Source organism: Carcharhinus amblyrhynchos, chromosome 1 (genome assembly GCF_965287045.1).
Source record: "Carcharhinus amblyrhynchos chromosome 1, sCarAmb.v2.hapA, whole genome shotgun sequence".
NCBI classification, from domain to species: Eukaryota; Metazoa; Chordata; class Chondrichthyes; order Carcharhiniformes; family Carcharhinidae; genus Carcharhinus; species Carcharhinus amblyrhynchos.
In genome coordinates, this window is record NC_137324.1 from 97,242,344 (window position 1) to 98,361,564 (window position 1,119,221).

The 1,119,221-nt window shown below is 41.9% G+C and overlaps 3 protein-coding genes, 1 long non-coding RNA gene and 1 pseudogene across 10 annotated transcripts; 2 read left to right on the top strand and 3 right to left on the bottom strand.

Moving 5' to 3' along the window:
- Positions 1-3,908: 3,908 nt before the first annotated feature.
- Positions 3,909-5,292, bottom strand: LOC145349905 (extracellular superoxide dismutase [Cu-Zn]-like). Its single transcript, XM_080198546.1, has one exon. It carries the CDS (start codon positions 5,290-5,292, stop codon positions 4,618-4,620), a length of 675 nt encoding a protein of 224 aa, XP_080054672.1. The 3' UTR covers positions 3,909-4,617.
- Positions 5,293-23,667: 18,375 nt separating this feature from the next.
- LOC145343308 (uncharacterized) lies at positions 23,668-35,957 on the bottom strand. The gene is made up of 3 exons (XR_013886695.1): positions 35,894-35,957; positions 29,867-29,998; positions 23,668-27,490 (listed from the first exon to the last, which is right to left on the bottom strand). It is a non-coding gene; the product is annotated as an uncharacterized LOC145343308 (long non-coding RNA).
- Positions 35,958-36,146: 189 nt separating this feature from the next.
- Positions 36,147-166,726, top strand: dhx15 (DEAH (Asp-Glu-Ala-His) box helicase 15). Of its 2 annotated transcripts, none has more exons than XM_080189459.1 (14): positions 36,147-36,357; positions 79,173-79,524; positions 84,404-84,597; positions 89,683-89,842; positions 92,563-92,781; positions 118,485-118,652; positions 138,723-138,809; positions 140,342-140,491; positions 143,432-143,540; positions 144,792-144,983; positions 146,275-146,397; positions 154,181-154,371; positions 159,473-159,642; positions 166,054-166,726. In XM_080189459.1, the coding sequence occupies exons 1-14, from the start codon at positions 36,287-36,289 to the stop codon at positions 166,169-166,171; spliced, it is 2,304 nt and encodes a 767-aa protein (XP_080045585.1). In that variant the 5' UTR covers positions 36,147-36,286; the 3' UTR covers positions 166,172-166,726. The 2 variants fall into 2 exon arrangements, with proteins under 2 accessions (XP_080045585.1, XP_080045594.1); XM_080189468.1 differs by lacking the exon at positions 36,147-36,357 and adding an exon at positions 36,557-36,842.
- Positions 166,727-256,980: 90,254 nt separating this feature from the next.
- ppargc1a (peroxisome proliferator-activated receptor gamma, coactivator 1 alpha) lies at positions 256,981-872,570 on the top strand. Of its 6 annotated transcripts, none has more exons than XM_080189518.1 (13): positions 256,981-257,203; positions 732,737-732,916; positions 788,927-789,121; positions 791,601-791,723; positions 796,034-796,247; positions 800,035-800,080; positions 800,193-800,266; positions 837,663-838,617; positions 845,706-845,819; positions 849,255-849,375; positions 849,473-849,594; positions 851,798-851,949; positions 868,299-869,499. In XM_080189518.1, exons 1-13 carry the CDS (start codon positions 257,117-257,119, stop codon positions 868,325-868,327), a joined length of 2,412 nt encoding a protein of 803 aa, XP_080045644.1. In that variant the 5' UTR covers positions 256,981-257,116; the 3' UTR covers positions 868,328-869,499. The 6 variants fall into 6 exon arrangements, with proteins under 6 accessions (XP_080045644.1, XP_080045618.1, XP_080045663.1 ...); XM_080189492.1 differs by lacking the exon at positions 868,299-869,499 and adding an exon at positions 870,468-872,570 and having other exon boundaries at positions 256,982-257,203; XM_080189537.1 differs by lacking the exons at positions 256,981-257,203; positions 868,299-869,499 and adding exons at positions 418,514-418,535; positions 870,468-872,570.
- On the bottom strand, positions 751,158-751,387 carry LOC145351280 (U2 spliceosomal RNA; annotated as a pseudogene).
- Positions 872,571-1,119,221: the final 246,651 nt, after the last annotated feature.

Sequence of the window (1,119,221 nt, forward strand, 5' to 3'; positions counted from 1 at the left end):
TCCTCAATTCCAGTCAATAGAACATGGAAGGTTGCAGTGACTTTGATGAGGGGACTGGACACAATCACCTCAGGCAATCCTTTGGAACTTCTATCTGAGTGGGCATGCACAGTAAGAAGTCTCACAACACCAGGTTAAAGTCCAACAGGTTTATTTGGTAGTAAACGCCATTAGCTTTGGAACACTATTCCTTCGTCAGGTGTTAACTCACTCACCTGACGAAGGAACAGCGTTCCAAAAGCTAGTGGCGTTTACTATGAAATAAGCCTGTTGGGCTTTAACCTTGTGTTGTGAGACTTCTTACTGTGTTTACCCCAGTCAAATACCGGTGTCTCCACATCATGAGTGGGCACGGCCAGAGGCTGCATCAGTAGCTGTTTCTGTAATATGTCTCATTTGGTTTGTTGGCGCAAGGTGAGTTTGTTTGATGAGGGAACTGGCGGGATCTCATGTCAAGACAGGCAATCTGCTTCCCTTTGCAACTTCACTCAATCCCAATAATCTGCTGGACTGCAGGAAGTCTCTGAAGTGACTATTTATACAGTTTCCCAGGCAGACCAGGACCGAGGAGATGATGGAGCCCATAGCTTGTAATGCTCCTTATGAATATTAATAAAAATGCATGCCATGGCTTGTTCTAGAAATTCCTGTATGGAGGGGAAGTTGCAGCATCCATTCAACAAACCACTTACCCCATTCATGACTGCAGGATGTCATGTATGCCTTGTGACACAACACTGCTCATATTGGATGAGAGTGCCACCTAACTAGCTGCAGAAGCTCTCTGGTAGACAATCCATGATACTCTGAACTTTCTGCAAGCACACCAGACATCGTCACTGATGTCTTTATGTTCATTTCCTGCTGCAGAAGATGCAAGTTTGTCCAACAGGAAGTTTCTCCTTAGCCATTCTCTCTGCCCACAACAATTTCTGCTTATGGATAGCAACCAATGAAAATGGCCACAGTTTTCTTCTTTCCCAATGCTTCCTTATTATGGTATATGGTGGTTCAACATTTCTTCCGCTGTAACACATTCAACTGAACCATCTACTTAATCCATTTTTTCAGGGAGCATATGACTTCTAAAATGGATATGTTCAAGCAGAGTGCCAATGGCTTGATGGGAGCTTAGAAATTGGAGGGATGGTGTTGTCCTCCCTTCGATGTAATCCTTAGCACTCCTGCCAGCCAATGCTCCATGCTGACAGGAGAAATTTGGTAAATTACTGTTCATTATCAAAGGAGAAGCAGTAAATTGTGTTGTTGAAATTGGTAAAGACAGTGTAAAAATAACTACATCATTGTGCTCCATTTACAGGGAACTTTTTTGTTTTTTTCCAGAATATAATTTCTAAACAAATATCACATGTTGACTCCACGGGTATTTTGATCTAATTAAGCATCTATTAATAAACTATTGCATTGAACATGCTGTAAATGCAGTTGCCAGTTCACAACATCAATATCTGTAAAGTCTGTATAGCTTGTGAGATCAGTTCATCAGTACAAAGGTCCACATAACTGAATACCACAGTTAAATTTGTACAAATTTAGAGTACACTGACTTTGTACAGGCAGCTCTGTTTTGTCTGTTAAGTCTTGATTATACTAAACTTGAATGTAAAACACAAAGTTAGTTTTAACGTACTGCTAATTATTCCCAATATGCACAGATCCCGTTGGCAGAACCAACGGGATGAATGAGTACACTATCAAGGGCAGGAGTCTTGGTAGTGTTGAGGAGCAGAAGGATCTTGGGGTCCGGGTCCACAGGACTCTTAAATCGGCCTCGCAGGTGGAAGAGGTGGTCAAGAAGGCGTATGGTGTACTGGCCTTCATAAATCGAGGGATTGAGTTTAGGAGTCGGGAGGTAATGCTGCAACTTTATAAGACCCTTGTCAGGCCTCATTTGGAGTACTGTGCGCAGTTCTGGTCGCCTCACTATAGGAAAGACGTAGAAGCTATTGAAAGGGTACAGGGGAGATTTACAAGGATGTTGCCTGGACTGGGAGGCATGCCTTATGAAGTTAGGTTGAGGGAACTGGGTCTCTTTTCCCTGGAGAGACGTAGGTTGAGAGGCGACCTGATAGAGGTTTATAAAATGTTGAGAGGAATAGATAGGGTGGATTCTCAGAGGCTATTTCCCCGGGTTGAAATGGTCGCTACGAGAGGACACAGATTTAAGGTGCGGGGAGGTTTTCACTCAGAGGGTGGTGAGTGAATGGAATCGGCTGCCGTCAGTGGTGGTGGAGGCGAACTCGCTGGGGTCTTTTAAAAGACTTCTGGATGAGTATATGGGGTTTTATGGGATTGGGGGTTATAGATGGGTGTTGATGTGATCGGCGCAACTCGTGGGCCGAAGGGCCTGTTTGTGCTGTAGTGTTCTATGTTCTATATCAAAAAGTAGCCTCTGATGGTTGCTGATTCAATAATAAAAATTTCCGGTACATTGCTGTTACTTTTGGTTTTTAGTATTGAAGCAGTCAAAGTGTGTAATAAAGTGGGCAGAACAGTCTGTAATCTTGGTTATGTCCTTGGATTAGAAATTTCAACTCTTTTTGATGTTGAGTGGCCAGATTTATGATTGTTTAAGCACATCGTGAATCACTGTATCTTTCAATATACATATATATAGGACTTTAGGACTGAATTGTGTACTTCTGCTCCTAAATCCTATGTTCCTATGTCGTGGATTTTATGCTTAATATCTGTGTTGGTGCTGTTCTTTCAAGGAATATCCTTGCCCCGTCTAATTTTCACTTGCAGTCTTTCATAAATATGTCCAACAGTAGGCTGTTACATAATGATATTCCCATTGAAATGAGCATAATTATTCATGTACAGAACTTGACAAAAATTGGAAGGCCAATCTAGTGATCCTGTTTTTTCAACTGGCAATCACACACACAGACTTCTACACAAGATCATAGTGATCAAGAAAAGGGACTGTTGGGAACATTGTGATGAAATTTACCATCCTTGCTGTTACCCAATGTGAGATTAGTCAGCACACAAGAAATGACCAAGTTTAGACAGTAATGGGACTTAAATACCAATTAACACTGATTAACGTAAAAGATTTATTTAATGATTTTTATGGTGGCATTGATGTTATTTCTGTATTATTCAGTTATCATTTCAGCTTATTAAGTCATAATACTTCAGTTTTTAGAAAGTATGCCAAATCCATAAGATGACAGCTACTTTTACATCCTTGGGATACCCCAAGACCACGTTAAAACTAGCTTTGAGTGTAGTTGCTATTTTTCGGTCTGCAAGCAAGCGTGCCAATCAATTTGCACAAAGTCCCACAGCCAGCAATGAAATAAATACCTTCATCCAAAAGTAAACTAAGTTTCCAGCTCCTCTATAAATTGTGCATCCGGATGAACATGTTGACCGCGTCTCCCTCAGTTGAACAACTCAGATGAAAGGTAACCTCTCTGACAATGTAACGTTCCTTCAGGACTTCACCCGAGCTATCTGCATCTCACTTGTGTATGGCTTCATTGCATTATCATCCAACCCCACACACTTACACTACTAATGGCGCTTAAACCATCAATTTATAAGTTTACATCTGTCACAGAAACTGGGGTGGATGGAAGTTCAATTCAATAATAGAAAATAAATCCGTAAAGCAAGCACAGCAAAAGCTCCATAGAACAGGTTACCTCTCCCAGATCTTACCTCCTCAGTAATGTAAAATCTCTCATTGCTAAAGACGCACTCCCTAAAATAGTTTGAATTACCCAATGAGATAAAGGTAAAAACTCACTCCTATATTTGCACAAATCTGAGTTCAGTTTTGAATGATTCTGTTACAATTCTGTGACTTTTTTTGCTGAAATTAAGTGAAAGAGGCAAAATGAAGCAAAAGATGATTAATTTATTAAAATTGTCATATGCAAGTTCCAGTGCAAACCATTAGAGCGTTTAGGAAAATTATTCTCAGAATTAAAGAGCTGTGAAATACGTGGCTGTGAGGAATCAGAATTAAACTTTTTGATAAACACACAGATGTCAATCAGGCGTCGAGACACAAACATATAACAACTGAAAGCGGCTGAAGGTCATCTTGAAACTTGATTGTGGACAGTCCTGGCTGATAAAGGAGGCTCGATAAACATATTCAGTCTCAACTCATCCCTTTTCAGGGTTCCGGTTGCTCTCCACTAGATTCTGCCTGAAACAACTCTGAAAAATTACGAAAAGACCAAATAGACAATCCTACAGAAACATAGGAGAATAAATCATAACTAATGATAATTGGCGATTAGATAACTCAACATAGCAAGTCGTTCAAAGGCTTGACTTGCTGACTCTAATTGAATACACCGGCTATAGGACAGATAACAAAAAGAAGTAACGCCACCGGATAGATAAAAGTTCAAATCAATCAGTTAGACAGTAAGATTAAATGGGAAATAACATTGCGGTGCTTGCAGCGGGGAGATGGAAGCTGTATGATTGGGCTGTGTGGGCTGATTAAATTACCATGAGACACCAGGAATATTGATGTAAACTGAGCGGATTGGACACTCTGCTCTCCCCGATGTTGCCATGCTGGTGTGGGGGCCCTGCAGCTGGCGATGGGCTCTCAGATCTTCTTGTTCAGGCGTTGAGCACGGTTTTCTTCCAAAGGTCCCCATTGCTCAGCTCGATGGTGCAGCAAGCCAGTCTCGGGCCGGAGTTGCCATTCTGGAGACTGGCGAGGTTGCCTCCCAGTCCCATGTCATCTTCGTGGGCATGGAGAACCACCCCGCGGCCCAGGATGCTTTTTGTCCCGTACAGGGTGGCCCTCAGCCCGGTCAGGTGCGCCAGGATCTTGCCGTCCCTCACCTGGAAGTTGTTGAAGTCCCCGGGGTGGTGGGGATGGTTGACTCTGTCGGGGTTGTAATGGGGACCGGTGGAGGTGCAGCCGCCGCTCAGGTCGCCGAATTGGTGGACGTGGATGGCCCGGAGCGGTTGATCGGGGTCTTGAGGGAAGCCGCTGAGCTGAAAGTAAGCCTGGAGTTTTTCCGCGGGTCTCCTCTGGTAGAACAGGATGTAGCCGGTCACAGAGGGCTGCCCCGCTGCCAGGTCCAGGCTGGGCTGCATGTGGCACACGGCGCACAGCTCAGAGATCCGCCGTCTGGTGGCTCGGGGTCTCAGCTTTGACAACACATCCTTAAAGCCACCAGTCACCCCCTTAATGGTCTCGCTGTTCGAAAACCCCATGACGTGGGCTTGGGTCTCCAGGCTCAGGATCCCACTCAGCAACAGCAAATGCATGGCTGAAATGTACATGTTTGCAACCGCACTGATATTCGGAGACTGGAATGTCCCCGGACTTGCCTGACCCTCAGTGCATGGGGCCATGCTTTGCTGTCTTGCAACGTGTGCAGCTTGTTGGGCTTTGCACTGTCAGCAAAACCACAACAATAACTCCCGGGATTGGGTGCCCCAGGTCACATAGGCAGAGGCTTCACAACATGTTACCACCTCCTGAGCTGGAGCAGTTCTCCCTGACTGTGTCCCAGCCTCTGCACACTTTTTGTAAATCATCCAAATAAACCTGTTGGACTTTAACCTGGTGTTGTGAGACTGTGCCCACCCCAGTCCAATATCTCCACCTCTTTGTAAATCAACACCTGCATACATGTGTTCCAGGTAAAAGTGGAACCACTTTATTTTCAGAGACAAAAGCGCTCTGTTGATACTAGTCCAACACTAAATTTGCCAAAGTTGGAAGCAGATCGGCCAGCGAGAATTGACAGGTTAAGGATCTAATTCCTGCAGAAATGGACAAACACTCGACCCCTCATTCACGAAGAAGAGAATCAAATTAAAAAATTCAAACAGTGAAATGCAGAACCAATCAAATGATGTTTTTTATGGAAATGTGTGTCCACATTAGAGGATTTGTGTACGCCGATGAACTGGAATTGTGATCACTCTCTAATCTGATATGGATCAGGAGGGCACAAATCTCACCAATCAAGATAAAATCAACAAAAATACTAATTTTAAAGGTGCACAAACAACAAACTGCAAAAGATAAATAAACGTTAGATAATCAAATCGGTATTGTATTCTGTGTTGATAATGCAGCCTTGTTGGTGAAATAGTTTAGACCCTTTACTCTTGGCCCGTAGGTTGGTGCAGCAGAACGTGTCTGATTTTGTAACAATGCAAATAAAATGGGATAGTAAGTTGCAACAAAGAAATAAGCAATTTACAATTGGATGCGGATAGGTTAGGTGAGTGGGCCAAAAATTAGCAGATTAATGTGGATAAGTGTGAGGTCACCTATTTTGGTTGGAAAAATAGAAAGGCAACTGATTATCTAAAAGGAGAGAAACTTCAGATTGCTTCAGTGCAGTGCAGTGTCCTCGCAGAAACCGAATATGCAGGTATAGTAGGTAATAAGGAAGGCAATTGAAATCTTGGCATTTATTGCTAAAGGAATAGAGTATAAAAGTAGTGAAATGTTGCTGCAACTGAACATGACAGCCACTAAGTATTGTGCACTGTTTTCTTCTCCTTCCTGAGGAGGGATGTAGTTGCTTTGGAGGAGGTTCAGAGGCGGTTCACTGGATTGATGCCAGAGATAAGGGGTTTGGTTTATGAAAAGAGGTTGGGTAATTCTCAAGAATTGAGAAGAATGAGGGGAGATCTACGTAAAGTGCAAAAGGGGGTTGACAAAGTAGATACAAGAAGATGGGCAGAATTTTACTGCCCTGCCCACCATGCGAACTGGAACTGGCAGGACATGCACCATGCAAAGGTCCAATAACCAAGGGCAGGATTTTCCAACTTTGCGGCGAGTGCAGCCGGAAAATCCCACCAATGTGGGGCAATCTAGGTCATAGTTTTAGGATAAGGGGTAGCAGATTTAAAACAGACATGAGGGAGGAATAAGGGCTGTGAGTATGGTGGATGCTGGGGCAGTGAGTAAATTTAAGGAGGAGATAGACTTTAAATTAGTAATGAGTTTAAGGGTTTGGAGAAGAGGCAGGAAAGTGGGATTGAGGCTAAAGATCAGCCACGATCTTCTTGAATGGCGAGCAGGCTGGAAAGGCTGAATTGCTACTCCTGTTCCTAGTTCTTACATTCTTAAAAGACAACATTGAAATAAAAATAGAAAACGCTGGAAAGACTCAGCAGGCCTAGCAGCATCAGGGGAGAGAAAAACAAAGTTAACATTTGGAATCGATATGACTCTTCGGAACATTCTGAACAAGTCTCCAAAAGTTAATTCTGATTCTGTAGATCGCCTGTCCCGCCTCATTCCTCTTGCTGTCAGTCCGATGTTGGGAAATATCAATCCCGCAGCTGCATACTCACGACCCGGCGTTCATACAAAAGTGACAACGCCTGTCTTCCAACATCTTCATCAACTGCAGCAGCAGGAGAGCCATATGGATTAAATATGTATATGTATACATGGACATGCTTTTTAAATGCATTTTATATATTTATTGTACACATTTTAATCCAGAAATCGAGGACAGCGGACGATCAGAATAATATGTGGTAAGGGCATCAACGATGACATGTAGGAAGGTATTATTGAGGATAAATATCAGCGGGAGGTCTAGGACTGACACATGCAAGGGCTTCTGCACAGTTGTGGAGAGATTATAATATTATTTATAATTTTAAAGGCAATAGGTTTCTAAAATAAATCCCGAGATTAGTACGCGTTTGAAATAGATTTTTCTGCTCTTCAGTGTTTAATAGCCCTGATTCACTCAGAGATGAGAGTTAGATTTGCCAGCCATGATGTGAAGAATATTTAACAGAGGAAACCGCCGCCACAGCATCATCTACAGGCAGAAGAGGTACTGCAAATAACCACCCGCACTTCCAGAATGGATTTTCTCAGATGCCTTAGGTGTTTTCAGTGCATTTGGAATAAATGGTGATCCACATATGAATGTTAATATATGATAGATAATCCATTGGCTAAGTATTTACTTTTTATGCATCACCCTTCTTTTAAAGTTAAAGGTACACTGCAAGCTGATACATCTATAGCCGTTTATAGTTGGACTCTTGGGGTTTAGCAGCAATCGGGAAGCTCTGGAGTATTGTGGAGGACCTGGTATTTGGCGATCGTGGTGAATAAGTGTTTTATCATCATTGTGGATGAACAAGTCGGATTCATCTTACTGGCCGATTCTTGCGGGTTGTTAACATTGAGAAAGGGAAGCATTGGGAGGGGAGGGGGAGCTGAAGGCTGGTGGGATTTAACATTTTTAATAAAACCCCATAAACATTGTAGTTGAATGGTGTTTGGAAGATTATTGCTTTCCTTGGATAAATAAATAGGTTCCATTCTCTGTTGTGCAGTACCTTTAAGGATATGAATATATGTCTGTTTCCATCATTAGAAGGGAAATGCTATAATTTACAATGGGATTCAGTCTTAGTCTCACTCTTTGCAGCGAGCAGGCAACAGCTCAGAATGTTTCTACAACAATGTAAGGCTCTTAGCCACTGCCTTGTTCTTAATAAACGTGCCTCCAAATAACGTATTAACCAGTCCCTTATATTGTCTTCCTTGGTGCCTTGATGTTGATGGAAAATTTTAAAACCTTTAAGGTTTTGAATTTGAACTCATAGAGCATTCAGAATGAAATCAATGAGTTAACAGTGCAAATATAGACAAATAAATACAATTTAGTGGTGATTAGGGAGATGCAGGGAAACCAGGTTTGGGAATTAAATGTGCAGGATACTCAGTATTTTGGAAAGTTAAGTAGGAAGGAAAACAAAGGTGGTGTAGTTTTGATAGTTAAGGGAGTGATCAGCCCTGTCGTGGGAACTGATATAGACACCGGATTCCAAAATGCAGAAACAATCTGGTAGAAATAATAGTAAAGAAAATAAGTTCTTCATGGGAGTAATCTATAGGTCCCCAAACAGTAGTTCCATGGTGGCATACAGTATAAACCAATAAATAGTCAATAGGCAATAATCATGGATGATTTTAACATGCCTATTGACTAGAATAATCAAATTAAAAGAGCAGGCATGAGGGGGGAGTTAACTGAATGCATGAGAGATTGTTTCTTGGAGCAATATGTTGTGGAGCCATGCTACTCTAGATTGGGCATTATGGAATGAGGTAGGACTAATAAATTATCTCATAGTTAAGGATCTTGTAGGGAAAAAGGATCAATTCAGTTTAAAGGTGAGAAACTGAAGTCCTACACTAGCATTTTGGAGTTAAACAAAGCTAATTGCATAGGCATGAAGACAGGTTTGGCCCACGTGGACTGGGCATGAAGACTGAAAGTTAGATGCATTGCCTATGCTAAATTCTCCCTCAATGTACCTGAACAGGCACCGGAGTGTGGCAACCAGGGGATTTTCACAGTGATTTCATTGCAGTGTTAACGTAATGCCATATTTGAGCTTTGTGGGCTGATTAAGTTACCTTGGAACAATAGGAATATTGGTATAAGGTGGGCAGATTGGACACTCAGTTCTCTCCGATGTTGTAATGCTGGTGTTGGTGCCGTAGAGCTGTGATGGACACAGATCCTCTTGTTCAGGTGTTGGGCACGGTTTTGTTTGAAAGGTCCCCATTGCTCAGACCAATGGCGAAGCAAGCCAGCCTTGGGCCACCATTCGCAGTCTGGAGACTGGCCAGGTTACTGCCCAGTCCCAGGTCATCATTGTGGGCATGAACAACTACCCCATGACTCAGGATGTTGCCTGCCCCATACAGAGTGGGCTTCAGCTTGGTCAGGTGCTCCAGGATCTTGCTATCCCTCATCTGGAAGTTATTGAAGTCCCCGGTTGGGGAGGTTGACTCCATAGGGGTTGTAATGGGTTCTGGCGCAGCAAATGTCACTCAGGTTGCTGAATTGGTGGATATGGATGGCCTTGAAAGACTGATTGAGGTCTTGCAGGAAGCCGCTGAACTGGAAGTAAGCCTGGAGTTTGTCCGTAGGGGTCTTCTGTTCTTTGCTTGAAAAAAAGTGCAGAAAACATTATTAAAAATACATATCTTAAAGGCACAGTCTCATCACCCTTAAGAACAAAAATGAACCATCAATATTCAAAGATGGCTTCATTTTTCAAAACATTTCAGTTTCACACCATTAGTACTCTACAATATATACATACATTTTATAAAATCAAAACAAGCAAACTTAACAGTAATATAGTCCATTTCAGTCTTTATCTTCCACCATCAAACACTTTATTTCCTTTCCTTTCTTGATCCGCTGCTTCCTCTCCACAATTCTTCTTCAGCCCTTAATCCTGCATTTATTCCAAATCTGAGCTCACTTTTGTTGTTACAGTGATAAATTATCTCTGGTAATGTCCTCAGAGAATGAGGCAGGATCAGGAGGATAAAACTTTGAATGTGTATAGTCAGGGCCATTCAGAAAGGTCACTTCATCTCTGTCCCTTTCTTTCAATTGGCCATAGCTCCTCCTCAAGCAGTCCGAGACTGTTGTTTGTTCAAGATCTGCACTATCAATTTCTGCACATTCTTTGGCAAAAACACACAGTAGATTGTCTTCCTTGGTGTCAGAACCCATTGCAATCACGGTTACAAAGATCACTGTGACAGTTACGCTGCAGTAAAAACCACCATAATTCTTTTGAACACCAGCTGTGTACAGCGCTGTTTCACTGGGCACCACATCTGTGCAGACTGTTCAGAATCATTAGGCCAGCTGTCTACAGTAGTATGATACTTCTGCTCCTCAATCTTCTTTTTGAGAGCACACATGGCTGTTGATTGATCTACACTTCTCTTTGCATAAATGATAAGCTGTTTTTGGCAGTCCTGTAATGTCAATTGCAACATTTTTGCCAATTCCAAAAGCTTTATTTTAGTTACCTTTTGGTTAGACCACATTTGGAGTACTGCGTCCAGTTCTGGTCACCTTACTACCGGAAGGACGTGGAGTCTCTGGAAAGGGTGCAGAGGAGGTTTACCAGGATGTTGCCTGGCATGGAGGGGCTGGGTTACGAGGAAAGTTTAGAGAAACTGGGACTTTTCTCCTTGGAAAGATGGAGATTGAGGGGGGACATGATAGAGGTATATAAGATACTGAAGGGAATAGATAGAGTTAATAGTGAGAGACTGCTCCCTAGACTGGGTACAAACACGAGAGGTCATGATTTGAGGGTGAGGGGGGAGAGGTATAATTTGGAAGTGAGAGGAAGGTCCTTTACGCAGAGAGTTGTGGGCGTATGGAACGTGCTACCGAGTAGGGTGGTGGAGGCAGGAACGTTGGACTCGTTTAAGGTTCAGTTAGATAGACACATGAGTGAAACGAGGATGGAGGGTTATGGTAGGGGCTATTAAATAAGGTTAGAACCTCGGGAGACACAGGAAAAGCAGGCTTGTAAGATTAACGTTTTTGTCTTTTTATTCCGCAGGTGGAGGTCCACCTCGTGTCAAACGAGGGGCATGCACACGGTGGGTCGTGCATGGGCTGCTCTTGGAAGTTCCGGGAGTGGCCTAGTACTTCGTGTCGGTGTGTGTGCTTGATCCTGGACCGGTAGACGGGCGCCGCAACAGCTTGGTGACTAGCACTACTAACTGTGCAGATACATGGATTTGGGCCTGTGTCTGTGGAAGTTTGCGCATTCTCCCTGTGGTTGCGTGGGTTTCCTCCGGGCGCTCCGGTTTCCTCCCACACCCCAAAGATGTGCTCTTAGGCTGATTGGTTTTACCAAATTGACACTATTCTCCCCTGAATCTGGCTAAGTTAGGGGTTCCATTCGTAGACATGCAGGGTAGAATAGGTGTAGGGTGATGCGGCGGCGTGGGCTCGTTGGGCCGAAGGGCCTGTTTCCCGTGCTGGGTTGTTCTTTGTTCTTTGTAAAACATCCTGAGTGACTTCTTCCACTCTCAAGAACATTTTAACCTCTGAATAAGCCTAGTATATTTGTGGGGGTTGTTGATTTGGGACAGTATATATTTCTGTTAAAGTTTATACAATATCATGGTTGTTTTTATTTTGTAATTGGTAAAAATTATGCTGAATTTCTTGTATGTTAACTGTGTTCTTAAATAAAGTTTGTTTGGTAACAGCTCCCTAGTGGATCATTTGAATCATACCTGCCGTGAAACATCTTGTGTTCATCCATGCCAAATTCATAGTGCAAAACTTATGGTCTAGGCTGACTTCATAAAACACATGAGTTTCCGATCTATGTTATAATAATTGGGGGATTGTCCAGGATTAAAATCTATATTCCTTGTTTGGTTTGGGATTATTGAACTTGAAGGCAGCGAGTGATGAACATATTTGTGTTTTCTTTTCAGGTGTTGTATTTGGGTTTAAATAGGGAGTGCCTTGTGGAATAATGCTTTCAGTCTGTAGTTCAAACAGATTCTTCTCAAACTGAAACTAAATCCTTATATTTCCCTGTGGGGAAGAAAACTGTCTAAAGGCACCTGACTTGTCAATCATTCTTTACCCAACAATTCCAAAAGGGTCATAAAACTCCAGGACACTAAAAATAAACTTTGCTTCAATTATCCTGCTTCAACAACAATAAAAGCTATCAGTACAGACATCATGGCAACAATAACGAAGGGTGCCTGGCCTGCTTGAAAAAACTGCAGAGAATATGACTAAAATACATTTTTAAAGGCACAATATTGTCATAGAGACAACTCAGTGGCTTGCTAGGCCATTCAACATGGCAGTTAAGAGCCAACCACATTGTTTGGGTTTGGAATCACATGTCGACCAGATCTGATAAGGATGGAAGATTTCCTTTCCTAAAAAACATTGATGAACCAGATGCTGTCCCCAGTAATCCTTTTTTCTTCATTATTAAATTCTATTTCCTCTTACCGAAATAGCATTTCAGCCTGAACCAGGACTGCGGAAGAGGGGCACATTAGTATTAATAGGGAATAGGAAATAGGAGGAGGCCATTTAGCCACTCCAGCCTCTTCCTCCATTCAACTGCATCAAGGCTGACATTCTACCTCTACATCATTTTCCAACTATTCCATATGCTTCTTTATCTTTAATATTGAGAGACATATCAATCTTGGTCTTGAATACACTCAATGATTTAGCTTCCACAGTCCTCTGGGATAGAAATTCATAGAATCATACAGTATAGAAGAGGCCCATCGAGTCCGCACCGACACATTAGAAACATCTGAATTCCCACCTAATCCCAAATGCCAGCACTTGGTCCATAGCCTTGAATGTTATGATATGCCAAGTGCTCATCCAGATACTTTTTAAAGGATGTGAGGCAACCCACGTCCACCACCATCCCAGACAGCACATTCCAGACTGTCACCACCCTCTGGGTAAAAAGGTTTTTCCTCCCATCTCCCTAAACCTCCTGTCCCTCACCTTGAGCCTATGTTCCCCCTTGACTGACCCTTCAATTAAGTGGAATAGCTGCTCCTTGTCCACTTTGTCCCTCATAACCTTGTATAACTCAGTCAGGTCACCCTTCAGTCTTCCCTGTTCCAACAAAAACAATCCAAGCCTACCCAACCTCTCTTCATAACTTAAATGTTCAATCCCAAGCATCCCCGTGAATCTCCTCTGCTATTCCTCCAGTGCAATCACATCCTTTCTATGATGTGGTAGCCAGAACTGCACACAGTACTCATCAAAGTTCTATACAACACCAACATGACTTCCCTGCTTGTGTGATCTATGCTTTGATTGATAAAGGCAAGTGCCTCATTTGCCTTTTTCATCAGCCTACTAATGTGCCCATCCACCTTTGGTGACTTGAGGACAAATACACCAAGATCCCTTTGTTTCACAGAACTTCCGAGTGTCCTACCATTCATTGAGCACTTTCTAGTCAAATTACTCCTTCCAAAGTGTCACACTTTTCAGTGTTAAATTCCATCTGCCATTTATCTGCTCATTTGACCATCCTGTCTATATCTTTTTGTAGCCCAAGACACTCAGCTTCGTTGTTAACCACCCAGCCAATCTTTGTGTCATCTGCAAATTTACTAATACTAACCTTCACATAGTCATCTATGTCATTTATACAAACGACCCAACACAAATCCCTGTGGTATGTCACTGGACACTGGCTTCCAGTCACTAAAGCAGCCTTCTGTCATCTCAACCCAATGCACCAGGCCCTTCTGGTGTTGCAGCCCCCTCTGCTGCTCCTGAACCAACCCCCTGGACATCTCATATGGCACCTCGTAGGGGGGCCCTGAAGAATCCTCCATGAACAGCACCAGTGAAACGGCACAGACATCAACCACACAATCCAGAGACTATCACAATGGTGGGTCATGTTAGTGCTGAAGCTTCGGGATCACTTGCTCTTTAGTACACTACAGCTGCTGATGCACATCGGATGGAGGTGGGCACATCCAAGTGCTTGGGCTTATTAAGTCTGTCGGAGGCAAGGATTCAGCTGGTTCCAAGTCAGATGCTGGGCCTCAGGGTTCATTCATCCTGAAGCTGGTGGCAATCCATCAATAAATCCGGGGAGTTGTGGATGGGCTGTCAGCAACCATTCTGCAACCGTGAGGCTGTTTAGACGAGTCAAACAGAATGCTGTCACAGGAGATGGTGCCGATATAGTGTATTAACCAGGCCAACATTGCATGGGTGGCATCTGCAGTGGGAAGTCTGGCACATTACAGTATAATGAGATGGGAATCATTGCCAATCTGGCTGTACAAGATCTCTTGAGGATGAGTGTCCGTAACATGGTAGAATTTTTTTTATCAAGCTAGAGAGTGAAGTAGTTGATTTGAAGACCAAGGTACTGAATCTTAATAAAGGATATGAGGTGTGTTGGTCTTAATAGATTGATTGGGGAGAGTTACTTAAAGAAATGAAGTGAATAGGCAATGACAAACATTTAAGGAACTCGAAGCTTTCAAGTGTATGTTGATGGGGATTCAGGACCGGCACATTCCTATAAAGATGAAGGATAAATATGGCAAGTTTTGGGAACCTTGGATAACGAGAGATATTGTGAGCCTAGTCAAAGAGAAAAAGGAAGCATTTGTCAAAGCTAGGAGGCTGGGAACATATGAAGCAAGTGTGGAATACAAGGGAAGTAGAAGGAAACTTAAGCAAGGAGTAAAAAGGGCTAAAAGGGGTCATGAAAAAACATTGGCCAGCAGGATTAAGGAAAATCCCAAGGCTTCTTATACATATATAAAGAGCAAGAGGGTAGCTATGGAGAGGGTTGGCCCACTCAAGGACAAGGGAGGGAATCTATGTGTGGAGCCAGAGGAAATGGGTGAGGTATTAAATGGGTACTTTGTGACAGTATTCACCAAAGAGAAGGATAAGTCTGGGAAAGGATGTGTAGATAGTTTGAGTCATGTTGAGATCAAAAAGGAGGTATTGGGGTTCTTGAGAAACATTAAGGTAGACAAGTCCCCAGGGCCTGATGAGATATACCCCAGAATATTGAGTAGGCAAGGAGGAAATTGCTGGGGCCTTGAGAGAATTCTTTGTATCTTCACTGGCTACAGGGAAAATTCCAGAGGATTGGAGAATAGCCAATGTTGTTCCTTTGTTTAAGAAGGGTAGCAAGAATAATCCAGGTAATTACAGGCCGGTGAGCCTTACATCAGTGGTAGGGAAATATTGGAGAGGATTATTCGAGACAGGATTTATTCCCACTTGGAAATTAGTGGACATATTAGTGAGAGGCAACACGATTTTGTGAAGGGGACGTTGTGTCTCACGAACATGATTTTTTCGAGGAAGTGATGAAGATGATTGATGAGGGTAGGATTGTTGTCTACATGGACTTCAGTAAGACCTTTGACAAGATTCCTCATGGCAGACTGGTGCAGAAGGTGAAGTTGCATGGGATCAGAGGTGAGCTAGCAAGGTGGATACAAAACTGGCTCGGTCAAAGAAGGCAGAGGATAACAGTGGAAGGATGTGTTTCTGAATGGAGGGCTGTGACAAGTGGTGTTCCTCAGGGATCAATGCTGGGACCGTTGCTGTTTGCAATATATGTAAATGATTTGGAGAAAAATGTAACTGGATTGATAAGCAAGTTTGCGGACGACATAAAGGTTGGTGGATTTGCGGACAGCAATGAGGACCATCAGAGGATACAACAGGATATAGATCAGTTGGAGCCTTGGGCTGAGAGATGGTAAATGGAGTTTAATTCAGACAAATGTGAGGTAAGGCATTTTGGAAGGTCTAATACAGAAAGGAAATGTACAGTAAATGGCAGAACCCTTAAGAGTATTGATAGGCAAAGGGATCTGGGTGAACAGGTACACAGGTCACTGAAAGTGGCAATGCAGGTGGAGAAGGTAGTCAAGAATACATACGGCATGCTCGCCTTCATCGGCCGGGGCACTGAGTTTAAAAATTGGCAAGTCATGTTGCAACTTTATAGAACCTTAGTTAGGCTGCACTTGGAAAATGTTCAATTCTGGTTGCCACATTACCAGAAGGATGTGGAGGCTTTGGACAGGGCACAGGGAAGGTTTACCAGGATGCTGCCTGTTATGAAAGGCATGAGCTAGGAGGAGAGATTGGAGAAACTTGGTTTGTTTTCACTGGAGCAACGGAGGTTGTGGGGAGATCTGATAGAAGTCTACGAGATTATGAGAGGCATGGACAGAGTGAATAATCAGAAGCTTTTTCCCAGGTGGAAGAGTCAATTACAAGGGGGCATAGGTTTAAGGTGCGAGGGGCAAGGTTTAAAGGAGATGTACGAGGCAGATTTTTTACACAGAGAGTAGTGGGTGCCTAGAACTCATTGCCAGGGGAGGTAGTGGAAGTGGATATGGTTGTGATTTTTAAGGGACATCTTGACAATTATATGAATAGGATGGGAATAGAAGGATATGATCCCCGGAAGGATAGGGGGTTTTAGTTAAGTTCTGCAGGCTTGGAGGGCCGAAGAGCTGTTCCTGTGCTGTAATTTTCTTTGTTCTTTGCATGGGGGAACTGCAGCAACTGTTCATTCGTCTGGCACAAAAGCTAAATGGGCAAGAGGGCCAATCCATGGCTTACAAAGGAAATTAGAGTATCTGAGCCCAGGAAGAAGTGTACAAATTGGACAAGAAAAATAGTAGGTCTGAAGATTGGGAGCAGTTTAGAATTCAGCAAAAAAAGGTTAAGGGATTGATTAAGAAGGGGAAAATACAGTATGAATGTAAGATTACAGGGAACACAAAGACTGATACTAAGAGTTTCTATAGCTACATGAAGACAAAGAGATTGGTGAAGATAAATGTAGGTCCCCTACAGACAGAAATGGGGTAATATATAATACGGGCAAAGAAATGGCTGAGCAACTGAATACATACTTTCATTCTGTCTTCACAAAAGACACAAATCAGATGCCAGAAATGTAGAATGCAAGATTTAGTGAGGGGGAAAAATTGAGGGAGATCAATATTAGTAGAGAAAAAATGCTGGGAAAATTGATGGGATTGAAGGCAGATAAATCCCCAGGGCCTGATAATCTAGATCTCAGAGTACTTAAGAAAGTGGTTCTCAAAATAGTGGATACATTGATAGTTATCTTCCAGGATTCAAGACTTGGGGACAGTTCCTGCCGATTAGAGGGCAGCTAAAAGGGAGGTAGAGAGAAAACAGGGAGCTATAGACCAGTAAGCTTAACATCGTATTGGGGAAATTTCTCAAATCCATTAATAAGGACTTTATAGTGGAGCTTTTAGAAAGTAGTGGCAGGATCAGACAGAATCAGCATGAATTTATGAAGGGGAAATCATGCTTGACAAATCTGTTGGAAGTCTTTGAAGATGTAACTAAGTTGAGAGTTGACAAAGGGGAGCCAGTTAATGTAGTATATTTAGACTTTCAGAAAGCATTTGACAAAGTCCTGCATAAGAGATTATCATGCAAAATTAAAGCGTGTGGTATGGGGGGGAGGGGGGGAGTGTATCGAGATGGGTGGAAAACTGATTGGCAGAGAGTAAATAAAGAATAGGAATTAATGAATGCTTTTCAAATTGGCAGGCACTTTCTAGTGGGATGCCACAGGGATTGATGCTGGGACCACAGCTATTCACAATATATATTAATATACTTGGATAAGGGAACAAAATGTAATATCTCAAAGTTTGCAGATAATGTCAAGTTGGGTGGGAGGGTGAACTGTGACAAGGATGCAGAGATCCTTCGGAATGATCTGGGCTTATCAATAATGGTGCGATATAATTTGGATAAATGTGAGATTATTCACTTTGAAAGCAAAAACAAGAAGGCAGATTACTACCTGAATAGCTGTAAATTGGGAGGGGGAATGTGCAGCGGGACCTGGGTGACCTTGTGCACTATTCACTGAAGGTAAGCATGCATATGCAGCAGACAGGAAAGATGGCAAATGGTATATTGGCCTTCATTGTGAGAGATTGAGTACAGGAGTTGGGATGTGTAGTTGCAATTATACAGGAATTTGGTGAGGCCACACTTGAGTATTGCATGCAGTTTTGGTCTTCTTTTCTGAGGAAGGATGTTGTTGCTCTTGAGGGAGTGCAGTGAAGGCTTACCAGGCTGATTCTAGGGATGGTGGGACTAATGTATGAGGAGAGTCATAGAGACTTAAAGTCAGAGAGGTTTACAGCATGGAAACAGGCCCTTCGGCCCAACATGTCCGTGCTGCCTTGTTTTTTTAAAAACCCCTAAGCTAATCCCAATTGCTCCCATATGGCCCATATCCCTCTTACCCATCATACCCATGTAACTATCTAAATGATTTTTAAAAGATAAAATTGTAGCCGCCTCTACTATTAGTTCTGTCTATTCCAGACACTCACCACCCTCTGTGTGAAAAAATTGCCCATCTGGACACTTTTGTATCTTTTTCCTCTCACCTTAAACCTATGTCCTCTAGCTTTAGACTCTCCTACCTTCAGGAAAAGATATTGACTATCTACTTGTCTATGCCCCTCATTATTTTATAGACCTCTATATAAGGTCACCCTCAGTGTCCTATGCTCCAGAGAGAAAAGTCCCAGTCTATTCAGCCTCTCCTTATAACTCAATCCATCAAGTCCCGATAAATCATTTTTGCACTCTTTCTAGTTTATTAATATCCTTTCTGTAATAGGGTGATCAGAATTGCACACAGTATTCCAAGTGTGCCTTACCAATGTCTTGTACAACATCAACAAAATGGTCCAACTCCTGCGTTCAATGTTCTGACCGATGAAACCAAGCATGCTGAATGTCTTCTTCACCACTCTGTCTACCTGTGAATCCACTTTCAAGGAGCTATGAACGTGTACCCTAGATCTCTTTGTTCTGTAACTCTCCCCAGTGCTCTACCATTAACTGAGTAAGTCCTGCCCTGGTTCAATCTACTAAAATGCATTACCTTGTATTTGTCTACGTTAAACTCCATCTGCCATTTGTCAGCCCACTGGCCCAATTGATCAAGATCCCGCTGCAATTGGAGATAACCTTCTTCACTGTCCACTATGCTATTTGCAAACTTAATAAGCATGCCCCCTATATTCTCAACCAAATCATTAATATAAATGACAAATAACAGTACGCCTAGCACTGATCCCTGAGGCACACCGCTGGTCACAGGCTCCAGTTTGAAAAACAATCCTCTATAACCACCCTCTGGCTTCTGTTAAGAAGCCAATTTTGTATCCACTTAGATACCTCATCCTGGATCCAATGAGATTTAACTTTATGCAACAACCTACCATGTGGTACCTTGTCAAAGGCCTTGCTAAAGTCCATGTAGACAACATCAACTGCACTGCCCTCATCTATCTTCTTGGTTACCCCTTCAAAAAACTCAATCAAATTTGTGAGACATGATTTTCTACTCACAAAGCTATGCTGACTGTCCATAATCAGTCTTTGCATTTCTAAATGCCTGTAGATCCCGTCTCTCAAAATACCTTCCAATGATTTACCCACCACAGATGTGAGGCTAACTGGCCTGTAGTTCCCAGGCTTTTCCCTGTGGCCCTTTTTAAACAACATTTGCCACTCTCCAAGTTTCAGGCACCTCACCCATGACTATCGATGATTCAAGTATCTCAGCTAGGGGACCATAACTTCCTCCCTAGCTTCCCACGTCCTGGGATATACCTCATCAGGTCCCGCAGATTTATGTACCTTGATGCACCTCTTTCTCTATAATATGTATACTCCTCAAGACATCAATATTTAATTCCCCAAGTTCCCTAACATCAATGCTTTTCTCAACAGTAAATACTGATGAGAAATATTCATTTAGGATCCCTTGTATTGTGGATCCGCACATAGATTACCTTGTTGATTCTTAAGAAGCCCTACTCTCTCCCTTCTTGTCTTTGCCCTTTATGAATTTGTAGAAGCTCTTTGGATTTTCCTTTACCTTATCTGCCAAATAGTTTCATGTTTCTTTTTTGCCCTCCTGATTTCTCTCTTAACTCTATTCCTACACCCTCTATACTCTTCAAGAGATTCACTTGATCCCAGCTGCCTATGCACGTCATGTGCCTCTTTCTTCTTCTTGCCCAGGGCCTCAAAATCCCGAGTCATCCAGGGTTCCTGACTCCTGCCAGCCTTGCCCTTCACTCTGAGAGGAATGTGTTTACCCTGAGCCCTGGTTAACACACTTTTGAAAGTATGCCATTTACCAGACATCCCTTTTCCTTCCCACAGACCCCCCCAGTTAATTTTTGAAAGTTCCTACCTGATACCATCAAAATTGGCTTTGCCCCAATTTAGAATATTAATTTGGGACAGACCTATCATTCTCCATAGCTATCCTAAAACTAATAGAATTATAGTCGCTGGTCCCAAGTGATCCCTCATTAACACTTACGTCATTTGCCCTTTTTTATTTCCCAAGAGGAGGTCAAGTTTTGCCCCCTCTCTAGTCGGGTCATCCACATACTGAATGAGAAATTCCTCCTGAATACACTCAACAAACTTCTCTCCATCCAACCCTCTAATACTATGGCTGTCCCAGTCAATGCTGGGAAAATTAAAATCTCCAACTATTACCACCCTATTTTTCTTGGAGCTATCTGTAATCTCCTTACATATTTGCTCCTCAATTTCCCACTAATTGGGGACTTACAACCCTATCAAAATGATTTGCCCCTACTTATTTCTCAGTTCTATCCATATGGACTCAGTGGCCGAACCCTCAGATATATCCCTTCTCAGTCCAACTGTGATGCTTTCCCTAATCAAAAGTGCAACTCCCACTCCTCTTACCTGCTGTTCTATCTTTCCTTTAGCATATATACCCTGGAACATTGAGTTGCCAGTCCTGTCCCTCCCTTAGCCATATTTCTGTAATATCCCAGTCCCATGTACCCATCAATGTCCTGAGTTCATCTGCCTTGCCCGTCACGCCTCTTGCATTGAAATAAATGCAGTTTAATGTGCACTTCCCTTGCTCTCTGTCTTGCTTATGTCTGATCTGTCTGGTACTAGGTTTACTGACACTGCCTTTACTAATTAATGTGCTCTCTTTAAATTCCATGCTGTCCTCAAACTTCTCTTCTGTCTCCCTACTGCTCTGGATCCCATCTCCCTGCCAAACTAGTTTAAACCCTCCCAAGTGGCTCTTGCAAATCTCCCTGCCAGGATGTTGGTCCCCCTCCAGTTCAAATGTAACTCATCCTTCTTGAACAGATCAGATTGATCACAGAGAGATTGACTAGGTTAAGATTCAGATGAGAGGAAATCTCAGACTTATGAAATTCTAACAGGGCTAGACAGGATAGATGCAGGAAGGATGTTTCCCATGGTAGGGGAATGCAGAACAAGGGGTCACAGACTGAGGGGTCAATGTAGACCATTTAGGACGGAGCTGAGGAGACATTTCTTCACCCAAAGAGAGGTGAGCCTGTGGAATTCATTACCACAGGAATATGTTGATGTGAAAACATTGAACATTGAAAGCATTCAAAAGGCGGCTAGTCACACACCACCCCCTGGCATCACATCCCCCCACACACCCTGGTTGAACCTCCAACACATTGTCCCACATGCTTGCATTCCTAAATCTTACTGCTACATGCACACAGGTGCCAGTGTGCAGTCAGAGAACAGCAAGGAGTCAGACTTGAGTAGCACCATGGATAGGATCCGAGTGCCTTATAATCAGTTGTCATCATCCTCCAGCCTTCACCAAAGACTTGTTACCAGTTGTGATGTTTCTCGGGATTGGGGTGGTGGGATAAGAGAGGGTAGGGAAGGGTGGGGAGACAATGGAATGGGAGAGGGTGGGGAAGAGTCATGTGGTTTGAGGGACCAACTTTTGGGTTGTTAGGGGAGTGACTGCAGTGACTCCTAGGAGGTTGCCATTGGGTGCCTGAAATGGCCCTCTTGCGTAGAAGTTAAGTACCACCATCATCTTAATTTCTACTGGGAGTGGATGGCCTCCCCTCCCCTGAGGTGCCAGGTGTACGAGAACCTCACAAGTGCTGGACCGTGTCCTTACATAGGTGGAGGCGGCAATGGCACATGGCTTCCAATAGGCGTTCAAATGACCTCCTGGTCCAGTATTGCCTTTGCTCTGCATCCTCCTTTTCAAGATTCTGCTCTCCAACCTCATGGGCATCATCACTGGCAGTGCCCCTGCCCACCTTCCTGAGGGTCTGCCACTGGCTGCTCCTGCAGTAGCTGTGCTACTCCCTCCTGAGCTGCTTCCTCCTACTCAGCCACCACCACGATGGCCAGCTCTAGATCAATAAGACCGAAATCCATTCTGCATGGTGGGAGTTAGAGAGAGATTGATAGACACATGTCATTGCTTGCAACTACCACAGTATACCACACCACCCCCATCCCTTACTGCAACCAGTACTCCTGTTTGAGGATGCTGGTAACTCAATATAATCTGTGGCGCTATGCATCACCTGATTAGGTTGACTGCCATTGGCACCATGAACACAACTGGCAGGGAGAGTATACAGGTTGATGTGCAAATCAGCCACTGCTAATGTTTCCCAGACTGCTGTACTAAGAACTGCCACCATGATTTGGTTTAAAGATAAAGTTCTTGTGTCTATCAATTAATTGGAGCAAGGGTTTCAGTTAACACTTCAATATCCTAGCCCAGAGCAAGTCTTGCTCACTTATGACTCTGTGCATGATAAGTTACTTTGACTCCAAGTCCACCAATGCTTCAGAATTAAAATTCCTATCTTTGTGTTTCTGTTGCATGTTCACCTCACCCCATCTTATCTCTGCTTCTATAACATCCAACCTCCAGAACATTCACTTCCTCTGACTGACATCCTCTTTCCTTTACAATTGTATGCCTTCTGTAGCCTGTGTCCCATTCTATGAATTCTCTACCCTCCGTATTTCCCCTGCCTTAAAACTTCAGCTTGGAAGCTCATTGAAAGCACATTGCAAACAGAATATCACCGATCTGAAATGAAGGGAAACAATGACAACATATAAAGGATCTACAAACATGAGGCAGGAGGAGATGACATCAATGAGAACGTGAAATGGAAGAGAAAAACATACTGACAGCAAATTTCGTAAGTAAGAATACAGTTAATACAGCCCATAAAACTGTCCTTACCAATTTTTAAAGAAGGGAATGATATAGATTGGTTCATGATGGCTTTTCAATTAATTGTAAATCATTTTAATTGCAACAAAAAGTTTTAGCTTGAAAACTCGCAATACCACTGAGTGGTAAAATGGTTGCTACATTCTCTTATGTGAATCAAATAGACCATGTGGACTATTAAGTTGTAAAAGAAAAATTCTCGCTTTTTTAATTTGATACTTGATACATACAAAGGTTTAACAAGCTGTAGAAAAATCCTTATCATAAAGAGAAAGCTCTTTATGATATTTAAAGAACCACAGTAGTAGGATAGATATTTGAAAATTATGGCTAGATGGGGAGGACATTACAGATTCTAAGGATCAGCATCAATACTAAAGGATACAGAGGAGGAATTAATCACATCACCAGAGTAGTAGTAGACAAATTAATGGAGCTAAAGGCAAGTAAGGCCTCTAGCCCTGATGGCTTATATTCTAGGATCTTAAAAGAAGTGGCTACGGAGATAGTGGATGCATTGGTTGTAATTTTCAAAAATCCCTGGATTCTGAAAAAGTACTGGAGTATTGGAAAACTGCCAATGTAGCACCTCAACTCAATAAGAGAGGGAGGCAAAAGGCAGGAAATATTAGCCAATTGGCCTAGCATATTTATTTTTATTAATTTATGGGACAAGGACATTGCTGGCTGGTCAGCACTTATTGCCTATCCTTAGTTGCCCTTGGAGGGCAGTTGTGAGTCAACTACATTGCTGGAGTCGCATGTAGCCAGACTAGGTAAGGATAGCAGATTTCCTTCCTTAAATAATGAGTGAATCAGATGTGTTTTTCCAACAATTGACAATGGTCTCATGATCATCAGTGGATTTGCAAATCCAAACCTTTTTAATTGAATTCAAATTTCACCAGCTGCCAAGGCAGAATTCGAACTGGGTGCCCAGGACATTAGTTGAGTTTCTGGATTGGAAGTCTAGTGATAATGCCACTAGGCCATTTCCTCTTATTTTTGTGTCATCTGCAAATTTGGCTACAATACATTTGCTTCCTTCTTACAACTCATTAATATATGTTGTAAATAGTTGCGGTCCCAGCACTGACTCCTGTGGAGTTTAGGAGTGACAGGGTATCTCACAGAAACTTTTAAAATTCTAACAGGATTAGACAGGGTAAATTCATAAAGAATGTTTCCAATGGTTAGGGGAGGGGGATGGGAGGGAGGGTCCACAACGTGGGGGTCGGAGTTTGAGGATAAGTGGTAAACCCATTTAGGACGGAGGTGAGGAGAATTCTTTTCACCCAGAGAATGGTGACTCTGTGGAATTCACTACCTCAGAATGTAGTTGAAGCCAAAACATTTCAAAAAGACATTAAATATAGCTTTGGGGGCTAAAGGGATGTGGGGGAAAAGCAGGATCAGAATATTGATTTTGATGATCAGCTATGATCAAATTGAGCAGGCTTGAAGGGCTGAAATGGCTATTCCTGCTTTTATTTTCTATGTTGGCACCATGGCCTCAAAGCCCTCAGCCAGGGTCCTCAGAGACTGAGCCGTGCCTTGGAGTCCGGCAATCATGATTCTGATGTCTTGCTTTCCACTGCAGTCACCATCCTTGCAGTGTTAGCTTAGGAGTCATGAATGTTGACAACATCTCCCGCAGGTGAAGGCTTTGGGACCCTTCCACTTGGCCTTGCAGTCACAGGAATTATCGAACACCCTCTCCTGGTATTCCCAGCTGTCTTTGCATCTTTAGCAGCTGAGGGATGACCATCTCTTGAGGCACCTGGGTGGGCCACAGTTGTGCTGGGGGAATCTAGCAGACCTCCGACTGCCCAATCCTTGGGACGTTCTTGTCTCTTCCTGATATTCATCAGAAGCAGTATAGTGCCCACTAGATAAGAACACAAGAACTAGGAGCAGCAGTAGGCCATCTGGCTCCTCAAGCCTGCTCCGCCATTCAATATGATCATGGCTGATCTTTCTGTGGACTCAGCTCCACTTACCTGCCCACTCACCATGACTCTTAATTCCTTTACTGTTCAAAAATCTATTGAACTTTGCCTTAAAATCATTCAATGAGGTAGCCTCAACTGCTTCATTAGGCAGGGAATTCCACAGATTCACGACCCTTTGAGTGAAGAAGTTCCTCCTCAACTCAGTCCTAAAATCTGCTCCCCCTTATTTTGAGGGTATGCTCCATAGTTCTTGTTTCACTCACCAGTAGAAACAACATCCTTGCTTCTATCTTGTCTATTCCCTTCATAATTTTATATATTTCTATAAGATCTCCCCTCATTCTTCTAAATTCCAGTAAGTGTAGCCCCTGTCTGCTCAGTCTCTCTTAAGCCACCCTCTCAATTCCTGGATCAATCTAGTAAATCTCCTCTTCACCCCTTCCAGTGCCAGTTTATTCTTTCTCAATTAAGGAGACCAAAACTGTACACAGTACTCCAGGTGTGGCCTCACCAGCATCTTATACAGCTGTAACATAATCTCTTATTTTTAAACTCCATCCCTCTAATAATGAAGGACAAACTTCCTGTTGCCTTAATTACCTGCTGCACATGCAAACCAACTTTTTGTGATTCATGCACAAGGACACCCAGATCCCTCTGCATAGTAGCCTTCTGCATTTTACCATTTAAATAGTAGTCCATTTTGCGGTTATTCATACCAAAATACCTCACATTTATCAACATTGTACTCCATCTGCCAGACTTTGCCCACTCACTTGAACTATCTATATCCCTTTGCATACGTTGTGTCCTCTGCACTTCGCTCTCTCACTCACCTTAGTGTCATCTGCGAACTTTGGCACACTACGCTTGATCCCGAACTCCAAGTCATCGATGTAAATTGCAAATACTTAAAGTCCCAACATTGATCCCTGAGGTACACCACTAGTCACTGATCACCAACCAGAAAAACATCCATTTATCCCCACTCTTCACTTTCTGTTAGTTAACCAATCCTTTGTCCATGCTAATACATTACCTGTAACATCATGCACTGTTATGTTATGCAGCAGCCTTTTGTACGGCATTTTATCAAATGCCTTCTCGAAATCCAGATACACACATCCATGGGTTCCCCATTGTCCACTGTGCTCATAATGTCCTCAAAGAATTCCACCAAATTAGTTAAACATGACTTGCTTTTCATGAAACTATGCTGTGTCTTCCCAATGGGCTAATTTTTATCCAGATGTCTATTTCTTCCTTGATGATAGATTCAAGCATTTTCCCCAGTACAGAAGCTAACTGGTCAATAGATAACTGCCTGTAGTGACCCAAATGTCTGTCTGCTAAGTTGGCCCACCGAGGTGATTGTCTCTGTTGATGCTGGATGGTGCATGTGACAGCTGTGATACATTTTTGTTTTTCTCATTAGAGATCTCAGAGATTAGGAGGCATGGTGGCAGGGTGGTTAACTGTTGTCCCACAGCACCAGAACCTGGATTCGATTCCAGCCTTGGGTGACTGTCGACATGAAATTTGCACACTGTCCCACAACTGTGTGGGTTTCCTCTGGGTGCTCCAGTTTCCTCCAGTCCAAAGGTGTGCAGGTTTTGTGGATTAGCCAAATTAGCATTACAGGGACAAAGGGAAGAGCCAGGGTGAGTTGCTCTTTTGGAAAGCTTGTGCTGATTTGATCAGTTAACTGGCCATTTTCTGCATGGATTCTATGATTCCATATCCTCTGACATGGTGTCAAGGTGGAAATTGGGGTTCTGCTCATTGATGACTGAGGCTCATTGGTTGATAAGTTCTGCAAGACAAGGGATATAGTTTTAGTACATGGTCTGATCAAGGGTTTGGATAATACATCATTCAATTGAGATTGGTCATGTGAATGAAGATGCAGTGGCTCCTCAGTTCTGTCGCAGGCAACCTCGCTGTAGTGCTGGCGGATTCCTGGTCCTTCCCTCTGAGCTCCTTTCCATAAATGGTGTCAGGATCACTAACTCAGGTATAACCTCTCTCTTGCACTCGTCATGGACTATCCTCCCCTGCAGGAACATAAAAGGGGATATTTTGAGCCAGACACCGGGTGGGTCAGAGATCAAAGACAATTGGCATATGTGGGCTAAGCTCCTAGGCAGAAAGGAGTTCTGATGAAGCATGTCACAGTGGTTTCAGGATGATGCTGGAAGATTGGGTGCTGGGATCAAGTGGGGTGATGATTTGTAGCTTCAAGATGATATTCCAGCGGTGACAGAAGTGTTGAATGCCAAGGGGAGCACTTACCCTTGTAAATCATAGAAGGTCATTCAGCCTTTTCTGATACTGAACTCCCATCCTTTTTGTTATGCTGCTGGCACTGACCACTGAGACACCACATCACGGTGGGATTTATCACATTGGAAGTGACACTTTGCCATTTTTGTGGAAAATTCTGCCCCATATCTCTGCAATATCTTCCAGCTGGTCACCTTCTGAAATATCTATGCTTCTCCAATTCATATTTTAGCTGTTCTACCACTGGGAACCATGCCTTCAGAAGGTCCCAAGATCTGGAAATTTTCTCCTTGAATTTTTCAGCTTCACTTTTATTCTTTAGGACCTTACTTAAAACCTACTTTGCTCTAATTTCTCTTGTAGCTCAGTTTCAAACTGTTTGATAATTATCTTGTGGAGCAAGTTGGGCATTTTACCACATAAAGGCACTATATAAATATAAGCTTTTGTTCCCCCCAAAAAATGTGGAGGAGATACTTAAAAGCTTGATGCTTGTCCTCAAAATATAAAAGTCATCTGGTCCAGATTTGATGTACTGTAGGTTACCAAGGGAAACAAGAGTGCAATTTATGGAGACTCTGGCCACAATCTTTAATCTTCTTTTGGAGGTTAGGGTCAGAGGACTATAAATGGCACAGTCCTGTTTACAAATAAATAGGACAGAGGTAAACTTGGTAAATATGAAGTCCCTGTTCAAAAAAGGGGAGAAGAATAAACCTGGTTATTACAGGCCAGTCATCCTAACCTTGGGAGAAACTTGTAGAGATAATAATCCAGCATAAAATGAACTAGCATTTGGAAATTTAAGGGCAAATAAGTGACCGTAAGAGAGAATTCATTCGAGAAAAAACATGTTTGACTAAGTTAATCAAATTATATGACAAAGCTATGGAGGTGGTTGATGCATATATGGATTTTCAAAAAGGCATTTGACATACATATTTTTGATATACATACCCTGTATACACAAGCCAGGGTATCATTTCAAAATTTGCAGATAATATGAAAAATGGAATGTGCAAACAATGAGGAGGATAGTTACAGACTTTGAGGATATAGCCAGGCGAAAGGGGCAGACTCACGACAGTTGAAATTTAATGCCAAGGAGTGGCATTAAATGATACATTTTGATAGGAATAATGATGAAGTTCTAATGAACTAAATTATACAATTTTTAAAAGGGTGCAGGAACAGAAACACCCAGCAATGTATGTGCACAAACCTTTAATTTTGCACAGCAAGTTAAGAAGGCTGTCAAAAAGTATGTGGGATTCTCCATTTTATTAATAGGAACACTCAGAGTACAAAAACAAGGAAGTCATGCTAAACCTGTACGGTATGTTGCTTAGACCGTACGTTGTTCAATCTGAGCACCACAATGTTACGATTGATGTCGGCCAGAGTGGAAGTGAGATTTAATAGAATGGAAGCATAGATAAGAGAGACTTCAGTTATGGGGGGACATTGGAGAAGCTGGGCTTGTTCTCCTAGAGCAAAGAAGGTTAAGAGGAGGTGAATAGATGATCAAAATCATTAATGGTTTTGATCGAGTAAGGAAAGAGAAAGTATTTCTCGTGACAGAAGGGGTAATCAGAGGACACTGATTTAAGGTATTTGGGTAAATGAACCATGGGTTACATGGCAGGCAATGCTGGAAGCAAATTCAATAGAATATTATGAAGAAAATTGGATAAAAACTTGGATTTTAAAAATTACAGGGCTTTGGGGCATGAATGGGACTAATTGAATAGCTCTTTCAAGGATCCAGTACAGGCATGATATTGTGGTGTCTGATTGTATGATATTGACAGATATCATAGAATATTTTATCATAGAAGTTTCAAGTCATTTCACCTCTTCATGCCAAATAACAGCACAATAGTAAATTAGTTAATGAGACTTGTATGAATACAGATTATTATATCCCATGACTGTGATATTCTATATACTTAGTGATATTAAACATATTAAACACTATATAGTTTTTAAAGTTTACCAAATAGCTTTACTTTGTTTGTGCAATGAAATGTTAATATCTAAATCAGGAATGATCGTATACTATCTTCCCTTTAATTTAGACTCTTCCCTTTAATAATTCTATCCCTGCAGTATTCTGTCATGAAATTTGAAATAAAAACAGAAATTACTGGAAAAACTTAGTGGATCCAGCAGCATGTGAAGACTGGAAGACAGGTGGTGTGGTGATAATGTCACCAGAGTGATGATCCAGAGGCACAGGCAAATTCCTCAGGACAGGAGTTCAAATCCTACAATGGCAACTGGTGAAATTTGATTCAATTAATAAAATCTGGAATTAAAAGTTGGTATCAGCAATAATAGAACATAGAACAGTACAGCACAGGAACAGGTCCTTTGGCCCACAATTTTATGATGCCAGATTAAACTCACCTCTTCTGCCTGCCCTTGGTCCATATCCCTCTATTCCTTGCATATTCATCTAAAAGCCCCTTAAACACTCCTATCGTATTTACCTGCACCACTACATTTGGCAATGTGTTCTTGACACCTACCACCTTCTGTGTAAAAAGCTTGCCTCTCACATCTCCTTTGAACTTTCCCCCTCTCACCTTAAGTGCATGCTCCCTACTATTAGGCATTGCAACTCTTGGGAATACATTCTGAATGTCAGTCCTATCAATGCCTTTCATAATTTTATACACTCCTGTCAGGCCTTTCTTCAGTCTCCGCTGCTCCAGAGAAAATAATCCAAGTTTATCCAGCCTCTACTTATTGCTCATGCTAATTCAGGCAGCATCTGGGTAAACCTCATCTGCACCCTCTCCAAAGCCTCCACATCCTTCCTGAAATGTGGCAATCAGAACTGAATGCAATACTCTTATGTGCGGTCTAACCAAAGTTTTATAATGCTGCAACATGACAGCCTGACTCTCGTGCTCAATGCCCTGACCAATAAGCACAAGCATAAGAACACAAGAAGTAGGAGCAGGAGTAGGCCATGTAGCCCTTCGAGCCTGCCCGCCATTCAATAAGATCATGGCTGATCTGAAGTGGATCAGTTCCACTTTCCCGCTTCCTCCCCATAACCCTTAATTCCCTTGCCTACCAAAAACCTATCTACCCGTGACTTAAATATATTTAGCGAGGCAGCCTCCACCACTTCAACGGGCAGAGAGTTCCAGAGATTCACCACCCTTTGAGTGAAGAAGTTCCTCCTCAACTCTGTTCTAAACTGCGCCCCCCCCACTTATCTTGAGGCTGTGCCCTCTAGTCCTGCTGTCCTTTCTGAGCGGGAAGAATCTCTCCACCTCCACCCTACCCATCCCCTTCATTATCTTATGCATCTCTATAAGATCCTCCCTCATCTTTCTAAACTCCAACCAGTACAGACCCAGTCTATTTAGTCTCTCTTCATAGTCCAACCCCCTCATCGCCGGTATCAGCCTAGTGAACTTCCTCTGCACTCCCTCCAAGGCCAAAGTATCCTTGCACAAGTGCGGTGACCAAAACTGCACACAGTACTCCAGCTGCGGCCTCACCAGTGCCCTGTACAGTTGCAGCAAGATCTCCCTGCTTTTATATTCTATCCCCCTTGCTATAAAGGCCAGCATCCCATTCGCCTTCTTGATCACCTGCTGCACCTGCAGACTGGGTTTTTGAGACTCATGCACAAGGACCCCCAGGTCCCTCTGCACCGTAGCATGCTGCAGCTTTTCGCCCTTTAAATAGTAATCCCTCCTACTATTATTCCTGCCAAAGTGGATAACCTCACACTTGCTAACATTGTACTCCATCTGCCAGGTCCTCACCCATTTGCTCAGCCTATCTAGATCCCTCTGCAGACTTTCCACACCATCCGCACAATTTGCTTTTCCACTCATCTTTGTGTCATCAGCAAATTTTGACACCCTACACTCAACCCCCTCCTCCAGATCATCTATATAAATGGTAAATGGCTGAGGCCCCAGCACCGATCCCTGCGGCACTCCACTAGTCACCAACCGCCAATCAGAATAGCACCCATTGATACCAACACTCTGCCTCCTATTAGACAGCCAATCCTCTATCCACGCTAACACCTTACCCCCAACTCTATGCCCCCTAACCTTCTGAAGCAACCTTTTGTGTGGCACCTTATCAAACGCCTTCTGAAAATCGAGAAACACCACATCCACCGGTTCCCCTCTGTCTACTGCACTAGTCACATCCTCATAGAATTCCAATAAATTTGTCAAACACAACTTCCCCTTAACGAATCCGTGCTGCGTCTGTTCTATCAAACAATTCTTCTCTAGGTGCCTCACTATTTCTTCTTTGATGACGGATTCAAGTATTTTTCCAACAACAGACGTTAAACTACCCGGCCTATAATTCCCTGCCTTTTGCCTGCTACCTTTTTTAAACAGCGGCGTAACATTAGCCGTTTTCCAATCTTCCGGCACTTCCCGGAATCCAGCGAAGTTTGGTACATAATCACTAAGGCGTCTACCATCACCTCCGCCATTTCCTTCAGAACCCTGGGATGCATTTCATCCAGTCCTGGGGACTTGTCCACCATCAGTCCCGTTAGTCTATCAAGCACTACCTCTCTAGTGACAGTAATCGCATTCAGGCCCTCAACTCCTACCATCCTTCTATCTTTAATTTCCGGCAAACTATTTGCGTCCTCCTCCGTGAAGACCGAGGCAAAAAACTTATTTAAGGCCTCAGCCATTTCCTCACCTCCCACCACTAAATCCCCCCTCTCATCCTCTAAGGGTCCAACATTCACTCTAGCCAGCCTCCTCCTCTTTATATATTTGTAAAAACTCTTACTGTCCTTTTTTATATTTAGTGCTAGTTTAGCTTCATGGTCTATCCTTCCTTTCTTTATCAACTGCGTAGTCATTCTTTGTTGATTTTTAAACCTCTCCCAATCTTCTACTCGCCCACTACTTTTAGCCACTCTAAACGCATCAGCTTTTAATTTAATACTCTCCTTTATTTCCTTCGATAACCACGGCTGATTATCCCTTCTCCTACGTTCCTTCTTTACCATCAGAATATATTTCTGCTGAGCACCGAAAAAGATGTCCTTAAAGATCCTCTACTGTTCCTCAGCAGTCCTACTGACCAATCTGCGCCCCCAATCTACATTTGCCAATTCCGATCTCATCCTATCGTACTCCCCTTTGTTCAAACAAAGGACACAGGTCTGGGACCCTACTTTCTCATCCTCCATCTGCATCAAAAACTCAACCATGCAATGATCGCTCGTCCTATGGCAAGCATGTCATTTCTTATTTTTAAATCACACTGTCTACCTGTGTGGCCACTTTCAGGAAACTATAGACTTGAACCCCAAGATCCCACTGTACATTAATGCTATTCAAAGTCCTGCCATTAACTGTATTTCAACACTTGAGTTCCCAAAGTGCAGCACTTCACATTTATCCAGATTAAACTCCAACTGCCATTTCTCCACACATATCTATATCCCACTATGTACTTTGATAACATTTTACACTATCCACAACTCCACCTATAATGACCACAAAATTGTTCTGAACACTTAGATAACAAAAAAAGCTACGTCAGACTCCTATTTATTAACTACAGCTCAGCCTACAACACCATTATTTCTATGAAACTCATCTCCAAATTCTGTGCCCGGGCCTCAGCTCCTCCCTCTGCAACTGGATCTGAACTTCTTAAACCACAGACTACTATCAGTAAGGAGAGGCAACGACACTTCCTCCATGGTCATCCTCAACACTGGTGTCCCATAAGGCTGTCTTCTCAGCCCACTAGTATACTTCTTTTACATCCCTGACTGTGTGGCCAAATTCCCTTCCAACTCAATTTTCAAGTTTGCTGATGACACCACAGTTGGATTTCAAACAATACAAGACAGAGTACAGGAATGAGATAGAGAATCTGGTGAACTGATGCGGTGACAATAATCTCTCTCCCAATGTCAACAAAACAAAAGAGGTTGTCATCTACTTCAGGAAATGCAGAGGAGAACATGCCCCTGTCTACATCAACTGGGACAAAGCAGAAAGGTCAAGAGCTTCAAGTTTTAGGTGTCTAGATCATCAGCAACCTGTCTTGGATCCCCCCATGCTGACACTATAGTTAAGAAAGCCCACCAACGCCTCTACTTTCACAGAAGACAAAGGAAATTTGGCATGTTAGCTACAACTCTCATCAACTTTTACAGATGCACCATAGAAAGCATTCTTTCTGGTTGCATCACAGCTTGGTACGGCTCCTGCTCTGTCCAAGGCCACAAGAAACTACAAAGAGATGTGAATGTAGGCCAATCCATCACACAAACCAGGCTCCCTTTCATTGACTCTGTATACACTCCCTGTCGTCTCGGCAAAGCAGCCAACATAATTAAGGACCTTATGTATCCCGGATATTCTCTCATCCACTTTCTTCCATCAGGAAAAAGATACAAAAGTCTGAGGTCACGTACCAACCAACTCAAGAACAGATTCTTCCCTGCTGCCGTCAGACTTTTGAATGGACTTGCATTAAGTTGATCCTTCTCTACACCCTAGCTATGATTGTAGCACTACATTCTGCACTTTCTTGTTTCTTTCTCATGGAGCCATAGAGGTTTACAGCATGGAAACAGGTGCTTCAGCCCAACTTGTCCATGCTGCCCTTTTTTTAAAGCCACTTGGCTTGGCCCAGTTGCTGTGTTTGGCCCATATCCCTCTGTACCCATCTTACCCATATAACTGTCTAAATACTTCTTAAAAGTTAAAATTGTACCCGCCTCCACCATTACCTCTGGCAGCTGTTCCAGACACTCACCACCATGTGTGAAAAAATTGCCCCTCTGGATCCTTTTGTATCTCTCCTCTTAAACCTATACCCTCTTGTTTAAGACTCTCCTATCTTTGGGAAAAAATATTGACTATCTAGCTGATCTATGCCCCTTATTACTTTTATAGACCTCTATTAAGATCATTCCTAAGCCTCCTATGCTCCAGGGAAAAAAGTCCCAGTCTACCCAGCCTTTCTTTCTAACTCAAACCATCAAATCACATCAAGCATCAAGTTCTCTATGAATGGTTTGCTGTCTGTGTAGCACGCAAGAAACCATACTTTTCACTGTGTGCTAATACATGTGACAATAATAAATCAAATCAAAGTCAAATCGTGTTTAAAAACTCATCTGGTTCACTAATGCCCTTTCTTTGCCTTACCTGATCTAATCTACATGTGAATCCAAACTTAACAGTGTGCTCGATTGCCTGAGGTAATGGTGGAGGCAGGTACAATTTTGTCTTTTAAAAAGTATTTAGACAGTTACATGGGTAAGATGGGTACAGAGGAATATGGGCCAAACACAGCAATTGAGACTAGCTAAGTGGCTTAAAAAAGGGCAGCATAGACAAGTTGGGCTGAAGTGCCTGTTTCCATGCTGTAAATCTCTATGGCTCCATGAGAAGGAAACGAGAAAGTGCAGAATGTAGTGCTAGTCATAGCTAGGGTGTAGAGAAAGACCAACTTAATGCAAGTCCATTCAAAAGTCTGACGGCAGCAGAGAAGAATCTGTTCTCGAGTTGGTTGACCTCAGACTTTTGTATCTTTTTCCTGATGGAAGAAAGTGGAAGAGAGAATATCCGGGATGCATGAGGCCTCGGGAACCACTCAGTTCAAGGGCAATCAGGGATGGTCAACAAACACCGTTTGTCAGTGAAGGCCACATCCCACAAAATATAAAACATGTTTGGAGTCCAATGTGACTCTTGTTCAGAATACAACTGGAATGCTGAAAATGATTTAAAAGAAACTTTCCCCCCAAATTACGAATATTGAATAAAAACGACCACACTTCAGTTGAAGGTTGTGACCAGGGTTTTTGCATTGCTGTTTGTTGCATTGCTAAATCTGTAGGTGGGTGAAAAAAAAGTAGTTTTTTTTAGAAAAAGTTATAATTTATCCTGTAGCTCGTTTTAAGTCGGATCCAGTCATTATTGAAAGGGGAAAATAACCGTGTTTGGGGGTGGGGGGGGAAGGCAGGAATTGAGGCCGATTTCATAACCTTGCACCCAGAAACGCTGGATTTTTGTCCACTTTATATTGACCCACGCCGGTTTAAAGTGTGTAATAACCGGGTAACGGGGGGGGGGGGGGGCATCTGGATCACCGGGGAAAGGCGTGGGGGGGGAACATAATGAAATTTGAAAGCATACAACACATATCCCCCCTCCTCTCTCTCTGCTGCCAGGGCCATTCGAGAAACAGAACCGCCATCTTGTGGAAAGGAAAAAAAGATTGGGGGGGGAGGGAGAGATCGCACGTTGGGCCTGTGGTTGGAGGGAGGAGAGAGAGAGGGGGGGTGGGGGGGGCAGGTGGTGGTGCTGGTTATTTTAGATACAGGAAGCGCCAGACAGAGAAAAGACCGGCAGGTCCCGGGCGGAGGGAGGGAAAAGCAGCAGCAGCGGCGGCAGCAGCAAGTGCGGGAGGTGCTGGAGACAGGCGCCGCCCGGGGCACGAGGAGCCGGGGCCGGAACCCGGAACAGAGAGAGGGGGGGGGCAGAGTCGGGAAGGCGCCCGGAGCGTGTGCGGCAAACGCGGCGGGGGACATGTCGAAGCGGCATCGCGTCGACCTGGGGGACGATTACTCGTCCAGTAAGAAGCGCGTCACCTCGGACGGGTAGGTTTAATCCGCAAGCGTAGCGGGGGCGCCGGAGGGAGGCAGACAGACAGACAGGCTGCAGCCCAGCCGCTCTGTGTGTGTGTGTGTGTGTCAGGCTCGGGCCTCCTCCTCCTCCTCTCCTCCCCGTCCCCCCCCCCTCCTCCCTCACTGTATTGCCGGCGACAGCGGCCTTCTCGGTGGAGAGGGAGAAGAGAAGCGGTAAATCTTCCAGCTGAGCGAGGAGAAGGAGTAGGAGGAGGAGGAGGGGGGTAGTTGAGCCGAGCGGAAGGGGGCGGCTGTGGGCTGTTCCGTTTCTGCTTCCCCCCTTCTCTCTCTTTTTCCGCGTTAATCGCCCAAAGAGCGGCGGAGCCGAGCGAGTGGAGGAGGACGAGGCCCGAGGCCCGCGAAACCCTTCCCCCTCCCCCCACACCACCACCTCGGTCACCTCTCTCTCTCTCTCTCTCCGGCTGCCATCGGCCTTTCCTACTCATGTCCCGTCTCAGGTAACCATCTCCGCCGTGTCTTGCAGCAGGGCTTCCCGCTGCTCTCTTAGCGCCTATCGCTCGGTTGTGTAAGATAAGGAGCCTCGGGAAGACACAGGCGCTGCTCTGTGTGTGTGTGCGCGCCTCTCTCTGCACATGGCTGGGCCACGTTTCCGAGGCCACACCAGGCTGGGATTTTTTTTTGGGGGGGGGAGATTTCTGCATGGTAACTGGGAGGATAGTGGGGTAGGAATGCGGCGTCGAAGCCCCCCCCCCCCCCATTCGCAACGCCAGGCGGGGAGTAAAGGTTTCGACACATTTACTAACTGTTTCTTTTCGAAGTTATCTCTCCTGTGTAGGTGCGTCCCGAATGTCTCTAGAAGAGCCACAGAATGGCTGTCACTCCTCCTCGCTTTTCAGAGACTTTAAGGTTTGGGCACAAGTGGGGAGTTGGGATGATGAGAGATAAAGTGCAGTTAGTGTTTTTTTTATATATTTATTTCGTTTGTGAAAAGATGTGTTTGACCCCCCCCTCCCCCAAGAAAAGCCACGTGATTGCTGGCTAGGCCTTTCCTGACAGTCTAACTCTTACCAAAGTGCCTCAGATCAGTATCCTGAACCAGTTGGATTGAAATAATTTTCCAGAATCTGTCATTTTTATTGCAGTTTTCTCTCCTCTTTTTCCAAAGGTGTTGACTTTTGCAGTGTAACTCCAAGAAAATCTCTCTCCTCGTGTTTTTTCCCCCCCGGATACCATTTATCACTGACTGATAGCTGGCTGTTAACAGACTCAGCTACGGTTGTAGATAATCACAATTGTTATAACGTAAGGGGAGGCTATTTGGTCCATCATAACCATGTCAGCATTCTGAGAGCAATTCACCTGGCCCTGCTTTTCTGCCTTTATCCCATAGCCCTGCAAATCTTTTCTCTTAATACAACTGTCCAGTTTGCCCCCACAACATTCTCAGGCATGGCATTGCATTCCCCATCCCAGCCAGTTGCTGCTTTAAAAGATTTTTGCATATATCTTCTGGGTTTTTTTGTCAATCATTTTAGATCCTCTGCGTGCCCCCTGACAGTGGGAACATCTTTTTCCCCCATCTATTCTGTTCAGATTGTTCATGATTCTGAACACCTCTCAACCCTCTCTTCTCAGAACAGCCCTATCTTCTCCAATTTATCCACTTAATTTAAGTCCTTTACCCTGAAGCAGTTCTTGTAAATCTTTTCTGTGCCCAATCCAATGCTTTTATCTTTTTCCTAAAGTTTGCTGCCCAGACTTGGACACACTGCTCCAGTTGAAGCCAAACCAGTGTTCTAAAGGTTTACCTTACTTTTGTATTTTATGCCTCTTTAGTGGCATTGCATTGAGGATGTTGGACTTGTAATCCTGAGGTCCAATCTCTAGGAGCATGGGTTCAAATCCTACAAGCGTAGATAGTGGAATTTTAATTTTAAAAAATCATTTGGAATATAAAGCTAGCCTCATTAATGGTGAATATGAAAGTATTTTCAGATTGACTACTGTCTTTTATGGAAAGAAATCTGCCACTGTTTATCTGGCCACATGTGAATCCAGATCCCAAAGCAATGTGGTTGACTTATTAATTGCTCTCTGAAATGGCTAAGCTAGCCATTTGGCTCAAGAGCAAAAAGAAATAAGAAACAAATGGTGGCCTTGCTGGTGACCCTCGCTTCCTGTAACATAATAGAGAAAATCAAGTTTCTGCCATCTGCAGATTTTAAAGTTGTGCTCTGTACACCCAAGTTTAGATTATTATAGATTTTTTAAAGAAGTAGTTGTAATAACTTCTTGGTAATCCCAGTTTTTCTCCAATTTGAGAAACAAGTGTTCATCACTAGCCTGTTTCCTCGTGCTCTACGAACTTCGTATCCATGCTGCAACTATCTCTCATTCCATGGCATTCAACTTTGCTGGCAAGTCTGGCACTATGTCAAATAGCATTAGGAGGTCTGTGTTCACCGCTTCACCCACATTACCTTCATTAACCCTCTCTGTTACCTCATCAGAAAACTCGAATCAAGTTGAACAGTATTTGCTCTCAACAAATCAGTGCTGTCTTACCTTAATCTACATTTGTCCAAGTAACTTGATTCTTGTCTTGGGTTATTATTTCTAAAAACCTTCCAGCTACCATGGTTAGCTTAACTGATCTGTAGTTAGTCACAGGGCTTATTACATCTTTTTTGAACAAGAGTGTAAATTTGCAAATCTCCAGTCCTTTGGCACCATCCCCATTTCTAAGGAGGTTTGGAAGTTTTAGGTCAGAGCCTCCACAGCTTCCAACCTTTTTTCCAAGGCTCGCGGAGATGTTGAAACTGATCTGAATGAGGCATGTAAAACAAATCTGTAGGTCACTGTACAGTTCAGGTCACTGTATTCTAGAAAGGATATTATTGAACTGGAAAGATTGCAGAAAAGATTTACTAGGATATTACCTGGACTTGATAGTTTGAGTTGTAAGGAGAGGCTGGGACTTTTTTCCCTGGAGCGTAGATTTGTGGGTGACGTCTATAAAAAAATTTTGATTTATTACTGTCACATATATTAGCATACAGTGAAAAGTATTGTTTCTTGCGTGCTATACAATCAAAACATACCATTCCTAGAGAAAGAAACGAGAGAGTGCAGAATGTAGGATTACAGTCATAGCTGGGGTGTCAAAAGTCTGATAGCAACAGGGAAGAAGAAAATAATGAAGCACGTAGATCAGCTAGATAGTCAACATCTTTTCCCAAAGGTAGGGAAGTCTAAAACTAAGGGCATAGGTTTAAGGTGAGAAGGGAGAGATACAAAAGGGTTCAGAGGAGCAATTTTTCAGAGGGTGGTCAGTGTCTGCAACAAGCTGCCAGAGGTAGTAGTAGAGATGGGTACAATTTTGTCGTCTTAAAAGCATCTACAGTTACATGGGTAAGAAGGGTATAGAGGGATATGGGCTAAATTTGGGCAATTGGCACTAGCTTAGTGGTTTTTTTAAAAAAGGGGAGCAGCATGGACAAGTTAGGCTGAAGAGCCTGTTTCCATGCTGTAATCATCCATGCCACTTAGTTACTGAATTAATAGAACATACTTTCAAGTTGTGTGTTCAATTTTTATCATTAACATGAAAAGGAACATCCAAGCCTTCAAAGAGTCATAGATGGCTTGATCTTCAGTGTCAAAACACTTCATTTCTGAAGAAAGGTTAGAAAAATTTGGACTTTATCAATTAATGAGATGGGATGAATGGGAAAGTTGAAATTGGCATTAGATTAAAGTTGGATCATGATTGCAGGGCAAGGGTGATGTAAATGCAAACTGGTGAAATGTAATTCAAAGACAAATGTCAATATTATTCAAGCAAATAGATTAAAAACATCTTAAGTTGCTTCTCAGGAAAGGTGCTGGTCACAGTTTGGCACTGAACTGCAGAAGGAGCTATTTATGACATGACCAAAAACTAGAACTAAGTTTTAAGGAGCTTTTGGAGCAGAAAGAGATGGTGCGATTTGGGGAGGGAATTCTAGAGCGAAAGGTCTTGGCGTAGGAGCAAGGAGAGACTACTTCGTCTGTTCTGCCATTCATTTAGGTCATTGTTCCACATGCCCATCCTTGCTCCATATCCTGTCAAGATCAGATTTAAAATGAACAATTAATGTTGCATCAGTTATCATTTGTGGATGAGACATCTACCCTTAGTTTATATAAGTATTTCCCAGTTCAGCTCATGAAAGTATGAAAATCAGTGTCAGAACTATCTTCCCTAATCCTAGATCTTCTGGCCAGCAGACATTGTTACTAATCACTTTGCCTGTCCCCCTACTACCTTGAAAACTTACTAGATTAACCTCTTTGCATTCCAGGGAATGCAAAGAGGTTAATGTTTGTGTAATCTGCTTTTTCGACTTCAGAGGTTAAATCGCAGCAGTCATTCCAGTGAATTTACATTGCAGTCTTCAAAATGTAGCATATTGAACTTGACCAGTTGTGGGTGAATTGGCAGGGTGGGAAATTAGATAAGAGGTTTGGCAGTAGATGAAGAAAGGAAGTAAATGTGAAAGCAAGTTTATGTCTCTTTGAGGCTGGAACAGGAGAAATAATGATGGGGAATTTAAAAAATGGCAGAGATGCCAAATGATATCAGGTATTTTATATTGGCCATTAAGGTAGAAGGCAGCCAGCCTGCTTATCTAAATCTATGAATACTAAAAAAAACACAAGCCCTCTCTCGTTTTGCTGTATATTTGTCTAATTTCCACATTTTTACAACCTGCCACCTTACAGTGGTTATCAACTTTGTTCGCAATTCTCTCTGTATCTCTAAGTCATTTTGTATTCCTTAAATCTGCCCATAAAGCCTACACTACCTGTTTTCATCATCATATATCCTCTTTTGTAATTGAAGTTACTCTTCTCCACATTCTTTTCCTTTATCTTTCCGATAGCCCCTCAGTCTGGTACATTTAATTCCCAGTCCTGTTTTGAAGCCATTTCTCAGGGATGGCTACCGTGTCATACCCTCCAAGTTGAATTTGTGCCTGTAGTTAATTTTGTTTGGTCCGTCTATTTAAAGCATTAGTGTAAGGAACATATCTTTGGGCTACACACTAACCTTTCCTGTTATAATATTTCTTAATTCTTTCTCCTGGTTTAATTATATGACTTCTTTTGGTTTTTCTTTTACCTGTAGTATCTAAAGCACAAATTCTGAATGTTCCCTTCTCTCTGTACTTACTTTTGAAGTATTATTTATGCTACCATTTCCTCCTGAGCTGCGTCCCTCTAGGATCTTCCCCTTATCTCCAGTATATTTTTGAGTCAGTTTACAATGTCTGCCAGATACCATGTCAGTCTTGCTTATGAAAAATGGGATTCAATTGTCACGTTAGATTTATCCTCCTCTTCCATTCCTTTGGACAGTCTCCTGTTCCAAGGTGCTTTGTGTTCCATGTGCTCTCTTCCAACAGTATTTATCCTTACATTAGCAACTTAATTATACCCATTTGATAGGATCAGTTTCTGAAGAGTCTTGTTCTCTATTTCATTTGGGTTTCTTTTACTATGTGCACTATTGGCCAGACCAACCCTGTTCTGAACCTGCACCTCTACAAGTTGCAACTGAGGTACTCTTCCTTCTCTTTCCGGCATTGTATAGTCTCCATTTTGCATGCCAGCTCAATGACTTTGAGATGGAGATATTGGAGAATGAGATACTGACTGCAGATGTGTTTTTTTTCTCCCCTCCAGGTAATCTCATTGCCCACTATCCCAATAGCTTAGTCAAGCTTATTTATATCTTTTTGAGTTTTTTTTCTCTTTTTCTACATACTAACCTGCACTAAGCCTGAAATTTTAAATGTTTACTGCCCAAAGTGTATGTAAACCACAACCAATACTGGAGATATAAATCCACAACTCCTTGCCACTCTGTTTAACACAGGTGCTGTACTTGTAGTTACAATTTGAGATAGTGAACTGAAAACATATTTACATAATACATTGTACAATATTCAAACAAATTAACTTGTTTAACTGATATAGCATCTTTCACAATGTCAGGGCATCACAAAAGGCAAGTGTAGTTCCTGTTGTAATGGGGGGAGGTAAGGCAGTCTTTTTTTTAATTTTAAACTTTATTCCAATCCAATTCAGAGTCCCAACAAGTTGGGACATTCCTGATCCAAGCTGACAAGACAGGGCTCTCGCCACCTGTCTTGGGCTTGATTTACATGATCCAAGCTGATCGGAGTAGGTGTAGCTCCTCCTCCAAGGCTTGATCTTATTTGCATCTTAGCCAAAAGGCCGAGATGCTGCTTTTAAAAAATTGCTTCAAATGAAGCTGAAATGTAACCTAATGACTTCAAGTGCAGCATGTCGATACTACACTTGATCTTAGCCAAAAGGCCGAGCAGTCAGTTCATGCACATCAAAGTCCCACAAATAGGTATAATGTTGATTTGAGGTCTAAATATTGATTAGACACGCCAACACCTCTCTCTCTCTAGTGTGCTTTGCAATCTTTTATGTCCACATGAGAGCACTCGGTGACGTAGTTTAACATGATCTTTGGCCACAAATCGCAGAACTGTCCACTTAAAACTCAGTGACATTTACTTTGGTTACTGAACCTTCGTCTATGCGTTTGCTATCACTGGACTTCACTCTTTCAAAATCACCCAAGTCAGCCTTCTGTCTTCATCTTCTGCATTTCAGTTTGTCCCTAACCTCAGTGTGTATCTTGAGACACATCAATTCAACTTCACCCAACGTCCCTATGCTCGTTTGGTTCCCAGTGCAACAGCATCTCATTTAAACTTCTTGTCCGTGTGTTCAAATTCTTGTGGCCTTACATCTTCGGATCACGTTTTGTCCGATTACATTCCCATGAAGCATCTTGGTACTTTTCAGCAAGGACGTGGTGCAGCGTAAATAGAAAATATCTAACCTGAAGGACGGAACCTTGGAAAGTGCAACAGTCCTGAATTCTGCACTGAAGGTAGCCGAGGTTGCATAGTTCATGTTGCTGGAGTCCGATACCTGACATCGCTCAGATGCGAGCTATATGTTGAGTCAAGGCTCCAAGCTTTATTGCCAGTTTTAAAAAAGGAGCTAAATATAAATATCTCATTAAAAGTTCAACAACTGTGGGACTGTAATAAGTGCTGAAGTGTTGTCACAGGTTTTTTTGTGTTCTTGAAGCTCAGTACAGTAAAAGGTTTCTATCATACACTTGAATGGCTTAGCAAGAGCAGTGCTTTCAGTGAATTGTTGCATCAGTGCAATAAATCATTTTAATTCTTATTGTTGCAGCTATTAAATGTTAGAATTGGTTATTAAAGTTTAATTTATTTGTGTTCTGCATCTCATTTGTGTACACAGCCTGTAGCTTCAAAGAAGAAACCAATTGTTACTTCTTTCGCTGATATGCCTATGTTCATTTGAATCTAAATCGGGTCTTTTCAAAGCTGCAGTATTGGAACTTGGTTCCAATGAAAGGCTTTGAAGTTTGGATTTTGTCCATTGAATAGAATAGATTCATTAAGTTGTCATCAACATGTTGAGTTGGACATGATTTAAACATTTTAAAAATCTGTGTTATGCTGGCACTATAAACATAAAGAATTTTGTGGAGGATTTAAAAGTCAAGGGACCAGACTGATGTCAGTGGGTTAGATTGACCATTAAACATTCATTTAAAGTAAAGTTGTTTTTGAGGGGAAATAACTGGTAGAATTCTAGAATTGTGGCAGAATCACTTTTGCTTTTGACTTCTGGTAATGTGAAAAATACATCACTTATATTTATAGATTCTTATTTTGTGTTGTGGTTATTTTCTTCAGTTGATGGTTTGAAGAACTGAGCATATATTGTAGACTGTATAACTTCGCTAACATGTTCCTGATAAATTAATGTGTTTGGGAATTTCCTTGAGGACATTATTGTATGGGATTGCGACCCATTGCAAAGATAAACATAGCTGTGGGAAAGGCCAATTTGAAAAGGCTAGGAAAAGTGGATATGAATGGAGATGCAGTGGTTGAACTAGACCTCCCAAAAGACCATTTTTAAAAACCTGTAGATTATTGGAGGAAGTGAACATTTAGAAAGCAAACAAGTTTGATATGAGGCCTTGGAAGAAAATGATTTTAGAATAATATACCGTGCTTATGAGTCATAATTTCAACACGATGCAGGTAGCAGTGTTTTGAGCCACACATTTGAAACAATTCCCTTGTTAAAATTGAATCTGAGTAAGGAGTACGTCATTGATCCCTCTAATCTGCTCTGCCATTTAATAAGACCATGGTTGATCTGATTGTAATCTCAAATCTGTATTTTGCCAATGCTGATAACCTATTATCCCTTTTTTTTATCAAGAATTTGTCCAACTTTGCCTTAAAAATATTCAAATATTTGGCTTCTGCCATTTTTTCAGGAAGAGAGCGAAAACATTTCACCTCATCCCTGTTTTAAATGGGTGACCCCTTGTTTTTAAACAATGGTCTTTAGTTCTAAATTTTCTGACAAGAGGAAACATCCTCTGTGTCCACCTTGTCAAGACCTCTCAGGATCTTTTTTATCAAGTTGTCCCTTACTCTTCTAAACTCCAGTGGGCCTGATAAAACCTTTCCCAGAAGACAACTCTCCCATTCCAGGTATTATTCTGATAAATTTTTTTCTGAACTGCTTTCAACGCAGTTGCATTTTCCCTTAAATAAGGAGACCAGTAATGTACACAGTCTTCCAAATGTGGTCGCACTAAGTTCCCTGTACAATGGGAGTACTTTTGTATTCCATTGCCGTTGTAATAAATTAAAACACTCTACGAGCTTTGTTAATTACTTGCTGTCTCTGCAAACTAGTCTTTAGTAATTTATGCACTAGGACTGCACCTCAGCTCTCCAATCTCTCACCATTTAAATAATATGCTGCTTTATTCTTCCTACTAAAATGGAAATTTCGCATTTCCTCACATTATATTCCACTTGCCAAATCTTTGCCCACTTGCTTAACTTACCTACATCTTTGTAGCCTCCTTATGTCCTCATCGCAATTTACTTTCCCTTCTATTGTTGTATCATCCCTTTTTGACAACCATCTCTTCAATCCCTTTATCCAAGTCAATTAAATAGGTTATAAATAGTTGAGGCCCCAGCACTGATGCCTGTGGTACACCACTTGTTATGTCTTGTCAACCTGAAAAAGACCCATTTAGGCTTACTCTTAGCCAGCCAATCTTCTATCAATGACAATATGTTACCCCTTATACCTTTTTTTTCCTCAACTACTGTTGATGTGGCACTTCTTTACAATAGCTGGAGCCTCAATATCCGCTTGTGATAAAACATGCCATTTTCCATTAACTTTTTATTAAAACATATAATAAAACTAATAAGAACATAACATAAGAAGTAGGAGCAGGAGTAGGCCATCTAGCCCTTCCGTGACTTAAATATATTTAGCGAGGTAGCCTCCACCACTTCAATGGGCAGAGAATTCCAGAGATTCGCCACCCTTTGAGTGAAGAAGTTCCACCTCAACTCTGTTCTAAACTGCACCCCCGCACCTTATCTTGAGGCTGTGCCCTCTAGGCCTGCTGTCCTTTCTGAGCGGGAAGAATCTCTCTACCTCTACCCTATCCATCCCTTTCATTATCTTATACGTCTCTATAAGATGCCCCCCACATCCTTCTAAACTCCAGTGAGTACAGACCCAGTCTATTTAGTCTCTCTTCATAGTCCAACCCCCTCATCTTCAGTATCAGCCTAGTGAACCTCCTCTGCACTCCCTCCAAGGCCAAAATATCCTTGCGCAAGTGCAGTGACCAAAACTGCACACAGTACTCCAGCTGCTGCCTCACCAGTGCCCTGTACAGTTGCAGCAAGACCTCCCTGCTTTTATATTCTATCCCCCTCGCTATAATGGCCAGCATCCCATTCGCTTCTTGATCACCTGCTGCACCTGCAGACTGGGTTTTTGCGACTCATGCACAAGGACCCCCAGGTCCCTCTGCAGCTTTTTGCCCTTTAAATAGTAATCCCTCCTACTATTATTCCTGCCAAAGTGGATAACCTCACACTTGCTAACATTGTACTCCATCTGCCAGGTCCTTGCCCACTCGCTCAGCCTATCCAGATCCCTCTGCAGACTTCCCACATCCTCCGCACGATTTGCCTTTCCACTCATGTTGGTGTCATCAGCAAATTTTGACATCCTACACTCAGCCCCCTCCTCCAGATCATCTATATAAATGGTAAATAGCTGAGGCCCCAGCACCGATCCCTACAGCACTCCACTAGTCACCAACCGCCAATCAGAATAGCACCCACTGATACCAACACTCTGCCTCCTATTAGACAGCCAATCCTCTATCCACACTAACACCTTACCCCCAACTCCATGCCCCCTAACCTTCTGAAGCAACCTTTTGTGCGGCAAAATCGAGGAAACACCACATTCACCGGCTCCCCTTTGTCTACTGCACTAGTCACATCCTCACAGAATTCCAATAAATTTGTCAAACACAACTTCCCCTTAACGAATCCGTGCTGCGTCTGTTCTATCAAACAGTTCTTCTCTAAGTGCCTCGCTATTTCTTCTTTGATGACGGATTCAAGCATTTTTCCAACAACAGACATTAAACTAACCGGCCTATAATTCCCTGCCTTTTGCCTGCTACCTTTTTTGAACAGCGGCGTAACATTAGCCATTTTCCAATCTTCTAGCACTTCCCCGGAATCCACCGAAGTTTGGTACATAATCACTAAGGCGTCTACTATCACCTCTGCCATTTCCTTCAGAACCCTGGGATGCATTTCATCCAGTCCTGGGGACTTGTCCACCATCAGTCCCGCTAGTCGATCAAGCACTACCTCTTTAGTGACAGTAATCGCATTCAGGCCATCAACTCCTATCATCCTTCTATCTTTAATATCCGGCAAACTATTTGCGTCCTCCGTGAAGACCAAGGCAAAAAACTTATTTAAGGCCTCAGCCATTTTCTCATCTCCCACCACTAAATCCCCCCCTCTCATCCTCTAAGGGTCCAACATTCCTCCTCTTTATAAATTTGTAAAAACTCTTACTGTCCTTTTTGATATTTAGTGCTAGATTAGCTTCATAGTCTATCCTTCCTTTCTTTGTCAACTTCTTAGTCATTCTTTGTTGATTTTTAAACCTCGCCCACTACTTTTAGTCACTCTAAACGCATCAGGTTTTAATTTAATACTCCTTTATTTCCTCCGATAACCATGGCTGGTTATCCCTTCTCCTACCTTCCTTCTTTACCATCGGAATATATTTCTGCTGAGCACCGAGAAAGATCTTAAAGATCCTCCACTGTTCCTCAGCAGTCCTACCGATCAGTCTGCGCCCCCAATCTACATTTGCCAATTTCGCTCTCATCCTATCGTACTCCCCTCCGTTCAAACAAAGGACGCGGGTCTGGGACCCTACTTTCTCATCCTCCATCTGCATCAAAAACTCAACCATACAATGATCGCTCGTCCCAAGAGGATCCCTCACAACAAGATCCCTAATTCTATCTGCCTTGTTACATAACACCAGATCTAAGATAGCTCGCTCCCTCGTTGGTTCCGTCACACGCTGTTCAAGGAAACTATCCCGGCAGCATTCCATGAACTCTTCCTCAAGCCCACCGAATTTGACATGGGTCAACCAGTCAATATGTAGATTGAAATCCCTCATAATTATTGCCGTTCAATTCTTGCACGCATCATTTATTTGCTTGTTTATAGCCCACCCCACCTCCAAGTTATTATTTGGGGGCCTGTAGACCACACCCACCAGCGTCTTCCTCCCCTTGCTGTTCCTTATCTCCACCCACAACGATTCCATGTTCTGCTCTTTGGAGCCTATATCTTCCCTTACTACCGCCCTGATATTGTCCTTAATCAGCAGAACTACCCCACCCCTTTTTTCTTCCGTTCTATCCTTCCTAAACACTTCATACCCCTGGACATTCCGCTCCCAATCCCTGTCACCCTGCAGCCATATTTCTGTAATGGCCACCAGATCATATCCATTTGTGCTGATCTGCGCCACCAGCTCATTCACTTTGTTCCGAATGCTTCGTGCATTCAGGTAAAGTGTCTTCGTCCCAGCCTTTATCTGGACCCTATTTGAAGGAATTCTACCAACCTTACTCACGCCCCCTACTTCCTTTATTATTGGGACATCCTCAACATTTTCCTGTGCCTGTACCCTCTCTTTTACTTTAGACATCGTCCTCGTCCTCAATTTGTTTAAAGCCCGCCAGGACTCTGGTCCCAGCACGGTTCAGACCAACACCATCCCATCTGAACAGGTCCCACCTGCCCCAATACTGGTGCCAATGCCCCATAAATTCAAACCCATTCCTCCCACACCAATCCCTGAGCCACCCATTCATCTCTTTAATCCTATCTACCCTACGCCCATCTGCACGCGGTTCAGGTAGTAATCCAGAGATAACCGCCTTGTCGGTTCTGCTTTTTAATTTAATTCCCAGCATTTCATACTCTCTGCAGATCTTTAGTTCCCATTTTGCCTATATCGTTGGCACCCACATGTACCACAACAACCGGATTCTCACCCTCCCACTCCAGGTTCCTCTGCAGCCCAGATGAGACATCCTGGACCTGAGCACCAGGCAGACAACACACCCTTCTATATTCTTTATCATTGTGACAAAAGACAGTGTCTACACCCCAAACCACACTATCCCCAATTACCACTACATTCTTCTTTACTTCTTCCTCTTTGTCCTGTGTCTGCACCACTGTACCGTGGGCAGTTTGCTCATCGACCTTACAGCCCTCGTCCTTGTCCACACTGGGAGCAAGAACCTCAAACCTGTTGTGCAGATTGAGAGGCTGAGGCCTTTGGCTCCCCCCTTCCTCCCTCCCCACTCCCCCGCCCTCCCTCCCCACTCCCCCGCCAGCAGCACCCTGTTGTTCCTGAACCTTAGAGTTAGCGGGTGTGGATCTCTCTTGTACCCCATTATCCAGGTTACATTCCCTCTCCCTGATGAGCCTCAGTGTCTGAAGCTCGGAGTTCAGCTCATCTACTTTGAGCTGGAGCTTTTCAAGAATCCACCACTTACTGCAGACGTGGTCACTGGGATGGACCTTGGGGGTCCACCAGCTCCCACATCATACAAAAACAGCACATCACATGCCCCTCCATCACAGTCTCCTAGTAATTACTAAACACGGTTAAGAATTTAAATTTACCTGGCCCTTTTCTGTCAAGTGCTGTTATTGAAAGCCCTTACTGCTCACTCTGCTTCCCTCTCACTCCGCTGCTCGCTCCCAATGCTGCCTGCTGTCTACAGCAAGCCTCCTTTTAAACTTTGCGCGGTAAAAAATCCCTTCCCACAAAGCCCCGCGGCCCACTTCCTGTCTAGTTTTTAAAGCAGAAAAACCGTTACAAAGCCCGTGAAAATCTTTACAAAGGTAATCGCTTACCTTTACTCCATGAGACCTTCACTCCGCCCGCTCCAGTGAACTAATTTATGATTTGAGCAGATGTGTAGAGGATAAAAGCCCATAGTCCAGTTGGATTATGTTGCACATTAAGGAGTAGATGTTAGAGACACTTACAGATACATCTACCCGTTATCTGAGAAGTTTGGTGCCAAACGTGTCAGAAATGGGGATTTTCTGGTTTTCGGGACCTTCTGAATTTTTTAGGACACAGGATAATAATTCCTTGGAAAAGGGACCTACAGCAAAAGGACTGGCTGAAAGTAATGTGATGTAAAACAAGTCCAGAGATCAGTAAACTGGTGTAGGAAAAGGATGGAATCCTTAAAGATATAATTTTTTTAAAAAATGTTGGAAATATGTCTTTTTAGATGAGAGGAGACTGCTGAAAAATGTTTAACACTGCAAAATAATGCATATAACGTTCAGTGATCTTGTGCATTGTCACCTGTAAATCATACATAACCATGCTTTGAACACTTGGGGATGCTTAAGGCCAGGCAGGTGTCCAGTTCCTAGCAGTTACAGGATCTGGCTTCTCCATCTTGTAAGTTCCGGCTTTTTGACGAAAATGGTTGACTCAGCACGTCGGATTTGATTAAATGTTCCTATACTGTGATAGATTATTAACTAGAAGTGATGATAATATGACTGAATTCAGTATTGGATTTGAGAAGAAATGTAACACAGCTGCTCATCCATTCATGTGTGCTGTGCCTGAAGACTGTTCGTCTGCTAATGCTTCACCTTAACCCTTTTTTCTCAGTGGTGGTTTACTATTGCCTCAGAGGTGTTGGTATTGAGTTGAAGGAGGCAAGTCCCAAGTCTGCCTCGGAATTGAACCCACACTTGTTGGTTTTATTCTGTACCACGCTGAAGCCATCTAGCCAACTGAGTTAACTGGCTACCAAAATAAATGCTAAGATTTAATATTTTGGTAGGGTTATCAGGATGAGGCAGAGACAGTCTCGTGACAGCACTAAATACTGTCAAATCCCTAGGACTGATGGTTTCCCTTCTGAGGTTTTACAGGAAGTCGGTGAAAAATTTGCAGATGCTTCAATCCTCTCAAGGGTGCACAATTTATAAATTGTCTCTTTCATTTGGAAAATTACAGATGTAAGTCTTTTGTCCAAGAAATATGAGAGAGAGGGACGAAGAAAGTATAGACCTATTGGTCCAAAACCTGTCATGGAGAAAATATTGAGATCTATAAAGTAAGGTCATAGTCATAGGAATGTTTGGATCATGTTAATGTTAACAGCATTGCAATGCTATTCTGTCACTTGGGAAATTTTATGAAGTGAATAAACCCATAAAACCCAAGCAAACCCCAGTCCAATTTCATTCTTCCAATAAAGCTCTTCCCATTTTGGTGGTAAAATGTGACAGTATGGCACATTTTAAAGTTTTTTTTGGGGGCTCCTTCAAGTTCCCTAAGAATGACATGGCCTGCTCCTCTTCTGCTGTCACCTTCCCCAAACCACCTGTTCCCAAACAAACCCAGTCTTGTCCATTCTGAAAGGACATACTACCTTAAATATGTTGATGAGGGAGAATTTAACTGATTAGAGAGAACCAACATGGAATTGCCCTTTAGCCCTATTCTGTCTTTCAGTAAAATCTTGGCTTATCTGCATCAGAAGTCCATCCACTTGCTTTGGCTGCATAACCTTTTATTAGCAGTAGCTAGTAAGAATCAGCACGTCAGATTAAAAGTTCTGAATTAAGCTAGCACCTGCTGCTTTTTGTGAAAAAATAGTTTAGCTACTCTTTGAGAGGAAATGTTCCCTAACATCCGCCCTGAATGGTCTTGCCTTTAAGATTATTTTTCTTTAAGATAGACACTTCCAACAGTGGAGAATGTGTCTGTCTTTCAATTTAATGTCAAATGTTGGAAGCAGAAATTAACGCCAATCGCAAAGAGTTTCCAAAGACCCATCCGCACCTTCACTTCTGTAAGCAGTTTGGATTGGCCATTCTGTGTCCTGTATAATCTTGTGTAAATGGCCACGTTAAGCATACAATTAAAAGCAGTTGAGTTGCATTGATAAATGGGCAATAGGAACAACTCACACTTGGGCCACATACTTTTGGACATTGAAGCAGTGATGATCTTATGATGGAATAGAAATAAATAGATTGAATCCTTGCCCTTAATGGGCAGGGCAGCAACTATTTTCTTGCACTCACTCTGCTGATTATGACAGTCACAGTTGCTTGCCCCCATTTATAGTAGTAGTGATTGAAGATCTGGCTGGAGTGTATTTGGATCGTTTTAGAATTCGGCCTTGGAAACGTTCTGTGTTTGAATGAACTTGTATATTATTTATGAGGTTGAAGTCCTAAAAGCGTAGATTGCCTGAATGCTTCATGGACGTAACCTTGATTTTCAGTAGCATTGAGATCATGCAGCTGGTGTTACACCAATAATGCTGAGTACAAATTAGAGATTCTTATGTTTTTACTGCAAATTATTTGCTATTGTAGATGTAAACTGGGAGAAGAGTATATTGGTTGGCATTTGAATGGATATTGTGTTGGCAGCATGATTGTCAGAATTGATGGTTAAGGCAGCCTTAACCAATGTCATGTTGTTCCTCAAACTTTAAAAAATTCATTAGTTCATGAGTGCAGGCATCACTGGCTACACCAATAGCGCAGTGGTTAGCACCTCTCAGCTCCAGGGACCTGGGTTCAATTTCAGTCTCCCGGTCACTGTCTGTGTGAAGTTTGCACCCTGTGTCTGCGTGAGTTTCCCTCTCCAGTCCAAAGATGTGCAAGTTAGGCAGTTTGGCCATGATAAATCCCCTCTTAATGAGGGGATTAGTAGGGTAAATTCATTAGGTTATGAGATAGGGTGTGGGTGGGATTGTTGGTGCAGGCTCAATGGGCTAAGTGGCCTCCCTCTGCACTTGAGCTATTCCATGATTTATTTTGCATCCCAATTGACCCAGCAAAGGTAATGGTGAGATGCCATTACCTTAAACCATTACTTCCATGTTATATGGATATACCCACAGTGCTGTTCGGGAGTTCCAGGATTTGGAGGTGGGGCCCTTTGTTTCATGGGTTTGGTAGGACATTTACTGCACAAATAAGGCATGTTCAACATGTCCACTATTTTTAATTTATTGGAACAAGATCAAATAGCAAGTTCAATTTAAAATCAGCCTTTTACTGATCTTTTTCATCTGGAGGTTTCAATAGATCTAACAGCTCAAACTGGACACCCATGAGCTGCTGTGGACCATCAGCAGAATTCCATACAACCACAATTTGTAACCTAGGGGCCTAGCATATCTCCCACTTCAAATATTACCATCAAGCTGGGAGTCCATCTTTGCTTAGGATGGCACAGTGAATATCTCTGCCTCAGTGCCAGGGACCCAGGTTTGATTCCCGCTTGGGTCACCGTCTGTGGAGTTTGCACTTTGTCCAGGTGTCTGTGTGGGTTTCCTCTAGGTGCTCTGGCTTCGTCCCACAATCTGAAAGACATGTCGGTTAGGTGCATTGACCTGAACAGGTGCCGGAATGTGGTGACTAGGGGAATTTCACAGGAACTTCATTGCAGTGTTAATGTAAGCCTCACTGTGACTAAGTGCAGGAGAGCATGCCAGGAGCAAAACCCAGGCATACCTAAAAATGAGGTGTCAATCTGTGAAGCTACAATACAAGAATAGTTATGTGCCAAGCAGCAAGTAATGGACAGAGCCAAGGATTTCACAACCCCACCAACAGATCAGATCCAAGCTCTCCAGCAATCCTGTCACATCCGGTTGTGAATGCTGGTGGCTAATGAAACAACTCACTGGAGGGGGAGGCTCCATAAACATCCCCATCCTCAATGATGGAGGAGCCCAGCCTATCAGAGCAAAAGATAAGGCTGATCTTCAGATGGAAGTGTTGAGTGGATGATCTATCTCTGCCTCCTCCTGATGGTTGCCACCGTCTCTGGTTCCAGTCTTTAGACAATTTGATTCACTCCATGTGATCTCAAGAAATAGCTGAAGGCACTGGATACTGCAAAGATTTATTCTTTAGAACCTGTCACACCCCTAGCCAAACTGTTCCAGTACAACTACAACACTGGCATCTGCCCAGCAATGTGGAAAGCTTCCCATGTGCGTCCTGTCCACAAAAAGCAGGACAAATCCAACTCGGTCAATTGCCACCTGTCAGTCTGCAGTTGGTCATCAGCAAAGTAATGGAAGATGTTGTCAACAGTGCTATCAAGTTGCATTTATTCAGCAGTAAGATGCTCGATTTGGATTCCACCAAGGCCACTCAGATCTCATTCGAGCCTTGGTTCAAGCATGGAAAAAAGATCTGACCTAGAGATAAATTGGGTACCAATTGGACCAGCCATATAAATACTGCTGCTAATTCTGTGGTGAGGAACTTCCCTCTGATTCCTGAAAGCCTGTCCACATCGTCAAGGCACAAGTTAGAAATGTGATGGAATACTGTCCTTGGATGAGCGCAGCTCCATCAACATTGTGGCTTGATACCATCCAAGACAAGTAGCTCACTTGATTTGCACCCAGTTGAATATTTGTTCCATCCAGCATTGACCCTTGGTGGCAGCGGTGTGTGCCATTTACAAGATGCGCTGCAACAATAATCAAGACTTCAAGGGCACTTTCCAAACCTTGCTCTCAACCACCTAGAACAGCAGCCAATGCTGTTTCCCTCCAAGTCACGCTGCATTCCAACTTAGAACTATATCGCCGTTCCTTCACTGCTGCTGAGTCAAAATCCTGGAAGTCCCTCCTGAACAGCACTGTGGGCATACCTACATCATGTGGATAGCTGTGATTCAAGAAGGCAGCTCACTGCCACCACCTTGAGGGCAATTGGGGATCATCAATAAAAATGCTGGCTGAGCTAGCGATGCCTGTATTCTGATAAGAATATAATCTTGATGAGGCTAAAGAAAGTGACCCACTGCATATATTGCCTATAAGTTGACCCAACATCCTCTTGAGGAATAAAAGAAAAGAACTCCCTGGTTAGGATTGGTTTCAGTAAGAGGCTGGAATTTCTGTCTTCTCATTGTACTTGTGGGAGTGATTTATGCCAGTAATTCCATTAGAGATTCAGTAAAGGCAGATTGTGGGTTTAAGGAATTTTCATATTCTGTTCTTTATTTGAAAATATTCAATAATTCATTGTGTTTTCAGTTCAAATTTTGATTTTTGAGCTAGATAGCTTTGGCTTCCAGAACAGGATTCAGCACTGATCATGGCATTGAAACGAATTTGAGATTATCACTCGGTGTGTTTGTGCAACAGTAGCATTATGGGCGTGTGGCCCTTTTGTCCCTCTCTGGCTAGGCATATTTGTTCCCAGTACCCTAATGCTAGTGCAAGGTTTAAGTAAAGATGGTGTGCAGGTATGCTGGTGGAGATATTACGGTTTGTTGCTCTGCTGCTTTTTGTAGAAGTCCAAAATGAGAAGGTGTAGTCTTGTGATTTCTCCTGTACAGTTAGAACAAGCCTGATCACCAGATGGCCTATTATGTTCTGCTCCCAATTCAGCGGGTAGCCTAGCTACCTGCTCGAACCTGTTTGAAATGTTACAGGAGGCGGGGAAATGATGCCCATTCTAGTGCCTTCTGAGCTCCCTAAGTGACTAACTAATGGCCATTTAGGGCATCATGCTGCCAGTATATTAAAAACACTCCTCCTCCTCCTCCTTCTCCTCCTCCTCCTCCTCCCCCCCCCCCCCACGCACGCCTTCACCTTTTAGCTGATGGGGATGGGTAGGGGTCATGGGAACTGTAGTACTAATACACTGTAAAATCCAGCCCATGTCCTTGTTTTTGTTCGTGTAAGGAAGTTAATCAGTGGTTGATGTTGATTTGAATGTGTTTTTTGTTGGAATTTTTTTTGCTTTTTCACACTTGGGGGAAAAAATTTTGTTAGTGCAGTGTAAACTCAAGCGAACGCCAGTAAATAGCTTAATAACACTGACTTGGAAATTGTTTAAGCAGTTTAGAGACCCGAGTTCCTAAACAAACCTCACTAAGGTCGATTCAATCCTCGTAGTTTGCCCCAGCAGAAGTGGAACTGTTTAACTTTCAGTGGCCCTTTTTCATTTGAGCTGTATATCAGGGCTATACTGGGTCAGTCCACATCTGGCATATGGGAGTCTTTTAAGGCTCAGTTGATCAGAGTGCAGGATAGGCATGTGCCTGTGAAAAAGGACGAGAAAGGCGGGATTCGGGAACTGTGGAAGACCAGGGAAATTGTGAGTCTAATTGAAAAGATAAAGGGTGCATACATAAGCTCTGGGCAAGAAAAATAGATGAAGCACTAGAAGAATACAGGGAAAGGAGAAAAGAACTCAAACGGGGAGTTTAGAAGGCAAAAAGCAGTCACAAAATGTCCTTGGTAAGCAGGATCAAGGAGAATCCCCAAGGTATTTTATACGTGTTAGGAAAAAGCGAGTAGCTAGAGAAAGAGTTGGTCCGCTTGAGGACAAACGAGGGAAGTTGTGTAGACCCAAAGGAAACAGGTGAGATCCTTAATCAGTACATTGCATCGATATTCACAAAGAAGAGCAACACCTTGATATTTTGGTGGGGTATGCAAACCCTCTAAAGCAAGTCGCCATTACGAGGGAGGAAGTATTAAGTGTATTAAAAAGCGTTAAGTAGACAAATCCCCAGAGCCAGATGGCATGTATCCCACACTACTGAGGGAGACGAGAGGAAATTGCTGGACCTCTAACAGAAATCTTTGTTTCTTTATTGACCACAGGATTGGAGAATGGCCAATGTTAGCCCATTATTTAAGAAGGGTAGCAAGGATAACCTGAGTAATTATAGGCCAGTGAGTTTAATGTCAGTCATAGTGACATTGTTGGAGAAGATTCTTGGGGATAGGATCTATATTTGGGACTGATTTGTCTTATTAGCGACAGACAGCAAGGGAAGGATGGTGTCAGACCTGACTTGACCATAGAAGACAGAGGGTAGCAGTGGAGCATGTTTTTCTGAATGGAGGTCTGTAACTAGTGGCGTTCTGCAGGGATCACTGCTGGGACCTCTGTTCTTTGTAATTATATAGAAATGATGTGGAAGAAAACGTAGCTGGTCTGATTAGCAAATTTGCGGATGATATTAAGATTGAAGTTGTGGATAATCATGAACATCTGTCAGAGAAGAAAGCAGGATATAAATAGGCTGAAAACTTGGGCAGAGAAATGGTAGATGGAATCTAATGTATTTTGGTAGATCCAATTCAAGTGGGAGCTATAAAGTAAATGGCAGAACCACCAGTAGCGTAGACACATCTGGGAATAAAGGTCCACAAATCCTTAAGTGGCAGCATAGATGGAAATTGTGAAGAAAGCATATGGCATGCTTGCCTTCATTGGCTGGGGCACCGAATATAAAAGTTGGTAAATTATGTTAGTTATATAAAACGTTGGTTAGGCCACATTTGGAATACTATCCAATTTTGGTCGCCACATTACCAGGATGTAGAGGCTTTGTAGGGAATCCAGAAAACGTTTACCAGGATGTTGGCTGGTATGGAGGGTATTTGCTATGAGGAGAGATGAATGAATTGGGATTGTTCTCCCTGGAAAGACAGAGGCTGAGGGGCGACCTGATAGAAGTTTATAAAATTGAGGGGCATAGATAAGGTGAACAGTGGAAGCTGTTTCCCAGGGCAGAAATGACAATTACAAGGGGGCACAAATTCAAGATAAGGTGGGGTGGGGGAGTTCAGTAGAGATATGCAGGAGGAAGTATTTTTACAGAGGGTGGTGGGCCCTGGAATGTACTTCCAAGTGAGGTGGATGAGACAGCCATGTTCATGACATTTAAGACTTACCTGGATAGACACACGAACAGACAGGGAATAGAGGGATATAAGCTGTTGGTCTCGATAGGACAATGTGATCGGCACAAGCTTGGTGGGCCGAATGGCCTGTTCCTATGCTGTACTGTTCTTTTTAAGTAACTAGTGCAATGTTTGGGAAATCATGTTCACACTTACTGTGTCCCAATTAATTTTACACGACATTTTCATGGATTGAAGAACACCCAACTGGTTGTGACATTGACTATATAGTCAATGCCACAGCATGTATAATACAGTGAATACACTGTTAAATAAGCGTGTGAACTTGAGTCGTCTTAATTTTGCTGGAAGAAATAAGCCAGAGCAGTGACTTGTTCAGCTGTCAAGTAAACCCAACTGCAAGACAGTGTGGGCTGAAAGAGGATTGATGTGGAGATGGCATGGTGCCAGATTTGGCTACTGATAGGCCTCACAGTAGGGAGAAAGGAAGATGGCTAGAGTTTCAGTTTGTAAGCCTTGGAAAAGAAGGAATTAGAGGGGGATATACTGCCATGTGGTTTGATTTCCAGATAGTGTGAATATACTGAGTGTTTTCAGATGTAACATTTGGAATTAAGCAGGAACAGAAGAAGCATTGGGAGAGGCAATGTCCATTCTGTTGTGAAGTCAGGTGTATTTATTATAACCTCACCAATGTGATACAGGAAGATACTTCACTTGTGTCTAGAATTTCCTTGAACTTCTGGTTCATTTTTTTTCAACCAAAACTTTGATTGGGCCACAGCTGGAGTATTGTGTGCAATTCTGATTGCCTCACTATAAGATGGATGTGATTGCAGTAGAGAAGGTCCAGAGGAGATTCATTGGATTCCTACTGGACGGAGCATTTGAACTATGAAGAAAGGCTGGACAGACTCGTGCTGTTTTCTTTGGAGCTGAGAAGGCTGCGGGAGGACTTGATTGAGATGTATTAAATTGAGGGAATGGACAAGGAAGCAGCTATTCCCCCAATTGAAGAGTCAGCTAAAGGGGGCATGATTTTGATGTGAAGGGCAAGAGATTTCGAGAGGATCTGAGGAAAACTTTCTTCACCTAGAGGATGGTGGCAGTCTGGAATGCACATTACCTTGTAGGGTCGTGAAATCTGGAGACCTCACACACTTTTAAAAAGTACATAGACGAACACCTGAAATGTTATAACAGTTGAGACTATGGGGCAAGTGCTGGAAGTTGGGATTAGTGTAGATTTAGTGTAGTGTTATTGGTGCAGACAATGGACCAAAAGGCCTCTTCTGTATAGTTTGATTCTGACATCCAGTTTTCCCCTTATCCCCTCTGATAGTTTTCTCAATTTAATTGTACTTTGTTATTTCACTACTGACTGAGGATCTATAAGCATATTGCAGTCAGCATTGTCAGAATTCTTGGACATATTAAGTAACATCCAGGAAATGTGCCGTGCTCAGTTGCTGCATGTAAGAATTCAGAATTAACCTCAATGAATTTCACTCATATTGTATCTGTACATTCTCTGTTCGGTTTCAGTTAGCTCTAACAGTTTCACCTTTTGTTGTAAACACTTCTGTTCTTTGAACTTCTTTATCTAATTCAGCCTCCTGCTCCAGTGCAGACAGCCATAGTTTGCTTCACCTTTGCCTATTTATATGCCTTATTCATATGCCTATTTATAATTGTATCATACCCAGATTGGATTGATGCTTTGTTATAATTTTGATCTTTTTCTCCTTTTGATCTTTGGCTTCCTTCCAAGCTATTGTCATCTTAAATTTCTTGGACTGTATATCGATGTTTATCCTACTATCTCCTAATGTGTCCTCAATGTCCCTCTTCAGTAAAGATAACTGGACCTGTTGTTTTATTTGTAAGATACAACAACGTGCACTTACACAATGCCCTTTTAACATAGTAAACCATCCAGGACACTACAACTGGACAAAATTTTACACTGAAACACATGAAGTGATCAAAAACTTGCCTGAAGAGGCAGGTTTTGAGGACCATCTCGAGTTGAGAAAGAGGTGAAGTCTATGGAAGGAATTCCACAGCTTGGGAGTGGAAAACTGAAGGCATGGCTGCTGGCTATAGGGTGAAGGAAGTGGAGGATACACAAGACACTAGGATTGGTGGAATGCAGAGTTCCTGGAACAGTCAGTAGCATCCAGAACCTTTGGCCATTGGTAGTCTCAGAAAGAAGTCTCTCAGCACCAGGTTAAAGTCCACCCGGTTTGTTTGGTAGCATGAACTTTCAGAGCGCTGCCCCTTCATCAGGTGAGTGACTTGCCTGAAGATGGGGCAGCAGTCCGAAAGCTCCTGCTACTAAATAAACCTGGTGGACTTTAACCAGGTGTTGTGAGACTACTTGAATGCCTACCCCAGTCCACAGCTGGCGACTCCACATCATTGATACCCAGAAATCTAGTTTCGGGAAAAACACATTCTCAGCCCTGTGACAAAATTCTGCAGCTGTATTAATGTTGTTTGTCCATTGTCCTCGATGAGGACCTCGACACCATTAGTCATTTTGAGGCTGGTTGTGGTGTGCCCGAAGATGACTGATCAGGCCAATTCGGGCACGGAATGTCCTGGCACATATTGGACAGACTTGTGTAGACACTGTAGTTGTTGCGCTTGTGGCTCTGGACTTGCGCAGCTCGCGCTTAAGTTGTGCTTCAGCAATATACCATGCTTCGTGAGCCTGACAGCCTTTGTGAATGAGGCAGTGCCAGGTAGGGTGGTTTGTGTCAGCATTTCCCAGGTGGTTGTGTCAATGTCAAGTGACTTCAGGGAGGCTTTGAGTGTGTCTTTGAAATGTTTCTTCTGCCCTCTATGCGAGCGTCTTCCAGCAGAGAGTTCCCCAAAAAGGAGCTCCTTGTGTATGCGCTGTTCTGACATACGGATGACATGACCTGCCCACTGGGTCTGCGCGCTCATCAGCAGTATGTGGACTGATGGTAGACTTGCTGTAGAGAGAACTTCAATGTCTGGTACTTTGTCTTGTCATCTGATGCGTAATATTCTGCAAAGACTAGTCAAGTGGAAATGATTGAGCTGTCTTGCATGCCTTGGATACACAGTCCACATTTCACAGGCATACAGGAGGGTAGTGAGTACCACAGTGCTGTGGACCTTCAGTTTTGTTGCTGGGCTGATTCCTCGACATTCCCATACAGTGGAGCACAGTCTACCAAAAGCAGAACTTGCCTTTGCTATTCTGCAGTTAACTTCTGCATCAATAGTCACTGCTTGGGAGAGGGTGCTGCCAAGATATGTGAACTAGTCCACTGCCTGTAGTTTCTGCCCTTTGATTGTGATTATGGGTGCTGTGTACAGTGCATGAGGAGCAGGCTGGCGCATGACTTTGGTCTTTTTAATGTTGATGGTGCGTCCAAAGTTGTCACAAGCCGTGGAAAATTTGTCCATACTGACTTGCATCTCTGGCTATGAGCCAGCATACAGGGCATAGTCATCGGCAAAGAGGAAATCTCTCAGAAGTCTCTTTCACTTTGGTAATAGCCTGAGGTCTCCTCAGGTTGAAAAGCTTTCCATCCACTCTGTACTTGAGTCTGATTCCAGCAACACTGCCCTGGAAGGCATCATTCAGCATGGCAGTAAACATCATGCTGAACAGTGTGGGTGCGAGCACACAGCCCTGTTTGATGCCATTGGTGACTGGGAATGCCTCAGAGGATTCTCTGCCATCCAGTACTCTGGCCATCATGTCATCATGGAACTGGCGTACCATCTGAATGAATTTGGGGGAGCAGCCGAACTTTGACATGATCCTCCACAAACCTTGTCGGCTTACAGTATCGAAGGCTTTCGCGAGGTCAACAAAGGTTGTGTAGAGCTCGTGATTCTGCTTCTGACAGTTTTCCTGAAGTTGGCACACAGCAAAAATCATGTCAGTAGTCCCACGATCTCTGTGGAAGCCACACTGTGACTCTGGAAGCAGGCCCAGCTCCAGATGAGTGACCAGACGATTTAGCAGGACTCTCGCGAGGGTTCTTCCTATGATGGAGAGCAGCAAGGTTCCTTGGTGGTTGTTGCATACTTGCCGACTGCCCTTCCTCTTGCAGAGATGTACGATGGAAGCATCTTTAGGTTCGAGGAATGGATCCTTGCTTCCAAAAGGACTGGAACAACTCAGTGAGCTTCTCGATAAGTACAGGACCAGCAGTGTTAGAAATCTCTGTGGGTATGGCATCTGCCCCTGGGGCTTTGCCACTGGATAGTTGGCTGACAGCTTTCGTGACTTCTACCACTGGTGGGTCATCCATGGCACTGTTGATATCAACCTGGGGAATCCTGTTTATTGCCTCATCATTAATAGATGACGGTAGGGTGAGGACTGCTTCAAAGTGTTCAGCCCATCTCTGCAGGGTCTGAGCCTTCTCTGTAATGAGAGCTGTACTATCTGTACTCAGGACAGGGGATCTCCTGAGAGATTGAGGTCCGTAGAGAGTGTTGAGGGCTTCATAGAATCATTTCAAGTCGTTTCTGTCAGCATATTCCCTGTATTTCATCTGCCTTGGTGCTCAGCCAGGCATCCTGCATATTATGCAGTTTATTCTGGACTGTCCTGCGAGCACTAGTAAAAGCATTTTTCTTGGCAGCTGAAGATGGGTCATTCTGACAGGCCCGATGAAGATGGTGCTTTTCAATAAGTAGAGCCTGTATCTCCTCATCAAACCAATCAAGCTGCTTGCGGGTGGAGGGCCCGAGCGTCTTCAGCGCAGACGTATGGATAGCGTCCCTGAAGCATTCCCAGTTGTTCTCAGTGCTGCCTGAGAGGTGCAGGTCAGCAAGTTTTATTTCGAAGCTTCAGCAGTGGCTGAAGACTGTGCTGGGGTTCTTTAGCTTGGCCACATTGATTCTTTTCAAAGCGTTGCTTCCTTGTGGTCGCCTCTTGGGTCTGATGCAGAGCCTCATTTTGGAGACAATGAGCCTGTGATCTGTCCAGCAGTCAGCACCACACGTGGCCTTCGTTACTCTGACATCCTGCCTGTTTTTTCTCCTGACAATGACATAGTCGATAAGATGCCGATGCTTAGAGCGGGGGTGCATCAGGAGGTCTTGTTACGGGTAGACAGACGGAAGGCTGTGTTGGTGATGAGGAGGTCATATGCTGCACAGGTCTTCAGTAAGAGTAGGCCATTACTGTTACAATTGCCCACTCTGTGCCTCCCAATGACTCCCTGGCAGATTGCAGAGTCACACCCTACTCTTGCACTGAAATTGCCAAGGAAGATGAGCTTGTTGGTACTGCTCACTGCTGTTAGTAGGGTGTCTAGTTCTTCGTAGAACTTGTCTTCCATCTCATCTGGGTTGTTCATTGTGGGGGCATAGGCGCTGATCAGGGTGGCTTGACTTCTGTAGCGGAAGCTGTAATGTCATAGGCTGGTCGTTCACACCTTTGGGTAGATTATCAGGTTTCCGAACAAGGGGACTCCTGATGGCGAATCCAAGTCCAGCATCATGACGCTCATCGCTGCCACGACCGCTCCGAAAAAAAGTGTGTCCACCTCCAGTTTCAGTCAACTGACCTACTTTGGCAAGACGAGTTTCGCTTAGGGCTGCAATGTCAATGTTGTATCTTGCAAGCTGTCTGGCAACTAAGGCTGTTGCTTCTGGTCTGTCTGTTGTAGGGTTGTCCAAAACCGTGCGCACGTTCCAAGTGCCAATGGTGAGTGGTGTCACCTTGTGTTTTATTTTGTGTGTTCCACTGCAAGATGGGATCCCTGCCAGCCGTGGTAAACTGGCCAGGGTGTATTGAAGCAGGCAATGTTTAGGGCACCTTTTCTAGCCCCTTCCTCATTCTACGGAGGTGAGCAGTGCGTTCCTGAAGAGGACTGCTCAGTCGCCCAGGTAGACACTGAGTTCCACTGCTGCTTCGGTCAGCGGAACGTGACCATTAGACCTGAGCCGCCTGTGTGCAGGTCCGTGACTACGGCTCCCAGTGTATCCACACCTGCTGCTTCGCTGCTCGCCCAACGCCACAGGACTTCAAGAACAAGACACACGATGATGGTGTTGAAACTAGCGCTTGATTTGGATTAAAGTGAGGGAGAGTTGTGCAGCATCAGCCTCGCTCTCTCTTCCCAATTCCCATCTAGATCCAGTGGCAAGACAAGAGTCAAGACGGCTGGAGGTGGGACTAGACACAGTGGATGACCAGGACGTCTTCTGTGTCTTGCCCTGCTCTTCGTGTTTCACGTCGCTTGCAGAGACCACCTTCTTGACTGGACCTTCCATTGGTCTCTTCCGCTCAATCCGCTGGACTCTGTCTTCGCATGCTGGGATACAAATCTCCCTATCTCACCCAGGGTTGAGACCCGTCAGCTACCCTCACCTGGTTTAGCCGGCTTGTCGAGGCTGTTGCCTGGGGTGTGGCCGCTGTCGCATGCAAACAGCTACGAGGAGCCACAGGTGGGGACAATGGATGGACAAACTACCCTGAAAGGACACGACAGGTTCCCCCACCAAAGTATTACCCCCTCTCTGACACCCCGTACACGCTCAGCTCTGTTAATATTTATGACCAAACGGAGTGCTATTGAAGTTCAAAATATTATAACTAAGAAAACAGAAAATGATGGAAATAAACAAGCAGGTCAGTTAATGTCTGAAATAAAAAAAACCATGATTTAAATCATCTCCATTTAGATGCTAATTCCATCATTTTTGGTGTTTGTTTCAGAGACCTGACATTTGTGTGTGGAACATTTAAGGCATCCGTTTTGTCATGTTCTCATTCTTAAACTCATAAGAATATATTAACTACACGTACACCGATTTCAGTTAACTCCTACTTTGTAATTAATGTACTTTATTTTCTTGCTAGCTTTTTTCACTTTCTAGGTCTGAGTTTGATCCTACGTTAGTTTGAATCCTCAGCTATTTTTATTTATCCTTCATCAAGAACATGATCAGTGGTAGGATATAGTGGAGTCCTTTCCATTTGTAGAGCCTTTTCCTAGCCCTCACAACATCCCAGGGAGCTTCTCAATGCCTTGATTTTTATTCCTTTTGCTCTTTCGAACCCTTTTTTGTTCCACACTGCCATTGTTGTGGTGTGGGAGAAGAAATATTTCTGGCAAACTTCCAAAACCATTCTGACATCAGCTGGATTGAAACATATCGTAATGTTTTTATTTTAGTTCTTTCACGGGATATGTGCATTGCTGGCAAGACCAGCATTTATTGCTCATCTCTAATTGCTCTTGCACAGGTAGTGGTGAACCACAGATGAGCTGCTGCAGTCTATGTGGTGTAGATACACCCACAGTGCTGTTAGGGAGGGAGTTCCAGGATTTTGACCCAGCCCCAATGAAGGCATGGTGAATGGCTTAAGAACATAAGAAATAGGAGCAGGAGTAGGCCATCTAGCCCTTTTGAGCCTGCCCCGCCATTCAGTAAGATCATGGCTGATCTGAAGTGGCTCAGTTCCACTTTTCCGCTTTCTCCCCATAACCCTTAATCCCCTTGCCTACCAAAAACCTATCTACCCGCGTCTTAAATATATTTAGCGAGGTAGCCTCCACTACTTCAATGGGCAGAGAATTCCAGAGATTCACCACCCTTCGAGTGAAGAAGTTTCTCCTCAACTGTGTCCTAAACTGCCCCCCCCCCCCACACACACACACACACACACACACACACACACCCCGGGGCCGTATCTTGCGGCTGTGCCCTCTAGTCCTGCTGCCCTTTCTGAGCAGGAAGAACCTCTCCACCTCTACCCTATCCATCCCTTTCATCATCTTATATGTCTCTATACGATGCCCCCCCTCATCCTCCTAAACTCCTGAGTACAAGCCCAATCTATTCAGCCTCTCTTCATAGCTCAACCCCCTCAACTCCTTGGTGGGGAGCTTCCAGGTGGTGGCATTCCTCTGTCTGCTGCCCTTGTTCTAGATGATCAAGAGTTTGAAAAGTGCTGTGTAAGGAACCTTGGTGAGTTGTTGCAGTGCGTCTTGTAGGTTGTGACTGCTGCTACTGTGCATTAGTGGTGGAGAGAGTGGGTGTTGAATGTGGTGGATGGGATGCTAGTATAGTGAACTGCTTTGCCCTGAATGGTGTTGAGCTTCTTGTGTTGTTGGAACTGCATTTATCCAGGCATGCACCTTGTAATGGTGGACAGGCCTCGGGAGTAAGAAAGTGAGTTACTTGCCACAGAATTTACAATCTCTGACCTGTTTTTGTAGCCATGATATGACTTCTGGTAACCTCCAGGATGTTTGATGGGAGATCTGGCAAGGTTAATGGCTGATTCTCCCTTGTTGGAGATCGTCTTGCCTGGCACTTGTGGCGCGCATGTTACCAGTTCAAGCTTGAATCATGTCCGGGTCTTGCTGCATTCAGACATGGACTGCTTCAGTATCTGAAAAGTCAAGAATGGTGGTGAACATTGTGCAATCATCTCAAACATTCCATTCCTTATGATGGAAGGAAGATCATTGGTGAAGGTGGTTGGGCTTAGGATATTCCTTCCTGTCTTGCTCTGAATAGCTACATAACTATCTGCTCCATTGCTGTCTCCTCTAGCAATTCTTCCATGTTTAATCACCTCACTGTCCTTCCAGATCCTTGTTGACCATCATTCGAAACTATTGAATGACCTCCCGGAGAAAGATTTTGCCCCTGCTCTTCACTCAGCTTCTGCACATAGGGTGGGACTCCTTGATTACTGGCAACTATATTTGACCCACTTGCCTCTTGATTTATTCATCCTCCTGTTCAATATTATAAATAGAAAAATCTCATCACATCCTCAACCAATCATTTAACATTGGTTAAAATACCTAGACTCTGAGCAATCAAACTATCTTCATCTCCTTCATTCTGCTGTTGGCATGATTAACAATCAGCTTGTTCTCCTGAGGAATGAACCAGGCTCTCTGAGTACGGACGCTTGTATATCTTTTTCCTCAGTGCAGACGATGTACTCTGGTGTTTTTGTGACTTGGGGAAATGTGTTTTGCTGTTTCTCTCCGTGATTTATTGTGACATGGTTCAGACGAATTGTGGAGAACTGAGGAGAGTAGATGTTTTGGTCTTAACTCTGAGAGCTGATCAGATCATAGCAAGGATATTCAGATCTGCCTTCTGTTCCTGATCTCCTATTAGCCTTCCTATACCCTTCTCTATTTAATATTATTTGGATCACTGCACTTGAGCATTTGTGGTTTCTGCATGTGTAAACCATGCTATCCAGTGTCTATCTCTGCTTCATCTAATTTCAGAGCTTTGAAAGAGGGAGTGGGCACAAAGTTTACCATTGAAATTGACCCTGAATTTGTGCTCTTGCTGTTTGGAAATTAAACTAATGTAAAATGTTCTGTGACATAAAGGCATTTATATGATGCTGAAGTATTCCGTTTTGCACATGTAGAGAAAGTTAACACCAATGTTAAAGATTTTGAATTTAGAGTTTAACATTGAAGTCTGTAATTATAGTTTAAGATACAAATTTGAAAGATTTGTTGGGGGCAAAATGACTGAGATTGGATTACAGGAAAATCTTGTATTGTTTGAACTTGGGCATTAAATAGAATTAATTTTGCATAATGCGATCTTATGGTTGAGAGTGGCACGGTAGCACAGTGGTTAGTACCTCAGTGCCAGGGACCTGGGTTCGATTCTCCACTTGGGTCATTGTCTGTGTCGAATCTGCATGGGTTTCCTCCAGTTTCCTCCCATAGTCCAAAAATGTACCGGTTAGGTTGATTGGCCATGGTAAGTTATCCCTTAGTATCAGGTGGTTTAGCAGTGCAAATACGTGGGGCTATGGGGATAGGGCCTCGGTGGGATTGTTGTCAGTACAGACTCAATGGGCCGAATAGCCGTCTTGCTCTGTAGGGGTCTATGATTAGTTGTTAAGCTTTTGTCATGAAAGTTATATGAAATTACAATATGGTCATTGTTAGTCTACTGACATGTATTACCTCTGTTTGCAGTACCTACAAATTAAGTTAACAACAAGGATATGGAAGGAAAAATAGCATTTTGGACTCATCTACAAAGCATTAACAGAGAAAAAAGGAACTATACAATTACAATTATTATCTAATGCATTCTGAGAGATGCTATTCATTTGTAGAATGAAAGAGTTTGCCAGTTTGATATTGATTGTGAAAATGCTGCTCACTGCCCTAGCATAAAATAACATTTTTAGTTCCCTTTGTTCCTAGTATAAATCTGATTAACTTAAATCAGAGGACAGTAATGTTTGTAAAATTTTATGGTTTTGCAATATTTAAGTTTTAGGAGTTGGAAAGTTACAAGCACACTTGGACTCTTCCAAGGTTTTGTTTTGAGCCAATTCTAATGTACTTTATAGATTACTTTTTGAAGAGTACCCTTAATGTACCACAGAAACTCATTGAGTTTGTCTGCACAGCAAGGGCTCATATATCAATGGTACAGATGACCAGACAATTGTTTGGTTGCAAAATAATCTTTGGTCTAGCCTCTTAAGATTTCCATACTCTTCTTTACGTGTTCTTGTGTATGCATTGTGTATGTAATGTTTGTGGCAGGCAAAAGGCAGGGAATTATAGGCCGGTTAGTTTAACGTCTGTTGTAGGTAAAATGTTAGAATCCGTCATCAAGGAGGAAATAGCGAGGCATCTTGAGGGGAATTGCTTGATAGAGCAGACGCAGCACGGTTTCGTTAAGGGGAAGTCGTGTCTGACAAATTTATTGGAGTTCTATGAGGATGTGTCTAGGGCGGTGGATAGAGGAGAGCTGGTGGATGTGGTCTTTCTTGATTTTCAGAAGGCGTTTGACAAGGTACCTCACAAGAGGTTATTGCAGAAGGTAAGGGGGCATGGAGTTGGGGGTAGGGTGTTAGCGTGGATAGAGGATTGGTTGTCAAATAGGAGGCAGAGAGTGGGGGTTAATGGGTGCTATTCGGATTGGCGGTTGGTGACTAGTGGAGTGCCCCAGGGGTCGGTGCTGGGGCCTCAGCTATTTACCATTTATATAGATGATCTGGAGGAGGGAACCGAGTGTATGGTGTTGAAATTTGCTGATGACACCAAGATTGGTGGAATGGCAAATTGCGTGGAGGGTGTGGAGAGCCTGCAGAAGGATCTAGATAGGCTGGGCGAATGGGCCAGGAACTGGCAAATGGAATTTAATGTTGGCAAGTGCGAGGTGGTCCACTTTGGTAGGAATAATGGTCGGAAGGACTATTACTTACGTGGTGAAAAACTGCAGCAGGCGACGGTGCAGAGGGACCTTGGGGTCCTTGTGCATGAGTCGCAAAAACCCAGCCTGCAGGTGCAGCAGGTGGTCAGGAAGGCTAATGGGATGCTGGCCTTCATAGCGAGGGGGATTGAATATAAAAGTAGGGAGGTCTTGCTGCAGCTGTTTAGGGCATTGGTGAGGCCGCAGCTGGAGTACTGTGTGCAGTTTTGGTTGCCACACTTACGCGAGGATATTTTGGCCTTGGAGGGTGTGCAGAGGAGGTTTACTAGGCTGATACTGGAGTTGAGGGGGTTGAGCTATGAGGAGAATGAACTAGGCTTGTACTCGTTAGAGTTTAGAAGAATGAGGGGAGATCTCATTGAGACATATAAGATGATGAATGGGATGGATAGGATAGAGGTGGAGAGACTCTTCCCACTCTAAGGACAGTAGGACTAGGGGGCACAGCCTCAAGATAAAGGGGGGGCGGTTTAGAACGGAGTTGAGGAGGAACTTCTTCACTCAAAGGGTGGTGAATCTCTGGAATTCTCTGCCCGTTGAGGTGGTGGAGGCTGCCTCGCTAAATATTTCTAAGACGCGGGTTGATGGGTTTTTGATAAGAGAGGGGATTAAGGGTTATGGGAAGAGGGCGGGAATATGGAACTGAGCCACGACAGATCAGCCATGATCTTATTGAATGGCGGGGCAGGCTCGAAGGGCTAGATGGCCTACTCCTGCCCCTATTTCTTATGTTCTTATGTATTGAGAGATCTGGAACACTGGGATCAGTAAACTCATAAAGCTTAAAGAACAAATCCTTCATCCCGTCGTTTTAATTTCATATCTGTTCACGCCTGAAAGTACTAAATGTCCTAAATTTGTCTCAGTTGTGTCAGCTATTCCAAATTATATTCGCATTTAAATGCTGCCCTACCTCAAACTTAGTTGAGTGAGTTAACCCCTTCTTGCTCAAGTTTTCAGGGTGAAAGGCCAGTAAATATTTATTTACGTTCATTGTTCACACTTTAATTATTAAAGATCCAATAACAAGTCCGGGTGTAATTAGTTGATGAAATTAATAAACTTGAGGTTACAGGGTTCGCATGCATCACAGGTATGAGCTGGACTTGACTGATTACATTGATGGTATACTCAAGCCCAAGTTGACAGGCATGAAGGATAGTTTAGATTAGAGTCTATGTATAACAGATCTAACTAGCCAGCTGCTCTGATGTATTGAAGTCTAGTTAGTTCACCGTATTCTTGATGAGCTAGCAGCTTTAGCAAAGACTCCAGAAGGTTATAAAACCCCTTATTCTCCTGAGTCGGCATAGTGGCATTGATCTCTTGTTCCTCCTGGGAAGATTGTGCTCGTCTCTGGAACTTGAATGCAATGAATCTCCATCTGTTGCCATAGTAGTTCTTCCATAAAGTTGTTGGTAGTACAGAACTTGAATATTGCTGAAAAGAGAGACACGATGCTTAAGCATTTTGCTTGGCACTCATCAGGACAAACATGAGAATGCAAAATTTCAAACAATCTCAATTTATGCTAAAACTTTGCACAACTTGCCAACTTTTGTACTCTATTCCCTTTGCGATAAGCAGCAACATTCCAGTTGCCTTTCTAATTACTTGCTATTTTTTGGATACTAAAACACCAGATCCCCCTCCACCTCAGTTCTGCATTCTTTTTAAAAAATAATAAATTGCCTTTCTGTTCCTGCCAAAGTGCACAAGTTCACACTTTCCCACGTTGTACCCAATCTGCCAAATGTATGCCTACTCACTTCACCTATTTGTATCCTTTTGCAGACTCCTTATGTCCTCTTCACAACTAGGTTGCCTACCTATCCTTGTCATCAGCAAATTTAGCAACTGTACGTTCTGTCCTTTCATCTAAGTCATTGGTATTGATTGTAAATAGCTGAGGTCCTAGCACTGATATACCTGTGGTACTCCCCTGGTTACAGTTTATTAACCTGGAAAAGGCCAATTTAACTCTACCGTTTCCTGTTAACTAACCAATCTTCTATCCATGCTAACATATTACCTCCTGGACCATGAGCTCTTACTTTGTGCAGTAGCTTTTGAGGTCGTAACTTGTCAAATGACTTCTGGAAATCTAAGTGCAGATTTCATTCATGTTGCTTGTTACTTCCTCAAAGCGCTCTAAATTAGTCAAACATGATTTCCCTTCCATAAAACCATGATGATTCTACCTGATTGCATTAAGATTTGAGTGCCCTGCTATAATCTCTTTAATAATAGATTCCAGCATTTTCCCTTTGGCAGATGTTAAGATAATTTGTCTGTAGTTTCCTGCTTTTAGCAAATAGTTTGCCTATATGTATCTTGTAGAATTCTTAAACTTAAGCTCTCTCCAAATCCATGTTATCTCTCTCTTAGTCATAACATTTCTGTTCTGAGTTTTCTGCCGTGTTTTTTTTTTAGTTATAAGTGCCATCTTTTGATTCCCAAAATAAACTCCTTTGATACTATTTTAACCAGATCATGCGTTTTGTTCACTCTTTAGTGACTATATCTTCAGGAGACATGCTAGTATCAGCAAATATTTTAATTTCTTGAGAAAAGCCAGATCTGCTCACTTATTGCCATTTTTTAAAAATTTGTTTGTAAATAAGTGGCAAGACAAACCAGATAAGGAAAAATGGTTTAACTGTGGATGACGAGAGGAGATAAAATAGTATTAGTTCAAAGGAAGAAGCTTATAAAGTTGCCAAAAAGTGTCGTAAGGGAATTGGGAACATTTTCAAATTCATCAGGTGAGAAGCAAGAAATTGATGAGGGAAGAGAATGAGAGCAGACAAGCAAGAGACAAAAAGAACAGGTTGTAGATATTTCTATAGCTATGTAACTAGAAAAAGATTAGTGAAAGTAAACATGAATCCATTGGAGACTAGGCAAGTGAAATTATAATGAGAAATAAGGAAATGGAAGAGACTTTATTTAACATATTTGTCTGGCTTCATGACAGACACAAAACATTTTCCAGAAATAATAGGGAACCAAAGGTTTAGTGAGAATGAGTAAAGAAATAATCTTGGAGAAATTATTGGCACTTAAGTGTAGGGTGACCAGATTTTCAGAAGTCAAAATTGGATCACCTTGCAAAGTCTTGGAAGGTGGGACTCGGTGATGACTCTCATATTGGACAACCAAAGACGAGCCTGGGACAAGGCAGTTGAAGATAGAAGATCATATGGTGGCAGAGGCATAAACACTAGATAGTCATGTAGTCATGAGTTAGCTTGTGACCAAGCTGGCTTAATTGTTCCTGCTTGCAATGCTTTTTGCTGATTTTGGGTATTATAATTTTAGGGTACAGTTTATGTCTTGAGACTGGGATTGAAGTAATGCCATGTAAAGGGGATGGGGAATCAGTGAAGGAAAGAGCAGTCCTGCCCAGGCCTTTGTTACAATTTCTGGCAATGGCTAGTACTCCCCATACTGACGTTGTCTCGCTCGGTGCTGCTGCTGGCTTTGGCATGTTGCTGGAAGTCAGTAAGGATTCCCTCTTGAGCAGTGGCCTTCTGTTCATTTTCTGTGGTAGTTGGACTTGGCTCATGGTGCCAAAGTATGTATGAACTGTTGTGCATAGTCAGCAGTGGCTCCCAGTCACTGACTACACCCCTGAGTTTGAAACCACTGCAGCTTGTGTATTCTTTTAAGGGAAATGTTTTCAAAAGACTTTTTTTATGCTTGCTGTAAATGAGAAGACAATCTCCAGTGCATATTAAAATTCATCTTTTTGGTTTGTACCCTGGTCAATATTCAGAGCACCTCACAGGAGTATGGTAATCTAGGTGTTAAAATCAAAAACTGATCTTATGATGTACCTGCCTGGCCTCATTTCTGCACTAACTAATGGTTCAGAACTTTGTACCTCATTCTAGCCTCTGCTCACACAATCCAACTGACCTTTCAGTGCAATTCTGAGGGAGAGGCTCTGTTTTGCAACAGGGATCCTAATATTTATGAAAAGGTGTGGGGGAGTTGGATTTGCAGGAAGGGAAACCCAGAAATGCTCTGCTGAATTTAATGGCAGAGGACTTTTCTTGTTTTTAAAGAACCTCCATTTCCCCCTCTCAGCAGCCAGCCAAAGGCTGCCAAAATTGGAGGAACAAAACCTCATTTAAATCTTACAATTGTGCTGGTGCTTTCATGTTGCATTGAGGTTAGGTACTGATTCCGAGAGTGTAGCTCATGGAAATTTTTTTTGTTGGGGGAGAGGGGGGTTTGCTGACAGTACATTTGAATGTAAGGGGTGGGTTAAAAGTGGTTGGGGGGGTGGAGGTGGTGTCATCAGCACCACTAATAACCCAGACATTTGAATGATCTGGAACATTGAGTGAAAAAACCCAGTTGTCCCAGCTTAAACTCGGACATCTCACCACCTTTCCTTAACTAAGTGATAACAAATCATCCTGAAAATGCATCTTGGGCTTTTAAAAGCTGTGGCAACAGAGATAGTGGATGCATTCGTCTTGATCTTCCAGCATTCCTTAGATTTCATAACATTTATCAATGATTGGAAGGTAGCAAACATAACTGATATGTAAGGAAGGTAGCAGAAGGAAAATTAGATGATTGGCCAATTAGTCTACAATCGGTTGCTGAAAGTACTGGAATCTATTTGGGCAAGAGGGAAATAACATTTGGCAAATCAATTTTGAGACTGTAATTAGTAAGAGGAATAAGGGGGAACCAGTGCATGTGGTTTTATTTGGATTTTCAAAAACACTCTGAGGTGCCACACAAACAGTTATTACACAAAATTAGGGTAGTTATGTATTAACATCCATTGAGGAATGGTTAATGGAAAGTGAATAGCAGGAATTAACAGGACATTCTCAGGTTGGCAGGCTGTAACTAATGAGGTACCACAAGGATCAGTGCTTGAGCCATAACTATTTATATGGCTCAAAGGTATCCAAATTCACTGACCATACAAAGCTACATGTGAAAATAAGTGCTGAGGAGAATGCAAAGAGGCTTTGAGGGATATAAACTGGTTGGGTAAGTGAGCAAGAACAAGGTAGATGATGAAGTATGAAGTTATTCACTTTGGTACAAAAATAAGAAATGGAATAAAAGAGACTACAAAATGCTGGCACTTGAGGGACCCACATGCTCTACATGAATCGCAGAAAATTAGCATGCTGATACAGCAAATAATCGGGAAAGCCGTATGCATGTTATTTCTCGTTGCAAAGTGACTGGAATATAAGTAAATCCTCACTGCAGTCATACAGGGCATTGCTGTGGCCAATTCTGGAGCATTGCATACAGTTTTGGTCTCCTTACCCAAGGAAGCATATACTTGCCCTAGAGGGAGCGCAACAGAAGTTCATTAGATGATTCCTAGGATGAGGAATAGAATAGACGAGGCCTGTATTCCCTAGAGCTCAAAAGGATGAGAAGTGATCTAATTGAAACTGCCATGATCTTGAGGGAGACCAGGAACTTTTAAAAATAAACTTGAACTCCCAGTTCTTCACCGAGAATCACGTTGGAAGATTTTTTTACTGCAGATGAATTAAAGCAAGTGCTTGTAAATTAGCACTATTTTGTAAACGCTTATTATTCAAACCTAAGATCTCAACAGATCACATACAGTTTTTTGTTTTTAATTCCAACAAGATTTCCCCTATGTATTACAGGCTCTTGGAGCAGGTATCACCCCTCCTTGATCAAACCAGAGTACAGCACAGCTCTCAGGAATTGATTTTGAGTCCGCCTCAGCTTCCCAGTCTGCCATTTCTCTTCTCTTTCCCTCCTCCCTCGGATGCTCAAAATGAAGAAGTGTTGGATCCAGTGGATTTTGAAGAGATTGACAGAAATCCACAGAGCAAAATGAGAGTTTCTTTGCTCTTTATTTCTGATTTGGAGTGCATTCCTGAGGACTACCAGAGCACCCTTTGCAAAGATTCCACTCCTGATCTCTTCCAACAGGCAGTCCTGACATTGCTAAATTCTCTTGCACTTGGTCTTTTCATTCCAAGCATGAGGGCAATTCTACTCTCAATTCCTGCTTATTGACTCCATACGAGGAGCACCCCTGATTCCAAATGGCCTCTGTGCCATGATTTGGTAGATACACCACTGCTTCTCTCTCAGCCTTCCAAGCAGAATAATTCTGCGGGGAAAATCACACAGATAAACCCCACACAAATGACTGCGTCCTTGCAAACTATCGCCACAGCAATGTGGCTTGCCTGGAATGTCCCAGATAGAGATTTCAGTTAACTTCTATTCTGAACTTGTCCTTTTTGACCTGAAAAAAATGCGGCTATTTTAAGATTTTCCTTATTTCCTCTTTGCTTTGAAATCTTCCTTTTGATCTGGGATTTGGATGAAAAATTTTCTTCTCTTGTGAAGACAATTCTAGACATCCCATCCCCATTATGACTCAAAGGGATTAGCATTTATCCAAGGTTGATCAATTGTGACTGAAATGAGAAATTTCTTCACACAAAGTGTTTGTGAATCTTTGGAATTCTCTGCTTCAGAGACCTGTGGATGTTCCAACGTTGAGAATATTCAAGACTTAAGTTGATAGGAATTTGGATACTAAAAGAACTGAGGAATGTGAGGCTTTTGCAGGAAAGTGGAATTGAGTTAGAAGACAAGCCATCATATTGAATGGTGGAGTAGGCTTGCGGGGTCTTATGATTTAATCAGACTCGGTATTGGTTGTGAAAGCCTCTTTATTTAGTCTGGTCTTAAATATCAGCACAGTAGAGCACAAGATGAGCATGGCTCTCGAGACATTCTGAACATTCTATAGAGTTACGATCCTAGCCGGTGTTAGGACTGGAATCAGGGTGCAATCTGGCTTGATTATCCTACAATTTTTCTGTTTAGAGATATGGAGGGTAATACAAAATGTGAAGAGGAGTCTGCTGTTGACTTTCACAAAGACTGAAACACTTAATAGACAAAATGCTGATACATGGACAAATTGGTTGGAAAGGTTGAGAAATAGAAACATAGAACAGTACAGGCCCTTTGGCCCTCAGTGTTGCGCCAAGCTATGTCTAAACCCAAAATCAAGCTATCCCACTCCCTATAATTCTGGTGTGCTCCATGTACCTATCCAATAACTGCTTGAAAGTTCCTGAAGTGTCCGACTCCATAGTCACAGCAGGCAGTGTATTCCACACCCCAACCACTGAGTGAAGAACATCCCTCGTATATCTCCCACCATGAACCTTATAGTTATGCCTCCTACTAACAGCTACATCCACCTGAGGAAATAGTCTCTGCACATCCACTCTATCTATCCCCCTCATCATCTTATAAACTCTACCAAGTCGCCTCTCATCCTTTTCCGCTCTAAAGAGAAAAGCCCCAGCTCCCTCAACCTTTCCTCATAAGACCTACTCTCCAAAGCAGGCAGCATCCTGGTAAATCTCCTCTGCACTCTCTCTCCAATGCTTCCACATCCTTCTTACAGTGAGGTGACCAGAACTGAACACAATGTTCCAAATGTGGTCTCACCAATGTCTGGTATAGTTGCAGCATAACCCCACGGCTCTTAAACTCAAACCCCCTGTTAATGAACGCTAATGCACTAATAAGCCGCCTTCGTGGTTCTATCCATTTGAGTGGATAGAGATCTGAGAGTGATGAACCCCAAGATCTCTGTTCCTCCACATTCCTCAGAACTCTACCGTTGACCCTGTAATTCATGTTCAAGTTTTTCCCTATCAAAATGAATCACCTTGCACTTACCAGTGTTAAACTCCATCTGCCATTTTTCGGCCCAGCTCTGCATCCTATCGATGTCTCTTTGCAGCCTACAAGAGCCCTCCACCTCATCCACCACTCCACCAATCTTGGTGTCATCAGCAAATTTAATAACCCACCCTTCAGCCCTCTCCTCCAAGTCATTGATAAAATGAGTCAGATCATACTACTGCTTTACCTCAGCTACAACTTTATAGCTTCATGCAAATGTGTAATGATAGCACAAATTGCAATATCTACCTTAAACTCTAATATTCATGGTAAGTATACAGTACATGTAAATTGATAGCCAACTGTGGTCAGACACACCATAGTTTAAAAATCACGTGACAGATGCCGCCTGAAGTCAATATTATGGATTTCTTATCAATTCCCCATATACTTGTTACACTAAGTCAACCTGTCTCACTGAAATCCTGTCTTTCTCATGAGGGTGTTCAATTCCACTTGCAAAATTCACTTTGGAATTCTTTTCCAAGTGATGTTTTCTCTTGGATGTCTTCAGTGAGAATCCACTTCCAGGGTTTCAAGCTCTCTTTCTGATGTTCCTTCCCATAGATATCTTCATGCATCCAAGCTTCACCTTGTACATGCACTGCAGTGCCAAGCAGAACACCATTACTCCAAAAGCCCATAGTCCCTGAACTTCGGCTGCCTCCTTGGATCTTTTGACGTCTCTTGAAAAGTTTTTTTCTTTCTGGATCTCTGTCTCTTTAATTCAGAGTCTTCTATTCTGCTTCATACTTTCAATTTTGCTAAATGGGACCTGTTTCACATTCTTGTTCTTATTCCTTGACCTTTGTTTTTTTTTTGTCCCATCCCCTGGTTTGGGGATTTCCTTTCTGTTTTGGGACCTGTTCTTGTTCTTATCCCTCTCATGTGTCTCGTTTCTTTGAGCATATTTTTCTGAATGGCATTCTCTTCTCAGTCATCTGACGTTTTTTGTGCTGTTTTGCTTTGTTCCATTTCTCTTATGTGCAGGCTCCCGGAATCTTAGCTTTGAAAAAAGAGACAAGCCATGCATGTGCGCAGGGCTGCTGACGAGCTTGCAGATGTTAACATGAATGTGTCTAACTGAGCACGTGTAGCTGTTATACAGCCAATGCATGCACAGAAGCCAAAGATCTTTTTTTTAAAAAAGAACAATCTGTGCATGTGCAGTCTTTTTGTTTTCAAAGATTTTTTTTCCCCTGTGTGGGCTTCACCAGAGTAGGTGGCATAGCCTTCTATTCAGCCTTGAATGTCTGTTGGAATTAAACTCCTTCCCATGCTGTTCATCGTTCTGAGCATTGACGTTTCCTTTTTTTTCCCCCCAAAGTTCAGCAACATTGTCTCAAATGACATTTTTGGACCCTTCACAAATTAAAACTGCATTTTACTGAAGTGGTAACCAGGATTCTGTGATATGTTGTAGAGTTTCAACCTACCAATTTCTGATTGAGAGAAGAGAGCATTACCTGTGCACCAAGGCTGACAGCAATCTTCCACATTTTGTTCTTGGAGGCCTTCAGTATGAATGGACTTGCAAGAATCATGATGTGACATGGTTCATGACTTGCCCAATTATTTGTATCAAAATTAGATCAACAGGCAAGGCACTCATTCAGTTCTTGGAGGCAATTCACCGTAATCTGATCCTGAGCATTTTTTTTCAAAATTCCTATTTGTTTATGGCATGAAAGTGAAATCAATCTTCACTCCATTCTGCCTTGTCCACCTAGGACACATCTTGCAGCTTCTTCCCTACTCAAGGACTGATCTGTTTATTGACGATTCCAGAGCTTTATTCCAGTACTTCTGCCCATGTCCATTCCATATGTTAACACTAACAGCTTAGTGGCATAATCAATTTTTTATTGGCTAGTTTGGCACCTTTCCCCCAATATCTTGGTTTAATTTGAAAGTGTTCTGGACTCAACTTTTTAGATCACTTGCCATCTTTGCACCTTTTCCTTTTGTGGCTACCAGAACCCAGGTGTTTCCAGTGATTTTTTTTTCCCTTATGACTGATGCTAGGGATCAACTTTATGGTATTTCCTTGAATTGCCCCGAAGGTTTGAATGTGCCTGTTTTATGTTGATCAAAGCCACAGTATTCAAAGCGCAGTGTTTATTTGAGCTGCAGTCTGTCCTGAGTATTTTACAATTTTAGCATGCCTGCCTCTGACTTTCGCGCTCCTGTGTAGTTCAGCTTTGTTTGATACTCTTGCAGTGATTGAGCATGTTGACTCCTTTGATCTCTCAACTTGCCTGTTTTGCCATACAAAACTTAAAGGAATGTTTTGTTCTAAAGTCTAATCGAAAATGGCATGAGCAAGGCATCCAGCTTTTTTTTTGTTGGATTGAAGTGTGATTTTAAATAGTTGATATTTGGTCAATATTTGTCACATTTTACAACATTGTTATGTCAAATAATAACTTGCTAATACACAAATTATAATCTTTGAAATATTGTATTCATTATTTGTCCTTGCTCTTCTAGTGCATTGGTGCTGATTTTAAGAACATAAGTACCTGACAATTTAATTTTTCATTATGTTAATTCAAACTTTTATTTCTATCAGGAGGAAAGACAGAGACCGAGACCGTGATAAAGATTATGATCGTTCAAAGGATCGAGATCGGGATCGAGACAGAGACCGAGACCGTGATAGGGATCGAGACAAAGATTCAAGGAACTCGTCCAATCCAGCTTTAACTACGGGAGGTGGTATGCCTCTCATTACAACCCCGGCACTTCACCAACAGGCTATCAACCCATTTACCAACTTGCCCCACACGCCACGCTATTACGAGATCCTGAAGAAGAGACTTCAGCTGCCTGTGTGGGATTACAAGGAAAGGTTCACTGAAATCCTGACCAAGCACCAGTCCTTTGTTCTCGTTGGTGAGACTGGCTCTGGAAAGACAACACAGGTTGGTGATCTTTAGCTGGTGTGAAATTAATTATGCGAAAAAATACAAGCATCTGTATGAGGAGCAGTAGTAGGGTGCTCAATCTAGTCTTATATACAGGTTCCAGGGTAATGTTCAATGATGTATGAATTAATTGACTTGAATTTGAGTAGATAGTACTTAACTGATTTGCTAATGACTCAATAATCTAACATGGAATACAGCTGAAATCTTGGGAGAAGGAATTGGATTGAATTCTGTCTAATAGCATGGTTTGGTTGTAATGCAGTATTCGAGTGGTGATAGGCTAGTGAAGGCCTTTTAATCAACAAACCCATTGAGCCATGGACCACATTGTAGTTTCTTGAAGTACTTCAGCATACATGTTGCATAGACATTAAGTTTTAATCTGCTTGACCTCGATGGTGGGTGATATGTATGAATCATTAAAGAACTAAATTTGAGAAACTGGGTGTGTATAATAATGGAGTTGGGGCCTGTTTCCTCCCAACGCACATTTAATGATGGGAAAGGATGGACAGGTAACTTGCCATACTGACAGCTGGCCAGAATTCTAATGCCAGTTAGAAGTGTGAACATGTGATAATAAATAAACTTTAACAAGAGGTGGTCCACTTTGGTAGGAAGAATGGTAGGAAGGACTATTACTTACGTGGCGAAAAACTGCAGCAGGCGACGGTGCAGAGGGACCTCGGGGTCCTTGTGCATGAGTCGCAAAAACCCAGCTTGCAGGTGCAGCAGGTGGTCAGGAAGGCGAATGGGATGCTGGCCTTCATAGCGAGGGGGATTGAATATAAAAGTAGGGAGGTCTTGCTGCAGCTGTATAGGGCATTGGTGAGGCCGCAGCTGGAGTACTGTGTGCAGTTTTGGGCGTCGCACCTGCGCAAGGATATTTTGGCCCTGGAGGGAGTGCAGAGGAGGTTTACTAGGCTGATACCGGAGTTGAGGGGATTGAGCTATGAGGAGAGGCTGAATAAACTAGGCTTGTACTCGTTAGAGTTTAGAAGAATGAGGGGAGATCTCATTGAGACGTATAAGATGATGAATGGGATGGATAGGATAGAGGTGGAGAGACTCTTCCCGCTCAAAAAAGACAGTAGGACTAGGGGGCACAGCCTCAAGATAAAGGGGAGGCGGTTTAGAACGGAGTTGAGGAGGAACTTCTTCACTCAAAGGGTGGTGAATCTCTGGAATTCTCTGCCCGTTGAAGTGGTGGAGGCTGCCTCGCTAAATATTTTTAAGAAGCGGGTTGATGGGTTCTTGATAAGAGAGGGGATTAAGGGTTATGGGGAGAGGGCGGGAAAGTGGAACTGAGCCACAACAGATCAGCCATGATCTTATTGAATGGCGGGGCAGGCTCGAAGGGCTAGATGGCCTACTCCTGCTCCTATTTCTTATGTTCTTATGTTCTTATTAACACCGCAATTAAGTTACTGTGAAATTTCAGCCCCTGTTCGGGTCAGTGCACCTAACCAGCACATCTTTCAGACTGTGGGAGAAAACCAGAGCACCCGGAGGAAACTCATGCAGACACGGGGAGAATGTGCTAACTCCTCACAGACAGTGACCCAAGCCGGGAATGGAACATGGGTCCCTGGTGCTGAGAGGCAGCAGTGCTAGCCACTGTGCCACCGTACTGCCTCTTGTACTACTCCAGTAGTGCATGCAGGCAATAATGTTGGATTCAAGATAGTAAAGACTAAGGCTGGCATTTGGCCTGTGTTAATTCACTCAGTAAAAAGTCTGACAACACCAGGTTTTAGTCCAACCTATTTATTTGATAATATTCTCACTAGCTTTCGAGGGGACAGCCTCTTCGTCAGGTGAATGGAGAGTTCTGGCCTCAGACAGAGCATATAAAGCACAGACAGTTTAGAGATTAATCTCTAAACTGTCTGTGCTTTATATGCTCTGTCTGAGGCCAGAACTCTCCATTCACCTGACGAAGAGGCTGTCCCCTCGAAAGCTAGTGAGAATATTATCAAATAAATAGGTTGGACTAAAACCTGGTGTTGTCAGACTTTTTACTGTGTTTACGCCAGTCCAACGCCGGCATACCCACATCATTAATTCACTCATCCAGTGATGCTCTACAGATCTCTTCCTTCCCCATATCATCCCCAACTGTTGAGTTATTTAACTGACTCCAGTTTGGCAACTGCTGCAAGTTAACAGTACATGTGCTGTTTCTCCCTGTGTCTGTGTCTCTTCACCTTTTTTGTTTTGCTTGTTCTCTTTCAGCTTTTCTTCCTCGACTCATTTTATAAATGCGTCAAGTAGGAGACTTTGGTTTGTCTCAGTGTCATCAAACCAAAATTACATTACAGGTGTCTTCTTGAAATTGAGATACTTGAATTGTAGGAAGAGATGAATAATTGAGGCCTAACAGCTGACTTTCTTATTACTGATGTGCCTGTGGCACCTTTGGAGCACCGTTAGAGCCACAAACCATTTTATACCTACAAGTGGATGCAGCTTAGAAACAGCTGTTGTTTTATCTGGTACTGAGTGTTTTTGTCCCAATTGAAAACTGCTGAATATTGTGTTTGTATTTCTTTTTTGTAAAATGCCATCTGCATTTCAAATTATTGCAATTTGCTGTAATCTTAGCTTAGAATTTTACTACCACCTGTGCCTTGAAAGACAGCTATGAAAGAAGGAAAGGAAAAAAAATTAAAAGCCAACTGCACTGTTTGATCTCATTCCCTGTTTATGCTGCTTTGCTGATGCAGGACTGAATCTATTGAGGATTATCCTTGGTAAATGTGGACCAACGAATAGATTTCAGGTTACTGTGAATGTTCCATGCTGATCCAGCCAGTGTGCAGCTGATGGGCAAGTTTTCAGCTACAAAAAGAGAAAAATGCTGGAAAATTTCAGCAGGTCTGACCGCATCTGTGGGGAGAGAATAGAGTCAACATTTCGAGTCTAGATGACCCTTTGTCAGAGCTGAGAGGAAAGAGAATCAGCAGAGACTTACACTGCTGATAGGGAGGGGTGGTGAAATTGGACAAAGGGAATGTAAATGAGCATGTAGAGGGCTGAGAAGGTGTTGAAAGTGTCCATTAACTGATGAGAATGCGTGAATAGCAAAACAAAGGTACAGTTTGGCAAAAGATTGCTTAAGGAATGTGCAGTTGGCCTGAAGAATGGTTTGGGGGCAGGGGGATTGGAGGGAAGGGAGGGTGGCACTGCTTTTTCAGCTGTGGGTCTAATGGTTGTCCTGATTTTTTAAAAACTCTTGATGCTTGCATTGAATTTAGTATCTCGCAGATTTTGCCTGAGAAAGTACAAAGCTCTTAAGTTTTTTTTGAGGATCTTGTTTAATTTACTGATATAGCAACCTCAGCTTCCTTGATTTAATAGAATGGCTGTTAGGACCTCTAATTACTTTGCCTTTTGAGTCTCCCTGTCATATTCAGCTTCCCAGTTTGTGATAAGAAAGGGTCAGCCCTCTGCTGATAACTCCCCATTGCTCCCGTAACCATGTGAATTCCTGGATTTTTTTCGTGCCTAGTAATAAATGCTTCCTGTATCTACCTGCCCTGAAGGAAGTCCAAACTTGTGTTTCCACTGGGCCACCTACTGAATGGAACAAATCCTAGCATCTAAACCTCAGCTCCAGCTGTCAAGCTATCGATTTGCCATCGCTGTGGAGCACGGCATATAGGCAACACGGTAGTAGAGATTAGCACTGCTCCTTCACAGTGTCAGGGACCCAAGTTCAATTCTGCCCTCGGTTGACGGTTCAGAGACTGCACATTCTCCCCAAGTCTGTGTGGGTTTCCTCCAGGTGCTCCAGTTTTCTCCCGCAGTTCAAAGTTGTGCGGGTGAGGTTGATTGGCCAGGATAAATTGCCCCTTGGTGTCAGGGAGACTAGCAGGATAAATAAGTGGTGTTACAGAGTAGGGCCTGGGTGTCAGGGTGGCACGGTAGCAGAGTGGTTAGCACTGCTGCTTCACAGCTCCAGGGACCTGGGCTCGGTTCCCAGCTTGGGTCACTGTCTGTGTGGAGCTTGCACATTCTCCTTGTGTCTGCATGAGTTTCCTCCAGGTGCTCCAGTTTCCTCCCACAGTCCAAAGATGTGTGGGTTAGGTTGATTGGCCATGCTAAATTTGCCCTTAGTTTCCTGAGATGCTTAGGTTAGAGGGATTAGTGGGTAAATATGTAGGAATATGAGGGTGTGGTCTGGGTGGGATTGTGGTTGGTGCAGACTCGATGGGCCAAATGGACTCTTTCTGTACTGAAGGGTTTCTATGATTCTGCACTGTAGATTCTGTGATTCTACGGAGAATAGTTTTTAACCAGCTTTTGCTTAGTGAAACCACCCATTAAAGGCACTAATTTTTTTTCCTGAAAAATTGCATACTTCTGGAGCATAAAAAACTTAGTTGACAAATGAGAGATAACTGGAATTGAATGAACTGTAAATCAATCTATGATTTTCTATTCTGCATTCTCTACCTCCTCAGTGTATGTTATTTAGGTTCAGTTGCTTGCAGCCAGAGTTTGATGGTTTACAAAAAAATAAAACAAATGCTGCTGGCTACATTTTTATGTAAGCCTTGGCAGCAATGACTCCACTTATTTGTTTAGCATACAGGAAGCATACTTGTTAACACCACATCAGTGGGATGGGGGGTTGTTCTGTTTTTAGAGAAGAAAAGTACTTCAGGCAGCGCAGTAGAGACATAAAATGCCAACTCAATGGTGCTTGGGTTTAATCCTCTCCATGGAGTTGCTGGTTTCTACTGCCTTGATAAGTGGAATCACGAGGTTCAAGAGTAATGTATTTGGGAAAGTCCAATATGTGTAATGCTTGTGTTGTAGTTGATGTTGAAGATTCAAGCCAATGATTTGTGATTGAATGCATTTACAGATCCCTCAATGGTGCGTTGATTATGTGCGGGCAGTGGTGGGACCCAAGCGTGGTGTGGCCTGTACCCAACCCAGGAGGGTGGCTGCTATGAGCGTGGCTCAGCGAGTAGCTGATGAAATGGATGTGATGCTAGGCCAAGAGGTTGGCTACTCCATTAGATTTGAAGACTGCAGCAGTGCAAAAACATGTCTGAAGTAAGTGAACTTTCGGAGTTTTTCTTTTGCGTTAATCAGCAAGTTTTGTTGAAGTGTCCATTGTATAAAAACAACTTGAGCCTTGTTTATTCAATACATTTTCATTGTTTCTTGTTGAAAAGATTGAGTAGCTTTGATGGTAATTCTTCAATCTCCTATCCATACCACACACTCTTGCTGCTTGAATTTCCCTGACCTCTGGAATAAGTTTATTCCTGACTCCTCTGCAGTGAATAGAGAGTTCATCAGAGTGCCATAGGTTCAGTTATTAAGATTCAAGCCCTAGAATTCTGGTACTGATTTTTGCAGGGTAGGCGGAAGCCATTGCTCCGTCAGTAGAACTAAGTGGATGCATTTAAGATGCACTCCTTAAAATTGGCAGGTGATCTTAAGCCAGATTAACTTTTGTTTGCATAAAGTCTGTTGAAAGTAGGCGCGCAGATGCAGCAGGCAGTAAAGAAGGCAAATGGTATGTTGACCTTCCTAGCAAGAGGATTTGAGTTTAGGGTTAAGGATGTTTTGCTGCAATTGTGTAGGGCATTGATGAAGCCACACCTGGAGTATTGTGTGCAGTTTTGGTGTCCTTATCTGAGGAAAGATGTCCTTGGTCTAGAAGGAGTACAGCAAAGGTTTACCAGGCTGATTTCTGGGATGGCTGGCCTGGCAAATGAGGAGAGACTAATCTGGTTAGGATTATATTCACTGGAGTTCAGAAGAGTGAGAAGGGATCGTGTAAAAAAATTATAAAATTCTAATAGGGTTAGACAGGGTAGATTGAGGAAAAAACATTCCCAGTGGTGGGGGAATCCAGAACTACGGGTCATAGTTTGAGGAAAAAGGGTAAACCTTTTAAAACTAAGGTGAGGAGAAATTTCTTCACCCAGAGGGTGGTAAATGTGTGGAATTCACGACCATAGAATGTTTGGGCCTCAACTACATTGTCTAATTTCAAGGAAAAATTAGATACAGCTCTTGGGGCTAAAGGGATCGAGGATATGGGGAAGAAGGGGGGATCAAGATATTGAATTTGATCAGTTATGATCAAAATGAATGGTGGAGCAGGCTCAAAGGGCTGAATAGCCTACTCCTGTTTCTAGTTTCTGTGTAACTAATTTGATCTGAATCTTAAAATGCTGAACTAAAGTTGGCAAAGGAAAACTTGAGCTTAAAATTACTAAACGTAAAAAAGGCTTAAAATGTTTTCTTTGAATTTCAGCAGCTGTGGAGAGACCACTGTGTAGTCCATGAGCACCGTTGATTTTTTTTTAAAAAAAATTACACGAGGACTAACTTGCATTGAAGTAGCCATTATGAATTCTGAGACTTTAAAGTGGATAGCAATTGTGCCACACAACTTATAATTTGGGTAATAAGCTGGTAATCTGTTTTCTGTGACGCAAACAGTTTTTAAAACAAAATTAGTGTACATATTCTTAGATGTACGCATGATAAAGATGCAAAATAGTTCAACTCAGGTACAGTATGGGTTGAAGCAGCACCAGCAACGAGACTGAGATCGATTTTGCTAAAACGCCACACGACAAGAATTGTGAAACTCGGGTTTCCTCTCAGGAATAAGAAAAATGAGTTTTAATGGTTGTTGTTGATGTGAAAATAAATGTTGTACGGAATGTACCCAACCAGTAAGTGAGGCCATATGGCAAAACTTAGTCATCTATTTGGTTTTGTTGTGTAATTTAATAGAAGTTTAATGGTGATCATAGACTATATGGCAGCCTCGTCAGAGCTACTGAAATTTAAAGAAAACCATTTAAGTTTGTTGAGTATTTGTTGTCGAGTTTAGTTCCTCGTTTTTAGATTTAGACCAAGTTAGTCCTTGCAACCAAATTTAGCTGCCTGAATTGCCTAAATATTCAATTGCTATTGTTGTTTCATATGGATGACTTGTGGCAGCTCTGATGAAAGGTCATCCAGACTTGAAATGTTAGCTCTGTTCTCTCCAAGATGCTGTCAGAGCTGCTGAGATTTTCCAACATTTTCTGTTTTTGTTTCAGATTCTAGCATCCGCTTTTGACTTGTTGCTGATTTGGTGTTTTGGTCCTTGGAATAGCGCTTAGTGGGAATTTTAAATTGCATCCCAAAAAAATTATTGGTCCTATTGGTTTCAAGTTGTACTGGGCACCATGATGGCCTCAGTGCCAGGGACCTGGGTTCAATTCCTGGCTTGGGTCACTATCTGTGTGAAGTTTGCACATTCTTTCCGTGTCTGTGTGTTTCCTCCGGGTGCTCTGGTTTCCTCCCGCGGTCCAAAGATGTGCAGGTTAGGTTGACTGGCTGTGCTGTCATGGGATTAGCAGGGTAAATATGTGGAGTTACAGGAATAGGGCCTACTTGGGATTGTGGTCAGTACAGGCTCAGTGGGCCAAATGGCCACTCTCTGCACTGTTGGGATTCTATGTTGAAAGTACATCTGTGGTATGTCATGGCTGTGAAACTTCGAACAGTTCCCCTCTTTGACAAGTGGGAGGCTTTTAAGGGCAAACTGAAAATGTTGCAAGAAAGGCATGTTCCAGTTAAGCGGAAGGATGGGAAAGGTAGGATTAGAGAGCCGTGGATTACAGGGGGTATCGAAGACTTGGTTAGGAAGAAGAGGGAGGCGTATGTTAGGTCAAAACAACTGGGTACGGAGAGTGCGCTGGAGGAATATAGAGAGAGTAGGAGGGAGCTAAAAAAGGGGAGTTAGAAGGGCGAAGGGAGGGCATGAAATGGCTTTGGCTGATAAGGTTAAGGAAAATCCAAAGGCATTTTACTCCTATATTAGGAGCAAGAGAGTAGTTAGAGGGAAAATTGGTCCTCTTAGGGACAAAGGAGGGGAGTTATGTATGGAGTCAGAGGGAATGGGGGAAGATCCTGAATGAATACTTTGCGTCGGTATTCACGAAGGAGAGGGGTTCGGTGTCGTGCAGTGTCTTGGAGGGAGCTGTAGATCAGTGGCAGGAAATATCCATTACGAGGGAGGAAGTGCTAAGGCTTTTAGGTAGCGTAAAGACGGATAAAGCTCCGGGGCCTGATGGTATTTATCCCAGGCTGCTTAGGGAGGTGAAAGATGAAATTGGGCCTCTGGCGCAAATCTTTGTCTCTTCTTTGGACACAGGTGAGGTTCCAGAAGACTGGAGGGTAGCAAATGTTGTACCGCTGTTTAAAAAAGGTAGTAGGGATAACCCTGGAAATTATAGACCAGTGAGTTTGACATCGGTGGTAGGGAAATTAATGGAAAAAATACTTAGGAGTAGGATGTATGAGCATTTGGAGCGTTGTGATCTGATTAGGGATACGCAACATGGCTTTGTTAGGGATTCGCCTTACGAATCTGGTAGAATTCTTTGAGGAGGTGACAAAAACGGTTGACGATGGGCGAGCCATTGATGTCATCTATATGGATTTCAGTAAGGCGTTTGACAAAGTCCCTCATGGTAGGCTGGTAGAAAAGGTTAAGGCACATGGGATACGAGGCCAGGTAGCTAGGTGGATTGAGAACTGGCTGGGCAATAGGAGACAGAAGGTAGTTGTTGAGGGGACCTTTTCGGGCTGGAGGCCAGTGACCAGTGATGTGCCGCAGGGCTCAGTACTGGGACCTCTCCTCTTTGTAGTATACATAAACGACTTGGAAGAGAGCATACGTGGTGTGATCAGCGAGTTTGCGGATGACACCAAGATGGCAGGATTGGCGGATACTGAGGTGGAATGTCAGGTGATACAGCAGGATATAGATAGGTTGGTACATTGGGCAGATAGGTGGCAGATGGAATTTAATCCTGACAAATACGAGGTGATGCATTTTGGAAGGAATAATGCAGAGAGGAGCTACGTGATAAAAGGTAGACCGATTAGGAGTATAGAAATACAGAGGGACCTGGGAGTGCAGGTTCACAAGTCTATGAAGGTTGCGACACAGGTAGAGAAGGTTGTGAGGAAAGCTTATGGAATGCTAGCCTTTATAGGAAGGGGTATAGAGTGTAGGAGCTGCCTTCTAACGCTTCAGTTGTACAGAACGTTGGTTAGACTGCATTTGGAGTACTGTGTCCAGTTCTGGTCACCTTACTACCGGAAGGACGTGGAGACTCTGGAGAGGGTGCAGAGGAGGTTTACCAGGATGTTGCCTGGCATGGAAGGACTGAGTTACGAGGAAAGGTTGGAGAAACTGGGACTTTTCTCCTTGGAAAGACAGAGATTAAGGGGAGACATGATAGAGGTATATAAGATACTGAAGGGAATAGATAGAGTCAATAGTGATAGGCTGCTCCCTAGATTGGGTACAATTACGAGAGGTCATGATCTAAGGGTGAGGGGGGAGAAGTATAATTTGGATATGAGAGGAAGGTTCTTCATGCAGAGGGTCGTGGGGGTATGGAACGCGCTACCGAGTAGGGTGGTGGAGGCAGGCACGTTGGACTTGTTTAAGGTTTACTTAGACACATGAGCGAAACAAGGATGGAGGGTTATAGTAGGGGGTATTAAATAGGGTCAGAGCCTCGGGAGACACCGGAAATGCAGACTTACATGTTAACGTTTTTGTCTTTTTATTCCGCAGGTGGCAGTCCACCTCGTTGTCAAACAAGGGGCATGCACACGGTGGGTCGTGCGTGGGCTGCTCTTGGAGGTTCCGGGAGTGGCCTAGTACTTCGTGTCGGTGTGTGTGCTTGATCCTGGACCGGTAGACAGGTGCCGCAACAGCTCGGTGACTAGCACTGCTGGCTGTGCAGATACATGGATTTGGGCCTGTGTCTGTGGGAGTTTGCGCATTCTCCCTGTGGTTGCGTGGGTTTCCTCCGGGCGCTCCGGTTTCCTCCCACACCCCAAAGATGTGCTCTTAGGCTGATTGGTATACCAAATTGACACTATTCTCCCCTGAATCTGGCTAAGTTAGGGGTTCCACTCGCATACACGCAGGGCAGGGTAGGTGTAGGAGGATGCGGTGGCGCAGGCACGTTGGGCCGAAGGGCCTGTTTCCCGTGCTGGGTTGTTCTTTGTTCTTTGGGTGATGCCCACTAGAAATCTCCTTTTTTATGTGTAGATCAAGTGAACAATAAGCTGTTTTACTCTTACTCTTTTTTTTGTTTCCAGGTATATGACTGATGGTATGTTGCTTCGGGAAGCTATGAATGACCCTCTACTAGAACGATATGGCGTAATCATTCTTGACGAGGCCCATGAACGTACACTAGCAACTGATATTCTTATGGGTGTACTAAAAGAAGTTGTGAAGCAAAGATCAGATTTGAAGGTAAAGATTTTAGATGAAGAAAACTGTGGTTCTGCTCGTTGCAACTTTTTTTCCAGGAGCCTGTAAGTTCAGACCAATGTTGAGTAGTGGTCATTTGTCAGTCATGAGAATGTTCCAGCCTGAAGAATAAGGAAAGGAGTTTTCTTTCCTGAATGTTGAACACCCCAAAGCACATTTACTGGATTAGGTTTTTTTAAGTGATGTTCACTGAGGGACAAATATTTAAGTCAGCTGCATTTCTTTGGTGCCACAGAGTCTTTTGTGTCCACCAGAGAGTACAAAGCAGGCCTTGATTTAACGTTTGGAAATACAGCAGCTCCATTACTGAACAGGAGTTAGGCCTTTTGCACCCTGAAGGTTGTTCCATCATTCAAGGAGATCGTGGCTGATCTGTGACTTAACTTCCTACTCATTTGCCCCATATCCCTGAAGAGTTCCATCTTCAGCGACCCTCTGCATGAAGAAATGTTTCTAATGACACTCTGAAAATAGGGCCAGTTTGATCAGTGCATGTTGCTCAGTAACATTACAGCAAGCGTTTACTCCCCATATTGACTGTGTTACTTGGAGCCAGCCTTTTATTTACAGCATTATGATAACATGGCATAATTGAACCATGATTTAGCAACCCTTGGGCAATTAGGATGTGACATGAGGAGAGAGAAAGATGTGCCTCTAATTTTTATACCCTTCCCAATGACGACCTCACCCCAGCCAGAAAAGATTTTCTGTCTCCCTATCCATCCTGCTTAGGTTCTTAAACTTTGATCAAATCAGCCCTGAAACTTGTAAATTCTAGGAAATCTTTTGATATGTAATCTCTTCTCGTAAATTAATCCTTGCAGTAGTTATCGTTCTGTAAACAGTTCTTGCACTCCCTCAGCACATCTTTCCTAAGATGTGATGTCCGATACTGCTCACGATATTCCAGGTGTGATCCAACCAGGATTTTATACAACTCAGACATGACTTCCACACTTGTATTCTAATCCTTTGGAAATAAATAAAAGACGACATTTCTTTTTGATTATTTTGTGGACATGCACATGGCTCCGCCCTCTGCCATTTTGACATCTGTTCCATCCCTTTTAGGTCTACAATGGATGTCCTTATGTTTGTCTACATCGAAATCCATTTGCCACAGATTAGCCCATTCGCTTAACCTACCAATGTAATACATAAGAAATAGGAGCAGGAGTAGGCCATCTAGCCCTTCGAGCCTGCCCCGCCATTCAGTAAGATCATGGCTGATCTGTCGTGGCTCAGTTCCACATTCCCGCCCTCTCCCCATAACCCTTAATCCCCTCTCTTATCAAAAACCCATCAACCCGCGTCTTAAATCTATCTAGCGAGGTAGCCTCCACCACTTCAACGGGCAGAGAATTCCAGAGATTCACCACCCTTTGAGTGAAGAAGTTCTTCCTCAACTCCGTTCTAAACCGCCCCCCCTTTATCTTGAGGCTGTGCCCTCTAGTCCTACTGTCCTTTCTGAGCGGGAAGAGTGTCTCCACCTCTATCCTATCCATCCCATTCATCATCTTATATGTCTCAATGAGATCTCCCCTCATTCTTCTAAACTCTAACGAGTACAAGCCTAGTTTATTCAGCCTCTCCGCATAGCTCAACCCCCTCAACTCCAGTATCAGCCGAGTAAACCTCCTCTGCACTCCCTCCAAGGCCAAAATATCCTTGCGTAAGTACCTCCTAGTAATTTTAGCTTCTGCCTACTGCGTATAATATCACCGATTTTTTTTTGTCATTGCCAAATTTAGATGTGTGACTGCCTGCCCCATCATCAAAGTCATTAGTGAATAGGGTGAATAGTTAAGGCCCCAGTTGGAGGACCTGCCTATTATCCCTACACTAATTTCCTCAACAGATGAATAATTAGCCTTCAGTCCAATCAGTGCACCTTTCCCTCTGTGCTATACCAGATTGTTTGCCTGGATTGCATGTCTCTGGAGTGGGACTTGAACTGTATCCTCTGTCTCTGAGGCATGAGTGTTACCATGGAGCTAACTTTGTTAATAGATCTCCATCATTTAACTTGGGCTTTTGAATGTATCAGTATGGAAAATTTTAATCATGCGTGGAAACAACTCTAAAAGAAGCACAGGTGGTTCAGTTGGTGGCTCTCCTGCCCCTTTCTCAGTGCTATCACAAGGTTTAACATTCACAAAACTAAATTCAAGAAACATGGAATTGAAATCCGGGTGGTTTGCAACAGGATGGGTTCAAATGCATCCTTAAAGAAATATTGCTATCCATTCTGACCAATAGACACAATTTCTTTGTAGTGTTGCAAATTACATGATATGAGGGAAAAAGACATACATTAAATAAATGTTGCTTTTTGGGATTACAGATTCAATCTCTGTTTAATTACATCCTCTTGGGTTCCTGAAGAATTTTTATTTAGCAGCTCTTTATGATTTAACAAATAGCCAGTTCATTTTGCTATTTGGTTAGCAAAACCTGCATATTAGATGCATCGTCATGCTTCATACTGTGTGGTTAGCTTGTTCTGTTCTGCAGGTAGTAGAAACTGAGAAACCTGAAGGTTTACTTTGATGTTCAGTGATAATGATTAATTTCACAGTTTTACAATTTCTTGGTAATTGCCTCATGGAAGAAAATGAAATCAATTATATATTTTGCCAGTTTTACGGGTGGTCTTTTGTAATGCGAATTGAGACTAAAGTTCACACTTTTTTTTTCAGATTATCATCATGAGTGCCACACTTGATGCAGGCAAGTTTCAGGTCTACTTTGATAGCTGCCCACTGCTTACCATTCCTGGCCGTACGCATCCTGTAGAAATATTCTATACACCAGAACCGGAGAGGGATTACCTAGAGTCAGCGATTCGAACAGTAATTCAGATTCATATGTGTGAAGAGGAGGAGGGAGATGTTCTGCTTTTCCTCACGGGTCAAGAGGTAAGGATTGAGATTCATTAGCAGCTCAAAATTGATTTCTGTCACTAGTGCAGCCATGTACTTTCGTCCTTGCAATAATGATGGGCTGTAATGAAGCTGATTCCTGAAGGTTTCCGACTGATGTGGACCAAGTAAAAAGTCAAGAAGCTGAAAAATTGACATGGAACGATTAACATAACAAAGCCCAGAATTGTGCTTGGATACCCATGGTCCTGAGTAGAGACAATCTTTTTCTAAAATCATTTTGTGAAGATTATAGATGCTAAACTAATGCAAATCTAGGTTAAAGGCAGGCAAATAAATCTGCTTTAATGTGATTACTTTTGCTTGAAGGTTGAATTTAAAGGTACTGTGATATTTTCTGCCTTGCCATAATTATCAGTAATAGCCAAATCACCGCTCTTTCTACCCTTGGCTCAACCCAGACAGTGGCCAGGGGACGTGATAAAATCCCTGATGAGATGCAGAATTTGTGGTGGAAACAGAAGAGGGTGGCTTCAGTTTTCCCATCATTTAATTGAAGAAAATTACAGCTCATCCAAGACTATGTCTACAGCAATGAAGGTGGAGAAGGAAAGATCAATAAGCGAGGAGGGCAGAGCATTTGGGGTTGCTACTCAGTGGGGCAGCCATGGTGCCTCAATGAACTTTTTAAACAGTGCTATGAGGTAAAGAGAGCAGCTGGCAAGCTGATCTGAGGGGAATCCAAACCCAGAAGACAGGAAAGTAAAGGTAGTTTGGCGTCAGGCTAAGGAAGTGATTTTAAAAGATGACACACACGGATGAGAGCAAGGGGAGGAGACAGACGAGGAGGACCTGAGAGAGGCCAAGATAGCAAAAGAGAAATGTAAGTAGTGACAGTCAGAGAAGAGGTTACCACAAGTATAATAGAGATTAAAGAGTCACACAAACCAAGACTTATTGCGAGTGGAATTTTTCCACCTCACCCGCCACGGGAATCGTATCAGGCAGAACATAGACCTTGCAAAGGTCTGTTGACCTCAGGCAGGATTTTCCAGCCTTGGGGCGAGTGTGGCTGGAAAATCCACCCCCCCCCCCCCCACCAGAGTTCAAAGTTAAATGTTCAGTGCTTGCGTGAGATTGTCATGTAGACCAGGTGGATTCAGCTGTGAAGATTGACAAACTCAGGTCCAAGTCCAGGTTCAGAGACTGTTTTGGACAATGAATGAATCCAGTTTTTTGAGGAGAAAAGTGTCTGAGATTTGGTATACCAATGTGGAGTAAAGAGCAGTGAGACTGAAACCAGTGGAACTGGAACAGTGAAACACGGAGAGAAAGGTCAGGTTGAGAATAGGGAGGTGGTCCAAGGAGTAACCGTTTGGAGGTGAGGAGCAGGAGTAATACTGATATTGCCCAGTCCCTGGAGGGGTGACTTGAAAATTTCTGATAGTTGAGTGGAGTCGATGGCTACAGGGAGCAACCAGAAAGTTGCAAGATTAGTGGCAAGGCAGCAGGATCCAGACCTGGATGGCAACCAGCAGGAACAGATGGAAGCTTGCTGCAGAGTGAGAAGTTCCTAGCTGATACAGGAAACAGACCAGCTGTTGAAATAGAAGTAGGCCGGTGAGAATAGCTTTCATTGTCAATGGTGGAGATTACATTCAAGAGGAGAAACTACTGAAGAAATGGATTCCAGCCCATGGCTCCAATGAACATGACTGTCTCTTTAGGGTCCAAGGCTACAGAGTAAAGGCAACAGTGCAAAACCTTAATATGTGAAATGTAAAACATTCTAAAAGGGGCTTCACGGACACTGAAGTTCTTTCACCTTTTTGTCAAGTCTAAAACCAGGATTCAATCGCAGGGTAAAGGGTTGATTATTTGCAAGTTAGATGAGGAACAATTTCTTCACTCAGAGTTGTGGATGCTTAGTTTTTGAGTATTTTCGGGGTTGAGATTGGTATTTAAGGGGATTGAGGGAAATGGGTTTTGGGCAGGTAAGAAGAGTTGAGGTCAAAGATCAGCCATGATCTTACTGAATGTCAGAGCAGACACCAGTGGCAGGATGACCCATTTTGGCTTCTATTTCATATATTTTTAACTTCCATTTGCAGTCGTTATATTCATCTTAATTGAATAAAAAATAGACACTACTGTCTGCACATCTGTTTTCTTTTTAATTAAACAGCAACTTGCATTTCTAAACTCCTTCCTTAATGTAGTAAAACGTGTCCAGGCATTTTAGGGGAACATTAGCAAACAAGGTTTAAGCCTGATTTTAATCTTGCAAATGAGGCAGTGGACTGTGATAACATTAGAACTTTGCAGTTTTGTTCACTTGGAAAATAAGACCATCTGTGATTTTCTTTTTAAAAAGACACTTTTTTTATTGTCTTCCTTAATTTCCCTTTTTCCCCCTTATTTTATTCCCCCCTTTGCTTCTCCTTTCCCTCTACTCAATTTTGCCTCTCCCACTCATCTCCCTCCCCCCCACATCTTCATCTGTCACAACTTACCCTCTGATTTCAACTTCTCTGCTGAATTGGCTATTTACACCTTCTATTCTTGCTATGAGCTGCCATTAGCAGCCTTTCCAATTGTTTTGTAGCTCTGACTCATCTTTCATTCTCTCACCTACAGTATAAATATCTTTTAACTTTGACAAAAGGTCACCTGGACTCAAAATGTTAGCTCTTTTCTCTCCTTACAGATGCTGCTAGAGCTGCTGAGATTTTCCAGTAATTTCTCTTCTGGTCCCATTTCCAATCTCCCTTTTTTTTTGTTTCAAATGCTGAATGGAACACACCCCCTCCCAAATTCATGCCCATCTTCCCTAGGACTCCATGTATGAATCGCTCTCTAAGCAGGTTTCAGCTCTGACCACAGTAACAAAAAAATGTTGTTTGTGACTTTGAGATGTGACAGTGATGAATCTCTCTGCAGCTTTTTGATGTGGTTGACCACATTATCCTTCCCTCTCCACACACCACCACCACCACCACCACCCCCCCCCCCCCCACCACCACCACCACCACCACCACCACCACCACCACCACCATCATCATCATCATCATCATCCAACTGGGTTACCTCTTTGTAGTCTAAGATATCTAAGCCTAGCCAGAGAATCTCCATCAATGGAATTTTTTTTCCCCTGCATTCCCACAGTTATCTCTGGTATCCCCTGGGTTCTAGCCTCAGAGCCCTCGTCCAGATATTGCGTCTTGGTGATTTCATCTGAAAACACACTCAGTTTTTACCCATAGACTGAAAACATCCCATTCAACCTCCTCACACCTGTCCCAACCCTCTGTCTTTAAACCTGGAGACTTATCCAGCACCCAGAGCAAGATGAGATGGGCGGAGATGTACTCCAATTAAATATTGAGAGGACTGATAATATTGCTTTTAGTAGCCACCACAACCTTCACTGATTGCATCCTCCTAGCAACTCTGTCATATTTGATAAACAAAACAAACTTTTAACCCATGTACCCTTATTGACACCAAGACCAGCTATTTCTCTCTCCAGCCTTCTCCTGTGCCATTCATATCTCAGTTGCTGAAATCCTCATTAATGTTCTTTGTTACCTCTGGACTTGATTGTTCTAGCACATTCCTGACTGACCTCCTCCAAACCCAGCAGCCCATTTCCTAATTCACAACAGATTATCCCTGCCCTCATTGACCTATCCTGGCTCTTGGCCCTGATTTTAAAGTTTGCATCGTTGTTTCCAAATCCACTGCGTCCAGCTCCTTTCTACCTCTGAAATCTCACCAGCCGTAAAACCGTTCTGATAACTGCAATCCCCTCATTCTGGCCTTAAGCCTCCCTAATTCTAATAGCCCCTCCATTGGTGACTGCCTTCAGCTGCTTAAGCTTGAAGCCCAGGAATTTCCTCCCCCAACTCTCCCCACCTCATTTCCTCCTTTTTAAGACACTTTTAAAACCTATCTCTTGACCTGGTTTTTGGTCAATTGCCTTATTATCATCATATGTTGTGCAATGTTATATTTCCTCTGTAGTGCCTTGGGTGCTTTATGTTAAAGGCACTATATAAGTACAAGATGTAATAAAAATCATAGCATTACTGCCATGGGAATTTGACTGGAGTGAAATAGATTAGCTGTTTCCTCAGGAGGTGGCAATAATACACGACAGATGTTCCATTCACACTTCGTACCTTGTGTTTACCAAGAATGGAACAATCAGTTCTGAAATGTAATGCTAAGGAAAGTTCTGCAAGGAGGATGCTGTATCCTTTTAGATGTTATGCATCTTGTCAGAACTGTTAAGTTTAGAGTTTGAGTCACAAGCAGGTTTGCATCAACACTGCATTGAAGTTACTGTGAAAATCTAGTTGCCACACTCCACGCCTGTTCGGATACTCTGAGGGAGATTCACCTAACCAGCACGTGTTTCACAGCATAGATTGTCTAGAGTGTATTCATTGTGTTTAAACAAAAGCCCATTGGTTGCTTATTGATGTCCAAGTGAACTTCAGGGGTGTAGATTTACCCATACTTAATATTTTAGACATTTGCGCATTTTTAAAAATCAACATGCTGTAAATTTGTACCCTTAATCTGTCTTTCCTTGGAATCAACATGAGGCTTTCTGTATCAGATGTGTTTTTTTTTTGCAGTGTATGGTAAATTTGCATAACTTTAGTTCTGACTTATAATCCTCCTTCCCTTATAAGTAGCACTCCTAGATCTATTGCGCAACATCTTTTTCAGGCTTTTGTAATGATTATGCTGCTCTGACCAGGAGGTGGTGTATGAAAGCTGCCCTTGACTCTCTGAAGATTAGGAAGTTGTGAGAGTAAATTTGACAAACCTGAATCGTGTTACTTAAGGAACAGCATGCCCAAGACAATATCAAACTGGGGTGAGATGACCTAGATAGTGTCGAGGAAAGCGGCAGCTGCCTTCAATTTTTGACCCTTCATTTATAAGCTAGAATGCTGGTGTTTTATTATTGAGTTGCATCAGATGAGCAAGTCTCTGCTTGTTTCATTGTTTTCAGCTTGGCATCTTGCTAACTAGGATGGATGTTCCGTCAGGCAATTGCAGTGGGGTGATTTAATTCACTGTATTAAGATTTATATTTTATATTTAATTGTGTCAATAATCAATATTCTATTAACAAAAGTTATTGCTTCATTTAGTCCGCATGTTAATTTCCTAAGAGTAACTTTGACATACTGCTGCAAGATCTAACAAAAGGAATGTGATTTCCTATTTTTGGTACCAGAGAGATTAAGGTAGAGTGTGAGCTGACTCCATTAATTGTAGCCTGTCAGATTGAAGATAACTTTCATCTGGAGCATCACTGCAGCTATGATTGTCATTCTGTCCTAATTAAGCTTCAAATATTAATCATTTTCAGGAAAGACCTTCTCTCAAGGGAGAGGAATTTCTGAAGAAAACTGGAAGTTTTATAGTTTCCTCATTCTGGTTACTGCAGTGTTAAAGAATTGTATTTCACAAAACTACTTTGGGATTTGCAATAACTAAGTCTTCAGGTCATAGGAAAAGCCTGATGTTCTGGGTGAATTGCTGTGAAATGTATTTTTAACCACCCTTGGGCCAAGCACTTCCTGATTTTCAACTCTGAGTTTTATTAAGTGCGACTGGATTAATTGAAAGTGACTTAATCTTTCTTTCATCAGTGTGAATTATTATTTCCTGATGCTCTCCCGAGTACGTGGTAATAATTGCACCTTAGCCTTGGGTGTTTGTGGGACTAACTTGGGTGTTGAAACTTGATGTGCTCCCAATAAAGGAAGACATTTTTTACTTGTAGCTGTCTTCTGCTTTTCTCTTCCAATTATCAGCCCTCAGTGCAGTGTTATGGACTTCATCCAAATCAGGTATCCTGTGCACTCGCTTGCTCCTGCTTTACCCTCATTGTTTCCACCTCTATAGTGCAAACCTAATTAGCACACTGGTACAGAAAAGACAGTATCGATAATTGGATGGTTACAGAATTATGTTTATTAAGTGGAAACTGGATATTGCACTATTTCTGGCATTGGCAGTGGTCACATGGTAACACTTTTTTGTCCCTGTTAGTCAGAAGATTGTGAATTAGAGTACCACCCCGCAAATTTGAATGAAAAGCGTAGGCTAACATTCCAGTGCAGTACCGAGTTACTGGCTTTCATATGAGATGTTAGGCTATATCACTATCACTAAGAAAAACATGGGAGTCCTCACCAATATTTATTCCTCAATCAACATGATTGAGATAGATTTTCTGGTCATTATTGTGTTGCTGATTGTGCTTTGTGTGCACTGTCTGCTGTGTTGTCTGCAGTCAGCAAGGCTGCATTTCAAGACAGTTACCTAATGAGAAACAGTTGAACAGGTTTGGCCTATACTCTGGAGTTTAGGAGAATGAGAGGTGATCTTATTGAAACACTAAACTATGAGAGGGCTTGACTTGTGAAATGTTTCCCCTTGTGGGAGTGTGTAGAACTAGGAGACCTAGTTTAAAAATTAGGAGTCTGTCCTTTTAAGACTGAGATGACAATTCTTTTTCTCTTGAGGGGCATCAGTAAATGAAATTTTTTTTCTGCAGAGAGTCGTGGAGTCTGGGTCACTGAATATGTTACAAGTCTGGATTTAGATTTTTGGTTGACAAGGGAGCTGAGGGTTATGGGAAATATACAGGAGAATGGAGTTAAAACTGCAGTGAAATCAGCCATGATCTAGAAATTTGACACCGTCTGGGGGCCAAATTGATTGGATTCTGTACACAACATTGATTCCCTCTTCCACCAGACCACAGTAGCAGCAGTACATATAAGATGCACTGCAGCAAGTCCCCACTGTTTCTTTCACAGCATCTACCAAACCTGTGACTGTATGCGTCTCATCACCTGCAAGTTCCCTTCCATCAGACAGAATCTGGATTTGGGAATCTATCACTGTTACTGGATGAAAATCCTGGAACTCCTTTAACAGCATGGCAGATTTACCTAAATCTGAAAAACAGCAGCAGTTCAAGAGGCAGCTCACCAACTTCTTACAGGCATTAGTGGACAGTATATAAAGAAAAGGGATGACTTGCATTTATGGAGTGCCTTTTATGCCTTGGATGTTTAAAAGCACATTACAGCCAATGAAGTACTGGGTTTAATTGTAGTCCTAAAAATGTAGGCAGTACAGTGGCCAATTTGCACGTATCAGCATCCCACAAATAGTAATGTGGTAATGACAAGCTAATCTGTTTCTGTGATGCTGATTTAAGGGATGGAAGTAGGCCTGGGCACCAATGATAATGTTCCTGACTTTTTTTGAAATAGTGCCGTGGAATCTTGTACATCCACTTAGGAGGAAAGACTGGGCTTTAGTTTAACATTTCATTCAAACCATGATATCTCTGACAGTGTAGCATTCCTTCAGAACTGCCTTGGAGTGTAGCTGAGCCAGGACTAATGCACTTCGGTCCTTGCCAACGATGCGCACTTCTTACAAACAATTTATTTTTTAAGAAAAGGCCAGCAGCACACCTTGATTGTCTTTGCTCATTGTCCTTAAGTGTGCCGTTACATCCAGATGCCTGGGCTAACAATTTTGAACTGAAGCGTAATTTATATTCCACTTTCATACCCTCAGCAATGTTTAAGCAGAAGTTTGGAATCGTTGCATTATACCACAAAATCAGATGCAGGTTGGCCGTTAATCAGAAGATGATCATTGCCAAAAGGTGCAAAACCTGAAAATGCAGTACAAGATCAATCAAATAAACAGCAAAGATTTATTGTTGCTAGAAAAGTGTAACCTTTGTTGCTGTAGCCATTTTGATCAAGGCTTGGGGGTAATTGAATAATTCAAATTGCATTTTATTATATAAGATTCTAGGCCTCTTACAGGTGTCTTGGGAATCACATTCTGCAATTCTCTATTTCAGAGTGAACACTGCAAATCAATGGTTTCTAGTGGCTAATGCCTATCGATTTTACTAATACTTTGTGCTGAAGTTTGAATTTGGTTGAGTGCTTTGTCGTATAGCTGCTGCTTTTCTTATTATTGTATTTTGATGGAAGGAGATCAACTTGTAGTATTTCTGTAAAATTGGAAGAAGCGTTCGTAAAGGTAGAAAGGAATTTTCAGTTGGAACTGATCAAAAATTACACTGAGTCAGAATGTAGTCTTTTCAGTCAAAGGGATCAGCTATTCATATGCAGTTACAGGGATAGTGAAGGATGCTTATGCAGTTGTGTATGTATATATAGAGTTTCAAAACTGTTGTTAAGTTGGTAGAGATCAGTAACATGTTCATAATTTTAGAATCCAAAAGTCAGGAATTTGCTGAAAGAAGGGGTGGTAGTTATAGGACGGATGTCAGAGGTAGGTTCTTTACCCAGAGGGTGGTGAGGGATTGGAATGCCCTGCCTGCTGCAGTTGTAAATGCGCCTAGTTTGGGGGCGTTTAAGAGATCCGTGGATAGGTTTATGGATGGAAAGGGATTGGTTTAGGTTAGAGGGTCATTGCTTTTTAATTGGTCGGCGCAACATCGTGGGCCGAAGGGCCTGTTCTGCGCTATAATGTTCTATGGGCGCCGTACTTACGCAAGGATCTTTTGGCCTTGGAGGGAGTGCAGAGGAGGTTTACTAGGCTGATACCGGAGTTGAGGGGGTTGAGCTATGAGGAGAGGCTGAATAAACTAGGCTTGTACTCGTTAGAGTTTAGAAGAATGAGGGGAGATCTCATTGAGACGTATAAGATGATGAATGGGATGGATAGGATAGAGGTGGAGAGACTCTTCCCGCTCAGAAAGGATAATAGGACTAGGGGGCACAGCCTCAAGATAAAGCGGGGGGGCGGTTTAGAACGGAGTTGAGGAGGAACTTCTTCACTCAGAGTGGTGAATCTCTGGAATTCTCTGCCCATTGAAGTGGTGGAGGCTACCTCGCTAAATATTTTTAAGACACGGGTTGATGGGTTTTTGATAAGCGAGGGGATTAAGGGTTATGGGGAGAGGGCGGGAATGTGGAACTGAGCCAAGACAGATCAGCCATGATCTTATTGAATGACGGGGCAGGCTCGAAGGGCCAGATGGCCTACTCCTGCTCCTATTTCTTATGTTCTATGTTCTAGAATGAATTCACAAGGTTCACGGTTTAAAACAAAAGAATCTTGCGAATCAAAAAAATCAATATGAATAAATCTATTATCTTAAATAGTCAGTTACATTAAAGATTTATTAGATTTGATTTATTGTCACATGTATTGGGATACAGTGTAAAGTATTGTTTCTTGCGCGCTATACAGAAATCATACCACCCATAGGGTACATAGGGCAGAATGAAAGGAGAGGAGTGTGCGGAATGAAGAGTTACAGTCATCCAAACCTCAAAGATTGAATTAGTACATTGTTAGAGAGTTTGCAAGAATTAGAGTAGAGTTTTAGTAGCATAGACCGAAAGTGGAAGATAAAATTAGAGGGTATGCCGGGCAGGGCTCATAAGAAGTTGCCATGCTCCACCAACACAGTTACCTGTACTCTGAACCAAACTTATCTAAAATTTCCTTCATCCATTTGACTTGCACCTCCAATAACTCAAGTCTGACTTGTATCAGAAATTGGAAGATGAACTGCTTGGTCTGAACACCTTTTAAGATTTCATAAAAGGATTGAGATTTCTTGAGCTTTGTGCTCGCTCCACTTGTGCCTCGATTATTGACTCTCCATTCAACAAAGGTATAATTAACTTCTTAATCATAGCCAACTCAACATGTTCAACTCTGACATCTAAAACTCTCGCTGTCCCACCCCCTTTCCCCTGGTCTCACTCAGTTTGGTTATCCCTAGAAAATCAACTTACTATTAGGACTCCATCTGTTACTTGAAGATGGAAGTTGATCTGAACACTGCTTGAATGAGATGCTTCTTGTCATGCAGGCAGATTGTTCTAAATACCAACTAAACCTATCTGCAATGGAAACACACCCAGGAGCCTACACATCCCTTTAATTAACTGGTTGACTCATTGTTATTTATTTCCCAGCCAGTCTGATCATATGATGCTTTTCTGGGAGTCAGCTGATTTTTACCAGAAATCTTTGAGAGAGGGTGGCACCATGGTTAGTACTGCTGCCTCATAGCTCCAGGAACCTGGGTTCGATTCCTGGCTTGAGTCACTGTCTGTGTGGAGTTTGCATGTTCTCCCCATGTCTGTCTGTGTGGGTTTCCTCCAGGTGCTCCAGTTTCCTCCCACAGTCCAAAGATGTGCAGGTTGGGTTGATTGGCCATGCTAAATTGCCTGTTAGTGCCCCGGGATGCGTAGCTTAGGGGGATCAGCAGGGTAAATATGTGGGGTTCCGGGGATAGGGCCTGGGCAGGATTGTTGTCAGTGCAGACTCAATGGGCTGAATGGCCGCCTCCTACACTGAAGGGATTCAGTGTTCTATGAGAAAACAAGTCCTTCAAGGGATTCTCGCCTCCAACATAAAATATAGCAGTTTTACCCCAACAATACAAGGGTCGTAGACTGGGTCAGCTGAATTAAAACTCAGTTTATTCAATGGATAATTGCAGAGTAGACATGAAATAGGCAGAAAGTATGATGAAGGATGATTTTCAGGCAAGAAGTAAGTAATGTAGTCATGTGCTAAGACCACTGCTATTGGTAGTGTACATATGTTAGTGACCTGAACTTTTAGAATGCGGGATACATTTTCAAAGTTTGAACATGGCCTAAAACTGGGAAGTATAGTAAAGAATGAATAGAATATAGACTGCAGATACAGACAAATTAAACTTCATGCTTCTTTTCATTAAGTGATTTAGTTTGGCAGGGAGAGCGAGGCAAGACCTCACTCTCCCTGCCAAATAAAAACATAGATATCATTTTAAAATGGTGCAGGAATCTAGAGGTGTATGCATACCAATCTTTGAAGGTGGCAGGGCAGAGAGAAAATGCTACAGAATCAATTGAGATCTTTTGCTTTGTAAAGGGGCATAGACAATAAAACCAAAAATTAAGCTAAATATGTTGAAATTCTGGTTCGGCCTCAGATGGAATATTGTGTTCAGTTTTGGGCACCGCACTTCATGAAGGGGTGGAAGAGATTTATGAGAATGAAACCAATGACGAATGCTTGAGTTTCATGGAGAGACTTGAGAAGCTATGGTTGCTATCCTTAAAGCAAGAGAAGATTCGGAAGAGATGATGGAAGTGTTTAAAATAGTGGTTTTGATAGTTTTAAATGCAGTAAGTTGTCTTCCAAGACCAGGTTAAAGTCCAGCAGATTTATGTGTAGCACAAGCTTTCAGAGCACTGCCCCTTCATGAAGGGGCAGTGCTGTGAAAGCTCGTGCTACCCAGTAAACCTGTTGGACTTTAATCTGGTGTTGTGAGACTATTAACTCTGCTTATCCCAGTCCAACGCCAGCAGCTCCACATCATAATTTAAATAGGAATAGGTGCATTTACCCGAACAAGCGCCAGAGTGTGTTGACTTGGGGATTTTCACAGTAACTTCATTGCAATGTTAATGTAAGCGTCACTTGTGACTAATAAATAAACTTCTCTTAAAATAAAAGAGATTTTAGTGGTGGAAGGATTGGTAATCCGGAAATACAAATTTAAGCAGATTGAACTGGAGGCAATGTGAGGAAAGATTTCTTTACGTGACAACCTGTATTCTACTGTGCCCTATTTGAAAAGGTGTTGGAAACAGTTTCAGTAACAACTTTCGAAGAAGGAATTGGACAAATAATTGGAGGAAAAATTTTACAAGGTTTTGGGGAAAGTATAGTGGAATGAGATGAAATGGATAGCTCTATCCAGAACATAGGCACAATGGACTGAATGTCCATCTGTGCTGCGTCATATACAATATTCATTGAATGCAGTTTACATATGAGAAGGACTAGATCATTTTAGCCCCTCAAGCTTATTCAACCATTCAGTGATCATGACTGATCTGTGACTACCACTTTGCAGTTGCTACCAAGGGACCTATAGACAATTCCCATCACAGCCTTGAATCCTTTTCTGTTTTTTAATTCTACCTGAGAACTCCCCACTGTCTGCTTAGCTCTGGTTGTATTTTTTTTTATCATTGAAGGGCTGTCAGCTATAATCATTAATGCTAATACTTTCCCCATCTTTCCTCCAGGTCTTCATAACTTGGTATATTAGTTCCCAGCCCTGCTGTCTTGTACCATGTCGCAGTCTTGTTACTATGTCATGCCTTCCAAGTTGAATTTATGTTTCTTATACACACAGTGCATTTGTATGTAGAATCTTCATTTAGGTCAAACTCCCTAACCTATCCCGTTCTAATGTTTTGCTCTCGTGTTTCACGGAACCCCGGTTCAAGTTTTACCGAAAGTGCCCTTAACTTTGACCTTTCCATTACTCTCCTGGTGTTCATTTTATTTTTGAACTCAGTTAACTATCTTCTCTACCTGAGCCCTCCTCTCAATTCCACCTGCAAATGTTTCTTAATTCATACAGCCTACTTTCCTACTTTGAGAATAGATTACAAGTATGCTTTTTGAGGTAGGCAACTATGTGAACTAATTGGGCTAATTTGCATATATACATTCTAACACCAAAAATGGACACAACTATTTTTGTATGCCTGAAGTTGTCATGAAATAAAGGTTAACTATAGGGCTTTAAGCTAATGTGTTGGGTGGGGCGGAGGGGGGGGGGAACAGGGCAAAATAGCAATTTGGGCAAAGTAGCAATTTGGGCAAAGTAGCAATTTGGGCAAAATAGCGCATATTGTGTCAGGAAAGAACAGTATGTTGAATCAGATAAAATGTTAGTGATGAAGGAAACCTCTGGGAAAGTAATAAATTGCTAAAATTAAAAGTGCAATGTCTGAACGCACAAAGCATTTGGAACAAAACAGTCAAGTCAATGGCGCAAACAGCAATGAGTAGGTTTGATTCAGTAGCCATCAAAGAGTTGGTTCTGAGATGAACAACGTTGTGAGCTAGAATAATTGATTTTTGGAAAAGGCGTCACTGATGGTGAGGGATGAGATAATGATGGGGTAAAGGGATCTTGACGCAGAAAAACAGGATGTGAAATCAGTCTGAAGAAATGACAAAAGGCAAAAAAATCACTGGTGGGAATAGTTTATATGCCTCACCACCCTGACCATAATAGTGTTAGACCCAATAAAAGTTCAAAAGTTACAGCTGTACATAACAAGGGCAATGCAATAATTAATAGGCTTTAAATGTGTATACTCAAGGCAAACCAAATTGGCTGAGTAGCCTTGGACAGGAGTTTGTGCCTGATGCCATGCAGTTAAACATTTGATATTGAGGGCAGTCACTCTCACTTAACCTCTGGCATTCAGCTGTTATATCCATGCTGGAACTAAGGCTGCATTGAGGTATTGAGCTGACTGGCCCCAGTGGAATCCAAACTGAGTATTGGTGAGTTGAGTAATCACTGCTTGATACAACATCGCATCACCTGACTGATCGAGACTAGAGAGGTAATTGGCCAGTTCGGATTTGTTCGGTCTAATGGACATAACCTGGGCAGTTTTCTACATTGTTGGATAGTTGCCAATGCTGCATCTGTACAGAGAGAGATCTGTACTGCTAGGAATGTGGCTGGTTCTGGAGCACAAGTCTTCAGTATGATTGCCAAGATGTTGTCAGGCCCATAGTCTTTGTAGTATCCAGTGCTTTTGGCCATTTCTTGGAATCTTGTGGAGTGAATCAAATTAGCTGAAGACTCATTTGTGATGATGGGGATCCCAGAAGAAGGCTGAAGTGGATCTCCACCTATCATCTCTAGTTAAAAATGGTTTCAAGTACTTCAGTTGTGGTTTTAGCACTGTGAGCTGGGCTCCCCCATTAATGAGGATGGGGATATTAGTGGAATGCCTTTCTCTGGTTAATGCTAACTGCCATTCTTGACTGGATTTGGCAAGACTGCAGTGCTTTGATCTGATCACTTAGTTCTACCGAATGCTGTTTGGGATGCAAGTAATCCTTTATTGTAGCTTATCCAGGTTAGTCCCTCATCTTCAGCTATGCCTGGTACTGGTCCCAGCATGCTCACCTGCACTTTTCATTGAACCAGGGCCTTGGCTTTGTCTAAATTTACTTTTAAGGGATGAGGGGTGGATTGGGATGTGAAAGGTGATTCCTAGAGGACTTGACAAGCTAGACGTTTGGATGTTTGCCCTGGACAAGGTGTTGACCATTAAGACTGAAATGAGAAATTTCTACATGCAGGTCTGTCGATCTTTGGAGTTCTTGACCTCTGTTCACGCATTGAGTATATTCAATGCAGAGATCAGTAGATTGTTGGTCGGGAAGTGAATTGAAGAATACTTGGGGGAAAGTGGAGTTAACATGGTTGAGCTATGATCTTATTGGATGTGATGCAGGTTTGAGGGGGCATATGGCCTGCTTCTACCCCTATTTCTTACCACCTCTATTAATTAAATTGGAACTGAATTGTATGGCAAATCCATATTTATTTTATGAATCCTGGAACATCATTAACAGCCTACTGTTAACACATGTACGTGTAAAACTCTGCATTATAAACAAACTTTCTTAGATTAATTTATTATTTATTTTAATTTTTGTGCCATCAGTTTAATTCAGTAGTAAAGAGAGAATATTATTTTGATGTATGTTTGCTGTTTTCTTAAAAAGCAAAACTAATTTCCAAGATGGTTGACTACCTGATTCTGTATCTTCTAAATCTGACAAGCTGCAGCACCGTATCTGAGAATGGAGCCGAAATCCAGTGTATTTTTGCATCCATCTTGTATGAGGTTAAATTTAATTTGCCTGAATTTGTGTGGTTGAACATACCTAGCCTTTTTGTGCTGAGTGATTTGTGAAGTTGCTATTTGTGCATTTATTTATGAAAGTGGTTAATTGCCTGAAGTGTTTTGAAACAAGGTCGGCATAATAAGATGCCATATAAATACGTGCTATTTTAAATAAATCCTCCTTGAAGGAGACCGACTGGGAGGAAAAGAACAGCAATGTTGCACCTTTTGAAAATGTTGCTTTGTGTTGAATCTTTAGCCTGATTTGGGGGCTGAAACTTTAATATCCTGTGGGCGCCTTTCCAAAAGTAACATCTTCCTGAGATTTTCTCCCTTACTTGTGATCTTTGAAATACAAGATTTGTTTTTCTTCTGAAGGTTTGAGGCTGTTTGCTAGAAAATGGCCACAAATTCCGCACCCTGGTTTTGGCCATTCTTCTTTGCCACGTTTGATGTAATTGTTGTCTTTTTTTTCTTAACAAGCAACTTTCCCAAACCATCTAGCTCTTTGACTTGGGTTTTTTGCACTTGGGATCTGGCGAAACACCAGCTGATTTTCCTGTGTTTTTATCTTTCTCACCTTCAGCCATTTGTGCACGAAGGAGCGTAAAACAGTTCAAATTTTTTTAAAAAATACACTGAACACAAACAGCATTTACTCACATCTCACCAGAGCAAAACAGGTGACCAAGTTCAAAACTGAAGGACTGTTCTGCTGCTACATTGACTGCAATGACCTTGGCTTTGGGCTTCGAGGCACGAAAAAATTTTCTGTTAGAGTGTATTCGCTCATTTGGTGCATGCAAAACCAACAGCTGCTTCTGGATAACAAAAATAAAAGCTAAGTGGCTGAGTTGTGCCGGCTGTGCTTCTGCAATTATGTTCAATTAGTTACTTACTTACACGTATGTCAAATTAGTTGTCCGTAATGTTCATCAATTCCTTCCTACTTGTGAAAAATGGGCCAAATTGATGTTTTCTGGTAAATATGGTGTTTTGGCATGCACGCACTTTTGCTTCTACCATTGTGGAATTTTTTCCCAAGAACCCTCTGAGAATCCCAGTTTGGAAACACTGGCCTAATTTCATAACCATTCATTCACTAGACATTCTCGATATGCTGGACAGTGTGTGTCCTGGATTCCGTTTTAAATTTGAATCGATTAATAGAAATCCCTTCCCCTGCCAGTTTTCTTCCTTTTTTATTTTCTTGCCGAACAGTGATTCATGGTGATGTACAGGGCTGTGGGCACAGTTAGTCCTCTTGTTCCTCACCTGAATGAGCATTCTTTGTGTATGAGCTTCAATAGGGAATTTTGACTGTTTGCAGCTGAACCTGAATGTTTTCTTAACATCTGTGCACTTGCATTTTCCAGCAAGTGTTGCTATATAGTGACTGGGTGTGGATGCTGTTCATTTTCTCCTTCATAGCCTGGGGTAATGAAATCTATTGCAATATCTTCATAGCTGTGTTTTCTGATGAAAGTCAATATTGGTACCTTTCTGGAGTCTGCTGTTCAGTGTTTTGTCCTCTATTCTGGGAATTGGAGAATCCAGTTATTGTGATCCATGTAGGTACCAATGACTTGGGTAGGGTAGAAATAAGAAGAGGTTCAGCCAGAAAATAAAGAACAGCAAAGAATGACTAAAAGGTTAATCAGGAGCAAGAAATAAGAGTATGAGAGGATGCCGGCTAGAAATGTAAAAACGCGTAACCAAGAGTTCCTACAGGAATTTAAAAAGGGAAAGAGTAAAATAAAGTGAGTGTTGGTCCTCCAGAATCACAAAACTGTTAGGGTACAGACAAAAGCCATTTGGCCCATTGTGCCTGTCTCTCATGTCTTTCATTCTTGATCCTTTTAGTGAGTGGGAGCAGTTTCTCTCTATCTACCTTGAACAGTCCCCTCACGATAGAGATTTTGAACACCTCTATCAAATCTCCTTACCTTTCTTCTCGCTAAGGAGCAGTCCCGACTTCTCCAATCTATCCTCATAACTTTTATTTTTGTGAACTTCTCCCACGCTTTCCCCAGTGCGTTCACTTCCTTCCTATAGTGTTAGCACCCAGAACTGTATACAGTTTCCCAGATGAGGTCTAACTGATGTTTTGAATATAATCAGTATAACCTCCTTGTTCTTGTACTCTATGCCGCTGATAATAAAGCCCAGAATACTGTATGCTTTACTAACTGCTCTCTCCAATTCTTCTGTCATCTTCAATGATTATGCGTATGTACACCCAGGTCCCTCTATTTCTGCACCCCTTTTGGAATTTTATCCTTTAATTTGTATTGTCACTCCATGTTCCTCTTCCAAAATGCATCACCTCATACCTGTTTGCATTGAACTTCATTTGCCACCTATTTGTTGTTTTTGTTAACTTGTGTATTTCCTTTTTGAAGTTCTAGTAAGTGGCAATGGGGAATTAATAGTAGATAATGAGGAAATGGCAAATGAAATGAACAAATATTTTGCTTCTGTCTTCACTGTAGATGGTACTAGAATGTGTTTTGTAAAAGCTGTAAATCAGGAGGTGGGAGGGAGAGAGAAACTTGGTGAAATTACAAACGCTAGGGAAGCGGGGTACTGAGCAAACTGACGGAGCTGTGGACTGACAAGTCTGAGTCCACGTAGATTTCTTCCCAGGGTCTTGAGAGTTGGCTAATGAGGTACAAAGAACAACCCAGCACGGGAAACAGGCCCTTCAGCCCAACGAACCCGCGCCGCCACTTTAACAAAGCATTTTCCTACACCTACCTCATTCCGTCTGTATGCGAATGGTACCCATATTGTAGCCAGATTCAGGGGAGAATAGTGTAGGATTAGTTTGGTACACCAACCAGCCGAAGAGCACATCTTTGGGGCGTGGGAGGAAACCAGTGCACCCGGAGGAAACCCACGCAACCACAGGGAGAAAGCGCAAACTCCCACAGACACTGGCCCAAATCCATGTATCTGCACAGCTAGCAGTGATAGTCACCTGAGCTGTTGCGGTGCCCATCTGCTGGTCCAGGTTTAAGCGCACACAACGACGCGAAGTACTAGGCCACGCTCAACATCCAAGAGCAGCCCACGCACGACCCACCGTGTGCATGCCCCTCGTTTGACAACAAGGTGGACCGACACACCTGTGGATTAAAAGAGACAAAACATTAACATGTAGTATTACATTTCCAGTATCATCCAAGGCTCTGACCCTTTTTTAAAACCGTCTCCTATAACCCTCTATCCCTGTTTCACTCATGTGCCTATCTAAGTAAACCTTAAACAAGTCCAGCGTGCCTGCCTCCACCACCTTACTTGATAGCGCATTCCATACCCCCACGACCCTCTGTGTGAAAAACCTTCCTCTAGTATCCAAATTATACTTTTCCCCCCTCACCCTTAGCTCGTGACCTCTCGTGACAGTTGTCTCCAATCTAGGGAAAAGCCTGCCACTGTTGACTCTATCTATATCCTTCATTATTTTATACACCTCTATCAGATTCCCCCCCCTTAATCTTAGTCTTTCTAAGGAAAAGAGTCCCAGTTTACCCAATCTTTCCTCATAACCCAGTCCTTCCATACCAGGCAGAATCCTGGTAAATCTCCTCTGCACTCTCTCCAGGGTCTCCACGTCCTTCCGGTAGTAAGGTGACCAGAACTGGACGCAGTACTCCAAATGCGGTCTAACCAAAGTTCTGTACAACTGAAGCATTAGACGACAGCTCTTATACTCTATACCCCTTCCTATAAAGGCTAGCATTCCACAAGCTTTCTTTGCAACCTTCTCCACCCGTGTTGCCACCTTCAGACACTTGTGCACTTGCACTCGCAGGTCCCTCTGCATTTCTATACTCTTAATTGGTCTACCTTTTATCATGTAACTCCTCCCTGCATTATTCCTTCCAAAATGCATCACCTTGCATTTGTCAGGATTAAATTCCATCTGCCCAATATACCAACCTATCTATATCCTGCTGTGTCACTTGACAGTCTTCCTCACTATCTGCCAATCCTGCCATCTTGGTGTCATCTGCAAACTTGCTGATCACACCACGTACGCCCTCTTCCAAGTCGTTTATATATATATATTACGAAGAGAAGAGGTCCCAGTACTGAGCCCTGTGGCACACCACTGGTGACAGACCTCCAGCCAGAAAAGGACCCTTCCACTACTACTCTGTTTCCTGTTGCCTAGCCAGTTTTCAATTCATCTAGCTACCTGTCCCTGTATCCCATGTGCCTTAACTTTTTCTACCAGCCTACCGTGAGGGACTTTGTCAAACGCCTTGCTAAAATCCATATAGATGACATTAACGGCTCACCCATCGTCAACCGTTTTTGTCACCACCTCAAAAAATTCTACCAGTTTCATAAGGCAAGACCTCCCCTGAACAAAGCCACGTTGCGTATCCCTAATCAGATCGCAACGCTCCAAATGCTTATACGTCCTATCACTAAGAATTTTTTCCAACAACTTTCCTACCACCGATGTCAAACTCACTGGTCTATAATTACCAGGGTTATCCCTACTGCCCTTTTTAAAACAGCGGTACCACATTAGCTATCCTCCAGTCCTCTGGGACCTCACCTGTGTCCAAAGAAGAGAAAAAGATTTGCATCAGAGGCCCAGCAATTTCATCTTTCACCTCCCTAAGCAGCCTGGGATAAATACCATCAGGCCCCGGAGCTTTATCAGTTTTTATGCTACTTAAAAACCCTAACGCTTCCTCCCTCGTAATGGATATTTCCTTCAACTGATCTACAGCTCCCTTTAAGACATTACAAGACACCAAGCCCCTCTCCTTTGTGAATACCGACACAAAGTATTCATTCAGGATCTCCCCCATTCCCTCAGACTCGATGCATAGCTCCCCTCCTTTGCCCCTAAGAGGACCAATTTTCCCTCTAACCACTCTCTTGTTCCTAATATAAGAGTAAAATGCCTTTGGATTTTCCTTAATCCTATCAGTCAAAGCCATTTCATGCCCCCTTTTCGCCCTTCTAACTCCCCTTTTAAGCTCCCTCCTGCTCTCTCCGTTCCCAGTTGTTTAGACCTAACATATGCCGCTCTCTTCTTCCTGACCAAGTCCTCAATATCCCCTGTAATCGCTGGCTCTCTAATCCTGCCTTTCCCATCCTTCCTCTTTACCGGCACATGCCTTTCCTTCAACGTTATCAGTTTGCTCTTGAAAGCCTCCCACTTGCCAACTGTGGACTTGCCCGCAAACAACCCCTCCCAATCAGTGTCCTTCAGCTCCTTCCTAATCCGGCTATAACTCGCCTTCCCCCAGTTCGGCACCCTCCCCTTCGGACGGCACTCATCCTTTTCCATTTTTATCCTAAAGTAGACAGACTTGTGGTCACTGTTGGCCACATGTTCGCCTACTGCAACCTCAACCACCTGCCCCGGCTCATTACCCAACACTAAATCCAGTATAGCCCCCTCCCTAGTCGGGCTAGTTACGTACTGCTCCAAGGACCCTTCCAGCACACATGTTACAAATTCCTCCCCATCCGTACCCCCAGCTCTAGGCACCTTCCAATCCAGTCCAGGAAGATTAAAGTCACCCACTACAACCACCCTATTCTTTCTGCACCTATCTAAAATGTCTCTACAAATGTCTTCCTCCACTGCCCTTGGGCTGTTGGGTGGCCTATAGTATACCCCTAGCATCATAATCGCTCCCTTTCTATTCCTCAGTTCCACCCACAGCGACTCAATCCCTAACTCCTCCATATTGTCCTCCCTCTACATTGCTGTGATATGCTCCTTAACTAACAACGCCACCCCACCACCTCTCTTCAACCCTCCTCTGTCACACCTAAAGCACTTATACCCAGGAATATTCAGCTGCCAGTCCTGCCCTTCCCTTAACCACGTCTCCGTCACTGCCACCACATCTAAATTCCTCACAAACATCTAGGCCCTAAGCTCATCTGTTTTACCCGTTACACTCCTCGCATTAAAATAGACGCAATCCAACCCTCCAGGCCCACTCGGATCCTCATTTTCCCCTGATAATTTTCCTTTCAACCAAACCTACCCTGTCACCCAACTCGCTCCCGATCCCAGTTCCTAATGAGCTATCAGTCTCATCCCCACCCCCCCATTAGTTTAAACCCTGCCTAAACACTCCAGCTAACCTCCCAGCTAAGACATTTGTCCCCCTGTCATTCAAATTTTCCTCATCCCTCCTGTACAGGTGCCCTTCTCTCTCAAATACTTCCCAGTGATCGACAAAAGTAAAGCCCTCTACCTTGCACCAATCCCTCAGCCACGCATTCAGCTGCATGATCCCATTACTCCTAGCCCTGCTGTTACTAGCCCAGAGAGTGCCACCCTGGAGGCCCTGCTCTTCAGCTTGGCCCCCAACTCCCTAAATTGCCTACATACATCCCCCCCCCACTCTGCCTTCCTACGTCCTTTTCTCCCATGTGTATTATTACTTCAGCCTGGGTCCCCTCACCCTTCAAAATTCCCTCTATCCTCTCTGATACGTCCTGTACCCCTGCTCCAGGGAGGCAGACTACCATCCTTGAATCACCCTTTTGCCCACAGAACCGCCTATCAATTCCTTTGACCCTCCCATCCCCCACCACTATCTCATTGCCAGCCCCCTTCCTTCCCTCTGAGTCATTCTGGCCCTCCTGTCTTTCCTTTTGTACCCCTGTCGATGCCTTTTGGGGGGCCACTGGGGTGGCCTTTGGACCAGGACTATTCTTCTTTTTCCTTTTCCTCCTCCTAACAATTACCCACCCATCCTGTCCCCCAAGTCCTGGGACCTCCACTTGTCCATGGTTCATAGCCATTATCTCCTCGTTCTCCCTAACCAGAAATGCATCCTCTAAACACGGCTCTAGTTGCCTGACCCGGGCCCTCAAACGCTGCAGCTCTAAACACTTGACGCAGATGTGGGCCTTCGGGAGAAGTGATGCCTCCAAGAACTCCCACATGTGACACCTAACACAGCTAAAGTGTCTCCCCATAGCCCCTGCCATGTCCTGATCACCCTTGGAATTATATGTACCGAAATGCAACACGGGAAAGATGGACCCAGCAACTCGCCTTGCCTAAGCCTGCTCTCGGCTAAGCCCAGCGAGCCAAAGCCCTTATAGCTCTCGCTCTGCTCCCACCCACTCCGCTGCCCGCTGTCTATTACTGCCGCCTTTTTATACCCCCTGCTCTCCCTTCCTAACTAGCCCCTCGCCTGACTTCCGCTATGGAATTAAAAAGTACTCACAAAAACCCCGCAAACCGGAAATGCAGTCAAACACTCACCACAGCCACCAGGTACACTGCTCTGGAGAACAATGAGCAAGATGCATAGGTAGTAGATGCATTATTAATTTTGCAAAATTCACTAGATTCTGGAAAGTCAGACTGGAAAGTATTGCCCCCATTCAGGGAGGGAGGCACAAAACAAGAAACTATAGTCAGATAGCTTGACATCTGTCATGAGGAAGGTGTTAGAATTGACTATTAAAAAGGCTGGACATGTGGAAAAACTCAAGGCAAGCATCAGAATGGTTTTGTGAAAGGGAAATCATATTAAACCAATTCACCAGAGTTATTTTAACAAGTAACTTGTGCTGTGGATAAAGGAGGACCTGGAGTTGTACTAGATTGCCAAAAAGCATCTGATAAGGTGCCACATCAAAGGTTATTGCAGAAAATAAGAGCTAATGGTGTGCAAGGGGAAAAAGATTGGCTGGCAGAAAACAGAATATGCATAAATGGATCTCTTCTGATTATAAGGATGTAACACATGGAACCCTATCAGGGGTCTGCTGAGCCCTAAACTTTTAACAATTTACATCAAAAGACTTGGATGGATGAGGGAAGTGAAGGCGTGGTCACTGAATTTGTAGACAACACAAAGATAGGAAAGTATGTTGAGTTTGCAAATGTATATTGATAGGTTGGATTGATGGGCAAACTACTTGGCAGATGAAATATAATGTGGAAATTGTGAAGTTGTTCACTTTGGCAGTAAGAATTAAAAAAAAAGTATTAAACAGAGATTTCTGAGATGCAGAGAGATCTAGATATTCTTCATTGAAGGCTGATATTTCCTCTCTCGCGGAAGGATTGTGTCCTTTCTCTGCACTGGTTTGAAGCTTAGGTATTGGGTCCATACATTGCCTTGATATCACTGAAGAAGCCATGGTGTTGTGCTTGTTAGCAAGAAGTTACAGCTCCTTGGCTTTCTCAATCAACCACTGGTTCTTGATCTCCCTAGTTCTGCTTTGTACTTCTCTTTGCTGTTGGATGAATTCTCTTCGCATTGTTGTTTTGCCAGGCGCAGAGGGCTTTCTTCATCGATGACCACAACATCCAAGACCTCATTCTCGTTGAACCAGTCTTGGTGCTTCCTAGTCTTGTAGCCAGTAGTTTCTTCTCAGCTCAATGATGGCTGTCTTTGGCACTTTCCAGTTTTTATCCACTCCCATTAGAATAGATACTTTGGAGATTTTGGTAAAGACATTGTTGAAAGTTCACTCGCAATGCTTGACTCTTAAATCACTCCATTGATCTTTTTCTGAGCTGGTGATCTGTCCAGCAGTCATATGCACTGGTCATTGCTTTGGTAATGCAGTCATCCTTTTGGTCTTGGGATCGAATAATGTAGTCGATCGTTTGCCAGTGCTTTGATTGTGGATGTCTCCAGCAAGTCTTGAACTTGTATTTCAGTGGAACGATGTGGTAGTGATAAGCTGGTGTTCCGTACATTTGGCGAGCAATTCCCAACTCCTTCCTTTCAAATGGTTCTGCTCCAGAGTTGGAAGTCTTTTCCAACCCTGGCACTGAAGTCCCCAAGGAGGATGACCTTATCTTCCTTAGGAATGTTGGAGAGTGTGATGTCCAAGGTGGAATATAAGTCGTCTTCGAACTTGTCATCAACATCGAGGGTTGGGGTGTAGGCACTCACTACCATTGCTTGCTAACTCTTGGCAAGTTGTGGACGGAGGGTCATGAGGCATTCATTAATGTAGGTAGAGATCTGAGTCGGTTGAGTTTTTTGTTCTTGATGGTGAACCCAATTCCATGTGTCCGGAGCTGATCCTTGGACTTCCCCCTCCAGAAAAGGTGTAATCACTGCCGCCTTCCCTCAGTTGCTCTTCGCATGCCCTTCATGACTCTTGCAGGGCAGCAATGTGAATACTGAGTTCACAGGCATCAAGGACAGTTCTCCATTCTGGTCATCTGCTCTGCTCGTTATCCATGAGGATTTATACGTTCCAGGTTCTGAGATTGAGTTTAGCATTGATTTTCTGACCGCAGGTAGACGAGTCTGCTGGATGCGGTTTTCTAACCAGGTTGAAAATGGAACAGACTTTTTTTAGGGCACCTTTTTTAGCCCCTTCCTTCTGAGGGTGAACAGAGTGGATCCTGAAGAGAGCTGCTCCGTTGTGAAGAAAGCTGCTGAAAATTATTGGAGAATTATTGTGTGTACCGTGCATCTTTTATTTGTGAGACTGCAGGTTACTATGAAAAGAAAACTAGTCTTGGTAAAATGTTGTAAATCTGCCTCTGCTATGGAGTTATTAGATTGTTGGCACTGTTGACGTTCGGATGAGATGTTTATCTGGGGTTTCATCTACTTGTTAAGGGAAATAAGAATTTTTCAAAGAGAACCAGGAGAATTCTTCCTTTGTCCTGGGTAGCATTTCTTTTCAAAAGTATTTATTCCTGTGCTACCTTAGAAAGGAGCTTTATTAGGTGTAGATTTGAGGTAAAATTGCCTGTGGAACAGAGGTGACACTTTGTAATTTATTGGCTGTAAAGAGCTTTGGAATGTCCTGAGGATGTGAAAGCTGCTGTATAAAATGTAGATTTATTTTTCATAGTCCTGTTTGTGAGACCTGAATGCTATTTGCTGGCGACCTTTTGACCATGTTTGGAAATTACAATTATTATTCAAGATGGGCAAGTTTTATTCCAAACTCAATACAAATGTCTAATGTGTATTCACTTCCCGTTCAACAGGTTAAAGATTAATGTAAACCTATTCAATTTGTCAAATAGGTTGTAGATGTAGTGATCCTTTTTTATCGTATTTAAAGTATGTAAACATAAATGTCAATATTAAAGGTTTATAAGATTCCTTGGCATGTTTACACCACTTTAATATCTGCAGTGATTGGCTCAGAATACAGAACTGTGTAATATACCATCAAAGATGTTTTAGATGAATTTTTTTATTATTCATTTGTGGAACATGAGTGTCGCTGGCTGGCCAGTATTTATTGCCCTTCCCTAGTTGCCCTTGGAAGGCAGTTGATAGTCAACCACAATGCTGTGGCTCTAGAGCCACATGTAGGCCAGACGAGGTAACGACGGCTGATTTCCTTCCCTAAAGGACATTAGTGAACAGATGGGCTTTTCTATCAATTAACGACAGATTCATGGTCATTAGTAGATTCTTAATTCCAGATACTTGTAATTGAATTCAATTCCACCATCTACCATAGTGGATTCCGAACCCAGGTCTCCAGAACATATGCTGAGTTTCTGGATTAATAATCTAGTGATAATACTACTAGGCCATTGCCTTGTTTTTCTAGTAGGAAATGGTATTTTCAGCAGAGTGGTGGAAGGAGCCAGCTATTTATAATTTGATAGAGGGTGATGAAGATGATTTATTGCCAATGTGGTTATCTACAGATTAGAAGAAACATTTTTTCACTTTATCCTATTAATTTAAAACCTTTCTGACAGGCAAAAAAATTTCAAACTACTCAGTGATTCGCATTAAACAAAACAGTGCTTAATATTCCGAAATAAATTAAACTGTGACTTGGAATTAGACTGGCATTCATGTCTGGGTTCTTTACTTTGTACGGTTTTTCAAAAAAAATCAGATCGTCTCGATTTTATTGAGGTCTCATTTGAAAAATGGATTTTGTTAAGAAGTAGTTCTGTCAGAGTTAATTACTGCTCAGCGTATAATGTTTGAATTTGTGTCATTGTGACAGGAAATTGATGAAGCCTGCAAGCGGATAAAACGCGAAATTGATGACCTAGGTCCTGAAGTTGGAGATATCAAAATCATTCCACTTTATTCCACACTGCCACCTCAACAACAGCAGAGGATATTTGAGCCTCCGCCTCCTAAAAAACCAAATGGAGCCATAGGAAGAAAGGTACAGTAAAATACGGAATGCTAGTGATCCTGGTGCATTGTGTCTGGAAGCACTGGAATGCATTGTTTCGTACTGAACATTGTGCTGCATCAATTAGAGTGGTTCTTGGGGAATGAGATGGAAGAGAGTGCACATGTGGTTTTCAAACTGGTTTTGTCATGTTTTGTGTTACAACGTTCCTGTGAAGGGTCTTGAGATGTTTTGTTATGTTGAAGACTTTCTATAAATATAAAAGTTTTCATTTCTGATTAGTAGACACATTTTGTTCTTTCTAGATGTTACTTCCTTCCTTTCTACCCTTAAAGCAATTATTCCTGTTGTGCTATGGTTACATGTGGCGATCACTCTCTGGTACCTGATCCAAGTGACCACACTTCAACAGTCAATCTTTGAGTGTTGATAGGCTGGTTAACAGTGCTAAGTATCACAACTGAACCCCCATAAATACACACCCACCATCTGCATATAGTGATAAGGAGCAGGAATCCTGGCTGATGAAATGTTTTTCTCTTAGAGCTTAGTTGTTGTAGCCAGTTTTCACACCCATTCCGCTGCTTGACCAGTATCAGCTAACTCAGCACAGTCCATAACTCAAACCTGGGGTATCTCTTCCTCCTTATGGCTCAACATCTGAGACTTCTTATTTCAGCTGTTGACAAGTTCTTAATTTTGTTTCTCGAAATAGATCTCAGACCTATTCATTCTTCATACACCCTACTGCTTATTAAAAGAAGCTTGTTTTCTCCCCATCTTTCTCCATGCACTGTCATTGCCCGCGCATGAGAGAGTAGAAATTCCTTCTGCTAATTGCAGCCTGAAATTACTGAACAATTGCCTAGGGAATGAAACTTGGAATTTTTTTCCTCATATCCAGTTTGGGAAAAAGCACCTTTTTTGTGCTTCAGTAGAGTAATGAATAATGGTTACACAGCATCTGTCTTGGGTCCTATTTCCTCTTGAACTCCTTCCAGTGTTAACCCACCACCCAGCCCAAACTTTTTTGTTCCTACACTCTCTGCCAAATATTTCTGTGAGTTCTCCTTTTACACATGAGGGTGACAAAGTCATTGGTGCAATATTGAACTCATTGGAAAGCTACCTCCCATCATTGCCCCGCTAGTTTCCAACTAGATGTTGTGGCACAGTGCAGCACCTGGGGAAGAAAGGTCACAGCACTACATTTACATGGTATAGTGAGCTACCACTGCTTGATTTCCTCCTTGTCTTTAACTCTGAATATCAGACATGAACAAGTCTAAAGATTTATAAGTTGTTGGGTCCTCTGATTAACGCCCAATTGTATACCGTGCATTCACTGTGACCTCCTCTTCTTTAACATGTAAATTTGCAATATCTTTGCATTATCAAATCTTTATTCTGTCCATCTGCGATTTTTTTTTTCCCACCAGTTGCCATTCAGCTCTCACTGAATTCCTTTATAAATTCTGTCTCTTGCACCTTCCACATCAACTTTTGGTCCAAAGTATGTGCACAACCAGCTAACTCTGATCTCCTTTTTTATTCATATTAACTGACTGTGTGTGGAGTTGCTTTACTCTGAGTTGCACAAGGGTAAAAACTCTTCCCTTCCCCTCTTAGCTCTTAATGTAATCTGAAGACTCCATCTCTAGAATTTTTTTCACTTTCTGAATCTAGCAATTCTAAAATGGTTGTAACTTTTGGCTTTAGGCTTGCAGTAAATTACATGGAATGTATAGTACAGAGACTTATCATTCAACCCAACTTGTTTGTGGCTATTTGTAATTCAGAGCTCCTCCCATTCCATTTACCTTATTTCAGCTTTTTGGAATACACCATGTATTCACGTTCACGTGTCTCAGAAACATGGACATTAAATAAAGATTATTAAATAAGATTTGTAGAAGAAAATAGGCCCTAGAATGGTGGATACTAAGACTTGTGCTAAAAATTCCACACTTGGCCCAATAGACACATGAAGCAGTGCTTGAAATTGAGAGCAGAACCAACTCTTTAGTGACATCCAGAAAAATAAAATGTCAGTATTGTGATTGATCAGAGTTGAAAAGCTGCTATGATCTTTACCAGACGGATAGGTGAAGGGCAGCAGAAAGAGGGGTCAACTCGGTGTAGTTGGATGACGGATGACACTCAGTGATTGCAGGTGGGCTAAAGTGGATGTCAGGATGGTGCGGAACAGAGGAGTGTGAAGTGCCGTGACAGTAGATCTCCTGATAGAAGAAGCTATAAGTAGCAATAACAGCAACTCATCAGGTTTCCTGTTTAAAGCTTCCAAGTTCCAAATTATATCCACTCTAGGAGTAAACAAATTTCTCCTTGTTTTCCTATTAGATATATTAATTTATTTATGAACCCTAATTTTGGATTCGTGGACACAAGTCCAGGAGCTTAAGGTGCTGAAAGCTAGTGCTGCCAAACAACTGGTTGGACTTTAACCTGGTGTTGTGAGACTTCTTACTCTGCTTACCTCAGTCCAACACCAGCATCTCCATATCATAATTTTAAAGACCCCAGCAAGAGTGTATCTTTTCCAACAAAATGAGTTCTTCAGTCTTTCCTGATGGAGGTACAATGTCTCAGTTATGGAATAACCTTGTAATTTTTTTCACATTTTCTGTGTGCCTCTGCATCCTTTTTAATATTAGGATGGCCAGAACTGTGCACAGTACTTCACATGTAACCTGACGATGGCTTATATGCAAGTTTAACTTGAATTCACCACTCCTGTTTGCTATTCCCACTAGAAATAAATCTGTTTTAGCCTTTTTAATTGCTTTGTTGACCTGAAATGTTGGTTTTAATGATTTGTTCATCTGTCTATCTATTTCTTTTTGCTCTTCTACACTCAGTTTCTTTCCATGGTGCAGGTGATGTTTCCGTTTTTCCCCTTTACCTCACGTTTATCCATATTAAAGCCCCATTTGCCAGTTAATTGTGCATACTTCAGTTACTCCCATTTTGATTTATTTTTCCTCCTTTTGATATTGGAAATAGCTGCTACATCTGCTTCTATTCTGTGTGGCAGTTGACTTAAAACTCTAAGTGATAACCTGATCCTGTTTTGTTGGGGGAGGAGATTAGTTACTTAACCCGTGGCACGAGAATAGATCATTTGGTCTCATTCAGTGTTGTGGTGGGATAGCTGCTACTCAATCTGTGTGCACCAGGTTTGGCCTGGTCTGATTTGTTGGGCTGACCTTCCTTTTTTCTTTGCCACCTGTGGAATTCCACATCTTCTGGGGCCTGGACACAAACCCACTTTATTTCCTTTTCTGTATTGAGTTTTTGGATGGACTTTTGTTTCATTGCTTCAGGATAGAACCATTGAAAATTTACAGCTCAGAAACGGGCCTTTTTTGCCTAGTCCCACTGACCTGCACTTAGACCATATCCCTCCACACCCCTCTCATCCATGTACCTGTCCAAGTTTTTCTTAGAATCAAATGACAGCTTCACAGGAGGGCGAGAGGCATTTTGGCCCATAGTAATTGCTAACTCTCAAAAATCTTTGTTTTTCAAACGTTTATTTGCTCCCTTTTTGAATGGTATAGAATTTGTCTACACCGTGTCCAAAAAATTGTGGAAAGCTGCAACGCAAAGGATCTTGGGAGCATTTGTGCATGAAAACACAAAGCACACAGGTGCAACAGGTAATCAGGAAGGCTAATGGAATGTTGGTCCTTATTTCAAAGGGGTTTGGAGTATAGAAGTAGGCAAGTCTTGCAAGTTGCAAGTGAGACCACACCTGGAGGTCTGAGAGCAGTTTTGATCCCCTTTTTAAGGAAAGATATTATTTCATTAAAGGCAGTTCAAAAAAAGGTTCAGCCTGAAAGAATTGTCTTATGAGAACAGGTTAAACAGGTTGGGACTGTGCTCATTGGAATTTAGAAGAAAGGGAGGTGATCTCATTGAAGTATATAGGATCCTTAAGGGGCCTGAGGGTCGATGCTGAGAGGATGTTTCCCCTGGTGGGAAAATTGAGAACCAGAGGGCATCCTCAGAATAAAGGGGCACCAATTTAAGACTGAGATAAGGAGGAATTTCTTCTGAGGGTTGAGGGCCTTTGGAATTCCTTGCCATAGAGAGCTGTGGGACAGAGTCCTTGTGTGTATTTAAAGCTGAGATGGATAGATTTATTTGATTGGTAAGGAAATCGAAGGTTAAGAGAATAGGGCAGGAAAGTAGACGTGAGGAATGTTGATTTGGCCTTGATTTTATTGAATGACAGAACAGCTTGAGGGACTGAAGGCCTACTCCTGTTCCTATTTCTTATGGTATTAGAGGTGACCTGTAAATTTTCTAAATTCCACAGAATATATAAGTTTAAAAGGCTGAGTATATTCTTTGGAGTTTAGAAGGATGAGGTATGATTTAAGATAACGAAGGAGGCTTGACAGATTAAGTACGGGGATATTGTTCTAAAAGAAGGGGGCACAGTTTCAGGATTAAATTTGAAAGAGATGAGAAATATCTTCAACCAAAGGGTTGTAAACCTTTGAAATTCTCTGCCCCAGAGAGTTGTAGATGTTCCACCATCAATATTTAAGGTTGGGATCAATAAGGAGTTTTGATGAGGATAATCAAGGATATGTGGAGCAAGCGGGAATGTGGATTTGACACGCAAGTTCAGCCACGACCTTATTGGATGGAGGTGCAGGCTCAATCATCCATATGGTCTGCTCCTACTTCTATTTCTTTTCGTGTGTCCCTTTTATGTCTGCTGGTTACTGACTCTCAACTGAAAATAGCGTTTCTTGGTTGATGCATTAAAACTTCAGGTTGATTGAATGTTTGAAGATTGAGGGTTGTGTGGATGAGCTTGTGGAAGTTAGTGTGAAAGAGCGTGTTACCGAGGTGGTTCTGAGTAGAATATAGTTGAATGCAATGCAAATTGTGATAAAAGCTCCCTGAAAATAGTTTGAAGGCATGACTTCCAAACATCTTCACATTAGTGGGCTGTGTATATTGGATGGGGTTTAAAAATTTGTTCTTTGGGTGTACATGACACTGTCACACCTGCAGCTGAGACTCAGATTCCCTGAGTAGGTGATGATGGGTCCACTCCTTGAACCACTGCAGTTTTTATGCTGGATGAAGAATGGCAATCTGTGCAAGTCAGCATAGTGGGTGATTGAAAGCTATGACCTTCCCATGTTATTCCTGCTCTTGCCTTTCTTGAAAGAAGGTTGCAGGGTTAGAAAGATACTGTTGGAATTTTTTCCCGTACATTCTGTAGAAGGATTGTATTGGAGTAGCTGGACCACTGATCAAGTGAACTGCTTTATCTGGCTTGGTGTCACAGCTGTTTCAATTGCAGCTCCTTACCTGATGTGAGCCCTGTAAATGATGCAGGTGACTTAATGTGCCATGTTGTAGCATTGTGTTGATCTGGCTGGTCTAGATCACTGGTAACTTATGTTGAACGGGCAAACTGTAAATGTGTTGCTGACAAGTATGGTGGCACAGTTGCACCTCAGTGCCAGAGAGCTGGGTTCAATTCTGGCCTTGAGTGAATATGTGAAGTTTGCACGTTCTCCTTGTGCCCACATGGGTTTCCTCCAGGCACTCTGGTTTCATCCCACAGTCCAAAGATATGCAAGGTTATTGACCATGTCAAATTGCCTCTTGGTGTCAAAATATGTAGGGTAAGTGGATTAGCCATGGTAAATGCATGGGGTTATGGGGATAGAGTGGGGGCCTGGGTGGGATGCTCTTTCAGAGTATTGGTGCAGAACCGATGGATTGAATGTCACCTTTCTGCACTGTAGGGATCCTATGGTTTTATGTTTTGAGGCTAGTTTGGACCTTAGAGAGATTCATTGTTCAGCGCTTGGTGAAAATGTTACCCATCATTTTAGGAAACGCTTCTAGATGCAGAGGGTGGGAGAAGTTTTGAATGAACTCGGGTAAACTGGTGCTATATCTGGTGCTATGTAATGAGGCGGGTAGAATTAGGGACCTTGCGGTGAAGGATCCTCTTGGAGAGAGTGATCGTTGTATGGTGGAGTTTCTGTTGCAGATGGAGGAGGAGAAAGTGGGTTCCCGGACACGTGTCCTTTGTTTGAATAGAGGGGAGTATGGTAGGATGAGAGAAGAATTGGCGAATGTGGACTGGGGGAGCGTGTTGGAAGGTAGGTCTGCTGAGGAGCAGTGGAGGATCTTTAAAGAGATCTTTCTTGGTGCTCAGCAGAAATTTATTCCGATGGTCAAAAAGGACCGTAGGGGGAGAGGTAATAAGCCATGGATAACGAAGGAGGTGAAGGAAAGTGTTAAATTAAAAGCGGAGGAATTTAGAGTAGCTAAGAGCAGTGGGCGAGAAGAGGATTGGGAAAGGTTTAAATGTCAACAAAGATTGACAAAGAAGTTGATAAAGGAGGGTAAGAGAAACTATGAAGCTGGGCTAGCACTTAATATTAAAAAGGATAGCAAGAGTTTTTATAAATATATAAAAAGGAAGAGGCTGGCTAGGGTGAACGTTGGTCCTTTAGAGGATGAGAAAGGGGACCTAGTGGTAGGGGATGGGGATATGGCTAAGGTCTTGAATAACTTTTTTGTTTCTGTCTTCACGGAGGAGGATGTGAATAATTTGCCGGGTGTTAGCGATGGAAAGGTGGCAGGACTGGAGGGTCTTAATGACATTACTGTTACTAGAGAGGTGGTGTTGGACAGACTGGAGGGGCTGATTGTGGACAAGTCCCCAGGACCGGATGGAATGCATCCGAGGGATCTGAAAGAAATGGCAGAGGTTATAGTGGATGCCTTGGTGATTATTTTCCAGACGTCGCTGGATTCCGGGGAAGTGCCGGAAGATTGGAAAACGGCTAATGTTACGCCGTTGTTTAAGAAGGGTGCCAGGCAAAAGGCGGGGAATTATAGGCCGGTTAGTTTAACGTCTGTGGTAGGTAAAATGTTAGAATCCGTCATTAAGGAGGAAATTGCGAGGCATCTTGAAGGGAATTGCTTGACAGAGCAGACGCAACACGGTTTCATTAAAGGGAAGTCGTGTCTGACAAATTTACTGGAGTTCTATGAGGATGTGTCTAGGGCAGTGGATAGAGGAGAGCCGGTGGATGTGGTCTTTCTGGATTTTCAGAAGGCGTTTGACAAGGTACCTCACAAGAGGTTATTGCAGAAGGTCAGGGGACATGGAGTTGGGGGTAGGGTGTTAGCGTGGATAGAGGATTGGTTGTCAAATAGGAGGCAGAGAGTGGGGGTTAATGGGTGCTATTCGGATTGGCGGTTGGTGACTAGTGGAGTGCCCCAGGGGTCGGTGCTGGGGCCTCAGCTATTTACCATTTATATAGATGATCTGCAGGAGGGAACCAAGTGTAGGGTGTCGAAATTTGCTGATGACACCAAGATTGGGGGAACGGCAAATTGTGCAGAGGGTGTGGAGAGTCTGCAGAAGGATCTAGATAGGCTGGGCGAATGGGCCAGGAAATGGCAAATGGAATTTAATGTTGGCAAGTGTGAGGTGGTCCACTTTGGTAGGAAGAATGGTAGGAAGGACTATTACTTACGTGGCGAAAAACTGCAGCAGGCGACGGTGCAGAGGGACCTCGGGGTCCTTGTGCATGAGTCGCAAAAACCCAGCTTGCAGGTGCAGCAGGTGGTCAGGAAGGCGAATGGGATGCTGGCCTTCATAGCGAGGGGGATTGAATATAAAAGTAGGGAGGTCTTGCTGCAGCTGTATAGGGCATTGGTGCGGCCGCAGCTGGAGTACTGTGTGCAGTTTTGGGCGCTGCACCTGCGCAAAGATATTTTGGCCTTGGAGGGAGTGCAGAGGAGGTTTACTAGGCTGATACCGGAGTTGAGGGGGTTGAGCTATGAGGAGAGGCTGAATAAACTAGGCTTGTACTCGTTGGAGTTTAGAAGAATGAGGGGAGATCTCATTGAGACGTATAAGATGATGAATGGGATGGATAGGATAGAGGTGGAGAGACTCTGCCCGCTCAAAAAAGACAGTAGGACTAGAGGGCACAGCCTCAAGATAAAGGGGGGGCAGTTTAGAACGGAGTTGAGGAGGAACTTCTTCACTCAAAGGGTGGTGAATCTCTGGAATTCTCTGCCCGTTGAAGTGGCGGAGGCTGCCTCGCTAAATATTTTTAAGAAGCGGGTTGATGGGTTTTTGATAAGCGAGGGGATTAAGGGTTATGGGGAGAGGGCGGGAAAGTGGAACTGAGCCACTTCAGATCAGCCATGATCTTATTGAATGGCGGGGCAGGCTCGAAGGGCTAGATGGCCTACTCCTGCTCCTATTTCTTATGTTCTTATGTTCTTAAACTGTAGATTTCAAATCTAAGATTTTTATTATCTGAAGTTGTTTATGGATGTGGGTCAAAGATGGGGAAAAGAGTTGGGTAGATCAGCCATGATCTCGTTAAAGACTTGAGGTAGACTAAATGGCCTACTGCTGTTCCTGTGATCCTGTTTGATTCCCTGGATATTATGTGCTGCTGTGTATAATTATCAGAAGAAATAAACGGAGCTGAATTCTACAATTGTCAGTGAACCATTCCACTGCTAAGCTAATGCTAACCATAGTCATGGCTGAGACAGTAGGAGCTGTTTGGATAAGCTGCTTTCTGAAGTGTTGTGTTCTGATGGACCTCAGATAATCAACATTGTCTTCCTGTGTACAATATTACTCCAGCAAAAGGAGAATCTTCAGAATGACACCCATTAATATCCATTTTGTTAGAGCTCCTTGGTGCCATACCTGATTAGGTTGAGCTTCTATCATGAAGGGAATTACTCTCATCACGTATTGATTCTTGTATCCATATTTGGATCAAGTTGCAACAAAATCTGGTGCTAAGTGGTTATGTCAAAGCCAAAACTGAGCACCGTAAAGATGTGAGTAGACAATACCTACTAGGTATTGTTCTAATGTTGGCTGCTTTATTTGCTGTGCTCAGTTGACAGAAGACCACTGAATTACAGGGTTCCAGATTCAAGTTATAATCCAGGGCTGGAGACCCAAAAATCAAGGCGGACACTTGGTACAGGAGCACAGCACTGTTTGGACATGATGTTAAATAAAAGTCCCATCTGCCTCTTTGGATGGTTGTAAAAATTCCCATGGTGCTTCTTTAAATAAGAGCAGGGTAGCTATCCCCCAATATCTTGCTTAATATTCCTCAATCAACATAAAAGCAGATTATCTGGTCATTATCACATTGCTGTTTCGTGGAGTTCGCTGTGCACAAATTGGCTGCTATGTTTCCTACATTACAACAGTGACAACACATCAGAAATACTTCATTGGCTGTGAAGAGCTTTGAGCTGCTTGGTAGCCTTGAAAAGCGCTCTTTAAATGCGTGTTTTTGTTGGCTGATTGGGTGAAGGTGAATCAAGCAAGAATTGGTCAGTTGGTTACACTTTTCCTGCATTTCTAGGGCGAGGCACACATGGACAATTTTCCCCATTGTCCTGGTAGGTGTCAGCGTCATAACTGCACTGAAATAGCTAGGTCATTTAGACTGTGTGCAGAGGTGATCTTTGACTCTACATCTGGTATATTATCAGAGCCAACAGCTTTTGTTGTTTTCATTGCACCAACTGCCTCCTAACTTAATTGGCCAAGTCGTGCTGTCATCCGATGCCCAAATTGCTGCTGACTGGTCTGCGTGATGTTTCACTTCAATTTCTGTCACAGTGGTTTTACAGCTTGTTGGCCTACTTTGGGGCATTAAGAGCCAGCCACCTAATGTGGGAATGGAATCAAGTGTAGGTCAGGCTGGGTGAGGGTAGCAAGTTCTCTTTATTTGGAGAATAATTAGCACTGTGCAAAAGAGGAAATGGGTATTCTGTCAACTGTCAAAATGATTGAAGGTTTCACTACAGGTTGCCTTTTAAGTGCTACCTTCTACTAAATAGATAATGTGGATTTAGAAAATATAGGTAGGCTTTTAAGCATTGGGAATATTTTCTCTGAAGACAACAGCAAGTCTCATGTTGGGTTGAATAATAGCGAATGTTAAGGAGCTTGCATGTTTTCCAAAGGATTAAACAGCCAACTGGTGGTGATACTTGATTACTTGTCTGCAATCTTGCATAACTCTGAAACATCAAATACTCAGCAGTGTCCGCTGCTTGCTTAAACTGCAGCAAAGTAAGTATTTTTTGTTTAAGTCAAAAATGTTGATAATTTAAAGAGTGCAGAATTGCAACAGGTTAAATTCTTAATGCAGATAGTTGTTAATTTCACACACAGATTTAAACTTCATTGCAGACTAAGCATTCTCTTTTATGCCAGAGGTTTCTCATCAATTTTGAAGTAAATGTTAGAACTTTATCAAATGGATGTGCAAGCACTTTTAGAGAGGGAAAGGAAGGGAATGAATACAAAATAACTGGCTTACATTGTTGATAGTGGGGTTCCAGAGATTAGTCCCATGTGTAAAAGGCACATGACTGAATATTTTAAAGTTTAATCAGAGCGCAGCTGAGTCATGTATCTAAATCTCTCGGCGCTTTCACTAGAGAGTCGAGTGGTATTTATGGAAAATTCACGTGATTATTGACGTAAGGACACTTTGGGTTAATCTTCCAAGTATGGATATCTGTTCATTGACAAAACTGCATTTACCATCAACTTATAATTAAAATGAGAAGTATTTTTAGTTTAGAAACCTCCATCTATAAAATATATATGTGCAAACTATTTAGTAACTCTTTATTTAACCAACCCAGCAGCATGCAATGTTTATAACTGATTTCAAAATATTTATATGCCTTGAAGGGAAATACTGTTTCTATTTGGTCGTGCTTAAAGTTCATGAATAACTAGAAATAGAAAGTAAAGAGGAGTATGTACATCTGCAGTTTGGATTTGGAAAGGGGTGAAAATAATTTTCTTAAAAAATTGAAGGGCTGGGACTAAAAGAGAAAATTGGGGGGAAAGAGAATGTCGTCAGTATTCTTGGCAAAATCACTGATTATACTGCAGATCATGGATATGCTAATTAAATATTTTCGATTTTCAAATGTGCCTTTCTTCTGGCCATTTTACTCCTATGGTAATGTTTGCCATACTGGGTATGGTTTTAAAGGCACTTGCTTGCCAGCCCCTAGGACTTGGCTAAAATAGACATTATGGAGTATTAATCAGTCAGCAGGATATTTCCCATGGGGAGGAGGGTGTTACCTTTGATGTTCAACCAAACGAGAGACACTTCACAAAAAAAAAATTCTAGTACTTGTTCCTTCTCTTCCTGCACCTTGGTGATGCACAAGGCAGACTTTCATCTGTTCCATAGCTAGTTTTCCCTGGAATGGGTTGCTAGCCTGTCACTAGAGGCTTATAGTTTGGAAGCACCATTCTGCAACAAGCATGGCTGATCAGGAGTCTCTCCTACTCTTACTACATGTGTGTCCCTCTGCACGGTGCAGAGGGACCTTGGGGTCCTTGTGCATGAGTTGCAAAAACCCAGCCTGCAGGTGCAGCAGGTGGTCAGGAAGGCAAATGGGATGCTGGCCTTCATAGCGAGGGGGATTGAATATAAAAGTAGGGAGGTCTTGCTGCAACTGTACAGGGCACTAGTGAGGCTGCAGCTGGAGTACTGTGTGCAGTTTTGGTCGCCGCACTTACGCAAGGATATTTTGGCCTTGGAGGGAGTGCAGAGGAGGTTCACTAGGCTGATACCGGAGTTGAGGGGGTTGAGCTATGAGGAGAGGCTGAATAAACTAGGCTTGTACTCATTAAAGTTTAGAAGGATGAGGGGAGATCTCATTGAGACGTACAAGATGATGAATGGGATGGATAGGATAGAGGTGGAGAGGCTCTTCCCGCTCAAAGGACAGTAGGACTAGAGGGCACAGCCTCAAGATGGGGGGGGGGGGGCGGGGTGGGGGGGCAGTTTAGAACAGAGTTGAGGAGCAACTTCTTCACTCAAAGGGTGGTGAATCTCTGGAGTTCTCAGCCCGTTGAAGTGGTGGAAGCTGCCTCGCTAAATATATTTAAGACGCGGGTAGATAGGTTTTTGATGGGCAGGGGGATTAAGGGTTATGGGGAGAAGGTGGGAAAGTGGAACTGAGCCACTTCAGATCAGCCATGATCTTATTGAATGGCGGGGCAGGCTTGAAGGGCTAGATGGTGTTCTTCTAGTGTTTGCAGGTTGATACTGAACCTGTTATCCAACTGGCTCAGAATCCTATATTAGTCATGTAATCTGGGGGCTTCCTAGCCTGCGAAGCTGAACTGCTGATTGAAGAAACTGTGCTGTTGGGTACTGCAGATTTAGGGTTTATCCCTGTGTATTTCTTGCTTTTATTTTCCTGCACTTTTCTGTAATTTGTTAGTGTAATCTCCTACTTGGCAACACTGTCATTGATTGTTCTCATACCTCTCGTCAGTCACCCAGTCTTGGACAAGGAGAAATTTTCTCCCAACTAAACATCAGGAAAGCCAAAGCCATTGCCTTTGGTCCCTCCCTCAAATTCCATTCTCTCAACGCCTGCACTGGAAACCTCCCTGTTCACTAACTGAGGCTGAACCAGATGATTCATAATTCTAACATCCTATTTGACCTTGATGGGCTTCCGACCACACATCTGCTCCACTTCTCATAAATTCAAGCTTATCAAAAACTCAGCTGCCCTTATTTGATATCGCACCAAGTCCTTTTCATCCTTTGCTTGCTGATCCACGATGGTCAAGTCCATCAATGCCTCAATTTTAAGGCTCTCACCATTCCCTTTCTCCGTTACTTTCTCAGCTCCATAATTCTCTAAGATCCCTGCACCCCCTCCGGTTCTGGCCCCTTGTGTGTCATCAGTTTTAATTGCTGCATTATTGGCCATGCCTTCAGCTGCCTGGATCCTATATTCTGGACTTTGCACCCTCAACCTCTTGGTGTCTCTACTTCTCTCCTTGAAGATGCTCCTTAAGCTCATATCTTTAACCAGGTTTTTGGTCACCAGTGTCAATAATGCCATAATGTGGTCTGATGATAGCTTGATGTTTGGTAGCTTTGTTGTGAAGTGCCTGATTGTGGGGCAAGCAAAATTGAGACACGTGGGAAATATTAATATATTAAAGGTGCTATATAATTGTTCTATTTGGAATTTGTGGAAACAAGATTTGACAGTGGCACTGAGATTCATCAAGTCAAAAACTTCTTGAAGATTCTTTTGTCCTTTCTTGAAAACCTAAGTACTTTTTAAACATGATTTGAATTTGTTTTACTTTTGTCATTAGGCTTGCTGAAGAGAGTTGTGTAACCACATCTGTGATCATTGTTGCAAGAACAGCTGTTGCCTCAAAGTGGGATCTGCTGTCCTATTCAGCTGAAAGTCTAAAATTACAATCCTTCAATATATTTGATAGAAGAATTTAAGAAAATATTGCAGAAAATATTTGAAGTCTTGATTTGCAAGCAAGTGTTCCCTAGATCTTTGTTTAAGAGGGGTAATTAGGACTCTATTCCCCAGTATTGGAATGGTCCTCATCGGCAGGAACTCTTTGTATTCAGCAATGTAGATGTGGTTTTCTCTTGCTCCCCTCTTATTCCTGGCAAACTGTATATGTTCTTGCATCCCCATGCATTCACTCTCACTTTTTTATTCTCTCTCTGTCTCTCTCGCGCGCACTCTCTTTCTCGCTCGTCCTCGCCTTCTCTCTCGCACGCGTGCACTCTTTTTCTTGCTTTCTTTCTTGCTTTCTTTCTCTCTTTCTTTCTCTTCTTTCTCTCTTTCTTTCTCTCTCTCTCTTTTTCTCTCTCTCTCTCTTTTTCTCTCTCTCTCTCTCTTTTCTCTCTCTCTCTCTTTTTCTCTCTCTCTCTCTTTTTCTCTCTCTCTCTCTTTTTCTCTCTCTCTCTCTTTCTCTCTCTCTCTTTTTCTCTCTCTCTCTCTTTTTCTCTCTCTCTCTCTTTTTCTCTCTCTCTCTCTCTTTTTCTCTCTCTCTCTCTCTTTTTCTCTCTCTCTCTCTCTTTTTCTCTCTCTCTCCTTTTTCTCTCTCTCTCTCTCTTTTTCTCTCTCTCTCTCTTTTTCTCTCTCTCTCTCTTTTTCTCTCTCTCTCTTTTTCTCTCTCTCTCTTTTTCTCTCTCTCTCTTTCTCTCTCTTTCTCTCTCTTTCTCTCTCTTTCTCTCTCTTTCTCTCTCTTTCTCTCTCTTTCTCTCTCTTTTTCTCTCTTTTTCTCTCTTTTTCTCTCTTTTTCTCTCTTTTTCTCTCTTTCTCTCTCTTTTTCTTTCTCTCTCTTTTTCTCTCTCTCTCTCTCTTTTTCTCTCTCTCTCACGCACACGCACAGTTTTGCGCCTTCACTGGAATGCTTGTTATGTATAAGGCAAACAAGTTGCTGGAATGACTTCTTGTTTTTAAAACATTGAAAATGAGGTATTTGTATGCTAAAGGATGCTTGTTGTATTTATGGACTGTATCATTAATTTGAAGCTTTATTTTGACTGTGATAGTGTGTTTGAGCTCATTAACTGATGAGGCCACTTGTATACTGCAGCCTGAGATACTGGTATAACACTAATAAAATGGTTATCGTATGAAACAGAAAGTATTTTCTTATGAATGTCATAACTTAGTGAATCAATGTGTGTGCCTTGGCTGAATCTGCTGCACAGTAATTGCTGTTTCTTAGCAAGCTGCCATGTATGCAGAATTGATGAGAACATCAAGAGCTGTGAGTGTGCAATGAACGTCTCCTCGGGATATTTCATGAAACATCACCGGCTTTTTACTAACCTGTGGTCAATACTACTTGTAGATCATTTGTAGTTTTTGCTGTCTCCGTTGGGTCAAATCAGAAAATCGTAATTCCATCAGCACAGTCCACATTGTTTTGCTCTGTCCGTTGTCACTGGGGCAGGTTTGTTTCTTCTAGGAGTTGGTTACACTTATTTTTATATTTAGCGCTGGATCTTTCAAGCCATATTGTTGCCAACATTTATAGAAATGTGTCATGATGTAATTACACTCCCATGTCAGTGGTAGCGATGCGCTGGACAATTGGATGTCAAATTCAAGCTCCAGATTCTGGGAGAAGCTGAGGCTTTCAAGCAAAAAGCAAGTCTACCTCTCAGATTGGGCCAACATTTTACTATTTAATATAAAATTGATATTTATTGTCTATTAACAATGTTTGAATGATTTGAGGATTCCAAAGGTATCATTCCTGAAGGTGATGGAATGTAATATGTGGGCTTTGACAAAGGGTCATCTGGACCAGGTCAGCTCTTTTGTCTCTTTACAGATGCTGCCAGACCTGCTGGGATTTTCCAGCATTTTCTCTTTTGGTAATAATATGTGATGCCTTGAATATATTGCAGAGGGGTCTAAATGTTTACATAACTATCAATCACCTCTATCTGACCTCATGATGCAGCTTCTTGTACTTACCACCAGATGGTAGTAAAACCAACTTATTTACTGGAGCGTGCCAGCCATCTTTGTGAAGGTTAATTAAATTGGTCCAAACTAACGGCCCAGACATCAGATATATTGTTTACTATCTTGGAATAAACTGCGTGGCTTTGCCGAAAGAAAGCGAGTCCACATATTCCATGAATGTCAGGAATCTCTCTGAAGCATCAAGCTGAAATAAAACCAGAAAATCAATTGGAATGAACGAAAAGATTTTGAGTCAGCAAGTAACCTGAACTCCCATTCATAACTTGCTTACCCACCTGCATTGACTCAAATGCACATTCATTCACTGTTGTCTAGAACTTTTCTCCCAACCCAGATACTGACTTCCAGTCCCTTCCCCAAACCATCTACTGGCTGCATTTCACCCTTGCAGCCCTGCTCCAAATATTTACCTGGTTTCCTGTTTTAAAAGAGAAAACAATGGCTGTTTCCTCAGCCTCTCGGTGTAGCAAAGCATTATATTCTTCCAGTGACCCTTTTCAACAACAACACCCTCAATGTATTAAAGTACTCCAAGGTATCTCAGAGGCATTACAGATGTACCACTGAGCCTAATGTGGAGATCCTAAGTCAGGTGACTAAAATCTTAGGTTAATGAGGTAGAGAAGAGAGAGAGGGTTGTTTAGGGAGGAATTCCAGAACTTGGGACCTGGCAGCTATAGGCACAACCACCACTGGTGGAGCGATTTAAAACCACCAGATGTGTGAGCATTTCATGTTAGGTTTGTAGGACTGGAGGAGATTAGAGATAGGGAGGGGCAAGGATTCAAAATCATTGAGAACATTAAAACTTAAAACGAGGCATTTCTCTCCCGTCTGCCAATCTGGCTGATCTTTGCTCCTTGCTATTTGTGAAAGCCTCTAATTTGATCATCCTGACCCTTTATAGCACCCACAATGTCATGTCTGCTCTGAGTAGTTGTACACCCCTGGAGCCTCAGCAGATGACCACACTAAACTCTGAGGTGGAGCCCCAATTCACTGCTAGGGGCATTGCTCATAAACCTCCAAACTCTCAAAATGCTACTTCCAGCTTTGCCCTGAGTGCTGTGTATCCAGGTTAAAGATTGAATGCACAGAGGGAAGAGTCAAGGTGATTGATTTAGATTTCAGAGTATGCAAAGCCCAACGTTTTAGTCACAATGCCATGTATTTAAAAGAAAAAGATTTGTTGAAGCCATTGTAATGACTACGTGCCATGTATCTTTACTTAGAGTGGTTGGGGTGTGGAATGCACTGCTTGCTGTGATAGTGGAGTCGGACACTTTAGGAACTTTAAAGCAGTTGTTGAATAGGCACATGGAGCACACCAGAATGATAGGGAGTGGGACAGCTTGATCTTGGGTTCAGACATAGCTTGGCATAACATTAGGGGCCAAAGGTCCTGTACTGTGCTGTACAGTTCTATGTTCGTCACATAGCATGGGCGGCACAGCGCTTAGCACTGCTGCCTTTCAGCTCCAGGGACCTGGGTTCGATTCCCGGCTTGAGTCACTGTGTCATTCTCCCTGTGCCTGTAGGGTTTTCTCTGGGTGCTCCAGTTCCTCCCAGTCTCAAGATGTATGGATTAGGTGGATTGGCCATGTTAAAATTGCCCCTTAGTGTCCCGGAATGCATAGGTTAGAGGGCTTAGTGGGCTAAAATGTGGGTTATGGGGATAGGGCCTGGGGGGATTGTTTCATTGCAGACTTGATGGGCCAAATAGCCACCACCTGCACTGTGGGGATTCTGTGAAGCATAACATGAGTTATAGTTGGGTTTCTGTTGCTGATTTTGAAGACTGATTTTCTGAATGTGTTCAGATTTTTATTTTTGCGATCAATTTAGTGGAATATATGTTGGGGAAGTTACCAAACGGTAATTCAGAGCTTTGAAAAAAAAGGTTTAAGTCAGTAAGCCTGTTGCAATTTTGAATACCACAAAACCTTAAAGTGAGCATGAGACTAACAAAGTACCATTCGGTCAAAATGATAGCCAGTACAATTCCATTAACGTCTGTGGTAATTCCAAAGCTTTTGCCAAGCATATTCTCCCAGGATTTGTTCAGAGTTAGAGACTTTTTTTTAAGAGCTGTGGTATTGGATCACTTGACATTTTCTGTTCAATCTTCTCACCCTAACTGAGTTTCCAATCATTAGGTCAGGTTTCCTTACACAGCTTTACTGGTTATTGGATTTTCCCACTATGTTCCCAACATATGGCAGTACCTTTCACGTTTAATGATTTGCCAATGGGTTTGTCTGGATGTGACCAATCCCACGTGAAAAAGTCTAAAGAAAACATCTACCCTCAATAAATAATGTCACCCAGCCTTGATTTTCATGGGGTGAGACCATTGACTATAATTGTGAAGTTAATGCTTGGTTGCAGCCAGCTGGCTGGCCATCGGCTGCAGCCATGACTGTTTTTAAACCTGTGTAGTTTGTGGTAGGCGCGGTTCACAATGACCGACTCATTCCCAAATCCTATCCCTGAAGAAAACAAATTATCTAAGATTCTAAAGTGCCATGAAGCCACTGATCCAGTTCCAATGCTGCCTTCCTCACTGTGAGCTCCCTGGACTGCTAGGCAACACTAATAAATCAGTGCAGTACCATTTAGAAAAGATCATGTGTACTGATTCAAATCAACAGAGAACTGAAATGGACGGCAACTTTATCCTGTTTCCAGAAGGTTGATGGAGAATAGTGTACTTACTACTGAATTGCCATGAATGATTCTCCACTCCATAAATCTATCAGGTGCAACACGTTAATAAGCTCAACAAATGAGTTTGGACCAGATCGCTGCTGATGCTAGCAGTACGATAATCATGGTGTAAGCTGGCACAAATTAATCTGTTGGGCATGAGTTGTGTACAAAACCACAGTGGAGTTGGTTCAGTCTGACTCATTGCTTAGGTGAAGAACTATGGTTTTGGGATCATATCCTCAGGGTCTTGGTTTCAGAGAATGTATCAATCTACACCACTGACTGCTAACTTTTCAGAATTTTCCAGTTCCCTGGTGTGCTGTTGATGTCATTGGGCATAAGGTTTATTTCAGGAGAATCCCTCTTCCTGCAGAATTGGCCAGATGTTGTTCGCTGGTGATCCATCATCCCAAAAAAATCAGGGAAACTATTGGAGAAAGTTGATTTGAAAGACCTATGTGCAGTGCTACTGTGTAGGATTCTCTATTTGAATCATATTAAGGATACTAGGACTTGACATTAGTTCATACTTGGATCCTTAAATCAGTGCACTTAACATCTTTTCATCATCGTAGAATCCCTACAGTGTAGGAGGTCATTTGACCCATCGAGTATGGACTGACCATAATCCCACCCATGCCCCATCCCCGATCTCATGTACTTGCCTTACTAATCCCCTGACACTAAGGGGCAATTGCTAAATACCAAAAAAAAAAGAATTTCTGCATGATTATTATGTTACTACATGAAGTGTGGGCATTTGGTTTTTTTTGCGGGAAGGTGCAAGTTAGGATAAGAGGCAGAACAAATTGAGGAGAAATTTAACTTTTCTAAGCGTTACTGGGTGTTTGAAGGGTTGGGTTGATAGGTTGTTTGTGTGCTTTCTGTGATGCCGTGACTTCATCTCTAGACGTTCCTAATTAAAAGTTCTCGGTGTTGGGTAGTTCCTTAAATGAGCCTCCTCCATTTGATCAGTCACAAGCGGAGATGTTTGTGATTTATTCAGGGAAGCTTTGAGGAATAAACATTGGCAGTGTTGAATAAGTCCCAGTGTTTGGACCATGGGTGTTGAGGGCTTCTGCTTGTCTTGCTGGTGAAACAGAGTGTTGGCTATGACAAGGTTGTGGTCTTGCCGGTTGAGAGGAGAAGGATACTGTGAGTTTGCCTTTCATACCACTTTGCCCATCATAGCCTTTCAGAGATTCTTACCTTTCCTGACTCTGGTATTGAAATCTCCAAAGAGGATTGGTTTGTGAGTTCACTGCACCTGAAGGAGAATCCAGTGTGTGTATATTTCTTCAGCCCGCCCTTAAACTTCGGCGTTCAAGGTTGAATGGTTGGAAATAGAGAGGTCGGGAAGGGGATTGTAATCCGACAAGGTACTAGGGGTATTTTTAACAGCCATGCCAGCTCAGAAAAGCTCCATGAGTATAAAAATAATATTTAATAAGGTATCAGAGCAGAGTGGTCTGATTTATCTCAACATTTTTAATGATTTTATCAGACTGGAATAGTAGCAAAATGTAAATGGACATGGTGGGCGTAACTTGGCACTGGTTTTCTGCCTGAGGCGCACCCTTTGTAAGTCTGGAGTGGGCCATGATTTAAATAGCTAGCTCTCCTGCTGATTTCAGCAGAAGTTTCATGCATGTATTTGAAATGAATCTTGTGATTTAGTGCAATTTTGGGCTGCGCTATACACTAAGATTCCAATGTAGAACATTTATTAAGATTATTTATTAAGATTCCCCCTTTTTTCCTGTTTGCCTTTGTTGTCCTTTTGTTTGTAAATATCATGTACTTATTGTTGCAAGCAAATAATGAACATATCAGATAAATAAAAACATCTATTATGGATCAGTTTTGTTTTGGGTAGGTTTTGATTGGTTGACATTTCATTTTGACAGCCTAAAGCAAAACATTTATTTGAACAGTCTGAAAGATGCCAGTTTTGTTCAAACTTTGCTATGAATTTTCATTGTTTATTTTTCTACCTTTTAGGTTGTTGTGTCCACTAATATTGCTGAAACTTCACTCACTATTGACGGTGTTGTGTTTGTGATTGATCCTGGCTTTGCTAAACAGAAGGCAAGTATTTAAATCTGGCCTATTCCATATTGAACAAATGTTTGCACCCCTTCACCTGCCACTACTTGGTAATTTTGACAAATGTCTCATGATATTTCTGCCCTTAAACCTTTGCATTTCTGCACTCCAGATTCATTAATGGTGTATGTTTCAATGCACTCTGTTTGCTTTGCGACCCTTTCCCCTTATAGAATTCTTACAGCGCAGAAAAAGGCCATTTGGCCCATCCAGCCTGCACTGACCACAATTCCACCCAGGCCCTGTTCACATAACCCCATACATTTACCCTGTTAATCCCCAGATGAGGGCCAATTTAGTATCACCAACCCCTCTATTGAAGGAGGCAGACTTCTCTTGCTTAGTCTACTAGTGTTGGCAACCCTCCATATCTGTGCATAATTGAATGGCCGTTATTGAATCCGTCAAAAAAAGTGAGATTGAATTGATCACAGATGATATCAGTACCAATAATGAACTTGTATTCTCTCTGGTGAGTAAGCAACATTTCTAACTAGGATCACTGAATAGTACATTCTTTTGAATTTTCTTTCATATTTAATATTGACTCAGATACATTTTAGACTTTGGGGCCATATTTGCACTTAACTGGAATGACAACGATGAGCAGCAGATCATGTAGAGTAACCCTTAGAGCTGGATGTTACACTGATCATGAGAAAATCTTGGCTATAGGGATCGTGCACTCCTTTTTTCTGAAGCAATGAGTCATTATAATTTTACTCTTCAGACTTTGCTATTGCTGTTTGTCACAGGGTCTTGCCACTTTTCAATTTAAAATAGAAATATTTTGCATCCCTACCTGTGCCCCCACTGGATGCCATTAGAAAGAAACACCTGCCAAGTGATGATTTCTCCCAGCAGAGTTTGTAATGACAATCTATTATCATCTTAAAGATAACTTCATGGTTTTTCAATCCATGTAGCAGGCATGCTGGGTTCCGTAGAAGCTGTTTTAGCCCCTTAAACCTGTTCTGCCTTTTTATTAAATCATAGTTTATTGTGACCGAGCTTCGTTTTTCAGCAACTTAGAATACTACTTGCCCTGTTTAATAATCTATGTTGATCATTTGAACCCAAATCTATTTAAAGCTCAATCTTGTTTGATGTGTCATTTCTTTTTAGCCTTTTGTTCCCCACTGTTCTCAAACATAGAAAAAATATAGCTAGGGTTGAGGTGAATATTGGAGATGGTTAATTTGAGAAAAGAGTAAAGAAGCCAAAACCATCTGAAAATGATGATGGACACAGAATTCTATGCCAACACATATCTATTTCACTTTTACTGTTGAAATTGATGGACCAGGAAATTGATTTTTTTTTAAAAAAGTGATCCTCACTGTCCTGTTGTTATGGATTATTGTTATGTTGCACTTTAAAGAACCAATGCTTTCTCGGCATTTGACTTAATTGAGGAGAAAATATTTTCTTGTCCTGTGAACTTCTGATCCGACTGGTACTTGGGTTTCGGAGTTCAATACAACTTGTGTTTATCGTTTTTTCGTGATTCACAGGTATATAATCCACGTATCAGAGTCGAATCGTTATTGGTGACGGCTATCAGTAAAGCATCTGCACAGCAAAGAGCTGGCCGAGCTGGTCGTACTAGACCAGGAAAGTGCTTCAGACTCTATACTGAAAAGGCCTATAAAACTGAAATGCAGGCAAGTTTTGTATATCCCTTTACAATCAGTTTCTCCTTTTTATATTATAGAGAATTTGAATGATATTTGTCTGGAACTAGAAAATTGTGATATTTATCTAGAACCACCCAATAGACGGTTAATTGATTTTGTTTCACCATCTGAAGGAGTTTCCAAACTTTTAATCCTTTGACCTAGAAACATGAGTCTAGATTGGTTGGTCTACCATACAGCCTTAGAACATCACTGAAATTGTACCGACTGTCGTTCCCTTCAGTGTAATTTTGGTCGTGAGTTTGCAGCTTTGTCGATTCCCATTTCAGGTTATTATAGAATCCCTACAGTGCAGAACAAGGTTATTCCACCCACTCTGAGTACCTAGTATCCTATCCAGGGCCTCTCCTCTGCTCTATCCCCCAACTCCACAAATTTACCATGGCTAATTATTCTAATCTACGCATTTTAGGAACCAAGGGGCAATTTAACATGGCCAATCTACCTAACATGCGCATCTTTGGACTGTGGGAGGAAACCAGAGGAGGAAGCCCACGTAGACACGGGAAGAATGTGCAAACTCCATAGACAGTGACCCAAGGCCACAAATGAACTTGGGTCGCTGGTGCTGTGAGGCAGCAGTATTAACCATTGTGCTGCTGTGTTGCCCTCTATCTTCCACAATGCTGGAAAATGCATGAGTGTGAATGCCGAATAAGGATGGCATCAGTTGCATTTGTGTTTTGTACATTCCCACCCTGTTCTGGATATTTGCTGTTTACCAAACGGGTGAAGTACAAAGAAAAGTTTGTGGATTCATCATTATTCTTTGACTTGAAGAAACCTCCGCATTTTCCACTTATCTAGCTTCTGAACCCCTTTCATTGCCCCTTTTTGGGTTTGATAGTTTCATTTGAGAAAAGCGTTGCTGTTGGCTGTGTTTGGGCTGGTTGTGTGTGATATCAGCAAAGGAAGTATCAGGTAAGGTTACCACATCATGAAGAGGTTGTTGAGGGAAATCGACTTTCATGGTGTACAGGGCAATCTTGATTCTCTCTTGCAAAGGCGGCCTCTCACAGATAAGTAATTTTCATGAATAATCCAGTATTAGTTGCTATTTCCTAAGCATGACATGAAATGCAATGCCAGTATTTTTAGTTAGTTGGTCGGTGCTGGGGCCTCAGCTATTTACCATTTATATAGATGATCTGGAGGAGGGAACCGAGTGCAGGGTGTCGAAATTTGCTGATGACACCAAGATTGGGGGAAAGGCAAATTGTGCGGAGGGTGTGGAGAGTCTGCAGAAGGATCTAGATAGGCTGGGCGAATGGGCCAGGAAATGGCAAATGGAATTTAATGTTGGCAAGTGTGAGGTGGTCCACTTTGGTAGGAAGAATGGTAGGAAGGACTATTACTTACGTGGCGAAAAACTGCAGCAGGCGACGGTGCAGAGGGACCTCGGGGTCCTTGTGCATGAGTCGCAAAAACCCAGCTTGCAGGTGCAGCAGGTGGTCAGGAAGGCGAATGGGATGCTGGCCTTCATAGCGAGGGGGATTGAATATAAAAGTAGGGAGGTCTTGCTGCAGCTGTATAGGGCATTGGTGAGGCCGCAGCTGGAGTACTGTGTGCAGTTTTGGGCGCCGCACCTGCGCAAGGATATTTTGGCCCTGGAGGGAGTGCAGAGGAGGTTTACTAGGCTGATACCGGAGTTGAGGGGATTGAGCTATGAGGAGAGGCTGAATAAACTAGGCTTGTACTCGTTAGAGTTTAGAAGAAAGAGGGGAGATCTCATTGAGACGTATAAGATGATGAATGGGATGGATAGGATCGAGGTGGAGAGACTCTTCCCGCTCAAAAAAGACAGTAGGACTAGGGGGCACAGCCTCAAGATAAAGGGGAGGCGGTTTAGAACGGAGTTGAGGAGGAACTTCTTCACTCAAAGGGTGGTGAATCTCTGGAATTCTCTGCCCGTTGAAGTGGTGGAGGCTGCCTCGCTAAATATTTTCAAGAAGCGGGTTGATGGGTTCTTGATAAGAGAGGGGATTAAGGGTTATGGGGAGAGGGCCGGAAAGTGGAACTGAGCCACAACAGATCAGCCATGATCTTATTGAATGGCGGGGCAGGCTCGAAGGGCTAGATGGCCTACTCCTGCTCCTATTTCTTATGTTCTTATGTTCTTATCTACATAATATGGTATGGTAATCGTCTTGGTGTACTAAAACTAAATTTGAGGATGAAGTTTTGACCAGACTATTCACAACCTTGGTGTCATAACTGATCCAGATTTAGCTTTTTGACCACATAATCGTGCCATCACCAAAACCCCCTATTCCCAACATTATAGTTTTGCCTGACTCTGTCCCTGCCTCGGCTCATCCACTGCTCAAACCCTTATCTGTGTTACTTCCAGACTTGTCTATTCCAATATGTTGCTGACTGCTGTCCCATATTTCACCCTCTGTAAACTTGATCATCCAAAATTATGCTGCCCGCATCTGAATTTGCACCAAGTCCTGTCCTCGTTGATCTCAGTTGGCTCCCGGTTAAGCAGCATTTTTTTTTAAATCACCTCTTTCATTTCAAGTCCCTCCCTATCTCTGCAGTCTTCTCTAGCCTTCTGAGGTAGGCATGCTCCTCCAATTCTGGCCTCATGAGAATCTGTGGTTTTAATTGCCCCACCATTACCTTTAATTGCATTGGCTTGAAGCTCTTGAAACCACTGTGTCCGCTTTTAAGATGGTCTTTAAAACCTATCACTTTAACCAAGTTTTTGGGTCAACTGTGCTAATACCTCTTTGATGTGGTTTGGTGTCAAATTGTGTTTTCAACTGCTCATGTGACATACAGTGGGATGTATTATTATGTTAAACACGTTCCAAAAATACGAGTTTTCCATTTTGTTTATGCAGTGGGAGATTATTAACCTTGACATTATTTGAACTTCTGTTTACTGTTTTAAATTTTTAGGATAATACTTACCCTGAAATTTTGAGATCTAACCTGGGTTCTGTAGTTCTTCAGCTGAAGAAACTTGGCATTGATGATTTGGTACATTTTGACTTCATGGATCCACCAGGTATGGGGCTGGCCAAACATTGTTTTCAGAGATATTGCAAGTATGTTTATGCTCTCTATTTATTGAATCAGTGTTTAGATCCATTTTACAAAATTTTAAAATGATGTCATTTAAATCTGTCTTGTCCCAGCTTAAGATTGTTGTTATGTCTACAAAAGGTTGATGCTCCTCAGGTTGTTCCAGGGCTTGTGTAATTTACATTCTTCAGTTAGCCTGTTCTAATCTACCATTTGCGATATTATAAAAGGATTGCTATATTTGGTCATTTTCTGTTGGAAATCTCTAGGTTATGAAATGCCGTGATAAGACAGGATCTGAGTTTTCTGTGCTTGACATCTAAGAGCAGACAGATTTTCCTTCAGTCGTGCCCTGCGATATTTTACATTGACACGAACAGGCATTTGGGACCATGCTTTAATGTTGCATGTGAAAGTCAGCAACTCTTACAGTGCAAGGTTCACTTAGTGCGGCAGTGAAGTATCAGCCCAGTTAAGGTGTTGCATCTTTTGAAGTGGGCCAAACTGACTGTTTTAACCTGAATTGAGAGTACCGCCATTGAGCCCTGTGGACACTTCAGGTTAATAACACCAGCAGAATACTGAGAAAAGAAGGTTGAATAAAACGGCAGCATTTACTGGAAATTGGCAGTTAGTTTATTTTTCAGTTTGCTAAAGCTGGAAGTAACTTCTGTGGCCAGTTAAATTTTCAACCCTGAAGTCATAACATGCTCTACATGTAGAGCAAAAGGTTTCCAAAAATCTAGGCACGTGTTTGTATTTTGTAAAAGTGAGTCTGATGCATGGACAGGAAAGTACCAATGATTGATGCTATACATTGCTCTCTTACTTGTTGGCAGAATATATCGCTGTTAAAGTAAAAGCTCCCTTATCAATTTTTTTACATTCTTTTCCCCTGTTCTATTTGATCCTTGATGTGATTATTTGTTCTTAGGTCTTGAAAATTATTTGGACAGCAGCAGACATTGCTGAAAGGATATTATTCACTTCATGTCAGTTAAATTACATTGTTTGTGTTGGCATGAATGGTTTTGGGTTCAGATTGGCAAAAGGCGATGTAGTCTAATTTAGATGTCAAGTTGCCTAAATTGAATTCAGGAGAAAGATGAGACCACATTGTAAAGGTGTACGTCTAAATATTTACCTATGTTAGGGATACTAAATAGCACATCAGCTGAGTGGTTTTATTTCATCAAAGATCATGTCGCTAATAATTGTATGTTTTATGTTTCAGCTCCTGAGACGCTGATGAGAGCCTTGGAGCTTTTGAATTATCTCGCTGCACTGAATGATGATGGAGACCTGACGGAACTTGGGTCCATGATGGCAGAATTCCCATTAGATCCACAGTTGGCCAAGATGGTTATTGCCAGCTGTGAACACAACTGTTCAAATGAGATTCTCTCCATCACTGCAATGTTGTCAGGTAATAAGCGGGGACGCAATTGTCGAAACATCACTTGCGTTAGACAAAACAAATTATTGAACAGGTTTTGTGGTAGAGTTGATCTATTCCAAGAATATGCTTTGTTTGGATGCCCAGTAAATGCAATATATTAATGTTATATTTGAATGGTTATGGAAAATAGTGAAGTTTTGAGAACATTTTGAACTGAAGAATGTACAAGCTCAAGCAATTAATTCTGATTACAATTTTCCAGGTTTGATGCTTAATTTCAGGTATTTTTTAACCATTTTCAACATTTTATTCTGCCCGTAAATCACTTCTGTTCAAGCAGATATCTAGTAAAGGAGGAAAGTTTTTAATGAAGGGGAGATGTTGATGAATATCAAGACTGCTCAGCATTGTTAGGTTTACGTTCTGTGCACAAGAAACTAATTTTCACCCTAGTCTTAGAATTTCATTGTAGAGAAATAACTTTGCACTCCTACTCCCCAGGATCCAGACAGACAAAATATTTTGAATTTCCTAATAGGCTAAAAGATAATGAAGACTTGTGTTAAATCTTAAAGTATTTGTGTAATTTAGCTACTAAAAGTAACATGGTTTGGCAGTTTACGTTATTTTACTGTATCCCTTTGGCAGAGATGGGCGACACTAATGTTCGTTGTAACCCGAATATTGGTCATTAATTTAGGTAACTTGTGGTTTTGTATTTCATTAATAATCCTGATTCTACCCTGTATAATGCCTATACAAAACCATTAATGGGCTAATTACATTTTTGTAAGTAATGTTTAGCGAGGCGACAGACTTGAACTCTGTGTCAGTACAGTACTATAGATTAAATCAGATTCAGAGCAGCTGGGCAGGGCAGAGTTTCACCCTTGCTTCCTTTTTGTTCTTCCTGGGTTTTTAAACCTGTTTGCAAGGGTGAGATTCAAGTCATCTATTGTACGTTTCAAATACTAAACGTTTTACAGTTACATATATCTTCAGGTTAGGAAAATGCTTGCAGAAGGCATTCAGTTAATACATGATAATAGTTCTGTATTGCCCTATGCACCGCCTTTTTCACTAAAATTTGGTAATTGTGTAGCTTCTGAAACACTCTTGTCTTGCAGATGTGAGTAGGTGTTGATGTTTGGTACCAAGCCAAGGTAGTAGACAGTCCAAGATGCAGTTGGTGACCATGTCCCATCATGCCCTGCCCAATGCTCTCTGAACTGACCTAGCTAGGCCTTGTTCCTGTGTCTGTGAATGAGTGACTCATCCATATGGGCGTCTGTGTTGGGCCCATACCAACATTGTTTAGTCCCACAGTGTTTTGTTCGCCCAACGGAAGCTAAGAAAGCAGCCGACGAAGCCAAGATGCGGTTCGCACATATAGATGGAGATCACCTGACTCTGCTCAACGTTTACCATGCATTCAAGCAAAGTAAGTAATTTTCTGACTCCCCATTTATCAAGGGCAGATTTTCAGATGGGCTTGTTTTGTGGATATACACAACATTGTACAAGCTCCTGAATATTGAGCTTCAGCATACTCATCTGAGAATTGTTCACCAAGGATTTGCTATGCAGCTGTTCCTGTGCACGTTTTTATTATTTAAAGAGGTCTTCATATGAGCATAGCTGTAAGTCAAAGCTAAATGCTGGCCCAAATTTATATTGACATTTTGGTTTTAAATTACTGATCATACAGGATTGTCGACAGTCAATCCTTATTGTCTTAATAATATGCTCTACCCTCTAAGACTAGCTTGTAAATGTATTTTGTGGCTTTTTCATGATGTATTTTATGCTATTAAAGACAGTCACAGTGGACTAAGCTGCAACAGATTCAGAGGGAACAGTCGAAAGTGGTATTGCAACATCCAAGCTTATGTGTTCATTTGCCTGAAAAACATTAATGTGATATTTCCACCATTTAAGAATTTGCAACAATTTTAGTATCAAAATGTCAAACTCTAGAAAGCACAGTCACTAAATTACAGCATTTGTTTTCATTATTTGGGAGGAGAAATCCTGCAGAGGGAGGATATCACTTGTAAACAATTTAATATAAATTCAAAAATCAATAAGTTCTTTATATCTATCTGCTTCAATCTTTAAACTCTGTGCAGGAGGAGATGCAGGTAATTCTAGGACAGCAGAGATGGGTCTTTGTTTCCCAATTATAATTATACTCTTCAGATTTGTTATCAGTTTTCTTTCAGTATGTAACCTTTGAATTCTCATTAAACAGCCAGAAAGGAACAAGTAGCTGAATAGCTATACTTCCTGCATTCTAATTTGTAAAGGGAATAGTGTCTGAAGCTATAGCTAGGACATTCATAATGGGGTGAATGAGGAATGTTTTTCTTAGGCTTATGTGCTGCATAAGGATATGCAATTAATAGTTAGAAACCACTAGCTGGATTTTGGGCTCTTAACTGGGTGGTACTCCTACTTGGACAGTTAGGTGGCTTATTGGTCGGAACTTTAGATATCATGCATTGGGGTGAGTTCTACACAAGCCTGGATTCACAGTTGCATGCACCTATGAGAGGAACACTTGAAGGGCATGAGAATTAGAAAATTTTAAATCCATGTTGCCCAATCTTTAGTACATTCAAATAATTGGATACAAGTCTGTGGATCTGTGATAAACTCCGATCAAAATGGCTTATTAACTGAGCAACAGCCTGCACATTTGCACAGCACCTTTTTACTGTGCACATCATTCTGACGCTCTACTAACATGTCACATAAAATTTAGACAGTAAACCAAAGGATGAAACATAATAGTCTTTAAAATGGAGGGGAAAGGAGGTGATATTACTGAGAAAATTCTAGGGTGTGTAATGTCAGATAAACAATTCAACAGCACAGAGGCAGCAGGAGGGTGGAGGTGAGTTGGAGAGGGGGAGAACCGGGTGTCGTTGGTGTACACGTACAAGTTTTGTCCTCAATGTGTTATCCTGGCACAGTTCACAGCTGAGGAAACGGAGGATATCAAGGATATTGATTTGACTGAGGGAGATGGAAGGGCTAGTTGTGCTTGCAAAGGTACTAATTTGGGAACTGAGACATGGCCAATGGTACAGTAGCTGTGATTTAATAGGTAGGAGTGGAAGAAAGAGCAAGGATATTAGTATTGAAATTGTGCAACAATCTTCTTAATTTGAATTGCGGTTAATTTAAAATTTGTTATTTGATTCAAATATATTTTAGAGATGGCTACTTTTCCTCATGCTAATTCTTACAAAGCTTTAGGATCCCAAAATGATCGGGTTAGAAAGTTCATTTCATTCCACCAAATGGATTCCCCACATCCCCTCCCCATGAAATTCCCAATTATTGCTTCCAGTCTTAATTTCAACTCGATTCATTGTCATAGAATTCCGACAGTGCAGAAGGAGACCCATTGAGCCATCGAGCCTGTACTGACAACAATCCTACCCTATCTCCATTGTGCAGTTCTCGTTGTCCAGATTGTCACTATGATTCCAAATGGCTTTAGAACATATTGTTTTTTGAAGTCCATTCAGAAAACTGAATGCTGCAACTTGGGGCAAACAGAAACTACTCATTAGGTCAGTCGACATCTGAAAGAAAGATGGATGAATTTATGCAAAGTATTCCAGAAAGATTCCACCCAGAATATTTCCTTTTTAGAGGTATCCATCACCTGGTATCCATATCCAGTACTTTTTTTTTATTCTGTAAGCACGTCACTTCGTTCACCTCCTTTAGGTCTAGATTACTGTTATGAATTTTAAATTGACTATTCATTGCTGTTTGAATGACTTGGATGGTTTAATTATAAAAAACCCCAACGTTACACAGTGAAACAGTGCAAGTAACTAAATAGAGTCACATTTCCTTTTTAGCAAACAAAACATTTGAATGGCAGCTTGGCCCATTGGCAGCACACACACTGAATCCGAAGGTTATTCAAATTCTACTCCAGGGGCTTGTGAAAGTAATCAAGGTTAATATTTTACAGCAGTAGTGAGTGAATGTTGCATTGTCAGAAATTTCTTTTTTTTGAATGAGATGTTTAATCAAGAATGTCTGGTTGCAGAGGAGGGAAGGGAATTATTTGTTAAAATCCTACAGAACTAGCAAGAAAAGCTATGTTCTTTGCTGTCCTGATCAGCATTTAATGTTCAGTCTGTTTTGTAGTAATGTCCTTGGCTAGTTGAATGCACTCTCTTCTCAAGAATCGGAATGTCAAGAGAGTAATCCATACTGTGGATATGAGCAGCAAAATCTAGGTTACATTATTGTGAGTGTGGTACACTATTGGGCATGCTGAAAAGCTATTTCCCTAGCCAGCAGTTGTTGCCCTAGCCACTGTTCATCCCTCTGCCAACACCACCAAAATAAGAACTCTCAACTTCAGGTTAAAGTCTAACAGGTTTATTTGGCAGCACTAGCTTTCAGAGTCTCAAGCTCTGAAAGCTAGTGCTACCAAATTAATCTATTGGACTTAACCTGATGTTGTGAGACTTCTTGCTGTGCTTACCCAGTCCAATGCCAGCATCTCCACATCATGAACACCACCAAAAACAGATTACCTAGTAATTTATTTCCAATGTGGTTTAACTGGGGCACTGTAAATGACTTCTACCTCTTTGTACTCTAATCATCTAGAGATAAATGGCAGCAGTACAGTGGCTTTTTTCAGTTATTTTTTGGACCTGTCTGTAACATCTTAATCGTAGAATCTTGCAGTGCAGAAGGAGGCCATTCGGGTAGGATTGTTGTCAGTACAGGCTCGATAGCTGAATGGATCTCCTCCTGCACTGTCGGAATTCTGTGACTAAATGAATCGAGTTGAAATTAAGATTGGAAGCAATAATGGGAATTTCATGGGGAGGGGATGTGGGGAATCCATTCGGTGAAATGAAATGAACCTTCTAACCTGATCATTTTGGGATCAAGTCTGCACCGACCACAATCCCACCCAAGCCCTATCCCCATAACCTCATACATTTACCATAGCTAGCTCCCCAACACTAGGGGGCAATTTAGCATGGCCAATTCACCTAACTCACATATCTTTGGGCTGTGGAAGGAAACCAGAGCATCCGAAGGAAACCCACACAGACAGTGACCCAAGCTGAGATTTAAACCTGGGGCCCTGACACTGTGAGTCAGCAGTGCTAACCACTCTGTCAATGTGCCGCCCTAATGACCTACGTATCTGGACGGTCAAGTCTTTTTGGACCGTTATTTCTAGTTTTTCATCATTTGGAAAGTATTGACATTTTTTCTTTGTAGATCTAAATGTGACCTGACTCTCTTGCCTACATGAAATCCATTCATTGCCAGTTTGTCCATTTGCTTAATCTATTAATATCACATTGTAATTTTATGCTTTCTTCTACCTTTTGTGTCATTTGCAAACTTGATAATGTGACTCCATATCCTACTATCTAAGTCGTTAAGAAATACAATGAATAGTGGTTGAGGCCCCAACATACAATCTATAAGTCATATTGCAATTTAAATTTTTGATTTGACTTGAAACTTAAATATTATGATTTACATTTATTGTAACAAGTGCAAATCAAAAAGTTTCAATTGATTCATAGCACTGATCTTTTGAACAATTGCCAACATCTTTGTTACAGGAACTAGAAGCAGGAGAGGTCATCCAGTCCTTCAAGCCTGTTCCGCTGCATTCTTTGTAATCATGGCTGATGATCAAATTCAGTGTCCTGATCTCTTCCCCAACCCCCCTCCTCGCCCTCATTGTTTGATTTCTTTTGCCTCGTGCTATATCTAATTTCTTCTTGAAATCGGACAGTATTTTGGTCTCGACTACTTTGGTAGTGAATTCCACAGTGTCTCCGCTCTCTGGGTGCATTTTATTCATTTCACGTTGGCCATCTAGCACGAACTTAGCCTGGATTGATGAGTTCTGAAGACACTATGTGCTGATAATGCACTGTGTTTTGATGTTGTAGATTAATGGTGCTACTGTGGTCTTTGCCACTGAGACCTAGGAGCTATACCATTCTGCCAGTCCATTGTTTACCTTGATGGTTTAATGGTTACATTGGACCTTGAACACAGCAAAAAGTTTAGGACCAGTTCTTCAGCCTCTAAAGAAGGCATTAGGTAGTCTCAGAATGTTGACCATTTGATCTTTCTAGCTCGTCAATGATTTTTATGCTTTTTAGTTGCCGTATTCCCCAGTGGTGTTAATGCTGGGCATCAAAACAGGCTGTCATTTTCCAGAGATATGTCAAAATAGGTAGAAAAAGCCCATCCTTTTATTCACAAGGTAGTATCATCATCCGATCATTTATTCCCTAAGCAGTGATATAAGGAAGAAAGAGCAGATTGAAATAAATGGGATTGTAAATGTAAAAGGAATAAAACAAATTTTAAATTTAGCTCTCTGGGTCCTAGGCCTTTGTTATACAGTATATCCTTTGGCACCGTCCCAGATGATACATTACAGGCATCAAAAACAAATCTAGCACTTTCCTGGCTATATTCTTTAAATACATCGGAAAAATTCACACTCGTTGCAGATGATCATCATATAAGTGTTGCACCACGTTTCCTACAACATTTGGAACAAAATAGATGAGCTTAGAAAGCTGAAGAATTCAACAACACCCAGTCTGTCGGGTGATGGCTTCTGGGTTCAGGAGTTGGGTATTTCATTGCATTTGTGGAGGCATTTTGTTTTTCAGTGGTGACAGTTGAAGTGGTAGATAATTTAAAAGTTACGCTTTTGATTGGAAGCAAATAATTGCTTGTTACCTTCTTATGTAAATACCCACAAATGAAGCTGAGAACAAAAGAGGAAAGTGTTGATTTCTCATGACTTTCTGTATATTCTGGGGCATTCAGCATGCCATCTGTTAATTAGACCCCAGTTCTGTTAATTAGACTCCAGTTCCTTTCAGCATTATGCTGTGTTTGCTTGCTTTTCGTGGACCATTAGAGTTTGAATTGTTTCAGGATTATCAGTTTTTAACAGTGTTTGGAAGTTGCACTGTCAGGCTTTCATGGGTTCCTCATTGAGAACCTTTTAGATTTTTGAAGTTTATGCTGTGAAACATGTACACGGGAAGAACAAAATAAGCAACACAGACTCTACGAGTAGGGAGGAAGAAACTAAGACAGATGAGGCTATATAGATGGAGCTTGAAATAAAGAAGGGGCAATTACTTTGGGATTTTGCTACAAGCCTCCCAAAAGTAGAGGAGCAGATATGTTGGCAATCTACATTTGGAAAGTGGGGAGTCTTTCGAAAGTGAAGTACTGAGAGTTCAGGGCCAATATGTTTCTCCGAGAGCGAAGGGCAAGTCCAGGAACCCAGGATGTTAAGTGATATTGAGGGTTTGATAAAGAAAAGGGGATGAAGCACTAAAAACAGGGAGGGCCTTTCAGTTGTATTGAGAAGAAAAAGAAATTAGGTAGATAAGATTAAGGAAAACACCAAGGCATTTTATGAAGTATATTAAGAGTAAGAGGATGACCAGGGCAAGTGTGGGGCCCGTTAGAGACCAAAGGGGCAATCAGTCTGTGTGTGGAGCCAAAATACATGGCTGAGGTCTTAAATTAATATTTTTTTATCTGTATTCATTAAGGAAAAGACATTGTAGACGGAGATTTCAGTTGGGATGATGAAGTTCTAGATCATGTAAAGATTAATAAGCAGGAGTTAGAACCATAGAAAATTTACAGCTCAAACGGGCGCTCCAGGGAATAAAGTCCTAACCTATCCAAACTCTCTCCGTAACTCAGCTTCTCAAGTCCCGGCAACGTCTTTGTGAACCTTCTCTGCACTCTTTCAATCTTTTTTTACATCCTTCCTGTAATTAGGTGACCAAAACTGTACACAATACTCTAAATTTGGCCTCACCAATGCCTTATATAATCTTACCATAACACTCCAACTTTTATACTCGATACTTCGATTTGTAAAGGCCAATGTACCAAAAGCACTCTTTACGACCCTATGCACCTGTGACGTCACTTTTAGGGAATTCTGTACCTGTATTCCCAGATCCCTCTGTTCATCCCTCAGTTATTAGATGTTTTAGCAGATTTAAAGATTTACATGAGATGTACCCCAGGCTGCTTTGGGAGGTGAGAGACGAGATTGCAGGGGCCCTAGAGATATTTAAATCTTTGCTGTCCGCAGGTGAAGTGCCAAATGACTGGAACACAGCCAGTGTGGTACTTTTGTTCAGGAAGGGCAGCAGAGATAAGCCAGAGAATTATAGATGTAGAACATGTAAAAAGATATGGCAGTGTGGATTGGCATCTTTGAGAGGTGGCAGGCATGTGTAGGGAAAAGAAATGATCAGAATATTTGTTTCATGGACAGAAAATTTTCTTTTTTTGTAGCCCAAGTATCCTTTAACAGTTTTCGTGCTGCCTCCGTGTTTTGGCCATTTTATGGTGATTCCCAGAAAATCTGGTTGCTTTTGGGTTTGTGATCCTTTCCCTTGAAATGATTAACTCTGAGAATTTGTGATTTAACATTCATTACAATCCCCATAGTGTTATTTTAGAGTTGAGAGTGTAGTCATTAACTTGTGAGCGAGGGTACTGCTGCTGCTGCCAATTTGGGCATTAGTCTTTTTATTCTAATTGAATGATGTGGAAAAGACCCAAGTCCACCACGATCAACATGATGATAAATCACCCCACACACCCAAATCGATTACTGGAACATTTTCACCACAAATATTGTAGTCTTATTCTACAAATAAAAATTTCCATTAGTTCAAATTAAGCAAGTAAATAATCCGACAAAATGGAAATTTTTAAGTGACTGAATTCAAAGTACCATTATATTATTTCATTGAATTTACCAAATTTTCTACAAGGTAGAATGTCTGTATCTCAAACTAAATGCAGTAGTCAGATTGTTTTCCCCACTCCTGACTGAGTGATCTGCCTTTGGTAATGACACCTTTGGAAAGTTGACATTTAAAAGAAAAGCTTGAAGACACTCGAAGCGAATCCTTATGATTCTTCCCTTGTGCCTGTGGCAAAGCACATGGCCTGCTTCTGGCACTTGCTCACAACAGAATGAATTGTCTTCAGGATTCAGATTTGGATTGGGTATTTGCATGTTTATGACCTTGATGGGGACATTTCATGACATTTTACGCTGCAGTGACTTTTTAATTGCCTTATAAAGCCATAATTTAATTGCAGTATTTTTATTAATCACAATGCACTGTTTTTATTTTTAGACCATGAGTCGGTTCAGTGGTGCTATGACAACTTTATTAACTACAGATCCTTGATGTCTGCTGACAATGTACGTCAACAGCTGTCACGAATCATGGACAGATTCAACTTGCCTCGGAGGAGTACAGAATTCACAAGTCGAGACTATTACATAAACATTAGAAAGGCGCTGGTTTCTGGCTACTTTATGCAGGTATAGTAAAGATTGTTGTTACTTCTCATTTAACGAAATGTACAATAATTCAACATTTGGAGATTCTTTCATTTGTAACTTTAAATCTCTGGTTGTAATATCAAGCGTTGTGCTACATGTGTCAGTTGTGTGTGTTTGCACAGTGTGGTAGAAACGAGCTGTTAATAGGAACAGATTTTTTTAATATAAAGAAGAAATCACTTCAAAAATTGCGAATAAAGAAGAAAATGAGGAAAACGTAGGAATGAAAACTTGTGGTCAAAGTGAAGTGCATGTCAAAGATAAATCGAACCATGAAATTTAAAATAAAAAAAAGTAGTCATAGAAGTTGAATATAAAGAAGAGCTCAGGGTGTGGGGAGCTTAAGACTGGGCAGCGCGGTGGCACAGTAGTTGGTACTGCTGCCTCTCAGCACCAGGAACCTGGGTTCGATTTCCAGCTTGGGTCACTGTCTGTGCAGAGTCCACACGTTCTCGTGTCTGTGTGGGTTTCCTCCGGGTGCTTTGGTTTCTTCCCGCAGTCCAACAGGCGTGCTGGTTAGGTGCATTGGCCATGTTAAATTCTCCCTCAGTGTACACGAACAGGAGCTAGAATGTGGTGACTCGGGGATTTTCACAGTAATTTCATTGCAGTGTTAATGTAAGCCTATTTGTGACACTAATAAATAAACTTTAAATAAAAAAACTTGAACTGTGGAGTAACAAAGTCAACTCGATAGCTGCCTATTGGAGTATGCTTGCTGGATGAAAACAGGTTCAACATCAGCTGCGGTGAGCGGCCTGAGCTCGCTATACTGACGGGTGACTGTAGTCTTTGGAGCCTTATGTTAGCAAGTTGAACCTTCAGTTTAGACATTGGGACAGTCTCAGAATCAGACTTGGATCATTCAGTCCCTCCAACCTATTCCACCATTTAACTATATGAAACTGATCTGTACCTTGAACTCCATCAGATGGGATTATTACAAACCTTTTACAAATCTATGTTATGATTTTCTACAACATTCCCAGTTATTTTTAATGGCAAGAGAATTTATTAATCATGTTTCTAGCTTGATCATTTCCAAATTCATGGCAGCTGAATGTTTAAAATGGTAAAATAAATGGAAACTGTGAATGGGCTTGCATTTCATAATTAAAATTGATTAGGGTTTTTGTGATCTGAGTGTGCTACCGCTCTTGGATCCATGAGTGGCACGGTAGCACAGTGGTTAACACTGCTGCTTCACAGCTCCAGCGACCTGGGTTCAATTCCCAGCTTGGGTCATTGTCTGTGTGGAGTTTGCATACTCTCCTTGTGCCTGTGAGCGTTTCCTCCGGGTGCTCCGGTTTCTTCCCGTGGTCCAAAAATGTGCAGGTTAGGTTGATTGGCCTTGCTAAAAATTGCCCCTTAGAGTCCTGAGATGTGCAGGTTAGAGGGATTAGTGGGTAAGTATGTAGTAGGGATATAGGGGTAGGGTCAGAGTGGGATTGTGGTTGGTGCAGACTCAGTGGGCCAAATGGCTTCTTTCTGCACTGTAGGATTTCTGTGATTGTGAGTGAAATTTAAGTTGTGTAGTGAAAATTCATAACATTGGTCTGTAGTTTGAAATGTACTTCCAACTTTTTTATTCATGCGGCGTTCTCTCCCTTTCCTTTGTTTGAAACGTCTCTCTTTGCTATTTTGGAGTTTTGCTATTGATCTTCATATCACTTAATAGTGAGGTGAGATTTCCTAACGAAACAAGATATGGGTTTGTGGATTGTTGAAAAATAACGTGCTCTGTTTTTACTGTGACATTACTGTACAGTGGTAATATTAAATGTGCTGATTAATGCATAAAACATTATAACTCAAAACTTCAGAAGGCCACAGGTTACTTAACCTCGATTTAAAAATGATCATTTTGCTTATTGTTGCCTTGGATGTTTTAGTCAGATTGACAGCTTGCTGTTCTTGTAGTATGGGTGTTTTTTTAGCACCCAAAGAAATTAAGAGAACTACTGATGTAAATTGTGCACTGCAGTCACTAGGACTTGAGGCAAGCTAGCTGTGTAATTTTTTTTAATTGCATTATGAAAAGATTTCTGTCGTATAATTGGAGATAATTGTATCTCCTATGGCATTGCATGCAGTTAGAGAATATGACTGTTTTCTTGTCCCTTACCCTTATGTTTTGCTGTTCTAATTTTTCTCCTCTCTGCTTCTCTGTATTTATTTATTTATACTACACTGCACCTTACGCCTGCTTTCTATTCTCCCCTCCGTGTCTTCTCATTTTCCAACCCTGCTCTTGCAAACTCATACTCTCTGTTTCTGTGTTTAGCAATAAATTCTCTCTGATGTTTGCAATCTTATAACAGTGCCATCCAGAAGGGTAGAAGAGGTCATGGCATTTGTGTCCCATAAACCTAATTCAATACATAGTGTATGGATAGAATGAGTCGAAGTTGGATTATACCGAGGGAATGCTTTGAGGCATATGTTGCATCTTCTGTAGATTTAGAGGTGGTGATAAATTAAGGATTCTGTCCAGTGTCAATGTCCCGTTGGTGAAAGGTGTAATTCTTTCGATTTAAATATTGTTACTAATATATTGCAAGAAACAGCATTGGCGTTTGTCTATTCCTTGGTTTTTATGTTTGAAGAATTGGTTTTAGCAATGGTTGTGGTTTTTCCCTCACTGGGTCTTTAATTGTGATTTGAAAATTCATGAAGAACTTGTCCTTGGTACTAACAGGAATAGATTATGTGTGGTTGTAAATGATAAATAACCTTGCTTGTCAAAACCATAACTACAGCACATATAATAGCTTTTGAATTCTCCAGGCTTGAATAGATCACTTTTAATGCCATTCTGAAAAACAAATTAGTTTGTAACCAACAGTTGGAGTTTGGGGGGTGGGGTGCAGTCGTTGATGGTGAAAGGGTTATTGGTTAACTAATCATACATTTGTGCCTAACAGTACAAGAGTTCTCTGTATCGTATCTAAGGACTTGTTGAGTGACTGAGCAGATTAAAACAGGACTGATATAATCAAACAGGTTGTTACTGTCTGTGAAGATTAAAAAAAATTGTTTTATCTCAAATATAATCAAAAAGAAACGGGTTCTTTGACCTTCAACATAAATGGAAACTGTCAAGTTTGCATCAGATGATTGTATTGTTAAAGGGGCTGTTTATTTATCAGTCATTTTAAGCGCATGTCTCAGTGCTGTGGGTGTGCTGAAATACAAACGGTAGGCATGTGATAGAATGAGTGATGGGAGAAAATTGAGTAGTGGATGGCATCAAATTTAAAAAACCTACCATCAGAATCAAAAAGCCTGGAAATAGATGTGGGTTATTACAAATGGTATGACTCATGCTCTTCAGGGGAATGGTAGATATTGATAATTTAATGGGATGCTGGGGCTTGACAGTGAAATAATAAGTGCATTTCTGGCACTGCAATGAAATGTGGTGTATATGAAACTCTTGGCAGAGAAGTGCTGTTTTTCTGAATGCAACTAACTTTAGTTTTTTTGTCAAACTATTTAAAGATTTGTGGCAGGTACATATTTAGGTAAATTATATATTTCTAGTATTATGAAACCTTTTGAAAGATGGACAGTCAATTATATGAAGTAGTGAGATTTAAACTTTGACGTTAAACATGACCAGTTTAAGGCAATAGCGAATGTATCTACTATATAGTAAAGCATTAGTTGTTGGATGATCTTTGAACTGGAACCTCCAATGCTGCATTAAAAAGAAAAAGCATGTTTTCCTGGTACTTATTTGTGTTCAAGACTTCTTAATATGTCTAAGACATTCCCCTTGTGATTAGAAAAGCACAGTGACACATGAACTGCAACAAACTTGATGATAGTTCCTCATGGAAGTCGCTTTTATTTCAAGCACTAAACAAATTTAATTTCTGGTATTTTAATTACCTTTACATTCGTTCTCTACTTTGGACAGAATCGTACTTATCCCAGAGGGTATACCTAAGATATTTATTCTCCCTATATTTTTAAAAGAATGTTGGTACACAACATCAAATAAATGTTCTGAAGGAGATGTGTTCTTTGTAAACCTGAGGAGATTTAAATACATCCACATGACTAAATATCACAGATACTTGACTTTTTCCTTTGAATACTGGTTTAATTGACTCTTCAGTTTATAATATGTAATATCTTACATTAAGAATATTCAAAAGAATAGTAGATTTTTCCTTTTCTCTCCACTCCTACTGCTGTCTCCCCAGATATCTGTAAGAAGTCTCAACACCAGGTTAAAGTCCAACCAATTTATTTGATAGTAAACTCACAAGCTTTCGGGGTTTGCCCCTTTGTCAGGTGAATGGAGAGTTCTGGCCTTGGACCAGAACACCACAACCTGGTGTTGCGAAACTTCTTACTGTGTTTACCCCAGTCCAATGCTGGCATCTCCACATCATCCCCAGAAATCTACCAGAATTTCATTGACAAAGGTATGGAATATAACGATAAGGATATAATGTTGGAATTATATAAAACACTGAGGCCACAACTGGAAAGCTGTGAACAGTTCTGGTTACCATATTACAGGAAGGACATAATTACTCTGGAGCTAGTTCAGGGGAGGTTTGCAAGAATGTTGCCAGGGCTAGAAAAACGTAGCTTTGACGAGAGGTTGGATAGGTTAGGGTTATTTTCCTTGGAATCAAGAAGGTTGAGGAGTGACTTATAGAGGTGTACAAAATTGAGGGGAAGACAAAGTGGACAGGATAAAAGTTTCCCTTGGTGGAGAATTCTACAAGGTGGGGACATAGACTCAAGATAAGTGGCAACAGATGTAGCGGGGACATGAACTTCACACACAGGATGGTGGCTGTCTGGAATTCACTGCACAAGTTGGTGGTGGAGACAGAGACCCTAAACCTTTTTTAATGTACCTGGATCTGCACCTTAAGTGTTGTAAGCTACAGGGATGTTGGCCCGGTATACAAAGGTTGGATGTCCTCCAAGCTGAGTGTCCTCAGGCTGACAGACAAGCTGGGTCAAATGGCCTCCTTCTGTGCTTTGTAGCCTTTCTATGGTTCAAATGCTTTGTGTGATGACTAATAGCTATTTTCTGTCTATGTTTTTGTTCCAGGTGGCTCACTTGGAACGCACAGGCCATTATTTGACAGTGAAAGACAACCAGGTTGTGCAGCTTCATCCTTCGACTGTCCTGGACCACAAACCCGAGTGGGTGCTCTACAATGAATTTGTACTTACCACTAAAAATTACATCCGCACCTGTACAGACATCAAACCTGAATGGTAATGTCCTGTGATTTTGTAACATTCTGTATTCATCGCAAGCTCCCTCATTAGTTAAATTTTTAATTTTGAACGTTCAGTCCTGAGTCATGAAACTAAGATTTCCAACATCAATTAAAATAGTTTGAACCAGGCTCAAACATAATTACTTTAATTAAATAATAAATGTTGACCCCTCCCTTTATTCAGGAGTTGTATCTAAACTGAAAAAAATGTCAGCAACAAATTTTAATATGGCAAAAAAGGGTTAAATAATCAACAACTAAGCCTAATTGACTTGGTCATGTTGATGCACATTTCCTTCAAAATTTTTGCACTTGCCATTTCACTGATGCAAAAGCTAAATAGCTGTTTGGGATAAAATTGTACAACTGAAGCGTCTCCTATGTGTTATATAATGCTTAGAGAAGCATTGATTACCATTCCTGAAGCATTCTTGTAATAGTCATTAAAACTATCCACTTGTGATACTTAGTCACTACCAAATATCTATAATCAGGCTGCAGACAGTGTGATCAATCATATTTAAATGACTTAGACTGTGTAATTTAATGGCATTTGTATGTTCAATTTACGTGAAGCTGTAGTGGTGGCTGACTATCATGTTCTGGCTCAACTCAAATGAGATTGCAGGGATCAGAAAATGTAAGTTTGTATATGGTGATCTAGTTTTTCTGCAAGCATGGGCTTTGCTTAGATGAGAAAACCATACATTTATAAATAAAATCCATATCATCATGCTGTTTGAAAATGCAACGGAAAAAAAAACTGATTTTGGACTATTCGTGAATGCATTGCCACGTGAAGCTAATAATAAAACTTTGTGTTGGAAAATTGTGTAGAGGATGATGTTTAGTCAGCATTAATATCCAGACTCCTGTTTCATTAGCACAGAAAAGTTAATTACCACCGTCTTGTTGTATTTCAGGCAGAAATTGCTCTAGTAGAAAGCACTCAAACCAGTTAAAGATGGGAGTAAATGGTACAAGTGGATATATGGTAATCTGAATGTAAGAAACAAAAAGGGATAAGAACAACTGTTGAGAGTTTTAAAAAGAATAGTGACAATATACACTGATCTGTAAAGGTTACAGGAAATAATAGTAAAATACCTGTTAACAAAGAAGGAGTGAAAGTAAGGAATGATCTGCATAGCAATTTATACAGTGTTAGTGACTATAAATGTGAGGAGGAAAAGATGATCCAGCATGGATAGTGTGAGGACAAGAACAAAGGAGCAGGAGTTTGCTACATAACCCTTCATTATCTGTTTTGCTGTTTAGTGATATCAAGGCTGATATGTTAGATGACACAAACAAGAGTTCTGTAGTCCTATGCGTAAATGCTAAATGTTCCAGGCTATATGAACTTAGGGATTGAAGATTTATTGGAGACAGTATTTTTCAACCCCCTGTCCCTATTTCCATCACTCTACCCTCCAACAGCTAGCCTCTGAAGCTCATTATTAAGAAAATAATGACGTCCGTTTAGATGCTTCCTTCCCCAAGCCCACCACAACAGATGTCAACTAATGTTCCCCCCCCCCCGCCCCAGAAACTTGCTAAACTTTTTTTCTCCAACTTTTCCTCCATCTCCTTGGATGCTCTCTCTGAACCCATGTTGTCCATGGGACTCTCCACCTTATCCATCGATCTATTTCCCCCTAAGCTACTGGCCATCCAATTTCCAGTCCTGATCCCCATGTTAGCTGATATTGTTAATCATCATCTCTTGGATTCTGTTACCTCTTTCAAATCTGCTGTCATCACCATTCTTTTTTTTTAAAAGAGGAAAATGACCGTTAGCCCATTTATCCTTGTCAACTCAGCTTCATCTTGAATGCCCCTTTCCTTGCTAAGCCCTTGAATGTGGTGTTGTCTCCCAAATTCATGTCCATTTTTCTTGGAACTCAACATCTGAATTCCTGCAGTCAGCTGTCAGCCTGGACTTTTATCAAAATATCCCTTGTCTCTCCTTGCCCTTCTTGACCATTTGACCACGCCATCCTCCACCATTGGCTTTCCACCTTGGTCCAGCTGGCTAGGCTAGCTCTCCCCTAGTTCCATTCTTGTCTGTCTGAAAAACACACAAAGCAACGGCTTTATTTCCTATTTCTGCGCAATTACCACTGGTGTAGCCCAAGATCTATTCTTGACCCCCTTCTATTTCGCACCAACAAGCTATCCATCAGTAATATCCTAAAACACGATTTCGTGCTGTGCTGATGAAATACTTCTTTATTTCATTGACAGTGCTGCATGTGCACTGCAGCCTTGTTTGGTCTTAAAGATGGAGCTGCGCAATAAAATAGTATATACCGTGCATTGAAATAAAAAGCACTGGCCAAGCACAAGAAACTTTCTTGGAAACATTGACCTTATTCAACTCCTCCATTGTCTCTTAAGTTATTAAATTGTTTGTTAACATCAAGTACAGAATGAGCAGATGTTTCCTCCAGCTAAATATTCAGTTCCTGCCGCACACGCTATTTCATGTCTCTTCTGGCAACTGTTGGAGGCTGAACCAGACAGTTGGTAATCTTAGTGTCATGTTTGACCCTGAGGTAAGCTTCCAACTGTTTATCCACATCATTAAGAGTACCTGTTTCCATTACACTGCCCCACCTTGTCTACTGCTATAATTCTTTCTTATGCTTTTGTTGGTTATGCCAATGCACTGGGCACATTCTATCCTCTCTCAATTTGGAGTACTCCGAAACATTTATATCCATGTTCTAACTCGCACCAAGCCCCATTCACCCACCATCCCTGTACCTGCTCATCTACAACAGTCAAGGAACCTTCTCCCAGCTCTGTTCCAGCGTACAACTCTTAGATCTTTGTTCACCTCTAATCTGGCCTTTTGAGCATTTTAGATTTTAATCATTTTGCCACTGGTGGCTGTGTCTTCTGTTGTCTTAGCCCAAATTCCCTCCCAAAACCCCTCTGTGCCAGCCCCATGTCTCACACTTCTGTAGCTCCTTACAACCTATCTCTTTGAGACTAAGCCTTTAGTCACCTTCCTTCGTTCTTATGTGGCTCTACATCAAATTCTGTTTGATAACACTTCTGTGACAGACCTTGGGATGTTTTGTTACATTTATGGTGCGATATTTTTATTTGAAGTGGAAAATTGCAAATGTGATTCAGGGAGGGGGTGGTGTGGGTAGAGAGCACCAACAAACTATAAACCTGTTAGTTTGATAGCTGTAGAGAAGTTACAGGAATCTTATGAACAGAGTGACCAAATGTTGCTTTCACTTGCTAGGACTTCAGCCTTTCACCATTATATATCAATAACTTAACATTTTAAAGTTTCTTTATTAGTCACAAGTAGGCTTACATTCACACTGCATTGAAGTCACTGTGAAAATCCCCTAGTTGTCACACTCCGGTGCATGTTTGGGTACACTGAGGGAGAATGTAGTATGGCCAATGCACCTAACTTGGCTGAAGAAGCACAAAGTAATATTTTTTTAAAAGTTTGTAAGGAAATGCAGTGACTCATGTAGAAGGAGCAGAAAGATAGAAAGCAACATAGTCAGTCTAAGTCAGTTGAAACTAGCAGATGGGCTTAATGCACAGAAGTAAGGTTATCCAACCTCAAGGAAAGCCAGTGAGAATATTTTCTTAATGCTGAGAAACATGAATTGGAGTAGTAGAGAGGTTGGACTATCTGTGTCCACAAATCTCTACATAATAGTACACATATAAAAAAAAATCAAAAAAGCTAATGGAATATTGCTCTTTATCTTGAGAAAGTTGGAAATGAGGATTGAGAGGAGAATTATTCTTCAGCTGTCAATCGTTCTGAAGTACTACCCTTTTGGGCACCACACTTCAAGAAGTATATATTGGCTTTGGAAGAGATGCAGTGCGGATTGACCAGAATGATACCAGGATTTAAAGGGCAGGTTATAACTTGGCTTGTATTTTCTTGAGGCTAGTATTAAGCAGTGAACCGATTTAGCTGCATAAAATAATAGTTTCTGCCCTATCCAATAACTATTTCTTCTGGTGGATAAAGGGAAAAGATTTGCATTTATATAGTGACTTTCACAACTATCAGATATCTCAGTGAATTAAGGACTTTTGAAGTTGCAGGCAATTCATAAATGGAATTAAATGGCGAGCGTGGTGTTCAGCATTGGGGCAAATCCCAGTTGAAATTCTTCACCACGCCCGGATATAATCTGGGTGCCCATCCAGTGAGGGCAGGAACTAGATTAGTATATTTAAATAGGCATTTTAACTATGCGATGTCTGTTTCAAGCCAGGTTTTCCCTACAGGATTCTCCAATCCTCGGGCACAGCGGGAACCTGGTGAGAATCATTACTGTTTCCAACAAATGGACGTCAGGTGTGATGGCCATGCCGGGGGCAGGCTCGGTGGCCATTGAAGGTTGGGGATGTGGCTGGGCAATGCCAGTTGGGCATTGCAAATGACACTGCCGGGGCAGTGCCAAAGGGATGGGTGCTAGGGGGCGAGTCATGAGGGCGGTGAAGATTGCTGGTGTGTTTAGGCTCCACTCCTCTCCTCAGAACTGGTACAAAACTCACTCCTCCCAAAAATGACAGCATGAGAAGACTGTGACCTGATTCACGTTAGACATGTCAGCATGAATCACGTGTTTTCTCACCCAAAATGACACTTTTTTTGGGAATTAACTGATTTGCTTGGAACTTCAGTTTGATTTGCGTGCTCCAGTAATTGAAGATAGTAAATGATTACAGAGTTACTAGTTATAGTAATTGAGCATGCCAGACCAGTGAGTTTGGGGGATTTTTAGGAGTTGTCTTTTGTCACTTAGGACATTTTTCTGCAGGAAAATACAAAGCCATGGTCTTGAAAACAGCCAATATTTCAGTGCCTTTTTACCCTGTGTCCTTCTGAACCTAGCTACCCAAGAATTGCCTAACAACACCCCTATCTCTCCACCCAAACTAGGAGGAGTGCAATGATGAACCATTGAGGTATAGGAACAGTGTGAGGTAAAGGTCAGTAAAAGGCTTAGTAATGTACGTTCTTGGTAGGTGGGATAAGTTCTTTTCACTTTGGCAATATTAATCATTCTATACTGCAAGGCCACTTCCTTCCATTGCCCCTATGGCCCAGTAGCAGTTTGTGCAGACAAGTCTCCCTCCTCTTCCTTGCTTCCTGCATCAATATTTCTATCTGGCAGCAGTTAGTCTAAACAGGCATAAGTTACACATTGACTTGCATCTGATCAGCTTAGCACTTGATAGGAAATCTAGGCCCTTTTTATGTTGAAGTGTGATTGGGGATTAAGTGATTTTAATTTTGGGAATTAACTGATAAGCTTGGGACTTCAGTTTGATTTGCCTGTGTGCTCCAGTAAATGAAGATTAGGAGTATGAGAGGAGGTTAGGAGGCAAGTTTTGGATTAACTGTGCAGAAAAATTGAATTTTTGAGTGTCCTCCTAAAACTAGCAGAACTTCCTGAGTTGATTTTTAGACTTCTGCCTAAAATTTGAATAGACTCCGTGTGTGTGTGTGTAAAACATGTGTTGGGGATCATGGTTGCATTCCGGTTGGCTCTAAGTCTTTTAAGGAGCATTAGCTGGAATTGCTCTGTTGCAATGGAACAACAGTAATAATCATGCATGTTGAGGATGATATAGCTTCTGAATGTTAATAATTGTTCATTGGATGTATTGATATGGAAAGGTGATCAAAGGAGGCTGGTACTAAAGTGCTGCCAACCGCAAAACCCCTGCTTCATACTGAATAGTGAATTGATAAACTGGTGAATTGCAGTCTACCAGGTCTTCCTTGGCTCCAGAGATTTTCCTAGAGTTGCTTTGCCAACCAACTGTTGCTAGTCGATAGAAATGACTTGCTGATCCTTCTGGTCTTTGGGGAAGTATTGAAATCTCAGCCTGCTCTGCCTGCTTGTCTTCCAGGTAACTCACTGGAGGCTAAGCTTCTATGTGAGAAATTACGACTAAACCATTCTGTATTAAATTTCCTTTACAGCAGCAATGTGTTGCATTCAACTTCTGGCTAGCTTTTGATTTCCATTGTTTGTCAAACTAACCATTGTTCAGTTTTTCAATGACTTTATACTGTAGCTATCTGGATAGTTAAGTGCACAGGTTGAAGATGTCTTCGCACTGTTCTAATTCTATTGTGACCACATTAAAACAAAAATGATTAAAATACTGCAGATGCTGGAATCTGAAACAAAAACGCAAGATGCTGAAAAATTTCAGCAGATCTGACAGCATCTGTAGAGAGAGAATAGAACCAACATTTTGAGTCAGGCTGACCCTTTGTCAAAGTTGAAAACAAAAATTATGTTTGAGCTCTACCTGAGCTTATTGATGCTTGTAACTTTTCCATTGTGTAAATTTTGCAGAAATAGTAAAATATACTTTTGTTTTAAAATAGGTTAGTGAAGATCGCTCCTCAGTACTACGAAATGGGCAACTTTCCCCAGTGCGAGGCCAAAAGACAACTGGAACGCATTATTGGCAAACTTCAGTCCAAGGAATATTCTCAATACTGAAGCAATTCTGAAGTAGGAGGCCAGGCAAATGCAGATTTCATATTGAAGAAATATGGACTTCAGATTCTGCCCAATAAAACAAATTTAATTTGTCTAAAAAGGAAAACCTATGGATGTTTTCTTTCAAATGGCTGGACAATTCCTCACTTAATTTTTTAACAAACCTTGTTTATGACAGGTTGTGTAACACTGTGTTGAGCAACATAGTATGTTGCTGGTGTTATGTGGCTTTTTTATTGTTATGTTGACTTTTGTCACAAACCCTGTTGGGTTTTATGGGGCTGGGGTGGGCAAAGGTTTCAGAATAATGCTGTAACTGTTAATTTTTAAAGAGTTTCACCATTATTACAATCCTGTCTGAATTTCTTGTAGTGATTCAGAGTTGGCAATTAAAGTATGTATTTCTCAGCCACATACTGCATGATCCTGCCCATGTTGACATTCTTTACTAGAAAGTTGTAGAGATTCAAAGAACTTGGAAAATTTATATGTAGGCACCTCTGAATTTTCCCAACACCAATTTTTGACTTAAATAAAGGTATAGTGACAAGTTAAGTTGTTGTGTATGCAGTGTCTTATTGGAAAGGAAGAGGTAGTTTGAAATAAAACTTCATCGATTCTGTCTACATTCTACATCTAAGCCTAGCCATGTTTGGAAGGACCGCAGATCATATTTGCCTTCAAGAGATTTTATTTTTGCACAGTGCATGTACCTTCTGTGGCGGTACTGGTGTGGCTATTTTTTCTTTGGTATCCAAACTATTTGTACTGTTACCATAAGTGGCAGCTTTATTTCTGACAGCATTCTTTGTTTTGTGGCTAATCCACTGGTCATTTTAAATTTGTATATGTATTTTGCTACTTGCTGAATTTAGCTTTTAAAGATCTTTACCGATTACAGGAAGTGCAGCTCTGCCAGAGCTGAAGATGTCCTCTTGGCAATGTTATTGCAAAAGTTAGAGTACTTTTAGAGGCCAGCAGAGAGAGAAAAACTTTTTGGATGGGACAGCCAATGGCTTGAAAAAGCTTCTTGAATTAAGAATAGCTTAAACAATATCTTCCTGCCATAACACTACCCAATCCATATACAATAGTGCTACCTAATCCATATGCAAGACCATAGTCAGGAGCAGTATTCTGATTTTGTGCATCTGCTAAAATCATACGACTGAAGGTTATGAGTAGTTTTTTTGTACCGTAGAGAACTACGAGAAATCATTTGGCTCAATGTGCCTGTGCTGCCTCTTGAAAATAGCTGTTCCATTTAATACTACATCCCAACTTTTTCCCAATAACCTAGAAACTAGTTCTCTTCGGGTATACATCCAGTTGCCTTTTGTAGTTTCTTATTCTTCTTCCACCATTTTTTTTCCCAGGTTGGACATTTGACATCCCAACAACCTTCTGTGGAAAAATGTTGTCTAATTTTCTCTACTACTACTGCTGTCAATTATTTTAAATCCAATACTAGTTACTGACACAAATCAAAGGAAAGAGTTTCTCCTTAATTGTTCTGTTAAAGCCACTCGATTCTGAATAACTCTATTGGGTCTCTACTTAACCTTCTTAAAATGCAATCTCAGCTTCTCCAATCTTTCCATATAACTGAAGCCTAGTATCTTCACCTGCCCTCTCCAAGACTCTTTTACATATTTTCTAAAATGTAGCATAAGAACATAAGAAATAGGAGCAGGAGTAGGCCATCCAGCCCTTCGAGCCTGCCCCGCCATTCAATAAGATCATGGCTGATCTGTCGCTGCTCAGTTCCACTTTCCCGCCCTCTCCCCATAACCCTTAATCCCCTCTCTCATCAAAAACCCATCAACCCGCTTCTTAAAAATATTTAGCGAGGCAGCCTCCACCACTTCATGCAGAATGGTACACATTACTTCAGCTAAGGCTTGACTAATGACTTATAAATGTTCAGCATCTTTTTTTATATTTGATGGCCCTATTTGTAAAGTTAAGTACCCCATGTGCTTTCATAATTGCCCTGCAAAAATATTGTGAATATGCACCCCTCCCTGGCGTTTCTATTCTCATGGCTCTCTCCCTCAAAATAATGGTGTTTAGATTGTATTGTTTCTCTATTATGTTCTCCCTAAGTGCATCACATCACACATAACTGCATTAAATTGCATCTGCCATCTCTGCCAATTTCACCAGTCTGTTTGTATTTCTGAAACCTGCTATTATCCTTCTCACTATTTACTACATTGAAGATTGTAACAAAACTTGCCAAAGTTTGAAATTGTACATCCTGTAACCAAGTCTTGTAAATATAGCAGAAAAGGCAATACTCCTGTTCCTGACACCTGGGCAGACCTTACTGCACAATGCTCTCCAGTAAGAAAAATATATTTGCCACTGCACGCTGTCACCTATCACTTGGCTGATTATGTACCCATGTTGCCAATTCACTTTAATCCCACATACTTCTCTTTTCCAAATGTCTATTGTGTGGTATTTCAATACCTTTAGAAAGTCCATGTATACGACTGCTGCACGACCTTCATTCAGTATCATCAAAGAACTTAATCCCACTAATTAGTCATATTATTTGTCTTTAACAGTTCAGTGCTGGCTGTTTTTTTTATTACAGTAAGAAGTCTCACAATACCAGGTTAAAGTCCAACAGGTTTATTTGGTAGTAGATGCCACTAGCTTTCGGAACACTGTTCCTTCGTCAAGTGAGTGGGAGTTCTGATCACAAACAGGGCATATAAATGCATGCACAGAAACACACAGGGCATATAAAGGCGCACACAAAAACAAATGTTTTTTATTAACCCATGCTTCTTCAAAGAAGAATTCATTTTATCCTTGACAACAGTCTAGTATTTTTCACAAGATTAAATTCGACCTGTAGTTATCAGGTGTCTCTGTCTTTTTTTGAGCAGAAGTGTAATATTTGCAATCCATCAGTCTGGGACCACTTCCATTCCCGAGGAGAATTGAAATATGGTCAGAGTTTCCACTATCTCCATCCTTGCATTTCTCACAACATAAGAGACATCCCATCTGGAATGGTCATCTTTAGTGATACTAACCTTTTTAGCACCTCCTTTCTATCAATTTTTATCCGATCCAATAGCTACTCTTTTTGTGAATACTGATGCGAAATACTCTGCCCTTTGGCCTCCACATTAATATTTTCTTCTTTGTCCCCTTTAGCCCTACCATTCATTTAAACTACCCTTTTGCTGTCTACAAACTTGTTGGATTCTCTTTTTGTTAATATGCCAATTTTCTCTCATACTTCCTCTTTGTCCTTTATCTTTTCAATTTTCCCTGTATCCTGTACCTGACATGCCATAAACCATTTTTTCTGTTCCATTGAATCATAGAATACCTGCAGTGAAGAAAGAAGCCATTTGGCCCACCGAGTCTGCACTGATGACAATATCTTATTCAGACCCTATTCCCATAGCCCCAGATATTTAGTCCATCAACTCCTCTAATCTACATGTTTTAGGACATAAGGGACAATTTAGCATGGCCAATTCACCTAACTTGCACAGCTTTGAACTGTTATCATCATTGTCTTTATTAGCTTTGAATAGTCTATCATTTTTAGTAGAGGAAAGATTATTGGATTCTTGTTTTTAAAAATAAATGAGTTTTCCTGATTTGTTGCTGATGTTTAAATGTCTCAGGTAAGCTTTTTAAATTGTGATAGTTAGGGGCTAATGGTTGTGCCCTTGGCCATATTCATCATTGCAGCCAGCTATTGTCATATTTATATTTTTGTCTCATTCCTTTTCAGGAGAGAAGGTAAGTAAAATACAAGGAGCATTTTCCATTATAGAATGGACAGGTGTGTACAGGATGAAATGCTTCATTACTAGTGAATCATTTAAACTGCAAATGTTGTGATATCCTGAATTGAATTGATGGATTTCCTGCACCCCATGAACAAGGCATATTTGCAATAGGAAAGTATTGTATGTTTTCTGATCAAATTGTGTACTGTCAGATTGGCCAGTTATGAAAGTGATTGCAAGGCACAGTTTTTCTCCCTATAATTGAAGAGTTGCACTATTTGCAGTATTTTGTAAGAAACGTAAGCCTTGTTTAATGAAAAAAAGTGCTCCTCCACCAGTGTGCTTGGCTGTAAATCAAGGTCATTGCGGACATCTATATTATGACTATAAAATTGCTGTTTCTTTGTTCTCACTGATTAATTTATTTGTTCTCTTGCTGATTAATTGACTGCGCTGTCCAACTGAAAGAGCTTCGGATGCTGATTGCTTTTTGCTCTCGATCCACAATCACCAAACATCCTTGGTCCTTTCCAGAGGCAAAATGTGCCCGTGGAATGAAACATGATCAGGGAGCTTATTCTGACAGTCCATGCTTGATGTCAACCACTGTGGACTTAAACCAACTTGCTTAAACTTCTGGGGAAAATTATAACTTATCAGTGGTCTGAAATTTGATTTGTTAAAAGATAATTAGGAAAATTGCATGAAACATTTATATTTTTTCCCGATTCACATTTTAAAATATTGAGGTTTGCTGTAAAATTGATTTTTTTCACTTGATTTGCTTTTGTGCTGTCTGTTCAGCTGCACATGGTGATATAATCTATATGTCCTGTAGCACTTCCTTTCAACTTCAATACACATTCAAAAGATAATTATCACGTGACAATTATATTTTCATTTTCATCAGTTCTTTACCTCATCCCTCACCACCACTGCAATTTCAGGGTTATATTTGTCTTTGTATATCAATATTTCCTGGTCTCTACCATTCCACCCACCCACCCACCCACACACACACACACAGTTTTTCCATCCCTCTTGTATCCCTTTGTACAGTTCTGTTCCAACCTTACAGAATCTACCACGATATATATGGGCCAGAGTGCACAGCATTTGGGAGCCTGAGGCATTATTGCAGACCTGCCTCTTTCACTGTGCAATCCAAAGTAGGCCACAACAGCCAGCTGGTGCAGTGCTTTCCTGGATTTGTATCTATAATATATTACTTAAACTAGCGTCTCTTTTTAATCCTAACTACATACTTCGTGACTATATAGAAGATTATGCTGAAAGTTTAATGGCAACTATTTCACCTTCATAAAACTTAACATGGTATTCTATTGGTTTAGAAAATTTCATTGCTGACTTCAAGATTCATTTAGCAATTTTTATAATAAAAATTTGTTGTTTGGTAGTACAGCACTGAGTATTACTTGAAAAATGCATTTTGTTGAAGCTTTTTGTCTTACATTGATGAGGGCAATTGCAAAAATACCACAGTTGGGAAACAGCAACTTAAACTGAATGAGAAGGAGGTGCTGATTAATTGGCAAGTGGATTCCAGTTAGTAGCGATATTGCCATTGAAAACACCCAAGTTTTGTTTGAAAGTTTAAACTGGGCAGTTTAACTCTGATTAAGCAAGTCATTGCCCTGAGGAATGGATCAGTGAATGGCTATCATTTATTTTGTTCAGCTGAAACAAATGCAATGTATGTGCATGTCCTTTCTGTCTGCAAAAAAAAAGGGCCCTGTGTGTTTAGTTTTGTGGCTTCCAGTATACACACGCCACACTGTAAACCTGGCTGACAATCTTAAATTTGTTGTCAGCATAACATTTAGTACACTGAGGATTAATTAGTAAATGTCCAATGTTGGACACTTTATCAAGCAGAGGCTGGATGGGTACGATCTGCTCCTATTGCAAACAGCAAAATGCTGTCATCAAGCCAAAAAGACGTTTTGCCTATCACATAAGAGTAATGTGGTGTATGAATTTCAGTGCCAGGGTCATGCAAGGCATGTAGGCCACACATCCCAAAGATTGATAGTCTACCAATCAGTATGTCCCTGTTACTGTTTGGACAAGTTACAGACCATATGCAACCACTAATTTGAAAACTCTCAGGAAACCTATGAACAGGAAAGGTCAATCAGCCAAACAAATTAATCCATCCAGAAAAATCTTGGAATAGTTTTTAGAATTTTTACCTGTAAACTGCAAGTTCTAAAAATACCTCTAATTTGAACCTGTGTCCCCATGTCCTACGCTTGCAATTTAATTTGAAATGCTTGAATTTACTTCTTTCATCCAAAAGATGACTCTTCTGCCTATTTTCTAGGCTGAAAAGGCCAACTTACTATCTTTTCTCAACCCCATGCCTTTGATGTGAGGGATCAGTCTTATAGTTTTTCTCTGCACTGCCTCCAACATTTGAACACCTCTCATGTGTTTTGATGACAGGAACTGAATACATATTTTTAAAGTGCAATTTTAGTGGCATTAATAGATTACACGAGTAAAATTTGTTCCAGTCAGCCCAACTCTACTACAATAGAAAAGTTTTGGACACCAGTGTCCTGGTGGCTATTAACTTAAATTTGCCTTCTGACCGCAGCAAATATCTTTTAATGATACTAGAAAACCACCGGCATATATTTTGAGCAACTCAAAATACAAGCCAACTACGTGGCATTATCTGCATATTTTAACCACGCATTGTGAGTGAGGCCTATTATTTCCCAGTTTGTGCAGATGGCTTTCACTTCCTTAGTGAGCTCTCCTTTGGGAGACATTGCAGAATACAATCGATGTCTTAACTACCTGCATTGAATATAATACCTTGTTAATTGACTTGTGATACTAGCATTTTTATTAGGAGAAAGCAAAGTACTAAAGTAATCTGAAGTACATTCTTTTGTCAAACCAATAATTTTCAATGCCTTTTATTTATACTGAATGGGAAAAGCTATTGTGATTTTGGTGCAAACCCCAAGATTTGCCCTTTGTAGGAAATAATTGGAATGTCTCTGGAGTGGAATTTCATTTGAGAAAATGACATGCCTGCTTTCCAGTTGTGTTATGTGTTATGTTGCAAACAATACTATCATTTTAGGAATTACAATAACTACAGCAAAAAATGAACAGTTATATTTGTTGAGCATGCTTCAAACTTTAATGGGTATAATATAGAATGTTTAACCATAGGTGGCTTTTTAAAGGAATTAATAAACATACTGAAGTTAGAGTTATGGGATTAGATTTGATAATGCCAATGGGAGAACTAGCAAAACCAAAGCGGGCTAAAAGCCTCCTGAACTCATTTTGATGATTTAATCGGCATAAGTTCAGCACGAAGATAAGATCACTTCCCAAATCTGACCCTCCTCCCAAATCCTACCATGTGATATCTTAATTCCATCTGGCTTGGAATGGAGCATCATTGTTTTTCTCTGTTCTTTGAGCAAGTGAAAAAGAATGCTAATGTTTGAAACAGAATGGTGCTGAGAGAAATAGGTACAGTCAATAAGTGTCAAAAAATCCATTCAACCTTTTCTATGTAAGACAAACTTGGCACCAAATGTGGTTCATTAGTCAGGACTGAATTGTACATTTTTACTAACTGGCAGGAAATTATCCTGCAGGTAAGATCAAGCAATATTTTGCAAAGACAGATTGGCATCCTTCCAGGACCTCTATCAAAGTATTTGGAGTATGAAAACCTTAGATATTACGGAGTGCTGCTGAATCTAATCACTTCCTCTGAAGCAACTTTGAGTGTAAAGCTACAGTGCTTGGTCTCAACGTGGGTTGGACAGGAGTTAGAAAACAAGAGTAACTATGAAATTTCCAGAATCTTCAGGCAGAAGGAAGTAACTTGTATATGTGTGTTTTTAGTTGAAGGTTTCATTGTTGGAGAACAAAGGTTTTATGTTCTGTAAAGAAGAATAGGATGAAGTATAACAGCTTCCTCTGCTTTCTCTAATTACGCACTTTATCTGTAACCCCTAAAATTCCCTATTCTGCAAGTGTTTTTTGTTTGGTATCAACTATTCAAAAGATCATAACATTTTTTACAGAAGTAAACAGTTTTGTGCTGTTGCCCCACATTCACTAGGAACTTTGATGAGACTACAATAAGTTATTTGAAGCCAAGAGCAAGAGATTTTCTAGCAGGTTTATACTGAATCTTGGCCAAGTCTTTTACTCTTAAAGTACTTTGTCCAACCAGATACAGTGACATGCCTGATAATTAAGTTGTTATTGACAAAACATTTATCTTAACACTTGAAAGAACCATACAGAGTTACTCTCAGTAGCTTCACATCCACTGATATTGATGAGGAATCATAAAGAAGGGTTCTCCATATCATGCTGCAGGAACAAGAGGTCTCTTTCTTACCAAGTAACAACATGGCATCTCTATATGGTTTTCTTCCCGCTGGATGTAGTACTGTTTAATGTTTTATGACCAGAGTTCCTAAAACAGATTGACAAAGAGATGAGATGCTCATGCTACTTGAACAATACTATTACTGTCATTGATTTTCCCAAGCCGTGCATGGCTTTGTAGTAGCCCCTTGCTGTGATGAAAAGCCTGCTTTTCAAAAGCTTATGTTATCAGTATCACTGAAGAGAGGAAAAAAGAAACAAGCTTTTTGAGAGCAAAATTTAAACGAAACCTGTCAATGTTACTGTTTTGTCTTTGTTAGAAACAAAAGTAATGGAAAAATATAAATATTTTTACACCAGATATAAATTCTGCTCGCAAACATAATACCCACTGTGCCCATAAATAATACTCTAGGTGTATTGTGTTGGAATGATACTTAAGGATAAGTCTCTTTTAATATTTCTCTAACTCGCCGTCCCAGCTTGTGTTACATTGGTTAAAACAACGGTATTTCCATCCTGAGTTGATATCTAAATCTACCTGTTTTACTACATTCACTAGTTCATTGGTATGAGTGTTAGTTTGGGCTTAGCACACTCATCTCTGAGAGAAGATTGGAGATTCAAGTCCACGACTAGATTGACACATCAGTGCAGTGCTGGTACCACCTTTTGAATGCAATGATAATCTGAAGCCCTGAATGACCCCTTATTTGAATGTAAATAATCTCATGGCACTATTTGGAAGAAGTGCAGAGGAGTCATTCCAAGTGCTCTAGTCCTTATTCAACATCACAAAAACAGATTATCTGTTTGAGAGATGCTGCATTTCTGACATTGTAACAGTACTTTCAAAAGTAGTTAATTGGCTTTCAGACATCCTGTAGTCATAAACACGTGTTTATTTTATAATATCTATTTGTATTCATGGATACCCAAATTAGTAGAATATAAATAATGAAAACAGCAGAAGCTATAAAATTACACTCTAATTTCATCTCTTGCACAATTTAGAGTCATGGGTTTCACACCATACAGAAGCCTGCAGCCATTAAACACCTATCCTAATCCTATTTTTCTGCACTTTTTCCGTAGTCTTAGTTAAGTAAACATTGAGGGTTTCTGCCTTTATCATTCTTTCAGACAGCGAATTCCACCACCCTCTGGGTGAAACGATTTTTCCTCAAATCCCCTCTCAATCTCTTGCCCCTTTTAATCTATGCCCTCTGGTTATTGACCCCTTTGCCAAGGGGAAAAGTTTCCTCCTATCTACCCTTTCTATATCCTTCGTAATTTTTACACCTCAATCAGTGCCCCTGCCCCTCCCGCCCAGCCTGGCCGCCTTTGCTCTAAGGAGAACTCAGAACTGCACACAGTACTCGAGCTGTGGCCTAGCGAGTGTTTTATACAGCTCCATCATAACCTCCCTGCTCTTCTGTGTCTAAGCTAATAGCCAGTATCCCAAATGCAGCCTTAACCACCTTACCTATTTTTCCTGCTGCCTTCAGAGATTTTGGACGTGTGTCCCAAAGTCCCCCGGTCTCTGTGCTTCCTAGCATCCTGCTGTTCATTGTGTTTTTCCTTGCCTCGTTTGTTCTCCGAAAATGTATCACCCCATGCTTTTCAGGCTTAAATTTCATTTGCCACTGTTCTGACCAGCTGATCCATATCATCCAATAATATTGGGCTTTCCTCCTTACTTTTTTACTTGTTGATCATACCCCCATATCCATGTTTGGATTATTAATGTACATTACAGATAGCAAAGAAACCAGCGCAAATCCCTGCAATACGCTGCTGGACACAAGCTTCCAGTCACAAAAACAATCTTTGACCATAACCCTTTACCTCTTGCTACTAAGTCAATTTTGGATCCAATTTACCAAATTTCCCTGGGTCCCAGAGGCTTTAACCTTCTCAATCAGAGTCTCGTGTGATTTTGTCAAAAGCCTTACTGAAATCCATGTAGATTACATCATCTGAACTGCCCTCATCTACACCTAGTCACCTCCTCAAAAAATTCAATCAAATTTGTTGGACATGATCTCCTCCTGACAAAGCCATGTTGACAGTCCTTGATTCACCCTTGCCTCCAAGTTGAGATTAATCCTGCTCCTCAGAACTTTTTTGAATAATTTCCCTACCACTGATGTTAGACTTACTGAACTGTAATTACCTGGGTTTTTTTCCCTTCTTCCTGCCTGAACAATGGACCACATTAGTTGTCCTCCAATTCTCTGGCACCTCACCCATGATGTGGGTATGCCGGCGTTGGACTGGCGTAAACACAGTAAAAAGTCTGACAACACCAGGTTTTAGTCCAACCTATTTATTTGATAATATTCTCACTAGCTTTCGAGGGGACAGCCTCTTCGTCAGGTGAATGACGAAGAGGCTGTCCCCTCGAAAGCTAGTGAGAATATTATCAAATAAATAGGTTGGACTAAAACCTGGTGTTGTCAGACTTTTTACTGACCTCACCCATGGTCAGAGGATTTAAAAGTGAAAAATGACCAAGATGGTAGTCAATGTACCTTAAAGTAAATTTCTCCTGAACCTACTTCTCAAGGAAAAAAAATTCATTCCCTATATATTTCTACGAAGCTGTTCATCAGCAAATGTATATTTGCCAAGTCTGCCAACCCTTCAGAGTTTGTTGTGAGCTATATTACAACTGTAAATTTTCATATAGATAGAATTGTGAACAAATGTGGTGAATTGTAATGCCAGTAAGTATTATCCAAAAGCAGAAACAAACCTTGTTTTTTGTTAGGGAGGAGAATGTTGCTGTAATACTTGTCATGAAATAACCTGGTGGCCATTTCCCTATTGGAATAGCCAAATTTAAATTCAGCAAAACAATCTTGAGAAAGATAGCTACCTCTTACTGCCATGAGGTACCACTCGCTGCACAGGGGAAATGTGGTAATGACCAAACTCGTTTTACTGTGAAATAAATAGAATGTGAATGACAACATCCTGATTACTGGTGGTAAGTAGTGAAGCTGCACTTCACTGAACTTTGCTTGATTAAATCTTTTGTAGAGCTGGTTCTCTTACCTGTGAAAGTTATTACATTGTTTTAAATTAAAATGGCAAGTTTCTTCAATTAAATCAATGATTCAATGCTAAACAAATAGCTGGCACAAAATAACATTACAATGTTTAATCCATTTCATTTCAGAGTCAATAAGATGCAAAGTTTGCTGAATTAAATTCAATTATTTTGTTTTTCTGCTGTTCGCCCACCAGCATCTATCTCAATCACCATGATGTTTCTATTGAACATCAGGGGAACAGAAAGTTGTATAAATTGCATAATAGAATTTATGTCCTGCATCTTTGTTAATGTCTGAAATAAAATAGTTAATTGATGCATTTAAGGGGATGCTAGATAAACAAATTTGAGCAGGATTAGGGGGCATGAACACCAAGAAAGAGAAAGAATTATAATGTTAGACAAAGTGAAAATGGGAGACTCTTACAAGCCACTGAAGAGGAAAGTGCAAGAATGTGAGGCATGGAGAAATCTGCCCTTAGGCAGATCACCCCTACTGTTAAGCATATAATGGGAGAAAAGAACAGAAGGATAGGCTGATAGGTTAGATGGAGAGAGGTGGGAGGAAACCTTTTCAGTGCATTAATATCAGCATAGAACAATTAGATTGAATTCACAGTTCAGAAATAGGCCAATGTCATATAGAATTGTGAAGGTTTTTATTTTGAGAAGAAAAAACTTGCTTGAAAAATAGGTTTGGATTTTTTGCCCCAATGTTTATTTATAATGATGGTTATTATACAGCATAATGAGTTTTACTGCAAGATAATTCTATACAGTGATCATACGATTAACTAAATAATCAATCTATTCTCCTTGTTCCTCAATGCACACACATTCCTTTTTTCCTGTACTTCCGGTTCTCGGGGCTTGTGAGTGTAGTTTACTTCCGTACCGGAAGTTAGGCGAGGGGATTGTCGTTAAGGGGGAGCGGGGGGTATTTAAAAAAAAAGGGGGTAGCAGCGTACAGCGGGCAGCGGAGTGAGTGGGAACTGAGTGAGAAGGGCTTTGGCTCGCTGGGCTTAGGCGAGAGTAGGCTTAGAGAAGGTGAGTGACATATTTCTACCTTTTGCCACATACAGGAGGTTGGGACATGGCAGGGAATATAGGGAGGAATATAAGTTGTGTCAGGTGCCACATGTGGGAGTTCTTGGTGGTGTCACGTGTCCCCAAGGTCCACATCTGCAGTAAATGTTTAGAACTGCAGCGATTGAGGGCCCGGGTCAGGCAACTCGAGGGGCGTTTGGAGGATGCGTTTCTAGTCAGGGAAAACGAGGAGTTGATGGCTAGGAACCACGAGCAGGAAGAGGTCCCAAGGGCTGAAGAGCAGGAAGGATGGATGACGGTTAGGAGGAGAAAGAGGAAGAAGAAGAGTAGTCAGGGTCCCCCAGCCTCCCTGGAGGCCCCCCAAGGTTCGTCGACAGGGGCACAGAAAGATGGGAAGGAAGGGGAGACTGACTTAGAGGGACAGAAGGGGGCTGGCAAGGTGATAGTGGTAGGGGATGGGAGGGTCCGAGGTATTGATATGAGGTTCTGTGGACAGAGGCGCGACTCCAGGATGGTGGTCTGCCTCCCTGGAGCAGGGGTAAAGGATGTAATGGAAAGGGTAGAGGGAATTTTAAAAGGGGAGGGGACCCAGGCAGAGGTCATAGTACACGTAGGGGTGGGGGACATAGGAAGGAGGAGTAGGGTAGAGATCTGTAGGCAATTTAGGGAGTTGGGGTCCAAACTAAAGAGCAGGACCTCCAGGGTGGCACTCTCTGGATTGCTGCCCAGTACTAGAAGGGCAAAGAATGACGAGATCATGCAGTTGAATGCATGGTTGAGGGATTGGTGTAGGGTAGAGGGCTTTACTTTTGTGGATCACTGGGAGGTGTTTAGGAGAGAAGGGCAACTGTACAGGAGGGGTGAGGAGAATTTGAACGGGAGGGGAACTAGTGTCTTAGCGGGGAGGTTAGCTGGGGTGTTCAGGAATGGTTTAAACTAATAGGGAGGGGGGGTGGGGAGGTGGCTGGGAAAGAGTCGGGTGAAAGGAAAATTATCAGGGAGAAGGAGGTTCCGAGGGACACTCGTGGGTTGAACTGTGTCTGTTTCAATGCTAGGAGTGTGACAGGAAAAACGGATGAGCTTAGGGCATGATGTTTGTGAGGCAGTTAGATGTGGTGGCAGTAACGGAGACGTGGTTACGGGAAGGGCAGGACTGGCAGCTGAATGTTCCTGGGTATAAGCGTTTTAGGTGTGACAGAGGAGGGTTAAAGAGAGGTGGAGGGATGGCACTGTTAGTAAAGGAGAACATCACAGTAGTGCAGAGGGAGGACAATATAGAAGAGACAAGGATTGAGTCACTGTGGGTGGAGTTGAGGAATAAAAAGGGAGAGATCACATTGCTAGGGGTGTACTATAGGCCACCCAACAGCCCGAGGTCGGTGGAGGAAGGCATTTGCAGGAGCATTTTGGACAGGTGCAGGAAGAATAGAGTGGTTGTAGTGGGCGACTTTAATCTTCCAGGAGTGAATTGGAGGGGGCCTAGAGCTGGGGGTACGGAGGGAGAGGAGTTTGTGAAATGTGTTTTGGAAGGGTCCCTAGAGCAGTTTGTAACTAGCCCGACTAGGGAAGGGGCTATACTTGATTTAGTGTTGGGTAATGAGCCGGGGCAGGTGGGTGAGGTTGAGGTAGGCGAACATGTGGCTAACAGCGACCACAAGTCCGTCTACTTTAGGATAAAAATGGAAAGGGACGAGTGCCGGCCGAACGGGAGTGTGCTGAACTGGGGAAAGGCGAGCTATAGCAGGATTAGGAGGGAGCTGCAGGACACTGATTGGGAGGAACTGTTAGCTGGAAAGTCCACGGTTTGCAAGTGGGAAGCTTTTAAGGGAAAAATGAAATGGTTGCAGGGGAGGTATGTTCCGGTTAAGCGGAAGGATGGGAAAGGTAGGATTAGAGAGCCGTGGATTACAGGGCGTATTGAAGACTTGGTCAGGAAGAAGAGGGAGGCGTATGTTAGGTCGAAACGACTGGGTACGGAGAGTGCGCTGGAGGAATATAGAGAGAGTAGGAGGGAGCTAAAAAGGGGAGTTAGAAGGGCGAAGGGAGGGCATGAAATGGCTTTGGCTGATAGGATTAAGGAAAATCCAAAGGCATTTTATTCCTATATTAGGAGCAAGAGAGTAGTTAGAGGGAAAATTGGTCCTCTTAGAGACAAGAGTGGAGAGTTATGTATTGAGTCGGAGGGAATGGGGGAGCTCCTGAATGAATACTTTGTGTCGGTATTCACGAAGGAGAGGGGTTCGGAATCGTGCGGTCTCTTGGAGGGAGCTGAGGATCAGTTGCAGGAGATATCTATTACGAGGGAGGAAGTGCTAGGGCTTTTAGGTAGCGTAAGGACGGATAAAGCTCCGGGGCCTGATGGTATTTACCCCAGGCTGCTTAGGGAGGTGAAAGATGAAATTGTTGGGCCTCTGGCGCAAATCTTTGTCTCTTCTTTGGACACAGGTGAGGTCCCAGAGGACTGGAGGGTAGCAAATGTAGTACCGCTGTTCAAAAAAGGTAGTAGGGATAACCCTGGAAATTATAGACCAGTGAGTTTGACATCGGTGGTAGGGAAATTAATGGAAAAAATACTTAGGGGTAGGATGTATGAGCATTTGGAGCGTTGCGATCTGATTAGGGATACGCAACATGGCTTTGTTAGAGGGAGGTCTTGCCTTACGAATCTGGTGGAATTCTTTGAGGAGGTGACAAAAACGGTTGACGATGGGAGAGCCGTTGATGTCATCTATGTGGATTTCAGTAAGGCGTTTGACAAAGTCCCTCATGGTAGGCTGGTAGAAAAGATTAAGGCACATGGGATACGGGGTCAGGTAGCTAGGTGGATTGAGAACTGGCTGGGTAATAGGAGACAGAGGGTAGTTGTGGAGGGGACCTTGTCGGGCTGGAGGCCAGTGACCAGTGACCAGTGGTGTGCCGCAGGGCTCAGTACTGGGATCTCTCCTCTTTGTAGTATACATAAATGACTTGGAAGAGAGCGTAGGTGGTGTGATCAGCAAGTTTGCTGATGACACCAAGATGGCAGGGTTGGCGGGTACTGAACTGGATTGTCAGGTGATACAACAGGATATAGATAGGTTGGTGCATTGGGCAGATAGGTGGCAGATGGAATTTAATCCTGACAAATGCGAGGTGATGCATTTTGGAAGGAATATTGCAGAGAGGAGCTATGTGATAAAAGGTAGACAGATTAGGAGTATAGACATACAGAGGGACCTGGGAGTGCAGGTTCACAAATCCATGAAGGTTGCGTCACAAGTGGAGAAGGTTGTTAGGAAGGCGTATGGAATGTTAGCCTTTATAGGAAGGGGTATAGAGTATAAAAGCTGCCGTCTAATGCTTCAGTTGTACAGAACGTTGGTTAGACCGCATTTGGAGTACTGCGTCCAGTTCTGGTCACCTTACTACCAGAAGGACGTGGAGTCTCTGGAAAGGGTGCAGAGGAGGTTTACTAGGATGTTGCCTGGCATGGAGGGCCTGGATTACGAGGAAAGGTTGGAGAAACTGGGACTTTTCTCCTTGGAAAGACGGAGATTGAGGGGGGACATGATAGAGGTATATAAGATACTGAAGGGAATAGATAGAGTTAATAGTGAGAGGCTGCTCCCTAGACTGGGTACAAACACGAGAGGTCATGATTTAAGGGTGAGGGGGGAGAGGTATAATTTGGAAGTGAGAGGAAGGTCCTTTACGCAGAGAGTTGTGGGGGTATGGAACGCGCTACCGAGTGGGGTGGTGGAGGCAGGAACGTTGGACTCGTTTAAGGTTCAGTTAGATAGACACATGAGTGAAACGAGGATGGAGGGTTATGGTAGGGGCTATTAAATAAGGTTAGAACCTCGGGAGACACCGGAAAAGCAGGCTTGTAAGATTAACGTTTTTGTCTTTTTATTCTGCAGGTGGAGGTCCACCTCGTGTCAAGCGAGGGGCATGCACACGGTGGGTCATGCATGGGCTGCTCTTGGAAGTTCCGGGAGTGGCCTAGTACTTCGTGTCGGTGTGTGTGCTTGATCCTGGACCGATAGACGGGCGCCGCAACAGCTTGGTGACTAGCACTGCTAGCTGTGCAGATACATGGATTTGGGCCTGTGTCTCTGGGAGTTTGTGCATTCTCCCTGTGGTTGCGTGGGTTTCCTCCGGGCGCTCCGGTTTCCTCCCACACCCCAAAGATGTGCTCTTAGGCTGATTGGTTTTACCAAATTGACACTATTCTCCCCTGAATCTGGCTAAGTTAGGGGTTCCATTCATAGACATGCAGGGTAGAATAGGTGTAGGGTGATGCGGCGGCGCGGGCTTGTTGGGCCGAAGGACCTGTTTCCCGTGCTGGGTTGTTCTTTGTTTTGTACATTCCATTGTTAATTTAAAGCTCACCTAAACCTGAAGGCATGGTCTCTTGCTGATAGCGTGGAGTAATGTAGTTCTTTGCTACCTCCACATTCTGACACCTTCTGTCACAACTGTCTGTAATGCTTTTCTGCCACATTTAAACTTATCCCTTACTGATAACAACTAAGTGACTAACTTGATCTCTCCCTTTACCTAAGCGGGGTGGGTTAGCTCAGTTGGCTGGACGACTAGTTTGTGATATGGTGCAACACCAATAGCATGGGTTCAATTCCTGTACTAGCTGAGATTACTCATGAATCTCAATCTTACTATTCTCCTGAAGTCTACACCAGCTTCCAAAATTAAGCTTTCTCTTTGCCTATGCACCACGTTGCTTCTTCATTCCTGGTAATGTCAATTTGCAGACTCTGTGAGCCCCTTTTCTCTGAGCAAGATTAGGACAGAGATATCCATCTTCTCCACTTAAGTGCTTCCCATTCATGGCAATCATGACCTTTTCAACTGTTATTTGTTATGAGCACTCATTGAGAAGATGTAATATATTCGAACAAGTTCGTCTCCTCTACCCTGAAGAAGATGTAAGTTTAGCTGTACTTCCATCCCCTGTAAAGTGGGAGATCTGTGTCTCAGTTTTCCTTCAAATCATAAAATAAGTGTGTACTTAATACTGGAAATACTCTGCTTGACTTACCTTCTCTTGTGTTAAACAGTAGATGGAGTCCTCATAGAAAGAAACTTTCCCAGATGACATTTGGTGATGAGTGTTTGAAACCTATCCAATGGCTGAGGTAACTTCTATAATCCTGTAACTGAACCATATAGGTCCACAGCACTTAAACAGCTGATTATTGACCAGATATTAACTACTAAAAACCAAGAGGGCTACAGCTGTCACCAGGAGCTGGCCATTCTTCCCATATGCCTCCAGAGCTACAAGCCTGATGCAATGGGGAGGATAGCACAAGCTGGACAAACAGTGGCTAGATTGCCAGTGCCCTCTATTGATTAATTGTGTGGTTCTAAACTGCAGTTCAAGCTCTCTGAACTTTAATAAATAAGTGAGTTCAAACGTTTTGTATCAAACAATCAGAAATTTGACACGTAGCTATATCTATTTAGAGACTCTTCGTGATGAATTTCTGCCTATTTCAAATATCTTGCTAATCAGAAAAAGGTCACAAAAGTACTTTGCTAGTACTATCTGTTCCTGACTGGGGAGTATGTGCTGGAAACAGTGAATCTGCTTTAAAAAATAAATCTGTAAACTTCTATTCAGTGAAAACTGTTGATCTATTGATTCTATAATTCCAAACATATTATAGATAGTCTGAAAATAATTGCTACAATGTATTCTAATCATGGTTTTAAAATAATTTTTATTTCAAAGATGAAGGAAAGGCACAGAACTAAAGAAGAGTCTGTCAAAATCATGACTTGCTGATTGATGAACGTCTGTAGTTTTGTGACTTCTATCCAGCAACAACAACAACAGCTGCCTTTGCTGAAATTATGCCTAAACCCAAGAAAAAGGCACAAACTAATTTCTCTAAGCATTCTGGAGCAAAACACTTTGAAGCCATGGGCAAGTTAGAGTGTTTGAGACAAAGGTAAAAATAAAATTGACTAAATTAACAGTCATTACACAAATCACTTTTAAGGTGACATTTAAAATGCCTGGGAAACGCAATAGAAGCTTTTACACTGAGTAGCTGGGCAGTTTTATTTTGAAAGAAAATAATTTAATTGTTTATTGTTAGTGAACTTTGTATTCTGATTTTAATTTCTAGGGCTAGCCCTGTTTCTGCAAGATGTGGGAGCTGGTGGACCCCAGGGTCCTTCCCAGTGACCATGTCTACAGTAAGTGCAGGTTGCTGGAGGAGTTCCAGCTCAAGGTAGATGAGCTGGCCTCTGAGCCACAGACACTGAGGCTCATCAGGGGGAGAAAGGGTGCCATTGTCAATGGGGTGCAAGTGACATCCACCCCCCCCTAGCTAACTCTAACGGTCAGGAACAAGAGGGGGCTGCTGAGAGGAGGAAGGGGGGTGGGGAGCGGAGGAAGGTGGGTGGGGAGCGGATGCCTCAGCCTCTCAATCTGCATAACAGGTTTGAGGTTCTTGCTTCCAGTCTGGACGAGAACAAGGGAGGTGAGGTTGGTGAGCAAACTGCACACGGTACAGTGATGCAGCAGGACATAGGCAAAGAGAAGGGGAAAAGGAACGTAGTAGTAATTGGGGATAGTGGGATTAAGGGTATTGACACTGTCCTTTGTCACAATGACAAAGTGCACAGAAGGGTGTGTTGTCTGCCTGGTGCTCGGGTCCGGGATGTCACATCTGGGCTGCAGAGGAACCTGGAGTGGGAAGGTGAGAATCCGGTCGTTGTGGTACATGTGGGTGCCAACGACGTAGGCAAAATGTGAACTGAGGATCTGGGGAGGGAGTATGAAAAGCTGGGAATGGAATTAAAAAGTAGAAGCGACAAGGTGGTTATCTCTGGGCTACTGCCTGAACTGAGTGCAGACGGGCGTAAGGTTGATAAGATTAAGGAAGTGAATGGGTGGCTCAGGGATTGGTGTGGGAGGAATGGGTTTGAATTTATGGGGCATTGGCATCAGTATTGGGGTAGGTGGGACCTGTTTGGGTGGGATGGGGTTGGTCTGAACCGTGCTGGGACCAGAATGCTGGCGAATCGTGTAAATAGGACGGTAGACAGGGCTTTAAACTAATTGGGGGGGGGGGGTTGCGAGGGTAGGTGATGTTATGAGGCCTAAAGTTAAGGAGAGGTTACAGGTAAGGGAAGAGGCCGAGGATGTCCCAATAATAAAGGGAGTAGGGGGAGTGAGTATGGTTGGTGGCGTTCTGGCAAATAGTTTCCAGGTGAAGGCTGGGATGAAGGTGCTTTATCTGAATGCACGAAGCATTCGGAATAAAGTGGATGAGCTGGTGGCGCAGATCAGCACAAATGGATATGATCTGGTGGCCATTACAGAGACGTGGCTGCAGGGTGACAGGGACTGGGAGCTGAATGTCCAGGGGTATCAAGTGTTTAGGAAGGATAGGCGGGAGGAAAAAGGGGGGCGTAGCTCTGCTGATTAAGGATAGCATCAGGGTGGTAGCAAGGGATGATATAGGAACCAAAGAGCAGAACGTGGAATCGTTGTGGGTGGAGATTAGGAACAGCAAAGGGAGGAAGACGCTGGTGGGTGTCGTCTATAGGCCCCCGAATAATGATCTGGAGGTGGGGCGGGCTGTTAACGCGCAAATAAGTGCAGCGTGCAGGAATGGGACGGCAGTAGTTATGGGGGATTTCAATCTACATATTGATTGGTCCACCCATGTTGGACGCAGTGGGCTCGAGGAAGAGTTCTTGGAATGCTGCCGAGATAGTTTCCTTGAACAGTGTGTGTTGGAGCCGACGAGGGAGCGAGCTATCTTGGATCTGGTGTTATGTAATGAGGCGGGTAGAATTAGGGACCTTGCAGTGAAGGATCATCTTGGGGAGAGTGATCATTGTATGGTGGAGTTTCTGGTGCAGATGGAGGAGGAGAAAGTGGGTTCCTGGACACGCGTCCTTTGTTTGAACAGAGGGGAGTACGGTAGGATGAGAGAGGAATTGGCGAATGTTGACTGGGGGAGCACGTTGGAAGGTAGGTCTGCTGAGGAGCAGTGGAGGATCTTTAAGGAGATCTTTCTTGGAGCTCAGCAGAAATTTATTCCGATGGTTAAAAGGACCATAGGAGGAGAGGTAATAAGCCGTGAATAACGAAGGAGGTGAAGGGAAGTGTTAAATTAAAAACGGAGGCGTTTAGAGTAGCTAAGAGTAGTGGGCGAGAAGAGGATTGGGAGAGGTTTAAATGTCAACAAAGATTGACAAAGAAGTTGATAAAGAAGGGTAGGAGAAACTATGAAGCTGGGCTAGCGCTTAATATAAAAAAGGATAGCAAGAGTTTTTATAAATATATAAAAAGGAAGAGACTGGCTAGGGTGAACGTTGGACCCTTAGAGGATGAGAGGGGGGACTTAGTGGTAGGGGATGGGGAAATGGCTGAGGCCTTGAATAACTTTTTTGTTTCGGTCTTCACGGAGGAAGACGTGAATAATTTACCGGGTGTTAGCAATGGAAAGGTGGTAGGACTGGAGGGTCTCAATGACATTATTGTTACTAGAGAGGCGGTGCTCGACAGACTGGAGGGACTGATTGTGGACAAGTCCCCAGGACCGGATGGAATGCATCCGAGGGTTCTGAAAGAAATGGCGGAGGTGATAGCGGATGCCTTGGTGGTTATTTTCCAAACGTCGCTGGATTCTGGGGAAGTGCCGGAAGATTGGAAAGCGGCTAATGTTACGCCGTTGCTTAAGAAGGGTGGCAGGAAAAAGGCAGGGAATTATAGGCCGGTTAGTTTAACGTCTGTTGTAGGTAAAATGTTAGAATCTGTCATCAAGGAGGAAATAGCGAGGCATCTTGAGGGGAATTGCTTGATAGAGCAGACGCAACATGGTTTTGTTAAGGGGACGTCGTGTCTGACGAACTTATTGGAGTTCTATGAGGATGTGTCTAGGGCGGTGGATAGAGGAGAGCCGGTGGATGTGGTCTTTCTTGATTTTCAGAAGGCGTTTGACAAGGTACCTCACAAGAGGTTATTACAGAAGGTAAGGTGGCATGGAGTTGGGGGTAGGGTGTTAGCGTGGATAGAGGATTGGTTGTCAAATAGGAGGCAGAGAGTGGGGGTTAATGGGTGCTATTCGGATTGGCAGTTGGTGACTAGTGGAGTGCCCCAGGGGTCGGTGCTGGGGCCTCAGCTATTTACCATTTATATAGATGATCTGGAGGAGGGAACCGAGTGTATGGTGTCGAAATTTGCTGATGACACCAAGATTGGTGGAACGGCAAATTATGCGGAGGGTGTGGAGAGTCTGCAGAAGGATCTAGATAGGCTGGGCGAATGGGCCAGGAAATGGCAAATGGAATTTAATGTTGGTAAGTGCAAGGTGGTCCACTTTGGTAGGAAGGACTATTACTTATGTGGAGAAAAACTGCAGCAGGCGACGGTGCAGAGGGACCTCGGGGTCCTTGTGTGTGAGTCGCAAAAACCCAGCCTGCAGGTGCAGCAGGTGGTCAGGAAGGCGAATGGGATGCTGGCCTTCATAGCGAGGGGGATTGAATATAAAAGTAGGGAGGTCTTGCTGCAGCTGTATAGGGCACTGGTGAGGCCGCAGCTGGAGTACTGTGTGCAGTTTTGGTCGCTGCACTTATGCAAGGATATTTTGGCCTTGGAGGGAGTGCAGAGGAGGTTTACTAGGCTGATGCCGGAGTTGAGGGGGTTGAGCTATGAGGAGAGGCTGAATAAACTAGGCTTGTACTTGTTTGAGTTTAGAAGAATGAGGGGAGATCTCATTGAGACGTATAAGATGATGAATGGGATGGATAGGATAGAGGTGGAGAGACTCTTCCCGCTCAGAAAGGACAGTAGGACTAGGGGGCACAGCCTCAAGATAAAGCGGGGGGCGGTTTAGAACGGAGTTGAGGAGGAACTTCTTCACTCAAAGGGTGGTGAATCTCTGGAATTCTCTGCCCGTTGAGGTGGTGGAGGCTGCCTCGCTAAATATTTTTAAGACACGGGTTGATGGGTTTTTGATAAGCGAGGGGATTAAGGGTTATGGGGAGAGGGCGGGAAAGTGGAACTGAGCCAAGACAGATCAGCCATGATCTTATTGAATGGCGGGGCAGGCTCGAAGGGCTAGATGGCCTACTCCTGCTCCTATTTCTTATGTTCTTATGTCCTGGAGCTGAGATGACTGATCCTCCACAACCGCAACTATCTTCCTATGTACCAGATATGATTCCAGCCAGTGGAGAATTTGCCCCCAATACTCATTCATTCCAGTTTTGTTAAGGCTCCTTAATGCCACACTCAATTGAACGTGGCCTTGATGTCCAGGGCCGTCACTTTCACTTCACCTCTGGAATTCAGCTCATTTGTCAACCAAGTCTGTAATGTGGTCAGGTGTTGAGTGAATCTGGTGAAACCCAAATTGGGTGTCACTGGGCAGGTTGTTTTTGAGAGGTGCTGCTTGATAGCACTGTTAAGCACCGATTCATCACTTTACTGATGATCGAGAGCAGACTGGGTGGTAATTGGTTGGGTTGGAATTATCCTGGGCAAATTTTCCACATTGTCGGACAGAACAAAGAACAGTACAACACAGGAAAAGGCTCTTCGGCCCACTAAGTCTGTGCCAACGCAGATGCCTCTCTATTCTTTTGCTTCTACACGGTCCATATCCCTCTATTCACTGCCTATTCATATATCTATCCAGATGCCTCATGAACCTTGTTACGAAATCTGCTTCCACCACCACCTGCAGCAGCATGTTCCAGACATTCACCATACTTTGTGTAAAAGAATTTGCCCATTACATCCCTTTTAAACTTCCCCCATTTTCAAGCTATGTCCCAAGTAACTGATTCTTCAACCCTGGGGGAAAAACTCTGACTATCCCCTCTATCCAAGTCTGTCATGAACTTGTAAACCTCTATCAGGTCCCCCCTCATCCTCTGAAGCTCCAGTGAAAACAGTCCAAGTTTGTTCAACCTTTCTTCATACTCTATATCCTCCAAACTAGGCAATCCTGATAAATCTCATCTGTACCCTTTCCAATGTATCAACATCCTTCCAGCTGTGTGGCGACTAGAACTGTACACAGTACTCCAAAAGCAGCCTAACCAAAGTCTTATACAGATGCGACATGATTCTCCAATTCCTATACTCAACTGCCCTGACTGATGAAGGCTGACATGCCATATGCCTTCTTGTCCACCTGAGTTGCCACCTTCAGGGAACTGTGGATCTGCATGCCTAGATACCCTCTGTATGCTAATATCTCTAAGGGCTCTACCATTTACTGTTTACTTTCCTTCTGCAGTCGATCTTCCAAATGTCATCACCTCACATTTGTCTGGATAAATTTCATCTGCCATCTTTTGGCCCAGGTCTCCAGCCGATTTTATATCCTGCTCTATCCTCTGACAATCCTCCTCACCATCCGCTTACTTCCCCAATTTTTGTATCATTTGCAAATTTACTAATCAGACCACCTACATCTTCCTCACATATCTTACAAACAACAGAGGCCCCAGCACTGATCCTGTGGAACACCATTTGTCACAGACCTCCAGTTAGAAAAGTACCCTTCCACTGCTATTCTCTGCTTTCTATGCCAAGCCAGTCTTGCATCCATCTTGCCAGCTCACCTTGGATCCCATGTGGAGTGAATTGAGTTGGCTGGAGATTGGCATCTGAGATGCTGGGGACCACTGAGGAGGCCGAGATGGATCATCCACTTGGCACTTCCGGCTAATGATTGCTGCAAATGCTTCAGCCTAATTTTTTTAGGTTTTGGTTGTGCTGGCAAGTCTGCCATTTTTGTTTGCCATCACTTTCCTTCATTATTTGTGATTAATGCTCGTATGTAAGTCACACTGAACAAATACACTGTGAGATTTAGATAAGGAGAGAGTTCATGAAGGTCAATAAATTCAATACAATGATAAATGAATCATTCGCTCACACTGCACACCAGCCTTGGATGTGTGCTTCTAGATCCTACTAAAACCTACCTTGAATTGTCAAAGATTCATCTTCCCTGCCACTGCTTCACAAGATTGACTCTGGAACAGCACCTCCAATTGGAAGATATCTGCTGACAGCTTCTGTAACAGGGATAGCCGTTCCTGCAGAGGGAAAGCGAATCCAGCTGTCATAACAATATATCTTTCTCATGCCTGTAACCTCAGATACTTTTATCAAATAAGTGCCAAACACTGTTTGCAAGTGGCATCACAAGATACTTTTTGCAGAAAAACTTTCAGCTGCTCAAGATGCACAGTTTTCGTTTGGTGGCAGAAGTCTTTTGAGTTTAGGGTGCTATAAACAGCACCAATATGGAAAGGAGACATCTTCATATCAACCCTTTAGCTTTTAAGAAATGTGATGTTTCAGTAATTGAGTGGTTTCTGACCTCAGATCATTATGCAAGAAGCTACATCAATGTATCACAATGTTTGAGGCAGAAACAATGTTAATATTCAAAAGCAGTTTGGATACATGAATGAAGAAGAAAGGGTTTTTGGGATGTGAGAACAGGGTGGATCAATGTGTTGAGAATTTGATATGATATCAATAAATTTCCTTTAATTGGAAGAAACAGTAGAAAATGCTTAAAATTTCATTTTTTATGTTAGATTGCTGGTTGAAACAGTACGCCTTTGAATGTTCTAGCATTGGCTCCTACTCCGCTGAAGAGAATTTTGAACATAAATTGGAAGTTCTTCCAGTCCCAATGGCAAAATTTTGAATTAACACAAGAAACCTGAAAAAATAAGAAACTCTGTTATTCACGCTGGGGAAACAGTGCTACAAAATGCTTTGCACTCTGGACCTTACTGAGCCCCCTACTAATGTTAGTCACAATACAGAGGAAATTCATCAAAATCAGTCCTTGTTGGCATGCAAGCAGTCTTGATTACACTAATCCACTATGTTCTCATACCCTTAAAAACCTCTTCATTCATGTATCCAAACTAGTTTTAATATTGATAGTTTCTGCCTTAAACAATAAAATATAACACCTTCATTATGCAGTATTGTATTTATGTTACTCAATAGAGAAGAAATATAGGGTGGATGTCTCTTAGATCCAGAGACTAGCCATGTTCTCCTATCATTGCTGCTCTCAGCAAAAGATCTAAATAACTAAACAGTACCTCAGACTGTTGTTTGCAGAAGTGCTTTTAGGAACTGTGGCTTGCCGTTGGCTTACCATTAGTTTGTCATTGTCATTAGACCTCTGATTTCATCCTTTACATATAAAAGCTTGAGGCCAGAAATGATTTGATGCACCATTTGGAACATGCGGCAGGCTTTTATGGCCTAGCTTATCCCAAAACTGTAAAATCCCGCCCAAGGTCAATGGACCTTCCTACTGTCTGTCCCTCACCTGCTCCGATTCCCGTGGCAGGTGGAGTGGTAAAATTCTGGCCATGGTGTCAGGAATGTGCAGCTGAAATTGAGTGGATTTTGATAATTGGAAGAGATCTAGCTGCTGTAAAAAAAAACAGAATAATTAACAATTTAATCTGCAAAATTGTACAGGACACTGACTTTCAGTTGAAATGGTATGGATTTGAATGTTTCAATTGGCTCCTATGAAGATGAAGGCAATATTGAATGTAAATTGGAAATTCTTCCAGTCTCAATGACAGAACTTTGAATTAGCACAGGAAACTTGAATAAATAAGAATAGCAATTCTGTTAGCAATGCTGCTGGAAACTGCTTTGCATCCTAGCCCTCGCTAAGAAGCAGAAAATGAGTCTTGTGAAATTTTGGACGGATTGAAGACCCACTTCTCTCAGTACCATTGGATGCACCACCTCTGGTCCTGGTAGCCTCTCAATTTTAAGTAGAGATAACCTTTCTAAAACTCCTCCTTGATTGTGAATTTTTGTAGCGTATGAATTATCGCCTCTATCATCACAATGTTGGTAGCATCTTCCTTTGTAATGACAGGTGCAAAGTCCTTGTTTAATATCTCCGCTATTTGTCCTGCCTCCACGTGTAAGTCCCCCTTTTTTTAATCCCTAATCGCCTCTATTCTTTTACCACCTTTTAATTGTATGTGTACCAAAGACCTTGGGATTCCATTTTATGTTAACTAACAGTCTCTTGCTCTCTCCTTGCTTTTTTATTAGTTTTTTCACTTCCCCTCTGGTCCTTCTATATTCAGCCTGATTTTCTATTTTATTTTCTGCTTGACATCTGTCATTCGCACATTGCTTCCTTTTCATCTTCACTTTCTCATCATCCAGGGCACTCTGGTTTTATTTGTCCTACCTTGACATTGGCTGCAGTACTTTTTCTTTGAAGGTGGTCCATTGTTCAGCCATCATCTTTTCTTCCAATATCTGATTCCAACTCACTGGACTCTGATGCATTCTCACCCCAACAAGGTTAGCTTTTCCCAATTAATTGTTTGTTGTCCTTTTACATGGCCAACCTAAACCTTATGATACAATGATGCCCTCTGAATGCCCTCCCACTGATATTTGATCCATTGAACCAACTTATTGCCCAGAACTAGGTCTTTACAGTATTTGCCGCCTTGTTTTACCAGAGACATACTGCTGCAGAAAATTATCTCGAATTATGTATCTCTTGCACTATTCCTATCTCAGTCTACATTTGGATAATTGAAGTCCCCCATTATAATTACTCTATAATTGTTGTACCTCTCTGTACTTTCTTTGTAAATGTGTTTCTCTATATCACTTCCACTAGTACATGGTTGACACACTACACTGATCAATGTTTTTGCATCTTTTTCATTCCTTATTTCGAGTCAGAGAAATTCTGTCCTTGACCTCTCACGAACATCCTCTCTCTCCAATAGTGAGTGTTATCTTTAATCACTGCTGCCACATCCTCTTCTTCCCTCCCTGTACCTCCTGAACAGGAATCCTACTCAGGAATACATAATGCCCAGTCTTGCCCTCCTTCATGCCAGGTCTCTGTTAAAGCAATAATATGTTAATTCCATTTGTCAATCTGTGTCTGTAGTTCACCAATCTCATTAACAACACTCTACACTCGCATACATGCACATTAACCCTGATTTAGGCCTGTTTTACTTTCTCACTTATTGTGACCCCATCTAATGACTTATTGTTGCCTATTCCAATTCTATCAATGTACAAATATATAAATTAGGAGCAGGAGTAGACCACTCAGCTCCTTGCCACTGCTCTGCCATGCAACATTAGGGCTGTTCTGATTGTAACCTCAACTCCACATTCCTGTCTACTTTCGATAAACTTGTATCCCTCTCCCCGCCCCCCCCCCCCCGCCCCCTTATTAATGAAGAATCTTATCAATCTCTGCTTTAAGATTATTCAAAGACTGTTTCCACTGCCTGGTAGGGAACAGAGTTTCAAAGACTCATGACCTTCTGAGAGAAGAAAAGCCTAATCTCCGACTTAAAAGTGAGCCCTTATATTTAAGCAGTGACCATGAGTTCTGGATTCTGCTACAAGAGGAAAAATCCTCTTCACATCCACTGTCCAAGTATTCTATTTACTTGAAAACTATTCTCTTATCAGTGAATACTTCTCTACTTCCAACTGCCAGTTTTTCACTTCTCCACTCTGAATTTCCTCTTGGGTTCCCATCCCCCTTCCAATCTACTTTAAACCCTCCCCAACAGCACTAGCAAACCTCCCCACGAGGACATTATTATCAGTCCTGTTCAGGATGACTTCCTGGTGAATATCATCTTAAAGTGGATGAGAGTGCAAGACCAACCCAATAGTTGTCAAGGAGAGTTCCAGCTGCTTTTAAGTCCAGCCTGAAAAACAGGTAGGGAAATTTGTAAAGATTGTAAAGTGACAACACCTACAGACTGGAATTGAAGCACACTAGCAGTGAAAAAATCTGGAAAATTGAGTGTGCATAGATCCAAAGAACCTCCATAAAGTTTCAAAGAGATCTCACTACTCCATGCTAACCACTGAAGGAATATTGCCTCATCTTACCAAGACAAAGGTCTTTACTGTCAATGTCTTAAGTACATTGTTCAAGTTTGGTGGCAGGTGCAGCAGGTGGTCAGGAAGGCGAATGGGATGCTGGCCTTCATAGCGAGGGGGATTGAATATAAAAGTAGGGAGGTCTTGCTGCAGCTGTATAGGGCATTGGTGAGGCCGCAGCTGGAGTACTGTGTGCAGTTTTGGGCGCCGCACCTGCGCAAGGATATTTTGGCCCTGGAGGGAGTGCAGAGGAGGTTTACTAGGCTGATACCGGAGTTGAGGGGATTGAGCTATGAGGAGAGGCTGAATAAACTAGGCTTGTACTCGTTAGAGTTTAGAAGAATGAGGGGAGATCTCATTGAGACGTATAAGATGATGAATGGGATGGATAGGATAGAGGTGGAGAGACTCTTCCCGCTCAAAAAAGACAGTAGGACTAGGGGGCACAGCCTCAAGATAAAGGGGAGGCGGTTTAGAACGGAGTTGAGGAGGAACTTCTTCACTCAAAGGGTGGTGAATCTCTGGAATTCTCTGCCCGTTGAAGTGGTGGAGGCTGCCTCGCTAAATATTTTTAAGAAGCGGGTTGATGGGTTTTTGATAAGAGAAGGGATTAAGGGTTATGGGGAGAGGGCGGGAAAGTGGAACTGAGCCACGACAGATCAGCCATGATCTTATTGAATGGCGGGGCAGGCTCGAAGGGCTAGATGGCCTACTCCTGCTCCTATTTCTTATGTTCTTATGTTCAATTACATTGTTAAACAGGTGATGGTTTTTTTGCACACTAATAAATGAGGATAGCTGGAACATGATGTGGTGGGGAGACGAGGTGGGAAATTAGAATAGTGTTGATTGTGAACAAAGTTAATAAACCCATTCCAGCAAAGAAAGCATCTATGCCTTAGTTTTAACTTCACCGACCAGTATAGATCCAATTAACATTTATCACCCTAGATGCAAAGGATGGATACTGCCAAGTGATGTTGGATGAAAGCTGCCTTTTCCTGACTACAATCTGGATGCTACCTGGGACGTATAAATGGTTGTGCACGATGTTTGGTGTTCTACTGCTCTGGAAGAGTTTCGACAGGCAGCATGAGATAATCAATGATCTTCCAGGAACAAAAGTGATTGTAGATGATGTGATAGTCTATGGATGTGGAAATACGATGGAAGAGCCATTGCAGACCACGATCAGAATCTCAGAAGACTGCGAGAGAGCTTGCAGATGAATCTGAAGCTGAATAAGAAGAAACTGCAACTGAAGATGACTGAAGTCAAGTTCATTTGCTGACAGTGAAGGGAGTTCATCCTGATCTTGATAAGGTGAGAATAGTAGCAAAGGTAAAGCAACCAACTGGTGTGAAAGTGGTGCAATGATTTGTTGGATTTGTAAACTTAACAAAGTTTTTGCCCAATTTGTCAACAGTATGTGAAACTCTACGCAAGCTCACTGCAAAGGATATATTCAATGGTGCTGGTACACAGAGTATGAAGCAACTTTCTCTCATATCAAACAACAAGTGACAACAAGTGCTATAATGTTAATGATGAAATCACTTTCCAGTGTCATGCCATGCCAACAAGACAGGACTTGGAGTAACTCTTGTACAGCAAGGGTAACCAGTTGCATTTGCATTCAAAGAGTTGACCCAAACTGAATAATGCTATGCACAGGTTGAGAAAGATTGTCTGCCAATTGTCCTTATTTGTGATCATTTTAATGTATATGGTTGAGAGAGACAAAGTGACAGTAGAGTCTGACCACAAGCCACTTTAAAGCATCTTTCACAAACCACTTCTATCTGCTCCAAAGCGTCTGTACAGGATGTTATTTTGTTTACATATGTACAAGCAGGGGGAATGGCTGTATGTCACTGACAGGCTGTCAACAGTTGCACTTCCTTTGAAGAATGTTGACGGTGTGAAAGATTCCAAATTGAGCAAGAAGCAATAGCACAACATACAGTAGAAGTAATCAACCCAGCAGGGATATTGAATCTGACCAACAAGCATCTTGCTTAGATCAAGCAAACTGTGCAACAAGATGCAGCTCTCCAAGCACTGCAGGAAGTAATGAGAGGATGGCCTGAAATTTTCAAGGGCACACCTATTACCATAAGAGAGTAATGGGCCTATAGGAATGAAGTGATTGCCCAAGGTGTCATTTTGTATAAAGGAACTAAAGTTATTATCCTGAAGGAGATGAGAAAAGAGAAGCATGCAAATCATCACAGGGGAAGTGCTCTGCTGGCCAAACATGAGCAGTAAGATCAAGAACCATATCAGCTAGTACAGTGCTTTTATTGAGTGTCAAGCTATGGATCCACTCAAGACATCTCAGGCAGACCTTGAAACTTGGAGTACACTTCTTCACATTCTTTGAAACTGATTATCTTGTCACCATTAACCACGATTCAGACTACTGGAAATTAAACGAGCTGACCTCAATTACTACCAGTCAAATGGTAGAATGCCTAAAGCACATTTCAATTTTTATGGCATTCCTGCTATTGTAATGAGTGATACTGTTCCTCTTTACACAAGTGAAGCATTTTGGTGCTTCATAAATGATTGAGAAATTCAGCACTATCTCCACACTAGGCTGAGGCAGCAGTGAAATTTACCAAAGGGATCACCATAGATTTGTGTAAGACAATCCTAGAGTGGAGAAACATATCTACTAAAGACATGAAAAAATGTCATGCTGCACCTGAACTATTCTTCCAACAATTAAAATACTATTGAAGCCAGTAACAGTAATAGGAGTGAGTGACAAAATCAAAGTGAAATGTCACAAAGCCAAACTTCACTTTAATAAAGTTACCAAATCATTGCCAGAGCATAGATTTGGAAAGCCAATCAGAGTGCAAACATAGAGTGCTCTCAACCAAAGTCAGCCCACTGGGCAAATGAGATCTGTTTCATGATGTTTTCACCTCAATTGTATACAGTTAAAATGAATATATTGTTGCAACTGCAGACATATACATGCAACTGCAGAAGGTACACTTTCACAACCAATGGCTAGTGAAGAAAATGTGAATTCACCAACTGCTCGCAGAACTGATCAAGTCCCAGAGGTCAATTGTTCCCCAACAAAAGCAACAGATCAGCAGCAACAATTGCCACAGTAACAACACTCTGTGACAATGACATTCCCCAGAGATGCAACATCATTCTGGAATGAGCAGACACCAAAACAGCTAATAACAATCTGTACGTGTATAATTGGAAGACTTGAACACCTTAGAAATACAATGCATGTATAGAGATAGGCAAATGTGGGACAGATTAGAATAAACAAGTAGTTTTCTGTACGTCTTGATTTTCATATTGCTGTTCCCTGGCTGCCACTTCACGTTCCATAAAGTGTGAATGCATTTCTGCTACATTGAAACAAAAGATGAATGATTGTGTACAATGCTACGAAGGATACTTCCTCGTTTGGAGTCAGGCTGACCAGACCAAGTTGATAGAACCCAGGAAAGGTATGTTGATCTGTGGTGGATGAGTGGAATACACTGCTGATTCGCGAGAATGTTGCCAGCGCTTAAAGGTCAAATTCTGATGACAACTTGTGAAATTTAGTTTTTATATCCTTAGATTTGTACGGTTGAAGAATGAGTTAATCAATGTCTGTAAAATGGTAAGGGATTTGATAGGATACGTGGAGAGGAATTATTTTCTTCCATGGGAGAATCCAATCTTAAAATTAGAGCTAGACATTAAAAAAGTAAATTAGAAGGACTTTTTACCCCATCAGCCCCATCTGAAAGGCAGCAGATTTTGAGGCAATTTAATTTTTATCAGACTGAGGTTGAGAGATTTTTATTGGGTAATGATTTCAAGGGATATGAAGTAAAACGTAAATGGAGTTGAAAACAGATGAGTCACAATCTGAATATGACACAGGATTGAAGACTAAATGATTCATACCTATTGTCCTGAATTAGTGACTTTCCCTATAGCCTTCTTTGGCACAGAAGGACCTCCAACCTTTCAGCATCAAAATGTTATCCACAGGTTTACAGCACCATTGGGAATATTTAGTCAACATTTCTATTTCTGTCAATTACACCATTTCCTAGTTAATGGCAAACAGCTGCCTTACAGATTTTACGCTCCCCAAGCATGTGTGCTCCAGCCAAGGTTTTTATGCACAATTTGTATATTGAAATTATGGGGGTGGATTCACAGAAAATGTGTGGCCTGCCTGTCCCTCAAGCTGCCAGTGAACAGGACCATGACACTGGGCAAGTTGGTTCTCACTTTGGCATTGTTGGAAAGTGAATGTTTAGATGCAATTCCATCACATTATACCTTTCTCAATCTCACCCCCAACAAAGCTCCCCACCAACTCACATCCACCATTAAACAACAGCCTGATGTCATCACAAAATAGGTGGAAAGTATAGCAAAATAACCACCCATGTTATTCCATTTAACAGTTCAGAATGAATAGCATTTTGGTTGCTATGCTGTCTCATTTTCATGCATATGGTGCTTCCAGGATAGGATGCCATATAACAGCACAAAATTCATCAGACATTTAGCTCAAGCTTTTCCAGTGGGCTTTGGGACCCCAGTGTTGAGAAAAGTGAGGCCTTCAAGCCCACACTTGCTGGGAGCAAGACTAGTGGAACTATTTTTCCAGAGGCGGTCTTCTAATTGTTTGTTTCTGCACTTTATGTCCTTGTAAGCAGGCTGCGTGGGCCAACAATGCAGCCACTCTAAATCAGAGGGCTAGCAGCTCCAAGCCTCGGCAGCCAGCTGGGAATAATGAACACTACCAAGGCATGAATGAAAATGTGAAGGGGCCGCAAAATAGACGTGTTCTTGAAGACACAAATTTAACTTTAAAAATTCAGAGGACCAAGCAGGCAAGACTTGTGAAGCTAAGGGGACACCCCCCACCCCCTCTCCCACCACAACTCACCCCCCACCACCAGCATTTGGGGCCACAATTGTGATCTTTGCTGTCAGTAGCTCCACTTTTAGCTCTGAAACATGGCCAGTTTGCTATAGAGAAGCCACTTCCACAGACCTCTGCATGCAGTAGGGAAAAGCTTTGCTATCGGCCAAATACTGGTGAGTAGCCTAAAGATAAGGGCTCATAGATTTGGGAGTAATGTATTAGCGTAGCTAGAGGATTGCTTAATGGACAAGAGGAAAGGAGTGGGCATAAGCAAGACAATTTCAAGTTGACAGGCTGTGATGAGTGGAGTGCTGCAAGGATCAGTGTTATGCCTCAGCTATTTATGCCTTAGCTGAAGAGACAGAGAATGTATCTAAGTTTCTGATGGTACAAAGCTAGTTTGAAAGATCAGCTGTGGGGAGGACACAAAGAGATAGGTTAAATGAGTAGGCAACAAGATCACCAATGGAATGCAATGAGGCAAATTGTAAGGTCAAAATAGAAAATCAGAATATTCTGTTAAAGATGTAAAACTTGGTAATGTTGATGAGCAGACAGATTTTGGGTGTGCTTGTACACGGAAGTAGAAAGTTAGCATACAGGTACAAGCAGTTAGGAAGGCAAATGTCACGTTGACCATTATTATAAGGGGATTGGAGTACAGGGATAAAGTCTTGCCACAATTGTATGGGGCATTTGGATTACTGTGTGTTGTTTTGGTCTCCATATTCAAGGAAGAATATACTTGCTTTGGAGATGGTACAAGAAGATTCATGAAATTGGACTCTGAGTTAAAGGGGGTGAGAAAGGCTGAGAAAGTTGGATCTATATGGTCAGAAGTTTAAAAGAATGAGAGTGATATCATTAAAATACACATGATTCTGAGGGGGCTTGATGGAGTAGAAACTGAGATTTCTTCTGCTAGTTGAGGAATCTAAAACATGGCAGCACAGTCTCAGGATAAGAGGTCAAACATTTAGATCTGAAATGCATAGAAAGTAAGGATTGCGAAGCTTTAGAATTCTCTATCCCAAAGGGTCATGAATACTCTATCACTGAATACATTTAAGGCTGAGTTGGACAGGTTTTTGGTCTGTTAGGGAATTGAAGGATATGGAGAATATGTATGAAAGGGGGGTTGAAGCCCAAGATCAACCATGATTATATTGAAAGGTGGAGCAGGCACAATGAGCTGTTTGGTCTCCTCCTCCAATTTCTATTGTCCTTGGGTTGTGTTCATGGTTGTGTATCAAGTCTAATATCTATCCCATTAAACCAAATTATCTCTTTTCAGTATATTGATGGTTTGAGTTATAAGGAGAGGCTGAATAGACTGGGACTTTTTTCTCTGGAACATAGGCTGAGGGGTGATCTTATAGAGGTCTATAAAATGAGCATAGATCAGCTAGATAGTCAATATCTTTTCCCAAAGGTAGGGGAGTCTAAAACTAGAGGGCATAGGTTCAAGGTGAAAGGGGAGAGATACAAAAGAGTCCAGAGGGGCAATTTTTTCACACACAGGATGGTGAATGTCTGGAACAAGCTGCCAGAGGTAGTACAATTTTTTTCTTTTAAAAAGCTTTTAGGCAGTTACATGGGTAAGATTGGTATAGAGACATTTGGGCCAAATGCAGACAATTGGGACTAGCTTAGGGGTTTAAAAAAAAGGTGACATGGACAAGTCGAGCTGAAGGGCCTGTTTCCATGCTGTAAACCTCTGACTATTTTTCATTCATATTAGGGTGATTTTATAAATGCAGCAGACAACCAGAATCTTCAGCATGGATAGATTATGAGCGTGGCAAACCATTTCAACCTTAGTAGCTCTAAAGTTCAATTTAGTTAGTAGCCTCTAGATTGAGACTGTTTATAATCAATCCCAAGCTCTTTGACGGTATCTTTCAACATAGTAATTTCTGCCACCAAGATGAACAAAGGTAGTTGACTATGTGAGTACCACTACCTGCAATTCCCACTCTTCTCCCACACTGACCCCTCCCCCCCCACCCCTCACCTCTCCCTAAGAACACCCTACCCTAGTACTGTGGACATATCTATAAAACGCACAACACAGTGATTCAAGAAGATGGCTCATCAGCAGATTCTCAGAGGCACTTGGGGACGGACAATAAATGCTGGCCTTGTCAGCAATTCCATGATCAAATAAAACAAAAATAAATTATTTAATATTGAGGAAATGGTTGTGATTGTTAGAAACATTTTGGACTTTCGTAAGCATCTATGATTTCAAATTCCTATTTTATGGATCCTGGATTGAGATAATACAACTAAGAGTCCGAATGTACGGTTGTATTGAGAGAGAATCTAATTTTGTAGATATTACCAGGCAAAATTAATCCATGACAGTATTATGTTTTTGATGCTACACTGTATCTTTTTGTGACCAAGTACTGCTGAATCGTGTACAGTTACTTCTGTGTTCACTAAATCCTTCAGGGACAGTGATTGTTATGACATTAGATTTAGGTTGGGAATGGAAAAGACAAAGAATAATCCAGATAATCCAAAGTAAGAATAATTAACTGGGGGAAAACCAACTTCAATGGGGGTAAAAATGGATCTGGGCTGAATAAATTGGAATCAAAAGTTGGCAGGCAAATACAGTGGCTTGAACAACTTGAAGAGGAGAGAGTTTGGGCACAGTCAAGGTATATTCCCACAAAGGGGAAAGGCAGAGCGAATAAATCCAGAACTTCCTAGGTGACAAAAGTGATAGCGATTGAGATGAAGAAGAAAAAGTGTGCTTATGACAGATGTAAAATACAATGAGGAACCAGGCTGAAGAGGAAAGGTTCAGATGGGAAGTGAAAAAGCAAATAAGAGAAGCAGAGACCATGAAGAGACGAGCAGCTATCACAAAAGGAAATCCCAAACTCTTCTATAGGCATATAAATAGTAATGGGGTGGTGAATCCATCTGGTTCACTATAGTTATTTAGGGATGGAAACCTGGTGTCCTTACCTGGTCTGGTGTACATGTGATCCAGCAATTCGGTTGACTGAAAACTGCCATGTGAAATGGCCTAGCAAGCCACTGGGTTCAAGGGCAATTAGGGATGGGTAACAAATCCGATGCCCACATCCCATGAAATAATTTTTTAAAGGGCTATTTTTGGACAAAAAGAGGATTTTTGCATGGAAGCAGGGGGCATAGCTGAGATATTAAATATTTTTCATTTGTCATTTCCAAGGAAGAAGATGCTGCCCAGATCATGGTGAAAGAAGTAATTAATGCACTGAAAGGATTTAAAATTGATAAAACTGAATTGATAAGATACCAGGGCCAAATGCAATCCATCCAAGGATGCTGACAGAAGTGAAAGTAGAGATTGCAAAAACACTCTGATCATAATTTTCCAGTCTTTGTTAGGTTTGATGATGCTCTAAGAAGAACGTTTTGATAATCCCAGCAACTACAGGCCAGTCAATTAAATTTCAGTGATTTTGAAGCTTTTAGAAACAATAATTCAGGACAAAATTGATTGTGACATGGACAAAGGAAATTACATAGTCATGGGGACAGGTCTGGCCCGAATAGAGTGGGCAGGAAGGTTAAAAGGTAGGACAGCGGATGAGCAGTGACAGTTGTTTAAGGAGATCTTAAGTCCTCACGACTGAAAAATATCCCAGTGAGGAAGAAAGATGGTAATGGGGAGGAGGGTAAAAAACATCCATGACTAAACAAGGAGGTCAAGTACAATATAAAGACAAAAACTAAGGTATACCATATTTCAAAGGCCAGTGGCAGGCTGGAAGATCAGGAAACTTTCAAACACAAACAAAGGGATACTAAAAAAAATGAGCTACGGTAAATTACAAAAGAAAACTAGTGCAAAATATCAAGAAGGATAGCAAAAGCTTCTATAGGTATATAATGGGGAAGAGAGCCGCTAGGGTAAACATTGGTCTCTTGAAAGATGAAAGCGGAGAGTAAATAGTGGGGAACACAAATGGCAGAGATGCTAAATCAGTACTTTGCCTCAGTTTTCACTAGTGGAGGACACTAGTACTATTTCTATAGGAACAGGGAAATCAGAGGTAAGAAAGGGTAGAACTTGGAACAATCAACATCAATAGGGGAAAAGGTATTTAGCAAACTATTGGGATTGAGGGTAGGTATGTCCCTTGGGCCTGATGGCCTACATCCTAGGGTATTAAAAGAAGTGGCGGCAGAGATAGTAGAGATATTGGTTATAATATTCCAAAATTCCCTGGACACAGGAAAGGTTCCAATGGATTGGAAAAATGCTAATGTGTTTCCTAATCTTCCTTATTCAAAAAGGGAGGGAGGCAGTCAATTATCAAGGAAGTAATATTAGTACATTTGGAAAGTCAAAACACTATCCATCAGAATCAGCATGGTTCTATGAAAGGCAAATCATGTTTGACTAATTTGCAAGAGTTATTTGAGGATGTAACAAGCAAAGTGGATAATGGGGATCCTGTATGTGTAGTATATCTGGACTTCTGGAAGGCATTTGATAAGGTGCCACACAAAAGGTTAATTCACAAGGTTAGATCACATGGGATGAGGGATAATTTATTAGTTTAGATAGGTGGCTGGCTGATGGACAGAAGACAGAGTTGGGGTAATTGGGTACTTTTCTAGATGGCAAGAAGTAACTAATGGGGTGCCACAGGGTTCGGTTCTTAAACCCCAGCTATTTAGAATCTATATTAATGACTTGGATACAGGGATAGAAGGCTCAATAGCCAAATTTGCAGATGACACAAAAATAGGTGGGACAGTAAGTTGCAATGAGGAAATAACCTTAAAAATGGATATAGATAGGTTAGGAGAGTGGGGTAAAATGTGACAGATGGAGTTTAACATGGATAAGTGTGTGATTTTTTTTAGTCTCAAAAATGGGAAGGCGACTTCTCTAAATGGGGAGAGACTTTGGGGTGCTCCGGTTCAGAGGGATCTGGATATCCTCATTCATGAGTCACAGAAAAATAGCTTGTGGGTACAGCAGATAATAAAGAAAGTAAATGGAATGTTGGCATTTATAGCTAAAGGAATAGAATATAAAGGTAAGGAAGTATTGTTGCAGCTGCACAAGGCATTGGTGAGATTGCACTTGGATTATTGTGCACAGTTTTGGTCCCTGTATTTGAGGAAAAATGTAGTGGCATGGAGGCAGTTCAGAGGAGGTTCACTAGATTGATTCCAGAGATGAGGGGTTTGTCGTATGAAGAGAGATTGAGCAGTTTAGGCCTATATTCTGGAATTTAGAAGAACGAGTGGAGATCAAATTGAGGTATTCAAGATGATAAAAGGTATGGATAAAGTAGACGTGGAGTGGATGCTTCTGCTGGTGGGGCATTCAAGTTCAAGAAGCCTTAGTCTTAGGATAAGGGGTAGCAAATTTAAAACAGTTGAGGAGAAACCACTTCTCCCGAAAGGTTGTGAATCTGTAGCATTCGCTGCCCCAAAGTGCGGTGGATGCTGGAAAGTGAGTGAATTTAAAGAGAAGTTTGCCAATTAAAAATCTATGGGTTGAAGGGTTATGGGGGGGAAAGCAGGAAAATGAGGATGTGAAGCATATCAGCCATGATTGAATGATGGAGTGGCCTCGATAGACCGAATGACCTAATTCTGCTCTTTTATCTTATGAACTTACAAACTAAATGCAAATTAATTGAGGAAAATTGGTGCAGATTTGTTAAGAAGATATGCCACATTTTAACTAGCTTGCTGCAGTTTTTTGATGAGGAAACAGAGAAGGCTGATGAGAGCAATACTGTTCACATGATGTACATGGTCTTCCAAAAGGCATTTGATACAGTGTCACACAACAGACTTATGAGTAAAGTTGTGACTCATGCAGTACAAGGGACAGTAGCAATATAAATATAGAATTGGCTTTCTGTCAGGAAACAGAGAGCATAAGTTAATGGATGTTTTTCAGGCTGGAGGAAGGGTGAAAGTGGAATCCCCCAGGGATCAATGTTGGGACCCTTGCTCTTTTTAATATGTGAATGACCCAGATCTTGGTGTAAAGGGTACAAACTTAAAAAATTGTGGATGATACAAAACTTACAAACATTGTAAACTATGAGGCAAATAGCATAGAACTTTAAAAGGACATTGACATGTTAACAGAATGGGCAAAGAAATGGCATTTGAAGTTCAGTGCGGAGAAATGAGAGGTGATTCCTTTGGTAGGAAGAACATGGAGAGACAATATATATTAAAGGGTACAATTTGAAAGGGAGTGCAGGAACAGAGAGACCAGAGTATTGTGCCAGCTGAAACCGAATGGCAAAATAATTGCATATCTCTGTCACTTGGACTATGTAAATATTCTCATTTTCATTTTTTCAATGGACAAAGGCTAGCCATGACTCATAGCAGAAGACTTAAAGACTTACAAAACTATCAGAGACTCAGTATCTGTAAGGAAGTGCTAATGTCCGCTGTTACTGCTGACAATCGAAATCCCAGAAAAATACATCAACCCTTTTGTATTTTTAAATCAGAATTCCTGCACCAGAGATCAAGGGCAAGTTTCTCCAGCCTCCCAGTGGCATGTTTCCCACTGGCAGGGCGTGTCACATTGTTTGCTCACAGCGAGATACTCTGATCCCGCTGCTTTCAATGGGAATTCCCATGTTGGAAAGAAACGCTATGCTGGCAGGAAACCCACGGGCAGGGGTGCATTGCCAGTGGGATGGGCGAATCCAGCTAATGTGAAAGGCTGATGTATCTGTTCTAACCAGTCTCAGACAAATGCAATCATTGTTTGACCTCTGAAGAGAACAGCAGCAGCTGTCTGCCACCTTACTTGAGAAAGGATATACTGATGCTGGAGGGGCTGCAGAAGAGATTCACTAGATTGATTCCAGAGTTAAGAGTGTTGGCTTGAGGACAGACTGAGTGGACTGAGGCTATACTCATTGGAATTCAGAAGAATGAGGGGAGATCTTATAGAAACATATTACGAAGGGAATAGATAAGATAGAAGCAGGGAAGTTGTTTCCACTGGCGGATGAAACTATAATTGGGGGGCATAGCCTCAAAATAAGGTGAAGCAGATTTAGGATTGAGTTAAGGAGGAATCCCTTCACACAAAGGGTTGTGAATCTGTGGAATTCCTGCCCAGTGAAGCAGTTGAGGTTACCTCACTAAATGTTTTTAAGGCAAGGATAGATAAAGTTTTGAACAGTGAAGGAATTAAGGGTTATGGCAAGCGGGCAGGTAAGTGGAGCTGAGTCCACAAAAAGATCAGCCACCTAAAAGGCAGGCTCGAGGGGCTAGATGGCCTACTCCTGCTCCTATTTCTCATGTTCTTATGTATACAGTTATCAGCAAAGAGAAAGTCTCTCAGAACAGTCTCCTTCACTTTGGTAATAGCTTGAAGTCTCCTCAGGTTGAAAAGCTTCCCATCCACTCTGTACTTGAGTCTGATTCCAGCAACACTGTCCTGGAAGGCATCATTCAGCATGGCAGTAAACATCATGCTGAACAGTGTGGGTGTGAGCACACAGCCCTGTTTGATGCCATTGGTGAAGGTGAATGCCCCAGAGGATTCTCCACCATCCAGTACTCTGGCCATCATGGAACTGGCGTACCATTTGAATTAATCTGGGGGGGCAGCCAAACTTTCACACGATCCTCCACAAGCCTTGTCGGCTGACAGTGTCAAAGGCTTTCGTGAGGTCAACAAAGGTTGTGTAGAGCTCACGATTCTGCTCCTGACATTTCTCCTGAAGTTGGCACGCAGCAAAAATCATGTCAATAGTCCCGTGATCTTTGTGGAAGCCACACTGTGACTCTGGAAGCAGGCCCAGCTCCAGATGAGTGACCAGACGATTTAGCAGGACTCTTGCGAGAGTTTTTCCTGTGATGGTCAAGTAATATAACATTTATCAACAGGCAATTGTATAAAACAAACTGATGTCTTACTTTTATTTCAATTAAAATGCAAGATTTTATTCTCTTAGTGGGAGAGTGAAGAAATGATCCTAAATGCTTCTCTGATATTTTGATAGGGAATTGCAGAAGCAATGTTCGATGGTTTGAATATTTACCAGGTTTCAACTATCAAGATATATTCAAAAAAATTTCAGCCCTTCAAAAGTACCACCGAGTGGTTCAAGCAAAATCAAACTCCACGAATCTCAAAATGGTTTATATTGAATTGGCCACGTCTACAACTAAATTAACAACTCTATTTTTTGTGAAACAGCATTTTATGTCTTTCTCTCAGCCTAGGCAATAGCATTTCTGCACAGAAGTAAGGCTATATTCCCCATTTTTGGAAGTTAAGAGTGACCATATCTGTTCAACTAGCTACCCAGCCAAGTTCATTTGATCTGAAGAAAATCACCAGTGGGTATTGTTTTAAAAAAAAAATCAGTTGCTTTGCACGTTAATCAGTGGAGCTCTGGATGCAGATTTTATGGTACTATTAAACCAGAATAGAAAAAATTCCAACTGAAAAAGGCACTCAATTTGGATAGTTTTCTAATTCCCATGCAGATTCTACCGGAGCCTTTAATAGCATATGATTAATGGTAGCCTTCCAATATTTTCCAATTGGTTTCCCTGGATAACAGGCACAAAAGGGAAAATTGTCCCAACCATAATCAGATAGCCTGAGTAGAGCCAGTGGCCAAGTCTGCTAACAAATTGTGTATCTCCTCACCATCAGCTGCTGGTTCATCAAGTTGATTGAATGCTTGCCTGCTGCGGGAGAGATAACATAGAGGTCACTGCCATCTTACTTATAAATCATGTATTAGGTACATGAAGATTGAATGAGGGTAGAATCTGATAGAGGCACTCATTTTGTGGCAGAATTAATTCAAAATCTAGGTTGTACTGTGAGTAAAAAGAAATCAAGTTGCAACTTTGCATCAGCAATCTTCAGGGTAAGTAGCGTGTACCTGATGTGTCGTGGCAAATATATGTCTTTATTGAAAGGATTGGGATGGCAAATCATCCCTTAAACGTCTGTAAATTTATTGCTTGTAAATCTACTGGAGAACTTCTTTACTTTAGATATAGAAAAAATTTTGTATAGTTCAGGACACGACTGTGGGCACAGAGCAAGAAAGTGAAACTAATTGGATGTTCTTTCAAAGCCATAGACATGATGGACTAAATTGTGTTCTCCTTCGAGATTTGATAAAGGTCTGTAAGCACTTTCAAGATAGAGCTTTAGTTAGCCCAAAACAAAACCGTGAAACTTATAATTTAGGAAGGGTTATTTCAGATTACATGGAGGGTACAATTGGCATTCTTAAACATATCTTGCATTGATCCAAAATGCACAGGGTTAAGACATTTCTAAAGATAGGCAGATGGCATGAGATCTGAAGCCTTCAAGTTGTCACCAAACATGATCTAAACCCAGAAAAGTATTTATTTCAGAATTTGGATGTGAGAGACAGCCAAGGTTATCCTTAAGCTCTGTCCAAGAAAGCTATTAAAAATGTCTACCTGCCGAAAAATAAAGGTCCACCATAATCTTTACAGCATAGAAGGAGGCCATTCAGCCCAATGTGTCTGCACCAACTCCTCAAATAAGCAGTCTTTCGAAGGCCATTGTCATGCTTTTTCCTCATAACTCTGCACATTCACCCTTTACAGAAAATCATTTAATTTCCTTCTGAATGCTTCAATTGAATTGCCTTCACCATACTCGCCAGACAGTATATTCCAGACCTTAACCACTTGCTGCATGAAAAAGTTTATCTTCGTGTCACCTCTTTTGCCATTACTTTAAATCTGTGCTCTCTCATTCTTGATCCTTTCGCGAGAGGAACAGTTTATCTCTATCTCTTTTGAGTAACTTGCACAGCAAACCCAAGATAGAGGGGTTGATTTATTTCTCACACACAACACGCGAAAAGGAGTTTAGCCACATTTGCTCCTTTCTCACTCATGCAATGAAATAGAATAAGGGAAAGAAAAGCATACAAGGACAGACCACTATAAGGACACAACTTTTGGTCATACATGAGGCTAGAATTCACAATCAAAAGTGTAATGGAAGGTTTCTTCAGAGGGAAGGTTGGGGGAGGGGAGGCACTGTCACCGGGTGAATTGTCTTTCCAGAAGTGTATCTTTCACAAGGGGAAAAGGTATATGAAGTTGAATTAGGCTTTAAGGCGCTAGTTTCAATGTTCTAGTAGTTCACAGTGTAGATGAGGGTCAGGCAATTGTACCTGTACAGAGCTCTTTTTGCTGCCATGTGTTTCCGAGTAAGATAAGAACATAAGAACTAGGAGCAGGAGCAGGCCATCTGATAGTGGTTCAGTTCCACTTACCCACCTGCTCCCCATAACCCTTTAATTCCCTTATTGGTCAAAAATCTATCTACCTGTGACTTAAACACATTTAACGAGGTAGCCGCCACTGCTTCAATGGGCAGAGAATTCCAAAGATTCACTACCCTCTGGGAGAAAAAGTTCCTCCTCAACTCTGTTCTAAATTGACTTCCCCTTATTTTGAGGCTGTGCCCTCTAGTTCTTGTTTCCATTCTAAGTGGAAATAATCTCTCTGCTTCTACCCTGTCCAGCCCCTTCATTATCTTGTATGTCTCTATAAGATCTCCCCTCAGCCTTCTAAACTCCAACGAATACAGGCCCAATCTACTTGATCTTTCCTCATAAGCTAACCCCCTCATCTCCGGAATCAACCTGGTGATCCTTCTTTGCACTCCCTCCAAAACTAATTTATCCTTTCTTAAATAAGGAGACCAAAACCATACATAGTACTCTAGTTGCGGCCTCACAAGTACCTTGTACAATTGCGGCAAGACCCCCTGTTTTTATACTCCATCCCTCTCACGATAAAGGCCAACATTCCATTTGCCTTCTTGATCACCTGCTGTACCTGCAAACTGAGTTTTTGTGATTCATGCACAAGGACCCCATATCCCTCTGCACAGTAGCATGTTGTAATTTTTCACCATTTAAATAATAGTCCATTTTACTATTATTCCTTCCAAAGTGGATAACCTCACACTTGCCAACGTTATACTCCATCTGCCATATCCTTGCCCGCTCATTTAATCTATCCAAATCTCTCTGCAGACTTTGTGTCCTCCATGCAATTTGCTTTCCCACTCATCTTTGTGTCATCTGCAAACTTTGTTACCCTACACTGGGTCCCCTCCTCCAGATCGTCTATGTATATGGTAAACAGTTGAGGCCCCAGCACCGAACCCTGTGGCACGCCACTAGTCACCAACTGCCAACCAGAACAACACCCATTTATTCCAACTCTCTGCTTTCTGTTAGATAGCCAATCCTCAATCCATGCTAACACTTTACCCCCAAATCTGTGTACCTTAATCTTATGCAGCAACCTTTTGTGAGGCACCTTATCCTTCTGGAAATCTAAATACACCCCATCCACCGGTTCCCCTCTGTCAACTGCCCTCATTACATCTTCATAAAAATCCAGTAAATTCGACAAACACAACTTTCCCTTTATGAATCCATGCTGCGCCTGCTTGATTGAACCGTTCTTTTCCAGGTGTCTTGCTATTTCTTCCTTAATGATAGATTCCAGCATTTTCCCAACTACGGATGTTAAACTAACCAGCCTGTAGTTACCGCCTTTTCTCTACCTCCCTTTTTAAACAGTGGCGTTACATTAGCTGTTTTCCAATCAGCTGGCACCTCTCCAGAGTCCAGCGAACTTTGATAAATTACAACTAATGCATCTGCTATTACTTCTGCCGCTTCTTTTAGTACCCTGGGATGCATTCAATCCGGACCTGGGGACTTATCTACCTTTAGTCCCATTAACCTACCCAGCACTACCTCTTTAGTAACAGTGATCATTTTTAAGGTTCTCAACCCCCACAGTCCCATGACTGTCAATAATCGGTATGCTATTTGTGTCTTCCACCGTGAAGACCGACACAACAAACTTGTTTAAGGCCTCGGCCATTTCATCGTTTCCCATTATTAAATCCCCCTTCTCATCTTCTAAGGGTCCAACATTTACTTTAGTCACTCTTTTCCGTTTTATATATTTGTAAAAACTTTTACTATCCGTTTTTATATTTTGTGCTAGCTTACTTTCATAATCAATCTTTCCTCTCTATTGCTTTCTTAGTAGTTCTTTGTTTTTTTTAAAGCTTTCCCAATCTTCTCATTCCCCACTAATTTTGGCCATTCTGTATGCACTGGTTTTTAATTTGATATTCTCCTCTATTTCCTTAGTTATCCACAGCTGGTTATCCCTCTTCTTGCATTCCTCCTTTTTCACTGGAATATATTTTTGCTGAGTACTGAGAAAAATCTCCTTAAAAATCCTCCACTGTTCCTCAGCTGTCCCACCAACTAGTCTGCACTCCCAGTCTACATTAGCCAACTCCACTCTCATCCCATTGTACTACCCCTTGCTCAAGCAGAGCACACTGGTTTGTGACCCTACTTTCTCACCCTCTATCTGTATTAGAAATTCAGCCATATTGTGATCACTCATTCCAAGAGGATCCCTCACAAGGAGATCATTAATTTTACCTGTTTCATTATACAGGACCAGATCCAAGATAGCTTGCCCCCTCGTAGGTTCAGCTTGCCCCCTCGTAGGTTTAAACTTGCTCCTTGTCAGTTCCTACCTCGTAGGTACTAGCTCAGAGCCAGAGATATAAGTCAAATTTTGGACAAATTTTTCATGGCTTGTGATAACTTTGGACTCGCCATCAACATTAAAAAGACCAAAGTCATGCACTAGCCTGCTCCTTGTGCACCATACACAGAACCCATAATCACAATCAAAGGACAGAAACTACAGGCAGTGGACCAGTTCACTTATCTTGGCAGTACCCTATCCCAAGCAGTGACTATGGATACAGAAGTTAACTGCAGAATAGCAAAGGCAAGTTCTGCTTTCAGTAGACTGCACTCCACTGTATGGGAAAGTTGAAGAATCAGCCCAACAACAAAACTGAAGGTCTACAGTGCCATAGTACTCAGTACCCTCCTGTATGCCTGTGAAACATGGACTGTGTATCAAAGGCATGCAGGACAGTTCAATCATTTTCACATGACTTGTCTTCGCAGAATATTACACATCAGATGGCAAGACAAAGTACCAGACACTGAAGTTCTCTCTAGAGCAAGTCTACCGTCAGTCCCCACACTACTAATGAGAGTGAAGACTCGGTGGGCAGGTCATATCATCTGTATGCCAGACGAGTGCATACCCAAGCAGCTCCTTTTTGGGGAACTCTCTGCTGGAAGACGCTCGCACGGAGGGCAGAAGAAACATTACAAAGACACACTCAAGGCCTACCTGAAGTCACTTGACATTGACACGACTACCTGGGAAACGCTGGCACAACACTGCCCTACCTGGCACTGCCTCATCCACAAAGGCTGTCAAGCTTACGAAGCAAGGTGTATTGCTGAAGGACAACTTAAGCGCAAGCTGCGTAAGTCCAGAGCCACCAGTGCAACAACTACAGTGCCTACACAAGTCTGTCCAAAATGTGCCAGGACACTCTGTGCCCGAAATGGCTTGCTCAGTCATCTTCGGAACACACAACAAGCCTCAAAATGACTAATGGTGTCAAGGTCCTCATTGACGACGATGGATGAATGACATTACTTGTCACAAGTTAATTACTATTTTTCCCGTAGTATGAATTACAATTTGGTTCAAGGATGCTGAAATTTTAGCAAAAGCAGATACTGAAAATTAGAAATAAAAACAGAAAATGCTGGATACTCAGCAGACCAGACAGCATATGTGTGGTGTAAAACAGAATTACTGTTTCAGGCCTATGACTTTTAATCTGAACTGAGAAAGGCTAGAAATTCAATAGTTTTTGAACATGTGAAAGGGGAGAACAAAAAGATGGAATAAGGTGGAGGGCAGGAGAGATTAAATGACAAAAGGTTTCGTGGTGCAATGATAATGGTTAAAGTAAAGAAACAAAAGATGTGTACAACAACCAGCTGAATGCAAAATAAAGGGATTAAGAAAGCTACGAGATAAAAACTGGACCAGCAAGAAAAAACAAATCAAGGTGGTGACAGAGGTTATGATCTAAAACTGTTGAACTCAATGTTGATTCCAGATGACTATAGAATGCCAAGTCAAGCAATGAGGTGCTGTCCTAGAGCTTCCATTGAGCTTCATTGGAAAACTGTAGCAAGTCAAGAATAGATATGTCAGATTGGGATCAAGGTGGCAAATTGAAATGACAACAGCACCAGGAAGCTCAGGGCCATGCTTGTAAACTGAATGCAAGTGTTTCTGCATTTGATCTCCCCAGTGCAGAGGAGACTACACTCTGAGCAAAGAATACAACATACTAAACCAAAAGAAGTACAAATAAATTGTTGCTTTACTTGGAAGGAATGTTTGGGGCTTTGGATCTCGCAGTTGATTGAAAAATGCTGTGAGAAAGGGACAGATATGGAGGTGAATCAGGAGTGGATCAGGTATTGCAGAAGGAATGGTCTTTTTGGAATATTGAAAGAGGAGGATAGGGTAAGATGATTTTGGCGGTGGCATCCTCCTGGGGATATTAGAAATGGCAGAGGATGATCTGCTGAATACAGAGACCTGTGGATAGAAGAGGAGGACAAGTGAAACCTTATCATGGTTCTGAGAGGAAGGGGAAGAGCTGAGGGCAAAATATGTGAAATAGATTAGGCACGATGGAAGACCCTTTCAACCACAGTGGGAGGGAAGCCTCAAGAAATCAGAAGTGCTAGTATGGAAGGTTGCATTATTTGAATAGATGTGATGAAGATGGAGAAATTGGGAGAATGGAATTGAGTCCTCAAAAAAACAGGAAATGTAGTTAAGATAGGTGTGGGAGTTCACATGCATGTCATGGACATTAGTTGATATCCTATCCCCAGAAATGGAAACAGAGAAGAGAAGAAAGGGAAGAATCGGAAATGGATTAAGTGAAAGTGAGATAAAGATGGAAATTGGAAACAAAATCAATGAATGATTTCAGTTGAGGAAAATAGCAGGAGAAGGTAGCAATACAGTCATCAATGTACTAGAATAGAAAATGAGGAATGGACCTGAAAAGATCTAAACCTAAGAATGTTCCACAGAACAAGCCAAGCCCGAAGCCAAGCTATTCCAGTATAACAGCACTGGCATTATGGTGTTCTAAAATTCAACTCAATGAGAATCATGGGAAAACTCTCCACTGGTTGCAGTCAGACCCAGCAGAAAGAAAGATGGTTGTGGTTAATAAGAACATAAGAACATAAGAAATAGGAGCAGGAGTAGGCCATCTAGCCCTTCGAGCCTGCCCCGCCATTCAATAAGATCATGGCTGATCTGTCACTGCTCAGTTCCACTTTCCCGCCCTCTCCCCATAACCCTTAATCCCCTCTCCTATCAAAAACCCATCAACCCGCGTCTTAAAAATATTTAGCGAGGCAGCCTCCACCACTTCAACGGGCAGAGAATTCCAGAGATTCACCACCCTTTGAGTGAAGAAGTTCCTCCTCAACTCCGTTCTAAACCGCCCCCCTTTTATCTTGAGGCTGTGCCCCCTAGTCCTATTGTCTTTTTTGAGCGGGAAGAGTCTTTCCACCTCTATCCTACCCATCCCATTCATCATCTTATACGTCTCAATGAGATCTCTCATTCTTCTAAACTCTAACGAGTACAAGCCCAGTTTATTCAGCCTCTCCTCATAGCTCAACCCCCTCAACTCCGGTATCAGCCTAGTAAACCTCCTCTGCACTCCCTCCAGGGCCGAAATATCTTTGCGCAGGTGCGGCGCCCAAAAATGCACACAGTACTCCAGTTGCGGCCTCACCAATGCCCTATACAGCTGCAGCAAGACCTCCCTACTTTTATATTCAATCCCCTTCGCTATGAAGGCCAGCATCCCATTCGCCTTCCTGACCACCTGCTGCACCTGCAAGCTGGGTTTTTGCGACTCATGCACAAGGACCCCGAGGTCCCTCTGCACCGTCGCCTGCTGCAGTTTTTCGCCCCGTAAGTAATAGTCCTTCCTACCATTCTTCCTACCAAAGTGGACCACCTCACACTTGCCAACATTAAATTCCATTTGCCATTTCCTGGCCCATTCGCCCAGCCTATCTAGATCCTTCTGCAGACTCTCCACACCCTCCGCACAATTTGCCGTTCCCCCAATCTTGGTGTCATCAGCAAATTTCGACACTCTACACTCGGTTCCCTCCTCCAGATCATCTATATAAATGGTAAATAGCTGAGGCCCCAGCACCGACCCCTGGGGCACTCCACTAGTCACCATCCGCCAATCCGAATAGCACCTGTTGACCCCCACTCTCTGCCTCCTATTTGACAACCAATCCTCTATCCACGCTAACACCCTACCCCCAACTCCATGTCCCTCGACCTTCTGCAATAACCTCTTGTGAGGCACTTTGTCAAACGCCTTCTGAAAATCCAGAAAGACCACATCCACCGGCTCTCCTCTATCCACCGCCCTAGACACATTCTCATAGAACTCCAGTAAATTTGTCAGACACGACTTCCCTTTAATGAAACCGTGCTGCGTCTGCTCTATCAAGCAATTCCCTTCAAGATGCCTCGCAATTTCCTCCTTAATGACAGATTCTAACATTTTACCTTGTATGATGTTAATCATCACAGCTGAGGGCATTGTTGCAAGAATTCCTCAGATTAGTGTCCTCGGCCCAACCAGCATCTGTTGTTTCATTAACAACTTCCCATCGATCATAACGTCAAAAGTGGGGGTTCAATGATTAATGTTCAATTTCATTCACAGCTGCTCAGATATTCAACTAATCCTTTTCTGCAACAAGACCTGGGCCAACATTCAGACCTGGGCTGATGCATGGCAAGTAACATTCATACCATACAAGTGCCAGGCAATACATATCTCTAACAAGAGTGAATCTACCCACCTCTCGATGATGATCCACAGCATTACCATCACAGAATCCACTACCATCAGTATCCTGGGAGTTATCACTGACCAGAAATTTAATTGAACTAGCCTTGTAAATAATATGAGAGCAGGTCAGAGGATGGGAACTTTGCACTAACTAACTCACTTTCTGATTTCCTAAGGCTTGTGCACCATTGACATGGCACAGGTCAGGAATGTGATGAAATACTCTCCACTTGCCTGAATAAGTGCGACTCCAAGGAATTGAATATCATCTATGAGAAAGCAACTCACTTGGGTGGCTCTCCCTCCACCACCTTAAACATTCACTCCCTCCATCACAGGGGCACAATGGCAGCAATGTTTACCATGCACTGTGTATGGGATGTACTGCAGCAACTTACTAAAGCTTCTTTGACAACACCTTCCAAACCTGTTAAGCAGCGAGTGGTAATGACCTGGAGCTTGCCACCCATGAGGGTGATGGTGGCAGAAACATTTAATAATTTTAGAAGAAAGGGGTGGGCCCTTGAAGGAAATGAATTTCAAGTTCTGCAAGGATCAAGCTGGAGAAGAGTGACAAATTGGATTGCTCCATGGGGGATGTCATCTCCCTCTCTGCCGTAAATGATTTTGGCAACTCAAAAGGACAAGGACAGCAGGACTATAAGAATACTAGCACCGAAGAGAAGATTGTGGCATTGTCCCTGGATTAATAATACTCTGAGGACTCTGGTTTGAACTACCTACTCCTTCCAAACCCATGACTGCTAGCATACAGAAGGACAAGGGCAGCAGGAACATGAATTGCCAGATCTCTCTGTTCCTGTACATTCTTTATAAATTGGCTTTATAACTTTCCTTCCCTATGTCTCTTCTGACAAAGTGCATCACCTAATTTTTCTGTTTTAAATTCCATCTGCCTATTCTGATAGTCTGTCTATGTCCTGCTGCAATTGTTTGGTATTGTTCCCAAAGTTTGCCACATTTCTAAGTTTGGTATCATAGGCACATTTTAAATTTTTACTCTGTATTCCAATATTCAAAACTTTTATATCTATCAGTTAAGCAGTAGTCTTAACACTAATCCTTGGGGGTCACCACTCTCTACCGGCCTCCAGTTTGACAAACAACCATTACCATGACATTCTTTTCTCTCTCTAAGTCAATGTTTTATCAAAGTTGACACTGACACTTGCGTTCCATGAGCATCAATTTTGTTAACCAACTGTTTGTGGTATTTTGTCAAACACTTATTTTAAAATGCTAACATCCATTGCATTTCCTTAATTAACTTTGTTTATTTCATTTAAAAAAATGTATGTTGCACACAAAGTTCAGGTGTTGCCTTTCATTTTGCTTGTGATCAATATATTTTTGTGGGTATGTGTATTTTTTTAACCCTCAAAGTGATGAACTCAATTTTAAATAGTCCAGCAGCAAGCTTTAAAAATTAGGGTTATTTTCTTTCTCTCATGTTTGGCCCAGAACTTAACAAAACTATGATGTTTTGCTTACTCGATTCACCCACGCAATCTCATACACACACAAAATTAGAGACAGGTCAAGATGAAACAGTAATTATAATAATGCAATTTAACTCTGTCTTAATTTCACTGTAGGCCTGAAGTTTCTTCAGTGAGTTGATACTTTTGTTGAAGTGAAGATCTTGTGAAAGCATGAATTTCTCAGTAGTTGTGAATGTTCATGTAATTGATCTGTCTGAAGGTGGATGTTTCTGCTGGACTTCAAGGTGGAACAAGTAATAAGGGGATTCTGTCTTTTTCACACTATTGCTATAATGACTATAATGATCCAATGGCTATTTATGGTATTTTGTGAACTCTCTGAAGAATTCTGCTCTGAATTCAGTTTGCGTTCTGCTACTTTTTTTTAAGCTAGGAACAAAGAGCCTTATCCTGTGACCTCATATGAAGTACAGCACCATTGTCCAAATAAGTATTTTGGTAATTCAATAAACAGAGGAGGTTTTTGTTATCTTTTTTCTGATAAGTATTGAGTCAATATCAGAAGGATTCTCCTCTATGTTCACTCTGGAGACAAGAAAGTTTCTTAATCCACAAAAGAAGTCTGGTGACCCATAGAAGCCACCTTGATTTTCAGTCTTTCAAAATGTTGTATTAGCTTTAAAGATTTGTAACAGCTTCATACAAGTCTAGGGTGTGACAATTAGATTAGTCAAGCACGATCTGCCTTTTACAAATCGTGCCAGCTCTCCTTAATTAACTCAAACCTCTGCCAATTTATTTTTCTCTGATTATTGTCTCTAAAACCTTGCCCATCATTGATGTTAAACTGACGAGCCTGTAGTCTGTGTTTGGCATATCTTGCTGTCTAGCCTGCTTTTGAAGGAAATAATTAAAGAGGCTGGCATCAATGAGAGGAATCATGTTGAAACAGTTCATTTATAACGCATGTGTGTTTGAGATCTATTGCTTCTTGTTTTTGTCAATATCTGTTAAACGTGCAAGAATTGCCTTATTTAAGGTAATAATGACTGACTTCTATAATAAGCAACTGAACTTTCTTTATTCATAAAGTGAAAGTTACAGTGTAATGACGCCACATCTTCTATCAATTGCCCAGCCTCAGAAAAGCTCATGATGATCTACAACAACTTTTAGAAATCTGGGGTGGAATTCTAAGTGCTGAATTTGTGTAAAAACTGGAGTCAAATTAGAGTAAAACTGCTTTTTCAGCCAGATTTTCAAAATTAATCTCCCACACTCTGTGCATCACAAATACCCTAGCATGAATCACGATGAAAAGCTGGGGATGGGCCTATTCCAACTGAAGAGGCTAGGAGCATAGCACTGAGTGGGCCGCTGCACATGGGCTGATCTACCAGCGCTGAGATCAGCGCATGCCCACTAACCCGCATTGCTGGCCAGCGATTGAGCTGGCCAGCACAGCGACCCCCTATCGCTCTCCTCTGAACCCCCACAATGCCCCAATCACTGGCCTCCTGGATTGGCTGAGCCAGCCATAAGCAGAGAGCTGTTGTAAACCCCGTTGGAGTGAAACACTTCCGGCGAGGGGAAGGGTGTGAGGCTGGGGGGCCGGAGATTTCAGTCCTAGGCCCACTAATGGCATTAAAACTAGATTTTAAATATTCAAATTGGCTCCATGACAATTTCTGGCGCAGAGCTGACAACGCCAGAAATCCAGCGGCCAGAGACATGCGGAGATCCACTACATGGTCTCCGCTTATGTCTCCCAGCCTGTTGCACTGCTCTAGTCACCTCCGTTCTTAGGTGTGTGCAAAAGCCACATTTATTGCTCAACACTGGTTACTTGAAGGCACTAAGGGTCAACAATGTTTGTGTGTATGGAATCACATAAAGGCTTGATCTTTTAGAAGTGGTTGGTTCCTTCCCTGAAGGGCATTAATGACTTACTTGGGTTTTTATGACAATCCAACAGTTGTCATGTTTATTTTATCTGGTGCCCTCAAACAAATTCCAGGATTTATTGAATTCAATTTCCCCAATGGCCAGGCTGGGATTTGAGCTCACAATATCGAGATTACCAGTACAATACCATGACCACTCAGTTATTGTCTACATTAAACAGAAATGGAATTCTTCACTGATAACCAAAATATAATTTCATTTAATTTAACAGTTCATCATACAGTATTTCTCATCAATACGTTCTAGTCATTTCACGCTCAGAGATAATAACCATATAATACAAACCTCTTTTGACATATCTTACATTTGAAGAAAGATTCAGCTTCCCAAAATGTTAAATTTAAAATCTATATGTATGTAATGTATATATTTTTAGGAGCTCTACAAAATCCATATTAAAATATTGGGAGCTATTATCTTTTTAAATTGATTCTCCACTGATTAAATCATAGTATATTAGAAAATTGGATAAAGGCGCCTGCTGCAACTTCATTTTTTATTATCAATTAGAGTTCATTTTTACAAAATATATTTCTAGATGTGAATGATTAGGTTTTGCAGCAATTATCAGTAGATACTGCAACATCGTAAAGAATGGGAGACTTTTCCTTCTCTAATCGTGTTGACATTCAGTCCTATTAAAACGCTCTGTGATTATTTAATTTAATATTTGTATGGAAATCAGGTTCCTAAAGTATCCCTTCTGACTAAACCTGACCTGTGACTTGGGGGCCTGGCATTTACATTAGGTCTTGTGGGTAATATTTTAATGTGCTGTTAATATTTCACAGGGTAGTTCCAGCAAAAAAAATTACTTGAGGGAAAGAAAGCATGCTTCAAATTAATGAAAATGTGTATACATATTTATTGAGACAAATTGCAGTTTCTCTGGATAACTTCTTCACTCAACCAGGGTAAGTGAACCAACCTTAGTCACCCCGCCATACACCTCTCATACCCCCAACCCTTTCTCGCACTCAACCACTTTGGTCTTTGCCAACACTAGGCATCAGGTTTCCATTCCCTCCCACAATCATCATGTTCCCCCAGTAGCTGCTATGCTCCTTACACTCCAGCTCCCACCCAAGCCCCATGCCTGCCACACCTCATCACCATCTTAAATGTCAATACTCTCACCTACACTCTCCCTTTCTGTGTCACTGCAGGACAAACTCAACCACAACAGGCATGAGTGAGCACTGTTAGTTGGAGTCATAGAACCCTGGCTTGGCCATACAAAACAGAGAGTAGCAGTGGAAGGGTACTTTTCTAACTGGAGGTCTGTGACAAGTGGTGTTCCACAAGGATCAGTGCTGGGGCCTCTGTTGTTAGTAATATAAATAAATGATTTGGAGGAAAATGTAGGTGGTCTGATTAGTAAATTTGCAGATGATACAAATATTGGGTGAGTGGCGGATAGTAAGGAGGATTGTCTTGAGGATACAGCCGGATATAAATCAGCTGGAGACCTGGGCCAAAAGACGGCAGATGGAATTTAACCCAGACAAATGTGAGGTAATGCAATTTGGAAGGTCGACTGCAGAAGGAAAGTATACAGTAAATGGTAGAGCCCTCAGAAATATTTAGCATACAGAGGGATCTAGGGGGCATATCCATACTTCCCTGAAGGTGGCAACTCAGATGGGCAAGGTGGCCAAAAAGTGCATGGCATGCTGGTCTTCATCAGTTTGGACGTTGAGCATAGGTATTGGAAAATCATGTGGCAGCTGTATAAGATTTTGGTTAGGCCACACTACTGGAAGGATGTTGATGCATCGGAAAGGATGCAGAGGAGATTTACCAGGCTGTTGCCAGATTTTGAGGATATGGACTATGAACAACTTGGATTGTTTTCATTGGTGTGTCAGAGGATGAGGGGGGACCTGATAGAGGTTTACAAGATTATGACAGACTTGGATAGAGTGGATAGTCAGAATCTTTTTCGAGGGTCAAATACTTGGGGGCATAGGTTGAAAGTGAGAGGGGGTAAAGTTTAAAAAAGATATAAGGGGCAAGCTTTTCACACAGGGTGATGAATGCTTAGAATGCAGTGCTGGAGGAAGTGGTGGAAGCAGATTCTATAATAACATTCAAAAGGCGTCTGGATAGACACATGAATTGGCAGGAAATAGAGGGATATAGACCACGTAGAGGCAAGAAATTATTAGATTAGAGAGGTATCTGTGTTAGCACAGACTTGGTGAGCCAAAGGGCCTGTTTCTATCGTGTACTGTTCTTTGTTCTTTGTTCATGCCTGAGCTGAGAATGCTCACATTTTGAAGAACGAGCTCTTGACCTGGCTGGGGACAAGTCCTTTAAAACTTTCAAAATTATCTGTGCAACAAAATTATATATTGGTGGTTTATGCTATCAATATTCATACAATAAAATATAATTTTGTCAGGAAGTTCATATAAATTTACAAAGTATATGTGACATTAATATAAATCTGGTGGTATTGACTGTTTGTGCCTTTTTAAAATTCTTTCATTGGATGTAAGTGTCGCTGGCTGGGCCAGCATTTATTGCCTATCCCAATTGCTCTTGAACTGTGGACCTAGAGTCACACGTAGGTCAGATCGGACAACGACAGCAGATTCCTTTCCCTAAAGGACATGAGTGACCCAGATAGGTTTTTACGACAATCAATGGTTTCATGGTTCTTATCAGACTTTCCACCATCTACTGTCAAAACCTAGATCTCCAGATCTTGCTCTGAGTCTTTGGATTACTGGTCCAGTGACAAGCATTTTTACTATATTGGCTTGACAGTGAGGCAGCCATGTGTCTGAGTCCCACAGTAAGAAGTCTCACAACACCAGGTTAAAATCCAACAGGTTTATTTGGTAGCACAAGAAACTAGCTTTCGGAGCACTGCCCCTTCATCAGGTGGTGGTGTGAGATTTCTTACTGTGTTTACCCCAGTCCAATGCCGGAATCTCCACACTGAGTCCCACACCAGAGACTTGAGCATCTGAGCAGACTCTTCAATGCAGTACAATTGTCACTTCTCACACCATTTCCATTTATCCTGGACAGCCTACCATATTGTGCAAATAGTGCTAACTATTTCTGTTATTATTAGCATCAGTTACAAAAGCACTGTTTAAACTTATTAAGTGGGCCTCTATTCTGGGCTGCTAAACTGTGATATGTCCCTTGTTGAAGTTCAATAATCTAGCATTGTAGCCTTCAGAACTCCTGCCACTATTACAAAGCTTTTTTGCTGACTTGCTGAGCTGCACACCTTTTGGTTCCATTAAAAATTAATATGACAGCCTGACTGATTCTTGAATTAATTCAAGCTTTGATCTATTTGTACTTAATTTTGAGATATAGCTGACTTTTATTGTCCCATACATTCCTCAAATTGTAGAACCTAAAAATGTCTCATTATTCTGTAGTTGGAGAGCCTCCTGCTTCACTAAGTTAAAGCAGAGCATCCAGCAAAGTCACACAACAAGATGGCCTGTGAATAATCATGTAGCAGTTATGACAATCATAGCATACTACGAGCAGCACCATGGCACAGTGGTTAACATTGCTGCTTCACAGTGCCAGTGATCCGGGTTCGATTCCCAGCTTGGGTCTCTGTCTGTGTAGAGTTTGCATGTTCTCCCCATGTCTGCAGGAGTTTCCTCTGGGTGCTCCTGTTTCCTTCCGCAGTCCAAAAATATGCAGGTTAGGTGGATCAGCCATGCTAAATTGCTCCTTAGTGTCAGGGGGACTAGCTACGGTAAATGTATGGGGTTATAGGGATAGGGCCTGGGTGTGATTGTGGTCGGTGCAGACTCGATGGGCCAAATGGCCTCCCCTTGTACTCTAGGATTCTATAGCTGAGGAACAGATAATGAGGAAATGTAACAGACAATGGAATCAACATATAGCAAATTAAAGGAATTGTACTGAGTCCCTAGATACTGTATTGACTGGTTCAGTCATATTATGAAGAATGGGCATTGCCTGTTTTAAAGCATGCTTTAAAGTTTTGAAAGCATTTCATAATTGCATGCTGTAAGGAGTTGTAACCGTTGAAGCAATTACTGCCAAGTTTCTTCAGCACACTCACTGCTGTTCTGCTAGTGCTTGTGTATTGAACAGTTTCTGCGGACCTGTTTGAAGGGGAAGCATGTATTTTGTTTTATTTTTCAGAATTGACCATATGAAAGGAAGTAATTTTATATGCTATACCAGCCATTGTGTATGTCAGGTTAATTGTATTCATTCCAGTGTCCAGGTCAGCAGTTAGTTATAAGTGATCACTAAAACAGACGATATAATAATTTATTTCATTGCGTTTTGTGGAACATTGTTAAGTAAGAGCTGGCTGCTGTATTTTCCTATCTTACAGCTTTGACTGTACTTCAAAGGTAATTGCATGTCTATACAGCACTTTGGGGTGTCCCAAGGTTATGAAAAGCACAATGTTGAAGCACTACATTACAAATGGGATGTTGCTTAAGATGCTTATATTTTGGACTTTTTTTTAGTTAAAGATAAATAGGATGCCCTGGAAAAACAGATTGGTGTGAAATTGTATTGGACCCTGCTTGTCAACAGGCCAGATAATAGTTACCACAGTGGCAAAAGGCCCGGGGGTAAAGACTTACTGTAAGCTAGGTGCCATATTTCATGTCTGAACACAAAGGAGGCAGCTGTTCTCGTTTTGTGCAGACCTGCGGACTCTGAGGCAATCTAATTTTAAGAGCCCTGGACAGGAGAGAGGTGAGATAGAATCCCAGAGAGAGAGATGGACACATCAGCTGCTACAGTCAGAAGAGGGAACTGTTTGATTTTATCTGTCAATTTCCAGACAGATTGGGAGTGGGAAGATATACTTTGTTCAAAGAAATGGAACCTGTGGAAATTTAAGGATTAAAGATTTGTCTTGGTGTGGCTGGAGGAAGGAATTGCTGGAGTTCATTTTGCTGCTAGAGATTGGTTTTGTGATTTCTCAGAAAACTTGAGGGAAGGGACTTTTAATGGTCACTCAATATTACAACTCAATTAAATGGGGAGAAGTGAGCCAGTTGGAAGCTGGGAATAACTTTGGACTGTTTTCAGTAAAAATTCTGCAGAGAACATGCTGTAAGATATAAATATGGCATGAGTTTTCAAGACCATTAAAATGCCAATAAGGGATGTCTTCTATAACTTTTTGTCACTGTTTCCTTTAGTTTGTTTATTACAGTAAAGTTTTACAACTTGGAATCTTGTTGTGCAGTTTCTTTAAGTTAGTTTCTGCGAATTTCTTTTTAAATAAATGTTATCAGTTTTGATGGAGACTGTAACAAATATATAATTGAGATTTTATTTTCTCAATGTATTGAAATGGTTTGGTTTTGAATGTGAAGCGGAATTGGTGACATATCAATTTCTTTGCAACATAAAATTGTAGCCACATTCTACAACTGCGGTGTAGTAGATTTGGATGCTCTCCCCTCACTTCCTAAACCACCCGTCCCCGCCCCCACACACAACGCAAACACATATACAAACACTATTCCTTGACAGATGGGATGATAATCCCATTCTGATATGAGTTCCAGCTACAACGGGTTTCAGCATTCCCAATTCAATCCCTAATGGATCCTAATATGGACACTAAATTAGCAATTGCATTCAGATAAGCTGAAAGCATTATTGATTTGGGAAATGGAAAGGTCCCACTGGTGCAATAGAATTTGTTATTCTGAGATTGAATTTAACGCACATTGTTGCATGAATGTGGATGAAGTAAATATATTTATGTAGAGCAGGAGGTTACCAAAACAGATGTATTAGTATCTTACTTGGAATTAGGAAAACTATGTTGACAACTGTAACAAACATGGGAAACAGCTTTCTAGACCTACTAAACTCAATCTGTTCCTAGTTAAAATCCTTCAGTTTCAAAGTAAGGTGAGAGTGATTGCCGTTGACATCAAGGCAGCGTTTGACTGAGTATGGAATCAAAGAGCACTAGCAAAACGAGTCAACGGGAATCAGGCAGAAAACTTTCTGCTGGTTGGAGTCATCCCCAGCATTAAGAACATAAGAACATAAGAAATAGGAGCAGGAGTAGGCCATCCAGCCCTTCGAGCCTGCCCCGCCATTCAATAAGATCATGGCTGATCTGTTGTGGCTCAGTTCCACTTTCCCACCCTCTCCCCATAACCCTTAATCCCCTCTCTTATCAAGAACCCATCAACCCGCTTCTAAAAAATATTTAGCGAGGCAGCCTCCACCACTTCAACGGGCAGAGAATTCCAGAGATTCACCACCCTTTGAGTGAAGAAGTTCCTCCTCAACTCCGTTCTAAACCGCGCCCCCTTTATCTTGAGGCTGTGCCCCCTAGTCCTACTGTCTTTTTTGAGCGGGAAGAGTCTCTCCACCTCTATCCTATCCATCCCATTCATCATCTTATACGTCTCAATGAGATCTCCCCTCATTCTTCTAAACTCTAACGAGTACAAGCCTAGTTTATTCAGCCTCTCCTCATAGCTCAATCCCCTCAACTCCGGTATCAGCCTAGTAAACCTCCTCTGCACTCCCTCCAGGGCCAAAATATCCTTGCGCAGGTGCGGCGCCCAAAACTGCACACAGTACTCCAGCTGCGGCCTCACCAATGCCCTATACAGCTGCAGCAAGACCTCCCTACTTTTATATTCAATCCCCCTCGCTATGAAGGCCAGCATCCCATTCGCCTTCCTGACCACCTGCTGCACCTGCAAACTGGGTTTTTGCGACTCATGCACAAGGACCCCGAGGTTCCTCTGCACCGTCGCCTGCTGCAGTTTTTCGCCACGTAAGTAATAGTCCTTCCTACCATTCTTCCAAAGTGGACCACCTCACACTTGCCAACATTAAATTCCATTTGCCATTTCCTGGCCCATTCGCCCAGCCTATCTAGATCCTTCTGCAGACTCTCCACACCCTCCGCACAATTTGCCTTTCCCCCAATCTTGGTGTCATCAGCAAATTTCGACACCCTGCACTCGGTTCCCTCCTCCAGATCATCTATATAAATGGTAAAAAGCTGAGGCCCCAGCACCGACCCCTGGGGCACCCCACTAGTCACCAACCGCCAATCCGAATAGCACCCATTGACCCCCACTCTCTGCCTCCTATTTGACAACCAATCCTCTATCCACGCTAACACCCTACCCCCAACTCCATGTCCCCTGACCTTCTGCAATAACCTCTTGTGAGGTACCTTGTCAAACGCCTTCTGAAAATCCAGAAAGACCACATCCACCGGCTCTCCTCTATCCACCGCCCTAGACACATCCTCATAGAACTCCAGTAAATTTGTCAGACACGACTTCCCTTTAATGAAACCGTGTTGCGTCCGCCCTATCAAGCAATTCCCTTCAAGATGCCTCGCAATTTCCTCCTTAATGACGGATTCTAACATTTTACCTACCACAGACGTTAAACTGGTTGTGGTTTTTGGAGGCCCACCATCGCATTCCAGGACATTAATTGGGAAGTTCCTTAGGGTAGTGTCCTAGGCCCAACCACCTTCAGCTGTGATCTCCCTTCCGTCATAAGATCAAAAGTGGAGATGTTCGTTGCAATGTTTAGCACCATTCGTGACTTCTCATACACTGAAGTAGCCCTTCTTCAAATGCATCAAGACCTCGACAATATCCAGGCTTGGGCTGACAAGTAGTAAGTAACATTCGTGCCACACAAGTGCCAGGCAATTACCATGAAGACACTTATATCCAACAAAAGAGAATTTTTCCATCACTCCTTGACATTCAATGGTATTACCATTTCTGAAACCCTCACTATCAACATCCTGTGGGTTATCCTTTGCAAGAAATTGAATTGGACTTGCCATATAAATATTATGAGTATAAGAGCAGGTCAGAGACTAGAGATGCTGAGGCAGGTAACTCACCTCTTGACTTCCCCAAAGCCTGACCACCATCAAGGAACAAGTCAGGAGTTTGATGGAATACTATTACGAATCCAGTTGTTGTTACTACCTGGACAGGAAGATTCCAGAATGGAATCGTAGCTCAAAAGATCTGAACCTTTACTTTCTTTTTTTAGAAAATGTGGAGCAACAAAGTCACAGGACTGCTAATCAGTTTTATCAAAAAAAGCATTTATTAAATATGAAAAATTTGGTTATTCCCTCCTTAGCTTCACAAATGTATACAATTTTCAAAGCTAAATCCCATTCTGAGACCTGACGGCCGATGCCACTCAGCCAATTTTCCATGGATTTCTCTTCAAATTCCCCCCCCAGCTGATTGTCACATGTGTTCTTCCAAACTCCACTCCCAAAAAGACACACTTTAAAATCTTGTTTTAAACAATGCTTTCAGCTAGCAGTTTGCATTAAGAATCCATTCTGTTCCACTTTTAATAAGGAACCCAGCATTAGGTTTTCCAACTTTCCTTTCAGCCTTCCTTTATCTTGAATTGCAACATGCATCCAAAATTCTACACAAACGCAGCCACTCAGTCCCCAACAGAATTTTATCGCTTCAAACACTGAAAGTAAGGACACCAACCCTTACGACTGCTTCAGAAATGTGGCTTGACTTTAAGTCTGTCTTTGTTTCCATGAACTGTATCCTGTTCTCAAAGCAGTTCCTATTAGATCCTTTTTACTTCAATATTCCTGGAGCTTCTTTTCCATTCCCTAGTTTCTAAAATGAACTGTGCTTTAGTTCCCCAGGAGCTTGCTTTCGTGCGCATTACTCCATTGCGTGGCTTTTCTGCTTCTGGCAAAGCTGAAAGCTGTTCACTTCGTAGCCCTGCTGCAATGAATTCAATTAAAATTAAACTCAAAAAGCAATCCTACCCTAAATGTGCCCCTGGTTACAAAGCAGTGACTTTGTTTCTGCCAGCTTGTTTACTTTTCATGCCATAACCCCCTCTAAGCACAATAGCACAATTTGAACTGAGCAAAACCCCCACATATACATATATCTTTGTCTAGTATGAATCTAAGTATACGGTTATTCTTTCTTTCACAAAAAAACAAAATTAAACCACTTAAATTTATACCCTTTTTCTAATATTTAACAAATATAGATCGCTTAAAACTACCTCTATTTTCCTGACAATACTCTCCATTTGCCTGGATGAGTGCAGTTCCACCAACACGCAAGATGCATGATACCATCCAAGTCACAGCAGGCTGCTTGATTTCACCCTATCCACCATATTAAACATCCATTCCCTTGACCACGAATGCACAGTGTTTCAAGTGCATTGTAGAAACTCAGGCAGCATTTCCAAACCCACTACCATCTATGAAGACGAGCGCAGCAGATGCATGGGAACATTACCACCCGGAAGTTTCCCTCAAGTCACTCACTATCCTGACTTGGAATTATAATGCCGTTCCTTTACTGTCACTGGGGCAAAATGCTGAAATTCTCTCCCAACACTGCACTGACTGCAGCAATTCAAGATTTGGTTTGATTTGATTTACTATTGTCACATGTATTAACATACAGTGAAAAGTATTGTTTCTTGCGCGCTATACAATCAAATCATACTCTTTATAGAGAAGAAAACAAGAAAGTGCAGAATGTAGTGTTACAGTCATAGCTAGGTGTAGAGAAAGATCAACTTAATGCAGGGTAAGTCTATCCAAAACAGAGAACGAGCTGTTCTTGAATTGCTTGGTAAATGACCCCAGACTTCTGTATCTTTTTCCCAAAGGAAGAGCTGGAAGAGAGAATGTCCAGGGTGTGTGGGGTCCTTAATTATGCTGGCTGTTTTGCTAAGGCAGGGGGAAGTGTGGACAGAGTCAATGGATGGAAGGTTGGTTTGTATGATGAACTGGGCTACATTCACGACGTTTGAGTTTTGTGGGAATAATGGTGTTGAAGGCTGAGCTGGAGTCAATAAATAGGAACCTAACATAAGTGTCCTTGTTATCTAGATATTCCAGAGTTGAGTGCAGGGCCAGGGAAATGACATCTGCTGTGGAACTGTAGTGGATCAGGTTGTCCGGGAGGTTGGAACTGATTCGTGCCATGACTAACCTTTCAAAGCACTTCATAATGATGAATATCAGAGCCACTGGCCAATAGTCATTAATGCACACTGCTTGGTTTTTCTTAGGTACCAGGATAATGGTCATCTTCTTGAAGCAGATAGGGACCTTAGGTTGTTGTAAAAAGAGGTTGAAGATATCTGTGAATACCTCTGCCAGCTGATCTGCATAGGATCTGAGTGCACGTCCATGTACCCCTTCTAGGCCAGTTGCTTTTTATGGGTTGACCTTCAAGAAAGTTGCTCTGACATCTGCAGTGGTGACCCCAGATACAGGTTCACCCAGGGCTTCCAGGGTGGAAGGCACGCTCTTGCTGGCCTCTTGCTCAAAATGGGCGTAGAATGCATTTAGCTCATCAGAGAGGGGTGCGTTTGAGCTGGTGATTTTTACATGCCTTCATCTGGTAGCCTGTTATGTCTCACAGACCTTGCCATAGTTGGCGGGGCTCAGTGTGGCTGGCCTGGGACTCTAGCTTGGTCCGGTATTGTCTTTTGGCATCTTTGGTAGACCTTCTTAGATCATATCTAGTTTTCTTGTATAGGTCAGCGTCACCTGACTTGAATGCCTCAGACCTGGACTTTAACAAGCAGTGGATATCCCTGCTCATCCATGGTTTCTGGTTGGGGAAGACATGGATTTGCTTCTTTGACACACAGTCTTCTGCACACTTACTAATGAAATCAGTTACTGTACTGGTGTACTTATTCAGGCTTGTTGCAGATTTTTAAATACTGACCAATTCACTGACTCCAAGCAGCCCTGTAGCAGATCATCCGATTTGTCAGAAGGCAGCTCACCACCACCTCCTCGAGGGTAATTAGGGAAGCGCAATAAATGCTAGCCTCATCATGACACTAACATCTCATGAATGAATAGTAAAAAAAAACTACTGAAGGCTAATATGCTACTCTAGAGTGCGAAGACACAAATAATGCCCAAAAAAATTAAGAAGTTATGATCTTTTCTAACAGGCCAGTAAAACACTATTAAACAGCTTCAAAAATAACCTAATAATCATGACCAGCTTTTGTAAACTGATCTATTGTTTGGGAACACAGCATAGTGGGTAAAGATTTTAAAAACACATCAGCTCCATAAGCCATCCTGCAGAAAAAAATTACAAAATGGTTCATCTGGACTTCAAAACCTACCATTGAGGAAGACGTACTGCAAATAATTAGTTTGTTGTGTAAGTATAAACACTAAAAATCATTGTATGCATCTTCAGTAATAATCACCAGTATTTTCATACTGTAATTGAAACCTGGGACTGAGTGGGACAATGAAATTATCTTTTCACCCATAGAAACTGTGATCAAATCAAATTCAAAACTGGCTAATTAAAATCTCCACTTTAAATAGGTTGTAGTCCCAAGTTGACAAAAAAAGGCAAATGGAGTACAATATGATCAAATGTGAAAATGCCCATTTTGGCAGGAAGAATAAAAAAGAAGCATTTTATCAAGTGGTGTGAGATTCTCAGGGATCTGGGTGTTCAGGATCACAAAAGACTTGAATGTAGATATAGCAAATAATCAGGAGCGAATGGAATTCTATCATTTATTAAGGGGAATTGAACACAAAAGTAGAGAGGGGCTTGTACAGGTGAAACTACATCTGGAGTACTGTGCACACTTTTGGTGTCCTTATTTAAAAAATAATGTAGATGTGTTGGAAACAGTTCAGGGATGATTTGTTGTACTAATACCAGAAAAAGGGAGTTGTGGGGGGAGGTGAAGAGGTGGTGGGCTATCATGGGCTTGAACCCACCAGAGTTTAGAAGAATAATGACTTGATGGAAATCTTTTAGATCCTGAAGGATCTTGTCAGGGTGGTGGCAAGGATGTTTCCTCTTGTGGGAGAATCTAGAACTAGGGATCAATGTTTAAAAATAAGGGGTCACTCATTTTTAAAACTGATCAGAAGTTCTTCTCTCAGAATATAGAGTCTTTGGAACATTCATTCTCAAAAGGCAATGGAAGCAGAGTCTTTGAATATTGTTAAGATAAAACTAGATAAACAAGGGGTGAAAGGTTAATGGGTTAGGCAGAAATATTACAATGAAGTTACAATCAAATCAACCATTATCTTATTGAAGGCAGAGGAAGCTGGAAGGGCCAAGTGGTCTATTCCTGCTCCTAATTCATATGCTTGTATGTAAAGGAAATAAAGTTGAATGGTCCCTAGTGCCTAAGAATAATCATAGCATTAATTGGTGCAACATTGGCAAATCTACTCAGAAGTATTACAGGTTGAATACTGCAGAATTTGAAGAGGAAATTACACCAGCACAATAAATGATGCTTTTTGAATTGATACTTGAGAGCATTGTTAGACTCGATAATGATTTAAAAATATTTTATTGTAATACACCCTGTAAATATTGATGCACTGCTGGAGATCTCCAATTTGTAAAGGAAACCGAAAACACCTTGAAATTCTTATCTGCATTCAAAATGCCAATTGATTCAGGCTGTTGTTTAAAAGATAACATTGCTATTCCTGTGGAAAATATTTTGAACAGACTAGTGGATCTTTCATGATGTTGCTCACGTAAATTAGAGGTCAACTGCAAAGTGGAAACATTGCCATGTAGAAGTGAAAGATCTATGCACAATTTTGTTTGGAAAGAATGGAGAGAGAAAAAATGAATTATAAGCCAATTAGCCTGACATTGGTAGTAGAAGAATGCTAGAATCTGTCATTGGGGACATGGAATGAGGCACTTATAAAATCATAACATGCTTTTATGGAAGAGAAGTCATGTTTGTCAGATCTGTTATAGGTTTTTGAAGGTGTATCAAACAATATATGAAAGGGGTAACTGGTAATGCTAGATTTTCAAAAGGATTTGCTAATTTGTGACATGAAATTAGGCTCACGGGATTTGGGGTGAGATAACAACATGGATTGAGGATTGCAGATTGTTTAAAAGACAAAAAATGGAGAGCAGGAATCAATAGGATATTTTTGGTTTGGAATGTGAAAACAAGTAGGGGGCAGCAGGAATCACTGCTTGGGTTTTAGCCATTTACAGTTTACATCAATGACTTGAATGAAAGGGCCAAACATCTTGTATCCATTTTGCCAATGTTACAAAATTGAGTGGGAACTGTAAGTTGTGAGGAGGATGCTGAGATGTTACAAAGGAATATAGACAGCCCAAGTGTGTGAACAAGAAGATGACAAATGGAATATATTGTTTAGAAATATTTCAGAGGTTAGTAGGGTAAATAAGTAGGGGTGGGATTGTGGTTGTTGCAGACTCGATGGGCCGAATTGTCTCCTTCCGCACTGTAGGGATTCTATGATTCTTTGAATGTGTAATTCTTTACCTTGTTAGAAAACATGGAAAAGCAGATTTTTTAAAAAAATGTTATAACCAGTAACTGTTGATATTCCAGATTTTCTCTAATGCTCACCCCTACTCCAGCCCAGAACTTGTGTTGTTCTCTTGTTTTTCTCCTGTCATGTCCTCTCCAAGCTGCTGCTTGCTTCCTCAACCCTATTCCCACTAAGCTGCTGCCAATCCAATTTCTCCTTGTCCTCGTGTTAACCAATTTTATTTAAGGGTATTCTTCCTCTCTGCTCTAAAACCACCATCATCATCATCCCTCTCCTCAAATAAACCAACCTTAGCAAACTACCATTCCATCTCCAACCTCCTTGTTCTCACCAAAGTCCTTGAATGTGTTGTCATCTCCCAAATTCATATCTATCTTTCGCAGAACTCCATGTTTGAATGCTTCCAATCAGATTTTCTCTCCTGCCACAGTACCAAAACAATATCAAAGTTACAAATAATATCCAATGTGATGGAAATAAAAGTAAATCAACCTTCCTCATCTTTCTTGATTATCTGCAGTCTTTGGCATGATTAACCATATCATTATCCAATGCCTCTCCCCTGCTATCCAACTAGATCGGACTGCTCCCACCTGGTTTCATTCTTTTCTCCATAACTGTATCCAGACTATCACTTGCAATGACTTCTCTTCTTGCTTCTGCCTGTTATGTCTGTTGCCCCCAGAATGTATCCTTATCCCCTCCTATTTCTCATCTATGTGCTGCCCTTTGATGATATCATCAAAATAATGGTGTTAGTGTTGGTCTGTTGTCAGTTTACCGGGAGAGAGGAGATCACATTGAGTAGCTTCAGTGGGCAGCCGGTTTTCTCCAGAAGCTTAAATATATTGCCTCTACTTACATGATTGAATGTCTTGATGAAGGCAATATAGTGGTCTCTTTCATTCATGGCATTTCTCTTGCAGCTGAACTGGATAAGTCATGATAAATGTAGATCTTCCAGTTTTGACACCAGCTAGGGATTGGGGTAGATGCATTCAACCAAGATCTGCAGTCTGTCGAAGGCAACACGTATACACAATTTTCCAATGATTCTCAGCAATATGATGCCTCAAATAGACTTTGCAAGCACTGTGGACTTTATTGTTCTTGTTCAGAGTCAGAACTTTTGCATCGTAGAGGTTTACAGCATGGCAACAGGCCCTTCAGCCCAACTTGGCCATGCCACCCAGTTTTTACCATTAAGTTAGTCCCAATTGCCTGCATTTGGCCCAAATCCCTCTATACTAATCTTACCTGTGTAACTGTCTAATTGTTTTTTAAAAGACAAAATTGTAGCCTTGTCTACTACTATTTCTGGCAGCTGGTTCCAGGCACTCTCCACCCTCAGTGTGAAAAAATCGCCCCTCAGGACCTTTTTGTATCTCTCCCCGCTCACCTTAAACCTATGTCTTCTAGTTTTAGACTCCTCTGCCTTTGAGAAAAGATATTGGCTATCTACCTTATCTATGCCCCTCATTTTTATAGACTTTTATAAGATCACCCCTAGCCTTCTATGCTCCAGGGAAAAAAAATCCCAGTCTTTCCAGCCTCTCCTTATAACTCAAACCATCAAGTTTCGGTAGCGTCCTAGTAAATCTTTTCTGCACACTTTATAGTTTACTCTAATAACATGCAGCATCACATCCTAGGACACTGCACCTTCCAGCAGCAGAAATAAAGAAATTTGTATGGATGCTAAAAAGAGCACTGATTTCCAGTGCTTGATGAATTCAGCACCTGGAGCTTTGCACATGGCAAGACAGTCAATAGCTAAGCTCCTCCACTTGCGTTCGATATCCAGGTCTTCCATGATATACAGGTTCTCTATGGTATCTAGACCTTTCTTGGTAATTGTGTTCTCCCTAGAGTATAACTCAAATTACTTTTCCACCATCTCTCCAGCTGGTTATTTCAGTTGGTGATGACTTCCGCAGTCTATGTTTTCAATGGAGCTGTTTTTTGCTAATGAGCATGTTGCCTTTTTGATCCTATCATACAAACCCCTGGTGTTCCCCATGTTGAAGGACATCTGGAAATTCTGTAACCAGTAGATGTTGGTGCACAGCTGAGCAATCTGTTGGACTCCACTGGCATAAAAAGCTGCTAAAAGTAGAGTCCTCTTCCTTAGACCTCTCTGTGATTAATGAGAGTGGTTGCAAAGCTTCAATGGCAGGTTCCACGACAGTGATGTTAGCCTTAAACTAGTCAGCATTTTCAACTCTTGCTTGTCATTTGCTGAAGGTGTATCAAAATATGTTTAATTTAACTTCTGCACATTGGATGGAAATGCTGGAGAGTGCATGTTGTATTGAGTTGACAAACTGTTAGTTTTCATCTGGGTTGGAAGTATAACTGACAATGATAGAAGGATAACATTTCTACTTTTAATCATATAAACTTCAAGCGTTGCTACCTAACCTTGGTGCACAACAGGGAGTGATCTGTATCACAGTGAGCGCTGTGGTAGCTGCGTGTGTTAAGAATGCTGTTGAGTCATGTCTGGTGATGACCAGGTCCAGCTGGTGCCAATGCCCTAATCTTGGATGTCTCCAGGACACCTTGTGACATGGTTTGTTCCAAAAGGGAATTTAGTAAAAGAAATTGTGTGGTAACAGCAATGCTCAAATAGTCTCTGTCTGTTCTCATTTGTCTTTTCCAAGTCATGATGTCAAAGGCTGGAGAATCTTGCCTCATTGTATGCACACATTTTAGTTTTGAAATGTCCCAGTAGATAAAAATGTTCTGACTTAGAGATTCTACTGATAGCATTGTCAATTGCCTCATAAAACTGGCATTTTGCTTCTGGATGGAACACAGAGTTAGAAGCTGGTACTGATGAAATTAATAGAACAGCAGATAGAGAGAACAGGTTTTGAAACATTTACAGTGCGGGTTCTATCATTAAAAGTAGCAAGTAGCAAAGCATACATCCTGCTCATGGATTTACTACAAACTTTTCCCCTGCTAGTGTATGGTTTTCTTTCAATGGTCCACCCTCTGTGATGTTTTGTCTGTTGTAGGGAAGTTATATCAATATTCAGGCAAGCAAGTTCCATGTCATAGAATCCCTACAGTGTAGAAGGAGACCATTTGGCCCAGTGAATTTGCCCCAGTTCTCTGCAAGAGCAGTCAACTAGTGTCACTCCCCTGTCCTATCCCTGTAACCTCGATTACCATGGAAAATCCACCTAACCTACATATCTTTGAACTGTGGGAGGAAACCGAAGCATCCAGAAAAATCGCATGCAGATATGGAGAAAACATGCAAACTCCACACAGTCACCCAAGGCTGGAATTGAACCTGGGTCTCTGGCGCTGTGAGACAGCAGCGCTAACCACTGTCGATCACAGCCATTTTATGTGCTTCGTTGACAGCTGACATAACATAGGTGGTCAGTGACCAGTGGAAAATGATGGTTCCTCCTATCATCAGAGACAGTGTGTATCATTTGTTTTCTATGCCACTTAGGTTGGCTTTATCATTCGTAACTACTGTCTTTCATGTAGTTATAATGCTCTGCAGCAAAACTGGAGTGCTCCCTTTAGGGTGCAAGCCTAGGAAAAATTTATGCAGACCCTAGGTTGCACAAATGCCCTTCTCAACTTCCCTGGTTGGATCCAAATAAAAGTAAAGCACTACTTTTGGCACCGGCTTGCTTGCAGGAGTTGTTGGAAAGAAGACACATTGAGACATCAGTCTGTTTTTGGGCTACGCATCATACTTTTCATCAGAGCTTGGTCTGTAACCTTCAATTCTCGCAACAGATCCACAAGGCAGTGGAGCAATTTATGCAAAGCTGGGAGTTTGATTCACGAGTGTCAGGCATACCAGTGAGCTTCTGAATTGCTCTGAAGTTTTAGCCTGGGACAATGAGGAATCTACTTTAGGTGTATTGCCATGAGACAGCACAACAAAAGACTTGCCGATGAAAGGGCTGTGAACTGACAGGGAGAGACTTGCATGTGTAGCTCTGCTTTTTAGTGCTGGACAGTAGTTTAGGGCTGAAAATGGAAAGCAAACTAGCACACACAAGCAGAAAACATACTTTCTTCACCCACACACTAGATTGTTCATGTTGACCTATGGTTGCTCAGTCAATGAATATGTTCAAGGTTGAGATTAATAGATTTTTCATAGAAAAGTGGAGTTGAAGCTGAGGATCAACGAATTTTTTTAAAATGGTAGCAAAGGCTCAGAGGAGTCTTCTCCGAGTTCTATTTCTCCTGTTCTTCCAGCAGGATTTAAAAGACTGCAGCAATTAAAGTTGCAGGATGCTGGAGGAAATATTGTTTCCTTCAGGTTCTTCAGCTTATTGAGCAAAAGTGATTTTTACTTCGAAGTCTTTTTAGGATGGGAGAGCTTTCTGGAGCTAGAACATTTTTTTGTGGCATTGAGAAGGCATAAAGGTAGAGTGAATTTTTTTCTGATCCAGAATTTATGGAGCTTCTTGAACAAATTAGGAAATCAAATGACGAATTGCTGGCTTTGCACATGAAAAAAGTATTTAAGGAAGTAGCCAAATCTCTGTGGATGGAGGTGGCAGTGGCAACACTTTTTTTTATTCCCAGAATAGTAGTCCAGTGTTGGAAACTTTGAAATGATCTGACAAGGACATCATGGTGGCACAGTGGTTAGCACTGCTGCCTCAATGACAGGGAACTAGGTCCAATTCTGGCCTTGGGTAACTGTGTGGAGTTTGCCCGCTCTCCCTGTGTCTTCATGGGTTTCTTCTGGGTGCTCCGATTTCCTCCCACATTCCAAAGATGTGCGAGTTAGGTTGATTGGCCATGCTAGGTTTCCCTGTAGTGTCAGGGGAATTAGGGCAATTATGGGGGATCATGGCCTCGATGGGATTGTTGTTGATGCAGACTTGATGGCTCAAATGGGGGCCTCTTGCACTGTAGGGTTTCTGATTCTAAGGTAAGGCAAGATAAGAGGACTGCCACTTCCCCTTTTCATTTTGGGATATTCTCTACTGATTATCCTCACTTCTTAAACGCAACGCCAAATCATCATGCACCAGTGCATCCTGGTTGAATGTCTGTCTAACTCTACACTTAAAAGTTATGTTTGAAAATCTCCTTACAATCTTCACTTGTGCACAATCTCATGTTACAAGGCCGTTCTAGATCCTGTTGTTCCTGTTACAGGACTTGTGTGTTTCCACCTGGATTTTTTTCCAGGACAACCCGGCTCATAATGCTCAGGACAGGTGACTGAGGTGACATCCTGGATAAATATGAGGTAACCCATAAAGAAGTGGCATGCTGTTCCCTGGCATGTGTCCATGAGCATTAGTGCTGGATATTGGCGATGCTGGGTGATGATTAGTGTTGGGTGCAGGTGACTAGATGTAAAAACTATGCTGGCATTTGCAGATTTTTAAAGAACCTACCTCCACATATGTCCAGAGTTGATTCCATCTAATCAATCTGATTGCTGAATTATTAGATCTCAGTTTTCTGCAGATCTTTCACAGCCAATGTGGAAAACCAATTAGATTTTGACTTGGATGAAGATGATGATGACACAGAGCCTTATACTGCTAATTATTCCGATGACTAATCAATTTCATTGCTTCTGTTACTTAACTCTGTTTTTTACTCACTAGCTTGGAGACTTTCCATTCGGTAATGTCAATATAGAGGAGATGGATTTTCCATTATAATAGCATGATACAAGAAATTATAACATTGGGTCAGAACTTACAGTCAAAATAATGTTGAAGCTAATGGTGCTCACTATTGTTTATGTATACGTGCATAAAGTTACTTCAGGTGAGTGCACCTGAGCAGTTAAAGAATCATAGATATTTACAGTATGGAAGCAGGCCCTTCAGCCCAACTTATCTATGCCATTCTTTTTTTTAAAACCCCTAAGCTCATCCCAATTGCCTGCATTTGGCCCATATCCCTCTATACCCATCGTATTCATGTAACTATCTAAATGCTTTTTAAAAGACAAAATTGTACCTGCCTCTACCACCACCTCTGGCAGCTTGTTCCAGACTCTCACCACCCTCTGTGTGAAAAAATTGCCCCTCTGGACACTTTTGTATCTCTCCTCTCTCACGTTAAACCTATGCCCTCTAGTTTTAGACTCCCCTACCTCTGTGAAAAGATAATGACTATTTATCTGATCTATGCCCCTCATTATTTTATAGACCTCTAAAAGATTACCTCTCAGCCTCCTACACTTTAGACAAAAATGTCCCAGTATATCCAATCTCTCTATATAACTCAATCCATCAAGTCCTGGTAGCATCCTAGTAAATCTTTTCTGTACTCTTTCCAGTTTAATAATATTCTTTCTATAATAGGGTGATGAGAATTGCATACAGTATTCCAAGTGTGGCCTTACCAATGTCTTGTACAACTTCAACAAGACATTCCAGCTCTTGTATTCAATGTGCTGACCGATGAAACCAAGCATGTCGAGTGCCTTCTTCACCACTCTGTCCACCTGTGTCTTCACTTTCAAGGAGCTATGAACATGTACCCCTAGATCTCTTTGTTCTGTAACTCTCCCTAAGTTAAACACAAGTGTGGAAACTGCTGTCCAAGATGCCACCTAGCTACTTCTGCTAGCTTGTCAGAAATGGCATATCGCTGTGTAACTCCCCATTCAAATGTATGAACTGGACTCAGATGGTATTCTTGAACTAAACTTGCAGCAGAAAGTTAGTCTTTGTGTATTTCAGTCTGAGTATTTTTTTTTAATGACATGATAAGTCTGAATCACAAACAAACAGCCAGTCTCTCTGGCATCAAAATAAACTAAACTATTACTGGCGAAAAGAATGCTTTTTAACTTTCTCTTTGGATTATAAAAGAGAGAAAAAGAAAATGTTTATTTTCATCTCTTCACTTTATACACCAGCTTTCAGTTTCAGACTTAGCAATCATCCTTTTTAAATTCTGATCGGTTAAGGGGATACACAATTGTTATTTGCCCTGTTTCCACAAATTTTACAAACCCTGTAGTGGGTATCATGCCATTCAATTCAATTTCACTTTATTATTCAAACCATAATTAATTGGGACATTCCTTTCAGGTACTATTGTTCATTAATTTTAAATATATAAATGACTAATAACAATAAAAGAAAATTACTCCGTCACAGAAATCCAACTTAAATCAAATATGTAACAAAAAACTATTCCAATGCATTAAAATGATCAGTCAGTGAGTCCCACCCCGAGTGCATATCCTCCTCACCCATACACCAAGCTGTTAAAGATTCTTATAGGCATGGCACAAATGAGTTCAGGAACTGATTCATCCTGCACCTGAGGGAATGTAGCCTTTTCTCTTGATGCAACCAGCAGCAATAGTGAAACAAGAGGTGATTCTCATTGTTCGTGACACTTCACTTGCGTCAAAATTCTTTAAGAGCAGATTTCATCAAGAACGATCTACTCATCAAATACCCTTCCTGCCTGATTTAATAATCTCCGTACCCTCCAACAGTCTGTTTTCCTAAGACAAGAGTGCCAGGCAAAATATCCAAAAAGGATAACACACTCAATAGAAGCCATGTAAAAGAGTTTCATGAACGTAGAGTTCCAGATTCTCACCACCCTCTGGGTGAAAATATTTTTCCTCACGTCTCCAATAGACCCTTTAACTTAAATATATTCCCCCTAGTTATTGACTCCTCTGCTAAGCAGAAAAGCTCTCTTCTATTCACCCTCTCTAAGCCCTTCATGATTTTGTACACTTCAATCATGTTCTCTGCTCTAAAGAAAACAATGCCAGTCTATTCTGTCTCTCTTGATAGTTGAAGCGCTCCAACTCAAGCAACATTCCTGGTGAATCTCCTCTGCACCTTCTCTAGTGCCAACACTTCCTTTCTGTAGTATGATGAACAGAACTGAACACTGTATTCCAGCTGTGGCCTAACCGGCATTTTACACAGCTTTATCATATCATATCACAGGTCCTGTGCTTAACCCTCTCTCCACTCACATTGTCTGCACCCATAAAGATTTGTTTACCTGTTAAGACTCGCATTCCAACCATTATCTTGCAATTGAGTTTGTGTCTATATATGCCCTGTTCGTGAAACAAATCCTGAACTTACCTGATGAAGGAGCAGCGCTCCGAAAGCTCATGCTCCCAAATGAGCTCTGTTGGGACTTTAACCTGGTGTTGTGAGATTACTTACTGATCTGCTGTCTTCAAAGATTTATGGACATGCACATCAAGGTCCCTCTGATCCTCTGTACTTCCGAGAGTCTAACCATGCATTGTATATTCCTCATCTTATTAGTCTTCCCAAAATACATTACATCACATTTTTCAGGGTTAAATTCCATTTGCCACTTTTCTGTCCATCTAACTTATATTGTAATCTAAGGATTTGCTCCTCACTATTTACCACACCACCAATTTTTGTGTCATCTGCAAACTTACTTATCACACCACCTACATTCACATCCAGAACATTAATGTACATTACAAACAAAAGGTTCAGAACCAATCCTTGCGGGGGAACACCACTGGACAAATCATCCTTCTCCATAGTGAACACGGATGCAAAGTGCTCATTTAAAACCTCATCTCTATAACCCTAACAGACATCTTTTGGCTGCACACACAAATTGCTATGTTGGTCACTAATGGGCCCTACTATTTCCCTGGTCATCCTCCTGTCCTTAATATACTTATAAAGCACCTTTGGATTTTCCTTCCTTTTACCTGTCAGTATTTTATAATGCCTCTGTTTGCTCTCCTAATTTATTTTTTAAGTAACCCTTCTGCACATTCTATACTTCTCTCAGGCTGCCGTTGTTTTAAACCCTTGATATCTGCTATAAGCCACCCTTTTTCCCCTTATCCAACACTGGATATCCCTTTACATCAAGGGTTCTCTGAACTTGTTGTTTGCACCCTTCAGTTTCACAGGAACATGTTGGCCTTGCACTCTCTCTCTTTCCTTTCTAAATTAATCTCACTGCTCTGATGTAGATTTTCCTATAAGCAGCTGCACCTAGTTAACTTTGGTCAGATCCTATCTTACCCTATTAAAATTGGTTCTCCCCTAATTCAGAATTTTTATTTCTGCTCTATTTTTGTCCCTTTCCATAACTACCTTAAATCCTACTAAGTTATGGTCAGTGTCACCAAAATGCTCACTCACCTACCACTTGTCCAGCTTCATTTCCTAAAATTTAGGTCCAGCACCTTGTAGGACATTCTATGTATTGGCATAAGAAACTCTCCGGGATGCATTTTAAGAATTACGCCTCTTCTAGCCTTTTGTATTTGGATTATCCCAGTTAATGTCGGAGAAGTTGAAATCTACTACTATTATTTCTCTATTATTATTACTATTCTCTGAAATTTGCCAACATATCTGGCCTTCTATCTCTGACTGTTTGGGTGCAAATAGTACACCCAGCAATGTTGTTATCCCCTTTTTGTTTCTAAGTTCAACCTGTATAGTTTCATTTGAGGAACCTTCTAAGATATCATCCCTTAATGCAGTAATTGACTCCTTGATCAATACCACTTCTTCTTCTACATGTCTCACCTGAAGATTCTATACCTCGTGGAATGGAATGTTGGCCTTTATTTCAAAGGGAATGGAGCATAAAAATAGGGAAGTCTTGCTAAAACTATACAAGGCATTAATTAGACTACACCTGGAATACTGTGAACAGTTTTAGTCCCCTTATCTAAGGAAAGTATACTGGCATTGGAGATAGTTCAGAGAAGGTTCTCTAAGTTGATCCTGGCTATGAAGAGATTTTCTTCTGAGGAAAGATTGAGTAGGTTGAGCCTGTAGTCATTGGAATTTATAAGAAAGAGAGATTACCTTGTTGAGACTTGTAGGATTCTCAGGGGGCTGGACAGCATAGATGCTGAGAAGTTGTTTCTCCTTGTGGGAGTCTAAGACCAACCGGCATAATCTTAGAGTAAGGAGTCACCCATTTAAGATAGAGATATGGATGAATTTCTTCTCTGAGGGTAGTGCATCTGTGGAATTCTTTACCATGGAAGCCTGTAGAGGCTGGGTTGACAAGTATGCTCAAAGCTAAGTAGACAGGGTTTTAATCAGTAAGGGAATCCAGGGTTATGGAGATAAGGACGGAAAGTGGAGTTGAAGATTATCATATCAGATCAGTCACGATTTCATTGAATGGTGGAGCAGACTTGATGGATCGAAGAGCCTGTTTCTGCTTAGGTCTTATGGTCTAATAATGACTTCAAAAGGATGTGAAGAGGCTGGCAGAAAGAATAGACAGACACATAGCAATTCAATTTTCTGTAGAGAAGTGTGAAGTGATACATTTTGATCAGAAAAATGAGGAGAGGTGACATAAAAAAGGGTATAATTCGAAAAGAAATGCATGAGCAGAGGAACCTACAAGTATATAGGCATAATCGTTAATGGTGGCAGGGCAGGTTGAGAAAGCAGTTAATAAATTCTACTGAATCCAGTGTTTCATAAATCAGGGCACAGATACAAAATCAGAACCATCAGAAAATGTTGGTTTGGACTCAGAGGAAAAGATGTAAAGATTTCAGAAAGGCTGCAGAAAAAATTTACAATAATGGTTCTGGGGATGTGGACAGATTGGCAAAACTGGGGCTGTAGTTCTTAGAGAAGAGGAGGTTGAGAGGGGATTTGGTATAAGTGTTCAAAACCGTAAGGGCTCTGGATAGGATAAATGGGAGAAACTATTCCCATTGGCAGAAAGCTGAGAACCTTAAGTTGCTAACAAAAGAACTAGAGGGAACATGAAGAAAAACTGTTTTATGCAATAAAAATTTGGATTTGGGATGCACTGTCTTGAGTGTGTGGTGGTGAAGATACAGTTGCAGTTTTCAAAAGAAAAAATTTGAAGAGAGGAAAAATTTACAGTGTTACAGGGTTAGCTGAGTTGCTGTTGCTGAGAACTGACATAGATAATTGCTAAATGGCTGTCTCGTATTGTAACCATTCTATGATTCTAGTGTAGATACATTCAGGAACTTGACAAGCCGGTGAAGAAGAAAGAAACCAAAAGTTACTTTGATAATTTGACCAAGAAGGGTGGGAGGAAGCTTGTGTGGAACATAAACACCAACGTAGTGTGGTGGGTCAAATGGCCTGTTTTTTTGCTGTAAATTCCATGTAAAGCTGCAAATACAAATAGTACTGCAGTTCAAATATGTAATATGTTTCATATCCTTAGGCCATCACAGCCAAGAATTTGATATGCATCACATACTCCTCCTCCAAACACTCTCCCTCCCCCAACTCTCTTGTTCTCCTGACACTTTTCCACCCCTCACCCCTCTTGCTCTCCTTCTCCAAATTTTCTCTCCCATTCACTCGACCCTCTCTCTGTCTCCCATACAGTCTCACCCCCTCCCTCACTCCTCACGCTCAATCTCCCCCGGCACCCTTACCACCTCACACTGCTCAGGTTGCCATACGCTCCAGACTCTGCAGCTTGGGCTGCCTTGCACTCCAGGACCCTCTGCCAGGGATGTCTTATGCTTCCAGGCCCCATAGCACGGGCTGCCTCATGTTCCAGGGTTTGATGATTTGGGCTGCCTGATGATCCAAACCCTGGAACTTGGCCTCAAATTCATTTTTTCACTTTTGCTGCTGCTCCTCCAGTCACAGGTTGGTTTCTCTCTAATTTCTGCTGATAGACTCACTGCATGGACGAACCAGCTTGTGATTGGATGAGCAGCTTTATACAATTTTTCAAATATCGATCACTTATGGAACGTACCAGGGTGGGGCTCCGGCAGCACCATGCCATTGGTTGCAACACTTAAACAAGTACTCAGCATTGGACATTGCTGGGAATAATGACAACTTGGAAGAGTTCAGTTGAGATCATGGCATTAATGGGGCAAAGGAATTTTTAGGAAGGAATAATGAAGTGTAGAAATGCAATTGTAGGAGATTCCACAGTTAAGAGGAAGGGCTCCAAGAGACATTTCTGTAACCATCTTTGTGAGTTCCTCATATTGTAATACTGCCCTGGTATCAGAGCAAAGTATATTATGGAGAAGGTGCAGAATATTCTGAAGAGGGTAAGGAGAGAACCAGAGACTGTGGTACACGTTTGTGCCAACAACATAGACAGCACATGCATTGAGTTCTTAAAGCCAAATTTTCAGGAGCTGAGGAGGAATGTTAAAAATAGGACCCTGAACGTAGTAATCTAAGGATTATTCCCAGTGCTATATGCTAACAAGACTAAAAATAGGAAGATAGAGTGGAGCAATGTGTAGCTTGCAACATGGTACAGCAAGGAGGGCTTCAGATTCTTGGGAAATTGGGATAAGTTTTGAGGCAGGGGTACCTATTCAAAGGGATAGGTTGTATCTCAACAGCTGTGAGATAAACGTCCTTGGGGGGAGGTTAGTAGTGTAGTTGAGTGGGTTTAAACTAAATTGAGAGGAAGATGGGCAGCAGCACACGTAAAGTGAGTAGGAACTCAATTCCAAATTAGGAATTCCAAATTAGAAAGGACGGGACAAAGTAGGACTATGAGGAATACAAAGTCAGGTTTACAATTCAAGTAAGTAAATTCACAAAGTGATGAATGAAGTTGGTGAGCTACAAAGACCAAAAACTGTGGGAATATGATATAGTGGCAAGAACAGAAAGGTGGCTTAAAAATGGTGAGGACTGTGTCCTTAATATTCAATGATATTAAAGTTTTCAAAAAAGATGTGGAAGGAAACAAGGGAGATGGAGTGACATTATTGATTAGAGAAGACGCTGTAGACGGGGGATCAAGGATAGAATCCATTCGGTCAGGCATGAGAGGCTAAAAGGGTACAATCATGTATTCTATAAATCTCCAAACAGTGAGAGAGAAATAGGAAAGTAAATCTGCAGGAAATCACAGAGACGTACAAGAACTGTAGAGTGGTATTATGAGGGTACTTTTAATGATCCAAATATTGATTGGGAGAGTGTTAGAATTGAGAATGGAGAAATTTATGAAAAGTGTTAGAAAGAAAATATTGCTAGATCTGGTGTAGGGGAATGAGATGTGCCAAGTGGACCAAGTGTCTATGGTGGACCACGTGTGTAAGAGTCATTATCTTAAGGTTTATGGTAGTAATGCAAAAGAGTAAGGAACGATTTAAAGTCAACGTTTGAAACTGGAAGATCTTTTATTTTAATGGGATGAGAAGAAATCTGACCAGGATGAATTGGAAACAAAGACTGACAGGAAAACTGCAATGCAACAACGTTTCAGAAAGTGATGCTTCATGTATAGACTAGGTTTATTGCAACAAGGGCAAAAGATAAAAAAAATCCAAATAAGAGACCCTTGGTTGATGAGGGAGATTTAGAATATGATTAAACAAAAAAGATGAATTCTTCAAGCAACAGCCTGGTCAAATATCTGATAGGGAGACAAAGTGAAGAGGAAAACTGACCTTAGTTTTCCAAAATGTGTAGGTTAGATGGATTAGCCAGGGTAAATGCATGAGGTTACAGAGGTAGGGTAGCATGGTGGACCTGGGTAAGGTACTCTGTCAGAGAGTTAGTGTAGACTCAATGGGCTGTAGGGATTCTATGATTTAATAAGACTGGCAAGAAAGGAATATAAGAATGGAATGGTAGTCTACATAAGAGGGAATCCCAAAGTCTTCCACTGGCATGTGAATACTAAGTATGTGGTAAGAGCTGGTAAGGTGGATCCAAAACTGGGATAAAGAGGGTGATGTATGCTGGGTAAAAATGAGAACAGTTAAAGAATACTTAATGAGTTTTTTGTATTGATGTTTACTAGGGAAGAGGCATTTGATGAAATATAGAAGAAAGATAGGATGAAAATCGAAATGCAACGGATACTGGGGATAAGATGCCTGGTCTGGATGGTTGCTAAAGGAAGGGGTGGCTCGAGATGGCCGAAGGGCTTCCCATGATAATCTAATCTTTCCTATATGCAGGGAGATGCCAGAGGATTGGAGAGTGGGCAAATTTGACACATCATTCAAGAAAGGATGTAAGGCAATCCTAGCAGTCCTAGCAACTACAAGACAGTTAGCTCAACATCAGTTTTGGGTAAGGGATTTTAGAGTCCATTATTAAAGATGAGATTGCAGGGTACTTGGAAGTGCATGATAAAGTAGGACTGAATCAGCACGGCTTTGTCAAGGGGAAGTCATGTCTGAGAAATCTGTTAAGAGTTCTTTGAGGAGATAACAAGGAAGTTAGATAAAGGAGAACCAGTGGACTTGATTTACTTAGATTTCCAGAAGGCCTTTGACAAGGCGCTGCATAGGAGACTGTTAAATTATTTAAGTGCTCATGGTGTTAAGGGTAAGATCCTGACATGGCTAGAGGATTGACTGACTGGCAGAAGGCAGAAAGGAGGGATAAACGGATCTTTTTCAGGATGGCAGCTGGTAGGCTTTAATTATCAGGTGCTCACACGGTGAAGCCTTCTATTGTTTGCTGGAGCAGACGAGTGAAGGAGCAGAGAGACAGATAAGAAATTACCTGTTAAAAACCTGTTTTAATAAGTTTAAAGCACTTTCGTAGTAAGAACTTGCCTTGTAGAACTGTTTAAATCATTTAAAAGCATTTTTGTGGGCTTTTTGTATTTACCGAATTCTAAGGGAGTGGATAGCAGGGAGTTGTGGGGGAGCAGGCTTTAAAACAGCTCCAGGTTTAAAAGGAGGCCTGGTGTAGACAGCGGGCAGCGGAGTGAGTGGGAAGCAGAGTGAGCTATTAGGGCTTAGGATCGAAAGGGCTTGGGAGAAAAAGGGCCATGTAAGTTCGTGCTGAAATTTTCAATATTACTACAGTGAATAAATGGAGGGGCATGTGATGTGTTGTTTCTGTATGATGTGGGAGCTGGTGGACCCCAGGGTCCTTCCCAGTGACCATGTCTGCAGTAAGTGCAGGTTGCTGGAGGAGCTCCAGCTCAAGGTAGATGAGCTGGCCTCTGAGCTACAGACACTGAGGCTCATCAGGGGGAGAGAGGGTGCCATTGTCAATGGAGTGCAAGTGACATCCACCCCCCCTAGACTGGCTAACTCTAAGGGTCAGGAACAAGAGGGGGCTGCTGAGAAGAGGAAGGAGGGTGGGGAGCGGAGGAAGGGGGGTGGGGAGCAGAGGAAGTGGGGTGGGGAGCGGAGGAACGGGGGTGGGGAGCAGAGGAAGGGGGGTGGGGAGCGGATGCCTCAGCCTCTCAATCTGCATAACAGGTTTGAGGTTCTTGCTTCCAGTCTGGACGAGAACGAGGGAGGTGAGGTTGGTGAGCAAACTGCACACAGTACAGTGATGCAGCAGGACATAGGCAAAGAGAAGGTGAAAAGGAACGTAGTAGTAATTGGGGATAGTGGGGTTAAGGGTATTGACACTGTCCTTTGTCACAATGACAAAGTGCACAGAAGGGTGTGTTGTCTGCCTGGTGCTCGGGTACGGGATGTCACATCTGGGCTGCAGAGGAACCTGGAGTGGGAGGGTGAGAATCCGGTCGTTGTGGTACATGTGGGTGCCAACGACGTAGGCAAAATGCAAACTGAGGATCTGCGGAGGGAGTATGAAAAGCTGGGAAGGGAATTAAAAAGTAGAAGCGACAAGGTGGTTATCTCTGGGCTACTGCCTGAACCGAGTGCAGACGGGCGTAAGGTTGATAAGATTAAGGAAGTGAATGGGTGGCTCAGGGATTGGTGTGGGAGGAATGGGTTTGAATTTATGGGGCATTGGCATCAGTATTGGGGTAGGTGGGACCTATTCGAGCGCGATGGGGTTGGTCTGAACCATGCTGGGACCAGAGTCCTGGTGAATCGTGTAAATAGGGCTGTAGACAGGGCTTTAAACTAATTGGGGAGGGGGGGAGGGTGCGAGGGTAGGTGACATTATGGGGTCTAAAGTTAAGGAGAGGTTACAGGTAAGGGAAGAGGCCGAGGATGTCCCAATAATAAAGGGAGTAGGGGGCGTGAGTATGGTTGGTGGCGTTCTGGCAAATAGGGTCCAGGTGAAGGCTGGGATGAAGGCACTTTATCTGAATGCACGAAGCATTCGGAATAAAGTGGATGAGCTGGTGGCGCAGATCAGCACAAATGGATATGATCTGGTGGCGATTACAGAGATGTGGCTGCAAGGTGACAGGGACTGGGAGCTGAATGTCCAGGGGTATCAAGTGTTTAGGAAGGATAGGCGGGAGGAAAAAGGGGGGCGTAGCTCTGCTGATTAAGGATAGCATCAGGGTGTTAGCAAGGGATGATATAGGAACCAAAGAGCAGAAAGTAGAATCGTTGTGGGTGGAGATTAGGAACAGCAAAGGGAGGAAGACGCTGGTGGGTGTCGTCTGTAGGCCCCCGAATAATGATCTGGAGGTGGGGCGGGCTGTTAACGCGCAAATAAGTGCGGCGTGCAGGAATGGAACAGCCATAATTATGGGAGATTTCAATCTACATATTGATTGGTCGACTCATGTTGGATGCGGTGGGCTCGAGGAGGAGTTCTTGGAATGCTGCCGGGATAGTTTCCTTGAACAGTGTGTGTTGGAGCTGACGAGGGAGCGAGCTATCTTGGATCTGGTGTTATGTAATGAGGCAGGTAGAATTAGGGACCTTGCGGTGAAGGATCCTCTTGGGGAGAGTGATCATTGTATGGTGGAGTTTCTAGTGCAGATGGAGGAGGAGAAAGTGGGTTCCCGGACACGCGTCCTTTGTTTGAACAGACGGGAGTACGGTAGGATGAGAGAAGAATTGGCGAATGTTGACTGGGGGAGCACGTTGGAAGGTAGGTCTGCTGAGGAGCAGTGGAGGATCTTTAAGGAGATCTTTCTTGGTGCTCAGCAGAAATTTATTCCGATGGTTAAAAAGGACCGTAGGAGGAGAGGTAATAAGCCGTGGATAACGAAGGAGGTGAAGGAAAGTAAATTAAAAGCGGAGGCGTTTAGAGTAGCTAAGAGTAGTGGGTGAGAAGAGGATTGGGAGAGGTTTAAATGTCAACAAAGATTGACAAAGAAGTTGATAAAGAAGGGTAGGAGAAACTATGAAGCTGGGCTAGCACTTAATATAAAAAAGGATAGCAAGAGTTTTTATAAATATATAAAAAGGAAGAGGCTGGTTAGGGTGAACGTTGGACCCTTAGAGGATGAGAGGGGGGACTTAGTGGTAGGGGATGGGAAAATGGCTGAGGTCTTGAATAACTTTTTTGTTTCAGTCTTCATGGAGGAAGGCGTGAATAATTTGCCGGGTGTTAGCGATGGAAAGGTGGTAGGACAGGAGGGTCTCAATGACATTATTGTTACTAGAGAGGCGGTGCTCGACAGACTGGAGGGACTGATTGTGGACAAGTCCCCAGGACCGGATGGAATGCATCCGAGGGTTCTGAAAGAAATGGCGGAGGTGATAGTGAATGCCTTGGTGGTTATTTTCCAAACGTCGCTGGATTCCGGGGAAGTGCCGGAAGATTGGAAAGCAGCTAATGTTACGCCGTTGTTTAAGAAGGGTGCCAGGCAAAAGGCAGGGAATTATAGGCTGGTTAGTTTAACGTCTGTTGTAGGTAAAATGTTAGAATCCGTCATCAAGGAGGAAATAGCGAGGCATCTTGAGGGGAATTGCTTGACAGAGCAGACGCAGCACGGTTTCATTAAGGGGAAGTCGTGTCTGACGAACTTATTGGAGTTCTATGAGGATGTGTCTAGGGCGGTGGATAGAGGAGAGCCAGTGGATGTGGTCTTTCTTGATTTTCAGAAGGCGTTTGACAAGGTACTTCACAAGAGGTTATTACAGAAGGTAAGGGGGCATGGAGTTGGGGGTAGGGTGTTAGCGTGGATAGAGGATTGGTTGTCAAATAGGAGGCAGAGAGTGGGGGTTAATGGGTGCTATTCGGATTGGTGGTTGGTGACTAGTGGAGTGCCCCAGGGGTCGGTGCTGGGGCCTCAGCTATTTACCATTTATATAGATGATCTGGAGGAGGGAACCGAGTGTATGGTGTCGAAATTTGCTGATGACACCAAGATTGGTGGAACGGCAAATTGTGCGGAGGGTGTGGAGAGTCTGCAGAAGGATCTAGATAGGCTGGGCGAATGGGCCAGGAACTGGCAAATGGAATTTAATGTTGGCAAGTGCGAGGTGGTCCACTTTGGTAGAAATAATGGTAGGAAGGACTATTACTTACGTGGCGAAAAACTGCAGCAGGCGATGGTGCAGAGGGACCTCGGGGTCCTTGTGCATGAGTCGCAAAAACCCAGCCTGCAGGTGCAGCAGGTGGTCAGGAAGGCGAATGGGATGCTGGCCTTCATAGCGAGGGGGATTGAATATAAAAGTAGGGAGGTCTTGCTGCGGCTGTATAGGGCATTGGTGAGGCTGCAGCTGGAGTACTGTGTGCAGTTTTGGTCGCCGCACTTATGCAAGGATATTTTGGCCTTGGAGGGAGTGCAGAGGAGGTTTACTAGGCTGATACTGGAGTTGAGGGGGTTGAGCTATGAGGAGAGGCTGCATAAACTAGGCTTGTACTCGTTAGAGTTTAGAAGAATGAGGGGAGATCTCATTGAGACATATAAGATGATGAATGGGATGGATAGGATAGAGGTGGAGAGACTCCTCCCGCTCAGAAAGGACAGTAGGACTAGGGGGCACAGCCTCAAGATAAAGGGGGGGCGGTTTAGAATGGAATTGAGGAGGAACTTCTTCACTCAAAGGGTGGTGAATCTCTGGAATTCTCTGCCCGTTGAGGTGGTGGAGGCTGCCTCACTAAATATTTTTAAGATGCGGGTTGATGGGTTTTTGATAAGCGATGGGATTAAGGGTTATGGGGAGAGGGCGGGAATGTGGAACTGAGCCACGACAGCTCAGCCATGATCTTATTGAATGGCGGGGCAGGCTCGAAGGGCTAGATGGCCTACTCCTGCTCCTATTTCTTATGTTCTTATGTGACTAGTGGTGTGCTTCAGGAGTCATTGCTGAGACCACAACTTTTCACAATATACATTAACGATTTAAAGGAAGGAACTAAAGACACTGTTGCTACATTTGCAGAGGAGACAAAGATATATAGAGAGACAGATTGCATTGAGGGGGCTGCAGAAAGACTTGGACAGGTTAGGAGAGTGGGCAAAGAAATGGCAGATGGAATACAATGCGAAAGACTGAGAGGTTTTGCACTTTGGAAGGAGGAATGAAGGCATAGACTATTTTCTAAATGGGAAAATGCTTAGAAAATCAGAAACACAAAGGGAATTGACCATAGAACATTACAGCACAGAAACAGGCCTTTTGGCCCTTCTTGGCTGTGCCGAACCATTTTTCTGCCTCGTCCCACTGACCTGCACCTGGACCATATCCCTCCATACCCCTCTCATCCATGTACCTGTCCAAGTTTTTCTTAAATGTTAAAAGTGAGCCTGCATTTACCACTTCATCTGCTCATCCCACCCTCCCACCACCCCCTAATATTCCCTTTAAACTTTTTCCCCTTCACCCTTAACACATGTCCTCTAGTTTTTTTTTCCCCTAGCCTCAGTGGAAAAAGCCTGCTTCCATTCACTCTATCTATATCCATCATAATTTTATACGCCTCTATCAAATCTCCCCTCGTTCTTCTATGCTCCAGGGAATAAAGTCCTAACCTATTCAGCCTTTCTCTGTAACTCGGTTTCTCAAGTCCCAGTAACATCCTTGTGGGAGTCATTGTTCAAGATTCTCTTAAGAGTAACATGCAGGTTATTCAGCAGTTAGGAAGGCAAATGCAATGTTAGCATTCACGGTGAGAGGGCAGAATACGAGAGCAGGGATGTACTTCTGAGGCGATATAAAGTTTTGGTCAGACCTCATTTGGAGTATTGTGAACAATTTTGGACTCCATATCTAAGGAAGGATGTGCTGGCCTTGGAAAGGGTCCAGAGGAGGTTCACAAGAATGATCCTTGGAATGAAGAACTTGTTGTATGAGGAACAGTTGAGAGCTCTGGGTCTGAATTCATTGGAATCTAGAAGGATGAGGGGATCTTATTGAAACTTAGAAGACACTGTGAGGCCAGGATAGAGTGGATGTGGAGAGGGTGTTTCCACTCTTAGGAAAAACTAGAACCAGAGGGGACAACCTCAGACTAAAGAGATGATCCTTTAAAACAGAGATGAGGAATTTCTTCAGCCAGAGTGGTGAATCTGTGGAACTCTTTGCCACAGAAGGATGTGGTGGCCAGGTCACTGAGTGTCTTTAAGATAGAGATATATAGGTTCTTGATTAATTAGGGGATCAAGGGTTATGGGGAAAAGACAGGAGAAGGGAGATGAGAACAACATCAGCCATGATTGAATGGTGGAGAAGACTCGATGGGCTGAGAGGTCTAATTCTGCTTCTATGTCTTATGGTTTATGTGACTCCATATCTGCAGCAATGTGGTTGATTCTTAAGTGCCCTCTGAAATAGTTAGTAAGGGCAATTAAGAATGGGCAACAAATGCCTTGCTGATGATACCCACATCCCATGAAAGAATAAAAAGCAATATAAGACTTTTTGCCACAATTCTAAAGGGTATGCAGGAACAGAAAGGCCTAGAAGTGTATAGGCATCTTTGAAGGTGACAATGTATTGAGAATGTAGTTGTCAGATCATATGGGATCTTGAGCTTCATAGAGGGACTGAGCACAAAAGCATAAATGTTAAGCCTTTATAAAGAAAACTGAGTCTTTATAAAAAAACATGCTTAAGCTCCAACTGGAGCATTGCAGCCAGTTAAAGTCACCACACTTCCTGGCTCCTTGAGAGGTTGCAAAAAAACATTGACCAGAATGGTTCCAGGGATGGTGGAGTTGAGCCAGAAATTTAGGTTGGAGAAACTGGGATTATTTGCCTTGGAGCAAAGGAAATTGAGGACAGATTTGATAGAGGTATATAAGATTACGTGGTAGACAAGTCGTCCTTGTTTTAAAAAATGCGATTTTACTTTAACCCAAATTATGAATCTTACAGTTTTAAGTAGTGAAACTAAAGGCTTGCTAAAATCTCTCTCGCTCTCTCTAATACGTACTTCAGCCATATTCCCCATTGCGCCTTCCACGGCCCAGTTGTGTTAGGACAGCACTCCCGCGTGAAATGCAAATGTAAATTTCAATGGGTATGTGCTGTTTAACTTATTCTTTTTTTATAAAGAGGTTGTATAACGAGGTTATATTAAATTATTGTGAGGTGTGTGTTCACCAGACTCCATCACTATTCCCCCCCCCCCCCCCCATATGCATCAAGGCACGCTGCCGAGGATTCAGAAATTCCCCCGTGCATTTTCCATTGCTGATGAAGAATTCAAATGAGACTCAGAAACCGCTATGCCGGAATTTTCCAGAACATAATGGTAGAATATATAACAAGAGAAAACAACGCGAGTTTTGCAAAACATATCAACCTGTTAAAAGTAGGGGTGTTGCTATGTGACTGTATCCTATCATGTGAAAATTACGTTATAAACTGTAGTTTTTGGATTTCTGTTTTACTTTGTGAAATCGAGCAAATTCTGTAATCCAAACGGAAGAAGTCTGTGTCTTTTTCGATCCTCGGTTTGCGGAATCAAAAAGATTGGTATATGCCGGAGATCCAGATTTCACTTTGAAACCGGTTTAGTGCAGTCAAACTTGCATGGTTAATGCTGTAGGACGGGGAGAAAGCAGTATCAGTCATATGGCAACGAGTCCCTACAGCGTATCCAATTAATATCAAAAGGAAGTGCCAAATAGACAAGTATCGCAGCTCCGGACCCAACCTGCAGGCCTCTTTCTGCACAAAATATAAACCATTTGTGGAATGGTTTTCATGTGATCAACATACTCGATTGTGCGCTATTAAATTTGGTAAAAGTTGATGATTTTCCAGTCACGCGCCGGGCTTCCAAATGGTGTCAACAGCTATTCCCATCTATTGAACTGAAGCCAAACATACACACTAAATTCACATTTGACACACAACGCAAGTAACGTTAAAACGGTTGAGTAAACTTAAGACGCAAATTTGTTTTCTATATGGTTTTAGTGATATATTTTTGTCCCTGAGCGCGTACGTAGCATAATGCTTATGCAAGTGTTGCTAAATTGGTGCGCGGATTTCTACTGCTGCTGTGACACTTTGCTTTTCAGCGGTAGCAAAGCAATACTGTCTGCAGCTAACTCAGTAATAGCAATCCTGTCTTTTCTCACGATACGCTGTGTTATATTTGGGAGAGAATTCTGGTGCACGGCGTGTTTATTCCTTGCACGAGTAAGTGAACCTAAACTTTACTTCCTCTTAAAAATGAGCCAGCTTGCCCAATTACACTGCTGATCGTTTTTTGCTGGGTTCTCTAGAGTGGGCTGACGGCCGTCTCAAGCGTTCTGTTTTTTTTTTAAGTGTTGGCTTTTTATTTGCTGCAGTAATGAAAATTTTCTGAGTAAGATCGCGACTGAATCTCTGCGTGCAGTAGTAGGCTGTACTATATTGTTGTGGAGTATAGGTCGATAGCAACAGAACTCTCCAAGGTTCCAGACGTTTTCCATTACGTATTCAGCACCTGCATAGACACTCCAGCTCATCATCCTCACATGACCTGGAAACACGCTTTTTATATTAACCTGGGCAGTCAGAAGGAAATATCGTGGTGGCTGTTAAATTAGAGCTAGACGTAACGAACGTTTCTATAGTCTTGTCTACTCTGTTCAGACTATCTGTCGAGCTGATTTTCTCCCTTGGAAATAAGGTTGTCGGCCGTGGAAAGGGCTGCGAGGTTCTTTACGTACATACATTACTATCTCTGATTCTGATCTGAAGACTGGTCGGAATAACTATCTTTTCTGCGAATTAGGTGAGCAAAGTGGGATTGTGATATTCACTGCTCTGCAACCGACTGGGAGCTCCTGTGCTATTAACTAACTGGTCTCTGATAATTAAGGAAAACACCAGCCCAAGATCTCGAGTTAGAGTGGCGAAACAGAGACATTCCACATCAAGGGGGTGTGGGAGGAAAAAAAAAGCCAGTGACCGTGGTTAAAAGTGTGCAGCTTTTCGTAGCTGAAGTTCAGTGCGAATTCAGGGTCCACAGTGTATAACATCTTTGGTGCCGGTGGAAATTGGACTCCGATTAAAAGGGGTTGATCTTCCTCAGGAAATGTTGCAGTAACTGGTGTCAAAGCACCGATTGTTCAGCCAGCTCTGCGTGTTAACAACCGTTCCGTATCCACACCGGTGTGACTAGACTCGTGTGAAGACTGTGAAAACAGTTCCGCAGAGACTAAGTGATCATCTTGAAACACGGTATAAACATGGCCCCTGGCGGGAATTGATTAATTTAATCATATTGCATTCCTTGTAGAATCTGGTCCGGTAATAGCGCTGAAAAGTGCCGATTGATGGACGGAGTCTCCCGGGACGGAAAGTGAAAGTTAAAAGGACAAGTGAAATTTCAGGTGCTGACTGCACTGAACAGCTGGGTTAACCCCATAAAAACCACTCATTTGACTTCATTGCGCGGTTTGGATAGGTGACCAAGACGAAGGCTGGACAAAAAAAATAAATCAAGAAATCAAATCGGTACTGTTCCTCTCTCTCCCTCCCCCTTTGCATTACCACTCGGAATATCTGACAGGAGTAAGGTGACAGTCTACCTGTCATTCCCAGCCCCCTCTGCTGGACTTGTCAGGAAGCTGGGACGGCGCACGTGATACTTTTGCCTTATTTCCCAGGAGTAGAAATTACGGGAGAGAAAGTCTCTCGGACTGTATTGCAATTTGCCGACGTTAACTCCTGTGGCGTTTCTGAGCACCGTTGGAAAGCTCTTTTACTCCCCTTGTGAGCCGGACTTGACTGCATTTGGTTTCCCTGCTCCAGCACCGCAGCAAGCAGCCTCTCCCTCCAGCCCTCTGCCTGTGACTTTTCCTCTCCCTGGGACCTGTGCTCGCGCCAGCAGCAGCAAGGGGGGAGTAAAGGGAGGCGGTGAGCGCACGTGACAGATTGAGAAGCTGAAGCTGTTCGCAGACTGAGCAGCTCGAACCACTGCTGCTGGAGGAGACACCGCTACAGGTGGTTCCAGGCGGTGCTGAGGAGGAGGAGGAGGCGGCGGCAGCGGTGCGCGGGCTGGAATCTGGAATCCCGACCCAGGAGCACGCGCTCGCTCACGTGACTGCGGCTCGGCCACCCTCCCAACTGCCGGCGCTCGCGCCCGCCCGCCGCTCAGCCCCATCCATCATCCCACCTCCATCCATCCATCCATCCATCCCCTACTGATGATGGCGGGCTGTGGACTAAATGAAGACCTCCCCTTCTCCTCGTTTGTCTTCAGCTACATCAAGGAGAACCCGTTCACTCAGCAGGTAAGGTAACCACATCAATCAAACAGGCGATTTGTCGGATGGGGGGGGGGGGAGGAGAGGCTTGTTTAAAATGAATTAAAAACACTGCCAGCTGTACTGTTTGTTCATTCCCAGGAACCGAAAACGAAGAAAATTTCAACATTACTTTTTTTTTAAGAAAAGGGTATCCAGTTCGCCGGCATCTGTTGTGATTGGGGGCAGCGAAACTTGTCTGTGCAAACGTTCAACGATCTGTGCAATCAATCGGCATCATACAGACAATTTTCCCCCCCGACTGTGCTGACAATGTGTCCCGGTGCAGGATGTTCCTGGGGCAGTGTGTGTGTTACTGTAACTATGTAACCAAGAACTGTGTGAAAGTGCAGCGCGGGAGGTTGGCAGGTGACAGTTTTATTTTGTCAGCGGCGAGTCGAGTTCCATTTGGAGTAATTTCATTTTCAAGTATCTGGCCATGTCAATGTGCTTTATCTCCCCCCAAGAAGTGGCTGGATTTATAGTTTACCGGGTAATCCAAGCAGACACCCCGCGTGATAAAAGTGCTGCTGATCTAATGGAAAAGGCGAGGGAGTCCAGAGCCACCGTCTCTAGGAGACTGGAGACCAAACTTCCCGTTGCCAGTGTAATGTTACTGATCAGAGCCCGATCGAGCAACAACGCGAGTTAATAATACATTAATACAGTAAACACAAGAGGCGGGAGGCGCCAGGAGCAAATGCCATTCGACTCAGCCTTGTATTGGCTCCGTGTAGCATTTGCTGTATCTGCTCAACGTGACCAAGAAATTACACCCCAGCAGAGCTAATACATCAAATTACTGTACTTTGTCAGTCTTGCTGTCTGTACGTTTTTAAAAAATACGAGTAAATAAATATTCTTCATCTTTGAGGTTTAACTAAAGGTTGAAACGATTATGCAAAGTTCCCACCAAGCACGTTACTTGGCCACGCTCGGGCGAACCACAGAATCATGTAACGAGGAAGTTTGTGTCCCTGTGGAAGATTATCATCCCAATGACACCGCGAGGGATCTAATGTAGGGATAAATCTGGTGATTTTCCATCCAGGATCAGCACTTTGACACGGCGGACGGGGCTAGTTTTAAACAACCGCTTCATGACTTTTGAAGTATTTTGTGCACACAACAGTTTATCTGAAACCGTAGGGATGTCATTAATTCTGGATCTCTTCCGCAGCGTCTAGTAATTAAGAGATTGGTTTCTCACACACGGTCAGTCGAGCTTTGATAAACTCAGCAACCAAGGTTAACAACTTAGCCTGAAGGGCTTAGCTATCTAATCATTTTCACGTTTCTAGATAATGATCAAAAGTTGCCTCGGTTGGATTGAAATAGTATTGTTTAAATGTTTGGTGTGCGCAGGAATTGAGGGAGAGAAAACCGTATAGACGGTAAAATGTCAAGTGGGATTGAAAGAACTTTGCCGATAAAGAATGAAGATAACATTTTAGTGTAATTGAGAGGAGATGGCGGGTATACGATTAGGGTGAGGGTCATCAGCCCCAAGCACATCAAAGCTTCGAGACTTTGAGGAAGAGGCTTGCACCGTTTTACTATTGCAAAAGGGAAGATATGTGGACTGACATTGGGAACAATATTTCGGAAGGCCAGACACTGAATATCTTACAACCTTAGCATAGTTAATGGTAAAACAATCTAATTAATAATAAAAACTTATAGACTGACATAAACTAGTAAAGCAGAACTGGTAAAATATTGGACGATCATTATGTTATTAGTGTCGTCTGTTTAAGGTCGTTTAGGTTAGATGGTTCAATAAATTTTAACTAAAAATAATATCCAGAAAATGAGACACTTAAAGGATACACACAGATGTGTAGATTGCACCATTTGCCTGTTCTCCCTGTAAAACATTTCTTTAAATTGTAACATTTTTTAATTTTCTAAAAGTATGTCAATAGAATTTACAGACTTTCTAAGAAGAATATCATCCAATACACACACATAAGGCCCGTCACTTTTTAGATTGCCATACTCCTACCCAAGTACTCACACTTGGGTGTGAGTAAATCTGGCTCTGAGAAAGGGGACCTGTGTATTCTTGGTATTTTCCAAAATGCTTGTACAGGTTCTACATTACTTTCTCTGACAGGCAGATGTCTCACATGTACAAGAGTTATTCTCGCCAAGCAAGCTTATTCTTTGCAAGGCTGTAGTGAAGTTGAGAGCTATTTGTTGATTTCTTTTGAAAGCAACAGTGAGGTCAGTCATAGGACATGTCAATTTGACTGTTATATTTAGTATTTTCTGTGCATGCAAAGATCTGTTAAATGATATAACAGAAGTGTTTTGCATACATTTTTCATTCATTAGGTGAGAGCCTTGGCTCAATGGTTAGCTTTTTTTTGCATTCTGATCATGGGGTTTAAGCCAATGCAGAATTTGAGCACAAAAATCTTGGTTGACATGTCTGACCAAGTATTGTTCTCTTGCCAATGTAGTCTTATGAATGATTGATTAAACTGAGTTCCCATCTGCCCTTTCAGGTGGGCATACAAATCGTGAGACACTCTTCGCAGGAGAGTTCTGATTATCCTTATCAATATTTCTCCTTCACCTCTAACAGGTTAATTGTTCATTTATTACATTGTTTTTGTGGGGCCTAGATGTGCACAGATTTTCTACTGCATTGCCTTATATGGTCTACACCAATTTCTACGTTCCTACGTTTACTACATTGAGCCCACTTCAATAGTATTTAATCAGCTGTGAAGTATTGTGGGACGTTCTGATGTTGTGAAAGACACTAAGTTCCTTTCTTTCTATTTATGCCAAGTGATGTTAGAGCTGTATTATATCATTTGGATCATAATCCATATTTACATTTAATTCCCAGATAACACTTGGTTACATTTAAAGGGAGGCCATGATGTTTTTGCATGTTAAAATAATTTTAAATGGGATTTTTTCTTATACAATTCCCTTACTCTAACTTTCTAAGCACCTTGTGATGTTTATTAAAATGGCATTCTTGCCATTTTAAAGGTTAACTCATGACCTCCAAACCATTGTAAAGAAACAGAAAATCACAGCTTTTTTTGTAATTTCCCTCACAATTATTATTTAAAAAATATTTCTTGTCCACAGCTTCTAATTATCAGTTTGTACTGTCAGTTTTTCAAATCAGTAAAATAATTGGAGGCAGGTGACATTATTTGCCATAAAGTTGTAGGACATGATAAATAACAATAATTCCCTGAGATTGTATTGACTGGAGGTCATCATTTCATCACAGAGGGGCAGAAATTTTAAAATGAGAGGTAATTCAAATCCTTTTGTGCATTTCCTAATGTCTAGTTACAAATCAGCATTGGCACAGACTTATTGCTGGTTGCAAGCCCAGTTTCACAGCTGGAGGTGATGTGCAGCTAGAGAGATCTGAGTGAAAGTGAAAATAAGTAGATAATGTAAATGATTGCCTTGAGATGTTGTGACGTCAGAAAATATAATGTTTAGATTGACTCCTTAAATGCTATAGAGTCTAGCAAGTTCTGGTAGCAATCTTCTGAGATAGCAGTGTTTCCTTTTTCAATTTCCTGCCACCCTCTTCAAGATGCTGAATGGTTGAGCATTCCCAGGGGTGTTATATGGTAGAAACTTCCCAACTTGGAACATTTTCAGCTATCAGGATTATATCTGGGTTCTAACTCTACTGGTGTCATCTGACTGCACAGTGTCACAATCCTGTGCGAGGTGGCCAGATAATGTGGCTGCCTCTGCTTTCTCCAGACAGTGGAAGGATGGTGGTTGAAATCCCATGATGAGAGTTACAATAAATTGACTTGAAGCTTTGGGCAGCCAGTTGCTCCAGCAGGAGAACGCAAGGGTGCCTCAGAATGGAGATGCTTTTTGAAGCCTTCAGAAAATGTAAAAAAATAATGATCACAGCTGTCAATCCATCCCTCCAACAAGATGGCTTGTGCTTGTAACCTTCTCATCCCAGCAGTTCAGTGATGGAGGTGGGTGTTCTATTTGAGAGAATTAAAGCATCATTGGTCCCTTGCTCTGCCATTGGGAGGTGCCTCCAGGCATTGGGGATTTGCCTGTGTTTTGTTCCTTTTTTAATTGATACTGCTGCTGTGTTGAGCTTGTCTCCAGCAAGATTGTCCAAAGGCAAGAATGCATGAGGGAACTGACCCAGTGTGTTACTTTAATTTCTGCTTCCTGATCCAATCTTGCCCCTGTGGGGTTAATGAGTTTGTACCCATGATCTACCCCACTTCTATTCCCTAACCACATGTAATAACATAAACTCATGAGTGATGGGAATTGGAATATATAAGGGCTTATTATACCAAATGTTCAAGAGTCAGGGGGCAGAGGTGAGTGTGGTGATTACTAAGGAGAAGGTGTGAGTGAAGGTGGATAAATCACCTGGACCAGATGGACTACACCCCAGAGCTCTGAAGGAAATGGCTGAAGAGATTGTGGAGGCATGAGTGGTGATCTTTCAGGAATCACTAGAGTCAAAGAGGGTCCAAGAGCTCTGGAAAATCACTAATGTAACACCCTTGTTTAAGAATGGAGGGAGGCAAAATATGGGAAATTACAGGCCAGTTGGCCTGACCTTGGTTGTTGGTAAGATTTTAGAGTCCATTATAAGGATGAGATTTTGGAGTACTTGTAAGTGCATGATAGAATAGGACAAAGTCAGCATGGCTTTGTCAAGAGGGGGTAATTCCTGACAGGTTTGTTAGAATTCTTTTGAGAAGGTAATGAGCAAGTTTGACAAAGGAGAACCAGTGGATATCATCTACTTGGATTTTGAGAAGGTGCTGCACAGGTTGCTGCTGAGTAAGAGCCATGGTATTAGAGGCAAGATACTAGCATGGATAGAAGATTGGCTGACTAGCAGAAGGCAGCGTATGGGGATAAAAGGGTCCTTTTTAGGATGGCAGTTGGTAACAAGTGGAGTTCTGCAGGGGTCAGTGTTGGGTCCATAACTTTCCACTTTATACATCAATGATTTTGATGAAGGATTGAGGGCATTGTGGCTAAGTTTGCAAATGATACAAACATTACTTCTCTGCTTTTGTATTTTTTCATATAAAAATAACACCCAGTACTTTTGTATTCTCACTTTGGTGTTTGATATTTTCAACAGTTTTTATGTATGTATATTCCCAGATCTCTTTGGACCCCTACCTTATCTTTCAAGGAAAATAATCATCTCTTTACTCCACCTCCTAAAATGAATCAGCTGGCATTTCGTTATATTGGGTAGGCAGGAATAAAATATACTTCTATGTTCAATTGGTGGTATAAACCCTTAATGTGGACCAAACATCAGAGCGCACTTGTCCAAGAGCAAACTTGTTTTATACTTTATATTCAGAATTAATTATTCAAAAATTTCCAAAAGGTAATTCTTGTAAGTTTAATCGCAAGTACTTTTCATGTTCCCACATTTTTCCAATTAGTAGTTGTACTGTTCCCAGGACTTTTTATCCATCCAGTGGAATGGCAGAAATGGAGAATTGTTTTTGCAGATGATTTTACCCAATTCACAATTTTCCTATATCCCCAGCTTACCCATCCCATGGAATGGCAGAGATGGAGAATTGGTTTTGGAGATTGTTTCACCTGAATCACAATGCTCCTATATCCCTGGCTTTGAGTTAATGTGTTAAGTTCCATATGTACTATCTTGCTTTTCCTGAGTACTCCTACTAAATCTACAATTTCACAATTCTTTTGCACAGCACTTCTATAAAAGTTACAGGGTCATTCCTGCACTGTTAACCTCATGTCCCCAACTCTACCACTACCACCAAGTCAAGGGATCATGGACATCACTATGGTTAGTACTGCTAACTCTCAGCTCCAGGGACCTGGCTTGGGTCACTGCCTGTGTGGAGTTTGCACATTCTCCCCATGTCTGCGTGGGTTTCTTCTGAGTGCTCCAGTTTCCTCAGTCCACAGTACAAAAATGTGCAGGTTGGCCATGTTAAATTGCCCCTTAATGTCTCGGGATAAGGTGATTTGAGTGAGAAGCAGGGTAAATATGTGCGATTATGGGAATATGGCCTAGATGGGATTATTGTTGGTGCAGACTCGATGGGCCTTTTGTAGGGATTATATGATCAATGCTGTTCAATGAAGAGTGCAGGAGGCCATGTCAGGATAGTACCAGTCATATCTGAAAATGACATGTCAACCTGGTGAAGCTACAATATAAGACTACTTGTGTCCCAACCATCATAATACTCCTATATCCCTGGCTTTGAGTTAATGTGTGAGCTCCATATGTAATACCTTGCTTTTTTTGGTAAGTTTGCTGATGACACGAAGGTTGGTGGTGTTGTGGATAGTCTGGAGGGATGTCAGAAGTTGCAGTGAGACATAGATAGGATGCAAGGCTGGGCAGAGAAGTGGCAGGTGGACTTCAACGCGGATAAATGTGTAGTGGTCCATTTTGGCAGGTCCAATGGGATGAAGGAGTACAACATCAAGGCTAGGGCTCTTAGAGGAGCAGAAGGACCTTGGAGTCCGGGTAAATAGGACTCTTAAATTGGCCTTACAGGTGGAGGATGTGGTCAAGAAGGCGTATGGTCTGCTAGCCTTCATTAACCAAGGGATTGAGTTTAGGAATTGGGAGATAATGCTGCAACTTTATAAGACCCTTGTCAGACCCCACTTGGAGTACTGTGCGCAGTTCTGGTTGCCTCACTACAAGAAGGATGCGGAAGCTATTGAGAGGGTGCAGAGGAGATTTACAAGGATGTTGCCTGGATTGGGTGGCATGCCTTATGAGGATAGGTTGAGGGAGCTAGGTCTTTTCTCCCTGGAGAGACGAAGGATGAGAGATGACCTGATAGAGGTTTATAAGACGTTGAGAGGTATAGATAGGGTGGATTCTCGGAGGCTATTTCCCAGGGCTGAAATGCTCGCTACAAGAGGACACAGGTGCTGGGGAGCAGGTACAGAGGAGACGTCAGGGGTAAGTTTTTCACTCGGGGTGGTGAGGTGAGTGGAATCGGCTGCCGTCAGTGGTGGTAGAGCAAACTCGCTGGGGTCTTTAAGAGACTTCTGGATGAGTACATGGAACTTAATGGGATTGAGGGTTATAGATAGGCCTGGTAGGTAGGGATATGATTGGCTCAACTTGTGGGCCGAAGGGCCTGTTTGTGCTGTAGTGTTCCATGTTCTATGTAAGCAGCAAATGATAAACAGAGCTAGGTGATTCCACTGCCAATAGATCAGATCTAAACTCTGCAGTCCTATCACATCCAGTTGTGAATAATCTCTCCCTCCATGTGAACAAAACAAAGGAGATAGACAGACTTCACGAAGTGTCTGTCTACATCAATGGTGATAAAGTAGAAATGGGCGAGAGCTTAAAATTTTTAGATATCCGGATCACCAACACCCTGTCCTGGTCCCTCATGCCAACAGTATAGTTAAGAAAACCCACCAATGCCTCTACTTTCTCAGAAGGTTAAGGAAATATGGCATGTCCCTTACGACTCCTCTTTTACAGAGGCACCATAGACAGTATTCTTTCTGGTTGTAACACAGCTTGGTATGGCTCCTGCCCTGTTCAAGACTGCAAGAAACTACAAAGGGTTGTGAACAAAGCCGAGTCCATCACTCAAACTAGCCTCCCACCCATTGACACTATTTACATTTCCCGTTGCCTCGGACAAACAGCCAGCATTTTATCTCTCTTGATGGGAAAAAGATACAAATGTTTGAGGACACATGCCAACCGACTCAAGAACAACTTCTTTCCTGCTGCCATCAGACTTTTGAATGGATGTACCTCGCGTTAAGTTGATCTTTCTCTACACCCTAGCTATGACTATAACACTACATTCTGCACCCTCTCCTTTCCTTCTCTATGTATGGTATGCTTCATCTGTACAGCGTGCAAGAAACAGTACTTTTTACTATGCTAATACATGTGACAATAACAAATCAAATCAAGTGGTGGACAGTTAAAGTTTGGAAGAAAAGGGTCCACAAATAACACCATCCTCAATGATGATCAGCTCGGTGCATCAGTGCAAAAGGATAAAGCTGAAGTCTTTGCAACAATCTTCAACCAAAAGTTCTGAATAGATGATCCATTTTGGTCTACTGCAGACATCCCAGCATCCCAGATGCCAGTTTTCAGCCAACTTGATTCAGTCCACATGATATCAAAAATAGCCAAAGGCAATAGGTACTGCAAAGGCTTTGACAATGGGCCACAACATCTAAGCCCCCAGTGTGTCAGATTGGCGTGATACATCAACGATGTACTGGGGAAATGCTCTTGGAGTTTCATGTAGAAGGTTTGCATGGCAATTGCCTAGAAATGCAGGCTTCCTCTGGGCAATTGCCTTGCTCTGAGAACCAGCTGAAAATATGATTTTAAACACCAAACTTCAGATGATTCTGACTGGGTTCCATAATTACCTAGAAAAAGTTAAAATTACAACCTTCTGGGTAACTATTGTAGAGACCCAATCTCCATGGAATGCCCCTGACTCCAGAGGGGCCGCCACACCCTCTGACCATCCCTTCCACAGGAATTTCTACCTGCACAAAACTTCTCCCTCTCATTCAAGTCTGACTGGACCTGACTAATGCCTGTTTCTTCCGAATTGCCTATTGGATTTCTTGGTGACTAGGTCACAGCAGGAAACAAATGGTCCAAGTATTCTGCTATCTGGATCATTTGGAGATGGGACATCAGTTGGAAGATGTATGTCAGGGATGCTGTGCAAGTTCTGGCATACATTCTGAAATTGCCTGGTGAATTTGAACTTCTGTTGGACTGATTTCTGCTCCCTGGGATCCTCCATTAATATCTTGGACACTGAGCTCAGGATCAAAATATTAGATCAGATACTTGGGACTTACCTGGGGGTGTTATGCTTGTTAATATCTGCTTTAACTTCATGATTCACCAATGTAATTGAACTGACCACCACAGCCAAACCCACCCCTCTGCTCCTGATCTGACTCTCATCCCACCACCCTGGCTGTCCACTCATCCAAACAATAATGCACTCGTCCATGTGCTAACGTACTCGCTTCCTAATATGGAACTTGCCTGAATATAGCAGCTAATGCTAACAAAAAGGGAGCATGATCCTTTGACTCTCTGACACTTGCTGGACTTGTTATGGAAAGGCTGTGCTGATTTGTTTCTGCTACACCTAGCATCAGAACACCAGACAGAAAATGGGGTGTAGAAAAGCTCACATGCAGTGGCAACGCAGCTGACTGGAAAATCTGGGCCAATTTTAATTACCTCTATTACATTACTCTTCAGGAGACCCAGCCTGTCAATCCTTTGAGCTTGATGTTCCTGTGTGGTGTGTGGTTCCTGGAGGTCAATGTCCTATTTAGGGTCATCCCAAGTGTGTTGGAATTGGGTGATGCTAACTTCTAGCCATATATTTGGATGTTGAATTCCTTTTATTGGCTTTTGAAAGGAAATTCATGAGAAGAGTTCACACAAATCTTAGCCAAATCTAAAAGTGAAATAATTATTTAATATTTCTGCCATCTTTCTGCTGTTACCTGTACTATTATCTTGTCTTCATGTTGCTGTTCCCATCACACCCTTCATTTTTATTGTAATCAACTTGCTCTTGAAATTATCTTGCCATTGATTTTCATAAAGCACCATACTTAAAGTAATGGTATATGTGTTCTAATTGACATCAATGGCAGCAATGAATTACTTTCCGTGTTTTTGCATTGATGGTTGACTAGTGCTGCTGAGTGAAAAAAATCTTTGTTTATGTTCAGCATTGGCCCAGGTATTCAGTATCAACTGGTAGGAAACATCTGGGCAAAACTGATTGTATATTTATAGAAAGATTGCATGGTATTTTCACCTGAATATATCAATATTTTCTTGTTATATCATCTAACTTTGGAAATGAATAATCAATGCTTTCTCATAATAGACTCTTAAAATATTTCATTATGTTAATTATTAGAATAATTGTGTGCAAAAACACCTAAACCAGATACTCATAGTAAGATTTAAATGATGTGGTATAATCCTGGTCTATTTTAAATCTGATATAACATTGATACTATTCATTCACATTTGCATTGGGGAAGTGGACAGCACAGCTGCTGTAATATTGTTTTGCTGTACTGGAAAATCTCAGTCTGCTGTTTATGATTCTAAAAGCAGCCTCTTAGAGAAGGGGCTTACCCCAGGTCGGACTCCTGGTTGCATCTGCACTGTTTTGGCTGGAACTTCTGTACCCTCGCCTATAAAACGGATTCATCTCCCTTTGTCTATCTCATACTATGAAGTCAACACCACTTGAAAAGTGAATTATACTGCATCAGTTTTCAGCCTGTCAACCCCTGTGAAGGAATACCTCCATTGGACTTTGCTTTGGGATTCTACTCACATGACACAATGTTTCTGTTCTCAGGTCTCTGCACTGTAAATCTTTTCTCTATCCCTTGAACCATATGCAAAGCAGCAACATTGAACTCCTCCCACATTTGAGAGTATTTAACTTCTGAGGTATTCCTATCTTGAGTTTGCTGTGGGGTTATAAATAAAAATTGGATTATATCAAAATCCCAGGGGTTGGGTAACATGCCACCACTTATAATAGGGGAAGAAAATCAAACCACCTTTTCTGTTTTATGGATAGGTAGTGAGAGGAGAAATCAGTATTGTTTAAATTGACTCTGCAACATCCTGCAATTCCACTCAAACTTTTTGTCTGAGGGAACACCTTGCCGACTGTTAGATTCACTCTTCTGACTTTTTCATTTTATTTTAATTCAATCTTTAGTTTCCCTTCTATTTCTCTTTTTCTATTTGAGTCCTAATTTATTAATTTCTCTGTTTCTGTGTGGTTGAGGAAATGAATTATAACATTTGTCAAGTTTCCAGGTGCTCATCCTTCCCTCTCACTTCCAACAACCTACAGGGCAATTATTTGCAAGCTGAATGATGAAGGGAAAGTCCCACTGGACTTTTCAGTCCAGGAAAAATTGGGCCTTTACTTAATGTATTCTTAGATGTGAAACTTAAGGCAATAATATAATTTGTTTATGTAGTTTCATGAATCATGAGAATTAAACTGATTTATTATTTCAACTCCAGCATTAGATTATTCAATTAACCAATCCTGTGGCTTTACTTATTTAATATGTTACTTGGAATTTTTTTTATGCTTCCCGTTCAAACTTTCTGGTTATTTTGTTGTTTTTAGTTTTCAGATTTTGGTCAGGTAAAGCAAAATGAATATAGAACTGTCTCATTGCTCTGTTCCTTCTAAGTAAAGTTTGCTTCAATTTTTGCTTGGTTGCAATTGTTTGCTTTCATAGTGATGAACAGTTTTCCCTGTAAGCTGCTTGCATGGCCATGCAGAAAGCTGCGAGGTACCCTGAAGGCTTCTTACAAATTGTCTTGTTTTAAGGTAGTGTCAACAATGCCTCGCAAAAAGTGTTAAGTGAACAGGCCATGCACATTTAGGGAGGGAGGGGAGTGGAGAGTCATTTGGTGGATCGGATGAACTTTCCTATTAGAATACTCCCAAACTGAGAGTAACACTCGATCACCCTATTGTTGGTCCTGTTATTAGATTGACCTCTAAATGAAGAGCATGCTGGGCTGATAAATATGTTGAAATTTGGGAGATGGGAGGGGTAGTGTGGGTGTCAACATATGGTAGCTGTAGTGCCAAACTGTAGTTTTCATTTGTTTCACATTGAAAGATCATCTATTAAATATATATTCTGAGCTCCATTTCCTTTTAACGGCGGCATGGTGGCACTGTGGTCAGCAGTGTTGCCTCACATGCCAGGGACCTGGGTTCGATTCCTGGCTTGGGTCAGTGTGCGGAGTCTGCACCTTCTCTCTAAGTCTGCGTGGGTTTCTTCCTGGTGCTCCCTCAGTCCAAAAGTCGTGCTGGTTAGAGACATTGGCCACGCTAAATTCTCCCTCCAGTGTACCCGAGCAGCTGCCGGAGTGTGGCAACTTGGGGATTTTCACAGTAACTTCATTGCACTATTAATGTAAGCCTACTAGTGACACTAATAAATAAACTATAAAACTTTTACATTGACTGCATAGATTGAAATGACAGAGTAGTGCCCTTTGTCTGCTGTGTTAGATACTGCAGTTGATACTGCAAAAAAGTGTACCAAATGGAATTCAACAGCTTAAGCATTTTAAACAATTGTTCTGAAATATAGAACCATAGAAAGCTACAGTGCAGAAGGAGGCCCTTCAGCCCATCGAGTCTGCACCGAACACAGTCCCACCCAGGCCCTAACCCCCATATCCCTACATATTATACCCACGAATCCCTCTAACCTACGCATCCCTGGATACTAAGGGGCAATTTCTTAGCGCAGCCAATCAACCTAACCCGCATATCTTTGAACTGTGGGAGGAAGCTGGAGGAAACCCATGCAGACATGAGGAGAATGTGCAAACTCCACACACACAGTGACCCGAGCCGGGAATTGAACCCAGGACCCTGGAGCTGTGAAGCAGCAGTGCTAACCACTGTGCTACCATGCCGCCCATTATCTTCAGCTCATATCTTCAGTGTTGTCTGTTTTTGATTGTCCCATTTTGGTAACTGATACAGCCCCATATTCTTTGACACTGTGAAATTGAATTTAGTTTCAGACTGAGACAAGAATATCCCCAAATCGAATGAGTTTGAGCACTTGTATTCATGGAGAACAGGATTTCAAGTCACAAAACTGTCCATGATGTAGAACTAACTTGTCAGTTTCATGAGGAGTGGATGCAAGGAGAGCAAATTCTGGAAATGTGTTTGGGGGGGGAAAAAAGACTTAAGTATCACAATTGCTGAAACAAAAAGCCATAAGTGCCAGAAACAAATAGCTAGTCAGACAGTCACCATAGGACTGCTGAGCTGAATGCATCCTAGCAGTGACGCAACTTTGAAGCAGAAGCACTGCTAGAAAACATTGGACCACGATATTGGGCTGCTCTGCTCCAGAAAGACCATAGTATAATTTGATGCTGTAGTTGTGATATAATAGTTACAGTAGTTCCAGTGTAACAGTTGTGTGCTCCCAAAATCAATGATGTCATGCCATGTGTTGAACTGCCCTGTCACCTTTTTAATTTGATTTCCATTAGACCAGTATATTTGTAGTAATAAAAAAATATATATTGTTGATCTTTGTTAAATGGGTTCATATATTGTACAGGCGTAAAGATATAATACTGGTTCTTCCATGTACAGACATTGTGGGCTGGATTTTCACTGAGTCAGGGAGACTCCATTAACTTCTAAAAATGAAAGCCAGAACCTGATTTCGAGATTCATGACTGTGTTCCTTGGCTTTTCAAGTTGCAACAGCTGCTCTTAAGGGTATGGGCTGGTTTTGGTCACATGGCCGCTTCCAGCATCCCAGGCCTGGCCTGCTCCATTGTGAGGATTGGCATGCCCTAGTCATCCATGCTTTTCATGGAGCTGAGCAAGCTTTTCAAAGAATCATGCTTACAGCACCACATGAACCATAGTGTGCATGAGGGAACCTTGTGCAAGGTAAGTTCAAAAGGTCCTCCTCATGCTCCCATTCCAAGATATACCACTATACAGTGTATTGAATGAAATGAACCCTATAGTGACAATAGGCTGTTTTTTAAAATTAAATCAGTCATTCACTGATAACTTTCCAGTTTTTTTAAATGCAGGATTCAAGTGTCAATCATCCTGACCCTTTAAAATATCAATAGCAGAAATAGCAAGCATTTATTTTATGGAAGCAAATATTATGCAGTTGGCAGCATGTATCAGAGAGCTAGAGCTATCAATCAAACAATGTTTTCTCTGAGGCTTCGAGGTTTCAGTATTCTAATGGATATCTGGGCACAGCCAGTAATACCTAGAAGGTGTGTGTGGGGGCAATACTTTGGCTTGGGAACATGAAGGATCATAGCAGTTGGTTGGAGGAGTAGATTTGCGTGGAGGACATAAGGGGCCATGGGATGGGGGGTGCGATTTGAGGGCTTGAGGTGACATGGATAGGGCATTGTGAATGTGATGGGGGTGTGGGGACTGGAATGCCTTTCTGTTTTTACTCTAGCTGGAATAAAGTCCCACAGCCTCAAGGTGGGCTATTTTAAACAGCCCATCCAAGAACATGGATATCCTTCTAGTTGCTCCTTCGCATTTTCACTGGTTGGCTGGTTCAACTGCAGCTCTCACCGGCTCCCTCCCTGGACAGGAAAATTCCATCCTTGCAGGGACTTTTTCTCAAGGAGGGTGAGGGTGAGCCAAGCTGGGAATTTTTCCAGCTCCTGCTACCTGCCTCAAGATAAAAACCAGTCCTATGATTTTGCTACTGTAAGATAATTGGTATTTAATGCATCTTATTAATATTAACATTTATTACACAACAAAAGGTAGCCTATGTACTTGATGGGAAATGTTTGTCATTGATGAATTGTAAAGTTTTCCTATAACTGATGAAGTTTTGGGTTACTTTTGTTATGGGAGTGGGTATTGCTGAAGACACTAACCATGATATTAGTAACATTTAATTGTGTAGGATAATTTTTTTTAAAAAAATGTGTTGTGTGCATTTGTGTATATTATTACAACCCTACAAGAGTAGATTTTCCAACATCACTGCACCTGGGGCACACCTCTGTTGTCCAGCTCCAGGGCTGCCAAAATTTCTTGTCCCAGGCTATCTACGCGGTCCTAAAGGCTCCTGTCATGTAGTTCTACCTAAAGACATGATCCACTATCATCCCAGAAAAATGCATCTTAGGTCCCATTTGAACTTTGAAATTCTGGAGGTTTTATAAACAGAAAAGAACTCCAGTTCCCAAACTCATTAACATCAAACTCCACTTCTTCCTCAGGAATGACCTAGTGATTACAGGCTTATATTAATGGATAAAGACTTGATGACCAGTTTTGATTTGATTTATTATTATCACATGAATACAGTGAAAAGTATTGTTTCTTGCACACAATACAGACAAATCATACTGTTCATAGAGAAGGAAAGGACAGAGTGCAAAATGTAGTGTTAAAGCCATAGCTGGGTGTGGAGAAAGATGAACTTAATATAAAGTAAGTCCATTCAAAGGTTTGATGGCAGCAAGGAAGAAGCTCTTCTTGGGTTGGTTGGTACATAGACTTTTGTATCTTTTTCCTGATGGAAGAGATAATGCCGGGGTGGGGGGGGAATGGTGCATGGATCCTTAATTATGCTGCTTTTCTGAGGCGGTGGGAAGTGTAGACAGTGTCAGTGGGTGGGAGGCTGGTTTGAAAGATGGATTGGGCTTTGTTCAGGACCTTGTGTAAGTTTCTTGCAGTCTTAGACAGAGCAGGAGCCATTACCAGCTGTGATACAACCAGAAAGAATGCTTTGTATGGTGCATCTGGAAAAGTTGGTGGGAGTCATAGACATGCCAAATTTCCTTTAGTATTCTGAGAAAATAGAAGCTGTGGGGAGCTTTCTAAATTATAATGTCGCCATAGGGGAAATCATGGGGCACCAGGATCCCAAACTTGTTTACGCTGATGATCTAACTACCTGAAAACTTGAAGCTCTCTACTATTTCTATTTTGTTCCTATTGATGTAGAAAGGATTGTGTCCTCCACTAAGCTTCCTGAAATTGATGACTGTCTCCTTTGTTTCATTAGGGAGAGATTGTTGTCATTGCACCAGTTCATCAGATCCTCTATCTCATTCCTGTACTCTGTCTCATCATTGTTTGAGATCTGACCCACTACAGTGGTGTCATCAGCAAATTTAAAAATTGAGTTTGGGTGGAAGTTGGCCACGTAGTCATAGATGCATAAGGAGTATAGTAAGGGGCTGAGGATATAGCCTTGAGGGGCACCGGCATATAGAATGATCGTGAAGGAGGTGTTATTGTCTATCCTTACTGACTGCTGTTGAGGATCCAGTTGCAGAGGAAGGAGCTGTGTCCCAAGCCATAGAGTTTGGAGGTGAGTTTTGTAGGAATAATAGTGTTGAAGGCTGAACTGCACTCGATAAATAAATAGGAGTCTGAAGGTCTCTGCCTCAAGTTTTATGCCAAAGAGCTGGGCAATTCCCTAGGTTTAAAAGTTAGAAAAATGCACCTTACTCTCTCACGTATCTTCACAACTCTGGAGCTTTGTTTCCCTTTCAAACAGGAAGTTGTGAAGCAATCAATTGAGGTTTTGTCCAAAAAATGAAACAATGGAAAGAGAAAATAAGTTAGCTTTATTGGAGAGTGAATTTTGTGTTAGATGGAATATTAAAATAATAATACTGTGAGAATCAACATGATCTTATTCTTTATGCTTGTATATTGAATATATAAATTATTATTGAATAGACTGGTCCCGTATTGCAAGACTGAGTATGTCACTGATAATGTTTGCTTATTTTCTTCTGGGCTCCTGGTTTGTGTATCTGTAAGTTCTTTTGAGAAACATTGTCAGGAAGCAAGTTTGCTAAGATAGGCAAGCATAAAAATAGAAACATGTTTTTCTATTGCCTTATGGTGATAAAATAGTTGAATATATCACAACCAGAACTTTTGAGGGAGTATGTTGTCTATACAAATGTCTTAACTTTAACTGGAGTATTTTTAAAATCCTCATGAACTATCCATATGATATGCCAGATGGAACCTAGATAAGAATTAACCAAGATAAACGCCACTTATTCTGTGCAATATCTCCCAATTTATTTTTATAATTAATTTCTGGTGCAGTATCTTTCAAAAATAGGCTAATGTGTCTCTGATAAATTCTGTCAACAGTAACTTAAATACTAAATTTTGAATCCCTAGAACCCCTGCAGTGTGGGAGAAGTCATGATGTGGAGATGCTGGCGTTGGACTGAAGTAAACACAGTAAGAAGTCTCACAACACCAGATTAAAGTTCAACAGGTCTATTTGGTAGCAAACACCACTAGCTATTGGGGCTCTGCCCCAAAATCTGATCACTGACTGATCACAGGCAGTGATCAGAACTCCCCACTCACCTGACAAAGGGACAAAGCTCTGAAAAGCTAGTGGCGTTTGCTACCAAATTAACCTGTTGGACTTTAACCTGGTGTTGTGAGGCTTCTTACTGTGCAGGAGAAGGCCATTTGGCCCATTGAATTTGCACTGAACTCTCCAAAAGAGAACTCTAACTAGGCCCACTACATCCCTGTTACCCTATGCATTGATCATGGCCAATCCACTTTGGACATTAAGGAGCAATTTTTTTTTTAAGAGTGCCCTATCTACCTAACCTGCACAAGATTGGACTATGGAAGGAAACCGGAGCATCCGGAGGCAACCCGCGAAGACATGGGAAGAACATACAAATCCCACACAGGCAGTCACCCAAGGCCACAGTTGAACCGGAATTGGTTCCTAGCACTGAGGCAGCAGTGCTTACCACTGTGCTGTTTAAAGAATTAGTTATTTGTGAATATTAATTTTAAGTTTCAGGAAATTAAACTTGTTGAACAGTGTCAACTGACGATTTTTAAAGTGACAAATAATAGTTTCTTGAAAATTAATAAGGAAACGATGCTTTGACAACGGATTGCTATTGTTTCTTAATAGTAATCTGCGTAAGAAAGAGAAATGCTGACTGTGCAAACTGATGCTGCATTGGTGCCAGAAACTAATCAGTCACAAGTACACACTTTATTTAGGCTATGGAGATCAATTGATGCTCCCATTTAAAATAAAAAATAGTTCTTTAACTTTCCAAAGAAAAGAGCTGAATTATGACCTGACCTATTTGACAAGAAAACTTACGCATACATGTAGTTGCTTTGTATTGTAGCTGAGGTAAAAAAGAGTTGTAGCTGTGAAGTGCCAAAAGTTCACATCATGACTGATTGCTTATTGATTCAAGTCCTAACAGTCCATCAGTCTGAGCTATTATAGATTTTTTGATGACACTTTGAAGTGGATGATAAAAGCTGTTCTCACATGAGACTCATTTCTAAAAAAAAATTAGTTACTGTGCTACATTTGTAATACCACTTGAATAAACTATTTCTTGTTGAATAAATTGTAGTTTGATCCTTTGGAATAGGATTTCAACACTTGTTAAGCAAACAACAAACCATTTTGTAAAATAAGTTTATAAATTATGAAACCAGCTTTAGTTTACTGTTGTAAAATAATAGGAGAATCTATACAATGAGAGACAACCACCGTGTATTTGTAAATAGAAAAAAGAATCAAATCCAAGATAGAAAATGCCAGAAGTGATCTATCTAGGGCAGCATCTCTGGAGTGAGAAACAAGAATTAAAGGATGGAACCTTTTGCTTTTAATCCCTTCTGGAATGACGGGAGCATCTGGGGGTCGGGAACCAGATTTATTAACTGGTTGGAATTGCTAAGACTCTTTCATGGAGACGCAGCATCAGCATCCTGGCTCAGGACTTCTCTACCATCAGAGCAGATGGGCTGATGGTCCATTCCGTCAAAGGAAAGATTTTAGTTAAAGGGACCATTATATAAGTTGTAAGGGCTCAACAGCACTTGGTTTCTTTTTGAGACTACAACAACCACAGGTTTAGAGAGGCATTTGGAAGGCTGCTTTCCATGTCTCTCATTCTCTTATCTGGAAGTCCTGCTGTGGAACCTGAGGAACTGCAGTGGTTTGAGCACTCTCAATGACATGAAGAAGAGGATAACTTTGCCAACTAAGTAGGCATGGATGGAAATGACCAAGGAAGTCAACAGCAGAGGTAAGATTCCTCCGACCTCGGTACATTGTACCAAGGGGATCCAGATCCTCGAGGGCATATCAGGTAAGTGGCTTAACATTTTCAAGTGCCATGCCTATATTTACTTATATTCAGATGGTGGGCATTAATTGGGGCTTCTCCTCCTATAAATAAGCACAGACTTAAACTGTGGTTGTTGAGTTAGGAGGTGTACACTTGTATGACTTTAAATTGTACATAGATTGGCTTCTATTCTATGTTTCATTCACTGGCTTTCTGGTATATGACATGGTAACGGACAATGGCTGCCTAAAGATGAAGGCTGGAAAGAAAGGGAAAAGTTTTCAGGTAGAAAACTACGCTCCTGGTGGCCATTCTGTGAATGGCAGAAAGGAAGTGTAAGTTGTTGAGGTATGATTATCCTCTGATATTCTAGAAAACTGAACCATATGACCAGTAGATGAAGGAAATGGATATAAGGATGTAGGTTATGTCTCTATCAAAAAAGAAAATAAATCACGGCTGTGGAATTGTTGCTTTCCGACGAGATGTGAAATCCAAAATAATGGTCAGAAACCTTGCACCTCACCCACAGCTGGGTTTCTCAGATCCCACTACAGTGAACAGAGATTTGACTGCCAAATTCTCCATCCCCACTGGTAGTGGGGCATGCAAGACTGGAGAATTCTGTTGCAAGTGTTTTGCAAGATAATCTTAGCAGTTAGATAGTGACAAAAATATAGACCTACTAAAGTCTTTGGATGAAATCTGAAGAAAGTCATGTTAAATATCTGAAATGAGATCTGAATTTGACAGACTTTTACAAATAATGGTCATTTTATGAAAGAATATTAGCAGATTTTGTAAAAGATTGGCAATTCAGTTTGGGGTACCCTGAATCAGTACTGCTGTTTAAGTTGTTAGACTGTATCAAGGTGTTTGGTAATTGGTATCATTGTGTGCAGAGTTGGTGTGTGGTGGTCAGCTGGAGGTATCAGGAGCTCATGTGCAGGCTTTGTGCCTACACTGTAGTCCGCTTCTGGGGAATGACCTGGAGCATTTACGATATTAGAGCTGCTCTTCCCTGTGCTGAGTGGGACGTCCTTGTCATGTTACGCTTGTTGGCTTTGGTTTTGATGGGTTCAGGAACCCTCAACATCTCATGACCTGGAGGAAGGAGTGTGCAAGGGTGGAGGTCTTGATTTAGACCAAAAGGGGTTCATGTGACCCCAGCTGGCACAAAAGCCACCCCACATGACTGCAAGAAGGGAGAGGTTGTAGCACAGATGGAAAAAGAGTAGGAAAATAAGATTGTAGCTGCTGCTTCAGTTATTTTAAAACTAACTGACCAGAAACAGCCATGCAAGACTGTTGCTGATAAAAGGTGATTTGGTGAATTCCTAACATCAAAATTGTCATGAGTAGAGCTGAAGCAACTCTGCAGAAGCATACAATTCTAATGAAGAACATGCCTGAGGAAATCTAGTTGGTTGGGAGCTGCTATTGGATGAGAATTGACAGCTAAATCCTTGAAGTAAAGGAATTTGAATTCTACCTGAGAAAGTTCAGAGTTTTGAAGGACTTTGTGCCTAAAATTGATGCCATATAGCGGACTGTCCTGTAAATCCATGAGATGTATCTCTGTTGTATCTGCTATTTAATGTGGAATTTCTGATTTTATATTGAGTACAATTTGACTGGTAACTCATGTCCAACTTAGGTAAACTTTGGTTTGCTAAAGTAAAAGTTATAAAAAGAAGAAGCCAGAGTGTGAATAAATTTGACACTGAAGCTGCAGAACAGTCTTGGAGAATAACTAGAAGTTGAAGTTTTGGTGGTTTCCAATAAATTTGGTGATAAACTAATTAGCAAAGCAGCTTTACCATACAGGTACATTTGTACTGAACAAGTCCTTGCAGATGAGACTTGTAAAGTGAGGCTAATTATGAAGGGTTTCAAAGAGCAATTGGATGTACCACTGTTAGTGGACTCTCATATAGCTGGAAAAGTATCCTGAAAATAATTTTTACCTTTTTTTGGCTACATATTCATGGGGCTGTAGATCAATTGACATGGAAACACATTTCTGCAGGTTTTTACTTTTCAGAGAAAAGTGTTTTTGAAGCCTGAAGAATCAGTAGATTCAGAAAGGAAACTAAACCCTTCGTCTGTTTCCACAGATGCTGCCAGACCTACTGAGATTTTCTAGTATTTTCTGTTTCAGTTTCAGATTCCAGTATCTGCAGTATTTTGCTTTTATAAACAAGTGTAAATATGGCCTGACTGCTTCCATTGTGTGGTATTTTTGGCTGAGATCTATTTTGGTGAAAAAAGTTTGTGTTCAACTAATAGATTCTGCAAACTTTTATTAGTATTGTAAAAGAAAACTTTCAGGCATATTTAGACACTTTAATGATTTCTTACTGTGGAATTTGTGAAATATTTAAGATTAGAGTGGAATTTAAAATTGATTGTCAGGCTTGTGAAACTTTTGAATTCATGGGTTTAAATATTAAGCAGCTTGGTATGAAATAACAAATTGTGACAGTCCTGTTTACTCTCATCCTAATTAATTGTACTAGTTCCTTAAAGAATGATGACATTGGCTGAAATACTGTGATGTCCTCTGCCCTCACTGCCAGCAAGAATGAAGAATTTGGGCACTCAGCCAAATGTCCATTTATTGCAGCATGACAAGAAAATGCCATCTGCGGGCGAGGTCAGAAAAATCTGGCCGTTGTGCCTACAGAAGATAATGGAGTGTAGTTGAAGTTCAATCCATCAGTCAAATTTGTTGGGCATAGCTCAGATGCTCATTCTGATGTGTGTTGTTCATTACAACACTTGGTGAACCTCTGGAAAGGGTGGTGAATCTCTGGAATTCTCTGCCCATTGAAGTGGTGGAGGCTAGCCTCGGCTACCTGCCTCATTGAATATATTTAAGTCATGGATAGACAGACAGACAGACGAATTAAGGGTTATGGGGAGAAAGCGGGAAAGTGGAACTGATCCACTTCAGATCAGCCATGATCTTATTGAATGGCAGGGCAAGCTCAAAGGGCTAGACGGCCTACTCCTGCTCCTATTTCTTATGTTCTTTCTTACAACACAGTGAAACAGCCCAAAGTTGAGAACGTTATGAGGACAAATGAAACAATAAAAAAAATTAAATTTGGAAAAACACACACTTAAATCCCCATCCTTGGGTGATTTGAGGAACATGAACCTAGTTACTTTCTGTTCTTCCTGATATGTATTCTAGTGCAGCTAATATGTGAAAATGGATAATTCTGTCCTTTTAGCTTGGAAAGCTAAGAAAATAATTGTTTAAAATGACTTCGGCTGCTAAAACAATCTCCTACGGAGGTAATGGATATGATATGATAGTTGCCAAAATCTAGAAGTGAGATTCTGCATATTAAGCATACCAAAGAAAGTAGCCAGAATTTTCTGGCTGTTCTTGTTGGTGGGTTCTTATGGTCCCACCAACTGTGAATCCCCACTCTGTTTCCTAGTGGCAGGGGAAGCACAGAATGGGAAACCCTGTTGACAGTGGCAGGATCAGAAGATCCCTCCACCGGCCAATGGTAGGGCACCTCTGCTATCACAAGACATGCCATGGAAGGTATGGAAATTCCTACCCTATATATCCATTGAAGGTTATGTGGTTAATCACTCATTGTGAAATCATGTGCATTTTACAGAAAGTGTGAGCAGTAAAAGATTATGGATTGACTTTTCCAGTTTGAAACAAATGGTGGAGAGGAAGGAAATCTCAAACTAAATTGATGGATGCAAGTCATCAACTGTCTGTTTTTCGAGAAAGAATGCACATAAAAATAAACTTAATGGTTCTGGAGGAGGGTATCTCTCAATGTAATTTTTTATACAAGATATGTAAGTTTTTGATTTTAATTTTTGAAATTTTAATTGTACATATAAACTCAATGTGCTTTTCAATTAATTGTTTGCAGTAACTTAATCTGAATAATGGTAAATTACTTTTGAATGTTTTTGTAATGTAAATAGATAAGTCAATGCATTTTGTAAAAGGATCTGTCAACCATTTACAAGAAGCATATTTTCAATTGGAACCAGTTACAGGGTATTTTGGGTTCCAGAGATAAAGTAATCTGTCATGTGAACTTTGAGAAACTAAAAGATTAGCTGGACTTGATGACATAATATTAGCGTGCTGGCGTATTAGTGCTTTTAGCTAAAATTATTTTGCCAATTTTTCTTTTTAGGTCGCTGATGCAAACAAAAATTTAGAACATTACTTTTTATAGCACACTCCCTACAGCAGATTCACTTAATTGTCAACCGAAGAGACTTCTGTGCTGCAGCTATTTCAGACAGAAACTAGTAGCTGAACAAGCTAATATTTCATAGCATGTTTACATTTGCATCTAGAATGATTCTAGTGTTCTTACTTCAGATGCTGATCTGAGATTTCAATATTTACACTTGCTGACAACCGATCTCAAAACCTGATCCTACATGCACCCAGAATAGATGGCATGTGGCCATTTCTCTATTAATTGGGAACAAGTGGAAAGGATGATATGTTGTTGTACTTGGGATTTTTCCATTATCCTGATGGTAACGTGAATATATTCAGGAAGTCATGGCAGAGGAAGCAATGCTTTTACTGATAACAATGACAGCCTTCTGATATGAACTATGGTGCAATCCTTGATTATTTGCGCAGTCATTTTTCACGTTCTCACTTATTTGTGAGAAGTTTTACATGCATTGGGTGACCAGTGGATTGCACTGCTGGAAGCTGCAATAGAGAAAAATCTGTATTATACATCTGTTCAGGATTTGTCATTTGTATATGGGTGTCCTGTTGTTCTATTCTACTTTAAATCTTTTTATTGAGTTATTCTCAAGATAATAAAAGATTTGAAAAGAAACAGCATAAAACAAATCCATACAGAAGCTGCTCCTATGAAACAACTGATTAGTACTTTTTTTTTCTTTTGCTGCCTTCAACATCTGAACAATATACTCCTCCTCCTTCTGTGTAGTCTCAACTACCTGCCAATTTCTAAAGTCACCAGTGGTTCTCACCTACTATAACAGATAATTGAGGTTTAATTCCATAGAGCAGCAAAATCTGTTGTGAAGATATTTCTAAAATGATCTTGAGACATCTCATGGCTATATGTTGAAGCATAACTTGTTGAAAGCCAGCTAGCATAGATTTACGACAAGGACAGTGGGTTTTTCAGATACATTGCTGATGTTGTGGACAGGAATTATATTGCAATATATTTCATTTTTCAGTGCACTTGCATGTTTCTGCATGAGTTGGTTATGAAATTGGATAGAAGTTATGGGCTTGATTTCACAATATTGCCTGTTTTCCCCTCTTGCCCTATGGCAAGAGTTGGCTTGCAACCAACGCACCTTTTTTAAAAAAAAAAGCCTCAGCTGTAACGTGCTGCTGGCTGGCTTAAAAGGCAAAGAGTAGGATTTCTGTGTCTAGTTGGTCAGCAGCACCAAAGTTTGGTAGAGCTTGGCCGAGGTTAATTGCTCACATCTTTATAGAGGGCAGACTGCAGCACAGCATAAATGCAGCCCTCTTGGGCTAACAAGCAGGAAGTAAGGACTTCATGAAGGGTCTGTCACTGGGGACTATGGAAAGCTTGACTGAAACCTGGATAAATGGATGAAATACTTATCTTGAAGTAGATTAAAGTGCAGTTTTATATTTATACTATTTGTAATGTAAACTTTATAAGTTGAAGATTACTATGCTGTTTTGGTTTTGATGGCATCTTAGTACATTAATTTTCAAATGTTAAAATGTAGTCGCATTGTAAAATAGTTTGGAAAGCACTGGGATAGAGGAATACCTGTTTAAGTCTTTTCCTATTGCTAAAAATTCACTTTGGATGACAGCTAAACTTTTAAGTTGTTACTTGACACACGTTGGGAAATCTGTGTTGGGTTATTTTGATATATGACAAGGAAATCTAGTAATGGCATCGGAACAAAAACAGAAAATGCTAGAAAATCTCAGCAGGCCTGACAGCATCTGTGAGAGAGAATAAAGCCAACAATTCTAGTCTGGATGACCCTTTTGTCAGAGCTGAAGACAAGGAAAATAGGACGAGACTTGTATGGTGAGGGGGTTGGGTATTTGACCATAATGTCATAGACAAAAGGACAGAGGGAATGTAAATGGTTATAAAAGTACTCTCAGCCTTTATAAATAGCACAATTTACATTCCCTTTGTCCTTTTTGTCTATGGCATCTTGGTTAATTATCCAAAGTTTCCACCCTTACAGTATAAATTTCACCCTATTTTCTTTGTCTTTACTCTGACAAAGGGTCACCCAGACTCGATACATTTGGCTGTATTCTCTCTCCACAGATGCTGTTGGAATTGCTGAGATTTTCCAACAGTTTCTGTTTTTTGTTTCAGATCCCAGCATCTGCAGTACTTTGCTTTTATAATAGCATTCAAAAACTTGGTGTGCCTAATTCAGAGGATCCAAACACACTGTGGTTAGAATTATTAACTCTGAAAGATTAGTAAATTTGTGTCTGATATTTTGTTCATTGGAAGTTCGTTAAATGTTTTGGTCAAGTGATTGCTGTGATAGGATGTTCAAAACATAGCCCATTTTGCTGAAAAAACAGATGCTATCAAAGCTTTTGGTCTTATACATTTGTGATGTGGGAGAAGAAGAATTTATTCTGTGAGGAGAAAAGGGTGTTGATTGGTGGCAAGTTGACTCTGGTTGAGGTATTGCCATGGAAAGTACACCAGAGAGCTATTGTTCCCCACAATTTTTTTGTTTAATTCATAATGGGTGCAATGCCTGGACATGTTCCTTTTTTGCCTGGAGTGGACAGGTCCTGATGTGTGGACATATGTAGCTTCTTGCAAACATAAGTGAACCAATTTTTGGCCTAACTGATAATCTTAAATTGGTTGTTGGTATAATGCTTAGCACATTTGGGATTGTTCAACAGGTGCTATACAATCACAGAATCACATCTATCATTAGATATTGTGTTCTGAGTTTTACAGTCACTACTTTCTAGCAAATGTATCACTTTTCAAGTGCAGTCACTGTTGTGATAAAGGAATGTGGGAACCAACGTGTACAAAGAAAACACCCATAAATTGCAATGTAACAACGGCCAGATAATCTGATTTGGTGATGTTGCTTGAGAGATAAATATTTGCCAAGCCACCAGGGATAACTCATCTGTCATTCTGAAAAGAGCGCCATGGTAATTTTTTGTATTCCACATTGGAGGGCAATCCAAGGGGCCTTTGGTGTAGCATTTCATTCAAAAGATGGTACCTAGTATTAAGTAGCCTGAAGAACAAAAGCATCACATTGGCATTGGAGGCAATTGCACTTCCTTAACTTTCCTCCTGAACCCTGCACTCCGGTCCTCCCCTCACCAAGATCTCCAGCTTATCTGTGCTCTTTGGCACTACGAGACTGCTGCATTTCCAACAGTTGCCAATGCTCTTGCTAATGCTGCAAGGGCTACAGAGCGATTGCATTTTCTCTAGCCTTAAATTGGTTGTGGTGGAAACTGTGGCAGCCTGTAAAATCCCACACCATTATCTAACTCAATGAACTAATTGAGCCTGATCGGACTGAATTGCTCGTGGAAGAGACTGCCTGAGAAGGTTAGCGAATCAGAAATGACTTTCTTGGAGCAGTGTCCTTCTGAGGGAATTTTGTCCTCACAAATTGAGAACTATGAACTTTCTTAAGCCATGTTTCTTACTCAGCCCATTCTGGCCAAGGACTTTGTAAACCTTCATAATGCACAAGACATTCATCATGCCAATGTTCCATGAGCCTGTGATATGTATTTTAAAATCTTGCACCAAACCTTTTTTTTTGTCAACTTCTCCATTTTTATAAATTCCCATATTCACATTTTTATAAAATCAACTATTGTGCTTCTTGTCTGTATTTATGTCGTCCAGTTCATGGTGGTGTTATTTTGCTTTTGCATTTTGAGTTCCTCTGTCTGTTCTGCACAAAAACCTCTCATCTATTTCCTAAATTGTTGCATATTCTACTATTTATGCTAAATAATATAAAATATATTATATAAATTAGACTTTAAATTGGGACTGAATTATGGTTGTGTGCCCTAGTCTAATAACCTGTCATCCAACCCTTTTCTGGTTGTAGATTACAGTTGGATTTGACTTGTCATTGCAATGTGTAGGAAATTACCAGGTATCCTATTAAAACCTTGTGCATGATGCACACCTTCCTTGTTTCCACTTTTTGTTGTTAAACCTTTAGTATTAAGATGTCAATGTGCTGTACTATAGAGTAGAGTTTAAATGGACATTCTAATGTTAAATGACTACATTGTCCTGTCACCATTCCTTGTAGCATGACTAGGTGTCATTATTATATGCTCTCCACAAATATTTTAAAATGTTTTCTGAAAAAGATTCTTTTCATTTTCTAAAGTCAAATGTAGTGTTCAATATAAAGTTAAATACTTACATTTCATTTATAAACAGTCTTTTGGTAGTATAGAGCTGGAGTATTGCTGAAAAAACACATTTTGTTAGAGTATTTTGTCTTGGATTTATCAGGATAATTGCAAAAATACCAATGTCAGAGAAAACAACTTTAAACAATACAAGAAGAGAATGCTGATTTATTTGACAACTTGACTCTGTTACAGATGTTGCTATTGAGAATGCACCAGCTAATGGTGACTGAAGTTAACTGCTAAGCATTGTTTGAAAATTTATATCTGGCAGCTTAACTCAGATTGGTCAAGGTATTGTCCTGAGAAATGAGCCTTGAGACAATGAATCAATTCCAGCCTCTCAGATTGGCTGGATCCACTACAGTTTGCCCACCACTGCAACAGGTCCACAGCAGATGCCATCTTCCTGGCCCTGCACTCAACACTGGAACATGTAGATAACAAAGACACCTAGGTCAGACTCCTATTCATTGACTACAGCTCAGCCTTCAACATCATTATCACTATGAAACCTATCTCCAAATTTGTGGCCTGGGTCTCAGCTCCTCCCTGTGCGACTAAATCCTGAGCTTACTAACCCACAGACCACAATCAGTAAGGATAGGCAAAACATTTCCTCCACGATCATCCTCAACACCGGTGCCCCACAAGGCTGTTTTGTTAGCCTCCTACTATACTCCTTATACACCTATGACTAGTGTGGCCAAATTCCCCTCCAACTCAATTTTCAAATTTGCTGTTGACACCCCCGTAGTGGGTTGGATCTCAAACAATGACAAGACAGAGTACAGGAATGAGATAGAGAATCTGGTGAACTGGTGCAGTGACAATAATCTCCTCCTTAATGTCGTCAAAAGGAAGGAGATTGTCATCAACTTCAGGAAGCGTAGAGGAGAACATGTCCCTGTCTACATCAATGGGGATGAAGTAGAAATGGTCGAAGGCTTCAAGTTTTTAAGTGTCCAGATCACCAAACTGTCCTGGTGTGTGTCTCTCTCTCTCTCTCTCTCTCTCTCTCTCTCTCTCTCTCTCTCTCTCTCTCTCTCTCTCTCTCTCTCTTTTTCCCCCCCCCCCCCATGCCCACGTTATAGTTAAGAAAGCTCATCAACGCCTCTATTTTCTCAGAAGACTCAGGAAATTTGGCATGACATCTAAGACTGTCTCCAACTTTTGCAGGTGCACCATAGAAAGCATTCTTTCTGGTACATCAGTTTGGTATGGTTCCTGTTCTGCCCGTGACTGCAAGAAACTACAAAAGGTCGTGAATGTAGCCCAAACCAGGGCTATATGCAAACCAGCCTCCCACCCATTGCCTCTGTCTACACTTCCCACTGCCTCGGCAAAGTAGCCAGCATAATTAAGGACCCCACATACCCCTGACATACACTCCTTTACGTTTTTCTGTTGGGGAAAAAGATACAAAATCTGAGGTTGTGTACCAACTGACTCAAGAACAGCTTCTTCCCTGCTGCCATCAGACTTTTGAATGGACCTACCTTGCATTAAGTTTATCTTTTACACTCTAGCTATGACCATAACACTACATCCTGCGCTCTCTCATTTCCTTCACTGGTATGGTATGCTTTGTCTGTATAGCCTGCAAGAAACAATACTTTTCACTGTATGTTAACACGTGTGACAAATACAAATCAAAATCAAAACCCAATTTGAATTTTCTGAAGAGGTGGCTAAAATAGTGGACAGCCAAATAATATCTGTAGATCTTTATATAGATTTCCAGTCGACTATTAATGAAGCCCTACCAAAGATACCATTAGCTGAATTTGAAACTTATGAATTGAAGGCAAATTATTGGCCTGGTTAGGGAATTGATGAGCAACAGGAGATGGACAATTGTGCTAGTGGGCTGCACTCTAATTGACTTCGTATTCTGTGAGGATATATAACTATTCACCATATTTATCACTAATTTGGATGATAGGATAGAAAGCCACATTCAATTTTTTTGATGACGCAAAGGTGAGTGCTATTGTAAGCAGTGTTGATGAAGGCATAACATTGGAGAGATATTTATAGATTAAGTGAATGTTCAAAACCGTGGCAGATTAATTTTCAGTGTAGCTAAACGTGACATCATCCACCTTTTTGGATCTAAAATGGATTAGGGATTTGGTAGCATAAGGGTAATGCCACTAGCCAGTAATTCAGCAACATAGCTTAATGTTCTGGGGATGTGGGTTGAAAAAAATGATAAATCTGGAATTTTAAAAAAGGCTAGTCTGTCCACCACCTGCAACAGCTCAGTTATCCCAACAGATCAGTGCAAATAGCTGCATTAGATGGGTTTGCAACAGTTCAAGAAGGCAGTTCACTGTCTCCTTCTCCAAAGACAATGAGGGATGGGAACCAAATGCTGGCTTTGGAAATTATATCTATATCCCATGAAAGAACAAAAAAAGTCTCTGCCATGCATGTGATCAGGAACTGTCCCAGTCACGCCTGGACTCCACCAAGATGACCTCTCCTTTCCAATATGAGATTGAAACTTCCAGCATGCTTTGTTCCATTCTTGGTTTGTTTTCCAGACCAGATTATCATCAGAAAGGCACCCTCGGTTACTCTTTGTTCTTTAAATCTTCAAGAGTCCTGTCTTGTTCCCTTTGGAACAGTAAGCAAATTCGCACCAGCATCTTATTTGGTTGTTAACAGAAACCAATTTACCTACTTCCCTACAGCTGCAGCTTCTTTGTCCCTGCATCTCAAAGAACAGCTTTCTTTTTTACTGTGAGATACTGTAAATAAGTGGTACCCAATATTTCAATTTATTTCAGTTTGAGTTTCTCTCCTCAAAGCAACCAATCATATGGACATGCCTTGGTGCTAAAGCGTTTATCGTGACTTCACCATTTCACTCACCAGAATGGTCCCTTTCGTAATTTAAAGGGGGCATTTTAAGACATAACTTGTCTTTTAAGGTTTAGCATTCATGACAGGGTTAATTTATGAGGAGAGATTACACAAACCACAAAAAATGTATTCCCCAGAATTTAGGAGATATATTTTGATGGTGGTTTGGTTGAAGTTTTTAAGATGTTAAAAAAAAGCAAGCTAGGGAGTCTAGGACTAGTATTAGGCTTAGTATTAAAAATTAGAGCCCAATCTTTTGGGAATGAAATCCAAACATGCTTCTCACACAAAAGGTAGTATAAGTTTAGAATTTCCTTCTATAACTGGCAATTGATGACAGATTAATGATCAATAGAATTTTGTTATCCAAATGTATTGGAGGACATGGGGAAAAGGCAGGTGATGTAGAACAATGTCACAAATCGGTATCAATTTCATTGAATAGAACAGGTCTGAGTAGTTAAATGACCTATTCCTGTTATTACATAATGTAACAGGTTTATTTGGTAGCAAACACCACTAGCTTTCAGAGTGCTGTTCCTTTGTCAGGTGAGTGGGAGATCTGTTCACAAAAAGGACATATAAAGACTCAAACAAATTGTCTTTATATGCCCTGTTTGTGAACAGATCTCCCATTCACCTGACGAAGTAGCAGTGCTCTGAGAGCTAGTGGCGTTTGCTACCAAATAAACCCGTTGGACTTTAACCTGGTGTTGTAAGACTTCTTACTGTGTTTACCCCAGTCCAATGCTGGCATCTCCACATTATTATGTAATGTAACAGTGAACTTTAGCACAGCTGACAGAATGTTTTCCTTCTGAATGTAATAGTTCCTGTTAATTCACATTTCACAATTATTTGGAATGGAACATCTAAAAAAGTTTCAAAAGGTTTATTTTATTTAATTTGAATCTTAAAATAACTATGCTTGAGAATTATCTTTATTTTGGTCCTTGTTTTGTCTTGTAGAAACTTGAGAAAATGAGTTAAGCTGAATAATTTGAATGTCTTTCCTCCTAATTTGAGTTCATCTTCTCAAAGCATTTTTTTAAAGTTGTATAAATTGCCTGTCATTTGTTAACTTATATTGGTTTGTAATTTTTATTAATGATCTGGATGAGGGTATAGTTGGGTGGATTAGTAAATTTGCTGATGACACCAAAGTCGGAGGTGTGGTAGATAGTGAGGAAGGGTGTCATAGTTTGCAGGAAGACTTAGGTTGCAGAGCTGGGCCGAGAGGTGGCGGATGGAGTTTAATGCGGAGAAGTGTGAGGTAATTCACTTTGGTAGGAATAACAGATGTGTCGAGTATAGGGCTAACGGGACGACTTTGAATAGTGTGGATGAGCAGAGGGATCTAGGTGTATGTGTACATAGATCCCTGAAAGTTGGGAATCAAGTAGATAAGGTTGTTAAGAAGGCATACGGTGTCTTGGCGTTTATTGGTAGGGGGATTGAATTTAGGAGTCGCAGCGTCGTGTTGCAACTGTACACAACTCTGGTGCGGCCGCACTTGGAGTACTGTGTGCAGTTCTGGTCCCCACATTACAGGAAGGATGTGGAGGCTTTGGAGAGGGTGCAGAGGAGGTTTACCAGGATGTTGCCTGGTATGGAGGGGAGGTCCTATGAGGAGAGGCTGAGGGATTTGGGGTTGTTTTCGCTGGAAAGAAGGCGGCTAAGAGGGGATCTTATTGAAACATATAAGATGATTAGAGGTTTAGATAGGGTGGATAGTGATAGCCTTTTTCCTCTGATGGAGAAATCTAGCACGAGGGGGCATGGCTTTAAATTAAGGGGGGGTAGTTATAGGACGGATGTCAGGGGTAGGTTCTTTACCCAAGAGGGTGGTGAGGGATTGGAATGCCCTGCCTGCTGCAGTTGTAAATGCGCCTAGTTTGGGGGCGTTTAAGAGATCCGTGGATAGGTTTATGGATGAAAAGGGATTGGTTTAGGTTAGTGGGTCATTGTTTTGTAACTGGTCGGCGCAACATCGTGGGCCGAAGGGCCTGTTCTGCGCTTCTATGTTCTATGTTCTATTAGCAGGTGTCATGAAAAGAGAGAGTGGACACATAAGAACATAAGAAATAGGAGCAGGAATAAGCCATCTAGCCCTTCGAGCCTGCCCCGCCATTCCATAAGATCATGGCTGATCTGAAGTGGCTCAGTTCCACTTTCCGGCTTAGTCTTTTATGTCTTAATTGAGTTGGGTTTAAGGAATTAAATATCTAACAAAAAATTAATCAGTTGAATTTTGAAATCTGACAGAAAAAGTCATCAGTGCTTATTTGCCTTATTGACGCTCTGGTTCAGAATCTCATGGGTGTAGAAGAGCAGGACTTTGGGAAATCTTTGATACAGCACAGGAAAACACAATTCAGACCATTGTGTCTGTGCCAGCTTATTGAAAAAGTTATTCACTTGGTGCCAAGTTTTTTTTATTGCTTTGACCACTGTTTCAGACAGTGCATTCAACATAATAAAACTTTGCTACGTAAAATAAACGTGCCTTGTGTTTTTGGTTCTTCTCACCTTAGGTTACCAACACCTCAGTGGAATCAATTTTCTCCTTATGTATCCTGTCAAATCCTTTTATGGTTTTGAACTCCTCCATTAAATCTCTCCCTAGCTTTCCCTGCTCTGAGGAGACTCCTGAGTTTGCTACTATCCTCATTTAAACTGTTCTCATTGCATTTTCAAATTTTATGTCATCTGCCAATTTTGAAATTATATGCTGAATACTCAAATCTAAGATGTGGCACCTTGTCAAAAGCCTCTTGAAAATGAATAAATGCATCATCAACCACAGTACCTTCAGACTTGAGAAATGGAAGCAGGAGTTCTATCATTCGATACAATCATGGATGAATATTTACATAACTCCACTTTTCCCATATCCCTTGATTGTCTTACTGTTCAATAATCTATTGAACTCTGTCTTGATTTTTACTCACTGAGCATCCACAGCTTTCCTGGATAGGTAATTACAAAGATTTGCAGTTCTGAGTGAAGAAATTTGCCTCCAGGGCTGATTTCCCAACCTTGCTGTGCTGGGCACAGAGCATGCTGATGCTGGAAAATAGCGTGTGGGCCAAAAAATCGGTTTTGTGCGTGGTACCAAACAGTGATCCCAGTAAAGCTATCCAGACCCTTTTTAATGCCACAAACTGGATTGCGCCCACAAAGGGTGCGAGGCCAATTAGCAGATTTAAAGTAGTTCCTGAGCCCCTCCGCCATGCCCCCACTGTGACTTGGCCATTCCCTGGACTCTGGACATGGCGACCATATCCTAACCTAGGCTCTGCACTGCAGACACCATCCTTGCTGTGTTGGCCTGGGGGCCATGGAATGTCAGCATAATCTTCTGTGCCTGAAGGCTCTGGGACTCGTGCACTCCCCAGTTCTGCTGCTGCATCTCCAGCAGCTTGGGAAGAACTGATCCCAATGGCCTAGCAACTGGCATGGGGCCAGCTGATTCCTTGACTCTGACAAATCTGTCTGTACCCTAGCCCTCGAACATCCCTGCCTCCTACCAATTCTGCACATTAACGGCTGTGGTGTGCATAACAGTGACCCAGAAGTCTCGCCACTAACTTTATCCCACTGAAGTGACTGTATCTGCGCTATTGGATTGTGTACTAGAAGCCTGTGTCGGATGGAATACGCTGGTCTCGACAGATTCATCGACATCTTCCTCCAAGATATCATGGGGTGTCTCAGCGGGAGCATGGGAATGGGGGAGAGAATTTCTTCGTTTACAATTTTTACTCAATGTAAAAACAAAACACAATTCAAATTAAATTCAATTCATAGTTCCCACTAGAGAGACAAACAACGTCTAAGCTGACAAGGTGAGTCATTGCACCCCATCCTGGACTTGACCAGATGCTTCATCTTAGCCAGAAGACCAAGATGGCTTTGAAGAATTACAGCAGGTGATCACTTGGTTTAACCTGATTGGCTACCCAAATCCTTTATTTTGTCCTAGGGTGGGAGATCAACCTGTCTGATCATTGTCTGTCCCTCGTTGGGGTGGGGCGCGGTGGAATATCTCTCCTAGCAGAAGCTGCAGGTGTGAGCAGACCCCCTTGAACCTCTTGGACAGAGAGAAGATATCAATTTCACTGGGGAGGTTGGGGGGGGGGGCACGGTTCCACTCTGCTCAGCCCCAATGTATAACAGCTTTGATTTGAAATTGCTGAGGCTTCAACCTGTAGTGCCTCAAAGATTCAACTGCCAGGTCAATGGATTTCTATCATCCTCCAGCCACCTATGTTTATTTCCCTTCACAGTTGAATGCATCTAAAGTACCCCATTGATTCTGACTACAATGTTGACAAAACCTGACTTACAGTTTGTGATTTAACTTCTTTGCAAGAGGAAGTTAAACCACAAACTGGCCGGTTCATAATTTTCATAGCTGACAGGCAGAATACAAACGTTGATTACAAGGTTTACTTGAAATCACCATGTCAGGGGTGATCTTGAAGTCTGCCAGTGCTAGAAGGGTTAGTCCAGTCCCAAGACCTCTATCCCAGGAGAGAGTGGCAACGGCAACCTTTGCCCCTAGCCCACCCAACCCCCAGAACCTGTGAGGGACCTATCCTCTGCAGCCCAGCAGCAACAGAGGGGCAAGTGGGCATTAGATCTACCTATTCAAATCCCCCCGGGCCCCAAGACATCAGGCCAGGGTAAGAGTGCTGGGTGCCGAGGCCATTGCGCTGTTGGCACTGCCAAGATGCATAGCCTGAAGGCAGGCTGAGTGGGTTGGGGAGGTCTGAGGTGGAAGGATACTGAGTGAGGTGGGGGGGGCGTGGTTACCTGTTACTTGTGGGTGGATGGGAGGATGTCTCTCTTTGGTGAGGATTTGGTGGTACCAGGGAGGGGTGCACCATTTCATTTTTTTGGGGTGGGGGCTGGGCCTGTCTACAAAAGTGGAAGTGCTAACTGTGAGGCTGGCTGGTGGGTTGCTCAAAATAACGTTAACATCTTTCAGGTGGGTCAATCCTGCATAAAAGGCAAAGTCAGCACCAGCAGAAAACACTCATGTTTTCCCACTGGCACAAGTAATTTGTCCCAATTTGGGACAATCGTCTCATCATCCAAGTCACATGATTAAAGATTTGAAATAGCTGAGGGCCTAATATTTATCCTTGTGGCTCTCCTTCTTAAGTACAGTCTACCTACTTGAAAATATCTTGCTTTTTAAAATATGTTCTGGTTTTTACTTCCTACCAAAATATATAATTTCACACTTTGCTTCATTATATTCTTTCTGTCACCTTGTCCAGTCATTTAACTGGTCTACGAATTGATGTTGGCTGTCATTTATGAACCCATATTTTTGCAGTAATGACATTTTGTGCCCTGGGGTTATTGTCTTCAATTTGATTTATTATTGTCACACATATTAACATACAGTGAAAAGTATTGCTTCTTGCACGCTATACAGACAAAGCATGCCATTCATTAGAGAAGGAAACGAGAGAGCACAATGTAGTGTTACAGTCATAGCTAGGGTGTAAAGAAAGATTAACTTAATGCAAGGTAAGTTCATTCAAAAGTTTGACAGCAGCAGGGAAGAAACTGTTCTTGAGTTGGTTGGTCCTTGATCTCAGACTTTTGTATCTTTTTCCTGATGAAAGAAGGTGGAAGAGAGAATGTCTAGGGTGTGTAGAGTCCTTAGTTATGCTGGCTGCTTTGCTGAGGCAGCGGGAAGTGTAGACAGAGTAAGTGGATGGGAGGCTGGTTTGCATGATAGATTGGGCTACGTTCACGACCTTTTGTAGTTCCTCGCAGTCTTGGGCGGAGCAGGAGCTATACCAAGCTTTAACTAGCCTGGTCTAGCACTGTTTTTTGGCACCCTTTGATGGACCTCCTTAATCATATCTGGCTTTCTTGTAAATGTCAGTGTCGCCTGACTTGAATACCTCAGCTCTGGATTTCGGCAAGCAGTGGATATCTATATATCTATAGATCTCAGCCACAATGTTGGACTGTTGGCCTCTAGTTGCTGGGTTTATCCCTTTTTTTTTGAATGGGCATCAAATATTTGTAATCCTCTAATTCTCATTGTCATTGTTCCCATATCTTACAAAGATTGGAAGATTGTGGCCAGAGCCTCTGCCATCCCCACACTTCCCTCAGCAATATATGGAACATCCAGACTGGATAGCTTTACTAGGATCACTGACAATACCTCATTTTTGCATACAGTCTTGTGTTCTGGTGCAAAAGAATTGCTGTGCTGCTGATACTGACATTTGGATGAGATAGTTAAACCATTGTAGCATCTCTACTGTCCTATGGACATCCCTCAACCAAAATAGATTAATTGATTTTTAAAAAAAAACACACTGGAGATAATTCCCTCTTGACTGAATCTTAAATTGATGCAAGCGGGGGAGGGGAGGTGGTATTACCAGATTTTCATACAGTAATAATAGTGGCTCTCAGATATGTAACTCCTTCACATCTGTCCTGCGATGTATTCAAAGTTTGAAAGTGGTTACAGATAACAGAAAATATATTGAGTTGTGGTCCACTTACTTACAGCAGACAGAACTGCAGAATCCAATTCCCAAAGCACTTGTAAAAGTACCAGAATACAATTTAATAAAATTAGAATTTGACTCATTCAGTCATTGTAAATCGATCATTATCTTATTCCCTACATTTTATAACCATCCAATAAAACAGTGAGTCATCTGACATACTTGGTGAATTTTAACTGCCTCTGCTTGATTGAAATTGGTTACAGGGGGTTAAAATGAGCAGTACCTTGGCTGTTCACTTTCTTCTCTTGATCTCTTACATCGTTGTTTGCCCGGGTAGTTTTAAAGTTTATTTATTAGTGCCACAAGTAAGCTTTCATTAACACAGCAATGAAGTTATTGTGTAAGTCCCCTAGTAGCTAGCTGAAATGTTCATTTGAATTGGCTGATCTTTTCATGAGAATCATCAATCTGGAAGTTGGATAGAACCCCGAGGGCATTTAACAAGTTGCTGAGCAGTGTGTGTGGTGTGTGGAATGTTCTTCCAGGCCCCACAATGAAAATTTAAGCCACTGTTTCTCGGATTCCTATTTCCACTTGCACAGTTGTGCTGTTGTACTTCCTGGATGGTCTCTGGACTGCCCGATATTTTCTGGCCAGAGCCCAACAACTACACCTGGATGCTGAATGTAGCTGGGCAGCTTGTTGGGTGTAACTAAATGAGATTTAGTTTTTAAAATTCCATAAGAAATACGGTAATGTGTTACAATTGTAGTTCTCAATGTCATGATTGGCACACCTTGTGTTATTTAATAATGCTTAAAGTAGTATATGTTTCTGTTTATATTTAATGGGTAATGCTGTTAATATATTTCAGTCCTTGCAGGATTAGGTAGTACAGTTCAGGCACTGCAGTTTATACAGGTCTGCTTTCTGTTTTGTCTTTTGGGCAAGTTTTTATTTCAATGCATTGTCATGTTATTTCATAATTTTACATTTTGTTTTAAAAAAAATTCTCTTTGGCCACCCCAAGCATTTCCTAATGAGCTCATTCATGTATAAAGGGTGCCCCAGACTCCTGTCAGTGCTACACACGCCCTCTTTTCTTTTTCTCTTCTCCCCGCCTGCCAGTTAAGACACCCTACCCACTCCCAGGCATGAGGCCCAACCTCCACCTCAGTGATAGCAGCACCCCCTTTCCCCAAATGAGTAACACCCTGCTGGGGGGAGGTGGGAGGCGCAAAAGGCCCTCCTTAGCACTGCTGACAAGGCATTCTGATACTGGTCCCTGGTACCCTGACGACGACAACAACAACCTGGCAGTTGGCATTGCCATGACAGCAGGGGTATAGTACTATACCATAGTGCCAGGGCACTACCCAGCCATTTCCCCATTACCTGGGGGGCTTCAATGGCCTTCGAGCCCCCTGGCTTGGCTTTCATGCTTGGTCTCCATTTGTGAAGACCAGTTGTGATTCATGCCATGTTCCTGCTACCCCTAAGAGTTGGAGAATCCCAGAAGCAGGGAGAATTTGCCTTGAAGTTAACAAAGCATAATTAAAAATGCTAATCTGGTTTCTGCTATCACTAGGGGAAACCAGATTACACCTGGGCAGGGAAATGGGGAGAATCCTAAAAGACACCTCCCTCATGATTCTCCAACCCATGCATTGCACTGGGACTGAGGTGAGGCCAGAGAATCTAAGCCTAGATCTGAAGTTTATGTCAAATTATATCTGAATTTTTCCTCCCACGAGAAACTACTGGTGTTAAAAACTCGACTAACACAGCATGTTTTCTCAGCAAGGAAGTACTATTTTGTGACATCTTGTTATTCTATATAATTAAACGCAGGGATACTATATTTACCAATTGCTGCAGAGCTTTTGTTTTATAATCAAATAAAACCCACCACTGAAATGCATTTTGTTAGCCTGCTAGACAGAAGTGTCTCATTTTGTTATTTGACTGTTTATGACTGCAGGAAAGGTCTTGCCTTATTTTCATGTTTCATGATCCTTTTATGCAATGAATTTCTCTAGATGCAATCTGCCAATCAGTAATTAGGAGCTAATTTTTTCTTTGGAAGCATTATTGTCTCAGAAGGAGAGCATAAATGGCACCTTGCATCTTAACCTCCATTTGCTAGCTTGCCTCTTAATCTCAAGACAATAAGTATTTATACACCTATAGTCTTCACTTTTATCTAAGTATTTATAGATTTCAACAAATGTGCAGCAATGTAGATTACGTGTTATAGGCCATGATGGTTTGTGCTTGACCTGTCTAATTATGTCTAGGAGCTTTTGAGCACCCTTCCGTATGGTGAGGCATATTTGGTGGAATCTTTGAAGAATTAGTATTCTAATTGTCACTTGGTAGTACAGAATTTGCGTATTGCTGGAAAAGAACATGGAGTTGAAACTTTTCATTTTGCACTCATCAGGGTGGACACAAGAATTTTAAAGGGGAGCGATAATTGATACTCACGAAACAGATAGCAAATTGACTCAGGTTGAGATGTTGCAATAGAGAATAAATCTGGAAACTATTGCCCCACATACATTTTGCTTAATTCCAAAAAGTTGCAATTTCTGGACACATTCTTTCTCCTTGCAGAGGCCAGGGATCTGTTCTAATGAGTACAAGACTAAAAGCTTTGACAGCAAGGGCAGAATTTTGCCAAACAAATTGTATCATGTAAGTCTGAAAATGAGAGTGTTCCACGCTGGTTTTTGGGCAAGTTTGGCACTGCAATATTCCCATATTCTCAGCTTTTCTAACAGCTGGGATTTTTGTGTGGGGGAGGGGGCGTTTGGTGGGGATGGGGGGAGCAGTTTGTGGTGACGGAGAATAAGTATCATTAGTGACATTACTATCCCCATATCAACACAGGTCGCCAGCATCGGGGCATCAAGATCCTCCGAATGAGACCCCTGCCAGACTTTCCAATGTGCCCCACCCCAGTCATGACCCCTGTTCTTGCGTAGCCTACCCTTCCTTGCGTGGATTTAGGATTCAGCCAAGAGAGAGTTTTCTACACATTGTGCTTTTTTTTTGCATGCATAATTTCAGGATATCAAGAGTATATTTCTATTCCCTATGTTCTATGACACCAACATTGGCCAGGTGTCACAAATTTGCAAGAAGATCTATATCACCAAATTGTGGACACTTTCTGTAGAAGATGTTCTTCAATGTAATCTTAAACTTTTGTATAAACTTTGAGAGAGCATCATTTAAATATTGAATTTGATAGCAATATGCTTATGGCAGGCAAGAAATTCACATCTTCTCATTGTCAATGTGTAATGTGTTCAGTTTGCCAACATGAAAATACATAATGAGAGTGACACTGACTCATGATTGATTGCAAATAACTGCCCAAAGGGTAAGAAGCAGGAATTTTGAAGCAGTTTTCCTATTGGATACTACTTGAAGAGTGAGATTTCTAACTGTTTAGTTTTGCGGTACTGGTGCAGACATTTTTGATCCAATTTTAAAAAAACTAATCTGATTCTTTCCTCCCCACTATTCAGAGGAAGAAGAATATGATGAAAGGACAGCAATTTTCTTTTAACTGCAAAATGTGTTGCCAGCATTTGACTCTATCTAGGATACCCAAGTAGGAATATGCTAGGAAACTTGCTTTCATCAGGGAGGCAATGGTAGAATTGTGCCGTCTGCTGAAATTTGACTTGCAGGAAACCTTTTACTACCAAAGTTAACATTACCTGAAATTTTATGCCTTGAGTACAACAAAACTTAGCACTTTTTAATGTAACAAAATGTCTCAAGATGCTTCACAGAAGCATTCTAAAACAAAATTAGACACCATTTGAAAAGGTACCTCATGAAAGATTGGGGGTGGGGGGGCAGTGGCACAGTGAAATTATCACTGGAATAACAATCCGGAGACCCAGGATTATGCTCTGGGGACTCAGGTTCAAATCCCACTAGGGCAAATGGTGAAATTTGAATTCAATGAAAAGTCTAATGATGACCATGAAACTATTGTGAATTGTTATAAAAACCCATCTGGTTCACTAATGTCCTTTCGGGAAGGAAATCTGTCATCCTTACCTGGATGTGACTCCAGATCCAGAGCAATGTGGCTGACGCTAAAATGCACTCTGAAATGGAAGGTAGTTAGTGATGGGCAATAAATGCTGGTCCAGCTAGTGACACCCACATCCTATAAAAATGAATAAAAAAAGTAAGAGCCCATGACATTGGAGGTAGTATGTTGGCATATATAGAGAATTAGTTAATGGGCAGGAAACAACAAGGAGGGATAAAGGGTTCTTTTTCAGGTTGGTGACCTGTAACCTGTGGGATTCCACAGGAATTAATGCTGGGACCGCAACTGTTTACAATATATATTAATGACTTGGAGGAAGAAAGCAAATGTATTGTAGCCAAATTTGCAGACGACACAAATGGGTGAAAAGGCATGTTCCAAGACTGATGCAAACAGTTTACAAAGAAATATTGATAGATTAAATAAGCGAGCAAGAAGTTGGCAAATGGAGTATAATGTGGGAAAATGTTGTTCATTTTGAAAGGGAAAACAAAAGAACAGCGTATCATTTAAATAGAGAAAAACTGCAGAAAGCTGCAACACAAAATTCTTTTAAAAAAGCATTTAAATAGTTACATGGGTAAGACGGGTATAGAGGGATATGGGCCGATCGTGGGCAATTGAAACTAGCTTCAGGGTTTTTAAAAAAAAAGGGCAGCGTGGACAAGTTGGGCTGAAGGGTGTAAACGTCTTTGACTCTATGACAAAGGGACTTGGGAGTACTTATGCATGAAGCAAAACTAACACACAAATGTATTTGTAGCCAGGAAGGGAATGGAATATTGGCCCTTTTATAGAATCATAGAATCCCTACAGTGCAGAAGGAGGCCATTTGGCCCATTTGAGCCTGCACCAACAACAATTCCACGCAGGCCCTATCCCCGTAACCCCACGTATTTACCCTGCTAGTGCCCTGACACTTAAGGGACAGTTTAGCCTGGCCAATCAATCTAACCTGCGTATCCTTATTTCAAGGGGATTGGAGTACAAGAGTAGGGAAGTCTTGTAGGTACTAGTGAGACCACACCTGGAGTACAGTGAGCAGTTTTGGTCCCCTAATTTACAGGAAGATAGTATTTAATTGGAGGCAATTTAGAGAAGATTCATTAGAATGATTCCTGATCTGGAGAGATTATGTAGAACGTAGAACATAGAACATTACAGCGCAGTACAGCCCCTTCGGTCCTCGATGGTTCCACTGGTCGGCGCAACAATCTAATGAACCTCAACCTAAACTATCCCAATGTTATCCATATGCCTATCCACTGACCATTTGAACACCCTTAAAATTGCTGAGTCCACAACTGCTGCAGGCAGGGCATTCCACGACCTGACTACCCTCTGAGTAAACAACCTACCTCTGACATCTGTCCTATAACTACCACCCCTTAATTTAAAGCTATGTCCCCTTGTGTTAGCCATCACCACCCGAGGTAAAAGGCTCTCACTGTCCACCCTATCCAATCCTTTGATCATCTTGTATGCCTCAATTAGGTCACCTCGTAACCTTCTCTCTAATGAAAATAACTTCAAGTCCCTCAGCCTTTCCTCATAAGACCTTCCCACCATACCAGGCAACGTCCTGGTAAACCTCCTCTGCACCCTTTCCAATGCCTCCATGTCTTTCTTATAATGCGGCGACCAGAACTGTATGCAATACTCCAAGTGCGGCCGCACCAGAGTTTTGTACAATTGTAACATGACCTCACGGCTCCAAAATTCAATCCCTCTACCAATAAAAGCTAACACACCGTACGCCTTCTTAACAACCTTATCAATCTGGGTGCCAACTTTCAGGGAGCTATGCACATGTACCCTGAGATCTCTCTGCTCGCCAACACTACTAAGAGTCCTTCCATTAGCCCTATATTCTGTACTCCTGTTACTCTTACCAAAGTGAATCACCTCACAGTTTTCCGTATTAAACTCCATTTGCCACCTCTCGGCCCAGCCCTGCAGCTTATCTATGTCCCTCTGCAAACTGTAACATCCATCCTCACTGTCTACAACTCCTCTGACTTTGGTGTCGTCAGCAAATTTACTAATCCATCCTTCTACACCCTCATCTCGGTCATTTATAAAAATGACAAACAGCAGTGGCCCCAAAACAGATCCTTGAGGTACACCACTTGTAACTGAACTCCAGGTTGAATATTTCCCATCAACCACCACCTTCTGTCTTCTATCAGCTAGCCAATTCCTGATCCAAACTGCTAAATCACCCTCAATCCCATGCATCTGCATTTTCTGCAATAGCCTATCATGGGGAACCTTATCAAAAGCTTTGCTAAAATCCATATACACCACGTCAACTGCCTTACCCTTATCCAACTCTTTGGTCACCTTTTGAAAAAAACTCAAGTTTGTGAGGCACGACCTACCCTTCACAAAACCGTGTTGACTATCTCTAATCAATTTATTTCCCTCTAGATGATTATAAATCCTATCCCTTAGAATTCTTTCCAAAACTTTGCCCACAACAGAAGTAAGGTTCACTGGTCTATAATTCCCAGGATGGTCTCTACTCCCCTTCTTGAACAATGTAATGAGAAAAGTTAAACAGGTTGGGACTCTACTCATTGGAAAATAGAGTGAGAGGTGATCTAATTGAAGCAAAAGGGACTTGACAGCATAAATGCTGAGAGGATGTTTCCCTTCATGGAAGAGTCTAGGACTAGAGGGCAGTCTCACAATAAAGGGGTGCCAATTTAACACTGAGGTAAGGAGAAATTTCCTCTGAGGGTTGAGTCTTTGGAAGTCCTTACCACAGAGTCCTTTTTAAGGTTGAGAGCGATTCTTGATCAGTAAGGGAATTGATGGTTATGGGGAAAGGGCAGCAAAGTGAGGAATGTTGGATCACCCGTGATTCTATTGAATGGTAGAGCAGGTTTGATGGGCTGAATAGCCAACCCCTGTTCCTGTTTCTTGTGATCTTAACTAGTCATAAACCTGCTCAAAGAGGGAGTTTTGCCTTAAATGCCTTAAATAATGGTATAGAAGTAGAGAGCAGAGGGAATTCCAGTGCTTAGGGCCTAGATAGCTGCAGGCATCCATACTAATGATGGAGGAATTGAATTCTTGCATGCTTGAGAGATTAGAATTGGATGAACGTAGGGAGGATGCCTGGGGGCTGGTGAATCACTGCACGCAAGTGCATCAAACAAGTCAGTGGTGCATGTTGTTAACCAGACCAATCGCCCATATCAAAAATGAAAAACATTATCAATGTCTATAAAGTGAAAAAACTTGTTTTTTTTTCAAAATATTCAGTGTGCAACATTAACCAGTCGTGTTTCACTGCAGACTGACTTCCTGTGTATTTATTATTTTTCTTGTTTCATTTCAGATTTCCAGCACTTGCATTTTTTTTTTATATAAACACCATTGTTTTTCCTGTGGAAAACTAGCAGCAGAATGAGAGCATTCTGTAATTGTGCCACACTGGAGATTTTCTGAAGCTCCAGGATGCTATTGATAGCAAATAAATGACCATCTGGGCCCCTGGAAAAAAAATCAAAGAATGTGCAATTTTATTATGACTTTTCATATCTTCTGCATGTCCCAAAGGTTTCATACCAATAAATTACTTTTGAAATGCATTCACAGTTGTCAAATCGTGTGCAAGAAGTTTTGAAAAGTAGCAAATTGTATGAATGAATAGTTCGTCTGTATTTGATGGTGATTCTTGAGGGATGAATGTCAGGTAAGACACTGAGGGAATAGTTTATTCTGCGTTTGAACAGTGCTATGGGATCTTTGCTGCATCAGAGTGGTAGAGGAGCCTTCGATTAATGTCTTGGATGAAAGATTCCACTTTCAATGTTATAACACTGTGTTGTACTGAAGTATTTGTCCAGACTGAGTGCTCAAGTCCTTGGAATATGACTTAAGTCAAACTTTCTGACTCCCGGAGTTAAAAGACGTAGGATACAGCTCATGAACATGTAGGCAAATGCCTGCTTTCCAAGCTACAGTTAATGATGCCTTCATTTTAAATTGGCTGTCTGTATCTGGACTATTTTAAGGAGAAAGCATCTGTAAGTAAAAGCTAAATATCTGGAGATCTGAAATAAAAACAAAATGCTGGAAAATCTCAGCAGGTCAGGCAGTGTCTGGAGAGAGAAGCAAACAGTTCTGAAGAAGTGTCATATTGAACTTGAAAGGTTGGCTCCCAAGCTACTCTTTTCATACCATTTTCGTAAAATCTTGGGATAAACCTGAGTAACAGGTGAAGAATAATTCAAGAAGAGGCCAATGCAGCCAAACAGATCTTTATCAAATGGCCTGTAATCATGTTGAAGCAGCACTTGAGATGCATTTACAGATTAAGGGGCACCTTACAGTACAACTTCAGGATGTCAAGGGTTACCATAATCTGTCATTCAGAGAGGCCATCACTGCTTCTAAAGTAAATCCCGTGCTGCTGCAGGCTTTTTTTTCTCCAAGGTGAAAGCAAATCACAAGTGCTGAAACAAAAATTGAAAATGCTGGAAAATCTTAACAGATCATCCAGAGTCAAAATGTTAGCTCTGTTCTCTCCTGACAGATCTGCTATCAGCGCTGAAGACAATAGAAAATAGGGTGATATTTACACTGTTTAAGGGTGGGAGAGTGGGGGACAATTGACAAAGATGCCATAGACAGAGGAAAAAAGCTGGCAAATTAGTTGACACTGCAATGAAGTCACTGTGAAAATTACTGGGTGGCATGGTTGCACAGTGGTTAGCACTGCTGCTTCACAGCTCCAGGTTCCTGGGTTTGATTCCTGGCTTGGGTCACTGTCTGTGTGGAGTTTGCACATTCTCCTCGTGTCTGTGTGAGTTTCCTCCGGGTACTCTGGTTTCCTCCCACAGAGTGGAGTTGATAATTTCTCCGTCCAATTTCCATCTCCCAGATATGTGGAAGCCTGTTGGAGAGTAGAATTAAAAATTCACAGCAGCAGTGTGAACATGCACAAAAGATTCTTCCCCTTTTTAATTCATTCATGGGATATGGGTGTTGCTGGCTGGGCCAGCATTTTATTGCCCATCCTTAATTGCCCTTAAACTGAGTGGTTGTGCTAGACAGTTTCAGTCCATGACAATGGTTTAATGGTTATCATTAGAATTTTAATTCTCGACTTTTTTATTGAATTCAAATTTCACCATCTTCCATGATGGGATTTGAACCTGGGTCCCCAAGTTATTACTCTGGGTTTCTGGATTACTAGTCGAGTGACAACGCTGCCTTTCCTCCTACTTTGCAAAGTACTTCTATTGAGAGGCCCCTGAAGTTACCACTTGGTCCACAGTACACTGAATTTCAGATAATGAGTCCTGAATGACTATACAGATTGTACAATATGATTTTTTGACGATGGCCACTACATTTGCAGGTGTTTGATGCATTTTTCAATTGCAGTAGATGATGTTGATCAGATAGTATCTGTGATTTCATAAGCAGATATTATGAGGCCTATATCACAGGGTCTGCAGCTGAGGAAGGACATGATCAAGTTCTTTCTCCAGGAGGTCACTGCTCCTCCAGTTTGTCCTTTTGTGATTCACTTAGTTCATCTTTCTCAAAATGACTGTCTAAAAGTGTTTGCGTTAATACACCTGCACTAGTGCTTGTTTCAGAATGCTGGGCTACTAACCTGAGAAAGTCAGGCTGATTGTTCAGGGTTGCCTATAAAAACTGCAAAGGAAAGTATATTGGAATGTTGGCTGCAGTAGAATTCTTCAAATGGCTTGAATATGTGTTATGGAGCAAATAAGAATAACTGTTAAGATCATAGTTTTACCCTGGCCTAGTTAAGTATTTTTGAGTCCATCATGGAAGTTTGAAAGAAGTTTATGATTGTTTTAATTTAAAAAAAATCATTTGTGGAACATTGGAATCACTGGCTGGCCAGCATTTATTGCCTATCCTTTGTTGTCCTTGGAGGGCAGTTGAGAGTCAACCACACAGCTGTGGCTCTGGAGTCGCATGTAGGCTAGATCAGGTAAGGATGGCAGATTTTCTTCCCTAAAGGACATTAGTGAACCAGATGGGCTTTTCCAGCAATGGTTTCATGGCCATCAATAGATTCTTAATTCCTGATATTTTTAATTGAATTCAAATTCCACCATCTGTTGTCGTGGAATTCAAACCTGGGTCCTCAGGACGTTAGCTGAGTTTCTGGATTAATGGTCGGGTGATAATACCATGAGGATATTGCATCCCCTTATTTACTTTTTGTGTTTGTTTCTGTCTGTTGTGCACCACCTTATCTTGAAAGCAGAGAAATGTTGAGATTTTGGAAGGTTGAAGAACACACTTTGAAACAGCTCAATCTCAGATTTTGTGTGAATACAGTAAATAACATTCAGCAATGTAACTTAAGTTTTTTGTTGTAAAGTTGCTTTGTGGACTTAATTTTTAACATGCACATGTAACCATATTTTTCATTGTAACAAAATGTGTAATGTAATGCATGCAATGCAGAAAGAACTTCTGAAAGCCAGTTTTAGCACATTTCACATCAACATGCATGACTAAATTTTGGATGTGTTCCATTTCACTTTTTTGTAACCATAATGATAAAATTCTGTGAACATGCCTGCAATTTTCCAGCATGTGCTCTCAACAGTTGAGTCTTCTACTGGGAATATGCATTTTGTTAAATTGATTGTGTCATGTTCCCTAAAGAGTTGGCATGCCACCTGAGCCATATAAGAACATAAGAAATAGGGGCAGGAGTAGGCCATCTAGCCCTTCGAGCCTGCCCCACCATTCAATAAGATCATGGCTGATCTGTCATGGCTCAGTTCCATATTCCCGCCCTCTCCCCATAACCCTTAATCCCCTCGCTTATCAAAAACCTATCAACCCGCGTCTTAAAAATATTTAGCGAGGTAGCCTCCACCACTTCAACGGGCAGAGAATTCCAGAGATTCACCACCCTTTGAGTGAAGAAGTTCCTTCTCAACTCCGTTCTAAACCGCCCCCCCTTTATCTTGAGGCTGTGCCCCCTAGTCCTACTGCCCTTTCTGAGCGGGAAGAGTCTCTCCACCTCTATCCTATCCATCCCATTCATCATCTTATACGTCTCAATGAGATCTCCCCTCATTCTTCTAAACTCTAACGAGTACAAGCCTAGTTTATTCAGCCTCTCCTCATAGCTCAACCCCCTCAACTCCGGCATCAGCCTAGTAAACCTCCTGTGCACTCCCTCCAGGGCCAAAATATCCTTGCGTAAGTATGGCGCCCAAAACTGCACAGAGTACTCCAGCTGCGGCCTCACCAATGCCCTATACAGCCGCAGCAAGACCTCCCTACTTTTATATTCAATCCCCCTCGCTATGAAGGCCAGCATCCCATTCGCCTTCCTGACCACCTGCTGCACCTGCAAGCTGGGTTTTTGCGACTCGTGCACAAGGACCCCAAGGTCCCTCTGCACCGTCGCCTGCTGCAGTTTTTCGCCACGTAAGTAATAGTCCTTCCTACCATTCTTCCTACCAAAGTGGACCACCTCGCACTTGCCAACATTAAATTCCATTTGCCATTTCCTGGCCCATTCGCCCAGCCTATCTAGATCCTTCTGTAGACTCTCCACAGCCTCCGCACAATTTGCCGTTCCACCAATCTTGGTGTCATCAGCAAATTTCGACACCCTATACTCGGTTCCCTCCTCCAGATCATCTATATAAATGGTAAATAGCTGAGGCCCCAGCACCGACCCCTGGGGCACTCCACTAGTCACCATCTGCCAATCCGAATAGCACCCATTGACCCCCACTCTCTGCCTCCTATTTGACAACCAATCCTCTATCCACGCTAACACCCTACCCCCAACTCCATGTCCCCTGACCTTCTGCAATAACCTCTTGTGAGGTACCTTGTCAAACACCTTCTGAAAATCAAGAAAGACCACAGCCACCGGCTCTCCTCTATCCACCGCCCTAGACACATCCTCATAGAACTCCAGTAAATTTGTCAGACACGACTTCCCTTTAACGAAACCGTGCTGCGTCTGCTCTATCAAGCAATTCCTCTCAAGATGCCTCGCTATTTCCTCCTTGATGACGGATTCTAACATTTTACCTACAACAGACGTTAAACTAACCGGCCTATAATTCCCTGCCTTTTGCCTGGCACCCTTCTTAAACAACCAGTATAACCATGTATAACCAGTTGAGAGCAAGTTCTTTGTGCCATGCATACTTTGTCCAGCTATGTATTATCAGGTTATAGACTATAGCTTCACAAACTTCTTAAGGATATTTAAATAATTCCATCATTTTGTTCCTTGTCCTTTGGATACTGATGCAGTATTAACTCATTGGATCATTTCCTTTCTGTGCATGCCTCTGTGAGGAATATGAAGCCCAGGGTAAATAAACTTATTTTTGTGCAAAAGCAACTCTAATGTAACATCCAGAAAGAAGATGATCTATGACATTCTGTTACAAACTTACTGGTCAGCCACCTCTTCACTTGCTGCTGGCCAGTGGAACTTTAAGTAGAACTAGAGCCCAACTGTGCGTGATTTCGATCCACACTGACACCAAGTTGTTACTGGTAGACCCAATCTATATACAGAGCACATCATAATTGTCTAACTAGGCTGACCGTTAGAAGTAATGCAAGTCCAGTATACACCATTTTGGTTGACACTAAGCATTTCACAGTTCATTACAGCTGCCTCAATGGCAAAACTGGAAAATGTACTCTTAATTTGTACTTTTTGCTGTAACCAGTAAACACTGTTTCCTTATCAATGCACTACATAACCAGAGTTTGAAAGGATCATTGCAGATTAGTTACCAGATGAGAACCAGTCATTTGAAAGAAAAGTGATTTTTCTTAGAGAGTACATAAACTCACATTTGAAGCAAAGAATTCCATAAGCTCACTATGATACTCTGATCTTACTAAGTTAAGTAGATTCTTTCCTATCTAACCAGATATAGCACAAGTAGATTTAATAAATCCAGATAGATGTGAGGGGATCCTTTAAATGTGGGTTATGATTATGTTGTATGAGCATTTGTTTGTCACATAGCATCAGGATGACTCTTCAGCAAAGTGAGAAATCATATTTGTCTTTGAAACAGCAATACCATCCATGATGTGACTGACTGTGTTCCAAACATCTGCACTGCATCTACTCCTTCTCGGTGTTTCACTCCTACTTGTACACCTTTTGCAACAGTTTTTCTCTCCATACCTGGAGTCTCATCTTCAGTGTCTCAAAATATTCTATCCATGACTCTTTTCTGTTCCCCTTTGACATGTTACACTTAGGTCGCATTTAAGATAAATTTCCTGCGAATGGACATTCTTCTGTCCATTCATGGCCTGCGAATTACCTGCACGTTTGAACGGAAATGCAATTATCATGGGAGATTTTAATTTGCATATTGATCGAACAAACCAAACCAGCAAAGGTAGCAGTGATGAAGAATTTGTGGAGTGCATCAGGGATTGCTTTTTAGAGCAGTATGTTGTAGAACCTACCTGGGAACGGGCTATTTTAAATTTGTGACAAGAAGAAGGATTAATAAGGGAATAAGGTTCCCTAGGGGGTATTGACCACAATAAGAACATAAGAAATAGGAGCAGGAGTAGGCCATCTAGCCCTTCAAGTCTGCTCCACCATTCAATAAGATCATGGCTGATCTGAAGTGGATCAGTTCCACTTTCCCGCTTTCTCCCCATAACCCTTGTCTGTCAAAAACCTATCTACCCGTGACTTAAATATATTTAGTGAGGTAGCCTCCACCACTTCAACGGACAGAAAATTCCAGAGATTCACCACCCTTTGAGTGAAGAAGTTCCTCCTCAACTCCGATCTAAACTGCCCCCCCTTATCTTGAAGCTGTGCCCTCTAGTCCTGCTATCCTTTCTAAGCGGGAAAAATCTCTCTACCTCTACCCTATCCATCCCTTTCATTATCTTGTATGTCTCTATAAGATCCCCCCCCTCATCCTTCTAAACTCCAACGAGTATAGACCCAGTCTATTTAGTCTCTCTTCATAGTCCAACCCCCTCATCTCCGGTATCAGCCGAGTGAACCTTCTCTGCACTCCCTCCAAGGCCAAAATATCCTTGCGCAAGCGCGGCGACCAAAACTGTACACAGTACTCCAGCTGCGGCCTCAGCAGTAACCTGTACAGTTGCAGCAAGACCTCCCTACTTATTATATTCTATCCCCCTTGCTATAAAGGCTAGCATTCCATTCGCCTTCTTGCATTCCATGCACCTGCAGACTGGGTTTTTGCGACTCATGCACAAGGACCCCCAAGTCCCTCTGCACCGTAACATGCTGCAGCTTTTCGTCCTTTAAATAGTAATCCCTCCTACTATTATTCCTGCCAAAGTGGATAACCTCATACTTGCTAACATTATACTCCATCTGCCAGGTCCTCGCTCACTTGCTCAGCCTATCCAGATCCCCCTGCAGACTTTCCACACCCTCCACGCAATTTGCTTTTCCACTCATCGTTGTGTCGTCAGCAAATTTCGTCACCCTACACTCAGCCCCCTCCTCCAGATCATCTATATAAATGGTAGAAAGCTGGGGCCCCAGCACCGATCCCTGCGGCACTCCACTAGTCACCAACTGCCAATCAGAATAGCACCCATTGATACCAACTCTCTGCTTCCTATTAGACAACCAATCCTCTATCCATGCTAACACCTTACCCCCAACACCGTGCACCCTAACCTTCTGTAGCAACCTTTTGTGCGGCACCTTATCAAACGCGTTTTGGAAATCTAGAAACACCACATCCACCGGTTCCCCTCTGTCTACCGCACTAGTCATCCTCATAGAAATCCAATAAATTTGTCAAACACGACTTCCCCTTAACGAATCCGTGCTGCGTCTGCTCTATCAAACCATTCCTTTCTAGATGCCTCGCTATTTCTTCTTTGATGTTGGATTCAAGCATTTTTCCAACTACAGACGTTAAACTAACCGGCCTATAACTCCCTGCCTTTTCTGCTTCCTTTTTTAAACAGCGGCATAACATTAGCTGTTTTCCAATCTTCCGGCACTTCCCCGGTATCCAGTGAATTTTGGTTAATAATTACCAAGGCATCCACTATCACCTCTGCCATTTCCTTCAGAACCCTGGGATGCGTTCCATCCGTTCCTGGGGACATGTCCACCTTCAGTCCCATTAGTCTATCCAGCACTACCTCTCTAGTGACAGTAATCACATTCAGGCCCTCGACTCCTACCATCCTTCTATCTTTAATATCCGGCAAACTAGTCGTGTCCTCCTCCGTGAAGACCGAGGCAAAATAAGACAGCATTCCAGATGCAGTTTGAGGGTGATCTCCATATGTTCATAACTAGTGCTTTCAACTTAAACAAGGGCAATAAAATGATATGAGGGAGGAGCTGTCTAAGATGTACTGGGTAAGCTAGCTAAGATTGCAGGTCAATAGCTTAGCAGTGGCAGATATTCAAACAGCTGGTCCAAAAGTTTGTCCGAATCAAAAAGAGGGATTCTGTGAGAAAGAGGATAGTGTTAAATTGAAAAGCAGAATACATCAAGTGGCAAAGGATGGTGGAAATCAGAGGACTGGCAAGTTTTTAGGATTCATCAGCAAAAGACTAAAAAGCACAAGAGAGAAAGAGCTTTGAGAGAAAACTTGCAGCATAAAAGTAAACAGTAAGAGTTTTTATGGATATATAAATAGGAAGAGGATGACCAAGCTAATCTCTGCTGAATGAGGCAGGTAAATAAATAACAGCAAAGAAATGGGTGTGCTAAATAATTTTTTTTGCATCAGTCTTCACTGGAAGACACTACAAATATCTAAAAAGGTATCAGGTGGTCTGATTTCAAATAACTTGGCAGAACTACTATCAAGCACAAACTTTAAGACTTCCAAAACTGCTGCCTGGGCCCAACTTGGCACCAAGTCCTACTCACCCATCTCTCCTGTGCTTGCTGATATATGTTGGCTCCCAATTAAGCAACACCTTGATTTAAAAATGTTCATGTTTGTTTTCAGATCTCTCTAGGGTCTTCCCTTTCCCTGTTTCTGTAATTACCCCCAGCCCTGTGCTTATCAATTCCCACTTATTGAGTATGCCTCATGTTTCCATGATTAGCTGTGTCTTCAGCTGCCAAGGCCTTATGCTCAGGAATTTGTTTGCTAAAGTTTTCTTTTCTCTTTCCATCTACCTTCATGATCAAACTTCTGGTAATCTGGCTTTATATCTCCTTATATGGCATCATGTCAATTTTTGTTTGATAATGCTCCAGTGAAACATCTTGGCACATTTTGTACAATAAAGATGCCATACAAATGCATGTTTTAGTTGTCATTATTGTTGTTCTTTATCAGCAGAACTGTGATAGAGCAGGAATCCTAATTTTTTGAATCCTTAACCTAGACCTATTCCTGCATTGGGGCATTTGTTTAAATATAATGGTTGTATCCCAACTGATTGGGGTATTTGTTTCAAGTGGGAGGAAGAAAGAATGCCTATGAGGGAGCGAGCTATCTTAGATCTGGTGCTGTGTAACGAGGCAGGTAGAATTAGGCATCTTCTTGTGAGGGATCCTCTTGGGACGAGTGATCATAGTATGATTGAATTTCTGATGCAGATAGAGGATGAGAAAGTAGGGTCCCGAACCTGTGACTTCTGTTTGAACAGAGGGGAGTATGATAGGATGAAAGCGGAATTGGCGAATGTAGATTGGGGGCGCAGATTGGTTGGTAGGATGGCTGAGGAACAGTGGAGGATTTTTAAGGAGATCTTTTTCGGTACTCAGCAGAAATATATTCCGATGGTAAAGAAGGACTGTAGGAGAAGGGATAACTAGCCGTGGTTATCGGAGGAAATAAAGGAGAGTATTTAGTTAAAAGCTGATGTGTTCAGACTGGCTAAAAATAGTGGGCGATTAGAAGATTGGGAAAGATTTAAAAATCAACAAAGAATGACTAAGAAGGTGATAAAGAAAGGAAAGAGTATGAAGCTAAACTAGCTCGAAATATAAAGAACGACCGTAAAAGTTTTTACAAATATATAAAGAAGAAGAGACTGGCTAGAGTGAATGTTGGACCCTTGGAGGATGAGAGGGGGGATTTAGCGGTGGTGATGAGGAAATGGCTGAGGCTTTAAATAAGTTTTTTTTGCCTCGGTCTTCACGGAGGAGGACACAAATAGTTCGCTGGATATTAAAGGTAGAAGGATGGTAGGAAATAAGGGCCTTAATGCGATTACTGTCACTAGAGAGGTAGTGCTTGATGGAGCAACAGGACTGAAGGTAGACAAGTCCCCGGGACTGGATGGAATGCATCCCAGGGTTCTGAAAGAAATGGTGGAGGTGATGGCGGATGCCTCAGTAATAATTTATCAAAATTCACTGGACTCCGGGGAAGTACCGGAAGATTGGAAAACGGCTAATGTTATGCCGCTGTTTAAAAAAGGTAGCAGACAAAAGGCAGGGAATTATAGGCCGGTTAGTTTAACGTCTGTAGTTGGAAAAATGCTAGAATCCGTCATCAAAGAAGAAATAACGAGGCACCTAGAAAAGAATGGTTTGATAGAGCAGACGCAGCACGGATTCGTTAAGGGGAAGTCGTGTTTGACGAATTTATTGAATTTCTGTGAAGATGTGACTAGTGCGGTAGACAGAGGGGAACTGGTGGATGTGGTGTTTCTCGATTTCCAAAAGGCGTTTGATAAGGTGCCTCACAAAAGGTTGCTACAGAAGGTTAAGGTGCATGGAGTTGGGGGTAAGGTGTTAGCATGGATAGAGAATTGGCTGTCTAATAGGAAGCAGAGAGTTGGAATCAATGGGTGCTATTCTGGTTGGCAGTTGGTGACTAGTGGAGTGCCGCATGGATCGGTGCTGGGGCCTCAACTGTTTACCATTTACATAGATGATCTGGCTGAGTGTAGGGTGACGAAATTTGCTGATGACACGAAGATGAGTGGAAAAGCAAATTGCGTGGAGGGTGTGGAAAGTCTATAGAGAGATCTGGATAGGCTGAGCGAGGACCTGGTAGATGGAGCATAATGTTAGCAAGTGTGAGGTTATCCACTTTGGCAGAAATAATAGGGGGGCTTATTATTTAAAAGGCGAAAAACTGCAGCATGCTACGGTGCAGAGGGACCTGGGGTCCTTTTGCACGAATTGTAAAAACTCAGTCTGCCGTGCAGCAGGTGATCAAGAAGGCGAATAGAATGTTGGCCTTTATAGCGAGGGGGATAGAATATAAAAGTAGGGAGGTCTTGCTGCAACTGTTACAGGGCCGCAGCTGGAGTACTGTGTGCAGTTTTGGTCGCCGCACTTACGCAAGGATATTTTGGCCTTGGAGGGAGTGCAGAGAAGGTTCAGTAGGCTGATACCAGAGATGAGGGGGTTAGCCTATGAAGAGAGACTGAATAGACTGGGTCTGTACTTGGAGTTTAGAAGGATGAGGGGGGATGTTATAGAGACGTATAAGGTAACGAAGGGGATAGATAGGGTACAGGTAGAGAGACTCTTCCTACTTAGAAAGGATAGCAGGACTAGAGGGCACAGCTTCAAGATAAAGGGGGGGGGGGCAGTTTAGAATGGAGTTGAGGAGGAACTTCTTCACTCAAAGGGTGGTGAATCTCTGGAATTCTCTGCCCGTTGAAGTGGTGGAGGCTACCTCGCTGAATATATTTAAGTTATGGGTAGACAGGTTTCTGATAGATAGGGGAATTAAGGGTTATGGGAAGGAAGCGGGAAAGTGGAACTGATCCACTTTAGATCAGCCATGATCTTATTGAATGGAGGGGCAGGCTTGAAGGGCTGGATGGCCTACTCCTGCTCCTATTTCTAATGTTCTTATGTTCTTTTGTAGTGCTTTATTGCAGCATAAGTGGACCTGTGGAGCTGTTGGTACAACAGCTTTAAACAAAACATTTAAATGCCCACGTCTTGGCATTATCATTTATAACATTTGCCAAATTGGTCCCTTAAATCTAAATTCATCCCTCTTTACAATCCAGGTGTACTTTGTTCATAGTGTTGTCAGAGTGATATCATGTATCACCTTGTAAGACACCAGCCCATCTGGAGGTAAATGTATTATGTATTTGCCTTAAATCCAGCAATATATTGATGGATGGGGGAAAAAGTTCTGGGTCTATCCCTACTTTGATCCATCATTTCACAGATTACAGTATTATTGTGCCAAAGTATGTATGCGTTGGATCTGTTTCCAAACATATTCTTATGACATACAAGAATTACTTCTGAATAACCACCCTTAACTCCATGATTGCTCAAAATTGAACAAAAGGTTGAGCAGGTTGCATCTGTACTCATTGGCGTTTACAAGAATGAATGATGATTTTTATTGAGATATATTAGATTCTGAAAGGGCAAATGCTGAGAGAATGGCCTAGATTTTGTCAGGCTGATGTGGGTCTTGCTCACTTGTTGGACAACTGGCAGAACACCTGTCAGTTCTTTGGAGGGAGGCTCTTCAGGCACTTAATTGGCCACCATTGGGCTTTCCCCTTGCTGAGGAGTCAGCAATGAAAATCCCATCTACCAAGAGCGGCTGGTCACTTGGTGGCTGATAGCTTGTCATTGGGCACAATGGCAGCAAGTGGCATTACACCCACCCATGACTTAGGATCATGGAGCAACCCTTGTTTACAAATATAAAAACATAGCCCACTCTTACCCCTATTTTCTACGTGAGCCTCCTCTTCTATATCCTTTGGTCTCTTTTAGCCCCAAGAGCTATATCTAACTCCTTCTTGGAAATATATAATGTTTTGTCCTCAGTTGCGTTCTGTGATAGAGAATTCCACAGGCTCAGCACTCTGTGTGAAGTCCTCATCTTAGCCTAAATGGTTTACCCTGTATCCTCAGATTGTGACCCTTGTTCCAGACTGCCCTGCCACCATTAACATCCTTCCTGCAACTACTCTATCTACTTGCATTAGAATTTTATAGGTTTCTACGAGATCCTCCCTTATTCTTCTAAACTCCAGCAAATATAAAGTGAGTGAAGACAGTATATAGTTGCAGGAGAGATGGGAAAGGTTTCTGGGTAATGGGAGTGGCTTTTGGTGACCTTCCTCATGCTTGATACTAGGTCCCTTGAAGGAGACAGGGGGATAAATTTCACAATTGTGAGCTCAGTCGCTATGGTTCCCACTGCAAAAGGTTGCATAAAATCTAGCCTTGTGTTTCACCATGAGGAACCCTGAACTAAAATTGCATTGTTCCAGAATAAGGGCCACTTATTTAAAATGAATATGGGATTTCTTCCTGCAAGGTTGTGCATCTTTGGACTTCTCTACCCAACAGAGCTGAGGAGGCTGAGTTATTGAATATATTCAAGGCTGTGTTAAACAGTTTGAACTGTAAGGGATTTGAGGGTAATGGGGTACAGGAAAACTCTCCAAGGGAGATTGTGAGATAGTGGGAATGTAATCCAGACGCTCAGGATAATGTTCAGGGACAAGGGGTCAAATCCGACAATGACAACTATTCTCAGTATTAATCACCATGAAACAATTGTAATGTCCTTTTAGGGAAAGAAATCTACTATCAGTCCACATGTGACTCCAGATCTATAGCAATGTGATTGACTCTTGACTGCCCTGTGAAATGGCCACTCAGTTAAAGGGCAATTGTGGTTGGCAACAACTGCTGGTCTTGCCAGCAATGCCTGCATTCTATGAAAGAATAAATTTTAAAAAGTGGCACTGAGACCAGGATAAGATCCTCCATAATCTTATTGGATTGTGGTGCAGGCTCAACTGGACAAGTGCCCTACTTCTGTTGTTATTTCTTAAGTTCATGCATTTTTGGAATCATGTCAGAGGTCAATATATCACAAGGTGATTAGTAGTCGCAGTAACATTTTGCCCATGTTAAATCAAGTAGCCATAAAGTTGCTTTTTCCTTCCCCTGAGGAAGGAATGCAAGTGCATTTCACCTTTTGATTTGACTTGAGGTCTTTTTTAATTTAACACTGCTGAGACATAATCTATCCATTTCCTGTCAGCAACTTCCCACTCTAGTTTTCAATTTAATTCCCTCACTGTCTTGTTTAGACAGATGCCTGACATATGTCGTTTCACTCTTCTGCTGAGCCCAAAGTTAAGCTTCAGCTTTCATATTCTATCCATCGTATAAAATATCTATTCCCACTTTTGTAATTTGCATTCTTCAATCAAAATCTTATTATCTCACTGCTGCAACATTTCCAGTTCTTCACCTTCAGGTTTAACTTCACTGATGATTTCTTTGTCTGCCTATTGAATTTCATTAGGCGCAAACTTCAAATTCTCCTAACTTCTTGCCAAATCCCATTTTCCTATAATTCTGTCTTCAATGAACTTCAATGCTCTTTGCCTCCTTCCCTGATATTCTCATTTTAAAAAGGTTTGTCCACTGTTATGAGCCTCCTCCTGACTTTCTCCATTCTATGACTCTGGCACTCTCGAGTTGTACACTCTAGATTTCACAGTAAATCTATGCTTACTGTGTATGGTCCCTTTCCTCCATTTCATCCTAAGTAATAGCCTTCAGGTATCATAACCATGTTGTCTGGAATTCTCTTTATGGATGCTTGCACCTAGCTTCACTTTTGTGCACCTCTAAAAGCCATTATAGAACCTAATGCTTACCTTTTAAGTTCTGTGTAAAATCCATTTCACCTACATTTTGTTAATCATATTATTGTTCAACATGGAAGAAGGTAATTTGGCCCATCACCAGTACTAGCTCTTTGGAAGTGCTTTCTAATTGGTTCCAATCTCTTGTTCTTTCCTGTAGGCTTGTAAATATTTCCTTTCCAATAATATACCCAATTTCCTTTGCTTCCATCACCCTTTTGGGCTGTGTATTCCAGATCATCACTGCTTTTGGAACATGTCTATTAATCTGAAGAGTATTTTGAGATCTTGAATTTTTCTGTTCCAAATCTGACTTGGATGTACATGCCACTAATACTGTTTGCAAAAAGTGGAAACGTATTCCACTGCCGTTTACTCTCATTAATCCCTCTCATTAATCAGCTCAAATATGTATTTTTTTTTTGTTGTTTAAATTAGTTCAGTTCACTTTTAAAAACTCACTAAAATCAATATTACTGCTCTAAGTCAATCGTTCTAAGTGGTTATTTCTTGTTATTTATTTTTACACTCTTTAGCTTATCAAGTTCCTCTGATTTTTCTAACTTAATTTTACTCACTATTTTGCTCAACATCAAGTTCCCTTATTAAAGAGAATGGATGTAGCATTAATCTTTCTTTATAGCTAAATGCTCAAAATTGTTCAAGCATCTGAGTCATTTCTAATTTTTTTTTGGTACGTGCATTGGCTTCGAAATGTAAAACTCTATATGTGACTTATTAATGCGTTGTAGTGTTCCAGGACCATTTCCTTCTACTTACCACAACCAAATGAACATGCCATCTTTTCCCCTACTGCTGATTACAAAATTGCTTCACGGGATCATTGTTTTATCTTAATAACACATGGATGTCATTCGTGAACAAGGTGCAATACACTTTGTTGTCGTGGCAGCTTTTTTGGGATAACAGCTCAAGTTCCATGCATGACACAGTTGTCTTCAAACAATGTGTATTCATTGAGCAATCTATAGTATAGTATTATGTATGAGGTCTAATCATGGACTGATAAAAGACCATGAGTTAAGTGAGAATAAACTAACTGGAACTGTTTATTAACACACTGTTTCTTTAGCACAGTCAGCACAAGACTGGCTTGGCAAGCTCCATCCAGGGACCGTTCTCTTAAAGGGGCAAACCCTCAACATAAGAACATAAGAAGTAGGAGCAGGAGTAGGCCATCTAGCCCTTCGAGCCTGCCCTGCCATTCAATAAGATCATGGCTGATCTGAAGTGGATCAGTTCCGCTTTCTCCCCATAACCCTTAATTCCCTTGTCTGTCAAAAACCTGTCTACCCATGTCTTAAATATATTTAGCGAGGTAGCCTCCACCACTTCAACAGGCAGATAATTCCAGAGATTCACCACCCTTTTGAGTGAAGAAGTTCCTCCTCAACTCTGTTCTAAACTGCAGCCCCCCCCCCCCCCCCTTTTCTTGAGGCTGTGCCCTCTGGTTCTGCTGTCCTTTCTGAGCGGGAAGAATCTCTCCACCCCTACCCTATCCATCCCTTTCATTATCTTATATGTCTCTGTAAGATTTCACCGCTTCTCCCCCCCCCCCCCCCCCCACCCCCACCAATCCTTCTAAACTCCAATGAGTACAGACCCAGTCTATTCAGCCTCTCTTCATAGTCCAACCCCCTCATCTCCAGTATCAGCCTAGTGAACCTCCTCTGCACTCCCTCCAAGGCCAAAATATCCTTGCGCAAGTGCGGCAACCAAAACTGCACACACTACTCCAGCTGCGGCCTCACCAGTACCCTGCACAGTTGCAGCAAGACCTCCCTGCTTTTATATTCTATCCCCCTCGCTATAAAGGCCAGCATCCCCGTTTGCTGCCTTGATCACTTGCTGCACTTGCAGACTGGGTTTTTGCGACTCATGCACAAGGACGCCCAGGTCCCTCCGCACCGTTGCATGCTGCAGCTTTTTGCCCTTTAAATAGTAATCCCTCCTACTATTATTCCTGCCAAAGTGGATAACCTCACACTTGCTAACATTGTATTCCATTTGCCAGGTCCTCGCCCACTCGCTCAGCCTATCTAGTTCCCTCTGCAGACTTTCCACACCCTCAGCACAATTTGCTTTTCCACTCATCTTTGTGTCATCAGCAAATTTCGACACCCTCCACTCAGCCCCCTCCTCCAGATCATCTATATAAATGGTAAATAGCTGAGGCCCCAGCACCGATCCCTGCGGCACTCCACTAGTCACCAACCGCTAATCAGAATAGCACCCATTGATACCAACTCCCTGCCTCCTATTAGACTACCAATCCTCTATCCACGCTAACACCTTACCCCCAACTCCATGTCCCCTAACCTTCTGAAGCAACCTTTTGTGCGGCACCTTATCAAACGCCTTTTGAAAATCGAGAAACACCACATCCACTGGTTCCCCTCTGTCTACCGCACTAGTCACATCCTCATAGAAATCCAATAAATTTGTCAAACACAACTTCCCCTTAATGAATCCGTGCTGCGTCTGCTCTATCAAACCATTCTTTTCTAGGTGCCTCGCTATTTCTTCTTTGATGTCGGATTCGAGCATTTTTCCAACTACAGACGTTAAACTAACTGGCCTATAATTCCCTGCCTTTTGCCTGCTACCTTTTTTGAACAGCAGTGTAACATTAGCCGTTTTCCAATCTCCCAGCACTTCCCCAGAATCCAGCGAAGTTTGGTAAATAATCACTAAGGCCTCTACTATCACCTCTGCCATTTCCTTCAGAACCCTGGGATGCATTCCATCCGGTCCTGTGGACTTGTCCACCATCAGCCCCGTTAGTCTATCAAGCACTACCTCTCTAGTGACAGTAATCGCATTCAGGCCCTCAACTCCTACCATCCTTCTTTTATCTTAATAACATAACACTCCTCTTGCTTCAAACCCCCACATAACGTATACATTTTCAACACAATTATGTAATGATTGAACCAAACTTGTACACAATTCAACTATATAGAAGAATATGACATGAACATAACTGGGAATTATAATAGTAGTGTTCACTTAAATGTCATGATGTGGAGGTGCCAGCATTGGACTAGGGTAAGCACAGTAAGAAGTCTCAACACCAAGTTAGTCCTACAGGTTTATTTGGCAGCAGTAACTTTTGGAATCTCAGACTCTTTCATCAGGTGAGTGCAGATTTGTGTTCACAAGCAGGTCATATACAGACATGTTTATCCTGTAAATTGTTTTTGTCTCTGTATGTGACCTGTTTGTGAACACAAGTCCTCACTCACCCGATGAAGGAGCCTGAGACTCCGAAAGCTAGTATTGCCAAATAAACGTGTTGGACTTCTTACTGTCCTTAAGTGTCTCCATAGATATAATCTGTCTATCTGGAGGATGACTGTTCCAGGACGAACATCTCCTTGCCTCGGGTCTTCTTGGACATTGAACATTCTTCCCCAATTTTCTGGAAGCTCTCGAGCTTCCTCTCTCGCTTGGTTACTGTCTCCATTGGACTCTGCCAGTGTTTCCCCTTTGAGAAAAGCTTCCTCTGCTTCAGGAGCACTATACTCAGTTGGTTCCTCTGGCTGTGTCTGCAACAATTCCAGATCAGGGAGGACTCCCCTCCTTTGTGGGGCAGCCACCAGATAATCCATGTGCTCCTCCAGAGCCACTCATCCTGGGTTTGTATAGTATACGATTGGCCCCATCTGAGACATAGGAACATAAGAACTAGGAGCGGAGTAGGCCATCTGGCCCCTCGAGTCTGCTCCGCTATTCAATAAAATCATGGCTGATCTTTTCATGGACTCAACTCCACTTACCCGTCCTGCCTGCTCACCATAACCCTTAATTCCTTTACTGTTCAAAAATGTATCTATCTTTGCCTTAAAAACAGCCAATGAAGTAGCCTCAACTCTTCACTGGGTGGGGAATTTCACAGATTCACAACTCTTTGGGTGAAGAACTTCCTCCTCAACTCGGTCCTAAATCTGCTCCTCCTTTGAGGCTATGTCCCCAGTTCTAGTTTCACCTGCCAGTGGAAACAACCTCCCTGGTTCTATCTTGTCTTTTCCCTTCATAATCTTATGAAGGGAAATCTATATCCCTTTCTAGTCTTTCGTGTCCTCTGCACACTTTACTCTATTGCTCAACTGCAAAGTTTGACACACTACACTTCGCCCCCAACTTCAAATCATCTATGTAAATTGTAAACAATTTTGGTTCCAACACTGATCACACCACTATTCACTGCCAATTAAAAACACACCCATTTATCCCCATTCTTTGTTAGTTGACCAATCCTCTATCTATGTTAAGACATTACCATTAACACCGTGCACCTTTTATCTTATGCAGCAGCCTTTTGTGTGGCACCTTTCTGAATGCCTTGGGAAATCCAGATACACCACATCCATTGGTTACCCATTGTCCACCGTGCTTGTAATGTCTTCAAAGAATTCCACTAAATTTGTTAAATATGACCTGCCTTTCATGTACCCATGTTGTGTCTTCCCAATGGGACAGTTTGTATCCAGGTGTCACGCTATTTCTTCCTTGAAGATAGATTCAAGCATTTCCCCACTACAAAAGTTCAGCTAAATGGCCTACAGTTACCCACCTTTCGTCTACCTCCTCTTAAACAGTAGTGTCATATTTAATGTGTTCTAATCTGCTGGAACCGCCCCAGAATCCAGTGAATTTTGGTAAATTACCATGTGTACATTTGCTATTTGCCCGCCATCTCTTTTAGCACCCTGGAGTGCATTCCACCAGGGCCAGGAGACTTGCCTACCTTTAGTCCCATTAGCACTTCAGTGATAATGATCATTTCTAGGTTCTTATCTGCCATAACCTTCTTGACATTAATTTTCAGCATGGTATTTGTGTCTTCCACTGTGAAGACTGACACAAGATACCTGTTTGATGCCTCGGCCAGTTCCTGTTATTAAATCCCCCTTCCCATCCTCTAAAGGACCAACGTTTACCTTAGCCACTCTTTTTTTCATTTTATATATTTGTAGAAACTTTTGCTATCTTTTTATATTCTGAGCTAGCTTACTCTTATAATCTATCTTTTCTTTTCTTGTGACTTTCAGTTGACCTTTAAAGATTTCCCAATCTTCTAGTTTCCCTATTCTTTTGTACTTCGCATACATTTTATTTCAATTTGATACCTTCCTTTATTTCCTTAGAAATCCATGGCTGATTATCCCTTTTTTTTTGCAGTCCTCCTGTACAGTCATTTCTTACCACTGGTATGTACTTCTGCTGAGCACTGTGAAAAATCACTTTTTGAAAGTGCGCTACTGTTCCTCCATTGTCCCACCATTAAGTTTTTGCTCTCAGACTACTTTAGTCAACTCCTCCCTCATCCCATCATAGTCTCCTTTTGTTTAAGCACAAGACACTGGTATTGGATTTTATCTTCTCACGCTCCATCTGTATTTTAAATTCAACCATAGAATGATCGTTCCTTCTGAGAAGATCCGTAACTGTGAGATCATTAATTATTCCTGTCTCATTACACAGGACCTGTCTCATTATTCCTGTCTCATTACTAGGATAGCTTGCTCCCTTGTAGGTTCCATTGCATACTGTTTGAGGAAAGTAGCACGCATACATTCAATGAACTCCTCCTCAAGGCTGACTTGGTTTGACCAATCGACATGCAGATTAAAATCCCCCATGATAATTGCCGTATCATTTTTACATGCATCAGTTATTTCTTTGTTTATTGCTCGCTCCAGCATGATACTATTTGGCAGCCTATAGACTACTCCTATCAGTGACTTTTTCTCCTTACTGTTTCTAATTTCCACCGAAATGGATTTCCGACAATCACATTTTGATTTGACGTGTCTTAAGTTTCCTTTGTACTTTTTGTTTCTGTTCGGGCCGTTCCCCCTCCTTTTGGGGAACCGCCCCCTTTTTGTTTGTCCTAATGTAATCTGAGTTTGTTTACTTGGTTTGACCCGAAAGACAACCCCCCCCCCCCCACAATGGATTCAACCTTTATCTCCATAGAACCTATATCATCTCCCACTATCTGATGTCATCCTGAAATATCAGAGCTACACTACCTCCCTTACCTTCTTGTTTGTCCTTCTAGTCTGATACTCCTGGATATTTAACTCCCAGTTGTGACCACCCTGCAACCACGAATCTGTAATGGCCAGGAAATCATATTCATGATGATTTGTGTTGTTAGCTCATTTACCTTGTTTCGAATGCTACAAACATTTAGGTAAAGTGCTCTTATGGTAGTTTTTATACCTTGTTGAGTCCTAACACCTCCATTAATAATATCTCCTGAGTTCTCCTTCCTTTTAACTATTTTCATAATTTTTCATGTAGTTGAAACCTCCTCCCTATATTGTAACCTGTTGCTTTGCTTCCCATGAACAATCATACTTCCCATAGTTTTATTCTTTCCGATCCTTCCCCCAACCACTGTTCCAATATGGGTGCCAGTGCCCAATGAAATGGAACCCCTCTTTCCTGCACCATTCCTGTAGAGTGCCATCGACGGCACGCACATCCCTATTCCTACATTACAACGGACTATGCTTCTAAATGTAATTCATTGACCAAAAGCATTTCAATACAGCCTGAGGTTGTGAAAGGCACTACCTAAATCCAAATCTATCTGTCTTTCATTTTGCCAAGTTGTACTGTGAACACAAAATACTCAAATATTAAGGTACTATGTGACATCAGTTTTCGCATTTTCCATGTTAAGTCTGGCAATCTGGGGACTCCTCACAGTTACTGTAAGGGAAGGTTTCCAAGATGCTGATGGTTTGTTGTATACTCTGCAATATTTGCAGTTGAATGAGGTATGTGCACGCAGAACACCAATGAGTAGCAGCCTCTGCAGATCAGCAAACAGAAGAGTGAATTGAGGATGTTGTTACTGTGGACTAAGTAATGCTGCCAGGCAGTCTGCAGTATCAACCACGTTTTTCAACTGAGTTCCAATAACAGGAGTGTTGATTGACTTGCCATGGTAGTAATGATACCTGTCATTACTACCTGATGTTTCATACTGCTGATGCAACTTAGCAGAAAAGTATGATTCCACAATAAAGTTGGTTTGTAAGATCACAAGTACTAGGAGCAAAGTATGCCACTCGCACCATTTGAGCTCACTCTACCATTCAACAAAATCATGGCTGATTTGGTTGTAGCCTTGTTCCACTTTGCTTCATGCTCTCCACAGCCCTTGATTCCTTTGTAGACTAAAAATCTAACTAGACCTTGAATGTATTCAATGACCCAGCCTCCATTGTTCTCTGTGGAAGAGAATTCCAAGGACTAATAGCCATCTGGGAGGAGAAATTCCTCCTTGTATCCATCATAAATGGGAGAGTACTTATTTTGAAACTGTAGCCTTTAGTTCTTGATTTTCCCCACAGAGAAACCTTCTCTCATCATCTACCCTTTCAAGTCCCCTCACAGTTATGGGTAGAATATTATGTCCTCTGGGTGGGCATGTGTCTGACACACAAGACCGTGAAATAACGTGTGATATTTTGTTTGAAGGGCCCAGGCATGGAACAGGCGCTTGCTCATTGGCGATTAAAGGGATTAAATCCCCAGGGGACCTTCTGAGGTCAATTTCTGTGTAAAGGCTTGCAGGTTTGAGCACAGCCACAATAGCGTGTGATTGTGCTGCTGGAGCTGCCTCGTCACGAGAGTTGCCAATCTCTCAATGGATTAGGCGCTTGGAGTCAGGGTCACTGCAGTGGTCATATTCTGCAAGGACTCCTCCATGACATAGACCATGGCATGTAGACCACCAGATCTCTCCATGCATCCTGCTGGACATTCAGTAATGTCCTTATGGATGACTTTAGTGGGCTAATCATCCCCCTTGAACTCAGTATAGTCCTTGTTCACAGCAGTCCTCCAATCGCTGGCACTCTGGACACATCCTACCTCTGCTAACTGCCCATGCGAGCATGAAAGTGCCCTTACTGCTTTATCCTAGCAAGTCTCCTGACATGGTAATGGCATCTGTGCTACTGCTGGGTGCAGTTATGTAGTATGTTTTTTCCCCCAGTGTTTCAGGTGTTGGTGAGGTGAGGGGTCATCAGTCTGCTGGCTAACTCTGGACAGTTCATCTGAGGGATGGAAAAAACAAAGGGTTGTATTCAATAGTCACATCACATGTGTTGACATGTCAGTGCACGCTGGCCATTGTGATTGGTCTTTGTTGCATTTTGGCTTCAGTGCCTGTCATGTAAATGACGTTGATCTGATGGAGCAGAATCTTGGTCATCACCTTTTGCGTTGAATGTCATACATGTCAACCCAACAGCCCGTTACCTTCCTCAAAGACACCAGCCTCTCCGCTGCCTTCTTCCACATTCACCTCCATCTCCAAGGCTCCTAGCTCATTGCTCTGAGGATTATCAGGTTTGGCATCCCCCACTGAGGTAAATTGTTGTGGCTGTGTTTCTCCTGCAAGTCAGTGTAGACCTCCAATGAGGTGGCCTCCAAGTCAAAACACCCCCGAGAGGTTTGAGAATATTACTACCCTACTGGATACTCAAAGCTTTGATGCACCAGATTCTGCTGATTCCTGTCTCCTGCTTTAAGACACATAGGAACATGTGAGATCAGTGACTACATGAGAGCCATGCACTTGAATGCAACCATGAATGGGCACCTTCCTCAGTGCCCCATTCAGTTCAATGTACACTCATTACTCACCCATGCTGCGTGTAGAAGGCCATCAAACTTTTTCTGGCTTTGGATCCAGGTTCGCTGCAGTAGGTGATGCCTACTGACCTCAGCTGCCACCTCGCTCTGAGCTGCCTCGGTAGAGTGGAATGGAGTTCTCCTACTATCCCTTGACATCAGAACATCCTTACTGGCTGCAACTGCCTCAGCCAGGTCTCGGAGACAGTCATCTGGGAAAAGGAGTGCTCGCTGGCTGCCCAAACTCCCCTCACTGTGGCCTCCTGCTATTGCTATGGCTCAACAATATTCTTCTGCAGCTTGTGGAGGCTGCTTTTGAAGTTTGTGGCAGGCTGCATTTGGAAATGGTACCTGCTGTGTGCCCACCCCAGACTGGATTACTTTACCTATGCAGATGTGTTAAGTGGCAACCCTTCTAAAATAGCACTGTTTAATTACTTCTGGGCGGAATCAGGATTCAGGTCAACCTCTGATTTTGTCTGTTGATTACGAATGTCGTCCATTAAATTCTACCCTATATGCTTCAATAAGATCATCTCTCATTTTATTTAAACTCCAATGAGAACAAGCCCAACCTCCTCTTCATAAGACAGCCCCTTCATCCCAGGCATCAGCCTATTGATCTGTTTCTGAACTATTTCCCTTGCAAGTATATCCTTTAAATAAGGTGACTCGAACAGTACAGAGTGCTTTAGTTGTGGTCTCAACAATGCTCTGCGCAGTTATAGTGAGACTTCCCTACTTCATTCCCCTTGCAATAAATGCTAACATTCCATTTGCCTTCCTAATTAGTTGCCATATTTGGTTTTTATGATGCACAAGGAAATCCAAATCCCTCTGTACCGCAGCAAGTTGTAGTCTCTCTCCATTTAAATGATATTCTGCTTCTCTGTTCTTCCTGCCAAAATGGACAACTTCACATTTTCCCACTTTATACTCCAGCTGCCAAATTTTGCCCTGTCATTAAGCTGTCTATATCCCATTGCAGAATCCTTGGTCTGGATTTTCTTTCCTGAGTCAGGTAACAAGAGTTGGGAAGTTCTTTTGGCTTGCTGCATCCACCTTGGTAAAAACTCGCCCAAATAGCAGGATTGTTGCCTGTTGGTGGGAGGACAGGTTCAAGATGGAGTCCAGCTGCTGCCCTGAAAACTGATTGGAGATGGCCACTGGGGCTGCCAAGGTGGGCTATTTAAAAGGGCTGGCCTTGGTTCTCTGGGACTTTGTTCTAGTTGTTTTTGGTAAGTAGGTTCTCTAGCTCTCATTCCTTACACCTCCCCCCTCCCCATTTCACATGCCCCAACCATGCCAATGCAGGGATGGCATGGTAACACAATGATTAGCACTGCTGTCACACAGCACCAGTTCAATTCCGGCCTCGGGTGACTGTGTGGAGTTTGCAAGTCTCCCTGTGTGTGCATGGGTTTCCTCTGAGTGCTCTGATTTCTTCCCACAGATGTGCAGGTTAGGTTGATTTGGCCATTTTAAATTGCCCCTTAAATGTTGGGGATTAGGAGGACAAATATATGGTGTTGCAGGGCATAGAACAGAACCTGGGTGGGATTGTTGTCGGTTGAGGCTCAATGGGCCAAATGGCCTCCTTCTGCACTGTAGGGATTCTATTAACCCATGTCCCCCACCCATCCCCAATGGCTCTTCGTGCCAACCCATACTCTCATTCACTCCCAATGATCATATCACCCATACAAATGCATGACCCCATGTATCACCCTGCCAACTCATGGCTTCTTGTAGCACCATGCCAACTTACCCATCACCCTCAACTCTTCATGCTAACTCGCCCATGGTGAGATGAAATCAAATCTTCACTTTTGTTGGTTTACTGCAATTCAGGGTCAGGATAGGGAGTCAGAGTCTATCCAGACAGACTCTGGGCATTAGGCAAGGTAACCCAGGATGAAATGCCAGTCCATGTTCACACTCAATACCTATATCTATTACTGCCTTTACTATACTAAAAAAAATTCTCATGTTCATGAAAACCCATTCAAAACTTTTAAATCTCCCCAAGTAATTAATCTCTTGTATAAATAGATTTGTTCCCATAACCCCACAGCTAATCATTTTATGACTTTTTTGAGTTGCCAATCAAACTGTAAACTTTGGGATCCTCTGCTGACATAATGATTAGTTGTCTAAAGCAATAATAATGCTATCCACAAACAGCTATTGTAACTGCTAGAACAGATTTGTTTTTAACACTCGCTGACACAAGCAGTTTTATTTCAAAACTTTAAAGGACTAAGGATTTAAATAACATGATGACTGTTCTACACATCTTATCGACTCTTCAAGATCCTTTACAAGCACTCTCAAAATTAGAACTCCCACATTGCAGTTCATTCCCTTGCTACAACAAAAAGAGGACCTGTTTAAATGACCCAGCTGAGTTTGAATTTCCCACTTATATGATTTATGCCCACCATACTAATGAAAATGGAATCTTTTGGAAATTTGGGTGGGATTATCTGGCTTAGGTCCAAACTGCCTTTTCAAAAGCTCAGCGCGTCTCCGTGACTTCAGGAAAATCTGGACATTTAGCCTCATCACAACTTGCTTCCCTACCTATCTTTGTATCAACAACAAATTTGGCTCCAATATTATCATTTGCTCCACCCCTTTGGAATTTCGCTCATTATAATTTTCCACCCTGAACATGAACCACTTAGCTCAACCCTGTTTCCTTTTGGTTAACCAATCTTCTATCCATGCTAATACATCAACAGCCAACAGCCTGACCTCTTATCTTGCATTGAAGCCTTTTAAATGTCACCTTATGGAGTGCCTTTTTGGAATTTCAAAAACACATCTACTGTTACCTCTTTGTCCAACCTTTTTGCTACATCTTTAAAAAATTACAATAAATTTTTCAAACACATTTGCCTTTCATTTTCTATATGTGCTACTACTACTACCTTCTTAATAATGGATTATAGCATTTTCCCAGTGGCAGATATTAGGCTCACCAATATGTAGTTCCCTGCACCTTGTCTCCCTACTTTTTTGAATTGTGGCATTACAGTTACAGTTTCCCTATTGGCGGGTACCTTTCTAGAAATTTTGGAAGATTTTCAGCAGTGCATCTATTGTCTCTGAAGCCACGTTTTTAAGACCCTAGGATAAAGAACACCTGCTGCTCAACTCCATAAGCCTCACTTCAGAAGTCCACATAGTTGTCCAAGACTTTGCCAAGGATCATGTTCTCTCTTTTCAATGATTCGGAGCTGTCAGTCAAAATGTTATCATTTGGACTGCAAATGATGATATTTATGGGTATTGCTGTGCATCTCAGTGGACAGCTGGGGCTTAGAAGAATATTTGTATTTCCAGAGGTGCAGACTGTTTATAGATAAATAAGCTCTTGAATCTTTTTTTCCCTGTAGTTTTTCCTCTTCCCCAAAAAGACAAAACTGATTTCTTTCACTTGGTCACTGAGTGCATCCAGAACAGTTAGGTGTGCAGGCATTCATATTGCCTAGACTGTAGCAATACTGCCAAGACTGGGGACTCATCAACAGATATCTGGGAGAATCATGCTACCTGGTTCAAGCATAGGCAACAATTTGCCAGCTGAGTCTCACTGGTAAACGTGCTTGCCTCTGATTCAGATTTTATGGGTTCGATCCACACTCCAGAGACTCATTGCATAGGCTTGGAATCAGTTGCTATACTTTGGACTGCTGCACTGTTGGAGGTGCTGTCTTTGGCTTGAGATATTAAAGGAATCATATTTGAAAAAAAACAAAGGGAATCCTGGTGTTCATCCCTCAATCAACATTACTGTAAATACATTGCCTGATCCCTTATGTCATTACAACTTGTGAAACTGCATTTTTATCAGAGTATATTCTAGGAGTCTTAGTTTATTTGATTTCAGGTTATGCCTATTTTCATGGAAATTATCAATCAGTAGCCTTGATGTCTTTTGTTTTTCTTTTTAAAAGTCCAAGATTTGGACAGATGTAATAGAGAAGATTATTCAGGCTGTGAGTAGAAGACTGATTTCCTCTAAATGTGACACATTATGTCACATCTTTTCTGTGCATTTGGTGATTGGTTCAGAATACGAAAGCAGGAAGCCAAACTCAGGAAGGTATCTAGGAAGCTAACAATGAGGACTCGTAATTATGCATGGAACGAAATATGTTTTACCAAATATAGCATCAAATCAGATGTCTGGGAAGAACAAAGAACAACACAGCATGGGAAACAGGCCCTTCGGCCCAACGAGCCCACGCTGAAAGGCCAGTATGGTTTCGAAAGAGCTAAATAACTATTTTCACTCCCTTGTTCCTTCTCTCAGCTCAATAAATGTTCTCTTTTCAACATTTATATCCATTATTCCCTTCCAAAGTTATTATTGAACACTGCTTATCTTTTTCTGCCATTAACATATTCTGATCTCTTAATGTGCCATTATCAGTACCCTTCTTTCCACCATTTATGTTGCGTTTGTCTTTTAGTCCATGATATCTTTTGGGAAGTGCCATATAAATGCAATCTCTTTCTTGGCAAAAAAAAGGACTTCTGATCTTATTTGGCATGGCAGTTTTATTATTATAAATGTGTAGGCCCACTAATTTGCTGTAAGAGTTTTTACAGGTCAGGATCCAGGCTGATCAGAATTAGAGAGATGGGTAAGATTTGGAGTTAGAGTTAGGATCAGGGTTGCCAGTTGGCTTAGTGGTGTGTGTTCATTTTTATACAGACAAATCTGAAAAAGCTTATTGCTACAAACTAAAGAGTAGAATCCCTTCCCAAATGCAGTTATTGTAAATAATTATGTGGAAAATTAACGAATGATGTAAGAGCTTGTAAATTCAACTGTGCAGTCACCTTGGTCTCCGAGTTGAGCAAGAATTTCATACTCATTACAAACCAAAATGCACCTGCCATATTAGTAAAGGCTAAATATCATTGTTCAGTGTTCAAACCTGAAGCAGGTATTTATCTATATAAGGGTGCAAGAGTGGTTTGCCCTGTGGCAGCTGCCATGGCTGTATGCAGGAAAACCAGGTTTATGTGTGGCCTAACAGATGATCCTTAAAGGGGAATGCCTTTCTTGATGCCACAGTCAAAGAAAAAGCTGGGCAGCTCCAGCCACTAATCTCCTAATCGCTGGTATTACATCCTCACAGCTGTGCTGTGGTCTCTCCCTCCTGATTGCCCCACATACTTAAAGCCCCTTGCTGGCATCACAGTGGCTTGATCTCCCATTCTCTTTCACTGGCGAACTCCCAGTTAGTGTCTGCAGTTTGTTGGCATGGTAATAATGACACCCAAGGCTAAATATGTGTTGTACTTTGTGTTTCAACATTCAGATGCAAGGGTAATTCCTGTCAATCCATTCCAAAAATTTAAGATGTCAGTTGCCAATACAATGAGATTATCGGACCACCTGAGCTGAAAGTCTCAACTTGTTTCTGTAAACTTGTCACCATTAATTGTAAATTCATTAACTGTATGGGGAAGTGGTTCTCCTTACTAACATCTGGGCGCTGATACCAAAATTGAGAGATCTGGCTAAAGAATAGTCAAGCAACAGCCTGACAGCAACAGTCATACTCACCGAATCATTCCTGCCAATGTCACAGAATCCCCATCATTTAGCTCTGAGCATGTCCTGTCCCATTGGCAGGACAGAGCCACTAGAAGAGGCAACATAGTGATATAAAACTGGGAAGGAATCGCCCTGACTCCAGGGCACGTGAAGTCTCATGGCATCAGGTCAAACATGGAGGAAGAAATCTTCTGAGTACCACTGACCCCACACCCTATTTCTCTCTCTCTCTCTCTCTCTCTCTCTCTCTCTCTCTCTCTCTACTGGGAAAAGATTTTGAAGGAGAGAATCTATCTCTAGTTGGAGAGACAAGGTTTGATCAGGGATAGTCAGCATGGTTTTACGTGGATTTCAGTAAAGCCTTTGACAAAGTCCCACATGGGAGACATAGTAAGAAGGCAAATGCACATGAGATGCAGGGTGCAGAGGAGATTCACCAGGATGTTGCCTGGATTGGAACATTTAAGTTATAGAGAGGAATTGGATAGGCTTGGGTTGTTTTCTCTGTAGTAGAGAAGACTGAGGGGGCCATCTGATTGAGTGCTCAAGATTGTGAGGGGCGGGGACAGGGTGGATAGAGAGCAGCTGTTCCCCTTTAGTTGACCCCTTTAGGGTCAATTACAAGGGGGCACAGGTTAAAAGTGAGGGTTGGCGGTTTAGTGCAGATTTGAGGAAAAACATTTTTACCCAGAGAGTGGTGACGGCCTGGAATGCACTGCCTGGGAGGGTGGTAATGGCAGGATGACTCACGTCCTTTTAAAAAGTACCTGGATGAGTACTTGGTATGCCATAGCAACATTCAAGGCTACAGGCTAAGTGCTGACAAGTGGGATTAGGTGGGTAGGTCAGGGCCTTTCATGCGTTAGTGCAGACTTGATGGGCCAAAGGGCCTGTTCTGCACTGTAGTATTCTGTGATACTGATCAAATTGGCCAAGTCCTAGGGGATGTGGCTGCTGGCCTGGTTCTGCAGCGGATGGTGGGGGATCAACATGGGGGAGGGACCTGCTTGGCCTCACCCTGGCCAGCCTGCCTGTTGCGGATACATCTTCTGTGACAGTGTTGGGAGGAGTGACAGTCATCACAGTCTTGTGGGAATAAAGTCCCATTTCACATTTTGTTTTATTCATTTGTGGGACATGGGTGTCGCTAGCCCATTCCTAGTTGCCTTTGAGAAGGTGGTGGTGAACTGCCTTTTGAATTGCGGCAGTCCATGTCCTGTGGATTGACCCACAATGCCATTAGGGAAGGAATTCCAGGATTTTGAGCCAGTGACTGCAAAGGAACGGCAGTATATTTCTAAGTCAGGATGGTGAGTGGATTGGAGGGGAACTTGCAGGTGGTCATGCTCTCATTTATCTGCTGCCCTTGTCCTTCTAGATGTGGTCGTGGGGGTTTGGAAGCTGCTTCCATGGATCTTTGGTGAATTGCTGCAGTGCATCTTGTAGCTAGTACACAATGCAGCTAATGAACGTCAGTGGTGGAGGGATTGAATTTTTGTAGATGTGGTGCCAATCAAGCGGCCTGCTTTGTCCTGGATGGTGCCAAGCTTCTCGAGTGTTACTGGACCTGCACCAATCCAGGCAAATGGGGACTATTCCATCACATTCCTGACTTGTGCCTTGTACATGGTGGATAGGCTCTGGGGGATAAGAACATAAGAACGTAACAAATAAGAGCAGGAGTAGGCCATCTAGCCCCTCGAGCCTGCCCCGCCATTCAATAAGATCATGACTAATCTGAAGTCGATCAGTTCCACTTCCCCGTTTTCTCCCCATAACCCTTAATTCCCTTGTCTATCAGAAACCTATCTACCCGTGACTGAAATATATTCAGCGAGGAAGCCTCCGCCACTTCAATGGGCAGAGAATTCCAGAGATTCACCACCCTTTGAGTGAAGAAGTTCCTCAACTCCGATCTAAACTGCGCTCTCCCCGCTGTTATTTTGAAGCTGTGCCCTCTAGTCCTGCTATCCTTTCTAAGTGGGAAGAATCTCTCTACCTCTACCCTATCAATCCCCTTCATTATCTTATGTCTCTATAAGATCCCCCCCTCAGCCTTCTAAACTCCGAGTACAGACCCAGGAATCAGGTGGTGAGTTACTTGCTGCAGTATTCCTAGCTTCTGACCTACTTTTGTAGCCACTGTGTGTATGTGGTGAGTCCAGTTGAGTTTCTGGTCAATGTAATCCCAAGGATGTTGCCAATGAGATATTCAGTGATGGTTACACCATTGAATTTAAGGGGCAGTGGTTAGAATGTCTCTTAATAGTGATGGTCATTGTCTGGCATTTGTGTGGCGTGAAAATTACATACCACTTGCCAGCCCAAGCCTGGATATTGTCCAGATCTTATTGAATTTGAACGTGGACTGCTTTGGAATCTGACTTGTCGTGAATGACGCTGAACATGGTGCAATGATCGGTGAACATTCCCACTTCTGACCTTATGATGGAGGGAAGCTCATTGATGAAGCAGTTGAAGATTGGGCCTAGGACACTCCTCTAAGGGACTCCTGCAGAGATGTCGTGGAGCTGAGATGACTGACCCTCCACAACCACAATCATCTTCGTATGTACCAGGTATGACTCCAACCAACAGAAGTTTGCCCCCTGATACCCATTGATTCCAGTTTTGTTAGGGCTCCTTGATGCCACGCTTGGTTGGATGCGGCCTTGGTGTCAAGGGCTGTCACTCTCACCTCACATCTGGAATTCAGCTCTTTAGTTCATGTTTGAACCAAGGCTGTAATGAGATCAGGAGCTGAGTGATCCTGGTAAGACTCAAACTGAGCATCGCTGAGCAGGTGCTGCTTAATAGCACTGTTGATAATCCCTTCCATCACTTTACTGATGATTGAGAGTAGAATGATTGGGCGGTAATTGACCAGGTGGGATTTGTCCTGCTTTTTGTGTACAGGACATACTTAGGCAATTTTCCACATTGTTGGATAGATGCCAGTGTTGTAACTGTACTGGAAGAACTTGGCAAGTTTGGGAGCACAAGTGTTCAGTACTATTGCCGAAATGTTATCAGGGTCCATAGCCTTTGCAGTATCCAGTGCCTCCAGCTGTTTCTTAATATTGTGTGAAATGAATCGAATTGGCTGCAGACTGGCAACTGAGAAGCTGGGGACCACTGGAGGAGTCCAAGTTGGATCATCCACTCGACACTTCTGGCTGAAGATTGCTGTGAATACTTCAGTCTTGTCTTTTGCACTGATGTGCTTGGCTCCTCCATCATTGAGGATGGGGATTTTTGTGGGTTGTTTAATTGTCCACCGCCATTCTCAGCTGTATGTGGAAGAACTGCAGAGCTTAGATCTGATCTATTGGTTGTGGGATAACTTAGGTCTGCCTATCACTTGCTGTTTTTGCCATTTGGCATGCAAGTAATCCTGTTTGGTAGCTTCACCAGGTTGATATCTTATGTTTAGGTATGCCTGGTGCTGCTTGTGGCATTTCCTCCTGCACTCTTCAATGAGTCAGGGTTGATCCCCTGGGTTGATGGTAATGGTTGAGGGCGGAATATGCTGGGCCATGAGGTTGCAGATTGTACTGGAGTACAGTTCTGCTGCTGTTGATGGCCTAGTGCTTCATGGATGCCCAGTCTTGAGTTGCTAGATCGGTTTGAAGTCTGTCCCATTTTAGCATGGTGATAGCGCCACACAACATAATGGAGGTTATTCTCAACGTGAAGGTGGGACTTCGTCTCCACAAGGACTGTGCAGTGGTAACTCTTACTGATGCTGTCATGAAAGATGCTTCTGCGGTCGATGGATTGGTCGGGATGGGGTCGCGTGTGTTGTTTCCTCTTGTTGGTTCCTTCGCCACCTGCTGCGGACCCAGCCTAGCAGTTATGTCCTTGGGGCTCAATTGGTGGTGCTGCTGCAGAGCCATTTTTGGTGATGGACGTTGGGGTCCCCCATCCAGAGTACGTTTTTCGCCTTTGCTATCCTCGGTACTTCCTCCAAGTATCGGAGGAGTGCTGATTCATCAGACGAAGGAGGACAGTATGTGGTGACCAGCAAGAAATTTCTTTGACCATGTTTGGCCTGGGGCCATGGGACTTCATGGGGTCTGGAGTCGATGTTAAGGATTCCCAAGGCAGCTCCGACTGTGTACAGCTGTGCTGCCACCTCCTGCTGGGTTTTTCCTGCTGGTGGGACAGGACGTGTCCAGGGATGGTAGTGGTGGTGTCTGGGGTGTTATCTGTTGGGTGTGGTTCCATGGGAATGACTGTCGGGCTGTTGCTTGATGAGCCAGTGGGACAGCTCTTCCAATTTTGGCACCGGCGCCCAGATGTTAGTGAGGAGGACTTTGTAGGGTCGATAGGGCTATTTGTTTTGCCGTTGTCTTTTCCTGTGCCGAGGTTGATGCCAACTGGTCCGTCCAGTTTCCTATCTTTGTTGAGACTTTGTAGCGATTGTTACAACTGAGTGGCTTGCTAGGCCATTTCGGTTAGGAGTCAACTGCATTGCTGTGGCTCTGGAGTCACATGTAGGCCAGACCAGTAAGGACGGCAGATTTCCTTCCCTTAAGGACATTAGTGAGCCAGATGGGTTTTTCTGACAATCAAAAATGATTGTATGGTCATCAGTAGACTGTTAATTCCAGATATTTTTATTGAATTCAAATTCCACCATCTGCCATGGCAAATACATTGAAGATAATGTCCAGCGTTCTAACAGGGGTAACTTTTAAACATATTTACCAACTCAAAACTGGACTCTAAGAGGAGCTGAGGGCCATCAGCAGCAAAAGAATTGCATTCAACCTGAATCTTCTAAATTATGACCAGTATATGTCCCATTCTACTCACCATCAAACCAGAGTATCAAGCCTAGTTCAGTGAAATGTGCAGGGAGGGCATGCCAGAAACAGGACCAGGCATATTTAAAAATGAGATGTCAACCTGGTGAAGCTACAACACAGGATTATTTGCATGCCAAACAGTAGAAGCTGCATGGTTAGCCATAAGAACACAAGAAGTAGGTGCAGGAGTAGGCCATTTAGCCCTTCGAGCCTGCCCCACCATTCAATAAGATCATGGCTGATCTGAAGTGGCGCAGTTCCACTTTCCCGCTTTCTCCCCATAACCCTTAATTCCCTTGCCTACCAAAAACCTATCTACCCGTGTCTTAAATATATTTAGCGAGGTAGCCTCCACCACTTCAATGGGCAGAGAATTCCAGAGATTCACCACCCTTTGAGTGAAGAAGTTCCTCCTCAACCCTGTTCTAAACTGCCCCCCCCCCCCTTATCTTGAGGCTGTGCCCCCTAGTCCTGTTGTCCTTTCTGAGCAGGAAGAATCTCTCCACCTCTACCCTTTTCATCCCCTTCATTATCTTATACATCTCTATAAGATTCCCCCCCCCCCCCCCCATCCTTCTAAACTCCAATGAGTACAGACCCAGTCTATTTAGCCTCTCTTCATAGTCCAACCCCCCCATTTCCGGTATCAGCCTAGTGAACCTCCTCTGCACTCCCTCCAAGGCCAAAATATCCTTGCGCAAATGCGGCGACCAAAACTGCATACAGTACTCCAGCTGCGGCCTCACCAGTGCCCTGTACAGTTGCAGCAAGACCTCCCTGCTTTTATATTCTACCCCCCTCGCTATAAAGGCCAGCATCCCATTTGCCTTCTTGATCACCTGCTGCACCTGCAGACTGGGTTTTTGCGACTCATGCACAAGGACCCCCAGGTCCCTCTGCACCGTTGCATGCTGCAGCTTTTTGCCCTTTAAATAGTAATCCCTCCTACTATTATTCCTGCCAAAGTGGATAACCTCACACTTGCTAACATTGTATTCCATCTGCCAGGTCCTCGCCCACTCACTCAGCCTATCTAGATCCCTCTGCAGACTTTCCACACCCTCAGCACAATTTGCTTTTCCACTCACCTTTGTGTCATCAGCAAATTTCGACACCCTCCACTCAGCCCCCTCCTCCAGATCATCTATATAAATGGTAAATAGCTGAGGCCCCAGCACCGATTCTTGCGACACTCCACTAGTTACCAACCGCCAATCCGAATAGCACCCATTGATACCAAATCTCTGCCTCCTATTAGACAACCAATCCTCTATCCATGCTAACACCTTACCCCCAGCTCCATGCCCCCTAACCTTCTGAAGCAACCTTTTTGTGCGACACCTTATCAAATGCCTTTTGGCAATCGAGAAACACCACATCCACCGGTTCCCCTCTGTCTACCGCACTGGTCACATCCTCATAGAATTCCAATAAATTCGTCAAACACGACTTCCCCTTAACCAATCCGTGCTGCTTCTGCTCTATCAAACAATTCTTCTCTAGGTGCCTCGCTATATCTTCTTTTGATGACGGATTCAAGCATTTTTCCAACAACAGAAAACTAACCGGCCTATAATTCCCTGCCTTTTGCCTGCTACCTTTTTTGAACAGCGGCGTAACATTAGCCGTTTTCCAATCTTCCGGCATTTCCCTGGAATCCAGCTAAGTTTGGTAAGTAATCACTAAGGCGTCTACTATCACCTCTGCCATTTCCTTCAGAACCCTGGGATGCATTCCATCCGGTCCTGTGGACTTGTCCACCGTCAGTCCCACTAGTCGATCAAGCACTACCTCTCTAGTGACAGTAATCGCATTCAGGCCCTCAACTCCTACCATCCTTCTATCTTTAATATCCGGCAAACTATTTGTGTCCTCCTCTGTGAAGACCGAGGCAAAAAACTTATTTAAGGCCTCAGCCATTTCCTCATCTCCCACCACTAAATCCCCCCTCTCATCCTCTAAGGGTCCAACATTCACTCCAGCCAGCCTCCTCCTCTTTTATATATTTGTAAAAACTCTTTCTGTCCTTTTTTTATATTTAGTGCTAGTTTAGCTTCATAGTCTATCCTTCCTTTCTTTATCAACCTCTTAGTCCATCTTTGTTGATTTTTAAACCTCTCCCAATCTTCTACTCGCCCACTACTTCTGGCCACTCTAAATGCATCAGCTTTTAGTTTAATACTCTCCTTTATTTCCTTCAATAACCACGGCTGGTTATCCCTTCTCCTACGTTCCTTCTTTACCATTGGAATATATTTCTGCTGAGCACCGAGAAAGATCTCCTTAAAGATCGTCCACTGTTCCTCAGCAGTCCTACCGACGAATCTGAGCCCCCAATCTACGTTTGCCAATTCCTCTCTCATTCTATCATACTCCCCTCCGTTCAAACAGAGGACACAGGTTCGGGACCCTACTTTCACATCCTCCATCTGCATCAAAAACTCAACCATACAATGATTGCTCGTCCCAAGAGGATCCCTCACAACAAGATCCCTAAGAAGAGATTGCAGAGCCCCTGGCGATGATCTTTGCGTCGTCAATGGAGACGGGAGAGGTTCCAGAGGATTGGAGGATTGCAGATGTAGTTCCTATTTTTAAGAAAGGGAACAGAGATAGCCCGGGAAATTACCGACCGGTGAGTCTGACCTCAGTGGTTGGTAAGCTGATGGAGAGGCTTCTGAGGGACAAGATTTACGAACATTTGGAGAGGTTTGACATGATCAGGAATAGTCAGCATGGATTTGTCAAGGGCAGGTCGTGCCTTACAAGCCTAGTTGAGTTCTTCGATAATGTGACTGAACACATTGACGAAGGAAGTGCCGTGGACGTAGTGTACATGGACTTCAGCAAGGCGTTTGATAAGGTCCCCCATGCAAGACTTCTTGAGAAGGTGAGAGGGCATGGGATCCAAGGGCCTTTGGCCTTGTGGATCCAGAACTGGCTTGCCTGCAGAAGGCAGAGAGTGGTTGTGGATGGGGCTTTTTCTGAATGGAGGTCAGTCACCAGCGGAGTGCCTCAAGGATCTGTTCTGGGACCCTTGTTGTTTGTCATTTTCATAAATGACCTGGATGAGGAAGTGGAGGGATGGGTAAGTAAGTTCGCTGATGACATGAAGGTCGGTGGTGTTGTGGATGATCTGGAAGGATGGCAAAAGTTGCAGCAGGACATAGATAGGATGCAGGACTGGGCGGAGAAGTGGCAGATGGACTTCAACGCGGATAAATGTGTAGTCGTCCATTTTGGCAGAACCAACGGGATGAACGAGTACACTATCAAGGGCAGAAGTCTGAGTAGTGTTGAGGAGCAGAAGGATCTTGGGGTCCGGGTCCACAGGACTCTTAAATCGGCCTCGCAGGTGGAGGAGGTGGTCAAGAAGGCGTATGGTGTACTGGCCTTCATTAATCGAGGGATTGAGTTTAGGAGTCGGGAGGTAATGCTGGAACTTTATAAGACCCTTGTCAGGCCTCATTTGGAGTATTGTGCGCAGTTCTGGTCGCCTCACTATAGGAAAGATGTAGAAGCTATTGAAAGGGTGCAGAGGAGATTTACAAGGATGTTGCCTGGACTGGGAGGCATGCCTTATGAAGTTAGGTTGAGGGAGCTGGGACTCTTTTCCCTGGAGAGACGAAGGTTGAGAGGCGACCTGATAGAAGTTTACAAAATGTTGAGAGGAATAGATAGGGTGGACTCTCAGAGGCTATTTCCCCGGTTTGAAATGGTCGCTACGAGAGGACACAGATTTAAGGTGCGGGGAGGGAGGTTCAGAAGTGATGTTAGGGGTAAGTTTTTCACTCAGAGGGTGGTGAGTGAATGGAATCGGCTGCCGTCAGTGGTGGTGGAGGCGAACTCGCTGGGGTCTTTTAAAAGACTTCTGGATGAGTATATGGGGTTTAATGAGATTGAGGGTTATAGATAGGTCTGTAGGTTGGTAGGTGATGTGATTGGCGCAACTTGTGGGCCGAAGGGCCTGTTTGTGCTGTAGTGTTCTATGTTCTATGTTCTATGTTCTACCTGCCTCGTTACATAACACCAGATCTAAGATAGCTCGCTTTAATTTGACTGTTCTGATGCACAAAATGCTTTATTTTTTAACCTCAGTAACCTTACAAACTTCTCTCATTGTATTAGTGTTTATTTTATATTTGAAGCTGGATGGATGGAATCTCTAATCTGACCTGATAACTGTATTGCCTGCCTAATAGAGGAAAAGCTAGGTTCAGAAGTTGGACATTGTTCTGATAGAATCTTGCATTTTATTACACTTTAGTTGTACTACATCACAGTTTAGAAATTTTCAGTGGAAAAGAATTGGATTTTGTTCAGGGGAAAAAAAATGGACTAATTATGATAACAAAATGCTTTCAGCGAATAATGCCGAACTACATTGCTCAAATTCCTATAAATCTGCTTAGACTTCCTAAGTGGATTTTCTACATACATAATCATGAATGCTGTTCTCTAATTTGAAAGGGTTGTGTACAAAAGCATTAATTTATTTTAATAAAATTTATTACAGATGTTTATGAATCGTTACTGATGCTTGACTGCTTGCATACTTTGGTAGCATTTCATATTGAGACTCTATAAGGATGCCAGTTGCCACTTAGAATCCAAAAATACCCTGTAGACACGTGCCACTTCCACGTGGGACATGACTGTACAAAGAAATCTGGTGTAATGTTTCTATACTGACAGTCTTGTGACCTAGGAATAGTGCCAAGTGCAATTTAAAAAAGATCAATCTCAGCTGATGTAAAGCAATTCGTATTAGTCTATTTCTCTAAATTAATATTTGAAAACTTTACTTTTCTGCAAAATGATCTTGGTGTAAAAATAGTGACTCATTACTGCAGCACTTACATGAGAAGTACGTTCAATAGTGTTTACCTTGTATCGGCAGACAGTCAATCTCTGATGTAATGGGAGTTTCTACCTCATTCATGGACGTCATTCATGGGATCAAAGTATCGTGGGAGCTCAGATTGATGATCTTGCTAAGAATAGCCCTGATCATAAAACAGTCTTCCCTTGTATTGGGCCATTTTTAATTCATTGACTGCTGCAGCTGCCAGCCTGCAGAGATAATTTGTTCTGGTAGAATAACATCATATTATTATTATTATTATTATTATTAGAAAATCAAATTTTCTAAAGAACATTTAATCTTTGTCAATCAAAGTTTCATAATATGTGCAGCTTTTTCTTTCTTGGCAAATGTGAATATAAATACTACTATAATTGGGATATTTTGTGTTTAAATTCTTGCAGCAGCACCAGCAGCAGCTTTCAAGGGCTAAATATTTGTCAGCATAATCATTTTAGAAGGAGAGATTACAGAGTCATATCATCCACTACAGTCACTCATGTGGAAGCTAACCTTTTCTGGTGTGAAGGAGAGGTTAGAACAGAAGCTTTTTTTATTGATGATATGTTAATCCAGGAGGTGTACAGCTTTGCCCGTTTCGTGATTGACTACCTATTCTATTAAGCCCAGAAGGGAGAAAAAAAATTGACCAAACATAATAATAATCCAACATAGTAGAGCACGAATAAAATGCTGCCTCTCAGTATTATGTATTCGAAAAGCCTGAGCGTGCAGTGTGTCCACAGAAGCCGGTATGCAAAAAAAAACTAGTGTAAAATGGATGGAATCATATCCCAAGAGAATGTAAACTTGCACTCCTCATGTTCAGCACTTGCATTCATCTTTTGTGGTCTCAAGAGACAATCGCATCGCTCTGTTGCTCTGACTTAAATGTTTTGTTTGTTTTTTGCAAAATATCGAAGGTTGTTCGAGTTGAAGTCTTTAAAAATGTTGTTTTGTACTTGATGACACTGGATATGCAAATCAGCTTTAAAGGCCAGTTGGTCTTTTTATAGTTACAAAATTCAGGTTTGCAAATGGGAATGTTAATATAATTGAAAGTGATGGCAAGAATGGAATTAGATTAGCCCAAATTACTGCTTTAGCGTATAGGCATAATGTTCCCTTTCCATTTCTATCCAAATAAATCCTTTTTTTTAAATAGGCAATTCTTCATAATTGTGACTTCAAATTTTTCATAGTTATTTTTAAGTACATGATGTGTAACATGTTAACTTGCATAGCTAGTGTGTATTCTCAGTAGATTGCACCACTTATAGCAGACATCCATATTTGCTATGTGGGAGTTTTCAGATGTTTGGATTGTCAGATCAAGTTAAATTAAAAGTGTTAAAGGTTTTATTGCAACTGTTACCTTGATATATTTAATAAATTATTTTGTGTATTTAGCAGTTAGGGCAATGGTTATTGTTCATGTCTATATTAGGTAACAGCCATGAAGTGAAATTGATTTGTGTGAAATGTTCCAGGTCTGTCTTCTGATTTATGAATCCAATGTGAATGCACAGATCTGCCTTTTGCGGTTATTTATATCAGGTGCATTGTCCTTTTGGAAGGTGGACATAAAGGCTGATGGTAAAATGATTTTATTTAATATTGCGTTCCTATTTGCTGAATGAACACACCCATCAAACACAAAACCTGAAGGCTACATTCTATGTTGATAAGGGTGTACAAAATTTGCATTGCTACCACCACTGTATTTGAAAGGGGAAGTTTTTTAAAGACAGTTGAATACATGTAGTACTGCTATTGCTTCAAATATCAAAAAGGGCCAGAATTTTACCCCACAAGTGGTAGGTTCTGAACTAGGGGATGCGGGAGTGTGAAGTAGCACAGATGGGATTTCTTTCAGGTTCCTGATCACCCTCTTCACAATAATTGCTGCTGTCCCACTGACCTCTGATAATTTTGCTTTTCAGTTCCTGGGAACCAGATGGCTCCATACAGTGTCTCTTCTGCTCACTGTAGTGCTGTTCCTGGAGGAACTGGAGAGTGAGGGGTGGAAGTGCCACCTTATACCAATCAATGCTCACAAGAATGTAAAATGCCGGTGGAACTGTCAGAATTGGTGGGAATGTAACTCCTTAGCCCCCACCATGGTAAAATTCGGGCCCTTGTTTAAAATCAGTCATTTAGGCAGTATGAGTTTCATTTCTGTGATGTACTGCTAAAATGATTTGTTTAGCAATTTTGTGCACTGATTTTTTTTTCAGTTAATTTTGTAAAGCTTTGCAGAAGTATTGGAAACTATATCAGTGCTTTAATATGCTGCAACATAGCTTCTCCTCTTTTGTCTTTTAATTCTTTTTCTAATTTGTAATAGTCTAACTAAGTCAGGTACTGTAGGTTTCACACAAAAAGAAAAAGATGTGGAATGAAATTTTCCCAAAAGAAAATTGTGTCACAAGTGTCATAATAGTGAGAAAAATGGGGTGAACCATGTTGGTCTCTTAGGTGTACTCTGGATTGCAATTCTCCCAAACTCTGTCACTTTTTTTGGATATTGGTGGGTTGTGTGCCAGTGTTGAGCCTAAGCACATCAGTGAGCGGGCTGCAGAGAGCTTGGGTGCTGTTCAAAAGAATGCCCTGATTTCTCAGTGCATTGGGAGATCACCACCTATCCCACCACAAACATCAGGAACACACCCCCTGCCCCTGCCAACCCAACATGGATCATGTGCATCAGGGCCTTCATGATGGGTACTCCCAACTGTGCCCCCTTCATGATTATGCACAATATCGCCGCATGACCACCTCACCCTCATAATACCCAGCTTGTACTGCCAGGGTGTCCAGTGAGCAACACCAGTGTGCCAGATTGCCACTGCCAAGTGTGAACTGCCCAGCCATGCCCCCCACCACCCAAGGACTACAATAGCCTCCGATTCCCCTTGGCGTGGCTGTTATGGCTGTAGAGACCATTACTGATTATTACTAGCGTGATGTGTCGTCAGACAGGTGGGAAGCATCCAGGAGGGGGGGAAGCACTCACTAATGATATTCAAATCTAGTCAATCTCATGCTAATAAGCTTTGCACCATTGGAGAAAGGCAGGAACATAGCAACTCATTTGCCACTGGGTGCTGATTGGATTTTTAGCATTGCACACTAGCTTCCTTGCTTGCTGCACTGTTCAGGTGTGGTGAGGTGGTTAAATCGTGCCCATGTTCTGCACATGTGGATTCAAAGTAACACACAACAGGTTTATTGAAAAAGACGTTTTGTGCTCAGAACAGAAAATGAAATTTAAACAGAAGCCTGTTTCCATAATGACCTCATCATCGAGTCATGTGACCTTTTTAAAGCAACCACTTGAGTCCTCCTCTCTCACCTTTTCTTTCCCTTCTTGAAATGCTGTGGCATGATTCTACAGCTGCCAGAAGCCCAAATGGTAATTATTTATGTTTAACTCTTGGCTGTGATTATATAAGGTGCTGTATTCAACTGATATTGATGCAAATTTGGTAGAAATAATAGTAGGAGGGATTATTATTTAAAAGCCGAAAAGCTGCAGCATGCTGCAGTGCAGAGGAACCTGGGGGTCCTTGTGCACGAATCGCAAAAACCCAGTCTGCAGGTGTAGCAGGTGATCGAGGAGGCGAATGGAAGGTTGGCCTTTATAGCAAGGGGGATAGAATATAAAAGCAGGGAGGTCTTGCTGCAACTGTACGGGGTACTGGTGAGGCCGCAGCTGGAGTGCTGTTTGCAGTTTTGGTCGCCGCATTTGTGGAAGGATATATTGGCCTTGGAGGGAGTGCAGAGAAGGTTCACTAGGCTGATACCGGAGATGAGGGGGTTAGACTATGAAGAGAGACTGAATAGACTGGGTCTGTACTCATTGGAGTTTAAAAGGCTGAGGGGGGATCTTATAGAGACATATAAGATAATGAAGGGGCTAGATAGGGTAGAAGTAGAGAGATTCTTCCCACTTAGAAAGGATAGCAGAAGTACAGGGCATAGCCTCAAAATAAGGGAGGGGGGGCAGTTTAGATTGGAGTTGAGGAGGAACTTCTTCACTCAAAGGGTGGTGAGTCTCTGGAATTCTCTGCCCATTGAAGTGGTGGAGGCTACCTCGCTGAATACATTTAAGTCACGGGTAGATAGGTTTCTGATAGACAAGGGAATTAAGGGTTATGGGGAGAAAGTGGGAAAGTGGAACTGATCCACTTCAGATCAGCCATGATCTTGTTGAATGGCGGGGCAGGCTCGAAGGGCTAGATGGCCTACTCCTGCTCCTATTTCTAATGTTCTTAAATTCCAGCACAAGTCATCTGACTGTAATTTGAAGCAGGAACACTTCTTTTCCTTTTTCCCCAGGGCTGACAGAGTTAATTATTTAATTGTACCACCCAACATAGACTGTGATCAGCTACCATTGGCATAAATCAGTGGAGAGTCTGAAATCTTCTGATCTGTGAGGCTTAAATACTACACCTTATGGTGGAGTAAGTATTTGTTTGGACCTGAATTCAGTTTGTGTGTCTGAACTGAGGCCTGAAGTTGGCTTGAAATTGAGCTATTGGCCTCCTCTAAATAATGTGGGCAAACTGCCAGTACTTGATACTCCTCACAGACCCTTCTGTAGCAACTAATTTTAGGTCCTTTTACGCTCTGGTAGTGGATTTGGCTAAGGTGATGGTGTGTTTGTTGTGAAAAGGTCAACAGATGAGAAAAGCTAAGGTGTGGGGTAGATGATGATGTACTATTCACACCAGTCATGTGATTGACACTCTTGTGAGTTTGAAACATCATGCCCACTATGTAATATGTTTAGATATGATACTAATAAAGAAGTATTAAACAGATACTAGAGTATGACTATTCTCTGTCCACGAACCAAATATCATGCCGTGAGTTGATAGACAAAAATGTGATGTTAGTGTGCCTTTTAAGAATTTTTTTTTCTCAAATCATGTTCTCTGCAGCTATGAGCTTCATTTTTTTTATTGTTGCTGGGCTCTCTGCTAGAAGTCCTTTTTATTGCTGTTTATGGCTTAACTGGGGTTTTGTCTATTTTTACTCTGGCCTCGGGTACTTTCTGGGATTTGTTTTGTGACCCAGCATTGTTAGGAGGAAGACTGCGAGATCAGGTGACAATATCTCTCTTGTTTTCAGTTTTGAGCTGCTGTTTTAGTTTAGAAATGGATAGACATCAGACTGAAAGCAGTGTTACTCTCTCTTCTCCTGACATTGGAAATTCTGCTGGCTAGCTGGAAACAAGCCTTTATGCCTTCCTGAAGTGGGGGGTGCAGGGCATGGGGGGTGCGGGGTGTAGAATCTGCTATTGGTGGTTGGTTTGCCTAGAGTCCCTCTATCTCATCCTGATGTTTTGGGAAGCTGTTCTGACTCCAAGCTTGTCTGTGTGTGCATCAAGAAAGCTGCAGCATTCAACCAAAGAACTAAGTTCCGGCATCATGTGAGCATTTGTATTTTCTGTGTAAAGCCTGTGGCAAGGGTTTTGGTATAGAAACATTTTGTTTGATTGGAACATTTTCTATATTCATTAAGCAGCCAGCATAATTGGGGACCCCACACTCTCTGGACGCACACTCTTCCACCCTTTTCTGTTGGGAGGGAGATGCGGGAGTCTGAGGTCACGTGCTGGCCGGCTCAAGAGCAGCTTCTTGACTGCTGCCATCAGACTTTTGAGTGGACCTGCCTTGCACTGAGTTGATCTTTCTCTATACCTTGGCTATGACTAACACATTCTGCACCGTCTTCTTTCCTTCTTTGTATATGGTATGTTTTGTCTATATGGCATGCAAGAAGACTCAAATTATGAATCTCTCAGTTCTTCATGATATTTGGCCAGAAGTGGTCAAAGACGCTGTGGCTGAGAGTGACCATCTGCATAAGAACCTGTTGGTCTTGAATTGGATTTTTCCAGGAAAGTAATGCGGATGAACTCCTTGCAGCACTGAGTGATCTGTTGGAGTTGAGGTCCTAGAGGGTGATCCATCTTTCCAGCTGATGGATGCACCATACAAATTCTGTTATCTTTGTTTCTAATGGCTGAGCAGCCCTCTGCGCTTTGTTCCACTGTATTATCTAGTCTATCTCTTGTTGTCCATGAATAGTCTTTCAGAAAGGATGCCATTGCCTGAGTCCATGTCAGAGTCCATAGAGGATTATACTGCCACAAAGCCAGTATCTCCCAGGGGTGAATATCAATTGACTGCCATAAATCAGTCACAGCTGAAAGCTGTCTTCCTCCTTGAGGTGGATGCCAGCACACATAATCTGTGGCAGAATGTTCTGCGCTTCTGTAGCTGTTAAATCTGAATCCGAGTTGGTTGCTTATAGGAAATTCATCTTATTACAAAAGATGGTGCTGTTATATATCCTCAGCAATTCTTCTCATTGCCAGAGTGGAGCATCCTCTCATAGAGAGAAGTGTGGCTGCCTTCCCATTGCCTACGTAAATAGTTAGTCCTTCAGAAATATCATTTGAGGAATGATCTCACCATCTTTTCCTGAAAGGCTTACAAGAATTTTGCTGTTTTTTTCTCCCCTTCATCCTCTATGTTAATGGAATCTCCCATGCCTTTTTCAGTCTGTAATGCAGCAGAAAATATATTGACTGTGACTGTTTCCCTGGAGTTGAAGGTCATGTCTTTTCCCACGTGCATCAAGGGAGCAATAAGTGCCTCAGAGACTGGAGTTATTTTCTTCTAGTCCCAGGGAGTCCAAAGTTTGAGGCTCTTAAGTCTTCTCTCTGTCTTGAATCAATCGTTTGTTGAAAAGTCTTCAATGTCTTGATGCAGTTAAGGCATCCCGAATCCTATACTCTCCTGTTAAATGCTGCTAAATTGTTGCCCTATGCTGCAGGAGGTGATGTCTGAACAGATGCAGAAGAAAAGCCTCATGTCCCCAAGGCATCATCCCTCAGGGCTGAAGAATGCTGTGGGGGATTGAATTCGGGGGAAGAATAGGAGTTGGGTAGAATCTGTAGTTGTAAAAGAGCATTCCAGAATTAGTTAAAGGGAGTTTTGTATTAGTGCTAAAGATTGGATAGTACGTTTGGGGGAACATGTATAAAGGGCTAACAGATGGGATATTTTATTTATTATTGTCGCATGTATTAACATAGTGAAAAGTATTGTTTCTTGTGCACTTTACAGACAAAACTGTTTATAGAGAAGGAGATGAGAGAGTGCAGAATGTCATGTTACAGACATAGCTAGGGTGTTAGGAAACATCAACTTAATGCAAGGTAAGTCCATTCAAAAGTCTGATAGCATCAGGGAAGAAGCTGTTCTTGAATCAGTTAGTACGTGACCTCAGACTTTTGTATCTTTTTCCCAACAGAAGAAGGTAGAAGAGAGAATGTCTGTAGTGCGTGGGGTCCTTAATTATGCTGGCCGCTTTGCTGAGGCAGCGGGAAGTGTAGACAGAGTCAATGGATGGGAGCCTAGTTTGCGTGATGGATTTGCTTTTATTCACGACTTTTTGTAGCCCCTTGCAGTCTTGGGCATACCAGTATGGCTAATGGATATAGAACATAGAACATAAGAAATAGAAATAGGAGCAGGAGTAGGCCATCTGGCCCTTCGAGCCTGCCCCGCCATTCAATAAGATCATGGCTGATCTGTCGTGGCTCAGTTCCACTTTCCCGCCCTCTCCCCATAACCCTTAATCCCCTCTCTTATCAAAAACCCATCAACCCGCTTCTTAAAAATATTTAGCGAGGCAGCCTCCACCACTTCAACGGGCAGAGAATTCCAGAGATTCACCACCCTTTGAGTGAAGAAGTTCCTCCTCAACTCCGTTCTGAACCGCCCCCCCTTTATCTTGAGGCTGTGCCCCCTAGTCCTACTGTCTTTTTTGAGCGGGAAGAGTCTTTCCACCTCTATCCTATCCATCCCATTCATCATCTTATACGTCTCAATGAGATCTCCCCTCATTCTTCTAAACTCTAACGAGTACAAGCCTAGTTTATTCAGCCTCTCCTCATAGCTCAACCCCCTCAACTCCGGTATCAGCCTAGTAAACCTCCTCTGCACTCCCTCCAAGGCCAAAATATCCTTGCGCAGGTGCGGCGCCCAAAACTGCACACAGTACTCCAGCTGCGGCCTCACCAATGCCCTATACAGCTGCAGCAAGACCTCCCTACTTTTATATTCAATCCCCCTCGCTATGAAGGCCAGCATCCCATTCGCCTTCCTGACCACCTGCTGCACCTGCAGGCTGGGTTTTTGAACATAGAAAAACTACATCACAAACAGGCCCTTTGGCCCACAAGTTGGGCCGATGGTATCCCACAATACTAGGCTTATCTATAATCCACAAGCCTATTAAGTCCCATGTACTCCACCAGAAGTCTCTTAAAAGACTCTATTGTATTTGCCTCCACCACCACCGACAGCAGCCGATTCCACTCGCCCACTACCCTCTGAGTGAAAAAATTACCCCTGATATCTCCTCTGTACTTACTCCCCAGCACCTTAAACCTATGTTCTCTCGCAGCAACCATTTCAGCCCTGGGGAAAAAGCCTAAGAGAATCCACCTGATCAATACCTCAACATTTTGTACACTTCTATCAGGTCACCTCTCATCTTTCGTCTCTCCAAGGAGAAAAGACTGAGCTCCCTCAACCTATCCTCATAAGGTATACCCCCCAATCCAGGCAACATCCTTGAAAATCTCCTCTGCCCCCTTTCAATAGCTTCCACATCCCTCCTGTAATGAGGCGACTAGAACTGAGCACAGTACTCCAAGAGGGGCCTGACTAGGATCTTATAAAGCTGCAGCATTATCTCCTGACTCCTAAACTCAATCCCTCAATTGATGAAGGCCAGTACACCATACGCCTTCTTAACCACATCCTCTACCTGCGAGGCTGATTTTAAGAGTCCTATGGACCCGGACCCCAAGGTCCTTTTGATCCTCTACACTGCCAAGAGTCTTACCCTTGATATTATACTCCTTCATCCCATTTGACCTGTCAAAATGGACCATTACACGTTTAATGTTAATGCATGATGGAGATGATGTACAGCTGACCTAAGTCATGTGTTATCTATTAAGGGATAAATTGGAACATCATGCCTAGGAGCAACATACTTAGAATAGAATCCCAGTGCAGAAGGAGGCCAATTGGCTCACCAAGTCTGCACCGACAACAATCCCACCCAGGCCCTATCCCCATAATCCCACATATTTACCTCACTAATTTCTCTAACCTATGCATCCTGGGACACTAAGGGACAATTTAGCGTGACCAATGCACCTAACCTGCATATCTTCGGGCTGTGGGAGGAAACTGGAGCACCTGGAGGAAACCCATGCAGACGTGGGGAGAATGTGCAAACCCCACACAGACAGTGATCCAAGCCAGGAATTGAACCCAGGTCCCTGGAGCTGAGGCAGCAGTGCTAACCACTATGCCACCATGCTGCCCCACAGTACAGGAGGAGGCCATTCGACTCATCTAGTCTGCACTAACCACAACCCCACCCAGGCTCTATTCCTGTAACATCACACGTTTACCCTGCTAATTCTCCTGACACAAGGGTCAATTTAGCATGGCCAAATAACCTAACCTGCACATCTTTGGACAGTGGGAGGAAACCAGAGCACCCGGAAATAAACCCACACAGACATGGGGAGTAAGCTCAAACCCTGCTGACAATGACCCAAGGCTGGAATTGAATCTGGGTCCCTGGCGCTGTAAAGCAGCAGTGCTAACCACTCTGTCACTATGCTGTCCCTATCTACTCTGTAATAGAAGCAAAATACTGCAGATGCTGGAAAAAACTCATCAGGTCTGGTAGCATCTGTGGAGAGAAAGAGAGTTAATGTTTCAAATCTGTATACCCCTTCTTCAGAGGGAGAGGGAGAACTGTGATGGATTTTGTACTGCTTAAGAAGAGGTGGAGCATAAGGAAAGGTGGGAGCTCAGAAGGGATTTAACAAAGATGTTATGTAACAGAAGACAAATGGTGTGTTAATTATAGTATTTCTATAAAAAGACTAAAAAAAATGCTATCTTTAGTGGGGCAAGAGAACCACTCCTGGCAATGGATATTGCAGTCCCTAAACCCAGCGAGAGGTTTGTACTGTACCTTTTTGCTTCCCTCAGTTTCTGACAACTTAGGAGTACTGATTTGTCAGGTGGGAAGGATCACCTGGTCATCAGTACAAAAAGTTTCCTTAATATTGTTTCACCTTAAGACAGGAGCTATCAATATCAATTATGTTAGTCACTGTCATTCCTCTGATGTTGGACACTCCGTTGTCTTAGCCAGACTTTTTCCCACTCATCTTTGTGTCATCCGCAAACCTCGTTACCCTACACTCGGCCCCCTCCTTCAGATCGTCTATGTGCATGGTAAACAGTTGAGGCCCCAGTACCGATCCCTGCGGCACGCCACTAGTCACCAACTGCCAACTGGAAAAGCACCCATTTATTCTGACTCTCTGCTTTCTGTTACATAGCTAATCCTCAATCCACGCTAATACTTTACCCTCAACTCCATGTAACTTAATCTTATGCAGCAACCTTTTGTGAGGCTTGTAGTTACCTGCCTTTTGTCTACCTCCTTTTTTAAACAGTGGTGTTACATTAGCTGTTTTCCAATCAGCTGGCACCTCCCCAGAGTAAGAAGTCTCACAACACCAGGTTAAAGTCCAGCCAACTTATTTGATAGTAGACCCACAGGATTTCGGAAATGCTGTTCTTTTGTCAGGTGTCCTTCCACGCACCTGATGAAGGAACAGCATTTCCAAAAGCTTGTGGGTTTACTATCAAATAAGCTGGTTGGACTTTAACCTGGTGTTGTGAGACTTCTTACTGTGTTTAGCCCAGTCCAACACCAGCATCTCCACATCGTGTGAATTTTGATAAATTACAATTAATGCATCTGCTATTAGTTCTGCCGTTTCTTTTAGAACCCTGGGATGCATTCCATCCGGACCCGAGGACTTGTCTACCTTTAGTCCCATTAGCCTACCCAGCATTACCTCTTTAGTAATGGTGATCATTTTAAGGTCCTCACCCCTGTCAATTATCAGTACGCTATTTGTGTCCTCCACTGTGAAGACCAACACAAAAAACTTGTTTAAGGCCTTGGCCATTTCATTGTTTCCCATTATTAAATCCCCCTTCTCATCTTCTAAAGGTCCAACATTTACTTTAGCCACTCTTTTTTCCGTTTTATATATTTGCAAAAACTTTTACTATCAGTTTTTATATTTTGTGCTAGTTTACTTTCATAATCTATCTTTCCTTTCTTTATTGCTTTTTTTTTAGTAGTTCTTTGTTTTTTAAAGCTTTCCCAATCTTCCAGTTTCCCACTAATTTTGGCCACTCTACGCATTGGTTTTTAATTTAATACTCTCCTTTATTTCCTTCATTATCCATGGCTGATTATCCCTTTTCTTCCATTCCTTCTTTTTCACTGGAATATATTTTTGCTGAGTACTGAGAAAAATCTCCTTGAAAATCCTCCATTGTTCCTCAGCTGTCCCACCAACTAGTCTGCACTCTCAGTCTACATTAGCCAACTCTGCCCTCATCCTATCGTACTCCCTCTTGTTCAAGCAGAGGACACTGGTTTGGGACCCCATTTTCTCACCCTCCATCTGTATTAGAAATTCAACCATATTGTGATCACTGATTCCAAAAGGATCCCTCACAAAGAGATCATTAATTTTACCTGTCTCATTACACAGGACCAGATCCAAGATAGCTCGCTCCCTTGTAGGTTCTGTAACGTACTGTTTGAGGAAAATATCTCGACAGCATTCTAAGAACCCTTCAAGTCCACCGTGTCTGACTTGAGTTGACCAATCAATATGTAGGTTAAAATACCCCATGATTATTGCTGTTCCGTTTTTACATGCATCTGTTATTTGCTTGTTTATAGCTTGCTCTGTCTCGAAGTTATTATTTGGGGGCCTATAGACCCCGCCCACCAGTGACTTTTTCCCTTTACTATTCCTTATCTCTACCCACATTGATTCCACACTTTGCTTCTTAGAGCCTATACCTTCTCTCACTACCGCCCTGATGTTATCTTTAATTAACAGAGCTACCCCGCCTCTGTTTCCTTCCTGTCGATCCTTTCGAAATGCCTGATACCCCTGGATATTCAATTTCCAGTCCCCGTCACCCCGCAACTACATTTCTGTAATGGCCACTAGATCATACCCATTCGTACTGATTTGTGCCGTCAACTCATTCACTTTGTTTCGAATGCTACATGCATTCAGGTAAAGTGTTTTTATGTTAGCCTTTCTTACTTGGACCCAATTTTGTTAGTGCATTCTTTTGTTTGCACGCTCTGTCCCTTCCTGTCACAGACAGGTTATCCTTCCCCAGACCATCCCCCTGCACTGCGTTGACCACCTCCCTTCTCATGCTTGTCACCTTTTTCACTCTGCCTGCAGTTAGGTTCCTACCACCTTCTATGCTCTCTGTCCTAACATGTGGTCTGGAAACGTAGAGTGCCGAGACATCCATCTATATACCCTGTTTGTGAACAAAACTCCCACTTATCTGACGAAGGAGCACTGCTCCGAAAGCTGGTGGATTTTGCTACCAAATAAACCTGTTGGACTTTAACCTGGTGTTGTGAGACATCTTACTTCATTTTTAGGCTTGCTTGATGCTGTTCCTGATATCCTACATTCCTGAATTTAGAGCAAAAGAGGAATGCTTAAGGTTATGTTTTAAAGCAAAGTGTTTTCAAATTTGGAAAAAGAACCATTGAGATAAAGATGATTAAAATGCTAACGTGAACTAGGTGTTGAAATTGTTTCTCCAACTAGTATAAACAATATGCAAATTGTCAGTCTGTCTAAATGATTGATAAATACCTTAGAACTTTTGTGTTAGGAGATTTTTCCTTCTGGGCATTTGGCAGTTGTATGATGAATGCAGCTGTCATTGGGTGTGAAGTGGAGATGCCAGCATTGGACTGGGGTAAACACAGTAAGAAGTCTGACAGCACCAGGTTTAAGTCCAACCGATTTATTTGATAGTAAACTCACAAGCTTTTGAGGTTTCCCTCTTCGTCAAGTGAATGGAGAGTTCTGGCCTCAGACAGTGCATATAAAGCACAGACAGTTTACAGATTACTGATTAGAATGCAAATCTTTACACCTAATCTGCTATTCCAGTCTTAAAGTGGCTAACAATGTGAGTGGAAGGAGCACCGAGTACAGGTTAAAGAGATGTGTATTGTCTCCAGACAGTACAGTAAGTGAGGTTTTGCAAACCCAGGCAAGTCATGGGGGTTACAGATAGTGCGACATGAACCCAAGATCCCTGTTGAGACCGTCCTCGTGTGTGGAACTTGGCTATCAGCCTCTACTCAGCGACTCTACGCTGTCGTGTGACTTACCTGGGTTTGCGAAACCTCACTTTACTGTCTGGAGACAATACACATCTCTTTAACCTGTACTCAGTGCTCCTTCCACTCGCATTGTTAGCCACTTTACACCAACCTGCTATTCAAGTCTTAAAGATTTGCATTCTAATCAGTAAGCTGTAAACTGTCTATGCTGTTATATGCACTGTCTGAGGCCAGAACTCTCCATTCACCTGACAAAGAGGGAAACCTCGAAAGCTTGTGAGTTTACTATCAAATAAATCGGTTGGACTTGAACCTGGTGTTGTCAGACTTCTTATTGGGTGTGGACACAGAATAAAAAGATATAGAGAAAACTGGCAGTCAGTTTGCTTTTTAAACAAAGTTATGAGCATTAGCCTGCTTTGTAAAGTTTATTCATTAGTCACAAGTAGGTTTACATTCACACTAATGAAATTACTGTGAAAACCCCCTAGTCATCATACTCTGGCACCTGTTTGAGTACACCTGAGGGAGAATTTAACATGACCAATGCACCTAATCTGCACATTTTTGGACTGTGGGAGGAAACCCATGCAGACATGGGGAGAATGTGCAAATGCTACACAGACAGTGACCCAAGCTGGGAGTCAAACCCAAGTCCCTGACGTTGTGAGGTAGCCGTGCTAACAACTATGCCACCATTGCCACCCCAACCAAGAGGTTAGTTTTAAACCCACAGTCTCTATGATGAAGACTACTTATTTTGCACCTCAACAATATTACCTACTTCTGCCATGACCTGAAAGTTTCAGCAAGAGAAACAACTATCCATCCACATGATCATCTGCGCTTTCTTCATCACAGACCTGCTTATTAACAAAAGGCATATCACAGAAAACTACACCTGTACTTGTGAAAAAGCCGATTTCTGCAATCCCACCGGAAAGTACCACCCTTTTGGAAGATGTTAAAGTATTGTCATCTCCAAATCTAAAGCAGGTAGAATTACCATGTTGTCTCATTTTCTTTCTGTCTTTATGATTGAGAAACTCTAAATAACAATTTAGCCAATGTTGGCCACAGACAGTGGACGTACATCCATTATCTAAAACAGCACAGCTGAAGAACTTTTTCATCAGGATGCTGATTATAGGATTCAACTTTGCCACCAAAACATGATAACAATGTTTTATTATATTCAAACAAGTTGGACAAAGTGATTATAGTCATAACTCTATATACTGACTGTGGAATAAATCAGTTCCATAATTAATATTTATATAACATAGCAATGATCAATCTAGCACCTCCTTTCAGTAAAGCTGCAGAGACAAATTTATTAAAAAATACAAGAATGTCTGGTTTAGAATATGGGGTGGGGTGGAATTGTGTTATCACATAATTAGATATTGGGTCATACAGACACAACCTAAATGAGGTTGCAACTGCACTAGTTGGGACAAAATGTAAAACAAAACCCTAAACTTGTAACATTGGAGATTGCATTAGTCATGATTCTTATCGTTACTTTGATTGGGAGGAACCTATTAGGCAATTGGCCAGGTTAAATTTGTGTTGCATTTAGTGGATAGGATGTACCTTACCAATTTGTCACACTGTCAAAAAGAAGTCCATATCAGTGTACTGGAATAGTTTGATTACAACCTTTTAGATGTCTTCAGCACTAGAGTTGAAATGTTGTCAGGGTGTGTAGATTTTCCCATGTCCCATGAATAGCATTCAACTGCTATTTAATATTGTATGCAGTGAACTGGGTTGGCTGGAGGCTGGCATCTCTCTGGTCATGGCGATTTTGGCTGAAGAGGATCTTCCATTTGACATTTTTTTGGCTGAAGGTCCTTGAACACTCAGGCTTGTTATGTACACTCACATGCTGCGCTCTGCCATATTTGAGGATGAGGGTTGTTTGTGGAGCCTCCATTTCATTGATTCTGGATTTGGTAGGCCACCATCATTTTGCTCAGATCTATTGTTTCGGGACCACTTAGTTCTGCCTATAGTGACTATTATGTAACCTTAGCTTATCCAGGCTTTCCTTAGTCTGTCTTCAAAAAGGTTGAAGAAAAATACAATAAAGGACATGAGTATCCCAATTCTCAGTACGCTCACGATATTGGGACAGTGATTTCCGATACAAGTCGTCTTTACATGCGTCTCCTTTGGAAGAAGGAAAGGAACAGAAGGGGTAGTTATAACACCAGGTTGCACTACACGGTAAGCTGTGTCTACTCACTGGTAATTTAAAACTCCGCTCTACAAGAAGACGTGAACCTACTGATAACATCATGTAGAACTGGCTACATAAATTCTGGGTCAGCAGAAAATGATCTGTTTCATGGACACTCTCCTCCTTCTGTCTATTAAAGTTGGTTTTATAGAGAGGCAATCTGGGCCATCCTCCTCACCACTGTTTCATTATACACCACTTCCACCTCATTAGCTACTTTGCAGGAAATTGGTGTGGTGCTTTGCTTTTGTCTTGATTTTTTTTGCCTCCAAATTTATTTTGTTAACCATTAGGTTTTGCCAGGCATTTTAATTAACCTTTACAAAAGTTGAAAAAAAATGAAAGAATTACCAACAGCCTTTGTAGATAGTATGATAAAGTTTTTTTTGCATATGACTGCTTCCTTCAAATTTAACCATTTTTGTAAAAAGCCTATTAAATCAAAATTCTTACTCCTTTCCCTTCCCTTGTCTGAGGCTAATGTAAACTGGAAGATCACACACATTATAAATGGAGCTGACCCTGCAAAATCTGATAGGGTTAGTAATATTAATATTGTTTTTTGGGTGTGAGGGCTGGGGATTAATGATGCACTTTATAAAAATGCTCAGTTAGTTGCTTGTCAGGTGTTTTCTCACCTTGAAACAAAAACATAGCTGCAATAAGGGCTAGTTGGCCTACTCCTGCTCCTATTTCTTATGTTCTTATGTTCTTATTTGTGTCTGTGGAAATTCAGGTTTTTTGGTTAATTTTTTTTGCAGTGCGGTATTTTCATCCTATGTTTTGATTAGCCAAAATGCCATTTCTCTGCCTTCATTTTTCACCTTTGAATGCAACACTTATGGCTGGATTTCTGCCATGTAAATGGGAAGCTTGATCTGGGAAATCCCCCAACTCAGAGTAGTTTGTGTGAAAAATACATTTGTCACCACTGAAACCCCCTGCCAAACAATTTACACTCTAAGGTCAGTGGTGTGACCCAGTCAGGCCTACCACCTGCGGATGCAGTTCAGAGATGGGCAAATGCCAAGGTGGGCTTGTTAGAAGACCCTAGCCCAGTTTTATAAAAGACTGTTTGACTTCAAACCCTGCCACCCATGCCTCCTTATCCCTATGCCACCTACATAGCCAGTCACCCAGTATTCACCATAGACAAACCCTCACTCATACACACTTGATACTGAAAAAATGTATATATAAATTCTCTCAAGTGGTCAATTTGTTATAAAAACAAATAAACTTCAATTCAGCAACCACAGCAAAACATCTAATCCTTTAATAGCCTCTTAAAACTGTAAATCAAAATATGAAGTCAGCCCCCAGCTGAGATAAATGCTTTTGAAACTCAGCCCAGCATTGATAATGGGCTGAGCTGTAATAATAGCCCTGCGCAAAGGTCAACAATAAGCTGCAGGAACAGATCATAATATTTTTTCTAAGCTCCACCAGATGGCTTGCCAATCAGTGTACTCCAGAGAAGTTTTTTGAACTTGAACTGACAGCTGCAGCTTGGGCTCTTTCATGTTTAAAGGACTTGGGTATTTAAATAACTTCAGATCTTCACATTCAACAGACTTATCTTCCCTACGATATCATTTACATCTCCATAAATTTGTTACACTCACACTGCTGGTTAAGGCCTTTGGAACAATGAAAACGGGATCTATTTGAACTTGGCAGTAATTTCAAATAGCCTTGGTGTGACCTGGTTACTTGTGAGATTCATGTTCTGCTCCATTCTCCCTGACATCACAGATGGGACCTGATGGAAATGGATGTGAGAATCCCATGAGTTGTGCCTGTCATTTTTAAAGGCTTCTGGAGGTATTCTTAAACTCCACAAAAACCCGGTCCTTAGCAAGTTGTGCTCCACGTGCTGTTTTTTCAAATTTCACTTGGTGTAAATAGCAGCAGTTGGAGTTCAGTATCAACATATAACAAACTACACAAAAAGTAATTTGAAGGGAGCATATACAAATCACAGCTGCCTTGAGTATGCTGTTCTATTGTGGATGGATTGAGGGAGTCAATAAGAACAATGAAAGGCTTTAGTACAGACAGAAGCTCTGAAATTCTGTGGGTTTTGCTCAGCTATCCAATGAAAAGTCTGATGGAAACCTGATGGAAATTTGAGGGAAATTCAGACTTGGTTCCACCATTTCTGAAAGACAAGGTACGGTAACTGATAAGCAGATTGTGGGGTGAAGCATGTGGGTTCCAAAAGGCTGAGTTTTCTTCGTACTCTTCAAATGAAACTGAATGGTGTACTGGTGGTTAGTTTACTGAATAAGGGGAGATCTACTGACCTGCACTAGGGTGCATTTGGGCTCAGTGGGCATGGTCCAGAAAAGGCAGGTAGCCTTGACCTTTTAGACAGTGACAATCTTTTGATTTCTTTTTGGAAGTTGTTGTCCTTATTCAAAAAGCTGAAAACATAATGGCAAAGTGTGGTGGATGGGTGATGGTGTTATGTTGGATAATCCTTTCCAGATTTCTTGCAGCCTTAGGCAGGCTGGCACTGAAGAGATGCACAGACTGGTGTTTGTACCTGCCTGACCAATTCAAGTGGATTGTGCTGTTGCTGAGCTGTTTAAACTCTAATGAGGTTATTGCCAGAGGATACTGGTGGGTACAGCCTGAGGAATTTTGGGGAGACCAGATAATGATTCCTTCCCTGCTGAAACAAAATGCTATTGGTAACTTATTCTCAATCAGTAGATATTTACATTCATAAGAACCTTTTAAAGTTATACCTATTAAATGTTTGCTGTCATGAATTTTCAACTCCTAGGTAGTTTTAATTGTGAACTGTTTTGAATGTTTTTACATTCAATACAACTTGGATTCCCTGCCACATAACCCTGATTGAATCTCACGTGGATCATTTGTGTGGATTTTAGTGAGATATCAATTTGCTAAGTTGGAATTATTGAGTCAGATGACTCCAATCGGGCAAATGCATCTGCTTGACCAAACAAAATTAAAAACTTTGTCCCCATTTTCATTGCAAACTCTGAATTATTACTGTTATAAATTTTTCTTCTGCTACAGAGAGGAACTAATCCATAATGATGAAGCCAATTTCTCTGATCTTTTTTCAAAAACTGATGTTGTCCTAGTGTACTTGTGGTTCCACCATCCTCTATTATTTCTTTTAGTATTTCTGAATCTGTTTCATCCACTATCTTGCAAATCTTCACGTTCTCCAATTGTTTAATAAATTGTTTTACTGTATTTGTCATGAGCTCAGTTGTATTCTTTATAAAATTAACCAAATGTTAACTTATTGAAATTTTCTTGATTATCATACATTACATACTAAAAATTTTATATTTACGTCTACTTCCAGTCCAAACAAAGCGGAAAACAGGAAGTCATGTTTTTGTATTAATGTTTTCCATTATAAATTCTTATGTCCACATTTACAATAGAATCTGCCTAAAACAATTATACTGAGAGTTACACTCATTTGCCTCAGTTGTCTTTTTTTGTTTTGCATCTCTCAACTCCTTAATGTACTACAGAAAATCTTCAACCAACTCAACCAGTTTGCTGCAAAAATTCTGAAAATTTTGGTATTTAACAAATAATAAGTCAAACTACTATGTTAAAATAGTAAATAATATTTAATTTTTACATAGGTGTCTGAATTATATTTGTCTACCCTTTGACAAATATTCCAAGTTCTCTAAAATCCACACTTGGGCCAAGATCTGCACTTTGGGCGCCAGGGGCCCCAATCCAGAAGTCCCGCCCCCATTGGATTTGATTTGATTTAATTTATTATTGTCACGTGTATTGGGATACAGTGAAAAGTATTGTTTCTTGTGTGCTATACAGACACAGCATACTGTTCATAGTGTACATAAGGGAGAAGGAAAGGAGATGGCGCAGAATGTAGTGTCGCAGTCATAGCTGGGTGTAGAGGAAGATCAACTTAATAATGTAAGGTAAGCCCATTCAAAAGTCTGATGGTAGCAGGGCAGAAGCTGTTCTTGAGTCTGTTGGTACGTGATCTCAGATTTTTGTGCTTATTCCCTTCCACCACCTTCCATCAGGAAAAATGTCGGGAGTATGACTTTGATTATGGTGGCTGCTTTTCTGAGGCAGTGTAGAGTGGATAGAGGCAATAGATGGGAGACTGGTTTGCATGATGAATTGGGCTATCTTCACAATCCTTTGTAGTTTCTTGCCATCTTGGTCAGAGCAGGAGCCATACCAAGTTGTGATACATCCAGAAAGGATGCTTTGTATGTTGGATCTGTTTTTAAAAAAAAATTAGTGAGAGTAGTAGAATGTCCTTAACCTTCTAAGAAAGTAGAGGCAATGGTGGGCTTTCTTAACTATTGTGTCAGCATGGGAGGGACCAGGACAGATTGTTGGTGATCTGGCACCTAGAAATTTGAAGCTCTCAACCATTTCCACTTTATCACTGATGTAGACAGGATGGGAAGATGCCGGCGTTGGACTGGGGTGGGCACAGTAAGAAGTCAGACGACACCAGGTTGAAGTCCAACAGGTTCATTTAGAATCACAAGCTTTTGGAGTGCTGCTCCTTCATAGCTTTCACAAACAAGGTATATGTAGACAAAGACGTAGTTGCAAGATAATGGTTGGAATGAGAGTCTTTTCATATAATCAAGTCTTTACGGGTACAGACAGTGCAAGTGGAGAGAGTGGTAATCACAGGTTAAAGAAGTGTGAATTGTCTCAAACCAGGACACCTAGTAGGACTTTGTAAGCCCAGGCCATTTGGTGGGGGTTACATGTCGTGTGACATGAACCCAAGATCCCGGTTGAATTTGTCCTCATGCATGCAGAACTTGGCTGTCTGTTTCTGCTTGACGATTCTGCGTTGTCGTGTGTCTTGAAGGCTGCCTTGGAGAACGCTTACCCAAAGATCAGAGACTGAATGTCCTTGACTACTAAAGTGTTTCCTGACTGGAAGGGAACACTCCTGCCTACTTGATTGTTTTGCTGCGTCTGTTCATCTGTTGTCGTAGAATCTGCATGGTCTCGCTGATGTACCACACTTAGGGACATCCTTTCATGCGGCATATGAGATAGACAATATTGGATGAGTTGCATGAGTATGGACCATGTACCTAGATGTAGACAGGGGTATGTCCTCCACTATGCTTTCTGAAGTTGATGACTATCTCCGTTTTACTGACATTGAGGGAGAGATTACCATCATTGCAGCTTTTCACCAGAATCTCTAACTCTTTCCTGTCCTCGGTCTCTTCATTGTTTGAGATCTTTTCCACTATGGTGATGTCATCAGCAAGCCTGAAAATGGAGTTGGAGCGGAATTTGGCCATACAGTAATGAGTGTACAAGGAGTATAGTAAAGGGCTGAGGACACAGCTTTGAAAGGCACGGACGTTGAGGATAATCGTAGCAGAGGTGTCATTGATTTTCAGGTTTGCTGACGACACCACTGTAAGGGATTGGACCTCAAGTGATGATGAGACAGAGTACAGGAATGAGATAGAGAATCTAGTGAGCTGGTGCAGCAACAACAATCTCTGCCTCAATGTCAAAAAAATGAAGGAGATTTTCATAGACTTCAGGAAGTATAAAGGAGAACATGCCCCTGTCTGCGCCAATGGGGATGAAGTAGGAAGGGTCAAGTGCTTCAAGTTTTTAGGTGTCCAGATCACCAACAACCTGTCCTGGTACCCCCCCCGCCATGCTGACATGATAGTTAAGAAAGTCCACCAATGCCTCTACTTTCTCAGAAGACTCAGGAAATCTGGCATGTCAGCTACGACTCTCACCAACTTTTACAGATGCACCATAGAAAGCATTCGTCCTGGTTATATCACAGCTTGGTATGGCTCATGCTCTGCCCAAGACCGCAAGAAACTATGAAAGCTTGTGAGTGTGACCCATTCCATCACACAAACCAGCCTCCCATCCATTGACTGACTCTGTCTATATTTCCCTCTGCCTCAGTAAAGCAGCCAGCCTAATTAAGGACCCCATGCATCCTGGACATTCTCTCTTCTGCTTTCCTTTGGGAAAAAAACACAGAAGTCTGAGGTCACGTACCAGCCGACTCAAGAACAGCTCCTTCCCTGCTGTTGTCAGACTTTTGAATGGACTCACCTGGGATTAAGTTGATCCTCCTCTACACCCTAGATATGACTGTAACACTATATTCTGCACTCTCTCGTTTCCTTCTATGAGTGGTGTATTTTGCCTGTATAGCGTGCAAAAAACAATACTTTTCACTGTAAGCTCATACACGTGACAATAATAAATCAAATCAAAATCATTGCCCATCCTACTGATTGTGGGTTCGGAAGTCTAGGATCCAGTCACAGAGGGATGAGCCGAGTCCTAGGCCATGGAGTTAGTTGGGATAATGGTGCTGAAGACTGAGTTGTAGTCATTAAATAGGAGTCTGACAAGTGTCCTTGCTATTGTGCGCGTGCGTATACATGTGCATGTACTGATTTTTCTCAGAGCGATTTCCAGAACATGACTTGTCAGACTTACGATTTTGAGTAAAAGGTGTAACGCTAGTGGAGTTAAGTGTCAACAAGTGCCACAGAAGCTCAACAATTTCAAACGAGGGTGTGTCGGTGCAATATGTTTGAGTAATGTGATAAGTGCATCATTCTTACCCACTGTCCTGGCTCCAGCACACTTATGCCCAAAATCTCAGCATGTGATTGACTAGAGTGTGCAAGCAATGAGGTGTGTGAAGATGAGGTGAAGTATTTGCATGGAATTTACAATCTTCATTCTCCACAGGTTATCTGAAATAAGTTTATTTTTCCTTCACAACTTACCAAACCTACCTAATTAAACATTCAGGTCTACATGTTTACTGCTAATGATTTATTTCTGCACGTTCTATAATTGTAACTGCCATCCCTCCAAATACCTTTGAACACAGCATCTTTGTTTAGTGGTACGATATTATTGCTTATTTCTCACATCCATGCCATGGTATAGAATTGAATGGTGCAATCACTTGTATCCTTTTGGATTTATGTGCACCTTTACCATCAAAAATGGGAGGTTATTCCTCATCTAATTGCAGTTAGACTTCAGACAAGACAACGATACAATATGATTTTACCTGATCTTGTGCGCTGTATTGTTCTTGGATCCCCATAGATGTTTGACTGCGTGAAGAGTTGAGCAACTTCATAGAATCATAGAATTCCCACAGTGCCAAAGGGAGGCCATTTGGATCATTGAGCCTGCATCAACAACAATCCCATCCAGGATCTATCTCTGTAACTCCACGTATTCCCTAATAGATCCCCTGACAGTAAAGGGCAATTTAGCAAGGGCAATCAACCTAACCTGCACATCTTTGGCCTGTGGGGGGAAACTGGAGCACCCAAAGGAAACCACACAGACACGGGAAGAATGTGCAACTAAACAGTGATCCGAGGCCAGAATTGAACTTGGGTCTCTAGCACTGAGAGGCAGCAATGCTAATCACGGTGCTGCCGTGTCTCCTCCAAATGATAAAATTCATGCTATTCCAGGTGGAAAATATAAATTCTTAATCATTGGACAGATTGCTTGGATTTGGGACAGGGCACACACTGCACTTACCACCTGCTAACCTAGAAGCAATTAAAATGTAAGCTCATCAAAATCCTGTTTTCAAGTTTGGACAAGTTTCTCCCGTTTTTGAGACTAAGTATGTGGCAAGTGGCTTTGGCAGTGCCTTTCCAACTGGTCAGAATGACAGGATCCTGCTTCAGATTCTGTGCTTAGACCTCATTTAATTACGTGTGGGCACGTTCTCCCCCAGATCATCTGGTAGACCAGCAATTGATTTGTTTCCCCCCTGTCTTCAGCTGGTGAATTTGAAGGTTACAGCAAAATATTTAAATACTAGCATCACTTGGACCTCTATGCACTGCATTTGGAGTTTTTATGCTTCCAGTAAATTGTGATATCCATTTAACTCCCTTGTTTGTGAGCTTTTCATGCAGCTTTGTTGGGGTCTAGCTTTCCTCCCCTAGGTCTTCCCTTTGTCCTCCATTGTGTGTATTCATCATCCACTCCTTGCCTTCTGCCTGCCAATGTAAGGCCTAACCCTTCCCACCTTGCACGTTGTCACAGGAGGGTCCATGGGTCCAGTAATACAGTGGTGCCCATGAAGACCAGCTCAGCATGGAGATAGAGGACATGAACTGATCTGCCCCTGCAGAGTGATAAAATAATACATAAAGAGCAGTGCAGCACAATGGCAGAAGGTTATTGCACTCACCTTGAACTCTTCTGGTCAAATGTGAGGTAGTGCATTTTGGAAGGTCTAATGCAAGTAGAAAGTATACAGTACATGGTAGAATCCTTAGGAATATTGACAGCAGAGAGTATTGACAGCAAAGGACCTGTGTTCTGTGTTTGAACAAAGGGGAGTACAATAAGATGAGAGAGGAATTGGCGAATGTTGATTGGGGGAGCAGATTGGAAGGTAGGTCTGCTGAGGAACAGTGGAGGATCTTTAAGGAGACCTTTCTTGGTGCTCAGCAGAAATTTATTCCGATGGTTAAAAAGGATCGTAGGAGGAGAGATAATCAGCCGTGGATAATAAAGGAGGTAAAGGAGAGTATTAAATTGAAAGCTGATGTGTTTAGAGTGGCTAAGAGTAGTGGGCGAGAAGAGGATTAGGAGAGGTTTAAATATCAACGAAGAGTGACGAAGAAGTTGATAAAGAAAGGAAGGATAAACTATGAAACTGGGCTAGCACTAAATATAAAAAAGGATAGTAAGAGTTTTTATAAGTATATAAAAAGGAGAAGGCTGGCTAGGTTGAATGTTGGACCCTTAGAGGGTGGTAGGGGATGAGGAAGTGGCTGAGGCCTCGAATAACTTTTTTGCTTTGGCCTTCACGGAGGAGGATGCGAGTAGTTTGCCGGGTGTTAACGATGGAAAGATGGTAGGAGTGGAAGGCCTGAATGAGATCATTGTTACTAGAGAGGCAGTGCTCGACAGACTAGAGGGACTGATGGTGGACAAGTCCCCAGGACCGGATGGAATGCATCCAAGGGTTCTGAAGGAAATGGCGGAGGTGATAGTGGGTGCCTTGGTGATTATTTTCCAAACCTCGCTGGATTCCGGGGAAGTGCCGGAAGATTGGAAAATGGCTAATGTTACGCCGCTGTTTAAAAAGGGTAGCAGGGAATTATAGGCCAGTTAGTTTAACGTCTGTTGTAGGAAAAATACTTGAATCCGTAATCAAGGAGAAAATAGCGAGGCATCTTGAGAAGAATTGTTTGATAGAGCAGACGCAGCACGGTTTCATTAAGGGGAAGTCGTGTCTGATGAATTTATTGGCATTCTAATGAGGATGTGTCTAGTGCGGTGGATAGAGGGGAACCGGTGGATGTGGTGTTTCTCGATTTTTCAGAAGGCGTTTGATAAGGTGCCGCACAAGAGGTTGTTACAGAAGGTTAGGGGGCATGGAGTTGGGGGTAGGGTGTTAGCTTGGATAGGGGATTGGCTGTCAAATAGGAGGCAGAGAGTGGGTGTCAATGGGTGCTGTTCGGATTGGTGGTTGGTGACTAGTGGAGTGCCCCAGGGATCGATGCTGGGGCCTCAGCTATTTACCATTTATATAGATGATCTGGAGGAGGGAACCGAGTGTAAGGTATCAAAATTTGCTGATGACACCAAGGTTGGTGGAATGGCAAATTGTGTGGAGGGTGTGGAAAGTCTGCAGAGGGATCTAGATAGGCTGAGCGAGTGGGCGAGGACCTGGCAGATGGAATACAATGTTGGCAAGTGGGAGGTTATCCACTTTGGTAGGAATAATGGTAGGAAGGACTACTACTTACATGGCGAAAGCTGCAGCATGTTACGGTGCAGAGGGACCTGGGGGTCCTTGTGCATGACTCGCAAAAACCCAGCCAACAGGTGGTCAGGAAGGCAAATGGGATGCTGGCCTTCATAGCAAGGGGGATTGAATATAAAAGTAGGGAGGTCTTGCTGCAACTGTACAGGGCACTGGTGAGGCCGCAGCTGGAGTACTGTGTGCAGTTTTGGTCGCCGCACTTGCGCAAGGATATTTTGGCCTTGGAGGGAGTGCAGAGGAGGTTCACTAGGCTGATACTGGAATTGAGGGGGTTGAGCTATGACGAGAGGCTGAATAAACTGGGCTTGTACTTGTTAGAGTTTAGAAGGATGAGGGGAGATCTCGTTGAGACGTACAAGATGATGAAAGGGATGGATAGGGTAGAGGTGGAGAGGTTCTCCCCGCTCAAAGGACAGCAGGACTAGAGAGCACAGCCTCAAGATAAGGAGGGGCAGTTTAGAACGGAGTTGAGGAGGAACTTCTTCACTCGAATGGTGGTGAATCTCTGGAATTCTCTGCCCGTTGAAGTGGTGGAGGCTTCCTCGCTAAATATATTTAAGATGCGGGTGGATAGGTTTTTGGTAGGCAAGGGGATTAAGGGTTATGGGAAGAAGGCGGGAAAGTGGAACTGAGCCACTTCAGATCAGCCATGATCTTATTGAATGGCGGGGCAGGCTCGAAGGGCTAGATGGCCTACTCCTGCTCCTATTTCTTATGTTCTTATGGGCGTACGTGTTCACCGATCACTGAAAGTGGCAACACAGTTGGGTAAGGTAGTCAAGTAGGCATACAGCATGCTTGCTTCACTGTTTGGGGCATTGATTATAAAAATTGGCAGGTCATGCTGCAGCTGTGCAGAACCTTAATTAGGCCTTATCTGCACTACTGTGTACAATTCTAGTTGCACAGTACCAGAAGGATATGGATGCTTTGGAGAGAGTACAGAAGAAGAGTTTACCAGGATACTGCCTGGTCTGGAGGGTATTTAGCTATGAGGAGAATTGAATAAACTCTCACTTGAATGATGGAGGTTGAGGGGCGACCTGACGGAGGTTTACAAGATTAAATGGTGTGGATAGCCAGATACTCTTTCCTAGAGTAGAAAAGGCAAGTACTAGGAGATGTAGGTTTAAGGTGTGCATGGAAAAGTTTAAAGAAGATGTGTGAGGCAAGCTTTTTAAACAAGGGTGGTGAATGTCTGGAATGTGCTGCCCGGGAAGGTGGTGGGAGCAGGTACAATAGTGGCATTTAACGGGCATCTAGATGAATACATGAATAGAATGGGAATGGAAGAATACAGACTCTAAGAGCATATGGTTTTAGTTTAAGCAGGCATCATAGTTGGCGCAGGCTTGGAGGGCTGAAGGGCTTGTTCCTGTGCTGTACAGTTCTTTGCTCTTATATGAACTGAGGACTGCCTGTGCATGCCATTCTTTAGCCATTAGGTTTTAGACTGGTGTAATTTCATGCTGGCATGATGCAGGATTGATAGGATGTCAGTGAACAACTGTTCTAACGAGCATTCAAGAGATGCAAATGAACACATAGCTTTCATGCCACTGGCCAGCAGGACAACCACTCACCTCTGGGAAAATTTTATGCTATAGGTTTCTGACTTTTTGGTTCCCACCAGATTCTCTGCTCCTGCCCACCACCAAGCCTTCTGTTGATGGGATAGGAGAATTCTGCCTTTCATCTTGCGGATGGACCATCACTGATCATTCTTTTGACTTTCCTTATGCTGTGATCTAATTAAAATCAATTGCTTCAGAGGGATTATCATTATTAGGTAGGACTACATAGGATTACACAGGATATATGGCAAAGGAAAAGACCATTCAGCCCAACCAGTTTGTATTCCACTTGAGCCTTCTCCCTTCTTTCCTCATTTAAAACTATTGTAACTCCCTGAGATCTTCTTCCTCTTGTGCATATCTAGCTTTCTCTTAAATACATCTCTAGAGTATATTAGTATAGAGTAGTGCAATGGATGTAGTCGACATGGATTTTGGTAAGCCATTGGACAAGTTCCCGCATGGCGGATTGGTCAGGAAAGTAAAACTTCATGGGATACAGGGAATTTGGTGCATTGGATCCAAAATTGGCTGTGTGACAGCAAACAAAAGGGTAATGATCATTGCATGTTTTTGCAACCAGAAAGCAGTTTCCAGTGGCATTCACAGAGCTCAGTGTTAAGACATTTGTTGTTTGTGGCACATATTAATGATTTGGACTTGAATGTGTGAGGAAATCTGCAATAACCCAAAATCAGCTGTATAGCTAATAATGAAGAAGATTGTTGTTAATTCCAGAACTATATCAATTCGCCAGAGTCCTGGCGAATCATATAACTAGGGCTGTAGGTAGGCCTTTAAACTAAATAGTGGGGGGGAGGGTTCAGTGGTATGGAAAATTACAAAATCAAAGGTAAAGGAGAGGGTATGAGTGCAGGTTAAAGATGAGGACTTTCAATTAGTTAAAGGAGTCGCGGGCTCAGGAGAGGTGAGTAACATTTCCAGACTGTGTAATAGGACAGACAGTATAGAAGGTGGCAGGAATCTAACCTCAGGCAGAGTAAAAAAAGACCAGCATGAGAAGGGAGGTGGTCAGCGCAGTGCAGGGAGATGGTCTGGGGAAGGACAACCAGTCTGACAGAAAGGGACAGAGCGTGCAAACAAAAGAATGCACTAACAAATCGGGTCCAGATAAAGGCTAACATAAAGACACTTTACCTGAATGCACGTAGCATTTGAATCAAAGAGAATGAGTTGATGGCACAAATTGGTACGAATGGGTATGATCTAGTGGCCATTACAGAAACATGGTTGTGGGGTGACCGGGACTGGGAACTGAATATCTGGGGGTATCAGATATTTCGGAAGGGTAGACAGGAAGGAAAAGGAGGCGGGGTAGCTCTGTTCATTAAGGATAACATAGGGCAGTAGTGAGAGACGATAGAGGCTCTAAGGAGCAAAATATGGAATCGATGTGGGTGGAGATAAGGAATAATAAGGGGAAAAAGTCACTGGTGGGCATGGTCTATAGCCCCCAAATAATAACTTTGAGGTGGGGCGGGCTATAAACAAGCAAATAACAGATGCGTATAAAAACAGAACAGCAATAATCATGGGGTATTTTAACCTCCATATTGATTGGCGAACTCAAGTCGGACGCGGTGAACTTGAGGAAGAGTTCTTAGAATGCTGTCGAGATAGGTTCTGTAACATACTGTTTGAGGAACGTATGAGGGAGCGAGCTATCTTGGATTTGGTCCTGTGTAATGAGATAGGTAAAATGAATCATCATGTGAGGGATCCTCTTGGAATGAGTGATCACAAAATGGTTGAATTTCCAATACAGATGGAGGGTGAGAGAGTAGGCTCCCAAACCAGTGCCCTCTGCTTGAACAAGAGGGAGTACGATAGGATGAGGGCAGAGTTGGCCCATGTAAACTGGGAGTGCAGACTAGTTGGTGGGACAGCTGAGGAACAGTGGAGGATTTTTAAGGAGATTTTTCTCAGTACTCAGCAAAAATATACTCCAGTGAAAAAGAAGGAAGGTAAGAAAAAGGATAACTAAGGAAATAAGAGTATCAAATTAAAAACCAATGCATACAGAGTGGCCAAAATTAGTGGAGAACGAGAAGATTGAGAAAGGTTTAAAAAATGACAAAGAACTACTAAGAAAGCAATAAAGAAAGGAAAGATAGATTATGAAACTAAACTAGCACAAAATATAAAAACGGATAGTAAAACTTTTTACAAATATTTAAAATGGAAAAGAGTGGCTAAAATAAAAGTTGGACCCTTAGATGAGAAAGGGGATTTAATAATGGGAAATGAGGAAATGGTCGAGGCCTTAAACAAGTTTTTCTGTGGGTCTTCATGATAGAGGACACAAATAGTATACCGATAATTTACGGTCATGGGACTGTAGGGGGTGAGGACCTAAAAACGATTACTATTACTAAAGAGGTAATGCTTGGTAGGCTAATAGGACTAAAGGTAGACAAGTCCTCGGGTCCGGATGGAATGCATCTCAGGGTACTAAAAGAAATGACAGAAGTAGTAGCAGATGCGTTAGTTGTAATTTATCAAAATTCGCTGGACTCTGGAGAGGTGCCAGCTGATTGGAAAACAGCTAATGTAATGCCACTGTTTAAAAAAGGGGGTGGACAAAAGGTGGGTAACAGTTGGAGGGTGAGAGAGTAGGCTTCCAAATCAGTGCCCTCTGCTTGAACAAGAGGGAGTACGATAGGATGAGGGCAGAGTTGGCTCATGTAAACTGGGAGCGCAGACTAGTTGGTTAGCTTAACATTCGTAGTTGGGAAAATGCTGGAATCTATCATTAAGCAAGAGATACCAGGACACCTGGAAAAGAATGGTTCAGTGAAGCAGATGCAGTATGGATTCATGAAGAGAAGGTCATGTTTGACGATTTTACTAGATTTTTATGAAGATGTAACGAGTGCGGTTAACAGAGGGGAACTGGTGGATGTGGTGTTTTTAGATTCCCAGAAGGCATTCGATAAGGTGCTTCACAAAAGGTTACTGCGTAAGATTTAAGGTACACGGAGTTGGAGGTAAAGTGCTAGTGTGGATTGAGGATTGGCAGAGAGTCGGAATAAATGGGTGCATTTCTGGTTAGCAGGTGGTGACTAGTGGCATGCCACAGGGATCAGTGCTGGGGCCTCATCTGTTTACCATATACATAAATGATCTGGAGGAGGGGACCAAGTGTAGGGTAACAAAATTTGTGGATGACACAAAGATGAGTGGGAAAGCAAATTGCGTGGAGGACTCAAAGCCTGCAGAAAGATTTGGATAGGCTAAGTGAGTGGGCAAGGATCTGGCAGATGGAATATAATGTTGGCAAGTGTGAGGTTATCCGCTTTGGATGAAATAATAAAATGAACTATTATTTAAATGGTGAAAAATTACAATATGCTACTGTGCAGAGGGACCTGGGGATCCTTGTGCATGAATCACAAAAACTCAGTTTGCAGGCGATCAAGGCAAATGGAGTGTTGGTCTTTTATCGTGAGAAGGATGGAGTATAAAAGCAGGGAGGTTTTGCTGCAATTATACAAGGTTCTGGTGAGGCTGCAACTAGAGTATTGTGTGCAATTTTGGTCCCCTTATTTAAGGATATATTAGCTTTGGTGCGAGTGCAGAGATGGTTTACCAGGTTGATTCCAGAGATGAGGGGGTTAGCTTATGAGGAGAGATTGAGTAGAGTGGGCCTGTACTCATTGGAGTTTAGAAGGCTGAGGGGAGATCTTATAGAGACATATAAAATAATGAAGGGGCTAGACAGGGTAGAAGCAGAGAGATCATTTCCATTTAGAATGGAAACAAGAACTAGAGGGCACAGCCTCAAAATAAGAGGGAACAGAGTTGAGGAGGAACTTCTTCTTCCAGCGGGTAGTGAATCTTTGGAATTGTCTGCCCATTGAAGCAGTGGAGGTTACCTCGTTAAATGTGTTTAAGTCACAGATTATTGACCAATAAGGGAATTAAGAGTTATGGGGAGCAAGCAGGCAAGTGGAACTGAACCACTATCAGATCAACCATGATCTTATTGAATGGCGGAGCAGGCTCGAGGGGTTAGATGGCCTACTCCTGCTCCTATTTCTTATCATCTTATGTTCTTATGTTTGATTGAGTGGATGGAAAAGGGGTGAATGGAATTAAATCCAGACAACTGTGAGGTAGAATATTTTGGAGGGGCAAACAAAGCAAGGGATACACTAAGCAGGACGATATTGAGAGGGGTAGAGGAACTGGGAGACCTTGGAATGCAGTCGGAGGTCCCAGAAGCTGGCAGAATAGGTAGATAAGGTGGTACATAAGGCATATGGAATGCTTTCCTTTATTGGATAAGATATGGAATAAAAAAGCAGTGATATAATGCTGGAATTGAATAAAACATTGCTTGGGCAACAGCTGAAGTTTTACATTTTTGGTCATTATATTACAGGAAGGGCATGATGCTCTGGAGACAGTGCCAAGAAAATTTACAAGAATATTGCCAGGGCTCTAAAAGTGCAGCTATGAGGAAATATTGGTAGGTTGGGGTTATTTACCTTAGAACAGAGGAGGCTGAGAGGTGACTTGATTGAAGTGTACAAAATTGAGGGGCCTAGACAGAGTACTCAGGAGAAACTTGTTTGCCCTAGTGGGAAGATCAGGTACCAGTAGAAACAGATTTAAGGTGATTGGTGGAAGGATTAGCTGGAATATTCTGAAAGACCTTTTCACCTGAGGGTGGTAGGTGTCTGGAATTGGCTGCCCAGATTGGTAGTTGAGGCAGAAACCCTCAACCGATTTAAAAGGTACCTGGATTTACACCTGAGCTGCTGTAATTTGCAAGGCTACAGACCAGATGCTGGAAGGTTCAACTAGAATGGGCAGCTAGATTTTTCAGCCAGTGCAGACATGAGGGGATAAATGGCCTCTTCTGTGTCATAACTTTGCTGTGGTTAACATAACTTTCTTACTTGTAAATTCTTCTTCTTTTCACTTTCACCTTAACCGCTTTCTCCAATTCATTGTGGCGGGAAGTTGATGTCTATCCTGACAAACATTGGGCATTGGGTCGTGTACAACCCGGATCGGATGCCACTCCATCACAGTGCACACACTCTCGCATGCACAGACAAACTAAAGGGCGATTTACCATGGCCAAGCTACCTATCCTGCACATCTTAGACTATGGCAAGGAACTGGATCATGGGGCAAAAACACTCTCAGACACAGGGAGAATGTGGAAACTCCACATGGACAGACTCGTGAGGCCAGAATCGAACATGGGTCCCTGGAACTGAGAGATAACAGCACTAACCATTGCACCTCTCTGCTGTCCCATTTTTATATTCTATCCCTATAAAAACAAATAAAGCTTAGTGTTCAGATTGCTTTTAGTAGCTGGTGATTTTGTACACGAAACATTAATTTTTAAGTAATGCATTTGCAGAATGGACAAATAACTAATGTTCTCGTGTAACTTTTTGCAGTCCTAAGTATTAACTATACACTTCTCCCACCCCACACACCTTCAATTCAGTATCATCTGCAAAATTTAGAATTTTTATTTACTTTAAAACCCCACTTATTAATGTAAATCGTGAGTGGCAGTGGTCCCAGCCCTGATTTGGTACGGTGGTACAGTGATTGCACTGCTGCCTCACACACCAAGGACCCAGGTTCAATTCTCAATTTGAGTGACTGTGTGGAGTTTGCACACAGTCACTCAAATTCCTTCCACAGTCCAAAGATGTGCAGTTTCGGTGGATTGGTTATGCTAAATTGTTCCTTCATGTCCGAAGACGTGTAGGTTAAGGGGATTAGAGGAGTAAATACTTGGGACTACAGCAATACGGCCTGGTGGGATGTTCTGTTGGAGAGTTGGTGCAGAGTTGATGGGCCAAATGGCCCACTTCTGCACTGTAGGGATTCTATGATCCTTATGAAACACTATTGCCTACCACTCTGTATAATTATCCTTTACATCCACTCTTTGTTTTCTGTCTTGAAGCCAGCTATCAGTTCATTATGCCACATGTCCCATAACCTCATTCATTAGTCTATTATAGCCTGTGTTATTCATTAGTCTGTATTATATGTTACATCTAATGTTTTTTGAAAATACAGATAAATTATAACTCTATCATTACCATTGCTTATTCTCTATGAATTTTTCAAAAAATTCAATCAGGTTGGTGAAGTAATATTTTTGATTTTGAAATCCATGCTAATTATTTATTGTAGTATTTTTAGATTCTGGGTGTTCTTCTATTTTCTCTTAGTAGAGATTCCATTAGTATTTTCAACTGCCAGTGCTAAGCTGACTGGTCTATTAGTCCCTAGATATGTTCAGTTCTCCATCTTAACTATAGCAATTACATTAGCCATCCATGAGTCCTCTGCCACAATTCCTTTTTCCAAAGAATTTTTAAAAACATACAGTAATGCCTCTGCTATCTCTTCCCCAGACTCTGTTAAACTATGTGGATACAATCCATCCAGACCATGGGCTTTAAGCTCTTTGGGTTTTTTATTTTATTCAAAACTTCTGCTTTTTTTTAAATGCACTTATCTCCTTTGCTCAACTATTCATCAATGTCATGTCTACCTGTTCTATCTCTGGGATAAATACTGAAACAAAATAATTATTTACTATTTCTCTATCCCTCTAATGTGTAGTATTATTCTGCTTCTCCCTTTAATGATAATCTGTGAGGATAAGTATATCTGGGTTGGCATCCACACCTGGTAATGTGCCCACTTATCTCATTGATTTGTTTTACTGGAGGGTTGAAGTTATTTACTGGAGTTACTGGTGGCTTGCTCTCATCTTTTATCATCCTTTCTGGAGAGTGGATTCGCTTGTGAACTGAATCTTTTATTGTGTTTTATTCGCAGTAGTCCCTGGAGTTTCAAAGCTATCTAATAATTAGTTCTCACTGGAATCTCATATGGGCTGTCTGAAAGTAATTCTAGAATTTCTTCAAATCCTGCTTTCATTTTATATCAACAGCTATAGTTTTAACAATTGCATATGGGATTTACACATATTTTCAATATATATTCACTTAAGTTTCTATTACTCATAGCCCAATTGGGGGTGCATTACCAGATGTGGATGCCAACCTAGGTATATTTATTCTTCCAGATCATCGTTTGGTCAACCTTCCTTTTTGATTATATCTTCACATCTTTTTGTTTTGAGTGTTAAGGTATGTGCGCAGGAGATAGGTGCTGTGGTCTCTGATATAATGCTTCCTGCCTTAAACTCTCCTGTATGTACGCTTTGAGTTCAACAATTTTACTTATCACGAGCATGAGGTGAATTAGTTTCCACACGTAACACTGATAAGCAAACCTAATGGAGTCATTTTGCCTGTAATTTCTAAACACTCGTATTGTTACTGCAGTCTTTCTGCATTTGATCTTTGTCACCCAACCAAACCTTTTTCTCACTCTAATGACCTTCCATATCCCAAAAGACTAGATGGTTTCTGTCTTGAAGTACTTAAGATTCATTTCAGGAAATAGTTTCTTTTTGGAAGTCAATATTTATAAGTTCGAAAAAATCCTCCTATGAATAACTGTATTTTCATCATATGGTTTCATTTCAAGTACTCTTTACCTTGGATTTAGAATTAACTTTGCCAGGGGGATATAGGCTCTTCATGTGTGATCCAAAACAGCTCGACTTTGTTTTTCACGACCTCCTTCTTTGAGGAGGTTCAATTCTGCCTGTCGGAAATAAAACTTCACGAGCAATCAAATTGCTGGGACTGACTAGGTTCACCTGACACTTAGCTGCTCTGTTTTTTCTTTGTAGCAGGGAAGTAATTTACATGTGACCCATTCAAATGAGTCTCCACATTATTAGTGTGCATTTGGTTAATTGTATAGGACATGCTATTCATCACTACTTCACAGCATTGGAACAGAATCAAAGAATTGTTACATTGCAGAAGGAGAACATTTGGCCCATCATGTCTGCATTGTTCTCCAAACGAGCATCATAACTTAGGGCTATTTCCCTGCCTTTTCTCTGTATCCCTACACACTGTTTCTATTCAAGTAATCATCTAATCTCCTCTTGAAGGCCTCGATTGAACCTGCCTCCACCACACTTACAGGCAGTACGTTCCAGACCCGGACCACGTGTTTAAAAAAAAGCTTATTCTCACATCATGTTTGCTTTTTTTGCAAATCACTTTAAATCAGTTTCCTTTTGTTCTTGATTTTTTTAATGAGTGGCAACAGTTTCTTCATACCTACTCTGTCTAGCCCCCTCATGATTTTGAACATCTTCAGAAAGTGTAATTAGTGTAGTTGTGCAGAAAAATAGGAACTATCTGTAACTAAAGTGGGAGAGACTCATTTGGAGTAAGACACAGCCAGAGTGAGTGTGGGGCTATCAGAAATTTGGAGATGTGTGGGAATTTGGTGAAAAGGGCAAAGAGGTGCTTTTTGTTTTTTCTTTCTTCTTGCTTTCTAACTTTTAAATCTTCAGAGAGTGGTCTTGCCCTTCTGCAATAGTAGAGGAAATGAGACTAAACGGGGCGCTGGGGGGGGAATGGTAAGATCAGGTAAGTATTCAATAATTTTATCATTATAGTGTTGGAGGTTTCTCTGTGGTTTCAAGTTTGTAAGGGTTACATTTGGCAATAACAATGAGCAGAAAGGAAGGGTCCTAGAAAATTGGATATAATCTGATATCCTGCAACTTCCAAAAGTTTAATTTAAAGGGAGAAAGCCTTGACAGGAAATCCTCAAGTCATGGTATGTTCTTTGTGCTCCATGTGGGAGGCTGGGAACATTTCCAGTGCCCGGAGCCAGAAAGTGTGCAGGAAGTATCCCCAACTGAGTTTCTGGGAGCCCAGGCTTTGGAGCTGGAATGTGAAGCATCTGCAAGATGGACAGTGTCATGGATGTATAGAGAGGTGGTCACACCACAAGCAGGAAGGGAATGGGAAAGGAAGGGAAACCAGCAGAGCAAGTGGATGAGGCAGGCAGTGCAAGAAACACTTGTGGCTATTCCCTTGAAAAATAGATGGACTGCTTTGGATATTGTTGAGGGAATGACCCCTCAACTGTCAAATTTGCTGCACCACAGTTGGTTCTGCTGCAGAGGGGAGATATAAAAAGAGTGAGAGTGCAGTAATTATAGGGGATTCATTTGTAAGGGGAATAGATAAGTTTTCCTTGGCAGCTAATGAGACTCCATGATGATATGTTTCCCCCCTGGAGCAGACATAGGACTTTCTGAAGGGGGAGGGTGAACAACCAGTGATCGTGGTACACATTGATACCAATGACATAGGTTAACAAAAGGGATATCCTGAGAAAACAAATTTAAGGAGTTAGGAAGAAAGTTGAGAAATCAGACCTCAAAGGTAGTGATCTCATGATGACTACAATGTATTGGATTAATAAGCGGCTGAAAGTGATGGTGTGAGGGGGAGGGTTTCAGATTCCTGGGGCATTGGATTGGTTCTGGATGAGGTGGGACCAGTACAAATTAATCGAGTTATACCTCGGTAGGATCAGGGCTGATGTCCTAGGGAGAGTATTTGCAAGAGTGGTTGGAGTGGGTTTAAACTAAAATGGTAGGGAATGGGGACCTATGCAAGGAGGCAGAGGAGGAGGAATCAAAGATTAAAAACCAAAGACAGAAATGAGAATCAGAAAAATGATGGACAGAGAAATGGGGCCTCTGTGGAAAAATAATGGGAACAGGACCAGTAATGTTAAAAGGGAGAGCCTAAAGGCTTTCTTAACGCAGGGAGCATTCGCAGTGAACTGGATGTATTAATCATACAAATAGATGTTAACAGGTATAATATAGTCAGGATTACAGAAACATGGCTGCAGGGTGACCAGTGATGGGAATTCAAGATTCAGGGATATTCAGTATTTTTGAAAGACAGACATAAAACTCAGGGTAGTGGAGTTTTATTACCGGTTAAAGAGGAAATTTACACCATACTGAGGAAGGATATTAGCTCCAACAATGTGGAATCTATATGGGTAGAGCTAAGAAAATCAAAAGGGCAAAAATGTTAGTGGGGGTTGTATGTAGACCCCAAACTGTAGAGTTGATGCTGAGAACGACAGTAAACAGAAAATTAGAGATGTCTGCGATAAAGGAACATCTGTAATTATGGGTAATGTTAATCTGCATATAATTTAGGCAAATCAAATTAGTCACAATACCATAGATGAGGAATTCCTGGAGTGTACGTGGGATGGTTTTTGGACCAATAGATTTAAGAACCAACTACAGAGCAGGCCATTCTGGACTGGGTGTTGTGCAACGAGAAAGTAATAATTGGCAATCCAGTTGAGCGAGACCACAAAGGGATGAGTGACCATAATATGATAGAATTTTTAATCAAGATGGAGAGTGATGTAGTTGATTCTTAGATTAGGGTCCTGAATCTTAATAAAGGAAATTATGATGAAATGAGGCACAAGTTGGCAATGATAGATTGGGAAACATTACTTAAAAAGATGGTGGATAGGTGATGGCAAACATTCAAGGAGCCCATGGGTGAACTGCAATAATTGTTCCTGTTTGGTGCAAAAGTAAAACTGGGAAGGTGGCCAAATCATAACTTACCAGGAAAATTACAGTTAGTATTAGATCCAAGAGAGAAACATACAAATTAGCCAAGAGAAACAACAAACCTGAGGATTACGAATAGTTTAGAATTCTGCAAAGGATGACCAAGGGACTAATTAAGAAAGGGAAAATAGAGTATGAGAGTAAACTTGAGGGGAACATAAAAAATGACTGTAAAGTTTTTATAGGTATGCTTGGTTGGTGAAGACAGATGTAGGTCCCTTGTCTGTAGTCAGGAACAGGGAAGTTTTGAAGGGAATAAAGAAATGCTGACCAACTGAATTCATAATTTGGTTCCATCTTCACGAAGGAGAACACAAATAAGATGCCAGAAATGTTGGGGAATGCAGGATTTAGTGAGGGGGGGAACTGAGGAGATCAGTATTAGTTGAAAATGGTGTTGGGAATACTGATGGGATTGAAGGCCAATAAATCCCCAAGGCCTGATAATTTAAATCCCAGAGTACTTAACGAAGTGGCCCAAGAAATAGTGGATGCGTTGGTCACCATCCAAGATTCTATAGAATCTAGTTACCCTCCAATCTGGAGGAATTGTTCCTTTTTTAAAAGGGAAGTAGAGAGAAAACAGAAAATTTATAGACCATTCAGCCTGACGTCAGTAGTGGGGAAAATTTTAGAATCCATTATCAAAGATTTTACAGCAAAACGCTTGGAAAAGTGTGGAAGGGTTGGATAGAGTCAGGATGGATTTGTGAGAAGGAAATCATCCTTCACAAATCTTCTGGAATTCTTCACAGCTGTAACTAGTAGAGTTGCTGAGGGGGATCTAGTGAATGTGGTTTATTTGGACTTTCAGACTACTTCCAGCAAAATCCCACATGAGAGATTAGCATGTATAATCAAAGCACATGGGATTGGGGATAGTGTATAAGGTGGATAGAATACTAGTTGGCAGACAGGAAACAAAAGTAGGAATAAGTAGATCTTTTTCCAAATGGCAGGCAGTGACTAGTGGGGTACCAGCTATTCACTATATATTCCTGATTTAGACAAGGGGAGTAAACATAATATCTTCCAAATTTGCAGATATGAGAAAACTGGATGGGGAATGATCTGTGAGGAGGATGCAGAGATCCTTCAGTGTGATGGACAAGTTGAATGAGTGGGCAAATGATTGGTAAATGCAGTATAATTTGGATAAATGTGAGGTTATGCATTTTGGTAGCAAAAACAGGAAGGCAGATTTCCATCTGAATGACCATAAATTAGGAGAGGGAAATGTGCAATGAGATCTGGGTGTCCTTGTACATTATTCACTGAAGGTAAGCATGCAGCTTCAGCAGGCAGTAAAAAAAAGGGAATGGTATGCTGGCCTTCAAGAGGATTCGAGTACAGGAGCAGGGATGCCTTGATGCAATTTTACATGGCCTTAGTGAGGCTACACTTGGAATGTTATGTGCGTTTTTGCTCTCCTTATCTAAGGAAGGATGTTGTTGGTGTAGAGGGAGTGCAACAAAGGTTTACCAGACTAATTCCTGAGATGGCAGGACTGGCATATGAGGAGAGATCAAGTTGGTTAGGAATGTATTAGCTGGGGTTCAGAAGAATAAGGGTGCAACTCCAAGAAACCAATAAAATTCTAAAAGGACTGTCTGCACAAAGGATGTTCCCAGTGGTCAGGGTGTCTAAAATCATGGGTCACAGTCTGGTAGGCTGTTAAGGATAGAGATGAAGAGAGATTTCTTCATCCAGAGAGCGATCCGCCTATGGAATTGCTACTACAGAAAGTAGTTGAGGCCAAAATATTGCATGCTTTCAAGAAACTATTAAAAATAGCACTTGAGTTGAAGGGGATCAAAGGATATGGGATGAAAGCAGATCAAGCTATTGAGTTGGATGATCAGCCATGATCATAATGAATGGCAGAGCTGGCTCAAAGGATCGAATGGCCTCCTGTTCCTGTTCTATACGTTTCCAAACAATTCATTTAAATATTCTTATATACCTATCTAAACACATTGACCTTTGGTGATCAAACAAGTCACATTTGCACAGTGGATATAGTAACCAAATATTTTTAATCTCAAGCACAAAATCGTGGTTTGAAAAATATATCTCTGTTTAACACTTTCCCCACATTCAGCATATTTTGTAGTTAAGGACTCCAGTAAGACGAGTTTTAACTCTTACTAATATAAATGCAATTATACAATGGAAGGTGGGAGCTGCTGCATTGTGAACAGGAATAACCTATGCAATTTTTCATCCCTTTGCCTAATGCAACAATCCACTCCTAAGTATCTGTTAAGAACCAGCCTGTGTACAAAATTGTAGCCATAAACTGGTATTTATTACACTGTGCCAGAGTGTTGTGCCTCCAGGTTGTCAAAAAAAACACTGGCATCTGCATTAGAGAAATTGGTGAACCATGTCAATTACAATTTTTTAAACTTGCTCACCCAATAATTCAAACTCCATAAAATTGACAGATTGTAAATAATACAGCTAATAATTCAAATGCTAAAAAGAGGGGAAAGAGATCCATAAAAGCAAAATACTGGAAGTGTTGGAAATCTGAAATAAAAACAAAGTGCTGGAAAAACTCAACAGGTCTGGTAGCATCTATGGAGAAAGGAGGGAGGTAGGGGGATTTTCTGCTTCCAATTTCAGGGGGCGTGAACAGCAACAGGAATGGAAATTCCCATAGGAGTCCCAAAATGGCTTTAACACTGGCAGGATTTCCCCAATAGATTTTTCCCTAACCCCACAAAAGATATGATGGGAATCCTGACTTTGAAAGTCAGGATCCCTATTTGAATACATTTAAATATAATTATTGTGTTTTTACCCCTCTTGATGCTATCCCCAACATAAATCACGACGGGTCCCCCACCACATGCACCTGAGCAGAACCCTCCAAAGACACACAGGTGAGTACAGCCATCAGGGGTGAGCAAATCATGCCCTGGCAATACCCTCTACTGCTGGCACTGCACCTCAGGATGTAGTGGCAGGGGGAAGTTGCAGGAATCAGGAGGATGGAGTTCCAAGGAAACGTTGAAGCAGGGGTTTTCTCTTGCGTGCTAAATATTGAGTGGAACCCAGCTAAACACAAAGACTCGTGAAAGAGAGTATGCTGGTTAAAGACGTAATTATTGAGCAACAGGGAGAAGAAAAGCCAGACATGCCAACTCCTTTCTAAAGTTTACAATGCAATGGCAAAATGGTTATACATTTTTAAGAATTCATTTCTCCTGTCTACCATGTCATTCTAACTGGATGCATTAACACACCTTATTTATCTCGACCAATTGCATCCTACCTTCCAGCAGAGTTAGGAATTCATTGGTCTATGGGACCTGGAAATACTGACCCACTATTACTAAGCAACCTCACTTGTGTAAATCAAGGTTCAAAGATCGCTTTCCTACCATAAACCGCAGAGTTGAAAAAGTGACATTCCCACTGTCTCATTCTGCCTTATTATCAGTAAGAATTTAATATTTTGATTAGTGGGATTGAATACTTTAAATATATTGTGAATATTTCTATTCACTTTCTAGAATATTAGAATTTGAACTCTCCAAGACTTTTCTGGTATTCTGTGGCTTATTGTTCCCAAAAAATGTGGCCTGTGTAGTTTATTCTTCGCATTTTGTTCCAGGGCAGTTTGCATTTTGGCCAAGGCGCCCAATATACTCAAAAATACTTGTTTAAGTCTAAAATATTCATTTAATTTTTTTATCCGTGCATTTCTTTTTCATTGAAAGGTCAATAATTTGGCACAGGAAGCTGTACTTGTTTGGCAGCTTCCACCCTGCCCTCTGTGCCACTTTGCCAAATAATGAGAAAATACCTCCAAGAGTTAATATTTCAAATTGATGTGATCCTTCAGTTTGGAAGAAGAATTATATTCAACTCAAAATATTAACACACTTTCTTCCTTCACAGATGCTGCCAGACATGAAGTTTTACAGCATTTTCTGTTTTTATTGACAGTGTTCCATGCTAGATATGGGAGTGATTTTTCCCACAAAAAAAAAGTGTCCACCAGGTGGCAAAACAGGAGATTTTCCCGATTTTTTTTTTGGGTGAATTTAGTGCTTTAGAGTCTGCCAGAGGAATTACTTTAAGGTGGTCGGTGAGCGTGGGGTTAATACCACCGAAATGCCAGCATCAATATCAATGCACTGAACGGATCACTGCTCAGTAGGGAGTTCTGCGCCTGCTCACTGGTCCCCCTCCATTGCTGGCCTCCGCATCATTGGCCTCCCGATGTCTTCTCTGGCCAGCCCCAATTACTTTCCTCACTCCCTTCCCCACTGATCCCTAATGCAGAATGTACAGCAGTTTATCCTGACCCCTTGGCAGTGGTGGGGGACAGTCCCCCTCCCCTGACAGCCTGGCCTCTGTCAACACCAGCCAGGTATTCATGCTTGGTCCCCATTGATGGGTGCCAGCTTTAATCCTTACGGATGGGTACCTTTCCTGGTGAGAATGGGCAGTAATATAAGCGAGCCTGTACTATACCATCCTGGGATTGCTCATGAGAGGGAAATTCAGGTTTCCATATAGTAATCAGCCTCATGCTGATTTCTGGCATGAGGCTGATTTCGTTTAAAAAAAAGGCCTGGGAAAGTCATGGTTGGCTGAACGCTGGTTGTGACTTCCACTATAAGCCCCCTGCTGACATATCCTAGCCTGCTGTGTCACTTGAGCTGCGCAGCGGGCTAGGAGAATCACGCCCATGGTGTTTACCAATGTTGAGCAAACAGAGTTGAGCATTTTTAAACAATTAGGCCATTGCATTTCAGCCAAATGCCCATAAACCACCATTCCCCCCCGCCACCAATTAAACAAACTGAACTCAGAACTGCTATCTAAGCAGATGTCTGAGCTGAAAACATAAAAATAATGGGAAAAGATTAAACGTTTATGCATTGTCATCATTCAACACTACCTTTTCTGTAGTGCAAAATGTACTTTTTTTTTATCCAGTAAATAAAACTTTCTAAACTCTTCAGAAGATTTTTCCATAATTATAATTTTCACCACTTACTCGACTTTTTTCCTGTTTACAGAAGTAACAATCTGCAAACATATTGTTCAATGAGTAACTACATCTTCCAATCACAGTACTGTCATGATTCCTCTTAATGTATACTGATATAACTCATGCCAAAGCATCATAGCATTTCATGATGAATTGTAATGGAAGCAAAATGATTTTAGTTTTCTTTTAATCGCTTCCCTTCTCCAATCTATGGTTCATGTCTCCACGCAGCTGGTGTAAAACCCAACAGCTGTGAAGGTTTGGTCTCTCCTGAAGAGTTAGATAAGAATTGACCAGAGATGGGCTTTCAATGAGACAGCAATGCTGTCAGTTTGGCATTTACCTCCTTAATAAGAGAGGATGTGTTCTGGGATTTGCTCCCTTCTCATGAAAATGGCTGATCGTTGAAATGGAGTCAGGATCTCCAGGTAGCTGGGAACATTTTTGTTTTTAAAACAGTCCCAGCTCTGTATGTGAAACCCCTTGTTTTATGTTCACAGCCTTTTCCTTGCTGTAATTCATGATTGAATGCAAAGTTAGCAGGCTAGTCAACTTTAGAGGGTACCTCAGCAGTGTCAGATCCTGTTCTCATTTTATGACCATATATTTAGAGGAGTGAATAGATAATGATCAACAGCCACATTTGTTTTTTTTCTCCTTTTTGGACGGAGAAATACTGAGGCCTATTCATAATGCTTGGATCATTGTTTCAGCTGAGTCCAACACACTCAGCTAAGATTGGCATTGCATCTTCTTTGTTCTAATCGGTCAGACACTCATCACATTAGCTTGCTGATCTATTGGTAGCACAATTCATTATTTCTGATCAGATTATTTCAGTCTTTCTTGTTAACAAATTTTGAAGTTTTAATCTTCACTTATCTAAAAATCCCTCAGTGCTAAACCCCAGCTGATCTTGAAATTGAGGTCCTTGCACATAATATGCTTTCAGATTGCATTTTAAAAATGCCCTCCTACCTGAACCAGGCAGACATTCTGGCCAGTCATCCCAGGACCGTAACTAAATAGGAGTTTCCAGTGTTGAGTAGAATGGTACGTGGCCTAGCATGATTTTCAGGCTGGCACAACCCAATTTATGCCTGCTAAAGGGAAATAAATTTACCCCTTTTATTATGTAATATTTCATTATTTTATGGCAGCTCCTTAGTGCTTTCCCTCAACCTTTTCAAATCAGTAACTTTTGATTCAATGATTATAACCTAATCAGCTCAATTATCTTTGTGTTGGTACAATATTTCACAGTCTTCCAACAATAACATGTTCAAGATTGTCCCAAAGGATATCTTACTTTGAGATGTAATTGGAATAATCTTCCTTTGTTTGATTTATAATATTCCTTATAGTTATAATTAACTCACGATCATCATTTCAAATAGAACTATTCATTATACAAATCCCTTGGTCTTTAATTGAACTATGCCTATAGAATAGTAAAGACCCAAATCAGTCTTCAGTTCAGCTAAACCAGAGGGAAAAAAAATCAATCCCAGACAGAATTGGGGGGAATTGCTGAGTCAATGTAAACATTTATGGGCATAATACTGTCAGGTTACGTTATCACAAATACACATTTATTAAACAATGTTTGCTTGACTTTGGATTCTGTAGTCTCCTTGCTATGTATTTCATGCTGAACCAGACTGTGGAAAATCATTGCCTATTTAAAGTTTTAAAGTTTATCTTTTATTAGTATCACAAGTAGGTTTATATTAATACTACAGTGAAGTTACTGGGAAAATCCCCTAGTCATCACACTCCAGCGCCTGTTTGGGTACACAAAGGAAGAATTTAGCATGGTCAGTGCACCTAACCAGCACGTCTTTCAGGCTGTGGGAAGAAATCACAGCACCCAGAGGAAACCCACACACATGGGGAGAGCATGCAAACTCTGCACAGACAGTGACCCAAGCTGGGAATTGAACCTGGGCCCCTGGTGTTGTGAGGCAGCAGTGCTAACCTCTGCGTTCCCATGCCACCCCAACTGAAAGGCCAACTTTAAGCCCACACCCTCTCTATGATGAAGACTACTTATTTGCACTTCAACAACATTATCTACTTCTGCCACTGCCTGACTGTTTCTGCTGTGGAAACTACTATCCATCCACATGTCACTTATGAACTTGCTGTTCAGCACTTCATCTTCCAGCTTTTACTTATTCCAAATGATCCAAAATGATAATTCAGTTTCATGCTTATTGCTTTCCCCATCATCCCTGTCATTGATAACGAATTCCGGCTCCTTGATCTCCTGCGCCACAATGCATTGTGTCAAATTCCAATTGTGATCTTTGAATCTTTTCACTCTCCTGACAATATATTTGTAGGTTCTCCCAGCCTTCTATCCCTTCTTTACTCTGACTATAGCCTTTCTATACCCTCTCTTTTTGTCTCATCGTTGGCGATGAATCTTTCTCTCTGAAGCTGTGTCACTAAATTTCTTCACTGCTTAGTTCATCTTAACAAAAACCTTCTCAAAACCAGTCGTTTTGATCAAACTTTTGGTAAAGCTTTCTAATATCTCTCTCTCCCTTCATGGTTCAGCATTCTGTTTTTCTGTGCTGGGAATTTTTTTATGACAAGGATGGCATATAATTTCAATTTGTTGTTAAGAATTGCAATGTTTGTCATGCATCAGACAAGCATTGACTAAAATAATGCCAATTCCACTATTTCCAAACTCATTCAACATGCCATAGTGGCTGAATAAAATACATTAAATATTATAAATATCTGATATTCAAAAGTGTTTTTATTTTTGATTGATTTAAATTTGATTGAATGGTTAATTCCATTTATACGAAGTCTAACTAATGTTTGAATTGAAATTGATACCACAAAAGTGAGATATTCAAAAACTTTTAAATGAATAAGCTTTATTTATGCACTTGGGGGTGAGAAACAGTGATTACTGCGGATGGTGGCTGAGATCAATCGGAAAAATAAGGGGTGATAGGAATAAACAATTTGGCCCTGAATTTCTGCAGAGGTTCCCCTAATCTCCCTTCTAAAAGAAACCAAAAGATCGATAGCATCTCCTGTGGAAACAACATAAATGCCCATTTTCAGCTGCTAATGCTGTTTCTCTGGATGTTCTTCAAATCTGACTAAAATTATTCCAGGGACTACTGCCCTGGAAATTCAGAACCTTCTCCACTTGTGTCCTCATGTCATTCTCTGTGTTTACTAGCAGCTGAGCTTTCCAACTATCTATAGTATGAATGAATCATTTCCATTCAACAGATCATAGATCTTTTATAATCAGATCTGGACGATAAACGTGTAGTGTTGATAACCCAAGCTAATTTAAGAAAAGCAAAAGGAAAATGCTAAAACTTTATAAGTAGGTGAAAGCAAATATTTTTCACTATAGGAAAGAATACTTAAAGCCATTTCACCCTTTCATTAACCATGATGTTATGGTTAATGTACAGCACTTTCAGTAACAGAGGAGTCTTGATTATTGCTGTGCTACCTATTATGAGAATTACACCTAAGAGTAGCAAGAAAGATGATAGGCAAGATTAAAAAGCTAACTTGAAACTCTGGGAGAGTAAAAATCACAGGGCATGACCAGTGAGTTATGCCCAGAAATGGATTTGTTGTTTACATTAAAAAAAACCATGAGTCTTCATACAATTTGCCTTTTAAACACCTGCCTCTATTGTATATTGAAGTAGCAGAGTGGGTTGCAATATTTCTTTTCAAAAAGCATCTGGAACTTCTAAATCATGCTAGCTTAATAGGAAACCATATTATACAAGTGTCAACATTTAACTGAAATGAACCTACATCTGTAGAAAGCATTGTGATAGGGATTTACAGTGAAACTTAAGCCAGGACTTTTGCTCCTGAGACAGGTGCAGAGTTGGGAAATTTTCCAGCTCACCACATCTCACTTGGGGGAAGAAGTGCTCTGAATGGTGAGATCTTCATTCTGGGAAGGCAGGTGCATGTTGGAGACAGATCTACCATCCCTAGACCCTGTTTGGAGGCAGCAAAAGGAATTGATAAGTGCTGTGGCCCGCTTTGGTTCTCTGGGACTTTATCCCATTGTGTTATTAAATATTAGGCCCTCTAGCCCAACCCCTCATACTCTGCCACACAACCAATCTATTCCACATTTCTCAACCATGCCAACCCATTTGCTACACCCCATGACCCTTGAGCCCCTAGGCCAACTTAAAAAAAAACATTTTTTTTGTGATGTGGATGTGGGCAGGACCAGCATTTGTTGCCCATCCCATTTTCCCTTGATCTGAATGGCTTGCTCAGCCATTTCAAATGGCAGTTAAGAGTCGACCACAATGTTGTGGATCTGGAGTCACATATAGGCCAGGTAAGATAGATTTCCTTTTGTAGAATATATTAGTGAAACAAAAGATTTTTACAGCAATTAATAGTTCCATGGTAACCGTTACTGAGACTAACTTTCAATTCAGATTTTTCATTAATTGAATTTAAATTCAACCAGCTTCCATAATGGGTTTTGGACTGATGTTCCCTGAGCATTGACCTGGGCCTCCGGGTTAATATTCCAGTGATCTTTCCACTATGCCATCATCTCCCCTTTGTGCCAACACACATTCCTATGGCTTCTTATAATTCCTATGGCAACTTTTTTGCCAATGCATGCAGCCACCTACCACCCTTTGACTTGTACCTTTTGTCAACTAAATCAGTAAATACCATCAACAGTTCTCAGGAGGCATGCTGAGGTGAAACAAAATAAAATTCTGTCTATTACTGACTTCATGATATAAATAAAACTCTCACTTATAAAAGCCTCTTCAATATATTTACATCCCCTCAAGCACTTAACCCTTAAAAGCAAACATATGTATGGCACGGTAGCACAGTGGTTAGCACTGCTGCTTCACAGCTCCAGGGACCTGGGTTCGATTCCTGGCTTGGGTCACTGTTTGTGTGGAGTTTGCACATTCACCTCGTGTCTGCGTGGGTTTCCTCCGGGTGCTCTAGTTTCCTCCCACAGTCCAAAGATTTGCGGGTTAGGTTTATTGGCCATGCTAAGAAATTGTCCCTTAGTGTCCTGAAATGTTTAGGTTAGAGGGATTAGTGGGTAAAATATGTAGGGATGTAGGGGTAGGGCCTGGGTGGGATTGTGGTCAGTGCAGACTCAAATGGGCCAAATGGCCTCTTTCTGGACCGTAGGGTTTCTATATTTCTAACCTCCCATCAAAGACAGCTTTACTAACTTTGGAACCTAGGACTTAGGAGCAAGTGCAGGCCATTCAGCCCTTCAAGCCGACTCCACCAATTGATAAAATCATGGCTGATCTGTTTGTGGTCAGTTCTACACTTTGTCTGCCCCCATAACCCTTGATTCCCTTAAGTATTTTTAAACTCAGCCTTGAATAAATTGAATTTATTATTATAATTGAATGAAGCAGCCTTGGAGCTGTCAATCAAGCTGTGAACTCGCAGCCCCACACTGTGATAATGGTAGACTGTAGAAACAGTCAAGCAACAATAATGCTAAAATGATAGCACTTGCACTTATGTCAGCAAACATTTATTGAAATTGTAAGGCACAAAGAGGTTGTTTCTCTTTCCAAAATTGAAGGGGTTGAGCATTTAAATAGTTTGATAGTTCCAAGTACCTTTCTAAATGTTTCGATCTACTATTAGAAATCATAATACTAACACTGCAAGATAAGGCTCTCACTTCAGCATAAATGTAGTCTGTTTAAACTCGGAATGTTTTCAAATTGCCCTGCAGAGTTTGGATTCCCCCATATATGTGTCATGTCTCCTACCACTGAAAACTGGGTCTGTCAGAAATGCTTGAGCAGCAACAGGAAAAAGTGCAGGTTTCAAAACATGCACGGTTTGCATGTGGAATGCCTATGGCACCAGAGTACATATGTGAATCTATTTTGCTCATGTTTTTTGAGCAGTATAAATCAAAACAAAATTAGGAGCAGTAGCCCTTTGATAAGATGAGCTGTACTGAATGTATGATAGTTAAAATTCAAGGCCAGCAACTTTTTCTGCATAAAAGCTAGAGAGTAAAATATTTTAAAATCAGTCAGTGGAAAATGATGGAAGGGAACAGGCGGATGAAGTGGAGTGGAACGTATGCTGTGCTGGGTAGTGGGTAAGTAAGGTAAAAGCAGAGCACTAGGAAAATGGAGATATAGAACAAACAAAAGAACAACCTAGCATGGAAAACAGACCCTTCGGCCCAACGAGCCCGTGCCACCACATCCTCCTACACCTACCCTGCCCTGTGTGTATGTGAGTGGAACCCCTGACTTAGCCAGATTCAGGGGAGAATAGTGTCAATTTGGTATACCAATCAGCTAAGAGCACATCTTTGGGGTGTGGGAGGAAACCGGAGCACCCGGAGGAAACCCACGCAACCACAGGGAGAATGTGCAAACTCCCACAGACACAGGCCCAAATCCATGTATCTGCACAGCTAGCAGTGCTAGTCACTGAGCTGTTGCGGCGCCCGTCTACTGGTCCAGGATTAAGCACACACAGAGACACGAAGTACTAGGCCACTCCCGGAACCTCCAAGAGCAGCCCATGCACGACCCACCGTGTGCATGCCCCTCGTTTGTCAACAAGGTGGACCGACACCTGCGGAATAAAAAGACAAAAACGTTAACGTAATTCTACATTTCCGGTGTCATCCCGAGGCTCTGACCCTATTTAATACCCTCTACTATAACCGTCCATCCTTGTTTTGCTCATGTGTCTATCTAAGTAAACCTTAAACAAGTCCAACGTGTCTGCCTCCACCACCCTACTCGGTAGCGCGTTCCATACCCCCACGACCCTCTGCATGAAGAACCTTCCTCTCATATCCAAATTATACTTCTTCCCCCCCTCACCCTTAGATTGTGACCTCTCGTAATTGTCCCCCGTCTAGGGAACAGCCTACCACTATTGACTCTATCTATTCCCTTCAGTATTTTATATACCTCTATCATGTCCCCCCCTTAATCTCCGTCTTTCCAAGGAGAAGAGTCCCAGTTTCTCCAACCTTTCCTCGTAACTCAGTCCTTCCATGCCAGGCAACATCCTGGTAAACCTCCTCTGCACTCTCTCCAGAGTCTCCACGTCCTTCCGGTAGTAAGGTGACCAGAACTGGACGCAGTACTCCAAATGCGGTCTAACCAACGTTCTGTACAACTGAAGCATTAGACGGCAGCTCCTATACTCTATACCCCTTCCTATAAAGACTAGCATTCCATAAGCTTTCCTCACAACCTTCTCTACTTGTGTCACCACCTTCATAGACTTGTGAACCTGCACTCCCAGGTCCCTCTGTATTTCTATACTCCTAATCGGTCTACCTTTTATCACGTAGCTCCTCTCTGCATTATTCCTTCCAAAATGCATCACCTCGCATTTGTCAGGATTAAATTCCATCTGCCACCTATCTGCCCAATATACCAACCTATCTATATCCTGCTGTGTCACCTGACATTCCTCCTCGGTACCTGCCAATCCTGCCATCTTGGTGTCATCCGCAAACTTGCTGATCACAGGGAAGCAACACAGGAACCCTGAACCAAGATGTAAGCAGCAAGTTTGAATCCGTAGTAAGGTACAAAGCACATAGTGAAATCAATTCTTGAAATCTGATCACATCCTCTAAGCCATTACCTGCAATCGTCCTTAAGACCCTCTCCCTTGCTATCCAAGAGCCTGTCCTATCATGACCTGCTGCCCAAATCTTCTCGCATTTCACTAATGTTGTTTTGCTCCAGATGTTTGTAACTTTCTCAGCCTCAATGCTATTTTCCTCCTGGTCATCCACTTCCTGTCTTTATTACAAAAACCTATTCTTGGCATTTGTTTTTATTTGAGGACTTCTCGCATTTGTGTTTTCTTTAGACTTCTTATTGCACTCTTTTTTTTTGAAACTGCACTAATGTCTTTCTCTTAACTTTAGTCTGATCTCTTTTGTCCTACTCTTACCACTTTCTTCTTACTGTTGCTCCTGGCATTCCCCCTTTTTAAAAAAGCCCATTGCTGGTGTTTCTCTGTCCGTTAGCACAGCCCTTCCAATTTGTTTTTTCAGTGCTAAACCCACTATTTCCTTTTTTAATTCTTCATCCTGATCATATTTCTCTTAACCCAGTGTGTGGTATTCAGGTCCTTTGTAATATACACCTATAGTTTCTAAGTATAATACTTGTGTCTCATTTTAACTTCAACTGTTGAACTCCCATTTTTTCCAATGTCAATTCAAATATTCATGCTTTTTGGTACTGCTTCCACAATTTGAATTTTGTTTTGCTTTCATGAAGATACGAAGTTAATAACAATTCTGTTATTTCTTCAAAGTACCAGTCCAATTTCTTTTTGCTGCACTCCTATTTTGGAGTTTGTGTAGATCTTTAACAGTCCAATTGATGGTGGTGTTTTTTTAAATGGCTACTCTTTTCAAATATGGTTCAGGTTTTCTACCTTTTTTTTAAAACATCACAATCTCTAAAACTTTCCAAATGCTATTAAGTATATTATTTTTATGTTCTCCTACCTATTTTACAATTTTCTTCATAGTGACTGCTCTAGATTCCTCTTTTATGTCAGTAAATAACTAGGTTGAGGATAGGGATGAAGGAATTATGAGGGTGGAAGTGTCCTGGATGGCTGCCTCCTACATTATTCATGCGGAACCTGCAGGAGCATTCCTACTACTCTTAGACCCATAAAACATAATTTTGCTAAATTGAGAAACCTGGCACCGGCTCTGCCTAGTGGTCCATTTAAAACTGCAAGTGTCCTACGTCTGGCATAGGACCTCAGTTTTCATGGTTTCATAAGGCTTCAACCTGATGCGTATGGGGACTGGAGCTGCTCTGCTTGGGCCCTGGGAAATTTGCCTGTGAAGTGAGAACAGGATACCAAGTCTGCTTCTTCAATTTTGACTCTGCTACTTCCACATTACTGCCAAGTAGAGGGAGTTAATACTCTGAAAACAGTTCCTCAGAACTCTGCATTATAGAGTTTTATTATTGCAGTTAGTTAAGTGTGTATCAATCAGGAACAAAATATTAATAGTGATGGCAGAAATATTAAAAAAAATTATAAATACTGAACTCATGGCATCATCAGTAAAATGGATAATATGGGATGACATATCAATTTGTGAGTGTTAAGATAATACTTCCAGCAGTTATGTGATGAATAAGTGCATTCAAACACCATCAGCTCATGAATGATGTAAATTCTGGTACTCAGCATCCTAATGTACTACCTAGCTTATGACACCCAGTTAGAAGCTAATTAGAATTATTCAAATCTACTGCCCAAAAAGCAAAATGAGTCACATTTACCCATCATAATGCATGCTGATGAATGTTAATAATGGTTTTAAAGGATGTAAAATAAATACTATTTGAAAGATGCATTTTTACTGAGGTATAGCTGTTGTTCATTTTGGTGAGCGCATTTTTAACTTCAAAGGTGAATTTTATTGCTTGAAATCAATGTTCCCAGTCACTTACAGGCAAACACACATTCCATAAAGTGAACAAAATTTTAAAAATTCCACAAATGCCAAAGAATTGTCAGAAATGAATTACAGCCTCAGCTGGTGACAAAATACTGAAATGCAATGAAGAGAAGTCCAAAGCATATCAAAGAAGCCACAAGATGCTGAAAAAAAACACTTGTTTGGTTGAAGCACTTGATTGGCAAACAGTTCCATCTATCCTATGAAGGAGAATTATGTTCCCAGAGTCTTAAGTGATAAGTGAGGAAGTGTCTTTTAGTAGGTTTGTTTGCACAGTGCTAATACCAAGTCAGTACCATACATAATATCTATATTAACTTTCAAACATGAGCTTATAATGATAGTGTCTCACAGAAAAGAAATCCTGTGACCATATTCCTAAACTGAGCTGAGCAGTGTCAGTTATTCCCATGCCTCTTTGGTATTTATGACAGTTCTTCAACATAATCATTCTATCCCACAGAATAATTGATTGGAATATTGTCTTTGGTATGTCTAGAGGCAAATCATCTTTATACAACTCTTAACAGGTTCAACTTTGAGGTTGTAAGTATCTCAGAGTAGGACAGAGAAGTTGTACAAGGAAATCTTAGCCAATTGGTTTGCCCATGACAAAGACATGCCAGTCAATAAACATAATCCATACCGTGCTGCCAATTGACATGATAATCTTCATGCAGTTCCTCCTAGGTCTTCTCTAGCACACAATACACGAGCCTTAGTCAGAGGGACTACAGCAAAATGTTAGTCCAAATCAAATATATACTGGTGTCTTGACTGATTTGCTGAATGAAGGTATTAACACATACAGTTTGAAATCCAGATACACAAACATAAAGTTATTTTCCATTTTATTAAATTGGAACAGATTGCTTTTGTGCCTTGACATGCGTGTTTTAGGCACTTGCAAGTCAGCTCCATATTTCTGGAATTGTGCCTGGATACCAATAGGGGAAACTAAGGGAGAGAGGATATTCATACTTTATTTTCAGGCCCCATCAGAGAAGCAACATCTACACTTCCTTTGACCATTGCAACCAATATTCATGTTGAAAAATCTCATCTTCCTGGCCATAATAGCTGCAACCTTTACAGAATGCTTCACTGGGAAGCAGGACCTCCCAGCACGAGGAATACTCTGTTGTTACCCTTTCCTAGTTTTAGTATTGCCACCTTTCTAAAGAGCAAAGTGAGGCAGAGTGGTAATTCAAGTTGTAGGCTAAGCTCCTACATATCTGAGTCTCAACGTTTCCACCAGTTCCTGATGAAGGAGCCAACAGGAACTGCCAAGGAAATATAACCCTATTGTTCCAGTAGTAAACTGAATTGCTGTGTTATTTCAATTATCTGGACATAATTGTAATGAATTGTAATGTTTTCCTGCTATTTCTCTAGGATTCTGACGTTCATCAGCCAATATTGATTGGTAGGATTCCTGCAAAATTCCATCCCTTTCCTATTATCTGAGCAACAGCTTGATTTGAGATGGTTAACCACTTGTCTCATAACATTTTGTAAGAACCTAAGTGCAAAATGTATGCTGATGCTTCAGTAAAGTAATGGATGCCTTCTTATATTGAGGTGGTAAACCCAGGACTAATTTGGGGCCTTGGATGCACTTCTGAAGACATTATTTGAAGGACATTCTCCTGGTTAACCTTTTGCTCTTTAAGCAAAGCTCCCCGAAACAAGTTGAATAATCATTCATTTGGAGGGAACCTCCTGCATGAATTTTCTGCAGTGTTTATTAACCAAACAACACTATTTCAAAAGTAACATGTTAATTTCAAAGCATATTGGAAATTTACAAGAATGAATTAAACTCTACATATAAATGCAAGCGTTTTTCTCACTTTTGCATGTAGTTGCTATCACAGATGGTTTTGATGATAAACACATTACTCATTAATGGTACAGTGAACTTGCAGCATTTTAATTTCTTGACGTTAAAGATGCTTGGAGTAAATTGGGATAAGGCCAATTTTGATGGTATTAGACAGGAACTTTCAAAAGTTGATGAGGGAAGCTTGTTGACAGGTAAAGGGATGTCTGGCAAGTGGGAAGCTTTTAAAAGTGTTAACCAAGGTTCAGGGTTCTTTTTAGAATGAAGGGCAAGGCTGGGAGAAGCAGAAAACCCTGGATAACTCGGGATATTGAGGCCCTGATTGCAAAGAAAAAGGAGGCATATGACATGTATAGCAACTGGGATCAAGTGGATCCCTTGAAGAGTATAGAGGTTGTTGGAGTAAAGTTAAGAGAAAAATCAGGACGGGCAAAAAGGGGACATGAGATTGCTTTGGCAGATGATGCAAAGGAGAATCCAAAGAGCTTCTACAAATACATAAAGAGAAAAAGAGTAACTAGGGAGAGAATAGGACCTCTTAAGGATCAACAAGGTCATCTATGTACGGATCAACAAGAAATGGGTGAGATCCTAAATGAATACTTCTCATCGGTATTTACTGTTGAGAAAAGCATAGATGTTAGGGAACTTGGGGAAATAAATAATGATATTATGGAGAAGGAGATGCTGGAAGTCTTAAAGCGCGTCAAGATAGATAAATCCTCGGAACCTGATGAAATGTATTCTAGCATGTCATGAAAGGTGTTGCAAAGTTGAGTTTCTGAAGTTGAAATTTGATGTTGGTAAAGATGTAAAAAAAATTGTAAAAGTGCTAAAGGGATAAAAAATTGCAATAACCCTTTAAAAGCTGGTGATTTGTTTCAGTACTTGGAGGTTAAAAATGCAAAGTGCATACAGCGTCTAAGCTGAAACGTGTATCAAAAAGTCAAGCAGTAGTCTTGACAAAGCAACCTTTTTTTTAAATTTTAGCCCAATCAATTTAAAGCAGGCACCCAGCTACTAGGAGCCTATAAAATTTGAATTTGATGGTGTTGACAACATCAGACCAATCCTATTGTAGGAAAATTAATAGGTATAAAAGAGAGTGCCGGGGAGAAAAACAGGAGCGCAACTGAAGAACTGCCACCTCTCAGGCCTCGAAAGGGAGAGAGCAATTCTCAACTCTGCTAGCTTCAGATATCTCTTAAGAAAACACACCATCTAATTAACAAAAGGTACCAAATCAGAAAGAACTTACAGACAGTGGAATTAACAGAGTAACTCCAAAAGATTCCAAAAGGCACAAACCTGGTTGTATTCTTGAGTGACTGAATTCTATTATTATATTATTTTTGGTTACTGAATGACTATTGTATTTATTTGAATAGCATTTCATTTGAATCTTATTTTATTTAGTATGTTACTTGTTTAGTTAAAGCTCCCTATTAGTTAAATAAATGAATTGTGAAGTGAGTGTCAGGATTTCAGTTAGTTAACCACTAAATGCTACTGAAGAACAGTTCATAGTTTTAACAGATTAGGAAGCAAGGTATTCCTCTTTGGGGGATTCAGCATTACTACTCAAAATGATGTCAAATTCTGCAAAGTAACAGAGGCTAGGGAGGAAATTGCAGATCCCCTAGCTGAGATATTTGAATCCTTGACAGCAAGAGGTGAGGTGCCTGTACAATGGAGGGTAGCAAATGTAACCAATTGGATACCAAATTGGCTTGATGACAGAAGATAGAGGGTGGTTGTAGAGGGTTGTTTTTCATACTGGAGGCCTGTGAGCAGTGATATGCCTCAGAGATCAGTGTTGGATCCACTCTCGTTTTTATTTATTTTAGCGATTTGGATGAGAATTTGAGGCATGGTTAATAAGCTTGCAGATAACACCAAGATTGTTGGCATAGTGGACAGTGAAGATTATCTAGAATTTGCAAAGGAACATTGATAAATTGGGCCAGTGGGCTGATGAATGGCAGATGGAGTTTAATTCAGATAGACGTGAGGTGATGTATTTTGGTAGAGAGTCGGGGCAGGACCTACTCAGTTAATGATAGGACATTGGGGAGAGTTATAGAACAAAGAGATCATGGGATACAGGTTCATAGCTCCTTGAAAGTGGAGTCACAGGTGGACAGGATGGTGAAGAAGGTATTCGGCATGCTTGGTTTCATTGGTCAGAACACTGAATAGAGGAGTTGGGATATCTTGTTGAAGTTGTACAAGACATTGGTGAAGTCACACTTGGAATACTGTGCCCAGTTCTGGTCACCCTATTATAAAAAGGATATTATTAAACTAGAAAGAGTGCAGGAAAGATTTACTAGAGTACTACCGTGACTTGATGGTTTGAGTTATAAGGAGAGGCTGGACAGTTTGGGACTTTTTTCCTTGGAGTATCGAAGGCTGAGGGGTGATCTTTATAGAAGTCTGTAAAATAATGAGGGCGGTAGATAAGGTAGATAGTCAACAACTTTTTCTAAAGGTAGGGGAGTCTAAAAGGAGAAGGCATGGGTTTAAGGTGAGAGGAAGAGATATAAAAGGGTGGAGAGGGACATTTTTTTTCACACTGAGGATGGTGAGTGTCTGGAACTAGCTGCCAGAGATAGTGGTAGCGTTGGTACAATTGTGTCTTTTAAAAAGCATGTCGACAATTCCATGGGTAAGATAGGTATAGAGGGATATGGGCCAAATGCAGTCAATTAGGCCTAGCTTAATGGTAAAAATTGGATGGCATGGACAAGTTGGGCTGAAGGACCTCTTGCCATGCTGTAAACCTCTATGACTGTTTATTTTTCTTACTTAACACTCTACTGTCATCTGTTCCATTGATGTGCTAGTCTTTAATCCAACTATTTCTGTTAGTGGGGGAGGGGGTGGGGGGACATAAACTAGTATTCATTTATCCCCATAACAATAACTCTGGCAGCTTCTGTATGTTAAAGTATTTGTACACCGTCTTATAGCTTGCAAGTCCTAATAACATTCCTACGAACTGATGCATTTTAGGAGGACTAACCAGTCAAGGTTAGTCCAAAGTTAACCAGGCAATGAACAGTAGAATGCTAGGAAGTACAGAGGACCAGAGCTATGAGGAGAGGCTGAATAAACTAGGCTTGTACTCGTTAGAGTTTAGAAGAATGAGGGGAGATCTCATTGAGACGTATAAGATGATGAATGGGATGGATAGGATAGAGGTGGAGAGACTCTTCCCGCTCAAAAAAGACAGTAGGACTAGGGGGCACAGCCTCAAGATAAAGGGGAGGCGGTTTAGAACGGAGTTGAGGAGGAACTTCTTCACTCAAAGGGTGGTGAATCTCTGGAATTCTCTGCCCGTTGAAGTGGTGGAGGCTGCCTCGCTAAATATTTTTAAGAAGCGGGTTGATGGGTTTTTGATAAGAGAAGGGATTAAGGGTTATGGGGAGAGGGCGGGAAAGTGGAACTGAGCCACGACAGATCAGCCATGATCTTATTGAATGGCGGGGCAGGCTCGAAGGGCTAGATGGCCTACTCCTGCTCCTATTTCTTATGTTCTTATGTCCTTACACATCCAATCGCAACAAAAAAGGGTACATTTTGCATTAATATCAATGCCCATTTTGATAGTAATGCAATGTGTAAGGGAACTGTTTGAAAATTCAGCTTCTTGCTACAGGCAGTCGGTATGGTTGGATGGAATGCAGCTCAGATTTTGGGAGGGTAGGATACATTTTGAAAGTGTTTATTTTAAGTAGAGCTAATAGATATTTGTTTACTTAAGTTCCTCTGGGACTTCTGATTAGAGTGATTAACCACATCATCACACAACACTGTCAATGTGCAGGGCTGGGTCTGTAGCAGAGGGAAAAAGCTCTTGCAGAAAGCAGTCAGTTGCAGCTGAAGCCTAATTGAAGTTAGAAGGATTTTGCAGGCATCTGCAACTCTATTTCTATCTCTCTAAGTTCCAAGACTGTTAACAAATGTTAAAGGAAGCATGTCTGGGTTTGCTAACTATTTATTTAAAAGGATATTGATCTATGCATGAATGGGTCTTATTTGGAACTGAGATGGTCATAAGTTTAAAAGTAAAGTTGTTTTCTTTCAATTTTAAATATTCAACTGTTGATGGTTAAACTGCTTCATTTATTAGTTATATTTAAACTGTTTTATTAAATAAAGTTTGTTTTGCTATAAAATATCCGTATGTTGTCAGTGGAATCTTCTGGAAAAAAATCTTATCCTCACATTTATGCCGAAATAAAAAAAATTGTTGAGGTCTAATCTGGCTTCCAAATGTAACTTTCGGTTCTGGTCCAGCACCAAACATGATTATGTCCATTATGAATAATGCACTGATCTATAACTTAAAGAAGAATTATTATATACATTTGCATGCTATACATTTCATTTTATCAAGGGGAAATCATGTGTTGAGTGGAATTTAACCCTGAAAAGTGTGAAGTGATGCATTTTAGGAGGACTAACCAGTCAAGGTTAGTCCAAAGTTAACCAGGCAATGAACAGTAGAATGCTAGGAAGTACAGAGGACCAGAGGGACCTTGGGGTGAATGTCCAAAAATCTCTGAGACAGCAGGAAAGGCAGATAAAGTAGTTAAGAAGACGTATGGGATAATTGCTTTTATTAGCCAAGACATAGAATATAAGAGCAGGGAGGTTATGATGCAGCTGTATAAAACACTTGTTAGGCCACAGCTAGAGTACTGTATGTAGTTCTGGTCACCACATAACAGGAAGGATGTATGCACTAGAAAGGGTACAGAAGAGAATCACCAGGATGTTGCCAGGGCTAAGTGTTTTGGCTATGAAGAAATGGTTTGACTGGGGTTGTTTTCTTTAGAGCAGAGAAGGCAGAAAGGGGATCTGTTTGAGGTTTACAAAACATGAGGGACAGAGATAGAGTAGATTGGAAGAAACTTTTCCTGTTAGTATCGGGGTCAATTACCAGAAGGCATAGATTTAAAGTAAGGGGCTGTAGAGGTGCAAAATGGGATTAGAATTGATTGATTGATGCTTGATGGCTGGCATTGATATGGGCCAAAGGGTCTTTTGCCATACTGTAAAACTCTGACTTTATGACTATGATTCCAAAGCTGGCCATTGATGGTAGGTGCCTGAGACATTGGAGAACTTTGAGGTGCCTGTTACCAAGGAAAATGTGAATTTGATCAGAATATGCTAGGTCAATAAATGATTTAAATTAATTCATGTGGTGTGGGTTTCACTGGCATTGTTAGCATTTATTATCTTTGAGAGGGTGGTGTGGAACCATCTACTTAAACTGCTGCAGTCTGTGTGATGTAGGTATACCTGCAGTGTTGTTAAAGATGGAGCATCAATGTTTTGAGCCAGTGATAAATGAACAGTGAAGGAAATGTGCTCCAATATGCTGGAAATACCCAGCAGATCAGGCAGCACTGATAGAGGGAGAAACAAAGAAAATATTACAAATTGAGATGTAACAAGTATTAAGCAAGTGCAGATTTGGGGTAAGTGGTGAGGGAATAAAAGGGAAGATTTTTGATATAATAGTAGGTAGGCAAAATCAAATGACAAATGGAATGTTGGTGCAAAGTAGAAATAATGGGACAAGGAAAGCAAGAAAAGATCGTTCTAGAGGAGGTGTAAATAGGAAAGTAGAATCATCACCAACATCCTGAGGCTCAAAAAGGGGCATATTATGATCTGCAATTGTCAAACTTAATGTTGAGTCCAATAAGCTGTAAGCATCTGATCAGAAGAAGTACTGTTTCTCAAGCTTAGCCAGAGCAATGTAGGAGACAGAACTGAGAGACCTGAGTGGGATTTGGCAGAGAATTAACTTGTCGTTAGCCTGCTGTTTATTTCCAGGATTTTGTGCTTATTTCAGATTTTCAACATCTGCAGTATTTTGTGTATGGCAAGCTCAAGGAGATTGGTAGACTTTACATAAGCTCTGAGCCAAGATCATCTCCTGCCCTTTCTATTAATTAGACATCCACCTCATGAGCAGTTTCTTCTCATCTTCGATGAGAAAAGCTGAGAGGATAATCCACATTGACCATCTTCTAAGATGATCACCATTACATACATCAGTCTTCTGCCAATTTGATTCACTCCAAATGATGTTAAAATAAAAGCTGAGTTCCTGAAACATCATAAAGACTATGGGCTGTCACAACATCTTGACTGAAGTGGTGAACTAGTTGCCCCGCAAGATCAGCTATCCCATTCCAGATACAGCACTGACACCTACCTGACAAAGTGAAAAATTGCCCAGCTATATTCTGTCCAAAAAACACCATATGAACCCATATGGGTCAATTATCACTCATTAATCTACTCCAATTAGCAAAACAATTGAAGTTTTCATTACCATTGCTATCAAATAGCACTTGCACATTGGAAGATCAAGGTGAAGAATCAGTCTGAGTGGAGATATGGAATTGCAAAGGAAAGAAATCACTAATGAGAGTCAGTTACAGGCCCTGAGCAACATCTACGCAGTATATAAATCAAGTAATGGGGGCCATTGCAATAATCATGCATGACTTTAATCTTCAGGAGGATGAGTTCAGAGTGTATTTGGGGCAGTTTTTAAGAACAAAATGTTCTGGAACCTACCAGATCACAGCCTATTTTGAACCTGGTGATGTGAAATGAGGCAGGATGAATTTAAGAACTCATAGTGAAGGATACTCTAGGCAACACTGACCATAACATTGTTATAATGTGAGAAATGTAGGTCATAACTAGTATCCTAAAACTTAAATAAAGGCAATTACAAGAGTATGAGGGCAGAGTTGGCTAAAGTGGACTGCAAAAATAGATTAAAAATGAAGAAGGTAGCTAAAACGAGCATTGGTCCCTTAAAAGAATGAAATGGGGAATGATAAATGGAAAACGAGGAGGAAACAGGGGCTTTGAACAAGTATTTGTGTCTGTCTTTATAGTAGAAGACGCAAAAGCATTTCAAAAGTAGTAGAAAGTTAAGAGACAAACGGGAAGGAGGAAATTAAAACAATTACTATTACTAGAGAGAATACAATGGAAATACTAATAGGACTAAAGTCTGTCAATTCCCCTGAATCTGATGGTCTGCATCCTAGGATTTTAAATTAAATGGCTGCAGAGAGAGTGGATGAATTAGTTACAATCTAAAATTCCCTAGATTTTCACAAGGTCCCAGCAAACAGGGAAACTGCAAATGTAACACCTAAAAGAAAGAGGGAAGCATAAAGCAGGAAATTATAGGTAGGTTAGCCTAATGTCTATCAATGGGAAATGCTGGAATTATTACTAAAGAGGAAGTAACAGGACAGTTAGAAAACCAAAATACAATCAGGTTTTGTGAAAGAGGAATAGAAGTAAAATACTGCAGATGCTGGAAATCTAAAATCAAAACAAAAAATGTTGGGAAAACACTGCTAGTCAGGCAGCATCTGTGAAGAGAGAAACCAAATTAATGTTTTGAGTACATGTGAATCTTCAGAAATGTTTTCTGTTTTTATTTGTGAAAGGGACTTGTGCTAAAAAAAAAATGGATAAAATGGCACCAGTAGATACCGTTTATTTGATTTCAAAAAGGCATTTGATAAGGTACCACATAAAATGCTATTGCACAAGATAAGATTATGGCGTTGGTGGTAATATAGTGGCAATGGATAGAGGATTGGCTGACTAACAGGAAACAGAGTTGGGTAAATAGATCAATTTCAAGATGGCAGACAAAGTAGTGGAATGTCACAAGGATCAGTGCTGAAGCCTCAACTATTTATGACCTATATGCATGTCAGTCAGTAGTCCCACGACCTTTACGGAAGCCACACTGTGACTCTGGAAGCAGGCCCAGCTCCAGATGAGTGACCAGATGATTTAGCAGTACTCTTGCAAGGGCTTTTCCTGTGATGGAAAGCAGCGATATTCCTTGGTGGTTGTTGCATACTTGCCGATTGCCCTTCCTCTTGTAGAGGTGTACAATGGAAGCTTCTTTAAATTCCTGAGGAATGGATCCTTGCTTCCAAAAGGACTGGAACAACTCAGTGAGCTTCTCGATAATTGCAGGACCAGCAGCTTTATAGATCTCTGCAGGTTTGGCATCTGCCCCTGGGGCTTTGCCACTGGAAGCTGGTTGACAGCTTTCGTGACTTCGGCTACTACCGGTGGATCATCCTTATCTTGGCAGCACTGTCTCCCAAGCAGTTACTATTGATACAGAAGTTAACTGCAGAATAGCAAAGGCAAGTTCTGCTTTTTGTAGACTGCGCTCCACTGTATGGGAACTTCGAGGAATCAGCCCAGCAACAAAACTGAATGTCTACAGCGCCATGTTACTTGCCACCCTCCTGTATGCCTGTGAAACGTGGGCTGTGTATCCAAGGCATGCAAGACAGCTCAATCATTTCCACATGACTTGTCTTCGCAGAATATTACGCATTTGTTGGCAAGTCAAAGTGCCAGACACTGAAGTTCTCTCTACAGCAAGTCTACCATCAGTCCACACACTGCTGATGACAACGCAGACCTGGTGGGCAGGTCATGTCATGTCAGACGAGCACATACCCAAGCAGCTCCTTTTTGGGGAACTCTCTGCTGGAAGATGCTCGCATGGAGGGCAGAAGAAACATTTCAAAGACACTGAAAGCCTCCCTGAAGTCGCTTGACATTGACACGACCACCTGGGAAATGCTGGCACAAAACCGTCCTACCTGGCGCTGCCTCATCCACAAAGGCTGTCAAGCTCACGAAGCAAGTTGTATTGCTGAAGCAAAACTTAAGCGCAAGCTGCGCAAGTCCAGAGCCACTAGCGCAACAACTACAGTGTCTACACAAGTCTGTCCAATATGTGCCAGGACACTCCGTGCCCGAATTGGCCTGATCAGTCATCTTCGGACACACTGCGACCAGCCTCAAAATGACTGATGGTGGTGAGGTCCTCATCGATGACGATGGACGAACAACATATCAATGACTTGGATGAAATGACCAAGTATCCAAATTTGACGATGATACAAAGATTGGTGGAAAAGCAAGTTGTGAGGAGGATATAAGGAATCTGCAGAGGGTTTTGGATAGGCTAAGTGAGTGGACAAAAAATTGGCAGATGAAGAATATACTTTAGGAAAATGTGAAGTTGTCCACTTCAGCAGTAAGAATAGAAAAGCAGAATATTACTAAATGTAGGGAGAATGCAGAATGCTTCAGTACTGAGGGACCTGGGTGTCCTTCTACATGATTCATAAAAGTTAAGCACGCAGCGTGTAATCGGACAGATAAATGGAATATTGGCCTTAATTGTAAGGGGGACGGAGTATAGAAATAGGAAATTTTGCTGCAATTATACAGAGCCTTATTGAGACCACAAGTGGACGACTGTGAACAAATTTAGTCATCTTAGTGAAGAATAGACATACTTGTATTAGAAGTAGATAAGAGAGGGTTCATTCGGCTGATTCCCGGTTTGAGGAAAGATTGAACAGTTTGGGCCTATATTCATTGGTGTTTAATAAAATGAAAAGTGGCCTGCTTAAAACATATAACACTCTTAAGGGGGTTTAACAGGGTGAATGCTGAAAGGATGTTTCTCCTTGTTGGGAAATCTGAACCTAGAGTGCACAATTTCAAAATACAGGGTCTGCCATTTAAAACTGAGGTGACAAGCCATTTTTTCTCTGAAGGTCTTTAGTGTTTGGAATTCTCTTGCCTATAAACAGTGGAGGCTGGGTTATTGAATATATTCAATGCTGAAATAGACAGATTTTTGATTGACAAGGATGTCAAGGGTTATAGGGGGTATACAAGAAAGATCAATCTTGCTCTAAATGAATGGCGCCACAGGCTCAAAGGGTTGAATGGCTGCTTACTGCTCATACTCCTCATGTTCTTCATAGCCTGCTCATTAATGGTCTTTGACATCAGGAAAGCATTTGACAAGTGTGACATTGAAGTGCCCTAGCAAAATTGAAGTAATTGGGAATGGGTGGAATCTCTAATGGCTGGAATCAGACATCTCACAAGGGAAGGAGGGTGTGATTGTTGGAGGTCAATAGTGCTCTAGGATCTTGCTGATGGAGAACCCAAAGTATCATCCTAGCCCCAACTATCTTCAACTCATCAATAACCTTTCCTCCATTACAAGAAGTGGAGATGTTAGTTGGGTTCAGCTTCATTTGCTACTTTTCAGCTAATGAAGCAGTCCATCTTGCATACAGCAAGACTTGGACAACATCCTTAGACAGCTTAGAGTATGAATTGACAAGCAATATTTGTGCCCCAAGTGTCAGGAAATAACCATCTCCTATAAAAGACAGCCTAGCTACTTCCCTTTTCATTCAATAGTATATGGTGGCTGTACAAATGTCATACATGATAGAATTTCCATGGAGCCCAGGAGCACTTTGAAGAACTGTCACAAGAACTAATGTTTGAATGGAGGACAGGCATTCACTTCACTCCTGGCATGCCTCACCTTTGAGATTTAGCAGTATTGGATGAGGACAGTATGATTTAGTTGCACTGGCAGAACTGATGTGGGTGGGGGTTATGACGGGCAGGGAATTTTCCATTTGGTTGTGATACTGGTGTCAGCTTCAATTCCTAGTTGGGACTCCTGAAGTGGACATGGTGACATGTTGCTTACGATCTTCTCAGATAGAGCCAATTAAGAAACTGCATGTGGGAGCCCTAGTCAATGACAGACAGTGGGCAGGCTAAAAAAAACAGGAGCTCTAATCATAAGACTCACTGTGACGTCTGTCCAGTGGCTACGCCTGGAAAAATGCATTCTATTAAGGCAGGCAGAATGCGAGGATGTCTCAAGATGAATGCACTCTGTGCAGAATTCTGAATAGTTAAAATTCATGTATAGCCATAACTATCAGGCCATCAATATGGAAAGGACTCCTTAATAGGATGATTTGAAAGCTGTTGCTTCCCAGCGAACCCTAGCTGGGGTAGAAATCATAGAAACCCTCCAGTGCAGAAAGAGGCCATTTGGCCCATCGAGTCTGCACCCACCACAATCCCACCCAGGCCCTACCCACATATCCCTACATATTTACCCGCTAATCCCTCTAACCTACGCATCGCAGGACACTAAGGGGCAATTTTAGCATGGCTAATCAGCTGTGGGAGGAAACCGGAGCACCCGGAGGAAATCCATGCAGACACAAAGAGAATATGCAAACTCTACAGACAGTGACCCAAGCCGGGAATCAAACCCAGGCCCCTGGAGCTGTGAAGCAGCAGTGCTAACCACTGTGCTACCTTGCCGGGGTGATAGAGGGGAGGCATCAGTGACCCCTCAGTTCAATTCTAGGCTCTGGTCTCCAGTGGGGGAGGCTGTTTCCCATCAGTAAGATCCTGATGGTGCCTTCATGTTGCCCCAACTGGCTCAGTGATGGGTGTAATTGGCCACTTGCCAGTTTTGGACTCTATTGCAATTGTGCTCCCCATTTCCCAATTTGCAGCGCCTGGAAAATTCAGCTGTCTGCATCTGGATTCCAGCTGACTTTAGAACCTTTTGATGAACTTGAGCCTGAATTATTGTAGGAGTCTACAGAGCACTGTAGGTCCATGATATAGAGCAGAATTTTCAAGCTCAGGCAAGGTAGGGAACAGAGGTGGTTGGGACCCGAAAGCACCATTGCCATTTGTTGTGCTGGTTTCCCCAGCATCTTCTGGTGCTCACCATGTGGCAGACGGCTAATTCACATCATTAAGAGCCTCTTTAAGGGAAATGAATAGATGTTGACTTTTTTTTCAGTTGCGCTCCCAATTTTTTCAATATGGAGGGGGACTATGTAACTATCTGGAGTGGACATCTGGTTGCAGGCTGGAGGGCCAACACTTCAGCCATCCAAAGGCAGCTCATTAGAGATCTTTCCTCTTGCCTCCATGTCAACTAAGGGACAGCCTTTGTGAAAATTGCAGGTCAGTGATTGTTTCCCTCGGGGGCAGGTTTGGGATCTGACTCCTGTTTCCTGTTTGTAGAAAACAGAAATTCAGTTCAGAAACAAAGCAAAATTTCGGTTGTAGATTTCATTGAAATTATGATTGTATTTTATTGGCATTTTTTCCAAGAATTTTGGTGCTTTCTTTTTCAATACAACAATGATATAGTTATTCATTTTATTTTGTTCATAATAGTTTTGTAAGAATGTTAGAAGTGCAACCTTTGTTTTAAAAGTTAACACTTATTAGGACAGGTGACCAAAAGTTTTGTTAAAAAATATTTTTTTTTAAAGGATCTTGGGCCTAGGCAAAATGGTCGAGTAAAGACTGTCGAGGATGCTCAGGAGGCAAGAAATGGAGCAGTGCAGAGACCTTGGGAGATTGTGAGGATGGAGAAGTAGAGAGGGATGAACCCATGGAAGGATTTGAATTTAACAATGAGAATTTAAAAATTGAGTCGGTATTGGACCAGGAACTAATGTAAGTCATTGAGGACAGGGGTGATAGGTGAGCAGAGCTTCCTATGCATTAGATTTTTAATTTTGAAGTATAAACATACTGAATTTAAATTTTTCCTCTTTTGTTTGTATATTTTCAAATGAACATACCTCAGCACAAAGATTAAAGGAGAAATAGGTTTTTAGGAAATATAGTTTGTTCAAATTGTTTATTTTTTGATAGAAGAAGTATACATGCATATCAGAAAATTTTAGAATAAATGTCAATTTCTGGTTAATTTGGAGATTATGGAACTAAATTTTATTCATGGCAATACTACTCTAGTCTCCACACCAGTTGAGAGCGTTACTATTCAGAACGGACCCGTGATAAACTTTGAACTTCATATCACCTTCCTTGGCAAATTCCACACCACCATTGCATATTCTCAATTCATAAGGCATGAGGAACGGAGCTCATCATCGTCCCTTAAGTAACTATGTAGTGACATTGTAGAAAGTGTTCAAAATTTTTCTAATGTACAATGAAAATTTTAGTGTATTTGCACTGCCATTGTGTATGATTGAATAAATTCTTGTCCTCTTATCTATTATATTCCAAAATTATAATTTGATTAGCTATTTACCAGCTATTTACCATTTATATAGATGATCTGGAGGAGGGAACCGAGTGTATGGTGTCGAAATTTGCTGATGACACCAAGATTGGTGGAACGGCAAATTGTGCGGAGGGTGTGGAGAGTCTGCAGAAGGATCTAGATAGGCTGGGCGAATGGGCCAGGAACTGGCAAATGGAATTTAATGTTGGCAAGTGCGAGGTGGTCCACTTTGGTAGGAATAATGATAGGAAGGATTATTACTTACGTGGCGAAAAACTGCAGCAGGCAACGGTGCAGAGGGACCTTGGGGTCCTGGTGCATGAGTCGCAAAAACCCAGCTTGCAGGTGCAGCAGGTGGTCAGGAAGGCAAATGGGATGCTGGCCTTCATAGCGAGGGGGATTGAATATAAAAGTAGGGAGGTCTTGCTGCGGCTGTATAGGGCATTGGTGAGGCCGCAGCTGGAGTACTGTGTGCAGTTTTGGTCGCCGTACTTATGCAAAGATATTTTGGCCTTGGAGGGAGTGCAGAGGAGGTTTACTAGGCTGATGCCGGAGTTGAGGGGGTTGAGCTATGAGGAGAGGCTGAATAAACTAGGCTTGTACTCGTTAGAGTTTAGAAGAATGAGGGGAGATCTCATTGAGACGTATAAGATGATGAATGGGATGGATAGGATAGAGGTGGAGAGACTCTTCCCGCTCAGAAAGGACAGTAGGACTAGGGGGCACAGCCTCAAGATAAAGGGGGGGTGGTTTAGAACGGAGTTGAGGAGGAACTTCTTCACTCAAAGGGTGGTGAATCTCTGGAATTCTCTGCCCGTTGAAGTGGTGGAGGCTACCTCACTAAATATTTTTAAGACGCGGGTTGATGGGTTTTTGATAAGCGAGGGGATTAAGGGTTATGGGGAGAGGGCGGGAATGTGGAACTGAGCCACGACAGATCAGCCATGATCTTATTGAATGGCGGGGCAGGCTCGAGGGGCTAGATGGCCTACTCCTGCTCCTATTTCTTATGTTCTTATGTTATGTTTAGAATGCCTCTAATGTTGCTATATTAATTTTGTCAATGGAAATATTCATGTACCCTGACTGTTCTAAATATTCAGCATGAAAATGTAAAACATGACACCAATTTCTACTCACTTCCAGTGCCTATAAACAATTTTGCACAAAACGTCAGAGTATTGTGACACAGTTCATGGCTCCACCACAAATGTTTTGAAACAAAAAAGTTGAACCTGTCAGCAAATTCCTTACATGCTCCTAATTAATACTTCAGTGTTACTTAACTGAATGTTTCAATTAACAAATAAATCCTTTTTTTGCAAACATTTTGGTACATATTTGACAATGATTATTTCTGTATTGCACTCGCTACAAATAGTGAATGTTAATTTCTTTCAAGCCTCAGGAGTTTCATGTCTGGAATCAAATTACTGGACCATGCAGAAGATATTTTTATTAGTAAGGAGATGAATGAGAAATTTGCATAACAGCTCTAAGATAAGTTTGCAGAGCTCGGAAGAAGAAACATTTGTATCTAACTTATGATTTTTTTTATTGGACGTTAGTTGTTGACTATAGATTGATGCTCTGTGGAAGTGAACTCAGCAAATTTTAGCAGCAGAATCTCATGTTGGTATTAATGCTGTTTTAGCATTTTCCAATCCTTTGAAATACTGACCTATAATGAAAAATTGGAAAAAATGATTTGTTTGCACAAAAGGCCTTGTAAATGACTTGTGTTGAAAAAATGAAGTACATTTTCACTCTGAACTTCAAAGAACAATACTGCACAGGAACAGACCCTTTGGCCCTCCAAGCCTACACCGATCATGTATTTCTAACTAGACCATCCATTTGTATCCCTCTGTTCCCAGTCTGTTCATGTGACTATCTAGATAAGTCTTAAATGATCTTAGTGTGTCTGCCTCAACCACCTTGCTTGGTAGTGCATTCCAGGCCCCCACCACCCTCTGTGTAAAAAAACGTCCCCTGCATATCTGTATTGAACCTTGTCCCCTTACCCTGAACTTGTGACCCCTTGTGTTTGTCATTTCTGACCTGGGAAAAAGCTTCCAACTGTTCCCTTATGCCCTTCATAATATTATAAACTTCTTTTAGGCTGCCTCTCAATCACCGTCTTTCCAGGGAGAAGAAACCTAGTTTACTCAATCTCACCTCCATAGCCAATACGCTCCATACCAGGCAACATCCTGGTAAACCTTTTCTGCAGTCTGTCCAAAGTCTCCACGTCCTTCCAATAGTCTGGTGACCAGAACTGGACGCAGTATTCCAAATGTGGCCTAACCAATGCCCTGCCCAATAAAGGCAAATATGCCATATGCTGCATTCACCACCTTTTCCACCTGTGCTGCCATCTTTAAGGATCTGTGGATTTGCACAGCCAGATCCCCTTGTGTGTCTATACTCTTGATGATTCTGCCATTTATTGTATAGATCCCCCCGGCATTAGATCTGCCAAAATGCATCATTTCACATTTATCTGGATTAAATTCCATCTGCCATTTCTCCACCCAATTTTCCTGTCTTATCAATATTCTGCTGTATTCTCTGACAATGTTCATCACTATCCGCAACTCCAGCAATCTTTGTGTCATCTGCAAACTTACTAATCAGACCAGCTATGTCATCTTCCAAAAACACCAGAGGTCCCAGTACAGAGCCCTGCGGTGCATCACGAGTCACAGACCTCCAATCAGAAAAAGACCCCTCCACTGCTACCCTCTGTCTTTTATGGCCAAGCCAGTTCTGTAGCCATCTAGCTAGTTCACCTTTGATCCCGTGAGATTTAACCTTTTGCACCAGCCTGCCATGAGGGACCTTGTCAAATGCTTTACTAAAATCCATGTAGACGACATCCATGGCCCTTCCCTCGTCAATCATGATTGTCACCTCCTCAAAAAATGCAACCAAATTTGTGAAGCATGACCTCCCTCATACAAAACCATGTTGTCTGTCACTAATGAGACTATTCGGTTATAAATGTGTATAGATCCTATCTCTAAGAATCTTCTTCAATAATTTCTCTACCATGGATGTCAAGCTCACTGGCCTATAATTTACCTGGGTTATCCTTGCTATTTTTCTTAAATCATGAGACCACATTTGCTATCCTCCAATCCTCTGGGACCTCACCTATGTTCAATGAAGAAACAAAGATTTCTGTTAGAGGCCCAGTAATTTCATCTCTTGTCTCTCTCAGTAATCTAGGACAGGTATCATCTGGGCCTGCAGATTTGTCTACCTTTAATGCTTCCTAAAACACCATCCCTTGTAATTGTGATTTGTTCTAACGGGTCTACACGTCCCTCTGAGATACTACCAATCAACGTGTCCCTCTCCTTTGTGAATACTGATACAAAGTATTCATTTAGGATCTCATCTACTTCCTTGGGTTCTAAGCACAATTCCCCTCCTTTGTTCTTGAGAGGTCTGACTCTTTCACAACTCTCATGTTCCTGACATTTGTATAAAATGCCTTGCAGTGCATTAATGTAAGCCTACTTGTGACAAATAAGTAAATGATAATCACTTGCTAGGAACCAATATGTAGGCTGATCTGGAATTAATTTAATGACAGTACGACATCAACAGCAAGTATTATGTGATCCATAGACATTTGGAAAATGAATCAAGTGCTTCTTAAGTTTGGCAGATCTGAAGACGTCATCAAAGAATAATCACACACAACACAAATTCAGAGAGCAAGCTGACTGGGAGAGATGCAACTACCTTGACCTTGTGGAGCAGTAGTGTCTGATGATGCTCAAATTCAAAGGAGCCGCTGTGACTGTTATGTCACCTAAAATATCCAATCTCCAAGTTATGAACCAAATTCAGCTCAGTACTTAATTTCATCTGGTTTGTGCAACAACTTTTCAATTCAAAAATGTTGCCCCACCTTATTGTAATGGTTGCCATATACCATGTGGGGCTATGGGCCACATCAATGTGTTTGCCCCCAAATATAATTTGATTCACTCTAGAAACTAATGACATGAAGCCAATTTTTTGAAAATTATTACCCAGGAATGGTAAGAAGGATCAAAACCTGTATTGAGGAGGATGCAGAGGGACTTCTTGTTAGATACTGGCAGGCAGTGTAACGTAGTACCTTGAGCTCAATCTTAAATCACATGGAATTACCATTTTGCTCTATTCACTTAACTTGCATTGGAGCTCGGCATTCTCGTCGAGACTTGCAAACCAAATTTGAAGTCTTCCTGCTCTTGGACTCCATCCTTCAAAGTACAGGAATATTGGGGGAAGTCCAGCTTTTTACAGCACTGGTTGCTGTATACCTTGACAAGACACACTTGAAAATAAATGTGTAAGGTAAATGGGTGAGGGAATAATGTGGCTGATAAGTGAGTGAGTGCATGTCTAGTCAAGGTATACAGCAACCATGTGGAAGGTAAATGGGTGAGGGGATAATGTGGCTGATAAGTGAGTGAGTGTGCAGAGTGGAAGGTAAATGGGTAAGGGTTGTCAGGTGGCAGGTATATGGGTGAGCGTGTTAGGGGGAGGTTGGGAAGTAGTTGGGAGACTCCAATTTCAAGTCAGTACTATAATGACCCAGAAGTTAGAACTGGTTTTAATCCTTCAAGCCTTTTCTGCATAACTATCCTAATAAGTTAGTACAGGGTTATCAAGTGTTTAGGAAGGATAGGCGGGAGGAAAAAGGGGGGGGGGGGGCGTAGCTCTGCTGATTAAGGATAGCATCAGGGTAGTAGTAAGGGATGATATAGGCGCCAAAGAGCAGAAAGTGGAATCGTTGTGGGTGGAGATTAGGAACAGCAAAGGGAGGAAGACGCTGGTGGGTGTCGTCTCTCGGCCCCCAAATAATGATCTGGAGGTGGGGCGGGCTGTTAACGCGCAAATAAATGCGGCGTGCAGGAATGGAACAGCGACAATTATGGGGGATTTCAATCTACATATTGATTGGTCGACCCATGTTGGACACGGTGGGCTTGAGGAAGAGTTCTTGGAATGCTGCCGGGATAGTTTCCTTGAACAGTGTGTGTTGGAGCCGACAAGGGAGCGAGCTATCTTGGATCTGGTGTTATGTAATGAGGCAGGTAGAATTAGGGACCTTGTGGTGAAGGATCCTCTTGGGAAGAGTGATCATCGTATGGTGGAGTTTCTGATGCAGATGGAGGAGGAGAAAGTGGGTTCCCGGACATGTGTCCTTTGTTTGAACAGAGGGGAGTACGATAGGATGAGAGAGGAATTGGCGAATGTTGATTGGGGGAGCACATTGGAAGGTAGGTCTGCTGAGGAACAGTGAAGGATCTTTAGGGAGATCTTTCTTGGTGCTCAGCAGAAATTTATTCCGATGGTCAAAAAGGATCGTAGGAGGAGAGATAATCAGCCGTGGATAACAAAGGGGGTAAAGGAAAGTGTTAAATTAAAAGTGGATGCGTTTAGAGTAGCTAAGAGTAGTGGGCGAGAAGAGGATTGGGAGAGGCTTAAATATCAACAAAGAATGACAAAGAAGTTGATAAAGTAGGGTAGGAGAAACTATGAAGCTGGGCTAGCGCTTAATATAAAAAAGGATAGCAAGAGTTTTTATAAATATATAAAAAGGAAGATGCTGACTAGGGTGAACGTTGGACCCTTAGAGGATGAGAGGGGGGACTTAGTGGTAGGGGATGGGGAAATGGCTGAGGCCTTGAATAACTTTTTTGTTTCGGTCTTCACAGAGGAGGACGTGAATAATTTGCCAGGTGTTAGCGATGGAAAATGGTAGGAGTGGAGGGCCTGAATGACATTATTGTTACTAGAGAGGCAGTGCTCGAAAGACTGGAGGGACTGATTGTGGACAAGTCCCCAGGACTGGATGGAATGCATCCAAGGGTTCTGAAAGAAATGGCGGAGGTGACAGTGGATGCCTTGATGATTATATTCCAAACATCGCTGGATTCCGGGGAAGTGCCGGAAGATTGGAAAACGGCTAATGTTACGCCGTTGTTTAAGAAGGGTGGCAGGCAAAAGGCAGGGAATTATAGGCCGGTTAGTTTAACGTCTGTTGTAGGTAAAATGTTAGAATCCGTGATCAAGGAGAAAATAGCGAGGCATCTTGAGGAGAATTGTTTGATACAGCAGATGCAGCACGGTTTCGTTAAGGGGAAGTTGTGTCTGACGAATTTATTGGAGTTCTATGAGGATGTGTCTAAGGCGGTGGATAGAGGAGAGCCGGTGGATGTGGTCTTTCTTGATTTTCAGAAGGCGTTTGATAAGGTGCCGCGCAAGAGGTTATTACAGAAGGTCAGGGGGCATGGAGTTGGGGGTAGGGTGTTAGCATGGATAGGGGATTGGCTGTCAAATAGGAGGCAGAGAGTGGGGGTCAATGGGTGCTATTCGGATTGGTGGTTGGTGACTAGTGGAGTGCCCCAGGGGTCAGTGCTGGGGCCTCAGCTATTTACCATTTATATAGATGATCTGGAGGAGGGAACTGAGTGTATGGTGTCGAAATTTGCTGATGACACCAAGATTGGTGGAACGGCAAATTGTGCGGAGGGTTTGGAAAGTCTGCAGAAGGATCTAGATAGGCTGGGCGAATGGGCCAGGAAATGGCAAACGGAATTTAATGTTGGCAAGTGTGAAGTTGTCCACTTTGGTAGGAATAATGGTAGGAAGGACTATTACTTACGTGGCGAAAAACTGCAGCATGCGACGGTGCAGAGGGACCTCGGGGTCCTTGTGCATGAGTTGCAAAAACCCAGCCTGCAGGTGCAGCAGGTGGTCAGGAAGGTGAATGGAATGCTGGCCTTCATAGCGAGGGGGATTGAATATAAAAGTAGGGAGGTCTTGCTGCAACTGTACAGGGCACTGGTGAGGCCGCAGCTGGAGTACTGTGGGCAGTTTTGGTCGCCGCACTTACGCAAGGATATTTTGGCCTTGGAGGGAGTGCAGAGGAGGTTTACTAGGCTGATACCGGAGTTGAGGGGGTTGAGCTATGAGGAGAGGCTGAATAAACTAGGCTTGTACTCGTTAGAGTTTAGAAGAATGAGGGGAGATCTCATTGAGACATATAAGATGATGAATGGGATGGATAGGATAGAGGTGGAGAGACTCTTCCCGCTCAGAAAGGACAGTAGGACTAGAGGGCATAGCCTCAAGATAAAGGGGGGTCAGTTTAGAACGGAGTTGAGGAGGAACTTCTTCACTCAAAGGGTGGTGAATCTCTGGAACACTCTGCCCGTTGAGGTGGTGGAGGCTGCCTCGCTAAATATATTTAAGACGTGGGTTGATAGGTTTTTAATAGGCAAGGGGATTAAGGGTTATGGGGAGAGGGCGGGAAGGTGGAACTGAACCATGACTGATCAGCCATGATCTTATTGAATGGCGGGGCAGGCTCGAGGGGCTAGATGGCCTACTCCTGCTCCTATTTCTTATGTTCTTAACCATCCAATATCTCTGACTTTAAATCAAAGTTTCACTGGGTTCCAGATGGGGAGTGATTACCCGATGGAAGTTGAAACTTCCCAGGCAATTCTCATGTAATCAGTACATGAGGACTTTTGAGGGGCCCCCCAACACACCTGGATACCTCCTGGGTACAACCATTTGGAGAAAAAAACTGTGTGATGCTCGCCTTTCAGTTACTGAACACACTTATTATGGAAACCAGCTTATTTGTCTCAGACCCTCTTTATATACTTATCTGAATAACTAGACTGATTTGGAGCAATCTTGCACATCAAATTGTGCATATTGTAGCAAGAAAGCAAAATGTCAAACATCAGGGAATGGGTTCTAGTTTGTCTGTGCCGCAGAGCAATGTGAGTAATGTTTTTTGGACAAAGGCTTGCTGTTAGATTCATAATCGATTTGTTAATATGCTGTCAAAGATTAGAAGGAGATGGAGCAGATCAATGCTAGGAGATCAGTGGAGTGTCAGGCTGAGGCAGAGATCACCAGAGACAAATATCAAAGTGAAGCACAACAGGAAGTGACATGATCAAAAAGGATTAACCAAAGAGGAAGGGAAAGCAAAATCCAGGACATTACACCTATACCTTTCTTCAGAAGAAATCAGTTAGAATGAAAGATCAACCAATGCACACACCTGGCTGTAGGTGTAATGTCCTGGATTTTGCTCTTGGGTCAGGAAGCAGAGTCATGATATTCCCGATCTGGGAGAAAGTGGCCTGGAAGATTTGGAGCTTTGTTCCGGGGTGGCAAGGTTGCCTGGTAGTTGGACAGGGCAACACCAGAATGAGTTTTGAGGACACAGAGTGTGAAGGTGCCTGGGGCAGAAGGCCTGACTCTGTGCAAGAGCACTATGCTGAAGTTTTTTCTAAAGCACCCCCCACAACTGTCCACACACTTCTCATGCCCCATCCACGCCACCGCATGCACCCCTCGTTTCCCCATACCTTCAGTGTCACTCTATATCCTCTGTCCATCCCACAATCTCAGATACCGTCTCCCCACCATGTCAATTTATGTCCTCTGCTTATCCCTTGACCTCTCATACCCTCCATGCCAAACCAAGCCCGTCTTCCCACCCTAATGGCTCTTCAAGCTGACCTTTGTTTGATGTAATGCAATCAACAGTTTTTTCAGCATCTTTTTCCCCAATCCCACAATAGTTCCAGAGACGAGGGGTTAACTTACACAGATAAACTAGAAAAATGGGGATTGTTATCCTTGGAGCAAATGCGTTTAAATTTATGAACAGTTTAAATAGGGAAAATAAAGAAAAACAGTTTCCAGTGGTTGAAGGATTGATAACCAGGGGCACAGATTTAAGGTGTTAGGAACATAGGAATTAGGAGCAGAAGCAGGCAAATTTAGCCCTTCAAGCCTGCTCTGTCATTTCAGGCTATGGCTGAACTCTCCCTGATCTCAAATCCATCTCCCCACCTGATCTTCCACCCCCCCATCCCCCTTATCCTACTTACCCACTTGGCCCCTCGTACTTTCATTGCCAATTTGTTACACCCATTCCCCATGGTCTGACATACCCTCCATTTGAATGAATGGCCCCCCCGTAACCTTCATGTCAATCTATTCCCATATTTCTACTGCTATGGTCCTTCATCCCTTCTATTCGCACTTATGCCATCTTATTTAAGGAAGGATGTGGAGGCATTGGAGGCAGTTCAGAGGAGATTCATCTGATTCCGGGGATGAAAGGGTTGAGGTATAAGGAGAAATTTAACAGTTTGGGCTTATAGAAGTTGGAGTTTAGAAGGATGAGAGGGGATCTGATCGAGATATATAAAATTTTAAAAGGGATTGAAAAAGTAAATGTAAACCAAATGTTTTCTCTTATGGGACAATCTCGAACAAGAGGTCACAGGTATCGGTTAAGAGGTGGTAGATTTAAAACTGAGATGAGGAGGAACTGTTTCTCGCAGAGGGTGGTGAATTTGTGGGACTCGCTGCCCTATAGTGCAGTGAAGTCTGAATCTTTGGCTCCAAGAAGGAGATTGATATATTTCAAATTTAAAAAACGGGATAAGGGGATGGGGAGATGGATTTGAGATCAGGAAGAGGTCAGCCATAGTCTGATTGAATGACAGAGTAGGCTTGAAGGGCTAAATTTGCCGACTTCTGCTCCTAATTCCTATGTTCCTAACACCTTAAATCTGTGCCCCTGGTTATCAATCCTTCAACTGTTTTTCTTTATTTTCCCTATCTAAACTCTTCATAAATTTAAACACATTTGCTCTAAGGATAACAATCCCCATTTTTCTAGTCTATCTGTGTAAGTTAATCCCTCATCTCTGGAACTATTGTGGGATTGGGGAAAAAGGTGCTGAAAAAGCTGCGATTTGGATCAGTTGATTGCATTACATCAAACATGTTCACAAACTCAAAAGTTATTAAATTGTGTCAAGGGCATGTACCTATGTACTTTATAACACTTGATCACAAACTTAAATACAGCAATTGGTTGGTTTGCAATCAAGGATGTCAAAACAAGATAATATATGCTGTAATTTGCTGATGACACCAAGGTTGGTGGAACGGCAAATTGCGCGGAGGCTGTGGAGAGTCTGCAGAAGGATCTAGATAGGCTGGGCGAATGGGCCAGGAAATGGCAAATGGGATTTAATGTTGGCAAGTGCGAGGTGGTCCACTTTGGTAGGAATAATGATAGGAAGGACTATTACCTACGTGGCGAAAAACTGCAGCAGGCGATGGTGCAGAGGGACCTCGGGGTCCTTGTGCATGAGTCGCAAAAACCCAGCCTGCAGGTGCAGCAGGTGGTCAGGAAGGCGAATGGGATGCTGGCCTTCATAGCGAGGGGGATTGAATATAAAAGTAGGGAGGTCTTGCTGCGGCTGTATAGGGCATTGGTGAGGCCGCAGCTGGAGTACTGTGTGCAATTTTGGTCGCCGTACTTACGCAAGGATATTTTGGCCTTGGAGGGAGTGCAGAGGAGGTTTACTAGGCTGATACCGGAGTTGAGGGGTTGAGCTATGAGGAGAGGCTGAATAAACTAGGCTTGTACTTGTTAGAGTTTAGAAGAATGAGGGGAGATCTCATTGAGACGTATAAGATGATGAATGGGATGGATAGGATAGAGGTGGAGAGACTCTTCCCGCTCAGAAAGGACAGTAGGACTAGGGGGCACAGCCTCAAGATAAAGGGGGGGTGGTTTAGAACAGAGTTGAGGAGGAACTTCTTCACTCAGAGGGTGGTGAATCTCTGGAATTCTCTGCCCGTTGAGGTGGTGGAGGCTGAATATTTTTAAGACGCGGGTTGATGGGTTTTTGATAAGCGAGGGGATTAAGGGTTATGGGGAGAGGGCAGGAATGTGGAACTGAGCCACGACAGATCAGCCATGATCTTATTGAATGGCGGGGCAGGCTCGAAGGGCTAGTTGGCCTACTCCTGCTCCTATTTCTTATGTTCTTAATTTGAAAGATATGTGATGTATAATTATTGCAGAATTATTTCAGAGAGTCTTCTATTTCATATAAGAACATAAGAAATATATACACCTTGTCTGCATTTTATAGTTTTAGATCCAACCACCCCCACCCTCATTGGTCTTGCCTGTTACACAGTCTCATTCAACTGTACTGGGGAATCTGTCACTCTTTAAAGTTGACATCCTTTCTCTACCACCTCACCAGCCACTCATCCTCTATAAGAGATAACAAGAAAATTAAAGACTAAGGTGACCTTACCCATCCAGAAGCACTCCTGCTTCAGCATCTAATTGTACTGAGGGCTTGATGTATTGTTGGGGTAGTTAGGTGAGCCCTTAAAATAAGGCAATATTTGTCCTTTCAGGTGGAAATAAGATTCTTAAGCGCAAATTCAAGTAGGCCAAGAATGTTGTATTGGAACACTGAAGCAAAATACTGGATATGCTGGAAAATTGAAATTAAAACAGAAAATGCTGGAACTAATCTGATGCTTCTGTGAAGAAAGATACAGACTTTTCAGGTTTATCACTCTATTTGTGGATGTCCAGACCAATTTTTATCTCTCCAAATTGTACTTAAAACAGTTTATCCCTTTGGAATCTAATCCTGTTGCGAGTTTTTGCTATGCACAAGTTGACTATTGTGATTCCCTACTACAACCTCTCCTTGGGTTTTCTGCCTGAAGGCATGTCAAACCCAAAGCCTCCATCACAGAAAAGGCAAGGAGGCAGCATCCAAATCCACTGTAACTGGCATGGGCATCAGATATCATGTTGTTTGCATCAATCTGATCTGTACTAGTCAGTCAGCAAACTGGACCCCCAAGGAGTCTGAGTTGCTGTGACAACATGCACTTTTGATTTATTATTGTCATATGTATTAGCATACAGTGAAAAGTATTGTTTCGTGCATGCTATACAGACAAAGCACCCTGTACACAGAGAAGGAAGGGAGAGAATGCAGAATGTAGTGTTACAGTCATAGCTAGGGTGTGAGAAACATCAACTTAATACGAGGTAGGTCCATTCAAAAGTCTGATAGCAGCAGGGAAGAAACTGCTCTTGAGTCGGTTGGAAGGTAACCTCAGACTTTTGTATTTTTTTCCTGATGGAAAAAGGTGGAAGAGAGTATGTTCCGGGTGCATGGGGTTCTTGATTACGTTGACGGCTTTTCCGATGCAGCGTGAAGTGTAGAGAGAGTCAGTGGATGGGAGGCTGGATTGTATGATGGACTAGGCTTCGTTCATGACCCTTTGTCGTTTCTTGCAGTCTTGGACAGAGCAGGAACCATACCAAGCTGTGATACAACCAGAAAGAATGCTTTCTATGGTGCATCAATAAAGGTTGGTGAGAGTCATAACAGACATGCTAAATTTCTTTAGCCTCCTGAGAAAATAGAGGCATTGGTGGACTTTCTTAACTGTAGCATCGGCGTGGAGGGACCAGGATAGGTTGTTGGTGATCTGGACACCTAAAAACACGAAGCTCTCAACCATTTCTACTTCGTCCCCATTGATGTAGACAGGGGCATGTTCTCCACTATGCTTCCTGAAGTTAATAACTACCTCCTTTGTTTTGTTGACATTAAGGGAGAGATTATTGTCACACCGGTTAACCAGATTCTTTATCTCTTTCCTGTACTCAGTCTTGTCACTGTTTGAGATCTGACCCACTACAGAGGTGTCGTCAGCAAACGTGAAAATCGAGTTGGAAGGCAATTTGGCCACAGTCATAGGTGTATAAGGAGTATAGTAAGGGCTGAGGACGTAGCTTTGTGGGGCACCAGTGTATAGGATGATCGTGGAGGTGGTGTTGTTGCCTATCCTTACTGATTGTGGAGCATAAACAGAATCAGTTCTGATGAAGAGTCATCCAGACTTGAAATATTGGCTCTATTCTCTTCACAGATGCCATCAAACCTGTTGAGATTTTCTAGCATTTTCTGTTTTTGTTTGAGATTCCAACATCCACGGTATTTTGCTTTCATCTTACTGATTATAGTCTGTGGGTTAGGAAGTCTAGGATTCAGTCACAGAGGGAGGAACTGAGCCCTAGGCCATGGAGTTTGGAGATGAGTTATGTTGGATAATGGTGTTTAAGGCTGAACTGTCATTAATGAGTAAGAGTCTGATAAAGGTATCTTTGTTATCCAGGTTTTTCAGGATTGGATGTAGGGCCAGGGATATGGCATCTGCTGTGCACTTGTTGTGGTGATATCGGAGAGGCCAGAATTGATTCCTGCCATGACTAACCTATCAAAGCATTTCGTTATGATGAATATTGCAGCCTGGAGCTATGGATAGTGACAGTACATAAGAACATAAGAAATCAGAGCAGGAGTAGGCCATCTAGCCCTTCGAGCCTGCCCCGCCATTCAATAAGATCATGGCTGATCTGTCGTGTCTCAGTTCCACATTCCCGCCCTCTCCCCATAACCCTTAATCCCCTTGCCTATCAAAAACCTATCAACCCGCGTCTTAAATATATTTAGCGAGGTAGCCTCCACCACTTCAACGGGTAGAGAATTCCAGAGATTCACCACCCTTTGAGTGAAGAAGTTCCTCCTCAACTCCGTTCTAAACCGCCCCCTCTTTATCTTGAGGCTGTGCCCTCTAGTCCTACTGTCCTTTCTGAGCAGGACGAGCCTCTCCACCTCTATCCTATCCATCCCATTCATCATCTTATACGTCTCAATGAGATCTCCCCTCATTCTTCTAAACTCTAACGGGTACAAGCCTTGTTTATTCAGCCTCTCCTCATAGCTCAACCCCCTCAACTCCGGCATCAGCGAGAGGCTCAAACGTTCTCTTCTTCTCATGGCTGACAAGGAATCACTTCTGCCCTTACTGCCTGTTGTTGGCATGTGTTGGAAGGATTTGCAAATTGATATTCAACATCTTTAGCCATGTTGTAATTGTGCTTTCCTTGGCCATCAAATCTTGGAGTGGGATTTGAACACAACATTTCAGGGATGTTAACCACTGCATTATCCACAAAAATGACTACAGTATTTAGAGTATGACAGGCAAAGGGATCAGGATGTACAGGTACACAGGTCACTGAAAGTGGCAATGCAGGTGGAAAAAGTAGTCAAGAAGGCATACAGTATGCTTGCGTTCAACGGCTGGGGCATTGAGTTTAAAAACTGGCAAGTCATGTTGCAGCTTTATAGAAACTTAGTTAGGCCGCACTTGAAATATAGTGTTCAATTCTGGTTGCCACACGACCAGAAAGATGTGGAGGCTTTGGAAAGGATACAGAAAAGATTTACCAGGATGTTGTCTGTTACGGAGGGCATTAGCTATGAGGAGAGACCGGAGAAACTTGGTTTGTTCTCAGTGGAATGATGGCGGTTGAGGGGTGATCTGATAGAAGCCTACAAGATTATGAGCATCATGGATAGAGTGGATAGTCAGAAGCTTGTTCCCAGGATGGAAGAGTCAATTACTAGGGGCCCAGATTTAAGGTGCAAGGGGCATGGTTTAAAGGAGATGTATGAGGCAGATCTTTTACACAGAGGGTGGTGGGTGCCTGGAACTCGTCGATGGGGGAGGTAGTGGAAGCGGATACAGTACTGGCTTTTAAAAGGCGTGTTGACAAATACATGAATAGGATGAGAATAGAGGGGTATGGTCCCCGGAAGGATAGGGGGTTTTAGTTAAGCCGGGTAGCATGGTTGGTGCAGGCTTGGAGGGCCGAAGGGCCTGTTCGTGTGCTGTAGTTTTCTTTGTTCTTGTTCTATGTACATTTCAAAAATGATTGAATGTAAATCACTTTGGGACTACCTGAGGTCATGAAAGTTGTTACATAAATGCATATGTATTTCTTTTAGCAGTCTAAACCTGTGTTTTCTTACCATATTCCTGCAAAATAATTTACAGTAATATTCTGGATTTGCTTGTTTCATATTTTTAATTAACTGAATATTCTGAGCCTCTTTTGTCTTTCATCTGTTACCAAAGGTAAGTCTTGTGACTTCTCTATGTTGCCTTAGCATCCAGATTTGGTTTCTGTACTCAAGGCATGGCTCGACGAAGGCATGAATTTGATTATGATGTATTCAATTATTTTGAATATGAAGTTCAAGATTCTATTAATAGCTGCTGTATTTTGGTTGGACATGTTGTGTATATTAAGACTCCAAGGTGCATTTGCACCTCATTTTAATGTGAATTTATTCCCTTCTTGTTTTCCCCTCCCCAACTCAAAAATTGAACTGTTGGATGTATGTAGGTCATAGCCTGGTGTATGCTTGACCCCTGCCTGGTTGTATCTTTGACTCTGCTTAGGGAAGAGAGAGAGAGAAAGCTCTGTGCATGACCAGACATCTCCACATATAGAGCTCACACTCGAGAGTTAAATCATTTAAATGTTCAGATAATGGGGATGATAAATTTCTTCTCACAAGGCTTTGAAATTTAGGCCAGCTGGTTTAAAAGTCCCAAGAATGTCCAATAAATGCATTGAGTACTTTGTAAACCAGGTTTGACACTTCACTGGATATATACACAAACAAAAGCAGTATGAGATTACTGGCTCAAAAGAGTCTCGCTCTGTCTTGATATGGAATCAGTCAGATCCTGATTCTCAATATACATTGTAAGCTTACATTAAGCAATGCACCTATCTTATCTTCAATTTTTTAATTCAAGTTATCAAACAAGAAAAATACAGCACCTGTTTTTAATGCATGCCACAAGGATGATGACCAAATTATTATTATTGATAAATGTGATAACAAATTATGCCATACCCCTTTCAGATTGTTATGCAATTAGGTTGCCGCAGCTATTTGCCCCAAGGGGCCATTGCTTGCTTGTTACTGATACTGACTATTAAAGGTACCTTATAGTACAAAGGAACATTTCTGTTCTCATTCACAGTAATGAGTGCAAACAACAATGTAAGAAAATTAAATTACTATAAATAAGAACTTTTGTCAGTTTGACTAGACTTTTTAATAAAAGTAAATTACTGCGGATGCTGGAATCTGAAACCAAAAGGAAAAATGCTGGAAGATCTCAGCAGGTCTGGCAGCATCTGTGCGGAGAGAAAAGAACTGATGTTTCAAGTCCAGATGACCCTTTGTCAAACCTGCTAGATTTTTTAATGTTCCATATATTTACTTTGTCATAGCTAATTTATTTGCAACCTAATGATATTCAGTATGAAAGTTCCACAGCGACATGTTACGGTATATTTCTTCACACTAATAGGCAGGGATTATTTGAGCAGGTCTGAGAAGTCCCACCCAATGTCAATGTACATTTGGCTGTGTCTCTGAATCTTCTTTCTCCCCAGGCAAGACCAGAAAATCCTGGCCTAAATTTTTGATTTGATGCTTATTAAAGCTACGTTAACTCATAATTATTCCCTCTAATATGCATCTTTAAAACAATATTATGTATGTTCCACTACAGCAGTCTAAGAATTTTCAGTTAGGAAATTGGGTAGTGTGCTCACCATTTGGATCAGGGTTCAGATCCAGCCCAGACTGATGAGATCTGATCTCTTTGCCAACTTTAAAAATCCTGCATGAAGTCAGTTTTAGCTGTTTCAACCAAATGTCTAATGGGCACAAGCCCGCAATACAGAATTGTCCACATTTCAACACTAATTGATGTTATGTTGGAAAGATCCTGCAAATGGTTGATCTGAGGAATAAAATTATAATCTTTGTACAATGGAGATGGGAATTAGGGATAAAATCCATAGTTAGAACAATACTGAGGGTGAATTTGACTTCAAAGTTTTTGGGAGTGAACTTAATCTTTGCCAAAAGTACAACATGACCAAAAAGAGATTGACACCTGCACTAAGCCTAATTTTCTTTTGTAGTCAATGAAAGAGAAAATTGGACATGGTTTAAAGTGGGTTACTACATTGCACTTTTGCAAAAGACCAATTTTACCACATCTTCTCTTGATATTGACATTTATTGGGGAGATATTGAATTTATCATCACTGACTTCTCTTACCTCAGAAATAGAAAATGGATAACCCCACAAAAGTCAGGCTTTCACGAGGCAGGAATGTAATTAGATAACTAAATAATGGAGATGGCCACTGAGCATTAAGAACATATCATATTTGAATGTAAGAAATAGAAGCAGTGTTGACCATATGGTCTCTCGTGCCTGCTCTACCATTCGGTTAAATTGTGGTTAAAGTTCTACATAAAATTCCACTTTCCCACTAACTCTATCTCCCTCAATTCCTTTAGTGCCCAAAAATCTAACAATCCGTTGAATTCATACATTGATTGAGCAAGTGTTACCCCCTCGGGTAAAGAATTTCAAAAAATTCACAACCCTCTGAGTGAAGAAATTTCTCCTCATTTCAGTATTAAATGGATAACTCCTTATCCTGAATAAATAACCTCTAGACTCTCCATTCAAGGGAAATGGTCCTTCAGCATTTACTCTGTTGAGAATTTATACTTTTCAGTGAGATTGCTTCTCACTTTTCTAAGTTCCAGGGATATAGGCTTATCCCATCCATCTTTCCTCATAGAGCAACCTTTTTTCCCAGGAATTAATCCAATAAACTTCTGTTGTACTCCAGCTAAGGCAAGTGCAACACTGCCACATGTGTTGTGTTGTTCTGGGATTTTATGGGCAGGGGGTTTAAGCACATTTTAACATGGAGGTTTAGGTAAACAGCACAATGACTGTATCTTGTCGCAAAATGTTTTGTTTAAGTGAGGCACTTCAAAACAGCAAAGAAATAAGTCAAAACAAAACCTAGCTCTTTGTTGTGTGCTATCTTTACATTAATTAACTTCCTTATATATTTAACTGGATAGCTATGTTATTACCAGTGCAATCAAACCAAAAGAAGAGAGTCTCTTAATTAGTGTCTGGAAAGTTAAATTCCTATAAGAGTTGGGTTCTTGGGCAGTCCAGTTTGTGTTCATTTTGAGGGAGAGCAAGTCCTTTCACATTTTTAGACACTCATTTAGAATAGATAATCTTAGATCTTCCAAAATTGGTGTAGTTCTTGGGGTCACTCTGTGCTCCAAACTTGCTTCAAATAATTTGTCCATCCAGTCCTTCTAAGCTGGCAGTACCATGCTACTAAATCAGTATCTTTTGCTTGTAAATTCCTCTTGTGCCTTATTTAATATGAACTTGGAGTCATTGTATCCTTGCCCATTTCACTTCCGGATCTCCTGCCTTCTCCTGGGGATGGTCCCCGCTGATTTAGCTGCACTGCCTGCTCTTCCCAGCTCACTGGATCGGCACTGGCTCAGTGTTAGTGGAGATGCAGGCTCTGCCATTTGCAAATCCCCTACCCTTGCCCACAGCCATGATGGTCACAGGGCTCTCTGTGCTCTTGCTCCGCTTGGTTGTTCTTGTCTTGCAGCCCTCAAAGTTTCTTCTTGTAGTTGGTGTGAGTTCCCAGCACCTCCTTGTGTTGAGTCTTCTCCTGCAGAATTTCAATGGCCATTTCATTCAGCTTGGCCTATCACTTATCAGTTGACTTCCAGGCTTCCTCCAATTCCTTTTGGAGTTTCTCTTTACCTGTTAGATTTACTCCGACAGCAATCGATTGGATTGGTCTGCCCCATAACTGACCATTTAGGTCATCCCTCTAGGCCATGAGCATCTCTAACTTGCCCTGTCGTTGTTGCACTTCAAGCATCAGTGTCATGACCTGATCTCTCAGCACATTTTATCCCCAGGCCATTAGCCATCTGGATATTATTCTGGAGTGCCTGAGTACTACTTTGTGCTCCTCCTGTAGTTTCTGCATTTGTTTCTGCAACTTGACCAGGCTCTAATTGGCCCTTTGTGCCTCTTTCTGCAGTTGCTGGTTTCAGACATTTAGAGATTTCAACTCTTCTTTCTTTCTCTGCTGAACTTCTTCAATGCTGTCCTTGTAGAGTGCTTCCTTCTCAGATTACAGATGATGTAAGCCGTTCTCTTTACTTCTTTAGCTTCTCAGAGAGTTTACTGATCCCTTCCTTTTGTTTGTTCAGCTTGCTTCGTTTTGTGGCCTCCATGCTTCAGTCTGCTCATTCAAAAGATTTTATTCTGCGCAAAGGCAGGGGTTTGCCTCTGGTGGGTGTCCTGGCTTGAACTTCATGGACCTTGGTCTCTTCTTCAGTTACCTTCTTCAGCTCAACTACCTCCTGCTTTGGGCATCATTCTCTGATTCCAGATCTCCCTACAACTCAGAGATCTGGACTCGCAGCACACTGTTTAGTTGTAGAATATTATTCTTTGGAACCCCTTCATCATCCCTTCTGACAAATGCAGTTTGTAGCTCCTCTTCTTTTTTTGCCTGCTGAATCTTTAGCTCATCAATTTGTTGCCATAGCTCAGCAATTTGATCTTGCAGATCAATAATTTCATCATTAAACTGTTTGATTTTTCCAGCTCTTGTCAGGCTTTTACTTCCTTCTGATGTTCTTTTCAATCTGAAATCATCATTTCCTGCTTGTTCTTCATTTTACTGAAATCTTTTGCTTTTTTCCACTTCCCCTGTGAGGTAAATTCAGAAATCTAATCATCAAACAATTTTTTTTTCTCTTTGGCTAACTTTGAATTTTGATCCTCCAGCAGTCAGACATTAGCTTCTATTTTCTTAATTTTAACGTATGCCATTATTTTCTTGAGTTAAAGTTTTTGTCAAACTTCTTCCTCTTCTTCGTGGGCAGTTTTCATCTGTTAGGGTCCTATGAGCCGTGATGAGCCTTGATCTTGTTGAATGGTGGAGCAGTCTCGAGGGACTGAACGGTCTAACAGTATCTATTTCTTATGGTTTTACAATAGATAAGCTACTTATCAGTGCAATCAAATCAAAACAGAAAGTGAGTGTCTTAGCCACGTTCTGGAACGTTAAAGTTCTACCAAGGTCAAGTTCTCATCCAATCGCAGTCCGATTTCTAATTTGACGTTGCATGCCAAACATAGTCTAAAGGCAAGTAGTCAAATTTTTTCTCAGGTTGTTCGCTAACCGCCCACTGAAGGCAAACAGACTAACTTATTTTATATTGGGCGAGCAAGCTAGCCTTGTCCCAGTTGATGTCAATTAAGTGGCCAATTTTAGGACACTTAAGGACCATTTCTTGCCCAGCCTCAATTTTCAGGCGGGCGGGAGGATTAAACTTGGATGAAGGCGGAAAATGAACTAAATTAGAGTTCATTCGGGAAGTCAGGCGGGGCCTCCATCAGAAGCTTTCTTCTCAACTCTGGTGCCCGCCCCTTTAAAGTTGGGTGAGCTCTGGGCACCTCAAGACTCTGAACACGCCTCATTTGCCCCAAACATCCCCCCCCCCATACAACAGGCCAACCCTACTTTCCCCATCCTGGGACCCTTTAAATTACCTGGGCCTCCAATGCCCAGATTTAGCCTCTGTCATCCTCTTGGGCTTCCACTTTTGGCCACTGCAGTGTTAGTACTATAGAGGCTGGAGAACTGCTGGCCAATTGGATTTGACTACCTCCCAAGTGAAGGCAACTGTCCCGCCTGCAGCCAATTAACGGTCAAGGGTGTAATCCTTCCGGCCTGCTGCACCGGCCAATTGAGATCTTGCTGGTGCAAATCATTCAAGGTCCCCACCAATGGGGATCAGACATGATGACCATGCAGGGGGGCGGGCGGTTGGAGGCCATTGAAGCTCCTGGGTGATCGGGGGCATAGCCAGGCAGTGTACATGTGGCAGTTTCAGCCTGACAGTATCCACTGGGCACCCTGACACTGCCTACCAGGAGCCTTATCTATGCCAGGGCTGTGTTAAGGGGGTGAGGCCTCAGTGGGGATAGGCCTAAGTATGGGAGGGGTAATGGCTAGAGGGAGAGGCAACGGAGCAGCTCTGCAGGATGGAGATTAAAAGGAGGGAAGGAGCTCTGCAAGGGTAAGAGTGGCAGGGGAACTGTGCAAGTGTGTTGAATGGTGGTGATTGGCAGGGGGCTCTCTGCAGGGGTGGTGATCGGCGAGGGGAGTTCTGCAGAAGTGGTGATTGCCAGGTGAAAAATCTTCCAGATTAGTGATCAGTGGGGAGGAACTCTGAAGGTGGTGGCGGGGATGGGAGGGAATCAGCACAGGGAGGGGATGGATCAGGGAGTGATTGGGTTGGGGTTGGCAAGAGATCTCGCAGCACACTGGGAGATCAGGGCACCTGTGCAAGGTTGCCCCAAACATTCTGCAGCTGGCATTTTCTAAACCTAATGGAATCACGCTCAAATTGCCCAACTTTTCCTTATAAGATAACTATCTCATTCTAGGAATCAGCTGAGTGAACCTTCTCTGGGCTGCTTTAGAACATAAGAACATAAGAAATAGGAGCAGGAGTAGGCCATCTAGCCCTTCGAGCCTGCCCCACCATTCAACAAGATCATGGCTGATCTGAAGTGGCTCAGTTCCACTTTCCCACTTTCTCCCCATAACCCTTAATCCCCTTGCCTACCAAAAACCTATCTACCCGCGTCTTAAATATATTTAGCGAGGTAGCCTCAACCACTTCCACGGGCAGAGAATTCCAGAGAGTCACCACCCTTTGAGTGAAGAAGTTCCTCCTCAACTCTGTTCTAAACTGCCCACCCCCCCCCCCATCTTGAGGCTGTGCCCTCTAGTCCTACTGTCCTTTCTGAGCGGGAAGAACCTCTCCACCTCTACCCTATCCATCCCTTTCCATCCATCCATCCATCCATGCTTTGAAAGCAGTAATATCCTTCTTTAATTAAGGAAATGAAAACTGTTCAAGTACTCCAGATGTGGTCTCACCGATACACTGTACGACTGTGGCAAAATGGTCTTAATTTTATATTCCATTCCCTTTGCAATAAATGACAACATAACTTATTGAGATTCAAATACCAGCACTCAACAGCCTCACCTTGGCACTTGACAGTTCCTGTGGCCTCCACTGATCAAGTCTGGAGGTGGAAGATTTGATTCTAATTGTGTTTCATACAGTGGACAATGGGCTTGCTGTTTTATTGGATCAATTCAGATATATTGGCCCAAATTTACTTGTCTCCAAATCCAGGTCATCAGAAGAGGTCATCAACAGTGCTGTCAAGCAATACTTAGCAATAAATTGCTCACTGATGCTCAGTTTAGGTTTCACCAGGGCCTCTGTGGTGGAGTTTTTGACCTCCTTATAGCCTTAGTCCAAACACGGACAAATGAGTTGAACTCAAGAAGTGAAGTGAGAGTGAAAGACCCTTGACATCAAGGCAGCATTTGACCGAGTGTAACACCAAGGAGCTCTGGCAAAACTGGAGTCAATAGGAGTCGGAGGAAAGCTCTCCACTGGTTGGAGTTATACTTGGCACAAAGGAACATAGTTGTTGAAGATCAATCATATTTCAACTCCAGGACATTATTGTAGGAGTTCCTCAGGAAAAGACCTAGGCTGAATCACCTTCAGTTGATTCATCAGTGACTTTCCTTTGATAATAAGATCAGAAGTGAGGATATTTGCTGATGATTGTTGTGTTCAGTGCAATTCACAACTCATCAGATACTAAAACAGTCAGTGCCCACCTGTAACCAAACTAGAGATAACATACAGGCTTGGGCTGACAAATGGTAAATAAAATTTGCGCAACACCAGGCAATGACCTTCTCCAACAAGGGAGAATCCAACCATCTTTCCTTGACTTTCAGTGGGGGTATTACTGTTGAATCTGCCACCATCAACATTCTGGGGATTACCACTGACCAAAAACTTGGCTGGGCCAACCGTAGAAGTAGTGTTGCCAAAAGAACAGGTCAAAGGCTGGGAATTCTGCATTGTGTAACTAACATTTTGACTCTCCAAAACCTGTCCATCTACAAAGCACAAGTCAGGAGTATGATGGAATATACCATTTACCTGGATGAGTGCTGTTCCAACAGTGTTCAAGAAACTCAATCCCTTTAAGGGCAAACAACTTGCTTATTGGCCCTCCATCCACTTTCATCATTCACTCCCTCCACCACTTCAGAAGCTTGACACCATCAAATAGGCATTTCAGTAAAAGAGACTTATGAGCAATCCCTGAGGTTGTGATGTACTGGATGATCATTGCTGTAGGAGAGTTCATTATATTATTGTCACTGCATTTCACTGCAATTGCAATATATGTAGCACTTGAACACAACATTATAGACTCAGAAATAAAAAAAAGACTCTTGACCATAAATGGACAGAAACTAATCCACAGCTGGTTTTTGGTGATGAAATATCATATTGCAGCACATAAAAATCCAAGAATTTTTTAATACTAATAATTTGTACTAAATTGCATTATACTTAAAAATTAAAAAACATTTATTTTCAGTTGCATTATCTTTATTTGATTTAGAAACTCCTATTTTAAATTTTCAAACATTTTAGGTATTTGCTATGTAGAGCTTAAAACAACTTGACTTTATATGTTTATTGTGAGGAAAAATTTGGTCTGATTGGTAATAACATGCTGAGAGTTCTTGGTGCTCTGGGCAATAAATAGGAAGATCTAAAGATGTTGCATTGGCTTCAGTTGCTGACTGAATATCAAATTTCAAAGCGCCCTGGAATTTTGCAGCCTCAGTGGCAGATCACGGTAAGACTTTTAGTCACATGCAAACATCATGCTTATAAATATCTTGTACTGGTCTAAAATAAACCCCAGCCCTTGTTTATTTTTGTGCTTCATGCTGTAATAATGTCAGTGACCTTGGAAATGATCACATGGTAATTTCTCCATTCATATTTTACCAGCTGGAGAAAGAACTGCTCAGCAAGTACTTTGCATTCTATAAGTGGCCATGAGAGCTTCTTCCCTATCATCAAATTCTATTCATTGGTTATTTAACATTAAAACATGATGCAGTTATTGACATTTTCTTCCCTGACTGTTGCTCTTTTTAAAAAAAAGTCTGGAATTGTGCCCAGTACTCACTGTAACCGTATATCAGGAAGCATGAGGCAATTTGAGGTTTTGACCTGGAAAATCAAAGACACGTTTCAGCTGAGAAGTTAATTCAAAATATAAAATTTATAGGTACAAGGTCACAGTGCTTGATATTGTAGTACAGTGCTCAGTATTAAGCTATAAGGTATTGCAAGAACACAGAAATGTTCAGTAAAAAGACCATGTGAAGGACTTTCATTCCTATATGAAGTATGAATCTCTGGAATTCTCTGCCCGTTGAAGTGGTGGAGGCTGCCTCGCTAAATATTTTTAAGACGCGGGTTGATGGGTTTTTGATAGGAGAGGGGATTAAGGGTTATGGGGAGAGGGCGGGAAAGTGGAACTGAGCAGCGACAGATCAGCCATGATCTTATTGAATGGCGGGGCAGGCTCGAAGGGCTGGATGGCCTACTCCTGCTCCTATTTCATATGTTCTTATGAATGTGATATGTTATCATACACTTATCATTAAGTATATAATAATCAATCCTTAGAGTCTTGACTTTTAAAATTAATGTGAAAGAATGCATTACTTAGTTTCCATTGATAAATGTAGATACACTTAATGCCTCAAGTCAAACTTGCATAAGGGCTTAAAAGAACAAGCTGAGTATTTTTAAAGATATCAGTTTCATTTATAATATATACTAAATTTGTTAGAATGCTGATTAAATGTGGCATTATCATATCAAACCCAACATGTATTAAAATAATTTCCTTTTGCTAAATAAAACATTCATTTTTAATTTCCTGATTGGTTTGATTAATGTATAGACTCTTTCCTTTTGAGATCCATTTGTAACTGTACAGTTAATTATAAATAATGTTGCGGTGATTTCCAGTGTTGATATACACCATGCAGCCTGCCCTACTTTGTTCTGTACGAAATGGTTAGGAACAGTAAATTAAACTGTGTGAAGAAACAATATCACTATTTGACACTGTACTTGGGCACTTGTTTAATGAAGTACAGCAACATCATTAAATTTATGGTTATAATTATTATAGAGAAAAATTGCACCTGAATTGTTGTTTAAATGCCAATGAATGTTCCTGAAGGCTTTTCGTGGACTGTCGAAGACTGATATGCATCTTTCCTAAATTCTTTAATTTGGAGCCAAGCCCAATTTCTCCACACACCACCCCACCCCCCCAAGACCCAGCCCACATTTTGGCATTAGTTTATGGTTGTTGGAGCAATACTAACAATTCATTTTTTAAAAATGACATTTTAACTTAATACAGCATACACGTTTTCAATATTTTCACCTTCCAATTTGACGATTTGTTTCTGAAATGTATCTGAATAAGTCTCTTCCCTTTACAACTGCAAATCATCAGTATGCAGCAATTTGGTTGACAGGATCCAGGATGCAGATTTATTAACCACCAGCAGGGAGCATTCACAACCTGTTAGCTATATATGATTAGGGATCTGAATCCCAGGTTAGCAAACCACTATAGATAAAAACAGAACATATTACAGATGAACAAATAGACAGTCAGCATCTGAAAGTCAAAGATATGCTAATGTTTCAGTAGCACCTGAAATACTGATCTGTCTTAATCTTTTAGATGCTGATACACTTTCTATTTCATCTTTCCTTCAAAATCCCATTGTTCATTGATCGTTTTTATCCCTCTATTAATACGTGTTTCTTCAAATTCACTCAGGTGAAACTTAATACACCTAGTGTATGTTCCAACCTGCCATGATCATGTAAAATCCTTTTGTATAATGTCAATAACAGGTGTTTATATATTATTCCTCTTTGCTGTAGAAAAACAGGAAACATGATTTGATGAGTGTAAATCTACATGATGTAGAGTCTCTTGGTTCTGAGAAGGTTTTGGGCTGAAGTTTCAGTCGAGGATGTCAACATGTAATCTAGACTGACTCTGCAATAGTACTGAGGGAGTGCAGCATTGTGGGAATGCTATATTTTGGATGATGCATTAAACTAAAGCAACAACATACAGCAATGTTTTTCAGTGTGATTTATTGTATATGAAGTGCTTTGGGACATTTCTGAAAGACTTGATAAGATACTTTATAAATGCAAGTCTTCCTTTATGCTTATCCCAGAGCAATATTTTGTAATTCTGTATCACCCACATCAGTTGGATTTTCAATATATAGATAAATATAAATTGTGCAGCTCCTCACAAAACACTTTGTTATAAATTTAGAAAAATAAAAAGATTATACGTTTTTATTTCTAGTCTAGGACTCCAAATCTGAGTGTATAAGGAGAATGATATCTCACCATTGAAATATTCAGTACTTTACCACTTTAATATCCATAATCCCATATCATTGCATTTAAAAACTGATACAACTAGCCCTGTGATACGATAATATTCAACGTCTTTCTAAGTTTGTGCTTTTGAATAATCAAAATTTGTATAAATGCAAAGGAAATTCAATATTAATCAAGTATGCAATGCTACTTACATCAAAATAATTTGGATTTGGTTTGATCTTGTTCATTTTATGTATCATCAATGAATTGATCATTTTTTCCCATACAAGTAGAGATACTTGGTATGAAGATGTTGAATATATTTTTAATTCCATGAGAGAATGAGACTGCAGAACTCTCAATTAAGTTATGAATATTGTTCTACTAAATGGGAGCTAACTGGCTGACTAAGCTTCCAATATGGTCATAGTCATAGAGGTTTACAGCATGGAAACAGACCCTTCGGCCCAACTTGTCCATGCCACCTTTTTTTTAAAACCCCTAAGCTAATCCCAATTGCCTGATTTGGCCCATATTCCTCTATACCTATCTTATTCATGTAACTATCTAAATGCTTTTTAAAAGACAAGATTGTAACTGTCTCTACTACTACCTCTGGCAGCTTGTTCCAGACACTCACCACCCTTGTGTGAAAAAATTGCCCCTCTGGACACTTTTGTATCTCTCCCCTCGCACCTTAAACCTATGCCCTCTAGTTTTAGACTCCCCTACCTTTGGGGAAAAATGTATTGACTATCTACCTTGTCTGTGCGCCTCTTGTTTTATAGACTTCTATAAGATCACTCCTCAGCCTCCTATGCTCCAGAGAAAAAAGCCCCAGCCTATTCAGCCTCTCCTTATAACTCAATTCATCAAGTCCCAGTAGCATCCTAGTAAATCTTTTCTGCACTCTTTCTAGTTTAATAATATCCTTTCTATAAAAGGGTGACCAGAATTGCACACAGTATTCCAAATGTAGCTTTAGTAATGTCTTGTACAACTTCAACAAAACATCCCAACTCCTGTATTCAGTGTTATGACAGATGAATCAAGTATGCTGGATGCCGCCTTCACCATTCTGCCCACCTGTGACTCCACATTCAAGGAGCTATATCTCTTTGTTCTGTAATTCTCCCCAATGCCCTATCATTAACTGAGTAAGTCCTGCCGTGGTTCAATCTACCAAAATGTATCACCTCGCATTTGTTTAAATTAAACTCCATCTGCCATTCACTAGCCCACTGGCCCAATTGATCAAGATCCCATTGCAATTGGAGATAACTTTCTTCACTGTCCACTCTGCCACCAGTCTTGGTCTCATCTGCAAACTTACTAACCATGCCCCCTATATTCTCCAAAGCATTAATACAAGTGACAAATAACAGTGGGGTCAGCACTGATTTCCTGAGGCACACTGCTAGTCACAGGTCTCTAGTTTGAAAAATAACTCCCTACAATCACCCTCTGGCTTCTGTCAAGAAGTCAATTTTGTATTTGTTTAAGTACCTCACTGGGTGGGGTGGGCATTTATGCATTTCCTGCTGAAAGTGCGCCAACTGCCATATTGGTAATGGTATGGGCACTGGTAGTAGGATTGCATGTCAGAAGCATTTAAATTCAAGTTCATTTATTCAAATTAGGATCCTATATATCTTGTGGGACCTGTTTTGAATGGCCCAATGCTTCACTCACTATGTGCTGAAATTTCACATCCCAATCTGGTGCTAATGAATAGAATGGCCCCCCTTCAAAAACCCTATTTATAAGGATTGTGAGGGCATCATACAGGTCATATTCTGGTTTCTCATTGAAAAACTGCTGGATTTTGTCTTGCTGTCTGTTATCAGTCTGGAAAGTTCACTCTGCCTAAACAGAAATAGGTTTTGCTTGGTTCCATACAATACTCATTAGAGTCTTGGAGTGTCAGCTTTGTTTTTTTCTGCATAGGTGCTGTCTGACGTTCTGACATTTTCCAGCACCTCCTAATTTCAATTGATATTTTGCTATTTTGTTGTTTGCCTCAGATGTAAGTAATATCATGGGGGTTAGAAAAAGAGGGGAGGCATGTAGGAAAATACCACAAATCAGGAGCAGCTGCCAGGGACCCAAGTTTTGGCTTTGGCTAACTGTGTGGAGTCTACACAGGTTCCCTATGTCCGTGTGGGTTTTCTTCCACAATCCAATCAGATTAAGTGGATTGGCCATGCTAAACTGCCCCTTAATGTCCAAAATGTGTAGTTTAGGTGGATAAACCATGGTAAATGTATGGGGTTACAGAGAGGGCAGGGGGTGGAGCTAGGTAAGATGCTCTTTTGGAGTGTTGGTGTTTACTTGATCGGCTGAATGGCCTCCTTCTGCACAGTCGGGATTCTATCGTTAGACGGAACAGTATACTGTTCCAGAGGCCATCTCAATAGGGAGCATCTTTCCAACATTTAAGTTTAATAAGAAGCAATAGATGAGGTGCCTGTGTTTCACCAAGGAGACTGTCACCATACTATGCCACTTGGCTCAGTCACAACTCAAGCTTTGCACCAGGATGTGGATAGCACTGCTTGTGACTGCCAAGATCACACTATCCTCAGCTGGTAACCAGTCTACTTTCAGATTGCAACTGGCAGCACCAGCTGCATCTCACTGTTCACTGTGCACAGATGTGGTGGAAGTTGTTTTTCTGATTGGAGGGAAGAATACAGTCGTACAACCCATGGGCTTGTACTATAAATGGTCTTGATATTCATTAGTGACCTGGACTGAGTATACAGAGCCTAATTTTAAAATTTGCAGGCGACAAGAAACTCGGAAATAAATGGTGAAATGTTACAAAAAAAAGGTGGTGTTTCCGGCGAGAAAACCGGCATGTGTCTCTCCAGATGAACTGACTGGTTTTCTCTCCAGATCTAATACTACCAAAAAAATCAAGGGTTTATATTTTGCACTGTCATAAAGGAAGGATGGGGGGCGGGGGGGGGTGGGAGGTGGTATTTACACTATATTTGAATGAAATTGTACTTGTTTAGCTTAATGGTGAAGTAAAGCACAGTGATTGTAGGAAAATGAAGCTAAGTGTGAGAGAGAAGTCTTGTTTTTGCTATCTGGTGTTATGAGTGAGTCTTTAAATTAGTATCCCTGTGAGCAATGAGTATAAGAGCATAATTTTAATCTTATCCATTCAAGTTGTACCATTAAATGTCTTGTGGAATTGCAACTGTGCTCAGTCATCCTTTTCACTGTTGGTGAAGTAGATGCTTGGAAGCCTTCCTGCCCTTTGGGTGAAGAGGATGGTCCTCCTCCTCGCCTGCATGAGATCATTGGACAACAATAGTGCCCTTTCACTATCTCCTCTAACCATTTATTTTATAGACATTCTCACTAGTGTTTTCATGCCAGAATGCAATTCTCTTTTAAAAGGTGCTGGCTTTCTTTAAGGCCCCCTGCCAACCCCAGTAGTCCTGTAGCCAGTAAACAATAGCTACAATTCTGCATCATCATGATTAACTGTGCTTCCTGAGCCCAGTAAACAGGCATATGCAGTGGGGCCCTGTCCTTGTGTGTCAGATTTCTAGCCCATAAAGCGTCACCTCTGCTTGGGTAATATTTGATTCATTGAACTTACTGTTATCTGATGCTCATTTAAAAGTATGAATGTAATTAAGGTCTATTGTCATGTTTGACTTTGGTTATTGCTGTATGGTGCAGAGTAATGTACAGTAATACATTTGAACAATTTGTTAATGGAACATGGGCATTGCTGATTGGGTCAGCATTTATTAGTCATACCTAATTGCCCTTGAACTGAATGGTTTGTTCGGGCAATTCAGAGGGCATTTAACAATCAGTCACATTGCTGTGAATCTGGGGTTGCATGTAGGCCAGACCAGGTAAGGGCAACAGATTTCATTTCGTAAAGGACATTAGTAAACCAGATGGGTTTTTTACAATAATTGGCATTGGCTTCGTGGTCATCATTAGAGATTTAATTCCCAATTTTTATTGAATTCAAATTCCATCATCTGCTGTGGTGGGATTCAAACTTGGGTTTCCAGCTCATTGTCCTGCAAAATGTTTAGATTTAATTACATGTTTCTTGTGACATGCTATCAGCTGATTTGTTACAGAAAAATAAATGAAGATTTTTAAAAAAAAATTCATAGGATGTGGATGCTGGTGGCAAGGCCAGCACTTTTTGCACATCGTTAATTGCCCTAGAAATGTCTGGCTTAGTCAGCCACTTCAGAGGACAGTTAAGAGTCAACCACATTATTTGGTGCTCGGAGTCAGATGTGAGCCAGACTAGGTAAGGATGGCAAATTTCCTTGCCGAAAAGACATTCGTTAATGGTGATGGTTTTCTTGGTTACCATTAGTGATACTAGTTTATTCCAGATTTATTGTTTGATTTTAAATTCTACCAGCTGCCGTGGTAGTATTTGATCTTGTTCCTAGGGCATTAACCTGAATCTCTTAATTACTAGTCCAGTAACATCACCACGTGTATGTGTATATAAGCATAATCATATGTGTAAGCTATTAAGTGAGGAGATTTGTTTATTTTATTGGGATTGTGCTAGAATTGTTTAATTTTGTGTTGTATAAGTTCTTTGATAGGTCATCTCTGTGAGTATTTTATCTCCATTGTAAATCCTCCATAGTGCTTGAGGGCAGACTTGGCAAGTGAGTGACCATATTTATAATGGTGCCTGGCTGAGGGTGACAGTAAACAGCTAATTATTCTTAATCTGTCAGGCGTTCATTGAAAATTAATTCTGAACAAGCCAGTCTAAATTTTCCTCTTTTCAGCATTTGGTTGATCACTGCTATGACCTCTCCTAATTCCAATTACATTTTTGTGCAGGAGTCATTTGGCATTCAAAGAAGTCTTCAAGAGAGAGGACATTACTGGAGAGGAAGAAAATTCTGCCAGTGCAATAGTAGACATTGGGTGAAAGTTGAAAATTTAAAAAGGTTGATATAAAAGCTGTTACAAAGGGAAAGCAGGTGTTAGTTGTGACTCACTTTTACCTCTGATTTAGAAGATTGTGGTTTCAACTGCAAATCCAGGGACTGAGCACAAAATCTATTCTGACAGTGCAATGCAGTGCAAAGAACAAAGAACAATACAGCACAGGAACAGGTGCTTCGGTCCTCCAAGCCTGCGCCAATCATGTTTACCTATCTAAACCAATTGCTTATATCCTTCTATTGTTTGTTCATATGCCTATCAAGGTAAGTCTTAAATGTGGCTAATATAACTGCCTCAACCATCTCACTTGGCAGTGCATTCCAGGACTCCACCACTTTCTATGTAAAAAAAAACTTCCTCCGTACATCTCCGCTGAACCTTTCCTCCCTTATCTTGAACGTGTCCCCGTGTAATTGTCATTTCTGCCCTGGAAAAAGCTTCCAACTGTTCACCCTATCTGTACTTCTCATAATTTTATAAACTTCTATCAGATCGCCCCTTAGCCTCCGTCTTTCCAGGGAGAACAATCCCAGTTCTTTTAAAATCTCCTCATAGCCAATACCCTCCATACCAGGCAACATCCTGGTAAACCTCTTCTGCACTCTCTCCAAAGCCTCCAAATCCTTCTGTTAGTGTGGTGACCAGAATTAGACACAGTATTCCAAATGTGGCCTAACCAACATTTTATACAACTGTAACATAATTTGATGAAGGCAAGCATGCCATATACTTTCTTCACTATCTTTTCCACTTGTACTGCCACTTTTAAGAATCTGTGGACCTGTACTCCCAGATCTCTCTGTATGCCTATGCTTCTGACTGTTCTGCCATTTATTTTATAGCTCCCACCTGACTTGTATCTACCAAAATGCATCATCTCGCATTGGTCCAGATTAAGTTCCATCTGCCATCTGAAGAAGTGTCATGCTGTTAGAGGTGTCAGTCGGGATTCTCCCAGAAAATACTGAGTGCCCAACATGTGGAAAAATGAGAGTATTTGAGTCATTGACTGTCTAAGACAGCGATAGATAAGCTCTTGATCCATAAGAGGATCAAGGGTTACAGGGAGAAGGCACGAAAATGGGAATGTGAATCATATTAACTGTGATTGAATGGCAGAGCAGACTCAATGGACCAAATGGTCTAATTCTGCTCCTATATCTTATGGTCTTATTTCCCGCCTGTTTTTTGGTGGGAATTCTCTGACACTGAGCTTTTCAGAGTGCCTCAACAGGATTCAATCTGGTAAGTAGTGGTTGGGGTCTATTCCCGCTGAAGAGGCTGGCGGCATAATGCTGAGTGGGCCAATGCGCATGAATCGATCCGTCAGAGTGGAGATCAGCACTACGGGGTGCTGCGCACTCCCCCCGCCCCCAACCCCACCCACAACCACATTTCTAGCCTTCTGATTGCTGGCCAACCCCACAAACTTTACTGATTGCTAGTCTTCCAAATCTCCCTGGGCCAACACCTGTAGTCTCGACCACCTTGTCTGCCCCTCCCCCACACCCCGATGGCTGATCCCAATTGTCATCCTCCCTCCCTCTCTCTCTCCCCAGCAATCCCAGTGCAGAGTGGCAGTGGCTCTCTTGCCCCACCAGCCCCCTTGGCACTGTCCACCGGGTGTCAAGATACCTGGTATGTGGTGCCAGTCTGCCCCTTGGGGAGGGCCAGATTGCCTGACCAAAGAGCAGTCCCCTTACTTCCCACCGCCTGGGAGGCCTCAGTGGCCTCTGTTCCCTCCAGCAAGGCCAGGGTGCCTGTTCCCCATTCGTGGAAACATTCCTGGTGGGATGGGGGTGGGAGGCGTGTGGAGATGCTAGCAGGCCCGGAGAATATTGTTCTGGGCCTTTCCAATCATATTGAAATCTTCACTTCAAATCCGCAAGGAACTGATTACGCTCAAAAATACCATCTGGAAGAATGCTGGTTGTGAACCTCGGTACAGAACCCCTGCTGGTGTCTCCCTGGCAGCGCAGCGAGCAGCCATACTGAGGGAATGCTACCCTTAGAGCTGTCATCTTTTTGGCGCGGTGGCACTATGGTTAGCCAGAGTTTCAGATTCAATTCTGGCCTTGACTGTCTGTGTGGAGTTTGCACATCCTCCCTGTGTCTGTATGGGTTTTCTTTGGGTTCCTGGTTTCCTCCCACAGTCCAAAGATATTTCATGCTAAATTGCCCTAGTGTCCCATGGTGTAAGTTAGGGGCAATTAGCAAGGTAAATTTGTTGGGTTTCTGGGTTAGGGCCTAGGTAAACTGCTCAGTTGGAGAGACAGTGAAACTTAATGGGCCTCCTTCTGCAGTGTAGGGTTTCTATGAAAAAGGCCATTAAATGGACGCTCAGTCTGCTGTCTCAAGAAGATGTAAAATTCCCATGGCAGTTCTGAAGAAGAACCAGTGACCCGACCAATAGTTACTAATAAATCAAACTGAAAAAAAAATCATGTGGTCATTACAGCACAGTTATTTGTTGGATCTCACTGTGCACAAATTTGATGCTGTGTTTTCTACATTACAGCAGAAATTGTACTTAAAAATGTACGGTACGTCATTGTTTTTAAATGGCATTGGGATGGTCTGAGCATTTGAAAGATCCTCTACAAATCCATGTCTGTCTTTCTTTCCCCTCTCCCTTTACTGATTGAGTGAGTCTGGGGAATTACTACTGCTCCAGGACCTACTGCCACTACTTTCTACATCTATTTTCTGAGTTTCAAATTGTACCTTTTCCCAGAACCAGATAGTTTGCCAAAACTGTTCTACTTTTGAGGTGAAATTCTGTTGTTCACTAAAAATGTTAGTGGGAATATTAAGCAGAAGTAACATTTTCATTGAAACTGTCAACAGGAGGACTTTTATTTCCAATGTGAGATTGTGAAAATGTCTGCAAGAAGCAGTTATTGAAGAATAATCGTGCCATTTCACCTCCAGAAAATAAATGCAATATGCATGTACATAATTTCATCATTCTTGCAATGGTCTTGATGAACAAACTAAATTGCTCACCATTATTCTATCAAGTAGAAGGCTCTTCCATGCATTTTGTGTTGATCATGATACGCTTAGCTATGGGAATTCATGGCAACCTAATATACACTAAGTAAATATCAGCAGTTCTGAGTTTAAAGGTATTGTATATCAGAATACTAGTACATCTTCATGTAAAGTTCAAGCAAGACTTCTTCGCCACACAGGGCCTTCAACCAATGCTATATACCAGATACAGCAACGATATTCTTTTCCTTTGGATTCACAGCACGGAATCATTGAAATGACTGCACAAAGACATAACGAGTTTCATCCCACCATCAGACTCGCCACGCACTGTTCTTAAGAATCGGTTCCATTTTTGGACACATGCTTTTCCAACAAGGACAGATACCTCAGCACTTTGCTTTACCATAAGCCCACGGATAACCTCACAATCCTCCACTTCTCCAGTTTCCACCCCAAGCACGTTAAAGAAGCCATTCTCTACGGACAAACTATGCATATACACAGGAACTGCTCGGACGAGGAAGAACACGATGGACACCTCCGGACACACTCATAAAAACGGGATATAATGTACAACTCATCAATTGGCAGTTCCAGTGTGCCACAGTGAAAGACCGCAATGTCCTCCTCAGGAGACAAACAGTGGATACAACCGACAGATTATCCTTCGTTGTCCAGTATTTTGCCAGAGCAGAGAAACTTTACCAGGTTCTTCACAGCCTTCAGCATGTCGGGGCGAGAGTGCACCCTCCCTGTCAGAGAACATTTCAGTGGCCAAGGACTTTTGACCTCTGATCTTTGAGCAAGTGCTCTCCAAGGTAGCCTTTGAGATGCATGACAACATAGAATCATCGAGCAGAAACTGTTGGCCAAGTTTTGTACACATTATGACAGCCTTAATCGGGATCTCGGGTTCATGTCGCCCTACATGTAACACCACCATACTATTCTGTGAGGGAAAAATCTTCCTAACTGTCCTGTTTTGACACCATGCACACCTTGATAATGTGCAATGATCTCTCTGACTGAATTAGTTTGCATGGTGTTTAACACCATCTTACTCTTTGTAATTATTTCTCTGCCTTAAATGATCAGTTCTCAGGTCATCTCTTCACTTGTACAGCTTGTCAACACTTTACACGAACTGATTATTCTTAACTGCTTGCACTGGTCTATTAGCACTCGTGATTACCTGGAAAAACTTGTTATTCAGCCAGCCTATACAGCACTACACTGATTGTACTTCCATTGACACTCTTCATTATCTGTGTGTTGGGTTCTCGTCAATCTGCCGATATATTCTGTGCCTACATGTCTCTCTTCACTTCATGATGAAGGTCCAGCGCTCCAAAAGCTTGTGATTTCAAATAAACCTGTTGGACTATTATAACCTGGTATCGTGTGACCCCTCATCTTGTCCACCCCAGCCCAACATCAGCATTTCCACATCAAAATATTAGTATGATTTCAGCCATTGCTTGGCTTACTATACCAGCTATGAGTCATGAATGAACTTGGAATTTCCTGTGATATTTTGAATGCAATTGAAGCTATTTTTTCACAAGTTGCTGCCCAGTGACTTTATGCCCTGGATTTTCAGAGGCAAGGAGATGCTGCACCTTAGCCAACATTGCGCTGGGACTCTGGATCCAGATATCCCTCCCCCATTTACCACATATCATCATATTTTTGCTGTGCGGAGAAAGCAGGTGGGATGTGATTCACATTAGGGGAAACACAAACCCAGTAGGGCCATTTGAACTCAGTACTGAATGGAAGTAGAATCCTGTTTTGCTCAAGAAGTAGCCATTTCTTACAGTGTGTGACACATGATTTCTGGTGGTCTCTGGGTTCCATTTTCCTGCTATTCCATCTGTAACCTTGGTTGTAAAAATATTTGGGCTGCGCTTAATGGTGCCAAGTCAGCAGGGCCAACCTGTCACAGGGCAGTGCCCAGGCAGGCTTTCTGGGGAGCCCAATTTGGAGGAATTCCTTTTATGTATGGAAGTGGAGGGATGCAGAGGTATGGGGATGAAGCACTGAGGCCTTTGAAGTGAGGGACTTGGCAGTGATTGGGAGTGGGCAGTGAAGGGAGGACTTAGCATTGAGGGTGGGCCTGGCATAGTGGTGGGGACACAGTAAAAAGTCTGACAACACCAGGTTTTAGTCCAACCGATTTATTTGATAGTAAACTTGTGAGTTTACCCAGTCCAACGCCGGCACATCCACATCATAGTGGTGGGGGGGCAGGCTGCCTTTGAGCAGGGGGAAAACTGGCATGTCTGCCTTGGTGGGTGGCTATTGGCTGTGGTGGTGTGAGGCGGGGGTGGGCTTGGAGCTTCATAATTGTGCCAGGATGGGGAGGAATGCTCCAGGTACCCTTGTGGTGTGTGGGAGCACCAAATACCTTCATGGTGTGGGGGAGGGGAGCCCCCCCTTCCCTGATACTTTTCTCGTGTGGCTGGGTGGTTTAATTTCTGTTCTTATTGAAGTGCCCTTTAAAGATGATGCTTCAGTCTCTGTGGTACAGGCCTTGCCAGCTCTAACAGTCCCTGCCCTGCCAAACTGATGGTGTAAGTCATGCCTCTAGATTTTTTTTGTCGAGTAGCTCATAATCTGGCCTGAAAACTCAGCAGTGCATCTGGAAAGATGGATGTCAGTTTTCAGTCAGAGCTTGACACTGACAAATTACCTACATCTGTTACATTTTCTTTGTTTACATAATGAGTCACTTATAAGATGATTCCCTTGAACAGCTCCTTCGTTTTCTCTTGTATTTCTAAATAATCAGCAATTTGCTATCAGATTATAAAGTCTAAACCTCCCAAACTCTTGGGATGCATAAATTATAGAAAGTAGGTACAGCATTTGTTTGCATTGTGTGAGGAGGGTGCTGGAATATCCTGCCAGGACTTGTGAAACGAGCCATGAATTCTCTTTAGGAGAGAACTGTGCTCTGAATCAAGGGAAAGCACCTGAGAGTGTTTCTTGACTACCTCACAAATTCCTTAAAGACCCAACCGAGCTCATACCAACTGAGGCCAACCCTTGTCAAATTTCTGTACTTAAGGAAATTTAAGAAATTGTGGGGAAAGATTTTGTTATCTCGTGTCCAACACCTTTCAACAGTTTGTTTATTGGAGTGCATTTCTCACCAAGAATTGTCCTATTATCCATCCTATTTTTGAATTTCATCTATGTCAATTCTGTTTCACTGCAAGCATCTAGAACAATCTTACATTCTGAGCAGGATTTTATAATCGGAAAATCCTGCTTGAGATCAATGGACCCACCCATTGTCTGCTTGTCACCTGCTTCAATTCCTGTGGCGGGCAGGATGGTAGAATTCTGGTGTCTATCTTGATTGCAGTTAGTCTTATTCAATGCAACGAATGTTTTATGTGACAATTCATAATATTCTTTTGGATATATCCACTACCACTACCTTTTCATCTACATTAGGTTGAGGGAGCTGGGACTCTTTTCCCTGGAGAGACGAAGGTTGAGAGGCGACCTGATAGAAGTTTACAAAATGTTGAGAGGAATAGATAGGGTGGACTCTCAGAGGCTATTTCCCCGGTTTGAAATGGTCGCTACGAGAGGACACAGATTTAAGGTGCGGGGAGGGAGGTTCAGAAGTGATGTTAGGGGTAAGTTTTTCACTCAGAGGGTGGTGAGTGAATGGAATCGGCTGCCGTCAGTGGTGGTGGAGGCGAACTCGCTGGGGTCTTTTAAAAGACTTCTGGATGAGTATATGGGGTTTAATGAGATTGAGGGTTATAGATAGGTCTGTAGGTTGGTAGGTGATGTGGTCGGCGCAACTTGTGGGCCGAAGGGCCTGTTTGTGCTGTAGTGTTCTATGTTCTATGTTCTATGTACACATTTAGCAATTTCCTCAAATAATTTGATATAAGACTTTAAAAATCGAAAGTCTGAAATATACATCTCTCATGAATTTCCTTTGCATTGTTGAACCTATTTTATCATATTCTTCCATGTCAGTTTTACCTTTGGATTGCTATAAGATGAAAATAAATCCAGAACTTCATTTGTCTATCGTTTAAGAAAGAAAGGACTTTATGCTGAACCAAAAAAATGGTTACATAAGAACATAAGAACATAAGAACATAAGAAATAGGAGCAGGAGTAGGCCATCTAGCCCTTCGAGCCTGCCCCGCCATTCAATAAGATCATGGCTGATCTGTGGTAGCTCAGTTCCACTTTCCCGCCCTCTCCCCATAACCCTTAATCCCCTCTCTTATCAAGAACCCATCAACCCGCTTCTTAAAAATATTTAGCGAGGCAGCCTCCACCACTTCAACGGGCAGAGAATTCCAGAGATTCACCACCCTTTGAGTGAAGAAGTTCCTCCTCAACTCCGTTCTAAACCGCCTCCCCTTTATCTTGAGGCTGTGCCCCCTAGTCCTACTGTCTTTTTTGAGCGGGAAGAGTCTCTCCACCTCTATCCTATCCATCCCATTCATCATCTTATACGTCTCAATGAGATCTCCCCTCATTCTTCTAAACTCTAACGAGTACAAGCCCAGTTTATTCAGCCTCTCCTCATAGCTCAATCCCCTCAACTCTGGTATCAGCCTAGTAAACCTCCTCTGCACTCCCTCCAGGGCCAAAATATCCTTGCGCAGGTGCGGCGCCCAAAACTGCACACAGTACTCCAGCTGCGGCCTCACCAATGCCCTATACAGCTGCAGCAAGACCTCCCTACTCTTATATTCAATCCCCCTCGCTATGAAGGCCAGCATCCCATTAGCCTTCCTGACCACCTGCTGCACCTGCAAGCTGGGCTTTTGCGACTCATGCACAAGGACCCCGAGGTCCCTCTGCACTGTCGCCTGCTGCAGTTTTTCGCCACGTAAGTAATAGTCCTTCCTACCATTCTTCCTACCAAAGTGGACCACCTCACACTTGCCAACATTAAATTCCATTTGCCATTTCCTGGCCCATTCGCCCAGCCTATCTAGATCCTTCTGCAGACTCTCCACACCCTCCGCACAATTTGCCTTTCCCCCAATCTTGGTGTCATCAGCAAATTTCGACACCCTGCACTCGGTTCCCTCCTCCAGATCATCTATATAAATGGTAAATAGCTGAGGCCCCAGCACCGACCCCTGGGGCACCCCACTAGTCACCAACTGCCAATCCGAATAGCACCCATTGACCCCCACTCTCTGCCTCCTATTTGACAACCAATCCTCTATCCACGCTAACACCCTACCCCCAACTCCATGTCCCCTGACCTTCTGCAATAACCTCTTGTGAGGCACCTTGTCAAACGCCTTCTGAAAATCCAGAAAGACCACATCCACCGGCTCTCCTCTATCCACTGCCCTAGACACATCCTCATAGAACTCCAGTAAATTTGTCAGACACGATTTCCCTTTAATGAAACCGTGTTGCGTCCGCCCTATCAAGCAATTCCCTTCAAGATGCCTCGCAATTTCCTCCTTAATGACGGATTCTAACATTTTACCTACCACAGACGTTAAACTAACCGGCCTATAATTAATGGTTGCTATAAGATACATGAATGCAGGGTCTGAGAGCTACTACCAGTTACAAGAGTATAGGATTCTTCACTCAGCCTAAAGAGTCTTGCAGCTCATTGCATATACCCCTAAAAACAGCCTCTCCTTCAAGCTTATCTCAGTGAAGAAAATCTTATAACTCTGGTCTTCAGCCAACTGAACCCAAACTCCAAAGCAAACTGCTCTCTAACACGGCGCAAAGTTCAGAAATAATCCAAAATAACGTCTATTTTCTGACACTTAATGTTAAAGATTTCTTCACATCTTCTTGGTGTACCTTCATCACTTCCTTCACCTTATGCAATGCAAAATACTTCTTGGTTATCACTGTCATTCTGTGAAGTTGTACGAATGAAGTAGTAGTAATGATGGGAAAATTGGTCAACTATTTGGTACAAAATAAGGAAAACTGACACCACATAACCTAAAATATGAATAAGACCGGAGAAGGTCAAGACCTGATGACCACATGACTTAGGGCTGTATGAGTAAGACAAGGCCAGAGATGAAGGAGTCACCGACCTTCTTCTGTCAAAGGACAAGATAAAGGTATGATTGATGAGACAAAGAGTTCTAGGAGGTCAGCTGGTTGTACCATGGTTTATGATATTGCTTATGACGCTACTAATGATCGAATTCCTGAATAAGCTGCATTTTATAAGACAACTTTTCTTTGCAATTAAGCTGAATTATGTCTCCTTTCCTGGTTCCTTAGCTTCAGTCCAACATTGCAGAGTGGCTGAAGAGTGCTGGAGTAATCCTTCAGATGAGCATTTATAATTTGGAGAAGAGTTTTAGAAAAGCCACATAGCATACTGTAATAAGTCTCAACATTGTCATGTATATTAATGCAAATAACTTAAACTACCAAAACAGTTACAATTTCTTGCAATTTCCTCTGCTAGGCCAGACATGCTCTGAGACAAAATGGTGCCACTTAACCAACTTGATGTTTCCATAATAAATTTATTGCAATGGTAATTCATTTACTGCATGCTGTGTTAAGGGAGGGACTCAATCTGTGATTACCCATGGGGTGATTTTTTTGCTATTAGCTAGAACATCAGAGAGATGGTGAAAATGCAGTTAGATACTCCTGTCCAGTATGTTGAGCATAAACCATAATTGAAGTTTACATATGTAGTGCAATTTAAAAAGCTCATGTGAAATATGCAAATATACAGTTAAGAACCTAATTAGCAGAAAATATAGTCTGGGGCATAAATTATTATTTTTTGGCTGTTCAGACTTTTTTGGAATATTCATTCATGAAATTTGGCTGCTGCTACCAAGAACAACACCAATTGCCCATCTCTAGTTACATAACAGCCCCTACAGCCTTTGTGGTTGAAAGGACTCCCACAGTGCTCTTAGAGAGTAACAGGATTTTGACTCAGAAATGATGGAGTAGTGGTATACATACAAGTTAGTGATATGTGACTTTCAATTGAATTAACATTTCACTATCTGCCATGGTAGAATTTGAACCTGGCTCCTCAGAGCATTATGCTGGTGGTCTCTGGATTATTAGTCCAGTGACTATACCATTACATCACCACCTCCTCATGTTAAGCACTAGCTTAAAGTGGGATAATACAAAGGGTGAGACAGTATATTTGGGGGATACATTCTTATCTCTACAGCCAAGTATGCAACTTAATATATGCTGGAGATGATGGTGCTTCCAGCACCTGCTGCTCTTGACTTTCTCAGTGGAAGTGCTCATGGATAATATCAAGATATACTGATAATGAAAGACTTGTATGTTTTTATGTAAACATTCTAAAATGGAGCAGAAGTAGGCTATTTGGTCCCTTGGGCCTGCTCCACCATTCATGAAGTGGAAACTTTTCCTGCCTGTACCCCACATAACCTTTGATATACTTGTAAATCAAAAATCTGTCTTTAACTCAGCCTTGAATATATTAAATGACCTTGGCCTGAATTTTTATTGGGACACAGAATCAGGTGACTTCCTGGCTTGACAAATGTATCTTCCCCCACTACATTCAGTTTTGCTACTATTTAAGCTAGTGCTTAAACTAAGGAGGGGGTGATGTAGTCGTATTGTCACTGGATTAGTAATCCAGAAACCCGAAGTAATGCTCTGGGAGCCGGCTTTGAAACCCACCATGGCAGATGGTTAAATATGAACTCAATAAGTCTAATAGCACCATAGAATATAAAAACGTGACAGCATAGAAGGAGGCTGTTATATATGTATTTAGCAAAGTACTGTGCAAGAAGAACCACAAAGTAGGCCTCGTAAACTTGAACTTTGGGAAACGCTTCAATACAGGTGTGTACTATCCCCCAGTCAACTTCTAGATTGTTTAATCAGGTTCCACACTGGGAGGAAGTAACCCCCTGGGTTACATGACCTGCACTTTTAAAGGGACAGTACCCAACCCATTTTGACCATGAAACCTTGTCCATTGTCGTAAAAAGGCCATCTGGTTCACTAATGTCCCTTAGGGAGGAAAATCTGCCATCTTTACCTGGCCTGGCCCATGTGTGACTCCAGAGTCACTGCGATGTGGTTGACTGTTAAATGTCTGGCAAACCACTCAATCCAAAGGCATTAGGGATGGGCAATAAATGCCCAAATCCCATGTAAGAATAAACAAAAGTGGATTGCTTTGTCCTGGATAGTTGTAGAGCATCTTGCGTTTTGTGCTTTTTGTAATGAGGAGGTGTGCTTCTTGATGCAGAATGTTCAGCCTCTAACTTGTGCTAGAAACCAAGGTATTTTGCGGGGATGGTTCAGCTGAGATCTAGTCAATGGTGACCCCAGAATGTTAGTGGTTATGCTGATGCTGTTGAATATGAATGGGTAATGGTTAGGCTTCGACTCTTGTTGGACATGGTTGTTGCCTCGCACTTGTATGGCACAAATGTTACTTGACATTTAATAGTCCAAACTTAGATTTTGTCCTGGTTTTGTTTTATGTGGACATGGACTGCTCTATTATCTGAAAAATTGTAAATGGAGCTGAACACTGTGAGATCATCAACTAACAGCATCACTGCTATGATGGTGGGAAGGACATTAATGAAACAGCTGAAGATGTTGTCATGCAGAGCTCCTGCAGCAATTTCTTGAGATTGAGATGATTGACCTCCAGTCACCATAACAATTTTCCATTGTGCCAAGCATGACTTCAACCATTGGAGAGTTTTACCCCAATCCCCATTGACCTCAATTTCAATGGGGCTCCCTAGTGCCACAGTGGTGTAACCTTAGGAATTTATTTATTTTTTTACATGAGCAGTAATACAGATGAGAGTGAAATAACTCAGTTGGAACAACATGATAAAGGTTTGTGTCCCTGCTGAGTTTTGCATTTATTTATAGGATTTTCATTGCAGCTTAATTGTAATGGTATATTTATTGTTTCTGGATAACACTTGTTAAGATTCCCTACCTATTTAGATAAAAAAAATTATTAGTTTTGGACCTGTTTGAAAAATAAATATTGTCTACAAACTTTTGGATGGTATGGTTCTTGAAGAACCTGGAAGGTAAAGTTGCTCAGATTGAGTGCAGACCTCTGCTAGCATTCCAGAAGTATTTTTTTGGTTATCCTATAAAAAAAATGGCTGATTTGAAAACTGGAAAACCTGGAGGAGATTGATTCTGTCCTTTTACCTTTGCATGCATCTTATCATACCAATATTTAGCATATAGTGTTATCTGACTGCATTATCATGGGCTCTATATTTAATGAATATATGACTGATAAATTTCAAAATGACTTTGTTAAATAATTGAATTCTATGGATTTTTTGTGCTACAACACAGTGTGGTCTATGCTTTGTTACATGCACGGGATAACCAATTGTAAAGTGAAAAGACAACAGAAATGCTACAGATTTTGGTCCTCAGGTTTAATTTTTAAAAATTACAATTTAATATAATTCTGCAGTGTTTTGAAAGTACTTACTGTCAATTACGTATCCATCTCATTAGCAGGGACTTGACTTTAAAACAGATCAACAAGCAAGACTTTTGGTTCCTGATGTGATGAGCACACAAGCAGCCCATGAGCTGAATAGTGAATTAAAGACCAATTAAGGCTGGTTGCCAGAGGCCAAATGGAAAATACAAAATGGTGGAATAATCCCACACAAGGCATTAATGACCGGCGTTTTGACCAACCTTTGGACAGCGTTCTGGCAGCAGACAGGGTTGGGGCAAAGGTGGGGGAGCACTTCAGGCAAGATTCCTCCCCACCTGAATGATTATAAATGTGGTCAAAGGACTGCCTGTTAACATTCCATATTGGTGCCCAGTTATTCAATACATTTTTCATGTCAAAGTTTGAAAAGTTGACGAGAGGATACTTCCAGCTTGAGACATTCTCCCTGTCCCTCTTGCTGTCACTCTCCCTATAAGACCTATTATTGCTCTCCAGCTTCGAAAGCTCACCTGCTGTCCACAATGGACAGCTGGGGCTGGAGAGGTGCAAGGAAAGAGCATAGGAAGCATGTCAGGATGAGGACTGAAGGCTGGAGGACCAATTCTATTTTTACTTTAACTGGGACTATTTCCCACAGCATCAAGGTGTGTCCTTTAACAGCCACACCAGGCAGCTTCTGAGGCTGCCTGCGCACACTTCCTGTGTCGGTTGGCCCAACTACAGCCCGTACTTTGCACAGTGAAAATCCCAACCTTGCAGGCACTTTCTCCTGAGGTGGGTGGGGCAAGCAGTTTTCCTGACTCCCATTACCCACCCGGAGGATGAAAATCAAAGCCCAAGATCCTGACCCAAAATTCTGTACAATATTTCCCCATAATTCCTTTACATTCCTTTACATCTGACATAGCCAGGGGCAGCGTGGGGGGGTGAAATTTACTGGCCCTGCTCGATGCTAGCAGGAATCCTGATGGTCTGCTGAATAAGGCATCAGGGTTAAAATGGGATTGTCAATCAAGCAACGTTTCAATCCTTGAAGTTCGATTCATTGCACTTCTGCCATTCACCTGCCCCCTGAGCGGGAACTGCACCTGGTGGGCTTTGGTGCTAGACATTGCCAGTGGTTAGCACTGCTGCCTTACAGCACCAGGGACCCGGGTTTGATTCCTGGCATGGGTCACTACCTGTGCAGAGACATCATGTTCTCCCCGTGTCTGTGTGGGTTTACCTCTGGGTGCTCTAGTTTCCTCCCACAGTCCAGATGTGCAGGATAGGTGAATTGGCCATGCTAAATTCTCCCTCATTGTACCCAGCAGGCGCTGGAGTGTGGCGACTAGGGGATTTTCACAGTAACTTCATTGCAGTGTGCATGTAAGCCTACTTGTGACTAATAAATAAATTTTAACTTTACTTGACCAGCATGGACCGAGCATGTTGGACCCTAATGGGAGTCAAAGGGGTGAGTGCCTGTGTGCCCCTCTGATGCTGTCAGGCACCCCAAAAGGTCCTGAGGATAGGGTTAGTTCAAGTTGGGGAAAAGGGGTTGACATTGGCACTCCCCCCTGTGATTGGGGTCTAGTGACTAGACTACCCCTTCTAGCTCTGGATAACGTGAACATCACTTTTGGCATGTGATTTCAGGCATCTCACTGATTATAATATGCTAAGAATATACTAAGAAGGGTAGATGAAGTGAGAGATCTTGGCGTACAAGTACACAGATCCCCAAGGGCAGCAGTTCAAATGGACAAGTTTGTAAAGAAGGTCTGTGGGATGCTCTCCTTCATTGGCAGAGGTATAGAATATAAAAATAAGGATATAACATTGGAATTGTATAAAACATTGGTGAGGCCATAACTGAAATGTTGTGTCTAGTTCTGGTCACCATTTTACAGGTAGGACATAATTGCTTTAGTGAGAGTGCAGAGAAGGTTTAAAAAAATGTTGCCAGGGCTAGAAAAGTGTTGCTATGAGGAGAGATTGAATGAGTTTGGATTATTTCCCTTGGAACAAAGAAGGCTGAGGGGTGACTTGATTGAGGTATACAGAATGATGAAGGGCAGAGAGAGTGGATAGGATAAAATTGTTCCCCTTGGTGGAGTATTCTAGAACCAGGGGATATAGATTCAAGGTAAATGGCAGTAGATATGGAGGGGACATGAGGAAGAATTTTTTAAGTCAAGGATAGTGGGTGCCTGGAATTCACTGCCCTAATTGGTAGTGGAGGCAGAGACCCTAAACTCATTTAAAAAGTACTTGGATCTGCACCTTAAATGCTGTAATCTGCAGGGCTATTACTCAGGTACAGGGAGGTGGGATTAGAAAGGGCACCTGGGTGTCCTTGGACTAGTATGGAGAAGATGAGCTGAACCTTCTGTGCTGTAACACTACTATGTTTCTACAAAATGGAAAGCAACAGATGGTAAGGTGTAGAGTTAAGAACACTGTTGTAGAAAGTGCAAAGGACATCAAAAAAATGTAACCAAAGGAATAAATAGGGATTGAATGGCATATGTATGAGCGTAAACATCAGTGAGAATTAATAATGATGGAGTCAATGGAAAAAAAAATTAGGAGCAATGTAAAGGGATGGCTGATTTATTACATTCCATTTTGCACTATCATCTGTTTCGCATTATTACCGAAAAGCCCGGATATACTTTTCACATGAGTGCATGAATTGTTAAGTTCTGCAAAAATAGTTTCCTTTCACCATTGGGTTCAGTGTTCCATCTTGCTATTGCGAGGCCTGCATGTATCTATTGCTTTAGGTACAAATTGTATTGATGTAAATTTATTACACATTCAAATCACACATACAATTTGTCTTTCAACACTTGCAAATGATATAAAATCTACAAGTAAAATTAAGCAAATCATCCCACCCAGAGAACCATGAGGTGGCAGGACACTTGAGGTGGATTTCCTACAGTAATAAGCAGTAGACTAAGGAAGTTCTGTTTTAACAGAAGAAGCCATTCTTTTCAGCATCAGATGATTGACAATCTTTCACAATGTTTGGGCTAAAGTTGGTAGCTTTGAAGATTTCCATTCTTGTGTGAAATATTAAGGTTATTGCATTCTTCAGCATTCACTAAAGTGTTATACGGAGTACCAGCAGCAAATATGAAAGACCAATGTTCCTGTCTGTGAAACTCTCAAACAAAATAGCAAAAATATTATTCCTTTTTTATCCATCACTTGTTGATCCAGGAATAAAACCAGGAAATTTTGGAAATACGTAGTAGGCCCATTATTGTCTGAGGAGCGATCTTCTTATTTCTACAGTTTCCTTTCACCCCACAGCCCCCCAAGATCTCTGGATTCTTCCAAATCTCTTGTCTTGCCCATCTCCTTTTTAATTATTTCAACATTGCAGGCTGTGTTTTCAGCTCCAAAACTTCTCCATCTCTCTGCCTCCCTTGCCTACTTTTACGATGCTCCTTAAAACCATTCTGTTTTACTAAGCTTCTGGTCATCTGTCCTAATATTTTCTTCTGTGGGTCAGTGTCATCTGGAGTTTGCACATTCTCCTCGTCTCTGCGTGGGTTTCTTCCAGGTGTTCTGGTTTCTTTCCATAGTCCAAAGAGGTACGTGTAAGGTGATTTGGCTATGCTAAATTGTCCCCTAGTATCCAAAGATGTGTAGGTTAGGTGGATAGGGTGGAGAGTCGATGCAACCTCTTTCTGCACCGTAGGGATTCTGTGGTTGTTTGATGTCACTTGTGTAACATGCCTTTTGCTATTTTACATTAAAAGCTGCTAAATAAATGCAAGTTTCATTGTTACTGGAAGGTACAGAGAGAAGGGAGAGGAACAGGGACAGCTTTTTCAGATGACGAGTTATCCAGGCTTGAAATCTTAGCTCTGTTCTCCCTCCACAGATGCTCTCAGACCTCCTGAGATTTTCCAACGTTTTCTGTTTTTGTTTCAGTTTCTAGCATCCGCAGTAATTTGCTTTTATTTTAATTTAACAAAAGTTTCTGTGCCTGAGCATCTGGTTAGATTTGCCTCTGCACCAACTGAAAATCTTTGCCTGCGGGGTTGATGAAAATGTGAGCTGATAATGTCTCAGTGAGTGAGACACTGTACCTGGGACCTGAGTGAACAGAAAGCAACATGGAAGTTCCTTAAACAATTAGATTTAAAGAGTGAGAAATAAGAGAAGGATTTAAAGAGCGAATTTAAAGTAGGTCAATTTAAGGCGAAAGAGAAATACAGGGGAAAAAGATTGTATGAAGAAAGAGAGGGATAAAAAAAAACAAAATTTAAAATTTGACATTTTAAAGATCTCCCTGAAAAATTCAAAATCTGAAGGATTTTGGTAATAGTTGATTTTCAATGCCAGAGGGATTGATTGGCAGTAAATTAAAATTGTCACACTGTTAAAAGGGTACTTATGCAACTAGTTCATTCGAGTGAATTCAGATATAGAAAGTGAACTAGAGGGGAAGAAAGATTGGGTTAAGAAAAACAGAGGCAGAATGGAAAAGTAAAGTTCTAAATTTTTAAAAATGGTTAAAATATCCCAGGAATTCAAATCCTAAAAGAAATTACACTCCATGCTTGCATTGATTTTTAGTCATGATGTGGATGTGCTGGCGTTGGACTGGGGTAAACACAGTAAAAAGTCTGACAACACCAGGTTTTAGTCCAACCGATTTATTTGATAGTAAACGCACAAGCTTTTGGGGTAGTCCCTTCGTCAGGTGAATGGAGAGTTCTGGCCTCAGACTCTGAGGCTATGCTGTGTCTGAGGCCAGAACTCTCCATTCACCTGACGAAGGGACTAACCCGAAAGCTTGTGCGTTTACTATCAAATAAATCGGTTGGACTAAAGCCTGGTGTTGTCAGACTTTTTACTGTATTGATTTTTAGTGTCAGAGAGGGTGATTGGCATTTATTAACATTAACATTTATCGCATTGTTAAAAGATATTTCTGCTTTTAGTGACGGAGATTTAACATTTTGTGATAAGTCTTTTACAGGCAGATACACTTTTTTACTGAAGAAAAGGAAGTCTGTAAGTGATATACCATTTTTGTGAGTTGAATGATGGAGTAACAACTTTGGTTAGTCACATTTCATCTGCTTCTTGTCCAATGTTGCTATACCACTTACTCGTTAATAATGTAAGCACCATTACTCTTGCCATTATTTTGACAGCAAATTGTGGATCATTGCTACTTAATCAGTCCTATAAATATATTGAATAGCCTCACAATATATTGAATAGCCTCGCAATAAAGATTTTGATGTCTTAAACTACTTAGGAATTCATTGCAAGTTTTATTTTCATCATTTGGAATTACTTCCATTCCAAAGGTACCAAGGTAAACTGCAGGAAATAAATGTTGCATTGGGATCTGAACTGGTTATTACAGGGAAGCATTTATGCCAGGGATCAATATTTCAGTTGACATTCTGTGTCTCCCAGTCCTGTGGATATTAGTGTTTGCCGACAGTAGTCAGCATTTTTATTGCCTCTTACACGTCACACATTCACATTTCACTTGTGTGCTTGCATGAGGATTTGCTGATATCAGGAGTTCTTAACGTTGCTCTTTGGGTTGTTGTATATTACACATCAGATGCATTGGTGGTTACATAGCAATCAGAAAAGTACTAATGTATTTTACTCTTTTGGGCAATGTGTAGAACAGGCTTTTTTTTTATAAAATTGCAGAATGTTGCAGAGGTCAGGGAAGTCACACTTGCATAGTTTTGATCAATGGTTTGCAAAGTTTTTACCTTGTTCCTCATGAATCTTTCATGAGGAAGTTGCAATTTATGGAAATATAATGCCAGATTTTAGATATTACTCAGGAGATATACTTTGTAGGGGTACACCAACAATTCACTGAATGTATCTATGAGTCATCACTCACCATTTTTAAGGTTTTCATCAGTGATGTGATGGATGATGTAATACCTGGCCTTTAAGTCTATTCTAGGCATTTATAAATTGTGATCCTTTTGATACTGTGATTCTTTGATCAGAAGCAAAATATTACAGATATTATAATTCAGAAATAAAAATATGAAACGCTGGAAACATTCAGTCCTGGCAGCATCTGTGTAGAGAAAGGTAGGCTTAATACTTCAGGTCAATATTATTTAATCAGAACCAATATTATTGGCAGGCTAATGTGAAGTTCAAGTACAGTCTAGTCAACATCAGGTTTAATTTCTAAACCTGATGAAAATAGACACCATGCTGCAGGAAAATGCACAAAAATATCAATTACCAGAGAGGCACCGACCCAATTTTTCTCTATGAAATTAAGTTTGAACCTCACTGTGCACTTCGGCTTTAAAAATTCTCATCCGATACTGCAGAAGTTGTATATTTTTCCATATAATTTTAATGAAATATTTGATAAACCTGTTGCAACAGAGTAATGGCCCACTACACTTCCATTACAGCTATTTTTCCCTCTAAATAAGGACATTAGATGGTAGTTTTCACAAAAAATGAATTTTGGGATGTGAAACTAAAAATACTTAGAATCGTATACAATAGGTACAAAAAACGTACTCACAGTGACCTTGGCTCTTGGTCTTTATTCAGAACTCTGTTTCAGTTGTCTCAGTGGTCATCTTTTTGTGATTTATGCAAGCCAATTTAAAACCTTCCATCAAGTGTTGTGTTTTGCAGGTTGGTATAACTGGACTAGATATTGAAAGAACAAAATTATGTGGAGTAAGTAGGCTATGAAATAACCTACAAAATATATCCACACAAAAAATCTCTGTGGGGCCAAAAGAGTAGGTGAATTGGGAAGATTTGTCACAAAATGGAAACTATCGCTAAGATTTTGAAGTTACTAAACACAGTGTTCAGACAGCAGGAGGAATGGGCGGCACAAGAGCACAGTGGTTAGCACTGCTGCTTCACAGCTCCAGGGTCTTGGGTTCGATTCCCGGCTTCAGTCACTGTCTGTGTGGAGTTTGCACATTCTCTTCATGTCTGTGTGGGTTTCCTCCGGGTTCTCCGGTTTCCTCCCACAGTCCAAAGATGTGCGAGTTAGGTTGATTGGCCATACTAAATTGACCGCAGATGCATTAGGTTAAAGGATTAATGAGTAAAATATGTATGGATATGGGGGTAGGGCCTGGGTGGGATTGTGGTTGATGCAGACTCGATGGTTCGAATGGCCTCTTTCTGTACTGTAGGATTCTAGGATTCTGAGATACAGTGAGCTTGAGCTGGATGCTAAAAGGATTAAACTATAAGAGCGAGACTAGACTTCTATTTCCATGAATGTGTAAGATTAACGGTGATCTAATTGGGTTTAAATAATCAAATGAGTTGATAGAGTAGAATGAGAGAAACAATATCAAAGAACAAAGAAAATTACAGCACAGGTACAGGCCCTTCGGCCCTCCAAGCCTGCACTGACTGTGCTATCTGACTGAATTAAAACCCCCTACCCTTCTGGGAATCATACTCCTTGATTCCCATCCTATTCGTGTATTTGTCCAAATGCTACTTAAAAGTCACTATCGTATCTGCTTGCACTACCTCCCCCAGCAGCGAGTTCCAGGTACCCACCACCCTATGTATATAAAAAAAAATTGCCTTGTACATTTCCTTTAAGCCTTGTCCTTTGCATGTTAAACTTATGCCCCCTAATAATTGACTCTTCCACCCTGGGAAAAAGCATCTGATTATCCACTCTGTCCATGCCCCTCATAATCTTATAGACTTCTATCAGGTCACCTATCAACCTCTGTCATTCCAGTGAGAATAAACCAAGTTTCTCCAACCTCTAATCATAGCCAATGCCCTCCATGCTAGGCAACATTCTGGTAAATCTTTTCTGTACCCTCTCCAAATCCTCCATATCCTTCTGGTAGTGTGGTAGAATTGAGCACTATGTTCCAAGAGTGCAGCCTGACTAAGGTTCTATATTGCTGCAACATGACTTGCCAATTTCTGAACTCAACGCCCTGGCCGATGAAGGCAAGCATGCTGTACCTGTACACCCAGATCTCTCTGCCTATCAATGTTCTTAAGGGTTCTGCCATTTACTGTATATTCCCTGCAGTAGGGAATGGGTTAATGAACTTTGTAATACTTGGAGAATGGTAAAAAGTATTGTACAACTTGTATCTGGCTTGTTTTCATGTATCTCAGATAGATGCCAGATTTGTTTTCATGTGCCCCAGACAGAGAGGCTGCAGCTGACCTCGCTGTTGTACACAAATTTATGATAGTCCGTTCAATATGTAGCTGACCCAGCTCGTATCTATGTTTGTGCCTTTAATTTCGTGGACTTTTGCCTAACAAAGTGAAGCTTGCATGCCATAAATATATATTCATATATATTCGTTATGTACTGCTTATGTGCCATGTACCGATATATTGTACATATTATATGCTATAAACTTATGAACATAAATTGTTACACCGGCCCCGTTAATCTTAACTTGTCTTGTTGGCTTGTATGTTAGCTAAGTGCTAATCACACACGACAATTGTGGCCTTGAGATAACGATGAAGAAACGCCAAGGCAGCTATGTTTCCACAATGGAGGACAATCCATGGCTTGGGAACCTGATGAGACTGAGAAGATGCGTGCGTGACTTGGGGGCGGGGGGAAATAAATATATGCTCTTAAGTTGTGTTTGGAGAGAAGCCTGGGGAACTGCTGTTAGGTACCAGGTGTATCTCCCAAAAGCTTTTGAATAAACTTGCTGTACTTTGACTCACAACTGGTCTCAGAGATATCTTTTACCTACAACATTCCCTGTCTTTATCAGACCTTCCAAAATGCATTACCTTCCCCTTGTCCAATTAAACTCTATTTGCAATCTCTCTGCCCAAGTCTCCAAACAACCTATATCCTGCTGTATTCTCTGACGCTCCTCATCACTATCCACAGATTTGCCAATCTTTGTGTCATCTGCAAACTTGTTAATCAAACCAGTTCCATTTTCCTCAATCATTTATATATATTACAAACATATTATCTGACAAATTAGAGCTAGGTTCTTCAGGGATGATGACAAGAATCACTTTTCATGCAAAATTTAATAGAAATCTGAAATTCTTTATTGCAAAAGCTACTGGGAGTAGACGAACTCAAAATTTCAAACCTGAGATCAATAGTTTTTTTAAAACAAGTATACTAAGGAAGCAAGTTGGTGGCTGGAAGTTAGCTATCGGCCAGGAACTAATTAAATGCTGGAACAAGCTTGAAGAATGGCCTTTTTATGTTCCTATTTTCCTAACAGTACAGAGAGTCAAAGCAAGAATAGGAGGGGAGTTGAAGTAGTGACGAACAGAAGTTGGGATTACATTTGAGAACAAAGCTGAGATATTTGGCAAAGCAGTAATCTATTCAACATTTGGCTTTTTCAGCGTGCAGTGACCATACTGAGGGAGCAAGAAGCCTTAGCCAAATTGAAGCCAATGGAAATTGGTGGACAGTGTGAGCTGTGGGGCAGTTTCCACTGGTTGGGCTCATTCGTCCTGGATCATTGCTGCCTGGGTCCTCAGGGTAGTGTCCTTGTCCCAGCTGGCTTCATCAATAATCTTCCTTCCACCATAAAGCCAGAATGGTTGGCGGGGGAGGGAGGTGGTGTTCAAGGATTATTGAACTGTATTCACCATTCATGAGACCTCAGATATTGAAGCGGTTCATGTTCATATGCAGCAAGACCTGGACAATGTTCAGACTTGGGCTGTTAAGTGGCTGGTAGCATTTGTGCCACACAAGGAAAATTCTAACCATCTCCTTTTGACATTAAATGGCATTACCATCACTGAATCCCTCCACTATCAATATCTTGCAGATTACTATTACCCAAAACTGAACTGGACCAACTTTAAATACTGTGGCTACAGAAGTTGGTCACAAGCTGAGAATTCTGCACCAAATAATTCACCTCCTGACGATCCAAAGCCTGTCCACCATCTGTAAGGCACAAATCAGAAGTGTGATATTATATTCTTCACTTGCCTGGATGAGTGCAACTCGAAGCTGAGAAGCTTGCCACCATCCAGAATAACGTAGTCTGCTTGATTGGCACCACATCCACCACCTTCAATGCTTAATCCCTTTGCCACTGACGCACAGTACATGGTGTATACCATCAATAAGATGCACTGCAGCAACTCGCCAAGGCTCCTTCAGTAGCACCATTGAAATCAATGATACCTACCATCTAGCAGGACAAGGACAGTAGATCCAATGGGAACACCACCACCTACAAGTTTCCCTCCAGGCCATAAACCATCCTGATTTGGCACTATATTTCCATATCTTCACTGTTACTAGGTAAAAATCCTGGAACTCTCTCCCTAACAGGACTGTGGGTGTATTTACTTTACATGGACTGCAGCGGTTTTAAGAAAGTAGCTCACCACCATCTTATGGGCAATAAATATTGTCAACTCCAGTTCACCCAGGTACTCAAGAACAGTAAGAAGTTTGTTGAAAAAATGACTTAAATAATAAAAATGCCCACACCCCAAAACCAAATAAAAAGGTGAGTTCATTCTATTGATGGTCATCTTCTCACAGATAAGAGTATATTTCTATTTTTTCTCACTATCCCATTCTCAGTCTCTGTCAGATAAGACCTTGAACTTTGTGTTTTTTTTCCAGTACTTGGCTTTCTCTGTTGTGGACTCTAATTCAGATTGATTTGCCTGGTTGGCATTCTGATAAATCATATATACTCTGTGGCATTGATTGTAGTTTCAGCATTGATTTGCATGATACTTATCATCCTCCCTCCTTCCTTTTGTCAATATTGATTGTTTTTAAACATGGCATGAGCATGATTCGCTGGCTGAGTCAGCATTTATTAAATCCCTAAGCAGATTTAAGAGTCAACCACATTGCTGTGAATCTGAAATCATGTAGTCCAGATAAGGATGAAAGATTTCCTTCCCTAAAGGACATTAAAGAACCAGATGTATGCTTATGACTTTGAATTACAGAATTTTATTTTATTGAATACAAATTTCACCACCTGCCATGCCAGGATTCAAACCCAAGTTTCTGGAACATTACCCTAGGCCTCTGGATTACTAAGTGCTTAAGTTTTTAATTTTTTTTTTGTTCTTGGGTACCTGGGTGAACTAGAGTTGACAGATCTGTACCATTCTGTAAATTTCCTGAATGCTTCATTCACACACTTAGCCATTTTCTGAAATGCCTAGGTTTAGAATGCCATGTGTGGCAAAAAATTATTTTAATAAATTAATGACTGTTTCTGAGTTTGTACCATGAAGATATTTAACCTCAATCCATTTGGAGTAATAGTCAACAGCTATCATTATTGCAGGAATGCCTTGAGCTTGAAAAGGTCATTGCGAGATGTTTCCACAGTCAGGATGGAATTGAGAATACCATTACTGGTGTTCTTTGCTGATGCTGAATACAGCTCAATATTATTTCCTCTAGTGAGTTCTGAGATTCCTGGCCACCAAACTAAATTCTGCACTCTCGCATGACACTCTGTAATGTCTAGATGCCTTTGGTATATTTTTTTGAAGGATTTGAAGTCCGAGACCGCTTAGTATAGCCAACCTCTCATCATAAGTTAGTAATTTGTTGATGATACTGAGACGTCTATACTGCTTGAAGTATTGTTTCAGGATGAGATTGTTTGGAACATATTCTGGCCATCCATTTTTGCAACTATGCTCTCATCTTACTACATTTTTCATCTGTTTTTTGTGCATTTTGTATTTTGTTCAATCTCTGTGAGGTTGCTGGTAGAAATTTTGTGGTCTTTGAGCTGTATGACGCTACATCCTTAATAATATTTATGCCGTCAAGTTCAGGCTTCCCAACAGGAATGCATGACAATGCATCTTTTGTTTGTTTGTACTTTGTCTTGGACATATTTGGTAATGGCATCAAACCTCCTGCATCTCGGCCACAATCTCTGGATTCTAGGTAGCATCTTTGCTAGTTTTATGGTACTTAAGAAGGTAGTCAGTGGTTTGTAGTCGATGTTGAGTGTAAACTGAGAGCTTAAGACATAGTCAACATCACAATTTGTTAATGTTCTCCCAGACACCATGCTTGGCCTTGCCTGAACAATTGTTATAGTGGTTTGTTCACACATGCAAGACATGGCAGAACTTCCCTATCTGACTGACCATACTCCATGAAGCACTCCAGCTCCATAATTGTTCGGGAGCAGGGTGGGAAGGTGGGGGGTTGGGGAGTGGATCAGGATCCCATCCAAGTGGCAGATAACCCTTCTAATTGTTCCTATTTTTGTTCTCTGAAAAGTCTCTGGAGCTGATGTTATTCCAAAGGGAAGGTGATTGAGACAGTATCTCCCACTGAAGGATATGGCAAGTAGTTTGGTTTCCTTATCCAAAAGCCACTGTTTGCATCCAACTTTGTAAAAGTGGCAGTTTTTGCTAGCTTTGTCAGAATCTCATCCACTGATGTCATTGGATGAATCTCCCTTCGCATTGCTTGGTTCAAGTGTGTGAGGCCATCACAGATTTGTATTACCCATTTAGGCTGGATCAAACCTGAACACCAGCTTGTAGGTTTGGTTATAGGTGAGATCATTCCCTGATGCAGCATTGACTTGGATTTCAGGTTTCGCTTTCTGTGAAAGTAGATGTGGAACTTTCCTTAAGTAAATGAGTACTTTGGTTTTATACCTGGTCACAATGTGATGTGATAGTCTGTTTTCAGCGTCCCCAGATCTTTGAATAGTTTTGGGAATTCTGTTCCGAATTATGTTGATTTTTCTGAGCTTCCCAACTCATCAGCTTTGTAAATGAGTTGTAGATTTGCGAAAGCTTATCGACTTAACACTGAATTCTTGATTGGTGATCACGTGCAAAGTTTCTTCAATTTATCTTCTTTTGTATGGAGGTTAGCAGTCAACTGTTCCTTGACTTTCAGCTGAATGTCTTTTGAATCACGGAATCTTATGGTCAATGCCTAGAGGAAGTCTGATTTTAACCACTTTTCTGGGTCTGAAAGAATTGAAACTCCCCTAGTGTCTAATTTAAAGTTTGTTTTACATCCGATGACAATAATATCTGCACTCTCAAAAGCTTCAATTTGATTCTGTAATTTCTCACAAGAATGGTACATCTATTACTTTTTCTTCCTCAACTTCTTGAATGTTTTCACCTTCATGAGCCATGATCAATAGTACATGATCTTAGTTATTCCTTTTTAATTGTTTTGTTCAGAGCAGTTTTCAGCAGCAAACTGTTTTACAATAACCTCACATTCTTGCAGGAATGGCACTGTGTATTTTTGGGACAACGTTCTTCATGCCAATACAGTCTTTTCTTGCTGGAATGAAAGCAGTAACTAATGGTCGCAACTGTGCTCTCTTTATCTTTTTCCTGTTTGGATTAAATGCACTGTAACTTCTATGTGCTGTAAACTGAAGTATGTCTCTTTCACCTCAAATAAACATTTTCTTCTGTCTGCCTTTTTAACTGCACCCCTTTTTAGAGATAAACCTTCCTTCGACCACAGAAAATCTGATATTGTCTGTAAGACTCACCACAATGTGATTCCAAATTACTTTGACTTTCAAGACTCCGTATTCACAATTCTCAGCCGTTCAATGTAAATCATTAGTAAAGGAATCTATGCTCTTTCCTGGACTTCAGACGTGCCATTTGAATTTTGCTCCCTCTATAATGGTGTTCTTTCAAAGACTGAAATAAGAATCAAAGGCTTTAATAACTTCCTCATATGTCACTGTTTCTTTGTTTATGCCCTGGCTGACCATTATGTCATTGGCATTATTGCCTATGGCACAGAGTAAGGTACTGCCCAGCTGTTTAAAAATCTCAGCTGCTAGTTCTGATGCTGTTCTGCATTTCGTAAACTTGCGGGTTCAGTTCTGTTACTTCCCGCCTTAATCCACACCTTCCACTTGTTTGAAGCACTCTGGCAAAGCTAAGATTTTTTCTGTGTCTTCCTTTTACAGCTCTCTTCTATGGAATTCAGTTGAAGATTTTGTCTCACTATCCTTGTCCTGCAGTCTTGCACTCTTGCTGATTCTTCCATTTGGTGGGATCTTCATTTGTTGCTCCTTTGATCATGTTTTCCACTGTCACCAATTTGTCATTGTTGTGAGTCTTAGATGCGGTTGTCATGGATCTGGACTTGCAGATAATGCCGGAGATTAGGCTTTGGTAAATTTACCCTTTATTGAGCATTATGCTAATGATGTAGAATGCAAGCTCAGCTGGTCTTGGATTTCATTCCTACTTCCCTGCCTGTTCCCATATCCCTTGATTTCCGGAGTGACCAGAAATCTGTCTTAATGCCAGCCTTAAATGTATTCAATGATTAAGCATCCACAACCAACGGGGATAGAGATTTGCAAAAACTTCCAACCCTTTAAATAATTTGCATTTATCTCAGCATTAAATGATTGGTCCCTTATGCTGAGATTGTGCCCTGTGTTTTAGATTCCCCAACCAGTGGAAACAAACTTTCAGTATCTATCCTGGGAGAGGGGTAGGAATAAAGACACAAGAAATAGGGAAGATATTGACAAAGCTTAGCATTCTTTGCATTCCAAAAGAATGCTAACAGGCCAAAAGAAGAGTATAAAATATGCTCAGAGATTTCTTCCTTCAGTTATTAGCTAGTCAAGGCAGCAAAACCAGGCCATCTAAGTAAGGTTAATGATGATCTAAGTAATGTCTTCAGTATCAATGAATTCCAGCTTCTGGATAGGCTGAAAGAGCTCAAGGCAAACAAATCCCTATGGATAAAAGGTGTTTTTCCTAGAATACTGATCTGTTTGGTCCTGACAGGTGTCAGTGTTTACTGAGAATTCTCGCTTGATTGGACACATATTAATATAGCACGCGTTTTCAAGAAAGATAGCACCAAGTTACTACAAACCAATTAGTCTTGTATCAATGCAGGTAAAATGGTAGAGTTGGTCATCAGGAATAAATTCAATAATTATTTGTAAAGTAATGATCTAAACATCATTCTTCTTTAAATGTGGATGATCCTGGTCAATTCTTTTGATTTGTTGCCTCAGGTGGATACTAGAAAATCTTATGAGACTGTATTTGTGCTTTATGAAGAGAAAAACTTTTCTCTTTGGCGCATAATTCTGGCAAGAAAAGGTGTAAATTCCTACAATTAGGCTCATTAGTTGTACAAGATGAACTCCAAGTAGAATTTTTACCATCAGGAGGGAGATGGCAATGCAAAGCAGAAAAAAACAATGTTACTGAAGCACTGGAAGATTTGCTGAGATACCTACTTGAGGAAAGAAACACAGGTGAAAACTAAAACCCAAGGACAGTAACTTTTGAACAGTTGCAACATTGGACACAGACAAAGAAATGTAGGGCAGAATTTTACCTGTAGCGTACCATTCACAATGGTGGAATTGAAAGTGAGCATTTTCACACTTTTGCTTCTGATTCCCATGCAATTCCATTTAAGATTTAAATTGTGGGGGTGTCACAGAAGACACATGCAATTGTGTGATGGGGAAATGTTTAATGGGTGGAACCTGCTGTCAGCTCGCAGTGCAGAGGTTATAGCCTGGCTATAAAAAGAGTTGCTTTGGTAATATGTGGGGCTTTGCATCACAAACTCCAAGTTCCTGCCCAAATCCTGCCATTAGTATTAGTCTTATTGAGAACACAAAACTGGTACTGTTGTTTTTCAAATTTAAATTTAATTTGTAAATATTTCACATTATAGTGGTTTCACTTTATTCATATATGCATTATTATTTGTTGAAAATAACTTAATCAAACCACTAATTGTAGTGGAACATCTCATAGTTGGCCTACATTGATGGCTACAAGGGGGTAGGGACTTGGGAGTAAATTTGCAGGTGACATTAAAGCAGACTGTAAAAGCTTTGATAAGTATTTAAGGAGAACAATATTAATGGACACAAATGTAGGTTCCTCACAGTTCAAAACACAAGAATTTATAATAGTAACAACAAAATGGCAGAGCAATTAAACAATTACCTCAGTTCTGCCTTCATTGAGGAAAACACACGTAACTTCCCAGAAATTCTAAAGAAGCAAGGAAGGTCCAGTGATGAAGGAACTTAGTACTGGTTAAAAAAAAAGCTGGAGAAATTAATGGGACTGTAAGTTGATAAATCCCCAGGACCTGATAATCTGCACCTCCGCATACTAAAGGAGGTCACCATGGAAATAATGGATATGTTTGTTGGTGGTCAGCTTGCAAAATTCTGTAGATTCTGGAACAGTCCCAGTAGATTGGAGGGTGGCAAATGTAACCCTGTTATTTAAAAGAAAAGGAGGGAGGAAATGGAATTACAGATTGGTTAGCCGTCACCAGTGGGGAAAATGTTAAGAGTCTGTTGTAAAGGATGAGATAACAGGACACTTGGAAAATATCGCAGGGATTAGACAAAATCTACAGGGACTTATGAAAGGAAAATCATGTTTGACAAACGTACAGGAATTTTCTGAGGATGTTATTAGTAGAATACATAAAAGTGAACCAGTGGATGTGGTGTATTTGGATTTGCTGAAAACTTTTGATAAAATTCCCAAATAAGAGAATAAGTGTGCAAAAGTAGCAAAAGCATATTGGATTGGGGGTAACGTATTTACACAGATTAAGGCTTGGTAAACATACAGTAGGAGGGCAGCAGAGTGGCTATGCTGATTGGCTGTTGCGGGGAAAATTTGTATCAGGCGGTCAGAGCTAGTTTAGTTTCATTATCTATCTTTCTTTATCGCTTTCTTAGTCATTGTTTGTTGTTTTTTAAAGCTTTCCCAATCTTCTAATTCCCCAATTATTTTTGGCCACTCTGTATGCATTGGTTTTTAATTTAATACTCTCCTTTATTTCCTTTGTTATCCATGGCTGGTTATCCCTTTTCTTACAGTCCTTCTTTATCACCGGAATATATTTTTGCTGAGTATTGAAAAAAATCTCCTTAAAAATCCTCCACTGTTCCTCAGCTGTCCTACCAACCAGTCTGCGCTCCCAGTCTACATGAGCCAATTCCGTCCTCATTCTATTGTACTCCCCTCTCTTCAAGCAGAGGACACTGGTTTGGGACCCTAATTTCTCACCCTCTATCTGTATCAGAAATTCATCCATATTGTGATCACTCGTCCTAAGAGGATCCCTCACAAGAAGATCCTTAATTTTACCTATCTTGTTACACAGTACCAGATCTAAGATAACTCGCTCCCTCATAGGTTCTGTAACATGCTGTTCAAGGAAACTATCCCGACAGCATTCTAAGAACTCTTCCTCAAGCCCACCGTGTCAGACATGTGTCAACCAATCAATATGCAGGTTAAAATCGCCCATGATTATTGCCGTCCTGTTTCTGCATGCATCTATTATTTACAAAGAACAAAGAACAAAGAAAGAACAAAGAACAACCCAGCACGGGAAACAGGCCCTTCGGCCCAACGAGCCCGCGCCGCCGCATCGCCCTACACCTATTCTACCCTGCATGTCTACGAATGGGACCCTACTCAAAAGGGACGAAAAGGGATTGGTATAGGCTAGTGGGTCATTGTTTTTGTAACTGGTCGGCGCAACATCGTGGGCCGAAGGGCCTGTTCTGCGCTGTAATGTTCTATGTTCTATGTTCTATGTACTCAGTCAGATTCAGGGAAGAAATAGTGTCAATTTGGTGGAAACCAATTAGCCTAAGAGCACATCTTTGGGGTGTGGGAGGAAACCGGAGCGCCCGGAGGAAACCCACGCAGCCACAGGGAGAATGCGCAAACTCCCACAGACACAGGCCCAAATCCATGTATCTGCACAGCTAGCAGTGCTAGTCACTGAGCTGTTGTGGAGCCCGTCTATCGGTCCAGGATCAAGCACACACACCGACATGAAGTACTAGGCCACTCCTGGACTTCCAAGAGCAGCCCACGCACAACCTGCCGTGTGCATGCCCCTCGCTTGACACGAGGTGGACCTCCACCTGTGGAATAAAGACAAAACATATTAGTGATACAGCATGCCCTTCCGGTGTCTCCCGAGGTTTACCCTATTTAATAGCCCCTACCATATCCCTCCATTCCCGTTTCACTCATATGCCTATCTAACTGCATCTTAAACGAGTCCAACGTGCCTGCCTCCACCACCCTACTCGGTAGCGCATTCCAGACCCCCACAACTCTCTGTGTAAAGAACCTTCCTCTTACCTCCAAATTATACCTCCCCCCCCTCACCCTTAATTGATGACCTCTTGTGTTCGTACCCAGTCTAGGGAGCAGTCTCTCACTATTAACTCTATCTATTCCCTTCAGTATCTTATATACCTCTATCATGTCCCCTCTCAATCTCCTTCTTTCCAAGGAGAATACCCCAGTCTCTTCAGTCTCTCCTCGTAACCCAGTCCCCCCATGCCAGGCAACATCCTGGTAAACCTCCTCTGCACCCTTTCCAGAGACTCCACGTCCTTCCGGTAATAAGGTGACCAGAACTGGACGCAGTACTCCAAATGCGGTCTAACCAACGTTCTGTATAACTGAAGCATTAGACGGCAGCTTTTATACTCTAAGCCCCTTCCTATAAAGGCTAACATCCCATAAGCCTTCCTAACAACGTTCTCCACTTGTGACACAACCTTCATGGATTTGTGGACCTGCACTCCCAGGTCTCTCTGTACATCTATACTCCTAATCGGCCTACCTTTTATCACATAACTCCTCTCTGCATTATTCCTTCCAAAATGCATCACCTCGCATTTGTCAGGATTAAATGCCATCTGCCACCTATCTGCCCACTGCACCAACCTATCTATATCCTGTTGTATCACCTGACAATCCAGTTCTGTACCCGCCAACCCTGCCATCTTGGTGTCATCAGCAAACTTGCTGATCACACCACCTACTCCCTCTTCTAAGTCATTTATGTAGACTACAAAGAGGAGAGGTCCCAGTACCGAGCCCTGCGGCACACCACTGGTCACTGGCCTCCAGCCCGACAAGGTACCCTCCACAACTACCCTCTGTCTCCTATTTCCCAACCAGTTCTCAATCCACCTAACTACCTGGCCTCGTATCCCATGCGCCTTAACCTTTTCTACCAGCCTACCGTGAGGGACTTTGTCAAACGCCTTACTGAAATCCATGTAGATGACATCAACGGCTCTCCCATCGTCAACCGTTTTTGTCACCTCCTCAAAGAATTCCACCAGATTCGTAAGGCAAGACCTCCCTCTAACAAAGCCATGTTGCGTATCCCTAATCAGATCGCAACGCTCCAAATGCTCATACATCCTACCCCTAAGTATTTTTTCCATTAACTTCCCTACCACCGACGTCAAACTCACTGGCCTATAATTCCCAGGGTTATCCCTACTACCTTTTTTGAACAACGGGACCACATTTGCTACCCTCCAGTCTTCTGGGACCTCACCTGTGTCCAAAGAAGAGACAAAGATGTGCGCCAGAGGCCCAGCAATTTCATCTTTCGCCTCCCTAAGCAGCCTGGGATAAATACCATCAGGCCCCGGAGCTTTATCCGTCCTTACGCTACCTAAAAGCCCTAGCACTTCCTCTCTCGTAATAACTATATCCTGCAACTGAACCTCCGCTCCCTCCAAGAGACCGCACGATTCCGAACCCCTCTCCTTCGTGAATACCGACGCAAAGTATTCATTCAGGAGCTCCCCCATTCCCTCCGACTCAATACACAACTCTCCACTCTTGTCCCTAAGAGGACCAATTTTCCCTCTAACTACTCTCTTGCCTCTAATATAGGAATAAAATGCCTTAGGATTATCCTTAATCCTACCGGCCAAAGCCATCTCATGCCCTCTCTTCGCCCTTCTAATTCCCCTTTTTAGCTCCCTCCTACTCTCTCTATATTCCTCCAGCGCACACTCCGTACCCATTTGTTTTGACCTATCATACGCCTCCCTCTTCTTCCTAACCAAGTCTTCAATATCCCCCGTAATCCACGGCTCTCTAATCCTACCTTTCCCATCCTTTCGCTTAACCGGAACAAACCTCCCCTGCAACCATTTCATTTTATCCCTAAAAGCCTCCCACTTGCCAACCGTGGACTTGCCAGCTAACAGTCCCTCCCAGTCAGTTTGCTGCAGCTCCCTCCTAATCCTGCCATAGCTCGCCTTTCCCCAGTTCAGCACACTCCCGCTTGGACGGCACTCGTCCCTTTCCATTTTTATCCTAAAGTAGACGGACTTGTGGTCACTGTTCGCCACATGTTCGCCTACCTCTACCTCACCCACCTGCCCTGGCTCGTTTCCCAACACTAAATCCAGTATAGCCCCTCCCCTAGTCGGGCAAGTTACATACTGTTCTAGCGACCCTTCCATAACACAGTTCACAAACTCCTCTCCCTCCGTACCCCCAGCTCTAGGCCCCCTCCAATTCACTCCGGGAAAATTAAAATCACCCACTACAACCACTCTATTCTTTCTGCACCTGTCCACAATACCCCTGCAAATTCCCTCCTCCACTGACTTTGGGCTGTTGGGTGGCCTATAGTACACCCCTAGCAGTGTGATCTCTCCCTTTTTATTCCTCAACTCCACCCACAGCGACTCAATCCCTATCTCTTCCATATCGCCCTCCCTCTGCACTACTGTGATGTTTTCCTTGACTAACATTGTTTGCTTGTTAATAGCCCCCCCCGCCTCAAAGTTATTATTTGGGGGCCTATAGACCACACCCGCCAGTGACTTTCTCCCCTTACTATTCCTTATCTCCACCCACAACGATTCCATGTTTTGCTCCTTAGAGCCTATATTATCTCTCACTACCGCCCTGATATTATCCTTTATTAACAGAGCTACCCCACCTCCTCTTTCTTCCTGTTTATCCTTCCTAAATGTCTGATACCCCTGGATATTCGGTTCCCAGTCCCTGCAACCACGTTTTGTAATGGTCACTAGATCATACCCATTTGTGCCATCAATTCATTCACTTTGTTTCGAATGCTTCATGCATTCAGGTGAAGTGTCTTTATGCCAGTCTTTATCTGGACCCAATTTGTTGAACTGCTACTAACCTCTCCAGAGCCCTCTACTCCTTTAACGAGTTGAATGTCCTCAACATTAAACTGCACTCGTATCCCCTCCTTTACCTTTGATTTTGTAATTCCCCACACCCCTGCACCCTTTCCCCACACCCCCCCACCCCCCCCCCAACTAATTAGTTTAAAGCCCTATCTACAGCCCTAGTTATACGATTTGCCAGGACTCTGGTCCCAGTATGATTCAGACAAAGACCATCCCATCTGAACAGGTCCCATCTGCTCCAATACTGGTGCCAATGTCCGAAGAATTTGAACCCATTCCTCCCACACCCATCCTTGAGCCACGCATTCACTTCCTTAATCCTATTGACCCTGCACTAATTCGCGCGTGGCTCGGATAGTAATCCAGAGATTACCACCTTGTTGGTTCTGCTTTTTAATTTGGCTCCTAAAATTCCTAATTTGGTTTATCCATATAATAAACATATGGATGATATTGGAATAGTGCAGGTTTGATGGGCTTTAGATTGGTTTCACAGGTCAGCGCAACATTGAGGGCCAAAAGGCCTGTACTGCGCTGTAATGTTCTATGTTCTAAATGTGTAAATAGATATTATCCCATGATGATTTCCATATTAATAAATCTGTCATTATAAATGTGGCTCTGCATTTCCCAAATATTTTTAAAGAAGCGCATTTTGTTTCATATCTTCATGCAGAAGTCCCTGTATTCAATAATAAAAGATTTAGTATTATTAATGTAATAGCTGTTTGGGAATATTACAGCATACTTTGAACTTCACTGAGACTAGGTGATTGATTTATCTACAGATGATGTCTGAGTAAACTGGTTACAAGAAAATAATTAAGACTTTATTAGCAATTACTAGCAAAGCAGATGGCATTCTTTGGAACTGTCATACAGAATTAGCCCTGAAGTTGCACCTTAATACAATACATTGCTTTTCAGTATTTGGATGCGATATACATAGTTTGCCAAATGCAGTTCAATACCTATGCAAATATGAATTTAAAGATGGAATGTAATTTTACTGAAATGAGCACAAGCACAAATTTTACGAACAGTTGTGACTAATCCGATACTGAAGAATACATTTTTCACCAGATATGTAAAATTATGTTTCATCGCATGTCATAAAGCTGCTTAATGTTGGTATTCTTCGTTGACAATGCTCAGACCAAAATAGTCTTCTGAAGGGAAAGTGAAGATTAATCTTGTCTAGCTTTGCATTCCAACTAATGGACTAGAAAACCACTTCCCAATGCTTAACTTGCTTCCAAGCAATTGTACCTGTCTTGAAAATGTTGATTGCAACCAAAATAATAAAAATTTAGCAGCAATATAAAGTATTGTTCTACGCTTGAAAAGAATGAATCCTAAGGACTGATTTTAGCTCTGATTCTTCTATGGGAATCAGACTGGTAGGCAGTTAAAATGGTCCATCTGACTTACCTATTTGTATCCTGCTGTTTTCCTGCAGGTATGGTCTTAACTTGCTCTTCTGAGCAGTTGGAGAAAGATGCCTGCCAGAATCAGCAGGGTCCTCCTTTAAATATGAAGTTTGTGCCATAATGTCATAACTGGAGCATGGCTACAACTTAAATTGGAAATTTGCAAATATCCCTACTATTGCAAGGCTGGGCGAATACATAGAGGAGCTGGAGACAAAAAAGCCCAAAAATTCAAACAGATCTTTTTATCAATTTGCTTTCGAAGTGAGGAGAAGCAGGAGATTTCCTCAGATTGCTGAAGGAAAATTTCAACCTTCTCTTCCTTGAGCTTCTTCCCTTCTCCCCTGACTGCAAACCCCCCTGAAGCCCCTGCTAGCTGCTCACCCAAGTGCTGGGGATTGTTTCTGTGGTGGTGTATCACTGCCAGTGGAAATTCTGCTCCCGTCCGTTGGCCAACTACTGCTATCTACCGGGTTTGGATAGCGAACTGGTGAAGGAAATGCAGAGTTGCCCTGGGAACTAACAGGCCCAATTCTTCCATTGCGATCTGCAACTTTTCTGGCGGGTTGGGCTGGGAGATGTGTATGTCGGCCATTTTGCGGGCTCCCCAAGAGCTTTTACAACCTACGTGCATTTTCCAACTGGAAGAAAATGGTGCCACCAGGAACATGCAGAAAACCAACAGGAAGTGAGGTAAGTCATTTGAATATGTTTTAAATATAATTTGAATGTATTTTAAATGCAATTATTGGACCTGGCAAGTTCTGAACTGGGCCTGATAGCATCTCCCACCCCACCAGGAGGACTTAATTCTGGCAGAGTTCATAGTAGCTCCCCATGTTCAGGAAACTAATGTGAGACCTTGCCGGAGTGAAGGGGGCAATCAGGACCCTCCAGAGGGGTTGGTTTTCCTGGGCCTAGGTACCCTGGTAGTGTCAATCTGGCACTGCACAAGGGTTAAAGTGCCCATGCCCAAGGGGTGCCCTGGCATTGCCAACAGACATCGGGTTGTGCCAAGGGGGCAGGACCTATTGTTGGCGGGGTCAAAGGCCGATTGGTGCGGATGGGGGGGTCCCACTGCCACTGCATTGGGATCAATCTGGGTTGAAGGGAAACCAGTGATCTGGGTGGGCTGGGAGGGGAGGTGGGCTGTTGGAAGAGCCTGCCTCCTGGGTTGGGGAGGTCTGCCAGGCCGAGGGGCAGGTGGTGGACTGGACCAGAGGGTGCTCTGGGATTGGGGGGGGTGTCAAGACTGGCCTGGGAATTATTTTGAGGGCTGCAATTGGGCTGTGAGAAGGGCTGGAGGGGCAGCACTGAGGGGGTCCTGCGCTGGCCAGCAAACAGGGAGACTAAGAGATTGGGATCACTGTGCATGTGTAGAGTTCTGGAGCTGTCAGATTCTGGTGCCAATAAGCCCTGCCCCCCCCTTCCCATTTTTTAATGATAATCACAACTGGGACCTCTGCATTGCAGAGTGGGGAGATTCTGGTCTGAAAAAACTGTCATGATCTCGGATAGTTTTCTGACCAACTCAACACTTTTGGGAGAATCGCCCCCAACATTTCTCAGGCTTCACACAGCCAAGATTAAGATGGGATTGCTGTCAGCCTAGAGCTTTGCCACACAATTTCCACCCTGACTTAAAAACCATAGAATGCATTGCTGAAAAAAAGTGACGTGCTGTTGAAACTTTTTAACCTTGCACTCATCAGGACAAATTTACGAGAATGCCAATTGTAAAGGGAACAACAGTTTATGAGATCAGAATGTTGATTGGCTGGCAAGTGGACTATGGTTGGGCAAGACATTACCCTGGGGAATGAATCAGGGAATGGCTGTTACTCAAGCTTTTGTTTAGTTGAAAAAGACAGTGCATGGATATGCTTCTTCTGTCTGCACAAGACAGGATCCTATGTTTTGAATATATGTAGCTTCTAGCACACATAAGTGAGCCACACTGTGAGCCTGACAAGTAAGTTTTAAATTGGTTGTCAGTGTAATTATTAGCACAGTCAGAACAGAAGGAGGCTGTTTGGTCTGTCATTTCAGTCTACGCTCTCTGCAAGCGCAATTTGCCTAGTATCATTCTTCCACCTTTTCCCAGGAACAATGCAAATATTTCATTTTAAGATAATGAGCCCTTTTGAATGCCATGATTCCACCTGCCTCCACCACACTCATGTCCAGATTCCAATGACTCGCTATTTTAATTATGGTTTTCCTCATGACATCATCACTTCTTTGCCAGTTACCATAAACCTATGCCTTCTGATTCTCGATCTTTCCTCCAACCAGAACAGTTTTTCTCTATCTACTCATGTCTGGTACTCCCACAATTTTGAACAGCTATCAAATCTTGGCTGGAGTTCTCTGGCCATTCAATCAGCGGGATTCTCTGGTCCTGCTTGCAGTGAATGGAGATTTGGCTGAGCACAAAATTCTGTCCTTGCTTGTAACAGCAGCGGGGTGTGAACAGCTGTAAAATTCTGGCCTTCTTTTCAGCTTTCTCTTTTCAAAGACAGTCCCAACTTCTCCAGTCTATCTACGTAGCCAAAGTTACCCATTCCTGGAACCATTTTGGGAGAATCTTTTTTGCACCTTCTCTCATGCCTTCGTATCCTCCCTAAAGTGTGGTGTCCAGAACTAGACTCAATGCTCCAGTTGAGGCTGAACCAATGTGTTATACAATGTTTTATCCGGTCTTGGAATTTGATTCTGTAACTGGCATAATTGTTAAGCAACTGCAATGCCTGTTTCCTCAGATGGCTTTTATTGATCAAACTGGAATCTACACAACAAATGTTTGTAAAATGCCGAGTTTAATTTATCTAAAGCACAATTCTGTGATAGAATTCAATTAGGATGATCTGAGAATCAAGAACAGTTTGAAATTTTGAATTATACTAATGAAGTTATTCTGACATAAAGGTTTTTCAAATATATTTTCTGCTTCAATTACTGTGTGAGGAAGTGCATTATCCATTTTATTTCATATATTGTGAATTTATCTTAGTAGTTGGAAAGTGTAATCAAGGAAAACTGCAGAATCAAATAAATAGCGTATTCCTGAAATAATTTTTCTTTCAAGCCTGTCTATGTATTTGATTCCAAAAGTTCAACAGCAGTTATCCAAAGACTAAACAGACTTATGTGAATGATGATTAATGGGAAAAATAAACCATGTATTTAGTCTACAGAGCTTCTGATTGGCAATCTAATGACACAATTTTTGGAAATAAATTGTAATGTCCACAAAAATAGGAAAAAAAAATTAAAAGCAACCTTTGTATTGTACAAATGTTAAGTGTAATTGAAGATGATGCTCGAGGCTATCTCAATGACTGGCCCTTTACAACCTGCTGGACTTGACACTGGATCATAAACTCTACCTTTAATTTTGTTTTGTATTTTTCTGCTGATTTGGCTTCTTTTCTCATTTTTCTCTTATTTATTTTCCTTTGCATTTGGATGGCAGCTATTTTGTCACTCACACTTTCTCTAGATATACTTATTGTTTCTTTATCAATTATCACTCCCTTTGGCCTTAGACCATGAAATTTCTTTGTCATTTAATTTCTTCTGCTCTCCACCCTGTCTCACACAATCCCTTTTGTTCTTCTTTCCGTTTTTACCCCCACTTTCACTTAGCAAAAGCTATTGGCCTAGATCTTTTGGTCTGGATCATCAGAGACTGGACATACATCCCAAGATGTATGTTGGGACCTCCTGACGCTGACCACAATGGGACTTATCTATGAAGTTTGAAATCCTAATAGGCAATTCCCCAGCACTTCAGGATCCTCTACAAATGTCTAGGACTCTGAGTTAACATTGGAGCCTTCAGACAGTTCCAATGTACTTATCTGAATAGTTACCCAGAAAACGTTAGACAGGAAAATCCCACACTAACTCCATGACTGACTGCATCCCCTAATCACTCGCACTGACCATTTGACTCTCCCCTCAGCCACCCTACTTCCCTCACCCATGAACACCCCAACTTTCTCACTGATTTCCCTCCTGGCCCCCCTACAACATGCTTGTGGCCAAGCAGATTTGAACAGCTCCCATTATTCCTCTGACCTGACCAGTTCCTGGACTGACTATTCTTCCTGACTCAACTACAACCTGACCCACATGCCAACCTACCCATCTGCCATTCTATCTACTTACGTAATTCATCTACCCCATCTTCCATCCGAACCATTCACCCGATTTATGAAGTTGTGTTCAATTGAGGTTTTAATTGTATAAACCACAGAGCAAAGCATTAGCAGTTGGGAATCAAAATGAGTGTATTTATCTAATCGTTAGTTTAGCTATTTATCCATCAGGTTTGGCAGCCAACAGAAATTGTTTTTGATAACCCATTAGTGCATTTTAACCAATTTCATAGCCAAATTTTGTGGCCATTGATAAACAGATTTGTGTGAAAACAAGGAGCCAATTGGGCTTCCAGCTGAAACAGATTAGCCAGAATACACAGTATTATTTTGGAATTTGCCCATTGTTGGGCGCATTACGAAAGTTATAAAAACCCACAAATGTAATTACAACTTCTGACTGTAATTTGTAGCATCTATTATTTTATACAATTTCTGATCATTTCACACAGTACAATTATATAACTTGTACTAAATGTGTTTTTATTTTACTGAGTGCCTTTTTTTGAAGATGTAAAGTGTTAAATAATTAAGTCTTATCTTTACTGCTGAGTAATAGAACCAGTTTGTGTAAAATGTGATTAATGGCCTGGTGAAATGCACCCTTTAGATTTACTTAGATGATCTCTCAACGTTCTATTCATAACAGCAAGTAGGAACAGAATTAATGCATCGTTCAGCATTCATTTGCCACATCAAAGATACAATTGTGTTCAAGTTGATTTTTTTAACTACTCTTCTTTAGACAGTGACCCAAATGTTTGCCTTTACAATGGTTAAGAATGGTTATACTTTTACTTGGAACTCATAAGGAAATGGGTTTTTGACTTCGAAATTTTTGTGTTTTTTTTGTCTTGTTCCTGATCTTTTCACTAAAATTTCTCACTGTTACAATGAAAAACATGGATGTGGACATTCCATTCCTCATTCCTGTCTTTTTGTGTCATCCGGAGAAGGAGCAATAGGATGAAAGGAGGGATGGCATGTTCACTTGCCTTCAGACAGTGACTTCCTGTGAGCCAAAATGTGCCTGACCCTCATTGCCCATTTTAGACAGGTGAACTAAGCACAATATGCATTCTCAGAAGAAATGAGGAAACCACTCCTACATTCATTTCTATTCTGCTATTGTTCATTAACACATTAAAACCAAGCTTTGCACGGTCTGTGTGTGGGTGCGTTAGGCCAGCTGAAGTTCACATATGGCATATGGTGGTCACAAATGTAGCAACAGCAATCTCCAAACATTTGTTTCAGCCTCAAACTTACTCAATCCAATATGCCACTACCTCAGTGACAACAGAAGTTATATTATTTTCTTTGATTTCCAAGATCATTGTCTTATTTAGGAATGTCTGTCAGTTGTTTTGTAGGATGGGATGCCACATTTCTAAGGCTCAGGTAAGATACTCTGAAGTTTCCAATATTAAGAGATTTGTTCAAACAAAACAAAAAGGGTCATCTGGACTCAATGTCAGCCCTTTTCTCACCTTACAGATGCTGCCAGACCTGCTGAGATTTTCCAGTATTTTCTCTCTTGGGATTAGACAGTAATTACAAGTGTTTCAGTTTATCATCAGTTATACTTAAAGCTAAATTGCTGTTTTAGCATATTTAAGTTCTAAATCATTCCATGCATTTACATAGTTTGATATCTATAAGCAAACAAGAGCAAAATAATCTTATTCACTTTGACACTTTCTGCTTAGTTTCAGCACTTGATTGCTTAAATAAATGGCACATTCTATCTCATCTGTAATACTGCCATTTTAAAATTTCAATTCTAAAGCATCTCTATGACAAAGGTACACGAGAAATAATTGTGCCTGAGCTTTGTGAGAAAATGGCAACTGCTGTATGTAATTATTTGCTTGAACAATAATGACTTCCACAGCAGATTATTAACCACTTTAAAGGCCAACATTTGGGTGCTGCATATTCTGATGAATGCTCTGTTTTCAAACTGTGTGGTAGGGGACTCATTATTGGATTATGTCAAATCCACAAGCAACGTCATTGTCTTCTATGGATCCCCTCATGTCTGAAGAATCTGATGCTGAATCAGCATAGATATTCATAGAACTGGCAGTTCATGGTTTAAGTTGCAGTTGTTGGTGCTTGGCAGATTTTCTGCAGCTGCACCACTTCTGGCTTTCCTCTGAACACACTAGCTGTTACTGATTTGGTGTAGATCATTTTCCAAGTACGCTGAATCAAATTTCAGTGCTTGTTTTCACATGGGCCTGTTGGCTTCAGTGTTTCCCCAGGAGAGGTAGTTTGCAATGCACAAGTTTGTAATTCTCTTTTTTTAAATCTGTCCTTGTATTGTTTGTGAACTGGGAAGCATCTCTTAATGAAAGCATTTGCATTTATATAGTGCCTTTCAAGATGGTATAAAATGTTCCATGAACAAGTAAGTGCCTTTTTAAGTGCAGACATTTGTAATGTAGGTCAGCACAGCAACCAACTTGTGTATACAGAAAGATACTGCAAATTCCAACAAGATTAATGATTAGATAATCAGTTTCAGTGATGTTAATTGGGTGATAAGAGATTGGCCTGGAAAGAAACCAAGAAAATTTCTTGATCTTCTTTGAACATTACTGCAGGATTTTTTTACATTCATCTAAGTGTCGGCAAAACTTTAGTTTAATGTCTGATTTAAAATGCCTAAAATTGCAGCTGATATCATTTTAGCCAAAACATCAAATGCATTAAAATAGCACTTGTAGGAAGATTATACAATATTATCTATCCAATGCACCAAAAATTGCATTCAACAAAACTTCTATTGTTATTCTTTAAAATAGTTCACTGGAAGTACTTTCTTTCCATCCAATACACAAGAATACTGAACTGGGATAAGATTGAAAAACTGCTTTATGCTGAAATGTAAATTTGCCTATAACAGTTGTCAATGTTATAATTTTGTTTTAGTTAGCACTTTGTAATTTTACATATAATGACTACACGTCTCCAGTTGCTTGGCTGGCTGCATGGACAGTCACCATGCTCAATTTTGAGGAGTGCAATTGTAGGGAGAAATGAGGTTGTTTGTTGATGTTTTTTTTTCCTTCTACCTCCCTTCATCCTTCTTTCCCTATGGGGAAATGCTTGGCTTCTCTGTACTTTCCTTTGGCATGGCTTGAATCAAAAATCCATTGTGCGAGTGATCACAGGAACAAAGTAGAGGTCATAAGACAGTGACTAGTAAATTCAATAGGAAATTCAGGGGAAGCTTCTTTACTTAGGACATGCTCAGAATGTGGAGTTCTCTGTCACAGGGAGTAATTGAGATAATAATATAAATCCATTGCATGGAATGCTAGAAAAATGCATGAGGAAAATTGAAGATTATGCTGATAGGGTTACATGAAGTGAGGTGGAAGAAGACTTGAGGAGCATAAACCAGTTGGCTTTAATGACTTGGATCAGTTGATGAAATTTCCTGTTTCTGTGCTATGCATTCTGTGTATCCAATGCTATGTAATTTATGTTTTAATCATATTAAGTTTTTTGCTACTTTCAGTTTAGATATTCAAACAATGTGTTTGTTATTTGGTCTTTATCTATTTGGATGCATGTGGTTTAGCAACACAGTAATGAGGTCATACAAATCTTGCTGACTTGAATATAAGCTTCCAAACATTGTTGCTGCTTGGTGCATAGTGACAAATAATATATCTTACATGTGAATATAGCCTGTTATTGATTAATCACAATATCTGTATTCAGTGTAGAAGAATTAATATAAAAATAACTTTGAAATACAAAATTGCTTTCAGATAGCAGGGGAATTAATTTTACCTAGCTTGGCATTTCCCTGTGCTGAAAATTCAACCTTCTTGCCTGAAGGCTGTAATCAATGTATGGAAGAGCAGGGAATGCAGCTGGTAGTAAGGTTTTAATGTAATAAATCAGCTTCTGGGCTTTTTTTCAGATTGCCGGAATCATGAATTATAACTGTTTGTAATATAACAATGATTCTTCTGTGTATTGGGAAGGAAAATAAAACATCTGTTTTTTCTTGTAGTCACGCGCAGTATGGCAGTAGAAACACTACCTAGTTTACTCTATAATGTTGTATTTGTTATGAAAAAGCAGCTCCTGCTGTGAGAAACATGATAGCTTAAGATATGCAACTCAACAGAAGGGATTGAGATAAATTGAAGTTTAAAAAAAAATGTTTGATGTGTACCAAGGGGTTGGATTTTTGCCACAGCAGTAGGAAAAAAGAATTGGATTTCTTTTTGGGCCAGAAGTCTGCCTCCGAGGGAAACTGATTAAAGTTCAGATTGTTATTGGATTACGCCCATAATTGATAATTGTCCACTTAAGGAGAGTGGGGCTGGAAGGGAGATGAGGGAGATGAAGAAGGCAACTCATTTAGACACCCCATAGTAGCCATCGTGAGGCTGCTGGTTGGCCTGGGGGAAAGATCTGTTGATTGCAATAAAACCTCACCCCCACTTCCCGCACACGCTTATCCCCCTGTCCTCATTGGTATCACCCCCCAACCCTGGACTTGGTTGTCATTCCAGGCTCTTTCAGTCCTGGGCTTATAAGCAGCCTCCAGTGCTAATCTGATTGGGCAGTTGGGACTGGAGTTGAACCTTTGTCACCTGGACTCAAAACATCGGGTCTTTTCTCTCCTTACGGATGCTTCCAGACCTGCTGAAATTTTCCAGCATTTTCTCTTTTGCTTTCAGATTCCAGCATCCGCAATAATTTGCTTTTATGTAATAGTTTTAGTCTCATTGTGCCACCATAGAAAATTTACAGAATTTGTTGAATTAAGGAAAACATTAATTCTATTAAGAAACATCTTTCTGTGGCTTAGCTTGCTGTGAGGACTGCGAGAGAGCAAGATCATGTGACCTTGCATCACTTCCTATAATAGATTCTGTTTCTCATTAGCATATCATTCAGCTAGAATTATACCATATCTCCCCACAAGTCTCTGATTCTCCCAATTATGCTAACATTTTCCCCAGCTCTGATTTCAATGTCTTCTTTATAGGGACAACTGCTGTGGTGGTTTCACCAGTCTATCCAAAAGAGTCTTCAGCTCCTTTGGAGGAGTTTGCGAGTTTGTGTTTTGTGTGATCTCTCAGGATGCTGGGCAGAAGGAGAATTAGCAGATAACTCTTGTTCACAATCTGGTTGTCATCTGGATTGGTAGGTGAATGCAGCATTTCTGGTCTGGTCAATTTGATATATGATTGTTTTGAAGGGGTAGAAGGTTGCTTCTGTGTTGCAATTAGTGAATGTCTGTTCCATTTCACCGTACCATTATCTGCTTGGTTGAGGCAGGACTGTGGATTTGATGTCTGTTCAATCACTTTTTCATTGTGAGCTTGGTCTCAATCCAAACTGGTCCTCCTGGTTGGAGGTGTGGATGGTTGCCTGTTTTGTCACATTTGTTGCAGTTTGACATCTGGCTGGAATCATCCTCTTTCTCCCTCATCTTGTCCAAGTTATCAGTTTGTGTGGGAGAATAGGGAATCTTCTTCCCATGAAGAATTCACATAGTGCTAATCAATTTGAGTGGAGTTGAATGATCCCTCGGAGATACAGGTTGCTGTCAACATTGTGTGGCATGTACACCAACCAACCTTTGATGCATACTGTCTACCCAAGCAAATTCTTCTTCAGATTTCTATGCATCTCTGATTTCATTTAGTTGCTGAATGTTGCTGATAGAGCTGTCATTGTTGTCAATCTGAATGTTCCTCTTCAACAGGGGCTACTTCACCTTCATCAGGCCTTGCCACTTGGATATTTCCCAAATATATTCTTTCTTTGCATCAAACCGCAGTCATAGATTGTGGTGGCTCATTGATAACAGACGGGTTGGGCAAGAACTGTCCAACTTGGTTTACAATACGCTGAATCTCTGGAAATTCCTTGATTGCTCATTCCTTCTGTTGGATCAACTGACACCAAATGTATCCACAATATTCCCAAAAATCTTGACAGTTGGCTGTGAGAATTCACATTTGTTGTTGAGTTCAAATCCTGCTCCCTGTAGGTGTTGTAGCATAGCTCACACTCTAGTATCATGTTCTGTCTGAATGGATCCTTGGATCAGGACATCATCCGTGTGACTTAAGACTCCATTCAGTCCTCTAGAACATCTGACATTGTCCACTGAAAGTTTTCTGGTGCTGATGTGATACTGAAGGTGTAATGAAGATCGAGAGCAACTTGGACTGTTGGGTGGAATTTTCCCACTTTGAGACTAAGTGCGGTGACTGGCAGCTCTTGCAGTGCCTTTCCTGCTGGTGGGATTATGCGCCAAATTCTGCACTTCACCTTGTTAATTATGCACAGGCATGTTTCCTGACAAGTCACCTGGGGATTTGTCTGCCTGTCATCAGCTGGTAGATTTGAAGGTCCTGGTGTCATATTAAACACCAGTCCAGCACACTCATATTACACTTTCCGGCCTATCTGTCTTCACCAAACTGTGCAGGATGTCAACAACCTAGAGGACAAAGGCTAGCAGCCTCAAGAAGAAGTCTGCTCCCCGATTCAACCACCATCCCCCTGAGCCTATCAACTGCAAGGCTCCTATGCCCCACTTGGTCCTCTACCCACTGCATCTGGAGTCTTTGTGCGTCCCCTTCCAGTAAACAGTCTGATACCCCTTTGATTCCCTTTGCTTGTGAGCTTTCTATGCAGTCTCATTAGGTCCAGCTTTCCTCTCTTCAGTGTTCCCTTTGCCTTCCATTGTTTGTTGTCTTCATTTGCATCTTTTCCCACCTGCCTGATTTTTTTTAACCTACTGCATTCAGCCATTTGTTTTTGGGATATGGTTCTACCTGTCAGCCTGAATCACCAAATGATTGTGCTTCTAACCTGAGTTGAATTAATTCAACCTTAATTGAATTATCGATGTTAAGGTTAAATGATTTCTTGACTGCAAGTAGTCAGCCAATGCTTAATCCAAGACCCTGACAACAATTCTGTCCTTGATTAGTTCATTTGTAAGGATCACCATATTAACAGTTCTCTGCAACCCTACACAGACCACTGATAAATGTATGAATACGCTTGCCATTGGGTACACTTGTTTAATTTAGTCCATTCAACAGTGGTATTCTTTCACAGAGTGAAGCAATCCTCAAGTATTTTATTAATTCATCATACATCACATTTTCTTCATTGATTCCTTGTCTGTCCAGAATATAGTCTACATTGCCATCCATTGTGAATAATAGCATACTGACCTACTCACTGCTAGGCTTTGCAGAGAGACTCAAAATGATGTGATATCTGGCAAATCTTTGACTCCTAATTCACTTGTGCTTCTGCCTTGTTGAGATCCGTAACCTGCTCAGACCTTTCCAGTGAGGGCAGAGTCTTTTACATACATGTTCTTTCACTCACTGCCACCACGTAATATTCATAGTCTCATTGTGATAATATAGAATATTACAGAATTGGTTGAGGTAAGGAAAACATTAAATTTATTTACAATAAATTTACAATAAAAGATATTATTGTAAGTTCATCTTGCAGAGAGAGTAAGATCATAAGACATTGCATAACTTCCTGTGATGACATATATTGTGCCTCATTAGTATATTACAAGTTAGAATTAACTCCTTATACTACATCCCCTCCTCCCCCAGGTCTGTGATCCTCCCCATTTTAGAATCCTTATAGTGTAGAAGGAGGCCATTCGTCCCATCGAGTCTGCACCAACACCAATCCCATTCAGGCCCTAGTCCCATAACCCCCCGTATATTAACCCTGTTAACCTCCCTGACACTAGAGTCCTCATGACAACCAGGTCATCTTGGCTTAGTTCCAGGCAGACTTTGTGAAAGGTCAAATGTCCCTCTCCATTAGCCTTTTTTGCCTTGAATTGAAGGTGACAGTTCAAAATATGATCATCTTATAAAGCCTTGCATTTGTAACAAAACATTATTTATGAATAAAGTTTCTGTTAAGTAACAGTTATAAGCCTGAATGAATGCTTTAGCTTTAAAAAAGAATCCTGTCAATCATTATCTCACATTAGGCAGGCTGATACAGTATCATTGCTGTCACAGAATGCCACTAATTCTTACCAATTGTGGGTGCTCACAACAAGTAAGAATGTTTGACTACAAAACAATTTGCACATCGGCATATTTAAAACTCTTGTGTCTACTACACATAAAGTGCCACACTGTCACATTGTAAGGCATTAGAATAGAAAATATTTCTGTTGAACTTCCCCATTAGTCTGCTGTTGACCACCATAAAGTGATGGAATGGGTTATTCACAGTAGAGTCTGACCCCAAGTCACATTGACGTCAGGAGCAATTTTTGTATGGATGGCTAATTAGTGACATTCAGTATGTTTGCCATCTAATTAAAGACAATAGGTGGGCTGCAGAGTTTGGAGTGCCAATATGAGACTCTCCAGCAATGACATAATGGCAGCCCCACTATGTGAGGTAGTCGTTGTGGGTTGAAGTCAGAGTTGGAGTCTCTGTTCTTTATTGTTCAGGGGTCAGAGTAGGATTTTTCTTTTTAACATTTCCTAGGTATCTAAGTAAATATATCAAAAGTATCCAAACTCTATCTCTATCTCCCTTGGAGGGAGTGCAGAGGAGGTTTACTAGGCTGATGCCAGAGTTGAGGGGGTTGAGCTATGAGGAGAGGCTGAATAAATTAGGCTTGTACTCGTTAGAGTTTAGAAGAATGAGGGGAGATCTCATTGAGACGTATAAGATGATGAATGGGATGGATAGGATAGAGGTGGAAAGACTCTTCCCGCTCAGAAAGGATAGTAGGACTAGGGGGCACAGCCTCAAGATAAAGGGGGGGCGGTTTAGAACGGAGTTGAGGAGGAACTTCTTCACTCAAAGGGTGGTGAATCTCTGGAATTCTCTGCCCGTTGAAGTGGTGGAGGCTACCTTGCTAAATATTTTTAAGACGCGGGTTGATGGGTTTTTGATAAGAGAGGGGATTAAGGGTTATGGGGAGAGGGCGGGAATGTGGAACTGAGCCACGACAGATCAGCCATGATCTTATTGAATGGCGGGGCAGGCTCGAAGGGCTAGATGGCCTACTCCTGCTCCTATTTCTTATGTTCTTATGTTAGAATCAGTGATTCTTTTTTCACAGGGTCCCAGAGAGCAAGGAAATTACCCACTAGAAGTTCAAACCTCTTGGGCAATTCCCGTGGAGTCAGTCTGGACTTCCACAGAGTCCCGAAGTGCATCTTGGTGGAGGGGACTATTTCCAGGCATTTATAATCTAGAGACCAGAAGATCTGGGCCAAGGTTAAAAAAAACTTTGAATTTAAAAAGGCCACAGCTACCAGGCTGTCATTGTGGAGGGATAAGCTCTCCACTGGACAGTAATGCTCATAGCTGTGGTCTAAAGGCTATGCTGAGTGCAGGGGTCCTTAGACGGATGAAGCACTGCACCCTCACTCCCAGTCTTCTGCTATAATACTGTGTTTGGCCTCAGTGGTGGGATGACAATCCATTTAATTGACCTTATAGCATGTTTTACTATTTTTGGGTAGATAGCCATTTCACACTGTTCCTCCAAACCAAAAGTGTCTAGAGATGGGAACATGAATGCAACCCATAACATCATCCTCGAAAGTTGATTTTTGGCTTTTCTGCTTCTAGTCCCATCTCGGACCAAATTGAAAATTTTTCCCAGGCTGTCAAGGAATTGATTTCTGAGAAAAGATCAGTCTCAAATGTTAACTTCACTCTCCACAAATACTGCTTGACTTGCTGAATTATTTCCAGTACATTTTGTATTTGATTCATACTTCCAGCCCGTGAAATAGTTTGTTTTACTTTCTTACCTTGTCTTTATTTCCCTCTTTCTTGATCCACATTTGGCTGTCCTGTTTTCTTCAGTGTAATCAGTTCACACTTTCCACTTAGTGGCAAAAATATTACGAGCTGAAGGATGCATGGCTAAGACTAATTATTGTAGGTACAATGCTCTTACAGCAACATTTAGAGTTATTATATTTTCAAACCTCTCAGTTATGGTATAGTTTTGTAATGGGCTTCAATTAACCAGTTAAACTATTGTCTCATGTGTTCTTGATCATATAAACTGATAAAACTGAATCTATTTTTTGGAAGTGAGGGCAAAAATTAATGCCTCCCAATGGCAAGTTTGGACATGTAATAAAGTTGGAAAGTACAGACTGGGGACCCCCTGGCATCCTGGCGCTGCTTGCGTAATTCCAGAGTGGGCAGGCTTGGGGACAGCCTTGCCTTCTATGCTAATTGAAAATCTTACGCCAGAAGCGTATGCTCATTTAAAGGTCATTTGGTATTCAGTCAATAGCTGGCAGGGGATTTCTACACAGGAAGCCTGATTCACCGTAGAAAGATGCACAATAGAAAGCATCCTTTCTGGATGTATGACCCCTGCTCTGACCAAGACTGCAAGAAACTACAATGGGTTGTGAATGAAGCCCAGTCCATCACACAAACCAACCTCCCATCTTTTGATTCTGTCTACACTTCCTGCTATCTCAGAAAAACAGCCAACATAATAAAGGACCCCACACACCATGGGCATACACTTTTCCACATTCTTCTATTAGGAAAAAGATGGAAAAGTGTGAGATCACGTACCAGTCGACTCAAGAACAGCTTCTTCCCTGCTGCCAACAAACTTTTGAATAGACTTACCTTATATTAAGCTGATCTTTCTCTACACCCTAGTTATGACTGTAACACTATATTCTGTACCGTATCCTTTCCTTCTCCCCATGTACTCTGACCAATATACTTTGTCTGTATAGTACGCAAAAAACAATACTGTATACCAATACATGTGACAATAAATCAAATCGACTCAAAATGTAAACCAGGTTGGGTTTCCTTACAGATTCCCATAGGGAGGGGGAACTCTCATTGCCTTTTTGAGGGACCTGGCATCAGGAATGAGGGGGTTGCTGAGAGCTACCTCCTTTTTCTTCTGACACCCTCTCATCCAGCCAGCAATTTCCACCCCAAAAAAATGGCCTCACATGTAATTAAGGTCAGTGAATATATCCCATCTCAACTTCACTCATCTGTGACCTGTGTCCCTTGTTGATCCCAGGGTGCACTAGTGGTAGCAATGGCGCTACCTGTAATAGAGAGAAGCTGTTCTGTGAGTGGCCAGCAGCTTTCAGGCAGATGGAGTTTAATCCCCAGGGAAGGCCTGTCCCTGGCCAGTTAAGGGCCTGATTGTCACTTAGTACAGCAGGCCTTTCCCAGTGGAGGTGACGCAGGACTTCTACAGATTCTCCAATTGGCTGATGATATCCCGACACCTGGATTAAATTCCGTCCATTCTCTATTGCCATTAATTGCCAGATAACCCTTTATGTTGTATCTTCCTCTTCCTGTCACATGACAAATCAACCTGCTTGGAAAACATGGGGCAAAATTCAATGACTTGCAAGCAGGCAAGGGGAATCAGGAGACAGGAGTAACTGGTCCATTGATTCCAGTTGAAGGGGCCTGCTAATTTAAATGATTATAACATGCAGCTGCATGGCTGTGCAGAAATCCCAGAAGTCCCCTCACAGACCATGCACATGTGGACTATTTCAAATTACTTCACATGCGTGGTTGAGTCCAAGATTTAATGTGGCCTCACGCATATTGAATTCAGGTGTGCAATTGTCAAAGAATTACAGGGAATGTTGCATGAATTTGGGCCTCATGTTCAGCAAGGCTATCACCACTTAAAGCCAGATGTGATAGAGAGACTTCAATATTGCAGATCACTGTCTCTTCCAAATGATTTGGGAGGTGCAGGTGTCAGTCCCTGCTGCTCTTCATGAATATGTGAAATCTTGCCCTGCAAGAAAAAGGAATGTGTGTCAGTGAATGTGTTGGAAAATGCCTGGGAATGACTGCCATAAGTGAATACTTGAAGTTGTTGATCCACCAGAAGGAACTCTTCAGTTGTAGGCAATAAAATAAAACAAGACTTGCTCCAACTTATAAATCTAAGAAAAATGTTTAATAAATAAATAAACTTCATTACTCCAACACTTGAGGCCTCACCCTGAGCCATTCCAAGCTCCCACAAACTCCAGCAGCTTCTTATTTACACTGAGTGAGCTGACCACCAATCATTTTGTTATTGGTTACATAATTTCCTGGAACAGCTGACCTTTACAAAATGTTATGATTGGTCACACTACAACAAATCCAATATTATAGTTGGTTGCATTCTAACAGAAATGTGCACAAATTGCAAGAGATGGTTGCGAGATTATCAAATGTCAGACATAGGCCCATGTCATGATTGTTTAGTGATGGGGCTGTGGGCAATTATTACCATCTTAAGGGCATCATGCAGGCACCACTGATATTCAGCTAAAGGTAATGGGAGGTCTCATAAGAACATAAGAAATAGGAGCAGGAGTAGGCCATCTAGCCCTTTGAGCCTGCCCCGCCATTCAATAAGATCATGGCTGATCTGTCGTGGCTCAGTTCCACTTTCCCGCCCTCTCCCCATAACCCTTAATCCCCTCTCTTATCAAAAACCCATCAACCCGCTTCTTAAAAATATTTAGCGAGGCAGCCTCCACCACTTCAACGGGCAGAGAATTCCAGAGATTCACCACCCTTTGAGTGAAGAAGTTCCTCCTCAACTCCGTTCTAAACCGCCCCCCCTTTATCTTGAGGCTGTGCCCCCTAGTCCTACTGTCTTTTTTGAGCGGGAAGAGTCTCTCCACCTCTATCCTATCCATCCCATTCATCATCTTATACGTCTCAATGAGATCTCCCCTCATTCTTCTAAACTTTAACGAGTACAAGCCTAGTTTATTCAGCCTCTCCTCATAGCTCAACCCCCTCAACTCCGGTATCAGCCTAGTAAACCTCCTCTGCACTCCCTCCAAGGCCAAAATATCTTTGCGCAGGTGCGGCGCCCAAAACTGCACACAGTACTCCAGCTGCGGCCTCACCAATGCCCTATACAGCTGCAGCAAGACCTCCCTACTTTTATATTCAATCCCCCTCGCTATGAAGGCCCACTGTGTGATACGCTTGAAAATCAGAGAGATGCAGTATTGGGGAGGGATAGGGCCTGCTGTTGATTTGCCCCCTGCACTCCAGGATTCCCAGCCCATGATCTCCATCTTGCTCTATTCCTTGATGATCCTGGGCCTTGAGAGGGTATATTAATGGTAACTGCCATTGCTCCTACAATGGCACTGTCTGCAATGAGAGCTGTCAACCTCAGGTCTTTGATGCCTGGGAAGGCCCACTACTGCCTCGTTAAATGCCTGATTGATAGATTTAACAAGATGGAAGTGGAGGCAATTGGTGGTTTTGAGAGAAATTGGTTGGCCACTTGAAACAGGTAGACTTGCTGGGCACTAAGAATCCTTTGAGGAAGTGGGACTGAGTGGAGTGTACCTTGGGGAGCCACCTTGGACATGATGGGGCTGAATGATCTCCTTCTTTGCCGTAAATGACTTTGACTCTATGATTATACTTATTCAGCAAGTCTTCCCCAAAGGAGGCAATGTGTGAGTCTTGCTGGCTCCCCAGTTGATGGGCAAGACCTTTATCAACTCCATTAAACACTATCTTTCACTCTCTCCTCCACTTGATCTCTAGCCATGCACTAGAGAAGGTGGGAGCCTTCTTTTTAGTCTGTTGCTCCAATTGCAGTCTACTTCCTTTCTTAAAAGACTTTGTGACTGTTCCAATTCTTATTTTAGCCTGAGTGCATGTCCCACTTAAGAGAGGTCCTGTCCTGCTTGTAGCTACTCCTACCAGGAGATTTTGGTCATAGTAAGTCATGCTTGCATGTCTTGTTCCATCTTCACATATTCATTCTGCAATTGCTATGACACAAATCGTCCAACAACATCTAAGTCCACCTTTCTTTCTGCTGTCTTATGTTATTCCCTCTAGAAGAGCTCTGAATACTGACATTTTCTTTTCTAGGTGTCAAAGTTAATTTTGCTCTTGCAATTTTGAGTACATTTTCATTTTGTCATATGGTGCAGGTTTCTGAGGTAAAATGGAAAGTGGATAGAAAATGGCATCTTATGGGTTGTTTTCCTTGTTTCAAATTTGAGATTTTTACAAAATTACTTCTGACTTTCTCTATCCTTCAGAGGATAGGTTACCCTTCGAGAAGTTCAGAGGAACTGAATGTGATGCTTGCCATGCACATGCCTGGCACCCATCAAAGTGTGCAGCCAATCAGCAGCTCATATCACACTGAAGTAATGGTACAAATGTGTTGATCAGCACACAAAACATAATCATATAAAATAGAAGCCCTTTTAAGCTTGCTCTTCCATTCATTTTGATCATGGCTGATCATCAAATTCAATATCCTGGTTTCTTCTCCCCCCCCCGCCCCCCCCCAATATCCTTGATCCCTTTAGCCCCAAAATCTATATCTAATTTCTTCTTGAAATCACATGTTTTGGCCTCAATTACTTTCTGTGGTAGAAAATTCCACAGATTCACCACTCTCTCGGTGAAGAAATTTCTCCTCACCTCATTTATATGAGGTTTGTCTCTTATCTTCAAACTATGACCTTTGGACTCCTCCACCGTTGGGAAATTCTTTCTGAATCTACCCCATTCTAATCCTGTTAGAATCTTATAAGTTTCACTTACTCTTCTAAACTCCAATGAATATAATCCCAACCAATTTAGTTTTTCCTCATATGACAGACCTGACATTCCAGGAATCAACGTGATAAACCTTTGCTGCACTCCCTCTAGAGCAAGGACATACTTCCTCAGGTCAGGTTACCAATACTGCACACAATACTCCAGGTGTGGCCTCACCAATGCCCTAGACAACTGAAGTCAAACATCTTGATTTCTGCACTCAAATCATCTTGCTATGAAGGCCAGCATACCATTTGTCTTCTTTACTGCCTGCAGTACCTGCACGCTTACTTTCAGTGACTGTTGCATGCGGACACCAAGGTCTCACTGGGTAGCCAACTCTCCCAATTTACACCCATCCAATCTGCCTTCCTATTATTGCTACTGAAATGGATAACGTCACATTTATCCACATTATATCCTACATCTATCATGCAGATTGCCACTCACAGCCTGTCCAAATCATACTGAAGTATCTCTGCATCCACAGCTCACCCAACTTTGTATTATTGGCAAACTTGGAGATAATACATTTAGTTCCCTCTTCCAAATCATTAATACATAATGTGAATAGTTAGGGACCTAGAACAGATCCTTGCAGTGCCCCACTAGTCATTGCCTGCCTATCAGAAAAAAGACCCATTTATTCCAACATTTCGCTTCCTGTCTGTGAATCAGCTTTCTATGCATCTCACGACACTACCTGCAAAGCCATGTGCTTTAACTTTACATCGTAGTCTGCTATAAGAGACCCTAAATAAACAACATGCACCAGTTCTCCTTGGTGAACTCTACTAGTTACATCCTCAAAGAATTCCAATAGCTTCATCAAACATGATTTCCCCATTGTCAATCTGTACTGCCTCTGTGATTATACCACTGCTTTTTAAATGCTGAGCTATGAAATCCTTGAAAATGGACTGTAGCAACTTCCCAGTACTGACGTTAGGCTGACTGATCTATAGTTCCCTGTTTTCCCTCTATCTCCCTTTTTGAATAAAGGGCTTACATTAGCTATCTTCCAATGTGTAGGAACTGGTTCAAAGAATTTTGGAAAATCACCACCAATGGGTGTACTTTTCCAAAAGTTCTTCAATAGCTGCCACACCACCTCCTATAGACTTCAGTATCATTAAATAGCTGTGCAAACCACCAATTATTTATACAAAACTTAACAGTGGTTATTTGAAATCAAGTAATTGATCCCTTTAAAGAATTGGTGGAGGAGTCCTTTCTGCTGCTGAACACATATTCAGCTTTGCAAGAAGGCATTTATTTGAGTGTTGAGTTCAAAAATGGCAGCACTGGTGTTAAATTAGTTTAAAATGCTGATTAATATCACAATCTGTTTCCTATAAAATTCTGGTACATGGACGCTGCGCCATATTAACACTAGCTAAGGTGTGGTCCAATGTGGCCTGTGCTAAAACTGTGATCACATGCTGTGCATGCCATTTTGGATGCAAAGCAGCCCCCGTCATATGAAAACATTCGACACGATGGGGTCAAATTTTGTGGTCCCAGTGTTCACTGCCACATCAATGCCACTAAACGTATGGGACTTACAGAATATATGAACTATGATGGTAAAATTTAAGGATAGAAAATAATCTAGATAAATCCAAGAAAATAATTTCTGAATGTGTTTTCTAGACATTTACATGTATTTAGCATTCACCATCAGAAATCATGATATTAGTACTACTTCAATGCAAAACAAAAATTTGTTGAGATGTTTTGTTATTTACTTAACTGTTCTTTAATATTAATGTTTGAACGTCTAAACATGAAGAAAGAACATGAAAAATTTAACCTACATGTCCTGTTGCCTATTTCCCAAGTATGGAATGATGGTATCCTGAGACGGCTAGAAACAAAATGGAGTAAAATTAACCTGCTATGTGTACCATTGCAGTATAGAAAGCTGATGGGTATACTGCACATGTACTAAACAAATGGAATGGCTTCATGAGGCAAAACATGAATACATAAAGGTTACTATACTCTCTTAAATTCTCAATACCTCATTTAAACAGTAATAAAAAAAAAATTTTATTATTGTTTCTAAGAAAATATTCATTAATCCAATTGGATAATAATTAATTGTAATACATTTTCTGATTTCCATTTTAGTATTTCCTCTATTATAACATGATATAATGAAACACAATACCGATATCTAACAGTTAGAAAATTAGCACAACACATTCATAGTTGGCACCGTGCGCAGTGAATGAGCAGAAGCCAGAAAGCTGGTTTGTGGTTGGTGCAGATTCCTGGAGCTTCCACAACTTTAATTAATTATAATAATGGAACAATTGGTGGCAGGAGTTGTGTAAAAACTGAGATTTATTTGTTTAATTCACGAGATGACAATTTTAAGTTTACATGAGTTTTTGGATTACCATTTAATGACTATCCATATCCCATTATACGGAATTAGTTTCTGTAATATCTACCTATATTAGGGTCTATGAAACAACACTAGAGTGTAAGGAACGCTGCAGTTGCTTGGAAATCTGCTGTCATTTCTTAAAAGAATTCAAAATTAAAAGATGATGTAGATTTGGAAGTACAAGACTTGTTGGTTATACCAAGCTATTGTTTTGCAAAAGATCTCTCAGTTGAAAAAAAATAATTAATTTATTTTATCTTCAGATAAATCAAGCAGTCATAGTATAGTGTATCATCATATTATGGTGTATCGTCATAATTAAAATTTTCAGAGCCTTATAAAGGAATGCTTCAATGTTACTTTCAGTGAAATCCAATTCATTTGGATTATTTTTTTCTGCAATACATGTGTATCAATCACACAGCTAAATATTCTACATCACAGTGTTGATTGCTTTTGTGAAAGGAAAACAAAAAACGTTCTGTGTATCGTATTCCACAACATCATACTGATTTGCAGATAATAGACTGATTAATAAATTCCTGTAAATGATCAGTTGAGTGATGGATTGTTCAGTCAGTTAAATAGTAACTTGAAATGGAAATATTGTTGATGATTTCATAAGATCTCAGCTCTTAAATGTCATTACGTTATTACTTTTTCTTTAATATAAACTATATATCTTGAAGCATTGCAGACGCCTGAATTGAGGTTTGTAATGTAATTTGCGTTCCTATTCTTAAAGGCTGGATGGATACTTGCACCTTGCTGTTTTCACTCGCCAAATAACACAGCTGTACAATGGATTGGTGTTGTGAAAGCTGGGCATTGTAGTCCCTACTGCTAAAGGTTTACAGCAGTGAGCAGATATACTACAGACAATAGTAATAGCTGGTTCTGGGCATCTAAGTTGGAAGAAAGCAGGAACGCTGGCAGCAAATTTAAAAATGGCATCTTTCACAGTAATGTGATTAAATATACGCCTTGCAATGTCTTTTGCATTTTTAATCCTTCATTAAAGATTATAATTCAAAGCTTCATCCTTTATCAAAAGTCTGACCTTCAACTGGAACATTTTCACCTCAAAAACATTGAAAGAACTTGCAATCGTGTTTAAACGTTCTGAGCATGTACAGTTTTCAAATGTTCCCAGCTTGCAATTTATACATCAACATGAATTACAGAGAAGTAGGTTGTGTTCCCTCAAATTGTGAGGATTTGAGAGTATATCGTTGTGTACACCCAAAGCCCAGACGACAGATATGCACACACGTGCAATGGGTACTTGTTACAAGTATTCCCATGTTATTGATCCAGGAGTGGCATGGTGGCACAGTGATTAGCACTGCTGCCTCACAACACTAGGGACCTGGGTTCAGTTCCCAACTTGGGTTGCTGTAGGTGTGGAGTTTGCACGTTCTCTCTGTGTTTGTGTGGGTTTCCTCCAGGTGCTCCAATTTTCTCACAAAGGCCAAAGATGTGCAGGTTAGGTGGATTGGCCATGCTAAATTGTCCCTTAGTGTCAGGGAGACTAGCTAGGGTAAATGCATGGGATTATGGGGATAGAGCCTGGATGAGATTGTGGATGGTGCAGATTCAATGGGCTGATTGGCCTCCTTCTATGATTGCCTCACAGTGCCAGGTACCCAGGCTCAATTCCGGCTTCGGGTTACTGTCTGCGTGGAGTTTGCATATTCTCCCTGTGTCTGCATGGGTTTTCTCCGGGTGCTCCGGTTTCCTCTCTCAGTCCAAAGATGTGTGGGTAGGTTGATTGCTCATGCAAAATTGATTCTAGAGTTGGGGGGATTAGCAGGGTAAATGTGAGGGGTTATGGGAATAGGGTCTGGGTGGGATTGTGGTTGGTAGAGGCTCGATGGGCTGAATGGCCTCCTTTTGTACTCTGTGGATTCTATAACGTTTGGGCTCCCCAGCGCCAGATTTGAGGGGTACTCCAAAGATGTGCTGGGGAATCTCTGTAAACAGGTTAGAGTTTACATGACAGTTGTCCAGAGGTGTTAACTTCCCCTGGACAATTGCACCGGGCTGGGAACTATTCAGTAAAATGATTTAAATTGCTAACTTCGGATGGTTTTGCTGGTGTTAAACCAAAGCAATAAAACCACGTCTAACTTCAGTCTACACATTTTATATATCCAGATCAGTTCCTGTATGGGAATTCTATCATACTCTGAAACCCATGGGGGACTCTCTGACCAGCACCATCACACCCCTTTGTCCACTGAGTACCTAGCTCTCCAGCATTCCTCACGCCCGAGAACACTCCACTTGCATGGGATTCCCCTATACCTGTCTTGAGCCCCTCGACCCAACCCAACTCTGTTAGATTCCCTCCCCCTCCTTACCGAACTCCCCCATTTGAACCTGAGCCATGACGTGACACAGCTGGACACTGCACCTCCTCCCACAACCCAACCTCTCCCATCCTTCCCCCAACAATGTCAGACTCCATTACCCTCCCAACAAAACCATCCCATCCAACACTTCCACAGCCTCTTTTCACATCCCTTTTAGAGAGCTCTATTATTGGGCAAGAGCTAATGGGGAAATTTTCTACTAAATTTCTGGAATTGTAGAATGGCTTACCTAGGAGTAGATCATCTGTGAATAGATTTCTCATTTCAGTGAGGTTAATATTAAATTTCCATATGTTAACCTTAATCTTCAGAGATCGGGGTGTAGAAATTTATACATTATGCTCATTTTGTAAAACGGATGCAAGGCATGTCGCTTTAGTAGTTGGAGTTGTCTATGTTCAAACTACATAGGTTGTGGTCCTGCTGCCAAATTCTAAGTGAGTGACTTACTGAGGCCCCTTGAATATCTAAATTAGAAGCCAAAAGACTATGCTCCTAATGAGTTTGTCATATTAGGCCTGTACCACTGAGGATTTATTTCACAAATATCAGACGGAGGCAGGAGGAGCAGGAGTGTTTCCTTTATTCCACAGAGATCATGATCTCACCTCTGCCTGTACCACCCCAACCTCTACCTATGCTATTCCTTCAGAGTCCACTGCAATTTCTCTCCTGGGACTTAGCTGAGGATTGCTGCCAGTGAGGCAGGCCCAGGTCCATGTCCAACATAAGATGACTGTAAATGTTGAGTTTGAATATTCTTTCTGTGTCAGCTTGGGTTTTCTCTGGGTGCTCCGGTTTCCTTCCACACTCCAAAGATACGCAAATTAGGTTGATTGACCATGCTAAATTGACCTTTAGGGCTGAAGAATTAGCAAGGTAAATACGTGGGCATATAGGGATTGGGCCTGGGTGGGATTGTTGTTGTTGTTGCAGACTCAATGGGTGGAATGGCCTCCTTCTACACTGTCAGGATTCTATGAAATCGGTTTTTTGGATGGGATGAGTTCTTTGTGGATGTGTGACCAGTGTCAAAAACTCTGTCCCAAAATCCTCAGGCCTCTTCGTCTTCATGGGCAGATGGGCTTACACTCTTTAAAGTAAGTCCAGACTAATTTCTACCCCAAATCTTTAAATTTGCCAATGATCAAATAAAACGCGCTTGAATGTTTAAACACTTTATCTAAACATAAAATAAAAATTAAGAAAGGTTATTTTAATTATCAGTCAGGTAGCTTTGAAATAATTTTTATTGTGGTTATATATTTTGATTTGGGATCCACTTTATGACAGATGGTCATGGATGGTGCTTTAATAGTGTGGCCAAACAGGTTGATCAATAATCTGCAACTCCTCCCAGTGTGCCTATGGTAGGTGGTAAGAGCAGGAGGAATTCCTAATCATCTACTTGATGTGGAATTGTGCCCTTCAAGCTCTCGCCTCTGCCTTCAGGCTAGTGATCCTTACCAGTGGAAAAAATAGACACGGAAATGGCATGTGCTTTGCATGCCTCACGCACCTCTCAATGTGGGAAAAGAGTCAAGAGAGAAGGAACAAGCAAGATTGTTGTATTTATATTTATTGACTTACAAAAGGTTGCAGTAAAAAGCTGCAATTTGCAGAATTTAATTTCTGCATAGTAATTAAAGTAATTAGTTGATTTTAATAGTTTATAAAGATAATATTGATGAAAGAGCAATTTATCAGTTAGTACAAGACAGGACCCTTGGCAACAGTTGTTGTTCGTCCATCGTCATCGAAGAGGACCTCGACACCATTAGTCATTTTGAGGCTGGTTGCGGTGTGTCCGAAGATGACTGATCAGGCCAATTTGGGCCCCCCATGTCCTGGCACATATTGGACAGACTTGTGTAGACACTGTAGTTGTTGCACTGATGGCTGTAGACTTGTGCAGCTCGCGCTTAAGTTGTGCTTCAGCAATACACCTTGCTTCGTGAGCTTGACAGCCTTTATGGATGAGGCAGCGCCAGGTAGGGCAGTTTTGTTCCAGTTTTTCCCAGATGGTCGTATCTTTGTCAAGCGACTTCAGGGAGGCTTTGAGTATGTCTTTGAAATGTTTCTTCTGCCCTCTATGCGAGCATCTTCCAGCAGAGAGTTCCCCAAAAAGGAGCTGCTTGGGTATGTGCTCGTCTGACATACGGATGACATGACCTGCCCACTGGGTCTGTGCTCTCATCAGCAGTGTGTGGACTGATGGTAGACTTGCTCTTGAGAGAACTTCAGTGTCTGGTACTTTGTCTTGCCATCGAATGCGTAATATTCTGCGAAGACAAGCCATGTGGAAATGATTGAGCTGTCTTGCATGCCTTCAATACACAGGCCACGTTTCACAGGCATACGGGAGGGTAGTGAGTACCACGGCACTGTAGACGTTCAGTTTTGTTGCTGGGCTGATTCCTTGACATTCCCTTACAGTGGAGCGCAGTCTACCAAAAGCAGAACTTGCCTTTGCTATTCTGCAGTTAACTTCTGCATCAATAGTCACTGTTTGGGAGAGGGTGCTGCCAAGATATGTGAACTGGTCCACTGCCTGTAGTTTCTGCCCTTTGTGATTATGGGTTCTGTGTACGGTGCGTGAGGAGCAGGCTGGTGCATGACTTTGGTCTTTTTAATGTTGATGGTGAGTCCAAAGTTGTCGCAAGCTGTGGAAAATTTGTTCATACTGACTTGCATCTCTGGCTCTGAGCCAGCATACAGAGCTCAGTCACTGGCAAAGAGGAAATCTCTCAGAACAGTCTCTTTCACTTTGGTAATAGCTTGAAGTCTCCTCAGGTTGAATAGCTTCCCATCCACTCTGTCCTTGAGGCTGATTCCAGAAACATTGTCCTGGAAGGCATCATTCAGCATGGCAGTAAACATCATGCTGAACAGTGTGGGTGTGAGCACACAGCCCTGTTTGACACCATTGGTGACTGGGAATGCCTCAGAGGATTCTCCGTCATCCAGTACTCTGGCCATCATGGAACTGGCTTACCATCTGAATGAATTTGAGAGGACAGCCGAACTTTGACATGATCCTCCACAGGCCTTGTCAGCTTACAGTATTGAAGGCTTTCGCGAGGTCAACAAAGGTTGTATAGAGCTCGCGATTCTGCTCCTGACACTTCTGAAGTTGGCGCACAGCAAAAATCATGTCAGCAGTCCCACGACCTTTGCGGAAGCCACACTGTGATTCTGAAAGCAGGCCCAGCTCCAGATGAGTGACAAGACGATTTAGCAGGACTCTTGCAAGGATTTTTCCTGTGATGGAGAGATTCCTTGGTGGTTGTCGCATACTTGTCCTTGGCAACTATAGGTTTTGGAAACACTATAGTTTCTTGATGTTTTAGTTTAATTAAAAGAATTCACAATTCTGAGAAGAAGAAGCTCAATTCACTCTTGCATACAAGAAATATGAGACACTGTGGAGATGCTTACTGTCTTGACATAACTGGAATACTTCAAGTCCAAGACTTGCACACTATTTAAAGAGCTGAAATTACTGAATGAAATGAATACACTGACAGTTGCTGTTTAATGACACAGCATGCTTTAGGGTAATTCAGGGAAGAAATAATATTGGGAATTTCCTCTCCGAAGGCAAGCAAAATGAGTTCCGGGAGATCTCAATGAAAGGGAGATGCATCATTTAGCTACACAAATGTATTTTGCCTGCTGTGATTCCAGCCTGAACTCGGAACTTGGCCAGTTCTGCTCGTGGTGAATCCTGACTCACTGAATAACAAGCAAGGTCAATGACCTTCTGCTAAAAGAAAGCCTCTTGGCATCTAGCCTAATTCTATGCTTATGTAACTTATTCACGTCCTGTCATTAACTTATTTAATTGAAATCATCTATCCACAAGGACACAGTTTAGTTTCTTCCTTATCTTAAACACTGTGGTGAAACCTTCCCAAAGTCTACATTTTTGTAGAGTAAACAACTCTGCTTTTTAGGTCTATCATGGTAATTTAGGCTTTTGAAGCAGGTATAATTCTTGTGGTTCTCCTTTGAACACTTTTTATAGGGTTTCAATATTTCCCATAATGCGAGGACTCAAACTGCATTCTAAGCAATGGCTAACCTATGGTTTTACTTTATGTTGAATTGCCCAAACTTTACAACTAATATACTGGATCCCATAACTGGAATACTCGGGACTGTATGTGTGCCAGATTTGGGGATTTTATGGATTTTTGGTCTAAGGCCTAGCATGTAGACTATTTATAATACATAAAGCATGAAAAATAAAGAATGAAACTGTTTTATTTAACAAATCATCATCCATTTTTCCCCTTCCAAATGGAAGCTGTTGGATTTATTTTCGTAAATTACATTTTATCCGAAGAAGAATCATAATCAGAGTAAATGCCTGGGGTGGTTGCTAGCGTGTAGACACAGACTCAGGAAATTAAAGACTGAGACCATGTCATAATTCTTTTAAACATGTTCTGCAATTTAAGTTGTTTTAAATATTTGGGCCTTTCTTTCAGGAACACCTCTTGTATTTTGTAGGCCTATGTAATATACTGCTTTGTAATGAAGCTTTTCTGCTCCACCCCATGAATCAATTCCTCCATAATGCTTATCTAGCAGTCAGTAAGCTCTCTTCCTGTTCGTCGAGCACACCATTTTCATCATCACCATTATCATTCTCATTTTCTTTATTCTCATTCATATTTCATTGATATATTAGTTGGAGGTGAATCGGAGCATCATTGTAAACATTCAGACAATCCTCAATTGCTGTCCAACTACTTGGCTTCATCACATGACAAATCTTTCATGTATGCCGATAAATCTTGAAGGACCTTTTTCTTATTAGTCACACAAAAGCCACAAAGATCAGATTAAATTTCATCTTCACTATTTACACACATGGTAAATCACCAAAAGATGTGCCGTCTGTTTATCAAAATATCTTGGGATACATTGGCAAAGGTATATTGAGTACCTTTGCAGTACTCTTTTTTACATTGAATTATTTTTGGAATTTCTTCAATCCCAAGCCTTTGTTGCATGCAGTGAGCATTTTGTGCATGAATTCAGCCATCTACTTAATCTTGAATGCCTGCAGGATCCTTTGTCCATGTGTTGGATGATGGATATACAGTTGGTGCGGGGAAGGCAAATAAGTGCAAAGGCATTGGGCGGCATTTCCGACTCCTTCCCAGTGCCATTTCCGGTGGTGGTGGTGACTTGCCATTGACTGCCAGTGGTATCTTCTGGGCCTGCAGATGTCTTTGATGTCTTGTGTGGGTCACCTGTCCCGTTGCCTGGAAATCCCCTCTGTGGGAGACATTGTCTTTGGTGGAACCAGAAGATCTGGCAGTGGAAAGGATGAAAATTCCTACCCATAATCTTAGTTGAGGAGTTCTGCAGCACAATTTTCAAGGAGTAACACAATTATGCAGACCGTGGGAAGACCCACAGATGGACATTGAGCTCTGGCTTCAGGGACAAAATAGTTCTTGTACCAATCAATGAAAATTTATTTTGTTGTCCATGCTCACCTTTTGGCTTCATAAATAGCAAGAAAAACCCCAGTCCCTTGAAAGTGCTAGGATGCTGGCTTTTACCAATAACAAGCAATTTCCACCTGTGTGTACTTGCTGCATTTCAATATCTAAATACAGTAAGCCATTCCTTAGAATCTTTGAATCTCACTGGTGTTGGCTCAACTGCTGTTACATAGGTTTTCCTGGGAACAAGCCTCCAATATGAGGCTTGCATGTGCACTTGCTCTTTCCGCAGTTAAACTTTCAGTACTAATGTGGAAAATTCACCCAAGTATGCCTCTGCAGCTTTAGGGACAGCTGAAGCTTTTTCACCACACATTTTCAACAGTGACACACCATGGTGTTATTTAAATTTGTTATACCATCCTGATGAGTATTCACCAAGGGAGGTAGTGCCAAATTTTGAGATGCCAGAGCTGTAAGAAAATGCGTTGGCTATCTAATTTCTAAATCTATTAATGTTATGTTTCCATGTATTAATCATTTATTCATGTTTGGAATATAAAAATATGCTTTTTTGGTGAAAAATATTAGTGCCAATAGGCACTTCCTTTGAGCATGTTGTACTTTGAATCATTTGTCTTTAGCATTGATAGAATTTTGTTATGCAATAGTTTAATTACTAAATTCAAGCCTACTAGAAACATGAATTACAGAAAATTTTAATTACTTCTGATTGAGCATTGTATATGTGGAGAAACTGCTGCATTTGATTTAATATTGAAAACCTAGACGTTGGTGTACAGGGCACAATTTCAAAATTTGAATGCAAGACTTGGAAGTATTGTGAACTGTGAGGAGGATAGTGATAGACTTCAAGAGGATAAATAGGGGTACAGTTGCTGTAGGCTGCTGTCCTCTTTTAGGGGGAGAGCTGACTGATGGTGATTTAACCTGAGGATCACCACACCTCAGGCAAGGACAAGGTTAGAAGGTGGGCCTTCATGAATAACCTCAGCCGGTAAAGGAATTGAACCCGCAGTGTTGGCATCACTCGACATCATTGATCAGATAACTTAGTGATGCAGCGAAGATACAGACAGGCTAGTGGAATGGACAGACACATGGCAGATGAAATTTAATGTGAGGAACATTGAAGTGATACATTTTGGTCTGAAGAATGAGAAGAGGTAACATAAATTAAAGGATACAATTCTACAGGAAATGCACGAGCAGAGGCCCTGGTGTAATGTGCATAAATCATTTGGAAATCAGTTAATAAGTTATGCTAAATCCTGTGTTTTCTAAAAAGGGGTACAGTGTACAAAAGTAAGTAGGTTATGAACCTTCATAAAACCCATTCAGCCTCAATGGGAAGGATAGAAAGTTTTAAGAAAGGGTGTAGAAAAGATTTATGGCAATGGTTCTGAGGATGAGACTTCAGTTATGTGGATAGATGGGTGAAGTTGGATCTTGGAGAAGATTAAGATGAGATCTGTGAGGCGTGTTCAAAATTAAAAGATGTCTGGACAGAATAAATGGGGAGAAACTGTTCCCGTTAAAAGAACATTGAGAACGCCAAGTCAATTAACAAAGAAACAGGCAACATGACAAAAAACCTCTTTGTGCAATAAGTTGTTTGGACTGGAATGCACATCTGTCTCCAGCATGTGGTGGAGACAGATCCAATTGCAGCTTTCAGAAGTAAAAGGATTTTACAAAACTACAGGAAAATGGTGGAGGAATGAGGCCAGCTGAGTTGCTGTTGCAGAGAACTGACACAGAGACAATGTGCTAAATGGCCATGTTCTGTGCTGTAACTATTTTACGATTCTAGTATAGATACACTCAAGATAATGGAGCAATCCAGTGGATATTTTGCTTCAATGCTGTGGGATCCACCCTAGTATCATTTGGCTACATAAGTAGTCTTTGACTAATGGAGTGTTTTCCTATTATCCATTAATTTTGGCACATTGCTGTCAGCCATAACATTTAAGTAACTTCTCCTTTTGCTTCTTTAAATTATAAATGGTCAATTTCTCTTCCTGCACCAACATGGTGCACAAGATAGGGGAGGCAGTGGCATAGTATTGCAACTGGACTAGTGATCCAAAGACCCAGGGTAATGCTCTGGGGACCACGGCAGAGGGTGATATTTGAATTCAATAAAAAATCTGGAATTAAAAATCTAATGATGGCCATGAAATAATTGTTGATTGCTGGTTCATTAATGTCCTTTAGAGAAGAAAATCTGCCATCATTTCCTGGTCTGGTCTACATTTGACTTCAGACCCACAGCAATGTCATTGACTCTTAAATTCCCTCTGAAATGGAGGGCAGTTAGGGATGGACAATAAATGCTGGTCCAGCCATACCCACATTTGTGAACAGATGAAAGAAAAGGTTGACTTTCTTCTTTTACCATAGCAAGGTTTTTCCTGGAGCAGGTCGCTAGTCTGTCACCAGAGGCTTATAACTTAAGGGATGCCACTCCACAACAAGCATGGCTGAACAAGAATCTCTCCCCCACTCTTACACCTGCTAATGGCACGTGTTGGAAGGATTTTACAGTTTGATACATTATGAATGCATCTTCTTTGGCCATCAAGCCCTGGGATAGAATTCAAAGTAAAAAGTCTGACAACACCAGGTTTTAGTCCAACCTATTTATTTGATAATATACTCACAAGCTTTCGAGGGGACTGCCTCTTCGTCAGGTGAATGGAGAGTTCTGGCCTCAGACAGAGCATATAAAGCACAGACAGTTTAGAGATTACTGATTAAAATGCGAATCCTTACACCTAACCTGCTGTTCAAGACCTGAAGTGGCTGATAATGTGAGTGGAAGGAGCACCGATCACAGTTTAAAGAGATGTGTATTGTCTCCAGACAGTACAGTAAGTGAGGTTTTGCAAACCCAGGCAAGTCACGGGGGTTACAGATAGTGCGACATGAACCCAAGATCCCTGTTGAGACCGTCCTCATGTGTGCGGAACTTGGCTATCAGTCTCTGTTCAGCGACTCTGCGCTGTCGTGTGTCGTGAAGGCCGCCTTGGAGAATGCTTACCCGAAGGTCAGAGGCTGAATGCCCGTGACTGCTGAAGTGTTCGCCGACAGGAAGGGAACAGTCTTGCCTGGTGACTGTCGAGCGACGTTCATTCATCCGTTGTCGTAGCGTCTGCATGGTCTCCCCAATGTACCATGCTTCGGGACATCCTTTCTTGCAACGTATCAGGTAGACAATGTTGGCCGAGTTGCAAGAGTATTTACCATGTACCTGGTGGATGGTATTCTCACGTGTGATGATGGTATCCGTGTCGATGATCCGGCATGTCTTGCAGAGGTTGCTGTGACAGGGTTGTGTGGTATTGTGGTCACTGTTCTCCTGAAGGCTGGGTAGTTTGCTGCGAACAATGGTCTGTTTGAGGTTGTGTGGTTGTCTGAAAGCAAGAAGTGGGGGTGTGGGGATAGCCCTGGCGAGATGTTCGTCTTCACCAATGATATGTTGAAGACTCCGGAGAAGATGTCGTAGCTTCTCCGCTCCGGGGAAGTACTGGACGACGAAGGGTACTCTGTCCACTGTGTCCTGTGTTTGCCTTCTAAGGAGATCGGTGCGGTTTTTCGCTGTGGCGCATCGGAACTGCCGATCTATGAGTCGAGCACCATATCCTGTTCTTACGAGGGCATCTTTCAGGGTCTGGAGGTGTCTGTCACGATCCTCCTCATCTGAGCAAATCCTGTGTATACGGAGGGCTTGTCCATAGGGAATAGCTTCTTTAACATGTTTAGGGTGGAAACTGGAGAAGTGGAGCATTGTGAGATTGTCTGTGGGCTTGCGGTACAGTGAGGTGCTGAGGTGACCGTCCTTAATGGAGATGCGTGTGTCCAAGAATGCAACTGATTCTGGGGAATAGTCCATGGTGAGTCTGATGGTGGGGTGGAATTTGTTGATATCATCATATAGTTGTTTCAGTGATTGTTCACCATGAGGCCAAAGGAAGAAGATGTCATCGATGTATCTAGTGTACAGCATCAGTTGAAGATTCTGTGCAGTGAAGAAGTCTTGTTCGAACCTGTGCATGAAGATGTTGGCATATTGAGGTGCAAATTTGGTCCCCATGGCTGTTCCATGTGTCTGGATGAAAAACTGGTTGTTGAAGGTGAAGACATTGTGGTCCAGGATAAAGCGGATGAGTTGTAAAATTGCATCTGGAAACTGGCAGTTGTCAGCATTGAGCACTGAGGCAGTCGCAGCAATGCCATCGTTGTGGGGGATGTTGGTGTTCTTTGTACAATGGGCATCCTGAAACCCATTGTACAAAGAACCCCCAGCTTTTGTCGCGACACTACGGACTTCCTACTGAAACTCAGCACACACGGAGCAGTTGAACCAGGGACACTCCTCGTCACAATGGATGTCTCAGCGCTCTACACCAACATCCCCCACAACGATGGCATTGCTGCGACTGCCTCAGTGCTCAATGCTGACAACTGCCAGTTTCCAGATGCAATTTTACAACTCATCCGCTTTATCCTGGACCACAATGTCTTCACCTTCAACAACCAGTTTTTCATCCAGACACATGGAACAGCCATGGGGACCAAATTTGCACCTCAATATGCCAACATCTTCATGCACAGGTTCGAACAAGACTTCTTCACTGCACAGAATCTTCAACTGATGCTGTACACTAGATACATCGATGACATCTTCTTCCTTTGGCCTCATGGTGAACAATCACTGAAACAACTATATGATGATATCAACAAATTCCACCCCACCATCAGACTCACCATGGACTATTCCCCAGAATCAGTTGCATTCTTGGACACACGCATCTCCATTAAGGACGGTCACCTCAGCACCTCACTGTACCGCAAGCCCACAGACAATCTCACAATGCTCCACTTCTCCAGTTTCCACCCTAAACATGTTAAAGAAGCTATTCCCTATGGACAAGCCCTCCGTATACACAGGATTTGCTCAGATGAGGAGGATCGTGACAGACACCTCCAGACCCTGAAAGATGCCCTCGTAAGAACAGGATATGGTGCTCGACTCATAGATCGGCAGTTCCGATGCGCCACAGCGAAAAACCGCACCGATCTCCTTAGAAGGCAAACACAGGACACAGTGGACAGAGTACCCTTCGTCGTCCAGTACTTCCCCGGAGCGGAGAAGCTACGACATCTTCTCCGGAGTCTTCAACATATCATTGGTGAAGACGAACATCTCGCCAGGGCTATCCCCACACCCCCACTTCTTGCTTTCAGACAACCACACAACCTCAAACAGACCATTGTTCGCAGCAAACTACCCAGCCTTCAGGAGAACAGTGACCACAATACCACACAACCCTGTCACAGCAACCTCTGCAAGACATGCCGGATCATCGACACGGATACCATCATCACACGTGAGAATACCATCCACCAGGTACATGGTAAATACTCTTGCAACTTGGCCAACATTGTCTACCTGATACGTTGCAAGAAAGGATGTCCCGAAGCATGGTACATTGGGGAGACCATGCAGACGCTACGACAACGGATGAATGAACGTCACTCGACAGTCACCAGGCAAGACTGTTCCCTTCCTGTCGGCGAACACTTCAGCGGTCACGGGCATTCAGCCTCTGACCTTCGGGTAAGCATTCTCCAAGGCGGCCTTCACGACACACGACAGCGCAGAGTCGCTGAACAGAGACTGATAGCCAAGTTCCGCACACATGAGGACGGTCTCAACAGGGATCTTGGGTTCATGTCGCACTATCTGTAACCCCCGTGACTTGCCTGGGTTTGCAAAACCTCACTTACTGTACTGTCTGGAGACAATACACATCTCTTTAAACTGTGATCGGTGCTCCTTCCACTCACATTATCAGCCACTTCAGGTCTTGAACAGCAGGTTAGGTGTAAGGATTCGCATTTTAATCAGTAATCTCTAAACTGTCTGTGCTTTATATGCTCTGTCTGAGGCCAGAACTCTCCATTCACCTGACGAAGAGGCAGTCCCCTCGAAAGCTTGTGAGTATATTATCAAATAAATAGGTTGGACTAAAACCTGGTGTTGTCAGACTTTTTACTGTGTTTACACCAGCCCAACGCCGGCATACCCACATCATAGAATTCAAACCCAGAGTTTCTGGCTCAGAGGCAGGGATACTACCAGCTGTGCCACAAGACCTCACAATGGCTGATGCAGCAATGCCATGTTCTTCAGTGAATCTTTTCACTGAGGCAGTCTTCATTAGATGCATGAATAATTCCACTCTCTGATTAATAATTAGTGACAAATATATCCTTTTAGCACTCTTGCCAGTCATAGGATGTTCTGCTAGCCTTTTTAACATAATTTTGAGGAAAAAAAGCAGGGCTACAAAAAATTGAAATTACTGAGAAACATGTATGGACCTACTTATATTAAATTGATCTTTCTCTACTCCCTAGCTATGACTTTAACAATACATTCTGCACTTTCTTTCCTCCCTCCATCCCATCTCACCCCAGCCCAATCAGTGGAAGCAATTTATTAACATGTAACAATTAGAATCCTTCATTATTTTAGAAGATTTCAATCAACTCAACCCTTCGCCATCTCAGTAGTAAATGAAAAAAATCCCTTTCCCAGGTTGTCTTCATAAATGAAACCCATCATTTTGGTAATATGTAAATGAATCAGTGCTGCATCTTTCCAATTGCTTTTAAATCTGTTATGTAATGAGGTTCCCACAATAAAGACTACTCCAACTGCAGTTTTACTGAGCATTTGTATGATTTCAACATTACTTCCCTTCTTTCCCAATTCATTGCCTCGAGCTACAAAATCAATAATTCCTTTATTTATGCTTTTATTCATTTGTTCTACTGTTTTTAATGGTATGTGCATCAGTACATCAAATACCTGCTATTGCATTTAACGTGTATTTATATTCTTATTGCCAAAATATATTTCTAAAAATTTTTTCTACATTGAACTGATTCTTTCACCTTTCTCCCCATTGCTGACACCATACCTGATGTTATTGCTGATAAGCCAGGCCTCAGAGTGAAGTCTGTTTCGCTGTTCACAAACCTTTTGCATTGTTGTGAAAATGAGGACGAAGAGCTATTGACCTCAGAAGCATAGGACTCTAGTAACACCTGGAGAATTGTAAAAAGTAATTTTTTTTTAAAAGAAAACTGAAGCACGCAAGATAAAGGTTAGTCAGTTATAACAGTCTTGCAGACCAAACCCAAACCCCCAAAAAAACACGTTTAGTCAAAAGTACACAATTAATCTACCTATTTGGCAATAACCTCTTAGAGATTTTAACCATAAAAATCAAGTAAACATGAGCCAAGTTAAGGATTGTTGTCACTTTAATAAAGTACATCTCATGACTTCTCAGACACTTCCCTTTGATGTAGAATTCCAAAAGGAGGTTCAGAAACGAGCTGTTTACCAAAACAAATACGCTCCTGGCTTAACGTCAGGTGGTTGAATTCAAAACTTTCACAGCTTCTGAGCATCCCACACGAAGGAGCTGATCTTCAGGGCATGCCCGTACAGCGACTCAACTCAATTAAACATCCCTTTCCATAAATATATCTTCCCCTTTCATCACAGGTTCCATTGTCCATAAGTACCTCTTTGAACACAACTTCAAATATAAAAGACTTACATGTTTTCTATTTTGCATCTACTTTTGGGTCAATAAAATTTAATATATCTTCCCCTGTTTACACATGAAACCTCTGTAAGATGCAAAGATAATGATCTGAAACAAAAACAAAAAAATGCTGGAAAATCTGAGCAGGTCTGACAGCATCTGTGGGGAGAGAATATAGTCAGTGTTTCGAGTCTGGATGACCCTTCGTCAGAGCTTTTAGAACATTGGCCACACTACGACAGATCCAATGGTAACATGATGTAACAGTGAGCTGACCCAGTAAACTCTATAATCAATGACAAAATGATATGGTGGTCAGTTGACCCAGTATAAGTAAGAAGCTGCTGCTGTTTGTGGAAGTTTAGAATGGACAAATGGGTGAGGCCTCGAGTGTTGAAGTAATGAAGTTTGTTTATTATACCTTTCTCTTTGATAAGTTGGAGTAAGTCTTGTTTTATTTTATTGCCTACAACTGAAGAGCTCCTTTCAGTGGATCAACAGCATCGTTAAAAACGTTTTTCAGGAAATAATTGTTCCCTGCCACCATTTTCAATACAGACCGGAATGCCATAACGCCCAGAATAACTCAGCCCTGTGCCAGATCAAATGGTACATGATGGCCTGTAGAAACAGTTACGTTAATAACAGATCCAGTGTTGAAACCGGATATAACCAATTTGATAATGGGAAAAGAAGACGCACATGGAAAACTGATAAAAAGACATTTAAATTGAAGAAATGCTAAAGGGATTGTGAATTGCTGTTTTGAATGTGATTTTCCCATACCACTATTTAGTAAACTGCTTGAAAAGAAGAAATTGTGTCTTTGAAACTACATATGACACAGAATACATAGAAACTGACAGTGATGAAGATAAGGACTAGGAAGAATCATAGAATCTTACAGTGCAGAAGGAGGCCATTCAGATGGTTGGTAGGAGATGAGGTCCTTAATACTATTACTGTTACTAGAGAGGCAGTGCTTGGTAGACTGACAGAACTAAAGGTGGACAAGTCCTCGGGACCAGATGGAATGCATCCCAGGGTTCTGAAAGAAATGGCAGAAGTAATAGTAGATGCGTTAGTTATTTATCAAAATTTGCTGGACTCTGGGGAAGTGCTGGTGGATTGGAAAACAGCTACTGTTACGCCACTGTTTAAAAAAGGTAGCAGACAAAAGGCAGGTAACTACAGGCCGGTTAGCTTAATGTCTGTGGTTGGGAAAATGCTAGAATCCATCATTAAAGAAGAAATAGCAGGACACCTAGAAAAGAACGGTTCAATCAAGCAGACACAGCATGGATTCAAAAAGGGGAAGCCGTGTTTGACAAATTTACTGGATTTTTATGAAGATGTGACTAGTGCGGTAGACAGAGGGGAACCGGTGGATGTGATGTTTTTAGATATCCAGAAGGCGTTCGATAAGGTGCCTCACAAAAGGTTGCTGCAGAAGGTTAGGGTACACAGATTTGCGGGTAAAGTGTTAACGTGGATTGAGGATTGGCTATCTAACAGGAAGCAGAGAGTTGGAATAAATGGGTGCTTTTCTGGTTGGCAGTTGGTGACTAGTGGCGTGCCGCAGGGATCGGTGCTGGGGCCTCAACTGTTTACCATATACATAGATGATCTGGAGGAGGGGGCTGAGTGTAGGGTAACAAAATTTGCTGATGACACGAAGATGAGTGGAAAAGCGAATTGTGTGGAGGACGTGGAAAGTCTGCAGAGAGATCTGGATAGGCTGAGTGAGTGGCCGAGAACCTGGCAGATGGAGTATAATGTTGGCAAATGTGAGGTTATCCACTTTGGAAGAAATAATAGTAGGATGGAATATTACTTAAATGGTGAAAAGTTGCAGCATGCTACTGTGCAGAGGGACCTGGGGGTCCTTGTGCACGAATCACAAAAACTCAGTCCCCAGGTAATCAAGAAGGCGAATGGAATGTTGGTCTTTATTGTGAGGGGGATAGAATATAAAAGCAGGGAGGTCTTGCTGCAACTGTACAAGGCACTGGTGAGGCCGCAACTGGAGCACTGGGTGCAGTTTTAGTCCCCTTATTTGCGAAAGGATATATTGGCCTTGGAGGGAGTACAGAGAAGGTTCACCAGGCTGACACTGGAGATGAGGGGGTTAGCTTATGAGGAGAGATTGAGTAGATTGGGCCTGTACTCGTTGGAGTTTAGAAGGCTGAGGGGGGATCTTATAGAGGCTTACAAGATAATGAAGAGGCTAGATAGGGTAGAGGTAGAGAGATTCTTTCCACTTAGAAAGGAAAATAGAGCTAGAGGGCACAGCCTCAAAATAATGGAGGGGGGGGTGCGGGCTGCAGTTTAGAACAGAGTTGAGGGGGAACTTCTTCTCTCAGAGGGTGGTGAATCTCTGGAATTCTCTGCCCATTGAAGTGGTGGAGGCTACCTCGCTAAATATGTTTAAGTCACGGGTAGATAGATTTCTAATCGATAAGGGAATTAAGGGTTATGGGGAGCAGGCGGGTAAGTGGAACTGATCCACTTCAGATCAGCCATGATCTTGTTGAGTGGTGGGGCAGGCTTGCAGGGCTAGATGGAGCCCTCCTAAACTGGAGCACCTGGTGGAAACCCAACAGACACAGGGAGAACGTGCATACTCCGCACAGACAGTAACCGAAGCCAGGAATCGAACCCGGATCCCTGGCGCTGTGAGGCAGCAGTGTTAACCACTGTATCTCCATGTCGATCTTGAGGTGCCTTGACAGGGTGAATTCTGAAAGATTGTTTCCCTTTGTGGGAGAAACTAAAAATAGGGGACACATTAAAAACAAAGGATCTCCCATTTAAGATGGTGATAAGAATTTTTTCAGGTCACGAATCTTTGGAACTCAATTCCCCAGAGATTAGTGGAGGCAGGGTCAATAACTAATCTTAAGGCAGATGTATATAGATTTCTTTACTGACAAGGGAGTTAAAGGTTACCTATGGTCGGTGAAATGTTTTGAGGCCAGTCAGATCAGCAATGGTCCGAATGAGTGGTGAAGCAGGGTCCAGGAAACAAATAGCCTATCCTGCTCCTAACTTGAATGCCTGCAAGTACGCTTTCCAAGGGTATTTCTGACTGTAGGGAAAAGATTCCTTAGCATAGGTGAAAATGCATGGGGCAACACAGTGGCAAGCAGTGCTGCCTCACAGTACCAGGGACCCAGGTTACATTCCGGCCTTGGGTGACTGTATGGATTTTGCATGTTCTCCCTGTGTCTGCATGGGTTTCCTCCAGGTTTTTCGGTTTCTTTGCACAGCCTGAAAGACGTGCTGGTCAGGCACATTGGCCATGTTTATTAGGATAGATTGGGCCTGTACTCGTTGGAGTTTAGAAGGCTGAGGGGGGATCTTATAGAGGCTTACAAGATAATGAAGAGGCTAGATAGGGTAGAGGTAGAGAGATTCTTTCCACGTAGAAAGGATCGCAGAACTAGAGCGCATAGCCTCAAAATAAGGCGGGGGGGGGGTGCAGTTTAGAACAGAGTTGAGGAGGAACTCTCTGAGGGTGGTGAATCTCTGGAATTCTCTGCCCCTTGAAGTGGTGGAGGCTACCTCGTTGAATATGTCTAAGTCACGGGTAGATAGATTTCTGATAGATAAGGGAATTAAGGGTTATGGGGAGCAGGCGGGAAAGTGGAACTGATCCACTTCAGATCAGCCATGATCTTACTGAATGGTGGGGCAGGCTCAAGGAGCTAGATGGCCTACTCCTGCTCCTATTTCTTATGTTCTTATGTTCAGCCCATTGGGTCTGCATGGACCACAATCTCACACAGGCCCTATCCCCATGATACCAAGCATTTATCTTTTACCCTATGACATCAAGCATTTACCGTTGCTTAAGGGGCAATTTAGAATGGCCAATCTACCTAACCCACAGATCTTTGGACTATGGGAGGAAACCAGAGCAAACCACAAAGACAAGGGGAGAATGTGTAAACTCCACACAGACAGTGACCCAAGCCGGGAATTGAACCCGAGTCCCTGGTGCCATGAGGCAGCAGTGCTAACCACGGTGCTATCATGCCACCAATTGTTTTGATGGAAGAAAAGTTGAGTCCTATAATCAGCATCCTGATGATAAGAGTCTTTCAACTGTGCTGCTTTAGATAATGAATGGATGTCCACCGTCTGCAGCCAAGATTGGTTAAATTGTTATTTAGGATCTCTTGATCATAAAGACCGAAAGAAAGTGAAAGAACATGGCAGTTCTATATGCTTTAGATTTGGAAATGACAATACTTTAACATCTTCCAAAAGGGTGGTCCTTCCTGCAGGATTGGGGGATCAGCTTATTTATAAGTACAGTTGTAGTTTTCAGTGATGTACCTTTTGTTATTAAGCAGGTCTGTGACAAAGAAAGCGCAGATAATCATTGATTTGAAACAGGGTAAAGCCATGGTATTTTGGAAAACTGTGGACCTACACTTTACCTTCCCTTAAGCAAACCAAATTATTGGACCAAAGAATTCATGATGCATTAGTGTCGCTTTAAAATAACAGCATGATGGACAAAAAAGATTGTTCTGAAATTCCATAAGCAGTTTGCTCATCCAGCATCACAGAGACTAAGAGCACTTTTGCAGAATGCAGGTGTGCTGGACAAAGGATATAATGATCTCATTATCTCCTACAAGCATGAGATTTCAATGATGTAGTGGCGATGGATCTAAAGGTATGGGTAAGGACAAAGGCATCTATTTATTAGACTTTGTGAACACGGCCACCCAGTTTAGCATAGCTATGGTGATTTACAGCAAAGATAAAAAGACTATTATGAATAAAATTATGACCCACTGGATTGGAACAGGGATGGGGACAATGTCTAAATTTTTGACAAACAATGGGGGTGAATTCGCAAATGATGAATTCCAAGATGTGCGAAAATTTAAATATTGTAAGAATGCACACTGCAGTGGAGAGCCCATTCACCAATGGCCTCTGTGAAAGGAATCACGCAGTTATAGATGACATGTTGCATTAAATCTTGATGGATCAACCAGGCTATAAATTGCAAATTGCGTTAGCATGGGCAGTGCACTGAAAAGCTCTTTACTGATGGTGGCAGGCTATAGTCCATATCACTTAGTATACGGGAGGAATCCAAAGTTGCCACCAGTATTAACAGGTGCTCCTCCAGCATTAGAAGGGGCAAGCATTAACTCCATGTTTTCAGCACACTTAAGTGCTATGCATGCAGGCAGGAAGGCCTTCATTAAGGTTGAGGTTTCAGAAAGGATAAGACAAACCCTAAGGCATCACAAAAGACCATTGGGGTATACTTCAAGAAAGGGGATATTGTCTACTATAAAAGAGAGGGCCTAATAAAGTGTAAAGGGCCCAGGAAAGTGATGGGGACAGATGGCAAGGTAGTTATACTACAACACGGTAACCAGGCAATGTGAGCCTACTCTTCAAGGGTATTGGTAATAGGTTATAAATTTGGAGCATCTGAGCAGGATGTAGAAGTGCTGGAGGCACATCGTACGTTGCATTTTCATACTTTGAGCTCTAAAAGGATCAACAGCTATAGATGAGACGGAATCTGATGATCAACAAAGTAACAGTAAAGCAGGGGCTGAAGCTGTTACTTCAAAGGTTTATTTACCCAGAGGGTCAAGTGAGTGGAGAGATGCCACTATAATCGAGTGGGAGGAAAAGCCTCAGGGAAATATAAACACTGGCTCAACATTCACGAGCAAGGGCAAAAAATGAAAACTATAGATTGGGGTGGAAAGATGGAAGCAAAAAAAGTGAAACCTAAGTCCTGAGGATGAGAGAGTGAGCTTTTGTGAACCCAGAAAAAAGTCACGAATCTGTAACCAAAGTTGTGTCAACAGAGAACAGCAGCCTGAGAGTAGCAGCCTTGACAGGAACAGACACGACAGTAGAGGCTGGAGTTTAACAAGAAAGGCTAGGAATCAAAATAGTAGATGATAGTAAGAGGATTAGAAGTCCCCATGATAGGAAGTGTTGGTAGTTGCTGACAAAATGGAGCTCGTGGAGATAAGAGAGGCCAAAAAAGAGTTAGAAAGTATGAAAGAGTTTGGGGTGTACACTGAGGCACCAGAGGAAGGGCAACTTGCTTTGTCCCATCAGTGGGTTTGCACAGAGAAAGTTTCGCAAGATGGGACATACAAAGCAAAAGCCAGATTGGTAGCCCATGGGTATGAGGAACACTTGGAGGGGAGAGACATTAAGGTCGATTCATCCACAGCAGGATGACACTAAAAGTGTAACTGAAAATTTTTTCACCCTTCCAGCATCTAATAATTGAGTATGTAAGGCAATAGATATTAAAGCAGCATTTCTGCAGGATGAAACACTTCAGAGAAAGCTTTTTTTAGGCTGCCCATAGAAGCAGGTAATATACAGTGACAGTTGTGGAGATTGAACAAATGTGTATACGGATTAAGTGATGCAACAAGGATTTGATATTTCTCTATATGATCTGAATTGCTAAAGACTGTCTGTGTCCAATTAAAAACATAAAGAAATCCCACAACACCAGTTTGAAGTCCAAACAGGTTTATTTGTAACGTGAAGCTCCAGCTACACTAAATATCCCAGATTCACAGTGTTCAGGAAATAAGCAGGGTGGCAGGAGTGATTCAGGAGAATACTACAGTGCTGGAGAGAGGGAGAGTGTGTATGTGAGGGAGAGGGAGAGAGGGAGAGCACAGAGAAAGGGGGAGAGAGAAGAGAGAGTGGAGGCATAAAGAACAGTATGTGCTCGGTTAGAGCTAAAAAAACCTCAGGGATCAAAAGCTGGATGTACACATGGGGTGGAGATGCTGGCATTGGACTGAGGTAAACACAGTAAGAAGTCTCACAACACCAGGCTTTGTTTGCTACAAATAAACCTGTTTGAACTTTAAACTGGTGTCGTGGGATTTCTTTGTGTTTTACCTCAGTCCAGTGCCAGCATCTCCATATCATGTGTGCAATTAAATGCAGATCCTGCAGTGTTCTTTTGGAAGTCTGAAGGAAAATTAAATGGAATTTTTGTGATACATGTTGGTGATTTCCAATGGGGTAGCACAGGGGAATTTGGAAAAAAGGATAATTGAAAGGCTAAAGACAGAATTTAAAGTAGGGAGTCAAACAGCTGGTGTTTTTTGATATCTTGGTCTTGATATGTGACAAAGTAAATATGGGATATTGATGAGTTAACTGATATCTAAATAGCATTGATCCCATTCCTATCACCAGAGAGAGGTCAGTGGAAAAAAAACCAGCCAATGAAAAAGAAGCAGAACTGTTGAGGATTATGATAGGACAGCTAAATTAGCTATGCACATAGATAAGACCGGATGGGAGCTATGATGTCCTAGAGCTAAGTAATATGTTGAGGCGTGCCTTAGTAAGAGAGATCTTAAAGGCAAATAAAACTTTAAAAGAGCTAAAGCCAAAGAAATGTATAATTAAATTCCCAGCACTAGGAGAACCAGAAGACATGAAGTTAGTTGTGTTTAGTGATGCTTTACATGCCAATCTACCAGATGGACTTTTGAGCAGTGCCAGATTCATAATATTCTTGGTAGATAAGGAAGGAAAATGTTGTCCCTTGGCCGAGGAAGCAAGGAAAATAAAAAGGATCGTCAAAAGTACATTGGCATCTGAAACCCTAGCATTAGTGGTGGTGTTGGATATGGCGACATATTTGTCTGACATATTAACAGATTTTTTATGGCAATGTCGAGAAAGAAGGCACCGATTCAGTGTTATCTGGATAATGTTAACTTGATAAAAAGTGTGACAGAAAAGCGACTAAGAATTGATTTGCTCAGCTTCAAACAAATGCTGGAAAATGAAGAAATTTCAAAACTCAATTGTGTTGGTGCGAATCTGCTGTTATCCAACTGCTCTACTAGAAGGGGTGCTGGAAATTTGTTTAGAATTCTAGAGGATTGTTGTCTTAAATTATTTTGATTTTAAAAAAAGGGGAATCTGTTAGAATGTAACCAATGATGATTGGGGTGGCACAGTGGTTAGCATTGCTGCCTCACAGCGCCAGAGACCCGGGTTCAATTCCAGCCTCAGGCCACTGTCTGTGGAGTTTGCACGTTCTCACCGAAACTGTATGGCTTTCCTCCAGGTGCTCGTTTCATCCCGCAGTCCAAAGATGCGTGTGTTAGGTTGATTGGCCATGCTAAATTGATCCTACTGTTAGGGAGATTAGCAGGGTAAATGAAGGTTGCAAGAATAGGGCCGGGGTAGGATTGTGGTTGGCACAGAATCGATGGGCCGAATGGCCTCCTTCTGTACTATAAGGATTTTAAGAACATTAGTTACTGCAACAGATCCAATGATAAGAGTCAGCTGACCCAGTAAACTAGGTTACCAATGACAAAATGATGTGGTGGTCAGCTGATTCTGTATAAATAAGAAACTGTTAGGGTTTGTGGGAGCTTGGAAAGGCCCATGGTGAGGCCTCAAGTGTTGGACTAATGAAGTTTCCTTATAAAACCTTTTTCTTTGATTTGTAAATTGGAGTAAGTTTTGTTTTATTTTAAACAAGAGTTGCTTTTGGTGGATCAACATGTTCCTTGTCACCTCTTGAAATTCAACAGCTGAAAAGACAATTTCCCCACTTCACAGCGCAAATTTTAGATCCAATCTATTTACTAGTAATTCAAGCTCATCATAACCTTTCATTTCAAATGCACAAAATTAATGCCTTTTAATCTTTCAACTTTTAGACCTCAGAGACAACCTGTTTCTAGTAACCTTTCCTCTGCTCTCTCTCACATACAGTTTTCTTTAACTACACAGAAAACATAATCACAAAAATATAAAACATACAGCTCTGATCACACCATCCTGCCACACAATCTGTGTCTTGCAGGTTTTTGCAATTTGTCATAACTTCTCACTTGCGTGCTTGCCAAGTCTTGATCTTGTTCCTCCAATTCTTAAGTCTAAATCGCTTACGTTAAAGTGCAGTCATTTTGTGAGTTAGCATCAATAGAGAAGACACAAGCTTTTGATTCTGTTATAAAATTGCTGTTGAGTGTAAACAGACTTGAATTGAGTTGGTGTTATATATTTCTCTGGTAAGAGTTTGCCTGGAAGCAATTAGCAGGGCACATCACAATTTTCACATGCTGTGAATTTCACACAATTGAAGCAGGTGTAAAAGCACCATAAGGAGCCAATAAAATTTGAGGAAAGAGCGGCATAAGATGTAGTTTACAGAATTAGTGAAATATTTTTGAATACAGCAGCATGGGAATAGCATCAAGATTCTTCATGCACTGTCAATAGTTGATACTAGTGTGAACACTTTAGACATGCTATTTATCATGACCTTATCAAGGAGCAAAGTCTCTAAGAACATTGTTCCTTGATAAGGATATAAAAATGTTCGCTTTGCATAAGCGCCTCGACTGGAATTTTGTCTCTTGCTGGGCTGGATTTGAAGGCAGGGGGGAACTAAAAATAGCACTGTTGGCTGGCATGCTGGTTTTCTGTCTCCATCCTATCTCTGGGTGTGTTGTCAGTCAAGCTCATATGCAGTCTAATTGAGACCAATTAAAGGAAATTGACTGGAATTTTCCAATTAGCCACCAGGTTCCTCCTTCAAGTAGTTTAAATGCGTGGAGGTTGGCACCATTTATCAGGCTGGAGGCTTGCACTCCAGGCAGGACTGAAGTGTTGCCTGCCTGTCTGAATGCAGGAGCAGCCACAGCTGAACCACTGGGGTGGTCTAACTGCTGAATGTATTTTTTTTAATTAAAAATTTACAAAGAAGTTGAAGAGAAGCATCCTTTCTCTTACTTACCTTCCATTGTAGCTTGCTACTGGTTAGGTGCATTGATCTGAACAGGCACTGGACTGTGACGATTGGAGGAATTTTACAGTAACTTCATTGCAATGTTAATGTAAGCCTTACTTGTGACTAATAAGTGAACTTTTTACTCCTTCCAAACTGGAAGGCCTCTGATTAGTCCTGTAGCTTTGAGAGCACACCCACTGTCCTTAATTGGATGGCAAAGCTGCCCTTTGGCCATTCATTGGCCATCCTGTGAAAATCACAGTTGAGTGACTCTTCCCCCTGTTATTTCCTGCCCCTAGAGAGAAAATCCAGCACTTAGAAACTTCCTAAATGATGGAATTGAAAGTAATTTTCTGCGTAAGTGTCTAAGTAGACAAACACAAGAAAAAGTCAGCCAAGCTTTCTTTTACCATATCTTCAGCATCCAATCAACTCAACAGTGACAATCAGTACCAGTTGGAGAGGTAAACCAATTCTCCAGTATATTTATTTCTTGAGTTTATTATTTATAGTCCTATTGCCAATTTTGGTGACAGTGCCTTCCCTTTGTCAACAGGAAAGTTTGCTGTTTCCTTAATATTTAAATGGTATATGAATCTCAGCAAAGAAAAGTTTCAAGATGCCTAGAAATCACTCATACTGGAACATGTTGAGTGAATTGTCAGTTTTCAACTATTCAAATTGAAGAAAAATTACAAGGTTGTCTTCTCAGTGATCTGAGTTACTCTATAAAATGTGCCCAACAACATTCCTATACAAGCTTTGAGCCCCTTGAGAAAGTACTTACTCAAAGTTCAGTAAAATAATGGCTCATTAAAATGATAATGATTTCTGTGGTGTGGGTTTCTCTCTTTCCCAACAGTTCATTAAATCTGGCACCAAGAGAAAGAGATGTATGTTGTGGTGTGCAGCAGCAGTGATGCAGGCAAGCAGCCCATCATTTTAATACATTCACACACAGTAAATCATGAAGTTAAAAACAAGTACACCTGGATTTTCCTTACCGAAAAGGATGCCGTGAGCCAGTTTTCCTTGCTCTTGGTGCAGGGTTGGGAAGGCAGGTGCAAGTTGGACTCAGTTTAAAAGGCTCATCTTAGTTCTCTGGAACTTTAATGCAGTTGTATTGCAATAGTTCAGGTCGTCTAGTCTTTATTCTTCATACCCCTTCAGCCCCTTCATCCATCCCAGTGCCACTTCCATGTCAACTCCTGTCCACCACCACCACACACACCTCCCCCCCCCACCCCACCCCACCCCATGGCCCCTATGGCTACCATGACGTTGAAGGACCTATAAATGGATGAGCTCAGTGGGGTTCTGTTTCTGGGGAGGAATGTTAATTTTTCGTGATTGACAATTTTAAGTGGTTATAATAAATGCTTCTGTCTGTGATCTCTTACGTAAGTGTCTGAATGTTTGTTGCCACTAGATTAACAGATGTAAAGTGTTTGAAGCCTCTGTTATTGATACTTCGATGATTTACCTACACTTGCAGTTCTTTGCAAAAGATTTGCGAATGGATCATTCTTTTTTGGCCAGTTCCGCATATGCCATTGTTACTATATGGGTCATTTGTTCAGTGCATAGTGTACACTTGGTAAATGGATATCGATATATTTATATATTATATAATACACAAGTTGGTATGAGAGCTGTAAGTGGCCATGAGGGTGGTTGGGAGCATGAATTGGCACTCAGTTCAAATAGACAGGGCATGGGAAGCATGGAAGAAGCTTAGGGGGGAAACCCTGGTAAGATCTTTGATCTTACCTTTCAAAAGCTTTCCAAATCCAGACCGCAGTTCACAACTATTCTAAGGGACTATAAATTACGAGTCATGGAAATGCTGGTCTGACTCTACAAAAATAGTGGCGTTTAGGAGCTGCTTATCCCTGCAATGGAACCAGAGAGGTCGGGAATGCAGCACATAGGCTCACTACCCACATTCTTAGTGTGTATCAGTAAAATTGAGGAAGCTGAAAATTGGGCTGGGAATCCTGGAATCTGACCCCATTCACCATTGTTAAATGGTCTCGAGTCATTACAATGACGTGGAAATATAGATCTTAATATCTTAAGAACATAACATAAGAAATAGGAGCGGGAGTAGGCCATCTAGCCCCTCGAGCCCGCCCCGCCATTCAATAAGATCATGGCTGATCTGTCGTGGCTCAGTTCCACATTCCCGCCCTCTCCCCATAACCCTTAATCCCCTCGCTTATCAAAAACCCATCAACCCGCGTCTTAAAAGTATTTAGCGAGGCAGCCTCCACCACTTCAACGGGCAGAGAATTCCAGAGATTCACCACCCTTTGAGTGAAGAAGTTCCTCCTCAACTCCATTCTAAACCGCCCCCCCTTTATCTTGAGGCTGTGCCCCCTAGTCCTACTGTCCTTTCTGAGCGGGAAGAGTCTCTCCACCTCTATCCTATCCATCCCATTCATCATCTTATATGTCTCAATGAGATCTCCCCTTATTCTTCTAAACTCTAACGAGTACAAGCCTAGTTTATTCAGCCTCTCCTCATAGCTCAACCCCCTCAACTCCGGTATCAGCCTAGTAAACCTCCTCTGCACTCCCTCCAAGGCCAAAATATCCTTGCGTAAGTACGGCGACCAAAACTGCACACAGTACTCCAGCTGCGGCCTCACCAATGCCCTATACAGCCGCAGCAAGACCTCCCTACTTTTATATTCAATCCCCCTCGCTATGAAGGCCAGCATCCCATTCGCCTTCCTGACCACCTGCTGCACCTGCAGGCTGGGTTTTTGTGACTCATGCACAAGGACCCCAAGGTCCCTCTGCACCGTCGTCTGCTGCAGTTTTTCACCACGTAAGTAATAGCCCTTCCTACCAAAGTGGACCACCTCGCACTTGCCAACATTAAATTCCATTTGCCAGTTCCTGGCCCATTCACCCAGCCTATTTAGATCCTTCTGTAGACTCTCCACACCCTCCGTGCAATTTGTCATTCCACTAATCTTGGTGTCATCAGCAAATTTCGACACCATACACTCAGTTCCCTCCTCCAGATCATCTATATAAATGATAAATAGCTGAGGTCCCAGCACCGACCCCTGGGGCACTCCACTAGTCACCCAACCGCCAATCTGAATAGCACCCATTGACCCCCACTCTCTGCCTCCTATTTGACAACCAATCCTGTATCCACGCTAACAGCCTACCCCCAACTCCATGCTCCCTTACCTTCTGCAATAACCTCTTGTGAGGTACCTTGTCAAACGCCTTCTGAAAATCAAGAAAGACCACATCCACCGGCTCTCCTCTATCCACCGCCCTAGACACATCCTTATAGAACTCCAATAAATTTGTCAGACACGACTTCCCCTTAACAAAACCATGCTGCGTCTGCTCTATCAAGCAATTCCCCTCAAGATGCCTTGCTATTTCCTCCTTGATGACGGATTCTAACATTTTACCTACAACAGATGTTAAACTAACCGGCCTATAATTCCCTGCCTTTTGCCTGGCACCCTTCTTAAACAACGGTGTAACATTAGCCGCTTTCCAATCTTCCGGCACTTCCCCGGAATCCAGCGACGTTTGGAAAATAACAACCAAGGCATCCACTGTCACCTCCGCCATTTCTTTCAGAACCCTCGGATGCATTCCATCCGGTCCTGGGGACTTGTCCACAATCAGTCCCTCCAGTCTGTCGAGCACCGCCTTTCTAGTAACAATAATGTCATTGAGACCCTCCAGTCCTACCACCTTTCCATCGCTAACACCCGGCAAATTATTCACATCTTCCTCCGTGAAGACCGAAACAAAAAAGTTATTCAAGACCTCAGCCATTTCCCCATCCCCTACCACTAAGTCCCCCTCTCATCCTCTAAGGGTCCAACGTTCACCCTAGCCAGCCTCTTCCTTTTTATATATTTATAAATCTTACACTTATAATTTAAATTTACAGGTAATTAAATAAATATTATGATTGGATTAAGGTAGAAATTAAGATAAACAGAAACTTTTACATAAACAGCGATTTTTAAAAAAATTATTGTGAGACCTGACACTGCACAAACATAATATTAGTTTCTCAGGGCCAGTTAGCAGAAATTATTAAATCAGTATGTTGTTTAAAAACCTAGTATCATGTCATTCAATAAGGATGTACTTTTTTGAAGGGTTTTTACCGTGAGACTAATATAAGGGTGCAAGTTCTCATCAATTCATAAGATCTCCCATTGATTGAAGTCTCGGATGTGCCTCAACAGTGCACCCGCTGGTGAAGCATATAATTCCTGATTTCTGAATTATTCTGTGAATGTGCAGACTCCTGAAGTTGTTGTCAATTCAACAAAGTGTTACAGATGGGGAAGGATTCGGAATAACTTGCATCTTGTTGCGGTCAGCTGAGAAAAGGGGTATGTTAGGGAACTGTTTTGATGCCTTTAGTGTTGTGAATTTTAGAAATAGACACAAACTGGCTTTCTTGTAAGTTTAAACTAAAGAAAAGATTGACGTTTGTTTCACAACACCTGAGATATGAACTCCCACTCCTCATTCACAAAAAATACATAGTGACACAGCATTGGCTGAGTTGTGAAGGGGCAAAACCTCAGCACATTTTTATTGGTCAGAACGACACAGCAGGTCACATGCACTACATTTCTGAGAAAGCATCACACTGAATCAGGAATAGTTAGCAGGAATGGTTATAAAAAGAGGGAGCTTGAACAGTGTTGCCCTGGTTGAGGGCCTGACGGAATGTCTGCAGACATTGAGGGCTATCTGACTGTTCAGCAACATGAATTGAGGCTGTCTGAGTGCCTACAGAAGTAAACACGTGTGTTTGACTACTTGGTGAATACCTGAGAGAAAATGTAATTGATTATGTGGTAAGAGAAAAGTTGTTTGACTACCTGGCTTTGAACTTGGCTTTTGGTGTGTGACCCGGTTTTCTGTCCAAAGAGACTTTTGAGGCAGGGTCCTCATTTATATTGGACTTCCCTCTTACCTTTGTATCCTGGACTGACCTGCTGTGTTGCCATGTTGATTAATACAATATTGGCTATCTCTGATCAATTTCAGTCATGTGACAACAAGATTGATGGATTCTATTGTTCACACAAACGATTCAATAGCATAAGCCATTGTCACACAATGGGGAATGCATGATAGCCATTCATATCTGCTATTCATAAAACGGCCCCCTCATACCCCAATTTGTTTTTCAAGTTTGCTGATTCCCAGTTTGGGGTGTCCATTACATTTGAGTTTCAGTAATCATTCAGATAATAATATCTATAAATTCCACAAGTGTTCTTGTTGCATTCTGATTCTGTTCAATGGAGGCACAGTGGTACAGTGGTGCAGTAGTTAGCACTGCTGCCTCACAGCCAGGGATTCAGGTTCAATTCTGGCCTTGAGTGACTGGTTGTGCTGGATCTGCATGATATCCATATGTCTGCGTGGGTTTCCTCTGGGTGCTTCTGTTTCCTCCCACAGTCCAAAGATGTGCGGATTAGTTTAACTTTGGAACTAGGTAGAAAAATGGCTTGGGCCAAAAGGCTTGTTTCAGTGCTGTAATGTTCTATGGTTCTATGGAGGTTCTCCAGAAGAACATTTACATCTTAATGAACTAGCAAAGGTATGTACAGAAATGTGTTAATCCTTGCTTATAGGGAAACGACAAATGAAGCCACCTGACTCCCCTAGAGTCCATTCCATGTTGTTTTATTTAAAAAGAAAGGGAAAGTATCCATCATCTTCATAGGTTTTGCAGGCATACAACATGACCGTGACAAGTGTAATGATGGCGAATGCTGGTGGTTTCACTGTCATTACCACTGCAAAGTCCGAGCTAGTGTTTTCAATATACTTGACTACCATGATGATATCTACCATACAACCCAGAGCAAGTTGGCAGAATAATATTCTCTTTTACTTTATTGTCTTTAAATTGGCCTGCTTATCCACCCGCCTCTATATGACTTACAATAACTTTTGAAGTAATAGATATGGAGGATTCCTAACATGTATTCTGCTTACAATTCCAAAAGCCATATGCTTCCATAAATATTGACTCAGGTGGTTTTGTCTGTGCCAGAAACACCTGTCCTTTTTCTGCTGAGTGTTCAAGCCTTGAAAAGCTCTACCTTTCATGAGCCAAAAGTGGGAAATATTGGGTTGCTCTCAAGTGGCTATCAACCCCTTGCACCTCTAATTTTGGAAATTTAGTATTTCTAACATGCTGTTTATTTGCCTATATGAATTAAAGATGCCTACTGCAATAATAGGACAACCTAATCTACTGTTTATTGGCACTGTTCAGAAACTTTAACGTAAATCATTCAAGGGAGTTGCCTGCACAAGGAAATTTGAAAAGCACTGCCTTAAAGAATCTTTAAGTTACATTATAGTATATTTTATTTATAGATTGTATTGCTAGAGTGCAACGCCTACCATTAGTATGGACAGTGCTCCTCAGATGTATGACGCAATTGGTTCCTGAAAACTATGTCATAGACCAGAACTCTCTACTCTTGCCCTGTTAAGTCAGTGAGATGACTGTTGATGCCTATACACTTCAGCGCAAGTTCCTCGGTTAGTGTAGGGGATATAATGAAGTTATCAATTTTAGTTGCTTGTTTAACCTCAAGTCTGAGTACGTATTAGGTGATGCATTGAGCTCTGCCATGATGGTTGTGGCAGAAACACTTGATACTGGCTTACAGATGGATTAGCAGAATAAAACATTTGTTTCTGACCTAATAAAGCTGGTGCAGTTGCTGGACTGACATTGTCCAGTCTTGTGTAGCTGTGGCACAGAAAGTCAATGCGCATTTATGAATGGTCTGCTGTGGTATAATAAAGTGGAAACCAATATGTTAAATGGATGGTCAATTTATAAACAATGTAAATGCCACTTGTTGTAACTTGAACACCGTAAAGTCAAGGATAACCTGTAGAAGAGAAATAATGGAATGCTAAGTAGAGAGACTGAGCCAGCATTTCATCATTGATGGGGATAGCATGAGTAGGATATTTTCCAACTTGGCACACCTGCTGTGAGGAAAAAATGCCCCATTTGTTCTGGGATGGGGGGTGGGCTGGGGGAGGAGGGAGGTGTTCTGGAGGGGTGGGGGGAGAGGGTGCAAATATTGGGCTCTATAGCTCTCAACCCAATGTCAATTCATATCAGCCCATGCCCTGCCCACCTCCAATGGTACCAAATATCCTCCATGCCAACTCTCACTCCTCTATCCACCCCCAAATGACCTGTCATATTTTTCATGTCAACCAACCTCCCATCCACTTCTACTGGTCCCCATACCCTCCATGCTATCACATGTCCCTTCACCTGCACCGAGTGACACCCCCTCCCCGCCCCATATCCTCCATTGCAACCCATGACTCCCACTCATTGCCATGGTCCATTATAGCCTTTATGACACCTTAGTGTGAACTCATAAACCCTCACCCACCACCCTTTTCCTTATACCCTCCATTCCAGTTTACCTAGCATGCATTGTGGGCAGACCTCCAGAGTCATGCTGAGATGTAAGAAGATAAAGATCTCTCAGATGTCACCATATAAAAAAGCACTTCATTCATGAAAGCCCATTCAATAAACTTAAATTCTTCCAAGTGCTTAATCCCTTGTAATATAAATTGTATTCATAACCCCACATCAAAAACAGCTAATCCTTTAAACAAAGGCAATAGTCATTGACTTCAGGAAGCATATTGAAGGACATGCCCCTGTCTACATCAACAGGGATGAAGTGGAAATGGTTGAGAACTTGAAGTTTCTAGGTGTCTCAATCATCAACAACCTGTCCTGGTCCCCCCACGCTGATGCTTTAGTTAAGAAAGCCCACCAACGTCACTACTTTCTCAGGAGGCTAGGGAAATCAGCATGTCCGCTACATGTCTTGCTAATGTTTACAGATGATGCATCGAAAGCATCCTTTCTGATTGGGTAACAGCTTTGTATGACTCCTACTCTGTTCAAGATAACAAGAAACCACAAAGGATCGTGAATGAAGCCCAGTCCACCACATAAACCAGCCTCACATCCATTGACTCTGTCTACACTTCCCACTGCCTCGGCAAAGCAGCTAGCGTGATCAAGGACCCCATGCACCCCGGACATCCTCTCTTTCACCTTCTTCCGTCAGGAAAAAGATACAAATGTCTGAGGTCCTGTACCAACTGACTGAAGAATAGCTTCTTCCCTGCTTTTAGCAAACTTTTGAATGGACCTACTTCATATTCAGTTGATCTTTCTCTACACTCTCTCCTTATCTTTGAGCACACTAATATATGTAACAGTAATAAATCAAATCAAGTTAATAACCCTTTTAAAATGACAACCCCTCCCTATGAAAATGACAGGTTGTGGAAGCAGTCAAGTAGTAATATTGCTATGATGATAGCACTGCAAGATATGTCAACCAACATTCATTGAGAGAGAATAAAGCCAACAATTCAAGTCTTGATGACCTTTTGTCAGGGCTAATGAAGGGTCATCCAGGCTCAACATTGGCTCTATTCTCTCTCCACAGATGTTGTAAGACCTGTTAAGATTTTCCAGCAGTTTTTAGTTTTGCTTCAGATTCCAACCTCTGCAGTATGTTGCTTTTATCTAAACATTTATTTAAGTTGCTAGAACTGATTTTTTTTGACTTAGGGACATGTGGTCATTTTCTTCCTTATTTTAAAAGGCAGACAATATAAAAATGTGAGTCCGATAGTTCTACATATCTTAACTACCCTTCAAAAGCAGTTGCACCTCCACCATAAAGTCCTGAAACATAATATGTTTTAAAGCAGTTCTTGTAGTGAAAATCATGAGAACATAAGAACAAAAGAAATAGGAGCAGGAGTAGGCCATCTAACCCTTCGAGCCTGCCCTACCATTCAATAAGATCATGGCTGATCTGAAGTGGATCAGTTCCACTTTCCCGACTACTCCCCATAACCCTTAATTCCCTTGTCTATCAGAAATCTATCTACCCGTGACTTAGACATATTCAACGAGGTAGCCTCCACCACTTCAATGGGCAGAGAATTCCAGAGATTCACCACCCTCTGAGAGAAGAAGTTCCTCCTCAGCTCTGTTCTAAACTGCACCCCCCCCCCTCTTATTTTGAGGCCTGTTTGTCCTATGCACTGAATTTAAATGGCCCTGCCAATTTTATAATTTACATCTTTGCACTTCACTCTGACCAGTGAAAATGGGTGCAGGTCCCCAACTCTGCAAAATCCAGCCCATAATCATTAAACTGTGTTGTGCTCTAATCAGATTGCATCTTGAATACTGCACCAAATTCTGGTTGTCAGAAGATATCTATTGAAACATCACAACCAGTGCCGAGAAGACCTACTTAGCTGGTGTCTTGTTTCCAGGACATAACTTATGAGGAAAGATGGATTTTTCAGCTGGGAAAGGAGGTGATCTTTTAGAAGCATGTAAAAAATTTGTGTGGAGAAAGTTAATCCACAATATAATTCAAATTAAAATGTGGGGGTAGAACTAGGGAACATAAGTACAGTTTTAGAACCACTATTAGAAAACACTTCTTTTCAGGGAAGATATTTACATTTGGATTAAACCTTGAAAGGAGGAAAAAATGCTGAAACAATTGGATGCTACAATGACAAATATTCATGATCTCCTTAGAGGAATGAATTAAGATGGCTATCCTCAAACCTAATTATCTCAATCGTATATTGAAAAATCATCAAGGTTTAGGATAGTCAAAATAATGCAACATTGTGAAACTCAAGTAACTTGACACTATATGTTTCAAAGTGTCTTTCACTTACTACATGTTGTTTATTTCTGGGTAATGGCGCCTGATCCAGAACAGTTAACTTTAGGACAGTTAACAAGATAATGCATTGTTTGTATTATTTTCTTCTCTAAAGATCATGCAACTTTAAAAAGAATTACTTAAGTTTGAATGCCTCTGTATAGTGTCAATAATTGCAGCTAATACCTCTATTGGTGTCATTTGATCCTGAGTTGAGCTTCCAAATCGCATATGCATGCCATCACTAATACTGCCCATTTCAACCTCCGTAACGTCACCCAATTTTGCACTGCTTCTACTCAACAGGTACTGAAACCCACAGCTATGTCTTTACGCTTCTTCAGATCAACAGCTGCTGAAACCTTTAGTGATGTAATTACATTATTTCAACTCAACAGCTGCTGAAACCCTCAGCCATGTCTTTTTAACCTTGAGACTTTTGGCCAGCCTCCGATGTTCTGATGTCTGCAAATTTAAGGTTGTCCAAAATTCTACCACTGTCTTAAGTCACACTAAGTTCTGTACACCATCAACCCTGTGCTCACTGACATACACTGGCTCCTGGATAAAGCAACACATCAATTTTAAAATCTTCATCCTGGTTTTTAATCCCTCCTTGCATCTTCATCCTAGTTTTCAATCATTCCTTTCTACTCCCTAACTCCAATCTTCTCCAATCTTACACCCTTCCAAGGTATTTATATTCTTCCCTCTTGACCACCCCTGATTTTAATTACTTTATTAATGGTGGCCGTTTCTTTTGTTTCCAAGGTCCTAAGTCCTGGAATTCCTACTCTAAATTTCTCCATCTTGCTGTCTTGCATTTCTCAAACTTACACTCCATCAAACTTCATGTCATTGACCAAGCTTTTGGTCATATGCCCTACTATCTACTTATGTTGCTCAGTGTCAAAATTTGTTTGATGATAACCTAATGAAGTGCTTTCTGCTCTTTTTACTATGTAAAGATATTATTTCAATGCAAGTTGTTTGGGAGTCGGGTGGGGTGTACTTGTAATATTATGGCAAAGACAATACAAGTTAACAACTGACTATCACAAAAATAATTCACACCTGACACTACTGGGGAGCAATACCATGGGAGATTTGCTCATTTTACCATCTTGTATTTTTTTCAGTGAGTGAGTTGTCTGATAAATCATTAATGCTGCAGCTGCTAATGCTGTCAGATTAAGATGTTCTGGTATGAAACACAGCTAATTAGTTTGCTCAAATCTGTTGGAATGTTATTGTGGAATTTTGTTATTTTAAATTTTCAGAAGAATAAGAATCTGTTTTGTTGGCAGGTTACATAAAGGCATTTGTATTCTTTTATGTTTGTTTCTATAAGCCTTACAACGAAGGAACTTGTAAATGTTTCAGTTGACACCAAAATACTGCTGATAAGCTGGGTGTAAAGCAGTTTGTCTGTCTCCCAACTAGAATGATAATAAGATTTGCAATATGAAATATACTTGAAAACCACTTATGCTTTCACAGATTAGGGTATCTGCTGTTCTCCTTATATTTCAATTTTGGTAGTTTTGATCCAAGTCTCAATTCGTCCAAATATCTGATGAAAGGTCACTGAACTGAAATGTTAATCCTGTTTCTCTCTCTCCAGATGCTACCTGACTTGCTGAGTATTTTTGACATTTTTTGTTTTTCTGATTTCAAGTATTCACATTATTTTGCTTTCATTGCCATTCAGAGTCACAACATTCTTGCAGCACAGGAGGCTCCACATAAGAGCAATTTACTCAATACCATTCCCCACTTTCTCCCTGTAACACTGAAAATTTTACCTTTTCCGACAACAGTCCAATTCCCTTTTGAATGCCTTGGTTGACTTGCTTCCATCACACTTCCAGTGCATCACAGATCTTGAACACTCACAGCATGAAATTTTTTCCTAATATTGCCATTGATTCTTTTGCCAATTACCTGAAATATCTTGTCCTTATGCTTTCAACTTGAACAAAAAGTTATCTAGAACAAGATGTCATCAGTGGCATAGTGGTTAGCATTGCTGCCTCACTGTGCCAGGGACCCAGGTTCAATTCCTGGCATGGGTCACTGCCTGTGTGGAGTTTGCACAATCTCTGTGTCTGCGTGGGTTTCCTATGGGTGTTCCTGTTTCCTCCCACAGTCCAAAGATGTGCAGGTTAGGTAGATTGGCCATGCTAAATTGCCCCTTAGTGTCAGGGGGACTAGCTAGGGTAAATACAAAGAACAACCCAGCATGGGAAACAGGCCCTTTGGCCCAACGAGCCCGCGCCGCCGCATCCTCCTACACCTACCCTCCCCTGCGTGTATGCGAGTGGAACCCCTAACTTAGCCAGATTCAGGGGAGAATAGTGTCAAGTTGGTATACCAATCAGCCTAAGAGCACATCTTTGGGGTGTGGGAGGAAACTGGAGCGCCCGGAGGAAACCCACGCAACCACAGGGAGAATGCGCAAACTCCCACAGACACAGGCCCAAATCCGTGTATCTGCACAGCTAGCAGTGCTAGTCACTGAGCTGTTGCGGCGCCCGTCTACCGATCCAGGATCAAGCACACACACCGACACGAAGTACTAGGTCACTCCCGGAACCTCCGAGAGCAGCCCACGCACGACCCACTGTGTGCATGCCCCTTGTTTGACAACAAGGTGGACCACCACCTGCGGAATAAAAAGACAAAAACGTTAAGATATAAGTCTGCATTTCTGGTGTCTCCCGAGGCTCTGACCCTATTTAATACCCCCTACTATAACCCTCCATCCTTGTTTCGCTCATGTGTCTGTCTAAGTAAACCTTAAACAAATCCAACGTGCCTGCCTCCACCACCCTACTCGGTAGCGCGTTCCATACCCCCATGACCCTCTGCGTGAAGAACCTTCCTCTCGCATTCAAATTATACTTCTCCCCCCCTCACCCTTAGATCATGACCTCTCGTAATTGTACCCAATCTAGGGAGCAGCCTCTCACTATTGACTCTACCTATTCCCTTCGGTATCTTATATACCTCTATCATGCCTCCCCTTAATCTCCGTCTTTCCAAGGAGAAAAGTCCCAGTTTCTCCAACCTTTCCTCATAACTCAGTCCTTCCATGCCAGGCAACATCCTGGTAAACCTCCTCTGCACCCTCTCCAGAGTCTCCACGTCCTTCCGGTAGTAAGGTGACCACAACTGGACGCAGTACTCCAAATGCGGTCTAACCAACGTTCTGTACAACTGAAGCATTAGACTGCAGCTCCTATACTCTATACCCCTTCCTATAAAGGCTAGCATTCCATAAGCTTTCCTCACAACCTTCTCCACTTGTGCCGCAACCTTCATAGACTTGTGAACCTGCACTCCCAGGTCCCTCTGTATTTCTGTACTCCTAATCGGTCTACCTTTTATCGCGTAGCTCCTCTGCATTATTCCTTCCAAAATGCATCACCTCGCATTTGTCAGGATTAAATTCCATCTGCCACCTATCTGCCCAATGTACCAACCTATCTATATCCTGCTGTATCACCTGACATTCCACCTCAGTATCCGCCAATCCTGCCATCTTGGTGTCATCCGCAAACTTGCTGATCACACCACATATGCTTTCTTCCAAGGCGTTTATGTATGCTACAAAGAGGAGAGGTCCCAGTACTGAGCCCTGCGGCACACCACTGGTCACTGGCCTCCAGCCCGAAAAGGTCCCCTCAACAACTACCCTCTGTCTCCTATTGCCCAGCCAGTTCTCAATCCACCTAGCTACCTGTCCTTGTATCCCATGCACCTTAACCTTTTTTACCAGCCTACCATGAGGGACTTTGTCAAACGCCTTACTGAAATCCATATAGATGACATCAACGGCTCTCCCATCATCAGCCGTTTTTGTCACCTCCTCAAAGAATTCTACCAGATTCGTAAGGCAAGACCTCCTCCTAACAAAGCCATGTTGCGTATCCCGAATCAGATTGCAACGCTCCAAATGCTCATACATCCTACTCCTAAGTATTTTTTCCATTAATTTCCCTACCACCGATGTCAAACTCACTGGTCTATAATTTCCAGGGTTATCCTTACTACCTTTTTTAAACAGCGGTACCACATTAGCTACCCTCCAGTCTTCTGGAACCTCACCTGTGTCCAAAGAAGAGACAAAGATTTGCGCCAGAGGCCCAGCAATTTCACCTTTCACCTCCCTAAGCAGCCTGGGATAAATACCATCAGGCCCCGGAGCTTTATCTGTCCTTACGCTACCTAAAAGCCTTAGCACTTCCTCCCTCGTAATAGATATTTCCTGCCACTGATCTACAGCTCCCTCCAAGACACTGCACGACACCGAACCCCTCTCCTTCGTGAATACCGACGCAAAGTATTCATTCAGTATCTCCCCCATTCCCTCTGACTCAATACATAACTCCCCACCTTTGTCCCTAAGAGGACCAATTTTCCCTCTAACTACTCTCTTGCTCCTAATATAGGAATAAAATGCCTTTGGATTTTCCTTAATCCTATCAGCCAAAGCCATTTCATGCCCTCTCTTCGCCCTTCTAACTCCCCTTTTTAGCTCCCTCCTACTCTCTCTATATTCCTCCAGCGCACTCTCCGTACCCAGTTGTTTCGACCTAACATACGCCTCCCTCTTCTTCCTAACCAAGTCTTCGATACCCCCTGTAATCCACGGCTCTCTAATCCTACCTTTCCCATCCTTCCACTTAACCGGAACATGCCTTTCCTGCAACATTTTCAGTTTGCCCTTAAAAGCCTCCCACTTGCCAACCGTGGACTTGCCAGCTAACAGTCCCTCCCAATCAGTGTCCTTCAGCTCCCTCCTAATCTGGCTATAGCGCGCCTTCCCCCAATTCAGCACCCTCCCGTTTGGCCGGCACTCATCCCTTTCCACTTTTATCCTAAAGTAGACGGACTTGTGGTCACTGTTAGCCACATGTTCGCCTACCTCAACCTCAACCTCAACCACCTGCCCCGGCTCATTACCCAACACTAAATCCAGTATAGCCCCTTCCCCAGTCGGGCTAGTTACGTACTGCTCTAGGGACCCTTCCAAAACACATTTTACAAACTCCTCTCCCTCCGTACCCCCAGTTCTAGGCCCCCTCCAATCACTCCAGGAAGATTCAAGTCACCCACTACAACCACCCTATTCTTTCTGCACCTATCCAAAATGCCCCTGCAAATGCCTTCCTCCACTGACCTCGGGCTGTTGGGTGACCTATGGTATACCCCTAGCATCGTAATCTCTCCCTTCTTATTCCTCACTCCACCCACAGCGACTCAATCCCTAACTCCTCCATATTGTCCTCCCTCTGTACTACTGTGATGTTCTCCTTTACTAACAGTGCCACCCCTCCACCTCTCTTTAACCCTCCTCTGTCACACCTAAAACACTTATACCCAGGAACATTCAGCTGCCAGTCCTGCCCTTCACGTAACTACGTCTCCGTTACTGCCACCACATCTAACTTCCTCACAAACATCATGCCCTAAGCTCATCCGTTTTTCCTGTCACACTCCTCGCATTGAAACAGACACAGTTCAACCCACCAGTGTCCCTCGGAACCTCCTTCTCCCTGATGATTTTCCTTTCACCCAACTCTCTCCCGGCCCCAGTGTCTAATGAGCTATCAGCCACATCCCCACCCCCCCTCCCTATTAGTTTAAACCATTCCTAAACACACCAGCTAACCTCCCTGCTAAGACACTAGTCCCCCTCCCATTCAAATTCTCCCCACCCCTCCTGTACAGTTGCCCTTCTCTCATAAATACCTCCCAGTCGTCTACAAAAGTAAAGCCCTCTACCCTACACCAATCCCTCAACCATGCATTCAGCTGCATGATCTCGTCATTCCTAGCCCTGCTGGTACTAGGCAGCAACCCAGAGAATGCCACCCTGGAGGTCCTGCTCCTCAGTTTGGACCCCAACTCCCTAAATTGCCTACGGACACCTACCCTACTCTACTCTTCCTTCCTACGTCCCTCTCCCCTATGTGTATTATTACCTCTGTCTGGGTCCCCTCCCCTTTCAAAATTCCCTTTACCCTTTCCGTTACGTCCTGTACCCCTGCTCCAGGGAGGAAGACCACCATCCTGGAGTCACACCTCTGCCCACAGAACCTCCTGTCAATGCCTTGGACCCTCCCATCCCCTACCACTATCACCTTGCCAACCCCCTTCTGTCCCTCTAATTCATTCTGGCCCTCCTGCCTATCCTTTTGTGCCCCTGTCGATGAATCTTGGGGGGCCACTGGGGAGGCCGGGGGACCATGACTACTCTTCTTCTTCCTCTTTTTCCGCCTAACAGTCATCCACCCATCCTGCTCTTCAGCCCTTGGGACCTCTTCCTGCTCATGGTTCTTAGACATTATCTCTTCGTTTTCCCTAACCAGAAACGCATCCTCCAAACGCCCCTCGAGTTGCCTGACCCGGGCCCTCAAGCGCTGCAACTCTAAACATTTAGCACAGATGTGGACCTTCGGGAGACGTGACGCCACCAAGAACTCCCACATGCGGCACCTAACACAGCTTATGTTCCTCCCCATAGCCCCTGCCATGTCCCAACCTCCTGTATGTGTCAAAAGTTAGAAAACTGCAACTCCCTTCTCTAAGCCTGCTCTCGCCTAGCCCAGCGAGCCAAAGCCCTTCTCACTCAGCTCCCACTCACTCCGCTGCCCGCTCCCGACGCTGCCTGCTGTATGCCGCTACCTCCTTTTTTATACCCCCCGCTCCCCCTTCCCGACAATCCCCTTGCGTAACTTCCGGTACGGAAGTAAACTACACTCTCACAAACCCCGCGAACCGGAAAGCAGTCAGAAAGCGATTCCAAGTAAATCAAGTACTCGCCGCAGCCACCAAGTACACTGCTCCGGAGAACAATGAGGATAGGGTTTGGGTGGAGTTGTGGTTGGTGTAGACTCTGGGCCAAATGGCCTCCTTCTACACTGTAGGATTAGTTTTAGGATAAGGGATAGCAGATGAGGAGATGAGGAGAAACTACTTTCCTCAAAGAGTCATGAATCTGTGAAATTTGCTACCCCTGAGTGTGGTAGATGCTGGCAATATTGAGTAAATTTAAGGATGAGATAGACAGATTTTAAGTTAGTAATGGGTTGAAGGGTTATGGAGAACAAGCAGGAAAATGGAGTCAGGACAAGATCAGCCATGATCGTATTGAATGGCAGAGCAGCTCGAGGGGCTGAATTGCTAACTCCTGCTCTTAGTTCTTGTGTTCAATGGGAACAGTTTCTTATGTTCTCTGCCCAGATCCTGCTTGGTTTTGAATACCTCTATCAAATCTTCTCTCAACCTTCTCCTCTCCAAGGAAAAGAATTGCAACTTCCCCAATCTTTCTCTATAACTGAAGTTCCTCAGCCCTGGAATCAATCTCATGAATCTTTTCTGCACTTTCTCTCTAATGCTTTCACATCTTTCCTACTGTATGGCACCCAGAATTCCTAGAACTTGATACAATGTTTCAGTTGAGGCTGAGCCAGTTGTAAGTTTGACATAACTTCCTTGATTTTGTACTTTATACCGCTATTAATAACATTTGGGATGTTGTACCTGCTTTCCCAACCTGTCCTGCTAGTTTTTCAATCATTTATGCACATTTACATCCAGGTCCCTCAGCTCCTGTTTCCCTTTAGAATTATCTTCCTTATTTTACATTGTCTCTCCAAGTTTTCCCTACCAAAATTAATAATTTAAAACTTCTTTGTGTTAAATTTCATGCACCCCTTTTCTGCCCATTCCACCAGCCTGTTAATGTCCTTTTTGTAGTTCTGCACTATCTTCCTCACAGTTCACAATGCTTCCTAGTTTCACCTGGAATACTGTATACAATTTTGGTCCCCTCACCTTAAAAAAGATATAGTAAGATTGGAGGTAGTGCAAAGGAGATTCACTAGACTAATTCCTAGGATGAGAAGGTTGCCCTATCAAGAGAGACTAAATAGTCTGGGTCTACATTCCTTGGAGTTCAGAAGAGTGAGGGATGACCTTCTTCAAACATTTGAGATCCTGAGGGGACTTGACAGGATGGACGATGAAATGTTTTCACTAGTGGGAGAGCTTCAATCAAAGGACATTGCTACAAGGTAAAGAGCTGGTCATTTCAAACTGAGGTGCATAGAAATTTCTTCTCACAGAGGGTGCTGAATCTCTGGAATTCTCTGCTCCGAAAGGTGGTTGAGACTGGATCATTAGAGGTATTTAAAGTGGAGGTGGATAAAGAATTGATAAATCAACAAATAGAGGGTTGTGGGGAAATAGCACAGAAAAGAAACTAAGGCCAACACAGCTATGATTGTACTGAATGGCGGGGCAGGCCTGAGGGGCCTGGCAGCCTATTCCTGCTTCTATTTCTTGTGTTGTATTTCATATAATCTGTAAATTTTGAAATTTGGCCCCGTACACCAGATTCAAGCCATTAATATATATCAGGTACAGCAAGGTTCCCAGCAACAATCCATGGGGAACTATGCTACACACCCTTCTCCAATCCAAAAAATAATAATTTTGTCTCTGTTATTATTTCTAGACGTGTAACCACAAAAGGCTTGAATTACTGGGCTTATCTTTACACGCTTTTTTGCCTTGTAACATACATAAATTGTAACATTTGGAATTCTTTAGCTCTCTGACACCACTCTGAGTCTAAGGAAAACTGGAAAATTATAGTCAGTCGTGACTCCACCATTTCTATTCCCTCTTCGCTGAACATTGTTGGATGCATCTCTTCAGAAAGTGTATACACATTGTTGTCTCTTGCATTTCTTTCCTTGTCTTTGGTACCCATTCCACAACAGTGAGGTGTTTATTTCTTTAGGTTTGATGGTTTTTATTATAACAGATGTAGTCCAGTTTGTTTTTATGATCTTTTAATTCTGAATTTCAAATTGTTTATTATTTTAGTACCCTGCATCCTTGAATTATTGTCCTCACTGTAATTTTTCGCTATTCTAATTAACTTTCAAGAGATAAGCTGGAGAGAAAGAACGGGCTTGCCACAGTTGATTGTTGGTCTTATAATCATATAATGTTAATACATGAAGAAATAATCACTGATATCTTCAATCAGTAGCTTTGATTTAGAAACATTTAATTGCATACAACTAGTGTCATTCATTAGTACTTAGGATTGTGCAACAGGACTTAATTACTCCTCATACAAATAATGGCATTTTATTTAAGAAACATGTTCGTAGTCTGAAGGTTGAGTTGCAATGTAACATGCATTGAAAAGGTCATATAAAGACCAAGTAAGCAATTTAAAACGTGAATATGTAAAAATCATGCAATAACATGAAATGTCCCTATTTTAAAAATAGGGACATTAATTCAGAAGGTAAGTTGAACCGGAGTTTAAAAGAAGGGTAAAACTGAATTAAAATTATATCAAAATTACAAACCAATGCAGCATTCCCACAATATAGGCACTGATGTACGTATAAATTTCGTCATTTACGTGCTTCATTGAGGATCCCAGTGATGTAAGGAGTAGGGCTATATTGGTACCTTTGTCCTGCATCCTATGGAGTTGAATTCAATGAACTTCTGAGTTGTATTGATTGCTGTGGGTGTGATTCAGGTAATCAGTTCTCAAGTTAAAAGTGACTCCTACAGTACTTGATTTCAGCAAGTTCAATAAAAAATTGCCCTTTAATTCACTTGCATTAATTACATAAATTAATTCACAGTTTGTAATCATAAATGCCACTTACTACATATGGAATATGGTAATTTAAGTACCTACAGAATGAATATATCAAAGAGCCATTCAACTCAGCAGACATAGATAATACATCCTGAGATGCAGGACGAGATGCTCCAACCTTGCCGCGCCATTAGTGGATTGCACTGATTCTGGAGAATAGTGTGCGGGCCTAAAACTGTTTTGCACCCAGAGCCAAACAGTTTGAGAGTTCCCTGGCCCCCTCCTCAAGGCATGAACTGCTTTGCACCTAGAAAGGCCAATTAGTATATTTAAAGTAGAATTTAAATATGCATAGCCCATTCAAATCCCAGTGCACAGAATTCACTGGCCTTTGGGTAAGGCGCGATCATAGTGAGATTCAGTACTGGTCTCCACTAGTGGATACCTGGTGCAATGGCCTGCCAAGGGGAGTTCAAGGGCCATTGAAGCTCCCAGGTGGTCAGGGGCATGGCCGAGTGGTTCCTAACTGTCAGCAGTGGCCACCAGACAGCCCAGCAGTGTTAGTTGGGTGCTGGGGCAGTGCTAAAGGGGTGGGTCTTCATGGGACCTTGACTGATGCAGGTGGGAGGGGTGAGACTGGAGGTGATGGTTGGTAATGCAGGGGTAGATCGTGAAGGCTGTCATGATGGATGGGCATGTCGGAGGTTGGGCAAGGAGATGCACTGGGAGTGCTCCAATACCAGAAACCTGTGTCAGGGAGGCACTGGGGAAACACGTCATTGATGAGGGGTTGTCCAGATGTCTGGTTGTGTGGGGGGGGCAGGGAGGAGGACTGAGGGCGTCTCCCAGAGCACTCTGAGATCAGACTGCCCTTGCGCATCCTGAGCTCATTCAATAATTCTTATCATTTTGTCACTTCGAAATTTACGAGTTTAAAAAAAATCAGGCCATGTGAAAGATTTATGATTTTGACAATTATTTGGATTATCCCCAATTAATAAAAGTCAGGTTGTTCTCTCTTTAATACATGTTCTTAGCTTCAGGCTACATCACAGTGATTTATTTCAGGAAAAGAAAAGCAGTTAGATATCTTCCTTTGGAATCTTTAGGACACCTGCAGTTATTTAATGGCTTTTCTCTTTCAACCTTATGGTACTATTTGTTTATGCCAGATCCAAAATATGATGAAACAACATCTGCTAGAACTCCAATAATGACATATTTGTTTACTTTTTTAGTTTTATTTTTAGACTAAAGAGTTCCACAATTTTGTGGAAAATATATAACGGTGCAAATAATATTTGAATTCTTTAATGGTACTTAAGGTACCTTTTGAGGATTTTTTAAATTAATACTTCATGCACCTTTACTCTCTTCTCTCCACCCTCACCTACATTACTGTGTAACTCATGCTGGGTTATAGTTCTATTGGTGCTAGAAGCCTGTTCAGCACTTTAACTAAGAAACCCTTCTTTGTGTAAGATTCTCACTGGTGAATGTGTGCAGGCTGATTGTGACCGAGTCTAATGTGTCATCATTTGATGTTCATACATTGACACTTCCCAGAAATGGTCAATTACGGAAGAAGCTCTATCTGACTTTTCTCTACTGTAGGGGTATGGAGGCCAAATATAGCGCCTCAGTTGCTGCCCTGACTGTGATGAGATAACTCTGTACAAAGTGGGATCTCCCTGGCCTGAAAGGCTTAATGCTACATTGGGAAATGCATTGATTACAGAGCCTTTGCAGAGTGTAAATTGCTTGTCAGTAGCAAATACTCTTATCATTTTGTCACACATTTTGCAGGCTCTTTGTGGGATGCATTTTTATGTTAAAATATTGCCAAAATTAATCATATTTGCATTTATATTTGGTAAACAAAAATGCCTGCTATGCAAAATTTGATTACAGTATGTTTAACATGGTAACCCTGAAATTCCTGCTTTGACAGAGAATAAATTTTGTGATTTTTGGAATTTCTGACTGGGCTGATTCATACTGGGGTTCCACTGGAGAAACACACCTACATAAATTATGTTCAATTTCTGGGTGCATTGATGTTCCCCTGTGCTCCTGGTGTTAGCCACATACAAATGATACAGCTAGCATGGGATCATATTACCTATCGTTGAGATTGTGCACCACTGTTTAGAGGCCTTGGTGGTAGGTCTTGCTTGGTCGTGGATAAGGCAGGATTATTCCCCTGGAGGGACACTGCTCACTGAGACCTTTGGTCATACCTTGGGACTCTAGGCATTAAGTTTATTTATTAGTGTCACAAATAGGTTTGCATTAACACTGCAATGAAGTTACTGTGAACATTTCCTAGTCGCCACACTCCGCTGCCTGTTCAGGTACACTGAGGGAGAATTTAACATGGCCAATGTGCCTGACCAGCGCATCTTTCAGGCTGTGCAAAGAAACTGAAACACCTGGAGGAAACCCATGCAGACATGGGGAGAACATGCAAACTCCATACAGTCACCCAAGGCCGGAATGTAACCTGGGTCCCTGGTACTGTGAGGCAGCACTGCTTGCCACTGTGTTGCCCCATGCATTTTCACCTATGCTAAGGAATCTTTTCCCTACAGTCAGAAATACCCTTGGAAAGCGTACTTGCAGGCATTCAAGTTAGGAGCAGGATAGGCTATTTGTTTCCTGGACCCTGCTTCACCACTCATTCGGATCATTGCTGATCTGACTGGCCTCAAAACATTTCACCGACCATAGGTAACCTTTAACTCCCTTGTCAGTAAAGAAATCTATATACATCTGCCTTAAGATTAGTTATTGACCCTGCCTCCACTAATCTCTGGGGAATTGAGTTCCAAAGATTCATGACCTGAAAAAATTCTTATCACCATCTTAAATGGGAGATCCTTTGTTTTTAATGTGTCCCCTATTTTTAGTTTCTCCCACAAAGGGAAACAATCTTTCAGAATTCACCCTGTCAAGGCACCTCAAGATCGACATGGAGATACAGTGGTTAACACTGCTGCCTCACAGCGCCAGGGACCCGGGTTCGATTCCTGGCTTCGGTTACCGTCTGTGCGGAGTATGCACGTTCTCCCTGTGTCTGTTGGGTTTCCACCAGGTGCTCCAGTTTAGGAGGGCTCCATCTAGCCCTGCAAGCCTGCCCCACCACTCAACAAGATCATGGCTGATCTGAAGTGGATCGGTTCCACTTACCCGCCTGCTCCCCATAACCCTTAATTCCCTTATCGATTAGAAATCTATCTACCCGTGACTTAAACATATTTAGCGAGGTAGCCTCCACCACTTCAATGGGCAGAGAATTCCAGAGATTCACCACCCTCTGAGAGAAGAAGTTCCCCCTCAACTCTGTTCTAAACTGCAGCCCGCTCCCCCCCTCCATTATTTTGAGGCTGTGCCCTCTAGCTCTATTTTCCTTTCTAAGTGGAAAGAATCTCTCTACCTCTACCCTATCTAGCCTCTTCATTATCTTGTAAGCCTCTATAAGATCCCCCCTCAGCCTTCTAAACTCCAACGAGTACAGGCCCAATCTACTCAATCTCTCCTCATAAGCTAACCCCCTCATCTCCAGTGTCAGCCTGGTGAACCTTCTCTGTACTCCCTTCAAGGCCAATATATCCTTTCGCAAATAAGGGGACTAAAACTGCACACAGTGCTCCAGTTGCGGCCTCACCAGTGCCTTGTACAGTTGCAGCAAGACCTCCCTGCTTTTATATTCTATCCCCCTCACGATAAAGACCAACATTCCATTTGTCTTCTTGATTACCTGGGGACTGAGTTTTTGCGATTCGTGCACAAGGACCCCCAGGTCCCTCTGCACAGTAGCATGCTGCAACTTTTCACCATTTAAATAATATTCCTTCCCACTATTATTTCTACCAAAGTGGATAACCCCTCATTTGCTAACGTTATACTCCACCTGCCAGGTCCTTGCCCACTCACTCAGCCTATCCAAATCTCTCTGCAGACTTTCCACGTCCTCCACACAATTCGCTTTTCCACTCATCTTCGTGTCATCAGCAAACTTAGTTACCCTACACTCAGCCCCTCCTCCGGATCGTCTATGTATGAGACCCCAGCACCGATCCCTGCGGCACGTCACTTGTCACCAACTGCCAACCAGAAAAGCACCCATTTATTCCAACACTCTGCTTCCTGTTAGATAGCCAATCCTCAATCCACACTAACACTTTATCCCCAAATCTGTGTACCCTAACCTTCTGCAGCAACCTTTTGTGAGGCACCTTATCAAACGCCTTCTGGAAATCTAAAAATACCACATCCACTGGTTCCCCTCTGTCTACCGCACTAGTCACATATTCATAAAAATCCAGTAAATTCGTCAAACACAACTTCCCCCTCATGAATCCATGCTGTGTCTGCTTGATCGAACCGTTCTTTTCTAGGTGTCTTCATTGCAGTATTAATGTAAGCCTTACTTGTGACTAATAAATAAACTTTTATATGTTTCAATAAGATCATCACAATATTCTAAACTCCAGTGGGCATATTGGATCCAGTGTATCCAAACTTTTCTTATAAGATGAAGCTCCACGCTGGGGTTCAGTTGAGACAAGCTTCTCCAAACTATTTCTAACACATTTATGTTTATATAAATCAATATAATTCAGCACAAATACTGAGCTAGTATGAGGGTTAATGCTTTTGCATTTACCTTTTGTCCAGATTATAAGACATAGGAGCAGAATTAAGCCAGAAGGCCCATCTAGTCTGCTCAATCATGGCTGATATTTTTCTCATCCCCATTCTCCTGCCTTTTCCCTGTAACCACTGATCCCCTTATTAATCAAGAACCTATCTATCTCTACCTTAAACACACTCGATGACATGGCCTCATAATCATTCATTGGATGTTGTTGCATAACAGTTTTCCTGGCCAGTTGCCAAAAATGTGGAACATTTAAATATGTCTAAAGCTCTGCAAGCATCCTTCTCATCAAAACAGATCAGGGTTATTTTTCTCTGCAGCCAAGGTCTTGCACATCTTAGCCCTGCTAAAATATATTAGGCTGCACTTCCATATCTACATCCTTTGGTTTCCTTTTGATTGTGTCTCTCCACATCACAATTTCTCATATATGCTATATATACACATGCTAGAGTGGGTATTGACGGACTTCTCATTGCTTGGAAATGATGGAATAGGTGAGTGATCATAAATGTTACTAGAGTGCTAGGTGTCACTCTTGAAAAATTAGCCCCACTTTGTCCTGGCTTGCTGTTGCCAAATGACTAAGTTAAGTATGCTTAAAGAGCATTTTCTCTTTCCTCGAAGAAAATTGATCATTGGTGAAGAAATTAAAGAATATAAGATGTATTAAAAATCTCACAGTTTACAATATCAGCCATTTGGAGACAGAGAGAAAAGGAGTCGGAGCTGATTATGGCAATTGCTTCATCTTCAGGTGGTTTTAAAAACAAAATGTTAGTATGTCTTTCTCTTGTAGACCGTGGTTCTCTAGTTTTGTGTGCTTCTTTCTCCTGCATTAAAAACATAGTGTTGGTTGTCCGCTGATATCCACAGATCCTGCCATCACAATTAACTGACTTGGAATGAGTAGTAGTAAGGTAGGTGTTGACAATCAGTGACCTAGGTTGTGAGATACCAGTACATTACATACGTTACAGGGTGTGAGGCAAGTTTTGTTAAGTGACTTTGCTTCTGGGCCAATGGACAAAGTGTCATTTGATACCCTAAAGGAAAATGTTCCACTATCGTTCTCAACAATATTCAAGTGCTTCTTGATTCAATCAGCTTACTGCTATTCCTTGGAAAATAGTCTCAGCGTATTTTACCTAATGAGGTCATTAAACTCCTTTTGACGCTCCAAGGCAGCTTTGCCTTGCCTTTTTCATTTTCTAGAGCTCCCTTCTTCAGCCCTTTAAATAGGGAAGTCAGTCTTTCTCTGCACAGTTGCTGAATTTTCAGGATTTCCCTGGTGGATCAGTTCCATGCATTACTCCCATATATTCTCAGCAAATGAAAAACATCTGTTGTGAGTGTCATAACATACCTATAGAAAGTATAAAGTCAAGCTTTCCTTTATCGTGCCAGAATGATTCAAAATGGTTAATCTTGGAATTTTGTACAAGGGCAGTCTCCTTGGACTTTGCAAGCATAAATACTGTTCTGTCACACCTTGGCTGGTGGATCAGCACATCAGGAATTCTTCAGTAGTTTTGTTTTCTTTGTCATGTTTCTTGATACAATGATAGGTCACTTCAAGAACTGTTGACTGTATTTAATTAATACAGGCAAGAATCATCACTATGTATACTGAACAATAAATAATAAAAACTTACTACAGCCTTAGGATTTTCTGAAGGCTTTAAAAATTAGTGAAGTATCCTGAAATACAGTCACTGTTGTCAAGTGAGGAAATGTGGTAGTCTTTGCAACCAGCAAAAGGATAAATTATCACATTATCTGTTTCGTGGGTGTCAATGAGGGATAAGTTTTGGACAGGCCAGCAACTCTTCTGTTTTTTGAAAAATGTTACAGGATATTTTATGTTCATTGCATCAGCCAGTTTTCTCATCTGAAGAATGGCACCACTGACTGTGAACCTTCCCACCAGCGCTACATGAAAATGAATCTAAATTATGTGCTCAAGCCTTTAGTGTTTTGAACCATGGCCTTCTGACTCAGAGATAAGAGTGCTACCACTGAGTGAAGGCTAATATCTTATAAACAGAACTGAAACTAATGCCAAAAAAGGGGAAATAATTTTACTTATTTGACCCAAGTTCTCACGTTTTTCTTTATCTTGTTGTGATTCTTTGTTGTCATTTCCTTCTCTTGGCTTAATTTTGTCTGTTTACTCTCCTTCCTTTTTCTTTCTCTGCTTACTTTTCTCTCTTTCATTTTCTTCTCAGCAGTTGTGAAATGGCAATCATAAAAGTAAGAATATAGCACATCATGTACTGAATTTCCTTTCTCTAGCATGTTCTGGGGTTATATTTTTGAATAAATATTTTGTATGTGGAAACGCTTTCTGACATTCTTTCTTCACATGAAAGAATTATAAGCATTGTGGAAATCTATTAAAATAATTTACTAACTTCTTGCTGTCTAACAGTACTTTGTTAATGCCATTGGCGGACAATGCTTATTATGCTTCCATGATATATTTATCTCTGCACTTTAACACTGATGTTAACTCATATATTTAAACAAGTAAACGTTTTTGTTATAATAGTGGACTAAATGTCACCATATCAATGTGATCAAGATTTGTTCCATTGCTATCGACAACAGTCATTCCGAGACTTTGCTCCTAAAATTAATTTCTCATGGAAGTATGGTGGTACAGTTAAAATATACTCCTTGTTGCAGTAACCATCTTACATTTATATAATCTTCACAGAAGATAACTACTTATGTCACCATGTGCCTTGCCTTGTTGGAGATTCAAAATAAAAAGTAGAAATATTCAGTATAACCTGGACTACATGCTGCCAAAAACTGTTCCTCTTCAAATAAGTAATGAGCTTTGTATTGATACCATAACTTTTCTCCCAGTAGCAGACATGATGGGGGTGATGTTAACTGTTTGCACCTGGTAGAGTGATTTCAGCAAATTTCTGCTTTCATCATCAGACTGGCATCTGACCCCTTGTTCTATAGTTGCTGAAGTTGTGATGATGCTGCATGAGGTGCTGGTAAGTAAGGTAACCCCTGGTACCAGCCCACAGGTCAGTTTTGCAGCATGCTTGCAAGGAGATGAACCTGTCAGTGAGCTGCTGCTGAGGAAAGACGTACAGAATCAGCACTCAGTGACAAGACCAGCTGGTGCATTGTGCACTGTGTGAATCCAACAATGGAGGTAGTATGTGTAACAGAGAATGAGCAGCAGAAAAAAGAAGTGTGGATCAACAGACTAGTAAAGGAGGATGTCTGGCAGGTCAGTAACATTAAATGGAAGCACAATAACAATGTATGGGAAACAGAACAGAATGACACATGGGGATGTATAGCCAATAAGTTGGTGCAGTATTTACATTGTTTATACTTTTGTAAAATTGAAATTTAATGCAAAACTCATTTTGCAACTATGAGAATATAGCTGTAGCGCAGAAGATAAACAGGGACTTAATTTGAGGCTCGTTTTAGCTTGGGCTCAATATATCTATTTTAATGGACTGAGGTTTTTCAAGAATCACATAGCATAGTACCTATTTGCATTCTGCATTAGAGAAAGCAAGGATAACATAAATTATGACTTGTAAGGATGACAATGCTGTAAGAATCTTGAATAATGACTGAATACAGGCAGGATTACATATTGTTTTACTAAATTGAATTTCAATGTTTGATGAGCATTTTCCATTAAAGAACCTGATGGAGTAAACTGCTATGCTTTATTTATTAAGGGTAGTTTTTTTGTTGAAGAACCTTGCCTGCTGAGAGCATACATTGGAAATTCCAGCACACAATTTTCATACAATTTATACTAACAGCTCTCAAGTTGTGTGTAACTTTGTGTGTGTATTATACGTAATACCATTGGTAGCTGGAAGTAATACAATTACTGTAATGAGTTCATATCTCTGAAAATTTTCAACCAAAAATGAAACAAAGAACATATTGAAAAGAATCAAGTTACTTGTTATTGAGTCAAGATGTTGAAAGCCAATATTAGATTGTTATTAATGCTTTCTTTTTGAATGGTTGAGTGAATTTGCATAAAAAAAACACAAGCCTGAACTTCCGTAAGCTTCCTGCTGCATTTTCTACAAAGTTGTGGTGGCTCAGCAGTAGAAAATCTGAGGAAATTCAGGACCATGTACATTTCTTCATCACAACTGATGTTAGATCTGATTTTGTATAATTTTTATAAACAGTTCCCAAATAATTTTATTGTGTATGTTCGTAGGACTATATCGAATGGTGGACTGTCAGATGCTGCTGCAATATATTAAAGATTATGATATTATCTTACAGCATGGTAATGTTTTACTATACTTTATTATAACTAAGCTAAGTCAAATTAGGTATTTTCTTCTTGCTTAGCAGGAATGTAAATGTATTGTCATGTCCAGCAAGAATAATAACTCACATGATTTCCTTTGACAGGGCATGGTCATTGGAAAAGTGAACATTGATACAGTGTTACATTTTACATTGTACAGTTGATACATTGATATAAAAACTGAAACTTTATTATGTTCACATTAGATGAATAGCCAAGATGTGTTCCTGTAGAGCTGCAACCTCAGTCTACTTTTATGACAAACATTATAGTCACTGTAAAGGTTAGCATTTAGACAAGGTTCATTGTTTGTCAAACTGGAAAGATGTGTTTTCTTACAAGTTGTCATAATAATGCTGTTAATCTCCAAGAGAAAAGTAACATGATATGGATGTAATATAAGCTTCAATTGATCCCAGGGTGCAACGGGGGATGGAAGACTGGATTTTCCATACTAAAGCCTAATCTGATTGTGTAATGTGAGCAGTTTAGAATAGAAAATGGATCAAACTTCTGCTCTGATCCAACTCCTCTCTGTTTGCTTACCTCTGGCAGATGGGTGTTTCATTTTAACATTCTTCTAGAGGCAGGGATGTCCTACTTATCAACATTTGAGAATGCAGGTTGTCAGCATTAATTTTAATCCCACTGTGCCTGGTGGAAACAGGGGCCTGAATTTATAGGAATGGGGCAGATGTAAGATACATCTGACGTGCCATAAAATAGATTGTGATGACGCTGGAAGGGGGTCCCAACATCATCATGCCACATTGCAAGATTTTGCGCAGCAATTTTGAAAGACTATAGCCTACCTGATATTAATTAAAGGGGCTATTGAACTAATTAAAGAGGCAATGCACTGCAATTTTAAGTAACTTGTGCAGTTTTATGGCTGGTGCATGGGCAGGCAGGGTCCTCGCAGAGCACTTTCTCAATCCAGGGTGGGATATAAGGCGCAGAAGGAGCAATGAGTGTGGACCATAGAATCCTTACAGCGCAGAAGGAGACCATCTGGCCCATTAAGTCTGCATCACTCTGAAAAAACATTCCACCCAGGTCCTATCCTCAGCCTAATACCCACAACCTGACGCACTTACCATGGCTAATCCACCAAGGTAAAGTGGTTGGCACAGCTGCCTCAGTATCAGGGACGTGGGTTCGATTCCCAACATGGGTCACTGTGTGGAGTTTGCACACTCTCCCTATGCTTGGGTGGGTTTCCTCTGGGTGCTCCAGTTTCCTCCCACAGTCCAAAGATGTGCAGGATAGGTGGATTGGCTGCGCTAAATTCCCCCTCAGTGTACCTGAACAGGAGCCGGAGTGTGACAACTAGGGGATTTTCACAGTGATTTCATTGTAGTGTTAATGTAAGCATATTTGTGACTCATTAATAAACTCTACTTTACTTTTTTATTTGGACACTAAGGGGCAATTTAGCTTAGCTTACATATCTTTGGACTCTGGAGGGAAATCGGAGCAGCTGGAGAAAACGCCACAAACACGAGGAGAACATGCAGACTCCACACACACCTCCACAGTGTGGAAATGGAAGTTAATTTCTATTGCTTAAGCTTTAACTTTCTGGATTGTTTTATGAACTATTTTGTGCCAAGTTTTTTTAGGGGACATAGAGCTTCTGTCTTTAAAGAGACATAAGAACATAAGAACATAAGAAATAGGAGCAGGAGTAGGCCATCTAGCCCTTCGAGCCTGCCCCGCCATTCAATAAGATCATGGCTGATCTGTCGTGGCTCAGTTCCACTTTCCCGTCCTCTCCCCATAACCCTTAATCCCCTCTCTTATCAAAAACCCATCAACCCGCGTCTTAAAAATATTTAGCGAGGCAGCCTCCACCACTTCAACGGGCAGAGAATTCCAGAGATTCACCACCCTTTGAGTGAAGAAGTTCCTCCTCAACTCCGTTCCAAACCGCCCCCCCTTTATCTTGAGGCTGTGCCCCCTAGTCCTACTGTCTTTTTTGAGCGGGAAGAGTCTCTCCACCTCTATCCTATCCATCCCATTCATCATCTTATACATCTCAATGAGATCTCCCCTCATTCTTCTAAACTCTAACGAGTACAAGCCTAGTTTATTCAGCCTCTCCTCATAGCTCAACCCCCTCAACTCCGGCATCAGCCTAGTAAACCTCCTCTGCACTCCCTCCAAGGCCAAAATATCTTTGCGCAGGTGCGGCGCCCAAAACTGCACACAGTACTCCAGCTGTGGCCTCACCAATGCCCTATACAGCTGCAGCAAGACCTCCCTACTTTTATATTCAATCCCCCTCGCTATGAAGGCCAGCATCCCATTTGCCTTCCTGACCACCTGCTGCACCTGCAAGCTGGGTTTTTGCGACTCATGCACAAGGACCCCGAGGTCCCTCTGCACCGTCGCCTGCTGCAGTTTTTCGCCACGTAAGTAATAGTCCTTCCTACCATTCTTCCTACCAAAGTGGACCACCTCACACTTGCCAACATTAAATTCCATTTGCCATTTCCTGGCCCATTCGTCCAGCCTATCTAGATCCTTCTGCAGACTCTCCACACCCTCCGCACAATTTGCCGTTCCCCCAATCTTGGTGTCATCAGCAAATTTCGACACCCTACACTCGGTTCCCTCCTCCAGATCATCTATATAAATGGTAAAAAGCTGAGGCACCAGCACCGACCCCTGGGGCACTCCACTAGTCACCATCCGCCAATCCGAATAGCACCCGTTGACCCCCACTCTCTGCCTCCTATTTGACAACCAATCCTCTATCCACGCTAACACCCTACCCCCAACTCCATGTCCCCCGACCTTCTGCAGTAACCTCTTATGAAGTACTTTGTCAAACGCCTTCTGAAAATCCAGAAAGACCACATCCACCGGCTCTCCTCTATCCACTGCCCTAGACACATCCTCAGAACTCCAGTAAATTTGTCAGACACGACTTCCCTTTAATGAAACCGTGCTGCGTCTGCTCTATCAAGCAATTCCCTTCAAGATGCCTCGCAATTTCCTCCTTAATGACGGATTCTAACATTTTACCTACCACAGACGTTAAACTAACCGGCCTATAATTCCCCGCCTTTTGCCTGGCACCCTTCTTAAACAACGGCGTAACATTAGCTGTTTTCCAATCTTCCGGCACTTCCCCGGAATCCAGCGACGTCTGGAAAATAACCACCAAGGCATCCACTATAACCTCCGCCATTTCTTTCAGAAATGAACAAACTGGCCTTAACATAATCAGTTTGTACCTCAGCAATTCAATTCTTTAAATATGGGGATTAATGACTAACTGAAAGAAATGAGTCAATAAATTGAATCTGCAATCATTTATCTAGAGGCCCTGGCTCTGAATTTGGGTTGACATCCAGTTAAACATCTGGCAGCCAGGATAATCAGTTGCAGCCCACTGTGGCATTCAGTAAAAGGCTTGCCACATCCAGTGACAGATTCATCCAGCTGTGGCTTAAGCCTTCCTTGACGTGTACATTACAATACTCACCAACAGTAATAGTGTCACCAAGTGCCATCTTGCTTATTTCAGATAATTTAAGTCATTATTTTTGAAGCATTTCTATTATTTCTCATTATGGGGAACATTAAGAACATTTATTATGAAAAGTTAGTTGCCTTGAGTTAGGCGCCTGATCTTCTCCTTGAAACATTTATAGCACAATGATGATATTGCTCCCATAAAGGTATAGGGTAGGGAATAGGAGGAATTTGACTCTGTTACGATGAAGGCTATGTGCCTAGGTCAGGATAGGGGTGTGATTTCAAGGTCATAGTTGGGTCCTTCTGAATGGTAAAAGCAGTGGGACTGAGAGGTATTTTCAAATTAAACTTGGTGATTTTCTTTTGTGTATCATGTCGATTGCATATGATGCAGGCACAATATGATGGTCATGGAGAAGGTGGATCTTTAATCTTGTACCAAGGGTGTAGATCATGTATACACCTTCGTTCTGAATAGTCAAGCTTCTTGATTTATTGTTGCAGTTATAGTTATTCAGCTGAGTGATTAGCATTGTCAGTGCACTCTTGAATTGAGCCTTGTAAAAGTGGGAGAGTCTTTGAATGATCAGGAGGTGGATTAAGTGGTAAGGAGACTCTGCTTCTTATGTAGGTGTGGACATGACTGCTGTACAGATACATAGATCCAAATCTTCCTCTCTCTGGATCATTGTAGATGCTACAAAGGTTGGGAGATAATGTTAGAACCCTGTGGAAGTTCTGATCATAGAAATCATAGAAACCCTACAGCATAGAAAGAGGCCATTTGACCCATCAAGTCTGCACCGACCACAATCCCACCCATGCCCTACTCCCATATCCCTACATATTTTACCCACTAATCCCTCTAACATTCACATCTCAGGACACTAAGGGCAATTTTAGCATGGCCAGTCAACCTAACCTGCACACCTTTTGGACTGTTGGCTTTCATAGTGAGAGGATTTAAGTAGAGGAGCAGGGATGTCTTGCTGCAGTTACTCAGGGCCTTGGTCAGACCACACTTGGAATACTGTGTGCAGTTTTGGTCCCCTTATCTGAGGAACAATGTCCATGCCACAGAGGGAGTGCAGGAAAGGTTTACTAGATTGATTCCTGGGGTGGCAGAATCCACGTACGAGGACAGATTGAGTCGGTTAGGATGATATTTGCTGGAGTTTAGAAGGATGAGGGGGTATCTCATAGAAACCAATAGAGGACTAGACAGGATAGATGCAGGGAACTTGTTCTCGATGGTGGGGGTGTCCAGAATGCAGGGGGTCACAGTCTGAGGATATGAGGTAGACCATTAGAACTGAAGTGGGGAGACATTTCTTCACCCAGGGAATGGTGAGCCTGTAGAATTCTCTACCACAGAAAGCAGTTGAGGCCAAAGTATTGTATGTTTCAGAAACTACATAGTTAGATGTAGCTCTTGGGGTTAAAGCAATCAAAGGATGTGGGAGGAAATGGGAATAGGTTACCGAGTTGGATGATCAGCCATGATCATAATGAACGGTGGAGCAGGCCCAAAGGGCCGAGTGGCCGCCTTCTATTTACTATGTTTCTACATTTCTAACTAGATAGGTAATTGGCTTCATACAGAAATCACTGTGTTTCTTTCAAAAAAGAAAACACTGAGATCCATTGGAGGTACAGTTCGCACGCCATTTTGCTTCTTTCAAACTTTCAGAGTATTCGCAATATTCTGGTAGTTTTACTTGCACTGTAGTGCTCAGTGTAAAGGTGAGGTTGTTCAGCACGAGGTACAGGGAGAGAGCAGGAGTATGGCATTGAGATAAAGATCAGCTATGGTCATACTCAATGGCGGAGATGGCTCAAGAGGCCGAATGGCCACCTCCAGTTCCTGTCTCTAGATTTCTGTAACCTGTAACCTGCTGTCTACAAGGGTGGTAGAAGCAGAATCTGTAGTCATATTTGGGAATTGTCTGGGAAGTTTAAAATTCCAAAGAAAATTCCCAGCTACCTGGAACCCTCTGATCTTGACCTGAGTATGTTAGGCTGTTAGTTTTATTTAATAGCTGAGTAACTCCACAACCAACCCAAATCACTCCTTCAATGACCTCACATTCCCCAATCTCCTGACTGCATGTTTGACCCGACCACTCAGCTGACTACTAACTTACTAACTGACTAACTCCCTCCATGACCTGATCCGACTATTATGTATGCCCCTTTGGATGAAGGATGCATAAAGAATCATGAGATAAGCTTTGTAACTTGAACAGCGGGAGCTCTTTATTTGAAATGGGCACTCATTCACAGTCAGATCTAAGACTGCCCAACAGAGTCCCACATTGGGAGGAGCCAAATGCCCAGGGGTCATGACCCACACTCTTAAAAGGGCAGTCTACTGCCCACTCCCCCGACCATCTAAAAACCATCTCCAATCTGACTACCTTCCTGAGAATTTTCCTATCCCTTTCAACCCAACCGACAACCAACCCTAATTATTCCCTGGCCCAAGTACATCTGATCGTACATGACTAACCTTTAGTCTGACTACCCAGCTACTGCTTATTTGCTGGCCTTATAGGTTATCTTGCTCTAAAAGAGAGGGAGAAAGTCGGTGAGTGTGCTGCAATGCATTTGGATAATGTACCCCCCCATACATGAGTAGCTGGAGATATGTCAAGACTGCAAAAGATGGGTATTGAGCTGGCATCATTAATGTGTGTGTGAGAAAGTGAGGTGAAGTATCTGAATGTTAGGACTGACTCCTGATTGTTAGGGGTTGCTGGTGGGTGCATGATGTGGATGGGATGCATTGAACAGCATGAGAGGTTGGTAGTGTAGTGAGTAAGAGATGTTGTGAAGATGCATTCACTGACCTTGGTGGTGATTTTCCCTTCTCACCGCCTAGTGAGGATCTTACTGATCTGCAAAATAGCTTGCAGGCCTAAAAATCGGTTTTGTGCCTGGCGAGAAATAGTTTGCGATAGTCCGAGATCCTTCTGGCGTGAACCGGATCATGCTCAAAGGACAGGAGGTTGACTATCATGAGATTAATGAGATTGAAATCCAATCAATCAGTGAGTTCAGCATGCGATTGTCATTCTTTACCCACCACACATCCACCACCCCCCTCCCCGGCCAATGTTCCCACCTTTCCAGTGGGACGTCATGCTGACATGAATCACTAATCACTGCTGGTGTCCACAAGTGGAGACCTAGAGCAATGATCATGCTGGAGGGCTTGGAGGCCACTGAAGCCCCCAGGTGGTCTGGGCATGGCCATGCAGTGCCCACCTGGCAAACTGGCAGTGCTCAATGGATACCCTGGCAGTGGCCACCGAACATCTGACAGTTCCAGTTGGGCACTGCCAGTATCAATGGAGTGGGGTCTGAGTAGAGGCCATGATGAGGGGGGGTGGGGGGTGGTGTGCTATGCAGTGGGGGCCTGACAGGGTGACTATGTGCGGGGGTGGTCTGATGTGGGAGTTGAGTGCTCAGCTCATTAGTGACAAAAATTTAAAAAATTGCCTGTGGAAGTAATGCTGGATGTGCCTTTTTTTGCCAATTTTGCCAATTATGATATTGTGCCACTAGTGCTAAGGCCACAGTTATCTTTTGTGATGAATATTGCATGTTGGCAGATTAATTTGTACTTTAACTTGTCAGTGAAACTACGGGCGATACTGTCCTTTAACTATAGCATTTGACTGGCCCCGGCTGGAGAAATAATGGTATGTTAATGCTATTAGGTGTAGATCGTTATTGAAGTGAAAATCAGCCAGCAAGCTCTGGGAATACAGAGTTGTGAATATCCAGAATATGTTTGTTGATTTATGCCTCTGTTGTTTACTTTATACAAATAGTAACTCATCTGAGCCTCCTCATTAGTTTTAATAATATTGAATTTGCATATATAATTTATTGCAGAAAGTTAAATCTGGCATTTAAGAGCGCAATTACCCTTTTAACAAGTGATGTTTGTTAATGCATTGCCAATCAACCTTACTGGCCCAGAAGGAGAACAATTGATATTCCTTCTTGCGCAATTGTTGTTATAGGTTTAAAAAAACTTCTTTTTAAAAATATTTACATCTACCTTATGATACAACATTAACTGGAATTGAAAGAACTGATTTTTTTTTCATATTTCAACAGCCCGCAAATGAAAGAATTCCAGGAACAGGCAATTTTTTTCGGTTCCAAATTTGGGACTGGGGTTCATGGCTGTTGTGAGGTGCTGTGAACTATATACACTTACTGAACAGGCCTGACTCCACAAAACTTGCGGGCAACTTTAAACTTCTCATCCTCACTATAGGACTGGCAAGAACAGGATGCTGTGTGCAGAAGGTCTCCATACACCCTTATCTCATGTTGACAAAAATTTCTGGAAATGGGAATGGGTGCAGGAGTCCTGGAATTGTGAGCCACCTGCCATACTTAAAGGGCTAATTGATTGGCCTGACTTGATGAAAATCTGAGCATTGATCCAATTTCACTGACAAAGTTGGTAAAATCTGCCCTGGAGTCCCAGCGTCTATTCACAAGGGCTCATGGTCTTTTTTTGAATCCTGATGCTAAGATTTCAGGTCTTCAAAGAGAATTTTAGCCACGTGATAATTCTGGTACATTTGGCTCGTTGAATCCATTAGGTCTTTCTGTAGAGCAATCCAGTCAATCCCATTCCACTGTCCCAGTTCTATTCATGTAGTTCAATTACATGTTACTGGTCAATACCTTTGCAGAACATAGAACACTACAGCACAAACAGGCCTTTCGACCCACAAGTTGCGCTGATCATATCCCTACCTACCAGGCCTATCTATAACCTTGAATCCCATTTAAATCCCATGTACTCATCCAGAAGTCTCTTTAAAAAAAAAACCCTAACGAGTTCACCACCACCACCACTGACGGCAGTCGATTCCACTCACTCACCACCCTCTGAGTGAAAAACTTACCCCGATACCTCCTCTGTACCTACTCCCCAGCACCTTAAACCTGTGTCCTCTCATAGCGACCATTTCAGCCCTGGGAAATAGCCTCCGAGAATCCACCCTATCTATACATCTCAACATCTTATAAACCTCAACAGGTCGCCTCTCATCCTTCGTCTCTCCAGGGAGAAGAGACCTAGCTCCCTCGACCTATCCTCAGAAGGCATGCCACCCAATCCAGGCAACATCCTTGTAAATCTCCCCTGCACCCTTTCAATAGCTTCCACATCCTCCTTGTAGTGAGGCGACCAGAACTGCGCACAGTACTTCAAGTGGGGTCTGACAAGGGTCTTATAAAGTTGCAGCATTATCTCCCAACTCCTAAACTCAATCCCTCGATTAATGAAGGCTAGTACACCATACGCCTTCTTGACCACATCCTCCACCTGTGAGGCTGATTTAAGAGTCCTATGGACCCGGACCCCAAGGTTCTTCTGATCCTCTACACTGCTAAGAGTCCTACTCTTGATATTATATTCCTTCATGCCATTGGACCTGCCAGAATGGACCACTACACATTTATCCACATTGAAGCCCATTTGCCTCTTCTCTGGCCAGTCTTGCATCCTATCTATGTCTCGCTGCAACTTCTGACATCCCTCCAGACTATCCACAACACCACCAACCACCTTCTCATTGGCAAACTTACCAACCCATCCCTGTACTTCCTCATCCAGGTCATTTATGAAAATGACAAACAGCAAGGGTCCCAGAACAGATCCCTGGGGCACTCCACTGGTGACCGATTCCTATGATGAATCACTGCATAGATATCGCAACTACATTATAATAGAGCATCTAACCTTGACTTTGAAGGGGTTAAATGTTTTACATTTGCCTTGCAAAATGTTTCTGAATCCTTCGTAAGCTTTCCATTTTCTCCTTGTTCTCCCCAACCTGATATGCTTTTGACAGGCTTCCAAAAGCTTGTACCACCAGACAAAAATTATGTACAGATGAAAATCCAATTTCTGTTGCCCATTTAAAATGTACATAAGGCTTTCCTGACCTCTAAGAAGGTCAGGGAAAAATGTTGCTGAGTTCAGAATATGGAGGAAATATAATATTTTCCAAAATGAAGTGTGGCAATTCGTCCATTGAAAGACCCCTCTGCACCCGGATGAAAATTTGGCCTAATCTTTCAGGTTGATGATCTTTCACCAGGTGGAACAGGTTTTAGGTAGGTACAGAAGCTTAGATGGGGAGGGGGGAAACAAAATGGAAGGTTTTCTGTGAGGTCATTATGTGGGAGAGGTATTAGTTGAGAACAGGGAGGTCCGGGTGTGGAGGAGAATTTAAATGGCAAGCAACTGCAAGCTCGAAGTCATGCAAGCATTATGTTAAACCTTTATCGAACTATAGTTCGATCACATTGTGTATGGTGTATACAATCCTGTTCCCTGTATTAAAGAAAATATTACAATACACTGACAGCATTAGAAAAATGATTCACAAGGCTGATACCAGAACAGGAAGGATATACTGATGAGGAAAGGTTGAACAGACTGAGGATAAGAGAAGGTGGAGAGACAACATGATAGAGGTCTTTAAGGTAATGAAAAGGTTTGATGGAGTAGGCAGAGAAAATCTTTCCACTTGTGTGCAATCCAAAACTTGGTGTTACAAACACGAGATAATCTCTTGATGTATCCAATAAGGATTTTAGCAGAAAAATATCAAAAAATTCTAAAAACATGGAACATGTTGCCACAAGAAGTAGTTTCAGCAAATAGCATAGATGTATTCAATGAGAGGCTAGATAAGGTCATAGAAGATAAATAAATAGAAGGATATGCTGATAAATTAGATGAAGAGGGAGTGGAGGAGGCTCATGTGGAGCACAAAGAGTAGCAGTTGGACCAAATGGCCTGTTTCTATGCTGTAATCCTCAGTCATACTTTCCACTTGTCAGCTATAGAGTGCTACCCATTATCTTTGAGATTCAGCAGTCAAGGTACATATATATTTCACTTTAGTGGATATGACTACATTGCAGGTGCCTTTTCAGTTATGACTTTGACAACATGATAGTCATTTGTGTCATGGTATTTGGTGATGGCATTCTTAGTGGGTGCCAGTGTGAAATATAGGAAACATAATAGGTGAACACAACCTGTCATCTACACACCATATGTTGTAGATAAAAGTACGAAGGACTTCTGAATGTTGCCTGGATTAACTCTACCACAGCCATTCCAAATATCAGTATAAACCAGATCTTTAGCTTTTCACTGAATGTTCTGCAATTCCTGCCAAAGCTATTACAAACTGTCCCTGTGGTACAGAGCTTAAATGTGTTCTTATTCACATGCTGCTATTATGTATTCACTGAAAAGCACAACAGAGAAATTAGGCTATCACAATCACATAAGCTTTGCTTTGAGCTATACCTTAAATCTGATGTAACAAGACTAATTTAGCTTCATATTATCTTGAAATACAAGCATTTAAACATTCTTGATGAACTCTACGTTACTATCATATGATAGACACTTGTCAATTTTAAATTAATTGTCTAATTTCCAAAATTAGGAAAACATATGAACTTGATTTTGCAAGGCTCCAGGGATCTGTGTACTGCACTTCGTGGTAAGGAAAATGTCAGGTAAAGGGATACTTGTGCTGGTGACCAGTGACAACTTCATTGTGATATGCTAATTATATGACAGTCTAGACTGAGAATGAATTCCATGTTCTTTGGATGAGCTCTGCCCTGATAACTAACATCATATACAATGGTGCATGGCTAAATCTATTGGCCAGGCCTGAAAGAGTTGTATTTTAAAGCTCCATTTTTATTGTAATAGGCTTTTACCAAATTTGTTTGGAGAAACATTGACATTTAGTTTCATTTTGCTCCCTTTATTAATTTCTGTTGTGGAGGTCAACGTTTTGCATCCAGTTGCAGCCAGCATAGTGCTGAGGATGGGAATTTCACTGGGAGTTCCCAAAGGCATTCCGCATTTTAAACAAGAGGGCATCAAATACAAGTTTGCTGACAACTGAAGAGTATCCCTATACTCTTAATACTTCACGACCTAGATTTACAGACACAGAAACTTTTATGCATGTCTCAGGATAACCAAAATTTGCCATATTTCTATTTCAGCACAAAGGCCATCACAGAGCCTATTCTCACCAGTTTGAACTGCAGACAAATTATGCTGGAGGAGCATCTCCTCCTCACTGCATACCACAGAGTTAAGCTTTAATGCTAACCATCTTGCCAACTCACCACGGAACACACCTGCTTCATGTCAGCCAGACTGAAATTCATAGATGTATCATGGAAGTAGCAGATGCTATGGGGTGGGAGAAAAGTTGCTTTATGATGAGGAAATCCAGATTACTTGGTTTTCCTCATCTTCTGTCAAATTTAACAATAGGATCTGATTAACATCTCTTTGCTTTGCTCCCAGCTGCAGCCAGCCAGATCGAGAAGTTGGTTGGCTGTCAGACAGGTAGATCTTTCATACCAGGTTGCAGCTGTAACTGGAGCAAAGGCAAAGAAAGATGTGAGGCCTTGGCGGGATGGGAGAGATCAGAAGCCTCATGGGAGAGTTCAGAAGATTTAGGGTGAGATTGGATGCTTAATAGAGGAGATTGGAAGGGTCGAGGGAATGTTTCAGTTTGGGGATCGGCAGGGGAAGTATATGAAGCAGGTAAACTAGATCCATCAGGAAGGTGATAGGCACTTAACTCCTGGACTACTCCTAGTAGTCCTGCCTCCCTTCAGCCATTAGATTTGCCCAGAAAACACAGCTGGTCTGGGTTAAATTCCAAATCCTCATTAATATGAGAGATCCAACTTAATTATAATGTTTAAATTATCAACCCGCCTCCTAAAAGTGAGTTGGTTGCCTATCTTCCATTCTGCCTCTGTTGAAACTGGAAGTGGGTTGGAGGCAGCTAGTTGCCAGGTTTTAGGCTTTTGTCATGTTAAGATCCTACCTGAAGCAAACCAGTTAGTTGTTTTGTGGGGAGTTATATTTCCCCCTTATGTTTACAAATATATTCATCCCTTTTTGTGGAAAGGAGATGGTAGCAGGATTAAGTGCAGAATTTCATTTGAAGGCAGGAATACCAAGAATACTGGCACAGGTGATGGACATTTATAATTAGTTCTTCACATTAACCACAAATGAACAGTGATTACATCAATATTTCAGCAGTTTATGATCACAAAAACACTGGCCAGAATTTTACCAGCCTGCCTATCACAGAAATCGGAGCGGGCAAAGGGGGGATCCATGGAAAGATCTGTTGATCTCTGACGCGATTTTATGGTTTTGGGACAAACGACGCCATAAAATCCCACAGATTATTTTGCCAGCAAATATCTATAGGCCAGAAAGCATCTATGAAATCTTTAATATCAGGCAGTCCACTGTGTTTGCAATATTTAATTCGTCACGTTTATTGAATGGAATGGTTGCTGAGAGACCAAGGCTACTAACGTAAGAACTAGGAGTAGGCCATCTGGCCCCTCGCAACTGTTCTGCCATTCAATTAGACCATGGCTGATGTTTTTGTGGACCCAGCTCCACTTACCCACCCACTCACCATAACCCTTAATTCCTTTACTGTCCAAAAATTTATCTATCCTTGCCTTAAAAACATTCAATGAGGTAGCCTCAACTGCTTCACTGGGCAGGGAATTCCACAGATTCACAACCCTTTGTGTGAAGAAGTCCCTCCTCAACTCAGTCCTAAATCTGCTTCCCCTTATTTTGAGGCTATGCCCCCTAGTTCCAGTTTCACCCGTCAGTGGAAACAACTTCCCTGCTTCTATTTTATCTATTCCTTTCATAATCTTACATGTTTCTATAAGATCTCCCTTCATTCTTCTGAATTCCGATGAGTATAGCCCCAGTCTGCTCAGTCTCTCTTCATAAGCCAACCCTCTTAACTTCGGAATCAACCTAGTGAATTTCCTCTGCACCCCTCCAGTGCCAGTATATCCTTTCTCAAGTAAGGAGACCTGAACTGTACACAGTACTCCAGGTGTGGCCTCACCAGCACCTTGTACAGCTGCAACATAACCTCATTGTTTTTAAACTCCATCTCTCCAGCAATGAAGGACAAAATTCCATTTGCTTTCTTAATTACCTGCTGCACCTGCAAGTTAGCTCCTTGAGATTCCTACACAAGGACATCCAGGTCCCTCTGCACAGCAGCATGCTGCAATTATTTACCATTTAAATAATAGTCTATTTTGCTGTTATTCCTAACAAAATGGATGACCTCACGATTACCAACATTGTACTCCATCTGCCAGATGCCCTCCCACTCACTTAGACTATCAAATCCCTTTGCAGACTTTCAGCGTCCTCTGCACACTTTGCTTTGCTACCCATCTTAGTGTCATCTGTGAATTTTGACACACTACATTTAGTCCCCAACTCCAAATCATTTATGTAAATCGTAAACAATTGCAGTCCCAACACTGATCCCTCAGGCACATCACTAGTAACTGATTGCCAACCAGAAAAATACCCATTTACCCCCACTTTTTGCTTTCTGTGAGTTAACCAATCCTCTATCCATGCTAATACATTACGCGTAACACCGTGCACCTTTATGTTATGTAGCAGTCTTTGGTACGGCGCCTTGTCAAAAACCTTCTGGAAATCCAGATACACTACATCCACAGGTTCCCCATTGTCCACTGCACATACAGTGTTCTCAAAGAATTCCACCGAATTAGTCAAACATGACCTTCCCTTCGTGAACCCAATTCTTTGCTATATTACCACTGAGTCCGTCGTGGAACTCATGACCAGCATCGGAACCTGAAAAGCATCCTGGAAAGATACATTTGAAAAAATAAAGGTTCACTACTGTTTAAACTGCTCTGGTGGGATGCTGCTCTAAAGCTAACCCACTGCTGTCCAAACTAACCACAATCTGCTGATGCTGCGTGGCTTCATAATACAATAATGAAGAGGAATCTGGTAGCACAACATCAAGAAAAAAGGGAAGATCAGGATTTCAGCTAGGAAGATCAGACATTGCTGTAGACGTTGTCTTACCTACTGATAATTCCCATGATCGGAACATTGTACGTCATTGCAGGCCATTATCAGTGTTCCCAGAAATACTGAGAACACTTTTTGGTGTTTAATTAGTCTCCAATTTAGTCAATTTCCATTGCTTGCTCCATACCTACTATCAGTATTACTTTAATACGGCTGTTACATCTAAAATTGCCTGCTTGAAAGATAAATAAAAAGCTAAATTTCCTAGGTTATATTTATAGAACAAAGTGCACCAGTTGTCTACTACTGTGTTTCACCTTGTTGACCTACACAGTGTGCATTTTTTACTGTTTAATCTTCTGTTACCTTTAAGTGCTTTTTCAGTGAGAGGAACAGATCTGGTGACAGTCATTTGGTGTGCTTTGCTGGCCTCAAGGGATGGAAGTGGCATAGTGGCTTTTATTGAAGACCCATGATATATCTCTCTTACGGTTTTAGACAGTTTTAGAAGGATTTATTAATTGAATTTAAATTCCATCAACTGCCATGGTGGGATTTGAACCCATGTCTCCAGAGTATTAGCCTGGGCCTCTAGCCTAGTGACATTATCACAAACTCACTGAATCCCCTTAAAGGAGTGGAAAGCCATCAAATTCTGCCTATTAATTGATATTTCTTAAATTGTTTCTGTGAGGAAGGGGGTGGTTTGACGGAGTTAGTAGATATCTAGGTACAAGTTGTCTCATCTGGACCTCTTAATGCTGGGCACTTAGGTAGGATGGACTTTTGATGTGACTGAGAATAGTCCAGTTTCCACTAAGGAATGTGAAACATACTGTCATGATTCCCTTAAATCTGTCCTTTCAGCGAATCAGATCCAGTCTGCCAGGAATTGAAGACCAATGACTCCCTGGCTTTTGTTACAGCATTTGCCAGAGAAATCGTACCTGTATTGGTCCTCTGTCCTCTTCATCTTTTCTCTAGGTGTTAATATGAAGTCGTTAACCTCTGCTTTTTTATTGTAATTGTGTAAATCCCTCATTCAGTGTTGCTCTGAGACGAGAAGCTGCTGTACATTTTTGGAAAAATTTTGCAAGTTGTTCAACTCCGTCTCAAAAGATGGCAGTTTCTACTCCTGGGTCATCTGCCTTATAAATGCAGGTCCAATAGAGCACCAACTGCTTGAGCTTCGAATGGAAATTTCCTATTCTTTGGCTGCTCCCTGTATTTGTTTCTCCTCACTGTGAGAGGTGCTTAGCCATACACACCTTCAAGCTCAGTACTTAAATGCCATGGCTGCTTGGACTTGGATAGTATTCATACAACATGGAATTTTGTTGGCATGTGAAATGGTTGGATACTGATGACAACTATTAGATGCTCTACATCTCTTTGGAACTCTTAATTTTTGCATATCATTTTCGAATTGTTTAACATCCAAATCAGGTAATATTGTGCATTTTGGGTCAAGACCCCAGTGTCAAAGTAAAATCTAGGCCTTCATCTAAACTGTTAGGAGAGGTAACCCAACATGGATTTTTGCAGTAATTAAAACAGAAAATGCAGGAAAAATTCTGCATCTGTGGAGAGAGAAACAGTTAACATTTTGAGTCCAGTCCCTTTGGCCAGTTAGTGACCTGAGGATGTGCTCCTGTCTAATTAAGGAAAGCTGGTGATCTCCCAAGACTGGAGGATCTGTAGCAGACCCTCCAGCAATAATACATCTGCAGTCCCAGCAGCTAAGTGGGAGTTTCCAATGTCTGCAAAGAGAGAAAGGGAGTGTCTCGCAATAGAAGCATTCTCTTTGAAGAACGGGCAAAAAAAAAGCCACAGCTGCCTGGCTATGATCATGAAATGGCAATCTTTCATTGGATGATCAGTGGCACAGATTGACCTGATGTCTGTAACAAATGTAGGTCATGTGGGGCGTGGAGCTGTCTATAGCAGAACTAAATGTGCCCATTCCAACCTGCCAGGAGGCCACTTTGTTTAACTGACCACGTTTCAATTGCTGTTTGAGATCCACTTGCTTACCGGAAAATCTCAGTTTATGCGGTGAAGACTTAAATAATGTTATTTGAGCTTTTCTGTCACCACACTGCAGAATTACTGGAACTTGAAAACAAAGTAAGGGTAGAGTAGTGCTGAACTTTACTTAATTTAAAAATTATTTCATGCTTTTCATATTTATAACTTTTCAACAATATCTTGTGATAGATGGTGTGGACCAATACCCAACAGTTCAAATTTATATTTTTAACATCAAAATATGTTTTAGTTTGTCTATGTACTTGTGGCATTTACTGTGCAGTAACTGGGAAAGAACTTGTGCCACTCATTAGAGCAATTAACATTCAAGAAAAAATGTGAGCATGTTACTTATTAAAAATAATGTAAACAATTGTATGTCTGTTTATTCCAGTTTGAACATACTCAGCGCCCCATGCCAGTTCTTGTAAATCATAGTTTAGTGCACTTCAACTTTATAAATGATTTCCTTGGGCAATGGTTTTTATTTCCTGCATTAGGATGTAAACATTTTTGACACAGTCAATATAGGCTAGAAGTGACTGCTGTCAATAACAGCAGATAAATATTGGATGTTTGTATAAAACACTTCTGTCCACAATTTTAACTGAAATTTGCCTATTTATTTTAAAATAGCAAACAGAAGAATGGTATACACTCTGAGGTCTTCTCCACTATCATTACCATTATAACTGCATTCCTCATGTCTTGAGATGTTATAAACAGAATATGTTTGAACTGTTCAGCTGGTTGCTCAGCATCTAAAAAAAACAAAAAGATAGATCAATATTGTGTTGTGGCCGACCAAACTTGGTTGAGGATTTTGTTTCAATTATAGCTTTGAAAGTAACAGAGTGAAGTCAACATTAAGGAGTTGGATTTTGAATGAGAGTTATTGGCTTGTACTGATTTACTTTTCATATTTATAAGCTATTGGAAAGCAGAAGCTAACAACTGATTTAAATCTGTATATGTTGACACTGGAATGGAATACTTGGCTGTTCGCTATTAATTGCATAATATCTGCTAACTAAATTGAGGAAGGAATGATTGGAGCAGCATGTATGGATAAGTAAACTAGTGACACTCAAGCAACAGAACAAGACTTAAAGAGAGTACAGTAAGTAAGTCTCTGTTTTCATTTGCATTATTCAGCATCATTCTGCTTTATTGTCGCAAATATAACGGGACTTGTGTGTGCACCTAAGATCAGGACTTTCATTTTAGTGTTGATTTGCAACACCTGATCATTGCCATTTTGGAATGGACTCTCTCAGTCCTCAACTTTCTCCCACTCGCTGCTTCCCTCCCAGACTCTCCTTCTTGCTATTTCCCTCCTCAATCAGCCTGCTTGCTACTTCCCTCCTATCACACTCCCACTCACTATTTTTCTCCCCCAGCTCCCATTCACTGCTTACAACAGCAGTTGGGAGCCCGATTAAAATTCATCGTCGCTGTGTGGGTTTCCTCGAGTTCAGAAACTCATCAGAAAGAGAGGTGGGAGTTGCTTGTTCCACAGGGTAACTGCCTTTCTCAGTACTACTTTTGGACCAGAAGGAGCCAGAGTGTTCTCCTTAGCCCTCAGTGAAGTCTTCTCCCTCTCCATTTCATGCTTCTTATCTCCAATTGCCACCTCTCTCTCTCTTTCTCTCTCCCTCGCTCTCAATTGCCAGTGACTGTCACCAGCCACTGCTGTTTCCTCCCAGCCACCTGGTAAGAAATAGAAGTATAACTTCTTAATTAACCATTAAGTCTAACAGCACCTCTGTGTTCCTGATTTTTCCCAGGTCATTCATCTGTTTTCAGCATCCCTGCACCTTCCCTGCCTCCCTGCAAATATCAGGGCCATGTTATTTGCCACTTGGTTGATAAGAGCAGCAAGGTGACACAATGGTTAGCCATGGCTGTCTCAATGCGCCAGGAACCAGGTTCAGTTCCGGCTTGGGTCACTGCCTGTTCAGAGTCTGCAAGTTGTTCCTATATCTGCATGGGTTTCCTCTGGGTTCTCTGGTTTCCTCCCACAGTCTGAAAGGTGTGCTGTTTGGGTGCATTGACCATGCTAAATTCTCCTTCAGTGTACCTGAACAGGTGCAGGAGTGTGGTAACTAGAATATTTTCACAGTAGCTTCATTGCAGTGTTAATGTAAGCCTACTTGTGACACAAATAAAATAAAAAGTAATGTAGGCTATACACTGTTTGCAAATATGTTCTATATTAGAATGGAAGGTTGTGCAGCAAGTAAGTTTCAGGCCATGATAACCTTTTCCTCTGTGGGCACAGTTGATTCTAGTCCAGTTATTTTCTGCAGGATATTCTTTATTTAAATCAGTTGGTCTAAATGGTGTAATCACCTGATTGCCTGTGGGCTGCCTTGGGTCTGAACAGGAGCAGATGGGATAGGGTAACAGTTGTGCCTGGTGAGTATGCAGCCCACTACTGATTAGGATTAATGTAAGTGCAGGTGAGAAAAATGGTTTCAGTTCACTAATTAACATGATTAATCAGGGATAAAACTAGAAAATGCCAGCATCTGTGGAGAAGGAATAAAAGTTGACATTTCAGGCTGACTGCCTTTTGTTAGAGTTGGAAAAAGTTAGAAATGTAACAAGTTTTAACTGAAGAAGTAGTGGAAGTTGCAAGGCAAAGGGGAAAAGAGTAAGAAGAAAAGGGAAGGTATGTGACAGGATGTCAATCATGGTCATTTAAATGGTGGTGCAAGGCAAAAAGACTTGGTAATGGAAAAAGTACAAAGAAAGGTACACCTAGAGGGAGTAGCACAATCATTACCAACATTTGTTGTCAGAAAATGGATCAGTGGCCATGAAATTGTTTACTTAACAGTCTGTCAGGTTGTAAAGTGCTTAATCGAAAGATGAGATGTTGTTCCTGAAGTTTCCATTGCCTCTTAGACTATTCCAATGAAGCTCAGAGATAGTAGAGCAGAGAATTAAAAGGACAGATGACCAGAAACTCAGGGTCACCATTACAGACTGAATGCAGGTTCTACAAAGTAACCCGACCTGCAATTATTTTTTCCACCAGATACCAAATTGAAAGGAGTACAAAGATAACTCAGTTTCACCTTGATGGAATGTTTAGGGACGTGGATTCTCCTTGTCCTGACATTCTACCCCACCAGTTTGCACACTTAAAGGAGCAACTTCCATTATATCCAACATAATGCTGCCACCAAACCCATTGAGCCTTCCAAAGGGTTCATTCCTTCCACAATATAATGATTTTACTCTTCAGTCATTCTCTGCTTTTCCTCCCCTTCCCATGACACCTTCCTGTTGAAGTACAGAATGTAACACCTATCCTTTTGTCTCCTCCTTCCTCACAATCTAAACAGACTATTAACATTCTTATGCAGTGCTGCACTTTTAGTTGTATTCCTTCTCTTTGCATATCATAGCAACTTGCCTTTAAATAGTAGCTTGAACATAAGAAAATGTCACAAATCAAGGCACGGAGGAGTGCAATATGTCAAAATAGATACAGCACAAAAGGTAATATTATGACAAATGACAAAAAGCTTGGACCAAAAGAATGAATGGAAACCTTTAAAGGAAAAGAGAGAGGTAGAGAAAATAGAGGTCCAGGGAATGAACTCCATAATTTAGGCTTCATGGCTGCTAATGATGGGATGAAAGAAATTAGACTAGATTAGTAGACCAGTAGATTAATTAGACTTGTAGGAGCTGAAGTAGACCATTCAGCCCATTGAGTTTGCTCTGTTATTGGGAATTGGGGATAGACAAGTGCCAGACCAACTAAATGCAGAGGTCCAGGAGGTTGTAGGTCCAAAAGAGAGTAGAGAGATGGGGGAGGGTGAGACTGTGGAGCAATGTGAACAAAGATATGCTCAGGTTTATGGAAGGTGGAAGAAAGAAGTTTGGACAAGGAAACATTGAAATAACAGAGTCTAGAGGTAACAAAAGCATGGATGTGTGTCCTGACAGCAGATAACCTGAAGGAGGGATGTAGATGGACAATGTTACATTAGTGAAAATAGGTAGTCTTTGTGATAAAGCAGCTGTCAAAAGCTCAACCTAGTGTAAGATTGGACACTGACGTTGCAAGCAGCCTAGTTCAACCTGCGACAGTGGCAGTGGAGGGGGACAGAATCAGTGGTGAGTAATGGATTGTGTGGAGAGGGCAGAAGACAATGGTTTTGATTGTATGAATCCTTAATTGGAGGAAATTACAGATAATCCATTTCTGGATGTTAAGCAAGTAGCCTGACAACACAAACACCAGGGGTTGGGCAAGATGGCATCATTGAGGTAGAGCTGGTTGTCAGCAGCATACATAATGTCATGAATTTGACTGAAGTTGCCAAGAGACAGCATGTAGTTGAAAAATAGGAGGAAGCCAGGAGAGATCCTTGAAAGACTCTAAAATTAGTTGTGCAATTTGAAGGAGTCATTGCCGGAAATCTATCAATGATGACTTCTAGAGAAGAGCAGAAAAAGTTGTGGGTGTGACATATATCTGTTCAGGCATTGAATGAGAATGGTGTGGCAAGTCATGTCGAAGGCTGCAGAGAGATCAAGAGGGTGAAAAAAATCTTGCAGCATGATCATAGTCACATAGGGTGCTATTTATGACTTTCATTAGAGTAGTTTGAATGCTGAGGCAGCAACGTAAACCTGATTGAATGGACGCAAACATGGAATTGCCGAAAAGATGGACAAGATGCTGTGATAGTGGAGTCGGACGCTTTAGGAACTTTCGAGCAGTTATTGGATAAGAGCACACCAGAATGATAGGGAGTGGGATAGCTTGATGTTGGTTTAGGACAAAGCTTGGCACAACATTGAGGGCCAAAGGGCCTGTACTGTGCTGTACTGTTCTTAAGTATTTGAGAGGCAGAAATATGTTCAAGATCTTTGGAAAATACTGTAATTTCCCTCCATGGATAAAGGATTCAACCATGGGATTTCTTGTCAAATCGATGGGCATCTGTAATCTTATATTATGACAGGGAAGGTCATTGCTGAAGCAGCGAAAAATTGTTGGGCCCACGACACTACCCTGAGGAACTCCTGCAGTGATGTCTTGGGATTAAAATGTTTGGTCTTAAACAACAACAGTAATCATGCTTTGAACAAGTTATGACTCAAGCTAATGAGGACTCTCCCTTTCATTAACTACAGTTTTGCTGGGGCTCCACACTTGGTTAAGTACTGCCAATGTCAAGGTCAGTCATTTTCACTTCATTTCTGGAATTTAGCTCTTTGGTCCATGTTTGGATCAAGGTTATAGTAAGGCCAGGAGATGAGTGACCTTGGTTGTTCCCAAACTGAGCATCAGTGAGCGGGTTATTGTTGAGTAAGTGCAACTGGATGGCATTTGTCAATGACTTCTTCTACCACTTCGCTGAATATTGAAAGTAAACTGATAGGGGTGATAATTGGCCAGATTGAATTTGTCCTTCTTTTTGTGGACAAGGGATGTCTGGGCAATTTTCCACATTGTCAGGTCAATGCCTGTATTGTCCTATACTATAAGAGCTTGACTTGGGGACATGACTTGTCTGGAGTGCAAGTTTTCAGTTCTACAGCCAAGATGTTGGGTAGGGTCATGGCCTTTGCTGTATCCCATGCTATCAGCTGTTACTTGATATCATGTAGAGTTAATTGAATTAGTTGAAGGCTGGCATCTAAGATGCTGGGAACCTCAGGAGGAGACTGAGCTGGATTATTGACTCGGCATTTATGACTGAAGCTGCTTGCAAGTTCTTCATCATTGTCTTTTGCACTGACATGCTGGGCACCCCCATCATTCTGGAAGGTCTGAGGAGCTTCCTCCTCCCAGGTAATTAATGTGGCAAAACTGCAGATCTGTTGGTTGTGGAATCACCTTGCTCTGTCTGTGTGCTGCCTTTGTTGTTTTACCATGCATTGTAGTCCTGTTTTAGCTTCACAGAGTGCAGTTCATTTTTAGATATGCCCGCCCTGCACTTGAATTTGGATACTTGAATACAGCTCCATTGTTGCTTCTGACGACCCACAGTGCCTCTTGGATGCCCACTTTGAGTTGTTGGATCTGTTCCGAATCTATCCCTTTGTGCACCACACAACATGATAGAAGACAGGACTTCATCCTCAAAAAGACTGCAGTGGTTATTCTGAGCTGTACTCATATACAGGTGTATCTGCAACAGCTGGCTAGATGAGGGTGAGGTCCAGTCAATCTTTTCTTTTGTTGATTCCTCACCACTTGCTGCAAGGCCAGTGTAGCAGATGCATCCTTAAGGGTCTGACTAGCTCAGTTACTAGTGATGCTACCAAGGCACTCAGGTTGAACTTCTAAGTTACCCATTCTGTACATTTTCCAATCTTGTTACCATTAGTTCTTCTAAGTGTTCAATGTGGACGAGTACAAATTCATCAGTTGAGGGAGGCTGGTTGGTGGTAATCAGCAGAAGGTTCCTTGTCCATTTTTAACCTGATGTTATGAGACTTTATGGACTCCAGAGTTAATGCTGAGAACTCCCAGGGCCACTCAATTGTACAGCATTATGCTGCTACCTCTGGTAGGTCTGTCCTGCTGGTAGAACATGTTGTGCTCTTGCTTGGTGGTGGAGGAGCCTGGGTCACTGGATATAAGGTTGTGATTATGTCAGACAGCTGTTTGACTATTATATTGGGCAACTCTCTGAATTTTGGTACCCCAGATAATAGTAAGGAAGATTTTGTAAGGTTGATTGAGAAAGGGAATGGCTTTTGTCATTTTTAGTGCTTGGGTAACAATTTGACATAAGTGAGTGGCTTTCAGAGGGAAATTCAGAGTCAAATATGTTTCTGTGGGCCTGGAGTTACATGTCAGACAGCAGTTTTTCAATAAGACATTAGTGAGCCAGATGAGTTTTTGTGACAAATCATTAGTTTCATCATCATTACTGAGACTAGTTCAGATTTATTAATTAATTGAATTTAAATTTCACCAACTGCTGTGATAGGGTTTAAATACTTGTCTCTGAAGCATTAGTCTGGGCCTCTGGAGTTCTAATACAGTAACAGTGCCACAACATTGTCATTCCCAGTATCCAGATATAGGCAACACGTTTTTATCCTATTTAAAAGGAACATCTTTATGTTAAGTTGGGAGAAACATTGTCCAGCCAACAAGATATTACATTTAACCCCTTAAGTTGCTTGAAAATTAGCATAGTGTAACTGCTGGTGAGGCAGACAGCCCAAATTCATTTTCCTCACTGAGCCAGGGTTGAGGGGCAACTGGTGTAGGCAGATTACTCTGGAAATGTAGATGAGGACCAATTACTGGTAATGTTCAGGTCCCTTGGAATAGGCGCATGCTGCCTCAGCAAAACCAAGCCTATTACCAAAAAACAAATCCATGGTAAAATTTATGTAATGTTATATAATTTTTATGTCCTCGTGTTTTGCACACTGTTTTCTGAATGTCAGGGAACCTTGTGCCCAATTCCTATGCCTTTGATTATTTTTCTGTTCAGTAGACCAGTTGATTGTGCTAATTTACACTTGCACTAACATGGACAAAGCACCTCAAAGCTAAGGCCTCTCCTGATGAGCATTTCACAAATTTATGAACTTGGGACAACCTATGGCCCTTGAACCATAGCATGCTCAATTGAGAGGAAAGGAGGCTCAGCTTTTCACCATGTCTGATCTTTCTCTATTGATAGAGTATTTCCAATATTGGCAGTTGACAGAGGGAAAACTGAATATTAACATGAGAGGTTCTGAATTTAGAGTGATTTCCTATTTGTAAAAAAAATCAAATGCAAAATCTTTGGCACATGAAAACAGAAGTGGAATTTGAACGATGGGCAATAAAATGCTGAGTTACTAACTTATCCTGGAGCTGCTAGAATTATACCTGTGTGTAATTTTGACTTGCTGCCCTGACTTGGTAACAAGGGCACCCATCCAAAAGTAGTGGGATCTTTGTTTGCATAGATGTGAAGTTATTACGACTCAACAGCAACTTTAATCCAGGTCTAAGCAATGAGGCCACTGCAATTTTCCACCAGGAAAGTAAAGGATCAGCTTCAGAAGAGGCCTAAAGTGGAAAGTGATTTTCTTTGAGAGGGTCACAATTTTCTGTGGCTTCTGGGCAGGAGGTCGGCCAGAAAAATTTCGTTGTAGCTCAACTATTAAAATGGTCTAAACAGATTGTTGATTAACTCTCCACTTTAATCCCATTTGCTGTTAAAATCCAGGTCTACATTTGAAGATTGTAGATCACAAATATTATTTGGAAGGCTGAATATTAAGTAAAGATGATGACCATTGGATACTTAGAGGAATCTTACCTACCTTATTCTTCATCATTCATGTGTGCTCTGCCTGATGGCAGGTCCTTGGCTCATTGTCTACAGATGCTATCTGCCTTAGAGTATCGAGTAAAATTCAGTGAAATTGGAGCTCACATTTAATGATAAATGTTGATTATATCTGTGCTTTCTGCAGTACCCAATATAGACTACAGATGAGCTCAATCTCAATACTGAGATTTAAAAAGGTAACCAAAAGATTTTAAGAAAATGCTGCATGTAAACTCAGACAGCTGAAATAGATCACATCAACACTTAATGGCCACAATATGTTGCAGTAGTGACATATTTGGCTGAATGCTTTCTTGCTAAGTAAGACTTCCAAAGATTGTTTTTATATATGTTGCAACAGATAAGCAGAGCTTGTGGAACATTAGTGGTCTTTTGGCTTATCCTGAATAAAAAGGAGTAGGACAAACAATTTAGTTAAAGCAAATGGCACAGCTGACAAAACTGCTATGCACAGTGTTGTCAGTCATTACAGGCTCTGTCTCCCTCATCCTTTATACCCCAAACTAATTAAATTCATATCTTTGCCAATATTTGGTGAAAACCAAGATGTATGTTAGGCCACTTCCACCACAGAAATTGAAGGAGCATTTTAAGTTATTCATGGGAAAATAATTTGTTAGTCAAATTAATAATAGTAAACATCCTAGTTCTATTCATTAAAAAGTTGACATTTTCAGTTATTAATCCATTGCCTTGCTCAGTGACTCAGTGACTTCCCTTGCCAACTCTCTGCTATTTGAAAAAAGAGAAGGCTGCAAACAATGCTTTCTCTTTTGGCCTAAAAAGAAGTAACATTTTGGGCTTTTGTTGGCATTTTAGCTTTTTCAGCAATGCAGACCATGGAGCCATATGCATGTCTTCAACAGTAATCTTGCTTAATTTTAATAGATATAGATGATTTGGACCAAACAAGGGACCCATATATGGAAGAATCATTACTAAGTAGTTGCCACACTATTATAATTGGTAGGAGAGGTGTGAATTATTTATTTAAACAGTTCAAAGAGAATTTTCTTTCAATACAGTGCCAGTTAATGCTCTTCTCCTTCAGGTTTTTTCTATATTTGGAGAAATATAGCTCACTTTTTAAAATCTGTCTCTTCCCCACCCCACCCCCGCTCAACATTTAACAACTTCCTGTTTTTTTTCAATCATCTTGCACTCTCTCAGTTCCTTACATAGTGACTTGAAAAGTTGTTCATTGACAGTTATTTAGTTATAATTAGTGAACGACCTCTCTAATTTTATTGTATTCATATCACAATTCAGCCCCATCTTCAAATTACAAATTTATAGGCTGTAACAGATTAGTGTTTTTTCCCTTTATTCTTTTGATTTGCACCCACCAGGTATTACCATGATGATAAAACTTTACCGTGATTTTACAACTAAGAACATAAGAACATAAGAAATAGGAGCAGGAGTAGGCCATCTAGCCTTTCGAGCCTGCCCCGCCATTCAATAAGATCATGGCTGACCTGAAGTGGATCAGTTCCACTTTCTCGCTTTCTCTCCATGACCCTTAATTCCCCTGTCTATCAAAAACCTATCTACCCGTGACTTAAATATATTTAGCGAGGTAGCCTCCATCACTTCAATGGGCAGAGAATTCCAGCGATTCACCACCCTTTGAGTGAAGAAGTTCCTCCTCAACTCTTATCTAAACTGCTCCCCCCCCCCCCTTATCTTGAGGCTGTGTCCTCTAATCCTGCTATCCTTTCTAAGCAGGAAGAATCTCTCTACCTCTACCCTATCCATCTCCTTCATTATCTTATTACTCTCTGTAAGATCCCCCCCTCATCCTTCTAAACTCCAAAGAGTACAGACCTAGTATATTTACTCTCTCTTCATAGTCCAACCCCCTCATCTCCGGTATCAGCCTATTGAACCTCCTCTGCACTCCCTCCAAGGCCAATATATCCTTCTGCAAGTGCGGCGACCAAAACTGCACACAGTACTCCAGCTGCGGCCTCACCAGGACCCTGTACAGTTGCAGCAAGGCCTCCCTACTTTTATATTCTACCCCCTAGCTATAAAGGCCAACATTCCATTCGCCTTCTTGATCACCTGTTGCACCTGCAAACTGGGTTTTTGCGACTCATGCACCAGGTCCCTCTGCACCGTAGCATGCTGCAGCTTTTCGCCTTTTAAATAATAATCCCTCCGACTATTATTTCTGCCAAAGTAGATAACCTTGCACTTGCTAACATTATACTGCATCTGCCAGGTCCTCGCCCACTCGCTCAGCTTATCCAGATCTCTCTGCAGACTTTCCACACCTTCCACACAATTTGCTTTTCCACTCAGCTTTGTGTCATCAGCAAATTTCATCACCCTACACTCAGCCCCCTCCCCCAGATCGTCTATGTAAATGGTAAACAGTTGAGGCCCCAGCACCGATCCCTGCGGCACTCCACTAGTCACCAACTGCCAACCAGAATAGCACCCATTGATACCAACTCTCTGCTTCCTATTAGACAGCCAATCCTCTATCCACGCTAACAACTTACCCCCAACTCCATGCACCCTAACCTTCTGAAGCAACCTTTTATGAGGCACCATATCAAACGCCTTCCGGAAATCTAAAAACACCACATCCACTGGTTCCCCTCTGTCTACCACACTAGTGACATCCTCATAGAAATCCAATAAATTCGTCAAACATGACTTCCCCTTAACGAATCCGTGCTGCGTCTGCTCGATCAAACCATTCTTTTCTAGGTGCCTCGCTATTTCTTCTTTGATGACGGATTCTAGCATTTTTCCAACTACAGACGTTAAACTAACCAGCCTATAATTCCCTGCCTTTTGTCTGCTACTTTTTTGTTGCTGTGTATATTGAAGGAAAAATAAAACAGACATGCCTGAATTATTGGATGGTTAATGCAGTTTCAAAGTTCATATAAATTCATATGTTATATATAATGACACCTGCAACCCAGGAGCAGCATAGAATCAGTACCATTCAAAGTCCCCAATACGCTCATCCTTTCTACCTTCATCTCACAGAAAGTAACTGCTGCTTGTACAGTGGAGGAATTCAGTGCCCTCCCCTGAGGCGAGTTTGGAGGCAGAGGATATTTAATTAATTAGAAAAAGCCATGGGTGGGGACCTCATTGCCTTCCTGCCTCAGCCCTAACTAAGCCCAGGGCAGCAAGGCTCATGGACAGCCTTAGAACATAGAACATTACAGCGCAGAACAGGCCCTTCGGCCCACGATGTTGCGCCAACCAATTAAAAAAGCAATGACCCTCTAACCTAAACCAATCCCTTTCCATCCATAAACATATCCACGGATCTCTTAAACGCCCCCAAACTAGGCGCATCTACAACTGCAGCAGGCAGGGCATTCCAATCCCTCACCACCCTCTGGGTAAAGAACCTACCTCTGACATCCGTCCTATATCTACCACCCCTTAATGCTAGCTTTTTCCATCCGAGGAAAAAGGCTATCACTGTCCACCGTATTCAAACCTCTAATCATCTTATATGCTTCAATAAGGTCCCCTCTTAGCCGCCTTCTTTCTAACGAAAACAACCCCAAATCCCTCAGTTTCTCCTCATAGGACCTTCCCTCCATACCAGGCAACATCCTGGTAAACCTCCTCTGCACCCTCTCCAATGCCTCCACATCCTTCCTATAATGTGGGGACCAGAACTGCACACAATACTCCAAGTGCGGACGCACCAGAGTTTTGTACAGTTGCAACATGACGTTGCGGCTCCTAAATTCAATCCCCCTACCAGTAAACGCCAAGACACAGTATGCCTTCCTAACTACCTTATCTACTTGATTCCCAACTTTCAGGGATCTATGTACACATACACCTAGATCCCTCTGTTCATCAACACTATTCAGAGTCCTACCGTTAGCCCTATACTCTACACATCTGTTATTCCTGCCAAAGTGAATTACCTCACACTTTTCCGCATTAAACTCCATCTGCCACCTCTTGGCCCAGCTTTGCAACTTGTCCAAGTCTCTCTGTAAACTATGACACCCCTCTTCACTATCTACCAGTCCTCCGACTTTGGTGTCATCAGCAAATTTACTGATCCACCCAACTATACCCTCATCCAGATCATTTATAAAAATTACAAACAGCAGTGGCCCCAAAACAGATCCCTGAGGCACGCCACTTGTAACTGAACTCCATGACAAATACTTTCCATCAACCACCACCCTCTATCTCCTATCTGCTAGCCAATTCCTGATCCAATTAACTAAATCACCCCCAATCCCATACATCTGCATTTTCTGCAGAAGCCTTCCATGGTGAACCTTATCAAATGCCTTACTAAAGTCCATATATACCACGTCAACTGCCTTACCCCCATCCACCTCTTTGGTCACTTTCTCAAAAAACTCAATAAGGTTAGTAAGGCACGACCTACCCTTCACAAAACTGTGCTGACTATCTCCAATCAATACATTACTCTCTAAATAACTATAAATCCTATCCCTAATAATTTTTTCTAAAACTTTGCCCACAACAGAAGTAAGACTCACCGGTCTATAATTCCCGGGGAAGTCTCTGTTCCCCTTCTTAAACAATGGGACAACATTCGCTATCCTCCAATCCTCTGGCACTATACCTGTGACCAACGACGACCTGAAGATCAGAGCCAGAGCCTCTGCAATCGCCTCTCTTGCCTCCCAGAGAATCCTAGGGTAAATCCTGTCCGGCCCAGGGGACTTATCTATTTTCAAACCCTCAAGAATATCTAGCACCCTTATCTTCCCATCCCTTCGCCAATTGAGTGGGAAATTAGTACCCAATTAAGGGCCTCATCCCACTGCCAATCTACAACCAGTGGTGGATAGGGAAATCAGCATGTGGGGATTTCAAAAAGCAAATATTTGATGGCACCACATGTACAAACATTCAATCCTTCCACCACCGATGCTCAGTAGCAGCATTGTGTTATCTACATGATGCACTGCAGCAAATCACCGAAGATCCTTAGACAGCACTTTCCAAAACCACGACCACTTCCATCCAGAAGGACCAGGGCAGCAGATAAATGCAAGTTTCCTTCCAAGCCACTCACCATCCTGACTTGGAAGTATATTGCTGTTCCTTCGCAGCCTCTGAGTCAAAATCCTGGAATTCCCTCCCTAACAGCATTGTGGGTCAACCCACAGAACATGGACTACAGCGAATCAAGAAGGCCGCTCATCACCACCTCCTCAAGGGTAACTAAGGGTAGGCAATAAACGCTGGCCAGGCAGCGATGCCCATGCCCCACAAATGAATAAAAGAAATACTACTATTCTGCTTGCTTGCTGGATGGGAGGGTAGGGACGGAGGGAGAGGGGGTCCCTCATTGTCAGTCTGATCGATGGACCCAACAAAGGAGAGGAATCTGCTGAGAGTTAACCTGAGCTCTTGCTGCTAACCCTCTTCCCCTAATCCTAATCCTGCGATCCCATCCACACTCACCTGTGGGTGGATTACCAGCAAATGTAACCACTCCCTCTTGCAGTAACTGCAATAGACAGCTTTGGGACTTTGGCCAACAGTGCTCGGATTGGTTTTCCATCCATGGGATTTTTGATCCTAATTGGCACTTAATATGGTGGACATTCCCCAAATGAGGTAACACAAAGCACTTGTCACCTCTATAGCGGACTGACATGATTGCTATTGGCTGAATTAAATATCAGACTACATTTGCTACCAGTGCCGTGCATGTGCACTTGTACTATTTCACTCCATGATGTCATTGTATGCTCCAGTGAACTTGACCACAACTGTCAGATTAACTCAATATATTTAAGCAGGTGCATTGTCAAATAATCAGTTTAATCTAAAATTAGCGTTATGTAGACTGCATATTGCTCCACCTTATAGTTTTAAAAAATGCAAATAGAAATTTAACTAACAAGACGGCAGTGATTTTAAAGTTTACTCACTGTGGCTGGGATCTTGATCTTCAGAGATTTAGTTTCAGATTCGATCACTGACTGAATTCCCTTTGTTAGAGTTGTTGCTCCCACTGAACATGAACACTTGCCTTTTCAAACCAATCGCTGTGTAAATGTTTCAAGCTCAATTTCAGCCAGAGCCAGTGGGGTGTTTTGCTTGAGGGGTGATGGTGCAGGGGATGCTTAAGCAAACATTAATAAAGCGATCTGCCTGTTGTGTCTGAGATATGAAGAATACAGCAGCTGGCTGGATAAACATCAATATTGGGAACAATGTACAAGAGTAGCAGGGATGCCAGCCTCTTTGAATTGCCTGCAAACCTTTAAAGGCCATACACTGGTCACATTGTCATTGGTTTTCTCAGTATGCATAGACCAATGCGCCTGCAGAGGCTTTTAACAGCCATCTTTGTAACCATCTTGCAATGCAGAGACAGTGCAAATACTGTTCAATGTATAAATCATATGACCAGTGCGTCAAAGGACATTGCCAACACTTTCTTCTTGTTTTTCACTGAATACCAACAACAGCATGGCTTCAATTACCCAGTGTCCCCACTCAACAGAGGAATACCGATGGTGGCTATGTTCCCATCCAATGCAGCAGGTCCCTGCTTCTCTTCTGTCACTACCACCTGCTCCTCCTCACCTGTGCACATTGATTCAGCCAGATGTACTGACTGTGCATCACAAACCGTTCCTTTGTGATATGTTTAGTTAAGCAGGTGCTTGAAAACATTCAAAAGAAGGTTGTGGAGAGTTTTGGGGTGCAGGATCATCAACTAAGCCAAAAATGGTGTTTTAAAAAAAGGGCGTTAAAATTCTGACATCAAAAACACATAGTCAAATACACATAAAATGAAGATTTAGGACAGTGAGGAGGAGAAACCAACTTTTACATGCAGATTGGTAAGATTAGTAATTGCAGTAGAAAACATTTTGCCCCTTGTTGGAGGTTACAAGATTAATGGCGGGCAAGTAAGTAATGGACATTTCAACATATGTTCTAGGCATCACAGTTGTCTGGTATAGGCTCAGTGGATCAGCTTGTCTTTTTGCCCATCAATTGTGTAATTTTTATTTGTCAATATTTAAGAATAGGCTATATAGATAATTGGTGAACATGGGAGTAAAGCTCCATGCAAAAAGGACAGGCACAGGGATCAAAAGTACTGCTTGTGTACTGGATAAGTAATTCCAGGACAGATTATAATTTTGGTGCAGCTATCTCTTTTGGGAAAGGCGGAGGGGTGGAGGGGGGCACTCTTTTTACTTCTGTCCTGCAAAGAGCCTTTATTTTTAAATTCTTGCGTACTGCAACCAGGATTTTGGCTATAACCACCTTTCACTGGCAGGTTCCAGATTGTGTGAACCTTAATCAGATTGATAGCTGAAAGACATGTGCATCTTGGTACACAACATTACTATTGAAATTAACTCCAGCTGCCTTGGTACCTTTTCTGAGCCTGAATTTGGACTAATTAAAATGATGGGTGGGAACATGATAGAAACTCCCTTGACACCCTGAATGCCTTCCACCTGCACTGTTTCTGACAGGCATGATCAGTTAACATTTGAAATTTTTATGAATGACACGCTCTCTCAAGTTTTCAATGTGGTGTTCAATTGACTTATCAAAGTACTATATGTACTTTCTGAAAGAAAACAGTTCAGCTATGATGCACACATTTTATAGCATGCTCAATTATTTTATGCATTTGCAAATTCCTTTCCACATAGTATGGTGAACACAGTTTAAACGGAAGCCACTGCCTGGTTTAACTGCAAGAGTATTCAAGTCCTCCATACACTGTTTCACAGCACATAGATGCCCTCTCTGAAGGGCTAATGGAAGAGAAATGTTCCCAATGCTATAAAAATAAAGGACTTGGATTTACATGGGGCCTTTCATGTCATTAGGACAATGCAATACTCGATAGACATTGAACTCAATTTGAAGAGTATTAGCTGTTGTAATGTGGGGGGAAAAAAAATAACTGTCTTAGAGACCTAACTCTGAAAAATCTCAATTGCATTACTTTGTGATTAAAAGGAGGTGCTACCAACCTAATAAAGTATTCTGTAGTATTATCCAAGTAATAAAGCCATTGATTAAAGACAGCACTACTACCTAATTAAGTCATTCTCTAAATAAGCTTCCTTTAAATTTTAAGTCATTCCTACTGTCCTTTTAATTATATTTACATGCACTATACATTACTTCATAAAACATTATAATAAACAGTGCATGAACTATGTATATGATCACAGAAGAATCAGATCTGGAGATAAGTATATCTTGTATTTAAGACATAGATTCAGAGTAGATCTTAAATGACACAAGTACAGGAAATTGACAAAGAGGATTGCAATATGAAACTCCAACAAGTATCAGCTTTTAAATTCTTTATTAATATTTTGATAAGTTGATAATGATACAAGTATATTTCCTCAAGTCATAATATGAACAATAGATAGTTGTTTTCCACATTTTAAACTTGGATTTATATTAACAGGATGAAAATAACCCAAATGCATGTTTCTGGTAATAACGTCGTAGTGTAACTTATCCAGACGGAAAGTCAGTTACAAGGCTTGCAGAGTACTGTCAAAATTTTAACTGTGACACAAAAACAGGCTCCTGTGCTAGGGGAACAGGCAGTCAGATGAATAAATCACAGGTGAAATCAACAAAAAAGATGAGTTTAGATAAATATTCTCGGCTGCCTTTATGTGCGAGGTCTTAACATTTGATTAGAAAACATTCTTGATGCCAATATGTGACTGGTGGAATTTCTAGGGATCTGTATTGAGGCCTGAGCTTTTCACTATATTTAGAAATAATCTGGTTGAAGAAAACTAAAGATGTACAATTGAGGTTTTTGAGATGATTACAGACTTGAAAAGGTAGGTATAGAGAAACTGTTTCCTCTGGTGGGGAAGTATGGAATTTAAAATTAGAGCTAGGCTTTTTAGAGGTGAAATCTGAAACACTTCTTTTTGCAAAGCAGGTAGAAGATTAACACTCTCTTAAGGGTAAATCATTGAAAAATTTGAAGCTGAATCATAGAGGTTCACAGCATGGAAATGGGCTCTTTGGCCCAACTTGTCCATGCTGCTCAGTTTTTACCACTAAGCTGGTCCCAATTGCCTGCATTTGGTCCATATGCCTCTATACCAAACCTTAGTACCAGCAAAGATACTAAGGTGGGAAAATGGAGTTAAATTAATGACAGAGCAGGCTTGAGAGGCCAGAATGAATAACAACTGTCTGTGATAGCAAGAAAGATACCGTGCAAATATTGAAAAATAAACTTTATATGTTAAATGTGAATGAAAGATTCAATAAAATTCAGATTGGTCCTATTAATAATAATGGCCAGTTAATATTGTTAACAAAGTTGATTTAGGATTCTGAAATAATGTTAGTGTATTTTTAAGTACTAAAATAATTGCCTTGAATTTGCTGGAAAATTACTGCGAGTTTGATGTACATATTCCTATGTTCCTAAAATCTCCCTTAATCAGCCATTTGTGGTGAGAATGAATAAATCAGCACAAATTGTTGAATGGTTAGAACTGTCCTGGCAATAGCCTCAAAAGCAACAGCTTGCCCTCAACTTCTCAAGTTTATAAAGATTCCAGCATTTATGCAATAAATATGAATTAGGACAGACACACAATAGCAAAAGGATCCTTTTAGTAATTATATATGTATTTGTCCAATGTCTTTCCATCTCATAAGGCCAGAAAGACAGTAATTGAAACAGTGGATTCTCATTCTGATAGGTAGGAAATTGCTCTTAAAGATTTAGAATTTTTAAGAAACTTTTATTCCTGTATCTGTTCTTTTCTTTTTCTTAAGCCGTTCTATCTTTCTATCTCTTCGTGTCTTTGCCAGTATCTAATTTAATTTCCACTTGCCCTATTTTCTATCCTGTCAAACCTGATATTTCCAACCTAGGTTTACATTTATGTAAATGCATGATGCATGGTAAATAATATTGGTGAGCTGCATGTGAGAATATGATACAAAGGCGATAACTGGAGACTGAGTTCAAAAAGAGGACGGGACTGAGTATTAAATATATTTGGATACAAGATATTCAAGAAAGATGAAGAAGAGAGAAAATTATTAGATCTTGAGAAATAGGAACAAGCATAGGCCATTCAGCTTCACCGTGCAATAAGACTGGCTGATCAAATTGTGGCTGTAACTGTGACACCACTGTTTTAAAAAAAGGAGGTGGACGAAAGGTGGGTAACTATAGGCCAGTTAGCTTAACTTCTGTTGTGGGGAAAATACTTGAATCTATCATCAAGGAAGAAATAGCAAAGCATCTAGATAGAAAATGTGCCATTGTGCAAACGCAACATGGGTTCATCAAAGGCAGGTCATGTTTAATTTACTGGAATTCTTTGAGGACATTACTCACGTGGTGGACAGTGGGAAACTGGTGGATGTGGTGTATCTGGATTTCCAGAAAGCATTTGATAAGGTGCTGCACAAAATAAAGGTGCACAGCATTACAGGGTAATGTATTAACATGGATAGAGAGTTGGTTAACTAACAGAAAACAAAGAATGGGGATAAATGGATGTTTTTCTCATTGGTGATCAGTGGCTAATGGTGTGCCTCAGCGATCAGTATTGGGACTGCAGTTGTTTACAATTTACATACATGATTTGGAGTTGGGGACCAAGTTAATATGTCAAAGTTTGCAAATGACACTAAGATGAGGGGTAGAGCAAAGTATGCAGAGCACACAAAGTCAGGAAAGGGACATTGATAGTTTAAGTGAGTGGACAAGGTTCTGGCAGATAGAGTACAATGTTGGTGAATGTGAGGTCATCTGTTTTGGTAGGAATAACAGCAAAATGAACTCCTATTTAAAAGATAAAAAATTTCAGCATGCTGCTGTGCAGAGGGACCTGTGTATGCATGAATGACAAGAAGTTGGTCTGCAGGTGCAACACGTAATTAAGAAGGCAAATGGAGTTTGTCCTTCTTTGCTAGAGGGATGAAATTTAAAATCAAGGAGGTTATATTGAAGCTGTATAAGGTGCTAGTGAGGCCACAACTGGAGTACTGTGTACAATTTTGATTGTTATACTGAGAAAGGATGTACTGGCACCAGCGGGGGTGCCAAGGAGATTCAATAGGTTGATTCTGGGATTGAGAGGGTTGGTTTATGAGGAGAGATTGAGTATTCTGGGACTATTCTCATTGGAATTGAGAAGAATGAGGGGGATCTCATAGAAGCATACAAAATTATGAAGAGAATAGATAAGATAGAAGCAGGGAGGTTGTTTCCATTGGCAGATAAAACCAGAACTAGAGAGTATAGCCTCAAAATAAAGGGGACCAGACTTAGGACTGAGTTGAGAAGCTGTGGAATTTCCTGCCCAGTGAAGCAGTTGAGGTTACATCCTTGAATGTTTTTAAGGTAAAGATAGATTTTTGAACAGTAAAGGAATTGAGGGTTATGGTGAGCGAGTGGGTGAGTGGAGCTGAGTCCAAGAAAAGATCTTATTGAATGGCGGAGCAGGCTCAAAGGGCCAAATGGCATACTTGTGCTCCTTGTTCTTATGTTAACTTGAATTTCCTGTCTGTTGGTCAAAAATCTGTTAAACTCAGCCTTGCAAATATTCATGACCTAACTTCCACTGCTCTCTGGGAAAGAGAAGTCCAAAGACCCTCTGAGAGAAGAAATTTCTCATGATCTCCATCTTAAATGGGAGCCTGTGTATTTTTAAACTATGCCCCTGGTTCTCGATTTCCCCACCAGAAGGAGGGAGATTGATTAAGGAGAATATTACAGTACTTAAGAGGCAGAAAGTCCAAACGGGGTCAAAGAATTTATTTAGTTAAAATTAAGAAACAATAGAAGCATCATTATACAATTGAGTGCATTCTTCAGGCCACAAGTTATGGGAAAGGTATAGCAGAGAAAATTTGCAGGGAAATTACAGAGAGGTGCAATTACTATACAATGGAGATAATGGGACTTTTCAGTTATGCTAATATAAACTAGATAGTAATAGTGCAAAAAGAATGGAGAGAAGACTTTTTGAAGTGTGTTTCTGGATCCAGTTCTGCAGAATGAGGACCAATTGGATCAGGTGTCAATCTTAACGACCATAAAATCTAAATTAGTCATGGTAAAGAATAAGGAACAATCTAAAATAAAAATGCTAAATTGAATGAGGGTCAATTTTAGTGGGAAGAAAATTAATCTGTCCCAATTAGAATTAAAGATAGATAGGCAAAATTGTACTAAAACAATGGACTTCAGTTGAGGAGCAGATGGTAGAACCATGAGGTTCCACAAGGATCTTAAGAAATAGAAGTAGGAGGGGGAAGGATAGGATAACTAAAATCAGACATTCTTGGATGTTGAAAGAGATAAAAGAGTAAGACAAAGCAGAAAAAAAGGGTACCTGTGACATTTTCAGGTTGATTGTGCACGTGTGAACCAGACTGAATATAGAAAGTTCAGAGGGGAGATGAAAAATGAAAGCAAAGAGCCAAAGAGAAAATATGAGAAGAGACTGGAAGTTGACATAAACGGAATTATAAGTCTTTAAGCATATAAATAACAAAAGGCTGATAAGAGGAGGGTTGCAGCTGATTAGAGATCAAAGGAAGGTATCTGGACATGGAGGCAGAGGGCATAATTGAGATAATGGACGGAATTTTCCATCGCTCTCACTACAGGAATCACCATGGGTGGGACACCGACCATGCAAATGTCTGTTGACCTCGTGTGGGATTTTTCGGTCTGTTTTTATAAAGGCAGAGGATGCTGCCAAAGTCATTGTGAAAGACAAGGGGTAGGATTTTCCAGCTGCACTTGCCCCAGGACTGGAAAATCCCCTCGAGGTCACGGACCTTTGCATGGACTCCCTTGCCTGCTACAGTTCCTGTGGCGGGTGGGATCGGAAAACTACTCTCCTCTCCCCACCACCCCAGGTATTTGAGATCGTGGATGGGCTAAAAATTAATAAAGAGGAGACATCAGAAAAAACTGGCTGTACTTAGAAAGATAAGTCACCTTGGAAACATAGAAAATAGGAGCAGGAGAAGGTCATGTGGGCCTTAAAGCCTGCTCCACGATTCCATTATGATCATAGCTGATTATCCAACTTGGTACCTGTTCCCACTTTCCCACATGTCCTTTGATCCCTTTAGTCCCAAAAGCTAAAGCTATATCTGACTCCTTCTTCAATGCGTACAATGTTTTGACCTCAACTACTATCTGTGGTTGTGAATTCCACCGGCTCACTACTTTGTGTGAAGAAATTTCACAGAAACTTAAAAATTTTCTCCTCATCTCAGTCCTAAAAAGTTTATCCTGTAGCCTCAGGCTGTGACACCTGGTTCTGGACTCCCCTGCCATCGAAAACATCCTTCCTGCATTGACCCTATCTAGTCTATTAGAATTCATAGGTCTCTCTTAGATCCCCAATCTTTCATCTCAACTCCAGCGAATATAAAACTCATACATCAATACTGCTATCCCAGGAATCAGTCTGGTTAAACCTTCACTGCACTCCCTCCATACAAGAACAGGGCAGCACAATAGCGCAGTGGTTAGCATGCTGCCTCAGTGTGTCAGGAACCCTTGTTCAATTCTGGCTTTGGGTGACTGGAGTTTGCATGTTCGCTCTGTGTCTGCATGGTTTTCTTCTGGGTGCTCCAGTTTCCTCCCACAGTCCAACAATGTGCAGGTTAGATGAACTGGCCATGCTAAATTGCCCCGTTAGGCGGATTAGACATGGTAAATGTGTGGAATTATGGGGTAGGGCAGGATGGAATGTTCTTTTGGAGAGTTGGTGCAGACTCTCTAGGCTCTATAGGTTTATTTGGACCTTCAAAAGGCTTGCAACAAAATCTGACACAAGAGATTAGTGTGTAAAATTAAAGCACATGGGATTGGGGATAGTGTATTGAGATGGATAGAAAACTAATTGGCAAACAGAGTACGAATAAGTGGAAGGCAGTGACTAGTAGGGATCAGTGCTAGGACTGCAGCTGTTCACAATAATATATCGCAATGATTTAGATGGGGGTATTAAATGTAGTGGGTGAGATTTTACAGCTTCGCTTGAGCGAGACCAGAAATTCCTTCCTGAGGTCAAGGAACATTTTTGTTGTACGCCGCTCACCCACTCCAATTCCACCTGCACTGGAGGGATTCTACGGTTCCTTAGGTAAAGAGACCACAACTAAACACAATATTCCAGATGTGGTCTTGCTGTGGCCCTATATAGTTGCAACAAGAATTCTTGCTCCTGTGCTTGAATCCTCATGTAGTGGAGGCCAACATAACTTTTGCCTTCATTATTGCCTGCAGCACCTACATGCTTACTTTCAGCAACTGGTGTACAAAGAGACCCAGGTTTCATTGTACATTATCCTCTTTCAATCTATAGCCAGTCTAATAATTTGCCTTCCTGTTTTTGCTATCAAATTCAATAACCTCACATTTATCCACATTATACTGCTCTGCCTTGCATTTTCCCACTCACTTAGCTTGTCCAAATCACACTGAATTATCTTTACATCCTCCTCACAGTTCACCCTTCCTCTCAGCTTTGTGTCATCTGCAAATTTGGAGAAATTTGCTGGAATTTTATCGCCCTGCCCACCATGGAATTGGAACAGGTGAGGGGCGTACAATGGAAATATTCCTTGACCTCAGGAGGGAATTTCTGATCTTGTTCAAGTGAAGCTGCAAAATCTCACCCATTACATTTAATACCCCCATCTAAATCATTGCTGTATATTGTTGTGAACAGCTGCAGTCCTAGCACTGATCCCTACTAGTCACTGCCTTCCACTTATTCGTGCTGTGTCTGCCAATTAGTTTTCTATCCATCTCAATACACTATCCCCAATCCCATGTGCTTTAATTTTACACGCTAATCTCTTATGTCAGATTTTGTTGCAGGCCTTTTGTAAGTCCAAATAAACTACATCCACAGTCTATTCCTTATCAATCTAATAGTTGTATCCTCAAAGAATTCCAGCAGATTTGTCAAGCATGATTTCCCTTTCATAAATCCGCGTGACTCTGTCCAATCCTGGTACTCTTTCTCAAATGTTCTGCTATAAAATCTTTGATGGACTTGAGCATTTTCTCCACAACCCATGTCAGGCTGATTGGTCTACAATTGCCTGTTTTCTCGCTACCTCCCTTTTTAAGTAGAGGGGTTATATTAGTTACTCTCTAATGAGAGTAACTAATATAATCCAGAGCCTATAGAATCTTGGAAGGTGACCATCAATGCATCCAGTATTTATCAGGCCATTTCCTTAAGTACTCTGGAATGTAAATGATCAGGCCTCAGGGATTTAGCAGCCTTCAATCCCATCAGTATTCCCAACACCATTTCTCCACTAAAACTGATCTTCTTCAGTTCTTTCCTCTCACTAAACTCTGCATTCCTCAACATTGCTAGTGTGTTATTTGTGTCCTCCTTTGTGAAGACAGAACTAAAGTATATATTTAGTTGGTCAGCCATTTCTTTGTTCCTCCATTCTAAATTCCCTTGTTTCAGACTGTAAGGGATCCACATTTGTCTTTATAAATCTATTTCTCTTCACATACCTATAGAAGCTTTTACAGTCAGTTTTTAAGTTCTCTGCAAGCTTACTTTCATATTCTACTTTTCTCTTCTTAATCAGTCTTTTGGTCCTCCTTTACTGAATTCTAATCTGCTCCTAATCCTCATTTTCCTAATTTTCTTAAATCCTAATTTTCTTGGCCAATTTGTAGATCTCTTCCCCATGCCCTCTTTGAATGTTTGCCATTGCCTATCCACCATCATCCCTTTAAGTAACATTTCGTAATCCATCATTGCCAACTCACGCCTCATCATCATAGCTTCCTTTATTTAGATTCAGAACACTACTCTCAGAATCAACTATGTCACACTCCATCTTGATGAAGAATTCTTTCATATTATGGTTGCTCATCCCTAAGGAGCCTCACACAATTAGATCACCAATTATTCCTTACACCATTACATAATACCCAGTCTAGGATAACCTGTTCTTTAGTTGATTCCTCAATGTATTGGTCCAGAAACCCATTCCCAGGAATTTCTCCTCAATGGCATTATTAGTATGATTTGTCTAATCTTTATGCAAATTAATGTCACCCATCATTACTTTTTTTTATTGCATCTCTCATTTCCTGTTTAAAACCATTCATAAGAACATAAGAACATAAGAAATAGGAGCAGGAGTAGGCTATCTAGCCCTTCGAGCCTGCCCCGCCATTCAATAAGATCATGGCTGATCTGTCGTGGCTCAGTTCCACATTCCCGCCCTCTCCCCATAACCCTTAATCCCCTCGCTTATCAAAAACCCATCAACCCACGTCTTAAAAATATTTAGCGAGGCAGCCTCCACCACCTCAACAGGCAGAGAATTCCAGAGATTCACCACCCTTTGAGTGAAGAAGTTCCTCCTCAACTCCGTTCTAAACCACCCCCCCTTTATCTTGAGGCTGTGCCCCCTAGTCCTACTGTCCTTTCTGAGCGGGAAGAGTCTCTCCACCTCTATCCTATCCATCCCATTCATCATCTTGTATGTCTCAATGAGATCTCCCCTCATTCTTCTAAACTCTAACGAGTACAAGCCTAGTTTATTCAGCCTCTCCTCATAGCTCAACCCCCTCAACTCCGGTATCAGCCTAGTAAACCTCCTCTGCACTCCCTCCAAGGCCAAAATATCCTTGCGTAAGTACGGCACCCAAAACTGCACACAGTACTCCAGCTGCGGCCTCACCAATGCCCTATACAGCCGCAGCAAGACCTCCCTACTTTTATATTCAATCCCCCTCGCTATGAAGGCCAGCATCCCATTAGCCTTCCTGACCACCTGCTGCACCTGCAGGCTGGGTTTTTGCGACTCATGCACAAGGACCCCGAGGTCCCTCTGCACCGTCGCATGCTGCAGTTTTTCGCCACGTATGTAATAGTCCTTCCTACCATTATTCCTACCAAAGTGGACCACCTCGCACTTGCCAACATTAAATTCCATTTGCCATTTCCTGGTCCATTCGCCCAGCCTATCTAGATCCTTCTGTAGACTCTCCACACCCTCCGCGCAATTTGCCGTTCCACCAATCTTGGTGTCATCAGCAAATTTCGACACCCTACACTCGGTTCCCTCCTCCAGATCATCTATATAAATGGTAAATAGCTGAGGCCCCAGGACCAACCCCTGGGGCACTCCACTAGTCACCAACCTCCAATCTGAATAGCACCCATTAACCCCCACTCTCTGCCTCCTATTTGACAGTAAAAAGTCTGACAACTGTGTTTACGCCAGTCCAACGCCGGCATACCCACATCATGACTCCTATTTGACAACCAATCCTCTATCCACGCTAACACCCTACCCCCAACTCCATGCCCCCTTACCTTCTGCAATAACCTCTTGTGAGGTACCTTGTCAAACGCCTTCTGAAAATCAAGAAAGACCACATCCACCGGCTCTTCTCTATCCACCGCCCTAGACACATCCTCATAGAACTCCAATAAATTTGTCAGACACGACTTCCCCTTAACGAAACCGTGCTGCGTCTGCTCTATCAAGCAATTCCCCTCAAGATGCCTCGCTATTTCCTCCTTGATGACGGATTCTAACATTTTACCTACAACAGATGTTAAACTAACCGGCCTATAATTCCCTGCCTTTTGCCTGGCACCCTTCTTAAACAACGGCGTAACATTAGCCGCTTTCCAATTTTCCGGCACTTCCCCGGAATCCAGCGACGTTTGGAAAATAACAACCAAGGCATCCACTGTCACCTCCGCCATTTCTTTCAGAACCCTCGGATGCATTCCATCCGGTCCTGGGGACTTGTCCACAATCAGTCCCACCAGTCTGTCGAGCACCGCCTCTCTAGTAACAATAATGTCATTGAAACCCTCCAGTCCTACCACCTTTCCATCGTTAACACCCGGCAAATTATTCACGTCTTCCTTCGTGAAGACCGAAACAAAAAATTCCCAGCATCACACTACAGTTTAGGGTCCATATACAAACCGCACTAATGTTTTTGCCTCCCTGGTGTTTCTCAGCTCTACCTATTCAGATTCCATATCATTGCAACTAATTCCTCACTATTGCATTAATTTCCTCTTTAACCAGCAATGCAACCCTGTCGTCTTTCCCTTTTTTGTTTGTTTCATAAATACAAACCGTTGGAAGTTTAGTTCCTATCCCAGTCATCCTGAAGCCATGTCTCCATAATCTGAACGATATCATATCTGTTTCTTCCATTGGTCACGCCACACACAAATTACACAATATAATTATGGCACACTTCCAAAATATTGACCTAATCTTGCAAACAACATTATTGTTCCCTGACTTTCATGAACATCTTAGTTCTATAGGCCCAGCAGTGTGCAAACCATCAAATTTCTCTCAGCATTCAATTATTGCTACCTCTACTTTCCTCATAACCTTCAATTCCATCCTAATTAGACACTTATCTAACACTTTATTGAAGATGTTAATCAACATAGCATTAAATACTTTATCTGGAATCGATTCCACGTAATCAGTAATCTCTGGGAGGAAAATCCTGATGGTTTCACATCTCATTTCAGGCTTTTATGTTTTCTGCTCATGTCCTTTATGTTTGTATTCATAGTCTAGGTTGAATAAATTGCTTGACTGTAAGTGTACATTATCCATTTCTATCACCTTTTTATTAAATCTGGATAATGTCCTCTTGATCTCCAATTTGCCATAACTTAGAACTTCAGGTTTTGTGTGCTGTTCTGCCTTTAACCCTTAGGCCTGACTTTTCATGCAGACAGAGAGCGAAAATGGCAGCAGAGGCTGAAACCATAAGTCCCGCTCCTAAACTTGGCATCCACTATTTTTATTGTGAGGGAATGAGGAAGGGTTATAAATTGCACGTCCATGGTGCCTGGTGGCAGCTGCCCTTTATAAAACAGCAGCTACCTCCACTCGTGTGTGATTTTGGTGAGGTCTGCAAGATATAATAGGCTACAAGATGAAGGCATGTAGAATCGCCAGAAACAATGCACCTCTCCCCAGTGAGCTCAATGCATTCTATGCCGGTTTTGAGCAAGAGGTTAGCAAGATTATGCCCTCCACCCAGAAGTCTCGGCCGAACCTGTGTCTGAGGTCAGATGTCAGATCAGTGTTCTCAAAATCCAACCCACGGAAAGAGACTGGCCTGGATGGGGTACACAGATGAGCACTCAGATCCTGCATGGACCCACTGGTGGGGTATTCGCAGATATCTTTAACCTCTCTTTACACCAATCTGAGGTCCCTATCTGCTTCAAGAAGATGACCATCATGCCTGTACCAAAGAAAAGCCAGGCAGCGTGCCTTAATGACTATCTTGGGTGGCTCTGATATCCAACATTATGAAGTGCTTCATAGAAACATAGATGCAGGCGGCCTTTCGAGCCTGCTCTGCCATTCATCACGATCATGGCTGATCGTCCAACTCAACGAATCTTGTTTTCTCCCCATAATCTTTGATCCCGTTCACCCCAAGTACTGTAGGTAGCCGCCTCTTGAATACATTTGATGCATTTGGGGTGAATGGGATCAAAGGTTTGAAAGGTTAATCATGGCATGAATCAATTCCGGCCACTCAGATTGCCTGGATCCATTACAGTTTGCCTATCACCGAAAAAGGGCCACAGCAGATGCCATCCTCTGGCCCTATGCTCACTCCTTGAACACCTGGATAACAAAGACACTGATGTCAGATTCCTATCTATTGATTACAGCTCAGCCTTCAGCAACAATCTTACTCCCAAACTCATCACAAAACTCCGTAGCCCGAGGCTCACTCTTCCCTCTGCAATTGGATCCTAGACTTCCTAAGCCACAGACTGCAATCAGTAAGGATAGGCAACAACACCACCTCCACGCTCATCCTCAACATCAGTGCCCCACAAGTGTGTCCTCGGAGTCTTACTATATACCTCATACTCGTATGACTGTGGCCAAATTCCCCTCTGGCTCGATTTTCAATTTGCTGATGGCACCACCTTAGTGGGTCAGATCTCAACCAATGATGAGAGGGAGTACAGGAAAGAAATAGGGAATCTAGTGAACTGGAGTGACAACAATAATCTCTTAATGTCAAGAAAAACGGAGGAGATAGTTATCGAATTCAGGAAATGTAGTGAAGGACATGCCCCTGTCTACATCAATGGGGATGAAGTGGAAATGGTCGAGAGCTTCAAGTTTCTTGGTATCCAAACCACGAACAATCTGTCCCGGTCCCTCTACGCTGACACTATAGTTGAGAAAGTCCACCAACGCTTCTAATTTCTGAGGAGCCTAAGGAAATTTGGTATGTCTGCTACGACTCTCTCCAACTTTTACAGGTGCACCATAGAAAGTATTCTTTCTGGTTGTATCACAGCTCCTGCTCTGTCCAAGATGCAAGAAATTACAAAGGGTCATGAATGAAGCCCAGTCCATCATGCAAACCAGCCTCCCATCCACTGACTCTGTCTACACTTCCCACTACTTCATAAAAACAACCAGCATAATCAAGAATGCCACACACCCTGGACATACTCTCTTCCACCAGGAAAAAGATACAAAAGTCTGAGGTCATGTACCAACTGACTAAAGAATAGCTTCTCTCCTGCTGCCATCAGACTTTTGAATGGATCTACTTTGTATTAAGTTGATCTTTCTCTATACCCTAGCTATGATTGTAACATTACATTCTGCACCCTCCTTTCCTTCTATGTTCAGCGTACTTTATTGGTATAGCATGCAAGAAACAAAACTTTTCAACGTATGTGAATACATGTGACAAATCAAATAATAAACCAAATCAAAGGTAGATATCTGAAATGCAAAGGCCAGAACTTTCCAGCTGTTCACGCAGCAGGGTTTTCTGGTCCTGCCAATGGTGCATCCTGCCATGGGTTTCCCAGCGAGGGGTGCATTCAACAGGAAATCCTGTTGACAGTGGCGGGACCAGAAATCCTGCCACTGGCCAATGATGGGCTGCCTTTCAATGCACAATACACCTGGTGGTTTGCACTGTAAATCCCACTCAAACTGTGCAAATTAGAACTGGCAGGTGCAAGTCTGAACCTTGGGATTTGTTTGGACCTATTTTAAGAATCACATTCAATTTTGTTTGGGGAGGTAAGCATAAGAAAAAACTGCACGGAACTGTATTTCAGAAAATGATTTAGTCACACAAAGGAAGGACAAAATTTAGATGTATCAGCATAACTGCCAGAAGTGAATTGTATAATGGATTTTTCAGTGTCACAATGCATGCAAGAGCAATTGTTGGCTGCGTCGTCAGGATAGAGCAAACCATGCAATTTGAGGTCATAGCAGGTGCATCACTAAATCATCTACCAAACTTGAATCACCCATGTAGCTGTAATGGAAGATCAGAGCATAATAAAGCCCAAATTCTAAAAGGCTGTTCAGTACATAGTTTTTTTAATGCTGCTCTCCTCCAAACAAAATTAAATGTGATTCGTAAAACAGGTCCTCAATTGTTCAGTGGGGACACAAGGTTGGAGGCATGCAGCCTCCACAATGACTTGCAAGCACAGTGAAATATCACTGGATGTCAACATTATCCTCAACATACATGTGACAGTTTTTCCAGGTACCTCCAAAAGATGACATTGTGGAAATCAGCTGCTGTGTTATCCAGTATGGCATTCAGCAGGTAACTGAAGCCCTGGTTTATCACTTACCCACCTACATAGACTTAGGAGAAACTAAATTAAATAGGACAGTGGAATGCTGCAGAATAAAGGCATCATGAGTACTGCCAGTATAACAGGCATTACTCTGCATGATTTTTGCTTTTGATCACATAGCAGGTGGATGATGAGGGAATTATATTTCTTTCTATTTTGGTACATCTTAGAATTGACTAGCAGCACTTCTTAGTCAATTGCACCCTGGACATGGGGAAACCTGCAGTCCTTGCAATGCCATGTGCTTGCTCTGTCTGCTTCTTGGGCGAGAGAGAATGAAAAATAATCAGATCTCTTTGAATGAAGTGACTCAGTGACTTCTTCCAAGCAACCGAGGATGGCATACTGCAAGCTATTGTAAATATCTCCAGCTCCAACCTTGGAGGTACTCAATGCATAGAAGTTCATGCATATGGCCATCTTCACAGTTATTGGCAATGCCATGCTTGTCCTACTCTGAGTTTATAGTTGAGTTTTGGCAGTAGCAGGTGGTGGAATTCAGCGAAGATATTTTTAGTGAAGCACACACATCGCACACTGTTCTTCACTGGTGTTTAGACAGGAGGATTGCTCTCTGAACACACCAGTACAGCTTTCAAGTAGCTCTGTATGGTGATTTACTTTTCTCTAGTCATCTTTTACTATAAAAGAATGCCTACGATTGCATATGTATTTGAGAACAACTGGTTCATGCAGAAGGCTTGAGGTCAGGACAAATCTTTCAGAATCTTCCACTATTTCTGATAGATTTTGCACCTTTAGAGAATTTGAAAAAGTAGCACAGATTTATACAATGCTATCAACGTCCAGTAGAAATGAATCAGCAAATAATCTATTTGATGATCCTTTTAAATAGCATAAGTAGGGGTTTTTCCAGCTGTTGTTCAGTTGTGTGTGACTAAGAAACAGTGTTAGCTGGAATGTTGAACTCCAAAATTGCAATGCTGATGTCAAATCAGTGAATGGAACTCGCAAGTTATCTACTCTCCATACTTCTAATGCACACTAACCCTGCCTGCATGCTAACGGCATCAGCAATATGTTGGCCTTCATGACTTACAGAAGAAATGCATGTGTCTGCTAAAGATGCCACTTTAGGATTTTTAAGACAATTCATTGTGCCCAAGATCTGAATTTTCAGCTGATGACTTATAATTTCCAGTCTTATCTCCTTTTATTTATGAAGTACAGAATTTGTCAGTTGTCTTTGTTAAGATCCGTTACCAAAGATTTAAAAAAAAATCACGGTTGGTGCCTCCATGACTTCTGCTGTAGACTCCTGCATTATGCCATGCATGCAATCTCATCCTAGACAACTATATATTTTTTGTCCCATGAACTTCTCATTTATTTCCAGTAATGTTCTCTTCATCCTTGTCAGATATTTTTGCAGTGCCACTTTCATCTTTCTTTGTCAAATCTCAAGCTCTCAAATACAAGAGATAGCCCTGTCCATCTCTAAATAGTGGCACTCCTTTTTTGACTATCTTCTTTCTTATCTGCTTATAAAAGCTTACATTTTCAGTATTTATCATACCCTCAGAGCCTTCCTAATCTCTCATTTACCTTCCCCTCTGTTTATTTTGGGCACAAAATTTGTATTTGTTGGATATGGTGCAAGGATGCTGACTGTCCTCCTGGTGTGCACTCTACAATTGGTACGGCATGTGTTGTGCAACACTTTGAAGGATACTCACGCAGGTGTCCTTTGCATGTGCCAGAAGCAGCTGAAGTAGTCATATAATGTTGCAAAGCCTTACTGCATGACCTAATAACCACAGCCAAATTTGGCCCATGTAGGCCAATTCAATGAATTTGCATGTCACTCACCAAAGATCAAGCATTCAGCTGCAAGACGGACCTTGTAGGCATTACTGAAAGGGCCAGGAATCCAACCTACATATCAGGCAATTCTGAAAAACTTGTAAGATTGCAAAGTGTCTAGAAGTACTATGGGATGTTTCTGGAGGTGTTATGCTAAGTTCCTGGATTTAGCATTGCTGTATCCTCACAGGTAGGGCAGAAGAGTAGTGTGAACTGTCCATACAAAGACTGCGACATGTAGAGGGCTGTAGATTCAGTGCTGTTGGTCCTGCTGCGTGAAATGGAGATGAAGCAGAGGGTGCAGAGGCACCTGATGGGTGAGTGATAGTTTTAGAAACTGGTGGTGAGGTAGTAATCTCATATGAAGATGCAATGATTGACCTTGATCACCCATATGAGGTCATTAAGCTCCTTGCTCCATTGCTATCAGGCCTAGATGCCAGGAATTGGCCTGTAGGCAATCTGTTCTTGATTTACACTGCAGTGGCCTGTGGGACCATGACATTTCTTCTCCTGTCCACCACCAGTAGACTAGCCTCCAGAATCATATCTGTGACCTGAAGACCTGACTCTGTCCTGGTGTTCAATTTTCCTCATTTAGGATTTCAGAAATAAACAGCAGCAGCCTTCTGTAATTCAGTACAGCTTCCTTTTAAGGGAGCAGAGGAAGAGGCGCAGACTACCTTTTAAGAACACTGGGCTAGCTGCACCACATAGTATATGAACATGTTGCTAAGCACGTAGGCAGCCAGATGCAACAATTGGGTGATTGAGATGGCAGCCCCAATTTTGCATGCTGCCTACCTACCTACACCACAACTGGTGTGGGCAGTTGCAAATTGTAAATCAGCAGCCCAAAAATAAGAACAGATCAATTTTTAGCCCTTTATACTTCTGATAGTGTGTGTGACATGTGTATATGATTAGCTTATGAAATATAAGGAAATGGAATCTAAGTTTAATAAGTTATACAAAAGATGACAAGAAGGACAATGCCCCATTCCTACAATACTGCACTGAAGTACCAGTGGAGTCTGTATGCTCTCAGTTCCTAGAATGGGCTTTAATCTACAATGTAGTGATTTAGAGCTGATAGTGCTACCAAGCTCCCTCATTCCTTCAGAATTCATCATATTCTTCTCTGGTTCTCTAACCTATCTGTTTACCCTTAGAAACTCAATTTGGTGCTTGCCATTACTCCCAATCAGAATGTATTTAACTGTTCAGGCCTTGAAATTTCAGCCAACTAGAGTGCTCCAGAATTAGATTGTTGTATATTGATAGCAATGGACATTGAACCTGCTCCATGTCCTAAGACTGATGTCATAAGTGGCAGATGGTCCTCTGTATTTTAAAGGTGCTCATTCTATTCTACGGGGGAATGTTGGATTGGCACAGAGCCACTCTGATAGGAGGACCCTGGCACTTGTGACCAAAAACTAAAAAAGAGTCAGGCAGCCTGCTTAGCCTCCTCTCCTTGTCCATATTATCCCCTAACTACTGGCCTGTCGTCACCGTTGTTTTATTTCTCACATTATGGGGGCAATTTTCCGACCTCATCATGCCAAGTACAAATTGTGCTGATCCTGGAAAATAGCCTAAAAAATTGGTTCTGCATCCAGTATCAAACGGTTTGCAATCATAAGAACATAAGAACATAAGAAATAGGAGCAGGAGTAGGCCATCTAGCCCTTCGGGCCTGCCCCGCCATTCAATAAGATCATGGCTGATCTGTCGTGGCTCAGTTCCACATTCCCGCCCTCTCCTCATAACCCTTAATCCCCTTGCCTATCAAAAACCTATCAACCCGCGTCTTAAAAATATTTAGCGAGGTAGCCTCTACCACTTCAACGGGCAGAGAATTCCAGAGATTCACCACCCTTTGAGTGAAAAAGTTCCTCCTCAACTCCGTTCTAAACCGCCCCCCCTTTATCCTGAGGCTGTGCCCTCTAGTCCTACTGCCCTTTCTGAGCGGGAAGAGCCTCTCCACCTCTATCCTATCCATCCCATTCAACATCTTATACACCTCAATGAGATCTCCCCTCATTCTTCTAAACTCTAACGAGTACAAGCCTAGTTTATTCAGCCTCTCCTCATAGTTCAACCCCCTCAACTCCGGAATCAGCCTAGTAAACCCAGCCCCTTTCTACTGCCACAAACTGGAACTTGCCCAGAGAAGGTATAAGCATGAGATTGACTTGATTTCAGCCTCATTAGCGAGTTCAGCATACGATCACACCCCCGCACCCGGCATGTTCCTACCACTAGCAGAGACCAGACATGATAGCCGCAGTAGGTCATTGAAGCCCCCTCGTGATTGGGGATATGGCTGGGCAGTGCCCATCAGTCACATTGACATCGGCTTGGGGATAGGGCCTGTGAAGGTGGGGTCTGAGTGGAGGCTACAACAGGGGGCACGTGAGGGTAACGTGTGGCTTTGCAGGGGAGATTGTGTAGGAGTGAAACATGAAGGGAGCATGATGGGGGGGGTCATATCAGGGGCCATGATGGAGATGCATGTTGGGTGTCGGGCAGGAGGCCCATCGGGTGGGCCCGTTTGCTGGTGGACTGTGTTCAGAGTAAGTGGGGGAACATGCCACCAATGGTGGAAGGGCTTCCCGATGTGGGGGAGGGAGGGGGTCTCCCAGTGCAGTGAGAGATCAGGGCACCCTTGTGAAACAGCATCCAAGCTCTTGCAGTTGGGCTCACCAGCGTGTTTAGGCCCTACACCTCCCCCATTCATCCCTTGTATTGGTATGCAACTCAACTCAAAGTGACTTGAGTGTGGGACAATTGCAGTCCAGAGCATGCCTGATGGACCAGAGTGGATTGATATTCTCTCCATTATGACAGGCTTGATCTTACCGCAGTGGAGGGGAGGGAAGGGAGAAAATCAGCAGGGGTGGTGATTGGAAGAGGTGGGGGGAACTCTGCAATGGGGCGATTGGTGAGGAGAGGGGGTCTCTGCAATGGGGGCGATCAGGGGTGGGGGCAACTTTGAAATGGGAGGTGATCAGGGGTAGGGGCAACTCTGCAATGGGGGTGATTGGGGCAATTGGGAGGGGTGGTGAGTCCCGTTGCCCACAGAGTCAGGGCAGACCGGTACAGGGAGCAATCGGCAGAGATATGTGGGGTCCCAGTGTCTGCAAGGGGGTTGCCAGGGGCAGCAGGGGATCTCCGAATACACTGGGAGATCAGGGTGCATTCACAGTGGTGACCCTGAGCTCAGCAGCTAGCTTCACTGGTGAGATTAGGCTCTTGCTGTTTGTACTCCTTTCCAACTTCTTCATCAACTCCTGCACAAAAGTCTCTCCCAATGCAACAAATTATCTTTCATAACTAGTTAGTAATTGTTCCTTGAAGCTTATGTGTTGTGATCCTTAATGTTACATTGTGTCCAGTTTTGACTTAAAATAATGATTGTGTAGCTTAAAGTAGATAAAATTGCCATTTTGTAATTCATCTATTCCTGAGACTAACAACTTGATATCCATATATATTTATATTTATTGAGAATTATGCAAGCATCTATTTAATTCCATGTTCATAGAACTCATATATACATATTGAGTGAGGGTCTTGTGGCAATTTGAAAATTATTTATTTTTCACAGCCAGTAACAATTTAAGGCCATGCCTAGATATTTGCATATCATCTCAAAAGCTGCTATTTGGTGAAGCCATGTAGTAACATTGTAATCTTACTTTAAGTCTATCATACTACTAAGGATATGCATATTATAATCTGTGCATTTGGCGTACAACCCTATGATATATTGCTGTTCTCACTCAATAACTCTATTGTACAACTGTTCTATGTTTAGAGTATTATTCTCTATGATGACTATGTTCTGGTCTATAAATCGAAATTCCCAAGTTTAGTAGTCAGTACAGTGATTGAATTTCATTAACTCTATGCATACACCCATAGACACACACGCATAAGTATAAAACAAGATTATTTTAGTTAAGTCATAATTGGTTGCTCTTCTGTTGCTACCACAGTAAATTGGCTTTTCATGAATTTGACAGGAGAAAAATATCTGTCAGTTAATATTTTTTGTATGGAGTTTTCAACATAATCTTTTAAGAAAAATGCATATCCATGTAATTTACTGCAGCGAATAGAATTTGAATCATATGGCTCTTGAATTGTTTCTAACACCATGAAGTTATCTTAGATAAGCAGCAAGAGGATGGTTCATCCACTTTTGGAGTTTGGTTCCTGCTGCTCCAATTGCCCTTGGGTATCTTGACTAAGTGACTAATACTCATGCATGTACCTTGACATTGAGTGTTGGCAAACTATTTCACTCGGAATATGGGGCATCACAATCAAGTTCTTATCCAAATGTGACACATGTGCCCTGAAAGTTGTGAGGCCAACTATAACTTTACTACTGTTGTATGTAAATTCAGCTAACTTAGATAAGGCTAGAGATTGAACCTGGGCTCTTCATGTCTATTTAATTTAACTACTAACTGAGTAAAATTGAGCCATCAAGGCATCTGACAGATTGCAACTTAATCTGACTTTGATTTGCTTAATTGATTGTTTTTAACAGTCGTTGATACTTCGGTTGGTGTCTTCAGACAGCATAGTAAAAAATGGGCAGAATTAATGCATTATATTTACTTATTTTTCTTAAAGGAGGGATTTGTTGTATGTGTGTTTATATGCATATTTAATACACATATGCATGAGTATATATTTGGATGTTAGTGAACAAAGGGAAATAAATAGTGATGTCTTGAGGAGTGTATATATTACAGAGAAGGTGGTGCTGGAAGTCTTAAAGTACATCTAGGCAGATAAATACCCGGGACCTGATGAAGTGTAACCCAGGGCATTGTGGGAGGCCAGGGAGGAAATTGTGGGTCTCCTAGCCGAGATATTTGAATCATTGATAGTCACGGGTGGGGTGCCTGAAGATTGGAGAATGGCAAATGTTGTGCCTTTCTTTAAAAGGGTTGCAGAGAAAAGCCTGGGCACTACAGCCAGTGAGCCTCACACCTGTGGTGGGTAATTGTTGGAAGGTATTTTGAGAGACAGGATCTACAGGCATTTAGAGACATGGCTTTGTGGCTGGAAAATCATGTCTCTCAAATTTGATTGAGTTTTTTAAAGGGGTAACCAAGAAGGTAGATGAGGGCAGTGTAGTTGATGTTTAGCAAGTCCTTTGACAAGGTACTGCATGGTAGGTTGTTGCATAAGGTTAAATCTCACGGGATCCAGGGTGAGATATCTAAATGGATACAAAATTGACTTCTTGACAGAAGCCAGAGGGTGGTTGTAGAGAGTTGTTTTTCAAACTGGAGGGCTGTGACCAGTGGTGTGCCTCAGGGATCAGTGCTGGGTCCACTGTTATTTGGCGTTTATATTAATGAATTGGATGAGAATATAGGAAGCATGGTTAGTAAGTTTGCAGATGACATGAAGATTGGTGCCATAGTGGACAGTGAAGAAAGTTAACGGGACCTTGCTCAATTGGGCCAGTGGGCTGACGAATGGCAGGTGGAGTTTAATTTAGACAAATGTGAGGTGATGCATTTTGGTGTTTTGAACCAGGGCAGAACTTATTCAGTTGATAGGGTGTTGGGGAGAGATCTAGGGGTACATGTTCATAACTCCTTGAACGTGGAGTCACAAGTGGATAGAGTGGTGAAGAAGGCATTCGGCGTTCTTGGTTTCATCGGTCAGAACGTTGAGTATAAGAGTTGGAAAGTCTTGTTGAAGTTGTACAAGACATTTGTAAGGCCACACTTGGAATACTCTGAGCAAATCCTATTATAGAGAAGATATTATTAAAGTAGAAAGCGTGCAGAAAAGATTTACTAGGTTGCTACCGGGACTTGATGGATTGGGTTATAAGGAGAGGCTGGATGGACTGGGACTTTTTTCTCTGGAGTGTAGGAGGCTGAGGGGTGACCTTATAGAGGTCTATAAAATAGTAAGGGGCATAGCTCAGCTAGGTAGTTAATATCTTTCCCAAGGTAGGGGAGTCTAAAACTAGAGGGCATAGGCTTAACATGAGAGGGGAGAGATACAGGAGTGATCAGAGGGGCAATTTTTTCAGAGGGTGGTGAATGTCTGGAACAAGCCGCCAGAGGTAATAGTAAAGGCAGGTACAATTCTGTCTTTTAAAAAGCATTTAGATAGTTACATGGGTACAATGGGTATAGAGGGATATGGGCCAACTGCGGGCAATTGGGATTAGTTTAGGGTTTTTAAAAAAAAGGGTGGCATGGACAAGTTGGGCTGAAGGGCCTGTTTCCATGCTGTAAACCTCTATGACTCTATTTATTAGGTTAGTTACCTGATAGCAGAGGTAATATGATCCTTGAAGGGCAGTATGCTGTTTAACTGTATACACTGGAATTTTTCAGAGTTAACATTGTCAAGGTTAATGTTATTTCTGTCCATTACCTATGTTGTTGCTTTTCACAAAAGGTTGTGTTGGACCAAGTATAAATGATTTGTTTTTGTTTATGACCAGTACATTCAAAGTTGTAATCACATTCACAATCTATATTGTTTTAGCACATTGGCAAAAGTATTTTATAGTTGTATTAGCAGTATATAAAATCACTTCTAGAACTTAGAGTGGTTATTAAAGTAAAAATTAATAATAATTGCCCCAAGGATAGGACCCTAAGGGAGTTCTATACAAGCTGAAGAAAAATGTCAATATTGTCTTTATATGTTAACTAGATATGTCACCTGACATTAGCTTAAACTCCCATCAGTGTATTAAATATCTCAGCAATGAGGTGACATAACATTTTTTGATATAAACATATTTTTGATAAAGATTTGCTGTGATTTCTGAAAACACTGTATTTATAATCTATTGTACTGGCTTAGAAAAAATAACTATGGTAAGTGTGCTGTCATGGATTGCTAAATTTATGTCAGAAACCAGGTAAGTATTTTTTACCGCCTCAGAGGGAATAGAATTGCAAGAGAAACTGACAGTGAAGAATCTAATTACCCAGGCATGAAATGAGAAGGTGGAAATAAATGTTATTTTACCCCTACAAACGAGGCTTATGGGAATAGTGACATCACCTGCATACAGCATCATGATGTCACTAGAAGGGCAATGACAGTAGAAAATGAAAAAGCTTGTTCTAGACTTTTAATAAATCCCTGCCATAATGAGGCACTGACTTGAAATGAATCTTCACATTATAGTTGTAATCATCAGTGTAAGGTCGGACATCAATCCTTTTCCTGTTACACACTTCCAATTGGAATCATGTTGATAACATTGAAGTCTTGTGTGTGTTTTAAACCGATTGGCAAGCCATGCACTTATTTCCAGCTAATGGAAATCAGTGATAATGATCTTGGGAGGACAGGGAGACATTAGTTACTTGTTCTTAAATTCTCAGAATACTTGTTAATACTGCACTCTTTCATTCCTGAAAGCAGAATGTTAACTTGATTAAAAAATAAGTGCAATGTTACACTGCATTTTAAGCTCTGGATGCATTTTCAAAACCGAACGATAAACAATAACTTAGCCTCCTAAAGCTTGCTGAGCAGTCAGTATGCACATGAATGTTAGATGTCAGCAGGGTTATGTTTCCATTTTCTGCATACCCACATAAAAGTTCCAGCAGCATGCCTATCGTAACAATACAATGAATTGTCTTTAAATTAGCCTACTCCTTCTGGGCAATAATTCCTCCACTGCCCAGTGTAGCTAATGTAAAACTGAAGCTTAACAGATTTCAGACTCATTATGCAGGACGGAACAGCTTCTTGGCAAATGATAATAGCATGGCTGGTCTTGCTTCTGTTTCTTATTTAAATTCAATTGCTTGTACAATATGAATAATTTAGAGCTTAAGGTTTCCAACACCAATATCTACAAAAATGTTTCAAAGTCAGTTAATGTATGATGTTACAAAATCATGCAAAGTATAGAATGAGATCCTTCTGGCTCCCCAGTAGGGGGTAAGTGTAATAACTGCAACAAAATTAAACTATACTGACCAAGGCTGAGCTTTCTTATTACACCTAAATTGGGGTGTAAACCCGGTTGTGCACACATTGCATGTGACTGATGAAATTGGTGAGGTACAGGTATCAATTGCCTCCCAGTTTGGAGGAGGGGGTGGTGGTGGGTGGAGAACTTTGCTGATACAAATGTAAACTGAAGACCTAACTCTACCTGCACTCAAGGGAGAACTCCTGTGCTCATGTCTCATGACTCATTAAGTAGAAGCATCATCACAGCATCATATGACCACTTGATTTACAATCAGGTTAGGACTTAATGTTTTTCATAGCTGAAAAAGCTGATGACCCTTACTATTCAAAATTACACATGAACAATGAGGCTTTGATTGAAGTGGAGGTGGATTTTCAGGATCTATTCAGTAAATCTGTTTACTGGAAGTTTAAGCTTCCCAGGCAATTACCACGTGTGTGCAAGTGTCAGGTACATCCGCAGGGTCCTGATATGCAACAGTGGTGACCATCTCAGCATTTGACACTGTTGGCAGTGGAAGATCCAAGCTAGAAAGTCTGCAAAGGGTTATAAAGAGGTTAAGTGAGTGGGCAAAAAATTGGCAATGTATGTAACGTGAGAAAAGGTATGGTTGTTCAGTGGTGGGAAGATTGGAAAAGCAGAATGCCACTTAAATGGAGATAGATTGAAGAATGTTGTAGTACACAGAGGGATCTAGGTGTTGTCATCCATGAATCACAAAAAGTTATCAGGCAGGTACAGCAAATAATTAGGAACTCCATTTTGCAAACTATCCCCCATAAACGTTGTAAATTCCAGAAAACTATTCCCAAGGAATTGACTATGGCACAGATCTTCTGGTCAGCAAAAATGCTGGGATATGCCGTCTTTTTACAGCACCAGCTGCCGTATTCAGGTAAGTTTTTAAGGATCTTAAGACGTTCAATGAATGAATAGGAGTTAGTGAATTGGTGGGTGGGTGAGTGAGTAGTTGAATCAATTTAAGTTTTTAAAGTTTATTTATTAGTATCACAAATAGTCTTACATTAACACTGTAATGAAGTTACTGCTAAAATCCCCTAGTCTCCACATTCTGGTGCCTTTTCGGGTACATTGAGGGAGAATTTTGCATGACCAATGCACCTAACATCATTCAGACTGTGGGAGGAAACCGGAGCACTTGGAGGAAACCCATGCAAACACTGCAAGAATGTGCAGACTCCACACAGTCAGTCACTCAAACCAGGAAGCAAGCCTGGATCCCTGGTGCTGTGAGGCAGCAGTGCTAGCCACCGTGCCACCCAATCAGGTAGGTGGTTGGGTAGGATGGATAGTCGGGTCCAATCTGGGTATGTACCCATTTCCAGGTGGGTGGAGAGAGGGAGAGAAATGGATTGGGTGAGGCCATGGGGATGTAATTGGGAGGAGGTCACTTGTGATGCTCAAATCAGTTATGATTCCTAATCTCTGAGTTAGACCAGGTATTAACTGGCATAAACTTCCCTAGCCAAGTCCCTCATTTAACATTTTGCCAGTAGTGGGAAAGGAGATGGACAGCACTCCCATCCAGTGACCAATTGTATCACCTAAGTGACATACTACCAGCAGTAGGTAAGCCCTCTACTACATGGGAAGACTGCCTGGCGAACACTGTTAGCCTCTTAATTGAACACTCAATGGCCCACTGAGTGCTTTCTGTCATCAGTGGTGCTCACAGCAGTCACCCTCACCAACCAAACCTTCCCACCGAAACCAGGATGTATAGCCTTGGCTGCTCCAACCTACTTACTTCACTGTGAAAGGGGTGTCCATTGCTGTCTTTTAGTTAGGTGCAGTCCCAGCAGTGGCCACAGTTTCTAGTGGCACTACTGCGTCTGTAGAGCTGCTGGTAGCTCTTGGAGGTGGGCTCTCGACCCACCAGGAGGGACAGGAGCCTCAACAGCAGTTCATTAGCTCCATGATGGACCTCAAATCCAGCCAGGGCTCTCTAAAATGGCAAAGGCAGGGTTGCCCCCACTTTTCGGCCCATCTGGGGACCATTGCTAATCTGCCAAAATCCTGCACATGGTGTATATATCGTTAACTAGGGAGAAAATTGGGCTTTGTGAGGTCCTAAATGGAAATTATTATATCATGCCAGAGGATATGGCAAAAGCGTTAATTATGTACTGTGCTTCTGCCTTTACAAATGACGCAGGTGATTAGATGTTTGTACTAAAATAGGAACAGGAATTGATGGATTGGAGAAGAATAGTGATTATCTATAAAAAAGATGAATATTGCTGAAATTTGGTAAGTCACCTGGTCTAGATGAAATGCATCCTGTGTTCTTGAAAGAAGCAGGGTTAAAAATGGCAGTGACATTGGTTACAATTTTTCAATCCCCATTGGACACAATTATATTACTGGAGGGTTGCTCATGTTAAACCTGTGTTCAAAAAAGAGGAGAGGGATAAAACTGGATAGTGCAGGACAGACCACTTAACGTCAGTGGTGGGGATGTTAATGGAAATGATCAACAATGCCTAAATAGATTTTCACAAGGACATTTAGTTAATCAAGAAAGGCCAACATGGATTTGTTGAATGCAAATTGTATCTGACTCTGTTGGTTTTTTTTTGATCAGGGAAGGTTGATCAAGATTGTGCATTAAAAATTGTACATCTGGATCTTGAGAAGACATTCAACAAAATGCCACATAGGGATTATAATAAGATGGAAACATATGTAATTAAGGGGAAAAAGACATAGGATGGGCGCAGTGATTGGAAGCAAAGGGTGGTTATTGGTGGATGGTTTTAGACTGGGAGATAGCCTGCAGTTGTATTCCCCAAAGGTCTTGTAATTTTTGTAAACAGCTTTTTCATGGATGTAAAGGGTGAAAGTTGTTGGGATCTATGGCACCACTTTAACTGAATTTGATAGAAGCTGATCCCATAAATAATTCTTAAAGGAAGTTAAACAGGTGCTTGTCATTAAGGAACTTGCAGGATTGTTGACAAAAAGGGAGAATATGGGACTAAGCACAGCAATTCTTTCAAGAGCCTGCATCGGCATGATGGGCTGAATAGCCTCCTTCATACGTTCCTATGATTTCCTCACAAGCCTCAGCAGCAAATTCAGCCTGACTGGTCTCCATTTTGACATTTGTAGTTCTCTACTAATTCTAACTGTTTCTTCAACATGCATGTTTCGATTGCCATTTAATTACTGGTGTTGATCTGTTCCTCCCAAAGACATTTCCTCCAACTTACAATCTCTCCGTCACTCTTTTCCACTTGCTGGCTGTAGCTTGATACCAATGGCCCTCCAGCCTGACCGTCCACTAGCCACTTAATTTGGCAGGCTGCCAGCTGGGAGACAAAGTCCGAAATTTTACATTACAGTCCTTAAATTTGGCAAGATCTCTGGGAAACCAGTTCTTTGCTACACCTCCTCCCTCACCTCTTAGCTGTCTTGCTGTAAAATAAATACTGGGGCCAACAACTCCTTTTGAAGGGAACATTTTTTAAAAATGGTGAAACTAATGAGAGATTTGAAAATATCAGCAGTGATTTCAAGATTCCTTGGCTAATCCTAGTCATTATTTGAAGTTTATTACTCTTTTATTAATCTTATGATTAATGTTGTATGCAATTTTTTCAACTTTCTAATGTACAAATAATTTTCCGAGTGCTTGCTGTCTTATTTTAGTCCAGCATTTAGAATAATATGATATTGCTAAGGAATATGAAATGGTTCTGCAGTTAAGAGATGAGCTTTTTCTTTATTTGTTCACCATGAAAGAAGAGGCATCACCAAATTTGAAGAATTTTACTTCACTTTCAAAGCTAATGGTAGATGCAGTCCTAAAAGTTCAATTGAGTGGTACCTGACCTTCAAGCTTTTTACATTTCATTAGGCTTCCTTGTTTATGATTAGATGGATGGTTTTGGATTCAACCAGACAACACTTTAAGGTGTTACAGTGGAATAAGACATAGGCCAGAATTTTGCTCAAGCAGGGCTGTGCCTATCCCAGAAACGTGTGAAATCACACAAGAACATGTCAGACACGTATCCTAATGACATCACACACCTGAGTGATATTTTGGTTGGTGGCTGCGCATGAGAATCAAAAGTGTGCCTGCAGACAATTGAGCAGACAATTATGTCCCTAAAGCTCCAATTGAACAAAGAACAACACAGCACAGGAAACAGGCCCTTCGGCCCAACGAGCCCACGCCGCCATTTTAACATTGAGTCCCCTCTCCCCTATGCCCTTGTCTATGCTTATGGCATTCCACATTGAGGGAAGACTAATTTAGGGACAATTTGTTTCACCAATCAGCCTAAGAGCACATCTTTGGGGTGTGGGAGGAAACCGGAGCACCCGGAGAAAACCCACGCAAGCACTGGGAGAATGCGCAAACTCCCGCAGACACTGGCCCAAATCCATGTATCTGCAGAGCAAACAGTGATAGTCACTGAGCTGTCGTGTTGCCCAGCATTGGTCCAGTTCAAGTGTACACTAACGACGTGAAGTACTAGGCTACTCTCGAAACATCCAGGAGCAGCCCTCGTACGACCCATCGCATGTATGCCCCTTGTTGGACAACAAGGCGGACCAAAGCACCTGTGGATTAAAAGAGAAAAACATCAATACCATGCACATCCTTATACAAACATTCAAGGGAATCCCCAGAAGCTCAAAAGTAAAACAAGTGAGCCAGAAAATATGTTGGAAGGTCCGTAGGAATTAGTTGATTCCCAGGGATGTCCCAAGGCTCCTGAACCTTATTTAAAACAGTCTCCTATATCCCTCCATCTCCATCCCGCTCATGTGCCTAACTAAGTAACTCTTAAACAACTTCAGCGTGCCTGCCTCCACCAGCTTGCTTGGCAGAGCATTCCATACCCCCACTACCCTCTGTGTGAAAAACCTCCCTCTAACATCCGAATTATACACCCCGCCCCCCCCCAACCTCGTAATGTGTGTTTCCAATCTGGGAAAAAGCTTACCACTGTTTACTCTATCTATACCCTTCATAATCTTATATACCTCTATTAGATCTCCCCTCAGTCTCCGTCTTTCTAGGGAAAACAGCCCCAATTTGCCCAATCTTTCCTTATAACCCAGACCTTCCATACCAGGCAGCATCCTGGTAAACCTCCTCCTGCACTCTCTCCCAGGGTCTCCATGTCTTTCCGGTAGTAAGGCGACCAGAACTGGACACAGTACTCCAAATGCGGCCTAACCAACGTTCTATACAACTGCAACATTAGACTCCAGCTCTTGTACTCTATACCCTTTCCTATAAAAGCTAACATACCATAAGCTTTCTTCACAACCTTCTCCACCTGTACTGCCACCTTCAAAGACTTGAGCACTTGCACCCCCAGGTCCCTCTGCGTTTCTGTACTCTTTATAGGTCTACCCTTTATCATATAATTCCCCCCTACATTATTTCTCCCAAAATGCATCACCTCACATTTATCAGGATTAAATTCCATCTGCCATTTATCTGCCCAATATACCAGCCTATCTATATCCTGTTGTATTGCCTGACACTGCTCCTCACTGTCTGCCAGTCCAGCCATCTTAGTGTCATCTGCAAACTTGCTGATCACACCACATACTCCCTCTTCCAAGTCATTTATGTATATTACAAATAGAAGAGGCCCCAGTACTGAGCCCTGAGTTACACCACTAGTAAAAAGTCTGACAACACCAGGTTTTAGTCCAACCGATTTATTTGATAGTAAACGCGCAAGCTTTCGGGGTTAGTCCCTTCGTCAGGTGAATGGAGAGTTCTGGCCTCAGACAGAGCATATAAAGCACAGACTGCTTAGAGATTACTGATTAGAATCAGTCCAACACCGGCATACCCACATCACACACATCACTAGTGACAGACCTCCAGCTAGAAAAAGACCCTTCCACTGCTAGTCTCTGTCTCCTATTACCAAGCCAGTTATCAATCCATCTAGATACCTGTCCTTGTATTCCATGAGCCTTAACCTTTCCCACCAACCTACCAGGAGGGACTTGTCAAACGTAATTTTGTGCCCGAGTGCTTTTACAGTTCGCGGGCGAGCTGCTTGGTCAGACAGCTTATACATTTTAACTACAACCTCAATTCAGGGTGGGATGAAATGTCAGCATTGAAATAAAATTAAAATGATGTCTGGTACGGAGGTTTGTCCTTGAATGTGTTGACTTTGCAATATTTTTCCATTGCTGTTTATTTTTAACAGGTCTCCATATCCTTGAGACAGCTCCATATTTGCTGTCCCCCTAAGGGAGCACAGGCGGCACGGTGGCACAGTGGTTAGCACTGCTGCCTCACAGCACCAGGGACTCAGGTTTGATTCCTGGCTTGGTTCACTGTCACTGTGGAGTTTGCATGTTCTCCCCATGTTTGCGTGGGTTTCCTCTGGGTGCTCCAGTTTCCTTCCACAGTCCAAATATATGCAGATTAGGTGAATTGGCCATGCTAAATTCACCCTCAGTGTTCCTGAACAGGCATCAGATTGTGGCGACTAGGAGCTTTTCACAGTAATTTCATTGCAGTGTGAATGTTGCCCTACTTGTAACTAATAGGTAAACTTGAAATTGGAAGCAACAGTCCCCATCATCCCTTTTCTCTATGCATGCCCTCTTTCCATCCATCCCAGCAGCACTGAACATTTTGCAGCATACATTTCACACAGGCTGCCAATTGATTGGCCAGACAGCAGCATGAAGTTGCATTTCATGATCGATTGCTGCCAGAAGCACATTTCATGCCCACTTCCGAGCCCGCTGAGTGCGCACACACAAGTGAAAAATTCAGGCCATAGGACTAATATAATGGATTCCATTTGTGCCCTAAATGGGCAAAATATCCATGAGTAGGTGTTTCACATGGCAATCTGTGTTGGCCTGAGGCCTGTGCCAAACTCAGCATCATAAACATTTAACAGATGAACAACTGGTGCCGAAAGTATGCTCAGAAGTAGCTAGCCTGATCAAAAGGTAGTAATTTAGATCAGCTGTAGTGCTGGAGTCATGCCTTCAGTCCTGTAAGGGAGAGGGTAGGTGATGCTAAAAGGGTTTGAGCTTGTGAATTCAGAAGCCCATAGGTATCTTTTGGAGGTAGGTGGACCATTTCTGACTCAACAAAATACAAAGATTTACAATATATTTTGGACCATTTTCAGCAGCCTCTAGCAGTCCTCAGTCGGCAAGGTGTAAGCTCCATCTTTGCTGTGATATTTCACGTCTGTGTTTTGCAATCTTTGCAGGCATAACCTAACCAGCCAGCTGCTGATTTCAAGCAGACATTTTAGGCAACTAAGATTAATCTGGCTCAATTTTGCATGATGTGTGTATTTCCAAATCATTTAAATGTCCAAGAACCAATGGCCAATAACTAAAGAAAAAATATATTGTTCTCAAAAACTTCCTCAAAAGTTACCAACTGTGCTATCAAGCCTGAAAAATCCCTACCTAGTATTGTCAGCTTTACATCCTCCTTGCAACACATACCCACCTCTCCAACTTCCCCCCCCTACTCACTGCTGGCGGATACCAGCAATCCATCAGAGAGACAAAGCTTGACATTTACATTCTCATTCTGAAATGCACTGTTTCCTCCTCCATATTGATCTGATACCAAAGGATGTCTGGGACACCAAATTCTTGCATCCCCATGGCAGTGCTACTATGCTGCAGGATGCCAGCAACAGTTCTCTGATCATGTTCAAATCTCTAAAATATTTACTCCAATTTACAGTATTATTGAAACATAAGAGGAGATGTGGATATGGCCTCTTCTATTTCCTCCCTTCCTCTGACGTGGTAACATTTTTAGATGTGTGAATTGTGAGAGACTGGTCTTCCCTGGAAATTATAACTTGTAAGACTGGCAAATAAGTCCACCAGCAGGGAGCAATGTACAAAACTGTAATTGGGCTAAAAAAAAACAATATCTACGTGCCGATTGATTCAAGAGATGTAAGTCAAATGGCAGCACATCAAGGGAATATTAAATTTTATTTCTGCTGCTTGGATGTAAAAGTAGCAAAGTGTTGGTCTGGAATTAATTACAGATGCTGGTACTCAGTCCAAGATTCAAACGAACCCACAGTCATGATTTTGGACAAGTCAAAGTGGTGGTATGTGCACTTCCAGGAGGAGACTGCAAGTTTTCATCCCATCTGTTCCAAAGTGCAGCTAATACCAGCCACCCTACTTAGCATTGTTAATTACCAGCTTAGAAATATCTATGCATCTGAAGCAAAGATTAATTGAATGCTACTGATGTGCTGTTGAAATGTTAACAGCTCTTGAGTCAGTTGCCATATGGATTTGGCATTATAGAGCCCAGTTGTAGTTTTGTACAGCTGTTCTTGATTCTCTGTGGTGTACTTGCCACTAGTCGCAGAATAGTGTAAACTGGCAGGATTTCCATGGAAACTTGCTGCTCCTATCCTCAGATCCAAATAAGTTATCATGACAGAGGGAGGGAGGCAAGTGGAATAGACATCTAGCCTTTTCTTGTCTAGTCTCCAAAATTGTGAAGGGGAAGGAGTATGATTTGACCATAATCCAGTCTCTCTGAAACAAGCATCCTAATACTCAATTTTTCACCTCCACAACTATAAAAGAAATAACCTGTGATTCATCATGAACAATGCCATGATAAGCTTTCAGTTGCAGGAAATTGTGAGCCCAATCAGACTAAAATTTTCAAAGTGGACAACCTCACATTTCCCCACATTATACTCATCTGCCAAATGTTTGCCCACTCATTTAACCACCTTTGCAGATTTTTCATGTTGCTCTCATTATCTACTTATCAATAGAAAATTTGGCTACAATGTAGCTGGCCCATTCATCCAAGTCATTTATATATGTATTGTATGTAGTTGAAGGTCCAGCACTAACCCCTGTGGCATTTTTCTGGTTACAGTTTGAACATAAGAACATAAGAAATAGGAGCAGGAGTAGGCCATCTAGCCCTTCGAGCCTGCCCCGCCATTCAATAAGATCATGGCTGATCTGTCGTGGCTCAGTTCCACATTCCCGCCCTCTCCCCATAACCCTTAATCCCCTCGCTTATCAAAAACCCATCGACCCGCGTCTTAAAAATATTTAGCGAGGCAGCCTCCACCACCTCAACGGGCAGAGAATTCCAGAGATTCACCACCCTTTGAGTGAAGAAGTTCCTCCTCAACTCCGTTCTAAACTGCCCTCCCTTTATCTTGAGGCTGTGCCCCCTAGTCCTACTGTCCTTTCTGAGCGGGAAGAGTCTCTCCACCTCTATCCTATCCATCCCATTCATCATCTTATATGTCTCAATGGCCATCCTGAAGATTAGCCATTTACCCCGACTCTGTTTCCTGTTAGTTAGCCAATTCTCTATCCATACTAATATATCTCCTCAACACCTTGAGCCTTAGCTCATGTGGCCTTTTGCAAATCAAAGTACACCACATCTACTAGTACCCCTTTATCCACCCTGCTTGTTACCTCCTCAAAGAACTCTAATAATTTTATGAAATGTAACTTCTCTTTAACGAAACCATGTTGACTTTGATGATTATGTTATGCCTTTCTAAATGAATTGCTACTACCTCTTTAATAACGATTTAAACAGATTTTAGATTAAGTGGTCTATAATATCCTCTTTTCTATCTTCTTCCTCTCTTGAATAGTGGGATTACATTTATAAGCCCCATTCAGTCATCTAGAGCACTCCCTGGCAGTTGGATTTCACACCTGATATCCAGGTATTCCACCTCACCCTTACACACCTATCAATGCTACCAGCTTCACACCCACCTCTCTCTGCATCCACATACCTCCAACTATTCAGCAATAGCATGCACATCATCCAAACAAGTTCACACAATTACTGATGTTCTGACTTTTCGCTGCGGGACCAGGTGATGTGCAAAAGAAGGGAGTAGGACAGAATTGTTCTACAAGGATGCCTGTGTCTTAGCCCTATGCAGGAGATGGCTCTCAGCATCATGGCGCTGGTTGTGACAATGCCCATGTTATCTGGCACTGCTGAGACCACTGTGGGTGACGGTATCTTTCTACCTTATGCTCATTTTCAACTTCCAGCTCACCGTAATCTTGAGATCTGGTATGAAGTGAAAACTGCTGATGATGTGATTAAGAACTTCTTGATTCTCACCCCACTTCCTTCATGCAAACCACCACCTTCTGATTCTCTGCTTTTGGATGTTGAGTATTCTGTTTGACCAGCAACAGCCGGCCAAGGACGAAGAGAGAGAGATAGCAACAGCACATCACTATTGAAGAGAACCTCATTACTTGATCCAACATTTTCTGACGTCCACTATGAAGAATGAGGGGAGATCTCATTGAGACGTATAAGATGATGAATGGGATGGATAGGATAGAGGTGGAGAGACTCTTCCTGCTCAAAAAAGACAGTAGGACTAGGGGGCACAGCCTCAAGATAAAGGGGAGATGGTTTAGAACAGAGTTGAGGAGGAACTTCTTCACTCAAAGGGTGGTGAATCTCTGGAATTCTCTGCCCGTTGAAGTGGTGGAGGCTGCCTCGCTAAATATTTTTAAGAAGCGGGTTGATGGGTTCTTGATAAGAGAGGGGATTAAGGGTTATGGGGAGAGGGCGGGAAAGTGGAACTGAGCCACGACAGATCAGCCATGATCTTATTGAATGGCGGGGCAGGCTCGAAGGGCTAGATGGCCTACTCCTGCTCCTATTTCTTATGTTCTTATGATACTGGCATTGCATTTACCTTGGAGGCAAGTGCAGGGGTGGGTGAGTTAAACGAGCATGACGGACTGCAGTCAGGTTAAAGCATGATTAGTTTGCAAGCTCACCAGGAGATGAGCTTACAGCGGAATTTTTTCTGCAGAGGATTCAAGTGAAGACTTGGCTGAGGCAGTTAGCCTACGAGACAGCGTCTTGTCATGGTCGAGGAACATTAATAAGTGTGATTCCAAGTTGGCAGAGTGCATTGTGCTGATCTTATAATTTCTGTGGCCTCTGCTTATCTTCCTGTCATGCTTTAGAGCCAGAGACACTGTCTCTAACCTGTTGCAGCCTTTGTGTAGACAAGCTACTTAAGTTGCCTATAATTTCTCCCTGCATCAACACTATCCCATTGTACTTCCAGATGGGAATGAACACCTCATTATCAGAGTTTGTTGAAGGTGCAAGTGGTGTCATCATCTTCTGTGGACCCCCTTATGAGTGATTCTGATGCAAAGTCGGCATGGATGTCCCATGGAAAAAGCAGGTCATGTTATTGTTGATACTTGGAGGAACTTCTGCAGCTGTGCCACCTCAGTGTATGTTGGATGCTGTGGATTTTGATGTAAATGATCCTCGAATGCTGAACCAAATTTCAGTGCTTGCCTCCATGTGGGCCAGTCAGCTGCAGTGTTTTCATAAGAAAGATGGCCTGCAATGCAGAATTTGTTAAGGTTGTTCATTTGTCTTGATCATCTTGATGATGATTGTCGAAAGTAGAAGAACTGCCTTGGGATCCTGTAGTCATGTTGCCACTGTATGGGAGACATGACCTGTCCAAAGTTGAATTTTCTGGAGGATGGCTTCCATGCAGTTGAGCTCAGCATGATGAAGGACCTCATTTATGATGGAGTTCTGCCAGTGAATTCTTACGTTGGACCTCTTTGGTGTCTTTGGCAGAATTATTCTGGAGCTTTGATGTGGTGCGTATAGCAGATTTAGGATTCTGCACCATGTACCAGTTTGGTAAGGACAATGGCCTGGTAAAATTAGATTTTAATCTTCAATCAAATGCTACACTGCTTCCAGACATGATCATGAATTTGACCAAAGGCAGAACTTGCTTTCTGGATGTATGTACTGATATCTTAATCAACAGTGGTGTATAGAGAGACACTACCAAGATATGAGAATTTTTGTACAACATTGAGACAGATACCATCAACAGTTATGTCTGATGCTTCATGACATACACATGGCACTGGCTGAAACACAACCTTGGTCTTAGAGACCAAAGCTCTTGGCAACATTTGAGAATTTATTTGCCATAATCTGTTTGAAATCCAGTCTGTCTTGTTGTGGGCAGCCAGGGTATATCCTTTACACAGATGGTTATTGCAAAGATATTTGACATTTTGCCACAGGCGCAAACACATCATGCAGTCAATGTAGGATTTTGAGAAACTTCGATTAGGGAGCAAGTACCATAGATCAGGTTGACGCCCATTATCAAGAGCCTTAATTAGGCACTGCACAATTACAGAAATTCTTAAAAATTGCCTTCCCTGAAATTTTGGTATATGGCCCTTTAAATAATGTTCCTGCCGGAATCACCTTGAAGCTGAGTGCGTGCTGTTTACAGAGTGAAATGTGAATTTATGGCCTGGATTCACAAGGTCTAAATTAGGTATCCTGGCATCACATCAGTTGGTTGGCTGTGTGATTTAATAGCACTTCTTTGCAGTCTTCTGGCACACATTGGGATATCAGCGTGGGTGCTCAGAGCATGGACTTGGCCAGTGGCAGAGCATGTCGCAGAAAACAATGGGCTTTGCCTCTTTAGTGTCACCACTAGTGCTGTGGGAATGAAATTTATACCCTTGACCACAGTTTTAATTTTCATAAAATAAGCTTGTGTATTTGTAAGCTATATAGTTAAGAAATCATTTTCTAGTGAGGAATGTCTGTTGATCAAAATGCTCAGCAGAACATTTTATAGAAAATGTTCAAGAGAATGTGTTAGAATTTTTCACAGGTAATGTGCTTGTGTGAGGAAGTTAGTGAATTATCCACTCTAACTGGATGCCTAACATTTGGTTTCAATTTTCAATGTCACTGATTCAGATCTCTTGAAAAAAGTCAATGAGAGATGAGTTTCCTTAAGCAAGTTATCTTCAGCCTGTGACTGCTTGATGTTTGACGAGTGTCCTATTAGTGCTTGGTTCCTCCCAATCTGGCACATAATAAAAACTCAGTACTCTGGATAATAATCTTTATTTTACAAGGCAGCTGTGGTCCACAGGTTGAGCCACTGTCAATGTCCCGTGGGATATATTGTATGATGTGCAACTGCTTGCAAACAGTATATTTCCATGTCCGCTCTGAACTGCAAATGCCTTTCCTAGGAGATGAAAGGACCATAACATCCCATTAAACCTGTGTCATGGCAGATCATCTTTTCTATCAGTACAAGTTTTATTTAAATTCCAGGTGAATAAGTGGTTGGAAAGAGGTACTGTTTGCCATGGAGGCGCATATAATTGACGTTGAACATTTCATTTATTGGGAGATTCCTGAAAACTCACCCGACAGCTTCTAGATAACTATGCAGTGACTATAATGCAAAGTTCACAGAAACACTGGGCTGAATTTAATGTGGAAGATGAGGTTCTTACCAACTTGTTGGAAACCAGTGGGAACCCTGTACGCTTTTCTCTGGAACACCTGACACAAAATTTTAGACCCATAAATGGCTACTTAAAAGCCTGAACTGGCTTTCGGGCAGGATGGCCACCCACAAGCATCTTGCCCTGGATTTAATCGGTGAAAGGCAAGGGGATAGCGTGATCTCCACCTTGCAAACTCCCACATAATCACATAATTAACCCCTGGCTCCAAGGTGGGGTTGATAGTAGTCATGATGTGGAGATGCCGGCGTTGGACTGGGGTAAACACAGTAAGAAGTCTGACAACACCAGGTTTAAGTCCAACCGATTTATTTGATAGTAAACTCACAAGCTTTCGCGGTTAAACTCTTTGTCAGGTGAATGGAGAGCTCTGGCCTCAGACAGAACATATAAAGCACAGACAGTTTACAGATTACTGATTAGAATGCGAATCTTTACACCTAACCTGCTATTCAAGTGTTAAAGTGGCCGGCGATGTGAGTGGAAGGAGTACTGATCACAGGTTAAAGAGATGTGTATTGTCTCCAGACAGTACAGTAACTGAGGTTTTACAAACCCAGGCAAGTCACGGGGGTTACAGATAGTGCGACATGAACCCAAGATCCCTGTTGAGACCATCCTTCACGACACACGACAGCACAGAGTCGCTGAGCAGAGACTGATAGCCAAGTTCCACACACATGAGGACGGTCTCAACAGAGATCTTGGGTTCATGTCACACTATCTGTAACCCCCGTGACTTGCCTGGGTTTGCAAAACCTCACTTACTGTACTGTCTGGAGACAATACACACCTCTTTAACCTGTGATCAGTGCTCCTTCCACTCACATTGTTAGCCACTTTAAGACTTGAACAGCAGGTTAGGTGCAAAGATTCGCATTCTAATCAGTAATCTGTAAACTGTCTGTGCTTTATATGCTCTGTCTGAGGCCAGAACTCTCCATTCACCTGACGAAGAGTTTAACCTCGAAAGCTTGTGAGTTTACTATCAAATAAATCGGTTGGACTTAAACCTGGTGTTGTCAGACTTCTTACTGTGCCTTCCAAGGTTGGGGAGAGCATTACGTTGCATCCATTGTCTTTGAGTCAAGTGCATGCCCTTACTTTATATGCAGTGTAAAGATGGACAAATGGACTTAGTTAACAACAGTGTTACAAATGTATTTTTATGTAATTCGACTTCATCATTTAAGGTACCCATATTGCACACTGCAGCTAACCCTTCAGGAATGTTTTGGTGGCGGTTAGGTGCAAAGAGCTACATTGGATGGAGAGCCATCAGAAATGGCCAAAAAGTCCCTGCCCGAGCCTGGCATTTCCCATCTTCGTGAGGCGGGACTGGAATTGGGCTGGCATTTGCACACTCATAATTCAAGGAGGCAGCTGTCCATTTAAGTCACCAACTGTCTGCACTGAAGTGGAATTTTGGAAGAACAGGAGCGTGGAATCTGGAGTGTGCAGTTTAGAATAAGTAAGAGAAAGTCTGAGCTTTGTGGAGTCTTATGGATACCCATGCTACTTTGGTGAGGTACATAAGAACTATGAGCAGGATTGGGCCAATTGGCCTCTCAAGCCTGCTACACCATTCAATAAGACCATGGCTGATCTTTTCATGGACTCAGCTCCATTTATCCACCTCTGACCATAATTCCTTAACTGTTTAAAAATCTGTCTGTCTTTGCCATAAAAACAGTCAAGGTAGTTTCAACTGCTTCACTGGCAGAGAATTCCGCAGATTCACAACCCTTTGGGTGAAGAAGTTCCTCCTCAATTCCATCCTAAATCTGCTCTCCCTTATTTTGAAGCTCTGTCCTCTAGCTCTGGTTTCACCTGCCAGTGGAACCAACCTCCTTGCTTCTATCCTATCTATTCCCTTCATAATTTTATATGCGTCTATATGATCTCCCCGCATTCTTCGAAATTCCAATGAGTATAGTCCTAGTCTTTCCTCATAAGTCAATCCTCTCAACCTTGGAATTAACCTAGTGAATCTCCTCTGCATCCTCTCCAGTGCCAATATATCCTTTATCAAGTAAGGAGACTAAAACTGTATGCAGTACTCCAGGTGTGACCTCACCAGCACCTAATACATCCTCAACATAACCTCCCTGTTTTTAAACTCCGTCTCCCTAACAGTGAAGGATAAAATTCCACTCCTACCAACTTCTACAGATGCACCACACAAAGCATTTTTTCTGGTTGTATCATAGTTTGGAATGGCTTCTGCTCAGCCCAAGATTGCAAGAAACTACGAAAGGTCGTGAATATAGCCCAGTGCATCACTCAAACCAGCCTCCCATCCATTGACTCTGTCTTCACTTCCTGGTGCCTTGGCAAAACAGCCAGCATAATTAATGATCCCATGCACCCTGAATGTTTTCTCTTCCACCTCCTTCTGTTGGGAAAAAGATAGAAAAGTCTGAGATTGTGTGCCAACTGACTGAAGAACAGCTTTTTTCCTCCTGCTGTCAAACTTTTGAATGGACCTACCTTGCATTAAATTGATCTTCCTCTACACCTTAGTTATGACTGTGACACTACATTCTGCACTCTTTCACTTCCTTCTCTATGAATGGTATGCTTTGTCTATATAGCACACAAGAAACAATACTTTTCACGATATGCTAATACATGTGACAATAATAAATCAAATCAAAAAATCAATTCAAAATCAAATATTTACCTGCTGCACCTGCAAACCAACATTTTGTGATTCATGTACAGGGATACCGAGGTCCCCCTCTGCACAGCAGCATGCTGCAATTTTTACCATTTAAATAGTGGTCCATTTTGCTATTATTCCTACCAAAATGGATAGTCTCTTATGTACCAACATTGTATTCCATCTGCCAGACCCTTGCACACTCACTTAAACTATCTATATCCCTTTGCAGGCATTCAGGGCCCAATTTTACAATTTCATCACACTTGGTAAAGTCAGGTGTGAGGTGATTTGCATGATCTGCGTCCATGTAGATGTGCACTTTATCAGGGCCCAAAAATGGCCACGACCTGAACTGTGCCTGAAATGGGCATGATATCAATTTAAATACATTTGCATGCATTTAAATTGACTTGGACGCCCAATCTCACCTGCATTTTCCCCTCTGCCATCATGTTCACCCATCCAGATTTGGTGCGAAACAGAGATGCTTGGCAAAGGTCTGTTTCAGACACTCCAGCTTCTGAAGAGGTAAGTTCAGAGCTTCCAATGGCTCTCTGACTCAGATCCGTGGGGCGGCTTGGCGGCAGAATGAGCCTGATCATTCTCTGCTGGGGGGAGAGAGAGGAGGAGACGGGACAGATGTATCTCTGGTGTGGTGGGGAGGGGGTAGGAAGGGGGAAGGGGGCGGTGGGCCAGATCATTTCCTGGTTGCGGGGGGAAGAGGAAGGCCGGATGTATCTCTGGTGTGTATGCAAGGTGTGGGGGGGGGGAGAGCAAGAGGCCCGATTGCTCTCTGATGAGGGAGGGGGGGAAGGTGGGGGGAGGAGGCCAGATCGCTCTCTGGTTGGGGGGAGAAGTGGGGAGGGAGACCCCAACGTTCCCTGGTGGTGGGGGGGAGGGGGGGATGGGGCAGGGGGGCGCAGGGAATGAGGAGGATGAGTCCAGATGGTTCTCTAGTGTGGGGGGGCAGGGGCAGAGGGGGATCCACTGCCACTCTGCGGGCAATCGATGGGGGAGAAAGGGGGCAGGGCATTGCGAGTGGGCTGAGTAGTGGGGGTTCAGTAGATAAGGGGGGCAGTTATGTTGTGGGAATGGGGTGATGTCTATAGGGGCCATTGCTCCCCTTTTTGCTCCTAGGCTGCTTTGTCGTTTTTGCGGCCAGGGAGCGATGTGATGGTGTGTGTGCTTTTCGAATTTTTTTTCACTGTGCACGCGCAGTCAAAGGTAGAAAAAGGGATAATCAGCCATGGATATCTCAGTAAATAAAAGGAGGATATCAAATTGAAATAAAATGCATGCAAGATGGGAACTTAGAGGATTGGAAATCGTTAAACGTCAACAGAAAGCCACAAAAAAAGCTATAAAGAAATGTAAGATGGATTATGAGAGTAAACTAGCTCAGAACATAAAAATGGATAACAAAAGCTTCTACAAATATATAAAAAGGAAAAGAATGGGTAAGGTAAACATTGATCCTTTAGAGGATAAGAAGGGGGATTAAATAACAGGATATGAGAAAATGGCCAAGGTATTGAACAGGTATTAAGTGTAAGTCTTGACAGTGGAAGACACAAATAACATGCCAAAAATTGATGATAAGAAGGCTATGGTGAGTGAGGATCTAGAAATGGCCATCACTAAAGAAGCAGTGTTAGGCAAGCTAATGGGACTAAAGGTAGACAAGTCTCCTGGCCCTGAAGGAATGAATCCCAGGGTACAAAAAGAGGGTAGGGGAAATCGCAAATGCACTCATGGTAGTTTAACAAAATTAATTGGGCTCTGGGATGGTTGCAGCAGATTGGAAAACTGCAAATGTGATGCCATTGTTTAAAAAAAGTGATAACTATAGGCCAACTAGCTTAACTGTAGTGGAGAAAATGCTTGAATATATCGTCAAGGAAGAAATTGCAAGCTATCTAGGTAGAAATTATCTCACTGGGAAGACACAGCATAGATTCATGAAAAGCAGATCATGTTTAACTAATTTAGTGGAATTCCTTCAGGATATTACGAGTACAGTGGACAACATGGAACTGGTGAATGTAGTGTATCTGGATTTCCAGAAGGCATTCAACAAGGTGCTGCATCAGATAAAGGTGCACGGTATTGCGGATAATGTATTAGCATGGATAGAGGAGTGGTTAACTAATGGAAGGCAAGAGTGGGGATAAATGGGTGTTTTTTGGCGATCTATGACTAGAGGTGTGCCTCAGAGATCAGTGTTGGGAATATAGTTGTAAAGTGTGTGGTGGAGCAAAGTGTGCAGAGAACACTGAGGACCCAATTTTACCATTTTGATTCTAAGTGCTGAATCTGGGCGCAATTTAAAGCCGACTTGGAAACTGTTCTCAGGTGCCCCATACTTAGCCTGAAAAAAAATTGCAAGTCTGAATCATGCTGTGGGCAGGGCTAATCATGCCCGAAATGCAACAGCTCTAATCATTGGTATATAATTTCTTAAGAAACCAATGATTCCTTATCATTGGTATATAATTTTGCTGAGCACTGAAAAATTGCTTTGAAATTCTTCCACTGTTCCTCAATTGTCCCCCCATAAAGTTTTTGCTCCCAGTCTGCCTGGATGGCACAGTGATTAGCACTGCTACCTCACAGCACCAGAGACTGGGTTTGATTCCCGGCTTGATCCTGTTTGTGTGGAGTTTGCACAGTCTCCCTATGTCTGTGTGGGTTTCCTCCAATTGCTCCAGTTTCCTCCCACAATCACAAAGATGTGCAGGATAGGTGGATTGACCATGCTAAATTGCCCCTTGCTGTCAGAGGGACTAGCTAAGGTAAATGCATGGGGTTATGGGGATAGGGCCTGGCTAGGATTGTGATTGGTGCAGACCTGATGGGCTGAATGGCCTCCTTCTGCACCATAGGAATTCTATGGATTCTATGACTTTAGCCAACTGCTCCCTTGTCCCATTGTAGTCTCTTTTGTTTAAGCACAAGACACTGGTATTGGATTTTACTACTTACACTCCACCTGTATTTTAAATTCAACTATACTGTGATTGCTCCTTTAAAGAGAAGGCTGAACTATGAGATCATTAATTATTCCTGTCTCATGACGCAGGACCAGACCTAGGATAGCTTGCTCCCTCGTGAGTTCCACTTCATACTGTTTAAGGAAATATCGTGGATATGCTCTATGAACTCTTCCTCAAGGATGTCTTGACCGACTTGGTTTAACCAATTGACATGTAGATTAATGTCCCTCATGATAATTGCCATACCATTTTTACACGCATCAGTTATTTTCTTTTTTATTGCTCACCCCATCATTGAGACGTATAAGATGATGAATGGGATGGATAGGATAGAGGTGGAGAGACTCTTCCTGCTCAAAAAAGACAGTAGGACTAGGGGGCACAGCCTCAAGATAAAGGGGGGGCGGTTTAGAACGGAGTTGAGGAGGAACTTCTTCACTCAAAGGGTGGTGAATCTCTGGAATTCTCTGCCCGTTGAAGTGGTGGAGGCTGCCTCGCTAAATATTTTTAAGACGCGGGTTGATGGGTTTTTGATAAGAGAGGGGATTAAGGGTTATGGGGAGAGGGCGGGAAAGTGGAACTGAGCCACGACAGATCAGCCATGATCTTATTGAATGGCGGGGCAGGCTTGAAGGGCTAGATGGCCTACTTCTGCTCCTATTTCTTATGTTGTTATTTGGTGGCCTATAGACTATGCCTATTAGTGACTTTTTCTCCTTCCTATTTCTAATTTCCACCCAAATGGACTCAACGCTTTACTCCATAGAGGTAGGGTCCAGGACACCTTTGGGAAAGGTAAGGCACCCATTGGGAGTGCTAAAAGTGAATATAATACTTTTTATGCACAATCCCATTGGAATGGTCAAGCTCTGTCCAGGAACTATACAACTATTGAGATCTCCAGCTGCCCTGACAGCCTCTAGGAGCTGTCCCATTGTCAAATCTGTCAAACAACTGTCCTTTGATGCTTGATGAGTTGGCATGGAGGGGGTAAAGGGAAGGAGTGGTGAAGGTATGGTTGGCACAAATTGGCATTGTTATCTTGTGGGTATTGGGGAAATGTGGGTGGTAGAGAGGCATTAGATTGACGTAACAGTATAAGAGATCATGGAGTAGAGGGTAACTAGTAAAGGTGACTGGCATATGGGTGTGGGGCCAAAGGAAGATAGGCGAAGATATGGATTGGCATGAATTGGGCATAGATAGCATGTTTGTGAGGGTGGTGAAGGGTGAGACCTGGAGGGGTGTTTTTTGATTTATTATTTTTTATTTATTTAAACACTATACCAAGGCACAAAGGCAAGCCTTGTGACCAGCCTGCCTCTACATCCAGCAGCTTGCAGATTCATTCCAGGGTTACCTGTCCCATCCCTGTTTCAGCATACCATTCCCCCTGACCGAAAATCCCACCTCTGGGAAATCACCTGATTCTCTGCGCCCAGTCCAGGAAGCAAAATTTAGGCCACGGTGTTACCGCGCAGCAAATAAATCCATTGTTGTGCAGACCAAGAATAAGATACTCACCGTGATGCACTCAGATAAATCATGTATCTTCATGAAGTATAAATCAATTATAAAACCAAACAGTGCAAATACATTGATGTCATGTGTTAATCTATTTCTAAAATGTGAAAAAAATCTATTTGCTGTTGTTCATTGGAGGTGTTGGTAGTGAATTCTCCTACATTGCAGTTGTCTAAAACAATGCTGTCTTAATCCAAGCTGAACTGCATAATCTACCTGGGACCAGCAAAAAAGATTTTCCAGATTCTGGAAGCAGGAAAGACAATTTGATTTCAGAAAAGTCTCTGTAAACTCTCTAATTAGTTTCCAGTCAATTATGGTGATGTTCTCTCTGCATGGAAACAATCATGGCCATGAATACTTTTGGATAGCGGCGTTGAGCTAAAAGCAGTCTTCAAAGTGCAATGTGCAATTCAATCTGCTATAAATCAATTTATGATTTATGGATTCTGTCTGGATTGGAATTTGTGTTTGTTGCAATGATTAGTAATCTGCTCTCAGAGTTTATGGTGATTTAAACTAGTTGTATTCCTGGCACAGAATCTGCAGCTATTCTTTTGAATTCTAACAATCTTACCATAAATTATATTTGTAACCTTGGGATTCTCTCTGTGGCATAGTTCCTATTAGCTGTAAATGGGGTACTCCTGAAATGTACTTGATTAAATGTACTTTGGCCTTCAGTGCTCTATATAAATTCTTATAGCTTAGTATATGAATAGACTTTTCTAAACTGCTTGATAAATTATCTAATGCTGTATTTAATATGGGTGTTTTTTTATTGACAGCAAAATTGAAAACAATGCCAAGTTAAAAGTGCAATCCACTGTAACCATATTTTACACTTAATTTATCCTGCAGTTCAGTTCTTAATAAGTAGTTAAATGCAAAACAAAGATTTACCCCTCTTCTACAATTAGTTTTGCTCATTTCAGCAAATTTAAATAAAAAGGGTATAAGGGAAGATTTTTTCAAAAACAGTATATTTTGCAATGGTTCCAAATTAACTCTCAATACCAGATAGGTAAAATTGAAAGTAGGACCACATGGTTAATGTTCTTACATTGGCTGTTACATAAGAATGGTTGCTCTGTCTAGTGCTGTATAGGTCACCTAAAAACATTTAACTACATATATTAACAGAATATTGCTTTGGCTTTTTCACTTTTAAATATTATTGCCTTCAAGTGATTATACTTTGGATCATTTTTAAAAGAAACCTACAAAGAAATAGATTTTAAAATAAATTTGAGCTTAGTATAGTTTACATTCTCACTGGCATCAGTCACTACTGTAAGCAATCTTAGTGCCATATCATCATGTGTGTTGATTCAAATTGTCCTCAATCATCTGTCTGATAGCATGTCTCAGGATGTAACAGTGGAACTCCATTGTGACCTGAACCAGATGTCCACATCTTTTGTATATGTTTTCATCATTTTCTCTGAGTTCATAGTGAATGAGCACTTGATATAATGTGCTTCAAAAGGGAAGGTTAAACTACTATATTATCCGTTGAATGAACAGGGCCACAGTTAATGATTGGATTCATTTATTTCCATTAGTACAAATTGTTTTTGTGTAATATATAAAAATGATGAACATGCTACACTATACCAGTTTATGTGATCAAGTATTTTTAAACCAGAAGTTAATTTTCTAATTCCCCTCAACAGCATCCTTTCTCAGTGTTTTATCGTCTGATTGCCTCCATTTTTGCATGTTTCTATGGAGGTAATTTGAACTCTGATCTTCTGATTTTCATTTGCATTGAACTGGAAATTACCCTTGTGTGTTTTAAAAGCCTTGACCTCCACTGAGCTCAAATGAATAAGATTGCCACAGCAGCAATAAGTGTGAACAATTCATGGAATGTGAAATTGGCTTTTATTTTTAACACAAAGATGCCCCATCTAAAATCTAATTGATGCCTGCCAGCTGGATAGAAGTTGTAGAAGTTTTTAACATCTCAAATAATTATAGGGTATGTTTATTAACCAGATTTGATCTCCTAAGGTTTATGGTGAGATATTGCAGTAGACAAGTGGTAGAACAATGCAGAAATTTTTCCACTAGTGGAACAACATTAACCTCTAACTGGAATGTTGTAATTGCAGAATCTAATACTTATTCCATGGATTGCACATGAACTTTGTTTCACAGCAAGCAGCATATATTCCTTTTCTAATGTTGCCACTTACCAAGGTTGCTATTCAGTTGCACTTGTATGACTACCTTTTTTTAATGTTATTGTTTGGTGTATATTCGTTTTCAGTGGGTGTCATGACATTTGTTTACAGTTGTAGAATATAGACATAACAAACTCTTGATATTGGATTTTCCTGAGGAGTGGGAGGAGTGTTACTCAGTCCATTTATTCATCCAAAAAATCAGATACGACTCGAGCAATGTAAGAAAAAGAGGTATTTTTGTTAATAGCACAAGAACTGTAAAAACCTGTTAGAAGTGCTGGAGGTCTGACAATAAACTTGAAACATCTTTGGAGTGGTTTGGGGGTGGGGTGGAATGAATGCAAGAACCAGAAGAACTTCCGGCATGTTGTAATGTGCAACATCAATGAGCCACTTAATCATAATTTTATGTATGGATTTGGCATCTTCAGTGTGTGACAGCAGGCATGTTACATACCCTCATATGCAAAGATGTACAGGTTAGGAGGATTAGCCATGGTAAATGTGCCATGTTACAGGGATAGGGTGGAGAGGGGGGCTTGGGTGAGGTGCTCTTTCGGCACGCCAATGCAGACTTGATAGGTCAAATGGGTCTTTCTGCACTGTAAGGATTCTATGAATTCAACTGGACTATTTTCAAGGCAGATCCGAAGGTGAAGTTTGAAGGAGCTGCAGCAATTTCAAGAAATATTATTATCGATTCAGAATAGTCATATGTTGTTTACTGCAGTGAGGGGGAGAGAAACTATCTTTAGTATCAGGAGGAAGAAATCTGCTACTTCAATGAAAAAGGCATGGCTGGTGGTAACTGAGGAGTTCAACAGCAGGAATGTAGAGATCTACTCTTGGATTCAGTGCATAGAGTGTTTTAATAATATAGCCAGGTCAGCAAAAATGAGTGCTTTTTCACAGTCACACATTCATCTACATTCTGTTGTGCACATCAGCCCACCTCTCACTCTGTCTTGCCAAACCCACTCTATCACATCACTCCTCAGCCACATAACTTGCAAGCACACCCATTGCTCTCTTTCTATGCAGCTCCTCATACCCTTTCTATGTTCACTTAAATTCAGTTCAGCTTTATTGTCATTGTATAGTGTACAAATACAGTGAAAAGTGAGCTTGCAGGCTACCAAGGTACAAAGAGAAAAGCAAATGCAAGTAGTTATTATAAAATAGTGCCAGTACTTATTCAGTGCAAACATGCATATTGCACAATATCTATTACTTGGGATTATGTTAAAGGACAGAGGTCAGCTGAGTAAGAGCTCTGGGGAAGAAGTTGTTCCTGGTTGTATGGGCTCGAATGCACCTGTAGCGCCTCTGAGATGGCAGGGAGCAAACAGACTATGCGTGGGATCCCTAATAATGCTGGGAGATCTCTGCAGACAGCGTTTGTGATAAATGTCCTCGGTGGCTGGTGTAGCTGGGTGCCAATAATGTATCGAGCAGTTTTGACTGCCTGCTGCAGAGCTTTCCGGCCAGAAATGGAGCAACTGCCATACCACACCGTAATGCAGTTTGACGTGATGCTCTCTATTGTGAACTGGTAGCAGTCTGAGGGGACAAGTTGGCTGTCTTTACCCTCCTCAGGAAGTATAGGCACTGCTGAGCCTACTTCGGTAGGGAAGAGGCGTTCAGGGACCATGATACTTGGACAGACTGGTGAAGAAGGTATTCGGCATGCATGGTTTCATTGGTCAGAACACTGAATACAGGACATCTTGTTGAAATTGTACAAGACGTTGGTGAGGCCACACTTGGAGTACTGTGTCCAGTTCTGGTCACCCTGTTATAGAAAAGTTATTACTAAACTAGAAAGAGTGCAGAAAAGATTTACTAGTATTCAACTGAGACTTGATGGTCTGAGTTATAAGGAGAGGCTGGATAAACTGGGACTTTTTTCTCTAGAGCGTAGAAGGCTAATGGGTGATCTTATAGCAGCCTATAAAATAATGAGGGGCATAAATAAGGTAGATATCTTTGCCCAAAGATAGGGATGTTTACAACTAGAGGGCATTGGTTTGAGGGGAGAGATACAGAAGTGTCCGGAGGGGCAATTTTTTCTCAGAGGGTGGTGAGTGTCTGGAAGAAGCTGCCAGAGGTAATAATAGAGGCGGGTACAATTTTATCTTTTAAAAAGCATTTAGATAGTTGCAAGGGTACGATGAGTATAGAGGGATATGGGCCAAATGCAGGCAATTGGCACTAGCATAGGGCTTTAAACAAAAAAGGAGCGGCATGGACAAGCTGAGTCGAAGAGCCTGTTTCCATGCTGGAAACCTTTTTAACTCTATGATAAATCCTCTGTCAATTGGATGCTCAGAAATTTGGAGCTGCAGACCTTTCTCCCTCTACCCCGTATGTATGGGGGTTTGTGTGTATGCTGCCTCTGAACTTACTGAAGTCCACAATGAATTCTTTGGTGGTCTTAGTATTGAGGGCCTGGTTATTTCCAGCATTCCACATCGCCAGATTTTGGATCTCTTCCCTGCAGGCAGATTCGTTGTTATTAATGATCAAGCCTACCACCCAAGTGTCATCTGCGAACTTGATGGTGTTGGTGTTACAGGCAGGCGGACAGTCATAGGTGAAGAGGGAGTAGAGAACAGGTCTCAGTATGCATTCTTGTGGAGCCCGGTGCTCAGCTTAGGGTAGGAGAGGTGAGGTTACCAAACCTAACTGAGTGAGGTCTGTTGGTTAGGAAGTCGAGGTGTTGACTCCTTTGTATGGAGTTTGTGGACAAGCTTAGTAGGGATGATGGTGTTAAATGCTGAGCTATAGTCAATGAACAGCATTCTAACATAGGTGTCCTTGCCTTCCAAATGCTCAGAGCAGAGTGAAGAGTAGTAGAAATAACATCTTCAACTTGTTTATGCCATAGGCAAACTGGTGCTAGTCGAGGTTGGCAGGGATGTTGGCTTTTAGGTGAGTCAGGACCAGTCTCTCAAAGCATTCATTATGATGAGTGCAATAGGGTGGTACTCATTCAGGCTCATCACATTTGATTGCTTTGGCAGAGGAACAATGGTCATGCATGGACCACTTCTGTGCCAGTGATAGGTTGCAGATGTCAGTAAAGACCTCAGCCAATTAATCAGCATGTTCCCTGAGCATCTGTCGAGGAATGCCATCTGGGCTAGCGGTCTTGAGTGCTCACTCTGTGCAGAGTATCCCATATATCAGAGATAGACAGTGTGAGCATCTGGTCATTTGGTGGTAGTAAAGCCTTAGTGGCTGGTTCCTTGTTATCCACGTCAAAGCTAGTTTAGAAGTTGTTGAGCTCATCGGGGAGGGAGACATTGTTGGTCGGGGGCAGGTATTTTTGCTTTTGTAACCTGTGATGGATTAAATGCCTTGCTACATGTGTCGGGGGTCTGTATGGTTGTGAAAATGGTCCTCAATCTATAATATGTAGTTGTTTGGCATTCCTGATGTCCATTTTCAAATTAGACCTGGCTGTACTGTAATCCACAACACCGCCAGATTTTGAATTTTCAGCAACAAACAGACCTCTCCGTTCATCCTAGGCTTTTGGTTGGAGAATGTCCAAATGTTCTTATGGGTTATGACATTCTCTACACACAAATTTATGTAGAGTAAAACTGTGGATGCATATTCCTAATGTCTGTGTGAGAGTCCAGTGTGGCTTCCCAAGCAAACATATTCTACTCAGTGCATTTGAAGCAGCCCTGAAGTTCATAAATGGCTCCCTCTAGTCATAGTTTGGCTGTCCTTACAGATGATTTGACTTGTTTAATGAAAGGTTTGTATGCAAGGACTAGGAACAAAGAAAAGTGGTCTGACTGCTCGAGGTGGGGACAGAATATGGTTTTATATGCGTCTGCTGTGTTAGTTTAAAAATGGTCCAGTGTGTTCACACCTCTTATAGGGCAGGAGACATTCTGGTATAATTTTGGCAATGTAGTGTTAAGGTTTGCTTGATTAAAGTATCCCACGACAATGCATGTTCCAGGTGTGCAGTTTATAGTTTGCTAATGGCACTGTGTAGATCTTTCAGTACGAATTTAGTATTAGCATATGGTGGAATGTACACTGCAGTGATGATAACTGTAAATTCCCTAGGTGAGTAGAAAGGCCTTCACTCCACCATGAGGAATTCCAGATTAGCAGAACAGTGTCATATGATGCTAGTCGAGTTTGTGCACCAAACGTTGCTGATATAAATTACCCTTTACTTTTACCTGAGTCAGCTGTTCTCTCAGAACGATAGACTGTGAGAGTAGTTAGTTCGATAGCAGCACTGGGGGTACTGCTGTTTAGCCAGGTCTGCGTGATGATCATAACACAGCAGTCCTTCATCCTTTCCTGCGAGGTGAGTCTCGGTCTGTTCTCCTCCATTTTATTTGCCAGTGACCGAACATTGGCCAGGAAATGCTTGCTGGGCAACTTTGTGAAGAGTATTCTTTAGCCTAGCATATATCCCGGCTCACTTATCATGCTTTTGTTTACATTTTCGTCATGGTCTGCATTGACTGCCAGCTGGGTAAGTTAGCAATGCTGGTCCTGGTGATCTGGCTACGTTGGCGATTAGGTCATTCCTGCTGAATGTGAGTTGTGTGCATTCAGTCCCGATACCCAGAAGTGCTTGACAGCTGTAGAATATGCTTGTCCGTCCTCTCTGAGTGAACAGACTTAGAACCAACATAAAAATAATAGATAGCACCGTCTTGGGAGACACAGAGCCATTGCATATATTTACTCACCTACATCTGCACTTCACTGTAATGTTCTATGTTCTATATCTCTATGCAGTTTGTTGCCACTAGCTGATAATCACTCACACCAAGTGCACTGTATCCATTGTGTGCCATTCACATTCATTCATTGGTCTGTCTAATTCCCGTTGTAGAAGGGAACATAAAATACAAGAGAAAGGAAGGTGACCGGAGGTGGTCTGCCACAGATCGTGTAGTCATTAAGTGCACAGGAGAAGGCCCCAGAGACCATTGGGGCCCCTCCCACTATAGGCATCTTGGGGTCCCTGGCCATCAGAAATTGAGACCCGGGGGAGGGGGGGTGGGTGGGGGGGAGATCTTACCATTGCACCACATTGGTAAGTTGGTAAGGTTGCACAAGAGCCAAGAAATCAGGTTTGCGCCCAATTTCCCCCCCTTTTCACAATCTTACTAGCACCATATATTTGGAGGGGTCAATCTCATGCCCATTTCCAGTGTGGGGATGAGTCAGTCATTTAAAGGAAATGGGACTGTATTTAGTATTAATTTAATGAGCCCGGGATGGAATCATCTGGGGTCCCCTGCCTCCGTGGTCCTGTCAGAAAGGGACCAGTTGTGATGGTCTTGCCAGTAGAACTGGAAACCATTGAGGTTCCCTGGGTAGATCAGAATGGCAAGGTGGGGCTGGGGTGCCACCTGAACAAGCACTGCCTGCCGGCCACCCTGGCACTGGGTAGCAGCCGGTCAGTGATGGGGGTGGGGGAGGGGGGGGGGGGTGAAATCCGATCCCACTCTGCATCAGGAATTGGTAGGAGGATGGAGGGAGGGGGTCCCACTGACCCTCTACATAAAGGATCAATGGGGGGAGGGAGGGGGGCAATCGGAGCTGGCCATGTGGGGGATGTTGTGGACTGACGAATGGGGGAGGGGGGAATAGCTTCAGGGTCATGGGTGGATCGGTCAGATGGGTAGGGGGTTTGCAATAGGCCACGGATATCCGTTGTAGCTGGGGGTTGCTTTGTTTGAGGCTGACTGACAGCAGCCGAGGCTGAGTGACAGGGCTCTGCTACTACAGACCTGATGTGGAGATGCCGGCGTTGGACAGGGGTAAACACAGTAAAAAGTCTCACAACACCAGGTTAAAATCCAACTGGTTTATTTGCTAATAAACACCACTAGCTTTTGGGGCTCTGCCCCTTCGTCAGGCAAGTGGGGAGTTGTGATCAGAACTCCCCATTCACCTTGACGAAGAGGCAGAGCCCTGAAAGCTACTGGCATTTGCTATCCAGTAAAGCTGTTGGACTTTAACCTGGTATTGTGAGACTTCTTACTACAGACTTGCACAGGCACAATTGCGCCCTTTGCTATTGTCAGCCAGCATTTAGGCAATTTAAGCCCTGCCCCTCCCCTACAGACAAAAAACCATTTCTGAGGGGTTTTTTTTCTCTGTGGATAAGATAGCAGATTTGAACTCGTTCAAAAAAACAGATCAGGTACTCTCCCATTTTCACAGCTTTTCTGGACTTAATTTCTTTCGTATGATTTCCCCCTAGGGGTTTGCAGATACCTGGTCACAGAACTAAATATCAGTGACCACATGTCATACAGTAGCCATATTAACTTGATTTCAGCAACAAATGGAATTTAGTGATTTTCATCATGCCTAGTCATAGCATTCTTGCCTTTCCAGTACTAATTTGTACATTTTCTACCTGCCATGACTTTCATGAATACAGTAGTTGTCAGTGAATCTCCTATAAAATGACTCTTCAGATTAACTGCTTTTCAGACAGCTCCTTCACAGGATCCATGCTTACCAGGCATCAATGCAAATGGCATGCTGGTACAGAAACTAAAATCACATGGGACTTGAGGTGGACTGGCTAGATGGCTACAGAACTGGCTTTGTTATAGAAGAGAAAGTAGTGGTGGAAGGATGTTTTTCAGAATGGAGAACTGTAGGTAGTGGTGTTCTGTGGGGGTCAGTGCTGGGACTACTGTTGTTTTGTGACGTATCATATAACGTATAAGTAATCTGGAGAAAAATGTTGGTCTGATTAGTAAGTTTGCGAATGACATGAAGATTGGTGGAATTGCTGATAGTGCCAGGGATGTCAGAGGATACAACAGCATATTGATAGATTGGAGACTTGGGCACAAAAATGACAGACGGAGTTTAATCCAAACAAATGCAAGGTGATGCATTTTGGAGGATCAAAATTAGGTATGAATTACAATCTGAAAGACGTGCTGGCTAGGTGCACTGACCCAAACAGGTGCTGAGATGTTGGCGACTAGGGGAATTTCACAGTAACTTCATTGCAGTGTTTATATAAACCTTACTTGTGACTAATAAATGAACTTTAATATTAACATAGAGGGATCTGTGTGAGCAGATCCACAGTTCCCTAAATGTGGCAAAACAGGCAGCAAAGGTGATTAAGAAGGCATTTGGCCAATATATCCCAATATATTAAAAGCCGAGGTGATGAGTACAGAATTTGGGAAAACCTGTTGCAAATATACAAAACCTTGGTTGGACTACATTTGGAGTTTTGCATGCAGTTCTGGTCGCCACATTATCAGAAGGACGTGGAAGCTTTGAAGAGAGTGCAAAGAGGGTTCACCAGGATGTTGCCTGGTCTCAAGGTATTGGCTATGAGGAGAGGTTAAATAAAGTAGGATTGTTTTCATTGGAAAGACGGAGGCTGAGGGGATACCTAATCGAGATCTACAAAATTATGGGAGGCATAGACAGGGTGGATAGTCAGAGGCATTTTCCGTGGGTGGAAGCGTCAATTACAAGAGGGCACAGGTTCAAGGTGAGAGGGGGAAAGTTTAAAGGAGATGTGTGGGGAAGGTTTTTCATGCAGAGTGGGGGGTGCCTGGAACGTGCTGCCAGAGGATGTGATGGAAACAGGCATGTTAGCAACATTTAAGAGGGGTCTGGATGGATATATAAAAAGAGAGGAAAAAGAGGGATATGGACCGAGTAAGGACAGAAGGTTTCTTTTTTAGTTAGGCATCATGATCAGCACGGGCTTGGAGGGTTGAGGGGCCTGTTCCTATGCTGTACTTTTCTTTTGTTCTTTGTAAATGCAAAACTTAAGTTAGTCCAGCTGGTAGTTAATTGAAATTTCACTTGGCAATTCACAGTTTGCAGGGGGACTAGCTAGGGTAAATGCATGGGTTATGAGGATGGGGCCTGCGTGGGATTGTGGTCAGTACAGTCTCGATGGGCCAAATGACGACCTCCTGCACTGTAGGATTCCATAATTATATGATTCTAGGTACAAGTGAGCATGAACAGACAGTGGTGGCCAAAAACATGCTATAAATAGATTTGATTTGATTTATTATTGTCACATGTATCAGGATACAGTGAAAAGTATTGTTTCCTGCGTGCTGTACAGACAAAACATACTGTTCATAGTGAGGAGGACAGGGGAGGATGCAGAATATAGTGTTGCAGTTACAGATTGGGTGTAGAAGATCAGCTTAATAAACAGTAGGACTATTCAAAAGTCTGATACAGCATGGAAGAAGCTGCTCTTGAGTTGGATGGTACGTGATCTCAAACTTCTGTATCTTTTTCTGTCATAAGAAGGTGGAAAAGAATATGTCCACTGTGTGCGGGATCCTTGATTATGCTGGTTGCTTTTCCAAGACAATGGAAAATGTAGGCAGAGTCAATGGATTGGAGGCTGGTTTGTGTGATGGAGTGAGCTACATTTACAACCCTTTGTAGTTTCTTGCAGTCTTGGCCAGAGCAGGAGCCATACCAAGTTGTGATACATCTGGAAAGGGTACTTTCTATGGTGCATCTGTAAAAGTAAGAGTCATAGTGGACATGTTGAATTTCCTTAGCCTCCTGAGAAAGTAGAGGCGTTAGTGGGCTTTCTTAACTATAGCATCAGGTTGTTGGTGATCTGTACACCTAGAAACTTGAAGTTCTCAACCATTTCCACTTCTTCACCATTGATGTAAACAGGGACATGTCCTTCACTACACTTCCTGAAGACGATGGCTTTCTCCTTTGTTTAACTGACATAAGGAGCATCAGGATAATTAAGGATACATGGTGTCTATTAGGGACAAAAAGGTGCATTGAAATGGAAGATATGGGCATAATTGTTTTAAAAAATCATATCTGTCTTCAAAAGAGAGGAGAAAATGCAGATATTCCGGTTAAGGGAGAAAAATCTGAAAGAAAGAATAGAATTCTGAATGGAGTGCAGAAGCAGTTCATAGCGTTATATATGCACTAATCATTGAAGCTGACAGGCCAGGTTTAGAAAATGGTTAATAAAGCATATGAGATCCTGTCTTTATAAATGGATGTGGAGATGCTGGCATTTTTACTTTTTAAATGGAGGCACAGAGTATGGAAGTTATGACAAACTGTCATGAAACACTGATTCAACTTCAACTTGAGTATTGGGTCCAATTCTGGATGCCATACTTCAGGAAGCTTAGGAAGGGGGTGCAGAAAAGTTTTACAAGAATGTTTCCAGGGATGTGATGTGGCCAGGTGGTTCTGTGAGGTCTCAGTCTTTCCATCAACAATGGTCAGAGACAGCAAGATGTCACTGCTCCCTGATGCCTTTTCCTCTGTAGCTGTGAGAAGGATCAAGAACCAGAAAATGCTGAATTAAAATTATTGGTAAAAGAACTGGAGGTGACATGGGGCAAAACTTTTTTGGAACGATTGGTTAGGATCTGAAATGTGCTGCCTGAGAATGTGGTGGAGGTAGATTCAATTATGACTGTTAAAAGGATACTGGATAATTATCTGAATAGAAAAGTTTTACGTGGCTATAAGAAAAAGGCAGGGAAGTGAGACTAACTGAGCTGCTCTTTTAGAGTGTTAGCATTGACTTGATGGGCTGAATGGCCTCTATCTGTTTAAACCATTCTCTGACTCAATAAGTCTGTTTGTCTATTTGATTGAATAGGAATTTAAAGAGGAAATATTGAAAAGTTTAGCATATTTGAAAGGAGAAAAATCATTCGGTCCAGATGAAATATATCCCAGTATATTAAAAGCAAAACACAGTGGATGCTGGAAATCTGAAATGAAAATGCTGGGAAGACTCAGTAGAGAGAGAAACAGAGTTAACGTATCCAACATTTTTGAAATATATTTCAGGCTGTCAAGGGAAGTAAGGGCCGAAATAGCAGAAGCTCTGGCCACCATTGTATGTTCCTCTCTGGCTATAAGCATGGTAGCTGAGGACTGCTAACATTCTGCCATTGTTTCAAAAGGGAAAAAAGGATGGACCAAACAGTTACAAACAGTCAGTTTATTTTCAGTAGTGGGTGAATTATTGGAAAAATTTCTGAGGGGCAGTATTGATTGTCATTTTAGAAATGCATGGATTAATCAAGGATAGTCAGCACAGATCTTCTAAGGGCTGTGTCTGTCAAACTTGATTGAATTTGGTGAGGAGGTAACAAGGAGGGTTGATTAGGTTAGTGTGTTTGATATAATCAGCACAAAATTGTCCCACATGACAGATTGGTCAGAAAAAGAAAAGTCCATAGATTCTAGGGGAAGTGGCAAAGTGGTCCAAAATTAGCTTACTGGCAAGAGGTGAAGGGTTGTGGTCAAAGATTATTTTTGCAACTGGAAGGCTCTTTCCAGTGTGCATCGGCGACTTGGGTCCCTTGCTTTTTCTGTACTTATAAATGATATATAAATGGAAGAGGCATAACCGAGAAGTTTGCAGATGAAACAGATATTTGTCATTTTTTCTTTTCAGTTGTCAGACATGGGCGCCACTGGCTGGCCAGCATTTATTGCCCAACCCTAGTTGCCCTTGAGAAGGTGGTGGTGAGCTGCCTTCTTGAATCGCTGTAATTCACAATTTGTGGCTTAACCCAGAATGCTGTTAGGGAATCACAGGAAGTGACTGCAAAGGAGTGGCAATATATTTCCAAGTCAGGATGGTGAATGGCTTGGAGGAGAACTTGCAGGTGGCGATGTTCCCATTTATCTGCTGCCTTTGTCCTTCTAGATGGAAATGGTCATGGGTTTGGAAGATGCTGTCTAAGGATCTTTGGTGAATTGCTGCAGTGCATCTTGTAGATAATACACACTTACCGTTGGTGGTGAAGGGAGTGGATATTTGTGGATGTGTTGCCAATCAAGCGGCCTGCTTTGTCCTGGATGACGTCAAGCCTCATGTTGGAGCTGCACCCATGCAAGCAAGCGGGGAGTCTTCTATCACACTCCTGACTTGTGCCTAGTAGATGTTGGACAGACTTTGGGGAGTCAGGAGATGAGTAACTTGCCACAGTATTTCTAGCCTATGACCTGCTTTTGTAGCCATTGTGTTTGTGTGGTGAGTCCAGTAGAATTTCTGGTCAATGATAACCCCAAGGATGTTGACAGTGGGGGATTCAGTGATGGTAACACAATGGTAATAAGGAGGAAAGTTGTTGACTGCAAGAAGATATCAAGGACTGGTTAGGTGGCAGAAATGTGGCAAATCGGATATCATATGGGGAAGTGTGAGATATTTATTTTTGAGGAGGATGATGAAGGTAAGGGAATGTACAATAATTGATAGGATATTGAGTCATATAAAGAAACAGAGGGATCTTAGACTGCATATCTCTAGACTTCTGAAGATAGGAAGACAGGTAGTGGTTACTTGCCTTTATGAACTGAGGCATAGGCATAAGTGTTGGGAAGTTATGCCAGAACTGTATGATACTCTAGCTATACTGCAGCTAAAGCACTGGGACTGCTCTTGTCACCACATTAAAGAAAGGATGTGATTGCACCAGAAAGGGTACAGATGAGATGTAAATGGAAATTGCCAATAATTGAACATTTTATCTATGAGGAAAGATTGGATAAGCTGGGGGTTTTGTAGAAAAGAGAATCTAGAAGGGAGATTTAATTGAGCAGAATCTTTGGTCCTGCTAACAGCGGGAAGCTTGGAGGGCAGGGGAAGTTAATTAGTTTCCTGACAATGAAATTAATTACCCTCCCCCACAAACAACTTTCCTACCAATGAGAAATTAGAAGGTCCACTTTGACAACTGCACATAAATGGTGTTCTGCTGGGGAGGTGGACATTTTTATGGTTAATAGTGAGTTGCTGCCGTATTGTTCCTTTTGGGAAGTGTCTATAAGTGCCAGCCTATACTTAAGACTGGGTGACAGCAATGCAAGTTGCATGAAGGATGACCAAGGAAGGGCTAGCAGGGAAGGGTAGCAGTGGCTGGGCAAAGAAGGAAGAGGTAGTACATGCTGTTTGGATGCACTTTAAATATGGCGTTTGACCCATCCGGTAACATCGAGGATAGTGATTTCCAGCCTTTCCCTCCTACAAAAATCTATAAACTCCTTGTGAATGCATATTTAATGAGCTGAAGTGCAAGATCACTCGTAGCCAACTGTCTTGTCCCACCCAAACATTCACTCCCTGCACTCACCACTGAACTTAACCTCCAGAACTGATGATTCCAGCCAATGTTTCCTCTTATGGAGAAAAACAAAGCTGTAGGCCAGCAATATCAGACAGTACCAAGAAATACAATAGGGTAAGGGTTCCCAAACTTTTGCATCCAAAGAACCCTTTTGATCTCCTGAGATTACTGTTGGAACCCCTAAGTCTTACTTTGTGGAAGAGTTAAATCACAAAATGACTGATTTTGCACACTAGGTACAATTAAAAGGCTATTCTACTTCTTGCAGGTATATATTTATTATAATCAAAAAATATTTATTCTTCAACTCTCTTTCCTGGCCTCAGGCTTCCCTCTGTCCATGACTGCACTGCTCTGTCACCTGCTCTGCCATCCAGTCACTTTCAGTCTTGCCCTGACTTTGCAACTGACTAAATTTGCATCTATTTCCAGCTCATCCTTTCAGAGTCTGAACTCTGTGCATCAGTTGCTTTTAGGGTCACTAGTCAACCTATCAGTAGCCAACAAAGTGAAAAAAAAACTACCTTCAATTGGACAAGCTGGAAGGACAGCTTTTTAGAACATAAGATGGACAGACCTACTACAGAATTCCTGGATGAGACTCACAGAACTCTACAGTGTTCCATGGAACCCATTTAAGGAATTGTTGCAATAGTGGATTCGGGAGAAATTTCATCCAGAGTGGTGAAGAATGTGGAATTTGTTAACATAGAGTGTTTGAAATAAACAGTACAGATGCATTTAAAGGGAAGCTTAAGGAGAAGGGAATAGACTATCATGATGGCAGATTTAGTTGAGAAGAAGTGGGAGCTAGCTCAAGTGGAGCGTAAACATCACCACCAGCTGAGCCAAATAGTCTATTTCTGTGCCATATATTTTATGTAATCCTTTTTAATTTTACGTTGAAGCTAGCCTTGGCAATGATACTTGAGGTATCTGACCATTTCAGCTTCTGTCCAATTTTGCTTCAGCCAAACCTCAGAGGCACCTTGCAGATTTTTGTTGAATTCAATTTGCGCAATCTACCATGGTGGGATTTGAACCTAGACACAGCGATAATACCATTATGTCACTCGATGCCCACTCTTGCATTTGTGAGATTATGTTGGTATAATCAACTCCTCATGCATTTGCTTTTTTGAAGGTTGTGATTATGACTGGATATAGTAATAAAATGGTGATATTGAGGATAAATTAAAGCTCAATAGAGCTGAAAATATGGCATAATTAGCTCGGTGTAAATTTACAGATTACTTGTCATAGAATCCCTACAGTGCAAAAGAGGTCATTCGGCCATTCAAGTCTGTACTGACTCTCAGAATAACTAAGCAGGCCTCTTACCTGCAACTCCAATCCCTGTAACTCCATACATTTCCATTGGTTAGCCTATCTAACGTACTCATCTTGGAACACCTAAGGGACAATTTACCATGGCCAGCCCACCCTGCAAATCTTTGGACTTTGGGAGGAAACCAGAAACCTAGAGGAAACCCACGCAAATACAGGGAAAATGTGCAAATGCTACTCACACACCTCTGAATATATGTCCTTAGGTCTTTTAAAAATGGTAACCAATAATCATTTGGCGTATCTCGTAAGTTTGGGGGAAGATTGGTAGTAGTTGACATGATGCTTTAGTCTTTCAGTGGGTTTCAGCTAAGCTATGTGATCAGTGCAGAATCAAAACACACCACATTTACTGCAGGTTTAGCATAATTCATGTGGCGCAACCACAATATATTCTTAACAGATTTTACAAAAGGATTCATATATTGTAACAAAAAAAGGACATGATGTTTGAATACATTTCCATCATTTGTTTAAAAAATGTTTCATAACAAATAATTGACATTTAAAAAATAAACATATAAACTTTATTCTGGCCTTGAAGGCATAAAATTTTGCTGCAAATATCTTTATGTCCAAAGTGCAGATTAATAGAGCACTTCACAGTTGAGTGTTTTGAGTGCCATTTTATGAAAGTAAGTAACTGCTGCAGCAGGCTCCAGGTATTAGTAGCAAAGAGGTTTATCCATGTCTGAAGGTTTTATGCATACAAATAGGTTGTTTTAAAAATTAGCTGTAAACTTGTTTGTTTGAACAGTAGTTTGAAAAATTTTCACAGTTCACCCAGTTTAAACCCACCCCAGTTCAGCCCTGAACCACTTAAAATTAGTTTCTGTACCAGTTGAGTTATTAGCAAACAAACCTGAATCATTCTTGTGTGCATTGCCAGAGTTGTTGTTTATGTCAGAGACCAGTCTATAACAGGCTATGTGCAAAAAATTTACTAGATTAATGGATAAAGCCATTCACATACACAGGTCAAACTAATCAAGATGTGGCTGAACAATGAATTATATAGTAAAATATATGCAGAGGATTTTAGGTTTTGGCTCAGGAGTTGAGGTCAAATGCAATTCCTGACATTGTGCTGTGTTGGGAGTAGGCATCGAACTGATATTTGCCTCAATTGACCAATTAGTAGTGTGTTTATCATTCAATTAAGGACAGTGGCCAGGCTTTCAAAGCTGGAGGGTCAATGGGAAGAATTTGCAGCCTACTGTTGCATGTAAGTAGGATAGAGTGTTCCTGCATCATGAGGCCTGTGGCCTCAGCTTTGACTAAATAACTGAGGCAGGGCTCAAAGGCATCTTGCAGTGCTGACCCTCTGGTCTGCACTGGGAGATTTGTCTCTAGCCAGTTGCTATGCTCCTGATGCCACAGAGAGCCTTGAAAACAATTAGCTGATCTTAGTAAGCTTCTGATACTTGGCCATTATAAATTATCTAAACAAGTCACCTGTTGCTTGTAGAGAGGAAGTGGTTCTGCACCTGAATCAACATCCAGAAAATGGTTTGGGGGTGTGACTGGCTTGTCAAACAGCGTCAGAATTATTCACCTACCTTCCTTCATTCTCATCTTTATTTCGAGGCAAAAATCCTGCCAGTGGGGAGAATTTCAACAATTTTTTCTGGTTGGCTAATCCATTTTATACCTTGCTCAGTTGTGTAAAGGAAGATTAAGTGGGATGCAGAATGGTTATCTAAGCACTATTGCTTCTTTCCCACCTGGAGGAACAGTTAAAATCATGCCTGTGGCCTCAGCCCATTTTCTATAATTTTCTATACTGGATTGCACAAATGTTACTTTCCATTAATTGACATTGGTGGTTTCTGCAACTCTATTTGAATAATGATTTTCAGAAATTAGTGGTGCAATGTTGTTGAGAAATAGGAAGTGATTGACGTGCACAATTTGTCATGTGATATCCCATATTTTTTCCTGCTGTCAGGAAAAGAACAGGGTAGATGCTTAGTGTATTGTCACAGGGGAAAAAAAGAAGATTGAAGAACTATTATTTGGACAGCTCTCATCTATTTCTTAGTCAAAGGCTCTCTGGAGCTGTCTGCTAAGTGCGGAAGAAGCCTAACTGTCCTCTTGTGGACTCATAAATCTGCTCTGCCAAACATGAAAAAAAAACTTTAGAATGAAAACAATATAATATGAGATTTAGTGAATGTTATTTTTCCTGTAATGCTGGAATGAAATATACATCATTCTTGATTTTAAAAGTGAGTGCTGCAGGATGGAATTTCACTGTTTACTAGCTATCATGTTCAAATAAATATTTCTGTGGAATAGCACCATACTGGCACAACCAAAAAGGTTTCTATAGGATTGTTGGTGAATAAAAGTAACAATACTAAAAAATATTTGAAGTAATATTTTGCCCTTCAGTATTTTCAAGTGAATGCACTTTTTAATATTGTCCCACACATTTGAAAATTCAATTTTCTTTAGACTATACATCATATCCAGTTCACAAGAACATAATTAGTATGTGGGCTCTGGCATTTACACTCTTCATTAGGAACAGCATTTCATCATTTAATATAAATCTCAAAATGGAAAATAAGATAACACCATACTGAATTCCTATAATTATTTCGAGGTCATCGTTGCAGTAGAGCTGTACACAAGAAGGAACATCATCTGTATTTAGCTTCAGAAACTGAATAACAATCTTTTCATATTTAAAGAGTTTAAGCAATGCACAGTCTTAGAAATATTATTGGATGGACCAGATGTGCATCACAGTTAGTGACGGCGATGATAATATATCAATGTCTTACCGATCCATATATTAAAAATTACAGTGACTTACAAGGAGTGATAATACATCATAGGGATTCATAGGGAGTAACAGTATATCACAGGAAGTTTACAAAGGTTTTGCAACCTTAAAGAACTTTTGCAAAGTTGTTTCCAGCACTTCCGTCATTGTCTGCCGACCTCGATTTGAAGATGATATCTATTCAGTGTCATGAATTTATACCATGGGACTTTGTGTGACTGAACAGGCTGATTCTTGACTCTAGATTTTAGGCGCTGGAGCAGGAAGTTCCATGAATTAGTGGTATCTGGAATTCAGGATTTGCATCCTGTCTCTCTTTTTGCATCATGCTTTGTGTCACAAAATTTTAATGGTGAGGCAGAAGAGCAGCAGTTTGATGGACAAATTATCACCATTCTGAAAGATTGGTAGAAAGCTCCATCCAATTAATACTGCTGGGCTTCAGAGTGACTTTGAAGCATTTTCTTTGTCCTCCCCTGGAATGTTGACCATTTGAAAGTTAAGCAAACAGCACCTGGTAGGGGAGGTGTTCTCAATTATTCAGACATCGGCCAGAATGTTACCCTCCTGCCCGCCATGGGAATATGAGTGTGTAAGAGGCGGACCATGGAAAGATCTGGTGGGATTTATGATTTTGAAATGAGTGAGGCCATAAAATTCTGCCTTTAGTGTCCAGTCTATCAGAGTTGATTTTGGAAGAGTTTGCCTGAATGCTTATGGATGACTTCAAGAAGGACACTAGTCTTTGTTCAATGGTTCTCCCATTGAATCTGGCAGTTGTGGCGGAGCATTGTTGATAAAATTTCTGTAATTGTCATACATATTGCTAACACACAATATAGGAGTGTGGTGATGGTAAGCTAGGACTTCTGTTGACTCATTTCCAGAAGGCATTCAACAAGGTGCTGCACAAAAGACTGCTGCATTAGTTAACTGTGCATGGCATTATGGGTAATGTATTAGCATGGATAGAGGATTGGTTAACCAACAGAAAGCAGAGAGTGGAGAATAAATGGGTGTTTTTCAGTTTGGCAATCAGTGACTAGTGGTGTGCCTCGGGGATCAGTGTTGGGACTGCAATTGTTTACAATTTACGTAGATGATTTAGAGTTCGGGACCAAGTATAGTGTGTCAAAGTTTGCAGATGACACTTAAGGTGAGTGGTAGACCAAAGTGTGCAGAGGACAATGAATGTCTACAAAGGGATATAAATAGTCTGAGTGAGTGGGCAAGGGTCTGACAGATGGAGTACAATGTTGGTGAATGTGAGATCATCTATTTTGGTAGGAATAACTGCAAAATGGACTATTAAATGGTAAAAAATTGCAGCATGCTGCTCTGCCTGGGTGTACTTCTGCATAAATCAGAAAAAGTTAGTTTGTATGTGCAACAAAGAATTAGGAAAGCAAATGGAATTTTGTCTTTCATTGCTGGAAGGATGCAGTTTAAAAATAGGGAGGTTATGTTGCTGCTATATAAAGGTGCTGGTGAGGCCATACCTGGAGTATTGTGTAAAGATTTGGTCTCCTTACTTGAAAAGGATATACTGGCACTGGAAGGGGTGCAGAGGAGACTCAGTAGGTTGATTCCAGAGTTGAAAGGTTTGGCTTATGAGGAGAGACTGAGTAGACTAGGATTGAGAAGAATGAGGGGGGATCTTATAGAAACAGATAAAATTATGAAGGGAATAGATAAGATAGAAGCAGGGAGGTTGTTGCCACTGGCGGGTGAGACCAGAGCAAGGGGCATTGTCTCAAAATCAGGAGGAGCAAACTTAGGATTGAGTTGAGGAGGAACTTCTTCCCCCAAAGTATTGTGAATCTGTGGAATTCCCTGCCCAGTAAAGCAGTTAAGGTTATGTCGTTGAATGTTTTTAAGGCAAAGATTGAATTTTGAACAGGAAACGAATTAAAGGTTATGGTGAGTGGGCGAGTAAGTGGAGCTGAGCCCTCAAAGGTCAGCCATGATCTTATTGAATGACATAGAAGGCTCAAGGGGCCAACTGGCCTATGCTGTTCCTAGTTCTTGTGTTCTAGGTCATCGTTGTCAAACACTTGCTGCCATATGGCTTGTAGAAGGCTCAGCTGGAGCAGTTAATCCAGTATTGGATCTACCTATTACTTTCTGAGAAAGATGGCTACAAAAGTATGGGAAGAGCTCTATGGCAAAAGGTACTCTGTTGATCATGTCCTGCCTTTGTCTTCTGAGGTTGGTGCGATTTTCACTGTGGTGCGTTGGAACTGTTGATTCACACCTCTTTAACCAATTATCTCTCTCCACTTGCACTGTCTGTACCTGCAAAGACTTGCATTACCTGCAAAGACTTGCATTGCAACCATGCTTCATATTCCAATCTGTAATTATCTTGCAATTGTCTTTGCCTATATATGCCATGTTTGTGAACCTACCTCTCCACTCAGCTGATGAAGGAGCAGTGTTCCAAAAGCTTGTGATGCTAAATAAACCTGTTGGATTTTAACCTGATGTTGTGAGACTACTTACTGTACGCAAGTATCAGTTGCAATGCATTTCCCATCTACTCATCTTACTTTGTTCAACTACTTTAGTCACACTTTCTATCACCTTTTGCTGTTGTAATTTCTATGTCCATATTTCCCTTTCAATTTTCCTATGGCAACATTCATCACGCTTTTTGATGGACCAATCAAAATATTCAGATATGTTCAAAAAATTCATTTGCAATTTCTTCAATGATGAAAATTCAGATTTGTATTTTGCTGCTTACCTGGAAGTTCTGAAGCCTGGGACCAAGGCAGGATGCAACCCCACTTTGTTGTGGGGGGGCGCGGATGTGGAGGTGAGAAAGGAGAACCTATGGCAGCATATTGGCAGCATTGATCAGTTTACTAAAATCCTATTCAAGATGATGGCCCAAGAGCTGTCAGTTATATTGTTACATTATCCCTAAATGATTTAAAGGACTATATTATTCATGCATATAATATCACTCAGTTTATGCACTACTGTAAGATTGTACTGTTTCACACCACATGGTAAAATCTAGAAAAATACAATTAATTTTAGCCCCAGTGCCTAACATTGTGACTAATTTGAACCTCTGGGCATCATAAGCCATAACATTACAGGCCCAATCAGAGGGAAGTATCATCTCTAGCGGTTGCCAGCACTGAGGCTGCAACTCCAGGATGAAAACATCTTAATAATAGAGTGTCCTCAAATAGTTGAGAGTTTGGTTAGGGAAAGCCAGGCCTGGCAGCAGATTGGGGTGGGTTGTGATGCATCAGTAGCACTATTGCCAAGGAGGCAGCCATTGCTGGCAGAGAGGTTCTTCCATGAAATTTCTCGATTTGCAAGGGGCTGTATGAAGTTTTAAACCTGGCACTGGAGGTAGAATTTGGCACTTTCCTTGTTTCTGACAGGAGGCAGATCATCTATTCTAACATCATTAAAACAGAAAGGATTGGCAAATATGTCCCCGGCTAGAAATCTTGTCAATTCTTTCTTTCCTGCAGCCAGCGAATTGTATATGTAAGTACAACTATTGTACAGAAATGGATGTAAGAGCCTCCTGTTGGTTTCTTAATGACAACCAATCACCAACTAATTGATTGCCATTGGGAAACTAACAAAGACATTCCTGGCATTTTTAGAAAAATAATTACCATGCTATCTGAAATGGCTTTTATGATGGAGTAACACAATTCTGTTCCAGTATTCTGTTCCAGGATTCCTGGCCTGCTCTAGGGCAGATGTCCAGGTAGTAATGACATAGGCACCTGTCGACTTTGTGTAAATGACTTCAACCTCAGGATTTGGGGTCACTGCTGGACTGAACTGACAGCTGGAGTTTCTGCTTTACTGCATTTCCATCAGTAGACAGGGACTCGTTGTTTCAAGGCCTTTATTTTAACTATTTTTGCTTTGTTTGTTTCCATATATATCAAAACAAAAAGTGAAGAGAAAAATGGTTGATTCAGGAACTTACTGTAATTTGAATCCCACTTCACAATCTCCCCTCATCTTGATGGTGTCAAAGGCTACAAATACACAAACAACAATTCTTAATTTTATAATACATAGCTGTAGTATTGTTATGTTGCTTGCAGTTATAGTCACTGTAGAAACTATAAATGAAGACTTTAATAGTTTGCATTTTCAATAATTGGGGAAGGAGGTGGTCTGCTGGCAGGTGTGGGCTTACCCAGCAAAAGTACACAACACAAATTTGGACATATGCTATCCATGATTTCCCTACCATTCTATGAAATACCTTGAAAAGCTTGTATGTTCTACCCAAAATACTGATGCATACTCTTGGCCATACAGGCTTCATGTCCCCTTCCCTAGAAAGACCAAGAAAATCATCTTGGATATTAACTGCATCAGGTTTACATTGAAGTTGAGATCATTATTTCTGACATTGCAATTGAAGTAACGTAACACAATCCAACTAACATGCAAAAACATGTTAGTGTGCAGTGCAATTCACCAATGGATACAGTTAAGAGAATCTAATTAGCCCAGATTTACTGTAAGATTACAACTTCTGGAATTCTGCTGTTGAATATTTTGGTAAATCATTTGTCATTGCCTTGGCTATCATAATACTTTTTGACAAGGCCTTCATGTGGCATTTACAAACAAGTTACTGTTACAAGGTTTCCCACTAAAGCTGTGTCATGATTATTTAGTTTCCTTCCTCATAAATTGATCTGTGGTGGCTCAGCCTCTGACTTGTTTCTTTATGGCTGTGTACATAGAACATAGAACATTACAGCGCAGAACAGGCCCTTCGGCCCACGATGTTGCACCGACCAGTTACAAAACAATGACCCACTAACCTAAACCAATCCCTTCTCGTCCATAAACCTATCCACGGATCTCTGAAACGCCCCCAAACTAGGCGCATTTACAGCTGCAGCAGGCAGGGCATTCCAATCCCTCACCACCCTCTGGGTAAAGAACCTACCCCTGACATCCGTCCTATAACTACCACCCCTTAATTTAAAGCCATGCCCCCTCGTGCTAGATTTCTCCATCCGAGGAAAAAGGCTATTACTATCCACCCTATCTAAACCTCTAATCATCTTATATGTTTCAATAAGATCCCCTCTTAGCCGCCTTCTTTCCAGCGAAAACAACCCCAAATCCCTCAGCCTCTCCTCATAGGACCTCCCCTCCATACCAGGCAACATCCTGGTAAACCTCCTCTGCACCCTCTCCAAAGCCTCCACATCCTTCCTGTAATGTGGGGACCAGAACTGCACACAGTACTCCAAGTGCGGCCGCACCAGAGTTGTGTACAGTTGCAACATGACGCTGCGACTCCTAAATTCAATCCCCCTACCAATAAACGCCAAGACACTGTATGCCTTCTTAACAACCTTATCTACTTGACTCCCAACTTTCAGGGATCTATGTACACATACACCTAGATCCCTCTGCTCATCCACACTATTCAATGTCCTCCCGTTAGCCCTATACTCGACACATCTGTTATTCCTACCAAAGTGAATTACCTCTCACTTCTCCGCATTAAACTCCATCCGCCACCTCTCGGCCCAGCTCTGCAACCTGTCTAAGTCTTCCTGCAAACTATGACACCCTTCATCACTATCTACCACACCTCCGACTTTGGTGTCATCAGCAAACTTACTAATCCACCCAACTATACCCTCATCCAGATCATTAATGTAGTTTATTAATGTAGTTTCTCTAGTCTGTTGTTTGTCTCATTCTGCTATGTCTTTATATTAATTACCTCCATTCATCAAAGCTATCCACATTACACTCCACAATTTTCTTCATTTCACATGTTCACAACCTGCTGAAATGGGACAATTAAAGTTTGTTTTTTTAATTCCTCAGACGTGGATGGGGTCAATAATACAGTGGGCACTGCCTGCTGCACTATGGTGTATCTGCACCAGCTACATTAATTATGATGAGCTGATGCTTCAGCTTGCCATGCATTCTATTGGCTTGACATTCCACAAAGGAGCTACTAAACAAGCACTGCATTGAAACCAATGGACAAATTGTACACAACACTCATTAAGACACTTGTATTAATTTAAATTTTGAAGCCTTCCTGCACTGTGACTGTTGGGCCTAGGAGATTTGGGGAAGAGCTGCTGAGTGACTTGCTCTCAAAACAGGCACTTTCCTGGTACTTTTTATACTTCAATAGCCAGCAGTTTTACATTCCCTACAGTGGTAAGGGAACAAAATAATGACAATGTTCAAGCAAACAGCAGAAAGCAGCCTAATAGACAACTGATTGATAGCACCTACCATTCTAATCTCTGCTTCCGTATCCCCCATTACCTACCCACCCCTATGAGTTCCCAACATCATACTAATAATTTTGGGGCATTGCCAAGATGCCACCTTCAGCCCCATAATTTCTTTACATCCTTCTCTAGTCTAACCAAAGGATGTTCAATCTCATCATTAATTCTCTATCCTTAATCCTTTTGATCAAGTGGCACTCTTGGTTTCAATAAGCTATCTGGCCTCGAGCTGAATTTCTACATCAACTCAAAGCATGCCAGGGACAGTAAGATCAGAATAGGAACAAGGTGGAGAATTAAAATGACAAGTGACAGCTCGGGGTTATGCTTGCAGACTGAATGTAGGTTTCCACAAAGTGGTCAGCAAGTCTATGTCATCTATATTGAGGCAATCACATCATGAACAGTGAATGCAATGTACTAAATTGAAAAATGTACAAGTTTTTGGGGTCTTAAATAGTGAGAAGGTGAAAGGACAGGTGTTGTATCTCCTTTATTTTCACAGAGTGGTGCCATAGGGAAGGGACGGAGTGTTGGAGATGACTGAAGGATGGACCAGGGTGTTAAAGAGGGAACAATCTCTTTTGGAATGCCAAGAGGACAGAGGAAGATAGATTTGTTGGTAGCATCATGCTGAAGCTGGCAGAAATGGCAGGCGATACTCCTATTGTGGTTAGGGGTGTGGCAGTTGGTGAAAGCAGTGAGAACAGAATTGCATGAGATATACCGAATATGGTGATAGGCCACATCAACCATGCTGGGTGAGAATCCTTGGTTAAGGAAAAAGAAAGACATGTCAGAAGCGCTGGTATAGGAGGGTGCATTATCTGAAAAGATTTGACAGACTGAGAAATGGGGAGAATGGAATGAAGTCCTTACAGGAAGCAGGGTGTGAAAATGTCCAGTCAAGGTAGCTGTGGGAATCTGAGGTTTTTAAATGAATTAGTTGATAGGCTGATAAGTTGAGGAAGGGAAGAGGCAGAGATGGATCAGATGAAGGTGAGAGAAGAGTGGAAATTGAAAACAAAGTCAATTGAAATTTTTCAGTTCAAAGCGAGAATAGGAAGTGACACCAGTACAGTCATCAGCATGGAAAAACAGGCTAGGGAGGCACATGAGTAGGATTGGACTAATAATGTTGCATATGTTGCACAAAAAGACAGACTTAGATGGGGCCCATGCAGTTACACAAAGCAACACCTTTTATGTGAAGAAAGTGAGTGGTTTTAAAGGAGAGATTATTCAGGATGAGAACAAGCTCAGCTAGCTGGAGGAGGGTAGTGGTGGTGAGTATTAGTTGGATCTCTATTGGAGGAAGAGGTGGGAGAGATCTGAGCCTGTTCTGATGGGGAATGTAGGTGTAGCAGGATTGGGCATCCATAGTGAAAGGGACACTGGTGGGGCCAGGAAATTGTTAAAGGGTTTTAGAAGTGTCACAAATGTAGGCAGGAAGAGACTGCACAAGGGGAGAAAAATTGATTTGTGATAGGAAGGAACAAGTTCATTGCAGCAGGAAGAAGGAGTTGAGCAGAGCAGTCTTGTTTATGGAACACCTCTGTTTAATCCTTGAGTGACTCCCAGGTTCCTGTCACCAGTTATTTTAATTTTTCACCTTGCTTCTACTTTGATTTTCCTGTCCTTGGTCTGCAACAGCATTTCAATGGAACCCAAAGCAAGCTTGAGGAACAGTGCTTTATCTTTTGACTTGGCACTGTATATCCTTATGAATTCAATTAAATTCAACAATTTTAGATCATAACCTCTACTTCCATCTTATTCTGTAGGTTCACTTTTGTTTGTTTTTGCTGAGTTTTTTCCTTTATTCCTCCCTGTTGTACTCATATAGTCACTAAAACCTAATCTGGACACCACTTCTATTTCTTTATGTACCCCTACCACTCCCTCTGGCTTTCTCGTCATGAAATCTTGTTAGTTGATCTCTATTGTTCTCCACCTAATACAAATCTCTTTTGTTCTTCCTAGCTCTGTCTGTTCAATTGGATTAAAAACGCTAATATTTCTATCCTCCTGGTGTTTGATCCGAAGCATTCGGCCATGAGCTGGCTGACTTTTAAAAAGGTAGCCTCATGGTGGTAATACACTGGGATCAGCCTTCATGAGGAAATTGTGGGATTTGTGCTTCACAGTCAAAGGCAGTTCTGCCTTGAGAGCTGCTGAGCAATCCAATTGGCTGGCAGCTGGGTAATCCCAGCAATGGAGCAAGTCTCACAACGCCAGGTTAAAGTCCTTCTGTTAGCTGTTGGATTTTAACCTGGTGTTGTGAGAACTCTTACTCTGCTTACCCCGTAATCCCAGCAATGACAGAACATGGTGGCGGCTGCTGCTGGGACTTAATTTAGTCCAAAGAAGAAGATCCACAAAGGAAAATGTTGGAAATACTTACATATTTTTTAAAGAAAAACAGATCAAGACTTAGTTTGTTCTCTTTTCAGGTTAGATATATTGTAAAATTGTCCTGATAACATACATATATAGCAACATAGCCACCCTGCACTTACTGTAATGTAGACCAACCCTCTATGGATGCTATTTTATAACATAGTTCATGGATATGGTCCAACATCCGGTAGCTACTGAAATATAGCCCTCCCAAATATAGTCCAACAAGCTCATCTATAGTGTCATATAGACCACTTCATCTGAATATATAGCACTAAGCTCAATTGCAACAAATAGAAAGATTTATGTATCTTTTATTCACTGTTAGATCAAGCAAATTTAATTTCTCTATTGCCCTGATGAAAGGTATTCCAGACTCAAAACATTAGCTCTATTCCCTCTCCATAGATGCTGTCAGACACCTGCACCAAGAAACAGCTGCAAGCCTGTCTCCATAATGGTGGTCCAACTGTAAATGCCAATTTTTAATGATAAAAGTTTGAGAAGGTGCCTTCATTTCATTTCATTCAACGATTCTCTCTCATCTATCTGCCATGGTGTTCTGCCACTGCTTTCAAGCTAGAAGATTCCGAATTACATTCAATGCTCAAGAGCCCACCCATTGGCCATAAATCGGTTTCTCCAGGGAAAATTACATTGGATGATGTTTCTCCCATTGTGCAGGCTTCTGATTCTAGCTGACCCTGACAGTGGGGTCCAGAAGCCCTCGGGGAAAATCCTTCCCATCTTATTTGAATGTCTACATTACTTTTCTTTATTGTTTCATGATATATGTGATTACACTATATCTGGATGGGGTAGGCCTGATTGTCTTTTATTGCTCTCCTTCTATGTTTATATGTTTTCAATGCCTTTGTCCAAAAATCAGTTAAGTCAAAAAACTGACTAGTAACTGGAAAGTTTATTTAAGATGTTGACATGTACAGACATGAAATTGGATAATTTTAAACACCAAATACAGAGTAATGCACAGTATGTACATAGAAAGTGGCAATGTCGTAGCATTAAGATTTCATTTCTCAAGATGCAAGATCTGCTGAACTTTCAGTCAGATTGTTTACATTGAGGAAATTGGTTTAATGAAAGACATTCTAAGGCATAAATTACAGCTGTGATTCAACAGTATTAGTTCTGAGAAAATATTTGAAAGCCATAAGAAAAATTAAACTTGTGCCATCCACAGATAATATTACTCCTGATGGCTGGCAAAGTGAACTGTTTTGTCCAGAAGCTTTGCTGTTACCAAATTCTGTAGGAAGCATGATTCAGAATGGGTATATAACCTTTTATGGAATTATTCTAATTTGTTACATTTATAACCATGTTTCAATATCTTGCTGCATTTATCTGCTTCTGTGAATTTTTGAACCTACAAATAAAACTGACCAAATAGTTTAAATCTGTATGCAATTTTCAAATGGTATATTATCTTCTGTCCTTTTGGACAGGCATTCTGTGATCAAATTACAACAGTTATTAAACCAGGACATGGTAATCTGTCAATGTCATGTGCAATGATAAGGCGACTTATGTTATTGAGGACTACTGATAAGCAGCAAGATCATGAAAAAATTATTGAGTGTAAGCCTGATGAGGTTCTGTAGAAATCCTGGGAAAGGATTCCAACTTGCCACCTAGGAATAAAACTTGTGTTAAATTTTCTATTCTAGAGGTAAAGTGCAGTGGCAGCGTTGTGAACTGTGTGGATGTTATTTGCGAGGTCATCTCAACTTGAAACACTGACTTCACTGACTTGTGACGGCATATAGTTTTGCTTTTGGAATGGCGTGAGGAATCATGTGAAACCCCTCAGTGAGACTAACCAGTGCAGTCATTGTGTAACAATCACTAAAGACTATTTATTGAATTAAAGGAAAGACAAATACACATGAATAGAACTATAATACGCTAACACAATTAAACAGATGAATTACTAAACACACACTTTGCATAACAATTACCCCTTGTTCCAAAATATTTAAGTCTGGGATCACTGAACTGCTTAAGACATTCCCATTCCAAAACAATATCCACATTAAATAGATCTATATAATCAAGTCCAGCTTATAGTACCATACAATACAAGAAGGATGATCAAGTCTGGGAAACATCTTTTCCTAATCCAGTAAAGATATGTAGGTGGACTTTATAAAGGTTTCCACGCTATCTTAGCGCTAAGATGACTTAGATGTTAAAATGGCCTCTTGGCTGTGAGATGTTAAACTGGCTGTTGGCTCTTAAATGTTACAATGCTTCTTAGCTGTGAGATATATAGTAGCCTGCATGCTCCTGCAGGTGCTGGCAATTATACCCTGGTTCCTCCTTGATTCTCCCCTTGTGTATTTAGGCTATCTGCACATCTCACATTCCAGGACTCCCAGTCATCCAGGTAAACTGTATCCTGATGAATGAGTTACTCACACCAGATTCTGTCTGGATGCTTGCTAATCACATTACTAGGACTGACTGCGTCTCATCATCCCCTTTGAATGCTACCTACAGCTGTTGCTAGTCAGATTTTTAACCTGTTGCTGGGCAGATTAAGGGGATGTGGTTATGCCGGTGTTGGACTGGGGTAAACACAGTAAAAAGTCTGACAACACCAGGTTTAAGTCCAACTAATTTATTTGATAGTACACTCACTATGTACTATGAAATAAATCGGTTGGACTTAAACGTGGTGTTGTCAGACTTTTTATCATATTAAGGGGAGGCAATGGTCTATTGGTACTATCGCTAGACTATTAATCCAGAAACTCAGCTAATGTTCTGGGGATCTGGATTCGAATTCTACCATGGCAGATTGTGGAATTTGAATTCAATAAAAAATATCTGGAATTAAGAATCTACTGATGACCATGAAACCATTGTCGATTGTCAGAAAAACCCATCTGATTCACAGGAATGAGATAAAGAAACTGGTGAACTGGTGCGGCAACAATAATCCCTCCCTCAATGTCAACAAAATGAAGGAGATTGTCATTGACTTCAGGAAGCGCAAAGGACAACATGTCCCTGTCCAAATCAATGGGGACAAAGTGGAAAGGGTCAAGAGCTTCAAGTTTTTAGGTGTCCAGATCACCAACAACCTGTCCTGGTCCTCCATACCAACAGTACAGTTAAGAAAGCCCACCAGGCCTCTACTTTCTCAGAAGATGAAGGAAATTTGGCATGTCAGCTTTGACTCTCACCAACTTTTACAGATGCACCACAGAAAGCATTCTTTTTTGTTGTACCACAGCTTGGTATGGCTCCTGCTCTGCCCAAGAACACAAGGAACTACAAAAGGTTGTGAATGTTGCCCAGTCCATCACACAAACCAGCCTCCCATCCATTGACTCTGTCTACAGTTCCCGCTGCCTCAGCAAAGCAGCCAGCATAATTAAGGACCCCATGCACCTGGACATTCTCTTTTCCACCTTCGTTTGAGAAAAAGATACAAAAGTCTGAGGTATTGTACCACTGACTCAAGAACAGCTTCTTTCCTTTTTGAATGGAGCTACCTTGCATGAAGTTGATTTTTCTCTGCACCCCAGCTATGACACTACATTCTGCACTCTCTCATTTCCTTGTCTATGAATGATATGTTTTGTCTATATAGCGTGTAAGAAACTACTTTTCATTGTATATGAATACATGTGACAATAATAAATCAAATCAAATAATGTCCTTTCGGGAAGAAAATCTGCCATCCTTACCTGGTCTGACGTACATGTGACTCCAGAGCCACAGTGATGTGGTTGACTCTCAACTGCCCTCCAAGGGCAAGTAGGAATGGGCAATAAATGCCGGCCAGCCAGTGACGCCAGTATCCCACAAATTAATAAAGTAATCATCCTGTCATGCCTGGTTAAATTCTTGTTCCTGCTCTTAATAGGCAGATCTATGACAGCATGCAGGAAAGTCTGGTAAACAGGCCCCATTAATCAAAGCTAACTTATGCTTTTCAGCTCATTAGTTATGCATTAGCGAGAATCTTGTGGCAGGACCAACAGTGATTGTCAACCCTGCCTTTACCTCATGAATTTGAAAGGACCCATACAAACATTCACTTATGCTGGTTGCATTGTTTCATTTGGATTCTCAACTGGCATCTGAAAGTATCAATTTCTCCACTCCAGCATGGCCTCCCTGGGGATTCTCCTCCAGGCTGTCCTATAAACGGGAGGAGGATTACCCCAACCTGGGAGGAGGTTGCCAGGAAAGTCAATACCAGTGGCCAACAAAAAAAAATCCTGCATTGCAGAACAAGGATAAATGATCTAATGCGCTTTGCCAGAAGAGTTTCACTTAAACTCCAAACTCATACTCTCAGAAGGACATTAGGCAGTCTAAGGGTTAAAATTTACAGGGATGTAACACACTATCAGCAGATGGGATATTAGCACTGAGTGTTTGTTTTTTTTTAATTCATTCTTGGGACATGGCCGTGGCTGGGCATTTATTGCCCATCTCTAATTGCCCTAGAGAAGGTGGTGGTTGCCTTGCATTGCTGCAGTCCATGTGCTGGAGGTTACCTACGATGCCGTTAGGGCGGGAATTCCAGTATTTTCACCCAGTAAAATGGCAAAATATTTCCAAGTCAGGAGGATGAGTGGTTTGTAGGGGAACTTGCAGGTGATGGTGTTCCCATGTGTCTGCTCCCTTGCCACTTTATCCTGCACAAACAGATTTTTATCCCTTACTAGGGAGGACACGGCAGGGACACCAGACTTTTATATTTTTGAACTGCTCTTTCATCCATAATGTCATAGAGTCATAGAGGTTTACAGCATGGAAATAGGCCCTTCGATCCAACTTATTCATGCCAACTTTTTTTGATCGCTAAGCTAGTCTCAATTGCCCGTGTTTGGCCCATATTCCTCTACATTCATCTTACCCATGTAACTGACTAAATGTGAGGGCAGCAGAGTGACGACACAGATTGTGTTTCAGGTAAGATTTGCATAGGCACAATCACTACTACCAGAAGGTGGACCTCCATAAGACACCCTCCATCTTTGTGCGAAGGCAAGCATCCAGGTGAGGGCAGCAGAGTGGCGACACTGGCTGTTTCAGGTAAGATTTGCATAGGTGCAGTCACTGCTACCAAAAGGTGGTTTGTGGGAGGAGCTGTTGTAAAGAAACAGTGCTCACAGCCAATCCATTTGTCTTTATGCAGGTCAAGCTCGCTCACAGCAGAAGGGGGTGAATGGAGACCAGAAGAGGCACTCCAGAATTGAGGACACTCACCACTCACAAAATATAGGCAGCAGATTTGGCTGGGAGGATAGAAATCATTCATGCATGGAAGGCGAGGTCGGCTTTCCTCAACAAACCAATGCACATCAGCCACATGCAGACAATGACTGTGAGTGACACATAATGTTGGAGCATGCTTAGTCAATCACGAATTATCTCCTCTTTCTACTCTAGCCTCCAGCAAGAAAAGTTGAAGGTTGTTCTCAAGCAAGTATCTCAGCCCCAGACCAGCTCAGATGGGGATGCTGCAGACTTATCTTATGAAGAGCCATGACTATGTTCACTTGCACTCTCTGTCAGCACAGACATGTGCATCTTGGTGGGTCCTCATTCTAGATTAGGCTTGGATTCACAATTTGGTGACAACCTCACTGACACAGGTCCATATCAGGTGGTGAGGTCTTTGATCAAAGAATAAAGAAAATTACAGCACAGAAACAGGCCCTTCAGCCCTCCAAGCCTGCACCGACCATACTGCCCGATCATTGGAGGATTCCTGGACACAAGGCCCCTGTTGAACCTGAATTCAACAATGAGCCTCTGGAAGATGTGATTCAGGGGGATTTCAGGCAATTGTCAAAAGTCATTACCAGACTAGAACAAAGATTGGAAGAGTCCTTCTGTGTTCTCTCTAATGTCATAAATCTGGCATGTGACCATGTCAAAATCCTGATGGGAATGGTGGTGACAATCTTGAACACCCAAATCCAGAAGTTTCTGCTGAATTTGTGTTCAGGCTTGCACACTATTGCTCTAGTCATGGTACATTCCAGCAGTGGTTAATTGAGAGAGAGAGATGGAGCACTTTGACTTCCCCCGGTGTCTCACCTCCTTGAGGAGACAGAGGAGCCCGCCCCTCAGCAGATTGTGGTCCTCTTGGATCTCTAAAGCAATGGTTCCCAACATTCTATATTCATGACACACCTCTATGCTACATTATTAAAAAATTGAGGCACACCTCCTATTTTCTCTGAGCTGCTCTCTGGCAAAATATTTTTTTGGGTGATTTTCAGAGAGAATGGCAATGCAGGTGGAAAATCTGGAGCGTATTGGACAGCGCAGATTTCCATGTTTGACTGTGCATGTGTGGAAGCCAAAAAATCTGATTTCTACCATAATAATGCTGAGCACTGATAGTTTCAGTTCTGGCTATCACAGAACCTTGAAAAAATGTAAACAGTATGATATAAATGTAAACTGTTTAAATGGAGGCTTAATTTCTTTTAAAAACACAGTTCACAATTAATTTATCCAGTTCATAAAAAAATTATATTTTGAAATGAATATTGATTGTTTCACTCCACAAATGCTGCCTGATTATCTGAGTTTTTTTCAGCATTGGCTGGAATTCTCTAGTTGTTCATGCTGGCTGGATCTTCTGGTCCTGTCAATGGTTCACATAAGTCTCAGCGTAACGCTAATCTCATGTCTAAGTATTAGCTAAACATAACTAGAGATGCAAGTTACTGATGCAGTTACAATATTGTGAATTTCAGAACAGCATATGTAATTTTTTACCCCTCTCAGACTCTCTCACTTCCCCCAGGGTTTTGGTGTCCTTTTTGAGATTTTGTATTTTGTGTGGGCGCATGAGGGTTGGGATTTTTCGGCCACACACATCCCAAGATCGGAAAATCCCGCCCGATGTCAACGGACTTTTATATGGCCCTGTCCCGCCTGCTACGATTCCTGTGGCGGATGGGATGGGAAAATTCTTCCTGGGGTCTTTGTCTTCAGGTCCAAATCCCGTTGTGTAAAATATCTCAATCATGCATGTGCAGCTCTTTCCAGGTCAGTGCATGTGTGGGAGGCTTGAGGTTTGTTGGGTTTTGGAGATGCTGACCATAGACTGAAGACAAAGGGGTTTTATTTTAATTACATGAATTTTTAATAATTTTTCATCTTTTCTCACGGCACACTTGGAGTCTTCATGGCACAACAGTATGCTGCTGCATACCAGTTGGGTACCACTGCCATAGAGGATCATACCAAAATAGTCTCAGACAACAGAGTACAGCCATCAGCAGGCTACCTCTATCTCTGCTGTGGATGTTGGGGCTGCACCTAAATGTGGTGGTAAGGTTTTAAAAATTAAGAAGTTTTAAATGCACAATGGCACAGTTGTTTATTCACTGTAAATGCTCATTACTATTGTAAAGGCAGTTCGTATTTATCCATCCCCAAGTCTCAGGTATCCGATGGCTAATTGATAATAATGCAAAGTTTTGAAATTATGGATTCCCCCCCCCGCCAAGCTCCCACTTGGATCTTCAGTTCCATCAACTCATTCAATCTCATCACAGTAATTAGCCTTTATTTCCACATCTGCAATACGAACAAAGGGACATCACACATTCTGAAGGGAGAGGGTGAACAGCCAGAGGTTGTGATACATATTGGTATTAATGTCATAGGCAGGAAGGGTGATGAGTTCCTGAGTTTAGGGAGTTAGGTAGAAAGTTAAAAAGCAGGACCTCTAGGGTTGTAATCTCAGGATTACTCCCTGTGCCACAAGCCAGTGAGGCTAGGAACAGGAAGATAGTGCAGCTCAACACATGGCTAAACAGTTGGTATAGGAGGGAGGGTTTCAGATATCTGGATCATTGAGGTCTCTTCGGGTGCAGGTGGGACTTGTACAAGAAGGACAGGTTGCATCTAAACAGGAAAGGCATAAATATTCTGGCTGAAAGGTTTGCTGGTGTCACATGGGAGGATTTAAATTAGTTTGGTAGGGGGGTGGAAACCAAAGCAAAGGTGAACTAACTGAAGGGGAACCAGAGAGTAGGGCCAGTAAGACTAAGAGAAAGAGCAGGCAGGGTGTAGTTGCTAATCAAAGAGGGTCTGGTGGACTGAAGTGCATTTGTTTCAATGCAAGAAGTGTAGCAGGTAAAACAGATGAATTTAGAGCTTAGATTAGTACTGGGAACTATGATGTTGTTGCCATTACAGAGACATGGTTAAGGGAAGAACAGGATTGGCAGCTTAACATTCCAGGACACAGATGTTTCAGGCGGTATAGAGGGAGATATAAAATGGGTGGGGGAGTTGCACTACTGGTTAAGGGGAATACCACAACTGTACTGCGGGGGGACACCTTGCAGTGCTCATAGAGCAAGGCAATGTGGGTAGAGCTCAGGAATAGGAAGGGTGTAGTCACAATGTTGGGGGTTTACTATATACCACCCAACAGCCAGCGGGAGGTAGAGGAACAGATATGTAGGCAGATTTTGGAAAGGTGTAAAAGTAACAGGTTTGTTGTGGAGGAAAATTTTAGCTTCCCCTATATTGACTGGGACTTACTTAGTGCTAGGGGCGTGGATGGGGCAGAGTTAGTAAGGAGCATCCAAGAGAGTTTCTTGAAACAGTATGTATATAGTCCAACTAGAGAAAGGGCCATACCGGACCTGGTACTGGGGAATGAGCCCGGCCAGGTAGTTGACGTTTCAGGAGAGGAGAAGTTCAGGAATAGTGACCACAATTCAGTAAGCTTTAACGTACTGATAGATAAGAAAATTGTAGTCCCCAAGTTAAAGTGCTAAACTGGGGGAAGGCTAGTTACAACAATATTTGGCAAGAACTGAAGAATATAGATTGGGAACAGATGTTTAAGGGCAAATCAACATCTGGCATGTGGGAGGTTTTCAAGTATAAGTTGATCGGGATTCAGAACCGGCACATTCCCAATGATGAAGGATAAGTATGGCAAATTTTGGGAACCTTGGATAATGAGAGATTGTGAACCTAGTCAAAGAAAAAAAGGAAGCATTTGTCAAGGTTAGGAGGCTGGACATACACAAAGAAAGTAGAAAGAAACTTAAGCAAGGAGTAAGGAGGGTTAAAAGGGGCCACAAAAAATCATTGGCCAGCAGGATTAAGGAAAATCCCAAGGCTTTTATATAAAGAACACGAGGGCAGCCAGGGAGATGGTTGGACTACTGGAGGACAGGGGAGGGAATCTATGCATGGAGCCAGAACAAATGGGTGAGGTATTAACTGAGTACTTTGCATCAGTATTCACCAAAAAGAAGGACTTGGTGGGTGATGAATCTGGGAAAGGTGTGTAAATAGTTTGAGCCATGTTGAGATCAAAAAGGAGGTGGTATTGGGGTTCTTGAGAGGTAGACAAATCACCAGGGCCTGATGGGATATATCCCAAAATACTGAGAGAGGCAAGGGAGGAAATTGCTGGGGCCCTGAGAGAAATCTTTGTCTCCTCACTGGCCACAGGGGAGGTCCCAGAGGATTAGAGAATAGCCAATGTTGTTCCTTTATTTAAGAAGGGTAGCAAGAGTAATCCAGGTAATTACAGGCGAGTGAGCCTTATGTCAGTGGTAGGAAAATTATTGGAGAAGATTCTTCGAGACAGGATTTACTCCCACTTGGAAATAAGCGGACATATTAATGAGAGGTAACATAGCTTTGTGAAGGGGAGGTCATGTCTCACTAACTTGATCGAGTTTTTCGAGGAAGTGATGAAGAGGTTAGGGCAGTGGATGTTGTCTACATGGACTCCATTAAGGCCTTTGACAAGGTCCCTCATTGGCAGACTGGTGCAGAAGGTGAAGTCACATGGATCAACGTGAGCTGGCAAGGTGGATACAGAACTGTCTTGGTCATAGAAGTCAATTGTCGTGAGACTTCTTACTTGGTCATAGAAGACAGAGGGTAGCAGTGGAAGGGTGTGTTTCTGAATGGAGGGCTATGACAAGTGGCATTCTTCAGGGATCTGTGCTGGGAGCTTTGCTGTTTGTAATATATATCAATGATTTGGAGGAAAATGTAACTGGATTGATTAGTAAGTTTGCGGATGACACAAAGGTTGGTGGATTTGCGGATAGCAATAGAGACCATCAGAGGATACAGTAGGATATGGATTGGTTGGAGGCTTGGGCGGAGAGATGGCAGATGGAGTTCAATCTGGACAAATGTGAGGTTATGCATTTTGGAAGGTTTAATAAAGATAGGAAATATACAGTAAATGGCAGAACCCTTAAGAGTATTGATAGGCAGTGGGATCTGGGTATAGAACTACACAGGTCACTGAAAGTAACCACGCAGGTGGAGAACATAGTCAAAAAGGCATACGGCATGCTTGCCTTCATTGGCCAGGTCACTGAGTTTAAAAATAGGCGAGTCATATTGCAGCTTTATAAAATCTTAGTTAGGCTGCAGTTGGAATATAGTGCTCAAATCTGGTCACCACACTTCCAGAATGATGTGGAGGCTTTGAAGAAGGTACAGAAAAGATTTACCAGGCTGTTGCCTGGCAGGGAGGGCATTAGCTATGAGGAGAGTTTGGAGAAACGTGGTTTGTTCTCACTGGAACGACAGAGGCTGAGGGCGATCCGATAGAAATCTACAAGATTGAGGCTATAGATAGGGTGGAAGACTCAATTACTAGGGGGCATAGGTTTAAGGTGCAAGGGGCAAGATTTAAAGAGGATATATGAGGCAAGTTTCTTTACACAGAGGATGATGGGTGCCTGGAACTCACTGCCAGGGGAGATAGTGGAAGTAAATACGACAGTGAGTTTTAAGGGGCGTCTGGACAAATACATGAATAGGATGGGAATAGAGGGATATGGTCCATAGAAGGATAAGGAGTTTTAGTTCAGTCGGGCAGGCTTGGAGGGTCAAAGGGCCTGTTCCTGTGCTGTAATTTTCTTTGTTCTTTATACATGAAAATGATGGCTGGACATATATGTGGCCCTTACATCTCAGGCAGACATAATTTGGCCTCATGAGAATTGATCATCAAAATTAATGATTGTTCTAATGCTGTTATGAGCTTGTGGGGCAAAATGGTATTCATGGGCTAGCAACAGAGCCTCCTCGTAACACATTTAACTCTGAATGTTATTCCCTTTCTTAGTTGCCACTCTCCACATGCATGACACTAAATCAACTGAAGTAGATTCCACTCAGTGACATTTCAACTGTCTGCTTGAGGGGAATGAGTATATGATGTCAGAGGTGTGTGCTCAGTTGATACAACCATCAACTTACTGAAGATCTTACTTTATTTCTCAATGGGGTTGCCTGGTGCTGCTTTACAGAACGCTTCTGTAAAAGCAAATACACAACTCAATATGGAATTCACTGACTTATGTAGGTAGAGAGGATTGGCTTTTGTGAGATGGATGATGTCAAAGACTGTAATTCTATGAAGGCGACACTTCAGCGAATCTCTTGAGTGCTCAGTGGGATCTATGAAGGAAAGAAGTTGTCATTGACTGCTGTGTCAATACTGACTGGGTCACATCTCTCCCAAATGTCAAGCCAATGCAGGACGGACACTTGACAGGTTTTGGACAAATATAGGGTCATTAATGTTTGTAAATAATCAAACAAGAGTCCTGAACCACTCTGTGAGAATAATGTGAACACAATCTACAGCTTTGGATGCATGCTGTTGAGTAACAATTCTCTACCTCCTAATATCTGAAGACATCTTGGGGCTTAGTAGCAAGATGGTACCTCTGCATGATTCATCCATGAGAACTGGCATTTGAAGAGTTGGCGCTGTTGCTCCCATTTGTAACTTTCAGAGCAAGTGGCATCGGATGCCCTACAAATCAGTATGGCAAGACATCCTCATGGAGGATGTAGCAAACCACATCTTATGAGCAACATTCTTGTTGCACTCTGTTTCACCCAACTCCATGTATTAGTTCCATCTTTTGTAGACCTTTGATCAGGCCAAAATTCTTTGTTGGTTTGGTACCTCCTCATCAGCATCTGGGACTTCCTGAGTTCTCACTGATCTTGATAGGCTTCCCCAAACTGTGCAAATTGGCGACTTCTCCCAGTTCTAATCACAATTATCAGGAAGGCAGCATTGTCTGCATTCTCTACTCCTCCTTGTGTCTGTGAATGGATATAATTGAACAATCAATGGTTGTTCTCATTGAATGGTCCCCCTCTACATTCAAGGCAGAATATAATCTTTCACTTTCTTTCAGTCAATAGATGGCAAACCAAAGCCATCCCTTGCTGAATGAGATCATTTTGGAGGATGACAGGTGACAGATTTCATCTCTAATGTGACTGTACTTTCACAATGAGGGTCTTAATTTGACTCAAAAGATTCATATCTATGACCCACAGCCACGCTTCTGGTAGTTGTCCTCCAGAGGTCCTGATAATAACTATCAAGATCCAATCCTCCACTTTTTTCATAAATGCAAGCATGGTGCTTTGAATGCCATGATCAGTAAACTGGGAACTGAGGTGTCTCTATAGACAATGCTGTCTCTGTGCAGCAGCCGTGGCCTTTGATCTTACATCTGTTCTGACATATCTCTGAAAGGATCAAATGCCAGTTAAGACTATATGCATCACAGCATGTAAACTTAAGAATCTCACCTAAATGTGCAGAATTAGTAAAGGAGCCATGCTTGTTAATTGTAGATTAGATGCTCGAGTCCAGCATTCAGCTGAGCTATGCTTTCCAAAGTTTTATCAGGAAATGTATAGGTGCCCCTTCAATCACCATAGTTTGCTGAACTGAATTTCCCCCAGAGGCCGAGAGTCCCTTCCCTGATCAATATTTTTCTAGTTTGTTTTTCAAACTGTGCCATTCTTCATTGAATGTGAAAATGGTGCTGCCGCTTTTATTTGAGAGACCAACTTTCAATCATCCATGTTCCTGCCATCCTCCTCCATACTCATGCCTCCTAATTCCCATCCCTGCTTTCACAGTCCAACCCCTGTTACCATCGACCCCATCATTGTTCACATTGACATAGCTATTCTTCCCCAAATACTTTAATGCTGATGTTCCCATGCCATTTATTGACCAGATTTCTTACCTTCTGAAAGTCACCTTTATGTTTTGAGATCCACCGACGAGAACGCCTAATTTCCACCCCCCCTGCCTCCACCAACTAACCCCTTGACATTTCGGACATCAGCTTACAGGAGCCAGATGCCCCCCCCGACCTTGACTGCACCCTCTGCCTCTCAGTACCATGACTCAAACCCTCGGAATCAAATTCCTTAGTTGACTGATCACATCCTGCACACACATTTTGTTCATGACCGCCACTGCCCAGAGAGGACTTCTTTTGCCCAAAACTCGTTCCAAGACATGCATATCATGCAGATCTCTCTAACTTGGTCTGCACAATCCCACGTCAATCTCTTCAATATGACCCTGACAGCATGGCCTCTGCTTCAGGACAGTCTCTTCAATATGCCTTCGACAGCATAGCCTCAGTCCCAGGATGATCTCTGATTCTTCCTTGGACAGTCTTGTAACACCTGACCCAGGACAGTGTTTCACTTGCTAGTCTGTTCCTTGGCCACCACAGAAGCAAGACTCGAGGACAGGAAACGTGACTTAGGAGGGGGAGACAGGGGGAAGTCTTCCCCCTGTCTCCCCCTCCTAAGTCACGTTTCCTGTCCTCGAGTCTTGCTTCTGTCTCCACCCTCCCCAATGGTCTTGTATTCTGTGCCTGGCTTTGGCAAAGCTTGTGCTATAGGTACCTGATATCTCGCAGCTATGTCCGTAAACATAGAACATTACAGCACAAACAGGCGCTTTGGCCCACAAGTTGCACCGATCATATCCATACCTACCAGGTCATAGAACTATCTATAGCTCTCAATCCCATTAAATCCCATCCACTCATCCAAAAGTCTTTTAAACGACCGCAGCGAGTTTGCCTCTACCACCACCAATGGTAGCCGATTCCACTCACTCATCACCCTCTGAGTGAAAAACTTACCCCTGACATCTCCTCTGCACCTGCTCCCCAGCACCTTAAACCTGTGTCCTCTCGTAGCGACCATTTCAGCCCTGGGAAATAGCCTCTGAGAATCCACCCTATCTATACCTCTCAACATTTTATAAACCTCTATCAGGTTGCCTCTCAATCTTTGTCTCTCCAGGGAGAAGAGACCTAGCTCCCTCAACCTATCTTCAAAAAGCATGCCTCCCAATCTAGGCAACAGCCTTGTAAATCTCCTCTGCACCCTCTCAATAGCTTCCACACCCTTCTTGTAGTGAGGCGACCAGAACTGCACACAGTACTCCAAGTGGGGTCTGACAAGGGTCTTGTAAAGTTGCAGCATTACCTTCCGACTCCTAAACTCAGTCCCTCGATTAATGAAGGCTAGCACACCATACGCCTTCCTGACCACATCCTCCACCTGTGAGGCCGATTTAAGAGTCCTATGGACCCAAACCCCAAGGTCCTTCTGTTCCTCAACATTGCTAAGAGTCCTACCCTTGATACTGTACTCCTTCATCCCATTGGACCTGCCAAAATGGACCACTACACATTTATCCGCGTTGAAGTCCATCTGCCACTTCTCTGCCCAGTAAAGGAGGGCAAAAGCAGCATCTACTGACGTCCAAGTTGTAGATGATGTGAAACTCACCAGATGTGTACCATTTATATATAATCATGAAACAGGTTGCTCTAAATATCCACTGGTGGAGTACTTAGTTTGGGAGGGGGAGGTAATACCAGTGAGTTGACCTTTTAATCAGCATTTATGAGATGCAAATGAATGTAAATGTGGTTCCTGTCATAGATCAGTGAGAAACTCAGTCAGCCTTTAACTTGCAATCAAAGTTGGGAGAACAAAATTTCAAACTAATTTCCTGCCGAAGGGAAACTGGCTTTTTCGATCATGTCAAATTTAGTGCTCCTGCTGCCATGATTCCTGCACCTAGGAGGAGCATAAAACTCTGCCTGCAGATTGGCTACCCCTTATAGAAACCAGCTGATTTTCATTTTAATAGATTTTCACTTGGCACAGAGGCGGAAAACCTGCAATACTAATTTCACACAAGATGGCCCATAATACAGTCCAGCTAACATGCAGCAGCTGTAATACAGCAGTAACATTAGTCTACTCTATGATGGCACAGTTATCAGAAAAGAACTAATCTTCAGTAGCATTGAGATAATGTGATTCGTAATAATTAGATTTGCATTGGAAATTGAAACACGCCGTTGACATTTGGCAGACAGTGTTGATGATTCTAACTGACTGCAGCAAAACATATACTAGCAGAATGGGCAGACAAGTGGCAGATAGAATTTAATGCAGAGAGATGTGAAATATGGCATTTTAGCAGAAGGGAGAGATAGAAGTAACACAATGTAAGTGGCACTATTCTAAAGAGTGTGCACGAACAGAGGGACGTGAGGGTTCATATGCATAGGTCTCTGAAATCTGCCGAACATATTGAGCCATAACTTCTGCGTTCTCCAACTTTGGATTTGGGAGTGCCCAAAAGATGAGCTAGGGAATCCCAGGTAAGAGTTTGCATGGCAATTGCCCAGAAATGCTAACTTACTCTGGACTGAAATGCTAACTTACTCTGGACCCTGCACTGAAGCTATCCAAAAATGTGAATAACTTTGGATGGTCCTGCAGGTTCACACCAATAGTTAGTCCAAAAATGTTAGAAGAATTGAAACCTCTTCTAACTTCTTGGTAGCTTTTGTAAACACCTAGACCGACACCCATGGAACTCACCACGCGACATCCCTGATCATCCCCACCAGACTCCCCCCATATCCCCAACTAGCACTCTTCCAACAGTATCCTCCACCACCCCAATATCCACCCTCTCCCAGCCTCCAATCACCCTTGCGAGCTGACACCCCCAAGCTCCAACTCTCCCACTCCACGCCACTGACCCCCACATTTCAAACATCTTCCATTTCTTCTGACCCTTGGCACTCCTGCCCCTGTCATCTCCAACCCAACCCCAGTGACCACTCCATCCATCCTGTCTCATCCCCTACCCAATGCAATCCCAATACCACCTACCATCCTCTCATCTTCATCCCCGATCTCCATGCCCTACACCTCCACCAACCCTCCCAGCTTCAAACTCTCCAACCCTCCGTGCTTTGAAACCTCCTCTGATCCCCAACATAAGTGTGACTGCCCAGGGCAGATAAATATGTATTTATTTATTCTAATTCCTGCCTGCTATCTCTTTCTGATGCTAGTTGGAAGTTACAACCCATTGGCAGAATAGTTAGCAAACCATATGCATATGATCTTAGATGTCATAACTGGAGATATTGAGTGCGAAACTGGAAAGTTATGCTGAAACTGTATAAAGCTCCACTTAGACAACAAAGAGAGCATTATATCTAGTTCTGGTAACCACACGTTAGGAAGGATATGACAGTCCTTGATAAGATGCAGAGGAGATTTACTAGAATGATTCCAAAGATGAGGGGTTTTAGCTACAAGGTTAGGTTGGAGAAGCTGAAGTTGTCCTCAACTGAACAAAGGAGGAGAGGTTTGATAAAGATGTACAAGGTTATGCACAGGTTTAGGTAACATGGACAAACCAAAGCAGTTCCCGTTGGTTGATCATACAAGGCCACAATCTTAAAATTTGGGGCAGAACATGCAGGATAATGTGTGAGGAAGAATGGAATTCACTTCCTATGAGGGTGGCAGAAACAGAGATGGATGAATGATATCAAAAGGAAATTGGCTGGGTCATCAGTTGAGGGCTATGGGAATAGAATGGGGAGAATAGAATTGATTTATTTGCTCTAGAGGGAGGCAGCATGGATGATATGGGCTGATTGGCTGTTTTCCGTATTGTAATGACCCTACGATTCAATGATCTTTAATAAAGCCTATAGCTACTGTAAAACTGCACAGCTAACATGCAGATGTTGTTATGCAACCTATTTAAACAGTAATTCAACATAACTAACCTGCAGTTGTACAACAACCAAAATAATTTGCAAATATTAACACAGCCCACAAACATTGTAATCCAGCACAAATGCCTCTTTTATGTTTAATAAGGTATCATATTTTGATGTTTCAGTTTATTCATGGATAGTATATAAATTGTTGGTTTAAGTAAGCTTGTATCTGTAACTTCTGGAGAATATTTTCAAAAGAAAATATCATTCATGTGGAGAAATCAAAGGCACATTTTCTCTTTTTTTTCCCAGTTGCAATAGTGGGGTAGGGTTCCCAGTAATTTTTGTTTGGAGTGAATAGGTGATTCATTTAAGTGCCTGGCTCCTTCAGATGTTTTGCAGTGTAATTTGAAGCGCAGACTTGTGTGTGGTGTCATACAGCTTATGGGAATACAGACAGCGAGTTTTCAACTTTTTCACCAAAACTGGTGTGCAATTAGTGAAGTGGCCATGCTATAGACACAAAGCTGTTTTCAATGTCAGATTTCATCAGCTTAATTTGTATGCTTGGCACTTGGTAAGTGCTACTGGAAGCTGGTCATAGAGTGGGATGGAGAGTGGAAAATCTGGCAGCACTTCAGACTTGGGAGAAAGGGGTCCTACTGGGTGTCCAGCAGCAGACAAAGTAGTTTTGTAGAAGTAACGGGAGTGCTCCTGTCCCTTACAGCCTCCAAAAATTCTCCAAAAAAACTTTCTGCCTTTTCTGAAGTGGCTGACAGAACCCTCTTCAAAGGACTGCTGACTTATTAATTTTACAAGCATCTTACCCTATTCTCAAATTTGATGTTAATATCTCAGTGTATTACAATAATCCATATTTTAGGTAATTAATTCAATTTATCTGGCTGATTGTACTTATTGAATTTTTTTTCATTAACTAGAGTTTAATTTTTCATTGTGTGTGTATATTCTAATTGTTGACAGGAAAATGGAGGAACAGCAAACAATTAAAGGCTCATGAATATATTGAGAGATCATAGTGGTGGTTGAAGATAAAATCAAAGAATCCACTGATTTAAGAAATGGGCTAAAGTGTGGCATATGGAGTTCAAAGTGGGGAAGGCTGAGATGCTAACTTGTCACACTATGTACATTCTGAATGTTAATTTTCTCTGTGAATGGAAGAAGTACATAGGAGCACATTGTTTAAAAAATGATAAACATGGGGGCTCCAGAATAACTTTGCATTTAATGGTGTTCCCTATACAACATAAATAAATTTGGAAACTGGAATTAAATGACTGAAACTTGGATTCCATTGCCAGTTTTTATTGATGTTGATAAATGCACAAAGTTCTAATGTTTTGAATCTAATTAGTAGCTACTTGCTGCATTTGGCTTTACACTTTGGATACAGGAAAGGAAGATCTTATTTTCTAAATGGGAAGGAGGTAGGTACAGTGAAGGAACAGAGAGATTTAGAAATCCAATTATTACTCAGGTCACTGAAAAGCTAGTCCACAGGTCCAAAAAATAACTTAAAAAGACAAATGGAATATTGATATTTTTTATCAACAGGGTTGATAAAACAACAGGGTGGAAGTTAAGCTACAGCAGTACAGCGCTCTTGTCAGACCCCATTTAAACTACTGTGCTCATTTCAGAGGATATATTGGCTTTGAATAGCATGCAGTGCAGATGTAATAGGATGATACCAAGACTTAAAGGATTAAATAATGAGGATTCCATAGCCTAGATTTATATTCTCCTCAGTATAGGAAATTAAGGATTAATCTAATTGAGATGATTAAATAAGTTTGTGGGATAGATAGAAATGATTTCCTCTGGTGGGAGTGTCCAGAGCAAGAGAGCATAACATTATAATTATGCTAAGCCATTTATTGGTGATATCAGGAAGAACTTCTCATAAAGGACAATAGAAATCTGGACCCTTTTCTTCCAAATTGGCTGGGCCATTTGAAAATTTCAAAACAATGTTTGACATTTGTTAGGTTAGAATATTAAAGGATGTAGATTGATCTGAGGTGGGTAAATGGAGTTAAGATAAAGATTCACCATAATGTAGTTGAATACAGAAGACACTAAATGAATCACTTGTTCCTAGGTTCCACTTGTATGTTGGATGAAAAAAGTTGGTAGGTAATAGCAGACTGAATATATGAAGATGGATAAATATCCTGGAGTTACATCCTGATAATCCTTGAGGATCTGGAAATATCTATGTAATTGGGTCAAACAGAGTCCTCGTTAGGGTAAATTGTACATGGTCTGTAGACAGAACAAGTTTAGTGGACTTTTTAAATTAAAATCAGTTACAGGACCCTAGCATCACAGGCTAAGCCAGTGTTTATTACCCATACCTTGAGAAGGTGATGATGAACTGCCTTCTTGAACTGCTGGAGTCCATGTTGTGTAGCCACACCCCAGTGCTGTTAGGGAAAGAGTTCCTGGATTCCCAGCAACAGTGAAAGAATGTCTTTGTCTCATTTCATAGGGGTAAATTGTGATGTCATGCAATCCTGTAAAATGATTGGTAGCAAATCGTCAGCCAGTTTCACATCTCTTATGATTGAAATTGCTCAAAACAAAAATCCAGAGTGATACAGGGCATAATTTTCCAGTTTGCGCACTGCCAGGATTGCCTGGCTCTGATGAAAATCAGTGGACTTTTGGCTGGCCTGTCACACCCCCTTCTGTGGGTTCTGCCACAATGGAGGCAGAAAATTCCAGTCACAGAATAAGCTAGTAGCTTGCCATGAACCATTTTACACTTTTTTATAAAGTTATGACCCATCCTATGGTTTGTAATATTTTTGCCATAACTTAGCAAACAAGTAATAGCCACCTTTAATACATAACAGGGGCTGAAGGGAAAATCAAATAACACCACAATCTGGGATTCAGTGCAATTCGACATTGAAATTATTTTCAGCATTGTAGATCTATAGCTTGGACAGAACTCATATAATGGGCAAATCTTACCTTTTTTTGCAGAGTGTGGCAGTGAGCAGGCAAAATAGCGAAGCCTCCAGCACCAACGGTGACTTTCTCTACCTAATTGTTAGGGACACTGGGGCAAAAAGACAAGGGCAGGTCCCATGATCTCAATTACAAGGGGGCACAGGTTCAAGGAGGGAGGGGGAAAGTTTAAGGGAGATGTGCAGGATGAAGTTTTTCAGGCAGACAGTGGTGGGTGCCTGGAACGTGTTGCCAGAGGAGGTGATGGAAGCAGGCACATTAACAACATTTAAGAGGTGCCTGGATGGGTACATGAATAGGGAGGCAATACAGGAATACAGACTGAGGAAGGGCAGAAGGCTTATTTTTGGTTTAGTTAGGACATCATGATCTGGATAGGCTTGGAGGGCCAAAAGGCCTGTTCCTGTGCTGTACTCTTCTTTGTTCTTTTCTGTCATACTGATCAGAGCCTGCTCCTTCAGTAACTTGATTTTATAAAGATCAGGGCAACAACTTTTAAACACTGCTTGGTACATGAGTCAAAATGAAACCCCTCTAAATACTCGACAAGCCAATTAATGACCACTGAAAAGCCTCCTCCTACCCCTGACACTTTAACTGTAATGGAGGTAGGCCCCCAGTGTTATGCTTTAGCTGTGTGGGTTGATGCCAAGCAAATTGAGGCAGGGACCTCCTTTGTGACTCCCCTGTGCCCTGTATCTGAGAAGCATGAATTATATATCATGATGGTCCATATGGAGTTACATTTGTTAAGTTTTGATGGACTAATATTTAATTGATCATGCAAAATCCCAGATCTAGCGCTGAAATGTTAACTCAATGAACATATTTATGAAGATACTATTATTTCTATTAAAATATTGTATATGGTGAGCCAGAGTAATTAATATGCTGTGATTACTCAATCAAAAAGGGAGAAACTTGGTTCAACAAATAGTGGGTGACTGACTTTTCTGAAAAGTTTTGTTGTTCAATTTTTTCAAATCATAGATTTGAATGTGTGTGTGCACCCGTGCACACTGGAAATTCTGATAAATAGGGTTTCTGCCTCACTTCCAGTGAACATATGGCCATGGAGTGGGTGAAGCAGAGGAAATTCACCTTCATTAGCATATTTTATATACAATGAAAACAGTCCGCAGAAACCATTAAATTACATCAATTGACTCAAACATCATCAGGGTCAGTTGGTCCTATTGTTTAGCATTGTAACTTAGAAGAAAAATCAAGCGTGTGAAAACATGGGTATTCGTCAGACCCTTCATAATACGGATATGATATACATCTGAAAATCAGTTTTGTCAATTAACAATTAATGTTAAGAAATAACCACATATGTACTGCGTTCCGAAGAAGTCACATTGGATTTGAAACATTAATTCTGTTACTCTCTTGCAGGTGCTGCCAGACCTGTTTTTTTTTGCATTTTTGTCTGTATTTCAGATTTCTAGCATCTACAGCATTTGGCTTTTTATCACACATGCACTTTGTCATCTTCTAATTTCACAGTACAATGTTAAGTTTATATCAGACAGAAGGCCAAAGTCACCAGTGGCGTATTAAATGTAGCATTAGCACAAAATATCCATTTACAGTTCTAGGCAAGTGGGTGAAAACCTTCTTCAACATCAAAGAAAAGTTAAGATACATTAAAGGAACGCCAAGATAGCAAGAAGGTGCAGGGAAAGCAGATTCCATTGAAGGAACTACTCTGGATTTTCTTAAGAAAAACTCAGTAGAAAAAGGTGAAAAGATAGCCAGAATAAGAAGATTATTCTATTGACTACCAAAAAAATGTTCTGCCACAAACAGAAAAATATATCATTTTGCAACAGCTACGCAAAAGTGAATGTAGAATTTTTTTGTTATTGAACAGCTTATTTACTCTTGGTTTTTCTAATCATTTGAACTACTGTGAGAAGTTTGGGACATACAAAAGCTGAATAGAACAAGATATTACACAGGGTTACTTCTCTACTATATCCCTCAGCTGATGACTATCTTTGTCAAATACCCATTCAATACAAGTCACAGACAGGCCAGAATTTTCTCCAGTTACCTAGCTTTTGTTTTCCAACCCTGACCTATAACTTTCTTGCCTCTAAATACTCTTTCTGTACTCTTTACTTGACCTTGGAAATGCTTTCAGACTAAAACAGACTGCATAAGAAGTTGGCATCGAGGGGGATTTTGCACCTGTGTTCGCTGCGAGTGCAAATAGCAACTTGGTCGCAATTTTCCGTGAGATTTTAACATCCCAGTAGCAGCCTTACCTGCCATGTCATTCCACCACGTAAAAAAGAAATCCCCAGTCGACAAGATTTACAGTGGTTTTTAAAAACAGGAACCAAATGAACGGAATCTGCTGGGGGTGCACAGGTAAGTATAGCTCCCAGACGGAGAGAGACATGGCCGGGCAATACATTGGCACTGCCTGGGCACTGTGACAATGCTCTCTGGCACTGCCCTGCTGCATTGACATTGCCCTCTGGCACTGCCACAGCATTCTGACACTGCCTCCTGGCACCCTGGCACTGTTGGATGGAGGGAGGTACATGGGCAAGGTTCATAAGGGCATGTTTCCCATAAGGAAGGGGTGCTCCTGTGTCCCAAGACAGTCCATGTGGGCAGGATGTTCCTCAGTGGGGCAGGGAGGGGATGACAGGGAGAGTCACTGTTTCTGTCTCCGAGGGGGTCGGGGGGGTAGGGTATGGGAGGGTTATTTTAATTATTTTAATATTCAATCTCTGGAGTGCCAACATTGCTGGTCTATAAGGCTTCACCCTGCCAGCACGAAACACACATTCAGTATTTTTTTAAAATTAAGTGCTGGAAAATATGAAGGGAAAAGTCTGTATTTTAGCCTGAAAAATAATGGAAAATTTCATCCTCTGCTGCATCACATGTCTCTGTTTCTACCTCAACCCAACACCATTAGGCTACTCTTCCATAGTCCTCTCCTCAACCCAACACCATTAGACTACTCTTCCAAGTGGCGGAGGAGGGAGGGGGCAGGGCAGCACAGCGGTTAGCACTGCTGCCTCAGAGCCAGGGACCTGGGTTTGATTCCCAGCTTGGATCACTGTCTGTGTGGAGTTTGCACGTTCTTTCTGTGTCTGCGCAGGTTTCCTCTGGGTGCTCTAGTTTCCTCCCGCAATCCAAAGATAGGTGGATTGCCCCTTAGTGTCAGAGGGACTAGCTAGGATAAATGCAAGGGATTATGGGGATGGGGCCTGGCTGGGATTGTAGTCGATGCAGACATGAAGGGCTAAATAGCCTCCTTCTGCACTGTAGTATTCTATGATTTTAAGATTCTGATTGCTTTCCCATTCTTCTTCAGTTCTAACTTGTCCAGAATTGCAACACATGTAACCTATCTCATACAAAGCTACATCAGTGTCTTAAGCTGGTTTGCATTAATCTATATTGACTTTAATTTGTTTCTTCTTAACTTAGAATCTGTGTACAACCTCAACCCAGAAAGGCACTGAGACCTCCTTCAGCAACTCCAATTGTGGCATTTTGTCCATCCTAACCCTGCTCATAAATGCCATGAAATAATTTCTACATTAATGGAGTTAGCTAAATAAGTCATTGCATTAAACGAATGTTAGAGGATAGAGAGAAGTAAAATTAAACTTTCAAAAATATAAATAAGGCTGTTAAAGATATAAAGGAAAAGCAAATGAGAAGAAAATTGGGACAACAAAATGAATAGAATTAATGGCAGTTATTGCTTTCCATTGAAACTATGGGTCTATTTTACCATTTTGATTCTAAGCGTGGGGCGGACTTGAAATTAGGAGTGTTTCAGATCTGACGTTTAAATCAGTCCTCAGGTGTCCCCTGAAAAAAGTCAGCAATTTTGAATCGAGCTGCAGAAGCCTGTGGGCGGGCTTAATGCACCCGAAATCCTGCAGCTCCAATCGGTGTCTCCAACTACATATGCACAGAACAGAAAGGGTAGAATGTGGCTCCCCTGCCACATCTCTCCTGGGCCTGATAATGCCTCCCCCGGCCCCCACAGACTTTGTCCCACCCCCACAACTTACTCCCTTATCCCCCCCCCCCCCCCCCCCCCAACCAATCTCTAGCAGAGTGGCAAAGGACCCCTCCTCATTGATCACAGATTGGCAGTGGACCCCCCTTCCCCCAACTCCACTGATCTCAAGCAGAAAATGGCCCAACCCACCTCCACCCCCCAGCCCACCCACCAATCTCAAACAATCTCGCTTGGCACATACCTCTTCACTAATTGGAGCGTCCAAATCCATCTTTTGCAGAGCATGTCTGTTTCGTGCCGATTCTGGATGGGTGAATGCGGTGGTAGAGGAGGAAGTGCCAGTAAGGTTGGGCATGCAGCCCATTAAGTCAATTTAAATGCATGTCATTTTCGGGCCTTGGTAAAGTGGGAACCGAAGCGGAGGTGGGCACAGATCGCACTATTCACCTCTCTCCCGATTTTATGTTTTCACGCCCAAAAATGGGTGCAACACGCTGGTAAAATCTGGCCTCATATCTTCTTTGTACGAATGTAGGAATTAGAAGTGGGAGTCGGCCACTTGGCTATTCAATAAAATCATGGCTGATCTGATTGTAACCTCAAACCCAAATTCTTGCCTATCCCCTATAACCTTTTAATCCCTTCCTTTTCCAAGAACTTTTGACTTCTGCCTTAAAATATTCAAAGATTCTGCTTCCACAACGTTTTGAGAAAGGGAGTTCCAAAAACTCGTAACCCTCGAGAGAAAAACATTTCCTTATCTCTGTCTTAAATGGGTTACCTCTTATTTTTAAACTGTGAGAACACTGTAAACAGCTCCAGATTCTTTTATGTTTCCGTCAAGAGGACTCTTACTCTTCTAAACTCCAGTGGATATGCGCCTAGCTTGTCCAACATTTCCTTATAAGACAATTTACCCATTCCATGTATTAGACATGTATTAGTAATTCTTAACTGAACTGTTTCCAACGTACTTACACCCTTTGTGAAATGAGATCAATACTGTACATAGTACTTCAGATATGGTCTCACCAGTCCCCTATATAACTGAAACATAAGCTCCGTACTTATGTATTCAATTCCCTTTGCAATAAAAGAAACATTCTATCAGTTTTTCTAGTTACTTGCTATACCTGCATACTGACATTTTGCGATTCGTACAGTAGGGCGCCTCGATCCCTTTGCATCACAGAGCTCTGCAATCTCTTGCCATTTAGGTTTTTGTTTGTTTTTTTCCTGCTAAAAGGACAATTTCACGTTTTTCCACATTATACTCCATTTGGTAGTTTTTTTATCCCACACTTAACCTATCTATATCCCTTTATAGCCTCCTAATGTCTTCTCCCCAACTTATTTTTCTGTCTATTTTTGTTTTGTGAGCAAATTTAGCAACTACATCTTCATTCAAATCATTTATATAAATTGTAAAAGGTTGAGGTCCCAACACTAATCCCTGTAACACATCACTCATTACATCTTGCTAATCAGATAATGACCCATTTATGCCTGCCCCCTATCTCCTGTTAACTAGTCAATCTTCTATTAATGCTAATATATTACTTACTACACCATGAACTTCTATTATTTACAATAATCTTTGATGTGGCATCTTATCAAATGCCTTCTGGAAGTCTACAGTACATCCAGGGTTCCCATTTATCCATAGAATATGTTACTTCTCCAAAGAACTCCAGTAAATTGTTTAGACATGATTTCCTATTCACAAAACCATGATGACTATGCCTGATAAACTTGAATTTTCCCAAGTGACCTGCTATAACTTACATTTTCCCTATGATAAAAGCAAAATGCTGTGAGTCACCTCGACTCAAAACATTGGTTCTATTCTCTCCCCACAGATACTGTCAGAAGCTGAGATCTTGCAGCATTTTCTGTTTTTGTTACATTTTCCCTATGATGGATATTAAGCTAGCTGACCTGTAGTTTCCTGTTGTCTATTTCCCTCCCTTAAAGGAGTTACAATCGGTATTTTCCAATCAAATTGAACCTTCCCCTAACCTAGGGAAGTTTGGAGAATTAAAACCAGCGCATCAACTATTTCTTACTCGCCACTTTTAAGACCCTGGGATGAAGTCCATCGGGACCCAAGCATGTGTCAGTCATTGCTCCAACAATTTGTTCAGTAACACTTTCCTGCTAATTATAGTTTTCTTGAGTTTCTCCATTCCTTCGATTTCCTGATTTACAGCTATTTCTGAGATGTTTTTTGTATCCCCTATAATGATTATCATTGCAAAACACCTATTTAATTCATCTGCCATCACTTTATTTTGCATTATTAATTCCCCAGACTTACTTTCTATAGGATCAATGTTCAATTTGTTAACTCCTTTAATTTTTAAACATCTATAGGAGTTCTTACTATTTGTCTTTATATTTCTAGTTAGCTTTCTCTCTCACTCTAATTTTTCCTTCCTTATCAATCTTTTACTAATGTGCTAATTTAATAACATCTGTTAAGAGATTTGAATGGCTTTATAAACATGACATTTTATACATCACTTCTATTAACTGGATACACAAAAGATTATGGAAGAAAAAATTCTGGTCCTGTCAGCAGTCTAAAGGTGAAATGTATTTTTAAAAAAAATTTTCATTTCAATGTGCTACATTTATGTGTGTTTAACTAACCAGCTGTGCATTGCATTGAGTAAAATTTTTACTTAAGGTTGTCAGATTGGTTTAAAAGTAAACAGCTGAATAGAAGAAGTGAATCTTTGGATGTGATTCAGTGAAAAATAGTTCAGGACAAGCTAAAAATTCTTAGATTAATAGTCTGTCAGCAAAGCAGTTTTTTGATATTCTTAATAACATTGTTTTTTGCTCAGTATAGTTGACATGGTCTTTCAATTATAAATAAAAACAGAAAATATTGGAATACTCAGCATGTCAAGCAGCAGCAGAGAGAGCAACAAAGTTAACACTGCTGATCTTTTGTCTGTCACTCTTGTGTATTTCCAGCATTTTCTATTTTTATTCCATATTTCCAGCATCCACAGTAATTTGCTTTTCCTATTTCAATTTAGTGTCTGTAACTTGGAAATTAATGCAATCCCTTATTTTTAAGCTTTGGCATTTTGACCTTTCCTGATCCAATATCTGCAAGGCTTTGTATTGAGACTCATCGAATCAGAAACCATGTGACATGAAGCACTGAAAACTTGATATTTTAAAGGATTTTATTTCAAAGTGTTTGCAAGGATAAAAAGAGGCGTATTCTTTTCACTTCACCTCCTGAGATGGAGCAAAATGTCTGTACTACATATACACGATGACAGCTGAACTATGAATTTCTCATGTAAGAGGCATTTTACAACTATGGAACATTTTGATATGGATCCCATTAGAGCTTTGACTGTGTGCTGTGTATCTTCTGTTCTGATTTGTAGTCTGCATCTGTCATGAGGCAAACATTCTGGTACAGTGTAACAGCTGAAAAGTCATAGCCTTTTGCACGTGTTTTCTCCCTCCCCTGAGTAACTAAGACAAAGTTCAGCTGAAGGACAGATCTTTGCTTTGGAGTCGTGTGACATTCAGGTGAGTTATTTGGATTGTGCTTTATCATATTTTAACCAAGCCAGTCCAGACAGCATAAAACAGGATTTAAAAGCAACAAGCAAATCCTTTGGCAGATCAGATTGCTGTATGACTCTTAGTACAGCACATTTCTTAATTAATGTGAGCACAAGAAAGGATGTATATGATCCCTATTTTTAAGTTATCTTCAGTTTAACAATTAAAGGAAAGAAGTGGGCAAGTGAGTGACTGGCATGGTGCATTAGATTTATCAGAGCAAATAATTATACCGATTGTACTTTTATGTTGCAGTCTCTTTAACTTGGATAAATCTTATTGAATATATATAAAACGACTTTTCAGGAAAACGAATTGCGACTATGACTATAATGTGCCTGTAACTTGTGAAGGCATTGGAACACTATTCCCTCAGATTTTAATTAATTAGGACCTGATCTGTAGAGGACAGCAACATATTATAATACATGCAAATTGTAGGAAAGAAAGCCTTTCCCCATTCCTTCGGACATGGTAGGGCTAAGTACTGCACTACAGCTGATAATCAAGAAAATTCTAGTTATATTTATGAGAAATTATACAGTAGCAGAGTGGAGCTGTTTTGCAATCTATAAAGTTTCTAAAACTACCCTGTTGTCTATGGGGTCAAAGTTTGGATTAGGTGAGTAGTTTTATCCTGTTGACTGTCACAGTACAATGCCATTTCCACAGTTATGGGGTGAATCTGCTGCTTGTCCGTGTTAACTTTGGGGGGAGAGTTGCAGAAATCCAGAAGAAACCGAATAAGCAGATTAACAGGATCGTCTTTGTGGGAATATACACCAGTAGGCTTCCTCCACTCAATTACTGTAATCCTGGTAGAAGAATTCAAGGAGATGATGTTACTGCCATTTTTCCATATTTTTCATATTAAATAGTGGATGAGAGAGAGGACCTGAGAAATTCAACTTTTTCTTCCAGCCCTCCTTTCTATCACTATGCTTTGTTTGAATTGCCATGCTATATAACTCTTGGGGAATTACAGGCTCCCTTTCAATTGCCCTTCCCCTTACCAGTATGCTGATATTGTTCACCTGTTAGTCCCATTCCTCAGATTTCCAGCAATAGTGGTCTGGTTTCCTTTTTTTTCCCTTTTGGCTTGAGCAGCATCACAGTGAAAGACTCTTGTGGCATATACAGTTCTTACCTCTCCCCCAAATGAATCAAAGTGTGTGCCAAGCATTTTAAATGAAACCTCTATAAGGGTCAATAACAGACTGTAAAGGAAAATAAAGTTTAGAAAGAGGAACGATGACTGAGATTAGTGAAGTTATAAACTGTTATAAACCATTACATGATTACCAACTGTAAAAAAAACTGAGCTGAGGAAAGCCCATAATAAATAAAAATTATAATATTTTGTCAATTCTTCCAAAGAACCCCAGGCTATTCACATTAAAGACAGGAATGGATGAGGCAATGGACTGAAATTAAAATAGATTTTACAATCAGTTGAGTAAAAATGGCAACAGATCGTCCACCCTTTTATAATGGTGTGAATGAGAGGAATGCGATGAGCAGCCATCTGATGCTGCTTAGCTTTGAAGCTAACACTTCGTGTTGTGGCACATTGCTGTGATCTTTTTCCTGAGAGGCATTTTGTTTTTGGCCCCAGCTGATAGAAGGAGTAGAAATAAAAGAGCAATAAAATACCAGGAGTATCTGTGGCTGTGTGAATATTAATTTGATGACAAATATTTTCACACACATACTGGTTGTGTTCCAGTAAAATATAATTATGATATTCTTATAGACTGTCAATGGTTGCATTAATGTTAAGAACAGCATAATCATTGACAACTGATTTCATATGCATTGTTTTTCTGAGTCTCTTCCTTATGATATTTCTCCTCTCTAAAATCTTTGCCATTTCTGTGCATTCCTTCATTTTATTTTGTATTTTTAATCAGTAATATTTTTCAAAGACTGGTGTGCAATAAGATGACAAGCAATAAAAAAGAAGTAAAATATTGTGGATGCTGGAATCTGAAACAAAAACAGAAAATGCTGGAAAATCTCAGCATTTTAGTGGAGAAAGAAACAAAGTTAAGGGGCAATTTTATTGGCCATTCATGCCACGCTCCCAATGCAACAAGGTCGTAGAATTGGGTGGCCAGTCCAAATCTCCAATCACTGCAGCGCGATGGGAATACCCACCAGTGTGAATGGTGGTAAGATTCCATCTCAATATTTTGAATCCATATGACTTTTGATGACAAGTGAAGTGTACCATTTGGAGGTACTTGCTAGGCCCAGGAAGGGTGATCTGGAATTAAGGACTGGCGTACAGAACTGGTTAGGAAACTACTCCAACATGTGCTTCTAAGGTGGAAAATGGAGTGTGGACGCAAGCCAAAAAAAAATTGGGCTGCTTAAGCTACAAGGAGAGAGTGGGAAAGATCCCTGTTGGTTTGGGAGGGAGATTGGGGCTGGAAATGGAAAATTTTCAGGCGTGATAGATCTAAAAAGAAAAAAAGCAAAATATTTTCCCTTTCTTTTCCTTTTCCCTCAAAACATAGGGCTGATGTTCATCCCCTCTGCCAGGTGGAGACAGGGTGTCAGTGAGGGCAATTGCAGAACTTACTGTTTCTTTCATGCCAATGCATAGATGATCACTATTTTGTTTGGGTCTTGAAATTTAACAGCTCAGATTGTCTGTTTCCAGCGAGTGCCTGGGCTACGTCTCATTAACCCATGCAAATTGGGATCGCATGAATCAATAGGACCATAGTTCAATTCTGAGTTACTCATGGCAGGATATGATTAAATTGTTAGACTGCTTATTTCCTCCAATGAAACACTGAGAAGCCAAAGCCATCTTCTTTGATATCTGCCACTCTGGATGTTCAGTTTCCTAACCCACCAATTCCATCCCTCTTCCTGTCAACTGTTTGAGGCTGAAGCAGACTGTCCACAAACTTGGATCGTAACAGGAATTGGGGGATCGATCCTATTTAATTATAGGAGATGCTGTATGAAAACATCACTCATGAAGTCAGGGGTTGGAAGGGACTGACATGGGATTCCTGGCTACTGGTGGCGGCATGTCATTTAGGTTTATTTGTGAGTCAATTGACACTCATTATCCCTGAGCTCACCGCAAGTTAGCAATAGCTCAAGGATTAAATGGGGCTATATGGATCTCCCACATTCTCAGAAGGCCACCTTGTGGGGTTTGCCAGTGACCTTCTGAGACAGGAAATTCCTCATTATCAGGCATTCAGTACTTGATCAACAGACTCAGCATCAAGCAGTGGCGGGCTGTTGAAAGCCACTCCTCTGTCATTGCATCTGATTTCCCTCCCCTCCTCTCATTTAATTAACCTCCAGCCAGTAATCCCTTTCTACCTTCACTCACTTGTGGCCGGGGGTTGCTCCACAATCCTGGACTTTGGGTCGATGCAGTGCTGCCAACAGCTCCTGCTGGCACTAGTGGAAATGATAAAAACTAACAGCTCATCTTGAGTGGTATTTTCACCGCTAAGGGCCCCAAGCACAGGAAAGGCCCCACAGTAACCGCTTAAGTGCCAGGAGGGCATTGTACTGTGCCAGGCCTTGATCACAAAACCGATGGTGGTTCCCTGCCAGTTGTCTGACCTGTGGGTGAGACAGCTGTTGGCCCGATGAAAATCCCAAATTTGGTGTCAGATTTCCAACCATATATCATGCAGTGGCTGAGACTGCTGATTTCCACCTCCGACATCTCGCCTGACTCCACTGATTGGCTGCTGAAACCTTTAGCTACACCTTTGTTGCTCCTAGATTTTACTATTCCAGTGCACTCCTGGCTGACACACATTCTACTCTCCATTAACTTGAGGTCATCCAAAGCTCTGCTGCCTGTATTCTAACTCGCAATAAACCGTGGTCATCTGTCACCCTTGTTTTCGTTGACCTGTACTGGTTTCCAGTTATGCAATGCGTCAATTTTAAAAATTCTCACCCTTGTTTCCTCCATGGTTATGCATCTCTGCATTCCTGTAATCTCCTCCAGTTTGACAACATCCCAAAATATTATCTGTCCTCTTTCAATTCTGACTTCATGCGCCTCCCTGATTTTAATTGCTCCACCTTTGACTCCACCAGTCCCTTCAGTTTCCATGCACAGTCTAAGAATGTGCCCAAGTTGTACAGGTAAATTCTTCAGTGTCACAATTACTCGACAACTATTTCACGACTTTCTTGGTTTATGGTTCCAAATTTGTAGTTTTTACGGCACAGTACAGGCCCTTTGGCCCTCAATGTTGTGCCAAGCTATGTCCAATCCCAAGATCAAGCTATCCCACTCCCTATAATTCTAGGAACATAGGAAATAGGAGCAGCAGTAGGCCATTTAGCCGCTTGAGCCTGCCCCACCATTCAATAAGAGCATGGCTGATCTGATAGTGGTTCAGTTCCACTTACCCACCTGCTCCCCAAAACCTTTAATTTCCTTATTGGTCAAAAATCTATCTACCTGTGACTTAAACACATTTAACGAGGTAGCCTCCACTGCTTCAATAGGCAGTGAATTCCAAAGATTCACCACCCTCTGGGAGAAGAAGTTCCTCCTCAACTCTGTTTTAAATGGACTCCCCCTTATATTGAGGCTGTGCCCTCTAGTTCTTGTTTCCTTTCTAAGCGGAAGTAATTTCTTTGCTTCTACCCTGTTTAGCCCCTTCATTATCTTGTCTCTATAAGATCTCCCCTCATCCTTCTAAACTCCAACGAGTACAGGCCTAGTCTACTCAACCTCTCCTCATACACTAACCTCTTCATCTCCAGAATCAACCTGGTGAACCTTCTCTGCACTCCCTCCAAAGCCAACATATCCTTTTGCAAATAATGGAACCAAAATTGCACACAGTACTCTAGTTGCAGCCTCACCAGTATCTTGTACAATTGCAGCAAGACCTCCCTGCTTCTATACTTCATCCCTCTCGCAATAAAGGCCAACATTCCATTTGCCTTCTTGATCACCTGCTGCTCCTGCAAACTGAGTTTTTGTGATTCATGCACAAGGACCCCCAGGTCCCTCTGCACAGTAGCATGGTGTAATTTTTCACCATTTAAATAATAGTCCATTTTACTATTATTCCTTCTAAAGTGGATAACCTCACACTTGCCAATGTTATACTCCATTTGCCAGATCCTCGCCCACTCACTCAGCCTATCCAAATCTCTCTGCAGACTTTCCACGTCCTCCACGCAATTTGCTTTCCCACTCATCTTTGTGTCATCCGCAAACTTTGTTACCCTACACTCGGTCCTCTCCTCCAGATCATCTACGTATATGGTAAACAGTTGAGGCCTCAGCACCGATCCCTGCGGCACGCCACTAGTCACCAACTGCCAACCGGAAAAGCACCCATTTATTTCAACTCTCTGCTTCCTGTGAGATAGCCAATCCTGAATCCATGCTAACACTTTACCCCCAACTCTGTGTACCTTAATCAAATGTAGCAACCTTTTGTGAGGCACCTTGTCGACTGCCTTCTGGAAATCTAAAAACACCATGTCCACCGGCTTCCCTCTGTCAACCGCACTCGTTACGTCTTCATAAAAATCCAGTAAATTTGTCAAACATGACTTTCCCTTCATGAATCCATGCTGCGTCTGCTTGATTGAACCATTCTTTTCCAGGTGTCCTGCTATTTCTTCCTTAATGATAGATTCCAGCATTTTCCCAACTACAGATGTTAAGCTAACTGGTCTGTAGTTACCCGCCTTTTGTCTACCTCCTTTTTTAAACAGTGGTGTTACATTAGCTGTTTTCCAATCAGCTGGCACATCCCAGAGTCCAGCGAATTTTGATAAATTACAACTAAAATGCTGCTGAAACCTTCAGCTATACCTTTGTTGCTCCTAGATTTTACAATTCCAGTGCACTCCTGGCTGACACACATTCTACTCTCCCTAAACTTGAGGTAATCCAAAGCTCTGTTGCTTGTATTCTAACTTGCAGTAAACCCTAGTTGTCTGTCACCCTTGGTTTCCAGTACAGGTCAACAAATTCTGGTGTGCTCCATGTGCCTATCCAATAACCGCTTGAAAGTTCCTCAAGTGTCTGACTCCACTATCACAGCAGGCAGTCTGTTCTACACCCCAACCACTCTCTGAGTGAAGAATCTACCTCGGACATCCCTCCTATATCTCCCACCATGAACCTTATAGTTATGCCCCCTAGTAACAACTACATCCACCCGAGGAAATAGTCTCTGCACGTCCATTCTATCAATCCCTCTCATCATCTTATAAACCTCTATTAAGTTGCCTCTCATCCTCCTCCGCTCCAAAGACAAAAGCCCCAGCTCCCTCAACCTTTCCTCATCAGACCTACCCTCCAAAGCAGGCAGCATCCTGGTAAATCTCCTCTGCACTCTCTCCAATGCTTCCACATCCTTCTTATAGTGAAGTGACTAGAACTGAATACAATATTCCAAATGTGATCTCACCAATGTCCAGTATAGTTGCAGCATAACCCCACGGCTCTTAAATTCAAACCCCCGTTAATGAACACTTAAGGTTGAAATATTCCTCCAACTTGGTGATTGATGATTGTTTGAAAAATATGTCTTTTGCCTTTGGAGCAAACAAGGTTTTTAGTTTGCCTTATCCTTGTAAGCCTATCTCCGTTAGTAAAAATTGCTTACTCTGGGTATGGATCTCTTCACATTCACCTCTGAGATCCAAAATGGTTCTTCAATAGAGGCAGAGTTCAGACCGTAGTTAACCATTCTGAGCTTGCAAAATCAGAAACGAAACGTCCATTATTAGATGGGATTCTGCAATTGGGCAGCACTTGCTGAACAATCTTGAGTATGCCAATAGCTACACTAATAACTAATTTAAGATAATCAATTGGACTTGTACAATAGCTCTTCTACACTCGCTAGAAGTGACATACATTCATAAAGAGGGGCCCATTCTCGGCAAACAAAATAAATATGTTCAAGCCTTTGCACTTTTTTGAATTACTTGGGACCTCGAGCCTATAAAACCCTGTTGCTTTTTCCATACCAAGCCCATGGCCAGTATTGACTTGTTAACCAATGAGCACCGTTTTCTCCTGTAGTATAATGGCTGTGATCATTTTAAATTTGGTATTCTTGCTTTTGTCCTGATGAGTGCTGGATGAAAAGCTTCAGCAATGTGCCTCTCTTTTAAGCAAATTAATGGTTCTAGAACTCCCTCATATGTTCCTAACCTTCCCAAGAATCACGCAAACACAGCCATATTGTCCTGTTTCAAATGCAACAGTGATACAGTAAACATTTTAATGTACCTGTCTGTAACAGTAATACAGAGGCTAAGTTGACCTGGGTAGCACAATCAAATGGACACCAAGACTGTAGCAATCCATTTGACTGGAGTATGACCACATGATGTCAGAAACAGTGAGGTTCAGAATAATCCAATGGAAATTTCAACCTTATGAGCAAATAGGAGTCACAGAGTTAGCTGATCCTGTTCATCACAATTACTGCTATTTTTTGCCAATATTTTCATAGTTTGATTCCATCATGTCATCAAAATCAAAGACAGATACCAAGATGTCTAGTTCATGTGTTTAATAATGATATTGCACACCATATCTGCTCGGAACATAATACATTACAAGACATTTGAACTTTTTATAATCATAGAATCCCTACAGTGCAGAAATAGGCCATTCAGCCCATCATGCCTGCATCAATGACAATCCCACCCAGACCCTATTCCCGTAGCCCTATACATTTACCCTGCTAATCTCCATGACATTAAGGGGCAATTAAGCATAACCAATCAAGCTATCCAGCACATCTTTGTATTGTAAGAGAAAACCAGAGCACCTGGAGGAAATCCATGTAGACACAGGGAGAACATGCAAACCCCACACGCTGTCACCCAAGGCTGGAATTGAATCTGGGTCCCTGGCACTGAGAGGCACAGTGCTAACTGCTGTGCCATTCTGCCACCCCAGTTAGCAAAGCGCCTATCTTCACTGTAATTGCAGAATTAGCCTCTTGAGATATGTTTTTGTGGTCACCATTATCAACATAAGCTTTTTACTCCAGATTTATTTAATGAATGATAAATTCCAAAGTTGGCATGGTGGGTTTGATCTTGTGTCCCTGGATCATTAGTCCAGCAACATAATGACCATGTTATCATTCCCCAATTTGAGGGGTTGGTAGTGCAGTGGGAAGGGGATAACATTTGAAGATTTATTCGTTGACTTTCATTACAACCGTGAAAGCATTCAACATTTTACAGAATTGCAGCCAGGCCCTTAAGGCCAGATGTGGAAATTTACTTTCCTGGTCACCAGATCCCATTCCCTTCACAGGCCATGCCTTGCAGGACTTACTGTACCCATGTAGATACATGACCTCCCAGTCTCCAGTGCTGCATCAGAAAACCTGGGAGCTCTCTCTCTCTATTCTCCACCTTCAGTCTACTGCCTTCTAGCAAAGGCCTTTTCAGACTGTTCTAATGATTGCTGTACCCTCAGTGGCCCTCCCCTTTACAAGTGGCAGGTTGCCTTTAAGAAATGTTGGTTACCTGGCCCCTTTCCTCCACATGTCAGGGTCTGCTAATCACAGACCCTGGAACCAGGACAAAAGAGTGTTTAGGTCAGCTCCATAAATACACAAGCCTGGATTCACCACTGTTGAGTTGCACTAAAATGAAAAAAAACTTCAACTCAATAAATCTCAAGAGTTTAGGGTAAATTACCTCTGAGGAAAATTATCTCATGTTATATGGAGGGCATTAATCTTTGTAGTTGGCAAAGAAAGCACCTGTCTTTGCTGTAGTTGCAAAATTAGCCTCTAGAGATACGTTTTAAATTCCTTGAAGTCGCCATGAAATTTAATTTTAAAGTTGATTTCACTGATATGTTTCTTATGTAGTTTCAATTTGCAATAGTAACATCATATCTTTCATTCCTGATAGGAAAGAACATTTCTAATTCTTTGCATAGAAAATATGTAGCTATCTTCAATGCTGTAACCAATTCAACTCATTAATTAACATTTCGTTCTTCAATAAATGAAATTTACTAATATTTGACAGATAGCAACACAAATGTCTTCTATTGAAATCGGGTCAAATTTTAGAATGGCTTAATTATTAAGAATAATGACATGCAATATACATATGATACATCTGCACAGAAACACAGGAATGTGCAGGTTTAGAAAAGATAATTGCAGCTCATCTGGCCAGTCCTATTTTCTGAAAGAATTAAAATCATGTCTTAAAGTAGCCCTCATGCCCCTCTATTAATATTTCCACCAGGTACTTAAATTCTTCCTTCAATTTAGTGATACAACCAGTTCCCTCTTTCTCTCTTGTCTATTCTGTACATTCACTATACTCTGGGTAAAGTAGTTAAACAAAACAGCCTTTACACACACTCTCTTCTAAATTTGAGCTACACCCTATTGTGAGAGAATCTGTGATTACATTAAAATATTGGGGAAGATTTTGTTCAGATTTAAGGAATTTGAATTGAAGTTAAAGCAGCTGTAGAGAATATTGCAAGCAAAATTTGCAGGACAGAAGTCTAGTGTATACGGGAGGAAGTCTCTTAAAGTAACACTGATAATTAGCTTTAGCCCACAAGGGATAATAGGCACCTCTTAGAGAGAGAGAGAGGGAGAGACAAATGAATGTATAGCTTGAACGGTGCATTGAGCATGGGGCAAGGTGAGGAGGCAAGCCCCCATGAACTACACCACAGCCAGTATTAAGATTGAGTCCATGCACTGATGTCATTCTGCACCAGATTCTAGCTATCTAGCCAACTAACCAAATCAACTCCAGGCTAACACAATTTACATAATTTTTTTTTTGTGAAACAGCCTGCTGAAAGCATAACAAGATTTAGGTGTTACACAGTGAGTCAGCCAACACTTGAATGAACAAAGTGGAAGTATCTTGAACTACAAACACATGCCACCAAATAATTACTGCATAATTGCAATAAAACTCTTGCAAAACAATGCTGTCTTCCTTTTAAAGATTAAACTATATGCATCTGATATAATATGCAGATTGTACTTTATAATGTTCAGAGTAGAAGGAGTAGCATATTTTGAATTGATTCTTAATTCTGAATGTAATGAAGAAATAGGCCTCCTCAGTATGGTCTTGTGCTTCACTAACAATGGTCTTAACATGGGGCTAAGTGATTACTCCTGAGGGATATGGGGCATGTTTTGAGAGCAGTGATTTCAGCCACATGGGGCCTCCTGTGGACTTCCTCAGTGTGGTGAAGGATTTGATTTTTTGCTGGGATTTATGTGGGTTTTGGGCTGATTAATTTTGGGGCTGCATGGCTCGGCATATACCATTTGACAGCCATCGGGGTCTCCTCAGAGGCTGTAGTCAGATGACATCCAGGTGACAGATTTGACTTGCTGGTGGATGCAAGATGTCATTCTGAAGCAAGTGAATATTTTGCTGGGTGATGCTCCAGGTGTGAGTGGAAACTAGCATCCAGTTTTCCAAGCAGGACTTCAGCCTCTGAATGAGTGAAAACGAATCCGTGTGACCTGGGGTGCAGCATGAATAGTGGATACCCACGTGGCCAGGTTGGTAAGAGAGGATGGAGACACAGTTGAAAAAGGAGAATATGAAGGCTGGATCCAAAAAGCAGGTGATAAGCAAAAATAAGGTTGCTGTTGCTGTTTCAGATATTTTAGCTGATCAGAATTGGCCATACAGTATACAGGGTCTTCACTGATGGTTCAGATAAACGTAATAGAGGGGCAAGGATCCATGCAATCAAGACCAATGTGAACAGAGCTGAGAAGATTCTGGAGAAGTGTGCCATTTGCTTAATGATTGTCCCTGTGGAGCTTGGGTTGAGGGGAGCTGCTGTTGGACGTGAATTATTGGCTAAACCCTTGAAGAAAAGAAGCTGGAATTTTCCCTGATGAAGATCAGAGTTTTGAAGGACCAAATGGCTGAGAATAGTGCCACTTTTGTTGAGTGGACTGCCGAGTAAACCAGTGACATCTATCTTTGTGGATTTTCATAGTAACTTCATTGCAGTGTTAATGTAAGCCTACTTGTGACACTAATAAACTTGTTGCAACTACAATTCAACATGTAATGTATAATTTATATTGATCATGATTTACCTGTTTGTTTGTATTTGATTTATGTTGATTTTGATTGTTAAAATATAAGTTATAAAAACGTAAAATCTTGTCCATTGTTTCGGTAAATTCTTCTCAATCTTTGCAGGGAGCAAACTCAAAAAAAAAACTGACGGGAGACAAGCTTTTGTATGCACATTTTTAACATTCTGGATTTTGGGTATTAATGTTACTTTGCAGCAGAATCAAAATTTTGCTGGCGTCATAGCATCATTTCTGTCAGTGCACAATGTGAAACTCAAAGGAGCAGAATTCTTTCTTCAGCACCCAGGCATTTGAGCTAGGCAGGGCAAAAACGTTAATTGTCAATGCAGGCTCAAGCTGCCATAATTTTCCATTCATTAAAATTAAAATTGACAATTGACCCTGAGTCAAGGACCTTTGCTTGGGAGTCTATTTCACAGGTCAGGAGTAATTTCCTGACTTCATCCAGTCACTTGTTTTTAAAAAGGCTTGTTTTGCAGCATCTGTGAATTTCTGAAGTGTGCCATCACTGGTTCCAAAGGTTATGCATTGAAGTTCCACTCCCGGACTTGAGCAAGTAGAGACGATGATCCAGGATAAAGTGAATTAGCATTTGGAAAAGTGAAAGCTAATAAATCGTAGTTAACATGGACTTGTTCACAGCAAATCATGTTTGACTAATATAATTGAATGATTTGAAGAAGTGCAATTGATGTTGTGAGCATGGGCTCTCAAAGAGTGTTACAATGAAAAAGTTAAAAGGTTCAATTTGCTGCTCTGCAGAATGAGTGCGGTGGCAGCCAGGATAAGCAACATGTTTCCCGCTGTGAGTGAGGTGGGATAGCATATCTGATTTTTACACCAAGCTCATTAATTATGCATTGGTGAACAGCTCTCTAAATCACATGGCAGGAAGGGAACTGATTTGTCAGCCCCACCATCAACTAATGGGTCATATGTTCTGGCATCATATTTAAATATCACTCAAGGACACACATTCACTGTCTGCAGCTCAGCTGTGTTCACCACCAACCCTGAAATGGACCCAAGATAAAGAGTCTAGCCCCGAGATTTAGCCACAACTTTCTGAAGGCTTTAATAATTAGTGTTGTGCAATACTGGCCTTTTTCCAGGGAATGGCTCTAGGAGGCCTATCAATCCACCTCACTGGCTTGGGAGGCAGTCACAAAGGAGGTCAGTGCTCTCTTTGCAGCCTGGAAGTTAAGGCGCTCCTTCACAGATACCAGGTTCTGAAGAAGCCACCCTAACAACTTGACATCTCAAGCCCTTAAAGGATTGAAGAGGCTTGAGCACAGTCATGCTTTGACTTCCCTCATTAAAGGCACTTGTAGAATACCCTATTTGGATTACAAATTAAGTCTGCCTTACACTTTTTGAATAGCTGGATGCCTATTGGCATCTTATGTCAATTGGACAATGCGCTTTATGGATTTGATGGAGCATTTTGAAGATATCCCTCAGTTGTACTCCCCTAATGGTTGGGTGCCTCTTGCTTCTCACACTCCTGATGTTTAAATGCTCAGTGAAACTACATCTATTAGTTACTGATTGCTGCTTCATGTAAATGCGCACGATTACGTCATGGTTACAACTCTTAGTTCTCAATGAAACGTTCATGAATTCTGAGATGATCCTTCATTTCCATGTTGAGAATCTACTATGTATGAGGCTCCCCTTTGAAAGAGTCTCCGAGTTCAGCTGTGGGTTCCTCCTGCACTATCATAGCCTCTCCCGTAGAGGTTTCTTTACAGTTTCATTTTTAAACTGTGTTATTGATTTGAGCTCATCATTATGGTGCTGTGTATCTACTTATTTGGCCAGGTTCAACCCTCTGCTTGTCACCTTTCACATCCTTTTGATCATCCTGGAATTCCATGATATTCAGATCTCTCTCTGGTAATCCTCCAGCCTCCCTCAGTAATGCTGGAGCCCATCAATTGTTGTCAACAAATCTTGCCCCCCCCCGACCCATCACTGCTGATGTCCCTATGCCATGTGGAGCATCTTCTGGAGCTCAAGATAGGGCACCTTGAGGTGCCACATCTTGAGGCTGTGCGCATGGTCACTTAGAGAGGTGACGCACACCTCCAAGCTCTCAAGATGACTGAGGCCCACAGAACCCTAGGACTTCCTGTAATCTCTCAACCTGATCTTATGGCCTCATTCCCCACAGTATGACTGTTTGCCATTCAACCCTGGTCTTTGAGAACTGACCACCACACTTATAGCTCCCCCTGCATAAGTCTCTGTTTAACCCTTCCGTTTTGTGAAACCTTAAACCTCTCTTCTTCCACCACCCATCCCCCTGCCAAGTGTGCATGCAACACTTCCTCTGCTACTCCACTAACCCAGCCCTTCCGTACTCTAGAGTTTCCCACATGCCGGGTGAGCAAACGAAGCTCACCCACCCCTCTGTTATGTCTGCATTCACCGCTGCCATATTGGGCTCTAGCTCGCCTCCGCAATCCATCTGCCTGTTATCTACCCCACCCCACTCATCCCTCTCCTGCTGCGCCCCTCCTCCTCCTCCTCCTCCCCCCTCCTCCAGCAGCCAGCCTTCCCCTGTCCTCTTAATCTTCTTAATTTTCTTGTTTTTGTCAGCCTGCCACTGCCACTCAGGACCCCATGCTGACTTCTGTTGGTAAGGTACAGCCCTGCCTGAGAGCTACAACACATGCTGAGTGCAGTCCTCCAATAGAAGCACTGCACCCTCTGTGAGCAGTCCGCTAGACAGAAGAAACACATACCATGAACAGCAGTGCAAGACTCCTGAGGCACCCAGTGTGAACAGCCAAGTGAAATACCACACCAGTCTCACCCTACACAGCAGCTTGGTTACAAAATTTCCTCATGGACAGAAAGCGGAAAGTAATTGAGAACTGTTGCTCGTCCTGCTGGAGGGAAGTATGAAACAGTTCTTCCCAGCAGTCAGTAGTAGTACCACTGTTCTCTGTGATATAGATTAATGACCTGGACTTCGGTATTACTACAATCCCCATAGAGACTGATAACTTTTAAAGATATAAATTGCTCAGTGCCAAATGCAAAGAAATCAAATAAAATAAATTCACCTTTTAAGATGTGTACTGTAATAAGCAAACTAAAATTAATACTGACTAAACATTACTTGTAAAAACTAATAAACTAAACTATTCCCTCAAGGGGGAAATGTATTCCCTCGTAATTTCTTAATACAATCAAGAATCCCATGCTGCATTTATATATTACAGCACATTTTCTGCAGAATTGTAGTCTTGTGGTTAATGAAGTTTCTGGCAGAGTGATCCTTGCAGAATTCAAACTGGGCATTGATGAACAGGTTATTGGTGAGTAACTGCCACTTCGTAATGTTTTTGATGATCCCTTAGATCACATTTCTATGATTGAGAGTACGCTACTGGGCAATTATGGCCACGATTGGATTTGATCTGTTTTATTTCAACAAGACAATGGCTGGGTATTTTGTCAGGTAGATGCCGTATTATAGCTGTATTGGAACATCTTAATGAGAGGCACAGTTAATTCTGGTGCAATGACTAAATTTTTTACCAGGGCCCACAGCCTTTCTACATCCATTGCATCAAGCTGCTTCTTGATGTCACGTGTAATGAGTCAAATTGGCTGGAGACTGGCATGCAACAGTGGGGCCCTTAGGAGAAGACTGGATGATCTACTTAACACTTTTGGCTGAAGATGGTTGCAAATATGTCAGTCTTGTGTTTTGCACAGACATTCTGAGCTCTGCTTTTGGAACCTCCTTCTTTAAATTGATTACTTTTGCACCACCATTCACAACTGAATGTGACAGGATTGCAGGGTTTTGATCTGATCCGTTGGTTGTGGGATGCTGTGCTCTGTCTCTAGCATGTTACTCCCATTGATAACAGTGCTTATAGCCCAATGTTGAAGCTTGACCAACTTTCTACCTCATTTGCAGGTATGTCTGGTGCTGTTCTTGGCATATTCTTCTATATCCTTCATTAAACCAGAGTTAGTTGTCTTGGCTTGATGGTAATTGTAAAGTAAGAGATATGCCAGGCCATTAGTTTACAGGTGGTTGCTGAGTATAAATCTCCTGCTGCTGTTGACCAATAGAAGCTTGTGGATGACCTGTTTTGAGCTGGTAGATTAACTGTGAATCTATCCCATTTAAGATGGTGGCAGTTTCACAGACATTGGAGGATTAAATTACACCTTGGTAATGATTATTTTGTTTGTAGCTTTTTCAGTTTTTAATTTCTACACAAGTATGCTGAACATTGTAAAATGATAATTCTATTCTTGTCTAATAATCAATAAGGCTAGCAATAATTGCTGTATGAATTTGTTCTAATTGAATAGATGTGGATATTAAGTATCTAAAATTAAGTGCACAGAAGTTGCCTGCTGTACTTGTTATCTCAGCTTTGGCTAATGTTCATACTGTGGTATTCTGTAATCGTATGGACATAAAACACACCTATAGAAAAGTATTTCTTTCCTGCTGTTTTGTTACTCAAATATATGTATCAACTGGGTTTACTTAACTGGAGTTTATTGAATCCAAACTAGATTGAACCCATTCCAGATGCATATTATTAAGAAGGTCAAAGTGAAAGAGGGCAATTTATAATATAAGAAGTGCAAGTGATAAGCTGTTTTCAAGGTTGTGGGCTATATCTTCATCCAGGGTGGACTGGGTCCTGGATTCTTTCCCCTATTCCTGTATTCATAGGATTTTTACGTATCTGGGATAAGGATGCAAATAGTTAGCCAGCACACAGCTGTCCTGCCCTAGTCAACTCAATTGTTAGGAGGTGCAGTTCCAAAGTTTAAAGTTTATTTATTATTGTCACAAGTATGCTTACATTAACACTGCAAATAAGTTATTGTGAAAATCCCCTAGCATGGATGGGAAAGCATAAGACACCCACTACTATTTCCATGGAGTCTAGCCAATTTTTGGAGGTTATGTAGTTCATGGCACCTCAGAGAACCTCATGAACCTTTGGCATATCCTAGCCTGGAGTCGAGAATCTTTTGACAGGCAATTTCAAAAGGTGGTGACAACTTCACATGTTATAATGTAACAGTGTCAGATAAGCTAAGTATATTCTTAATACAATGATTAATTATGAGGCATTGTTTAGAAAAGATAAAGGACCATTAAATTGACCAGAGCTGTGCAAGTGCTTAGAAACATTACAATACTTTATTCAATGGATAAAGTACTCTACAACACTCAGTAGTATTGAAATTCAAATTTTACGGAGTCAGTTTCTCCCAGTAATTTTTTCTTTGATAACTGTCCAGCCATTTGTTGAGTGTTTGAAGCAGTGGAGCTGAAAACTTTCTGTTCAGATTATTTCAAAAGGCTTCAGTGTGTTCACTTCAGCTATCTGTTTCAGTCTTTGTAACAGATAGGCATCTGGCAAAGAAATCTAATTATGAATGCTTAGCTGAGCTCCAAACCTTACTGTGGATTCATTTCAATAGTTGTTGATATACATATCAAAGGGATAATGAACTTTGCTTTGCTTGACAGTTTTATGAGTAGTTAACAGGATTAAGCTTTTGAATAGCTGTTTTTTTCATTTTGATTGTTTAATGAGCACTTAAGTGTATTTTTTGAAGTGCGATTTGAATGATTGTGTTTGGTTGACATGTTTATAAGATTAAGATTTTTAAAGAGATTTTGTATGATTATTTGTTTAGTTGGGCAATGTCATGGGAATTTCTATGTCCTCCTGCTGTTATTATAGATTTAATGGGTTCATACATATTGGATACTGGGTGAGCGGGCATGAGATGATAGGTGGAGACATAAAGCTATATATGGAGTGGGTGGGTGCAGAATAACAGAGTTGAGGAGGATGAGGGGTGAGGGCTAGGGTGCCTACAACACCTTTACACAACTGATGTCCCAGTGAATGGAAGCTGCACTTCTAACCTGCCCATCTCAGCATCCACCTCCTCATTCCCACCTTCTTCAGAGATGGCGATCCTGACTCCAGACCATCCTCGCCACAGCATAGCGCAAGTGGGCATTGCCAGGTAGGAGGTGGGATTAGGACTGACTCCAGTTCACACCTCAAAGATGACAATCCAGGGTCATGTGTGGATCAATCACAAGACTCAGTGCCAAGCTCAAAGGCATTTCATTTACTATGATGCTATTTCAATAATTGACACTTTAAATCTTGCTGCATGGAACTGCCATATAATTTGGAACTCTGTTCAAGCTCTGGAACCTTCACATTCATGAGAATAACAGCAACTCTTGACAATGCAGCATTTTCGCAATACTATAGTGAAATGTCATTTTAGCTGACCTAATCTCTAGTCATGAAATGACTTTAAACCTGAACTTCTAGATTTAATGAACTAGTACTAGTGATATCACACAAACCAAAAGGAGTGCTAATCTTAGTCTAATGGATGCTGGAAGACATCTTCATGATCCAAAAAAAAATCAAAGTTCCTTTTCAAAATATTTAACACTCAATTATTTTCTGGAAATTGATTGGCAGTGCATAAATGAATTCGTAGAATAAAACACAGCTACTAGTTTTCATTCACTGGTGAGAAAATATAATTCATTTATGATTGGGCTAGTCATGAATTATGGATCTTTCACAAGTCATAAAAAAAAGGATCTTGTTTAGAATATGATACCTTATTTGGATCAACTAAATTATTTGACTTTTCTGTTTAAATTTATTTAAAGACTTGGTAGCAGAAAGAATTGGCCCTTACAGTCAGCTCTTTAAGACCATTTTCAGTTAACCTAGAACAGTTGTAAGGATTGCTACATAAGGTTAAAATTACTTGCTGCCAGGACAATGCACATTTTCCCCAGGGAAAAGCAATGCACCATGGTTGGCAGGAGGTGACATCCAGGCTTAGCACTGTCAACAGAACATGAAAACAATTTGAGTCACTGGATGCTTCAATGCTGTTTGTGAATATTATTATCATACAGTTGCTCTGCAGCTTGGACCTTGTGTGAGGCATGAAATGATTGTGACCTGACAGAACATCATAAGAATGCAACTGCTTAAGGCAAAAAAAAAGAGATGTAACCACATGAATGCAATGCCTGCATATAGGGATGTATAAAATAACAATACAGCGTAGAAGAAGGCCATTTGGTACATCACGCCTGTGCCTGCTCCTTGAAAGAGCAACTCCAACCTCATCACCCTTGCTCCTTCCCTACAGCCCTAAAAATGTCTCCTTTTCAAGCATATTACTAATTTCCATCTTTTGAGGAATTTGTGACTATCAATCATTACTGTTGCTTCTGTGGCTCCCAATTCCATTACTAGAATTATCAGAATGGCCATTGACCCAGATTCTCTTTTCCTTCCTCTAAAAAGCTATCTGCATCATTTTCTGTTTTTATTTCAGATATTTTGATATTCATCAACCAAACAAAATGTTAAAAATGATTTTGAAGTATTTCTAGCCTTTGCAAAAGCTGTACAAGGGGAAGAAATAATAGTTGAGGGCAAAAAATCCAAAACTGAGACACAAAACTATGTGTGGACAATTTTGCCCATTAACTTTCATTTGATGGCTAACAAAGCAGACTTGTTGCTGCATGAATGATTGCAAGGAGGGTTGCTCTGCCTCAAATTCTGAAGCACGTTTCTCAGAAAATAATAGTGCATCATGTTAATTCCAATGATTGCACATGGTGATGGAATAATTGTATGGTTTCGCTTCCACAGGTCATTACTGAATGGGCTCTCAACTGCAGTGTGCATAATTATATTATTCAAATTTTCACACTTCTCAAAATTCCTCATTGCAAATTCCCCACCATTATGTCAGGAATTTTATTGGTGTCCCTAATCCTGTTCCTACTCTTTTCTCCATGACCTAATCGATTATAGTCCATTTGCCTTGTCATGTTTTACAGTGGATTTGCCAAATCTGGTCACCATATCTATACAGCATAACAGAAAAAAACCTAAGTGGGATTTTATGGCCTCACTCATTCCAAAACGGTAAAATCCCACCCAAGTCAATGGACATTCCTATGCTCCACCCCTTGCCCAGTCTGATTCCTGTGGCAGGTGCGCTGGTAAAATTCCAACTCCTATCTTTGTCCTATACTTTTAAGTCCAGTGCACTGCATTGTTAAATTCCCTGGCTCATGGCAAACTCACAACAGGGCGCGGTGGTGTCTTCCAGTACTTTATACATGTTTTGCATTGAGCCATGATTAGCTCAATAAAGTCATTGTATTGGAAGACAGTAATAACCTGACCTAGTAAAATGTAGATCCAAAGCCTTCCTGAATGCGATCACTCTACCATTTTTCATGTCTAGTGTTGTCTATGCTTCCTTTCATTGAAGATCTGTTTAACAGTCAAGCTATGTCACTAGAAAACAAATCTGTGCTGCTGAAAAGCTGATCCCAGCTAAGCTGCAAGGGAAGACCACCCTTTTGGAAGATTTTAGTGTGTTGTCATCTCAAAACCTGAAACACATCAAGCTTTTATACTCCTTGGCTTTCTGCTAATCTGCCTCATCAAGACTCTACAGGTAGCAGTGCAGCCAATCCACCCCATACACTGTGGCAGTGCAACCACTGTCTTAAACTGCACAGTTGAATGAATCGACACGCAAAATGCTCATTGCAGGATTCAAACTCTGTGACCAACACAATTTCTTCATGGCAGCCTCAGAATTACCTGTTTCATGCATTATTCCAAAAAATTGATTCCTTCATTGTCAGCAAAGCATTTCATAATGATACTTGGGATCACACCAATCAATCTTTCCCTGTTCATTTCTAGGATTTAAGCATCTACTTTACCTGTCCCAGACCCACTTTTTGTCTTGACTCTCAGATTGGTTAAAAGTAAACATCTTCAGACAGCCTATCAGTATCACCATCTTTGTACAGGAATCTGCGTTTACTATTTTTTCAGTCTCAAAACTCAAAATGAAGTCTCAGTCTCCATTTATTGCTTTATCACTGAGTTACCTCCATTCAATAGGAAAGTAGCTGAAAATGACTGTCTTCCTAGAAATATTTTTAGGGTAGTTGTCATTTGGCCTAAAACTTTGGATTTGAACCCAGTCAATACTAAAAATTTATCAACAAGAGAAGTGCATGCATAATCTAGTAACTTAAATGCCAACACAGATTCCAGAATTTCAGGTTCAAATCTCTTTATCCTCTTATACCATTTATCAAAGCCCATGATATATTCCTCCATGGACTGATCATCTGTTTTCTTAAATCTATCAAAGGTCAACAGGGCTACATATATTTTTGTAGAATTTTTGTGGAACGTATCCAAAATCTGTAACAGAAGATCCAATCCCTCTTCATTATCCAAATGATTCACATTCCTTTCTGAAAATAGTCTACTCCTAATCTTACTGTTTTCAGGAAATGACAAAGTCAAAGCCAAACTGTGCATCTTCTGGGGCAACAAAGTAATCTATGTCCATTTGTCAACTTCTGATATTTTGCATTTTCATTCTGCTATCCTGTAACTTAAATTTGTCAGCAGCAATATACTTCTTTTCCTTCAGAGGGGAGAAACAAAATCCTTAATTTACAGAAACCAATCACAAAGGCTTAATGTTGATTCTCTGTTACTATATTAATTCCAATAATTGTATATGGTGAAGGAATAAGCCTGAAGCTCATCTTTTTATCTTAAGCAAGCTTATTCTCTGAACAGCTCAGCAGACTGACTGTTTTCCCCATACCCAACTCTTCCAGCTGTGTCCATCTATATGCTTTTGGAATAACACAAAGTAACAAATCACTGTGTCCAATTATGGTTGAGCTAATGATTTTCACTTGTCTTTGACAATAAAATTGATTTAACAGTGTAATTGCCAAAAAATGCAGTTGCTGTTACGTTGACACTACACATGGAACATACGGACTGAACACTTTCTACAGTACCTATATGACATGAGGACAGATGTAAGATGGCACATTTTAAAAAATCTGCCAAACAAGTCTATCCAACAATACCATTTATTGTACCAACTAAATGGCTCAGAGGTCAATGCATCAGTCCTGCTAATCTGTTCCACTTTTATTGGTGCTCATGCCAAATCCACCAACGAGCTCACATTTATAAATAGGTAAAGCTAAAACAGCGGAAGGTTTTCAAGGAGGTTTTTGGCACAGTAAAAGAATACATACCCTAAAGACGAAAGTTCCACTTGTGAAGTTAAGAATGATGGTCAACAAACGAAGTGAGTATTTAGCTGGTAGAAAATTATACACAAATGCAAGGAAAAGTTGAAGACCAGAAAACTGTGTGTGCTATAAAAATCAAAGGAATATACAAGTAAGGATAAAGGTGTTTAATTAAGAAAAATCTAAGTGGTATGTTGGAACTTTGGTCCTGTTAAAGAGGATGACTGTGTATTTGGACAAGTATGAGCTGATCAACAAGAGTTGACATGGATTTGTAAAGAGTTGACCATCACTAATATTGTTTATTGTATTTTTGAGGTGGGCACTAACATTGTGACTTAACAGAAGGCATTTGATGTGATTCTTTAGATTATTAGCAAAACAGACATTGCACTGAATTGGAGGTGACATTACTACATGGGCTGTTACTTGGCTGTGAGGTAGGGCAGTTTGCTAATTCAGGACTGAAATCAGAAAAAGTACATCTGTGATGTTACTGTGTCTTTAAGAAATATATTTACATCTTGGTTCTTGTGGAGAATATACTGAAATTGAACTCTGTTTGACTTGTCTGCTCCAGGCAGCCACACACTGAGAATGTAGAATAACAATTGATACTAGATATTGAGGTATTTGTTTTAATCTGAGCTAAAGCAGTTCTGTGTATTTTTTGGGTTGTCCACTGGAATTTTAGAGTAGAATTTAATTAGGATGATTGACATAGGCAGAGTCATGTGCTAATGGGAGGGGCTATACTTTCAGAGACAAGGAGGCAGTTTTCTGCTTGGGTCTGCAAGGAGCAGCCAGTCTTTTCTCTCTCTCTTTCACTGGAGACTACAGTTTGGGACCTGCTGGAAAATCAGTATCTCTCTCCAGAGGTGTTCTGGAGGCTTGAGGACGAGCAGCCCGCATACCAGCGTGGAAGCCTGTGGTTTGCTAACTAATTTGGAAGATGAGTTTGTGTCTATGAGGAATATTGCTTAAATTGGAGCTAATAGAGATAGACTAGCAGTTAAGAATTGTATCTTGTCATGTTTAAGTATTTCAAGTAGTAAAAGTTACACTAATTCTTTTTGTCATAGTTAAACTGTATTTTTAAATAAAGTTTAAATAAATAAAGTTTAATTTAATAAAAGCTTCCTAGTAGGTCAGTAGAATCACACCTGGAGTGAAACACCTTATCTTCACACTGATGCTAAAATCAAAATTAGTTAGGATTTAACCTAACTTCATAATATACCTTGGAGTTTCTGACTCTTCTCATACCAAGGATAGTGAACCCTTGAAATCCTCTGTAAGAAGGCTGTGGATTCTTTGTCAATTGAAAGTTCCAACAGATTTCTATATGGTAAGGCTATTAAGGGATATAAATCATAAGTGGATTAATAGAGTTTAAAGACAGATCAGACATGATCTGATTGAATGGTGAAACAAAGTTTAAAGCACTGAATGGCTTATTTCTATTAGTTAGGAAATAATATGTTGCATTTCACGTCTGACCATGGTGTACAGTGAAGATGCAACTAATAAATGCAATCTTCATCACGTTCACATCTTCCATGAGCTTCATGTATAAAAAACATTGAAACATAAATCTAATTACTTGCTTCAGAGGAAGCCATCTGATATCCCTCACTCTTTAGGAAATATAGGAGTGATAATACTTTTTTTAGTATACATTCTTTTTCAATGTATAAAAGGTAAGAGAGAGGCAAAAATAGACATTGGACCATTGGAAAATGAGGCTGGGTAAGTAATAATGGAAAACAAAGAAATGACACAGGAACTGAATAGTTACTTTGCATCAGTCTTAATGGTGGCAGACACCAGTGGGATGCCAGAGTTCCAGGAGAATCAGGGGGCACAGTTGAATGTAGTAGTCATCACTAAGGAGAAGGTTCTGGGGAAACTGAAAGGCCTGAAGGTGGATAAATCACCTGAACTGCATGGACTACACCCCAAGATTCTAAGAGAGATAGCTGAGAAAATTGTAGAGGCATTGGTGGTGATCTTCCAGGAATCACTGGAGGCGGGGCAAGTCCCAGAGGACTGGAAAGTAATGTAACACCGCTGTCTCAGAAAGGAGGGAGGAAGCAGGACAGAAGTTATCAGCCAGTTAGCCTGACTTTGGTCATTGACAGGATTTTAGAGTCCATGAGATTGCGGAGTACTTGGAAGTGCATGATAAAATAGGACTGAGTCAGAACGGCTTCATCAAGGGGAGGTCATGTCTGACAAATCTGTTAAGAGTTCTTTGAGGAGGTAACAAGGAAGTCAGATAAAGGAGAGCCAGTGGATATGATTTATTTAGATTTTCAGAAGGCCTTTGACAAGGTGCCGCATAGGAGACAGTTAAATAGGTTCAGAACCCATGGTGTTAAAGGTAAGATCCTGGCATGAATACAGGATTAGCTGACTGGCAGAAGGCATAGAGTGGGAATAAAGGGATCTTTTTCAGGATGGAAACCGGTGATTAGTTGTGTGCCTGAGGGATCGGTGCAGGGACGGCAACTTTTCACAATGTACGTTGACAATTTGGAGAAAGGAACTAAAGGCACTGTTGCTAAGTTTGGAGGTGATATAAAGATATGTAGGGGGATAGATAGTATTGAGGAAGCAGGGGACTGCAGAAGGATTTGACAGGATAGGAGAGTGGGCAAAGAAGTGGCAGATGGAATACAGTATGGAAAAGCGTGAGGTTATCCGCTTTGGAAGGAGGAATGGAGGCATAGACTATTTTCTAAATGGGAAAATGCTAAGGAAGTCAGAAGCACAAAGAGACTTGAGAGTCCTTGAACAAGATTCTCTTAAGGTTGACGTGCAGATTCAGTCGGCAGTTAGGAAGGCAAATGCAATGTTAGCATTCATGTCGAGAGAGCTAGAATACAAGAGTAGGGATGTATTTCTGAGGCTATACAAGGCTCTGGTCAGACCCCATTTGGAGTATTGTGAACAGTTTCTGAATGATCATGGAATAAAGAGCTTGTTGTATGATCCCTGGAGTGAAGAGCTTGTTGTATGAGGAACAATTGAGGACTCTGGGTCTGTAAACATTGGAGTTTAGAAGGATGAGGGGGGACCTTATTGAAACTTGCAGGATACTGCAAGGCCTGGATAGAGTGGACATGGAGAGGATGTTTTCACCAGTAGGAAAAGCTAGAACCAGAGGGCACAACCTCAGGCTAAAGGGACGATCCTTTAAAATGGATCCTTTAAAAGATGAGGAAGAATTTCTTCAGCCAGAGAGTGGTGAATCTGTGGAACTCTTTGCTGCAGAAGGCTTTGGAGTCCAGGTCATTTAGTGTCTTTAAGACAAAGATATATAGATTCTTGATTAATAAGGGGATCAAGGGTTATGGGGAAAAGGCAGGAGAATGGGGATGGGGGTGCGTAGTCAGCTTGCACTTCACTTCACATGCCTTTGCTGCATGTGAAGTGAAGTGCACGCTGATTACGCACAAAATTGACCAAGAGCTGTGCATTCCCTCTGTGTCCGACCAAAGTATCCTAAGTATGATGTAATTATGTAAACAAAAATATTTATTTCGTTTATATCATTTGAAAAGGATAAAATTCTAATATATGAATACTTAATCATTTTCTAAAGCTTGTTATGAAATATTTGGCATTTATTAAGCATATTTAATAATATGTTATTATATATATGATAAAATAACTATGCAGATGTAAACCAGCAGAATCTGGCAGCCCTGCCTGTAGGTAACTGTCAACAAAATGTCTTGCAATCAGAATCTTGATGGGCCAGATGTGGCCTGTGGGCTGCAGGTTGCTCATCACTATACACTTCAAAATTATTTCATTGGCTTTGACACATCCTGTGTTCATGAACGGTTCTATATAAATGCAGATGCTGTCTTCCTTGAAATGTTTTACGCAAACTTTGCCTCCCTGTAGGTCTGCATACATCTAGGTTAAGTCAATAATTATAGATTCTGTGTATCCCCTGCAGCTAATACAGTTTTGCTAGTGAAATGGACTTAACACAGTTGACAAAATAACAGCTCTTCTGTCTCTTCAGGATGGCAGAAATGATTGTATCATTCAATTGTTGTGTGATGAGTTTCAACATCTTGAAACATGTTGGAAGAAATCTTTATTTTCCTATTATGAGGAAAAATACGTTCATCATGCCATCTGACACCAGACGTGTTGCATATTGTGAGAAGATTAAGCAATCCTTAACTGACTATTCTAGTCCCAAACTATAATTTATGAGGCATTCATATTTCTGCATGTGTTGTGTATAGATACAGTTGTACCAATAAACAGCAAAATGTGATTTCACTGATTCTCGTTGTGAAAGAAAGCATAGATTATTGAAGGATGTTGATATGAGATTTTCTCTTGCCAATCTGTTGAGAAAGTGAAAACCTTAGATGAGTTTTCAGAACTGGTAAGAACACTTGGTCTAACTGAATGTCACGCAGCAGCTGTTAAAACTAAACGACATGTCTTTAACAACCAGATAAATGTCAAGTGAAAAGTGCATCATGCTAACGCAAAATCCTAGTCAAGCCAAGTTAGCTCTAATCACATATATTCTTACTATGTAAAAAAAAGTCCCTCATATTTGTGATTACACAGCAAAGAGTTAAAACTGTTGCAATTGCTGGAACAAAGTCATAATTTTTGTACTGTCAGTCATGTATCCATCAATCTCTACAAAAACATCTGATGCAGTCTGCTGACCCAAAACAGCAAAATATGCAGCAACTTGCTGAAACAGAACCTCCTGAATGCAGCTGTGTACATGATGATGCATTGTTGTTCATCATATCAAGAGACCACACCATGAATTTGGTGATCAGTAATGAGCCAATGACTATATTACATTTTTGTTGGTACCATTTCTGCCTTTGTTGAACACAGAATATTATTGGTAAAATTCAGTTACCAATCTGTTGCAGCTCATTCAAAGTTATGACTGAAGCTCCACCACAAACTCAAATTATATACATTTGATACGAAGACACCTCTTGCAATGCTTGGCAAATGCTTTGCTCATATCAGTTTAGAAATGGATTACACTGCATCCTGCAAGTGTGTTGTATGCCATATTGGATCAAACTGCTCAGTCAACATCTGTTAGTAGTAGTACACTTGAAACTGGTGTTAGGTTGATTACTAATGTAACTGGGGGACTAATGCCTGTATCCAAAATCTTTGAGAAATTAGTCTGCAAATGACCATTGCAGTCATGTTTTTCAGTCAATCAGCAACCATAAAAGATTTTGATGGGTTAAAGGAAGTTGCTACCCAAAAGGCAAGTTTAGCAGTTTTCTTATCTTTCTGTGTATCCAGAAAGAATAGAAGTCCTCCTCACAGCTCCATATTTAAACTGCTGTCTGCTACCAGCCACAGCTTGTCCCTTAGTTCTCGATTGCTTCACCCAATGGCTGTCTGAAGACTTCCAGCCAGCATGAGTTATTTGAGCTTGCTGTCCTCTCTGACCTGAATGCTGCTTCTGCTGTTTGTAATTCACCAGACACTACTCCTACCCTTGGCCTAAGTCAGTGGGTGCAAGATGCACTGCACCAGAAGTGTGCCCCAATTTGAGTATGATCCAATTTCTGGATCATTGAGTCTGAGAAGTGACACTAATAACTGATCTGCCTGTTGTGAAAGGTTAACATGAAGATACAGATGGTTTTATAACTCTTTTAATCATCATCCCAAGCCCAAAAATCTGATATTTTTATGATGATATGTGAGCAGTAAACAATGTAATTAACTGATGAAATTATTGAACATATAGATTATTACTGTTATTTTATGTTTGGGGCATCCATTGATCTAAAGTTATATAAAAGAATTTTTATGTGTGTTAATTTGGATCCATTGAATGAGGGGGACCGACTAATGGCAGGCCATCTCTGCCCCTACAAAACATGATGTGGTGGTCCCACCCAGTGTTTTGAGTTTGTATGACTCTTCTTCTGTCATAGAGGCTCAGAACAGTAACTCTATTTTCTCTCCACAGATGCTGCCAGGCCTGCTGAGCTTTTCCAGCATTTTTCTATTCCTGTTTCAGTTTCCAGCATCTGCAGTATTTTGCTTTTATCATCATTTGGCTCAGACATTCTGTACTTAGGGATTACTGGAAGAGTGTTTGAAAAGCTCAGAAGATGTCAGGGCATTGTATCAATGTGAAATATCTGATTCGGTATACTGTTGAATACAGAAGAGGAATTTAGAAACTGTATAAACTACTTTAAAGCATCTCAATCCTTACACAATGCCAGTCAATGTAATGCGACTTATCTTTGTGGAAAGGTCGTATGATCAATTACTGCACAAATAACATGTTTAACTTTACCAATAGCTCTAATTATAACAGTTACTGAGTGATATTGGCAAGAATTTATAAACTTATCTGTCAAGAAGTTCCTGACTCCGCAGTCGGCTTCATTTAAGGTTCACAAATTGACATCAGATAAAAATTCAGCCCCATAAGTCTACGTTTACCATTTAAAGAAGACCAGATAAAAATTCAGCCCCATAAGTCTACTTTTACCATTTAAAGAAGAACAGCACAGCACAGGAATAGGCCCTCAGCCCTCCCCACTAATCTTTTGCTATGCAATGTTATTCCTGTGATAGGGTTTTTTTTGCTTTTTGCTTGTTTTGATTTTCTTGACCTTGTGAAGCTTCAGTTTTGCTGTGTCATTTTCAGTTCCCAGAGACACATGATGCCTTTCTGGATTAAAGACCTTTTGTCTCTGTGCAGTCTGTATCCCTCTATTCCTTGCCCATTCATGTATTTGTCAAGATGCCTCTTAAATGGTGATATTGTATCTGCTTCTACCATCACCTCTGGCACTGCATTTCAGGCATATGCCACTCTCCATAAAAAAAAATTGTTTTCAGATGTCCTTTAAACTTTCCCCCTTTTACCTTACACCTTTGCCTCCTAGTAGTTAACATTTCTACCCTGAGAAAAATATTTATGATGGAAATTACTATGTAAACTGTTCATTTTACTCTCTGGCCACTATTTTAGCTTCAGAAATAGTTCAAATTTTATGTAATGGTATTTCAACACAACAATTTTGATATACTAGTATTTTCTCAATAACTGAATTCTTTCTTATAAGATAGGGGTTTAAATAAAACAGAACAATTCTAAAAATTACACGCAATACTATAACATGATTAAGTGTTTCCATTTAATTACATTTTGTATCTTTTAATGCTATTATTAAAGTTTAAATCTGAATTCCCTAGTGTTTCCCAGAAGCTTGGACATATATACCATCCAGATAGATGACAGTGGAGATGCATAGGAGCAGGGCAGTGTGGTCAACCATGCCAAAGGTTGCAGACAGTGTGAGAAGGATGCATTTACTTATGTTACAGTCACTTAGAATGTCATTTGTGACTTCGATAAAAGTCAGTTCAGTGCTGTGGTAGGGTTGGGAATTTGATTAGAATGGTTCAAAGTTGGAGTCCTGGGAAGGAAGGGCACAGATTTGGGATATAATAACACATTCAAGGAATTTGAAGAAGAAAGGAAGGTTGGAAATGGGGAGGCAGTTTGCAAGGATGGAGCATAAGAGTTTTTTTTAGGGGAAGTGCAATGGTAATAGAACAGCACAGCGCAGAAATAGGCCCTCAGCCCTCCCCACTGATCATTTGCTATGCAATGTTATTCCTGTGATAGGATTTTTTGCTTTTTGCTTGTTTTGATTTTCTTGACCTTGTGAAGCTTCAGTTTTGCTGTGTCATTTTTCAGTTCCCAGAGACACATGATGCTTTTCTAGATACTGAACAAGAGATGAACAACACTTGAATAGAGGGATCTGTGAAAAAATATTAGCTAACATGGGACCAAGGGGGGAGCTTTGGCGATCAGCTGTTCAGTGGGAACATGATTAAGGGAGCTGGAAATGGGTCTCATAAACAAGAGCAGCTGGGAGAAGTCTTGAGGTGTGATTGGAGAGAAACTAGAGAAAAATGCTGTAGGGAACCTTAAAGAAAGCTTTGCCTACAGGACTAGGAGAAGGGATGGAAGTTACAGAACCAACTGTTTGGTGGTTGCAATCTGAGTACAAAATGAGTCCATGAGTTTCTTATTCTTATTGTTGGAGGTGAAAGTGAAGGAGGGAGTTGGCAAGGAATTTGAGAAGGCGGTTTGCATTAGAGAAAAGAAACCCAGGTTATCTTTGCATTTCAGGATGATGCGGGAATAGTGAGCAGTTTTAGTGAATGAGAATATGGTATAATAGTACTCCATGTGGTACAGCCAAAGCTGACAGTGTATAACACAACTCCTCATCTGCTGTACACATTCAAGTCTACATTTCTTGGTCTTAAGGGAATGGAGATAAGGGTTGTGCCCAGGGAAAAACCAAAGGTTAGTTATTTTACTGGACACTAGGGCATTGAAAGTGGAGTTGAGAAGCGTTTGAGCAGATTGGTAGCTACAGAAATGCTGTGCTGGATTTAAGACCAAAGTCTTGAGATTTTTAGGTCAAGGTGCATTCTGAAATTCTTGCTCCCTTCTGCAATTATAATTAGCTGTGACCAAGTCCAATTTCGCTTTTGAACAATCCCAACTATTGTATACAATAAACTGCCATTCAGTCCAGTTCGCAGTCATTTTGTTTCAAATACAGAAATAAAATGCATGTTATCCTCCGGCATACTGATGAGCTGAAGGTAGCCAATTCTCTTTTCTGCATTAAATTGCTTTCTTCTTTTAGAACCTGTTGCAAGAACTTCTTGTCATCACATCCCTACCAATAAATACTTACTTCTGGAGTATGTTAAAAGATAGGCTATATGCAGTGGGATCCCACTGCTGCTCTTGATCATTACTTCAAGAAATTAACTTTCTTGGATTGAAGTAACATCAATAACTCTCATCAAATAAATAGGAATACTTTTACTAGAAAGCCTTCCCTCTCCATTGAGGACATATGCGGTATTAACAATTTCTCCGTAAATTTCCTGTCAGGCTATCCTGGAAAGAAACAGTAACGAAGGTCAAAGAAAATTGACGGGTGAATCTAACTCTCCTCTCATTGTTATTTCCATGTTATATAGGGATAAGTAAGGTATTGCATTACTCTCTGCTGCTGAATAGTAAGAAGTAGGGATCACAAAGGAGAATCCAGCTCAATGCATTTAGCCTCACAATAGTTGGAAAGTGTTATAAGCATTCAGAATATGGTTACTGAAGTTCTGATCAGTGATTAGTATGGGCAAAGTGTGGAAGGGTATGTCCTCCTCATTCTGTGTATTTTGGCCTTTATCACTGTACAAAAGCGTTTAAAAGAAACTAAAGATGGACTTATCAAATCTTTATTTCTGTCAGACGAGGTGGTTATTTAAATTAATTAATAACTGCTTTATTTTTATGCATTTATCACAGGTAAACAATGTCTATAATTCGAGTAAGGTAGGTTCTTTCTCAAGAATTAATAAAGAAGAAAAATTGAAAAATTCAGTGTGTGTAAAGGGTGAATTTTTGAGCACTTTAAGAGGCAATTTGTGTTTGTTTATGGAAATGTACCTTATGATAGCGCTTTACAAGCTTGAATACATCTCTCAGGTTATCATTTAACCATCACTTAGCCTATCTGTTTGGTTACAATTGAGTGTTTAAGCAAATCTGAAAACATATTGTTAATGTGATGGTCAACTGATGCTACACATGCAATTAAAATGTGATGGATGATCAATTGTGATCTATATATTTAACTTACAATGTATGAAAATTTTAATTATATGGGTGGTTGTGGCTGACAAATATATTTCCTTTATATACATACGTAAGAATATATTTTGTAATTCAGAAAGCTAAAAATGTCATGCTCTAAGCATCTTTCCAAAATCATCATTTTAAGTTATTGAAATTGAACTCGATTTTATACTTTGTTTTCATGAAGTAATTTAAAATCAATTATTTGCCTGCATCAATTTGATTTATGAAAATGTCTTTTATCAGCTGAGGTGCTTTTATTTTTAAATTATCTACAATAGTAAACTGAATGGTCAATCTTGGGATTTGAAAAGAAAACTGCATTTCTGATTTGTGTTGAAAAATGACTTGTAGCATTGCCATTGGCTCACAAGAAGACTGAGTCAGTTCCACAGGGGCTTGCTTATATTATGTGTAACAGATGATTTATTTTAACATGAAAGATACAGTAGTGAGGCTGTCTGTCATTGCCTCTTTATTCAGAAGTGATGGTTTGATGCGCTGTTGCTTCATGCAATATTTCGCAGTTGAAGAATCCTAAAGCAGAAATAAACAGCGCACAATTTTTTTAATTCTTGCACTTATGCAGGATCTTTAAGGCGATCTTTCTTGGTGCTCAGCAGAAATTTATTCCGATGGTAAAGAAGGATCGTAGGAGAAGGGATAATCAGCCGTGGTTAACGAAGGAAATAAAGGAGAGTATTAAATTAAAAGCTGATGCGTTAAGAGTGGCTAGAAGTAGTGGGCGAGTAGAGGATTGGGAGAGGTTTAAAAATCAACAAAGAATGACGAAGACGTTGATAAAGAAAGGAAGGATAGACTTTGAAGCTAAACTAGCGCTAAATATAAAAAAGGATAGTAAGAGTTTTTATAAATATATAAAGAGGAGGAGGCTGACTAGGGTGAATGTTGGACCCTTAGAGGATGAGAGGGGGGATTTAGTGGTGGGGGATGAGGAAATGGCCGAGGCCTTAAGTAAGTTTTTTGCTTCGGTCTTCACGGAGGATGCGAATAGTTTGCTGGGTATTAAAGGTAGAAGGATGGTAGGAGTTGAGGGCCTGAATGCGATCACTGTCACTAGAGAGGTAGTGCTCGACAGACTAGCGGGACTGATGGTGGCCAAGTCCCCAGGACCGGACGGAATGCATCCCAGGGTTCTGAAGGAAATGGCAGAGGTAACAGTGGATGCCTTAGTGATTATTTTCCAAACCTCGCTGGATTCCGGGGAAGTGCCGGAAGATTGGAAAACGGCTAATGTTACGCCGCTGTTTAAAAAAGGTAGCAGGCAAAAGGCAGGGAATTATAGGCCAGTTAGTTTAACGTCTGTTGTAGGAAAAATGCTTGAATCCGTCATTAAAGAAGAAATAGCGAGGCACCTTGAGAAGAATTGTTTGATAGAGCAGACACAGCACGGATTCGTTAAGGGGAAGTTGTGTCTGACGAATTTATTGGAATTCTATGAGGATGTGTCTAGTGCGCTGGACGGAGGGGAACCGGTGGATGTGGTGTTTCTCGATTTCCAGAAGGCATTTGATAAGGTGCCGCACAAAAGGTTGCTACAGAAAGTTAGGAGGCATGGAGTTGGGGGTAAGGTGTTAGCATGGATAGAGGATTGGCTGTCAAATAGGCGGTAGAAAGTAGGTGTCAATGTGTGCTATTTGGATTGGCGGTTGGTGACTTGTGGAGTGCCCCAGGGATCAGTGCTGGGGCCTCAGCTATTTACCATTTATATAGATGATCTGGAGGAGGGGGCTGAGTGTAGGGTGTCGAAATTTGCTGATGACACCAAGTGGAAAAGCAAGTTGTGCGGAGGGTGTGGAAAGTCTGCAGAGGGATCTAGATAGGCTGAGCAAGTGGGCGAGGACCTGGCAGATGGAATACAATGTTGGCAAGTGTGAGGTTATCCACTTTGGCAGGAATAATAGTAGGAGGGACTACTATTTAAAGGGTGAAAAGCTGCAGCATGCTACGGTGCAGAGGGACCTGGGGGTCCTTATGCATGAGTCGCAAAAACCCAGCCTCCAGGTGCAGTAGGTGATCAGGAAGGCAAATGGGATGCTGGCCTTCATAGCGAGGGGGATTGAATATAAAAGTAGGGAGGTCTTGCTGCAACTGTACGGGGCACTGGTGAGGCTGCAGCTGGAGTACTGTGTACAGTTCTGGTCGCCGCACTTGCGCAAGGATATTTTGGCCTTGGAGGGAGTGCAGTGGAGGTTCACTAGGCTGATACCAGAGTTGAGGGGGTTGAACTATGAACAGAGGCTGAATAGACTGGGCTTGTACTCATTGGAGTTTAGAAGGATGAGGGGGGATCTTATTGAGACGTATAAGATGATGAAGGGGATGGATAGGATAGAGGTTGAGAGGTTCTTCCCGCTCAGAAAGGACAGCAGGACTAGAGGGTACAGCCTCAAGATAAGGGGGGGTCAGTTTAGAACAGAGTTGAGGAGGAACTTTTTCACTCAAAGGGTGGTGAATCTCTGGAATTCTCTGCCTGTTGAAGTGGTGGAGGCTACTTCGCTAAATGTATTTAAGACGCGGGTAGATAGGTTTTTGGTAGGCAAGGGGATTAAGGGTTATGGGGAGAAAGCAGGAAAGTGGAACTGAGCCACTTCAGATCAGCCATGATCTTATTGAATGGCGGGGCAGGCTTGAGGGGCTAGATGGCCTACTCCTGCTCCTATTTCTCATGTTCTTATGTTCTTATATGATGCCTTCTATTCACTTCAACAGTGGCACATGGCATGGCTTCCTTAAAGAGCTCTATTAATTCTATTGGAATGTAATGTGTTTTGGAAAAAAAAACACAAATAACAGAGATTTCATTAAATGGCATTCCATTTTGATACAGCTTATTAGGTGGTTAGGGGTTTATTGAAAAGTCGCATGTAGACTGGATCTAGTGCTAAATTGTACACTTGGGATTGCTACTGCAATTTTTTTCCCTCTCCTTTACACACAACTATTTCACCACAATCTTGCAAACACTCCAATTGTTGCAGACCCAAACATCAATCATATTGTCTTTTGACAGTACACGCTACAAGTATATAGGAAGTTTCTTAAGAAGCAGAAGAACATTTTGATTGAAAAAAATGTCTAAACAACAGTTGACAGCCTTAAACCTAGAAAATCAGTAAAATAAAACTCTGTGATCTCAGTACATTGGTCAAGAATCAAAGGCTTACTGCCAAGACGAAACAATTAAATTTTCCACTGCTGATTGCAAGGCTCTGTTTTACATTCCTGAATATTCTGCTGGCATCTAGATGCCAGAAAAAAAACTGAGGGTGCCAGCAGGATGGCAATGATAACTTCAGATTGGAAAGGGAAGTTAAATATTTTGGACGTTCCCTTCAATCTGTTCCCCTCCCCCCCGCCCCAAACCCGAATCACCATTCATACTGCCAAGTAATCCATGCTTGGAGCCTGTCTTACTGAATTCCTGCTAGCTGATAGAGGCATTACAGGAATATATTTGGTTGTCTGGCGACAAAAGCAACTTGGTCTTAATTTTCATTCTTGTGGTCATGAGAAGTGACACCTCTGTAACCCTGTTCTAGCCAAATTAACAGTTAATTGCAAACTTAGATAAAAAAAACTTTTCTCAATGAAATTTTTTTTTGACATTATAAACATATAAATGAAAATTTTGCAGTTCATGTAGTTCTCAGCAGAATATCCAGCTTCAGATCAGTGAATTATAAGTCATGTGGCGTAATATTTGGAAGAGTGACAATGGACAGACAGCTGCGGGAACTGGCAAAGGGGAGAGTGCAATGAAGCAGTCTCGTGGCATCTGTAGTCAACCTTGTTATGACGACTGACTAACTGATATAATATTACTGCTGTCATGTCATACAGTCATGGGAACCTGCCACGCTTTGAATTACCATTTCACATTACCCTGGAATAATACGAAGTTAAATAAAGTAAGTGTTCTTTTATAGATTGTATTTGACAAAACATTTTTGTTTTGGGAGTGAAAATACTTTTTTTCAGTTTGATCACAATTAATACTGTACAATTAATACAATCATGCATTTTTTCATGATTTACATGAGTGGGCAGAATCTTGTGCTCTCCCCCTTGGTGAATTTGGTAGCAGAAGGCGTTTAATCATGTTGGAGAGTGATGGGTGGGGATCACGCTACCTTCCTGACTCCACCCCAATTTAGTCCTGGGCGGGAAGAGCAGTGAATGGTTTTACCATTGTGAGGCTGATTTCGCCAGCAGAATAGGGGTGGCAAGATTGCAAGAGGTGAGAAATCGGGCATGAACCTGATTTTTCACCTCTAGTCCTACCATACCAATTCGCCACACCGGTTGAGTGACATGGCGAACTGGTAAAATCCTGCCCCACGTTTTTAATATTCATTATTGGATTGGATACATTTATCCATGTTCAAGCCCAAAAGATTGGAATCCTTGACGTCTACAATACAGCAATAAATTCTGACTGCTCCATCTTATTTCAAATTCTTTACCAGTATTGAAACCATGATCATGAAAATATTACATGGTGGAACTCTACGGGCCTGGAACCATTTATGAAATAGCTCTTTGCTACTTTTGTTCACAGAATTCCTATGAGTAAATTTGAAAATAATTCCGAGATCAAGGCCGGAATTCTCCGACCTCATCTGTGGCTAGGATTCTCCACTGCAGCGAATTGAGATTTGGCCAAGTTTCAAATTCTCCATTCTTGCTGGCAGTGGTGATTGGACATGCGAGACTGGAGAATTCTGGGCCAAGCAACTTTTACAGATGCTTATGAGGGTTTGAACAATGAAGGGAAATGGGGCAGGATATTATTATCAGAATGGAATCCAATAGTAATTTGTTTCCAAAAATGCATCAGAGTGGAAATTAGCCACCTAGTATTTATTATAGCATTAAACGCTGAACATTTTTAGCAATTATTGACTGAGTTAGCAACTGTTGCCTGACTAGCATTCCTTCAAGGTTCATTATGTTCAGGTCTGCAGATGCTGAACTTTGTCCTGAGAATAACTTCTAATCAGTTAAACAGCCTTATTATGCAACCTGCAAATTGGCAGAAAGGATTCAAGCCCTCGTATGCTTATACATTCATATTCAGTAGGCTTTTTTGTATTTTTACAGGAGTTTTTTTTAAAACAGGACAAGAATAAAAGCAAAATAACAGCATTAGAATAGAACAATGCACCACAAAAGGGTTATGAAAGTAAGCCAGAGAAAGACAATTATTACATCAGGTTCAATCAATCAGACTTAAAAGGCAGTTTCCCTTGAACCACACAGCAAATCCCAAATTCATCTCGAAGCAGTGAGCAAGCCCCCTGCCAGGCAAAACAAGAAAAAAAGGGTAGATTACCTCTGAGCACCCCATTCCCCAAAGACCATCATTATCAGGCCCCTATGAGAAATTCTCCTGCCCTACCCTATCTATAGCCTCCTCCCTTTCTAAGTTTTTGGAATGTGCATTTCTTCACTCCTACATTCCAAGCCCTCAGCACTCATTAAAGACCAATCAAAATGCTATCTGCCCCCTTCGGAGCACTGAGACCAGACTGATCAAGGACACAAACAATATCTGCACAATGACCAAGGATCTCTGATTTCATTACTGAGGTGGAATTTAATGCCCTTCCGCATGATGTGTTGGTGGTGGGGACATTCAATCAGGTGGGTGGTGACCATGCTGCCTTTCTGCAGAGACTCCCACTCTGGGATCCCTATTCCTGGGGAAGGCCCCAATGCTGTCCAGTGCCTGATTAGAACTCAATTTGGTTTGCCTTAAAGGGACGCCATGGGATCTCCCTGGCTATTCAGGCAATGGGCAAAAATGCCATTGTTTCCATTAAATATCCAACCATCAAAGTCCAAAATATTGGAATTATTTGATATCAAAAGGCAAGAATATATTCGTGAGTTCTCCATTTGGTTTTAAATATTTTATTAGCACTCAAACTGTGATTGTGGGTAGTCCCCCACCTGTGAATTTGCAGGGGGGTTTGCAGAATAGTTCCTGGGTGGTCTTCTTATTGTCCTTCTGCCTTACCCTAACCTGTTCACAATTTTATGTGGGTCGGCAAGGCCTAGGGTGGCCTCATCCCAATTGAAGCCCTTAACTGGAACTAATAGCTGCTTCCTGTCCAGGAGTTCAGTGGCAAAAGGGAGAGGAGCTTGGTGTGTTACCCTGCTTAGACCTGAGGCAGGACTTTCACTTTTCTGGTCTATATTGGACTTCAGGATGTCTGATTCACAGAAATGTGGTTGATTATTAACTGCCCTCTGAAATAACATAGCATGCCACTCATTTGTACCAAAAAAAACTATGAAAAACAATAAGATCTAACAGCACTATGGGTGTCTACCTTTACTACATGGACTACAATTATTCAGAAAGGTGGCTCACTTCTACTTTCTCAAGGACAATAAATACTGGCCTTGCCTGCAGCACCTGTATCTTGTGAACGAACTTTAAAAAAAATTAAAATACTATAGCTCCTACTTTTTTCAAAGTGCGGGCCTGTGACCAGCGGTGTGCCTCAAAGATCAGTGCTGGGTCCACTGTTATTTGTCATTTATATTAATGATTTGGATGAGAATATAGAAGGCATGGTTAATAAGTTTGCAGATGACGCTAAGATTGGTGGCATAGTGAATAGTGAAGAAAGTTATCTCTGATTGCAATGGGATCTTGATCAATTGGGTCAAGTGGGCTGACGAATGGCAGATGGAGTTTAATTTAAATAAATGCGAGATGATGCATTTTGGTAGATTGAACCAGGGCAGGACTTATTCAGTTAATGGTAGGGCAATGGGGAGAGTTATAGAACAAAGAGATCTAGGGGTACATGTTCATAGCTCCTTGAAAGTGGAGTCATAGGTGGACAGTGTGGTGAAGAAGGCATTTGGTATGTTTGATTTCATCGGTCAGAACATTGGATACAGGAGTTGGAATGTCTTGCTGAAGTTGTACAAGACATTGGTAAGGCAACACTTGGAATACTGTGTGCAATTCTGGCCATCCTATTATGGAAAGGATATTATTAAACTAGAAAGAGTGCAGATTTACTAGGATGCTACTGGGACTCGATGGATTGAGTTGTAAGGAGAGACTGGATAGACTGGGACTTTTTTCTTTGGAGTGACCTTATAGAGGTTGATAAAATAATGAGGGGCATAGATCAGCTTGATAGTCAATATCTTTTCCCAAAGGTAGGAGAATCTAAAAGTAGAGTGCGTAGGTTTAAGGTGAAAGGGGAGAGATACAAAAGTGTCCAGAGGGGCAATTTTTCCACACAGAGGGTGGTGAGCGCCTGGAACAAGCTGTCAGAAGTAGTAGTAGATGTGGGTACAATTTTGTCCTTTAAAAAGCAATTAGATAGTTACATTGGTATGATGGGTATAGAGGAATATGAGCAATTGGGATTAGTTTAGGGGTTTAAAAAAAAATAGGGCAGCATGGACAAGTTGGGCCGAAGAGCCTGTTTCCATACTGTAAACCTCTACAAATCTATGACTCTATTTCATTTATGCAAATTTCTACACTCTTAGCCATCTTACATAGAAACATAGTAAGTAGGAGCAGGAGGAGGCCACTCAACCCTTTGAGCCTGCTCCATCATTCATAACTATCATAGCTGATCATCCAACTCAATAGCCTGTGGGGGTGGTGGCGATCTTGCCAAAACAATTTTAAGTGGCGAATGGAAAAGTGGGAGAGAATTGCATTGGTTATTTGGGCAAGTTAAAAATTGAATCTGACCCTACTTTGAAGAAAAATGAAGCAGGATCTGTTTTTCTGCGAGAAGAAGGAGGGGCAGGGCCTAAACTAGCTGAAAGCCTGCAGATTGCAGCAGAGTCCACCATTGCACATGCTCAGATCTCTCTGTTCTGTGCAGTAGCGGTAGAGATTCCACCACCACCACCACCACCACACACATACACACCCCCACCTCCCCTCTCCCTGCAACCACTGCCCTCCACGACCAATGGAGACTATATGTGAGGAGCTTCACTGGTGAGGTTTCAAAGACGAGTGAGCCCAGATAATTATGTTCCGGACTCACTAATAATATTTAAATCAAAGAATGGGCGCAAGGCTGAATTTGCTGGTTATCCAGTGCTAGTGAAATCGCAAGAGGTGGGAAAAGTGGGCATGAACCCAATTTTTTTGACTCTTGCAATCTTACCAGCTCGCCCATCAATTAGTAAGGTTGCCCCCCACAATGTTTGGCCTCAACTATTTTCCACAGGCTGACCACTCTGAGTGAATATCTCTGTCCTAAACAGTCTCCCTTGTGTCCTCACACTGTGACCCCTGGTTCTGGACACCCCACCATCAGAAACATCCTTCTTGAATCTACCTTGTTTACTTTTATAGGTTTCTATGAGATCCCCTCTCATTCTTCTGAACTCCAGCGAATATAATCCTAACTGACTCACTCTGTCCTCATAAGTTACACCTGTCAACCCAGGAATCTGCCTGGTAAACCTTCTCTGCATTGCCTCTGAAGCAAGAATATACCTCCTCAGATAAGGATACCGAAACTGCAGACAATATTCCCTGTGTGGCCTCACTAAGACCTGTATAATTGTATCAAGACATTCCTGCTCCTGTACTTGAAACTCTCGCAATGAAGGCCAGCATGGCATTTGCCTTTTTTATTGCCTGCTGCAGCTGCATGCTTACCTTCAGTGAGTGATGTATGAAAAGACCCAGGCCCTGTTGCACATTCCCTTCTCCGCTTTATGGCCATTCAGATCATAATCTGCCTTCCCGTTTTCACTACCAAAGTGAATAACCTCACATTTACCCAAATCATACTGCATCTGTCATTCATTTGCCCACTCACTCAACTTACCACATTGGAAGATCTCTGTATTGTCCTCCCTGCACACCCTCCCACTCAGCTTTGTATCATCTGCAAATTTGGAGATATTACATTCAGTTGCCTCATCTAAGACATCACTATACAATAGTGAATAGCTGGGGTCCCAGCACTGATGACTGCAGTACCCTCCTGGTCACTGCCTGCTTTTTTGAATAAGACCTGTTTATCCCTACTCTTTTTATTTTCCTGTCTGCCAACCAGTTTTTTATCCATCTCAATACACTACTCCCAATCCCATATGTACTTTAATTTTACATGCTAATCTCATAGGTGAGATTTTGGCAAAAAGCCTTCTGAAAGTCCAAATAAGCTACATGCACTGGCTCCTCCTAATCACCTCTACTAAATATATCCTCGAAGAATTCCAGTAGATTTATCAAGCACGATTTGCCTTCATGCTGACTTTATTCAATCCTGTCACTTTTTTTTCCCCAAGTGCTTTTCTATAAAATCTTTGATAATGGATTCTAGAATTTTTCCTACTACTGACATCAGTCTTACTGGACAATAATTCCTTGTTTTCTCTCCACCTCCCTTTTTTAAATAGTGGGGTTACATTAGTTACCCTCCAATCTGTAAGAACTGTTCCAGAGTCAATAGATATTGGAAGATGATCACCAAAGCATCCACTATTTCTTGGGCGACTTCCTTAAATACTGTAGAATGTAGATTATCAGGCTTTGAGGATTTATCAGCCTTCAATTCCATCAGTTTCCCAACACCATTTCTCTATTAATACTGATCTCCTTTAATTCCTCCATCTCATTAAACCCTGTGTTCCCCAACATTTCTGGTATTTTATTTGTGTCCTCTTTCTGTGAAGATGGCACCAAAGGAAGTATTCAGTTGGTCACCCATTTGTTTGTTCCCCATTATAACTTCCCCTATTTCTGACTGTAAGAGACCTTCATTTTCCTTCAGCAATCTTTTTCTTCCCACATACCTATAGAAAATTTATAGTCAGTTTTTATGTTCTTTGCAAGCTTACTCTCGTACTCTATCTTCCCCCTCTTCTTTAGTCTCTTGGTTCTCCTTTGCTGAATTCTAAACTGCTCCCAATCCTCAGGTCTGTTTTTTCTCTTGGCCAATTTGTATGCCTTTCCCTTTGATCTAATACTACCTCTAATACAAGAATAAACAATTGTTGTAGTTCACCCTTGTGCTCCTTGAATGTTTATCATTGCCTTTCCATGGTCATCCCTTTGAATAATGTTTCCCAATCTATTGTAGCCAACTCATGCCTCATATCATCTTCTGTAAGTTTCACTAGCTGCACGTGCCCACAAGGTTGACTTCAAAATTTTCATTTTCACTTATAAATTCCCACATTTGCCTTGTCATATCCTGTCTTAATGATTAACACCTGCCTTTTATGTACCATCTAACTTCTCATTGTACCCACTCCCTCAATTTGATCATTGCTGGCCTTTCGTTAAGCCACTGCAAACTTGGCTCATGAGATTTTCTGGATAATTCTGTTGACTCTGCCACCTCCCTTCCACCCAGCTCCTCATTGATGTGATCATTCCTTTTGTACACAACATAAATTTCTCCATTATTTCTTCTCCTCCCTCAGCTCAGCATCTGCTATTTTGTACTTCTTAATGTGATGCATTCGAAACATTTACTGCACATCATGCATAAGAAATAAGAACATAAGAACATAAGAAATAGGAGCAGGAGTAGGCCATCCAGCCCCTCGAGCCTGCCCCTCCATTCAATAAGATCATGGCTGATCTGTCGCTGCTCAGTTTCACTTTCCCGCCCTCTCCCCATAACCCTTAATCCCCTCTCCTATCAAAAACCCATCAACCCGCGTCTTAAAAATATTTAGCGAGGCAGCCTCCACCACTTCAACGGGCAGAGAATTCCAGAGATTCACCACCCTTTGAGTGAAGAAGTTCCTCCTCAACTCCGTTCTAAACCACCCCCCTTTTATCTTGAGGCTGTGCCCCCTAGTCCTACTGTCCTTTTTGAGCGGGAAGAGTCTTTCCACCTCTATCCTATCCATCCCATTCATCATCTTATATGTCTCAATGAGATCTCCCCTCATTCTTCTAAACTCTAACGAGTACAAGCCCAGTTTATTCAGCCTCTCCTCATAGCTCAACCCCCTCAACTCCGGTATCAGCCTAGTAAACCTCCTCTGCACTCCCTCCAAGGCCAAAATATCTTTGCGCAGGTGCGGCGCCCAAAACTGCACACAGTACTCCAGCTGCGGCCTCACTAATGCCCTATACAGCTGCAGCAAGACCCCCCTACTTTTATATTCAATCCCCCTCGCTATGAAGGCCAGCATCCCATTCACCTTCCTGACCACCTGCTGCACCTGCAAGCTGGGTTTTTGCGACTCATGCACAAGGACCCCGAGGTCCCTCTGCACCGTCGCCTGGTGCAGTTTTTCGCCCCGTAAGTAATAGTCCTTCCTACCATTCTTCCTACCAAAGTGGACCACCTCACACTTTCCAACATTAAATTCCATTTGCCATTTCCTGGCCCATTCGCCCAGCCTATCTAGATCCTTCTGTAGACTCTCCACACCCTCCGCACAATTTGCCGTTCCCCCAATCTTGGTGTCATCAGCAAATTTCGACACTCTACACTCGGTTCCCTCCTCCAGATCATCTATATAAATGGTAAAAAGTTGAGGCCCCAGCACCGACCCCTGGGGCACTCCACTAGTCACCATCCGCCAATCCGAATAGCACCCGTTGACCCCCACTCTCTGCCTCCTATTTGACAACCAATCCTCTATCCACGCTAACACCCTACCCCCAACTCCATGTCCCTCGACCTTCTGCAATAACCTCTTGTGAGGTATTTTTTAAACGCCTTCTGAAAATCTAGAAAGACCACATCCACCGGCTCTCCTCTATCTACCGCCCTAGACACATCCTCATAGAACTCCAGTAAATTTGTCAGACACGACTTCCCTTTAATGAAACCGTGCTGCGTCTGCTCTATCAAGCAATTCCCTTCAAGATGCCTCGCAATTTCCTCCTTAATGACAGATTCTAACATTTTACCTACCACAGACGTTAAACTAACCGGCCTATAATTCCCCGCCTTTTGCCTGGCACCCTTCTTAAACAACGGCGTAACATTAGCCGTTTTCCAATCATCCGGCACTTCCCCGGAATCTAGCGACGTCTGGAAAATAACCACCAAGGCATCCACTATCACCTCTGCCATTTCTTTCAGAACCCTCGGATGCATTCCATCCACCTCCAGATCATTATTCGGGGGCCTATAGACGACACCCACCAGCGTCTTCCTCCCTTTGCTGTTCCTAATCTCCACCCACAACGAATCCACCCTCTGCTCCTTGGCTCCAGTATCATCCCTTGCTACCACCGTGATGCTATCCTTAATCAGCAGAGCTACGCACCCCCCTTTTCCCTCCTGCCTATCCTTCCTAAACACTTGATAGCCCTGTACATTCAGCTCCCAGTCCCTGTCACCCTGCAGCCACGTCTCTGTAATGGCCACCAGATCGTATCCATTTGTGTCGATCTGCGCCACCAGCTCATCCACTTTATGCTTCGTGCATTCAGATAAAGTGCTTTCATCCCAGCCTTCACCTGGACCCTATTTGCTGCAACGCCACCAACTATACTCACGCCCCCTACTCCCGCTATTATTGGGACATCCTCGGCCTCTTCCCTTACCTGTACCCTCTCCTTAACTTTAGACCTCGTAACATCACCTACCCTCGCACCCCCCCCCACCCGCCCAATTAGTTTAAAGCCCTGTCTACAGTCCTCTTTACTCGATTCGCCAGCACTCTGGTCCCAGCACGGTTCAGATCAACCCCATCCCGCCCGAACAGGTCCCACCTACCCCAATACTGGTGCCAATGCCCCATAAATTCAAACCCATTCCTCCCACACCAATCCCTGAGCCACCCATTCACTTCCTTAATCCTGTCAACCCTATGCCCGTCTGCACTCGGTTCAGGCAGTAGCCCAGAGATGACCACCTTGTCAGTTCTACTTTTTAATTCCATTCCAAGCTTTTCATACTCCCTCCCCAGATCCTCAGTCTGCGTTTTGCTTACGTCGCCGGCACCCACATGTACCACAACGACCGGATTCTCACCCTCCCACTCCAGGTTCCTCTGCAGCCCAGCTGCGACATCCTGTACCCGAGCACCAGGCAGACAACACACCCTTCTGTGCACTTTGTCATTGTGACAAAGGACAGTGTCAATACCCTTCACCCCACTATCCCCAATCACTACTACGTTCCTTTTCCCCTTCTCTTTGCCTATGTCCTGCTGCATCACTGTACCGTGTGCAGTTTGCTCACCAACCTCATCTGCCTCGTTCTCGTCCAGCCTGGAAGCAAGAACCTCAAACCTGTTATGCAGATTAAGAGGCTGAGGCCTCCGCTCCTCACCCCCCTTCCTCCTCCCAGCAGCCCCCTCTTGTCCCTGACCCTTAGAGTTAGCCAGTCTAGGGGAGGTGGATGTCACTTGCACCCCATTGACAATGGCACCCTCTCTCCCCTTGATGAGCCTCAGTGTCTGTAGCTCAGAGGCCAGCTCATCCACCTTGAGCTGGAGCTCCTCCAGCAACCTGCACTTACTGCAGATATGGTCACTGGGATGGACCCTGGGGTCCACCAGTTCCCACATCATACAGAAACCACACATCACATGCAAATTGTCATCAATCGGCAGTTTGTTTACTCACAGTATTTCAGCAAGCAATGCTTCACCATTCATGAAGAAAAGTTGTAACTTTTTTTTAAGTGTTGCTGTTGGAGACTATGGAGATGTCAGTAAGTAAGGTCACTGTTGCACTAGACAAAGGTGAGAGACCTCGAAGGTGAGGTAGGTCAGGTACTGAAGTAGAAAATGTGATATGAAAAAAATTGAGTAACTATTTTAACATTTAACTCTTGGACTTCCTTTGCACTTTTGCATATTGTTTTCAGTTATTCTTTTGGAGGTCAGTGGGATGTTTACTGTTAAATTGAGGAGTTCCCACAGGTGACAGCCTCCTAAACCTGGGAGTAAAATTTGCAGGTCGTGTAAATGAGACATCAAGTTGCACACTGCCTCCACTTTAACTCACGGTGTGCCTTTTTATTAGTTGGAACAGGGAGTTAAAATCGACCTCACTGTCCGTCTCCAAAGAAATTAATTATGCTGTGGCCAAGGTAGCATGAAAATTACATTAAACATAAAAATTGTACACATAACAATACAGAACTAAGGAAGGGGATATAGCATAGATGTAAGCTCATTTTCTGTTCTTTTTAAGCAGTAATCAATTCTCTGCTCCATTTTACATTTGATAAGATGGCCAGCAACTTACTAAGGCTTTAAATAAGGTATTCTGAAACAAACTCCATATACTGTAAACTGTATAAACTGTGTATACACTGTTATCTCTGTGGCTAAATTGGATAACAGTGGGAGAGGTAGGCCTGAGATAAACTTTATTTTGGATTCTGCATTTTTTAAAAATTGGACCATATGGACACTCTCGGGCAGCTTACTGGGAAGCAGATTTCAATTTTAGATCAGTGTGCCTTTGGCAGTAACTCGCAGGTGGTTTCAGGGAGTGGTGGGGTGATTTGAGGTAGGATGGTATGGTGCTTGGGGCTTTGCGGGTGATTGTAGGGGAGAACATGATTGTTGGGAGGCTAAGTGATCTATTGGAGGAAAGCAGTGGGGAAGCAACTGTTGGGGGAGCAGAGTGCAAGAGATGATGGGGAAGGGGAACCTGATTGGAAGAGGTTCATGGGATTATTAGGGGAGAAGCAGTCTGAAAGATAGTGGAGTTCTGGATGACAGGACAGGAACTGGTGGGGAAGAAATGATCAGTAGGATTGGAAGTGATTGTTGGAGAAGATGGGTGGCAGGCGATCTTCAAGAATAGGGGAACAGGGGTTTGTAAGGAGTCAGAGGATCTGGAACTGGGAAGCGATTGGGAATAGAGAAGTTTTTAGGAGGAAGAAGGTAGAGATTGGGGGAAGTAATGATGGAGGCCATTGTTGGGCAAAAGATGATCTGCAAGTGAGAAGGGATCCAGAGAAATGGAGAGGATTGAGAGAGGACTTATAATCTAGAGCGATAATGAGTGTGGAGAGGCAATCAGTTCAGGGGGAAATAATTGGGAGGTGTGGAGGCAATCATTGCAGGGAAGCAATCTGAAGAAGAAAAGAAATCTGAAGGGACCTGGTAATTGGGAGGTGGAAGAGGGGATTTGGAGGGGATCAGGAGAGGGAAAGCAATTGAGAAAAAATATGCGATTGTGAGGTGAAGAGGTAATTGTGAGGGGGATGATTGACAAGAGGCCAATTAGGGCCCAGGAACAATCCTTGGGACCACTGTAAAATTTGAGAGTATTTTTAAAGTTGACCTTTTTGGTGGAGGCCTCCAACTGCCATTTAAGGGAGACTTGGATACTGAAACAGGCTTTAGGTCCTGTATGTATATGTAACATGTCAAATGTTAGGTTCAGGTAGATGGTTCACCACCTGCATTCTCCATTATGTCAGATGATGCACTTTCAGATGTTGCAGTGTATCTTGCAGATGGTATATAGTGTGCTTGTCATTGTAAGCCAGTGTTTACGATTAACGTGGTAGATGTGGTGCCAATCGAGTGGGCTGATTTGTACTAGATTGTGTCAATCACCTTGAGTGTTGTTGGACCTGCATTCATCCAAGCAATCTGAGAGTATTCCAATACAATCCTGACTTGAGCTTTTTAGATGGTGCATAGATTTTGGGGAGACAGGAAGTAAGTTGCTCATCACAAAATTCCGAGCCTCTGACCTGGTCTTGCAACCACAATATTTATTTGGCTAGTCCATTTACATTTTCAGTCAATGGCAATCCACAACATAGTAATTTCCAATGGTAATGCCAAAGAATGTTAAGGTGAGATGGTTAGATTCTTCCATTTTGGAGATGATCCTTGCCTGGAAATTGTGTGACATAAATATTACTTGGCATTTATCAGCCCAGATCTGAAAGTTGTCCAGGACTTGTTGCATATGAAAACAGGCTGTTCCATTATCTGATGAACCAAGTACTACACATTTTGCAATCATCAGTGAACATCCCCACTTCTGATCTTATCATGGAGGGATGGTCATTGATGAAGCAGTAAAAGATGGTTCTGCCTGGGACATTATGAGGGACTCCTCATGGGAACAAATTTATTAGGCCTTCAACAATCATAGCCATCTTCCTTTGTGATAGCTATAACTCCAATGAATAGAACATTTTCCACCGATTTTCCTTGATTTCAATTTTGCCAGGGTTCTTTGATGTCACATTTGGACAAATGCTGCTTTGATATCAAGGACAGTTACTCTGATGTTGAGTTCATTTCTTTTATCCATGTTTGGATCAATGCTGTCCTGATGTCTGGAACCTAAGTTAGCAGTGGTGAGCAGGTTATTGCTGTGTAAGTCCTGTTTGATAGCATTGTCAACAACATCATCCATCATTCTGCTGAGGATTAAATGTAGATTGATGGGGCTATAATTGGCTGGATTGGATTTGTCCTGCTTTTTGTGGACAGGATGTAACTGAGTAATTTTCCACATTGTTGGATAGATGATAATATTGTAGCTGTACTGATTTGATTTGTTTTGATTTATTATTGTCACATGTAATAGTATGCAGTGAAAAGTATTGTTTCTTGCATGCTATGCAGACAAAACATGCCATTCATAGAGAAGAAAAGGAGATAATGCAGAATGTAGTGTCACAGTCATAGCTAGGGTGCAGAAAAAGATCAATTTAATGCAAGACAAGTCCATTCAAAAGTCTGACAGCAGCAGGGAAGATGTCCTTGAGTCAGTTGGTACATGACCCCAGATTTTTGTATCTTTTTCCTAATGGAGGAAGGTGGAAGAGAGTATGTCTGGGGTGTGTGGGGTTCCTTAATTATGCTGGTTGCTTTACCGAGGCAGCAGGAAGCGTAGACAGAGTCGATGGTTGGGAGGCTGGTTTGTGTGATGGAGCTTCATTCATTGCCCTCTGTTGTCTCTTGCAGTCTTAGGCAGAGCAGGAGCCATACCAAGCTGTGATACAATCAGAAAGAATGTTTTCTATGGTGCTTCTGTAAAAGTTGGTGAGAGTTGTTGTTGACATGCCAAATTTCCTTAGTCTTCTGAGAAAGTAGAGATGTTGGTGATGGGCTTTCTTAACTATAATGTCAGCATAGGGGGGACCAGGACAGTTTATTGGTGAACTGAACACCTAAAAATGTGAAAACTCTCTTTCATTCTCATTGATGTAGTCAGGGACGTTCTCCACTGTGCTTCCTGAAGTCAGTGACTACCTCCTTCGTTTTGTTGGCATTGAGGGAGAGATTATTGTTGTTGCACCAGTTCACCTGATTCTCTATCTCTTTCCTGTACTCTATCTCATCATTGTTTGAGATCCACACTTGGCGAAGGGTGCGACTAGTTCTAGAGCACATGTCTTCAGCACCACCGCTGGGATATTATCAGTACCTGTAGCCTACACTCTGTCCAGCACTGTCAGTTGTTTTTTGATATAACATGGAGTGAATCAAATTGGCTCAAGATTGGCATCTATATTGGTGAAGATCTTTGGAGGAAAACAGTGATGGATAATATACATGACACATCTGGCTGAAGATACTGCAGATATTTGAGCCTTGTCAGTTATTAAGGCCTATTGTTTGAAGCTGACTGAAAAATTACAGTCTAGAATTATCAAGTCAGCCTAGAAAGGATTGAGGGCTGCTTAGAGGCTGCCTCTCAGCGGCAGATCAATGCCCAGATCTCTATGTTGGCTTTAAGGCCCTTCCCATTTCCCTGGTCTCAAATGCAGCCACATGCCACTCTGTCAAGAGATTACCCTCCACAATGATGGCCTGACTGCTGAAGGCATTTCTTAATTTAAAAGTTTAGAAAGTGGAGAGGGGGCAGCTCAAGATGAAAGTGCGCTCTCTTTTTTGGTCTGCAAACTGCTGCTTTTTCTTTACATTGTAGGCCTCCTGTTTCTCCTTCAACTTCAAGAACCTGCCCACTATCCTTAATTGGATAACATGCTTGGGGAAAATCATTGACAAGTGACTGTTTCCCCACACAGTGCAGGGCTTTGACCTCATTTTACGCCCAGAGTGGGGTCCTGATTTGAATGGCAAAATCCTACCCTTAGTGATGCAGACATTAACTCCACTACTTACTACAAAAGAACAAAGAACAAAGAAAAGTACAGCATAGGAACAGGCCCTCCGGCCCTCAAGCCTTCACCGACCATGCTGCCAGATGAACTAAAACTCACTAACCTTCTGGGGACCATATTCCTTTATTCCCATCCTTTTCATGTATTCGCCAAAACACTCCTTAAAAGTCACTATTGGATCTGCTTCCACTGCCTCCCCCGGCAGTGAGTTCCAGGCACCCACAGCCCTCTGTGTAAAAGAAAAGTGCCTTGTACGTCACCTTTTAACGTTGCCCCTCGTACCTTAAACCTACACCTGCTAGTGATTAACTCTTCCACCTTGGGAAAAAGCTTCTGACTATCCACTCTGTCGATGCACCACTTAATCTTGTAGACTTCAGTCAGGTCACCCCTCAACTTACATCGTTCCAATGAGAATAAACCAAGTTTCTCCAACCTCTCCTCATAGCTATTGCTCTCCATACCAGGCAACATCCTGGTAAATCTTTTCTATACCCTCTGTAAAGTCTCACATCCTTCTGGTAGTGTGGCAACCAGAATTGAACACTATCTTCCAAGTGTGGCCTAACTAAGGTTCTATAAAGCTGCAACATGACTTGTCAATTTTTAAACTCAATGCCCCGGCCGATGAAGACAAGCTTATGCCTTCTTGATTACCTTCTCCACCTGCATTGCCACTTTCAGTGACCTGCGTACCTGTACACGAGGATCCCTCTGCCCTCAATACTCTCAAAGGTTCTGCCATTTACTGTATATTTCCCATCTGTGTTAGATCTTCCAAACTGCATTATCTCACACTTGTCTGGATTAAACTCTATCTGCCATCTCTCCAACCGATCTATATCCTTCTGTATCCTCTCATGGTCCTCATTGCTATCCGCAATTACGCCAGCCTTTGTATCGTCTGCAAACTTGCTAATCAAACTGGTTACATTTTTCTCTAAATAATTGATATATGTTACAAACAACAAAGGTCCCAGAACTGATCTTTGAGGAAAGCCAGTAATCACAGCCTTCCATTCAGAAACACCTTCCACAGCTACCCTCTGTCTTCTATGACCGAGCCAGTTCTATATCCATCTTGCCAGCTCAACTCTGATCCCATGCGACTTAACTTTCTGCACTAAAAATGTGTTTCCAACCCTTTTTGTACATTGATTAAAATCAAAGCTTGAGTATGTCTGAAATCCATACCAATTTCACAAAATCATAATGTAACACTGCACCTTACTGTTTTGGCTAACAACTCAGATGATATTGTGTTCTTTCTTTGTGTGTAAATTTTGGTAAAGCACTGACTTAGGAGAATTTCAGCTCAATTCAAGCCTTCCTGAGAATAAATATTTGTCCCCTTATTCTGCACAAACAAATTTAAAAGTATCCCATTTATTAATTCTAAAGAATGTCTGCACTTCAGCATTGCAATTTCTTGGAATTTCACTGTTATGATTTGTAATTCAGAAAATGAAATGCAGGAAAGGAATTCAGAATTGAAGAGTTGCCCATTGTCAGGTCCTTGTAAATGCAATAAAGATGTTTAATTTCTTATTAACAGAAATAAGAAGAAAACAATTTAGGATGACACAAGTAGTATTAACCTCATGCCCTGTAAGACCCTTCTTTCAATATTAAAAAAAGCAAATTGCCTTTTTTCATTTAATTTCTTCAGTTGACAGAATTCTGATGAAGGTGTGGTTCATAAAGTAGGATTTAATCGCAGCATGGGACTAAGAATTCAAAGGTTGAGTAGTTTAAAGATTTACTGTACTTAGCTGTAGCTCCACCCTCTTGATACGTCATTCGATTTATCATGGAATAGTACCTCTGACTGACAGCACTAGCTACTTTTAATAACCCTGTCATGTGATGCTGAACAGTAGTGTTAGTGTAGTAGTAAGACAGGTGCCTTCAGTTCAATTTCTGTAAGGGGCCAGCACCCCACACGTGTGCCTGCTGTGTCTGACTGTGGATTTATTGAAATTTTAAGCCACAAGCTGAATGGAGTGGGACAGGTGCAATCAAGATTTTGTGTGGAATGAAACAGAGGTGAGTTGAAACATAAATCAGTGATCTTTGCATCAGAAATGAATAGGAATAGGCTTATCTGTAGATAAATAGAGAATGCTGCTTAAAAGCATACCCATCTAAACCTCAACAGTCTTAAACTTGTATTATTAGAAAATTATTGAGGCTGTCTTGTACAGGCAAGTGGCTTTTATTATCTTGCGTGAGAAGGACTAGCTTTACTTAACCACTTTTTTAAAAAACCTCACCTTAAAAGTTCTCTAGTACAACCCTGCAGTATGTTAAGCAGGGCAGAAAATTTAATTTGAATTTTATCTGTCTCCTTTGTTTGTAGTCGCACATCTGTGATTTTTCAATGCTGTTAAAGGTGACACTGACTTCTTTTTAACTGCAATTCTCATTTATGAAACAGCTTGTGTCATAATGTTCAGATTTAACCTAAAATCCCACTGTCATTTGGTAATCTGTTTGGCACTGTGCCATAAACAGATCAGTGTTAGAGTAAATTAGATAATTTAGTACAAGTATGAACACAAGATTTGACTTTAGTTTTTCAATATGTTCTATGATTTTGATAACTCAAACTGATTTTCTTTTGCACAATAGTCTTCCTCTAGAATAACTATGTCAAGCATTAACTCTGAGTCATCCACAGTAGAAGTCTAACAGCTACAGAATGTTTGTATGGAAAGGGTGTTGCTGGTAATGTAAAAATAGGCACCAATATATTAAATCTGTATCACCTGCATGGGAACAATTCATGAAGAAAAAGCAGGAAGGTTCACAGCTGTTCTTTAGGGTATGCCTGCATGTGAGTTTATTGCTCTGTAAGGGGTTTTATGTGTTCATGTTCAGCTTCAGAAGTGTTCACATGCCAAGATGATTGCTGCTAACCTTGTGATAATCTTGAGACACAATTGCTAGAAAGAATATAATCTTTCCTGTGGCAAAAGCTGTGTAATCATTCAAGTGTTTTTGTTTGCTTTTTGTATTCCAATATTTTTCAGAATAGTGCAGTAGGTAGTTTTGTATCCTTGCATGTGAATGTAGTGCATTTATACTGTTGCATGCTTTATGTAGTGTGCTCACCAACCACATAGGACATAAATCTTGCATTCCAGTTTATATAGAAGCTGAGAATATCTTCTGACCCCTTGATGCCTCTGAGGTTCTGTTCCTTCATAAGCAGCTGAGCGGTTTTGTCAAAGAATGTGTTTTAGCATTTGCAAATCTGTTTTCTTCAGTCATGCATTAGTTTTATGAGTGAGCCAGGAGCTGAAGAATTAAGTTTTGAAACACAGAAGTATGTTTTGTCATCTAACCAATAAATTCTGTTTCTCTCGGTACAGCAACTAATGTGGAAAATAATAATTAAGTGGAAGAGTGCAATATTATGGATTTTAATGCACTTTCTGAATTTTCATTTACAGCAGCAACTGATATTAAAGATTATTCTGGAAAAGTTTTGTTCTAGTTCCCACTGACATTCATTAAAGGGCAAGGTGCAAGTGTTATTTGACAGAATATCTTATGGAGATGCTATAATTTGTATTTTAAATAGATCCTATTATCTTCAATATGAAGTTGAAAAGAGATCAACTAAAAGCTAATAAAATTGTCTCATAATCGTAAATGTTACAACAGGACATATCTGTGTACCTGAGGCACTCAGCTGTCCTTGCTTTTCTATTTTGTGTTGAATAGCAGTATCTTGAGAAAAATGTTTCGTGTGGAACTCCCCCTTGTTGTGATATCTTAAAGTTGTGTGCCAATGACATTATTTATGAATGGGAAGCAATGGATTGTGGGCAGAACTCTCTGTTCATGATGTCACGGAACAGAAGTATATGATTTCACATCAGGAGAAGTTCTACACAAATGGTTTTTCTGAGGCTGCACTATCTAGTGATTTCAAGTTGTAAAACAGTATACAAAATGGGGCACTGAGCATTAGTGGGCAATATATAGAAATATGCTTTTATAACAATTGTTTTTGAGACAGTTATCTGACAAGGGATACTGAGAAACACAAGGTTATCTGTTTTTGTGACATTAGGATTATGTGGTGGTTCGGTAAAAGTTATGCCGATTGATGATTAACAATGTAAAGCTGCCAGTTGTTTTACTAGCAGCACAGTAATGTTTGCTCATTGTGCCATATAAGGGAAGTGTTGTTTAAAAAAAATGTTCAAAATCAGCTGCTCAGTGCAATTGTGTAGATGTAGCAATGAGATACATGAACTGGTAAGCAACACATTTCCTCAGAATTTTTCCACATTAACTCCCTAAGATTAGGGAGTTATTTAAAAAGCCCATTTACAGTATGAATCTGACATTCACTCAGCTGTCAAAATCAAGTACATGCTTGAGATATTTTGCCATTTAGTTATCAGAGACTCACCTCTGAGCTGAATTTCTAGATATTGGCAATGTAAACCTGAGCGCTAACTTTGACCTCCTACTGCACTGTATATATAGGCAGCAAAGCACTTTCAGCACCACGTAATTATATAGAGCTGCACTAGATATTTTTGAAAATTGCTGCAATCAAAAAATATTTTTTCCCCTAAAATCTTTGTTTAGGCTCCTGTACTTTACCGGTAGTGACACATTCTGCAAAGCCAAGTGGTGTCAAATCTGTTTTGCTCCTTGGTAGAATATGAGGTCAATCAATCTTTTTGTTAGCAGTCGTGGCTTTTTGTTAACTGTTTCGTCTTCCCTGCTATCAATGGCATTTTGCACTGAAAACCTTAACCAATAATTAAACTGCAAAAGATTTGAAGTCAGTTCATACTTTGAAGCAATTCTTTATTTATAATTATTTATTGAAAAGAAGTTGTTCGTTGTAAGTCCTAGAGAATGCAGCAGGAAAGGTCAAACGGGAAGTTAAACTGCATTGCTCTTGCACCCTTCTTAACAGAATCTACTGAGCAACATTGGCTCAAACTTCATTGCCAAGGCACTGAAATTCTTGACAGAAGTTACTATTATAACATCCCAGATGTGAAAAATTTATTAGTAAAGTCAAATGTCTTAAAGCAAGCTCTGTTTTGTTCTCTGTAGTGTGCTGCTTTAGTTGGTGAAGATCAGCCGCTGTGTTCGGATCTGCCTGAACTTGATCTTTCTGAGCTCGATGTAAATGATTTAGACACAGAAAATTTTCTGGGTGGACTCAAGTGGTACAGTGACCAATCGGAAATTATATCTAACCAATATGGCAATGAATCATCCGACCTCTTTGAGGTAAGCAACTAAAATTCAATCAACACTTTTATAAACCTGCTGAAGCATAATATTCTTTAAGCAAGATGATGCCCAGATTTTGCAGCTGTAATTATGATGAAAATGTTATTTTGTAGATGTTACCCTACTACATCTGCCATCCACACATGCAGAGTTCAAAGTACAAATTTAATAGTTACTGCCTCTTGTTCCATAACACATGCTGTTGAATTCCCTGTGGAATCTTGTGGAAATCGCCAAACCGATGAGAAATTCTCTTTCAAGTTGTAATATCACTGTTAAACTTGCCCCCTCTGTGGAAATGTTGCCCCAAATTTTATGATCTCCAGGTTGTCTGAATCTGAACATATGATCCAAGATAAACATTGGGATCCAGTGGACATACAAATGCACTTACCTGTGTGGGAATTGCCAGGGAATTTTCAACATCTGATGGGCAATTTCCCTGCTGCCCATGACCCTCCACAAATGTTAGTGTCAGAGAATTTGGATAGTTGTAATGCACCTGCCTGGAAAGTTAAGGAGAGTTAGACAGAAAAAACCTGGTCTAACTACTGGGTAACCACACAATCCTCTTTCTAGTCACTTAACACCCCGTGCTACCTTCTGACTATACCCTAACAGCCTGAAGAAATCCTGACCCAACTAGCCCTTCCAAGCATCCAACCACCCTTTTGATTGGCTGACTACCCCCTAATCAAACTACCACTCCAACCTATCACCATCCCCTTGATCTGAGTGGACTATCCTTCCTGATCTCCCTACCCTCCCGAGCATCTGACTACCCCTCCTGACCCACCTTCACACCTGCCACCACACTTACCTGCCACTCATCCATTTGCCATCCTACCCACTTGCTTCGCCCACCCTACCCACTTACCTTGCCCACTTAGCCACTCTATTACCCTATCCATTCACTAATATTCACCCATTCAATTACATTAACCGGACATTAAATCTGTCATACAACAGCCCATCCCTTCAGAGGGTGGATATGTTCTGTCTTTCTCCCTATTCTACAGAGCAATGATAAAGTTTCGGAGAGTTGTTGCACTCTGCATATCTGAGACAGCTGGGCTTGGAAGACCCAGCAAGAAATGTGGAATATCATCGAGGAAGGGGAAGGAAAATTCGAGTGGAGTAGCAGTCTGAGATGATTGTTGCTCCTGGAAGATCTGGGCTGTTAATGAATTGTTACTGGATTTTTAACAATATACTAAATCATAAATAGGCCTCTCTGGTCTATTTACGTAGAGCCAGTGGTAGGGCTCAAAAGTGCAGCGAACTATTCAAAAATCCATTGCCTTCAGTGGTACTAGGAAAGATGTTGTGTAAATCTGCCCATAGATTTTTAATGACTTTAAATGTGTTGTTGTCACAATCTTTATTTTGCTGTCTGTAAAAATTATAATGTGAAAATTAATCAGTACATTTTATTTCCTGGTTTTCTATTAGTGAGATTTCTTTAGACTGTTTACCTTGATCGATGAGGTCACTGTTGCTGAATACCTATTATGCTCCTGACTGGTGTCAGATGCAAATTAATTTGGGAAAGGTGAAACTCACACCACAGAAAGATCATTGTATCTTTGTGGGTAACTTTCCTAGAGGTTAGTGTTAAGCATCTTTGCTTTGCCACTGACTACAAAAATCCAAGAAATTATTCAAAGGATGCTCACTTGCAAAGAACTGTTTAGAATAATAAAGCTTTCAAAATTATTTTTTTCTCTAACAGCTAGAAGTGAAAATGTTGTGGACAAAATTCAGATGCATTTTCAACAAAAACTTTTCAATTAAGTTGGTATTGATTGTTTGAAAAAGGAGAGAGAACGTATGAGAATGAAAAAACTACGATGTATAGTCCATGAGTGTGCTGACCTGATCATCATGAAAGGTGATGAGATACGGTCACTGGCTCAAGTAGAACATAGATTGTTCCTTCACGGTCACTTACTACATATTCAGATTTTAAAGCATTCATTAATTAAAATTAAATGGATATTTGTTGCAAATGATGATTCTAAATCAAGGATAAATTAATATATAGAATTTGGAACAGTTGGGGTGATGATAACTTGAATCTATTTTTAAATCCAGTCTCATCTGTGACATTGGGCTGGATTGCTGGACTTTTCCTGCGAATAGCAGAACCCAGACATCAGGCCCATATGGGGGTCCCAAACTGACCCAATTTTTCAGCATACTCAATGATGCAAGCTGCCGGGAGGCAACCTCCTAATTGGCTCCCTCCGCATTTGCCATCCTATTAAGGAGAATAGGCAAGTTATGAAGGCTGCAAACCTATCTGAGAGCCTGCAATATCAGGCTGGAAGCTTCACTGGAAGAATTGGTGTCACTAAGGCAGGTAGGAGGGTGTGGGGCACTGCAGCATTCAACATGGAGGCATTCCTGGCCGCACTGCCTGTATAGAAGTCCTCAACAAAATAGGCCCCAAGCCACAATGGCTATCAGTTTGGAAGAGGAAACTCCTTTCCAAGGCTACTAATGGATGGAGTTGCTGCATTTCATTCCTCCAGGTACAAGTCTCACTCAGCTGTGCAAATCAGGATCTTATAACAGACACCAGGGTAATCAACTATTCCTGAAGGGGCAGCTGCAGATTTCAGCTTTCAAAGCAATTTTTGTGGTGTAGTATTGAGCATTCATGCCCTGTGTGATCTTACAAAATTTGACCTCTCCGATGCCCAATTGTCCTCAGCACCATCCCACCTTAAGCAGCTGGACTCTGCCATGGAGTCGCTCGATTTCTTATTTTCTCTAATTAACAAACTTCTTCCAAATAATGCAGACTTCCAACTGCCTGGGATCCCCAATTTCAATGGGGCAAGTTAAATGTGGAATTGAACAAACCACAGAAAATAAGGGTAGACACTGGGTTTACTCCACCCACTTCTCAGCCAATGGATGTGGTCACTATAAAATTCACCCAGTTAGAAGAATTTTAGGTTTTGAGTAGCTCCAGAATTATTAAATGCATAATGTTACCATCCAACTTGATACATTATCTAAATACATCATAAAGTCAGTTCCTGTCCTGTGCTAAATTGACTGTTTTCAGCTGTGGTACTGTTTGAAGTGCTTTCATTGGAATGAGTGCCCCCGAGTTAGGAAGAAAAGAAAACCTGTGCTTCCACTGTTGATCACTTCTCAATGACCCTCCTCCCGAAGAAGGGTCTTATTTGGCTATAAAAAGCGTAAACTCACCTACTGATACTCACTGTCTAAGCCCAAAAATGCAGCCTGGCCCTTTTGGCAATGCACTGAAAGACTGCTGCCACCCATAAACCATGTTCCTCAGTGCCTTCAGGGAAAATTAGCTAACTATAGTGTTCTGGTGCTCCTGAACATGTAACTTTTATATGCACACATAGAAAGATGCCCTATAATTAACATAACTTCCCACTAATTGTCCATTATCACTCATTAACACAGTTAAAAGGAAGGGGGGGGGGGTATTTAGTTGGATGCATGACTTACAACAGTAAAACTCAAGTATTTCCTATATCTGACTTGAATAATATATCATGCTGCCACCTTAAAGTCCTCCAAGCTTTCTATTTAAAAAAAATGCATACAAAATTAATAGAGTAGATTTTCAATTTAGACTTTTTTTGAGCTTGGAACGATCTCAGTTACTGAGTTTAAACTGCAACCTCTATTGGAAATTGCATTACATGTTTAACAGCAGATTGTTGTGGGATGTTTGGTTGTTCACTGACGACTTATGTTGAATTTGATTGTCAGTTTGTTAGGTTGTGCAGATATTTACAACTCTGCTGTAGGAATGAAAAGGTGGCCTGAATCATTCAATACAGTGGCCCTGCAAGGTGATAAATTATCATACTCCATTGGGAAATTGTGTGTCTCAAATCTGGGATTCCACATCTGGTAAATCCTTGATCTCAGCCAAAGCAGATTGCTTCCTTCAAATAAGAGCTAGGACACTCTGAATATTCAGTTCAGGTTAGTTGCACAAAGCTCTATCTGGATGAACACAGAGTGCAATAATATGGCCTGAGAACAGTGGAAATTAGTATGTGAAAGCTATCTCAATTGCATGGTTAATGTCCCAATTGGACCAAGGATGATATGGAAACCTTAAAATTTGTCGATACTTTGACCAAAATCCTCAACCTTAAGTTTTGTTTTTAAAAATAAAATTTTATGTAGACCAAAATTATGTTTATTATATGACATGCTCTTTTTCTGTTAGATACTGTGAATTAGAATGTAGTATCACTGCAATATGAATCATTTGGTCCAATAGCACTGCAGCATGACTCACATAGACCAGTAACACAATATCAGGAGCCTGTTCTTTAATAGAACGGCAAATTCTGCTACAAATTTTCCTTAAGATTCTGAAAAAATATCAAATCAGTAAGTGCTTTAAAAGCTTTGTGTAATTTAGATTGTAACGTATTTCATATTGTATTTGTTACACGTGGCTTGACTGACTATTATTGTTATATAATGTGCAAATGATATTGTATTGCCTACTTACATTAAATCAATGTATTTTTAACCCAGTGAGTTCCAAACTCCTTTCTCAATTTTACTGTTGAAAAGAAATGTTCCAGGAATTAAATTAGAAAAATCAGATTGTGAATTTAAGTATGCAGCACTATCCCCTATCTCACCATTAGTATTGTCTACCAACCCAGATTGTGATGGCATAGTCCTGATGTCACCAGATTAGTAATACGCAGGCCCTGCCTAATGCTCTAGGGACTTGGTTCAAATCCCACTACTGCAGCTGATGGAATTTAAATTCACTGAGAAAGCTAGTTTTGTCAGCTAGTATCTATTTCACCAATACCCCTTTAGAGAAGGAAATCTGAAGTCTTGGTCTCGCCTGTGCAATGTGGTTGACTCTTAATGCCACTCAATTATATCAAACCACTTGAAAGCCTTCAAAAAAGATTGAAACTAGATGGATAACCTAGACACTAGAAATGACAACAGCAAACGCAACCCTGTTGCTCCCCCTTAATGATTTGGGACTTCTGCCAAGATTGGACGAGCTGTCATATAGACAAGTAAAGCAACAGCCTGACATCATCACATTGCCTTGCAGATAATGTCTCGGATGCCACCATCATCATCCCTGGTCCATAATCCTCCATGTTGACCACCACTTGGAGGAAGCACTAAGGCTGGAAAAGGCACAGAATGTGCTCTGGATGGGAGACTTCAATGTCTATGTCCAAGAATGGCTTGGTAACACCACGACTGACTGAGCTGCAAGGTCGAGTCCTAAAGGACTTAGCTACCAGACTAGGTCAGTAACAGGTGGCACTTGTCCATAACAATACTGGTAGAAGTGTCTATGGCATGGTCCTTGTAGTGACAAAGCCTTGACTCCACATCGAGGATATCTTCCATTATGTTGTGTAGCAATACCAGTGTACTCAATGGTTTAGATTTCAAACAGTTCAAAACTGGGCTACCATGAAGTACAGACAGTCATTATCATCAGCAGAAATATATAAAACCACAATCTGTAACCTCATGGCCTGACATGTCCCTCATGCTACTATTATTACCAAGAACAGGGATTAGTCCTAGTTTAATGAAAACATTCTGGAGGACTTGCCAGGAGTAGCAATAGGCTTTCCTAAAAATAAGGTGTCAACCTATGAATCTACAGTACAGAACAATGTGCATGTCAAACAATGAAATGGCATGCAATAGACTGAGCTAAGTGATCTCACAACCAATAGAACAGATTTAAGCTCCGCAGTCCTGCCACATCCTGTTGTGAATAATAGTGGATAGTTAAATAACTATCTGGAGAAGGAGGCTCCAGAAATATATCCATTCCCAAAGATGGGGGATCCCAGTATGTCAGTGCAGATGACAACAATCTTCAGCTAGAGGTGCCAAGATCCATCTCGACCTCCTCCTGAGATCCCCAGTCTTGAGCCAAGTTAATTTACTCTACATGATGTCAAGAAATAGCTGAAGATCCAGTTGCTGCAAAGGCTTAGGGCTCTGACAACATTCCAGCAATGGTACTGAAGGCCTGTGCTTCAGAACCAACTGCACCCTTAGCCAAACTGTAGTAGCACAGCCACAACATTGGCATTTACCCAGTAATGTGGAAACCTGGTTAGGTATGTCAATTCCATAAAAAGCAAGACAAATTCAATCCACCCAGTTACCATCCCATCATTTTCCTCTAATTCATTATCAAAGTGATGGAAGGGGTCTTCAACAGTGCTATCAAGAACTTTCTCAGTAATAACTTGTTTACTGATGCTTAATTTGGGTTCCGCCAGGGCCACTCAGCCTCTGATCTCAATATAGCCTTTGCCCAACCATGGACAAAAGAGTTGAACTCAAGAGGCAAAGTGAGATTGATTGCCCATGACATTAAGGCAGCATTTGATTGAGTGTGGCATTAAGGAGCCTCAGCAGAACTGGGGTCAGTTGGAATCAGGTAGGAGCTCTCCACTGATTGGAGTCATACTTAGCATAAAGGAAGATGATTGTTGTTGTTGGATGTCAATCACCTCAGTCCTGGCACATGGCTTCAATAGGTATGCAGCATAGTGTCCTACACTGAACCATCTTCAGCTGCTTTATTAATGACCATTCCTTCACCATGAGGTCAGCAGCAGGGATGTTCCCTGATAATTTGAGAAGATTCAACACCATTCACAATTCTTTAGGTACTGTAGTAGCACATGTCCATATAAAGCAAGACCTGGACAACACTCAAGCTTGGGCTGATAAATGGCAAGTAATGCTCATGTGTCATGCAAGTGGGAGGCAATTATTATTTCCAAAAAGAGAGAATCCAATCATCTCTCCTTGACATTCAATAGCATTGCAATTGCTGAATCCCCCACTATCAATGGGGCTACTGACCAGAAAATAAACTGGATCAGCCATATAAATACAATGGTTGAAAGAGTAAGCCAAAGCCTGTGAATTCTCACCTCCTGATTCCCCAAATCCTGTCCATCATCCAGAAGGCACAGGTCAGGAGTTTGATGGAATACTCTCCACATTGGATGAGTGCAACGCCAACAGTCAATGGGCTTGATGTCATCCAGGAGAATGCAGCCTCTTGATTGGCACCCCATGCAATATCTTTGACATCTACTCCCTCCATCACCTATGCACCTATGTATGTACCATCAATAGGATGCACTGCAACAACTCAACAAGGCTCTTTTGACAAAACTTTCCAAACCCATGACTTCTTGACCATAAGACGTAGGAGCAGAATTTGGTCATTCTGCTATTTAATGAGATCATAACTGATCTGATATGATAATCCTTTCCTGCCTTATCCCCATAACTCTTGATTCCCTTATTGATTAAAAATCTGTCTCCCTCAGCCTTAAACTTCCTGAAAAACCCAGTATCTACAGCCCTCTATGTTAAAGAATGCTATAGATTCACTGCCCTCTTAAAAGAAATTCCTCCTTATTTCTGTCTTAAATGGATAATCCCTTACTCTGAGATTATATCTTCTATTCCTAGAGTCTCCCACATTGGGAAACAACCTCTTAGCATCTACCCTGTCAAGCCCATGAGAATCTTATATATCTCAAAAAAAGTTGTGTCTCATTCTTCTAAACTCCAATGATGCAGGCCCAAGCTGCTCAACCTCTCCCCATAAGAAAATTCCTTCATATCCAGAATCAACCTAGTGAACCTTCTCTGGACTGCCTCCAATCCTGGTGTATCTCTCCTTAGGTAAGGGGACTAAAATTGTTCACTGTATCCCAGGTGTAGTCCAACTAGTGTCCTTGTATAGTTTTAGCAACACTTCTCTATTTTTATATTCTAGTCCCTCTGAAATAAAGGCCAACATTCCATTTACTTTCCTTATAACCTGCTGTACTTGCATGCTAGCATTTTGTGATTTATGCACAAGGACCCCTAAATTCCTCTGTGCTGCAGTTTTCTGTAGTCTAGATCCGGTTTCATACCATCAGCTGTAAATAAATGACTGGTAGGGAATCTGGTTGACCCTCCATATGCATTTAGCAGGGTTAAGTTTAGCTATACGGTCCTGATTCTGTCGAGGACGTGCATTGTGTTCTTGCGCAGTATGACCCCCTAATCAAGATGTCATTGACGATGATTTCACCGGGTTGTCCTGCAAAGAGTTGCTCCGTGCACTGCCGGAAGACCTCTCTGTCAATGGAGACCCCATTGGGCATGCGAAAGAAATGATACCTGCCTACCCAAGACAAGAATGCAGTGACTTCCGAGGATTCTTCATCTAGCAGGGGTTGCTAGAATCCACATTTTGTATCTGCATCCTGAAAACTTTAGCATCGGGCACATCAGATATACCTGTTAAATCTTCTTCATAGAGCGATGACATCTGAGCATAGAATCCATAGATTCCCTGAGCATCTTACCCATGCCCACCGCACATCCTATAACCATAACCCTGCACGTATACCATGGCCAATCCACCTAACCTGCAAATCTATTGGCACTAAGGGGCAATTTAATCTGGCCAATCACCTAACCTGCACATCTTTGGACTGTGGGAGGAAACTGAAGCACTCAGAGGAAACCCACACAGACGCAGGGAGAATGTGCAAACTCCACACAGGCATAGCTCGAATTGAATCTGGGTTCCTGACACTGTGAGGCAGCTGTGTTAACCACTGTGCCACACTGCTATCTTGTTTAAGTGAACTGATTGATGCAAATCCTGACTGAGCCATTTTTCTTTACTGCAGCTACTGTTGGTGAAACGCTTTCTGTAGTCTTGTCTATGGGAGTTATGACACCCAATATTATCATCTGATGTAGGTCATTGACTACCTTTTGGTTCATGGCTAATGGTTCCTTTCTCAGAGTACAAACTGTTGATCATACCAAATCATTTAGTCCCATGTGGCATATTACAGGTAGCTTACCAATGGCATTGCAGTTAAATAGGTCTTTATGCTTTTTCATTTCTGGATCCTAGTGTTGTAGAACATGAACTTCTGGACCAAGATGGATGAGCACCAGTATGATGCTGTTCTGAAGATCTAACAGTGGCTTTACATTCTGATTGATTATGTGGAACTTGAAGCTGCCTTGTCTGAAATACAGAATGGCTACATCTTCTGTGCAAATGGTTTGTCCGCTGTTGGCCATGACATCCGCCTGAGTGTTGGGGGTGTGGAGCCGCATTGGATCTAGTTCTCGCAGCATTTGCTTTTTTGCTCAAGTGTCAATCTTTACCTTCAGTTTTGCGTTGCTGCAAACAATGTTCAGGGTGGTGAAAATCTCTCCCTTCTCTGTGACAGTGTCACCATTCTTACAGTAGAGTCTTGTTGGGGGCTCAGTGGCTTGGTTGCACTGGCTGAGCTCCAGTTCATTTATCTTGCTTGCGCTCTGAACCTTGGAGAAATAACTAGCTGAAGTATGGCTGATGGCATAGGAAGGCTGCTGTAGTTTAGATCTGCAGCATTTTGCAAAATGATTCCATTTGTCATATTTATTGCAGTGCTTACCAAACACCAAACATGCTGTTCTGAGTGTGAAAGCTACCATAGTTGGGGCAGGATGAGCCCAGTACCACAAAAACTTCTGTTTCCCACCTGAACTCCTTGTTGCTTTTTTCAGACCACTTTGCTCATTTAGCATCCAGATGTTGATTGTTGTTTGCACTGATAAATCTCTCTCGAAGCAGCTGTTTGCAGACAAGATTACTGTGGACAATGTGATCTCCAATTCATGCATCTTTAAAGATGCCAAACGCACATTTTTTGCTAAAATGTTTAAGATTGCATTATATAACTGTATCGTTTTGTCAGATCTTTGGTTTGTAGTGTTAAATGTTTGCCTGTTGAGTTTGCAAGCAAATGTTCTAATTTTTTTTAACAGTTTTTCCTCTCCTATTTGGAAGGCAACAAATGCAAACTGCTCAATGGCCCGGGGTCCACTAGATTTAGTAAGGTGCATGCTTGCACTTTTTTGGATTTGTCCAGTAACTCGACACCGCAGTAGACAGGTCACTCCTTTTCAAACTTGGCCCAGTTATCCAAAATGTTTTCGTTGAACATGAGTGTGTTGATGTGGTAAAGACCCATGTTCTATACTGTCATCTCCTGCCATCACATAGAAGAGCTGGGTCTCAATGACTGGTAACCAAGGGCTTATGGGAACAATAGTTTTTCGGCACTAAGCAAATTTTCCCTGCTTCCACTTTGCTTGTGCTCCAGGGAGAACTCCCACACTTCTGATACATGACCCTTCAGGTAGCTGTGTCATCATCACGTTATATCGTGACCTCTTGGCCTGCATACATTGTTGTTTGGGCAGCCCCAAAGGAGGCAACAACGATGTAATGACACTAGAAATCCCATTTTCCTTCATTTCTGACTAACCTCCCATCATATCTGCCTTATTTCCACCTACTCATGTTCTTGCCATGCCTAAATTGAGCTATGCTCTGGAGAAAAGTTAGAAATTCATATAAATAACCCACAAGCCAATTCATCATATTGGCATGTAGCTTATTTCTGAGTGGATTTGATTTTTTTTGTTTTATGCCAGTAACAATCACGATTCATTCACCTTTATTGTACATTTGCTATTTACCTTTTACCTCCAGATTTCAAAGTACGACTTATTAACTTTCTTATTCGTAATAGCCCTGTATCTTTGTTTCTTGGAAAAACATGATGAAGAACAATGGACAGATACCAGACTTGCTAGAAATCTCCAGCAATGATTAGTGCCTGCCTACCGATGTACTTACACCAGAATATACAACAAAAGTGCACATACCTCCAATTATCCAGGGACTTTGCAAAATAATTTGTCACTGAATTATGGCATGTGCTGCACCAGAAATACAGCCTAACTGCATCATAGATCATGAGATTCTGACAGCAGCTCTTAAGATTATAGCTGTATTGAATTTTTAACTTCCTATGTTACCACAGGTGCCCACGGAATATTATAGTATTCCAAACATGGCTTAACCAATGTTTTATATAATAATAGCATAATTTGCCAACTTTTGTATTCGAAGCCCTGGCCAATGAAGATAAGCATGCCATATATTTTCTTCACCATCTTTTCCACCTGTGCTGCCACTTTTAAGGATCTGTGGACTTTTACTCCCAGATCTCTCTGTGCATCTGTGCTCCTGATGGTTTTGCCATTTATTTTATAACTCCTGCCTGAATTGGATCTACCAAAATACATCACCTTGCATTTGTCCAGATTAACTTCCATCTACCAATTCTTTGCCCAATTTTTCAGCCTATCAATATCCTGCCATATTCTCTGACAATCTTCATCACTATCCATAACTCCAGTAGTCTTAATATCATCTGCAAACTTGATAATCAGACCAGTTACATTTTCTTCCAAGTCATTTATATACATTACAAACAACAGAGGTCCCAGTACTTACCCCTGCGGAACACCATTCAGACCTCCATTCAGATAAACACCCTTCCACCACTACCCTCTGTCTTCAGTTCTGAATCCATCTAGCTAGTTCACCCTTGGTCCCGTGTGATTTAACTTTTTGCACCAGCCTGCCGTGAGGGACCGTGTCACATGCTTTATTAAAGTCCATGCAGATAACATTTACAGCCCTTCCCTCACCAATCATTTTTGTCACCTCCTCAAAAAACTCAATCAAATTAGTGAGACATGACCTCCCTCATACAAAATCATGCTGCCTGTTGCCAATAAGACCATTCTGTTCCAAATGTGTATGATCCTAACTCTAAAAATCTTCTCCAACCCCAATTTCACTATCACTGATATCAAGCTCACTGGCCTATAATTACCTGGGTTATCCTTGCTACTCTTCTTAAATAGTGGGACAACATTGGCTATCCTCCAATCCTCTGGGACCTCACCTGTGGCCAATGAGGAAACAAAGATTCAGTTAAAGACTCAGCAATTTCCTCTCGTTTTCCTCAATAATCTGGGATAGATGCCGTCAGGCTCTGGGGATTTGTCTACCTTAATGTTTTTTAATTCACCTTACACATCCTCGTAATGATGACTTACTCTACAGGATTTACATACTCCTCCAAGACATCACCAATCAACGTGTCCCTTTCCTTTGTGAATACCAATGCCAAGTGCTCATTAAGGATCTCACCCACTTCCTTTGGTTTTACACTTAATTTCCATCGTTTGCCCTTGAGTGGACCGACTCTTTCTCTAGCTATCCTCTTGTTCCTATTATATATATAAAATGCCTTGGGATTCTCCCTAATCCTGCCTGCCAAGGACATTTTCTGACTCCTTTTTGCCCTCCAAACTCCCTGTTTGAGTTCTTTTCTAATTTCCCTGAATTCTTCAAGTGCCTCACTTGTTTTTAGCTGCCTAGACCTTATGCATCCTTTTTCTTTTTGACTAGACATGCAGTTTGGTCATTCACGGTTCCTGAATCTTGCCTTTCCTGCTCTTCCTTTTCACATGCACATGCCTGTCCTGCACTCTGATCAACTGTTCCCTGAAAGACTCCCACATGCCAGATGTGAATTTACCCTCAAACAGCCTCCAAATCCTGCCTAATTAGGTTGTAGTTAGCCTTCCCTCAATTTAGCATCTTAACCCTAACCCTTAACACTTATCCTTTTCCATTAGTATCTGAAAACATACAGAATTGAGGTCACTGTTCACCACATGTTCCCCCACTGCAACTTTGATGACCTAGCCGGGCTCATTCCTTAGGACTAGGTCCAGTATAGCCCCCTCTCTAGTCGGACTATCTACATATTGTTCCAAGAAACCTTCCTTAACACATTCCTCACCATCTGGACCCCTAGCCCTAAGGGATTTCCAGTCTTCCATTACCCTATTATTTCTACATCTGTCCAGAATCTGCTTACATATCCATTCTTCAACTTCCTGTGGGCTGTTGGGAGGCTTATAGTACACTCCCATCATCCCTTGATCAATACCAGCACCTACATCAAAAGCAAAATATTCTACTTTAGCTACGAGCAATTCATTTGTGACCAGCAGTACTATTTTATGACATGAATGCTTGTTTGCCTGGCAGCCACCATTTAAGGCAATTTAGTGTGCCAGCATTCTGATCCTGAAAGGAAAAGCTCAGAGTTACTCCTGATCTACCCTTGGCAGCTATGGCTGATAACATTTTTGTGTCACCCCTGCAGGAGCTGAGCATCAATATAATGCGGTCCAAAAATCTACCAGTCTCAGTTAAACATACAGTTGTCTGGGTTTACCTCAGGCTCTCTGCAATATAGTCCTGTTAGCTGCTTAACAATTGTACTTCCTCCGTTAAAGAGGGTTGAATGAATGCAAAAAGAATAGTCTGCAAAAGATCGAGTAGAGAACTCAAGTCAGCTGCACTCAAGCTACTCTCTTACAGGAGGCTTTCCCTTTATTTGCATATTTAGCCACTCAATTAACAGACCAGTCGATAACCTTCACTTCCTTCTGCAATGATGCCATCTTCTGCAACATCTTCCCTGTGATCAACAGTTGGTTAGTGTTATGTGTTCAAGTACTCAAGCTGCATGAAGATGATTAAAGAGGGATCCTTTATTCCATTGGCATCAAATCCTTATTCACATTAATGAAAAATCTTCATACTGACACATTAGATCAAATCCACTAGGAGACCACCAAGAGCTTAACTATTGATTGTCAATCCTCCAGGTAGCAGAGCTCACCTGATGGAATTTTTATTGCTAATTTCCTGTGACCACATGGACCAGATTACCCCGTTGCCCGGACACAAAGAGAATCTTCCGCTCCTTGGGGCTTCTTGAACTTGGGTGCTGTCCAGGCAGTATGGCTAGATCTCTAACAGCTGTTTGCCTGCACCACTATCCATTACTCCAACCAATCACTGTCAGGTTGCCATATTCATGCCTTGGCTCTTCTATACTATAACTCAAGTCCTGGGCTTCTGCTTCTGTTCCTTGATACTTCTATCACTCTCCCTCAGTATCTCTCAGTGACTCTCTCATTGAGCTTCAGGCTCTGCCCCTTCTTTGGCTGCATCCTTAGGTTCAGACTCCACCCCTTCTTTGGTTCATGCTCCTGGATTTAGGCTCTGCCCGTTCTCGCTCTGGGTTCAGGCTTCACTCCCAGGCTTGCATGAGGGCATCACTTTGTGTCCCAAGGGGGACCCAATGGCTTGACTGAATCTGCTGGTGTTCTCTCAGGCTGATGATCTCTGCTGGAGGTGCCCTATAGGGAATAGAACAAAGACCAAAGAAAAGTACAGCATAGGAATAGGTCCTTCAGCCCTTCAAGCCCGTGCTGAACATGATGCCCTAACTAAACTACAATAAAAACCTTCTGCCCTTACTCAGTCCATTTCCCTCTATTCTGTCTCTATTCATGTTACCATCCAGTTGCCTCTTAAATGTTGCTAATATGCCTACTTCCACCACCTCCTCTGGCAATGCATTCCAGGCACCCACCACTCTCTGTGTGGAAAAACTTCCTCCGCACATCTCCCTTAAACATTTCCCCTCTCACCTTGAACTTATCCCTCCCTAGTAATTGACATTTCCTGGGTGAAAGCCTCTGACTATCCACCCTGTCTTTGCCTTTCTTAAGACCTCAGGTCTCCCCTCAGCCTCCGTCTTTCCAGTGAAAACAATCATAGTTTATTCAGCCTCTCCTCATACTCAACACTCTCCAGACCGGGCAACATCCTGGTGAACCTTCTTCGCATTCTCTCCAAAGTTTCCACGTCCTTCTGGTAGTGGCAACCAAAACTGTACACAATACTCCAAATACAGCCTAACCAAGATTTTATATAGTTGCAGCATGATTTCCCAACTCTTGTACTCAAATGTCCCAGTTGATGAAGGCAACCATGCCATATGCCTTCTTAATCACTTTTGGCACTTGCATTGCCACTTTTGGAGAACTGTGGACCTGCATGCCCAGATCCCTCTCTATGTTAATGTCCCTAAGGTTCTGCCATTTACAGTATAATTTGCACCTAAATTTGATCCTCCAAGGTGCATCACCTCGCATTTGACCAGATTAAACTCCATCTGCCATTTCTGTGCCCAAGTCTCCAATCTATTTGTACCATGCTGTAACATCTGACAATCCCTGGTACTACCAGCAAATCCACCAATCTTTATGTTGTTCACAAACTAACTAATTAGACCACCCACATTTTCCTCCAAATATTTATATATACTACAAATAACAGAGGTCCCAGCACTGATCCCTGCAGAAAACCACTAGCTAGAGATCGCCATTCTGATAAACACCCTCCACCACTACTCTGTCTTCTATGACCAAGCCAGTTCTCTATCCATTGAGCCAGCCCACCCGAATCCCATGTGATTTTAGTTGTTGTACTAGTCTGCCATATGGGACCTTGTCAAATGTTTTCCTAACGTCTATATAAATATATCCAAAGACTTGTCCTCATTAGTTATCTTTGTCACCTCTTCAAAAAAACTCAATCAAGTTGGTGAAACATGACCTTCCCCACATAAAAACGATGCAGTCTGACACTAATTAGTCCATTTTTTTTCAAATGTGCAAATGTCCTGCCCCTCAATATCTTCTCCAAAAACTCCCCTACCATTGATGTCAGGCTCACCGGCCTATAATTCCCTGGATTATCCCTGCTTCCTTTCTTAAACAAGGAAACAACATTGACAATTCTCCAGTCCTCTGGAACCTCACCTCTGGTCAAGAGGATGTGAAGATATCGGTTAAGGCCACAGCTATTTCTTCCCTTGCCTCCCTCAGTAATCTGGGATAGATGTGCATGAGTCGCAAAAACCCAGCCTGCAGGTGCAGCAGGTGGTCAGGAAGGCGAATGGGATGCTGGCCTTCATAGCGAGGGGGATTGAATATAAAAGTAGGGAGGTCTTGCTGCAGCTGTATAGGGCATTGGTGAGGCCGCAGCTGGAGTACTGTGTGCAGTTTTGGGCGCCGCACCTGCGCAAGGATATTTTGGCCTTGGAGGGAGTGCAGAGGAGGTTTACTAGGCTGATACCGGAGTTGAGGGGGTTGAGCTATGAGGAGAGGCTGAATAAACTAGGCTTGTACTCGTTAGAGTTTAGAAGAATGAGGGGAGATCTCATTGAGACGTATAAGATGATGAATGGGATGGATAGGATAGAGGTGGAAAGACTCTTCCCGCTCAAAAAAGACAGTAGGACTAGGGGGCACAGCCTCAAGATAAAGGGGGGGCGGTTCAGAACGGAGTTGAGGAGGAACTTCTTCACTCAAAGGGTGGTGAATCTCTGGAATTCTCTGCCCGTTGAAGTGGTGGAGGCTGCCTCGCTAAATATTTTTAAGAAGCGGGTTGATGGGTTTTTGATAAGAGAGGGGATTAAGGGTTATGGGGAGAGGGCGGGAAAGTGGAACTGAGCCACGACAGATCAGCCATGATCTTATTGAATGGCGGGGCAGGCTCGAAGGGCCAGATGGCCTACTCCTGCTCCTATTTCTTATGTTCTTATGTTCTTATGTTCTTATCCCATCCAGTCCCCAGGACTTGACTATCTTAATGTAATTTAGGATACCCAACACTTCCTTCGTTAATATATTGACATTTTCTAGAGCATTCACACACCTATCCCTGACCTCCACATCTGCCATGTCCTCCTCCTTGGTAAATAACAATACAAAGTACTCATTAAGGATCTCACCCTTTCCTGTGGATTCAAGCGTAACTTCCTTCTATTGTCTTTGAGTGGGCCTACTCTTCCTCTTGCAACCCTCTTGCTCCTAATATATGCATAAAAAACCTTGGGATTCTCCTTAATTCTGTTAGCTAAAGACATTTCATGGCCCCTTTTTGCCCTCCAAATTCCATGTTTAAGTTCCTACTTTCACTATACTCTCCAAGGGCTTTGTCAGTTTTTAGATGCTTAGACCTATCATATGCTTCCTTTTTCGTTTTGACTAAGCTTGCAATTTCCCTTGTCATCCATGGTTCCTAAATTCTGTAATTTCCAGCCTTCGTTTTCGCAGGAACGTGCCTGTCCTGCACTTCAATCAACTGGCTTTAAAAGTGTCCCACATGCCAGATGTGGATTTGACCTTAAATAGCTGTTGCCAATCACATTCCCCTGTTCCTGTCCAATTTATATGTATTTGGCCCTCACCCAATTAAGTTCCCTCACCCAAGGGCCACTCTTGTCTTTATCCATGGCTACCATGGAGCAGACAGAGCCCAGCATTTGGTTCTATGCTGAAGTCTGAGATCGGGCCGCTGAGACTGTGCTCAACTCCCCTGTTACACTAGGCTACTCCTGGAAAGCTAAGTCTGTATTCTTTTATTGCCAATTCATACTGTGTTGGTAAATGCCTAGTACTTGTTTCTATCATGTTTCCTTTTGGTACCAGCATGTGAAGTATGAACTCATGAGTGTAATCTAGAGCCCCTTCTCATTGTGACCTGCATATCATGTCAGAATGTAGCCTTACAGCTAAAACAATGTTGATGAAACCTGGCACTTTAAGCTGCTGCTTTACATCCTGCTACAATGGATTAATTTTGCCAGTTCCCCGTCCCCACCCAATAGGTGAGTTCCTAAATCAGGGGCAATTTCAATATTCAAATGAGCCTGACTCTGAAAGTTACAGAAGGGTCAATTGCCATGATGTCAGACTGATGTCTTTCCCACACCATCAAATTTCTGGAAAACTTAGGTTATCATCTTCCCTCATGATACAATGCAGTACAAGAGTGCAATACTGTATACAATAGATACCACATAAAAAAAAGTTATTTGGTTAGTATTACATTGCTATTTGTGAGAGTTATGCTGTACACAAGTTGACTGCCACATGTTCAACATTAAAACATTGACTACACTTCAAGAAGTACTTCATTGATTGAAAATTGTTTTGGGATATCCTGAGGTAATAGAAGGTACTATATATATGCAAGTCTTTCTACTGGAAAATTAGAAAATACAAATCTGTAAATCTTCACTTCAGAAGGAGAGAGTCTAGATATCTAGGCTCAGGCCTAGATATAATATTTGTATTTCTTCAGCAGTTTTTGAAATGTTTTGCTAGAGTTTGAGCAGTCATAGGGTGGCTAATCCAACTGAAAAAAAAATTCTTTTTAGCACAAGTTGCTCTGAACTGTATTGACTCTGGGAAGCCTCAGGATACTTGTTTTTTTAAAACTTTATTCCAATTCAATCCAACCAAATCAAATCCAATTCAGAGTCCCAACAGGTTGGGACATTCCCAATCCAAGCTGACAAGACAGGAGTCTCACCTCCTGTCTTGGGCTTGATCTACATGATCCAAGCTGATTGGAGTAGGTATAGCTCCTCCTCCAAGGCTTGATCTTACTGGCCTCTTAGCCAAAAGGCCAAGATACTGCTTGAAAAAATTGCTTCAAAGGAAGCTAAAATGTAACCTAATGACTTCAACGAAGTCGATTCTACACTTGGTCTTAGCCAAAAGGCCAAGAAGCGATAAGAACAGATACTACACTTGATCTTAGCCAAAAGGCTGAGAAGCGATACTTGTTGGGTATGGTAACTCTAGAAGAATTAGAATTTAAGTGCAACAATGATACAATTTCATGCTTGTTCAGAAACAACTGATTGAATTTAGCTTTTCAATAGATATTAATCAACAGTCAGTCTGTTGTTTGATTTCTCATTTGGAAGTACGTTGTCTTTCTGGTCTTTGGAACAAGAAATCATGTATGTGTACACAATGAAGGAATGTCCATTGACAGAGGTGGAGAAGGATCTGTGATGATTGCTCATTAAAGTACTTAATAAATGTTGTTACTGATTGCAAGGCTTACTATGTGCTGACTTGCATCTTCAAAACGTTGATGAATTATTCTACATCTGTGTGACAAGACTACATTTTGGGTGGAATCTTGTGCCCTCCCACAATGTGAGGCAGCAGAGGGAGCATTTAATCAGGCAGGAGAGTGACAGGAGGAACACCAATTGAGACTTCATCCTTAAGTTTCAAGTTTAAGTTTATTTATTAGCGTCACAAGTAGGTTTACATTAACGCTGCAATGAAGTTACACTCCGACGCCTGTTCAGGTACACTGAGGGAGAATTTAGAATGGCCAGTCCACCTAATCAACATGTCTTTTGGGCTGTGGGAGGAAATTGGAGCACCTGGAGGAAACCCACGCGGACACAGGGAGAATGTGCAGACAGTGATCCAGGGCCGGGAATTGAACCCGGGTCTCTGGTGCTATGAGGCAGCAGTGCTAACTGTGCCACTGTGCTGCCCCATCCTACTGCTGCTGTTATCAACCCAATGTTCAGAATGACAAGGAGACTGAAGCATTGGGTTCCTGGGAATGTCAGGGAATCTTGAAGTCTGAATAGAGATTTGTGGGGGAGGTATATTACAATGCAGTATATCAGACTAAAACCCATTAATGTTTAACTGTAATAGTCTGTGACATGGAAGGATGTGACATACACTCGTGTTCTGGAACTTGAAGTAAGTCTGACCAAAAACAAGTGTAAAGGCTTGTTCTTGTAACTTAAATATGTTACAATTAAGATAGGGTGTTTTGCAGCCAGCAGTCTTTGAGGATTTATTGAAACTCCAACCCAACAACACAATAATATATTTACCTTTCTTTAGTTGACTAAATGAGTTGAATAGAATCCACGATACAGGATGATTGGTTGAAAGACATTTTCTTGTTCCTTCTTTTCATAGATACGCATGAAAAGTTATTTGTCAAACATTATTTGGTTTCCTTACAAACACTAAATGTAATGATGGATATCAAAGTGAACCATAATGTCATGTCACTTGTAGGTAGCACCATCATAATGAAAATAATGCAAGCCTCTTCTTTTTTAGACAAAACACATATTCGTCCAGCATTTTAGAGAAAGACAGTGTTCTTTAAAATACAAATATAAGTTTTCGAGAATATCATTCTGTGGATATTTAGAGAAGGACATTTCTGTATTGCAGAATTAAAAGCTGAATAACAAATACTTCAATCCTCTCATATAATTTCAGGATTTTGAGTACGTATAACAGAATTTTACAACATTTATTCTGCTTTTACCCTGGTGGGTGGGATTATGTGGCCTCGCTCATCCCGAAACTGTGAAATCCCGTCCAAGGTCGAGGAACCTTCCCATGTTCCACCCCTCGCTCACTCTGATTCCCATAGCAGATGGGTTGGTAAAATTCCAACCATTGTTTGGATAATTATTTTGAAAATACTCCACTGATTACTTGACTAAAAGTGCCATCATATTATAGATAGAAGTCTCAGACTAGTATTGGTGTGGCATGATATGCAACCAGTAGATTAAAGTTATATTCAATGACAAAGTAACACTGCATATAGCTGCTTGGATTCATGTTCAGAGTTATGTTCCCTAGCAGGCTAATCTTTAGCGTTATGAGAGTGCTGGTGACAGTAATGATATTTATATATTAAAAGGAGTCAAGAGAACTGAACCAGACAAAATGACATGCTTAGTACAAACTCCAAAAAGTGTGAACTGTCTGCCAGGCATGCTCTCGGACTTCTTGATGTTAGTTTGCTCACTGTTCTGACTCCAAAGTTATACTGCAGATTTTAGATGAAAACATACTTGAAATCAATTTGTATTGCTAAGATATTGATATCCTTAGTTTCATACATACTTGAAATTTGTTTGCAAATTCCTGTGCATTTCAACTGTAAACTTTTCATTCTCAATATGCATAGGTTAATTGATCATTAGACCTTGTGTAAAATGACTTTGCCTGACACTTAATAGCCACGGATATTTTCTTAGTCTTGTGACTCATGACTCAGGTTAGAAGGCTCCCTGACACCTTTCATTCTTATTAGTTTTACTAGTTTCCAGTATGCATCGAGTAGTTTTCACAGGAACATAAGAAATAGGAACAGCAGTAGGCCATCAAGCCATTTGTGTCTGCTTTGCCTTCAGCCAGATCATATTTAATTTTCATATCATCAATTACACTTTCCTACTTTGTTTCAAGATTCCTGGATTCACTTAAAGCCTAAAATGTTCTGTTGCTCATTCCAGAAAACAAATTGCAGAATTTAGGATAAAGCGGCAGGTTAGATCTAAAATTGGCTCTGTGGCAGGAAGGAAAAGGTTATGGTCAATGAGTAGTTTTGTGATTGGAAGGCATTTGCTAGTGAGGTTCCTTTGGACACCATTCTGGGTCCCTTCCTGTTTGCAGTATTACCATTGCTTTATACTTAATTATAGGGGACATGATTAAGAATTCTGCAGATGATTTGAAAAGTGCTGATTGTGAGAATGAGAGCTGTAGATGAAGGAAGATATCAATGGACAGGGTAAGAGGGCAGGAATGCAGCAAATGCAATTCAATCCAGAGAAGTGTGCAGTTTTGCATTTTGGGCAGGCTAAACAAGGAAAGAACATAGACAATAAACAGTATGATTCTGAAAAGTGTTGCGGAACAAAGGGGCCTTGTGGTGTATATCTCTAGGTTCCTGAAGGTAGCAGGATGGATAGATAAAGTAGTCAAGAAGGCAAACAAGATACTTTCTTTTATTGGCTGAGGCTTAGCAATAAGATAAGAGAGGATATGCTAGAATTGTAAAAAAAATTATTAGACTGGAGTACAGTTTTGGTTACTGCATTACAGGAAAGATATTATCACACCAGAGAGGTTGCGGATTTAGGAGGATATTACCAATGGAATCATAGCTGTGAGGAATGATTGAATCGTGTGAGTTTGCTTTCTTTGGAATAGAGGAACCTAAGGGTGGATTTTACTGAGTAATATAAAATGGACAGCCTAGATAGAGTGGATAAGAAGGACCTATGATGGGGCATAGGGGTGGGAGGTGGGAGGATGTTGGGGGGGGTGTGGAGGAAGTGGAGGTGTGGGGGGGAGTGGGGCGTGAGAGGAGGTGGGGGGGTGTGTGGGGGAGGGGGTGTGTGGGGGAGTTTGAGGGGGGAGAGGGAATTGATGTGTTTGGGAGGCAGGGATTGGAACTAATTGCTTGAAAAGATGATGGAGGCAAAAATCTTCATTGTATTTAATAACACTTACATATTCACTTGAGATGTTGTATTCTACACGGCTATGCACCAAGAGCTGGAAATTGGGATTAGACTGGAAATCTTTATTTTAACTGGCACAGTCACAGTAAGCTTAATAGCCTCCTTCAGTGCTCTAAATCTTGGTATGTTTTTGTTTCTTAACCAGAGGGAGTGATTTTAAGTAAGATGTTTCAAGGAATGAAGGATTGGGAATTGGTACTAGATAACAGCTGAACGTTTGTACTAAATCTTAAAATTTATCATACACTGAAATGGTGATTTGAAGTATTATACAGATGTAACACACTACGAGTGTGTAATTAGGTTTGACCTTTGCAATGAAACACGGGACAGTAGCCTCACATGCTACAGAGGTGTTATATCAGTAGCATCAAGATAATTTGTGTTGTTAATAATACATATATATACTTCTGAAATATTGTATGTAAGGTTATGTGTAAGGTAGCAGTGTAACTACTGTACTAACTGGAACAAAGTCTTAACCCCTTTGGTATGGAACCATTACAACATGTAAATTTTGTATAAAAAAGATTAGTGGTGCCACAAATTAATGGTGGGGAGGTAATGTATATCATGGTATAAGTAGCAGGATGCATCCACTCAGGACCACTGTTGCTAACTCTGCCAAAGATCATGAGGTCTGAAGTAAGTCTGTCAATTTAAAGCTTTGGTTGGCGCCAGTACCACCATGGGCACCATGGGTAAGTACCCATTTTTGCTCACTGTCCAGCAATGTCAGTGCAACCTATGGCTCAGGTGGAAGTTGTTGAATCCACCTTAGAAAGAATTTTGCTATACCCCAAGGTATAGGAGGAAGATTGCTGAAGCCATCTCAAATCTCTTGGCAATTGGCACACTGACATGGCCACAAGGGCTGTGCTGATTCAGCAAAGTTTCACTTGAACAGCTCTTAGCCCTATGACTGCAATGATTCTATAACTCATTTTTTGTCAGATACAGAAAAATCCAGGAGAAGCACAACTGATTAATCGCTTCACCATTCGGTTATATTGGGACTGGATTGCCACCAGCACTAATTGCCCACTAATCACCCCCCTCAACGCACATTTCACTTTTGACATCCATGTTGTGACAAACAAGGCCCAGCAGAGCATAGCTGTGTGTGTCATCCATTCTCCAAGGGGGACTTCCCACAGCTGACTATGCCTCACTCTCCTCCTCCTATTCACTTGCTCCTGCTGTTCACCCAGTGCTCCCTATTTGAAGCTAGATTTAGGCCCAACTAAGGTGAATGCATTTGCATTGGTGGATGAAGCAGATACATGATGTGATGGTGCAGGCTTTCTGTGGAGTCTCTTCCTGCCAAGGAGCTGGTGATGACTATTAGGGCACTGTGGGAAGAAGGTGCTGATGAAAGCCAAAGATACTCAACAGATGTTTTAGTGCCACCAACACATTGGTGAAAGGGGTTATGTAGTACAGTGCACATTAGGTTTCCTCCGTGCCCTTGACCTGTAGATTGAGCTATCAAATGACCCTTTTCATAGTCTCTGATCTTCACATTGTCCACAGCCTGCTGTGATGGTATATCGCAATGTCAAGTGCCGTTGCCTTCATTGCTGTCAAGTTGATCAGGTTTACCACACCACCATCATGTCATGAGGTGTCCTGAAAATTATGATTGCGCTATCCCTAGAGGATGGGGAGAGAATGATGATAGAGTAGTGAGATCTTTGTCATCTATTTCAGCAAGACATTGATATGAGCTGCTGCACTGTTTAGTGATGTCTACTTCTCTTTGATACCTCATATGTAAGCGCGGCTGGTGCCTCAATGATGCAGCTGGCACTTGATTTGACAATGTTAGGGAAAACTCTGAGCATGTGGTCTGCTCAGCCTGTGTTCATGCTACTATATACAGAATTGTAGGCTTGTCACCTGGGTGGGTCATTGCCATTCACCTTTTCAAATCTTAATAGGTCATTGAATCTTTTATAAGGCCTCTCCTGTTGTTCTGTTCACTCCTCTACTGTTGTGCACTGCAGCCACCTCTAAAAGGATGCTTTTGGTGTCTCTGGACAGATATTTTTCCACCTGATGCCAAAAAGGTTATTGCTCATCTCTCTGTGACTGTCTCAGGCAAAGCGTCATGAGAGATATTAGAGAACCTTGGCATGGCCATGGATATCTTCCTGTGCCAATGTTGGCATTCTTGTGTCATCTCATCAGAGAATAGCAAACCTGGTCATGGCTGCTATTTGCCTTTTCAAAGCATTGTTGGTTCTTTGTCCCTTCTCCAGGCCACTCATGCTAAACTTACTCCTGCATCCATTTGGCACTTTTATGTTTCAAAAATCACATCACATCATTGATTCTGATGTAACAAGGATTGAGGATCCAGAAATGTTCCATTGGGTTTGAAAATTCAGCTCATGGTTTCTACTGTTATAGCAATACTTTAACCTATTACAAATAAATGACTTAACTGCAGAGAAGATGATTTCAGCTGGTTGTATTAAGATCTTAGAGAGAGTAAAATCATACTCCTTGGCACAGTGTGGTAGATTAAAGCATCTTAGAACTGTCATAATAAGCACTAAGATGCATCACAGGTGATTCCAGCCAGATCGCTGCAATGAATAGAAACTAGTATGCATTATTAAAAAAAGGTTCAAAATCAGTGTTTCAAGAGCTTTGACTCAAAGCATCTTTTCTTTAGAATGTATTGTTCACATTTGTTCAGATTGTCCATGTTTACTGCACGGAACCAATTTGATCCTGTTTTAACTGTGCTTTTGTTCATGTGCTAGAATCAGGATGAAACAGCTGTTGTGTCAACTTTAGTGTTTAACCGCTCTCCCAGCCACAGTCTTTCACTCCTGGGCACATGATGTGGAAAGTACAAATGCACAGGTCACAGTCCTGTTATGCAAACATTCCACCACATTCATTACCACTTCACTTGGCTGTTCTGAAGTTTCATGTTTCTATTCGCGTCCACCTTAGCCAAAGCATGTGCTACCTAATCCACTGCAACTTGGCAGCACTTTATCTGCTAAAGGGCAATTGCCATCATGCTGCTGGAGACTCAAAGAATTTCTGATCCTTACTAAAACTGGAGACAAATGGTCGATCTAATTATAAAAGGCCTTCAGTTCTGTCATAGAGGACACAGTGTTCTATAGTCACACTCCAAATACATGGTGGTATCAGGTCAGCTGCCTTGCTACAAGCCAATGTAGCCTCTGTAGAGTGTGAAAAAGTGATTAAAAATGCTTTGGCTCTGTCTGTCAAATCATTGTAAATTTGCAGCACTGGAATTTAAGTCACACTAACTTTCTATTTTAGAGAATATAAGCCTAGTTTATGCAATTTAGATGTGCACTAAAATTTATAATAATTTAAGTTAAAGTAATATAATTACTAAATTACTAAAGGGTTCAAATTTGTTCATTACTATGTGGTATTATGTTGTGCTTGATATAATAGCATGCTATATTTACTCAAAGGGCAAGCTTGTCAACAGCATTTGAGTATTGAATCCATCCAACTTGGTCTAATAATTGCCTTTGAATTGAGCAGTTAGAAGTCTGGAGTCACATGTAGGTCAGATGAGATAATGGCAGCGAATTCCCTAAAGGATATCACTGAACCAGATGGATTTTTACAACAATCAATAAGAATTTCATGGTCACCATTATTGAGACTAGCTTTTCGATTCCAGATTTTATAAATTAATTAATTGAATTTAGTTTCCACCAACTGTCATGTCTTCAGAGCATTAGCCTGGGCCTCTAGATTACTAGTCTAGTAACATTACCACTATATTGCCATCTCCTCCTAACTTAAGCTGTCTAATAATGTATTTTTAGACATTGGTCCTAAAAGCAAACAGAATTTTTGAGGAACAGCTTGGACATGTTGACTTTTCTGCATGTTATAAGTTTGGAAAGATCAAATTGACTTTTTGGGCTGGATGTTTTGATGTTTTCATGTTTCCCAAGGCTGGTGTTTTTGCACCAGCCTTGGGAAAAGGTAATTCTGGAGGCATGTTTTTCATTTGCCAAGAGGTGGGTGCAGGTTGAAGTTGGGCCAGCTGATCCCAGAAATACTTCTGTGGCAGTGGTGGAACAGATTTAGGAGGCCGGCTTTTCACTCAGACGCCATATAAAGGGCCACACTGGAAGTCGCTTACTGATAGGAAAAAAGTTGTGAAGGTGTCAGAAGATTGGGAGGAGACTTCATTGCATTTTCATGTAAGTCTAAGATTTTAATTTTGGGCCATCTGGTTATTTTGGCTGCAAAAGATGGCGTATTTAGAACCATCCTTATCAAGATATTGCAAATGTGTAAGGAGTGTCTACACAACTAATATTCACTGTTTGCAAAGATCCACCATACTCAGCCATGTAGTTGTCAGCATTTTTGCGAGTATGGCAGGTCACAACACTGAACAAAAAGTGAAAATGAGTATGGCATCTCAAGGGCTGGTATTGGGATCTTCATGCAGATGCTTCATGTCCAACCATCTGCAATTTAATCTGTTATATTTTCAACTGTGGGCATCCAGAAATGCTTTGTCTATAACCATGACATCAGCATACTTTGAGTCTCAGGCAAATGAGACTCAAAGGGAGAATTCTGACAGGGTGCTCTAAGTTCCAGACCAAACCACGGCATTGTACACCCACCTCTTGGCAATAAAGAACATGCCTCTAGAACCACCTTTTCCCAAGGTGGGTGCAAAAACTCCATGAACATCCAGCCCAAAAAGTCAATTTGATCTGTCCAAACTTATAACGTGCAGAAAAATCACAAACACAGTGCGCCCAATTCATAAATGGACTCCCTAAAACATAAACCAGTGCACTACTTGAGAAGGTTCAGGCGTGTGGGGCTGCACCTGAGTATTGGGTAGCACAGCATAAAGAGAAAATCATGACTCATCCATGTGCTTTATTCATTGTCATAGTAGAAGTCTCACAAGAACAGCATGATTTGTGTCTAATGGATTGAATGCATCCAAGTTCTGTGATCAGGACTTGGAGATCCTGGTGCAGAAGGTTGAAACGGGAGGGATACCCTGTATCCAGCAGGTAGAAGAAAACCCATTGCCATCACAAAGGAAGCGTGGCAGGTAATTGTTGCAGCAGTGAGAACATCAGGCGAATATGTCTGCATGTGGTTTCAGTGTGCTTGGAATAGGCAACAACACAGTAATAGCAGCCAGTTTGTCTCATGAGTAGGGCCTAGCTGAGACAATTGGCTTGAATTCATGAAGACTTCAAACTTATGTCTTAAAAATAATCCCCACAGCAGCCTTCTTGCCGATGGTATGGGAGGAACTCCAGCGTTCAAGAACAGGTATGCAATGTTATCCGAGATTTGCAGTCCGCTTCCACATGTATGCTAATGACACAAACTTCTACCTTTCCATCACCTCTCTTTAACCCACCAAAGCCTCTCTCCAGTCACATTGCTTATATAGCTTCCAGTTTTGGATGAACTAGAGTTTCATTCTACACACTATTGGAAATAACAAAACCAATGTCTTTGCCTCTACTGCAAACCCCTGTGGCTACTAACTTAGCCTAAAGCTTTGATAATCAGCAAATTGCCTTTTGCTGTATAAATTCATGTGGCTGAGACAGATAAGACCATTTTTACTTTCTTCATGTTTTCAGAATCAAGTGTAAATTGAACAGGGTGACCTTTTGTTATTGAAGCAAATAGACTGCATTTTCAAGGATTGCCTGGTCTCAGTTACCATGAGTATTGATATTGGATCCATTAGCAAAATCAATCTCCGTATTAATGTATATTTTAGTAGTTTGACTTTTTCATCATATGCAAAATTATAAAATGATTTAGAATGAAAATACGTCTTAAAATTTGAAGGATTTTAATGGGGTGAAAGCAGGGTTTGGATGCAGATGGGTGAAATCCTTGAAAAATGGATTTGGAAGATATTCTAAACGTCCAACTTCTACATTTTACATTGGCATGTTAGGTTGTTTGCATACAACACCCTCGGGAGAGGCAGGTTGTCGATTTCAAAACCTTAAATGTTCAAGTAGGTGGGGTTTTGCAATTAATATTGAATCCACTGTGTTTCTCAGGCTTCCTGGAACTTGCCAGTGAAAGTAAGGCATTTGAAGGCATGACAAGGAAATATGCCAATAAATATTCAGTGCACACTGCCGCTTTCCTACCTGAAGAATGTTAGACAAGTCCCACAAAGGTTAATTGTAATAGTCTGTGATTTCATAGAAGGAAGTGACGTATATTCATGTGATCTGAAAGTGTTAGGGAAAACGGCATAGAAATAAACTTGTGTAAGGGATATTCTCAAAACTGTAAATATTTTGCAATAAAGTTAGAATGTTTGCAGCCAGCAGTCTTTGGAAGTTATTGAAACTACACCAACCTAATAATAAAATGCTATATGGTGGATCTCATGGTTAAGCCAGACTCTGCAGGTCAACACACTTTTGTATGCAATGGGCAACAGTGTAGATGACATTTTAGTTATTCTGGGAATTAATGAGGGTAAAGTCACTTTGCTGACGTCATTGATGTATTGGAAAAATATTTCAACTTCATTTAGACTGCACATTGTTCCATATATGTAAAGACACAGGAAAAGCATTAAAGCATTTATTAATGATCTGTACTAACTAGCAAACAGGAAGCCAATTTATGTTGACTTTTATTACAAGGGGATTGGAATTCATGGTGATATAGAACTTTGCCATTATGCAGCAAAATGCGTACTTTGCACTTTCAATAGACCAGACAAAACTTTTGGAGTTTTGAATCGGCCTTTTATTCACAATTTAGCAAGGAAATTTGCTTTCCACCAGGTGGTGTACAGACATCCTGAGTGATGCATGCTGTGAACAACTATATCTTTGCTTATCTTGCAAGTAATATGCATATACCAATCACATGTATGCATCTGTTCCGAAGTCATTGATATCCAATTACAACCAATAGCTCTGATTACTTCATTTATGTCAGGTGTATAGTTAGCCAATTATAACCTCTATATGGTTATCTAATTATAATGATTAATTTCTAACAAGAAACACTTGCATGGTTACACCATCCAAACTACCACATCTATAGTTATGACTTGTGGTTATCAGAGTCCTCACCCTCTGTATGTTTGTCAGCTTTTTTGTGTAGTCCATCTATAAGTGTGAGTACATATTCATAGCTTCCCAGGGAACTCTATGCTGTATTCAATTCACAAGGCACTCTGCTGCATTCAATGACTTTAGTCCTGTTAACCCTTTCACAGGAGTAAGAAAGTCTTGCTGCAACTGTACAAACCAGACCTTGAATGTATTGTGTACAGTTTTGGTCTCTGTACCTAAGGAAGAATATACCTGCTTTTGAGAGGATGCAACAAACCAAAGATAAGGGGTCAGAATAAGAGGTTAACCATTTAAAATTGGGATGAGAGGAATATCTTAATTTAGAGCTTTGTAGAATTCTTTACTCAAGAGGGTTGTAGATGTGCAACCGTTAAGTATAATTTGAGGTTGAAATTAACAGATCTTTGGATTTGAAGGGAATCAAGAGATATGAGGATTGGGCAGAACAGTGGAGTTAAGGTTGAAGATCAGACATATCATATTGAACAGTCGAGCAGGCTTCAGCAGTAATATGGCCTACTTTCACTTTATTTTTGTACTTGAGTTCTCATTAACATTCAATACAAGTAGTGGAAGTTGCACCAGCCGCAGTCATCAGTCACCTCTCCACCAAGATGCTCGGTGCTGCATCAGAGAATCTTGGAGTGTGTTCTCTCTTCCCTGTTCATTCATAATTCACTCTTCTTTCTGTGCAGACCATCTTCCACAACCAGTTCCAACATGTTCTCCAGCCAGAACGCACCTCTCATTTAAGAGGTGAAGGTTGTACAGAGTAAATGGTGACAGCCTTGCATGAATTTAGGTCCCCTGCTGACACTTGCAACCCTCAACAGCTTGTTTACCACTGACCACACACAGCAATCACGCAAATGACAAAGCAACACGAATTTGGCTGCCTTCCTGCATCAGACACAATGGACATGTGCTAATCATGCATGGTGGTCCTTGTGGCCGTTTATGTACTATTGAATTGTGCCTCTTTGCATTGAATTTGCACAAGAACTCGATGGGTAAGGAACAAATTCTAAAGTTCAGAGGCAGACATCCCAGTGAAAATTTGTATTTCCATACCCTCTAAAGCAAATGTATACCAAAGCAACTTTTTATTTGTTAATAATTTCTATGTTATACTGAACTTCAATGATGAAAACATTCTGATTTTTTAAGGAAGTGTTCCATATATTGCTTTTTAGGCAACCCGGAGATATGGGATGACCCTTTTTAGTGGTGCCAAAAATTATGCTTTGCATATATTCAATATATGAGTTGACACCCCTCTCCTGATCTTTGCAGCTACAAAAGGCTGTCCTCACATTAAAAATTGGCTTCAATTTTCCACCCCAGAAATGTGTGTTTTACTTAACATTTATTGCAAGCCAGCGCATGGGATCAAGCAAGCAATATGGATTATGTAATGAATAAGATATGTTGGAGTTTAAGGCCTGCTCACTAGAACAGATCATATATGGCATGGTGAGTGACCGACAGATATGTCTCCTCCAGCAAAAAGAATGAAGTAAGAACATAAGAACATAAGAAATAGGAGCAGGAGTAGGCCATCCAGCCCTTCGAGCCTGCCCCGCCATTCAATAAGATCATGGCTGATCTGTCGCTGCTCAGTTCCACTTTCCCGCCCTCTCCCCATAACCCTTAATCCCCTCTCCTATCAAAAACCCATCAACCCGCGTCTTAAAAATATTTAGCGAGGTAGCCTCCACCACTTCAACGGGCAGAGAATTCCAGAGATTCACCACCCTTTGAGTGAAGAAGTTCCTCCTCAACTCCGTTCTAAACCGCCCCCCTTTTATCTTGAGGCTGTGCCCCCTAGTCCTATTGTCTTTTTTGAGCGGGAAGAGTCTTTCCACCTCTATCCTATCCATCCCATTCATCATCTTATACGTCTCAATGAGATCTCCTCTCATTCTTCTAAACTCTAACGAGTACAAGCCCAGTTTATTCAGCCTCTCCTCATAGCTCAACCCCCTCAACTCCGGTATCAGCCTAGTAAACCTCCTCTGCACTCCCTCCAAGGCCAAAATATCTTTGCACAGGTGCGGCGCCCAAAAATGCACACAGTACTCCAGTTGCGGCCTCACCAATGCCCTATACAGCTGCAGCAAGACCTCCCTACTTTTATATTCAATCCCCCTCGCTATGAAGGCCAGCATCCCATTCGCCTTCCTGACCACCTGCTGCACCTGCAAGCTGGGTTTTTGCGACTCATGCACCAGGACCCCGAGGTCCCTCTGCACCGTCGCCTGCTGCAGTTTTTCGCCTCGTAAGTAATAGTCCTTCCTACCATTCTTCCTACCAAAGTGGACCACCTCACACTTGCCAACATTAAATTCCATTTGCCATTTCTTGGCCCATTCGCCCAGCCTATCTAGATCCTTCTGCAGACTCTCCACACCCTCCGCACAATTTGCCGTTCCCCCAATCTTGGTGTCGTCAGCAAATTTCGACACCCTACACTCGGTTCCCTCCTCCAGATCATCTATATAAATGGTAAAAAGCTGAGGCCCCAGCACCGACCCCTGGGGCACTCCACTAGTCACCATCCGCCAATCCGAATAGCACCCGTTGACCCCCACTCTCTGCCTCCTATTTGACAACCAATCCTCTATCCACGCTAACACCCTACCCCCAACTCCATGTCCCTCGACCTTCTGCAATAACCTCTTGTGAGGCACTTTGTCAAACGCCTTCTGAAAATCTAGAAAGACCACATCCACCGGCTCTCCTCTATCCACTGCCCTAGACACATCCTCATAGAACTCCAGTAAATTTGTCAGACACGACTTCCCTTTAATGAAACCGTGCTGCGTCTGCTCTATCAAGCAATTCCCTTCAAGATGCCTCGCAATTTCCTCCTTAATGACAGATTCTAACATTTTACCTACCACAGATGTTAAACTAACCGGCCTATAATTTCCCGCCTTTTGCCTGGCACCTTTCTTAAACAACGGCGTAACATTAGCCGTTTTCCAATCATCCGGCACTTCCCCGGAATCCAGCGACGTTTGGAAAATAACCACCAAGGCATCCACTATCACCTCCGCCATTTCTTTCAGAACCCTCGGATGCATTCCATCCGGTCCTGGGGACTTGTCCACAATCAGCCCCTCCAGTCTGTCGAGCACCGCCTTTCTAGTAACAGTAATGTCATTAAGACCCTCCAGTCCTACCACCTTTCTATCGCTAACACCCGGCAAATTATTCACGTCCTCCTCCGTGAAGACAGAAACAAAAAAGTTATTCAATACCTTAGCCATATCCCCATCCCCTACCACTAGGTCCCCTTTCTCATCCTCTAAAGGACCAACATTCACCCTAGCCAGCCTCTTCCTTTTTATATATTTATAAAAACTCTTGCTATCCTTTTTTATATTAAGCGCTAGCCCAGCTTCATAGTTTCTCCTACCCTTCCTTATCAACTTCTTTGTCAATCTTTGTTGACATTTAAACCTCTCCCAATCCTCTTCTCGCCCACTACTCTTAGCTACTCTAAATTCCTCCGCTTTTAGTTTAACACTTTCCTTCACCTCCTTCGTTATCCACGGCTTATTACCTCTCCTCCTACTATCCTTTTTGACCATCGGAATAAATTTCCGTTGAGCACCAAGAAAGATCTCCTTAAAGATCCTCCACTGCTCCTCAACAGACCCTCCCTCCAACGCGCTCCCCCAGTCCACATTCGCCAATTCTTCTCTCATCCTACCGTATTTCCCTCTATTCAAACAAAGGACGCATGTCTGGGAACCCACTTTCTCCTCCTCCTCTTCCAAAGTATGAAGCTGCTTTCAAGTTATAAGTCATAATATGTTATCTTATCAAATAACTGCTGCAGCAAGGAAATCCGGTGTTAGTGAAAAACTGGTGCGAGAGTAAAAGGAGAGCAAATCCACTGTGAAGAAATGGCCAAACCAAATGTTCCATTAGAACAGGGACCAGCCACTGGCCTGATCTTGAGAAGCCTCTATCGGGATGGGCTCTTAACTCATCAGAAATGAAAAGCATATGTACACACTTAAGTGGGCCAAATAAAAGCCTGAGTACAGCAAAGATTTCGTACCAACAGCTAGTTGGCATAGCTGCTTTATGGAACAAGATGTTTTGGTGTTGTGGCAGAAGACCAAGATTGCTTATGACTACCGAAAGACCTAGATGCCATGGTGACCAGTTTCCAGCAATTCTTCATCAGACAGTTGTTATATCAGCAACATAGATGAAATGTGCATGAATTTTCATATGCCAAGCAATGGAACTGTGGAGTGGAAAGTTCAAAAACAGTCTTCGTGAAAACAACAGGACAGAGGAGACAAGTTCGTGGTGGTATTAGTCTTCAGTATGTCTCCTTGAGGAATGTAATTTGAGTTATTACAGGGTTTGCATAATTTATGATAGTGCTTTAGGCCCAGCCTATTCAAACTTTCCTCATAAATGAATCCCTTAATCTCTGGAATCAGTTGAATGAACCTCCTCTGAACTAATAATAATGCAATTATATCCTTTTTCAACTAAGGATGCCAAACCTCACAGTACTTCAGGTAAGGTCTCACTGAGGTCCTATACAACTGTAGCAACACTTCCCTAATTTTGAATGCGATTTCCACCCTCCCCTACCCTACCACCCACCATTTGCCTTCCTAATTACTTGATGTATCTGCATACTAACTTTTTTGTGATTCATTTACCAGGACACCCAGATCCCCCTATATCATAGCATTCAAAAGAAATAAAAGAATGACGAAGGTGAGGTTAGGGCTAGTCAAGGGTAGTAGTGGGAACTTGTGCATGGAGTCAGAAGAGATAGGTGAGGCGTTGAATGAATACTTTTCTTCAGTGTTAACTAAGGAGAGGGGCCATGTTTTTGAGGATGATACAGGCTGATAGGATGGCGGAGGTAGATGTTCTGAGGGAAGATGTATTAGCAATTTTGAAAAACCTGAGGGTTGATAAGTTCCCTGGGCCAGATGGGATACATCCTAGGATACTTTGGGAGGCAAGGGATGAGATTGCAGAGCCTTTAGCTTTGATCTTTGGGCCCTCATGGTCCATGGGGATTGAGCCAGAGGACTGGAGAGTGGGAATGCTGTTCCTCTCTTCAAGAAAGGAAATAGGAATGACCCAGGTAATTATAGGCCAGTTAGTCTTACTTTGGTGGTTGGTAAGTTAATGGAAAGGGTCCTGAGAGACAGGATTTATGACCATTTGGAAAGATGCAGTTTAATCTGGGATAGTCAGCACGGTTTTGTGAGGGGTAAGTCCTGCCTCACAAACTTGATTGAATTCTTTGAGGAGGTAACTATGTGTGTAGATGAAGGTAGAGCAGTTGATGTCATATACATGGATTTTAGTAAGATGTTTGACAAGGTTCCCCATGGTAGGCTCATGAAGAAAGTAAGAAGGTGTGGGATAGAAGGAAATTTGGCTGATTGGATAAGTAACCGTCTGTCTCGCAGAAGACAGAGGGTAATGGTGGAGGGAAAGTTTTCAGTCTGGAGGCCAGCAGTGTACCACAGGGATCAGTGCTGGGTCCTCTGCTGTTTGTGATGTTTATCAATGACTTGGAAGAGGGGGCTGAAGGGTGGATTAGTAAATTTGCTGATGACACCAAGATTGGTGGACTAGTGGATGAGGTGGAGGGCTCTTGTAGGCTGCAAAGAGACATTGATAGGATGCAGGGCTGGGCCAAAAAGTGACAGGTGGAGTTTAACCCTGATAAGTGCTAGGTGATTCATTTTGGAAGGACAAACTTGAATGTGGATTACAGGGTCAACGGCAGGGTTCTCAGGAATGTGGAGGAGCAGAGAGATCTTGGGGTTCATATCCACAGATCTCTGAAGGTTGCCACTCAAGTGGATAGAGTCGTGAAGAAGGCTTATAGTGTGTTAGCATTTATTTAAGAGACGTGGGGTTATGCTGCAACTATACCAGATGTTGGTGAGACCACATTTGGAATATTGTGCACAGTTCTGGTCACCTCACTATAGGAAGGATGTGGAAGCATTGGAGTGAGTGCAGAGGAGATTTACCAGGAGCTGCCTGGTTTGGAGGGTAGGCCTTATGAGGAAAGGTTGAGGGAGTGGGGCTTTTCTCTTTAGAGCGGAGGAGGATGAGAGGCGACTTAATAGAGGTTTATAAAATGATGAGGGAGATAGATTGTGCGGATGTGCAGAGACTATTTCCTCAGGTGGATGTAGCTGTTACTAGGGGGCATAACTATAAGGTTCATGGTGGGAGATATAGGAGGGATGTCCGAGGTAGATTCTTTACTCAGAGTTGTTGGGTTGTGGAATGCTCTGCTTGCTGTGATAATGGAGTTGGACACTTTAGGAACTTTCAAGCGGTTATTGGATAGGCACATGGAGCATACCAGACTTATAGGGAGTGGGATAGCTTGATCTTGAGTTTGGACATAGCTCGGCACAACATTGAGGGCCGAAGGGCCGGTACTGTGCTGTACTGTCCTATGTTCCGTGTTCTGCAGTCTCTGTCCATTTAAATTTTATTCCTATTCTTCTTGCTAAGGGGGCCAAGTTCACATTTTCCCACATTATATTCCAACTGCCTATTTTTTGCCAACTCGCTCAACCTATCTAATATCCTTTTCTAGACTCTGTGTCATCTTGCTTTCCTATCCAGCTTGGTGTCATCAGGTACCATACATGTTGTCCCTTCATTCAAGTTATTGATATGGAATGAAAATAGATGAGGCCCTAGCACTGACCTCTATGGCACTCTGCTAATAACAGCTCACTAACCCAAAAAAGACCAATTTATTCTTACTCTCTGCTTCCTGTTGGCTAACCAATCCTCTATCCATACTAATATGTTAGTCCTTACACCATGAGTTCATATTTTGCATAGTAACCCTCGATATGCCACCTTATTAAATGTCTTTTGGAAATCTGAGTGCACCACATCTGCAAATCCCCCATTATCTACTATGCTTGCTTCTTTATCAAAAAAACTAATAAGCCTAAATGAAAAAAATCACCTCTGATTATTGAAGTACCTTTTTTACAGGTTCCCATTATTACTTCCTGTATATGCAGTCTTCCTGTTTGGGTGCCTGTAATCTACTCCCGCAAGTGATTTCTTACCTTTGCTATTTCTTAACTCTACCCCAACTGCTCCTATATCTTTACCTTCTAAACCAAGATATTCCCTCACCACTGTACTAATGATAACTTTAATTAACAGAGTTACCCTACCAGCTTTTCCTGGTTTCCTTCCCTTCCGAAATGTCAAATACCTTTGAATATTTAGGTCCCAGCCTTGGTCACCTTGTAACGATGTCTCTGAAATATTCATCAGGTCTTACTTATTTACTTCTATTTGTGCTATCAATTCTTCCATTTTTTATGAATGCTGTGCACATTCATGGTTTTTAATTCTGGCTTTTTACCAGCTTCCACACTTTGACCTTATCTGCTCGTGCACTCAACTTTTATGCTTTGTTCCTTCCTGACACCTTTTGTTATCTTGTTCTATTATCTGGCCCAATGTCTTCAATTTACCATATCTTCTCTCATTTGATCCCTCATCCCTATTATTTAGCTTAAAACATTTTATACTGTTTTAGTTATATGATTAACCTGAATGTTTGACCCAGCATGGTTCAGTTGAAAACATCCCAACAGCATAAGAACATAAGAACTAGGAGCAGGAGTAGACCATCTGGCCCCTTGAACCTGTTCCGCCATTCAGTAAGATCATGGCTGATCTTTTTGTGGACTCAGCTCCACTTACCCGCCTGTTCACTGTAACCTTAATTCCTTTACTGTCCAAAAATTTAGCCATCCTTGCCTTAAAAACATTCAATGAGGTAGGCTCAAGTGCTTCGCTGGGCAGGGAATTCCACAGACTCACAACCCTTTGTGTGAAGAAGTTGCTCCTCAACTCAGTCCTAAATCTGCTTCCCCTTATTTTGAGGCTATGCATCCTAGTTCTAGTTTCACCCGTCAGTGGAAACAACTTCCCTGCTTCTATCTTGTTTATTCCCTTTGTAAAGTTATGTGTTTCTATAAAATCTCCCCTCATTCTTCTGAATTTCAATGAGTATGGCCCCGGTCTACTCAGTCTCTCCTCATAAGCCAATCCTCTCAACTCCAGAATGAACCTAATGAATCTCCTCTGCACCCCCTCCAGGGCCAGTATATCCTTTCTCAAGTAAGGAGACCAAAACAGTACTCCAAATGTGACCTCACCAGCACTTATACAGCTGCAACATAATGTTGCTGTTTTTAAACTCCATCCCTCTAGCAATGAAGGACAAAATTCCATTTGCCTTCTTAATTACTTGCTGCTCCTGCAAACCAACTCCTTGAGATTTCTGCACAAGGACATCCAGGTCCCTCTGCACAGCAGCATGCTGCAATTTTTTACCACTTAAATAATAGTCCATTTTGCTGTTATTCCTACCAAAATGGATGACCTCACATTTACCAACATTGTATTCCATCTGCCAGACCCTCGCCCACTCACTTAGGCTATTATATCCCTTCCACTTCCACTTCACTTCCCTAATACTGCTGCCAATGCCACTTCCATTTTCCCAATACTGCTGCCTAGTGCCTCATGAATCAAAACTAGTTTCTTCCTACACCAATTTAATCATGGTTCAGATATTAATCTGGAGGTTATTACCTCTGTGGTTCTGCTTTTTAATTAAGCCCCTAGCTGCTCATAATCCTTAAGCAGAACCTCTTTCCTTGTCCAAATTATATAGTTCATAACCATATAGACCAACAATTGCAAAGTCCTCTCAAAGTCCTAGCTCAAAATAGATTTCCTAAACCTTGGCACCAGGCTAGCACTGCCTTTGGGACTTGCACTCTTGACAACAGAGAACTCTGTCTGTTCCCATGTCTATTCTGTCCTCAATTACCACAACATTCCTAGTTACTTCACCCACTGGCCATGGAATGTATGAGAGCCTGTTGAGAGATTGAGTTGGCATGGCTAGGGCATGGAGTGTAAGTGTGAGGGATAGAGGGCCTAATGTTTAACAAAAGAACTGGGATGAAGTCCCAGAGAACTAACACATAACTTTACACAGCCTATCTCAGCATTTAGCAGCTCCTATTAACAACCTGTAATTTACATCTGACAGTGGTGGGCCCAACCTCACTCCACACCCATACTGCAGGAATGAAGATCCCCCATTTGGGGAAGTTTCTCCCAAGCTGTGTGCATTGAGCCGGAAATTTCTCAACTCTCGCTTCCCATTTCAGGCCAAAATGAGACAATGAGTAGGCAAGGCTGTTCTGTACTGTTGTCACTTATAAGGAGTGAAAGAAGAGACAAGTAAGGTGAGCCATGGAATATTTTAAGAGGATGGAAGAGAACATTTGTGGAGGGCCATTGTGAGGGATGAATGTGATATTGTAATAAGATGAAGGTGAATGGCTGTAGTAGTTTATCAGATGGGGATGTGGGAAGATGTCTCTTATACTCTTGAATCTCTTGTGACACTGTACCCAGGAGCAAAGCACCCCACTCCTGTTGCTGAGCTCCTTGAAAAGTTCTATCCATACCCCACCCATTTCCTGTGGCAGGTTCCTTTTCCCTATTCACAAGGAAATAAGTCTCCTTGTGAGCCTTACAGCCAATAGCATGATGTGCAGAGACATAGCTGAGAGCTGTGGTGCAACTTTTGCATGTTGACCCCCACTCTGTCAAGTTGCTGGATCTGTGTTGGCTTTCATCCCGAATTTGGCTGACACAAATTGCTGCAAGTCATCATCACTCCTACAGCAAACTCTTAAATCAAATGAATAAAAAGTGGTTGAGCTAAAAAGCCACCAACAAACATGCTGCTGAAACCTCCAGGTTCCCATCAAACTACTGGCCTCCCCTGCTACAAATAGTTCAAACTTCAAAGATTTAACTTCTAAGTGTTTGGTTCAGTTTATGATGCAGCTTAGATAAGCGCAAAATACACACATCATAGAGCCAACATTAGCTCTACTCTCCACAGATGCTGTCAGACCTGCTGAGATTTTCCAGCATTTTCTATGATGCATTTTACACTAGGTGTAACTAAATAATAGCAAATAACAGCATCATAAAGAACAAAATCTTCTATCTAGCCCACATAGTTGCAATATTCCTGTGCTATATTTCCAATAAACCTGAATCCCATTTAAGAAGAACCTACCTAATTCTTTTTCTTGTTACATAACCTGCACCTGTAATCTGTTTCACATATTTTCCACCCTTTTTGTAGAATAGTTCTCTCTGCATTTCTTATGTTCTTCGTTGTCCTTTATTCACAAGTATTAATCCCTTGTCTATTAATTATGACTGTAGCTATATATCATCCAAGGATGAGTAGTTAAGCCTAAAGCCACTTTAAGCCTACAGTCCGTCCTTGCTTCCTTTTACTTAACTATAATTAATCAATCTATTTGACAGTTTATAGCCCAAATCATTGACTAGTAAATCATTTATTCTACAATCTTCTGAATTTGAGGGAATTGACATGAAGGGACATATTATAACCTTTAAGTTAAATGCAGTTAAGAATATTTGTTCCCTGGCTTCACTATAAATTACTTCAATAAAAGTGTACTCCAGGGAGCTAGGTTTTGGTTGGAGAATTGCATTCTGTATCTGTACCTAATAAAAATAACTCATGCTAAATTTCAGTGGATAAAAAATTAAGGTCAGTATGCACACAATTTTTTAAATATGCACTGACTGTATTTGGGTAATTTGAACCTAGAAGAAATTACCCTGTGTAAAACCTGAAACGATAACAATTTAATGTGGCTAGGTGAAAAGTCAGGTGAAAGAGCTGGAAATGATGCTGGTATTGGATGAATATTCTTCAGATACAGGAACACACACATGTGAATTTTCAAATACAATGGAAACAGATTGATGATCAAAGAGAAACAGCTGTGTCTCAAAAGTTTGAGGCTATTCAGTCATTAATAACAAACATCTAATTTTACCTCAACAGAAAATGCTGGAAAATCTCAGCAGGTATGACAGCATCTGTGGAGAGTGAATATAGATCATATTTCAAGTCTCGATGACCCTTTATAAGAGTTGACAAAGAGTCATCAAGACTCAAAAACATTATTCTCTGTCCGCACATGCTTTCAGACTTGCTGAAGTTTTCCAGCATTTTCTGTTTTTGTTTCAGATTCCAGCATTCACAGTAGTTTGCTTTGATCTAATTTACTTAATATTTTTCTTGTGGAATGTGAAGCAAATCTGAAAAAAATTAAACAAAGTAGTATTAATCCTGATATAAAATGGTTCTAGTGGGGTGGGGGTAGGAAGGGGTGGTGAAGCGAGATGGAAAGCGAGATTTTAGAAATGGAAAGTGAGTGACCACTTTGCAGAACATCTTTGGTCTGTCTGCAAGCAGAACCCAGACCTTCCTGCTGCTTGCCATTTCAACACACCATCCTGCTCTCCTGTCCACATGTCCATTCTTGGCCTTTCGCAGTGTTCCAGTGAAGCCTGAAGTAAACTGATGGAACAGAACCTCATCTTCCAGTTAGGCACTTTACAGCCTTCTGAACTGAACATTGAGTTCAACAAATTCAGAGCATGAACTCTCTCCTCTACCATGACTCAATTTCCATTTCTTTATTTCATTTTTTTTCTTTTCATCTTATTCATCCATTTTTATTGCTTTATATTCTTATTTTTATTTTTCCAGTTCTAAAATCTCACTTTCCATCTTGTTCACCCCCCACCCCACTAGGGTCATCTGCCACAATCCCACATTCAGCACCTTTTACGCATTCTGATTTCTTAATGGATGCTCTTAGCATCATTCCTACCTTTATCACTAATATTTAAATTCCCTTTGTCTTTTAGTCTATGCCATTCCTATCAATTACACTCGCTATAATTCCCACTCACCCTCACAGTGTAAATATTGTCCAATTTTCTTGTTTTCAACTTTGACAAAGGGCCGTCCTGACTTGAAGTGTTGGCTCTGTTCCCTTTCCGCCGATGCTGTCAGACCAGCTGAGATTTTCCAGCATTTTCTGTGTTAGCATTAATCTTTATTTTAATATACTATAGTTTATAATTATCTCCTCATCGAAGCTAAGACATTTAAAATCACAAAGGGATGGATTTTTTGATATTGCCACCTACATGGATGGTTTGAGTGGAAATTGCAAATTTTGTTTCAGATTCTTTGCTCAAAAATTTATCCACCCTGCAGGTTTCCAAACAGCCTTTTCACTAATGCATACATACAGAATATATGGCAGTTTAATTATACATGCATTGAGAGGACTAGTATGAAGTCCTGGATTTTACAAATTTTGGATACATTTGTGTATTAATTTCACCCATTAAAAACAGATAATCAGACAAGTTGAATACTTGCATGTCAGGACGGATGTTCTTAAAGAGAAAGAAGGTATCATTTTTAACTGAAGTTAAATTTTTAATTAATGTTAGTGTTTTTAACTATCCCAACTACAGTTTTAAAATACTGTAAGATGAAAGAAGCCATACCATAGAGATCAGTGAGCACTATAACAATGGTACAAAAACAGAAAATGCATGAAAATCTCATCAGGTCTTATAGCATCTGTGGAGAGTGAAAAGAGCTAATGTTTCGAGTCTGGATGACCTTTTGTCAAAGCTAAAGACAAATAAAATAGGAGAAAATTTATATTGTAAGGGTGGAGGAAGTTGTGCAATTGACCAAGGTGTCATAGACAAAAAGACAAAGGGAATGTAAATAATCGTCATAAAAGCTGAGAATGGTGCTAATAGTGTCCATTAAGAGGTGCCTTGCTTTAGCAACATTCTTAGCCTTTATACCTACCATTTACATTCCCTCTGTCCTTTTGTCTATAATATCTTGATCAATTACACAACCCCCCTCTTCCCCCCTCTTACAATATAAATCCCGTCCTATTTTCTTTGTATTTATTTCTGATAAAGAGTCATTCAGACTCAAAACATTAGCTCTATTCTTTCTCCTCAGATGCTATCAAACCTGCTGAGATTTGTCAGCATTTTCTGTTGTTGTTTCAGATTTCAGCATCCACAGTATTTTGCTTTTAGCAACAACAATGCTTTATTTAAAGCCAACTATGCCGTACTGATTTGAAAGCGAAGACAGATTGCAAGGGTCATCCCTTGAAGCATAATATTAACCTCTTCAATTGGGTCTGCTACATATGCTAACACCAGGTAGAGAGCGAAGTAGAGCAGAAATATAATGAGACCTATGCATCTAACAGGATCATTATATGGCATATCATTGGTACCGTGAAGCAATGTTCCAAGTACAATGACAACTTAGAACACCTCAGTGTACACAATGATTGTCATCTGCAGCATACTAAAGTAAAACAGACTCAAGCATTGAGGAGGACCAAGGCCAGAGCAGGATACAGACATTGATCAAAAAGATGTCACTGCAGAACCACCTGTGCTGCCAAGAAAACATTTGCACTGTGTGCTCATACTGACATTAAGCTAAACAGCTGAGTTGAGCTTTTAAATTTTTAAGTTTAAGTTTATTTTTAAGTTTATTTAATACTGTCACAAGTAGGCTTACAGCAATGAAATTAATGTAAAAATCCCCTAGTCGCCACATTCCAGCACCTGTTCAGGTTCACTGAGGGAGAACTTAGCATGGCCAATGCACCTAACCAGCGCATCTTTCGACTGTGGGATGAAACTGGAACACCTGGAGCAAATCCATGCAGATGTGGGTAGCAAGTGCAGATTCTTTTTCTCTAGTGCACATGCACAAAACCAAGTGGTCAGAAACATTTTTACCTGTTATCACTACTCAAAATATGAGTGATATTCATGTCTTGCTCTCCTATTACTACCACCTATCAACATTAAAGCAGGGAGACGTTGTTCATATGGTTCTCTGCAGACTTATGTTGGCATGGAGCCACAGTGGTTAGTGCTGCTGCCTCACAGTGATAGGGAGCTGGATTCGATTCCTGGCTTGGGTCACTGTGCGGCATCTGCACGTTCTCTCCTCACGGCCTGCATGAGTTTCCTCCGGGTGCTGCAATTTCCTCCCACAATCTGAAAGACATGCCAGTTAGGTGCATTGGCCATGCTAAATTCTCGCTCAGTGTACCCAAACAGGTGCCCGAGTGTGGTGACTAAGGGCTTTTCACAGTAACTTCATTGCAGTGTCAATGTAAGCCTATTTGTGATACTAATAAATTAGCTTTAAATTTGATTTCATCGGGAATGGCAGTCCTTTAGGCCGTGACCTCTGCAGCCGACATGGCATTGAGACCCATGCTTTCACTTAATTTTACAGGTAATAGGGTGCAATATCTTCAGGGAATCAATATATTCTGCATAGTACCACACAAACTAATTTCTCCCTAAACACTCTGAGCAATTTCACTTCAATGCTATCAACTTATTTCCATATTTGTAACATGTACATACAAGTTTATTACTCTTGCTTCAGCCCTTCCCACTGGTAAATGTATATATATGCCTTGTTAATTCTATCCTACTAGCTCTAAATGCTCTAGGGCTGGAGTTTTAGTCAGAACTCTTTGAGATTTTGTGACATGGCATCTCTTTTTGATGGCTCAAGAGTAGGCCCTCCTTCTCCCAGAACTCTCTCCAATACATATGCTGTGGTTGTTATCTGATTCTATCCATTTTATGGCAGATATAGTGTCATTTGAGTTGAAAGGGCTAGATCAATGGATGGAGTGTTGTGTGATGGCAATAGCAACCCAATCCATGTTTGACTGAATCATGTCCCTGCTTTTAGGGAAAAAAAGACAAAACAATGATTTGCATTTATATTGCACTTTTCATGATTCAGGGTGTCCCAAAGATTTTGCAACCATTGTTGTATGAAATGCAGCAGTCAGTTTTCACAAAGCAAGTTCCTACAAACAGCATAGTTGAGAGCTAAATGGTGGACTAGGCACTGGGGGAGAACTCATAACTTCCACCATAGCTTTCTTCAATCAATCTTCTAGCATGTTCAAGCTAGACAGGGAAATAATTGTTCATGAAAGCTCAAAATATTATGTCTATGATTAGGACCTCTGCCCTTTGTGATTCTTGAGCAGAAGTTTGTGGAAAGCTAAAGGCTGAATAATCATGGAATCTACAATCTACCAGTCTCACAATTAAAATTATAATAATAAAGGACAATCAAGCATTTGTGTAAACACTCGGAAATATTTTGAACAGTGTTTTACAGATAACAGCTTGTGTGGAGGAGGCTATTAGATGCAAGTACAGGGGGTTATTGAACAATTTAGCAGGACTGGAGTCCACCATTAAACATGTGGCAGATTCAAGAATATTTTCATAGAACATAGAACATTACAGCGCAGAACAGGCCCATCGGCCCACGATGTTGCGCCGACCAGTTACAAAACAATGACCCACTAACCTAAACCAATCCCTTCTCATCCATAAACCTATCCACGGATCTCTTAAACGCCCCCAAACTAGGTGCATTTACAACTGCAGCAGGCAGGGCATTCCAATCCCTCACCACCCTCTGGGTAAAGAACCTACCCCTGACATCCGTCCTATAACTACCACCCCTTAATTTAAAGCTATGCCCCCTCGTGCTAGATTTCTCCATCAGAGGAAAAAGGCTATTACTATCCACCCTATCTAAACCTCTAATCATCTTATATGTTTCAATAAGATCCCCTCTTAGCCGCCTTCTTTCCAGCGAAAACAACCCCAAATCCCTCAGCCTCTCCTCATAGGACCTCCCCTCCATACCAGGCAACATCCTGGTAAACCTCCTCTGCACCCTCTCCAAAGCCTCCACATCCTTCCTATAATGTGGAGACCAGAACTGCACACAGTACTCCAAGTGCGGCCGCACCAGAGTTGTGTACAGTTGCAACATGACGCTGCGACTCCTAAATTCAATCCCCCTACCAATAAACGCCAAGACACCGTATGCCTTCTTAACAACCTTATCTACTTGACTCCCAACTTTCAGGGATCTATGTACACATACACCTAGATCCCTCTGCTCATCCACACTATTCAAAGTCCTCCCGTTAGCCCTATACTCGACACATCTGTTATTCCTACCAAAGTGAATTACCTCACACTTCTCCGCATTAAACTCCATCCGCCACCTCTCGGCCCAGCTCTGCAACCTGTCTAAGTCACCCTGCAAACTATGACACCCTTCCTCACAATCTACCACACCTCCGACTTTGGTGTCATCAGCAAATTTACTAATCCACCCAACTATACCCTCATCCAGATCATTAATAAAAATTACAAACAGCAGTGGCCCCAAAACAGATCCCTGAGGCACACCACTCGTAACCGAACTCCATGATGAATATTTACCATCAACCACCACCCTCTGTCTCCTATCCGCTAGCCAATTCCTGATCCAATTCCCTAGATCACCCCCAATCCCATACATGTGCATTTTCTGCAGAAGCCTACCATGGTGAACCTTATCAAACGCCTTACTAAAATCCATATACACCACGTCCACTGCCTTACCCCCATCCACCTCTTTGGTCACTTTCTCAAAAAACTCAATAAGGTTAGTAAGGCACGACCTACCCTTCACAAAACCATGCTGACTATCTCCAATCAATTCTTTACTCTCCAAATAACCATAAATCCTATCCCGAATAATTTTTTCTAAAACCTTGCCCACAACAGAAGTGAGACTCACCGGTCTATAATTCCCGGGGAAGTCTCTGTTCCCCTTCTTAAACAATGGGACAACATTCGCTAACCTCCAATCTTCCGGTACTATACCAGAGGCCAACGACGACCTGAAGATCAGAGCCAGAGGCTCTGCAATCACTTCTCTTGCCTCCCAGAGAATCCTGGGGTAAATCCCATCCGGACCAGGGGACTTATCTATTTTCAGGCCCTCCAGAATATCTAGCACATCCTCCTTATCAACTGCAACACTGTCAATTCTACTCCCCTGCAATCCAGTGTCCTCCTCAGCTATATCCATGTCCCCTTGCATGAACACCGAAGAGAAATATTGGTTCAATGCCTCTCCAATCTCCTCCGGTTCCACACATAACTTCCCTCTGCTGTCTATAACTGGCCCTAATCTTGCCCTAACCAACCTTCTGTTCTTAACATACCTATAGAACGCCTTAGGATTCTCCTTAATCCTATCAGCCAAAGTCTTCTCATGTCCTCTTTTAGCCCTTCTTAGCTCACTCTTCAACTCCCTCCTAGCCAATCTAAAGTTTTCTAGTGCACTACCCGAGCCCTCACGTCTCATCCGAACATAAGCCTCCTTTTTCCTCTTAACCAACGAAAAAACGGTTCCCTAGCCCTACCAATTCCTCCTTGCCTGACAGGGACATACCTATCACGGACTCGCAGTAGCTGCTCCTTGAAAAAACTCCACATTTCAGACGTTCCCAGTCCCTGTAATCTCCTAGTCCAACCTATGCTTCCTAATTCTCTCCTAATAGCCTCATAATTACCCTTCCCCCAGCTAAAACCACTAGCCCGAGGTTCATTCCTATCCCTTTCCATCACTAAGGTGAACGTAACCGAATTGTGGTCACTATCACCAAAATGCACACCAACTTCCAAGTCTAGCACCTGGTCTGGCTCATTTCCCAGCACCAAATCCAATATAGCCTCACCTCTAGTTGGCCTATCTACATACTGAGTCAAAAAACCTTCCTGCACGCTTTGTACAAAAACTGACCCCTCTAACGAGCTAGAGCTATAACAATTCCAATCAATATTAGTAAAGTTAAAATCCCCCATAACAATTACCCTATTACTTTCACTCCTAACCAGGATCGTCTCCGCAATCCTTTCCTCAACCTCTCTAGAACTTTTAGGAGGTCTATAAAAGACTCCCAACAGGGTGACCTCTCCTCTCCTATTTCTAATCTCCGCCCATACTACCTCAACAGACAAGTCCTCATCAAACTTCCTCTCTGACACTGTGATACAATCCCTGACCAATAAAGCTACCCCTCCCCCCCTCCTACCTCCTTCTCTACTCCGACTAAAACATTTGAACCCCGGGACCTGCAGCAACCATTCCTGCCCCTGCTCTATCCATGTCTCTGAAATGGCCACAACATCGAAGTCCCAGGAGAATTCAATGGAGAATTGCCCTTCTAAGCCACTTCTCACGATGATCTCATAACTACAGTGAAAATTTATAATCCATACAAGATTGCAGAGGTTCAAAAAGGTGATTCACCACACTTCCTCAAGGACATTTAGGGATGGGTAATAAATGTAGGTTTTGCCCCATGAATGAGTTTTTTAAAAAATCGTCTATCGATGTTCAGATTGCTGTATGGCATCACAGAACAATAATTTGAACTATAACTATGACTTTCACGGGGCAGCAATCAATGTGTATCAGGTTGGAAATGACGTAATTCCAGTCCCAACAGCAAATACAAAGCCTGCAAAACAAGGAATGAAGCATCAGAGGGACAATTTGAAGAAAATACTGTTGATCAGCCGTAGGATATCAGGTGTCCTGTTGAGACGCTGTACTTTGTAATATTGCTTAGCATTATGCCAAGCAGGGCAGGCTTGTAGATAGACCTCACCAGTTGACAGCTCACAAATCTACTTTTAATTCATTACAGCAAGTTTCCAATGTTCCATGGAGTTGTAATTACTGATAAACCAGATCCATGGATTGATGGGAATTTGATTTCAATGCTATATGGGCTACAAACATTGAAAAGTGAGAACTGAATGCCATGACCTGGTAATGACCAACACTTACCAGCTGAAGTTGTCAACTCATGTGGGATATGCTGAGCATCTCCAGTATTGACATTGGCTAGATTGCCTACGACAACATGCTCATCTCCAGACCATGTAGTATAATTTAGTGAGAAATTAATCAGAAAATAACATTCTCTATTTTAACCAACAGTTTAAATTGTATATAACTTTGAAATCCAAATGAACAGTTTCGAAACAGGAGGCAGTAAGTGGGACTTTCATTGTTTGCATTTTTCTGCAGTGCTTCATGTCTTACATTTCAAAGGTCAAATAGATAAAGCTACGATTAATTAACTACCTATTTTGACCCTGTTTGTGCTAGATCTATAGGTGTACGTCACTGGTAAGGAGGAATGACATTTTGCTGGTACATTGTATTTGCACAACATTGATTACTTTGTTCCTTGCCCCTGTAAATAATCAGATTCAGTCTTAACCTCACAAAGAAGGAAAAAAAATGTAATTGTGCACTTTTATCAGACTTGCCTTCAATGTGGGATATTAAAGAGACTTGATATTTTGTTTTATATATTTTTGGATGGTTTTGATGACATATTGAAAAGCAAGAGAACAATTCAAAAAGATGTCGCAAATTTAAAACACAATCTGTTACTGATGATCAATGCCCTCCATCTTTGTAAACACTGGTCCTCTAATGTTACAATGGGAAACTTCTTCATGACATTTAACAAGTCAGTGAAAACTTTGTTCCTTTCAATTCTTCAAAGAAATAGTTTCTTCATATCTATCACAAATCTAACCAACAATAGGCACCTCTCACTTTTGATGATTCTGCCCTTAGCCTTTTTCATCTAGCAACATTTTTGGTCTTATGATCTCCTCTGACCTCAAATGGAACTTGCACTTTCTTAAAACTCTTTTAAGAAATTTGATTTCATCTTTTGTTTCGAGCTGTTCTACCACAAACATCTCTTACATCCTTATAAAATCCAAGATAGTTCCCATCTCAGAGAAGGGTGTTTGAGCATCGCTATTACACATGGGCGGAAAATAGGAAAACATTTTAGATAATCCTCCAATACCAATATTCCCAAACGTCTGGTTTTCCGTCACAGTCTTTCATGTTTTACTATTATAGTTGATAGACTTATGCTGAGCATTCTTCTGAATTTTCATCTCCAGTTTTTTTAAATTGGTCTTCTATTGTTTTATATGGCTGTCTTTTCAATATTATTAAAATCAACTCCTTATTGATTCTTTCCCAGGATCTCAGAATTGCAGAAATGTTTAATTCTTCTTCCCATGACCTTTGTGACAACAAATTATTATTTTGTGGTCAGCATATGTATGGGAAGACAGGGAAGGTGCTGGGGAGCTCAGGGCAAACCTGTCAAGGCTGAATGGAAGTTCTGCTGAATTTAATAGCAGGACTTCATTATAATTATATATTCACTTCTCATTTCTTGCCTGGCTCGCAACCAAACTGGCTTACTGCAATGTGGGTAAACCAACAGGAGATAATTGGAACAGGGGACCTTTCTGGATGACTCTTAGCAGTTGGGAGAAGAGCGGGAATGAGAATTCTGATTTCTGCTGGGATGAGAAGGTCATTGCTGGAAGGAAGGATCAAGAGATCTGGACTTGGGGGTAGAACTTCTCTATTCTTATTGGCCCACATGGTGTGCTGTAAAAGAGACTTTGCTTTTACTGCGAAGCTTGTCAAACCATCACAAACTTAAATTAAAATTAAGCTTCCAATCGCACTATGGGAAACTGATTTAAATATGGTGATGAAGTATCCCACCTCTTCCCAGTGGATAATTTGCATGACACAAAGTTCACCACTCAATAAACAGTAATAGGTGTATACTGGTGGTTTGGGGACACATTCCCCCTTTTTTACTTTGTAACTCTCCCACCACTTAGGGTAGAGATGTAATTCATGTCAAGGCCATTGTTTTAAGTGAAGTATGACTGTTTGTCATACTTCACCACTTATACTTTTACATTCCCTATGAATGCCCTTTTCAGTGACTACAGCAAGCATTTACCCTTGCAGATTGCAAGAGACCATTCAGCCGTTTGTAGCATTGCCTCAGTTTCTTTTGTGGGGCATGTGGTGCTAATCTCCACTGTGACCTCTGTCCAGACTACCTTGGTCAAGCAGGAAGGATTCCTGCTCAGAAACAGGACCTCCTGTCATTCGAGAATCTGCAGGGAGGCATCACTAAACCATGGGACTATTCTTTGTCTGCGCTGGGACATTCTTCACTGCTTGAATGGGGTGATTGCATGTGATCAGGATCAATGGTTGGGGGTGAGGGGGACCAGCAGTTCCAGGGATCCATGGGGATAGTTGAGCAGCGCCGCAGGGAGGAGTACCAACATTCCAGAATGATGCTATTGAATTGCATGGAGTGGATGCCTGGCTAGATGCTATTTAAATGTGACACCCAGACCTTTGTCCCCATTTGTTCAAGACTGGTGACTTCTTGCCTCTCTTCACTGCATGATTGGCCAGGCTGCTCACCTCTGCATAAATAATTGGCTGTTTACTGCAGGATTTCACATGACCAGTCATTCTACCTTCAAGCAGAAACCCTGTACATTTCCAGTCCTATTGTTGGATACTTGATACTGCAGTAAAATTCCAGTCTCTCTCTTGTTAGAGATGATGATTGCCTGGTGTTAATATGGTGTGAATATTACTTTGTCATTTATCAGCCTAAGCCTGAATATTGTCTAGGTTTCGCTGCATGCAGACATGAATTGCTTCATTATTCAAAGAGTTACAAATGATACTGAACACTGCAATCATTAGTGAACATCCCCATCTTATGTTGGAAAAAATTTTATTGATGAGGCAGCTGAAGATAGAAGAACCTAAGTCACAGCTCTGAGGGACTCAGGATATTCCATCTTGGATCAGCTTACTGATTATTGACTAAATACTGCACCTGATCTAGATGTATCAGAAAAAGAGATTATAATGTTTTTGTGCTATTTGGACAACTTTCATTTCAGTTTTTAATCTCTTGGCTGTTAAGGCCACCATTTTGGAAAATCCCCATTCCTGTTTTTGTCAGGTTAAATGAAAGATGTTTGTCGTGAATTTTTGGCTAATTTCTAGACATTTTATGAATGCTTCGGAGTGGAACCCATATTACTTCCATACAGCTGGAGGTCAATGTGTGGAGCTTATGACAGAGACTGCAGCCAATATATTTGGGGCTTCCTGATGTTCCTCTGTAAGAAGTTGCCACTAATCCTAGACAAGCTATCTGAAAGTATGGAAATAATTGATTGGTTGAGAGAGGTAAATTTGGTGTCCATGTAAATGTGGACACTGTACATGCAAATTATTCATGTAGATAAGGGAGGGAATCTAAGGATAGATCTTTAAGGTACCTCAGAAATTACAGTGCAGAAGGAAGAGAAGCATTGTTGGAAAGATACTGGCTACATTCTGATAGGTATGTAGAATGTTTTGTGAAGCTGGATGTTGGAAGAGAGAGCTGGAGCAAAATGATTGGGTAAACCAAATTAAATGTCACAGGAAGTTTGAGGAAAATGAGGAGTGATTATATCGGCTAGTATGTAGGACCAGAGAGGAGCTTGAAAAGATTGATGGAGTAGTGAATAGATCCATGGATAAGCTTTTGAAGGAAGGAGTGCATGTAGATGGGAGATGACAAAAGGAAAAATAGATTCCTGGGATGAAATGGGGTGAGAGATTGTGACATGGTAAGGGGTATTTAGCTGGATGTACAGACAGGGGCAAGTGCATTGATGATCTTGATCTTGAGAATTAACTCAGTGAGCTTCTCAAACTTAGAGTGAAATTTAATTTCCTTCCAGTAGGCAGGTTTGGAGGTGGGGGGCACTTAATCGGCAGGATGGTGATCCCACCATCTTCTTATCCTTGCCCCTATTAAATCTGAGACAGAGAGACTCATGGATAGCCTGCCAGCCCCAATTCCAATTTTAGGCCCTTAAGGAGGCAATTGATGTCCATTTAAGGGTCTCATCCCACTGCTACTGATATTCAACCAGCAGTGGACAAGGCAGTCGTCATGAAGAAAGTTTGAAAAACAGACCCTGTTGTGTTTGCTGGCTAAATCCCAGGAGAGTGGGATAGGGCAGGGCAGGGAGTGACATTCTTGGCAATGAGGAGCTGCTGGCCCATGATCAGCCAGCCCATCTGGATGAGATTGGAATTTCCTCGATCCTGCCTTCTGCATTAAATTCCACCCATAGTCTTTAAGGTCTTAATGGAAGAGTGGAGGCGATGGCGTTAAGGAGACTTTTGACATGGATATAAAGGATTTGCAGTTATCATTGACTTCCATAATGATCTTGGATGATAGATTGTTTGGAAGTGAATAAGATGGTCATACCGCAGCTGGAAACTAATGTCTGGGCTACGCTACATAGTAAGAAAGTTTTGAAGTTTTATTTTATAGTTACAAGTAAGCTCACGTTAACGCTGTAATGTAGTTACTGTGAAAATTTCCAAGTCACCCCATTCCTGCACCTGTCCGGGTACATTGAGGGAGAATTTGGCAAGGCCAATGCACCGAACCAGCCTGACTTTCGGACTGTGAGAGGAAACTGGAGCACCCAGAGGAAACCCACGCAGGCACGGGGAGAATGTGCAGACTCCACACAGACACTGACCCAAGCCAGGAATTTAACCCAGGTCCCTTGCGCTGTGAGGCAGCAGTACTAACCGCTGTGCCAGGAATTGGAGTCAGTGCAGAAAAGAGGAACCAAACCAGTACGAGGGTAAGCGTTATGAACTCCAAGGAGTCACTCAAGAACCAGAAATTATTTACTCCAAGAAGAGGAGACAAGGGATAAACCTTTGAACGTTCTTGAGGTAATTAAATGAAACTCGATAATAAAATGAAGATTGCCAGAAATTCTACAACTATGGGGCAAGGCTTAAACTTCAAAGAAGGGAAATGGGTAGACAATTTTGATTCAATTACTTTATGGATTGGTTGGTGAGTGTCCAGAGAAGCAGATATTGTGGAGAATATTTATTTGAGAATTAAATAAGCAATATAGGCAGGTGTGATTCAGTTCCGTGCTCCCAGCATGAATGGTTTTCAGTGTGATAAAAATTTAAATCGTGTTATGATTTCTAGTCCAGATGACTACCACATATTTGTCTATTAAGATTAGATAACAATTGGAATTTGTTTTAAAACTGAATGTGCCAGATAATAGAAGATATAAAATCTTTTTAGAAAGCCACAAAATATTTATACAAGCAAGGACAACTTGAAAGACAACTGATTTGATTACATGAATCCCTTTGAAGAAAACGAACATTCACTGTTCATTTATAAAATTTTGAATTGTTAGCATAATTAATTAAGCAACTATTTTCCAGAAATTTTCTGGTATCATTTTATCTTCACCAACCGGGAATTGATCTGACAGACAAGAATGCCTATTACTTACGGAATCTGCTTGATTTTCAAACAGCAAAGAGATAAATGACCAAATGACCTGATTTTGATTTGATTTTCACTAGTAATTTGGTCGAACTGAATCAGAGAATCTACACAATGGAGTTTGGAAATGTCAAGCTATAGTATTTTAAACTGACAATGGATTTCAGTTATTAAATTCCTGCCCCCACTGTGGCAGAATGAGGCCACTGCATTTTTAATAAGTGGTTGATGACCAATCCCCACCATCCCTCACACCCCTGTTCTATATAGAAAGTGAATGTAAAATAGCAGCCAACCCTCAAGGATTTTTATGGCCGGAGTTCACCAGCCGTTCACGTCCCACTGCTGCTGCCAGTGAGGACAGAGAATCTGGCAGTCAGCCAAATCTCTGTTCACTGCAGCAGAACCAGAGAATCTGCTGGCATGAACAGCTGGAGAATCCCGCTCATTATATTCCATCTTGGGATGTGAGTGCCGCTGCAAAGGCCAGCATTTTTCCCATCCACTTGAAAAGATGATGGTGAGCAACCTTCCTGAACCACTGCAGTTCAGCTGGTGCAATTACACTCACAATGTTGTTAGAGAAGGAGTCCCAGGATTTTTGACCGAGTGACAATGAAGGAACAGTAATATTGTTCCAAGCCAGGTTGGCGAATTAATAACTCAGGAGAATTTGCAGGTGGTGATGCTTCATTGTGCTTGCTTCTTTCTAGGTGGTGGAGGACACAGGCCTGGAAGGTACTACTGAAGAAATATTAATGATTGCAGCAGTGTGTCTTGTAGATGGTATACATGGCTGCCACCGTGGGTGGGATTTTTCCATGGCCCGGCTGGTGGGTTTAATGGCAAGTGGGGATAGAACTTGGCAGGAGCGCAAAAATCAGTTTCATGCAAGTGTGAATTTTCCACAGCACCCTATGCTGGTGCCTACCATGGTGGAAAACCACCAGAGATGGGTGTGAAATGGATTTGTATCCTGCTAATAGGATGCAAGCTGGCCGAAATCTTGCACCCATGCCCAATTCTCCACAGTGTCAGTGCGAAAACGTGCCAGTCCAAAACACATCTAGAACAATATGGCCTGCAGGTGTCAGAACTCACCTGGACAGGGCCTGAGGTTGCCTCTGGAGTTAGAAATGGAGATACCTCTTCTTTCTTCATTAGTGAATTTGTGATATTGGGTGTCTTTTCAATATGCCATACAGATATGACATGTCAGCAGGCCTGTCCCACCACAGAATATCAACATAGAATCATAGAATTCTTACAGTGCAAATATGACACCAAATATCAACTTGCACAATTAATGAGGTTGGGGCAGAAAGATATGGCATGGTTTCCTGGCAGACTATGGGACTTCATCCCAGATGGGAAAATTCCACCCACTGTGTGGTGGAGAAAATGAATGCTTGAGGTACCAAATAGGGTGCAAACTAAGTGGGCTGCTTTGTCTTGCATAGTGTCAAGCTTTTTGAATACTGCTATCCACACTAGTGGAGAGCATTCTGTCACATCCTGATTTGTGCCTTGCAGATGGTGAGCAGGCTCTGGTGTGTCAGGAGGTGCGTTACCTGCTGCAAAACTCCTAGCCTCTGACCTAATATTGTAGCTACAGTAGGCTGTTTCAGTTCAGTTTCTGACCAGTGGTAACCCCTAGGATGGTGATAGAGATGAAAGGAGTGTTCAACAATGCAATTATCTTGAATGTCATAGGGAAATGATTAGATTCTCTTTTATTCATAGAATCATAAAATCCTACAGTGCCGAAGGAGGCCATTTGGCCCATTTGGTCTGCACCAACAACAATTCTACCTCTGCCAAATCCCCACATATTTACCCAGCTAATTCCTCTAATCTACGCATCCCGGGACACTAAGGTGCAATTTAGCATGGTCGATGCACCTAACCCGCAGTGTGGAAGGAAACAGGAGCACCTGGAGGAAACCCACAGAGATGGTTATTACCTGTAGACTGGCATTCTAATATAGATAATTCAGGAATTACACAGCATGGGAGGCTTAAATTTGCCTTGACTAGCTTGGAGGAACATTCTACGCCACCTCATTCCACAAAGGAACATAAAATACTTACCTCAAATAGCTTATTCCAACTTCAACTTAACCAGACAAGAAAGGTATATGCTCAGGTTCAGATTTAAATTGTAGTCAGGGTGCAAAGATGTCATCAGGCTCCAGTCTGTATATTTAAAGAAGGACCTCACTGGCTTTATTATATTAATTATGCATGTTACATTTCTTATTACTACATTTGAAAACAAAGATCTGATGATAATACTAAACAAATGGTTATTTTCAAAAATTAATAATTAATTGAAAGGCTTGAGTTAAGTATTAACATGTTAACACTTTTTGCCATGTAACAAATCTTCTAGATGTAAGACTCATAACTTAATAGTTCCTGAGCTAAACATCGCACAATGGGGAGAATAAGAGGTGACTATCACAGTTGGTGGCAATGCACAAGTACATTAATATACTGAGCCAGCTAACATTTATGATTGAAAATGGTTGAAATGTGTATTCTGGTTGCATACCTTCAAGAAAAGTAAATCAGAGTTTTAAGTATTGCACAGCAGTGGTGTCATTCAATATATTTCTTGATTTTCAATTTCTTTTCTTTAGCATAATGCAATTTTTGTAGAAGATTGTGATCCTGTAGTGAGCCATGTGATAAACTATTAAAAGATTCTTTCTATTTTGGCAGAAGATGGATGAAGAAAATGAGGCCAACTTGTTGGCTGCTTTAACAGAGACACTGGACAGCATTCCAATAGATGAGGATGGACTGCCTTCATTTGATGCACTAACGGATGGGGATGTAACCAGTGTCAATGATCCTAGCCCTCCCTCAATGCCTGACGGCACTCCTCCGACTCCGGAGGGTGAAGAGCCGTCTCTAGTAAGAATCCTTTCTACTGTTTAACAAGAATCGGATGAGCCTCTGGCTACCCGCTGCATGGGTATGATGTAGTCAAAATAAGGTTCGGATTTTTCAATTAAGGGTCGCAAGGAAAATTGAAGTAAAAATGCCTGCAAAAATGTAACATTAAGGGAAGATATGTACTGCACTTTAAGAACAAATTGTTGTTAAAATCTCTGTAAGATCAATAACTTTTAAAAAGAAATTTTTACTTTCAGATAATAGTTGAAAGGATGACATGACTTCTGATGGAATTTTCCCAAAAAATTTTAAGTGTTGAGTTTGCAGGAAAACTGGAGTAATTCATGTCTTTTTCAGTGGGAGTTCACACTTGGATCTCCCACACTCTGTGCACTGCAGAGATCACCATCATAAATCTCATTAGATTTCAGTGGGCGGTGGCCCAAATTGTTAGCTTCCTGTTTGTTAGCCAGCTCGATCATTGGCCAATTTTGGACTCCTGCAGTGCTGCCACCCCCCCCACCCACCACAATGGTCCAAACATGGCCACCCGACCATTACCACCACCCTGCCCCGGCCATTCCCCTCCTCATCTCATCCCAGACTTTACTAATCTCCAGCACCCCAACCCCCTGCATTGCAGACACCCTTCAGGTAGACCTCCACCTCCGGCAGACCACTTCACCCAGAGACCCCTTTCCCCAACCTGCCCCAATCACTGGCCTTCCTTCTTCCACCATCAATCCCAATGCAGAGTGGCAGCAGAACTACTTCCACTAGTGCAAATTAATTGAATCTTTCAGCCTCATTTTAATTCTTTATGAATTGTTCTTTTTGATCCAACTGCAAACTCTGACTGCCATTCCTGCATGGTGAACCTTAGAGACTTTTGGCTTCCAGTTGTTCTCCTTCTCCCAGATGCTGGCAAACTAACCTTGTCCGTGAATTTTCAGGAATAATTTAGCCTTCCCCGTTCAAAGCCTATCTTCATGGCAATGTGAATTACATGGTCCTTGTATTCAGATAGAAAAGCTTATTAAATATTCTTGAGACGCCAGCTCTCTCATGTCCTGGAAGTAAATGGGCAGTTTAAAGTAAAATTCTTTACACCCTGATATTCTCAATACGTTTCTGGAACTTCATAGACACACAGTTCATCCGTTGATAGAGCACAAGCCTACTATCTTTGTCTCCAAGTATAAATACCTTGGAATCTTCTTCCCAGTAAAACAGTCTTGGTCCTCTTCAATCTTTAACAACCAAACCACCCAGGCTTGCAATCAGGCAGACTTCAGAACAGGTCACATGATCCCTGTACCTTCACCTTAAGTTAATGACACAGTCCCAAAGCAATCTTACAAACCTTATAATAGTAACATTGCATTCTGTTATGGTTCAGGTCAGAAACTGAAAAAAAAATTGAAACAAAGTGTTTTGTAGAGCCCGTCTGGATCATAAGTTTTGCATCTTGAATTTGGCTAGGATAAGCATGAGATGTTTCACTTCAGGCATGATTCATACGACCCACTTGGGAACTTTTATCAAAGTTTATTTAAGAATACAGTTAACATGTATAGTAGGAAAATTAGCAAGAACTTTTAACAATTACAAACAAGAAACAAACAATCATGATAATGTATAACCCTTAACAAAGATATCTACAAGATATACAATCAAACCAATCCCATAGACAAAACACCCTTTCCATAGTTTAACACAGCACAAATTAATGCTCACGTGATACTGGAAATTGAGTTCTTTGGTTGGAGAATTGAAAACTCTCAGTCTTGATTCATTTAGAACAAATTGAAGTCAGAACAGCTTCCTAGAACATCAGGGACTTTAGTCAAACTATTAATAACAAGATTCTTTGCTTCAGGAAGGCAAAACCGTGCTTTAAAACCAGCAGAATTTCCAAATAAAACAGGAAAAGAGAGACTTCTGATTAGCTTGCTATCCCTGCTAAAACTCAACTGCAACTCAGAACTGAAAATGAAACCTTAAACTCTCTGAGGGAAAAACCTGTTCAAAAACAAATGACCGTCCTCCTAATAGTGCAGGATTGTAAAACTAATCCCAGAGTAAACAGAAACAACCCCATTTAAACCACTTAACTGGCTCTGAAAGGACTGATCATAGTCAGCCTGGCAACATTAGGACATCAGCTAAGGTTATGAGCTTAGAAACACTGACTATGAGAGCTGCAGAGATTATGATTTAAAAAAAAATCTCTTAAAGGTACATTAAAGTCACAATTCTATGGTAAGTTGGGTGCAATAATATTAACAGCTTCTAAATACATGCATGTGTAAGTTTGTTTTTCTTATCCATAGTTTTCTATCAAGCATTTTTGAAATAATTAAAAACAACGGCAGACTATAGAAACTGGAAATTTGACTAATTTGAATGACCCATGATTTGATAAGTTATTCACAGGTAGATTCTGTCCATTTTATGCTTCATTAAAATTTCCCCTGTTTTGGTTGTACCTTTCCAGTTGAAGAAGCTCTTGCTGGCTCCTGCTAATTCACAGTTTATCTACAATGAATGTCATGGAGGAAGTACACACATCCGCATGACCAATCATAACAGGATTACACCAAACCCTACTGTTGTCAAGGTATACTTCAGTCTTATGATCAGAGATCTTTGTGCAAAGAAGAAAATAATATTTTATGCCACATAGAATGAGAGTACAAACTAATGAACTTGGTATTCTGGACTGACTGAAAATCTTGTCTGATTACATGAGCATGCTGATTTGTAGCACTGTTGGGCCTCAACTTGCTTGATGTAGATGTTATAGCCTGGATTTTCACTTCCAGAGCCAGGACATCTCCCAACACACTGAACCTTCCCCCTCCCCCCCCAACCCTTCACCCCTCACACCTCACAGCCACACTCCCCCCATCCATGCTAACTCATGCCAACCCATGTCCCCCACTCATCTCAATGACCGGATAGCCATTATGCCAATTTAAGGCCAATTCATGCCAACTATGGTACCCATCCACCACCAAATCACTCAGTATTCACAAAGCGATGACTTCAGGAACTATGCTGAGAACTTTAAAAAGTTATTTCATGGTAAGTGGGCATCTTTGGAAAGGTCAGCATTTATTTCTCATCCTAATTGTCCTCAATCTGAGTGGCTTGCTAGCCTGTTGCAAAAGGAAGATAAGAGTCAGCCACATTGTTGTTGGTCTGGCTTCACATGGCCTGACCAGGTGAGGACATGCCAGATGGGTTTTACAATTGACGCTAGTTTCATGACTAAAACTCGCTTTGTATTCCAGATTTATTAATTGAATTCAGATTCCACCAGCTGCCATGAAGGGATTTGAACTCATGTCCCCAGAGCAATAGCTTGAGTTTCTGAATTGCTAGTCTAGTAACATTACCATTACACCAATGTCTCCCCTCCCCAGATGAAATAACATAACGTTTTAAGCATCAACCGCAGAAATTGATACTACACAAAAAAAGTCTCATTCATAAAAGCCCATTCAATATATTTGAATCCTCTCAGTACTTAATCTCTTATAAAAACACACATTTGTATTCATACAAGATGCAATGCAGGAACTCATCAAGGCTCCTTAGACAGCATCATCTAAACCTACAACTCCTATCATCTAGAAGGACAAGGGTAGAAGACACATGGGGACAGCATCACTTACAAGTTCCCCTCCTAGTCACTCACCATCCTAATTTGGAAATATCTTGCTGTTCCTTCTCTGTCAATGGGTCAAAACCCTGGAAATCCCCTCCTTACAGCACAGGACTGCAGTGGTTCAAGAAGAAGTCTCACAACACCAGGTTAAAGTCCAACCAGTTTATTTGATAGTAAACTCACAAGCTTCTCCGCATCATGGTTCAAGAAGGCAGTTCACCACTCAAGGGCATTTAAGATTGGTCAATAAATGCTAGCCTAGCCAGTGATGCACACATCCCATGAAAAAATAAGCAAAAACACCCTGCCACCATCCCACCCCTAAGGGGTTACAAGGAGAAGGCGGGGAAATGACACTAGGTGAATTACCCATTTGGAGACCCAGCAAAGTTAAGATGGGCTCAATAGCTTGTTGTAACATTAGGACCACTTGTTTACAGACTTTCTTTTAGCCTTGATCCAAGCATCGACGAAAAAGCTAAATTCCAGAGGTGAGATGAAAGTGACTATCTTGATATCATGAACACATTTGATGAGTGGCATCGAGGCATTCTTCTAAAATCGAATTTGGTGGAAATCTAGGGAAAATTCTCCACTGCCTGGAGTCATGTTTATCATAAAGGAAAATTATTTAAATTGTTGAAGATCAATCATCTCAACCTGAGGACATTGCTACAGATGTTCCTCAGGGAGGGACCCAAGCCCACTTATCTTCAGCTGTAATTATTAATGCCCTTCCCTCCATCATGATGTCAAAAGGGTTTCCTTGCTGATGATTGCCAGTGCTCAGTTGCATTCTTTTGTCTTTAATGGGATGTGAGTATCACTGGCAAGGCCAACATTTGTTCTCGTGCTAATTGCCCTTGAGGAAGTGGTGATGAGTCACCTTCTTAGTTGTTTAATAGAACAGAGTGGGAAATTTCAGAGGTCAGTTAAGAATTAATCACAATGCTACAGGTTTGGAGTCTCATATAGACTGAACTAGGTATGGGCAGCAGATTTTCTCCCTTGAAGGAGATTAGTGAATAAAATGGATTTTTATGACAATCTACTAGTAGTTTGATGGTGAATGGGATGGATAGGGTAGAGGTGGAGAGGTTCTTCCCGCTCAGAAAGGACAGTAGGACTAGAGGGCACAGCCTCAAGATAAGGGGGGGGCAGTTTAGAACGGAGTTGAGGAGGAACTTCGTCGCTCAAAGGGTGGTGAATTTCTGGAATTCTCTGCCCGTTGAAGTGGTGGAGGCTGCCTCGCTAAATATATTTAAGACGCGGGTAGATAGGTTTTTGGTAGGCAAGGGGATTAAGGGTTATGGGGAGAAAGCGCGAAAGTGGAACTGAGCCACTTCAGATCAGCCATGACCTTATTGAATGGCGGAGCAGACTCGAAGGGCTAGATGGCCTACTCCTGCTCCTATTTCTTATGTTCTTATGTCACCATTGCTGAGACTAGTTTTTGTAAATTCCAATTTTTTTAGTTGATTGAATTTAAATTCATCAGCTGCCTTGGTGGGAATTGAACTCATGTTTTCAGAGCATTAGTCCTGATCGCTAGACTATTAACCTAGTAGCATTATCACTATGCTGCTGATTCCTGAAAATTCACAGATCTTCAGACAACCAAGCAGTTCATGTCCACATGCAGCAAGGCCTGGACTACATTAATGCCTGGGCTGGAAAGAGACAAGTAATATTAATCCCATGCAATGACTAACTCGAATGAGGGATTTTGTGTATTTCACCTTGACGTTCAATGGCATTACCATTGTTGAATCCCAAACATCAATATCCTAGTGTCACCATTGACAAAAGCCTTAACTGGACTAGCCACATAACATTTTGGTTACAGTACATGACAGTTTCTTTCAATTTCTAATACATTTGCAAACTGTTAAAATTGTAGCATCCAATACAATTGTAGTCTTTAGTATAACATATATAGAAGGTGGTGCTGAACCATTTTCTTGAATTGCTACAGTCTGTGTGGTGAATATACTTCTACTGTGTTGTCAGATAGGAAGTTCCAGGATGTTGATTCAGCAATGATAAAGGGACAGTAAGATATGCCCAAGACAGATGCGCTGTGGCTTAGAGGGGTACTTCAAAGTCATGGTGTTTCCATGCACCTGCTATCCTTGGTGAATTACTGAAATGCATCAAGTGACTCACCTCCTGACTCCCCAAAGTCTGTCCACCAGCTACAATGCACAAGGCGGGAGCATATTGAAATACTCTCCACTTGCCTAGATGAGTGTAGCTCCAACAATAACCAAGAAGTTCAACATCATCGAGGAAACAATGGGTCACTTGATTGCATCTCATCCACCATCTTAATCATATCCAATCTCTACAACCAATGTCCCATGACTACAGTGTATATAATCTACAAGATGCATTTCAGTAATTCACCAAGGATAGCAGGTGCATGGAAACACCATGACTTTGAAGTACCCCTTTAAGCTACAGAGCACCTGTCTTGGGCATATCTTACTGTTCCTTTATCATTGCTGGATCAGCATCCTGGAACTTCCTATCTGAGAACACAGTAGAAGTATATTCACCACACAGACTGTAGCAATTCAAGAAAATGGTTCAGCACCACCTTCTATATATGTTACACTAAAGACTACAATTGTATTGGATGCTACAATCTTAACAGTTTGCAAATGTATTAGAAACTGAAAGAATTCTAAAAATGCAGGACCAGACTTTCCATTCTGCAGTAGCAGGTACTACTGGAAAACTCAGTTTCCATCAATTTCCTATCATTGCTTTCTAAATGATTGCCAGTGTGCGCAACAAATGCTGTAAGATACAGTGCGTATTTTCTCAAAGTGTCACTACCTTCATCAAAAACATATTTGGCAAACTTTTTTGATTGAGTTAACAAGGCACAACACAATCATGTCCAAGCAAACTGTCCTGTCACTTGCACATAATTTCATTGTGTGGAAGCGATGGATGGATTTTTTGGTTCTTTTCCTTCCTTAAACAGAAAACAAAAACATAAAGCTGCTTTAACATTTAACTGCTTTCAAGTTTTTCTTTGATCTCAGCAGCCACTGGGATTCATTTCATGTGACATCTGTGCTCATTATGATTATTAGCAGCTGCTGCATTTTGTAATGCAAAGAAACGTACAAAAGAAAAACCATATGAGCAAAAACATCCTTTATTTTTCAAGTAACAGTACTTTGATTTGTTGAATAAGTTTTATTAACATTTTTAATATTGTTGTTGTTTTCTTGTATTGTTATAAGGTGGAGTCAACTTTAACTATCAAGGCAAGGAATATTTGCCAACAGCAGAAATCACAGGCCTACCGCCGCCCATGCACAGAATTGCTCAAATATTTGACTGCCAGTGATGAACCTCCACAGTCCAAAATAAATGACCACAAAATTAACTGTAGAGCCAAAAGCATTTCCAAAAGGAAGATGCAACTGCAATCTCAACAATCTCAAAACCTTCAAGGTAAGGATGAAGCTTGTGATGTATCACTACTCTAAGCTCAAGCCTTTCATGGTACCTTCGTGGCTTCACTGGTGTGCATGTGTGCATTTCACTTTTTTGGGAGTTCACCCAAATTGCCCTATATTTCTTTGTCCATCCGTGTGGCCTGTGCATGTTACAATAGTACCTATTCGGAACTCAAATGCAGTATTCATGTTTTACACGTAGGTACTTCTTTAATTTCTGCAAAAGTGAGCCAATCTAAATGAGTGGTGAAATGAAACTTAATATTCACTATTAATCTCTATTCCATGTTCAAACTTTTTCTTCACATTCTTACTTCCTTGCTTTGCTTCTAAATTAATTGACAGGAATGTGTGATTTGGGTGCATAGTTATCTGAAATGTGTTCTGGACCTTGAGCATGGAAGCAGAAAATATGCCCTGATTTTAACAACTTGTATATGATGGGTGAGATTCTCCGGCTTCCCAGGTGCGTGTTTCCTGCAGCGGGAGATAGCACATTCTCTGCTAGTGGTGGGATTCACCTGGACTCACCACTGTTAATGGGAATTCCCATTGATGTCACCCCATGCCGCCAGGAAACCCGCAGGTGGGTGTCCTCTGCTGGCGGGACTGGAGAATCCCATCAATGTGAACGACTGGAGAATTATGGCCAACATTTTTAATCTAGTAAGGTGACTCAAGTCACATCACAGACTCATTAACAAACAAGAACTGCACTTAGTATTTTCATTTTTAAAGACAAATACAGTGTCTTATGCTACAAATAAAGGAAAATTCCATACAAAAGTGGAACAATGATTTCAGGGTCATAAGAAGGAGCAATGTGAATGAGGTAAGGAAAGAGAGAGCGAGAACATTTGGCAAGAACTCATCTGGCATCCTGGTTTCTTCTGACCCCCAACTCTTCACTCCTGATCCACTCTACTGGATTGTATTGATGCTTGATGTTGCTATTTCATGGCCCACTCTTGCTGCTCCTTTTTCCTGCAGAGTCAGCTGATTCTATTCCCATCTTAGCCAATTTTAGTTCTTTTAAATTATGAGCGTGGAAGTGCCGCAGTTGCTTGATTCAGAATTTCTCTAACCATAGCAATATTCCAGGCAACCAATCTAAGCCCTTGATTTTCTTTTTATTTGTTCTTGGGATGTGAGCATTACAGATCAGAATTTATTACCCATCCCTGCTTGCCCTTGGAAGCAAGGCATCTTCTTGAACTCCTGCAATCTATGTGGTGTGGATACATCCACAGTACTTTTTTTCTGTCAGGATTTCATACAACTGAATGGTTTACAAAGCCATTTCAGAGGTCAGTCAAGTAACAATCATACTGGTGTGTATCTGGGGTCATGTATAGATCAGGTCAGGGGTGGCAAACTTCTTTTCTGGAGCAATTGCTGAACCAGACAATTGGTAATTTCATGATCATTACTAAAGAGATCCAGGTTAATTAATTAATTAAAACTAGTTCCCCCAGTTGGCACTGTGGGACTTGAATTCATGTCTCTGGGGCGTTCGGCAAAGCATCTGGATTACTAGTACAGGGACATTACCACTATCCTACTATCACTCCTGTACAATTTCAATCAACTAAAATTGGCTGAAGAAGAGATCGTATTTCACAGCTCTCAAATTCACATTTAACATTTGAAAATTTGCAAAGAAAGCACAGTTTGCAACAAGTTCCTCACTTATTTTGGAGGAGCAACCAAAAAACACACAGCACCAAGGAGGAAATCAGTCTGGAAAAATAAAAACAAGATTAGAAGCAATTGGGGTGAAACATAATGGGAACAACAGGAGTTCAGAACAACCCAGAAAAAGGGAAAAATAAAAGGTGGGAACCAGGAAGAAGTAAACTGAAGCATGGAATCTTAGAATAGTAATAGCACAGAAGGCCATTTGGGCTTCATGAATGTGCTGACTCTTCACCGAGAGAGCAATTCAGCAAATCATATTGTCCCACCTTTTCCCCATAGCCCCGCAAATGTTTTCTTTTCAGGTAAATATCTAATGCCCTTTTATAAGCCATAATTGAATCTGTCTCCAGCACATTTTCACTCAGTACATTCTTGATCCTAAGCACTCAGTGCAGTAGAAAGTTTTTCTTCATGTTGCCTTTGGTTCTTTTGCCATTCACCTTAAATCAGTGTTGTCTGGTTCTCAACCTACTACCAATGGAAACAATTGCTCCCTATCTCATGGACTTCTATTGAAAGATTTTTAACCTAAAATACTTTCTCTCAGAAGCTGCGAGACCTGCTGAGCATTACCAGCATTTCTATTTTTATTTCATATTTCCAGCAATATTTTGTTTTTATGCCCCCCCTTTCTACTCTTTCCAGACCCTCACGATTTTGATCACTTTTATCAAATTACCTCTTAACCTTCTCTAAGGAGAACAACCCCAATCAACCCTCATAAGTGAAGCCCTTTGTCTCTAGAATCATTCTTGTGCATATTTTCTGCATTCCCTAAAGCGTTCACGTCCTTTCCAAAGTGCAATGCCCAGAATTGGACAGAATACTCTAGTTGAGGTTTAACCAATATCTTATTAAGGTTCACTGTAACCTCTTCATAAGTTGTGCCACCAGGTGTAAAGCCTAGGATCCCAAATGCTTTATTAATTGCTTTCTCAACCTGCCCTACCTCTTTTAAATATTTGTAGCTTAACCCCTAAAGATGAGGTATCCCATGTATGCTGCACTGCCTCCAAGGCTATATATCCTTCCTAAGATATGTGGTCAGAACTACTTGTAGTATTCTAGGTGCGGTGTAACCATGGCTTTACATAATTTTGTATTCTATTGCTCCAGATGTAAAGATTAGCATTCTAATAGCCTTTTAAACTATTTTCTGCGTCTATTCAAGACATTTTAATGATTAGTGTACCTGACCTCTTGCCTTTGGACTTTCACTGTTGCTAGTTTGTCACCATGTGGAAAATATCCTGTTCTATTCTTGTTACATCCACAGGGATGGCCTTATATTTCCCTATATTTTAGCCCATTCATTTTTTTCTTTATTATTTCATGGGATGTGGAAATTGCTGACTGGACCTATATTTATTACCCATATCTAATTTCTCTTGAACTGAGTGGCTCATTAGGCCATTTCAAAGGGCAGTTAAGAGTCAACCACATTGCTGTGTGTCTGCAGTCACATGAAGGCCAGACCAGATAAGAATGGCAGATTTTCTTCCTTTAAGAACATTCATGAACCAAGTGGATTTTTATAGCAATCAATGTTTGTTTCATGATGACTATGATAGAGACTAGCTTTACATTTGAGATGTTTGCTTCCAATAATTCAATTTAATTCCACCAGATGCCATGGTGGGATTTGAAACTATACCTCCCAGGATTAATCGAAGCTCTGGATTATTAGTCCATTTCTCCTGGGTTTTCCCCACTTCACTTCACTCTTAAATTTCGGCCACTTCTTGCCTTTGCAATAAAGAAAAAGTATTGCATAGATATCTGTATCATGAAGTTCCAGCAACCTGCTGCCTTTTGACAAAGGAAAAGGATTTTTATGTAGACTGTCTCACCCAAGCATGTCCTTAGTTCCTCCTGTTGGAATAACTAGTTGGACCTTTATTCTGATTGAAGGTTCCAATCATGACTTACTCTTTCAAATAGTGGCTGTGCTGCTGTAAACTTCTATCATGTTCTGTTATTATTGCAAAGCAATCTTTATTATTGAATTTAATACAGAAAGAAAATGCAAAAAACACATGCTTTAGATTATCAATACTCAAGTGTTTCTATTTTAAAATTTTCAGCTAGACCAACAACTCTGTCCCTGCCCTTGACACCAGAAACATCAAAGTAAGTGTTTCTAAAACAATTATAGGACTGCTGATACTTCAAAGAAGCAATGCGTTTGATTTTTTAATGCAAAATTATCAAGCAACTGAAAAGAATAAAACAACTTTTTCAGTGATCCTAGAGGTTCCCCATTTGAGACCAAGACTATTGAACGGACACTTAGTGTGCAACTCTCTGGTACTGCTGGTAAGACCTATTTTTACTTTACCTTTGTATTCGCAATCGATGGTTCTTTAGAAATTGAATCAACAATTCAGTCGCCAGATTATATTTTTCAAATACTCATGTTATTTTAAGCAACCTTTTCCTTGGTTTGTTCCCCAAACTGTTTTACAATACCAGTTGAAAATTTGCACAGTCTAAACTCCACTGGCGGGTTCTCACTGCTACATAGTACTAAAAGACCAATCACTTATCATCAGTTTTAATAGCCACCATATTCGATTGAATTGTTGTTTTTAAGCTTTTTTTAGCCATGTACCTCTACTCAGATTTACCAACTTTCTGCGTACGCTCCTGGTAGTTTCTTTTTTAACTATCCCTCTGATGGAAAATGTATTTATTTGGAAAATTCATAATCAAAAAGACTGTATTGGGGCAAACAGTTTGGATGCCATATTGTGTGATTGTTTGATGCAAATAGTGCACGTAATCTTCACTTTAATGAATATATTTAAAAATAATTTGAATATTCTGTTTTTTTTTAACAATACGATGAAGAAGCTGATTACAAAATTTTGTTCAGCGTGCTGTTAAAACATTTGCCAGTTAATCAATGAATTTCCCCTTCCCTACAGATTCATTCCATCAGTAGTCCGTTTTCATAAGCCCCTCACCCCCAGTCACTCTGCAGTCACTCACTTACTGATACACACACACACACACACACACACACACACACACACACACACACACACACACACACACACACACACACACACACACACACACCCCTACCCTCTTCCCAAACTCCCTACTTCTATTTGTTCCTTTGTAGTCTAGTATGATGGCCCCACCAGGGTTATGGCTCTTGCCAGGCAGGATGTATCTACTCAGCAGTCCACAGTCCACTGACCTGTGAGTCAAATTATTGCCTTTTTCAATTGAATAGTGTTTCAGCCAACAACTGCCACCTTGCCAGTTCTCAGGCTCATGCACTGCCACAGCTTCCTGGTGCTCATTGCTTCCCCAATCACAGGTTACTTCTCTCCCACACTTGCTGCTAATAGGTACAGTTGCACCTATTAGCAGAAAGCATGGGAGAGAATCTGTGATTGGAGAACTGTACTGGAGAAATGAAGGGCAACAATCTTTTAAGCAAACAAAATGTTGTTTTAATAATAAACATCATAATATTTTACTTTTTAAATAACCAAATGTTTGCCATAAAAATCTCCTTTTATCAAAGTATTAGTTTCAAGACAAAACTAATGTAAAATTAAATATCCTCGTGCCATTTTTAAGCAGTTAATTAATACAAAGAGCTTTTCACTATTCAAATCAAAAATATTTAGAATTGTGGTTGTTAAGTTTGAGACATGGTGACTGGATGCTACTTCTAAGCAAATGCTCATGCAAATATTCATCAAATCAATCATGGAGGCATAAACTGTATGTTAAATTTTACACAATACATGAAAATTTATTGAATTTGTATTTTTGTTCTGGAAAGATGGAATTTAAGCTCAAGATCAGCCATGATCATATTGAGTAGCAGAGCAGGCATGATGGACCATGTAGTCTACTGCTACTCCCATTTCTTGTGTTCTTATGTAATTGTACATTTCATTAGTACCATAATTTATTCATCATTTCTGGTTCAATGATCTATTGTATAAAAGTCTTGTTGTATAAACTGCGTATTCAATAGGGAGCTATGTAATGAAGGATGCATTCCTCCCTTGAGGCTGACTTACTTATGACTTTGTCATTCCATGCAATCTTTTTGCATAGCTTCCACTGACCACATAAGATGTAGCGCATTTTTCAGCTGAAATATTTCCCCTAATCACTTAGAGTTAAATATGCTTATAAAATGCATTCTATATGCAACATTACATCCAATTTAAGTGATAGAATCAAAATATTCGATATACAATTGGAATAATTTGTGTATGAATTTGAATGCAGTTGAATCTGATAACGGAAGAGCTAGATTATTTGATTAGCTATAATGGCCCATATGTTTTTTCCTGCTCCTTGACTTTTCTTATTCTTGTCTATCTAAATTGTTTTATTACCAAATTGGTCTTTTTTGTGGCTGTGTGAATGTGCACCTGCATTACTGGAACATTGTAGAGCACCTGACCTGAATAATTGGCTAAGTAGAAATCTCGATAATCTAAGAACATAAAAAATAGTGCCTGGAGTGAATCATACAACCCCAAAAGCCTGCTTCAACTTTCAGTATGTTCATGGCTGATCATCAGTTTTAGCTCCACTTTTTCACACACTCCCATTTCCCTTGATTGCCTGAGTGATTAAAGATTGCAGCCTTGAATATACTAAATTATGGAGCATCTAGAACACTAGGGATGGATAATTCCAAAGATTCACAATCACCTGAGTGAAAACGTTTCTCCTGTCTCAAAAAACTGAAATGTTTGACCCCTTACCCAGAGGCGGGTATGTCTTTTAGGTACGTGCATCAAAACTGTGCACAGTACTCCGGTCTGGTCTCGCCAAAGCTCTATACAACTGTAGCAAGATTTTCTTATTCTTGTATTCCAAATCACATGCAATAGGTTCAACATGCCAGTTGCCTTCCAAATTTCTTAATGTATTTGCTTACCATTCTGTCTTCCTTTTATGAAGAAAGCCAAGTCTGTCCAAAGATCAACATTTAAAGGGGCTGGATTTTTTGTGCAACCTGCTTGTGTTTTGCTGTGGCAGAGGTGCCGTGTCATTGGCAGGATCTTCTGGTCCTGTCATTGTCACAGGATTTCCTTTTAAATATTGCCCTCCATGCAGTCCATGGCAGGGATGTGCTGTCAGCGGGTGGACTGAAAGATTCTGCTGTTGTGAATTGCCTTGTAAAGAAATTTTGCATTTTTTAATTCTTATTGCCAAAGTATATAAGAATTTATATACTTTCCCACATGATCCCCCATTTTTTCGCCATGTTGCCAATCACTTAACCTCTTTGCAGCTGTTTTGTGTCCTCCTCACAGCTTACATTCCAACCTAAATTTCTATCATTTGTAAATGTGGATAATTTTATTTTGGTGTCTTCATTTGAGTCCTTAATATAGATTATAAATAACTGAAGCTCTGGTTCTTGCACCACTCCACTAGTGAAATCTAGGTACATGCCATTTAATGCCTCCCCTGCCCCCTTTTATCTAGTCTGCTGCAGGGTAGTTACATCCTCAAAAGCTAACAAATTTTTCAAACACAACTTTCCTTTCACAAAACCGTATTGACTCTACCTTATCACAACGTAATTTTCTAAGTGCGTTGTTAAGACTTTCTTAATAGATTCCAGCATTTTCCTGAAAACTGATGTCAGGCTACTTGACCTGTAGCTCCCTGCTTTCTCTTTTGTTTCTTGAATAATAGCGTTTTGTTTGCTCATTTTGATTCCTTTGGGATAATTCTAGAATTTAAGGAATTTCAGAAAGTCATAACTAGTGTATCCAGTATCTCTGGAGCCACCACTCAGAATTCTAGGATGTAGGCCATCAGCCTGGGGATTTGTCGGCTAAAACTTTTTTCTGCTTATGTTCATTACCTTAGGTTACTTTTTCTTATTAGATCCTTGGTTTGCTTTTGTTTCTGGTATATAATTTGTGACTTCTACTGTGAAGACAGAAACAATGCTGGAAGTTAATACTCCCCCTTGGCCACCCAACCAAATCAGTGGGATTGTCTGGGAGTCAGGGGTCCCTATTATGGGGTGAAATGTTGCAGAATGGAGACTCCGCCGTCTTCCCAATTTCCCCAATTTAGTCTTGAGCAGGAAGGGTTGAAAATGGCTGTTGGAAAGCTGATTAGTGCCGTGCTTTTCATGGGAATAACCCCTTAATTGACATGGAGACTTTTTTGTCCAATTAAAGGTTACAGAGGTGGGAACTGAGGTGGGTCAGAGGATATGTGGACCTCATTTAAACTCACCATTACTGGGGTCAGTATTTGAAAGAATGAAGAAAGCTGTAAGTTTGTGAAAGCATTGGAGTCAAACACTTTGATGAATTCACCCTCCAGTAGACATACTACATAAGGAGCCTCAGGGTGAACGCATCTCCTGAACGTTTGGGATGGCGAGGGCAACGGCAACAGCAGGTGGGGAATGGAGTGTGCTTTGGGCACTTAATTACCCCTCAAAAAGGCTCACACTAAATTGCTGCTCAGAACCTGTCACAATTAAGACATGCAGCTTCTATTGTGTACAGTGCAGCATTCAAGAGTGCATGCTGGTACTGCACACTGATGCAGACTGGATACATGCCACACTATCTAACATGAATGAGTCAGTGCTGCTAGTCACAGTGAAATCTTTGGAGTGGATGCCAGTTCCCTGCCAACTGGTGTCTTCTAGGCATATGGAATTCCTGACAAGAACTGAGGACGTCCTCAAAGGCGTCTTCATCATTCCTTGCCTCCTTGACCTCTCCAACTGAGGAACCATCTGTGCAGCAGATATAAATCATGGGTGCCCTTGCAATGATGCAGGTGCCTCTAGAGAGGAAGCCTGGGAAATTTGGCATGTCAGCTATGACTCTCACCAACTTTTACAGATGCACCATAGAAGGCATTCTTTCTGGTTGTATCACAACTTGGTTTGGCTTCTGCTTTGGCCAAGACTGCAAGGAACTATAAAAGGTCATGAATGTAGCCCAATCCGTTACGCAAGCCAGCCTCCCATCCATTGACACTATCTACACTTCCTGCTGCCTCAGAAAAGCAGCCAGCATAATTAAGGATCCCATGCACCCGTGATATTCTCTCTCCCACCTTCTTCCATCAGGAAAAAGATACAGAAGTCTGAAGTCACGTATCAACCAACTCAAGAATAGCTTCTTACCTGTTGCTGTCAGACTTAACTTGCATTAAGTTGATCTTGCTCTACACCCTAGCTATGAGTGTAACATTACATTCTGTACTCTCTCATTTCCTTCTCTATGAATGGTATGCTTTGTCTGTATAGCATGCAAGAAGCAATACTTCTCACTGTATGTTAATACATATGTCAACAATAAATCAAATCAAATCCCTTCTACCCAGCACATCCACAAAATTGGCCACCGCATGTGGCTCAAGCTCCAGCAGAGATATTTGAGCAGGCTTTCTCCTCTTTCTCTAGGCCACAAGGGGAGCACTCTGTGGGAGTGGCCGAACACGAAGTGGGTCAATAGAGTATCATCTTACCGTCTCCCTTTCTTTGCACTATGTAAATGATGACACTTCAAGCTACAAGTCTATGCTCCTTTTATTCATAGAATTTCTACAGTGCAAAAGAGGCCATTTGGCCCATTGAGTCTGCACCGACTCTTTGACAGAGTATCTTACCAAGGCCCTCTTCCCCGTCCGATCCCTGTAACTCCACACATTTACCATGACTAATCCATCTAACCTAGACACCTTGAACACTAAGTAGAAATTTAGCATGGCCAATTTACCTAACTGCACATTTTTGGAATGTGGGAGAAAACTGGAGCACCTGAAGGAAATCATACAGACATGGGGAGAACGTGCAAACTCCGCACAGTCACCCAAGGCTGGAATTTATCCCGGGCCTCTGGTACTATGAGGCGCAAGTGCAAACCACTGTGTCATTGTTGTAATGTTGTCATGAAAGGTTGTATGAAGTGGTGAAGGTGATTATGGATTCTGTCACAGTGAGGGCAAAACCCCTGGGCAGATATGCATTCTTTGGCAGCAAGAGGTTTGATGTTTCAAGGCACAACTTTAATATATGTGCTAGCACTACCTCAGACTAAATTCCAGCCTATGCACTTCATCCTAGTTCAGAGGGAATCTTATTAAACACTCTGAATCAAATGATCCATAGAACTATAGAAAATTACAGCTCAGAAACAGGCCTTTTGGCCTTCTTGTCTGTGCCGAACCATTTTCTGCCTAGTCCCACTGACCTACACTTGGACCATACCTCTCCACACCCCTCTCATCTATGAACCCGTCCAAGTTTTTCTTAAATGTTAAAAGTGACCCCGCATTTACCACTTTATCCGGCAGCTCATTCCACACTCCCACCACTCTCTGCGTGAAGAAGCCCCCGCTAATATTCCCTTTAAACTTTTCTCCTTTCACCCTTAACCCATGCCCTCTGGTTTTTTTCCCCTAGCCTCAGTGGAAAAAGCCTGCTTGCATTCACTCTATCTATACCCATCAAAATCTTATACCCCTCTATCAAATCTCCCCTCGTTCTTCTACGCTCCAGGGAATAAAGTCCTAACCTATTCAATCTCTCTCTGTAACTCAGCTTCTCAAGTCTCGGCAACATCCTTGTGAACCTTCTCTGCACTCTTTCAACCTTATTTAGATCCTTCCTGTAACTAGGTGACCAAAACTGTACACAATCCCTACTTAACATTCATGGCATCTTGATGAGTGATTTGGGCCCTTGTTGTGCCTCAGCATCTTTTTGAGCAACCCTGTGATCAGAATCCTTTCCCAGCATCTCCTCTTCCACTCAGGCTTCCTCTTCCAGTTTTTCCTCTGATGAGTCATCTATCTCCAGGACATCACCATCTTCATGGGTCGCACCTTTCTACAGGGACATCTTAGGGAAAGTGAAGCAACCACCACAATAACCCCCCCTTTGCAGGAAGGCATTGTAAGGTGCCACCTGGCTGATTCAGGCACTTTAGACATCAGATGGCCTGCTCAGTGGTTGATCTAGTGGGCAGATGGAATTGCTTATAACACTTCTGTATGGGGCTCCCATATAGATAGATGATTAGCTATCCTTTGCACAGAGTATCTGTTGTTCCCGAGTATTCAGCCAGTGACTTTGGGAAGGCAGAGGTGATATTGAACTGTGGCAGTCAGGACTGGTGAAGGGTTAAGGAAAGCTACCACACACGGTGAAAACTTATTGAACTTCGAACATGTGGAAACCTTTTCTATTGATGAATCTGATTAGCTGGTCACTGGATGCTGTTGGTGATTCCCAGGATATGATTTGATTTGATTTATGCTTGTCACATGTATTGGTATACAGTGAAAAATATTGTTTCTTGCATGCTATACAGACAAAGCATACTGTACGTAGAGAAGAAAAGGAGAGGTTGCAGAATGTAGAATGACAGTCTTTGCTAAGGTGTAGAGAAAAATCAACTTAATATAAGTCGGGTCCATTCAAAACTCTGATGGCAGCAGGGAAGAAGCTATTCTTGATTCGGTTGGTACGTGATCTCAGACCTTTGAATTTTTTTCCTTATGGAAGAGGGTGGAACAGAATATGTCCAAGTTGCGTGGGGTCCTTAGTTATGCTGGCTTCTTTTAGAACCACAGAAACCATAGAAAATTACAGCTCAGAAACAGGCCTTTTGGCCCCTCTTGTCTGTATCAAACCATTTTTTGCCTAATCCCACTTTTCTGAGGCAGTGGGGTCAACGGATGGGAGGTTGGTTTGCATGATGGACTGAGCTTTGTTCACAACCCTTTTTTAGTTTCTTGTGGCCTTGAACAGAGAAGAAGCCATATAGAAGCTCTGGAACTAGAAAGGATGCCCAATGATGGTGATGAAAGTCAGTGTTCTCTGTGACTGTGAGGCTACAACAATCATGAACTGAACGTGTTGTCTGGCCGCAGCGAATATGGCATCAGTAACCTGTGTGATATGTAATGTGCTGCTGTTTATGAGATGCCACTGTGGTCCACAGCTGATCTTTGGAAGGAGCCAGATGTGAAGAAGTTCAAGGTCACAATGACTTTTCAGATCATTGGTATGGCACAATGACCAGTATTACATGGTGTGAGATCCTTGGCTTCATGTGCACAGATGTCTGTGACCATCTGCCTGGAGAATCACTGTCTTCTACCACATTAGGTCCCGATCATCCCTGGGTAGCTCTATCTCTGGCAGCAGATCCTGTGTTAAAAGTAAGAGCTCCATTGCCTTCCTGTCACTTTTTCCCCTTAAGCCTTCCTGCTGCTCAAGGTTCCATTCTTTCTGTGGAAGGTGTTGCTGTTTATCTCCACTGGGCCCAAAAACTAATCATCATGCCCCTCACTCTTGCTGTAGCCATTCTTGAGCTTAACTGATTATCTAGCTCTTTTGTTTGCCTTATTCCATGTTCTTATGCCTCCATGATGTCAGGAGTGTGATGATTCCTTGTACTGCCTGACTTATTAAGTGTTTCCACAATATTTAGAGGCTTTTGACACAAAGGCTTTGCCTTTTGCCTCCTCCCTGGCCAACCTGCTTCCGGAAACTTAACATCAGTGCTTGAAGTGCAGTTTGACTCATATTCTTTTTCTTTGGATCAGTGCGAATGAGAAGAGTGTCCGAGTGGTAAACAAGAAACCGTCACGTCAGCTGACTGTTGCAACTGTCAGCTCAAGTTAAGGCACTACATATCCATAAGGATCTGCAAGTGATGAGTCTGTGGGAACATGTGGACATTAACTAGGCATGGGGGAAGGATCACACATGTGCCTATTCCCTGGAGGATGTGCTCATTGATGAGTTCTACTTCAGAGGACTCAGATGAAGGGCAGCACATCGGAAAGGTTTGATGAGCATGCATACAGAGACGCTTGATGCATTGTCGACAATGTCTGTTGTCACTGTCGAGGAGCATGCAGGATCCCAGTTCCAATTTGTCATCCGGCTTTGCGCAGAGGTTAGAGGCCATCCTTTATAGCACGAAAGTAGTAAGCATTGTCATTACAGCACTTGCAGACCCAGCCATGATGCAGCATCTGGTGGTTGATGTCTCAGCTTCCATTGCAATACAGGGAGAAGTCACCCAATGTCTTAGTGCTGCAGTTGAAACTCTCATTGATTCATGCAATCCATGCCCATTGGTTTTCAGGCTCAGACTGCTACTATCGTGGTTGCAGTTATCAGAGCCCAAAGTGGCATGTACTGTAGCAATCTATTCTCCAGCGGATTATTAGGATTACTGAAACATGGTACCAGGTGAATGCTAATGGTCCATGATGCATGAATTTGCTGTGCTTTCTCAGTATGATAGCATTCATGGGATAAGTGTGCACCTGCATGTCAGCTCCATTACAGGGTGGGCAGTTTAAGCAACAGTTTTTGTGCAGTCAGACCACTTCAGTAAGTAAACATGGATCATGCCTCTCAGAGGAGGAATGAATCAAGGGGCACCCAGTCTCAAGTAGCAATCCAAGAGTGAAGTCACTGATCCAAGAATTCTTTGATTGACAGGTTTTAAGGTAGGAAGAAAGTATTTTAGTTTTGATAGGTACAGTATTATAAGTTAGACTTTTTTTTGCTGTGGTGATTGGGCTCTCTAGTGTAGTAATCTGAAGTGATTTTAAATGACCAGAGTTTTTGTAAAATAAAAACAAAACTTTCAGCTGCTGCCAAAAGCCCCCACCTGTCCTTCGATGACTTTGATTAACAGGACACCTGACATAGCTTAGATACAAAAGATAAACATAGAATTTAAAGTCTCAAAAGAACTTGCAGTTAACATTTCCTGGAGTTTGATGTTATAGCTGAGCTCATTATAAATGACCAAGGAGACCAAGGAGAAAGAAGTGACAGTCATCACACAGAAATTTCCATACAAAGATGTAAGCATCATGATCAAAATTAAACATGATAAACTGTTATAGTTGTTGGATTAATGATTCTAGGTGTATAAATTGTTACATAATTACAAAATAGGACAATAAATATTCACTATTTTATAACCTGCCAGTAAGTTAAGAGTGGGATGTGTAGATGAAAATTGCTAAGGGGGTTGATTGGAAAATGGGAAGTTTAAGTACATTGTCATCCATTCAGAACAACCCCCATTACTTCATCTCTTTTTTCTTATATTACAGGATTTTCACCTCCACATTCCACCTGGAATGTGGAGGCGAAGTCGGAGTAGAGAAGGAGGTAGAAGGGGGGGAGGGGTAGCATTATTAGTCAAGGATTGTATCACAGTGTCAGAGAAGAAGTTTGATGAGGACTTGTCTGTTGAGGTAGTATGGGCTGAGATTAGAAATAGGAGAGGAGAGGTCACCCTGTTGGGAGTCTTTTATAGACCTCCTAAAAGTTCTAGAGAGGTTGAGGAAAGGATTGCAGAGACAATCCTGGATAGGAGTGAAAGTAATAGGGTAATTGTTATGGGGGACTTTAACTTTACTAATATTGATTGGAATCGCTATAGCTGTAGCTCATTAGAGGGGTCAGTTTTTGCACAAAGCGTGCAGGAAGGTTTTTTGACTCAGTATGTAGATAGACCAACTAGAGGTGAGGCTATATTGGATTTGGTGCTGGGAAATGAGCCAGACCAGGTGTTAGACTTGGAAGTTGGTGTGCATTTTGGTGATAGTGACCACAATTCGGTTACGTTCACCTTAGTGATGGAAAGGGATAGACTGGAACCTCAGGACAGTAGTTTTAGCTGGGGGAAGGATAATTATGAGGCTATTAGGAGAGAATTGGGAAGCATAGGTTGGACTAGGAGACTACAGGGGCTGGGAACATCCGAAATGTGGAGTTTGTTCAAGGAGCAGCTACTGCGAGTCTTTGATATGTATGTCCCTGTCAGGCAAGGAGGAAATGGTCAAGCAAGGGAACCGTGGTGCACTAAAAAAGTTGTTTCACTGGATAAAAGGAAAAAGGAGGCTTATGTCAGGATGAGACTTGAGGGCTCAGGTAGTGCACTGGAAAGCTTTAGATTGGCTAGGAGGGAGTTAAAGAGTGAGTTAAGAAGAGCTAAAAGAGGACACGAGAAGACTTTGGCTGATAGGATTAAGGAGAATCCCGAGGCGTTCTATAGATATGTTAAGAACAGAAGATTGGTTAGGGCAAGATTAGGGCCAGTTAGAGACAGCAGTGGGAAGTTATGTGTGGAACCGGAAGAGATTGGAGAGGCATTGAACCAATATTTCTCTTCGGTATTCACGCAGGGAGACATAAATGTAGCTGTGGAGAACACTGGGTTACAGGGTTGTAAACTGGATAGTATTGCAGTTGATAAGGAGGATGTGCTAGATATTCTTGAGGGTTTGAAAATAGATAAGTCCCCTGGGCCGGATGGGATTTACCCTAGGATTCTCTGGGAGGCAGGAGAGGCGATTGCAGAGCCTCTGGCTCTGATCTTCAGGTCGTCGTTGGTCACAGGTATAGTGCCAGAGGATTGGAGGATAGCGAATGTTGTCCCATTGTTTAAGAAGGGGAACAGAGACTTCCCCGGGAATTATAGACCGGTGAGTCTTACTTCTGTTGTGGGCAAAGTTTTAGAAAAAATTATTAGGGATAGGATTTATAGTTATTTAGAGAGTAATGTATTGATTGGAGATAGTCAGCACGGTTTTGTGAAGGGTAGGTCGTGCCTTACTAACCTTACTGAGTTTTTTGAGAAAGTGACCAAAGAGGTGGATGGGGGTAAGGCAGTTGACGTATATATGGACTTTAGTAAGGCGTTTGATAAGGTTCACTGTGGAAGGCTTCTGCAGAAAATGCAGATGTATGGGATTGGGGGTGATTTAGTTAATTGGATCAGGAATTGGCTAGCAGATAGGAGACAGAGGGTGGTGGTTGATGGTAAATATTCATCATGGAGTTCGGTTACAAGTGGTGTGCCTCAGGGATCTGTTTTGGGGCCACTGCTGTTTGTAATTTTTATAAATGATCTGGATGAGGGTATAGTTGGTGGATCAGTAAATTTGCTGATGACACCAAAGTCGGAGGAGTGGTAGACAGTGAAGACGGGTGTCATAGTTTACAGAGAGACTTGGACAAGTTGCAGAGCTGGGCCGAGAGGTGGCAGATGGAGTTTAATGCGGAAAAGTGTGAGGTAATTCACTTTGGCAGGAATAACAGATGTGTAGAGTATAGGGCTAACGGTAGGACTCTGAATAGTGTTGATGAACAGAGGGATCTAGGTGTATGTGTACATAGATCCCTGAAAGTTGGGAATCAAGTAGATAAGGTAGTTAGGAAGGCATACGGTGTCTTGGCGTTTATTGGTAGGGGGATTGAATTTAGGAGCCGCAACGTCATGTTGCAACTGTACAAAACTCTGATGCGTCCGCACTTGGAGTATTGTGTGCAGTTCTGGTCCCCACATTATAGGAAGGATGTGGAGGCATTGGAGAGGATGCAGAGGAGGTTTACCAGGATGTTGCCTGGTATGGAGGGAAGGTCCTATGAGGAGAAACTGAGGGATTTGGGGTTGTTTTCGTTAGAAAGAAGGCGGCTGCAAGGGGACCTTATTGAAACATATAAGATGATTAGAGGTTTAGATAGGGTGGACAGTGATAGTCTTTTTCCTCGGATGGAGAAAGCGAGCACGAGGGGGCATAGCTTTAAATTAAGGGGTGGTAGATATAGGATGGATGTCAGAGGTAAGTTCTTTACCCAGAGGGTGGTAAGGGATTGGAATGCCCTGCCTGCTGCAGTTGTAGATGCGCCTAGTTTGGAGGCGTTTAAGAGATCCGTGGATAGGTTTATGGATGGAAAGGGATTGGTTTAAGGTGAGAGGGTCATTGCTTTTTTAATTGGTCGGCGCAACATCGTGGGCCGAAGGGCCTGTTCTGCGCTGTAATGTTCTATGTTCTATGGATAAGTGTTGATCACTTACTATATGCAGAAAATACTGCACAAAACCTGACTGAATGATAATTTTTGCTAGTTTAAACCTATGTTCCATGTTCTATTTCCATTCTTCAATTTAAAGTGACATTCTGAATTAATATTTTGCCTAATATTCATTTGTATATCCAAATAATATCATCCCTCAGCCTGAAGAAACTCTGGTTGCTAATCTGGACATAAGGTTAAGAACCATTTATCTCAGCAGAGAGTTGTGTTGAAGTTTTGATTGACATTTTTAAGAAGTTATTAAAGGATTATTTATCTTTGTTATGGTTAGTGAAATAGACATTTGTTTTTAGCAACAGATTGACCACTTGAGGGAATTAACATTTTTTGGAAGGGTTTCATGAATGAGAGCTTGTTTTTAGCATCAAGTGCAATTCGGTGAGAGTGCCAATAAATTGTGAGAGCTTTATTTTTTTTCATCTCCACACAGTTCATAGGTACTTCCCGTAATGGAATCTGGATGAATGGCGATGGATGAAACATGGAAATGAAATTTTTCAACTCAACCTTGCCAGCTCTCCCATTATAATCCAGGTCTTGTTGTCTAACAGGCCCTGTGAGATCTAAAATGACAGATAGACACCATATTGGTCTTAGACACTGATTGATGTAACAATCTGGCCACGTTGCGTGCTTCTGATGCATGTATGGCATAACTCTTGGCATGTGTCTGAAGAGGCCAGAATTGGATTAGCTGCAATCTTCAGTCTCAGAACTCCCATAGTTCCAAAACCAGCAATGCTATAGTGTCCAGATTAGCAACCAGAGTTTCTTCAGGCTAAGGGATGATATTATTTGGATATACAAATGAATATTAGGCAAAATATTAATTCAGAATGTCACTTTAAATTGAAGAATGGAAATAGAACATGGAACATAATTTTTGCTAGTTTAAACCTATCATTCAGTCAGGTTTCATGCAGCATTTTCTGCATATAGTAAGTGATCAACACTTATCCAGGTGGAATGTGGAGGCGAAAATCCTGTAATATAAGAAAAAAGAGATGAAGTAATGGGGGTTGTTCTGAATGGATGACAATGTACTTAAACTTCCCATTTTCCAATCAACCCGCTTAGCAATTTTCATCTACACATCCCACTCTTACCTTACTGGCAGGTTATAAAATAGTGAATATTTATTGTCCTATTTTGTAATTATGTAACAATTTATACACCTAGAATCATTAATCCAACAACTATAACAGTTTATCATGTTTAATTTTGATCATGACGCTTACATCTTTGTATGGAAATTTCTGTGTGATGACTGTCACTTCTTTCTCCTTGGTCAAATATTTAAGTATGATTTTCTGATGTTTTATTAATTATTCATTATGTTTCTTATTCACAAATTAATTGATGTAGAACTCTTCTTCCTGAATCACACATTAAGAAAAACTAATTACATTCTGGCAAAAAAAATCTTTCAAATCAAACAGCCCTGATATTCTCACCACAATAGAAACTGTATTCTCAGCCACCACTCCCCTCCCCACATCCCTCATCTCCAGGATCTTGTACAATACTTATTCTCCACAGATGTCATTCAGTGGCTCACTTGCTGGGAAGAAAAAGTGAGAAAAATTAAGGGGAAATGGAGCAAGTAATTTTGAAATAGAGAGAGGAAAAGAAGAGAGAAAAACAGATGTGAAACAGACAAATACTCATGAAAAAGAGATAAATAAATGACAGAAAATGCAAGAGGATAGACACCTATAGAAATTATTAACAAATTGGCAGAAAGTCTTGTATGAAACCTTTCTCTGGAATTGTCATATCAGTCATTGAATTTTGAGCTGTAGTTTCTGTGATATCTGTTGCAACAGTGAATGTTAATATCTCAACTGTCAGTGGAACTATCATAGCTCAATTCTACCCTTATTCATGACCACACATCCCTGAACTAGCAAGCTTTATTCAGGATAGTTAAAAGTGAAACCATAGATGCTTTTCCTGTTCATTTGTATGATCTTATTCACACTCACACAGTTGGTGATATGATTGATATCTTTGTACCGCATGAATGCAAAACAACAGAAAAACAGGCTTGACAACTTTTCATTGTCACTGATAGCTCTTTAAGAACGCTTTCCTTGCTCCCAATCTCTCGAAAAAACTTGAAAAGAAACTTCATTAGATTTGAGCATTTAAAAAACATTTGATTAACTTCAAATTGATTGAAAAAAGATCAATTGTCTACCACTTTGAAATAAAATGGAGAAATGCACAACAAACGTGCTGTTCTTTTAGTGCAGTGCTCGGTGTCGAAGCACAGTGCAAGTTGTTGCAGCGCGATACTCGACATCGCAGCACGTTGCTCGGCGTTGAAGCGCAGTACCCACAGAGCTTGGCGTCAAAGCGCTGTGCCTGGCTTCGAAGCATGACGCTTGCAGTGCTCACAGTGCTCGGTGTCGAAGCGCAGTGCCTGGCATTGAAGCACAGTGTTCAGCATCAAAGCGCAGTACTCACAGTGCTGGGTGTTGAGGTGCAGTGTTGTGCATCAAGGCGCAGTGCTGGGCATTGAAGCGCAGCGCTGGGCATCAAAGTGCAGTGCTCCGATGGTGAGCACCGCGCTTCGATGCTGAGAATTGCGGGCACTGTGCTTCAACTGCAAGCACAGCATCGAAGCACAGTGCCTGCTGTTCTTGGCGTTGAAGCGCAGTGTTCACAGTGCTCAGAGTTGAAGCGCAGTGCTAGGTGTCGAAGTGCAGTAGCTTGGCACCAAAGCGCAGTACCCGGTGTCAAAGTGCAGTGCCCGGCATTGAAGCACAATGTTCAGCGTCAAAGCGCAGTGCTCACGATGCTTGGTGTCGAAGCACAGTGCCCACAGAGCTAGGTGTCAAAACGCTGTGCCCAGCTTCGAAGCACGATGCTCGCAGTGCTCACAGTGCTCGGTGTCAAAGCGCGGTGCTTACAGTGCTTGGTATTGAAGCGCAGTGCTCGCAGTGCTCAACATCGAACTGCTGTGCTCAGTGTCAAATTGCATGCTCAGCGTTGAAGCGCAGCGCTCAGCATCAAAGCGCAGTTCCCGCAGTGCTCAGCGTCGAAGCGCAGTGCTCGGCGTCAAAACACAGTGCCCAGTGTCGAAGCACAGAGCTCGCTGTGCTCAGCGTCGAAGCACAGTGCTTGGTGTCGAAGCGCAGTGCTCACAGTGCTCAGAGTCGAAGCGCAGTGCCCGGCGTCAAAGCGCAGTGCTCACGGTGCTTGGCATCGAAGCGCAGTGCTTAATATCAAAGTACAATGACACCATTTTACAGAAACATATCTTCAACATGGTGTTGGACAAGAGATAAGCACAGAAAGTGGTTTTTAACTGGCGCGTGGAATTTATGGTGGTATTAAGGTGTGGTGATATAGAAAACAGGGCAGCTGCCCACCCCACCTTCTTCCCATCCATCCCCTCCCCAGCTCACCCCGATGATAGGGGGGAGGGGTGGTTGGGTACTGAAATTGGCAGCACGCCTGTCATGTTTAAATAAATAATTAAAGATTATAGTTAGGCCTGTTACCAAGCCAGTTGACCCTAATAGTACACTGCTCGTGCCATAAAACACTTGGTGTGGGCAGATGAGTGGGACCAGGCAGCCTGGCTTTTTTAAGGGGAGTCTGCAAAAGGCAGAAAGGAACATGGGGTTCTGTCATCAGGAGCTGTCCTTTGAGGATTGTCAGGTGGCTCACCTAAGATCAATCCCCCACTTCCTATTCCTAACTCCTCCAGCCTTAAACCCAATCCCTGAATATCCCTGCCCATCATCTTGACCATCCAAAAACCTCCCTGCCCGAGACTTTGGACTGATCGATGATGTGGATCCCTGAGCCTTTTTACTTATCTTCTTGCAGTCTTGGCTGCAGCCACCAACTAGGTTAGATTAGATTGGCCGGCAGCTCCAGAAGATAGGGCTTCTTCTGCTATGAGGGATGGAAGTTCCCTCTTCCCTTATTAAAACCACATGTAGCATTCTATGGCTGCTGGGTGGGCTGGCATGGAGTGGGTTAGCTCCATGCTGGCTTTATTTCTGGCACTTCAACACCCTCGTGTTATCCACCCCAGGAGTGGGTTTTGGGTACGAGGAAAAATGTCCAAAATAGCACTGCTTTAACACTATTTTAATTCCTTGCTGCATTTCAACCAGCCAACTGTCAGCCCGGAATGGGCAAAGAGAGATAATTCCTCAACTTGGAGGAATTTGAGGGTGGAAAAAATCTAGGCAACAGAATTCAATACTTTCCTTTAGTGGTCTCTTCCAGTTTCAACTTGCGTAGGGCAGCTAGTATGGCTACTCTACATAGATCAAAGTTAAATGGTCCTATTGATGTACTAGGACACAATGCATATCTGTACAGAACTCTGGTCTGGATTAGGCAGGTACCATATTGACCACAAAAGACAATGGTGTCAAAATCGTTGAAGATTAGGAGTGGAGTCAACAGTTTAACTAATTGGTTTAACTACCCCTTCCCCAAGCTCCCCACCAATGCATTAGCAAGCAAGTAAAAAAAGGCTTGTCAAATATTTGTCCATTGAAAATCATTTCTTTTCATAAAGCTTCTTTTATGGAGCTTTGAAAAACAAATTCCTTGCAAAATGGGAATTCTCATCTGTTTGTAAACTTGAAAATTAGTTATAAAGGTCAAAGGGCTTCTTCAGTCAAAAGCTCAAAATCAAAATGTATCTCTTGAACAAAGAAAAGAGATGATGATGCTTGTGGTGGTACACCAGATGCAACAATGACATATTTATTTAGCACCTTTAACATAATGAAACATATCAGAGTGCTTCATGTGTTATAAATCAATGTACGACACTGAGCCATATAAGGAGAATTAGGTCAGAGGGAAGCTTTAGGGAATGTCTTACAGGACAGAAATGAGGTAGAGTGAGGAAGGAATATAGGGAAGGTATTCTAGGCTCGGCATCTAAGCAACTGAAGGCATGGGCAGCAATGTTGATGGAGCGATTAAAATTGGGAATGCGCAAAATACCAGAAATGGAGGGGTACAGAGATCTTGAAGATCTGGATTGGAGGAGATTGCTAAAGTAGGGTTAGGCCATGGAGGCGTTTAAAAATAAGGATGAAAATTTTAAAATCAAGACATTGCTTGACATGGAACAAATGTAGGTCAGCAAGCGTGGCATTGATGGTGGAACAGGACTTGCTGTGAGTCAAGATATGGACAGCAAAGTTTTGGATGACCTCAAATTTATGGAAGGTAGAATGTGGTCTTCAGTCTAAATTGCATTGGAACAATCAATTTTGATGGTAACAAAGATATAAATGAGGATTTCAGTTGCAGGTGGTCTGAGACAAGACAAAATTAGACGATATTATGGAATGATCATAGTGATGGCAGCAGTATCAGGTCAGAAACTTATCTCAGAATTAAATGTAACACCAAGGTTGCAAAAAGATTGGCTTAATCTCAGACTGTTGTCAGGAAGAGGGATGGAGTCAATAGCTGAGGAATGGTGTTTGGAGCAGGAACCAAAAACAATGGGTTCAATCTTCCCAGTATATAATTGGAGAAAATTTCCACTCTTCCTGTCTGATAATTTAGCAATAGTCAAGGGATGGAATTCTCCAAACTCAGACTAAGTCCCATGGTGGAGGCATGGGCAAAGACAAGGAATATTTCCCACGGTGGAGACCGATGGGAAGCCACACCATATCATCTGGTCCCCAACTTCATTAATTATACATCTGGGGGTTTAGTGCCATATTCTATGGTGGGGTGGGCTCCATTACACCAAATTCTTCAGCCTACAACCTGCCATTGTACCTAGCAGTGGGGGCATCAGAGAATTTAGCACAAGGAGCTGAGAGAGGTGATGGTGAGGTAGAGCTGGGCATTATCAATGTACATGTGAAAATTAATGCTGTGCCTTTGGATGATGTCTTCAAGGGAGGGGTAGTATGTAGATGAGAAATAGGAGGAATTCCCCAACCTGACCAGCAACTGGGACTCTCCGGTCTCGCTACAATGAATGGAGATTTGGCTGAACGTCAAGTTCTCCTTTCCCATTGGCAGCTGTTGTGGGAGTGCGAGACCAAAGAATTCTGGCCAGAGTTTTGGGGTACACCAGAGACGAAAGTGTGGGAGCAGGAAGAGAAGCCATTGCTAATGATTTGCTGGCAATGATTTGATAGATATGAAGGATAAGAACAGATCCATTAGTTGGACAACAGGAGGGAGGCATTGAAGGGGGATGTTGTGATCTGTTGTGTCAAAGGCTACCGACAAGTTGAGAAGAACAAGAAGGGAAAGTTCTCCTTTGTCACAGTTACATAGAATGTCGTTTGTGACTTTGGTAAGAGCTGCCTTGGTACTGTGGCAGGGACAGAAAATTAATTGGAGAAATACAAATATGAAGTTCCAAGAAAGATGGGAATTAATGAAGAAATAATACAGAAACTGGTCTTTTATATTTAATAATCCAGGTAGTAAATGTCAAGTAGAATTCTTTAATTGTAGGAATATCTTCCTACAAAGCATCATTTTATACTTCAGCAATATTATACGTTGAATCCAGAAAACATCCCCATCTTTTTGAGTAATTATTTATAACTTGACAGTGATTGAGGTATTTACTTCCATGCCTTGTCTGCCTCCTAAATAGCATGCATTTGCTGAACCAACAGTTCGCAGTTCTATTGGAAAAGAGCTTGAGAAATGAGCATATTGAAGATTCTGTGCATTTGGCTGCATCTTCTAAGATGATCTCACAGGGTTTTACTGAAGTGTTACATTGTGGGAAATACCATCTTTCAAATGAGACGTTACAAATGCTGATAAAACATGAAGGAGACAAGCTTGAATGAGGGAGTGAGAGAATGGACGTTAAATAAATGATTTTTGAGAGTTTTTGAAAATTATTCAGGAGGCACAACAGAAATTCATCCCAAAGATGAGGAAGCATGCTAAGGGGAGGATGAGGCATTCATGACTGATGAGGGACGTCAAGGACAGCATAAAAGCAAAAGGGAAAGCATACAAAGTGGCAAGGACTAGTGGGAAGCCAGAGGATTGGGAAGCTTTTAAAAGTGAACAGAAGACAACTAAAAAAGCAATAAGGGAGAAGATGAAATATGAGTGTAAGCTAGCTAATAATATAAAAGAAGATAGGAAGAGATTTTATTAATATATAAAAGGTAAGAGAGAGGCAAAAATAGCCATTGGACCACTGGAAAATTAGGCTGGAGAAGTAATAATAGGAAACAAAGCAATGGCAGAGGTACTGAATAGTTACTTTGCATCTGTCTTCACAGTGGAAGACACCAGTGGGATGCCAGAGCTCCAGGAGAGTCAGGGGGCACAGGTGAGTGTGGTGGCCATCACTAAGGAAAAGATTCCGAGGAAACTGAAAGGTCTGAAGGTGGATAAATCACCTGAACCGGAAGGACTACATCTCAGGGTTCTAAAAGAGATATCTGAGGAAGTTGTGGAGGCATTGGTGGTGATCTTTCAGGAATCACAGGAGGCAGGGAGGGTGATGTGGAGATGCAGGCATTGGACTGGGGTACACACAGTAAGAAGTCTCACAACACCAGGTTAAAGTCCAACAGGTTTTTTTGGTAGCTTTTGGAACGCTGCTCCTTCGTCGGGTGAGTGAGGAGTTCTGATTGCAGACAGGGCGTATAAAGGCACACATTCAGTTTACAGAATACTGATTAGAATGCGAGTCTTTACAGCTAATCAAGTTTTAAAGATGCAGACAATGTGACTGGAGATAGCATTAAACATAGGCTAAACATATTAACCATATAAAGAATTTATAGAATACTGATTAGAATGCAGGTCTTTACAGCTTATCAAGTCTTGAAGGTGCAGACAATGTGAGTGGAGACAGCATTAAGCATAGGTTAAAGAGATGTGTATTGTCTCCAGACAGGACAGTAAGTGAGATTTTGCAAGCCCTGCCAAGTCATGGGGGTTACAGATAGTGAGACATGAACCCAAGATCCTGGTTGAGGCTGTCCTCGTGTGTGGAACTTGGCTATCAGTCACTGCTCAGCAACTCTGCACTGTCTTGTGTCATGAAGGCCGCCTTGGAGAACGCTTACCCGAAGATCAGAGGCCGAATGCCTGTGACCGCTGAAGTGTTCACCAACAGGAAGAGGACACTCTTGCCTGGTGATTGTCGAGCGATGTGCATTCATCCGTTGTCATAGCATCTGGTCTCCCCAGTGTACCATGCGTCAGGATGTCCTTTCCTGCAGCGTATTAAGTAGACAACGTTGGCCGAGTTGCAAGAGTACATACAGTGTGCCTGGTGGATGGTGTCCTTACGTGAGATGATGGCATCCATGTTGATGATCTGGCATATCTTGCAGAGGTTGCTGTGGCAGGTTGTGTGGTGTCGTGGTCACTGTTCTCCTGAAGGCTGGGTAGTTTGCTGCGGACAGTGGTCTGTTTGAGGTTGTGCGGTTATTTGAAGACAAAAAGTGGGGGTTTGGGGATGACCTTGGCGAGATGTTCATCTTCATCAATGACATGTTGAAGACTCCAGAGAAGATGTTGTAGCTTCTCCGCTCTAGTGAAGTACTGGATGACGAAGGGTACTCTGTCCATCCTGTCCTGTGTTTGTCTCCTGAGGAGGTCGGTGCGGTTTTTCACTGTGGTGTGCCGGAACTGTCGATCGATGAGTCGAGCATCATATCCTGCTCTTATGAGGACATCTTTCGGCGTCTGGAGGTGTCTGTTGCGATCCTCCTCATCTGAGCAGATCCTGTGTATATGGAGGGCCTGTCCATAGGTGATGGCTTCTTCAACATGTTTAGGGTGGAAGCCGGAGAAATGGAACATTGTGAGGTTTTATCTGTGGGCTTGCAGTACAGTGAGGTGCTGAGGTGACTGTCCTTAATGGAGATGCGTGTGTCCAAGAATGCAACCGATTCCGGAGAGTAGTCCATGGTGAATCTGATGGTGGGATGGAACTTGTTGATGTCATCATAACCTATGCTTAATGCTATCTCCACTCACATTGTCTGCACCTGTAAGACTTGATTAGCTGTAAAGACTCACATTCTAATCAGTATTCTGTAAACTGAGTGTGTGCCTTTTATATGCCCTGCCTGTGATCAGAACTCCCCACTCACCTGACGAAGGAGCAGGGAGGGTACCAGAGGACTGGAAAGTAGCTAATGTAACACTGCTGTTTAAGAAGGGAGGGAGGCAGCAAATGGGAAATGATTGGCTGGTTTGCCTGCCTTTGAACATTGGCAAGATTTTAGGGTCCATTATTAAAGATGAGATTGCAAAGTATTTGAAAATGCATGATAAAGTAGGACTGAGTCAGCACGGCTTTGTCAAGAGGAGGTCATGTTTGACATATCTGTTAGAGCCCTTTGAGGAGGTAGCAAGGAAGTTAGATAAAGGAGAACCAGTGGATGTGATTTATTTAGATTTCCAGAAGGCCTTTGACAAGGTGTGCATAGGAGACTGTTAAATAAGTTAAGTGTCAGTGATGTTAAGAGTAAGATCCTGGCATGGATAGAGGATTGGCTGACTGGCAGAAGGCAGAAAGTGGGGATAAAGGAGTCTTTTTCAGGATGGCAGTTGGCCAATCATTTCCCATTGTGCCTCTGGTCAGTGCTGGGACCACAACTTTTCACACTATATAATTAATGATTTGGAGGAGGGAGCTGAAGGCACTGTTGCTAAGTTTGCAGATGATACAAAGATATGTAGAGGGACAGGGAGCAGGGAGGCTGCAGAAGGACTTGGGAAGGCTAGGAGAGTGGACAAAGAAGTGGCAGATGGGATACAATGTGGAAAAGTGTGAAGTTATACACTTTGGAAGGAGGAATGAAGACATAGACAATTTTCAAAATGGGAAAATGCTTAGGAAACCAGAAACATAAAGAGACTTGCTCAAGATTCCCTTGAGGTTAACATGCAGGTTCAGTCGGCAGTTAGGAAGGCAAATGCAATTTTAGCATTCATGTCAAGAGGCCTGGAATACAAAGTAGAGACATATTTCTGAGACTGTATACAGCTCTGGTCAGGCCCAATTTGGAGTATTGTGAGCAGTTTTGGCCCCATATCTAAGGAAGGATGTGCTGACCTTGGAAAAGGTTCAGGGGAGATTCACAAGAATGATCCCTGGAATGAAGAGCTTGTTATATGAGGAACAGTTGAGGTCTCTGGCACTGTATTCGTTGGAGTTTAGAAGGATGGAGGGGGGATCTTATTGAAACTTACAGGATACTTGGAGGCCTGGATAGAGTAGACATGGAGAGAGGATGTTTCCATTAGTAAGAAAAGCTAGAACCAGAGGGCACAACCAGATTAAAGGAACAATCCTTTAAAACATAGATGAGGAGGAATTTCTTCAGCCGGAGAGTAGTGAATCTGTGGAACTCTTTGCCACAGAAGGCACTAACTGTGGAGTCTAAGTTATCGAGTGTCTTTAAGACAGAGATAGATACGTTCTTGATTAATAATGATTATGGGGAAAAGGCGAGAGAATGGGGATGAGAAAAATATCAGCCATGATTGAATGGCAGAGCATACTTGATGGACCGAGTGGCCTAATTCTGCTTCTATGTCTTATGGCCTTATGGTCTTATGTCTTATCTCAGTTTTTACATACAAATTGAATATTGGGTTTATAGCAGCATCAGGGGTGGATGCAGAACAGTTAGTGGAGAAGTGATTTTTCAAAAAATAGTGTTAAGGAAATTACTTTTGCAGTAGAAAATTATAATCAGGGCCTTCACTATTTATTTTCTAATTTTTCTTGGCATGCGAATATGAACTCTCAGCTTCCAAAATACGGATATTGTGCCAGAGAACTGGAAAGTAATAAATCTGACTTCCTCAAAAGGAGTCAGGGATAAGCCAAGATATTATGACAATTAATTTGACATCAGTCGGTGATAAACTATCAGAGTCTATAATACTGGAGAAAATTATTAAACGCTTGAAGAAACATTAGTTAATCAGGACTAGTCAGCAAAAATTTTTAAAAAGCCACTTGTGTTTGACATACTGGATGGAGAAGGAATTTAAAGGAATATAATTACTAAACAGATGGAAGTAGTTTTGAGTTGGATAAATGTAAATGCACATGATATTCTGAATAAAACTGGTATGTAAGAGGTGAAAATTATTTTCATAGGTGTAATATCATGGCATTAACAGATATGTGACTTAGGCTTGGAGGGGCCTGAAAGCTATTTTTTTGTGATTATGAAATATTCAGCAGAGATGGAGCAGGACTAAAAAGAATTTAGCAAATATTCCATCACAGCACGATGATTAGTACAAATAAAAGTGCAACTTTGAATTAAGTTGGTTGGAATCGAGGTAGAAAGAGAAAACGGGTACTATTTTGAGAATTTATTCCCAAATAATAAGGAATTGCATGAACAGAAGAATAATTATGTACACAGAGTTCAAATTAAAGTGCAATGATGCTGGTAACACCAATAATCCTAAGAAGAGGTGTGAAAATAGTGTAAGTGGCAAATAAAGGGGTGGGGTGAGGCTAGGGGCTTTTTTAATTCTGTAAAAAATTCTCAAAATTCCACCCCAAACCTCTCCGCTTCTTTAACTCTCTCTCCTCCTTTATGAAGCTCCTTTAAACCTGGTCGCTTGTTTGATAACATCGCTGAGAAGCATCTTTGGAGGTTTTACTATATTAAAGTTACTAATTTGTCTAATTAGGCATTGAGAATTGGACATCTGTGAATTAGATCTAAACTTTGTGTGATAGTGCAGAATGGGTGATGGTGAGTCAACACCATTTTATGTAAGAATGTAAGAAATGAGAGCAGGAGTAGGCCATTTACCCCATTGGACTTACTCTGACATTCAATAAGATCATGGCTAATCTGTTGGTGACTTGAACCTGCATTTTGTTGCCTGACTCCAATGACTTTAGTCTTTGACTCCCTTGTAGATCAAAAATTTGTCTAACTCATCCTGGAATATATTAAATAACCCAGCTTCTACTGCAACTTCCAAAAATTAACAAATCCTCTGAGAGAAGAAATTCCTCTTAGTCTCCACCTTAAATAGGAAGACATTATTTTGACACTGTGCCCCCTAGTTTTAGACTCACCAATGAGGAGAAACATCCCATCAGCATTTATCCTGTCAAGTCTTCTCAATCTTACGTATGTCAATAAGATGACCCCTTCATTCTTCGAAACTCCAGTGAGCATAAGCCCAACCTGACAAACTTACATGATAAGACCACCCTTTTATTCTAAAATCAAGTTAGTCTTCTCTGAATTATCTCCAATGCAAGTATCTCCCTCCATAAATAGAGACCACAACTATACGCAGTTTTCCAGGTGTGAACTCAGCAATGCACTGTACATTTGTAACAAGATTTCCCTATGTATTCAATATCCTTTTCAATAAAGACCAACATTCCATTTGGCTTCCTAATTTCTTGCTGCACAATGATCTATGCATCTAGACACCAAGGTCTTACTGTACAACACCATTCCGCAGTCTTTTTCTCCACTTAAATAATATTCTGCTTTTCTATTCTTTCTGCCAAAGTGAACAGCCTCATATTTTCCCATTTTATACTCTGGCCTCAATTCCCCTAAATTCAGACTAATTACCCATGTCAGTGGTAAACTCTGTACACCAGAGGGAAGTCTGGAGTGTTTCCCATTGGTGTTAGCAGAGTTTATCATGTCGGATTCTCCCATCTGATGGGTGCTAATTAACGCATAGCAGATAACTTGCCAGCCAGCCCCCATTGTTCGAGGTCCATTTCAAAGGATGATCCAATCTCCAACTCCCACAAAACAAATAGATGGTGGCCCCACACTGATCAGGGGAGCATCAGGGGCATCCTCTTCCCCACCCACAAATAACAGGTAACCACCACCCATGAAGTCATGAGGATGACCTGAACTATGCCTTCAGCGCCCCCCCCTTCCCTCTAAGATCCCCACTCAGCCTCACTTCAGGCCACGCACCTCGGTAGTGCTAACAGTGTACTGCCCCCTGACACCCTGGTACTGACAGCCTGGCCTGGTGCCTTGGGCCCCACAGAAGCTCAAGGAGATAGGTTCAGTGACCATTTGCAAGTCTGCTAATGCCAAGATGAAAAGGAAGGGTCCCTCAAGGGTCCTGGGTGTTGGATGAGCTTGGGCTGGGGGGAGGGTGTTGACCTCACCACTCTCTGCCAGGGTGGTGTCTTGTGGCTAGACAGCCTCTTCTAGTCCTGGAAGACCTGAAGATCACCCCTGGCATGGTGATTTCATTCAGCCCTGTGATCAATATCTGCATTTTTGCCTGTGTGAAGTTTGAAGTGGCCAGATCATTTTAATCTCCATGCCCCCTGGTCACCTGACAGATTTCTAAATTCTCGCAACGTTCCATTTTGCAGCAGAGATTTTTCTTTCTTCCTGCCATAAGCTGCAGGTGAGAGCACAATCTCACCTAGGGGAAGGGGAGGAGGGCAGGGTTGCAGTCCCATTTGGCACATCTGTGCACTCAGCCCCAACATATGAATGCAGCTTTGATTTTTAAAGTTCTGAGGCTTCTCAGCAAGCAGAAATTGTTGAAACCCTCTCCATTGCACTTGAAGCCTTTGAAAAGCAACCAATTCAATGTACAGTGCCTCATAAAAGATTCAGTGCCAGTCAATGGATATCCATCATCTTCCAGCCATACGCGTTTATTTTTATTTCCATTCACGGTTGAATGCACCTCAAGTACCCCATTGATCTTGACCACAATATTGACAGAGTTGCCCGATTGATTTTTGATTTGATTTATTATTGTCACATCTATTAGCATACAGTGAAAAGTATTATTTCTTGCGCACTATACAAAGAAAGCATACTGTTCATAGAGAAGGGAATGAGAGAGTGCAGAATGTAGTGTTACAGTCATAGCTAGGGTATAGAGAAAGATCAACTTAATGCAAGATAGGTCCATTCAAAAGTCAGACGGCAGCAGGGAAGAAGCTGTTCTTGAGTTGATTGGGATGCGACCTCAGACTTCTGTATCTTTTTCCCAACGGAATAAGATGGAGGAGAGAATGTCCAGGGTCCTTAATTATGGTGGCTACTTTTCTGAGGCAATGGGAAGTGTAGACAGAGTCAATGGATGGGAGGCTGGTTTGTGTGATGGATTGGGCCACGTTCACGATCTTTTGTAGTTCCTTGCAGTCTTGACAGGAGCCATACCAAGCTGTGATACTTCCAGAAAGAATGCTTTGTATGGTGCATCTGTAAAAGTTGGTGAGAGTCATAGCTGACGTGCCAAATTTCCTTAGTCTTCTGCGAAAGTAGAAGCATTGGTGGGCTTTCTTAACTATAGTATTGGCACGAGGGAACCAGGACCGGTTGTTGGTGATCTGGACACCTAAGAACTTGAAGCTCCCGACCTTTTCTTCTTCGTCCCTGTTGATGTACCAAAGGCCCAAACGTCCTAGACTACTGCCACAAGTATCAAACATGCTTACCACTCTATCGCCAGCCCACACTTGTAAGCTCCCGGCTTACAAGCAAAAACTGAAGCGGGAGAATCCATCAAAGAAAGTCGTGTAATGTTGGTCTGAGAAATTGGATGACTGCCTACGGAGCTGTGTAGAGTCAGTGGACTGGTCACTATTTAAAAGCTCTGCGACCAGCCTGAAAGAGTATGTCACTACAGTAACTGACTTCATTAGTAAGTGTATAGAAGACAATGCCAAAGAAGCAAATCTGTGCGTTCCCCAACCAGAAACCATGGATAAACCGGGATATCGACTGCTCGCTGAAGTCCACATCTGAGGCGTTCAAGTCAGGTGATACAGATCTATACCTATTTTGAGAGACAAGATCTACAGGCATTTAGAGATGCAAGGATTGATTAGAGACGGTCAGCATGGCTTTGAGAGTGGAAAATCATGTCTCACAAATTTGATTGAGTTTTTTGAAGGGGTAACCAAGAAGGTAAATGAGGGCAGTGCAGTTGAAGTTATCTGTATAGACTTTAGCAAGGCACCGCATGGTAGGTTGTTGCGTAAGATTAAATCTCTCAGGATCCAGGGTAAGGTATCTAAGTGGATACTAATTGGCTTCTTGACAGAAGCCAGAGGGTGGTTGTAAAGGTGGTTGTTTTTCAAACTGGAAGGCTATGACCAGTGGTGTGCCTCAAGGATCAGTGCTGGGTCCACTATTATTTGTCATTTACATTAATGATTTGAATGAGAATAAAGGAGGCATGGTTAGTAAGTTGGTAGATGACACCAAGATTGGTGGCATAGTGGACAGTGAAGAAAGTTATCTCTGATTGCAACGGGATCTTGATCAATTGGGCCAGTGGGCTGACAAATGACAGATGGAGTTTAATTTAGATAAATACAAAGTGATGCATTTTGGTAGATTGAACCAGGGCAGGACTTACTCACTTAATGGTAGGGCACTGGGGAGACTTAGAGAACAAAGAGATCTAACGGTACATGTTTATAGCTCTTTGAAGGTGGAGTCACATGTGGACAGAATGATGAAGAATGCATTCAGCATGCTTGGTTTCATCAGTCAGAATATTGAATACAGGAGTTGGGACAACTTGTTGAAGTTGTACAAGACATTGATAAGGCCCCACTTAGAATACTGTGTACAGTTCTGGTCACCCTATTATAGCAAAGATATTATTAAACTAGAAAGAGTGCAGAGAAGATTTACTAGGATACTACTGGGACTTGATGGTTTGAGTTATAAGGAGAGGCTGCATAGGCTGGGACTCTTTTCTCTGGAGCGTAGAAGGCTGAGGAGCGATTTTATAGAAGTATATAAAATAAAGAAGGGCATAGATCAGGTGGATAGTCAAAATCTTTTCCCAAAGGCAGGGGAGTCTAATACTAGAGGGCATAGGTTTAAGGTGAGAGGGGAGAGATACAAAATGTCTAGAGAAGCAATTTTTTCATACAGAGGGTGGTCAGTGTCTGAAACAAGTTGCCAGAGGTAGTAGTAGAGGCGGGTACACTTTTGTCTTTTAAAAAGTATTTAGACAGTTATATAGGTAAAATGGGTATAGAAGGATATGGGCCAAATGCGGGCAATTGAGATTAGCTCTGTGGTTTTAAAAAAAAGGGAAGCATGGACAAGTTGGGCCGAAGGGTCTGTTTCCATGCAATAAACCTCTATGATTCTATAGGAAAGTAGGAAGTCTCACAACACCAGGTTAAAGTCCAATAGGTTTATTTGGTAGCACAAGCCACTAGCTTTTGGAGCACTGCCCCATCATCAGGTGAGTGGGAGTCCTGTTTGTAAACAGGGCATATAAAGACATAAACTCAATTTACAAGATAATGGTTGGAGTGCGAGTCTTTATAGGAAATCAAGTGTCTGCTCAGCAACCCTGCGCTGTCGTGTGTTGTGAAAACCGCTTACCCGAAGATTAGAGGCCGAATGCCTGTGACCGCTGAAGTGTTCCCCAACAGAAAGAGAACAGTCTTGCCTAGTGATTGTTGAGCAGTGTTCATTCATCCATTGTCATAGCGTCTGCGTGGTCTCCCCAATGTACCATACCTCGGGACATCCTTTCCTGCAGCGTATCAGGTAGACAACATTGGCCGAGTTGGAAGTGTGCGTACCGTGTATCTGATGGATGGTGTTCTCAAGTGAGATGATGACATCCTTGTCGATGATCCGGCACGTTCTTGCTGTGGTTGCTGTGGCAGGGTTGTGTTGTGTTGTGGTCACCATTCTCTTGAAGACTGGGTAGTTTGCTGTGGACAATGGTTTGTTTGAAGTAGTGCAGTTGTTTGAAGGCAAGAAGTGGGGGTGTGGGGATGCTATAAGAAAGCCAAATACGATCTATGGAGTTCCATCAAAGATACCAAACGACAGTACCGGACCAAGCTAGAATCCCAGGCTAACCACACCAACTCCCGCTGACTATGGCACAGTCTGCAAGACGTAACAGGCTAGAAGATGAAGGCATGAAAAATTGCCAGCTCCAATGCACCCCTCCCTGATGAGCTCAGTGCCTGCTTTGAGCAAGAGATCAGCAAAAGCAAGCCCTCCACCCTGGAAGCCCTGGGGATGAGCCTGCATTTGGGGTCGCTGTTGCAAATGTCAGAACAGTTTCTCAAAGGTGAACCCATGGAAAGTGACTGGCCGGAATGGGGTACCCAGACGAGCATTCAGATCTTGAGCAGATCAGCTGGCCAAGGTATTCACAGACATCTTCAACCTCTCTTAACAACAACCTGCGGTCCCTATCTGCTTCAAGGAGATGACCACCAACCATTCAGCGTGCCTTAATGACTATAGGCTGGTGGCCCTGACATCCGTCATTATGAATGTGGGTGGCACAATAGCACAATGGTTAGCACTGCTGCTTCACAGCTCCAGGAACCTGGACTTGATTCCCAGCTTGGGTCACTGTCTATGTGGAGTTAGCATATTCTTCATGTCTGTGTGGGTTTCCTCTGGGTGCTCCGGCTTCCTCCCACAGTCCAAAGGTGTGCGAGTTAGGTTGATTGGCCATACTAAAAATTGCCTCTAGTGTTCTGAGATGCGTAGGTTAGAGGAACTAGCAGGTCAATATATAGGGATGGGGGCTAGGGCCTGGGTTGGATTGTGGTTGGTGCAAACTTGATGGGCCAAATGGCCTGTTTCTGCAGTGTAGAGTTTATGTGATCTCTATGAAGTGCTTCGAAATTCCAGCCTCCCAGACTACCTGGATCCACCACAGTTTGCCTATCACCACAACAGATCCACATCAGATACCATCTCCCTTGCCCTGCACTCAACCCTGGAACCCTGGAACAAGGGTACCTATGTCAGTCTCCTATTTATTGACTACAGCTCAGCCTTCAATACCACTATTCCCACAAAACTCATCTCCAAACTCCGTAGCCTGGGCCTCGGCACCTCCCTCTGTGACTGAAGCCTGAACTTCCTAACTCACAGACCCACAATCAGTAAGGATAGGCAACAACACCACCTCCACGATCATCCACAACACTGGTGTCCCACAACGTTATGTTCTCAGCCCCCTACTATACTCCTTATATACTTATTACAGTGTGGCCAAATTCCCCTTCAATTCAATTTTCAATTTTGTTGATGACACCACCATAGTGGGTCAGATCTCAAACAATGACGAGATAGAGTATAGGGAGAGATAGAGAATCTGGTGAATGGTGCGACAATAATAATCTCTCCCTGAATGTCAATAAAACAAGGAGATTGTCATCAACGTCAGGAAGCATAAAGTAGAACGTACCCCTGTGTACATCAACAGGAACGAAGTAAAAAGAGACAAGAGCTTCAAGTTTTTAGGTATCAAGATCACCAACAACCTACCCTGATCCCCCCATGCCAAAACTATAGTTAAGAAAGCCCACCAGCACCTCTACTTTCTCAGAAGACTGAGGGAATTTGGCATGTCAGTTATGACTCTCACCAACTTTTACAGATGCACCACAGCATTTTTTCTGGTTGTATCACAGCTTGATATGGTTTCTGCTCTGCCCAAAACCGCTAAGAGCTACAAAAGGTCATGAATGTAGCCCAATCCATCACACAAATCAGCTTCCCATCTATTGTCTCTGTCTACACTTCCTGCTGCCTCAGCATAATTAAGGACCCCACGTGCCCCAGACATTCTCTCTTCCATCTCTTTCCATCGGGAAAAAGATACAAGAGTCTGAGGCCACGTACCAGTCGACTCATGGACATCTTCTTCCCTGCTGCTGTCAGACTTTTGAATGCCTTGCATTAAGTTGACTTTTCTTTATACCCTAGCTCTGACTGTAACACTACATTCTGCACCCTCTCGTTTCCTTCTCAATGAACAGTATGCTTTGTCTGTATCAGGCGCAAGAAACAATGCTTTTCACTGTTAATGCTTTTCACATGTTAATACATGTGACAATAATAAATCAAATCAAATCACAGTATCGACAGGGGCATGTTCTTTTCGATGCTTCTTGAAGTCGATGACAATCTCCATCATTTTGTTAACATTGAGGGAGAGATTATTGTTGCCGCACCAATTTACCAGATTCTCTATCTCATTCCTATATTCGATGTTGTCATTGTTTGAGATCTGTCCCACTACAGTGGTGCTGTCAGCAAACTTGAAAATTGAATTGGAGAGGAATTTGGCCACATAGTCATAGGTGTATAACGAGTGCAGTAGGGGTCTGAGAACACAGCCTTGTGGGGCACCGGTGTTGAGGATGATTGTGGAGCAGGTGTTGTTGTCTATCCTTATGGTGGTCTGTGAGCTATCAGGATCCAGTTGCAGAGGGAGGAGCCAAGGCCCAGGCCATGGAGTTCAGAGAAGAGTTTTGTGGGAATAATGGTGTTGAAGGCTGAGCTGTAGTCAATAAATAGGAGTCTGACATCGGTGTCATTAGTTATCTAGGTGTTCCAGGCTGAGTGCAGGACCAGAGAGATGGCGTCTGCTGTGGACCTGTTGTGATGCTAGGCAAACTGTACTGGATCCAGGTAGTCTGGAAGGCTGGAATTGATTCGTGCCATGACTAGCCTTCCAAAGCACTTCATAGTGATGGATGTCAGATCCACTGGATGATAGTCGTTGAGGCACGTTGCTTGGCTTTTCTTTGGTACTGGGATCATGGTCATCTTCTTAAAGCAGATAGGGACCTCAGATTGTTGTAAAGAGAAGTTGAAGATGTCTGCGAATACCCCAGCTGATCCACGCAGGATCTGAGTGCTTGTCCAGGTACCCCATCTAGGTCAGTTGCTTTCCATGGGTTGACCTTCGAGAAAACTGCTCTGACACCTGCAATGGTGACCCCAGATACAGGTTTATTCAGGGCTTCCAGGGTGGAGGGCATATTCTCGCTGACCTCTTGCTCAAAACAGGCATGAACGCATTGAATTCATCAGGGATTGACAGTCTGTGGTTAGACTTCCTCTTTCACAAACGACTTCAAACAGGAAGTTAAATTTTCCTGATTCTTGCTCTAGGAAATATTCTGGGCCAGCAATCTATTTTGTTGGATTGCCATATCATTTACGTAGTCCTGGACTTGCAGAATGTTTGGCTGTGGGGGAGGGGAGCAGAACAGCGCATCATCTGTGCCTACAGTGACCCCAGACTCGTTGCATCTTTGTAAGTGAGATAGTAAGGTTCTTGCCGGACCTTCTCCTCATTTCCCTTGAGTGTTTGTATGCTTTCAGCTGAATGGCACCCATATCTTCACCAACTGTAGGGTCCATAGGTACAAGGTCAGAGATAGGAGGACAAGGTAGTAAAAATTAGCAGCCTACATCACATCTACTCTCCCCTTTCCACCTTACGGTTTGGATGGTCTGCCATACTTAGGGTGGAATTCTGCTTGGAGTTTGGGGTGCCTTTTTTTAAGGGCACTCTGATCTCCAGTCAACCCTGCCCCTTTCCCTGGCATCAGTCCATGCCTCACTCCCTGTCATCAGCTCCTGCTAGCTGGTACTAGCAAATCTTTCTCCCCAAGTAAGCAACTCTGTTATAGTATGGCCAAAGCTCCCCCCCACTTCCCATGGAGCATGGAGAAACTGGCTTGAAATTGACAAAGCATATTTAATGGTGATTTAAATTTGATAATCTGGTTCCCACCCTCACCAGACAGGAACCAGATTACATCTGAGTAGAGGTGGAGAGAATCCCAAAGTGGGTTTTCACCAGTGTTAAACATGCTAGGCCGCTTCCCCTATTCTCTCGACACTGCTCAGCCCCAGTATAATCTGTGCTGGAGCTGGAAAAACCAGTCCATAAACTCACAGGCCCCAATCTCATAGGCCTAATTTTTTTTACAACATACTTCAGAGACTTGTTGCTGGACTTGACATTCCTGTCTCTTTTACTAAGGCTGGGGACATCCAGAGGCTGGAATATCACAGGATACCACTTTGCCATGTAAATAGACAAGGAATCTTGGCTTTTTTAATCCAGCACTGAAATAATGAGGAGGAGGAAAATTTGCCGTCGTATTTCTAATTCGCTGATCATCAAATGTGGATAAGATTGGCTGAGTTAGCATGGATTTATGATGGGGAAATCATGATTTAATTGAATGGCAGAGCAGTTTCGAAAGGCTGAATTTGCCTACTTTTCCTAAATCCTATGTTCTTATCATGCTTGGCAAATTTACTAAAATTCTTCAAGGATGTAAGTAGTGGAATTGATGAGGGGGAACCAGTAGATGTGGTTTATTCAGAAGGCTTTCAACAAAGTCCCATATAAGAGATTAACATGTAAAATTAAAGTACATGGGTTTGAAGGTGGTTTATTGTGATTGATAGAAAGCTGGCTGGCAGCTAGGAAACAAGGAGTGGGAATAAACAGATATTTTTCCAAATTGCAGGCAGCTTTTAGTCAGGTACCACTGGGATCAGTGCTGGAACCCCAGCAATTCACTACATATATATATATTTACGATTTAGATGCGGGAACTAAATGTAATATTTCCAAATTTGCAGGTGACACAAAGCTGGGTGGGAGGGTGAGCTGTGAGGAGGATGCAAAAATCCTTTAGTGTGATTTAGACAAGTTGAATGAGTGGGCAGATGAATGGCAGATGCAGTATATTTTTAATAAATGTGAGATCATCCACTTTAGTAGCAAAAACAGGAAGATGGATCACTATCTGAATGGCCATAAATTAGGAAAGGGGAATGTTAATGAGACTTGGGTGTCCTTGTGCACCAATCACTGAAGTTAAGCATGCAGTTGCAGCAGGCAGTAAACATGCAAATTATATATTGGCCTTCATAGCAAGAGGATTTGAGTACAGGAGCAAGAATGTCTTTATGCAATTATGCATGGCCTTGGTGGAGCCATAGCAGGAATATTATGTGCAGTTTTGGCCTCCGTATCTGAGGAAGGATGTTCTTGCTCTAAAGGGAGGGCAGAGAAGCTATACCAGACTTTCTGGGATGGCAGGACTAGTGTATGAGGAGAGATGGAGTCAATTAGGATTATACTCCTTGGAATTCAGAACAATGAGGAGTGAAGGTGGGATCAGGCTATTGAGTTGGATGTTCAATCATAATTATAATAAATGGTGGAGCAGGTTCAAAGGGCTGAATGGCCTCTTCCTGCCCTTATTTTCTATGTTTTTATCCACTTGACATGCCCATTTGATGGCTCAGAACAATTTCAGATTTGCAGGTTACAGTGAGTAACTGCTGCACACTTCTTTATTTATGTTTTACTAGATTTTCAATGACTTTTTTTATTTCTGTTAATGTTCAACAATGACATGTGCATGCATCATCCACTCAAACAGTATTAAGTTTATGGTGTAGCCAGATATAATTCTGAAAATATGCCAGGACGGCACAGTTGCACAATGGTTAGCACTGCTGCCTCACAGCCCCAGGGACCCAGGTTCAATTCCAGCTTTGGGTGACTGCGTTGAGTTTACACATCCTCCTCATGACTGTGTGGGTTTCCGGTACATGCACTAGTTTCCTCCAACAGTCTAATTTTCAAAGATAAGCAGGTTAGGTGGATTGGTCATGGTAAATTCTCCCTTAATGTCAGGGCAATTAGTAGGGTAAATACATAGCATTATGGGGATAGGGCCTGGGTGGGATTGTTGTCAGTGCAGACTCGTTGGGCTGAATGGCATCCTTCTGCACTGTAGGGATTCTATGATTCTATTTCTGTGATTCTACAATTTAAGGAATGTGTTCCAAGAAATTGTTCAGTGCTTTTACTGAGTGTTTGACATTGTCCTAACGATGAGGTTGTAGTGGCAAACTTTTTCTAAAAGCTGACAGGAACTGGTTTGAACAATTTTCAGGCTTTTGCCTTGCAATGCTTCTCTGGAAAATCATACTGCATGTGAATTATTGTAAAAGCATGTGGATTGAGATGGATTATTCCAAAAGATTGTTAACTTAAAATATAATTAAAACATATTGAACAGTTACAACTAGTCACTAAATCTAAATTATTGATGCAATAGATAGCAATATTTTCCAGTGTTTGGCAATGCCAAGAAAATAAATCACATATTGCTCACCTTGCTTTAAAACTAATGAACAAAAAGGTTATTAACAGTTGACACTACTGAATTTGAACAGAAGTGACATTTGTTGGATACCATGCAATCATGAACTAGATATCAGTAAGTAGCTTGGAGGGTTGTTGTCACAATTTATTTCATTGTAATTGTATTTCCTAAAATTTACAAGCAAAAATCACACAAAATATTTCCTAACATTCTGACCTATGACAAGTATTTTGGCAAAAATCATGATCATATGAAAAACAGTCCTGTTTGAGAATTGGGCTGCTCAGTGTTAAAGAATTATAGCCCAAAGAGGTGTCATGTGACATTTGACAAGCAGTCCATTAAATCCATCTGAAGAAAAGCAGAAAATGAGAAAGACTTTGCTTAACATTCAGTAGAAATAGTTATTCACGAATGTGCATAAATTGTTGAAAATACGAATACAAATGTGAAAATACAAATGTAACTTGTAGTTTGTAATAAAACCACATTTTAAAAAAGCATTATTTTAGAAAATGTTAAACGTCACTGACATTGTTTACTGAAAACAATTTGCTAAACACATCATTTGTATAATTTATATCAGCTATTTGTTACAGAGTGTAATATGCAGCAAGCACATAAGTGGAAAAGAGGTAACAAAGGAGCAATAGCCCAAATTATGTTATAGCATAGTGTTGCAGTGTGGTGTTTTTGTGCATATAAAGTGACAGAGCCACAAGTTACTGCTTGTTGGCCTTACCATAAGGCAACCATCTGTCTTTGTGTGTCAGTCATCAGTGATGAGAACTGCAAAGTATAGGGCATAGCAAGAAATGTTTGAATAATATTGAAAAAATATTGTTTTAGCAATAGTTATTTTTGGTAGATATAGAACATGTTTTAAATCCATTTTGTATGAGCCATACTTTGATTTATTATTGTCACATGTATATAGGGAAAAGTATTATTTCTTGTGCGCTATACAGACAAACCATAGTGTTCATAGAGAAGGAAAGGACAGAGTGCTGAGTGTAGTGTTACAGTCACAACTAAGGTGTAGAGAAAGATCAACTTACTGTGAGGTAGGTCCATTCAAACAGGGAAGAAGCTGTTCTTGGAGTTGGTTGGTACATGGTCTCAGACTTCTGTATCTTTTTCCTGAAGATGGTGAGAGTATGTCTAAGGTGTATGGGATCCTTGATTATGCTGGCTGCTTTTCTGAGGCGACTGGAAGTATAAACAGTATCAATGGGTGTGAGTGATGGACTGGATTTCGCTCATGACCCTTTGTAGTTTCTTGCGGTCTTGGACAGAGCAGGAGCCATACCAAGCTGTGATACAACCAGAAAGAATGCTTTCAATGATGCATCTGTAAAAGTTGGTGACAGTCTCAGCCAACATGCCGAATTTTCTTAGTCTTCTGAGAAAGTAGAGGTCTCGGTGGGCTTTCTTAACAACAGTGTTGGCATGGAGGGACCAGGACAGGTTATTGGTAATCACGACACCTAAAAGCTTGAAGCCCTCAACCTGCCAAGCTATCTAAGAATATTTCAAGCAAATGAGGATCTGTTATTATTTGTTTTATATGGATGTCTATATATTGCAAACCTGAAGGAAATGCAGTATCATTTATAAGATTCAGGCTGCATTAGTAGACTTCATTTAAATAATGAGCAACAATGAGACAGGAACATTGTAATCAAGTCATTTAGAATCTATTGCACTCTGCATTAATGCAAATTGTGCTGTCAGCTGCACAAAGCAGTGCTGTACTGAATATATCACAATGTGATTTAGCTTTTGGCATCTGGTTATTTGAGTTTTTAAAATGCTCTTATGTTAACTTTCATTTCTTCTCACTGGTGAGAAAATATATATTGTCATTTTTATTTCAGGTCTAACACCACCAACCACTCCTCCACATAAAGCTAATCAAGACAATCCATTTAAGACTGTGGTCAAACACAGATCATCTTGCAATTCTTCAGTGCGTAGTCCACCACCAAAGAAATCACGTTTAAGTGATTCTGCCTCAAACTCTCAACTGAGCTGCCCTATAAAGAAGGGCCCTGAACAAACTGAACTGTATGCCCAACTCAGTAAGACTTCATCCAGTACACTTAGCATTATTCAAAGTGAAGAGAGAAAGGTGAAACGGGCAAGCACAAGACTCTTTGGTGACCATGACTACTGTCAGTTCATAAATGCGAAGGTAGAATCATTAAATTCCAGGGTGTTCTGCAAGGAACAAGAACCTAAAGACATGAAACTCCAAGATCACCCTTGCAGAGAACCTTTGTCTGGGAAGCACAAACAAATCTTTATTTCTGCTAATGATGATCAAGAATTTAAGAAGGAAAGTCAACAATTGGATACACAGCCTGTCAATTACTTTAACACAAAGATACAACTGAAAGACCAAGAAATACGAGCAGAACTAAACAAGCATTTTGGGCATCCAAGCCAAGCCTTTTTTGATGAAGTAGAAGACAAGGCAAGTCATCAAAGAGAAAAAGACTTTTGCCATGATTATTATTCAAAACTGCCGACTTATCTCAATGCAGGAATGTCACTGGATGGTGTATTTGATGATAGTGATGATGAGACTGAAAAGTTTCTCTATCCATGGGATGGAACACCCGATGGGTTACTGTTAGAAAGACCTTGTTCTCGTTCTCTGTCCAGCTCCCCCTGCAGTGATTCTGTCTACTCACCAAAGATGTATGCACCTTTTCAAAGAATAGTCAGGGCAAGGTCTCGATCTAATTCTTATCCCAGACACAGAGCTTGTCCTCGCTCCCCATATTCTCATTCCAGATCAAGATCTCCATACCGTAGATCCTCTTCGAGGTAAGTAAACAAATCCTTCGACTAATTTGCATATATAGAAATATAATGTGTTTCTAGAAGTATTTTAGATTAATTAGACTAAAACCTGGATGAAAAGCTGTTTTACTCTTCTGTTTTATTATCACCATTTTAATTCTGTTATAATCAATTATTAAAATTGATAAATAAAATTTTCTGCCTGTGATAATAACGTGCAGGTGTTAGTAGTAAAGTAACATTGCTCTTTTGTAAGGTAAAGCTGAAATACTACTGGTGCTATATATTTCCTGTTTTCATTGACTGTCTTCAAAAAAGCCTCCTGTGCATGCGTTTGAAAGTGGGATTATATGTTAACTCTAGCAGGTGGTTTGTGGCTTGCCTGCTGCCCCCCTGCCACAATTATACTGGTGGCAGGATGATGTTAGAAGGTTTGTCTGCCAGTGAGCCAGGTGAATAATTCATTACAATGTAAATGAGGTTAAATGGCCATTAAATCTGATTCCTTGGTTTCCCTGCATGGGTTGATGGCAAGTGGCTCCCTCTTAATGGGTCCTTGTGCCCTCCAGGGTTTTATGCAACCCCCAATTTGACCACCCCCCCCATGACACCTGAAAACCCAGCCACCCATCCATGACCCTCCTCCACAATCCCATTTTTGCCAAGGCCTGCCAGCTTGGAACACAACCAGACTCCCAAACATTCATGTGTTTTATTCATTGCTGCTCACCTTCTCCTGGCCCAAAGTACTGGGGAGCTACTGGTCTTGATTAGTTGGCAGCTCTCTGAGACGGGACCTGCTGTCCCTGAGGAGCACAAATTCTGCCTTTAGCCCTTTAATGGCCAGTTGACCATTAAATAGATGTAGGTAGTTGGTGTTTCCCTTTGTGGACTCCCCTAACTGTGAGTGGGGTGGGGTGGGGGGAGGGGGAGGAATTCTGATACACCATATACTTCAGGCCATTGTCACCATTTCAACTTGCTGTTGTTGGTGGTAAAATAATCCTATCTATGTTGCACTTATCAAATAGTTACAAATTATAACCTGATTCTTGAAAGAATAGGAAACTAACTAAACACCAGAAATCAATGTGCAGCATTTCGCTGTAAGAAGTCTCACAACACCAGGTTAAAGTCCAACAGATTTATCTGGTAGGCTAGCACAAGCCACAAGCTTTCGGAGCACTGCTCCTTCATCAGGTGAGTGGGAGTTGTGTTCACAAACACGGCATATAAAGACATTTGTTATCTGATAAAGGAGCAGCACTCTGAAAGCTTGTGGCTTGTGCTACCAAATAAACTTGTTCAACTTTAACCTGGTGGTGTGAGACTTCTTACTGTGCTTACCCCAGTTCAACGCCGGCATCTCAACATCATGGCAACATTTCACACCAAGGATTGGCATGCAGAAGTAGATTTGTTCCATGCATTGCATGTAGCCAGATTGGAAACCCCCTATGATCTGGTTACATAAAGATGCTCAATGAAAATCTTCCCTTTAAGTTACAAAAACAAAGAAGATTATATGACACACATTGTAATGTTGGTTTGCTGGATCTTGTATTAAATATTACATTTCTACAAAAGAAGGGAAATATTAATTTTAGGTGGTGATAGTATTGTCAGTGACTAGTACATCTACTGCCATCTTTCTTGGGGGAATAAATAACTGTTTTCACTTAAGATCAATGTTATTAAAACCCCATTAACATTGTCATGAATTATTCATCTGACCTCGAGACTTATTTTGGGAATTCAGGTATTAAAATCTGGCCTCACTTGTTCTTTTAGTGAGATTGTGTTTTCTTTTGTTGAGAATAATCATTAAGCCTTATAGTGTGAGCTGTGTTATGAAGCAATATGATATTTTTAACAATGTTTGTCAAGTAGAGTTGTTTATCAGGCTGGTGCTATGAGCACTGTATACCCTAACTCTCATTATAGTAAGTGTAAAACAGTGTTGTACTCCAGAGAGCTCACTGTATGAGTGGCATATTTTGTAGTTATTAGTACGGCCCAAAAATAATCTGCACTGATAGAATTAATTTGAAACACCAGCTTTATATAAATATAAACATGTAAGTACAACATAAGTAGGTATTCAGGATAGTTTGCAGCATACTTGAGGATAATTGAAGAGGTAATGGGCTAGACCCGATCATGAATTGCGATGGCCTTGAGAATCAGGAGTTGACAGGAAAGTGGGTTTTGGGCTGACTCTCCCAGTCTGTGCTGCAAGCACCAATAGGTTCCCAGCCAGAACGGGCAGGAAACCTATTAATGTTCAAACATACCCATTTAAATGTTATTAGCGGGCTTGCAGCCCGAGTCAAATGGCCCTTGCTATTCACCCACCTCCCTTGCACCAGACTGGCTTTGGTACAGGTCCTCACAAGCAAGGAGCTGGCGTATTGAATCCCAAGGGTTGAGGAAGTGCTATCAACCTGTCAGCAATGAGAGGCATCCTTATTCCCACACCACACAAGCATGAGATTTATCCAACCTAATCTCCACCACATACTCCCCATCAGGCCCCCTTCCCTCTCAGACCCCACTCCCTACTCAGGCCACCCTCCCCCTCAGACTTCCCTCCCCCTCAGACACCCATTCAGCCACCCTCAGACACCCCACTTATATTCCTCCCCCTCTGCCTCCCTTCAGGCCAAGCATTTTGGCAGAGCCAACAGTGCATTGCCCCCTGGCACTGACAACTGGCATGCGTTTCCACATCAAGTTTGAGGAGGTAGATCCAATTGCCATTTTCCCCTCGGCTGCAGAGAAAGGGTCCCTCAAGGGTCTAGGGGGTTGGGTGGACTAAGACTGGGGCAAGGATTGAGCTTGCCATTCTCCACTGGGATGGGGGTGTTCTGGCTGGAATGCCCCTTCTAGCCCTGGTGTGGTGTTTTCAGGCAGCCCTGTGACCAATTTCTATGTTCTCACCTGTTAGCTGTGCAAATTCTGAAGCGGCCAGTTCGTTTTTAACCTCCATGCTCCCCTCCCCCACCCCTGGGTCACTGGCAAGATTTGAAATCTATTCCGCAGCAGAGATTTTCCTTTCTGCCTGTCAGAAGCTGCAGATGTGATCACATTATTTTGAAGTCCTCTGACAGAGAGGAGATGTCAATTTCATCTGGGCGGTGGAGTTGTTTCAAGTCTGCCCATACTGCACTCAGCCTCAGTGTGTGTATACATCTTTGATTTGAAGTTGATGCGGCTTCATAACAGGGAGAAATCATTTAAACTCTCTAATGCCATTGGGTTCCCGCTGGCATGAGCACTTAGTCCCAGTTCAGAAGAATCGCCCCCAATATTGACACTACTATATTTGGTTTAAAACCTCACATCCTGATTTAGATTGTAAATTATAAAAAAAGTAATTATTATGACTACTTGGGTATTAACTGTGTTGCTGTGTTACAGCTACTTAAATTTAAAATGAGTATTTTTCACTTTTCATGTGTTGGTTGCTAAAACAGTGTGGCATTTGTCATTTGTAAGCACGATGTGGGTGGTTGAGTTCCCTGCAACTTCCAAGTATTAACAAGAGCTGTAGAGGTGACAAAAAAGAGAGGGAGAGAAACGAGGAGGAAAGGCCACTGTGTGCACGTCATGCATCTCACGAAATTTTATGATGAACCTAGACAGACTCTAGATAATTAATGATCTCTAGTGAAAAATAGCTTTTATACATTCATACACAAACCTTACTTTAGAGTATTTGATTCTGTGACAGAATTAAATTTCTTATTTTCTGTTTTATTTAAATAAGTATTTTAAATTGATCTTATGATTATTTGCTGTGCTTGTCTTTGGTTCGCAATCACTAGCATTCACAGCCAACGTATGGAGATATCAAAATATAATGTATATTTATCCCCCTGATTTTCTCCTTGCCTCAACTAAAGTTGTTGATTATTTGCTGAGATGAGGTTCCACAGCATATGTTGTCCTCTGATATCAGAATTCTTCATACTTGAACCTAGCCAGTGAATGGCAGCAGGCTATCCCTTTATGAAAGGCTTTGCGCTTTGAGCCAATCCTTTGCAAATATCACCAGCCATACTTCATCAGGAACTGCAAAAATCACCAGAAAGGTGGAAATCCTGGTCATTTGTTATTTGTTGACCCAGGGCAACCCATATCCCAAAACCAATATCAACTGACTTAATATAGACCAAGGATTGCATTTACTTCTGGTATTGTATATATACTTATAAGCAATAGAGAGATTTTTATATTTAATGTAAAGTGTTATTATTTTGTTACTTTATCTAGCTGTTAGATCTCCTCGCATCATGCCATGATATTCCCCCATTCTAAAGGCAATCTTCCCTGCATGTCTTTGCCATTTTTAGTGAGGCAGGGAGGTCTTATTGCAATTGTACAAGGTACTGGTGAGGCTGCACCTTGAGTACTGTATACAATTTTGGTCCTCTTATTTAAGAAAGGAAATATTAGCTTTGGAGGGGGTACAGAGAAGGTTCACCAAATTGATGCCGGAGATGAGGGGATTAGCTTATGAGGAGAGATTGAGTAGACTGGGCCTGTATTCATTGGAGTTGAGAAGTTGAGGGGAGATCTTAGAGACATATAAGATAATGAAGAGGCTAGACAGGGTAGAAGCAGAGAGATTATTTCCACTTACAATGGAAACAAGAACTAGGGGGCATAGCCTCAAAATACGGGGGAGTCAATTTAGAACAGAGTTGAGGAGGAACTTCTTCTTCCAGAGGGTAGTGAATCTTCGGAATTCTCTGCCCAATGAAGCAGTAGAGGCTACCTCGTTAAATGTACTTAAGTCACAGATAGATGTTTAACCAATAAGGGAATTAAGGGTTATGATGAGTGGGCGGGTAAGTGGAACTGAACCCAATATCAGATCAGCCATGATTGACAAAGAAGTTGATAAAGAAGGGTAGGAGAAACTATGAAGCTGGGCTAGCGCTTAATATAAAAAAGGATAGCAAGAGTTTTTATAAATATATAAAAAGGAAGAGGCTGGCTAGAGTGAACGTTGGTCCTTTAGAGGATGAGAAAGGGGACCTAGTGGTAGGGGATGGGGATATGGCTAAGGTATTGAATAACTTTTTTGTTTCTGTCTTCACGGAGGAGGACGTGAATAATTTGCCGGTGTTAGTGATGGAAAGGTGGTAGGACTGGAGGGTCTTAATGACATTACTGTTACTAGAGAGGCGGTGCGCGACAGACTGGAGGGGCTGATTGTGGACAAGTCCCCAGGACCGGATGGAATGCATCCGAGGGTTCTGAAAGAAATGGCAGAGGTGATAGTGGATGCCTTGGTGGTTATTTTCCAGACGTCGCTGGATTCCGGGGAAGTGCCAGAAGATTGGAAAACGGCTAATGTTATGCCGTTGTTTAAGAAGGGTGCCAGGCAAAAGGCGGGGAATTATAGGCCGGTTAGTTTAACGTCTGTGGTAGGTAAAATGTTAGAATCCGCCATTAAGGAGGAAATTGCGAGGCATCTTGAAGGCAATTGCTTGATAGAGCGGACGCAGCACGGTTTCATTAAAGGGAAGTCATGTCTGACAAATTTACTGGAGTTCTATGAGGATGTGTCTAGGGCGGTGGATAGAGGAGAGCCGGTGGATGTGGTCTTTCTGGATTTTCAGAAGGCGTTTGACAAAGTACCTCACGAGAGGTTATTGCAGAAGGTCGAGGGACATGGAGTTGGGGGTAGGGTGTTAGCGTGGATAGAGGATTGGTTGTCAAATAGGAGGCAGAGAGTGGGGGTCAACGGGTGCTATTCGGATTGGCGGATGGTGACTAGTGGAGTGCCCCAGGGGTCGGTGCTGGGGCCTCAGCTTTTTACCATTTATATAGATGATCTGGAGGAGGGAACCGAGTGTAGGGTGTCGAAATTTGCTGATGACACCAAGATTGGGGGAACGGCAAATTGTGCGGAGGGTGTGGAGAGTCTGCAGAAGGATCTAGATAGGCTGGGCGAATGGGCCAGGAAATGGCAAATGGAATTTAATGTTGGCAAGTGTGAGGTGGTCCACTTTGGTAGGAATAATGGTAGGAAGGACTATTACTTACGTGGCGAAAAACTGCAGCAGGCGACGGTGCAGAGGGACCTCGGGGTCCTTGTGCATGCGTCGCAAAAACCCAGCTTGCAGGTGCAGCAGGTGGTCAGGAAGGCGAATGGGATGCTGGCCTTCATCGCGAGGGGGATTGAATATAAAAGTAGGGAGGTCTTGCTGCAGCTGTATAGGGCATTGGTGAGGCCGCAGCTGGAGTACTGTGTGCATTTTTGGGCGCCGCACCTGCGCAAAGATATTTTGGCCTTGGAGGGAGTGCAGAGGAGGTTTACTAGGCTGATACCGGAGTTGAGGGGGTTGAGCTACGAGGAGAGGCTGAATAAACTAGGCTTGTACTTGTTGGAGTTTAGAAGAATGAGGGGAGATCTCATTGAGACGTATAAGATGATGAATGGGATGGATAGGATAGAGGTGGAGAGACTCTTCCCGCTCAAAAAAGACAGTAGGACTAGGGGGCACAGCCTCAAGATAAAAGGGGGGCGGTTTAGAACGGAGTTGAGGAGGAACTTCTTCACTCAAAGGGTGGTGAATCTCTGGAATTCTCTGTCCGTTGAAGTGGTGGAGGCTGCCTCGCTAAATATTTTTAAGACGCGGGTTGATGGGTTTTTGATAAGAGAGGGGATTAAGGGTTATGGGGAGAGGGCGGGAATGTGGAACTGAGCCACGACAGATCAGCCATGATCTTATTGAATGGCGGGGCAGGCTCGAAGGGCTAGATGGCCTACTCCTGCTCCTATTTTCTTACGTTCTTATGTTCTTATTGAATGGTGGGGCAGGCTCGAGGGGCTAGATGGCCTACTGCTCCTATTTCTTATTTCTTATGTTCTTATAATAAGTCGCTTAAAGGTGTATCAGCATTTCACAGCCTTCTGATGCGGTAGTGCCAAGACTCTGCTCATATCTCCCTTGATTGTTTGGTTGTGTACGTAAAGAATTAATGTCCTGTTTTCCAGTGGGCTAGTAAATACTGAATAAAAGTCAATCTTCATACTTTAAAAATATACTATTCACATTATTTTTGGTGGCTATATTTACATTTATTTTTCTTTATAGATCACATCACTTTGATTCAACATGCAGCAGGGTGCAACATAGATCTCGTGGAAGCCCTTGCTCATATTCAAGGTCACGTTCCAGGTCACCTTACAGCTGTTATAGTAGACCCAGGTGAGGCAACACAATAGGATAGAATCTTTTACTGAAAGCTATTAAATCAAATTTTATTAAGTACATTTCTCACTTGATATCCCAATAAGATTAATATTTCATTGAGATTTTCAGGTAGATGCTTATCCAGATAAATGTACTCATTAAAAAAATTAGCTTCCTCGTTAAAATCAGAGTTAATCAGTGTTAACTTTGGGTGGGTGCTCTATAATTGCCTGAATGTCTGAATTATTTGTCTAAAATTATTAATTATTAAATGCTATTCTCTGCATTGAAACATAGCTCATTGTGATCAATGGTATCTAGGGTAAAGTGTTGCTGTGGTACCAAATGACCAAGTTACAGGAAGCAGTATTTGATCCTCAGCATTTAATTGATTGAAAAGCATAATGGACAATGATATATTTTCCTTGGCCATCCAAAAGTACTTAGTGATTTCCTGATTTGCCTTTGATTCTGATTCATCAACTATACTTCTGATAGTTTCTCAGTTTCTTGATGCCATAATACTTTGCGTCTCCAAGTTCTCTAACTTCACAGTCAGTACATGTATGCACCTAGTTCTCCATTTTGCACTATGAGATGCGTCTTAAGTCTCCCGTCTCCACTTTTATAAAATAATTATCTCAAGGAAAAGAGATTTGTCGATCTATTAGGAGGCATGTATATAGCAGCTTCCCCCATGGCTGAAAACAGGTTTTTCTCACTGCTTAGGAGATCAGGTGATGAGCTTTAGCTAATTGTGGGAGTCAATAGAAGTGACCAGGAGGACACATTTTGGGAGAGATACAACTGAAGGACAGGGAAAATTGTCCATTGAGCAAGTTCTCTACATGCCAGCAAGCAGCAGCTAGATACTCTACACAGGCAGTAGTTAGCGTCGATTTCTGGTAAAAAGTATGTTTAGTCATGCAAATTGGGTCTCTCTGGTGAGTCAAAGGCATTTAGACAGTCTGAACCCCTGTCCAAGTAAATATAAATCAGTAGCAGAAAACAATTCATAGCAAGCCGTTACTGGCACCTCATTATTAATCTTGTTTCATTAAACTACGGGAAGTTGATATTTTAGAAAGATAGGGGAATAAAGGAAGTGCAACAAGACTTGAAATTACAATGCATTGTTGAGACAAAGCAAAGGGAACTTTGAAATGTGAGTAAAATATGTTGGAAACACTCAGCATGTCGCACAGCATCTATGGAGAGAGAAATGTTGAATTAATATTTTGGTTCTTACCCACCTTTTGTCAGAATCCCCATCGTCTCTGTATGATCTGCTGAAGGTTTCAAGAATTTTCTGTTTTTGTTTCAAAGTTCCTTTTATTTTGTCTGTACAATGCACTAAAATTTCAATTGCACACCTCTTATTGCACCCATTTCTGTTTTTAGTTCAGTCTTCCAGCATTTTGTGCGGGTTAGGTTGATTGGCCATGCTAAAATTGCCCTTGGTGTCCTGAGATGTGTAGGTTAGAGGGATTAGTAGGTAAATATGTAAGGATATGGGGATAGGGCCTGGATGGGATTGTGGTCAGTGCAGACTTGATGGGCCAAATGGCCTCTTTCTGCACTGTAGGGGATCTATGATCTATTTATTTTGCTTTTTGTAAAGGGAGCTTTGCTAGGCATTCGATTTTCCTGATGCCCAATGTGGAAACTGGGTCCCAAAGATGAAAAATCATGGATTCTTTAGCACTTATATCCCTTGTTTTGATGAGTACAAAAACTCATCAAAACATAAGGATTGGTTCAAGCACGTGTCACACAGCAAAGTTGCTGTATTACTTCAGGTCATCAGTGATCCTGCTGCTTTGTAAGTTGTTGACTGATTTCTGCTGGTTCAGCACTTTAACTTAAATTATGGGAAGGTGTTAGAAAGATTAATTGAAGTTCTTTTTTCCAGGTTATTTTCTGTGCGGTGTAACTGACCTACTTCTGTAGTGTTTGATCAATACTGTAAATTTCACAGTGACAATGTGATTAAATGTGTTTTGTTGTGATGGGAAAATTACAGTTTTAGTGCATTACATGTAAACCCTAGATAGAAGGTGTTAAAACAACTCTTAGTATTTGATTTACATTCACGGGTATCTGTAGTACAGTGATTCTGTTTGTTGGTGTTTCAACATATTGTCATTATCCTGTGGAAGGGTAGAATGCAACTTCATGTCTGCAGTTTTCTGCTCTGTGAAAAACCAATAGCTGGATGGTGCCAGCAATCCTGAATAGGGTGGGACGTCAGCTATGATCAGATAGAATTGCAGAGCATGTTCAAGGAACCTATGCCTGTTCCTATTTGTTATATTCTCATTTTCTTATGTACAAGACCATCCCAATGGTTCTTAGGATCTGAAATTCCTAAAACTGCTTTAGCATCAGTAGAAATCTCCAACCATAGTTTGGCCTAATCCTCACATTGCAAATTCAAAGGTTGGGATGATTTACTTAAAGTGGACTGGTACTTGTTACATTTACAGCCTGGGCAGGACAGGAACAGGATTTGAAGAGTGGTTCCATGACTTTTTGCTGAAGAGTAGGCAGGTATTTCTGTCTGAAGATTACAGGAATGGTGAAGAAAAATTTTCATTTTCAGATTGCTGTTACAAACCAGTAAATAGAACACACTTGGAAGAAGATGTGGGAGGGGGGGATTGAGTTGGAGAAATGATTCAATGGGCCAATGCAACAGCCAGGCCTAAGTGGTGTCTTATTTTAGAAGAAGTTTGAGCTTGTTCCCACCTTCCTCCCTTTACAAGGGGGTGAAGGGAGCTGTGAATAGGAGCTGGGAAAGGGTGAGATTGACATCGCCACGCCACTCCTCCAACTAGTTGGTGGGTACCAGAATATGAAGCAGCACGGAATAAGTAAGCCCAAAGGATGTTTGTCTGTATGCATGGGAACCTATCAATTGTTTGCAAGTAAAATTCCTTCCCACTATTCCTGCACATTTTGGTAGAGTTAGTGTGGAGGGCACCAGCCAGTTGCATTCACAAGGTGACTGCTGGGATTTTAGCTTGTGAAATTTCCCCATAGTCTTTGAAGGACTATGGAGAAAACACAACCCTTTGCTTAATGTTCAAGCAAAAATCACATTGCAAAAACTGCTGTATGTTTCAAAGGTTAACACCAGGAATTTCCTCAAGGCATCTTACGCTCCACTGCTGTAACTTTACTACATTTTTAGTTTATGCATGCAAACAAGGATGCCATTGAATTTATGTTAACTGAGTGGGAGAATCCCCAAGAAAGTTCATTCCCACTGTGACTATCTAAGTCCAGCTTTGAAACACAATTATCTGAGATTCAGTGAGAACCTTTTAGAATGGGAACATCTATTAATGTCAAATAAACACATTTCTAAAAAAAAGCACATTTTGACATAAAACACTACATGCAGAGTTTTATCTGTTAACATTTTTCATTTGCTTTCAATGTCTTCAGGTATGACAGCTATGAGGAATATGAAAATGAAAGGCTTAAGAGGGAGGAATATCGAAGAGACTATGAGAAACGTGAATTTGAAAGAGCAAAACAAAGAGAACGTCAAAGGCAGAAGGCAATTGTAAGCATTGTAGCAGCTTTTATTCTAATTTAGATCTGTTGTAAATGCAAGGAATATGACTTTTTGACTTCTCAAGATATTTTTAAAATCTTTCCAGGAGGAACGGCGTGTTATTTATGTGGGAAAAGTTAAGGGCGACATAACCCGTACCGAACTGAAGAGACGCTTTGAAGTTTTTGGTGAAATCGAAGAATGCACTGTCCACTTGCGTGAAGATGGGTAAAGTTACAAATGGTTACATTTTATATAGTAAATGTGCTTCTGATTAATAAAAATATGATTTTCGTATCATAGCTTTTAGAAATATTGTGGAACCTCAGATATGGAACAAAATTGAACTGGAAAGGTGTCCATATTTTAGAGTGCAAGTGTGATTAATATTGACTAATGAGTGACTAACTGGCAAAGCATGCCTTCCTGTCATCTGTGCCAATGGTCTCATTTACATCAAGATGCTGAGATGTGTGACACCAAACTTTACTGGGCCTCCCAGTAAAGTTTAAAGGCTAACCAATATTGAGGTATCTTGGTTGCCTTCAAGGTACGTGCTACAACTGTGGACAGAGAGGTATTCATGACTGTGACTGAGATAATTGTGTGTGGCCAGGCGAACCACTCTTCCTCCTGTAGGCAACACCAAAATAATATTAACCATGTGTCAACTGGACCTCTTTTGCTTCATCATTAGTGGAAATGGTCAGGATGTTCACTGTGCATGTGCCACCTATTTCCAATGTAGAACGCAAATTGGGGTTCTAGGACACCAATTTGCACTTGGAAGTAGATCTACCGACTAAAGTAGGCATATGTTTTAGGCATCCAGTAGTGGTTCTCATTAAAAAATAGTGACAGTTGCATTATCATCGATAATAAGGTTATCAAATTGCTGACCACATTTAGTGGTTATTACGGACTTCTTATTGCCAGACAAATAAGTTATAATTGATGCCAGAATATGTAGATTAAAAAACTGGCTATTCAGTTTATCCTATGTCCCATGACACTATTCAGAATAGAGGAGAGAGTTCTCTCAGTGTCCTGTTGCAAACCCCTCCCTCAATTATTTTGACTGAAAACAGAGAAACAGATAATTTATTTAATTGATGTTTGTGGGATCTTTCTATTTGAAAAGTTGTTTCCACAGACAGGGTTTTACAAGTGGCTGGATTACCTGCCCTACTGGTGAAACTCACCCCCACTCTAGCGAGCTGCTATTTAATGCTCTGAGAGAAGGGTCATCTGACCCTATCTGGAGAGGAAGTTCCACTTCTTACTGGTTAGCAGTTCTCTGGTTCCAACAGTACCACCAGAAATGTCCAGGCCCAATGAAGAACAGCCAGTACCTGGGTGTAAGGTAAGTTGGAATGGTTCTCGGTGGGGTTGGGACAGAAGGCTTTATGTAGAAAGCCTTGAAAGAATATGAAAAAAGACTGGATTGACTGGACTTATACTCACTGGACTTTAGAAGAATGAGAGGGGATCTCACCAAAATATAAAATCTTGTTGGGACTGGACAGGCTAGATGTGGGAAGAATGTTCCTGATGTTCAAGAAGAACAGAACTAGGGCTCGCAGTCTAAGAATAAGAGGTAAACTATTCAGGAGATGAGGAAGAACTTCTTCACTCAGAGTTGTGAACCTGTGGAATTCTCTACCACAGAAAGCTGTTTGGGCCAATTCGCTTGATAGGCTCAATATGGCCCTTGCGGTTAAAGGGATCAAGGGATATGGAGAGAAAGTGGGAGTGGGATACTGAAAGTGCATGATCAGCTATGATATATTGAATGGTGGTGCAAGCTTGAAGCATCGATTGACCTACTCCTGCACCTATTTTCTATGTTCGGTTGAGGATGATGGAGAAAGGGAGTGATAAAATGAGGGGTGGGCTGGGGTGCATAGGGAACATCTGTGTGAGGGATGGTACACCTTGGGGGATGCCATCTAATTAGAAAAGGGGGCCCACGAAGCAGGTAATATCTCCTTTCCTTCACAATGCCCGAGCAGACTGCTGAACTTCCCATCCATCACTGACCTCCTCCCACCAGCTGAAAATTGCAGCTAGGTGAAAAGTAGCCTGAATTTGCATGAGAGCTGGCCTGAGGCCTCAACTGCCAGCAATTAAATCATGGCCAAGTCTAAGAAAATAGACAGCAGGGAAGGCTTCAACTGAATTTTACACAGATCCCCACCTGAAAATCTGTATGCAAGAAAGGGTAAAATTTTGCCCCATGTTTGCCTTTTCAAAGCATTTTAAAGTGATTCATTATATGTGAATCACTTTAAGATGTTTCTATATTGAAGTAAGACTTTTTTTAATGTCTGACAGATGGAAGCCCACTGGATTATATTATGTATCAAATGTATAATTTGCAATGTTAACTGCAACAAGTGACATACATTATTTTTGCTCCAATTCTTTCCAGTGATAATTATGGTTTCATCACATATCGTTACACCTGTGATGCATTCGCTGCCCTTGAAAATGGACATACTTTGCGAAGATCTAATGAGCCCTCTTTTGAATTGTGCTTTGGTGGCCGTAGACAGTTCTACAAGTCTAACTATGCAGATCTAGGTGAGATTGCATTAAAACTCAATACCTTTTGTGCTTTCAAAGATAAAATAGGCATCTGATCAAAACTATAGTTTTGAATAACTATCATTTGCTTGCAGTTTGATTTAGTTATTCATAAATGTATGTTCGGCCAAGATCATAAATCTTACATCGCAGAATTATTATGTTGCAGAAGAAGGACATTTGGGCCATCGTCTCTGCACTGACTCTCCAAATGAGCACCATTTGCGCCGTTCTCCTGCCTTTTCCTTGTAATCCTATTAATTGTTTCTATTCAAATATTCATCTGATGCTCTCTAGAATGCCTTGATTGAACCTGCCGCCCAAAGAATACCTATTAACTGTTACTTGCTGTTTCCTATTACTCAATCAATTCTGTATCCATATTCCGACTGTCCTTTTTATTCCATGAGATATAACTTTTCTCATAGGTCTGTGGTGTGGCACTATATTGAATACTTATTGGAAGTCCATCTTGCCGCATCAACAGCATTTCCTTCATCAGCCCTCTCTGCTACCTCCTTAAAAACACCAGCAAGTTAGTCAAATATGATTTTCCTGTAAGAAATCCATGCTGGCTGTTCATATCAACCATGTGAATTCTATCAGTCGTGTCTGACAAATTTACTGGAGTTCTATGAGGATGTGTCTAGGGCGGTGGATAGAGGAGAGCCGGTGGATGTGGTCTTTCTTGATTTTCAGAAGGCGTTTGACAAGGTACCTCACAAGAGGTTATTGCAGAAGGTCAGGGGACATGGAATTGGGGGTAGGGTGTTAGCGTGGATAGAGGATTGGTTGTCAAATAGGAGGCAGAGAGTGGGGGTCAATGGGTGCTATTCGGATTGGCGGATGGTGACTAGTGGAGTGCCCCAGGGGTCGGTGCTGGGGCCTCAGCTATTTACCATTTATATAGATGATCTGGAGGAGGGAACCAAGTGTAGGGTGTCGAAATTTGCTGATGACACCAAGATTGGTGGAACTGCAAATTGTGCGGAGGGTGTGGAGAGTCTGCACAAGGTTCTAGATAGGCTGGGCGAATGGGCCAGGAAATGGCAAATGGAATTTAATGTTGGCAAGTGTGAGGTGGTCCACTTTGGTAGGAATAATGGTAGGAAGGATTATTACTTACGTGGCAAAAAACTGCAGCAGGCGACAGTGCAGAGGGACCTCAGGGTCCTTATGCATGAGTCGCAAAAACCCAGCTTGCAGGTGCAGCAGGTGGTCAGGAAAGTAAATGGGATGCTGGCCTTCATAGCGAGGGGGATTGAATATAAAAGTAGGGAGGTCTTGCTGCAGCTGTATAGGGCATTGGTGAGGCCGCAGCTGGAGTACTGTGTGCATTTTTGGGCGCCGCACCTGCGCAAAGATATTTTGGCCTTGGAGGGAGTGCAGAGGAGGTTTACTAGGCTGATGCCGGAGTTGAGGGGGTTGAGCTATGAGGAGAGGCTGAATAAATTAGGCTTGTACTCGTTAGAGTTTAGAAGAATGAGGGGAGATCTCATTGAGACGTATAAGATGATGAATGGGATGGATAGGATAGAGGTGGAGAGACTCTTCCCGCTCAGAAAGGATAGTAGGACTAGGGGGCACAGCCTCAAGATAAAGGGGGGGCGGTTTAGAACAGAGTTGAGGAGGAACTTCTTCACTCAAAGGGTGGTGAATCTCTGGAATTCTCTGCCCGTTGAAGTGGTGGAGGCTGCCTCGCTAAATATTTTTAAGATGCGGGTTGATGGGTTTTTGATAAGAGAGGGGATTAAGGGTTATGGGGAGAGGGCGGGAATGTGGAACTGAGCCACGACAGATCAGCCATGATCTTATTGAATGGCGGGGCAGGCTCGAAGGGCTAGATGGCCTACTCCTGCTCCTATTTCTTATGTTCTTATGTTCTTATCATGAGTAATTGTTTCGAGAAGCTGCCCCTCACCAAAGTTAAACTGACTGGTCTGTACTTGCTAGGCTTATCCTTACAGCCGTTTTTGAACAATGGCATCATATTTGCCATCATATATGAGTGTGGCACCTCTGGCACTTCTCCTATATCGAGGAAGACTGACAGATTATGGCCAGTGCCCCTGTAATTTCCACACTCACTTTCTTCAATATCCTTAGATGCACCTCATCTGGTCCTGATACCTTGTCAACTTTAAGTATGGACAAGTTAATTCAATACCACCTTCTTACCAACTTTGAACCCATCTAGTGACATAGTTTCCTCCAATGTCAGCCTGGCCTGGATAGCATCTGCATCCTAGGTAATGACAAATGCAGAGTGTTCATTTAACATTTTAACCATGTGCCAAGACGCCAAACCTGGAATTCTCCAGCCTTTCACGCCCTGCCACTGCTGCCAGCAAGAGTGGAGAATTTGGCACTCAGTCAAATCTCCATTCACTGCCACTTGAGTGGAGAATCCTGGTTATGGGTAGGGTCAGAGGATTCAGCCTCATGTCTTTGCGCATCTTTTAGGCCCCTAATTGGCTCTACTCCTTTTACCACTATTTTACTATGTATATGTCTATTGTAAACTTTGATGTTTCCCTTGAATTTGGCTGTACTTTGATTTAGTTATTCATAAATTGCAATTTGATTTAGTTATTCATAAATGTATGTTCGGCCAAGACCATAAATCTTACATCACAGTTATTATGTTGCAAAAGAAGAACATTCGGGCCATCGTCTCTGCACTGGCTCTCCAAATGAGCACCATTTGCACCGTTCTCCTGCCTTTTCCCTGTAATCCTGTTAATTGTTTCTATTCAAATATTCATCTAATGCCCTCTAGAATGCCTCAGTTGAACCTGCCTCTACCACACTTCCAGGCAGTGCATTCCAGACCTGAACTACTCAATGTGTGAAAAGGTTTTTTCTTGTATCGTATTTGCTTCTTCTGCAAATCACCTTAAATCTGTGGCCTCTCATTCTTGATCCTTTTACGAGTAGGAACAATTTCTCCCTACGTACTTTGTCTAGCACCCTCATGATTTTCTCATAATCTCTCTTTGCTGGTTCTCAATTGTATTTTCTACCTTATACCTGTGAATGCTTTTTCTTCTTAAGTTCTATCACCCTTCTCATCCAAGAGTTCTGGATTTGTTTGCCCTATCTTTCCCTTTTGAAATAATATATCTTGATGATACCTGAACCATTTCTTTATTGAAAGTAGTCTTTTGTTCAGCCACAGCTTTTCTTGCCAACATTTTGTTCCAAACTATCTCGTCCAGCTCTGTTCTTGCCCCATTGAAATCTGCTGTCCCCAAATTAATTATTCTTACTGTGGATTGCTCTTTGTCCCTTTTTATTGTCATCTTAAACTTTAGGATAGAATGAACACAATCTCCTAAATGTTTCCCCGCTGACACTTGATCTATCTGGCCTATCTCACTTCCAAGATCCAGGTCAAGCAGTACCTTCTTTCATGTTGGACTGAACTTGGAACATAGAACATGGAACATAGAATACTACGGCACAAACAGGCCCTTCGGCCCACAAGTTGCGCCGATCATATCCATACCTACCAGGCCTATCTATAACTCTCAATCCCATCAAATCCCATGTACTCATCCAGAAGTCTCTTAAAAGACCCCAGCGAATTCGCCTCTACCACCACCGACGGCAGCCGATTCCACTCAGTCACCACCCTCTGAGTGAAAAACTTACCCCTGTTATCTCCTCTGTACCTGCTCCCCAGCACCTTAAACCTGTGTCCTCTTGTAGCGACCACTTCAGCCCTGGGAAATAGCCTCCAAGAATCCACCCTATCTATACCTCTCAACATTTCATAAACCTCTATCAGGTTGCCTCTCAATCTTCGTCTCTCCAGGGAGAAGAGACCTAGCTCCCTCAACCTATTTTCATAAGGCATGCCTCCCAATCCAGGCAACATCCTTGTAAATCTCCTCTGCAACTTCTCAATAGCTTCCACATCCTTCTTGTAGTGAGGTGACCAGAACTGCGCACGGTACTCCAAGTGGGGTCTGACAAGGGTCTTATAACTTATAACTTGTACTGCTGTAGAAATTTCTCCTGAACACACTTTAAGAACACTTGTTCCTCCCTGCCCTTTACACTGCCTCTATCCAAGACTATATTCAGGTAATTTGCAATAAAAAATTATAATGACTCACTAGAAAGTTCTGTGTTCTTGCACTCTAGGCAAAAATTGTTTCATACCTAGGCTAGACATATGTCAAAACTTTACTCATATGTTGAGTGCACTGACATGTTAGGAGGCAAAATCTTAGAATGCCATAAAAATCTAATGATAATTTAATGTTACTAGCTATTTGCAGCAGGACTAAATTTTTACTTAGGTGGCAACATTTCAGAAAAGCACATTGTGCTTTGCTGTTCGGCAAGAATAATTGTAGTAACATTAGGAAATTGACATTTTTATTTCAGAGATGAAGGATAAGAATTCCTTCTATAGCGCTAGGACTAAAAGGAGTGTTCTAAGTAAAGTGAAACTTAAATGGCTAATTAAAGATATTCATAGGGAAATTAATCTCCAAGAAGTACTCCATTATGTATAAAAAGTTCATTTGTCAAACAGCTAAGGATAAGTTTGAAAATAAGTTGGCAATAACTAAGGCCAATATTAGGAATGTGGGTAATTATCATGTTGATCACTAGAATTCTACTGAGAGTCAAAGAATAACTAAGAACTATATTGGTCCTTTGAGGATTGTCAGGGTGGCGTATGTTTGAGGATCAAGATATGCCAAAAAACAAAATAATTTAGGGGCATGATCTTACTGGCCATTCACACCACACTCCTGCTGCAATGAAGTCAGAGAATTTGGCGGCCAAATTTTCATTCACTGTGATGGGAAGAGAAATCCCACCAGCGTGAATGATGGTAAGGTTCCAGCCTAGGACTAAAAGTCAATGCCCCTACTACTGCCACTGTAGCATAGCAATGCAGGAAATGGGCAAGAAATTGCGACAGGATGCAGAAATGCAGGATTCTGGTTTCTGCTGGGACTTTAGATCGAGAATCACTAAGTCACTGTTTAAAGTTTCTGATGATCTGTTGGTGCAGAACATCAGTCCCTAGCTCATCCCTAACATGGGTCCTGATATTGTAGGATGTGGGTCCACAGGAATTTTGTTGCCTGGCCGGGGACACATCAGGCATCCTGTACAAACAGGCCTGAATTTTCAGAAAGGCAGAGAGCCTCTTCATTATCACAAAAACAGTAGAGAAGGCCTAGATCTGGAAGTCTAGCCCCTGAACATTGTACCTACCATTTTCACAGGGTTGGATGGGGGATGGGGTAGATGGAATGGGGATGAACTCTATGGGCCGAATTTTCTGCTCACCTCTCCCCCACCTGTTTTCTGGCAGTGCAGGGGAGGCAATGACCTAGTGGGTTTATGGCTGGACTATTAATCCAGAAACTCAGCTAATGTTCTGGGGACCCAGGTTTGAATCCCACCAGGCAGATGATGGAATTTCAATTCAATAAAAATATCTGGAATTAAGAATTTACTGATGACAATGAAACCATTGTCACTTGTCGGAAAAACCCAGTTGGTTCACTCATGTCCTTTAGAGAAGGAAATCTGCTGTCCTTACCTGGTCTGGCCTACATGTGACTCCAGAGGCACAGCAATGTGGTTGACTCTTAGCTGCCGTCAGGCAACTAGGGATGGGCAATAAATGCTGGCTAGCTAGTGGTGCCCATGTCCTATGAACAAATAAAAAAAGGCAACTTACCATTGGCAGCTGGCAAGATCTTCCAATTCCAACAATGTCTTTGACATTTTATTTGTCATGCCCATCCCACCTCTGGACAATCAGCCGTGGAGGTTGACTTTCAATGGAACCGGAAATTCATGCCTTGCGTTGCACATTCATGGTTTATGGAGGTAACTGCACTCCTCAGGCTGATCTGATTTTTTTTTGTAATGGGATGTTAAATGGGACTTGTACACTTTAGACCTGGTACTAGAAGATCTCAAAATACCAGACTTCTTTAGCTTGGTATGGTATTCTTTTGGCTATGGCCCTGGGACTACTTTAGGAATGGTTTGATATCTTTTGGGAGAGGTAATGTACCCTTTATGATTGTTAACAGTTGAATGTAAAAAGTACATTTACTCATTATAACTGACAAGAGAGTCGTCAAAAGGAATTACCAACGTAGCTTTCAAAATGAGCTGACAGTGGAAACTGGCAAAATGAGCTGTCATGATGTGGAGATGCCGGCGTTGGACTGGAGTAAACACAATAAGAAGTCTCACAACACCAGGTTAAAGTCCAACAAGTTTATTTGATAGTAAACCCCACGAGCTTTTGGAATGCTGTTCCTTCATCAGGTGAGTGGAAAGTTCTGTTCAGAGAAGGGCATATAAAGGCACACACAGTTTACAGAATACTGATTAGAATGCAAGTCCTTACAGCTTGATTAGCTCTAAACTGTGTGTGCCTTTATATGCCCTTCTCTGATCAGAACTTTCCACTCACCTGACAAAAGAACAGCATTCCGAAAGCTTGTGGGTTTACTATCAAATAAACTTGTTGGACTTTAACCTGGTGTTGTGAGACTTCTTAAAATGAGCTGTCAACAGAGCTGTCTAAGGGAGCTGTCCAGCTAACATTGTATTTAAAACTCCTGCCCTTTAAATGTTTCAGGAAAAGTCTTCATGAGTTAAAACAATCATTGCTTGCTATCTCACGCTGTCTGTTGTCATAATTGTGAAGATTATCATTGCAAAATTAGTGCATGACTGATTTCATGAGCTTTCATTATCACAATGGGTGCCTGTCAGTTCACAGTTTGATTGATTGACAGCGCCAGGTGATTGTGAATTCTTTGAAATGGGACTATGAATTCCACTGCTTGTTTTTATAAGGAGTTAATAGATGGGTACAGAGACAGAGATTGTTAAGGAGTGTATGAGGAGTCAGTGGGGTAAGTCAAGATCATGAGGTGACATGGTTTGACATGGATGGAGTGAGGAGTGTGAGGGCTGGAGGGCTTTTCTGTTTTTGCCTTTTATCTCCTTGCTTCAACAAAGTGCTGGTGTACCAAAGCATGCCTAATGCCCTGCCACCACCGTACCTTGCAGCCTCTTTCCAACTATTTCCAATGTTGCCTGTCACAACTCTCGTAAAACCTGCCCTCCAGAAATGAAAATCCAAAGATATGGAGGACTTTTTCTTGGGTTGACTTTGCAGAGCCAGGAATAGTCCTTACTCTACACTCCCATTCCAGTGCAAAAAATTCAGGTCCCAGTTCAATAACATGACAAAAATGGGGTCCTGTCCTGTGATTTATTCTGGATTCACAATGGAAATTCTGGCATTGTGAGGAAATTATCCCTTTTAAAAACTACTTGTCACCAAGGCCATTAGTTGAAGAACGTGTGGATGTCCAGCACTGCATCATCCAGGCTTCCTTTTTTTCTGTCGCCCAGTTAATTCAGATAATGTAGGTGGGTTCCAGATCTATTAACATAAGGTAGATTAATGCATTCATGTGCAGCAAATCATAAATAATATGGAAAGTGTGGTGATGTTCATATGGATATGAAATTTCAGGCATGTTGGGCATCATTCAGGGCACAATTAAGGGATGAAGGGGAAGAGTGGGGGTAATAGTCAATCACTTATATAGGCGTGAGATGGCTTTAGGGAAAGTCAATAAAGTTTTAAGTTGCACAGCTAGGTCCATTGAGTACAAATCTTTACTTAATTTAATTAATTTACTTATTTTATACTATAGTATGTCTGAAAAGATGTGCTCAGAATTAATTCCGATAAATGGTAAAGGATATTGAGGTTCAGAGAGACTGATCAGAATGATATTAAATCTTAAGACTTCATACTTATGAGGTAAACGCCAACATTTAGCTTTATTCAGTTAGGAAAAATGCAGGCCAGGAGGGCTTTTTTTGAATGAAGGAAATAATTTTAAACTGGATAGAGTTGGGATGTGGGCAACTGCTGAATATCATCTTAAACCATTGTCTTACTGTCATTTTAAAACTATTATGAGTGGGATTGTTTAATCCTGCCACTGGGCAGATCAGAAATTCCTACCCATAGACAACAGACTTTTGGCTGCTCTTCAAATTTTCCAATCCCACCCACAGCACTTCCCGTCATGGGCGGGAGTGGAAAATCCTGACTTTCTTATCTGTACGAACAGAGGTTCAATATTATCATTTAAAATACTTAATTTTTAATTTCATAAATTAGATTCAAACAAAATGCCTGCACCCACTTCAATTAAAATTAATTAATTTAGACTCATTAATTCATGCTTTTGTGTTGTATACACACACCATGTCAATTGGAACATAATTTAAACAATAATTACAAAAGCTATTCTAAATATTTTCTTTTAGGTAAGAAACACAAAAAAGAATCATGTTTATTCTTATATTCCACAGCTCTGTTTGTAAGTATTTCTGGGGTTGATTATCTGAATTTTGGAGAAGGTGGCCAACTAAGGTGAGGGTGAAATGAATGTAATTTTAGTCATGTGCCTGGCAGGTGACACCATGTTGGACAATGAAAGAGGTGTGAAATTCAGTTTAGGACGGCAGGTTCAGGGTGAAAACGAATAGAAAAGTTATAGAAGTAACAAAAACAAGAACCAGATAGTCTATCCATGAGTCCTGTACACTTTGGCCTATGATGGGCTCCATCCCATCTTTTTAAGCCCAGTGAAGGAAAATTTTGCAAAAATGCTCAGTTTCCCAAAAGAACACAAGGAAATTATTCCAGTTAAAAAAAATGCAAAATACTGTGGATGCTGGAGCTCTGACATAGAAACAACAGTGCTGGAAAAAAGTCAGCAGGTCTGGTAGCCCCTGTGGAAAGAGAAACAGAGTTAACATTTCAAATCCAATATGACTTCTAAACTGCAAATTACTCATCTGTGATTACTTCTCCACAATTATTAAACTCTAGTTAGCAGTCTTTGACAACTATCTTCAATCCCAGGAAAAGAAGAAAAATATCATGGGCAAAATAGTCAGATTTCAGACCAATAGAAGGGATCTTGAGGATGTGAAGTGGACATGGAATCTCACAGTTACAGCCTAGGTAGTTGTGGACGAGAGGAAGTCTTGGAGACTAAGGTCTAGATTTTGATCATGAAATGAGTTCTGTTTGGTTGTGGGAGGCTGTTGTGAGGTCAGGAAACCTGGAAGAATGGGTTTCCCAAATATCCTTCAAAATTTAAAGCAGGGTTCCTTTCAATGGGATTCCTCCCCACAGGCAGCTTGATTGATAGGCTGGAGACCTTTCAGATGGAAAGCCTGCTTCACAGCCAAAGCTTAAGTAAGAGTGAAAAAAAATCAGATTTTTTTTAGCAAGGTCCAGGGTTGGTTAGGGAGTTGGGGGGAGTAAACATATGGCAGGGGTGGAATGGTTAGGTTCAATAGTTTATTAGGCCTGGTGGAAGCTGTTCTGCTCTTCCTTGTCCACAAGCAATGTCCAAAGACACCTAATGCATGGATTTAGGCTTTTCTGTTTCTAAGATGTCAGGTTTCCCGAGGCTTATGGAAACCTCTCAAATGAAGGCACGTTCTTTTGTCATAACGTTTAAATAACCAGCCTTGTTCCTGCAAGTGAGATAGTTACTCATCCCTTATCCTGTCTTTGGTAAAACAAGAAATGGCGACTTCAAGTTGGGTTCATCTCCTGTTCCAGGTTATTTGCATTTTAACCTCTGGCGTGACCCCCAGTCTATCCATTTCTGAGAGTTAAGGTTCAGCTCTGAGTTGCTTGTAGAAGTATCATTATTATTAAACAAAACAGTTTTTTACCAGTACAGGTATCCTCTGCTAATGCGTTGCCCATACTGGAATGATACTGAGCCAGCTCTTGTATGATAGTTGAAGTCAGCGCAATGTTTCAGAAACCAGAATAACTTCAGGACCACTTCATGCCATAAAGTGGATTCCTTTCAACCTTGTGAATGCTCACTCACAAAGTTCTAGTGCCAAATTTCAACTTGCCAGAATTCTATTTACTTACACGGAATTAAAACTGAGCCCTTAAATTATTGTGACTTGGAAAATGAAATTTCTTCAAAATTGATCTCAAAAAGGGAATTGGATAAATACTTGAGGCAAAAAGATTGCAGTGATATTCGGAAAGAGCCATGCACTGGAACTAACATGATTGCTCTTCAACAGAGCCAGAATAGATGTGAAGGGCCACATATAATATTTGCATATTAGTGATGACTGTAAGTGAAAGGAAAGGAAACATGAAAACATCCTTTAAAGGACTAAAAACTCATCATTTGGAAAATATTAAAAGCTTTATGCACATTGAAATTAAATGTACGCAAAACCTACTTAATCAGTTAGGTTACCTCGGTCATTAAAACTGGAGATAAAGACTGTGATAATATATGGAATACATGAATGGCATGTGGAATACATAAATGAAGTATAAGTAGTCATACATAGCAAAAGACAAAAGAAGATAGAATTATCTATACTGAATGGAAAAGGCTAGTGGCTAGATTTTCTTCCATCATACCAGCCAAAATCAGTCAGGACAATGACAGAGAATAAAGGACAAATTGAGTATTGAGGTCTACCACTATATTGACCTCAATTTTGCTGCCATCCCTACATCCTAAGATTCTAAAAGAGATTGCTGCAGAGACAGTGGATGCATTGGCTCTGATTTTCCAAAATCCCCAAGATTCCATTAGATTGGAAATTAGCTCATGTAACACCACCATTCAAGGAAGGAAGGAGATAGAAAATGGAACTACAGGTTAGTAATCTTAACATCAGTCATTGGGAAAGTGCTGGAATATATTATTAAGAAAGTCTTAACAATGCACTTAGAAAAGTATAGTGGTCGGGATTCTCCCAAAAAAGATTCTAAGTGCCGAATTTGCATAAAAATGGGAGTAATTCCTGTTTTTTTTTGGGCGGGATTTTCAAAATGAATCTCCTACAGTCTGTGCACTGCAGAGTACCTCCGGGAGATCCATGCAGAAAATCTTGGGATGGGGCCTATTCCCGCTGGAGAGGCCCCAGCATAGCAATGAGCGTGCCACAACGCACATGTCAATCTGTTATAGTGGAGATCTGCACATGCACAGTAGCCCTGCACCACCAGTCACTGCAAATCTGGAGTTGGAGATGCATGGAGGCCTTGACACCCAGCGGGAATCCCGCTAAATGGCCTCTGCGAGAGCACCACAGTAAGCTGGGAGAATCACCCCCATATGATTAGAACAAGTCAACATGGTATATAGACAGGGAAATCCCGTTTGATAAAGTTGTTAGTCTTTTGAGGATGTATAAGTGAGGTAAATAAAGGGAACTAGATGTAACATACTTGGATTTCCAAAAGGGTTTGAATAAAATGCCACATTAAAGTTTAGGTAGTTTGGAATTGGGGATAATATCTTGGCTTGGATAAAGGATTTGTTAATGGACAAGAAGCAGAGATTAGGCATGAATAGAATATTTTCAAGCAGGCAGGTTGTCACTAGTAGAGTGCTACAAGGATCAGCGCTGAGGTCTCAGCCATTTACTATCTATATTAATGACTTATATGAAGAGGCAAAGAGTAATGTATCTAAGTTTGGAGACAATACAAAGTTATGAGGAGAACACAGGCTGCAAAGAGATATAGACAGATTTAGTGAGGGCAACAGGATGGAAGATGGGGTACAATGTGGGGAAGTCATAAGAATTAAAATGCAGGTTTTTTTTTAGGTGGCATGAAACTTGTATATTTTGATCTTCAGAGCGATCTGGATGTGTTTGTATAAGGAACACAAAAAGTTAGCTTGCAGGCACTGCAAGCAATTAGGAAGGCAAATGGCATGTTGACTTTTCTTGCAAGGGGTTTGGAGCATAGGAATAAAAAAGTCTTGCTGCAGGGCTTTGGTGAAACCACACCTAGAATACAATGTGCAGTTTTGCTCTCCTTATTTAAGTAAGGATATATTTGAGAAGGCAGATTTATTTTTGGGGTGGCATGGTGGCACAGTGGTTAGTACTGCTGCTTCAGCACCATGGACCCAGGTTCAATTCCCAGCTTGGGTCACTCTCAGTGGGGGAGTTTGCACGTTCTCCTCATGTCTGTGCAAGTTTCCTCCAGGTGCTCCAGTTTCCTCCCACAGTTCAAAAGATATCTGGTTAGGTGCATTGGCCATGCTAAATTCTCGCTCAGTGTACCCAAAGAGATGCAGGAGTGTGGCAACTAGAGGATTTTCACTGTGCTTCATTGCACTGTTAATGTAAGCCTATTTGTGACACATATAAATAAATTTGTGTTGGAGGCAATACAGCAAAGCTTCCCTAGATTGAACTCTGGATTGAGAGAGTTGTCCTGTGGTAAGTGGTTGAGTGAATTGGGCCTACATTCTCTGTAGTTTAGAAGAGTGAGAGCTGATCTCATTCATTGGAACATACAAGATTCCAAGGGGGTTTGCCAGTGTAAAAACTGAGAGATTGTTTCTTCTGGCTAAGGTATCTAAAACAAGAGGCACAGTTTCAGGATATGGGGATGTTCATTTAGAACTGAGAGGAGGAGAAATTTTGTCATTCAAAGGTATGTGAATCTTTGGCATTCTCTATCTCAGAGGCTGTGGACACTGTTGTTGAATATATTTAAGACTGGGATAAACAAATCATACAATCATAGAATTCTGCAGTGCCGAAGGAGGCCATTCGGTCATCAAGCCTGCACTGACAACAATCCTACCCAGGCCTATCCCTGTAACCCCATGTATTTACCCTCCTAATCCCCCTGACACTAAGGGTCAATTTAGCATGGCCAATCAACCTAACCTGCACATCCTTGGAATGCACTTACGCAAGGATATTTTGGCCTTGGAGGGAGTGCAGAGGAGGTTTACTAGGCTGATGCCGGAGTTGAGGGGGTTGAGCTATGAGGAGAGGCTGAATAAACTAGACTTGTACTTGTTAGAGTTTAGAAGAATGAGGGGAGATCTCATTGAGACATATAAGATGATGAATGGGATGGATAGGATAGAGGTGGAGAGACTCTTCCCGCTCAGAAAGGACAGTAGGACTAGGGGGCACAGCCTCAAGATAAAGGGGGCACAGTTTAGAACAGAGTTGAGGAGGAACTTCTTCACTCAAAGGGTGGTGAATCTCTGGAATTCTCTGCCCGTTGAAGTGGTGGAGGCTACCTCACTAAATATTTTTAAGACGCGGGTTGATGGGTTTTTGATAAGCGAGGGGATTAAGGGTTATGGGGAGAGGGCGGGAAAGTGGAACTGAGCCACGACAGATCAGCCATGATCTAATTGAATGGTGGTGCAGGCTCGAAGGGCAAGATGGCCTACTCTTGCTCCTATTTCTTATGTTCTTATGTTCTTATCCCTGCAGCTTTCTCTTGTGTTCTTGCATTCTTATGTTCTTACTGTTAGTCTCCTCTTCCACAGCTTTAGAATGTAAATAGTTTTGGGGAAGCCTGGGTTCCCGGCTCATTCTTGCTCCAGCTGTCTAGTTACTGCTGCTTCTTGGCACCATCAGGTAGTGTTGACAGGAGTCTCATTATAGCAATGACAAATACCCTGATATCAGGGAAGAAGGGGAGATTCTAATAGGGACATTAGTTCATGTCTAGGCTCATCCTGATGGTATCAGTTTTGGTGCATCCATTGGGGCCTCTTGCCCCATTGTGTAATGCTATCATTTCATCTGTTTCTTTTCTCTTTGTTCTTCCATGGGATGTGGGCACTGCAGGCAAGACCAGCTTTTGTTGCCCATCCCTAATTGCCACACTATTTCAGCTGGCTGTTAAGAGTCAACCACATAAAGAAAGTTTATTTATTAGTCATAAATAGTTTTACATTAACACTGCAATGAAGTTACTTTGAAAATCCTGCAGTCACCACATTCTGGTGCCAGGTACACTGAGGGAGAATTTAGCATAGCCAATCTGCCTAATCAGCACATTTTTCAGATTGTGGGAGGAAATTGGAGCCCCCAAAGGAAACCCATGCAGGAAGAATGTGCAAACTCCACACAGTGACCCAAGCCAGGAATTAAACCCAGGCCCCTGGAACTGTGAGGCAGCAGTGCTAACCACTGTACCACCGTACTGCCCCATTACTGTGGGTCTGGAGTTACATGTAGGGCAGACCAGGTAAGGATGACAGATTTCCTTTCCAAAAGAACAGTTGTGATCCAGATGTATTCTTATAATCAAAGAACAAAGAAAATTACAGCACATGAACAGGCCCTTCGGTCCTCCAAGCCTGCACCGACCATGCTGCCCAACTGACCTAACACCCCCATCCTTCCGGGGACCATATCCTTCCATTCCCCTCCTATTCATGTGTTTGTCAAGATACCCCTTAAAAGTCACTGTCGTATCTACTTCCACTACTTCCCTGGCAGTGAATTCCAGGCATCCACCACCCTCTCTTGCCTCATGTGTCTCCTTTAAACTTGCACCTTAAACCTATGCCTTGCCCCCCCCCCCCCCCCCCCCCCGCCCCCAAGTAATTGACTCTTCCACCCTGGGAGAAAGCTTCTGACTATCCACTCTGTCCATGCCCCTCATAATCTTGTAGACTTCTATCAGGTCGCCTATCAACCTCCGAGGTTCCAGTGCGAACAAACCAAGTTTCCCCAACCTCTCCTCACAGCTAATGCTCTCCACAACAGGCAACGTCCTGGTAAATCTTTTCTGTACCCTCTCCAAAGCCTCCACATCCTTCTGGTAGCCTGACGACCAGAATTGAACACTATATTCCAAGATTGCGGCCTAACCAAGGTTCTATAAAGCTGCAACATGACTTGCCAATTTTTAAACTCAATAGTCCGGCCGATGAAGGCAAGCATGCCATATGCCTTCTTGACTACCTTCTCACCTGCATTGCCACTTTCAATGACCTGTGGACCTGTACAGCCAGATCCCTCTGCCTATCAATACTCTTAAGGGTTCTGCCATTCACTGTACATTTCCTATCTGTATTTGACCTTCCAAAATGCATTACCTCACATTTGTCCGGATTAAACTTCATCTGTCATTTCTCCATCCAAGTCGCCAGCCGATCTATATCCATCTGTACCCTCACCGCTATCTGCAAATCAACAACAGTTTCAATGGTTTTACTATTACTGAGACTAACTTTTTTAATTTTAGAGTATTATTTAAATTTAAATTCCATCAGCTGCCATGGCAGGATTTGAACCCTTATTCCCAGAGTATTAGCTTGAGCCTCTGGATTACTGGCCCAGTGAATTACTATTAGGTCATCATTTCCCCCTGGGTTTTGCACAATGTTTACTGGAAACTTCTGATGCTTGAAGTTCATCAAGTATTAACCATTTTTGTTGAATTTGTTTCTACATGTTCTTCTTTTAAGCATTTCAATTCTTTCTTTCAAGTGCTCTACTTCCTGTGAACAGCATCCCAGTGTTCCCATTAATTCTTGTTTAACTTAATTGAATGCATCTTTTATACAATAAAGTTGATTCTGTAGTTTTTCCTTGGCAGAGTATAATTCCTCTGTGCTATCATCCATGCCGAGATTTCATACTTCTGCTCCTCCTAATTGTTTTTGAGACTCTTCACAACTTTTGTGAGAGGTGTCTATCTTCTCTTGCCATTCTAGATTCTTGTTTTTCATTTGTTCATATATCTGCTCGAAAATGTAATTTGTTATTCAAAGTTTTCTTCCGGTTGCTTCACAATTTACAATTTTTGTGCTTTACTAGGGGTTTCCTGTGCTTCTTTCTAAATGCAATACGCAATACAACTTGAAGATTAAAATATCATCAAATGCTTTTAATATTTCATTGAAACTGTTTGAGGATTCTTTAATGCACTGCATTAAGGTTACGTCATCAATAAGTTCATCAAACCAATATAAAAATGTATTAATCTGGACTTTTTCTGACTTTTACTTACAGCTGATGTATTCTGGTAGTTTAAAAGTTCTCTTTTCCAGGATACCCAATTTTCTATAATTTTTGATTCTTGGATGATTCCAAACTGATCTTGGAGGTTTAAATTTTAATCCATGTTTTAAAAAAAATTAATGAATAGGTTTAACTTTAAGAGGTTGCTGAAATTCAAAATAGCATTACTCTTTGCAGACAAATGGTTTGCACCTGGATCAACTAGCTGCAGACTTCTCCATTTCAATGCTATGCTTTAGGGTCACGACAGCGATGAATCCTGGCTGTTGTTTAAAGCTGATTCTTTAGGTGCAACTCTTCCAAATTAATTAATTAATTTCTTCTTATTTTTGGAGCGAGCTGGGTGCCTTTCCAACTAAGTTTTTAAATGGCAATTTCTGACCACTGAACTATTTAAAAGTTTCTCAGGACTTGCTGTATCCTGAAATTTAAAAGTTTTAGCTTGCCCCTGCTAGGTCTACTGACTCTGCACTCTGGCAATTGAAGCTGGAATTCCAAGAGATTCCATGGAGTCTTCTGCTGCTGTGAGGAATTTTAGATTGCTGCTTTCAGCTTCCGAGCCTTTGGAGCTTTCCCCGATGATTTTTCTCTGTGCGTTTGCTTCTCAAGCTTTTCTTCAGGTCAGAATTCTTCTTCGAATTTTTCTTTGGTTTTGCAGGATTTTAGTTTTTCTCCGCAATTTTTGCAAAGTTTTGTGTTTTTCAATTCACTGCCAACCTGTTTAGGATGTTGGGTGCTGCTCAGTAGGCCCTAATGAAGTCTTTATAGTCTTAAATAGGTTAACTACATGTGGTTAATTATGTAAAACAATCAGGATTCTCACCTTCACATTGGTATGCTTCCTCTTGGCAGCAACAATTCTCCTGGGCACAACAAACAACTTCACTGAGTTTGTGTCAGTTGAATATGGAGGAATTGGGGGATTCCCAGTCCACTAGAATTCAATCTGGCAATGGACTGCCCAGGCCAGAATGCAGGGCAGTAGAATGTTATTTACCCATTCACTGATTATAAAACCAAGATTGTTGTTACGTTTGATTATTTTATTTTTGTTAATATTTTGTGCTCTTATATTCCACTCTTGAGGAAGTTAAATCCTTGCTGCGATACATTTTCATGTTTCTGGTATCTGATACTGACCATTATTTCAATAATCAATAATTTCTATGTGTCTGTACACTTCACTGATATTCAGTGGACACTAAGACTGAAGATGATGGTGTATAAATGATCTAACAAGAATTAAGAACTTAAATAAATCAGCATAAGAAATAGAGAAATTCATGTGACTAACTGGTGATGAATTCTGGAGACTTGATGACTTCAATCCTAGGGTTTTAAAAGAGATAGTTGCAGAGGTAATGAATGCAATAAATTCGATCTTTCAGAATTCTTTTGATTCCGGTACAGTTCTTAAGGATAGGAAGGCAGCAAACAGAATCCATTATTTAAGAGAAAAGGAAAGGGGAAAACATGAAACTATGAGCCAGTTAGCATAATATCAGTAGTAAGTAAAATGAAGATTCTGGTATTAAAGAAGTGGTAACAGGGCACTTGGGAAATCATAATATAATTAGGCAGTGTATTAAGATTTTTTAAGGGGAGTTCGACAAATCTGTTCTCCTTATACATCTTATGAGTTACGTCTGCAAAATTTGAGGATGTAACTCATAAGATATATAAGGAGAACCAGCGGATGTAGTGTATTTAAACTTTCAAAAGTTATTCAATAACATTTCCAGACAAGAGTCAAGTATCTGTCCACTGCAGCAGGATTAGAGAATCCCAGGTGTGAGAGAGACTGGAGAATTCAGCCTTATGTGTTTCCTTTCCAATAAGATGTTATTCCTCTTTGTTTCTTTTTATGCTTTGCAAGTAAGTTAACTCAAGCTAGGTTGACTTTCTGCTGACCTGATTTACATTTCCTATCAAAGATTATGTGAATTGGCTAATATACTATACACACCAAATTGAACCAAATGATTTTATTTTTTCTCCCCTAGAGGCAGAACTTGCCAAGAACATTCGTGCAAAATAGGCAGATTGCAAATTATTAGCCCATTTCATGCTGTGTCCTGTTTTCTTTTCCATGCAGAAATATTTGCTGATTAACAATCAGCCATTTTGTGCTACTGTCAACAATTTCACCCCCAAATTGTCCTGTTCACACAGTTCTTAATATAAAGTCCAGTTGAACAATGCAAGCTTTCTGTAATTTAGAAACAGTGGAAATTAAATCTATGATCTTGTGGTCAGTGAACATTCAGAGTTTATGCTGTCCAGCCATTATTATTTTTGGACTATTGTAAATTACTGAGAGACAATTAATGGACACAAATTAACAAAGTTTCTGAAAACCAGAGTATATATACATTTATTGCACTCAGATGACTAAATGATTTAACCCAGTTCCTAATGATTTTAGAGACCATTGCATTTTCTTTTAAGGTACAAGGACAGTCTTTATGAAACAAAAGCCCTTAGTCTCATAATGGTAAAATTTCCTTGAGTTATTTTACACCTTTCATCACCTATTTTTAGTAAAGAAATCCCAAAAGACTCAGTTTAATTTTGTAAATCTTTATGTGACACAGTATTCATGAAAAATTCTTCCTTTGTTGTAGATCCCAATTCAGACGATTTTGACCCTACTTCAACAAAAAGCAAGTATGACTCAATGGATTTTGACACCTTGCTGAGAGAGGCTCAGTACTGCCTGCGTAGGTAACAGAAACCAAATGTGCTACTAGTGAAGGAAGCCGCAGAATCTTGTAGGCATCCTTTCATTTACCATCAAAGAACTTGCATTAGTCATCCTGGGATCTTATCCCTCTTTACACTCTGTACAAATGAAGTTTACATGAACACAGCTGCTACAGCGTGAGAGGAAAGTGGATGGATAAACAAATAAAAGAAATTGGAATTGAAAAGAAAGAGTACAGCTGATAAATTAGCACTGTTTTACACATGGTATATAAACAATAATCTAATTGGTGGAATATGCAGCTTGTTCAGCATTTTTTCTGACATTTAGATGTGGTGTTACATTACAGACAAGAGTTGGGATTAAATACCTGGGATGTTTCAAATATTTTATTTACTAAATGCTGAAATGTAGTTACAAATTTACTAATGTTAAACTGAGTTATTTTTATTTGATGTAAATATAACAATGTTGTTTCATTTGTTACAGCTATGCACTGTAAATGCAGCCTTCTTTTCAATAATTAAATCAAGAATGTAATCACAAGTTAGATGCTAGTGTACACTATTATATTTGAAAGGTTGGAGAGGTGTGAAACTGAGATGGCTAAAGTTGTCTGTGTGTCTGCTAGACACATGGACCAATGCTCATTTCCAGTAATGTAGCTTTACAATAAACTTGCAACTGAGCAACTTAGAAAACGAATCATGTCACCACTCCCATCAATATGTTTAATCATTAAAGGTGCTTTCATTTTTGTCCTTTACATAAAATTAGATAAGAATTAATTTATCAGGAGAAAAATGTGAAGAGTTTACTCATGATTTATTTGTGATTTCAGATAAAATTGTCAGGTGTGTTCTGAAATTATAGCCCATTATTAATTAATTCATGGTAGCATTATCCCACAAATTTCATTTATTCAGAGGAAAAGTAAAGCCAATTGAAGCATAGATAAGTAAATTACAAATCAGTTTATCTTCATGATTTGTTGAGAAGAGAAACAAGATTCCTGTGAATAGTGCTAACGCCATCCCACTCCCCATACGAACATATCACAGCTACACTATTCACCTAAGCTCATTTAGCTTTGAGCAAAAGCAGGTGACATTTTGTTCACATGACCATCGTTAATTTGTATTGTGAAATTTGAATGTTTGTCATTGGAAAATTGTCTTCACATGTTTGCTAAACTGAGTTCTCAACTTTGTAAGTATATATTAATAGCAATATAAAAGTTTTTGACTTAGCCATTCATTACCTGTAGTACCTCTAGTGTTTGATCTCTGTTCAGACTATTAATAGATAAAGTTTTCAGGTCTTTTAATTCATTGTACCACGTGATGCCAAACTGAGGTTTACATTTTCTTCCCTGGATTTTGAAAATTCTCCTCTTTATTGTAATAGCAAGATTGTAAAAATAAATACAAAAAATAGCAATAAATGTTTATTTTTAAAAATCTAATTTTAGCATATCATGTTGTGAGGTGAAGGACCAGGCACATTACCCAGCTTCTTTAGGTGCTTTTTGTGTGTTAAATTTCTGACCTATTGCTACTACAGTATTTCATAGTTTTGTGTGTAGCAATGGCTAACCTGAACAAATTAAGTGAAACTATGTGTTCGTAACTAATGTTAGTTCTCAGCTATCCTTTATAACTTGGGTAATGATGTTTTTGTCCTGTCTGGCAAACGTGATGAGGATTTTAATGATTGTAATATAAAATTTGCTCTGTACAATAACTGGAATAGCAATGTAATATATCAGTTAATTATTCTTAATTTTAATTAAAGTAAATTCTGAGGACACTGTGCTTTTAGGTTTGTGGGTGATGATACAATAGTTGATGGGACTGTACTGACCAGGAAATGTGAGAAGGAACATCCATGTGAGCTTCCTTTGTCTGACACTTCTACCTGTAATGTGTGGTTGAACCATTGTATAGAATTACTGTGTTTTTTTTAAATGTGCAGTTCTCATCAACCTCACTGGACTAATAAAGGGAAACAATGTTTCAAACTGCCCATGTGTGGAATCATCATAAAATCAAAACAAGCTCAGTTTGCTTGTCAGATGTGGGTTAGTTGCGAGCATTCTTGCCTCTAAATCAGATGTGGGTTCAAGTCCCAATCCATGTACTTGAGTATAAAATTCTGGCTGACATTCCAGTGTAGTATTGAGGGAATACTGCACTGCTGGAGGTGTTTTATTTTAGACATGTTAAAGCAAACCTTTGCCTGTTCTCTAAGATAGCAATCTCACAGCACTATTTCAAAAAGGAGTAGATAATTTATCCCATGGGCCTGGCCAATATTTATCTCTCAATGAGCTTCACAAAAACATACTGACTAGTCATTATCGCTTTGCTGTTTGTGAGAGTTTCTTGTGTGCAAATTAACTGCAGCATTTCCTATAATATGACAGTAACTACACTTCAGAGATATTTCATTGGTTTGAAAGTTTTGGAACATCCAGAGATCATAAAAGGTGCTATATAAATGCAAGTTTTTTTTTCCTCTGCTTTATGAGCTTAATTTTTTAAAATTAGATCCAAATGAATAAGGAAGTTAAGAATTAGTTTTTGTGTCATGTTTAAAACTTGTTTTTTGAAGACAGATAGGGAATGGAATGCTTTCCATTTTGGTTATAACAGTGCAACACTCATGTGAATGCTGTCAGGTCAAATTAAGCATAGGTAGGTTCTCCCATCCTCCTCCCCCCACCCCAAATTTGAAACAGAAGTCCTACTGCACTAGCATGGTAGTATTTCTGTTTCCCGTACTAGTCTTTCTGAACATAGTTGCCAACTTAGTGCCAGATCAAACTCATTTTTTGGGTAAGATTTTCTTGGAAATTATTAAAGGCCAATTCTTGGTAAGCAAGGGGTTGATAGGTCATTGGGAGTAGGCTAAATGCAGATTTGAGGTTAATAACAGACCAGCCATGATCTTATATGGTGGGCAGGCTTGAGGGGCTGAATGGCCTATTTCTGCTCCTTGCTTGTATGTCCTCAGTGGAGAAGGCCAGAAAATATTTGAGCAGTTGAGTGAAGGCTGACCAGCTATGATATGGTGGTAAGTGTTCTCAAAAAAAAATACTTGAGGTGATCAAGCAATATGCATTCAGCCAGAGAGGGATTTAATGTTGGCAAGTGTGAGGTGGTCCAGTTTGGTAGGAAGAATGGTAGGAAGGACTATTACTTACGTGGCGAAAAACTGCAGCAGGCGACGGTGCAGAGGGACCTCGGGGTCCTTGTGCATGAGTCGCAAAAACCCAGCTTGCAGGTGCAGCAGGTGGTCAGGAAGGCGAATGGGATGCTGGCCTTCATAGCGAGGGGGATTGAATATAAAAGTAGGGAGGTCTTGCTGCAGCTGTATAGGGCATTGGTGAGGCCGCAGCTGGAGTACTGTGTGCAGTTTTGGGCGCCGCACCTGCGCAAGGATATTTTGGCCCTGGAGGGAGTGCAGAGGAGGTTTACTAGGCTGATACCGGAGTTGAGGGGATTGAGCTATGAGGAGAGGCTGAATAAACTAGGCTTGTACTCGTTAGAGTTTAGAAGAATGAGGGGAGATCTCATTGAGACGTATAAGATGATGAATGGGATGGATAGGATAGAGGTGGAGAGACTCTTCCCGCTCAAAAAAGACAGTAGGACTAGGGGGCACAGCCTCAAGATAAAGGGGAGGCGGTTTAGAACGGAGTTGAGGAGGAACTTCTTCACTCAAAGGGTGGTGAATCTCTGGAATTCTCTGCCCATTGAAGTGGTGGAGGCTGCCTCGCTAAATATTTTTAAGAAGCGGGTTGATGGGTTCTTGATAAGAGAGGGGATTAAGGGTTATGGGGAGAGGGCGGGAAAGTGGAACTGAGCCACAACAGATCAGCCATGATCTTATTGAATGGCGGGGCAGGCTCGAAGGGCTAGATGGCCTACTCCTGCTCCTATTTCTTATGTTCTTATGTTCTTATGATGTGGATATGCCAGCGTTGGACTGGGGTAAACACAGTAAAAAGTCTGCCAACACCAGGTTTAAGTCCAACCGATTTATTTGATAGTACACTCACTAGCTTTCAGGGTTAGTCCCTTCGTCAGGTGAATGGAGGGACTAACCCCGAAAGCTAGTGAGCGTACTATCAAATAAATCAGTTGGACTTGAACCTGGTGTTGTCAGACTTTTTACAGCCAGAGATGCCAGGGAATGGTGAGTCCATTAAACAAATGCAGCAGCATTGTGGCAATTGGCGTATATGTGTACATATTCTTTTGGTACACTAACCAATGAATAAATTAATGACTAATTAATTGAAAATAACTCAATTCCACAAATTATGAAATGTTATCTCTTGGAAGATGATTTCATTAGAAGGGGGTAAAGATTAAGTGCTCAATAGTTTACTTGACCTGTGTTTGATTAAAGTTTGTTTATTAGTGTCACAAGAAGGCTTACATTAACATTGAAGTTACTGCAAAACTCCCTTAGTTGCCACACTCTGGCACCTGTTTGGGTACACTGAGGGAAAATTTAGAATTATGTTAGCCTGTTGACTGATCTATTTCACTGCGCTTGACTGATTAAGGCCTCTAAGGGAAAAATAAACAAATGCTTTCAGAGAAGAGACCTGAGAAGCCTGAACTATGAACATTTGTTTTGAAAACCTATGATTGTTGAGATACTTTAAAACACTATAAATAAACCTGTTGTACACTTAGAACCAGTGTCAATTCTGCATCACTCTGAGGTAAATCAGGTATCTAAAATATAAAACAAACTAGTGAATACACAAATAACATGTCCCACATTACCAGTTGCTATTGTCTCAGATTTGCTTGTTTGGTCATTAACACTTAACAGGATTGCTAAATCTTATACAATAACATATATTCGTCAATGTTTTACCAGACTTCATTCTGAAACCACAACCTAAACTTCTACTATTGTAATTCATGAATCATGTTTCCAGAGTAAAACATAAGACTTAACTTTTCACATTGAAGCAATGACCATCATAGCTGAATGCTGATTGCCCTACCTCTGCTCCACATACATAACTATTCAGCAACATGAACACAGATGGTGGCAGATTGCCTATAGCATCTAGAAGAGTGTCATTAAAATGTGATTTTTCAATAGAATCAGTAAACATGCTTGAGTTACATTTCTACAGTTACCAAATGCTATGCATGATTCTGCATTGATGAGGTAATTCGTGCCTAGGTCCTTTAACATGATTAACTTTGAGTTTCATCCTCCTGTGTTCCTCTTATGGTGATTATTGCACAGAATTTCAAACAAACACAAAGTTATTTCAGCCTCAGTGTAGTGAAAAATCCATTTATAGAACAAATTATTAGGGCCCTGAAACCAAGACTTACATCTGTATGTTTAAGATGAAGAAATAGAGATAATAGAACATATGCAGGCATTGCCTATAGTCTGGAAATTGTGTATGGCATTTGAATCTGTGATATAGAGACAACTAAATTAAAACAATCCCTTGAGAGAAAACAATTAAGATACAACTGAATGTTATGAACTTCAAGAAATGTCATTCATATGAATTAGATTTAGGCAAGTTTTTTTTCTTTTTTTCATTTTCTTATACCATCATAAGACGGAGGACTGCACCACCTGCTAGGCTGTTCTCAGAAACATGTGATTGTAAAAAAAAAATATTTTATTCAAATAAAAGTTGTAATTTCATTTCATTAACATCTGCTGGTATTTTTAAATTGACTTACATTGTTCTCCCTTTTCCCATGAGGTGACGGATAAGATTTTATTTATATTTACATTGGAGCATGATGCCACTTGTGATAAGTGTCAGATGCATTCCATTTATATTCTTACTATTAATGAGATACTCTGATTCTACCCAACAGGCTAATTGCACCTAAATTACAGATTTACATTCAGCGAATCCAGAATTGCTGTTCACAAAAAACTTAGTATTTTGTGTTGAATAAATAGAATGTCAGACCACTAAGTTCAAAGGAGTGATTACTGATGTTTTATATTGCCCTAGTTTAATAGTTGGTAGCACTCTTGTGCTGAGTCAGAGAAATGTAGCTCTAGATGTCATAATAGACAGGGGCCTGGATTTTGCACTCCTGTTTGCGTCAGGCAGGTTTGGTAATAGCAACGGAAAATATTGTGAGAAGTGCAAAATGGCATTTTATGCCAGTGTGAAAACTTGTCACAATCACTCCCTCCCCCATCAGTGGTGGGCTGTGTTCCTGCCATTCAGGCCCAAATGCTAAATTCATATTCACCCATCAAATAATCCACCCACGGCAGTGTGATGTCAGAATAGCGCAAATCACAACTAGCTTCAAAAGCTGTGCACCTGATGAGAAGACCTCCAAAGGGACCTCCGAGATGAGTGCTGCTCCATGTATTCAGGGGAAGCAGGATATTGGAGCTTTATTTGGGGTTCACCAGACTTGACCAGGGGATATGAAAGCTTGTTTCAAAGGGGTACTGGGGTTTGACTCAAAGGGAGATTGGAGTAAAACTGGATGGGTACTGGTGTAAGACGAGAACTGGGGTAAGACTGGAAGGGTACTGCAAGATACCTGGGTGTGGACCCCAGGGTACCTGGGTCCTAATTGGGCCTCACAGAGAGAAGGGAAGCTTGGGACAGTGCAGTGGGTGGGGGGAGGAGAGGGGGAGGTGGAAAGTCATCATGAATGATGGTTCACTGAAATCTGGGGTGGGGACATCAGGAGGCAGTCTGTTGAGCCGGACAAGGATAATTGAAAAATTTGTAAGTTACCAATATGCTGTTGAAGCTGAGATCACTCAGTTGCAACTCAATTGACATGCCTGGAATCAAATAAGGCACGGTATTATGCCCACTCAAGCATCACTTATGTTTGTGAGTGCAACTGATTACTGCTCAGCATTTAACCCTTGAAGCATTAATTTTCAAAGTTGATGACTGCCATGGTGTGTCTGTACCATTGGCTAACTGGGCAAGCAACTATATTCACTCAGAGAGTTGGCAATCACAGGCTGCCTGAGGAGAATGCTCCTCATCCTTGGCAGTGTGCTAAGGTGCAAATTGGCAAGTCCTCCCCCACCTCCCCATACACTAGGTTGGGCACATGATTTGGGGGTAAAGTTTTGGACAATGCCTGCACCTGAAATTAGAGCTCAGGCTGCAGTAGAGTGGCCAAAGCTATGGCCATTTGGTGTTTAAGGCTGGTGTGCAGAGTTGCCAAAGCAGAATGCAAACTAAGGACTGGGTATCAATATTGTTGCGAAGACAAGAGTCAGTGGATTTTGAGAGATAGCTACAGGTGATGAATTGCCAAAGAGCAGTCCTTAGGAGATAAATGCTAATTGGAAAGTCTCTCTTTCTGATACTTACATGTGGAGAACATACGGAACCGGTCTTTCCCCGTCATTCTTTTACTCATAGACAGTGGTGATTGGCTCATCAAAGGCATCAGTAATACCATGAAAAGAAAGGGTTGGCATGACCTGTTCTGCATGCAGAGGATGAACTCCAGAGAGCCGTCTCTCAGAGGCACTTCACTAGATTAAGGGTTTATAGATGAGGCCTAACATACCTGCAGGTGTTGAGAACTAGTGTCAATAGTCTATTCATATCCAGGAAACTGGTTGGTCACATCTGCAACTTTCTACAAGATTCAGGGCCATGGGGGCCTGGAGGGCATTTGCCTCTAAGGTTACTCAACGTTACTGCAGTGCTCAATATTTATGTCAGTGGCTCCTTACAGAGCTCCACAGTTCGCCTTTGGGATTTCGCAAGCCTCTACACACGAGTGCATCCAGGAGGCGAGGGCACAGAAGTTTGTCCATTTCAACTGGGATCAGGCAAGCCAGGATGAATGATGGGCTTTGCACAAATCTCTGGTTTTCCATAGGTGAAGCATGCCATCAATTGCACTCAAGCTTCCACTTATTGAATGTTTAGCTGGTCTGCAACCACAACAAACACATCGTGCAGGTGTGTGTTTGATTTCCAGGGAGTGTGCATGATTCCTACATTCTGAACCACTCCCAGATCCCTGATATCTTTCAGGATCCACAAAGGCTTCATGGTTGGCTCCTCAGGGACAAGGGCTGCCCACTGAAAAGGAGGAAGCCACAGAGTGCTATTGAAACAAGATACAATGAGACTGATGCTACAACTTCCAATTTGGTGGATCAGACCATAGGGATGCTGAAGATGAGGTTCCCGTGCCTGGAACGGTCTGATGGAACTGTGCAATACAGTTCGCGGAAGGTGTCATGCCATAAGAACATAAGAAATAGGAGCAGGAGTAGGCCATCTAGCCCTTGAGCCAGCCCCACCATTCAATAAGATCATGGCTGATCTGTCGTGGCTCAGTTCCACATTCCCGCCCTCTCCCCATAACCCTTAATCCCCTTGCTTATCAAAAACCCATCAACCCACGTCTTAAAAATATTTAGCGAGGCAGCCTCCACCACTTCAATGGGCAGAGAATTCCAGAGATTCACCACCCTTTGAGTGAAGAAATTCCTCCTCAACTCCATTCTAAACCGTCCCCCCTTTATCCTGAGGCTGTGCCCCCTAGTCCTACTGTCCTTTCTGAGCGGGAAGAGTCTCTCCACCTCTATCCTATCCATCCCATTCATCATCTTATATGTCTCAATGAGATCTCCCCTCATTCTTCTAAACTCTAACGAGTACAAGCCTAGTTTATTCAGCCTCTCCTCATAGCTCAACCCCCTCAACTCCGGTATCAGCCTAGTAAACCTCCTCTGCACTCCCTCCAAGGCCAAAATATCCTTGCATAAGTGCGGCGACCAAAACTGCACACAGTACTCCAGCTGCGGCCTCACCAATGCCCTATACAGCTGCAGCAAGACCTCCCTACTTTCATATTCAATCCCCCTCGCTTTGAAGGCCAGCATCCCATTAGCCTTCCTGACCACCTGCTGCACCTGCAAGCTGGGTTTTTGCGACGCATGCACAAGGACCCCGAGGTCCCTCTGCACTGTCGCCTGCTGCAGTTTTTTGCCATGTAAGTAATACTCCTTCCTACCATTATTCCTACCAAAGTGGACCACCTCGCACTTGCCAACATTAAATTCCATTTGCCAGTTCCTGGCCCATTCGCCCAGCCTATCTAGATCCTTCTGTAGACTCTCCACACCCTCTGCGCAATTTGCCGTTCCACCAATCTTGGTGTCATCAGCAAATTTTGACACCATACACTCGGTTCCCTCCTCCAGATCATCTATATAAATGGTAAATAGCTGAGGCCCCAGCACCGACCCCTGGGGCACTCCACTAGTCACCAACCACCAATCCGAATAGCACCCATTAACCCCCACTCTCTGCCTACTATTTGACAACCAATCCTCTATCCACGCTAACACCCTACCCCCAACTCCATGCCCCCTTACCTTCTGCAATAACCTCTTGTGAGGTACCTTGTCAAACGCCTTCTGAAAATCAAGAAAGACCACATCCACCGGCTGTCCTCAATCCACCGCCCTAGACACATCCTCATAGAACTCCAATAAATTTGTCAGACACGACTTCCCCTTAATGAAACCGTGCTGCGTCTGCTCTATCAAGCAATTCCTCTCAAGATGCCTCGCTATTTCCTCCTTGATGACGGATTCTAACATTTTACCTACAACAGACGTTAAACTAACCGGCCTATAATTCCCTGCCTTTTGCCTGGCACCCTTCTTAAACAACGGCATAACATTAGCCGTTTTCCAATCTTCTGGCACTTCCCCGGAATCCAGTGACATTTGGAAAATAACCATCAAAGCATCCACTATCACCTCCGCCATTTCTTTCAGAACCCTCGGGTGCATTCCATCCGGTCCTGGGGACTTGACCACAATCAGTCCCTCCAGTCTGCCAATGTTGTCGTCTGCTGTGCTCTGCACCACTGGGTGCTGCAGCGAGGGGGAGGAACTGCCTGAGGAGGAGATGGAAAAAGGCATGTTTCCTCTGATGGATGTTGAAGGGAGAGGATGCTGGCCAATGAAGCAATAACAATATCCAGATGAGGCAAATGTGTTTTTTTATTCATTTGTGTGGCATGGGTGTCACTGGCTGGCCAGCATTTATTGCCCATTCCTAGTTGCCCGAGGGTAGTTGAGTGTCAACCACATTGCTGTGGATCTGGGGTCACACACAGGCCAGACTAGGTAAGGACAGCAGGTTTCCTTACCTAAAGGACAACAGTAAACCAAATGGGTTTTTCCAACAATTAACAATGGTTTCACGGTCATCAGTAAATTCTTAGTTCCAGATATTTTTTGTTGAATTCAAATTCACCCAGCTGCCATGGCAGGATTTGAACCCAGGTCCCCAGAACAGTAGCTGAGTTCCTGGATTAATAATCTAATGATGATACCTCTAGGCCATCGCCTCACTGAATGTCTTTATCACTCTCCATGAGTCTAGTAGCCCATGTTTAACCTGATGCCATCAGACTTCAGGGGGTCCAGAGACAATGTCGAGAACTCCCAGGACAACTTCCTCCTGACCACTGTTCCACCACTTCTGCTGAGTCTGACCTGTTGATGGGACAGGAAATTTCCAGAGATTTTGTTGGTAGTGTCTGGGACGTTATCTGTCAGATATGATTCTGTGAATATGACTATGTCAACCAATTACTTGACTAATCTCCTAATTTTAGCACAATCCCCCAGATTTTGCAAGGTTGACAGGACTGGGTAAACTGTTGTTATTTCTGATATCTAGTTTGATGCTGGTGCTCCATCTAGTTTGATTCCTTTTTGATTTTATAACAGTTTAGTACAACTGAGTGGTTTGCATTTCAGGCATCATTTAAGAGTTAACCATATAAGTCACATGTGTGTCAGACCAGCTAAGGATGGCAGATTTTCTTCACTGAAGGGCAATAGTGAACTAAATGGGTTTTTTTTTATGATAACTGACAAGATTTCTTCATGGGGGTTTCAGTTACAGTGAGACCATGGAGAGGGAAGAGACATCCTTACCTTCTAACCACAGTACTTAGAGCTAGAGCAGTGTCACCTCAGTCTCAGAGAAGTCTGCAATTACAGGCTTGTGTCATCTCCTGAAACAACACCTACAAATAATTGCTATAGTTGGCACTGCATTGTCTGTTGCAGTCAGAGTGACATTAATTAATTTTTTAGTTAGTGTTTAAAATATGGAAATATTTAACCATAATCATACATGTATAAAATAATGACAAGTCATAATAGCAGTGCTGCAGGGGCGATTTCAGCAATTGCAGCCAATCGATAGCACATACTCACATTAAGCAGGTGACTGGTGATATGTTTGCAAAAGCAAACAGGCTCACTTTCCCCGAGTAACCAAAAAAACAGCAGGATTTTAGCTCTGGAATGCGTGCTCTGATGTCATTGGATGCAGAAAGTCACCAGAAAGCTTCCTGGTAATGAACATTGCTGCCTTCATAAACAGAAAAGCATTCTACTCCATTAATGTACAGTTGGTTTATGATCACCAGGAGTGCACAATGCATGTCATTCTGTATCTACATTTTTGGAAGCTGCTGTAATATTTTTATATTCTGCCAATCCTCCATGCTTCAACTCTTTGATCTTGCATAGCAAAAGGAAGGCTGGTTACTGCCTGTTGCGTAGCTGGGCAGAGTAATTATACATTGGTATTTGTAAAATTGTAAGATGTTAGGGAGAAAGCATTGCATGGTTCCTTTAAAAGGTGGTGGTTTTTCTAAAAAATAATGCAAGTTCATAGAGAGCCCCAAACTGAAACATTTGTATCAAAAACCCAAGTAGCAGTTTTTAAACAAGATCTTTCAGAATTTTTTGAATTTAGCCAATAAATTTGAATTAGACATTTAGATATCAAGAATGTATTAAGTTTAAATCTGATGTTTTGACAACCTACAATCAATCCTATTGTGGGAAATATTGATTTGTCATCACAGGTATAAAAGAAGTGGGACAAAAAAGGTAGAGCAATTGCCACCTGCCAGAAAAAACAGCTCACATCTCTCAGAGAGAGAGAAAATTACGGACTCTCATAACTTCATCAATGTCTTGGAGAAAGCACCATCAAGGTAGCAAAGGTACCAAAGAAGAAAAAAGTTCCATACACAAGAATCAACAGAAAAGTCCCAGACTATTCCGGAAGACAGAAAACCTGATGGCAATTTAGAAAGTGACTAAATTCTATTTGTTAATTAGTGGGAATTGTGTTTATTGGAACAGCATACCATTAGAACTTTGTTTTATTCGGTTTGTTTGTAGTTTAATGAATTTGATCACTATTATGTGTTGATATAAGAATGAATGTTTGGGATTTATTTTGTATTTAACCACTAGAAGTTGCTGAAGTGTGGGTTACATCACTTCAAACACAATTTTTACGGATTATGAGGCAAGGTACTCCTCTTTGGGTATTTTTGTGTTAGTTCCGTTTTGTAACACTGCCTAAACACTTGACTTATGATCTGTCCCAAGAAGTTACATTTGGTGCTGAAACTATGCTACAGTTATATTCCTGGTTGAACTGAAACCCTCATCAAGTAAACCATTGGAGTCTTCAAGCAAGAATTCTGATTTGTGAGCATATCAGGTAGTCTCCTGCAAGACCATCCATGAATCCAGTTTCATTTGACTATGATATGCTGTTACATGTTGCACAACCTCCCTCTGCAACAGGGAACCCCCATTAGGTGAGTAACCTTCAGCAGAATGATGAAGTTGACAGCAGGTTATGAGAAAACAACAACACATCAACATCAGGCTGCAGCCCTTTTGCAATGAGCAACTCATCAATCCCACCTCTGCAATAACAGTTATGACCAAATCTCTCCCAGATCCTTGACTCTTCACTTCTACTCAAAGGTCAAGATTAACATGCAAGTCATTTAGTAATGGTGGCATGATGGCACAGTGATTATGCTGCTGCCTCACAGCACCAGGGATCTTCCGGCCTTGGGTGACTGTGGAGTTTGCATGTTCTCCCTGTGTATGCATGGGTTTCCTCTGGTTGCTCCAGTTTCCCCTCTCATTCCAAACATGTGCAGGTTAGATTGATTGGTCATGCTAAATTGCCCCTTGGTGTCAGGAGGATTAGCAAGGTAAATATGTGGAGTTACAGGAACAGCGCTGGGTGGGATTGTTGTCAGTATAGGCTTGATGGGCCAAATGGCGGCCTCCTGAACTGTAGGGATCCTATGATTTTGTGAAAACTAAAGAACATTTTGACACAAAGCTTTCTGCAAAAGTCTAATCATTTTACTTGCTTACACAAATGCTAGCTGGGTGTGAAAAGGTAGCCTGTAGTACCTTTCTTAGGTGACCTTTTACCTACTCCAAACGAGGTACTCCCATAGTAGCTTCAGCATGTGGTGATAGGATTTTCTAGCTGGGCAAGTAAGTTAGATGGGGAGGGAGGGGGCAAGGGTGGGGGGGAGGTCAGACTAGCAGTGGTATTTCTGTAGAGCCAAGATGAGCATTCTCAGTCCTCTTGAATCCATATTACACTCAGTGAAAATCAAAAACGTACCAATTTTTTGTTGGCTTTCAAGAAACATTGATTAGGCTGTTGTAGCCTCAGGAAAAGTGGAGCCTTAATACTAGTGTTAGGATGTTGATTAGCATAGTTAAGTCTTTACTTTTCATAAATACATGAACGTGGCAAATGCATATCTGTTATACTGACTATTTTATATTCATCCACATATGTAAATAAAAACAATTTCCAGTTCAAATCCTGTGCCTCAGTTTGGTAGGAATATTTATTTAGTCTGCTGCCAATCAAGAAAGGAGATTCACATGGCAGTAAATAACACATTTCAATCATCAGTGTACAGCATAAGAATCCCGAGAATAATATATCATTTACCTGGATAGTGAGCAGAAAATTGTAAACTCGAGATCCTGGGTAATGTATGGCCAGCTAGCAGGAGCAGTTGGTGATGCCGAACCTGAGAGAATATCTAGCTTAAAACATAAAAAAATGAGAAGGGGTTTAAAAACATTTAAAAATGGAAAAAAAAGCATGCTTTTCTGACATAAATACACTTTCAGATGTTTATTTTTTCGAATTGTATTCTGAAGAGTAGAAATTTCAGTTATAGAGTCATAGAGGTTTACAGCATGGAAACAGGCCCTTTGGCCCAACTTGTCTATGCCGTTCTTTTTTTTAACCACTAAGCTCGTCCCAGTTGCCCAAATTTGGCCCATATTCCTCTATATCCATCTTACCATGTAACTGTCTAAATGCTTTATAAAGACAAAATTGTACCTGCCTCTACTGCTACCTCTGGCAGCTTGTTCCAGACACTTACCACCAGAAAAATATTCAGAAAAATATGATATGTGGAAATATCCTCTAATTACTATTTGCAAACATACAAAATAAGAGCAGAAGTAGGCCATTTGGCCCCCTGAGCCTGCTTTCCCATGGAATAAAACCATGGTTCATCTGTTTGTGATTGGTTATGCAACCTAAATTAGTCTGATGTTGAATCAGCTGTGCTGAGTTGTCTCAAGTAGGTTAGAGCAGCTGTTCTCCTGGGCTATCCATCTTTATTTTGCTGGAAAAGCGAAAAAAATGCAACAAAGCATCTGAAACTAATCTCATTTCTGCATTTTGAATCTGTCATTTTGAAAATTTTCATTTAATTAAATAACCTGAGAATGAATGTGCTGCTCCCACAGACGGCATTGAAGATTGGTCACGTAATAAAGACATCCTCAATGCTGGTGAAACTGGCTTTTTTTTTCAAAACAAGCTATACACCCAAGCAAAGAGCTAGCTTTCATCAACAAAAAAATGCCCAGGTAGTGACAAAGCCAATCAGCATATTACCATCATGGTTTGCACCAGCATGACTGGACACAAAAGGTGCTGGTGGCTGTGAATTCCAAAATCCTGAAGTGCTTTTGTGGCGTTGTTATCTGCAGATACAACAGAAATGCATGAATAACTGAGGCTCTTTCCTGAGGTATGGCTGTGCCTCTTTGACGTTGCAAGGCAAAAAAGTCACCTTGATACTTTGGACTGTGCTGTTCGTGTAATATGTGACTGTGTGTGTGTCTGTGACTGAACTGGAGTTAATGGTCAGGATTCTCCCCAAAACAACTAAAGGCCCAACAGGAAAACAGGAGATCTTCCCACCTGATATTTTGGGCACACATAGTGGAATGAATCTCCGGCATTATGTGCTCCACAGAGTGCCTCAGGGAGATTCACACTGGTAAGGTGGGGCATGGCCTTATTTCACTGGAGAGGCCAGATGTGCGCACTGAGTGGGCCACTGTACATGCACCCATCTGTCAGTGAAGAAATCGGTGCATGCGTGCTTGCCCTCCTCCCATCGCCAGCCTCCTGATTGTTTTGCAACCCCCATCTTCTCCCACCCAGAATTTCTGGTCTATCCAAACACCCTCTAACTGGGCCAGCCCCAATTACAAGTGTCTATGACTAGCCCTGATAGCTCCCCCCTCCCAAGGGCCTGCCCCAATCACCCCCCTATATCAGCCCAGATTACCCCCTCCCTCCTGCACCAATCCCATTACAGAGTGCACAGCGGGTTCCAATCGGTCACATCCCCCAGTAGCCCCCCTGTTAGGCCCTGCCCCTTGGCGCTTGGGACTGCCCAGTGTCCAATGGGCAGTCCCAGGGTGCCCAGTGGACAGTTCTAAGGTGCTCAGTGGACAGTGCCCAAGGGGCATCCCCTTCCCATCCACTGATTCTGTCTACAGTCCCCGCTGCCTTGGCAAAACAGCCAGCATAATTAAATACCCCACGAATCTTGGACATACTCTCTTCCACCTTTTTCCATTGGGAAAAAGATACAAAAGCCTGAGGTCATGTACCAACTGACTCAGGAACTGCTTCTTCCCAGCTGCTGTCAGACTTTTGAATAGACTTACCTCGCATTAAGTTGATCTTTCTCTGCACTCTAGCTATGACTGTAACACGACATTCTGCACTGTCTTGTTTCCTTCTCTACGAATAGTATGCTTTGTCTGTATGGCGTGCAAAAAACAATACTTTTCACTGCATGTTAATACATTTGACAATAAATCAACTCAAATTTAGACCTGCCCCTGAGCTCCTGGAGGGGTGGGCGGGGGGGCCTCAATGCCATCTGTCCCTACCAATGGTGTGAGTATGCCTGTTCCTATGGTGGGAAACAGTTGAAAACCCCATGATTTGGGACCCACTGCTGGCCTAGGGTAAACAATAGTGGGGCCCAGAGACTACCATCCCAGGCTCACTAATCATATGGAAGTGATAGCACGGGACTGATAACGTGGCAAAACATAGCCTGGGAGACTCGCAATTCACCAGATGCCGGTCCTGCTACAAGCCAGCTGATGTCTCTCGGCCTGCTGTGCGACTCAAACAGTGCAGTGGGCTGCAAGAATCTTGGCCAATATTCTTACTGTAATTGTCTATAACCCAACTCATAGAACTACAGAATGGCTGTAATACAGAAATACAGAGCAGAAGGAAGCCATAAAGACCACTGTATCCAGGCCAGCTCTCTTGAAAATCAACTAACCCACTGTCCCTGCCCTTTACCCTGCCATTTCTTAATGAAAGCACAATAATGAGGATGTTGGAAATCTGAAACAGAAGTATAAAGTGCTGGCTAAACTCAGCAGGTCTGGCCACATCTGCTAAAAGAGAAACAGCTAACGTTTCAAGTCCATATGAACCATCTACAGCTGTAGAAGGACTCAAAAAGGTAACTGTGTTTCTCCACAGAAAAAGACCTGCTGAGATTGCCCAGCATTTTATGCTTTTGTGGCTGAAATGTCTTCCTATCCAGTGCCATTTTGAAAGCCCTGATTGTATCTGCCTCAAGCACACTTTCAGGGAGTACACTCTGATCCTAACTACATAACGCTTAAAAAGGCTTTTCTTCAAGTTGCTGTTGCTTCCTTTGCCAACCAGTTTAACTAGATGTCCTATGGACCCTTCCACCAAAGAGAACTGTTTCCCTCAAACTGTCTTGACCCCTCATGATTTTGAAACTTTGGTCAAATTCCTACAAATTGATATGAGTGTGATTTCCAGGAAACAAAAATGTTTAGTGTGGAAAATGACTTTATAAAAATAATTCATTCTCAGGATCCAGAATTAATTCACATTCCTGGCTATCATGGAGATGTGGTGGGACTTTTTCCTCAAACCACAGCAGTCTGTTCTCCTTGTCTGATACAACTAACTGTCTGGCCAATGTCTGACTCCAATCCTATACTTAACTTTAAAATGCTCCAACAAGCCAAAGTAAGAACAGCATGTTTTCTTTCTTGAAGGACATTAGTAAATGAGTTGAATTTTATTACAAACTGACAGCAACACTGTCACTATCACTGATTTTTAAAATGACAAATTACATTTATATAGTGCCATTAATGTATAAAGTGCTTCACTGAACTGAATTGAACTTCTCAAACTACAAAGTGGGATTTGAATTCAAATTCTATTGGGTTATTTGGCAGCCCTGTTACTAGTCCAGCAACATAATTATTATACTAGGATATTCCATTGTCTATGATGCTAGATTTCCATTTTTTCTGCATGTTGTGAAAAGATCTAATGATCCATTCAGTGAAGGAGGAATCCATTGCCAACTGCTTTCAATGCTATAAATTATATCAAATCACAGAATCCCTACAGTACAGAAGGAGGCTATTTGGCCCATCAAGTCTGTACCAACCACAATCCCATCAGGCCCTACTCCAACAACCCCATTTACCCTATTAATCCTGCTGACACTGGGGTTGATTTAACATGGCCAATCAACCTAACCTGCGCATCTTTGGACTGTGGGAGGAAACCAGAGCAGACATGGGGAGAAAGTGCAAACTCCACACAGACATTGACCTGAGGTCAGAATTGAATCTGGGACCCTGGCTGTGAGGCAGCAGTGCTAACCACTGTGCCATCATGGTAGAGGAGGAAGCAGTATCTCACGTGGTTGGGGATCTCAAACCTGAAACCAACTTTGATTGAATCACCTTGAGTACATTAATCCTTCATAACGATTGCCAACAGATATGTATTTTGAGTGCATTGTCAGCATTGATCAGATAAACCGATATCTAGCTTATTGACTGATGTGGAAATTGTTAATCCTATATTGGAGGATGCTGGTGCTAATGTGAATCAGAATGAGGAAAAGACACAGGTGTGCGGTAGTGTAACCCACCACTAGGACTGCTGTGGCACTCAATTAGGAACAAATGCTGAGGAAAGGACTGGCAGCCAAGCCAGATATACTGATTAAACCTTTCTCTGCACTAAGTAGAATGGACTTAATTTCAGATGAATGTGCAAATCATAACTGCTGTATAAGACCCTGGTCAGACCCCACTTGGAGTACTGTGCTCAGTTCTGGTCGCCTCATTCAGGAAGGATGTGGAACCTATTGAAAGGGTGCAGAGGAGATTTACAAGGATATTGCCTGGATTGGGTGGCATGCCTTATGAGGATAGGTTGAGGGAGCTCGGTCTTTTCTCCTTAGAGAGATGAAGAATGAGAGGAGACCTGATAGAGGTGTATAAGATGTTGAGAGATATAGATCAGGTGGATTCTCTGAGGCTATTTCCCAGGGCTGAAATGGCCGCCACAAGAGGACACAGGTGTAAGGTGCTGGGGAGTAGGTACAAAGGAGATGTCAGGGGTGAGTTTTTCACTCAGAGGGTGGTGGGTGGGTGGAATTGGCTGCCGTCAATGGTGGTGGAGGCAAATTCGTTAGGGTCTTTTAAGAGACTTCTGGATGAGTACAGGGGACTTAATAGGATTGAGGGTTATAGGTAAGCCTAGTAGGTAGAGACAAGATCGGCGCAACTTGTGGGCTGAAGGGCCTGTTTGTGCTGTAGTTTTCCTATGATTCTATAACCTCAGAGCATTTTGCAAAATACCTAAATTTTGCTTTGCAAAGGTTGTGCAATTCCTAAATTTTGATCACTTGCAATTTATTGCATGCTCTGATATTCTGATGATATTCTAATATTCTTGTAATGATTTAGTCTGCTGTTTTATCTAAATTGTTTAATCTGCTTTACTGGATAATTTTCCACTTTATGTCAAGACAGGAAGATGATTCTATAGAGGTATTGAATTACGCCAATGGCTAAAATAATCAGCGCAAAAGCATCACAGAGCTAAAACTTCACTCTACGTTTGATATATCAATATGGTTAATTTATGAAATCTTCAAAACTGGACAAATGCCTTACAATGACTGAAACCATTGCTGAATATAATTCAAACATTTCCTCGTGTTCAGAACAGCTACAATCCCATTATCCCTGAAGACCTGCTAACAAACCTATGCTTGCATAGATGAAATTCCAAAGGGATTTCACAAAGACCATTTACACTCCCAAAGCCAGAACCAGCCAATGGATACCACCTGTCTGATAGATCAAAGGGCCCGAAAACCTCTTTTGAAATTAATAATGGCTGAAATATGAACCATCTCAAGAATCTGGACAAAGGTATATACATCCTTCATCTAAACTAAAGTGGAGAAATCATAGGATCATAGAAGCCTTATAATACAGAAAGTGGCCATTCAGCCCATCAAGTCTGCGCCAACCACAATCCCACCCAGGCCCTACCAACATATCCCTACATATTTTACCCACTAATTCCTCTAACCTAAGCATCTCAGGACACTAAGGGACAATTTTAGCATGGCCAATCAACATAACCTGCACATCTTTGGATTGTGGGAGGAAACCAGAGTACCTGGTGGAAACCCATGCAGACACAAGGAGAATGTGCAAACTCCACACAGACAGTGACCCAAGCCAGGAATCGAACTCAAGTCCCTGGAGCTGTGAAGTAGCAATGCTAACCACTGTACTACCGTGACATCCCTATGGGAGTCATATCACATGACCTCCTCTCCTCCCTCACCACCGCCCCCCCCCCAACCCCCCCAGCTGGGAGAACCAGTTGTCCTGCCTTGTGGAACTGTGAAGGCAGTCAGCCATCTTCATCAAACAAACAGCAGCAGACCCAGAGCTCTGTCTGTACTTGTTGCTTTGCCCTCATCTACACTGTTTCTATGATAACTTCTGGACTTCTCTACCAGCACCTACAAGACTACATTATCCCTTTGTGCCTATTTTATTGAGGAAATCAAATGGAAAAGTCTTCAACCTGTTGGCCAGGACTCTACCATCTCACCTGCTATGGAATTGGCACGGGCAAAGGTCTGACAATAGAAATCTTTGTTGGCCTTGGGCAGGAATTTCCGGTCTTGTCCGAGCAAGACCATAAAATTCCATTCATTCTCTCTGTGAAAGAGTATACCATTAGACTTTGAATCTGAACTCACGCAATACAATAATGCTTAGGTGGGATTTTATGGCCTTGTTTGTCCCAAAACTGCAAAATCCCGCCTGTGGTGGGTGAGTGGAGTGGTAAAATTCCAGTCATCAACTTCTCTGTGGTCTTTGATCTATATCTTTTTCTTTTCCTCATCCTTCTTTCATTGTATAAGTGTACCGAGGGTCTACGGAGAGATACTCCCTCCTGCATTTTGAGTGTGTATAGAGTAAACTAACCCCATTTAATTCACCCTATCTTAAGTTTGCTGTGGGGTCACCAGTAGAAATTGGATCACACCAAAATAAAGAGGAAATTAAAAACCACAAGCACCATTCAGTTTATGGATGGATGAGAGGAGAAATCAGGGTTGTTTAAATTAAACCACTTCATCTCGCAGTTATTTTGAACATGTGACCTAAGGTTTACCTAGATACCAGGACTGGTCAAGATATTCTTATATGTATAATGAGTTGAGATTCATGTAGATGGGCAATCTAATATATAAGAGCTGAAAGCCTAGGCTAAGAAGGGCAGCAAAGGCTCAAAAATATAACCATTTTACTTAATCCTTCTCAATCAAATATCTTGGCAACCTGTTCAAGCTGTTGACCGCCCTTTGTGTACAAATATTTCTTACTATCTTTTCTAAACTTGAAGTTAGTTGCTGGGGAATTCAGGCATATAACCTGTGTTGACGTACTACACTGCTAGGAAAATGGAATACATTGCCAGGGAAATTGGATTCTGTGGACACAGACTCACAAGACTACCAAGATAATCAGACAGTACAGATGCATAATAAATGCTGCCAAGAAAGTCAGACTTTTACACCTATCTCAACGTAAGGGAAATTGAATACGATGGATACATAAACCTAATGGAGTGCTAAATAAATCATAACTGCAGTTGCAAAGATCTCTGACGCTGCCAGGAAAATCAGATACTGAGGATAGATAAGCCCCTAGGACTACCAGGATAATAAAAGTAATGAGACAAAGCACAAAGTGACTGGATTGCCAGGATACGAGACTCATTAACCCACTAGACTGCTGAGGAATTTGGATGCAATACCACACCAAATATCTACCTGACAACTTCTGCCTTTCATTTAGAAGGAATCAAAGGACAATAAAAGTGTGCAAACATTTAGAGCATTGCTAAAGTGTCCATGTATCTGAACAAATGATCAGATCTGTCAAATCCCACAACTACATGGAAATAAATTAATTTTCTTTTAGCAGTGAATATGTCCAGTCCTGATTCACGCAAATAAGTTAACTCAAGTTTACTTCAATTGTGATTACTAAGTGTTTTCTAAACTGGTCCATAGTCAGAATTATGTGAAACTTTTCCCTGACAAAAAGTGAGATGTGAGCTACTTTTTCTTTAGAAACTTTAAAATCATAAAGAAAGTTTGCATCCCGACTTTGGGTTCAAATGTCAGAGGTTAACTGACACAGCATTCTTCTGTCTCCCTGAAGCCTGTACAGAAATTTTAGCCTGGAGTTAAATGCTATTTATATTCATACACAGAGAGAAAAAAAACTTCAATTAAATTTTAGTTGAGTACAATGGTAATTTTTCTCCTTTCGTCAACGGGCTAATGTGAAAAAAATGTATTCTGTGACTCTCTTGACAGTTCAATTGATAATCACAACAGTTGGTCTGGTACTGAAATATACACAGTTCACAGGGCCTAATTTGATCAATGATTATGCCATTAGATCAATCTCAGGTGAGACATTGCTTGGCCAACTAGCACAGAGAAATTAGCAAGGTTTCCTACTCTTGATTGCTGTACTCTGATGTTCATGGCTAGACATCAAACAAATGTACAGGCCCATCGATGTACAGAATTCAGCTCTTGTATGGAAGGGAGGGGGAGGGGGATAATAAAAATAGAAAATGAAACCTGCACCTTAGTATTCAATAGAGACCTTCATTTCATGAAATAAAATCAACATGACATTTTTGTCCAAGTTAAGTTTACAATTTTTGTAGCAATAAATACTATCATTAATTCTTACTACTGACAGAACAACACATCAAAATCTCGCTATGAATGGTCAACAATTTTCCCTAATAAGAAACAAAACAAACTGAGATTGGAAGACTTACATTACAGTTGAGTTTCATGTTAATTCCTGTTGTTTACATTTGTAATTTTTGAATGCACTCACATCAGATTTTCATTTATATTTAACCTGCATTTGGCAAACCTGAGAATCATTTCTCCTTTATAATGCAGCCACATGTATGTGACTTTCTGCTCAAATTTGCAGGAACGTGGTGTAGAAATTAAACGTTGTTCTGGACATTTATGGGATCAGTGTCCAGATTCCAAGAATGTCTGAAAGACGTTTCACCCCATGTTAGGGTAGGCGACTTTCAAGTCAGGCATGGCCTATTAAAACAGGTATTAGGGGTATTGCTTATGGTAATGACGAGCTGGATCTTGGCTTTGGGGCCACTTTGGGAAATTGGTGTTAGGCTGCTTTACTTAGGCTTTGCTGGCTAAATTTTTTTTTTACTCCTTCAAGGGATATGGGTGTTACTGGCTAGCCAGCATTTATTGCCTATCCCCAGTTGCCCTTGAGAAGGTGATGGTGAGCTGCCTTCTTGAATTACTGCAGTCCATGTGCTGTGGGTTGACCCACAATGCCGTGAGGAATTCCAGGATTTTGATCCAGCAACTGCGAAAGAACAGCAATATATTTCCAATCAGAATGCTGAGTGGCTTGGCGGGAACATGCAGGTGGTGGTGTTCCCATTTATCTGCTGTCCTTGTCCTTCTAGATGGGAGTGGTTGTGGGTTTGGAAGGTACTGTCTAAGGATCTTTGGTGAATTGTTGCAGTGCATCTTGTAGATCATACACACTGCTGTGACTGAGCATCTGTGGTGGAGGGATTGAATATTTGTAGATGTGGTGCCAATCAATGGGCTGCTTTGTCCTGGATAGTGTCAAGCTTCTTGAGTATAGGGGTTGCACCCATCCAGACAAGTGGGGAGTATTCCATCACACTCCTGAATTGTGCCTTTTAGATGGTGGATAGGCTTTGGGGAGTCAGTAGGTGAGTTAGCTGCCACAATATTCCCAACCTCTGACCTGCTTTTGAAGCCACTGTTCTTATATGGTGAGTCCAGTTGGATTTCTGATCAATGGTAACCCCCAAGGATGTTGACAATGGGTGACTCAGTGATGATTACACCATTGAGTGTCAATCTGTGGTGGTTAGAGGTCTCTTATTGGTGATGGTCATTGCCTGGCATTTGTGTGATACAAATGTTATTTGTCACTTGTCAGCCTAAGCCTGGATATTGTCCAAATCTTAAGTAAAACTAATATTAAGTACCTGGATGAGCACTTGGCATGTCATAACATTCAAGGTTAAGGACCATGTGCTGGTAGATGGGATTAGGTGGGAGTTCAGGTGTTTCTCGCATGAAATTCACTCCTATAGAAGAATGAGATACCTGAGGAAGTGTGACAAGTGCTGGTAGCTCTTCCACATTAATTGAATAAGGCATGATGCCCAGTTTTGGGGCCATCTTCCTTTTTGGGCACAGATTACAACCACATCATTACCTTTGGTTCAAAAGTGTTCATCAATTAATTTTTCCTCCTGCCAAATGTTTGCAGATACCAAAACATAGCTCTCAGTATTTAAAAAAAATCTGGCAAATAAACCATGTTCTATTTTTAAATACAGCTTATTTATATTCTTTGTAAAAGCATTTGGAAACAATTGTGGTTAGTTTCATTCATGGTGATAAATAATTTGAATTGATTTTCCTCTGCACATGATCTTGAAGTAACCATCAGTCAGTAATTGGAAACAGAAAATAGCAATCTGAAGAGAAAAATACTAAATGCAGCATGTGCCAAAACTAATTATATTGGTTGAAGTTGATAATCCTTCCTCATTAACTCCAGTGGGTTTTCCTGTAAGAAGCTTATTGTTTCATTTAAATTATATTTCTCTTCTTCCCACACCTGCTACAATGCTCCTGTCCCTTCCCAGTGGGGCCAACTAATGGTGGGATAAAATTCCTCTAGTTCCATATTAAATGGTCATACTTTATCTCTTTCACCCAGGCAGTGACTATTGGCAAGTTATTGGTCCTGGGGGCAGATACTGCAGCTGAACCTAATTCTGCTTTCACCTGTTACCATAGATGCGCAGGATGGGTGACTAAACAGCCAGATCATGTGCAAGATGATTGGAAATGGCTGACTTTCAAACCCCTGGCCTAGGGACACTACTGCCTGCAGCACTGCACCTTCATCTGCCCTGGCTGTGATCAACTATATGAGCACAGATTTCCTGTGCTGCTTCCTAATATTGCTGTACATCAAATTTAAATTTGAAATAGAATCATACTTTAGGTAGGTTATCAATTCCTTGCTGATTTGTGTCATTAACCTGTTTCAGTTGCTCAGATATTTTTAAAATTACATTTACAGCAAATCATCAATAAGCTCAGGTATCACTTGTAAAATCTCTAAAGCATAGCTAAAAATTTATGTGATTATATTTTTGAAACTTCAGTCATATAATGGCATGCAGAACTTCATCACTTAAATATAAATTGGCACCTTCTGGGCAACAGCTGGTTGAATTGTAGTGGAAGAATAAAATTAAATCAACTGCAAGAAAACGGGGGAATAATTAAAATTGTTGTTAGGCTTTGTGTGTAGTTTGGTAAGTCTTAAGGTATTTATAGCCTTAGGTAGTTCAACAATAAGTATTTACTAACCGTCAGAGACTATACCCATAGGTACATTAAAGATCCAAGCTAAAAAATGTCTCCATGCTTGATTCTACATATGGCTCTATCCAACATTACACTGACCTTTAGATGATCTCCTACATTACAGTGTGGAGGCCCTATACTTTATTGTTATGTATTAGTCTTTATTCAACATATTTACAGGTTATCCCAGTTACCCTAATGCATATATATCATTACCCCATCTCCCCACATCAAGTCTCTGTGTACATATGTTCAGGAGGGCTTATAACCCTTCCATATCTTGTTCTCACTACTGTCAGGGGAGTGGTAGGCTCTGTTGCTAAGCTTTGTTGAATTGGATGTTTTTCTGGCATCAGGATGTCTTTTCATCCTCTTTTTCCATTCTTTGTTAATGAATCGCTCTTTGTCGATACCCCAATGGTAGAGAAGGAATTCACAAGAGAAAAGCTCCAAAGAAAGACTGGGAAGCTGAAGACAGAAATTAAATTCCTTATTGCAGCAAGAATGGTGATTGGTTAATCCTACTCTTAACAAGGGGGGCAGAGTCAGCCTCATCGCTAGAGAGTTATTTTTTCCCTCATGTTACTCGCTGTGACATACCTGGGATGGAAAATAGCTCTTTCTGTTTGGAGGGTGCGATTTGATAGTAAGCTCACTTTTGCATTTGGCTGTATGGTGTCCTGTCAGCAATGGGGACTGCCCTCTATTCCAGCATCGTTATGGCACTGACATGTAGGCCAAGGATTGTAGCGTTTGCCCTGTTTACCTTAGCATTTAATTTTTTTTAGGATTCTGCCTGTATTGACTGGTTATAATCTTTCCCATTTTCGTGCAATTTTCTCAGGTTTTGGAAACAGCATGGTGCCTTCTGCTGCAGTGAGGAATTTAATTTGAGTCTTCAGCTTCCCAGTCTTTCTTTGGAGCTTTTCTTTTGTGAGTTCCTTCTACATCTTTGCTTCTTGAGGTTTTCTTCAGGTCAGGATGCTTTTTTGATGTTTTTTCCCTTTGCCAGGATTTTTATATACTTCTGCAGATTCTACGAGGTATGAATTGTTCCATTCATTGCCATCATATTGTATGGTGTTAGCTATTGGTCAACACCAGCTGTTGGTCTAAGCAAGGTATTTGTAGTCTGAGGTAGTTGAGCAATAAGTATTTTTTAACAACTAGAAACTATATAAATTGGTACAGTTAAGGTCCAAGCTAGGAACTGTCGTAAGCTTGTTTCTGCTCACAGTTATATCCAATATTGCACTGATCCTAAAGTATGGGTCATGTGTTTACATACATGACTGTGTGGAGGTCCTGTACTCCATCCAACAAAAACTCTTTATATTCCAGGCTTTTATACAATAAAATTGTGGGTGAGCTGAATGCACTGTAGCACTTTCCCCGGTACAGGTTTATAGGTTTCAGAGCTCTTGAAATATGGTGGAGGCATATAATGCAGCATCTCCCTCTTATAGGGTTGCACTATGGTAGTATTGTTTGGCATCCCTCTATTAACAAGCTACCTTGACCCTCTTTAAACAAGAATGAATTTATGGATAGTCTGAAAATAGAGTTATTGCTCAAGCTGCAGTTCTGGTATTCATCTGCATAATCCTATGGTGGTGATCAAACACTATCTGAAATCCCTGGGTGAATACATTTTTTTTTAATTCATGCAGGATCATGTTAGATAAAAAGGTTTGGAGAGGTGCAGGGAATCTACTTTCTGCTGCTTCATATCAGCCGAGAAACTGGTGAACTGATTTTCTCTTGCAGTTAAAGGTTCTGTCATGTATGGATGCATGGCCGAACTATTAATTGGCTTATGGCCCAGGGGCTCTGAAGTCTTCCAGTGGTGTTGGAATTGACCATTAAGTTCATCTTTATTGGCACAAGAGTAGATTGGAAGCACAAAGTAAAAGTTTTCCAGCACGTGACACAGCTCTCATGCTGCCCCTACTGAACCAGAACTCTGGAATTCCAGAAATGTTCCGCCAATATATTTTAGAGCATTGATTTCCAGTTTTTATCCAGTTAGCATCACTCTTTTTACCATGTTTTCTCTCCTTTCTAACAGTGGGTGTTTTTGTCCACAGATGAAGTTTTTCTCCTGGGGAAAGGAGAATGGCAGCTGTGTGCTCAAGGACCTGAACTGACTCCTCAATCTTTGTGAGTTTGTATATTAAATGGGCCAATGTTAGGCAGCAGCTCATTTATTGTGGCACAGCTTGGCCTTGCCTGCTTTCAGCTGCTGGTGGCATAGTGACTGATACCTCTTGAAATGGAGCCATCTGGATGAAAAGCATGAATATTCCAGTCTTCCGCTTCTCCCAACACCACAGCCATTTCGTACATAGAGCTCAATGTTTGATAGGTAAAACATTGACCAAGGTGATCACCATTTGCCTCAAGATTTGAGCAATGTTTTCAGTATGCCTATCTATTTAGACAGCTACAGTGCAGTTGGGGCAGAGGTAGGTGAGGGGAGAGATTTATATTGCAGCTGTACCTGCACTCATGAGAGAAAATAAGATTGTCAAAACAGATTCAGTAATGAGGGGATGTATTTCAGGTGACTTCAGACATGCCACTTGCTCTAAGGGTACCTGCCTACTTTTGAAACCTCATGTATCAGAATCTCACATATACAGAAGATGGACAGTTCCAATCTGGCCATAACTTCCCAATATAGCCCCTTTAAGGGAAGGGATCGTGTGACCAAGTATGTCGGTGAGCTGGTTGGGAATGGCCCTGAGTGAACAGTCAACGTTTAAAGTGTGGAGTGAGTAGGCTGAATAAAGATCTGTGTTCCCTAACACCTGCCTGTGAAGTCGTTCTTGAGGAGTCACCTTGGTATTAAGAAATTTAACAATGCCCACATCATAAAAAGAATAATAAAAAAATGTAAGAAATGAACAGATTTTAAGTAAGTGTAGAATCAAGGGAAGAGACTGACAAAATGGAAAGGTCTGAAATAAGCTGAAGGGCAGCAGGTATTAAATGACAATTGTTCTGCTGAGACAAGTTATAAAATTGGAGTGAAAACAAGATAAGAAACAAAGGATAGATCCAGTGTAGGTATAAATGAAATGACACATTAACAGATAGGCAGGGAAGCAGGAATATATGGCAAACAGCAGACAACTCCCATGACGTGGTCGAAGAATTTCAGGGAAGTATATCAATGTTTGATTCCAGTCAGAATCATCTGTTTATCGAAAGAAATTAATTGCAAGTTCAGCTCTATATGGTATAACATAATTGGAAACAATAGGCAGGGAAAAATGACAAGTGGAAGAACTGTATTTTTAGAGCTAACATAATGGAAGTAGAAAAAAGAATAGGCAGCTATCTCTAAGTCAGAAATAGGATCCACATAGGTAGAGTTAAAACATGACAAAAGTTTGTTCGTATGATGAGAGATAGTTTACAGGCCATCTAACAGTGGAATGGTGGTAAAGGAAGAAATAGGCAAATAAATTAAAGAAATTAGTAAAAGTTTAGATTGCTAATCAGAGCAAAATTCAACTAGCCCAAAATTAGTTGGCAAGAAGATAAGGGGAATAAATGAATGAAAAATCAGGCACAGATCAGGTAGACATGACATCAGAAGATGAGATCAGAAAAAAGGCAAGATGTGTTAAATCAACCAATCAAACTCAAAGAGGATAAAACCCTGGTTCAGAAGATTGTATCCAAACATTTCAAAAAAATCTGGGAGCAAGATAGCAAAGACTATCTATATGTAATTTACATAATTATTATCATGAAATATATATATGTTAGAAAAAAAGGAGCATCATGGTGTCACAATGGCTAGTACTGCTTTCATGTGTTCGATTCTGGCATCGAGTGATTGTGTGAAGTTTGTACATTCTCTCTGTGTCTGCATAGGTTTCCTCCAGGTGTTCCTATTTCTTCCTACAGTCCAAAGATGTGCAGGCTAGGTGAATTGGTCATGGTAAATGTGCGTGTTTACAGGGATATGCAGAGGGGAGGGCCTGGGTAGTTGCTTGTTCAGAGAGTTGGCACAGACTTGATGGGCCAGATGGCCTCTTTCTGCTCTTTGGGGGGATCTGTGGTTCTAAGGTGTTGTGTCAGACAACTGGAAAATAGCTAACGTAATACTTATATTTAAGAAACGAAATAGAACATTTCCTGAATTGATCAGTCCACTTAATATTTCTGGGAGGAAAAATAATGGCATTCCTACTTAATGAGAAAATAGAAGGGTATTTAGATATCAGAAATGTAATAATGAATAACCAACATGGATTTCAAAAGGGAAAGTCCTCCTTTTTCAACCTCCTTGAGTTCTTTGAAGGGGTAACTTAGAGAGTTGATAAGGCTAATATATTCAGTGTAATTTAGCTAGATTTCAACAAGATCTTTGCTTAAGTGCCATATTGCAGATTAATGAATAAGGTTAGGGTATGTAGAGTTAGGGAACAAGTAGCAGAATGAATAGCTTTGAAAGGGTCATTTGGAGTTCAAATGTCAGCTCTTTTCTCTCCTTACAGATGCTGCCAGACCTGCTGAGATTTTCCAGTATTTTCTCTTTTGGTTTCGGATTCCAGCATTCATAGTGATTTTCTTTTATTATAGCAGAATGAATAGATAGCTTATAGCTAGATAGGAAAAGAGATTAGGGGTAAAGAGTAGCTAAAGTGGCAGAAGATAGAAAGTGAGGTTCCTCAAGAAGGTACCGCTGCTGTTAATGATTTATATTAATGATTTAAGTGCTAAATTTTGGTAATACCATTTTTAAAAGTATAGAGGTCACGTGTTAGAAAATAAGAATCTAAATGACATAGAGGAACAAATGGATCTCTGTGTAAAAATACACAGATCACTCTAAGTAACCATTAAAGTTAATAAGGCCAAAAAGAAACAACCCAACTTGTAGAGTTTATTTCTAGAGGTATAGAATTAAAAAATGGAGCTGTCACACTAAATTTGAATTGAACCTCAGTTTAACCACACTTGGTCATTATATTATAAAGAGGAAACAGAGACACTGAAGGTGGGGCAAAAATATTTACCAGATAACATTAGAAATATGAGGCTATACTTAACAAGAAGGGATGAACAGGCTGAGTCTCTCTTCTCTTCAAAAGTAGAGTACGAGGGATGGCATAACAGGGATCTTTGAGATTATGCAAGGTTTCCATTGAGTAAACATAGACAGAGACTGTGAATTTCCAGCCATCCTTTGTGGGGGGGATTCTCCAGTCCTGCTGAAGGTGAGCCCCTGCTGTAGGTTCCTCATTGGTGCAGCCGGTGAGCCACACAAACGGCCATTGACTTGCTGGCGGCCAATGGCATCAGGAAATCCATTGTCTCTGTCATCAGGAAATCCATTGTTGGGGTGCTGGAAAATCCCAGGGTGTTTACAGTTGTGGATAACAGAAAAACCATAGGCCGTCAATATAAATAAGCCAGTCATCATGCTGGAATTCAGAAGAGAGTTCTTTACCCTGAGAGCAATTAAATTGTGGAACTCAATACCGCAGGGAGCATTTGAAGTGATTTGAATCGATGTATTTGAGGGGAAGGTAAACATCTGAAGGAAAAAGGATCAGAGGGGTGTACTAATAGAATGATAGAATCCCCACAGTGCAGAAAGAGGCCATTCAACCCATCGAGTCTACAACGACAACAATGCCACCCAGGCCCTATGCCTGTAACTCCACATATTTACCCTGATAATCCCCTGACACTAAGGGGCAATTTAGCATGGCCAATCAACCTAATCTGTACGTCTTAGGAATGTGGGAGGAAACTGGAGCTCTGGAGGAAACCCACACAGACATGGGGCGAATGTGCAAACCCCACACCATCAGTGACCTGAAGCTAGAATTGAACCCGGGTCCCTGGCACTATGAGGCAGCAATGCTAACCACTGTGCCACCCCAGGGGTTAAATGAGGCATGCTTTGAGAATGTAAGGCTCATGTGGTACATAAATGTTGGCATGAATGGATTAGGCCATTCTCTGCAATACAGTCAGTGAAATTCTACATACACTTGTCCAGAGTTACACATACACAGTCCAAAGATGTGCGGGTTAGGTTGATTGGCCATGCTAAGAAATTGCCCCTTAGTGTCCAGGCATGCATAGTTTAGAGGGATTAGTGGGTGTAATATGTAGGGATATGGGGATAGGGCCTTGATGGGCCAAAGGGCCTCTTTCTGCACTGTATGATTCTGATTCTATGATTCTACTTTAATCTGCATTAATATCATACTGACCAAAAGCAAATATATGTTAGCTTCGTAACCCACAAAAACAACTGTGATTTATCAGTTTTCCTAATCACTTCTTTGGTTAAGTGAAATAGTGAATTTCGATAATAACTGTCATTGTCCATTCACTTGCCACCTGTAAGATAAATCAGTTTAACCATTGATATCTAGCCTCATTTTACAAAAAAACATTTTTAGTATATGAAAGTTGGGCTATGATGTATGTGAAAAGAGGGAAAGATTTAAGTTTCAAAGCTTGAAAATAATAGAGAATTACTTATGGCTCCAATCCTAATATCAGCATGGCAATTTTCCTCTAGGTCCACTGCTGGGTGGCCAGAGCAACTGCCTGTATCAGACAGTGGGTCTTTTAATATGATTGTGTTGCAACAATGGTTTTGCTGACCTTGCTCCACTTAGTAACAGTTGGCTTTGCGGCTGAGCAGGAGCATAGCAGATACATTTTACTGCATCTTTTTGGGAAAGGGAAGAACTGAAGATCTCCTTCGGATGCCACAAGATTAACCCGCTGCAAAACTACTGCAGCACCAGGTCTGTCATCCGAATGAGATTTAACCCTCGAATCTCCCTCCTCGATGGAGCTACCTTCTTCTGGTCCAATACAGGTCAGATGTCTTTACATGCAGAAGAACTGCCCGAGGGTGTTTGTCTAGAGCTGGTATATTGTCATCCAAATGTTAACAAGACCCAAATTAACAACAATTGCCAGAAATAATTTACAGCCTGAGATTAGCAGTATTTTGTAATTTATGTCTTCAAATAATTGCTGGTTGGAAATATCAAAAATATTTGTGAAAATTTGAATCTGCTGCAGATTTGCAATGTGCATATTTCTGGACAGCAGCAGTGCTGAGTTTACCAGTAGAAAAGGTTAAGTTATGGGATCAAGAGCATTTACATTGCCCTGAATCAGCTTAGTAATGAAAATATTCTCTGCTTTTTTTTAATCAATATGAGTCCACAGTTTAAGCATGGCATTTACTGTCCAGGAACAAACACATATCTCATCCAGAGCCCCAAAAGAATATATTAACTGCACAGCAATAATGTTCTGTTCTTATCCCAGTCATTTTTATGGCCTCTAAGTTGAGACTATCCAATTACTGTCAATTTGAGCTGAAATGTGGACTGTTTTATGGAATCTGGACTCAATTATACCTCGATTGAATTTGTTAAAATTCACTTTATCTGAAACAATTTACACCCAACAGAAAGGTAAGATTCATTTTTAAAAGGACCTTCACCCTTTTTCTCCCTGATGCACTGATTTTCATACAGGAACTTTGTGTGTCGCTCTACATAGTAAACATTAGTTCACCTAAGAAAATTAATTCTTTCCATTTGATGAACAATAAATGAACACATGCTGTTTGCAATAGGCATATGAGGAACAAAAATCTTGTTCCTTTCCCTAGGGATACCAAAATCAACTGCTTAGATGCTGATCCATGAACAGGATAGAGACTGAGAGAGAAGCCAATCAGACTCTGGCCTTCATGGTTTAACATATTAGATCATATCACTGTAGAAACACATGGAGGCTTTAACTTCTCAGTCTGAGCTGGATTAAGACTCAAAGTAAACCTGAGAGAAGAATTTTTACATGAGTCCCCCAAACTCCTTCTATAACTTTGATGGGAAAACAACAGAAAGCTTGGAGAAATGCTGTAAATTGTCTTTTACACCATTGCTGCAGAGTATTAACTAATCTACAGTTGAGGCCTTGGCAAGGGATTAGGAAAACATTCATGTTCTTCATACCATGTTTAACATTTCTCTACATACAGCACACAACAGACATCTTTAGCAGTTTGCTAACTATAGCCCACATCAATGTAATAATTCCTTTTCCTGTTATCAAGCAGAATAACTTTAGGATTGCCAAACATTCCAAGTAATATCACCAGAGATTCCAATGGCAAAAACTGGACGACATCCCAAACAGATAGATATCCTATATATTAATTCTGTTTTTTTTTGCTGCCTATTGTTTATTGCCAACAATTCCTTGCTCCTAAAGCTCAAATATCCTTCGAAAATATTTACTAGTCTTTTCAATTTCTGACTCACTGATCACCATTTAAAATTTGCAAATTGATTCCACCTCCTGGCAGACCCAATTTAGGTTTTGACCTTGTTTAAACTTCAAGTTAACTTTAGCCTAAAAGCGTTAGTATGAAGCACTCACCCAGAAATGTGAGTTTAAAACCTCCCAGTGAACCTGAATACAGACCCTAAAATTGACTCTCATAAAATTATACAACATTCATTTCCTTCAAAAGTATAATGTTTATTTAACACTTAGCAGATAAAAATTGACTTTATGATCAATGTCAAAAGTTTAAGTAATATCACAAGTAGTCTCACATTAACACTGCAATGAAGTTACTGAGAAAATCCCCTAGTCGCCATACTCCAAAGCCTGTTCCGGTAGACTGAGAGAGAATTTAGCATGGCCAATGCACTTAACTAGCATGTTTTTTGGACTGTGGGGGGACCCGGACCATATGTGGGAAACCCACACAGAAACAGGGAGAATGTGTAGATTCTGCACAGACAGTGACCCAAACCGGGAATGAAACCTAGGTCTCTAGCACAATGACGCAGCAGTGCTAACCACTGTGCCACCCTCAGAGGTGATTCAGTGAATTAAGAAGTTAGTATTGTTAGTCAATTAGATTGCTGAGATTATCAAAATACATTTGTACACCCAGATTTGTCAAGAATCTTCTGTCTTTTGTTTCCTTTTCATCACCCTCATAATTTATGAAACTCACTATGGTTAAGTTATCCAATCTCCCTAAATTACCCATATTTAAATATTTTTGTGAAAACGTTGGAAAGAATGGGGACAATGTTAATTACAATTTACATTAAATGAGACACAGGATAGGATTTTCCAGCCCTGCCCATCACGGGGATTGTCCAGTTCCACTGAAAGTCAATGAACTTTTAGCTGGGCTGCCACACCCCACCCTTCCCCACGCTCCCACAATGGCGGAAAATCACAGTCACAAACTCTAAACCACAGGAGTGTCAATTTATTTTCAGGAGAGTATAGTTAAAACCTGGAATCTTATGAAGTTGAAAATTTAAAAATAGGAGGCCACACCTGGAATACTGTATGCAGTTTTGGTTTCCTTATCTGAGGAAGGATGCTCTTGCTATAGAGGGAGTGCAGTGGAGGTTTACCAGACTGATTCCTGGGATGGTGGGACCGATGTATGGGGAGAGATTGATTTGATTAGTATTGTATTCACTGGAGTTTAGAAAAATGAGGGGAGAGTCTTATGGAAACCAATAAAATTCTTATCGGACTAGGCAAGGTTGATGCAGGAAGGATGTTCCTGATGGTGGTGGTATCCAGAACTAGGGGTCATAATCTAAGGATAAGAGTTGTCTTTCTTAGGACTAAGATGAGGAGGATTTTTTTCACCCAGAGTGTGGCAAGCCTTGGAATTCGCTACCATAGAAAGCAGTTGAGGCTAAAACTTCGCATGTTTTCAAGAAGAGTTAGATATAGCATTTGGGCAAATGGGATCAAAGAATGTGTGGGGAGAACAGGATCAGGTTCTCGAGTCAGATGATCAGCCATGATCTTAATGAATGGCAGAGCAGGCTCGAAGGTTTGAATGGCCTTCTCCTATTCCTATTTTCTATGTTTTATTTGGCATATCAATGATAATAAAAACACTTTTCTAGTACAATAATATCTAAAATATGAACTTTAACTTTGAAAGAGAATTATTCATGCATATGTGTCCAAACAGCTAAGATCCTAATGATAGCATGTTAATGAAATAATTCAATCGATACAGTTTAAAGAAGGCTGGTGCTAGAGCTACAAGGCATTCAAGTCCAAGCCTGAATCCTGGTCAATTAAAAGTAGTGTTGGAAGAGCTTGACGTGTCATATCTGCTTTGTTTGATACACCAAAACCTCTCACTAGAGAAAAGCGGGGCAGTGTGCGTATATGAGGTTATGGGCAAGCTTATACCCATAACACTGGAAAAATACATAGTAGAAGCTGGTACATGCTCAACATAAAATGGGTCCGATTTTCAGGGACAGGGTCCAAGTGCAACAAAGTTGTGGGCATCAATTTCACATTTTCCACTGGACCATGTTGAATTCTTATACAGCATCGTAAGTCTATCATTTGTGGCCTTGCACATCCAAAAATCATACATTACTGTAAATTACAGCAAATAATTTGTACTTCTATAGTGTCTTTCACAACCACAGGATGCCTCAAAGCCAGTGAAATACTTTTTGAAGTGTACCCAATGTTATAATGTTGGAAACACAGCAGTCAATTTGCTCACATCAAGGCCCCACAAATAGCATGCAAAACTATTGTTGTGAGATAAATATTTGCCAGGACACCAGCAAGAATTTCCCTGCTTTTCATCAAAATAATGTCATGTGTTTATTTATATCCACCTGAGATTACAGACTGGGCCTCAATTCAATGTCCTGTTTAAGGCATAACATCTTTGATAGTGCAGCAGTCTTTTACCTGAAAGTCAGTTTACATTAAGAGAGCAAGACTTTGGAATGGGCCTGTAAATGCGCACCTTTTGAATCAGAGATGAGAGTGCCACCAGTAGACAACAGTTAATTCCTCAAAAACGTTGAAAAGACTTGGCACCTTCATGCTTTGAAAAGGCTCATACAATATAACACAATCTTGCTGAGGAAACAGTATCACTTAATGACATGTTCGTTGTGCAGCTCCTACAGCTCACAATTATGCTTAACGTCATTATAATAAGGATTTGGAAGGGTTTCAGAAATGAGCAAATGGTGACCAAGAAAGTGAATGACAAAATTTGCAAGAAATATAAAAACTGATTGCAAGGGTTTTTACAAGTATGCAAAATGAAGGAGATTAGCAAAAGTAAACATGGGTTCCTTGTCAAGGCAGAGACAGGAGAAATTATAATAGGGATTTTACACAAATATTTTGCATTTGTATTCCGAGTATAAGACACAGAGTGATGATGATCAATTCTCCCATCATTTTAACAGATGAGTTCAGCAAGGAGACTGTTAACAATCCAGGTCTCTGTTGTCTTTTATGTGATGTTAAATCAAATCTTGATTAGCAGATCCAATTGAATATTACATACAACGTCAGTGTTAGAGGGGTGGATAGAGGCACTAACCTTATGCCATGTTCATTTATACTGCAGGGACCTGACTGTAATCTCCTGAAGTATTGTGATTTTTTTTGTTCATTTGATCTGCCGAGGATATTTTTTTCCCATGGGATCCAATTTACATGCTCTGAGATTAGTTCCCAGAATATATCTGTATCCAAGATAAAGCAAAATACTGCTGATGCTGGAATCTGAAACAAAAACAGAAAATGCTGGAAAATCTCAGCAGGTCTGACGGAATCTGTGGGGAGAGAATGGAGCCAACATTTTGAGTCTAGATGACCCTTTGTCAGAGCTCTGATGAAGGGTCATCCTGACTCGAAACACTGGCTCTATTTTCTCCCCACAAACGCTGTCAGACATGTTAAGGTTTTTCAGCATTTTTTGTTACATTTGTATCCAGGTTTGGGATAAGTGTGTTCCCATAGCTGGTCACTAATCATTGCAGGTAAAACATTTTAAAAAACCTCAATCTCAAAGAACAAACAATTGTCAAACTTTTGGACACCAATAGAAGACCAGAATGAAGAGCCACCCTTTTTGTCAAAATGCTGGGCAAGTAATATATTCGTGGAGGTGTTCCAAGTCAAACAAAGTTTGCAGAGGAGTCTCATCTTGAGGAAGTAAGCAGAAGCTACACATTCAATTGACTGTAGAATATGTCTTTGATATGCAAGAATCCTCTACGTGAACCACATGGCTGACCTAGAAAAGCTAAACTGATGAGTATATTCTCTATACCAGGTATGTAGCATCTCGTGAGAGGTTCATGTGCAGGATTTTACACTATTAGTTGATGTTGCAGATAGATGTTAATCAGCAAAAATGGAAGTCATCTAGTTACTCTATGAAGATAGATTGGAGAAAAAAAGCTGAGAGGAGACTTAATTAAGGTATTCAAGATCTGAGGATTATGGACAGGGTAAATAGTGAGAAACCTTTTCCACTCGAGAAAGCACCAGATTCAAAATAATGGGCAAAAGGAACTTAAGTGATGTGAGAATTTTATTTTCACCCAGCCGGTGGTTAAGTTCTGGAATGAACTTCCTGAGAGGTTTATGGAGGCAGGTTGGATTGAGGTATTCAAAAGAGAATTAGATTACTCAGAGTCATAGAGGTTTACAACATGGAAACAGGCCCTTCGGTCCAACTTGTCCATGCCACCCTTTTTTTAACCCCCTAAGTGAACCCAACTGCTCGCATTTGTCCCATATCCCTCAATACCATTTGTCCGCACGTAAATATCTAGATGCCTTTTAAAAGATAAAATTGTAACATAAGAACATAAGAAATAGGAGCAGGAGTAGGCCGTCTAGCCCTTCGAGCCTGCCCCGCCATTCAATAAGATCATGGCTGATCTGAAGTGGATCAATTCCACTTTCCCACTTTCTCCCCATAACCCTTAATTCCCTTGTCTATCAGAAAACCTATCTACCTGTGACTTAAATATATTCAGCGAGGTAGCCTCCACCACTTCAATCGGCAGAGAATTCCAGAGATTCACCACCCTTTGAGTGAAGAAGTTCCTCCTCAACTCTGTTCTAAACTGCTCCCCCCCCCTTTATTTTGAGGCTGTGCCCTCTATTTCTGCTATCCTTTCTAAGCAGGAAGAATCTCCCTAACTCTACCTATCTAGCCCCTCCATTATCTTGTAACTCTCTATAAGATCCCCCCTCAGCCTTCTAAACTCTAACAAGTACAGACCCACTCTATTCAATCTCTATTCATAAGCTAACCCCCTCATCTCTGGTATCAGCCTGGTGAACCTTCTCTGTACTCCCTCCAAGGCCAATATACCCTTTCGCAAATGTGGGGACCAAAACTGCACACAGTACTCCAGCTGCGCCCTCACCAGTGCCCTGTACAGTTGCAGCAAGACCTCCCTGCTTTTATATTCTATCCCCCTCGCTATAAAGGCCAACATTCCATTTGCCTTCTTGATCACCTGCTGCATCTGCAGACTGGGTTTTTGCGACTCATGCACAAGGACCCCCAGGTCCCTCTGCACTGTAGCATGCTACAGCTTTTCACCCTTTAAATAATAATCCCTCCTACTATTATTTCCACCAAAGTGGATAACCTCACATTTGCTAACGTTATACTCCATCTGCCAGGTCCTCGCCCACTCACTCAGCCTATCCAGATCTCTCTGTGGACTTTCCGCGCCTTCCACGCAATTCGCTTTTCCACTCATCTTTGTGTCATCAGCAAATTTTGTTACCCTACACTCAGCCCCCTCCTCCAGATCATCGATGTAAATGGTAAACAGTTGAGGCCCCTGCACCGATCCGTGCGGCACTCCACTAGTCACCAACTGCCAACCAGAAAAGCACCCATTGATTCTAACTCTCTGCTTCCTGTTAGACAGCCAATCCTCAATCCACGCTAACACCTTACCCCCAACTTCGTGCACCCTAACCTTCTGTAGCAACCTTTTATGAGGCACCTTATCAAACACCTTCTGGAAATCTAAAAACACCACATCCACTGGTTCCCCTCTGTCTACCGCACTAGTCACATCCTCATAGAAATCCAATAAATTCGTTAAACACTACTTCCCCTTCACGAATCTGTGCTGTGTCTGCTTGACCAAACCGTTCTTTTCTTGGTGTCTTGCTATTCCTTCTTTGGTGATGGATTCTAGCATTTTTCCAACTACGGATGTTAAGCTAACACCGTCTCTACTACTACCCGTCTCCATTACTACCTCTGGCAACTTGTTCCAGGCACTCACCACCCTCTGAGAAAAAATTGCCCCTCTGGACCCTTTTGTATCTCGCTCCTCTCACCTTAAACCTATGCTCTCTAGTTTTAGACTCCCCTACCTTTGGGAAAAGATATTTACTATCTAGCTGATCTGTTCCCCTCATTATTTTATAGACCTCTGTGAGATCATCCCTCAGCCTTCTATGGTCCAGAGAAAAAAGTCCCAGTCTATTCAACCTCTCCTTATAACTGAAACCATCAAGTCCCAGTAGCATCCTAGTAAATATTTTCTGCACTCTTTCTAGTTTAATAATATCATTTCTATAATAGGTGACCAGGTCTGTACACAGTATTCCAAGTGTGGCCTTACCAATGTCTTGTACACTTTCGATAAGACGTCCCAACTCCTGCACTCAACGTTCTGACCGGTGAAACCAAGCATGCTGAATGCTTTCTTCGCCACTCTGTCCACCTGTGACTCTACTTTCAAGGAGCTATGAACACGTACCCCTGGGTCTCTTTGTTCTGTAACTCTCCCCAGTGCCCTACCATTAATTGAGTAAGTCCTGCCCTGGTTCAATCTACCAAAATGCATCACCTCACATTTATCTAAACTAAACTCCATATTCCATTCGTCAGCCCACTGGCCCAATTGATCAAGAGCCCATTGCAACTGGAGATAATTTTCTTCACTGTCCACTATGCCACCAATCCTGGTATTATCTGCAAATTTATTAACCATGCCTCCTATATTCTCATCCAAATTATTAACATAAATGACAAATAACCGTGGACCCAGCACTGATCCCTGAGGTACATTGCTAGTAAGAAGTCTCACAACATCAGGTCACAGGCCTCCAATTTGAAAAACAACCCTCTACAACCACCCTCTGGCTTCTGTCAAGAAGCAAATTTTGTATGTTAGATACCTTGCCCTGGATCCTGTGAGATTTAATCTTATGCAACAACCTACCATGCGGTACCTTGTCAAAGGCCTTGCTAAAGTCCATGTAGACAACATCAACTGCACTGCCCTCATCTACCTTCTTGGTTACAACTTCAAAAAGCTCAATCAAATTTGGGAGACATGATTTTCCACTCACAAACCATGCTGACTGTCCCTAATCAGTCCTTGCATTTCTAAATGCCTGTAGATCCTGTCTCTCAAAACACCTTCCAACAACTTACCTACCACAAATGTGAGGCTCACTGGCCTGTAATTTCCAGGTTTTTCCCTATAGCCCTTCTTAAACAAAGGCACAACATTTGTCACTCTCCCATCTTCAGGCACCTCATCCATGACTATTGATGATTCAAATATGTTGGCTAGGGGACCTACAATTTCCTCCCAAGCCTCCCACGATGTCTGAGGTTACATTTTATCAGATCCTGGGGGTTTATCTACCTTGATCTGCTTTAAGATTTCCAGCACTTCCTTATCTGTAATATATACACTCCTCAAGACATCACTGTTTATTTCCCCAAGTTCCCTAACATCCATGTTTTTCTCAACAGTAAATATGGATGAAAAATATTTGTTTAGGATCTCACCCATCTCTTGTGGATCTGCATATAAATGACCTTGTTGAACCTTAAGACGCCCTGTTCCCTCCCTGTTGCTCTTTTGCCCTTCATGTATTTGTAGAAGCTCTTTGGATTCTCCTTTACCTTATCTGCCAAAACAATCTCATGTCCCTTTTTGCTCTCCTGACTTTTCTCTTAACTTTACTCCTACACCCCCTATACTCTTCAAGGGATTCACTTGATCCCAGCTGCCTATGCATGTCATGTGCCTCTTTCTTCTTCTTGACTAGGGCCTCAATATCCGAGTCATCCAGGGTTCCCTACTTCTTCTAGCCTAACACTTCACTCTAAGAGGAATGTGCTTACCCTGAACCTGGTTAACACACTTTTGAAAGCCTGCCACTTACCAGACATCCCTTTGCCTTTCCACAGACTCCCCCAATTAAATTTTGACAGTTCCCACTTGATACCATCAAAATTGGCCTTGCCCCAATTTAGAATATTAAATTTTGGGCCAGACCTATCATCCTCCATAGCTATCTTAAAACTAATAGAATTATGATCATTGGTCCCAACGTGATCCCTCACTAACACTTCTGTCACCTGATCTTCCTTATTTCCTAAGAGGGTGTCAAGTTTTGCCCTCTCTCTATTCGGGCCATCCACATACTGAGTGAAAAATTCCTCCTGAATACACTTAACAAATTTCTCTTCATCCAACCCTCTAATAATATGGCTGTCCCAATTAATGTTGGGAAAGTTAAAATCTCCGACTATCACCACCCTATTTTTCTTGGGGCTATCTGTAATCTCCTTATATATTTGCTCCTCAATTTCCCACCGACTATTTGGGGGCCTATAGTACAACCCTATCAAAGTGGTTTCTCCTTTCTTATTTCTCAGTTCTACCCATATGGACTCAGTGGCCGAACTCTCGGATATCTCTCCTTCCAGTATGGCTGTGATGCTTTCCCTAATAAAAGTGCAACTCCCCTTCCTCTCTTGCCTCTCGTCTTATCTTTCCTATGGCACCTGGAATGTTGAGCTACCATCCTGTCCCTCCCTTAGCCATGTTTCAGTCATTGCTGTAATATCCCAGTCCCATGTACCCATCCATGCCCTGAGTTCATTTGCCTTGCCCATCAGGCCTACGTGAAAAAAAAAGGTTGTAGGGATAAGGCAGGGAAGTGGGTCTGGATTTAATGTTCTCTCAGAGAACCAGTGCAGACTTGATGGGCCAAATGGCTTGCTTCTATTCTGTAAAGATTCTGTGATGCAACACCAAGGTTGTCCATGCTTCAAAGCGATAAAGTAATGAGGTGTGAAGGAATGCCTTAAAAGGCTTTGATATTTGTTGAGAAAAACTCCATGCTCTCCAAAGCCTGCCAAATGTTGAGCATGGTTTTGCTAGGGGATGAACAACTTCCTCATCCAACATTGCCTTGTCAGAGATTGTACTAATATTGCATTGGTGCAATATGTGCCACAAGAGCAGCAGCTAAAAGGATGCAGCCGTTAAGTGTGGCGTTGTCCTTCTCCTGGGTGAGTTGCTAAACAAGCTGAAATGCCTCAGCTGTGGGGGTATGGAATGCACTGCCAAGTAAAGTGGTGGAGGCAGGCACACTGGACTTGTTTAAGGTTTACTTAGATAGACACATGAGTGAAACAGGGATGGAGGGTTATAGGAGACTGTTTTAAATAAGGATCAGAGCCTCGGGACGTTCCTGGAAATCAACTGTTACATGTGTTGATGTTTTTCTCTTTTACTCCGCAGGTGCGTCGGTCCATCTTGTTGTCTAACGAGGGGCATGCACACGGTGGGTCGTGCGTGGGCTGCTCTTGGATGTTTCAAGAGTGGCCTAGTACTTTGCGTCGTTTGTGCATGCTTAAAACTGGACCAGCAGATGGGCACCACAACAGCTCAGTGACTATCATTGTTAGCTGTGCAGATACATAGATTTGGGCCAGTGTCTGTGGGAGTTTGCGCATTCTCCCTGTGGTTGCGTGGGTTTCCTCTGGGTGCTCCGGTTTCCTCCCACACCCCAAAGATGTGCTCTTAGGCTGATTGGTGTAACAAATTGTCCCTAAATTATTCTCCCCTTAATCTGGTTTCTAATGGGGGTACCATAAGCATAGACTTAGGTCAAGGGTAGAGGAGGAAAAACACATTGTTAAGATGGCGGCGCGGGCTCGTTGGGCCGAAGGGCCTGTTTCCCGTGCTGTGTTGTTCTTTGTTCTTTGTTATTCCTGGATTGCCATCCAGCCCATTGGCACTATTTGTGTTCTTCAGGATAATCAGTTGGGAAGCTAAGAATATAGCTAGGAAACCAGGTTTGTGGTAGGAAGTGAAGCAATAACTTCCATCTTCCCACAATTTAATTGGAAGAATTGTCTACTTATCCAGCACTGGATATTAGATAATTAAAGAGAATGGAGAATTGAGAGAGGTAGTGCGCCAGAACTGGGTGTCAACAGCATTCACATGGAAACTGACTTTGTGTTTTTGGATGGTGTTGCTGAAAGGTAGCAGAGAAATGGGAAATAAGAAGGGAGCAAGGATAGATCCTTGAGGTGCACCAATTGCTGTGTAAGAGGGAAGAGAAGCCAATGAAAGTGATTATTTAGCTACAATTAAACACATAATAATGGAACCAAATGAGGACAGTTGCACTTAGCTGAACAACAGTGGTTAGGCATTGGATGGGGATGGTCTGGTCAACTGTGTCAATGGAAACAGTTAAGAAAAATGAAAGAGGATAGTTTAATTTTGTCACAATCACATAGCTTGCCAGTTGTGATTTTGAGTCATTTCAGTGTTGTGACAGGAGTGGAAACTGATTGGTAGGATTCAAACATGGAGTTCAGAGAGATGGACACAGATTTGCGAGGCAACAACACATTTAAAGGTTTTGGAGACAAAAAGGAAGTTGGAGATTGCAAAGTACCATTCAAGGATGGAGAGATTAACAGTTTTTTTTGAGCAGAGGAGCAAAACCAGTAGATTTGAAGAAGGACAGTGTCCAAAGAGAAAACAAACTTAGAAATATCAACTTAGAAAGAGTGGTCCAGCTGCACTTAATGCTGGATGGCAATTGACATGTTTTTGACTATGTGTCGCTGAGGGGCAGTATGTTGATGAGAAATAGCAAGGGGACAAGGAGCAGGAAGAGAAATCATTGCAAAAGAGCTGAAAAAGAGCGAATTCATCCTATTATCTGTACTCCTGCTTAATCAACACGGTCTTTCCTCCCACAGGGAAAAGAACATACTATGATTAATTTGGTGCAATGTTTGAACATGTTCATTTTGTGAGCTTTCCTATCCTTTTTAAAAGAAGCTAGACTTTTGAAATGAAATAGCGTGTGTCAAAGATGGGCTGATTAAATTTTGATCGCAGAGATATTTCAACTTGAACATTTACAAAGAATTACAACTGGACAAATACTCCCACTATATATGGGTTGCATAGTTACTGGTGTGCAGTATTTTGGATCATTCTCAGGTTGTCTCAAGTTAGATTTAAAGTGAGCTGAAAGAAGGGGATATAAGAATAGCACACATGCTGGGGTTTGCAGCTTTATTGCCAGTTTCAACTGTAAAGTTTTTTTTTGCAACCATATTTTGGCATTGTTTTATTGCCCACTTCTAATGAATGCTAATTGAAGTTTCTTCAGTGTGATTGATACCAACTGAAGCCATATTTTACTAGGTGAGAGGATTTTTTCTTTGCTTCACAGTTGAGCTTATTTTATCTCCAGAAAGCATACTTCTCTTATTTATGATTTGATTATATAATTAACACTAAGGATTATTAATATCCATGTGTGAATATCACTTCACTGTACATTTATCCGCCTTCAATCCCATCAACTTTCCCAGACCATTTCTCTACTAATATTGATCTCCCTCAGTACTACCCTCTCACTAAATCTTGCATTCTCCAACAGTTGAAGGCTTGATCGAAGCAGCAGTATTTCGGGTGTGATAAGCCCCGCCCACAGCGCGATTCAGATTCGCGAATGTTTTTTTTTAAGGCTGAATGCGTAGGGGCTGCCTGAGAACAGGTTTACAAGTCAGGTCTGAATCATGCCCAGATTCAGCATTAGAATCGAAATGGTAAAATAGGGTCCTTAGTGTCAGCCTTTGTGTTCCCTGCAAGCTTATTTTCGTACTGTATTTTCCCCTTCTTAATCAATCCCTTGGTCCTTCTTTGCTGAATTCTAAACTAACCCCAATCCTCAGACCTAGTATTTTTCTTCACCAATTGGTATGCTTCTTCCTTAGATCAGATACTCTCTCTAATTTCCTTTGTAAGCCATGGAATGGCCCTCTTATATATTTTGCTTTTGTGCCAGACAGGAATAAACAGTTGCTGCGGTTTCCCCATGTGCTTCTTGAATGTTTGCCATTGTCTATCCACTGTCATCCCTTTTAAATAACTCTTCCCAATCTATCAAGGCCAACTCATGCTGCATATCCTCATAGTTTCCTTTATTAAGATTCAGCACCCTAATCTCCAAATCAACTACTTCACTCTCCACCTTGATAAAAAATTCTATGTTGTTACGCTCATCTCCAAGGGGTCTTGAACAGCTAGATTGGCAATCATTCCCTTCTCATTACACAGTACCCCGTCTAAGATAGACTGCTATCTGGCTGGTTCCTCCACACATTAATCAAGAAAGCTATCCTGTACACACTCCAAGAATTCCTCCTCCATGACACTGTGGCTGATTTGATTTGCCCAATCTATGTGCAGATTAAAATCACCCTTGATCACCGATGTTCCCTTATCACATGCATCACTAATTTCATTTTTAATGTCATTCCCAACATCAGCACTGCAGTTTCAGGGTCTACATATGACACCAACTAATGTTTTTTGCCCCTTGGTATTTTTCAACTCTACCCATACAGACTCCATGTTGTGTTAATCTCTATTGTGTTAATTTCCTCTTTAACCAGCAGTACTACTCCACCACCTTTTCCTTTATACCTGTCCTTCCTAAATATTGAATACCCTGGGACATTCAATTCCCACCCTGGTCACCTTGCAGCCATCTCTCCAAAATCCTAAATATATTATACTTGTTTATATCTATCTGCGTGATTAGTTCATCCACTTTATTGCAAATACTCTGTGCATTAAGCTACAGAGCTTTGTACACCTTGACATTCCTGCTGTCTTACCACCATCCCACACTTGATTTCCTCTTAGATAAATTTACAGATTCCCTCTGTGCCTCACTGGACAGCCTCCAATGGCGTCATGAAAGCACTCCATCAGAAGCAGCATTCTCAACTTCCCCAACACCTCCCTTACTCACCTTTCCATTCAATGTGCCCACTGGGGGGTCTCATCTTCCCAGTCTCCTTGTCCAACTGCCCCTCATCCTCCTTTCACACTGCAATCCTATGTCTTTCTGTATCCATCCCTGGAAAAAATATCACACAGTTCATTTACAACTGCACTTTCAAAATCTCAGCTGTCAAACCTTCGGTCATTCATTTGTCACAACATTTCTGCGGCTACCTTTTGACATTCTAGTCCCCCAGTGAAACCATTACTCACTCTCACCATGGCCATTTCCCCATTACAACTCACATCCCTGATCTCTTAATTCCAAGGGATGCAAATTTGAAAGAATATAATGGACAACTGGTTTTGTCAGGCACCAGATCTAACTGAACCACACAAAACACTACCTAGCCCACCTTGTGTCTGCTAAAACTATTCACTATTCCAGGATAATACTGGAATGCAAAGGTAATCATGACTTCTTTTCTCACTTGCGAACTGCCTTCTTAAATCTCTCTTCCCTGTTTCATCTAGCTCAATCCCAACAATAAGTGTGAGGAGTTTATGGACTTTTATGGCATTCAGGTTGAGATCAAACTATCAGCTGCTGCTGCCGCTTCCATCCATTCTTCTAGTTCAAAGGACCAAGCTTCCTTAAAAGTGCACCACTGCACTAGCCCTGCACTTATGTGCCAGCATACAACGTACTGTAAAGATGTGCAACATAGCAAGGGGTAATGTGGAATTGGAGAATGACACACATAAGAACATAAGAAATAGGAGCAGGAGTAGGCCATCTAGCCCTTCGAGCCTGTCCCGCCATTCAATAAGATCATGGCTGATCTGTCGTGGCTCAGTTCCACATTCCCGCCCTCTCCCCATAACCCTTAATCCTCTCTCTTATCAAAAACCCATCAACCCGCGTCTTAAAAATATTTAGCGAGGCAGCCTCCACCACTTCAACGGGCAGAGAATTCCAGAGATTCACCACCCTTTGAGTAAAGAAGTTCTTTCTCAACTCCTTTCTAAACCGCCCCCCCCTTTATCTTGAGGCTGTGCCCCCTAGTCCTACTGTCCTTTCTGAGTGGGAAGAGTCTCTCCACCTCTATCCTATCCATCCCATTCATCATCTTATACGTCTCAATGAGATCTCCCTTCATTCTTCTAAACTCTAACGAGTACAAGCCTAGTTTATTCAGCCTCTCCTCATAGCTCAACCCCCTCAACTCCGGCATCAGCCTCCTAAACCAAGGATTGGTGCACAGAATCACATGGTAAAAAACTCTGGGAGACAATAGTCCAGGGAAATGCTCAGTAAGTAAATGGCCATGACATGATATTAACCTGGGAACTATAAAAAGTTAAATGGTTCTTGTTTAAATATGTAAGACTCAAAGTCTCATAAATGAGACACCACAGCAGTTAGACAACATATTAAAGGATCCATATTATGACACTCTTCAGTACATCTTGTCCACAATACCCAGTTCCTTTCCTCAGGCGTTATTCTTCTCTCCTTGAAATCAGTTTTCTCCAAAAATCAATCCTTGATTCCATTGTCCATGCAAATTACTGTCTCATCACCAAGCTCTCTCTCCTCGCCAAAGTCCTTGCGCACATGGTCAACTCCAAATCCCAATTTTTTTCCTGAACGTTTTTGAATCCCCTCAATCAGGTTTCTGCTCTGGCCACAGCTCTTATCAAAGTCGCAATCATCCCATATGAGGGTAAATGTGACCTTCCTCGTCCTTCTCAACTGCCTGAAGCCTTTGACATGTTGACGACATCATCTGCCTCAAAATATTTTCCAGTGTCACCCAGCAGGATGGGACAATTCTCACCTGGTTTCATTTTTACCTATCTAATCATAGCCAGAGAATCACGTGGCTTCTCTTTCCATTTCCAAGCCATTATCTCTGGTGGTCCACAAAGATCTACCCTTGAACCCTTCCTGTTTCTCACTTACATGCTGCCCCTTGGAGATATCACCCAAAAGCACAGCATTCATTTTCACATAATAAGCTAATGACATTCAGCTGTACCTCAACACCACCCCTTTTGACTCTCCACTGTTGCTGAATTATCAGGGCTGCTGCTGGCCAGAAATTTCCTCATATGAAATATTGGAAAAACTGAAGTATTGTTTTTGGTCCCCACTTTAAACTCTGTTCCTAGCTACAAACTCCATCCATCTTTCTGTCAACGGTCTGAGACTAAACCATTCCCTTTTACTCCAAGAATGACCTTCCTACTACATATTTGTGCCATTGGAGGCCTGTGACCTGGTGTTGTGAGACTTCTTACTAGTGATGTGCCTCAGGGATCAGTGCTGGGTCCATAGTTATTTGTCATTTATATTAATAATTTGGATGAGAATATAGGAGGCATGGTTAATAAGTTTACAGATGATACCAGGATTTGTGGCATAGTGGACAGTGAAGTAAGTTATCTCCAACTGCAATGGGATCTTGATCAATTGGGCCAGTGGGCTGACGAATGGAATATGGAGTTTAGATAAATGCAAGGTGATGCATTTTGGTAGATTGAACCAGGGCAGGACTTATTCAATTAATGGTAGGGTATTGGGGAGAGTTACAGAACAAAGAGATCTAGGGGTACATATTCATAGCTCCTTGAAAGTAGAGTCACAGATGGACAGAGTGGTGAAGAAGGCATTCGGCATGCTTGGTTTCACCGATCAGAACATTGAATACAGGAGCTGGGACGTCTTGTTGAAGTTGTACAAGACATTAGTAAGGCCACACTTGGAATACTGCGTGCAATTCTGGTCACCCTATTATAGAAAGGATATTATTAAACTAGAAAGAGTGCAGAAAAGATTTACTAGGCTGCTACCAGGACTTGGATTGAGTAATAAGGAGAGGCTGAATAGACTGGGACTTTTTTCTCTGGAGTGTAAGAGGCTGAGGGATGATCTTCTAGAGGTCTATAAAATAATGAGGGGAATAGACAAGGTCTATTCTTTAAAAGTCAATATCTTTTCCCAAGGGTAGGGGAGCCTAATACTAGAGGGCATAGTTTTAAAGTGAGAGGGGAGAGATAACAAAGTGTCCAAAGGGGCAATTTTTTCACACAGAGGGTGGTGAGTGTCTGAAACAAGCTACCAGAGATAGTAGTAGAGGCAGGTGCAATTTTATCTTTTAAAAAGCATTTAGGTAGTTACATGGGTACGATGGGGAGAGGGATATGGGCCAAATGCGGGCAATTGGGATTAGCTTAGGGGTTTTAAAAATAAAAGGGTGGCATGGACAAGTTGGGCCGAACGGCCTGTTTCCATGCTGTAAACCTCTATGACTCAATGATAGGCTCCCTACTGACTTTCAAGCAGGGTGGAGGTCGTGGGGGGGAGCAGCATCCTGTAAAATCCAGTTCATTTTGAGTTTTTAGACTTTTGCAATGGGACAGCATATGTTGTTGGGTGCATTTAATTATCCTGGGTATTAAGAAGAAAGTGCAAAGTGTACAATACTAATTCTTGATCGGAAAAGAGCAAAAGTTGCATGGGGCCGTCCTAAGCTACTTAGCACATTCCCTCGCCAACATACCCCCCTTCTCTCCACTCCACTAGTGTGACTGAGTGTCAGTGGGGAGAGGTTGGAAAAAATTGCTCTTGTGGTTGATTGGCTATTTAAAAGTCTGTTGGACAATGTTGAGCAAGAGATCACTATCTGGACAATGCCTGGCCAATATTTAGTTATGACTGTCTCCCCCTGAGCACTGTACTCACCTGAGCTCCCCGGGAGGTCTGCTTACCACGTGCACATCTTCAGAGACCGGTTGGGCTTCACACCGATCTGACATCACGCTGCCATGGATGGATGTTTTGACAGGGGCGGCGAAATGATTACGGTGTAGGGGTCTGATAATGACATGTTAATGTATTCAGTTGGGGTTCCTGATGTTGAATGCTTACAATCGCATCAAATGTTTACACTAATGTAAAATGAGGCTTTGTACTTGTGACATTCTGCACTCCCATTGCTAAACCCGCCCGATGCAAACAGGAGTGGAAAATCCTAGCCATTGGGTGTACATGCAGGAGAAACAAATATTAGTTCATGCCTTCACTAATCATTGTTACCATATTAATTTACTTGAAAGTCTCTTGTGTGGAGTACAATATTCAGTTATTTCAAAAGGAAGTACAGGAAAAAAATGACAGACAGACAAATTCCTCTTAAAAAATGCTAACACTACAGGGACAGGTCATTCTCTCAACTGGTCCAAAGTGATGGTTATTCTTCATGAACTTCCTATTGTGGAGTTTTCTTTTTAAACCTACCAATATATTATACCCCTTTCTCCCGCATGCACTTTTCTATCCTCCCCACAAGTACATCTATGTCAATCACTTGAACTATCTCCTCTTGGAGCAGGTCACCCAATCCAAGCACTCTGAGGAAATAAGTTTGTTTTTAATTGCTTATTATTGTATTTATTAGTGGCTATCTTATAGTTATAACCTCTAGATTTGGTCTTGCCCACAAGTGACAAATATCTTCTCTACATCTACTTGATCAAATACTTTCATAATCTTAAAGACCTCTAATATGTCACCCTTCTGTCTTCTCTCTTCTAGAGAAAGAACTATAACTTTGTAATCATTCTAATTAACCTTTTTTGCACCTCTTCTAGAGTCTCAAGTTTTTTTTTATACAGCATGGAGGTTAGAACTGTTTGCAGTACTCCAAGCATGATCTAATCAAGATTTTGTATAAATTTACCATAACATCTGAGATTTTCAAATTTCATTTCAATAAGCTCACCCAAAAAATGGGCAGGAAAACCTTCCAGCTTCCCGCCCCTTGGGCACTTTTAATTTCTTTTGGAAAATTGTGCCCAACTTCTTTGTTGTTCAAGCTCCCTGCATATCCATTTGATAATAATGCTACTATTATAATTGTGTTGAACTCATTGTGGTATTTCGGTAGATCAGCAATCATTACCCTCTCACTTATAATTCCTACTCCTCAACTGCAATAACTTTCATTTATATAGCACCTTTAATGAGTAAAACATCCTATAGGCCTTCAATGAGGTGTGATTAAATAAAAGTTGACCTGCCACATAAGGAGATGTTAAGACACATGCTCGAAACCTTGGTCAACAAGATAGGCTTTTTAATGAGCATCTTTAAGGAGAAAAGAGAGGTGAAGAGGTTTATAGAAGACATTCCAGAGCTGCTGAAAGCCACCAATGGTGGAGCGATTAAAAGGGGCCACCAGTTTACTACTGGATATAAATTGTTCTTTATGTCCTTTTAAACCATGCTGAAATTCTCATCAATTTGCCCTGGCAGGAGGTTTCTATCTCTCCCAATGCAATATGTTCTAAAAGGTTACTCAAATGTGCTGCTAAATAGTTGATAAACTTAAAAAACAATCACTGACAAGTACTTCATTTTAAATTGCTTATATAAAAAACAATACAGAAACCTGTGAATGATTACAAGCTGATAATCTCATAGAGGTATTCAGCTGATGCTATATAGTAGGATTTTGTGGTTTATAACTCTACAACTGAATTTTATAATGAGATTACGGCCTTGAAATCACTCATTAATTTTATTATACCTAGAGTAGGATTGGTAAGCACAATTCTGACCTGTTGTCGCTGCTTTTTTTTTGCCGCTGATGGATATTTGGATTTTAGTCGACGCCAACAACCGTAGTTGTCAGTACAGATGGTGTGTGATGCACATCTTCAATGGTCAATTAAAGGCCATAGTGTAATCAGTGTAATTGATACAATGCAATTAATTCCGGAAACTAACTTCTAAGAACACAATGAACATGAAAGTTAGGGTGTGGCATTGCTAGAGACAATGATGAACGGTCTGTGCCTCTCACTCTTCCATGCCATTGCCACACCTATGGGCTGCAACTCCATAGTCCTAATAATCAGCAAGTGAACAGATTGCTGGATTACCACAAGAGCCTTCATGCGCCTTTGAGCATTAAGATCCCGAGTTTTGATGGCAGAAACATTAGATTTTGTGCTTTCCATAATCTCATAACGGAAATGTTGGCCAGGACTTTCCCAACACAAGGTAAGACACAATATTGGAACTAAATGAGCATCCTGAGCCTTCACAGGTCTGGAGTGGCAATCAAAGAATTCAAAGATATTTGGTACCTGAAATGTTAACCCGATCTTCCTGCTCAACAGATGCTATCTGACCTGCTGAGTGTTTCTAGCAATTTCTGTTTTCAATTACAGAACATACAGCATTGTGATATGAGGCTGGAGCAAGCATTGAGTGGAATCCCATAGAGGTCTATTCCGAAACCCCTATTGTTTTCAATCTACATAACTGATTAAACCAACTACATGCTGGTCAAATTTGATGATTCAAAAATAGGGAGAACAGCAGAGACAACGGATACAGCAGAAGATGATAGATAGGTTTTACAACTGGGAGGACAGATGACAGCTGAAATGTTATACTGATCAATGTAAAGTAATATTTACATGGGTCAATATATGTGGAACACACTGCACAATGAATGGAACCAAATAATCACAAGGAGACCTTGAAAAGGTCTTGGAATTATCATTAACACATCACTGTCAATTTCTGCACAATGGGGCAAAGTAATCAAAATTCTAATTATATAATGTAAATTTTGAGAGACTGTGCGGTACATTCTCACTGGGTAAAAATAGGATGGTAACACATTTAAAGTGACAGGGAAGTGCTTAATTCCCATTCCTATTGCTGATCTGACCCTCATGGCCAAATGGCTCGGGTGCTTATGTCAGTCAGGCTGTTTCTCCCCTCAATATGCAAATGGGGATCCAATAATGTATGTAGAACCTCAATTATTTTCAAATCTGCTTCCAAGAAGTCCAGAATATATCTTCTTCTTGCTGGAGGCTAGTCAGTCACTATAAAAATTTGTGGCAGTCTAGAACCAGTAGAATGTCTCAGGATGCTGCCTTTCCACCTAGAGCCCACCAGCTCTGAAGCCTGCAAGCCCTCAAAATGCATCAGACCTCTCTTCATGGTTATTGGGCAACCAACCAATACCTAAAATCTAGCCTTGTATCCCTTGCCTCAGTTGACGAAAATGCAAATTGAGGAAATGGGGTGAAGGTCAGTCTGTCTGATTCTCAGTGCCTCAATTTCTAATGGTTCATTTTAAAGAGCAGAAAGTCAGTCTTGCTAGGTAACTGATGATGTCTGCTTTCGACTCTTTGATTGTCGTCTCAATTGCAAGCCACAACAATTTGGCAAGTTTACCTAATAAGGCTAGAGTAGTAGATATGTTCACAGGAGTTGTGCAAAGGTATTCTAATCATACCCTGCTTAGGATACTAAATCACCAACCCCCTCCCCCCACCGGCCCAATACACACTAATTCACTCCCTCACCAAGCACCCCCCTTCCGCAAATACGCTGTTACGACACCAGACATTTCTTTTCAAAGATTTATATGGTAGGATTTTTAACTACTCTGCCAGTTTGACAGGTCCCTTTAACAGATGCTTCTGTCAAGTCCTCTTGATACTTTTGACCGGTCACTTTGACTGTTCCCTTTGACAGGTCCTCCTGACAGATGCTTCTGACAGTTTTGACAGTTGATTTTGACAGGTCTGTTGACAGTTCCAATGGGCTTGACAGTAATGTGTTTATGCACTTTTCAGTGCACATTCATGCCTACTTTTAACAATTCCAAAGGGCACCTGACCTCTAGCAAAGATCATTTGACCTCCACCAGGAGGAACTTTAGTCCCCCCAAAGGTGTCCCTTGCCCACATCCAAAAGGGCACCTTATCTCTCCAAAGGGGCCAGGTTCCCCAAATAAACCCATAAAGTTCAGACTTGCTCAGTGGAAGCAGCTGATGATTTAAATGGTCAGCTGTCTCTAAAAAATGTGTATGTGTAAAACTTGCCCTGCCCACATTCCTGTCCCAGCGAAATGGGAAATCCTATAATAAATACAGAAAATGTTGGATAAATTCAGGAGGTCTGGCAGTATCTGTGGAGATGCTGAGTCCACATGACTCTTCTTCAGAACTGAAGAGAGATAGAAATATGATGAATTATGCAGTTCCATCACATTTCTGCCCCTTTTCAGTTCTGTCGAAGGGTCATACGGACTTGAAACCCCGACCCCGTGTGTCCCAAGACCAGAAATTCTATCCCGAGCTCAGCAGATCCTCTTCCAAATTTTCTGTTTCATCAGCTATGATTCTTGCAGCGGGCAAGACGACAAGATTTTGACCACTAACTCTCTCCACAGGTGCTGCCAGACCTGCTGAATTTATCCAGCGTTTTCTGTTTTTCCTTCAGATTTCCAGCATCCTCAGTATTTCACTTTGATTATTGCAGGAAATTCTGTGTTTGGGGACAGGACTTGTGATTTTTTGGCCAGTACAATGGACAGGGTTTCTATTTTAGATTTTGTTTCATGTACCATATCCAATTTCAGAACCAGGCTACTTGTCTCTCTTTTATTTCACAGGCCTTAGCTTTGCTGACAAGCCTATTATGTGACTCTTTATGAAACGTTTTTTGAAAGTCTGTATACAACACAGCGACTCTACAACTATCAACACACCCCTCTGTTACTTCCTAAAAGAATCAATCATGTTAATTAAACATGATTTGCCTTTAAAAAATTCAAGCTGGTTTTCCTTAATTAATCCATCCTTGGCCAAGTGATTTGTTAATTTTATCTAAGGTTATTGTTTATTTCCTAGGTTCAGACTTGCCTGTTGTTGCTGTGTTTTTCCTTAAACCCTAAATGTTTTATTATTAAAATTCTGAACATGTATTTCAGTTCAGTATTTGTGAAAAGGTAGTACTGGTGAAATTAATGGGACTGAGAGTTGATAAATCCTCTGGACCTGATGATCTATGGCACAGAGTATTGAAGGAGGTGGCTGTAGCAATATTGAATATATTGGTCTACAGAAACATCGAAAAAGGAAGCAAGAATAGGTCATTTGGCCCTTCGAGCCTGCTCCGCCTTTCATTAAGATCATGGCTGATCATCAAATTCAATAAGCTGATTTCCCCCTTCCCCCCCTTCTCCCCATATCCCTTGATCCCTTTAGCCCCATGAGCTATATCTAATTTCTAAAATCAGACAATGTTTTGGCCTCAACTACTTTCTGTGGTAATGAATTCTACACATTCACCACCATCTCTTCACCTCAGCCCTAAATGGTTTACCCCTCATCTTCAAACTATGACCCCTAGTTCTACATTCTTTCAGGAACATTCTTTCTGAATCTTCCCTGTCTAACCCCGTTCGAATTCTATAGGTTTCTGTGAGATCCTTTTGCTCTTCTAAAGTGCAGTGCATATAATCCTAACCGACTTAGTCATTTGAGAGACCTGCCATCCCAGTTTTCAGTCTGGTAAACTTTTGCCATACTCCCTCTATAGCAAAGAAATCCTTCCTCAGATAAGGACACCAAAACAACACACAATACTCCAGGTGTGACCTCACCAACACCATATACAATCACAGCAAAAGATCCCTATCTCTCTATTCAAATCCTCTCGCTATGAAGGCCAACATGTCTTTTCCTTCTTTACTGCCTGCTGTTCCTGCACACTTACTTTCAGTGACTGATGTACAAGGACAACAAGATCTGTAGAAACATAAAAACTAGACACAGGAGTAATCAACTTGCAAAAATCTATAGATTCTGGAATGCTTCCTGCAGTTTGGAAGACGACTAATAACTTTGAGCAAAACTCGTACTCGCTTCAAGTTATGATTGCCTTATTAACAACTCAAGGGTCTGACTGAACTGTAACACATATCTATTTTCCTCTTCTCCTTGGCTCCAATTGAGGTTCCTCCCCAACCCAAGATGCATGCCCTTGTTCCCATTGGCTTGGCTTTCGGCACTGCCTCTCCATAAGGCCCAGCCCAAACGCTTGGCTCTCAAGCAATGCCATGTTACCAGAGTAGCAAATGTAACCCCACTGTTTAAATAAAGAGGGGGAGAGAAAATGGGGTCACTACAGATCTGTTAACCTGACATCGGTGGGAGCAAAGATGCTAGAATCTATTTTAAAAAATGTGATATATTGGACACTTAGAAAATAATGGTATGATTGATTGGAGTTAGCATGGATTTAAGAAAGGAAAAGTGGGATAAGTGCTTCAGCCCCAACTATTTGAAATCAATATCAATGATTTGAATGTGGAACAAATGTACTATTTCCAAGTTTGTTGCTGACACAAAACTAGGTGGACTTAAGAGTTGTGAGGATGACATTTTAAGGTTTCAAAGGAATTGAGACAAGGTAAGTGAGTGGGCAAGAACACAGCAGATGGAATATAATGTAGAAAAATGTGAAGTTATCCACTTGGTAGGAAAAACAGAAATTCAGCCTATTCCTGCTGCTATATTCCTGGGTTTCTGAGGGAAACCTTCAGTCCTCTGGCACCATCCCAAATCATTTAAAATCATCAGGTTTTCCAGTAAAAGGTAGGATTTTGCCACATTACAAAACTGCAGAAAAAAGCTAAACTTATTTAAAAATGAGTCCACTTGCACCCAGTTGTTCAAGGAACAACCCTTTCTGCTTTGTTTACCTTAATTTTGTAAGCCTTAGCTGCAAGTGACAGGAAAGATTTATGACACCTCTCCAGCGTTCAGAGCGATAAACCTGTCTAGAACTACAGAGGCTATTCAGATAAATCAGAAAGAGTGATATTACTCACTACAAAGGGGATGTCAGCATGGGCTCTCAGTAGTCTTCTTCACACTCTATTATCTCCATAAAGCAGTAAGTTTCTTTATGTGGGATCAAAACTTTTGCTAGTGAAGTTTGTACAAGGGCAGCTGAATGATTTTTATAAAAGTATTCCATCAGGAAAGACAATGAACGTTATGCCACGAGCAAATCATTTCTTTGTATGAAATATTTTTAGTTGGTGATATTTATATTTTATAGTACATAATTCATATGAGAATGAAGACTAAAAGTTACATGTTTATGTATACGTGCTGGAACTACAGGTGCAGGTGGACAATCAGCTCTCTGAAGGGAGATCTCCACCTGGGTGAGGGTCAAACTTCTGTCTCCAGCCAGTTAACATTCCTCGGAATGTGAAATGGCTGTGGGACTGCTGTGATTAGCAGGGATGTGTTGCTCACCCACTCTTTGGCTGGTTGGATGGGGAACTCCATTGTCCTTTCTTCACAAAGATTTCATAAAGGAATGTTTATTTGGTGTCTGGATCTGGCTTTTGTTTTGTGCTTATAATGTCCCAGTCCCTAGGCTCCGAAAGAGTCATGATCCACATCGAGCCATCAACAGGTCCAGGCAGTGGGCAATTGATATGGTCCCTCATCCTCACTGTCTGCCTCTCTAACGCGGCTATATTTGTGGACAGGTGTCCCTGAGGAGGGAACATGTGGTATCCACGGGTGCAGCTGACACCTTCCGTACCCGTTGGATACTGCAGGGGGTGGGGTGTATTATAAAACTCCAAAATCACATTATGATTTAAAGTTTTAAGTTTCCTTTCAACTTTGTTTTTTGTTCAGGCTGTACCCCTTCCTTTTGGGGAGCTGCCCTTTTTAATTTGTCCCTAAGTTAACTTGAGTTTGTTTATTTGGTTGGGGATAAAAAGAGTTCCCTGATTAAGGGTCAAATTGTTGGGTCAGTCAGGGAGCTACTTACTTTGTACTTAATCAGGAGTGTCAATTCCTCTGGGACTCCTGGTGTAGACTGTAAGCAGATAGCATTCTGAATGCTGTTGTCAGACTTGTAAATGAAGGGATTTTGGTGAAGGGACTTCTGCCTCCAAGGATTTATTACAGGCACTTTTTTTTTGGAGTGGGGGTAGATTGCTCCCTAGGTTTCCATTCCAAGTTTATATCTGAATTTAAATTCTCCAAGCTCCATTTTGGGATTTGAACCATGTCCCCAGCACATTAGCCTGGGCCTTTGGATTACGAGCCCAGCAACATTATCACCATGTAACCATCCATCCACCCACTGTCTCTGTTGCACATCAACAGAGCAGGGTTATTTCCTTGTGCCGCGATTTGCAAGCGATATTTGGGATTCAAACCAACTTGGCATAGATGTGGGATCTAATAGAGGTCTTCAAAATCGTGAAGCTTTCTGTAGCTGAAGGAAGAAATGGAAAATCTGAAACTAATTCAAGACATGGAAGTTTATAAAACAACATTTATAAATATTTATCAGTTTTCCTGTTAAAATTTGTACTTTATTTGCAGTCTTTAATTTCTTCAAGTGAATTAAGAAAAGAATACTTAGCAAAACAAATTCTTTACTAACAGCACATTGACAAACTTTGAACTTGCCTCAACGAAACCATAATTAAACCTCTCGTGCATGGCATTGAATGACTTGGTTCTTATCCCTCTTGTAGTAACGAGAATTTATTGGAGTGAATTTTCATCCTTTCTATTACCTTTGGTGCAAGTTAAGCAGCTGAGGCATAATTTTTTTTAAGATAAGTAGAAGTCCTTACTACTCAAATCCCATTCACTTTTTCTTTTAATTCCTAGTAATTCAATAAATGCACTGACAGAAATGCTAAAACAAAGCCAGTTAATTCACCAGTTGCAGAAAATCTTCTCCTGATTTCCTTTTGAAATGAGGCTTTCAGTAAAAATGAACATTCACAGGAACAAGTATAATCTGGAAAGTTCCCTTCAAGGAAAATAGTGCTGGAAAATTGATAAGGCAGGTTTGTTAGCAAAGGGATGCATAATTACCCCATAACTGGTCAAGCGTGAAGGAGGCAGCATACCAACATGGTGCTGTCTGCTCATAGCCATAATTGTGGCTTTCAACTCAAAGCGAAACATACTGCTGAGTGGCTGTATGTTTAGCAGGGGGCACTGGTGTATGCATAGTTCACATGACTTAAAGCTAGTCTGCAACTCTTAAAGAGGAGATGCATTTTGGCCTCAACGAGTGTTGCAGCTGTATTAAACAGTGATTTGATTTTGATTTGACTAATTATTGTCATGTGTATACAATGCAAAGTATTGTTTCTTGCACGCGATACAGACAAAAACATAACCTTCATTGAGTAAGAATGGAATAGTAACAATGGAATAGTAAGGGGAGGAAGATGCTGGTGGGTGTGGTCTATAGGCCCCCAAATAATAACTTAGAGGTGGGGCGGGCTATAAACAAGCAAATAAATGATGCGTGCAGAAATGGAATGGCGATAATTATGGGGGATTTTAATCTGCATATTGATTGGTTGACCCAAGTCTGACGTGTTGGGCTTGAGGAAGAGTTCTTGGAATGCTGTCGGGATAGTTTCCTTGAACAGTGTGTGACGGAACCTACGAGGGACCAAGCTATCTTAGATCTGGTGTTGTGTAACGAGGCAGGAAGAATTAGGAATCTTCTTGTGAGGGATCGTCTTGGGACGAGCGATCATTGTATGGTTGAGTTTTTGATGCAGATGGAGGATGAGAAAGTAAGGTCCCGAACCTGTGTCCTCTGTTTGAACAAAGGGGAGTACGATAGGATGAGAGAGGAATTGGCAAATGTAGATTGGGGGCGCAGATTGGTTGGTAGGACGGCTGAGGAACAGTGGAGGATTTTTAAGGAGATCTTTGTTGGTGCTCAGCAGAAATATATTCCGATGGTAAAGAAGGAACGTAGGAGAAGGAATAACCAGCCGTGGTTATCGAAGGAAATAAAGGAGAGTATTAAATTAAAAGCTGATGAGTTCAGAGTGGCTAAAAGTAGTGGGCGATTAGAAGATTGGGAGAGGTTTAAAAATCAACAAAGAATGACTAAGAAGTTGATAAAGAAGGGAAGGATAGACTATGAAGCTAAACTAGCACTAAATATAAAAAAGGACAGTAAGAGTTTTTACAAATATATAAAGAAGAGGACGCTGGCTAGAGTGAATGTTGGACCCTTAGAGGACGAGAGGGGGGATTTAGTGGTGGGAGGTGAGGAAATGGCTGAGGCCTTAAATAAGTTTTTTGCCTTGGTCTTCACGGAGGAGGACACGAATAGTTTGCCGGAAATTAAAGATAGAAGGATGGTAGGAATTGAGGGCCTGAATGCGATTACTGTCACTAGAGAGGTAATGCTTGATAGACTAATGGGACTGAAGGTGGACAAGGCCCCAGGACCGGATGGAATGCATCCCAGGGTTCTGAAGGAAATGGCAGAGGTGATAGTGGATGCCTTAGTGATTATTTACCAAAATTCACTGGATTCCGGGGAAGTGCTGGCAGATTGGAAAACGGTTAATGTTACGCCGCTGTTTAAAAAAGGTAGCAGACAAAAGGCAGGGAATTATAGGCCAGTAGTTTAACGTCTGTAGTTGGAAAAATGCTTGAATCCGTCATCAAAGAAGAAATAGCAAGGCACCTAGAAAGGAATGGTTTGATAAAGCAGATGCAGCACGGATTCGTTAAGGGGAAGTCATGTTTGACAAATTTATTGGATTTCTATGAGGATGTGACTAGTGCGGTAGACAGAGGGGAACCGGTGGATGTGGTGTTTCTAGATTTTCAAAAGGCGTTTGATAAGGTGCCTCATAAAAGGCTGCTACAGAAGGTTAGGGTGCACAGAGTTGGGGGTAAGGTGTTAGCGTGGATAGAGGATTGGCTGTCTAATAGGAGGCAGAGAGTTGGTATCAATAGGTGCTATTCTGATTGGTGGTTGGTGACTAGTGGAGTGCCGCAGGGATCGGTGCTGGGGCCTCAGCTATTTACCATTTATATAGATGATCTGGAGGAGGGGGCTGAGTGTAGGTGACAAAATTTGCTGATGACACGAAGGTGAGTGGAAAAGCAAATCGTGCGGAGGATGTGGGAAGTCTGCAGAGGCATCTGGATAGGCTGAGCGAGTGGGCAAGGACCTGGCAGACGGAGTATAATGTTAGCAAGTGTGAGGTTATCCACTTTGGCAGAAATAATAGTAGGAGGGATTACTACTTAAAGGGCGAAAAGCTGCAGCATGCTACGGTGCAGAGGGACCTGGGGGTCCTTGTGCATGAGTCACAAAAACCCAGTCTGCAGGTCCAGCAGGTGATCAAGAAGGCGAATGGGATGCTGGCCTTTATAGCGAGGGGGATAGAATATAAAAGCAGGGAGGGCTTGCTGCAACTGTACAGGGCACTGGTGAGGCCGCAGCTGGAGTACTGTGTGCAGTTTTGGTCGCTGCACTTGTGCAAGGATATATTGGCCTTGGAGGGAGAGCAGAGGAGGTTCGCTAGGCTGATACCGGAGATGAGGGGGTTGGACTATGAAGAGAGACTAAATAGACTGGGTCTGTACTCGTTGGAGTTTAGAAGGATGAGGGAGGATCTTATAGAGACATATAAGATAATGAAAGGGATAGATAGGGTAGAGGTAGAGAGATTCTTCCTGCTTAGAAAGGATAGCAGGACTAGAGGGCACAGCCTCAAGATAAGGGGGGGGGGACAGTTTAGATCGGAGTTGAGGAGGAACTTCTTCACTCAAAGGGTGGTGAATCTCTGGAATTCTCTGCCCGTTGAAGTGGTGGAGGCTACCTCACTAAATATATTTAAGTCACGGGTAGATAGGTTTTTGATAGACAAGGGAATTAAGGGTTATGGGGAGAAAGTGGGGAAGTGGAACTGATCCACTTCAGATCAGCCATGATCTTATTGAATGGCGGGGCAGGCTCGAAGGGCTGGATGGCCTACTCCTGCTCCTATTTCTTATGTTCTTATGTTCTTATGAGTACATAGTGAAGAAAGAAAGGAGAGGGTGCAGAATGTAGTGCGACAGTCATAGCTAGGGTGCAGAGTAAGGATCAGCTTAAAATGTATGTTACTTTTCAGGAAAGATATCACTGGGTCAACAAAAAGAGAGAAAGCTCCCAGGTTCACTAATTCTGCACTGCAGGCCAAAGCTTAAGAGATGAAAAGGAAGATGAATGTCATATTTCTGTAGGAGGCCAGGAGGTGATCCAAGCATACACTACAAAGAGAATGGGAGGAAGTCACAGGTCACTGCAAGATGTCTGGCCCAGGGGACCTGGATGCAGTGTAAGAAAAAGTTCAATGACCTTACATGGTCCGTTAAATGGTCTGACCCACCTGCAATGATTCTCATGGTGGGCAGAATTAGGAGATTTAGCATGTACTCTCCTGATAGTCACTGGAGACGCATATAAAGAAATTGTGGATGTATTCTCATTCTGAAGATTGTGGATTCAAGTCGCAATTCAGGAATTTGAACACGAAGGATCTGATTTTAATTGCTTGACGCACTGGCCCCTCGTATTAACCAGTTGAGTGCTGGGGGATCAGAAGTCAGGAAAGCCCAACACACTGTGGAGCTTTAACTGCTCAGGATGTGTGTAAAATTTCTCACATGGAAGTCAGTCTGATTGATGGGTTTGGCTTTTATTCAGGTGATGAGGAAGGGCTAGATGGCCTACTCCTGCTCCTATTTCTTATGTTCTTCAGTTGGAGGAGGCCACTGCACCAGGTAAATTGGCACTCCAATTTGATCTCAGGGAGTTTGTTACTGGGGGTGGGAGCGCTGATCCCAGAATGGTTGGCCCATTTATCCAAGGTGGGAATTAGATCCTAGGATTCAGATGGGGTGAGGGGTGTTGGTGACAGCTCTGATCATAGGGGAGATGTTCAGTTTCAGATTTGGTAGGATAATCCTGGGAGTGTTGAAGACTGGGGACACAGAAGGAGGTTAGAAGCCAGGAGATAGTGCTGCATTGTGGCCGCAGTGAAGTAGAGCCATTGGAAGACTGAAGGGCATGATCAGAAGATTTGAGCAGGACAATTGCTGGGTTCAGAAACCTGATGGGGGAATCAGAGGGGGTACTGATTGGAAATGTTAGGAGATGTAAATGATCTTGGTGGAGTAAGGGTGTGGAAGGGTGTGAAAGGGTTTGTCCAAAAAGGCATACTGGATCCTGCAAGTAAGTGAAAAGGTCTGTAACTCCTTTCAGCAATCTCTCATCTCAGTTTAGTTGGCAGTTTTCCCAATGCTAACGTCAAGGTTAAATTTCATGTGGTGAATAACAATAAGGCACACAAACTCATTATGATATTTAAGGTGCCAATGTGCTTCCTTGCAGTGGATCTTGGCCTTCATTAATCTATCAAATCAATGTAATCTTTCTATTAAAATTGAGCCTTTTAACTATTGTAATACTCTGTCAAATAACCCCAAGGCCAGACATCTCAAAATGAATAGAGCCAGCTTTGTAAGCCCATCTATGTAATTAGGGATGTTGAAGCTGTGAATTATTCTTGCAGTCTTCCTCTGAACCTTTTCCAAAACCTCATGAGGAGACCAAACTAGATTCAGGATTCTAAATGTCATCTAATCAAGGCCTTGTACAAGGATAAACATAGTGTATTTCGTTTTATGATGAATTTGTCCTGTTAATACCTATTATTCCATTTGCTTCAGCAGTACCTTCTCTGTATTGTTCATGTACCGTTTCTAACTAAAGGTAGTTAGGAAGCAGGAATTAACATATCCACACAGAATATAACAGCCACGTGATAAACAATCATTCTAGTTTATCTATAAAATGATATAAATATACTATACAGAACCTGTCTTTATATGTCCCCTTAGAACATGCCAAAGTGCATTAAAATCAATGGGCTGGATTTTATAGAAGGGAGGAGTGCAGTCAAAATGAGTGATCCATCATGGGTATCTTTCTAGTGTTTACCTGTCTACCAACCCTTGCTTAATTTTACCAGTAGTGGCCTGTAGCTCAACTGATGCTCTTAAGGTGCCTATTAAATGCTGCTTAAGGACCCGCTCCCATAGTGATTGTACCTGCCGTAAGATAGGCCTATGCCTGGTAATTGGTCTGCCAGGTAAAAGTTGGCAAACTCTTGTGCCAGGTGGGGAGGTCCCACAAAGTCCAAACCTCTCCAACATGTTTCTCTCTTTGCTCTTTCCAACCCTCGCATCTTCCCCCCACCCCCTGTCCCTGACTGCCCACCACCATTTCCCTGGGGACTGTCACTTCTATAATTTAAATATCCTTTATTCTATTCTTCTGGAGTGGCTCCAGTGATTTCCCACCAAAGGAGCAGAAGACTGGGAGGTACGCCCACAAGGATTCAAGGTTATTGTGTCCAGAGAAGGAAACTGCCTTTGAAAATAGAGGTATAATTCGAGATATCCAGCCCTTCCCACCAGCAGGATTTTTCAGTCAAACCAAAGTCAACACCCATCACTGGACAGCGATGCAAATTACCATTGATTTTGGTAAAAATAGAAATAGAAACCCTACAGTACAGAAAGAGGCCCTTCGGCCCATCGAGTCTGAACTGACCACAATCCCACCCAGGCCCTACCCCCAATCCATATATATTTTACCCACTAATCCTTTAGTTTAGAAGGATGAGGGGGGAATCTTATAGAGACATATAAGATAATGAAAGGGATGGATAGGGTAGAGGTAGAGAGATTCTTCCCGCTTAGAAAGGATAGCAGGTCTAGAGGGCACAGCCTCAAGATAAGGGGGGGGGACAGTTTAGATCAGAGTTGAGGAGGAACTTCTTCACTCAAAGATTGGTGAATCTCTGGAATTCTTTGCCCGTTGAAGTGGTGGAGGCTACCTCACTAAATATATTTAAGTCACGGGTAGATAGGTTTTTGATAGACAAGGGAATTAAGGGTTATGGGGAGAAAGCAGGAAAGTGGAACTGATCCACTTCAGATCAGCCATGATCTTATTGAATGGCGGGGCAGGCTCGAAGGGCTAGATGGCCTACTTCTGCTCCTATTTCTTATGTTATAATCCTCTCTAACCTATGCATCTACGGTCAATTTAGCATGGCCAATTAACCTAACCTGCACATCTTTGGACTGTGGGAGGAAACTGGAGCACCTGGAGGAAACCCATGCAGACACAAGGAGAATGTGCAAACTCCACACAGACAGTGACCCAAGCCGGGAATTGAACCTAGGTCCCTGGAGCTTTGAAGCAGCAGTGCTAACCACTGTGCTACCGTGCCACCCCAATTGCTACCTGATTGGTAGGATCGGAAGATCCCGCCAGCAGCCAATGGGAAACCTGATGGGGGGAGGAGGCTCGCAAATTTCAGCCAATATTTGGGACTTTTCATTCCAGCAGCATTATAAATAATTATGACATTGCCACATCAGAGTGGTATCCAGTTGGTTCCTTTATAAATAGAAGAATGTGTACAAATTAGGGGTAACCCTCAACATTATGACCTGAGTGATTATTTTACAGAATAGGTCATCCATCTGTTATAGAACTGTCTGACCTTCGTGTGATTGATTACAATATGTTTTTGTCCACATTATAAAGTAAAAGAAGGACTAATAATCACTGAAAAGCAAAGAAGTATGGAGTAAATAATGTCCAGGATCATATGTTTCATATATGGAATTATACGGTTCAGCTGAACCAGTCTACGGGGATGTTTATGCCCCACATCGTGATTCCTCCCACCCTCTTCACCTAACTCTGTCAGCATAATCTTATCTTCCTTTCTCCCTCATGTCCTTATCCGAAGTTAGATTAAATGCATCTATTCTATTTGCCTCAGCTACTCTATGTGGTAGCAAGTTCCACATTTTAATCACTTTCTAGGTAAAGATGCTTCTCTTGAATCCCCTATTAGATTTTTTTTAATAAGCATCTTAATTTATGGCCTTAGCACGAGTGGAAACATTTTGTTTTCTTTGCAATTTGCCCTTAATGCATACATCACTGGCAAAATGTTTAAGAAGAAACTCTATAAGTGCAACCTCTTAGTAAATGTATTTAAATTAGTTTCAATATTTTTGTTAGAAAGACTTTATGTATTTATCTTCTTAACATGATGCTAAACCGAGCTATTGGTGCAGGCAAGCCAACACGCATCAGCGCTGGTCTCCAACCCAGATAAATGGGGAGGATTAGTGGCAGGAAGGACATCTGGTTGTAACCACTTGTCAAATCCAAAAATGACTTTTAATATAAAAGATGATCATTGCAACATAGTGGCAATCCCATGTAACATGGAAAAAGCAGAAAGAGGAAGAAAGAAGAAATAATAGCTTGGTGTTAGCCATATATTTTGAGTGGAGCAGAGGTACAGAGGATTGGGGTGGGTTAACTCAAAGGATAAAGAAAGATCTAGGTACAAATGATTGTGATAGCGTTTCAAGATTTACTTTGCCATTGTGCCACATGATGAATGGCTGATTGTTATCACAGGTGGATTTCGGTCTACTTACTGTATATCTGTGCCACTGATCTGCTGGGAAAGAAGTGAATGGGTTTTCTTTTCATGGAAGTACAGAATCCTGTAGGTGCAGCGATTCAATGAGAAAATCACAGAGCACACAATGAGAGAGGAGAGAGAAGAAAGCTAAATAGAGGATTTTCATTATTTAGTAAAGCATTACATTCAATTTGGGAGCCACACCAGTATAAAGCACTTTCCATAGGTTTAATAGGTACACTGTGAGGAAGCGATGTGAGATATTTTGGCATATCATGTTTAGAAATGCATCAAAATCTTATGATAGAGTTGAATGAGTTTTTTAGCGTCAAATATCAATCTTAGTGTGGCTATGACCTTGTGAAAATTTGTAGGGTGTCAACAGCAATAAACCCTCACAAGTGCAGTACTTGGCAATCAGTGTGTTTCTTTTATAGCAAAGTAAATACTGGCTTACATTCAAAAGTCACACTACTTAAATTTCCAACGAACGTGACATGAAATGCCTTTAATTTTATTTTAATGAGTGTGAAATCCACCACATGACCATATTAAAAGTATAAGTGCAAACAGTAAACAAGTACATGTTCAAACTTTATCAGGTTTTTATTATGTGTTTAAGTTAATATAACTTGCCGTGTTTAAAAAAATCTTTGCTTGTTCCCCTTATATACGAACAGAAAATCATTTTCAAAATGCCACAGTAATATGAGTGTATCAAATTAATAAAGGATAAGTGCAAACTGTGTTGAAAGGCTAAGTTAAAAGGAAAGAAAGGTGATACCATGCAGATTTGATTTTTTGCACTTTGAAATACAGGTCACATACTCTATCAAAGAGATACTTTCTGGACCTTTAATCAGCTTCAAACTGCTGGCTGTGTTGATTTAATTTTCTTATTGAATCATTCTACCTCCAAAGTGTTTGCAGGATGACATACCCTCTTGCAGCCCTCAGAGTATGAGCTGCCAGATCTGTGAAGGAAGGAATGTCAAAGGAGCAGCTTGTGTCCTTTCCCTAAAAGTTAATTAACAATTCAACCTCTTATGAAATGAAAAGAAATCACAATCCATATAAAATAGAGTTGGTTGGTGTCACCTGCCCTTCTGTCGATAGCCTCTCCACTCTGATATACATGATGCACATGGTGGAATGCATCTCCAGCTAACACTAATTGCTTTGGTAAATACTTTCTTGGTTTCAATAAAATCCCTTTTGCAAAGAAAATATGTGACCTTTGGTAAACTTGAGAAATCAGTGAGTTTATAATTTTTAAAATGTGGGGAATGCTCTACGCTAATTTTATCTGTTCCAATCTCTACCCAGCTAATCTGATCACAATACATTCATCCTAGAGTATTTGTCCTTTCACTTGACCTCCATTAAGTTAGTGACCACAAATATATATATTGCTGGATAGGTTTCTATATGTGGATGTACATTTTGCTAATTTTGGAAAAGGGCTTTCACTATCAGTTTCAAAAACAGACCAAGATGATTTTTCTTAACAAATCATTTTGGGGATTTAGCTTTTGCATGTTGTTACCTGTTGTAAATTACTGCAACAACAAATCTTAAAAGTCCTCGAATAAGTCGGATTGAGAGGACAAGGAAAGTAATCCACAGGAAATCCTGCACACTTAAAATTCATAAAATTAATGCAAAAACATTGCTGTTCCACCTCTGCCATTTCCAGGTCCTTCAATTTGTGTTCTGCCATTTATACTACATTGAGTTCAAAACAGGGTAATGCAAAACCATTGGGTGGGATTCTCCAATCACATTCATACCTGCCACATGGCCAGCAAGAATGGAGAATTCTGCAGTCACCCAAAACTCCATTTACTGCAGCAGCTCCGGAGAACCCCAGCCATGAAGAGGTCGGAGGTCTCAAAAGGCTGTCTATTTTCAAATATAAGATCATGAGAGCTAGGAGTAGGAGCAGGCCATTTGGCTCCTCAAGCCTGCTCCACCATTCAATAATATCATGGCTGATCTTTTTGTAGACTCAGCTCCATTTACCCGCCCACACACCATAACCCTTAATTCTTCTACTGTTCAAAAATGTATCTATCCTTGCCTTAAAAACATTCAGTAAGGTAGTCTCAACTGCTTCATTGGGCAGGGAATTCCACAGATTCACAACTCTTTGTGTGAAGAAGTTCCTCCTCAACTCAGTTCTAAATCTGCTTCCCTTTATTTTGAGGCCATGCTCCTAGTTCTAGTTTCACTTGCCAGTGGAAACAACTTCCTTGCTTCTATCTTATCTGTTTCCTTCATAATCTTACATGTTTCTATAAGATCGCCCCTCATTCTTCTGAATTCCAGTGAGTATAGTCCCAGTCTACCTAATCTCTCCTCATAAGCTAATTCTCTCAACTCCAGAATCAACCTAGTGAATCTCCTCTGTACCCCTTCCAGTACCAGTACATCCTTTCTCAAGAACTGTACACAATACTCCAGCTGTGGCATCACCAGCACCTTATACAGCTGCAACATAACTTTGCTGCTTTTAAACTCCATCCCTCTGGCAATGAAGAACAAAATTCCATTTGCTGCCTTAATTACCTGCTGCACCTGCAAACCAACTTTTTGTGATTCATGCACAAGGGCACCCAGGTCCCTTTGCACAGCAGCATGTTGCAATTTTTTACAATTTAAATAATAATCCATTTTGCCGTTATTCCAACCAAAACAGATGACCTCACATTTGCCAACATTGTACTCCATCTGCCAGACCCTTGCCCACTTATTTAAATATCCATATCCCTTTGCAGATTTTCAGTGCCTTCTGCACATTTTGCTCTGCTACTCTTCTTAGTCATGATGTAGAGATGCCAGTGTTGGACTGGGGTAAACATAGTAAGAAGTCTCACAACACCAGGTTAGAGTCCAACCAGTTTATTTGATAGTAATCCCACAAGCTTTCAGAAGTGGTGTCCCTTCATCAGGTGTGTGGAACTTTCCACACACCTGAAAGCTTGTGGGATTACTATCAAATAAACTGGTTGGACTCTAACCTGGTGTTGTGAGACTTCTTACTGTGACTTCTCTTCTCAGTGCCATCTGTGAATTTTGACTTGGTTCCCAACTCCAAACCATAAACAATAAACAATAATGGTCCCAATGCTGGTAGTGTCCCTGAGGCACATCACTAGTCACTGATCGCCAAGGAGAAAAACATCCAGTTACCCCCACTCTTTGCTCTCTGTTAGTTAACCAATCATCTATCCGTGTCAGGATTTTACCCGTAACTATGCACCTTTATCTTATGTAGCAACCTTTGGTGCAGCTAAGACTTGTCTACCTTTAGCCCCATTAGCTTGTGCAACACTACCTCTTTTGTGATAACAATAGTTTCTAGGTCCTCACCTACCATAGCCTTCTTGCCGTCTATTTTTCGCATGTTATTTGTGTCTTCCACTGTGAAGACCGACATAAAATAACTGCTCAATGCCTCAGCCATTTCCTCATTTCCCATGATTAAATCGCCCTTCTCATCCTCTAACAGACCAACATTTACTTTCACCACTATTTTCCTTTTAAATGTTTGTAGAGACTTTTGTGATCTGTTTTTATATTCTGAGCTAGTTTACTGTCATAATCCATCTTACTTTTCTTTATAGCTTTTATTGTTGACCTCTAAACATTTCCCAATCCACTAATCTTTGCCACTTTGTATGCATTTTTTTCAATTTGATACCCTCCTTCATTTCCTTAGATATCCATGGCTGATTATCTCTTCTTCTAGTCATAGAATAGATCATAGATTCCCTACAGTACAGAAAGATGCCATTTGGCCCATCAAAATTTATACTGACCACAATCCTACACAGGCCATAGTCCCATAACCCCACACATTTACTCCACAACCCCTCAGATACTAGGGTCAATTTAGCATGGCCAATCAACCTAACCTGCATATCTTTGGACTGTGTGAGGAAACTGGAGCACCCAGAGGAAACCCACACAGACACAGGGAGAACTGGTAGACTCTGCACAGACAGTGGCCCGAGGCTGGAATTGAATCCAGGACCCTGGCGCTGTGAGGCAACAGTGCTAACCACTGTCCCACCGTGCTGCCACCAGTTCTTCCTCATTCAAATCCTATTATTAATTAACCTTGGATAAAAGCAAATTACTGTGGATGCTGAAATCTGAAACCAAAAGAGAAAGTGCTGAAAAATCTCAGCAGGTTTGGCAATAGCGATAAGGAGAGAAAAGAACTGGCATTTCAAGTCCAGATGACCTTTTGTCAAAGCTTTGAGAAAGCATTTCCAGCATTTTCTTTTCTGGTGTTAAATAACCTTAATGTGTTCTCAATGGAAGCTTGAAATCATACATTTCTAATCAGTTGCAACCATAAGAGCATCAGATGGAGTAAGACTACAGCTCAAAAGTTTTATTCTGGACAAATTATGGCAAAGGCCTATGCAAATTTGAAAACAAATTTAAGGCATATTCATTTATCCAATTTAAATTTCAATCTAATTATTTACTGGATCTTCCCATTCAAAATGCACAAGCTAGGGAAATACGTGACAGAGATATGTTAAGTGAACCAGTGTTATCAACCATGCTTTGTATATAATTGTGTATCATCCTAATTCAAGGTTTGCATTGATGCATATATGCATGTATGTATGCGTGTGCATACCCATGATGTGGAGATGCCGGCATTGAACTGAGGTAAACACAGTAAAAAGTCTCACAACACTTGGTTAAACCCAACAGGTTTATTTAGTAGCAAACGCCACTAGCATTCAGGGCTTTTCCCCTTCGTCAGGTGAGTGGGGAAAAGCCTCGAAAGCTGGTGGTGTGTGCTACCAAATAAACCTGTTGGACTTTAACGTGGTGTTATGAGACTTCTTACTGTGTGCATACCCATGCATGGGTGCGCGTGTGATGGGAGACAGTGGAATAGTATCCAACAAGCCCAAGTTCTTAAATTTAGCTTCAGGCTGTTTTACGATTTTTTGTTATGTTCTTTTTTAAATTGCAGAACACAAAATTGGTGGAAGGGCTAAGATTCAGAGGACCCCAAATCAAGGTGACTGGCAAATACACAGCAGCAACATAAGGAAAAGGGTTTTTACATATTGAGATACTGGGAAGTGAGTCCATCACCTAACCATCTGGTGGAGGCAGGTTCATTTGCATCCATCAGAAGGACATTGGTTAAGTACCTGAAGAAAAAACAATTCCGAGATACAGAGAAATATCAGGGGAATTGAACTACGTGAGTTGCTCCTCTAGAGTGCTAGCATGGATATGGTGGGCCAAGTGGTTTCCCTCTATGCCGTAATCATTCTATGATTCTATGAATTGTTATGGATAGGAAGGGGATTAATTTAAATGGTACTAATTTCTCCCCTCACTGCCGACCTGTAAACAAAAATGCTTTTTGAATTGTTTCCCTAAGCAGTTGCATATTTCCCAACACCTCAGTGACACAATTTTCTCGTAATAACCCCTCAGTGGCATATGGCTAGCACTGCTGCCTCACAGCGGCAGAGACACTGGTTCGATTCCCAGCTTGGGTCACTGTTTGTGTGGAGCTTGCACATTCTCCTCTTCTCTGCTGGGTTTCCTCCGGGTGTTCTGGTTTCCTCCCACATGTGCTAGTCAGGTTGATTGGTCATGGTGAACTGCCCCTTCGTGTCAGGGGGACTAGCAGGGTAAATACATGGGGTGACAGGGATAAGGGCTGGATGGGATTGTGGTCAATGCAGACTCGATGGGCCGAATAGCCTCCTTCCGCACTGTAGAAATTCTATGATTCTATGATTTGAGATAGGATGAACTCAAAGCGTTAATTGATTTGCACGTGCTCAAAACGCAAGAGGAGCATCACAGAATCGCCTGCACACTCAGATGGTAAACAGAGGGAGAAAGCAAATGAGGATTTACACTACAGAGACCACAGAGAAAATAAATATTTGTTCACAAGGGTAAACAAATATATACGGGTGTCCAATGAGGTATTTTTTCATGGAGGTTGGTAAGCTAAAAACTGATGTTGCATAATTCACTTTTTCAGTGGTGTTGACTTTGAAAAGCGAGATAGTTATGCTCAAATTAATTAGTCTCGTAAGCAATGGCACATAATTTACAGCAGAAGCAGGGTAGATGGATCCAAGTTTCAACCTTGGCTCAAACTCCTTTAGTGTGACTTGCTAATCACTGTTAAATAGCAGACTGATCATTTGAGTTCAGCAAGGCTATATTACCAATGGTCTCACAGCCCAGAGGCCTATGTCACATGGCTCCATCCTCTCCAGGTTGTCTTTGAAAGGAATGAGGATGTCCTGTGTGGGTCCCTGTGATTGTTAAATTTCTCAACCATTAAGAAGTAACGAAGAAGGTAGATGAGGGCAGTGCAGTTGATGTTGTCTACATGGACTTTAGCAAGGTCTGTGACAAGGTACCACATGGTAGGTTGTTGTATAAAGTTAAATCTCACAGGATCCAGGGTGAGGTATCTAAATGGATAGAAAATTGGCTTCTTGACAGACACAGTAAAAAGTCTGACAACACCAGGTTTTAGTCCAACCGATTTATTTCATAGTAAACACACAAGCTTTCGAGGTTTCCCTCTTCGTCAGGTGAATGGAGAGTTCTGGCCTCAGACAGAGCATATAAAGCACAGAAAGTTTAGAGATTACTGATTAGAATGTGAATCTTTACACCTAACCTGCTGTTCAAGTCCTAAAGTGGCTGACAATGTGTGTGGAAGGAGCACTGATCACAGTTTAAAGAGATGTGTATTGTCTCCAGACAACACAGTGAGTGAGGTTCTGCAAACCCAGGCAAGTCACGGGGGTTACAGATAGTGTGACATGAACCCAAGATCCCTGTTGAGACCGTCCTCATGTGTGTGGAACTTGGCTATCAGTCTCTGCTCAGCGACTCTGCGCTGTCGTGTGTCGTGAAGGCCGCCTTGGAGAACGCTTACCCGAAGATCAGAGGCTGAATGCCCGTGACCACTGAAGTGTTCGCCAACAGGAAGGGAACAGTCTTGCCTGGTGATTGTCGAGCGATGTTCATTCATCCGTTGTTGTAGCGTCTGCATGGTATCCCCAATGTACCATGCTTCGGACATCCTTTCTTGCAATGTATCAGGTAGACAATGTTGGCCGAGTTGCAAGAGTATTTACTGTGTACCTGGTGGATGGTATTCTCACGTGTGATGATGGTATCCATGTCGATGATCCGGCATGCCTTGCAGAGGTTGCTGTGGCAAGGTTGTGTGGTGTTGTGGTCACTGTTCTCCTGAAGACTGGGTAGTTTGCTGCGAACACAACACCACACAACACCACACAACCTTGCCATAGCAATCTCTGCAAGGCATGCTGGATCATCGACATGGATACCATCATCACACGTGAGAATACCATCCGCCAGGTACACGGTAAATACTCTTGCAACTCGGCCAACATTGTCTACCTGATACATTGCAAGAAAGGATGTCCCGAAGCATGGTACATTGGGGAGACCATGCAGACGCTACGACAACGGATGAATGAACATCACTCGACAATCACCAGGCAAGACTGTTCCCTTCCTGTTGGCGAACACTTCAGTGGTCATGGGCATTCAGCCTCTGACCTTTGGGTAAGTGTTCTCCAAGGCGGCCTTCATGACACACGACAGTGCAGAGTCGCTGAGCAGAGACTGATAGCCAAGTTCCACACACATGAGGACGGTCTCAACAGGGATCTTGGGTTCATGTCACACTATCTGTAACCCCCGTGACTTGCCTGGGTTTGCAAAACCTCACTCACTGTGTTGTCTGGAGACAATACACATCTCTTTAACTTGTGATCAGTGCTCCTTCCACACACATTGTCAGCCACTTTAGGACTTGAACAGCAGGTTAGGTGTAAAGATTCGCATTCTAATCAGTAATCTCTAAACTTTCTGTGCTTTATATGCTCTGTCCGAGGCCAGAACTCTCCATTCACCTAACGAAGAGGGAAACCTCGAAAGCTTGTGCATTTACTATCAAATAAATCAGTTGGACTAAAACCTGGTGTTGTCAGACTTTTTACTGTGTTTACCCCAGTCCAACACCAGCACATCCACATCATTCTTGACAGACGCCAGAGGGTGGTTGTAGAGGGTTGTTTTTCAAACTGGAGGCCTGTGACCAGCGATGCTGAAGTTGTACAAGACATTCATAAGGCCACACTTAGAATACTGTGAGCAATTCTGGTCACCCCATTATAGAAAGGATATTATTAAACTAGAAAGAGTGCAGAAAAGATTTACTTGGATGCTACCGGGACTTGATGGATTGCGTTATAAGGAGAGGCTGAGTAGACTGGGACTTCTTTCTCTGGAGCGTAGGAGGCTGAGGGGTGACCTTATAGAAGTCTATAAAGTAATGATAGACAAGGTAGATAGTCAATATCTTTTCCCAAATATAGGGGTGTCTAAAACTAGAGGGCATAGGTTTAAGGTGAGAGGAGAGAGATATCAAAAGTGTCCAGAGAGGCAATTTTTTCAGACACAGGGTGGTGAGTGCCTGGTACAAGCTACCAGAGGTAGTAGTAGAGGCAGATACAATTTAAAAGATAGTTATATGGGTATGATGGGTATATAGAGGGATATGGGCCAAATACAGGCAATTGGGATTATCTTAGGGGCTTAAAAAAAATAAGGACGGCATGGACAAGTTAGGCTGAAGAGCTGTAATCCTCTATCACTCTAAGTAAAAAGGAAGGTTGCAGGGCTCTTTGAGCAGATCAGCAGACTCCTGTTGGCAGGCCTGGGTAATGACATACAAATAGGCTTTGTCTCACTTTGTTTGACTTTGGCCTGTGTCCCCACAGGGGCAGTTAGCAACTACCCAGACGTGATGTATCAGTTTTACCAATACTTTTTGTTCAGGGGTCACAGGCAGACAATTATTGAGTTATTTTAAGGATTGTTGTTCAGTTGATGAAATTTTACAAATAGCCATGAGGGTATCTCTATATACCTTTTAAAAACTTATGGTGTGAGGTCTTAGTCCCTCACAGTCCTTGCAGCCTCAGGGAAAAAAATGAATTTTTTTTCCTTTCTTTTTATGTGGTTTTATGAAGGAAGAATAGGAGGTAAAGAAGCATACATTCCTCCTCTCATTCATGTTAACATATAATAGTAATTTCAATTTTACTGTAGACTTTAGACTTGACTAGGCTATGCTATACTGTAGACTTGTGCTCCAGAACTTGCTGCGCTCCTGGCCAAGCTGTTCCAGTATAGTTACAACACTGGCATTTAGCAGGCATTGTGGAAAATTGCCCAGGTATGTCCTGCACACAAAAATACAGGGCAAATCCAACCCAGCCAATTAGCATCCCATCAGTCTACTCTCAATCAACAGTAAAGTGATGGAAGGGGTCATCAATAGTGCTATTAAGGAGCACCTGCTCAGAAATAACCTGCTAACTAATGATCAGTTTGGGTTCCACCTGGATCATTCAGCTCTTGACCTCATTACAGCCTTGGTTCAAACATGGACAAAAGAGCTGGATGCTTGAGGTGCGGTGAGAGTGACTGCCTCTGATATAAAGGCAGCATTTGACTGATCATGACATCAAGGAGTGCTGGCAAAACTGGAATCAATAAGAATTGGGGAAATGTTCTCCACTCGTCCATGCCTGGCAAAAAGGAAGGAGGTTTGGTGGGTGGAGGCCAAACACCACAGTTCCAGGAGTTTCTCAGGGCTGTGTCCTCTGTCAAACCATCTTCATCTGCTTCCTCAATGACCTTCCCTCCATCATAAGATCAGAAGTGGGAATGTCCAGTGATAACTACATAATGTTCAGTACCATTTGTGACTCTTCAGATACTGAAGCAATCCATGCCCAGATGCAAGACCTGGACATTATCCCAGCCTGGGCTGAGAAGTGAAGGTAATATTCATGCCACGCAAATGCCAGGCAATGACCATTTCCAACAGGAGACAAAATAACAAATACCTCTTGACATTCAATGGCATCCCCATTGATGAATCTCCCATGATGAACATCCGGGGGGCTACCATTGATCAGAAACTGAGCAGCCAGCAATAGTGACTTTCTCTGCCAGATCATCCCAGTTTTATTGTGAAAAGCATAAAGGGAAGGGTGCCATAATGTAACACTGGTGGGGTGGACTCTGATTGAGCCCCCCCAACCAGTAAATTAGACATCCTGATAATTGGGGTGCCATTTCTAAATGTTGCTCCAGTGCAAATCTAGTGTGCCACCTAGTGTGACGCATGTGAGGGGTCCAAAACTTGGACACCCTCCTCCCCCATCTGCATCACCTGGCACTGTCCCCTGTGCGCAAGCATGATCCTCTCACCCCTGAATGATACAGTCACTGCTCCTCTGGGAGGTCTCCTCACCATGGAGACCAGTTAGGTTTCACATTGTTCTGCCCTCAAGCCGATGTGACACGTGGGAGGATTTGATTTAGGAGTAGATGCCTGATAATGAGATGATAATGTGTGAAAATGATGTTCCCAACATTGAAGATTGGCAAATGTGCCCCATTACTGACAGTGGGACGGAACAATTACATCATGCTTTTACATTGGCGTGAAACAATATTCTCACAAAATTTTACACTGCCATCGCCAAAGCCACCCATCAAAAACAGGAGCAGAAAATCCCAGCCACAGTGTGAGGTCTTAGTCCCACATAGAGTCAATGAGTCACTGTGTGCTGATCCCTTATCTATACTCCCTTCTAATGCATGAGCAGTACAAGTTTCTGAGATTGCAGTTGCAAATGTTAGATCAGGTGACAGTGTTATTGTTCGCACCCTTCATGTTGGACATGTAATGACTGCTTAGGCAGCAGTTCTTGGGTGTCTGAAAACAGATTTTGAGTGAAGGAAGGTGTGTTAGGTGGAAAGCAAGAGGTTCACAATGACACCATCTGCAGCTTGCACTTTATGCCAGGTAACAGGACAAGGCTGATGTATGATTGGAGAAGATGCATTAAGCAGGAACAGACTGCCTTCCTAACTCTTCTTGGTGAAACCTGGTTGAATGGCCTCGCAGTAACTGCCAATTTATAATATGGAGCCCCATCTCCTCTGTAACTTAAACTCATATCATTGGATCTCTTGCACAGGTTGCCATGATTTTGAACTGAAAATGGAAATTCCAGGCCACAGACTTAATAGAGAGTCTATCTAACCTTTTCTGTTTCCTCCAAGTTTGATCTGGAAGCAGTTAAAATTGAATTATTCTTATGTACTTCAAGCTTCTTTGTAATCTCTGTCATTGATTTTGTTAACCAACCAAATCCATTAATTACCTATATACTCACCATTTAAATTTAAGCGATGCTAACTCGGAGTCCAGGGCTAATAAGGACTTGTTGAGTCATCTTTTTGTTTTCTGACTTTTTCTTTAATAATTGATGAGAAAGGGTTAATTTGTTCACTTAGGGACTTATTTACATTCTGAAAGGAGGCTGGTAATGTAAATACCATGATCATCTGAACTGATGCGAGACACTGTGGCAAACTAAATTTTGGCTTCTTTATTCCTGGATATTGAACTGGATGACAAAACTTAGGCGATTGACTCGGAATTAAGGCAAAGGGCTAAGAATGTGTCCAGTGTCCTTGTTACTTGTCAAGAGTATTGAACCCTACATCCCTTCAGCCGTGGGCCTTGACCCTTTACCTAGATTTCTCAATTTGAAAAAAAAATCAGCAAACATCCAGCTATCAGTACACAAGCCAAAACTGCATTCCAAACCACAAAAACATGTCAGCAGAATGAGAAAAGCAAAATAATTAACAAAATATAAGAAATATCAATTATTTTGAAACGTATTTATTTTATTATTATCCTGGTTGAGATCTTCTGCTTTAGTGATCCGAGCAGTCCCGGAACACAACATATTGCAGCTCAAAACTTCCTGATAATTGCTCCCAGCATCCAACAGATGCACTGAGGTGGAAAATCACAGCCCTGGTGTTTATTTATAAAATAATTTATTCACGTATTTTCAAAGGTCAGGGCAATTGTCTGATATGGGTCCCTACCTGTAAGCACCACACTGTTCAGATTCTCAGCTCAGTTACAATGTTGTAGGAATTGATGTGGTTGACTCAAGGTAACTGACGGAAAGGCAATAAACTTGTAAGTGTTGCCCATATCCCAAGAGGAAACTTAACAATGTAGCTGCCAAACTGAATTTAATGCATGCAATGAGAAAAGAAAATTCACTGGTTGCTTTTGCAGAAGGCCACTCGTCTCAGAGGAGAGGGACCAGAATTTAAATAGCAATCATGTCCAGACAACATCGTCGGGCAGGCATGCTATTTTAACTGTAGGCTCAATGGCAGCCCGAAATGTCTTGGAGCTGCCAATGATAGATGGAGCAGGTGAGAGAGGGCAACTGCAATTTAAGAAAAGGTAAATGTTCCTCGCGGGTCACACGAGCATCAACGTCCTTCTGAATGACCTCAGAAAAATACTCTGGGCCGCTGCAACCCTGGACCTCTCCCCTCAACCCACCAAATGTGAACTTTTGAGATCCCTCACTCCATTCTGCACTTACTTTGTTGAGGTCCCCAACAAAGCCCGGTAGCCTATACTTTTGATTCCTTCCCACCAGTAATGATTCCATCTACTTCAGGAAAAAGTCAGGATCAAAGCACTTGAACAAGGATTAAAACCTTCTAACATCACAGTCCAGGTTGGCACCGGAGAGTTAGGCTGCCTGCTTCTGCCACTCACACGCAATTAAATTGAGGCTACGTTTTCCAAGATTTATTATATTTGATATGTCCCTAAGATATGAAACTATGTCAATCAAACTTTATTCTTTTTGCTTATCCAAATTTGAATTTTGCTGAACCAAAATGACTGGTGCAAATCGCCTGATTTTAGGAGTTGTAAGGTGACCACTAAGGCATTATATAGATTGCATGGGACACATGGCCTGACATGAAATCTCACACCTGGGACTGTCAAGGTCCATTTCAAAAATTAGCTATTAAAGGAAATGAACATCATTTGCATCATTACAAGTATACGCCTCAAGCGAGTCCAAGGCTCACAGAACGGAAATCTCCATTGGCTTCGGGTGGGATTTTATGATCGTGCCCGAGCGAGGTCGTAAAATCCCACCTTAAGAATCTACCAAAACAATAGCTACCCAGAACAGGGTCATCAATATGGATTATGACTCTTTCAGGGTCTAATGACTGGAACGTTATAAGCCACAAATCAAAACCTAAATCCAGTCACCAAACAAACATCCCTATATGAAATCATCACAAAGAAAGGATGTCACGTGGCTTGAGCGGGTATTTTGAAATCTCTATTTACAGATGCGAACCCGGAAACAGGGAAGTCTGCTGTTTTAACCCCAATCTGCACACATCCAACAGGATTCCAGGCTGACCAAGCAATTATAACAAGCCCTTCTTGAAGCTCATTTGTCAGAAAACTGCTGGCCACCACATGCCAAACAGACCAAGTCTATGTAATCAAACTCGTCCTCTGTCATCCTCAACTTTAAAGGAAACCTGCACTCCTGTCTTCTGAAAGGAACCCACCTGAACTGGATCTTCTCTGTGGAGGAATCTGATGTTCGACATTCTGAACTTTGAAAAACACGAGAACTGATATCCATTTCTGTTGTTATTTTTACTCTTAAGTTTCATAGTTAGAAACCCTGTCTTTTTATTCGCTAACTAGATACCTTTGTGTGGGTGTGTGTGTGTGAAATTTCAGTCAATCACTCCTCCCTCAGGTGTGACTGTATGAACAAACTAAATTTCTGATTTATTCCTAAGAGCGTTTGCTGCAAGTTACTTTTAAAAATGGATGACACAAACAAAGGATTTTTATAATAAGCGCTACAGCCTATTTCCAAAACAAAACAAATTCTGCTTATGGACAGCCGGCGAGAGACTAAAGGAGTCCAGTTTCGCTTCTCTTTCCTGTCTGTAACTTATTTTTGAAAACTTCTTTTATAAATTATATTGGATTTATTTAACCAGAAACAACTTTCAATGATGCATGTTGTAAATAACGTGAGAACTATTACTCCCAGCTTGACCTTCTGAATGGTGATAGGAACATGAAGTTGACATCAGAGTTTGTGTAAACTGTTAACTTTCTAAAGTAACATTGTGGAGGATGTAACCGAGAATGAATAAGGAGATTCAGTTCTCTGTAGGAATAATGGTAGGAAGGATTATTACTAACTTGGCGAAAAACTGCAGCAGGCGACGGTGCAGAGGGACCTCGGGGTCCTTGTGCATGAGTCGCAAAAACCCAGCTTGCAGGTGCAGCAGGTGGTCAGGAAGGCGAATGGGGTGCTGGCCTTCATAGCGAGGGGGATTGAATATAAAAGTAGGGAGGTCTTGCTGCGGCTATATAGGGCATTGGTGAGGCCACAGCTGGAGTACTGTGTGCAGTTTTGGTCGCCGTACTTACGCAAGGATATTTTGGCCTTGGAGGGAGTGCAGAGGAGGTTTACTAGGCTGATGCTGGAGTTGAGAGGGTTGAGCTATGAGGAGAGGCTGAATAAACTAGGCTTGTACTCGTTAGAGTTTAGAAGAATGAGGGGAGATCTCATTGAGGCGTATAAGATAATGAATGGGATGGATAGGATAGAGGTGGAGAGACTCTTCCCGCTCAGAAAGGACAGTAGGACTAGGGGGCACAGCCTCAAGATAAAGGGGGTGCAGTTTAGAAAGGAGTTGAGGAAGAACTTCTTCACTCAAAGGGTGGTGAATCTCTGGAATTCTCTGCCCGTTGAAGTGGTGGAGGCTACCTCGCTAAATATTTTTAAGACGCGGGTTGATGGGTTTTTGATAAGAGAGGGGATTAAGGGTTATGGGGAGAGGGCGGGAATGTGGAACTGAGCCATGACAGATCAGCCATGATCTTATTGAATGGCGGGGCAGGCTCGAAGTGCTAGATGGCCTACTCCTGCTCCTATTTCTTATGTTCTTATGTTCTTATGTATGATAAGGCTCATCATATGAATCAAAGTTTTAACTTATGCAATGAGTTTTGAAGTGCTGCATAAATGATGTAGGAAAGAACTTAATATTTCTGATCTGCTATTAATTCAACTATTTTCTTGTTGAAATTGAGTAAGGATTGCAGTGCAAAAGCTTGGAGAGTTTGATAAATGGTCAATGCTCTAAAGGCTGTGAGGGATTTAATTTATTTTTGATCAAAGAAAAACAGAGTTGTTAATTTGCACCAATTGTTTTTATTTTTCCTTCTTCATGTATTTTATAATAAGCTTTAATTAAAAAGCCAATGTGATGAGAAGAGAGAAATTAAAAAGAAACCCTGAACAATTAAGAGACTCATCAAACTGGCGAGATGCAAAAGAGAAGGAAGGCTCAAACTTTGACCTAACCCAAGCAGGAACAGGGCAGGTTCAGGTCAGGCACCTGTTTTGCACACTGCATGCATTTATCTTTAATTGAATGTAACGCTCAGCGGAGCATAAAATCGAATGGGGTGTAAAATGAGTGTCCAACCCAATCTTCCATCATGTGGGAAAAAATTGAGTTAAAAATGTCAGGGCTGCTGAATTCAGTCCTAGCAGCCTACATGTGTTCACTTCACACCGTGTGAGAACTGTTACATTGACAAGTCAGGATAATATTACATTTCATTTTTTAAAAACTGGATTTTGCCTTAACGTGTGATCTGCTTGCTGTATAATTAGAGATGCATTTCATAAGGTTGCCGATACTAGCCTATTTTTAGAAAGCTAATCAACATGCTAATTATTAAATTAAAAATAACAACTTGCTTTTATAAAATGCATTAAAACATCAGTCAGTAACATTTCAAAGAGTCTCAGATGAATTACTTTGAAATGTGACAACTGTTACATTATTGGGAAATATGGCAGGTAGCATTGACTCAGTCAATGACCTGCCTGCACGTAGCATGGATCTATGCCTTCATTAAGCGAAGACATTCAGCTAGATCTAAATAACAAAGAACAAAGAACATTACAGCACAGGAACAGGCCCTTCAGCCCTCCAAGACTGCACTGACCATGCTACCCGACTTAACTAAAACCCCCTATCCTTCCGGGGATCATATCCTTGTATTCTCATCCTATTCATGTATTTGTCCAGATGCCCCTTGAAAGTCACTAAAATATTTGCTTCCACTGCCTCCCCGACAATGAGTTCCAGGCACCCACCACCCTCTGTGTAAAAAATCTGCCTCGTACATCTCTTTTAAACCTTATCCCTCGCACCTTAAACCTATGCCCCTAGTAATTGACTCTTCCATCCTGGGAAAAGGCTTCTGATTATCCATTCTGTCCATGCCTCTCATAATCTTGTAGACTTCTATCAGGTCACCCCTCAACCTCCATCGTTCCAGTGAGAACAAACCAAATTTCTCCAACCTCTCCTCAAAGCTAATGCCCTCCATACTAGGCAACACCATAGTAAACCTTACTATGTAGATCTGTACCCTCGCCAAAGCCTCTTTCTGGTAGTGTGGCAACCAGAATTGAACACCATATTCCAAGTGCAGCCTAACTAAGGTTCTATAAAACTGCAACATGACTTGCCAATTTTTAAACTCAATGCCCTGGCCAATGAAGGCAAGCATGCTGTATGCCTTCTTGACTACCTTCTCACCTGCATTGCCACTTTCAGTGACCTGTGTACCTGTACACCCAGGTCCCTTTGCCTATCAATACTCTTAAAGGTTCTGCCATTTACTGTATATTTCCTATTTGGATTAGGCTTTCCAAAATGCATTACCTCACATTTGTCTGGATTAAAATCTACCTGCCACCTCTCTGCCCAAATCTCCAACTGATCTATATCCTGCTGTATCCTCTGATGGTCCTCTTCGCTATCTGCAAATCCACCAACCTTTGTGTCACCTACAAACTTACTAATCAATCCAGTTACATTTTCCTCTGAATCATTTATATATATTACAAACAGCAAAGGTCCCAGCACCAATCTCTGAGGGACGTTATTTGTCACAGCCCTCCATTCAGAAATGCACCTTTCCACTGTTACCCTCTGTCTTCTTTGACCAAGCCAGTTTCATATCCACGTAGCCAGCTCACCTCTGATCCCATGCGACTTCACCTTCAGCACCAGTCTGCCATGAGGGATCTTGTCAAAGGCCTTACTAAAGTCCACGTAGACAACATCCACTGCCCTACCCTCATCAATCATCTTTGTCATTTCCTCAAAAAACTGAATCAAGTTAGTGAGACACGACCTCCCCTTCACAAAACCATGTTGCCTCTCACTAATGCATCCATTTATTTCCAAGTGGGAATAAATCCACTGATGTAAGGCTCACTGGCCTGTAATTATCTGGATTATTCTTGCTACCCTTCTTAAACAAAGGAACAACATTGGCTATTCTCCAATCCTCTGGGGCCTTCCCTGTAGCCAGTAAGGATAGAAAGATTTCTCTCAAGGCCTCAGCAATTTCCTCCCTTGTCTCATTCAATATTCTGGGGTATATCTCCAGATAGGATCACTTGCTTTGGTGCAGCTCCTGCAAGAGGACCTCCACTCTTTAAGCATTGAATTAAACACTTGTCTCAATTGTGGTCTTAGGAAAGATTGACTGCAACTCTCCCATCGCAACCTGCAACTCTTCTGGCGGGTCAGGGCGGGAGCTGCGCGTATTGGCCATTTCGGGGGTACCCCACCAGCTTTTATGACCCATGCACATCTCCCAGCTGGAGAAAAATGGCGCTGCCAGGAACCAGCTGAAAACTGGTGGGCCGCTGATTAACATAAGTTTACATAGCTTTCCATGCTATTATCAGAATCGACACAAAAATCTCTGCCCACATCTGCGTTTCCCACCTCTTTAGTGTCATGTAACTTTGGTGCGAAACAACTAGCTGTTTAAAAATCTCAATCTGGCATGGCAGCCTTGAACTAGCGTGAGGATGTAAGTGCTGCTAGCGGAGCACAGGGGAATGTTGCAGACAGGCCCTGGAGATACCTGGTGGCCTTCCTCCTGCTGCCTTCAGATGTTGGCCCATGGGCCAGTAATATCTTGGGTTGGGGGGGTGGGGTCAGGGGGGGCTTCTGTTTCCTCACAAATTTCTGGATGAGGTTCTGTCAGGGAGTCCTGCTCACCTCCTCCGCAACCCACCACGGGCAGTACTGTGGGAGGCAGCCTCAAGGGCTTCCAGTCCCCTCCCACACCTCCCTGCCTCCTGGGCAGTGTTGTAGTGCGCTGTGAGAAGCAGCCCCAAAAGCTCCCGCTCACCCTCCCCTCCACAGCACTTTACAACGGCGTTGTCTTTCTGTGGGGTGTGGTCAGGGACTCGACTGAGTTCTGGGGTGGGGGAGGAGTTTACCATGTGTTGACTGAGGCCTAACTAGATGAAGCAGCTGCTATCCAGCCTGGGGTACAGAGGTTCAAACATGGACTGCTTGGAATCTGCTGTCACTGGGCACACATCTGCTGCTGCTTTGCAGTCTGTCCCTGCCCTGTGACACGGACTAGCAACACATGCCTGTAACGGATGCTGCAGTTGCACACATTGCAATGGTTTAAGGGTGCGCATTGCCCACACCTGCACACTGACCTGCATAATCTGTGCCAGCATTTGTCATGATGGGAATCTCACACAACCCTAATTGGGCCACGCATGGCATCATAGATTGTGTGGTGTTGCTAGCATCCCACAAGTGGGGGTTCTGGCCCAAGTGAGGGATTGGGGTGGTGCTAGTTCGATGCAGCTAATGAGAATAATCCGTCATTCTATGCTCTTTCCAAATCCCACTATGCAGCTGGATCTCGGTCTGTTCGATCTGAAGCTGGCCTGGAGGAGGAGGAGGAGGAGGAGGAGGTAATGGCTCAGAGATGGCAGACGTGGAGAGACCACCATAAGAGCAGCCACCACTCGACCCTCAGGAAGGAGGACAGGGGGCTGCCACTGACGGCCAGAAGGTGGGTGAACAATCTCCCAAGAGGATGCACAGAAGGCAGAGGTGCCGAAGACAAGGAGGTACAGGCCCCACAATTCCTTTAAGGCCCTCTCAGAGGAGATGTGCCATCACCGGCTGCACCTGCCCAAGACCGCAGTGCGACACATTTGTGAGGTGCTCTCACACCTGGCACCTCAGAGCAGCAGCCACTCATTCCCTGTGGATGTGAAAGTGACAGCAGCCCTCAATTTCTAAGCCTCTGGGTCATCCCAGGCACCCAATGGCGATGTAGCTGGAATCTCCCAGGCCTCTGTGCACAGATGTGTATGGCAGGTCACAGATGCTCTGTATGCCTGGGCAAAACAGTCCATTAATTTCGATGTGGGCCATATACAGCAGGAGGCCCGGGCTCTCGGCTTCGCATCCATCACTAGGATTCTGAATGTGCAGGGTGCAGTGGATGGCACGAACATTGGCTCGCGGGCTCCCCATGCAGGGCCACAGCAATTTTTGAACTGAAAGGACTTCCGCTCCCTGAATGTCCAGATTGTCTGTGACCATCAGCAGAAGATCATGCAGATCGATGCACACCACCCAGGGACTGCCCATTTGTGGCCTGGCAATCAGGCACCCCTGGGCTCTTTGAAGACCACCTAGGCTCCAGGGATGGCTACTGGGTGACAAGAGTTACCCGCTAAGGTCATGGTTGATGACGCCTGTTGGAGGCCCCCAGACTGAGGTGGAGACCCGCTACAATGAGGCCCACGCAGCCACGTGGTCCATAGTTGAGGTGTGCATCGCCTGCTGAAGATGCGATTCCGCTGCTTGGACCGCTCTGGGGGGGATGTATGACCCGGTGCGTGCTTCACACATCATCATCATTTGCTGCACTCTTCACAACATCACCAAGCAGCAGGGAGGCCAGCTGTAGCAGGAGGAGAAAGAGGGATGAGGGAGTGAGATGGGCGTCCTGCCATATGAAGCGCTGGAGGAAAGATGGCGGATGATGATGGCAGGTGTCCAGCAGGGAAGGGAAGTGAGGGACGCCTTGATTGCAGCCCGCTTCACCTAGTTGGTGCTGCGCAGTGAACCACACACATTCACCACACCCCAGGAGCAAGTGCAGCCGCTATTCCCCCTCCAAACCGACCTGTGCCCTCAAACCACTCCATCACCCTTCCCCTGCTCTTGTCACCCCACCCATACACCCCAGAAACATCTGACCCTACTAATGTGCCTGGGCTGTCAATGGTTGCGAGTCTTGGTTGAAGGCTGAAGGACGATGATGATTTGCTGTCCCTGGCGTAACTCAAGTCTGACTCCTACCTGTACTCCGAATGCATGCTGCACCCTAGCCCACGTAGCTCTCAGGGTTGGGGACACACATATTTTGGCCAAGAAATGGGGGGGGGAGGTACTTACACTAAGGGTCTGGTGGATTTTGGGGAAGGTAGGGCAGGCACTCTGAAATATGTGGCTGAGTCTGCAAGGCTCAACAGACAGCACCTCTATGTTTGGGAGTTGGGAACACTGATGTGTGGGGGGGTGGGGTGGAAGGAGGGTGAAGAGAACCAAAGACACACTGGTCACAACGTGATGTGCAATTAACAGTTTATTGTGCTCTTAACATAAATGATTACCAAACCGTGACTAATGTTGACCTTCACCCGTGCCCTTCAGTGAACTACAACTTTCTAACTTTGTGCTGTCTGTTGCTTCTTCTCGGTGCTACCCCAGGATGCACATCAGAGGTGGAGGTGTCCAGCTCTGATGCATGCCTCATTGCGTGTGATGCCCTTGGCAGACGTCCCTGGGTGACTGGGACCTGGAAGGCCCCAGCTGACTTGTGGATGGCACTGTTTCGGTACCACCCTGTTCATCAAGCTGGCTCTGAGATTCCCCAGTGAGAGGAAGGAGGGAATCAGAAGGTGTCGGGACATCCGGGATCTCCTGGCAAGGCCTCAAGCCCTTTCTCCTCCCTTGGTGTCCCCAGAGGCTCCGGAGACACTACATGGGATGCCGAGGTTGCTAGACTGAGCTCCAGAAGCTCCAGCATCACTTCGCTCTGCCAGTCGTGGAGGTCTAGATGCATCTGCCCCATGATGTGTGATCCCTCAGCCTGACCCTCTGAGACTCACCAAGTTCTGGAGCCCCTTCACTACAGTGTTCTGTGAGCAAGCCAGGCTCTGGAGACCCTCAGCATTAGCCAGCCCTCTGAGCCTGGGCTAAGTTGTCGAAACTCACAGTCACAGCCTGCTGTGTCTCCAGAATGCCAGCACAAGTCCCAGCCATGGCCAGCAGTGTCTTCCACAAGCCCCCGACACCCATGGCCGTTGAGTACTGTGCCTCATGGATGCCAGAAACATACTCACACTTGGCCCGTAGTGTCTCCAGGATGGCCTGGACCCTGTCACGCATGAGAACAGATCCCTGAGCCAGACTTTCCACTACAGTCACCACGCTTGCAGTGCTGACCTGGGTCTCACGCTGTATCAGCACCGCCTCCTGCAACAGCACTCTGTTTGACTCCCCTAATCAGCCTTGCAGTCACAGCATGGTTGCTGACAAGTATTCCACAACTCCCCAGGTTTCCTGATGCATCTCCACCAGCCTTGGGAGCAACAAACCCAGAGGCCCAGTAGCTATCTTGGGGACAGCTGAGTCCTGGCCACCAGCAGACCTCCATGTGCCCGAGCCCTCAATGTGTCCGCCACCACCTGCTGTGCATCAGCGGCTGTGATGGGCTTACCAGTTTGTGACCCAGAAGCCTCAACACTGAAAGTATCCACCCAGGGTGTTCGTCTCAGTGTTGGTGAGTTGTGTGGTACATGATGGTGCCGCTTTAGTGGTGCTGCCCTTGGAGGATTCCTCAGTGCCTCCCTCTGAAGTGTCATCCAGGGTGTCGTGTACACTTTCTCCAGAGTAGTGGGGGTGCTGCAACACATGAAGGGCCAGGTTCCTCTGAGTTCAGAACTGTAAAAAAGAACACACATTAGGGGGAGGGAGGCAAAACATTCCATGCAGTATCACACTTATTTAGAGGAGGACCAAGGTTGAGGATGTGCTTCTGCTGTCTTGCAAGCCATATGCCGACCTGGCTATTGGTGACCATTCGGCATGGCCCATCACCCCCTAAGAAGTCTCACAACACCAGGTTAAAGTCCAACAGGTTTATTTGTAGACCTGACGAAGGAACAGTCAGTTCCGAAAGCTAGTGGCATTTGTTCCAAATAAACCTACTGGACTTTAACCTGGTGTTGTGAGACTTCTTACTGTGTTTACCCCAGTCCAACGCCGGCATCTCTACATCATGACTACCATCACCCCCTGCCAGTTCCATGGCACGTTCCTCCATGCTACTCAGCTGCCGCAGATCAGGCACACCATCACCAGTCTATGTCATTTCCCGTGCATTGTGGATGTTCTTTTTCTGTGGGAGCATAAAGTGGATAGCAAGTATTAACATATTGCAATGCATGGTGTGCAATGCATGTCTGTGTCTTGGGTGTTGTGCTGAGAGTTTTGGGGAAAGCGGTCACCACTGAAGGGTGTTACTTGAGGGGGAGGGATTAGATTCTGCTTCTGGGGGAAGGGTCATTTGTTGCACGCCTTTCAGTGTCTCAGTAGGGTTGGAGATCCGTGCCAAGCATGTGCAGTGCTCCCAGTGGGATGCTCACTCATCCTTACTGCTCAAAGAAGGTCGTACAGTTTTTGCGACACTGCCTGCCAGAGTGTGGTGTCAGGCTCTTGGCATTCACCACTTCTGCCACCTCCTCTCTTAATGCTGTGGCAGACGCACCCCTTGGGTTGGGGCCCTGGCCAGGGAACAGACGATCCACGACATCAAGAAGGTGGTCCTGGTCTGCCTCCAAAAATCTGGGAGCTGGTTTACAAGCAGCCATTTTTGTGGCATGATTGGCTGTGTGTCTATTCCTGCAGCTTATATACAGCTCTGGCTTATTAGAGGGTACAGGTACAGTCAAGGGCCTGTTGGCAACAAATACTTGTGAGAGATTTTGAAGACTGCATTCAGTTGAAATGTGTCCAGACAGGACACATCTCTTTAACCTGTACTTAATGCTCTTTCCACTCATATTGTCTGTATCATTAAGACTTGATTACCTGTAAAGGCTCACATTCCAACCATTATTTTGTAAATTGAGTTTGTGTCTTTATATGCCCTGTTTGTGAATTGAACTCCCATTTACCTGACGAAGGAGCAGCGCTCTGAAAGCTAGTGGCTTTTGCTACCAAATAAACCTGTTGGACTTTAACCTGGTGTTGTGAGACTTCTTACTGTGTTTGCCCCAGTCCAATGCCAACATCTCCACATCATTATGAAAAGCTGCAGAGATCACTTGTTGATCCGAGAAAGGATTTTGAGGCATAGAAATTTAGTGCAACCATGATCTTCAGTGCCACAGGCATCAATGGTGGCACTTACAATTGGGGCTTATTTTCCTGAAAGCATATTGTAAATAGATGTGACTGCTGGAGAACGCAGCCACCTAATGCACTGGTACTTGGCCATGTGGAGGCAATCTGAGAGCTGTTTGCACATCCTTCCTTCAGGATAAGATCTTCTTCTTGGATGGAGCTGCCCACAATCCCCTTTGTGCCCTTGCAGCCCTTCAGCCTTTTACTGTGTCTCCTAATTGATTAACCAGCAGATTGCAGCAACACTTGGGCCAGCTGTTTTTCTCTGTCTGATTCTTCTCTGCTCCTCTTCTGAGAAGCCTCCACTGGAGTAAGCTTCTATTCCCTGTGTGTCCTTCAAATTCCCTCACCTCTCATGCAACTTCAACTGCAACCTCAAACTCAGCACACAATTTTCTTCACCACAGACCACAGCCCTTTTATTCTGCCTTTGCGCTGCTTAGTTGACTGTGCTACATTTCCTTCATCCCTGGAGTCCTTTAAACTAGCATAACATCACACAGGCAGTGAAAAATTGTGATCAATCCTGTGATAACCCCCATAAAGTACATGAGGAATCATTGATTGATTGATCTCCCTCATTGAGTACGAGATCTCTGGTAACAGGTCTGCCCAGCTGGAACTCACCACCTGAGTTTTTTTTTATAAGGCAGGCCCAATGGTACTAGTATGTGTGTACACCATGATCATGACTTTACTGTGCATTCTGTAATCAACAATGTTCCTTACTAGCCGGGTTTCCTGAGAAATTACAAATTGGATAATTAATTGGCTCATGTGTTCTTTAATTGGCCTCTATTGACAGGTTACTGGTCTTCTGACTGTGCCCCACTCACCTTCCATGTGATAATACTTGGGTACAGCACCGTCAGGAATCTGATGTCATGATGTATGATTTTAAGCTACAATCGGAGAGACATAACAATCAAAATGGTCAGTGTAAAATTCTGCCCATGAAGCCTATTCACATGCATGATTTTAAAGTGGAATTGTAATGCACAGAGTTGAATGTTTAATGTTATTCTCCAGTTATATCAAATGTAAAATGTGGGTTAAAAGAAGACTGGAATAATGTAATAACTGACATTTTAATAGTCTGGGGAGAATCCTTGTTGACACTGCTGTTCCTCCAATGGTCTTATATTGTGCATCTCTGGGTGGACTGGATTTGGATTCCTGGTAGATTAGAAGACAAGCTCAGAGCACAGTGTATATTTTATTGACACAGCTGGGCAGTAGGAAGGAAATAATGTAAGAAATAAATCCACTGTGCAAACCTATCTTATTCCATTTCTGTAACAGCATGTGCTTTCACAGCTCACCTCATATTATAAACTGCAGCCTGTTGGAGAGATTCACATGATTGAATGCCCTTTTAGTTTTTCTTTTTATCCTTCAAAGTTGTGAGACCATGATCTTCTAAATGAAAATGTTCAAACCTCTCCTTGCACTTTGTTTAGGAACTTCTGCCTGTAAAAAAATTTCACATAGCAGTTACTGTTCAATTTGTAAATGTGGCGTGCAGTCTGGCATCAGGACCCTGAAATTATGTAACTAATAAACACATGAACTGATTTCTTCAAGAAGTCAGTATTCTTGTTTGGCTGAAATTATGTAAAATAGAACATTAATTGATTTAATATGCCATTGCTAGCACTCTGATTGATATTGTGAAATCTCAATTGCATTAGGTATTCTTAAGGAAAGTCAAGATGAAGTCATTATTTTATTTCTATGACATTGATGGGAATCGTAGTATGCCATATCATGAGAGAGGTTAACCTTTTTTCTCTTCAAGCTGAATGATGCTCAGGCTGGGAAATGGAATAATACCAGCAAACTGCAATATATCAAACGTTTTGAACTAGATATGGCACAGATTGGGTTCAGATTAAAGCTCCCTGTCACTATGAACTTCAGAACCTAATTTCGAAAGAGCTCCCATTCTTGCTGCAGTGTGACTTTTTTTATTTTCCATGTCAACCCTGTATTTAGGTATATGTATTAACAAGGAAGAGGAACATTATATCACAATGTTGGAGAAATGGGATGTGCTAGAGGTGTCAAGAATATGATCTATTTGGTTGGAGTTAAGAAACAATACTGGGTGTATTCTATAGTCCACCAACTAGTGGGAATGATATAGAGGAGCAAGGTAGTACAGTGGCTAGCACTGCTGCTTCACAGCACCAGGGACCCCAGTTCAATTTTGGCCTTGGATTCCTGTCTGTGTGGAATTTGAACATTCGCCCGTATCTGCATGGACTTTCTCTGGGTGCTCCAGTTTCCTCTCACAGTCCAAAGATGTGCAGGTTAGGTGGATTGACCATGCCACATTGCCTCTTAGTGTCCCAACATGTGCAGGTTAGGGAATTAGTGGGGTTAGGGCAGGGGTGGTTGGTCCTGGGTAAGATACTGTGTCTGAGGGTCAATGCAGATCAATGTGCCGAATGGCTTCCTTTCACATAATATAACCTATAGAGGGAAATTACAGAGATGCATAAAAATAGAGGACTTTAATTTTCCTAATATAAATTGAGATAATAATAGTGTGAAGGATGGAGTGGAGCATGAGTTTTTGAAGTATGTTCAGGAGAATGTTTTTGATTGTTATGTTTCTGGCCCAATGAAGAAGGAAGCATTGCTGTACCTGGTTCTGGAGAAACAGATAGGTCAAGTGGCTCAAGTGTTCAGGGAACATCAAGAGAAGAGTGGTTATTCTACCAAAAGGTTTGGTTAGCTATGGTAAAGGACAAAGAGCAATTTAGAGTAAAAATGTTTATGTGGAGGAGGGCCAATTTCAATGAGAATGGATACGGATCAGGTGAATTGGAAACAAAGATTGCAGCACAACAGTGGGTTGACTACAAAGGGGAGGTCAACTAAAGACAGAGCTCCCGGATTATGAAAAAGATAGAAAGTAAGATGAAGCAAAAAAAGGATGCATATGACAGATGCTAGTTTGATAATGAAAGTGAAAACTAGGCTGCGTGCAGGCAGTTCAAAAAGGAAGTTGAAAATAATTAAATCAAAGCAAAGAGAGAATATGAGGAGAGACTGACAGCTAACATAAAAAGGAATCTAAATGTCTTATCTAGGCTTCTATGGTCAAAGGATTAGAATCCAGAAATTGGATCTCCACTTGGAGGCAGATGCATGGCTAAAACATTAAATGAATTTGCATCGATCTTTACCAAGGAAGAAAATTGTCCCAAGGTCATGTTGAAAGAACTGGATTATCTAAAAATTAATTACAAGGAGTTATAATAAAAGTTGGCTGTACATAAATTTAATGTACTGGATGGGATGCATCCATAGATACTGAGGGAAGTAAGGGTGGAAACTGGAGGGATAGGCTACAATCTTCTAATCCCACTTCAAAAATTACAGAACAAATGCAAATATTACACTTCTATTTAAGAAAGAATAGAAAGATAAATCCAGCAATTAAAGTCAAGTCAGTTTAACTTGGATGGTGAAAAAACTTTCAGATATAAAAATCCCAGGACAAAATTAAAAATGATTTTGACAACTGTTAGGCAATCATGGAACATGAGCACAAATAATTAAATTGTTTGATGAGTTAACAGAGACAGTTGATGAAGGCAATAAGGTTGATATGGTCTACATGGTCTTGGAGAGATAGGGTGGATTTTCACCCCGAAACCGGAAAATCCGACCTGAGGTCAACGGACCTATGTATGGTCCACCCCTTTCCCCCACCCGCTATGATTCCCATGGTGGATGGGGCGGGGCAGAAAAATTCCCCCATTGTGCGAGAGTCATTTACAGCACAGAAGGGAACCATTTGGCTCATCAAATCTATCCTGGCTCTTGATAGAACAGTCCAGTCAATCCCATTTTCCCACTCTATTCCCATAGCCTTACAAGTTTAATTCCTTCAAGTGCCCATTCAATTTCCTTTTGAAATAGTTGCTTTTCTCTGATTCCACCACCGTCATGGACAGTGAATTCCAGGTCAGTACAAGTTTCTGAATAAAAACCTTCTTCCTTACATTCTGCCTGCATCACTTGCCCAAAACCTTAAACCAATGTCCATCAGTGCTTGTACCATCAGCTAAAAGGGAACAGTTTTTCCTTGCCTTCTTTATTCAAATTTTTTAACACCTATGTCAAAGGAACATCCTTAATAATGAATAATGGCATCACGTTTATCACTGTCCAATTGCCTAGCATTTTCCCCATATCTGGGGAAGTTCAAGAGATTATGGCAAGCACTACCTTCTTTATCCTGACTAAGGTCTCTTTCAACTCTTATTGCCTGCTTACTAAGTTCACACTGTTAGAAGATTTTTAGGTTCCTGTTTGTGTTCATTACTATTCTGTTTTGCAGACTCGGTAGCCTACTTCTGCTCCTACATTTTGGAACACCAAGCCATTGAAGGGGAAGAATGGAGCTAATATAAGATCTTCTGATTTGTCAGCTCAATCCAGTTCCAAATAACAGTATGCAACTGCATTGTTCTCAAATTCTCTCTTTACCAGTATTATTTCACTTCTCTCAACTTCTTACATTCGACCCTGTTCTCACTTGAAGAACCTGCCATGCATCATGCACCTTCTTTTTTTTCTTTTATTGTGTCCTCTGTCTCCCTCATCATCCAAAGAGCGTTGGAGAGGCTGTTGAGTTGTGTGAAAAATATTGGACAATTTCATAGACTGCTGAAGGTGGCTTGTGTTTATTACAAAGTGTGGAGCAGCATATGAGTGTGAGTCTGCTAATCCCTTTACAGCAATACTCAAACTTCTTTATTTCTATTTCAGGAGTATCTGTTAGCTCTATAGATAGAGGTGTGGGTTGCAAGCCTATGCAGTTGCATACTGTTATTTGGAACTGGATTGAGCTGACAAATCAGAAGATTTTACATTAGCTCCATTCTTCCTCTTCAATGGCTTGGCATTCCACAATGACATCCTGGATAAGGACTGCATCCTTGTCCCATTCCTGCAGCATGCCTTCTTCAATTGGTTTGTAGAATTGCTTGTGCATCCAAACTCTGTGAACATACAGAGTTCACAATGTATGCTGCAAAGCAAATGTACCAGAACTACCACATGAATTTTGTAAGCATCAATCAGCAGAAAGGTGATGGTTACAGTGACCTCTGGTGGCAAGGAGTATGTTCTGCAGATATATAATGGTCAAGCCATCTAAAACTGCAGTTTATGGGTGAAGTATTCACTCCCTTGTAAACATACAGCTGTAATCCAGAAGCATTTAGAGTAGTCTCTGGAGAAACTTTTCCTTAGAAGGCATTGCCAATCATTACAAACTCACATGAAAGCAATCACAAGTGCTGCTGTTGACATAACTGAATACCACACACAGGCCTCCTTCGCAAATGCTAAGAAATATTGTGTCCTGTCACATGGCACCAGCCGGTGTTTGCCTTGGTCAGTACAGGAACAGAATGAACAACGGAATTGCTTTGGAGTCATATTCACATGTTGAAATGAGAAGCGGAGCCTAGAATGGAAAGTTCCAATGGTATGAACATAAGAACATAAGAAATAGGAGCAGGAGTAGGCCATCTAGCCCTTCGAGCCTGCCCCGCCATTCAATAAGATCATGGCTGATCTGTCGTGGCTCAGTTCCACTTTCCCGCCCTCTCCCCATAACCCTTAATCCCCTCTCTTACCAAAAACCCATCAACCCGCGTCTTAACAATATTTAGCGAGGCAGCCTCCACCACTTCAATGGGCAGAGAATTCCAGAGATTCACCACCCTTTGAGTGAAGAAGTTCCTCCTCAACTCCGTTCTAAACCGCCCTCCCTTTATCTTGAGGCTGTGCCCCCTAGTCCTACTGTCTTTTTTGAGCGGGAAGAGTCTCTCCACCTCTATCCTATCCATCCCATTCATCATCTTATACGTCTCAATGAGATCTCCCCTCATTCTTCTAAACTCTAACGAGTACAAGCCCAGTTTATTCAGCCTCTCCTCATAGCTCAACCCTCTCAACTCTGGTATCAGCCTAGTAAACCTCCTCTCACTCTCTCCAAGGCCAAAATATCTTTGCGCAGGTGTGGCACCCAAAACTGCACACAGTACTCCAGCTGCAGCCTCACCAATGCCCTATACAGCTGCAGCAAGACCTCCCTACTTTTATATTCAATCCCCCTCGCTATGAAGGCCAGCATCCCATTCGCCTTCCTGACCACCTGCTGCACCTGCAAGCTGGGTTTTTGCGACTCATGCACAAGGACCCCGAGGTCCCTCTGCACCGTCGCCTGCTGCAGTTTTTCGCCACGTAAGTAATAGTGCTTCCTACCATTATTCCTACCAAAGTGGACCACCTCGCACTTGCCAACATTAAATTCCATTTGCCATTTCCTGGCCCATTCGCCCAGCCTATCCAGATCCTTCTGCAGACTCTCCACACCCTCCGCACAATTTGCCGTTCCCCCAATCTTGGTGTCATCAGCAAATTTCAACACCCTACACTCGGTTCTCTCCTCCAGATCATCTATATAAATGGTAAACTGCCTGTTAAGGATGCTGGCTCTGCCGTTCCAACTGCCTCTGCCATTTTATATTGCGAGGAGGACAGGTTACTACTTCTTTATCAATGGATAACAAAGCTCCTACTACCCTGCCTCCTGACAATGCTAGGCTTGAAGCTGGACTTATGGACTGTAACATTGTGTGCCAGCACAGCACACTGCCTCACACACCCAAGCATCCCTGGCAGCAGCTCATTGATGTATCACCTGGCTCAATACAAGAGATTGCTGTAGTGACTGCACAGCACCCAAACAACTCTTTGGCCCAAATTTCCACATTAGAATCAGACGTGCTGTGACATTTGCTGATCAGACCAAATACTTTTCCCTTACCAGGATGCAATTAAAAAGGCCAGACTTCCAATTTACAATGCAAAAGAACATTCTCAGAGTAGAAATCCATGCAGAGAACAGCAAAGAGAATTGGTGCAGCAGATACCCCTTTGCGTTATGGTACTAGCTGTTATACGGTAGGTTTAAATGTCCAGTGTGAATGCTAGTGAATGGATGAAAAAGTGAATAGGGAGGATGGTAGGGTGGGTGAGGAAAGCGAGTAACTGGGTAGGTTGGCAATGGAGTCGTGGTTGAGCTGTTAGAATGCAGGTAGTTGAGGTGTTAGGGTAGCAGCTGTGACAGGTTGGTAGGTGGATAGAGTGGCAGTGTGGCAGTTGGGTAGGGTGTCAGGTAGTTGAGGTGATAGGCTGGTTGGATGACAGGTGAGTAGTGCCGCATCTGTGTGAGGTGGATAGGTTGTAGGTGGATAGGGCGCAGTTGAGTAGGAGGCTGGAGCGTGAGGCAGTAGGATGGCAAGTGTGTGAGGTTATGGCATGGCATGTGGGTAATGTTGCATAGTGGCATATGAGTAGGGTACAAGTAGATGAGGTCATAGGGTAGCAGGTGGGTAGCTAAGCAAATGGGTATGACACAACTGGGTAAGATGGTAGAGTAGTAGGTGAGTGGAGTGGAAATTGAGTAGTTGGTAGTTGGGTGAAGTGGTAGCATGGCAACTAAGGATGGCATGTGGGTGAATGAGTTGGTGGTTCAGGGGTAGTTAGGTTGGGTTTGGGAAGTAATCACATGGTGGGGCCTAATCAGGCCAGGTCGGGTCTAGGTGATAGGGTTGGACTGGTAGTTGGACAAAGTCAGGGATATATTGGAGGGGTCCAAGAGGAAGTCAGGGGTCAGTGTGAGTGATTGGAACTGGGGGGATCCAGTAACACAAGACTCAGACTAGATTTTTCTGCCTAACATTTTCTGAGCAAGTACTCAGGCAAGTACCATGGAAATGTCTGTAGTTTTTGACTCTAACTCAGAGTCAGAGATTCTTTTGGAAGTTCTGAGAGCAGGGGAGTTGCCCATTGTAAGTTCTATCTTCCCAGGCATTTCACATGGAATCAGCAATGATCTGGAAGATCTGGGCCAATATGTGTAACTTCTGGGAACGGAGGCCATTTTTCTGTCCAGGGTTTTGAAGGTTGCCTATCATGGCCTGATGAGAAGCAAGGCCAATCCGAGCAGGCTAAAAAGTCTTGGGACATTTCAAGAAGAGGAAAAAGCCACGTGAATGAAATGCTGTATCAGATCATTGTGGTTTGTTAATAATTCAAGGGAGCTTTTCAGTCACCTAAGTAACAAATCCAAGATTATATTGGCGCAACATGGGTACAGATTGGTCTTGGTTGTTTCCCTGTTATCGGACAACAAATTTTATGAAATTGGGCACACAATATGGAAGCAGACTAAAGTTACACTCAGAGCCTCTCCACTAAAAATCACAAAGTAACAGACACAGACTAACAGGCAGGAGCATGCTTTTAGAATGTAAATGAGGGCTAGCACACAAGGGATGCTGGATGGGATGGCACCTACAGGAACAAAATTAAAAAACACATCCCCACCCCATCAAAATCAGCACTTCTAAAACAGTCAAACAACCCATGGAGACACCTAAAATTAGCATAGCTAAGGAAACGTCCCTGGCCCCTCAAACCTCTTTTGAGATCAATGACACACCTATGGTTCAAACCTCAGAGATTCTAGGCCATTAATAACCAATCAGACAAAAACAATTAACACACACTTAAAACAATTTCCCCAACACTTGAAAACATCGAGACAGGATGGCTAAGGTCGAATACTGTAAATAAAGTATTAGCATTTGAATTGCATACTGCACCGAAGTTCAGGTATAACTATAGCCTGCTGCGGTGGATCGTTAGAACGCTTTCAAGACAGTCCGATTGTATGTCCTGACTGCACTTCTCTGTCGACGTAAAAGAAAATAAAGCTGTGCTGTTATTGAACTTCACCCTGAGTCCGTAGTGGTCGTTTTGCCCACTCGTGCTAACATCCCATTGTTATTTTTCTCCCAGTATGAATCTATGGCATGTCTATGTTGGTAGTGCCAGTGGTAACTAGGCAGGGACTAAATATTTTCTAATATAAAAGCAAAATATTGCAGACGTTGGAAATCTGAAATCAAAATAGAAAAGGCTGAAAATATTCAGCTGGTCAGGCATCATTTATGGAGAGAGGAACAAAGTTAACATCTTCCAATTGTGATGAAAGAGCAAGGACCTGAAATGTTAACATTGTTTCCTTCTCCGCAGCTCCTCAAGCAAGCAAATTCAGTAACACTACCAATTTCATGGCATGGTGTGCCCAAGTGACCAACAAGGTATAAGGCCTTTCTCCACAACTGCACACAAATCAGCAACGAGCTTCAGCCTCCGGCAGCACTGCTGCTCCATCATGTTTCTCCCTCCACAAATTCTGCCAGACTGGCCGAGTATTTCCAACATTTTCTGTTTTTATTTAGAAAATCACAATATGATTAGGTACAGTCGACAGGGATATATGAAAGGGCAATCTTGTTTGACTAATCCATTAAGAGTATTTTGAGGTTGTAACTAATAGGATAGCTAAGGGGAAACCAGTGAATATAGATTTTCAATGGTATTCACTAAGGTGTCACAGTCCACAAAATTAGGGCTCATTGGGATTGGAGATAGTGTACACGTATCGAGGTAGTGGAAGCAGATACGATAGTGAGTTTTAAGGGGTGTCTGTACAAATACATGAATAGGATGGGAATACAGGGATATGGTTTCTGGAAGGGTAGGAGATTTTAGTTCAGTCGGGCAGCATGGTCAGTGCAGGCTTGGAGGGCCGAAGGGCCTGTTCCTGTGCTATAATTTTTTTTGCTCTTTGTTCTTTGACTGAGGATTGATTAATGGAAAGAGAAATAGAGAATAGGAATCAACAAGTAACTTTGGTATTGGCAAAGTGCAATGGGTACCACAAGAACCAGTGCTTGGGCCTTAGCTATTTGCCATCTATAAGGAATTGAGTACAATATATTCATGTTTTCTGACAATAGAATGCAAGATATGAAATTAAGCTAAAAGCAAAATACTACAAAATCTGGAATCTGAAACATGCTAGAAAATCTGAGCAGATCTGACACCATCTGTAGAGAGAGAATAGAGCCAATGTTTCAAGTCAAGATGATCCTTCATCACAGCTTGGAAATTAAGTTGTAAGAAAAGAATAAAGGTACAGAAGGATAGACAAAGGTTGCATGAGTTAGTAGGAAGATGACAGATGGAATATAACATGACAAGGTGTGAGATTATCTACTTTGTAAGTAGAGGAGAATATTTTCTAAATTTGAGGGATTGGAAAATGTTATATTAAAAGGGACCTGGCTATCTTTATACATGAATTACAAAAAGTTAACAAACAGGTACAGCAAGTAATGGTAAAAGCAAATAGTTTGTTCATCTTTATTACAGACAGTTTGGAGTGTAAGAGTGTAGAATATTTACTGCAGTCATACAGAACATTGGTGAGACCACAACTGGTTTCCTTACCTAAGAAAGGATTTAGTTACCTTGGAGAATCGACAACAAATAGAGATGTGCGGGGAAGTTTTTTACACAGTGTGGCGGGGGGCCTGGAAGGCACTGCCAAGTTAGGTGGTTGAGTCAGGCACATTAACGATATTTAAGACTTATCTGGATGGACACATGAACAGGTTGGGCTTAGAGGGATATAGACGGTTGGTCTAGATAGGACAACGTGATCGGCAGAGGCTTGGTGGAACAAAGGGCCTGTTCCTGTAATGTACTATACTGTTCTTTGTTAAATGTTGATTAGAATGAATCCTGGGGTAGAGACTGCTATTGCTAGGGGAAACAATGCCCTTAACAATGTCTGAATCCTCATTTCAGTAGTGTTACCATTGTGTACACACTGAATGCCAGTGTTAGAGCTGTGTGTTCCCTGAACCTTGTAGTGTTAGAGCTGTACATTCCCTGAAGTCCTTAGTGTTGGAGCTGTTTGTTCTCTGTACTTGGTAATGTTGGTGCTCTGCACCCTCTGGACTGGATTGTGTTAGCTGTCTGTTCTTTGAAATTGGTAATGTAAATACAGCATATTCTATGAACACCAGGGAGTTAGAGCTGTATGTTCCCTGAACTTGGTAATGTTAGCATTGTGTGCTCTTTGTAATTGGTGATGTTAGCACTGTTTATTTAACTGAAGCCTGACACAATGACTCGTTGAATTATACATTCCAGACAAACTATTGACTTAAGTATTATCCTCCCACTCCCTGTCATGGCAATACAATGGTTGTTCCTTTCACTATAAGTGGGAATAGATGCTGTTAATCTTGCTGAGTTATTTCTGAGTGTTATGAGTAATTATTGGGAAATTAAGGACAGTGTTGGACTCTTGGGGCAGGATTTTCCAGCCATGCTCATCCCAGAACCAGAAAATCGCACCGAGGTCAATGGACCTTTGCGTGGCCTGACCCTCGCTTGCTACAATTCCAGGGGAAGACTCCTCTCTCCTTGGTCTTTACCCATTTGGAACTGGATTGAAATTATGTAATTTGTATCTTCTTAGTCAATACTATTAAACCTAAGATAACTTGCTTCCACTGGTTTCTGAAATGGCTAATAAACCCAATACATGATTTGTAAGACTCTGCCACATTCAAGACAGGGGTGCTTGAAGGTCAGGCATAAAAGGCTAATTAATAATGTTGTTACAAAAGGAATCTTTAGGAAAGAGTGATCATGATATTATAGAAATTTAGTTTAAATTAGAGATTAGTAACAAATCTAAACAAAGGAACTTTGAAGGTCTAAGGGAAAAATTTGTTATGGTTGATTGGGAATTCACATTAAAAGCTATGATGGTAGATAGGCAATGGCTAATATCTGAAGAATTAATATGTAGTTTACAACAAAAATACACTCCATTAGTGCATTAAAGCCCAGGGAGGAAAGAATTCCAACCATTGTTAATGAGAGAAATTGAGAGTTGTATTAGGTCAAAGCAAGAGGCATATAAAATTGTTCAAAAAAATTGGCAAGCTTGAGAATTGGGAACATTTTAAAATTCTGCAAAGGAGGACCAAAAACAGATTAAGGAAGCAAAAATAGAATATGGAGGTAAACTGAAGTGGAACACAAAAACATACTGTAAAAGCTTCCATCGTATCTAAAAAGGAAAAGATGAATAAAAACAAATGTGGGTCCGTTACAAGTGCGGTCAGGAGAATTTATAATGAGGAATAAGGAAATGGTAGGGAAACTAAACAGATACATCTGTGCCTGTCTTAAGGGAGGAAAACAGTGATGTTACATTTGCCATGTTCTAATCTGCAGAAATCATTCACATGAAATAATGAAGAATCAAAGGACTATTGTAAATAACTACAAGATACTAATATGAGTAAAAATAGAGTACTAAAGAAATTAATGGGATTTAATCTTTAAAAATACCCTGGACCTGATCTACATCACAAAAAGAGTTGGCTGCAGAGATAATAGATGCATTGGTGGTCATTCTTCAAAATTCAAAAGTTTCCTATACATTAGAATGTGGCAAATGTCACCCCACTATTGAAAATGGGGAAACAACAGGTCTATTAGTCTGACATCAGTAGGGGAAATGCTAGAATCTATAATAAAGGATTTGAGAACCGTATGTTTAAAAATAATGATAGGATTGAACAGAGTCAACATGGTTTTATAAAAGAGAACTCAAGGGTGATTCTCCCGAAAAAGATTTTGAGTGTCAAATTCACATGAAAATGAGAAAATTGCTGTTTTTTTTTCAGTGAGTGTTCAGAGAAGAATCTCCCACACTCCATGTACTGCAGAATGCACTAGCATGGAATGAGCAAACAAGCAGTGGATGGGGTCTGTTCCCACTGGGGAGGCTGAAATCAGCATGCTGAACAGGCCACTGTGCATGCACTGATCTGCCAGCGCTGGGATCAGTGCTTGCGCAGTGACCCCTGTCTGTCGGCCTCCTGATTCCTGGCCAATCCCACGAGCCCCACAATGCCGGCCCTCTGCACCCCCTCCCCTGGGCCAGTTGCTGGTCTCCCAGCCATGCCCGGGCTCAGCCCTGACTCTGCCCCCGCCCCTTCCCCCAGGTCCCAGCCCACCTTGATCACTGCTCCTGCCCTGCTGCCCCGATCTCCTGTTCAACACCCCCAAACCCCCCCCACCCCCACCAGTCCCAACCCATCCACCCCCTTCCCCAGCAGGCTGAACACCTCTCTGCCGTCTACCCTGTGGCATGCTGAACCCCTTCTGCCTCCGCGATGCCCAGCCCCAATTGCTGGCCTCCCTCCCTCTGCTCGTGATCCCAAAGTGCAGAGTGGCAGTGGGACTTCCCACCCCCATCAATTTCCTCTCATCAGGCCCTGCCTCCATTCGGCACCATTCCCTTTGCACTGCCCAATGCCCGATGGGCAGTGCCAAGGTGCAGCCTGGACATTGGCTCTTGGCCCTTTGGGCAGTTCAGGGTGCCAAGACTGGCACTACCAGGCTATGATTGCCCAAGGGCACCCCCCCCCCTGCCTAACGCTCTGGGTGCGGGGTGGGGGGCCTGACTGCCTCTCCCTCACCACAGCATGGTTGGGCTGCTCGCTTCCCAAAGAAGGGGAGCCACTGTAAACTCTATTGAAGTGAAACACTCCTGACAGGGCGGGAGAGGCTAGCGGGTCTGGAGACTTCAATATTTAAATTAGATTTAAATTAGATGCTCCTTTGCATGCCTAATGCAGCTCTGTGCCTATTTCCGACACTGAGCTGATGTTGGTGGAAATCAAGCACTAGGAGATGCACTCAGGGCCAGACACCCAGCGTAGATTGCGCTAATCTGGCCCTGCTGAAGTCCCCTGGCCTGGGAGAATTGCCCTCATCACGTTTAACAAACCTGGTTAGAGTTTTTTTGATGTTGTAACAATATAACTAGCAGGATACTTAACTGAGAACTCGTGAAGGTGGCATATTTAGATTTTCAGAAAGCTTTTGATAAGGTCCCATACAAGAGATTAGTAAACAAAATTAGAGCATGTGCAATCAAGGGGAATGTACAGGCATGAATGGAGAACTGACTGACACTTAGAAAACAGCGAGTAGGGATGGAATTTTATCGCCCTGTGTGACAGGAGCAAGGCCGGAAAATGCGGCAAGCTATTTTTAAAGTTTGTTGATTTCAGTGGGATGGAAAAATCCCTCTCGTGGGAAGGGCTGTTCAATTCCATCCCAAGAATAAATTTGTCATTTTCAGGTTGGCACGCTGTGACTAGTGCAGTATAACCTGAAAAGTTTACTCTATTTCTCTTCATAGATGCTGCCCGACTTGCTGAGTATTTCCAGCTTTTTTTGTTCTTACTCTTTGTAGGTTCTTGTTACGGTGAACTTTAGGATCGACAAGACATTATAGGCACATAAAGTCATAGAGGTTTACAGCATGGAAACAGGCCCTTCGGCCCAATTTGTCCATGCTGCTCCCTTTTTTAATCATTGAGTTAGTTCCAATTGCCCGCATTTGGCCCATAACCCTCTATACCCATCTTATCCATGTAATTGTCTAAACACTTTTTAAAAGACAAAATTGTACCCGCCTCTACTAGTACCTCTGGCAGCTTGTTCTAAGCACTCACCACCCTCTGTGAAAAAATTGCCCCTCTGGACTCTTTTGTATCTCTCCCCTCTCACGTTAAACTTATACCCTCTAGTTTTAGACTCCCCTACCCTTGGGAAAACATATTGACTATCTAGCTGATCTGTGCCCCTTATTATTTTGTACACCTCTATAAGATCACCCCTCAGCCCCCTATGCTCCAGAGAAGTAAGTCCCAGTCTATCCAGACTCTCCTTACAACTCAAGCCATCAAGTCCTGGTAGCATCCTAATAACTCTTTTCTGCACTCTTTCTAGTTTAATAATATTCTTGTACATCTTGGTGGCTAGAGATTGAGAGGTTGATATTTTGGTGCTGACTGAAAAGGGCCAGCATGGTGAGGCCTTCAGTATTATTTTCCTTGCAGCATTGCTTCTGTTGCCTCTGCTGTTTGACAGTCAGGATGAATATGTCAGTAGATCACATAAGTCCGTGGTCAGTCCAGATGTTATTGGTACCTATCATGGCATGGTAAAGTGGCACCTCTGCTTGAATGGTAACGTAGTTGAGAAGATGCCATTGTTTGGAACAATTCTATCACACACTTACCGATATTCAGTGCCCTTCCCAACTTTTGTGCTGAAATTTCCAAGAGTCAGTTTGTTGTCTGCTGGGGATTGCTCATGGCCATTGTAGAATCTCTTCTTGTCCTTGTCTGTGGCATCAAGTGTAGCAGTGTATTTGCTGATGGCAGTAGTATGCTGCTTTCTTATTAGGGTCATCCAGGCTTTCATGAGACACTTGATTATCTCACAGGAGTCACTGAGGCACCAGACAATCTTCCGGAAAGCCTTTCCAGAAAAATGTGTATCCACCACCTTGTTCCTTCAGGTGGTTTTCTTCTGCACTTCTTGACTCATTTAAATCCTCAATGTTGATGTTGAGGTGTCTGAGTTCCCAAGCTCTGATGGCATATGCCACTCATATATATCACTGCTGGCGTTGTCCATGATACTGCACATCCCATTTATGATGCGTGGATGATACTTGTGCATGAGCTTTCTTTTAACGTGGAGTGATCATTCTTGACTACCGTGTAATCTTGACAGGGCAGGGCATTAGTCCAATGGCAAAGACGTTCCAAGATGATTGGATGCCAGGCTCTGCTGTGAGATATTAGCATGACCTGTCTGTATAGCTTACACACCTATCAGAACCAACAAATAGAGAACTTTCATTTTACCAATCTGAACTTTGGAATTTTCATTCTAAAAGTGATAATACCAAGTTCACTTCAAATTAGCAATATTATTGATGAAAATAATAATCAAGTATTTCCTTCAGCAAAGAGTTGATTTATGTCGTAATGGTGGTATACAAAAATCATTCAATACAAACATCATTTAATAGGGTGAAACTGTGTTAAAGTGGAAAGTAATGGAGGTTAGCTGAAGTATTCAGTGCTATTTGTGTATTAGAATGCCAGATTTTCTTCTGGCAAGGTATGAAGCAAAATTTGTTTGTTCTGAATTATCCAAAATAACTCGAGCTGTCTAAGAAATAAATACTTTAGTAGCTGACTTTACCTTGGAGATTCTCCCAAGTCCATCCTCCCCCCATCCTCCACCACACCCCCCCCAACCAGAGATCCATCGGAGCCCCCCCCCGGCAGATGCCAGCGGAAGGCCAGGAAGATGCTGCAGGTTGTCCAACGAGTGCAGTAAGGAATCTCACAACACCAGGTTAAAGTCCAACAGTAAAGTCCAACAGTAAGACTTCTTACTGTGTTTATCCCAGTCCAACGCCAGCATCTCCACATCAACGAGTGCAGGTCAGAAGGATGGTGGAAGGAGAGCAGCAATCCAGGTAGGCTGGGGGTGTGCTCTGCCAAAGGGGGGGGGGCCTGCCTACCGGAGGGTGTTTGATCATGGGCGGGGGCGGGGTCTGCCTCCTACGGGGTTCGGATTGCAGGGGTGGGCCTGGCGAGGTGGTTAGCAGGGGGCCTGCAAAGGGTATTCAAGGAGGATGGGCTTCAGAGGTTCCCCTGCAGAATAGGAATCCACTCCGGATTTTTATTCTGCAGGTTGATTACAACGCAGATCCAGAGCAGATCCGAAGGCGGAAAAGTGGGGTTTGGCAGTAGAGTTGGGCAGCATGCTAATGCATTTAAATCGTTAGGCCACACAGTTGGGGCCCGGACCGGATCCGCGCCCCAATTGGGTGTCAGTAAAGGCTCGATCTGTTCGTTTTCGGGTGCAGTTCGCGTTACAGGTCCGACACCCGAGAATTTTTGGTAAAATCGGGCCCTTAGTTTCAATGTTATATTTAATCGTTTTAAAGCAGTGCGCTCCAAACAGTCTCTCTTCGGTTGTCAAGAAGATTTCCAAAGTACTTCAAAGTCAACAAAACTCCTCTGGCCATTAGTGAAACAGTGCACATTGGTTAGCACTACTGCCTCATAGCACCAAGGAACCAGGTTCAATTCCAGCCTCAGGTCACTGTCTCTGTGGAGTTTGCACGTTCTCCCTGTGTTTATGTGGATTACCTCCGGGCGCTGCCGTTTCTTCCCACGCTCCAAAGATTGGCCATGCTAAATTGGTCCTTATTGTCCTGGGAATTAACTGGGATTTCAGGGATATGGTCTGGGTGGGATCATTGTTGGTGCAGATCCAATGGACCAAATGGCCTCCTTCTGCCCTGTAGGGATTCTATGATTTCATGATTTTTTTGTCTCAAGTTAACTTCAGTAAAAACATTTGTTTTTTTTCTAAAAATTCTTCCATCTTGCTTTATGCAAAGATCAAAATCACTTCCAGAATGAACTGGTGGATCATCACACTGAGAAAGAATAACATGCAGGGATAGTTCTCACATCAAAGATGTTTCATGTATGAATTTACACTCCAAACAAAAACTAAAACTTTTTATTCCTTCAAGAGATTTAAGCATCACTGGCCAACAATTATTCCCTATACCTAATTGTCCTTGAGAATACAGTAATGAACCACCTTCTTGAATTTCTGCAGTCCATGTAGAGAAACTACATGCAATAAGGAGGGAGATCCAGGATTCTGACCCAGTGACAATGAAGGAGGACAAAATATAGTTCCAAGTCAGAATGGCATTGAATAATACTGATAACAATGTTGATTCAAACTGTATTCATTCCTTGCAGATGCAAGATGATATGATATAGTCTTATATAACAAATTTCTGAAGGACGCATTTTGTCTGTAGGTATGCAAAAATTAATAGGACCATAAAATGTAGGAGCAGGAATGGGCCACTTGGCCCATCGAGTCTGCTCTACCGTTCTTCTGGATCAGTAGCTAAATTACTATTTTGAATAAAATTGCTTCAATTCTTCAATCACACTTTTAATGGACTGAAAAACAATATCACATCAATGCACAATTGCATGACAGTAACTTACTTATTCCCAACTGTGCTCACTGCCACCTTTTTTCACATCTGAAACATTTCGTGTAAGTTTGTTGCTCTGGCTGTTTTATACATGAAAATTGTTTCAATCAACAATTACATGAACATCAGTTCACCTTGGACGAAAATGAAAACATTCTTTGTTCAGTTTTTACCCACCATATTCACATTCCATATCATTGACCTGGGAAAAGTAAAAGGGTTCTTTATTTCTGTATGAGGGTTTCCAATCAGAACCAGCACAGCTGCTTCTTTCTATGCTGTAAACATCTTAGAGGCAATTTTTCTCGCCCTTCTCAACTTGGGTATGTGGAACGCTATGAATCATAAAGAAAATCCTTTAAAATAAAATCTGTTTCAAATAATGATTTTCAGCCTAGACGTTAATGTTTGTGAGATTAGCATATTGACACGTAACTCTTTCAGATGACGTTCCTCTATCCCTTACTTTAACTGTTCAAATTGTATGTTAATTTTGTAAGTAATAGTTTCTAGGCTTATTTTCCCTTTCTGTGGAATCTACTTCACTTCAAACCCAGTTTAACCATTCAGCGATTAGTCACTCAGGCATCTCTTTGTGTTCCTCGAGAATTCTTATGTCCTGAAGAGCCTAGTGGGTAAATGAGAGTACTCTCAGTTTTCACCGAGTCAATTGCATAGCTGGATTACTAAGCTTTTCATCATTCATGCCAGCTAAGTAGCTACTTAGTTGTCTGAGAGGCATTTAAGGATTATTATTTCAGGTGCATTTGATTGGGCAGATGCCTAGCCCAGTGTATTAATAAAAACATCCATTGAAAAATTCTTTCCACCTGCCATCTTTGTTAACACCTTGCAAAATGTAAGAAAAACAGACACACAAAAACATCTTTTGGGCACAAATTAAAATCTGGAATTGCTCAGCTGACAAAAGACATTTTTATACAATAGAAACAACGGACAGTAAGCAGGAGCAGAACAGGTATAAATGACTTGTGTTGGCATCACAAGGTCTGGGAACAGCTGTTGAAAATTCCATTTACTTCGAATAATCAGATCCGGTAACTGTGATAACAGAGGAACTCACTGTGTTCTGCAGAAATGTTTATGGCATGGATTTAATATGTAATTAGTAAGGCTGTTTTTGTTCAACCAAAAGAGACAGGGGCATGATTTGTATTTATTTGAAATTATTAAAAAATGGGACAGAACAGATGGAGCCGGGGGAGCGGGGTAATATTAACTCTCATATACATGTAGATTTAGCTGTGGTGAGAGGTTAAAATTTGCAAAGTTCCAACATCACCCCAACCTGCCCAAAGTCTGTCCAGTTCCAGTTCAGTAGAAATGGGTGGAGTGGATGTCGAATTGGGAGATCTGTTGGTCGGTGAAAGCCTTTAAAAAGGCTGTATGCCTCCATTTTAACAAGATTTTAATTTGTGTGCTTTGTCTGTGTTTTGCAGGCCTCTGAAAACTTATCAGCTAAAAAATGAGGAGAAGGGCAGGAACCATCAGGTAAATGCACTTACAGCACTCCTTGTAAGTCAGTTGAACCAGGAATGTCTCCCCCAGCACAACCAGCTTTTGCTTCCAGCTTTATGCTTGCCATTTAAATCTATCTCACTTTTTTCTGCAATCTCACCCCATCGACTGTAATCTTTCCCCCTTTGACCATAATGTCTATCCCACTTGATTGCAATCTCGCCCCTCCCAACACAATCTCTCCCTTCTCGACCACAATATTTCCCCACTCAATCACAATTCCTCCTTTGACCACAATTTCTCTCCCTCAACCACAATCTCTGCCCCTCCATTGTACTCTCTCCCACTAGATTACAATCTCTCTCCTTTGACTACAATCTCTCCCCCCACCTTTGATTGCAATCCTTTTGCCTTCAGCAACAATTTCTAATCCTCGATTGTAATCTCCCATTTGATTATAATCTTTCCTGCTTTGACTGCAACCTCTCCCCTTTCAATCACAGTCTCTGCTCCCTTGATCACAATCTGACCCAGTCCAACCTGAAACCCTCCCACTCCACCAAGATCTCAGTCCTCATTCTCAGGCAGTTCAATTGACCTACTGTTAGTAGAGGTAATGGAAAGGGGACAGAAGTAGCTTGTATAGAGGGAGGTGATGCTTCAGTCAAAGCCAGCTCCAACTACCCCACTGATAACAAGACTGCACCAGAAGCAGTTCAATGGCATCACAAGCTTGTCCAAAATAAGAGAAATCATAATTACCCTTGCACATTCTTAAAAAAAATGTATAAATAGGACTCGCCTCGATACTCACAGCCCCCAGGGCCTAAATCAACAGACTAAAACAAAGTACTGCAGATGCTAGAATCTGAAAGAAAAACAGAAAATGCTGGAAAATATCAGCAAGTCTGACATCTGTGGAGAGACAATAGAGCCATTGTTTTGAGTTTGGATAACTCTTTGTCAGAGCTGACAAAATCGACAGATGAAAAGTTATTCATAAGGTTCCCGCATCCACACAACACATGCACACCACTCTCACCATTTTCACTGGATTTTCCTGAGACCAATGATAATAGAGTAAAGAAAAAAGGATGGAATTTTCCATTTATGAGACTAAGTATGGATGGTTTCAACAGCTGCAGCACTTAGCTTGTTGGCTGGAAGGATGGGAAATCGCACCCTATTGCACACATTTAGTTATGTACAGGTGAGTATCGGACCAAATCACCTGGTGGCTCAGGAGCTGATTGACTGCCTGTTGTCAGCTGGTGGAGTCTTGCACCATATTTAAACACGTGTCCATTAAATATACGTTATTCTCTTCAGCCCACCTGTCTTCAGAAGGCTGTCACAGGTGTCTGGCAACCAGAAAAACGAGACTTGCAGCCTCAAGAAGAAGGCAGTGTTCCGTTTCACCCTTGATTAGAGAAGTGTGGGCACACAAGCATGTCCTGTGTCCCAGGGATGGCTCCAGGAAGCAGCCGAACCTCACCTACAAGCTATTCAGTTCAAAGGTGACTAGGGATGGGCAATAAATGCTTGCCAACCAGCGATGCCCATGTCCCACAACTGAATAAAAAAAAGGTTTTTCCAGATTTGTGCTCAGCTCTGCACTCTTTGGCCTTTGTTCACCCTGGTGAACACTATCGAATGTAGATGACATGGTATCCTGACCTCCCTTCAGGTGTGCTATCTCCTGCTAGAGTGAGGCCAGTTTTCAGGCACCCACAGGGAAGATCTGGGGCATCTTCTCAGGACACTCCTCATTGAACTCTTAGTTTCCGGAGCGAGTGCTTTCACTGGGCAGATCAAAGCTGAGATCATGGCCTAATAATTCATGAGGCCAGAATGTGCAAGTGTGAATGCAGGACTCATTCTTGCTACAAGTGGTTGGACATCCCTGGCACTGAGGGCTAGGAGAGATGTGACCAAGTGCCCTGACTTTATTCCTCCTGGAACGTGTCAACAATTAAAGTATCACATGCACGTCTCCCATTCTGCATGACAACACCATGCTCATGCTGACTCTCAGCAACTGCCTGAGCTTCCTGGACCTCTGAATGTTCATCCCCTAATGAGCCCTCATCCTGCTTCAGTTCAGCCTCTGGCAAGGAATCACCTCTTTGCATTGCCAGATTGTAAAGGGTGCTCCACACTGCAATAATGCAGGAAACCCTATTGGTAATGTATTGCAGTAAGTCATGTGAATGGTCCAAGCACCTGAATCACATCTTCAGAAGCTTCTGGTCGGCTTTGTAAAGGAGCGTGTGGAACTGTGAGCAGCATTGTACTTCTCTTCGGTATGACTCTGAGGGTGACAAACCTGTGAGATCAGACAGCATTTCAATGGGTACCCCTTATCCCAGCAGCCATCCTTGCAGACATACTGGTCCCTCTGGACTATGAAGAAAGGTTGAACAAACTTAGATTGTCTTCATTGGCGCGTCGGAGGATGAGGGGGGACCTGAATGAGGTTTACAAGATTGTGATAGGCTTGATAGAGTAGATAGTCAGTCTTTTTCCCAGGGTCAATTACAGGGGGCATAGATTGAAAGTGAGAGGGGGGAATGTTTAAAAGAGATGTAAGGGACAAGTTTTTCTCAGATGGTAATGAATGCCTGGAACACGCTGCTGGAGGAAGTGGTGGATGGAGATTCTATAACAACATTCAAGAGGCATCTGGATAGATACATGTATATGCAGGGAATAGAGGGATATGGACCATGTAGAGGCAACAAAACGTTAGATTAGAGAGGCATCTGTATCAGCACAGACTTGGTGGGCCAAAGGGCCTGTCCCTGTGCTGTACTGTTGTTTGTTCTTTGATATTGGTGAACTCTTTTATGCATCAATATGTTGTGGACTGAGAGATGTCACATAGGTCTCCTATTGGTCCATGAAAAGACCCAGAGGCAAAGAAATTGAGTGCTGTTGTCACTTTTAATGCCACCAACACCAAACAATGTCAGATCTTTGAGAAAAATGTAGTGTACCAGACATCATCAGGATAAGTGTAGGCATGCCCTGCACTGTCTCTCACTCATTTGAAATGCGAGACTCTTCAATGATTAACCTTCAGTCTGGCGAGTCATCTTTGTTGGCTGAGTCTCTCCTCCTACTCATGCCCAGGCTCCCCTTGACTTTGTCCCTCAGTTGGGACTGCACTTGGTGTCACCTCTCCCACCTTCACCTCCTTCATTGCATTATGACTCTGACAAAGGCAGCATTCAGTCATTTGTCCTTTTGCCTTTTCTCTGAAATGGAACATTGAAGACAAGTGAAACTCTAAATATGAATTCAATGTGAAATTTGATGGTTCACTCTTTTCCTGCCTTACTTGCATGGTAATTGATGCAGTCTTGTCCCTGAGATGTTAGCACACATATTGAGGTGACCAAGATGACATCCCAGAAATGTGACATCTGGAACCTTGCATGGGATGATATGGTGTAAATGAGGTGTAGCCATACCTATAGCTGCTTAGGCTCCAAGCTCGAGCATTCCCAACCACTCCACCTCTCAACCTCTTTGACTACATTTTCATCACCTATCACAATTTGTGTCTTTGTGTCAAATTTTGTTTGATAATCAAACCCATGAAGGCACAAAATTGTTGAAGTCTGATGTGTGTCGCTGTACCCTTCATTGGATAGGTCATAGGAACCCACCTGCCATATAAAACTAACCTATTGGCTGCTGTTAAAGCAAGTTATGCCTTTCACCTTGGCACCTGATAATCAATCTGCAAATCCTTCCATTACTTCACACATAGTCACCATACTATTCTCCAAGGGAAGGATGTGAAAATGTGACAACAAGCTCAATTTAGTGACAGCTATTTTGTCACAGAAACACAGCTGATCATCCATTTCAAATAGCTGTTGCAAACTTGAACAGGATAAAAGTCTCAATTTAGTGTTCACATAGGATGAAACCATTATATGAATGGATGAACTTTATCTATACCTTGAACCTGGAAACTCACATTTCAGATCCAATGAAAAGAATCTCACCTCCACTAGTCCAGATGACACAAATGATCTAAGTCTAAATCTATCATTTTTTTTACATTATTCTATTGTTGCAACTACCTTTCTAACTCAGTTCTGTGGCGGAATCCTGTGGAGCCTCAGCTGCTGGTTGGAAAGCTGGCAAGAGCCCCAAGTTGCTTCTTTCCGAAAGGTTCACCGCAATCGTAGTACTCAAGCCAAGGTGTTCAAGACAGGCTAGCATCTCAAATTTATCAAATATTATAATTAGAGTTACAAATGTGAGATGTAGTTTGGATGTTTAACTTGCAAATACAAAGCCCTACAAACTTTTCTACTTAAGAAAATGGGGGCAGTTTCAACTTTGAGTGAAAGAATAAAACAAGTTATAACACCTCAACCTACATCTCCCTCTTTTTTATTTCCAGAGCCTTCAAGCTTATTTTACACCATAACACAAAGCCAAAACTATCCCCCATGTGTTTTCCATATAAGATGAAGATCCAATATGCTAACTATTTTAATCCTTTAGTTTGGAGGGTTTGCCTGAAGTTACTGCAGTGCCATGACAATAATTCTGTAACTGATGAGATCCACAAACCTGTGTCAATTACTATAACTCGTCCACCTTTATATGAATGAGAAAGCTATCATCTCAGAGGAAACACTATTATATGATGGAAATTGTTCAAGGTGGATTGAACGCTAAAACTATTAATTATTCATATAAACCATCCTGGTGATGATGAATGCAGAAATCTGGTGTCATGACATTTCAATGAGAAGTGATTAGATTTCATTGTTGGAAAAGATTCTACTCGTATGCATCAGCAACACAGCCAGTTTCTGTGCTGCCACTGATGAGTAAATCAACACTGTGAGGTGGATTTTAACTCACGCCAAGTGGGAAACTATAGCGCTGAGTGAAAATTCTGCCTGGGAATGGCATCATGGAGATCATGTAGCTATTAAACACCACTGCGCTGCATCCACTAGAAATGAGTGTGAAGAGTACGTGGAGTGGTCACTGGAAGTCTTCCTCATAAATGATGGGCAGAATCATTTACACTTCATCCAATTTTCATTTCCCAAGGAAAAGAAACTCGGACGAGATAAGTAGGCAAACTATAAGACAAGCTGCTGAATTGTTATCATCTGCTTTATGTTACACCCAAGTGGATTTCACTTCTGGAATAAAACCAAAATACTGTGGATGTCAGAGAATGGAAATAGAAACAGAAAATACTCCGCAAGTCTGGCAGTATCTGTGAAGAGAATGTTTCAAGTCGAATTGACACTGCTTCAGAGCCCCATCTCAAAATGAGGCCTCAGTCAGACGTTCTGTTTCGGCTCCACTTTCAGGCAGATCCTGCCAGGAATTATAATGGGCCAGAAAAGGCCCAGGTATGTGAGTTTCAAATATATTTTTCAAGTTTTTATGTAGACATAAGTGCTCCTCTTGCCTCATAGAGCAAGGAAATGTTGGTCTCCTGAGCTACAGGCTACCCTCCATTCTACACCACCCCCTAGTCAGCCAGATGCTACCCCTCCTCTTTATCATGGCTAGAATCCCCAATTGAGAGCAGACAGTGTTGGAGAACATTCCTATGAGTCTCTGCTACAACCACCTGTCACAAATTCTTACTCTCAGTCGGCAGCCAGGCTGTCAATCTTTCCAGCTGCCAAGGAGTTTACAGAACATTGGTCTGAATTTTATGGGTGGGGAGGGCACATTATCCCATACCACACCCTCCGCAAATCAACCGACCAATAAAAAGCTGGCCTGCAATGATAATAATCTGAAGGTGATTTTAGTAAGCTGAGGATCAGACTTCCACCCCTCAGTGAAAAGATGTCCTGCCCTCAAGAGCTGCCAAGCGATCTGATTAGCTGAAAACTCTTGCAGTCCCAGCACTGTCAGAAGAGAAGTAGCTGTAAATGCAAGAGGGTCATGGACACCAAAGATTTTACGGGTGGGGAGGGATAAAGTAAGGGGCTGGGGGTGGGTTTGGAAGCCAGGCAAGGAGGTACACAGTGGAGTACAATCTTAGTGGGGGGATTGGGAGTGCTTCTGATGTGCACAGGGCACTCCCCAAAGGTTGTAACCCCTTGGCTTCCAGACCTTTCCCCAACTTTGGTGGAAAAACAGCCTTTCCACTCTCACCTACCTGTTAGTGAATTCATGAAAACAAACCCATTCAAAAAAAAGGTTTCTTGTTCAGATGAAATCTATAAACATTATGATGGCTTATCCTAAGACACTTAAAAATTGATATGAAATGGAAAATATATCCTGAAATTGCATTCAAAATGAGAGTTAATTGTTTAAAGGAAAAGCAAGATGTGATTGGAACAGCCCCTGCAGAAGTATATAATACAGAGGTTTAATAAAAGAATGGGAGGAAATAGCACTTAGAAGAGATGGATAAGAAAGAGCACATGAAGAAAAAGCTGTTGCAGGTTTATCATAACTAGAAACTCTTGCCAAGACAGAATTGTGAGAACAAGCCACAAACTCAGCAAGGACATTGCAGTTATGGTATGCTGCCTGATAACTGAAGACCTGCAAAACTATACTGCACTAACAGGGCAGCCAAGGTCACTACAGCTTATTAGTTTTCATTCCACTGGCATAAAGAATAAGCACAGATATTAATACCTATCTCATCCACCACTGTATTAAAACACTGTTCACCATATATCCAGTTATGTACCCTTATCTGAAAACATTAGCATCAAAAATGCACAAGTTTCCTCTAGGTGCTCCAGTTTCCTCCCACAGTTCAAAGATGTGCAGGTTAGGTTGATTGGCTATGCTAAATTGACCCTAGTGTAAGGAGGATTAGCAGGATAAATATGTGGGGTTACAGGCATAAGGCCAGGGTGGGATTGTGGTTGGTGCAGGCTCAATAGGCCGAATGGCCTCCTTCTGCACTGTAGGGATTCTGTGGGATTCTACTGGAAAAGTAGAGGCGTTAAGAATTTGCTAATATTGATAGGTTCATCAAGGTACAGGACGTCACTGGTCACGTAGCAAATAATCAATAGGAAGGAATATTATTTCTCCAATGTGGCATGTAATATTCACAAAAGATAATGTGAAACAAAGCTTTTTCCCCTAGAGAATACGCAAAATACTTTTATCTGTAACTATAAAGTCTAACTTGGTTTCCTGAAGGGTTAGCGGCTGGCTCCTTGAAGAGGTGGACTACAGATCAGATTATTTGCTGATAGTATCTTTGCATGGTAGCATAATGGTAATGTTACTGCATGAGTAATGCTTTAGGGACATAAACTGAAATACCACTACATCAATTGGGTGAATTTAAATTCAATTAATAAATCTGGAATAAAAGGCTAATATCATTAATGATGAGCATGAAACTACCAGCTTAGTTATAGAGACATAAAGGTTTACAGCATGGAAACAGGCCCTTTGGCCCAACTTGTCCATGCCACCTTTTTGTTTTAAAACCCCTAAACTAATCCCAATTGCCCACATTTGGTCCATATCCCTTTATACCCATCGTACCCATGTAACTGTCTAAATGCTTTTTAAAAGACAAAGTTGTACCCGCCTCTACTACTACCTCTGGCAGCTTATTCCAGACACTCACCACCCTCTGTGTGAAAAGATTGTCCCTCTGGGCACTTTTGTATCTCTCCCCTCTCACCTTAAACCTATGTCCTCTAGTTTTAGACTCCCCTACCTTTGGGAAAAGATATTGACTATCTAGCTGATCTGTGCCCCTCATTATTTTGTAGACCTCTATAAGATCAGCCCTCAGCCTCCTATGCTCCAGAGAAAAAACTCCCACTCTATCCAGCGTCTCCTTATATCTCAATCTATCATGACCCGGTAGCATCCTAATAAATCTTTCCTGCACTCTTTCTAGTTTAATAATATACCTTTTATCATAGAGTGACCAGAATTGCACAGAGTATTCCAAGTGTGGCCTTACCAATGTCTTGTACAATTTCAACAAGACATTCCAACTCCTGTATTCAATGTTCTGACCGCTGAAACCAAGCATGCTGAATACTTTCTTCACCACTCTGCCCATCTGTAACTCCACTTTCAAGGAGCTATGAATATGTACCTGTAGGTCTCTTTGTTTTGTAACTCTCCCCAATGCCCTACCATTAACTGAGTAAATCCTGCCCTGGTTCAATCCACCAAAATGCATCACCTCGCATTTGTCTGAATTAAACTCCATCTGCCATTCGTCAGCTCATTGGTCCAATTGATCAAGATCCCGTTGTTGAAAAGAAAGCTTGTTGTAAGGAAACGACTAGTTCACGAATGTCATTCAGGAGAGGATATTTGCTATCTTTATCTGGTCTGGCCTTCATGTGACTTCAGATCCATAGCAATGTGGCTGACTCTTAACTGTCCTCTGAATTAGCGTGGCAAGCTATTTACTTGTATCAAACTTGGTACAAAAAAAAGCATTGTGACTGAAGCTGTTCAAGAAGGTGGCATACTCATTATCTTCTCGTGGGCAATTAGAGGGGGCAATAAAATTTGACGTTGTCAACAGTGCACCATAACAAAGGATGAATAAAATAAATATTAGCAAAGTCAGACAGAAGACATTAATAGGATTTCCATTAAGTAGGTTTTGGGGCTGTAAATACTGAAGGGAATCTTCAATGCTCCTGCAAATGGGAATCCCTACAATCTGCCCCAAAATGAATCAACAAATTCATCAATTAATGCTGAAAGCTGAATAATATTTCCATTCACAGAGATAGGACCATGTACTTCCAATGACAAGCAATAGGAAACTAAAAAGGACCACCAAAATCTTGGTGCGCAGCAGATCAGCCACAGTCGCCAGGGTACCATGTTTCATTGCCCTGTTGTCCTTTCCACATGTTCTGTAAATGATCACTATTACTTCGAATTGAATACATTTCTGAGACTGAATCATTTTTTTCTTCTTCAGCTTTTGCTTCAAAGAACAAAATAAATTCATTTTTGACCACGGGAATATAGCTTTTGGAGAAGGAAAGAATGTCAGCCAGGTTGCCGGGAGAATGCCTGGCCCTTTCATAAACATTGCCGTGTGCTTTCTGAGAACCAGGCACATAGAGACACAATAGAGACAGAATTTAACATTTCACCTGAATATTTCTGAAAGTGCAATGTTTTGTTACTGTACCTAAAGTGACACCCAGATTACGTACTCAGGTGTGAAAGGGACATCAATGTTGGCAATGTTGGCTTTTTCTAAATTTGAGATGCTTAAAATTGACCAAAGGGAAACCATGTCAAGCCACCATTTTGATTAGTAACTCTTAAAATCTACAAGTATAGCATTATGACTTAAGTTTTATGGGCATAAGAAAATATCTCTTTTTAACCAGTTGCCTGGAAATGCTCTAAACCAAAACCTTTTTTTACTGAAAGAATACTGCTATCAGAAATTTAAATTTATTGGATAAAATGAAATCTCCTCAGTAATATATTCAATAATGACTCACCTCCATGTTAGCACTTAAACAGTTTATAACATATATACAGGGAGATATCAGTCAGAGTGTCTTTTGTTCCTATATTGGGAAATAGTTCTTAATGATTATTGATGTTTAACTCTCTTTACTAGCTGACACTAGAGATCTATAGTTTATTTAAACAATGGGAGTGGTCAAATTGATGAATTGGGTGGAAAATAAAAATGTAAAAGAAATCCAAATCCAAACCATTTCCAGTCCGTCCACTTCTGCTTTTGTGGGACAAAGGTATATACAAAGAACAAAGAACAACAAAGAACAAAGAACAACACAGCACAAGAAACAGGCCCTTCGGCCCAACGAGCCCGTGCCACCATTTTAACATTGTGAGTTCCCTCTTCCACCCATGACCTTTGTCTATGCTTTTGGCACTCCACGTTGGAAACCAGATTGAGGGGAGACGAATTTAGGGACAATGCGGTGTGTATGTGTGTGACTAATCTTCTGTCAAAAGGCGTATGATAGGTAACCAATCTTCTCTGTTACAGACAGGCAAGAGATGGTAGGGTTTTCACCTCGCAACTGGCCACAACAAGGCGTTTTTTAAAAACTCTTGTGAATGTGGCTGGCTGGGCCAACATTTATTGCCCATCGCTAATTGCTCTCCAACTGAGAGGTTTGCTAGGCTGTTAAAGAGTGAACGGGGGAATTCTCCTGTCCCGCCCACCATGGAAATTGCAGCGGGCAGGATTCTCCGGTTTTGGACAAGCGCAGCTGGAGAATTCCACCTTATATTATTGCTGTGGATCTGAAGTTACATTGGATAGACTGGGTAAGGACGGCAAATTTTCTTTCCTAAAGGCTATTAGTGAAGCAGATAGTTTTTTATGACTATCGACAATGGTTTTGTGGTCATCATTTGATGCTTAATTCCAGATTTTTTTTGAATTCAAATTTCACCATCAAGTGTAAAAGGGGGAGGCTGGGTTGTAAATTTGGAAGTGGTGAATATGGAGAAGGGTGGGAGGAACTTGATGGGTGACAGGAGGTTGGAAGCTGGTCTCACAAGCAAAAGTCAGCAACACCATTTTCAATCTCACCTTGGAATATCATAGTTCAAAATAGAAGTTAGAAAATAATTAATGGGGGATTGGTCTCTGGGTGTGTGGGAGGAGTTCAGTCTGGTGAAATGTGAGTGCAACCTATAAATGAAATATTCAAACTATAGAGAGTAGGGTTCAGCTGAGTGCTGGAGCCAAGGGTCTCACGCACAATGAACAAGTTTGACTCTTTGACTAATGCTGCACACGTAGGCGAGAATCCATTAAGGCTAGCTGCTGCAGTGTGTATGGCCTTGATTGGATTCTTTCAGAGAGGCATGTCAGAATAGATCTATGATTAAACAGCCAAGACCCAGGGCTGCTGCTCAGAGGCAGTAGGCATCTTACAAGCTTCCATATTTCCAATGAACTGGTTATGGCGATCAATGCACCAGGCTTCCAGTCAAGACATAGGTGCAAGGAATGGGTATCAAAAATTATTGTAAGGTCTCTGGAGGACAACTATCAGAAGTCTGACAGTGGATCCTTGAATTTATTTCTTTTATCCTTAATTCAGACCTGTCCAGACATGTATGAGGGGAAAGCTCAGTCACCTGTCGCCCTTGAAGCTGATATTATCCTGCAACAAGTGATTTTGCACGTACAGACTGAGAGCAAGTCAACTCTGGGAACTATTGGCAGGAATTTCCACATAACCCACTGCATATTATGCAGCAGCAGAGATGGCCCGCCATTGGCCAGTGGCAGGATCTTCCAGTCTCGCTACTGTCAATAGGGTTTTTCATTGAATGCACCCTGGAAGATCCCACAGGCACAAACAGCTGGAAAATTCCAGTCGATATTCCTGCCTTGTATATGGAGGGAGACCATTAAACAGAGGCAACTATCGAATTCTCAACTGTATCTGTTCACAAATACAAGGATGAGTGGCGAAAGCAGGCTGCAGACAATAACTTTTGATAGCATTGATTAGAATGAGGACAAGAAGGGCCCGATACCATTTGGTACAACTTAGGGAAGACCATCGCCCTGAGAAGAAGAGCCAGTGCGATCTCAGCAAGTCCCAGATGCTGATGAGGAGGGGCAAAATCCACAACCAAAAATCTACAGAAGATGCAGCTCATACATGGAGATGAGTGAAAGACAGTGCCACAGGCTCCTTAGTTTGCCTAGGGATATGGTGGCTCATATTGCCACATTCTCCATGAGAAGCTCCCTGGATTTGGAAGATATCTAATGCTGGTTGCTCTGAAGGTTACCCCAATATTGAATTTCTTTACCAGTGGAATCTTCAAGGGCTCCAATGGGGACATTTGTAAAATCTCACAATTGGTGACACAGAAATGCACAATGGAAGATACAGATACCCTTTTCAGTAATGCTCATACTTACATGTATCCACATGGATGAAGCAAGCCAGGCTGCCAAAGCTGTGTAAATCACTGTGATCTTAGACTTTTTGGAAGTGAGAACACCATCGAATGCACACATGTTGTGTCTTGAGAGCTCCTTGGCAGCAGCATGCGAGATTCATTAATAGAAACAGATTTCACTCTCTAAACATTCGCTAATTTATGAACACAGAAAGCAGATCCAGCGTGTGTTGTTAGAGATCCAGGGAGCTCACACAATTCTTACATTCTGAGTCACCCCCAGGTGCCTGAGTTATTTGATTGGACTCGATGCTTAGAGAATTGGCTTCTTAGTTATCCACTTAGGCAGGAATAATAGTAGGAGGGATTACTATTTAAAGGGCGAAAAGCTGCAGCATGCTACGGTGCAGAGGGACCTGGGGGTCCTTGTGCATGAGTCGCAAAAACCCAGTCTGCAGGTGCAGCAGGTGATCAAGAAGGCGAATGGAATGTTGGCCTTTATAGCGAGGGGGATAGAATATAAAAGCAGAGAGGTCTTGCTGCAACTGTACAGGGCACTGGTGAGGGCGCAGCTGGAGTACTGTGTGCAGTTTTGGTCCCCACATTTGCGAAAGGGTATATTGGCCTTGGAGGGAGTACAGAGAAGGTTCACCAGGCTGATACCAGAGATGAGGGGGTTAGCTTATGAATAGAGATTGAATAGAGTGGGTCTGTACTTGTTAGAGTTTAGAAGGCTGAGGGGGGATCTTATAGAGAGTTACAAGATAATGGAGGGGCCAGATGGCCTACTCCTGCTCCTATTTCTTATGTTCTTATGTTCTTAGTGAGTAAGGGGTAATCCCCACAAAGCAGGGCCACTGACATCCATTCAAAGTGCATCTGAGGAGAGAAACAATGTTGCACATTCAGATACAAGGTCCTTAATGGAGCAGGCTATTAGCTTCCTAATGATGGCTTTCAGATGTTTGGACCAGTCAGGCAGGACTCCAATATTCACTGCAGAGAGTGCCCCATATCATTGCTGGTTACTGCACCCTGTAAACTCATGCTGCAAAGGGAGATCTATTGCCAGAAGGAGTCATGGAGGAACTAAACATCTCCTCAGGCGAGGATGACTTGGAAAGGGATAAACATAGAGAGGGCCACAATTCAGACAAAACATATGATGATGCTATTGCATAGGTACAAAGTGCCTGTGATAACTCACATCTATAAGTTTTCAAGAGGAATAAGTTGAAGACAAGTTTCCATGATCAAAGTTCTCCTCAGGCTTCAATGCAGGGGACACAAAAAAACCCTCATTTTTAGCACCAGCTTATCATGAAAGGTCATCAATCAGAAATGATCATAGAGGCAGCATGAGTCACCTTCAGCATTATGATGGGGTCATTCTTGGGAAATGCAGTAGCTTAGGGAACATGTGGCTGCTGTAGAACATGATCAACGTCCCAGTAGTGCACCTCCTTAAATAACTACACATGTTGCAGTCCTTTCAACCATTGTGTCAACAAGTCAATGGACGTGGCAGTCTTCAAGTGGCTGAAATGCCATTGCACAGATGGATGAACTTATGACAGTATGATCTCAGCTTAGCAAGGCAATACTAACAGGAAAAACATTAGTGAATGGTTCATGTTTGACCATCTCATTGGGAGTAATATCCAGACAGCACCATCTCTCCAAACAACAGCTCTCATGCATGAATAATGCAGAGACCTCACCTCGATACTGAGCCCCAAGATGCCATTGGGCATCAAGACGCAATGACTAGTTACTCAACAACAGGACCCAAACCTCTCATGTATTGCCCTCACAGAGAATGACTTCGCAGGATCCTTATTTAACTATTTATAAACACTCATGATCCTGCATTCACCAGAAGCTTGTCAAGTCTATGTTCTGCATTGGCTTGGCATTTGGGAGAGGCAAGACCCAATGAGTATTCACACAGCAGTCAATGACAACTTCTTTCCTTCATAGATCCTGCTGAGCACACAGGAGATTCGCTGAAGCATCACTTTTATTGCATTACAGTCCTCAACATTGTCCATCTCACAAAAGCCAATCTTTTCTACTCTAAGTCAATGAGTGCACACTCATGCACTGAATTCCATATTGATTTGTGGAAGGATTCCATACAGCATCAGACAGTTGTTCAGGAGCAAAGTAATTGGTAAGCAAATGGCTTCATCAGAATGAGCGCACACATCTGACACACATTTGCCTCTAGCAGATAGTTCAAATGGCATCAAGTGGAGTCTACTTCAATTGTTTAACTTTATGCACGGAGCAAGAGGAGGACGTGAATAATTTGCCGGGTGTTAGCGATGGAAAGGTGGTAGGACTGGAGGGTCTTAATGACATTACTGTTACTAGAGAGGTGGTGCTCGACAGACTGGAGGGGCTGATTGTGGACAAGTCCCCAGGACCGGATGGAATGCATCCGAGGGTTCTGAAAGAAATGGCGGAGGTTATAGTGGATGCCTTGGTGGTTATTTTCCAGACGTCGCTGGATTCCGGGGAAGTGCCGGAAGATTGGAAAACGGCTAATGTTACGCCGTTGTTTAAGAAGGGTGCCAGGCAAAAGGCGGGGAATTATAGGCCGGTTAGTTTAACGTCTGTGGTAGGTAAAATGTTAGAATCCGTCATTAAGGAGGAAATTGCGAGGCATCTTGAAGGGAATTGCTTGATAGGGCGGACGCAACACGGTTTCATTAAAGGGAAGTCGTGTCTGACAAATTTACTGGAGTTCTATGAGGATGTGTCTAGGGCAGTGGATAGAGGAGAGCCGGTGGATGTGGTCTTTCTGGATTTTCAGAAGGCGTTTGACAAGGTACCTCACAAGAGGTTATTGCAGAAGGTCAGGGGACATGGAGTTGGGGGTAGGGTGTTAGCGTGGATAGAGGATTGGTTGTCAAATAGGAGGCAGAGAGTGGGGGTCAATGGGTTCTATTCGGATTGGCGGTTGGTGACTAGTGGGGTGCCCCAGGGGTCGGTGCTGGGGCCTCAGCTATTTACCATTTATTTAGATGATCTGGAGGAGGGAACCGAGTGCAGGGTGTCGAAATTTGCTGATGACACCAAGATTGGGGGAAAGGCAAATTGTGCGGAGGGTATGGAGAGTCTGCAGAAGGATCTAGATAGGCTGGGCGAATGGGCCAGGAAATGGCAAATGGAATTTAATGTTGGCAAGTGTGAGGTGGTCCACTTTGGTAGGAAGAATGGTAGGAAGGACTATTACTTACGTGGCGAAAAACTGCAGCAGGCGACGGTGCAGAGGGACCTCGGGGTCCTTGTGCATGAGTCGCAAAAACCCAGCTTGCAGGTGCAGCAGGTGGTCAGGAAGGCGAATGGGATGCTGGCCTTCATAGCGAGGGGGATTGAATATAAAAGTAGGGAGGTCTTGCTGCAGCTGTATAGGGCATTGGTGAGGCCGCAGCTGGAGTACTGTGTGCAGTTTTGGGCGCCGCACCTGCGCAAGGATATTTTGGCCCTGGAGGGAGTGCAGAGGAGGTTTACTAGGCTGATACCGGAGTTGAGGGGATTGAGCTATGAGGAGAGGCTGAATAAACTAGGCTTGTACTCGTTAGAGTTTAGAAGAATGAGGGGAGATCTCATAGAGACGTATAAGATGATGAATGGGATGGATAGGATAGAGGTGGAGAGACTCTTCCCGCTCAAAAAAGACAGTAGGACTAGGGGGCACAGCCTCAAGATAAAGGGTAGGCGGTTTAGAACGGAGTTGAGGAGGAACTTCTTCACTCAAAGGGTGGTGAATCTCTGGAACTCTCTGCCCGTTGAAGTGGTGGAGGCTGCCTCGCTAAATATTTTTAAGAAGCGGGTTGATGGGTTCTTGATAAGAGAGGGGATTAAGGGTTATGGGGAGAGGGCAGGAAAGTGGAACTGAGCCACGACAGATCAGCCATGATCTTATTGAATGGCGGGGCAGGCTCGAAGGGCTAGATGGCCTACTCCTGCTCCTATTTCTTATGTTCTTATGTTCTTATGAGCTAAGAAAGGAATAACATTCAACCTTAAACATGGCGACAAAAACACACTGCCAGAAGGTATGAAAGTCTTGCTTGAAAATGTATACTTATTTTCCCAAAAACTCACAGTTATAGAATAAAAACCATCGCTGTGGTAGCTGGCCTCTTTAAAGAGCAGTTTTTCATGGGTCATATGATCCTCCTATCTACAAGGAACAAGTACTTTTTGATCCAATTTTAATCATAGTAAAAACAGATGCTTCTTGTGCATTGCCCATGCATGGCTCAATGTGTAGCAATCTCACCTCGGAGTCAGAATGCTGTGAGTTTGAGCTCCGTTACCAGGATTTGAATGTAAAATATAGGCTGATACTTCAGTGTAGGATTGCGGAGTTGCTACATTGTTGGAGGTCTTTCAGATGAAATGTTAAACCAAACCTAAACTACCCTTTCAGGAAGGCAGTTGAAGATTCCATGGAACTAAGTTTCCTGGCCAATATTTATCCTTCAACAAATCTCATTCAAACAGATTATCTATTCTTTATCATATTGCTATGTATGGAGTCTGTTGGGTTTGCTACATTACAACAGTAACTATACTTCTAAGGTAGCATAAAACTGAAAAACATTTTGTAACATTAGAACTGTACTATGTAAATAAAAGTCTTTTTTTTAAAGAAAATCCTTCTCATCATTCTAGTTAGTTTAATTTTTATTCCCTCTATTCAGATATAAATCCCTCAAATGCTGGATTGCATGGTGCTGTCTTTGCATTACAGAACTGTAACATAGTTAGAAAGGTATTACAGAGATTTTTGTTCTTGTTCAATAAGCAGCAAGCATTAATTATTGGGCAAATGTAATCGGTGAAAACGAAAGTCATAAATTTGATGTTTGACCAGTAACATCAACTTTGACAGCAGGCATATTGAAAGACAGTACTTGGGAAGAACAACAATTGCTTAATGCTTAGCTATGTCTTGTTTCTGATGGGCTCAATATATGGCTTCCACGCTTTTAATAAAAATCACTCAGGGGAAACTGTACTTTGCCACAGGGAAATCACCAGTTTCTTCTATTGAATTACTGCTGTCACTGCATAAACACAATCTCGTTTGATGTCGTCTTACCATTTGTCTTCTATATGCTGTCTTATATCTAAATCCAGAGTAATGTAAACTTCACCACTGTAACTCAATAACTGCTTCACAGGTCCTGTCATGTGGCATTGCCATTTATCTCACAAAGCTCTCCAGTTATTGAAATGCCAACTATGATTTCATCTAGAAGCTGGTGTAAGGTAGTTTTGTGGCAGCGCGGCAGGAGATGCAACTTAATATAAGATTTCTTATTATATTGTGGTCCAAATTACCTCTGTTTAGCTTACGCAGCAGAAGATATTTTTAAATCTGCAAAATTTTCATCAATCACACGTTTTTATAGTCCTTTGCATGTCTGAGAAAGGAATTAACGTCATCCACATTTCCATGAAAGGAAGAAAACTCTTTTGCTCTGCTTCGAGTATTGAGGGCAATGATGACAGTGATCATTGTTAACCAGCAGTGACCATGCAATTGCAATTCTTAATTTTTCATTATGAATTAAATATCATAGGTATGAACAGAACTTGCTGAATTATTCAATATGATCCAGGTGTTGAAAGGAACAATAATTAGAATCACCCTACTGAAAAGCAATTAACAAGAAAACCTTCAGCCCCTTTGAATTAAATGTATTTACCTCATAACAGCATAATTTTCAAACGTAGGGGAAAATAAGAAATATTTCAGTTTTATGTTGTGTATCCTGTGGTAACAACTGGATTTTAATACTTTTGTCAAATCTTTGTGGTCTAGACTAACCAGTGATTCCACCCAAATTGTAATTATTGCTTTACTGTGTCATGACCACATAAAGGACATTTCCTTAAAGTGGTCTATGAGCTTGAAATCAGTACATGTGCATGTAACCCCCTTTGTGATTATGAGTGATTCAATTTTAAAATAACCCACCAGACAAGTTTTCCTCTTAAACTAGATACGTTAGTTTATTGTAAAAGTTACTTAAATTGAAAGTTTATTAACTAAAACACAGATACAAAAATTAAAATGTGGATAAAGGAAAAAGGTACTGAAAGATGAAATTTCATATTAGTCTCTGAGAAATTGCTGCAAGCCCATTGCTCTTGTTCCTGATTTCTGACATGAAATGGTTGAAACTTGAAGTTTGGTTAATAGCTGCGATGGTTTCTGTAATCACCCCCAGTTGGTGTTTGACTTCCTGAGGTACACTCAGCAGTTTTTGGAAGAGACCTTATCAGTTCCTTTTCTTTGTTCCTTGACCAAGAACTCTCTCTGAAGCTGTTTTTCAGGATTCGACACACAAAGTTGTTGTTCAAGCCTGAACTTGTAGCCTGTCTTCATACCGTTCAAAAACTTACAAATGACTACTTTCATGTGATCTGGACAAAATGACAATCATCTTCCAAATAAGAAAATCCCATTTAGCCATCCAGTCCCCTTATCAGTTGCAATACTTAAATGGGGCTGAGGTTTTCACACCTTCGGGAAAGCCATTGGCTGTTTGAGGATTCATTGGCCATGAATTTGTGCCCTCGTCCACCATGAGCACAATTGGCAAAGCAGGCGCAAAGTCTCGTAAGACTCAAAAATGAGAATTTCACCAGCAAGATTTAATTTTCTGATTTTCCCCACCTCTTGCCAGTGATGTAATGAGGTCTGGAATTTTCCGACCGTTCACTCCAGTGGGATCTTCTAGTCCTACCGATGGTGCACCCCCTTCACAAGTTTCCCAACAACGAGGGGTGCATTCAATGACAGTGGAAGATCCCACCACCGGCCAATGTCTGTTACTTAAAAATGCACGGCAGGTTGTGTGAAAAATTCCACCAGATTTCCCTATATTTTAATGCATTTTAATATGATTAGCAGTCTTTCACACCATTTCATTCCCCACCTCAGGAATTACTCCCTCGCCAACACAGACTTTAAAAGGCGTGCCCAGATCTCAGGATTCCCAGATAAAATTAGTCAAACTTTCCAAGTTTTCTGACCCCACTCACCAGTGTGATGGCATGGCATTTTTTTTCAAAGTGTTTAAAATATGCCGGGTAAAACATGCAATATATTTTCCTGTCTGGATATGTTGAACTGCAATCCACTTAAAGCTTGACCGTATTCCAGGAGTATGATGGAATACTCTCCACTTTTATTTAAATTAAACTCCAATAACACTTGAGAGTGTCAAAACCACCAGGGACAAAGCGGCCTGCTTGATTGGCATGCCTTCCATCACCTTAAACATTAAATCCATTAACGATAAGTGTACAGTGGCAGTAGTGTATGCTATATACAACTTGCACGAGTGCAACCCACCAGCAATGAACCAGCATCTTTCAAACCTGTCACCTCCACTGCCTAGAAGGAGAAGGGCAGCAAAGTACATGGGAACATCACCAAAGAACATAGAACAGTACAGCACAGAAACAGGCCCTTCAGCACACCAAGCCTGTGCCAATCAGATTGCCCTATCTGGACCCACTGTTTGTATCCATCTTTTCCCCATCTGTTTATGTATCTATCCAGATCACTCTTAAATGTCACTAACATATCTGCCTCAACCATTTTGCTTGGCAGTGCATTCTAGGCCATCACCACCTTCTGTGTAAAAACATTCCCCTCACAACTCCACTGAACCTTTCTTCCCTTATCTTGAATTTGTGTTCTCTTGCAATTATCATTTCTGCCTGGGAAAAATCTTCCACCTTTTCACTCTACTTTTGCCCCTCATATTTTTATAAACTTCTATCAGGTTGACCCCTCAGCCTTTGTCTTTCCAGGGAAAACAATCCCAGTTTATTCAATCTCTCCTCATAGCTAATACCCTCCATATCAGGCAACATCCTGGCAAACCTTTTCTGTATTCTCTCCAAAGCGTCCATGTCCTTCTAGAAGTGTGGTGATCAGAAAAGGACACAGTATTTCAAATGTGGCCTAATCAACATTTTATATAACTGTAACATAACTTGCCAACTTCTATACTCGATGCCCTGTCCAATGAAGGCAAGCATGCCATATGCTTTCTTCACCACCTTTTCTACCTGTGCTACCAATTTTAAGGATCTGCATGCCCAGATCACTCTGTGTGTTTATGCTCTTGATGGTTCTGCCATTTACTTTATAGCTCCCACCTGAATTGGACCTACCAAAGTGCATCACCTCACATTTGCCTGGATTAAATTCCATCTGCCATTTCTTCGCCCAATTTTCCAGCCTATGCATGTTCTGCATGCTCCCCTCCAAAACATACACCATCCAGACTTGAAACTATATTGCCATTCATTTAATGTTACTGGGTCAATATCCTGCAATCCCTTCCTAAGAGTACAATGGGTGTACGTACAACTCATGACCTGCAGTGTTTCAAGATGGCAGCTTATCACTACCGTCACAATTTAGGATGGGCAACAAATGCTGGCACAGCTGGTGACACACACATTCTGTAAAATTTTTTTTTGGATTACCCATAAAGCAATGGTAACTGCACCAAAGAAAGATGTATGCATTGAGATATTTAGTGGGATGCAATGAGATGCCGTATAAATCCAAGTTCTTTCTAAAACATTAGATCCAATGAGATGGCTTGTGGAGCCAAAAACCTGTTACCTCTCTAAGTCCCAGAATAATTCCAACCTCAGTGAGATAATAGGGCAGAAAATTAGTCCAACATTAAAAAGTTTCAACCTTCCCACATAGTTTTTTATTGGGTATTTATAAGGTGTGGAGCTCATGCCCAACATAAGCTTATGAAAGGTTGTGCCCAGGAAGAAGCGGGATAGGGGACTCCCAGGACAATGGTCATGTATCCCAGGCCTAAGATTCTCAGGACACAGCATTGGCAGCTGATGTGCTCAATTTTCAGCATGGAATCAGGAGTCAGGAATTTTCCCAGGATGTCATGATCTCACCTTTGTCCCAGCGATGCTGGCGGTAGAATTTTCATTTCCTGGAGGGTGTGTGGTCTGGTCTTGATTTTGCTGCTAGAGTCAGAGACATAGATAGAAAAATGCCAAGCCGGTCAGGTTAGAAGTCTGCTTCTGTTCCCAAAGATATCGACCCAGCTCTTCAGATTAGTATAAAGCTCCTTTCATTAGCACTGTTACCACCCTTCATTGCATTCCCCTTACTCCTTTTAATGTCTCTTCACAACAATTTAACTCCCCTTTAATCCCATCAATATGTTAGGAATTCAAAACTAATTAAACTGATATGAATAGATTAAGTGCATTTATAAAAAGAACTAATGAAACTAATATGAATTTATTCAGAAGGGTTCTTCATGAATTTGGAGTAAAAGGCACCACTAGCTGCATGTTACATAGGCAGTCAACTTTACAATCACTGAGCCTTCACTACATAGCAAATCACATCAGTTGAATGAGTTTCCCAGATGAACCTTGTAATTTTCACACACCTGAGTTAGCAAAACATCTCAATTCAAGGCCAAGGTTATTTACTGTAGAAGGAACATGTGCTGTTCATTGCAGAAGGAACAGGCATTGAAAATGGAAAGTAAGTATGGGTTTTGAGTGAACCAGGGAGAATAGATAGTGCCTAAGCTGGGAGACATCCTGTCTGTGAACAATATACCACCTGGAGCCAGAGATATCTGTTTAGTATAAATCTATATGCACTGGAATCTAAACAATGTTCTATGTACCTGACTGTCAGTACCGACTGGCAGACCACTGCCTCCATTGCAGCTCTCTTCCACTATATGATGGATGAATAAACAATTTTTGATTTGATTTATTATTGTATTAACATACAGTGAAAAACATTGTTTCTTGCACATTATACAGTGAAAACATATCATTCATAAAGGAGGAAACAAGAGAGTGCAGAATGTAGTGTTACAGTCATAACTAGGGTGTAGAGAAAGATCAACTTAATGCAGGGTAAGTCCATTCAAAAGTCTGACGATAGAGGGAAGAATCTGTTCTTGAGTCGGTTGGTATCTGACCTCAGACTTCTGTATCTTTTTCCCAATGGAAGAAGGTAAAAGAGAGAATGTCCGGAGTGTGCGATGTCCTTTATTATGCTGGCTGTTTTGTCGAGACATTGCAAAATGTAGACAGAGTCAATGGATGAGAGGCTGGTTTGCATGATGGATTGGGCTACAGTCACAACATTTTATAGTTCCTTGCGGACTTGGGCAGAGCAGGAACCATACCAAGCTGTGATATAATCAGGAAGAATACTTCCTATGGTGCATCTGTAAAAGTTGGTGAGAGTCGTAGCTGACGTGACAAACTTCCTTAGTCTTCTGAAAAAGTAGAGGCATTGGTGGGCTTTCTTAACTATAGTGTCAGCATGAGAGGACCAGGACAGGTTGTTGATGATCTGGACACCTAAAAAATTAAAGCCACTGGACCATTTCTATTTTGTCTCCATTGATGTAGACAGAGGCAAGTTCTCCACTATGCTTCCTGAAGTCAATGACAATTTCCTTCATTTTGCTGACATTGTTGCTACACCAATTCACCAGATTCTCTATCTCATTCCTGTACTCTGTCTCGTCATTATTTGAGATCCGACCCACTACGGTAGTATCGTCAGCAAATTTCGAAGTCAAGTTGGAGGGGAATTTGGCCACACAGTTATACATGTATAAGGAAAATAGTAGGGGGCTGAGAACACAGCCTTGTGGGGCAGCGGTGTTGAGGATGATTGTGGAGGAGGTGTTGTTGCCTATCCTTAATGATTATAGTCTGTGGGTTAAGAAGTTTAGGATTCAGTCACAGAAGGAGGAGCGGAGGCCCAGGCCAAGGAGTTTGGAGATGACTTTCATAGGAACAATGGTGTCAAAGGCTGAGCTATAGTCAATAAATAGGAGTCTGACATAGGTGTCTTTGTTATCTAGGTGTTCCAGGGTTGAGTGCAGGGCCAGGGAGATGGTGTCTGCTGTGGACCTGTTGCAGTCGTAAGCAGACTGTGGTGGATTCAGGTAATCCAGGAGGCTGGAATTGATTCATGCCATGATTAGCCTTTCGAAGCTCTTCATAATGTTGTATGTCAGAGCCACTGGCCTGGATGGAGTACCCGGAGGAGCATTCAGATCCTGTGCAAGTTAATTGGCTTTGGGTATTCACAGATATCTTCAACCTCTCTTTACAACAATCTGAGATCCCTATCTGCTTCCAGAAGACAACTATCACACTGCTTGGCTTTTCTTAGGTATTGGGATGATGGTCGTCTTCTTTCAGCAGATAGATTGTTGTAAAGAGAGGTTGAAGATGTCTGCAAATACCCCACCAGCTGATCCACACAGGATCTGAGTGCTCATCCGGGTACCCAATCTGAGCCAGTTTCTTTCTGTGGTTGACCTTCAAGAAAGCTGCTCTGATTCCTGCAATGGTGACCTCAGATTTAGGTTCGCTGAGGGTTTCCAGGGTGGAGGGCATGCTGTTGCTGACCTCTAGCTGTAAAAAGGCGTAGAATGCATTGAGCTCATCAGTAAGGGCTGCATTGGAGCTGGCGATTTTACATGCCTTCATCTTGTAGCCTGTTATGTCTTACAGACCTTGCCATAGTTGGTGGGGGCCCGTGTGGCTAGCCTGGGACTCTAGCTTGGTCTGGTACTGTCTTTTAGCATCTTTGATGGATTTACTTAGATTGTATCTGGCTTTTTTGTATAGGTTAGTGTCGCCTAACTTGAACGCCTCGACCTGGACTTCAGCAAGCAGTGGAGATCCCTGTTCATCCATGGTTTCCGGCTGGGAAACACGCGGATTTGCTTCTTTGGCACACAGTCTTCTGCACACTTACTAATGAAGTCAGTTGCTATAGTGGTGTACTCGTTAGGCTGGTCACAAAATTTTTAAATGCTGACCAGTCCACTGACTCCTAGCAGTCCTGTAGGAGGTCATCTGGTTTCTCAGATCAACATTGCACAACTTCCTTTGACAGATTCTCCCACTTCAGTTTTTGCTTGTAAGTCAGGAGCAGGACCACAGCCTTGTGATCTGATTTGCCAAAGTGTGAGTGGGCAATAGAGTGGTAGGCGTGTTTGATATTTGTGTAGCAGTGGTCTAGGATGTTTGGGCCTCTGATGGAACAGGAGACATGTTGGTGGTAACTTCATAGTATGCGCTTGAGCTTGGCCTAATTGAAGTTCCCAGCCATGATGAACAAGGCCTTAGGATGTTTCGTCTCAAGGCTATTTGCAGTGGTGTATATTTTATCCAGCGCAATTTTCATGTTGGCATGGGATGAGATGTAAACTGCCATCAGGATAATGGGGGTGAACTCCCACGGGAGGTAGTAGGGGCAGCATTTTAGCTTTAGGTATTCTAGTTATGGGGAGCAAAAATTGCCAGTGTTTCTTCATCTAGGCACCACAAGGTATTAATTAGGAAGCAGACCCCACCTCCCCTAGTCTTGCCTGAGGTCACTGTGCGGTCTTTCGATGAATTGAGAAGCTCTCTGATTGTAGGGCACAGTCCAGTGAAGCAGGAGTAAGCCACATCTCCATGAAACACAGCAATCTTTCAGTTCTCTTTGGAAAGTGATCCTGGCTCTAAGTTCATTTTGCTTGTTTTCCAGAGATTGGACATTTGCAAGGAGTAAGCTGGAGAAGGGGCCTTGGGACCGCATTGTTTCACTCTCACCTGAAGGCTTGCATGTTTCCCACACTTCCTGGAGTGACTGCTTCATTTTGAGCCTGGGAAACTTTTGTTGCCTTGCTTGTAGTTCCTGCGTCGGTAGATTAGTCTGCATGGTCGGGTGTTCCGGGTTGCTGTCAGGTTGCAGTTTGGCTTCGGTGGTCGATGGATATCCAGGCCACGCTCTGACGTGGTTGGGTTGAAAGCTGGTAAAGTGTATTATAGACTCCTGAAATCATATGGTGCAAAATTACAACTGCAGTGCCTCAACTCTTTTTATCTTCTCTTTCTCTCACATTTCCTCAACCCCTCACCTCCCTCATCCCCACTATTCATTCATTCTCCAGCAGCACTCGCCCCCCCCCAACCCACTCACTCAGCATCCACTTTATAAACAGAATGCACAAGCCCTTTAACAAAATATGGAAGTCATTGAAAAGCTCATAAATATGTGAAAATCAATATCATTTGAATAGGTGCTTCAAAGTAATTAACCCCTTCGAAGCTCATAAATCTATCAAAACCATTGAATTCACATTTCCAAGGTCTGGTATGTAAACAAGCTCTGCAGTACAAACATTATTAGTGTTTCCAAGCCATTAAACACATATTTTTCAGGATAACAGTGCAAACAAACCATGTAATACAGAATCCATCAGCGTCTTTCAAGGTAGACACAAGCTTACATATCTGTTAAAGCTTTCAAATAGCCAAACAGATGGTTGCATTGTGCTTCAAAGAATGATAATAGTGATGGAGGGAGTTTAAACACTTACTTCTGGATATCAGATGTTGTACAATGCAGAATGATACTTAATTCAGTGGATAATCTATTCTGATGAATTCAAAGACATTTTCACTTCCATAATTCTGTTCTGTTTCTGACAACTTGCCACTGTCAGAAGTAACAGCCTGGCAACCATATTATTTACTGGCCACTTACCTGTTCAATTACAGTGCTATCATCATTCATGGAGCGGCACAGTGGCACAGTTGTTAACAGCAGCAGGGATCTGAGTTCGATTTCTGGCTTGTGTCATTGTCTGTATGGAGTTTGCACATTCTCCCCGGGTGCTCTGGTTTCCTCCCAGAGTCATGATGTGGATATGCTGGCATTGGACTGGGGTAAACACAGTAAAAAGTCTGACAACACCAGGTTTAAGTCCAACCGATTTATTTGATAGTAAACTCACAAGCTTTCAGGGTTTGTCCCTTCGTCAGGTGAATGGAGAGTTCTGGCCTCAGACAGAGCTCTGTCTGAGGCCAGAACTCTCCATTCACCTGACGAAGGGACAAACCCCGAAAGCTTGTGAGTTTACTATCAAATAAATCGGTTGGACTTAAACCTGGTGTTGTCAGACTTTTTACTGTGTTCCTCCCAGAGTCCAAAGATGTGCAGTTTAGATGGACTGGCTATGTTAAATTGCCCACTATTGTCAGGGGGACTAACTAGGGTAAATGTATGAGGTTATGGGCATTGGGCCTGGCTGGGATTGTGTTTGGTGCTGACTTGATGGGCTGAATGGCCTTCTCCAGCACTGTAGGATTCTATGATTTTAGTAAACAGAGAAGTAACTCAGGCTATGGCAATGCAGCTGCATCGATGAAACTATAAAAGTTTTAACATACTATAATGTGTAACTTCTAACCATCCATATGTGTAGTTTCAGATCTGCCCTTTTCCTGCGAAAATACCAGGGGACAGAAATGGAGGCAGGACTTTTGCCTTTATTGCTCAGTTGTTTTTAAAAAAAATCCCGACTCTGTGATCCTGAATCAGGACCACGAAAACCTGAGGAATACTGAGCCACTGACCAGTTCAACTGATGTTTTTCTTATTCATTCATGAGATGTGGCTAGGTCAGCATCTATAACCAATCCCGAATTGCTCTTGCAAAGGTGGTAGTGCGCTATCTTCTTGAGCTGCTGCAGTCCATGTGGCATAGGCACTCCCACAGTGCGGTTAGGGAAGGAATTCCACAATTTTGACCTAATGGCAGTGAAGTCCACCTGGAATCCAAGCCTGGGTCATTGGCTGATTCCCCCAAGCATTGTGAAAACTAAGGCAAACATTCTTGGCCTCTTAAAAGATGGAGCTGTTATAAGCTGCTACATTGAATTTTCAGAGGAATTCCAGCAGCCTGCTGAACCTGGCATCATCAGTCACGATTTTAGGTCTCTTGTGAAAGATTGTGCTCAGCAGATATCCCACTTATCGTAAGCATACTCTGGGAATTTTTAAACGAAAGGACCAGCACCTGAGTCCACATATGTTGTGATTCCATAATGGAGACCCCAAGTTCACGCATTTTCTCACCTGAGCAGGTGAAAAATCAGTCTCACATATTCCACATCAGCACAATCTTCATTTTAGTGTCTAAGCAGCTGTTCTGCTGAATTTAAGTCCGGAGGAAGTAAATGTCAGAGAATGATTTACACACAGCTTAAAAGTTCTCTGGATGAATCATTTATCTCTAACAACTTAAAAACAAAGTCTAAACGGGTAAATAATAAATGTTCAGGGACAGATTACACGCTATGAAGCAGCCCTCCATTGGTTGAAGTTTATACATTGTATACAGATTTCCAAGCCGAGATCTAGTTCGAACTATATATAATTTGAGTGCATCCTCCACCAGCCCATCACTTCACGTCCTTAGAATTAACTCCAGTGGAGTGAGTTCAGCTTCAATTTGTACCAGAAGTTACATGAAACATAGCTCCAGGAACACAAACAGACCAAAATGTATCCCTAGATCAAAAGGTCAAAGATCATAAGATAAAATATATTGATGTCCAACTCAATATCAGAAAAGATTGCCACACAGAGATTAAGATATGATCACTTCCATTTCACTCTTAGTAAGATCAGAAAAGATGGTCCATCTGCTCTGCAAATAGCAAAAAAAATTGGAAAGCCAAATATTGAAGCTAAATAAGAAATGTCAGCCATGCAATAGCTTGGCATTAGAAACTTCTTTCTCACCGCATTTTGCACATTCCCTACAGAGATTTGCATGATATAACAGTTACTCATTCGGTACTTGACTTAATTAGACGTTTTACAGTTTAATGGAAAAATCCATCAATAATTTTTTGTTGTTGCTTCGTCTCAGCCTCATGTTGTTACACTTATTTAATAAACTGCCAACAGATCTTCAGCAGGGTTTCTTACAGGCACTCTGCAGCCTGGAGTGCGGTTTTTAATGTTTCATCACAGTCCTGCTACAGCCCAGTGGTTAGAATGTAATGCAGTAAATTTCCAAAAGCAGTAGATTCTACCCACTGTCTTGAGGTAAAGCTACCATACAACAGTAACTGGACTTTAGAGTTGGCTGTAAAGACTTTGGGATAGCTTATGGTTGTGAAAGGCATTGTATAAATGCAAGTCCTCCTTTTCTGATATTGAAAAATATAGCACTCACCATTATAATATTTTTATTATTTATTCATCGCTTTATAAAACTTTCTGAGAATATAAATCATTCTTTTTATTATTTTCCCCAAAGCCTCTTATTACCAGTAATTTTGTTTGGTGTCTTACTTATCGTTGGTATTTCACCCTTTAAGTCTGCAGTATTTAAAACATAAGAACTAGGAGCAGGACTAGGCCATCTGGTCCCTCGGTTCTGCTCCGTCATTCAAGAAGATTATGGCTGATCTTTTCATGGACTCAGCTCCACTTACCCACCCGCTCACCATAACCCTTAATTCCTTTACTATTCAAAAATTTATCTATCCTTGCCTTAAAAACATTCAATGAGGTAGTCTCAACTGCTTCACTGGTCAGGGAATTCCACAGATTCACAGCCATTTGGGTGAAGAAGTTCCTCCTCAACTCAGCCCTAAATCTGCTCCCCCTTATTTTGAGTCCATGCCCCCTAAGTCCAGTTTCACCTGCCAGTGGAAACAACCTCCCTGCTTCTATCTTATCTATTCCCTTCATAATCTTATATGTTTCTATAAGACCTTGCTTCATTCTTCTGAATTCCAAAGAGTATAGTCCCAGCCTGCTCAATCTCTCCTCATAAGCCAACACTCTCAACTCCAGAATAAACTTAGTGAATCTCCTCTGTACCCCCTCCAGTGCCAGTATATCCTCTCTCAAGTAAAGAGACCAAAACTGTACACAGTTTGTTCAAGGCAAGTGCTTCATTTGTTTCAAAAGCAGAAAATGCTGGTCTAACAGCATCTGTGGAGAGAGAATAGAGCCAATGTTCTGAGTCTGGATGACCCTTCGTCAGCGCTAACAGCAAAGAAAATCAGACAAGATTTATACTATGGGCATGGGAGGGGTGGAGGGCTGTAGAATCATAGAATCCCTACAGTGCAGAAGGAGGCCATTTGGCCCATTGAGTGTGCATCGATCACAATCCCCACCCAGGCTCTATTCCCAATCCCCACACATTTATCTTGTTAGTCCCCCCAACACTAAGGGGCAATTTAGCATGGCCAATCAACCTAACCTGCACATCTTTGTACTGTGGGAGGAAACTGGAGTTCACAGATGAACCCACGCATGCATAGGGAGAACACGCAAACTCCACACAGACAGTGACCCAAGCCCAGAATCAAACCCAGGTCCCTGGCGCTGTGAGGCAACAGTGCTAACCACTGTGCTACCATGCCAATAATTGGATAAAGGAAATGTAAGTGGTGATGATAAAGGCTGAGAAAGGTATCATAAATGTCCATTAAGTGATTGGAATGTGTTAGTCTGAATGCTCCCATTCTGCATTGTACACACAGGAGCAGATGTTTCAATCATTCAATGATTTCTAGCCCATCTGTGATTCAAAATGATTGGACAGGAGAAATTAGGGGGAAACCTGATTCCACTGGATTCTGGACATTATGAGTTGAACTTGATGGGATGAACTGTGTAACCTGAGGCTTGAATTTGTGTTGAGAAACATGGAAGCTGGCATTTCATTGCATTTTGAGGGTTTTGACTGCATGGTTTATGAAGTAATGCTTTGACATTTCTCTGCATGCAAATTAGACTGACTAGCTCCCAATCGGGTGGGTAGCAGTCCAGAGCAGACCACAGCTAAATTGTCTTTACTACTGGTAGAGTATGGAAGGGGCATTCAATCCTTAACCTTAGGTGGGATGTGACCCTTGACACCAAAAGGGAGGGAGGGGGCTGGTGGTTGGTGTATGGGAGGTGCTCCAATGGGCAGAGTTTTGGGGGGCTATGGAGCTGATTCTCAAAACCATCCTCACCTCCTTTCAGCTGCCAAGTTTCCTGAGGGCTGATAAACCTGTGCAGCTGCGATTAAAACTGCAAATCTTGTTGAATCAGAGGCTGTCAGTATCATTTAAATATTGAAATTAACAGCTTCCCACTTGTCCAGGCTCTGTTAGAAGCAGGCAACTTGGAGGGAATAGATTCAAGATTTTTATAGCTTTAGCATCTCACATGGCCCCAGCTCACTCACTTGTGAGAGCTATGATTCGACCCAATGAGAAATTCTAAAGGAGAATTGGTGGCATTTCCTACATTGACTCCTCATCATCATGATGTTTAGACAATAAGAAGTCTCACAACACCAGGTTAAAGTCCAACAGGTTTATTTGGTAGCACGTGCTTTCAGAGCACTGCCCCTTCATCAGGTGAGTGGAGAGTTGGGTTCACAAACAGGGCATATACAGACACAAACTCAACTACAAGATAATGATTGGAATGCGAGTCTTAACAGATAATCAAGTCTTTACAGGTGCAGACAATGAGAGTGGAGAGAGGGTTAAGCACAGGTTAAAGAGGTGTGAAGCCAGGACAGTTAGTAAGGTTTTGCAAGCCCAGGCCAAATGGTTACTGGTAGTGTGACATGAACCCAAGATATCGGCTGAGGCTGTCTTCATGTGTGCCGAACTTGGCTATCAGTTTCTCTTTGGCGATTCTGCATTGTCATGTGTCTTGAAGGCCACCTTGGAGACCGCTTACCCGAAGATTAGAGGCTGAATGCCCTAGACTGTTGAAGTGTGCCTAACCAGAAGGGAACACTCCTGCCTGGTGATTGTTGAGCGGTGTACATTCACCGTTGTCGTAGCATCTGCATGGTCTCGCTGATGTACCATGCTTTAGGACATCCTTTCCTGCAGCGTATCAGGTAGACAATGTTGGCCGAGTAGCAAGAGTATATACCGTGTACCTGGTGGATGGTATTCTCACGTGAGATGATGGCATCCTTGTCAATGATTCAGCATGTCTTGCAGAGGCTACTGTGGCAGGATTGTGTGGTGTTGTGGTCACTATTACCCTGAAGGCTGGGTAGTTTGTAGCAAACAATGGTCTGTTTGAAGTTGCACGGTTTTTTGAAGGCAATAAGCGGGGGTGTGGGGATGGACTTGGTGAGATATTTGTCTTTATCAATGACATGTTGAAGGCTCTAAAGAAGATGTCATAGCTTCTCCGCTCCGGGGAAGTACTGAATGACAAAGGGTACTCTGTTGGCTGTGTCCCGCGATTGTCTTCTGAGGAGGTCTGGAACAAGCTGCCAGAGGTAATAGTAGAGGCGGGTACAATTTTGTCTTTTAAAAAGCATTTAGATAATTATGTGGGTACAATGGATATAGAGGGATATGGGCCAAATGCAGGCAATTGGAATTAGCTTATGGGTTTTTTAAAAAAAGGGAGGCATGGATAAGTTGAGCCGAAGGGCCTGTTTCCATGCTGTAAATCTCTATGACTCTATGCCTCTAGGTTGGCGTGGTTTTTCACTGTGACGTGTTGGAACTGTTGATCAGTGAGTCGAGTGCCATATCTGTTCTTATGAGGGTGTCTTTCAGCGTCTGTAGGTTTCTGTTGCATTCCTCATCCTTTGTTCTTTGGTCGGATCTGCGGGTAACTGTCTGTAGTGTTCCTCGTTGTTCAGTTGTCGGTACACTTCCTTGCAGTAATCCATTCTGTTTAGTATGACAGTGGCACCTCCTTTGTCTGCTGGTTTGATGACAATGTGGCAGTTGCTGGAACACTACGGACAGTTACCCGCAGATCTGACCAAAGGACACATCCACCAACTCAACAAATTGATCAAAACCTTTGATCCAGATCTTCACAGCACCCTCCATGTTCTCATCCCATGTACTCCGCGCATTGGAGATCTCTTCTGCCTCCCAAAGATACACAAGGCCAACACATCTGGCCATCCCATCATATCAAGCAATGGGACCCTGCTCTCTCTGGCTACATCAAGGGCATCCTGAAACCCATCATACAAGGAACCCCCAGCTTCTGTCGTGACACTATGGACTTCTTACAGACGCTCAGCACATGGAGCAGTTGAACCAGAAACAATCCTCGTCACAATGGATATCTCGGCGCTCGACACCAGCATCCTCCATGACGATGGCATTGTTGCAACTGCCCCAGTACTCAACGCAGATAACTGGCAATCTCCAGAAGCAATTTTACAACTCATCCGCTTCATCCTGGATCACAATGTCTTCACCTTCAACAACCAATTCTTCATCCAAACATACGGAACAGCCATGAGGATCAAATTCACACCACAATATACCAACATCTTCATGCACAGGTTCGTACAAGACCTCTTCATTGCACAGGACCTTCAACTGATGCTATACACTGGACAGATGGATGACATTTTCTTCCTTTGGACTCACGGCGAACAATCACTGAACCAACTACATGATAACATCGACAAGTTCCATCCCACCATCAGACTCACCATGGACCACTCTCCAAAATTGATTGCATTCTTGGACACATGGATCTGCATCAAGGACGGTCACCTCAGCACTTCACTATACCACAAACTCATGGATAACCTCACGATGTTCCACTTCTCCACTTCCACCCGAAACACATTAAAGAAGCCATCCCCACGGGCAAGCTTTCTATTTACACAGGATCTGTTTAGATGAGGAGGAATGCAAAGATACCTGCAGACGCTGAATGATGCCCTCGTAAGAACAGAATATGGCATCCGTCTCATCGATCAACAGTTCCAATGTGCCACAGCGAAAAACCGCACTGACTTCCTCAGAAGGCAAACACGAGATATGGCCGACAGAGTACCCCACATTGTCCAGTACTTCTCTGGAGTAGAGAAGCTATGACATTTTCTTCGGAGCCTTCAACATGTCATCCATGAAGGCCAACATCTCACTAAGGCCATCCCCATACCCTCAGTACTTGCCCTCAAACAACCACGCAACTTCAAACAGACCATTGTCTGCAACAAGCTATCCAGCCTTTAGAAGCTCAGTGACCATAACCCTGCCACAGCAACCTCTGCAAGATTGCTGGATTATCGACACGGATGCCATCATTTCATGTGAGAACACCATCCACCAGATACACAATACATACTCTTGCAACTCAGCCAATGTTGTCTAACTATCACACTGCAGGAAAGGATGTCCCCACGGCATGGTACAATGGCGAGACCACGCAGATGCTACGACAACAGATGAACGGACACCATTCAACAATCAACAGACAGGAGTGTTCCCTTCAAGTCGGGGAACACTTCAACAGTCAAAGGCATTCAGCCTCTAATCTTCGGGTAAGCGTTCTCCAAGAGGGCCTTCAAGGCACACGACAACGCAGAATCACCAAGTAGAAACGGATAGCCAAGTTCCGCACACATGAAAACGGCATCAACCGAGATCTTGGGTACATACTTTATTCATAGAAATCTCAAATAAACTATTGCAAATGTACAGGGCTTTGAACTGCAAACAATGCAGAATCAAAACATTTTTACAGATCTGTACAAATTACAATGACTACATTTCAATACTTAAGGCTATATCCATGCCTCAATATTTACAGATTTGTACAAATTACAATGATTACATTTCAATACATGAAACTATATACATGCCTCAATAAATTACTGTGTGCCGTTACTGCTCAGATTCGCACACAGTTACACAGGTCGAGGGTATTCTGCAGTTCCCGGGCCCTCAGTCTGCCTCCGTTAAAGGCCTTATAGTGTGGCCTTTCCCCATTGTGCCTTTGCAGCGGCTGCCCCAAGCTTCAGCGCGTCCCTCAGCACGTAGTCCTGGACCTTGGAATGTGCCAGTCTGCAACACTCGGACGAGGACAGTTCTTTCAGCTGGAAGATCAGCAAGTTTCGGGAGGATCAAAGTGCGTCCTTCACCGGGTTGATGACCTTCCAGCAACAGTTGATACTTGCGTGCGTCCCCGGAAACAGCCCATAGAGCACAGAGTCCTGCGTCACTGAGCTGCTCGGGACAAACCTCGACAAATACCACTGCATCTCACTCCAGACCTTCTTTGCAAAGGCACATTCCACAAGGAGGTGTGCGACCGTCTCGTCAGCCCCGCAGCCGCTTCGAGGGCAGCGTGCGGTGCTGTTGAGACCTCAAGCGTGCATAAAGGATCTGACGGGGAGTGCCCTTCTCACCACCAGCCAAGCCAGATCTTGGTGCTTGTTTGTCAGTTCTGGTGATGAGGCGTTCTGCCAGATGACACTAACAGTCCGCTCAGGGAACCATCCGACAGGATCCACCGTCTCCTTTTCTCTCAGGGCCCCAAGGACGCTATGCGCTGACCACTGCTTAATCGCCATGCGGTCAAAGGTGTGTTTGCGGAAAAATTTCTCCATGAAGGACAGGTGCTGCGGTACGGCACAACTATTTGGAGCATTCCGCAGCAGTGTGGCCAGACTCATCCTTCGCAACACTCGGGACAGGTAGAACCTCAAAAAGTAGTGGCACTTGCTGTTGGTGTACCGAGGATCTACGCACAGCTTGATGCAGCCGCGCACAAAGGTGGCCATCAGGATGAGGGCGGTGTGGGGAACATTTTTCCCTCCGTTCTCTGGAGATTTGTGCATCGCTTCCCTCCGGACGTGATCCATCTTTGATCTCCAGATAAACTTGAAGATGGCCCGCGTCACTGCTGCAGCGCAGGATTTGGGGATAGGCCACACCTGCGCCACGTACAACAAAACGGACAGCACCTCGCACCGGATCACCAGGTTTTTTCCTGTCATGGAGAGCGAGCGTTGCTCCCACAAGCCCAGTTTCTGCCTGGCTTTCGCGATGCGCTCGTCCCAGTTTTTGGCGCATGCCCCTGCCACTCCAAACCATATCCCCAGCACCTTCAGGTAATCTGCCCTGACGGTGAAGGGAAAGGATTTGTCGGCCCAGTTCCCGAAGAACATGGCCTCGCTCTTACCCTGGTTGACTTTGGCTCCCGAGGCCAGCTCGAACTGCTCGCAGACCTGGAGGAGCCTGCGAACAGACGAGGGGTCCGAGCAGAAGACAGCCACATCATCCATGTACAGGGAGGCTTTGACCTGCGTGCCTCCGCTGCCTGGGATTGTCACCCCTTTGTTGCCTGGGTCACTTCTGAGGGCCTCGGCAAAGGGTTCAATGCAACACACAAATAGGACAGAGGAGAGAGGGCAGCCCTGTCTGGCCCCAGACCTGATTTGGAAGCTATCTGTTTCCCACCCATTGACTGAAACTGCGCTACTGATGTCTGTGTAGAGCAGCCGGATCCAATTGCGAATTCCCTCCCCAAAGCCCATTTTGGAGAGCACATCCTTCATGTAGCTGTGTGATATTCTGTCAAACGCTTTCTCCTGGTCTAGGCTGATGAGGCAGGTATCCACCTGCCTGTCCTGCACGTAGGCGATCATATCCCTGAGTAGCACAAGGCTGTCAGAGATCTTCCTGCCGGGTACAGCACAGGTTTGATCAGGATGGATCACTGACCCCAGAGCAGACTTGACCCGGTTGGCGATGACTTTGGCCAGAATTTTATAATCCTCGTTCAATAGTGAAATGGGTCGCCAATTTCAAATTTGCTCCCTTTCCCTCTTCTGCTTGTAGATGAGGGTAATGATGCCTTTCCTCATGGATTCTGACATCCTGCCTTCCAGAAGCATACTCTCGTATACTTCCAGCAGGTCCGGGCCCATCAAGTCCCACAACACCGAGTAAAACTCAGCTGGTAAGCCGTCGCTTCCGGGAGTTTTACCCTTCTGAAAGGACTCGACAGCCTTTGTCAGCTCGTCCAGAGATACCAGTCTGTCCAGCTCGCCGTCGTCTAAGACCTGCGTGATAGACGACAGGAAAGACTAGGAGGCCGTACTGTCTGTTGGCTTCAGGTCATACAGTCCGGCATAGAAGGATTTGCAGATCCTCAGAATGTCAGACTGCGATGACCTTACTGAGCCGTCTTCTTCCTTCAGGCTGCTGATCACAGAGGTTTCTCTGTGTACCTTCTGGAAGAAGAAACACGAGCACTTTTCGTCCTGCTCCACGGAGCAGGCCCTGGATCCGAGCAAGATCTTGAGTACATGTCACACTACCTGTCACCATTTGACCTTGGCTTGCAAAACCTTACTAACTGTCCTGGCTCGAGACAATTCACGCCTCTTTAACCTATGCTTAACGCTCTCTCCACTCGCATTCCAAACATTATCTTGTAATTGAGTCTGTGTCCAAATGCCTTGTTTGTGAACCCAACTCTCCAAATGGGGGTTTGATTCCAATGGGCCCAATAATGTTATGCAAATGTATTATAATGACATCCCCGATGCTGCATGATAGGAAACATGGCCCACAACCAATGGGAGAAAGGAATGATCAGGTACTGCGTTTACGCTGCCAGGAAATGTGTCTAGAGTCTTCTGACGAAAGTTTCCAGTCACGCTGCCAAATACGCTCGCCACAAACAGGAGTGGGAAATCTTGAACAATATCTCTGTATGAAGGTCTGATGGACAGGTCCATGACCAGACAAAGCAGTATGCGTGGTAGCCAATATTAGCTCTTCAGAATTGTGAAGTGAAGGTTTGCAAATTTTGTAAGGAGAGGACAAAGCTCCCTTTACCCTGCTTTTGCAATGTTCCTCACATCAAACTCAGCACAAATCCACCGCAACACCTCCTAACCCTTAATGGACCAGTGTAACATAATTTTAATTGAGCACAACAGTTATCCCTTAGTCATTCTTGTGTAAGATTGTCAATTATTATAAACTTAGGGATTGTTTTGTGGATGTAGCCTTCTTTATTAGAAAAGAGCTTGGGATAGCCTGTTAATTTTGATTAAACACCTTATAACCAGCACATAGAAGAATTGTCATCTCATCTCACTGCACCAAATTTAAATATTGGTTCTGGGGGTGAAACTGCAGTATCTATTCCACTGTGCCACCCAGTATTTCCAATAAGATATATTACCTTTTAAAGTACTGCAGACAATCATCCTGCTCCACTGTGCCAAGACTGACCACATTTTATTCAAATTTGACTTAAATATGTTAATTACACTGAGATTGGCATGTTGCCAATAAAGACCTCTGTCCAAGAAAGATGAAAATAAACTGGGTAACTATAGATAGTTTAGTGCCGTGTCAGCCGTGGGAAAGCTCTTCAAATCCATCATTTGAGATAGAATTGGTAAGTATTTAGAAGTGCATAATTGATTTAAGGGTTGCCAATGTCGATTGAGAGGGGCAACTAGTAAGGCAACAGGAAAAATTGCTTATCTTTTTGGCATCTCTTGTAAGTTTGTTTGCCTTAAGGTCAAAATTACACCTTTCTACATATTTATTTCAGTTAGGTATTATTTGATATTCTTTGATTTTTCCAAACCATGCTGATAAGGTTAGCCACTACTTAAATAACAAATATGTCAAACCAACTTTGTATGTCAAACCAAAATGTCTAAAATAATAAAAGATAAAAGCAAATTACTGTGGATGCTGGAATCTGAAACCAAAAGAGAAAACGCTGGAAAATCTCAGCAGGTCTGGCAGCATCTGTAAGGAGAGAAAAGAGCTGACGTTTTGAGTCCAGATGACCCTTTGTCAAAGCTGCAACAATGTAACAAAGGTTTGTTTTTTATCCTCAGTGCAAATTGGACTCTGTTTCATAATGGCAGTTTGAATTTCAGTCTCAGAAATATCCCCCTTTGAGGGAACAAATTATGTAAGAGGGGATCATGAAGTCTATTTGCTGGATGCCATCAGGATGCCCTCTAGTATTCATTTACACAAAATGCATGCATAAATACACATCACTTGGAAGTTGCAGTGACTGCCTTTAAAGATGGTGCCCCGACCTCTGTGCTATCGGGCTTGATGGCTCTATAAGGTCTATCCTGCCCGAGTGACAGACCATTTTTTTCAGACGGCCTGGTCTAAAATTTCTGCTGTTTAACTGGAAAGGAACACATCAGCTTTCAGTCAGAGCCTGACACTCTGAAAAATAAGGGAATATTTTGCCTATGCTCTCCAAACTTCGCTGAGACCATTTTCTAATTTCCTTCCCTCAAGTCCAACTTGGTGTATTGTCCATCTGGCCCTGACTGCTGCCTAAAGGACATTCATGGATGTAAGAGCAAATCTGAGAGCCCAGTATAAAGCTCATGTTTGTTCAGTCTTTCAGAAAATTGATTCTCCCACCCAATGGCATTAATCCAATTAGGAGTGGTATTACCATTTCAACCCTGCTCCCTCCGCACAATGGATAAGGGTCTGACCATGAAATTTTAGCATGTTGGTGGCAACTCCGCTTTGGAGAGCAGCATTTCCATTCCCCCTTAAAGCTATCAACGGTATGGAAATCCAAGCCAGAAGTCCAAAAAGGCACAATACAGAGTAACATGTGGGTTTGCATTTTCAATTCCACATGTGGTAAATTTGTCGCTTTCAGCCATGCTTCCAATGCTAGCTCTCAACTATCCTCTGTTGTGACCCAGAAAATTACAAAGTTGTATGAAATTGCTGTGATTCAAAAAACATTCCACCATTGTCCAGTGATGTACATCTCGAGACAATCAATTTTAATTAGTCAGCAAATGGCCCAGTACCTCCTCCTAATGAATGAGGGAAAATCAAAGGAATTCAGCCCAAGTCACTCCAGCATGCTTCCGAGCAGCCAAAGTTAGAGCTTATTCTATACCTATTCCTGTTGAAAAATTAAAATCATTGTTGAGTGGGTATAAAAATTAATTTTCATTAGCTGTTAAATTCAAATACATACCACTTTAGAAAATGGATTTTTCACTCCATTATTGAATAATTTAAAATAATGGATGTACATGGAAGAAATTCCTTTCTTAAATTTTTAATAATACTTTATAATGACAGCTCAGATAACTGGCCTAGTTGGACCATCTGTCTGTGAGAAGCATTCTGTGAACAAAACGAGGCAGCCCGTGAAGGCGTGACCAGTTATGGAATTTCAAATCTATGCACTCATTGTGGAAATGGAAAAACTGATGGCTCCTATTGGTAAATATGCTGTTGATAATGGAATTCTCATAAATATTTTAATAAGCTGCTTTTTTGAAAAATAGGATGCAATAAATACATTTCATAGAGAAACTGAAATATAAGACTTTAGCTGGTTCAAGTCTATAATTAATGGATTCATGAACTCCAGGAACCTACAGTTTATATATTCATTAAATATGTCCAGATACATTTTAATATGTAATTTCTTATGTTTCAGGATTAATTTATTTTCATTTCACTTTTATTCATAAAGCTCTTTTTATTTTATTGAATGTTCTAATCTTCAGTTTCATGTAGTTTTTCAATTACGCAAATTTCAATTTTTGTGCTTTTTAGCCTGTTTTACATTCACTGTTGTATTTCTGAGTGACAATTTCCTGATTAACAATGTTTGAAATATTCAATCACACATGCACGTAAATATATCATGCAATTTTACGCCAATTCCTTTTTTATTTTCTTCCATAAGCAATGGCTCATGTGATCTGCTGGTCATGTCTTTTACTCTTGCTAACTGTGATATCTCAAGAGGTTGGTGACTACAAGTTTAGTAGTTAAACAAATTATTTATTGCATAAATTGTACAATCTACAGTGTGCATGAAATGTACTCTGAATACTTTGGTTCCAGCCTCAGACTGAATTGGAAAGTCCTCACTCATCCTCAGGATTCATCCACTTTAGCCCAATTGGCTGATCAAGTCACATGGCCCTCCCCCCCAAAACCCCCAAAACCTCACCCCTAAAAGGGCTCCTTGTAGACATTGATAAGTTGATACCATGGCAGAGGATCCTGTGTCTACCTCAATTTTGAGTGAATGGCAGTTGACTGTCATTGTTATAAGATAAGGATGACTGCGCCCCGATTCAACTTTATACATTTGGTCCTCCTTCAGAGTCCCTCTCCATGCTATGCAATCACTAGGCTGATACCGGAGTTGAGGGGGTTGAGCTATGAGGAGAGGCTGAATAAACTAGGCTTGTACTCGTTAGAGTTTAGAAGGATGAGGGGAGATCTCATTGAGACATATAAGATGATGAATGGGATGGATAGGATAGAGGTGGAGAGGTTCTTCCCGCTCAGAAAGGACAGTAGGACTAGGGGGCACAGCCTCAAGATAAGGTGGGGTGCAGTTTAGAACGGAGTTGAGGAGGAGCTTCTTCACTCAAAGGGTGGTGAATCTCTGGAATTCTCTGCCCGTTGAAGTGGTGGAGGCTACCTCGCTAAATATATTTAAGACGCGGATAGATAGGTTTTTGGTAGGCAAGGGGATTAAGGGTTATGGGGAGAAGGCGGGAAAGTGGAACTAAGCCACTTCAGATCAGCCATGATCTTATTGAATGGCGGGGCAGGCTTAAAGGGCTAGATGGCCTACTCCTGCTCCTATTTCTTATGTTCTTATGCAATAATGCTGGAATATTGACCCTTCTAGCACTGGGTTGGCCCCTCTTGACACTATAATTGCTTATTACATGCTCCATTTTGCTGCAAGCATAACACACAGCTACCCTGAACCTACATTTCTTCTGGGGTGGTTTTCCCCACACTAAAAGCACTCTTCATAAATGTTGGTTTGTTGACCAAATTTCTCACAGCTCTGCACTTTCTCAGGCTTTACGTTTATTTGCATGTTCTACCCTGTGCTGTCATTCTTAGCACTGTTTTCATTAGTAGCTTCCCTCCAAACTTGATGGACCTCGTCATCCTGCATTCCTTGAAAATCTATTGCACCCATTTCTGCACTTCTCATGGCAAGGGCAACTTCTAGTGCCTTCATTAGGGATATTTCAGTCTCTGCCAACAGTTTTTTTTTGTATGGCAGTATTATTTATCCCACATATCAGACACTCTCTCAACATATCATTACGGCAAACCCAAATTCACAATATTCAGCCATAACCATGCAGCCAAATTCCCCTCCAACATGATTTTCAAATTTGTTGATGACATCCACCGTAGTGGGTCAAATCTCAAACAATAATGAGATGGAGCGTAGTACAGGAGAGAGAGAGAGAATCTGGTGAACTAGTGCAACCACAATAATCTCTCCCTCAATGTCAACAAAATGAAGGAGATAGTCATTGACCTCAGGAAGTGTAGTGGAGGCCATGCCCCTGTCTGCATCAACTGGGATGAAATGGAAATGATTGTGATCTTCAAGTTTTTTGGTGTCCAGATCACTAACAACCTGCCCTGATCCCTCCATGCTAACACCATAGTTACGAAAGCCCAACAAGACCTCTACTTCACTCAGGATGCTAAGGAAATTTTGCATGTCTGCTATAACTCTCACCAATTTTTACAGATGCATCATAGAAAGCATTCTTTCTGGTCATATCACAGTTTGGTATGGTTCCTGCTCTGTCCAAGACCACAAGAAACTACTAAGGGTCGTGAATGAAGCCCGGTCCATCATGCAAACCAGACTCCTATCTATTGACTATGTCTACACTTCCTGCTAGCTCAGGAAAGCAACCAGCATAATCTAGGACCCCACACATCCTGGACATACTCTCTTCCAACCTGTTCCGCCGGGAAAAAGACACAAAAGTCTGAAGTCATGTACTAACCAACTCAAGAACAGCTTCTTTCTTGCTGCTGTCAGACTTTTGAATGGACCTACCTCATATTAAGTTGATCTTTCTCTACATGCTAGCTATGACTGTAACACTACATGATGCACCATCTCCTTTCCTTCTCTATGTATGGCATGCTATGTCTGTATAGAGCACAAGAAACAATACTTTTCACTTACGCCAATATATATGACAATAATAAATCAAATCAAAAGATCAAACCAAATCTTGTTGTTGAGTTGACCTTATATCCCTGCATAATTACCAAGGACTTCGGGTGATGATGCCCTTTTACTATTTGTACTAGCTCTTTGAAGACTTTAGAGTCAGAGTCATATAGAGAAGTCAAGCTCTTTATTAAACTTTAGGTTTGGGCACCGCAGGTTTTTCGCAGAACTACCCTATTCTTCTCCTCCTCATCAATTTCAATTGCTTTGAAAAAATATTGAAGGCTTTCAATATATTGAACTCAATTTTCCAAATTAGTGTCTACTTTTTTGAGTAGAGACAATTTTCTAACTTACTGACACTTGAATGGACCTGGCTTGAATGATATGTACATGAAGTCTTTCCTCATGGCAATTTGAAGGTGATCTCATCACCAATGTGATATCTCAAGTGATTGGTGACGAACCACCAAGTTTAGTAACTAAACAATTATTTATTAAACCAATAAACTATGCGCAGAGTGCAAGTAATATGCTATCGTCTAATTTGACTCCAGTCTCAGACCAACTGGGAAAGCCTGTGCTCAGTCCAAGATTTGCATGATTCAACCCAATTGGCTGATTGGGCCACATGATCCCCAAAACCTCACCCTAAACAGGGGTCGCTACTAAACTAACTTTTACCAACTTTCTTCTCTCCTCTCTCTCCCCTCCTCTCCCCATTTTTCTCCATCCTTGCCTTCCTCCCCAGTATTCATTGTCTTGTTGCTGACATGTTGGTCTAAGGGTATCAGTGACCGTCAGCTATCACACCAAATTAATCATCGTTCATATGATAGTATCAGCACACTACCTGATGATCAATCTCAAACCTTTCTGATTTAGATGATTCAGCTACATAGAGGGCAAATAATTTCAACAAGTGGAGAATCCACTTTATATGCTTTAAATTAAGAAAGTATGTATAATAAGTTGACTTCTTTTTCAGAGATTCTTCAAAAAGATTTAATAAACCTTTTATTATATTAACCAGTATCTTTCTGGGAGAATCTCAGAAGGCTTATAAGTTGGTATTCACTGTTACACTGACCCAAATGAATAAATATAAAATGAAATGGACTACTTTTGGCATCAAACCAAACCAATATATAACACAAATATTTCAATTTAATGTCCCCAAGTTATTATAAAATATATACCCATGAAAGCAGTTTGAAATACAAAACAGCTAGTGTACCTTGTGACTACACCTGTGCCACAAATCATATTAAAAGAATTCTTGAGGGATAGCTCATGAAAATCATATTTGTGAGCTCCCTCATAGAACCTGGCAGTTACTAAATTTAAACATACATGTTTAAGTCATCCCATGAATAGTGTAACAATAGTGTCCAGAGGGAGTGTAGAATATATTCTGATAATAACGTTCTATTTTCAGTCAGCAATTGTTCCCGTGTCAGGAGACTGACTGAGGACCCAGCTTTCCAGCATCTTCTTCAGGTGCTGTTGTGGAAATGAGACCGGGAAGTATCTAATAATGGCAGCTTTCCAGCAAATGAAATAACATTAGAAGATTAAGAGAGTAAAATTACTTGTTCAGATAAATTCAAATTACATCATTGACCTTCGAAACTGTTAAACACCAGGCAAAGTCTTACAAATATACAAGCCTTTCAGAGTTTTCCTATAACTACTCATGTCCTAAAATAGAGCCAGACTTAAAGTGTTAGAAAGGGAAATACACAAGAATTCACAGGTTTTAAGTCGGTCCACCTCGTGTCCAACGAGGGGCATACACGCGATGGGTCGTACTGGGGCTGCTCTTGGTTGTTCGAGATTGGCCTAGTGCTTCATGTCGTTAGTGTGTGCCTAAACTGGACAAGACACTGGGCAAGATGACAGCTCAGTGACTATCGCTGATTGCTGTGCAGACACATGGATTTGGGCCGGTGTCTGTGGGAGTTTGCGCATTCTCCCCGTGCTTGCGTGGGTTTTCTCCGGGTGCTCCGGTTTCCTCCCACACCCCAAAGATGTGCTGTTAGGCTGATTGGCAGAAATAAATTGTCCCTAAATCAGTTTTCCCTCCATCTGGATGGCCATAAAACATTAGATAGGAGTCATGGGTAGAGAGGTGGTGTTGAAATGGCAGCATGGGCTCGTTGGGCTGAAGGGCCTGTTTCCCAGGCTGATTTTGTTCTTTGTTCTTCGAAAGAAGGGGGTCAATTTTAAGATTAGGCAGATATCTCCGGAACATAGTGGATGCTGGGACCTTGAGTATATTTCAGGAAGATGTGGACAGATTTTTAATTAGCAATGGGGTTGAAGGGTTTTGGTGAACAGGGAGCAAAGTGGATTTGGGAATGAGATGACACCAGCAATGATCAGATTGAATGGCAGAGCAGGCTTAAGGAGTTACATTGCCTACTCCTGTTCCTAGTTCTTATGGTTCTTATCTTCTATCTTGGGCAGGTAATGAATGATATGACTGGCTGATCAATCAAATGTGTTCAATAGAGGAAGTCTCCAGCACTTGTATCCATGATGAGGATGAAAATTACTGGATGAAGGAACATCAGACTGGGGGCTAGCAGCAAGCCTGTGTACCCATGCAGGACGAGGATTTGTGCTGTGGTAACAAAAAGTTAAATAACTACACCAAATTTAGTCAAAGGAGTCATCCAAACTTTCAAAAATGCACAATTCTAAGTCTGCCACTTTCAGCAACTTGCTTCTCATAACACATTAATGTACATTAACACTTTGTCATTAGTGACCTTGACACCTCCAACCTTCACCTTGAAGAGTTCATTCTTTTCTCATGTATCTTCAGGAATCAAGAATCAAGAATCCTACAGTGCAGAAGGAGGCCATTCAATCCATCGAGTCTGCACCGACAATAATCCCCATAACCCCATGCATTTACCCTAGCTAGTCCTCCTGATACTAAGAGGCAATTTAGCATGGTCAATCCACCTAACCTGCACATGTTTGGACTCAGTTCAGTTATTCAGTTAAAAAATAGGATCTTATGTTATGATCAGGCTGCGAGTTAGCACTTTTGTATTGCTGATGCACAGATGGAGATACTCATTTGCATGTTGAAGGATTTGAATTTCTGAGGCAAGAGCACAAAGTGGGATCTGCACCCCCTGTTGATGGCAAATGTTTGCAAATTCTTTTGGGTATTGAGCAGACATCAAGTAGAGATGAAGAAAATCCTCCTGACAAAATAATTTCATTCACTTCTAAAAAATCTTCCAGAGAGCCGACAGCACTGCAACCTCGGTAGTGCCACTTTGCAGTGTCACTGCAAAGAGAAGGAATAGTAAGAGGTGTGACTTCCCTTGACATCAAGGCAGAGTTTGATCAACTGTGGCATCAGGTAGCATGAGCAAATTTGAAGCCAATGGGAATCAAAGGGAAAACTCTCCAAAGATTGAACTGATACTGAGCATAATGGAAGATGTTTGAAGATGTTGGAGGCAAATCATTTCAGCCCCAGGACATCGTTGCAGGACTTCCTCAGGGTAGTGTCCTTGGCCCAATCATTTCCAGCTGCTCCATCAATGACATCCACAGCGTCTTTATTCCAGAAATAGGAATGTTCACTAATGATTGCGTTCTCATCCTTCTCATGGGGTAGTCTGGGATGATTTTGAGCTCACATTCTCTATCCGTGGGAACGACGGTGCATGTTCAAAATCTGGAGAGACCCGGAAAACACAATTCGCACAGGCAAGTTTCCAAGTTCTGATTTTCCAGCCCCCTCACTGACGAAGTAGCATGAAACGTGTCACGGGACCTTAGGAAGCTCATTTTAATACATTAGTATGTCATTAGCAAGCACTCTCTCCAGAACACCCCCACAGCTGGATATTCAGCAGGCACAATTTACTACAGCTTCACGTAAGTGTCAACCTGGTACCTTCACTTCCGAAGAGGATTTCGGTGGTCAGTGCTCAGTCAGCCATCATCCTCCAGGATGTTTACTGTTCAGGAGGCAATGGAGAGGACTCGGAGACACAGATAATGTAACTCCGTGTTGGGAACGTGTCCCAAAATCACCATATTGGAGTTGGGAGGGGTCACTTTCAGGCCTTACCTTCCCTTCACATCGAGGTGCCCCTTGCTTTAAATGGGTTGTGAAGGCTGTTTTGCAGGCAAAACTTCCTCCATCCTGAGTTCCTATCTATATTGCAGCTGAGGGAATGTCCTTTCATTGTGGTGCTGGCAAGAGGGTGAGAGGACTTGAAAACAAGACTAGGGACAACTATGAGTTACTTGGACCAGGTCCCCTGACAGGCCGACTGTCAGAGCAATGTGGCTGTTTCAGGAATGGGCCACACCCCCCTGATGAAGCCTGAGAGGTTCCGGCCAGTGCCTGCACCATACAGTCAAAGCCCTGCACCATGGAGTTCATCCCAGACATGGAGGTCATGCGCAGAGCCAAGGTGCAGACATCTCCTGCCAAGAAGTGTGCATCCTGGGCCCAAGTCTCCATCCTAGCCACCACGGGGTGGCACAGTGCCACAGTGGTTAACACTGCCGCCTCGCCGCCTAAGAGATCGGGATTCGATTCCCGATTTGGGTCACTGTCAGTGTGAAGTTTGCACATTCTTCCTGTGTTTGCGTGGGATTCCTCTAGGTGCTTTGGTTTCCTCCTACAGTCCAAAAGACTTGCTAGTTAGGTACACTGGCCGTGCTAAATTCTCCCTCAGTGTACCTGAACAGTTGCCGGATTGTGGCAACTAGGGAATTTTCCCAGTAACTTCATTGCAGTGTTAATGTAAACTACTTGTGACATTAATAAATTAACTAAGCTAAACTTGCAGTATTGGCCTCATTTCACTGAAGTAACATCATCATCTCTTTGGATAGAAGGTGATGGGGCTCCTCCAGTTGGCCTTGCACTCCAATGAGGGATGCTGACATCCCTTCCTGATGCTCACAATTCTACTTTTGCAGTTCCAGCAGTGTGGGACAACAGGGCCCAGAGGCACATCATTGCAAGTGGCTCAGCAGAGTCTTGGCATCCCCCAGATGTCAGTTCTCTGCGGCAGCACTCCTCAGCTGTGAGATATTCACCAGTGAATGTCGCAGAAGCCTTTCCACATAGTGATCATACTGAGGTGTGAGTATCTGCAGTGGTGCCGGGTTCAGGTGACAACTGTGATGCCCCTTCCATGGTGGAGTGAGAGAATTCTCCCTCAGAGCTGCTTGAGTCTGGTGAGTCCATGGGCCAGGAGGATTATCCAGTCAACTCAGTTTATTAGTCTGCAAGAGAAAGGAGATGGTGTTAGTGCATTATAGCGGAAATAAAGGGAACATTGATTACTCACTTCAGACTTGAGGAATGACAACATTTCTTGAGGATTCTTATATTTGTCTGCTACCCCAATTCACTAGCAGCGCAGATATGGTCTTCTTCCTCCCTGGCCAGCTCAAGGGCTCACTCCTCGAATCCTGTAAGGGTTCCGAACTTGGAAATGACTCCGGTTAGCTGTGCCCACTCAGGCTTGCTGTGGTTGAATTTGTCCTGCAAATGACACAGATAGAGGGACAGTAGGTGGGAGTCGTGATATTGTTGATGGTAATGAGGTGTGGCAGGCATGGGGCTTGAACACGAGATGGAATGTGAGGAGCATAGCAGATACTGGGGCAACATGGTGATCATGGAATGGAGGAGGGTCTTGTGCCTTGTGTGGCATCCCCCAAGGTGGCTGGATGACAGCTCGAGTTAAAGGTGCAAGGGGCATGTGAGGGGTCTGGTGGGAAAATGGGAGTGGTGCTCTTACCCAGGCTGAGTGAAGACGATTGTTCATGTTCCTCCATCACTGCTGTCTGCTTCTATGCAGTACACTTGCACTCATCAAAGCTGTCATTGCATCCCAGGTGGTGGTGGGAGTGTGGGGAGTGGCGGGGGGGTGCGGGGGTGACCTTGCCAAAGGCCTTCTCTTGGAGTGGGGTTAGAATGCATCCATCTCTGTTCCACTCCATCCAGCATCCTTGTGAGGGCCTGCTCTGAAAAGCAAGGTGCAGATTCCTTGGCTGCCATTCCCTGCAGCTGTTCTGGAACAAGTACTAGGGGGCCATTTATAAAGAGCTTCCCAACGATTGCAGCGGTTACATTGTTGCAGGGCAGGTGTATCAGAGGGAACAGATGTGGCATGATTCTCATTGGCATAAGCATTATTATTAATGATGCATAAGATCTAGTCTGAAATCATGTCAATACTGTCAGCAGGGATCACTCCATTTTTCACATCAGAACCAACACTCTGCAATGTTTTGGTAAGATTTTGCACTCTGTGTCCTTACACAAGACCTGGGCAACAGTAACACTTTGGTTGATATCTGGAAAGTACAATCCAACTCATTCAAAGTAACATTCAAGAAAATCTAACCATCCATCCCTTGATATTCAATAGCGCTGCCATTGCTGAGTCCCCAAGCATCTACACCCTAGGGGTTATACTATTTATAATAAACTAAACTAGACAAACCATATAAATTCTGTCGATACAGGTCAGAGGTTGGGTATCTTTCAGCGAGTAGCTTAAATGCTGTCGCCCCAAAACCAGTCTGGCAGCTAAAAGTTATATGACAGGAGTTTGGAGGAATACTCTCCACATACCTGGAAGAATGCAGCTCCAACATTCAAGAAGCCCAATACCATCCTGGACAATGCAGCACCAAATCCACCAGCTTAAATATTAAGTCTCTCCAATACCAGTGCACAGTTACAGCAGAATGTATCATATATATGATGTGCTGCAGCAGCTCAACAAGTATTCTTTAATAGTATCTTCCAAACCCACAACCTCTACCACCTAGAAGGACAAAGGCAGCAGATGCATGGGAACACTACTATCTGCAAGTTCCCTCCCAAACCACTCACCATTCTGCCTCTGAAATATATTGTAGTTCCTTCACTGTCAGTGGATCAAAATCTTGGAACTCCCTTCCTAACAGCCCTGTGGGAACTTCTACAACACATGAATTTATTGTGGTTCACGAAGGCACAACACGACCATGTTCTCGAGAGCAGTAAGACATGGAGCAATAAATACTGGTCTTGGTAGCGACGTTCACATCCTACGAAAGAAAATAAAACAAATGTTGAGGTGACCTTGAAGGGTCAGTATAGAATTATTTATTTATTAGTATCACAAGTAAGCTTAAATTAACACTGTGAAAATCTCCAAGTCGCTACAATCTGGCACCTGTTCAGGTGCACTGAGGGAGAATTTAGCATTGCCAATGCACCTAACAAGCACTGGGAGGACACCAATGCTGACATGGGGAGAATGTGCAAACTCCTCACAGACAGTGACCCAAGTCAGAAATCAAATCCAGGTCCCTGGTGCTGTGAGGCAGCAGTGCTAACCACTGTGCCACAATTCGATGTGGCCAGTCAAGCAGGCCCCAGTGGCTGGAAGGATGAATGCTCCACTGGTAGATTCAGGGACCTCCATGGGCTCTGGAGCCTTAGGACAGGAAGGCCCCTCCCCTTGGGAATTTGCATGAAGGGCACATTGATAAAGAACATAATAAGAACATAAGAACATAAGAAATAGGAGCAGGAGTAGGCCATCTAGCCCTTCGAGCCTGCCCCGCCATTCAATAAGATCATGGCTGATCTGTTGTGGCTCAGTTCCACTTTCCCACCTTCTCCCCATAACCCTTAATCCCCTCTCTTATCAAAAACCCATCAACCCGCTTCTTAAAAATATTTAGCGAGGCAGCCTCCACCACTTCAACGGGCAGAGAATTCCAGAGATTCACCACCCTTTGAGTGAAGAAGTTCCTCCTCAACTCCGTTCTAAACCGCCTACCCTTTATCTTGAGGCTGTGCCCCCTAGTCCTACTGTCTTTTTTGAGCGGGAAGAGTCTCTCCACCTCTATCCTATCCATCCCATTCATCATCTTATACGTCTCAATGAGATCTCCCCTCATTCTTCTAAACTCTAGCGAGTACAAGCCTAGTTTATTCAGCCTCTCCTCATAGCTCAACCCCCTCAACTCCGGTATCAGCCTAGTAAACCTCCTCTGCACTCCCTCCAGGGCCAAAATATCCTTGCACAGGTGCAGCGCCCAAAACTGCACACAGTACTCCAGCTGCGGCCTCACCAACGCCCTATACAGCTGCAGCAAGACCTCCCTACTTTTATATTCAATCCCCCTCGCTATGAAGGCCAGCATCCCATTCGCCTTCCTGACCACCTGCTGCACCTGCAAGCTGGGTTTTTGCGACTCATGCACAAGGACCCCGAGGTCCCTCTGCACCGTCACCTGCTGCAGTTTTTCGCCACGTAAGTAATAGTCCTTCCTACCATTCTTCCTACCAAAGTGGACCACCTCACACTTGCCAACATTAAATTCCATTTGCCATTTCCTGGCCCATTCGCCCAGCCTATCTAGATCCTTCTGCAGACTCTCCACACCCTCCGCACAATTTGCCTTTCCCCCAATCTTGGTGTCATCAGCAAATTTCGACACCCTGCACTCGGTTCCCTCCTCCAGATCATCTATATAAATGGTAAATAGCTGAGGCCCCAGCACCGACCCCTGGGGCACCCCACTAGTCACCATCCGCCAATCCGAATAGCACCCATTGACCCCCACTCTCTGCCTCCTATTTGACAACCAATCCTCTATCCACGCTAACACCCTACCCCCAACTCCATGTCCCCTGACCTTCTGCAATAACCTCTTGTGAGGTGCCTTGTCAAACGCCTTCTGAAAATCCAGAAAGACCACATCCACCGGCTCTCCTCTATCCACTGCCCTAGACACATCCTCATAGAACTCCAGTAAATTTGTCAGACACGACTTCCCTTTAATGAAACCGTGTTGCGTCCGCCCTATCAAGCAATTCCCTTCAAGATGCCTCGCAATTTCCTCCTTAATGACGGATTCTAACATTTTACCTACCACAGACGTTAAACTAACCGGCCTATAATTCCCCGCCTTTTGCCTGGCACCCTTCTTAAACAACGGCGTAACATTAGCCGTTTTCCAATCTTCCGGCACTTCCCCGGAATCCAGCGACGTCTGGAAAATAACCACCAAGGCATCCACTATAACCTCCGCCATTTCTTTCAGAACCCTCGGATGCATTCCATCCGGTCCTGGGGACTTGTCCACAATCAGCCCCTCCAGTCTGTCGAGCACCACCTCTCTAGTAACAGTAATGTCATTAAGACCCTCCATTCCTACCACCTTTCCATCGCTAACACCCGGCAAATTATTCACGTCCTCTTCCGTGAAGACAGAAACAAAAAAGTTATTCAAGACCTTAGCCATATCCCCATCCCCTACCACTAGCTCCCCTTTCTCATTCTCTAAAGGACCAACGTTCACCCTAGCCAGCCTCTTCCTTTTTATATATTTATAAAAACTCTTGCTATCCTTTTTTATATTAAGTGCTAGCCCAGCCTCATAGCTTCTCCTACCCTCCTTTATCAACTTCTTTGTCAATCTTTGTTGACATTTAAACCTTTCCCAATCCTCTTCTCGCCCACTGCTCTTAGCTACTCTAAATTCCTCCGCTTTTAATTTAAAAGTTGGCAAGTTCTTCATGTCGCGGGGATTGTTCTGACGCCATAAAATAGGCAGGTTAGTAAAATATCTACTGTTGACACCTGTTGCAAAGCTGTTGGAGCCATTGATTATCATGGTGGCACATGACGATCCTTAGGTGATGTCACTATTTGCCTCTGCAGGTGGTTAGTGTCTCCTAGACATCAATGGTTAGAACCTTCATATCACATTTGCAAGCAACCTTAAAGTGGATATTAGGTTGTCCTACTGGTCTTCAGGCTCTGATTACTTTGCTATGCAGAAAATCCTTGGGTATGAAACACTGGTGATTGTCCCTTTAAGGGAAATACAGCAGAGTAAGGCTCACCTGGCTTGGAGGAACCAATTGGAACTGAGAGTGGGTAATCATCTAGGGAGTGCAGTCCTCTCAGGCAGAAGACATTTGGGGAACTAGGTGCAGTTATGAGGCTACCATTTTGTTATTAAGAAATTTTTTCTGTATTCACAAATGAAGGCGATGAAAGTGCATCCTGTGAACGTGCCCAAGCCAGCGAAGTTGTGGGTGCCATCATACATTGAAAATTTGCTTTAATTGAAAGAACAGCTACATTCATGATTTTTTCCTCTATGAGATGTGCAGAATGTGCCACAAACAACAAAGATGGAAGTTGCTGACTTTCTTTTTTGATAACTGTAAGTCTTTATGTTTCATGACTATAGTATAAGGTGCTTCAAATACAGGCCTCATAAACCAGCATCTTGGTCCAAAAGGTCAATTTGATATTATTCCATTCAAGTTTTGTGAGTCAGCCTGAGATGATAAGGTTTTCCTATGCATGCAGCAAGCTTAAATGAATACCATTGGATCGTGATACTGTCCCTTTGAGGCAGAACCTGAGTATTCACTATTGCCTTACAATATTGAACAAATTTGTAAGCTTGATCAATCAAGATCTTCCCCAAGAATTATCTTTATTACTTGAAGAGACACAGGGTGTAACTTTAAAATCAAATAATTGTGGCGGATCTCAGGGAACTGAGCACTCACCTGTATAATGAAATGCTGCTGGTTGCAAGCAACTTTAATCTTCTGCGTTACATAGGTGTGTCATTGAGGAAGGTGCTATTCTGATGCAGCCTGTGACCTGTTAGGAATTCTGCCAATCTGTAGCCTTGTAGTGCCCTATCATGCTGCTGCTGAGTGCCCATTGGCAGGAAGATCAAATTAATTGTTTTATTAGAATGATGCATCTATGGCATGCTAATTAGAGCTATGCACAATTGACTGGTGACTGCTACTGATATTTCCAGTGACGTTCTGGAAAACTTCTGTTGTATGGAAGGGAGTTGTGATGTTAACAGCCACTAGCAATGCTGAGCAGAGGCCTATTTGCAGCATGCACCAAAGTTTGCTGAGAGTTTACTTGGCAAAGCAAGGTGTCTGCATTCACTGCTCATCTGACAAAAGCAAATATGTATGTTTCTACTTGTGCATTCTGATCTAAGGTGCCTGGTTGTCTGTAAGCAAACAGAGGAAAGAGTAGGGTTATCAACCCTCCAGGATTGGCCTGGAATTTCCAAGAATTAAAGATCATTCATCAGGACACTGCTGTGTGCAAACCTGGAGACAAATCGTTAAAAAAGATTTTTTTAAAAGTTCTTTGAATATCTCTCAAAAATATTGGATGGGATTTTTCTCCCACTCTGTGGCATGTTTTGCAGTGTTGGGAAGTGGCATGTGCTTGGTGGCTGTGGGACCTTGTGGTCCTGCCGTTGTCAACAGAGTTTCCTGTTGAATGCACCCTTCACTGCGAGAAAACCCACGGTGAGAATAAATTGTCGGCAAAACTATAAGATCCCGGCAGTGTGGACAGGAACAACATTTTGGCAGTTGAAGAAAGGCTGTTCAGCTGACAATCAAGCATTATCCAATTGGGTAATGAGTCTTTTTGCTTTTCAATTGGCACAGGAAAGGCAGTACGTCACAAGGATGGATGTGTTGGTCAGCTTTGCAGCATTTGGGCAAGTCATGCGACAAAACCTCCAGGAATACATTTAATCGCAGTTGGCAACCCTTGGAAACAGTGTAGGAAGTGGACACTTTGCCAAGTTTGTATGGCAAATGTTCTACAACTTCTAAAGAATTATGGCAAAAAAGGAGGTATGTTAAAAATAATCTTCTGGAGTGTAGCATAGCAGGACATGGTCCAATTTTTGAATTGGGCCTACTTGATTTGCGGTCAGAAACCAGGTTGATGCGTGAGGACAATTTAAATTAAAACATTCCTGACACTAAGCAGGTCCGAATTTATGAAAAGAGATTCCTCTTTTCCACTTAAGCGCCATTATTCCCAATAATAATGAGACATATGAAGTTTCCCAGAAACTCAAAGTAACTGACAGGCAACTGCTCACTGTTACAAATCTGATACAAATTGAATCAGCTACTTGAATTTGCAGTAAACATCAGATAGCAAATAATCTGAAGTTAGCCATCAGAGAACCCTTAAGGTGCAATTGTATATTCCTTTAAAAAAACCATGTTACTATTGAAATTCTCTCTTCCAGCCACTTAATAGAAAATAACCTCTGATATTGAACTCAGAAGACAAAGTGATTAACCTGTCTCAGTGAAGCACAACAGATAGGCTGCATTACATAAGTCCACTCTGGATCAGAGCTTTCATAAATCCATCTCATGGGAGGCCAGGTCTTTAAGGGAGATGATTAGAAGTGGAGTAAAGTGAGAAAAATACTTCAGGTACAAATTGGGTAGAAATTTCCACTTCAGTGATGGGCGGGAGAGTCAGCACAGCTGCCGCTGTTGGAAGTGGCATGTTTCTCATTGTCCATTTTTCAGCTTATCATGCGCATGCACAAATGAACAACATGTCATATCTCATGGCATGGTGGGCTACGATTTGTCCACCCATTATTAGATCATTGGGTTGTATTTCTGGGTGCTATATTTAAACAGCACCCACACACATATTCACTCTCTGCAGCCCAGGACCTGTAGTGATGAGCGATGACCCCAAGAAGAGACAAGCGCTGTGCCCTGAAGTTCAGCGACAGGGGACTGGCAACACTCCTCCAGGCAGTCGAGAATTGGGAGGAGATCATTTATCATCCCCCCTAATGGGGGTGGGAGGGCCAACAACCTTGCCACCAAGGCTTGGGAGGAGATTGCCAGGGCAGTCAGCGCCTGCAGCTCTCAGCAAAGGACCACTTTCCAGTGCATGATGGAACTCATCTGCTCTGCCAGGGTAAGTCAACCTTCTCCTCAGTCCTCAGTCTCATCTCACACTCTCACCAGGCCATCAGGCATTTGCAGGGGTACTAGCACAGGGGACACCAACACTGATTCTCTCATACGAACATTTACATCTTCATGTCTTGTCACATTCTGCACAAGTTACATCTTCAATCCTTCCATAAGTCCTCTCAGGACCCAAGGCAGGTAAGTAGGTTCATCATCTGCTTTGGCATCTGTTCTTCTCACAGTCTGCCTGACTTCTCAAACTGATGAAGAAATATGAAAGCATCTTCAATGATGGCAAGATAAAAGGCCTGCAGGCGACCCCTTGAATTTTTAGGGTAAGGTTAGTACTGTATGCCTTAGGTGAAAAGGTGGATACTGAATCTTGCAGGTTTTGACATTCAACCTTTTGATCATATCCTTTAAGTAACCAGATCAAGTCACGAGATTCTCTTAAACAGCTGTTTAATTGAAGCTACATAGCGAGGATGCTGGAAAGTCACAGTTCAGGGCCAGTAACTAGCCAAAGTCCAGAATTCAGGATTACATAAGCAGATATAGTTTCAAATTTGATTACAAGCAATTAGCTTATACCAATCAAAGTATAGGAATTATCTCTAGCCACTCACAATTTTTGATTAATGTGACATCGTTCATAAGATGCAGACTTAAAACCAATCACAATCACCTCACACTTGCTTAATTATAATATCCAATCAGCATGGAGCCTTAATCATGTTAGTGAACCTAATTCATCATTTTTACAAGTTATCATTGATGTCCCAGACACTCCTCCTCCAGGTCCAGATATCTGATTTAATGAATTTTCTTGGACTAAAGGTCTTTGTGCTTATCTGTGAAGACTTTTATAAAAACCTCTGTTTTTTTTCGTTCACAGCAGCTTATTTGATTTTTAAACTTGTGTGTTTTTAAACCTTTCACTGAATGAAAGAGATTGGAAGAAACGGGCATTATCCAACCAGTTGTGGGTACTGGCTCAGTCATAGAAGACAGTGGGTAGTAATGGAAGGGTGCATTTCTGAATGGAGGGCTGGGGTCAGTGTTTCAGTGTGTTTCATGGTGAAACAAATCATTATTTTATATTAGACTGGCCTCGCAGTCAAGGGTCATTGATATTTTGGGCCATCAGGTGACCGTTTGGGAACCAACCCAGGCCTAGCCTTTGATCAGACCTGGTTGGAGTTTGGCCTCAGCGTCCTGGCCAACTGCTGCACCCAGGCCGGGCTGCGCTGTGAGGTGACGGGACACCCTGGCTGGGGTCACTGGGGTCAGGAGTCAGTGCTGGGGTCAGGGGCCATTGGGGTCGGGGACACCCTGCTGGGGCAGGGGTCACTGGGGTCACGGGTCAGTGCTGGGTCAGGGGTCACTCCTGGAGTCAGGTATTTCTCAGGGATCAGTGCTGGGACCTTTGCTGTTTGTAATATATATAAATGATTTGGAGGAAAATGTAACTGGATTGATTAGTAAGTTTACGGATGACACAAAGGGTGGTGGATTTATGGATGGCGATGAGGACCTTCAGAGGATACTGAATGATCTAGATTGGTTGAAGGCTTGGGCGGAAAGATAGCAGATGGGGTTTAATCTGGACGAATGTGAAGTAATGCAGTTTGGAAGGTCTAATACAGATAGGAAATATATAGTAAATGGCAGAACCCTTGAGATCCGGTGTACAGATACACAGGTCACTGAAAGTGGAAAAGGTAGTCATGAAGGCATATGGCATGCTTGCCTTCATTGGCCAGGTCATTGAGTTTAAAAATTGGCAAGTTATGTTGCCATTTCATAAAACCTTAGTTAGGCTGCACTTGGAATATAGTGTTCAATTCTGGTCGCCGCACTACTGGAAAGATGTAGAGGTTTTGGAGAGGGTATAGAAAAGATTTACCAGGATGTTGCCTGGTATGAAGGGCATTAGCTATGAGGAAAGGTTGGAGAAACTTGGTTTGTTCTCCCTGGAACAATGGAGGTTGAGGGGCGACCTGATAGAAGTCTACAAGATTATGAGAGGTATGGACAGAGTGGATAGTCGGAAGCTTTTTCCCAGGGTGGAAGAGTCAATTACTGGGGGCATAGGTTTAAGGTGCAAGGGGCAAGATTTAAAGGAGATGTACGAGGCAAGTGTTTTACACAGAGGGACGTGGGTACCTCGAACTCGCTGCTGAGGGAGGTAGTGGAAGCAGATACAATAGTGAATTATAAGGGGAATCTGGACAAATACATGAATAGGATGGGAGCAGAGGGCATGGTCCCCGGAAGGGTAGGGGGCTTTAGTTCAGTCGGGCAGCATGGTTGCTGCAGGCTGAAGAATGAAGGACCTGTTCCTGTGCTGCAATTTTCTTTGTTTTTTGTTTTGTTCATTGTTCAGTTCAGTTTGTGGGATGCACAGAACCCATAGTCCTTGTGTTGAAGATAGACAAGATCATCCTCATTTGTGGAGACCACAAGTTAACAGTTTATTCAGGCTGCCAAGTTGGACAAATATCCAATCCTGAAGATTGAAGACCAGAATGTCAAGGTGGCTGGGGATCAATCTTATACAAAACTGGATATGAGTCATTCATATCAGCAACTCGAATTAGATGATGCTCCTTGAAATTATGTCATGATAAACATGATAAAGTTTGTTCCAGTATAAGTGCCTGTCCTTTGGTGTGTTGTCACCATGTGCTATTTTCCAAGGGACAATGGAAAGTCTGTTGCAGGGGTTGCCATGAGTTGTAATATGTCTTGATGATTATAACTGAATCAACAGAAACTGAGCACCTATCTAACTTAGAAGAAATGCCAGAAAGATTTCAAGAGGCTGGAGTTTACCTCAAGAAGGAGAAATGTGCTTTTTAAGCCACTACCTACCTGAGGTACTGTGTTGATACACAAGGTTTACATGGAAAACAAGATCAGAACCATTAAGAAGGCACCAGCCTCCAAAACCACAGTGAGCTCAAGTAATTTTTAGGAAGTGGGCATTTTTTATCGAATTTGTTGATGTTATTGGCTCTCTTGCAAAAACTGTTAAAGAAGCACCAGCTTTGGTTTTGGAAGATGCCCCAGAAAGGAGCTTTGACAGCTTTTTCTGCACTCTTTGAACTTGTTAGTAAATTTTGGCCCATCTAAGAATTTGATGTTAACCTGTGATGCCTCTCCATATGGCATTGGTGTGGGTTGTCCCATGAGGTGGATGGCAGATCTGAAAGGCCAATAGGGTGCTTCTTGAGAACCTCCCAGAACCTGAAATAGTCTTCTCACAAATTGAAAATAGTATTATCGATAGTTTTTGGTGTCAAGAAATTCTACCAGTATTTTGTATGGTAAGGACTTTGTCATTGTTTCTGATTACCAATTGCTTGTGGGTCTTTATAAAGAAAACAAGGCTATTCTGCCAATTGCACCGACAAGATTTCACTGTTGGGCGTTGATCCTCTCTGCCTACAAATATACCTTCAACCGCTGACCTGGAATACACAGTGTATGTGGATGCACCTTTGCAACAAAGTGTTGCACCACCCCTAGTACTGCAGGAAATGATCATGGTGTTGAATTTCTTAGACACGTTGCCAGTCTCCGCAAAATAGATCAAGTACTAGACCAATTGGGATCCACTGCTTTCCAAAGCAAAGCACAGATGCTAATGGATTGGGATAATGAGACTATCTCTGAAAAGATTAACCCATATTTTAAATGAAAAGTTGTGTAGTTGCCAAGGTGGCATCATATTTTGGGGAACAAGAGTCATTCCTGTACCAGAAAGGGAGTTGCTCTGAGCTAAATTGCATAGTGCCTATCCAGGTATATCTAAGATGAAGATGCTCACCAGGAACTATGTCTGATGACCTGGCATTGATGCTGACACTGCCGAGTCAAGCACTGTGAATAGTGCCAAGTGCAACAAAGGTTGCCTGCTGCAGCCCCACTGCACCCTTGGGAGTGGGCCATGGATACAAGTACATATTGATTATGTTGGTCCATTCATGGGCACAATGTTTCTAATCCTTGTCAATGTACATTCAAAGCGGATGGAAGTGCTTGAATGAAGTCTCCGACATTGCACCCCACAGTTGAGAAATTACGCCAATATGTAGGATTGCTCATTTAAGGATCGTTCTGCAAAGTAAGGGTCACATAACTCAGTGAACCAATTGGAGAGAAGAATGGGGGGATTATCCTGGTGATCTTGGATTGCTGTTCCAGAACCTTCCTGGGAGCAGACTGCAGCCATGACGTTGAAAGTCTCTGTATGGCTTTTACCTGCAAATAAACATTTTGTTATTTTTCTCTAAACTGGTGAATTATTACACATATCAATTCAGACAGCTGCCCTCATCAATCCCCTTTCTTTATTTTGTTTTATCCCAATTTCATTTTTTAATCTTAATTTTCATCAATTCTTAATTTATGTAAGCATGTACAATGTATGTATTCAATTCTAGTCACTGTGTTAATTAGAAAACTCCTGTTCTAATGAGTTTTCTTTGTCATTATTATGCCTTTATTCAGCAACCAGGTCAAAAATTGTTTGGTAACTGGCACAATTCTTTTGAAACACGTAAGAATTTAGGGACATGTGGCAATCAATGATATCCTCCAAATGCAGAGCCAGGAAATATGAAGGAAGTAACAAGACCCACGCAGTAACACATTCCACATAATATTAAATTCTCAGTTGCTTTCACTTTTTTTTAAAAAATGACTGCTGCGTTGAAGATTGTAAAAAGTCTGACAACACCAGGTTTTAGTCCAACCGATTTATTTGATAGTAAACTCACAAGCTTTCGAGGGGACTCCCCTCGATCGGTTGGACTAAAACCTGGTGTTGTCAGCCTTTTTACTGTGTTTACCCAAGTCCAACGCCAGCACATCCACAGCGTTGAAGATTCACATGGTATAGTTCCAGTTAGAGATCAGAACTCATGGCAAACTGGAATATGTATAATCCAAATACAACAGTGCTTCTTAGTAATCTACCAAGAGGCAAACTGGACAAGTTTATTCAAAACTCCTGTTAACTTTAGCAATTGTGCTGTAAATGGTTATTTTGGCTCCTTATGAACTGATGCCATTTTAATTAATTTTCTTGAGTATTGTGCTTTTTCAAGATCATGCTGTGCCCTATAATTCTGTTTTTTTTCAGTTGCCCAATTAATTAAAGTCAGTATGAATTGGTCTCACGATGCATGACATTCCATCTTTCGGAGAGGACGTATACCCTGCACATTCTTCAGTGATAATCTATATTAATTATATATAAACAGAAAATGCTGCATCTGTGAAGAGAGAAGCAGGGTCAACATTCCTTACATCAGAACATGAAAATGTTAAAACTGTAAAAAGTTTTGAGCAGGTGTAGGAGAAGAGTGGCGGGGGGGAGGCAGGCAGCGGGGTTGGCGGGGGCGGGAGGAGATCTGTAATATGGTGGAAGAGAGAAGAGATTAATGACAAAAAAATTTATGGTGCAAAGCCAAAGGAAGTGGTAACGGGACAAAAAACAAAGGCCAGGATTTTCTGGACACTCACACCAGCGGGATCATCTGGTCCCACCTGTGGCACACCTCTACCACGGGTTTTCCAGCAGCGGAAGGTTCATTCAGCAGGGAATTTCAGGGGAGGGGAGATCAGAAGATCCCACTGCCAGCCAGGAGTAGACCCACTCTGTCGCCACAAAACTCGGCAGAGGGTGGGGAACGCCCACTCAAAAGATGTGTCTCAAAGAGGTGTGAATGGCAGGATAGCTACCTGCTGAAAGCAAAGAAAATGAAATAATATAAATTACTTACGAATAAGGGAGAAAAAAGAACAGCAAAGAGAAAGTAACGAAATGGGGACAGAGGTTATGATCTAAAATTTTTGAACTCAGTGTTGAGTCCAGACGGCTATAATGTACTTAGTCATCAGTTATTGAGCTTGCATTGAGCTGTATTGAAACAGTGCAAGATGCCAAGGGCAGAAGGTTAGAAGCAAAGTGGAGAATTAAAATGACAGACTAAACACAGGTAGTCATGTCATCCTATCTGCTTTTGGTCTCCCTGATGCAGAGTGCAGGTGCTGCACCTCCTGAGTTTACACAGAAAGGTGCCATGGGAAGACAGAGGTGTCGTGTGTAACTGAGAAGTGGGCCAGGATATTGCAGAGGGATAGTCCCTTTGGAACGCTGTTCGCTTTGCTTCATCATCATCGAGTCAAAATCCTCCAACTCCCTCTTCAATAACACAATTGTTAGACTTACACGATATGAAATGCAACAGTTTAACAAGTTAATGCACTTCAACCTTCTAAAGAAAATTAGGAATGGATAATAAATAATGGGCTTAACAGTAATACTTACGAAACCCAGAAATTAAGAGATGTTTGTAGGGTAAGTTGACCGTGATAGTCCCAAGAAGGTCACATTGAAAATTTAAAGAGGTTTATTTACAATGTCATTCCTCAATTCCAAGAATTTCTGAACTAAAAATGCTTTGAACAAGAAATGAAAAAATCTTCAATTCTTGACTTTCAATAAAAATATTAGCATGTGAATACTGTTCTATCTAGTCTTAGAGTCATAGGGTTGCATTTTAAAGCACCCCACTTGTAGGCTTGAAGACTGGGGGGGGTGGGTGGGGGGGGTGTCATTCATTAAATTCAGTGGCTAGCTTGTTCATCATCCACCCATCTGTCTTTGCCTTCACCTCAATGATACCAGCAGCAGGGCTTGCTTTGTGCATGTCGCTATGTCAATTGAGGCCCTTAAGCAGCACTTAAGCACAGATTTACTGATAAATCTTATCTGCTTCCTCTCAAGGCTTCCAAAAGTGTAGTGACCAAATTGGACTCTGTTGCATGTATAAGGACATCAGTCTTCATTAGTATGTACTTCTGTGAGGGGCTTTTTTGAGCTAATCTTAAGATGTCTGCTCACAATGGCATGGTCACATGACGACAGAAAATCTGAGATGTCAAGCAGATTGGTTACATTTCAAAACCCAAACATTTCCCTCATAACTATTATGTCATTTCACACTGGCTGACCCTTAGTTTTCTAGTCAGTGTAAAACACAGCCAGACATCAGGTTTAGCTCTATGCGCAGTAGTGGGAGCTTGTATGGCACCAGGCCCAGTGGGGATCCAGAGGGAACTTTAAATAGAACAAAGGCAGCTCCCTGAAGACTTATCAGGAGTTGGTGGGAAGACTCAGGGAGCTGTCCAGGACAGAATCCTAAAATTTGGCAGCAGTTATGGTCTCAGCATTCATTGGGCTGGCGGGAGGGCAATACCAGTGGGCACTTCGCTCCTTGCTCCTCAAACTTCAGTGGAGGCAGCGAGTGCCAGGTGGGACATACTAATGCCACAGGATTCGACCACACCTAACAGTGAAGACCTCATCACAAGTGGCAGCCCAGATCAGTGGGCATAATGTGGTATGCCATACACATGGATCCAGTGCCATAATGATCTTCCGTGCTTGACAAGGGTGAGTACTGAGTTGGCATGGTACAGTGTAGAGGTGCCTTGAAGGAAGGCCGTTCCTCAAGGGACTCAGGTGTGTAAGATTTAGATTGCCAAAAGGTACATATACCTATGCCAGCCAAGGCTAGGCAATCTGCACATGCGTTGCCTGTCTTGTCCATTGATTCCTCTCACGGTGCTCCGGATGAGAGCAGAAGCTTCTCTGTCCTTCTGCCACTGACCATGGCATCTTCTGAGGATACAATGACTGAGCAGTGCCCAGCCATGTCACTGGGGCACCCAGGTGGAGCCAGCTCTTGCACCACCAAAGATAGGACGACTGCCAAAGTTACCAGGGCCGACTCAACAGCGGAATCAGAAAACTGCCTCCAAATCCACTGCCAGTGGGGGGTCAGAGGCACACCTGAGCGTGCTTCATGTTTTCTGTTGGTGCAGATCTTTTCAGTATCTTATGATAGACAGCAGGAGCAACTTTATTAACAAGATGACATTGGGATCATGTCATTGAATTGTTAGAAATGTGTATGAGTTGGAAAGTAAATCTTGGCAGCCTAGCTGAAGGGACATTGATTCAAGGTCCCCTCTCGACTGAGCTATTCTCCTGTTTATGAGTCCACCTAATTTCCATGGGGATTCCATGATTGGCTATATTGCCTCCTCCAGACACCCGGTCTGGCCATGGCCCAGCGTAAAACACATGTTCTCTATCAAAATCCCAACCTGGCTCTTTCACAGACTCTCCATTCACTCTTTATCTGCCTTAAATGGTTTTATTATCAAATAATGGGTTTCTGGGGCTGGTCCTGCCTCAACTACCTCGTTGATACCAGGAATGGTGAAGGGAAACCACCATGCCAACCCATGATGTGATTTTCAGCACTCACTCATACCTGTCCCTTCCCCAGGATTGAAAACATAGGCTTGAATTGCAGCCTTGTGAGGCCTTATGACTGATGAAGGATCACAAGCCTCAAGATCGACTGACTTCAGTTGTAGAATTGCAGACTGATAGGTCATGAGAGGTAGCACCTACCTTTCTGGTCTCTATTTCCCTTGTTGTTTGCCCTTCCAGTTCTGGGCCCTTCATAATGGGCACTCTTGATTGACCCTCTTATTTGTTTGTGATGTTTCACCTGCAACTCTTGCAGATATGGAATCCAGAGTAGAATCTCAGGACGTCCCAGAAATTCTAGGGCATCACTAAAAAGATGAGATCTAACATAATAGATCTCTTTTCTCTTTGCCTTTCTGTACCAAACGACCGCTACCCAGGCACTATAGAAAAAGAAAATTTAGTTGGGAAACAATTCTGTTCTCCTGTTAAACAAAGTCTAGCTTTACAGAGGCTGAGGGGCAGTTCACTTTATAATAACTGAAGCAAATCTGATTGGGGGCAAAACAAAAAATAATACTCTTAACAATGTGTTCATGGAAACAAAAGCAACACAAACAAATGAACATTTTAACACAAATCCAATGTGCTTAGAATGTGTCATGTGCATTACAGTGCCCTCTGGTGGCATTTTGAAAATTGTCAATGTTAATATTTAATCTGGGTATGTGGTTTAAAGTTAGTCCACACTGGCTGTGTTGAACATCCCTAATTGAAATTGTATATTAAGCAAGCACAAGGTTTGCAGTTTTCTTTAATGCACCATCAGCGGGCAGGATTCAGTCCAAAGATATACAGGTAGGTGGATTGGCCAAGCTACGTTATCCCTCAGTGTCCAAGGGTGTGTAGATTAGATGGATTAGATGGTAAATGTGTAGGGTTACAGGAATAATGCAGAGGGAAGAGCTTGGGTAGGATGCTGTTTTGGAGAGTCAGTGCAGACTCGATGGCCTCTTTTTGCACTGTAGGGATTCTATATTTCTTTGGATTCCCCACTGCTAACATGTAATTGGGAAGTTATTCACGAGTAGCTTTAAAATGTTCTTCCGTGGAGCACCATCAGCAATTATTAATACATTCTAAGGGGTTTCCAAAAGCTATAGACCTGGATGTTCACAGACTGATGGACCCCGAATCTGGAAGTGCTGTAAATGTTTACAACAGATCCTGTTTGTGCCAGCAGGATGAAAGGGGTGGGTTGGGAATCAGACATGGAAAAACTCAAACCCTGCAGGCCATTTGAACTCGGTGCTAAATCCAAACAAATCCCATTTTCACTGGAGATGCACATCGGTTTTCTCGCCTCAGCTGGACAGAAAACAGAAAGTAGGATAAACAGATCAATTTCAGTTTGGTAGGCCGTGACTATTGGGATACCACAAAAATCAATGCTTAAGCTCTTTGCAATGTATATCAATGATTTGGATCTGAGGACAAATATAATATTTGCAAGTTTGCTAATGGCACAAAACTTGGGAAAACATGAGTCAGAGGAGGATGCAAAGATGCTTCAAGGAGATTTAGACAGGCCAAATGAATAGGTGAGAAAATGGTAGATGGAATATAATGTGAATACATGTGAAATTATCCACACTACTAGGAAAAACAGGAATACAGAGTATTTTGTAAATGGTAAGAGGTTGGCAAGTGTTGATGTTCAAAGGGAGTGGATGACCTTGTTCATGAGTTCCTGAAAGCTAATGTGCATGGGCAACAATCAATTAAAAAAATCTTTATTGCAAGAAGTTTTGAGCCACAGGCATAAAGATGTTTTGCTGCGGTTGCATAGAGCCTTAGTGAGGGCACACCTGGAGTATTGTGAGCAGTTGTTATCTCCTCACCTTTGGAAGGATATACTTTTCACAGAGGGAGTGCAACAAAAGGCTCACCATTCCTGGGATGGCAGAATTGTCCTCTAAGGAGAGATTGAGGTCAATGGACCTGTATTCTCCAGAGTTCTCTAAAGAGGTGACCACATTGATACACACAATACAAGGTTCTAGGATGGATAGAGAAAGGATATTTCCCCTGGTTGGGGGGGTGGTGGCAGGGTGGAGGGGGCATAAACCAGAGGACACAGTATCAGAATAAGAGGTAGGCTGTTTAGAATCAATATGAGGAAAATGTTTTTAGCTCAGAGGATGGGTGAATCTTTGGAATTTCCTATACCAGAGGACTACAGAGGCTCAGTCATTGAGTATGTTCAATATCAAGCGATATAGTGAATGTGTGGGAAAATAGCACCAAAGTAGGAGATCATCAATGAGCTAATTGAATGATAGGCATGTCAGTCTCCAAGGGGCGAATGGCCTATTCCATTTCCTAAGCATCTATAGAACAAAATCTCAGAGCAGAGAGGTGGGCCTTGTAACTCGGCAGCCCATGTGGCTGCCTCAAAACTGTTTCCAGTGAACACAACTCCTACAAGCATTCAACTCCACACCTGCCCCTCCAACCCCAGTCCCATCCCAACTTCTGGAATAAAGATCCAATGGGAAAATTTCCCAACTTTGCCCTTGGGAGCAAAAATCCTGGTGACATTTAAAGTAAAGTTAAAGTTCATTTATTAGTCACAAGTAAGGCTTAATTAATACTGCAATGAAGCCACTGTGAAATTCCCCTAATCGCCACATTCCGGCATCTGTTCGGGTCAATGCACCTAACCAGCACGTCTTTCAGATTGTGGGAGGAAACCGAGGCACCCTGAAGAAACCCACATAGACGTGGAGAGAACATGCAGATGTGACCCAAGCTAGGAATTTAACCTGTGTGTCTGACGCTATGAGACAGCACTGCTAACCACTTTTTGATTTGATTTAATTTATAATTGTCACATGTATTAACATACAGTGGAAAATATTGTTTGTTGCATGCTATACAGAAGAAACATACTGTTCATAGAGAAGGAAACGAGAGAGTGCAGAACGTAGAGTTACAGTCATAGCTAGGGTGTAGAGAAAGATCAACTTAATGCAAGGCAAGTCCATTCAAAAGTCTGACAGCAGCAGGAAGGAAGCTGTTATTGAGTCGGTTGGTACGTGACCTCAGACTTTTGGAAAAAGGTGGAAGAGAAAATGTCTGGTGTATGTGGGGTCCTTAATTATGCTGGCTGCTTTGCCAAGGCAGCAGGAAATGTAGACAGAGTCAATAGATGGGTGGCTAGTTTGCATGATGGATTGGGCTACATTCATGATCTTTTGTAGTTCCTTGTGGTCTTGGGCAGAGCAGAAGCCATATTAAGCTGTGATGTAACCAGAAAGAATGCTTTTTATGGTGCGTCTGTAAAAGTTGGTGAGAGTCATAGCTGACATGCCAAATTTCCTCAGTCTTCTGAAAAAGTAGAGGCGTTGGTGGCCTTTCTTAACTATAGTGTCAGCACTGGGGACCCAGGACAGATTGTGGGTGATCTGGACACCAAGAAGCTTGGAGCTCTCGAGTCTTTCTACTTAATCTCCGTTGATGTAAACAGGGGAATGTTCTCCTTTACGCTTCCTGAAGTCGATGACAATCTCCTTCATTTTGTTGACATTAAGGGAGAGATTATTGTTGCTGCACCAGTTCACCAGATTCTCTATCTCATTCCTGTACTCTGTCTCATCATTGTTTGAGATCCGACCCACTATGGTGGTGTCGTCAACAAACTTGAAAATCGAATTGGAGGGGAATTTGGCCACATGTTCATGTGTGTATAAGGAGTATAATAGAGAGCTGAGAACATAGCCTTGTGGGCACCAGTGTTCAGGATGATCGTGGAGGAAATGTTGTTGCCTATCCTTATTGATTGTGATCTATGAGTTAGGAAATTCAGGATCCAGTCATGCTGCTTCAGTGTTGTCCCTATGGAAACAAAACATTCAACTGGCCAACTCTTTCTCCAAAGGATTTAACTCTCTGGATACCCTTCAGTAATATTCTTTAACAACAAAATTTTTAACCATAATTGAAATTAATTTATAAATTTTGCTTGTGGCATAGAATTACACATTGTCTTAAATTTGTGCTCTTTCTTCCGTATCTCACTTTGCCAGTGGAAATAGTCCATCACTATTCACCTCGTTACAGCTCCTTATAGCCTTGAGGATCTGTGTAATGCCACCCCTTAACCTTCTCTGGAGTCACATGTAGGCCAGCTTTAATGAAAATAGCTTTATCTTCTCAATGTTCTCTTCATAGCGGTACCTTTCATCTCTGACAATAGCTTTATGAATCTATACGGCAGCTTTTCCTTATCTTAATATTCTTTCCATAACATATAAACTGAGTTTGAAGTACTTGACCATTTGAAAGGTGTTTAAAACAAATAAATTCCTAAAATCATATGGTGTTTATCCCAAAATGATGAAAGACTAGTGAGGAGATTTTCGATGCACTGACAATCATTATGAAGAAGTCAATGAAAACTGAGTAGATAGCAGTAGATTGGAAACATGCTGAAATGGTGACCGAATAGACAAAGGGAATACAGACCAAATTTCATGTGAAGTAGCAGAATGCATTATCAGGAATAAATATTGTAAACAGCCGTCAACACAACTTTAGATAGGAAGCAACTTGCTTTATGAAGATGATAACTTAAGTCAACTATGGCAAATCTACGTTCTGTATTTAGACTTCCTAAAGACAAACCATAAAGTTATACATGAAAGATTACTAATTAAGCTCACAGCTGTGGGCTTTGAATAAAAAACTGACTAAAGGATAGAAAACAATTGATAATAATTAGAGATGTCAAGATAAGGAGGAAGCACTGAATGTGATGCTCCAGGCTCAACGTTACAACTACTAATGTTATAAGTTTACAACAGTGCTTTGGATTCTGAAACTCAATGCAAATTTATTAATTTCCAGAAGATACCAAAATAGGGGAGGCAGTCGAGTCAAATATAGCAGCTCAGCAATTATAGAAGACCATGAAAATATTGTTGGTTGTCAGAAAAATCCAAGTGCTTCACTAATGCCCTTTAAGGAAGGAAATCTGCCATCCTTACCTGGTGTGGCCTACATGTGACTCCAGAGCCAAGGCAATGTGGCTGACTCTAAACTGTCTCCAGGCAACTAGGAATGAGCAATAAATGCTAGCCAGCTAGCGACGTTCATGTCCCATGAATGAATTTAAAAAATAAATGTGTACAATTGGACATCAGAAAGAAAAATGTGCAGTAGGCACTCTTATAGAACATAGAACAGTACAGCACCATACAGGCCCTTGATGTTGTGCCAAGCTATGTCCGAATTCAAGATCAAGCTATCCCACCCCCTATAATTCTGGTGTGCTCCATGTGCCTATCCAATAACCACTTCAAAGTTCCTAAAGTGTAAAGCAGGCAGTGCATTCCACACCCCAACCACTCTTTGAGTAAAGAACCTACCTCGGACATCCCTCCTATATCTCCCACCACAAACCTTGTAGTTATGCCCCATAGTAACAGTTACATCCACCTGAGGAAATAATCTCTGAACACCAAACTTCATGACACACTTATGGATGAAGTTGAATAAAACCTGGGAGTCTTGGTAAACTTGATGCTCAACATGTCAGGTCAGTAAACAAAGTCAAAAATGTCAAACATAGCCAGAATAGTAGAATATAATACAGGAGAATTTAAGTCCAAATATTCATGTACAATACATATTGGACTACACCTTGAGTATTAAGTCCTGCTCTAGTTTCTGTGAAATAAAGTAGATTTCCAATCTTTGGCAGTAGTGCAGGGAAGAGAAGACTCATCCCTCGTCAGGGGTCTGGAATTAAAGAAAAGACTGCGTAGATTTAGGTTTTTTATCCTAAAAGAGGGCATCTGAGTGATCATCTTAAGGAGATATATAAGATAGTAAATGATATGGAAAGGGCTAATCTGGAAAATTATATTAGAACAATGTCAGTAGGACAAAGGCACGCAAGTCAAATTAGTAAAAGATAAATTCAGGTCTGATTCCTGAAAATTCCTCTTTAAAAATTGGCCAATGTGGAAAACATTCATCATTTCAGCCTCTATCCCTACACTCTAGAAATCACTCCTTAAATCTGCCTCTCTACTTCCCTTTCATGTTTTCAGACCTTCTTAAAACCTATCTATTTGACCAAGTTTTTAGTCATCTTACTCTGCACTATGATAAAGCTGTTAGTTATTGTTGGTGCTTTTCTACATATTAACATTAAGTTATATATAATTGAGGTTAATTTTGAATATTGATTACTGATGAAAGTAATACTTTGCAGCCATATTAGAGAATTATGCATAAAGATGGTGGGTAGAATTTTCCCAAAAGTTTCATAACAGAGAGAATAATGGAGTGATCCGTGCCAGCTTCTCAGGTGCACTCCACACCTCAATTATCCAGCACTCAGTCACTTTTTTGGACAGTGGTGAGTTGTGCACTGGCATTGGAGTGGCAGGCCAAAACACGCCAGGAAACCGGCTGCAGAGACCGCCCCTTTCTCATACTGCACTTTGGGTTCCCATCCCCGCCCCCCAACAGATATCAGACCTCACCTCTCATTGGCGCCATGCTACCCGCCCCACCCCCCCCCCAACATAGGCCACCCACATTAGGACATCAGGGTCTTCCAGATGGGTACCCCTGCTGGACTCCATTATGCCCCCTAGATGCCCTCCCATCATGATTCGCTCCACGATCCACCCCTGCATGGACCCCCTTGCATATTCCCTGCTATGGTCCCGACCCGGGCCCCACTCTCCTGGCACAGCTCCTTGCACACTGGTGCCCAAATGGCATGCTGGCAGTGTCCAACTGGTGATACCAGAGTGCCTGGTGGACACTGCCCAACAGGTACTACCCAGCCATGCCCCCGACCACCCAAGGGGCTTCAATGGCCTCTAAAACCCCCCATCCTGACCATTGCACCAAGTCTGTGTTAGTGGAGACCTGTGCCAATCTGCACCGTCATAGCGCTATATCCAAAGTCCAGAAGATACCCTGCTCTGGGTTTTGAATGGGCTATGCATATTTAAATGCTACTTTAAAAAGCAGTTCACATTATTAAAAAGGGGCTGAGAAGATCGCAAACCATTTCACACCAGGAGTGAATCAGATTCTTAGCTTTGCATGCTATTTTCCCAACTTGCTGCACTGTCCACCAGGCATGACAAGGTGGTAAAATCATTCTGGATATATTTGGATAACAATCCTGTTGTGATATTTCAGTTTTCAATAGCATTTCTGATTACAAGCAAATCATTTTTTGAGTTCATCAATAAGGGAAAGCTAAAGAACATTAATCAGTTCTTGTATTTGCATCAAACACTCTAAAGTCATTTGTAACAAAGCTAAGTGCAGAGTAAAACATACTGGGCTAAATTTACTGATCTCATAAGAACATAAGAAATAGGAGCAGGAGTAGACCATCTAGCCCCTCGAGCCTGCCCCGCCATTCAATAAGATCATGGCTGATCTGTCGTGGCTCAGTTCCACTTTCCCGCCCTCTCCCCATAACCCTTAATCCCCTCTCTTATCAAAAACCCATCAACCCGCTTCTTGAAAATATTTAGCGAGGCAGCCTCCACCACTTCAACGGGTAGAGAATTCCAGAGATTCACCACCCTTTGAGTGAAGAAGTTCCTCCTCAACTCCGTTCTAAAACGCCCCCCCTTTATCTTGAGGCTGTGCCCCCTAGTCCTACTGTCTTTTTTGAGCGGGAAGAGTCTCTCCACCTCTATCCTATCCATCCCATTCATCATCTTATACGTCTCAATGAGATCTCCCCTCATTCTTCTAAACTCCAACAAGTACAAGCCTAGTTTATTCAGCCTCTCCTCATAGCTCAACCCCCTCAACTCCGGTATCAGCCTAGTAAACCTCCTCTGCACTCCCTCCAAGGCCAAAATATCCTTGCGTAAGTGCGGTGACCAAAACTGCACACAGTACTCCAGCTGAGGCCTCACCAGTGCCCTATACAGCTGCAGCAAGGCCTCCCTACTTTTATATTCAATCCCCCTTGCTATGAAGGCCAGCATCCCATTCGCCTTCCTGACAACCTGCTGCAACTGCAGGCTGGGTTTTTGCGACTCATGCACAAGGACCCCGAGGTCCCTCTGCACCGTCGCATGCTGCAATTTTTCGCCATGCAAGTAATAGTCCTTCCTACCATTATTCCTACCAAAGTGGATAACCTCACATTTGCCAACATTAAATTCCATTTGCCAGTTCCTGGCCCATTCGCCCAGCCAATCTAGATCCTTCTGCAGACTCTCCACACCCTCCGCGCAATTTGCTGTTCCACCAATCTTGGTGTCATCAGCAAATTTCGACACCATACACTCGGTTCCCTCCTCCAGATCATCTATATAAATGGTAAATAGCTGAGGCCCCAGCACCGACCCCTGGGGCACTCCACTAGTCACCAACCGCCAATCCAAATAGCACCCATTGACCCCCAATCTCTGCCTCCTATTTGACAGCCAATCCTCTATCCACGCTAACACCCTACCCCCAACTCCATGCCCCCTGACCTTCTGCAATAACCTCTTGTGAGGCACCTTGTCAAACACCTTCTGAAAATCAAGAAACACCACATCCACCGGCTCTCCTCTATCCACTATGATGGAACAGATTAACACGATGCAAATTCATTTGCAGTGTGACCAATATATTCATGATTGTGATAAAATATATTCATGATTGTGACACATCCTCATAGAACTCCGATAAATTCGTCAGACACGACTTCCCCTTAACGAAACCGTGCTGCGTCTGCTCTATCAAACAATTCTCCTCAAGATGCCTTGCTATTTTCTCCTTGATCACGGATTCTAACATTTTACCTACAACAAGCGTTAAACTAACCGGCCTATAATTCCCTGCCTTTTGCCTGCCACCCTTCTTAAACAACGGCGTAACATTAGCCGTTTTCCAATCTTCCGACACCTCCCCGGAATCCAGCGACGTTTTGGAAAATAATCACCAAGGCATCCACTATCACCTCCGCCATTTCTTTCAGAACCCTTGGATGCATTCCATCCGGTCCTGGGGACTTGTCCACAATCAGTCCCTCCAGTCTGTTGAGCACCGCCTCTCTAGTAACAATAATGTCATTCAGGCCCTCCACTCCTACCATCTTTCCATCGTTAACACCTGGCAAATTATTCACGTCCTCCTCCGTGAAGACCGAAACAAAAAAGTTATTCAAGGCCTCAGCCACTTCCCCATCCCCTACCACTAAGTCCCCCCTCTCATCCTCTAAGGGTCCAACGTTCACCCTAGCCAGCCTCTTCCTTTTTATATATTTATAAAAACTTTTGCTATCCTTTTTTATATTAAGCGCTAGCCCAGCTTCATAGTTTATCCTACCCTTCTTTATCAACTTCTTTGTCATTCTTTGTTGACATTTAAACCTCTCCCAAACCTCTTCTCGCCCACTACTCTTAGCTACTCTAAACGCATCCGCTTTTAATTTAACACTTTCTTTTACCTCCTTCGTTATCCACAGCTGATTATCTCTCCTCCTACGATCCTTTTTAACCATCGGAATAAATTTCTGCTGAGCACCAAGAAAGATATCCTTAAAGATCCTCCACTGTTCCTCAGCAGACCTACCTTCCAACGCGCTCCCCCAATCAACATTCTCGCCTGCCATGGGAATCGTCATGGGCGGGTGGACAATTTCACAGACCATTTAAAGGTCTGTTGACCTCAGGCAGGAATTTCCAGTCTCCAGATGGGCAGGACTAGAAAATCCCATCCATTTGTGAGGCCATGCAATCTTACATTACTCGCTCAGAGGAATGCTTTCAATCTGCACCAAGCTTCACATGCATGATGTTTCCATTTCTTAGTATTTTTCTCCAGATTGCCAGATTAGTGCCAATTAGAATTGAAGTAGAGATTGTTGTGCTGTGGACTGATGTTCATGAATATAGAGTGTTATTTCTTATTTCTCAGGCTGCTTACAGCCATCGAGAAGAGAAAATTTTCATGCGATCAGCCTGGGCAAAAAAGTCACGCTATGTATTCATAGCTACATTCTGAGAGACATGGGTCATTTTCCCCTGAAGAAACAGATCAGAATTTTTTCTGTTTATCTTTTCTTAAATGTATGAAGTTTTCTTTTATATTGTGCTGCTACAGGTAATTACTTTTGCAAGTACTGATAAAAAAAAGTCAGCTTTATGGAGTGGCATTTTTTAATGGGACTTGTTGGATTGTTATCCAAAGATTATTATGGAGATAATAAAAGTTACTCCGAAGTCCAATTTCTGACCTTTATGACAGAGCAATTGTTAATGTCTTGTTTATCACAAAATACTTAAGAACCTTACAGAACAGTTACATCAAATAAAAGTATTTACAACTCTTGTTATTTTATTCTTTTTTGAAATTTTGCCATGACTTTTCATCTAGTTCAGTAACTGAGTTGCAATATGGTTATTTGCTTCCCCTTGACATTGTTCTCCAATACACATGCTAAGATTGATGTCTTTCTTATCTAGATTTCACTACAAAATGCATTTCTGGTTCTTGCAGGAACTTGATAAAGTCTTTCTCTTAGAAACTCATTACAGTATGATCTCAAAGCATTGTACTCTAGTCATTACGCTGCAGGAATGCCAAACACTGGAAAAGCATGCAATACATTGATAACAGGGAGGCCCTCACTGGAATATTATCTAAATGGGAATACTAATATGACTTAGCATACCAGTGAGTATTATGAGCACCAACCAGAGTGATGACAGGCAAGGAATATCAAAGTAATAAGAGTGTCTATATTTGTGTGTGTTGCTTCCTAGGAGATTGTGAATGACCATCTGTTTTCCAGTACGAGATTATAAAGGCTGGCTTCTTGTCATAAAGCAATCTATATTTCATAAGCAATCATTCAAACCCTATTTCTGTAACATTACAAAAAAATTTAATATGGGAACCTAAGTATATAAATATCTAGTTTTAACCCTTTAGGATGTAAATTCATCTGAGCTTTGTTTTGGCACTACACAGGCAGCACACATACAACTTGAGAGGCCTAAGGCTTGGCCCCATTTGGGCCTTGGGCCTTACTTAAATAATGTGAGTAAACTGATGTTGTCTATTGTATGTTTGCAGGCTGGTTTCTCATTTCAGAGAACCAATTTTAAGTGTTTTGTTTGAGCTAAATTCTGGCGGTGGGGATGGCAAAAAGAACAGTGTGGGAGAGATGCAATTTCCACCATCAGGTGTTCTGTGCAGCACAGGTATCTTTTTAAAACAGCTTAGCTGTGGTGGCAGTGACATCTAGACTTGAAAAACTTGACAGAGCAGCCTTGACTATTACTTCGCTCAGCACTGCCTGATTTCCTTGAAGATTCATAAGACGGGCAGATGCATGAGGTCTAACAGCTGTTCAAGGCAACCATTCCAGTGGCCTGATAATCATTCACTTTCAGTATGACCTTTGCCAGGTGTTCATGCAGGATGTACTACAGAACTAACATTTCTGCATACATTTTACTTTCATAAAACAGGCACAAAGCTAACCAATTTCTAACTATTCAGAGTTGCTTCTTTGCTTCTGAACTAAAGAAACACTCAGAATAAACTACTAAATTAGTATATTCTCTCAGATCATATAAATGTTGATATTATTAGGATTATGAGTAGTATGTTTTGCAAAGTTCAGCTAGAAGAAAAATTGTATTCAATTTCAATGAAGAGTTAACAGCTATAGAAAAGGCATATGCAACAACAACAGCAGTGAAAGCAACGTGAGTAGAAATGAGTAATGATAAAAGAGCAACAAAATAATAATTAGCAATTTCTTTCCATTGCACTTCCAGGATTAACAAGTGGATCATCAGTGTCTCACATAAAGGAGAAGCCATCAAAGTGTAACATCAATTATTCATACTTTCATCATTCACAGCTCAGATTAACTGCAGAATTTTTTGTAGTCTGGATCGGGATAGGAACAGGACGACAGGACTGGCAGGAGTTGGTTATGTTACCTACATTTTGGTATGGAATACTACTTGGTGAAGAGAGCTACAAAAATCAGTGTGTCAAATAACAGGGGTTTGGAGAGCAGCTCCTTCAACGCTTCAAGTTTGGAGTACAAACCTTCAATTTGATTTGTTTTAATATTCTGTTGTCTCCACAGACAATCATACAAGAGTGGACATGATATTTGATTTGCATGTGTCACAAGTCAATGGGAAAATGCTATGTAGGAGAAACTAAACGGCAGTGAACAAGAACTAAATTAAAATGTGTGACTTTCAGAATAACATTTGGGACTACAAATTTAATAATTCTCCCTTCTAGAACAGGAATAAAATTGCAACATTTTTCATGAAAATCTTAGTTTTGGGAGAATAATAGGGGTAATTTTATTTTTCAAAATGTAGCATTATCCAGCTCAAATCAAATGATAACAAGGGTTTGTAGTATTTTAATGATATACATTGAGTTTATCTTAAAAAGAACTTTTACAGCATCAGATGACTTCTTATTGCCAAGAGACCTGCAGGAACTGAATTTATTACAATGAAGCTTCATTAGATTTACACTCAGTAAATGTCACCCATTTGAAGCGAGAGGCTAAATCAAACCAATTCAATTTATTCAGTTAAAAAAGACTTGCATTTCTATACTGTTTTATCCTGTTTCTCAAAAACATCTGATAGCATTTCAAACACTGAATTACCATTTGAAGAACAGACTGTTGTTATGCAAATGAATTCAATGGGAACTTGCATTTATATTGTTGTGCTCAAGTGAGGAACGGACAAATAGCTTCGCTCTTTTATACTCCTCGTTTGATGGAATGGGTTTATGTTTGCCAATTTAGTGAGTTTTTAAACGGTTTACATATTCTGACCCCATAAAAGACATGATCAGCCAGATTTTCTTGAGTTTTAAAATGAAAACAGGATAGTTGTTATCTAAGCAAAAATAATATTTAAAAACACTCCGACTTTCATATGCACACTCTAAGTTCATATACACATAGATGAATTACAAAATGGGGAGGAAAGCTTAAAGGATAGATTTTCCAGCCTTTCCTGATAGTGGGATGTTCTGGTCCCACCGATGGTGACCATCCCCCTGCCAGAGGTTCCCTGGTGTCAGAGAGTGCAAAGATTAGGAAATCCCATTGACAGCAGCGGCATCAGAAGACCTCATCATTGGCCAATGGTAAGCCATCTTTGCTGTTGCAAAACATACCATGGGGGGATGGAGGAATGGAAAATCCTGCCCTAAGTAACTTTGAGTTCAGTACAATTAAAGAGCAATAAGGGTCTTGAATGTTGGTAACTTGACAGGTTGCAGGCTGAAGTCAGTGTCCCTGCTGCTTTTGCCAATAAGGAGGTAAATGCAGACAGATAACTTGTCTGTTCTGCCAGAGACCGCAGTGCTGGGTTAAGTTCTTTTTTAAATCACTGTCTGCAGCACCTGGGTAGTCAAAATCAGCAGAAAAGATTCAAAACTTGCAAGTTGGATGGCGAAATAGAGGATGCTCACTGAGAGTCTAGTTCCCTGAGCATCTTAGTTGTTTGTCCTATTCTTCAGAAAAGTTAATGACTTAAGCACAGAAAGGTTGGCTTGTTACATCAACTTCTGTCCAACTGCCCAGTTTATCATCTATATCAATGATCTGAATGATAATGTGGTAAATTGGATCAGCAAATTTGCTGATGATACAAAGATTGGAGGTGTAGTGGACAGTGAGGAATGTTTTCAAAGCTTGCAGGGGAATTTGGATCAGCTAGAAAAATGGACTGAAAAATGGCAGATGGAGTTTAGACAAGTGTGAGGTATTGCACTTTGGAAGGACAAACCAAGGTAGAACATACAAGGTAAATGGTAGGACACTGAAGAGTGCAGTAGAACAGAGGGATCTGGGAATATAGATACATAACTCCCTAAAAGTGGCGTCACAGGTAGATAGGGTCATAAAGAGTGCTTTTGGTACATTGGCCTTTATAAATCAAAGTATTGAGTAAAAGAGTTGGAATGTTATGGTGGTGTTGTAGAAGACATTGGTGAGGCCGAAGTTAGAATATTGTGTTCAGTTTTGGTTACCTAATTGCAGGAAGGATATTAATAAGGTTGAAAGAATGCAGAGAAGGTTTACAAGGATGTTGCCAGGGCTTGAGAAACTGAATTACAGAGAAAGGTTGAATAGGTTAGGACTTTATTCCCTAGAGTGTAGAAGAATGAGGAGAGATTTGATAGAGGTGTATAAAATTATGATGGGTATAGATGGGTATAGAGTGAATGCAAGCAGGCTTTTTCCACTGAGGCTAGGGGAAAAAAAAACTAGAGGACATGGGTTAAGGGTGAAGGCAGAGAAGTTTAAAGGGAATATTGCGGGGGGCTTCTTCACACAGAGAGTGATGGGGGTGTGGAATGAGCTGCCAGATGAAGTGATAAATGCAGGCTCACTTTTAACATTTGAGAAAAACTTGGACAGGTACATGGATGAGAGGGGTGTGGAGGGATATGATCCAAGTGCAGGTCAGTGGGACTAGGCAGAAAAATGATTTGGCACAGCCAAAAAGAGCCAAAAGGCCTGTTTCTGTGCTGTGATGTTCTATGGTTCTAACCCAAATTTAGTCATGGCTAGCACATTCAGTTATCTGGATCAGATCATGGTGAGAAATTCTTCTCTTAGCTTGGGTCTTATGGTCTTAGTGAGATTTTCTGCGCAACCCAGTGTGTGTTCTGCAAAGGCAGTCTGCCATTGGCAAGTGGCAAGATCTGTTGGTCCTGCTATTGTCAAAGGGTTTCCAGTTGAATGCACCCCTTGCCATCAGGAAACCAACAGTGGTGATGTGTCATTGGCGGTACCAGAAGGTTCTGCCAATGTAAATGACTGGAAAGTTCCGACCATTATGTATAGTGGTTTGCCGTCACTCAGTGGAATATCCAGGTTATTGTCTGCTTTACCAATGGGATAGGAAATGAACCCCTCCCCTATTCACCCATCCATTCCTGGTGGAGCTTTGCAAACCTGTTGTCTCCAGGATTTGGATGGTAGAAGGTATAGTGATACAAATGTACAAACATCCTTGACTGTGATCCTTGACTGTGCTCGACAGACTGGAGGGGCTGATTGTGGACAAGTCCCCAGGACGGATGGAATGCATCCGAGGGTTCTGAAAGAAACGGCGGAGGTTATAGTGGATGCATTGGTGGTTATTTTCCAGACATCGCTGGATTCCAGGGAAGTGCCGGAAGATTGGAAAACGGCTAATGTTACGCCATTGTTTAAGAAGGGTGGCAGGCAAAAGGCAGGGAATTATAGGCCGGTTAGTTTAACGTCTGTGGTAGGTAAAATGTTAGAATCCGTCATTAAGGAGGAAATTGCGAGGCATCTTGAAGGGAATTGCTTGATAGAGCAGACGCAGCACGGTTTCATTAAAGGGAAGTCGTGTCTGAAAATTTACTGGAGTTCTATGAGGATGTGTCTAGGGCGGTCGATAGAGGAGAGCTGGTGGATGTGGTCTTTCTGGATTTTCAGAAGGCGTTTGACAAAGTACCTCATAAGAGGTTATTGCAGAAGGTCAGGGGACTTGGAGTTGGGGGTAGGGTGTTAGCGTGGATAGAGGATTGGTTGTCAAATAGGAGGCAGAGAGTGGGGGTCAACGGGTGCTATTCGGATTGGCGGATGGTGACTAGTGGAGTGCCCCAGGGGTCGGTGCTGGGGCCTCAGCTTTTTACCATTTATATAGATGATCTGGAGGAGGGAACCAAGTGTAGGGTGTCGAAATTCGCGGATGACACCAAGATTGGGGGAACAGCAAATTGTGCGGAGGGTGTGGAGAGTCTGCAGAAGGATCTAGATAGGCTGGGCGAATGGGCCAGGAAATGGCAAATGGAATTTAATGTTGGCAAGTGTGAGGTGGTCCACTTTGGTAGGAAGAATGGTAGGAAGGACTATTACTTACGTGGCGAAAAACTGCAGCAGGCGACGGTGCAGAGGGACCTCGGGGTCCTTGTGCATGAGTCGCAAAAACCCAGCCTGCAGGTGCAGCAGGTGGTCAGGAAGGCGAATGGGATGCTGGCCTTCATAGCGAAGGGGATTGAATATAAAAGTAGGGAGGTCTTGCTGCAGCTGTATAGGACATTGGTGAGGCCGCAGCTGGAGTACTGTGCGCAGTTTTGGGCGCCGCACCTGCGCAAAGATATTTTGGCCTTGGAGGGAGTGCAGAGGAGGTTTACTAGGCTGATACAGGAGATGAGGGGGTTGAGCTATGAGGAGAGGCTGAATAAACTAGGCTTGTACTCGTTAGAGTTTAGAAGAATGAGGGGAGATCTCATTGAGACGTATAAGATGATGGATGGGATGGATAGGATAGAGGTGGAGAGACTCTTCCCGCTCAAAAAAGACAGTAGGACTAGGGGGCACAGCCTCAAGATAAAGGGGGGGCGTTTTAGAACGGAGTTGAGGAGGAACTTCTTCACTCAAAGGGTGGTGAATCTCTGGAATTCTCTACCCGTTGAAGTGGTGGAGGCTGCCTCGCTAAATATTTTCAAGAAGCGGGTTGATGGGTTTTTGATAAGAGAGGGGATTAAGGGTTATGGGGAGAGGGTGGAAAAGTGGAACTGAGCCACGACAGATCAGCCATGATCTTATTGAATGGCGGGGCAGGCTCAAAGGGCCAGATGGCCTACTCCTGCTCCTATTTCTTATGTTCTTATGTTCTTAAATCACTGGAATGTGGCTTTAATCTAGTTTTAATCAAGTATGGGTTTCCAGCCATTTGTGATATGAAGAATGGTTTTGCGACAATACAATACCTTTAATGTGAGAAAAATTCCTAGACACGTCACAAGGTTTTAATCAAACAAAAAGTGACACTAAGCCAAAGAAAGAGATTTCAGGAGGGATACATAAAGGACGGCCTAAATAAGGAGAGGGATTTGGAGAGACTAAGAGCTTGTTGGAGGAAATTTGAGAGTTTACAACTGAGACATTTGAAGGCAAAGCTGCCGCTGGTCATGCAAATGCTTTGGAGCTTGGGAGTCATCAGGCTTGCACAAGAAGCTGGAGTCAGAGGAATAGGAAGTTATAGGATTTGAGAGGGCTACAGAGATGGGGAGAGGCAAGGCTATGAAAAGACTTAAACATAACAAACTTGATATTTGTGCTGTGTGACTGGAAGCCATTCTAGGTAATGGAGGACAGGAATGTTAGCAAATAGGACTTGCTGTCGAGTAGGATGTAAACATCAGAGAGTTTTCGGTGAACTGGTGTTCATTGAATATAAGGATTTAAAACTGTCAGAAGAGCATTGAAGTAGTGAAATATAGAGGTGACAAAGCCTGGTTGAAGGCTTAAGCAGCAAATTGGTAAACATGGGAGGAGGGGACAATATTGCAGATGTGAACTTAGGTAGTGTTTGCAATAGGGATACCAGAAGTTGAGCTCAGGAATGAACAGAATGCAAAGGTTGCAAGCAGTCTTGTTTAATGTGAGACATGAAGAGGCATGGACTCAGTAGTGAGATTACAACATCTGTGGCAAGAGCTGAATACATACTCTTTGTTCTTCCTCGCGACAAATAATCTGACAACAGTGACAGTGGAGAGATCAAGAATGGTGGTGGAAAAATATAATATCAGTACATATGGAGGGTGAGCCCCCCTAGCTGCAAATAACGTCAGCAAAGCGCAGCATTTAAATGAAGGAGAGGAGAGGGCTAAAGACAGATTTTTGGGACTATTGTAAAGTGGAAAGAGAAGCCAATTTCATAAAGTCATGAGTCAGAATGCATTTCAGGTGCAGTGCAAGCTGTGTGTGCCTAAAGAAGAGTGTAGCAGGACCAGGTAAAATTGGTGTGCTAGCCCCGCTTGTGTATTAGCGGCAAGCTGCAAAGCAACAGTCGTGACTCGAAAGACATTTGGTGGAATCTTACAGCTTCACTCATCCCAAAACCCCAAATCCCACCCGAGGTCAACAGACCTTCCCATGGTCCGCCCCTTACCTGCTCCAATTCCCATGATGGGCGGGGTGGTAAAATTCCAGTGAGTTTCTAAGGAAGCAAAAAAAAAATTGGCCACAACACTAGCCAAGGTCATTAAAAGATTGCTTTGGTTAACATGCACCTGAAGAAGTTAAACACAACATATAAAATTACATATGCTGCAGTCATATGTAATCCATTGTCACAAAGAGATTCTCAAACAGGCATTGGACATCCTCCTTAAATAAACAAAGCGTGTTAAATCTGTCTCCAGTAGACACTCTGAATGCTTAAGGAGAACCCTTTACCAACTAGTTGTGTAAAGGTCTTTTGGATATGGAATGTGTGATCACAAAACACCCACTATGTTGGATTCACAGGAATTTATTTTTGCTTCTGTAAAATGGGGACAGTATGATCCAGTATCTACCTGAGAGTACAATTTAATAATTACAAGACTGAGCAACATAGTACCACATCAAACATTTTTAAATTTAAATCCATAACTGATATATTTTCATAGTGTGTTAAATTAATGTTCAAAAACAATTACAAAAATATCAGTTTAGACTGCAGAGCATGAATGTTTCAGCATTTGTACGATGATGTTCAGATTTGTACGATGATAAAATATAGGAATTTCTTCAGAGCCGCTCCCACTCTGTCAGTATCACATTACATATATAAACCAGGTTTCAAATGCACTTCTGGCAAAGTAACTCCAGTTGATTGGGATCAGCTCCTGGGAATTTCTCAGGCTATGCGTTTCAATTTTTCAATTCTCACCATGATTTGAAGGTCACTCTTAAAGACAAACATTGGTACTCAGCACTTCCGTTGCATTGCTACTGATGATAAGGTAATGATGTTATCATTGCTATGATGATCCCAGCTGTGATAACAGGTATGTTTTGTCTTTATTCTTTGATATTTCACTTGACTGATTGCTTTTAATATGGCACAAAACTGGATAAAACAATAACCTAAAAAAAAGTGATAAACAAATATCACTACAGCCTTATGGACCACCCATGCTCAGTCAAATGGATCTCAAATCCATTTTAAGATGATAATGATCAGAAACTATATCTGAAGGAATGAAATACCACAGCAACAAATGCACTTAGCTCGACATCAAAGCTCATTCTATCTTAGAATGATTGACTGACATCGGAGTGCTGGCTGCTTAGTCTCACAACTCAAAAAAAAGGGTGAGTTTAATCTTGAAGGGATGGAGAAAATACCTCAAGGGCCAAATTTTCATGATAGCCTCAGAAATCGCGAGTCAAGCCTTTTCCCAATGCCACATTCCCAAGTTCTGAATGAACTTGCAAGCACATGTTGCTTTCTCTCTGGAATATCAGGAATGGGCTGGATTCAGGGCTGCCAGCTCCTAAGGTGCGAATGATGACAGGCAGATGCTGAGACCGGCAGATTAGAAGGCTAGCTTCCTTTCATTGGACATTGTCCAAGTTTTGTGGATGAAAGTTAGACCCCTCTAGCCCTCAGTCCTTCATCTCCTCATCCCATCATGCCCCCATCCACCCCCATGGCCTCCGTAATTCCCATGCACTCTATAGGGAGGTCTTGCTGCGGCTGTATAGGGCGTTGGTGAGGCCGCAGCTGGAGTACTGTGTGCAGTTTTGGGCGCCATAATTATGCAAGGATATTTTGGCCTTGGAGGGAGTGCAGAGGAGGTTTACTAGGCTGGTGCCGGAGTTGAGGGGGTTGAGCTATGAGGAGAGGCTGAATAGATTAGGCTTGTACTCGTTAGAGTTTAGAAGAATGAGGGGAGATCTCATTGAGACGTATAAGATGATGAATGGGATGGATAGGATAGAGGTGGAGAGACTCTTCCCGCTCAGAAAGGATAGTAGGACTAGGGGGCATAGCCTCAAGATAAAGGGGGGGCGGTTTAGAACAGAGTTGAGGAGGAACTTCTTCACTCAAAGGGTGGTGAATCTCTGGAATTCTCTGCCCGTTGAAGTGGTGGAGGCCGCCTCTCTAAATATTTTTAAGACGCGGGTTGATGGGTTTTTGATGAGAGAGGGGATTAAGGGTTATGGGGAGAGGGCGGGAATGTGGAACTGAGCCACGACAGATCAGCCATGATCTTATTGAATGGCGGGGCAGGCTCGAAGGGCTAGTTGGCCTACTCCTGCTCCTATTTCTTATGTTCTTATGTTCTAACACCCCCATGTCCTCTCTTATCCCTATCGCAACCCATTCTCCATGCCTCCTTCATAACTCCCAGGCATTCCACCATGCCTACGCACCCGGTGTGAATTTTAAACAGAAATCAAAAGGCCAATATTAGCACTGTAAAGTGTTTGAAATTCTCATGAAATGAATAATCATCTATTCACATTCTCCTTGAAAATATTGCTCCACTTAAGAAATCATAAAACTGTCAAACACATAGTTATTCAAACTCTATTTGAATTACTCACTCCTTTTAAATGCTCATAAATATGTTTAAATAGTTAAACATCAATTCAAAAATACTTCAAAACATGATAATCCAATTAACTGCTCAGAAAACTGTCAATCAAATAAGGCTCATAGCTTTGTATATAACCCCTGTTGAACAAAAAGCATAAATGGGGTTTGGAGCTCATCCATACATTCATAACAAGATTACATTGCTAAATTGTATAAACAAACCTTCCAGTGTTCAATACAATGGAGACTTTGAAGTGTCTAAACCAATGTCTATGTGTTCATTTTTTTCAAATGCTCAACAGGTGGCCTTTAAAACAAAGAAGTCAGGCATCTGTTCAGCTATTTCAAAGGCTCCTCAGATGTCTTAAATCAATGTAAAAATCAAAGTACAATGACCAAATGACATATTCATATCTGATTCTCAATGTTGTTGATTGCAGAAGAGCTCTTTATCCACTACAGAACATACTTTAATGCATCCAAACATTAATATAATGATTGTAAATTTGATGGTTACTTGTCTTTTTAAGATCAGAGTCGTGTGACCAATTACTGCATTATAAACATACTTAACTTATCATACAGTATCTAATTATGACATTTAAAGTTAACAAGGCTGTTTAAGCTTATGACACAAAAGGTTCCCAACTCCACAACAGAGTTCCCCCAAGGCCCATGAGCTTCCTGACCTGACATGTTTTACACAGACTTCAGGAACTCACTCATCTCACTAGAGATACAAAACTCAGGAAATTTCAAATTTGAGGCAGTCGCTTAAAAGGCTAAATCTAGTGTCACTTCGACAAGGCATTAGATTCTGACCCATCACATTTCCCATGCGAGTAAAAATAGCCACTATCGCAAATTGGATGGAGAATTTAAATTTATGCCCCCCTACTGCATGATATGCATTCATCTAGTGTTAGATCAGGAAAATGTGTCCCTAAAAGTCTCAGATGCTCACCAGTGATTGATGTGGAGACAAGTAATTTGTATGAAACCGCTCTTCAATGTAACAAAATAAGGTTGTGCTCTACTGATGTCAAGAATGGAATGGAGTTTGTCGTTGACTTGACAAAACCTGTCACTCTGTTAAAAATAGACATTAAATTGAGGTTTAGATTATAGATTTTGGCATTGTTGTTCCAAATCTGTGAAAATTGATGACACATGCACTAGTGTCTGATGTGAGACAGTTTTATATGGCTTAGCACCTGCTTATTGTATGAATTGGTTTGCTATGCATGGAAACAGGCAATGAGTTAGCACTCTATCTTTTTGGATATCAATTGGAAAATTGGAACAACAAAAAGCCTAATAGGTCAGTCATGGTTGAAGACTACTTGTTCATCCTCAAAGTGAAGATGACTGTGTTCTTCATCTGGATTGTACGGTAGGGCTCTGACAGATACCTAGGTAACTGCTAAGGCTGATCTGCACCTGGAAGGTTCTGCTGCAGTTAGGACAGGATATCGCAGGCAAATACATTCTGCACAAAAAAGTTGCTGGCTTGGGATTTCCTTTACTTGCACTTTGCCTCTGATCTGTGCTTGCTTTCAAGGGAAGCAGTTTTTTTGCTTGGTTGTACTAGATGCAGCAATTCTGGGTGAGTTTCTTGCTAGGCTTGAAGTGAAAATCAAAACTCCTAAGCAATGTCTCCTGAGTGTGTTTGCAATGCTTCCTTTTGTTGCCGTGAGAGTGTATCCCAGACTCAAACTCCACACAGCAGATTTATTTTGAGAAGTAAATGTTAGATATTCTGGCTACATGACCAAACCAACTGTTTGCGGGGTGGAATGGTGGCACAGTGACTAACACTGCTGCCTCACAGCATCAGGGACCTGGGTTCAATTCCAGCCTTGATGTACTGTCTACTGGAGTTTGCACATTCTCTTCCTGTCTAAGGCGCTCTGATCTCTTCCCACTGTCTGAAAATGTGCAGATTAGAACACAAGAACATAAGAAATAGGAGCAGGAGTAGGCCATCTAGCCCTTCGAGCCTGCCCCGCCATTCAATAAGATCATGGCTGATCTATCATGGCTCAGTTCCACATTCCCGCCCTCTCCCCATACCCCTTAATCCCCTCGCTTATCAAAAACCCATCAACCTGCGTCTTAAAAATATTTAGCGAGGCAGCCTCCACCACTTCAACGGGCAGAGAATTCCAGAGATTCACCACCCTTTGAGTGAAGAAGTTCTTCCTCAACTCCGTTCTAAACCGACCCCCCCTTTATCTTGAGGCTGTGCCCCCTAGTCCTACTGTCCTTTCTGAGCGGGAAGAGTCTCTCCACCTCTATCCTATCCATCCCATTCATCATCTTATACGTCTCAATGAGATCTCCCCTCATTCTTCTAAACTCTAAAAAGTACAAGCCTAGTTTATTCAGCCTCTCCTCATAGCTCAACCCCCTCAACTCCGGTATCAGCCTAGTAAACCTCCTCTGCACTCCCTCCAAGGCCAAAATATCCTTGCGTAAGTGCGGCGACCAAAACTGCACACAGTACTCCAGCTGAGGCCTCACCAATGCCCTATACAGCCGCAGCAAGACCTCCCTACTTTTTTATTCAATCCCCCTCGCTATGAAGGCCAGCATCCCATTAGCCTTCCTGACCACCTGCTGCACCTGCAGGCTGGGTTTTTGCGACTCATGCACAAGGACCCCGAGGTCCCTCTGCACCGTCGCCTGCTGCAGTTTTTCGCCACGTAAGTAATAGTCCTTCCTACCAAAGTGGACCACCTCGCACTTGCCAACATTAAATTCCATTTGCCAGTTCCTGGCCCATTCGCCCAGCCAATCTAGATCCTTCTGCAGACTCTCCACACCCTCCGCGCAATTTGCCGTTCCACCAATCTTGGTGTCATCAGCAAATTTCGACACCATACACTCGGTTCCCTCCTCCAGATCATCTGTATAAATGGTAAATAGCTGAGGCCCCAGCACCGACCCCTGGGGCACTCCACTAGTCACCAACCGCCAATCCGAATAGCACCCATTAACCCCCACTCTCTGCCTCCTATTTGACAACCAATCCTCTATCCACGCTAACACCCTACCCCCAACTCCATGCCCCCTTACCTTCTGCAATAACCTCTTATGAGGCACCTTGTCAAACGCCTTCTGAAAATCAAGAAAGACCACATCCACCGGCTCTCCTCTATCCACTGCCCTAGACACACCCTCATAGAACTCCAATAAATTTGTCAGACACGACTTCCCCTTAATGAAACCGTGCTGCGTCTGCTCTATCAAGCAATTCCCCTCAAGATGCCTCGTTATTTCCTCCATGATGACGGATTCTAACATTTTACCTACAACAGATGTTAAACTAACCGGCCTATAATTCCCTGCCTTTTGCCTGCCACCCTTCTTAAACAACGGCGTAACATTAGCCGTTTTCCAATCTTCCGGCACTTCCCCAGAATCCAGCGACGTCTGGAAAATAACCACCAAGGCATCCACTATCACCTCCGCCATTTCTTTCAGAACCCTCGGATGCATTCCATCCGGTCCTGGGGACTTGTCCACAATCAGTCCCTCCAGTCTGTCGAGCACCGCCTCTCTAGTAACAATAATGTCATTGAGACCCTCCAGTCCTACCACCTTTCCATCGCTAACACCCGGCAAATTATTCACGTCTTCCTCCGTGAAGACCGAAACAAAAAAGTCATTCAAGACCTCAGCCATTTCCCCATCCCCTACCACTAAGTCCCCCCTCTCATCCTCTAGGGGTCCAACGTTCACCCTAGCCAGCCTCTTCCTTTTTATATATTTATAAAAACCCTTGCTATCCTTTTTTATATTAAGCGCTAGCCCAGCTTCATAGTTTCTCCTACCCTTCTTTATCAACTTCTTTGTCAATCTTTGTTAACATTTAAACCTCTCCCAATCCTCTTCTCGCCCACTACTCTTAGCTACTCTAAACGCCTCTGCTTTTAATTTAACACTTTCCTTCACCTCCTTCGTTATCCACAGCTTATTACCTCTCCTACGGTCCTTTTTAACCATCAGAATAAATTTCTGCTGAGCACCAAGAAAGATCTCCTTAAAGATCCTCCACTGCTCCTCAGCAGACCTACCTTCCAACGCGCTCCCCCAGTCAACATTTGCCAATTCCTCTCTCATCCTACCATACTCCCCTCTGTTCAAACAAAGGACCTGTGTCCGGGAACCCACTTTCTCCTCCTCCATCTGCGCCAGAAACTCCACCATACAATGATCACTCTCCCCAAGAAGATCCTTCACCGCAAGGTCCCTAATTCTACCCGCCTCATTACATAACACCAGATCCAAGATAGCTCGCTCCCTCATCGGCTCCAACATACACTGTTCAAGGAAACTATCCCGGCAGCATTCCAAGAGCTCCTTCTCGAGCCCACCGCGTCCAACATGGGTCGACCAATCAATATGTAGATTGAAATCTCCCATAATTATGGCCGTTCCATTCCTGCACGCTGCATTTATTTGCGCGTTAACAGCCCGCCCCACCTCCCGATCATTATTCGGGGGCCTATAGACGACACCCACCAGCGTCTTCCTCCCTTTGCTGTTCCTAATCTCTACCCACAACGATTCCACGTTCTGCTCTTTGGTTCCTATATCATCCCTTGCTACCACCCTGATGCTATCCTTAATCAGCAGAGCTACGTCCCCCACTTTTTCCTCCCGCCTATCCTTCCTAAACACTTGATACCCCTGGACATTCAGCTCCCAGTCCCTGTCACCCTGCAGCCACGTCTCTGTAATGGCCACCAGATCGTATCCATTTGTGCTGATCTGCGCCACCAGCTCATCCACTTTATTCCGAATGCTTCGTGCATTCAGATAAAGCACCTTCATCCCAGCCTTCACCTGGACCCTATTTGCCAGAACGCCACCAACCATACTCACGCCCCCTACTCCCTTTATTATTGGGACATCTTCGGCCTCTTCCCTTACCTGTACCCTCTCCTTAACTCTAGACTCCGTAATGTCACCTACCCTCGCACCCTCCCCCCCCCCCCCCCCCAATTTTTAAAGCCCTGTCTACAGTCCTATTTACACGATTCGCCAGGACCCTGGTCCCAGCACGGTTCAGACCAACCCCATCCCGCCCGAACAGGTCCCACCTACCCCAATACTGATGCCAATGCCCCATAAATTCAAACCCATTCCTCCCACACCAATCCCTGAGCCACCCATTCACTTCCTTAATCTTATCAACCTTACGCCCGTCTGCACTCGGTTCAGGCAATAGCCCAGAGATAACCACCTTGTCGGTTCTACTTTTTAATTCCATTCCCAGCTTTTCATACTCCCTCCCCAGATCCTCAGTTCGCATTTTGCCTACGTCATTGGCACCCAATGTACCACAATGAACGGATTCTCACCCTCTCACTCTAGGTTCCTCTGCAGCCCAGATGTGACATCCTGTACCCGAGCACTAGGCAGACAACACACCCTTCTGTGCACTTTGTCATTGTGACAAAGGACAGTGTCAATACCCTTAACCCCACTATCCCCAATTACTACTACGTTCCTTTTCCCCTTCTCTTTGCCTATGTCCTGCTGCATCACTGTACTATGTGCAGTTTGCTCACCAACCTCACCTCCCTCGTTCTCGTCCAGACTGGAAGCAAGAACCTCAAACCTGTTATGCAGATTGAGAGGGTGAGGCATCCGCTCCCCACCCCCCTTCCTCTGCTCCCCACCCCCCTTCCTCCGCTCCCCACCCCCCTTCCTCCGCTCCCCACCCCCCTTCCTCCGCTCCCCACCCCCCTTCCTCCGCTCCCCACCTCTCTTCCTCCTCTCAGCAGCCCCCTCTTGTTCCTGACCCTTATAGTTAGCCAGTCTAGGGGGGGTGGATGTCACTTGCACTCCATTGACAATGGCACCCTCTCTCCCCCTGATGAGCCTCAGTGTCTGTAGCTCAGAGGCCAGCTCATCTACCTTGAGCTGGAGCTCCTCCAGCAACCTGCACTTACTGCAGACGTGGTCACTGGGAAGGACCCTGGGGTCCACCAGCTCCCACATCATACAGAAACAGCACATCACATGCCCCTCCATTATTCACTGTAGTAATATTGAAAATTTCCACACGAACTTACGTGGCCCTTTTTCTCCCAAGCCCTTTGATCCTAAGCCCTAATAGCTCACTCTGCTTCCCACTCACTCCGCTGCCCGCTGTCTACACCAGGCATCCTTTTAAACCTGGCGCTGTTTTAAAGCCTGCTCCCCCACAACTCCCTGCTATCCACTCCCTTAGAATTCTTAAAGCGGTAGATACAAAAAGCCCGCAAAAATGCTTTTAAATGATTTAAACAGTTCTACAAGGTAAGTTCTTACTACGAAAGTGCTTTAAACTTATTTAAACAGGTTTTTAACAGGTAATTTCTTGTCTGTCTCTCTGCTCCTTCACTTGTCTGCTCCAGCAAACAAAATTTAGGTGGATTAACCAGGCTAAATTGTCCCTTAGTCTTCAAATATGCATTGGTTAGGTGGATTAGCCATGGTGGAATGCATGGGGTTATGGGGATAGGGTAAGAAAGGCAAGGTGGCCTGGGTAAGATGCACTTTTGGAGAGTTGGCGCAGTCTCAGTGGGCTAAATGACACTTTAGGGATTCTATGGTTCTGTGATTCTATGATCTCAATATGTTGTCATTGTTTGCCATGCTAGTTCAGATAAGCACCTCATCACTTTGTCCTGCCATCTAGTCTCCAGAAGTTTTCAAAGGCATCAAGTAAAAGTATTTCAGCTTCTTGGTATACTTGGCACCAGCACAACAACTACAGTGTCTTGTTTCTCAGAGTTTGCTTTGGACAGTGCTGTGGATGTTCCTGTAGTCATCATTGTTGGATAGCTAGGATTTGTCATTAAGGCAGAGATAATCTTGCTCTTCCAGTAGTTTCTAGATCACTTAATTTTTTTTCATTGAACCAATCTTGAGGTTACAAGAGTTATGGCCAAGGGTTTCTAAGACATTATAGCTGACAAAGTTATGGCCAAGGATTTCTAGGACAGTATATCCCTGAAGGTCCCCAGACACCCTCAATTTAGACGTGTTCACAAGCAATTATCTGGTTTTATGAGAGAGATTCCTTCACAACTGCCTGTTTGAATTTTGAGGCAAGAGCATTTTGGACCTTTATGCCCTGAGGACATTTAAAGCACTAGATCTTGATGTTTGACTTTGAAATAATAAGGTGGTTGTCAGTCAGCAGCCAGTGCCACATATGGTTTTCATTACACACACATCCTCCCTGTCCATCTGCCTCATGATATTATAGCAATTAGTTACCAATGGATGGAATGAGGTGAATCCAAGACACCTTGTTGCAATAGGGTAGAGTGGAAAGTTGTAACCACGTTGTGGAAGACTACTTTATAGATTGATATTGAATTATAAATGGTGTCCTAAATAAATTTTAGGGGGTTTAATTGTGGCAGGTAATTATTTTATGCATTATAAATTCTTATGACTTGAGGCAGTAAATGCCACACTTCTGACAGTTAATTCAATCTACCAGCAGAGGGTAGTCTTGGTCTGATCCAGAGCCGCAGATCAAGGGTTAAGGTTGTTTTAACTGAAAACCTGTTTTTATCTGACAGAAAGCCCAGATCTCCTGATCATCATGGAAGAGACATACAATAGAAAACTCCGTGGAAGTCCTAGTGCACTGATATCCATGCGGATTGTTTGGAAAGTTTGAACTTCCAATGGACAATTCCCCTGTTCCTCAAGACCCTTCGAAAAAGCCTGACTCTTTTCTTAGAGTCAGAGAGTTTGGACAGTTCTGATGTATTTACCTGAATAGAAAATGATAGACATAAAAGTCTTAGTCTAAGGTCTGTGTAACTGTACAACTGACGTCCCTAATCATTCACGCTAATCCCCCTGACTCCCCTCTCAACACTCTGATTATCCTCCTGGTTCCAATTAATCTTTTGAGCCCCCTGATTTCCCCCTTTCCCCCTGACCTGGCAAGACCTGACAATCCCTCCCTACCAAACCAAACTATCCCCAACCCATTCACCCTCTATCCCTCCAACACCATTCCCTTCCTGCCTCCCTACCATCCCACCCACTATATCATTGTATTACTGCGCTAGAATTGTTTCAATAACTCCTGAAGACTGCTAACTGCAAATACTCTAACTTTATTGTAGCGTATTTGCTGTTACAAGACCACACCCTTACATTAGTTAATTTTCATGCTGCTCATAGATCATAGACCCCTACAGGCCCTTCGGTCCATCGAGTCTGCACCAAACACAATCCCACCCAGGCCCCATATCCCTACATATTATACCCACTAATCTCTCTAACCTTCACATCCCTAGACACTAAGGGGCAATTTCTTAGCATGGCTAATCAACCTAACCCACACATCTTTGGACTGTGGGAGATAACCAGAGCACCCAGAGGAAACCCACACAGGCACAAGGAGAATGTGCAAACTCCACACAGACAGTGACCTGAGACAGGAATCAAACCCAGGACCCTAGAGCTGTGAAGCAGCAGTGCTAACTACTGTGCTACTGTGCCGCCCCAGACCTCCAGTCCTGCCAAGCCCCATGGCCCCTCTCTGCCTGCTCTTACTCTGCACTTTGTTTATCTTAGTCTCACTTATTGGCCTGCTTTAGGTCTGGTTTCTCATTAGTGACAGACAGCATGGTTTTGTAAGAGAGAGGTCGTGCCTTACAAATTTGGTGGAGTTTTTTGAGGAGGTGACAAAAACGGTTGACGAAGGAAGGGCTGTGGATGTGGTCTATATGGATTTCAGTAAGGTGTTTGACAAAGTCCCTCATGACAGGTTGGTGAAAAAAGTTAAGGCTCATGGGATACAAGGAGAGGTGGCTAGATGGGTAGAGAACTGGCTTGGCCACAGGAAACAGAGGGTAGCAGTTGAAGGGTCTTTTTCCAGCTGGAGGTCTGTGACCAGTGGTGATCCGCAGGGCTCTGTACTGGGACCTCTGCTATTTGTGATATATGTAAATGATTTGAAAGTTTGTGGATGACACAAAGATGGCTGGACTTGCTGATAGCGATGAACATTGTGGGACAATACAGCCGGATACAGATAGGCTGCAAAATTGGGCAGAGAAATGGCAGATGGAATTTAATCACAAAATGCAAAGTGATGCATTTTGGTAGAACTAATGTAGGGTGGAGTTATACAATAAATGGCAGAACCATCAAGAGTATAGAAACACAGAGGGACCTAGGTGTGCAAGTCCACAGTCCTTGAAGGTGGCAGCACAGGTGGAGAAGGTGGTGAAGAAGGCATATGGCATGCTTGCCTTTACAGGACGAGGTATAGAGTATAAAAACTGGAGTCTGATGTTGCTGCTGTATAGAACGTTGGTTAGGCCACATTTGGAGTCCAGTTCTGGTCGCCACGCTACCAGAAGGACGTGGAGGCTTTAGAGACAGAGTGCACAGGAGGTTTACCAGGATGTTGCCTGGCATGGACGGTCTTAGCTATGAGGAGAGATTTGGTTGACTGGGGTTGTTCTCCCTGGAAAGACGGAGAATGAGGGGAGACCTAATAGAGGTGTACAAAATTATGAAGGGTATAGATAGGGTGAACAGAGGGAAGCTTTTTCCCAGGTCGGAGGTGACGATCACAAGGGGTCAGGGGCTCAAGGTGAGAGGGGCGAAGTTTAATTCAGATATCAGAGGGATGTTTTTTACACTGAGAGCGGTGGGAGCCTGGAATGCACTGCCAAGTAGGGTGGTGGAGGCGGACACACTGGGATCGTTTAAGACTTACCTGGATAGTCACATGAGCAGACTGGGAATGGAGGGATATAAACAAATGGTCTAGTTGGACCAATGAGCGGCACAGGCTTGGAGGCCCAAAGGGCCTGTTTCCTGTGCAGTACTGTTCTTTGTTCTTTGTCCCCCCCACCCCGCCACACTAGTTAAACCCTCCTGAACAGCACTAGCGAATCTTCCACTCAGGATATTGATGCCCCTCCAGTTCAGGTGCAACCTGACCTTCTTGTACAGGTCCCACCTTCCCCAAAAGACATCCCAATGATCCATATATCTAAAGCCCTTCGTCCAGCACCAGCTGTTTAGCCATGTGTTCAGCTGCACTATCTCCCTGTTCCAAGATTCACTAGTATGTGGCATGGGGAGTAATCCTGAGATTATGATCTGTCGAGCCTCTGTATAGTTTGCTTCATTTAACAAAGTCTTCATTTTAAGATATTCCTGAATATGCAATTACATTTAAATGCTAAGCTTAAAAAACTTGACCACATTTTAAAGCCAGCTTGACCATATTTTAAAACTCAGAAGGCATTTTGAAAGTACAATGCAAGCAAAAACAGCCTTTTTATAAGCCAAACAACCTCTGTGAGGCCACAAAATAAGGATGGATTTATTGTAGAGCTGTGTGTTCAATTGGCAGTCTGTTTTCAAGATATTTCAGTCTGTTTTGAGTTCTGCTTTGGTCAATTCAGGACTGGTTAAAAAAAAAAGCCAGTTTCTCTCGCTCTCTCCAGTTTTTCTCTTTCTGTTCGCTCTTACAATGATCTCATTTTAAGTTCTGCCCAATAAAAGAAATTCATTATATCAGTGCAGTCTTTGTCTATTCGAAGGAATGAATGGACTCTATATTACCTGAGAGGTCCTGCTTTTTAGCTCCCTACCTAACTCTTTGAATTGTCTTTGCAGGACATCTTCCCTCCCTCTTCCTATGTTATTAGTGCCAATGTGGACAATTATATCTGTCCGATTACCCTCTTGTTCAGGATGCTCTGTACCTGCTCAGAGACACCCAGGACCCTGGCACCAGGGAGGCAACTCACCATCCTAGAGTCCATTCACAGCCACAGAAATGCCTGTCTCTGTCCCTGACTATTGAATCTCCTACTACTGTCACTCGCTTGGACTTAGCCGGGCCCTGCTCTGCAGCAAGCCTGGCTGCTGCTGATATTTTCTCATGTGAGGCTATCACCTCCAACAGTATCCAAAATGGTATAGCTGCTTGAGAGGGGAATAGCCACAGGAGACTCCTGCCTTACCTGCCTGCCTCTCTTGACGGTCATCCACCTACCTGTCTGGACCTGTGGTATGATCACCTCCCTGAAGCTAATGTCTATCACACCCTCTCCCCCCTCCCTTGCCCATAGGCTCTGCGGTGTGTCCAGCTGCTGCTCCAGCTGAACCATGCAGCACGTGAGGAGCTGAAGCTGGTCAAGCTTCTCTCAAACATAGTCGCAAGACACCAGAAAGTTCTCTGATCTCCCACATCTAGCTGGAAGAGCACATCACTGCCTTAACTGCTATCTCTGCCCTTGTACACTTAAAAAAGGTACAAGATTAAGAACCTTACCTTGCTTTTACTTTTCTTGTCCTCCTCACAGTGCCCTTTTTTGGCGAGAGAAGAAGGGAAGGAGGGAAAACTAACGTCTCAGGCTTAACTGATCCTTGATAACAGTCCTTCGCCCATGTGCTCCAGTTTCCTTCCGCAGTCTGAAAGACTTGCTTGTTAAAAGCATTGGCCATGCTACATTGTCCCTCAGCGTACCCGAACAGGCGCCAGAGTGTGGCAACAAAGGGATTTTCACAGTAACTTCATTGCAGTATTGATGTAAGCTTCTTGTGACACTAATAAATAAACTTCAAATGGTCTTTGACTTTTTAAAAATTGAATTTGAATTCCATCAGGTGAGATTTGAATCTGTGACCCCAGAGTTCCTATCCTCCTCTGTCACCTCTGCTGGATGCTCCTCCTCCTGTTTGTCACTGGTTAGCAATGCTGCCTCATAGCACCATGACCCGGGTTCAATTCTGGCCTTGGATGACTGTCTGTGTGGAGTGTGCACATTCTCCCTGTTTCTGAGTGGGTTTCCTCCAGGGGCTCCGGTTTCCTCCCATACTCCAAAGATGTGCAGGTTAGGTGAATTGGCCATGCTAAATTGCCCCTTACTGTTAAGGGGATTAGCAGGGTAAATACGTGAGGCTATGGGAATGGGTGAAATCATTGTCGATGCAGGCGATGGGCCAAATGGTCTCTTCTGCACTGTGGGGATTCTATGATCCTATGAGGTAGTATGGAAAATTTGAGAAACGAGTCCACAGTAGCATTGTGGTTATCACTGTTGCCTTACAGAATCAAAGACCCAAGTTTAATTCCAGTCTTGGGTGACTCCGTGATCATTCTCCCCATGACTGTGTGGGTTTCCTCTGGGTGCACCAGTTTCTTCCCACAATCAAAATATGTGCAGTTAGGTGGATTGGCTTTGCCAAGTTTCCCCTTATTGTCCAAAAATGTTTAGGTTTGATAGATTAACCATGGTAAACTCGTGAGGTTACAGGGTTGGGGGAGTGGGAAGGCGGTGTTCAATGTTCTTTTGGAGATTCAGTACAGACTCGATGGGCTGAATGGCCTCCTTCTGCACTGTAGGGATTCTATGGTTCTAAGTCTTCATAAGTCTCATTTTCTGAGGGTGAAGAGAAATGCGATGACAGAAATTTAAAATTGATTATTTTTGTCAGAAATCTCAAAGACAGTCTACTATTACGTTTGCAAATTATTCCCTGACCCTAGTAAAGGGAAACCAAGCATTTGTCAATGGTATGCTAACTGGAGAAATGTTTGAAGAGATACTGCTGATCATGTAACTTACAAAACTCATATTAAAGCTGCATGTGTGTTCACTCAAAGATGTAAACTTTCTGGAAGAGTTGTTTCTGCAATATTGGCTCAGTTTAAAAGGAGTTTTCTTCTTGGAGGAAAGTGCTGAGACATGTTTTTGTCACAGTCTTTGGGATTACTTTTAAGTGGACATAATGAGACATCATTGTCAATCCAAAGAGGTCATTTTTTTAGCCTGTTTTCTGCCTTAAATATCTCAGTGAATTTGATGAGCTTACATAGGAATTAGGAGCAGGAGTAGGCAAATTCAGATCTTTGAGCCTGCTCTGCCATTCAATCAGATCAGAGTTGCTGTCTCTATGGTCTCAAATCTACCTTCCAACTCGTTCTCCATATCCGTTTAACCGTTTTTTTAATTGGAAATATATCTATCTCCCTCTTGAAACCAATTAATGATTCAAACTCCACTGCATTATGGGGCAGGGAGTTCCACAATTTCACCACCCTCTGTGAGAATTGGTTCCTCCTCATCTCAATTTTAAACCCACCACCTATCATCCTGTGACCTCTGGTTCTATATTGCCCCATAAGAGGAAGCATTTGGTCTATGTTTACTTAATCAATCACTTCTGGAATTTCATATACCTCAATTAGATTCCTTCTCATCCTTCTAAATTCCAGTAAGTACAAAACTGTAAGTACAAACTGTTTAACCTCTCCTCATACGTCAGCCTTCTCAAAGAGCATTTGAAAAGTTATCACAGAATCCTAGAATCCCTACAGTACATAAAGAGGCCATTTGGCCCATCAAGTACACATTGAAAACTGTCCCATCTAGGCCCTAACCCTGTAATCCTACATATTTACTCTGTTAATTCCCCTGACATTAAGCAGCAATTTAGCATGGCCAATCCACCTAATCCACACATTTTTGGACTATGGGAGGGAATCAGAGCACTCAGAGGAAACTCACGCAGACTTGGGGAGATTTGCAAACTCTACACAGTCACCTGAAGCCAGAATCGAACCTGGGTCCCTGGCACTGTAAGGCAGCGGTTCTAACAACTGTGCCACCTTATTGTGGCACAGTACTGTGATTCAGGGAAGACTAAATTTTTAACACAGCAAACCTATGATTAGTTCATCACTATAATGGCAGAGCCGGTCCAAAACAAATTCAGTAATGAAGTGAAAGATGCCAAATACGATATCATTATAGTTGATTCAATACCGGATGTGAGTCATATGGACCAATTAACATTAATATTAAGATACATGACAAGTGATGGTAAAGTTCTATAGCAATTTCTTTGTTTTATCCAACTACAATCCCACACTTCTGAGTATCTGACAACAACTGTTTTAGAAATCATTTCAAGTTTAGGTTTGGACATCAAAAATTATTGTGGGCGGAGCTTTGGTAATGCCACAAATATGGTAGGAAGCAGATATGGCAGGTCAACAAACAAGACTGAACAGTGCAAGCCCCTGTGCATTATTCATCCCAAGTTCCAGTCACTCCTTAAATGTAATCTGCAACATCGCAGCTGAATCCTGTCAGAAAACTGCATTTTTAAAATTTTGTTCAAAACATGTATGTCTTTTTTTTTATTTCCACATATCATTGGAATATGTTGCAATCATATTTGGAGCAGGCAAATGAAAAACATGTGTTGTTCAAAAGAATTTGTGATACCAGGTGATCGACTCATGTAGATGCTGTCTTGGCTTTAAAAATGGACTTTGCAGACATAAAAGAAATGTTATTAGACATAGCTGCATCAAATTCAGAAATTCATGTGTGAAAACTGAAGCAAAATCTTTAGCAGAGAAGTTTGAAAAGTACAATATTGCTGTTTTTATTATTTTGCATAATCATTTATTTCAAAGAATTAATGCCATCAGCAACCCACTGCCAAATGTTCATATTACATCATTGAATGTTGCACAATTGTTAGCTTCTGTTAAAAGTTTTGTCATGGAAGTTCGAAATAACTATCGCTTGATGAAAACAGAAGCACTTACGTCAACATAAAAAAGGTTCTTCTGATGATGAGAAGCATACAAAACACATAAAGTTATTTTTCAATTAAACTAAAGACAATGAGAGGGAAAGATGAGATCACCATTGAGATTGTCATTGTTAGTTGTGACACAATAATTGTGCCATTGCAGAGTAGAAGTGAATCTCTGAAGAAAACTGTTGAATTATTTTCCATGTATTTTTTGACAAAGGTTTGGATGAGAATGCAAAAAGCCACTGCAGTAAGTAATTAAATGAACTCTACCAGAAGGTCTTAAGCATAAATCTTTTTGAAGTGAAGCTATTCATTCATTTCATCGATAATGATGAGCTCTGTGCTTCAAGATCATCAGCTTGTTTGTACAGACCCGTACGTGATTGCATGCAATCTTTCTAAATGTGGAAACAATTCTGAAAATATTTTTGACAACATCTGTCACAAATGTTCTTTTTCTGTGTTGAGAGGAGTTAAAATATTATTTGCGTAGTATGATGAGTCAAAAATATTTGACAAGTTCAGCCATACTGAAAATGCAACCTTGCAAGATTTTACGTATGATGTTGTTATTGATGATTTTGTGAAGAAAAAATGTAGAAAAAAGTTATTTAAATTGCCATACGATCAGGGATGAAGCAAGAAAATCTTAAAAATCTGTCCCTCTTCCATGTTCTTCTGTTTAAATTCCATTTTTCAAAATGGACTATTGCTGGTCTGATGTAACTGGTCACATGCTGGTAGTTCTACCCATCATCACTCTCAAGACTGTTCTTCAGAAAGTCTCTTCCAGGGCAGAGAATAGAATTTGCAGACAAAGCCACTGATATTGGACTTGGACTCACTGGATACTCCACTCACATGAAATTAGGGCAATAACAATTTTGATTTTGTGAGAAGAAGTTAACTTCTATTTTTTGAAACTGAATGAGACTCTGAAATATGTTGAATGGCAGTGTATGCATCTTGTTGATTGGAGTATTTGCTCCTGTACTGGACGGGCTCATTCTGTCCTCACTAGCCTGTGCTGATGTGCTGTCTTTGGCTCCGTTCTCCATCTCGTAGCTCATCACCAAGTTCCATGTCTGCACACCTCAAAACTCACATCACAATATTGGCCATCTTTACCGTCACTCTGGCAAGAGGTAACTTGGATTTCATTTCAGCAATTATTCATACAAGCATGTTTTTACAAGTTAAAAATCAGTAAAACAGTGATCAATTTGTGTATTCTTGTGGCTTGTGTTCTGTGGGACAATGGCGGGCTGGGTCAGGAGGGGCAGAAATAAAGATGTTCACAGGTCCCCGTGAACTGTAATTCTACATTACTCCTTTCTTTTGGAGGGAATTCACATTCACATGTATTCACATTCTACTGTTGGTCCTTTGGATACTATTGAAAAGAACCAGAACTAATAGATAGTTTAGTTCATCTGATCCATGTCTTCTTTCATTTCTGATGAATGCACTCTCTCTGCTCTCTGATTCTCACTCTGTTGCTCAATTGCAATTAGAGCTTTTCTGCTTCTTTTTACTGTTCTATCTGGATAATGTAAGATGTCAGGCCTGGCGATTTCTCCCTTATTTCTCCAAATCTTGTTTGATCTATGATCCAAACCTGTTTTCCCTGTCATAGATCTGATAATGTTCTATCTGTAATGAATATCAGTGTATTTCATCTGTTTACTTCAGCAAGTTTCCTCTCTATCTCCTACTTCCTCTAAATCTGTTTCTTTGAACTGTGGCATCAATGTATGTGAAGGATAGGAATCTGTCTGAAGTCTTCTTCCCATGAGTAACTTGCAAGGAAAGCCAATCTATTCTGCAAGGCTGGGGATCAATAACACAACTGCATTGGTTGAAAATCCTCAATGTTTTTCTACAATTCAGACACCACTCTCCATTTCTCCATTAGCCTGAGAAAACATCGATTAACATTATTGTGCGAACAAATCAAAATAACTCTGTAAGCTTTTGAAACTTTGTTTATGAATTGTGGACAATTATCTAATATCACAACATCAGGAATCCCACGGACTGCAAAAGTTTCTTTCAATGATACCGTCACCATTTCTGATGTGTGACCCATGTAACTGTTTCGCTTCAATCCACCTCTTATAGTAGTCTACTACTATCATGAACATTTTCCCCTCATGCTCAAATTGATTGATTCCTTAGTATTCTCATGGCTTTATAGGAAAATAAGTTTACTGTAGTGGTTCTTTTGAGTTTGTTTGTGAATTGTATATGTGATACATCAAGATATCCCTCTTTCCAATTACATCAGGAGACCTGGCCAACAAACAAACTACTGTGCTCCGGCTTTGCACTTGGTAATACCTAGTGACTTTAATGTAGGCATTGTAAGATCATAAGTCTCAGTGCTCTTAGGGTTACTATTCCATCATCATATACCAATCAACAATCACTGTCAGATATACTCCGCTCAAAATATGGTCTCAATGTATATGTTGTATATGTTGGCCATCTTCTAATGCAAAATTCTCTGGTATACTTATGCTCTTCATGAGGTTTTTGAACATCTTTAATTTCTCTCAATTTTGGTGAAGTTGCCAGTAATGTATAGGCTGTCAGTGTAGCAAACTACTCCACTTCATCCACAAATTCAATATCTTGTTTTTCTGAATTCAGTGTTTCAATGCATGATAACACACCTGCTGCACTCTGCTGTTGCCCTTGAACATATACCGTATGAGTATCAAACCTCTTCAATCTTAATTTAATCCTTTGAACTCTTGGTGGCATTGCTGCAAGTTCTTTTGAATTCAGTAGTGTGAATAAGTTTTATTCTAATGTAATGTGAAGACTTAAGATGTAGTCAGCAAATTTCTTACATTCCCATGTCACTGCTAATGATTGCTTTTGGATTACTCTATCTGTTAATGAACACGATGAATAATATTCTGCATTTACCATCTCCTTGTACCTGAAAAAGTATTGCACCCAATCTTGTAGAGGGGGTATGCCTACTACTATAATTATAGGTAATCATAATGTGCTACTAGCTCTCATGGCATCAACCTTTCCTTGATTTTTTTAATGGTTTCTGATGTACATCCATTCATTGTCTTAGCGTAACAACTAATGGAGTGCTTCATTGAGCTCTGTTAAAATTTTAGAATCTTTGTAACTCTAGGATATTCCTTGGAGCTGGAATACTTTTTACAACTGTTCTTTGGTAGATAAACCTTTATTCCTGATGCACACAATATGTAAGCAAGAGACCTGATTGTTGGCTGTGTAAACTCAGATTTATTGTTGAGTGTCTCATTGAGTAGTCTTTTCAGCACTACTTTCGCTCTCCTGTCAATGCTCGGCTTGAATGGAACCATGTATCAACATGTCATCCATGTTACAGACAACTCTGTATAAGCTCTCTAAAAGACTTGATATTATTCTTTGAAAGATCCTTGGTGCTGATGTTATTCCACAGGATAAAACATTAAAACAATCTTCCAAATAGTGTAATGAAAGTCGTGAGAAGCTTGGACTTCTCTTCCAATGGTATTTGGCTGAACTTATAAATTAAGGACTAATTTAGAGAACGTTGAGCTCTTCTTTAATTTAGCTGAATTCTCATCTACTGATACTACTGGGTGGACTTCTCTTTTCACAACTTAATTGAATTGTGTGAAATCAATGCAATTCTTATACAAGCATTTGGCTTCAGAAACATTACCATCCCTGAGCACCAGCTCATTAACACTTTTACAACATTACTGTTGATCTCTTTCCTTTACCTTTTGAAGCAATGAGTACAGAAACTTTCCAGTTGTATAAGCATATTGGTTCTATAAATAACTTTGGAAATTCTGTTCTGATACTCTTGAGTGACCTTTGTCATTCTTTATTTCTTCTATTCTGCAGATTAGATTCACTTTTATGCATGCCTTTCTACTTAAAAGTGAACAACTCTAATATTGAATCACATATAGCACTTCAGTAATTACTTTAGGTGCTTTAAAGTGATTCCCCTATGGCCAAGTGGGCCACCTAAAATGGCGATTTGTAAAGCACTCTGGGACAATTGGGCAAGAACTAAAACGACAGGCTACAGCCTAAAAGACAGAGATAAACAGACTGCAACTCAGATGACTGAATACACAGGAAATAGGCCATCCCAAAGATAATGGACATTTTCTGGTCAAACATACTTGTTTACCTTAATCCTTTATTTGGGACGGAAGTATGTGACCTATGTGCCACCAGCACCTACAGGCATGGCTGTTGGGTACACACCCAGAGATCGGTGTGACAGCGCCTGATTGGACTCTTATCGATCAGGGTGATTAAGCCCTGATCAATTGATTGACAAGAATCAGGAGGCAGCTCAAAAAGGTCATGAAACCAGGGAGGGATAAAAGCTTCTGCACAACAGAAGCTCTCTCTCTCGCTCTGACCCCACGAATGAGCTACAACAACGATGACTGCCAGCAACAACCAGCATGAGGAGAGCCACCAGACCCAAGAAGGAAGGAAGACCAGAGTCAGAGTTCCAGACCAGACCAAAGGACAAGACTACGCAGAGGACGACCAAGCCCAACACACAGATAAAGGCCAATATCTTTTTGGGTACTCGCCAGTCACGCAAAGTCAATTCAAGGTGTAGTATTGGACTTTTAGTATTTTCTGTAAGATAACATATTGTAGGATGGGTGATTATTGATTGTGGGTTTTAAATAAATATTGGTTGTACTGACAAGAAGTCTACTCGCCGTTCTTTGACCATCGTATAAGGGCTAAAACAGACAGGGGCACAATGCCCCAGAACCTTCAGCTCTATTCCTCCTGGTTTGTAGAATGGTCTTGCATCGTTCAGTATCTGAAAGAACTGAAATTGATGCTCAAATACCTAGTTTAATGCATATTTTGTGACCTTCTACTAGAGCCTTTGCACTCCGGTTCTGCCTGCTTGATTCTTTAATTTTTCCTAAATGAATCATCAACTTCACGAACTCTTTTCCCTTTAACACTTTTTATTTTTAGGTGTTCTGTCTGTTTTTTCTATTGCAGCATATTGCCTGAAAATGCCCCATCCTTTTGCACCTACTGTGCATCTTTGGCAGGATAATTCCCGTGCTTGTGCTGTTTTCTTCACACCAATAACAGCAAGTTTGGGCTGCCTCCATTAATTGTTTTATATGCCACATGTGTCTCCTTCTCTCTATTTTCCCTTTTTTATGTCTGACAAATTCGGCTGTATCTGTTACTTTGAGATTTAGGCCAAGTCTTTCTCCTTTGACTACGACCGGCTCTGCATCCTAATTTTGACTTATATATTTAGCTGAAATACTTTTGCCTGTTTTCTTGGGACAGGAAACGATCTGATAATACATCACCCAATACTCCAACAATAATTTTATCATGGTTTAGCTCCTTTTTGTATTACAATATTGACAGTCTTCTGCTAATCAGTACAAATCATTAATAAATGCACCAATCCTATCCCTGTATCTCTGGGTATGTTTATTGAAGTTTAGATTGAAATACCTCTTCAATGCCTCAGTGACTTCAGCATATTTGGCTTTATCCTCATTAATTCTCAGGGTAACTAAAATGTCATCCATAGTTGTCTATTTCACACAAAGGCATTGAGACCTGTTCATGTTCTGGTTTCACTGTGAAGTCTAGTGCAGTGTGAAATCAAGCTTGTACTGCTTTGGCCATACTTAAGCCTGATTAAGGACTCCAAACTCTCTGGTAGAAGTATAGATTTTTCTATCACCATCTTTTTTACTGTTTGTCAACATGCGTTATTGTGTTGTTGGGTTGGAATAGTTTCAATAACTCTGGAAGGGTGCCGACTCTAAACACTCTAACTTTATTGTAAAAGATTAGTTATGAGAACGCTCGCAGCAGATTTTTTCCATGCTGCTTTCTCCTGGACACTCAGATCATGTCAGTATATATCACCTCCATCTATGACATTATAAACTTTTATAGTTAACACTTCATGGGACTTAGTCCAACATACTCAATTATACTACACCCATATGCCATCCTTCCCACCTTAAACTCTACCATCCTTCCCAACTGCCACTCTTTTTGTCCAGTTCTCATCTCACCCCTGTGACATGCTACCCACCTAACCACATGCTCATTCACCTTACTCACTTACCTCTCTCATTTACTTACCCTATCACCTTGCCCATTCATCCATTCATTCATCCATTCATTCACTGTGACCCAATCATCCATTCACAAAGGATATTTAAACTTACCTTATGACAGCTAATGTTGTAAAAGCAAGACGAGGTTTGTCACACATTCCCCCCCATTACCACCCACCCCCAGAACGTTCCAGGGGAATGACCCTAGTAGTCCTCAACATTGACACTGAACCCCATGAAATCTCAAGTCTTCAGGTCACACATAGAATCATGGAATCTCTACAGTGCAGAAAAAGGCCATTTGGCCCATTGAGCCTGCACTGACAACAATCTCATCCAGGCTCTATTCTCGTAATCCCACGCATTTACCCTGCTAATCTTCCTGACACCAAGGGGCAATTGAGCATGCCCAATTAATCTAATTTGCACATAGGCAAGGAAACCTGCTGATTACTATCTACTAACTTCCCTCAACTGATAAATCAGGATTCAATTAGACGTGTAAAATAATATACTAGGAACAACATCAGGCATTTCTGAATACAAAATGTCAATCTAGTGAAGGCACAATACAAAGTTGTATAGACATATTTTCATCAACTAGTTTTTATGGTGGCTTAAAAGGAGCTTTTCCAAGCTCTGCAAGTAAAATTAAAAGCATCATTTTAAAACATACTTGAGTAAGCCTTTTTTGGTCCCAATTCCCTTTCCACGAGCTTCACCTGGTGGAAAAGATGCATTGACAGTCCTGACAGGTCAACAATTGTATTTGGGCTTCACTGATGTAATTAGACCCTAATCTGAATAACTAAAGAATGAGCCTACTAGCTTCAGGCAAATGTACTTGCTGCTTACTCAGAATAGCTGAATAAATTAGAAAACAATGGGAATAGTATAAGATGTCAATGGATAAATATCCAACTGATTTGAACTATCCATCTTGTATCCTCCAGCAGTAGAGTTAAAATACCCCTTACATATTGCTGAATGGTGTTTGAAGCTATTAACTTATACTTTTGAATTGATTTTGCGAAGATTTGCACATTTGCTGATTAACCCATGATCAGATAACCAGAAATAATGTCACTGTCTAATCAGCTAAGCTGAACCATCAGAATTACTGACATCAAAAGAAGTAGGTTAGAAACAGTTCAGAAACTTATTCTGAGTTCTGAGTCAAGAAACAAATGACAAACTCTGTATTGTGAATTTTTGTTGGATAAATAACAAATAATTTCTAATTTGCTACATGTCCTAAAAAAACACAGCAAGATTAATACATTTATTCAGTAATTATCTATCATATTTACATGCTTATTTTGTTAGAGTAAATACCATTATTTAGTGCTTCACCTTTTCATATATTTCTTGATAACATTTTAATTACTTTAGCAGTAAAGTCTCTGGTCTACCTATTCTATAGCATCATAGACTGTACTGGCAATCATTTTGATTTGACGCTGATAATTCTAAATACTGGGATGACAATACTACACAGCTTGCAGTCCCCTCACTTACCAACCCTTCCACTACCACCAATCCAATCATACATTCCACATTATTCATCGCTGAGTAAATGCTTTCTATAAATAGAATTTGTATAGCAACCCACGAACCATTACATATCACAAGCATTCAATCATCTATAAATATCCAGATCATTCCATTCCAGAATGGAAGTCTCCAGGTTCCTGATTAGCTGAATATTTAAAAAAGTCAAGAATGTGACAGAACAATCAAGATACATTTAATTTTATTCATATTTTTCTTTTTTTTTGTCAATTTGCCAGGAATGAAGTTATAAGAAAAGAACAAAGAAAATTACGGTACAAGAAGGAACAGGCTCATCAGCCCTCCAAGCCTGCACTAACCATGCTGCCCAACTGAACTAAAACTTGCTACCCTTCCAGGGATCATATCCTCTATCCTCTAACACCCCTTAAAAGTCACTATTGTATTTGCTTCCACTACCTCCATGGTAGTTCCAGGCATCCACCACCCTCTGTGTAAAAAAACTTGCCTCATACATCTAATTCATGAAGTCAAAGTATTGGCATAATGGTAATGTTACTGGACTAGTAATCTAGAGGCCCAGGTTAATGGTCTGGGGACACAGGTTCAAATCGAATAACAACAGGTGGTAGAATTTAAATTCAATTAATAAATCTGGAATTAAAAGCGAGTGTCAATAATGGCGGCTATGTCAACTATCACTAATGGTCGTAGAAACTCATCTGCTTTACTAATGCCCTTGGCTGTCTGCTGTCCTTCTCTGGTCTGGCCTAAATGTAACTCTAGAGTCTTAGGAATGTGGTTTGCTCTTAAATGCACACTGAATTGGCCTTGCCAAACATTCAGGTGTGCTAAACCACTAAATCACCAAAAAGGAATGAAACCAGACAGATCACCCCTCAATGACCTTGGCATCAAAAACTGCAAAGTTCTCTTTAATAACATCGGGGGTGGGGGGGGGGGTGGGGGGGGGGGGGGGCAGGGGGGTGGGGGGGGGGGCAGGGGGGTGGGGGGGGGTGGGGGGGGGGGGTGGGGGGGGGGGGGGCAGGGGGGTGGGGGGGGGGGCAGGGGGGTGGGGGGGGGGGGGGCGGGGGGGTGGGGGGGGGGGGGGGGGGGCAGGGGGGTGGGGGGGGGGGCAGGGGGGTGGGGGGGGGTGGGGGGGGGGGGGCAGGGGGGTGGGGGGGGGGGGGGGCAGGGGGGTGGGGGGGGGGGGGGGGCAGGGGGGTGGGGGGGGGGGGCAGGGGGGTGGGGGGGGGGGGGGGGGGGGCGCAGGGGGGTGGGGGGGGGGGGGGGGGGGCAGGGGGGTGGGGGGGGGGGGGGGGGGCAGGGGGGTGGGGGGGGGGGGGGGGGGGCAGGGGGGTGGGGGGGGGGGGGGGGGCGCAGGGGGGTGGGGGGGGGGGGGGGGGCAGGGGGGTGGGGGGGGGCAGGGGGGTGGGGGGGGGGGGGGGGGGGGGCAGGGGGGTGGGGGGGGGGCAGGGCAGGGGGGTGGGGGCGGGGCAGGGGGGTGGGGGGGGGGGGTGGGGGGGGGGCAGGGGGGTGGGGGCGGGGCAGGGGGGTGGGGGCGGGGCAGGGGGGGGGGGGCGGGGCGGGGGCGGGGCAGGGGGGTGGGGGGGGGGCGGGGCAGGGGGGGGGGGGCAGGGGGGTGGGGGGGGGGGCGGGGCAGGGGGGTGGGGGGGGGCGGGGCAGGGCGGCGGGGTGGGGGGGGGCGGGGCGGGGCAGGGCGGCGGGGCGGGGCGGCGGGGGGGAGTGGGGGTGGGTGGGGGGAGCGGGGGGGCGGGGGGGGCAGGGCGGCGGGGCGGGGCAGGGCGGCGGGGCGGGGCGGCGGGGGGGAGCGGGGGTGGGTGGGGGGAGCGGGGGGGCGGGGGGCGGGGTGCGGGGGGGGGTGGGGGGGGCGGGGGGGAGAGAGAATGGTGGTGGTGGTGGTGTTGCGGTGGTTATGCTAAAATTGGGAAAGCAGTCCCACAGTTAAGGCAAGCAGCAGTCTGATGTAGTCAAACAGATGTATGTACCAGGTAGTTCAGCATCACCACTGATTGAGCTGGCTGAGTCATAAAGTGCAGGTTGCTAGACTGGGTCTGCAGCAGGTGGCATGGGAACCAGCAAGACCTTGTCATTGACCTAATCCTAACCAATCAACATGTCACAAATGCATCTGTCTAAGATGGTATTGGTAGGAGTGATCACCACACAGACCTTGTGGAGGTAAAGAATTGTCCATTGTGCCATGTGGCCTGACTTATTGCTCACACTCCAATTAACATCAAGATGTGGGGGGTCAAAACTTGTTCAATGAAGAGTGCAAGAGAGTATGTAGGAGCAACATCAGGCATACCCAAAAATGAAGCAGGAACCGGATGAAGCTACAACACAGGACTGCTTTCACGCCAAACAGTGGAAGCATCATGCAACAGACAGAGCTAAGCAATCCTGCAACCACCAGGTCAGTTCTAAGCTCTGCAGTCCTGCCACATCCAGTTGTGAATGATGGTGGAAAATTAAGCACCAACTAAAGGAGTATGCTCCACAAATATCTTCATTTCCAACTATAGGAAAGCCCAGCATATCAGTGCAAATGTCAAGGTTGAAACATTTGAAGAATTTTTAAGAGTGGTGGGGGCAATGGTCCCATGGTATTGCTGCTGAAGTAGTAATCCAGAGCAAGATATGGGGACCTGGGATCAAATTCTGCCACAGCAGATGGTGAATTTGAATGCAGTAGATACAATTTGGAAATAAAAGCCTAATGATGACCACAAAACCATTGTTGATGCTCTTTAGGGAAGGAAATCTACTGTCCTTATCTGGTCTGGCTAACATATTACACCAGAGCCACAGCAATGTGTTTGACTCTCAAGTGCCTTCTGAAATGGCCAGCAGTTAGGGACAGACAATAAATAATGGATCAGCCAGTGACACTCATGTTATTTAAAACGAATAAAAGAAACATTTTTCACTAGAAGTGCTAAATGGATGATTCATCTTGGCCTCCTCCTGAGGTCCCAGCATCACAAATGCCAGTCTTTAGTCAATTCAGTTTGTTTCATATGATATCAAGAAACAGCTGAAGGCATAGGATACTGAAATGGCGATAGGCCTTGACAACGTTCCAGCAATAGCACTAAAGATTTAAACTCCAAAACTAGTCATACCCCTAGCTAAGTTGTTTCAGTACAGAGGCAACACAGATACTGACCTAGTAATGTGGAAAACTGCTGAGGAATGTCCTACCACAAAAAGCAGGACAGATCTAATCTGGCAAATTATTGCCCCCATCAGTGTAATCTGGATATCAGCAAAGTGATAGAAGGGCTTATCAACAGCAGAATCAAGTGGCATTTTCACAGTGATAACTTGCCCATTGGTGTTCAGTTTGGGTTCAACCAGGACCACTGAGCTCCTGACCTCATTACAGCATTGTTCCAAATACGGACAGAGAACTGAACTGAAGAAGTGAGGTGAAAGTGATTGCAATTTATATCAAGGCAACTTTAACCAAGTGTGGCATCAAGGAGCTCTAGCAAAATGGAAGTCAATGGGAATCAGGAGTAAACTTTCCAGTGGTTGGAGTCCCAAGTGAAAATGATTGCAAATGCTGGAAGTCAATCATCTTAGTTACAGAATATTGCTACAGCAATTCCTCAGGTATTGCTGAAAAAATAGACATTTTTTGTTAAAGCATTTCATTTTGCATCATCACGACATTTTGTAAAAACGTGCAGACAGAAAGAACATGTATACACATTGTGGCTGTTTCAGCTAAGCAAAATAAGTGACAACCAATAATATTTTGCACTCATTCTGACATTTTGTAAAAATACCAATATAAAGAGAAAATATCAATTTATATTATATGAGAAGAGAGTGCTGATTGGTTGGCAAGTGGACTCTGGTAGAGGCATTGCCATGGAGAATGCACCACTTAATGGTGACTGACAGTTAACTGCCAAGCATTGTTTGAAATTTAAACCAGGAAGCTTGACCCTGATTGGTCAAGACTTTGCCCTGAGGAATGAGCCAATCAATGGCTGTCACTTTTTGTTTAGTTGAAACAAGCACATAATGTGTGTACATTTTTTTTCTATCTGGAATGAATGTAGCTTCCACTACATGCAAATGCACCATGCTGCAAGCCTGACTAAGAATCTTGAATTGGTTACCAGCATAATTCTCATACTGAGGATTATTTAGCAAATGTTGTCCAATTGTGAAATCACATTTAATGTCCGATGTTGTGCTTTCAGTTTTGCAGGTACAGTTTGTACCTTACCCACTGCAAAATGTGGCTGGGACAAGCTGTTTGGTAGTCATCGGGAAATATGGCACACTTACCTAGCATTATACTGGCGCTGAAATTCGTAACACATTACCTATTTATGTGATAGCCAGCACATCCTTTTGGCTTGACAGCAGAATCCTGTTATTGGCAAATACCCAGTGATGGTCCAGAAAACTCACTTCTGCCAGGATTAATTATCACCTTGAGACAGTGGACAAGATTTTTAATGGTAGGGTTTCATACAGTACCACTTAAAGAGTCAACGGGAAACACATCTCCATCAAGCCTTGCTGTCCTGTGCGATTTAATGTTCCACGAGGTGTTAATTAACTAACGTTGAGGTTTCTGTTCATATCTGGGAAGGAAGACCCAACTTGAAGAGCCACTGGCCAATTTGATTGACTGGCAGCTCTATACTCCTGACAGTTCCAAGTTAGGGCAGTGACCACTGCTGGGATAAAAGGTGACCCCAAATAAGAGGAGTTACTGGAAGATGAAATTAATATAAGTCCAGGATATTGTTGGAGCCTAGTTGGTAGCCCAGCAATAGGAATAAGAGGATCCAAAAGAATGAGGGATGTGGGGGCTGGATTTCAGATGCTAAGGAAGAGGGTTAAAAAGGGGATTTCATCTTGTGAGGGTGTGCCTCTAACAGACACTGAGGACCCCCTTCCAGGTCCCTCCCCTCCTTCCAACTTATACAATAAAGTTCTCAAGTTACCTTTACTATTTGGGCCTCCCCGGTCCCTGGCAAAATAGCAGCAGTGGCGGGATTAGGCATTTAAATGAGCATTAATTGGTCATTCAAGGCTTGAACATACTCAAAGTCCACCTGTGCCTCCAGCATCTTCGGTAAAATGGAAGACAGGTTGGGTGGGAGGGTGGGCAGTGGGCAGGTCATGCATTGCATTTTATGAGCCACTCCACTTTCAAACTTCATCTGTGGGGGACTGTAAAGTTTTATTACAATTAAAATGGTTTATGTGTTTATGCTTCAGGACTGTGTCCATAATTTACTGTAAAATGAAGAGAATCATGTGACCTGTTTCAAATCTGCATGATGACTGGCCTGGGTGACATGGCTGTTAAAGATTAAAGGATGACCCAGATTTTTTTGCTGGTAAGAAGGAATAAGGTGTTCAAACTTGGAGACAATGGCAGCAGCATCTATGCTTATCATGGTTAAATTGGTAGTCCCATCAATGTTTTGAGATGGTTGGGTTGTAAACAGTTATGTTTTAAATTGCCCAATTACTTCTGAGATAAAAGAGAATTGCAGTCTAAAGAATAGTTAAATCAGCATTTCTACCTAGTTACAAGGCCATGTGATTTGCATTGCCATGGAGATGGGCTTTGAATGGAGAATGGTTTCTAAGAAACCTTTGAAAATTCACAGATATAGGTAGTCTTCAAGGATCCAGGAGAAGAAGAGCAGCTAGATGATAAATGCATATAATAGTTCATGCTGGAATTGAAAGATCAAATTCATGAGGATTTGAAATGAGACTGGAAAATTCACCTTGCCTATGCCAGAGAAGAATCAGCAGGAAAATCCCTCACTATGAAAGACAATTCTGCAGTCAAAGATTACCATGCTTGTAAAGGAAAGGCAAGAACTTGAACTCTTGAAAGTTAAGAATCACTTTAGAATGGGTCCAGGAAAATCAAATGACTACTTAAAGGAACATGTAAAGTATACCTGTGAAGTGGATTTTTTGGTTACTTTAAGGGTTAAAGGCTAAACTCTGTTTTATAGTTTAAAGCATAAGCTGTCGACAAGAATAGTGTTTAATCAACACTGTTTTAAGACTGTTTGTTGGAGTAAAAGTCTTATAACAAAAAAATCGGCCAGAAGCTTACCGCCCCACCTGCCACAAGAATTGGAGCAGGTGAAGCATGGAGCCTGGGAAGGTCCATTGACCTTGGGTGGGATTTTATGGTTTTGGGACGAGCAAGGCCAAAAAATCCTGTCCATCATGGTCTTGTCACCCTGTAAGCTGTCAATTGGAAATTTGCATTTTTATTTTTAAAGTTATCAGTCTCTATGGAGATTGATGCAACAGCCATGAGCAGGAGCTGAAAAATAGTAGATTAATGTCTAGGATAACACCAAGATCATATCAAGCAAACTTGTGGGTTTGACACAACTGGTTCAATAGAAAAGATAAATTTTTGCAGTTAAAGAGGTGCTTCTGGCAAGGATCTCCATAATTATAATGCCCTGCATCTTCTTGCATAGCTTTTCCTCGGTATAAAAGTTCCATCTACAACCAAGGCATCAGAGGACATTGCTCATAATCCAAATGCATGTATAAAGAACCTTATTTTTTAACAAGCAAAGTTTTAGGATATTCCCTACTGCTGAAACCTCACTGAAGTGTTCATGGCAAACAAAATGCAAAATGTCACTTTCCCAATAAAGTGTAATAGTTCAAAATGTTCAGTACTGCCCTCAGCCTTACATCATCTATTGTGGATCCCATTCAATTCCTGCGCAACTACCTTAAGCTATATCAGTCCAAATGAACTCTCCGAATACATTTCAATTCCAGTCACCCCAATTATTTATCTTCCGTGTGTGATACATGTGTGCTAAGTGATTCTTCCCCCAGTTCTTTCTCATTGTTAAATGAGAAAGGCACAGGGTGTGCCTTCTGCTTCTTAATTGGAATGGCTCTACATGGGAGAAAAAGTCTGTGGATTATCAGCATGAATGGCTAAAAGTGGATGTAGTCAATAATCCCTTTACTCGGCCAGACCAAGCAAGTAACTATAGCTGCTGGTGTCATCTGTGTGAATAATCTGTGCCTGCTGCTGCACACCAACAATCACATCTGAGCTATTTGAGCAACACAGCTGCATGGTATGGATGTGGTATCATCCATGGAGAGTCAACTCTCTCATCTGCACCCTTTCCCTACCATTGGATTATCTTGTACCATGGCAAATGATCTACGTTAGATCAGACCATTTAGCAGTTATGAGGTAGTTGAATCCCTACACAATCACAATCCCCAATTTCCTGCTGAATTTGAATAAAGCAGACAGGTGTATATTGGTACTTAAAATAACTATAACTATTATCACAGCATTCATTCATTAATCTATGGGCAGAATCTTCTCATCTTTGTTCCTGGTGGAATGACGTTACTACATTTTACTCAAGAAACTGTCCCATTGATTTATGCTCTGAGCTGCTACTTTTTTCAGACTAATTATCATCCTATTTCCAGGTTCCCAGACCAATCAGAGAGAGCTGATGGATAATGCAGCCATTCTGTCAACAAGAAAATTTCAAATTAGTGCTATAGGTTACAGTGGTTCGGTAGCACTTGGCTCTTTAAGGTTACAGCAATCGCAGGAATGAGAGGAGACATGGGAAGACTTCACTCAGGATGCCTCATTCTTACTTGGAGATCCTGTTGTGGTTCTGGTGAGGTGAGCTCTTTCAAAGACAAGGAGAAGAGAATAATCTCTCTAACCATGTAGGAATGAATGGAAGTGGGTGAGGAAGTCAACAGCAAAGATGTGGTCCCACCAACCTGGAAACAGGGAAATAAAAGGATCTTAAATTTCAGGCAGGAAAGGTGAGTGGCAAAGCACCACAAATGCTCGTTCAAACAAGCAAAATTCACACTCACCCTCAGCTTATTGCTCTCTTGTTGCCTCGCAGTCAACCTTCACCAACAGAATCCTTCCTTCCTCTCCATACAAGCCATTCACACATCTCTGCTTTATCTTCCTGAAGAAGAGAAGAAAGCTCACAACTTAATGAGAGATTGGGTGTGCGGGGTGGGGCAGGAGAGTGGTGGTCCTCCAATGACAGACACTTCATCAACCATTGGCAATGTGGCCCATGCTTGGGCCAGAATTCTCAGCTGTTCAGGCCCTAGCAAAGCTGCTACCGAGAATGGAGAATTTGATGCTCAGACAAGTCTCCATTCACTGCAATGGAACGAGACAATCCCAGCTGCAGGTAAGATCAGAGAATCCAGCCCCTGGTCCACTGTGAAGGAGGTCTTATGCATGGATACTGCTGATGTCAGTAGCAAATTGCCATGATAGCCTGAACCTCCTGAGGTACTAGTGCTCAGATATGTAGAAGGAGTTGATCCTTTGTCTATTGACTCTGTGTTGGAGGGGTTGCACTTCATTTCAGCTAGATCTTGGTACCTATGCCCTGTGGAGGAGCATGCAGCAGAATTGAAAATTGTTGGCTCTCTTGCTGATGTTGCACCTGCGACTGGAGGAGCAGTTTGTGATGGTGTGTCTTCTGCTGTTAACTCTCAGCAGAGCTGAAAAGTCGAGCTGCATAAGATGTGCCGTGCCATACTTAGGGCTGGTAGCAGCGAAATGTAGCTCTGGGTCAGTGAAGTGTTATGCTGGTCAAGTCTGTTCCAAAATGTTGACAATCGTCTGTTAAGCAGTGAAAACAGTCTCTGAGAGAAGAAGTGCTGGTCTCTCAATGGCCATAGCTAGAGATCTTCAACGGAACTTGTCAAAGCCTTCTGAGCTGCTTGGTTTCATTGAAGAAGCTCTCCAGGTGTGCTCTTATCTCAGTGATCCTGGCAAGTCCCATGGTGTGGAAATCCAGGATTTAGAGTCCAATGAGGTCCTAATTGCATTTTCAGCAACTCAACCATTTCTTAATTACTTATACATTCAATCAACTTGGGGAAACAGGTCTCAATTTGACATCAATTTTGGAGAACCTACCCCCATCAGGCAGGCAAAGTTCTGCCCTGATTCCAGAGGTAAGGGGTTGGTCATATGAAGAGAGATTGAACAGTTTAGATGTATACTCTCTGGAATTTAGAAGAATGAGGGGAGATCAAATTGAGGTATTCAAGATGATAAAAGGTATGGATGAAGTAAATGTGGAGTGGATGCTTCTGCCAGTGGGGCATTCTAGGACAAGAGGGCAGAGGCTTAGGATAAGGGGTAGCAAATTTAAAACAGAGTTCAGGAGAAACTACTTCTCCCAAAGATTTACGATTGTGTGGAATTCGCTACCCTAAAGTGCTGTGGATGCTGGGACAGTGAGTAAATTTAAGGAAGAGTTAGACAGATTTTTAATCAGTAATGGGTTGAAGGATTATGGGGAGAAGGCAGGAAAATGGGGATGAAGGGCATATCAGCCATGATCGAATGGTGGAGAGGACTCGATGGGCCGAATGGCCTAATTCTGCTCCTATATCTTATGAAATGATGAACTATAATTATGCTTAGGATCACAGGTAATGAAGCCTCACTGCAGTCATAAGGAATTAACCACCTTCTTTGTGATGCTCTGCAACTTGGTGTAAGCAACTAAAAAGCACTGATAGATACAATCCATGGATTCTGCCATACTCACCTCTAAACGTTGTAGCTTGGTTGCCACATCCTCAAATGTCTACAAGGAATGTTGACACTTAGACCTCAAACTCCATTTGGATGTGACCCCTGCAAAGTTGCACATCCTTCACTATTTGAAAGAATGCTGGGATTGGTCTGCTCTTCCAAAGCTAAGTTTGCTTCTTTTCACTTCTGCTCTGTGATTCATAGAATGCTTGTTTTCCAAATCAATTGCTGAATTGCCTCCTATGGATATATCAGTTCTAGTTGATGCCAAGGTTGGAGTGCATGTCACAGGTTGTAGTGGGAGTGGGTGAGTAATGACCTTGACTGATCTTTCCATATGAACATGAAGAGGAGCCAACAAAATCCAAGACTTGGCTCCCTTATGTATTAATTTAATGTTGGTGTTATATTAGTAGAGTTAATGCAAATTAAATGCACCTCCCTGCTTGCTCCTGCTGGCTGGTTTTTATCTGTCCATATCAGTAGCCCTTCAGTTTTCTTTTAAACCTAGTGTACTACCGCATATATACAACTACTAACAAATAACAATTATGTCGCTTGAGCAGGTGCCATGGCATTTTTTTTAAAATGATGTAATCAATATCTACAGCTCACTTCAATTCTACACAGATTTAAACCTATTCACAAGAATAGCTTTATTGGCTAGGATAACAGACTCTTGCCAAAAGCTTAATTCAATTAATTCCAACAAACAGCACAATAGGTATTGATTTCTAGGGTGTTATAGTAACTCCAGGTATTATAGTGGAATTAGTGTGATACTATTTCAGCATTTAATATTTAGATTGGTCTCATCAGATGTGGTCTGTATCCTAACTTGGTACTGAAATTACAATTCGACACAGCATGAATAAAATTAGTGTAACAAAGTGTCTCTGCTCTGACTACTTCTGTTTTCGTTTTGTTTTGAAATTTGTGGGTAATTTTTGTTTTCGCTGCTTGGGTGGCAACTTGGCCAAGCAGAATTGAAAACCATAGGGTAGGACTTTCCAGCTACACTCGCCCCAAAACCAGAAAATCCTGCCTGACATCAATGGGCCTTTGCATGGCTCCCCCCCGCCTTCACACCCTCACCACCTCACTCCCTTATCTGCCTCACTCACCCCCCCCCCACCCCCAGCCATGAATCTTGTGGCGGGCAAGATGGGAAAATTCCCCCCATACAAAGTGTGAAGATCTAGTGTATTAAATTACCACCTTGGTTCTGGAGCTGAAACTTTATTCCACGTATCTGTCAAATATATTGTAAGATATTGTAAAATTCAAACATAATTGTTACACAACATCCTACATTATAATGAATAGCAATCACTTTTTAAAATGAATGATTACACTGCAATCCTGCTTGAATCTTTTTAAGAACAGTACAGGACAGAATCAGGCTCTTCGACCCACCAAGTCTGTGCCAACACAGATGCCTCTCGAATCTAATATTTTCTTGACTCTGTGGTCCATATCCATCTGTTCTCTCCCAATTCGTGTACCTATCCAGATGCCTCTTGAATGTTGCTATAGAATCTGCTTCCACTACCTCGTCCGATAATGCGTTCCTGCCCTTCACCACCTCTTTGTGAATAACTTGACCCTTGCATCTCTTTCAAACTTTCCCCCTCTCACTTTCAACTTATGTCCCCAAGTAATTGACCCTTCGATTCTGGGAAAAAAAACTTTGACTATCCACTCTATTCAAGCCTGTCATAATTTTGTAAAGCTCTATCAGTTCCCCCCTTATCTTCTGATGCTTCAGTGGAAACAATCCAACTTTGTTCAACCTTTCTTCATATCCATATCCTCCAAACTGGGCAACATCCTGGTCAACCTCTTCTGCATCCTTTCCAATGCATCAACATCCTTTCAATAATGTGGCAACCAGAATTGTACACAATACCCCAAATGTGGCCTGACCAAATTCTTATACAGCTGCAACATGATTTTCCAATTCCTATACTCAACGCCCCGACCAATGAAGGCCAGCATGCCATATGCCTTCTTGACCACCTTGTCCACCCAAGTTGCCACCTTCAAGAACTGCGGATCTGCATGCCATCTGTATACTAATGTCTCTCAGAGCTCCGCCAATTACTGTATACTTTCCTTATGAAGTTGACCTTCCAAATCACATCACCTCACATTTGTCCAGTTTAAATTCCACCTGTCATTTAACTGTCCATGTCTCCAGCCAATTTATATCCTGCTGTATCCTCTGACAATCCTCCTCACTAACCAATACTTCCCCAATTTTTGTATCATTTGCAAATTTATTAATCAGACCATCTATATTTTCCTCCAAACAAACAACAGAGGCCCCAGCACTGCTCCTTGTGGAACATCACTTGTCATAGACCTCCAGTTTGAAAAGTACCTTTCCACTGCTATTCTCTGCTTTCCATACTGAAGCCAGTTTTGTTTCCATTTTACCAGCTCACCTCAGATCCCATATGACATCACCTTCTGTATCACCCTGCCATGAGGAACCTTATCGAAGGTTTTACTAAAGTCCATATATACAACATCCACTACCCTGTCCTGGTTAATTTTTCTTGTCACTCCCTCAAAGAACTCAATCAAGTTTGTGAGATACGACCTCCCCTTCACAAAACCATACTGCCTATCACTAAAAAGCCTAATCTCTTCCAGAAGTGAGTACATCCTGTCCCTAAGAATCTTCTCCAATAATTTCCCCACATTGATGTAAGGTTCTTTGAACTGCTCTGATGTATCTTCCTTAGTTCCTATTCCAAAGAGGAATGGTCAAATTTTATATTTGTCAAATTTATGAAGTCCCAGATAAAGTTCTAGCTCCTGTCAGAGACCAACAAAATCTGCCTCAATTGATTAATTTCCACACCCTCAGGCTTGTCAGCTGTGAAAGAATTATTTTCTCCTGTCACTTCTGAGATTATCCACTTTTTCTTGCAATACCAAAACATCTACAACTGTGTTTTACCTTCTGGATTCATTTTTCTCTCACAGCTTATTATATTACACAGCAGTACATCTTTCTATTGCTCAGCTATCATTTTCACTAATTTTTGCTGATGCCTCAAGGGTTCAGTATTGCAGTGAACAATCCAAACTGTCAATCCTCACCAACACTAATAACCTCAAATATTTTATATATCACAGATGACATTTAGGCAGTAGTAATAAAAGGTTAAATTGGAATTTTAGAAACATGTGAGTTTGGGAAGCATAAAAATAAAATGTTAATGTTGTTATTATACACTGTTGTACAATGGTGTATCATTCATTACAACACTGTAAGCTATTACAGCCAACCTAACACAAGAAGGGAACTGGATCTGGATTTCCTTGATTCCTTGTCAACTCTTGTTCTTGTCAATCACCATTGAGAGTGCAAGTGTGATTGTAATTGCCATTGAAACCAATCCAATTTCTGTTGCAAGGTCATCTTATATTGCTTACTCAAGATTTTTGGGATGGCTGTTCTGTGAACACCAACCTAACATTAACTTGGTGTGTCAATGGACGAAAATAGAAGCAAAACTAAGGACAAAGATTTAATTTAGTAAGGGTAATACTGGAACAACCAGGGGAGATGATGGCGTATTGTCACAGGACTGGTAATCCAGGGACCCAGACAGTTACTCTGAGGACCTGAGTTCAAATCCCACCATGGTGTAATTTGAATTTGACAAAAATCTAATGATGACCAGGAGACCATTGTCATAAAAACACATTTGGTTCATTAATATTCTTTAGGGATGTAAATCTGCCCTTACTAGGTTTGGCTTACATGTGACTCCAAAGCCTTGGCAATGGGATTGACTCTAAAATGCCCTCTGAAATGGCCTAGCGATCCATTCAGTTCAAGAGCAATTAGGGATGGGCAACAAATGCTGGCCCAGCCAGCAATGCCAACAGCCCTTAAACAAACAAAAAAAAGGTGGTCATGCAAGTGAGGTGGGGAATTCTGTACAAAAGTCAAAGTTAGTACTTATTGCAGCATTACTAGTGAAGAAGAAAGATTGGATGGTCATTTCATATTTTCTTAATTTTTGACTTCTGCAATATAAACCTACCTTCAAACCAAATGAATTAAATTGATATTTGATTTTTTTCAAAGACTCAGTTTGATCACCAAACTGGAACGTTTCATCATTTGCACTGTGTTATTTCATAACATTATATTTAATACTTATAGATATGTAGGAAGGATAATAATTTAAAACATATGATTTTAACCTCTGGGAACTTTGATTTGATAAAAATTGTTTATTACCAGTTCGTTCTTTTTTGGTATTATATTCAATTTAATAAAATGACTTCAGTGCAAAGAAAAGTTGCTTTAATCAGCACCTGTAGCTAATGAGGGGTGTGAAGAGAGTTCATAAAGGAGTGTAGTTAATTTAAGCTTAAACATAACTATAATAAATTGAGGGCAGCTTGATGTGGTTCAAGATAACTAAAGATTTATTGCCAGTAAAATGCCAGACAGAATTAACTATGTGACTATACACAACTCCTCCCTCGCTCCAACTGTGTATCCTCCCCAACCCTCGTTACGCACCCTTGCATGTGATTGGCTCAAATTGCCCTCTCGACACTCCATAGGGTCAGGCCTGATCACATGGCCTCAGGGAATGTCCCCTTAAAGAGGCCAAGGTACCACACTTCTTCCCTCCAAGCTCTTGAATTTACCTATGGATGAAACAAAAAGAAGATCATTAACATAGACAAACAAATTACAAAAGACATCGGGAATAACGAAGCAAACTCATTATAAGTTTACTGTATCTGGCAACTTCTGGATCATTGTAGAACATTTCAATTCTGTGCTAGGCTCTTCTGGAAATGAAGTACCATGTCAGACAGTTGAGAAAGGCAAACTCATCAATGTGGAGTCAAGATTGTCTCTGTAGCTGCTACCTCTTCAGTTACAGAAACCACTGGTTGCTCTGGTTCCACATGTACAATTGGGATCCCTGCAACCAATCTTGGAAAACTCAAATTTACTGCGGCAGTTGCTTGTTGATTCTTTGTATCAGATATTGCTCTCCATCTCAGTTTATGGTCAATAGTGTTTCTAAACTTGACGACACCCCATGCCCGGCATCAAAGACCTGTATGCCCAGTTAACCTAAGGCCAAACATTTTCAAAATTGGACATGAGCCATGCATATCTCTATTGGATGAGCCTTCCCAAAAGCACGTAACAATCAATATACAGAGAGGTTTATATGAGTATACTCGCCTGCCCTGTAGGGTCTCGTCTGCATGTGCCATTTTTAAACTTATCATGGAGAACATACTCCAAGGGTTACATCAGGTAGCATCCTGGACATTGACTTTGAAAAGCGAATATCTAGCAATCCTGAAAGATTTATGGAGGTCAGGGTACAACTGAAAAGGGAAAAATGTGTTTCCCAAGCAAGTGCCATGACCTATTTGGGCTAATGGATGGATGGCAAGGGGCATCACCTGGTGGAAGACAAGGCAAGGACCATTAAGGAGGTGGCAACTCCAAAGAACCCCACAGAATTGAAATCCTTCCTGGAATTAATGAATTATTACAGGAAGTTAATTCCTAATTTACCTTCTTTGCTGGCCTCCCTGTATGCCTGACAAGGGAAACATCTTGGAGGAGTGCCATAGCTGGAAACTTTCAACAGAGTTGAACAGCAAAATTTTCCTCTAATTTATTGACTCACTTTGACCCCAAGAATGATATTACTTGACATGTGATGCCTCCCCTTATGAGGTTGGAGCAGTACCAGCACATCACTGGAGAGATGGGACAGAGAAGCCAATTGCATCTAAGACTCTCTCAAAAGTTGAGTGGAGGTATTCCCAGATCGAGAAAGAGGGATTGGCAGTTGTCTTTGGAGTTAAAAATTTCCATCAATACATCTGTGGTAAATGCTTTTTCATTGAGACTGATCATAAGCCACTGCCGGGGCTTTTTAAAGAAGACAAGGCAATACCTACCATTGTCTCCTCCTGGACACAACATTGGGCCTTGCTACTGGTGGCTTATGAACATCTCCTTGAATACCAGCTTGGGACTGGACAGCTTGCATTGATGCATTGACCGTCTACCATTAATTGGAAATTTGAATTCATCATCAACTGTGAAAGAGATCACGATGACTCTCAATCTTTTGGACTCCCTGCCGGTATCTGCAAGGCAAATCAAGGGCTGGACACAAAAGGATCCAGTCCTGCATAAATTTAAAAACATGATATTGTATGGAAAATTCAGAGAACAGCCCTCAGAAGAAATGAAGCATTACTGGACAAAAAAAGACAAGGGTGGTATCTTACCTATCAGAAAGCAAAGAGTGGAGATAACTGGGTGTTTCTCTGGTTGGTGATCAGTGGCTAGTGGTGTGCCTCAGGGATCAGTGTTGAGACCGCAATTGCTTACAATTTACAGAGATGATTTGGAGTTGGAGACCAAGTGTAGTGTATCAAAGTTCGCAGATGACACTAAGATGAGTGATAAAGCAAAGTGTGCAGAGGACACTGAACGTCTACAAAGGGATAGAAATAATTTAAGTGAGTGGGCAAGCATCTGGCAGATGGAGTTCAATGTTGGTAAATGTGAGGTCATCCATTTTGGTAGGAATAACACAAAATGGACTATTACTTAAATGGTAAAAAATTGCAGCATGCTGCTGTGCAGAGGGACCTGGGTGTCCTTGAACGTGAATCACAAAAAGTTGGTTTGTAGGTGCAACAGGTAATTAAGAAGGCAAATGGAATTTTGTTCGTCATTGCTAGAGGGATGGAGTTTAAAAACAGCGAGGTTATGTTGCAGCTGTATAAGGTGCTGGTGAGGTCACACCTGGAGTATTGTGTGCAGTTTTGGTCTCCTCACATGGGAAAGGATATACTGGCACTGGAGGGGGTGCAGAGGAGATTCACTAGGTTGATTCTGGAGTTGAAATGATTGCCTTATGATACTGATTCTGAAAGATTAAGTAGACTAGGATTATACTTACTGGAATTTAGAAGAATGAGAGAGGATCTTATAGAAACGTATAAAATTATGAAGGCAATAGAGAAGATAGAAGTAGGAAAGTTGTTCCAACTGGCAGGTGAAAATAGAACGAGGGGGCATAGCCTCAAAATAAGAGGGAGCAGATTTTGGACTGAGTTGAGGACGAACTTCTTTATTCAAAGGGTTGTGAATCTGTGGAATTCCCTACCTAGGTAAGCAGTTGAGGCAACCTTATTGAATGTTTTTAAGGCAAAGATAGATTTTTAAATAGTAAAGGAATTAAGGGTTATGGTGAGCAGGTGGGTAAGTGAAGCTGAGTTCACAAAAAAGATCAGCAATGTTCTTATTGAATGGTGGAACTGGCTCAAGGGGCTAGATGGCCTACTCCTACTCCTGGTTCTTCTGTTATTATCCTTCCCACCTAGTTGTCCCTCACTGAGGTCAATATGTGATACTTGTGGAATTACACTATAGCCACCCTGAGATTTCAAAAATGAAAATGCTAGCCAGGAGCTATGTATGGTGACCCTTGACTCAGACATTACCAACTTGGTTAGACACTATGAGTCGTGCCAAGAGAATCCTCCCCACAGCCTTCCTACATCCATGGGAGTGGCCTGATAGGCACTGGGTGTGAGGGCATGTAGACTTTGCCCAACCTTTATTGGGCTCCATGTTCCTGATTATGGTTAATGTGCATCCAAACTGTTAGGGGTACATCAAATGAACTCCACCACTACCCATGTTACCACTGAGGAATGACGACAAACTTTCTGCACGCATGGAATCCCTGAGGTCCTGGTCATTGACAGTGGCACTGCCTTTACTTGCACCAAGTTTCAGACCTTCTTGCTTGCCAACAGAATCAAACATAGTAGGACAGCACCCTATCACTCATCAATGAATGGGTCAGCTGAACAAGCGGTGCAGACTTTTAAGCTCCATGTAAAGTAGCAAAATAGAGATCAAATTAACACGATTTTTATTTGACTACAGGACTACACTCACACAACCACAGGGATACCCCCAGTGGAATTATTAGTGGAATGGAGGCTTTGGACAAGTTTAAGGTTATTTTTCCTGACCTGGCTGGGAAGGTGGCATCCCAACAAGAGAAGAATAACCATGATTCTGTAAGGACAGACAGAACATTCAAAACCAGTGACCCAATCCATGCGAAGAACTGTGAGGATGGCTTCAGTTGGGTCCCCTATACTATCATGGAGAAAACAGGGCCTGTGTCACCTAAAGTCCAAATACAAGGCAAGATTGTCAGGAAATACCTGGGCCAGTCCAGGCCTCATTATCAGCCATGGGGATGGCCACTTCCAACGCTTAAGGCCCCGATCCGGTCTTGTTACTAGTCGACACCAGACCAATCACCAAGCAGCAGAGAAGATCCCTCCATGGCTAGGGGTGGGGGAAGAAACAGACCTGAGAGGGAGGGATGCCATGATGGCCACGGCAACCATCAATAGATCTCACTGTGGGCCTCATTGAATATGAGCTCCCCTATTAAACAAGTGGAGGCAGTGGGGGGAGGGTTGTTTAAAACCAGCTGACTCCACTCAGGCCAACAGTCGATAGACTTGGGACTGATCTGCACTCTGTAGCTTTTGAAGAGCACTGAGTTCTGTCACTGAAAATTAAAGGGTGATTAATGATGGAAGACTGACCTCAATAAGATTATTACAACTCCAAACACTGTTCTCATCAGGCCACGTATGATCCTCTGACACAAGACTAATGTACGAATTGCCCCACCACCACCATGTTGATAGAGCAACTGGTTTTGTTAGTTTCACTTCTGTGTACAGAAGTGATTAACAAAATACCATCGACCTGAGAGACATAATTGGAGATAAGTGAGGAGTAGGGGGACATCTGTTACACCTTGTATGATCTCAGAGTATTGCATCAGCTAGAACAGCCATTCACAGAACAAAATATATTTCCAGATGTGCAAAGTATATGCAGTGAGTGAACATCCATGATACCATTGTGCTTTCAGTGCTTTATAATTTTTTCTTTCCTGTCTAGATGCATCTTCAGGTCCTATGCCTTATTGTCTGAGATGACCTGTGGAATTCCAAAGCCTGGCGGGCCCTGTTCTGCATTCTGTATCCAGTCTCTGACCCACTGTTGTAGTTATAGTATTGACATAGTTGGTTCAGCTCATTCTGGTCAATTGTAACCCCACAGGATAATAAAAACATAAGAAAATAAGACCTCGGAGCAGGAGTAGGCCATCTGGTCCCTCTGCCATTTAATAAGATCATGGCTGATCTTTTCATGGACTCAGCTCCACTTACCCGCTTGTTCACCATAACCCTTAATTCCTTTACTGTTCAAAAATTTATCTATCCTTGTCCTAAAAACATTCAATGAGGTAACCTCAACTGCTTCACTGGGCTGGGTATTGATAGTGGGGGATTTAGTGACGATGGTGTCATTGAATGACAAGGGGCAAGGCAAGGAGTTGAATTCTCCCATGTTGGAGATGTTCATTGTCTGGCACTTGTGTGGCATATATGTTACTGATTTGATTGACTATGCTATACAATCCTGCAAGGCCTTTTCTTGCTCTGGATCCACTTTAGTGAACGATTTGATTCTGGTTGTCAGCCTCTGGCACAATGACAAGATTCAGAACACAATCTGTAGAAGTAACATTATCCTTCATCTGAACTTTCACTGGGAAATTACAGCATTAATATCCTTAAACTCAGCAAAAAATGTTTTGATAATTTCTAGTGTTATGTATTCAGTAATTCGACTGTTACACATGCTGAAATTTTTTTCTGACCTTCATGAATTTATTGTCCCTCTGGTCTGGAAATGGGTATATATCGAGAAACATTGTCAAGAAAATATTGTGTCCATTTTCAGAAGGATTTGTTGTTGAGGATGTGAAACATCACTAGTCCATTGTTGAAGCTATATGTTAACATAAGAAACACAATGGGATTTTCCGGCCTCACTCACCCCAAGGCCAGAAAGTTCTGCTTGAGGTCAATGGACCTTTGCATGTTCCATGTCCCACCTGCTGCAATTCCCGTGGCGGGCAAGACGGGAAATTTCTGTTACATGGCATGTTCATACTGTGGCATGTCTTATGCCCAATAAGTTTGATCCTGCCAATGCAGGAACACTAGAAATACTGTTTGCAGGGTCCCCAGCTAAATCTTTCAGTGAATGATCTTGTGACCAGCATAAAGTGACCTTGAAAGATATTTCAGAGTATAATTTAATCGGAATTGCATTGTGCTGTCTGGTTATCAATCTCGAGTGGCTGTAAAAGAAAATGTCGTACATGATGATGCTCTTAAAGGGCACATACTTTTAACTATTTTTGCTTAAACTTCCTCAGTGTTTTTTTGTCTTTTTTAAATTTTCCTTTTCATTTTTTATTCATATGTTAAATTCTGCTGAATCAGAATATATAGGGAGTGTGTTTGTTGAAAACAAAAAAAAATCCAACATTAGCAAAACAATAAAAGCTTAACAAAGTATCGAAAATTGTTCTATGATGTAAACATTCACAAGAATTCTGGGAGCAACGAGGCATCTGATTGCAAACTGCTGACTCTGAAAGTAATTGATAAGCTTCAGTTACTGATGGCTAATGCTTCCAAACTCCGTGATTGAAGTGGTGTGAGATGTAAGTAGTCGTATCAAAGAGATCAAAAAGTATCAGACCCATCATACCTATCTTGACATTACATCACCCGAAGCGTTCAGTTCTATTCTTAGCTAAATATTTACTGAGCTCACTTTCAAAACAATAGTTACCTTGCTGGAAATCTGCTTAAATTTCACTTTGTCCATTTCATTTTTTTAATGTAAAGCATACAAACATTTTCTTAACACTTGCAAAATTTTGTTCAGCCTCAAAACAATGAAAAAGCATTATTCTCCTTTTAGCCTGAAATCTGTGATTGATGGAAAAACACAACTAAGCAAGTTGCAATTTGAATTCTTTAAAGCTCGAATTTTGACTTTTATCCTACATCAATCTGTCATAAATTTCAAAACATTTATAAATATTTGATGCAATTACCCGTGTTTCAGTCATAAATTACTCAATGATTAACAAAATTTAAATTTGTTTGATTGCATTTGTCAGTAGTTAACTAACCAATTTCAGCATCTAATGTTTAAAAAGTATATATATCTAAATAATAACTATTAATCAAAGAATAAATAGTTTTAATTTATTATAGACATTAAACCAATGCTAACCATTGTGCTGCCATGCTGCCCACTGTGCCACACATGCTGCCTTCTGGGAGGCTTCTGTCTGCCTCTAGCTGGGAAAGGCGCTTGCATAGGCAGTAGCATTGGCTTTCCAACTGGCAAGATGGTGACATTGAAGAATTACTCTCGCTGATTTGACACACAAATTCCAAACTTGGACAACACTTGTCCACTCAATGTATTTGAAGGACAAGTCATGCAACTTTTAGATAAGGAGATGTAGTCTATTCTTTGTGTTGTGGTGAGCTAGTGGATTTGGCAAGGTGTAACTGGATCCTCATAGGGAGGGCAGGGAACCAGGCGTCTTGTCCACTGTTACGATATTGCAGAATGTAATTGCCAGTCTGCCCGTATCCCAAAGGGAAACTTGAACAAGCTACCACAATGATTGGCAGTTCGAAAGGTCAGGACCAAAAATTTCAAACCACTTTTGGGGATTTTAAAGAGGAGGGGATCTCAGAAAGCACTTCATCCCATTCTTCCTCTGCCCCATTCACCAGCTCAGATACTGACACTTTGGTGGACATGTGCACACTGGCCAATACAGTAGCACCAACTGGTTTGAGTACTGGGCCAGCTGTAGGAGGCTGTGACAGTGCAGGCATTACAATCTTAATTTTAAATGTTACAATTGGTCCCCAGCCAAGCTTCCCCAAATTTGTTACCCCAGGGGAAGAGGGATGAACCGGCTCCCTCTCTTTATTCAATTCCCTCAGTTGGTCACAACAAGATTAATTTTAAAAGGATCCTTTCACTTGTGGATACCTTTTCCCAGTCCAATACTTACGCTTTAAATGGAGCTAACTGAACCAGGCTTTCTTGACTTAAGAAAAGGATGAGTTTGGGTCCAAATTATGATGGGAAAATTTACTGCAGAGCATTCCTAACATGGTGGTGTATCTAGATGATGTCCTGATTAACAGGAGCCACACCTGAGGAACACCAGTTAAATCTAGAGGAAGTTTTGAGATGGCTTTAAAAAGCAGGCATCTGTTTAAAATAAGAGAAATGCACCCTTCAGGTGGATGATGTTACACACTTGAGTTTCAGGGTAGACGCTAACATTCTTTGGAGGATAAAGTTAAAGTCATAAAGAAAATACCACAGCCAAAAAAATGTCAGAGTTAAAATTGTTCCTAGGAATGGTGAATTATAATGGCAGATTCTTACAAAATGCATCTGTATTCTTTGCCCCACTTCAATAGCTTTTCAAGAAGCATCAGGGTTGGAGATGGGGGGAAAGCACAAAATGAAGCTTTTGTCTAAGTTGATCAGCCCTTACAGTCATCGGGGTTGGCATTCTTGTACACTTTGATCCAAAAACCATTATCTTCTTACTTGCCAAAGCACGTGCAAGCGGAAGCCTAGTGGTATTATCGTTTGAATATTAATCCAGCAACTCAACTAATGTTCTAGTGGCCTGGAGTTGAATCCCACCATGGCAGATGGTGGAATTTGAATTCAGTAAAACATTTCTGAAATTACAAATCTGCTGATGATCGTGAAATCATTGTCGATTGTTGGAACAAAACATTTGGTTCATTAATCCCTTTAGGGAAGAAAATCTGCTGTCCTTACCCTGTCTGGCCTATATGTGATTCCAGAGCAACTGCAATGTGGTTGACTCTTAACTAGCCTCTGAAATGGTCTCGCAAGCCAATCAGTTCATGGACAAATAGGATGGGCAATAAATGCCGGCCAGCCAGCGACACCCATGCCCCACAAATAAATAAGAAAAATGTGATGCATTGCCTTACGGAGTGGGAGTAGTTTTGTCCAACAAGATATTAGATGGAGTGGAAAGACCCACTTGCATCAGGAACATTATCATACGCAGAAAAAAGAAAAAAATTCTCCGATAGACAAGGAAAGTCTGACAGTAATATATGCAGTGAGAAAGTTTCAGCTATATATACATGGTAAACATTTTACCATTGTATTAGATCACAAGCCATTGTTAGGTTTATTCCGAGAGGATAAACCCAAGCCACCAATTGCCTCTTGAGGGTACACAAATGTGCTCTATTACTAGTTGCATACAGCTACTCTTTCCAGCATCACCCAGGGAAGCAAATGGTCCCATACCTTCCCTCTATTACTGGCCATCACAGCATCTGGATGGCAAAATGAAAAAATAAAATCCAACACAAAATAAACTTTTCAAATCAACTTTATAAATTAAAGCATGTCATATGCAAATGAGTGCAAACTAATCATCCTTATGCATATACTTATTACCTGTTTTCCATGTGTCTTTGCCTTGCCAAGTGATGCCATGCAATGCTACTCCATTGATTGCTTCATGGTTGGTGAAAGGCTTCTGAAGGTTTACATCAAGCAGCTTGGGGCCTAGAAGATCCAGCTTCAAATTGGACATTCTTGTCATTTGCAGCAGTCATCTGGGGTGGTTGACTGACCAGCAATGCCAATTGTACTGCTAGAGTGGGAGTGGTGGGAGGGTGAATGCTGTTACTGCGAGAGAGGACAGTATTTTGTGCCCTATGTCACTTTCCTGGAATGTGGCCTTAGCAATCCTGGTAATCTTTGGAGGACAGGTTGATGGGCTGCTCTGACACCCTGCAAATCCCTTTCAACATTGTTCTTCACAGCTATAATGGCAGCAGTATGAGCCTGCATGGCAGCAAGCTGACCTTGCATGATTAAAGACTGAGATTACACTGCAGCATTCAGATATTATGGGACATCTTGTTAATCCTCCACTAGTCTGGCCAGGTGGCAATTCTTGGGTAGCTTCAAGGAGATGACACATGGATAAAACTGTGGAGTAGATAGGATGGGAAAGCAAGAAGTGCATGGTTATACCATCTGCGGTTAATAAGTGAGAAGATATTGTGGGATGAAGGGAATGTGAGGTGTGGGAAGGACATTTAGATCTAGGAGATATCATCTTCAATGGATTCATCCCCACTGCTGGCCACAGCCTTGGTAATAACTGCTCCAATAATGGCTAACAGCATTCTCTCCAACAGTGTGATGATATTAGTTAGCTGCCTCATGTTGGGTCCAGTTGTACACCAAACAGTCCTGGAGGAGAGAGGGAAGTGCGTCAGTGAATGTGGTGCAATCTGTTTTACTAATGTGGCTGTCAGGTTGAAAAGGTGGCAGTGTATGTGAGCTGTGAAATGTGGGTATGAGGCTTGTAAAAGTGCTAAATGTGTAATGGTGAGATTCAGTTATGAATATTAGTCAAGAGCTCTCATTGACAGAGATTGTCAGTGAATCGGTGTTGGTGTGATGCATTGTGTAGTGTATGAGACTAGTAGTGAAACTGGTGGCATTTGGAAGATTGATTCACTGATCTTGACCACTCATGTGAGGTCAACGATCATTTAATGGTTCTGCATCAGGGTTCCTGTGGCGTGATTCCTAGAATTGATAACCTTTCTGAGTGTTTAGGTGGAGGGTCTCCTGGCAGGCAGTGGATGGAGCACTTCTCTCCTCATGTGGTCCTCCTAAACAACAGCTTCCAAGTAAAATCCAGCTGTGTGGCCATTTTTTGGCCACCATTTATTCGTCCTGGCCACGCATGCATATGCTAGTACAATAGCAGTAACACTGCTGATCTTTGTCCATTTTCAATGCTGGTATGAGCCATGTTCTAGCATGCTAGCAGTGTCAGAACTAGGCAGCAGTCCTTGAAGCAGCAGGTAAAGTAAATGAGGCAGACCTCACAGGGCTTGTTGTTACACTTCAATTTGTGATGAGAGAATGCATTCTTCTTTAGTGCTCAGTTTTCAACATTTGTTCTACAGGTGATTTGACCATGCTCTGGGTAGAAAACAACACAATAGGTTGGAAAAGATTTAGGACAGTGATGGATGTCAGGGTAATCTTGAAGGAGTGAGGTAGTTTGTGACCCTTCTGAATACCTGAAGCGTATTTAATCATCTGTGGCAGCCACAGTAAGTGACGTATTTAAACTAACAAGAGTGAGTCATTCCTAATGCATAAGATTCACAGATATTATAGCTCCATTGTGTTATAGACTTATCCTCCTGTCACAATGAAGAGATTGCAGTTCTGACTACCATTTCTCAGTTTCCACGTATAACCTTTCCTGGAGCAGAGAGGGGAAGAGAGAGGTATGTCTATAAACATATCTACAAAACAACAATCACTGTTATCCAGAAGAAAATTGTAGGGTAAAGTGTTTTGAAATGTTTTCACATGATTATGTGTTATACATTATGCATGTTTATATTTATAATATAATGCATTAAGTATTATGCATTGTGTCCATAACTCTTTAATTAGTCTCTCCTCAAATTCAGAACTCCTAAACAACATTTTGAGTTAGTTTTAGCCTTTAGATTATTTTGCATTTTACACATAATTATTCTAATAATTCTGAGCCAAAGTTCTTCCAATTGACGTCATTAATTACAGATGCGCTTGCCTAAAATCACACTGCTCTCCTCAAAGTTTCATACACTGAGATGAGTCACTGCACAGCAAATCCAAAAAAAGATGCAAGGAACAGCACCAATTGCTACACATGGCCATTTTCAACCTCACAAAAGCCTTTAACTCTCAGCCATGAAAGGTTCTCTAAAATCCTCTTTAAATTTGGCTGCCAGCAGGCATTTGTTGCCATCCTCCGCCTACTCCATAATGACCTCTAAACTGTGATCCTCACCAATGGAAAGATTGCAGGCCTTATCTCAGTGAAGAGTGGGGTCAAACAAGGCTCCGTCATCTCACCAACCCTCTTCTTGTACTCCTTTGATGCAACAGAGCACATCACCTTCAGCAAGTTACCCATAGGCATAATGATAATTTACAGAACAAACTGGAGACAGTACATACGGTGGCATAGTGGTTAGCACTGCAGCCTCACAAGGCCTAGGGCCCAGGTTCAATTCCAGTTTTGGATCACTGACTGTGTGGAGTTTGCACATTCTCCCTGTGTCTACATGGATGTTCTCCAGATGCTCCGGTTTCCTCCCACGTTCCAAAGATGTGTGGGTCAGGCTGATTGGCCACACTCAATTGTCTAGGGTAATATGTGAGGTTAAGGGGATAGGACCTGGGTGGGATTGTTGTTGGTGCAGGCTCGATGGACCGAATGGCCTCCTTCTGCACTATAGGAGTTCTATGATTCTACATCACCTTCAATCCAAAACCAAAATCCCTTTAACTTCAGTCACTGAGCTCCAGTATACAGATGATATCTTTGTGTTTGCTCACTCAGAAACTGAGGTCATTTATGGTTCCTTTTCCAAATCATATGAGAAAATAGGTCTTTCAGGAAACACTGGAAAACTAAGGTCCTCTTTCAAATAGCTCACACAGTATAATACCTCTCTCCATCAATTAAGCTCAACAGTGGAAAATATTTTCCACATCTTGGGAGCTTACTCTTAATAAAGGCAGAGATAGGCAACAAACTTTATCATCAGCTCCAAAATGTCAGCTGAAAATTTTTTTTAAGTTTATTTATTAGTGTCACAAGTAGGCTTACATCAGCACTGCAATGAAGTTACTGTGAAAGTCCCCGAGTCACCACACTCTGGCACCTGTTTGGGTACACTGAGGGAAAATTTAGCATGGACAATGCATCTAACCAACACATTTTTCAAAGTGTGGGAGGAAACTGGAGCCCCCATTGGAAATCCACACAGACATGCACAGACAATGACCCAAGCTGGGAATCGAAATGAGATCCCTGGCATGATGAGGTAGTAGTGCTAACTATTGTGCCACCGTGCTGCCCATCAGGCTGATTGAGGAAAAGAATATTTGAGGACCAGAATCTCAACTCAAGATTAAGACCATGATTTACTATATTCCTACATGTTTTGGGAACTTGGGACAATCTACAGCAGCATCTCAAAGCACTGGGGATATAGTTACTTGTGGTGCCTTCGCAAGATCCTCTAAACTGGCTGGCAGAAGAGACAGTCCAATAGCAACATTCTTGTCCATGCCGACATGCCCTGTATTGAGTTTCTAATAATGCCAAACTAGCTCTGCTGGACTAACCCATCAATCATATGTCTGACACCAGACTTCCAAAGCAACTGCTCTACTCAGAAATCTATTGTGGCCAGAGACTCCCAGGAAGATAATGGAAACTCTTTAAGAGGTCTTTAAATTATCCCAGAAATGGTCAAACATTCCCACTGCTCCAGCCTTGTGAACAACTTAAATGGAGAAGATTCAGGAAGGCACCAAACACAGGGAACACTCAAGTGAAGTCAAGGCATTAGAGAGAGTGCCAAGTTCTCCAAACAACTCATCTACCTGACCATCTAAGCAACACCTGCCCACATCTGGAAGAGACCAATTAGCCATTTCAGAATTGCTGTAGATCCTGAGGTATAGATACACCAACAGCGCCTTTAGTGAAGGAAGTCCAGTATGTTGAAGTGACAGTGAAGGATTGGTGATATATTTCCAAGTCAGGATGGTGAGTGACTTGGAGGGGACCTTCCAGTAGTGGTGTTCCAAGGCATATGCAGTCTTGTCCTTCTAGATGGCGGTTGTCGTGGGATTGGAAGGTGCTGTCTAATTAACCTTAAAATCATAGGTACCCTACGGTGCAGAAGGAAATCACTCGGTCCATTGAATGAGTGAACCTTAGTGAGTAAAAAATTTATTTCTGTTATTTCACTGTCACTGGGTCGAAATCCTGGAACTCCCTCCCCAACAGCATTGTGGGTGAAACTGCACCTCAGGGACTGCAGCGGTTCAGGAAGGCAGCTCACCATCACTTTCTCAACACAATTATGGATGAGCGATGAATGCTGGTCTAACTATCAACACCCACATGCCTTGAATGAGGCAAAAAATCCTTCTTACCCACACACTTAACCTGTATATGTTTATGGCCTCTTTGTGTCCTCTTGACTGTTTGCATTTTCAGCTAACTTTGCATCATTAACAAATTTCAAGCATTACTTTGTTATTGCCTTTGGGATTCTAATATAGATTGTAATTAGCTGAGGTACAAAAGTAAATCTTTGTGGCATTCCATTAGTCGAGTCTGTTAACTTGAAAATGTCCCATTTATTCCTACTCTTTGCTTCCTGTCCATTAACTAATCATCGAATGAACTGGATCAAATCATGCTTGATCCTGAGGGAATGCCTAAGTCGATCAACTAGCTAGGATATACGTCCTGATTTCCTTAACAGTAAGTGCTACCAGGTCAACATTTACTCAGCAATACCTTGCTCACAGATGTTCAGTTTGGGTTCCGCCAGGGTCACTCAGTTCCTGATCTCATTACAGCCTTGGTTCAAATATAGACCAAAGAGATGAATGGTTGAGGTGAGGGTGACTACCTTTGGTTCAAGGCAGCATTTGACCAAGTATGGCATCCAGGAGCCCTAGCAAAACTGGAGTCAATAGGAATCGAGAGAAAGTTCTCCACTGGTTGGAGTCATACCTGACACAAAGGAAGATGGTTGTGGTGGTTGGAGGTCAATCATCTCAGCTCCAGGACATCACTGCAGCAGTTCCTCAAACTAGTATCTGAGATACAACCATCTTCAGCTGTTTCATTAATGACCTTCCTCCATCGTAAGGTCAGAAGTGATGAAGTTCACTGTCAATTGCACAATGTTCGGTACCATTTGCGACTCCTCAGATTCTGAAGTAGTTCACGTCTGAATGTAGCAAGACCTGGATAATATCCAGGCTTTGGCTGACAAGTGGCAAGTAACATTTGTGCTACACAAGTATCAGGTGATGACCATCTCCAACAAGAAAGGATCTAACAATTGCTCCTTGACATTTAATGGCATTACCATTGCTGAATCCCCCACTTTCAATATCATGGGAGTTGATATTGACCAGGAACTCAACTGGACTTGCTATACAAATATTGTGACTGCGGGAGTAGGTCATGGGCTAGGCGCCCTGCAATGAGTAACTCACCTCCTGCTTCCCCCAAAGTCTGTCCAACATCTACAGGGCACAGTCAGGAGTACAATGGAATACTCTCCACATGGCTAGATGACTAAAGTTTCAACAACACTCAATACGCTCAACATCATCCAGGACAAAGCAGCTTGCTTGATTGCTCCCCTTCCATAAACATTCAATCCCTCCACTTCCAACAGTGGCAGCTCTGTGTACTATCTACAAGATACACTGCATGAACTCACTAAGGTTCACTCATTTGATGGGCCAAGAGGTTTCCTCATGCACTGTAGGGATTCTATGATTTTAAGGTTAATTAGACAGCACCTTCCAAACCCACAACCACTACCATCTAGAAGGACAAGAGCAGCATACGCCTTGGAATACCACCAACTGGAAGTTCCCCTCCAAGTCACTCACCATCCTGACTTGGAAATATATCACCATTCCTTCACTGTCACTGAGTCAATATACTGGACTTGCTTCACTAAAGGCGCTGTTGGTGTATCTACACCTCAGGATCTACAGAGATTCAAGAAAGCAGCTTACCACCATCTTCTGAGGGGCATCTAGGGATGGGCAATAAATCCTGGCCTAGCCAGAGACGCCCAAATCCCATAAAATGATTTTTAAAAATCCATAACATTTATCTGTCCCATTTATTTTTTACTTCAGCAGGTGGTTTTTGCAAGAGAGATTAAGTTCTGTGCAATTACTAGACAAAACATCCAGTTTTAATTCTGTGATTATATTTTGCTTTAAACATTTTCTCTGACTGGTTGAAATGGCCATGTTTTAAAATGATGGCTTAATGGGGTCCCAGCATCAAAATCTCATACTTGATCAAGAGTCATGCGGATATTATGTCAGAAGGAAAGTTGAAGAAATTAGATTAATAGGGATAATGTCTTACACCTGTGGTTTCCTATCTGTTGCAACATGTCAAATTATGATAGTTAGGCTAGGTATGGGGCAGACCTGGAAAAAACATTTACAGCCATTTCTACAATATTGAACAAAAGCCTCAGGATATTCAATTCAGGTAGTTCACTACAAGGTTTTCTGAATATCAACATGTACAAGTTTCACAACTGTTAAAAAATGTTCTGCTTTTCTATTCTAACGATCAAAGTAAGTAACTTCACTTCTCCACATTATACTCAATCTGCCACCTCCTTCGCACCTTCCAAAACCACAATCATTGCCATCTGGAAGAAAAAAAGCAGCAGATACCTGGGAACATCACCACCTGGAAGTTCCCTCTAAGCCACTCACCATTCTGACTTGAAAATTTATTGCTATTACTTCACTGTTGCTGGGTCGAAACCCTGGAACTCCCTCCCCAACAGCATTTTGAATGAAACTGCAGCGGTTCAAGAAGGGAGCTCATCACCACTTTCTCAAGACAATTATGGGTGAGCAATGAATGCTGGCCTAACTAGCAATACCCAAATATCTTGAATGAGGAAAAAAACTCTTCTTACCCACACACTTAACCTGTATATATTTATGGCCTCTTTGTGTCCCCGTGGCTGTTTGCATTTTCAGCTAACTTTGCATCATTAACAAATCTCAAGCATTATTTTGTCATTGCCTTTGGGATTATAATATAGATTGTAATTAGCTGAGGCACCAAAGTAAATCACTGTGGCATTCCATTAATCGAGTCTGCTAACTTGAAAATGTTCCATTTAGCCACGAGACGTTATCTTGTGTGTTACCCTTTTGTGTCGCACCTTATTGAATAGTTTTTGGAATCCAAGTATACTACATCCCCTTTTATATACTCTAAAAATTACATCCTCAAAAAAACTAATGGATTTGTTAGATATGTTTTCCCTTTTGTAAAACTATGTTAACTTGTTCTAATTATACTATGCTTTTCAATATCCATTGTTTATAGATTATTCCTTGATTATAGATTCCTGTACTTTCCTGATGACTGATAACAGGTAAAATGTACTGTTGCTCCTGTCTTCTCTCATTCACCATTCTTGAAAAGCAATGTTACTTTTGTTAACTTCCAATCTGCCAGCACCATTGCAAAGTCTAGGGAATGTTAGAAAATTACAGCCAGCTCTTGAATATCTCTGCAACTATCTCTTAGAATCCTAGGATGTAGGCCATCAGATCCTGGGGTTTTGTCAGATTTTAGTCCTATGAGTTTCTTCAGTACTTTCTCTCTGTTGATATTAATTACCTTAATTTCTTTTAACCTATTAACTGAGATTACCCTTTTTTCTTCTAGAAGTTGTGACTTCTACTATGAAAATGGATACAAAATATTTGTTCAATATTTTGGCCGTTTCTCCATTCCTCTCAATAATTTCTCCTGTCTCTCCCTGCTTCTAAGGTAGCAATGTTTATTTTACCAATGTTCTCTATTCCTGTTTATATAATTGTAAAAGCTCCTCCAATGTTTTTATATTCTGACTAATTTATTCTCATAATGTTCTTTGTTTCTTTTATAAATGTTTTGATGGCTCTATGCCTGCTTCCAAAACACTCCCAATCCTCAGACTTCTTTCTATGCTTTGCACTATTATAAACCTTTTCTTTTAATCTAATGCTACCCCCAAACCTCCTTCGTAATCCATGGATTGACCTTTCTCACTGATGTTTTTAAGAGTTTTAAGTTCTTATTAAGTGTCTCCCACTATTTACAACCATACGTTCTAGTCCATTTACACATTCAAACTTAGTCAGATCTCCCCTCATAATTTGGCTTTAAGATTATTGGTTGTGATTGGAAAATATCATTTTCAAATTTAAAATGGAATTCAACTATACTATGATCATTATTTGATCTTTTAATGTGACATTATCAATTAACCCTGCCTCGTTGTACATTAAATCTAAATAGCTTTACTCCATAGTTGGTCCCACAATGTATAGCTTCAGAAAATTCAACTTCCAGATCATTTTTGCCAATTTGATTGGTCCATTCTATACGAAGATTAAAGACACCCACAACATTAATTTTGTACAAGTTTCATTAATTTCTTATTAATGCTCTGTGCAACAGTATAACAAACGTTTGGGAGCCTATAAACTACACCTACCAGCTTTTACTGACCCTTGTCATTCTTAATATCTACCCATATGAATTCTACTTCCTGTTTTTTCGAGGCTAGATTCTTTCTCAGCAATGTGATTACACCCCCTCCTTTTCCATTTTGCTGGTCTTTTTGAAATGTTGTGTTTCCTGGGATATTTACTTCCCAACCTTAGTCACCTTGTAACCATGTTTCTGTAATAGCAATTAGATCTAAACCACTTATATTTATTTGTGTCACTTGTTCATCTATCTTATTGCAATGATCTATACCTTCAGATAAAATGGCTTCAGTTTTATCTTTTTACTGCTATTGGATTATTACCATTACATTTTCCTGTTCCACCCAAACTGCCTTGTTGGAAGACATTGTCTTGTACCCAACCTTACACCCCCCACAACATTCATCTCCACCATCTCCCCTCATGAAAATGCTCAGCACACACTCCTTCACTTCCCAACAATTCTGACTCTTCCAACAATGGCCAGACAGGAGTCCCAGAAGATAAGTCAGAAGAGGGAAATGGGGGAAGGAATTGAGCAATATGCTGGGGGTAGGGGGGAACATTGCAATGAGGGTTAATGAGCATTGGCAGAGAGGTAAATATTGCCAGGAGGAGATGCTAAACGTTGTTGTAATTGTCATTGTGATTCCACGCTCCACCTGATTTACTAAAATTTATGTTGGCTTTATACCTGCTATAAAAAGCTCTAAGTAAATCTGCGTAAAAACTGAAGTAAATATGGGACAAACAGCCTTAGTCTATGTGGTTCTGGTCATCTGATCCCAATGTTGTTGGAAACACGTAGCAATCAGGGCAGGATAAAACTGACAATTGAAAGTTTAAACCTCCCACCTGGGTATCATGACTTCGTTATGGTCCTGATATACGTCAGTTATGACAGAAGCCTTTCCCCATAATGGAAGATTTATTTGTAGTTCTATTTTTTAGTTTAGCCTCTAGCTACTCATACTTTCTCGGCAGAACCTTTTTCTTAGTTTTACCTAGGTTGTTGATACTTACATGCACCATGACAAGTGGCTCTTTCCCCTCCCAAACCAAGTAACTCACCAGGCTAGAGGAGATGTCCTGAACTCTGACACTGACAAGCAATACATCCTTTTTATTAAGAACTTCCATCTTGCGCGAGAGGTTTCAATGTACATTCAACAGCTTGCTTTGTAAACTTTGCTCACTTTTTGATAGTTGTGACAAATTGCACCATAGTAGCCGAGACAATTCACAATGTTCTAAAGCAAGCAGCACAATTATAAATAAAACAATACACAACATTCCTTAAAAAAATGTCAATTCTCACTATTTCCCAATGTTAAACGATCCTTTACAAAATTCCAGGATTCTGATTTGGATCCTCAACCTTGCCAAAACTAATTCGCGCTTCCTTGGGCCAAACACTATCTGTGCACCAAGTTTTGTTGAAACCTCTATTAGTTTTTGAAATATATAATTTACAAACAAGCAGATACAAATATATTACCTCTGCCCCACCTCCAAGGGTGGAGGTAACTATCGTGTGGGGAACCATCTAATGTGGGGAGGTGCAATTCAATAAAGGAGCTGCCAGAATCACCAAAGCCACTTTTGCTTCTGGCTAACTCCATGGACACCTCTTGGACACAGTAAGAAGTTTCACAACACCAGGTTAAAGTCTAACAGGTTTATTTGGTAGCAAAAGCCACTAGCTTTCGGAGCGCTGCTCTTTTGTTAGTTAAGTGGGAGCTCTGTTCAGAAACAGGGCAAATAAAGACACAAACTCAATGTACAAAATAATGTGTGGAATGTGAGTCTTTACGGAAAATCATTATCTTAAATGTACAGACAATGAGAGTGGAGAGAACGTTAAGCACAGGTTAAAGAGATGTGTATTGTCTCCAGACAGGAATGTTACAGAGATTTTGCAAGCCTAGGCAAGTCATGGGATTACAGATAGTGTGACATGAACCCAAGATCTCGGTTGAAGTTGTCTTCATGTGTGCAGAATTTGACTTGATTACCTGTAAAGACTCGCATTCCAACCATTATTTTGCAAATTGAGTTTGTGTCTTTATATGCCAAGTTTGTGAACAGAACTCCCACTTACCTGATGAAGGAGTAGCGCTCCGAAAGTTAGTGGCTTTTGCTACCAAATAAACCTGTTGGACTTTAACCTGGTGTTGTGAGACTTCTTACTGTGTTTACCCCAGTCCAACGCTGGCATCTCCATATCATCTCTTGCATAACAGAGGCACCAGCCTGCTGATCAAATGCAAAGTTTCCAGGGATACTGCTCAATATTCCTTCTAATTTCCCTTTTCAATGCATAACTCTTAAGGTTGCTTGTTGGCTTCACATATGCACATCTTCAAGAGACTGTTTCTTGTGCGTGATCTGTCTGTCCTCTGCATATTATGTTCTGGACTGCTGCATGGTCACAAATCTGTGCAGTTTTGAGGGGAAGTCCTCGCTGCTCTGATGACTCTGTTTTATGTATATAAAATGTGGGCAACACACTCAGCTACATGACAAAGCTTTTAAGCCAATGATGATTAGACGGTAAGACAAGTTCAGGGCAACTGCCCCATTCCTCAGGCAGTCCTTTAACAATCTGCACTTCTGTCATTCATG

Coding starts and splice junctions, on each gene's coding strand:
- LOC145349905 (XM_080198546.1), bottom strand. CDS start 5,292: ATGTACATTTCAGCCATGCATTTGCTGTTGCTGAGTGGGATCCTGAGC.
- dhx15 (XM_080189459.1), top strand. CDS start 36,287: ATGTCGAAGCGGCATCGCGTCGACCTGGGGGACGATTACTCGTCCAGT. Junction 92,782..118,484: donor TTTTCCTCACGGGTCAAGAG/GTAAGGATTGAG, acceptor TCATTGTGACAG/GAAATTGATGAAGCCTGCAA. Junction 118,653..138,722: donor ATGGAGCCATAGGAAGAAAG/GTACAGTAAAAT, acceptor TCTACCTTTTAG/GTTGTTGTGTCCACTAATAT.
- ppargc1a (XM_080189492.1), top strand. CDS start 257,117: ATGATGGCGGGCTGTGGACTAAATGAAGACCTCCCCTTCTCCTCGTTT. Junction 800,081..800,192: donor TTGACACCAGAAACATCAAA/GTAAGTGTTTCT, acceptor CAACTTTTTCAG/TGATCCTAGAGGTTCCCCAT. Junction 838,618..845,705: donor TACCGTAGATCCTCTTCGAG/GTAAGTAAACAA, acceptor TTTTCTTTATAG/ATCACATCACTTTGATTCAA.